The sequence below is a fragment of the Diadema antillarum genome, unplaced genomic scaffold (genome assembly GCF_040938485.1).
Source record: "Diadema antillarum isolate AM-2024a unplaced genomic scaffold, OU_Dant_1.0 scf00000093, whole genome shotgun sequence".
NCBI classification, from domain to species: Eukaryota; Metazoa; Echinodermata; class Echinoidea; order Diadematoida; family Diadematidae; genus Diadema; species Diadema antillarum.
The window spans coordinates 1512278-2665710 of NW_027270982.1; the positions used below are offsets into that span (position 1 = coordinate 1512278).

Consider the following 1153433-nt stretch of genomic DNA (forward strand, 5'->3'; position numbering starts at 1 on the left):
ATTGGGCTTTTGACTTTTTGTGAGATACAAAGAAACCACTTATGAAACAGTGTAGAACATACCATTCTAAGAGGACTTCAATGTTTATTTGATGGAAATCAGATGGCTTAAACTTCCAAAAACAAAGTAAAACAGGGCGATCGTAAGAAAAGGTGGGTCCCATGCACTTTTGATTGGGATCACCCTTTTTAGATATCTCAGCCATTTCAAATCCAATTTTCATTAAATAAAAGTTGAATTCCTCTTAAAATTACATGCATTTTCATCTTTTACAAGAGGTTTCTCTTCAACTCACCGAAAAATGACAGAAACCTGAAGTGAGGTCTCGACCATCACTATACGATCCCTTAAAGAAACCTTGAGGAGTCAGAAACTTCGTGACTAAAGAAGTAATTGATCAGTGTACATTAACACGATTTATTCGTCACATATCTTCACCCACCATGTCCCTTTCGACCCAGGTATTTGATAATTGGAAGGCTATATAGGTAGAGCTCTGACAAGACCGAAGAGGCCTAAATCCCTGGATGAGGAAGATCATATTGTTATTATTGTAAACCAATGATCAATCAGTTCACAATGACACAATTCATTTACCAGCTTTTAACATATGGGTTGTTAAATGTTATGTTATGTTATGTTATGTTATGTTATGTTATGTTATGTTATGTTATGTTATGTTATGTTATGTTATGTTATGTTATGTTATGTTAAACGTACTGTTTGCCAATGGGAGCAGTGATGTTTAAAAAAATCTTCGATTTACAGCATTGGCTGCATATTGTGTAGGTCAGGTGTATCACAAAACATCTTACCATGTAAATATTTCACAATACAGCCTGTAATATAAGGAGATATCACTATTTTTCTCACTAAACCATAACTGTAGACGGTGTAGTCAAGAAACATTCTTATTATAACTACTGTGCAGTTTTTTTTAATATTTAACAATACTAAGCATTAGTCATACTGATTCAAATTTTCGTATTGGTTGTTTCTATCCCTAACTCATATTTTAGAACCATTTTGAAGCACTGCAGATGACTATTGAGTTTCATCTGCAAATGCTAAATTATGCCTTTAATTTACCTCTGTTAGAAGCAAAGGAAGGAACAAAATGGACCAAGACAAGAATTGGAGCGCACTTAGTGACGATGACCTCTTCAAGGTAAGACTGATATCTCTCGAACATTCCATCGAATAACGAATGAAAATCATTTACTTTATCATTTTTTTGGTATGAATAGCACACATCAGAGAGAGAGAGAGAGAGAGTGTGTGTGTGTGTGTTTGGAATTTGCACCAGGAGGCAAAGTGATCGAAATTAGATTTTAAGATTCAGTACTTTTTGAGTTATGTATACAATACGATTATCCTACATGGATAATGTCAAACAGTATGATATTTTTAAAGGAGAATTTGAAACAGACACATGATCACCGATATCCGTGTTATAGAGGATTTCTTTATCAAAGTGTTACAAGGTAAGATAGCATTTTTGATCCGTATAAAAACGCACCACAAACACCATTGTTTTTCTTTATCCTCTCTCTTCATTCACGACGATGTTAAAAGATTGCTTTTTTTCCTCGCGTCTCTTGTCAAATCCACCAACCACTTTTTCTGTTTTTCAGTCCATGTTCTTATTCTGCTATGTTTTACTCACAGCTTTGGCAAGATGAATTTCGACGGAACCTCCAGTATCGAATTGACTTCGAACATGACCCCTTGGGTATGCGGGCGAAAACGACCAAGAAGTTTCTCAAACTCATCGGAATGGACGTAAGTGTAATCTAGCAAAGATGTATGTGAGGGTGTGTGTGTGTATGTGTGTGTGTGTGTGTGTGTGTGTGTGTGTGAAGGTTTTGAGGCCCAGTCTGACAAGATGAAGCAATCTTAGTATGTAGGGAACCATAAGCAGGCCCGGTGCAACGGGGGGGGGGGGGGGGGGGGGCTTCGACTCCCAAGCCACTTAAATGTATAATACATAGGCCTGAATTCACGAAGGTGGTACATTATTGAAACCATGGTTTAAACCATGGTCAAAGACCATAGTTTTTTTTTTATGGGGCGCCAAGTGTCGCATGACCTATTTCGTTACGAAATCAGTCATTTCGTCGACGAAATGACCATTTCGTTAACGAAATGATGAAAACAGTGTTATGGAAGCACATCGGGCTTATTAATATGAAAGGCCACTTATGACATAATACATGCTGGTCTGTTATAGAATACACGATGAACATAAATTGCATTATGACAGAAGAGACAAGAGGGAATAGGTATGGAGAGCTGCATGGACTTAAAAAACATGATGACATATCAAGTTTGCGATATGAATTTACTTTTGTACATTTGACCACTTGTTTGGCTAAATCGTTTTCAAATAAAACACTTCAATATTGTTTTTTTTTCCAAATTATCAGAAACTCGGAATCGATGTTCTTTGATGATATAATCTATTGTGTATTTGAATATTCAATTTCGTGGAAAGGGTGGATATTAATCGTTCCCATTTCTTCTGTATTACGCTTGTACAGGATATTTTGAATTAAGACAGCAATTGATGGAAATTGTTATGTTAGCATTGTAACAATTATGCATGAAAATGCATGTTTGTAAATCAAAAGTACTTTCAATGGGTAGTGATGGCGCTAAATAATGTGAATGTGTTATCACACGTGCTGCTCTTTTTAAACACACACACACACACACACACGTTACAAGTAGAGCAAGTATAGATTACGCTTAAAGGTACAGTTTACCATTGGGAGCAATAATATTAAAAATGTTCGATTTATCACAGTTGATGCCTATGTGTAGGTCAATTGTATCACAAAACATCCTACCATATAAAATGTTGCGATAAAACCTGAAATATAAGGAGATATCACTATTTTTCTCAATAAACCATAACTGTAGACGATTCAGTCTAGAAACAATTTTACTATAACTATTGTTCACATTTTGTATATATTTAACAGTATATACGTGACATTGATTATCATAATAAAGATTTTTACATTGGTCCTTTCTATCCTTAACTCACATTTTAGAACAATTTTAAGCACTATATAAAGCCGAGTTTTTGTTTCATCTGCAAATGGTTAATGAAACCCCAAAGTTAAAGAAATAGTTGAAGTGAGGTCAAAGAGTGATATTATAACTTCAGTAGGCCTACAGTCATAGGCGAAACTTGTACTTTTTTGAGTTTGGCAATATTCCTTGATAGCGTATCAAATAAGGTGATTGTATATTGTTCTCCATGACAATTTCTCATAAATAATCATACCCATTAGACCTTACATAAGAAAAGCGATTAATGATTCTCTTATCATTACAAAGAAATAATGTATCATTAAGGGAACGTGTGCTCAATGTAAAAAAAAAGTTTTTCCTACATTCAAAATATCCGTTTATATGCTTGATACCAATGATGTGATTTCACCAAGTGAGAATTTATATTTCTTACAAGATGTGTTAAATCGGCATTAAGTTGACTTCAATACACTCGTCTCGTCAGCAAACAGAATATATAATGAATCATTTCTGAACATTTCGACAAATCATTAGTATATACATATATATATATATATATATATATATATACACACACACACACACACACACACATATATATATATATATATATATATATATATATATATACATAAAAGCGAAGGGTCCAATAATGGACCCCTGGGTTTGAAAAGACTTTTTTCGTTGTTAAAGGCAACCATTTCATTATTGTTTGTCGTCGATATGCTTGGATAGAAAGCTTGCTTTTGAGCTCGCCACTGTGCTACAATGGCTGAAGCTTACCTAAGAGTAATCATGGGACATTATTCCACAGGACGATCTGGACCAGTTGTCGGTGATTCACGTGACAGGAACTAAAGGCAAAGGTTCCACGTGCTTCTTCACAGAGAAGATCCTTCAGACGTGTGGATTTAAAACGGGGCTGATAAGGCAAGTTGCAATTGAAGAGAAGTTTTAGACTCGTCTTTTTATCTTATATGCAAATACTAGGTCGTCATTTTCACTAATTTTGGAGTGACCTCAGGGATCACTCGAAGATTTTGGAGTGATCCCTGAGGTCACTCCCAAATGAGTGAAAATGAACATTTTCACACAAAATTCACTCCTATTTCACTCTAAACTCACCCTTTTCTGTTATTCACTCCTTCAAATAATTCTCGATGGCGTATTATTCAAGTGAGTGCTATTGCGGGTACATGTTGGATGTTTGATATAGTGTTGTGCAAAAAGCCAATACGTCGGTTTTACATGTATAGGACTGCAGTAATGTAGTGGAAAACTGCATCATTGCGAGTGTGCTCTGACGCCCAGTAAGGTTTATCAGTGTTCGTCCACCGAGATGATTTATATGGATATATATATATATATATATTTCAGACGGCTAGGAATATATCATCAGAATAATTCAAATATGTCTTTCACCAGGCTTATACTGTTCTATCTCCACCAGCTCGCCGCCGATGAACGAGACAAGAGAACGAATACGTTTGGATGGTAAAGTGGTTCCGCGACGAATGTTCGCAACTTATGGCCTGGAGCTTTTTCCGATGTTTGAAAAAGTGGAGGAGAACTTCAAGGAGTGGGAGATGGACAAATGTCGGCCAAATATATTTCAATACATGATGACATTGGGACTCTACATATTTCTCAAAGAAAAGGTGAACCAGTCCCGTATAAACAGGATTCCATGTTGGGTCCACAAGTGCGTCATGATTATGGATCCGTTTTCCCATGTGGCTACACATCAAACAAGGGGAAAAAAGGATAAAAAGATGAGGAATCAGAAAGGAGCTACCTGTTAATTTTTTATCTCTGTCTTCTTTTAACATAACTTTCGATAGCAATATTGAGATTCTGCTATTTACATTTTGCCAACAATACCAGAATACATCATACGAGGTTTTACAAGTTGAAGATTGAAACCAACCCTACCACTTTCCTACTGCTCCCGTAAATATGTATTTTGCTAGTCTCTAATTAAAAAATAAAGACAAAAAAAGTGTTATGGTTATTTGAATGACACACGCAAAACTCGTGAACGTAATAATGATCAACTGCGATGTTAACAAGAATAAGAATAATTGACGCGATTCCTGTTTTGTCGGTATCTCTCTATGATAAACTATGATTCTGAATACACTGTGCCATATTTTATAAGGACATTCGTCTACACTGACTTTTCAGGAACTTGTCCAGTGGAGGCACTGTGTGACAAATCAGGCATTTATCTTTCACCGGTAACAATTACGACATAGGAAATCAAGACGATGTTAAAGTTTTTGTGATCACAATCTTTGTTGTATAAAAAAATGCATTAGTATACATAATCACCGAAAAATGTGTGGCAAACGCATGCAGTATAAATGTCCATTTTTCTACATGCATTATTGACAGTATATATTTCTGTCACTACTCATGTTTTCCAGATAATTTATGTCACATCTAGCAGTCTACTGATGCATATTCTGTCGTGTGTCATTCAGCTTTGAAATTTATGTGTCAATATGTTTGTATCATAGGTTGACGTCGTCATCATTGAAGTGTTCATTGGAGGCGAAACCGACTACACGAATGTCTTCCGGTAAGTACGTTACAGATTTTCGATGACTCAAAACACCGTCTTTGTTCCTATCTTTAAATTCTTATCAAGTCAATCTTAGCAAGCACTATATACTTTTAATCAACTCTTAACGAAGGCAAAGAACAACAAATATATTTAATTCGAGTGGGAACAAATCAATTAGACAAATGAATCACCAATTTGAAGGGGGAGGGGAATGAATCCACTGTCACCGACATGATAATGCTGACGCATGGATAAGTTAATATATGTCTGCCATTTTTAGCGCATAACTGCTTGTGTTACAACTGCTTTGTCAGCATGGAATGCACGATTCTAATTTTCCTCTCTAAAAATGCTCCAAACAATATACATATAATATCTAGTAAAAATGCTCCAAACTATATATATATACGTATAATATCTAGCCATCATCAAAGACTTACAGTCCAAACATTACGTCGAAACATCATCTATACCCGCTCGTTGCTAACATACCTCAGTTGAAAGGTTGAATTAAAGACGCTACTTAGGTATGATAATTATCCCCGGCAGATGTAACATAATATCGACATACATAATATGTATAAAATATATATATATATATATATATATATATATATATATGTATATATGTTTATATATAATGAAGAAATAAATTGGTAATGCAGTTTTGGCCAATAAAGCATTAGTTTATTCAACTCAAATTTTCCTCGTCCTACGCCTTCTTCAGGAGTCTTGACAATGACGGTATCAAAACAAAGCAAAACAAAAACTTAACACGTAGAGAGCCATCATTATTTTTATTGCCCCAAAATCCATTACCAGTTTGTTCTTACATTTCATCGTGGAGCCAATACGTGAAATCTCAACACTTTATAACAAATACAAGTATGTTCATTTTTTCTTTCGGGAGGAGGGGTGTGTGATAAAATCCACAAGCCAGAAGTGAATAAAGTAAAATAAAATATAAAGAAGTGATAAGTGCGCTCGATATTGAAATTGGTGCTAAACTTTTGATCTCAATATAAGATATTTGACTCCGGAATTTTCAGAAGTGTGATAACAATTTCAACTGAATTTCCAATACAGATGAGCTTCCACTCTAATATGAGCTGGATATTTTTTTCTCTTATGACTCTTATTTGACAGAATGATAATCTTTTGACCTTTGACATTTATTGACTGAAGAAAAGTTACTCTTATCTTATTGTAACTGCACTGCACAGGACCCCTACTGTTGTTGGTCTCACGAGTCTTGGCATGGACCACCCTGAATACCTTGGAAACACAGTAGAGAGCATCGCCTGGCACAAATCGGGCATCGCTAAGGTACGTACAAATTATTTTCCCCTGACAAGGCTGTAGCACGGGACCATGGAATTATGCCATCACGCGCATAATTTCCTATAAAGTTAAAGACATGATAATTTTGGTTGAGAAGGGGCTTCAGGTTGCCAACTTTTTTGTGTGTGAAAAGATTAGAAACATCTTATGAAATATGGAAGACTACATCATTCCAAGAGGAATTCAAAGTTTATTATTTTGATAAAATAGATTTTGGAAAAGTCATCGATTAGACAAGTCTGTCAAGACCGATGCCAGTTCAATTTACTCGAAACTACAAAAAAAAAGGGGGGGGGGAAATATTTCAAAGGATCTCGAAGGGGTAATCCCTGGCATCTGTGTTGCCTTATATGTTGGTAGGGCCCTATATCATAATGTGTCTAGTGACATGCTATACAATATTTACGTCATGTTATACGCAACACGTTCGCAATGCTGTGCAATACGATTGTGGCATTATGTCTTGTCCTATGTTACGCCGTATGCTCAACAGGGCCCTCACGGAAAACAATGATTATTGAACATTGATAAGGCCACCGTTGATAGACAAAACTTTTCATCAATATATGAATAAATAATAGGGAACTAACTAAAGATATTTCTTTAGGTAATCATGTGATAGTTATATATCATGCATTATATAAATAAACTACTAGTATGTTGTAATATTTCATTCGACACACACGCACACACTCAAACACACACACACACGCTTTACCTGATTTCGAATGGTTTCTGACATTCTAGATTAGCTGCTTTATTCTGCGTCATTTTTCCAATAAACTTAATTCATGGATTAATGATGTTTTTCTTTAGATAGCTAATAAACGCTAATTAAATTTTCTTTAATGATGCGTTGTGATTTGCTTGCAGAATGACCGTCCTTTTTTCACCCTCAGCCAGCCGAAAGGACCTCTACAGGTGATCGCAGAGCGCACTAAGGAAATTGGTGTAAGTATCTCTGCTCGGTATAGTCCAAGGCATCGATAAGACGGTACAAAGTAAACCACTTAAAAAAAAAACCACAACAACAACAAACAAGCTGCAGGTCCAAGAGCCACGTTGCATGAAAAAAAAAATGATCTCATGCTGCGAGATTGTTGGTCAAACTTCAGTATCTTGAATATGCACTACAAACAGCATTATATACCACTTGTCGCAGCTTATTTGCGATGCATTAGTATTGCTATTACATTTCCTTTCTTTCGTTTCCATTGATCTTCTATCATTTTGAATGCAAAAGTTATTATGATATCTATTGTGAATGAATTCGAGTACCTCCATACTCAAATGGAATTCACTGTAGTGTTCACGTTTACAACAAAAAAAAAAAGCATATGCGTACATGAAACATGAAATAAATTTGCATTTGTCTTGCAGGCGACCCCTTATGTTTGCCCTCCCCTCTCTGCTTACGAGACCGATGGCAAAGCGTTCGAACTTGGTATACCTGGTGACTTTCAACGCGACAATGCCGCCTTGGCTGTTCAGATGGCAAAGCGCTGGGTTGAGGAAAAACATCCTGGTCGCTATGACTTCAACGGTTGGTTTCAATATTCTCTCGTTCTGGTATTGCTTCTTTTTTTTTTAATGCACTGTCATAACACGTTGAAAATAGCCTGATCAGAGACGCATCATCAAACCCATCGTGTGCCATCTATCAAGTGAAATAAATTATGAATATCTTTTTTTTTTCTAACGATCACAGTCCCTAATATCCAGACTGACGTTGTGAGGCATGTCGTCAGACATAAATGATTTTTAATCTTAATCGATAAAGTAATTGTTAATGTATGTATGCATGTATGTATCTCTTTATTTAACTTTGCGTAGATTTACATCCGTGTAGGCCTATATGCCTAAGGGTATATCCATCTAGCTATCTATTCTAATCACTCCAAATAGATGATGAATGCACCTTAAGGGAGAAGTGCCTTAACGGTCAAATTGAAGGACAAAGTCAAGACCAATCATTGTCACCTACAGATGTATATTGATGGTATCAGTTTGTTTAAAGGGGAGTAATCAGTATAATCATAAGAAGGAAGCAGTATTCCAGTCGACGGTGATCATGTTTGTCTTTTCTTGGGAGCACAAACTCAAGAGCTGCATTCAATTAGCATCACGTTGTACATGCTGTGTGTCAAAGGTATAGATTTCTCCGACTTTTCTCTTTCGATTTGTTATGTGATAGACTTTCCAGGGATATCGGGTGCGGATGAAGATATTCCTGTCGCGAAACCATTTGTGCTGCCCGATGCATTCATACAAGGTAGGACCACGTCATCAATGGTAATAATCATGTAATGTTGGACGCAAACTTTGAACAGTGTAAGATTTTGAGTGTATGCAAACTACGGTATCTAAGTTGTGAGGAGCTTACGTCAAACCACTTATCTTTTCTAGTTCACAGTTATTGACTGTTCAAGATGTTGAAGTCAGCAAAACTTCGCAATTTCATTGTGTCCTTAATTTTGATCTGATTTTGAAAGAAAATGTGTTAATCAGCATTTACTCTTTCTTATCAGACTATCAACTGAAATCCCCTGCAGAAATCATGATAAAAACTCTCATACATTTTCACACATGACTCCTAAAAGTTGCCTGGTTATTCCCTCAGGGTTGAAGGACTGCTCGCTACCGGGCCGCCACCAAGTTGTGCGTTGGAACCACGTGACCTTCTACTGCGACACCGCGAGCAATGAGATGAGCATGGCTGCGTGCAAGGAATGGTTCAAGGTAGCTGCGGAATAGGAGAGGAAGAGGCTGGGCGTACCCGTGACCCGCGTGCTCATGTTCAGCATGAGAGCCAAAGAGAAGACTCCAGGAGTGATGGCAAAACTTGCGGTAAAACTAGACACAAATTGGCAAGGGGTCTGTGATAGGGAGCTGTCATAGAGATTATGATAAGGGAAATTGGAAAAATCATTCATTCATGTGACAATAATTTTAAGGGAAATTGGAAAAATCAGTCATATGACAATAATTTACAACTGTCAATCGTCCGTTCCCATCCCTATGATAATTAGACTTAATGCAGATGTAATTATCAATTACTGCCTAATCAAATAATAAACAAGTGTATATATATATATATATATATATATATACACACTGTGTATTTAATAATAATTAACAACCCTTGTGCTTAACCCATATAAAGTGCATGATTTTGTCGATAGGATGTGCTCGAGAAAAGTAGATGCAATTTACATATGCAACAGTTTTTGTTTGTTTCATACTGTAAAATAAAAGACGCATATTTTCAAAGCAGATTTGCATTCGTTGATGTTGGTAGATTGTCTTGATTCTTAGATATATTATTTCATAAGAAGGAAGATTTATTCAATGAAAACATTCACTTAACGTAGATTTTGGTTCTTTCCTTCAACGGATAAGGATATATACAATATGTTTTATGCGATATATAAGTGTTGTTTTTCTCCCGTTCTTTTGTACTATTATTGTTATTATGATCTTATCAAAATCATTACCATTATTATTAAGTACTTATATTTGGCTCATTGGCTGGGCGAAAGTAGATGTTTCCTCCTCCCTTCCTCTTTCCATGAGAAGAGTTTCTGGGCGACGAAGATTCAGCCCTGTTGTACCCCCCCTTTAAAATTATGTAATATGATTGTTTGTTTTACAGGATTATGACTTCGATGCCGCCGTCTTCAGTTCGAGTTGGATGATAGCTGGCACGCTACCTGAAGCTCATCGTAAGTTTTCTTGGAAAACACTCATTATATCGTAGCTCGTGTACCGGGATCTGCACTAACGAACAGGCGCGCCGGAAGCAGTTTTGGATTGAGGGGGGGGGGGGGGGGGGGGCAAACATTGGAGGGGGCTCAAGATTAGACCATGCATATGTTACACAATATACACATACACACACACACACACTCACGCACACACATCTATTATTCATATATATAATATATAATTATATATATATATATATATATATATATATATATATATATATATATATATATATATATATATATATATATATATATATATATATATATATATAGATATAGATATAGATATAGATATATGTAAAGTGGCGTACGGTGGGTCGAAACATGGGGGGAACCATAAAGTAATTTTGACGGTCTGTATGCTTGTGCGTGTGTGCGTGAGCAATAATGGGACTACAATACATTACGGAATGTGATACATTCAACAACGCAGTCATTGAGGTATATTGTAAGTTTTCCTTACATGGATTATGGAATGACGGTGTGAAACGATTGACAAATTATATACTGTAAGCAACATAAGGTGAATGGCATAACAATAAAATGCGAGCGAGCGAAGCGAGCGAGCTTGAAAATTTTGATATTCTACAGTTCCAAAACTGGAGTTTTAATTTTAGCTACATATTTCGCTTTGAAATAAATGGGGGCGCATCGGGCGCAACTGCTGGCAATTATTGGCAGCAACATTAGGAGAATGGCAGAACGATTCAATGCGAGCGAGCGAAGCGAGCAAGCTTGAAGATTTTGACATTCTACAGTCCCAAAACTGGGGTTTGTAGCTTTATCTTTCACTTTTGAAATTAATGGGGCGGCGCATCGGGCGCAACTGCTGGCAATTACTGGCAGCAACATTAGGAGAATGGCATAACGATTCAATGCGAGCGAGTAAAGCGAGCGAGCTTGAGAATTTTGACATTTTATACAGTCCAAAAACTCCAGTTTGTAGCTATATCTTTCGCTTTGGAAATTAAGGGGGGGGGGCATCGGACGCAACTGCTGGCAGTTACTGGCAGCAACATTAGGAGAGCGGCATAACGATTCAATGCGAGCGAGCGAAGCGAGCGACCTTGAAAATTTTGACATTTTACAGTCCCCAAACTCCCGTTTGTAGCTATATTTATCTTTCGCTTTGGAAATTAAGGGGTGGGGGCATCGGGCGCAACTACTGGCTATTACTGTCAGCAACATTAGGAGAATGGCATAACGATTCAAAGCGAGCGAGCTTGAAAATTTTGACATTCTAGAGTCCAACAACTGCCGTCGTAGCTATGCTTTTCGCTTTAGAAATTAAGGGGGAGGCGCACCGGACTCAACTGTTGGATGCGAGCGAGCGAAGCGAGCGAGCTTGAAAATTTTGACATTTTACAGTCCAAAAGCTGCCGTTTGTAGCCATATTTTTTCCCTTTTATTCATATATATTATGAATATACATATTTATTTTATTTTCTTTGTTTATTCATTTATCTTTATTATCATTATTACTATTATTATTATTTTTTTTTGGGGGGGGGGGGGCTTTTTGGGGGGCAAAAATGCGTTTGGGGGGGGGGCGGCCGCCCCCCCCCCCCCCTGCCCCCCCACTTCCGGCGCCTATGCTATGAATATACTCTGCAGCATACAAACATCCATGAATAGTGTTTATTCCATTCCTTTAAAACCTAAGTTACTAGTGTGCTTCATGTTTGGATATAGAGTGTGATTCAAGATAAAGTTGAGAAAAGAGGAATCCAGGAATCCAGGAACTTTTGAACTCTTTTCGCAAACTGACAATGTGTAATTTAATTAAACAGATCCCAACCATGCATCAAATACTTCGGTTTATATTTTCACTCAACGACTCAGCAAAACTGCTGCAACACACCATTTCCGACTGTATGTCTGACGTCGACTTGTAGAATATATATTTCACAGACAACTTATTCGAATGTCAGTTGGTTATAAAATTTGTTTATTTTCATTTAATTTTATTTAATCGTCTACAAAAAAATACGAAGAAAATTAGCCTCCACTGGCTGATAAATAAGTTGAATATGATCAATAAACATACATGGGTGCGTGAAATCATGAAATGTATAAAGGAAAAAAATTTTGTACTCAAGCTCCATGAATACGTTTAAAGTGTAACATCTTAGATCTTACGAACGAAATGTCAACTCCAAGGACACATATATACATAGCAATTAAATGCAAAAAAAAAAAAAAGAAGAGAGATCAAATTAATGAATAAGTACGGAAGTAGGGAAAGAGAAAACAACAGGGCATGAAGTGTAATAGCAGGAAATCAGGAGAGGGACTCTGAAACCAAATGAGGCAGTTGCATGCAAAACTATGCATGTGATATTAAAAGTGATTTAATTTGATTTGATTTGATTTGACTTTTTTCTTCCAGCCTGCGATATATCCAGTGTACTGCAAGAGTACTCTCGGGATGATACATCACCTTACTATGACTATTGGCAATTTTGACCCCTTGGTCGACTGTTATTTTCATTCAAACTCACGTTAGTTCTTTTTTTTGGATCAAAATGTATCCCGAGCGTCTAACACTTTTACTGATGTATATTGAATGTTGTTACAATATCGTACCTTCAATATGGATGCATTTGTTCCTCGTCTTGTGAAATGTGGAGGTGATTATAAAGGAATATACCCCATGTAACAGTACGTTGCATTGTTTTTCAGTCTCGAGATCTACAAATGTAGTTCATAGCTACGTAGATGATAGGGATACTGTCGATGGACGGTGAACTGTTACGAACGGTAATTACGTAGATTAGTACGTAATTATCACCTTTAAAGGAATCATCATCTTTGAGGTAAAGATCGAGTCAGTACTGAATCTATTTTTAGTTTTGTTTTAAGCAAAACAAACACATATAAACACACATACACATCTAAAATCCGGTCCATATCAATTGAGCAGTGAATGCCGGTCGTATAAAAAAAAAAAAAATGCGTTGAGCATTCATGATAATTGTTCACGTAAAAAGTCAAGGTGATGTTTCGCTGCTGAAATGGTATGTGCTTGAAACAGACTTGGACAAAAATGAACTATTCAATAATGTCCTGCAAAAATGACATCCGTGTTTCCTTCTCTTTTAGCTTCTTTCTACACAGACGAAGAGCAGTACACTTTTGAGGGAGAAACGAAAAACTCCGAAAAACTGAAGACCTGCTTTGAGGAAGCCTTGGATAAACTGGGAAAGACAAAGCGCCCTATACTGAAGGCGGCCTCTTCGGTACCGGCCGCCCTCCGATGGGCCGTGGGTGCCGTCGACAACCTTCTGTATCTGCCCCCATTGCAGGCGTGCGAATCCGAGGACGAAGCACGACTCGACGTCGCAAGTCACGTCCAGGTGATGGTGACCGGGAATTTCTACATCGTTGGTCAAATCGTGAACCTCGGATCCCGCTTAAATTGAACTTGAAAATGAACCGATTACAGGAAACTGGCTATGCCATGATAAAACACCGAGTTATTAGCATTCCTATAAGACGAGTCGACTTTAGCATTACCTTTTCCTTGAAGATGTTTCTGCCACAGCGGCAAGAGTGTAAAGATAATGCAGGTACATTAGATTATATTGTCGTGAAATACTTTACATGGTAATTCTCGTAAATTTCGTAAAGCTCAAATGACCTTTCATTTCCACGTTTGAGCACAAATTTGTGAACAGCTGTTTCCCATTGCAAACAAAAAAAAAATCCTTATTTGATGGCATAGTAAAAAAGGATGACTTTTTATAATATAAACAGTCATCCTTTTATTATCGATTCTCAACAATGCCTTTTTTAGGCGCACACAGTTATTCATTGATTATTGTATCACATATGAATTTTTAATCTTACACTGTAGCTGTTATTGTGTTTTGCATTGTCCTTATGTTATTGTGCTTACCAGTTTTCTCATATAAATAGCATCAGTGCTTTAAAACACTCCACATAAAGCTCCACACAAATGCAATTATTATCATTATCATCGTTAAAATGATAAAGCATCGTATATTCAGTATTTTGCAAGCATTTATACAAAATGCATGAATAATGATTAAGGCCAGTGGTTGTTTGAATTCAATGCAAGTCCTATGCTCGCTTTTATCGTCATTGTTACTTGATATATCTGATGAATGAGTAGTTAAGGTATAAAAGATCGCGAAACCACACGGATCAATTCTTGAGAATTAAAAACAAAGCCTCATAAAACCACTGCTGTAGATAATATTTACCAGCCCCAAAGTGACATATTTTTTTCTAAGCAGTTCGTGCTCACAAGAACATTTTTTTTTTTAAAATATCCTTTCATATACATTCACGGAATAACAGCGTAACTTAAGAGATAACTTAGGTGCATTTTGCATCGCACGAGTAAAGTTTCTGTAGTGAAATAAGCTCCTGTAGTCAAACATGTTTCCATGTTATCCGACCGAGCATGAAACAACGATTAGACCACATGTTCAAATTTATGGGTCAACCGAGTCAGAGAAAACAAAAAGAATTACATGGGTGTTTACAAATTTCTGAAAACTCATACACTATGGAAAGCAGTTTTTTCATTAACTCCGTAGTTATCAAAAAACCTACAACGTTTTCAAAAAACATTTTTCACTAGCTATTTCAAACGGCTAGTACTATTGCCGAAATTTACATTGTCATATTTCGAACGAAATCGCAATTAAGAGGGTCTACTGAGGGTAGTTGATGGGTTGAGAGGGTTGTTGATGTTTTGTTTACCTGCAGTTGTTCAGAATTCCTTTTTTTTAATAATCTTTTGACATCTCACTTTCTTAAGTGACAGAAACAATGCAGGTGAATTTGTACTGTGCAAACAATAATTGAGACCTTACAGTAACGACGCTTTGTTATATGGGTGCTGAGGTAATCAAAGTTAAATATCAATGTGCAAGTTTGTTTGATTGTTTTGCTTCTGATCGATTAACAAAAGCTGAAATGTAAAGCAAGTTGTTTTGTCGTCTTGTATTTATTTTCCCCGTCCGACGTACTTTTGGGTGATAGTCAACAACAACAACAACAAAAGAAAAAGAAACTGTACGAATCCATATCTTTGATAAACTCTTAATCCTTCTTTAAAAAAATTGTGATGAATAATATGTATGTATGCATATATACATATATGTATATATATATATATATGTACATATATATATACCACCTCAAAAATAAAATGGTAAATCAAATTCAAAATGTTACTAATTTGTAACTCCACCAACCTTTTTGTAAAATGTCGAATTTAGCACTCAAAATATTGAACTATGTCATTTCAGAAATGGTAAATATATAGGCCTAGATTTTAACTGCTAAATTTAACATGTTTTTTAAAGTTGAGTTGTTAAATATAAAACTTAACGTATTGAACTACAATGTCAGATATGGTAACTCTAACATTTTGGGCGTTAGATGTAACATTATTAAAAGCCTGAAGGAGTGGCAAACTCTCTAATGTTGATTTATACCATTTCATTTTTTGGAGTGTTTATATTAATATGTAAACATACAGAGAGTTCATTGATACATACGTCTTCTAGGCTTCTTCATTTTGGGTAATCAAGCGTGGGTTTCTCCGAACTGCTATGAAGTCTCCGTGACCGGATGTTGGCGTTACATTCCGAAGGACCAGGATTCGATATTCTCGGCTGAGTTCATTTCACACATGAGTGAACACATTCGTCTCTGTCCTCCAAGGCACAAAAGTAAAAATTGCAAAAATTGACATTTTCTCTTTTATTTGCAAATGCCCTTCGTTATAACAATGATAACAAAAGACAGTTTAAAAGGATCGTACAGTTTTGATTGAGACCTAATTTCAGGTTTCTAACATTTTTTTTTTTTGTGTGTGAAATAATGAGAAACCTCTTATGAAATATGAAAGAACATGTAATTCTATGAGGAATTCAATTTTTATTTAATGAAAATTGGATTTGAAATGGCTGAGATATCCAAAAAAGAGCGATTCTAAGGAAGTGTGGGACCTACACTTTATTACGATCGCTTTGTTTTACTTTGCTTTTGGATGTTACAGTCATTCCAAACCCGATTTTTATCATAAAAACTTTGAATTCCTCTTAAAACGGTATGCTCTGTACTATTTCATAAGTGCTTTCTTGGTATCTGGCAAAAAGGTAAAAGCCCAATTCTCATCTTCACCATTAACCCCTTTAACACAATAAGGGACATGAATGAAATAGCAAAGATAAGTTTTCTTACTCTTTGTCTCTTTATAACCTGAAACAAAATCAAAGCAAGAAACTAAATGGGGAAAATAAGAATTTTCTGTCGACTCAAACTTCAAATGACATGGGGAGTGAGTGCACTATGTGAATAAATGAACAGAATATGTTTATTTCATTCTATCATTGAGTGATTTAAGAGTTCATGAGACAAATTAAAGATACAAATATTATTTATAATTTCCTAATTTGAGCAAATGGAAATTCCAAACATTCCTGTTAAAAAAACACGTGAGTGCACTGGAGGATAGTGTAGCCCCACGCGCTGATTGTAATAATGCGGTCATTAACCTATTATCCTCAAGACCTCCTGGCCACAAGACCATCGCGCTTTTGATTCTCTAGTGTTTCCGGCCAACTGTTGTTCAACCATGTCTAAACTCATGACCCAAAGGGGTCAGTCTTAGACAATAATCAGTCCGCGTTCAAACACCGCGTCCAAACACACGCATCCATACACCCTAAACTGCATATTATTACGGCGCATCCATTTGTATCCGTAAATGGCGTCACCAGATGCGTGCCATAACCTAACTTAAAATGACGTATTTTGTAGTGGTGTAAGGTACTATACCTTCAGTGAGTTTTTGAATAATGCTTATTACACTATTCGGAAAATAACAACGAAACAATACTTGCCTGAAAAAAAAATGAATTGAGTTAAATATAGTTAATGCGTATGGATTCAATTATTGTATTTCATCAATTCAATCAATTTCCAGTTATTTCCATCCTGCAAACGAGTACAACGATACACAAGTCATTTCGTTTTATTAATTTTTGCGAGGAATACATATCGCAGTGTGGATCGCAAAGTGTATGATGAAATCAAAGACACTCAGTGGGGATTATTTCAGTATTTTTGTAGTTGTTTCTTTCTCTTTAATGAACAACGAAAGAAATACTTTAAAAAAATATTACTGGAAATACCCCAACACTATGAAGATGGATCAATTATTTAATTGTCAAAAGAAAACAGTCCTTTCCAATTTATCCAAGTTTTGTAATCATATAATGACACATGTTTAGATTATTAGTATTTTTTATCCTTTTTGCAAATACTACATGCCTTTTTTACAGGCTGTGCCTTCTTTAGAATTGATTTGTAACTTATTTGTCTTTTCATTCTCTCCTCCTTTTTTCTTCCCCTCTCTACTTCTTCTTCTTCTCGTCCATATTTCCTTCCTTCTTGTTCACTTAGCGTATGAATTCATTTCCATATGTCTTTGTGTGTTTTCTTTTTTTCTGTTTCTTTTTTTTCTTTTTTTCCTGAACCAAAAGTCACTCGTATATCCTTTGTTAATTCACCAGTCTTGTGTCCTTCTCACTCTCCCTCTTCACCTCCATATATCCCTTCTTTCTCTCTCCTCTCTCTCTCTCTCTCGTCATATTTCCCTTTCTTTGTTTTTTTTTTCACTATATATCGTGTATATATTGTATATTTCTGTACATTTTTTTTTCTTTTCATCAATCGCATTTCATTCTTATTTTGTTTGTTATAGTTGTTTTGTACACTTTTCAGAGTTATTTGCAATTATTATTTATTGATATTATAATGTGCTATATGTTTTTCATTGGACTCCGATACCCAGAGTTTGGGTTGTGAGTAAATAAACTTTCAACTTTCAACTTTCAACTTTCAAGGCAAAGTCCGCCATTTTTAAGTGGAACAATGGCGGCCCCACAGAACTAGTTCTGTGTGGCGGCCCCCATGAAATCACTCACTCCATTGTAGAGTCCGCCCTCTAGTGGTGGGGAGGAGAAAAATCTCTTTGGAAATCACTGACTCCATTGTAGAGTCCGCCCTCTAGTGGTGGGGAGGAGAAAAATCTCTTTGCATTCACCCCACATCACGCAGCACAATACATTGCCTACTCACAGTGCAAACACATTTTATAAGCGCTTGACAGAGACATGCGGGATAACATGACGGAAAACTACTCATTTCTTACAGACAAATTACCAGCCGTTGCAGTATGAAATCTTTACATCAACTCGCATTGGACTATGCAAGAGCATAATATTGTATCAAAATATCCATTTTCTCACTGCCAGATGAAATTCTTGGAACATAGACGGAGGAACAAGAAATTCTGTCATAGACAATTTTTTGTTAATAATTCTTACTACCGAACAATGCAAAGACCGCCAATCGTGGTGGAAACAACATTCACAAGTCGTCATATTTTGAGTCATCATAAAAATTCGACTTCCACTTTTGTTTTTTATAGCAGGCAGGAATCAACTCTCTCAGGAAATAATGCCCAGTAGCACGGCGATGAACAAGCTTTTGAAACTGCCAATCAATATCATCAGCAAACACCTGTTGTCACGAGCACTCATAACTGCAGCCTAGTTTTGGTATATTGGATATACATGTATTGGTATCTACACAGAGAGATGGATCTTTCCACCTGTGTCCCTGGGAAATATTTTGACATATTAGGATTGAAGTTAATTGGTATTCTCTTGATTCCTTGTGGATGTCATTGAGGTTCGTGTGTCCTTTTTTTTTTTTTTTTTTTTTTTTTTTTGCAGCCCAGATGATTGTAATATACCTTTCTGGTAAAGTGTACAAAAGAGGCGGATCTATGGAAAGAGAGGGGGAGTCGGTTTAATAGCAACCCCCTTCCCCGACTCCTTTGTTTTTGCCTCCCCCGCGTTTGTTTGTTTGTTTGTTTGTTTGTTTCTTTGTTTGTTCGTTTGTTTGAGAAGTCGCAGCAAAAATTAACATTCGTCCTGTACAGGAAGGTACAAGTCAGACCTTTCTTCAAAATGATAAAACGGGAAACTACTTTATGATAAAGAGGGAAACGATACCTTAGATTTCCTGTGAATTCATGTGGTTCCCCCCCCCCCCAAAAAAATCCAACCGTTATTCGCGGTTCAAAGGGGGAGAGTACCCTGACTTGTGTGAGAAAAAGACACCCGAGGACAGAGCGGTTCTGTTATTTTCTTACACTCTATACTGACGAGTATTTTTATAGACTATCTATAAAGCAAAGACATCACAACTACAACCACACACTGATGTGGACAGTGAAGTTTGCACGTAAATTACGATGTAAGGCTACTATTGCAATACAACGAACTCACTGCTCATTCCAAAGACCCGATTTATTTTCATGAACATTATGATACAAACTTGAAAATGGTACAAGATAATTCTTTTTCTTCTAATGACATTTTACAGGAAGTAATCCTCTTGAAACAGTACATTATTTCCTTTCACTTATCAACAGTTAGAGGAGGTCCATACAACAAGTAGGTTTACCTGGAGACCATAATGCTTAGTCCAACATTCTTAAAGCCAGGGGTAATACTAATGTATTTCTTGGCTTCTCCGTCTACAGGTACTAAAACTTAATCTTAATCATCATAGAACAACACAAGCTTGCAAATCCTAGAACATAAATACGCACAGTTACAAGTTGATATTGTATAGATAGTGCGTGCTCTATCATGCATTATATACCTCATTTGAGGAATCCTCGATTCCGATTGGCCAATATATTCAGTCACCTAATCGTTACTTAGTTATCGCTGTTAAGTTTGCACCCTCCCCTTGATGTTGAACCCAACCGAACCCTTGACGAGTTTTGTATAACCATTCTCACGCAATTATCTTTTCCCTGCAGTAATTGATATCATTGTGTCATTCAGACTGTATACGTGTATCTTCGCCCTGAATAATTGATGAATGTCGAAAAATCGACTTTGTTGGCGTTAGAAGACTTAAAGAAAAAACCCTTATGATTCGTACAATGAAACATTTCTCAACAACAACAACCACAACAACAACAACAAAACCCAGCAACCCGCCACTGTGGGGTATCTAAAACTAATCTAAAGGTAACACTGATATATCTTTGCAAGTTATAAGAATTTCACCGACATGACCGAAAAAGAGAATCTTAATGTCTATAATTTAGATCTGAGGTTTCAGAGTCGTTTCTTGTCACTGATATTCGCCCTCGTCTCTGAGGGAATGTAAGGATCACTTTCGTCTTTCGTTCATACAATTTCGCATTTAAAAGGTATATTATATATATATGACGAGTTTGTTTGCAAAATCCATACATATATGGAATTATCATTATGAGGAGGGGTAACCAACTCTTGAACCACCGAATACTCACCTTTTTGATAATTGTCGAAGATCAAAATGTAAACAATATACACGTACTTGTTTCATGTAGGCCAATCCGTTGTTGACAGTTTCAGTTTAAAAAGGCTACAGTTTTCTACACATCCATAATATGTATAACTGTCTTAAAACAATTCACCCTGATCATCATGATTGTGTCGCTGTCTATACTTGTTTGGCTTTGCACTTTTTTTTCTCAATTTTTACTCTGAGAGGGATTGGGAATGTGCCGTGCGTGTGTGCGTGTATACATGTGGAGGCATACAGTGGGGTACCCCATAATATGACAAACGAAGGAATATATCGAGAAATCAACAAAATTATAAGATCAATCACAACGTAAATCACATGAGACGATTTTGATTGTAATTTGACGAAAATAGAGCGCAAAAAGACAATTCAGAGATTGTGACGGACGAATCTGAGTTGTAAATGACGCTAATGTGCGCCAATTAGGTGATGGAGTTTATCATCTTTATACTAGTGCATCTGTGATAGAAGGACTTTTACGGCAAAAAAAAAAAGTGATTAAAACGAGTTGTTAAGAAACCTAATTAACTTTGTGTTTTCTCATGCTATTGCAGGATAGCGGCAATTGGTTCATTTTAAGCATCAAGTTCAATTTAAGCGGGATCCATGGTGCACAATTTGACCAACGATGTAGAAATTCCCGGTCACCATCACCTGAACGTGACTTGCGACGTCGAGTCGTCCTTCGTCAATGGATTCGCAGGCCTGCAATGGGGGCATATCCCGAAGGTCGTCGACAGTGCCCACGGCCCATCGAAGGGCGGCCGGTATCGAAGAGGCCGCCTTCACTAGAGGGCGCTTCTTCTTTCCCAGTTTATCCAAGGCTTCCTCGAAATAGGTCTTCAGTTTTTCAGAGTTTTTTATTTCTCCTTCATAATTGAACTGCTCTTCGTCTGTGTAGAAATTAGCTTAAAAGAAGAAAATATGGAGCTCATTTTTAGAGAACATTACGTGATTCTATATCTCTACATAGGCAATATGGATGCGTAACGCAATTTTTGAATACGGGAAGCATTCACTGAAGAAAGAATGTGGGGGTGTTATTGCCTTTGAAAAATAGGCAGATTTAATAAATTAATCTTACAAATTTCCATTAAGTAATAATCATTTATTAACATAATATTTTGCTCCAATTTCGTTGCAATTGGACAATCAAACACTTTTTATCAGTGTCAGAAGAGTTATGTAAAATAGTGGGCTGTCCAACGATGTTAACTGTCTCCACCAACCATGCCAATTATAACATTCATATATATTAACTAGTTCTCTAGACTAAACACACACTACAATGATTGCAGAGGTGTATTTATGAAATTCACTTCCATACCGCACAAGACAAGGAACACATGCATCCATATTAGAGGTACGGTTCACAACAACATACAAAAATAAACATAAGTGAAATTATACACAGGTTGATTTAACACAAACGTTTACAAAAAAAAGATAAAAAGTCACTGATTATTCTCTCACATTATTTAGAAAAAGAGAGAGGAAGTAAGAAAAAAAAAACTAATGTCTCCAGTCTTGCTGAAAAGAAAGATGTATCATCCTTAGGGCATTCCTGCAGATATTGCAGGCTGCCATTTGATTAATGCAGATTCAAATAGACGAGTTGAGTTATAGTGGAGTTTCAACCAGGTTTTCCCAGACAACTTACGATGAGCTTCAGGCAGCGTGCCAGCTATCATCCAACTCGGGCAGAAGATGGCGGCATCGAAGTCAAAATCCTGTAAAGCACACAATAATCCAGTAGAAATTTTTCAGACCTGGGAAAGGTTTTAAGTATAAGGTGTTTTGGTGATTTGTCTTCTAGAAGGGTACTGGAGTAAATTTAGCTTGGTTGTCACCTTGGCAACCCCGGGCAATTTTTTTATTAGCCTCGTTAGCATAATTATACGAAATAAGCATATGTAAAATAATTATTACGTAATATATTCCTGATTTTAATAAATTTTTCTATAAACGAGGAATCCATTGACAACACCAATTTCAAATTTCAAATTATGCAAGTGTCTTAGATATTGTAATTAGCATAATGAGCTAATTTGAATCATCAACAACAACAACAAACCCTGTACTTAACAACTCTTCCAGGTCATGTACATGGTCTATGTCACCGTCTACTCGACTACAATCACATTACATACATTACAGGGCCCCCGGAGAGCAAGTCGCCTACACTTTGGGCTCTTTAAAAGAGAGATAAGAATTTTGAAACATAAGAAAATCCGATGACTTTCGAGATCATAACGATAACAAATGACAAATTTAACACAAAGAGGGAAATTAATGAAATAGGAAAAAATAGATGTATGTTGTATTTCTGTTTAACATCAAACAAAAAACAAAGTGGGGAACTAAAAGGGGAAGTAAGTATTTTATGTCAACTCTAAATTCAAATGACATAGGAGTAAAGCCACGAAAGTGATGAAATGGACATGATTTCTTTATGTCATTCTTTTAACGTAGAAATGTAAAATTCAAAGGACAAATTCATGAACCAAATATTTGTTAAAATTTTCCTAATTTGAAATAATGATTCATATTCCTTCCATTTTATTTTGCTAATACATATATTGCTTCTCTTCAATTATCATTTCAAGTTGGATTTGACAGAAGATTCTTCATTTTCCTTCATTTTTCCTGGACTCTTTATTTGGGGGGTGTACAAAGACATAGACTTCATAGGTTTATTTTTTTGAAATAAAGTCATGTTTCTTATTATTCACAATGTTTTATGGAAGAAAAATTACACAAGAATTATAACTTGTTCATTTTTGCTTTTTTTAATACTTTTGTGCCTTGGAAGACAAAAACGAATGTGTTCACCCATACATAAAGTTTTCCTTTCTATTGACATACCTGGTTGATAGCCAATTACTTACAGAAAATCATCATTAAACAATTGTTAAATGGTGTATCGGGCCTGATGCATTAATTTTTAGCCAAAAAATATTCTATGAGAAAGAAAAACTTGAAACATGTTAATTTTTTCTCTTTTTTGTTGTTGCTGTATACACATTGCACACGCATTTATTCATCTATTTATTCAGTAAATGATTATTTCACCCCTGTAGTAAATACGATTATATCAGAGATAAGAATGGACTCTGACTATGCAACAAATTATTGTAAGAAGAATGACTAGTGAAGAATGACTGATTTGTCAAGTTCCTTTTCGGCCTAATTTGCTTCACATGACCTTCTACACAGCTCCCCGTCTCAGACCCATTGCCAAGTTGTTTCTACTTTTCATCTTACTGCAAGTTTTGCCAGGACGCCTGCAGTCTTCTCTTTGGCTCTCATGCTGAACATGAGCACGCGGGTCACTGGTACGCCAAGCCTCTTCCTTTCCTTTTCCGCCTCTGAGAGGAACCATTCCTTGCATGATGCCACGCTCATATCATTGCTCGCTGTGTCGCAGTAGAAAGTCACGTGGTTCCAACGCACCACTTCGTGGCGGCCCGGTAACGAGCAGTCCTTCAACCCTGGGGGAATAATCATGTAACTTTTTGCAGTGTGTGTGTATATTAAATTAAGCAGTTTGAAAATGTATGTGAAGTTAAAACAAGTTACCTTTTTTCATAGTCGTAATAAGAGTAAATTCTTGTAAATACAGCAAAAAAATTTATCAATCGGGGGAAAAAATAGCATGTTATTATTTTGATATTTCGTTCATTATCACACAATGTGAATATATTATGCATGCCCATGTGTGACTTCATGATGTCATCACCTCACAAATTGCCATAGTGTGTACACACAATCTTGAAATGTCCATTATTTTAAAGTTTTTCAGACATCAGACAGGAACTATGTTACGTTTTACACTTTTATATAAAAAAAAGTGTTGTGATTCTGATTAAGCAGCAATTCTTTGTACAAAAGTTTGAAAAACAAAGTGCCTAGGTTTAACTCTAATGAAGAAAGAAATTATTGAAGATTATGCAAATGAGAGATATATTTATTCTGTATTGGGTCCTCTCAACAAGTTCAAAGTGGGAGAGAAATGTGAAGAAACAAAACGACATGGAGGGCTAAAAAAATTTGGGAAAAAATTTTAATGCCAACACTGACGGCGTGGTCCTACCTTGTCTGAATGCATCGGGCAGCACAAATGGTTTCGCGACAGGAATACCTTCTTCCTCAGTCGATATCCCCGGAAGGTCTTTATAACAAATCAAAAGAGAACAGACGGAGAAATCTTTACCTTTGATATACTGCGTGTACAACACGATGCTAAATGCAGCTTTTCAGCATGTGCCGCAAATTGGAAACATAATTACTAACTGAATTCGTGATATGTTGCCAACTTTTGTGTGAAGGCAACTTTCTTGCATTAGACAAGAATTGCAGGATCTCAGGTGAAATTATTTGCCAATCATCGATTAGTGCTATGATAAAATGCAAAAAAAAAAAGACCTATACATGTATTAAGAAATTTGAAAATTCGTGGATCTAAATGATAGGTTGCACTTAAATTGACAAAACGTCATTAATTGATTTCTATCGATTCGTCTTAAAAATAATTTAAATAACCTTAAATGAATTATGGGGTTGCCAAAAGTCTCGCTCGTATTTTCCTAAACTATCATTACATTCCATGCAAAGATATTATCAAAAATTCCATCGAAATTGAACTGCCCAAAACGAATGCTCGAATTCACAGTGAGTTTCTGCACTTAACTAACGCTCGAATATCTTGTGTATTTCTGTACAAAACTGCCTCTCTAATTCACATTCAATTTCTGCACAAAACTAACGCTCTAATTACCTGTGCGATGAATTAACACTCAAATTCTCAGTTGATTTCGATCTGCACTGAACTAAGGCGCGAATTCCATCTGAATTTCTCCTGGGAATTTCTTCACAAACAAATGTCGAATTTCAAGCGTTTTTTGCACAAGATGACTGCTGTAAATCGATGTAAATTTGATAGTGATGTCACAATTTGAAATTAGTGAAATCATAAATTCCAATCTGTGATATATCACAAAATTGACTTCTTGATATCAAGAATGTGTATTTGTGAAATCTTGAATTGATTTGTGATATCACAAATTCGATTATGTAATAATAATTAAAAAAAATAGGGTTTGGTAATAAACTAATGGGTATTTGGGATAGCAGAAATAGTTTTAAATAGTAAAACGGCTTGCCATACCCGCGCAGTGGGCACACCTGTTGTCTGATGTATTGTAATCGATGTAATTGGATATGAAATATCATGTAGCAACCATGATTGAGTAAGCTCTGAGATATCAGTATTTCCGACGACAATTTTTGCCAAATATTTTTCATTTCCGTCATACGTTTGAGAAGAAAATCGACAGTTTTTTAGGCGTACGAGAACTATGTTTTGACTTTATTATGTTTTGACATTATTATGTTAAAGATACCTCAAATATATTTGCCTGAGTGATACCAAGCCGTAGAAAGCCATACTGGACATCAAGGATATTGATCATAGAAAGACGTTTATCCACATTTCATTTGATAGATGGATTACTAGGTTTCTGATCAAGCTATTCTCAACCTATATACATGTACATTCCAAGAAATATCACCAGAAAAAATGGATGTGGAACAAACCGGTAAAATCAAAGCGACCAGGATGTTTCTCTTCAATCCAGCGCTTCGCCATCTGAACAGCCAAGGTGGCGTTGTTGGGTTGAAAGTCACCACGAAGACCAAGTTCGAACGCTTTGCCATCGGTCTCGTAAGCAGAGAGAGGAGGGCAAACGTAAGGGATCGCCTGTCAAGATGAATACAATGTGTTTCATGTACCTGTCATGTATTACACTGGTACAGTGGAACCAATATAAACATGTTGATTGTAAAAGGTATTAAGTAATATGCAATGAATGACAACATTTTCGTAGCAACATCGATGTATTGCAAAAATAATGCGACAAGTGCTGGAATGTTGTCAGATTCTTTTTTTTTTTCTGTCTATGCAACTTAAAATCTCTTGGACCTGCACCTTGTTTAATATTTTTTTTGAAATGGTTTGCTTTTACTGGCTAATTGGCTGCCTAGGACTATAGCAAGATGCTTACTCCAATTTCTTTCGTGCGCTCTGCGATCACCTTGAGGGGTCCTTTCGGCTGGCTGAGGGTGAAGTAAGGTCGGCCTTTCTGCAAGTTGATAGCGGTTACAGCGTTACAGAAAAACATTAAACGGTTGTTAACAAAAAATCAGTCAAAATATCAACTTTGTTGGCAAAAATAACATAGAATAAAGCAGCTAACCAATGATCGATATGATAATTCCAAGACAGTTTCCCATCTATTAAAATACCTAAGAATTCAATTCTCTAAATTTTCTTTAATTTCCTTGTCTTTGTAAATTGAATTCAAATTATTATCAATTTTGGTTTTTGTTCCAAGTAATATATATAATTGATTTTATCAACATTCAAATTAATCTGTTTGTTAACATCCAGCTATAAATGCTATTATGTTGAATTTTCATATGGAGAAAAAAGGCTTTTATGAAATACACCTGGGTCATCTGAAATGATATATTATCTAAATTATGTTCTGAATACGGTAAATCATTGATATTATATTGAAAAAAGAGAGTCCCTTAATAAACCATGCGGTATTCCGCTCTTTATTTTTTTGAGATCTGAGACTCCAGCAATATAACGTATTAATTGTTGACGATTTGTTTAGATATAAATTGTCAGTAATTTCAATGAGATGACCATTATCGTAATAGCGTACTCTTTGTGGTTAAAGAGAATGAGCTATGATATAGATGCTTTAGTTAAATCAATGAAAATAGCCCATAGCGCATTTTATGTATCAAATCAATTAGTTGTAATACTGCTCTTCCTTTTTTTGTTTGTTTGTTTGGTTGGTTGGTTGTATTTTTGCACTTTTCCACATTTCAATTCAAAATAACATCATTTATAATATTTTTCAACACCACGGACGAGAGGATATACAGTGTAAACATAACTTACAAAAAAAATACCAAATCTGATTTTTTTTTAAAAGCTATAAGTAATAATCGTCAAACAGAATTCAGAAATAATTGCACTAAAACCAATGCAAATGAAATATTTTTTGTTGAATGACTCCTGATAGATATAAATTGATTTTAACAAGTATGTTATGTTCATCTAATAACTCTATTAGTCTTATACAAATGAATTCTTATAACACTTTGGAGAATACAGGCAATACTGATATTGCTAATAAAATTGTTAACATCAGATTGTTTTCCTTGTGAATAAACTGCATCATTTTTCAATTTCTTAGGAAATGTACCAATGCGCAAACATTTTGTTCAAGTGATACATTTGTTTGATCGATTGCTTTAATCTACCAAGTTTTATTTCGAGTTTACCCTCTTCTAACAGTGTTTTCACTTGGAATGAAATCTTTAAAGACACTTCTCTACGATTTATTTACACCAGATGTATTTACTCAGCGCATTTAGTAACACATCATCAAACAAGAGTTTATGACCTTTTCAGTGCCAAACAAAGTGAAAAAAATAACATATCAATACTCCGATATATCATATATTAATATTTGCTGGCGAAAAACTACAGGAACAACGAAAATGCAGACTGCTCCGGGCTCCAGTTTTATTTTGTCTTAAATAGGATAACTGCTGCAGCTGCTGCAGGTAAGGTTAGTTCGAAATTCCAGCAGTAGCGTGATGTTAATTAACTTTCATGGTGTTATTTCAGCGGTAAGTAATTCTTACCTTAGCGATGCCCGATTTGTGCCAGGCAATACTCTCCAGTGTGTTTCCAAGATGTTCAGGGTGGTCCATGCCGAGAGTTGTGAGGCCCACAACAGTAGGGATCCTTTGTAATAGAGTGTGGAGGGTCAGTGGCGGCATAAATTGAAGTAAAAGAGTCGGCTTTCATTCGTCGATGGTCAAAATGAACATTATAGTCGCTTTGATAAAAGCCATGGGAGAGAACACAGCATGCTGATAAATCATATCACGCACACATTTGCAATTACCAATGACCCGGAAAAGGCGATAGTTCGTGATGTTTGGATCTTACGGTAACTCTATGATGATGTTTGGATATTATATGAAACTTGAATCGCTTTTAGGGAAATACTTATAATGATAAATTGCATTTTTATAGCTCTTCATACAAACATTTCTCAGTGCTTTGTTAAATTCACTACAGATGCATAATCATTTTCATAAATTTATTGAAACGAACTACAATGATATGTAAAAATTGTCAGAAAGGAGAATAAGATGCTTCACATGGTAGTTTAGATACATACACTTTTAAGATGACGACTTCATTCAATTTATTCATACCTAAAAAGTAAAATGAATGTGACAGTGGATTCTTTTCCATTTTCTCTGCGTGCTATTAGACTGACTCAATGAAAATTTAAAATCAGATACAAAGGTTCAAGCCATTCAAAATCTGTACCGTACTTACCGGAAAACATTCGAGTAGTCAGTTTCGCCTCCAATGAACACTTCAAAGATGACGACATCAACCTAGAATACAAACATATTGACAAGTGACTTTCAATGCTGGATGACACACGACAAAAAAAAAAAAATTGTGACAAAAATGAACGACAAATGACGAGAAGCGACAACGATCATGTCGATAAGGCATACAAGAAAAAAAAAACATATATAGTATTAGTGCGTTTGACACGTATCGTATAGACATGTTTATGTTTCCCGATGCACTGAAAAAATATTGAAATTGTGAAAGCTTTCGCGATGTTATGAATACTTGTGTCGTAATCGTTACCCTTGAACGAAACGTGCCAGTATGACGCAGTGTCCTTCGTGGGCCTTGCTGAACAGTTGGCAAAGTGGATTCGTACTCAGGAAAAGATCTCAACACAACAGGGCATCATCAGTATGTCTTGATTATTCTCGTTAATTTTTTTCTGTTGGATAAATTATCATTTTAATTTGTGGTTGCTGTACCATTTACGTGAACTTCTTACAGGGAGAGAGGGGCGACAGTCGGTTTTATTTTTCCATGGCAATGAAAACTTCTTTGCTTCAGGCTTTCTTTTCTTCTTCTTTTTTTTTTCTTTTTGGTTACAGAGCAGAGAAAAATAAAAATCTGCAAAAGCGGTGAGCATTGGGTTCAATCTTTCAACTTGCAGAATATCATATAGCCTGGTATCGTGTGGAAAACGCCAGGGGAAAACGTTAAAAGCGGGGTCTGCTACTACTGGTTCTCTGAAAAAGATTTTTAAAGATTGTTTGATTTAGGGACTTTGACCCGGATCGATAGGAGGGGCGTGGTGCCCATTTGAACAAGTCGAGATCCCATTTTCCTAGAAATGCTATACCTGCCAAGTGTGTCATGCGGTTTTCAACAAGAAGATGAAAATGTAAAAAGCAATAGCTCGCTTGGTCCTCTGGATCAGGCGAGTTAAAACGACAGGGACACAAAACTACCATCTTCTCTGCTTTTTCTTTCGACTTTCTCTCGTCTTTCCCAGTTTGATATTCAATGATATGCAGTGTGTCTCCCCCCCCCCCCCAAAAAAAAAAATACAATTGAATTTTCGCATTGATAACTTTCAATATGATGAAACTGTCTGAATGCTATTTTAGGGTCTGAAGGTATAATATCTTAGCCCTATTTTGCTAGAAAATACCATTAAATTTGATTAAGTGGTCACAGAGATATGTTGATGGTTGAAAGCATGTCAAGGGTCTGATTCTTTAAAGTTTAGCACTTATGGTTGATCTTCGAACTGCATATTAATGTTTTAAAACAATATAGAAAACTTGGAGGGAAGAGATTCCTGACATGCTCTAAAAAAAAAAAAAAAAAAAATCCTCATTTCTCTTTGACCAATGAACCAAATCGGATCGGGTTTCTGTAGGTTTTGATTGATTCACTATTTTTTTGATTAATCATTGCAAAGGGTCCCACACACACACGCACACACACACACACATACACAAACACACACACACACACACACACACACACACACATACACACACACAATGCAGCAAGAAAGAGATCCGAGGTCTTGACACACTTGTCTATGAATTCATGGAATCCTGGTTTCAGACCTGGTTCGGTTCACCTTTTCTTTGAGACATATGTAGAGTCCCAATATCATCAAATAATTAAAGACATTTGGGCCGCCCTGGTCAATCTCCACCGCGTTGAAATTCTCCTCGACTTTTTCAAACATCTCTAAAAGCTCCAGGCCGTAGGTTGCAAACATTCGGCGCGGAACCACTTTACCACCCAAACGTATTCGTTCTCTTGTCTCGGTCATCGGGGGCGAGCTGGCAAGGACAGAACAGCACATTTGGTGATTAGGACATTTGGGATTCACAGTATTACGAAAACTCAACCTGTCTGAAAAATATACAATCTCCGTGTATGCACACACGTAAACATACTAGGCGTCAAAGCACACCCTCAGTGATGCATTATCCCACCATTACTGCAGTTCTATAGATTAGCTTTACGCACAAAAGTATAGTATCTCAAATTCAGTCATACATATTTACATACATATAATGCATATATGAATTTATATATGTACATATATATATATATATATATATATATATCAAAATATGAAAGTTCTGCGACGGTGTGTAGTAAATAGATATCAAGTGTAAAAACAGTCGTATAAACACCGCAGGAGCCAAAAAATTGGACTGACGTTTCGGTCAAAGACCTTTATCAAAGTAGATCTGAACATAAACAATTTGATGCAAGAAACAATTTGATGCATGGCGTCCAGCCAGCCTTTTGTTATCATCATTCGTATCTTGGCAACTTATGCGTCTTCTTAGATTCTTGCATCAATTTTTTATGTTCAGATCTACTTTGATAAAGGTCTTTGACCGAAATGTCAGTCCAATTTTTTGGCTCCTGCGGTGTTTATACGACTGTTTTTACACTTTATATATATATATATATATATATATATATATATATATATATATATATATTTATAATGCATGAATAAATATATGCATACATTTATATATATATATACTTATGTATTTATACAAATAAACTGATGTCCATTGGGATGAGAACCTCTGGGAAGAAGACACTACTATGGGAACTATAATTCCTGAAGTTAAAACAAGTTTCTACAGAGATCACCAGAGTCACTGTCTCGATAAACAGCACAAGTAAGATTGTATTTGCATAGTGTAAAATAAACAGACAAACTTATTACTTCTCCCAAGTCACAACTCACCATATCATCCCCGTTTTAAATCCACACGTCTGAAGGATTTTCTCTGTGAAGTAGCACGTGGAACCTTTGCCCTTTGTTCCTGTCACGTGAATCACCGACAACTGGTCCAGATCTTTCTGTGAAATGGAGCCATAGTGAATCGGCTTTAAGTATGCTTTAGCAATTCACATAGTGGCTGAAATATCATAGAAAACATTGATTTTTCATTCAAGTATCGATAATAACAATAATGATATTGTCGCAAGCAACAATGATACAATTTACTATCTACCATTTTTATTTTTGTTACAAAAGAAACCAGTGAGTGTCATCTGCTTCAAAGGACCTAGAGAGCATACTGGCCCTTTATTTCATAATTTATACAGAATGACATAATATGTTGTAATTGGATCTGTAATGTTCGGCCTTATTCATCATGATTTGCCGCATGACATGTCTGATTATTGTTTTAAAATTGAGTATGGCCATGATACAAGACTTAAACTATGAGCTAAAGCTTTCACAAAGTATGAATTATAAACTAGCAGAAATCAAACCTAAAATTGATAAGCATTTAATGCCATATGAGGGTAGAATAATTTGTGGATGTTTTCCAGGAGATCTAAAGAATAAACATTCACGTAACGCTTTGGAAGCGAAATTAAGAGGAAAGGGAATCAGCAGCCTACATGAAGAAATTATAGAAATACTTTCGACCTACGTGGCGCAAGAAAAAAATCAGGATTTTCTAGGCATTCCGGAGAAACAGAGCGTAGCTGCGGAGGAGGTTAAGCCCCTTTTACTGTTTTACACTTTCACGGATCGCTTCACGGATGACCACGGATCGTCATCCGTGATGTTCCGGAGCGTGCACAATCACGAATGTCCTCTCAATGCCGGAGTGAATACGATCCCAGCTGGGTGTCTACACGGACAAGTACGGTGCCTACAAGGACCGACACGGTAGGAACGCGAACTACACCGGGAACATTATATACGGAGCTTATACACGGACATCAAGGAAGAGCACGGATGCAACTGGGTCCCTTCACGATCCTTACACAGATATCCCTAAAATGTTGACAGATGACTTTTGCTTTGTAGGCACTCATTTGATACTTAATCATTCTCGGGCGAAATGCCTTCAGAGCTAAGTATGACAAGCACACCAGAAAATCTACAGTTGCCTACAAATGCTTCTGCTTGTTGACGTCATAAAGGTAAAACTCTTTGTTGCAAACTCTCATTTTGCGGCAACATCATGGTATAAAGAAAGCAGACCAAACAGAAAAAAAAAGATATTTGTGTGGGTCACTGAAGCTTGGCTTCTCAGGTGACCACTATTATGGGCAGTATGAGGGGTTAATGACTGAACTGATGGGGGAAGATGTGAGCAAATTTCATGGACTTTATGAGCTCACACTGCCAAAATGCAGGTAGAGTATGTATTTATTAATCAAGCAAGCCTTTTTTTTGTCCACGGACATGCCGGAAGATCAAGGATTATGCCAGATAACTTCACGGAGTCAACATGGTGAAGCCGGAAACAATACGGATGATCCGTGATGTGATCTGTGAAAAAAGGCTTAGTAATGTACGAGCTTCTGATTAACTCTTTAAAATATCTGTGGAAGAGGTGGCGGGGATTGAATGTCAATGTAGACTTATTCACAGAGTGCCTTGCAAGAACAAGCATAACAAAGCTCACTAACTACGCTACCAGGATAACGTAAAGATCGAAGAAAATTGCCCCCTCCCCCCCCCCCAAAAAAAAAAAGAAAAAAAGAAAAAATAATAAATAAATGGAAGGCACCAGCCTGTTCATTACACAGGGTCTTCCAGGTATGTAGGATCCGCATGTCACGGTGTGCACAAGGAGATAGGCTCTACTAGGCTCGCCTACTACCTCCTTAGATGGTGTGCTCAGGTGCCAACGCTGATTGAAGCACAGAAGGAAGGCAAGCTAGATGGCGTTATTTTTTTCCAACAGCGAACCAACGAAGCTATTCATGGACAGGGTACGGTCGCCTCGCGATATGTTCGTCTAGGTTTTGGTTGTTGTTGTTGTTGTTGTTGTTGTTGTTGTTGTTGTTGTTTTGTTTTGTTTTCTACATATCCGCATCGATAACGACAACGGCGTCAAGCGCACAAGCATGAGTTCTATAAAACACGTTTTTAGACCTACTCACAACTCATGCACGCTTCAGAAAACACAATGACTAGTATATCGTCAATCGGGCATGTTACTATAAAGCCAGTGGCGTATCTAGGGCGGGGGGCAAGAAGGCACGTGCCCCGGACGCCACTCCTCGGGGGCGCAAAAACCCGAAAAAAAAACCACACAAAAAAAAAACGAAGAAGAAGAAGAAGAAAAAAAAAAACTCTCCCGGACCGGCTGGGGGGAGGAGCAGAAAAACAAATCAAACAAATTAAGAACAAAACGTGATGATGACGCGGAAATATACAAATTTCGGCTTATTGATCGCGCGTACCAATTTAGAGTATTTTTTCAAGTCCTCAGTTTGTTAGTATAAATCGTCATCTATAAGGCCGTCACTACAGGTGTACATCTTGATTAGAATTGCAAGGTTTAATAAGCAAAAATGACAAGAATTACATGTTTCGTAAGCTGCAATACAAAAATTTTCAGCTAGATCGCCTGCGCTCGCTCGCCAAAATTTATATATAAAAAAGATAAGAACAAAACGTGATGATGACGCGGAAACATACAAATTTCGGCTCACTCGCGCGTACTAACTCAGAGTGTGTTTTTTCAAGTCTTCAGTTTGTTGCTATAAATCGTTATCTATAAGGCCGTCACTATAACTTGATTAGAATTGTAAGATTTAACAAGCAAAAAATGACAAGAATTCCATGTTTTGTAAGCTGCAATACAAAAATTTTCGGCTAGCTCGCTGCGCTCGCTCGCCAAAATTTATTTAAAAAGAGTGAGAACAAAACGTGATGATGACGCAGAAATATACAAATTTCGGCTCACTCGCACGTACTAATCTAACCCTATAAAGCCCAAGCTATTTTGACCCTTTCCAGGCGAAAGGGGGGGGGGGCACATTGTGCCCCCCTATATAACTTCTTTATTATATGATGTATGACCGTCATATTTGGCACATGGGGAGAGCAGCTCATACTCTACATGACCCAACATTTGAAATTTCTCGAGGTCATCCACTGAGGGCGCTATTTACCAAAATATAAAGACGTACATAGGAAATATGCTAAAATCATGTTTTTTCTTTTTATTTCTTTATCCCCAGTATATATGTTTCTATTTCATATCAATCATTTTCATATTTACCATAAAGGAAAAGCAAGTCAACCTTCACTATTTGTAATGGTTGAAATTCCTCAAGGTCAACATGTGGGGGCGCTATTCATTACAATGTAAAGAAATATATGAAACCTATGATGTATTGCTTGGAATGGGTACATATATTGGTATCACATTTCATATTTCCAAAATATTGAAATTTTGAGTTTACAGATTGATAATATGATAAACAAATGATATTACAGGCAAAGCTTGTGTGAAAATAACCCAAAATAAAAATGCTGTATTTTCAATTATTTCTATTATATCTATTGTTTCATGCCTATGTCATATAAAAATAAAGGAAATAATAAGAAGAGCATTTCAGGGTAATTCACAACCATTATTACTTCACATTTTGGTCCTTCAGCAAATTACAGCCAAGAAAACCCCCATTTCATCCATTATTATACTGTTAACTGAAATTGGAACAGAAAATCATGCAAAATCTGACGAACATGGTTGTCACTTTACGGTTTGCCATGGCAACCAGCAATATCGGACATAGCTAAATTATATATCTAAATGTTTGCAATAAGATTCTAGGAAAATTCACCGAATTTGGTTGAAATCGAGTAAAGGGTGTGGGAGTGGCAAACGAAAATATGATAGGGGGCACAATGTGCCCCCCCCCCCCTTGGGCTTTATAGGGTTAAAGTAGTTTTTCAAGTTCTCAGTTTGTTGGTATAAATCGTTATCTATAAGGCCGTTACTATATCTTGATAAGAATTGTAAGATTTCATGAGCAAAAAATTACAAGAGTTCCATGTTTTGTAAGCTGCAATACAAAAATTTTCGGCTCGCTCGCCAAAATTTATAAAAATTTATTACATTTAAATCACCCTCAAAAGGAGCCCTTTTAAGTGCTTGAAAAAGCATATCACGTGGACTTTTTTTAAAGTCCCTACCGGAATGGGGTTGGGGTTGAACACTTTTTCAGGAATTAGGGGCGCAATTTTCGCGCTTGCCCCGGGCGCCGTTTTCCCTAGATACGCCACTGTATAAAGCTCGGTATGCTCCCCTAATTTCCTCCTACTGTCCATCACACAAAGCATTGCACTGCATTACAAAGTATTCACTTTGGGGGACAGCTAGCCCAAAGACTAGAGTCAGCCGTGAATTTTATACGAGAATATATCATGATGGGGAAGACTGCGCATGCTCATGCGCTTTGAGTTTACACAAACGGGCTTGCATGTACTTCGGCCCAGGGTAAAAAATGAAAAATAAAAAAAACAAAAAATATATAATATGTATACATGTATATATAAACAACTCAACAAGACACAAATCCTCTCGAAAATCTTTTCAGCTCTCAACATTCCAAAGCCAAAACGCCTCTTGATATGATAATGTTCTATGGTATCAGCATTGAAATGATTGTATGACATTCGGCGCTTTCTGCAAACCAGCCCATTTGAAATCTGTAGGCGCAAGCTAGAATGGTTGATTCGTTCAGTCAAATGCAAATTCACACATCGCCTCATATTCGCTTAATACATCCTTCAGGATTTTTATTAATGATTCCACACAAATTTTGCTTGCTGTACGGTGTACCGCGGGCAAATAATATTCGTTGTTACTTTGTCATAGAATAGATATGCACTGGAAGCGTTATCTCTTATTTCGGAAACCGGGCATGAGACATTTTGGAAGATGTGTAAATTGTAGGTTTTGTCCGATTGAAGGTCTTGCTCAACACACACACCTTCGCTAGATTGCACTCACGTCCATTCCAATTTGTTTGAGAAACTTCCTTGATGTACTCGCCCGCAGATCTCGGCCCGAAGGAATGTTATCGATATTAACTCGATACCGGAGGTTCCGTCGAAATTTATCTTGCCAAAGCTGCGATGAACAAAGCAAAATTAAAATAAGAACATGGACTGAGAACAGAAAAAGTGGTTGTCTATTATTGCCTCCCTGCATGACGAGTCTTCCAATGTAAATTCGATGGGTAGGCGTGACAAGGGACATGAGACAAATTCGTTAACGCAGCTGGTCGTCGGGGATGAAGATTAGTATATATATATATATATATATATATATATATATATATATATATATATATATATACAGCAGCAATAGGTTTCCTGCTCGGAGTCCAAGAAAGTATTGTGTATGTGCGTATTTTATTATGGACGCACTATGTATACCACTGACGAGGCATCCTTTATTTCGATTTATATCTGCTTCAAAATAAAATCTCCCATTGACTTGACAAAGCCCTATGGACAAAAATTCGTCAAAACTACTGTTGTGAATTTACATACATTAAAAAATGTATACATATCTACATGCGAATCATACCTGTACAATAACAGTTTAAAGAAAAAAGATAAACTCTACAGCATGGATGCCCTCGGTCATATTTCTCCTATCCATTGAAAAAAAAAGGTTTTTTTTTTTAGTATGGAATAGTAATATTGTGCATCACTCAAAGTACCGAATCGAAAATATTTAGTTTAATCACTTGCCCTTATTGTGGTTATTCAAGATCTCTCTTTGATGTATATTATCATATCTCAGAGTTCCATGATTATATTAAATGATTTGAAATTACCTTGAAGAGGTCATCTTCGCTAAGTGCGTTCCAGTCCTTGGCTTCGTCCATTGAATTCCTTCTGTATGCTTCAATCATAAGAAAAGACAAGCATACTTATGGTGTCCGACATGCTGATGATATATCTTCTTCTGAAATGATTGATCAATTCGATAGGCTGTCATCCTGAAATTCAAATCCCTGCCAAATTTGGCACACACACAAAAAAAAAAAATCTGACCATGTGTTTTCAAGAAGAAGATGAAAATGTGAAAATTGGCCTCAATTTGGTCTCCCTCCACCCCCCCCCCCGCCCTTTATCACTTTACCTTTGAGAGAATATTTGCAAAGACTCCTTATAATTTAGAGGTTTTGTCTGTCTCTCCCTCACCCCTCCTTCCCCCCCCCCCCTCGAGAATTGTGTGATCCAGGGGGCCCCTAGATGGGGAACGGTGATCATTGAACAAATCACCCGAGCAATAATGTGGATATAAGATATAATAAAATTTGACTACGTATTCAAAAAAAAAGAAGAAGACAGAAATAAAACTTAAGGCTCTAGTGTGGACCCCCTCCCCCCCCCCTCACCCGAGCAATAATGTAAATATAAGATATAATGAAATTTGACTGCGTATTAAAAAAAAAAAAAGAAGACAAAAACAAACACTTAAGGCTACAGTTTGGACCCCCTCAAGATGGGGGCAACCCTGGATACGCCATAAATACACTTGAATTGAATTAAGATACAGTAATCAATGCCCAGGAGAGCATGGTGCGCATTTAAACAATGATATCCTATCCCCTACAGGAATGCTGCCAGCCAGGTTTGGAGGACATTCACCATGGGGTTTTCAAGAATCTATGGACCCCCACCCTCAAGCTTCAAGCGGGCTCCCCTGGATCCGCCATGAACCACCCTGAAACTACAGTCGTCACTGTTCTTTATACTCATCTACTAGTATCAACTTTGCTCTATGCTCACTTCTGGTTCTCTAGAAGATCTTAAAAGATTCTATAATGAGGGGGGCATGGCGCCAATTTGAACAAACTGTTTTCCCCCTAGGGGTGCTACCTGCAAAGTTTGTAAAAAATCAGTCTCATGGTTTTCAAGAAGAAGATGTAAATGCAAAAAGTTTGGGCATGACGCGCGCCGGACGCCGGACGATGAGTGATCGCAGTAGCTCGCTTGAACCTTCGGCTCAGGTGAGCTAATGATAAGCCAATAAAATCAATCTTGAAATGACGGGCTGAAAACGCGGTTGAAACGAATGAAACTACATTTGGCTTCTTCTTTTTAATGCAGCACCCCGAAAATGGCAAAGTTCGTCAATACAATCAGCAGTGATCAGCTTTGAAAATCTCAGAAGATTACAAACTAGCCTCCACTATATGAAATCCTACCTGATACCCAAACTGCACGGATTCTGGAGCTGTAGTCTTCCGAATGAATAGTGACAGAAGTCCCACGTTCACATCGACTGACATAAAGTATTAGCGCGCACACACACACATATCACAAAGAGAGAAAACTACAAACATGCATATTTGCGACAAGCTTCGTTGATTCATAATGACGGTGATCTCGATCGCGGAACGCCTCATATGTCTCTTTCACAAACATGACAATGACAGCTACTATTGCGTTTGCAGTCGAATTTTATGCGAAAAAAAATCGCAGAAATGCTTCCCAACATTTATAGTCAAGGCGCTAATTCCTGTAGGAGGCTTAATTAAGGAGTTCGTTCAACCCACCCCGCAGAAAAGGTTTGACCAGACAGGGTGGTAGATGGGACCTCCATGAACATCCCCAGGTAGTATGTGGTTCCAAATTGTGGTGTCAGTAGAATTTTACTGGCCATTTTTCATCATTATTTGTTGGAACAAACGCAAAGGGGTCTGCGCACGCCAAGACTATTACACTCACCACTAGCACTGCTACGTGCGCCAGTGCAGTGGTGCGTGTAGTAGTCTTAGCACACACATACTTTTTCTTCGACAAACAAGGGTTTTGCCTGCAAACTAACTTTTCACACCAAGCTGGGGGTCGGTATAGTGTAGTTTCTGGACGTTTTTATTTCGTGTTTATTTCTCCGAGTTGAAGTAAGCAGAGTGAGAGCGCATACCCAGTGATTGCGACGCCCGAATCGCAATCACTGGGTATGTGCCCTCACTCGGCTTAGCGCAATACAGCGGGCTTCCGCACAATACACAAGTTGCAACTCAGAGAAATAAAGACGAAATAAAAACGACTAGAAATAAAGACTAGGGTCGGTAACGCTTGTCGCTATTGGGGCACTGATAACACCAAACTTATCACAGTTTTTGCATTTATTTCATTAAGAATTCATCAAACCTGCATAAAACTTTATATGTACACGTTGCTAGAGATGTTGGCAATACAGTAGGATTCAATGTAAGTTATTGTACATGGTTACCATGGTAATCGGATGCCTACAGGTGATTGGTAACCCCCAAAATGCCTCCTGCTGCTGCAAACTTTGATTTTTTTTAATTTTATAGATGCAATTTTAAAAAAACACTTTTTATTGACTATTGTAAAAAAAAAAAATCTTCTGCTGCCAAGGCAACTAGTATTATCCAATCATGATTCAGCTGTCAATAACTCAAAAACTAAAGCCCATAATTTCAAAAAACTGAATGAGCATGTCCTTCCTTTTGCATATTTTGTGTACAACTTATGTGAAGAATATACTGAAGCATTCTCAAGTTACAGCAATATTTGTAAACAAAGGCATAATAAACGGCCATTGAAAGAAAGATATCATTTTCGAATAGTAAAATGCATGAAAAAGTTGCATCCGTCGTACTTTCAACACAAATTTGACTTCAAAGTACATAGGCAAATGTAGTTTTTAGTAATGTATGGACACAAATTTCCCTTAAAAATATAGGTGAATACAGAGAGCAAAGGCAATTATATTTTAATGTTAGCTCTTTTGAGCATTAACAGAGCGATGGTTATGCAAAACAATCCTGCAAGAGAGCAAAGGAAAGCAATAATTGTTCATGTCCGTAAAGGAAATTTATTCAAGAATGCAGATAAATTTCTTTGTAAAGAAGGAATACACACGTGCGCTGGATTATCCACCAAAGAATTAAACGTACTTTTGTGTTCGTTATCTTTTGTAAATATATATATATATATATGTATATATATATATATATATATATATATATAATAAAATGAAAAAATCATGATATGTAAATTTGTATCAAAACGTGCAGTAATGAATTAATGCTAAGGAGACAATGAGGGAAAACTCTTGGGCGTCTTTTCCCTTTTATCCAGGCTAATTTAACAGTGCTGAGGTAGGTCTACAATGGGTGATGTGCACGAAAGCAAAAGAAACAAATCTGTCTAAATTCCATATAATGTACATTATATATATATATATATATTATATATATATATATATATACATATATATATATTTTTTTGGGGGGGGGGGTTACCAATCACCTGTACGCATCCCGTTACCATGGTTACCATGCACAATATTATAACTTATAATGAATCCCACTGTTTTGCTGACATTTCTAGCAACGTGTACGTATATAGTTTTAGGCAGTTTTGATGAATTTTTCATGAAATAAGTGCAAGAACTGTGATAAGTTTGTCATTTTCAGTGCCCCAATAGCGACAAGCATTACTGACCCTAGTCTTAATTTCTAGCCGCTTTTATTTCGTCTTTATTTCTCTGAGTTGCAGCTTGTGTATTGTGCAGAAGCCCGCTGTATTGCGCTAAGCCAAATGAGGGTGCATACCCAGTGATTGCGACAAAAAACGGTTGTGGCGTCGCAATCACTAGTCTAGCTTCTGGACTCTTTTTACTCGTAGCCGTGATTGTACGCGACAAGCCGTATGAGGGCGTGACACCCGAGGATTGCGATTGGGCGCGCAGTCTCTCGATTATCGCAATAAGAAAATTTGCGCCCTCTCTTGGTCGCACCAAGGAAAAGGGGACGGAGCCCAGACTACGCAATCACTGGGTATGCGCTCTCACTCTGCTTACTTCAACTCGGAGAAATAAACACGAAATAAAAACGTCTAGAAACTACACTACACCGACCCCAGCTTTGCGTGAAATGTTAGTTTGCAGGCAAAAACCCTCGTTTGTGACCTAAAAAGTCCGTATGCGTTAAGACTACTACACGCACCACTAGTATTGGCGCCTGTAGCAGAGCTGGTGGTACGTGTAGTAGTCTTAGCGTGCGCAGACTCTTTCTCGAAGGATAAGGTCTTGTCGCAACTTAAGTGGCCTGTAAAATTTTATTGATACCACAACTTAGAGTCACATACTACCTAGGGGTGTTCCAGAGGGTCCAACCGACCACCCCATGCAGTCAATTTTTTTTCTGCGGGGTGGGTTGAACGAAGTCATTTTTTCTGGGTCCCTGCGCCTTGACTATTAGACATTCCGCAGAAATGTGACCAAAAGGATACAGCCAGATGATTGTCCTGTACTGAGCATTAACCAAAATTTGATCTTGATAGAGGCAAAGAAAAAAATGGCAGTCAGCGGCATAAGAGAGCCCTCCTTTTGTTTCCGAAACTTTCCTACAAAAGATTGTGACTCGTTTTATTTTTTCTTCTTTTCTAATTTCAAATTGGTTGCCATGATCAAAATTTGATCAATGCACAGTATTAGTACAAATATTTGTCTTGGCTATACAGCTGTATACGGTTCTACCTCCATGGTATAATGTACCTCTTTGGTCATATTTCTCCAGCCGATAATATATTCTTATGTCAGCCTTCTTTACGTACTTTGAAAGGCGCGAATGCATTTTCTCACCTCTCTGATGATTATGCAGTTAAGAAAATTCGCTTGTTTGGCAGACGAGCAAAGTGTAAGTTATTGCAAAGAGCAATGCCTATTCCGAGCGGCACCATGGTCAAGGACAGAAAGCTGGTATCTCACTGAGCGGCGAACGTTTGCGAACGTAGCGAATTTGAGATTCGCAAACATTTCTGACGAACGTTTGTGAAAAATCAAGGTTCGCTTTTGCCATTAGCGACAGTTAGCGACTTTTAGCGATGTTTAGCGACAATTAGCAACACTTGAGCGAATGTTTGCGGAAGGTTTGCGAAACACAGGTGGCGACTGTTAGCAAATGCTAGCGACAAATTTGCAACTGTTAGCGACAGTGTTGCAAATATTAGCAACTATTTGCAAATCCCTTGCGACAATTTGCGAATGTTTTGGGACCTGGAAAAGTACCAGGCGATATATAGTCAGACTCATAAGACGAACGTACAAGCTTCCACTGCATTCTTGTGACCACCGTTCAAGATGGATTTCCAGAACATGGAAATGAATTTCTGCCAAGGAGAGGCTCAACGTGCTGCTATCCTTGAAAAGCTGCTTTGCCTGGCTGCTGCTACAGCTATCGTACAGCTTAAGAGAAAGAACATGGAGAAAAACAAGAAAGGAAGAAGAAAAGAAAGACTGTTTGGGTCAGAGAGTGGTTGTTGCAGAGGATAGACTTTGGTTAATATGAAAAGCTTTTGCAGCAATACATGATGGAGATGTCAAGAGCTTCAAGAACTTTCTTAGAGTGGAACCTTGCCTGTTTCAGGAGCTTTTATATTGGAACTATATGGTTACTTGTTCGCTAGCAGTGGCGAATCAAAGACAAATGTTAGCGACACCGTGTTATGACCGTTTGCGAATTCTTACGAGTGTTTTGCGAATGTTTACAACTGTTAGCGAAAATACAAATTCGCAAAGAAATTTTGAACATGTTCAAAATTTCTTTGCGACAAGAAAAACTGCTTGCGACAATAAACACCGTTTGCGAACTTTCTTGCAACTGTTAACGAACCTTTTGCAACCCTTTACGAAACCTGACGAAATCCCAAATTCGCTATGTTCGCAAACGTTCGCCGCTCAGTGAGATACCAGCTTTATAGTTCTTGTTAGCATAATAGAAAATCATTCAGCCATATAGACCGTATAGTCACAGTTTGATAGAAGAATAATAATCCCCTTGCTATACCGAAGGGATCCCTGTGGTTTCACATTCAAACGGTTTGTGGAATAGTTCAAGTATATTTATACTTAATGCCAGATGACTGTTGTGAGTGCTGTGCCCACTGCAACGCAAGAGACCGGACCAGCGAGAAGCGAGAACGCCATTGTAACGGTGCACATCACCATCCGTTGTACTTGTCGCAACGAAAGGACAGAATTCAATTAAAGGGAATGTACTTTGGCATTTTCTGTTATATTATTACATTTCAATTCAATTCAATTCGATTCATTTCACATCTCTTAAAATGCACAAACACAGACGTGTATGTATAAATTATACAGATCGTGACACGGAAATATGCACAAAACAGTTTTATTTCAAAGCGCAAAAGTAGCCTGCTACCATATACGGTTGTAGTATGAAAAAGTAAAAGAGTACAAAATTAATATGCAGCAGATGTGAGGGAATGACAAAGGCCCGTGGCCTATCAGAGGTCAAACCCTTGGTGGACTGCATTTTTTTAGCTTGCATTATAAAAAAAAGTACATGTAAATGCCACAAGAACGGAGATAAGAAGAAAGACAAATCATGCAGGCAAACAATGAAGATTAAAGACATGTTATTTTGTGGGAAGACAACGGTGACATTGCAAGAATCGATTAAAATAAAAGAAGTTTATATACTGACAAAAAGCTGCAGCTGGTAATAAACTCGGAAAATTAGCCTCTATGTACTTCTTTCGCCAAGCAAGATCCTACGAAGATTCGATGTAGAACAGATGCTCTTTTACACTAGTTATTGTATGTAATTTAACATGCAGATCGATTGCTGTCCGAATAGCTTCCGTTTCCTCTTAATACCCATTGCGATATACTTATTCTGTGTGAGCTGTTATTTTCAAGAGGGTTCAATTTTCCCAAATTTCGCGAATCACAGTTGGATCGCGAATTTAACAACACGCGAAAATGTCTCGATGTGCTTGGGTGACAGTGCAGTTATGTTAGCGTCGGCGTCAATTCGCGAAAACAACATCTCTCGTAAATGTCTATGACCTCCTCATTCGCGAAAATATCTGTACGTGAAAATAACAGCGTATACAGAGTAAGTATACTGTCATCGCTATGCGCAATTACTTCACCCGGTGTCGTGAGAAATGATTCAGTACCTTAAATAATGTATAGGTCCTACTGTTGACCTATACAAAGCATAGCAGCAATCACAGCGAGTGTGCTAAACTGCTATAGCACCCAACAATCTGACAATTCAGGGTGATCAAAAAAGCTGGCGTCACACTGTCCCGAAAGTCGCACGGGATGGCCACTCGAATACGGAAATTTCAATTCGCGCGAAGATGGTTCCGGACTATTGGTTCCAGACTGTTGGTTGTAAAAGCTTATCAATAGCAAAAGCAACTAGACTTGGAATTTGTCAAGACTGACAAATTAGGTGATCCGATGTATTCAGAAATCAACGATTTTAGTCCTGATCCCATAAAGCATGACCATACAGGTTTCATCTGTGTTTAGGGACATTGGCCGTACGTGTGATGTTTGGATTCTCGTTTAGAAAATGGAGTCAGGTCTGTCATCCTTGGTACCAAATTCCGTATACACTGTAACGAAGATACAGAATGAAGTATGTTTGACCATTGACCCTACTTTGAACAGCCAACATGGCATCTGAGCAAAAAGCTTTAATTTTAGCAAAGATTTTCGACATGATTTCGACGTCGTATGAAAAAAACGGAGGACACATAGCTGTAGCGCAAAGTCTCAGCTACAACATATTAAAGTCTGGGAAATTCTCTGAAATTCACGGAAGGGTAAGTGAGCTAGTGATCGATAAAGACAATCATGTCAATTTTCACATCTAGAAAAATTCCCTCCCATAGAGATAACACGTCGTAACGAAGATAGAGAAAAAAAGTACATTTGACCTTTGACCCCATTTTGCTCAGACAAGATGGCATCTGCGGAAAAAGTGGTTATTTTGTGAAATGATTCTTGTAACATGGTCTTTGCGTGTGCAAAATATGGGAAAGATAGGACATGGTATTGTATTCACCAAGATACAGGATAAAACATTTATGACCTTTGACCCTAATTTACACACTCAAGATGGTGTCTGATCAAGTAGTTATTATTTTACGAAATAATGTACGTGACATGAACAAAACGTGTGCAAAATATGGAGGTGATAGGAGCTGTTTCTCTTGAGTTGTTGCAAAGAAAGTTGCAGAAAGAAAGAAATATCGCAGTACATCGAATATAAGCTTTAATTTCAACCACGTTTTTTTACGTAATCCCGACATCGTATGAAAAAGAAAGGGTAAATTTGCGATAGCGCGTAGTCTCAGCTATAACATATTAAAATCTGGGAGAAATTCACCGAAGGGTAAGTGAGCTAGTGCTCGATAAATACAATCATGTCAATTTTCATATATAGAAAAATTCCCTCCCATAGAGATAACACGTCATAACGAGGATAAAGAAAGAAGTACATATGACCTTTGACCCCGATCTGCACAGACAAGATGGCATCTGAGCAAAAAGTAGTTATTTTGTGAAATGATCCTTGTAATATGGTCTTTACGTGTGCAAAATATAGGAAAGATAGGACACGTATTCACCAAGATACAGGATAAAACATTTATGACCTTTGACCCTAATTTACATACCCAAGATGGTGTCCGATCAAGTCGTTGTTATTTTATGAAATAATGTACGTGACATGAACTAAACATGTAAAAAATATGGGGGTGATAGAAGCTGTTTTTCTTGAGTTATTGCAAAGAAAGTTGCAAAAAGAAAGGAATATGAAAGTAGATCGAAGATAAGCTTTAATTTCAACTAAGTTTTTGGGCGTGATTACGACACCGTATGAAAAAATGAAGGGAACATTAACGATAGCCCAAAGTCTCAGCTACAACATATCGAAATCTGGGAGAAATTCACCGAAGCATAAGTGAGCTAGTGCTCGAAAAAGACAGTCACGTCAATTTTCATTTCCAGAAAAACTGCACTCCCATAGAGATAACACGTAAACTGGTCAAATTTGATAAGATTACTTTCAATCCATTTTTACGAGGTGATGCCGTCATCCAATCAAAATATTGTTATTATATTAATGAAAGATCATTTAATAAGCTACAACATACTGAAATTTGGGTGAAAATTGGCGAAGAATAAGTGAGATACGCTCGAACAAACTTGAAATTTGATGACGTCATTTTGGAAATTTACTTTTTTCATTTTATTAAGAAATTTGATATCTTTTAATCATTTTTCCAGCATCGCCAACTCATGAAATGACATGTACAACTCATCAGCTTTCAAAATATGTAAAGAAAATGGGGGGTCACCGTCCATCCTGACGAGTAAAATCGGATTTAAAATTGGCGGTTTTTTGGCATAGTTGCACTGTATATCGCCATTGACGCGCGCGCGGAATTTCAACTTTGACGGGCCCGTATGACGTCATATTGAGTTGGATCGACTTGAAACTTGATATAAATATTACTTGACATTTCAGGCATCCGATAAGTGTAAAAAAACGGGAAATTTCTATTGCATATGAGCTGTGCGTGCGTATATGTGCGCGCGCGTACGCGTCCGTCCAATTTTTTCAATTTTTCAAAAAATGCTCCAAATGGTCTGAAACGTATGCAAAAAAAAATTGAGCTTGATTGGAGCATACAAATATTTCAACGCGCGCGTACGCGCACGTCTTTACGATGCGAGGAATTCTGAAAATATGGGTAGAATTCCCTTGAATTGAAATTTATATGACGTAAATTTCATTGAGAAATTCCACTCCATTAATGAGATATGATTGAAAATGTGTTTTCATATAATGACGTCATAGTGACGTCACGGTCGACTGATCACTACGATTTTACTTGACATGTCGTCTTTGGGACATGATACACATATGGTATAAGTTTGACATTCATAGGCAATGCACTTTCTGAGCTTATCTCTACACAACTTTTGCGGAGAAATAAAGAAGAAGAAGAAGAAGAAGAAGAAGAACAAAGAATCAGTACAGATACAGAAGGTGATCCGAGAGGATTCTCGGATCACCTAAATATGACCTTATATGTTACAGCCTGAGAAAATCCATCGGCGGTTATAATGCTGTTATAATGGCGGCAATATTCTTTCAGTTTGGGCAATATTTTTTGGTATCTCCCTCAAGGCCAGTCAATATTATATAACGATTTATCTTGATCCCGAAAGGCGCTGTTAGCTTCCAGCATCGATGACCCCCCCCCCCCTCCCAAAAAAGAAAAAAAAAGCCAAAGAGCATATCTCGATAAATTCAGTTTGAGAAGAAAATTTGAATTTCGTCAGTCGAGCCGTCAAAGAAGTCAATCAAACTGAACATAATCGTTAAAGCGAGTAAAGACGAGCTCTATGAACCTGGATAGCTGGAGCACTGACGCCCAGACAAAGGAAAATGCAGTTTCACTCGTTTCACTCAGTTTAACTCGGCTCTTTCATCGATATTACGACAAAACCTTGTATATTACGAGTCACACTATTTTGCTTTTTAAACTGTCAAAGTATGGCTTGAATGAGAGTACGCTCTCATGCATGGTTCACCAGTTACTTTACCGGGAGGGAACAATGCGTGTCTGTCAATGGGGTAATGTCGGATTTTAAGTCTGTTCAAACAGGTGTACTACAGGGGTCACTTCAGGGACCGTTGTTGTTTTCCGTTTTCATTAACGACATATTGTGTCATTTGCCTTATGACAGTAATACCAAAGTTTGTTTCTTGTGGACGACACAGCCGTGTTTGTCCTCTCGAAGAATAGCATTGTTTTCTCAGAGCTGCTTCAAACGGAAATGATCGAGAAAACTCTACGTACAAGTGGTTGAACAAATTAGTACTATTAACATGATAGGCTCCAAACGGAGAACTACGGTCATTCCACTTTCAGTGAAGCATGGAATCGAACCGATCAAGCAATTGAACGATTTTAAGTACCTTGGTGTGATAACAGGACAGTCACTTGAAATGGGCCAACCGCACTGACCACACTGTACAGAGAATTTCTAGGACGATTTGTTAACTTTTATGGATTACTCGGTTAATATATGATAGTGTAGTTATGATTTTACCCCATTTCTGTGAATGATGTAGGGAAAACGCAGCCAGTTGTTACATAACAAGGTTGCAGAAGCTCCAAAACAGATGCGCTAGATTAATTCTCAATGTAGGTTTTCTTTAACCCCACACAAAATAGCTTAAGAGATGAAAGTGGCAATCAGTGACGTAATGAATCCAGTACTAATATTGCGTTTTTACATACAAAATTGTAAATGGACTAAGCACAACCTTTCATTATCATGGATCTAAAATTTGGAACAATCTACCTGATTTCATTCGAAACGTTACATCTGTAAACTCATTCAAATGTCATTGCAAAAGATTGATAGACTGTAGATATCTCATTCGCAAGCACAGGTGTGTTTGTGGGTGTATAAGTGTGTGTGTGCGTGTTTGTGTGTGCGTACAGTATGCGTGTGGGGGGAGGGCATTTCGTAGAATCTTGGAATGAAGCGTATTCTAGAGGTAGTTTATCAATATCTCAAAGGCAAGGATTTATCACATTGATAGAAAAGGATGGTAAATTGTATAGATTCTTTGAATTTTAGAGTTATAGACCAATTACACTCTTGAATGTTGATTATAAGATTCTTTCAAAAGCATTAGCAAAGAAAATAAGAAAATTTGAGTGAAGTAACACATATGGATCAAGTGGGATATATAGAAAACTGACATTTTGGAGAGGCAATACGATTAATAGACGATATGATTTTTCATTGTTTGACATACAATATTGATATTTATTCAATAGCTGTTGATTTTGAGAAAGCATTCGGTGTCGCACTCGTTTTTATATACTGCATTAAAACGTTTTGGATTTGGCCCATCATTTTGCTCTTTGATAAAGATTATGTCTACAGATAAGCAGTTGTGTATTGAATGGGGGTCCTCCACGGGATATTTTAAAATAGGACGTGGAGTTCGTCAAGGTCACCCAATTTTCACCCTATTTGTTTTTCCTTGTTACTGAAATTTTAGCACGTGCTTTGAGAAGAGAGAAAACTTTGACAGAATTTAATGTGGGTGATTTTGAGGTAAAGCGAATACTATATGCTGATGATATGACAATGTCAGTAAGGATGCTGAAAGTTATATTTCAAACGTTCTTTGAAGTAAGTACTGTAGTCGAAAGGTTAACATGGATAAAACAAAAATTTGGTTGATTGGTAAGAATATCGAGGATAATACAATTTCAATTTGGAAATGTAGTTTGAAGAAATATTAATACAGATTTTAGGGATTGTTGTTGTTTTCATCGGATAGGAAAAGAAGTGATGAATTTGATTTTGAGGAAATATTGAGTAAAATGTAAAGATCAGTGGGGTGGTGGAAGCAAAGAGACCTTACTTTTAATTATGCAGAATTCGGCATCTGTAGTCCCAAAATGCCCCTTTGCTGAAATTCAAAAGATTTGTTTTGATTTTGTTTGGAAATGATTGGGTTAAAAGGATTATAATGTATCAGGATTAAAGATGGTGGTTTAAGGATGGTAAATTTTGAATTGTTCGTAAAACTCAGAGGTAAAACGGTGAAAAGACTCTTGTATGGGGAACGAAACGAGTTGGAAAATATATTTTATTATAGTTTTAGGTCAGAAGGGGGTAGAAACATTTCCTTTGCAATTATGAGGCCAAAAAATATCAAGACGTCTTTGTTTAATTTAGAATGTTACAAGCTAGGCAGGATCAGCACAACTGCTGATTACTTATGTATTGCTTATATACACAAATATCAGTATGGATACAGCAGATTTTACAATAACCCAATTCCATGTCTTATTGGTCGAATGGCTGGAGAAATTATGCAATACAAATCTTCTCTTTTTTTCGGCAAACGATTTTCACTGTCAAATATAGACATCGATAGACACCGAAGTTAACTGGGAAGACACAATAGACCGTGTTTTCACATAGTCGGACTCACACTTGCGAAACGGCACTCAGTATTGAATTCTTATTTGTTTGATGATAATACAAATATATCATATTAAACTCAGTGTTTTCGAGAAAAGAAATGAACTGTTCATTCGCAGAGTGCAACAACACGCTATCAGTAACGCCACTCCTTGCTTAAATCAAAGCATGGATGATTCTTCCCACAGGAGTAACAAGAGGAACCTTTTCCTCTTTAAGGTCACTGGCGTGCATCGCTTAAATCTGATTCAGGGGATCTCCTCTCAGTCAGATAATGCGTCATGGGAGACTGCTAAAAACTGCTAAAAGCAGAATGGGAGGCCAAAGATTGGCTCGCTGTGTCCGGAGGATGGAGGAGGGGGTGGCGCGCTCCATATGACTTGCTACGCACTCCCGTCGAAAATCACCGCTCATTCTTGTGGATTAATCACATAAATGCGATATATTTTAACTTGTATTCCTTCTTGCAAAGTAGTTGAGTGTGGGTTTGTTGATGTTTACCAATCATTGTGAAAAGCATTTATCAAACTTGGTAAATCGGATTTGATAAAATAACGGGGGGAATGTCATTTTATGTAGCGACGCCTGGCGACGCATGTAGGGCAATGTTTGTATACCCGGTACATGTACATTCTATTTTTTCCATGCCATATTCGTGAGAAATATGAAATAACTTTAAGATTGACAAAACTGAATTCAATACTTTAATGCAGTCCTTTTCAGGGGGTGTTTCATCAATTTAGTCAGCGCTGACAATTTATCAGTAAAATCCTTGGTTTTGATTGGCTGAGAAGCTCTGGTCACTGACTGATACTATGGTTATTGTCAGTGACTGACGTACTTGTCAGCGCTGACAACTTTCGTGAAACGGTGCCTAGGACTATATGCCTGCATACGCCATTTAGCCTACATTTATGATATTTAGGTCCCGTTTAAGAATTGCAATGAATACAGTAGTATGATTTTTTTTTCTTTCATTGTCTATTTGGAATTAAGCATTGCCATACTGACGATAGTCACATTTTGGGGTTTTTCGCAGTCTCTCAGTACATGTAAATCACACCCTCTTTATTAGTACTGATCCATTTTTGGTGCATCATAGGATTGCAAATTTGCATGTATCATACATGTCTAAATGAATAGAACCGACTTCCTTTTTTTTTTCTGTGTAAGTGTGTGTGTGTGTGTAATTGTTTGCTCTTTTTTACACTAAGAGGATTAGTTTAATTTCTCCCCATTCTCACTGGCAATACAGAATTGCATTTTACGGTGTAGAATCTTGACCAGGAAAGATGGCATTAAAGACATTAGGCCTACCAAGCAAAATCGACGACACAAACACACACAAACACACACACACACACACACACACACACACACACACACACACACACACAAACACACACACACATACACACACACACACACACACATGTAGGAGCATGTTATGCCCATTCAGCCCTCTTCCACTTTTCAAACACAAGGCTATAGGATGAAGCTTTTCTAAACTGCTCTCTACATTTCAATGTTTGTTTGTCGTTTTGAAATTAATGAAACCCCAGTCATCTTTTTTTGCATGACAAGTGTAATGATATGCTGCTTACTTCACAAGATGAGCAAGTTAGACAGGAACTGGTTAGTCATAATGTGTTCTTTGATAGGGTGCACTGCAACCCATATCTCTGTGTACAAATGTAGTCTGCAGTGTGGTCACATACATAGGGTATGCATGTACAGTAGGCATGCATGTTAGTGGGGTGCCCTGGCACTCAGTCATTTCAAATTCATGCAAAAGTTTCAATTTTGGTACCAAATTGAAGGTTATGATCTGTAGAACAATTTTCGTTCGAGTGTCAAGCATGTATCATAAAAAATTCAAAATGGCGGCCAAAATCCAAAATGGCCGCCAATTTCAAGGTTTTTTCGCATTATGACTCGTAAATCTTGTACTATTGAGTCTAGAATGAAGATTTTGCTCTCTATACCTATGATTGCATATGTCAGGAATTGAATACGAGTAAAATGAACACATTTAGAGCACATCTTCAATTCAAAATGGCCGCCAAAATCAAGATGGCTGCCGTTTTCAAGCTTATTTGCAGTATGACTCGTAAGTCTTGTAGTATTGAGTGTAGAATGGAGATTTTGATCTCTATACCTATGATTACACATGTGAGGAATTGAATAAAAATAAAATGAACACAATTAGAGCACATCTTCTAGTCAAAATGGCCGCAAAAATCCAAGATGGCTGCCATTTTCAAGCTATTTTGCGTTGTGACTCGTAACACCTGTACTATTGAGTCTGGAATGGAGATATTTGTCTCTACACCTTTGACTACACATGTGAGGAATTGAATATGAATAGAATTAACGCAATTAGAGCACATCTTCTATTCAAAATGGCTGCTAAAATCTAAGATGGCTGCCATTTTCAAGCTATTTTGCATAGCGACTCATAACTCTTGTACTATTGAGTCTAGACTTTAGATTTTGGTCGCTATGCCTATTATTGCACGTGTCAGGAATTGAATAGAAATAAAATGATCACAAGTAGAGCACATCCTCTATTTAAAATGGCCGCCAAAATCCAAGATGGCTGCCATTTCAAGCTTATTTGCTTTATGACTCGTAACTCTTGTACTATTAAGTCTAGAATTTACATTTTGGACTCTCTACCTATGATTGCATGCATTATCAATTGAATGGAAATAAAACGAACACAATTAGAGCACATCTCCAATTCAAAATGGTCGCCAAAATCGAAGATGGCTGCCATTTTCAAGCTTTTTATATTTGCAATGTGACTCGTAACTTTTGTACTATTGAGTCTAGAATGGAGATTTTGTTCTCTATACCTATGATTGCATGTGTAGGGAATCAAATAAAAAAAACCCACACAATTGGTGCATGCATTCAATTCAAAATACCAACCAAATCCAAGATGGCTGCCACTAGTCCGGGAGCCAGCGGGGGTCAGCCTAGCTGAAAAGGTTACCAATTTTTATGTGTATAGCAATTTAGTACATATGCCCCTGAGTATGGAAATGCACGTCTGGCTGGTCATCGGTGGTGGGTGTGGCCAGGAGAGCCACAAAAAGGACCCCCCAAAATTAGGCTAGCCTAGCTGGAAAAGTAACCCCATAAAAACCACTGGAACTTGTTCGTTACATTTACAGGATAAATGAATGACCATTGCCAGACGTTTTAAGTGGTGGGGGGTAGCCGCCAGACGCTCTTAAAGGCCCAACTCCAGCTAGGCTAGCCTAGCTGAAAAAGTAACCTCATGAAAACCACTGGAACTTGTTCGTTACACTTACAGGATAAATGAATGACCATTGCCAGACGTTTTAAGTGGTGGGGGGTAGCCGCCAGACGCCCTTAAAGACCCAAATTTTTCCAGCTAGGCTAGCCTAGCTGAAAAAGTAACCTCATGAAACCCACTGGAACTTGTTCGTTACACTTACAGGATAAATGAATGACCATTGCCAGACGTTTTAAGTGGTGGGGGGTAGCCGCCAGACGCCCTTAAAGACCCAAATTTTTCCAGCTAGGCTAGCCTAGCTGAAAAAGTAACCTAATGAAACCCACTGGAACTTGTTCGTTACACTGACAGGATAAATGAATGACCATTGCCAGACGTTTTAAGTGGTGGGGGGTAGCCGCCAGACGCCCTTAAAGACCCAAATTTTTCCAGCTAGGCTAGCCTAGCTGAAAAAGTAACCTAATGTAACCCACTGGAACTTGTTCGTTACACTTACAGGATAAATGAATGACCATTGCCAGACGTTTTAAGTGGTGGGGGGTAGCCGCCAGACGCCCTTAAAGACCAAACTTTTTCCAGCTAGGCTAGCCTAGCTGAACAAGTAACCTAATGAAACCCACTGGAACTTGTTCTTTACACTTACAGCATATATGCATGACCGTTGCCAGACGTTTTAAATGGTGGTGGGTAGCCGCCAGGCGCCCTCAAAGACCCAATTTTACCAGCTAGACTAGCCTATATATAGCTGGAAAAATAACCTCCTGAAACCCACTGGAACTTGTTCTTGTGATACACTCAAAGGATAATTGAATGATTGTTGCCAGACAATAGCCGCCAGAGGCCCCAAAGACCAAACTCTTACCAGCTAGGCTAGCCTAGCTGAAAATTAGGAAAGTAACCCCATGAAACCCACTGGAACTTGTTCTTACACTTACAGAATAAATGCATGACCGTTGCCAGACGCTTTAAGTGGTGGGGCGTAGCCCCCAGACGCTCTCAAAGACCCAATTTTACCAGCTATAAGCTTCACATATTTCAGAAAATGATAGCAGTGTAATTCCATAGCAATACCGCTTGCTTGCGAGTTCACCTGTCTATAATCTATGCATGCCTTATTCTTTTGTTCTGCTTCCTTGAGCACCAACTCATGCATTGTTATGGTGACTAGCTCTCCCATGTCATCATCCTTGTTCATTGCAATTTGTTCTATTTTTTGAAAATGTTCTTATTCTTCATCCCAATTATCACAAATTCTGAAACTCTGTCCTCAGTATAACTAATTCATAGTTGTACAAATGTAAAAATCTGAGAATCACCCGGAGGTCTCCTTTAATAAGGGAGTTTCTTTAGCGCACAGGGAAACATGATTTGAAATATCAATAGGGCAAGTGTTGAGACGAAATACTGTAGAAATATGAGAATATACAGTGCTGTGGTTTTGGTAGAAGAAATAGGGTATCTGTATTTGTCCTCAGTGATAACCAAAAAACTTATTTGGGAAGAATAATAGACATCAAAAAAGAATTGCCCAATCAAACATGTCAGGATTTTTCTCAAACATCAGTGTTCTCATTTTCTTTGCAGTGTAAAACAAAAATAAAGAACAAAATAAAACAAAACAAAAAACAGGGCCGGGTACAGTATCCTGATGGAAATTGGTAGGATGGGCGTAAACCCGCGGGTATTATAACATACTGACGTGAAAAAAAAAAACAAGACCAAAAACTACTTTCTTTCTGTGCCCTGGGGAGAAATATTCATCAATTGCATTTTGCAAATGTTGAAAATCACAACTTTTGATAAAATTGTGTCCTACAGTAATCTCTTCTTATATGAAGGCTTTTTTTATAATTAAGTTTCTTTCCTCTATGACCATGATAAAACAAACCCCTGATGATTAAAACAAAAGACAATCAAAACTTGGCAAATGAACTCTTTGGACATTAGCAAAAGGGAATACATTAACAGTTTTTGCAAACACTTTATACAATTGTCTAATACTCCATCAAGCTCATAAAAAATACAATTCTACTGCAACAAGAAATCCATTCAGTAAGACTCGTCCTCGGTGTACAAAGCTTAAAATGCCAACTTTTTAAAAATAATGCCCCAGCTCTTAAATTTACTTTAAAAAGGGGAAGTAAAGCTCAACACCTTTGGCCTATGACTTTTTAGGTACCGTATCACCTTACGGTTGAGGAGATGGGTAAAGAAAAAGTATTAACGAAATAAAACTTATAGGAACATGCTTCACATGACCTCACCGTTTTCTTCTCTTAAGAAAGAAACGAAATCTGAAAATTGTTCAAGAGTGTTTTTGAACATAGTACATTGCAAAAGCAGAAAAAATCAGTGTTTTTAAGAAACATAACACACAACAACAAGGAATTCCTGTCGTGTCTAGTATTGCACGTTTTTGGTTTGGAGGGTTTTGGATGCTAATATTTCAAGACAAGTTTATGCTCCGGCACTTCAATGAACTTAAATGTAAAGTAATGATCAACCTCTCTTGCCAATAAACTCAACATTTGCTGTTCTTCAGTAAAGCATATGACAGAAACATATGAGAAACATGTCTACAATTCATATGAATAAGCTCACAGCAACAACAAAAATAATATGTTATCTATAAACTAATACTGCATGTACTTAGTTTCGAGGGATTAAGATGCAAAATGTTTAAGCCCCTACGTGGCTACCAGCAATTAAACATCCTTCAAATTCTTTAGCAAATGAGCTCATGTGTATCATCTTCTTGTTGGGAAGACGAAGATGAGTAATGATAAAATAACCAAACTATCAACTTTCCTTAACATGTTTTACATGAAATCATTATTGCCTTCTCGTAACGAAATTGAAAAAACCAGAACATCTGAAATTGTTCAAAATCGCTTCTTGACAACGATGAAAGCAAAGGAAACTTAGTGTTTGTAACCACTATGACACGTGTCTACAGATCTGTCATGCTCATAAGAAACGTAACTCACAGGAATATAATTTTATACAGTGATAAGTACTTGGTTTGGAGGACATTTAGATGCCAACTTTTCAAGAATAATACACCAGCACTGACACTAACTGATGAAAAAAAAGGAATGCTCAGCTTCTTTATCCAATTAGCTCATAGGTAAATCCTTGTAGTTGAAAAAAAAAAACCGAGTACACATAAAAATATAGACTTCCCGTAACATGTATCACAGGTCATGATCTCCACATTTGCTCCTCTTAACTTAAAAGAAATAAATATATATCTAAATTTGTTTTAAATGACCTTTAAACAATATGAAGAAAAAAATTCTGTGTCTGCAAAGGCTTGACACGTGTCTAATACTGGGTCACGCTCATATTAAACGTAGCTCACAGGAACAAGGAATTCACGTGTGCATAAAATAATACTGCAGAGAGGGTGCAAAGTTGAACCCTTTATTGAGGGTGTGAAAATGTTCCCTTGGGTACATCTTTCCACCCACACTAAGTTGTGCTAGATTGCACCTCTTCTTGAGGGTGCATCTTTCCACCCACACTAAGTGGTGCTAATTTGCACCTTTCTTGAGGGTGCGATCTTGCACCCTTTACCTTTCGGCGCACCTTTGCACCCCGTGTAGCCTTTACATCTTGGTGCAACTTTACATCCTTTCGTGAGGGTGCAAAGAAACACCCAAAGTTCCAAGATTGTGCCTTGTTTTGAGGGTGCAATCTTGGAACTTTGGGTGCTACTTTGTGCCCGCAAAAAAGGGTGAAAGTTACACCCTCGGGAGCAACTTTGCCCCCTTGAAAAAGGCGCAACCTCGTACCTTTAGGTGCAACTTTATGCCCGAAGGATGCAAGAATGTACCCTCTCTTGAGGGTGCAATCTTGTGCCTTATTGGTATGACTATGATGTTGCACCTATGTGGTGCTTATTTGCTCCATGACTGCTGCAAAATTGCTCCTTTAAAGGAGCAAGTCAGTGTCACTGCCCGCTCCTTTATAAGGGCAATATTGCCCATCATCTCAAGGTGCAACTTAGCATCACGTAATCGGGTACGATTTAGTTCCTTAACTACTCTAAACCTTGAATAGTGCGAACTGATGTAAGCCTATTTGCTCAGTATATAACTTATGTTGTTGTTGCACTCTGCAAAGTAAATAGGATTAGTGTAACTTGGATCTTGTGAATCATGAAATGTGTGTGCGTGTGGAATTTGTGAGTTGTGAAAATGTTAATGTAAAAGTTAACTTAGTTGTGTTTGAATAATATACTGAAACCAAAAATTTACCCAATTACCTTTTCAATAAGGTGAGCACTATATCTATCAAACACTTAACCTTCTCGGCAAGAGTATACATCTGCATGAAGGAAGAGGTGAAATTATGATATGCAGTTGTCTGGATACGTTTTATTCAAAACGTTCTTGAATGCGTACTCATTCACATAATCTATAAAAATAACATACTTCTTACCAGTACTCAAAGCCTCTAAAACAAGAGCATGCTTCTTACACTTCTAAAGTATACACCATATCTTAAAAACAAAATGTAAGAGGATTTAAGAAGCTGTTTGTATGCATTCAAACGAATCCATATTTCTATCTAAAATCTAAAACTTGTCTTGTAAAAGGGGAATTCGTTTTATAATGACGATGCCAATTGTCTTAAAGTCCTTATCACGACATGTCTTGGAGTTCACGCTTATTAAAAACATGAGATTCTTGGCACGTATCACTATGGTTTAAAGAATTAACTGAGATACGCATACCGTATACGGGCATTTCGATGAAAACATTTAAATACAAGGTGCTGTAAATAATATGAAAATCAAACTTGATACCAGCCCTTATCGGCAACCAATAGAGACTATGGAGGACTGCAGTTATAATTGTGTTCAGATATTGTTTTGGGTGATACACGCATGCCGACTGATTTGGGATCAATTCGAGTCCATCGAGCTGAGATTCCGGAACTGCAATGAGCAAACCATCATTATGCATAACAAAGTGACTGAAAATAATGCATGCACCAGTTTCTGTTTCGTTGTTCTATACACAGAAAGTTGTTTCGTTTTCCAATCCTGTGCAGGCACACAGAGATTTACAGAATTCAATCATCTTTGGCTATAACGCCATGGTCGCGTGCAAAATGAATGCAGCTTATCTAACTTAACCTGTAGTTACTGAATAGGGGACTATTGTATATTCAATTTATACATTATTAATCGGATGATAGAACCTGTCAAAGAGTAAATTGCGGATATCATATACCATTGTCAAATTCACTTTCTGTTCTATACATAGTATCAATGGAATGTTATGAACCACTTCAGCATTACCAATCATTATCATAATTATTTCCCTGAAACGGCTGCATTTGTATGAGCGGGAAGAGTTTGGCATCATACATAGCAAGAGTCGTGACTTCAAAACTAAATACATGTATTATACAAGGTTTTAGGACACTTTGAATCATGCCCCCCCCCCCAAAAAAAAACAAAAACAAAACAAAACAACAACAACAACAACCAACAACTTAGTGAAATGTTGTACAATGTATGCCCTACTTCCATTAACCTACGATCTTTGACCTTTGAATACATGGCCCGCATTTTTTCAGCGAATAGGCATTTGGATGCAACTTAGGTATTATATAAAAGAAAAAATGTTTTAGGAAAATACATTTAACCACTTCAGAAATAATTATGGAACAAATAGCAAAATATTGACACGTTCACTTCTTCCGTAATGACATGACAGAAAACTTTCCTCACCGAATCGTTCTACCGTAATTCATGAGCAAGTCATGGATATAATAATTAGTTCGATTAAACGTATACATTGAGTCATTGCAAAAGCATCTAATGAAAAGTATGCTCCAGAACTACATCATTGTCATTTATTCTATAGCACTAATAATATAGAGCTATTGGTCCGCCATATTGCGTAACAGGTCGTTGTCCTCCTATCACTATACCACGTTTGTTTAGCAAATAAGGCACAGAATTTAATTTTGCACTTCTTGCCAAAGACTCTAATCTTCTTTACCGCTATTCTTAGACATGTATGCTGGTGCTGTATGAATTAGAAACGGAAGCTTACAAATATTCACCATCTAACAAGGCAAAAGCGAAGTGATGTCTCGTCCACGTATCGACTTTGTGATTACAGAGATTTTCAAATGGCATATGCCTAGTTCATTGACTTTTTGACTGTTGACGTAGTCGGACTTCACCAATATTAACACTTGACAGCAATCATTAGGTGATCTGAGGAGTGAATTTGGTGGTCATATAGCTCAAAAGTGTGAAAAGTTATCGAAAGAACACCAGAATACTATGTCGACAGTGTTTATCAGGTGAGATACAAACATAGAACAAGTTCCAGTGGGTTTCAGGAGGTTACTTTTCCAGCCAGGGCTATAGTCTAGCTGGTAAAATTGGGCCTTTGAGGGCATCTGGCGGCTATACCCCCCCCCCCCCCACTTCTTAAAACGTCTGGCAACGCGACCATGCATATATCCTGTAAGTGTAAATAACAAGTTCAAGTGGGTTTCATTAGGTTATATTTTCAACTAGGCTAGACTAGCTGGAAAAAGTTGGGTCTTTAAGGGCGTCTGGCGGCTACCCCCCACAACTTAAAACGTCTGGCAATGGTCATTCATTTATCCTGTAAGTGTAACGAACAAGTTCCAGTGGGTTTCATTAGGTTACTTTTTCAGCTAGGCTAGCCTAGCTGGAAAAATTTGGGTCTTTAAGGGCGTCTGGCGGCTACCCCCCACCACTTAAAACGTCTGGCAATGGTCATTCATTTATCCTGTAAGTGTAACGAACAAGTTCCAGTGGGTTTCATGAGGTTACTTTTTCAGCTAGGCTAGCCTAGCTGGAAAAATTTGGGTCTTTAAGGGCGTCTGGCGGCTACCCCCCACCACTTAAAACGTCTGGCAATGGTCATTCATTTATCCTGTAAGTGTAACGAACAAGTTCCAGTGGGTTTCATGAGGTTACTTTTTCAGCTAGGCTAGCCTAGCTGGAAAAATTTGGGTCTTTAAGGGCGTCTGGCGGCTACCCCCCACCACTTAAAACGTCTGGCAATGGTCATTCATTTATCCTGTAAGTGTAACGAACAAGTTCCAGTGGTTTTCATGAGGTTACTTTTTCAGCTAGGCTAGCCTAGCTGGAGTTGGGCCTTTAAGAGCGTCTGGCGGCTACCCCCCACCACTTAAAACGTCTGGCAATGGTCATTCATTTATCCTGTAAGTGTAACGAACAAGTTCCAGTTGTTTTTATGGGGTTACTTTTCCAGCTAGGCTAGCCTAATTTTGAGGGGTCCTTTTTTTGGCCCCCCTGGCCACACCCACCACCGATGACCAGCCAGACGTGCATTTCCATACTTAGGGGCATATGTACTAAATTGCTATATACATAAAAATTGGTAACCTTTTCAGCTAGGCTGACCCCCGCTGGCTCCCGGACTACACTTTCAAGTTTCCTTTTTTCTGCATCATGCCTCATAAGATTCATACTTATGCTATTGGTAATAACAGTCTCTCCACCAATTTTATTTACTTGTATGAGGAATTGACTGCGAAACAAATAGACATCATGGGAGCATATCTTCTTTCATTATTACATAAACAGTTGCTCTAAGAAATCCGTCCACAATGCATTAAAGTAACAGAATGGTTGACAAGTTATCCAAATATACATATTTTTGTGGTCGCATTGAAAAATGTTGTAGTCTAGCAACTTCTGGCATGTAAACACATCTGACATGTGCACTTCAGCTTTGTCTTAACACATTTGCACTAAGAGCAGGCATTTGGGCAGGTGCACCTCGCATCCAGGTGAAAAACATCCTTAGCGAGGAGTAGCATGGTCCAAATGGGAAGCAGCTTGCCATCTTCTTTTTTCCATCCATGGTTCATTGGCCAGGTTGTTGGCAGGCATCACTAACATTAAGGCTTGCTTCCAACGACGCTTGAAAACTGGCCTAGCGCTCATAGACCTTTCATCAGCATACAGCACAGTGTGGAGACGAGGTCTCCTTTTGAAATTTTCTCAAATCCTGAATTGCCAGACTACTCTGCGCTGCTTGTCTTTGGTCTAAAATTCAGGGTCACTCTGGGTAAACAGACCAGCTCTGTGTTGGTTCTGTGTTGGTTCCATTCCTTTTCAACATATACATGAGTGACATGCCCACCACTTCATCCAGGAAATTTACTTATGCAGGTGACCTCGCCCTTACATCTCAAGGAAGGTCCTTGGATGACATCAGCCAAGTCCTAACCCAAGATCTGAAGACAATGGAGGAGTACTTCACCTTCTAGAGACTTAGCGCCAACCCTTCAAAGACTACCATTACTGCTTTCCATTTTAGTAACCATCTTGCCAAAGCTAAGCTGAAGGTTGCCTTCTGTGGCAAGCCTGGAAGCATAAGGAGTTTCCAAAGGACCTTGGAGTTATGTTTGACCGCACTCTCACTTACCAAGAACACCTAAAGAGAGTTGCAGACAAGTTGAAATCACGGGTCAACATCATCAGGAAACTTGCAGGCAACACTTGGGGTTCAAAAGCCAGTACTCTCCGTACTGCAACACTGGCCCTCGCCTACTCAACTGCAGAGTACTGCTCGTCTTCGTTGGCCAAAAGCTGCCACACAAAATGAGTGCACTCAAGTCTACCCTCTTCACTGGCTACCTGTTTTGGCACACATCACTCCCCCCTTCCCACGCAGGATGGAAAGGATGGTAAGTGTCGCCAATGCCATCAATGCTGACCCTGACCTCCAAATCCACGACGACCTGAACAACTTGCCATCAATGCGCCTGAAATACCGCAGCCAGTCTAGATGTTCCTTCCATAACGCTGGAACACATTGACTCCAAAAGTGAATGGCGCAGATGCTGGTCTGATGCTGTCTCAAACATAACTCAAGTCACGTGCAACACCATCACTGACCTGACTTTAAAGCCAGAGGGCTTCAACCTCCCTCAGAAACAGTGGCTTACCCTAAACCTCATCTGAAACCTCCATGCAAGGACATATGTCACCGTCTACACAAATGGGGTTCTCCATGGCTAGCCCAGCGTGTGACTGGGGCCATCCTTTCCAAACTCTGTGCCACATTGTGGAAGACTGCCACCTGCCGAAGTTCCCAGCAGGGCTCAAAGAACTTATTCAAGCAAGTACGCGATGCTACCCTGAACTGGATCTGCAGCTTAGATATCAACTTATACTGTAAGTCTATAACCCCTCACCTACGACAGGAGAAAAGATAGACATGTGGGCTGTTACCCAGGCATTCGATTGAAAAACAATTCTCTTAGATGTGGATACAAAGCATCTCTGGATGGAGGAATTCTCTCCACGTCCATAGTCTTCTGTGAGAACAACTTCACTTGGACGAGGTCAACATCATTGTCTTCACGTGATTCAGTAAAGTAAAGGATTGTCAACAATACTTACAAATTGTCCCATGGGAACGGCATTTCATGCATCAACATGCAGCGGGATCGCTTACCCTTGAACTTGAAGGAAGAAGTACTATCTGATCCAGTTTATGCGTGGAAAAGGGTCATGGCATGCACACTGTCGCACCCAGGTTTGTGGCTATACTGTTCAGGGAGACCATTTAGTTGTATTTCTCATTTTGAAGGAGATCCAGATTTCTTTAGTCGGTTTCGACTAGAGCGTTGATGTGATGGAAATCACTTAGAAGGATTGCGACATTAGTGTCTCCAGTATACATCATACCAAGTGATGAAGAACAGAGAGCATTGGGCAGATGTACTACGACGTGTGTCAATTTGCACTGATCTATCGGTGAACCGTTTCCAGCATGGAGCACTTGATTGCCTGACATGACACAGACACTCTGTCATCAGCAAAATGCTCTCCTATGATCTTACTGGACAGGAATGAGAATAAAGATCCTCCTTGTTGCTATCATTTGCTAGAAACTTTTGACATGACAATTTCCCAGAATTATTGCGGAACCAGATATTCGTCATGTGCCCTTTCCAAGTTATTCTCTTGTCCCTCCTTTGCTTGATACTGGTCCCAGACAATCTCTAATCTTGATAATCACTTCAAGTTGTGGCAAATACCTGGGCAGAACATCTTGTTTAAATCTGATGAAAAGTTGTTGCCTCGGACAGTTATACCAGGAAGTGAGCGTATCAGTGCTACACCGTCGATGATAATGATGTCGTAACAATCTGGTGCGAGTGGTTCCCTGCTGACATAAATGGCACTATCTTTTGTATCTTCTATGCCAACAAATCTGACTTGGTACAAGAGTTGAGCTACCTTTCGGATGACAATGTAGGTGGGTGTGGGGAAGATTCATAATGAAAAACTGTTCCCAATCCCCTCCGCGATAGTATAGTAGGAAAGGTCAGCTGCCTTTTTATGCAAGGTTGTACAATGCTTGGTCAACTACCAACACTGGGACTTGGTGTAGGTCGGGGTGCGCAGTTTTCTCTTTCACCCGTTTCACTCCATGTGAAATCATTCATGGAGAGGCGGCCTTTTCATGGTAAAGTGGCAAGGAGGCTTCAATGTTTTGCTGCTTTTTTTTTGGGGGGGGGGGGAGGGGGTCCCTGGTTGTCCAACAGTGTTGAGCTGCACGGTAGGAAGACTATGACGCTGGAGTGTGCATTTTTTTATCTTAGGATGTCATATAACTGCAGTCATCCATGCCTGTTCGTGCTGTTTCTCCTCATCAAGCAAATTCGTTACTACTGCAAACGGTTGCGCATCTTTCATGGGAGGTTGGGTGACAAAATCTTGGCCCACTGGTGGTGCAAACATATACGAACGAGGAAGGATGGGTAACCCATCCTTCCTCGAACCCATCATGGGTTCACTGCTACATGTTCCTGCTTTCTATGAGTTGATTCGTAAGCATTCTCTGTCCAACCCAGGCTTTTGTGATGAGTTAAACTGAAATATTAAGACGCCAGTTCCCTGGAAGGATGAGCTTTATTGCAGTCCCACACCATGGTGTGGGACTGTGATCCAGGTTATCCAGGACTGAAACTGTGAAAATGTCTTGATGCAATTTGTAGCACAGTCTATACAAGTTTTGTTCCTTGTTTAATCTGCAACAGCCAACGACAGCCTCTGCAAATCTAGATTCAGTGCTAAGGACTTTATTGTGTGACACGCTGAGACTATACTTGTTAAGTAGTTCCACCAAGGAGGTTCGAGAGAATGGAGCCACATTGTCTTATTTTCTTTGAAACAATGTTTGTGAAAGAATTTACGAAATAAGAATCAAAATTACTCGACTGGACTTGCCACTAAGCTTACATGATAATCTGTAAGGAACTATACTTGATCATTGTACCACGGAATGAAGCAGAAAATGATAAAATCTGCTTTCCTGGAGGACACTGTTTCAAACATTTTGCATGATAGAGCTCTGATTTACACTTTTTCACATATTTCTGGACAGGATTGATTTTAGTTATATGATTATGTTTTATCATTAGGTGAAATTTCAGGTCTTTGATGATTTGACTGTCCATCTATTGAAAACTGACAGCTCATTATATAATTCAAGCCAGTTGGAACACCATGCTCTTGAACTTCCTTGGTTCTACAGTCCAGCTTCTTGCTCCTTGTTTGGGAAAGCAATCTGAGGAACAAAAACACTGGAAGAGGCAGCTCACAATTCAGATTCGCAGAAAGAGCAGTCATATTTAGCATGGCTTTCTGACTCACAGAGTATCTTCCGGAATTCTCTTTATGGCATTGATTTGGGTTTTGAGAGGAGTTGACGGAAGAAATACAGATGTTCTTTGGAACCTTTTGGGGAAAAAAAAAATCACCAAACCTGAATGCGGTTTCTTCATCCCAAACAGCTTTATTGAGAATAAATGCTGCCATTAATAATATACAAACTTGTACGTGCTGCCTCATCCACGTGGTGTTCGAGTTGCATCTGATATGACCTTTTTAGCATCTTTTAACAAACGATTTAAACTAGGTCTTTCCTCTGTCAAACTAGGGATGTGTTCTGGTATTCTTTCCTCTAGGCGTGTATGGTTGACAGTTTTCTTGATCACATATTGTTCTAATGTTTCAGTCATCATATCCGTCACATCAGGATTTGTACAACTTGTTGTCTCAGATAGATGAAAGCAGGTATACTTTATCACAATAGTCACGTGGGTGCGCTAGCAGTTCCAAGACCTTTCTTTGGAGTATAATGCCTCTGTAAAACATGGAGGTATTGACCCCATATTCATCGGATGTGCTGAAAATGTATTTTAGGACATTTCTGGAAGATTTTGCTGTAATTCTTTCCTCATTATCATTTCCTTGTGATTATTTCATTTTTATATACATTTTGTCTCTAAATAATTATATTTTTTTAAGGAAAAAAGCTTAAAAAATGGAATTTATGTAAATTTATGCAAATTAAGCAAAAGGCATTGATTGTTTTTATTTCTAAATGTGTCCAATAATCTCATTACCCTTGAAAATATCAGGTTCAGCACTTAAATCACTTCAAATGGAGAGTTTTATCCAAGTTTTTGACAAAAGTCTAGAAGTTGGCGGCCATCTTGGATTTTGGCGGCCATTTTGAGTATTTCTTACTTGTGTGCTTGACACTCGAACCAAAATTGATCTATAGACAATTACCTTTACAATGGTACCAAAAATTAAACTTTTACATCAACTTGAACTGAAAATCAAAAATAACACATGCAAGGCCCCCCACTATGTGAGAGCATGAAGGCTGAAGGCAAGTATAGCATATGGAATGCCAAATGTGCATAATGAAGGTGCAACGTATGGAATGCCAAGTGTGCACATATTACAACAAGAATTCTGAAGCTGATCATTAGCTTCTAAAACTTTTGTTGGTTTTGTTGTGGACAGAATGACTTGACTTGCTGATATCTTTAAAAGAAATTAACCGCCATAACGCGCGACCCTGACATGTGCTTCAATGCCTATTGTAATTGGTGTAATGTACATTGCACTAAACCCATGTATAAGTCCACAATTGGATTAACCCATCTGGTTTCAGAGTGGCGGACAACGGGCGGGGAAAATCATACCAATTATGAAAAAGATAGACAAGCACGCCAAAAATCGACACAAACAATCATGGTGTCTGCCATCTATACAGATAATGTCAGTCAGGACCACACTATAGCATTTATATAAGACTGTATATACTTTTTTTCCTTTCTTAAAGGTCTAATTTCTGCATGCAGAGTCATCAAATATAGAGAGAGGGAAATTATGCAAGCTGAAAATTATTACTGCTAATGCTCTTTATTCAAAATGGATACTGTCCAGGATAATTATCATGACATGAGCCTGTTTTAGCCAGATTACGATATATACAATTTGTTTGCATTTCAGGCCCAACACCTGACCAGTAGACAGGATAAAAGGGTTTCCTCTTCTCATAATAGGACATTATTTTAAATAAAATGTATATGTCTACAGCACCAATGACATCTTAGGCTACCAGATTTCATCACATATTAACCCCTTCCATACTGAATTCTGAAATATCCATAGACTCAATACACAGGCTAATAGGTTCCCTTATGGAACAGGTTAAATGTAAAAATTATCACAGTCACAAATCTGCTGGTCTTCATTGACAGTTTCCCTGTGTTTGCATGCATGCTGTAAAGTTATGATTCGAAAAACCCAGTCGGTAAGAGTTGGTTGGTATTTGTGTGTGTGTGTGTGTGTGTGGGGGGGTGGGGGTGTTTGATAAAAGAGCAGCAAGTCAAAGTGCAGAACAAATGGAGGATGAATCCATAGATTATGAGTCGAGTAAGTCGATCATGTGACAAGCTGCTACTACTCCCTAGCATCTTGACGCCTGTGCATTCACACACATATGCACACACACACACACACACACACACACACACCCACACACACACACACAAAATGCTAGCTCATGTGTGGATGTGATTTTAGCTTACACAAAAAGTCACTGAAAAGGACTGTTAAGCTTTGTGACTATTAGGTACATTGGTGAACAGAGAACTTGGGTGTGAAAAGGTCATCAGTGGCGTATGGATCAAAAAAAATAGAAAATCAATGCAGAACATCAAAGAGGTGTTGAAGAAAAAAACGATGTCTGAAAATGCAATATGCACTCGGCGGAACATCAAGCTTCGATGAACGTTATCATGTATTGTTGCTCACTGCTGGCTGGCTTTTCATTGAAGGACACAGGTACTATATTTCTGTGCATTGCTCTTTATATTTACATGTGACTGAATTTTCACAATATGTGCCTTTTCCTACATAGGCATATGTAGAGAATACCAGAAATATGAGAAACATACAACCCGTTACTCACCCCCACATACACAGTACAACATACATTGCTCACACACAGCGCACACACGCTCATAAATGCTAGATAGAGATTGATGACATTATGGAAGACTGGCTCACTTTATATAGGGAATCATCACTGTCATTATAGAATGAATCTACATGACTCACAATCGACCATACAACAGCACAATAATTAATTACTTATAGAAGAAGAAGGAACAAGATATTCTGTAAAACAATATGCTATTAAATAACAATCCTTGCCAACACATAATGCAAAAAAAAAAAGAATGATTATAGTGGAGAGATACCCATCAAACAGGGGTAACGTTTTGAATTGTGATATAGTATATATAGGTCATATATTTTCATTGCAAATTGCAGCTCCTTCAAGAAACAATGCCCAGTAGCACCCAATGAACAAGCTTTGTTACTTATTAACTGCCATATCATCAAGACACCTGGTGTCAACAGCAATATATGTGTTTAACCTTGTAGCAAACTACAGTCCAGTTTTTGTAAATTGGTATATGCAGAGGGGTGGATCTTTCCACTTACCTGGTACATATATGTTTCGACATACAGTCTGTATACCAATGCAATTACTCTTTTAAGCCTTGTCAATGCCTATGGGCAAATTAATGTTGTCAGAATATTTAGAATGGTTACCGTTCGTGTAGCTGAGTGAACTCCCATACAGAACCCTTAAAGCTTCAAGAATGGAGGCTACAATAACTTCATCTAAATTTTGACATAAAACATGTACCACAGTGTAAGCTTAGGCCATCTCAAACTCAAAACCCAGGTTTGGTATATTGGTATAAACTATATATGCAGGGAGGGGAACCTTCCACCTCCCTGGTATATCATGTTTTGATGCATAATTTGGATAATTTGGATCACATTTGCTTTATATACATGTAGCTCGTGAATGCTTGAGGGCACATATAAAATGTAATTACATGAATAACATTTTTGTAGATGCTTGTAAGTATGGTCCCTTCCAACATCTTCCATCTTGAATAATCAAGGCTACATTTATTGTTTTTTGTCTTTCTATCTGATTTTTACATGTAAATTTCCTTTTGTGCATCAGAACATGGGTGAATGACATTCTGTCAATAGAACTGTAGCTGTAACAGGTGGGTAACTATTCAGTGGAGGTCTTTATTTTTTCATGTAGGGCAGACGAATATTTATTCTTTTACAAGTAATTGATATAGACTTATCTTTTACCATTACTATAAAAAAACAGATAAAGAACTGTGAAAACAAACAAGGTACACAAGCCTTAGAAGTGGCTGGTTACAAGGTTTTAGTACACACTTATGAAATAAATAGGGTACAGGAAAGCATCGTAGCATATTAAAGGAAACTTGCACACATATACCAATCAGTCAGGTTGTCAAATATACATGTCGTGCCGCTTTATATGTCCTTAAGTGTGTTCAAACTGTCAACAGGAGCATGGAGAACAGACACCACTAGGAGAGAATACTGGAGTGATACGGAAAGGAAATATTATCACACGGTTGTGAGACTACCACATTCGTACAAGGGGACTGTTAAATGCCCTACGAATCAGAAGAAACATAAAATGGATGACCAGAGTGGCCCAGAAGTGTGGTCAAGGACACACGAAAACTTTTATATCAGAGTCCACTGCAGATACCATCACTTGCAGCTTGGTATTGATACACGCAGAGCTTCGAGTAACGCTATCTTGGTAACCAAATTCTCACAAGAATGAGCAAAAAATTGTGTACGAGCTTGCCCGCTTGCAATACGAACAACTGTCTCTCATACAAGTCAAAAAATTCAAGTATCTCTGGCTGGACGATGACTCATTTCCATCTTTTCGTCCTCTCTGCATTATGGCTTCCCGGCGTCAACACCAGCACTTCGTCTGTGTCGAGTTGTGCTGAAATAAGATAGAATAATGGGCAGAAATGGAACAAGGTTTGGCTATGTACGCTGTACCTCTTCACCACACATCATCATCATCTCATATTTCATTAAGATTTATATTCATCTGTTCACAGAATGGGAATTAACATTCGCTTAAACTTAAATGCAATTCTGGAAGCTGGTGTATATATTAAGTCATATGATATGTTGGTTCGAAGACGAAGTGAATCACATATGTCATGAGCATGATTAAGCAAATGGCAAGTCAAATCATCTGTTCTAGCTCATTGACTTGAGCGCCCAACGGTGATGAGTGACATAAATCACAAGTTCAGGGGGAAAACTACTTGAGATTTTATTGTTGTTGCTGTTGTTGAAAATTTGTTTCAATAAGTCATGATTTCGACAAAATTCAGTGGAAATTGATATGCTAAGACAGCATTCCAAGCTATCATATTGTGATTATGAAAGTAAGAACACAAAATGGGTATAAGTATACCAGAAAAGAAAATAAACCTTGAAAAACCACCACAACAATAACAAGATTAACGTTAATACACGACAGGATTTTTAACTGGTACAATGTATTCATGCCTGATTTCATACTCAATTGTGTTGAAGGACATGGGTTGGTGGGGAGCTACATAACACGCCTGAATGCTCAGTGAAAATGTTCTTCCTCTTTTGGAATCAACGTAACGGGAGAAAAAAAAAAGGCCACAATTCAATTTACTGACTTGGTAATAATTCTTCGCTCACAAGATGAATAGAGCTGGAACATGTCAACATGCTTGCATGGGTAAGAGCACAAAAGCCTTTAAACTTGGCACTGCATACAGAGTTCAGAGGTCATAGAAGTCTTTTATTACAATGTAAACCACACAAAACAGAAATCTGCAAGTCTGAGTTGTCTTTGAGTAAGAATTCTGTGAACACCAAAGGGCATCTTACCCGACAAGCTCAATGTTGTCCAATGCCCATTGGTCGTGGTTCTCTCCATCGTGGCGAGGCTGCCACCACCGGAAGCGGATGCCCAGGCCGCGGGCCTCTTCGGGCAGGTCATAGGTCACTCTCGTGGGCTGGCCGTAGTCCTCCGGTTCGTGGGCCTGGACTAGGTTCCAGTGGACCCCGTTGTCTGGACTGAACTGGAGGAGAACCGACTTGGCCCGAAGGTTGGGTGAAGCCCAGTTGATGTGACACGCAGAGTTATTAGGATCGAGACTGCCTATCTGCAGGACATATCCAATCTCACTATAGGCGGAATAGGGGGAAGAATTCAAAGAAATAACTTTTCTCACCTGAAAGAAACAATTCACAAAACTGTCTGAATTCAAATTGAATGACAAATATTTTATACAAGCATCACAACGTGGATTCCTAGTTACATTTAGAATGATGTGAAATTTGCCTAGTCTGGATTTGCAGCCACAGGAAATGGTGATCAAAAGGTTTACACTGAATAAAGGGATGCATCTGATATAACCAGCTTCATGTCAAGCACAAACAGGTGTCATCTCAATTACAGCCACTGTCATGAATGGATTGACAAATATCAAACGGGATAAATCTTACACTCTCTTCCATGGTACCCTGTATCTGTGTTTTAAATTGGGTGCATTGCCTCTCTTTATATGTAACAAAAAAAGAAGAAGAAAAAATACACAACAAATAAGGAAAAAAAAAAATTTACATAATTGTCTTTCAAATTTTTTAAACAAAGGTTTACAGAACACCATACTGCTTGCATTATAATTGCTTGATCTGCCATCTAAAAACATGGGGGATAAGTATTTTCATTGACAGTGTGAACCAGGCTAAAATGACTAAACAAAAAGACAATTAGTGTCTGGCTTTCACAATATAAACAAGAGACCCGCGGGTCTAGCGCTCACCTGAGTATCGCAAGTTCACCTTTCACGCAGTCACAAATCTAAATTAAAATTTGACCAGGCATTCTCAAGTAGAAGATGAAAATGTACAATAAGGGCCCAATTTTTTTAAGATTCCTTAATTTGGGGGGATTGGGGCCCCCTGGGGCCCTCTGGGTGGGGCATGGTGCCCATTTTGATAAATTGAGATCCTGACCCCCTAGGGATGCTACCTGCCAAGTTTGACAAAAATCCATCATGAGGTTTTCAGGAAGAAGATGAAAATGTACAATTCAGGCCCCCATTTGGACCCTTCCAACCACCCCCCCCCCCCCTACCCAAGAGGGGCACCCCTGGATCTCCTATGAACAAACTTGAAACTACAGTCACTAATGTACTCACTCATAATATTATCTCAGCTCTATAACTTCTGATTCTAGAGAAGATTTATAAAGATTCCTTCATTTGGGGGGTTTGGGACCCCTGGGGGCCCCCTGGGTTGGGCATGGTGCCCATTTTAACAAATTGAGATCCTAACCCCCTAGGGATGCTACCTGCCAAGTTTGGTGAAAATGGGTCATGGGGTTTTCAAGAAGAAGATAAAAATGTACAATTTAGGCCCCATTAGGACCCCTCCTCACCCCCTCCCCTGGGTCCCAAGGGGGGCACCCCTGATTCTGCCATGAACAAACTTGAAACTACAGTCATCAATGTACTAACTCATAGTATTAACTTAGCTCTATCACTTCTGGTTCTAGAGAAGAAGATTTTTGCGGATTCCTTAATTTTGGGGGGTTTGGGCCCCCTGGGGGCCCCCTAGGTGGGGCATGGTGCCCATTTTAACAAATTGAGTTCCTAACCCCCTAGGGATGCTACCTGCCAAGTTTGGTGAAAATGGGTCATGGGGTTCTCAAGAAGAAGATGAAAATGTACAATTTAGGCCCCATTAGAACCCTTCCCCACCCCCCTCCCCTGGGTCCCAAGGGGGGCACCCCTGATTCTGCCATGAACAAACTTGAAACTACAGTCATCAATGTACTAACTCATAGTATTAACTTAGCTCTATCACTTCTGGTTCTAGAGAAGAAGATTTTTACAGATTCCTTAATTTTGGGGGGTTTGGGCCCCCCTGGGGGCCCCCTGGGTGGGGCATGGTGCCCATTTTAACAAATTGAGTTCCTAACCCCCTAGGGATGCTACCTGCCAAGTTTGAAAAAAATCGGTCTTGGGGTTTTCAAGAAGAAGATGAAAATGTAAAAAGTTTACGCACGACGCACGACGGACGCCGGACGCCGGACGAAGGGCGATCGCAATAGCTCACTTGAGCCTTTGGCTCAGGTGAGCTAACTAGAGAAGCACTCTGAGAGCGCACACCCCTGCCAAGCAGCTCATTTCTAGCACTGATCTTGTTTTTTTCGTGTGCGTATGCAAACATCAAAAAATGCACAGCTTGAACTCCCAAATTCATTGACTCTACCTGTCAAAATATCAAAAATCCTTCCAAAAAACCATACAAATTCCCTAATCACTACCAAAATTTAATCTACTGTCCCTTGGGTCATTTTCAACCTTCCTTGTAAGTTTCATTCAAATCTGTTCACAACTTTTTGAGTTATTTTGAACACAGAGAAAGAAACCAACCAACAAACAAACAAACACTGATAAAAATATAACCTCCTCCCTTGGCTGAGGTAATTACCTGTCATTTTAAGGAGATTATGAAGTATGTCCTTCCATAGTTTTTAACATCATTCTATACGTAGCTAGCCATGATTCTGAAGATGTCTCAATCAAATGTATAAAATTGAATGATATAAACATCTTTGAAACATATCATGTCAAAAATGCAGGATATAATCATATCACAAAACCAGTTTATCCCACTCACATTAACCGCCTGGTATCCAGCTCCATGGTAACAGCCTGTCTCAAGCCACACCCACTGAAATAGAGGGACATCCCATGGGCGTGGGGAAGGAGGGGACTGCATCCTTGGCCCTCCTGCCCTCCGTCCACCACCTTCCAGGGGTTCAGAGATGGAATGAGTCCCTGGTCCACCCCATAGCGGAAGAAGGTCGGTAGTCCAACTGCTGGGGTGCAAGAATCTCCTGTAGACAGGGGACATGGTCAGCACAGGAGTTTTATTTTATGGTACCAAAGAAAAAAAAATACACACACACTGCAGCGAGGTTTTCTTCACTTCAAAATTGTTGGAACATTGAATAATCTCTGTGCATTGCTGTTATCTTATTATTCTCAACAAAGGTTTATTCACTCCATGTCACTCATGCATGCTCACGCCTGGAAATACAAAGTTGTAGGTACAAGAACCTATGTGCAAATAATAGAGTACTGGTACTGGTATTTGCTTTTATGACTTCATTGCAACATAAAGTAATCATACTTTGTCTTGCAGTTTTATTGGCCATTTTACAAATGAATAGAGACAGATGACTACTACTAAAAAATTACTGATAAAAAAATCCATAAAACACAATTACAAGAGCTTTATCATATCCTACGGCTTTTTGAACTATTGTTAACCCACTGAAGACTAGTCGCGAGTATTCTTGGGGTGGGGTAAATGGGAAATAATTCATGTCACAAGAAAAATCAGTTGGTCTTCAATGGGTTAATAAGAAATCATAGGCAGTGCCATTGATTGACTTCTCTTTGATGATAAAAAGGAAGAGTCTATTGATGCTTCTTCACATGACATCCATATAATGACTTCTAGCACATCACATCACCATAATCACATCCAACTTTCGTTGTCCTTTCCCCATTATCTCATAAAGAACAAGAAACACAATTTTAGCGCTTTGCAACTGTACATTGTTCAACTCTCATTTTACAATTCATTGCTGGTACATCATAACGTAAAAAACAAACTTCTATTTCTTTTCATTTGAGTCCTATTTGGTCTTATACCGTTGTACATTTTGGAATATAATTTACCAAATGAAATTACTAACAGTTCCTCAAATTGGCAACACATTTCAGATGACTGAAATTATACATTCCTGTCTCACATCGGCAATTTTTTGTATTTTTTCCTCATTTTCTACACTTTCAACTATTTCAACCAGTTCCATCTAATCTTTCTGAAATATACGATTTGAAAAAAAAAAGAAAAAAAAATAGAAGAGATGCTCATTTCATGGGTCAAAACCATAACTTCTGCGGCAAAATTACGTCGGCACATCGTGGGTCAATACACTGAAGTCTGCTCTGAACACCTACCTTCATATCCCTGATCACACAAACATCTTGCCCCTTCTGTACATTGCCCATGACCACTGCACAAGTTGGGACACTTCTCTCCAATGTACACGTCGTCCACTGCCCACGAGGGGGCCAGACTAGAGGCTTCTCTTTGAATCCAGCGGAATTGGGTTGTGCTACGTGTGCAGGGTGAGAAGTGAGGAGAAAACAATGTTTGATGAATTTCCTTGCTCATCTCTCCTTGCCCACCCTAAAAAAATGTCATACTTTCATTTATGGAAAAGGCTTGACATTACCACTTGCCTGCTTGCCCGAAGCAAGTAAGATTTTACGTCGGTGAGTAAAATTATGAAAATGCTTACGTCGTTAAGTAAGATTTTGACTTAAATATGAAAATTACGAGCTCCTCAAGTCAATTGATACATTGGTGCTTATTTTTCAAGCAAGCTCTTTTTTTTTTCTTTCAGGTATTTACACATTTGAAGGCATTACTTCCTATTCAACAACAGGTAGGAGCTGTTCATCAGAAATTTGTTGCAATCCTTTTATCAGATCAGCAGAATTCGAATAAACACTTAGCAGGAAAAGTTAGAGTAATTGAATACATTGCCTTCCAGCAGGAAGGAATGGTGTGCAATGAATTTAAAAGCTGTCCTTGTCACTTCATTACCAAGTCATTTGCATGAATGTCCCTACACTGTATGTAGTTGTTGTGCAAACAGAAACAGAGCAGAAAATTTCCCTGAGAGTTTCACAAAAGACTAATTTTGACCTCTTGGAAGATTTGCAACAACATGTTATATCTGAGACTCACTTTAAACAGCGTAATGAAGATACGGTATGCATTGAAAACAAGTCAGTATAAAGGTACTTTAAAAAAAAATGAACTAAGGATGTTATGTGAAGAATACTTCATTCAAATCTTCATGGTTTTGACAAACATAGTATTATTGCATGACTTGGTGGTGTTAAGATTTTACCAGCAGCAATGATATGAATATACAATGTACAATGTACCTGTTGATTCTGATTCTGATTTCTTTTTTCTTTTTGATTAGATTATTTTCCTTCAAAGCATTTGTTGATAATCATTTTTCCTCAGAGCTCACTTGCCTTCAAATTCTTCCTATAGATACAGAAGATTATAAGATTTTCACTATTTTTTTTTTCTGGGGGGGGGGGGGGGTGGCAATCCCTAATAATGAACTGAAGGAGATAGAAAAGAGACTAAGTTGACCCCTATCTAATTCTCCAAAAGTCTGTCCGTGAGTACCTTGAGATGGCATCCTCTGGAAGTTCCAGGGTCACTCTCTCCCATCGGTGGAACTCATTCTCCGTGTAGGAGCTGCCGTCGTGGTATTCAAACGGATCGCATCTCGGGTCCTCTCCATCTCCCGGTAGGCACGCTGGTCTCAGGACTTTCCACTCCGTCTGGGAGGGATTGGTGGAGTACTCCAGCACGACTGGATGGTTCAGGGTGCAGGAGGGGTTGCCTTGGCAACCAACAACAATCTAATACACAAGGGGGGAACAACACAATGCTTGAAATCATGTATAGTGACACATAGTGAATTATTGCAGACACTGACATTAACAAGGGAGACCTTAATTAGAAGTTCATGGTTTCTGAAGTGCATTGATAAGATAAATTAACTATGTCTGAGCTCTTTTGATCAGTGCAGTTGAGTATTCTGATGTCGTTCTGTGAATGAGGGACAAAAATGGGACATACTTTTGTAATAAACATTCTTGAAAATGAAGAAACTCTTACAGTGCACTCCCATTATAATGAACACGATTAGAATGAAATTCCGGTCACAACAAAGTAAAAATCCAAAATGCAACATTATCCGCTCTATGTTTTTAATTGCTTATTTGTTCCGTTATAACAAAATTTCGATATAACGAAAGAAAACTGCTGGTCCCGAGGACTTTGTTATAATGGGAGTCCACTGTACAATCCTTTCACATAATCATCTGACTTGGATACATCACCACATTCATGATGCTGCTCTCTGCAACATCATTTGAAAAAAAAATAAAATTAAATAAGATAATGCCTCCGGCACCACTCTGTGGCAGAGGCATAACAAAACACACACATAAATACCCTGTACAGGTAATAATTTACAAAGGGAAGACACAAGTACAAGTAATTCTGTCCAAAAACAGAGTAAAATTTATATGAACATATTGTACCATCTTTTATCTCTGCAAAGCAGCATCTCTCCATATACATGTAGCTACATCCTGCGAGAAAGGACCATCATGAAGACTTACCTTAAACTGTATCATGTAGTTCTTATCGACAATTAACTGTCTCGTGATGGCAGCGCTGTCATACGGCGCATTCCTCTCATTTGACCAGTAGAGGGCGCTATTGCTCTGGCGGCAGACCCCAAACTCTTGGCGGCCGTAGGGATGGAAGTCCCAGAGGAGTTGACTGCTGCCACCATCTTCAAAGGACTCCAGGAGGGTGCTTGGGTTGATCTCAGAACCACCTTTGGTTTTCATCACCGTGGCAACAGAATGGAAATGGAAGAATTGGGTGAGAATATGCAATCAATTGAAGAATTAAAAGAACGGAAAGAAAGGAGTAATGCAAATGTAATAGAATATGATTTAATGAGAGAGGGATGGTATTAGAATAAAGCAGGTCATGAGTGAGAACAATGAAACAAATATAATGAGGCATGAAAAAAAATAATGAGAGAGAGCTAACAGACAAACAAACAGAGTGAATTTAGAATATAACACATGTATTCAGATCATTCAGACTGTGTCCTAATACACTGTGCAGTATAAGTCAAGACACCGACATACGGACCTACAGCTGTAGGCTGACTCTGAAGACAAACAAACATTTTGCCAAAGGGAGGATATACTCTGTACCCACCAATGTAAATGTTGTCTAGAGCCCACTGAGCCTGGATGCGATGAGTATCCAGGGGCTGCCACCATCTGATCTGGGTTGCCCAGGTCCTGGCCTCCACCGGTAGAGGGATGTATTCATGCTTGGGGGTGGGATACTGCTGGTAGTCCAACTCCTTCAGCAACCTCCAAGAGATACCTAGGGAAATGAATGGAAGTCAAATTTTATTTTACCACTATATCATAGCATAGTAACATTCCTTTATTATGAACTAATAAACGAGTTTTGCTAAGTTAGGATGAGTCCTGAATGCCATGTCAATACAGTAGAGATGTATGTACATACACATACAGATATATTCTACTTGCATCATATCAATCCATATGATAATGCTGACAATTACAGCTTTTTCAACATTGGCAGCAGACTTATTTTTTCTGAGACATGTAACCTTTTCCAAGTACAATTACAGTCTCTCTAAATCAAATTAGCATCCATCTACCACTGCCTCCTCAGATTTTAAATCTGTATTTTTTTTTGTATCCAATTTGAATGAAATTTTATTTACAATAGCATGTTTTTGTTGCCAATACAAATTCAAGGAAAACAAAACATTCAATGTATTACAACAATATACACATACATAATTTTTATGAAACTAATTGTTTTCAAAAAATTGTGTTATTGGAAAAGAGAGGCTCTATTATACTTCCAACTGATTCTAAAGTCAGAAGCTACAAAGTTAGAAATTATAATGATAACTGCTTTCTCCTTGTATAAGTCTTAGCTGCAGCTGTTCTCATTACACAAAAAAAAAAAGAATGTAAAAGAGTACAAAAAGAAAGAACATTTAGTTTAGTGCATAGTTTGTAAAAATTCGATGAAAAACTTTCTATAAAACAATGCCGGTCTAGACAGAGAGTGATGGCCTTACCTCCATCGACTGAGAATTGCAGGATGACCGACTCTGACCTTTCACGTGCTGTAAGACAGGCGGCTAAATTATGCTGGCTGCCAATCACCAAGTAGAACTGGACAAATCTGACATACAAGAGAACAAGCAAGATGTACAAGATTGGATATTCCCGAATCATGACTTTTCAATATGGATTCGGACATTGTTGGGTGGTTTTTTTTCAAGATGAGGGGAAAAAAAATTCAATAAAATAAATTTTGATTGCTAAATTGTCAATACTGCTTGTAAATGATTATGAACTCATAATGAAAACACTTACATGGCCAAAAGAATAAGAACACAGTGGAGTGGAGTATAAAAGCCAATGTACAATTTTCAATGATGCTTAACCCATTGAGGATGAACTGTTTTTGCTATAACATGCTTTCCAATAGAAACTTGCCCAAGTATTCTCAGGACTCGGCTTCAACAGGTTAAAAGAAAGATCAGTATGAATAGTTGTCAATGTCATCTGAGACAAGAAATCACGAGTACTACCAAACCAATTCGAAAAGGTTAGACCTTTAAAAGCTCCTGCTTAAATGAGACACACACAGAGACTCCAACCCAAAGCACCTTCTGACCTGGAGATTCTCCCGCCTGAAACCCCTAGCAAACGGGAGACTCCATGTTGATGTGTGCGAAGTGCGAAGTTCCTAGGGTTCTAGATGGTCTCTGGTGTTATCTAAGGCTCATTTTTTCAACATACGATAGCAATAAGTAAGAAATCCTTTCCAACGGGAGACACAGAGCCAGGACGGGAGAAATTAAATCTCAAGCGGGAGAACGGGAGATTTTGCAAAAATGGGTTTTTGGCGGGAGATCTCCCGTCGAAAATGGGAGAGTTGGAGTCTCTGCACACATACTCACCTGGCACTCCTGAGATCCAAGGGGGCGGTCTCCGCGAGTCTAGTGCCGTTGCCACTGAAGTAGAGGGAGCGTCCCTCCCTCAGCACCCCACAGGTCTGGGCACTGCTCCCCTTGGTGATGACCCCGCCCTGGACCAGAGACCAGTCCTCTCTCTTCATCTCCACACCAACGATCTCATCTCGCAGGAAGGTCTGAAAATCAGGATCGTATTGGATAACACCTAACTATCATGGTGTACAAGTACCTCCATCAAACATAATATATGTGCGAGTCATTCATCCATACGCCACAATGTCTACCCACATTCAGTAGCACTTTACATACACATAAAATGTGTGATTTGTTCTCTCAAATCTGTTCTTTATTTCTCGTTTTTTGTTTGGTTTTGTTTGTTTGTTTGTTTGTTTGTTTGTTTGTTTGTTTGTTTGTTTGTTTGTTTGATTGTTTTTTGCAGAGACTTTGGGTTCACATCTTAGCAGCTTTCCAAAACTTTAAGTATAGGCCATGAAATCTTACATGAAAGAGGTATCTCAAGACATTGCAAAGGCAGTAAATATAAATGTATGCAACATCTATCATAGTGTATCAGTCTACATCCATCAGAGTGCACTGCCTAAAGATGGCTATTAGGATATGGTTGATATCAAGAGGGATAATGATATGAAGTTCCTAATTCAACAATGTCACAAAATAATGCGAGATGTTCAAAATACGGGTGTACTTCTTTAAATTGGAAAATACATATCATCAAAATTACTACTCACATACACATCAGCAAAGAGATATTGTAAATATTACATGTGTAAATTACAAAGCTTAAAGTAACAAGGAAGACTTGTTTCTATGCATTAAACAGTTAAAGCATCCTAAAGACTGTGGCTGTGTATCACAGGCACAATGTAGCAGCAAGTTTGTGTCATAACTGAGATGAGATGGTGAGAGGAAAAATGAGCAACAGTGGCCTAGTCCAGGGAGACTAAACCTACTTGCAGTCCAGAGCTTATCTCGCAGGAATCTCCCGAGAATCCTTGGTCGCAGACGCAGACTGGGTAGTCACATGACCCGTGACCGCTGCACATGTTGGTGCAGGGCCTGCCGATCCTCACGTCATCCAGAGCCCATCGCTGGGGGCCACTCTGCGGGGAGGAGGCCGCCCTCTGGTACCAGCGGAATCTCAGCGGCCTGGAAACACAGTGATGCATCATGGGAGAAAATTAGTGATCTCTCCTTAATTCAAGAGAATCAATAATCATATCAACATAACTAAGATCCTCGACAGAGGTATACAACATTTGCCTACCATCTAACCACTTCTATCCTGTGTGTGCTTTATGCAATAATATAAATCACTGCTTACGTGTGTAGCAGCTTGAGACACAGTTGATTCCATTAGTACTCCTCTATTTCTTGTTTTTTTCACTTTTTCACCTATCATTCTCGGCATCATTTATTCATTTCTTTCTCAGCACTATGCAAATTGTACTTTGTACCTCTCAGAATTATCCAGAGACAGATATAAGAGAAGATTTACCATACGAAGTTCGAGTCTTTCCAGTCAAATTCGTAAGATGATTAACAATTGCATGCATTGTTACCATGGAATCATGATTGGAATCTCTTCAACAAAAATCCAATAACCATCATGCTAAGCAAATGGGAATGTCCGCCAGATGATATTGCCAATAAATCTCACTCTAAACCTCTAACATCCTCTTCAAAGGAAAGCAATAATCTTTTAGGCAAATTACTGCACTGCTGGTGAGTGTATAACATGTTTATTGAAATTCATGTCATCTTTCTACTACACTACTTGAAACCTGAACAAAAATACTGTAAACCTTAAATTCAAGTTAATGCAACAACAAGACAGTTGTGAATTTATAAACTTCTATATAAAAAACAACAACTTTATACTAACAGGTTGCCTTGGGCAACAATATGTCTATAAAGGTGCCCATGTAAACTGCAATACCTTCCGGTCATCCTGCTTGTCAGGGGAATAACAACACGACGCCATCCTGGGAAAGAGTAGAAGATACTGGGAGGGGTCACCTCCCCATCGCAGCGGGGATCGGAGGGCAGACACTGCCGGGTGACCAGTGTCCAGCCAAGTCCATTGTCAGTGGAGTAGAACAGCTCGACAGGCTGGATGGGGCTGTCCCATGATGCATTGCAGCCCACACTTATCTGTACAGGAAAGTATTTTGAACAGAGAAATGTTGAACAAAGTCATTTATGAATCCCCCTCCTCAAACAAAAAAGACTAGATGGTTACACATGCAATCTTTCAACACTTCTTCTTCTAGTTAGGTACAGTACATTATAAAAGAGTATCTTACAAACCTCCCACACTCCCGTGCTGAGAGACAAGGTAACGTTTTGTGTAGAAACTGTAAATTCTGGGTAAGCATGAAAGCTGAAGGATACTAACAACTTATAATGTGTTAGAACCACAGTGTCATATCATCAACAACATGTGTCCATTAAACAAGGAGTAGGGATCCGATCATTGCACTGTGCACTAAGGCTAAGAGAAAGATCAAGACAAAGAGAAATAGAAAGAGGGAGGGAGGGGGAGGAAGCAAATGACAGAGGCAGAGATGGATCAAGAAACAAAATAAAGATAGATAGACAGACAGATATAGTAGAGAGCTAGGTAGAAAGATACATGTATATACAAGTAAGATAGGTAGATAGATAAATAGATAGATAGGTACATGTAGATAGATAGGTAAACAGATAGGTTGATAGATAGATAGATAGATAGGTGACAGATTGACAGATAGATAAATAGAGAGAGAAATGGGAAGATAGATATATAGAAAGATAGAGAACAGATACTGTAGATAGATACATCGTAGATACTTGTTGTAGATAGATAGAGGATAGATGACAGATAGATAAATAGAGAGAGAGATGGGTAGATAGATATATGGAAAGATAGATAACAGATACTGTAGATACAAATGTAGATACTTGTAGATAGAAAGATAGAGAGAAAGATAGATAGAAGATAGATGACAGATAGATAAATAGAGAGAGAGATGGGTAGATAGATATATGGAAAGATAGATAACAGATACTGTAGATAGATAGATAGATAGATAGATAGATAGATACATGTAGATAGATAGATAGATACAGTTGTACATGTAGATAGATAGATAGAAAGATAGATAGAAGATAGATGACAGATAGATAGATAGACATATGGAAGCATGTACACTAATTGAAGGAATAAAGTGTGAGAGAAGAAACAGTAGTCAATTAACCCATTGAGGACGGAATGATTTTGCTAAAACACACATTTCCCATAGACACCTGCCCAAGTATACTCGGGACTCATCCTCAACAGGTTAAGTAACCTGAAAAGACCAATATACGAATAAAAAAGCCCTGGAAAATGACTCACAAAGACAAGATACTAGAAAAAATCTTGCTATTGCATGGTCAAACAAACCCTAAATTCCAGGACATCTCCTGCTTCCAGCACGAGGTCATGGGTCGTCAGAGAAGAGCTCTCCGAGGGGTCCACCGATCCAGACCAGACGAATCCTCCTCCCAGCATTTCTCCTCCTCCCGTCACCCCCGACGATGCTGTGGACTGGCAGAACCCTCCCACGGCTGCATTATCGGAGAACAGCCAGTGCTCCTGCAGCTGCTCCGTGGCAAATGAGTCCCTCAGAAGGTGTGGTAGCGCGGCGGACCCCCCTATGAAGACATTGTCGATAGCCCAGTCAGCATTGTTTAGTCCCCCATGAGTGGGCTGCCACCATTTCAGACGGGTGCCGTTGTATCTTGCCTCCAATGGAAGTGTCAGCGAGACAAAGCTGTTGATAAAGACAATGATCTTCTGCATGTGAATTCAGCTGATTGTTTGGATCTCTGGCAAGTATTACTGGAGTACTCAGAAATGCTAAACACTTTAAATTGTACTCACTGTACATGGAATATATGGGCATATCAATCAAATGAAAGAAAAATTAATCATTAGAATCAATACAGCATCATTAACCTACCATTTGCATCCCTTCCTGCCTTGGTTGACTATTCACACTAACTAGATTTGCATTTACTCTTTCCTATCTTGGTTGACTAAATATCACTTAACATACAATGACTCTCATTTTGGCTGACACATCACTATCAGGCTCGTTCACAGATGTAATATGCTGGGTACCTGGTCACTCTTATGCATCAGTTTTTTCTTATTTTTTGTATTTTGTTTGACTTGTCAAACATGTACACTGACATTTTTTTGAATGCTAACTCTAATGCAGTGACTTCTTATCATATATTGACTCTTTCTTGCACTTGCTGACTATAAACTCTTAGGCACTGACATTGCATTATGTTGGTTGACTGGTAACTCAAGATCTTATGCATTGACCCTTCCCTACTGCAGGTGATAGTTGACTCTTCAGTCTTATGCATTGACCCTTTTCATATTGATTGACTGCTAACTCTTATGCACTGACTATCTCTTATGTTGGCTGACTGCTGACTCTTATGCATTGAATATTCTCTAATCTAGGTAACTACATGTACCAACTCTTATGTAATAATTCACTCCTTCTTACGTTGCTTGCTGGTACTGGTGGTGATACAACTCTGTGATCAGACGCCAAGAAATTCCTCCGTCCACCGAGTACTCCAGAAGAACGCCCTCATCTCTATCACTTGGCGCCCCAAGGCAGCCAAACCGGAAGTAAAACTGAATGTAGTCAGCACTGGTCAGGTCCAGGTCAGATGTAATGAGCTGCCTAGTGCAAGACTGCATCAAGATAAAAATATAATGACAAAATAATCCTTATTTTCTCAGCCACACTTGCAGTCACTGAATAGACTATCGGAAAATCTATGTACTTCCGCATACTTTATTTATTTCTGAGCATGAAATTATGTGACTGATATACAATGTATATTGAGAAATCTACATTGTAGCAGTTTTGGAAATGGGAGATAAATTTTTGGTATAATCAGAGCATACTAGACTTGGTGTCATTTGTCATTTGGCATGTTTCGCTGTCAACATAAGGTATACGCCTTAAATAGGAGGATGACATACAAGAGTAGAGCAATCTCTACATTCATGCGTTTTTCCGGTATCTTATCTATCAAGGATCACAATTGCCAAACAAATCTTTTTCTCCTTCTTTGTATGGCTCAATGTGCCTGGTTGACACAGTTTGCTGACTATTACTATAGTCACCTATTGCTATGAGGGGTTGTATTATGCCCATATTCTGTGTGGGTATGTGGGTGAGTACACCACTTCACCCAGTTTAGCACCCTGCTCTTTGAGATGAATGAACTAAGTGGGATCTTTTACGGGCATGTGTCATGAATAGCTCGTATACAGGACCTCCATTGAATGCCCTACCTTCCCGGGACAGACTACTGGGCAAATAATAGCAAATGATGATCATGCATGCATGCCATTTTTAGCATTTATGTACTGCTCATGTAATATGAGAACAAGCTTTCATTGTTATATTGTTGATGCACTATGCCTTCACTGTAGTGACTGTAATACTGCTTCTGGCACTACATTCTTTGGGTAAATATTTGTTTTGGATTCTCTTTTTTCTCAATTTGGTGTTAATGTACACATAAGACAGCCAGAAGCCATAAACTTCACATAGCTGTAATGTGACAAATAGATATTACACTTATTGCATAGACACTGCATATCTTGTATTACCTCCCTGAAGTGGAGATAGGTCCCAGAGGCCACCGGTCCACACAAGTCCGAAATGACTGCTCCATTGACCTTTGACCAATGGCTGGCAAGTGAGACAAGATTCGTTGAAAAGGTGTCGCGGAGAGACTGACCGAGGCGAGACAACGGACGGCGGCAGGACGGTCCTCCCCAGCCCCGGTCGCACCTGCATTGCAATGAAAGATTCTTCAGTTTTGGATAGGGCAGAAATCTTCAATGGCACACCAATCATGCACTGCACATCTTTCATACAAATGCATATTAACATATTATTCTTGCTGCATGTGATGCACTGTCACGCTAGTGACTAGAAACTATGCAAATATACATACTGCTCTCTTCTATCTCTGTGCTATTTTAAATCTTACAAAGCAAAACATATACATTGTACTGCATATAGCACATATTTACAGATTTTGGATTAAAGGAAAAAAAATAGGCAATAGCAGCATAAGACATTCAACAATAATAGGATGGGAAGGGCAACAAATGAGAAAAAAAAAACCACACAATCAGAAAAGTTACAAAAGGAGAAAAAACATTGTTTAATTTTCACAGATTACTTATCCAGATAGGGATAAACTTATCCCCTTGTTTTGGAGATTTCTATTCATGAAAAGTATTACATATTCAAGCAAAAATTTGAATGTGATGTGAACACAGTATCTAATTCAGCATTTTTTTCCTTTCACTTTGTAACAAAAGTCATCATCTAAATGATGCTGAAAGTATCCAGAATACACACACAAAAAAAAGAAAGCAGAAATTATCTAGTCTCCTACAAATTCTTTTCTATGAAGCTACAAAGTATATAATAAATTGGATTGAACCTGTCAGCTAACATCATGAATTCCACCAATATACTTACACACAGCTACCAACACTGCATGACCCATGACCCGAACAAAGGTCATTGCACTCCGACCCTATGTAGACGTTACTGAGAGCCCACACATGACCTGGGTCAAAGCGGGGTGGCTGACTCCATCGGAAGCGAGTACTCTTGGACCTTACAGGGCAGAAGGGAGATTAAAAATTATTGTAAGTCTGTGTGAGGAACAGGCAGACATCAAATGCTGCTTTGAAGTGAGACTACACACATGTGTATTTCATGAGCCCCTAAAATCAGCATGAATACACTAGCATTAGATGAACAATTACAGACATTTTGAAGAAGGAAATATAATATTCACAATAATAAGAAGGGAATGATCCACAATAATAAGGGAACTCTAACTGAATAACACTAAGTACAAGTATGTACAGTACTGAATAACACCATTTACATGTACATGTATATACACTCAGCAAAAAAAGTAAGTTCCCCCCTAACATTTTTGGATATATCTCAAAAAGTTTTTTACCGATGTTCATAATTCAAACGGGAATGGATAGGGAATTTCGTTACTCATAACAAGAATGGCATATCATTGCCACCAGATATGATTATTCGTGTAAAAAATCGCATTTTATGTCAAAATGCATGGGAAAAAAGTTGCACTTTAGGCCATAGGAAGCATATTGTATACATGTCCTATGTAAGTTAGCAAATGATCTTTTTAAATTGTGTAATTCTCAGGAATTTCTTCAGGTACAATGTGCTTCCCTATTAAACAGATGTTATGCATACTTTTTAAACAATAGGCCTTCACAATATGAAAATATTGGTAGAAGCCATGTGATTTGTAATTCCAATTCAGGTTGATCACATTAATGTGCCTCTGGGCATTTTGCATCATGCCCTCAAGTTGTAAATCAGTTTGCTGAGGGAAATGGCATCGAACGTATGGAGTGGCCTGCAAGATCCCCTGACTGTAATCCAGTATACATTGTAGAATCTTTGGGATATCATGAAGTGGAAAGCGAGCAAGAAATTGAAAGATGACATTTCACTGCAAGAATTTCAGCGCATCTTGCAGAGAGCATGGGCCAACATTGAGCAGCGCCAAGTACAAACTTTAGTTAACAGTATGAGGAGGAGATGGCGGCTGGTTATTGCGGATGGTGGACATAATTATCAATTATCAAATGCTTCACTGTATGCTCATGAAAAGAAAGAGATAGAGAAATATGCAATAACCCATGCTTAAATGTTCAGAATCATGAGTGATTGTTTGATTATTTGTGTAAAAGTCATTGCAAATCACTAAAGTGCAACTTTTGTTTCCATGCATTTTGACATAAAATGCATTTTTTCACACCAATAATGATATCTGGTAGCAATGGTTTGCCACTCATGTTATGAGTAATAAAATTCTTTATCCATTTCCGTTTGAATTATGAAAATCGGTTGAATACTTTTTGAGATATATCCACAAATGCTAGGGGGGAACTTACTTTTTTTGCTGAGTGTATATCATGATTTGGATTAGCTCCACTCAAAAAACAAACAAACAAACAAACAGTGATTACATCTCATTGCGTATCAACTCTTGATACAGTAATTAAAAAAGTCCAGCATAATGTACACCTCTGTATAAATTCAGAATTGTAATTTTGTGTGAAATTTTAGACTTGGTACTTTTTTGTAGATTTGAGGAAAAGATCAGCAGACCTGCAATATAAACAAACCTTGTGTACTGTGGAAGTGGTATGGTAACCCTGTTCCATCCATAGTGGACGTCTGCAAGAAAGACACTCCTCATGCGATAGGAGGAGCACTCGACTTGAGATGGGAAACACTCGGTGTACAGTGGCTCCCAAGTCTTCCCCATGTCCAGTGAATACTCCAGCAACACACCTGTAACCAATACAAAGCAGACAGGTAACCTCTTCAGCACAAGTTTCCACCAATTGTTCGATGACATTTGCTCCTGCGACAATTTGCTCCCATGAAATATCTGCTCGCTAAGCCAAACATGAATTCTACTCACAAACACAACCCTAACCCTAATCCTAATCCTCACATCAAACTAAAGCTAAAAACCCTATCAAAATCCTAACCCTAACATTAAGTCCTTGGAGGAAATAAGAGCGGAGCAAATGTCAAAGGAGCAAATGTGTCATCTCCACCAATACAACAAATTGATACTGTAAAAATTGACATTTTTGCAGTGTGAAAATTCTCAAGAATTGTGGGTGTCTTGAAGGTAGTCCAAAAATAAAAGCATGTAAATTTTTATTTCCTTATACAATGTATAATAACATAATTTTATATCTTTGATCTTGATGTAGGGATTGTAGGAGGTACAGTTGTTTTTTGTTTTGTATAGTTGTTATGGCATTGCAGTTTTCTTAAAGTTCACTAGTCCTGTTGCATGAGTGCATTTTCTGTCCTTACGAGGACCAGTTACCATCTACCATAGATATGAGTTGTGCTGCCAAAGCTCTTAAATGCCATGATAGCAGTGAGCTGTTTGAAGTGCTCACTCAGTTGCTGTGAGGATTTACCTTACTCGGCCAAGTGTACATGTAAAATATGGCGCGTGCAAAAACTTACAATAAAAATAAAAAATTGCTCTTACAGTACTACACAAGTGGAGAAAATAGTCCAAAGTTGCTCAACGTAGTCCACTTTGTTTCTCACTCTTGTCATTCCCACCTTGTGGCTACAAAGTTGGATTCAATGAATGTCATTTAACATATTTGAAATATAATGTTGTACACTAACTTTGGTCAAATGGACAGATAAATACTCAAAGAAATGTTATTAAAGGTTAACTTGCGTACCACTCAGGAACACAAAAAAAACATGTATTCTTGAACATTCTTGTTATGCTTTGTGAATCGCTGTTTAATACTGGTACTGGAATTCAGCAGATGTAGATTCTCCTTTTTTTTTTTTTGCAGAAACTATATCTTAAATGGCAGTTGTACTTCGCAAGCAAAACCCACCATAACAAGCTCGTGGTTGAGAGCACCCCAAGGCTATTTCAAACTGGAGGAAAGTGTGCTCCGTTACCATGACGTCGGATGTAACAGTGTATCGCATCAGCTCATTGCTTGAGAAGTACAGGGCATTGTGGGAGACTCCACAAACCTGCAGAAAAAACAAAAGAAGCCACACAACAAACGATCACTCAATCCAGGGGTTTCTAGAAGATTGAACATAATATCGGGGCAAGCAAGCAGTGAAATATCAATTTAATTATCTTTAATTGATATTCATTAATTTTCCTATAGCAACATTTGCATCACTCTTAGATATTCAGCGGAAACAAAGCTGAAATCTACCTCCTTGTTTCCAGTTCTGTGTTATAGAGAAGAAAGTATAGTGTACTGACACGTTACTGCTGTGTATTTTCATTTCAATCCAATCATCTAAAAATGTGTGGGCAATGGAACTCATGATCTCATCTCTATAAACCAAATCTGGAGCTTCATATTCAAGCATTGGAAGCAGTCATTCATCTTAACAGTTCATACAGTGTAGTGTAGATACTACAAAAATGAGGTTTTTGAGTAACCAACAGCTTTTAATATACCTTGGCCGATTCATGTATTTTACATCCCCTCACGAGATGTAGTTTATAGACACACACACATGAAAGCAGCCGACGCTGACAATGCAAGCACTCTTATGCAGGCTACGGCAATGTTATCTACTACTGCACTGGATAGAGGCTACTTCAACACTCTCACTGAAGAAAGTTTGGGTTTCATATCTACCTGCCCCAGTGTACTCCCGGGCGAGATGAGCCAGTTCTGGTCGTGGTATGTGAAGTACTGGTCTCCATCGTTCTGGAAGGACGTGGTGAAGTCGTCCTCAAGCACACGCTGGCCATGGATGAAACCTCCAACAAAGATCTGGAGAAAGCAGGAGAAAAGAATACATGAAATCACAGAACATGTGACAATAATTTGGACACACTTGGGGAAAAAAAAAAACATGATCAAGGATGGGGTGATGTTGAAAGACTGAAATAACTATCATGATAACTACTGTATAACGTTTATAACAACTATCATGATAACTACATGTATAACTTTAAACAAATATTAAAACAAGGATAATTATGATAATTTTAATAACTGTAAGGATGTTGGTTAGAATCAGTGCAGGAAATTCTACATAACCAGTTGGATGCCTACCTGATCAATGGCCCACTCATCGATGTAAGCCCCGCCCCGGGATGGCTGCCACCATCGGAGCCTGGTGGCATTGGAGTGGGCACCGCTGGGCAGCAGGAAGGCCATGTAGGTTGGGGCGTGGTTGGAGGTGTCAAAGGTCATCTCCTCGACGACGTCCCAGGTAATGCCACCATCAACGGAGAACTGGAGGATGACTGGAAGGTTCTTGTGGGACGTGGGCCGCTGGGAGCAGCCAAGACGGATGTAGAAGCTGATGGTGCTACAAACAGAGAGGATGCAGAAACAATATGTAAACGGGGTTGCATATCCAAAAGTTGAGACACTAAGATCACACTTTGGAGAGCCACTATGGAAACAAACTCATCAAGATTTCCTTTAGGTCCCATCATTCCCATTGGATGATATGTTTCTCATAAAATTGCTCACTCATTACCACTGCATACGACTGATAACACCAAATCATTATGACAACACTAAGTGCATGCTCAGTTGTTTTGTACACAAATTGTACATTGTACCCTTACTTTACAGTTTCATTACCATAACATTTGTCGATGAAATGCAGTCCTTTGGTAAGAAAATACACAGCAGCTCTTCTCAGATGAGATTGAAACTATGGACAAAGTTCCTTGCCATTGTATTGCTGAAGGGCTCAAGAAAATCAATTTTCACTCAGTCCATACCAACTGCTTGATTTTTTATTTCCACTTCGTAGTTTTTATCACACTTGAACGAGATGATTCTGAAATAGTTTGATACCATAAGTGTAATTTTTATGGCATTTGAATGATAATTTGTAAAAGAAAGAATTATTTTTCTTTTTCTCTCCATCTCTATCTATCTATCTATCTATCTATCTATCTTAGTATCTATCTATACCTGTCTATCTATCTACCTATCTATCTATCTTAGTATCTATCTATACCTATCTATCTACAATATCTATCTATCTATCTTTAGTATCAATCTATACCTATTTATCTATCTATCTATCTATCTATCTATCTATCTATCTATCTTAGTATCTATCTATACATATCTATCTATCTATCTATCTTAGTCTCTATCTACAGCTATCTATCTATTTATCTTTCTATCTATCTATCTATCTATCTATCTATCTATCTACCTACCTACCAACCTACCTACTTAAATGTAGCTACCTAGAGTGTACTTACTTCTCGTACTTACAAAATTTACCTACCCATCTGTCTATCTATCTACTACATGTATCTTTTTATGAATCTATCTATCTATCTATCTATCTATCTATCTATCTATCTATCTATCTATCTATCTTCCTACCTACCTACCAACCTACCTACCTAAATGTAGTTACCTACTTACTTCTCGTACTTACAAAATTTACCTACCCATCTGTCTATCTATCTACCTACATGTATCTTTCTATGAATCTATTTATCTATCTATTTATCTATCTATCTATCTATCTATCTATCTATCTATCTATCTATCTATCTATCTTACTACATTGTATTTACTAACAAACATACAATCTAATCGAAGATTCAAGGTGGCTATTCCTCACCTGGCCATGGTGAGGTCCATGTCAACTGTGGTGAGCATTCTCCTACCAGGCCCAGTGAAGTGGAGGCTCTTCCCCGTGATCAGGGTGCCACACTTCTGGGTGATCTCAGCACCACTCCACTGGGAGAATTTCCTGGGGTCCAAGACACCTGTGAGGGGTAGGAGGTAGTCAACAATGCCACAGGTCACTGGAAGTCACTGCATTACCAAAGGGTCAAACTTTCTATAGCAGATGTTGAGAAATCTGTCACAAGATGTTTCATAAGGACTATCAATCTAGTCATTAGAGAGTATCAATATGTACAATGTAATTTCAACTCAATTCAAACTTTCAATTTTCATTTTATTCAACAAAACACACAGAGTATGATTAAAATTGGACATGCATTTGAATGATACACAGGAAAGCAAAAAATAACAGTACGTTCATGTCAAAGATATACAATGTACATTGTGCATACAAATATGCATACGGGAAGATCAAATACATAACATACTGATTCATGATTCTCGAGTGGGGTACTATAAGCAACTGTGCAGTGCATGGTGTAAAGTATAAATACACATTGCAGGAGACACGTTGTCATGAAAACAGGATACCACTCTTTGCACACTCTTATTCATACACAGTGATCTTCAAAATGTCTTGAAAAGAAAGCACACAATGCAGCAACAACAGCAATTATTTAATCATTCACAGGTCATGTCATAAGTTCCTGCTTTTATGCTTCAGGGAGAAATAAAAATACTTTTACGCAAAAAAAAAAAAAAAAAATATGCATCCGATCAGCATTATCATAAATTCCTGTGGGGAACATGCATTGGAGTATTAAAAACAGAGCCTCCTGACACACACCTGCTCATCATTTTGTTTATAAGTCAGTCATAATTCATGGTAAACCTGAACAAACCCTCACCCATTCAACTGGATCCAAATTCGACAGCCCTAAAAGTAAGAGCAACAAGACTGAGAATATGTTACCTTCGAAAGCTTCCTTCAGAAAGAAAGGGTTGGCAGCAGTGGCATAGCAAGATGGTCCCCCATAGCCGGGGTCACAGCGGCAGCTGACTCCATCCACACACGTTCCATGGCCGTTGCAGTTGAGGGGGCACCTGGGACCGATGTAGACCCCGTCAAGGCCCCACTGTTTGGGAGCATCAGCTGCTCCATACAAGCCCTGGTACCAGCGGAAGCGGACAGTGCTGGTCATCAATAGAAACAAAGCAATAAAGCATGACATTATTGCTTGGAATTTATTGTGATATTGCATGTACATTGTACTTGTGACCTGACTTCATAAAACCTGAAACATTGCACGATGGGCTATTTCAAGTTATATGTCAGATTTTGATAGGAGAGATTCCAAGCTTTAAAATTCCCTATACCTCATGAAAATGCTTCTGACCACCTCACATGATTATGATTGTCATAGAAAATCCAGCTTCTGGGAAGGTTACTTCAAATTCAAGTTCATTTCCATCAAAGAAGAAAAAGAAAATATGATTCAAAGCCGTACAAGTTTTCAATTTGACTTTCATTTATCTGGTAAGGACAGTTTGTCGAATACTTAAACAAGGAAAAGTAGAAATTACGCGGTGCGTAATATATGTCCCCGCCGGAAGTAGCATTTAGTAGCAAAATGTACGATATAGGTAAAAAGATCAAGGTCAACGGTCAAAGAAGTCAAAGGTCAAAATGCTATGTAGAAGTTTTGAAGCCCTCACCTAGTGTCATCACATAAAGCAAACGGAATCGAAATCGGGTTAGAAATGGCGAAGGAGTAGCATTTCGTAGCCAATGTACAATATAGGTAAAAAATCAAGGTCAGAGGTCAAAGAAGTCAAAGGTCAAAATTCTGTGTAGAAGTTTTGAAGCCCTCACCTAGTGCCATCACTTAAAGCAAACGGACTTGAAATCGGGTTACAACTGGCGAAGGAGTAGCATTTTGTAGCCAATGTACAATATAGGTCAAAAATCAAGGTCAAAGGTCAAAGAAGTCAAAGGTCAAAATTCTGTGTAAAAGATTTGAAGCCCTCACCTAGTGCCATCACATAAAGCAAACGGAATCGAATCGGGTTAGAAATGGCGAAGGAGTAGCATTTTGTAGGCAATGTACAATATAGGTAAAAAATCAAGGTCTAAGGTCAAAGAAGTCAAAGGTCAAAATTCTGTGTAGAAGTTTTGAAGCCCTCACCTAGTGCAATCATATAAAGCAAACGGAATCAAAATCGGGTTAGAAATGGCAAAGGAGTAGCATTTTGAAGCAAAATGTACAATATAGGTCAAAGGTCAAGTTCAAAGGTCACAACTGAAATTCTGTATAGAAGTTTCAAAGCTCCCATCTAGTGCTATCATATAAAGCAAACAGAATCAAAATCGGGTTAGAAATGGCGAAGGAGTAGCATTTTGAACATTTTAACACGGACGCACGGATGCACGGACGCACAGACGGACACACGGACACACGGACACACACACGTACGGAGCCCGTTTCATAGTCCCCTGCTCGAACTCGTTCGGCGGGGACAAAAAACAAGGCCTTTGAAATAAGAGGGTTATCGAAATGCACTAAATTACACCCACTGTTCTCGGTGGTTGGATTAGTTTAAAATTTGTTATTAGTGTGTGCACTTCAAACTCTATTGAAACTCCTGTGAAGGGATTATCAGATAATCCCCAAATGTTTCACACACATTAAGCGTACATTACATTCAGGATTATTTCAAAGTATTAATGCTACTTCAGAATCTGCATACGCCACATATTTCACAAGGTTTTTATTTTTTTGACTTTCATGAGTAGGCCCTATTCGTGAATTTTACAATGTGTGAATGTACTACCTTTAATCCCGACATGAATGCAACATGCATGCTTATTTTTCTTCATCCATTACCGTAGTCAACGATCTCGCATTCATCCACATAGGAAGTTCCAATAAAAAAAAAAAGAAGATATTCACTGGCTGCATTGTAAATGGTGTATACAGTCTTATGAACTTGGTGGCTCACCCACAGATGTGGAGTCTGGAGAGTGGTATGGTGTGGCGAACCCATCTCTCGCTCTCCCCGCTGTAGTAGACAGTGGGCGTGTCCAGGTGCTCCGAGCACGAGAGACTGGCGGACTGGTTGGCGAAGCAGTCCGGTGAGAGGAGCTTCCAGGTGGAGCCAAAGTCTCGAGACACCTCCAGCCTGACTGGGTGGAGGGCGCTAGACTGGTTGGTGCAACCAACATTGAGCTGGGGGAGGGGAGAGGGGGATTGAGATGATAGAGTTTCTATTCATATATCACACTCTAGATAAACAACAACAACAAACAAAATATAAATTATCTTGGTGGCTATATACACGTCCATGTTTACCAGTACCAGCAACCACAAAGAAAAAAAAAAATGACAAAATGCAAAATTATGTTGATGAGGGCTTTATACATATTTACATGGTGGGTAGGTGACCATCGATTTTCTTGTTGTTTTTCTACATGACTGATTTTGCTATGAGACACATTTACGATCACTCACCTTGAAGTGCTTCTTTTCCCTTTTCTACCTTCTTCAGAGGTCATAGATTGAAAAAGTGTTGTGCAACTAGATAAAAATCACTGATTATCAGTCCTACAAAAATTTGTATGTGCTACCATCACCATCTCTCATTTTGCCATTTTTGAACCCAAAGATGATGCATACCTTTTCCTCTTTTTTTCCTGATATATCACAATGATATTGGTCTAGCACCAGGAGGGTGTTCACACTCAACCTATATCAAACTTATACATGATGACAACATGAAGTTACTTCAGTGATATACAACAACTTCCCATGGATATCTATAGCTTTTGACAATAATCATAGTCAAAGCAAAAAATACTTGAGATGTTCATGTATTTACTAATAGTATGAGAAACAAGACAAGATGGTCAGCTCACCTCAAATTGTATGATGGTGTTTTCATTGACGTCAATGTCCCTGGTTGTGACCGAGTGCTCCCCGATGCTGCGGGGGAAGACCAGTGAAGGGGATTGGCCAATCTGGTACCTAAAAGAAAAGTCAACAGACAGAAGAAAAAAGAAGGACTGTTTAATACACTGGGAGCTGGAAGTTACATGTAGGTGTTGTTTGCACTACACTCTGCTAAGGTATGTACATTTCAGCCGAGAAGGGACACTGCTCTTTTCTTCAGTAACTCCATTATTTTCAGTATAATTTGATCCAGACACTGGCTGACAAATATTTTGTACATCAAAAGTTTCCTAGAAATCAAGTTTTCCGTAATTGAGAGACCAAAAAGACATAGATTGGTCTATACACTCACCTGCATAAATAAATAGGTGTACCAAATTATACACAACAAATAAGAACTGCATGAACATGATAGTGTGGTATGCTAATGAGATGTAGACATGAGGTGTCCAATGAAGGCACATTTTTGTGCTGTCATTAGAATGAACATATGACCAACCAGATATGGAATGCTACGTGTTATAATAAGTGTAGAAAGGGCAAAATAATGTGAAGTACAATGTGAGTGGAAGAAAAAAAAAGTTCCACTTTCAAAGGAAAATGCATTCCATTCATTAATCTGTTCGTAAAATTCACCTGTTTGTGCCGGCTACCATGTGCCTGGCTGTCAACACTGTTTATACCCAAGCTTGCAGTTTTCTACTCTGGTAATCATTTTTACTACAAAGGAATGACAAAATTTCTCTTTGAACCCCAATCTCGCATCAACCCATTTTTCATGACATCCCATCACACTTTCCCATCACACTTTGCAAGAAAGCTCAAAGATTCCCAAGTTAAAAGTACCAAATACACATCTGATATGTATGAGATGAACCAACAAAGTGCAGCCTTGTGAAATAGACAACCTGTTATTCATATAGCAAAAGGAATCTTCTATATATACACAGTACAATGTAAAGAAAAGGCATTAAACAGAAAATACGCATGCCATACGGAGCACTGGTCTGTGAGTGTCATGAATGATACTCAATGAAATGTACGTGTCTTTACTGCTGAATTCTATATCATGTTGATGCAATTTCTCCTCCTGTTCAAATGGACTCTGTTCATTCTAGTCAAAAGTTCTATTTCAGACTCATCATTTGTACTTATTTTTCTCAGTTTAAAATATCGTAAGAAAGTGGGACATAAAGATACTTTTGTGGCTATACCACCAAAGAACTGGTATTAAAGTATCTCAACACACATTGCAAGATGTTAATCAGAAATGTGGCAGTCTGAAGTGTTAGAAAATTATGAAATTTGCCTTTCAAGTGTCAATGTTGAATGTTATTTATGGGAGTTTAACCGATTGAAATATTAGGAATTATGAAAATAATGCTTCGTCATTTTGAGACTTAAAGATACCTCTCCACCCTTCTCCTTGCTACCTCATAGGGGCCAGAGGGTACATACGTGGCGGCCTGTGCCCCTCGATGGGGGCAGTACTGGTTGAACCACGCCCCCGGGTAAAAGAGCCAGTCGTCTCGGTTGAAGCTGTAGGGCTCAAAGCTCTCCCGTATGGGACCCCGCTTCATGAAGTTCCCGCCGATGATGAGGTTGTCCAGCGCCCACGTGTCTCCCTGGAGGGAGTGGCGGGGCTGCCAGAACCGGAAGCGGGTGGAGTTCGTCTTTGCCACCATCGGCAACTGATGATAGACAGAAAAGCATTGCAAAGATATGCTATCATATCTCTCCAATATGAGACCACTTTCATACATAGTGTACAACTTGTACTTGTACAAGTCAGGCAAATCATCAGCTACACTGTACCTCAGAGAAATTGTAACCAAACTAATATGTTTCTGTTTTGTTTTTGTTTTTCAAAAGCAAATCTAGCCCTTATATCACAATTGACCATTGATTGCCAAAGGTAAAAAATAAAAAGAAGAGGGAATAAAAGAGCAAAGACATGTCCTGTCTTTCAAATTTCAATATTTGGAATGACACTGTTCAAACTGGACTCAAGATACCTTACCTTGATATTGAAGAACTTTGCGGGCGTGGTCGTGTACGGCAGCTCCTGTAGGAGCTCCCAGGTGATGCCACCGTTGATAGAGTACTGCAGGAGGACAGCAGAGGACCGACCACTCTCAGCATCGTCATAGCAACCATACTTGAATGTGAACTGGATGTACTCCATCATGGAGGCGTCAACATCCACTGAGATAATCATTCTAACACCGGGCTGAAAGAGACAGAAAGCATTGCAACCATTATTTGGCAGATCTTGTCTGCAAAACTATATGTCTTAAGAAAGTTCCTGATATTTTGAAAAAAACAAAAACAAAATGTTTCCACAATATTTTTTTTTTCAAAAAACAGACCTATATTACTCACATGCAGTTAGCATATCATGTCTAAAGGAATTTTAAAAAATCAAATGGTAAGATACAGGAATGATTTTAATGTTGCAAAAGTTGGAAAATATATTTCCTTGAATTTCTAAAAAGTGCAGACACAGAGATTTGTGGTTTTGCCAATACAAGGCCATTCAGTACCTCATTTTCATTTTGAATGATTAACAATGCTAAAAACAGCAAAAACAAACAAACAAACAAACAGAATAAAGTTCAAACATACAAATTGTACAGCCACTGATATACCACCAATTTATGTCAAGTATCACAGAAGACAAATCATGTAGATGTTATGCTGCATTATATTCTTCATTCAGCACTGTATATGGCATATACAATGTATTCTTCAACACTGCTCAATATATATCCCCAAAATTTTGTTCAAATACATCATCTGTCACAGTTGGACACAATAAAATTCTTGGACAATAATAAAAGTTAATGTTTGGATTTTTCTGTTCATGCATCTGAGGAACATAATACATGTAGTGTACTCGACATACATGTACAAATGTTCATATTGCCTACTTTATATCATTTCTTCCTCTTGTTCAGATCTACAAATTTTTTGCTTTCATATCAGAGTTTTTTGGGGGGGTTTTTTCAAACCGCCTTATGTTTACTGGTAGCAGATCCTTTGCCAACTGTTTTGCTACAATAGCACATGCCATTGATATTATCATGCTACAATAATGTCATGTTATAAAGAGATAATAAAACATAATGTATAAAACTTAACAAATATTCGTGAAGAAGCTGCTTGCTTTCACATTCTTATCAGAGGATAGCATCACAAAGTGTCTGACCATTACAATAAAAAAAGAGAGGAATTCTGTAGGTTAAAGAATGATGAAAAAGAATGTTGTCCTGTATACCATTACTATCTTACAAAAATGTATACATACAGGTACACGACAACCATAAAATATGATAGTGAAGTCCCCTGAATTTGACAGATGATAAATAGCTTAGTGAAGTCCACTACATGTAGAGACTGCAGTGTTTGGCAATGCTGTAAAACATGATATATTCGCGGCATGAAATTTTGGCGAATTGGAGCTGACAGCCTTTTTCGTGGCATGAAATTTTCGCGAAGTGCCACTGGCGTTCAATGCATATACACGTGTAGTGTAAACAAGAACTTTCGCGTGCATTTTAATTTCGCGAATCTTGGCGCTCGCGAAATTCGCGAAATTAAAGTGCACACGAAAATTCCTCGTTTTACAGTAACACTTTCAATCATGACAAAATGAATGCAAGTTACACGCAGGGTTCACAGAAAACACTGTACCTGGTTGAAGACGGCAGAGTTTCCCGACACCAGTACACCGTTGCACTGCGTGTCACTTCGTGACATACCGTACACGTGAAGCCAGCGCGTCGCATCCGTGGACGCTGCACTGTCGAAGGTGTCCTTCAGCTGTTTCGGTAAGGGCACATTGGGCACGCAGAAGCTACCGTCATAGCCATTGTCACACCTAATATGGTACATTTATAGCAAAGGTGGAGACACCATCAAGATAGCAACCTTAATCACATCAACTGCTTAAGTCTAGTTTTAACACAGTAACACAAATTCTCCACTAAAGCACAGACAACATAATTAATGATTATGATGTTTCAACACAAATATATAGATTTTTCTAGACTGACATTTCATCTTCTGTCCATACTAACCCCAAAACTTCCATCACACTTTGATGGTTCAATCAAGCAAATCATTTTGGTTCCTTGATATCGACAATTATGACTGACGTGTAAGATAGATAATGGTTGTGTCCAATACGATCAATCCATGTTCATGGGTGTTGAATTCAAGTATAGACAGATGAATTTCTTTAGGCTACTGAATATGAATTCTGGTGTGTGGTATGCAGTCATACAGCTGTGTGTTCATCAAGATTCAGCCATGTTTAGACTCTCCTAGTCTTGCTCCAAGGCTCTCTCACATTAACCATCAACACATGCACAGACATCATCCATCCAGCAGAGCTATAATTTACAGAACAAACCAATACTCTTCAAAATGACTTTAAAGCATCACTGTTAGTCACTGTTTGACATACATGCAAAAGCCTCTGTTACACCAGCCATGGCCCGAACACATCCAAGGGCAGCCGTTGCCGAGGTACACGTTATCGATGGCCCATGTATCACGCCCAGCCCGGAAATCTGGTTGCTGCCATCGGAAGCGTGTCGAGGTTGATCTGGAAGAAAGTCCACACAGAGAAACAGATGTCATAGATTTCCCAAACATCATACGAGTGATGGTGTTAAGGATTCCAAATATATGTCCACACATGAAGATACAAATTTATAAAAAAATGCTAAAATTGCAGATTTTACAGCATACTAGTACCTCTGATTCTTGCTGCAGTTGTAACAGGGCAAATATCCTACAACAAAGCTACTTAGAAGAGCTATAAAGAAACATAAGCTCCTTACAGCAGAAACTTTGCTTAACCTTGCTCATTCCTGTAAACAATACTTGCAAGCTAAAATTTTGTCTCACTGTCTTTGTGAAAGAGTTCTTCAGTCGTTTTTGCAATATAAGATATGAAACTACTGTGTATTATACATGGTAGTATACTTTGTGTTGAAATGACATTGAATGACATGAACTACAATGTATGCATAACTTTCTACTAGGCGCAAATAAAAAACAGGGGGTTCCCCACTCACATGGCTGCTTCTGGAAGGTAGATGGTCACCCTGGTCCAATCCATGTGCATCTGGGAGACATAGCGACTGCCCATTCCGTAGCGGCCACACCCTACGTTGGGCGGGGCGCACTCCTCCTCCACTGGGTGCCAAGTTTGGCCCATGTCCAGTGAGTAGTGGAGCTGGACGGCGTAGGCTGGCAGGGAGGGGTTGCCCCCGCACCCCATTGAGAGGTCAAACTGGAGAAAGGAGGTCATGGTGATGTGGAAGTCCCACGTCTCGGCGTAGCGAGGCATATCTGTGAGAGGGCCAAGCCAGTGTCATCATGATACTTTGTGCTCAAGTAAAGCTCAAAGAGTTGAAAGGTCACTTCAACACAAAGGTATTCTGCAAGAACTTGTTGCTCTGGATCAAATAATCATGACTGATCTCAAGTCATACAATTGTACACCTGTAGGTCATCTTAACAAAATGATAATTTCGACCAAGAAGTTTAAAATCTGAGACTGGTTGTCTTTCTGGCCTAACAAAAAATCTGGCCCTATGGGTCCATGTGCATCTACAAAAATAATGTGGACCAAATTAATCAATATGTATACATGAATTGTGATTTGTTTTCTTCGGTGCATTCAAAGATGTCAGCATCATAGAACAAGGAACTAACAATTGAGTGCCTTAATAACGTAACAAAATTGTCAACCATATTTTGGACACACCATATCACTCTCATTACTGTCAACTAGGTTTTTGTAATGGTTTCAGTGTAGCCATACAGTTTGTAGCTGTTAACCCGCCAAAGACTAGTCCCGAGTATTCTCTGGCTCGGGTGACTGGGAAATATGTGTTATGGGAAAATTAGTCTGTCTTCAACGGGTTAAGTAAAGTTACTTAAAAATGAGTCATATCTTGGCAAAATTAAAAGCACTTTATCCTTGCTTAAAGAGTTTAGAAAGTAAAAACTACAAGTACAACGTATATGATCACCTGTGACAGCATCAAACACCAAAGCATTGTTCCCTACACAGAACGACTTGGCGACTCCTCCCATGATCATATACCAGCTGTCACTGGGCGATGAGTGGAAGGCATCCTGGAAGCCAAAGGAGCGTGTCTCGTTGGCTCCGATCACGACGTTGTCCAGGGCCCACTGGGCACGAGGCAGACCTGATGATTGATCACAGAGAAAATATGTAACAGCAGGTGAATACAGCAAATATAACATGCAGTTGCTTTACCCCTGCTCTTGCATCAACATTTCCTTGCTTTGAACATTTGACCATAAAGTATGTGCGATGCAAACTCCCACAACAGTTTGTAATCCATTAGCGTTTCGTGCAGGAAAAACGCTTGAATAATGGATAGTTTCTGCTCTACCTATCCTTTTACATCGTACCTATACTGTAAAAGTGGTTTTTTTCGCGTACAGAAACTTTCGCGGTTTCCATCGGTGCCAACTTTTTCGCGTGTGTTTAAATTCGCGGTCGGTAATGATAGCATTGTAACAAGCGACGAGTTCAAGACATTTTTGCGTGATTTTAATTCGCCGTTCAACCTCAAAGCGCGAAAAGCGCGAAAATAAAACCACCGCGAAAGAAACCACTACAGTATGTTGATCTATCCATTTCTGTCTGTCTAGATGCATCTATTTCACTATTTGCCAAACAGTCAAACTTTGTGCATATTCTTAGCAATCGTTCTGTATGCAAATTAAGATGTGCATTGTGGCTCTTGTGATTATATTACAGATGTATATATTTGACGATAATTTTTGGAAATGGTCATGTTACTGTTATTTTGTACAATGTTAAGATAATTGCAGAAAATTGAAGGAGAGCAAAAAATAGATAGAGGTTTGATTTGATTTGATTTGATTTACATGTATTCTCTGTATGCCATTTACTTTTTACAAGTACATCAGATGTCCTTGTAAAAAAGAAATGGCATACAGAGAAAACATGTAAATCAAATCAAATCAAATCAAACCTCTAACTATTTTTTGCTCTCCTTTTGCTATCTATGTATATAAAAGTGCACACATTGTATATCTTATCTATTACCTTTCATATACTTATCAGTCTTCCCATTTTTACCTTTATCTTTTTCCTCTTTCTCTCTCCTTTCTCTCTCACCTTCATCTGTAGCTTCCTTACCTAGTGACACAAATGGCTGCCACCACTTAAAGATGGTGTCTGGGGTCTTGGCTCCCAGCGGGAGTGAGATCGTGACCTGTGTTGACCTCTCGTCCAGCTGGGTGGGGTCAAGCACCTTCAGCGTGTGCCACTCAATGCCCGAGTTGTTGGAGTACTGGACGATGACCGCCTCGCCGCGGTCAATGGCGGCCACACACTGATCACCCTGATGGGTACTGCCTATCTGAATATAGAATTGGACAATTCTGTGTGGGGAATATAGAAAAGTAGAAGGAGTTGAAAGTTTTGCATGATCAAACATATTTCTTTCACTATAAAAACTTTTTATTCAATTGAACATATCAACACCATTTCATATGCAAGGTAGCATACATCATGCAGGTACAACAAAGGCTTGAAATGGACCTAAGAATTGTTTGTCATTACTGGAATGTTAAATTGAAAGAAAAATATGAAGAAGGACCGTTATTTCAATGAATATATTTATGCTGATACAGTATGCATATCAAGCTAAGGACTACATACTTGCAAAGTACAAAACACAGGACTTCCAGCTTCACTTATCCCATATATTACTGCATCATCTGCTTGAAATATCAATCAAATACATGTAACACTAAAATGTCTTGCTCAATCACATGGATGACATGAAGAACTATTATTTTAAAGAATATAATTTTGCTGATTTGACTGTACATGCCATATGCATGTATTTCACAAGATTATTATGTTTGCAAACTTGCGAGTCTGGCGCTATGCCCAATTGAACAACATGCAAAAATATTAACTCTGATCCCTGTGTTGATATACATATATGTTTGAGAAGTCTTTGCGATGATAAGTCTTGAGCAAAGACTAACCTGCCAGCTGAAGCTGGATGTAATATGATATGCCCCATGTGCAAAGGACACACTGGAAGAACCAGTTGAATAAAGGCACTCACACAGTTCACATCAACTCTACAATGTCTCCTCATTACTAAGAATCCTCCTTCCCAATTAAAGGCATATAAATGCCAAGACATGGTGTCAGAGTGGTTCAACTGTCCAAGTCATGGTGTCATTCAACTGTCTACATCATTCTGAAGTACAGAAGGGACTAGGACAAGGAATAATCCACGCAAGAAACAGGCTAGACCGTTTCATTTGAAAGAGTGGAGGATGCATGGAGCTATGTGTACATTAGCATGCAGTACAGTAGCCAAGCAGCAGTGTGTTGAGATGTACTAGCCCAGCATGTGTGTGTGTGTGTATGACATACTCGTACCTGAATGTGCATGACTGTATTGTGTGTCCAATGACCTGCATCAGCACTGTGGCAGCTAGGAACAGAAAGTTCTAGAGGCCAAATGACCAGACTGCACAGTGCATGAGGTATTGGGAACACTACAGCCAGTGACGTGGCCTTGATAAAGTGTAGACTAGGCTTGGCCTTATGAGTTAATGTTAGAGCTTCTTGTGAGTTACTGTATGTGCCAGCTGGTCAAGCCCATGGGCTAGTGCCTTAAACTGCCGGTGAACAGAGCGATAAGGATTAGGCCTAGATTAGCCACATGTATATGATGCAACATACCGGTACTCACCTCGTGAAAGTGTCGAATGATTGAGCATAAGTTTACTTGTTGAAAAGATACAGTTTTCTGCTAATTGTTAACACTGTTCATGTGAGTGAATGCTCAGAGAGTGAACATGGCAAACTTAACCCAACCAGCACCACTAGATTTGAGGGGTAATTTGTCTGAGAATTGGAAGAGATTCAAGCAAAGATTCACTCTGTATAATGTTGCTTCTGGAATGTCAAGGAAAGATGATAAAGCACAAACATCAATGTTGTTGCATGTGATAGGTGATGCTGCCCTTGATATATACAACACATTCACATTTGCTGAGGGTGATGAGATGAAGTTGGAGAAAGTGCTTGAACAGTTTGAGAAATATTGCACTCCCAAGAAGAATGTCACGTATGAGAGGCATAAATTCTTTACCAGATCTCAGGGTGTGAGTGAGAACATTGATCAGTATGTCACAGAATTGAGAAATCGTGCACAATCGTGTGAATTCGGAGAGTTGACTGATGGTCTGATCAGAGATCAGGTAATTTGTGGAATCACAGATGGTGGTTTGCGTGAGCGTTTGCTCAGAGAGGATGATTTGACACTTCAAAAGGCATTGCAAATTTGTCGTGCTGCTGAAATTACCAGAGCTCAGGCACAAGAGCTTGGTTCAAAGGCAGATGTGTCAGTCCCTGTTGATGCTTTGAACAAAAAGAAAAAGGCAGTCAATCCCGGTAAAAGATCAGGACCTCCAAGGTGGAAGCAAAAAAGTCAAAGTCAAAGTCAAGGTCAGAATTCCCAGGCTTGTGGCAGGTGTGGCAATCGACATGCCATGTATTCATGCCCTGCACAAGGAAAGGTGTGCAAAAAATGTGGAAAAATGAATCACTTCGCGAAGTGTTGCAAAAGTCGTGTTCAGGTAAATGAACTACAGAGTAATTCCAAGGATGAGAGTTTTCTTGTTGATGTCGTCGAGTCACAGGAGTCATGTGACGAATGGAAAGTGAATCTCATTGTGAATGAACGTCAAGTGCTGTTCAAATTAGATACAGGCGCGCAAACGAATCTACTACCAGAGAGTGTGTATCAGACGTTGAAACCAAAACCAAAGTTGTCATCGGCGAATGTCAAGTTGACAGGGTACAGTGGAGTTGAAATTCCAGTGAAAGGTCGTTGCTTTGTACAGGTGAAGCACAAGAATTTGACGGAGAATATGTCGTTTCTAGTGACTCCCGGAAATCGTCAACCATTACTAGGTTTGCAAGCGTGTGACAAGTTGAAACTGGTGAAACGTGTGTTGAATGTCGCAAAAAACACACATGATGAAAAAATGTCGGTCGAAGACTATGAAGACGTGTTTGAAGGTCTAGGATGTGTGCCCGGTAAGCGCCACATCACAGTGACAGAAAATGCGAGACCTGTCCAACACGCATGCCGAAAAGTACCGTTTCCGATGAGAGAAAAACTCAAAGAAGAGTTAGACAAAATGGAACGCATGAACGTCATTGAGCCCGTAGATACGCCCACTGACTGGGTGTCGTCTCTCGTGATCGTACAGAAAAAGACCGGTCAACTCCGAGTTTGCTTAGATCCGCGAGATCTAAACCGCGCTGTAAAGCGAGAGCATTTTCAGCTACCGTCGAGAGCTGAAATAACCGCGCAGTTTGCCGGAGCGAAGTACTTCAGTAAACTAGATGCATCCAGTGGATTCTGGCAGATTCAGCTGGATGATGAAAGCTCAAGGTTGTGTACCTTCATCACACCTTTCGGAAGGTACCGATTCCTGAGACTTCCGTTCGGAATATGCAGTGCTCCAGAGGTGTATCACAAGATAGTGCACCAGCTCTTTGCGCATATTCCAGGAGTGAACACAATGATGGACGATATCATTGTATGGGGAGCTACACAGGAAGAGCATGACCTCAGGCTGAAAGAAGTTCTAGAGACAGCGAGAAAGAACAACTTGAAACTCAACCGAGAAAAATGTGAGTTCCGTGTCAACAAGCTGACATTCATCGGAGATGTCATCAGTGATCAAGGAGTTCAGCCTGACCCCAAGAAAGTGGCAGCCATACAGAACATGGAAAGACCACAGTGCAAGCAGGATGTCCAGAGATTCCTCGGCATGATCAACTACCAAGGAAAGTTCATCGCTGACTTGTCAACCAAATCAGAGCCCCTCAGGAGCCTTTTAGAGAAAAGGAATGAGTGGGTGTGGACCGATGCACAGGAACATGCATGGCAAGAGCTGAAAAAAGCCTTGTCAACAGAGCCAGTGCTGCATTTCTACGACTGTGCAAAACCAACCAAGCTGTCAGCTGATGCATCAAAGAATGGGCTCGGAGCAGTGTTGCTTCAGAAGCATGACCAAGATTGGGTCCCCATAGCGTATGCATCTAGAGCCATGACTGATGCAGAGACAAGATACGCGCAGATCGAAAAAGAACTGCTAGCTATCACGTACTCATGTGAAAGATTTCACCAGTACATATATGGACGACAGGTTGAGGTAGAGACAGATCACAAGCCGCTAATACCCCTGTTCATCAAGCCCCTGTGTGACTGTCCCCTGCGCATCCAGCGACTCCTAATCAGAGTTCAAAGGTATGACTTGAAAGTGTCATACACACCAGGGAAGTACATGTACACAGCGGATACCCTCTCCAGAGCAGTCGACCCAGAGTCAAAACCAGATGTCATGAGAGAGGAAGACATCAAAGTCTATGTAGATGCTGTCGTGATGAACATGCCAGTCACATCAAACAAACAAAGCCAGTTTGTAGATGAGACAAAGAAAGACACAGCACTACAAGAACTCTTAGCTGTCATCAGAGATGGATGGCCAGAGAGAAAACAACAGTGTCCAGTCTCAGTCAGAGAATACTGGAACATCAGAAGTGAACTGTCAGAGGCACAAGGCATCATCTTCAAAGGAAGTAAGATTGTTGTACCAGCTACAATGAGACGTGAGATGCTGCAAAAGATCCATGAAGGGCATTTGGGAATTGAGAAGTGCAAGAGACGTGCAAGAGATGTCCTGTACTGGCCCCGGATCAACCACGATGTAGCAGAAATGGTGCAAAACTGCAATGCCTGCCTCACGTACCAGCCAAAACAGCAGAAAGAGAGCCTTCAACCTCACATGGTACCCGATAGACCATGGCAAAAGGTGGCCGCAGATCTGCTTACGCGGGACAACAAGGAGTACCTGGTGATTGTGGATTATTTTTCACAGTACATAGAACTGTGTTCACTGTCGACCACAACAAGTAGAGCAGTGATCAACAGTATGAAAGCTGTATTCGCCCGTCACGGAACTCCGTGTGAACTCATCACAGACAATGGACCACAGTTCTCAAGTCGTGAGTTCCAACAATTCACAGCAGAATGGGACTTTCGCCATACGACCACAAGTCCATATCACCCGCAGTCGAACGGTCAAGCAGAGAATGCCGTCAAGATTGTCAAAAACCTGATGCGGAAGTCCAAGCACAGCGGACAAGAAGTCCTTCGAGCTCTACAGGTCTACAGGAGCTCACCACTAGAATGTGGAAAATCGCCAGCAGAACTGCTCTTCAACAGGCGAATCAGAACAAATCTGCCTATGGCCGAAAAACTACTTGACCCCCAGCACATCAATGCTCGCTCGGTGAAGGAAAGGAAAGAAGGGCAGAAACAGAAGCAAAAGAAGCATTTCGACAAACATGCTCGTGACCTACCCCACCTGAAAGTAGGAGATCATGTCAAACTCCAAGACATGAATACCGGCAGATGGTCACAAGGTGGTGTCATCAAGAAAACACTACCACATCGGTCGTACCTGGTCCAGACAGAGACTGGCGAGATTCGTCGCAGAAATAGGCGTCATCTTCGACCTGATCCTAGACGAGGCCAAGACGAGCGACAACCAGCGCAGAGGTACGATGACGACGACGACAACTTCAACGCCCCGATGGTAGACGAGACTACACGAAACGCGACGTCTGTGAAATCTACCCGAAGTGGACGCATCGTGAAGCCTCCCATCCGCTTAGATTTGTAAATAGTGAAACTAGAGAGGAAGAACTTTTCGCGAATTATTAAGACCGCTCGAGAAGAACTTTTCGCAAATTTGTTAGAGTTAATAGTTGAAACATGATGGACTCTAATGATAATGTAAAGACAGGATTTAGTTAAAATACGCGAAAGATTAAATACGCGCACTAAGAAGCAGTGAAACCCGGTTGTCGCATATGAACTCTAAACATTGAACTCAAAGAACTCAGTTATGAAACTACAGCAAAGATTTTGGATGTTTGAAACGCACATGCATGAAAGTCAAAAGAGTTAAAGTAAACTCTGAGAGGTTGTCATGTGTATGTAAATAGTCGATAACAATGTTATCTCCTTTTAAAGAAAGGGAGATGTGTTGATATACATATATGTTTGAGAAGTCTTTGCGATGATAAGTCTTGAGCAAAGACTAACCTGCCAGCTGAAGCTGGATGTAACATGATATGCCCCATGTGCAAAGGACACACTGGAAGAACCAGTTGAATAAAGGCACTCACACAGTTCACATCAACTCTACAATGTCTCCTCATTACTAAGAATCCTCCTTCCCAATTAAAGGCATATAAATGCCAAGACAATCCCCAAATGAATTTGACATGCAAGCAAACATACATTTACATGTTCATTAGTTGTACTCAAAGATTGCAAATTTAACCAAATGCAAAATTGTTTGACTTTTCAATTTGCAAAAAGTAGACTCGCTGACTAATGGCATTTGCAGTAGAATGCAGAAAAGAAGCCACATCAGATCAGAAAAAGAAAGTTTGGAATGCCCCTCACTTGATGGAGGTGGTATTGATGGGTGCAGTCTGGGCCTCCCTTGGACCAGAGGAGCTGAAGTAGAGGGAGTCGCCCATCTTGATGATCCCACACGCCTGGCCCACACTGGACCCCAGGGTGTGGTCCCACTGTCCACCCGTGGGGGAGTCTGAGGCGTCAAAGCCATCCTTCAGGCTGCGGGGGTTGGTTCCCTTCGGGGTGCAGGACACACCTGCATCAGAAACATTAAAAAAAAAATTTCTAAGTGTATTCTCCCTTTTTTAAAACTGTTTTTAGCTTAATCTATGCACACAAGGATATAAAAAGAAAACACTTAGAGAAGTTAAGGTTCAAAGGTTGTGTCACAGAATGTCTTTGATGATGGTACACAGTATAATAACAGGGATATACAATGTACAGAATAAAGGGGATAAGAATTCTGGTTTTGTCAGCACAGCCATTGAGAAAACTTGTGCATGCATGTAGGTTATGATGGAAGATTACATGTATTTCTGTACACAAACAAGTCAAACAGATCACTTGTCTGGAAATACTGTTCCTTTTTTTAATGCATTCTTTACTCTTCTTTAAAAACAACAACAACAGCAATGCAAGTTCATTTTTACTGAAGCATTACCATGGTAACCAGAGTCACAGTCGCATTCTCCGTTCCTGCACACTCCATGGCCGTTGCAGTGGCTGGGACAGGCCTGGCCGATGTAGACATCATCGAGACCAAACGCCGGAGCATAGGGATCGGCTGCTTGCCACCACCTAAACTGGATGTTGCTGGAATGAGAAGGCATAAAAATCAAAATGATGCTTAGCTGGTTTGAATGTAGAGATACACAGTAGGATATACGTATAATAAAGATACAACATGTAGCAATGATACAATGTAGTATGATAATGATGATATCATGGTCTCATTTACAGAGAGTAGCCTCCATCAAAAGTGTAATAAAGATCAATTACATGTACATCAGGAACCAAACATTACACATACAATGTTCATAGTTGTACAGTTGTATGAACAACAACTGTATTCACCGAAATATATAATAGAAACAAAACAAATTTTGCATTCAGCATACTAGAATTCACACACCAGTACTCTTTTACAGCAATCTGCCATGACCAAGATTTACATTCTTAGATTTTATTAAGTATATCAACAACGTACTTGTGATAAAACTGGACTGGACAAATACATAGAAGTAAAACTTGATACAAGAATAAATATTTTAGTATGAACGGTACAGTGTATATGGCCTAGAGAACGTTGAAAAAAATAAAAGTAATTTGTTATGTAGCATCTCTCACCTGTGTGACATGTCGCTAGTGACAGGAACAACAATGAGCCTCCAGTCGCTGTACTTCCCCGCATGGTACACACTCCCATCGGTGAGTTCCCCTCCCTGGCCCTCACACAGTGCACTGCCGTCTGTGAAGGGGTAGCAGGGCGTGGTCACGAGCTCCCAGTGCAGACCCCCATCGCTGGACTTCTCCAGGTAGACGGGGGCAAAGTGGGAGAATGCCGACTGGCATCCAACCACCACCTGCCAAGAAAGAGATATCCCCATCATGTCACTGAGAACAGATTAACACTTTTCTTGCCAGAGGGCTTGGACAGTGTTTACAACACTACGTCTTTGTCATCGTCGTCGTCGTCGTCGCTGTCGTCGTTGTCGTTGTTGTTCTTGTTGTTGTTGTTGTTATTTTGTACAGTTCTGCACTCAAAGCACACAAACATTTTAATTGTTGGTGCCCTTATTGAAGAAGATTCCTCCTAGGGCTCCAGTAGAAATGTTATCATCATGCTCAGAAAACAACTCACATGCTATGATGTCTCAAAAAAAATTCTTTTGTTGCCTACAAAAATGTCAGTAAATTGGTTCAACATTTCCTCTTTAAGAGAGGAGATGGTGCATATTCAGCACTGTTATATGTACATTGTATCATATTCTCAGCCTATGATATGTGCTTTACTGTAGGTGCAACAGAGAATTTTAATTTTTTCCTTAAATTCATTGACATAGTAAAATGTCTGCATAGAATAAAATGTGTATGATTACTGATTGGTAATGTGAAGATAGTATTACCTTAAACTGGACCACATCACGGGTGGTCAGTCGCAGTGACCGAGTCACAGCGAATCTATCTTCACCAACTGCATCAAAGAAGAGAGCTGGACCTCTTGAGCCACAGTGGGTGCCCACTTGACCACTGCTAGTGGACATCCAGATTTCAGGCTGTGGACTGTCATTCTGAAATAAAGATGTAAATCATTTCACTTCTTCAACAACTACAATCATGTAAAAGTGATGTTGAAGAAATAAAACAAAGAATTCATGTGTGAAAAGTCCATTAAGTGCAAAAACTTGTGAAGCTTCCACTTTTGCTGTAGCAACTACAGCGTAGTCTATGAATGAACGAAAATGCAATGTCTTGCATAACTTTCAGAAGCCAGGGTTTTCGTAGCAGCTGTATAAACCATCAAATTCTCTGACTGGATCAGTCCATGGAGAGATGCCCTCTCACACATTCAACTCACTCAAGTTACCTCAATTTGACTTTATAGGAAAGGCTAATCTTACATTGAAAGTTGGTGATGAGACCATTCATTCCACACAGAGGGTAGCAAGGGCCACTAGTCTTTGTTGAAGACTGCAGGTGATATTCATAATTTGCAAACAATCATGACATGGAAAAAATCAATGGATCAGCAAAACATACAGTATGCATCACATACACCTGGCATCAGTTTCACTCTTTGAGATGAAAGGACAAGAGAGTTCAAAACTTTGCAAGCTGTGAGGGAAGTCAAGTCGAAAAAATGACCCAGTTAAAAGGGCATTGTACCGGTTTTTTATTTTTTTATATGTTGTTCTTTTAATTCTAAATGACCCAGCGGTGCAAACAGAATCAAAATTTCATAACGATTTAGCCCGTAATTTCATGTTGAAAATGGAACTTTTTCGGCGAGAATTATGCTAATGAGCTGACGAGCCCGGATGTCGTGATGTCACAGGTGCCAAATATATCTTTGATTACAAGCCCTCGCATACGCGTGCGTTAAATCGTGCCGAGTAGCAGACGACGCTTAGGCCCAATTTAGCTAGCAGGCGGCACTTGTGTACTGTCCTATCCATGCAGCTGTCTCAAATTTCGCTGAACCAAATCGCATCAAAATTACAGGATATACTTCTAAGCATATTTCAAAATACTGTATTATATTTGAATGAAATTGGTAATCGAGAAGTATCAATATTGACGCCGACTTTCAAGTTGTCACTCAAAAAAAACTCACTCTTCCCGAGAGATCTTGGTAAACGCGACATGCACAATCTAGAACTGAAGTTAGCCGACTAGTACTGTGCGAACGGGGAATTTACGTGGGAACTAAACTAAAAAATGTCATGATTTTGGCGATTTGTGTGATTTACGAACTTTGTTTTTCATTCAACTTAGCTCAAATAATTCATAAATTGATTTTTTGCTCCCGATTACTTGAAAGATTTGTCTCATGATATCAGATGGCTAACTTCAGTCTGTGCGTGCGCAGGCCGTAGGGCTACTACGCCGCGATCACTCTTGTTTAGTCGTACAGAGCAGATTGTTTTATAGCAACGACAGGAAAGTCGACAACTTCACTTACGCTTCCCGACTTGCGATTTGGTTTCAATTAGCGTGAGCAAGTGGACATGAGTCATAAAATATTTCTTGTGATTTTGGTGCAATTTGGTTAAGTGAATTTTGAGATATCTACATGGATACGGAAGTACTCTAGCACTATGCCTACACCAGCGCTTGGATCGGGAAGCGGCAGCACTGTTTGTATCTACGTGGTCAGGCCACTCTCGAGGTATGGGTCCTACTAAAACTAGATCTAAGTTAGTCCTTGGTGTTAATACGACCACCATGAGATTTATCTCGACTACAAAAACATTGAAAATCCATAAAGCAGATACCTTACCTGCAAAATTCAGCACAGAAACAACAGGGCCTGCAGGGTAAGGGCCTAGATCTAGCGGCAACGCTAGACCTTGGAAGTTGGAGTCTGGACTTTCGTCTGGACTTTCTTCAAGTTCTGGCAGCAGGGGTATGTATTGCATACTAAACGTTTACGCTGTGTCTATTGAGCGCTGTGCACGTACAGCTGTCGACGGGGCGGCGAGTAGAATCTTCTCGGTCCTTGACTGCTCACTAGTCCTAGTCCTAGTTCTAGTCTAGAGTCTATATGTACTGGGTGCTGTTTTCTTCTAACTAGGCGTAAACCGTGATTGCCGTTGACTATTTTTTGGATTTAGATTTTAAGAATCACTCAGTCCTCATCTTCGTTAGATAGTTTGAACTGTGATGTCGAACCATTATCGCTTATCATCAATGCATAGTTAGTGCAACGTTACTTACACACAGTTTTCTATGGGCAGCACGTTCGGACAATGATGCCAATTTCATTTTGCATATCTGGAATATTCCCCACAAATTTTATCTCAATAAAAAGCTTTTGAAGAGATTCCTTTTAAAAATTAATAAATATTGTTTAACATGTTTATTTCAGCTCCATATTGCAATTTTACTAAATAACAGTTTTTGCAGTACTTCGTGTGAGATTTCATCAGTAAATTGACATGTGTAGTTCGTTTTGCTAAAGTCGGAGGTTGGCACCTGTGACGTATGCCAAAATGTGTGGATCGTTCCTTGGCTTGCTCGTTTTCATTTATTTCAAAAAATCATTACAGGCTTATCCTGGGTTTTAGAATCCTCTCTTTCCAGTTGTAGGCATCAAAAAATGTAGATTAGAATTATCAGACAAGTAGAAAATGTCAGTACAGGTTTCTTTTAACAATTTAAGTTTACCACGCCATAAATGGATTTTGAGGGAATAATATTCATCATGGCCTACCACAAAGGATGCCTGCAGTGACTGCAGCCTGAAGTCGTTGCCAATGAAGACATCATCGATGGCCCACTGGCTCCGGTAGGCTCCTCCGTGGCGAGGCTGTCTCCATCGGAACCTCACTGAGGGAGTGTGGGCCTCTGATGGAAGATCCTTTCTCACAAACCTTGAGATGGGGGGGGGAACCCACATGACATAGTTACCATGGCAAATTTGCAAATGAATAGACACAGGGCAGCAAGATATAATCTTGCAGACAGTACACAAATGAAGTAATCAAGAAATGTTGTGCTTATATACCAAAAGCTTGGGGCATTACTTAAAGGACCTGTTTACCTTTGGGAGCAATGATTTAGAAATGTTCAAGATAACACATTTGATGCATATGTGTAGGTCAGTTGTATCACCAAACATCCTACCATATAAGAATTTCACAATAAATCCTAAAATATAAGGAGATATCACTGTTTTCCTCAATAAACCATAACTGTCGATGATTTAGTCTGGAAACATCTTTATTATAACTATTGTTTACATTTTGTATATTCAACAATACCTAACATCCACTATACTGACTTAAATTTTTACATTGGTTGTTTCTATCCCTAACTCACATTTTAGAACTTTTTTGAAGCACAAATGCTGGGTTTTTGTTTCATCTGCAAATGGTAAATTATGCCTTTAAAGACTTTAAAAAGAAAAGACTGATAAAAGAAACAGTTCATTGGATTGAAAAACAAACAAACAAACAATCAACAAACAAAATCTTTGATGTGACAAAGAAGAGAAGGAATATGCAGAAACATTAATTACAAGGAATACAACAGAAAAGTTACCAAAAGAAACAAAGCATAAACTTTTGTACATGTATAAAGGATGACAGCACACAGATACGATAGAGATCTTTGTCTAAAATAGCAAAAGTAGTAGAAGCTACAACAACAGCAAACTGTTCTGTGGGAGGAAGACACGTGTAGAAAGAATGAACGAACATCCAGGTGAACATGTCAGTGACTTCAGTGACTTGAGGGGACTTGAGGGGAGAATATGGTACCTTGCTGTGGTGTAGTCCTGGTAGTAAAGCTCCAGCAGCCCCACCCATGTGATGCTCCCATCCGTGGAGTACTCCAGGAGGACCCCCTCCGCCCTCTCCGTGGACCTACTGCAGGACCGACTGTCCTCCTGGCTGCCGATCCGGATGTAGAACTGGATGTAGCTTGGCTCCACCATGCTGGTGTCATGGCTGACCAGCTGCCTCACTCCGGGCTACAAGTGGATTTTTTTTTTTTTTTGGAGGGGGGGAATTTTAAGATCATCACATCATTAAAAAATGCTGCTTTGCAACTGAGGGGGGGAAATTTACACACTGCAGTGGCACACCTTCAATCAAAACAATTCAACTTTTATACAGCTGATATCACCCCACTCAAAAAATTAAAGCTAAGTAAAACTCAAAAGTTTCATGAATACAATATATCAACAAAAAATTTTGGAAAAGATTTTTGGATGAAATACAAGTACAATCAAAATATCAAATGTGTCTAAAGTTTGAACAATGCAATAGACTGTACAAGATGTATTTGAAATATATGCAAATAGGTTATCCTTGAGCTGATTGAGATCCCCTATGCATGTACATCTTGTACATGTACGTAGCATATGAAATATAAAATATTTCAGAATTTAATGTGTATCAAAATGTAGCAAGGTAACAAAGTGAGCAATAGACTGAAATACAAGAGTACCGATACACAGAAGCCTAGAACTTGATAGTCCACATTCAAAGAAATTCATGCCAAAATCTACATCATACAAAGAAACCATCATTCTTTATCATATTCACGATATGTAACAATGATACGAATCATACAGACAGGTTTGTTTGTTTTGTTTTTTCAGGCATAATCAGATACACTGTACATTTATATGTCACCAAAATATGAATTGAGGAAAGAGTTAATTTTTGTCACTAGAATGAATAATACTACATAAGATCCTGACACTTTGCCCTACTAATGGCAAGGGGTTAGACCGACCCCGCCCCTTACCCCATGGAAGTAGAGGGAGCAACCAGAGGAGATGGTTCCACAGCCACGCCCCCTGCAAGAGACGCTCCCACCCTGTATAGTCTTCCAGACGGCATTCATCGCCGACATCTCCTCAAAGTCGGACCGGATGGCAGTCAGTCTGTTCGACGCCGGGACGCAGCTCTCTCCCACATACCCTGTATCGCAGCTGTCCGTTCAACATTAAGCAGAAATTAATTGACACTATGAATTCACTTAATTGAATGAAATATGCCTTTTTATTAATCAAACCAGTGCCAACATGCACTACATGTGTGGGAAATAATATGAGGACATATATAATTCATCAAAGGAGTTTTGGCAAAGTTTGGCACAAGGTAAAAAATATTCAAGGCACACTAAGACTGGGGAAAAATATGGATAAGAAGCAGGAAATTCCTTGCTGTGACACATCGTACGTTAATACAGTCAATCTTATTACTGCATTTAAAATTCACCTTACATCACTCATTTCCACTCCCTCGTAAGATACATCACATCTGGGGCTACTACTTCAATGGAAAAAAGTACACTTTTAGGGTACAATGTATTTTGTACAAAATGCAGAATGCTGTGTGCATTATATCCTTATCAGAGCCGGATTAATGGCATAATTAGATGTACAAGTATATCGTATTAAGCATACATATCGGCATTCTGCACAAGATTAAAGTAAGGAAGGGTCTGCCTGTGGAATGTGACATTTGTCAAGTCACCTACAAGTGTAAACCAACAATCGCTTTCATCTGTAATATAATATAAAACAAAGCAGCACCGATTCATATGGTACACGCACCTGCATAATCCCTCTTGACACACACCATGCCCGTGGCACATGTTTGGGCACTGTTCGCCCACGTACAGATGTCTAATGGCCCAGGTGGCACCTGGTGAGTGGTGAGACTGCCTCAGCCTGAACCTGGTCACTGCAAACCTGTGTGGGAGGCAAAGAATATTTCATCACAGTGGACTGGCTATACACACCTACTGTAAGCTCACACAACTGATTGGTTGTGGGCTGTAGGGAGTGCACAGAGAAAATAGAATGAATGACTAAATTTAACTCCTCTGGCTCACCTTTATGGATAAGCAGTTTCCTGTGTTTTGTTTTTGTTTTTCCCCTACAAAGATATTTAGTACAGGTGTATTTATGTTATAGTGCAAATACACCAGGCTACTTCATCAGTCAGAAACAGTAAGACACTGTGCAGTTATACACAATACCTAAGTTTTGAAGGTAGTGGGAGACTGATCCGCGTCCACTCTGTGTACTCCGACGAGTGATAGAGGGAGCCCTGCTGGTAGCCAGTGCAGCCCACCTGGCCTGGCAGACACGTGGGAACGACGTCATGCCACGTGAGACCGCTGTCAGTGGAGTATTCCAGATGGATTGCAAAGTCGTGACCTTTTATCAGTGGGGGGAAGATGGGGGGAGGGGTATAGGGCAAAGGACAAACATGTCCAGTCATTTTCAATCGTGTTATCATGACAATATCTCACAACATAGAGCAGTCTCTGAAGAATAAGCACAGAAAGTGTGAAAATCATTAAGATGATATTCATTATTTCACATATTGAGTAACAAAGAATTGAAGACAAGCATACTTTTATTCATACACATCATGTACAGATTACCATTTAAAAGACCAAACACCCTTCTGATATTAATTCTGACCTCAACAGGACAGATGGTCTTTGCAAATGCAGGAGTATCAAAGTACTTTACAATGTATTAGACATATCTTCACCGTCACATTCCACATAATACACAAAAACCATGTTATAAACTCAAGACATTTCTGATGTCAGGTATGATTCCTTCGTCTTCTCTCTCCCCTGCAAGTGTGCTTTTCATACAAGGTATTTCGTAACACATACATACATGTATGTGAAACATATGCCCCTCTCAACATACACCGAGTAACAAATTGATTAAACCTAGCATTCAAGAAAAGAGTCTAATAATAACATCTCAAAACATGGAGGAAGTGGGAGCTCATACTACATGTATGCTCATGGGGCAAATGGTACTTAAAGGTGACATTTTTTTATTTCTTTTTAAATCTTTTATTTATCAAGTTATTTATTTGTCTTAAAATTACCAGTGTCTGCATTAAAAAAAAAAGAAGCTACTTCAAAACTTGTGGATTTCACAAACTCAAACAGACATCACCATATAAGAATACCTTGACCCCGCGGTCTGGCAGCTTGACCACACCCAATGGCCAGGTAGAACTGGATCATGAAAGACGCCCCGATACGCAGCGACTGGGTCTCTAGGATTGAGGCACCGCTTGTGTGTGATCTGCCAGGCAGTCTGGAGAGTGAACAATAAACGAGTTAGTGAACACTGCAAGACCAAGTGAAGACTAGTGTAACACTGGCAAGTAACATCGGAGTGAACTACTCAAGTATAATGCCACCTGCTAGATAGGAGGAACTCCATCATACACAGCACAGACGTCCACTCATGTACATAAGTGGGCATTATCAGCACTTTACCAACAAATTACAGTATTCAATAATACGTGTTAAAATACATACCAACTTAAACATTCTGAGACTAAACGCGGCATGTTTTCATACCAAAGCAAATATTACACTCCTCAGTGTTGTTGTTGTTCGCCGTTGAAAGTTAAATTCATCTCACCGCATGTTGGTAGTTTCTATTAATCTACGAAATCATTTTGACAAGCTGCATGTAAACTTTATGAGTAAAACTTTATGAGTAAAACTTTATGAGTAAAAGTTTGATACATGGTTCTGTTTGGTTATGTTATGTTATGTATAGTTATCTTAGCTTGGACTGGACATACAACGTATCTCCTACATGGTTGTACTTACACCAGAGCAGGGCTGATGTTGCAGGCCTCTCCGATCTGACCAGTGTGAAAGGTCAGTGCCTGACGGACCTCTCTGTGGTCAGTGAAGTCCAGGTTGATGACGTTCTTGAGGGACGACGTCAAGAAAATGTTGTCGATGGCCCAGACGGACAGATCCTCTCCGCCATTGGTCGGTTGCCACCACCTGACACGGCAGGCATTTCCCCTGGCAACATCTGGCAAGTGTATCAACACAGTCCTGGGGGTACACACCATATACAAAGTATATTATATTAATAACAACATTGAAGCAAGTGAAATCTTTGACATTTTACATTTCATCATGGCCAGCTGCTGCCTATAATTCATCTTGAATTATCAATTTTATGCTTCATGTAACAGTACCTTCACTAGGGTGACAAGACCTTGTATCTCAAATTTTGGTGAAAATAACTTTTTTGGATGAATGGTCAGATCATCAATTTGAAGTGATGTCCTGTCAAAGTCCTAGCTGTCTTACCCCAAAAATGAGGCCACCACAGCATGTCAAAGGAAAGGCTATCTCATTTGACATAGTACTTTGGCTGCCATGGGTTTTTTTTTCTCTCCTGAACATTTGACATTTTGTAGATACGAGGTCTTGTCGCCCCAACAAGGGTATATTTCTGTAACTCGTGGGAATGTGGAGATCAGGAAGAATCAACATAAAAATCAAAACATTGCAAAGAAATCAAATTTTCCTCATGAATAATTTGAATGCAAAAAAATTCTAGTCCCAGATTGTTGTGGACCTCCTTTAACAGGCAATCATTACCTGGCGGTCTTATAGGCATCAAAGTCTAGATGCTTCAGAAGCTCCCAGCTGATTCCGTTGTTGCAAGAGGTCAGAACCAGGACCGACTCACTCGAGTCCCGCGGCGGTGAGCAGCTGCCCACTAAACTGTGACCGCCCAGTCGAACGGTAAACTGGAGGTACCTATGCATTCAAGGGGAGAGTAAGTTCTTACTTCATTTTTTAATCAAAGGTATGCATTAGTTCCACTTGCTACTGATGTATGATGACAGTAATGTTATTCCTCTGCCTTTTGAAAGAGGTAAGCCAAAGCCAAACACTCTTTTATTATGCTAGAAAATTGAACATAAATGTAAGCTGAATTCTCTTTATATTTTCTATATATCGTTATCCTATTATGACATCACAAATTGTTGTAGTCTTCTAACCCAGCAATGGCAGTACTGGAACTTTAAAAACAAAATATAACTTTTGAATGGCTTGTCATATTTTCCTCAAACTTTTCCAACTTGTTCAACTAACATTACTGCACTCATTCAATCCACATTATGCATTTGGGTTTCATATTCATATTCTAAGCTACTGTGTGCATTGATATGTTAGAGATATCTTATGCACTGAGTCTTTACACCATCTAATTTGACCAAAACTATGATTTCCCTCACTCACTAACATTGGTATTAGTAGGGAGCCTACTTCTGAAATAAAACATTTGCTGTTATGTTACCTGACTCCTATAGTGTTTATTTCTCGGGTAATCAGCTCTCTGCGTCTGGCCTGGTTGAACACAAAAGCTTTCCCGGACGCCAGCATGCCGCACTGATAGCCAACCACACCTCCCTGAATCGTGCTGAATTTGTCGTTCTTGTTCAGTGTGAAGGAGAAGTCCTCAAACGTCTCGGTGAGGTTGTGTGGCAGGATTCTGACAGAGATCTGGCACAAATCACCCGAGTATCCCTGGTCGCAGCTGCGGAAAACAACATGTTATTTTGCCACACCGTGAGTGACAATAGGGAGTACAAAATGTGCTGTTTCAATATGTATGCTATAACTACTTCCTAAAATTTAATGTTTTCTACACACCTGTATGGAATACCGCAAGCCTACCAAGTCTCATACAACCGTTCCCCAAGGGTTTTTTTTCATGGTTGACATGCCTGACAAGCTTTCTCTCATAAATCACCATCACATCCCCCCCCCCCCCAAAAAAAAAAGAAGAAGTATGGACTAGACTGGCACAGTCTACAGCTTAAAAATGCTAAAGCTCCTTACTGTTTGGAGGGGGGGGGGTGGTACACACCCCTTTCACTCATACTGCTTATGTGAAGGACTCCAATTCTGTATTTAATGGATTAACAGGGTAACTACAATGTACAATGTAGAACCCAATATTGTTTTCAATCCATTTCTGTCAATACAAATTTGTGACTGCTTGAAGAATCATCAGAAGCCTCTGAATCACTATATGAAGCTCGATATTCAAATTGGCACCTTTATTGTGAAGTTTAATGTTGATTTTGTTTGTGTGTGTTTGGTTGTGTCAACTGGCAAATTTTTGGACTTGTTTCTCTGACTGCATCAAAGCATATGAATTTAACCTGTTCCACCACATTTTTTTTTTTCAAACATAGGATATACATGGACATGAACAGGTACAGTAAAATTCAGTAAAAAGGAGAAGATAATCTTTTTTGCAGCAAAATTTCCCAAGGGATTGATAGGCCAGCTGCTAAATGACTGAAGCATGATCACGCACCTGCAACCCGTCTGAGTGCATTTGCCATGTCCATTACACATCGTCTGGTCACAGGCTTCACCAATATAAACTGTTCCAGGATAAGGGGGACAATTTTTTTTTTTAAGACAGACATGATGAGAAAAGCACAAGAATAGATATGAAATTGTCAGGGGAAAAAAAGTACTTAGGAAATTTATAACTAACGTAACAGCAAAGCGAAATGAATGCTATACCATTAAATGACTAAAATTCATATAAAGCTGTGCTACTAATAACAAAAAATTGTATATTGCCCTGCATCAACTCACATCTCTGTCGCTTTGTTCACTGATGCATACTACTGATGCATGAATCTGAAGTATAATTGTATCTTGTCCTGAGTTAAAGTAATTGTAGGACATATTCCTATCACTCTAGCTTTGTCTGCGGCAAAGTAGGACACAAAGACCACGTTCACATTCTGCCTACCATCACCAATCTAACTCTTGGATCTTTCGTCAAATGCTCTACTCGACTGATTCATATGAAACTTGCAGTGCAAGCCCCATCAATTCCAACACTCCTCAAATTTAATAATCTTGAGAATAACACTTAACCTTTAATAGTCTAGGAGAGTGCATCATTATCCAGAAAATGAACAAGAGTCTGCATGCTGAAACCAGGTACTATGCATAAATGGAGGAAACAGCACACACTAATAAGTGTCATATGGGTGGCAAGATCACTTTTTTTCCTTCCCTTGGAAAATTTGTACTTCATTACAATTGTGCAATTAAAGAGGGTATTTAAGCATGAAGAAAGAAGCTATAAAGTCTACCATTGTCCACTGCCCACTTGGTGTCTGCTCCTTTGTCCATTTGTTGCCTCCAACGGAAGCGGGTGTGTCTCGTCAGTGCAGCCGCAGGGAGTGGGATCGTGATCCTCTTCCATCTGAACAAAAGAGGACATGTCATAGATATTATCTTTTCTAAAAGGAAATACAAGCAAGTGTTAAAAAAAGCCAATTTTCATCACTATTTTTGACAATCAAGAATGACTAAAATAACTAACCAGTGATTATGAAATACATAGTATCTTCTGAATATCACCCTATCTACAAATACATTACGTTGCTCTTGTAGAGACCCCCAGTCACCCACATTCGAAGACATACTGAATTAAAACATTTTCTGAAGCCAGTCTTCTTAAAGATGTTGCTTTGCTTAGATTATTTTTCCCCACTTTGTTTAGGGATGTAAAACAGTGTATTTGTAGCTTCAGAATATGTTAAAATTCAAGAGCTACTGCTGTGCATTTACTATACACAGACCTAATGGTGTGAGGTGATTTAAAGAGACTATATTCATATCTACTGCTGATGAAAAGCAATAGCCGCCTAAATGTACAGTTACAATTTATGGCTTTGATGTTGAATGACTGCTACACAAGTCTATGAGATTGTTGATCTCTTCACAGCTGCATTAAGATTTGTGTATTATTTCAAACTGAGCATTATCAAAATATGATATTTCCATTTGAATATCATCTTTAAATTGACACTTCCTCTCACCATTTCTTCAGTATTATGTATTTCCTCAGTACATTGTATAATGTACAGTGTAATTGGACATTTATGATTTGTGCATTACAATGCTTTGCAAATTAAATCAAACATATGTAAGGTTTAGAAGTTAACCCAAGATACAAGAAGCAAAAGAGCAAAGGGTGACAGATGATAGAGCCTACTCATAGAAGATAAAAGCATACACGTACTTGCCAACTCTACGGTCTTTGGCGGTAGACTACCGTTTTTGAAAGATTGAAAGCTAGCACCCTTTCACATAGGCAGCCTGGATTCTACTGCTTTAGTATGCAAGTATGCCAAAGAAACATGACCTTGTTTATATCTTTCATCAAAATTAATACTATGTACAAAATCTAATAGGCTACATGTATTTTAAGCAACTATTTAATCTTTGATTTGAATATCATACAGTATGTGAATGTGTACACAGGCCATCAAATATTTCGTACTGTAATTATCTTATAGGAGCTTCGCACTGTGATTCAAACTACACAGTACTGCAAATCAAAAAGAGATGTACAGTAGATGCACAAACATCTTTTGATCCGGGGACAAAAAGATACTTTACCTTCCGGAAAAGTCTCCCGTGGAGTAAATGGTATCGTCCAGGGTCACTACTCCCTTGCACACACCAGGCAGACACTGCTCACGCACCAGTGACCATGACCGGCCCTGGTCCGTCGAGAACTCCACACGGATCGTTGTGTCGTCTGCCAGCTCCCCGCACTGCAGGTTCAGGCCGAACTGCAGGTGCATCCTGGGAGCAGCCGGGAGTGTCGGAAGGAGCTGGAGGTTGTCCACTGTCCACACGTTTCGGTTCAGTCCGTTGTGGGTGGCCTGGGCCAGGCAGAATCTGGTGGAAGGGGACTGGATGCCGGGCGGGACCGCAATGGACACCAGCTGTGGTCTCTATGGAAGCAGCCAGACACAGATACGGACAAAACACAGACATTAACCCTCCCACTGCCACACCATGAAGAGACTAAGGACAATCTTTCATATTTTAACCCATTGAAGATGGGCTTATTTTGCTGCAACACGCATTTCCCATAGACACTTGCCAGAGTATAGTCGGGTCTCATCCTCAACGGGTTAAAGGAGAGACTTTTTCTTCAGGTTGAAATACGTACATCTACATGTATGTGTTGTTACAAGCAAGTGAAATTCTGGTTACAATAGAAATGCCCACTGAATAAAACATGGCACTCTCCTTGCATTAGGTATTTGACAAAAGCATCCATCAATATCTTTCACTTTAATGGAATCAAGAACACAACTAAATTAGACCTGGAAACATTTTAGAACACAAGGGATTATAACCATTTACATGTATGTATACAAGTCACTGCTTTGAATAAAAACTTACAGCAAAGAGCACTTTCATCTCCACAACACAGTATAAGGGCTTCAATTTAGGAGTCAGTGATAGGAATGGAGACTACCAATAAGACAAGTCATAAAAATCGAATAAAGATCAAAAGTACACTGTACATAAACATCTGTGTCAGTGTAATCTCAGGGTAACAATAAATCCATATCACAACTGTCATAATATGAACTTTTTAATTACTCATTATGCTGAGATGAGACATTATTCGAGATAGTGAAGTGCATCATCCGTTACACACAGGCAATCACAGAATATCTGGTCTTGCACTAACCTTGAATGAGTCATGAGGCAACACATGAAGGAGTGTCCGATCCAACTGGCCAGAGGCCTGTGCATACACACTGACCTGGACAGTCTCTGTGTCTGCCGGGTCACACGACCCACCACCTGACAAAGGAAACCAATTAAAGGTATATACCACATAAACAAGGAATATTACAGATTGCGTTAATAAAAAACATAAGATTTGTCTATTGCACACAAAGAGTAACTTTGGACTATTCAGAAGTTACCGAGGGTAGGCAATTTTACCAACGCCCGACAATGCAATTTGCATTATCTGTTTTGTAGAATGGTTACAATAGAAATTATGTGGCAGCCATTATTGCAAGATTCTCAGGCTAGTACGATCATGTACCAGCTCCACAATAACCACACAGCACACAGAAACAATTGCAATGCATACAAGTATGTAATACACAAGGAATATACAAGTAGCTGAACACAGTTGAAGAGCCATTAGTGTCAGCCATTAGTACACTAATGACAGATGAAAAGTAAAGTTGGGCTTACAGGCAAAATTAAAGACTTTGATACCTCTCGGCCAATCACTTGATTGGGATCCATATCACCATTTTATAAAATCTTTCTACCATATTATCAAAAAGTTCAACATAAATTACTATGGTATTTACTAGGCAATCACTCAAAATCCCTCTCACATATGCAAAGATGGTGACACTTTCTTAAAATACCACATACTGGGTGCATCAATATGTGAATCAGTGCACTACATACAGCAGTGTTGTGTGTGGGCATGTCAAAATGCAATCACTGAAAAGCAATGTCGAGTGTCTCACCCATGATGTAGTAGAACCTCAAGTTGCCTACACTGGTGATGTTGAGGAAAGGAGTACATACTAGTCTCTCTTCCAGACCATTCATGACCAAAGAATTGTTGGAAAACACCACATCGCACATTGTGCTGACCTCACCTCCCTGAATGTCCCACCTGCATATAATGAAATTAATCAAGTAGTATTTTCCAGTTTATTACACTGTACATTGACAGAAACTGAGCACAAAAATGTTGTCATGCAATGGACTCTGGCAAAATGAATGAAACTCCTTAAGAGCTTCGAAGCTGATGCATTAAGCATTAAAAAAAAGTCTCCTTAACTCGTGACAATTGATCTCTTCACTTCCATATGAAACACTGGGTATAGAATTGATCAAACAGAGTAGCTTACTGAAGACATCTTTCAATAAAACAACAACAACAAAAACCTCAGAATGTGGTCTCCTGTTGGCCATGTAATCTGAAAACTGCTTATAGAATTTCAACCTTATAATGACAAAAGTATATATGTAAAGATATGTTCACTTTTCATATGTCATGATCCATATCATTGGCAAAGACATGCACTTTACCAAAAGATTGTACATGAGTATAGAAGTTACAGGCAATATTCATGTACATTGCATGGTTTAATGATCTTAAACCTTCTACAGTCTCTCCAAAAACATTTAAAAATGGTATAAATGAGGTTTAAACAACAGTAGATCTATTCCAACTACTAACATGGAACAATCTGTTCCATCAAACCAGAGATGAAAATATAATTGAAACATGTGCTGCAATTGGTCAAAGTCGGAACAAAGAGGCACAGGGAATCTTACTCATGGAGGTCTTGCAGGGCCTCAAACTGCTGGTCAAAGACCGGACTGACCGAGAGCTCATCTCGCCAGAGATTGAGGTCATGAGAGGTCATGTACAGGTGGTCATCTTCCTCCGATGCGGCGTCGCCCTGGAAATAGAGGGCATTTCCTGATGACTGGCACTTCTCCTTTGAGAGAAAATCACAGGATTATCACCATCATTGTCCATCATACTATGCTGCCATTTTTTCATTGCATTGACGCTCACAAAAATAATGTATATGTGGGACTGGCCACTCGGCCCAAAAATGTCATGATTGTGACATCATGAATAAGCTTTGCATATGTTGCTATAGATTCACTAATTTTGAAGATGAAACTCAGACACCTGAGGATACTACCATGTATGGAGTTAGGGGTAAGCAGTTTTAAAAGAATAGTTATTGAGGACAAATCTTACTAATCTTTTCTTTGTAGCTCTTCTGCTTTAACTCAAGATATGGCCATATGTTAGAAATGAAGGGTATCTAGCCCATTACAAAGTATGTGGGTAAGTTGCTGAAAATTTTAGATAGCATAAAAGCAGGACAAGCTTGTGTGCAATCTAACAACATCAACACTCTACTGCAGTGATAGTAGAGCGCCGACTCACCCGAATGGCACCATTGGGAAAGAACAGCCACTTGGTGGGGTCCACGGGGTCAAAATCCTCCTCCAGGGAGGTGGGCCGGTGGGCCATGTTGGTGATGAGGATGTTATCGAGGGCCCAGCACCCCTGGTAGTGATGGGCGTCCATGGCCAGGTCCTGGTGGAAACGGATGCTGATGTCCTCCGTCCTGGCAGCCAGCGGAAGGTGGATGATGTGGATGCTGGTGCTGCCGTCAGAGGGCGCCCTGCAATAGTCAAATCATTTTATCGACACACAAATCCTGATGATACATTTGTACCATTCCCATGACTTTTCTCGTAGTCCTCCATTAATAAGGGAGGGGTAAGCAGGAAACCCTGTGCTTGGAGATGCTCTTATGAATTAATACCACCCAAATATCTACATCTGAATCATAGCATCAAGCCACTACACATCATAGTCACAGTTGATACAAGTGGAACACAATTGTTTATAAAGTTTACAGATATTGAATTTGTTAACACTTGTAAAATCATGAGTATGATAGTTATAGCAGTAGTTTTCATGATAAACTGATCCATAGTGGCCATAGCAACCCTGGTGAAATGATGTCCTTTCTACTCTATTGTTTATTCTTTCCAAACAAAAATGTCTTTGCTTGTCAAACATATTCACGAATATAACAATCAACCTGCTGACTTCACGTGATAAACTTATGGTAATCCCCCACATGGTTTAAAACTTATACAAGGTGTACATGTAGGTGGTTCCTATTTAGGATGGGTTGATGTCACTAGTAACTAATTGTTCCCTTGTTTCTTTATGACTGTCGCTTGCTGTGATGTTTTCACAATATGAAACTAATAGCAACACTAAACAATAAACAGCAAAATGGAAGGTACAGAAATAACAAGTGACTAACCTGACTCTGTCAATGACATGCCAGTCTATTTTGGTATTGATGGCATACGAGACGGTGATACTGTAATCATTGGTGCCAGCTCTGCACTGACCAGAGCCTGGTGGGGAAAAAAAAATAAAACAAAACAAAATGGTAAAACTGAAGTCAAACCCTTCCATAGTTCCAGTAGATGTACGAGATACTATCCAAGCTTGTTCAGAACTTCACGCAATTGTACATGTACTGTTGTATCCAGCAAGCGCATTCATATATCTAGGGATGTAAGTTATAAGTATTACAGGCAAGAACATAGTCAATCTTGATGGACTCGCTACTTAAAAATGATGCCTGTTTACAACATATGACAATTTTCGTATATCACTATTACACACATCATCTGCTCTTGCGATTTAGGAATTGTTCTCACTGATGGCAAATTGGAGTGCAGAGGCTGTGGTTGTGTTGAGGTGGACAGTGTTTAACTCTCGTCGTCCAAAGGAGTCACAAAAGACGGCTGCGTTGCCATGGAGAATGGAGCCACATGTGCTGCTGATGTTACCCCCATACATCTCAGACCTACAGTTGTAGTGGGGAAAAAGTGAATTTGATATGAATGATCTGAATTAGAATTAAACTTCACTCCATGGAGGCCAATTATGAATACTGTCCTCATTCATTAAATAAATTTACCAGATAAGGTATCAAATAAGGACAGCTTTTCTCAGTGTGTGGGTGAGTGTGTGTGTATGTAAAAAAAAGAAAAAAACAAACACAACAACAAAGAAACATTGCAAACATGAATATTTGATCACTGCAAACCATGGCAGTGAATTGTGTCCAATCATTAATTATTCAGAAATACAACATTCTGCAAGATCAAACATCTATCATGGATAGCATGAACACAGTAGGCCTACACTCGATGTTCAGTTGGCTAGGACTATGATTTATGCCTATAACAAACATACGCAGTGTTGATGTCAATGGCAAGTATCAGAATTAACTTTAGGCAGCTTACATCCTGACACTCTTCTCTGGAATGTTATGTGTGTTTGTGTATTCTACAGTGTAATTGTATAGCACAAACAAACAACAATCAGGACTAATTCTTATGCACATTGGAATTTGTGTAAGCGCTATAAAAATGGAAATTTTTGCGGTGTTGAAACTTTTGCGCATTTCATGCAACCAGAAACTACCATGAAAGTAAAAAGCACAAAAATATTTGTTGCATGTAATACACTATGTGTGAAGGCCTTGATTCCGCAGAATCAAGAACACGCAAAATTCATCTTACCCAGCCCAGAGCAAAAACTTTCTCGTGCAAAAATATTAACTTATACAGGAACAATTCACACTCGTCAAGACTAAACATGCTCACCAAATGGTGTAGTCCAGAGCTGCTGATGAATCAAAGTCATCCCGAAGGATAACACCATCACTATGGATCATTGCTAGAGAGAGAAAGAGAGAGATATAACAAATGAGAGAGACATGTTATGGCAGAGGATGAAGAAGAAAGATGGATGTTAGCTAATGACATAATCCTTTTTCTCTTTCAAACAACCTGTTTTTGTGACTGCTTTCATCATCTCTAGCATTTTCATACAGTCAAATGATTTGCAAACTTACGCATTTTCTTTTTACTGTATATTGAAATGTTAATTTACACACTTATTTTCTGTAAAAATTTATATCAATATATTTCAGTTCGAAATAGAAAAATATGAATAAAAATGAATGAATGAATGAATGAATGAATGAATGAATGAATGAATGAATGAATGAATGAATGAATACCCAACATTGCTGTGGATAATGTGTGGTCTTAGAAATGCAAACTAACACCTTGTCTACAAAATAAAAATGTCAGCTAGGTGACAAGCCTCTCTGATTTATAAAGCAACATGTGACTTACCAAGCTGTGGTCTGAACGGTGAGGGTGTGGGCTTGCCAGCCTCACAGAGCTGTAGAGCCATCAGGTCCTTGAACAGGAGCTGCTGGTAGGACACAGCTGTGACCCTGTAGAGATACAAAGGAATTACAGTATTAGGACCCCGTTTACAGTGCGGGGCTAGGCCGAGCCCAGCCTCAATTGCGAGGCCGAGCCCCGCAATTTTGTCCGTTTACACTGCCGGGCTCGGCCGCGCTTTTGATTCAAACCTTTCAATATTTTGTCGCAGTGGCGCTCTGCTTGTAAACAAATGCAATTTGGTATTGTCTGGTTTTCGGACCCTTTGCCAAATGAATTCCATGGCGACGAAGTCGCCGTTTGGGCAAAGGTCTTTGCCGAAGGAAAAAATCCTTTGCAGGACAAAACCACCTTAAACTATACTAATTTTCGATGTTGAGGGGGTTGATATCCTGAACGGCAAAATAGTACAGGCAGAGGGTTTGGAAGCCAGACTAAAATTGGCCGCGCATTTGGCCCAGTTTACGTTTACACTGTGAAAAGGCCAGGCTCTGCCGCAGCTCGGCCGCGGCCGAGACCACCTCCAGAGCGAGGCCAAATGCGAGACCAATTTTTGCCCCGCATTTGGCCTTTTGCGCATTTACACTGAAGCGGGGCTGGGCACGGCCCCGGCCGAGCCGCGGCCAAGCCTCACACTGTAAACGGGGTCTAAGCCCCACATTAAAACAGGGTAAAGATATAGTTTGTGTCTTCTCTTGTAAAACACTGGAACATTCCCGATCCAGCCCAGTCCTAACATTCCCAGTCCCAGTCCATTCAGTAAGGCAATTTTGTTTGCTTCAATTTCCAGTATGTACTATAAAGTCACTTTCTTGGCTTCATATGGCCAAACAGCGATAGCCAATAATATGACAAGGAGACAATGTGTCTTTTTTACTCAGATACCATATGCAGATATCAGTCAAACATTCAGAGTTGAAAATAGTAGAATTTGCTGCCCTTTTGCATGCCCATAAAATTCCAATGGCCCATCACATTTGATTTGGTCACCCCCAAACTTAAAGAAAATTGCAATTTGTCACCCTATTTTGCAAGCCTATAAACATCAACAGCATAACATAGCCAGTCATTGAAACTTGCACTAGGATACTCTGATTTTGTTGCCTTGCTGCTCACCTACAGTATATGATTGCATGGCTTGGCACAGTCCTTCCAGTGCAATATAGAGGTAAAATACATGTACATACAAATTTTTTGTATATATCCCCTTTGAGAGGATATTTTGTACCAGATCAAATGTTATCAGCATACAGGTACTGTACATGTATTTCTAAGATACATTACAGATGAAATCTAGAATCCAACTGAAACTTTGTCTGGTTTTATTGGTATCAAAATTGCTCCCAAATTTCCCATCACTTTTTACAGCTCTTAATGGAAGATCCCCTCCCCCTTTGGTTTACAAACAGTAATAATCTCTTTTAGATTTGATATGTGTACTGTAGCTATGTAAATAGCATTTGATAAGCATGTTCAAAAGATTGAATCTTTGATTACCCAGCCACACAGTGAGTTTACAGGAACAAGCAACATCAGGTAAATGTAACTGCTTCAAATAAAAGTTACACCACAGCCTTGTAGCAAACCTTGGAAACCTTTTCATATTTCCAAAATGGCCAACAATTACTTTCATTCGACATGAGGCCTTCTAAATCCAAGGCAATGAAGGGTGGCATCAAAGTTTGTTTAGATATATCACATTTTGACCTCCATTAAAAATACACAATTCTAATGAGTATCATCAATAATCTTTTCCAGTCTATTAGTTACGACTCCGGTGACATTTGTGTGCAATGCTTTGTCCAATGCAAGGCTTCAACGTAAACATGTAAACATGCATATAATCTCCTTGACTTGTTGCCTGCATTTCAAAGGTTCCACAAGTTATATGGCTTCCAGGCCATTCAAGAAGATCTTTATAAATCCAACCACCATCTTATCTCAGACTGACTCACAGATGAAAAATGTACAGCTTCATTTAGCGCCTGATGACGCCATTAAAAATGGACCTTACAATGTACATGGAAGGATCAAGATGGCAGGAATAAAGGGCGCCAGAATAAAGAATGTCTGTCTACGAATAAAGGTGATGTGTCAGTATAAAACAAGTGAACAACAAATTTTATGTCATTCCATGACACATAGCTTCGGATTACTATTTAAACTTCTCCAATTTAACTCTTACTTTCCAACAATTTTGACTGGTCATATAGTAATTATCAATAAGAAGTATTATCAGTTTCTTGTTCTGTATGTAAAAAAAAAATAATAATAATGAATAAATACATAAATAAATATCAGTCAATGAGCTCTCATTGTCTAAGATCTATACTAAATGTAGTTTTCACTTTGTCAAAATTGCAATAGGGCTTAGAGGCTTGAAAAATGATGGAAATACTAAAAACTTTGAATAGTATGGATTGCACTTTAAATGCTACAAGTTTTTCTTGTTGTGGATATTCTTAATGCACACAACTTTCCACATTCTTTTGCTGACGACCCTGCCAGTTTACATGGCAGAGATTTTACGCTTTAAACAAACCACACATCACAAAGCTTTTGAAAACAAGATGGGGTCTCAATATCAATCACCACCTGCAGAACCACGTGAAGGCTGGTATTTGAGCAGCTCAATTTCACATTTAAGGAATGCACTTTGTTTGAGCAGACTTGTTACACCCTTGTCATTTGATTTTCCTGCTGCATTAGATCGTAAAAACTGCAAACCATGTTTTTCAATCATGTGGCCTCCTTCTCATAGAAGAAGATATACGCCTACTAAACAAACAAATATAGGTCTACAAACAAGACAACATACATGTACATCTACATAATTATGGTGGTTGCCTGTATCACATACATAGGCCTACAAAAGTATTAGCTGCTTGGCAGTATGACTCTACTAAAAATAAGCAGTTTTGTTTCTTTTCTAACATTTCAGCAGTACTTGTGTAGCAGATTTCAGCCTCGACACCGAGCAGGTGCCATGTTTCAGATTTGATTTCTCTTGTCTAACACCGACCTGGAGTTACCTTTCGCACACGTGCATTGCATCGATACCCAAGTGCGCATATTTGTCACATTTGATGGGGCCTGGTAAACAGTCCGCAGACAAAGAAACAAAGAAAACAATCCGCATTATTGGCCATTATATCTGACAGGCAAGCAGCACTGGACTGCACAACAAGTGGATCGGAGGTACCATAATTGTAACATCTGGAAGCATTTCTGGAAACAATGAATGTCAGAGATTGGTGGCAAACTTGCACGAGGGCAAGACAAAAATTGATGGGGAGATAGTGATTAAAACAAGAGGAATTTTCCTGTTGCCAAGGGACTTTAATGGAGGGAAAAGGGATAAAAGATGTGTGTACTTAAATGTCAGGGGCAAGATAAACAGCCTCGGGGGGAGTTCAAGTGGGAACAACACGCGTGATTGATGTCAATCACTGAATGACGGAGGAGATAACATGAGGATGATCAGAGAGGTAAGAGCAGAGAGCTAACCTCTGGGGCTCACAGCAGTACTTTTCTCAACATAAGTTCTGCCCAACAACACCATGTTGACTGCAGTCTAATGATTCTCCTGGGAGCTTGTTAAAACCACCCTCGGATTCGCTACCCCAACATTTCCTGAGCTTTTCTTGAGCCCAGACATTCACAGGAATCTATTTTCCTACATAAGACGTACAAAGTACATGACTCCACAGTCCAATCATGGGTGAAAAATAATACTAGAGCAAGAACTTACACATACATACACATACATATGTAGAAGCATGGACAAATCAATGTTAATATTTAAATAGTGGTTGAAACGATTCATCTGATTGGAATGTCAACTGGATAGAAGTTCATTTTGCCACATTCAGTTGCAATTTACAATTGTACAGAGTGTACCTGTTTGATGAGACTTTCGCCTACTGGATAGGCTTCTTCAGATCGATCGCTACTGTGAGGTATAATTGCGACTGATTGTGGCAAACTGACCTTCTATCCAATACATGTACAACTGTATTAGTGATGTAGCTGTAGTTGCAACAGTGATGGTGAAAGTGATAGAAATGATGACATTTAAGGTTTAATATGGTAGCAGCATAGTTGTAACATTGGCAATGGTTGCAGCAGGAGTGGTGGCAAATGTATGCACTGGAAGTAGCAGTAGTTTTAGGGTGGTAGTGAAAGTTGTGATGGATGGATGACTTTGTTTAACTTGGTTTATAATAATTGATAATAATTATTTTATGTCCTGTACTGTTCCACTTTGTCTTCCTTTTTCTTTCATATATACCTGTATGGCATTCGTACATGTATGTTGCACATGGTTGCACCTTGAGCATCTATTTATTAGGTGGATTTGGTGCCTTATAAGTCCCATATATGATTATTGTTATTATTATCATTACCAGTATATTATTATTATGGTCTTGCAGTAACATTGAATGTGGTGTTAGCAGTTATAATGGTTTAGTTGCGTGTCTATGGAGGAAATTGATACATAATACTGCAACAGGAAACAATCATTCAGATCCACTCTATAACATAAAAGCCTATAATATCTGGGCACTCCTGCAGAAAAAGTTATAACTGCCTTTTCATAAACTGTAAAAAAAGACCTGCAATCCACATACTCTTTTCTTTATTGTAAAAAGCATCAACTTGATTGGCAGGTGCCAAAAGAATCTATGGATCATGTGCCAAACAATCAATCAAAATATCCAATACAGCAAAACTCTGCCAAGTGTCTTCTGAGGCAATTCAAAGGTGAAATAGTATCTCTATTTCTATCCCTTCCCTCTGTCTGTCTATCTGTCTGTCTATCTGTCTGTCTGACTGTCTGTCTATCTGTCCCTACCCCCTTTTTTTAATGTTGTCTCTTGGCCCTTTATTTTGACACCTTACTTTTGATGAAATTTCTCAATAGTTTGCCATGGAGAAGGAGCAGAAAAACCATTCCCAGTGTCATTACCCTTCAGTTTTACCATCACAGTCACAATGTTATCGATGCCAGCCTTTTCCTTACACTGTAATCGTCTGTTTTCACAGCACGAATGACACGAATGTTTGTCATTCGAACATTGTTGCCGTCAGAAAATTGTCTCCAACATTCTTCTTCTAATGCTTCAGAGGAGGAAGGAAAAGACCTGGTGGACAGGCTGCAGGCACACGAGGAGACTCAGCAGGAAAAACAGACACAAAATGTGCAGGAAATGACCAGGGAAACACAGTCTACAAGACGCCAAATCGGGCGCATGATTATTGCGAGGGGATACGTCCAAGGCTACACACCTTCAAGGAATATAATGTGAATGTTGGCGACTGAGAAATACCATTTTTGCAATTTGGTGGTCGTAAAATCTTATCAGACAATCTGATCACACATTAGAGGATTTGGGACCAGACACAAATTCGGCTTCTTTCAAATTTTCTCTCTTTTTTTTACACTCATGACTCTGCAGCAATTATGACACTAATGTGCAATAACTTCCTCTGTTTACCACATGTGCGCCTGTTTCTTTGTTCTCGTTAAATCAAATGCTTTAGACTACAGTACTTGCTCCTCTTTGGAAAGAAATATTAATAACACCTCTTTCAATTGTTTTTTTTTTTCACTACTTGCCAATCTCAATCTCAGTATTCACATACAGTGTATTTTGCAAAGTATACAAAAGAATACTTCAAAACTTTTGCTGTTAAAGAAAAAGAATAAGAAGCACTATATCACATCTGAAATACCACTCTAGTATACTATCAAACACAGACTTTTGACTATCCACAACAAAGTTATAACCTACATTTTTGTAATCACAAAATTATAGCACTAAAACTATGTTTCAATACCATTGACTGTATTTTTTTTCTTCAAAATGGAAGGTATTGAGTGCAGCATCTAGTGACAATGAAAAACAAACTTCCTGTGTGCCATAAAAATGTACCACAAAAACCACAAATTTCTTTAGCTCCTTCCTGGGGACACATTTTCTAAACTGTCTGTCAGTCGATCAAATGCACGTCAAACACAGGAAAGCGTAAGCTCGGCAGGAAAGGACTAAGCAATGTATTCTCAAAAGCTGGAATGGCATTGACAAAGGTCTAAAAGAAACAGAAAAGCTTACAGAACAACAGCAGCTAAAAGGAAATATGTCTCAGTCTGACAGTTATAATAGAGTTGTGTGACCTTTCTCCCACATGGCTATCAAACCTTGCTAATGTTAACCCGTTGAGGACAGGCTGATTTTGCTACAACATGCATTTCCCACAGACAACTGCCCGATTACATGTATACTCGGGACTCGTCTTCAACGGGTTAATACACATAGCAATATTTATGTACAGGAAAAAGGTATTCAAGAATATGTGCTCATATTAAACACAGATATGGCCCAGTCACCTTTACAGCTGTGTAAAGGTCTTTGGGGGAATTTGTCCATGGTATCGTAAATCTAACTACAGTGTATGAACAATTCTCTGCTAGCTTGGCACTATGGGGATAAGTAGGAATGCAGCAGAAGATATATTATAAAGATTACTATTTCAACATTACATACATGTATGTATTTGAAATCTATTCAATCTACAATGTATTCATTTATCTAACTATCTGTCTACCAAATCATCTAATTGTTCATTGTGCACACATTTGTACACTTTTTGTACATCAACACACACACAAAACACACACACACACACACACACACACACACACACACATCGAAGGACCACCGTATAAAAGTTTGGACATATCAACACTATTTCTGCTGGAAATCTGCTGAAAATCAATGACATCTTATAGCAGAGGTCCCCTGAGAGTTACCATCCCGCAAAATACTCTTTAACTCCAAAGTAACAAATATTATGACACATGATAGATTCTTAATGCTTCCCAATTTTTCCTTCAAAAAAAAGAAGAGTTGTATCAGCCTCCATCACATTGATGAGGTAATTATGCCTGGTCTCACTGTGGAGAGGGGCAATATTTGCTGTTACAATTAATAAACCAATAGGTGACCTGCAAAATTATGACATTATGAAATATGCATATGGGATTGTGACTGATATTTTTCAACAACAACAAAATGCTGAAGTATTAACCAAAAATCCTTTCACTTCATATTTTTCTTTGTCTACTTTTAATGGAACTGTAATTGTTTAATTTGTATTTACTCTACTTGTTGAAATCACGTCAATGGCAGTAGGTCCATGCTGAAATCAACTTCAAAAACATCTTTCTTTTTTTTCTTTTTTTTCTTTTTTTTTCTTTTTTTTCTTTTTTTTTTGGGGGGGGGTCAAGTTAAATGAAACTTTTGATATCCTGTTTTCTCCAATGCACACTCCTCTCCTGAGTAGGGTTGATTTTAGCATGGAGCAAGATTTCCAGACCTCCCAACCTTCCTGACTGAAAAATAGGGATGATTTGGTTCAAAAGAAGGAAAGAAAGAGCAGTTCCCATAGGAGTGTGTAGTAAAATTATCCAGAAGAATAGCAAATTCCTGTTGGAACAAGAGCTGGGAGTGGTCAAAATTCAGATTCTTTCCTCCAAATTCAGTATGGTTGGGAGATCTGCATTTCATTCCAAGCCCTAAACAATTTAGTATTTGACCCCCCCCCCCCCAAAAAAAAAAAGCCTACAGGGGTCATCATTATGTAAATGCAAATTTTCCAGTTCTGTGTTCTTCAAATGTTGTCCAACTGCTCCTAACCCATTGAGGACAGGCTGAATTTGCTACAACACGCATTTCCCATAGACATAACCTACCCAAGTATACTCAGGACTCGTCCTCAACGGGTTAATTAGCAAAATGGAAACTCCACTTTTATGATTTCCTCTAGATGAGTCAATACATCCCATGATACTAATAGTCAAACATTTCACCTAATTCCTTGTCTCAGGATTCCCATTTAGTCTCTTCTAGGAGATTATATCCAAGGACGCTCCAAGGTACATGTGTGACATCCACTGTGTCATTTCCTAGTTGCAAAACTAACATTTTTCTTTTCTCTTTAGATTGCACTCTTGAGTCAATACAGATGTTTTGGCAAAACATGAAAATTTAATTTAAAACCAGGCCTCCAACTGTTATTTTTTTATCGTTTTGATTTTGACTGAAGATTTACGACTGTGTAACACTACATGTATATCTGTGTGATTGCAAATGTTTAGTATGACCTCATGTTTACTGTCCACATTTCCACATCTCAACTCTGTGCAAGTCTTGAATATTTCAAACATTTCTTGACTGTCTATCCCTTCAATTGCCCATGCACTTAGTAGGCCTATAACTTGCAAGTCTTTTTAAAAAGCCATTTCTTTTTCAAAAGTAAAAATCCACCCAGACTTGACTTACATGTAGTTATAGATTAGCAATCCCATCCAGGTGTAGCAATATGCCTCAGTCCAACTGGAAGGCCATGGTGACACAATACAGTTAGGGGATAGATAATCTCTATTCATTCAGAATTAGCTCCCAGGCATCTGCGCCAATTGGTGAAAAAAGCACTCCAGCATGCATGCCTATTTGCAAAGTTTCACATAAGCACAGTATGGGTTTAGCAAATTTTTCCAACTGTCCTGACCTACTGTTTTCCTCTACTTGACATGAATAATACATAGATGTCATATCCTTCAGAGTTTCAGTGGCTGAATACTGTGTTATTATTATTATTTTTTTGTGTGACTAGGATGGGGAGGTGGGGGACTGGAGTGGGAGTATCTGTGTGTCTCCTTGCTCATCAAATTTCATTTTTCAAGATCTCAAAATGGCAACTTTTAGACTGATTTCTGATTAATTATTTTTTTTCTGAATCAAAACGAGAATGTTGGCATGCTGCTCTTTTATTCAACAGGCTCCCAGTAACATTCTCTAGTGGAGTCTGTGCTCTGTCTACATTCATTTGAACATCGATCACTCATTAATCTCCTTCAAAATTGAGACCAATTCAAAATGGCAAGTCATTTCAGATTATGCTTCCATTTTTTTTTTTTTTTTTTTTTTTTTTGGGGGGGGGGGGGTAATTGAGGTTTCTGTTTCTGTTGTTGTAGTGTTTTTGTGAGAAAGAGGATAGGCCAATGCAATACAATGAGTAAAAAGACCAAACTGGTTCTTGAGGAACAAATTTACCATTTGCATGACAATATATTTCACTTTCTGTAAAGAAAATGACACAAGTTGACTCCCTAAGAGCGACACCCACTAGAACAATTACTTCATCTCAGTTGAGACTTTGTAAATTCATTTCTTTTCATCAGGGAAAAGAGGAAAACTCCCAGAGCATAGTAAAGTAAGACAATGGTCTGGTTAAAATAAATGTAAATACATACAGTGTATGTACTTTTCTCAGGTATAAAATTTGTGCTAGCCGGATAACCCAAAACCAATGCAAACAGCATCTTAGCCAATATTTCATGAACAGTTAATCTTTTTCAGCAAGTAGAAATAGTGTATGACAAACAAACAAACAAACAAACAAACAAAGAACATACACGTGTACATGTGGATCATAGACTTTGTTAGAAGAAATGAATATATGTATGTGTAGTTACAGTAGCTGTACAAACACATAAGGACAAATTGATCAAACAAACACACACAAGAACAGAAAATTAAACATCAAAATCATTTACATGAAGTTGATGCAGCCGGTTCCAGCAGGGGGCGCCATCCAGAAGAATGAGCCGTGGCGCTGGCGTGAGATGCTGTGGTGCTGGTGGATGACGGTACAGACAGATGAGGCAGGGCTGCCACCGAGGAAGAAGGGGGACATCTGGGGAGGTTGGGGCGTGGCTGACTCGTAGAGACCAATCACCTGCACCTGTGTGAACTCGCTACTGCTGGACAGGGTGACTGGAAGAGAAGATATATATATCGTTATGAGAAGATAACTCATAACATGAAGACATACCATCATGAATGCATATGCTCATATAATGTATACTCAACAGATGTTATACTAATTATGAAAATATATACACACTCAAAAAAAGATATGTTCATTAAAAAGAATATACGCTCATATACTCAGAAAAAGAAGTGTATAATACCAATTACTGATGAAGGACAAAGTCATTCTATTTTAGGTAAAATCTAACCTTAATCTGAATCTTATTTCACACAGTTTGAACAGTCGATGAAATATGGACAAATTCTGTCATCCTACAAAAGATAACTCAACTATTTATATCTCAAATTTAGATCTGTATAAGAAAAGCATTTTGAAGGTGGCCTTGACTGTTTCTCATCCCCAATGCACAAAGAAAGAAAATTATGTTTTTGAAAGCAGGGAACGAGGAAAAATTAGGTACTTTACTTATTCATCTTCAGACATCAATCTCCTACGAAACGTTACTTCAGATGTCCCTGCCAATCTGAAGTTGTAACATTTAATGAATGCCATGATGTGATATAAACAATATAAAATCATGAAAACATGCCTTTACAATCAAAGAATAAATGCAACAGAGTTCATTAAGATTATCAAAGGTATAGCAGCAAATCCTGTGGCAAATTTTGCTGCAATCCATCACACATAACCACAACCATCTTCTGAAACACATGATGCAAATTGAACACTACATCCTTCTTCGGATGGAAACTTGTTATGGGTTGAAACAGGCACTTAAACTAAAGACTTAAGACCCCCTCTAACCCATTGAGGATGGGCGGATTTTGCTACAACATGCATTTCCACAGATGAGTGCCCGAGTATACTCGGGACTCATCCTCAACGGGTTAATGTACATATAGGCACATTCATCTTTAAATCACATCTTGTAACCACACCCTACAAAACATATAAGAATTGAAAGATAGATGCACTGACGATTAAAGTTCAGCTAAAACTACATTGTACACTATCTCCAACTGATGGGCACCCGCCACTCTGTGAACCTCGGCAAATTTATGGCCCATGTGTATTTTGACATGTGTAAGTTACCATGGCAACTACCCTATCACTTGCGAAAGTTCCTCTTAAAACATAATCAGGCTTCAGCGGACAAACTACTTAAGTTGCACTCCCCGAATTTTTAACTGCTCCTCCTCATATCCTATCTCTGGGTGATGATTGCATTACATGACTAAGCGGGCAAACATCCAGCCTCGTCAAATTCTTGGAGTGAAAATGGAGAGTTTGGCATCAGCTCAGAAGTCTCCAGGGTAGATTGGGCGCGACGAAAGATCGGTTCCAGAACACCGTAGTCCTGAGAGACCGATCAATTCTGAGCTGAGGATGTTAAGGTTTATATTAAAGACTAACAACAACAGTCACAATGTCCAAGGAATGATATGGAGGTATTAAGAAGAAAACATGATCCACACACAAGCCAAGGACTTATCACACACACACACACACACTGGCCTGGGAGTGTGAGTGATGGAAAATGGCGTGCCTCAAGGAGGTACCTGTTGTTACCATCATGGCATTGTTAAATCCGTTTTTCAGAACGAAATGTTAGTGGAAACATAATTGGAAGGACCTCATTTGATCATGGGGGGAGGAGGAGAAGAGATACATGTAATGTCCTTGTGAATCACAACCTGATTAATGAATAGCTGACTTTGGCTAGAAAGCTATCCATTCTCAAAAAAGACCTCTCTTAAGAACCAAACAAACAAATCAAATATTCTAGATTCACCCAAAAAGGTACTGGGTCCTGACTGAACAATGATGAATGACACTTAAAATGTGACATTTTGCATCATATCTGCATCATTCAGAAAAACTTTCCACTTCAATTATTCTGTGCAGATGCCAATACTTATACTCGGTGATGATGAATACTTTTTTTTTTAATTGTTTGGCTTTATTTTCATACCTTTCTTTTTCTGCACTGCAATGCACTTTGACCCATTCAAAACAAGTCCAAAGTATTGTAAACATGCACTGATGGTATAGCACCACATAGTCATTTTCCAAACTATCTTTGTGATTTTCATCACATATTGCCCTATGAATACATACACGTATGCACTTACTTATTTTGACAATAAAAAGGACCCTTTCATTTTTGGTCAATAATCTATTACAGAGTATTCAAAGGTAGCAAGATAACTGAACAATTAATGGCTAGTCTAAAATCAATATTGCTCTGAATACATGTAAACCTGATGTACAATGATGTACTTATCACGGGGAAAAGAAAACTCTTGTTATTTTATTACCAGAATATTTTGTGTATCATTCTTAATCATCAACTGATTGATAAACAATAGGCTTTTTTAAAGAGAAACCATGATTATCCTCATGTAAAGGATGTTCACTTTTCTTTCACACATCACTTTAAAACTTTTGATGAGAATTGTTCTTTCATAGAAGTTGATTCTGTTTCCGCAGTGAATACAGCTACAATGCAACAATGCCATTGTCATGAAACCAAGATATGGACACTCACTACATAGGCCTACTGGTTGTACATGTCACATTATTATTTTTTTAAGTTTAAGACATTTAGCAGGTACAAATTTTTGTTACCTTGGTCTCATCTGCTTAGTATTTTCCTTTTATGTTGCCAACTGTTGTTTGCACTTAAAAGCAATCTCTTGAAGTATTTTTTGGTTTAATTTGTAATATTATATCAACATGCATTACACGAGATACTCTGATATTGAGAGTCAGCTGTAGGTCTCCAATATTCAACTGGAAGTCGAAGACTAATCCAAAGCCGGACCAGGGGTGAGTGTGTTATCACTTGTTGGAGATTGTGGGTGACAGGTTTCGTTGACCTATGACCCCTATACTCTCATCCAATCAGTCTGCACCTTCTTCAAACTGTTTACCTTCAGCAGGTGCCCCTGCTTTTCAATGAGAAGAATTCCTCTCTCTGTAATTTCACTCAGTAACCTGTGGGATGCCATAGTTTGGATTATATATCATATTATTCTATTACCTCTGAAGTACCTCGTAAATAACGACCTGGGCTCTTATATATTCTTCTTCGTTCAAAGGCCTAAATAAACCCTACTTCTCTGATATAGACATTAACATTTGAAGAATATGATTGTAAAACACATTAAGTGACATTTTTAAGTAAGTCCACCATCAGATTGAGCAAAATGATATCTTTCTTCTGATACCACACTTGTTGCACAACAATGAATACTCCTGAAGTTATCATAAAAGATATGATGTATTTTTTATTTTCTTTGTGGGTTTTTTTTCAGCAGGTTTAACTGCAAACATCTTTAATTTACAAGAAAAGATTTAGCTCTTTTTCCTATCAAATTCTTAATTTTCTATTACGTGACTATTAACCAAAATCTCTCCATCCTGTGAAATATTTAAACCTTATCTTAAAGTCTGATTTTAATGAAACTCAGCACTTTTCTGTCCTTTGTAATTAAACCCAACAAGTCCAGCGGTGATTTTGCTGCCAATGTTATCCCATTTGCCATCTTTAAATTAGCAGATCTATCCTCTAAATTTTACTGCGTATGACATATTAATTGAAGATTACATGGAAGTAGACTAATTCAACAACATCAAGAAATCAAACAAAAATACATCTTTATATTCAATTTGAAAGATTTAAAAAAAATGTAATTTTCTAAAATGTGTGGTCAACATAGAAATAATATTTGTTTCATATACAGAATGTTGAAAATTCTGCAAACCACAACAAAGAATTGAACAGCATAGGTCTCAAAATGAAAATCTTTCATTTACTGTCTTTTACATTTCAAAAAAAACACAAAAACCTGAATACATTTTAAAAAGTATGGCAAAAAGATATCAATAGCACAAAAACTTGAACATTGGGTAGGCTTTCCCTTTAAAGTCCTTGTCAAGCTGATCTTGACCATGGCAACAGGCAATAAATGGACAATATGGAGCTATTATGATGATTTGTGCACAGTTCTACCGCCTAAAATGATCACGGGGGGTTTGACTTCGACTTCTATCCAGTAGAGGCTATAGCTGTAGGGAATATTTATCCAGAAAAAGTGTGCAAATCTTTTAAAAAATAAAAGCTGTGCTTGACAAGTACGTGACCCAAGTGCAAAGTGCGTGAAGGTGTAAAACAAATATGAAGTCATCATATCCATCAGACAATAATCTGCACCTCAAACACAGGTTATGACAAATGATGTCCCATTGACGTATCATGCTATAATAGAGTCACATGTAATCACTGTAGAGATATTGTCAATATTACCACTTTACCAAAAAGAGTTTGTAATGAAAACACTGATCTGCATTCCTTGGGAGTGTGCTCTTGCAAAGTCGTGTCAATATTGAGAGACAGAGAGAGAGAGAGAGAGGACTTTATCACTTCTGATTGATGTAATTTAGGTTGTTATGAATATTTACAGTTCAGTTGGAATGTTTGAGGTGAGTGTTCTTACCCCCATGGAGTTCTACCCCTATGGTGTTCCACAGCACAATCAGTGTGCACATGTACAAGGTACAAATACATGTACATGTACATATTTGTACCTGTCATTGGACATGGACAGTGTATGAATTTACACACAAAAGGATTTCCTCATTTGGCGCATATGTAAATGTGTGTGTGTGTGTGTCTGTCTGTCTGCCTGTTTATTCATTGCTTTTGGTTTGTTTGATCCATATTTCAAAAATATGGCCTTCTGCAGAGCTTGTCACTAATTGAACAAAATTCAAAAATCCCAATAATTATCATTGTCTCGCATCAAATATAAAATGCATTATAGACAACAGTCATATCCCTCTACCCTACTGAATTTTCTGTTCATCGTTCGAAAGAAAGAAATATATCATATGTTCACAAGCTGACAAATGGTACCGCTACTACTACTTTTATTTCATATTTAGTCTTGTGAACTGATTAATGGCATGATTTCCATATCACGTTCCTATAGCAATGTGTCAAGATGGATATAAGGTTATGATTTAATCAAATCTAAGCAGAACCTTTTTTACACTACCAAGCTCTGATGCCAGAAGATTAGCACATCATGGATAACTTTAGCCTAAACTGACAATTTCTGACACAGAAGGCCTGTTCATTCACGTTCAAAGTCAACTTAAAAATGCAACATGATCCCTGGAGTGATCATAGTCACATTAGCAATGCAAGACATGTGTAGGTATCATAGCATGCAGCTAATCATTCTACCCCCCCATGTTTAGTGTACTCTTCTCTTCTATTTCCAAAGTGGGTTAGAATGTTTGTTCTCTTATCTCCTAGGCAATATGACTTCATTGTTGTGAATCCTCTAACATTAACATTGCCTGATAACAGCACATAGAGATATAACCAGCCACCTATCTACCCTCTAAATATTTTGGCAGACAAGTGCATCCGCTATACAGGAAATGATCTGTTACTGATTTACTCAGCTGCTCTCATAGCAGTCAAGGGAAATGGGGGGAAATGCACATATATTTCTATGCTGTCAATTCCAGTGTAGTTACAGCGTACACTGATATAACCCACGACAGCAGGGCCGGAAAGCAATGGAAGGTTCATTTATATCTGATTGCAACCAGTGTTCAACAAACCACAGCATGCACTTCCTTCTGTAATGTCTGGGAAGTTCAACTGGTGGCAAAACACGCAGCCAACGATCAATCACCTGTTAAAAAGTCTTAATTCTAAACAAAAGTGCATTTCCTGCCTACCTAATCTAAATTGCTTTGAAGTTCTTTCATACTGCTACAAAGGGGAGCGTGCTATCAATGAAAGTTCAATGTTATGGCTGCCAATAATGTAGACACAACCAGTACTGAACTGGCATGGGGAATAACTTCAGGAATAAAGGATTCAGCTGGGTACTTCCACGCAGTAACACATAATTCAAAGAGCAGTTCTTCCTTTCTTACTTTTTACATTTGCTATGCTGCACACAAACAAATGCACTTTGAATATAATGTTTTTATATTGTACAATTCTGTAGAATTACTTGAATTTTTTACATGGCATACTCATTTGAATGGGCAAATGTGAGCAGAGAAAATTCTAGATCTTGGTCTTCACTGGGGGAATGGCAGATCTATATCAATCATGACATGTAATCACTCTGTTAATCAATTTCCACTGATAAAAACCGTCTGGCAGTTAACCTACATTGTACAATATAATAACAACAATCCTGGATATCATGATACAGGGCGAGTGACTGATCAATAAGCCTTGAAACCACAAGGTTGGCTACTGATAAAACAAGCCAGAAAGAACACAACTATATTCAAAAAGTTAGATAGTACCAAGTCATCTGTAACACAGTATATTCCACAACTGTATCAAACCTTAAAACAGGTCTACAATGTATTTTGCATACTTTTATACTGATATTGCTAAACTTTTTGTATACAAAAAATACGGGCACATTTTGTGGTGGTGGTGGTGGTGGTGGTGGTTACATATCAAGTCCTACTTACAAGGCAATACCCATAGAACTGTTTTCAATTCCTTTACAATGAAAAGGTAGACATTAAGGTGAAATAATACTTTCTGCTAAGCATTGCTTTCATGCAGGAGTATTGCATTTTCTTTTATTATTATAATTTCTTTTTTCTTTGGGGGGGGGGGGGAATTCCACTCCTTTAGCTCCATAAGGTGAAGTTAATTGCAGTGAAATAACACAATTCCACAACTCTTCAGATGTTGCAAATGAATTGAAATTTGTACTCCTATGGGTTGATTCTGTTCCAGCGTTATTTGTATGTTTTTGCTCTTATCCCTTACTAAAGAGTGGGAAAAAAAATGTCACATGGCTTGCCCAATGAGGATTAGCATACAAGGACATCATACTGTACCTTGATAAACTTGTTGAGGCACATAGTAGCTTGGGTTGCCGTGGATACTGACGGACACTGCTACTTCCCCCTCATCCGTGCTTCCTTCGTCCGACACGCTGCTGTAAGAGCAGGGGAAGGTGAACGGCATGAGCTGAGCCCCAGACGGATTCACACACAGCATACAGAATGCAAGCAGTCCCAAGAGCAGTGACCTACACAGAGTTCCCTCCATTGTCAAAGTTTTTGCACTTTGTGTTCAGAATGGCACAAAAAAAGAAAATGCAGCCAATGGAGAATTTGTTAGCAGTTTAAATCCTCTATCCTGGCTCCTAATTCGCACTTGGTCGAGATGGAGCTGATGATGCCTTCTCCAAGAGATATTCACATCTTTGTCTCTCTGGTCTCTTGCTGACTGGATGATATTCCTGCCTTAATCCTAGTCTAGAGGAGGAGGAGGAGGCGGATGAGGAAGTCAAGAGTCATCCCAACACAAATGATGAAGCCAATGTCAGATTCAGCTCCTGTTTATCCTGCAAAAACATAATGGACACAAAAACAGACATTAATTTGGCTGAGTGCTGGATGGTGCCATTGCACAAACTTTGCAGTCTCAAGAAAGATGCAGTGAAAAGATTTCACTGCATTTCACATTCTGGCAGCACTTCCCGAGTCACAAGGGCTGTGTGCTTACAAATCCGGATCCAGAGAACTTAAATTGCAATGTAAGTTGATCAGTGGAACTTGCATACACTGCACACAGCTGAGCTGGACAGATAGGCACTTGTCCCTTTGGCAGACAACCTGTCCACTGTCTAGTAAACTCTCTCTTTTTTTTCATCCCCTCAGCTGTACTGTGTTGTAACTCCCGTTGCTCAGAAATCTCTGCCCAGCCATCAGAGCCCCACCCACCGTCCGTGAATGTCAGAGTCAATTTTCTACGAACTGGATGCATCTCTTTCAACAGTCTTTCATGAAATATAAATAGACAGCTACCTGTCTTTTTCTAGGAACTAGATGTATCTCTTTCAGAAGCTGTTCAGGGAACATGTGAACAAACAGCTAAGGCTGGCCAAACCTGAAGATATCATGTTAGTTTACCTGTGTGCTAAATATACTTTATAATTCTTTTTCTATCTTTTTAAACATAATCTGTATGAAATTCTAAAAATGTCAGTGCACTACTGCAAAGCATGAAATATTGGTGCCATGAAATTTTCACGAATTGGAGCTGACAGCCTTTATCTCGGCATGAAATTTTCATGCATTGCCACTGGTATCCAATGCCTAATATAGTGCAAAAAAAAACTTTCATGTGCAAACAAAAACTTTCATGTGCACTTTAATTTCATGAAGCTTGGCTCTCGCGAAATTTGCGAAATTAAAATCATGCAAGTGAAAATTTCTGGTTTTACAGTATGTACTAGACCCACAAGGTTACAGTAGTGGATAGGTGAACACTACAATGAGCTAGAGTTCATGGACAGGGGTATACAATACATTCTGTTCATGACTGAACTTTTTCTTTGCCAAGTTTTAATTCAATTCAGGGCATGTTAACAGGAAGAGGAAATGTTGTACTAGCAACAATGCACTACATGGGTGAAAGTAATGATTCACCACATTAAAGAGAAAAGGAAAATGCTGCAACGGTTTTGGGACCATAAAACAGCTTATCCAGCCTGGATGAGTCTAATTGCTGTGGTGAGGCAACAAAAGTGCTATCACTTACTTCAATTTCTATTGCTACAAGAAATACTAAGAACAAACCTAGACATGCCTTTTTTTCAATATCTTTTGTGTTTTTGTGTCCGAAATATTATGCTTAAATATGCTGAATTCCAAAGCAAACTTCCCACTTTTACTGGCTTTGAAGCCTTTTTGAAATCTAACAAGGACTACATAGGTGAAAATGATGTGGAAGAGAAAAAGAGGTGCACTTACAATTTTAACTATTCATTTCAAAACTTGGTAGTTTGAGATTTGACTGAATTTAAAGTTGTGTATAGTCATAAGTTGTTTGTAAATATTTATGAACATTATTTGTTATACAGTGTACTTTTAGAGGGATTTTAACATTATATATGATAATCTTGACTCATTTTTGTCAGAGTCCTTCAGAAGCCAATAGATTCAAATAATTCTAAAAAAGACACAATGCTCTACAAATTATGGCAGTCTTCTTCCATACATATATAGTTTTTAGCTTGAAACAACAAAACATGCCTGAACTAGTAAATGAAAAAAATATTTCCACTTCTTTAGTGTTACTCACACAAAATTTATATTCAATCAGAGGCTGTGTCACTTTCTAAGGGGATCAACTTTAATATATTCAGTGTAATATATTTCCACCAGGGGCAAAATATGGCAGAGATATAAGTTTATAATTCATGACAGCTAGATAAATTATGCCAATTTCTCATTTCAATTACAATGCATACTTACAAATCATGGAGATTTCACAGATGAGAAGTTTTTTGTTGTGATGCTCATAATCTTTCAACCATGTGATCTAGAAGTAAATTTCCCTGATTCTCACTATACATAAGTACATAAAATTTGTGGCTTTAAACTTAAAAACAAAACAAAACAAAACAAAATCCAAATAACCAAACCCTAAACAAAGGAAATTCCACAATCTAAAATCTCACCTATCAGCTACTTGATAAACCTTTCATGGGGAGCATCCCACAAGAGCGAGCAAAGAGAAGTTGGCTATCTCTTGTCCTCTGTCGATGAGTCTGGGAGGCATCTCAACGTTGAAACAGAAATCTGGAGCAAGTCGCGTCCCTCTGCATCCCCTCAGCGGACAGTGGAGAATACCGTGATCCCCTGGCACCTGCTAGCTAGTGGAGAGGAACCAGGGAACAATGTGTGATGTATGACAAGTCACAAAAAAGCCACCGAAACCCCGGATGACATACCACACTCCAAATGGTCTCCTCATCCAAAACCAGTGATCCTGATAAGGATTCCTCTCAGCTCCCCACCCCCTGACAGTTCCTGAAGAGATTAGCCTTCAGTTCCCTCGTCCCACTGATCTCCCCAAATTTCAGTCAGAGGGGAGGTTGTGTAGGGACAGCCCACATTTCTGATTTCGCTGTTGTTGTTTGATTACAGTCTATGTCCCCTTTGGAATACAAAAGAATGACTGGTTTCCCCTCTCAACAATGTCACTCAACTGTCAATAACTTGGCTGACTAACTGGGGTGGAAGCCAATTAGATTCAAGGACCCATAAATTATCAAAATGATATATCACTCCTAGCATTCTGACACCTACATCTCTCCCCCCCCCCCCCCCCCCCTGGTAATATCCTGGTTACAAATCTGTGTCTGCCTTGAAAACGCCAAGGGCCAGGGGCCTGTAACTAACCAGGTCTTTTCCCTTGTTTGTCTATGTCCCTTTGATCTCTCTTCATTCATAATTTCCCCTCTAAGTCCTGACATCACTACCTTCCTGTATAAACACTTTGGTGCTTCCCTGAACTGTTACTGTCTGCTCAGCATTTTAGTTTGTCTCCCTACATATATGATTTGCACAAAGCACACATACCGGTACATTGTATACTTTATGTAATATTATTGCCATCCGCCCCTCTTCCCTCTCCATAATCTACCTCCCTACACACACACCATCACCACACAATCCTCCCTCGCACATACACAAACAATCCCATATACAAAAACTCTCTCTCCCTCCCTATGATGTGCATATTCCCCCCCCCCCCCCCCCATCTTTATTATTTCACTCTCCCATGCAACTGGATTTCAAAAAACATGTATTGCAGATTCTCCAGTACTACCTGTAATCCCTTATGAATTTATCTGTACTACATGCACCATACAGGCCCTAACAAACAATCCCATTTTAACATGACTCATCCTGGATGCATTTTGTAAATCAATCCACTTGCCCCTCCCCCCCCCCCCCCCCCCCCCACCAACCCAATTTCTCTACCTTTCTCTATCCTGCCCCTTTCTCCTGCCATACACAAGGCAAGGTCACCCTCATAATTGGGCCAGCATCAATCACCCCTATTCACAACAATGGATCAGACCACAGGGCAGAGCTGTCTGTGAGGAAGACTTTCCACCAATGGGAGCGCAGGGATTATTGAGAGGTTAGCGATCTGTGTCAGAGGAGGAGACTGGCTGTCTCTGTGTGTCTGTGAGACACACTCACTGACCATCCAAGTCTTACAATTTCACTCACACACTGTACATCGTAGGTTTCATTTAATAGCCGCTTATCCTATCAAATACTAGTAAGGTTTAATCCAGCGATTAGGCATCCCTATTTTCAGCTCTCCTCTTCAAGTACCCAAGTAGACCATTGTCTAATGACTACTCCATGTCTGAAGGACACAGTTCAGTTACTACATTTGGTTTGCATTCTATTCATTAAAAAAAAGAAAAAATAAGGGGAGAGAAATATTCTCCTTGCTGGGGAAGCAATTAATACATGATAATAACAACATTGTGCTACAACATGATTGAAACATTGCAGCTATATTAAAAAACATTGAACAACAAACTTTAGTTTTCAGAAGAAAATCATGATTAAGAGAAATTACACATTGCCTTGATGATGCCTGAATAGTTGAACCCTTGTTGAACAGAGTACATGTATTTACATACATGGCTCCAAACAAGATAATTCCTGAGATGAACAGATACACAGGGAAGGAAATACTGTATACGCTATATATTTCGCGGGGGTTTTATTTTCGCGAATTTCGCGAGTCGGGAGCTATTCACGAAATTAACACCACACGAAAATATTACCTTCCAAAATGAATCCCTTGCCTTGATGATACGAACATTTCAGTACTAACATTAGTATACCATGTCATGGCTTACCGAACAGACCAACATATAGTTACTGGCTAAGCTTGTTTACGTACATATAACATAAACATATAATATAAACTGTTATGGTGCCCTGCTTGTTCAAAAACAGAGATGTATGCCTTAAACTACAGACTTGCAGACGGGAAGGGAGAAGGGGGATGGGGAAAGGAGGGTGGGGTGGGGTTGGGGGGGAGAAGAAAAGGTTTGTTCTGGTGAGTCTTCTATACTGCCATACTTCTTTTGAAACTTTTACGATTTGCGGTTTTGGTATGCGTCAGGCTGAAGACTGCACACTGCAGAGTAACTCATTAACTTCGCACAAATAGCAAAATACAATGCGTGTCCAGGTACAGTGGTGGACTGTTCGGTGGCAAACACAAAATGAATGACAAGAAACAAATCCTCAGAGAGCACCTCTATTCAATTATTTCCATTGATGGCGATACCTTGTTTGAATGGCTCCTGGTTGGGCAACCACAGTTCTCACACATTTTCAATGATCGGCTTTGTGTTCTGTGTTCATGCATTCTTCCCGTTTCCTGCCTGCTGTACATGTAAGAAACAAAAGGGCACTTATCGCACTGCATAAAACATGTGCCGTCAATGCCCTTTTGTTCACAGTGGAGGGCATTACTGCTACACGGCAGCAACCAAGACCTCACTTGTTTATGTTCCACTATTTAGGATTCCTGTGTTTGACATTTCTGAAGAGAACTTGTTCAACACCATATCAAACTTCTAAGATTTATTGCTTGGACTTCCCAAAAGCAAGGAAATGAGTCATTTTCCTATTGCCATATATAAAAAAAAAAAACCCTCTTTAGAGCATCCCCACATGATAACACACATGGCACTATGAAGAGCTTACAATCCTTGAATATAAAGGAAACTATGTACTAGCTCTAGCATCACCCTGTGGAACAAGCAAGCACAAAATGTTTTTTTTTTCCCTCTCCAAATTCTCACATAATAGCTCAGGAATTATTCGCAGTCCAATACGAACTGTATCATGGCCAAACCATGCTGAATCTGCCAGCCAAGTCATACACAATTCATTTTGGTAGAATGCTGTGCACTACTGAACAGAAAAAGATGGTCAGATACATACATAGATATTCATTATGCCTAATACGCACATTTCCACGGACAATGTCATGCTACCTTTATTCTTGACAGGACATCTGGGTAGAACCATCAAAAACCATGTGTGTTTGTTATGCATTCTTTCATTTGATTTTAATGTTTTGTTTTTGTTTGTTTTTCATCAAAAGTGAAGCACACTATTAAAAGCAACCTCCTTCCCCACTCCCCCCCCCCCTCCCAATTCACCAGCCCTGCAATTGGTAAGGCCACAATTAAGATATCTCTGAAAACTACCACTAGTTTCCATTCCTCTGAAAATCAGAGCAGTACCAGCATTGTTCCTGTGAGTCAATGTTGATATTTTACCATCACACATGATCTCTCTGTAAAAGTGCAATGGCCTACACTTGTACATTTACAACTTTAATACAGAAAGCCTCCAGCAGTTTGCGTAAATATCTGATATTGGACCCTAGAACTATCCTGGGTGACTGGGAGAGGGGGTGAGATAGATTGGGAACAACAGCTGAATCCCCTTGCTGCTTTAAAAAAAAACAACAACAAAGGGAATGAATGATCATAAAAGTTGAGAAAATTAGCTTCGCACTTAAAAGGATGGTATAGTTTTGGTTGAGATGGAGCTTCAGGTTTCCAACTTTTGTGTGAGATAATGAGAAATCTCTCATGAAGTACAACAGAGCATACAATTCTTTGAAGTGGCTGAGATATCCAAAAGCAAAGAATTCCTAATAAAAGGTCGGATCCACCATTTTATTAGGACCACTTTGTTTTTGGATATCTCAGCCATTTCCAAATCGATTTTCATCAAATAAACTTTGAATACCTCTTAGAACTGTATGCTCTTCAATATATATCGTAAGTGGTTTCTCATAACATGTATCTCGCAAAAAGTTAGAAACTGCATTCCCCAACTCCAGCAAAACTATACCATTCCTTTAGACTATAAAAGACTGGGCTACAAACATTGCTACATCAATATGACCAAGGTTCCAAAGAGCTTTCAGGGGAGATACTTGCATGTTGCATGCATGTCAATATGCAAATATTATTCCCAAATCGAGGATGATTTCATATCGTCGAGTGAGAATGATAAGGGCATTTTAAAGTTGCCACTAAACCCATAGTGTTTGAGACAACTTAACACCCTTTTCATTCGCAACCGACGATTTTATCTTGTCAGGACATAAAAAGACACTGAAGATCTAACATGGAATCACCCTGAGAAATAAGGAGACTCATCGGCTCATTTCAGAAATTATTAAAACTCCAGCTCTGCTGACTTTACATTTTTGTTCTCTTGTATCTCTATGTTGTTAAACAGGTGGAGTACACCAGTCACATGAAATAACTTTTATCAAATTCACCTCTCTCACAACCAAATACAAGAGGGCATCTACAGTTGTATATCATTTCACAAAATGTATGGAAATATGAATAGTTCTAAGGAGACACGGTTCATAGTTTGTCTGAGCATGTGAATTAATTCCTACTTATAAGCAGTTTGCACAGGCACAACCTGTGTACCAATTGCCAATTTGTGCAATACCACATAACTTTATTTAAGTTCACTGCAGGAAAAGAACTCAGGAGATAACTGGTATATGAATGTCTACAGGAGGAATTCCGGACAATTTTCATAATTTCACCTCATATAGTGCGTAAGTTGGTAGAGCTATGTATAGATTTATGGAATTTATTGTGGTCCTTGAGCAGATAAACCAATACTCTGAAAAAGAAAACCAAAACAACTTACACTAACAAGGATGATGACATAGAATCAAACATATTCCAGACTATAATTTTGTACATACACGTATATGTAGCGATGTTATTCCATCACAATTCGACAAATCCTGCATTCTTATGGTGAAGCTGCTTCGAATGTCATCATCCTTGTTCACTATTAAATTTTGAATTTTTCCAATCACTATGAATTTTGTAACTTGATCTTCAGCTAGCATAACCAATTTATAGATGTTCACATGCAAAAGTCTGAAAATCATGCGGAGTCCTCCTTTAAACTTCAAAGGCCCACCATGAATCTTTTGCTTACCAATACACCTGGGGTAGTTACATTGTACGCATGACTGTCAACAAGAGAAGGTAACATCTCACTTGACACATAACATCACACCTGTACGCTGATAATCGACCATTCAACGAACGGCACACTTTAACACACAAAGAACTGCTACAGGTGAATGATAAACTCCTCAAAGCACAAACCAAGCCGTGTGTACGGAACTGCTGACTCACCTGAGGTCGTGTCAGGCAAATATTTAGCTCCACCAGTGCTCAGACGACGTCTGTCTGCCATCCAAGGTGTCTACAACGCAGAACAGGAGGTCCAGAGGTTTCCATTAGCACCCTTCTTCCATGATTCCAGCTTGTCTTTATTGTGACTCCACGAATCTTTCTCCTCCCTCCACTCCAGTCTCTCACTCACACTCTTGACTCTGAACCTGACTGAGAGAGATCTGGGAAGACCTTTGTCCCTTCCATGAAGGCGATCCAGTGAGTCACCTTGCTCCCAGACTCCTCCATTCATGCTATTCCACCTGGGGATCAGGTAGGCTAAAAGACTTGAGCAGAAGGGGGTTGTTCACATTGATCAGCATTTTCCAGTACCCTAAAACACTGTCTTCTGATAAAACAGCTCTATAAAAGAATACAAATTATATTGATGTATCTATACAGCATGCAGTAAGATCCATTATTATTATTATTTTTTAATTACTTGAGATAGGCGCAATTGATGATACTCCCTGTTACTATGACAACAGAATATGTAAATCCCACTTGTTTTCTATGTCTAACACAACTTGAATTCAAGGGTCAATGATCTCTGTCTTCATTGTAGTGCAACATAGTGTTCACGTTACAACTTGTAAAATCTGTGAAAGTGTCAGAAACTTTAAAAAGTGTTAGTCATCATTTTGCAAAGTATCTGGGGAAGCATAGGGTTCTCAAACAGATGCAACAGACCCATCATGGATTAAAGATGAAGATTTATTGCGGTAGAAATAATACGTGTGCCAAATGCTTCAGACTTTTCACTTTAACTTCACAATAACCAAGATATGGTACATGCATCTTCAGAAAGTATGAACTTACCTCAAGATACAAACTTTTGATTGTCTGTGCCAAGGACGTCATATGTCTCAGGTGCAGAATGACATGAAATCAACATCGATTCATCTTCATAACAACTTCTTTAAATCACAGGTAAGGGGGCTTGCAAAGAATCTAAAGGGGGGAAATAAGTGCACTGATGGTCAGCAAAGACAAGTTTTTGTTCTTTTTGATTTTTTAAATCTCTGAATGACTCCCAAATTTGATAGGTCATCAGCTGACAGCAAGGCAGGTGGTAAAACTGAAAATGATTTACAGAGTTACCATCCTTCTGTTCTAATTTTCAGTAAACAGAAGCTTATCTGAGTAAGCCATTTTCATCGACTTTCTAAACATGACCCTTCCTTTTCCAAAGGCCCTTCTTTTGGTACTCATATTCCTTTCCTTGACCCCAATGCTGTAGAAAGCGGAAGAGGTGAAGTAAAGCGTGTATAGGTATGATGAAACCCTCACATTGTCTAGCCACCGCCAGTCATGATGACATTATGAACATTCATTATGGTGTGAACACTACTTTAACGAGGGAATTAAGGGAGGTAAAAGGTTTGTTGACCCTGTGGCAAAATGTAAACACCACTCCAGTCTGACTTTATCAAACATGGTGTCAAATCTCATCTGAAACTTGTTGGAGTAATTCCTGGAGTTCTATTTAGGACAGATGAAATACAATACTGCCAGAAATTCACTCCATATTAAGACAGGACCAGAACCAAGGTAACTTTCATCATAGCATATTTTGAGAAATATGAAAGGTGCTGCTATCAAGTGATTTTCATTCCACTGTTGAAAAATGGAATAACTAGAGAAAAAAAATGGTAACAGCATTCGCAGTTTGAAGTTTTCATTATTTTTTGAAATGGCACAATCATAATCATACCTTTGAAGTGGGCTTAAAGTTATAAAAAACTTATCCCCTCTGCACCAAATAAAGATGATTAATTTCAGTGTGAAATGCTTTGTGCTGCTGGAGTAAATATAAGAGAGTTGAAAATTTCACCTATGTTAAGTCATCTATCCTACTTGCCCAAATTTCTTCAGAAGTGTTTTTACATGTGATGAGTTGATTGAAGAGCTATCTACTACATGTGATGGTAGACAATTCCATTCTGTTATTACTCTTGGAGAAAAAGAGGATTGCCTAAACTTTGAATTTTTAGATAAATTCTCATGGTTTGTGATGGATACTTAAAGTACAAAACTTTGACAGTTATAATTTATGTATGGTACACACACACACACACACACACACATACCACAGAATTGTAATATGCACATTAACAAAACACCATTTGTCACTAACTCAATAATAACCTTCTTTGACCAAATTTTTCCATTCTTTTTGTAACTTTTAAAGCAATTCTGTACATATGAATAAAAAAAAAAGTGACTAACTTGAAAGTAGATTTGGAGACCACTCAAAACATTGATTTCCGCATGATCTCTTTGTTTTTGTTTGTATTATAATGTCTTCTGGAAATTAAATGTAACAGACAAGACAACTTTTTAATGGTGTTATCCATGTACTACTCAACACAGAGATACGATTTGCACAATAATTGAGTATATGAATATAAGAACGACCCAAGTCCATGGAAGACCATTTCGAGTAAACTAAAAAAAACTTCATATCTTTTTTGTTTGTCCAATAATATTCTATTTAACTGTGATGGGAAGGCAACATTGTATATACAAATTAGAACATATATTATTATGACAATTAACATTAACATTAATTGTGGAGACGCCATTTTGTGTGATGGACTTGGGTCGTTCTTTGATTCATAATCATATACATGATATTCTGCTATAGAGATGAGAGAAGGATGAGAGAGGGTGCTATAATATGAATGTAAGAATGATCCAAGTCCTTCATTCTTACATTCATATAAGATTTAACTCATTTATTTCAGGCACTTCCGGGGGTAATTAGGACTTATCATTTACACACAAGATGAGTCCATGCATAAGCTACAATTTCCCATGTCAAACTGAATTTGGCCAAAAATTGGACTTGGGTCGTTCTTATATTCATATACTCAATTGCATTGTATTCTTGTTAGTTTGGATCATGGAAATTAGCTAAAACCTTAACCACTGTTACATTATTAGGTTTCTTTCTTAGGTATTTCCTGGAATTCCTATGGTATAAGTCAATTTATTGCTCCTTAGTACATCAAAATCCCTTCCCTCAACCCACTATCATACAATGTAGGTAAAGTTGTTAATTTTTTCTAGTATGCTATAACTTTGGCAAGAGCTTGTTATAGGAATGATCACAAGATGGCGCTATGCTATGATCACAGAAAACATGCCATGGAAAAGGTAACAACAATCGCATATTCTTTGAAATTGTCACTTGCCCACTTGGTGGCAAATATGCAAGTGTCAGACAACTGTCATATTACAGCTGTATATGACTTCCTCAGCATGACCTTTAGTTGTCATTAACAAGGAGGTAACATAAGTTTGTAACTATTACTACTTTTTGGCTTTTGGCTACACCTGCAGCTGTACAGACATGGGAAGAAGAAAAATACACACACACAAGCACACTCACCTTGCTTCTACTTTTGACTACTAGGGTCTTTCCCGAATCACACAAAAACATTCAAACATGTACTACATACCACTCAATTGCTTTGAATACAGAGAAAGCATGGTACTATGGATATGATGACAACAAAGAAAATATTTTATTTACACAAAGCATCTCAAATGAATACATTTCTTCATGACATACATTGTACAGCAGTGTATGACATTTCAAAAATACATTAGTCTGCCCTTGAATGTGAATGTGAATTCTTCTCTCAAAAATTAAATATGTTTGATTTTCCTTAAATCATTTTGGCACACACAATAGCACCTTGCTTTACCGTACATTGGAGACAGACACATTAATACACTGGGTGAGAAGACTGCTACAGTATATGATATCATGCATAAAAAATGATGTGAATAAAATATGCAGAGAGTTTATCCAAATTAAATTTTTCATGAGATTTGGACTTGTTACTGACATTTAAGTTCGGGTAATATCATTCCCCATGCTTTTGTGAAAGATGTATGAGAAGCGGTCTTTCATTGTGCTAGAAAATTGAAAATGGTAAATTTTCTTTGTATGTTTTAGTTAAAACATGATGTTTTTTAAAATGTTGTACATTATATTGTAGTCTTCTGATCCAGAGATGGTTGCGCCAAAAATTTGAACTCATACATTATGAATGAATTGTCAAAGTTTCATAAAACTTTCACTCATGTGTTCTATTACTGTTACTGCATTCACTCAATCCACATAATATTTATATCATATTGGATGGCTATGAATGGGATACCAGGGATTATTGCACGAGTTGGGGCAATATTGCACGAATCGAAGATGAGTGCAATATTGACCCTAACGAGTGCAATATTATACAAATGATGCACAGGATAGAGTGCGTTAGTGTAGGCGTAGTGCACTCGAGGGTATTTACAATTGTGAAACATGCACGAGGCGAAGCCGAGTGCATGTTGCACTACATTGTAAATACCCGAGAGTGAGCTACGCCTACACTAACGCCACGAAATAATCCTGTGCATCATTTGTTTTATAAAATGGGTAGAAAATTCGAAAACTAACATCATTTTTCAGCGTTTTTCACGTACCTTTGTGGGTCAAGACGTCCGAAGATGTTCGTCCCAAACTTTTACGCACGTCGCACTCGCGGAAGTCCCGCACATACAGTACAAGTATAATGGGGGGTTGGGTTTCCGGACACCCGCATGAAAACTTACTTATTTTACATAGAATATGCACCCTTTACCTTAAAGACTTGATATAGACTCCTCATATAGGCCTACTAGACAACATACTCTGAAAACGGCGTGAGAATTAACCTGCTAAATCGTTGGATTTGCTCTTCAAAGTGACTCCATGTATGCGTCTGGTCCCATAACGCTTGGTCTACTGTACTGTACAAAGTGTACGTATAGTACAGTATACGTACGTACGCCACATATGTTATGCACAAGGGAAGACAGGCCGGCCGGCCGGCAGCCCGAACTAGAAGTTGTTTACAGGATTGACAGCGCGTACGCGTATGCATGCAATTCATCAAAGGAGCCGCCGCGCGCACAGACGATCGGCAATCTACCATAGGATTACAGGCAGTGCAGTTGTACTGAAGTAAAGGAAGGAGGTGTGTCTCATTTCAGCGCTTCCTATTGGCTACATTCTTGAACCCATTTTATAATCCCTGGTATCCCATGAATCAAGGCCATCCAATATAATTATTATCATCTATATAATCAAGCAGAGCAAGTACAAACTGCACAGAATTACCCGGCTTCAACTTGTCTTGGAAGTTGACTCGGCAGTCACATCCCAGCGCTGAAAAGGGGAAGCCCCTAAAACTGCGTATGAAACAAACAACTAGCAAGATGTTTGCGCACTTGTGAATTGTAACAAAATGACGCGCACTTGTAGCAAGCGTTTGCGCATTCAGCAAGCGCTCGCGCAATAGACGAGACAGAATTGAATATGGTGTGATCTTGAACGGCAAGTAACAACGGTAGCCTATGGCGAATTAATACGTTGGCCTATGCGTTTCGTTCAATATGCTCTGATATTGAACGGTAAAAATTGAGCGGACTACAATACACGTTTTTAATGTGTCGCTAAAACGTCCTATATAGATGATAATATTAGTTATCCCCTGCTTGTTCACAAAATACGGGCAAATATCTACGGTCTGGTGCCATATTCCATGAGGCCGAAGGCCGAATGGAATATGGCACCAGACCGTAGATATTTCCCGTATTTCGTAAGAACAAGCAGGGGGTAACGATTTTATCTTTTAGTGTAAGTGCTAACCTTCTTCTCGCTGATTTCCTCTCGTGAATGATGTTGAAATCGCCGGCTGTCAGCCATGACCATGTTGACTTAGGCCTACGTCTCGCTAGCTGATTACTGCATGCGATGCGCGCATACAAATACGTCCACGTACACGCCATAAGATACTGCAGTGCAGTAGCCAGATAGATATAAGTTGCTGTTGTTTATCAAGCGTCTAGTGGTCTCAGGTTATGTGCGCAATACGCTTGAGGACCGCGCGCTGTCCATTTGTTTTGTACAGGATTAGCGCGCACTTTCCTATAAGCGTCTTTGGTACACGAGCAGCTGGCTGTGTAATACAGTATCATGACGTCATATCCACGTAATACGGGATATATTAAGTGGTTGATTGACCAATGAGATTACAGAATTCACGATCACTAAAAGATAAGTGTATATATTTGGGTTTCATTCTCTTTTAACGAGTCACAAACGAAATTTGACACTTTAAATGACATGCACTCTATGCTCACCTTTGAAGAATGAAATTAATAATCTCATAAACCTACACAATATTACACCATAAAACATTTCACAGAAGTATTTTACAGTCACGCCGCTCAACCTCTACACCAAGGTACCACAGTGACCCCTGTTGAATCCCATTTGATATCAAATGAAAACATACTGAAATGTGTCAGTAGAAAACAAATTTTGAGTGTTCCTATCACAGTCTATATTATCAAATATAACCAGAGTTTGCTTCTTTCTTTTTTTTTTTTGGCTTCAACCTGTTATTTGTGATCTTCATTTCTTTCCTCTCAATATCTACATAATATCATGATATTCTTCCACACAATTTCTGGGGTGAAGTTTAAGAGACTGAAGTAAGACTGTCAGGGTTAGAAGAAAAAAATGAAAAAGAAGTAAAGAAAAGGAGGGGTGGAGAAGAAAAGGTATGGTTGCATAGTATTGTACTTCATTATACAACACCTATTTAGAATATGGCTATCCCATTGGTTGATTGCCCATCATGTGACATTTAGTGAAAAGTTCCATCGCATGCTCTGGCTGTCAGCCGTGCAATTTTGTTTGAGCAAAAATGGATAGTGCATGGCTGACGTCACCCATTTCCTTTGACTCCTGTGTTAAACTCAAGATTGACTCGAAATTTTTGTTCCATCGCATAGCTCTGATGTCACAATAAACAAACATTTGCTATGCGCACTCAACAATTACGAGCGCGCTTCCAAGAGCATACTTTTGTCATTCATTTTTGAAAACTTTGTTTTGCGTACTATATGTATACCGTGACTGCGCCCGTGCAGCTACTCATTCGTCTTTCACCGACAATGGTTGCCATTTCTGTGCTAAATTCAAGAATCTGTGTGGATCAAATCTGTTGACGTTCTAGGTGTTGTATAAAACATATGGACAGCTACATGTAGGTCGCTGGGCACCAAACCTTTGACACAACAACTCATTATCCTTGACAGTGGAGTGAGCCCAAGGGCATGATGAGTTGTTTTTTCCTTGCTCAGGTATAGATATGAGTCGTGGACACGAGTGGTGATTTTGATGAGCACCCAACCATGCCACAGACTAAAAGAACAAAGGTATCATATCAAACCCCTCTAACAATCTGTGGCAGAAGAATCTTGCTCTGGTACCAATGGCAGAGAATCACCAGATGTTATTTCAGAGATAGCCACAACCATCTCTGTGGACCTACAATTGTACGTCCTAGAATCTTGCTCAGGTGAAGAGGAGAGAGAATCAATTACTGGTATACCAGAGAACTCCACAACTATCTCTGCTGCCCACAATCTTGCTCAGGTATTAAGTGCATGGACATGAGCAGAGATTCTGATGAGCACCCAGCCATGTCAAAGACAGAGAGGGCAAAGGTGTCTTATCCAAACCCTTCAATGATTTCTTTCCCATCAGGGTTCATATTTTTGGATAAATTCATGCCATACACAAGTTTATAGGATACCATGTTAATCTGAACTATTACCCCCAGAGATCAACAGACCACTATTAAGTTCATTGCCCTGTCAGGCAAGTACATCATTATTTTTCGATAGCCCAATGCTAAACTTGGATGATTGTTCAGGAAAATTTCTTTACAGCTGCTGTATTTGCAGAAGAGATGAGTAGAAAGAGAGAAAATGGGTTTTCCACCAAGTCAGCTTTAACAGGCAGGATGTGTTTCAAGTCTGGTGCATTTGAATGGCACCGCACACCATTACATCTTTCTACATATATTGTTATATCATGGACTTTGACAGAGAGGAGAACAAAAAATGTATTAAGCACTACAGCATGCATTTAAACATTTGAATTCACTACTTCCATGACAATCACATAATCCTATCAAGTCCACACAATAAAGTGACATAGGAACAGCTCAACTTTCCCATTACTCAACCTAACACAAAACGTAAGAGACTTTAGAGGGCCTTTCATCTTTGTAACCCTAATAAGACTGGGACTTTAGAGGGCCTTTCATCTTTGTAACCCTAATAAGACTGGGACTTTAGAGAGCCTTTCATCTTTGTAACCCTAATAAGACTGGGACTTTAGAGGGCCTTTCATCTTTGTAACCCTAATAAGACCGGGATTTTTTGACATGCGATACCTGTGTCACAATCTACAAGAATATGCCTCAAATCTCCTGAAATCATAAATTTCTTTCAGTTCATTAAGTATGCCAATAGAGCTCAAGAACCTATTTTAACCTATTAAACACTTATCAAATGCAATGAGAACATATTAAGCAATTATGGGATTTGTTGTGTATTTCTCTGATCTTCTCTAACTTTTGTTCATTGTCCATCTGTGACTGACCACTTTTCAGTCATACTTAGCCTGAAATCAAACAAAGAGTAAAATCATATTTTTATGATTACACAATCGATGTGAAGGGCCAAATTTTTCTATGATGGTTTTAAGGACAGTTTTTAGGATGGTTATGTACACTATCTTTGAAATGAATTAGAATGGTCCTTTGTGGCAGTAAGAGGAAATTGCTGTCGATTTCACAAAAGCAGGCAAAGACATTGTTTCCACAGGGCAAGAAGTATAACTAATCATTCTGTGTCTTAAATATGCTTTTTGCAATCAGCGAGGCAGAACCAGCCGACATTCAGGAAGAAATATTGCAACCCATCAGCAGCTGTCACTATCCAAGAGGAACTGAAAGAATGATGTGTCACCCCTGAGGTGCAACTGGAGGCCATGGGCGAACTTCCCTTGGACGCAACACAGGCAATTCTCCTTCAGCAGAACATGGACCTTATCGAGTAGAAGTCCAGGCTCCGGGAGGAGGCGGGAGGATGTGAGAGACAGCAGAGCCCTAATAGCAGGGCTGGAAGAGAGGAAGACACAATGCTGGAGTGGAAGCCGTGAATATTGGAAGCCACACAGGAGAGAGCAGCTGCTCAACAGAGACAGACGATGCAAGGGAAGAAGGGCCCAAGGCATCGAGAAACCTCCACACTTTCTTGGAACCCTTGGTGAGTGAATTGGCCAGGTAAGAAGTGGAAAGGGCCCAAGGCACCTTGACATCTCAATACATTCCTGGAACCCCTAGTCACTGAACTCGCCCAATTAGAGCAAGGTGTTCCGACGGCGGATTCGTGCACGGGAAAAATATTCAATCTAAAGGCATGCATAGCCCTTGGTTGCTTCGACAACCAAGACCTGTGCAAGTTTACTTACTCAGCAGGGCCTGGCTCCATTCATGGTGCATGTCACCACTGCCAGGGACAAATGTGGAGAGAAATTATTTCGGGGCTCATCATGGCAAAGGGCCATGTGATGGGGAGGGGGGAGTCTTGAAAAGTGTATGTGATAGAGCTGTCCAGAGAAGACAATAATACGGAATGCAAAGGAGATGGCCACATATCTCATGGATAACCACAGCAAACAACCAACTAACAATGAATGTTTACATTCCAGAAGACAGATTATTTATGTCAGCCCAGCAGACATAAAACGAGACAGACCATCCCGAAACGTCACCAAGTCTGTCAAAGGAACACAATTACTACACATGGTGGGAGGTATTTCTCCTGGGAAAATCTCAGTCAGAAACTTATCTTGTTTCTGCAGTGGGTGTGAAAATTCAACAACTTGCGCTAACCAGGAACATGTTGATGCCCACAAGGAAGTCATCCTGAAGACGGAACGTATCCTTTTTGTGAAATAGGTCTGCTTTTTAGGAAAATTGGATTATGTTGGTCGTTTTATTGGTTAGTCTCTAAACTTTGTTGGGAGAGGGTTGGCCTTGAATTAAACATCATATATGGTCCCAACTTGATAACTGTGACAGCATGAGGATATATTTCAGTTACATTAAAAATTTGAATATGTAGCGCCAAGTAAATTGCTACAAGGGTTCTTAAGAAAAAATATATAGAGATTTTAAGCATATACAGACAAGAACACAGAACTCCTTCACTAAACCTAACGTTTGCAGATCAGGAGCTTGAAGACGCTCTTTCCAGCGTGCCTCCATCACCTATATCTGATCTGCCTTCATCGCCTACCGATGGCCCACCGCTGTTTCTAGGAACCCAGGCATCGGCGCTGGGCAGAGTTGACCAGCCTTCGTTGTATGCAGATGGTCTACCCCTATTACCAGTGTAAGATCTAAGTATCTAAGGTAGCATTAAGTGTTAACTTACCTTCAGCATTCTTTTTCCATAACATTATTGTGAAGGGGATTTATTGTGGTGAAAGAGCCATCCTACATACATATAAGAGGAAGATTTATATGAGAAGGAATGGAAGAAAAGGAAATGAATGAGGGAATGGATGTGGAGTAAGAAAGCTTGAGGACATTCTAATTATGAATAATTTTGTTTGTTATTGATATCTAATTTACAGTCTGATAACAGGAACTCAGGGGTCGATGTTGGGCGCATTTGACCTGCCTTCATCGCCAACAGATGTTCCACCGCTGTTATCACGAACCAAGTCTTCCCCTTTCGGCACCTCTGATCTGCCTTTGTCGCCTATGGATGGCCCTTTGCTGCTACCGGGAACCCAGGCATCTCTGCCAGGCAGATCTGATCTGTCGTCGCTTACAGATGGCCCACCGCTGCTACCGGGAACCCAGGCATCTCTGCCAGGCAGATCTGATCTGTCGTCGCCTACAGATGGCCCACCGCTGCTACCGGGAACCCAGGCATCTCTGCCAGGCAGATCTGATCTGTCGTCGCCTACAGATGGCCCACCGCTGCTACCGGGAACCCAGGCATCTCTGCCAGGCAGATCTGATCTGTCGTCGCCTACAGATGGCCCACTACTGCTACTGGGAACCCAGGCATCTCTGCCAGGCAGATCTGATCTGTTGTTACCTATAGATGGCCCACCCCTGCTACCAGGAACCCAGGCATCTCTGCCAGGCAGATCTGATCTGTCGTCGCCTACAGATGGCCCACCGCTGCTACCGGGAACCCAGGCATCTCTTCCAGGCAGATCTGATCTGTCGTCGCCTACAGATGGCCCACCCCTGCTACCGGGAACCCCGGCATCTCTGCCAGGCAGATCTGATCTGTCGTCACCTACAGATGGCCAACCACTGCTACCGGGAATCCAGGCATCTATGCCAGGCAGATCTGATCTGTCGTCGCCTACAGATGGTCCACCGCGGCTACCGGGAACCCAGGCATCTCTGCCAGCCAGATCTGATCTGTCGTTGGCGCCTACAGATGGTCCACCGCAGCTACCGGGAACCCAGGCATTGGGCAGATCTGATCAGCCACTGTCTCCTACAGATGGCCTACCCCCATTACAAGTGTAAGATCTAAGTTTCTAAGATAGTATTGAGTGTTAACATACCATCCCTTTTTTTTTGGGGGGGGCATTTTACCATAAAACATAATATTGCATTGTGAAAGGATTTTATGAGAAGGAAAGGAGGGAGTGGAAGGGGTGAAGGAGTGAGGGATAGTATGTAGAGAAAGTAAGAGCAGCATATTTGGATTGACCTTTCCCACCTTTGGCATTTGTCTTTTACTTATTCAATTCTACACAAACTATCTTTTGCCATTTACTTTGCAAAGTCTAGCAGAGTTTTTCTTTATATGGACTGCTTGTGAGCACCTCTGCCTTGCCTACTGCACGTTTCCATGTTGTGTTGCTCTGCTCTGCTTTGGGAAGTGGAGAAATATGCTCGATAGGAACTCTTACCCTTGATCCCGATGACGATCCACTTGCATCCAAAGAGGATGGATGGCTGCCAGGCGGTTCATGTGTTGATTCACTCGCGATTTTCTTATTCTCACTCGACGAGGGTCCTTGGAGGAGGTCAAGTGATGCTTGTCCCCTGACATCTTCTTCACTTGCTGCATCTTGAGTCTGGATGTTTCTTTCTGTGACTTCTGATGGGGCATAATCAGATTCATCAAATACATCCGGATTGAAAGGATAGATGCCTGTGCACTGAAACCCTTCACTCCTTTCTCAACTGCGGCGCAACGGTCATACGCATTTCTCACAAGCTCTGCGATGTCATATGGTGTGATGCGTTTCCCTGCATTGTTCACCATGAACTTATTGCACTCTTGTTCGTAAGAAGTCTTTAGTGGACCATAGAATGTTCGGTCCAGTGGCTGTGATTTTGCTCAGACATTCACCAATTTGTAATTTATGTCTCACTGCTTTCATTGAAACTAACTTGCTCCGTCGGCTTATTTCCCCTTTAAAGTTTCTCACATGCTTATTCAGTGTCCATGTCTCTGCTCCATGCACTCGATTGACTACACATAGCACGATAAGATTCGTTCCGTAGTAATCTTATCGTGCTACGTGTGGTCAATCCGATTATATGGACATGGACACTAAATAAGCATATGAGAAACCTTTTAGCATGATTCTAAACACTTGAGTATAAGGCCAACTTTTTGCCCAATAAGGACGAAGATTCACCATGATGATGATAATGATACATAACAATGATAAATGGATACGTTTTATTAAAGAAGGATAAATGGAATGCTTGTGAAATATTGTTTTATTTTTAATTCAAAAGGAACAATTACACTTCAATGAGAAAAAAAAAGGAATACAGCCTCTGTTGCCAAGTTGCATAAGATCAGGAAAATGTCAATATATACCGGTAATTTTTTTTTAAATAGAAAATCGGTCATAAAGTATGCCAGGTACTTCAGAATATGATATAATGGACATTTGAAGAGTCATGTGCCAAAACTTCTTAAATAGAATTCAATGACTTTTTCTTTTTATCATGAAATTGAACATTGATGTTTGCATTTTAAAGAGAATTCAAATTTGACTTGTTTTATGACATTGAGTGTTGCAAATTAATTGAAAATTTGTGTTTTTGCATAAAGCTTGTCAAAAGCAAGATACCAATCAAGACAATGATATGGCTTCTGGGTCATGATGTTATCTGGTGTCTGTATGAGCTAGTGCTCCAATTCTTCTTGTGTCATGATGAACATGTGCAAACGATCCGACTTGTGTTGGATGATGATGATCATCATCATGTAGTGTTGATGATGGTGGCAATGATGATTGCAGCCTTTGTGATGAGTATGACTGGTTGGTGGTTCAGGTGATGCTGATTGTGATGATGGTAATTACGATGGTGGTGGTGATGCATGATGGCGATACTTTTTGTAATGGTATGTTGAAGGTATTGATGAAATGGTCAATATGGTGATGTGCTGATGAGGATGGATGTGTATGTGTCGTGGATGTGATGATGATATAATAGAGCCTTGTCAGTAGAATATTTTGATGATCATGGTGGTGGTGATGACGACAATGTAATGATAATGAAAGTGTGATAATGATGCTGAAAAACAGGAAGGGGTCGAGCAGAAGATTGACTAGTGGTCACTACCCTGAGTAAGGCTCTTCCGATGTTTGGAGGCAATCTGGTAGGTCGTCATTACAAAACTTTTATAATAATTATCACCAGCACAACTATTATCTTTAGAACTCCGTTATCAGCTTTCATCAATGAGTAATAATATCATCCTTCAATTCTCGTCATAAATTCTGTTCAAATGGACCAACATTTCTAACAAGCTTTCCCCCCCCCCCAAAAAAAAAAAAAAAAAGGGGGGGCATGACGTAATATCCAGTTTGGTGTAGAATATTCTCTTCCTATTCTGGTGACAATTATTGTATCGTAGATTTTTCATTTTCCGTTTCTATAAGGACTGCCATAAAACTCTGTTATTTTTTTATTCTGCAGCACTTTCATGGACCTTGAAGAGTTTGCCACAGTGATTTGGACTTGTTTTACATATAGTTTACGAACTTCAAAATCTTTATATACATGGAAAAATAAATATTCTATTATCATTTACACATATTTAGGTGTAATAATTTGGGGCAAACAGGGCAACTTGGTAGTGGCATGCAGGTGTTCAAAACCCGCAATACCTAATGGTAGTTTGTTCTCTTTCTCTTTATAGATTGTTTTTTTTTTGTTTTTTTTTTTTGTTTTTTTTAGGAAACGGGTCCGTGGCAAGTCGCAAGGGAAGGGTGTGGGAGATATTTGAGCAAACAACAAGAATTTCTGTCGCCGCCTAGGCGTACACCATGTCCAGTCAAAAAGATATTTGTGGCCCTGCTATGACACAGTGGTAACTCATTCTTTGGTGTTTTATCTCGCTTTGGCTGCTCACTTCTTTTTTTATTTTATGACCATCGGCAAATAAACTATATATATATATTTTTTTTTAGGGAACGGGTCCGTGGCAAGTCGCAAGGGAAGGGTGTGGGAGATATTTGAGCAAACAACAAGAATTTCTGTCGCCGCCTAGGCGTACACCATGTCCAGTCAAAAAGATATTTGTGGCCCTGCTATGACACAGTGGTAACTCATTCTTTGGTGTTTTATCTCGCTTTGGCTGCTCACTTCTTTTTTTATTTTATGACCATCGGCAAATAAACTATATATAAAAAACTTCATTCGCTCACAAACCATACACCTCGGCGTACACCATGTCCAGTCAAAAAGTTGTTTGTGGCCCTGCTATGACACAGTGGTAACTCATTCGTTGGTGTTTTATCTCGCTTTGGCTGCTCACTTCTTTTTTTATTTTATGTCCATCGGCGAATAAACTATGTATAAAAAACTTCATTTGCTCACAAACCATACTCACAATAATTCTCTGTTATGTTTACATCTTTTGGCAACATGAGAAACAAGGCAGCTGCGAGAAAGTAGCTAGATGAGTTTTCTGTTATTCACCGTTAAGGGACACAGAATAAGTGTTTCTTTAAACCATATTTGCATTGCTTTTTCTTTGGTATTTTGGACGTTTGTGTCCGCCATAACGTCTAATACAATGACGGACGTCACATTCTTTGCAATATTGTCGGGGTTTGCGTACTTCAGTGTGATGTTTGTGTTTTCTGTCGAAGGATTAAACGTAAAACGTAAGGAATATTTGTTCTATTATCTCTTCAGATCAAAATAAACTTGGAAATTTAAAAAGAAGTTAGGAGATTGCAAAGTAACGTCCCAACAAACAATCATGTGAAGACTGATTTCCGAAGCTGCCTCACTTCGCAAAGTTAGGATAAAAATTACCATGAATAGTAACCTCTGTTTAATATTATGCAAATAAATCAAATGATCACTATAAACAAGTTTTATGGCTTGTCCACTTGGGCAGAGTAACATCCAGACGTTTTCTAAAAGCTCATCATATCATAAATTTGATGAACCAGCTTATCTTTTCTTCATCTCAACTAGTTCATAGGTGTGTCAACCTATTCAAATTTGATTAAATTTTGAGTCTGCTGAATTATTCATTTTTAGACATCCATGTCCACAAAATGTGTCACTTTCGTACAGAATAGCCCATATGATTACGACAAAGAAAATATTTTATTTACACAAAGCATTTCACATGAAAACATTTCTTCATGAAATATACAACATTTCAAAAATACATCAGTCTGCCCTTGAATGAGTGAATTCTCTCACAAATGAAGTATTTTTGATTTTCCTTAAATCATTTTGGCATACACAACAGCACCTTGCTTTAACATAGACAGACATATTTAATACATGACAATATTCCTCAAAAGGGAATAAAACCCATGTGCACTGAGTGAATTCAGCAATCAGTAGAACACATCAGTGAAAGTTTGACCAAAATCTGACTATCAGTTCAAAAGTTATGTGTTCTCAAAGTTTTGGTGCCGCTACCACGAGATGAGAGCTACATTGTACAACTGCGTGGGAAGACTACTACAGTATGTGACATCATGCATGAAAAATTATGTGAATGAAATATGTAGAGAGTTTACCAAATTAAATTTTTCATGAGATTTGGACTTGTTACTGACATTTAAGTTAGGGTAATATTATTCCCCATGCTTTTGTGAAAGATGTAAGAGAAGCGCTTTTTCATTGTGCTAGAAAAGTGAAAATGGTAAATTTTCTTTGTACGCTTTAGTTCAAACATGATGCATTAAAATGTTGTACAGTATTGTAGTCTTTTGATCCAGAGACGGATGCACCAAAAATTTGAACTCATACATTTTGAATGAATTTTGAAGTTTCCTAAAACTTTCACTCATGCATTCTATTACTATTACAGCACTCACTCAATCCACATCATTTGTATTATATATTTGGGTTTCATTCTCTTTTTAATGAGTCACAAACAAAATTCACTTTAAATGACATGCACTGATTATGCACATCTCTGAAGAATGAAATTAATAATCTCATAAACCTATACAATATTACATCATAAAACATTTCACAGAAGTATTTATACAGTCATGCCACCACAGAAGTATTTATACAGTCATGCCACTCAACCTCCTCACTGAGGTACCACAGTGACCCCTGTTGAATCCCACCTGATATCTCATGAAGACATACTGAAATGTGTAATGGGGAACAAATTTTAAGTGTTCCTATCATAATCTATATCCAATATATCCAGAGTTTGCTTCTTTTTTTTTTCTTTTTTTTTTCAATCTGTTATATGTGTGATCTTCATTTCTTTCCTCTCATTATCTACATGTAATATTATGATATTCTTCCATACAATTTCTGGGGTGAAGTTGAAAAGACTGAAGTAAGAATGCCAGGGTTAGCAGAAAGAAATGAAAAAGAAGTTAAGAAAAGGAGGGGCGGAAAAGAAGAGGTACATGGTTGCATAGTATTGTACTTCACTCATTTCACATAGACAGCTAGGTTGCTGGGCACCAAACCTTCGACACAACCACTCATTATCCTTGATATTGGAGTGAGTCCAAGGGCATGATGAGTTGATTTTTTTCTTGCTCAAGTATAGATATGAGTGCATGGACACGAGTGGTGATTCTGATGAGCACCCAACCATGCCACACTCCAGACTAAAAGGACACAGGTATCGTATCAACCCCCTCCAGCAATCTGTGGCAGAAGAATCTTGCTCAGGTACAGATGGCAGAGAATCATCTGATGGTATATCAGAGATCGCCAAACCCTCTCTGTGGTCCTAGAATCTTGTTCAGGTGCAAAGGACAGGGAATCAATTATTGGTATACCAGAGAAATCCACAACTATATCTCTGCCGCCCACAATCTTGTACAGGTATACAGATACAAGTGCATGGACATAAGCAGAGATTCTGAAAAGCACCCAGCCATGTCAAAGACAGAGAGGGCAAAGGTGTCTTATCCAAACCCTTCAATGATTTCTTTCCCATCAGGGTTCATATTTTTGGATAAATTCATGCCATACACAAGTTTTTAGGATACCATGTTAATCTGAACTATTACCCTCAGAGATCAACAGACCACTAAGTTCATTGCCCTGTCAGGCAAGTACATCATTATTTTTCGATAGCCCAATGCTAAACTTGGATGATTGTTCAGGAAAATTTCTTTACAGCTGCTGCATTTGCAGGTAGAGATGAGTAGAAAGAGAGAAAATGGGTTTTCCACAAAGTCAGCTTAACAAGCAGGATGTGTTTGTCTGGTGCATTTGAATGGCACCGCACACCATTACATCTTTCTACATATATTGTTATATCATGGACTTTGACAGAGAGAACAAAAAAAATGTATTAAGCACTACAGCATGCATTTAAACTTTTGAATTCACTACTTACGTACTTCCATGACAATCACATTAATCCTATCAAAGACACAGTTTAACTCCATTATTTCAAGTCCACACAATAAAGTGACATAGGAACAGCTCAACTTTCCCATTACTCAACCTAACACAAAACTTAAGAGACTTTAGAGGGCCTTTCATCTTTGTAACCCTAATAAGACTGGGACTTTAGAGGGCCTTTCATCTTTGTAACCCTCATAAGACTGGGACTTTAGAGGGCCTTTCATCTTTGTAACCCTAATAAGACTGGGATTTTTTTGACATGCGATACCTGTATCACAATCTACAAGAATATGTCTCAAAATCTTCTGAAATCATAAATTTCTTTAAGTTCATTAAGTATGCCAATAGAGCTCAAGAACCTATTTTTACCTATTAAACACTTATCAAATGTAATGAGAACATATTAAGCAATTATGGAATTTGTTGTGTATTTCTCTGATCTTCTCTAACTTTTGTTCATCGTCAATTGTGACTGACCACTTTTCAGCCATACTTAGCCAAAAATTAAACAAAGAGTAAAATCATATTGTTATGATTACACAATCGATGTGAAGGGCCAAATTTTTCTATGATGGTTTTAAAGACAGTTTTTAGGATGGTTATGTACACTATCTTTGAAATGAATAAGAATGGGCCTTTGTGGCAGTACGAGGAAATTGCTGTCGATTTCACAAAGCATGCAAAGAGATTGTTTCCACAGGGCAAGAAGTATAACTAATCATTCTGTGTCTTGATGCTTTTTGCAATCGGCGAGGCAGAACCAGCCGACATTCAGGAAGATAAATTGCAACCCGACAGCAGCTGTCACTATCTAAGAGGAACTGAAAGAATGATGTGTCACCCCTGAGGTGCAACTGGAGGCCATGGACGAACTTCCCTTGGATGAGACAAGGGTAGTTCTCCTTCAGCAGAACATGGACCTCATCGAGGAGAAGTTCAGGCTTTGGGAGGAGGCAGAAGGACATAAGAGACAGCAGAGCCCTGGTGACAGTGCTGGAAGAGAGGAAGACACAACGCTGGAGCGGAAGCCGTGAGTATTGAAAGCCGCACGGGAGAGAGCAGCTGCTCAACAGAGACAGAAGATGCAAGGGGGGTGGGGGGCAAGGCACCGAGAAACCTCGACTTATTCTTGGGACCCTTGGTGAGTGAATTGGCCTGTTTAGAGGGAAGAAGGGCCCAAGGCATCGAGAAACCTCAACACTTTCTTGGAACCCTTGATGAGTAAATTGGGCCAGTTAGAGGGAAGAAGGGCCCAAGGCACCGAGACATCTCAATACATTCCTGGAACCCCTACTCACTGAACTCGCCCAATTAGAACAAGGCATTCCGACGGTGGATTCATGTACAGGACAGGTCTCCCTTCAATTTAAAGGCATGCATACTGTAGCTCTTGGTTGCTTCGACAACCAAGGGCTATGTAAATTCACACACTCGGCAGGACCTGGCTCCATTCATGGCGCATGTCATCACTGCAAGATAAAGGGTCAGTTCCTACGTTTCTCCTGTGCATTGTGCATTACAGAGGATGAGAATGACACTGGCAATACAGAGTGTGAGGCAGCAGGTGATGTTGTTCATCCCAAGGACCTGTGTTTGAGTCCCGAGAACATTTGCCAAGTTGTGGTACAGCTCGCAAAGAAGGCCTCCAGGGATAAAGAGAGAATCGACACGTGCCTCACGAGGATGGACCAAGAACACCCGGCACAGATCCAGAGGAACCTCTGGGAGATCTGTCCTACGGCATCAATAAGGATAAAGCAGCGCGGGAGAGAGCAGCTGCTCAACAGAGACAGAAGATGCAAGGGGGTTGGGGGCAGGGCAACCTCAACTTCAACCTCAACTTATTCTTGGAACCCTTGGTGAGTGAATTGGCCTGTTTAGAGGGAAGAAAGGCCCAAGGCATCGAGAAACCTCAACACTTTCTTGGAACCCTTGGTGAGTAAATTGGCCAGGTTAGGGGGGGATGGGCCCAAGGCACCGAGACATCTCAATACATTCCTGGAACCCCTAGTCACTGAACTCGCCCAATTAGAACAAGGCATTCCGACGGTGGATTCATGCACAGGACAGGTCTCCCTTCAATTTAAAGGCATGCATACTGTAGCTCTTGGTTGCTTTGACAACCAAGGCCTGTGCAAATTTACCTACTCGGCAGGGCCTGGCTCCATTCATGGCGCATGTCACCACTGCAAGATAAAGGGTCAGTTTCTATGTTTTTCCTGCGTGTTGTGCATTACAGAGGATGAGAGCGACACTGCCAACATGAAATGCGAGGCAGCAGGTGATGCTGCTCATCCCCAGGCTATGCAGGACATGTGATCGAGTCTGGAGAACATTCGCCGAGTTGCGGTATGGTTTGTAAAGGAAGCCTTCAGGGATGAGGAGAAAATCAGCTCGTGCCTCTTGAGGATGGACCAAGAACCCCTGGCACAGATCCAGAGGAATCTCTGAGAGATCTGTCCTACTGCATCAGTGCCATCAATCAGGATAAAGCAGGCGTGGAGCATGGCACGCAAGGCAATTGACATGAACACGAGATACTTCAGGAAATGCAGGAGGCTGAACAGACTCAACATGGAGGAACGTGCAAAACACATGCGTCAGCAGAGGGAGAGAACTTTGAACCGGAGACAGCTGACTCAGGTATCTAGGTTTTCTATCTCCCACACATGACATCTTGCATACCTCCTGTATACTTGCTCATTCTCGTTTTTATTCTCTCATCATAAAGAATGTAGTGCTTTAAAGATTGCAAACATTCACCTTTTCAGTTACCTTCATGTTTCCTACATGTTTTTAAGTATTACCTCTTCTGTACCTTTATGTTTTTTCTTACATGTACCGACTGTAAATATTGATATTTTAACTAAGTATGTTTCAATACATAAATTAACAATTTGACTAGATTAGATTAGACATAAAGCAATGGTTATTCCAGCATACAAATGAATTTATCGTATCAATATGCCTTTGAATATCAAAAGAATCACACAATGTATGAACCACATAATTATTCAGCTGTTGTAAATATATTGTACAAAGTCCACATTTAGCAAGTATTCACTCAGAGTTAACAATAATTTACTGTCTTCATAGTAATACAGCACGCACATTTCAATACTTATTTTGTTCCTGTCACAGTACACAATAAATAATGAGTGTATACACCTGTTTTTGTTTTTAATGTTTTTTTACATACATAATGTGTGCATACAGCTGTACTTATTTGGGTCACAAATGATGAGTATGATATCTTTGAAGTATGTCAGTTTGAGGGAGAAAGATTTACTCACATGTTTACATTTGTTGGTAAAAATGATCACCTATTAAAGCAGCTCTATATGATTGGTCACAAGGGAAGTTTTAAGTATCTGTGCTGATGGGACACAAGGTCTTTTTCAATAGCTGTACAGTAACAAAGACTGACTACATGCTGCAGGTAAATAAATGGACATTCTTTGGCACTTTTCACTTATTTAAGGATATTGTAAGATGATTGGAAGTTGTTGCTTTCTTCCATGAAACTCCCCAGTTGCAAAGAGTGAGGTTCATGAACATACCGTAATGAGATCACGGATGGGACAACTCGCCCTTGGTGCGGAGGTTGAGGCTCTCCCTCCAGCTAAACAAACGGCAGAAACGGGCCACCGAAGTGGGGAAGAAAGGCGTCAAGATAATCAGTAGACTTCACTCGTATTGCTGTATGGAATATCCAGTTGAAGCAATGCACACGATCCAGGTACATTCTTACCTCACGTAACCACCTTAAACTGAATCGATGATGGAACTACGTAAATGTAGACTATTTGAGTCAAAACAACTTAGGCTGGAAAACAAGCCTTCTCACATATTGGAGCTGTTGAATGGAACAGCTTACCAAAGAATATCAGACATGCTTTATCCAAACAGTCCTTTTCAGCATGATTCTGGAGAGCACTTTTATTCTGCTCAGGAATAATTAGTTAATGTGTTCCATTATCTTTATTATTATTTTTTTAGAGGAAGGAGCTACAAGGTAGCGCGATATAACAGAACTCATAAGAAATACTGTATCATTTATACACAGGTTTTGCAGCCACATATTTTTTTATGATTTGATATATGTATTGTTTCATTCTGCATGAACTAGTTATGTTATGACAATCTTACATGTTCTGTATCTGTTTTTTTTTAAATATTATGCTGTTTAGATGTTTATGAGGTGTGTGTTTTGTCCATGCAGGTCCTGATCCACAAACAACAGAGTTCAACTCAATGAAGGAGCCACCCTGTGAAAACAATACTAATAAATAAATAAATAAATAAATAAATAAATAAATAAATAAATAAATAAATAAATCTTAAAATAACTTACCAGCATAATCACGTGTTCATCTTAACCCACCTTTCTCACACGAACTACTGAACTTGATTGTCAAAATCATTAATGTCTTGGAGTTTTTGCAACAACTGGATGCAACATAACGGGAGATTCCATTCATCACTCTCATGGTTTATAACATCAATATTCCATCACTATAACCAAAAGCTTTACTATCATTAAAAGTATCATCATAAATGATGTATCATTAGCACTATTTTTATCATTTAGAGCCCTCAGCAGGAGAGGTGTACATAAATGTTTAAACTGGTATCCACGACACAAATTCAGCTGTTAACACATGCAGTCTACGATCTTAAATTATCACTTCGCTTTTGCCTTGTCCGTACAAGGGTGAGGGGATTGGCTTTTTTTTTTTAAATCCACCCAAAACAAGTCTTAATCCTCCCTGCTTTTAACCGCATGATTTCTGAGTGATCTGTTATTTGTTATTAATTAATGCATTGAATAACAAACAATAAGCATATTTAATATAGCATTGGATTGACCTGGCATTGTCATTTGATCGTGGAAAAAAAAAGATAAGATTTTGAGACGCATAATGCTGTTACTATTTTAAATGCAAAATAATGAGGGCACAAGTTTCTTTTCTGCTATTATAGATATACACTAAGTCATTCTGGTACAAAATTATGTCCATTATTATTTTCTTTTACATTGTAAATTACTGCTCCTGCCCTATCTTGTATTAAATTGTTGTAATGTTCCAATTACTTTTTAGGTCATCGTCAAGAAAATCTTCAAGGCTTTAGCCGGGAAAGACAAAAACATGTCCACTCAAATGGGGGAAAATGAATTTGGGCGACCGTTTTGTATGCAAAGTGTGTCCCTTTCAAGAACTCAACTGAGATGCGCAGACGAACGTCTGTCACAAGTGTTCGTGCCCAAACACCATCACTGGAGGCCGAAACAATCCATTTTCACAACAACTCCTTACATGACGTGCCATGATTGGAAGGAGGTTAGTAAATAATGATCATTATAGGTGTGCATGAGACAGCGGTAATTTGCACTTCAAGCCTATAATGGATCACTCATGTTTACACAAATGTTAACGATTGTAACATTGATAATACACCTTTCCATCAAAATGGCTGCAAAAGCAACATCCAGAGACAAAGTAAGAGACAATGTTCAAAATTACGGAATGGGGAGGCTTAATGGCATAATGATGTGTACAACAATATATTAGGCGAATGCATTGCAATTGATATCTTGTTCTTGTTCAACCATTTGATTTATCATTTTAACAGAGTGGTGATTCATTAATATTAGTTTTGTTGCAGGTCATGATGGGCACACTTTATCAAATTTCATTTCAGAAGGAATACTAGAAGTACACCTATACACCTGTAGGATGGCAGGGTCGAGTGATCTACAGTATGAGTGATCTAAAGTTTGTTATTATGTAATGCATGGAATAGCATTCAATAAGAATATTCAATAAAGCATTAAGTTTACCTGGCGGTGTCATCTGATCATGGCAAAAAAAAAATAAATAAATAAATAAATAAATAAATATATATATAATATATATAATACATACGATTTTACATGAATAATGCTGTTTCTACTTTAAACACATAGTAATGAGCGCACAAGTTCTTTTCTGCTATTATTATAGAAATACATATTCTGAGATAGGATTCTGTCTGTTATCATTTTCTTTTAACTTTTAAATTACAGCTCCTGCCCTGTTTTGTATCAAATTGTTGAAATGTTCCATTTACTTTTTAGGTCTTTGTCAAGAAAATCTTCAAGGTTTTAACCGAGAAAGACAAAGAAAAACGCGTCTATTCAAATTGGAAAGAATAAATTTGGCAGACAGTTGAGCACTCAAAGTGTATCTCTGTCAAGAACTCAACTAAGATGCGCAGCCGAACATCGGACACACATACAATACACATGCCTAAACACCATCACTGGAGGCCGAAACAAGCAATATTCACAAGCACTCCATACATGACATGCCACGACTGGAAGAAGGTTAGTAAATAATGATCATTATAGGTGTGCATGAGACAGCGGTAATTTGCCCTTTCAGCCTATAATGAATCGCTACGTTTACACAAACGTTAACAATTGTAATGATAATAAACCTTTTCATCAAAATGGGTGCAAAAGCAACATCCATTTTAGAGACATAGTAAGAGACAATGTTCAAAATTACGGAATGTGGAGGCTTAATACTTTTTAATATAATGATAAAGTGTACGCACCAATATAGCCGAGAGCATCTTGTTCACATTCCATCATTTGATTTCTTATTTTAACAAAGTGGTGATTCTTCAATATTAGTTTTGTTGCAGGTCATGATGAGCCCACTTTATCTATTTCATTTCAGAAAGAAATAATACTGGAAGTACACTTGTAGAATGGCAGGGTCGACTGATCTATGAGTGATCTATAATTTTTTATTATGTAATACACTGAATAGCAAACAATACGCATACTTAATATAGCATTGGGTTTACCTAGCGCTGTCATCTGACCATTGAAAAAAAAAAAGATATGATTTTTTAGGTGCATATGTTGTTTCTACTGTAAAACAAAATAATGAGTGCACAACTTCTTTTCTGCTATTTTAGAAATACACTACATCATTCTGGTACAAATTTATGCCCATCATTATTTTCTTTTAACTTTTAAATTTACAGCTCCTGTCCTATTTTGTATCAAATTGTTGTAATGTTCCATATATACTTTTTAGGTCTTTGTCAAGAAAATCTTCAAGGTTTTAACCCAGAAAGACAAAGAAAAACGTGTCTATTCAAATCGGAAAGAATAAATTTGGCAGACAGTTGAGCACTCAAAGTGTATCTCTGTCAAGAACTCAACTAAGATGCGCAGACGAACGTCTGACACACATACACATGCCTAAACACCATCACTGGAGGCCGAAACAAGCAATATTCACAAGCACTCCATACATGACATGCCACGACTGGAAGGAGCTTAGTAAATAATGATCATTACAGGTGTGCATGAGACAGCGGTAATTTGCACAAGGTTCAAGCCTACAATGAATCACTACATTTACACAAATGTTAAGAGTTGAAATGATAAACCTTTTCATCAAAATGGCTGCAAAAGCAAAATCTACTTCAGAGACAAAGTAAAAGACAATGTTCAAAATTACGGAATGGGGAGGCTTAATGACATAATGATAAAGTGTACACAACAATATAGCCGAGTGCATTGGAATTGGTATCTTGTTCATCTTCAACCATTTGATTCATCATTTAAACAAAGTGGTGATTCTCTAATAGTTTTGTTGCAGGTCATTATGGGCCCACTTTATCAAATTTCATTTCAGAAAGAATTAAGACTAGAAGTACACTAATAGAATGGCAGAGTCGAGTGATCTATGAGAGATCTATAATTTGTTATTATGCAATGCATTGAATAGCATTCTATAAGCACATTTAATACATCATTGGGTTTCCTGGCGATGTCATCTGATCATGGCCAAAGAAAAAGATGATTTTTAGACGCATAATGCTGTTTCTACTTTAAAAGCAATGAGCACATAAGTTCTCTTCTGCTATAATAGAAATACACTAAGTCATAGACTGGTACAAAATTATGCCCATTATTATTATTTTTTTTTTTTACTTCTAAATTACAGCTCCTGCCCTGCAAGCTCTATAACGGTAAAACTCTTACTTAATTTATTGTGCTCTTTTTTTATCGCACAGCTATCGTTTTATATATATGTATGTACAAGTAGTCAACACACCGTGATTCACAGATTAGCAAGTACAGCATACTCTCTGTGCAGCGAGTGAGAGTTACAACTAATGAATATTCATAAGTACCTTTGTGTGATCTTCAGTCATGGGAGCGCCGTATCTATGTGCATTTCCTACGCATATACATAACAAATGCACTTTCAGCAGTCACCCTAGTTAATGAATATTCATAAGACAAGCAGTGTGCTTAGTCTGCATTCAAGGCGTCGTTTCTATGTGCATCCTGGCATAATCAAAACAGGCGCAAATAAGCCTATAAATAGGGAAGAAATTAAATGATAATGTAATTATCTAGTTGATCTGACTTCTGAGCTCCTGACTGTCAGCAGTTACAAGAACTTATCTTTCATCTTTACTTCATCCAAGTTATCAAGTCCCAAGGTATGTCTTACTTTTGTTATCCCATTTTAATAGGACAAGGAATAGATTTGATAGAATATACTTGTATTGTCATTTGATTATTGAGTGTCATTTATGTTTACCACTTGTTAACTGTCTCTTTATCAGATAGTGAGTGTCTTGATTTTCTTGGACGAGACAGATTGTCTCATGGGACAGATTGTCCCAAGATATCGTTTTGTCAGAAATTTATGTAGGAACAAGGTGTCCTAGCTGTGCTAGATAGATGAATTCTTATGATGAACTGTCTCTTTATCAGATACCATTGACCTGGAAGTGTGAATTCTGTTTCTACGAGAGCGAGAAAATGAATTTGAAGAAGCACTACACAAGAAGACAACAGCGTTCAGCAAAAGATACAAGGGCCTGCAAGCTCACAGAAGCTAGTGCAGCATATGTGAGGAAACTACAAAGGGAGAAAAGGAAACGGGGCACCCCCTTCACACCTCCGGCTCCTCGACACACAACAAACTCTGTTTCTGGGTCGTCGCTCTCTACCTTGCCGAAAATCCCCAAGAAGTCGCCCGAGGACTGTATCATCAGTCTGTATGGAGAGTCTGACGTCGACGAGGATGCAACCACACCAACACACCCGGCATCCCCATCTACCAGTGTGGCAGACAGTCCCGTGCATCCATTCCCCACCCCATCCCCATCTACCAGCGCAGAAGAGAGTCCAGTGTATCCATCTCTAACCCCATCTCCATCTACCAGCGCAGAAGAGAGTCTAGTGCATCCATCTCAAACTCCACCCTCATCCATCAGTGCGGAAGAGAGTCCAGTGCATCCATTCCCCACCTCATCCCCATCCACCAGTGCGGTAAGGAGTCCATTGCGTCCTTTCCCCATCCCATCGGAGCCCCAAGAGCCCACAAGTGCCATGTCCCCACATCCTAACCCATCGGAAACTCCGGAGACCATCCACCCAGTGTCTCTGAGTGTTGATGAGGAGGATGATTTAGTGAGTATCAAAGTGCATAAGGGACGTAATCGCATGGGAATGCTTAAATTGAAATCAATTGTTGTAGTGACAGACACATTCTGCCATGTATGGAGAAGAAAGAGCTTGCTTAAACACATCTACTCACACTGCTTTGATTATGAATAGAAATCTTTATAATTGGCGTTATTCTTTTCCTTTGCTTTTCAATCTTTGATGAGTTATTTTGCTTATTGGTGCACCTTGAAAGAAGTACATGATTGTGCATCGTAAACTTGCAGGATTATTATTGCAGGCTGAGAGTATAAATATCAATGTCATGTACAAAATGTTTTATACAATTTGAACAGTTCTTATAAATTGTTTTTGTTTTTGTTTTTTATTTTCTTTTTGGTTTTTCAAAATGTGAAGAACAGCATTGGAAAACATTGTTTTGATGTAATTTTGTATACAATACATTGCAGTTTCAAATTGCTAGGACAGCAAGTTGTTTGAGTATTGTTTTTTTTTGGACAGAATATTGTGTTTCAATAAATCGCATAATTTTGAGTTTTTATTTGAAAATATGGTGATTTTATATTGTGCATTTGTACAATTTTGGTATATTTCTTCTTTTCTAAGTTGAATTGCTGGGACAGCAATTAGAAAAGGGGGGATAGTGTGACAGAGAGGTCTTTTTCAAATGTTTCTCTAAGGCCAGAGTCATTTGATTATTGAGTGTCATTTATGTTTACCACTTGTTAACTGTCTCTTTATCAGATAGTAAGTGGCTTGATTTTCTTGGACGAGACAGATTGTCTCATGGGACAGATTGTATCAAGATAGTGTTTTGTCAGAAATTATACATATAGGAACAAGGTGTCCTAGCTGTGCTAGATAGATGAATTCCTATAATGAATAAGTCTCTTTATCAGACACAAGTTGTGTCTTGATTTTCTTGGATGAGACAGATTGTCTCATGGGACAGATTGTCCTAAGATATTGTCTTGTCAGAAATTATATATGTAGGGACAAAGTGTCCTAGTTGTGCTAAATAGATGAATTCTTTGAATGAATGTATTATTTTGGTTGCAGAATGATATGAGGCCTATTGTTCCATATTGTCTGTGTTGTATACAAACTCTGTCATGAAAATGTGCTTTATCCTTATGTCCTGATATATCTTTGAGGAACATTTTGTGATGTTACTCAGTTTATCAGTTACATGATTTGAGGCACATAATTTCAGACTTGAACTCATGTCACAGTACTGTAAACACATAGTTTTATTGGGTCGAATCCTGATGCACATCTTTTCATGTTTTATTATTGACAGTTTGCACCATGATTACATTGCGAGAAGCAGTGACTTAGTGTTTACAGTGTTCAGTACCTCATAGTTTATTATTATAAATTTGTATATCAACAATTTATTATCATAAGTTTGCATATCAATAATTTATAATAAGCTTGTATATCCAACTTGCACATCAGTTGTAAATAGTACCGTAATGTAAGAGCAAGCATTTGTATCATGTAAATACCTAATTCCAATCACTAGTGTACATTGTATATAGATAATAATCCAATCAGTAGCTAATCCATTTTCTATCATTTCAATCTACGATGACATAATGTGTCATATTTATGACACAAGTTTCTTACTTCTGCTATTTACAATTTACATGCAAAATAGAAGTGAGATATATCGATTGAGTTATTGGATAAGGTCTGTAATATTCTTAAGGAATATTAGATGTTAAATTGATAGCTGATTGATGAGGCTTAAAGTCGTACATTTGTTCGCTAAACAGTCTAGTAGCTTGAATGTCTTTAACCGCTTATTACCTATACAGGTAAGAATGTTGTTTGGAATTTGTGACCGTCTGATTTCAAGGATTATATTTTTGGTAGGCATTCGGGCAATGTTCAGGAGCTTTTAGTAGTTTGAGACTGCATTGTTAATTGGTTTATTTTAATGGCGATGCACACCGAGCCGACAGAGTGAGCTAGTGTTGTAATTGGAGGGGTTAGGTGCCGTTGAAATCCCGGCGAGGTGACTGGGGAGCTGATACAATTTGTATACAACTAAAATTGGCGGAGCTCAGGGCTGGTTGCGTTTTGCTGAGGGCAGTGTCTCTGGGTTGACCTAATATCATCCAAGATCTAGGAGCGTTATGCCGTTATATAGAATGGATGGAAATGCAAGCATCATTTACCTTAAAAATACAACCCAATAATATAGTGAAGGAAACCCCCTCGACCTTCTTCGACTAAAATTCATTTTTTTTAAATCCCCCCCCCCCCAATTCATTTCAAAATTCTAAAGCATTAAGAGATATGTAATTGCGTTCTGAGTGAGTGTACGGTTGTACACACACGGTATGACAAAAGGTCAAGGTGACCTTGTGTTCCCTGCAATGTTACTACATAGTGTACAGTGTATACATAGCCATGTATTGTATACGTACGGTGTACGAAGACGGTACTTCACCCCACAAAAGTGACCTGATTTTTCTTAATTTCGAGTGACAGACTGCAGTCCATTCTTGAACTCATAGATTACACAGAGGCCCGCTGTTTAAAGATGAGAAAAGAGTGCAGTCTTCCACAAGAAGACAAGAATTCATGTGATGTTCATGTGACAGCCATACAGATTAATCCACATGTGGGACTGGTATTTACGCAGTACAACGATCGAGAGTTACGCCAAATGTGAAATCCATATTCATGTGTGTTATAATAAATTGAATGGGTTGTAGTTGTTTCTCACAACAATTATGATTATTAAGATATTTCCAGGATAAATACTAGTTTTTGTTATTTCAACACCAGATTCCCCATGACAGATTTGAATCTCCCGCAGTACAAGTACGATGCGTGCACAATTTATTCCCCATAAATATTAATTAGTTCACGGGTGTTGTATTACATAACATTGAACCAATGGTAAGTTCAGATCGGCCCGAGGGTATATAAAGGGGTCGTCTGAACGAGAAAATTTGTCTTGTCGAGAGATAAGGCGGACAGTACAGAGCAAAAGAAAGAGGAAGAAAACAGATAGACTCTAAACAGATACACAGTTTGAATTGTTTTCCCATTCCCCCTACAGTTAGTGAACCCCCATTCAACGTGAGTAGAAAAGGTCCTCATATATTTTGTTGTTAGGATTATAGATCTTATTTATTGTCAGTGCATATAATTATAAAGATAAGAGATAAGATAGCATGTATTTGATTTTGCAGTCGGAATTAGGACAAGAAACTCTGCTAAATCTTCATGGAATATTTTGATTGAGTGATGAACAGATAGAAGATTTGTGGAATATTTTGTTGTCTATTTCTGTGTATTTTGCAAAGAAGTTGATAGATGACAGCATGTAAAAATACAGAACGTCAACAGAAATGATTAAGTCATGAGAAGTCTCGTATTTTGGTACATTTACAAATTTACTGGGAATTCTCTCTTATCTTTTGTAGGGCTTTACACCAAACATTTCATAGATCGCAAATTAAATAGCCATGACAGTCACTTACGTGCTGCGTTCAGCAGTGACGTAGTTGGTACGTTAGGTAAAGCGTATATCCCGTTGCCTTATGCAACAAACAAATCAAATATGTTATTGCTAATGTTGTTGTTGAATTTTCAAGTGTACACTACCGTTGCTTTACGCAACAACCAGAAATGTTAATGAGAATTTAGCGTACACCGTTGCTTTATGCAACAACCAGGTATGTTAATGTCAGGTGATAGAATTCTAGGGAGGATATTCTGTCGGTATAAATTGCAGAAATTCCCGTTATGAGTGATTATTAATATATCAGTGACGGACACATTGACGATGTCTTATATGAATATGTGAGGTTGTCTGTTGCTAGGTGCTTGAGTTAGTTGGAGTTAGTTGTTCTTGTTTTCAAATAGTTGGTGTTCAGTTATTGAATTTCTTTTGTATAGAAGTAGACCTCGTAGAGCTTATAATAAGTTATGTCATGTCTGATGAAGGTCAGGTATTGAGTACCATATGTCAGGAGTCGTGATATAAAATGGAATAATAATGGTTAGGGTTAGATATAACAGCTAGAAATATAATAAGAAGTATTGCCGAGTACAGCATATTCTTTGTGCTAATGAATATTCATAAGTATGTTGTGCGATCTGCAGCTATGAGAACGCCATAACTATGTGCATTTCCTATGCGTATACGTAACAAACGCACTAGTCGGCAGTTACCTTAGTTATGAATATTCATGAGATAGACAATGCGCTTAGTCTGAATTCAGGGCATCGTTTCTATGAGCATCCTGGCGTATCAAAACAGGCGCAAATAAGCCTATAAACAGAGAAGAAATTAAATGATGATTTAATTATCTGGGTGATCTGACTTGGAGCTCCTGTCAAGCTGTAAGCAGTCAACTATCTGTCATCTTTACTTCCTCCAAGTTTACAGTCTCAAGGTACATGTATGTCTTACTTTCATTATCACATTTTAATAGGACAAGGACTAGATTTGATAGAATATGCTTGCATTGTCATTTGATTATTGAGTGACATTTATGTTTATCACTTGCTATCCTTATTAGATAGTGAGTGTCTCAATTTCCTTGGACGAGACAGATTGTCTCACGGGATGAACTGTCCCAAGATATTGTTTTGTCAGACATTATATATGTAAGGACAAGGTGTCCTAGCTGTACTAGATAGACAAATTCTTTTATGAACTGTCTCTTTTTATCAGTACAAGGAGTATTGAGTGTCTTGATTTTCTTGGATGAGACAGATTGTCTCATGGGACGAATTGTCTCAAGATATTGTCTTGTCAGAAATTATACATAAATATATAGGGACAAAGTGTCCTACTTAAGTTGTGCTAAATGATTATGGTGCAGTATGATATGAGGCTTATTGTTCCATAATCTTTGTTGTATATGAACTCTGTCATGATAATGTGCTTTATTCTTATGTCTTGATATATTTTTGTGGAATATTTTTGTGACATTACTCTTTATCAGTTACGCGATTTGAGTCACATAATTTCAGACTTGTACTCATGTCATAGTACTGTAAACATAGAGTTTTATTGAGATGAATCCTTATGTACATCTTTTCATATTTTATCATTGACAGTTTGCACAATGATAACATTGCGCGAGGCAGTGACTTAGTGTGGACACGTCACTGTACAGTACCGCGTAGTTTATTATATAAGCTTCCATTTATAATAATAAGCTTGCATATTTGTGATTTATTATAAGGTTGCACAACAATGTAAATAGTAATGTAAGAACAAGCATTTATACCATGTGAATAGTTAATTCCAATCATTAGTGTATATAGATAATAATCCAATCAGTAGCTAATCTATTTTCTACCATTTCGATCTACAACAACACAATGTGTCGTATTTACAACACAATGTGTCGTATTTACGACACAAGTTTCTTACCTCTGCTATGTACAATTTGCATACGAAATATGTATCCAATGAGTTATTGGATATGGCTGCAATATTTGTAATAAATGCTAAATGGTAAAATCGATAGAAAACTGATAAGGTTAAGAGTTGTACTTTTGATAGCTAAACGGTCTAGGAGTTAAAATGTTTTTAACAGTTTATTACCTATACACGTAACAATGTTGTTTGGAATTCGTGACCGTCTGATTTCAAGGATTATATTTTTGGTAGGCATTCGGGCAATGTTCAGGAGCTTTTAGTAGTTTGAGACTGCATTGTTAATTGGTTTATTTTAATGGCGATGCACACCGAGCCGACAGAGTGAGCTAGTGTTGAAGTCGAAAGGGTTAGGTGCTGTTGAAAATCCTGGCGAGGTGACTGGGGAGCTGATACAATTTGTATACAAGTAAACTTGGCGGAGCTCAGAGCTGGTTGCGTTGTGCTGAGGGCAGTGTCTCTGGGTTGACCTAATATTATCAGAGATTTAAGAGCGTTATGCTGTTATATATAGGCTGGATGGGAATACAAGCATCATTTACCTTTAAAAATACAACCCAATAATATCTGTAGAGATTAAACTAAACTAACATAATTAATGTTATATTCTAGGTGTAAACTAATCTTATTGTCGTAAGAAAAAGGTGTCATCATAAGTTATTACAAGGTACAGGCAGTGAACAATATTGTTTGTCACAACACTATGCCACTCGTGGTGCACGACGTTGATTTGTCTCATGGACAGAATGTCCATGATTAAAAAATGTCAATTCTATCATTTATATCAGAACAGAGCCTATAATGAAATTATAGCCTGGATCACAAGAATGTGTCTGTGAATGTGAGATTGATATCTCTTGTAGAATGACGTTGAGTGTGGAGTAGGACAAACTGTCCTAGTACATCAGTTGTCAAGAGTTAACTTCCCGAGACTTGGTGAGCTATGTATCTGTAGTTTGTATACGGCAAACAAACGAAGCCTAGCCATTGCGCCTTACATACTGCTCGGCAGGGGATATTTTTATACAGTACACGTGTGTGTAGAAGTGTGCATGTCCTGATCAAACATGCCGGAATATAGTAGAAGCACAGGAGCTAGAATGTGATTGCAGTGAGCTTTCAACTCACCTGTGTAATCCATGATGATTGCTGGTGCTGGTGCTGGTGTTAATCTGATACAGATGAAGAATTGAGGTGTGCTGAAATGAGATTCGATGAAGATCTAGAACAGGGTCCCAGTTCTCCGTATATAAAATTAATTGGGTGGTGGCAGCATTATTCTTTAGTGATCGAGACCTGTAGATCGATAGGTCGCGTATAGAGGCACGCGCAATACCGTACACAGGAAGTTAGTCTAAAGTACCAGACTTTCCAATTCTGTAAGTGTGTTCTCTGATAGATTGCGTAGAGGCACGCGCAGCACACAGAGAGCTAGTCTAAAGTAAAAGACTTCCCAACTCTGGTTGTGTGGTCTCTCTCGTAGATCATATCATATTTATATTTTTAATCCCCCTCTTTTAAGGGACTTTTCCGCTACAACATGTATATTGTCTTCATCAATTTCTTCTTTTTTTTCATTCTGTTTTAAGGTCAGTGTCAAAAACGGAGGTTCTAACAAGGACCACCAGAAATCAGGGAACAAAGAACTACAAGAAAGAGAATCAAGGAAAGGCAGGGAAACAGCACCATGTTCCCCTTTTCTTTCAGTTCATCTTAACCCCCACCACCCTGCAACTCATTTACTTCATCGCTGGCTTTTTTTTTTTCCAGCTCAATTTCGACCAGCTTGCTTGTCTTTGGCTGGGGTTCAGGCATGCTGAGTGACAGCCTGCAATGACGGGAGCAGCCGACAGCAGCAGCAGCCTCCTATAGACCAATTTAAGAAGCGATTTGTGTATTTTGGCCCTCTATCGGCATGGACAGCGCCATTACTGCGGTGTTCACGCCTACCCCCCTACTTTCGCAAATGATGCACACGCACGGAATGAGACACTAGCTCCACAATACAGCGCACGTGCATGTGATCGATGCAGCAGCGCAGACGATCGCGCTTTCTAATCCTACTTGATCCCAGCTAGCGTAGCTAGCTCTGCATGCTGCGCACTTACGGCATATCCTGTCTGGATCATTTAGCTTCCATATCATACGATTTTTGCCTCCTGTATTTTATACATTAGATCCTAGATCTGTTCACAGATCTATTCATAGACCACATCAAACTTATGTTACATTGCCTGCCTGTTATTTAGAATATACATGACCTCTAGACTTCTACTAGCTGTACACAATGGAAGAATGGTTGGATGACGTCCATCTGTGGCCTAATATTATTGATGAAGGTACACGTAGCTTTCACGTGGTTACCAAAACCAATGTCGGCAATGACCTCTAAGTCATGTGGGCAGTGAAACGTTTCAGTCGTATCGTAATGTTGTTCCACCACTGATGGGGGGGGGGGGGGGGGGGGGGGGGAAGGGACACCAAAAAGTTTTGCTTATTCATTTGTGCCTATGTCTAGAATATCAATTTGCTTCGTTCAAGTCATACATTGCAACACCCATTTTACAGTGTGCATCTTAAAATTTAAATAACAAATCTGTAACTCTATGAATTCTGCTTATGGTGTCAGTCGTTCTGAGTTAAAGGGACATTCCAGACGATTTTCATAATTTCACATCATGCAGTTCATAAATTGACAACTCCATGTACAGATTTGTGGAATCTATAGTGGTTATTGAGCAGAGAAATATTACTTTGAAAAATGTTAAACAAATTACACTGAACAAGGATGATGACATAGGAGGTTCACATATTTCAGAAATGTAGCAATGTAATTCCATTACAATACCACTTGCTTGCGAGTTCACCTGTGTATAATCTATGCATGCCTTCTTCTTTTGTTCTGCTTCCTTGAGTCCCAACTCATGCATTCTTATGGTGACTCTGCCATGTCATCATCCTTGTTCAGTGCAATTTGTTCTAAATTTTGAAAATATTCTTATTCTTCATCCCAATTATCACAAATTCTGAAACTCTGTCCTCAGTAAAACTAATCTATAGTTGTTCAAATGTAAAAATCTGAAAATCATCTGGAGGTCTCCTTTAAGGGAGCAGATAGAGAAGATCCTACTGATGTTTCTTTGATCAATGCTTCCAACAGGAGGACTAACTACCAAGCTGCAACCTTAACCCTAAAAGAGCCGGGCTTTTTTGGCTATGCTAAAACCATCCACTTCTTGGACGGGGAAGAATTCTACAACTTCTAAGTCTGCAACACAAACAGATTTTTTTTTTTTCTAGGGCAATGCATTTCAAGAAAGAATATGGTACAACTTGCATATGAAAGACAATTCCAGATAAATGCAGTGAAGAAATGAATATTAAACTTTTTAAATTAGAGCTGATGCTATTTTGTATGTAGTACTTGAGACCGCAGCGGGATCCACTCACGCTCACACATCCTTATCATCATCCCGACTCACAACCATTATGACCTCTGCAATAGTAAAAATTATTATTCGGTTATCTTACATGGAACTGTTGACCCTTTTGGGGCAATTCATAGATGCAAGAAATTGGAAGATGGCACACTGTTCCCACGAACAATGAATCAGTGATAAAATTCAATTTGTAAGTTTGTGTTGCACTGAGGCAGAGCAGGTGGTAAAGTGAAGGCATATTCTCTGTAAAATTACAAACATTGGCTTCCTACAAGCATTTGGAGGCATTAATGGCTGTCACGTGCCAATCATTGCTCCAACCCAGCACAACAGTGACTTCTGTGACCGTAAATTATTATTCATTTATCTTACAAGGAACTGCTGACGACTCTTGGCAGTTTGTAGATCTATGTGACGTTGGATGGCCAGGACGTGTGCATGATGAAAGGGTATTTAGTTGCAAGAAATTGGAAGATGGTGCACTGTTTCTTAAGATTTAAAAAAAAAACATCACCAGTGGAAGGGAAACCCCAATGTTTGGTGACCCAAGAAAATCCTCTCATAAACAACTCCAGAAATCATAGAGCACTTGACAACAGCAGCAGCCACACTGGTGGAAGTCAATAAACGATTAAGCTCACATCAAATTGCCGCATCCAGGAGCATGCTTTTGATACAAGTGTAGATTGAAATCAGCATGGCATATACGAGGGGCGACTGAAAAGTTTTGAGCCTAACATAAAAAGGATTAAGATATGAAGGCCAAATTTGGTCCATGAAGTCTTCATTATATCTTAATCCTACCGACCAAATTTCTTGGTCATAACAATTTTTATCCTTATTTTACAGGTTCTTGAACTTTCTGTACCAGGTGATTCATAAAAAATGGACAAAATGATCACAAAAGGTGTCTTGTTTCACCAGGACAATGCTCCAGCGCATTCATCAGCGGTTGCAATGGCAACCATTCATGACTGTGGGTTCCAACTAGTTCCGCACCCACCGTATTCACCAGATCTAGCCCCATCGCAATTCCACCTCTTTCTGAACCTCAAAAAAGATTTGGCTGGACAACACTTCACCACTGATGAGGAGGTCATTGATACTGTTGACTCCTACCTGGAGGACCAACCAAAGAACTCCTACTGCAGCGGCATAGAGGCACTACGTCACCGATGGAGGAAGTGTGTGGACTCACAAGGGGACTATGTAGAAAAATAGAGCAATAAAGTACTTCTGCCTCTTACCATCTCTTGAAGGCTCAAAACTTGTCAGTCGCCCCTCGTATTCACAGTGACACTCAGGATGTTTATTTGGAGGCTTTTGCACATGTTGGCATAACTGACTTTGTTTTGAAAGAGTCTCAGTACCCTGAAGGGTACATAAATCTTTCGTGTTCTGCCTCAAAATTTGCAGTGGTGTGCTGGAAAGGGCTTCCTACAAGCAGCAGGTGCAATCGATGGGTCACACATCCCAATCATCACCAACACCAAAAACCACCATGACTTCTAAAAGTTATTCTTCAGTCTATCTCCAAAGGAACAGCTGACAGGTTTGGGCAGTTCGTAGATGTGTCGGTCGGTTGGCAAGGAAGAGTCCATGACGCAAAGGTATTTGCCAACTCAAAAATTTTACGGAAAAGACAGAAGGGTTTCTATTGTGCCAGGAACCTGCAGCACGAATTCTTGAGGTGGATCATTTCATACACTTAACAAATCAAGAAGTTGGCATAGGACTTCAATAATGGTGCAGCAACCAAACCCCACATCTGAAATGTTAAAAAACATTAAAAGCATAGTTATGTAACATTTGAAGACTCCACCAATGCAGGCAATCTCATTATGAAAACTCTCAACATTATTCAACATATTATATTTGAACACGGTCTGCCACTCTAGTTAAAAACCTTTGAAGTTAAACATAAAATTTAGTGAATTAAATCATCTTTATATGTCATCGTTGATGCTCCTTTACTGAAAACCTCTATCGGGACACAACTTAGTGAAAAACACTCATGTTTCATTGACTAATGTAGAAATCAATGCTCAACTCTTAGTTTATCAGGATGCATTTTCATGTATATTGTGGAAAGATTTTATCACAGAAAAAAAAAAACCCTAACCTACTATAAAGAACTTTCAAATGCAAATTAACCCTACAAAGTTTGAAGGAAGTTGAACATTTTTTTTTAAAGTTTTTCTTACATATACAATGTACATACTTAATGAAAAGGCAGATTCTCCTGAAACACTGAAATGTTCACTTGGTCGTTTATTATGATTCTTTTAAAGTTGAAAAAGACATCAATGATTTCATTAAGTATGGTTAGGGACAGCGCAACAATTAGGCTTCTTATTCATCTGAAGGGGAAAAAATGGAGAATTTCTAGATTGGGTTATCCCATTAATAGGTGACTGGCATGTACTGAAGAATTTTCAGGAAGCTCTCACAAAGGCATTTTGGGACACTAGGCCGAAAGATGTTTCAAAATCAACAAACAAGCAGTCCACTCTGACAAACTTATGAAACTGTTCAAATTATAAGCATACACATCAATTATTTTAACAAGTGTTACACATTTAATTTTATTGTGCATTTAATTGTTTACTGCCATCCACAGGAGGAAATATGTTCAGTTGTGGAGAGTTCACATAGAAAGTTGGAGAAGTAGTTTCATGCCGAAGGCAACAAGACAGGTTATTTTCATTATCATAAATATCAATATAATTGTTATTACTACCTTCATTATCATATATTCTTACTTATACAAGGTAGCCCCTTTCGTGATCTGAGCACTGTTATCCCATTCACTATCTTGTTCACATTATAAACAGAATAGCATGAATTCAAATTGAAGACTTTAGTAAAACAAAACATTGAGGCTATGACGATAAGTGACTTAGAAGAGGAGAAGCGAATGATAACTGTTAAATATGATGGCGTTTTTATTAGAAATGAAGAAGCCATTTCACAGCTGGGTCAATTTGTCAAAAATAATCCACATGCAATTGATATTATTAATGGAATGCCATACATAGGGGTTACATGTCAAGTATATGTTAACTTTGAAAAAGAATAGCACACAGCTGATTACAAGTTTACAGTTGTGTGTCATTTGATGAAAAATTTTCCGTGTGTAATATTAAAAGGTATGAACATGATTCACTCATCTCCCTTACCTGTTCAAGATATTTAAGGAATAGTGTCAAATTTTTAACCTCGACAATATCTTGGTTTCTACTTTGGTAAAGGCTATTAAAAGATACAAATTGTATTCACTTTGCCAAGTAAGTGTAAACTTTGCAGATATGTCTACAACATGGAGTTGCAGAAAGCTGTACTTGCAGAAAATTACGTAAGGATTTCATGTAGGAGAACCAGGGGAGTATGGATGGAGTAGGCCTTTGGAGACGGACCAAAGGGCTTTTAAACACCATATCATACGCAATCACGAGGAGAGTGATAACCAAATCTGGCTTCAAGCATTTGATACTCCCTGTATCCACATTTTGATTCATTCAATTGATCGAGACATCAGGATGATTGGTTCCCCTTGGGTTTTGACAACAAAACATTTGTTATACAAGATGGGAGCCACGAAAGGTACACGTATCTCAGTGTATCCCCCTGTTTTTTAGTCTCCTTGCATGGAAGACACTGAATCTTGGACATTTAATGGAAAAACATATTGATGTTAGAAAGTGTCTCCAGGTTCAGTACATTTGCTCAGGGTGTGATTTCGTTTCATTCTTTGTGCACAAAGGAGAGAGTTTTTTTCCCTAAGATGTCCTTCCTAAAGGAAAGAGGTTTTTCTCTAAGATGTCCTTCCAATTCATAACTTTCATAAGTGGTGAACAAAAGAAGTCAAGGACATACAAGTATTGCCCAAAATGACTCTCAGCATAAATTAAGATCATGGTTTACTAGTATTTTACTCATATTTCCTGCTGCTGAACAAGTTGCACTCAATGTGCGGTGGACCTATTCATCCGAAGACTTGTTGTGATTACATAACACACAGTTATGTCAGCTGCCTCATAATGTAAGAGAAATGGATCAATCAGCTAGGCACTGTAAAATGTAAACACAGAGGACATCAATCGGTATACCACGTAAGAAGACGTGTACCGACCTTGATATTGGACATTCTCTGTGTAGAGAGGACGCTTTCCACGACAAGTTAAAGTCTTACTTCATAAACGTTGTGACACATCCACATGTGAGGGAGAATAGGCAGCTATTTGACATCCCATATTTTCTCCTGACAACCCTGTGATCTCTGAACAATTAGTCTGATGAGCTTCACATATACTTGGTAAACAGCAAAATAGTCATCACAGTGGTGACAGAGACATGGCTCAGGGATGACCTGCCGGATGATCATGTTTACTATTGAGGGATTTCAACTATATCTACTATATTTCAAATATTACTATACATGGATCATTTATAGAATATGATGCTCCATTAAGTACAATACTAAAAGACACCCGAAATCAGAGATTACTCATTTGTTTAGAAATCTTTAACATTTAAACATTTTAATTAATGAAATCATTTTCATTATCATTTTAATTCCACTGATCAGATGGATGTTTTCCCTTTTTATGGGATGCATTTGTACTTTTTACTTACATTTTTATCTTTTACATATTTGTGTTGCATTGCAACTGTCCATTACTTGTTTATCTTATATTGGACTGAAAGTTGGAATTACATGTACATACCTTTCACCTGAGTTTTCTTTAAAAAGATTCTTTTTTTTTCAACATGTCTATTAGAGTGTTTTCTGTAGTATTAGTAAAATGAGATATGCTATGCTGATCTCTGTAAATTAATTCTTTCACTTGTAACACTGCAGATCAGTGACAATATTGTATCCCAATATCGAAGTAAAGACAGTGCTGGTCAAAGGTTTGGTGCCCGCAAGTAGAATATATGCCGCTGTCCCACAAGCAAAATATCTGTCACAGGTTTGACGCTCAAGTTAAATATCCAGCCGGACAGCCCACAACAGTGTAGAAGGAATGCAGTAGATATGTTCAGTGAAAATAGTGTGACCTGGAGCAGATGGCTACCACAGGCTTTTTTTAGCTGTACCATCGACTACTCACTTTACTTCAAAATTTTGTGCAAAAGACTTGCTCCGCTTAGGACTGGGGTTATTGCATAATGTAGCAGACTGTACTTCTGCACTTTATCTTGTACAGCCTGTTGGTAGCGAACTATCCTGTCATTGATGATAATCACCGTGTGAATGTAACTTGCAGGTAAGGAGCACATTTCAATAAACCTGATTGCTTGTGATATGAAGAGCATATAAATGTGGCTATTTTCCCCTTACTGCAATGTGCATTCATACTTGCACCTCCGCTGCATACACGGTGTACATCTTTGAGCCCATTATCAAGAATGTTTTAACGATCCCACAGAGATGTTGATCACAAGATGCATGTGTAGTCATGGAGAAAGTCCACTTCTTGTACACCTGCTGAACATGCTGCTAGAGGAATCAATTTCCCCAACTTCCCCCCCCCCCTTCCCTAACAAACATGATAGATAATCTGTTCCAACAGAAAAAAAAAAACATGTGACAAAATATTTCACAATGCAACTGAACAAACACAATTTTTTCACATAGACATTTTTACATTCACACATTCATTTAGACTGTTTCAACTTGTAAGATATTTTGGATATCAATACAATAATATCCAATCTGCTCAGAAGCTCAAACAAACTGCAAAATAGAATATCAGTCATCAGTCAAATACAAATTTTCTCTTTTCTTGATAACCACAAATTGGCTGAAGACATGAGGCAGTACTACTGCGATCTTCTGTCGTATGATGCAATACAACATGGTGGGTGAGGGGTTATAGCCATATGGGTTGATATCCAAGCTGTGGATTCAGTTCAGGGCGTTAGAAACATATGATGTGGTTGAGTCACAAATCAATGAGTCAAAAACGAAATGAGTGTGACTCTTAAATACTGCACCAGAGCACATACCAGCATTCCACACAATTTATCCAGCAGCCACAGGAGAGCAATTAACATCTTGTAACAAAAAGTATGTTTAACATTTGTTTGTTTGTTTTGTTCTTGTTGATGTCATTGTTGTTTTTGATGTTGGTTTAGCCCATCACTCCAAAATCAAACAATCGTCTCAGGTCCAAAGCATCTTGGGAAACAAAAATTCTCCTGTCGTTTCGTCAGCAAACAATTGAACAAATAGGTGTGGAGCACATTTGGTGGTACCCAGCATACCGATCCATCTTCGCAGCATACGTTGTCCCTGAACCAGTCACGGCAGGGATGTTGCAAATGAGTCATCATTACATCTTTTCACACAATATCAAGAATTCTGTGAATTTTGTAATTTCAGGTCAGACTCACAAACACCATTCTCGCCCAGCTTCGGTCAAAATGGTCTTCAGACGAAGTCATACAGATACCGAATGATGTCAAAGTTTACGGTTCTGGAAATGGAAGAGAAAAAAATAAAATGTGGTAATTTTACCTAATATTAAAGGTATTGTTTACCTTTGGATCCAGTGATTTCAAAAATATTTGAGTTATCACATTTGATGCATCTGTATGTGTAGGTCAGTTGAATCACTAAACACCCGACCACATAAAATTTAGCAATAAAGCCTGAAATATAAGGAGATATCACCATTTTTCTCACTAAACCATAACTTTAGACAGTTTAGTGTAGAAAGAATTCCACTGCAATTATTGTTCACATTTTGTGTATGTAAAAATACTTAAGATTGAATATATGCTTTAACATTTTTACATTGGTTGTTTCTATCCCTAACTCACACTTTAGAACTATCTTGAAGTACTATAGCTGGATTTTTGTTTCTTCTGCAAATGGTAAATAATGCCTCTAAGATTCCTACTGACAACAAGCTTTTGAGTAAATGTCACCATTTATAAATGATGGTATGGTATATCCTAGATACTATGCTTTTAGTCTAATATAAAGTGATTTTTGTGTTAATATGGAATTTTTCAGTATGAGGGTTCTTTTTGTGGGAGGACATTTTCTACATTTTAAGATATTGTGATGTTGCACATTAACTTGACAGATTTGAATACTCAGCATAGGGCATACCTTGAAATGGACCGGATGAAGTCCAGCGACACGGTGCACTTGTACTTTGGGACGTCCAGCTGGTCATCATGGCCAACATGAGACAGGAGTTGGAGGGTCACAAGGGAGGAAATCTGAAAATGAATGGAAAACAGAAAAGAGATGGCTCAAAATTTTACTCAGATTCAGAATTACAAGCACTACCATACCTTCTTTATCTTTCCCAAGTTAGAAATTACATCTTGCCGCTCCACTTCAAACATGCATCAAAATTCAGAAGGTTGATTATGAAATCATACATGTACAAGAATTGTTTCCTTTATTCCACAAATAGCAAGCCCCAGAGAAAGAGCACAGGATAGTACCTGAGAAAATAGCAAACTGCACTGCTTGCAGTTGAAGAATCTGTTTTTATCATCAATTCGATAGCAGGTTTACTCGAGCTTCCTTGCACAAAAACATACACGTAAGACTGATACGAAATAGAAGTTACAAAAGGAAATCAGTACATATCAAATACATACTGAAAAGTATCATCTCTAACACTTTGATTTTCATATTTTACAAAAGCCTTATCCAATATCATTATTATCACACATCACAAAATTTCTTGGAGTCAAAGGATGGTTTTACGGACAACACCTTCGTTATATCTAGAAGCATATTCACATAAAAAAAATATTTTTTACAAACACACACACATTGGTGTGTACAATGATGTGGTCTTCAATTAATGGTCACCTGCGAGAAAATGTTGGCCGAGGGTGCCACTCTTGCATCGACAATGCTGTAGAAGATGGCCATTAGCCTGTCGAGAGGGAAAGCCTTTGGACCCAGCAGTTGGTTACTTGTCTGTCATGGACAAAATCACAGACATGTCAATATTAAAGTTTGTGTGTCCCTTCTTGCAACCCTGAAAAATAGATCCTATTTTTTTTTTGCTCCCCTGAAAAGTAGATCACTTTTATAACCTGGTATACTGTAGAGGTAGGTAATTCAGACCTTTACCCAGAACTTAACTTCTTTATGAAGGAGAGGGAAACAACATTCTATGATTTTCAATGAATTTATTTGGATCTTGAAAAATTCCCACCTTTATTGTTGGTACATGCAAGATGTTGGGCAATATCATTTTTCAACCATGAAAAATTTTGTAACAGTTGAAGAGGGGATATACATTTTTCTCAATGAAAATGGCATTACAATTTTCATTACTTCAGTTGCATCAATGTTCATTTTTCCAAGCATAAATAAAAAAACGTAAATAGAAACACCTTTTGTGAGAAAACCTTCCTCTTCCTCTTATGACCAGCTTTCCAGCAACAGATATCATCTAGGTAAACTTCAGTGAACTTGATGACTCTTTCACACTAAAAGTTGTTCAGTGTCGAAAAGGTATGGAGGGTAGAAGTGGCCTTACCTCTTTCTTTTTTGAAACCTTGGCAGATTTTTTGATCTTCCCATGGTGCTTTGCAAAGAAGCGCCTGTCACTCTTGGCCGGGTTGTAGGACGCCAGGTAGGCAGCTATCAGCAGGAACTTGGAGTAAAACGGCAGCTCCACTTGGGCCCTTGCAGAAAGCATTGTGGGAAGGTTGGCCTGTGAGGTCATTTCCTGCTGGTACTTCTCCCACTGTGCACTGAAATGAAAAGGGGGGATTTGTGCATCATGTTAGCATATAATTGATCACATGGAGGAATATTAACAAATACAGCATTAACTAGAAATGTCGCTACAGCGACTGGTTATACCCCCGGCAAACAACATTTCATAAGCTTTGGTCAAAACAACATTTCATAAGCTTTGGTCAAAAAACTGAGGAAGTAGTTAAATCCGCAAGATCTTTCCTTGATCTTCTGCCATTAATATGCCGTTACCATGGCAACGTACTTTCGGGTACTGTCGAAAAATGCGTCTTGCACATCTACAACCAAAGGCACACATCTGTACCAAGTTTCATGGAAATTGGGCAAAAACTGAGGAAGTAGTTTGCAACACAAAGTTTTCCATCATTTTGGCTCATAATATGTGAGCTGTTACCATGGCAACATACTTTTTGTCACAGTCAAGAAATGTGTCATGCTGACCTATATCCTAAGACAAACATTCAATATGAATTCCATGAGAATTGGAAGAACACTGATGAAGCAGTTTTGCCATGAAGCATTTTGCCCTATATTTTACCAATAACATGCCGTTACCATGGCAACGCACTTTTTGCCACTGCGGAAATATGTGTCTTGCACATTAACATATTCAGATGAACATCTGTACCTAATTTCATAAAAATTGATCAAAAACTGTGGGAGGAGTTCGCGACGCAAGATTTGTACCCATTTTTGCCCATAATATGCCGTTACCATGGCAATGTACTTTTGGGTACTGTCAAAAAATATGTCTTGCACATCTACAACCCAAGGCACACATCTGTGCCAAGTTTTATGGGAATCGGTTGAAAACTGAGGAAGTAGTTCGCGACGCAAGATTTGTACCCATTTTTGCCCATAATATGCCGTTACCATGGCAACGTACTTTTGGGTACTGTCAAAAAATACGTCTTGCACATCTACAACCCAAGGCACACATCTGTGCCAAGTTTTATGGGAATCGGTTCAAAACTGAGGAAGTAGTTCGCGACGCAAGATTTGCAACGGACCGACCGCCCGACCGCCCGACCGCCCGACCGACCGCCCGACCGCCCGACCGACCGTCCGCTGATTCCTATATACCCCCTTCAAACTTCGTTTGGCGGGGGTATAATAAAACATTCCAGCTGAAATTATGACTACTTTGAGAAGCTACACTCTTTCTTTTACTCCAAAGCTCTGGATATACTTGCCAGTTCAATGATTTAATGTGACAGAGCACTAGTACTATATGCTCCTTTTAAACACTTTGCCATGGAACACGTTGTATGGCTATACTTCCACATAATTTTTCTATCAAATGTACTTTGTATTTTTCTGGATCAGTTTGGATGTCTGGTCAATCATCACAAAGTTTAGTTACTCGTACCCACAAGGAATCTGTAAATGTGGATTGTTATTATGCCAGTCAACCTCAAAATGACAAGTTTGATGATATAACTGTATTGTTCAAATTTACTATAAAATTGACTACTTTCATACAAAAGATGTATGTGAAATCAATTCTTTAACTGGCAAAAAGAAAATTCTTTGCATTCTATGTTTCCTCTGAATCATACCTTGATACCTCCCGTAGGTAGACAGTTTGAAGAGCCTTCTTGAGGTGAGGTTCAATGTTCCTCCACAGTTTGTGTGCGTCCCCTTCCGTTGCCTCGCCCTTGCTGATAGGCTCCACATACTTCGGAAAATTAAGTTTCGCCTGCAAAATGAAGGGAAGAAAATAGCTTTTACTCTAGTAATACCTTTATATATGCATTGGCAATTTCTTTCATATTTTATCCTCAGGTTACATTTATGAACAATATAGCGTATGTGACTTCTTATCCACATGCCTTCTAGTTTGACAGTAAAAAACAAGTGTTTGCTGTTTTCTCTAGTAGACTGAAATACTTAATTGTATGCACCGGCACCTGCTCAACTTGTCATGCTTTTTCATCACTCAATATTTCCATCCAAACTTGACATGCTTGTCAAATAATCAACTTCAGTTGTAGCAATGTGCCTCAGCCTCCACAGGAAATGCTATGGTGACACAATAGGGACTATTGGTACTTAAAGTAGTACCCATTCATTGACGATTAGTTTCTGGACATCTACACCCACTGATCAGCAAAGAAAAAACTCCACCATGCCTGCCTATTGGTGAACAAAGTACTGCGAAGGGTTAAGCATTTTGCATTTGTCTGAGAGCTTAGCTTCACAACTTTGAGCAGCACTTCATCAACAAATGAGAATCCTCACCAAATGCCGCAGCTCATTGAGGTCCCTGCAGGCCATGTAGAAGATGCTGAGGAGGAGGTTTACGTAGGAGGCGTAGAAGGTGGGCTCGTATCCTTGAGGGCAGTCAGAGGCAATGATCTCCAGAATCTCACCTGCCAATTCACACAAGGGCAAAAGGATGATTTATGACAAATTCCTAATTTGAGTCTCCTAGAAGGCAATGCAATGCAAAATTCTGTACGAGCTGAAATTTTTGTGTAGAGATACTTTCGCGAATTGCTACTTGGAGGACATTTTCGCGTGTTGTTCATTTCGTGGTTGCGAGGGTCTAACTGGCTTACTTATTCGCGCATTGTTATTTTCGCGGTTCAAAGACGATTCGCGAAAATAAAACCATCGCGAAAATTTCAGCTTGTACAGTATTGAATATACACAATCACCACAGCTGGCATCACTGCTTGGTGCCTTAGCACCCTTCAGTACCATTAAAACCATACTAGTCCCCTTTTGGGGGAAAAACAACAAAAACATGTCTCTTGACCACTAAACACTGTCTTCTATTGGTCAATCAAATCAACCTGTCATCTAGACATAGTCTCTGGGTTTAACAACTCTGGCTTACAAATTTTGCAATTTTTCTGTGACACATGGGCATTTCACTTGCCTTTTCCATCTCCTTTTCTGCTTTGTTTGTTCTACCATTGATAGCGTTAAATAAAATGGGAGGCAAAAATGTGGACACTAACGTAACTACCAGCTTTGTACTGCCCACAGTATACAATTCAATCCAAAGGAGGAAATCACATAAAACTCCATGTACAGAGCTGTACTACATAAACAAAAAGATTTTTTTCGAAAACTCTCCCACAGTTGAAAATATCTTTTACAAAACAAATAAAAATAAATAAATCCAACATACACATACGGATTCAATTTTGACCTTCATTTACTGTACTGGTGTTCAATTCCGAATGGTGGAACATGCTTAAAAATTTGCAGGACACATTAGGAAAGAGCAATTGAAGCAAAGAAACTGTGCACTCTTATTGCTGCAGATCAATGAATGAAACACATCAAATATTGCCACACCAGCAAATTTATCTGCCATACAAAACCTACCAACATTTTAATCAATTTAAAGATCTACAACTGTTCTGATTATCGAGGTAAGGTATGGATGACCAAACTCACTCTTGGTGTAGTCAGGGAAGTGAATGACCGTGGGCTCGCGGTAGCCTGTCCCGCAGCGGAACTTCTCCCACACAATCTGGCTCAGAAGGATGACACACACGTTGCACCGAGAGAGTTCCGACAGTCTGAGGAAGGCTGGTAGGATGTGGCCATCCATGAACCTCAGCCTTTCTGCCTTGTCAAGCACCTGTGAGGACCAAGACGATATGTCAGAATTGATGTCCAATTTTATTCATTCACTTGACTATTTTTCCAACTCATTTCATACTATCTTGTCCATTTTAATCCTGAATATCATTGCAACATATCAAGATCTTCTCTTGCTTCTTGTGACATCACAAGAGGCAAAAAGAAGCATATTGTATGATTTTGCTACAACACACATTTCCAATAAACACCTGCCCGAGTATATTCGGGACTCGTCCTCAACGGGTTAAGACAACATGATGCACCTTGCCATAAAATACATGCACAGTAGGTGCACATTGCCAACAACATCATAGGCTTTCGTATCATTAAGAACAGCATAGTTGCATAATATTGTGTATGTGTATTACTTTGCTCAATGTTGCCTCTGTGACATAACAGGATGCAAACTATGTAACAAATATGCAATTAGCTAACGACAGCTTCTTGTGTCTTCATACAATACCACCTCACAACCTCTCTTTTCAAAGTAACCCCAGAACAATTCTGACATTTTCTCAAGTTGACAAGTTATGACTGTGGCTTTGTATGAATGCCTGTGATGCACCACAACACTCACAATGTAGACAGTCTCCTCAATTTTCCTCTCCTCAATGACCCCTCGCAACAAACGGACAAAGTCATTGGCATTGTCGCACCGGGCGTACTGGGAGTAGCCGTTCTCCGGACATGGTCCTTGACCGCTCAACTGGTTGAGGATCTCCTCATACAGCTGCCTCTGGTTCTGCCACTCAACACAGTTGACAACGGCCCGCACTGCACCAACAGCCTCGAGCACGGCTGCGACAAGAACCGACTTGCCCGTTGCTGAGTGACCATACAGGAACACAGCTGGGCATGTCACATGACATGGCTGAAAGTATAAGATTTGACAGAAAATTAGATGCTGGAAATACAACAGTGGCTTTCTGAAAACACAAAGTGCAGACCTACTGTAGGACCCTACTTCATTGTGATAACTATTGGAACAGTTGGACCAAGGCATAATGACAAGTTTCCTTCCTAATTTATCGTAAATCTATTAGCTCTATCAACTTTGCTCTTGTTCACAAACCTAAATGAGGGCTTCTTGCTCTCCATATTTTGTTGGTTTTTTTGCTGCAAAATTTTCAATAGCATAAATATGGAAAAAATTTTAAAAGATTTGAATGTAGTAGGCCTATACCTGTCCCATCAGGGCAAACATCATGGCAAGCTGTTTTCCTCTGCACGGCAGGTCTCCCTGAAGCTTTCTGGTCAGAGCTGCTACATCCAGCACATTCTCTTTCCTTCGTGGTGCCATCGTGATGGAAGCATACAAGCCAAACTTGCATTAATTAAAGTTCCAGTTGTACTTCATCAACACACGGGCCTATGTAGGGGAAGAATAAGGGAAGAAATGCAAAATATAGGCAATTACAAATGTTGGAGGAAATGAACAGAAATGGGCATTTCCACAGCAGGGTAACATGCCCAGTATTGCTTTTTTGCAATATTTTTCAAACTAAAATAATACATACATGTCATATCTACAGCAGTGCATGTGAAATATATTAAATTTCTTTAATCTCAACTTTCATTTTGTTAAATATCTCACAGAACTGCACAAAATCCCGAAATATTTCACCTTGAAAATTCCCCAGTATATGGTCACCGGCACCAGTATTCGGTCACGCGATGTGCGCGTTCAAAGTCAATTAGTGTTCAAGGCAGCTGAAAAATATGCGCGCGCGCTACCTTGTTGGCACAAAATTGCATCGGGGACGTTGCGGCGACCGTTGGTGACCGAATACTGGGGCCTCGGCACTTGCATTCAACTAAGTTGTGTAACTCATTACATTGGGACACAGTATCGGCACGTACGGAAATTTTGTTTTTCTTTTGCGTTTTTGAGGCTACCATTACACTCCAAGCTTGCGATAAGCGAAAAATCCCGTAAGAGAACGACATATTTCTCGATTTTTAGCGTTTTTTCTGCGACCCGTACTCTTAAAACTGGGCCTTATCCGCACGCGCTTTTGCTTTGGAAAGTAGCGCCGATTTTGGGGCTATACGGCTAAGGCTGAAGGGAGTTTCCTGTTGTGAATGAGTGTGCAAGTATGTGAATTAATGTGATTTGCGTGTGTTGTGACAGTTGAACTTACTGGCTGGTGACTAGTGATAAGTGACCGAATACCGGTGGCTGACCAAATACTGGTGCCCTTACCCTAAGCCTAAGTATAACTTAAGGGTATACCCAGTCATTGGGTGTCCAGACAGGTTGTGGGACCGGACGCGTACTGTAAAGTGCGTCTGGTTTGACAATAGGGAGCTTTAGATTTTGACGCGCGGACGTTTGAGCCGACGCTTGCGCTGGACGTTCTCCTCTCCCTGCGTCGTGTGGAAAAGTAGCTTTAGATTACGCTGGGACGCAACGTATAAAAAATAAAATCGCGCCCCCATATGATCAGTGCATGAAGAAGCTCTCTACGTCGCAAACTGTGCGGACGTGAAAATAGCCCAGTACGCGTAGTAAACAACTCAGGCGACGCAAGCTAAAAATAGATTGACTTTACGCGCGCTACTGCGCAAGCTCAGAACATGTTTTTTTCTTTTGAACGTCCGCGCGTCGAAAATCTAAAGCTCCCTAATGACGCGCCCACGTAAACAGTTGTTTGTCAGTGAGGAGCTGTGCGTAAATGCGTATTCAAAGTAAAATAAGTCAGTACGCGAGAGTCTTAAGTGTCCGGACACCCAACCCCCCATCGTACTTCAGTTCAGGGATGTCTCTAGAGTAACTGCGTTAGTAAGCGGCCGTGCAGCCATTCGCAGCAGGTACAACATACTCGGTAATATACCGCTAAACACAGCATTGCACTGTTATATGCACACTACACATACACTAACACACTACCAATCAACAAAAACCAACCGATAAAATGGGCACGATCTCTGACAAAGTGAAATTTTCTTACCTAAATGACAACATATCGCAACCAAAATGTTGTTTTGGGTACTTCTTAACATGACAATTAAGAAATAATGGTCCAAGAAACTTGATTTTTTTTGTCATTTTCCCGATGTTCATGGATTTTGAAAACATATCCTCACATAAAATAGAACTTTCGCGAGCCTATGCGGGCCGCCATTTTTGTTCAGAAAGTAGATGTTACCATCGAAAAAATTGAGAAAAACACAAGAAAGACATCAACAACACCGTCAGAATTGCGATCTTGTTTGCGGCCAATGCATGTGCGCCCGATATTTTCATGTGCTTCCGCAATGGGAATTGGCGCTTACGCAATGTTCGCGAGACATGTGAAGGCGTTCAGCTAAGGATCACGGAGCATGCACGTATTGCATAGGGATTGTTCATCGTGCCGCAAGTAGAACTACAGCGTCGCATATAGCTCTTATCAGCGAAAATTGTGCCGGGTTTTACCCTAGTAAATCATGAAAACTGCATTGGTCAAATCAATTGGTAAATTTCTTTTAAGAAAACAATTGCGTTAATGAATAATCTTGTCTATGATATATGACATAGTTGAAAATAATTTGCCTGATTTGTTTACAAGTTGGAAAAACCCTGACTGCGACCAGCCCCAACACGCAGTGTGTAACTGTGTATACGGAGCGTCCCGGGGTTAGAAAAACCCTTAACAATGCTTAAACTGCCGCAAACGGGATATTTTACTCTAACGTTAACTGGTTAGACCTATCTATGTTTTCTGTTTCCAGTGTGCAGTTATCCCTGAGCTGAGGCTGAATACAATCTGATCTTCCATGCAGTCATTCCAGAACATTTCAATGAGAGATAACTCTGCACAAAAATTGCTTCAAACAAGCAATCTATTAAAAGCTCCCACATATAAATTTAACTGTGTAACTGCTGGCCTAGCAACTTTAGGCCTTTTCTGTGGTAGGCCTTGTTGCCCTTGCCCTTCTTGGCCTTGGGGCCTTACTGCACTATAGCGACCCCAGTTGGAGTTAGCTTTGCCTTGCCCTTGGCGTTGTTTTGGGCCTTGTTCATGTTGTAAGTTTGCTTGTCGCTACACCACCAGGCACCACTGCACTGCAAAGCACCACCGTACCAGCTCTCAGTCTCAGTATGTTGTATATTCAAAACGCTAAACACTAATGTCAAAAGTTACTACTAAACACTACTTCAACCAAAAAAGCACGTTTAAAACGAGTAGAAAATGTTAACTTACCTAACGAACCACTCCTACCTGGTTTTATGGTAAGATCAAGAGAATTCGATCCGCGCGCTTACTTTGAAATCTGACGCGCTCACAAAACACACATGCGCCATATCCATGCATGCATGCAATGAGATGGCGCGTGTCGAATGTAAATGCGCATGCATGCGGTAGGTACAGCACCATCACTGTGCTTTTAATTCTACATTCAGTAGCTGTGCTGTGTGTGTACGTGTGTGCACTCTACTTGCGCACGTGGGTCAAGAAATGAAAACACGGCTCAGCTCACCCACCACACCATGCACCCGAAGTTTCCAAACAGTCGCGCGTACGACGAGCTGTGGTTTGACGTTCACACGGGGATTCCCGCGACTCGCGCTCCGGTGGTTGATGGCCATGGCCCTACCCTAGCTCCTTTTCCCAGGCAGTCAGTATACTGTGTCTACGTCATTGTAGTCATAAAATTCAGGCTACACTGCCCTGCTTGGGTTACGTCGGCCTCTTCTGACGGTAGATCTTCAGTGAAAAAGGTTCGCAGGATCTAGGTATGAGGCCGTGCCGTATATGCATACAGTAACAGCACGTAGGCGAGTATGTGAGTTGTTCGTATGATATTGGATGAATGATCTGAAAAACAAACAACTCACATACTCGCCTACGTGCTGTTACTGTATGCATATACTATATCAGTTCGGGAAACCCACTCACAAGGGGGGCCCCTCGGCAAAATCGTGAAATAGGCCCCACCGCAGTGCGCGTGCACCCGTGCGTTAGCAAGCAAGGTTAGGTTAGGGTTAGGGTTTAGGGTTAGGTAGGGTTGTATTTATGATTAAATTGGCCATTAAATTAGTCAAGGGACATTAGGGAGTCCTTCCGAGAATAAAAAGGAGAAGACCAAAGAAAAAAACGGGAGAAAGGGAGGACGAAAGATGCTATGCTGTGGAAATCGGCCCCACCGCCGTATGCATCTCGCGTAAACGCCGTTTGGTGGGGCCGCATTCACGAGTATTATACTGTGGAAGAAAGCCCCACCGCCGTGCTTATCTACCGATGAACGCCACACGGTGGGGCTGAATTCACGAGTATAAACAGGCGAGCCGCCGTAGTATTTGTATGGACACGCAGTGGTGGGGCCTATTTCACGAGTATGCCGGCCCCTCCTTATAAGTAACCCGTCCCCCTTATAAGTAACCCCGTCCCCCTTATAAGTAACCCCCGGGGCACCCCTTATAAGGAGTCTCCACGCTTTTTTGCAATGCAACGCGAAAATGAAAGGACTGCGGCAATTCGCTTGATTATGTCCATAAAGCTTCACAAGTTTCCTAGTTACTCACGAAATTTGAGCAAAATCGGTTTGAGGCATCATATCTAAAATCATGGATTTAAATGCGATGTCAAACGACCCATGCGAATGCTGAAATGCGAGCGATTACTGGCGTGAGTGTCGCCAGGCGCGGCGGCGCGGCAATGCTTGAGTGCAGACGTGGCGACTGAGTACGGAGACTTTCGTACTCAGTCGCCACGTCTGCACTCAAGCATTGCCGCGCCGCCGCCCCTGGCGACACTCACGCCAGTAATCGCTCGCATTTCAGCATTCGCATGGGTCGTTTGACATCGCATTTAAATCCATGGTTTTAGATATGATGCCTCAAACCGATTTTGCTCAAATTTCGTGAGTAACTAGGAAACTTGTGAAGCTTTATGGACATAATCAAGCGAATTGCCGCAGTCCTTTCATTTTCGCGTTGCATTGCAAAAAAGCGTGGAGACTCCTTATAAGGGGTGCCCCGGGGGTTGACCGAAAGATCGGTCTGTATCTGTCCGTCGGGGAATGTTCCGCGGAGACTGCGTCTGGCTTCACGGATCCCCTCCGTATACAGACCGAAGTCAATGATGCCAGCTCCTGTGTGGCAGTAGCGCACAGATCAAACGTTACGATAAACCAAATTTCAGACAGCTTTTTTATATTCAAACAAGTTTGACATGACATGACACATTATGCAGCAATATTTGGGGTTAATTTCTCACATTTTGCAATCGAAATACTCACAGTAACGCGGTTATAATGCAGAAATTTTATCCATATCGCAACATCGCCGTTCGCTAGCTGTAGGTCGCCATTTTGAATCTGTTAACCAATCACATGCGAGGTACTTTATTAAGTAAAAAAAACACGTAGAAACTACCTCGCATGTGATTGGCTAATAGATTCATACTGTATGTTTCTGCAGTTTGAACGTGACGACGCGACGGGCTGGTTGATGTGTGTTTTGCGTTGAAAATTCGACCGAAATATTGGATTGTTCATTAATCTGGTGAGTGTAGTCTATTCTTGAATAGTTGATTTAACTATTCAAGCTTAAATTTGCCGACCTAGGGCCGTGAATTAGACGCAATCGAGAAGGGTGAGGTACCTCACCCAATTTTCCATAGAGACAGTGGTTAAGAACATCCACACAGCAATGGGTACTACAACCTTCCATCTGTCTACGGAGGACGGCGTTAATGGCAAAATACGAAAGAGTCCTCCGGACAGACGGATCTTTCTGTCTACCCCGGGGGTTACTTATAAGGGGGACGGGGTTACTTATAAGGGGGACGGGTTACTTATAAGGAGGGGCCCCCCTTGTGAGTGGGTTTCCCGAACTGATATGCATACAGTAACAGCACGTAGGCGAGTATGTGAGTTGTTTGTTTTTCAGATCATTCATCCAATATCAAGATTCTAGTAATAGTAGACCACGTATTTACAGAGATAACTACTAAACTAGTCTAGACAATACACAGCCCAGTCGGGCTAGTACATGTACAGGGTTAACACACGTTGTGTCGTTAGCACTGCCAGTATTAAAGCCCAAACAAAGCACTGGTACGCCTGCAAAAGTTGTCAAATTTCGCTCCCAAATGTGAACGTATGCTTAGGAAATGTGCAGGATAGCGATGTTATTACAAGATATTCGATGGGTAACGACGAAAATGCGAAATATCAACCAAAAAAGGTTCAGTCTCAGTACTTACCCGAACGGGGTCAGGCTAAACTCGGACTCGGGGGTAACTCAGCTTCGCTTTGACGGCGGGATGAGTTGTAATGGTTGTCCCTCTGATTGTACTAAGTATGTTGTCCTATGGGAGCGGCCTGTATAAACTAGCGCTTCGTGTTCTGGCTATATACTCACAGTGATGGTCCGAGTTGTTACAACGCGCGCATCAAAACCTCTTGCGCGCATGCAAAATTAGTGTGCGCCTACCTCTAAGGGTGCGTTCGAGCGCTCTAAAGCGAACCAAAGCGAACTGAACTAAAGCGTACCGTACCGTACTGTGCCAGTTTGGGAGCGTTCGAAAGCTCTGTGGAGAAAGCGTACCTCTCGACTTAATTTTAGAAAAGGTCACGCTTGTTTGTAGCGAGAAGGTCATTCACCTTGCGCTTGACCTACTTACAGCTGCCCCGAACAAAGAGAATGATGTTTTTGCATTGTGACGTATGCACATGATACGCGCATGCTTTACAACAAACTTATGGTACGCTTTGGTACGCTTTTGGAGCACGTCGGGAAGTGATCCACTTTTGGCTCGGTACAGTACGGTACGGTACACTTTAGGAGCGTTCGAACGCTCCTCTAGCGCGGTACGGTATGGTACAGTTCACTTTAGGAGAGCGCTCGAACGCACCCATTAACAATCAAAGGCGCTTGATAAACAACAACAAAAACTCCAAAGACCGCGCGCTGTCATTTTTGTTTTGTTTTGTACAGGATTACGTTAGCACGCACTTTCCTGTCCATTCAGTTAGGCCTCATTTGGTATTATGCAGTGGCCAGTAGAATGTGGCGATCACTTACCAGTACTGCGTGTGAATTGTCTGAAGTAGGGTCGAATTTTTCCCGAGACCGAGTTAGTCTGGAGCCTTCTGGAATAAAAGTCGGTTTTCCTACTATTATTATTTTTCTCAAAATACTCCAAACCGACTCATCATTCCGGCAAAACCGCGTCAGCCAGGTAAGTTTCTTAGTGGACTCTTTCGATATATTGCAAGCAAAAATGAAATGGTGCTAGACGGGTTCTCAAGCACTTACCGAAACTTAGTTTTCACTTTAAACTGCACAGGCATGCGCATCTGTCCACCACTGCCAGTTTTAATAAACAAAATATGTGGGCCTATGAACATCTGCCATCTACTAGGCTCAACAAATATATTTTTATGTTACCGGTACCAGACTAAGAAACAGGGTAATAGTTTTGTTCTCATGAACTGTAACTGAAGATTTTGGTCGCCGGGTACGTAATCTTTTAATAAAGGCCTTTAAAGTTTAATAAACCCATGACCAATCCCATGTTGATCTGTTCCACTCAACCAAATTTCACCAAAATCACTGGGAATAATTAGAGCATGTAAAGTTAAACGTACATTACTATTTCCAATCACATACATGAATAAGCCAGTTTGCAGTTCCACTCTGGCTCTGCGCTAACAGCCCTGTCGCTGTACACAAGTGTAAGTCGACTTACACTTGTTTGTGTACAGTGACAGGGCTGTGTATAGTTAACTTTGTGCATGAGCATTCAGTGCAAAGTATACAAACTGTATGCTAATGAAATGGATGCTTTTCCAAGTGTTATTTGAAGGATCATTCTGGCCATGTGGTCTACAGTTCATTCTTTATTTGATCAGGATCGATGAATTCCATCAATTGTTACGTAAAGCTTAACGGAGAATCTATGCGTTGAAAACGAGTGCAGTGCCCCTAACTGACTGAGAAAAAAGAAAGGTCATTCGTACCGATGTGCCCATGCATGAGCTAAATCTCCAAACTGGCTTATTTGAATCAAATTGGAATTGGAAGCACTCTGCAATACATGTATTTGTTCAACTCAAATGATACCTACAAAATAATATATCTACAACAATTATGTATGTTAAATAGTGCTATATCAAACTACTTTTAATATCTCAATGTTGATTTTGTTAACTACCCGGTAATCTACATCATAAAGTGGCTGATTCACAAAATCTATAAAAAAAAATGATCACCTTGATAATCCACCAGAATCCGTTCAGCCTCTCTATATGGAATCCGGACACGCGCTATTCATGTTCAATGTCGATGCGTGTACAAGGCCGCTGAAAAATGCGCGACGCCATACCTAGTTGGCGCAGGGTGCATCAGCGACATATTGCAGCGCCCATTGGTGTCTGAATTCTGGCGAGTTGGCATTTGCATTCAACCCCTGTACATTTAGTAATTGCATTGGCACCACGGAGATTTTGTTTTTCTTTGTGTTTTTGAGGATACCATCACTCTCTGAGCTTACGATAGGCGAAAAATCTCGCAACAGAGCAGCATATTTCTCCATTTTTCGTGCTCTTTCAGCGACCCTGATTTTTAGCACGGAACTTTATTCGCGCATTCTTTGAAGAATGTTGCGCAGATTCTGCGTTCTTGATGGTGAAATTCGGGATATTAGATGGATTTTTGTAAGTACCTGGTATGTGAAATGATGTGATATACAGTGTGTTTTGTGACAGTAGAATTTGCTGGCATGCGATATTTGAAGTGATAAGTGTCTGGATGCTGGAGGCCAGCCAAAAACCGGGGGCTTTACGCTACATTCATAAACATAATTAACTATGAGGAGGTGGGGGTCACTCGAGTACCGCGGTTTGTTTTGTGTGCACTCTCTGAGCATGATTTCTCGACAGATTTTCTTTTTCATTTTTTTTCTTGGTAATATCTACAACTCACAACAAGTATGAGAATTTTGTATTCATGATGCTGACTCCCACCATACATTATACCATGATACCGTTACAGGGGAAGTTAGCATGTACACAACACACACACAAACACTGACACACATCCACACAACCATTGTAATTTTGTACTCTTAGTTCACAGCCAACATGCGTGTGTACATACATGTATATAGGGCCTACATACAGCTGTACATGTATCATACGAACATGCTTGAAGTTTCTATACCAGGTACATGAATGCATGAACACAATTTATTCGTTTCATCTTTTCATCCTGAAAACGCTGGTGCTTCGCCTCTTCAGTGCTATTTTTATACCGGTAATGTCTTTTGTCCCCAAAACATGGATATGATACGATGTATCACCTTTATGATGCATTTATTGGCTTGCCATTTAATCATTTATACCATATAAGCTTGTGTTAGTAGTTTTTATTTAAAGACACCCTACCCTGTACGCAAAATGAGACTTGTAATTGTTTTAAAGAAAAAAAAAGGGAGAGACAAATTGGGACTTGCTAATTTAAGTTTCAGACAGTGCTCGCTGCATAGGGCTGAGTGCCATTTGTTGTAAGCGATGACATCCAAGTCAGCATCGGTATCGACACTTGCCCGTATCTGATTTGGTTCAAATTCTTGTGAGTGAATGGAAATAAAGGTACTACGTATTCATTGTGACTTTAGTGGAATTCAAGTTGGTTGAGCATCCATAAAATTGAGATATTGAAATGGATACAAATGTACATTAGTGCCAATTTTAACATTTGATTGCTGTGCAACCTTTACTTAAATATCAGTCCTGCATTCATATACTCTTACTGCAGATTATCAAGGAGTTACCGTTAGATGGCTTTAGGTAAAAGCAGCTGAAAGTAACAGATGCAACGTTACCTTGATTCCATCCTTTGGACTGAGGGCTGACGTGAAGAGATGTTCTCCACAATTGCAACATCTTTGGCACGTCTGTGGGGCGGTAAGGACAGAGTTGAAGATCAACTACCCGCAGATGGTGCAGAACTAGAAGCAGGTCCTCTCTACCCACCGGGTGACTGCCCTGATAGTTATTCCTATGGGTACGAAGGGGATACTCAGCCTCAATTTGGCTACCACAGGGATCCCCTCAAAGATGCCTCGTCAAATGACTCCATAGGTGTGCAGTTCCAGGACGGAGGTGATGATGGCACGGGGATATCTGGTCCTGCACATGGTACTCGCACAGTGAATGGAAAGATAACCCACCTGTATCAGGATTATGGCCTCATCGATAACACCATCCACTTCAGTTTTGATGCCGTTCGCCCTGGCAACAGGCCCAAAGTAGGCGCAAAGGTGGAGGCAGCAGTAAGGTTCGGCGGACACGAAGATGTGGGTCTAAGAGCTCATGAAGTGACAGTTTATGTTGGGGACTGGGATGACAGCACTGCGGTGGCAGAGGAAGTCGAATGGATCATTGGGAAGGTGACGAGAGCCGAGAAGACATCGGGGGTCATTGATGGGTCGATCACATATGACCAGGATGCCTGCCCTTATGGATTTTCTCCCTATCGAGGAGATTGGGTCCTGATGGAGATGAAAGCAGGCAAGGAGGGTGAGGCACGCCATGTCAGGACCTTGAAGCCTCTTCGAGAGAAGCAATTTGTGGGCTACATAACGCACGTCTACCCCGGCTATGGCTTCATTGAAGGCTCCATCTACTTCAATTTCAAGGCCTGTGAGCGGAACTACCGTCCGCAGAAAGACGACTTTGTGGAGGGAAAGGCAGTCGAGTCTGACCAGAGCAAGGGGCAGTGGAGGGCAGTGTTTGTCACTGTCAAGAAGCAGTTTAGGTGAGCTATCATACTGATCCTATTGGAACTCCTGAGATAGTCTAAACCACTTTGCATCTTCCCATATTCCCCCCCTTCCCCCCGATCTTGGCCATCAAGCACATGATTGGGGTGAAAAATGATTGGTACATTCCTTTCCTTTGACATAATCTACAAAATTGTAGAATTGATTTTCTGAAAACTATCATTGATACTAATTTATGCATAATGGATCCGTGAAATCAGATGTATCAATACAAATCAGTAATAAAGCTCCAAAAATGCATTTTTTTCGGTGTACCACTATGATACATCCTCAGTATTCTTTGTAGTATTCTTCAAACATAAAAGTACCGGTATATAAAAACATAATGGTGATAGCTTTTTGCTGTAGCGACAAACTGCCCCCCACCCCCCCCCCCCCCCCCCCCCCCCAACCTAGTTAGGGTTAAAGTATGATAGATGTGGGAGCTCCAATGATTTGCAATTCTGGCACAATTGTGTCATTTCCTCTGATTCTAATATGGCACAACAACGCACTTTATTTGATGAAATTTACAGTTTGTATTTCCGATTTCCAGGAATTGGTATGATTCCTGATAACAGTGTCAATTAAAATGCATGAAATTAATATCTGATTTAACAGGCAACTCCAGATGCAGCAGTTTCCTGCCAACAGCTTCAAGGAGAATGAAATGAGTCGGAACAAAAGCTTTATTGAGGTGACTGTGGACCAGGGACTCTGTAAGATGGCTGTTGGGCAGGAGACAACAAAAATACTTTCTATCAGGTATCCTTGCATGCCCTGTGAGAGCATTTTCACTCTTATGCAATTATGTTTTAAGACTTTGAAGAGAAAAGAAGGTACTAGACACAAGTACTGTAAAAGTGGACATTTTCGCAGTGTAGAAATTTTCACGCATTTTGTGCTACCAGAAGCAAGTGCGAAAATAAAAGCACGCAAATATTCTTGCATGCCATTTTGATCCAGTACTTAATGTCCTGATTCTGCGGAATTAAAAACACGCAAAATTCATCTTACCTGGCTGAGCGCGAAAATAGATATCCACTTTTACAGTGTGTTTAGAAAAGTTATCCTTTCAGCTAATTACCTGGCATGTGAGTTTTTAGGCTTGTTATACACTGCAACTCTCAACATGATGTTATTTTTGAGGAATTCTTGTTTGAGTACAATAGAGGTACATGTAGGAGCTGGGAAAAGAGAGCTTATCTTATGCTGTACATCATATACGCATTCACATAGCATTAGGTTGAATGTAGTATAGAAAGAAGATTTGCCACATTCCATGATGGAAAACAATGACTGCAGTAGATTTAGAGAATTGATGATGTATTAATCTGAACTGAAGCAGAGAACAAATTCACAAAGACTACATTGCCATACAGGTAGAGTGATAGTGTCTCACAAAAACTAGGAAGACAATTTCGACAGAGATAAGAAATCATTTCCTTAGACAAAGAATGGTATACAGGATATATAGACATGATATGTGAACATGTAACTGAATCAGGGCCCTATACTTTCTGTTCACTTTGCTATGTAAGTCTATTCAAGTACATTGCAGTTACCACAGTGACTGTCTGTTCTGAAATGCTATAACTGTGTATCCCAGAAACACTGGCCATGAGAGATGCAAGTTGCTGCAATGTGATGCGGTCTGCCTTTTGGCTGACATCAGGTTAGCCTTGGAGGGTACTGTTGAGGAACAGCCGCCACAGTATTCAGGAAGCTGTAGCATCTGCCGTCCTACAGACATCGAGCCAGGCTGCAAAGTGTGTGTGAAGATTGGCATCATGGGAAGGTCTGGTTTTTTTGACAGAGTATATGACCCCCAAGTCATGAAGAAATAAATTTTGTGCATTGTGGTTCCCAAAGTTTACCTAGCATGTCACCATTTAGTCATAACATCTGCTTAAAAAGTCCAGTGATGATAGGATATGATATGATGTGTATAATGGATTGAAATGAATTGGGAAATGTATGGTCTAGTAGTCAAGATTAATAAACCTCTTGAGAGTTGAAATTAAGGGCCATATACATGTACTTATGTGGCAGAATGAAATGAACATACCTGTATAAAGTGAGAAGGTAGAAGCAGATGGAGTGGACTGCGCTGCAGTTTACATTTGTACTTGGTTTAAGTTAGTAAAATCACTTGGTGAGCGTATTTCAAAATACATTGTACATGTTCTGTACTTGTATCCTTAATAGAGGAATGTTTAAATATATTTGTTTTCAAATTTCTTTTCCAGTTATGATAAATACTGCTCAGGTTCTGCTGTTATCTTATATCTACATGTATGTACATGTACATGTGTTTATATGTACTAGTTTGGATTTCTGTTTTGTTTTATTTTTCTGTCTTTTTTTTTTGGGGGGGGGGGGAGGGTTGTTCAATCATGCCCACCAGGTTGCTTAATGGTCATTTACAATTCACAGATGACAGACCAAAGTCAACTGCCATTTTGGTGAAATCATCAACTGATGATTGGTCATGGGTGCAAATCAAGTACATTATACTGGTACATTTATGATCAATGACCCTAAATAGGGCCCCTTCAATCTCACCCTTCCAGGCATGTTGGCAACTCATCATGTCAGGTCATCATGACCTTTGACACCTGCTGCATCACCCGACCCATTCCACTGACTGTTGTAGATGGAGCGGTCAGCAGCAGTGAGCCCCAGTGGCGACAGACCGGCAAGGACAAGTGGCTGAGGGAACATGCCATAGAGACAAGTGGTAGCCAACCTGTGTTGTATGCAGGAATCAGGCCAACTCGGTGAGATATGCCGAGAAAAAAACCAAAACAAAACAAAACAACAAGCTTTCGCATAATGTCTGCACCAACTTGTCTATAGTTTATTAGTGTCTGTTGCAGAGGGCTTTCACACTTCAAACAATGTCTCTGTTTTCACGCTTCCTAAATGAATTCCTAATCATGCAAAGTGCTAGGACACGTTCACACACACAGGAGGTTTTCTCACCAACCACTATACCTGCAAATGCTATCCCAAAGCTGTGTCACAAACACCGTGACTTCTTAGTATTAGATGCATACGCATCAAGCAGTATTCTTATTACAAATCATCAGACCACAATTGACTAAACCTGATTTGAGAAGTGTATTTTGAGAAATTTAATTCGGCCTGTATTTACAGGAGTTGACAAAAGAATTTAAAAAAAAATGCTCAAGTGAATCAAGGGTGTTTAGCAATGTGTTCACAAACAAGATCCTTGCAAATGTGGCAGTCCCAAAGTCTAAAATTTATCTATGCTGTGTTTATCCTCTGTGCATATCTATCGTAAATACTCTGGTAGGATGGAAATTGTCATGGTATCATCAAAATTAGTTATTACGGTTGACCTTATGCAGGTTTGTTACTCTGCCAAAGATTCAGGGCTGTAATGATGGCAAATAATTTGTTTCACACACAGAGCATGCAAGACACTTCAGTATTAATACCAAGAATATGAGAAGTTATACACTATCAGTAAAATGAATTGATGGCTTTTATGTCACTGCAGTGCAGGCAGTATTGATGTAGTTGTGACGTTTTCACAGTTTTCATTGTTTGCGTATCCTCCCCCCCCCCCCCCCTCCCTTGATGTTTAATTCTTTGTACATTTCTTGTTGTTCCCTCTCATCTCTTTCCATCCACTCTTTCTCTTCCATCATGCATTAATATCTCCGTCCATTTATCACTATTATCTCTTTTTTATGCACACACACACACACACACACACACACATTCATAAATCTCTTTGTGTTTCTGATCCAAACCTGGTGTTGCTTTTAAAAGGTCTGTACCACGAAACATGAACCCTCCAGTGAAGCTGGATAATTATCCAATCAGCAGGCTGCTGAAGCAGTGCTGTGCCGAGGGTAGGGATGTGACCGAGCTTGTGCCGGAGCTAAAAGAGGCAAGTCCTACACCCATATGGACCCATGATCACAATCTCTTTGCTTTTGTGCTTCTTTAAGACCAAAGTATTTGTTTTTCATCTGTCCTTTTTTGTCATTGCCGAAGGATGTTATCTGTGTAATTACTATTTTTCCTGTGAAAATATAAATGTAAATTGTACATAAAACATATCACTATGTGCACTTTAGGCCTTGAACAAGAGTATTGATGTAAATTTGTATGCAAGATGCATTGCTTTGATATTTTCATTAACATTTTTCAGCATAGAAGGCAATATTGATAATGCTGTCATGATATGTACTGTACAATCACTTTTGTTAGTACACGTAGGTATCAAATGAATCAATGACTCTCTCACATAATCTGCATGTGATATTTGGCTTGGGGATATTCTAATGTTGTCATGGATTTCTCCTTTGTTTTGACAATATGAATATATCTTATTTCTTTGTGTCAACATGTAATTATGCTAACTTTCATTTCACTGTTGAGCAAGCAACAAATTTGATTTTGTTCAAATTTGTAAAGATTAAAATCTTCTTTTGATTAAAATTTTCTTTTCATTTTCCTATGTTTTGCTCTGTTTCAGGCTTTGAGTCTTAAGAACTATTTCAAATTCTTCTCAACTCTGCTGCATCTTGAGGAAATCAAAATGGAAATTGATATGAGAGAATTTGACATGGAAAAGGTGAGTGATATTCAAATTTATTGTTTTGTCCAATTCCTAGATCACTGTTAGAAGTTTCACCTCGTGAGTTTAGACTAGATTCCAAACTTACCCATGATTACATCTTTCTTTTTTTTCTTCTTCTTGAACTTTTTCTTCAACTTTAGGCCAGCATGAGACCAAGAGGAGAGTTCCTGTCCCTGGAAGTTCCTGGTCTGGCGGAGGGGAGGCCATCGGTCCTTGTTGGGGACAAGGTCATCCTGACCCAGCCCTTCTGTGGCCAAAGCGGTCCACGCTTTGAAGGATTTGTACATGAGGTCAGTCACAATTTCACTGGTGTTGAGGCTGAAGAGCCATAGATGGGCACAAAAATCAGTGATGTCAAGGCCTTATTATTAAAACACCTGCGTTTGTATTCAAAGATCAAAGCAAGCATCTTCTGTAATTTAATTTTTCCTCTCAGATGTCTGAATAAAGAATGTTCAAAGAGTTAGAATTAGATATCTCTGTTTTCATCGACATGAGTTCCTTTAAAATTCATTGTGTATGAAGGTTTATACATGTAGTGGTCAGCTTTTATGTTGCCGGAAGCTTGCATTCAGTTTCCACTCTCCGTAGTAATGATAATGATAAAACAATACATTTATTAGGTGCTTAAAATGGATGTTTCTAAGCGCTGGGTTTACCGGAAAATTAACCCTAACTAGGCCGGGCTATTTAGGTAGATGATAGAGCCGGGGGGGGAGGGGGTGGCCTCCCAGGCCCCCCCTCCAGATCTCGGCCGTCGACCGCGCTATCGCGACGAAAATTGGCACACACATTGCCTATGATGTAATCTAAAGTACCATGAAGTTAATTTTTGCAAAAATTACCATTTTCACTAAATTATGCTAATTTATGCATAATGATGCATGAAATCAGACAAATTGGTATAAATCACTAAATAAAGCTCAAAACAGGTGAATTTTTTGTGTAAATATTCTTTTTAGTGTCCTTAGCAAATGTAAGAGAAAAAAATTGCGCAATCAGAAAAAATTTCTTAAGTATTTTATTGTTTTTTGAATTTCTTATGTATTTCTATGTTTTTTCGACTTTATGTTTTCCATTGTTTTATCGATGAAATTTGTCCGCGACACTGTTCCGAGCAAGAAAATATGTTATTAATTGATTTTAGTCAATAAAACCCCCAAATAATCATGCTTTTATGAAATTTGCCTGTGAACACAGTTTGCATTGAAATTGTACACGAATTCACGTTTTTGAGCAATTTTTGGTCCGACATGCACGTGCATATTTATGCGCAACTTCGGAACCACGCGCCCGGGTATCGCAAATTTGGTGTCAAAAGATGCGGGAGACTCGAAAGAAAAAAGTCATGAAACGTCGTGGCGATAGCTTCTCGCGATAGCGATACATAGCACAAAACGTCGGGGGGGGGGGGCCTCGGAGGCCCCCCCCCCCCCCCCCCGGCCTAGTTAGGGTTAAGATTTAATCCAAAATAATAGAACAATCACAATATTAAATACCTTATGTAATTCAAACAATAGATACAGTGTATAAATACAAAAAATGAATACTGAAAATATATGCGTAGTGCTCTGTGATGTTGAGGTACATGGTTATCACTTAATTTTGCTTATTAATTGTTGTCATCAAGCATGTTTTTCAACAGAGATGAAGTCAGTTGAGTGTATACATATATTTCCTACTGTACCTGTGAATAAAATTTACTCACAGATGCTCATACAATTGTATGGGTGAAAAAAATACTTCTGTTGTATTCCTTCAGCGTAAGCAGAGTGGATATGTGAATTGGGAAATAATCAAATGCATTGACTATAGAAAAATGACTTGATAGATACATTAGCTCCTGGGACAGTTGCTGCAGTCTTATTTTCAGCAAGGACTCAGGGTTAGGGTTTGGGGTATAGTTTGATGTAGGAATTAGGATTAGGGTTAGGGTTATGTTTGTGGGTAGAATTTATGTTTGACTAAGCGTGTGGATATTTTACTGGAGCAATTGTTGCAGGAGCAAATGTCATGGAACTGTTAAATACATTGTATGTCCCTAGATTGCTCATTGAGGTACCTTGTATACCAGCCTTGATACCCTTCCTCCTTTGCACCTTAACCAGATCCACAGTGAAGACATTCTCCTGAAGTTTCATCCCAGCTTCCATGAGACCTACGGAGCTGAAGAGTTCACTGTCATGTTCACCTTTTCAAGGTAGGCCTGCGTGTGAATGATCATTTACTTCCAAGGTTAATGCATGACTAGGGACCTGTTTTATCAAAAGATATAATCATGGGCGTCACCAGCGGGGGTGCGTTGGGTGCGAACGCACCCCCCCTTCAGATCCTAAAAAAAAAAACCTTCAGTCTGCGAGCGACCTCAACGCCGGACGCTAAATAATTATTCTTTTCTATTTTTTTTTTTTATATTTTGCACCAGGGAAAAAAAAAACAGAAAAAAAAATCGTGGGCAAAAACAATTCGCACCCCTGGTTCTGGCAGCAATGATTTTTTATAAATATCTACTAGTATTCTATCCAGTGTTTACTTTTTATCAACCGTACTGTACATCCGTACAATACGGAGCACGTACACATTTGCGTGTACGTGTGCTACTTACAAGTATGTAGGGTCTATACGTTACTTCTGACCAATCCATATTGCCAGCCCAAGAGTGCGCCTTAGCCTCCATAATTCCAGAGACGAGAAGATTTTCTTACCTTTTTTTTTTGACAGAAAAAACAAAAAGTTACCCCCATGAAAATGTTGGAGGGGCAAGCATATTTTAATTTTGCCCCCCCCCCCCTTTTTAATGATTCCCGAAATGAGAAGATTTTCTTGCTTTTGAAAGAAAACAAAATGTCCCCATAAAAACACTGGAAGGCAAGCGCACCATTTGCCCCACCCCACATAATCATAATTAACGCGATGAAAAGATTTTCTTGCTTTTTTTTTGTGAGAAATCTGCCCAATTATTTCACCCAAAAGCAGTGGCATAACTACGGAACTACCATCCGCTGGTAAAAAAAAAAAAGACTTACCAAAAGAGTAATTGAAGGGTTAGTAAACTGCTTTTGAATGGAAGGGTCATCAAGAAATAAGATATGTTTCTATGATTTCTTTTAGCCATAATAAAATAGGTATATAGTGTGAAACATTGTTCAAAAAGCCCGGACCCGACAAAAGATTGTGAATCAGCGTGATTCCTGGTTGATATTCTGCATATAAGCAGGATGTGCGCAGTGTACTCAGAACATCCAAACGGCAAAAAGAGTCGCTACAATGTTGCGCAATGTGATGTATGTACACCATTGTACCTTATACGCTTCGTTATATCAAAGCTAGATCATTGATTTTGCAGTGTTGCTTTACATAGTATAGTCTATATAAAAATGTCTTGCATTGCCAATAAAAAGACTTGACCTGGGCTAATTCCTAACTTTTCCATGTATATAATACACACACACAAACAAACACGCACAATTATGGGATGCTCTAAAGTGCAGATTTTGGACATCCTTCCTCCGCTTGGTCACTTCGACGCCACCTCGCTGGTCATACCTCCCCCAGTCATGAACAAACCGACACCCTTGATTACCAGTGGCGGATCCAGGGGGAGGGGCGCACCAGGCTTCCCCCCCCCCCACCCTCTTAATTTCCAAAGCGAAAAAATATAGCTTCAAACGGCAGTTTTTGGACTGTAAAATGTCAAAATTTTCAAGCTCGTTCGCTCCGCTCGCTCGCATTTAGTCGTAAAGTTGCTGCCAGTAATTGCCGGCAGTTGCGCCCGGTGTCCCCCTCCCGCTTAATTTCCAAAGCGAAAAAATATAGCTACAAACGGCAGTTTGGGGACTGTAAAATGTCACAAATTTCAAGCTCGCTTGCTAAGCTCGCTCGCATTTAAATTCTCCTGATATTGCTGCCAGTAATTGCCAACAGTTGCGCCCGGTGCGCCCCCCTTAATTTCGAAAGCAAAAAAAAAAAAAAAAAAAAAAATCTTTCTATAGCTTCAAACGGCAGTTTTTGGACTGTAAAATGTCAAAATTTTCAAGCTCTGTGGCATTTAATCTTTATGCAATTCTTCTGATGTTACTGCCAGTAATTGTCAGCAGTTGCGCCCCGGGTGCGCCCCCCCCCTTAATTTCCAAAGCGAAAAAGTATAGCTACAAACGGCAGGGGTTTTTTTTGCTGTAAAATGTCAAAATTTTCAAGCTCGCTCTCTTCGCTCGCTCGCATCTAATCGCTGTGCAATTCACCTGATGTTGCTGCCAGTAATTGCCAGCAGTTGCGCGCGGTGTCCCCTTCCCCCTTAATTTCCAAAACGAAAAAATATAGCTACAAACGGCAGTTTGGGGACTATAAGATGTCACAATTTTCAAGCTCGCTTGCTAAGCTTGCTCGCATTTAAATTCTCCTGATATTGCTGCCAGTAATTGTCAGCAGTTGCGCCCCGGGTGCGCCCCCCCCCCCTTAATTTCCAAAGCGAAAAAATATAGCTACAAACGGCAGGTTTTTTTTAAACTGTAAAATGTCAAATTTTTCAAGCTCGCTCTCTTCGCTCGCTCGCATTTAATCGCTATGCAATTCATCTGATGTTGCTGCCAGTAATTGCCAGCAGTTGCGCCCGGTGTCCCCCCCCCTTAATTTCCGAAGCGAAAAAATATGGCTATAACGGCATTTTTGGACTGTAAAATGTAAATTTTCAAGCTCGCTCGTTCCGGTCGCTCGCATGTAATCGTTATACTCTCCTTATATTGCTGCCAGTAAATGCCAGCAGTTGCGCACGATGCACCCCCCCCCCCTTAAATTCCAAAGCGAAAAAAAATATAGCTACAAACGGCAGGTTTTTTTTTACTGTAAAATGTCAAAATTTTCAAGCTCGCTCGCATTTAATTGTTATGCCATTCACCTGATGTTGCTGCCAGTAACTGCCAGCAGTTGCGCCCGGTGCGCCCCCCCTCCCTTAATTTCCAAAGCAAAAAATATGGCTATAAATGGCTGTTTTTGGACTGCAAAATGTCAAAATTTTCAAGCTCGCTCGCTCCGCTCGCTCGCATGTAGTCGTTATGCCATTCTCCTGATATTGCTCCAGTAATTTGTTCAACAACAATTTCCATCAAAATGTACTGCTGTATACCTTAAACAAGTGTGACACGCAAAAAGCCTGCATCAAATTGCACCATTTACAACATCAAAATGCAAAAAGTTCTCACCGTGGGAGGAGGGGGGGGGGGGACAACAGGCACTTCCACACCCCCCCCTTCCTCGCTCCCTCGCATACTAACACCCCCCCCCCCCCCCCCCCCCCCAAGATGAAATCCTAGATACGCCGGTGCCCTTTTCCCGCTTGGTTTCCCTCAAAAAAAAAAAAAAAAAAAAAACAGTAAAAGTCTAGGGATTGAGAGCTTTTTATATTCCAAATGTCTGTCCAAAAAAAAAAAAAAAAAATCTCGTTACATTTAGTGTCAAAACGCACCCCCCTTGAAAAAAGCTGGTGACGCCCCTGATAATCGATTGTAAATTTCCGTAACACTCAGGCTGTCATAGACTTATGATAGAAATCAACTATATAATTATAACAATTCATAAAACAGGGCCCAGAAATCACAAACACATTATGCTATGGCTTGTCATCTGTTTACTTTGAATTCAACTTATTTCATTGTCACAGTCTCACAGTTATAACAACTTGAACTCGAGTTTGTGGCAAATAGCAGAGTGTACTAATACTTTGAAGGTCACTCATCAAATAATGTGTTACTGTAGTTTAATGTTTAAGTTGGATCAAGGAGGTGGCTTCCAGCTCTCTGGTTGGATGTTGTGATGCATGAGTTGATGCAAACTTCTGTTAAAAAGAAGAAATGCACTTCAATTTACAAACAACGTTACATTCTTGTTTTAAAATAGGAGGAATTATCCTGTGAAATCTGCGTGAATGTAACTTTGAAACTGAGGTTTGGATATCTGTTACAATGTCATGGCAAGTTAATGCTAGTTTGCATTGTTAATATTATGATCTCGTGTATTTAGGAGAAAAAGATATTTTTGCTATATTTACCCCGGTTTACCAGAACTCCATTGAGGCGATGTCACCAGGCTGCTGAGTTTGCCGTCAATCTTGGGGAGCAAGGTAAGTGGGAAAAAATTCTTTTGAAGAGGAACCTCAAGATATGACTTCTTGCAAACATCGCCCTCTGTGTCTTTTGCAATACAGTCTGACCTTACTTAGTGGCCACCTGTCTATGATGGCCAGCTGTTTCATGCCACTAAAAACTCTCCCTGAAACAAATCATGTGTTTACAATCCGAGTCTGCAGAAACTGCAAGATTGTGCATGATGAGAGGTCGTCTGTCTTGCACGGTCAGCAGCAAACTAATGTGTGTCTCTGTCGGAAAATATTTCACAGTATGTAGATGCCGCAGACTGGAATACACACCTCTGACTATACTTTGAATAGCCAGGGTTCATTTCATGATCAAAGATCCAATTATTTTGTGTTGTGAGTTTCTCCTCTTGGGAGACAGTTTGATTTCAATATTGATGTCATGGGAAGACATGATAGGAAGGATAATATCTGGGCCCCGTTTTATCAAAAGATAAAATCGATTTTAAATTTCCTTACCACACAGGCTGCCATAGACTTACAGTTGAAATCAACTATATAATCAATTTTAACTCTTCATAAAACAGGGCCCAGAAGATTTAACTTGATTTGATTTTCTTTCTACAGCTCTCTTCCCATCTGATCTCCAGCCGAAGCCACCACAGGTGGATATCTCATTTGTCTCCATCCAGCGGTCTGTGGTGTACCCTGGCCACACCCGACCAACAGATGTCATCCGTCTTCCGGTGCCACCAGCAATCCGAGAGTCTTCCAGGAGCACTTATTCTCCTCCTCTGCCTTCCACCAGGAGCAGACCTGAGATGCCAAGGGGAGGTGGGGACTCTGAAGAGCCCATCTTTGTGGTCCCCAATGCCCTGGTGGACGGGGTGGGGACCTCAGTGGGAGAGGAACCAGGAATGGGGACCAGTGAGGTGGCAGATGCTAGAAAGGCAGAGTTCTTGAACAAGAAACTTAATGTCAGGCAGAGAGCTTCTGTTACCAGAACCTCAGTGGGAGAGGGACCGGGACCGGAACAGGGACCGGGAACCAGTGAGGAGGTGGATGCTGGAAAGGCGGAGTTCTTCAACAAGAAGCTGAATGTCAGACAGAGAGCGGCTGTTACCAGGATTCTGAGGGGGGAGGGGCGGCCAACTCCTTACGTCCTGTTCGGACCGCCAGGTGTGTGCCATCGCTGGTTAAACGTGGCCAAAATCTATCAGGCTTCCTACGGATGGGCTCTGTGGTGAAAGATTAAAATTCAAATGTGAACTTTAATCGTAAATAGCAGGCTATAGTAATTCAAAGTGTGCTAGTGTGTGTACATTTGTATCTGTGTTCATATTAGGTGGAAGTTGTTTATCAATTAAGTTTCTGTATTTGACAGGGTGCTGCTGTTCATTGGGTAGAATTTGAAATAAATCTTCCCTGTTGTGATACAATTTTCCACTTTATAGACGATAATCATTTTAATTCACTGCAGGGACCGGTAAGACTGTCACCCTGGTCGAGGCCATCCTTCAGATCCACCACCACCTGTTGTCCAGCCGTCTCCTGGTCTGCACCCCCTCCAACAGTGCTGCTGATCTCTTGGTGAGTCAACACATCTCAATCCATTGACATCTTGGTCCTCCAGAGTAGACATACCATTTTGTCATAGGGCGAAGGGGAGTGTACAAACTATACTTTACTATGGATTTTGTTTGTTGGTTTGTTTGTCAGTTTATCTGTGTGTAGGCTTGGGTTTCTTGTTTCTTCTTCTCTTTCACATATTTGTTTGTCTGTGTATATGTTAAATTGTTTTGTTGTACTAATTTGAAGAAGTGTCTTGTCCCCATGTTTTCAAGTTGTTGATATGTTTCTTTTTCTTACCTTCCTCTTTGTGTGTGTATGTATGTGTGGGGTTTTTTTTTAGGCCTTTCAGTATTTGTCTTTATATTGTTACGTTCTGCAAATGAAGTTACTTTGATTTATTTTGTTTAGATGTTTTCTATGCATCCTTTTTGTGTCGTTCATGTATGTAGTGCAGTATTTCTTTCTGATTGTGGCAGGTTTGTGAAGTTGATGCAAAATGTTGGAGACCTTAGCACATTAACTTGTTGAAACTTTTTTTATTCTTAAATTTTAAGACAAAGTAGCTATTTTATATAACTTGGTAACCAACTACAAGTACAAGCTAGACATCTATCAACAGACATATTATTCTCTATAGGCACGGTCAGGCTGGCAAAAGATCGAGAAGTTTAAGATCGCGAAGTTTGGGCCATTCATAGGCGTGCGTGAAAGAGTGCACCGTCCGATGGCTAGTGATTTAATGTAACAATGCACATTTGTACATGACAATGGCCTCACGCTTCGGAGACACCGCCCGCAAACTGATCGAGAAGTTTGGCGAGAAGTTTGTGGTCACACTGGCAAAACTTCAAGATCTTAAAGATCACGATCTTAAACTTCGCGATCTTTTGCCAGTCTGACCGCGCCTAAAGACACAATAAAGAGCACCCATTGTTGTTGCAATCTTTTGGATATTAGACCTTCAAACTGAGATTAGAATTCAGCCCCGGGTATTTTGTGAGAAATTGTGTAAACTGGCCCGCATACCTTTGTATTAAAAAAAAAAAAAAAAAAAAACCTAAACAAAACACACTCACACTCACTCACTCATTGAATCTTTAGAATGGTTTCTAAATTCAGTATGTACACTTTTAGAAGATAGGGATATTTCAGAAGAATACATCTATGTTTTGTTTTCTCCTGACTCTTCCATCATGATATTGACACATTCTATCTTCTTGAAATTCTGAAATTTTCCTTCAGACTGAACGGCTGCACCTCAGTGGGCGAGTGAAGATTGTTGATATGATCAGGCTGAATTCTTTCCGCAGAGTGGAAGAGGTTTGTATGAGCCCCATTTTGATTACTGATTTTTATTACCTACTCAATATCTACAGTTGTACATAATGGTTCAGAACTTATGAGGAATTTGAGATGTTGGGTTTTGCAGGGTGTTTTTTTTTTTTGAGAGAGAGAGTTGAAGTGGTTATAGTTATCATTTTTTATTTGTTCAATATCAACACTGCCGACACTTTTTCTCTGCATATGGTCTGATGATATCATACCTTCAATTATGTATCATTCTTTATGTATCTCTTTCTATATATATATATTTCTCTTTCTACATCTATTCCTCTATTTCTTACTCCCTTTTCCATCATCTATACATGATTTTTCCACCTCTGTGTGAAAGTACATTCCAGAAATGGTGTTATACACTTCATTTCAACTTTTCCTTCATCTTCTTGCTTTGCACCTTCCATTTCCTCGTTCAAATTCTCGGCGCATCAGAATATCCCTCCTGCAATTCACCAATACTGCACGGCAGGGGACGAGCTCCAGGCCTTGGCCCACCGCCGGATCATCATCAGCACCTGTGCCACGGCGGGCCAGTTCTACGCCCTGGGCCTCAAGGCGGGACACTTTACCCACGTGCTGGTGGATGAGGCGGGCCAGGCGACAGAGCCAGAAGCTGTGGTTGCCATGGGACTGGCTGTAGGCCCAGAAGGACAGGTAGGGAATGTAAACTCTGTGTGGGTCACTGTTTGTACCATTTCTGCATGTCTGATAAGCCAGTTCATAGTCATTATCTGAGCATGTGCAGGTAGAGGAAAATAACAAGAATGGGAAAAAAATAATTTCAACATTAGTATATATCACTATCAGTATTAGCATCTCTTTCAGAATGTGCTTATACATGTATTTAAAGCTAATTTTTTCCTTTCTTTTTTGCCATCTGGCTATGCTGTTGCAGAATGTAAGTGTTGTGTCGACTTACTCCCATTTAGAACTTACGTGTAACCCGTTGAGGACGAGTCCCGAGTATACTCGGGCAAGTGTCTATGGGAAATGCGTGTTATAGCAAAATCAAACCGTCCTCAACGGGTTAACAAGTTGGTGTTTGTTGTTGTTTTTTAGATTTGAACTGTTACAAGAGATCATTTTTTACACTTAACCCATTGATAGAAACAGTGATAGGTTAATATGATTGTTGCTTCTGTACTGATTTTCTCACATTCACCCTACTCTCATAAATGACCCGTGGAAGAGATTGTACAGTAGATCCAACCACAATGTATTGTGAAATTATAGATATACACATTGTATAAACATGGAATGTGATATCTAGGACACATTCATGCTTCCAAAGCCTGTGGTTATGTGGCTTCATTACCATCTTGAGCTAAGTATCAGGTAGTGTGTTCTCCCCATGTCATGTGATCCCACAGGTTGTTCTTGCCGGCGATCCCATGCAGCTGGGGCCTGTCCTGGCGAACCGTGAGGCAGGGGAACTTGGCCTTGAGCAGTCCCTTCTGGAGAGGCTGATGAAGAGAGACTTGTACCGTAGGGACCCCAAGAAATTCAGGGATCACGGTGGATACAATCCCCTCTTGGTGAGTTTAGGTCTGTGGGACCTTGGAATAGTGATCAGCAGCATCTTACTTCAAGGAATCGTGCAATAGTATTGTTGCACGATACATTAAATGCAGGTAATATTTCTTCAACCAGCAGCTCAAATGAAGTCTGTAATCACTATGTGTCAAAGTTATTGCAAACTGCTGTACAAAGTAGGACTAAGCTTAATCTTCAACATGAAACAGATATTTCACAGGATCACTGAACCATCAGGCTGTTTAATTTCCAGTCAGCCCGTATAAGCTGAAAGTGCTTGTTAATAGCAAACACATTACTGAAAGTTTTATTAGTAAAACCGATATCTCTGAGCTCCTTGTTTCAAAAGTGTCCACAATCTTTCAAGGTTTTATCCAACAAGCAACTATTGAGAGTGTATGTAAATTGAAAACCTGTGTGTGCAAGACATTGGTGACTTACATGTATGGAGAAAAGAAATCATTATCCCAATAACCTGCTCTTGAAACCAGGTCACGAAGCTGGTCAACAACTACCGTTCCCACCCCATGCTCCTCACGCTACCCTCCAAGCGCTTCTACCACAACGAGCTCAATGCCTGTGCCAGTGTTGAGATGAGAGAGATGTTGTGTGGGTGGTCAGTGCTACCAAACCAAGGCGGCTGCCCAATCATCTTCCATGGAATCCAGGTAATTCAGTTCCTTTGGCTTGACCTTTGTAAACAAGTGGACTGAAAACAAAAAATTGAATGTTTTACTCTGCATTTCTTCTTGGAAATTGTTTTTTAGCAAGATTTTATGATGGTAATTATAAGATGTAGGGCAAACAGACCAGCATATGAATTCTGAAACTCTGTACCCAGTATAAGCAATTTATAGTCTTTCAAATTTAAAATTCTGAAACTCTGTAGCCAGTATAAGCAATTAGCATTTCTTTTTTTCAAATGTAATACTCCAGATGCTACCATGGAAACAAGACCATATAACCATTGCATTACTGACCATGATTGTGAGTTGTAGTAGTGATAGTGTCTTACTATGATGTCACAGGGAATGGACATCAAGGAGGGCAATAGTCCATCATGGTGCAACCCAGCTGAGGCTGTCCAGGCAGTGACCTACCTCCAACAGCTCCTCAATGTCCCCACCCTTTACCTGAAGGAGACTGACATCGGCATCATAACCCCATACCGCAAGCAGGTGACTGAGACAAATTCCTACTTTGCGCTGATGTCAGGCAGACCCACGTAGCTACAAGCATAGAGCTGCCAAGTCTCCCTGATTCTGCAGGAATTCCCCTGAAAATGTCCAGATCTGTTCATGTTTGAATAAGAGAATATTAAAATCTCCCTGATTTGGGAATTATTTTTGCCCATTGAAATGCATGTAACACACAGATGTCTCCCTGATTGCTGTGTTGAATCTCCCTGATTTAGATGTTGGAATGTTAGCAGACCTGCAAGCAATGCATGTATCTATATGTGTATAAACATACATGTACATCCCAATAGACTTTTTTCTGTAATGTATTTAGGTTCTATGCATGCTTGTTCACTGAAGTTTGCCAAGGCCTTAGCCGACCTAGCAACAACTGATGAATGCTTAAGTGAAATCTTGCCCAAGATGTCTTGTTGAAGGGAGCCGTTGATTATAATGGTTTGTCACTAGACTGTATGAAAAGAAATATCCAAAAATCTCGATACATTTCAAAAATGGTCTATAGTAGAAATGTTTTTCAGTTGATAGCGTGCAATTATCTGTTTTAGATTCTGCACAAATGCACATGATGTGTGATTTGAAAAACTTGTACAGTGTGATTGTTTCTGATTCTAACTAAGGTTTGCTTCTCTTTTGCCAATGCAGGTGGAGAAAATCAACCAGCTGTTGGACACATTTGAGATTCTGGATACAAAGGTTGGATCAGTGGAGGAGTTCCAGGGACAAGAGAGACTGGTCATCATCATCTCTACTGTGAGTCAGAGAGGATGGGAGAGTTTTTGTTGTTTGCTATTATACAATACCTGTTAAGAATGTAGCTATCCGATTGGTCAATTGCCAATCATGTGACATTAGAGAAAAGTTCCATTGCACGCTCCGGCTGTCAGCCGTGCAATTTTATTTGAGCAAAAATGGATAACGTATGGCTAACGTCACCCATTCCCATTGACTCCAGTATTAAACTCAAGAATGATTCGGAGTTTTTGTTCCATCGCAGGGCTCTGATGTCACAATAAACAAACATTTGCAGCGCACACTCAATAATTACAAGGGCGCTTACAAGAGCGTATTTTTGTCACTCATTTTTGTAAACAACTTCTTTTCACATACGTACACTTGTACGTACACGTTGACTGTGATTGTGCGGCTACTCGTTCGTCTTTCACGGAAAATAGTTGCCATTTCTGTGCTAAATTCAAGAATCTGTGTTGACCAAATCTGTTGACGTTTGAGGTGTTGTATAAAACAAATAGTGTATGGTCTTTACTCGTGCCATGGAACAAGATTTCGCACTCGGTGAAAGATGAAGCGCACTATTCAACTCGGCTTTGCCTCGTTGAATAGAACGCCCCTATCTTTCACCATGTGCGAAATCTTGTACCATCGCACTCGTGACCATATACTATTTGTATATTGTTTGCATGTGTATAAAGGGAGGGTTGTCTTTTTTGTTTTTAGTTTTTCAACTGGTCATGTGCAGCAAGGCTTAACTTTCAATGTTGTGAATTACACTTGTACTTCATCATACAGTTAGAAAAAATGTAGCAGTCAGGACTTGTTAGTACTTCCCTTTAGAAGGTCTCCATTTCCAATTTCTTTTTTGTCTGCTTGTATGTGTTAATAAGCATTGTGGAAGACAAACGGTTCAAATTATATGATAAGTGTCATACTTTTTTTTTTCAATTTAACCAACTCACCTCAAGGTTGAAAATTGCATTGGTCTGCCATGTCTTTTAAATCTTCTTTGATCATTTCAGACATCCACAAATTGATGTATAAAAGTTGTATGTAGTGCATTTTAATGATGTACACGTGCATCTAATGTCTGTGTAGTAGGATGTCTCTGTTGAATGGCCCCACCCTCTTGCCTCCTAGATTCAGCTACTGCTCTCCAACCCAAACATTTGGTGAAGATAGAAAATTGTTTAGAATGTGGAAATAGTAATGGCACACAAATGTATATCTCAGTGTATCTAATGTACATATATTTCACAGATTTTTTGTATGTTCTGTTTCACTCCAAAGGTGAGGTCAAGCACGAGTCTGATGGCCTTTGATGTGCGGCATCAGCTCGGTTTCCTTAGCAACCCAAAGCGATTCAACGTCTCCATCACCCGTCCCCAGGCTCTACTCATTGTCGTGGGCAACCCTCATCTGCTGGTCAATGTAAGTCCATCAAGAAGCTTTAGAGATTGGCATGTTTGATGGCAAGATTTTATTTCAATGCTGGTGGCTCCATGGGCATCTTTCTCTTGTGTAGAAAATGTCATTATTTATTAGAAGTCTTACTCGCCATCAGATGTGTATCCATATTCCTTTTGAAAATGATGATAGGAGGATGATGATTCGGATACATTTTTCTCAGCGTTCATTCTTTTAGAGACAAAAAAAGAATGTTGAGTAGAGATGTTTGAAACTACGAATATGTGCTTTTGATATGCTAATTACCTCTAATTTCATTTTGCCGTTTGCTGATGTGTGCTGAAGATCATTTGTATTTTTTTTTTATATTCTCTATTTTGGTTAAGAAGAAAATGAAATTGAATATAATTTAATTGCAATGATTGAATTGGATTGGATTGAATTGAATTGAATTGAATTGAATTGAATTGAATTGAATTGAATTGAATTGAATTGAATTTATATGATTTTTGTGTATGTATGTTTGAGGTAAGATTGTCCGTGTATGAACACTGTGCAAAATTGCATATATCAGAATAAGTCATGAAGGTATCTTATACAGTGCATTTTCTTTTATCTAACTATCCCACATTTATTTGTTCATGACAGCAGTAGGTTCACCTTACAAACATGTGCTACATGTATGTTCAGAGTGATTGGCAGGTGTAACTGCTGTTTCATAAAAAAAGCTTTTAATTGCAGCAAACACAAAAAAAAAATATCTATCTTTCTGATGCACCCATTTTCTGTAGTTATGAAAAAATGTTGGTGTACTGCCCTTTCCCTTTCATCCAGGATTCTCACTGGAGAGCGCTACTGAAATATTGCCTGGAGAACAAAGCTTACACTGGCTGTGAGCCTCCAACTAAAGAGCTGATAAAGAGGCTGGACGGACCTGAGGATCAAGATGGAATTCTAGATGATGAAATGCCGGACAGGCAAGATGCTGACAGAGAGGGCACAACCAGAGCAAGTAATGAGGAGGAGGAGGTGGAGGCTAGCCATGGTGGAGAAAGTGTGCAAGAGAAAGGAGAAGTTCAGAAGAGTGATCTAGGTGCAGGAGGAACTGCTGCAGGGACATATCCTGGTGAGCCAGGGGGACAGAGTATTCCAGAAAATAAGCAAGACATCGCACAAAGCAGAGAAAAGATTGAGGGTGAGGCAGAGAGTGAAGGTGGGACAAATTCTGAATTAGAAAACAATGCAGCTCCCTCAGAAGATACCAGTCCGGAACCAGTACACGTGGAGGATGAGGGTGAGAGTGAGGCGAGGCCACCATCACAACTTGAGAAAGGTCTCCCATCTGATTCCAATCCTTTGGAGGACACAAAAACTGAAGATGGAGGAAGAGAAATCAAAGTGGAGTCAAGTGATGGCAATAAATTCAGGCGAAGTGAAAATGGGCCCTCTTTGAAGGATGAGACACTGGTTTTGAGTGCTAAAGGTGAAGTCAGTGAGGATGCAGTCGGTGCTGGCCCTCAACGGGGCAGCGACACTCCCTCGAGTCTTGGGGAGGGGAATGGCGACTGGCGGTCGGAGGGGACAGTAACAGAATCAGATGTTAGTTCAGCTGTGGAGACGTCTGCATTGTCTCCTTGTATTGAGACTGGGACCACAATGTCGCATTACACGGAAGAAATATGGGATAGCTACAATAATCTAGAATCTTTGAATGCGATGTCTGATTCTTGGGGTATTCAGAACAGTTGTAAACCAATGGACACGGAAACATTCCAAAGCAGGGGCTGGTACGATGTTGATACTGGGCAGCCATCACAAAATGTTGATCCTACTGCAGAGCTTTCATCACCACATCAAAACAGTTGCGTATCTGGAGCCTTGTACCCGTCTCATACGAAATCACCTCATTTACCACAACATCATAGCCCTATGCTTTTGACCATACCTGATCTGATGCAATCTCCAGAGATGCACAACAAGTATCAGAATGACCGTGAAAAGAATCGTCCCCGAGGAGGATTCTCTTACAATCCGCCATCTAGGCAACAGAGATCAACCAATGCACCGTTGAGGTCTTCTTCAACGAATCCACGCAATGACAGAGCAACCTCTCATTACAAGGTAGATCAACAATCTGTCTCACCTGGGGCAGAACAAAGGCAGTCTTCATGGAGGTCTGCCAACAGGGCAAAACCATCCCTGTCCGATAACGAGAACAGACGCGCAGTGAGAAACAAGAAAGTGATGAATTCTGAGGAATCTGCAACCTCACAAGGGAATTTTTCAAGGAGTTCCGGTGGCAGAACTCACCCCCATGTTTCCCGTTCCAGCTCTGAAGGATCAGCAGTCACTGACAGAACAAGAATACCATCCATTGGAACGGAAGCCAATCACAACTTTGTATCTACCAGTTTTGACGAGGGTGCATGTGTGCCTCCAACCATTCCATCAGTGTCTGGAGGTTCAAAACACGGCAGCTTAGACAGGGATGAGAACACTGGGGAAGAGTTCAGCAACACCTGGGTGCAGGCACAGGCTTCAAGGACCCAACAGACCCCCAAGAGGCATCCCGCCCAGTTTGCAAAACAGAGAGAGCGACGTGTAAAGCAAGATTCCAGGAAATCAGATTCCTGGGGCTCCAAGTCGGACGATCGAGTGAGGAGTGCAATGCCAGAGCGATCTGCCAGACTCGGCTCAGAAGTCAAGCGCAAGCAGCAGACGGTTGGCACAAATGGTAGCGAAACCATGACACATGCCAGAGACATTCCAAACAGATTGGCACCAGAACAATCTTCCAAAGGATGCAATAGCTCGTCGCCAGCGGTGTCGGGAGCGGACGTGAATTCAAATAAGCCTTCTGCCTTCGGTAAGGGTTTCAGGCGGTCCCCATCTTCACCAATTGTTGGCGCCTCGTATTCTCAGAGCTCATATGCGACGCTGTCTCCCCCTAGTGCTGCAGGAACCAGTCCAGAATCTGGTTCACCTGGCCACTTTATAGCTGCAGGGAGAGGTCTGTTCATGCCAAAGAAAGAAGAAAAGACTCCTGCCCATGTGCCAGGAAGGCCCAGGGGAAAGGGAGGGAGTGCCGTGGGAAGAGGGCGTGGCAGAGGGAGGGGTAGAGGCAGGGGACTGCTGGCAACTCAGTTTAGTTTTGGACAATCATGAGTGTAAGTTCACACCATATACCAGCAATCCAATTGCTTGTGCAATACAATGTGACATGTCTCTGTGTGCAAAATATACAAGTGCCAAGTATAATTATTTGAAGCATACATTGTTATATCAGGTATTAAAGGGATCGTATAGTATTGGTCGAGGCCTAACTTCAGTTTTCGGTCATTTTCGAGTGAGATGGTGAGAAACCTCTTGTAAAATATGAAAGAGCATGTAATTTCAAGAGGAATTCAACATCTATTTGATGAAAATCGGTTTTGAAATGGCTGAGATATCCAAAAAGGGCGATCCTAATAAAAGGTGGGACCCACCTTTTATCACGATCACTTTATTTTACACTGTTTTTGGATGTTTCAGCCATTCCAATACGGATTTCCATCAAATAAACTTTGAAGTCCATTTAGAATAGTATGTTCTATACTATTTCATAAGTGGTTTCTTTATATCTCACAAAAAGTTAAAAGCCCAATACTTTATAATCCCTTTAAGCATCAGTTGAGGCCTGTTTCTGTCTGCAGATTTCAACTATTGAAACATTATAATAATTGTAGTGTTCATCGTAGGAACTGGTTGACCACCAATGAGCTTTCGAGTGTTACTATGATAACCATATGAAGAGTTTGTTCGCAAAAACCGATAAGTCCATATTTGCCAATAATAAGAAAATTTTTGCTTCTTTTAACCATAACTTCAAAAATGTACCTTTATATGTAGTGACCAATATATCATTTAAAAGGTATTATTTTGTACTTTATGACAGAAACCGTGCTTCAAAATCTTCAAAAATGAACTTATTGGTTTTTGTGAACAAACTCTTCAGATACAGGTGTATTGCATCTAGTAATGATTGCAAATCTCCATGTGAAATGGGCCCTAGGGTTTCAATGTGGAAAGACACTAAATGTTTCTCCTTTAGCACTCTTTGAAAGACAAATATCTTTATCTAAAGAGCCAAGGTGTTGTGATGATACGGTGTCATTTTTTTCTCTCTCAGTTTAATATGTTTGTTTTTTTAATAGAGAGAATATTCTTTGCAAAATCCTTGTTTGTTGGTTGTTGTTGTTTTTGTTTTTTGTTGTTTTTTTTGGGGGGGGGGGTTGTTTTGTTTTGTTTGATTGTTTTTATCTCGGTTGTGTAAGAGGTCTTCCAGAACTCTGAAGATGAAAACATCCTTATTTTTCCTGGTTACACAATAACCATGAATTGAATGGAGAGATATGTTTAGGAGATGAAGAGCCATTTGTTATATTTATATACCAAGAATGATTTGCTGAAGGTACATTTAAATGAGAATGCTACTCTTTGCAACAGGCCTGTTGTGAATGGAAAAGCAAAAGACATTTCCATTCCATTTTTCATGTACAGTGTACTCCCATTATAACGAAGTCCTCAGGAAGTAATTTTCTTTCATCGTAATCGAACTGTCATTACACTGTATATCCGAACAATAGTGTATAAGCATATATAGATGAGTTTAGGGACCTGAATTTTGGTTTTGTTTCAACGATTTCATTATAACCGTGTTCTTATAGCGGGAGTGCACTGTACTTAGAGCTTACTGTGCACACTGAGTTCCAGGCATGGAACTCAAAGCTCTATGTCTTTTTTCAGAGATGTACAAGTACAATGTACACATTGTAGGAGAAAACTTGTCACTTATAGTTTCCCCAGAAAATGGTGATGCATATTTACACTATGTACATGTAGGTGTGGTGATTAAGCAGATGTTTGTGCAAAGGAAAACAAAAACAAAAATACTCCAGGACATTGTAGTGTTCAAATATGCAAGTGTGGAAAGGAACATCCATGTACTAGTACAAAGTGTATTAAATTTAAGTAGAGGGTTGTTAAAAATCCACTTTGTGCAATTTAATTTTGTGCCTTTACGAGGTGCACATTGATATGCTTGTTCTAAAGGATACTGTAAACAGATACAGGAAAATATGAGTGCCATGATTAGTGATTTCAATAACACAACTACTGTAAAAGTGGATATTTTCGCGCGACTAATTTTTCGCGCTCGGCGAGGTAAGAAGAGTTTCGCATGTTTTTAATTCCGCGGTATCAAGACATCAACTACAGGAACATATGGCAAGCAAAAATATTCGCGTGCTTTTATTTTCGCGCTAGTTTCTGATTGCGCAAAATGCGCGAAAATTTCCACTTTTACAGTATAGTCAGGTATCCTATTACCGAACGCGTACTTTGTCAATGGAGCGCGTACAACAACTCGAATACGCATTCATTGCACTACGCGCTGTTATCTCACAGGGGAAGCCAGTGCCGAAAATTGCTAAACTGCAGCAAAAAAACAAAACAAAACGTAATTTACCTCAAATTTACGTAATAATTGCTAAAATTTTGATGTTCGTTGTCCTGCGTTATTAAACATTGACCGAAAATACAATGTACAATTTCCCCAATACAGAGGGCGCACGTTCGGTCATACAATACGATTTGCGTCGCTAAAAAGAGACAACTTTTGTGGAAGGGTTATTTGAAATATGGATTTTTTCTAGAAGTTGGCTTATTTTTCAAGTATTTTCGTTACAGCTAAAGTCATCAGCATTTCAATTATCTATAAGGATATTTTTGGCTGAATTATTGCATAATGTTGCCCGTTTGGAGCAATAAAACAAAAATCGTTTGGTAATAGGATACACCTCCATACTTATTTGCCTCATATGTGCAGCGCTTCCAGGATAATGCAGGGTTGTACAAATTGATTCAGATACATTGGTATGTGTATTGTCTTTCTTCTTTATATAGGCATGGACCTTTCATGAAAGTGTGTGCATGTGTGTGAGTCTGTCTGTGTCTGTGTGTTGATGTGGTATGCATGGCTGTATCCAATAGATAAGATTATCTGAAATGTAGTTTGTGTAGTCATCAGGTTGAAAGGGGGACTGTTCCTACTTAAAAAGCTGCTAGAAAACTGACATAATTATGTCAAAGCCACATATTTGATCCCAAATTTCAAGTGCATAAAACTTGTGTGAGAAAAATGTGCTTACTACTGAAAGGGATAACACCAAGTTTGCTTTATCAAAATCAACAATGCTGTCGAAGCATCCTAATTTTGACGTGTGAATTCTCGCTATCGCCAATGACGTAAAAAGTACCCGGATGTGGCTTTCTCGTCAAGATTTAGTTCACTTGGTAGCAAGGGCACTTCCGGCGCGGGGCATAATTTGCACAACGCTAGCGTGCGCGTACGTGTACCTTACCTATAGCGCAGCGCCGACCACGGATACTAGTACAGTAGGCCGCTGTACTGCCCGAGCCAGCGAGTGGCCAGGCCTGTCATGCATACTCGTACACTGTAGTCCCCGCCGCCGGCGGCCGGCCTTTCTTGCTAGCATGCACCACTCACTGCACGCTGCAGCGCATAAGCTAACACATACCGGTACGGCGTACATCACAGATCAGTCATCTCTGCATACGCTGAAAATATGCTGGAAAATATTCACCCACCTGGATATACAGTATATCGTCATGGAATGCCCATCTTTTTTCTTTATTTGTTCTCTGTCGAAATGTCGCGAACACAATCGGGAACGAACAGTGATCTCGAACTTATCCTGTCTCCAAAGCAATTTCTTCCAAGTACTAGTAAGTACACGTACGTACAATGTACGTAGGCACTGTACTAGGTCTACTACTAGTACCTAGTGCTACTACCACTACTAGTAAGTCGCGCGTGCACGTACTGCGCTGTGGAGTCACCCGCAAACTTCACCCACGCTGCCACGTCACGTCTCGCATGCCAGTAAGGGTCCTATTTCTGCAGATTTTTTCCATTTATTGTCGTGCGAACAACACATGGCAGCTTCACAGCAACAACCAATAGTTGTAGTAACAGCAATTTCTTAAGAATGGAGAAATTTCAAATCATATTAAAGCTGTAATTCAAGTCGAGAAAACCGGAAGTACACGTAGAATACAGTCGGTTGTGTGTGTAAATCGCATTAGTCACGTATCACGCGCGTACGAACGGAAGTGATTTTGCTACCGGACTATCCCATAATGCACCGTAAATGACGCTTAAATCAACATCCGGGTACTTTTTACGTCATTGGCGATAGCGAGAATTGCATATTGTATTTGCACATTTGTACTTGTACAAAGATTTTGTGTTCTGTACATCGCTGCAAAATCATCAATGTCACATTGCTTGAGTGTTCTTTAGTACACATGTGGTAGGTGGGCCTACAGCACGGATGCTGAAAACTACTGAATAGCTCATGCAGGACTTACATTTACTTCTTGCCATTTTTCTTTAAATTTTTGTAATCTCAATTCAGACTTTGTAGTTCAGTCTTATCTCGCAAGCCTGCCCTGTAGATATATTCAGCCTCTGTTAAAACTGCCAATCATGAAGTGGAAATACGTGTACAATGTATTCACACAGCAATATCTTCACCTGACCAAGGATTTTATTGAGAACAGGAAAAGAAAGAAAAAAAACCACCATGAGTATGTGATTTAGAATGTATTGTACAACTCCTGTTAAGATCCTGCAGGAACTGCCAAATCCATTTTATGTTTGTGTGTATTAAAATCACATCGCCAAGAACTCCATGTGGATTACCAGAGATGCCAGTTATTGCCGTTTTACAGTATTTTGTACTTTTTTAAATTTTTGTTTGTTTTTTCCAAAAATACAGTGTGCTTCATGGATTTTTTTTCTTCGGGGGGGGGGGGGGGGGGGGGAGGGGCAGGGGGGAGGGGCAGGGTCTCTTTCAAATTGTATACAGTGGACTCCCTTTATAATGAAGTCCTTGGGACAGGCAGTTTTCTTTCTTCTATACGTGTATCTAAATTTTGTTATAACCGAATAATTAAACAATAAAAACACATAGAGCTGATAATTTTGCGACCAGGATTCTTATTTTGTTGTAACCGGAATTTTGTTATATCCATGATCATTACCATGGGAATGCACTGTATTACACATGTCTATTGCAGGAAAGGTTATACAAAAATCAACAAATGAATATGCACCATTTCAGCTGTGAGAATACTGCAATGCTCTTCACAAGGATACATTATTGTAGCATCCCTGGATGACAAACTGGAGTACATGTATGTGAAAAGCTGAAGTCGTGAAGAAGTAAATGTACTTTGTTACACTGTATCTATTACCGTGCTTGACGTCACACAACACTCCACTGTAGACAGAAATACTCTCAAAGAGAAATAATTGAAGGAATCAATCAACAAGACAGGAAATTTCTTTGACATTTTTTTATTTGAATGATTTCAGGTTTGAAGATGGCTACATACAATGTACATTTGTCTTTCTTAGTTCTTATTCACATAATACATACATGTACACCATACTGTACATTCAGCATAATTCAGAAACATACACGGTAGAAACAACACAACTTTATTGTTACAATGTCTGAAATGTACAATTTTTATGATCAGTTGAAGACCAAAAATAATGTAAGTTAGGCTAAGAGATCAGTGTAGTTTTTGGATAATCAGTTGGAAAACAAAAAATGACACCTTTTCTGTATTAAGACTAGAGTCTCCATAATTCATCTCAGCAGATCAGTACAGTCTTTCACTGCTCTTATTAAGTCCTTACCTCTTGTAGGGCACACATACACTATACTTGTATAGCAAGTACACTGCATGTAGTTAAAATCATACAATGTATGCAACAGAAATCTGAAAAGCACTGTCTCAGTTTGTTGCTACAGTGAAATGTTCAATGCTCCATGAGAAACCAATTGAAATGCAACATCCAGTGAAACATATTGTACATGTAATTTAAATTATCCTTCTTGCCACACTATGATTGTCATTTGTTCTGCATCATTACACCAACTGATTTCAAACTGGGTTCTGAGTCTTCTATAGCACAATGAAGCACACAGGCTCTATCTTCACTGCTTTCTTTACACCACAGCGGAAAGCAGCGGCCCGTTTCGTGCATGGGGACTATAGAAGAACAACATCTTCCTCAGCCCTAGTTTCTGCCCTAGGCTGGCACACCCTTCATAACCGTCGACTTCTAGCACAGTGTGTCCTATTCCATAAAATTCATTATCAACTGGTTTGCATCCCACACCCACAAGTCATCACACCTGCAACTTATATTGGAAGACATGACCACAAACTCAAGTACACAGTACCCACAGCAACCATCGACCCCTACAAGTTTTCACTATTTCCAAGAGCAACAAGACTGTGGAACAGTTTGCCAGGCGCAGCTGTTCAACTCACCAACCCAACAGAATTCAGAGAGGCTGCACTCCAACATATCAGCATAATGCAGCCTTCTTCTGGTTCCAGTGTCCTGTAAGGAGCCAACCTTATTTTTACTTGCACGGGTTCAACCACTTTTATTGTAAATATGTGGGTTATGATTATGGCACCTCTGCACCCTTGTTGACACACAGCAGGGATTGTTCATCCCGGTATAGCTTCAACGGAGCTGCAGTTTTGGGATTATTTCAACAAGTAACAAGTAACAAGTAACCAGTGCTTCCTGAAGTATCATATGCATGTAGTGTAATACTGTAAAACTAGAAATGTTCACATGTACAGTTGAACCTCTCTTATCCGGCCTCCCTTTATCCGGATCTCTCTATTATACGGACGCAATCTCGCCGTGATTTTTTTAAAAATAATTACGGGAGGAAAGGGGGATTCCCAACTCCTTGAGAACTCCTACACAAACACACATGAATTACAGTACTTGATACATTTCTTAATAATTATTTAGGTGAATCATCCCAAGAATTTATAAAAGAAAATGATTTCATTCTTGCAAACACGAACCTCTATTTTGGGGTCTGTTACTGAGTGTAACAATGAAAAGGTTGCAGTATATGGGCTACATCAGTACATGTGTATGTATATGTACGTGTATAAAGCATTGAGTCTCCCGTATCCGGCCAAATCCCTTATCCGGATGAGCCCCGGTCCCGACTTGTCCGGATACGAGAGGTTCAACTGTATTTTGATTTCTCCAATTTTGCGAGAACCAAGATTCGTGTAATTACAATGCATGCACAAGTTCTTGTCTCCACTACGTCTATGCATGGGATGCCACTGGCAGTTTGTGAAAATTTTGTGCTACATAAGAGGCTGTCGACTCCAACTCCTGAAGATTTTATGCCGTGAATTCATCTTGCTTTACAGTTGTCAAATACACGGTGTAGCATTCTGCATTACATAACTGTCACTCAATTTTGTATAATGAACTAGTGGTCACTCGTGAATGTTGATGTGTGACTGAAGATAAGCCTGTCAATTGTCATACTAGACTGCCTCTAGATTTTTACAATAAAATTGATGAATATTCTAAATTTCTTTTAATTTGATTTTTTTTTAGTCTTACGAGTATTTTGTGTTAAGTAAGTGATTCTATTTTTGTATTAATTTTTTTATTGTAAAGTGGCGATTTGAACTTGCCATGAGAAATGTTCACATGGTAGGTAATCACTTTTAGCCTGCGCCAGTGTATTGTTATGTGGGCATTTATACTACTGATGGTTATAGCGCAATAGCGCCACCTTGTGTCTACTGCATTATATCTGTGAGTGGCACTACTGTTGATCAACAAGAATAAAGCTACTGTTAACATGATCAAAGATCAACCTGTATTCTCTCCTTAATTGCGCTGATGTGCCAAGCAAGTTTAAAGGGGTCGTGAAGCCCAAATCAACCTAATTTTCAGGTTTAGACCAATTTTATGTAATGTTTTGTGCTGATTTCGCATCTACGACTACTTTTTGATGATTTTGATGAATAAAAGTGTTATTTTGAGAGAAGATACAGCTCTGGGAACGCCCCCTGAAAAAATGTCAAAAATACGCGCAAGGCGCGCGTATTTCCTCATACGTCATCTCAAGAACGATGCGACGTTCGAGCAGACACGCGCTACGTATACACGGCTCCATAAACATGTAGATTATGCTAGCGCGGATAACACTAACACTGGTCCTCTACAGTAACAGTCTGTATTAGAGCTAGCTACGTGTATTTTCCTCGGAATTACTAACGCTACCATGAGCGATAACTCTTCCAGTAACTCTTCCAGTTCAGATTCTGAACATGACAGTGAATTTTCAGACCAAATTCCAGCTATTCTGCCTACCGATCAACGTGCAGAAATCAAACCATACAGGTTTGAGCCCGAGCTCGAAGATGAAGGTGCAGTCGGAGGCGAAGAGAATGAAGAGGACATTGAGAGGAGGCTGGGCAACAGAGATTGGTAAGTCAAACGGTTGATTTTCAGTAATTGTAGAGAAATTACTGATTTTTTTTTGTCGCAAAATTACTGAAACCTTCTACCACATATAGTTACCAATTTGCACCTTACCCGTACTTTTGCGGCTTCGACGTGCTTTAGAGCGGGTCCCGTCGCCCTAATCGGCATGGGTGTGCGCGCTTGTCATAGCCGTGCACAGTCACTGCCAACCGCTAGCTCGGTTCTACTTTGGCCGGCGGCGCGAGAGTAGCCATGCATGCATTGCCATTCTATTGATAGAATCTATAACGGTACTCGAACTGAATGAGCAGAATTGAGATTTGTTTCGCTCAGCAATCATATTTTCATAGGCATGATGTTGATTTATGGTAATGGGGTAGACTCTATATAAAAAACAACAACAAAACATTCTTATTGTGGACTAATTATTATCGGGAATTATGTGTTGATCGGGCTCCCACCCAGCTAGCTCAACCCCGACGGTTTCGCGATGCTGGTGTGTACGTGCATAATGTGTATGTACGAACAACGGCGCATAAAAGCCCCTACGCTGCATAGCACCTGCAGCCCAGCATACATAGTGACTGCTCTGGGCTCATGTACGTGCGCTGATGAATGATGATGTCTGATCATGAAGCCTAAATCTGAAATTTATGTGCACTCAAGCTTACAATGAACAAAATTTTTTTTTTTTATCAGGCAATCTATTGGTTGTCTCGAAAATATTACAGCAGAATACCGTCTCTTAATAAACTTGGCTATACACAGCCCAGTCGCTGTCACAGTACTGTCTGGTCGGGCTACGCTACAAACGAGATGTCTAACCATGTAGGGCAACCTGTATGACAACGTTAGGTCTTAGATCTACCTATGATGTGGAAATTCTTTTTGTTTCCGGCAATTGTAATATTTTTAATCATCATTTATGTCAACTAAAGGGATGAGCTCTGATCAACCAATTTGAGAGCAAAGTGTTAATTTTTTGTTACAAGTAAATTCTAGTGTAATGATCTAGTACTACTAGTACTGTACTGGATCTAGTTTAGTGGTATAAAAGATGTTGATTTATGGTAAGTAGACTCTATATTTTAAAAAAAAAATCAACAACAACAAAACATTCTTATTGTGGACTAATAATTATGGGGAATTATGCATTGATCGGGCTGCTGCCAGCTCAGCCCCGCCGTTTTCCAGATGCTGATACATATACGAACACTGGCGCCTAAAACCACTAAGGTCTTGCTGCAGTGCCTGCAGCCCAGCATAATGACTGCACTGGGCTCATGTGCGCTGATTTGTTCCTGTCAACTGCTAGTCGCTATGAGTTTGTAGCATAGCCAGATACTGCATGACATTCCTTTGGCTTCCACTGTTTTTGTTTTTAAGTATGATTTGACAAATAAAATTAAATGCTGAAAGCAGATAAGTACTTTGTATCCTGATTTTATTTAATTAATCTTGCTCAGGTGTATGTTTAGTTGTAGTATACATTACCCCGCCTTTGCTGCCAACCGCGCTGCCTCATCCCGGGACCAGGTCTTGTTTAAATTTGAACGTCTCTGATTTTGAATGTTTTAGATTCAAATGTTTGTTCTACACCAGAGGCCATGAGGAAGGTGCACGCAAATGATCCGAGTACCGGTGTGTGGTTATTAGCCACACAGGTTAAAGGAGTCGTCGCTGATGGCATTCTCACCCTGCGATGGAATGGATACGGCAGGCAACTTCAGTGTCGCTGCCGACCAAACGAGGGTTCCAGTGACGAAGCGCATCATTGCTAAAAATGCACTCACCATCAACAATTGGATCGTATACAGGCATCCAAAAACGCTTCAGAGGGGCGACATTGTCGAAAAAATCCCTGCTGGTGCGGCCGACAACAGGAACAAATGGACTCTGTAGATCAACATGAACAGGCAGATTCCTTAGACTGACAGCAGTCTCATGCTCTTCCCAAGGATGATGCTCTGGTCCAAACGTTCAGCACCATAGACATATCAAGCATGGATGGACCTGATTTACATGAACAATGAGGTATTTACGACCTTGGACATTGTATGCCCATCCAAGAATGGTCAGCACATGCTGAAGGCTAAGATAGACACAGGAGCAGGAGGAAACACTCTTCCAATGCGCATTGTCAAGGCGATGTATCCACAGGGTCAGTATAAAGACATCCTTCAGCAATGTCAAGTACGCCTAACAGCATACAATGGAACAGACATTCTGTGTTTGGAGACAATTGACATTGAATGCCGCTACAAAGAGTCTGAATGGAGCTCTCAGTCATTCTACGTTGTGGATATAGCGGGACCAGCTATTCTTGGACTTCCAACTTGCAGACAGTTGAATGTGGTCACCATCCACACCGTCAAGCAAGACAAGCCCCCCCCCCCCCCCCCCCCCCCCCATGCAGAGGTTCCAGAATGAGAGTCTGAACGTACTCAAGGACTTGAAAAGACTGTGGCCCAATCAGGTCGACAAGATTGGCAGTTTCAAACAGCCTGCTTCTCTTCATCTGGAGGATGCACATCCCTACATCGGCAAAAAGAGCCGCCGCCGCGCCCACGCCTAGCCTGCTGGCCCTACCCCGCCTGAGCTGCCGACCGCGCGGCCTCATCCCATGACCAGGTCTTGTTTAAATTCAAACGTCTCTGATTTCAAATGTTTTAGATTCAAATGTTTGTTCTCCACTAGAGGCCATGAGGAAGGTGCACATAATTGACCCAAGTACCGGTGTGTGGTTATTAAACACACAGGTTAAAGGAGTCGTCGATGATGGCATTCTCACCCTGTGATGGGATGGATACAGCAGGCAACTTCACAGTGTCGCTGCCGACCAAACGAGGATTCCAGTGACGAAGCGCATCGTTCAAAAGAATGCACTCACCCTCAACAATCGGATCGTCTACAAGCATCCAAAAACGCTTCAGAGGGGCGACATTGTCGAAAAAATCCCTGGTGCGGCCGACAACAGGAACAGATGGACTCTGTAGATCAACATGAACAGGCGGATTCCTTAGACTGACAGCAGTCTCCTGCTCTTCTCAAGGATGATGCTCTGGTCCAAACGTTCAGCACCATAGACATAATTATCAAGCATGGATGGACCTGATTTACATGAACAATGAGGTATTTACGACCTTAGACATTGTATGCCCATCCAAGAATGGTCATACAATAAGTTGAGCTAATTTTTACAATACCTTGAATATGGCTTTCAGTATTAACTGGTTGCATCTTCCACACAAATATAAAGGTTGATATTGGTTTATATCATAATCAGACACAAATAGTGTTGAACTTTACATGCATTTATTTTCTAAATTAGTTGAGCTAATTTTTACACCTAAGAATTATGGCTTTCAGTAGTAAGTGGTTGCGTGATCCTACTACCACCAGCTCTTTGGATGTTTTGAATCCATGGAATTTCTTTGGATTAATTCACTCATTGGAAGATGAGCAGATTTGGGAGTGGCTGAGGGATAATGGCTTTGAAGCAAAGTCCATGATCTGTGAAGTTTGTAGGCAAAGCTGCACTCTACAAAAGAAAGCTGACTGGAGATCAGGCCATGTGTGAAGGTGCAGAAAGAAGGGGGACCAACCGCATGACAAGACATACTGTGTGACCAAGAATTCCTTCTTTGAACATACCCACTTTGATGTGCAGGACATTCTGCTCTTTATGTGGTTAAGGTTGTTCAATCCAAGCCTAAAGCAGGTGTCAAATATGTCGGGGGTTGGATACTCTGTATCATCTGTGAACTGGGCAAATTACATGAGAGACCTCTGTAAGCAATTTGTTCAAGATCTGTATTACGAAGAGACCAAGAAGTTCCTCGGTGAGATCAAACTTGACGAAAGCTTCTGCGGCAGGAGATGCAAGTTCAACAGGGGGAACCCCAATCCTGGCCACAAGGTGTGGATTTTCAGAATGATAGAAAGATCAACCAACAGGTGGATTATATCCGGAAGATCAACGAGACAAAGCTACGTTAACCACTCTCATTGAGAGGTATGTCGAGCCAGGGAGCGGGATTTACAGCGATGGTTGGTCTGCATACTCCATTCTGAACGATCATGGCTACAAACATCTTATGATCGTACACAGTACAGGTACAGGTACGCCTTTCAGAAGCAGTACAGGAATGTACAAACTAGCGAGGTTATCAAGGTGCACACCAACAGGATTGAGGGGGCAAGGAAGCATGCCAAGGATCACTTCAAGAGGATAAATGGCACCAACATGGCCACATTTGAGGCCCACCTTGCAGAAATTGTGTGGAGAAACAGATGAGCATAAAAAAACGTGTTTCACACGTTCTTCGAACTGGTGAAAGAGCATTCCCCCTCAATCGTCCTCGTCAACTCTGTTACCTTGATCCCCTGTTTGACCGAAAGTCAAGAGTGTTATCCACTTCTCCAGTCTGCCACAATGCTTTAAAAATGGCTTTTAGTATTAAGTTGTTGCATCTTCCGAAACACAAATATAAAGGTTGGAGTTGGTTTATATCATAATTAGACATGAATAGTGTTGCAATTCGAATTCATTTGTGTTTCAAATGAGTTGAGCTAATCTTTACCTTAAAAATAGCTTTCAGTATCAAGTGGTTACATCTTTCAATATGCAAATTCAATGATTGGAATTGGTTTATACAGGGCTCGACACTAACAGTGGCCCGGTGGCCCGGGGCCACCAAAAATGAAAGTCGGGCCACCAAATTTCAACCGCCTCGGGCCACCAAAATTATTTGAAAAGTATGTCAATAAATTCGTAACTTTTTGCGCCGGAAATTAGCAGTTGAAAAGGACTGAATGAATGCCCGGGAGTGAGTGTTGCAAGTTTGTTGAAGTTTATCTATGAGTAGATATGTCCAACTTCTAATTCTTACTATCATAAATCTTAAATATTTGACTCATTAAAAAAAAAGGACTTTTCGGGACACCAACACAAAAATGTGAAATTTAGGATTTTGGTGGCCCCATCGGGCCACCAAATAAAAAAGTTAGTGTCGAGCCATGGTTTATATCATACCTAGACACAAATATTGTTGCACTTTACATCCATTTACTTTTTTTAATAAGTTGAGTCCTTCTTTACAATACCTTAGAATGGCTTTCAGTATTAACTGGTTGACTCTTCCAAGAAGTATGTTGTACATTGTAAATAAAAAGGTTGGTATTGGTTTATATCATAATCAGACACAAATAGTGTTGCACTTTACACTCATTTATTTTCAAAATTAGTTGAGCTAATCTTTACCTTAAAAATGGCTTTCAGTATTACAAGTGGTTGCGTGATCCTGCTATCACCAGCTCTTTGGATTTTTTTAATCCATGGAATTTCTTTGGATTAATTCACTCATTGGAAAATGAGCAGATTTGGGAGTGGCCGAGGGATAATGGCTTTGAAGCAAAGTCCATGATCTGTGAAGTTTGTAGGCAAAGCTGCACTCTACAAAAGAAAGCTGACTGGAGATCAGGCCATGTGTGAAGGTGCAGAAAGAAGGGGGACCAACCACATGACAAGACATACTGTGTGACCAAGAATTCCTTCTTTGAACATACCCACTTTGATGTGCGGGACATTCTGCTCTTTATGTGGTTGTGGTTGTTCAATCCAAGCCTAAAGCAGGTGTCAAATATGTCGGGGGTTGGATACTCCGTATCATCTGTGAACTGGGCAAATTACATGAGAGACCTCTGTAAGCAATTTGTTCAAGATCTGTATTACGAAGAGACCGAGAAGTTCCGCGGTCAGATCGAACTGGACGAAAGGAGTCGTCGATGATGGCATTCTGACAGTGCGATGGGACGGATCCAGCAGGCAACTTCAGTGTCGCTGCCGACCAAACGAGGGTTCCAGTGACGAAGCGCATCACTCCAAAGAATGCACTCACCCTCAACAATTGGATCGTCTCCAGGCATCCAAAAACGCTTCAGAGGGGCTACATTGTCGAAAAAATCCCTGCTGGTCTAGCCGACAACAGGAACAGATGGACTCTGTAAATCAACATGAACAGGCGGATTCCTTAGACCAACAGCAGTCTCGTGCTCTTCCCAAGGATGATGCTCTGGTCCAAACGTTCAGCACCATAGACATATCAAGCAGTTTGTTCAAGATCTGTATTACGAAGAGACCAAGAAGTTCCGCGGTGAGATCAAACTGGACGAAAGCTTCTTCGGCAGGAGATGCAAATTCAACAGGGGGAACCCCAATCCTGGCCACAAGGTGTGGATTTTCAGAATGATAGAAAGATCAACCAACAGGTTGATTATATCTGGAAGATCAACGAGATGAAGCTATGTTAACCGCTCTCATTGAGAGGTATTGTCGAGCCAGGGAGCAGGATTTACAGTGATGGCTGGTCTGCATACTCCATTCTGAACGATCATGGCTACGAACATCTTACGATTGTACACAGTACAGGTACAGGTACGCCTTTCAGAAGCAGTACAGAAATGTACAAACTAGCGAGGTTATCAAGGTGCACACAAACAGGATTGAGGGGGCCTGGAAATATGCCAAGGATCATTTCAAGGGGATAAATGGCACCAACATGGCCAAATTTGAGGCCCACCTTGCAGAAATTGTATGGAGAAACAGATGAGCATCAAAAAACGTGTTTCACACGTTCTTCAAACTGGTGAAAGAGCATTCCCCCTCAATCGTCCTTGTCAACTTTGTTGCCTTGATCCCCTGTTTGACTGAAAGTCAAGAGTCCTAGCCACTCTGCCATAGTGTCACTACCCCCTCCCCCCGAAACATTTCAGTTTTCCCTTGAAGATTTCTTATACAATTTTTAAATGTGTCATTAAAAGCTAATTTTATCACAATCAAGCAAACTCAGCACATTTGTATTGCTATTCAACATTTTGGATGAGACCCATCTTGTGCCAGAAATTGTACAGAATTATAATCCTTCTAATGAAATCTCCACTTTGTGGGACACAAGAAGACCACAAACTCTAGATGTAACTCATTACTTGAGGGTGCTAGGAAGATGACAAGATATGCGATAGTATTCATCAGTCCTACTCAAGCACCATACATGGATGGGAACATTTATGAATTGTTACATTTGGATATAATATGCTATCACTATTGATTAAAGACTTTTTGTTAACCTGTTGGAGTTAAGTGAAGTGATAGAATTAATCGTAATTAAGTTATGTTATACTTAGGCTAGGTTTACTGTAGTTGTAATTACCAATTTCATGTTACTTGTAGAGTCTAGAGGTCTAGAAATGTAAATAAAAATTCAACAAACACTTGATATTAATTGAGTCAAATAAGTGTAATTCAATTGCAGCTCTAGTTCTACAATGCGCAAGTCTTGATAGGGAATGACTTCTTATGCCCTATCCCCATTTTATTTTGCCATTGAAGTCCTTGGCATCTTTCCTAATTACCAGTGCTTTTTAATTTCCAGTCGTAGATCATTTCAATAGTGGTACCAAGTTTATCATACAACTGTACATGTAACTTTCTACTATTGAAGTAATTATGAAATGAAGGTGATGTTTGAAAAAAAATAAAAATAACAAATACACCTCCATCCCATATGTTACAGAAGTGATTTGTTTATGGGGCTGGGCATCCTTTCATGTAATTAAGTTGCATTAAATGAAACTGAATTGGAGGTAAAGATAAGCTAGGATGACCTTAATTTTGGTTGAAACAATTATTAACCAACATGAAAATCAAAATCTAAATGAGAGCCAAACTCTCAGGAGAAATAGAGAGGGAAGGCTCCAGTAACTCTGAAAGTTATAGGCTCATTTGCAACAAATGTGAAAAACTTGGAAAGAAACAAGCAAAGACCAAGAACGCAGTGAAGACAGGGATAATGACAGCAGCAAGAGTTCTACTCTTTTGTCGCTCCCAGAGAATGTGTTCTCTTCAGGCAATAAACTCCTTGATAATACAAAGAGGCGGAGCAGATAAGCAAGCATTGGCACGCTTACACGGCTTTTTGTGTCTGTCTTACCATGCAATTCTCCACAACCAGAAAAACAGACCCGCTCCATTCATTAAGCACTGCATGAGAAAACTGGAGCTAGCAAGCACAATCCCAGATACAAACATCAAAAGGATTTCATCAAGATCTTTTCAGGTAATCAATGAACTCTGCAAAGCATATCTCAAGCAAACCGACACAGTCGATGATTCTAAGCGTATGTTGAAAACAAATCTTTTTAATATGTCTGTGGACTAGGCCTAACACTGTACAATGTACAGTGTATGTCACAGCTCTGTCACTTTTCGTCTTGTTTTGTCTCCTCTCTCTCTCATGTCTACTTTCCAAATTTCTTTTAGTTCCTTCCTTCAATGTGCATACATAGACAGTAATCTATATTGAGATTTGCATTATACAAATATGGTTTATCATCATTATTTTTATTGTTCTTATTATTATTATAACTATCATTATTATTATTATTACAATTATTATTGTTATTATTATTATATTTATTATTATTATTATTATCATTATTATTATTAGTATTATTATTATTATTATCATTATCATAATCATTATCATTATTATAATCATTATTATTATTATTATTATTATCATTATTATTATTATTATTATTATTATTATCATTATCATCATATTCAGCTGATGAATGACAGATACTCAACAATTCATTTAATACCCAGACATCAAATATCTATTAAACCTATCAATATTTTTAATAATCTTTTTGCTCTTTCAGCCATCAGATAAAGAGTATCATGGACCACAAAGTGATACATGTTGTCCAGTTATCGACTCAGGACCCTCCTAAGTGCTCATGTTGGGACTGGAGATGGAGCCAGATGCCCTAGAAGCATCTGTTTGCAGTAATGAGGGAATACTTAGAGAAAACATGGGAGTACATACCTGCCTGCCAGCTTCAGAGAGTCCCCTCATGTCACCCTAGACCAAAAAGTAGAAGCCTACAGTGTATTTTCTCCAGGATGCTAATGATAAAACATCTCAACCTGACATGGTTCTTGATCTGACTTACTGTATGTTGTGGAGCTACATGTATTTACCCATGGCCCTCCACGCTGCAAATGCTGGAATTGGATGTGGACACAGATACCATGCAAACATATCTCTGCTGTCATGAGGGAGTACCACGAGAAAACATGGGATTATTTGCCTGCCAGCTTCAGAGAGTCCCCTCAAGTCACCCTGTACCAAGAAGTAGAAGCTTATTTTATCCAGGAGACTAATGATCAAACATCTCAGCTTGACCTGGTTCATGAGTAGATGATTTTAAGCATATGTTGAAAACACATCTTTTCAATATGTCTGTGGAGTAGGCTTAAAGAGACTGGTGAGGAGTGTTGGAACCCAAAATGCAAAAGTGCTATTTCATGAAGTGAAACAGGCAAAAACAAGGGCCAATGCCTATGAAAGGACTAAGCAATGAAAAAGAATCGATGAAAAATACGGCATTATGAAGATATCTATAATGATTTTGTTGAAGAGCGTTACTGTAACGCTTGTCAAAATCACAGGGGGTAGGCTTAGAGGCTCTCCGTTCAAATGAGTTGTTATTTGCCTCCCTCTTTTGTCCCATTTTGGCACAGCGTCGATGTACTGCCTTCTCCTCGGCGAAAAGCGAGCCCAAGATTCCGCGATCGCGAGACAAAATCAGGGTACCAAAGTACCAAGTGAACGCGGGTGCCTGTTCACTGGCTACTGTACTGTATTATAGCGCGATAACTACTTACATTATGTAGTAGCTAGCGCGGGTCCGCCGCTCGATCGTCTGTGCTAGTAGTTGAGAGAATAGACTACTGGGCGGGCAGGCCAGCTATGTTTTAGACGTAGCTACGACGTATCATTGTACGTACACTTACATGTACATACACCATGTACCGTACCACCTCATACAATCCACGCACCAAACACAGCAATGGAGCCGCGGGAGGACAAGAAGACGAAAATCAGAGAAAGAGTTCGGAGATGGAGGGCAAAACATAAAATGAGAACAATCGCAATTCCCCTCAAGACCCTCCAGGAATTGAGAAGAATTGGGCAGAAGGAGGGGCTGCTGCATGACAGAGATATCATTTCGCTCCTGTTGGATCGGTAACTAGTCTAGACTCTCTCTAACGTACAGTTTATCTATATGTATAAACACTCAACAAGAAAATGGTATACAGCCCAGTCACTTGCTTCGCACGGCGTCTGGTCGGGCTACAAACGCCGGATATCATCGCTTATCCATTAGTAATAATTCAAATTTGTGATGAACTCAGAAAATTTCATTCAGTTATAGACTCTAGGCCATAAGTGTTAGTGTTTAATACATTACTACCGTAATACTAGACTCTAGATTAGTATTAAACGTTATAGTGTACGTAGACTTTATTAACCTGTAGGTACGGCTGTAACTGAGTGTTAATAGGGCTAAATTGCAACATCCCTACCTTCTGAAACATCTATGGAATCTAAGTTCTTGTTCTGCATGTGCGTCTAACGTTAGAACTAAAACCATAACAGTAATAGTCAGTAACGTTATAACTTTATAGTAGGCCTAACTGTTAACGTTAGGTGTCCTAAGGTTAGGGCCTAACATTAGGCCTAACATTGTTAACCGTTAGAATGTTCGCCCTAATTTATAGTTTGGTTAAACTTCGTTATTGTAGTATACTTTACTAGACGTAGTTCCTTCCTTCAATGTGCATGGAGACACTAATCTATATTGAGATTTGCACTGTACAAATATGGTTTATTATCATTATTTTTATTATTATTATCATTAATAATATCATTATTATTATGATTATTATTATCATCAGTATTATTATTATCATTATTACTATTATCATCATTATTATTATATTACTATTATTATCATTGTAATTATATTCAGCTGATGAATGACAGACACTCAACAATTCATTTAAAGGGACTGTACAGTACTGGTTGAGGTAGGGATTCATGTTTTGAACATTCCTAAGTGAGATAATGAAATGCCTTTTATGAAATATGAAAGAGCATGTAATTTTAAGAAGGATTCAACGTTTATTTGATGAAAATTGGTTTTCAAATGGCTGAGATATCCAAAAAAGAGCTAATAATAAAAGGCGACATGCCCCAACTTTATTAGTATCTCTTTGTTTCACATTGTTTTTGGATATCTTAGCCATTTCAAAACCGATTTTCACCGAATAAACTTTTGATACCCCTTAGAACTGCATGCTCTTTGACATCTCATAGAGTGGTTTCTGAATATCTCACAAAACGTTAAAAGCTAAATCTTCACCTCGACCAGAACTGTACACACCCTTTAATACCCAGACATCAAATATCTATTAAACCTATCACTATTTTTAATAATCTTTTTGCTCTTTCAGCCATCAGATGAAGAGTATCATGGACCACAAAGTGATACATGTTGTCCAGTTATCGACTCAGGACCCTCCTAAGTGCTCATGTTGGGACTGGAGATGGAGCCAGATGCCCTGCAAGCATCTGTTTGCTGTTATGCAGGAATACTAAGAGAAAACATGGGATTACATATCTGCCTGCCAGCTTCAGAGAGTCTCAAGTCACCCTAGACCAAAAAGTAGAAGCCTATTTCATCCAGGATGCTAATGATAACACATCTCAACCTGACATGGTTCTAGATCTGACTTACTGTATGTTGTGGAGCTACATGTATTTACCAATGGCCCTCCGAGCATTCATGCTGGAATTGGAGATCTATGGACACAGATCCCTTGGAAACATCTCTTTGCTGTCATGAGGGAGTACTACATGAATTGACACTAAGAAATGTGCCATGTGAATTGTATATGAAGGCAAGTACATGGGCATAGGAGATATATGGCGGAGACTATGACCTTGCAATTCACAGGGCAGAAACCCCAGGTGAGTGTGGAGGTGGCCGGGGGGTCATCAATTATTGTGATCCCTCACGATTGTCCAAATTGGCGGGTGGCAGTGGGCATCCATCCCAAGCATGCCTCGGCGGTGTCCCCGGCCACTGTCAGTTAACTCAGGGAACTGCTAACAGATCCAGCAGTTGTCGGTGTGAGCGAGGTCGGACAAGAACATTCAGTCCCTGCAATCCGCTACAAGGATCAGACTGAGCTCCTCCAGAACATCCTCTCCCTGCCCCACATCTCTCAGAAGGTTTGGGTGGTACATTTGCGGGGGAGTCGAAATGATCCTATAGGGTTGACCGTCCACAGTCTGTGCCGGGACTACCTCCAGCATCATTGTGGGAAGACGCAGCAGATCCATCACCACTGCACCACCACCAGTCCAAATGTGGTGAAGGACTAGTTGCGCCACTTTCCCCAGACCTACTTTGGCTTTACAGCCATGGTAGAAGTCTTCGGGGAACTGCAGAAGCGGGGACTGCAGGAAGTTCCCTTGAACCGCCTTCTGCTGGAAACGAATGCCCCATACATGCCACCCCCTTCGGCAAAGGGAAAGCCGAGCACGTCTGCCTATTTAGGTGAGACGGCTGATCTGGTCGCCAAGATCTGCGGCCAGACGGTGTAGGAGGTGTGCACAGCCACAGCTCGGAATGCTGCTAGGTTGTACTCCCTTCACATCACGGAGGGGGAGTGAGGTGGGGTAAAATAGAGTGCATTTATTATGCATTAATTAATTTTTGCAATTTATTTTGGGTTATTTTTATATCCCCATCGAGGATGTCATTATTTTATTTTATTTGGGCAGTTGATCACAGGGGTCAGTTATCCCATTTATATTTTGAAGATTTATATTTTTTGAAGGTTTATGCAGTCTAGTATCATAGGCTCTCCGACTGAGGGATATAGATGATATCCCTCATGACTTTCTATCCTCCTATTTCTTTCCAATTTAGTCACATTTACCGGAGTGGAGCCTACCTTGGGGATTCACGTCCCCACCAGGAACCTTCAATGCGACGGGGAAGAGTGTAGTGGGGAGCGACTTCAGACTGACTCGGACTGACTCGACAACCGACGGACTGCCTTCGGTCTCAGAAGGTACGCACATGCTCTACATCCGAGAGAGAGAACTATGCACTCAAAGAGTCAACAACCATACGTTCTTTGGGCCTTGGGCAACACTTATTTCTACCTGAGCAAGGAGATAACAGCATTCCTAGTCAGGTAAGTATTATTGCTATATTCTTCCTCCAACCTGTGAGCGAGTTGGCCACGTTTACAGGCCACATCCAATGGATGGACAATGGTAGCATTAGCCTTCCTCCTAGACACATGCCGCATAAACTCATCAACCATTCTGGCAATGAATGAGAGGAAGGATCCTCGTGAAGTTTGAGTACTTGACTTTGGATGGCAGCTCAGTAAAGGTCTCGTGATGCCATTCACAGAGCAATGGTCACTTAATGGTTTGCCTACCACCAGCCAGCAAAAGATGGAGTTCATGTTGGGTGAGCTGATTCATGCCTAACCTCGAAAAGAAAGAGTACAGTTAGAGCAAAGAAACAACACTCCTCACAGATGCATCGATGCATTCCATGGCTAAGGACCCAAGGCTGTCATATGAAGTAAGAGTAAAATACATTGTATTTGTCACTTTTACTGAAGTATGGACATGAAGTAGTCATAAGCAATTGTGCTTAGTGAACAGTATACAAATATACCAGGCCTGAGAGGCTCTGGTTGAAACTATGTGCATAAGGCGACTTTGATAGCACTATTTTCTAAGGGGCACAGCCTGAAGAAAATAGTGCTAACTGAAGTCACCAAAGGCACATGGTTTCAACTGGTGCCTAGAACAATGACCTGGTATATTTATTTTATATCCTTCCCGATGAATTGAAGATTAATAGGCTGCCGGTACTCTGTAATTTATTCTTTAGGGCATCCTTGCCTCACTCTTTTCGACAAGATTCACAGGTCAATCATGCTTGGGAAAAGCAGCTGGAAGGCAGCACGTATGCGTATCATGAAGAGACAACTGCGTGCTCAGCTGCTAACCGACACTGCTCCGTAAACTGGCAAACATGCGTGCCATCTGCAGACTTGCTATGCACTTCATGCTTCATTGTTTTGTATTGTCTTTCTAGCGTTTTCTAGTTGTCTACACATGAATATGGACTATCCTTCGCTGTTAAAAATGCGAGTGTTGTACAATGTATATCATAAATTTGGGTAGACTGGTCTAAATTCTGTAATGGCAAGTATAACGTTATATAAGAACTAGCATTAGTAGCAATTAGCATTGAGTACCAACGTATGATTCAAAAGGATTCAACACCGGTTAGACAGGTAGAAATAGGCCTAGATCTACACCAGAAATAGTAAGTACATGTAGGTCTAGATCTATCTACATTATTGTCAACATCTTTTTGATCTGATGGATCGCTTTCTGTTTTGTCATTTTCAGTGCTCTGAACCACTCAGAAGACAAGAATTTGTGAAAGCTTTAGTAATGACTAGAATTACTACTAGAATGAACTCCTGTAGTAAATTTCATAACATATGATAAACTGGAAAATTACCAAAGATGATGAAGAAACCATGTTTTATGTATTTATTGTACTTACTCATATTCTGTTACAAGAAATTTTACATATTTTCCTTGAATCAGGAAGATCACAAATGTTCTGTGTTGGGGGTTTTTTCCCAGGAAATCTTTCAGAATACTTGGTGTAGTTGTGGTTCATCGTATGAATTCAGGAAGAAAACTTTTATGACAATCTTCAGTGCAACAGCTAAAAGAAGTAACAACCAGTCACATACGTCCCTAACCTCTATAATAATGTGGAAGGAAAGCAAATTTCTCTGAGAGGGAAAAAATAATTCTGATCGAGAAGTTCAATCTCCATCTAAGTGTTCTCAAGCCGCAGCTTGACTCTTCCATATCATGGAAAGACAGAGAAAATGCATGGAGTGACATCATTGCAAAGATAAACGTTGAAAATTCAGCCGTAAAGAGAACGTTGCAAGATGTGAAGAAAATACGGAACAATCTTTCCTCCACAGTCTGGGAAAAATAGTAGTACTGTGGCCCCTCCCCCAGCCACAAAGGTCTCCACTGCTTTTCCTTTGACTAAACAGGTTCAGCATAAAATATAGGACAAATTTTTAAATGATCAGTATGTGTAATTGAGCCAAACTACATCTGTCTCCACTGTCATTCCTTTGATTACTGTAAAACAGGTTCAACCAAAAATACAGGACAACATTTTTGAATGATCAGTATGTGGCACTGAGCCAAACTATGGAGAGAGCTGGCAATGTTTACCAGCTGTAGGTGGCTAACATGAATGGGTCTCTGCTCTACAATGGGCAAAGAAGCCAAAATCTTAAGCAGACCATAAGAGTGCAGTGGATGGAATGTTTCACTCCCTTCATGGCAGTATGATGCAGACATACATTGTAATCCACAGGAGTCCACTGTGTTATACATTTAGAGAGTAGAAATCAAATTTGGTGTGGTTTGGACTTCATGTTTTATTGACTTTAAACATATGTTACACAGTTTTCCTCCTTTTTACCAGTGCTAAACCAGAACTACACCAGTACTACACCAGTACTATTACAGAATGAAAATGTACAGTCAACCTTGCCGATAAAAAAACCTGCAGAAGTTGAAAATGAGTATCGTCAATCTGCCAAACAGTGTCTTAAATTCCACTTGGGGCAGATAGCAAATGGAATAAGTTTATGAAAGTCAAATTACAGTCAACTGTGCACACAGGTGAAAGTCGCCCAAGTTTAATATCTAACAAAAGATACAAATTTTCAGAACAAGACATGAAAATTGTGTACATTAAAGCATGTCAAGTCGTGTGTTATCATACAATGTATGTGTAAGCTTATTCTCCGGTCTAAATACATAAATATGAATTATACAGTGCTGTCTGCATCTATGACTAGATCAGGTTTCCTTGTTTCTGATGAAATTGTCGATCATGATGTCAAGGACACATGCAAACAGTCAATGATTTCTGTCACAAAGTTCTGAGAATATCCCAAGATTCCCAACGACAGGCACAAGGTGTCTTCCACAAAAAAAGAGAGACTGACACTTAAGGAAGAGTCTCACAGCGTATCTCCGGAGCATCAACTGCGGCTGTCCACTGCCTGTAGTCCGGCCTGCAGTAGGTCTACCATGATGGGGTAGATGCTGGCAAACTCCTTTCCCTGGCGCTGCCTCACAGACTGCACATACGCCTCCAGAGTACCTCTGCAAATCAACAACAAAATGAAATTGGACAAAAATGCCTGGTCATTTCAGAAGCAGCAGGGCATAACATCTGCAACCTTTTTCACTGACTAGCATACTGAACACTGGGATCAAGCGTACCTTCACATTACACAAAGGAGAATGGAATAGAAATGTTTTGTCAATTGAAAGCAGAAGATTGTCAATACTGCAGACACTGTGCATACAATGTAATTTTTTAACTTTCTAACACACTGTAAATATGCTTTGAGGGTGGCTAAAGATTTGACAAAGTTATTTCATCTCCCGAAAGTCAGGAAGGCTTTATGCTATCAATTAAGTACAGGTATATACATTTGTACTTACGGTGACCCAAACCATCACCTAATGCAGAACACACCTCTCGGGCGGTTCTATAGCACTTGGAACAGTGGTCTATACACAAAGACATCTCATCACTTGAGACATATACAGGCTTTATTTTCCAGAAGATATGGTAGAACTGCATGACCTGCCACTCCTCCATTTCACACAATAAACGCACACCCCACAGAACATCCATAGCTTAAGGGAAACATTTTTTTTTTTTTCAAATGAGTAGCAAGAGGGTTGTAATGCAGCAGATGTTTAAAATAGTTGAATCCTTCTAATTTTGTCTGCAGAATATTAAAAAAAGGGGTAACTTAAAGGACAAGTTCACCTTCATAAACACAAGGATTGAGAGAATGTAGCAATATTAGTAGAACACATCATTGAAAGTTTGAGGAAAATCGGACAATCCGTTCAAAAGTTATGAATTTTTGAAGTTTTTGTACAGTAACCGCTGGATGAGAAGACTACTGCAGTGTGTGAAAAACTTAGATGTCACATGCGTACAACAATATAAGGAAAATATAAAGAGAATTTCACAAAATTTCATCTTATGAAAAAAGTACACATTCCCTCGACTCGTTACCGACAAATGTTATGGGTAATATTATTACCCCTGCCTTTAGAAAGAGGCAAGTCAGGTGCTCTTTTATTATGCGAAAAAAGTGAAAATATGTTGAATTTTCTTTATATTTTCTTTATACTGTTGTACGCATATGACTCACAAGCTGTAGTAGTCTCCTCATCCAGCGGTTCCAAAACAAAAATTTTAAAAATTCATAACTTTTGCATCGATTGTCCAATTTTCCTCAAACTTTCACTGATGTGTTCTACTAATATTGTTGCATTCTCTCAATCCTTATGTTTATGAAGGTGAACTTGTCCTTTAATCACAGCCATTGACATCCTACTGTATACACCATATATTTTGCGAGTCTAAATTTTCGCGAATCGAGAATTCCTGACGATTTCGCGAGTGGTTAAATTTGCGATCATGGAGTCCTGTACTGAACAGAGAAATGTACACGGGTACGTCACATCCACATCAGGATCAGAGTCAATGTTTTCGTGTGCCTTTAATTTCACGAATAGCACCTAACTCGCGAAAAAAAAAACCTTGCTACATATTCGGCGTATGCAGTATTTATGACTGGCAATACTTACTTGATCAACACAAGCCTCTCCTTCTCAGCCCTGTGCTCACTTAGCCATTGAGAGTACCGAGAGATGGACCAACCAGCAACCTACAAAAATCAACAAAGGCACAACTACTATTACTAGCTCTGATGTGGAGAAATCCCCTCTGCCTTGGTTATCGACATAACATACAATGTACAAATGATAAGAGAGCCATGTACATTGTACAATTTCTTCCAAAATAGCCATACATGTGCTGACACACAAATCTGACGATTGCATATAACACTGTACACTTAATGAAACTTGATGAGATGAAATCAATTTTTCATCAACTAGACATCAAATCGCGCAGTATTAAGTCATACACAACAATTCAAATGTGCCGAAGCCTTCAAATTACTCATTTTCATTGCATTTTTATTGATTGATACCAACAATACGTGAATGACTCTTGACAGCTTTTGTTTACTTAATGCTTTTGTTTACATAATGCGACTGACAACACAGATAAACATAAGGAAAGCATCGAGACTCTCTTCAAATAGCTTTGATGAAGGAAATATCAACTGTGGCAACTTTGCATTTTTCATTTCCTCAGTCTAGCATATTAATATGCCATGATCCACTTCTCTATTCAATGCTTGACAACCAAGGTACAAGTGTAAGGTGCATATTCTCACCTCATGTGGAGACATCAGCTCTGAGGGCGCCCTAGCAAACAGGAACTGGAGGATGGTGGAGTACGGGATGATGTCGCCTAGAGCGGAGCTGCTGGAGATGTGTTCTGGTGTTTGGAAGAGCATCGGCCGGAAGGCTCTCAGCAGCTTGTAGGGTCGGCCCAGGTCGGACGGTCGCCTGCACAATGGGGTGATTGCTAGCTCCATCTGGTGATTTATGGGGAGAGTACATTGTAGACAAAATCATCAACTTCTTTGGTACCACAGGTACTGTAAAGTGTTATGACATAGACACACTTTTGACTGGTCAGAAAAGGAAAAGTGCATGCAATGCCTTTCACTTAGGATTCTTCAAATATGCCCATGGCATTTACTTACTGCATCTCTTCAGCATCCTCATGCCTTAAACTCAGTTATTAATATTTTTGTTTGTTTTTGCATTAACAGAGATATTGAATGAAGGCAGCACAGACTGTTGTAATATATTGACAGATATTACCAAATACTACATTTCATTTAGGCTGATATGCATGCATTTTTGTGTGAAGCAAAATTAATCTCACTCGTATTCATTCACACTACAAGTCTCAGTCCCTTCTTTATTGTTTTATCCCCTTATTACAGAAATAAGGGTTATGCAGTACAAAGCATCACAGTTTTGAAGCCAAAGCTATGAGGATGTGAGCTACAAACACAATTTGGATTCTGAGTTTCCAGAGATTCTAGAACTGAAGTTGCACCTCATTCCTTTTGAAAAGGAAGCACAAGAAGAAAATGCAGCACCTAATTTACTATACTCTCCTTCTGCCACTCCATAAGCTCGTCAAGCCAGCCCTAAAATCACATAATATGTTCCTTAGATAGCATGGATGAAAAGCCTATCTTCATTGCTTTCTCAATTTACTATGCAAGATGTCACCTTCTTTTCCAGAGGTTTGAAGAAAACCCTCTCACCTGAGCGAAGTCTGCAGCTAGCCTCATCTTGCCCCCTTCCCCCAGGGGCCTAAGAAGGCTGGCGTGTCGGACAAACAGCTCAATGGCCTCACAGCCAATGCCATGCACGCTGTATCAACAGGAATCCAAGAAGAATGGCGAGTACGAACAGTCAGGTCCTCATATGCAAATATTTGTCACAGATTTAGTAGCAAACACATGTCATTTCATGAGAAGCTGGCAAGATATTTATTCTGAATCAATGGTGATGTAAAATTCAAAATATTCTTGATCAAGTACTCTTCAAAAATGTTAAGATCAAAGAATACAAGAATTTATAATAAGAATATAAAAGAAAAATACTCAAAACAAAAACAACTTTGGGCCTGCCTTGTAATTAGCAAGTGAGTTCTAACTGATGATATTTTTGTACTATATGGCAGCATTGGTACATGAATCATGGAAGGAATCACTTTGGGCTTTGTTCCAAAATTATTAACATAACACACCTCTTCCTTTTCTGATACCATACCTGTAGGGGATTGTCATTATATTCTTGATATGAAAAATACTTATCAACATTGCATTGTACATAATGTATAATCCTCCCCTCTCCCTTAAAGCTTTTTTCAAAGACATTCACACTATTAACATTCAGCATGTCAGTGCAAGAGCTACAAGTGTGATTATCAGGCCTGGTGATTATCATTCTTGAGCCACTACAAAAGCCTGACCCACAGAAACCACTCCTACGTGTACTTGTACCAATGAATTCTTCATTCAGGTAGTCACTCCAACCAATGGAATTGCTGCATTTGCCCAATGGCTGTCTGTGCAAAATGAATTATGCATGAGCTCCTTTGGAAAGGAAGGTCTGCTGATCAGTTGTGATTTTTGCTTCAACACTTTGATTAGCGAAATGTACAAATGTAGTAATTTAGACTAGAGGCTTAAATTCAGAAATTTCCTACTGGTCTCCCAAGGTCCTCATACTGTGGCATACTTTTCTCTGGTGGCTTGATTCTGTCTCCCATGATGACCCTCGCTTCTCTTACGATTACTAGACTTAAAGGGCCTTTGACAAGGCTATCCTCTATACGGATTGACCACACAGAGCATGCTCACACAACATCGTAAGTGGAAGCCACACCCACCTATAACTACTAGAGTTAGAGGCCTTTTGACAAGGCTACCCTCTATATAGATTGACCACACAGAGCATCCTCACACAACAACCTAAGTGGAAGCTACACCCACCTGTCAATGATGAAGTCGGTGCAGTTAAACTGGGAGAGATAGGAGGCTTGGACCCTGGCTAGAAAGCCCTGCAGCTCCCTCATGTACAGGGAGCAGGGGGCGTCCGGGGAATCCTTTGGAACAGGTGCTCTGGGGGAGGAAATCAACAGAAACTCGTAACTCTTGTGGGTATATTATTCCTCCACTGCGGGAGAAACGGTGGTCCAATTATGATTGACTGTGGTGCAGTCATGCATAAGAGAACAATACTGGTACGTGGAATAAGAAAATCCACTTGTGGTCGTTGAAAGAGTATGATCTATAAGTTCCCACCTTAAGGCAATTAAAACATTCATTGTGAGTTGATAACATACAGTTTAATGAGCATCGCTACTTCTATACTCAACTCGCGGGCAATTTTTAGGCACAAACTTTGAATACATATGCCTGTTAGCACCTCTAGGCAAAGTTTGTATGTTTGTGGATTACAATGGAGACTACCAGTGGTGGGATGCCGAGACAATTTGATAGACCAAAAGCAGAAAATTCCATATTTTTTGAAAAGCTAGAGGAAACTAGGGATGCAAATCATTTCAAGTCCAGCTAGCTGAATGAATCAGTTTGCTGCAGTATATTCCAGATTCTAAACAGTCAGTTCACATTCAAAATCTAATAGTCAGTGTGAGGTCCAATGCAGAATCTGTCTCACAACTCACGTCTTGAAGTCCTCGTTGTGCATGGTCAGAATGATGGCCTCCACAGAGTCTCCAATCGAGGTCAAGAGAGGCTGAATGGCAGCACTCATCATGGCAACCACATTCTGTAGTCATGGAAACAAAATCACACATCACATGAGCACATCTTAATGACAAGCCATGCATGCTCATTTTCCTATCACTCTTCCTAACTCCTACACAACAATCTCATACTTGCTCAAAGGAAATAGTATAAAACACAAAAACAAAAATTAATCAAAATTCTGCTGGTGCCTCATTTTGAGACCATTGATGAAGTTTACAGCCCTGTCACTTTAATGTGAATTTTTACACACATACTTTGATGACTTGCATATCTTATAATGTACTACTTTACAATTCACTTCAGAGAACTTTATAAGATGTGATGAACTTGACTTTAACAGGTCCAACAACTAATTCCACTCTCTTCATAAATGCTATAACCCTCTCTTGCTTCTTTTTTTCTTACTAGGGAAGCACCATCAAGTCCTTGAGATTTACAGACAAAAAAGAAAGTGAAACTCACTGTATTCAAGTATGCAAATGAATGCGAGACACAATGGGAATTGTTTAACATCATTCACATGCTATGTAACCGTTATGTGATTCTGCAATCCTGCAACAAACATTTTCTTGATAGGAGAACATGGTACTAACTGGAACGTAACAGTAAAAAAACAATACACAAACAAAGAAAATCAATAATTTTTTAAGACAAAAACATTCTCCTTTTTTTTCATGGTCATTACAATTATCATCACACAACCAATTTTCCCCCTCTCCTTGCGGTTGGGCTTTTCACTTGCTTTTATGCCCTCTTCAGGTTGCCTGGTATGTGATATGAACCTGGGTGAGGCCAGATACACATATAAACATTCCAACCCATGTCTGCCCATAGTCTTAAACCAGACACTGACGGATTTGTGGCCACTGTTACCACTGACTTTAATCTAGCTGAACACATGAAATGAATCACAGAATGAAAACTAACCCCAGAAGTATCCTACATTGGGGATGCTGCTGAACTTTGATTGAGCTTACTTGAGCATGGCAAGAATGGTATTAAATATTACTGTACTTTGTTTATCAATTGGCACACATGCTAAAATGTTTTCTTCACAGATTGCCACAAACATCCAGAAATTAATTGTCAATGTATAGAGATTACCCCTATCTCCCTAATCTTGATTGTGTCACCATAAAACGCTACACCTAAGTGGGCATTCCATACCACAGCTGGGTAAAATTTGGATGGATGACTGATTGCTGAAGGAAATGCTTGGCAAGTTAAGCTAAGTACCTGGGCACATAAATGCTTAAAGGTCCAGTTTACCTTTGGGAGCAGTGATTTAAAACATTTTCAAGATATCACATTTTATGCATATCTGTAGGTCTGTTGTATCACAAAACATCCTACCATATAAAATTTTCACATTAAAGCCTAAAATAAAAGGAGATATCAGTATTTTTTGTAATAAACCATAACTGTATACGGTTTAGTCTATAAACATTTTTATTATAGCTATTGTTCACATTTTGTGTGCTTACCAATACTCAACATCGATAATACAGATTCAAATTTTTACAATGCTGGTTTCTATCCCTAACTCTCATTTTAGAACTATTTTAAAGCACTGATGCTGGGTTTTTGTTTCATCTGCAAATGGTAAATTATGCCTTTAAACAAACTCTCACCTGCAAGGAAGTCTCAATGACATTGATGGCATTTTCTGGGTAGCTACCAAGAGCCTGGGTGACTCTGCTGATGGCTTGATGAAACTGGTACAGGGAGTTGACCACAGCCGCATTCTTGGTCTGTCCAGCTGTAGGGGGCGCTATCACCTGGCTGGCTTCACCGTCCGTGCACAGCTGAAGAGCAAATGTACATGTAAATTACCACTACGACACTTTTGCCACACCCACTGCGCACATTCAACATACAATGGATTTCTTCTGTGTTTTTTTTTTCTTCTTTTTCTTACTACAGTCAGTGAAACTTTGCAATAAAAAAACATGTCTAACTTCAAACAGTAACAGAATAGAGTCAAGCTTTCATATCATATACTGTATGATTAATCTACAATACCAGAATGTGACTGATGAGCAACACTCATCAAGGTTACATGGGACAATGAGCTTAGATGGACTTTCTACAATGTCCAACTTTTAAGTCATACTCAGTGACAGAGATCTTCACTTCAATTACTACTTGGAGTATACTCTGTAACACTATTTGACATTTGATACTTGACATTTGATCTTACTATTTGATATATGAAACTAGAAAAGCACTCTAAGAGCGAAGACCTCAGCCAAGCAGCTCCTTTCCACCGATGATCTTGCTCTTCCCAAAGAGATTTTTCTCCTCTCCACCACTGGGAGCTCTTTGTGCTCTTCCATAGAAATCAGTGATATCCACCCATAAGTCTGTAGGTATACATGCTGAAAAATTGCCCAATTTCCCAGTATAGAAGCCTTTGTTACGTCATAAACCCTCAGCTGCGTGGCGCGCCTCACCCTAGCAGAAACTAGAGCACGCACTTTAGTGCGCGTTTGAAAACCTCAAAAATGCACACCTTGAACTCTCAAGTTCATTGACCCTACCTGTCAAAATATCAAAAATCCTTCATAAATTCCCCAAAAATTCTCAGATCACTACCAAGATTTAATCATTTGTTACTTGTGTCATCCTCAACCTTTCCTGTAAGCTTCATCCAACTCTGTTATGTACTTTTTAAGTTATTTTGCACACGGACAAACAAACAAACAAACAAACGCTAACAAAAACATAACCTCCTCCATTGGCGGAGGTAATGGAAGCAAAACAAACTAAAATCACATCATATCAATTATTGATATCACACAAAATAGTAAGTGTCAATCGCCAATCACAAACCACCAATAAGAGAGGAAACCTCACTCACCAGTTGCTCACACTTGTTGACGTACAGAGTGACTGTCTTGGAGACATTCTTGGCGACAAGCACAGACAGACCAGCCCCCACGCTGGCAACACTCAGCTCACTGGAGGTTTTAGAGGGTCACAGAAACACAATTCAAGTTAATGTATTGAGCAGTCTCTCTAAAAAATGTAATAACAAAACAAAAAAAAAACTGCTGAAAACAACTTATCCAAAAGTGGCAAGTCAGTGGAGTACATATGGAGTCAAAAGAGGCTTGTTTGATCCTCACAGAATCTTTGTCAATGGCAAAATGGCAAACATACAGGGTAAGCAGACACATTATATGGGCTACACAAAACATGAAAATATGCCCTGGGGCTAGGGACACAGAGCAAAGAAAACAAAAGGGGGTAGGTTGGGTGGCAAAGGAAGGGAGACGAACAGGTGGGGGATTAAAGCAAAGGGGTGAGCAAACAAAAAGGGGAGGGCAGGGTCAGTGATAATCCCAAGGATTATATATGGGCAACCTGTGATGGATAAGGATGAATAGGGAGGTGTCATCAAACAAGATCAGGAATGACACAAAGGTGAAGGATAGGAAAGGGGTGAAAAAACTTGAACTTTTCACATTGAAATCCTTTGTGTGCTCTGAGTGCTGATTGGCACACACACACACACACACACACACACACACATACACACACACACACAAAAGCATTGTACACACTGTCCAAAGTCCCTGGCACAGAAAGGGTTAATTCCAGGCATGATTGTATGACAGGTGGTGGTACTGACCTCTGAACTGTCTTGGCAATGTTCTCTACCTCACTCTCCGAGGGAGGGTAGGCTGCTCCGCTGGGGAAGACCAGGTTGATGGGGTCAAAGAGGCGCGAGAGTGACCGCGAGAGGTACGCAGTCTCAAACAGGGTCAGGGACTCCTTCAGGGCCTTTTCGGGACTGGACAAAGAGAGGGCAAGAGAAAAGTTTTAATCAACTTTTTGACTGACAGTTACACATTCCGAAGAAAAAAAAAATGGCTCATAATACACTCAGAATTCAATTTTGGTATAGGTGAGAACAAAACAGACCTAAATTAGTGGACCTACATAAGTAAATCATGGTGTGAAAATAACTGCAGTTAACATTCATTACATAATTGCATTTCAAGGTTTGTCCGTAATGCACGTGGGCTTCTTTCCAAAATGGAAGACTAGTAGTGAACTTCCCATTTGGTAAAATTTTCCCCGAGACTACATCTCAACAACAACAAAAAAAAAAAAAAAAAATATTTATGATTGTTGTTCCTGCATATCTTGTCAGCCTTAAGTCATTTTCACTAAATACCACCGAGCCCAGAGATTTTATCATGAAGTATTTTACTGACAATGTGAGCTTAAAATTCCTTACCTGTAATCTTCCCCCAATTTGAAGCCAACATAGTCATCAACCACGGGAGACTGGGGCACACCATGCACATCCAATGATGCAGTTGCCATGGAAACCACATTATACTGCTCCAACCGCTTCCACAGGTCATTGTAGAGCCTCAAGAGTTTAGGGTATTCCCCTTCAAAAGCTTGCTTGATGAAGGTGGATGCTGAACATTACAGAAGGGGAACAGAGATACAAAAATCTGTATTTGTTGTGAACTTTATGGCTGTTGTCCTCATTATTTTTGTTGTAAGACAAGGGTCTTTCCCTACAACAGAAACATAAAAGGAATGAAACGATAAATGTATATATCTTTTAAGTCTTCTTCCTCTATTAATGGATTGTCCTAATGGACTGAGAAATGTGTGTATTGCAACTAATACGTGCTGTATTAATGCACAAATTCAATATGCCGTTTTAATGATTTGCCATTGAAAAACTTCAATAATGTTATAATTTTTGCCTCATGATGGAAAGGAGTATATATGCATTGTTATTAAAATGAATGATACCATAAAATTTCTTTGAAAATAGAAAAATCACCCAACTGTCTGTTGAATGCGGAATGCACACACAATGTTGATGGTGATATTTTTTTTTCCTTACCATTGGCAGTTTCTCCAAACTCTTCCTTCATCAATCTTGTGAGGGACATCCAAAAGGAGAGCATGATGTTGCCATGTCCATCCTGTGGTCAGTTTGGGGCAGAGAAGGGGAATGGACATGACATGACAGATCAGTCAGATGATTTGCTGCTCCTGACATGAGTCATACTTATTTGTTGAGACATTTCAAAGTGATATGCCCTCTTACCTTTCCCTTTCTACTAGTTTCACTTGAATAAGGCACCACAAAACTCTACATTTATCTGAGTATGAAAGAATCAATTTCCCACTCACACATTCCTCCATACTGGAGGAGTGGTATAGAAATACTCACCTTCATTTGCATGATTCATCATCACATTATTCTCCAGTTTGTTAAAAAAAACCTCCTGTCAACTTCTAAAAGAAATTGCAAACTGCAGGTGTTTAAATTGCATAAAGATCGTGCAATACGCCTTGTATTGATATTGCACAACAAGCAAATATACATCACACTCTGATCTTCAACAAACTGCAACCTGCGAAAACAAAAGCAACTAATAAAATGTAAAATATGAGGAACAATGTTTCATGTCAGTCTTGCACTGGACGGACAATGTCAATTACCTTTTGAAGTTCTTCCATGAAGCAGACATGTGTCACTGGATCCCTCTTCTTGGCCAGAACTTTCTGGAGATGATTGACCTTATATTATGACAGAATTATGACAGAGACTTTAATATGATGAAATGAAAACAATTGCAACTTTAGTATCAACAGACTTTCAGGCATCACACAGAGTTTTTAATAACTATGGAGCCAACTATTGCATGACATCATTGGAGAGTTATTACACTTTTTAGAATGTCAGGTAATGTCGCTACAATGTTGTTAACATTCACACATTGAACTCAAAAAGGTGGTTCCAAGAAGCTATCAGAGAAATATATTTGTGTTTTACATACACCTTGTTCACACATACACTCCTTTCACCACGATATACGGAGAAACAGTTGTGTTCTAACCCTTTCTGTGCTATGGACTTTGGACAGTGTGTACAATGATATGGGGTTTTCTATGCCAATTAACACTTATAACACAAAGGTTTAAAAAGGAAGCTGCTTGCTGAGTCATAAAGACTTGGAAGCCCTAGAGTTGGTCCCCCTTTCTCTCGCTGCTCCCACCAGAGACTCACCTGTCCACAAGCTGCATAGATCTGGTCCATAAGCTTCTCCAGGTTCGTCCACAGCGTCGCTCGAAAGGCAGCCGTGTTCCCGGGAGCAGGCATCGCTGCTTTTCCAGGAACTGTGTGAATATAATCCCAGGATGCACTTAGATTATGTAACATGATCTATGCCATTTAAAAGATTGTTATCATGGCCTTCTATACGTGATAAATGTACTAGCATCAGAGCACATCAAACTGGTAAAGGGTTTAGACATGAATAAATGGAAAGTAAGTCCTTGTTTCTGCTTTATTCATTTGAATGATTTCTTTGTTCACTACCTTGGCTTCTTATTTTAATTCTTTCATACACTAATTTAGTCATTCATTAGCACAAATACTTATTTATTCATTTATTCATTCCCTCATTTATTCATTTGATGATGATAGTTGATACACTCATTTATTAATCCATTTATTTATCTAGGGCCTATTATGAAAATCATATTGCTGCCATGTGACAGAATTGCAGAATTTTAACAGGATAAAAGTAAATTGAACAAAGCAATTCTCTGACATCACATTGAGAGTTGACTGAAGGGTCAGAGTGTGTATATTAAAAGAGATGTTGAATTTATTGGCATGAAAAGGAAGTTTAAGGAGGAACATCAAGCTACCATGCCAGCTGAACTTAAAATACAGAAGGTGATAAAGTGATGGGAGTTCCTGACACAAGATCTGCTTCATCTAACTGGAAATTGTATATGCACTTTCTGTCAATATCGAAGGCTTTCTATATCCAAACTCACCCCTGCTGGCGTAGGAAGCTGTCTGTGACAGGACCTGCACATCGAGGGCGTCCTTTATGTTTTGCCTCAGGACATTCTCATACTGAGTGACCACAGCCTGAACGGTGTCCTTCAGGCCACCTAGGTTGTGGAATACTTGAAGTGAGGTGGCCACTTGAGTTTGGTTCTGCAAATGAATAGACATGTCAAGATACACTACATGAATGATTCATGAAATCATGAACAATATTTCCAGTACCACAAAAGAACATTACCACATGTAAGTAGGCACAATCCAGACAGAGAAATAATCATCCTAAAGGAGTGGACTGGTGGAAAGGTATCACATTTCCAAAACTGACTATAAACTAGAATCAAATCGAATTCAATATGTATGCAAGTATGTGCTGTATACAATATTGGGAAATCTGAGGATACATATCGACAATGAATTACAGACAGTGAGATGACCTCCATCATACAAATTATACATCATACAAACTATCATGGTAGAGCACAATTCAGAAAGACCCAGATCCACAACTTTCAAGCACTCACCTGTGTCTCCATCCCCTGCTGCAGCATCTTCTGGGCCTGCTTCTCCACATCCTTGCGAGCCTTCCGGATGAAGATGGTGTCCTGCTCGATCACCTCAATCCCGGCCAGATCAACTCCATGGTAGAGGTAGTCTAGAATACCGCATCATACCAACATTACAAATAACGACATCTTGCAGGTTTACATAGGGGTTGATGTATCTTGTGACTCAACTATAAAAATCAAATGATAGGTGAGTGAAGTTGGGGAATCGTGTGAAGAGCTATGACAGGGAAGCCCTTTGGAGTAAGTAGGAGTGGAGGGTAAGGCTCGAGAAGGATGACCAAGTGGTGGTAATCTGGTAAGGAAAACTGTGCTGAAGATGTTGATGAATTCTCTAGTGTGTCCATCCATGTGTGAATGCCCTGCCTGACACAGTGGGAGGAAATTGCTGACAGCAACAAAACTCTGAGCTCATTTTATACCATGAGTCATATGATGGTAGCATTCTCTCATCACAACAGACATGCTACCTGATGTACCATATAATCTTGCTCCATCCGATGTATCATGACAACAATCTGATGTAGACAACACTGGCAAATGATAGCAAAGTGGTTTAGTGGACATGGCTCATGACTCTTACAAGGAAAAAAAAGCTCCAGAGTTAAATTCCAGCTTGGTATGTGCATCCTAGGGCTGGATACTTAACCCATAACATTCTTATCAATCCATGTGTAAAAATGGGTTAAAGGCATGCTGCCGTTACAATAATTTTATTAATAGCCCTGACTATGAACATTCATCATAATTATGACTGCTATGATCATCATCATCAATCATCATTATCGATCAGCACAACATGAATTAACATTATCATCATCACTATCACATGAACAAGAAGATACCCCCCCCCCCCCCTCCATCTCCCATGACTCACCTAGCTCATTAAGACTCTGGGCAGCCTTGGTGATCTCCCTGGCTCCCCCCTGGAGCTGACCGTGGAGCCTCTTGCTGAGGTAAAGGATGCGGATGATGCGTCTCAACAGATCACAGGCCTCCTGGGTGGGGCACATGACCAGATCAGTGAAAGCAGCAGGAAAAGAAGAGATCACAACATTAATATGCTAGTGCTGCGGCACTTGCACAAAGACTGAAAAGCTATCAAAACAACTTCACTGTTTTTAGAGTAGCTACAAAAGAGACATGAGGAATATTTCACAAAATTTCCTATTCTAAGTTCTTCTTCCTCCTCACTATATCTGCATGATATTGAAAGTGTGTGACAGTTTGCTTTAGTGGGTGGTCCTCATCTATATCATAACCATAGTATCAACAAGTACTGCCAGAGAGCAGTCTATTTTTTTTTTTTGTTGGTCTGAAATTCAGTAGAAAAAAAAAATCATCAACTGCTGAAGGACTGACAAACACAACATGATTTATTCTTTATGAAATTTTGAGTAGAAAATTGATACCAGCACAGATTCATTCATGCATCACAATACAATTGTAAGTAAGTATGGTATACAAACAGCGACAAATACTGAGAGAAGGAAAAAAATTATGAAAAAGATTGATAGTAACATACCTGAAGTCTTCTGAGCTGTGCAGTTCTTGCAACAATTTTGTTGTAAGGGTCCACAATCTTTGTCCGGATTCTGTCAAAACATCAATTATCATCACCCTTTGTCAATGACTTTGTGTCGGCACTGTCATTCTACATGTAGTTTAACAAGAAATTGCATAATTTGCTATTTATGCCTGTCACAGCGTGCAAAACATATTGTGCTGAATAATTCTATGAATATTCCAATGCAACATGTAAGTATAGGTTCGGTCAGCTGCTGTCAAACACGCTAACATCCATCACAAACCACAATTGATACAACGGTGGCATTTATTCATGACTCACTCTTGTGATGAAATATTTGAGCAAAACAGAATTTACAGTATCTTGAATCAAGTTCAATTTGACGTCTTATCATCTGAAAATGTTATTACACAGTAAATGTCCATATTTACAAGTCATCACCTATACTCTATGAAATCAAATGCAGTTCACTGTCATAAATGATCCTTTCTTTGCCACTATGTTACAAAGCTGCTGATACTCTGTGGAATATTGATTGAATATCCCACAAAAATGAAGCAAAAAACAAAATATCATGGGATGTATCATAATGCCTCTATCTCTGGATCACTGACACATGCAATGCTATTTATCCAATATTTTCAGTACCTTTCGACAGCTGCTTGTAGTGACTGTATGCGTGTCTGCATCATCTGAAGGACGCCATCTAGAGTCTCGATACCAGTCGCCTGTGAGAGTAAGTCCTCGTGGTGAGCAGCCACCTGCCATGAAGTTGTAAAGATGCAAGAATACTTCATCTAGACTTGTGACATACAGTGTATTGCTGTCACAATTATTTACTACAAACATGCATACCATAATCCCCATTTCCTTCCCATTTACTGTACCTTGTACAAACAAGCAAATTATGGCATGACCCTTTGACCATATATACTTACAGGTAGAACTCATTTTTAATGCATTAAAGATGTTATGTGTATTTATGTGTAAGGTAGAGCAGGGAACACTTTTCCTGGTATTGCATCGCACTTTGGTATGCATTTTTCATGCCACTGCTACACAAACTATCTTTTCTATGCAGTTTTCTTCCACAGAAGTGTGTACAGGATACCATTTGAAATATTAATCATCAGGTGAAATTGCTTATCAAATTTAAGTTGGAAAATTATTCCCTGGTGAGGCAGATTTGATTTCTGCAAGGCTACCTTAAAAAAAAAGAAACAACAAACACTGACTATCTACTGTATGAGCTGTTATTTTGCGAGGGTTTAATTTTTGCGAATTTCGCAAATCACAGTTGGACCGCGAATTTAACAACACGCGAAAATGTCACCATGCATTAAGGTAAAAGTGCGCTTGCTGTGTCAATTCATGAAAACAACATCTTGCGAAAATGTCCATGACCTCCTCATTAACGAAAATATCTGCACACGTAAATAACAGCGTATACAGTAATATATAGCGTACACATCTATATTTTTCCTGAAACTCATCTAACCATATGATCAGCACGAGGATTACAAAAAAAAAAAAAAAAGTGAAAGAATATTATGCAATAATATGGTTTTCTTCTTGTCTTACATTGTGCATCTTTGACAGTGCACTAACTTCATGAGTAGCCACAACACTGGGTTCAAGCATTATTCCAATAGTTTGGGGTTTAACCCACTCATAGCCAAAAGCAAGGCTTCCATGAGCAATAGCCAGAATATAGATGAAATTTTGCAGGTTAACTGATATTAAGCTCACCTGTGCGTGAAGCTCCTTGTCCAGCAAGCTGATGCCCTCCACGAGTTTGGCCAGTTGGTCTGAGATGGCCATTGTCTGCATTACCCGGTTTGTGTGGTCACGCACATCAAAGTCCCCCGAAACAAATTCATTAAATGTTTCTGTTGGAAGGGGGGGGGGGAGGAAACAAGGGCTTTAATAGTCAAGTTTGGAGCTAATCATTCAAAAAAATACATAAATACAGGCCTCGAATTAACCGACGGCCACCGACGGCCATGGCAGTCGGTGCCCCTCTCGTTGGCCGCAATGCCTTTTGTTTTTTGATCAAAGTTACGGCCAAAAAAAATGTGCCCTTTTTCTTGGGGCCGTGGTGCCCTTTTAGATTGAAAGTTATTATTTATGACGTATGATATGCCCTTTCTCAAAGTCTCTTTAATAAGCTTGAACAACTTTCCTGATCTCAAATATCATACCTTCAGTTCACTCGCGTCCCGATATATCTGATTCAAACTCAAAGTATCTTTCCGAGATACGAGACGACGTGTATGTACATGTACGCCCGACCGGCTTTTACCGTCCCGACTGCCTCCGCAGCGCAGCGGCCGCAAGAATGTACTAGCTAGCTGGGCAGCGCATATTCAGATAGAGTAGTAAAGAGTGAACTCCAAGTTCACCAAGAAAAAAGAAAAATCCCACGATGCCAAGGTGTGCCAGACTTGGGGAATGGGGAGGGGTGGAGAGAGAGAGAGAGACCAATCAACAGAAGAAACCGCGCGTACTGGCGCATTCTTGGAGGTCATGAACTGTCTGTCACAGACTATCAGCAATCTACACGCGCACACAAATTCCTTTGCCTTGTGGTTTTGCCAGCCAGCTGTCGGAATGTGCTGTGAAGTTTCATGGCAGCCTGGCCTGGCTGGCCTGAAAGGGTGTCGAGGTTCAATCAATACCTACTGTTGTTTTTATTCCCGTTTTAAAAAATGTCCTTTCACCTGATAGAAACGCGGAGATCGGGAATGTGTTACAGCTGTAGGGAAGAGGCTTTTGTTGTGTGTTGCACTTTGTGTGTGTGTGTGTGTGTGTGTGTGTGTGTGTGTTTGTTTGTTTTTCTCGGTTTGTTTTTCTTCTTTCTTTTTTCATAAACACCAAACATGCCCTTTCCAATGTGGCCTTGGTGCCCCTCTGACTGACTTAAGTGCCCTGGCCTCTTGGAAAAAGTGCCCTTTTCGAAATGGCCTTGCCCCTCCAAAATCCTATTTCGAGGCCTGTAAATAAATGTTGCATGATGAGACATAGAATAAATGATGGATTAAACTTTCTTTTAATAGGGGCCTCGATATCTATATTCCTTATGGCCACAATGCAGTATTTGTATCTTAAAATTCTGCACACATATCAAGAGGAAGTGCTAGTTTGGTAGTATCTCAAGGCATCAAAAACATTTTAAAAGCATTCCTTACAACCGTACAACTAGTGCACTTCTTGTTCTATTTACACAGATAGAAAACAGGCACAGACAAAACCACGCTGTCTACACACTCTCACTAGATTTCTACTACTTACACTAGAATAGTTGTAACAGGTTAGTAATTATGCACTCTAGACTAACATAATTTACAGAATCTAGGTCTACCTTGTGTATGGTACCGGTACTGTGCCATAGTCTATATGTCACAGACATCATGTATTAATTCCTTGGCTTCAGTTCAGCATAAAGACTACGGAGTATAGCCAAGGTCTACTAGTACTAAACAGGATATAGAATCTAGATCTAGAACTTCTTGTCTATTCCCTAATGAATATTTGAATATTATTAGATTTTCATTCCCACTTGACAAGTTTCATCTAGGTTCCACTTCTAATTTAATTTATCAATAAATTTATTAGATTAACTGTTTAGTGTTACTACTAGTACTAGTGTTAGACTAAAAATTAAAACAGTGTGCTAAAAACTACCCTGACAGGTCTGTATATAGACATTATCTACTTCATTGGATTATTCTAAAGTTCATTTCAATGTTTACGGTTCTTTGTAGATAAATTTGATATGAAATGTATAGGGTGATATATGTATAATTTTACCGACATTAAAACCCAACATGATTCTGTCAGATTACAGGATGACCTGGATAAACTCTCTGCCTGGGAAAGTAAATGGCAAATGCAACTTAATCCTCAGAAATCTTATGTACTTAGAATTCCTACGTCTAGATCCCCTGTCATAACCACATACACTCTCGGAGGTACGTTGACCGAAAGATCGGTCTGTATCTGTCCGTCGGGGAATGTTCCGCGGAGACTGCGTCTGGCTTCACGGATCCCCTCCGTACACAGACCGAAGTCAATGATTGCGGCTCCTGTGTGGAGCAGTCGCGCACAGATCAAACGTTACGATAAACCAAATTTCAGACAGCTTTTTTACATTCAAACAAGTTTGACATGACATGACACATTATGCAGCAATATTTGGGATAAATTTCTCAATTGTGCAATCGAAATACTCACATAAACTCGGTTATAATGCAGACATTTTATCGATATCGCAACATCGCCGTTCGAAAGCTGTAAGTCGCCATTTTGAATCTGTAAGCCAATCACATGCGAGGTACGTGTTTTAGTAAAACAAACACGTAGAAACTACCTCGCATGTGACTGGCTAATAGATTCATAGTGTAAGTTTCTGCAGTTTGAACGTGACGACGCGACAGGCTGTGTTTTACGTTGAAAATGCTACTAAAATTTTGGATTATTCATTAATCTGGTGAGTTTAATGTATTCTTAAAAAGCTAATGTCACTATACAAGCTTAAATTTGCCGACCTAGGGCCGTGAATTAGACGCAATCGAGAAGGGTGAGGTACCTCACCCAATTTTCCATAGAGACAGTGGTTAAGAACATCCACACAGCAATGGGTACTGCAACCTTCCGTCTGTCTACGGAGGACAGCGTTAATGGCAAAATATAAAAAGAGTCCTCCGGACAGACGGATCTTTCTGTCTAGGAGGTACGGTACTAAAGGAAACCACCTCCCACTCGTATCTAGGTGTTGAGATTTCCCATGATCTAAAATTGGACACCCATATCTCTAAAATTACCTCATCTGCAAATTGAGTAAACGGATTTATCCACCGTAATCTAATGTCCTGTATTAAACAAACCAAATCTACTGCCTACACAACACTATATCTAGTTCGCCCAACGTGCTAGTGACCGGGACCCATATACCAAAGGGCAAAGAAAACATTCATGAGATTGGCAAGGTCCAAAGAAGGGCTGCTAGAATGGTATGCAATGACAACCAGCAAACCACCAGCGCTACAGAACTTGTATGCAGGGTTAGGCTGGGACTTGCTTTCAATTCGAAGGAAAGCTTCGAGGGTCAGTGTGTTGCACAAGGCCGGGGGGGGGGGGGGGGGGGGGGGGGGGGGGGGGGCACTTGGCCTGCCGGTGTCGGACTACTAGTACTAGTAGTACTACACTATACTTAATTTACTACACTACCTATATGTCCAGCTAACACGAGCCACCAGGCGTACTTCAGGAAACTCTTTCATCCAATAAAATTTACTCCACCCACACCAACTGTTTCAAACACTCCTTAGTAAATGTATATTCCACATACCATCAAGGACTGGAACTCATTACCACTGGACATTCACTGATTCAGACTACAGAGTAAAGTTTAAACTTAAGTTTTACAGTCAATAACGACACTGAAGTTTTAAAATTCAAGCAACCATTTTTTTTCCGCAACCAAGACTCAAGCAACAAGGCCTAGGGGGTGTTTCATCAACGTTTCTTGTCAGGGCTGACAACTTGAATCACCATACTAGACTAGACTCTAGTAATAGTCAGTGACCAGAGCATCTCAGCCAATCAAAACCAAGGATTTTGCTGAAATTGTCAGCACTGACAAACGTTGATGAAACACCCCCAGGACTAACATTAGTAACAAAGCAATATCGTGCACTCCCCTTCCGGACCCTCCTCATTTGGTTCCAGATGGGTATGGGACATTAATTGAGCAGAAGAGTATGATTACTAAGAAGAAGAAGAAGAAGAAGAAGAAGAAGAAGAAGAAGGGTCAGTCACTGTGTTTACTGTAAATGGCAAAATGTAATAAAAATTTAACGTTTTGATTCTGAGCTGAACGACAGCGGTAGTCGAGACATGAACGTTTACGTGTGGGACTACAGGACTGATTAAATTGCTGAAAACTCGACTCTAACTGAGATATCACGTTGGTAAATGAAAAACGCATGCCAATGTCAGTCTAAACCTACCATCCTTCGTGAGCTGCTTTAGCAAAATTTCCTCCATGTTGAAGATGACACTCTTGCTGATCTAGAATTGCTGAAACAGGGTTAGAAATCATAACCACTGATCGCAGACCGTGCCGTGCCACGTAAGGCGTATAATTTTACGTGTGCGGAAAAGCGCGTGCAAAGAGTTGAGAATGCATGCACGCACCGAATGCAAAAATGCGCAGAAATCGTCGAGGCCCCAAATAGCAGGGGCCGTATTCTGAGAGCTACTAGTATATTTGATTAGCACTTAATTACCGAATTGGTATTCTGAGAGCATGATTAAGTAGGGGGTATATTAACCAGCTACCATAGCAATGAATTAACAAGCGTTTTGGCGGACCTACGCGTTTGCGCGTATCAATGCGCGTGCACCTCTAGCTCTGAGCCAGAGGCTGAGGACGAGAGAACTTACGAATCTGTATTCTGAGGGTGTATAAAAAGTAGAGTGTCATACTCCGACATCACGCATTACATCATGTTTTCTCTGCCACAATAATGCTTACCGTCTTCGGTGACCGAGGAGCGGTTGAATCTTGTTATCATGGTATCCATAGAATTCAGAGAAAAAAAGAAATACAGCCGATCTTCGAGGAATTTTGTCATTTTATGTGAGCAAAGAGGAGGCGTGCGTAGGTGAGGGGTTGTAATCAAATACCGGAGTGTGCGCACGGAGCTCTTGGGGTGGTATTCTGAAAATCTTCCTAAGTTTCTTCCTAAGTTTCTTCCTAAGTCAGAAACTTAGGAAGTGCCTTATAGGAAAGACAAAATTGGTATTCTGAAATTTCTTCCTAGGCACTTCTTCAATTAGGCCATCCTTATTCCCGCCCACGTCCTTTCCTAAGCCAATACGAAATGCCGTATCATTTAAGGAACTAACCAATGACAATCGCATATTACTATGACGTAGGGTCAAATACAAGTATGGTTGGGTGTCCATAATACCGGACACCTAACGTTTTTCTATCAATAGAAACGTGAAAAATCTCACAATTGGCCTGAAATTTTACTCACGTGTGGAGAAAATACTCCGTATTCACAAGCGCGCACTGAAAATGCGATCTGAGGTACGCGCTCTTAGATGGCGGCTTCGAACGCGTGGGGTGTCATTTTTTCCGCACTCAGTTGCCCTGCTCATTTCCACCGACCACCCTGAGAATACGTATAAAGGGCACTTAAATGCGTTTTTTCGACAGGCCGCTGTTTTTTTCTAGCCGTCATTTTTTTCCCAATAATATTTGAATATATTTTGAATCCTTCGATATTACTTTTGAAGGACCGTTTGATGAATTTGAATTGATTTTCATAAGGAAACTTTTCATCGTAATTGAAATAAATTAGATGAGTCGGTTTGTTTTTTCACATTCATTTCTCGTTTCTGCATCAACTCGTACGGTCGTAGCGGGCGACAAAATGTTTATGTCATGTGTATGTGTAACGTGTGTGCTCGATCGTACAAGCGGCGGTGACAATTTTGCGGTCAAAATCGTCAAATTTATTACGGAAGGATACTCTACATCTAACAACGAGTCAGCAAAGGTAGGCCTAGTTATAATATATGTAACGTTAGTTACACGATAAACCTTATTCGATTTTGCTAAATTTCGGTAATTTAGAGGGAATACTTAGTTGTTTTCGCCACATTTTACTCGGTAGCGTAGCCAAGTGAATAATCGAACACCGTTGCGCGTAGTCCCATGCGTACATTTTCTTTCTGTACGCGCAATGCCATTATAATGCGCGGCCGGTCGTTATGGACCCGGTCGGTAGGTTGGACACCTACCATACTGAGTACACGATCGAATGCGCGGCATGTCCCCTTTCTCGTGTTCACGCTCATTTTGCGCATCAAAGTACTAGTACATGTGCGCGCAATGACTGACAAGCGCGCCTATCACGATGCTTGCAGTTTGCTATTCTTAAAGGACAAGTTCACCTTCATAAACATAAGGATTGAGTTCGAATGCAACAATATTAGTAGAACACATCAGTGAAAGTTTGAGGAAAATTGGACAATCGATGCAATAGTTATGAATTTTTAAAATTTTTGTGTTGGAACCGCTGGATGAGGAGACTACTACAGCTTGTGAGTCATATGCGTACAAGAGTATAAAGAAAATGTAAAGAAAATTCAACATGTTTTCACTTTTTTCGCATAATAAAAGAGCACTTGACTTGCCTCTTTCTAAAGGCAGGGGGAATAATATTACCCATAACATTTGTCGGTAACGAGTAGGGGGAATGTGTACTTTTTTCAAAAGATGAAATTTTGTGAAATTCTCTTTATATTTTCCTTATATTGTTGTACGCATGTGACATCTAAGTTATTCACACACTGCCCTAGTCTTCTCATCCAGCGGTTACTGCACAAAAACTTCAAAAATTCATAACTTTTGAACGGATTGTCCAATTTTCCTCAAACTTTCAATGATGTGTTCTACTAATATTGCTACATTCTCTCAATCCTTATGTTTATGAAGGTGAACTTGTCCTTTAACAACGTATTTAGGACAGGGGTGGAGCTTACCTAAATATTTTTCTAAAATTCTTTCCTAATAAGTGCATTCTAGAATACCAACTTCTTCCTAAGTCAGAAATTTGCATATTCTCGCCCCCTTCCTAAGCAAAGTTTCTTCCTAAGTCTACTTAGGAAGAAACTTAGGAAGATTTTCAGAATACCGCTTAGGAAAAAATCCTGACTTAGGAAGAAATTTCTTCCTAGGAAGGATTTCAGAATATCACCCTAGAATACCAACTCAGAAGCGGATCTAGAGGGGGTTGCAACCCCCCCCCCCCCCAAAAAAAAAAAAAAAAAAAATCCGGGGACCATTTTTTTTTAATCTTATCTTTTTTTTTTAACTTGTAATTTCATTTTTTTCTATATATGTATTTATTTTATTTTTATTATTATTATTATTATTATTATTATCATTATTATTATTTTCAGATGCAAGAAAACGCCATTTTCACACACAGATATTCAGAATACCACCCCCTGACTTAAGAAGAAATTTCTTCCTAGGAAAGATTTCAGAATACTACCCTTAATTACGACCTCAGAATACCACCCCTGGGTTTATGGCACTGGCTGGGGCGCCAGTAGTCTAGCTTCTGCACTCTTTTTACTCGTAGGGGTGATTCAGTGTATGCGACAAGCCGTATGAGGGCGTGACACCCGAGGATTGCGATACGCCGAGAACTGCGATACCCGAGCCTTTTTCGTCCGGGGCGCGTGTTTTTTTTAGACGGCACAGATTGGGGAAACTAAAAATCTATCGGGGACCCTATCCCTAAACCTAACCCTAACCATCAAACCCTAACCCTAACCCTAACCCTCACCCTAACCCTAACCCTAACCATAACCCTAACCCTAACCATAACCATAACCAAAAACCCTAACCCAATGTTTTTCCCATAGGTTTAACACGCGCCATGCCCCAATGGGTGATTTCAAGTTCGGTGCTAGTGCTAGTGCTAGTGCTGAGATAGCACTAGCACCGGCGATAAAACCGAACTTGAAAATGTCGGTGTTGGGAGTTGACCTCAAAATTATGACGTATTTCCGGTTGCTGGTGCTGGGCTCGGTGTTGAATGTCGTCTGCTGAACCGAGCTCCGCCGTTTGTGTTAGCGATTTACGTGCTTTTTCTCCATTGACTAACACTAGCCCCTAGGGATTATCATTTTCGTCATTTCAAGTTCGGTGCTGGTGTTAGCGTTGCCGTGCGAGACTCATATTTACGTCCATAAGTAGTTGCACGTTTTACGTGCAAAGTCTACGGTAATGCAGTGGTCGCCCACGTAACGTAAACGAACACCATCGACATGGCTTTATAAATCTGAGCCTATGAGCAAAATTAGGATAACTGTGCTTTAAAGAAGGGATGAAATTTGTGGCATTTTAATTATTCTTCCTCGTTATGTGTCTAAAACTAAACAGTCATGGCTACATCTTTTTATATTTGACTTTAACTATGCGCTACCACTTTTTTCGTCGCGCAATTCCCGCGGAGCTCGCGGTGCTGTGATTCCAACACCTAGTGCTGGTGATCGATAATTTTGATCGGTATCGCCTCGTTAATCTGACCGTCGGTGTTGGAGCTCGATTTAACGCTGTTATTCGGGGGCTAGCACTAGCACTAGCACTAGCACCGAACTTGAAATCACCCAATCTGTGCCGTCTTAAAAAAAAACGCGTCCGGGGCGCGCAGTCTCTCGATTACTGTAACCGCGCAATCAGAAAATTTGCGACCTCTCTTGGTTTATCGCAGCCCAGACTAGGGCGCCAGTAGCTGGGGCCAGTCTGTGACAGTAAGGCCTGGAGGTCCGTTTCATGAAAGTTTTATGAGAGACTTTTCACTTATATATCTGACTGAAATGAGATACTTCATGAAATTGATTTTACTTCTCTTTGAAAGTGTCACCCAGGTACTATGAGCGACTTTGACCTTTCTGAGATGTTTATAAAGACTTTTATGTGATGATCGCATCATTAAACGGACCCCTGGTAAAAGTTAAATCCGTCGTAAGTCCCCCCCCCCCCCCCAACTTTTCGGACCGAACTCATATCCTAGAATTTCAGGTTGCCGTAAAATTGGCATTAGGCCTAATCAGTCATTTTTACATCAAAATTATAAACAGGTATAGATAAAGGATGTGGAGCCCTACCGAACTTATTCAGTAGGCCTATCAACAGTTGCTAATTGAAGAGTTTCGATAGAGTTCGAAGAATGAAGACACTCGAACAGAATTAATTCCGAAGAGATTTGTAAAAACAATTTATTTGCTTCCGAATCTCCCATAGAGGAAAGTAGTTGAAGTGCAGTGGATAAACTACCGCAAGAAAATCAATACATAACAGGAAGCATGGGCCTGGTCAAAAAACAAACACACAAACAAACGAACAAACAAAAACAAGGGATCGCTCAAAAAAAGAAAAAAATGATAATGATAACATGTATAAGCAGCCATATATCCTTACATAAATGCATCATGAGTGCCAAGCTTTAACATGAAAGCAGGAAACTGCAATATAAACAAGGTAGATGTCTATTTTGTTTCCAACAAATTTCATTTGCGCGACGGGACGGAACAAAAAAAAAGGAAAAAATGTTTTTGTGCAGACGATTCAAAGGAGATTTCAGTAGGACCCAAATCAAAGTTCATGTGATGTTTGTTGTCACTGTTTCCTACATCACTTACACAACATATCTAGATCGATATATATATTTTTTTAATACAATTTCCTCAAAAGCTGTTGAATTCCGTCTTGTCGCGCGACGGGGCGGAACGATATGAACTTTATAGGCCCACAACAAAATGAGAAATTCTAAACAAAACTACTTTTATCAAAATGTGTTTAAACCTCAGTGGCAAACACAGTTTAATAACATTTTTAGTGTATAGAGTTATCATACCAAGATTTAAAGGCCTACTATAGATCACTAAGAAATTATGAAAATTTCCGCCAATTATATAGACCTTTTTCATTGATAGGCCAATAATACGCTAAGAATTTTCATTATACAAGGATCCTTTCACTTTTGGTATCGTAAGCCTTGATTATTTTTTCTTTTTCAGGAACATTATTATTATTATTATTATTATTGGGGGGGGGTGGGTCTATAGGGCAATTACTCCTTGGGCAATTACTCCAGACCCTGCGATCCCCTGACCCTATAACCCTAATCTTAACCCTAACCCAAACTCATACCCTAACCCTATCTTTAACCTTATCACTAACCAGTATTAAGCCGGGGGTATTGTCCTCAGATGGTAATTTCCCTGGTAACGTTTTTTATGAGTGAAAATCCACCTTACACTTACTGCTTCGTGTCAACATTGTTACACGGAATTCAGTTTTCTGTGATAATCTTGACAAATGTAGATTTTTTTTTCGATTTCCAGCCAAAATTTGAGCATCACACATGGGCTCAACAATCACAGTTTTTCAAGACCATTTTTTTTTGTAGTGTTTCAGCGCTAAAACGTTACATCTTTATGGAGTTAAATTTATATCACTCACATTTTTTCTGATAAATTGTGCTTTTAAATTTGCATATCAGAATTGTATGAAAAATAAAATATTACCCTTTTTTAGATCAAGTGAAAGATTTCACATTTATTATATAAGGATCTATATATACCCTTAAGTCCACTTGCAAAATTAATACTTTTTTCACAAGTGTGCAAAATCATCCTTACATGTTTTTTATTCTGTTGCAAGTTGGGGAATGCCATATTTCCAGCCCATTATGTATCAAAATTCCGTCCCGTCGCACCTACCATTTGGTGCAGAGACATTTCGCTCAGTCGCAACTGTCAAAGTCAAGGATATTATAGAGTCACACTAATACGGATTATTGATACAATATGGAATATAAGTGACCAAACTCGAGTCTTTTATACAGAAAAAAATAATAGATTTCGTGTCAAACTATACTGAAAACGTGTTTTTCCCTTAAAAATTGAACAATGATTTTTCCCTTGAAAATTGAACAATGACTAAGATTTAACAATGATAAGTAAAGTGAATGCCAGATATGAATAGCTTCTTGGAAGGGTAATCCATGATAAAACTTGATATTTCCCCTATTTTGTAGTTTTTTGTGCAAAACAAAAAATAAATTCCGTCTCGTCGCCCAAAGAGGGCGCTTTTTATTGCTTGAAGCAGAGCCTTTCGATTAAAAACAAACAAACAGACAAAATTCATGCAGTAAAACATGGCACCGAACAGGCGGAATTGCTGTTTATATTTCACAATGAGTTAAAATTACACACTGAAAACTTTGAGATATGTAAACATAGTCGTATAAAAGCTAAAAAGATGTAAAAATACTTATAAATGTAGAACGTGCGTCTGGATCCTAAATTTAACATCCTTTTGATCTTTAACAACAGGAAACAACAATCATTCTAATTATTGCATGGACCAAAACATGAAAAACAAAAATCACTTGATCTCGATTCTGCATTACAGGGAGTAATGACTGTGTAACAACAAGGTAACATGGAGAAATATGAGAACGGTAAAGGGAGAAAAAAAAAATGAATTGAGAATGGAAGTATGAGATATATCGAGAGAGAAGAGGGAGAGAATAGAAATGATCGAGAGAGATAATATAAGGAGTGATGAATGAATGCGCAGGAAGACAGAGAGAAAGGGAAGAGGGGGATGAGAAATTTAAAAAAATGGAAATAACCTTAAATCCACAAATCAAAGCAAAATGAAATCTCGATTTTTAGTTTCCACACAAAAATACATTATTCCTATCGCCATTCTGTCGCGGCATCAAGAAGCAATGCTTGAGGTAAAAAGAGCAAATTATACATCAATGTACATAATGTGATATGTGTTATTGTAGTAGGTCCTACTAATACAGTATATCAATGTAAAAATTCATAACACACCCTGAAATTAAGATCAAAGTCCTTATGCGTACGCATACAATTTTTATATAATTAGGTGTGAAAGCGTTCACATTATTGTATAATGTTGACATCATAAGACTCGAAGGAGTTGCTTCGAAGTATAAAGAGGTCGAGGCATTAAATGTCTCTTAAAAATTGAGTTGAAGTCACTTTAAAGTTTTTAGATATAACCAGTCTCTACTGGATGAGAAGACTGATACTACTGCTTGTAATGTCACATATGTACAAGGACATTAAAGAAAATATAAAGAAAATTCAACATATTTTCATTTTTGCTAGTAAAACTTTGTGAAATTCTTGTTATATTTTGCTTATATCGTTATACGCATGTGACATCACATAGTGTAGTATAGACTTTTCATCCAGCAGTTATACTGCGCAGATACTTTAAAGATTCATAAGTTTTGAACTGATTCTCAAATTTTCCCCAAAGTTTCACTGATGTATTATACTAATAATACTTGCTGCATTCACTCAATCCACATAAGATGAAAGTTCCAAAGGCAGGAACTCACCTAGCTGTTGCTCATCTTGAGGGCCGGCAAGCTTCGTGGTTGTCATAAAGGGCAACTTTTTGTAAACAAAGCACGCACTGAAAGTCTGAATACATTACAGAACCGATCTTTTATTCAAAGAGCTATCAGTTTTCTATCGATACACATGCTCTTGTGAATTCCACAGGTCACACTTTGATGTTCGACGTTTGAAGCTGCCATCTTTCTTAACCAATCTGAAGCTTCATTTTGAACTCTAATATAATATCGGACATACTTGCTTGTTTATTAATTAAATTAAATTCAATTTCCCCTAATGATAATACATAGGCCTACTACAGTGTATATAGTAAAGCAAAAGTCAATCCCGTCCAGAAATGTCTGAAAAAGTGTACAACAAAACTGTATGTTGTGAAAGTGTTTGAAATTGTACCCAGCAGGAAATCAGATTTTATCTCTTTCAATTCAGTATAGTTCAACAGTTTATTCATTTCCATTAAAAAAAAAAAAAAAAAAAAACACTACATGATACAATGCGGTACATGTCTCGATCATTACGACTTTTGAACAGTTGGGAAGGACAGATCACTGAACACGATATATATAAGCACGAATGATATTATAACAGCGAAGTTTCCACCTCCCGGATTATAACGAGAAAAAAAGAAGAAGGAACAATGCACATTTTGCCATTGTAATGAAAAAGAAGTAATCATAACGATGGAAAAAGAGTGTTCCACTTTCCGCACAATTCCAACATATTATATTTAATGTTTTATAGGCATATGCCTACAGTTAAAAACTGATGTGGTATGAATATTCAAATACTCGTAGAGTTCTTCAAATTAATGCCCGGACCTGCCCAGTAGAGAAATGTTGATTCAGTTTTATCTACATGTATGTTATGATATGTATCACCTTTTATTAGGGACGGCGAAAAGTACAATTACGTTTAAAAAGAGAGTGGCTGGTCATTATGCAATGAGACATATTTTCTTCCTAAAGCAGACCAGACAGGTCGCTGGGATCGGAAGACTTCTCGAATGGACCTTGGGTACGTCAATGCGCGCCCAAGTTCACGAGAATGACGAGAACGCATACACACAGTGTACACACACAAACAAACAGGTGTTTTGCACGCCCTAGTACTGCTACAGTTTAGTACGCGAGTCATATGATGATGCCGTGTTATATAACACAGGTGGATTCTCTCTGTGTACGATAGGTCGTCTCGCGGTGAAGTATCTTCGGCGGGAGTCGAAATTCTTTACAGGTATGTTCAGTCATTTTTGTTCCCTCACGTTTGTTGTGCCTATCAGATACTAACGGGCTGTGTCTTGGTTTGAGTGAATCTGCATTGCTTTTTTTCGATCGTTCGATCTGTCAAGCGAGAGAGAGAGCATCATCCACTGCCACCACATCCCTCCTTCCGTTCCCACAACGATACCGCAGCCGTTAACCCCCGGTGGGCCTCTCCCTGCTCGCCGAGGAGCTACCCCGCGTCACTACTGGCAGCTGCAGCTCTGTGGTGTTCCGTACGATACAAGTACTCCGCAGCAGAGAGTGCACTACAACGTGATAAAATGCTTGCCAAGCTTGGCTTAGCATTGACCGACAAGTATGTCTAATTCCGCGAAAAACTTCTCATTTATAATAATGACATTTGCTGGGTTAGTTTTTCGCTTCTTAACTGACCCAGCAAATGTCATTATTATAAATGAGAAGTTTTTCGCGGAATTAGTGTCAGTCAAGGCTGCAGAGTTCAAAATACAACATTACAAGCCATGTGTGCGTTTTAAGAAATCCATATTTAACGTAAATGCACACATTTAACGTTAGATTTGACATGTTGATAATATTCCAGTAGCTTTCTAGTTGGACTGAGGTCAGGAATTGATCTATTCTAGATCTAGATGATTAGATCTCTGACTGTATTCAGTTGTCAATAATTTGTTGAAGATTAAGCTTTTGATGAGCGACTATTGCTAGACTAAACATCTAGCGTCAATACAATGATGTGCAATTATGGTGGCTGTTGTGTGCTGGATTTATCATAATCCATATTGAATGGTGCTAGTTTGAGACAAGCCCTCACATCAAAAATTGGATGACAATTGAAGGAAATTATTGCCATTATATTCAATTTTCAAGTAGAAGGTTCACAGGCAAGCTCTGTAAAATTTCATCTGAACAGGTCATGTCATACATTTTAGGCTGGGTAACATCTTGAATGAAGAAACGGGCTGAAGCTGGAGCTGTCCTAACTATACATAGCCCTGTCGCTGTACACATACAAGTCTTCGCACGGCGTCTGGTTTGGCTAGTACTAGAAGGGCTGTCCGACTGTAAATAACCAATATTATGATTAATATCATACAGTGTATGTGACCCACTACAACAAAAGGATACTGCCCTCACTGTAAACAGCTTGTTACTTGTGGAAATTTTGTGTACATGTTTGGCAGAGCACAACATACAATATACATGTATAAATTACAAGTACAGGATGCATTATCTTTGCGTACTGCATACAAATTCGTATCATCTACACTTGGAGTTGGTAAATTCAGCACAATTGATAAAGTTACAAGATTTTGGTGATATACCACCAGCAACTACCTAATGAGACAGATGGTTTCTCTCACTATTTTAGCTTGTGTGAACTGCAAGTCCTGTGAGCAACTAGTGCAGCCAATGCTTCTATAATTATGTAGAAATTTGTATTCATTACAATCAATCAATGAATTAAAAATGAAATGTATTTTTCCCCAAAGACATTTACAAGATGTAAACTTACATGTGTAGAAATTGATTTAAACATCTCTATCCATTACAATCAATCAATGAATTGAAAATGAAATGTATTTCTCCCCAAAGACATTTACAAGGTGTAAACTAGAATAAAAAGAAAGTGCAAAGTGATTGATTTAGGATCCGATTTAAGGAAGAAGTTGAAAATACAGATCATGTTGTCACGGTTGAAATGAAGCAGGTTCCTTCCGAATTTTCTTGACTTGGTATTACAAATGGCAGAGAATAGAGAGCTCTGTGCACAGTGCGTGGAAGTGATTATTGCTCTTCCATCTGTTCAAATTGACCTACTTATTTTGCTGCCATCTTTGCCAGGAAATTGATCGTGATAAGTGTGGTCATTTTTGTTTCGTGCGTGTGTGTGTGTGTGTGTGTGTTTGTCTTTTGTTTTGTTTTGTTTTTCAGCGTGTAGTCACCGTAAAACAAGTGATGCCCTAGCATCAGTTCACACAACTTGTCAAGTTTCCCATATCACATTGTGAGATAGATGCTTTGCTAAACTCCATATGTGCCTGGTTTGTAGACTGCTCTGTAGTTAAAGGGAGGAGTGGAAGGGCAAGGCTGTGCACGTGTGGAACCTGCCTGATTACCAAAAATTGAGAAAACTGACCCATAGCCTTTTGTCCTTCTTCACTACCTCTGCCAAGGAAGGAGGAGGTTAAGTGATCACTGGAGAAAACTGACCCAAAGCCTTTTGCCCTTCTTCCCTACCTCTGCCAAGGAAGGACGAGGTTAAGTGATCACTGGAAAAAACTGGCCCATAGCCTTTTGCCCTTTTTCATTACCTCTACCAAGGAAAGAGGCGTTGGTTTGTTTGTTTGTTTGTTTGCAAAATAACTCCAAAAGTTGTGAAGAGATTTGAATGGAACTTGCAGGAAATTTTGATAATAACATAAGGAACAGATGATTCAAGTTTGGCAGTGATTTGAGAATTTTTGTGGATTTTTGAAGGATTTTTGATCTTCTGGCTTGAAGGTCAATGAACTTGGGAGTTCTAGTGCTGCATATACTGGAGGTTTTATGTGCACTAAAGTGCGTGCTCTACTTGGGAAAGGGGCTACAGGAAGCTGATGACGTAAACAAAACGCTTCTATTAGGAAATTGCATGCATGTATGAATGGAAATGAGTTGTTGGCTTTGCGGGGCAGTCTATGCTCTCCCAAGTGCTTTTCTAGTTTTGATTGTGGTAATATATTTAAAGAGCACTTCCAAAAGGGAGCCATCCCAGGCCCCCGTCTTATAAAGACTTGTGATTGATTCAAATCAATCACAACTTTACTATTGAACGCAAATCCATATTTAAAAAAAGTTATAATAGAAATTAAGACGGAGAACTGCAATCATTCAATCACAGGTTGCGATTGATTGCAGCTTTCAAGAGATTTGTGATTAATTGATTTCTATCACAAGTTTTATAAGACAGGGCCCTGGTCACCTTGGGGTAGTCATGATTGCAATTTCAAGCCTTGATGAGTAGCCATTGCTAACTGTAATGTACAGCTGATCAAAATACAAACAAGCAAACAAACAGACCATTATTGTGAGTCATGTGTGTGTGTGTGTGTGTGTGTGAGAAAGTGTAATGTGTGTGTATGGATGATATGGATTATACATTAAAATGTGCTCTCAAGTGGAATTTTCATCTTGTGAGCACATGTTTTTTCTTCCATAATTTTCAAAACCCCTGACTGAATGATGACACATACAAAGCATTTCATAATGACGAAATATTATTAAAGAAACAATTTTTTTTTTAATTTGTGCACATATTACATGGTCTGTTGTAATAACACTCCATTTGTAATTACAATTGATTTTGTAACGGCCTCTAATTTAAGTTCTGTTTTAAGTACATTTTGATATATGTTTCATTCAAAACTGTGATTTTAAACTATAAATTGTAAAGGAAATCTTCATTTCCAAGCCCTAGGCTTTTGCGTGATTTCCTCCTTTGACTCACACATCTATGTAAATATTTTATATGTGATTTTATGAAATGAATAAATTGAATTGAATTGAATTACTCAAATTGTGTACAATACAGCTTCTAAAGTGATTCAAAATCAAAGGTTTAGGGAAAGCCCTTTTCCAAACATGCTGTGATGAATTGTCACATCATTCTGTGTTTTTCATTTCTCATATTTATGAGCCTTTTCTGGACCCCATTTTTTTTAAATATCATCAGAGATCATGAAAGATTTTGATGGTGCAGAAATGTGAATGATGGATTGCCATTCTAATTTCATGGTACATACAAGTTAGTACGTGATGCTACTGCTGTCGAAGAGTTTTCAATAGGACCTCACATTTAGTTTTATACAATGATCTCCAATCAAATTAAGCATAACTTTGTCATACCTCCTTACTCTGTGACAGAGTTTTGCAATAAACATGTTTATTTCTTCTACTTGTTCTTAATTTATAAAAAGAAATGTTTCTTGTGTCAAAGACCCTAGGCAAAATTAGTAACTTTCTTATGAGTGTTGAGGACAGTAGATTTGACTACTTTCCATGCACAGTAAAACAATATGTGTTGAGAACATTAAGGGTGGGATTTCACGGAGCACGCGAATGATTTGCGAAGGACGCGAATGACAAAATCCAACATTCGGAAAAGTTTTTCTCCGAATGTTTTCCGACAATGAAGCCGAAAACTATTCTTGCGCAATTTGTGCAAAGTTCCCACGACGTATGTGCGATTGTCGTGTGTATCATTGCTAAAGTACAGCATGTTACGTACACGAAGAACACGCGACGGAAATGCGAACTACGAAACATTTTCAATAATCATGGGAGAAAATGTAGCAAGGAGAGGTGGAAGCAAGAAAAAAATCAACTCAAAAAGCTTTCTTGAGTTGATTTTTTTTTTCCTGTATTTCTCCTTTCTTTTTCTCTCATTTCTCTATCGTGTGTTTGCCTACATTTTTTCCCCCTAGGACGTATCTCCACTAGTAAAGCATTTGTTCCTTTTTTTTTTTTTGCAGTTCCTCCAACACATAATCTCTATAGTTCAAATGATTTTAAGTGTATTCTGCGATTTTTTTTTGTATATCAAATATACTTTCTCTTTGCTAGTCTTTAATTTCTTTCGTTACTATAGTTGTTAATATTTAATTGTTTGATGTTTAGATGTATACTACGATTTTTATTTGTAGAAAACGTACAGGGCATACATCCCTCAAACGTGCGCTAAACGTTCGCGAGAATGTCTCAAAAGGTACGCGAACAGTTCGCGATTACGTCGTAAAATGATCGGAAAAACTTCGCAGATTTCGCGTAACATACGCGAGACATTCTCCGAAGTTTCGGAGTCTGTTTGGGGTTTCACGAACATTTTGCGAACATCGCGCGTGTCTTGCGAAGGTCTTGCGCATATGACGAAGCTTTAAAGAAACTTTCGAGAACAATTCACGAGCAAATCCCGACTAAGTGTGCGGAAAAGGTTCGCAAAAAATTTCAAACTTTTTTGAAATTATCGCCGAAGTAAAAACGACATTCGCGAACAATTGACGACGCTTCCGAACCCTCACGTTTGTTTGGCGATCTTTTGCAGACTAAAATGCGAATGCTGGATTTTGCCATTCGCGTCATTCGCAAATCGTTCGCGTGCTCCGTGAAATCCCACCCTAATTGGTTTTGGCTCTGCCAGCAATTGTATGTCATCATAATGTGATGTTCATATATTTCCAATTGCAGTATTGTGTGCAATCATAACTCATAGCTGTATATTATAAGAGGCCATTGATATGATGAGGCTCATATGATGAGGCTCATGAAACATTGATTCACCCTCACCAGAGCAGAGAGATACTGTCTTTTAAAACAAGAATCCTATTACTTGCCATTCACTTTGAAATATGGTGTAGAACATGAAAGACTGAGTGTTTGACTCTTGTATGCCACGGTGGAAATCCCATGTGTGCCACATTATTCTGAGACACCAACATAGTCATGCTTTGGGAAAACATTCTGCTTTCAAATCTATGTAACTTTTAGATTTCTTGTTAAGCTGGACATGTAGTGAGCAAAGATGTGGAGAAAATACCAAGCTTTGCTGTGATGTAAATTATATGACTAATCTATGTTTGTTTTTCTTTCAAGTGACCAGTAGCTACATTACTGTAAAGCTGTGACTTTTGCACACAAAACAGTGACAGAAACTTAGAATTTACACACAAATCCAGTAGGGAACACTCCTTGCTAGTCAATCACCACTGAAAATGAAGCTATATGTGAGAAATCAAGAATCAAATCAAATCAAATCAAATCAAGAACAGACTCACGAGAAATGCTTGCATTGTACTGTGGCATTTAGGCTATTTATCAATCAGTTTGGGCGGTTTGTGTGTTTGAGCAGAATATGTGAATTTGACACTCTGTCGAATGAGTCGGGCGTGCAAACGTGGCACATAAAGAGTTAAGACTCCTTTGTGCGATATTTCTCCAAGTGTGGTGTGTCAGTGTAAATAGCAGGTGCCACAGGGAAAGAACAAATAGCACAGGACCATATTTTTTTTGTATTGCATGGTCTCATGCCACTTGTTGAATCTAGCAGATTTTAGTGACATAAGGATAAATATTGACTGATGTGGAGAGGTATGTAGTTGTATCTTAAAGTCATAAATGGACTTTAGCTGGAAGTATGCACACAATAGACTTTATCATATTTGCATGGTATTACACCAGATAAGAATGTCCCTGTCAGGGATTTCCCATTCATAATATTCCTCTTTCCATGCAATAAAAATAAAAGTACCAAATGGGTTACTGTAAAAGTGGATATTTTCGTGCGACTAATTTTTCGCGCTTTGCCGGGTGAGAAGAGTTTCGCATGTTTTTAATTCCGCGGAATCAAGACACCAAGTACACGAACATACGGCAAGCAAAACTTTCCGCGTGCTTTTATTTTCGCGCTGGCTTCTGGTTGCGTGAAAACTTCAACACCGCGAAAATTTCCACTTTTACAGTACACAGCTACAGTGCGTTACTCATCCTCATTGATTTATGTGTATGCATACTTTTTATGTTTATTTTTTAAATTTAATGATGTTCAAGCTCTGGTATATAAGTATGTGTGATATATCTATCCCCAAGAGAAAGTAAATGTGAGTTCATTTATAGTAGATGTACAAAGGTTAATGTTTGTTGCATTATGAGAATTGTTTGTGCAAGGATATATAAAAAAAAATCCCGAATGAAAACTTTTAATCCTAAGTCGTACACACTTTGTTTATCCTTCATTGCTCAATAGACACATTTTGATGTTTGTGTAACTACGTGAAATTAGAAGAAAAGAATGTTGTACAGTGGTATATTGCTGTTATTGAGCAGCTAGAGAACATGTATTCACATGAGGTTATGTACAGAACATGTATTGTATGTTTTCAACGGATTTTAAAAATCAATAGACTTTGAGTACTGAGTGAGATTTAATGCCTTGTTATTCATGCTTTGCAGAGAACAGGAATATGAGATGATATTGAATGAATTCTTTAAAACCAAATTTTGTGTGTGTGTGTGTGTGTGTATGACACTTTGACAAATTTCACATGGAGCCAAGATTCACGAAAGTAAAATGCATCCGTAAGTGTTTGTCAACAGAGTGTACTGAATGCCAGTGGCAATTTGCGAAAGTTTCATGCTGTGGAAAAAGATCGTGAGCTCCAATTTGCAAGGGTTTTTTGCCATGAATGTTTATGGTTTTTACAGTAACCTCATTTTTATCACAATTTGATAGATTCATCAAGCCGTGGACACCATGGAGAATTCCGGCAGGGATGTGGCAGTCCTGGCATTAGTGATCCAACCTCAAGCGAGCAAAGTTTAAAGTAACCAAGTGACCATATCAGTTCTCAAATCAATCGACCCCGTACCTCTACCCCAGGGCGAGATGGCACTTCCCATCCGCATCATCAGGGCGGACTCGCAATCTCCGCCCCCTACCCCGGATGATGAGCGGATTCGCCGCCGCACTCTGGACACTCTACTTCTTCTCAAGGAGCAGTTCGACCCTGAGAGACTCAAGGAAGTGTGTGTGGAGCTTGCCATTCTGGCTAAAAGTGGTAAGTTTTCGTCTAAATGCAACTGATTTCAATTGCCTTTCATTGACATAAAATAGGTAAGCATTGATTTTTCATTGTTTTTAAAGCAGCCACAATAAAAGATAATGGGCATACGATATACTTTGGTTGGAATTGAACCAACAATCTCCTGATTAGCGGACAGGGGTCATATCTACAATACTAGATTACCAAACTTTTGTCTGACAGCCAGTGCTGGGTCTTATCCCTGATATACATGTAACATGGGGTACTACAATATTTACAAGCATTCAAATTAATTAATTCTTGTATCAAGTTGTTTTTATTGCAGGAATAGATTAATTTTACTTTTTTTTTTCTTCTTTTTTTTTATATTCCAAGTGATCAGCCAACAAGATATCCAGACACTTTTTTTGTGTGTGTAGATCATTGGGACAGATCTAATGTTGAAACTCTGTTTGAAAATCTGGGGCAAAGACAAAAATATACTCGTGCAGTTTTGCTTAGTGGTAGAAAAAAACATTCTACTCATTCATCATAGTACTTCATTTTGATTTCCAGCTTCAGTCTTAAATGTAGTAAATGAATATAATGTCCATGGATGTGACATTAAAAAAAAAATCAACATGTTTGATTTTCGTAGTGATATTTCTGAATATTTTTTGCACAGAACACTATGATTCAGCAGATACAGTGTACTGTACCTCTACTCAAAGTTGCGTGACTTCAGCAATGATAGTGATGTAAGTCCTGTTCTGAAGGGCTAAAGTGCAGGGGAATATGCACCCACAGCACAATTATCTCTTCTATTTGCAGAGTTATAAATGGCAAACTTTGTTCAGTGTATCTCCCAACACACAACGTCCCATGTGACATTGCGGGTTATTGATGCATTACTTTACAACAATATGCCACAAGGGCACGTGTTATGATACGTTTGTAACAATGCCAGGCCATTAGATACAGGCCTTAAAGTACTGTTGTTCATTTTGGTACATACACTGAATTCTGTTACGAAAAAAAAAAAAAAAAAAAAAAAAAAAAAACTTTCATTGTCATTGTATAGGGCTGTTGATTGTGATCTTTCTTTTGATAAGCATATATTTGTTCAACTTTTTTTTTTCTTCTATTCCAGAGACAAATCGTACATATCATTAACAAGAGTTCATTTTGTCACACATTGTGTAGGTTATATCACAGTTCGTTATTCAGAAGGTTCATTATTGGCAAGGTTTACTACTCATAGTACTCTGGTTCATTAGTATGCATTTTTTTTTTCTTGATTAATGAACCATATTTCATTTTCTGACTATGGAACATTCAGAATGATAAACCTTATTTCATTTTTTGGATTAACAGACATTTGGAAGAACAAACTGTATTTCATTTTCAGACTAACCAACCCTCAGAATAACACCACAATGTTTGGATTAATGAACATTATGGTATGTTGATTTTGTGCGTTTCAGAATGATGAACCTCATTTCATTTTTGGTTGAACGTATGAACCAATATCAACCATGGTATTTACCCTTGCAATATCATACACCCTGTGTAGATGATGACAAGTTGCTGCCTGTAATAACAGAAAATGCTTCTTCTTCAGACTATATAAAATATCCCAAACCCTCATATAGCATATTTATGAACATCTTATGTTTGTTTTTTAAAACAAAAATTACTCTTTTTTTAGTATAGATGCTTTTAAAACTTATCAGTCACAAAACCTACATTTTCTTAGTATCTACAAATGAATGAATGACTTACTAAATAAATGAATAAATGTAATGTAGACTACAAAATGAATGAATAAATAGCAAAGTGCATGAAATGAAATTAATTGAAATGAAATGAAAGAGATATCATTAGAAAATAAATGTGTTTTCCTCCCTTGTAATCAAGACCTGCCTGATATTCTATGCATGAGTTTTACCCATTTTTGATCATGTAGCTGGCTATAAACATCTCATGAAGATGAGAGAGGTGTGAAGACTGTCTAATTCCATGAAAGTGGCAACTGAGACACCTCCTTGGCTGTGGTAATGCGACATTTAATCTTGCATATTGCACATACCCCCTCTAGTGTTCAGTTGTGTAAAACTACAGTGCGGACTCAGAGTGATCACCTTGTCCCCAAGGTTGGAACAGTTCGAGTGACCTGCCTGTAGTTATCTGACAACAACAGCAATAACAACAGCAGCAGCAGTAGCAGCAGCTGCAGCAGCAACAACAACAACTAATACATATGTAGAGAAAGACATGGATCATTTGTTGTTGTTGTTGTTGTTGTTGTTGCTTGTTTTTGTTGTTTTTTGAGGGGGGGACAATTCTCCTAGAAGGTATGCAAATTATCACCGATATGGTGTGATATATCCCTTCCAGCAAGTGCACTTCCTCAGTATTTTCTACAATTGCAGTATCATTGGTAAACATTTAACGCATTCCCACAAGAATCTTAAATCACCAAACTCTTCTCATAGAACCTACCAGATCCTGTTGGTAATGAGTTAATTAGCTCATCTTGGCATTATCACGTCGTTTGAGTAATAACGAGTTTCCTTCAGAAGCAATTTATTGGAACTCTCTTCTGTTTAACCCTTTGTGTACTCTGAGTGCTGATTATTGCAGAAAAAGCAAACAATAACATAGCATTGTGCACACTATCCAAAGTCTTTGGCCCTTAAAGGGTTAGCCCAGATACACTATTGTACATGTATTGTTGTATACCATACTGTGGTGTATATTTCAAGAAGGAAGCTGGATTCTTGTCATTACTATGACAATTGCCATTCCAGCAAAAGTTGCTATCATATCAACTTTTTATGAAATGGGGCCGTTGTGAATTGTACTGGTAAGGCAATTTTTCATGTGGTTATATTTGCAAGCAATTAGATGCACAATGACAGAATATGAAATTAATACGATCCCTCTTCATTAGAATAATTAGTGATATCCTTTCTTGGACAGAGCAATTGTGGTATGGATGACAGTATTTTAACTATTTTAACTATTTAACTTCTTCATTTTGGAAATTGTATCAGTGTGCTCACTAAATTTTCAAAAATACAATCATGTACCATGTATACAATATAGATGGAAAGTGCAGGTGACATAGTGTTGAAAAGTTCTTGAAATAAACTTGAAACATTTACCAGTGGGAAGGTTTAAATTGCTTAACAAGTAGGGTCTCTAGATGGACAGCTTAAATAGACTGCTTAAGAATAGCTGTCATTTTTCTCCCGCAGTCCTTTATTTTAATGCTTGCATGCCGTGGCAAATTCATTACTACAGCCTTGATGGCAATTCAAGTTCCCCTTGTGGCATAGCTATTTCCTTTTGTCTAGAAGTATAAAGTTGCTGTCATTTTTTGTATGAAGTATGTTAGGGGAGGAGATCAATAAGACTTTTTTCTGATTTCTGAAAAATGCCATGGTAAATTCATCAGGTACAGATTTGATTGCAGTTCAGAAGTTTTTCCTTGGCAATACTGTTTCCTGTTGTCCAGATGCCAATAGGGAGCTTTCGCAAGCACGGCGCGGCCACTACTTGAGCATGCCATGTGCAAAATTTGTTTCTGGGTGTGCTCAAATGAAAAAAAAAAAAAACATCCTGTCCGGGTGAAAATGAGTATAGTTCTCAGCCGAAATAGGTCCTGATGTTGGGCATGATGGAGCAGCCAGCCAATCAGCGATCTTGTTACTACAGCTCCATCCATACAGAAAAATGAACTTTTATTAAAGAAATGGGGATGGAAGTCCAGTGTGGGAACCATCACAGCTGATTGCTTCTGTGTTCTCTCGGTTTTCGTGTTGTGTAGCGGAAGTTCCGTAATATCATAATTTAGCCAAACATCTGCAATGTTTGTCTCTGCAGTTGTCTCCCATTTCTCTGACTGTACATCTTGTCTTTCAGTTTTCAAGATACCTGTTTGAATCCACCCCCCCCCCCCCCCCCCACAGCCGTGAGGAATGATTAATGTCAGATCAGTCCTCTCTGCTCCTGTATTCACCCCACTCTATCCACTTCCCACTCATTGGAATTCTGGCCCAAAGGCCATACATCACTGCAGACAGATGACATTTGAACTCTGAACTCTTCTTCGTGAGTGATGTTTGGAGTTAATATGTCGGAACTGTTTATTCCCATGCCACCATTATTTATGTGCTTTCAGTTTGATTTATACACGTGTGGGAATGCTTATAGGACTGGAATGCTATAACTTGATGAGATGCTGCAAAAGTAACTCAGTTATAACCCCATCTCGTTACCAACTTTTTTTGTCAGGAAGAGAAATTGGTGAGCCGAGGTATGTAGTGACTTGGAGGTGATTCACATCTCAATTAAACCTGCTTGTCACTATGTTTGAAAGCATGTTTCATAATTGATTTAAGTCAGTTTCTATATTAAAGATTATGAACAAACTTGAATCATAATTCGCCCAAGCTTCCAAACTTTCTGTCATTTTCATGCTTGGCCCATTCATGGTCAGAAACTATTATTCAGTCAAGTTTCACTTGATTCCACATTTACAAGGCTTTTTGCAGTGTCCTAACTGTTCCACAACTCCAAACAAATTTTAGAAAAGCTTTTCAAAAATGTGATTGTTGACTTCTTTTGTGAGTTTAGTTCAAATCTTTATTGAAGTCTTATTTGTTTGTAAAGTAACTGTCATTGTTCTGTAATGTGTTTTAGGTTGATATGTAATTTTCTTCTTTTGTTTTTGTGTGTTCTTACACATGTATCTGTCTTTTCTCATTTCTAAAAGCACTTAGAGACTTGAGTGTAATTTGCGCTCTTTAAAAATGGTTTATTATTATCATTATTATTTAAATCCCCTAATTTATTCAAAATACACACACAACCGTGACGCTTTCATGTACAGTGTATCTGAGTGTATTTGTACACTGAACAAGGGTTTGTGATTGAAAAATAGAAATAGAACTTTAAAAGGTAATGTATGTAGTGCAAATATTTGCAGGAAGAGGATGGTAAATAATGCATAGATTAAGCTATCTTGAATGAAATGCATCAGGAGCCTTTTAAGCTATCGATATACAATTTGTAGCACACATGCAAGCTGCCATTAACAAACCTGGCTGCTGTTATTAATAGACCTTGCACGTCATGTGTCAGGCCCTGTTGCCTTCCATTTAGTTCCAAAAGAGTACCTTTTAAATTGCCAATTATTTACCACCCCCCCCCCCCCAAAAAAAAAAAAAAAAAAAAAGGAGAAGAAGAAGGTTATGCACATCCTCTCATGCCTTAAATTGTCACTAGTGCTAGGGAATGATATAGTAATTATAGTTTTTCCTGTCAAGAAAGAAAAAAGAAGCACAAAGGAATGCAGCATTGTGCTCTCGCTCCATATCTTACTGCTTTGGTAATCTACATCCATAATACAGATGGTAGCGACAAAAAAGAAAGACTGAGCTGATCACATTGATTATGTGAACCTATATAGCAAGAGGTGTACAAGTGACTTAAATGTAATTTTCTGTTTTCAGAAAGAATGAAGGTTATGTGAGCAGTGAGGGTTGAAAAACATTGAAAAAAAGAAGGTCGTCATTTTGAGGAGAGCCGAGTAAAGGACGTTAAACATGAGCCATGGGGTGTTGTTTATTGTTGATGGGTTATATGCATAGCACTTCTTACAATGTATGACACTGTCGTTACTGGAACCTTTAAGGCTTAACCTACGCCCTTCAGAGAAACTAATCCTCCTTTTCACTATGTTGCAGATGCAGTGTACCAAGCATTGAATTTCCTCTAGGAGATCAATTGAGCCGTTCAGTTTCTGTGTGGGAAGTATTCTGACGCTGCTATGTGGCAGGCATCAATGAAATATTTCGGCACTCATGGGCATCAGTGATCTTGACAAGAGAGAGGAAAAGGGGGGAGAAGGAGAGGGGGAAGAAGGAAGCATGGAGAAGTATGTTGACCATGTGGATTCTTAATTCCTACCCAACTCAGGGCTGCGCATGCTATTCCAGAGAGCAGATTCGACCAGATCTTGGACCTTCGTTGTAATAGGTCCATGATCAGATAGGAAGCCTGCTCAGAACATGGGAATAACTCCAGCTGCTGGCTAGGCCACATTTTGATTAATGGGGAATAAACGTTGCAATATCACACCTGCAGACGACTCTTCCGTGGTCGGTCGGAACCACTGACTTGGTGGAGAATGAGACGCAGTGGAGTTTATGTCTCTTTGCATGCTCCTCCTTGATTTCTGGAATGCCGTGTATAAACAGTCAAAGTTTATCTCTCCAGGAAAAGTTTTTTTTTTTTTTGGGGGGGGGGGATGTTGGAAGGGAACAACAATATCCTTCCTGTTTCCTCTGCTCAGATTGTATGTGGAAAACTTGTCTGCGGATGGGGAGAGAAGCTGTTAACCACCAGTAGCTGCTGATCCAGTAAGCCTGCGACCACTGGTACAAAAAAAAAAAAGAAGAGGGAAAGATAGAAGCCAGAACAGCAGAAATCATGCAGATGACATTTTACTGACTGGCAGTATTGCAGGCAAGCTGGAACCAACTTGAGGATTTGATGCCGGCACAGTGACATCAGAGAGAACTCAAGAAGTTTGTCATGCGCGGACAGAATATGTCATGCTTGGCTAGCCCATTGAAGTATGACTGCAATAGTCACTCTGTTGTATACCTGTACCTGTATTTCTACAATCTGTGATTGTTGTTTTTCCATCATATGACTGACCGATATGTCTCACAATATTACCATGCATACCATGACAGTAAAAGTGCTCAAATGTGGAAACTGGTCATTGTGATTCGTGTTCTGGCTGTGCTTCGATCGTTCCCGCATGGAAACAGGATGTTGGGCATCTCTACCATGAGGTCGCTTCTTTAATGCCCGCTCATTTGACCGCTTAACCACTCTTTCCGATATAAAATGTATATGCACGATTCACTCTCAATGGATTTCGCCTCTTTGTCGACTGAAATTCCCGCAGAGGCAGCGGCAGTCACGTTGGAACAGTACCATGCCCACGCACAGGTCCTGCAGGTGATGGAACAGCACTCGTACAACAGCGGCATCCAAGAGGTATGTTACATCAATTTCCCATCATTATTTTAGTGCCAATTTAAAGAGGAACCGCAGTCCAAGTACAACTTAACTTCTGTCAAGAGAATAAAATCTAACAAGTAGGACAGTGAAAGTTGATGTAAAGTTGGTTAAAACAATAACATGGAACTTGAAAATTTTGTTCGTGTTCACAAAGTGTCAAATTGCTCACAATGGAATTAACAAAGTGGGCAATGACATGACTGGCTATCAACTCTTCAAAAAATTTCTTTGCACACAAAACTGCATTTTGTATCGTGAATGTTAAATTCCCCATTGAAAAAGTTATCGGGGCTTTCATAAAAGTTCTATTAACAACTTGTTAGTAATGTGGTGTAAAAGATATAATGTCAGCAAATTCATTAGATGAGATGATAGATACATGTATTATCAACTCTTTGATTGGTTTGTATAGAAAAAGTAACTTACAAAGATGATATTTTGGGACCATGTACAATGTACATGCAAATGTTTGTGCTAGTTGGCTGGCCATGTTCAATTTTCTTATGGTGATTGAATTGAATGAAGTATGTTGTCAGTAGTACTGTGCTGCCAGTGGACGTGAAACGGTTCTGGCAAAAATTTGCTGTCACGGGTGATATGGAGACTGGTGCTTGAAATAACCTTTACATGTGTCTTTTGAACCAGGAGACAATGACCAATGAAGCGACACACAGGATAAAATTACGATGACACGATTCATTCAGAGAGAGTCACAGTATAGTGTGACGGCGTAATGGAGTAAGAAACTAGCCGCATTCACACACCTGATAACTAATGGTTTTTGAAAATTGATTTTTGCAACTGTGAACATACATACACACAAATGATAATTGTCATGATATGCACAGCAATGTGAATATCAGTCTGCCAGGATTTCTTTTTTAAATTCTTGCGATAATTCGCCCTGCCTAGTTTTTGTGGATGGTGCAGGAAGAAACTCTCAAACTTTTGTAGTCCCATAATGCAACTTGTCATAATATGTTCATTCTTTACCTAATTCCATGCTGCAAGCTCTTCAGTGGAGAGATGTTAATAAAGTTGCAAAATGTCTTAGAAAAGGGTTAAGTTGGAAGGGTAAAAGGGAATAAGGAGGGTGGAATAGGTGAAGGGGAGAAGAAGAAGGTGGAAATGTTTGGGATTCAATGGAGGACAGCTATAGATACAGAAACAAAAGTGTACTGGTAGAACTAAACAATTATTATTACTTTTTTTTTGCTTAAGAGGGGGTATAGTTTTGGTGGAGATGGTGATTCAGATTGTAACATTTTTTTTTAGATTAGAAACCACCTTGAGACAAGCTGACACTGGCTTTGTTGCTGACACTGGCTTAGTCACTGACAGAGTTACTCAAACACTTACCACCATGAAAGGTCCTGTTTACCTTTGGGAGCAGTGACTTAAAAAGTGTTCAAGATATCACTTTTGATGTATATGTGTAGGTCAGTTGTATCACAAAACATCCTACCATATAAAATTTCTGCAGTACAGCCTAAAATATAAGGAGATATCACTATTTTTCTCATCAAACCACAACTGTAGAAGGTTTAGTCTGGAAGCATTTTTATTGTAACTATTGTTCACATTTTGTATATATTTAACAATACTTAAACATCAATTATACTGGTACAAAATTTTACATTGGTTGTTTCTATCCCTAACTCACATTTTAGAACTATTTTGAAGCACTAATACTGGGTTTTTGTTTCATCTGCAAATGGTAAATTATGTCTTTAAGCCACATTAGCATAGGAATGAAACAGCAGAACACAGTTCATGTTTACAGTTGATCACTTTCCTGCAGGGTTTATTGTGAGAGTTCTTTTGTTGGACAGCTATGTTGAGATGTCCTCAGCTTCACACAAGCTTTGTTGTCTGCCTAGTCTGTGGTGTTTCACAATTCCACTTCTTTTGTATGGTTTGGGACAATTCCCAGAGTGAATTGCCAAAACAAAGTTACAGTAAAAATGTGCCGAAATTAATCGTCAGCAACTTCTAAGTTATATTTTATTCTTATAAAGGGATATAGAGGGGAAAAGAACCTGAGCGCAGCAAATTATTCTCTCCTCCCAGCAGTAAGACAAATAGCATAAAGGTTTATAAAAGAGAACCTACTTCAAGCCAAAAGGACTGCATACCTGGGCAACATGACTATACTCATGTTTTGTCAGCGACAAAGCCAGTATCAGCTTTGTCACACACCTGTATGAAATATCAAAGAGTATAAAATTCTAAGAGGAATTCAAATTATTCAAGTTTATTTAATGAAAATTGGTTTGAAATGGCTGAGCCATCAAGAAACAAAATAAAACAAAGTGGTCCTAATAAAAGGCGAGACCCTTCTTTATTGGGATCTCTTTGTTTTTGGGGTTTTTTTGTGTGTGTGGAAATGTCAAGCAAAAGGTTATGCATGTATATGGATTTAAGCTATAGCTTGAGCTTAAAGGACAAGTTCACCTTCATAAACATAAGGATTGAGAGAATGTAGCAATATTAGTAGAACACATCATTGAAAGTTTGAGGAAAATCAGACAATCCGTTCAAAAGTTATGAATTTTTGAAGTTTTTGTGCAGTACCCGCTGGATGAGAAGACTACTGCAGTGTATGAATAACTTAAATGTCACATGCGTACAACAATATAAGGAAAATATAAAGAGAATTTTGACACAAAATTCCATCTTTTGAAAAAAGTACACATTCCCCTGACTCGTTACCGACAAATGTTATGGGTAATATTATTCCCCCTGCCTTTAGAAAGAGGCAAGTCAAGTGCTCTTTTATTATGCAAAAAAAGTGAAAATATGTTGAATTTTCTTTTACATTTTCTTTATACTGTTGTACGCATATGACTCACAAGCTGTAGTAGTCTCCTCATCCAGCAGTTCCAACACAAAAATTTAAAAAAATTCATAACTTTTGCATCGATTGTCCAATTTTCCTCAAACTTTCACTGATGTGTTCTACTAATATTGTTGCATTTTCTCAATCCTTATGTTTATGAAGGTGAACTTGTCCTTTAATCTTTTGCTTGACAAGCTTGTGCTTGTGCTTGAATCAATTGCTTACAAGCAATTGCTACTTTCCATGCATACAGCCTATTGTTTCGAGAATTACAACTTTAACTTATATTTCAAATCCAAACCCCTCCATCTTGTCAGGACATTCTATATGTTACCTCCCCCACCCTTCATCTATTGCTTAACCCCCAGCCACACACACAAAAAAAGGTCTCTGTAAAATATTCAGACTCTTTCTGAGTTTATTCCCATGTGGTTCTAAGAACTGCTGCTATAAAAGTTTGTGGACATTAAGAATAGACATTGTACCTCTTACAGTTTTAGGTCAAACCTTATCTGACAGGGTAACAGATAAATCTCAAACTTTTCGCTTGGACTTTTTTTTTCTTTTTCTTTTTTTGCATAATGTGAGTCACCAGTCACACATGTGTTTGCGTTATTAAGGAAATGCCCTCTTGACATGTCTTGAAGTCACAAACCTGATGCTGGTCTTATTGGCAGGGAATGTCATTATGTTAGCCCTTCTGATATTTTCAATATGGTGACACGGCATTTGCTCCTGCGACAATTGCTCCGGTCTTATTTTCTCCAAGGACTTAGGGTTAGGGTTAGGGTTGTGATAGGGTTTTAGGTTTAGTTTGATATGAGGATTAGGATTAGGGTTAGGGTTATATTTGTGGGTAGAATTTATGTTTGGCTATTATAGCGTGCAGATATTTCATGAGAGCAACTGTCGCAGGAGCAGATGTCATACAACCTTTCAATCTAAACACTGAAAAGGGTTGAATGATGTCACATTGGCACAAAAAGTCTGATTTCCCACTGCAAAATTTCTTGCTGGTAATCACTTTCAGGATTGCATTTCTAATCCCTTTTAGAGTTAAAATGGACTGTCCAGACACTGAAATGAGTTTCCTGAATATCAACTGCATACAATATCGCAAAGTGACATTCCATACCACAATTTGTGTCACTGAGTGTGTGACCTGTCACACAGCTCCCAGTCTGCATGAATGCAAGCTTTGCCTCCTCAAATTCGAGACTCCAACTTGACTCGTGCTTTTGGCGGGAATTCTCCCACTTTCAGACCACTTTCACAATATAGCCCCCTACTTGAGTTTGAAGATCTCCTGCTCTAGCTGTGTGTCTCTGCTGTGTGATGTACTTTCTCCCTCTTGCAATTTGTTGACTGTGCATCACAAAACAAACAAAAAAGTCACATCCTTTGATTTCATGTGAGGACTCAAAAAAGGTGAAACGGGTCAACCAAGTCAATATTTAGTTTTTCATATTTTCTTAAAGAGTTATCCTCCTACATTATTCTTAAAAGTCTGTAATCATAAAATGAGTGGGAAAGTGCATTTTCAGTAGGTTTTTCCACAACCCTTTTTTGTAGAGTAGTGAGATCAGTTTATGTCTTAGAGGCCCCTTTTTATTTCTTGATAACCCTTTGCACACTCTTCACTTTCATGTCTGATAACTTTTGAAGGGACGAAGACTGCTTCTAAAGTTGGCATTAATCATGGACAGAATGTGTTAATAGAGCATGCTCAATTTCAATTTAATCTGATAATCCCTTCATTGTTGTTGCTCCAGTGGTTTACACTTGTCTTTTGTCCCATTCATCTCACAGCTTGCACGGTTTGGTAAAGATTAAGCGCTTGGATAGACAGATACAGTAGACCATGTACTTCAGAGCCTCTTTTCTCGGTTCACACTTTTCCAGAGTGTGCACTTTCTTTCCAATATTTAGATAGGTTAGGATAGTCCATTTGAATTGAGATATACATCATTTTAAAGTTTAGAATCTGCTCTTTCAGAATCTGTCCTTAACTAAAAATCCATGTCTGGCGACTTTTGTTTGTTTTGTGATGCAGGGTCACATTGAGCTTTCTCCTGACCAAGTAAGTCTTAAATATGTTTAAAAACTATTAAAGGCTGTAGAAGATGGCACCAGAGAGCATCTATAACCCTTGGAGCTAACCCTTGTCTTAGACCACAAGGAACACTATGTTTCACGCTCGTGATGTACCCTGCTCTATGTGCCATAATATTGTTATACATACAGTACGCGCAATAAGAAACGCCTCCGTCAATTTCGTTTTCCAACGAAAGTTCGTTATCGATCGAGTAGCAACGAAATTTGGACGAAATTTGGACGAAATTTCGTTATCGATCCAGTAGCAACGATTCTGACGCTTTGTGGACGCATTTCACGCACGTCCGCCCGCTCAATTTCGTTCGGCAAATGCGTTGCTCGTTCGGAAAATGCGTGTTCGGAGCTCGGCAGTTTCGTCCAAATTTCGTTAAAAGCGTCCGTGATCCAAGGCGCACATGGAATACAGTACACACGTGTGTGTGTAGTGGCCACATCCACAGCCGCTAGCCGGCAAGAATCACTGCAAGATTAGACTCAACAAGTACTAGTAGTAGCACAGCGGTCGGGAATGAGAACAGTAGACAGGCGTGGAATTCACCTGATTCACATAATACTATTAAGAATGGTAACATGTATACATACATCGATGCCGTTTTCATTGAAGCAATTTGTAAAAGTTTTAGTTTCCCTTACCCTAGCTGTAAAGCAGAGACTCCAACCCAAAGCACCTTCTGATCTGGAGATTCTCCCGCCTGAAACCCCTAGCAAACGGGAGACTCCAACTTGATGTGTGCGAGGCGCGAAGTTCCTAGGGTTCTAGATGCTCTCTGGTGCTATCTAAGGCTTATTTTTTCAACATACGATAGAAATAAGTAAGAAATCCCTTCCAACGGGAGACAAAGAGCCAGGGCGGGAGAAATTAAATTTCAAACGGGAGAACGGGAGATTTTGCAAAAATGGGTTTTCGGCCGGAGATCTCCCGTCGAAAACGGGAGAGTTGGAGTCTCTGGTAAAGTACGGCACCGTTAGCAGATTATTCACTGCATTTGTAAGTCACCTGATACATCACATGTTGGTATGCGGGCTGCATGTAACCAGGTTATGTGCACGTGTGGGAAAGGCGAGTGCGCCGTATGTGCGTCGCAATTGCCATGGCATGGCTCGCTCGGCTGAACGAAACAGAAATGTACGATACATGACAAGACCCAGTATAAGGCCTACTAATTGTTCACGTGTTGTTTTTTGTTTTTTTACAAGCAGAAAATAAACAACTGTTGATCATGAAATAGACTAAATTACCAATCAGAGATCATTCGGGTTCATAGTATTTAAGAGAAATCACGCAATTTTGGCGAGGGTGAACCCACAGGAACCCACAGGAACCTTATCGTAGAATGCCGACCAAAAAGAAAATGGTTTCACTAAAATTGCGTGTACGTAAAATCCATTTGAGTATAGAAAGAAAATTAACCCCCAAAAAGAGGAAAAAAGAAATTAGAAGGATTTGTTCGCCGTTATTTGGTCATTAAATACATTTTCTTTCTTCAGCAATTGCGCGTTACATTGCCCGTTTTTTTATTGAATCAGGGCCCTGTTGCATAAAACCCTTACCGCTGGACTTACCGCTCCTTTCTATGCGGTAAGTCTTAAATCAGCGGTAAATTTTATAATCATTGATGCTGACGGTAGTTACTATTGAAATTCAATGGTAAGTTTTATGCAACGGGCCCCAGAAAAGCAAAAAAAAAAAGTAATATTCAAAACAAGACAATAAGTTTAATTCTTAGTTTGATATCGTTTATTTCTTTATTGGACAGAGAGATAATTCAGACGGTACGTGGAATTTTCAAAGCGACTAATTCAGACTGATTCTTAGTTTGACTTGGCTCTTTCTTTCTTTCTTTTTTTATTTTATTTTTTTTTTTTTGGGGGGGGGGTTGAGGTTCATGTTCGTTGTACCCATGCACCCATAAGGTTCATTAGGACGAAAATGAAACATTCAGATACACGTGACTTCCCTACACGAAAAATAGATGTTCGTAAATGTGATAGTCAAATTATGATTCATAATTCGAAAATGCACGAATGTTTGTGATTGGATAGGTGCGTTATTGTCGGATTAGCAAACCTTCGGAGTACTGTAGTATCGAGCCTGTTGTATTCAAGGATAAACGAACTTTTGAAATAATGAATTTTATATTCAGAGTAAGACAATAAGTTTTATATTCTTATATACCTGTAGTTTGACATCGTTTATTTCCTAGTTGTGAAGCGGGAAGCGAGAGATAATTCTGAAAAGAAGTATATATACAGTCATGCAGACGGAACGTGAAATATTCAAAGCAGCTATGAGATTAAATCTTAAGTTGTTTATTCGTTTGTTTGATTGCTTGTTTGTTGTTATGCTCAAGCGTTGGTGTAATTATATATACATTTTTTTTTTTTTGGGGGGGGGGGAGGCATTTTTGTAGTACCCAATGCACGAAAAGTTCGCTGATGCGAAAGTGATAAAATGTTCCGTAACACGCAAATTCCTTACACCTTGTAGATGTTCGTACCTAGTGTGAAAATAAAATGTATTACTATTATTTTGTTTCCCCCATTGTTCGATGGGTATAGCAAACCTTCGGAGTGTCAATCCTTTCGTTTTCGGATAAACGAACTTCCTTAACTCACAACACCATGTTTCAGAGTAACAAACTAGTCATTATTTTATTCGGGCATTGGGAATAGTTCAGGAATAAAATATAGAAGGGAGGAAAATCTTTAAGGCAAGAATTACGATGGATTCTTAGTTTGAAATCATTTATTCATTTCCGTGGTGTTCATTATTCCGAAAAAAAAGAAAACGGGTGCGCTATTCCGATGGTTACGGCGTTATTTCGAATCCGAAACACGCATATTCCTTGTGCCTATCCATGTTTGTTGATTCGAAAATGTAATCATGCTGCGGGTAATTGCTACAGGGGGCCATATATTGTTTTATTTCTGTCTATTGTTATATTATTATTATCATTATTATCATTATTATTATTATTATTATTATTATTATTATCATTTTTATTATTATTATTATTATCGTCTTTAACATTATTAACCAATGTTTTGATTAACGAGCATTTTGTGGGCTGTTTTTTTTTTTGTTTTGTTTTGTTTTTTTTTGGGGGGGGGGCATTGCCCGATTAGCAAACCTTCGGAGTGTCAATCCTTTTGTTTTCGGACGAACGAACTTCCTTACCTCAGAAGAAGAAATCAGTGTAACAAACTAGTCATTATTTTATTCGGGCATTGGGAATAGTTCAGGAAAGAAATATAGAAGGGAGGAATCCGAAACACGCATATTCCGTGGTGCTTATACGTCATGTTTATTGATATGCTGCGGCTAAGGGCCTATTGGAGGTCGTTATACCTTTCGTTTGGTGTACGATTTCTTTCGTTTCATATCACTTTATTTGTTCCTTTCATATTCTGAAATATTTAAAGGTAATCTTTCAATTGCCTCGCACTGTGTATATATACATGCATTTTCGTAACGGCGATTTCGCGCTTTGCTGCAGTATTTCGAAGGGTGTTTGATGCCAGCCGCTTCGGTGTGCTCTGTGGTAATGTTTATGTGGTTGTCAGGGAGGTTGTTGATACTTTGTCTGTTGACATTTATTTTCGTACAGGCATGGGCGGATCCAGGAATTCTGTACAGGAGGGGGGAGGGGCGCAACTAATATTTCTGGTGCCACTTCCGGGTTTCACTTCTATTTTTTTTTTTTCCACGATAAATAAAGGGGGCGTGCGCCTCATGCGCCCCCTCTGGATCTGCCACTGCTACGTGTTTATCTCGAGTGATGGTGATCGTGTTTCTAAATGTTTATAAAAAAAAAGGACAAAATTATCCGAGTGATGCCTGATGATAGTGCAAGTGATGATAATCAACGATGCTGATGTAAAAGACGGCTTGCTGTGGATGCTGAGCGTACGTGCCCTTCGTTTATTTAAATAAGTTTTCCCTCTTTTACTCTTCTTTCCCCTCCCAAGAATGATAAAAAAAGAAAATACCTACACCTCACAACAAAAGGAACCACGTGTGAACAACCATCGTTAAGTTCAATCGAAATGTTCATTATTAGCAAAGAATAAGGGGAAAACACGAGTGACGGAAAATGATAGAAGCGACGAGATTGTCTTCTTGTGTATAATGCGGTCTCTTGGGATTGGAAAAACCCCACCCTCTCCCTTTGTGGAAATTTCCACAAAACCAGGTGCGTGCCAGACCCCAGGTGCCAGACGAAAGAATGCGCGCATTTGGTGTAGTATATCGATCGAAGAACTCGCGGGTGAGTTGAGTTAAAGGAATCATTGCAAAGATGTTCTGATGTTCTGGTTCCCGAACTGTAAAAAGGAATTGATTAATCACTCAAAAATGCAATCACAGATTTATATGTGTCGTAGTCCGGCTTTCACGTGGGACGGTAAAACCACTACACTTTCACTCTAATGTAGGATATAACTGAAATAGCTGAATTTATTTACAATTTGATAACAAACTCTGGATCAAAACTTGTAACACAAAGACCTAAGACTGTGTTGACGACTGTCAAACATATGAACTGGTAAACAATGTGGTAAAGTCTGTTTCGAAGACTGCAATGGACCGCTTGAACACTATGTTTAACACGTTGACCTCTAAAAGAGACCACGTCCACTAAAGGAGATGATCCTCTAAAAGAGATGTTCCTTTACACAAGAGACGACCTGAAGACGACGTTCATTTAAAGACTGCGTCCTTTAAAAGTTGACATCCAAAGTTCTCGTCCACTAAAAGACGAATATAAGACAACGATCACTAGAAGAGACCACGTCCACTAAAGGAGATGATCATCTAAAAGAGACCTTGTTCACTCGTAAAAGAGATGACCTCTAAACAAGAGAAGAGACCTTGTCCTTACAATAGACGACCCCCAACTGTCTCCTCATCGCTCTGGTTTTCCAACCAGCTGAGTAACCAAGTCCTTCATTCAGCTCTCCTGAGCTCCTGGGAGGTTCCACCTCTCAGTACTTGGCTACTACTCAAGCTCTCCCAGTGTTCCATATTACTCCACAGAGTGAACAGTTCATCTTGTACAATTAAACTTCTTTGCATTGTACTCTAAAACTCCACTGTTTCATATAAACTCTGTAATATAAATCAACTATTATATACAGATGAATCATTGTTTACAAGACAATAATTCTACAAACTTATGAACACACAACCAAAGAACTTAGTTTTTGTGATGTATGAACATTTATGTTCACACTTGAATGACTACCCTGGGAGTCATGCATATTCATGAGGATGATGAATATTCATGCATTTCATTGCAACACACAAATTCAGTAGTCAGCTGATATAGGTGTAGGAATGAAGAGCGCACTATGCTTCCATTAAACATGAATACAACTCACAATTATATCTTCCCCAGGATATAACCAACATTTCTCCTTAATGAGAAATAAAACAAATTTGTCATTCTGTTACTTGTGCTCCTGGATGGCAAAATCAATCAACCATTCATGAAATTGTCTTGTTAAGATTTGTGAAAATCATTCACATTACCACAATCCATCCTGACAAATAACATTCGTCCGCGAATGTCAGTATAGCTACGTACAATATCAAATGAATTATCAATTGTATAACAACACACATAACTGACAGGCTTATTTCAGAGCTGACTTTGGTAATCTTGTAGGATTACTATGCTTTCCTTTAGTTGCTCTGTTAGATCTCCTGAGAGATTTCATAGTTACTTCATCCGAAGTTCTAATGTCTTGCCATTCTGACAAAGGATAGACCACAAAAGGACACTCATTGTCTTGTTCGTCATCACTACTTTCACTTAACGATGTATTGACATTGTGCAGGTGAAGCACTCACGGATGTATTGACGAACATCTTTGCGCATCCCAGGCCAAAAACATCTTGTTCTGAGTAGTGCAAGGTTTGTCTTACTAACTCCTTGGTGGCCCCATTTATCGTGAACTGCCTCCAAAATGATGCTTCGCATGTCGTTTGGAACCAACAGTTGAGTCAGTGTGTCACCATTACTTGCCTGTATCTGCCGATATAGTACTCCATCGACGAGTACAAGTTTGCTCCATTCTCTCAACCAGCTTTTCACTTCTGGCGACTCCTTAGGCAACTCATCTCCAGGTTGCCAATGAGTTTCAACACATTGCTTCACAACGTGAAGGACATCATCTTTCTCCTGCAGTTTGGCTAACTCATCCAAACTAAGTGAAGGAAAAATGCCAGGAACAAAGTCACTCTTATGATCCTCATGCCCTTCATTTGTATGTGCTGCTACCTCCACTGGTACTGCACTTCCCAACATCGCTGCTTGTATGCTGATACCCGACGTATCATCCACCTCATTAGCAGGATGTCGACTCAGTGCATCTGCACAATGGTTAGTCTGTCCAGACCGGTATCTGATGTCCAAGTCAAATGGTGCAAGTTGGGCCATCCAACGTTGCTCGGTAGCCCCCAGATTGGCTGTCTGTAAGTTGGCAAGTGGACTGTGATCAGTCAGTACAACTACATGACCATCCATCAAGTACTCCTTGAATTTATCCGCTATGGCCCACTTAAGTCCAAGCAATTCTAGCTTGAAAGTAGAGTAGTCTGGATAGTTGCGTTCGGCTTTCCGCAGTCCTCTGCTCGCATACGCAATTGGGTGTAGAAGTCCATCTTCATCGTACTGTGCCAAGCAAGCACCAAGACCCTTCAAAGAAGCATCAACTTCAACCACAAAGTCCTTACCGAACTGAGGATAACTCAACACTGGTGCAGATGACAATGCTCTCTTCAGTCCATCGAAGGAGATTTCTGCCTCATCTGTCCATCTGAATATCCTTGTTCCCTTTGTGTTGTGCCTTTTGACCTTCTTTGACGTAGACTTCTGTGCCCCACCTACTATCTCATGCAAAGGTGCTGCCATTGTAGCAAATCCTGGAACAAAGCAGCGATAGTCAGACGCTAAACCGAGGAATGACCGCAATTCCTCCACGGTTGTCGGGACAGGCCATTTGACTATCTTCTCAACTTTCTCTGGATCCACAGATATTCCCTGTGATGTGACGACATGTCCATGGCGTTTGACTTCCTCCTGAAGAAAGTGACATTTCTTTCCTGCCTCGAGGGTCTTTTCAACCAGATTCCAACCTGGCATGTCCTGCACCCCTCTGTCCTCCATAAGGGCTTTTAGGGCATTACATCCCAAAATTACAGGAAATTCACGTCTCTGTTTGGAACAGACCTGATCACTTACTACCAAGAATCCTACTTGTTCAACCTTTTCGTCAATGACCACTGGAGCTCTCACATAGCCCACTATGGGAATGATATTTCCAGTTACTCCAGTCACTTTCACTCCACTGCCTGTACCATCGAGTGGACCTAAGGAGGACTTCAACTTTTCCTCATAGTAGCTGACTGGAATTAGACTGGTCTCTGCTCCAGTGTCTAGTATGCACCCAGTAGATACACCAGCAATTGTTGCTTCCATCGTTGGACTTTCAACAATCAGATCAGAAATGACATCACCTGTTCCTGTGTCATGTACCGCCTTCACCTCTGCTTCTGTTTTCCTCTTGTTCTCATCTTTAACTTCCTTTGGACAGTCACGACGGATATGCCCAGTTTCTCTGCATCCAAAACAAACTGTGGGTGATTGACAGTCACTCTTGACATGCCCTTTCTGTCCACAGTTGGAGCACCATTTCTCCTGTTTCTTCTGACGCTGCTGAACACCTGAGTTCCGCTTCATCTCGGCAACCACTTTCACCACTTCTTGTAGTGTCTCCTTTAGTCCCGAGATTTCGTCTTGTAGGTGTTGTATGCACACGTTATCAGGTGATGTGATCCTCGCCGCTTCTACCTCACATTCCCTGATCATAACTCTAGATGGTAGAATGCTGTCGTCCTGGAACAGTTCTAGCACCTCCTTTCTCATGACAAGAAATGATTTTCCGGCCGTATCTAGTGCTGTGCGTCTGATCTCCCTCTTTACTTGTTTGTCTTGTACACCTTGGATGAATCTTTCTCGTAGTGTACTGTCTCGCAGTTGACACAAAGCTGCCTGCTCATCAGTGGATGCAACCGATTCCATTCGATCGTATATCTTGATCAGTGCACTACTATATGCTGCGAGTGATTCCCCTTCCTGTTGAATACGACTGTGCAACTGACTTGTAAGAGACTGCACCGTTTCACGAAGAGCGAATCTAGACTTCAAAGCGGATTTCAGACATTCATAATTTTCTCTCTCATTTTGCTCCAGACAGAGAATTTCATCTTTTGCTGATCCAGCCAAATGAGATACCAATGCCTGTACCCTCTCTCTGCCTTGCAACTTATAGAATGAGCAGTATTCTTCGAACTCGTCAAGCCATTCAGTGATCGTTGTGTCTCCAGGTTTCACTGAAATACCTTTGAACTTGGACAGTTTGATTGCAGGAACTACTCTAGTGGCAGAAAGACTCTGAAAAGCTCCAGTGAGAGCAGCTATCATTTCAGAAATACCAGAGCTGTTAGCATCTCCAGCTCCTACTCCTCCAGTATCAGTATCACGAGGCATGCTGCTGATTTACGTGGAGAGAAATAATAATACACAATTGTATACACAGAGTATCAAATACACAATTAATGACTTAATTATCTACTAGTCACAATTGTATAATGTTCACAAAGTCTCTTCCTCGACGACTATCCCGACGATTCCTTATCGTCTATCGTCAACACCGACGAAGATTTCCAACACAGTTGAGGGTCGCTGTTCATCACTTTGTTCAAGCATTTTAAACGTTGTCTTGCGTCTTATCAACCAATCCAGTCTATTCAGTATATCCCACTCCTGACACCAATGTCGTAGTCCGGCTTTCACGTGGGACGGTAAAACCACTACACTTTCACTCTAATGTAGGATATAACTGAAATAGCTGAATTTATTTACAATTTGATAACAAACTCTGGATCAAAACTTGTAACACAAAGACCTAAGACTGTGTTGACGACTGTCAAACATATGAACTGGTAAACAATGTGGTAAAGTCTGTTTCGAAGACTGCAATGGACCGCTTGAACACTATGTTTAACACGTTGACCTCTAAAAGAGACCACGTCCACTAAAGGAGATGATCCTCTAAAAGAGATGTTCCTTTACACAAGAGACGACCTGAAGACGACGTTCATTTAAAGACTGCGTCCTTTAAAAGTTGACATCCAAAGTTCTCGTCCACTAAAAGACGAATATAAGACAACGATCACTAGAAGAGACCACGTCCACTAAAGGAGATGATCATCTAAAAGAGACCTTGTTCACTCGTAAAAGAGATGACCTCTAAACAAGAGAAGAGACCTTGTCCTTACAATAGACGACCCCCAACTGTCTCCTCATCGCTCTGGTTTTCCAACCAGCTGAGTAACCAAGTCCTTCATTCAGCTCTCCTGAGCTCCTGGGAGGTTCCACCTCTCAGTACTTGGCTACTACTCAAGCTCTCCCAGTGTTCCATATTACTCCACAGAGTGAACAGTTCATCTTGTACAATTAAACTTCTTTGCATTGTACTCTAAAACTCCACTTTTCATATAAACTCTGTAATATAAATCAACTATTATATACAGATGAATCATTGTTTACAAGACAATAATTCTACAAACTTATGAACACACAACCAAAGAACTTAGTTTTTGTGATGTATGAACATTTATGTTCACACTTGAATGACTACCCTGGGAGTCATGCATATTCATGAGGATGATGAATATTCATGCATTTCATTGCAACACACAAATTCAGTAGTCAGCTGATATAGGTGTAGGAATGAAGAGCGCACTATGCTTCCATTAAACATGAATACAACTCACAATTATATCTTCCCCAGGATATAACCAACATTTCTCCTTAATGAGAAATAAAACAAATTTGTCATTCTGTTACTTGTGCTCCTGGATGGCAAAATCAATCAACCATTCATGAAATTGTCTTGTTAAGATTTGTGAAAATCATTCACATTACCACATATGAAAAGTCTCATATGCCTAGACAAATTCACTGAGATGTCCTATGTGATGCAGCCACCACCCGATTAAACGGCAAAATCATGACAATAAAATTTCACGCTCATCAAAACTGCCTATTACTTTTCATATGAATTTTGGTTATCAACACTCGTTCGTGGATTTGTTTGTTTGCATGTTTTGTGTGTATTATTCCTCGATCCTGAAAGACGTAATAATTATTCGCATCGAACGTAAACTGTTTACCGTAACTAAGCCTATGGCGCATTCGATCCATTCAACTTGCAGTAACCTTTAAGGCAGTACAACTGTAAGTAGCACATGGTGCATTCTTTTGAACCACGTGTTTCGCATATCGGCACATCCAAACACATTAGCGATCGTCCTTATGACAAACTTTCCGATTACAGTCAGGGGAGAAGAAATCGTAATACTGTACATGTACTTACGAAAGTGATTATGCTTAAGATCAAATAAAATGAAGAAGTTTGAAAACAACTTGGCAACACTCAATCAAGTTTTGCATTCTCTCACACAAAAGCTCTCTTGAGAAAATGAAAGCATTCCCTCTCCCCTGCTAGATAATGGAAGTTTTCATTACTAGCCCAGCAAGTTTTGGGAGTGTACATGAATGTTTTTAGGATAGAGTCAAAAGGGACCTAAGTTTTCGATCATAGCAGAATCTTCGTCAGAAGCAAACTGGCAAATAGGCAGAAAAAGCAACCACACACGTGTAAAGCGACTTCACACAACAAGAACAGTCAGGAACAGGCAAGGGACAAGGAACAAAGAAAACAAAAGGAGAGGGTAGGATGTCATGGGCAAGGAGCCCAACAGGTAAAGGGAGGGGGATTAGAGCAGGAGGATGGACAGACAAAAGGCAGGGGAAGGTTAGTAATGGTCGTGAGGGCCAGGGGGCAACCATTGAAGGAAAAGGATGAATATGGAGGCAACATCAAACAAGATAAGGAACAACAGAGAGACAAAGAAAGGTAAAGAGTGAAATAGCAACAGCAAAGGGGGGGGGGGGGTGAGCAAACAGCAAGCCCTAGAAAGGATCTGTACAAGTACCAAGAGGAGGCAACAAAATGAAAGTTAGAGTCAATCAACAAATGCAATTAACCATATCAAAGTATGGTAATATTAATACAGCAATAATGATGATATTGACAAAACAAATTAGAATAATCATTAAAGCACATAAAAAAAGGGGGGACACAAAGTCCATGGGAGAGAAAATGTATACTTGCAAAGCAAGTATCAATAGGCAAATTAAATACGTTTCAAAGAGCTGGTTCATATGAAATCACCTTTGATTTATGATTTTACAAACAAGAATTTTCATCGCTTACTTATTTCTTTTATTACTTTAGTAATGTCATGATATTTCATGATGGTATGTGTTCTGTCTTTACATGGCAAGATAGGGGTTTTTTTTTTCATCCAGGGTCAAAAGAAGAAAGTGATAGAAAGATAACTGAAAGGATAGAATGGAACACCTACTCAGCAGGCAACACTAAAACAGCCCCCAGGGCCAGGCCATGTCGTCAGTGTCACTCTCGTCTTAGATCATTACAGGCCTACATTGTACATGTATAGGCTACTCGTTTCGTACTCGTCATCGCCAACGTCATGATGGTCGGTCACACGAAATAAATTGCATCATCATAAGAGCTCTTATATCAACACCACTAGATAGTGTAGATTCATTATCATTATCACTATCATTCCAGTCGATCTCATCCACCGCGAAACCCTCAAAATCCTCAAAATCATCGTGGTTAATACTCTCACAAAACACATCTGTAAACGATTCAGACATCGCAGACCTAGCTACACATCTTGCACACAAAAATGAAATGGAGGTGGAAAACTACGATGAATACACTAAAAATATCGACGATGGCATTTTACCGTAGCAGAAAATACACAGAGTATCTTGCACCGGAAAAAAAAATGGATGTGGAAAACTACGATGAGGAAAACTAGGGTGAAAACCCGATGCGTGAAGACGAACGATGAAGACACTTTACGGTAAAAATACTTACACGGAAACAAACGAGTGGGTACGATATTCTCGCACACACGAAGATAATCGACACATCGTTCAATCGAAAAACTCAACAAACACTCGAACAAAAACTCACCCCAAATTGTGGCAAACACGGTAATCACTTAATAAAAATGAGAAAAAATACTCTCTAAAGTATGATTGTACTCTGAAAAGAAAGGGATACAATGATACGAAAGCAAAAGAGAGAAAATGAGAGAAATGGACGGGAAACCTAGAGAACTTCGACGAAAGAAGAGCTAGCAATTCGCGATTAGAGCTAACTTTCCTGTGTGTGTGTGATCGCGTGTAAAGGGTTGAAAGCGTTGAAAGCGCTGAAAGCGTTGAATGCGTCCACAGCTTCGGAAAAGCGTTCGGGGATTTCGTTGAATTCGTTGAATTCGTCCAAAATCCGTCCATGAAGTCTGGACGCAAAAAGCGTTGAAAACGTCCCCGACGAAATCAACAACGAAAAAAGCGTTGGGACGAAATTTGGACGCACTTTCGTCGGGCGTTTTCTATTGCGCGTACTGTATGTTCGTATGATCAGTCTATGGTTTGCTACAGGGTCCAGGCAGAAGAATCTCCATTTTGAGAGTTGCTTGGGTTGGAGTCTCTGCAAATTTATATCAAGAGGTACATGTACTAGTAAATCTGTGATCTTGTAGACTACAGAACAAGGCAACAAGAACTGATCAAAATCTCAACTGGAGTGTACCTCTCCACCATGATGTTGGCCAAGCATGGTTTGTGATACATGTTTTGGATAAATGCAATTATTGGAACTTTGAGTTTTGTTTACCAACAAGGGCTGTTGTTACTTGTGCAGATACTAAGATTAACATTCTTTTTTTCAAGTTCATTCCTCTTAGTAGTTTTGCACACTGGAGGATTCTTACTGAAGATTAAGTTGTCATAAAAAAAATAATGAATTGGAAAAAAAAATCCATAATAAAAACTTATTTGTTCATTGAATAGTCTCATGTCTCATGTCTAACCATTCTGAAACAATACTTTTTTATTTCTTTTTTCTGTTTTTTTCCTAGCGCATAAAGACATTTAATGCGTTATGAATATTGTGAATTATGGGATTAAGTAACAGTAGTAAAAGAAAAGTGGCAAAACACACAGACAAGAATAATCAGGAAGTAAAACAGGGTGTTTAAAAGTGGATGATTTTTGAGAAATTTATAGCCTTTTGAATCTTATTGAGTAATGGTCCAACATCGTGCCCCATATATCGCGCAAGTGGTAATCATACTTTTTGGCATATCGTCATGTGGTCAAACGTGCGTCAACTGAATATACAAATGCGTGTGGATTAGCATGAAATCAAAGGAGATTTCTTGTAATCTGGTTGCTCAATGTCCATCCCATATGTGCGTCTATGAAATTCAGATATCTTTATAGTAGCGCCAGATGGAAAAAAAAAACAAACAAACTTAAAACCATCTGACATACAGACAAGTAAGATAATGATATTTAATGGTTATCAGGCCATAGTCAAAGGAAACGACGACTGATTATGAAAGGAAACTACTTCCTTGTACAAACCACTTGCAGACCACATAAAATTGATGAATATTAGGGTGATTCCGTGCTGTAAGTGGTGTTTCACTGGTCAGTCAGCCTTAAGTCAAGATAATACCTCCATATTTGTCTCAGTTACAATTAATACAAACACTTGCAGCTCAAACTCTCAAACATGTATGAGAAATATATCATTGATGAAAATAAGAACACACAAAAAGAAGAAAAAATGGCTTTCTACCTGTAGCAGCAGAGTTTTCCTCAATAACCCCAAAAATGACTTATCAAGTTTTAATCTCCATTTGTTTAAAGAAGTACAGCATACTGTCCTTACATGTATTGAATGAAATACGCACAATACACAAAAATTGAAGTGTAGCTAGAGATGCCAGAGATGCTATACACATTTCTCTTTATGGTTTTATATTTATGATTAATTGCACACTGCAGTGTTACTGTACAAACTGTAGATTATAAAATGTACAGAGAGCAATACTGTCCTTTAGAAAAGAGAAGAGAGGAGGAGGTATTTCCTTTTTGACAATAGTAATAATGATAATTTAACAATCAGAGACTTCTTTTCCAAGAATGATATTTTGATAGAATAAATGTCAATATCTATTGACCAGAATTACAGAAAACAAATTGTAGAATAGGGCTTTTAGATACAATGTACAATGTACTTGTATGAGATTGAAAATTTATGACTTCTCTGTGGAACAATATATGTTATATGTTTGCACATAAGATGGAGGAGAAGTTGTGTCAATATTAAGTAGTGGTAGAATGCTATATATTAATAGAAGTATACTTTATTATTTGTAGGTGGTCTCGATAGTTTCATGTGGGTCATAAGATTGTGTATAAAAATAAGGAATAGCTTGAAATCCCCAGTATAGTTTTAAGTATTACAACTTTAGACATGACAAAACTTGTTGTTCTCAGGTCAATACAGAAGCAAAAATGTGTCACACGATATTCAAAAGTGTAGTTTAGCTTCCTAGTAAACGTGATTGAAATTTCCAATTCACAGAGAGAGAGAGAAAAAGAAGAAGAATAGAATATAAAGCATGATAGATATGTTTGTCATTTTGATTTTGTTACCATCTATAGAGGGCAGCATATAAATCAACCAAATCTTCAAGTTTCAAACTGCATAACTTTTTGAACAATCTATCTGACTTTTCCAAAAGTTTTGCTGGGTATGGCACTGTAGTCAATCTTTCCACTTTTGCTAAGTTCCATGGTTTACCAAGATGTGTTTAGGGGAAAATTTGCCTTTTAAATTTCTTGAACTTTAAAAAAAAAAAAAAAAAAAAAAAAAAAAAAAAAAAAAAAAAAATTGGTGTACCTGAAGATTGTAAAGTTGTTTGTAGATCTATCAAATTTGTTCCAGAAACTCTTCCAAGGTTGTAACTCAGCTTTGATTTGTTGTGTTTTAATTGTGGTGGAGTATAAACTTTACCTCGTAATTTCTGTTACTCAACTATGAAGAATTTGCTGAAAATTAATTACTAGTATTGATATAATGATAGCTACCAAATATGGAGTGTCCTTTGTGATGAAACAAAGTACAATGTAGTTCTGAAACCCCCATATGTAGTGAAAAGTGGCTGTCTCATGAATTTGATCTGTAGTGGTCAACTGAGTTTAGATTCTAATAATTTGAGAGACATATTTCAGATGAATTACTGTCCCTTTGGTGAGGCTTTTGACTTATCATCACCTTTAATGATGGAGTCTAGTGGACTTTTAATAAAGTTTTCCCTCACCGTGCTTGGGTGACCGGGTGTGACGCCTTCCAGTAGAGGTGACGCGTCCATCGGGCGGAGCCGAAATTAACCCATGATGCAGGGACCGTCTCTACGTCTTGTCTCTACTGAGGCCCATTGGGTGCACATATGCTGTGGGTCTCGCAGCGCAAGCCTCTACCAAGAGGCCGATTGGTGTAGGAAGTTGCCACAAAATGTAGCAGCCAAAAACTTGTGTCTTCTGGCTATCTCTGTCTCGTTTGATGGTTGAGAATTTGTGGAGGCCGGTATTTAATCGGATGCCCAACAGAATGTTGGCTATAATGCACTGTGGTGTCAGCAGCATGCTTTCTTCTAATGATGAAAGGAGAAGGGTTTGAGTGCCCTCTATTGCACGTGTGCTGAGTGTAAAGCCAAGTTTCTTTCTGGCGGCAATCATGAAGTTGTTTCTCTGCATTATGCAGGTGAGTTGCAGCAACAGCACCCCAGTGAAGTCATGTTAACGTTATCGGCAAGTCTGGACAGTTGCAGAATGATGGAAGTGTTGCTTGTGTTTCCTTGAAAGAAATGACCGTTCTGTTCTCTCGTTTGACCAATCATGCAATTCATGTTATTGAGTGATTGGATATACACTGTGTAGTAGACTGAAAAGGAGATTCAAGAATGTTCATTTGAAATTAATGTACTACCGGTATTTTCAAACCATGATGGATTTTAATGTCAACATGTACATGCAGTTTGTTGTCTTATTCACACATGTTTTGTTTAATTATACAAAGTTGAGTGAGTATGAGATGTAGAAGGATGCAGGTTATGATTGCAATATTGTAGTTGTTGTTTTTTTTTTTAAGATGAGATGAAACATTCTGGCATTTGTCATGTTTTGTCTATCGTGTTCTTCCAGGCTGGATGCAATGCGCTGGCTACCATGATGCAAGTGAGCGACAAACTCACCGATCTTGTGCAGAAGAAAAACATACACAGGTAAGGAAGGCCCTAGGCTGGGTGTTTCCTGCAGGGGGAAATGGCAGCGCGGAAGTACTTCACTTCCATGCAGACATTAAATGTGTGATAACCCCACCAGAGTGCAGACCTCGCAAAACTGAAAGTGAAAAGCTGGTCCTTGATTCTGTTGACTTTGATGAGTGGAGTTATAATATCAAACGAATGAAACGATAGAAGCTTACTATATTAAAATCAGACAATAAATGTTTTAAAAAATGAATACTAAGGTTTCACAAGTGGCAACAGAACAGCGAGAAGTGTTACTTCTTGTTCTACACATATGTATGTAAATTATATGAAAATGATGATGGCTTGCCCATACAAGTATCCTATTGGCCAGGCCTGCACACAAATTTTAATTTTATCAGGATTAGTGCTAATCTACTCAATCTCCTTTATTTATTTTTTCAGATGTCCAAAAGTGTCATTTTTGTTGTGAACTTTAGTATCAGTTCCATTCTTACTTCTCACCGAATTTTGATAAGATTGCTGTCATTAGATTATGATCGCATTATTTGACTGGTTTCAAGAAATTCAACTTGAACTTTGCATAGATCTTAACTTCAAGTGTGTGATGTATAATGTAAATACTGAGACTTGCATGTAGAGTGCAGATCTGATGAGATCTGAACCCTATTAAAACAGAAGTACTTGGCCCCTATGATATCATCCTGTTTTATTTATATAATATTGGGTGCACTTGAGTGGTATATCAGATATATTGCATTCATCAACAGGAATATTGCACGAGTCGAAGACGAGTGCAATATTCATGTTGATGAATGCAATATATCTGATATACCACGAAAGAAATCCAATATCATTATTATCATACATACAAACCACTTTCCACGACAACACCACATTCAATTTCAAAAAATAAAAAATAAAATGAAAAAGGGTTTCACTCACATTCGACATGAAAGTGATCAAAATGTCCACGGCAATTCCTTCTCTGTTAAATATGCTCTAAAAACATCTAGAGCACTTTTTATTGCCTTTCGTGTGTTCAACGCGTCTTTTTCTTTCAGAATGTTTTCGAATTCGTCAGAGTCTAGAGTCGCAAACCGTGGAGGCCGCCATTGTTGTTTAGAAAATCTAACCTTTCACCTTGTATAAGGAGGTACAGTACAGTACAGTACAGCATATCAGCGAGCGACTGCCGCAGACCGGGCCGCACAGACGATTTACGTGTACTCCTATGGCATTTCTCAACCTCATCGCGCAATGCCACTGCACTTTGCTTTCTTTGCAAGCGATACTGCGCATGCGTATAAAGAAACATTTGAGTGTGTTATTGACAGCAGAGTACAATATTGGAAACAATATTGTACTCTTTTTCTCCATTGATACGGGTAATGTAAAATGCATAGGACAGGTATTATGCTAACAATATTGCATGTCATTAAGCAAACCCCTTGCAGGAATATTGATACATGGTTTTATTGTATCGAAAAAGTGGCTTGTATGTATAATAATTTATAATGTTGAAGCTCATAGAAATTGGAATGCTTTACAAAGGCAATAATTTTGTAGAATATGTCAACAATTTTGAAGGCTCAGTTGTCCCTTGCAAATATATCAAGCCTTTTCCCACGCATTTAGTAACTCTGTAGAACTTGTCCAAACAGTTGAGGTTGTATCATGTATCTGTTATTGTGGTGACTCAGAAAAAGTTGACAGAAGTGTTTTCAGACATTGTCACCCACAGGTATGGCACTCAACAGGAGTATTTTTCAAACAGTCCATTTCAGATCTGATGATCTTTGCTTGTTTCGATATGACCAAGTTCCTTTTTCTTTTCAAGAGGTCTTGATCCACTGTTCTTCCTGGGAGTTGAGATGTTTGATGCATTTTTTTTTTCACTTTTTATGTGTGTGTATGTGTGTGTGTGTGTGTGTGTATTGTTCTGAAGGGGTAATGAAGTCCTTGGAAATTGTATATAGACAATGCGTCAAATTTTCATAAGCCATTTGCAAAAAGTGACTTTATATTCTATAACACACTAGAGCAGAACTCTATCAAGGTTGGAGGAAATACAACTTTAAGATGAACGCATGTATTCATGAGCAAAGATTTATGGTTAATTCTTGAAAGTGTTATTGAAATTGCGTGTGCTAGATTAATTTGGAGCAATGAACTTTAACATTGAAATAAAATCAGTCATTCCTGGTCTTTTGGGAAATCTTGAATCAGGTCATATTGACAATCGTGTCACACTTGTGACAGTGCTTTAGATACACTGTACAGTATGTCACAAAAACAAAAACAAAAACGGAATACCAAAAATGGTTTACCACATTTAATGATCAGTATTCAGAATAATCTTGTTGGTAGGCTATTTACCATCAATTATTCAGTGGGCGGAGTTTTGTTGTTGTTGTTGTTTTCAGAATCTTTTCAGGTCAATTACTGTAGTGGTACTTTAACATTAACCTGCTCCATTGCAATAATTATACCCCCACCCACACATAGTGTGTAGGGGGGTATATAGGAATCACTCTGAGGTCGGGTGGCCGGTCGGTCGGGCGGTCGGGCGGTCGGTCGGGCGAGCGGTCGGTCGGGCGGTCGGGCGGGCGGGCGGTCAGGCGGTCGGGCGGTCGGTCCGTTGCAAAATCTTGTGGATCGAACTCCTCTCATTTTTTGAGCAATTGACCCCAAATTTGGCATGTGTGACCACTATCAAAGGTAGATGTGCAAGACACCTTTTTCGTTAGTATCGCGTAATGTGTTGCCATGGCAACGGCATATTTTCATAAAAACTTGTGGATTGAACTACTCTCTCATTTTTTGACCAATTTACCCCAAATTTAGCATGTGTGACCGCTATCAAAGGAAGATGTGCAAGACACCTTTTTCGTTAGTATTGCACAATGAGTTGCCATGGCAACGGCAAATTTTAAAGAAATCTTGCAAAATGTTGTGGATCGAACTCCTCTCTCATTTTTTGAGCAATTGACCTCAAATTTGGCATGTGTGACCGCTATCAAAGGTAGATGTGCAAGACACCTTTTTCGTTAATATCGCATAATGCGTTGCCATGGCAACGGCAAATTTTCCTAAAATCTTGTGGATCGAACAACTTTCTCATTTTTTGAGCAATTAACTTCAAATTTGGCATGTTTGACTGCTACCACAGGCCAATGTGCAAGACACCTTTTTCATTAGTATTTCATACTGCGTTGCCATGGCAACGGCAGATTTTCATAAAAATCGTACAAAATGTTGCGGATCAAACTACTCTCTCAGTTTTGTAACAATTCAGTTTGAATTTGGGATATGTGATCAATGTACTGTATAGTTGTGCCAAAACATCTTTGGTGTCTGCGTTAAAAAATCTGTTACCATGGCAACGGCAGTTTTTTTAACCAATCATACAAAAATGTGTAGATTAATCTCACTCCTTCAGTTTTTAAGCATATGGCTCGAAAATTGGCACATGTGACCACTATGGTACGTTGATGGGTGTACATTGTACTTACTCTTTCGTCATTGTTGATCAATGCGTTGCCATGGTAACAGCATAGTTTGAATGAAAATCAAACGAAAATATTGTGGATTCAGACAACTCCCTCAGTCTTTGAGCATTTGGCTTGAAATTTGGCACATGTGACCACTATAGTATATGGATACATGTGTAAACTTAATCTTTCGTCAGTGATGAACAATGCCTTGCCATGGTAACAGTTTTTTTTTACCGAAAAGCTTACAGAAATATTGTGGATTCGGCTAACTCCCGGAGTCTGTGAGCATTTAGCTTGAAATTTGGCACACATAACCACTGTGGTACGTAGATGTGTAACCTTAATTTTTCGTCAGTGGTGATCAGTGTGTTGCCATGGTAACGGCATATTTGGAATGAAAATCATACAAAAATATTGTGGATTCAGTTAACTCCCTCAGTCTTTAACCATTTGGCTTGAAATTTGGCACATGTGACCACTGTAGTGTATAGATGTGTAAACTTGATCTTTCGTCAATGGTGAACAATGCGTTGCCATGGTAACAGCATCTTTTCACTAAAATGCATACAAAAATATTGTGGATTCAGGTAACTACCTCAGTCTTTGAGCATTTAGCTTGAAACTTGGCACATGTGACCACTATAGTACGTAGATGTGCATACGTAATCTTTCGGCATTGTGGATCTGTGTGTTGCCATGGTAACAGCATATTTTAATGAAAATCACGCAAAAATATTGTAGATTCAGTTAACTCCCTCAGTCTTTGAGCACTTGGGTTGAAATTTGACACATGTGACCGCTGTAGCATATAGATGTGCAAACTTAAAGGCAGCCGATCGCCATCCCTAATGGTACGTAAACTCCGAACGACCGAAGTTTGTGCATGCAATTGCGCAATGCTACCACTGAGACAAGTGTGTGTGTGTGTGTGTGTGTGCGTGTGTGTACGCATCACACACAAACATTGTCACCGCGAGCTGCGGTGATTGGAGGAGAGAGGCCAGAAGACGCGTGGCTCTTTCGGCCTCTCTTCATGTGCATGCGCACTGAGAGTGTGCGTCCATTCGGAAGCTTTCGTGGCTCGCTGGGACAGCCATTTTGGGTTAGGAGATAAGCACAGGGAGCTCTCTTGTAGCCTACCATAGTTTCGCTGACCCATTGAGCCAGCGCTATTCTCATTCGGGGGTCACTACATTTGATACAGAATGGGGGAGGCAGCGTGTTGCGTTCGTCTCCGTGCCGCACAAACCACTTTCTTTAATCTTTCGTAAGTGGTGAACAATGTGTTGCCATGGTAACAGCATCTTTTCACTAAAATGCATACAAAAATATTGTGGATTCAGGTAACTACCTCAGTCTTTGAGCATTTAGCTTGAAATTTGGCACATGTGACCACTATAGTACGTAGATGTGCAAACTTAACCAATTTGTTAATTTTGATCAATGCGTTTCCATGGTTACAGCATATTTTGAATGAAAATCATACAAAAATATTGTGGATTCAGGTAACTCCCTCAGTCTTTGAGCATTTGGCTTGAAATTTGGCAGATGCAACCACTATAGTACAGAGATATGCAAACTTCATATTTCATCATTGTTGAACAATGTGTTGCCATGGTAACAGTGCATTTTGAATGAAAATCATACAAACATTTTGATTCTCCTAACTCTCTCTGTGTTAGAGCATTTTGGCTTCAAATTTGGCATATGTTACCTCTACATTACGTAGATGTGCAAAAAATCTTTTGTCAGTGTTGAAAATGTGTTGCCATGGTAACAGTATATTTTGAATGAAAATGATACACTAATATTGTGAATTCAACTAAGCCCCTCAGTCTTTTATCATTTGGCTTGAAATTTGACACATGTAACGGCTATTGTGCAAACTTCATTTTTTCTTAATGTCCAACATTGTGTTGCCATGATAACACACAATTTTTAATGAAAACCATACAAATTGTCAGTTTATTTATCTTGCTCACTCAGTTTTTGAGCACTTGACTTGAGATGTGGGACATATGACTAACAGTGAGCAATACATTTATTCACTTTTGAACAGTGCATTGCCATGGTAACATTTTTTGCTATTAAAAAGTAAAAAAGAAATTAGTCCTGGTTGAGCTAATTCCCTCAGTTGTGGGTGGGGGTATATTAATCACAATGAGTGATAGTTCTAGTTTCTACTGGAACCGTGCCAGTGAACATTGATTTGATTTGTGCAAAAGAGTCCTTTTGCAAAACGAAAACAAGAACAAAATAAAACACATTGTTGTACACGTGTTTGATCAACCTCAGAATTTGCACAATCTTTTTTTTTATAATTTCCTTGAGAACATCCTGTGTTTTTACAAAAATAGTGCAATAACCTGCAACTTTCGTCCACCATCACTCATTGCCGAAAAAAGGAGTTATAGCATCTTAGCTTCTTGCCTTGTGTTAAGGGTACCTTGGTGCCTCTACATGATGAGAGAAATTGTGATATACTGTATACGCTGAATATTTTGCGAGTCAGGTGCTATTCCTGAATTATAGACACGCGAAAATAATGACTCTGATCCTGATATGAACGTGACACACACATATATATTTCTTCGTTCAGTGCAGTACTCCAGGATTGCAAATTTATCCTCCTGTGAAATCTTCGGGAAGTCTAGATTCGCGAAAATTTAGATTCGCTAAATATATGGGGTATACAGTATACATGTATGTATGCTACGTGTGTATGACTTATGAATATGGCTCTATCTTTTATAGAACCTGTATATTTATGGTATCTATTTGTAAAAGGAATGGAGTATTTTTCTATATGATAGAGATGAAAATGATACACATTCTATATGTGTAGGTCTCTCTGAAAAAGAAGAAGTAGAGGAAGAAGAAAACATTAACCAAGAATCATCTACTCCTGTCCGACAACAGGTTTAGTATCCATAATTCTGTGTTTCTCAGTATTCTGCGTATGTCATTTCAGGAATAGAAGTGATGGATATTTCCATAGGTGATCTTGAAATTGAAACAAGATGTGCGGCAAGTCTGCAACAGGCAACAGGCTCATTGCCACGAGAGTTAGTCTGTAGATCCTTTGCATTTCACTGTCCATATTTCTTCATTATTTTTCTTTCTTTTACTCGGATTTGCCTGCAGCCAAGTGTTGGAGATCATGGCCAAACACAAGCAGGACCCTGACGTTCAGGCCTCGGCAATGAAAACAATCGCTTTCCTGGCCAGAGCTGGTGAGTAATCCCATCAAATAAAAAATTAGGTCTAGTCCAACACCTTCGTTTTCAGTGAAGGTCATATCTTACTCCAATAGGAAATTTTTAAGGAGTGACCTCCCCCCCCCCCCCCCCCCCTTCCACCGGTTCTTGTTGTTGTAGTTGTCATAATTTCCTGTCAGTGACGTCCACCAGTACCTTGAAATTTAGCTCATTTGACCCACTTTCGTCACCAGTCCAGTAGATTAGCGGACCATCCATACTAAATCCATCTAGGTAAACTAGAATTGGTTGATTCACCTTTGTCAGAAAACCAAACATGGCCACCGTTGTGTCCGTCATTATCTTTTCATAAGTAACTATCTCTGTTAAGTTGCTGTCACTCTTAATGGCGTGATGTGATGCTTAAAAACTTTGGACCAAAAGAAACTCTAGACCACCCAGGCACCTTATTGCTACCGTGGCTACACATGTGTACCTGTCTGTCCAAACAGAGTCCTCATTATACCAGTCTTATTACTTCTCTACACCAGATGACGCTTGTGCTGAGATGCTGAACGATGAGGTCATAGAATCCATCTTGGTCGCCATGGAAACGTTCCCAGACGAAGCGTCGGTCCAGCGGAACGCATGCCAGGCCCTCAAACAGCTTCTCACCAACGGTAAGCGTGCAATGGCGAGGAGAATAATGACAGGAGATTTTACACATGGTAACTTAATGCTAACAGCAGCTGCAAATTATGGCATTTCAAGTGAATTGGAAGCACTTGACAGAAAGGGGTTTGTACTGGGGGGGGGGGGGGGAACCAACAATGTATTTTAATGGTATCCTTGCTCCCATAACCTTGTGCATCGGGACTACGGTGTCACAGGATACCATAATGCTTTTCAAGGGTGTGCTGAGACATGGTGTAAAAAAAAGTCCACTTCCTCACCTGCACAAATTATGATAAGTTGGTCAAACACGTTCTTTTCTTTTTTTTCTCAGCTGGCAAGTATATCCGTTTTTATAGTGCAATGCATATTTGACCATGGTTGGAGTTACAGACTGAGTGGATGCTGAAGTGGGGCTCAGCCCTGAATGTAAACTGCAAAATGACCTTCCACATTTAATGTAGATCATTGTTGCAAAATGCTAGGACCTGCCAATCAAACATGCAGCCCTTGATGTGTACCTGCAGCCCTTGATGTTAACATGCATGCATGCATAAAATATGTCCTTGAAAGAGTGCATGTTGTTGGCAATAGTCACATGAATACATTGTCAAGCTGAAATCTGCCTTCCTTCCCCAAAACATTTTGGAGGTCAAACCGATGACAAGCACATTCCCAGAACAAAGCAAAATATTCAGTTAGGAAATACTTCCATACAATGATTGGTGAAACATCTAACAGCAACACAATTCTAGTTGGCTTTCAGACTTAAAAAAAAAGTCCTCAGTTGGTGTCATACCGGTGCACATTTACATTAAACACATAATTTATCAGCAGGTTCTTGTTTCCATGTGCAAGGCCCATAGTTACGTACATCGTAGTAAAGAGTCACTATCAAGCTGGGAATGTGTGGGTATATTTAGGTTACTGGTATAGCATGATCCATGTTTCTTATTGCATAGCTGGTGTATTACAGTATATACTCATTTGCTTCTTTGTAATGTTTTTATTATACCCCCGTCAAACGAAGTTTGAAGGGGGTATATAGGAATCAGCGGACGGTCGGGCGGTCGGGCGGTCGGGCGGTCGGTCGGGCGGTCGGTCCGTTGCAAATCTTGCGTCGCGAACTACTTCCTCAGTTTTCAACCGATTCCCATAAAACTTAGCACAGATGTGTGCCTTGGGTTGTAGATGTGCAAGACGTATTTTTTGACAGTACCCAAAAGTACGTTGCCATGGTAACGGCATATTATGGGCAAAAATGGGTACAAATCTTGCGTCGCGAACTTCTCCCACAGTTTTTGATCAATTTTTATGAAATTAGGTACAGATGTTCATCTGAATATGTTCATGTGCAAGACACATATTTCCGCAGTGGCAAAAAGTGCGTTGCCATGGTAACGGCATGTTATTGGTAAAATATAGGGCAAAATGCTTCATGGCAAAACTGCTTCATCAGTGTTCTTCCAATTCTCATGGAATTCATATTGAATGTTTGTCTTAGGATATAGGTCAGCATGACACATTTCTTGACAGTGACAAAAGGTATGTTGCCATGGTAACAGCTCACATATTATGAGCCAAAATGATGGAAAATTTTGTGTTGCAAACTACTTCCTCAGTTTTTGCCCAATTTCCATGAAACTTGGTACAGATGTGTGCCTTTGGTTGTAGATGTGCAAGACGCATTTTTTGACAGTACCTGAAAGTATGTTGCCATGGTAACGGCATATTAATGGCAGAAGATCAAGGAAAGATCTTGCGGATTTAACTACTTCCTCAGTTTTTTGACCAAAGCTTATGAAATGTGGCACACACCTTGATCTGGGTGGGAAGATGTGGAAGACATATTCTTCGGACGTGTCGGAAGCTGCGTTGCCATGGTAATGGCATATAAATGGCAGAAGATCAAGGAAAGATCTTGCGGATTGAACTACTTCCTCTGTATTCGACTGAAGCTCATGAAATGTGGCACACACATTGGTCTTGGTGGGAAGATGTGCAAGACATATTTTTTGGACGTGTCGGAAGCTGCGTTGCCATGGTAACGGCATATTAATGGCGGAAGATCAAGGAAAGATCTTGTGGATTGAACTACTTCCTCAGTTTTTAACAAAAGCTTATGAAATGTGGCACACACAATAGTCTTGGTGGGAAGATGTGCAAGACATATTTTTCGGACGTGTCGGAAGCTGCGTTGCCATGGTAACGGCATTTAAATGGCAGAAGATCAAGGAAAGATCATTCCTTGGGTAAGACTGTCGTCACAGGGCGGGGGTATTAATCACCTCAAGTGATATTTCTAGTCTATTTTTTAATTTGTTTTGTTATTTCCTTTTTTTTTTGAGAATGAGAGAGAGCAGTGGGAAGTGGATAACAATATATGTTCTCAAATTGAATGAGTGTACAAACTATCTGCCTTTACTCACACAGTATATGGTTATCTTGGCATATTGATGGTTCTGTAACACCTGTTTTACATGCAATGTTATGAAGATTGAAGAACTACATGTACATGTATGTGTGCTACAGAGATAAGACTAAAGAAAGATTTACAGAAAATCTAATATAAGTCAAGGGCTTGATAAAACACAATTGAATAAACAGCACATGTTCATTTGCACACTTTAATGCATTGGAGTAACAAACTTGGTTCGACGGAGTGTTGGTAAGGCTTTGCATTGGGGCTTCTTCATGTAGATATGTAAGTGTTGGAAAGTTGCTGAATTGAAATGAAAGGGCAGTGCATCATTTAACAGTCATCTTTTGAACTTATAAATGGTTGATTTCATGGGTTTGTGGGGGGGGGGGGTAAAAAGGTGGCTTCAAAACTGTTTGAGTGCCCAATTCGAGCAAGCATTTTTTTATCTCATTGTTCCAAAGCACCTGCCCGACTTTGATTTTCACTTACCCAGGGCAATCGGGCAAGTGCTTACGTAGCACCTTGAATAGAGGTATATGTCAGCCCTTTGATGGGAGGGAGTGAGATTACCGCACGAGTGGTGGCCGCGTGAGTGATCACACATGACCAGTCAAGCATCAGACGGCTAGCTCACCTCATGCCGACTACAACCTTTCCCAATGGCACGCCAGACTTCGTGCTTGTTAAGATTAAGGTCATCAAACCCATCCTCTCATTACGTAGGGTCCTGATAGATTGCTAGGCATCAATATGTGTGTGTGTGAGTGTGTTTGTGCCTATGTGTATTTGCAATGTTGTCTTTGCATCGAAATCAACCTTCCATTTGTGACATTCAAGGCATTTTTTTTCTTTTTGTATGGCGATTGTTCTTTCCGATAGTTCTAGTAGCTATGATATTATATAATATACGATATTATATGTACCAATGATATATAGATATATACTGTATATATTTATATATTGTTGGTTACCATTAAAAGTCTGTGTAAGTCACCCAACATCAATTTCCTCATTGTAATATTCTAACTTTTGTGGATTATTAGCTTTCTGCCTCTTTGTGCCTCTGTACCTCTAAAATTGTACACAGAATTTCCAAATAAACACAGTTTAGAGAAAGCAGACTTTGAAGTTCAACTATTGTCCTGCCTATAAAAGAATGATAAATTCAGTCACAGTACAGTACAGTGCAGGATAATTGAAGAAAAAAAAACATAACAACAAACAATTGCTAAGTTTGTATTTCAAAATATTTTTTGACTTTGAAATTAAGACAGGTGGTATTTGCCATTTAAAACCTCAATGTTCAAACAAACCTACATTTTCATAGATTTTGCCAAAATGACCTGATTTGACAATTCTTCTTCCTTTTAGGGTTTCCACCTTTGTCAGGGTAGTGTCAGAGGTTACAAACAAGATGCAAACTGAAGTGAGTTTATGGTATACTTGACTTACCCAAAACTTCAAAAAATGCAACCTAGCATTAAGTATAATCCAACGAAATTGTGAGCAGGTGCAACTTCAGTCATATCATCCTGTGTACTACACTTGTATGTGACAACCCCCTCCCCATTTTAAGAAATAGAATAGTTCATTCAAATCTAAATAAATTTCAATATATTTTTTTAGATTTTTTTTTTCATGCCCTAGACGTGTATTTCTGCATAATCCAAATACAGGTTTGTCAAAAGGCATGTAGAGCAATTACAACTGGAAATCATTTCAACACAATATGTAACAGTATCTTCAAAGATAAACTTGAGCAGTAGGATATAGGGAGAAATTACATTATCAATACTAGGCACAGTATTCCATAAAATATTTTTAAAAGCTGGACTATAAGAAAAAACCTGTAAAAATGAGCCATCCGACTGAATAATACTAAGAGATGCATTCCATGAATTACTAATTATAGAATATTTTGGCTGTTAACACACATATATGCACAATTTCACATGAGTCAGAGCGGGTAAACAGAGAAAAATGACTTCAAACAGGAGAAAAGAAATATGGCTGCATCTGCCACAGCAGTTTACAAACATCTTTTACTGATTTTTATTCTTTCGAACTCCAGATCAAGGTATATACTGTACGAGCTGAAATTTCGCGTACAGATATTTTCGCAAATTGCTACTTGGAGGACATTTGCGCGTGTTGTTAATTTCGCGGTTGCGACGGTCTAACTGAATGTAACTATTTGCGCGTTGTTATTTTCGCGGTTCAAAGGCGATTCGCGAAATTCGCGAAAATAAAACCACCACGAAAATTTCAGCTCGTACAGTAGAGTGTTGCTCCTGAGGAATCAAACAATAACTACAAACTCAAAATATGATTCTTTTTTTTTTTTACCATGCCTGAAATCAAGAGGTGTGGCCCTTTGTGGGTTATGTAATGCACAGAAACAGATTGGTGTAATGTACAACTGTAGGTACAGTGTATGCAAACTTTGTAGCTGTCTGTTCGCTGACCCATGAACATGGTAAGAAGCCTTGTAGCCAGTCAGCCAATTCAACACACAGCTGGTCTCACAGGGCTGCGTCATACGGCACAGCTTAAAGGGACTGTACAGTACTGGTTGAGGTGGGGATTCATGTTTTGAACATTCCTAAGTGAGATAATGAAAAGCCTCTTATGAAATATGAAAGAGCATGTAATTTTAAGAAGGGTTCAACGTTTATTTGATGAAAATTAGTTTTCAAATGGCTGAGATATCTGAAAAAGTGATAATAATAAAAGGCGACATGCCACAACTTTATTAGGATCTCTTTGTTTCACCTTGTTTTTGGATATCTCAGCCATTTCAAAACCGATTTTCATCAAATAAACTTTTGATACCCCATGGAATTGCATGCTCTTTGACATCTCATAGAGTCGTTTCTGAATATCTTGCAAAAAATTAAAAGCTAAATCCTCACCTCAACCAGAACTGTACACACCCTTTAAAGCTGATCTTTAAAGGCAGCATGTCTTAAAAGTAGTGAATTCACTGCGTAAGCTGCTTCTGCTTTCTTGGTTGTACGTCATCAGGTATTCATATTTGTGTATATGAGTATTGCCCCACCCAACCCCCCCCCCCCAAGAAAAAAGTTCAAAAAGATGTCAAGGTAAAATCTTTCCACTGAAGTAACCTTTCTATACCTGTGTAGGGGAGATTCTAACATCTGTCATTCTTGTCTTGGATATACTGTATTCCTTACTAGTGTTAAGAGAGTAGGCACTTGTTAGGCCCTATTTTGTTCTGCCTTCCAATCAAAAGGCTTTAGGTTTGAGTCCCACTGAATCCGACTTGCCACCCCGCCCGCCCCCTCTGGTAAGGGACAAAGGGACTGTATTCCTCAGACAGTGTATTCAGTGGAGGTTCTGTTCTAGAAAGATTACCACAATGCACTCATGCATTAGATTTCAACAATAACTCTCCTCATGAAGGATGCGGTGCAAATGCAGTGAAGTGGTACATGTACATTGTATGTCCCATGCATGTACAACGCATGTGTACAGTACACTGAAAAATGGAAAAAATAGAAAAGTGACACTTACACCTTTTGCCTTGCTCCAGGGGCCCCGTTGCATAAAATTTTCTATCATGGTAACTTTGCCATCCTATGGTAACTCCCATGGAATTCTTGATTTTGATTGGCAGTTGAGTATTGTTGCCATGGTAGTTACAGTTACCATTGGATAGCAAAGTTACCACAATAGTATACAAATATACTTGGCCTTGAGAGTTTCTTGTTAAAACTATGGGCAGAGGTGACTCCAAACTAGTACTATTCACTGAGGGGCGCAGCCCCGAAGTGAATAGTACTAGTTTGGAGTCACCGAGGCCCATAGTTTTAACAAGAAACTCGAAACTAGGCTAAGTATATTTGTTTTATATTTTGGATCAAAAATTTGAATAAAAAGACAGTGAAAATCATTATAGACCGTCTATAGGCTTAGCCGCACTGCGGCGGCAGCGCAGCGCCTGCAATACGCAACAGTGCGAGAGATCGGAAATTGAAAAACGTAGTAGCCGTGGCACCGCCAGAGTTGCCCGTCGCATGTATCCAAGCGCTCGTATGACCGCTGCAAACCTGAACACTAGAATTCGGGACCGGACGCGGACGGGTACACTTGATTGTAAAGAAGGGTGATTGTGACATCATTTTGCAAATAGTATACTATTTGCAAAATGTCGTCATAAAAGTGACGTCATTTTGCAAATAGTACTTCATGGAGTTCCAAACACACCAACACTCTAAATGTAGTTCAAAATACCTATAATCATGTGAAGCTCTTTTATCCAATCAATGGAAGACAAATTTTTGATCCAAAATATAATAACTTTTATGCAACAGGCCCCAGGAGGCTAGAAATTATAGCAAGCAGTGTCAACCTGTCACATTGTGCCCTAAGAATGGATAAGTCAATGTATGGATGGATGGATAGATGAACAAATGTATGGATGGATGGAAAGATGAATGGATGAATTGATTGATAGATTGATGAATAAATAAATGAATGGATGAGTGGATGGATGGATAGATACAATTTAGATGAATAGCTGGATAAGTGAATGGATGGATCAATGAATGGATAGATGGGTAGATAGATGAATGGATGGGTTTATGGATGGGTGGATAGATGGGCGGATGGATAGATATGTGGTAGATGAATAAATAAATGAATGAGTCAGTCAGTAAGTGAGTAAATCAGTTCAGTTTGAATTGATTTCTGCATTGTTGTTTTTTTTTTCAAAGAAATAATGCAGGAAAATGACAACATGTGTATCTGACAACTGAATAGAAAAAAAAACAACTAATGATACATTCATAGTATAGTAATCACAACAATCTTTTTAGTTTAGATATAATGACTATGAGATCACAGGAATCAATGATGCACTTGTTTCCAGGTAAAGAGGAAGAAAAATGCAGAGTGCTTGATAGTGATGGCAGCCTCAAAGAGAGAATAAGAAACATGAATAATACATACATACAAATGAATATGAATATTAATGAATGATTGAATGAATAATTGATTGACTGATTTAGTTTGTATTGTTTGTCTGTCTTTGTCCAGAGGATGACCAGGTCAGTTTTGTGGACAGCCAGAAACACCGGTACATCATCAAAGCTGTGCGGAGACACAACGACAACCAGTCGGTCCTGGAGGCGGCCTTTTGGCTGCTAGCTCTTCTCGCAATCCCAGGTACAAACAGCAAGGTCATAGGTCATGACTCTGTTTGGACAGCCGATACAGGTAGCTCATTGTTTAAATTGTAATCATGGCATTTCCTGGTGCGGTGGTGGAAACTCGTCTTAACAGCAGCTCTCGATTGTTCAGGAAGCAAGTATTTCATGTACAATTGCTTAACTGTGCCATTGAAGTGCACTGCTTTTATTTTTGTTGGTAACAACTTCTTCATATTTCAGGATGCTTAACATGATTAAAATGAATTTTCTGGATAAGATTACATTTCACTTTCTATTGGGTTAATAAGATTACTCACATATTTGCCCAGAAGCATAATTTGTTCGTACACATTCCATTGCTAGATAATGCAGTTTAGTGCTTTACATGCAAAAGTTGCTGCCATTTTTAATGGCCTCAAGCCATATTTCTCTATTCTTTTCCCCCGAATGATAGAGGAAGTCCATGTAATTTCATGTAGTGTTATTTCAGACTTCACTGTGGTATGTGGTAAAACTATTAATTGCCGTGGTAAAGCTGTAATTACTGTTGGGTATACTGCAGGTGAAGGTGCTTTTTTTCTTTTTTCTTTTTTGAGTTGAAGGCACACTTGATATGTGGTTTCCTCAATCAGCCAACCACAGTATCATTCATTGGAATAGTTTAGCAATGCGTCCTTCTCATTTCCATGGGCTTTTGTGTCTTAACTGTCTGAAAACCGAGGAGCTGGTGTGGTTCAGTTAATAGGACCATGGACTATCAGTCATGAGTTCCGTGGTTCAAGTCCCCTGCATGTAGCTGCGGTAGCTGTGCCTCTAGGCAAAGGCAGTTTATCCTCATTGTATAGTCATGGGTGGGGGGAGGACTTAAAGGCATAGATTTTGTGGTTGCTTGCTTAAAAGCACTCATTGCTTCCTTTGTGGTTATGTAAATAAGTCAGTTCAATTTAAATCAATCAGGTATTACTATGTTTAACGATGGTAATGATGATAATAAGTACTGTAATGTAGTAAGAATAGTAGTAGAAGTAGTAGTAATAGTAATAGTATTGGTAGCAGTAGCGGTGATAGTACAGTGCACTCCCGTTATAACGAACACGGTTATAACGAAATTCCGGTTATAACGAAGTAAAAATTCGGGCCATAGCGTTATCCAGGTAATGTATTTTTATTGTTTATTCGTTCAGTTATAACGAAATTTCGATATAACGAAAGAAAACTGCCGGTCCCAAGGACTTCCTTATAACGGGAGTCCACTGTAGTAGTAATGGTAATAATGATAACAGTGATAGTGATAATGATTAAAATATAGCAGCGATATCTCTACAATATACATACTTTGAAACCAAAGATATGAAATAATATTACATATAACATGAAAACAATTGTTTGCTTTTATTTTTGTGCTTATGTCAAAGAAACGCAAACACTTGGGAAACTACCATTTTTTCCATTAATGTCATATAGCACGAAATGCATGAAAATTTCTGCCATGGCTGTGATAATTTAAACTTTTACAGTAGCCCTGTGTGACCCTTTGTGACTGTTGTTTGTTGTCTTGTCTGTCTGTGTCCAGAGGAGTCCTATGATGTTCTGCTGCAGGAGACTCACAAGGCCATCATTGCTGCCCTGAAGAGGTTCCCGGACAAGGTGGCTCTGCAGACGGCCTGCTGTGCCCTCATCGAAGCCCTGGCACAAACGGGTATGGCTGCTTCAGGAAGGACATGGTCACAAAGAATGACAGAAAAAAGAAAACCATGTTTAAAAAATGCAGTGGCAGTGAAGTGCAATCAGAATTAAGCGTCAGAGAAAATCCAAGCTGGCAAATTTTGAGAAAGTTTTGGATTGATAAAAGATAATCATCTGTGAGAGTGTTCTTCAAGCATAACAGATCATGTCTGTACTTCATTTATTGTAAGCTTTGGACTATTAAAGGGATTGTACAGCTTCGGTTGAGACTTAACTTCAGGTATCTAACATTTTTTCGTGAGATAATGAGAAACTTTTTATGAAATATGAAAGAGCATGTAATTTTAAAAGGAATTTAGTGTTTATTTGATGAAAATTGGTTTTGAAATGGCTTCAACATCCAAAAAAGAGTGATCCTGATATAAGGTGGGACCTAGCTTTTATTACGATTGCTTTGTTTTACTTTGTTTTGGGTGCCTCAGCCATACCAAAACCAACTTTCATCAAATAAACTTTGAATTCCTCCTAGAATGGTATCCTCTGTACTATTTCATAAGTGGTTTTCTGGTATCTCGAAAAAAGTTAAAATCCAAATTCTCATCTCCACCAATACTATACTATCCCTTTCAATTATTAACAACCCCATATTGTGTTGTTGATATTTGTTTGTTTGTTGTTTGTTTGTTGTTTACCAGAGGACAGCCAACAGCTCTTTGTCCTCCATGACTGCTCCGATCTCCTCATCGAGTCTCTGCGTAAGTTTGGTGACAATGCCCGCTTTCTGACAGTCTGCCTCAGCGTAATGGATCGCCTAGGTGAGAATGTTTTTGCCTTCCATGGGAGCTGTATGATGCAGTCACATCCAACAAAATATGATTGATATAATGAGAAGCTTATGTGCTGGAGTGTTAATGATATGATAGGATGATGATGATGATGATGGTGATGATGGTGATGATGGTGATGATGGTGATGATGGTGATGATGGTGATGATGGTGATGATGGTGATGATGATGATGATGATGATGAAAAACAGAAAAGGGTCTGAGTTACCCAGGTTAGCCTCTTGAGTATAATCCTGAAGGCTTTTGCCACGATACACACCCCAACGTTATTAATAGGAACCCATATACCTTTGTAAACACTCAAAACATGGAGAATAACACTTTTTACAGTAAGTTTAGTGTAACTTCAGAGTGATTCCAAGCATTTTAATGTTGATTATTTATCTATCAATTATTTTTATGTGTAATGAAAGAAATCAGGAGAGAAACAGATAAAAAGAGGGAAGCACTGAGAAAAGCAGGAAAACATGTAGATGAAACTAGATACACTCTAATTTTGCAAATAAACAACTTGCTACAATATTTCTATTTCTATCCTTGTCAGTTGCAATTTATCTTATAACATGTTTGTTTTCCTTGGAAGTTTTCCTTGGAAAAAATATTGATTTCTTGTTATTGATGGGAATGTCAGGACATGGCTTATCTTTCCATAAACCAGTAGGCATTGTTGGAATACATGATATACACTGTATGTATGTATATGATTGATAAGAGGTAGCTTAGATGCTTAATCCTGTAATGCACCAGCTTCATGGTATGATCCTTTTAATCCTTCCAAAGAGATGCAGTTAATCTCAGTTTCCCCATCCTATAGAGAGAAAGGGATGAGAAAGAAGGAAAGATCTGCAGTGGTATTGTGGTGAATTTGTCTAGAATAGTTCAGCTGATGCTGGCACGAACACGTCATAAAGACCTTAGCATGGTTTAAGTCAAAACAGTGTTTCAGTTTTTCAGATGGGTTATAACCCCAACTATTTGTCATAAAACATGAGTTACTCTGCAAAACGATTTTCTCTTTCACCATCTGTTTTATGAAGTGAATTCAGGGCTGCTGTAACATTCCTTGTTCTGCTATCATGTATTTTGTTCTCTCAGCCGAAGCCATTTTTACAGCCCCCAAGTGGCTTGGTCGAGAACTCAACGACAACTGGGTGGAAGAGACGTTCAGTGCGCTCACCCTTCACCAAGATTCACCAACCTGTCTCGTAAGAAGACCCACTCATTCTAATTTGTGATGTGAATTTGTAAACATGTGCACTTTTTCTTTTGCTAAAATGCTGCAGGTTGAAGCAAATTCAAGTGTAATGCCACTTCATGTTTAACCCATTATTAAGATGCCCAGACAAGTTAAAGGTACTGTTTACCATTGGGAGCAGTGATTTAAAAAATGTTTGCGACATCACATTTGATGCACATGTGTAGGTCAGTTGTATCACAAAACATCCTACCATATAAAACATTTGCAATAAAGCATAAAATATAAGGAGCTATTACTATTTTTATGCCTCCGCCATGAAGTGTCGCTGGAGGCATTATGTTATCGGGTTGTCCGTCTGTCCGTCCGTCTGTCCGTCCGTCCATAATCAATTTTGTGGACAGCGTATCTAAAAAACTGTTTGAGGTATCTTAATGAAACTTGGCATGTATATGTATGAGTGGGCGAAGTTGTGCTTATCAACTATTGGGCACACATGCTGAAGGTTAAAGGGTCAAAAGGTCAAGGTCAAATGCTCAAAATTTCACTATTTCCCCTTTATCTATGCAATGCCTGGAGGTATTTTCTTGAAACTTGGTGTATACATGAACTACCAAATAAAGATTCCCCAGAGAGAGCTTTGGGTCATAAGGTCAAAGGTCAAGGTTCAAAAGTCAAGGGAAAATGTTAAAATTTCACTTTTTTTTCCATATCTCACAAATATTTCAAGGTATCTTCATGGAACTTAGTATCATATGCATGCATTGACTGGCAGTGATCATGTAGGGAATTTAGGGGTCATGAGTCAAAGTCATGGGTTAAAGGTCAAGGTCAACTCATCAAAATGTCATTATTTCTCTCTTATCTATGCAATGCCTGCAGGATTTTTTGTTGAAACTTAGTGTATGCATGTATTACTCAATACAGATTCTCTTGGAAGTTTCTTGCCCAAAGGTCAAAAGGTCAAAGGTCAAGTGAAAGTGCTAAATTTCACTTCTTCTTTAAACTTATAAAAGGGTCAAAAGTTGGGTACAAATCCTCAAATCCCCAAATACGTGCACTCTTAGACAGTGTAGCCATTCATCCAAATAAACCTAGTTCAAGGAAAGTGAACACTCGATGCATTTGTGACAAACCTGTCATTTTAATATTTTGCCAGTTACGTCAAACTGTCATCACACATTGTCAAGACATTGTGCTATAGACGTATTCGGAGAACCATGCATTATGGCGGAGGCATACCAGTCACCATAGCGACATTTCTAGTTCTCAATAAAATGTAACTGTAGACGGTTTAGTCTAGAAACATTTTTTTATTATAACTATTGTTCACATTTTGTATATTTTTATCAGTACTTACCATTGATTATACCAATTCAAATTTTTACATTGGTTGTTTCTATCCCTAACTCACATGTTAGAACTACTTTGTAGCACTAAAGCTAAGTTTTTGTTTCATCTGCAAATGGTAAATAATGCCTTTAAGTATATAGCATGACAAGCTTTTCCATCAGCATTTCGATAGCCCTCCAAACCAAGCAAATTGTCAGTTAGCAAGCCCAATGAGGTGTAGAAATGTGTCATAGTATAACAGGAAGGCCCTGCTAACACAATAGGGATTAGAGACCTTAGGTGCAGTAGTCTATATTCATTAGCAATCATTGACATCTGTGCCAATCAGTGAATAAAGCGCTCCAGCTGATGCACCACTTGGCGAAACAAAATACACTTAAAGGTACTGTTTACCATTGGGAGCAGTGATTTAAAAAATGTTCAAGTTATCACATTTGATGCCTATGTGTAGGTCAGTTGTATCACAAAGCATCCTACCATATAAACATTTCACAATGAAGCGTAAGATAGAAGGAGATACCACTATTTTTCTCAATAAACCATAACTGTAGATGTTTTATTCCAGAAACAAGTTTATTCAAAGTACATGTAGGTCTATTGTTCGCATTTTGTATACTTAATAATACTTAACATTGATTATACAGATTAACATTTTTACATTGGTTGTTTCTAGCCCTAACCCACATTTTAGAACTATTTTAACCCTAAAGGGGCCGGGCTTTTTTGGCTATGCTCAGACCGGGATTTAAACAATCAATTTCTAATTTTAATTAATTAATTATGCAAATTAAGATCAAGATGATATTATAGCCTAATTAAAAGCAATGAGAGTCTAATTTTTGATCTGCAAATCTGTTTTAGCATATTCAACAATTGTACATCACAAAAACTTCCAAAACTCATTTCAATTCTTATGTATTTTTTGTTTTCTGAATTTCTTATGTATTTCCTTGTTTTTCAAATTTTGTTTTTTCTTTGTTTTTTTCATTGGAAAATGTCACTGACCACTTTTCTACCATAATTAGCACAAAATTAATCAATGAAAGTGATTAATTGTAAAAATAATCAGGTTTTTATGACTTTCATGACAGAGCACTGTTTTCCATAGGAAATGTACATAAAATCACAAAATTGTGCCCGTTTTGGGGCGACATTCCGTTACAAAAATGGGCGTGGCTTTGCAAAAGTATGCACGGATGTTGCAAATTTGGTCTCAAAAGTTGCGCGAGACTTGAAAGAAGAAAGTCAAGAAGTCTCGTGACGAGGCCTTCTTGCGTTACAGAATTATAGCGCGTAACATCGAGGGGGGGCGGATTCCAAGAATGAAAGTGTTGAGTAGATGGAACTTGTTGTAACCTGATGCAAGCTATTGAGTTAACATTTGATTTCATCTTTGTTTAGCCAAGTTCAGTTAAAACGTGTACCGTGTTCTGTGACGGGGTTTTTGCCCTGTGAAATTACGGATGTATTCTTTGACCTTTGACAGGAAAATGCACTGAGAGCTCTGGCCACACTGGTCCAGAGAAGACCACAGGTCTTGGAAGGGATGGTGGACAGTGAAAGGTTAGTGAATGTTGACCCTGAAATGCTCTTTGTGGTCACTCTTGTAGCTACTTTATGATTTAGACACTGTATTGTGGGTGATATATAATCCACCATCTCATAAGTGAGACTTCAACACTACCAGCCAAGAGTGACAATAACTGTAGTACTAGTAGTCTAACCAATAGGTGTAATCACACCCAGAGACTTTGGTCATGTCTATGATAGTCATGATCATGACATGCCTTTTATTGGGCCCAAGAGGTCCACAGATGCAAATAGTGCTCAATTTTAAGGCAGGTATTGAGTGGGGTGTGTTGTCTATGATACCACATCAACTATATTGGACTTGGAGCAATTAAATAGCATGTTTTGTCAACAGTTTTCATTTGTTGTGGCATGGAAGTGCTACCAAGTAATAGCAAAGTTTGATGGAACTTTGACAGAGCTTAGGAAGGAAAAAACAATGGCATATCCTTTCCTCGTCCATTTTCTGATGGATTACCATTTTGTCATATACTTGCACAGTTATCACTTTTAGATGACAGATCAGACATACATGTACATTGTCGTTTATCTTTTATAAGACAAGTCCACGACATAAAAAGACAGAAATGTGTCTTTTTTGTTAAATTGAAAAAGAGAAAGAAAAAGAAAGGTCCGGTTATTTGAGACTTTCGTGAGTTTGCAAAGTTACACAGTCTCAATCGAAATATAGAATAATGGTGCTTTTGTTGGAGCTATGTAATAGAAATACAAGCTCATTATTATACCCCCGCCAAACGAAGTTTGAAGGGGGTATATAGGAATCAGCGGACGGTCGGGCGGTCGGGCGGTCGGGCGGTCGGTCGGGCGGTCGGGCGGTCGGTCCGTTGCAAATCTTGCGTCGCGAACTTCTTCCTCAGTTTTCAACCGATTCCCATAAAACTTGGCACAGATGTGTGCCTTAGGTTGTAGATGTGCAAGACGTATTTTTTGACAGTACCCAAAAGTACGTTGCCATGGTAACGGCATATTATGGGCAAAAATGGGTACAAATCTTGTGTCGCGAACTCCTCCCACAGCTTTTGATCAATTTTTATGAAATTAGGTACAGATGTTCATCTGAATATGTTAATGTGCAAGACACATATTTCCGCAGTGGCAAAAAGTGCGTTGCCATGGTAACGGCATGTTATTGGTAAAATATAGGGCAAAATGCTTCATGGCAAAACTGCTTCATCAGTGTTCTTCCAATTCTCATGGAATTCATATTGAATGTTTGTCTTAGGATATAGGTCAGCATGACACATTTCTTGACAGTGACAAAAAGTATGTTGCCATGGTAACAGCTCACATATTATGAGCCAAAATGATGGAAAATTTTGTGTTGCAAACTACTTCCTCAGTTTTTGCCCAATTTCCATGAAACTTGGTACAGATGTGTGCCTTTGGTTGTAGATGTGCAAGACGCATTTTTCGACAGTACCCGAAAGTACATTGCCATGGTAACGGCATATTAATGGCAGAAGATCAAGGAAAGATCTTGCGGATTTAACTACTTCCTCAGTTTTTTGACCAAAGCTTATGAAATTTTGTTTTGACCAAAGCTTATGAAATGCATTGTTTGGTGGGGGTATAACCAGTCGCTGTAGCGACATTTCTAGTTTATTAGACCACTAACCCTATTCCAATTTCTATGTACTAAAGTACATCGTCACCATCTAGATTAAGATCTTGAGCAACATAAGATAATGAGATATTTTATATTTCAAAAAAATATCTTACAACTGCTCAAAACCCATACAGAACTTTGTCACTTGCAGTCATATGTTTATCAAAGAAATTTTATGTGTATGTGCATGTGAAGTGATTTGAGTATTCAGTCCCACATCCTTGTTACAAAATGTATTGTGTCACGTGTTGCGCACGTTCACATACTTTGAGTGTCCCATCTTCTAATCCTCGTAGGAGTCGGGCAGTGGACAGTGCTGTACTCATGACCATGAGACTTCATTCCAAGAACTCCAAGGCCATCTTTGAGGTGGCCTGCGATGCCATCCAGGCGCTAGCAGAAGTATCTGGTAACTATGGCAATGAGTAACCTCCCGTACCCTGCACTCACTCTCTAACTCACTGGATATTGCAAACATCTGAAAGTTTCACTGGGCAGTCTTCATACCTTTGTATTGTGGATATATGCCTATAGACAAAAACATCAGTTTAAAAGAGACCAAAGAAGAGTGGAATTATCGTTTGGAGTCATTGTTAAATCAATCCTTTTGTTATAGTAAACTATCATAACTGATTGACACAACTCCACAACTCCTCCGTGGTGCTGATACAGATCATAATTTTGCTTGTACATGTAGATAGCCAGATTATTTTGTTCTCGTGTCATGTCATACAGGGCAATAAACATGACTTCAGTGATATACAATGTATATTTCAGTGATATTGACTGGGCTCCTTGTAGTAGTAGTGAAAGACAAAGCGTCTAGTTTGTCTTCACTGAGTATTCACTTCTTTTCAATTCTTGCAATATGTTTCTAGTAGTAAGCAATATAATTGCAAATCCCTCTCAGTGGCAACTGTAATAGTCACATAGATACATGTATTTATCTTTCCACTTCCCTCTTTAATTTCTGCTTCTGCCCCTGGCACCTCATGCCCTTCAAACTCGCCGCCATCATTGTTCCCACAAATCCTCAGAAACCCTCCAACGCACCATTGTGGAGAAGGGCGGAGTGCATGACATCCGGGCGGGGCTGGTATCATACACCAAGGATGGATACTGCCAGGCAGCCGCCAGTCGGGCCATCAAGGGTCTGTGTATGGCAATGTGAGTCCTCAGGGAATCTTCTGATTGTATGTCGTACATGTATTGAATTACACTGGTAATTTCATTGCGATGCATGTTGTCATTAGTTGTAGTGGGTTGATGATTGTGCAGCTCACATAAGAAATCACTCACTCAAGCAGAAAAGATAAATTTGATGGACAGATACAGAGACAATGTCTACATCTTGGTGAGATATTTAATGTGCAAACTAATAACCACGCTGCTTTGCATAGTTTGCTTACATGCATTAATGTAGTTCTGCCAAGTGGCCTAACATTGAAATATTACACTGCAACATCACAACACATTCGACAGTCACAATTGGCAGTTGATGTGATAAATGGTCAGTTGAGGGTAATCTGCTGCTGTTAGTGGGCAGAGTGGTCCAGTGAAAGTGCTCTTCTCAATGACATGTCCGTGGATGTTTGCCCAAGCTCTACCCAGCTGAAGCAAAACCAAACATCATCATGACTCACATCTGCACACCAAGAACTAGAGAAGCACTCTGAGAGCGCAGACCTCCGCCAAGCATGCAGCTCATTTCCACCACTGATCTTGTTCTTCCACAGAGATCAGTGAGTTTTACCCATACGTACTTATAGCATTGTGTGCTGAAAGCTGCCCGATTTCCCAATATAGAAGCCTCTGTTACGTCATAAACCCTCAGCTCCACGGCGCGCCTCACCCTAGCAAAAACTAGAGCACGCACTTTAGTGCATGCATGCAAACCTCAAATATGCGCAGCCTGAACTCCCAAGTTCATTGACCCTACCTGCCAAAATATCAAAAATCCTTCATAGATTCCAAAAACATTCTCGGATCACTACCAAAAGTTAATCGTTTGTTACTTGTGTCATTCTCAACCTTTCCTGCAAGTTTCATCCCAATCCATTAACTACTTTTTTAGTTATTTTGCACACGGACAAACTCACAGACAAACACACAAGCCAACGGTAACGAAAACATAACCTCCTCCCTTGGCGGAGGTAATAAGTGGAAATGAATTTTCGTCATCCTTCTCACCAAGTACATGTATATCTATCCTTGTGTTGTTGCTGTTGCAGTGAGGACCGGCCTGAAGATGTTGCGCTGAACAACAAGACGTTGGTGGTGGAGGCAGACATTCACAGTCTCCTCTTCGTTGCCATGAGGAACTTCCTTAGCGACGGTGAGGTGCTCCTGGATGTTGTCAAGACTGTCACCTGTCTGGCTGAGCTCTGTGAGTTCCTTTTACTTATATTTCTGTCACATTTTGTTTTCTTTTGGTCAAATGATCCAGACAATGTGTATTCTTAAAACCAATGCAAATACTTCAGGGGTACTACATGTACATTTGTAGGCCTGTTGTTGTTGTTTCAGTCTTGGTCAGCAGAATGCATATGCTCAGGATGAAATTTTATCCTTACTAAATTTTAACAAACATTTCAAGTTCAGGGTTTGAAACAAGTAAGTAGGTGAGAGCTGACTTAGTGAAAGATAAAAAATGCAGTAAATTTATACATACTTTTTTTTGTGCAGGAAATATCCAATTATTCAGTGATGAGAATGCTTAGAGAGTGAAGTACCTTCACTCAAATGATAATGATATAAACTGGATGAATGTCTGACTCTGTTGCCATGGCAGCCATAGTGAAGAATCAGTGCATGGTGGAAGGCATCCATGAAGTCATCCTTCTTGGGATGGAGGAACATCCAGATGATCCCATCCTCCAGGAGCTCTTCCTTGAAACCATTGTGGTCTTATCTGCGACTGGTAAGCACCCCACCCCCACCCTTATCTCTCTTTTTTTTTTCACCCTCCCTATCTTTTTTACTTCACTTACAATATTTCTCTCTGTCTCTATATCTATCCACCAATGTATTTATCTATCTCTCTGCTCTCATGTACCTCCCTTCCCTCACTTCTCTTCTTTATCTCTATCTATTAATATGTCCAAAATCTTTCTTTTTTTTCTCTATCTATCTACAATGTAGGGTCTATCTATCTGGCAATCTATCTATCTATCTACCTATTTATCTGTCTACCTTCCTATCTGTTTGTTTATCTATCTACTTATCTTTCTATCTATCTCTCACTTCTGTATACAAAATGTAAGCTTTAGTTTTTCCTATCAGGACAGAAAAAAATGGTTTTGTGCCTGTTTTAGATTGCATCATGGCAGGGTATATGTATCTGAGTGTAATCCTCTGTTTTGTAGTTATCATGGTTTTGCTCACTCATTAAATAAACCATTTGAGATTAAAATGTACTTATCTCACTTATGTAGACGCCAAAAGACAGTCGGATATCCAGTGGAAATAGATAGCCATTAAGAGAGAAAATCTCATTTCAACTGTGTTTTTACCCATGTGTGTATACAGGATGATAATCTCTTTGATGTCAAATACAAGTATGTAGGAGCTAATTCAAGAGATGTATTTCCATGCAAAATAATTAGACATAAACTGGAAATAGAGTGTGGAAACCAAGTCTAGTGCCCATGCACATTCTTTTTCAGCAGTTCTGAATCTTTCACATTAGTTAGCCATGTTGTCTGCAGCACTGCACGGAAAACACATAACTAATTCTGTGACAATTATGACAAATATGTCATCCTTTGAGGACTTTATGGACATTTGTATTCTTTCTTCATTACAGATGTATACTCGGGTCTAGTGATGGGCCCAACAGGTTAAAAACTTTATGGATATACATTGTATTGCATGTGATTGCATTGGAAACAAAAAAGAAAAAAAAATGCAAACTTACATTTGCCGCTGTATATTTTTCGTTAAATGAAATCATCTGCATATGGAAAGTACCAGAATGGGGCATGATCCACATCCAAATAAAAAAGCATGAAATATTGCAAGGAAATTAGCTGCATTGCCACATTAAACTACATGTATGTGGGACTCTGTAGTGCTGCATTGTTATTTTCACTATATGTTGTTACAGTTTCTTTAGGTAGAGTTATAAAAAAAAGGATGATTGTCATTCATTCGAACCCTTTTGTTATTCATATGTCTTTGTTTCAGTTTCAGGATTTTTATTTTTGGAAGTCTTGAAATTGCTTAATCCGTGACATATTATTTTCTAATGGACAATGCAGTTAACAGTATTAAAGTTCGTATTTCTCACTCAAATTGGCAGAAGTTTTGTATAGCTCTTTCTGTTTTTTATGCAAATTTGATGAATTTAACCATTTCCATCTAATCTTTCCTGAAAAAGGGGGATTAAGTGGTGCTTCTTAACGTTCATATGTCATAGTTAAATTTGGTTGTTTTTTCAATACTTACAGAATAGAATTCAGTACAGGGATTATGCACCAAACAAAAACACATCATACAACATCTGCAATGATTCTTGCTCTATGATTGGTAGACTGCTCATCATGTGACATTAAAAGAAAAAGTACCTTTGCATGCTCAACTGCTGAGCGTGCAATTTTCATTGAGTAGTATAGGCTATTACACTCTGATGTCATCCCTTTACATTTACTCCCATGAAAGGCTCTTTAATAATCAACCTATAGTTTGGCACTGATGCACTCCTCTGATGTTACAATATACATACCTGTACATTGCACAACTTCAGCAGCACGCACTCAATTAGTTACGAGGAAGTGCTCAAACACTTGAATATTTCTTTTCAACAATTTCGACCTATCGCTTTCTTGTACAACTGTACTATATTACAACCATTCCCCTTTAATGAACAATCATTGCCATTTCTTTACTGTATGTAAGAATGGGTATAGACCACATTCATCGACATCCAAGGTGTTGCAGAAGACAAGGAATGAATGGTTTTTGCTCGTTTAATGAACACGATATCACATTCAGTGGAAAATCTTGTACCATTGCACCCAAGTCCAAAGTAAGGCAGAAGACAAAGGAAAGATGTGAAATATTGTGGTGAAAAGAAAATTAGAATTTCTTTTGCAGTCTATAAAAAAAGAGTAATGCTAGCTTTGTGAAAAAGTATGAAAAGAGTCATCATCCTGTCACACAGTGGCAAAGTTAAAGGACAAGTTCACCTTCATAGACATGTGGGTTGAGTGAATGCAGCAATATTAGTAGAACACATCAGTGAGAGTTTGAGGAAAATCGGACAATCCTTTCAAAAGTTATGAATTTTTGAAGTTTCTGCTCCGTCAAGACTGGATGAGAAGACTACTATAGCTTGTAATGTCACACATGTACAACGATATAAAGAAAGGATAAAGAAAATTCAACATATTTTCACTTTTCTCGCATAACAAATGGACACTTGACTTCTCTCTTTCAGGAGGCAGGGGGAATAATATTACCCTTAATATATGTCAGTAACAAGTCGAAGAAATGTGCACTTTGTTCAAAAAGTGAAGTTTTTATGAAATTCTCTTTTTATTTTCTTTATATTGATGTACGCATATGACATCATACACTGTAGTAGTCTTCTCATCCAGCAGTGACTGCCCAGATACTCTAAAAATTCATAACTTCTGAACGGATTGTCCGATTTTCCACAAACTTTCACTGATGAGTTCTACTAATATTGCTGCATTCACTCAATCCACATGTATATGAAGGTGGACTTGTCCTTTAAGTATACCTTCCTTTCACATTTGCTCTCAAAACAGTGTACAGTTAGTCATATACAAAGGGGGAATGGTCATCACCAAACAATTCAAATAGTTCACTTTGAAAGACAAAGGATAATTTTTTGTTGATTTAATTTGTGAATGGCTTTGTGAATGGCTTTGCAATTACAATATGTACATACATTGTATTTGTTGGTCATGACTGTCCCTGTGGGGAAAAATGGAATTCACAAAAAACTTGCAAGAAAATGTGCATGCTCATACAGGTGTAGCATAATTTTTTTTTTCCGGGGGGTGGGGGGTGGTCAACAGGTACAATGTTACTCCCAAAAATGTAATCTTAAAGACACTACTTTCACTTTCACTGGCACATTTGATCAATGATGATGAAAGCAAATGAAACTCTTATCATATTTTCTTCTTTTTTCTGCTGATTTCTCAAACCTAATATATCATTTGCCGTTAAAGACAGTGTGACACACTTGGAGGTGTTAATTTTCGTAAATTGATTGACATTTTTAAAAAAAAGAATAAATGCTAGAATGTTAAGAGGATTCATCGATATCAGGTTATTTTCTTTAAACAATTCATAGTGTACACAATCATATTTGCAAATTCAAACGATGCGATGATGTCATTGCATCACAATCTATCCATTTGTTTGGCCAAAAAGAAGTAATCATAAATGTCAGTTTAACAACTCATTTTAACTCTTTGTGTAGTAATTAGAACTTTACTTTAACTTGATGCACTTAGTGCAATTGACTGTTCTTTATTCAATGTAAAAAAAAGGAGAAAAGTCAAATAAGGAAGATGTTTGTGCGGGTCAGCTGAAGACTTGAAAGGGTCTGACATCATCATAATAATAATAATGATGATAATGATAATAATGATAATAATAATAATAATAATAATAATAATAATAATAATAATAATAATAATAATAATAATAGCAACAACAACAACGATAGTAATCAGAATCAGAATCATGATAACTGCATTTATATGGCGCTTTATACTGGTGTTTCTAAGCGCACTGGTGCAATTCATACAAAAAGACTAAAAAACACAACAACATCAGGACAATGCAAAACCAAAATTATAGTCACAAAAGAAGAAGAAGAAGAATCTCTTCATTTGCGTATCTGACTGTATCTGAAATACTATTTTCATGAAAAGCATGCAACACTTTGGTATTGTTCAACCTTCTTATTTGATGTCCAGGTCTTTTGAAATTTCTACCAGTCTGCTTTAGATATTCAGTTTTTCAACTCAAAGAGGTCAATCTCTCAAATGTCAACCAAGAAATTTGAAATGAAGAAGACTATAGTTTATCACCATCATAGCTTCTCTTTCCCCCCCCCCCTTCTTCATCATCCATACTCCTTTTTAGTTCAATGAATGTTAATTCCTATTCATATATTTTAAAAATATTACTTTTACAGCGGTCATGTTGATATGTTCAAATGCTCTTCATTTTATTAATTTCTGTTAGCACTTGTTTCTTGGGAATGCATTTTGAAAATTTGTGTCACCATCATTTGTGCGACCAATGTGTACTATTCTGCAATGTCTGTAAACGACATGTATGGGTTGACCGTTGCTGAAACAAAATGATTAATTTTTAATTAAGCAGTGAATTTTTAATAAAGGCAACTTGAAAAAGAAACTCCCTATGTTTTCACAGTTTGAATTGACACACATATGCATTGTAGTACTTGCAAACTGTATTCACAGCAATTTTGTGTATGAAAAAAGAGGTCTCTTAAAATAATACTGTTTTATTACGAAAAATGTCTCCGCAGTCTTTTGTATTTTGAGGTGCCTCAAATATGTAAATGTTTTGTCTAGTCTTTTCATCGTGTTCGAGAGCCTGTAATAACCTGTACCTTTAAAACATGCATGTCGTATGCATAATATGATAAAGGGCAGAAAGACAATGATACCTTTTACTTAAAAATAAACAAGAACAAATAGACCAGAAATTGTAGCATTCAGGAATGTGTGACAATTTTAGATAGTTGAAAATTTGAGAATTAAAAGAATTAAATGAAACCCAGATGAAAAAAAAAAAGTTTGTATCAGTGCATGTGTGTATAAAGATCGCCTTGTATTTCCAAGATGGGGAAAGTTGCCTTTAATTGCATATTATGCATTTGCCATAAGAGAGATTAGATATAAATAGGGATATATTACACAGGTCTATGTATGATGTACTGATTGAGGGTATGTTTTATTCATACACAGATGGGATGATTGACATCTTGTGTGACGCAGGCATCTTGTCTTTTACTGTGGAGACCATGGAGAAATACAGCCACATTGAAGGTAAGACCAACAACTACAAATATTTCTCATCGTATAGTGTTTGAAACAGGGTGTTCCAATATGACATAAGCTGTTAATCAGAGGGGCACAAACACTTTGACACTTTCACTTGTCCCGGCAATGATATTCAATTTAGAGGTTTGCCTATTATCAGGAAAAATGTGACAGTGCCATAATCTATACAGATGTTATACAACATTGTAGCTACACATATCCAAGAATAGAAAACAGAATTCAAACAATTTGGGCAAAAGTAGATGGGATCTTCTTTACAGACATTCAGAAGAAAGAGATAAGAGAAAGCTACTGCATAATGATGCTTAAAGATTTTGACTACATTGTACTCTTGGGAGTGTATCCACTATGAGAGATTTTTATCACAGACTGCTTTACAAACCTCTTTAACAATGTGAGTGTTCATAAGAAGAGTAATCAAACAATTGAGATTCTAAAGATGAACAACAGATGTCTTTTGGACAAGCATAGTGACAAAGAGAAGAAGAGGGGCATGCATTGAAAGACATTTGTACAAAATTGGTTTGGACTATAAAGGAAAGCCTGTATACTCTACTGTCTGAAGTCTGAGATCTTGTTATCGCAAGTTAATTCTGTAGAAAACCTCAGTGAAAAGTGGGAACAGAAACGGGCATGTGTCTGACTATTTGAACAATTCAAGACAATGCCCCCCCCCAAAAAAAAAAAATAATAATAATAAATGAATAAATAAAATGAAATAGCAGAAAAGGAAAAGAAAGAGCAGAAAAATCACAGGAAAATGTTGATTGCCCACATTTCCCATATATTTTTAACATTATCCTGTCCTACTCCTTGTATAAATGGTCTCCTGTGATAATTGAGTGAAAAGCTACTGTAGCACGGGCAATTCATGAGGTATGATGACATCTACTCTCTCCCCTTCCCATCATCCCCCCCCCCCACCCCAAAAAAAAAAATAAATAAATAAAGCAATCCAAGAGAAAGGCACCATCTTGCTCCAGACAGTGGTGAACAAGAAGAAGTCCATCTGTGACAATCGGCTGGCGGAGAAGATCGCGCGGGCCATCGTGAGCTCGATGAAGAAGTTTAGGCAGGCCCCAAATGTCCTTGCGGAGGTGAGACTTACTGTGTAACAATCCATATACAGGTTATACTTAACCCTTTGAGGATGAGCTGACTTTGCTGTAACACATATTTCCCATAGATATGGTGTACCCGCCCAAGTATTCTTGAGACTAGTCTTCAACGGGTTCTTAAAGACTGTTCATGATCACGCGTAAGACCAGATTTGTTGAGTGCAAAGTGCAGTATCTCCAGTCTTTAGTTGTAGACTTTATTGCATGGACAACATTGTTTTTGTTAGTCAGTTAAGTTCATGTTGGATTGAAGGTTACAGACTGGTAGTTAGAGTGAAGATATGAATTGAGTGTGAATGAGACCCAGTGTCTGTTCTAAGTCATTAGTTGTTAATTTTTCATCAAAAGTAATGTTGTATGATGACAAATGAGAAAATCATGGATTCTTTGGGGAGTGACTTTAATGCCTGCTATGTCATAGATGTAGGATTGGTGGTTTATAATCTGTATGTGCATCCATGGTATTCTATGTCATTTTGAGTGAATTTATGTGGAGCTTTATGTATGCTGGTCAGAATAAAGGGAGAGTATTACATATAATTCCTAACACCATCTGTCCTAATTGTTCACTTGTGTGCTTGTAAGGCCTGATTGTTGTAAAAGAAGATAGAATATCATCAGCTTTATATGTACGTAACACAATTCAACATTTGTGAATTCAGTGAAATTGGTATGGTTGTCTCTATCACTTGATTTTGTCCTTTATTTTACTGAATAAGTGGTATTTAAACTTTTATTATCTTTTAAAATATTCTTTTGTTTATCAGAGTTGCGTTGCCATGCAGTTTCTGGCAGACCTCTCGCAGGAGGTCACCAAGACGCTGGTCAACTTCAACGCCCATGAGGAGCTCTTTCACATCTTGGAGACATACAAGGGTGACGAAAGTAGGTCTAGCCAAAGTCCTCGGAACCGGCAGTTTTCTTTCATTGTATCGAAATTTCATTATAACCGAACAAATAAACAATAAGATTACATAGAGTGGATAATGTTGCGGCCTGAATTTTTACTTCGTTGTAACCGGAATTTCGTTATAACCACGTTCATTCTAACGGGAGTGCACTGTACTCTTTGATTCTGAGCATCAACACCCCTGTGTTACGAGTGGAACTGTTATCGTCGGATATCACCACTGAGTGACTTACCGGTATTTGCGATTAATCTGTCTCATTTCTTTTTTAACCGCAAAGGAGAAAGAGGCTTTTGCATCATGTGTAGTTCTGACAGCTGCCTTACTGGCTATATTTGATAACTACAGTCAGACCATTATGTTATGTTACTCCCGCACGCACTGCGCACGGGGCTGCTTCGTGCGGCTGCGTGCAGGTTCGTGCGATCTCGCACGGGAGCGTATGGCTCCGTGCGCCCCTGTACGCGGCCGTGCGTGGTCGTGCACCTCCGTGCGGATCTGCACGCCCCCGTGCAGATCCGCACGCCTGCGTGCGGATCCATACTCCCTCGCACGCTGTCGCACGGACCCGTGCGGGTCTGGCGCACGGGCCCGTGCGGGTCGGGCGCACGGACCCGTGCGGCTTTGGGGTGCGATTTCGCACGGCCCCGTGCCGCCAGTGCTTGGTTCCCGCATGATCCCATCTCACCTCCCTGGTTCCCGCAGTGCTTACACGGTACGTGTGTATCAGGTGTATACCGCGTGCGAGTCCATGCGCCATTCCCCGGCCGACAGTTTCAGCGCAAGCGTGAAATGAGACGATTCCCGACAATACAAGGCTTGTTACTTGCGCCAAGGAGCTTCAAACCCTTGCTTAAAATTGCGCATTGCCAGTCAGTCGGCAAGCCGAAAACCCCCGTCTAGAATATCCAAGTTCTCGCACGGGTGACCTCGAGTTGACCCCGCAGATCATGATAACTGAATTACGTTTTCACATGATTTTTTTTTTTTTTTTTTTTTTTTTTGGACAGGTTAAGGTTAAAACCTGAAAGCAATATTGTTTAAATTTCCCAAGAGCGACATGAAAGGTCATCGACTTCGTGCCTGGCTAATTCATTACCGATGTCCCGGAAATAATGGGTTCACATACTCGTCTAAAATTCCCCTAAGAGTCTTCTTTTTCATTGTAGGGCACTAACGAACGCATACCATGTAAAAGGAAAATTATTATCCAGCTATAAGATGATACCAAAGGTGTAACGTGATGATTAGATGGGTCAGCAGCGCGCGCCAGCTGAAATCATAAGGATATCATTCCTTTACTCGGCACGAAATCGCGAAAATATTGTACTGTCCCACATATAGAAATTGACGTGTTCCATGGATGCCCTTTGTGTGTTATGAGCGACCCCAGCGTAACTGACATGGTCAATTATAAGCGTCTACTAGCTGTGATATACTGTGCTTGTGTCTGTCGGTGGGCATTATGTACAAGTAGCCTATTGCCTCTTGCTTGGCCTCTCTCTCTCTCTCTCTCTCTTCTCTCTCTCTCTCAACAAGTCATGAATTCACTTTACCCATCGTGCCTAATCGAACTACGACATGATTGAGGTAACTGCGCCTTTTTTTTTCATAGTCAAAATCAAACTAATTCTTTACATAATTTAAAAAAAAAATCTTCATATAATTTCTCAAAATACTCAAAAGATGGCCTCAATAAAAACTTTCTACAAAGATTGCATACGGCAATCTTTACGGCCTAAACAAGTTTTTTAGAGCTATTAGTTCACCCTGTGACGATGACTTCGATTGCGTTTTGAACTTGTACCGAACTACTTTCAACACAACTATTACCTTTATAGTTCGATTGATGAACTAGTCTTTTGAATTCATAACCGACATTCGTAATCGTAAGCATACAGTAACAAAATACTGTCAATAACAGTTGGAAAATGCAAATGCTATAATAATAGCGCGAAATACACGATTAACGATCATCTGCATACATTCTAATTCCCAAGTGATGTCGCTTTGAAAATGACACCAGGTTTGACTACTGCTTCAAGCAAAGAAAAGGAAAAGGAATGGGATATACTTCTAATGATAATATCACGCCGTACAACAAGTGGTACAAGGCATTCCACTGTATTTGGTAATGTCGGTTACGTTTTTGTGCGCTTTACGTACGGAAAATAAAAGGCAGATTGATGCTATTAAATGCTAACACAACGCATTCAAATTATTTTTTTTTTAATAGACCGTGTACAATGTAATGTTTTAGTATTCGGTTTGAAACTTTAAATTTGCGAGTCCTTTATAAAGTTATATGGGTTATTACATTATCAAGCAAAAATTACAGTACATGTACTTTAAGGATTCGGATTTGCTCAGAAGATTAACAATGCTATCTTTGGCAATAGTTTGCAACAGAGACATAGATATACAATGTAATTCTGTTTTTATAGATAGAAAGGAAAACGTAAATAAGTCAACTTTATAACTCTAATTAGCTTTCTCACCAACCGAACTTGATTTGATCTGCCGTGCATGATATCGCTGTGTGTTCTATTAATTCTATGATATTGTTTAATTTGATATTGTTGAATTGGCACGCGTGTTTTTTTTTATGCAGAATATTTCAGGTAGGTATAATTCATTGAAGCTAATAATGTTTGCACATATGACGTGTACGTTGTTTTGTATTTTCATTTTTATAATATATCACGTGTCCATTATCTGATTATGACTACGAAAATATGACAACTGTTTAAATGCGGAGTATGTACTGGAACACTAATGTCTCCCACCAGTATAGACAAACTAATTTCTAGTCGTCTATCCCCGCTTGAAATGGAAATGAAATTACACACAAAAAAAAAAGAAGAAAGAAAACGAAGTACAATTTTCAGCAGATTTCAACCGTTTTGTTTAGTGCCTGATACATGTAATGGACAAAATTCTTTAACGCATAAGCAATCACACAACTTTTGGGAATAAATGTATGTCTTAATGATTGTATCTTATGGAAGAAAACTCGTCTCCTTGCCTGAATTTTAGCTTCTTCTTTTTCAAGCTTGCGGGAAAGAAATAGTTGAACATCAATCGCAATCATAAAGAGAAGCCACATCCTTAAAAATAAACACAGGAGTACTGAGACGCACTACGAAATAAAAACTGGCCTTTTATCTCTATTGACAACGTATGACAATGAAATGCTTCCTTTTGTTGGGGGGGGGTTGATTATTCTGAAGGTTCATAGATCACAAAATTTATATGGTTCGCTATTAGCTTAGGTTCGTTAAGAAAAAAAAAATAAACAGATAAATGCGTTCCTTTTCCGGTGGTTCCTTTACCCGAAAGTAATCAAGCAATCACTTATTTCAGTATAAGATTTGTGAATACAAAACGAAACGAGGACGGCCTTTCAAGTATTAATTCCGAATATAATTGTAAATATGATTATCGGTCTATACTCAACTTCTCAAATGCAGAAAGATTGCAACTGTAAATGTGGTGTTTTGTAAAAAAAAAATAAATAAAAATAGGTTTAAGCTACAAGTTAATGGTTCTTTATATGCTATGGTATCACAAAAGTGACCGAGAATAAGAAGTACTATAATTTTAAATTAATATGATACAATCATAATTATAAAAAAAAAAAAAACAACATGAAGCTGTCAGACCTATACATCAACATTTGCTTCTGATACGTATAGTATAAATTATGTGCAGCTTTGGCAAGCGCGATAAAAGCGATAAATAATGTGGACGCAACGCCTGTAAGGGGAATGTGCCTAATATGGCGGGAATTCAGAATGTTACGCCTGTATACAGCTGTAGCAGAGCAGGCACGAAAGCAGTCGTTGATGCTCTGCAACATTACGACCATGTGCATTATTAGAGTGTTTTTAGTACACGCAAAGAACACGATCTGAAAAGACGACTATCGTTAATTAACTTCATTAACTTTCTCTACTGATGCTGTCTTTTGAATCCCCGCCTACAATGGGTTCTCAGGTTCTATTCACTCTAGTATAGGTATTGGTACTTGCTAAACGCATCTCTTGTACGCTTGTTGTAGTACGCATTGCGTGCCTTTCTTTCTACTGTTTCCTATTGTTTGTGAGTTAAAAACTTGCGGCAACTAAGTCACCGCAGCCGACACACAACGCTTACCGACTCATTCATGCGGCGGCAGCGGCACGGACACAAACGCACTTCAGTTTACATTCGGGCTGCCGTATTGGTTAGAATAGTTAATGATAGACCTGTCCTGCGATTGGGTCATTATCTTACACATCCAAACTATCGCCGTATACGGTAGTGCGTGCGATTGAGCGTAAACGCCGTCGCTAAGCAGGACTGTTGCATTGTTTCGTCCCGTGAAAGAAACAGGTTGTTAGCTTGAACATAGCCCGAACTTATTATTATTATTATTATTATTATTATTATTGGCCTTTTAAATAGTTCAATTTCATATCGAAATTCCGAGCTAAAACGGTGCAGTATTGATGGTAATGCGTAAACAAGGAAATGTGCTAAAGTGCCGAAAACTGTAACTACGACAAGCAGCCTCATACGCATCTACGCTGCCCCATACGCATCTACTCTGTGCTTGTGGGGCTGCCGGTCGCAGTTACGAAAACTGGCACCCTCATCAGCGTAATTCAAATCATTTTGACTGAGCGAGGATGACAATAAATGTCTGTAATTAAAAAGAAAAGAAAAATATATATATATATACATATTGGTTGGAAATAAAAGAAATATTGATATAATGATAGAATTTAATCTTTTTAAAATGGATATTAATAATTGAATCATAGGGAAATATAGATATTATATAGTCTGGCAAAAATAGTCAAAATTATGACTAATTGCCATTAAACCTAAAACAACAACAACAACAACAACCCATCATTGTTTCTTAACCCGCTGGTGTCCCGAGTATACTCGGGCTGAGCGAATGAAATGAAAACGCATTTTTAAACTTAGAATTTCACCAACAATTTGATGCCTATGTTAGAAATGAATTATATTTTGTGGGACTACATACATCAAAGTTGCCATCTGTGTACATTTTGTGATGATTGGTCATAGGCTACATCATGTCTATAAACAAGCAAAATGTCGGCAAACATGAGTGAAATTTTCACGACATTCAGACCTTTGCAACGGTTGGGAAACTGACCAATGACGAGCAACCATCCGCACGCTCTCGCGATCTCATTTGCATCGTTATGCAAATTGCCACACTCGAGTGAAAAGCGTGCGTGCGGCGGTCAAGAGCATTGTGTGCACGCACCTACCTTATTAGCACACATTTACATGATAAAGAATTGTGGCATACTACGTCGTATATATCAGTAATGCAGTTACGGATTTTCTATGAAAGCCATCTCAGCACGGCGACCTGCTTACCATACTGGCATGAAATGTTGGCCTTCTTCTGCTGCCGAGTCCTGAGATTTACCAAAACTCGGCAAATTGAATAAAGTCAAAAGTAAAATCGTTAGCGTGTCCCTGCATGTTGTGTTGATGTTTTTTTTTGTGTGTGTTATCATGACAGCAATGTTATTTATAGTTATTTGAAGGGTTTTACCGTCATGAATTATAATCTGATTATGTTATAAAATCGTTAAAAAAAGACAACTTGGCCCGGAACAAACCTAGTACAGGATGTATGGCATACAAACACCGCAGTCGATTGTGCTACTTAATCGAAGTCGTATATTCATCATGGCGTAACACAGCGTCACATGTGCACTTGTTTTGGGCGAAAATATTTTGAATAGACCTGCTGGCAATTTGAGTATCAGGTTACATTGTATCTTTATGAATAGACTGGATGCAGATACAAAAACATTCCTAGATAGACCCTCTCTTTGACGCAATCTAAAAGGGCAGGGGATTAAGAGCATAATAGAGAAGGTCATAGGTCGATTACTGGCAGTCTCTTTTTTTTCTGTACCGGTCCATATAGAATGGATGTTAGCGATGTGCTTCGGATGTATTACGTAACCATAACTTTATGGTTGTTGGGAATCGAATGTGCAAGTTCTCATGTGCATGTTCCAAACATTTATCTATTATAGAAATTAAAATACAACGAAATACGCTGCAATAAAGCGAATAAACAAGACACATCGCACAAATTTTCTCTCATACGCTTATAGCATTTGGAGAAATTGTCTATGAAAATAACGATCGGTATTTGATATCTGCAACAGTTAGAAAAAGTATATTAGATAAAAATTATATCCCATATTACGTTGAAAGTGACAATAGTGACTTTGTCTGTGCAGTCTGATTCTATATTTTTGTATGAATTCTTTATAATATGCTTCTTTTCAGCCGCAGTCGCTCGATAAATTATTCAAAATGTTTAGAAATCTGGGTCTTTTAGTTCATTTGTTTCGTAAGTTCATAAGTCTAAATGATTTTGCAATCATCGAGTTGCAAGGATATTAGCCATACGCGAGTGGTTGTAGTTCAATCCATTTTCAGTCAATCGGATATGACAACTTATGCCAAAAAAAAAGAAGAAAGTATCTATTTTTTATTCAAATTTGTAGAAAGCGGTCAAAATTTGCAAAGCGCTTATTCAATTCTGCGAAAGACCGAGATGTGATTATGGAGCCCTTGTGTAACACTCGACTTCTTGGGAGTAAGGTATTTCGAGCAGTAAAAGTACGAAATTAACTTCTTTTTAACTGATATAAATAATGTTTTATTGCTATTACTAAAGTGGTTTAAGCACTTGTGCATGTGTCTTCTCTCTATATCTGAATTTAGCTACATGTTTTCATTCGAATTATAATAGAGTTCATGAAATCGCGTTGCCGCATTTTCATATTCATAAACGATTGCAGCAAATGCTTGTTTGCCTAATACATTATGCATAGTGAATGAGAAAAGTACTTTATTTTCTGTCTTTTATCGGGGGATGATTGATACACACAATGAAATGATTTACACTCTTGACAGAAGAGATGATAATTTCATGGGAAGTAGCCGTTTGCCATGAGAGATCGCTGAATGTCGGGAGAAATGTTTTAATTTCAACAAACATGTTGTCTTTTCGTTATTTTCTAAAGTGTTGTATCGATGTTAAGCCTTTAAGCCTGTGTGGCACGTGTTCACCATTCTTCCATGGTCATGCCGACTTCTTCATCTTCCAGGTGGCAATCCTTTTGTTGCTAAATTGAGTGAACTCCTCTGACGAACTCGGAAATGCTCACCTGCGACTCTGTTTGAATAAAAAAAAACAAAAAAAAAACCAAAAACACTCTCTCATATAGAGACGACAGTAAGTTCTCGATTGGCATTCTAAGACCCCGTTTACAGTGCGGGGCCGGGCTCGGCCGCGGCTCGGCCGCGGCCGAGCCCGGCCTCAATTGCGCGGCCGAGCCCCGCAATTTTGTCCGTTTACACTGCTGGGCTCGGCCGCGCTTTTGATTCAAACCTTTCAATATTTTGTCGTAGTGGCGCTCTGCTTGTAAACAAATGCAATTTGGTTTTGTCTGGTTTTCAGACCCTTTGCCACATGAATTCCGTGGCGACGAAGTCGCCGTTCGGGCAAAGGCCTTTGCCGAAGAAAAGAATCCTTTGCAGGACAAAACCACCTTAAACTATACTAGTTTTCGACGTTGAGGGGGTTAATATCCTGAATAGCGAAAGATAAAGGCAGAAGGTTTGGAAGCCAGACTAAAATTGGCCGCGCATTTGGCCCAGTTTGCGTTTACACCAAGAAAAGGCCGGGCTCGGCCGCTGCTCGGCCGCGGCCGAGACCACCTCCAGAGTGAGGCCAAATGCGAGGCCAATTTTGGCCTCGCATTTGGCCTTTTGCGCGTTTACACTGAAATGAAGGTGGACTCGGCCGCGGCCGAGCCTCGCACTTGGATAAACGGGGTCTAATAGTTCATGGGCCAGGCCAGATATTGGTACCACCTGAGGTGGCAAAACCTTTTTGGTGTCATTTTGTTTGTCGGGCATAGATATGCTTGTCAAGCTATGATAGCATTTCCAAATGAGTAGCTTGGTCATAATAAATAAATTTTTAACCAATTTGGTCTCGTTGTTATATCCCTATACTTCTGAATCGAAATTAACCGCTATACAAAGAGGAGCGCTGTTTTCTGTATGTTCCGTAGAGCTGCAAAATGCAGCTCTCTGGTATGTTCACAGGTATTCTGTTGTAAACGCGGTGCGCTTAGTCTTTATTCTAGACGGCGAAGGGAATATCCAAAGCTTATGATACAGTGTATATCCTTTTATCTGCAAACAACAACAACAACCAAAAAAAAAAATTCCTCTTGAATTTTACCGTATTTTGCAATTATTTATCATTTTCCGGCAAAAACGCTAGTGTGAAAACGCTAACACCACGCCGATGTCGCTTTATTTTCATCCAACCAAAAAGGATAATGCAAAAACAATGTACCGGTACACTACAATACATTATAATGAATAATTGTAAATAAACAGAGTGATTTTTGTTTAAAATTGATTTATTTGTTTAGAGGGTAGTATAAAAATAGTATAGATGATCCCTTTTATGAGGAACTTTAGATATGATAACGGTACATTGGTCCTGATAAAGACTAAGCGTACCGCGTGACAGCTGTGGAAATCATAACCCTTTGGATATTCCCTTCGCTGCCTTGAATAAAGACTACGCGCATCGCGTTTACAACAGAACACCTGTGGACATATGGAAGACAGTGCTCTTCTTTGTATAGCGGTTAGTTTCGATTCAGAAGTATAGGGATATAGAAACGAGACCAAATTGGTTTTAAAAAATCATTTTTTTATGCCTAAGCTACTCATTTGGAAATGCTATCATAGCTTGATAAGCATATCTCTGCCCGACAAACAAACTGACACCAAAAAGGTTTTGCCACCTCAGGTGGTACCAACAACCCATTTTTCGGGTCTTGGCCCATGGACTATAAATTGAAGTGTGTTCATGCTGCATTTGAAGAGATAGCATATAGCGAAGGGAAAACAAACCTGAATGGCCATCTTCAGGAAGCTATTTTTTGTTGGCGATTATGAATTACTTAACTATGAAATTGAAAGAAAAACATACAGAAAAACGACTGCAAAATCTTTGCATAATGTGCCATTATTTATAATCAAGTTTCCATTACTTTTCTATTATGATACAATTCCTTCGATTAGTGCTCCTTTATTCTTTCCCAGTACATTTCATCACTTTCCTTTCCAGCTATCCACTTCATTCCCGCCGACAAACGTATACAGATATTTTGCCCGTATATACAATCTAAAAAGATATTGCCATAACATAGATAGGCAAACCTGACCGGATGTAACATTACATTTCGATTGCTAAAGTGTGATCGGATTACCATCCATCAAAAAGAATTTAAAAGACCATCATATTTCTCCCCCCACCCTCTTTGATCTCTCTCCCTCTCTTTCCAGTTATCCAATTCTTTGATTGAATAGTATCATTAGTGAAGATCACTTCTCGATGATGCTTTGCCTGTATTATATATATATATATATATATATATATATATATATATATATATATATATATACATATATATATATATATATATATATATATATATATACATTCATCAAACAACATTTAGAAGACCAGCCTATTTTTCTCCCTCTCTCTTTCTCTCCCTTTCAATCTTTCTTCTCATCGCATAGATTCCAGTATTTCACCTGAAGACCGGAAGACCTCATAAATGTTCTATCAAATATACAAATTCCACAAAACAATAGTCTTTCCGGTTAGTGATGAGTTTTCATCATAATCATATTATAACAAATAACTTCTTTCTTATCACTATGTGAAATCTTATTTCATGTGATTCGTAATGAGCAATACTTCTTGGCAGTAGAGTTTAAGTCAATTATAACATTGTACATAAAATTGGCAGCATTTAACCCCCTACTGTTGAATCACAAATGTGCTCGTTGATCTCTTTTATTTATCCCATGGAAATCTTAAGTCATATCTGTAGGCAGACATAATGGATAATTCCAGAAAGCAAACTTCTTATACAAAAAAAGAGAAACTTCTGTGTGGATGGCAGGTACCGCAATAGCATGGATTTTTCAGATTTAGTTATCATAAGTTGTCAAAGAAAGCAAGAAAGATGCAATGATTTATTTGAATATTGAAAATCCCATCAGGCTCTTGTCAACATTATGAAAGGGATAATTGCTGAAACAAAACCGAGAAATAAACTCAAATGAAAGATTGGTCTGCGAAACTCAACTTCGATGCTGCTTGAAGTTTTTTTTTTCCTTTCTCTCATACTTATGAATGACAGTCTGATTATGTCATTTAAAGATCGTTCAAATAATCTACTTGGCCAACAAACCAAATAGAGGATATTCTGTATAACATTCATGCAACGCAAGAGCCGATGGTTATTGCCTTTATGGGGTCCTATATATTCATCATGGTGAAACACAGCCTAACATATGCGAATGTTTTTATCAAGAACACTTTGAATAGACCAGGTGGCCAGAGTATCAGGTTACATTGTACCTCATTGAATAGACAGGATGTTGATACAAAGACATTCCTGGACGCGCTCGTAGAAAAGTCGGGGATTATGAGCATAATAGAGAAGTTCAAAGGCCGATTACAGACGGTCTCTTTTTTCTGCACCAGTCCATAGAATGCATTTGCCTTCGTAGAAAGCGCTCCAAATTTGCGAAGGGTGATTCAATTTTGCGAGAGATGGACCTGTGATAACCCATCGCTTCAATTGAACACTTTGTTTAGGAGTAAGGTATTTCGGGCAATAAAAGCATGAAGTGTTCTTGTCTTATCTCATGTGTATCGATGTAATCAAATGTTTTCATGTTGCTATTGAAGTGGTTTATTCACTTATCGTGCCAGTGTAACATATATATGTAACATATATATATATATATATATATACAGGGCTCGACACTAACGGTGGCCCGGTGGCCCGGGGCCACCAAAAACGCACGTCGGGCAACCAAAATTTCAGAAATGAAGCATTTGGTGGCCTGATCGGGCCACCAAAAAAGGTCGGATGTTTGCCTTTGGGCCACCAAAAATAAAAGTTAGTGTGGAGCCCTATATATATATATATATATATATATATATATATATATATATATATGAAGGGTTTGTTTGCAAAAACCGATAAGTCCATTTTTGAAGATTTTGAAGTACTCTCTCTGTCAAAAAGTACAAAATAATACCTTTTAAATGATATATTGGTCACAACATATAAAGGTATATTTTTGAAGTTATGGTCAAAAGAAGCAAAGATTTTCTTATTATTCTCTTTATTTTTCTTGACCTTTAATCGCAAATATCTCCATTTGGCAAATATGGACTTATCGGTTTTTGCAAACAAACTCTTCATATCTTAAGCATATATCTGCATTTAGGTAGGACTACATTTTTTCATTCCATTAGACTTCGCGAACTCATGCACATTGCAGCATTTTCATATTCATAAACGATTGCAGCAAATGCTCATTTCCTTCATACATTATGCTTATTGAATGAGATTAGTTCTTCATTTCTTTCTTGTCTTTTATCGGGGGATGACTGGTACTGTATAAACAATAAAACAAATATTGATTTACACTCATGACATAAGAGAAGAACAATTCAGCAAAATTAGCCGTCTGTTATGAGAGATTGAAGAATGCCAGGAGAAATGTTGTTTATTTCAACAAAAATATTGTCTTTTCCTTATTTTCTCAAGTGATGTAATAATTTTAGGCCTTCAAGCCTGTGAGGCTTGTGCTTGTCATACTTCTATGATCATGTCGGCTTCTTCTACAGCTGCTGGAGTATACGCGATGGCAAGCCTTTTTTACCCACGCCGATGAAAATCGGCAGGGGGTTATGTAAAGGGTTCCGTATGTTTGTTTGTTTGTTTGTTTGTTTGTTTGTTTGTTTGTTTGTTGTGTGTGTGTTTGTTTGTTTGTTTGTGTACAAGATAACAAGAGAACGGGTAAACGGATTTGCACGAAATGTTCAGGGGATGTCTGGATAATGACAGGAAAGAATCGATTAGATTTTGGTGATAATCGGTTGACCCTTGCAAATTCTGTGCGACCTTTAAGTTTTGACCCCATGGTATAGTGACCACTCCGAAAATTTCCCGTTTCTCACTTTGCGATTTTCCGCTACCATACGAAAACATAAACTCCCCAAACGATCGGACTTCGCTGCTCAAATGTTCGTAAGAATTCCGAAATTTACGTTTACGCCTATTTGAAGGACTATGTCCTTCTGGATTTATGAAAGTTCGTTCTCCGTCGTCACAAACTGGCCCGTATTTTGATGATTTTTCATATTAAAATTGATTGTTTTTTTCGTTGGAGGAGCATTTGCTCGGTCGCAGTCACACTGCACGATATGCGCGCTCAATGTCAATGCGGGTGCAAGGCCGCTGAAAATGCATCGCGCTCTACCCTGTTGGTGCAAAATAGCATCGGGGACGTTGCGGCGCTCGTTGGTGACCGAATACTGGTGCAGTAGACATTTGCATTTAACCCTTGCATTGAATAATTCCCGTAGACACTAATCATAGGGGTAATTGCCTAGGGGTACGTAAATTTTGTTTTTCTTTTGCGCTTTTGTGGATACCATCAAAGATCGTACACTCATACGACCTTTGATATCAACACACTCTCGGCTTGCTATAAGCAAAATATCCCGCAAGAAAACGGCGTATTTCTCGATTTTTAGCGCTTTTTCGGCGACCCATCGCGTAGACAATACTCTTAAAACTGGACTTAATTCGCACGCGCTTGGAAAAGTTCCGAATCTGCACTTTTGACGGTGGAATTTGGGATTTTCGATGGATTTTTGGAGGAGACTAAAGGACTTTCCTGTGGTGAATGAGTGTTACCGTATGTGAAATGATGTGATTTGCGTGTGATGTGACTGTAGAACCAAAGATCGTACACTTCAGTGTACGATCTTTGGTAGAACGCACTGGCTGGTGATAAAGGACACTGGCAATTAAGTGACCGAATTCTGGTAGATGACCGAATGCACAGTATGTTTACCCCTACTTTGTACAAGGCGTGGGTCTGCCGCCTTTGACGGCCCCTCTCTAGTTTTTGTTGTTGTTGTTGCTAAATTGAATTAACTTCTGCGTCGAATTCGGGAATGGTCACCTGCGACCCTGTTTGAAAAGACGCTCTCTCACATGGAGACGAATTTGAATTGTCTATGGACATTCTAATTTGAATACGTTTTTTGAAGTGATAGGATATAGTGAGAGGAAACTGAGATTGAATTATGAACATATTCATGGCGCTATCTTTTTTTTCTTTTATTTTGTCGACGAGTTTGAATTACATAACTGTAAAATTAGAAAACAAACGTACACACACACACACAGAAAAAAAATGACCATGAAATCTTCGCATAATGTTAAACCATTTTAAACACTCGAATATGCCATTTTCTCTTCCTTTGTAATACATTTGCCTCGATTCGTGCTCCTTCATTTTCATTTTTATCTCATTGCATCACATTACTTTCCTTTCCAGCTATCCACTATGTCTTCTTCATTCTCATCATCTTCAATTAGTCGTCTAGATTGAATATCCTCATCGATGGTGGCGATCACTTATCCAAGATATTTTGCCCGTATTATTATGTATAATCTAATAACATATTACCATAACACAGATTATAGGCAAACCTAGCCGTGTATAATATTTCATTTCGTTTGCAAAAGTGTGTTCAGATTACCATTCATCGAACAAAATTTAGAAGACCAGCCTATTTTATTTTTCTCTCTCTATCTCTCAATCTTTCTTCTTATCGCATAGACTCAGATGTTTCATACGCAGACCGGAAGAGCTTATAAATGTTCCGTCAACTGACTTGAACATGTGTTTTATAAAATTATATAGTTGTAAGTGAATATATATATAAATAAATAAATAAATAAATAAATATATATATATATATATATATATATATATATATTCTCCCTTTCTCATGTCTCTCTCTCTCTCTCTCTCTCACACGCTCACGCACACACACACACACACACACACATAGACAAAACAATAATCTATCCCGTTTGCTGATGACTTTTATCATATATATCATATCACTGTGTAAGATTTAATCTCACTTGATGTGTAGTGAACAATATCTCATCCCGACATTACAGTATATATAGGGTTGTAAGTGAATCGTGATTGCACATAAACTTTGCAACATTAAACCCGACAGGAAACCTACAAAAATGCGTTCGTTGATCTCCTTTATTGATCCCATGGAAACCTAAGTCATATAATTACGGTCGAAATATTGAGGCAGTCATGATGGATAAATTCAAAGAGAAAACGTTTCTATACAAATATATAAAAAAAAAAAAAAAAAATAGAACAATAAATAAATAAATCGTGGATTTCACAGGTTTAGTCATCATTAGTTGTCAAAGATTGCGAGAAAGGTGCAATGATTTATTTGAATATTGAACATCCCATCAGGCTTTTGTCAACATTATAAAAATTGTTGAAACAAAACCGAGAAACCAACTCAAATGGAAGATTAGTTCGCGAAACTCAACTTGTTGTTGCTTGAAGTTGTTGTTTTTTCTGTCATACTTATGAATGACAGCCTGCTTATAAGATCGTTAAAAGAATCTACTTGGCCAACGAACCAAATGGAGGATCCCTGTATAGCATTCATACAACGCAAGAGCCGATATTGCTACTATGGGGTCCTATATATTCATCATGGTGAAACACAGCCTAACATAATTACGCGCGTGTATTACGCAAGAATACTTTGAATAGACCAGGTGGCCAGAGTATCAGGTTACATTGTACCTCCATGAATAATCAGAACGTTGATACAAAAACATCCCTGGACGCGCTCGTAGCCGCCATCTGAAAAGTCGGGGATTATGAGCATAATAGAGATGTTCAAAGGCCGATTACAGACAGCCAGTTTTTTCTGCACCGGTCCATCGAATACATTATAATGAGGTGCTTCGTATGTATTATGTAACCTTTTTTACGGACCCCAATGATTTAATGGTTGTTGGGAATCGAATGTGCAAGTTCTCATGTGGTTGTTACAAACATTTATCATAGCATTTATACTTCGACAATGACATACGCTGCAATAAAGCGAGAAACAAGACATATGGCAGAAGTTTTTTGTTCTTTTCTATATCTCTTTCTCTCATACGCTTAGCATTCACGGGAAATTGTATATAGAAATTACGATGTTTGATATTTTGATGCTTGCAGCATTTTCAAAGAAACCTTGGGATAACTAGACCGGTGGTGTAATGTAAAACATTTTCTTGAGTAAAGAAACGATTCAATCAATATCTATATATATTTGTATATATATATATATATATATATATATATATATATATATATATATATATATATATGAATGTATATTTAAATTCATTACATATATATGTATGAATGTATATTTAAATTCATTAATATATGTATATATATATATATATATATATATATATACATATATATGTATGTATAATGCCCGTGGTTTGTTTCAAGCACGACAGCTAACAGCGCACTTGCTCCTATGTGGTCGTAGCCTTCTTGTGGGTAAGGGGATGTAGGGAGCGTTCACTCAACAAAACAAAAAAAGGGGGATCAGTTCGTTCCTTGATTCTCATTTCAGGTAGACTAATGATTTTATCAAAACATTTGGCTGGAGTATGACCTCAGTACTGTATCGATACAAAAGACATTTCTAGAAGCCTGGTCGCCGATGATGGCTTTCAGAGGTGTAATCCGCCTTTTATGTGTGGCACAATGCGTTCTTTTAGTGAGGGTTACGTTATATTAATTAGTGGCGGAGTCAAGTCAAGAGCTAGAATAATGTTTTTCAGATGCCGAAAGCCCAAAACAGTTTTGATTATCGTAACAATCTCCCGAGGTTGTTCTTCATGGATTAGTTCCCCCGTCAGCGCAATGGAACAATGCATGGTTAATAATAATCCGATACACCGGATGCGAGGTACAAGTTGTATGACAAAGAAGTATAAATATGACATGATTGTGCTTCATCATCAGAAAGTGCCAAACTAGGCTGAAAACAAACCACACCATACATAACACTATTCAATGCATCGATCGGCAAATCGTTCAAACCGCCATGATGGATGTTTATTTACCCACATTCCCACAATGCACTAAGCCAGCTTACCAATATCCAGTCAACATCCAACAATTACGCAAATACACATGCACGCGATAGGCGCGAATGTTATGGTGAACCAGTCACAAATCGGATTTTCCCGAGGTATTTGTTCGTTTGTTTGTTTTTACGATACTCGCGGGTTAATCGATCATTATCAAAGGGGCATGTTGGTGCATAAGCCATCACAAGAAACGTTTTAAATCCACATATGACTTCGCTCTCTTCTAGCAATCTAGTAGTTGTCAGTATTTTGCCAAGATTACAAACCAATCGAGACGGAAACTGTTAATATACCGACCTATCCTGCAGCGACGATGTTTTTTTTTAATCTCCTGCTTACGACAATGTGTAAGCTCTACATATATTTCAAGACTTTGGGGGAATATCAGAAAGGACAAAGAATGTGTGTGTGTGTGTGTGTGTGTGTTTTAATCCATTCCTTACGGGAACCTTGTTTACCAGGTTCCCGTGGGAGCAACTGATATACGGGAACCTGGTTTACCAGGTTCCCAAAATGAAGACAAGGGTGCCTGCTTCAGTGGCCTAAATTCATTTTTCTTTGTGTTAAAATGCTCAGAAAAGTGGGTTTGATAAAAAGATCTGAGTTTATTCTATCAGGATTTGTTCTCCTGCTCTTTGAAAAAAAAAAGGGGGGGGGTTTACAGTATTATGTACCTTTTCCTGATTTAGTTTTTTGCTTGTTCTGCTGTAAACTCGTACGAACATGTCCATAAAATGATCAAGGCTGAAATGAGTTAGAAATGCGGGTTCGCTGACCCCAGTCACCTCATTCAGGTACCTGGTTTTGTGTAGAACAAAAGATTCTGAGAGCTCATCAGCGCACGCTCTATTCATACCTCGCACCCGATCGATATTTCCATTGTTCACGAGCACATGTAGTTGACCGTAGAAAGGGGAACACAATGAACCGCTTGACTGCCTTCACACAGCTGGATTACCAACCTTAGTCCATGGGCCAGGCCAGATATTGGTACCATCTGAGGTGGCAATACCTTTTTGGTGTCATTTTGTTTGTCGGGCATAGATATGCTTATCAAGCTATGATAGCATTTCCAAATGAGTAGCTTAGTCATAGTAAATGAATTTTAAACCAATTTGGTTTCGTTGTTATATCCCTGTACTTCTGAATCGAGACCAACCGCTATACAAAGAAGAACACTGTCTTCTGTATGTTCACAGGTGTTCTGTTGTAAACGCGGTGCGCTTAGTCTTTATTCAAGGCAGCGATGGGAATATCCAAGGGTTATGATGTCCACAGCGCTTAGTCTAATATTCAAGACGGCGAAGGAAATATCCAAAGCTTATGATACAGTGTATATCCCTTTATCTAAAAACAACAACAACAAAAAAGCAATTTCTCGTGAATTTTAGCGTCTTTTTCAATTATTTATCATTTTCCGGTGAAAAAGCTACGTTGAAAACGCTAATACCACGCCAATGTCGCTTTATTTCCATCCAACAATGAAAGATTATGCAAAAACAATGTACCGGTACACTACAATACATTATAATTAATAATGTTGTAAATGAACAGAGTGGTTTTTGTTTAAAACTGATGTATTTGTTGAGAGGGTGGTATAAAAACAGTATAGATAATCCCTTTTATTAGGAACTTTAGATAATGATAACGGTACATTGTTCTAGATAAAGACTAAGCGCACCGCGTGACAGCTGTGGACATCATAACCCTTTGGATATTCCCTTCGCTGCCTTGAATAAAGACTAAGCGCACCGCGTTTACAACAGAACACCTGTGGACATACAGAAGGCAGTGCTCGTATTTGTATAGCGGTTAGTTTCGATTCAGAAGTATAGGGATATAAAAACGAGACCAAATTGGTTAAAAATTCATTTATTATGACTAAGCTACTCATTTGGAAATGCTATCATAGCTTGATAAGCATATCTATGTCCGACAAACAAAATGACACCAAAAAGGTTTTGCCACCTCGGGTGGTACCAACAACCCATTTTTCGGCTCTTGGCCCATGGACTACCTGTGTGCCTCTCTGTCGACGGGCGAAAAGAATCTCGTTTGGGGGCATTAAAGGCACTCAGAGAATTGCGGAAGGAACGGGAGGCAAAAATAGTAAAAATACTAATACACCATACTGATAATGCAACAATATGGAACATCTACAATGTACATTTATTACTACCTTTTGAGTCATCATCAACATCATCATCATCATCAACAAATGGTTCCCTTAATGTAATTATACAATAGCTTTTCTCTGTTGTTGTTGTTGTTGTTAATTGTCATTATTACCATAATTATTTCTACACTGTTCAAGTTATCGAGTGATAAAGACACACATACAACCACACAATTTTTCCAATTTCTTTTCAAGGAGAGATACATGTACACACGGTGATGGTACTCCATATTTTTAGAAAGATTGGCAGTGATCTCTGCAATGTAGAAAATCGTCCATTTTTGGACAGGCATGAGTGTTTACATGTAATACGCAGTTGCACACACTTGTAAGGGCTTTCATTGAACATTGTACAGTGTGTACATCGCATCGTCTTCTCGCGATCGCTTGCAGGCACACAGGCATGGGCACGGATCCACAGACATGGACACGCAGGCGCACACATAGTCATGAGCACACACTTACAAAGGGGACATTATTATTTACAATGCATGCACGCACGGCCTCCAATGGATTCGCACGCAGGATGCTAGTCCACTGCCTGGACTGCCTTCGTATACGGTGTGTACTATTACGGTGTGTATGGTATTAGCAATATTGCACACGGAAATACCGTCGTTGAGGGCGTGAAGTATAAGGAGAGACCAAGTGTAGATCTTTTTTCTTTTCTTTTTTTTTTTCGGGGGCAGCAATTAGTGGACTCACGCGATGCGTGGACTGTCGCGATCGAGAAGACTTCGCGCTACCACCAATGAGGGCGTATGAGAGGGTGAAAAAAAAAGAGTCCCGTATCGGGACTAGCAGGATGCTGGATTCGCACGGACTCGCACGGTAGCGTGCCAACACCACGCACGGTACCGTGCCAACACCTCGCACGGTAGCGTGCCAGATGGTCCGCACTCGACGGTGGCACGCAGCCGCACGGAGGCGCACTGACTGGCACGCAGCCGCACGGAGGCGCACGAGGTCGCACGGGGTCGCACGGGGGCGTACAGAAGCGCACGCACCCGCACGAGGCCGTACGAAATGGCACGGAGCCGCACGCACCCGTGCGAAACCGCACGCAGCCGCACGAAGCAGCCCCGTGCGCAGTGCGTGCGGGAGTAACATAACTTAATGGTCTGACTGTACATGTAACTTGTGAATCTGAGATTGCGTTGCTTTTCATATATCATGCTCATCTGTTCTTTGATGTTATATTAGATTTCTGCAATCATGTTTGTGATTATTTTAAACCCTTTCCACCCTCCCAGCTTTGGTGAACCTGGTATGTGAATGTCTCTACATCCTATGCTGCAAGTGGGAATTTACCACCCAGATGTTGGGATGGGCATGCCGGAAGAATCTCATGAAGGTGACACTCAACAGATTTACTTGATTTATGAGAGTTTTGTACATAAACAAAGTAGTGCATTTTTGCTGGTTTTGTAAACAAACAAGCAGCCGTATTTACTATTTTCTCAAATGTAACAACCAACTGTAATCTCTGTTTATTCAATTTAAGAAGTTATAGTACTGTTCGAGCATAATGAATTACCGATAGCTCTGATAGCATCAACCTTGAGTGACATGAAATGCATTACATTGTCAAAGCTAAATAGCACTGACTCCACAATGTATATAATGGTATTTGTATGTGTATGTCTGGTAAACTTTTGTCAACATTCCTGCGTAGAGGTGTAGGATTGCTTTTCAAGAAAGAGTGTTAAAATGTCTTTTTAGAAATAATAGCAACAATAACACACACACACACATAATAGAATTCAAGCTACACTTGTAGCATGAAATAAGCACCATAACAGCTTTTCCATGTCCATGGCTCAAGCAGATTTCACACTTCTAAGAATGTAAATTTTCCACCCCCATTTAAGTGAGAATATTCAGGCAAATTACCATGAGACACAAGCTATAATGATCATCAGCACCTTCCTCAGATGTTATGACAGTATTTACAAATTTCCTTGTAAATATTAGTTTAGTTTTCTCTACTGTGTGTTGACAACAGGGCGTGGAAGTTTTGGTGGAGCTGGGAGCGGATGTGAACGCCGAGGAAGGCAACCAGACGCCGATGTGCCACGCCTGCCAGAATGGCAACGTGGACATGGTCAAGCTGCTCCTCAAACAGGTTTGGGTTCTGACCGCTCCTCTCTCCGTCCATTTCTTATCCAGCTGGATTGAGAGCACGAGTGAACAGATGAAGGGATGGAGTGAAAATGAAATCATTGTTGTTGAGTGGAGATTGTCTTCCTTTGCTCAATAAACACAAGTGGATAGGAAATTTTGTGACATGATGTGTGATGGATATGTTAATGTGATGATATATGGATGTTATACTGGGATGTTTTCTCTTTTATGACACGACACTAATGGTACAAGGTGAAGAATTTAAATCATCAAAGACCAGATCTGATTCACAGCCAACAACAGTGTGTAGATTCTGTATACAATGAATGTGGATTGCCAAAGTTTGACATGTGAGTGGTTTTTTTTTTTGAGGATTACAAAAGTGATGTCACCTTCAATAGAGTCTTTCTTGAAACAAATGGAGGAAGGCAAGAAAACTTTTAATTATGTTGGTGAAGTGAGCATTTTCATGTGAAAATTTCATGACACACATACATGTAAATATCGCGACGTGGTCTCGGGTAATGTCTGTTAAAAAAGGGCTTGAGTCTTGTCTGACACTTGACTGACATAGCAACAAGTAATGCATGCAAGATTTATCCTAAGTATTGAAATTCATTGAGTATGCACAGATGGATGGACAAGCTTGTTACAAGTTCCTTAGAGGAAAAATATGCATAGATTTGAATACTATAGCACACTGGCCATTAGCATATTCATGAACACTTTTCTCCAATCAGGGCACAAATGACCTTCACACGCCTCTCCGTCTCAGCCTGAAGCTTGAAAACCATCACATCACGGGTCTCCTTCTCTACAAGATGGGCTACGACAAGGAAGGTAACATCTTGAAATTACCATGGCAAGGCACTGTTTACCGGTATTACCCGTGATCTCCAAAAGACATGTTACGGCTCCTTGCAAAAGGAAAAGAGTTTGTCTGGCAGGAATAGATACATGTATCTGGACAATTTTTCAGCCAGAGGCATATCAATCAGGAGTGTATGTAACTGTAATGCCAGTTGCACATGAGTACTAATGCTGTGTGGCTGTGTGCTAAGGAGATTCAGGTCTTGGTAAATCATTCTGTTTGATAGTTGCAAGAATATTATTCATGTACAACATTCATATAGTGATATGTTGAAGGAGTTCAAACAGCAATCAAATATTGTATCAAAGATGCTGGCGTGCAGTGATGCAACTTTGTACTGCTGGCTCCCATTATGTTCAGACTATTCACTTTTAGTCTCATACTTAAAGTTGAATATTGTCAGGAACGTTTTGAAATAAAACAAAATTATCATTGTGACATGTGTGTAACGTGCCTGCAGTGTTTATGAGTATGTTGTTACATTTGTGGAATTGCAAATAAATTTGTAATAGTCTCTGATACTAAATCTTTTGTGTGACATTTGATTTGCCCAACCATTCAGCTGGATCGTTGACTTGGAGTAGCCTCGGTCTGGCTAGGCTGAACCCGTACTGGCTTTATCCAGTCTTTCTACGAGAAGAGCCACCAGGGGAGGATAACACATCCAGTGAGTTTACATTGTAGTTCTCTTTGTGGTCTGTCTGTCTGTCTGTCTGTCTGTCAGTCTGTTGTCTATGTCCATGTTTGTCTCTCAACCTTTTTTTGTGTATCTGCCTGTGTGCTTGCATGTTTGTTTCTCCGCTTGCATGTTAGTCTGTCCATATGTCGGTTTTTCAACCTGTTCGTCTGTCTGTTTATCTGTTTCTTTTTTTAATCTGCCTATCTGTCTGTCTGTATATCTGTATGTCCGTCTGCTTGTCTGTCAGTCTATCTGTCTGTCTGTATATTTCTAATGCTCTCATTTTCTGCTCTCTTTCTTTTTGTCTTTGTGTTGCTCTCTGGCATGCTGTAATGTTGCCCTTCCATGATAATTATTTGTACATTGATATGTTAAATTGAGTTTTGAAATGTATACCACGCAGTACTTTTTATTTACATTGTATTTCAAGATTTGCCCAAACCATTAGGAGTTGGTTAAAATGCATGTTACAATGAATTCCTTAGCATTTTTCTTGATACTCTTGTCCTAATTTTCATCATGGAAAAAAAGGCAATGTTTAAAGCATTTAGTGTTGATACTAATTCTCTTTTAATGTTTTTTGTAGAAGAGTTTCAGACAAATATAGTCTTTACTTCTAAAGCTGATCTATGCAGTCATCTTATTTGGCATCCAATATGTGATCACAATTCACACAATTCTGAGAGAAATTGAGGGGCATTCAAAAGAGGTCTCCTACACTGTGTAGTTTTCTTTTGATAATGTCCACATTGAGACATCATAGCAGGGGAAAATGGCCTCTCTCTTCTGTTAAAGTCAGCCAGCCATAAAATATTTTAGGAATGAAACTAGATGCTTTTAAAATAAAGATGATGTGAATTAAATGTAAGTGATGTTCGCTCCCATTTAAATTCAAAGTGAGCACCATGACAGAGACTGACAGCGGGCACAGCATCAGCCTGGCCTACCGCATCCGCCAGAAAGAGGAGACCCGTCGCCAGCGGCGACTCATCCAGTCACGCCTGGATGATGAGGACCTGACCAAGATGCTGAAGTGGACGCTGTCCTCCGGCACCCTATCTCTTCCGGTTCCTCCTCCGACACCGCTCCGCAGGATCCAGAGTGACTTGGATGCACTCCCATCAGGTAGAATTTCAAAACCGCTTTCTCTGCTTCCTCCCTCTCTCAATCTTTTTCTCTTTCTCTCTCTTTCTCTCTGTCTATCTCTATCTATCTACATCTATCCCTCTATCTATCTATCTATCTATCTATCTATCTGTATAATCTCTTTTTATGTTTCTCTGTTTATCTATTCATCTATCTATTCATATATGTATCTATCCATCTATCTATCTATATTTTCATCTATCTCTAATTATCTATCTATCTATCTATCTATCTATCTATCTATATTTCCATCTATCTAACTGAGCTATTTATCTATCTATCTATCTATCTATCTATCTATCTATCTATCTGTCTGTATCCGTCTATCTCTCTTTATGTCTATCTATGTCTATATCTGTGTATCTATCTTTCTATCTGTCTCTTTTCATATGTCTTTTTATGTCCTTTGTGTTGTGGATTCCAACATCCATGCTTTGATGCAGCATTGCTACCACATGGTTTTATTTTGTCCATTGCTTCAAGACACAGAGAAGATTGTGATCAGTCCCAAATATATTATGCAAATGAGTGAGATCAACATATTACATAGTATGTTTCTGACACTTTATGTTAACATGGGTTGCAGTTGCACAGTTAACAATAATCTGAATTAAGGATAAAAGAACTCTGCCATTTGACCTCAGTTAATGCAAAATTACGTTTTCAAATATGTAATCTGTGTGGTTTACTCTTTCATTGACATCAAAACTTTATGTGAGAGCTGCTCACATTCAGCTGATTGTTAAATTTCATATACAACAAATAATCAGTACTAGACCTTATTTACGACAAGACCAAGAGACCACAAAATACAGTAACCTTGGTATCATGAGTGATACCAAGTAGAATTTATTCATTGATTCTTTTTGTCTGAAATGATATTTTGATATTGAGGCATACCTTTAAGACATGCAATGAAATTTGTCATCGATATGTACCTAACATTACCCAGTGACAAGAATACATGTACTTATAAAAGAAAAACTAGTGTAGGTTCTAGAATTGTGTGATATTGGTATAAAAGTCAGTTTCATGGCTGATAAAGAAAAGTGCTAATGTACTTTGTACATCCTTCCTGTACAATTTCGCTCAAATTTCATGACAATGAAAGATGTGGAAACAAATGGAAATTAACTTTCAGGGGACTAACGATGATGAGATGGCAACAAAATGTTAGAGAAATTCTCAAATTCAACCTGTCCCTGCTTTTAGTCTTCCAGGTGGATGGTTCTTTTCTCCTGTGAAAAATAGTTGTTGATGTTAGGGGCACATCTAAATCATAATAACATCTAAGGCATTGCATGGTTTTCCTAATGCGAAGAAAGTTCTTGCAAACATATGATGCTAATGCTTTATTTGCAATGCCTTATCGCCGATGTCTTGTTGCTAACATTATAACCTGAATTTGCCGCACAGTCACTGTTTCTTTGCGAGCACATTTGCCATTCATTTATGTCTATGTTGAAGCCGTTCTGTCTTATTTGATTACAGCGTGGCCCATTATGTCCCCATTAGTGTTGTTCAAGTTACATGCATTATATCCCTTGTGCTTCTATCATCAGTGCATTTGCAGAGTGCAGTGTTGTTGGTGTCAAGATATCCAATGCTGTTGAATGAGATACATTTGTATAATAGGATTAGGGGAATTGTAGAATTAGTTCATCAAAGAAATATGTTTGTTCATTGTATTTCATGATTTTGTGTAATAGAGTGTAACAGATGCAACATTTATGTGCATATCTAGTATACGTTACAAAGACATTTTTTTGTGTAGTGTACAACTACATCTTGAGACTGTGGAGGCACATTTCTGTCAATAGGAAATCAATATTTTTCACTTAGCAGCACAAAATTTATGATTTACTTGCATCAGAGCTGTTTGATATCACTGTGTGTTGCTCAACCCAGCTATCTTAGAGGTTGTGATAGAGCACATATTCTAGATTGTGTTTGTTGGTGTTTCCATGGGCTCCAGTCCTACAGGACTGTTCTTTGTCATAGAAAATAGATACTCAGATGACTTACTGTATTATAAGGGCAGAGTTCAAACATGGTACCAGATCTCTTAAATACTGCATATGGCATACATTTTGTGTGTATTATATGTAACAAATGGGGCATGTCAGACAATTTCCAGAATGGGTGAATTTGCACATTTGGAACCACAGTGACAGATTGAGGAATAAATATTTTTCCCCTTGTAGAAGAAACATGAGTGATCCCTCACTTGGAAGATGATATACAGTACATTTGTATTATAAAAGGCAGTATTTTCACAGGTTCTCGATTCAACAAATATCAGGCAAGTCACAAAATTCATGAAAATGGAAATGCCATAGAATATACCATGAATATGATACAAAAATTTGGGTACAAAGATTGGAATTTTTTCATGAAATGAACAATTGAAAAAGCCTTTTATAGATTGAACATTTTAATAAACATCATTTTAATTTTGTGCTGATTTGACTGTTAATAATCAAACCAGTTCTGTCTGATTTCTCTCCAATGTAAAGTATGCAGTAAAAATCAGAGTTGCCAATTTAGTGATGAAAAAATAATCTTGTCTGCACCAAAATTTTCTAAGGACTTCTTTAGTAAGCCAAAACAGAATATAATCACCGACTAATAAGTAACACTTGTAGCTGCCATATAGTCATATCCATGGCAACGTGTTGAGTGACAGGTGCTCGTCTTTCACCCCCCGCCCCACTCAGTGGTGATATCAGAAGCCTCGCCTTCGCCCTCCCCACCCCACGACTCACCCCGGGCCATGATGGGCCCGGGTGAAACCAGCCCAGCAAGGGTTAGGAGACGAGGTAATTTTTCTCCAGTCTGAGTTTGTTTGTTTGTTTGTTTTTTCCTTTTCCTCTCTGTACAGTTGTGGAATACATTCAACGCTTATTTCTTCCTTAATATGATGTATTTCTTCCATCAAATGCATGTTTTTCTCTGCTCTTTCATATCACAAGATATAAAGATGAGAAATACAGAGTCATTTACAGTACTCAGTATTTTTGGGCAGATTATCATAGAGTTGGTTTTGGAACAAAATGAATGGAAAAATTGTCGTCAGAAAAAAGAATTGATATGTTTTGCCTTGTTTATGTCATTATTGAAAAAGTATCAAAACCAAGTCATCCTAAACATTGGGGTCTGTGTATATGACTTCTAGTGTACAACTTTCAAAATCTCTGTTTAAAGTACAATGTACAAGATGTACATGTACAATGTATATCATGGTAACTGAAATACTTAAAGGACAAGTTCACCTTCATAGACATGTGGGTTGAGTGAATGCAGCAATATTAGTAGAACACATCAATGAGAGTTTGAGGAAAATCGGACAATCCGTTCAAAAGTTATGAATTTTTGAAGTTTCTGCTCAGTCACGGCTGGATGAGAAGACTACTATAGCTTGTGATGTCATATGAGTACAACTACATAAAGAAAGTATAAAGAAAATTCAAGATATTCTCACTTTTCTCACATAATAAAAGAACACTCGACTTCTCTCCTTCAGAAGTCAGGGGAAATAATATTACCCCTAACATAAGTCAGTAACATGTCGAAGAAATATGCACTTTATTGAAAACGTCAAGTTTTGTGAAATTCTCTTTTTATTTTCCTTATATTGTTGTACGCATGTGACATCATGCACTGTAGTAGTCTTCTCCTCCAGCAGTGATTGCACAAATACTTTAAAAATTCATAGCTTTTGAACGGATTGTCGGATTTTCCCCAAACTTTCACTGATGTGTTCTACTAATATTGTTGCCCTCACTCAATCCATATGTATATGAAGGTGAACTTGTCCTTTAAAATAAGATAATAGATTAGAGAAAAAAAAAATCACTCAAAAACAATGTTTTGCACGTTCTTTGTGGTAATGCCTGACCAGTGCTAGAATGTTGCTTTTTCATTCCATCGCAAAAAGTTTGACTGACATTTGTTGTGATGGTGTACTACAGTGTATTTGTATGACATTGCATGTAGTCATGAAATACTGTTAAACATAGCTTAGACTCCCCTATTTCTGTGCCCTATGATTTAACTTAGTAGCCCATGTCAGTGACTCTTTTATAGACCATAGTACATGTATAACAAGAGCATGTTAGCAGCCTTCCCCCAAAGTGCTTGTATAGATGTGAAGTGACACAAGTGTTCCAAACGTAGCTCCTTTATTTCTAATTTCTTTTTTTTTTTCTTTCATTTAGAGGGGAAAATATTGAAAAATTATGCCCTACTCTATTGTGGTCTTTGTACTTTAATACTTTCTTATACGGTGCTTTCGTTAATGTTGTTCCAGGATAGTCCAGGATCTGTCCTCTGAAATCTTTCATCGTATGTACAACTTTTGTCAAACCAAAGAGCCTTTGTTTGTTTTGGGGTGGAGGGTAATGACACTGGAAATACATTTGTCAAGAAAATTTATTGTACTCCTCTCATCTGTTCAATAAACTGTCACAGTGTCATTTGTCAGTTTGAAAAAAAAAAAAATGTTCTTCATATAGCTGCATATATACATACAACTGTAGATGTACACTGTATGGATAGTTGTACGTGTTATATATAGATGTGTCCTGTTCGACATTTGATGGTTGAAATCATGTTCTTCACTGTCATCTTATTCATTGGTAAAGTCAAAAAGGTGACTGTGTTAGTAAATGTTGTAATAATACTAACCAGGCACATTTCTTTCTTTTTTGAATTGCCCAAGAATTTTAATTTGTCCCTGTTTCAATAGTATGTTAACTTTTTCTTTAAAATGCAATCATTCAATTGGGTGAAAGAAAGAGCTTTTTTTCTTTTAATTCTTTTGGTGTTCTGTCGAAGAAGGGTAGGCCTTCATGTGTAGTATTAACTGTGTAATGAAAAAGTTACATTGTATTTTCCTTGGCTTACAAACTATTCAGTGGTAGGATTGAATGAAGCTGATTAGTGCTATAAGGATAGTGTTCAACTATTTTGGGTGGGAATAAAAGTGTTAAGTTTAATATTTCATACATTTTATTGGGCCCACACATCATGTGCATGGCAGCATAGCTTTGCCTATGTTACTGGAAAGATTTCTGAGTATTGCAATACATGTTAAGTAAGAATCGCATGTTTTGACTGAAACCATGCTGTGAATATGTCTACCCCCCAGCAAGTGATGTAGATGTAAACACAGCTTTCCTCAGTCCGGACAGCTCCAAATTTCTTGGTCTTCTCAGACGAGGTAATAAAAAACCTGGTGGTGTGCTGAGCATTCTCTTTTCTTCTCTCTTCTTTTCTGGGTTCTACAGTACTGTATATAATCACTAAGAAACAAAACCAAGATTCTGCCATTTCATTCAGAAAGCAACACCACATGCCAAATTGATGATTTACTTTCAAATCAGCATACATGTGTATGTATACTGACATACTGGTACTTTCTTATTTCAATATCTATTTTTGAAATGTGATAATTATTTTGTGCTATTTACAACAATCTTAACCTCACACTCATCACTTGCTTTTATATCATTCATTTGTATGCATCAAAATCACTTGATCACCTTTCAGCATGCTGTATGAATGTAGCACAACTTGCACCATACAATGTACCATGCAACATCATGCATGTTTGAGTATGCCGCTGCACACACGCCTTGAAGCCGTATTACATTTTGTGATTGATTGCATGATACAGTATTTACCACTTGCACGAGTCTAGATTAAGATCCTCATTGCAGTTTACTGTATATTGTATGCGTCCATGCAGCATGAAATAAGAATGACAGTGTGGCATTAATGATGCTTGTTTGTGAAATTAGTTAGTCTGTGTGGAAAGAATGCATGCACTCATCCATGTCACTCTGAGCTCTTTCAGGCGATTTAAAGTCTCTCTTGTAATTGTATTTATGAGTCATGATTGTGATCATGTTTTGAGTTACTGATCTTTTCAGACACTGGAATGTAAAGAATAGTCTGAATAGAGCTCTTTCAAACAATAGAAAAATCTAGTAAACATGTCTATGAATTGTAATTGTAATCTTAATTTTAGTTTTGATTTACCTGACCGAGTAAACAAACTCACAAAATGCGTCCTAGCTAGTGCAATGCAGGCAGATGGCATTAACAACATTTTGCACAGTCTGTGGGCAGAAGTAAGTTTATGGTTGAGCTAAGCTCTAACTCCTCCATCATGTTTTGGAGGTCAGGCCTTTCAGAAAGGAAATGCACACCACAAATTGAGCAAATCAAGATTTGACAACACCTCCAGACCTCAATTTTATTGTACTAGTCAAGATTCTAGAATCTTGATTACAATAATTTGCTTTCAGACACAAAAAATATCACGATTAGATATAATCACATTTCTTAATAGAGATTATAATCATGATTACAAGAGAGATTTTTCTACTATGTGAAAGGGGGAATGTCGCTTGTGTGCCTGATTTGCTGACACTGTGTCTCACTTGATATTGTCTTTTTTTCCCCTCGCATTCCTAGCTCCTACCACTGCAGTCAATGTTTGAAAGTGAACTTTGTTACCATTAATTATGCTGATTATTAGCGCATGTCATACCATGTGCATTTAGCCATAGTGCACAAATTGGTATTGTGGACACCAAGCTTCAAACTTTTGAGGGAAATTCCTCACCCACCCACACCCTCGACCCAAAAGTTTGCTGCATTGAAAAAGAAAACATAATCAGAGTGAAGTTGCAATCAAATTAATGAAAGATTTTAACAAGTTAGGGAATATTATGTATTACATATTTTCAGTCCCCACAATTATATTTGCACATGTATCTCACAGCTTGCATAATTAGCATAAGTTGTACAAAGTAATTTATGTCCCCCCCCCCCCCAAAAAAAAAAAAGGGTAAAGCCTAGAAAGCTATAGAAAACTTCTGTTTTCTAGAGTCCATTTGCTTGTAGATATTGCAAATTCACTCCTCTCCATTAACCTGTTGATGAGGATGGGTTGATTTTGCTACAACATGCATTTCCCATCCTTGAAGCCTGCCCAAGTATACAGTAGTATGTGAGACTAGTCTCCAGCAGGTAAAGAATGGGTAGAAAATTGTGCCACAAAGTTTTCTTGACCAAGCAAAGTTGGATGGCATCGTATGTATTTTCAACTATTCATATTTAAGATTCTAGTTATTTTGTATGTGTACTTCCATAATGTGTCCATTCTTTTATGTTGCTGTGTCTTCTGTCTGCTGTGTTGCAGATTGTGACAACTTGTGTGCATCATTATTCAAAGCAGCTGAGTGAAATATTTCTGTAAAGCAAATTAAAGTATTATTCAGAACATTGTACTATGCAAGTTGATGATAACACTGATTCACTGGGCCAGTTTACTGGTATACAATATTCATTTTTTTTTTCTATTATCTCCAAGAACGTAATGTAGCAACCACCAGTTCAGTTTTGCTGTTTCTCTTAAATGCATTTCAGTTCTTGGAATTTGACTTGCCGGCATAAGTTCTTGCTTTATACATAGTTGCTGACAAAATCAACCCATGTCAATCATAAAGACTCTCATAAAGTTTGAATATCAGTAAACTGGTCTGCTGATTGACAGAATCTGTGTGGATTTGTGAAAGTCTGTGCTCTATTTTTTCTTTTTTTTTTTTGCTTACCCAATTTTAGTTAATCCCATTTCTTGTTCCTGTTCCTTCCTGCTTCCATTTCTGTCGCTGTCAAACACACACACACACAAATGTGAAAATAGCGAGTACCGACTGTTCAGTTGTTACCATCCCCACAGGAGTGTTTACATTCAACCGCCAAGGTATTGTTTATTTTCCTGCTCATATTGTTTTCATCTTTCTGATGTTTCATTATTTTACTCTTGTCTATCATTCATTCATTTTAGGGTGTTTTTTTCTCTATCTCACAAACAAAGAAAAGAATTTGACATATTTATACAACTCTGCATCTCTTTTTTTTTATTAATTTAGTTCTAGATTTAGAGTGCTCATTTAAAACTGTGGACAAAGCGTTCCTGCATTCCCTCTAGCTCTCATAGCCACAGTTATGTGATGGTGTCTTCAGGAATAGTGATAATGTAATAAGCTTTAGTTTATGGAAACAAAACAGTTCAGGGGGATAGGTACCATATTTTTGGATCCCTATGGCAAAATCTGTTTCTTAATTCTGAAGAATAGATGTATTCACCCACCAGATACATTCATCTGTGCTGTATTTTCATAATTGCATGTTGATACTTTTACATTTCAGTCAGGTTTGTCATTCATCATTTGTATTAAAGTTTTTATAACTTTTGAGGTTCATATCAGTTATATGACAGAGTTAAAGAGTTTTTTCTATCAATGGCTTGCTTTCAAATGGAAATTCTATGACTTACAAGTACAAAGAATTAGTCATATACAGCATTGGCAAGATAATTCTCAAGGAAGGGTTTTGCTGGAGAGGGGCATTTCTTGTCCTGCTAAAGGCATCAGAGCCATGAATGGCGATACAATTTATATGAGCAAATACATATGGAAAGTTTTTTTTTTTTCATCTGTGTTTTTGCTATATCTGTCAGTTTGTGTATTGTAACTACAGAGTAAATGAAACACAATATGTACAATTTTGTACATGTACATGTAGTTTGTAATGACCTCATTAGCCTAAAAGAGTAGTATATATTTCTCCATAAGTTCAATTCAGATATGAATTGACATTCTTTGCTGCTCATTTTTATTAATAATTTTATTTCCACCACATTATTGGGTAAATTCACATGGCAAACATTTTGAGGGCAACATAAATCTGACATAACATTATTGTATCATGCATTACACGGTCGATGTATTCCCAGTATTTTGTTGTTTGCAGTCTTTCTTTGTGTGTGTGTGTGTGTGTGTGTGTGTAATCATATAGCTAAATGTACCTGCATTGATGTCAAACGAAAGCGTGATGGTGTGAGCTTTAGTCTGCCGTTTGGTGCAATGCATATTCTATTGTTTGTAAATTTTGGTAGTTGCTGTAGAATGTGCATGCTGTACAGAGTATGTGTGATTGTGCCTTTGAGCACTTCCCCATTCTGCATATAAATGTCTGTGCAGAATACACTTGTCTTTTATGTGCTCAGACCATGCCAAACTATTCTTCCCAGTGTATGCAATCATGCAACTCGAGACTTGGATGTTTTGCCTGATGATGCAGCACTTCACTTTCGCCCACACAGAAAGTGACATTGGCGGAAGTACCAACACACTGACCCCACAGGGCAGCTCCACCCCGATCCCCATTACCCAGCCACCCCCATCAATCCCCGTTGGGGCCACGGCAGCTGTCAGTGATGAAGATGACGATGCCATGGCAACAGGGAACCAGGTAGCATTCACTGCCCTCATCCCTGCTAGCCGGAGGTCGGCCTCTGTGTCATCTCTTGTAGAGTCCAGGGATGAACCAGGTCAGAATTAAGCCTTTGGTCTACTAAATAAGCATTTGTTAACATCATCTTTTATTTATTGCAAGAACAGCTTTTCAAGAAACACAATTAGTCATGTAAGAAAGGGCATCTTCTTTTGCTTGTGTTTAAAAGAAAAAAAAATCGCTTTCAGTAATTTTGTAAGAACTAGCCTTATCAAAAGAGTGCATTGAGAATTGATTGTATTGTAGTACAACTGTATATTCTTCATTCAAAAATTAGCTAATGATTTTACCAACTTACAGTATGGATAATTATAGGATGTTTTTGAGGACCTGGAGTACATTATTCACACATTGAACATATTTCAAAGTTTGATCATTTGTAACCACAAGTTGACTGTCATGTGTAATAATGCCAATCATGTATGTCCACATGATCCATATGATGGGGAGAGTGAGCTGCACATGTTAAGTACAATTGTACTTAGTGCTACTGGATTATGCTCCACTGACACAGCATTCTTCTGTCCCACCAGACATGTCAGCGGTCACGCCTCGGCGTCGACACAACTCAGATGTAGGAAACTCTCCCCGGGAGTCCCGCCCACTACGCAAGAAGTCGCTAAGCAGCGCCCAGCTACCACTCCTCCCAGACGACCCCAGGTGGCTCATGACTCTGGAGTCAGGTAAAGATTGCTCAAATATTATAATATGTGACTGTGCATCACAAAACGAATAAAAAGTCGCACCCCTTAATTCTACGTGAGGACTCAAAAAAGGTGAAATGGGTCAACCAAGGCAATCTAGAGTTTTTCATATTTTCTGAAAGAGCTATCTTTCTTCTACATTATTCTTTAGTTTGGGATCATAACATGAATGGGAAAGTGCGTTTTCAACAGTTTTTCTACAACCCTTTTTTTGGGGAGGATAGAATGATCAGGTACGTCTCAGAGTCCCCTTTTCTTCATTTCTTGAAATCCTTTACACACTCTTCACTTTCAAGTCTAATAACTTTTGAAAGGATAACTCTATTGCTTTGAAAGTTGGCATTAATCATGAACAGAATGTGTTGAGAGAACATGCTTAATTTCAGCTTAATCTGATGATCTCTTCATTGTTGTTGCTCCGGTGATTTACATCCTGTGTTTTGTCCCTTCATTGCACGGCTAGCACGGCTTGGTAAAGATTATTAAGTGCTTGAATACACCCTGTACTTCAGAGCCTCTTTTCTCAGTTTACACTTTTCCAGAATGTGTGCTTTCTTTCTAGTATGTAGATAGGTCAGGGGAGAGGGGAGTCCACTTGAATTGAGTTATACATCACTTTAAAGCTCAGAGTATGCTCTTAAAGAATCTGCCCTTAACTAAAAATCCATGTCTGGCGACTTTTTGTTGGTTTTGTGATGCAGGGTCACATATAACCGTTTGCTTATGGCAATTGAGTGTCGATTGCAATCATGCTGTAGTAAATCATTGTGTGCCAGAGACGGGTTAGTTCATTTTCATTTCTTTAATCTCTTGGTATTAAGGCCTACTGTAACATTTTTAAAAAGAAATCATTATGGCTATGCTGGTATTTCCATGTTGATTGACACGATTGCCAAGATATGTATGTTCATATACAATTTTTTTTCTGCTTTCAGTGATGGAGGAATTGAAATTTTGAAGCAATTTTTAAATGACTGACTGAATTGATGCGTGATTTGTAGATGCGTTTCAAATGACAGCATAAGGGAAAATAAGGGGGTGACTCAATGAAGGGATGGATGGTTAGATGAATAATTAAAGGAATGAAAAATGAAGTTATTTCAGATGGGCTTAATTTTTATCTTTGGGATAATGTCTACATTGAAGATTAGAATCATGCAGTTTGACTGCCCATCCCAGTCAATGTGATACTTCAGTAGTCCTAAGCAAGACTAAGCACCTAATAAAAAGCAGAGTGTGATATCCCTTCATTTTCTCCTCATCTTGCTGCTTGTACATGTAGATGTTTGTAGTGAGCTGTCGGAATCAGAGATGTCCCTGTTTCCCCTGCAAGACCCTCCCATGGACAAACGCAAGATCCTGTCCAAGAGACTGAGTAATGTCAGCACGGCAACAACTACTTCTGAATCCTCCAGTGTGTACCTGGCTGATGACAGTGTGTCATTACAGGTTAGTGCATTACGTACCTACAATTTGTATGTGTGTGTGAGTCTTCGTGCTACTAACACAATTTTCTATGTATTGGACTTGGTGCACAACTTTGCTACATGTATGTCTCCATACCTTATTATGTGTTGTTCTGACAAATGGTAGCTGTGACAAAAATTTTGGTCACTGTCGCATGATAATCTGTATACATAAAATTGTGTGCTTGATAATGGAATAATATGTGACAGTGCACCTCAAAACGAACATAAAGTCGCACACACTGATTTTGCGTGAGGACTGAAAACAAGTGAAATGGGTCAACCTAGCCGAACTTGACTTTTTCATATTTTCTGAAAGAGCGGGTCTTCTTTTACATTATGCTAAAATTTGATATCATAAAACGGGCAGGAAAGTGTGTTTTTTTAGCAGTTTATCTCGAACATTTGTGGTAGAATAGTGTGATTAGGTGTGTCTTTAGAATCCCTTTTTCATTTCTGAAAAACCTTGTCCACACTCTTCACTTTCAACTCTAATAACTTTTGAAAGAATAGTGCTACTGCTTTGAAAGTTGGGATTGATTATGGACAAAATGCGTTAATGAGGCATGCTTAATTTCTTTTTAATCTGATAATCCCTTCATTGTTGTTACTCTGGTGGTTTACTGCCTGTTTTTTGTCCCATTCATCGCACAGCCAGCACGGTTTGGTAAAGATTAAGCGCTTGAATAGACACTGTACTTCAGAGCCTCTTTTCTCAGTTCACACTTTTCCTGAGTTTGTGCTTTCTTTCCAATATTTAGATAGGTTAGGAGAGTCCATTTGATTTGAGTTATGCATCATTTTAAAGCTTAAAGTCTGCTCTTTCAGAATATGGTCTTAACTAAAAAGTCATGTCTGGCGACTTTTTGTTTGTTTTGAGGTGCAGGGTCACATAATTGTTTATTATCATATTGATTAGAATATCAAATGACAGTTCCAAGGTGATGTCATATGGCGGTAATACTGATTTATAAATCGATGTACTTTAATAGTTTATGTCTTAAATAGTTTATATCTTGTTTACTAAGAAGAGATTGTAAATGTAAAAGAGTGACTGTGAGTGGAGTATTCACTCTGTACCACTCTATATGCCCTACCACATTCACTCTATGGCAGTATCATGATCAGCCACGCAGTTAGCAATGGTCTGCAATGACCACTGAACCACAGACTTTTCAAAACATATGCACGAAGTTCATACATGAATGTGTACTATATAGATTTTATGGAGACCTATCCAGTTTTTCAATTATCTCAGTTACAAGTCAGTTTCAAGAGAAGGTCTGCAATGGCCAAATCTACTTATGCTCAGATTGTAACTGTGAACTGGCATATATTGTTTCTGAGATATGATCTACAACAAATGTAGATGTGCAGAACTCATCTTTAGGTAGTCTTCACACAGAGTTTCCTTTTTTTCAAGGTCATTTAGATTGTATATATATTCCCCCCCCCCTTCCTCTCTCTTTAGCTTGATGGCAATAGTGTGGAAGAGAGACGTCTGTCGGGGATTCCCCCAGCCAAGTACTCCTCCCTGCTCAAAGGTATAGAATCTGTAGAGAGGATGAGTCCTTATAGTACCCATCAGTACCGTTTGAATGGATCGTGTTATTAGAAGAGAGTTAACTTTATTCCAGCTTTAAATCCTGATTTCAGTTGTCTGAATGACTTAATCCAGTCATGTGCTGTACATAGATGTCAAATATTTAGCTGGCATATTTCATAATTTTACAAGTTGCAGCATGGTATATGATAGAATATGATTTAATGATATGTGATTTGACATAGGATACAATGCATACATCGTATACAGTGTATGCTAGTACATGTACACATGTTTGTATAATGTGGTTACGCTCACACAATTCTATACACTTTTATATGGTACACTGATGATGTACATGTATATGTGTATGCTCTGTGCAGAGTAAATGATGGTACAAGTATATGATCATCTTATGTCTTATGAGAGTATGTGACTTTGGGTAGGTACTCTGTATATGACAGTATTAACATTTGATACAGTAGTATATGGTAAGGTAGTCTATGATAGTACAAGTGTATATGCTTTTAGAGTGGTACAACTGTAGATATGATAGTTTATGAGTTTGTTGTCATTGTTTTTTATCCCTTCTTATTCAAGGTTTTGATACCTGCACGAGCATGAGTGACAGTAGCACGGCAGACGATTTCTCTGACATCGGCATGGCGTCTAATGTGCCAGATGTCGTCCCGCAAGTGGGCGGTCCTTTCCCTCGTCGTAAGTTTGTCCTTGTCTTATATTTCTTGACTTAGGATTTTTCATGGATTGCTGGTGGAGAGCAAGAAGGGCACTAATCAAAGTCATCCTCCCCATGATTCCTTCTTAATGATATTCAAACACACGAGTCTTTTTGTCCTCTGTCTTTACCTCCCCTTGGATTGTCTCCAAACATTAAGTTGCTTTGTGCAAATAGACGTGAAAGTTTGAAGAAGTCCCTTAGGATTCTTCCTATTTCAGAAGATAACTTTGGACTTTTTTTAAAAAGCTAATTTTATTTTTTTAACCAATAAGGGAAGCTTTCTGTGTATTTTTGCTCTAAAGGGAAACTTTCTGTGGTTGTGTGAACACACTCAAAAGAGAGAAGTACAATGTATTGCAACGTTCAGCGCAGTAGAATATAATATGTGCAATATGTCTTGTATATAGCAGCTGTGATACATTTGTATAGAAATATAGAAAGAACCTTGTTATCATTATCATTGGTCATTTCATGCTATAGGCATGTACCGCAATGCTCCTCTGAGAAGCAAGCGGAGGTCACTGACCTCGCCAGGAACCATGAACGACGTCCCCGAGGTCCCCGATGCCTGTATCAAGTATGTTGACCTCTCGGCCAACAACATCTCGGACCTGACCCCACTGGCCAGGGCGGAGTACAAGCTCCTCCACGAGTTCCGCTTCCTGGAAAAGCTGGACCTCAGCGATAACGGCCTCACAGAGTTCCCCAAGGGACTGACTGATGTGAGTTTTTTGCCGCACATTGTAGTCGGTGCATAGCATAGTGGTTATCGTTCGAAGAGTGTTGCTACTTCTGCATGAGGAGGCCAAAGACAACAGACCTAAATTCGTAACAATCTGGGATTGAAGAGCTATTTGATCAGCCCTCAAGTTTTAGATAGCCATTTCTACTTTCCGTCTCATATTCCAAAGATATGATCTGTAGAGTTTGTTGTAAGTTTGATCTTTGTTTCTGAAACTGAAGACAAAACACATCAAGTCAGTGTCAATATTCCGTAACCATTTACTTTTTTTGCCTTGATTCGATTTGATTTGTCATATATGTAAAATTAGTCCATGAGCATTAATAGTAACTATAGTTGTACAAGTGTACTTTCTGCCATAAGGAATTTATTCTGGCTCATAGATCTTAGATCTTACCACACATAGATAATCAGCAGTGATGATTGAAGAGACCATAAAAAATCTACCTCTTACTTCAGAAATTGAGTTTTAACCCCTTACATTTCTGTCAATTGATAGCTTGCTGAACATACATGTATGTTTACTTCATTAACAATATACCATCTGCCACTGTCTCCCAGTACATGCCAGAACTCACTGAGCTGAATCTCCGTAGCAACGGTCTCTCAGAGCTTCCCACCCATCTCTTCAGCCTCAGCAAGCTGCAGTCTCTGGACCTGGCACACAACCAGGTGAGGCTTCCTCTAAGTCCACCAATGCCTTCCTTTGCCCAATAACATGGCACCTTGAGGATCTGCTCCTCTCTTTATTCTACATGTCTGGAGTCAAGATTTTGCTGGACAATGTTTGTGTAAATGAAAGAAAGATATTATTCAGAGGGGTGAAGGTTCAGGTGTGAGTTTCTTCAGTTTGTCTCCCTCTACAAATTAAATTTGTTAAGATCGCAACTGCTGATCTGTAAATCAACAAACATCTTAACAAATTCAATTTGTAGAGGGAGACAAACAGAAGAAACTCACACCTGAACCTTCACCCCTCTGAATAATATCTTTCTTTCATTTATCCTATGCCTTGTCCGCCTTGGACTACTTAACATAATAATGTCGGAATTTCGGAGCTTGGGTATTTGTTCCATGTTCATCGTGTCACTGCCGGCAACCAGGGACAGCCTGGTGGTAGTGTTGCTGCCCGGAAAGCAGTAGATGACAGGTTCGAGTGTTTGTGTAATACAGAAAACTGTCGTCAGTTGGGGATGATAGTATGACAGAAGTTAGCTTTTACCAACCTTTAGCAATTAGTGGGTAAGCTTTCATCCACTCCCGTTGACTTGTGTTACCGATCTTCAGACCGTTGATTGGAAGACAAGCAGACAGGGAGGAGAAATAGTGTGATCATTTGGCTTGAGAAAGTCCACGGGAATGGGTGAAAATTTCTTAATATTTAATCATTGGTAGAAACCTAACATCTGTGGTATGTGTGTATCTGATACTGTGATAAAGCAATGACAGCACTTAAAGAATTTTAAGATATTCTCATGTTTGATATTAATGCAAACATGAAAGTAAGTGGCAAATGATGATTATTATGTGACTGTCTGGATCAGTTGTATTTACATATTTCAGTGAATTTGTATCACAATTCATGGAATGATGTTTCAATTCTCTATGTACAAATTGATACCAAAACTCCTGCAAACATGTCACATATTTGTGTGATGTTTCCATGGCGACGAGACTCCATTCAATCTCCAAATCTCTTCTTCTTGCCTGAAGATCAAGGACCTGGACAAGACCCGGCCGGAGGGCACGGCCTTCAAACTGACCGAGCTTGACCTGTCCTTCAACTGTATCTGTCGTATACCATCCTGGCTCAGCATGTTTGTTCCCTCCCTCCAGAAATTATCTCTCGCCAAGTGAGTTATGTCATCATTTTTCTCTATTTGCTCTACTTGCCAGAACATTCTGACTTGTCTTCTGTTTCTCCACGCACTCTTGAGATGGTTTGATAGCAGCGTGATAGCTGAAGGGAACCTCCATTGCTTTCTGAGATGGGTTAAGGGACACCTACACCACTTGTGTTTTTTGGCTTGTGGCCAGTCTTTACGGAACAGCTGATATAATTGAGTACTGGTTGAACAGAAATGTGCACATTTTGTGATAGTCTATACTGCAAGGGGAATGATGGAAAACAAGACTTAGTATTTCACCCTTTTTAGCTGCAAGACTGAGAAGTTGAGACCTTCACTGGCTACTTGTATCTGCGACATTTCTTCTTCCTTTGATTTCTTTACCTTATAATTGTATCGTGCATTGTTGAGATTTGTTTTTATGCCTCCGCCACGAAGTGGTGCCGGAGGCATTATGTTTTCGGGTTGTCCGTCCGTCCGTCCGTCCGTCCGTCCGTCCGTCCGTCCGTCCGTCCGTCCTTCCGTCTGTCCGTCCGTCCGTCCTTCCGTCCGTCCGTAATGAATTTTGTGGACAGGGTAACTACCAAAACCTTTTGAGGTATCCTAATGAAACTTGGCATGTATGTGTATTAGGAGGTGAAGTTGTGCCTATCAACTTTTGGGTGCACATGCTGAAGGTCAAAGGTCAAAAGGTCAAGGTCAAATGCTTAAAATTTCACTTTTTCCCCCATATCTATGCAATGCCTGAAGATATTTTCTTGAAACTTAGGGTATACATGTATTACCCTATTAAGATTCTCTGGTGAAAGTTTGGGGTCATGAGGTCAAAAGGTCAAAGGTCAAAAGGTCAAGTAAAATGTTAAAATTGCACTTTTTTCTCTGTATCTTGGAAATTGTTCAAGGTATCTTTATGGAACAAAGTATATATGCATGTACTGACTGGCAGTGGTTATCTAGGGAATTTGGGGTTCATGTGGTCAAAGGTCAGGGGTCAAAGGTCAAGGGCAATACTTCAAAATTTTACTATTTTCCTTATATTTATGCAATGCCAGCAGGATTATTTTTTTTTAAAACTTGATGTATGCATGTATAACCCACTAGAGATTCTCTGGGATTTTCTTCTTTTTTTTTGCCAAGAAGGTCAAAGGTCAAAAGGTCAAAGATCAAGTGAAAGTGCTGAACTTACTTCTTTCTCCATATCTCGGAAGTGGCTCAAGTTATCTTTAAACTTAGTACATATTTATGTATGTTCTGCCTGACATTGATTCTCTTATGAATCAAAGGCCAGATGAAAATGATAACAATTTACTGTTCAATACAGAAATTGCACTTTTTCTTCATACAATTTATACCTTGACAATTACTCAAGTGCGTAAACTTATGAAAGGGTCAAAGTCGAAGTTAAAGTTCTTAAATCCCCAAATACATGCTCTCCTATTCATCCAATTAAATTTAGGTCAAGGAAGGTGAACATTCGATACATTTGTGACAAACATGTCATTTTTAATATTTTGCCAGTTTTGTGAAAATGTAATCACACATTGTCCACATGTACTATAGACCTATTAGGAGAATCATGCATTATGGTGGAGGCATACCAGTCGCTATACCAGTCGCCATAGCGACATTTCTAGTTTGTTTTGTTTTTGTTTTGTTTTGTTTTTTTAGAGGGGGGTTGCTTACCTCTTATATCAACAAAATGATGAAAGGTATTTAGCAGATAAAATCTGTCAAAGTACTGATATGATTAAAACATGGGTTTCAGGTATCCCGTGCATACACGTATGTCGATACAAACATCCTTACTTCCAAAAGCATAAATGTTGAGTAGCATAAACAACCTGCAATTACAATTTTATTTTATAAGTCCTTTCTGAGCATCATTAACCCATTGAAGATGAGTTCCGAGAATACTCGGGCAGGTGTCTATTGGAAATGTACGTTATAGCAAAATCAGTCCATCTTCAGCAGGTTAAGCTTTGAACAATAAACCCACCAAAGTCCCAAATAAAACAGAAAAAAGGGTTGTGGAGCATTACAGTTGTTTACTGCAAGGGTGTATTACCGGTACTGCCTTTAAGTTATGAATGGTACATTGGATATGAATATCATACTTTGGTCATGGTTGATGTCCGAGACTCCACCCTGACAAGTTTGTTGTGATGTTTGTTGCAGCAACAAGCTGGACACACCCAAGAAACCACTGAATCTGCAGAAGCTGCGACACCTGGACCTGTCCCACAACAGACTGTCCACCATCGAGCCTGTCTTCCTCCATGGTTGTGGGTCCCTAGAGCAGCTCTATGCTGCCCACAACCAAATCAGTGAGTGGGACTAAGCATTTGTGCTCTTATGTTTTATCAATCAATTTGGTGTATCATTCTGCATTTTTTGACCTTTAGATAGCTATAATTATCATAATTGAAGCCTTAATTGACCTATTACCCCATCTGTGAGTGTTTTCCCCTTCAAAAAGAATAAGGTTTGAATTTATTTAATCTGGAAATGAGAAATCTTGAAGTCTTGAGATAGTGATTCTTCCTCATTATTTAGCAAGTAGTCATTGTATTGTGACAAAAAAATAAATGATAGTGACAAATTATCCCTGGCACATGACAGAGAGAGAAATCAAAAGATTCTGAACACATGTTACCATTATTATCATATCAAAATTTTATCATATTTTTGCTGGCTTGTCTTTTATGCATTTGCATTTCATTTTACAAAAAGTTTACTTCTCCGTATTCATGGTACAATGTATACATATGTATGTCTTTTCATGTTGTCCTTTTACGCTTGAAGCCATATCAGTATGATTTGTCTCCTATCTTCAGAGTCCTTGCCAGATAGATTAGACAGCACTCTTACCAAGCTGAGTGTGCTGAAGTTAGCCAACAACCAGTTGGGGCTCCCTGATCACCCTTACTTGCCAAGATTTGTGCTGCAGCTCCCACTGTGAGTTACACAATGTTTTAGATTGAGTTGAGTTTAATTGAAATGCTGAAATCTGCTCAGAGTTGAGTTGACCTAACTTGACAGATATGGTAGAATTCATTAATAAATATAACATTTCAGAAGGTTGTAGAATAACATTTATGTGCCTTCAGCGGTAAGTTTTACAGTACACATATATTTGTTCAATTGTTTAAGTATAAAGATTTTATTTTTTAAAGTGTCGAAGAACTAATAAGTAGAATGACACTTCTAAAGTAATAGCCATGGAAGAATCAAGTACTTAAATTCCTTTGAAGCAAACTTTATATGTTTTGCATGCACTGTAGTGTAGCAAAATATTATAGTATATGTCTCTGTTTTTGTATCATTATTCCTGTAGATTGAGAAGTATTGACCTGAGTGAAAATGGGATCATCGAAGTCCCCCTCCCACGAGAATGGAAGAGTCAAAACCTACGAGAGATCATTCTGTCAAAGAACAGAATCAAGAGGGTAAGATGGAATGCAAGTTACATCATTCAAGACTTACACTGTAGTTGTTGATATACATGTATATGGCAAATAAGAAATGATAGAGATGTGTGAGCTGAAATAATGTCATGGCCATCAGAAATATTGTTGTCATATTAAGATTAAAGTTTTCCTTTAAAAAAAAAATGTGTCAGGTATGTCTGTGCCAATCTCTGTAAAATCTGTGTACACTGTAGCTGTGAAAATAAGGTTTGGATCTAATGTAAAATAAGCTTTAGTTGATATTGGCACAAAATCACAAGACAAACCAAAAAAAGTTCTTTTACCTTTGGAATGTATCAAGGATATGTGGATTTTCCCTTGTGGTGTTTCATGGATTGCAAATTTGTTTGACCAAATTGTTACTAAGCTTTTTCATCTTAGGTTTCATCATGGACATCGCATTTTTTTTATAGTGCATTACATAACTGGATTACGTTATCAACATTCTGTTTCTTATATGTTTGTCATTTTTTATCATCAATAGGTTGTAGCAAACTCTTTAAGATCATTACTTTGAAGCTTCTGCTTTTCACAAGGTTCCTTATTCTTCACATTATTCATTTTTGCCTGTGTATGTCAAACTGACTACATCGTATTTTTTGTTGTATTTCTCTATCGAAATCAAATGGAATGTGAAATTGAATGAAATGTGGAATATAGAACAATAAATTTATAAAAAAAAAACTTCTCATCTTATGGTGGTCTGTTCTCTCCAAAGCTGCTGCTTGGTGACAGTCTCCATAACTGGCTGAAGTTGGAGCGCCTCATTCTGAGTCACAACAAGCTGACAAAGGTACGACAGACACTCACGCCTGTGTTGTTGTTGTTTTAACTCTGAAATTGTCTTGGAAATATGTGATGCGGTGCTAAAATGGTTATGTGTTACATTAGCCCAAGGCAGATGCCAGCCTGCTGCTTACAATGCTTCCGCTGATTGTATTTGGAAATTTCTACAATGAAGGGGTTTATTTTGCTGATGACAAGTTGCTCATAAGCTTTTGACTGGCATTTGGTCAGAACTTTCATTTTCCAAATTTCCAGCATTCAGAAGAAAAGAGAAATTATTGTTTTCTGTGAATTACACTGTAAAATTATGCACATTTTTGCTCTTAAATAATTTTTCGTTATCATTGAAGATGTCACAGACTCTTGTTGCCTCTGAGTAATCATGGAGAATTACAACTAAGTACTCATGAAATTGAATGCCTCACTTGTGCATTTGGCAGAGCAAGTTGTACAGAGTGTGTAGATTCTTCAAGATGATAATGTAAAGAATGATGGTATGTGAAAGTACAGTAATGGATATGCTCCTGTATGTACGATAATGGATGAGGTATGGTCTCTCATACTGATGGTATGTGACATCATATGAAACAGTAACATTTTTCCCAAATGTCTGCGGGTAGTTTGAATTAAAACTTTATGTCTAGACGTGTAGTACCTAATCAGACTTTATTTACACCTCAATGCTCTTATTTGTTTGCCAACTGTCCAAAATTCCAGATCCCCAAGGAGCTTGGACAGCTGACCCTGCTAGCTTCCCTTGATTTCAGTCACAACAAGTCCATCACGACAATACCTGATGAACTTGGACAGCTCAACAAACTCTGGGAGGTATGGCTTTCTGAAGGATTACAGTATCATCCAACCCTCTTTGGCTACTTTGGGATAGTTTCTGACTGGCCATTGCACTTATCTTAAAAGTCTACAGTTATCGTTCTATGCGATGAAAGGATAAAGTTGCCATTGAAACAATTGCAAATGCGCAGTGCTCAGATAATTGTTGAAATAATTTGAATTTACATACATAGCTGGTAATAGATTTCTTTGTTCCATGAATAAATAGATAAATGTTGGTTGTGGTGTATCTAGAGTTATGTGCGTCCATTTGTCACTGTTTCAGCTGCTCGATTCTCATGTGTAAGTAAACCAGTAATTTGATTTCCACAACAGCAATATGTTTTCTGAAGAGTTTCAAACTGTCTTTAATTTCATCATGAAGCCATTTCTGATTTCTTGTACATTTCCTCCTAGACTGCATAAAACCTGACCTTGACTCAAAATCTGTGATGTAATGTGAAGTTACCACAAACACAGCAAGTTTCTGTCACAAAATACATAAGATGTTGTCCTTCCATTCCCAGTTTCCGTTGGATGGCCTGAAGCTGGACCTGGATCCAGCCATCCTTAGAGGTAGGACCAAGGACATCATTGGATTCCTGAACCAGAAGTTCAAGAGGGTGAGTCCATATTTCAGGCACACTGGTAGCATGATGATATTGTCTGGATTCAATGATGTGTTTTATTTCCAGTGAAAATACTTCAAAAATTGACAATACCATCATTATTTTTGTGTGTTTGCACAGTTTTGTGTTAATTGTTATGTGTAAAAGATTTGTAACTTAAATGTGTCATGCTTTCCCATAAAGTTCAATAACCATAAAGAGCAAAAATACAAAACATGAGTGCATAATACATGGATAAAGTTGACAGTGATCCATTTTGAAGCATGTGTATATTAAAGTGTTGTATATACTATATATGTCAATGATGAATTTTTAGTTTAAACACATTATGTCAAGATGAAATTGCATATTTGTCATGACATTGTGGGAAATAATTGTATTTTCTGTTGCAATGAAATAAACTAAAACTTGTCAGGTGGGCTGTCACAAAATGCAAAGTTGCTTGATGAGATGACCTCCCACCCAACATGCCTAATTAGTTTTCAAGCGTATCCACCATTTATCATGAGAAAAGCTGTGACGTTGAGGAGTGCTTTTTGTCTTCCATTTTCTCTCTGTTGCAGGCTGAAGCCTACAACAGGATGAAGCTGATGGTGGTGGGGTATGGCGGGCGTGGCAAGTCCACCCTCCTGGCCCGCCTCCAGGGGCAGAAATACGACAAGAAGGCTGAGAACGTGGCCACGGCAGGAGTGGTGGTCAAGGAGTGGACGTGAGTGTCACAGCGGTCACTCAGATTTGTACATCTGATTTCTGAATGACAAAGATCACATGTATCTGATTTCACAATGGTCTCCCAAATTTTGTTATCTGATTTTGGAATGGTAAATGTCATACACTTTAAAAAAACAGATTAAAAAAGGAAACGAAACTCACAAATCATAACAATCCAAAGGAAAGTTTTTTCCCTCATTTGCATGCTTTCACCTTTGTCAAATTGTAGCTATGACAAGTAACCATCAATGTTCAAAAGTAAAATTCACTACAGTACCCCTTATTTTGTGCTGTTTACTGCACATGTATATCTTGATTGTGAAGTCAATGTTGTTTGAGGTGTCATTTTGTTGTAGGACTATATGGTATGAGGTCACAAAAGGTCACCAAGAACAAGGAAATGTGAAAGACATAGAGCGGTTTTCATCTTGTATCTTCCAACAGGATCCAGATAAGGAAGAAGGATTTTGTCCTGAGTACCTGGGACTTTGCTGGCCAGGAGGACTTCTACAGCACACATCCTTGCTTTCTGACAGGGAGGGCGCTCTTTTTGGTAAGTAATTCACTGCCACCTCCCCCCCCCCCCCCCCCCCACGTTATCTCCCTGGTTTGATGTCACAGTTTTATGAATGCTGCTGTATCAAAGTGACTCCTTTCCCCCATCGGCCTTTTTTGGGGGTGAAAAGGTACTCATTAGCATGAATATTGGTCAACATTGTGCACAATATTGTGACTGTTTTGGATGCGACAATAAATCATGACTTACAGACAATTTTCATGTTTACTCTATACTGTCAGAGCAATAAGGTATTTTTTGTACATATTAAAGAAACAGAGAAGTGTACCGATGTAGTACGTTTAGTCATTATGGCTTCCAGAATATGTCTTCATATTAAGTTTAGCACTCTCAAGTGTTTATCTTTATGAAACTCGTAGTAAATGGCATCAATGCATTGTAACATAAGTGTGTTTGGAGTACACTGTACATATGTACATGAATACCTTATAATTTCAGGAGCTTTTGAAAAAGTTATTTGAGAAGTGACGTGATCTTTCCAAGAATTGCCATGATCTATCTGCATCAACAATCAAGTCATTGATATTAAAGGGGATGGCTAGTAACTGATCAGTGGGAATCAATGGGAATGCTGGGGGTGATTGTTCCAATCTTTGTGAGATTCATTTAAGAGTACATTATATATCTATTGTTGTGTGAAAATTGTTTGCTTCAGAACAGTCTCGTGTTCAAGTAATGTGCAGTTTAATGCCCCGTCACTGTACAGGCATGCTAACCTGGAAACATTAAACTGCACATTACTTGAATATGAGACCATTTTGAAGCAAATAATTTTCACACAACAATAGATATATAATGTACTCTTAAATGAATCCCACAAGGATGAGAACAATCATCCCCCAGCATTCCCACTGATTCCCACTGATCAGTTACTAGCCATCCCCTTTAATCTCTGTTGCTGAGCAGGAATATATGCGACCTTGCAGTTCCTTTCTTTCGGCCATTTCACATCTGACAGCATTACAGTGATCATGCAATACTACTTTTTAAAAGCACAGAGCTGAGGAAGATAAGTACATGGAAAAAAATAATAATCAATAAAACTGAAAAGTTCATTTAACTCTGCTACTGTGCAGGTGGTCTTCGATGTCAGCAAAGGACAAGAGGAGCTGAAGACACTTCGACCATGGTTGCTGACGATCCAGGCTCTGGCCCCTGGATGTCCGGTCATCATAGTGGGCACTCACAAGGACAAGATACCCAAGGGTAAATGACCACACAGATATTGACTTATCTCTGGACAGTAAAGTAGATGTGGTTTAATTGTTGATATTTGATCTTGTGGTATACAGTTATTATGATTACTCTTGCCCTTATGGTGGAATATCTGACTAAGTGTTTGGGAATTACAATATCTGTTCTCTCTCCAATCATTTGTGGCTTTCTTCAATTTGTTGCAAATCCACCCTGACACTTAAGGTGGCCTGTAGAAATCACTTTTTTGGGAGTCAGATAGAAAATGTTCTTTGCCTACTGTGTGGAATGATTGTCTGACATCCGAGGATAATATCGTTGTGAGAGAAGTTATTTTCCGTAATTATTTTGCAAACTTAGACACAGCCGTGTCGAGGATACTCAAGGACAAGTCTTTCTAAGTTTGCTTGTCTTTCTAAGTTTGCTCAAGTGAGTAAAACATATATACACTTGTATTGGGTTAATACATGTATGATAATGTAATTCATCACATTTCATGAATAGGTGTAGCAGCTTTCACGAGATGTCAAAGGCAGATTTTAGATTTCATTCCGATGATCACTGCGTTGATCTGTGTTTCTGCAGCCAACCCCGAGTTGTAAAGGGATACCAGATAGCACTTTCGTGAAAGATAATTTGGACTCATTACAATTCTCTTTCTCTGTCCCAACCCAAGCCAACCCTGAGTTGTAAAGGGGTACCAGATAGCACTTTCCTGAAAGATAATTTCGACTCATTACAATTCTCTTTCTCTGTCCCAAATACCCCCTTCCCCCATCCCCCTCCCCCCACCCCTTTCACAGATAATGGCATAGAGTACTTGGAGGACATGCAGATAAAGGTGACAGAAATCTGCAGTGCCCCGGGATTTCCCCAGATCAACGATTACATCGTCCTGTGCGCCCAGACGGAAGACGGCGGGGTCAGCTTACTCAAGGAGAAGATGGAGCAGGTCATCCTCACGTGAGAAGCAAAAAAATCAATCATTTTTAGTCTCCACTTTTGTTTTGTGTTTTCTCTTTCTCCTTCTTGTTAGATTTGAGTTGCAATATTTTGATTAGCTGCAATTGGATTTCCTTGAATCATATAACATATCCAGGCTCACTCCCCATTTCCCCCTCTTCATATGAAACATATGATGGACACAGACAGTCTTCAGTATTGCATCGGAGATACACATATGTGATTACATTTTGGACCCTATATCATCGTCAGACGATGCATGCTGCCACTGAGGACAGTCAGTAGTAAAGATGTTTTGACACTGACAAAAGGATGGCTTCAAGTCTGGCCTTTCAGACCTATTAAGCTGTTGTTTTCACTGGTTTAATCTAGTATTAACATTCTGTATTTTTTTTCTTTATCCATGCAGAGAGAGGATCAAAGGTCAACCCATCTTTGGTCAGATGATTCCTTACAGCTATCTGGTAAGTAGCTTCAACTTTGCTAAGAAACACAATTAGACCAAATTTATTGGTACTTGTGGGGCCTTTGTTGTGCAGATACAATGTAGTAAGTTGATGTAATGTTTACAATGATTGTAGTTGTCACATCAACAAAATTTTACTGGCTGATCGGTTGTTCATATGGCTATTCTATCTTTAATTAATGAGATTGCCAGAACAGGACCTCAGCATTTGTCTTTTGTTTGTAGCTCTTGTATTGTGCATGAATATATATTTCATGATGTGTGTATTTCACATCGTTTGTATTACTTAAATTATGAGCAGTGATTTGCCATATTGTTGTAGTCCCTCTAGTTCTTACTTGTGACCCTTCTGACAAAGTCTGAACTACTCTACACTTCTAAGTAGTTAATGTCTATGATATTCCTCTTATGTGATTGATGATAAGGTCAAGACCGTAACCAAGACTTACTTTGTATCCATGGTAACACAGCGGCTGGAGCAGCTTCTGCAGGCACAAGTGAAACGGCTGAAGCGCGATGGGCGCCCCCCAGTGATGCTGCACCGACAGGTCTTGAAGATGATTCGGGAGGATGACCTGCAGCTCAGTGACGATGAGTTATCACAGGTGAGGATGCTGTTGCTAGGCAACAGAGGAAGCTTAGAATGGCATTAACTCATTTTCTACAGAAACCTGGTTGGACCTGTACAATGTCTATAGAGATTTTAGAATCTCAAAGGAAGTGGGTTAGGCAGTCTACTCCCAAGTTTCACATCTGATATGCCGTAACAAACATGTTCTCATACTGTACCTGCCTATCTTACACCTTGTGATGATGATGATGATGATGATGATAATGATGATGATGATGATGATGATGAAAGATGATGATGATGATAATAATGATAATAATAATAATAATAATAATAATAATGATAATAGTAATAATAATGATAATGATAATAATAATAATGATAATAATAATAATAATAATGATAATAATAATAATAATAATGATAATAATAATAATAATAATAATAATATTAATAAATTATTAATGAACTTTTAAACAACATATTCCTCTTGGGATCTGTCCTCTTCTTTTTTTTTTCAAAGAGCTAAGAGGTTTTATTCTTTCATGGTATTCAGTCATATGGAAGGAAATATCTCTACATGTCATGTAACTGCTTTCTGTAATTTAAGATTATAGTAGAAGTATGGTAATCACTAGAAATCTCCACTTGAAATGGGTGTGCTGTTCAGGGAAGGATAAATAGTGATAATCTTCAATACAGAGTCACTTTCCTGTTTCATCATTATGGAGCCATTTCAGATGGTAGCTTGTCTTTGGAACTGAATGTAATTAGTAAAGGTATAATCCAATTCAATTTCAATCATACATTAAATCTTCTAGGTTGAGATGAACTTTTATTTACCTTGTTTAATCTCGGTACACATTTTTCCCTGTCCATACATCACCTCTCTCTCCCTGCATACCTCAGGCTGTTCGGTTTCTGCATGAGACCGGGGTGCTCCTTCACTATGATGACCCCTCCCAGCAGCTGACGAACATCTACTTCATCGAGCCCCAGTGGCTCTGCAAGATCATGGCCCGGGTCATCACGGTCCGCGAGATCAACCCGTTTGTCAGCGAGACTGGGGTGAGCAGAAGTTTCCACAGATTACATTGTGAAAAGTATTTTCTAGAAATATACAAACTGCTCAATCAATCATTATGCAATGATTTGTAGAGCAATGACCTGATGTGTAAAATGAAATGCCAAGAATGCTCTGGCACATAATTTTTTTTTTCCCTCCAAAATCAAGTAATTCTGTCATCTTGACTTTTTATCTCGAATTATCATCAGATCATGAAGGTTAAGAACATCCACATGCTGTTCTCCGGTGGAGATGTACCTCAGCAACTCATCCCCCAGTACCTCAAGCTGCTGGAACGGTGAGTGTGAGAATTGAGATTCTCATGGAAGACACAAGTTATAAATCTGTGATCACTGCTAAAAGAAAGTTTTGTTTGTTTGTTTGTTTGTTTGTTTGTTTGTTTGTTTGTTTGTTTTATTTGTTGGTTTTTTTCAATGGTGCCTTTCATTTCCTGTTGACTTTGTGTGCAGAAGGGAGCTGGCACTATCTGTTTTGTGAGTGTCCTTTTGCTGCTAAACACTAATAGCATGAAATAGAAAGAGCATAATTATGTAATGTACAACATGTAGTTAAAACATTTCTCTCTCCTTACTGAAAATCCCTCGTCTTTAATAGAATTCTTTTATTTTTTGTCTCCATCAGACTACATGTTCATTGCTTGTCATTCACTCCTAGAATGATCCACAAGATTGTATAATCTTATTACATTGGATTAATGTGTATAACTTTCCAGAGAAATAGAAAGCACAAGTTGATGTGATCTTGAAGTTATCTACACAACTGCATCCTTTCATTTCGGTTAACTTGTTTCCATTTGGATGGTATATGTCCTGTTAGAACTGGAAACAAAGCTGTTCTTGCCAGTGAAAAGCAAAAATTTTGATTTTTGTTGCCTTTTTATCTGTTTTTCTACTGTTATGTCAGGTTTGAGGTTTCTCTACCGGTGAGTGACGATGAGATTCTCCTTCCGTGCAAAGTTCCCGTTCACAGACCCGTCATCAAGCTGCCAATCAATGACGCCAAGCAAGGTGAGGGGAGGATCAATCGCCATGACGATTGGGCCAATTTATTCCTTGTGCTGTTCAGTGAATGTGATTAATGTTGCAGTCCACTTTACTCAAAACGTGGCTGCATGTTCTGGGCTTTCTCAATGGGGGGTTTGTTATAGGAGCCTGGTCGATAGTGTTGAGTGCTTGGTGCTAGATATTATCAGAATCGTATATGAACACTCCCAATTTTTAACAAATACTGGAACAAATAATTGAGAAAGATATAATGTGACACCTATTAAAAGCATAAAGGAAAGTCTACCATGTCATGTATTAGCCTTTCCTCTACCTTCTTTAATTCATTTTTTCCTTCCATCCTCATAAGATAGAGAAGAGAAAGAAAGATGAGCCAAGAATTAAAACAAATGTTTGTCCTGTGAATGCGATGTGCATGAATACGCATGGGCATAATGTAAATGTATGTGTGTCAAAGTATGGTTGACTCTTTGCATGTGTGCAGTTCTATAGTGCATTGAAGTGAAGGGACCATTCAGTGTTTGCATATTCTCTAATTGGTGGAATGTTGACAGTGTATGCCAAATATAGGATGAAGCATGGTGACTGTATTGACACAATACTCATATGACAGAAGCACCGACTGTGTGAAGATTTATATTGTCAGCTGAAATTTACTTATTAACCAGTAGTCAAACTGTGTGAGTGTTTAGGCTTTGATGTACATTGAAAGTAGTGACTGATGAAGTTGTGGAATGATGCAATTTAGGTTCATATCTTACTAGCTTTAATAATATACCAAGTACTTGAAGTAGAGATTAGATATAGAAAGTTAAATAAATTATGAACAGTAGTAAAATACATCTGATTCCTGTTCTTTTCACGATTGTTAGAATGGAGGAAATGAGGACTAGATTCACCCATGAAGAGCTGGATGTGGAAAAAAAAAGCACCAGAAAATTAATCAAGCCAGTGATCTCAATATCATGTCAATGTTTGTGATCCTTTCTCACTTGCTTGGTGTCTTTTTTGTTTGTTATTATACCCCCACCCACTCATACATGTAGTTCTTTTAAGATAATCTGTGTGGTAACATATGTGACCGTGCACCTCAAAACGAACATAAAGTCGCACACACTGATTTTGCGTGAGGACTGGAAATAAGTGAAATGGGTCAGCCTAGCCGAACTTGACTTTTTCATATTTTCTGAAAGAGCGGGTCTTCTTTTACATTATGCTAAAATTTGCTATAATAAAACGGGCAGGAAAGTGTGTTTTTTAGCAGTTTATCTCGAACATTTTTTGTAGAATAGTGTGATTAGGTGTGTCTTTAGAATCCCTTTTTCATTTCTGAAAAACCTTGTCCACACTCTTCACTTTCAACTCTAATATCTTTTGAAAGGATAGTGCTACTGCTTTGAAAATTGGCATTAATTATGGACAGAATGTGTTAATGAGGCATGCTTAATTTCAGTTTAATCTGATAATCCCTTCATTGTTGTTACTCTGGTGGTTTACTTCCTGTTTTTTGTCCCATTCATCGCACAGCCAGCACGGTTTGGTAAAAATTGAGCGCTTGAATAGACACTGTACTTCAGAGCCTCTTTTCTCAGTTCATACTTTTCCTGAGTTTGTGCTTTCTTTTCAATATTTAGATAGGTTAGGAGAGTCCATTTGATTTGAGTTATACATAATTTTTAAGCTTAAAGTCTGCTCTTTCAGAAATGGTCTTAACTAAAAATTAATGTCTGGCGACTTTTTGTTTGTTTTGAGGTACAGGGTCATGTATAACCTTTTTTAGAGTAAGTTTCTTAGTAAAGAACTATAACACATTACAAAATATATCAAATGGCTTTTTCTTTGGTAGATTACAGCCTCCAATTTTTTTTTTCCCAGAGTAGCATAATTCAGAGAGTTGACACAGTTGATTTCACATTTCTTCAAGTAGCTCACTTTGAATGCATGAACTTTTTATTTCTTAGGTATGTGCAGGTATCATGGACAAACCAATAGTTGTGTGTATATGTAGCTGATACTGTCTCTGTTCATTATTCTGTGTCTCTATTTTCTTCTTCATGTTTTTTCTACCTCTAGATTTGACATGTCTGAATTTTAGGCCTTTTCTAGTCAGTACAAGGGATCCCATGTTGATATTTTCAGTCTTGTTATCTGTATCTCTTCCCTTCCTGTGTAGTCTCTTTCTCTCTCTCTTCTTCTATCATTCTCTCTGTCTATCACTCTATTTTTCTGTCTGTCTGTCTGTCTTGTTCTTTGCTGTTGCATATACTTATACCATTTTACTCCTCCAGCCCCCTTTCTCACTCTTTCTCTTAGTCTCTTTCTTTCTTTCTTTATCTACCAATCTTTTTATTTGCATGTATCTCTGTCCATCTATCTATATCATATATCTGTCTGTCTATCCATCCATTTATCTACCTATCTATCCATCTATCTATCCATCTATCTCTATCTCTCAATCTATCAATCTACCTATATATCATCTGTCTGTCTATCTCTATCTATCTATCTATCTATCTGTCTGTCTGTCTGTCTATCTACATGTATCTCTATCTATCTGTATATCTGCCTATCTATCTATGTATCTGTCCATCTATCTACACTGTATCTATCTATCTCTATCTATCTATCTGTCTATCTATCTATCTACACAATTGTATCTATCTCTCTATCTATTAATCTGTCTCTATCTATCTGTATATCTACAGAGCTGTACCTATCTATATGTATCTATCCATTTATCTACCCATCTGTCTCTATTAATCTATCTATCTTGCACTTGGCCTGTTCTCTGTCATTCACTTATATCTATTTCTCTGTGTTTATTTAAATCTCTCTTTCTCTGCCTCTACCTTTCTCCCTCACAAACTTGTCACTCACTGTGATTTCATGCATTCTCCCCACCACAGATGTTCTCCACCGCCTCTATTCCATGTACTATGTTCCCATAGGATTGTGGACAAGACTTGTGCTGAGTCTCTTACTCTTCACCAAATATTTGCTACAGGGAGTGAGGAAAATATCTCCTTGTCTTTTTTTCCATCACTAACATTTGTACACCCAAATTTCGTACACACTATTCCACTCTATTTATGCTAACAAATCACCTATCATTCTTCACAGTGATGTATCACTTGTTTATGAGACCAATATTGATAATGGTAATGGTTACAGTAAAAAAAAAAAAGATGAGGTTTATGCATACTTTGCACACAAATGAAAGATTTACATGTATATGCTACTACCATGCCTACACATGACTTGCAGACATCATCATGTGAGCAATAACTAACACAACACTTTTTTTTCTCTCTTTTTTTTTCCACCAATTGCAGTGCTTAGCTGTAGCACTGACTACATCTATGTAATTGTTTATGCATGCACAAGTGATGTTGTGGAACTACACCATTTTGTTATTCCTATTTCTTAACTAACACCGGCATGCCAATAATACCTCATCGTTCAGTGGGCATCGTTCCTCACTCAAGTTTTCTGGGCACAAATTCAATTGTCTATGCTCTTTCTGTAGTGGATCAGAGCAAGTTGCATATTATGCAAATGCTGAGGTGATACTGCTTGTGCATGGAAGATGTTTGCATTTTGCTTCTGTATTTGAAAAGAGTCGCTGCAGTGAATGTTGTCTAAATTTTTACTCTTTGCCTGTTGCGCGCTATCTTATTCTAGATTGCGAAAACTTTCAGCATGATCCATAACAAAAATAATAATGATAATGATTAGTGGCTTTGATTAAAATAGCATTTTGTGTTTGTGTTCCTACGCTCTTTAGCAGCTTCCTACTGTATGCTTGCTATTTGGCCATCAAAAGTCGTGGCACCAAAAGCGAGCTATCCACTGCTCCTTGGACTCTTATGGAACCAGCCAACAATGCTGCATATGGGGAAATTGTTGGTTGTCATCCCCCATTTGAAATTAAGGCATACATACTCTGCATGACTTTGAAGTTAATGTGACAAATGTCTGATTACTGTAAAAATGGAGATTTTTGCGGTGTTGAAAGTTTTGCACATTTCACTCCACCAGAAACCAGCACGAAAATAAAAGCATGCAAATATTTTTGCTTGCTAAACTTTCCAGTAGTTTATATCTTGATTCTGCGGAATCACTACACTGTACGTAAAAACTCACCAAACTCTTCTTACCCGACCGAGCGCGAAAAATTATTCACTTTTACAATATACCATGAAGGAGACAATTGTTCAGTGTATATTATGTACACTGTATGTCCATATTAAGCCAAGAGCTTTTACCAATGGTTGATAGAGGCTTATACTGTGGTATCCCAGCATTTGATATATGTGTTCGATTTGAAATTGTTTCAGTGAATGTTTCACATGAGATTTGTATATATGGGTTAAGACCTTTTTTGATGTGAAAATTTAAGATGACATAATTTCAGGTTGTTCATGATAGCTTGTAGTAAAGTAAAAATCTAATAACTGAGTGGTTGCTGGCTAGTTGCTGTCATGGTAACTTCAATGTTACAGGTGATGATGATGATGGTGATGATGATGATGATGATGGCATTGATGATGATGATGATGAAGATGATGATGATGGTGATAATTATTCTAATGATGACCATAATCAACAGAAATTGTCTAATATTTTTTTTTCATATTATCTGAAGAAAATCAAGCACATATATAAAGAATTTTTATGTTTACAATAGAAAATTGTAGGGTTATTTCCTATAATAGTAGTCTTATATGTGAGTACATGGAAACTGCTTGTAGGAATTTAACAAAAATGAGAAGTCTTATACATGTATATTCAAGTCAAAATACATCTAGAAAATGGATGATCAAAATACATCTACATATACTGTACGAGCTGAAATTTTCGCGTACAGATATTTTCGCGAATTGCTACTTGGAGGACATTTTCGCGTGTTGTTAATTTCGCGGTTGCGTGGGTCTACCTGAACTTAGTTGTTCGCGCGTTGTTATTTTCGCGTGTTGTTATTTTCGCAGTTCAAAGGCGATTCGCGAAATTCGCGAAAATAAAACCACCGCGAAAATTTCAGCTCGTACAGTATATGTATGTGATATGTAGATAATGATTGCCTGCAAGTTGCACATGACCTGCTAGTGTTAGCAATGTATTACGCACTTGTTAATGGCTGCACAATTTGTAGATGCTAGCAGACAATTTAAATCATATTGTGTTGCTCTACACTGCTGAAGCTCTACAACAGGCGCTATAAGAAATACATAGGGCTTCAAAATTAAATGAGCATTACCCATTTTTTTTTTATGCCCAAGATTATGGAGAAAAAATATTACTGATAAGCAATCAATAAATTTGAGAGTAGAGCTTCTGAGAAAATGGCAAATAAATCTGGGGCAATGCTTTGTATCATTATGTTTTCTGCACATTTGACGGAAGCTGTCATGTGACACAATTGCAAGTAAAGTTAAAGTAGAATAAAACTCAAATATATAATACTGAGGATTGAGGGAATGCAGCAATATTAGGAGAGCACATCAAAGAAGGCTGAATAAGATTGAAGAGCTATGAAGTTATAGAGTTTTGGTGATGTCCTCACTGGTTGAGAAGACTGCAACATTTTGTGACATCAAGCATGGACAATGATGTAAAGGATTTTTTTTTTTAATTTAACATAAAATTTTCACTTTTCTAGCATAATTAAAGACCACATGACTCACCTCATTCAAAAAGCAGGGGGAAACATATTATCCTTTATATACTACAATTTTTATTTATTATATATCATTAACCTTTGTTGAGTACAACTGGATATGCAGACATCGGGGTTTCTTTATGCTTCATCTATGATATTTGATATTCTGATTTGGTCTCTGCATGAAACACGTATATTGTTTGATTTTCTGTATAGTGATATATGATAGGGTTATTTGTGTAATTCATTAACATATGTTCCATGTATTTTCATGGTATATAAATCCATGTAAAACTGCAGGGTGCCTTAAGAAAGCAGTTTTGTACAGCTGAATTGGCCAATCCTGCTGGAAAGTGTAAAGAAAACAAATAAATTAATCAATTAATGGAACTTACAGTTTACAACAAGTAATTGGTATTCCATGTATATATGCATTATATGAGGTATATAATGTATTTGTATTTAGGCCTTGCTGCAGTTGGATCACCTAATGATATTTATACAGTTTCCATTCAGAGTTAATCCTTTTCATCAAATATGTTCCAGGGATGTGGAATGAGTGCTCTGGGGAAATATTGAAGCAGTATAATCAACATGTGATGCTATAATGATTATATAATCTCCCTACAAGTTATCTACAGTTGTACACACCATCTCTGCAGGTATGATTGTGTTTTGCTTAATATGCAAAAGGGCATATATCGCTCGAGCTGTGTATACCACAGAAGAGTTATTCTAACAGCCAATATATTTCTCTTTACTAACTTGGTTCATGCAAACAGATGTCCTCCATCGTCTCTACGCGATGCTGTACATTCCCATCGGTCTGTGGTCTCGAATGATCCTCCGCCTCTTACTCTTCTCCAAACACATGATGAATGGAGTGAGGAAAAACTACTACTTTATCATTATTATTGGGTTTTTGGTTGGGGGGAGGAGGGTTGTCCTCGTTTCATATTCTTGTTGGTGGGAGCCCTCGGTTGCAAAGTGAAAGTTCAGACCAGTTGTGGAAGACATTTCAGAGGCAAGAGTTCTTGTCTTCTCATTCCTTGTTTGATTTCAATGACCTCACTGCTCTGATTAGCTTTTTATTGAAGTTAATTTAATCAATGTTGAACATGGAGCGGACTTCCCCTCGATTAATCTAAACTCTATAAAGATCAACATATACAATTTGCAGTGTGAAAACAAGTTATGGTTGTGATAACAATACCTTGGTCTGTTTCTCCTCATGAGTTAACTGACAAAATTGCATAACATACCCTAACAGAATGTTAACTGACTTACACTGTAACTCAGAAAATCTCTGTGCAGTGGCACCTAATTTTAGGCAAGCCCTGTACCTGTAAGTCCAATTTTACACTTGTGCATAGAAATGTGCCTGTTTGATGTCACAGAAAATCTTGGGAAAGGATCTATGAAAGGGCATAGATATTGCTCACAGAACAGAAAGAACATAGTGCATACAAGTGTCTGTTGAATATCACATAAATTTGTCAATATGTGATTATTTTGGAATACATCTTTGAGTGTGGATGGATGGTAATAATTTCAACCACATCAACATATGAAGGTCATCAGATATCTTTGTGCAATTACATAATTAAAACACTTCCAAAATATACTATCATGTGATGTATAAGTTGTAAACTTGAATTTCTGCTAGCCATATAAAATTAAGTAACTATTCTTATTGGTTCTGAGAAAGGGCAAGAACATCTATAATTAAATTTTTAATACCTGTTCCATACATGGCTGAATGTTTTTTTTTTTTTGGGGGGGGGGGGGGGGTTTGGGGAAAAAAAAAACCACAACAGATTAAACTTAGGCCTTCCCTTTTAAATGGAAAGTGCACAGTTCTTTGTTGCCATCTAATTACAGGTACATTGCACTGTTTACTTTGTATGTCCATTCCATTCTTAATCCAAGTTTCTAGCCCCTGCAGAGTATTTTTTGTAGCAGTTTAAAAACAGCATTCTTTAATGATGCACAGTAATATTCAATTAAACATTAATCCATCTGCAGACAAATTTATGACACAGCTTTGAACGGTTGCTTGTATCCTAAATGAACATCCATATGTGTCATCTGTCATGTATAGAGATGTATGTACATGTAGATATTAGAGTAAATTTTTCCTGGTTGGATGAAAGCATAACCAGCTTGTGAGGTCCCTTTCATATCATCCACCCTTAATCTAAAGGTTCGGCCTATGAGTGCTGCTTTTTTTTTTTTTCTTGGATATGGTTGTGCATTATACCTTTAATGTGTCGTTGTGGTGTAATCCCCTAATGGTGTCATCTCTGGTGTAGCTTGGTGCTCCAACTTAATCTGCTGACTTGTAAGCAACTGTTATCTTGTACAATGTACCTTAAATTCTTTAAGAGACACTGCTAATACCGTTTCTGCTCTGTGTTGTGTCAAGGACTTGGTACACCATTCATACACCCGACCATTTTTTTAAAACTTTTTGTTCTTTGTTCTTTTTCTTTTTTTTTCTATTTTTTTAATTTGTACCAGTACATTCCCTCTTTTGCTTTTGCACTTGGCATGTGTACCTACAATATGTACATATACGAGACAGTATCCTGAAATACTTACCATAATTTGGCCATCAGTATCTTGACCTTACTATATAAAAAGTGCTGTTGAAGACCAAGTGTGACACAAAACTTCAGTGTACAAGTCCCCCCCCCCCCCCCCTTACAGTATGTTACAATACTTGGTAATCCGAATGTGTGATCGTATTGATTTCACTGTATTGCTCATAGGAACTCCTCTTATTAAACACAACATGCTGAGCACTGATACCTAGCTCTAACACTAGCCCTTACACTAACACCGATGCTAACACTTACTTAACCCCTTGTCTTGCCACTAACCAGGAGGAGGATGATGCGGACACCATTCCCATGTGGCACATGCCTGTCCTAACCACGCAGTCATCCGTATCCAACCAGGTCAGAGTTCAGCTCATTGTGGGTTTAGTCTCGTGGTACAGACCTTAATATGCTCCAAGACGGAAACCCAGCCCCGAAAGAGGGAGTCTCATCAAAATAGATAGATAGATAGATAGATAGATAGATAGATAGATAGATAGATAGATAGATAGACAGATAGATAGATAGATAGACAGATAGATAGATAGATAAATAGATAGATAAATAGATAGATAGACAGATAGATAGATAGATAGATAGATAGATAGACAGATAGATGGATAAATGAATGAATGAATGAATAAATAAATAAATTAATTAATTAATTAATAAAAACATAAAACAAAGAAATGTCAAGTGTTGTTTACATGAAGGGCTGATCTTGAGACAGACACCATCACACAGAAAGTTGTGGTCATCAGTCGTCCAGTAATGAGGTTGACTAGCTGTCTCCAGTCGGGGTAAACTTCAGTTCACTCTTTTAAATTGATACAGTTGTATTTTTTTAGGAGCCAGGGTGATTATCAGCTCACTGATCTAATGATATACATGTAAATCTGACAAAAATATGCAATGAATTGAACTTTCAGTCTTGATTGCAGTTCCATTCAATTCAATTCAATTCAATTATTTATTTATTTCCATTAATAAAATTAGATGAATAGTCCTGTGGCATAAAAAAATTTAGAAGTGTGGATACTGAAAATCTTTTCAAACTGGCTCAACTTTGTGGTGGTCCATTATACTTAAAACAAGTGGGCCTCTGTTCATCCATATAATGATTTGAAATAGAAGAGAGACTGAGATTTAAAAAAAAAAAAAGAATAGAAAGTCACCACCTCACCTCTAGACAGTCCATGGCAATTTATGTAGACAGTTGTGTTTGACCCATAAGGAGGTGGATAATGTAGATGATCTACTGCAATAAAAGAAAAGCAGCTGTGAAGGTAATTCTACATGCAGCTCAAGCTTTCAGTTTCACATCAGTTTCTGGTATGTTTTCACTTCAGATTTATAAAGACAGCTAGATAGCAGAAAACAGTTTACATTTTCAAGGTATAGACATGCAGGAAAATTGGAGGTATAGATTAGTATAGTCTGTCTTCATGAAAAAGAAGAATCTCATAATGAACTGATGGTTAAATTGCGGGTGAGGCACAATTGTAATCTTATTCTGTATCATAAATCAAATCTCTCTTTTCTTCATACTGGTAACTGCAGGTTACTGTTAAAGTGGAAATTTTCGCGGTGTTGAAATTTTCACGCATTTCGCGCAACCAGAAACTAGCGCGAAAATAAAAGCACGCGAATATTTTTGCTTGCCATATGTTCCTGTGCGTGATGTCTTGATTCTGCGGATTTAAAAACACGCGAAACTCTTCTCACCCGGCCTAGCGCGAAAAATTACTTGCGCGAAAATATCCACTTTTACAGTAATAAGAACTTTTGCGTTTTGACAGTATTACCTGTGCATACAGGAACATTTGTATGTGCATTAATCAGCGATATATCCAGTTTTTTTCTTGCCGTGCGTAGTATGTGTGCATTTAATACCCAAATACATGTAATGTCAGCACTTTTCTTATCAAGGTAACTAGTAACCGCTTCAAAATCTGGCCCTGTCTTCCCTTCTATCCAAATTACAGCACTAATGTATTTGGTCTTGCATCAGATGCATAAAGTCAGAAATAAGAATTGATTTATGTAATGCAGTTATGATATTGCGTGGGTATGCTGACTTACAAATGCATATAATATCTGAATGAATAACCTTGGTTTCAAGAATGTACATTTGTAAACTAATGTATGGCTTCATATTAGCACGTACTAAGGAGCATGGTGTGCTACAATACGAAACATGGTGCAACTAATACTAACTTTAACAAAGCTGTGTTTGAGTGTAAGATGAAAGCAACAACTTCTTTTTTATAAGTCATAGTTTCTAGAAATTGTTAACATTGCCTCTGTAGTGATTGTAGCATACATGTAATAAGAGTCTTGTAGATGACAGATAATTGTAATGTGGATCAAATGGGAACAAAACCTACCTAAGTAAAATCACACGTATGAATATTAGGCAGCTGTTAACATTCTGTGTGTTGATGGGAGCATGTAAGTTGAGATGGATCACATTTGTGAGGCAAAATTATTTTACTTGACAAGATGCTGTTGAGTATTTCAATCTATGAAAGTTGGAATGTAATATAAGCCTGTCATTACATATTTTAAGCATACCATAATTGATTGGCAACCTCAACATGGTATTTTGGAACAGGCTTTACTGAAAATGCAACAATAAGTGTGACTTGTGTTTGTTCATGTGCAATGTTACTGAGACTCCTAATAGGCTTGTAGAAACAAAGAATTGTTTAAAATCCACTTTTGGGACATACTACAACAGAATGAGAGACCACAATAATGGAGATGAATTTTGAAAAGGCATGGAAAATTTATTTCGTTTAATGTGAGGAACAGTGTTGGCTCTAATCATCAAATGTATTTGTTTATCCAATCTATAAGAAAATAAAATGAAAGTAGGGTTACCTGGAAGATTGATCTATTCATTCTTTACTGGAATATACAGTCAGTAGCTGGTAAAAAATTTCTTGATTTGTTTATCAGAGTTCAGTGGAGTAAAGAGAAACAATTTCATCTGAGTAATCTCTTGTGTTTCTCATGTTTTCAGTTCCAGGTGCGACACGGGGGAGAACCACACACACAGTTTTGGAGAGAAGGGATCTATGTCAGTTGGTCAGAGGTGATATCATCCATTCTGTTTTCTTCATCTTTCACTCTATGCTATGTTACATATTATTCTCTGGCAGTGTTTGACAAAGCATATACATTTCAAAGCTACTTATTGTAACTCCACAGCCTACTGGGAATCTTTCTCATTTGTATATGATTATTTTTTGAATGATTGAGCATGCTTAGGTCCTCTGTTTGCCGTTTCAGGAAGCTTTCTTCTTGATCGAACCACTGGAAAAAGAGCAAGATACCCTGAAGATTACAGTCCCAAAGACGAGACTCGGCTACAGGTAAGTACAAAGATGCAAACTCTCACAACAAGTTGATTTTCTGATGTATCTCATGGAAGTTCTGTTACCAGAAGCAACACATGAAGATTTTTTTTAGCTATATACCGGAGAAGTTTGGTCCAGCACAAATAAATAAGGAAATGAAGAAATGATGGTGATGATGGTGGTGGTGGTGGTGGTGGAAATTATGTTGTTGATGATAATGATGATGATAATGATGATGCTGCTGATGATGGTGGTGGTCGTGGTTGTGGTCGTGATGGTGGCAATGATATTGTTGATGATGATGATGTTCATTATGATGATGGTGGTGGTGGTAATGGTGGTGGAGGTGGAAATAGTGTTGATGATGATGATGGTGATAAACAAGAGGATGATAATGATGATAATAGCGATTACAAGGTAGTATTGATGATGACCATGAGGTTGTCAATGAGGGTGATATAAATATTGATCATTATGGTAATACCTATAATCATGAGCAAGAATAGTTACCAATGAACCATCATTCCAATAATGTCTGCAGGTTACTTGGCTTGGTGTGCGATCACCTTGACGACCTCATAGAGGAATGGTTTCCTGGTCTCTGTGAGTTTGACCCGATGCACGGACGAACACTGCTTCAAAAACTGGTGCCCTGCATCTTGTGCAATGGTAAGAGCTTGGTACTACTCCAATTCCATCATCTGCTTAACTCATACTGTGATTTGCTTGGCAATGGGCATGTACACTGGATTGATTTCTCTGCCAATTGGCACAGATGTCTGAAAATTTATTAACAATGAATATAGGGAACGTAATCCCCTTAATCCTTTTGTCACTAAGGCCTTCCTGTTTGACCAAAACACATTGCTACACCCGAGTTCGCTTTATAACTTTGCAACTAGAAAGTTTGAATGGATTACTGAATGCTGGTGAGAAAAGCTTCACAATCAAGCTATCAAGCCTGGGCATATAAAAGGTTAGTACAGCACTGTATATGCTCTTTGGATGTAAAATTAACATACATATATGCTTGACAAACTCTCAATCTCATGAAATAACTGTAAAAATAAAAGATCTACCAGATGACAAAATGTAATGTAAATTTCAGGATTAGAACAAAATTCAGAATGAAGTTTAAAAGGAGGAGTAAATAATGAGAGAGCATCAACCAACTGTCTGTCATTGGACAAGATAAGAAATTAAGTGTCATTATGATTATGATTAAACATCTGTCAGTGATTTCATGGCGCATCACAAAATATGGTATATTTCGTAGTCGATCCACCATATCGCCATTCCATTGACGATCTGATGAAGCAGTCGGAAGTGAGTGACACTGCCACCTGCCCCAACCACCCTTCCAAGAAAGTCCCTATCCACATCCTGGTGAGTTTCTCATCATATTGTAAAACGAGAAATGTTCGTGTGCATTGTAATTTCGCAAATTTCACGAGCGCCAAGATTCGCGAAATTAAAATGCACACGAAATTTCTTATGTATGCTATATGCATTGAACGCAAGAGGCAATTCGCAAAAATTTCTTGCCACGAAAAAGGCAGTCGGCTCCAATTCGCGAAAATTTCGTGCCGCGAATATATCATGTTTTACAGTATCCCTCTCGGAGTGAATTTGTTTTTCTACACTTCCTTCATGTTTGGTCTTGATCTCAATGCAACACAATTTTTGTCCCTTCTCCTCTGCGGTCTTCTGTTAAAGATGCATGGAACTCAAATATATATCCTTAAGCCTTCCTTTGCAGTCTGCATATACTTACTGTATATGCCGAATATTTCGCGACATTTCACGAGTTGGGTGCTATTCGCAAATTTCAAAACACGCAAAATTATTAACTCATCCTAACAAGAACATGAGATGCACGCATATATTTGTGTAATCAGTACTATACTCCACAATCGCGAATTTAACCACTCGCCAAATTGTCAGGAAGTCCTGATTTGCAAAAATTTAGACTTGTTAAATATTTGGTGTATACAGTACCGGTAGTCTCTGTGATTTCCCATAAAATGTGAACACACACAAACACACACAGTGATTTGTGGGGAACTGTATTGTTTTCTCCTGTTTTATTTTGTACCCCATGAGCATGATGGAATAAAAGCAATTGTACTCTAGTTTTCTGTAAATGAATCTATGTGAGTACACACAAGCACACACATACAATATACGTTGTTATTTTTGCATACAGATATTTTTGCGAATAAAGAGGTCATAGACATTTTCACGAGGTGTTGTTTTTACAGATTGACACCAGCGCGAATGTAAATGTACTATCACCCAAGTGCATTGAGACATTTTCGCGTTGTTAAAAATGAGATCCAACCGTGGTTCACGAAATTCACGAAAATTAAACCCTTGTGAAAATAAAAGCTTTTACAGTATACTTTACACACACAAGCATGCAAATTGTGTTACATGGTTACATGGCTACATGCTAAATTTGACAAGCAAGTATGAATCAGAAGTATTGAATCAAATCAAATTTTTGAACACGTATACAACAGGCTCCTGATGTGATGCTAGCGGATCTGGAGGACAAGTTCTTGATCGACCCAGTGAAGCTGAATTTCCGCCAAAGGTATTAAAATGTGCTTTTAGCTTAACTCATGAAATCGTGTAATTTCCATTCACATCTGAATCATCTGAACTTTATATTACAAATATCCATGGACCCAGCAATCAGGTACTTCACAATACAAATGTATGTTATCCTCAGTAAAGAGACTTAGGCTTTTATTGCAGTTATCTGTAAAAGTAGATATTTTCTCGTGATTAATTTTTTACGCTCGGCCGGGTAGGATGAATTTTGTGTGTTTTTAAATCTGCAGAATCAGGACATTATAATAATAATAATGATAATAATTGTTTTGGATATAAACTCCAAATTTTATTGTCCAAGAATGGTAATTCATTTTGCCCAATTGATCGTGGGCCCGGCAGCCACTGAGCAGCGCCAGATCGACGTTGCTCTAACCTTTTCAACTGTTGAACGGCAAACAAGGTAGCAGCAACTCCCATCTTTTAACGTCTTTTGGTATGACGCGGCCTGGGTTTGAACCCACGACCTCCCGATTGTGAGGGCAGCCGCTCTACTCACTGAGCCAACACATCGGTACTATTCGCTGAAACATATGACATGCAAAAATATTTGCGTGCCTTTATTTTCACATTAGCTTCTGGTTGCTGAAATGGGCGAAAATTTTCACACTGCAAAAATTTCCACTTTTACAGTATACACAATGTACTTACAGGTGTACCTGTTGAAGAAACAAACAAAATTATAAAGCACTGTGAGCAGCCGTTGTCAAGTGGCTCTGTGGGTGAGCCCACAGATTCTCAATTGTGACGTCCCTGGTTCAAGTCCGCCGTTCATCAGCAGTCGTGCCCCGAGGCAAGACACTTTATCCTCATTATCTGGTAGTCTATCAGTGGGGACTTGGAAACCATTAGTCTCATGGCAGCCTGCTCATAAGCATTGAGGCGCTTTTCTAGTGGCCATGGAATATAAGTCCAGACACAAACATCACTAGGCTTTGATTATATACATGTAGTATACATTGATTATGCTTATTATTAACCCATTGAGGACAAGCTGATTTTGCTGTAACACGCATTTCCCACAGACACCTGCCCTAGTATACTTGGAACTAGTCTTCAGTGGGTTAAGGAGATGATACATGTACATTGTATGTCTTCTTTGTTCTACAGACAGGAAATGGTTCTCGGAGAGGGAAGCTTTGGATCTGTGTACAGAGCAACATACCGTGACAAGGTAGCAATCAAAACTTCACTTCAATATTGAGATTAATCCCACCAAGTTTTTATTCTTTGGTTATTATATATCTACAGTTAGTAGCAATGGACTATAATGTAATTTTGGGGATTTGTGGCAACATTAGATTGTATGGCTTCATATTCTATGGAGCAGATGGCCTGCGGTCTACGGTAATATGCATGATTGATTTTTCTTCTTAAAGACATTGTTCAACAATACAGTAATTCTGTCATTTGAGTAACTTTCACTGGAATTAACGTCTGCGAGTCAAGGTTGCCATTTATTTCGTGGCCATAGCTTAAGGCACAGCAGTGTTCACATCCAGCTGATTATCATGAAAGTCTCATATTCTGTTTCCTTCCTTCCTTCCCCACTCCACCCTGCCCTCTTCTCACTGGACCAGGCTGTTGCTGTTAAGGTCTTCAGTCATGCCGGAGGAGACAGCCATCCTCATAGACTTCTCCGCCAGGAGGTTTGTACAAATTCAGCTTTGGTTCATTAATCGTCTTCTCTCGAGAGGATTGTAGATATTTTTCAGATAACTGATTGTGTGCTTGGAGTGCCAGTTGGCACTCATAACCACATAGCATTGTACACAATGTTCAAAGTCCCTGGTACAGAAAGGGTTAATTAGTAAACAGCATTAGTGAATTTCAAGGTGAAGGAAAGCAGTTTCCTCTTCTCTATCATCTTGGTGGCAGAATAGAACAAAACTGCTCAATCTGGTATCAAATCACCATCAACTTAAACTGTAAATTTCTTCATAGAACTGATGACTGAATTTTTCAACCACTAAGATGAGTGAAGTTTCATTCTTTTCTTTTCCTCACATCGACTCATCAAGTGTGTAGTGCTGATATCACCAGTGAGAAAGTTGCAATAATTTGATACCGCTGTCAATCTTCACATACTCTGAGCACACCACGACCTACAATGTATGTGAGCATAATGGGAAAAAAGAAAAGATAAACAAGAGGTCTGCTTCTTTATATTTAGATGGAGTTTTGACTTCTGTATCAAACATTTCAGTTTAAATCAAAATGAAGATAGATTACTTACATAGGAAGGTGTGATGTTTAACTTCACCATATCTTAAACCCTTGATGAAAACCTGGTGATTTTCTTGTCCTCTTCAACTTCACCAGGTGACAGTCCTGAGACATCTCCAACATCCAAGTCTGGTCTCCATGGAGGGAGTGGGCATTAACCCCCGCATCCTGGTGATGGAGCTGGCCCCTCTTGGCTCCCTCAACACCCTCCTCAGCAACGGGCGTATCAAGAACCGCAGCCTTCAGCACCGCATTGCCATGCAGGTGAGGTTGAGTGGATTGGTGTCATGGTGATACAGTTTCTGTAGCTTGAATACTGATGGATGATAGTCATTGTGGCCATTGCCATGATAATTTTGGTGTTAGGAGATACAGTGATGAGGATGATGATGATGATTATGATGATGGTAGTGATGATAGTGATGATGATGATAATGATGGTGACGGTAATGGTGACAGTGATGATGGTGATGATGATGATGGGTGTGGTGATGATGATGACTGTGTTGATGGTGTTGGTGGTGGTGGTGGTGGTGGTGGTAGTGATGATGGTGATAAAGAAGATAATGGTAACAGTGATATCGACATTGATGATTAATGAAGAAGAAGAATATAATTTGATAGTGATGATGCTGATACCAATGCCAATAACAACGATGGTGATTTGGGGAAAACAAAAATTCACATTAGATCGAAGATATTGGGGGTTGTATTCTCCTCTTTTCGAACCATTTTGGTTATATTTGATGGGGAAAAAATCATGTCACAGTAATAACAGTTATTGCGTTTATATCACAGAAAGCAATAACTCTGCAACCATGACTCCCAGTGTCCGGTGATTGCAGAGTTGAAGTGTTACTTGTCAACATGGCTAGGTTGTATTTTGTTCTGCTTCATACACTCGAGTCAAGTAAGCCACTCGTTGCTTCTAGGAAAAGTTGCTTTGATAGCCACTCTTTCTTCAGTGGCAAGAATCCTCCTGCATGATTGGTTGTCACCATATAAAGTCACCATTCCATCAAGAATCATCACCATGACATATTTAATGAAAGAAGACCCTTGGTGTGAAATAGATCGCTCTTACTTAGAAACTTGTGGCATTTTAATTTTGTATTCTTATATTTGTTTGCATTTAAACAGGTGGCAGAGGGACTAGCATTTTTGCACAAGAACAGGATAGTGTACCGAGACCTGAAGCCTGACAATGTCCTCATCTTCTCTCTAGCTCTTGGAATGCTGGTAAGAGAATCTTGGTACTGTAGAAACTCTGCTTTAGAATCCTTGGCTGTTACATGAGCCTCGGTTTCCAAAATTAGCAATGGGGATGTTCTTTAAATTAAGTATTTGACTGGATGCACATAAAAGCTCAAACCCTCTACAAAACAACAAAAACATTTGAATAGTGCTAATAATTGTAATAATGATAAAAAACATAGTTTAGAAATAACAGAAAAATTGTACAGAACCTGTTTGTGAGGATTTCATAATACATTGTATGTTCTCTGTTGCATTAAATGTGCAAATCTTACTTTTTCTGTGTGTCTTCTGGATTTAATGCCTAAATTTGTATCATCTTCTAGACAAGCATCATGATCAGATATGACACGAACTAGAGTAAAGCAATCAATGAACCACATACACCTGTATGCCTGCCATGAGATACGAAATGCTTGTACATATGCTGCTGTTTATTTAAACAGACGACTGCTTATTCTCCAACTGTATCATCAAGAAGATATCTTTAGTAATATCTCCATTTAATAGTTTTCTTTCATTTTTCACTTTTTTTGCAGCAAAACGCCAAGATCTCAGACTACGGCATCTCCAGGTTTGCCACTCCCTATGGCCTGAAGTCATCTGAGGGTACACCTGGTTACAGGGCACCAGAGGTCATCCGTGGCAACAGCAATTATAACACAGAGGTCAGCAAACTTTTAAGAGCAATATTAGTTTGCACAACAATATTTAATGTTTTTCAAATTCACTGATTGACTTTAGTATAAAATATTAAAGTGTCTGTAACTTTTCAGATGTGTATACATGAAAACATCCTCGTGCTTATTCCGCTCATTGGTTTCTTTGATCCTCAACTTTTTTCACACATCTTTTTTTTTTTATGTGTTCCTTTACAAGCTGTATCTTTTCTGTTTGTGCAATCCAATATTGTAAAAGTGGATATTTTTGCGCGACTAATTTTTTACGCTCGGCCAGGCAAGGAGAGTTTGGCGTGTTTTTAATTCTGCGGAATCAAGACATCAACTACTGGAACATGCAACAAGCAAAAACGTTCGCGTGCTATTTTCGTGCTAGTTTTTGGTCATGTGAAATGCGTGATAATTTCAACACCGAGAAAATTTCCACTTTTACAGTATCTCTACTGTCCTTTGTCTTTTTTCAACTCTGTTATCTAATTTGTGCAAATCTGTTGTATTATGACTTTTTGGGGGTGGGGGGGGGGGGTTCATCTGTTATTTCCCATGTCTACTTGATGTCTACTGTTTGTTCTACATTTTGTTTTGAAGTGAAAAGTGGCAGAAAAATGGTATTGTTGCCCTGCAAAGCATTCACACCTGATTTTGGTATTGCCTTAAAAGAAGTTTTCTGTGAAAACAACCCACAAGTCTTGATCCTTGCATTTCGTTCCCTGCCAGGTGGACATCTATTCCTTTGGTATTCTTCTCTATGAGTTGGTCATGGAAGGACACAAGCCATTTGAGGAGCTGGAGTTTAGGACAGAGATCGATGAAGCAGTCATCAAGGTGAGACTTATCCTATTTTGTCCTGTTTTGTTTTGTCCTGTGTATGCTTTTGTTTCCTAGATTATTTGTGTGCTTGAGTATACATTTTTTTTCTCTCTTACATCCAATTAATTGAGTTGCCGACATCTCTACAAACTTGTCTTTTGCATGGGCCTCTCTTGTCCAGTACACTAGTGAGCTGATGCAACCCTTGGTGGCCTGTACTTAATTGAATGAAGAACACAATGATTTTGAACAATTAGCTTCATACAGGTTATGCACGTCCTCATTTTTCTCTTTCACTTTCAAATATATGTTCATATATATTTTGCATATACTAATTTGTTGTAATTGCTGTATTCTAAAGAATTTGTAATGCTGGAGATGAAATTTGAATTTAATTTTATTTGATTTAATAGGGCTTTGCATGCATTGCAACTTGTTCTGTCAAAATTCAGGTGATTGTGGTTTTCCAAACCTCGTTTGTTTGTTGTTGAGTGCTGTTGATGAGGGCGTTAGACTTGCTCCGTGCCACTGTCTGTCTGAGAAATATCTCTCACTGTCTACATTACGTCCGTCTTTCCTTCTATGTGTCCAGTCAATATTTTGGCTCTCAAGATCTTTGTATTTTCCCTCATCACATGGCCTAGTAGTGAGAGTTGCCCTTTCCTATTTGTTTTGCTGAGACTCCTGCCTATCCTACATGTAGCTTTTGAGAAAACCACCTTTTTTAAAGCCTGGGCCATCTATGGTGAAGGCTTCATTTGCATATTTTATCAGAACTTTAAGAAATGTGTGTAGAATTTAGCTGTGAAATGACTGTTAGATTGAAATGATGAATGAAAGCTCTGCTGATTGGTTTGTCTGTGCTGTACAGGGCCAACACCTACCTCCTATCTGTGGGAAGGGAGTTCCCCCATGGCCCGACCTCCAAGAACTCATCGACCACTGCACCGAGCATGTCCCAGAGAGCAGGCCAACGGTGAGTCCTATGACCTTTGGAAAATCTTAGCTGCACACAAAACTGTTACAAGAAACATGCTGATGTTGTGAACTTAATGCTGTGCTAGTAGTATTTAGAAACTGTTACGACAACATATTATATACATTACATGCAGAGATATTGCACTAGAAAGGATGTACACTGTAACATACAAAGTATATTTATTATAATGTCATATTTGTGTGCAATTCTGGAATTGAAATGCGTTAACATCAAGTCTTTATAGTTCTGAAACGAAACTTCACTTTCTCTGAAAAAAAAAAGATATAAGATACAATGTATTTATGATAACAAGAACAAATCGTTCACATTTGTAGCATCCTGTGGTTCACAGCTTCAAAGAAAATAAAATCATTTGTTATAATTCAGTTTTACGTTTCTCATATATGGGACTTGAAATGTGTGCTGTGTGAATAAAGTCTCTGTATTTCTGGGAAAAAAAACAAAAAAACTTCTCTTTCTCTGATAAGACAAAAACATTTGTTATTTCTGAGAATTAAAATAAGTTATTCAGCATCCTATGGTACAGCTTCAGAAGAAATACTTAAATCTTAACAGTTGTTTTGCAATGATTCAGTTCAATATATTGGACTTGACCTATGTATTTTTTGAGTGACAATGGATTTGAATGATCACATATGAAGGCTGTTATCTTTGTTTTTTAACCCCCCCCCCCCCCCCCCATATCCCCTGCAGTCTCAGGAGGCCTTTGAGAGACTGAGTTCAGCCGAGATGTTATGTCTCAAACACGTCTTTCCACTCCTCAACGGCATCAATGTTGAGTGCCAGGCAGTCAGGGTGGGTCATCATATCATTGTTTACTCTCTATATGCTATAGATCCCATGATTATTATCATCATCATCATCATCATCATTGTCATGATGATGATGATGATGATGATGATTGTTACTTCACAACTTTCCGTTATCGGCAGTGCACTTTTGTGCCTGATCATTTACTGAAATTGTTGTGGATTGTGCTTCTTTGCTCGCTGCTAAAAATCAAGTGATTTCAAGAGTTGGTTATCGATAAAACAATATTAATGAGCCTTTATTCAGATGTATCTGATTGTATTAGAGGAGATTATGTAGTTGCATATGTATGTTGACAACAATGTAAGTGTGGAACACTGTGTTCAGCACATATAGATATGTCAAATGAAATGTGTCATGTGAAAAAGAATCTGCCCGAGACTTGGCTCCATAGATAAGAGACAGCTAGGAAACATACAGAAAACTTTCATAGGTTAGTGAAAATAAATATTACAACAGAATTTTGTTTGAAAAATGAATTAAATGAATTAAATTCTGAATTTAAATTAAATTTGTAGTGCATGTACATGTGTATACGTGAGCTGATGCTTCGAAGCGTCAAGATTTGTCTTCATTGTTTGCGCAGTAAATCATTACTGTTTTGTACCTGTGATGTTATTAATATTTTTTGTCTCTCTTTGTGATCTGGGCCCTCAGTACTGTCAGAAGGATGACGAGGAGAGAATAGAGATCTGGCTGGCTGGAGGTGAGAAGAATTCCACCATGTTTTCCTGGTTTCTCCTCAATGGCATTGAGCAGGATGCTGCTGTGCAGGTAGGTGAAGATAGGAGCACAGTCTCTCTCACCGATGCAGTAATCACTCTACATTTCTAATTGTACGATGCATACATGTGTGTACATATTGAAGACCTATACAAAGAAAATTCTGATTATGTAGAATAAGCTTTTGTCACACAAGGACAACGACCCCATTCAAACCTTTACGTATGCAATAGCTGCTGCGAGTTAATAAAGTTTTAAACTCTTTCTAAGCAACAGAAGACATTTGTAGTGTATAACTCTTTCCTCAGTCTACTTAACACGGAATGAAAGACTGCTATCAAGAAATCTACACCAATGGGAAAGTGCCGACACCATTATTTCCTCTTCCATCCGTCTCTGTCTCTCTCTCCCAGGGCATGGTGATTCAGAAGGGGCGGGCCCTCTGCATGGTTGCCGTGGGACCCAACACCATGATAGTGGGCACCCAATCGTGCGAGCTGTGCGTGATTGACGTGACATCCTGCCCGTACCAGGTCAGGCACTCCGTACCACAGCTAGCAGACGCCGTGCTCTGCCTTTCATGGCAAGCCAAGTAAGATCAGTGATCAGTGTAATGTGTTAAGTGTTTAAAAGTAGACAGCCATGGGTTTTTTTTTTTTCATTAGCTTGATGACAATACATTTTTTTTCTGTGTTTTATATACATTGTAGCATGTCATGCTGTGCATGTACATGTGATGATGAGCCTGGGATATCGATCAATAAAATGTGTAAGATTAGAGAAAACATGCTTTGCCTATCATGCCAGCCAAGGGGCAACTATGAGTGTAATGTGTAAAGTTCTAGAAACCAAGCTTTGCTTATTATGGCAAGCCATGTGAGTACATTGCTGAGTGCAATGAGTAAGGTGTTGGATATCATGACAATGTCATAGTGCTGTAAACACTTCAGCATACCATGCTATCCCCATGCATCACTGAAATCAAGATGAAACCTGCACTGCACTCACTCTTCTATCAAACTCGCTACCACTCAAGCTTAGCTACTTTAATCCAGTTCACACATGCTCTCTCCCACGCCAGTAACATTTAGATCTCTACTATGCGACACCCTGGTCTAGAAGGATATTTTGGATGTAGGGTTTTATCAAAGCTGCCAGTGCCACATCAGGGTTTGAACCATGGGCTTTCTGATTGGTAGAGATGGTTGATGATCCTTAACCCTTTATGTGCTTTGAGTGCTGATTGGCCCAGAAAAATTTTATAGGCTTGTACACATTGTCCAAAGATCCTGACACAAGAAGGGTTAGGAGCTCAACACATCCTCACACATTCTTTGTGTTTCATCTTCATCTGCAGGAGGAGGGATGAGGGTAAGGTGTTTGCTGGACTGGCAAACGGGACGATTGCCGTCTTTCCTGCCAAGAAACTCAGAACGGTAAGTGTCACCGAGTGATCTGCTGGAAGAAATTCCAGAAACCATCAATAAATGACTCGTTACAGACCCTTTGTCTGTTTATAGTCATGCATGACATGCAACATTATCATTTCTTAAAAAACAACCAACCAGTTTGATATAGTAGTTTGCTATGTTTTGGCTTGTGCCCAGCTGTTGTCTTGGAAACTGCTACTTTTGTTTTTGACAATGTGAAGTAACAGAGATCCTTGTTATTTTCCATTGGTGTAGCACTAAAAATATTCAAGAAGTCTCTGCATTTACGAATGTCATGAGTGATTATTTGCTTTTGTAAATAAAAATCCATGTTATTGAAGGACATGCAGATGAAACATTTAATTTCCATGTACAAATGTACATTGTGTATATACAGTTCTAGAAATTTGGTGTGTCAACATCTAGAAATTACACGTATGAAAAAAAAAGTTGCATATTATGTTATTGATTTGCCAACATGCATATTACATGCTCAAATGCACCAATGAGAAAGAAAATTCAGACTCACGAAAGAGTACAAAGCAGAGAGATAGAGTAGGTTATTATTGGTGTAATGTCATCATATTTTTCCTCTTTTGTCAAATTCTTGCCATTTGTTTGTGTGCTAGGACAAGGACTGCCGGCCGGAGCAGATCATTAATGTCGGGACACCCCACGAACCGGTCAAGTGCTCGTACCTGACCAACAGCCGGCTGTGGGTCGGTGTGGGGGACAAGGTCGTGTCCCTGACCCTCAAACAGCTCAAGAAAGACACCCAGCTGGAGCACAGCCGACCCGAGACAACCAAGGACCCACGGTAAACGAGCAAAAAAAAAAGAAAGTCAAATTTGTAACTGACAGTGACATGTGAACCCTTGATATGGCATTACCAACACAAGTTGGCAGGAGAGTTGCCGCATTGTACAGTCACTATGTTGCAGTTCATAATATCATCATCATCATTATAAATTTTGCTGTTTTTGGTGTCATCATCATTGACGTTACTATCATTATTATTACTACACTCCTACTATTATTGCTCTTATCTTTTCATGCTTATTGTGAGAATCTTTTGTCTGTCATCTCTAACAGAATTGTATGATTTGTATAGGGTGAAAACATTAAACAAAAAGAATGCAGAAAGAATGCCCTCTCATTGGACAGAGTTGCCTATAATGGTCAAAGGAATTGATAGATGGACAGTGAGTGAGATTGGTGTGTCCAGTCTCTTTTTAATTCTCATGTGGATCATAATGTGTCCACTCGAGTGACCATTGCTTGAGAAAATATGATAAATTACATGTATGTACAGTTAAATGCAATGAATATACATGTACTAGCATTAACAATTTGGTGAATTGTTGGTGTTAATAATCTCATAGTTGCTACAATGATAATGTTAATCATAAACTTTAAAGGGGATGGCTAGTAACTGATCAGTGGGAATCAGTGGGAATGCTGGAGGATGATTGTTCCAATCCTTGTGGGATTCATATAAGAGTACATTATATATCTACTGTTGTGTGAAAACTATTTGCTTCAGAACGGTCTCATACTCAAGTAATGTGCAGATTAATGCCCCGTCACTGACCAGGCACGCTACCCTGGAAACATTAAACTGCACATTACTTGAATATGAGACCATTCTGAAGCAAATAATTTCCACACAACAATAGATATGTAATGTACTCTTAAATGAATCCCACAAGGATTGGAACAATCATCCTCCAGCATTCCCACTGATTCCCACTGATCAGTTACTAGCCATCCCCTTTAATAGAGATGGACTTCATACCTGTGAAAGTCCAGGTTAGATTGAATTTCTTTCCAATCATTATATTTCTTGTCATGCTGTAAAATGGAATCACCGACAGGAGGCTTGGTTTGGTGAAAAGCGTCGCCATGGACAAGTTCCTTTGGCTGTGTCGCCGCAACAGCAGTGAGATTGAGGTGTGGGACACAGGCAAACAGAAGCTGCGCTCCACCATTGATATGAAACATCTACTTTCGTGAGTTCATTTTTTTTTTTTTTTTTTTTTTTTTGCTCTTTGTTTTGTTTTGGTCCTTGTTTTGTTTTTCGGGGAGCATTCCCAAGCACTCATCTTGGTATCTTATCTGTTTATAGTTAAACAGCAGTGCCACGTTAAGTTTGATCCATTATCATCTCAGCAACCCACACCCCCACACCACCCCCAACCTTTTCTCGACAGAAAGACCATTGTACCAATGATAAAGTTTAACACAGCAACAGTGTTGGAACCCATATTGTTAGAAAGTGATGCCTGTAAGCCTTTTGATTGGACGAGATGAAAGATTATAAGGCGTCAAAAAAAAAACATTAACAAAGAGATATGCAGTTTTTATGGAAATGTTATCTGTGTTATGTAGAAGGAGAGTAGTAGCATTGCAAAGAATGCTGTTTGAATCTTTCTTTTTGATTGTATGGTCATAAATCTTCATTATTAGTTATATCTATACTTATTATTAGTTAAAACTATATGTCAATGTAGCTATCTTCCTATCAATTTGTCTATGGATTTCTCTATATTCTTCGTATTGAAAGGGCTATGTTATCTTGACTGCTCATATCAGAGGTAGCTTGTTCTTGCTGTCTATCTCCTGTCTGGAGTACAGTCCACAATCTGGAAAATTATCACATTAGTACTGCTTGACTGGTCTGGTGCATTTTTTCTGTCTTTAGTTAATGAGTGTGCCAGTGAAGTACAATGTAAGTATCATCTTATCTATCCAACATTCCACAGCATGGATCATCTTACTCTTTTGCACTCCCCCTTCCCCCTTCCGCCTTCCACCCCCCCCCCCCCACCTCACAGAGACCAGTACCCCAGTGCACGGAACTCAGACTTTGACATCAAGTCCATGCTGCTCCAGTCCCGCACGGCATTGTGGGTAGGCACTGCGGCCGGTCTGCTGGTCCTCATTGACGTCAACTCCAACCAGCTGATCACCGTCATCAGCCGACACGTGTCCGACCTGCGCACCATCGCAGCTGTTCACAAGGGTACGCGCAGGTTGTCACTGAATAAGTTGCTGGAATATTTGTGACCATTAATTAGTATTAAAAGCTTGTATGTTCAAAGAATTATGTTTTTGTGATATCATAGCTCTCTTCTGGTAGTTTATCTCAGAAAAAGGCCTTCTTGAAAAACACAAGGTGTGAATTGCACATTAAGAGCTCATTTTATTTATGTACTTCGCTCCGTTGGGTAATGTAGCAATTGATTAAAATGTACACTGTGTATGACCTTCTTTTTTTATAGTGATCTTGATCGGTACCTTAAAGAATTCTGAACTAGTTAAAGGATTTTCAGAAAATGTTTGTGAATCCCATGTACAGTGTACCATACAAACCATGAGGTATAATGTAGATAAGCAGGTTTGCCAATGAGATACTTCTTTGACATCACAACTTTACTATTTTTCATGGAAATCATTGCATTGCTTGCCAGGTTGATTGTAGTACATGTACATTGTATGGTTCTCTCACTTGGTTTCTTGTCTACTTCTCATCCATCAGGCGTAGGAAAGACTGAGTCGGTGATGGTGACAGCAGGTATGGGCTTCGTTCCCAGGCCAGGCGTCTCGCATCACACAGGTGAGGGAGCTAGGGGTGTTCTCGTACTCATACTCTTCCTGTTTGACGTAATTTGCCTTTGTTTTTTGAGTGATGCTGTGAAAGGCATGTGCATCTCTGTCAGAATGAGTAAGAAAGAGTCTCCCCATTCATGACTTGCTGCCAATATGAGGCTTGATAAACTGTGTGATTCATCTCCTGGCAGCAAAAGGAACCAAGAAAGTCAGTATTTCTGACCCTCTGACGATTTGAGGATTCATGGATTCATGTGGAGCAGAGGGGAGGATTTATTTGAGAACAGGAAGAGGGATATTTGATACACAAATCCCCGTGTTCTACAGCAAGTGCAACTGTGCAACATACATTGTACATTTCATATTCCCATCTGACAGACGTATTATGCCCCCTTTACAGATGAGAAAGCAGGTTCACACACCCAAAGATCACATGTAAAATTGGACTTTGTTGGGACACATTACATCTGAATGAGATGCCAAATCCACTGAGCCAAGTCGCTCTCCTTTTGGACAGGCACTAGTGAATCTCAGCTCCTGTAATGCCCAGCATCTATCTACATAATATATTATATCTGTCTGTCTTCTTGTCTATCTACACCTGTATATATCTGTCTTTCTGTCTGTCTATATATCTACCTATATGTCATTTTGCCTGTCTGTCTGTCTATCTACATATCTATGTCTCTCTGTCTATCTATCCTTCCATCCATCTGTGTTTCTATTTGTGTATGTACAGCTGTATTAATCTATCGATATGACCGTCTTTCTATCTATCTGTCTATCCATCTATCTATCTATCTATCCTTCCTCTGTTCTCCAGAACATCAGTATAGCTACGCCCTGGTGTGGGACACGGAGCTGAAGAACCAGGTGCGATACCTACAGTCAGACGCCGAGCGGCGGAAGAGGACGACAAACGGGAGCAGCAACGGCTGGCACAAGGTGCAGGTCGCTTTGCATGCAATCAGAGCCATCTCAAAACCAAAAGTTTGAGGGCGCTTTTTGAGCCTGTCAGTATAATCAAGCCTCACTGAAAAGACATCCAGAAAATCGCACCAATACCATACAGCTTTGTCCATCTCCACCAGTAATGTTTGAGGCGCTTTTGAGCCGGTCAATCATTGTATTATGTCGTCAAGCCTTGCTTTATAAAAGGCATCTCCAGAAAATTGCACCAATACCTCACGGCTTTGTCCATCTCCACCAGTAAGGTTTGATGCCGAAAATCTGACCTTACTCTTAATTTCTTACGAGCAGGCATTGATTATTAAACAGACATTGAGTGTTTGACAATCACTCTGCAAGATTCTCAGCATGGTATTGATATTTTCCTGGTCACAAGTTCTAGAAAGTCTCTTTAAAATTTGTGAAATGGCTAAAAATAAATTCGGACCCGCATGAAAACTAGCTGTCCCCATATTTGACAAATTGACGAAAGGTAGCTGTGAAAAAAAGAAATGAAGTCAAATTTCATAAGAAAGTAGCGAAGGAAGATGATATACTACACATATGTACATTCATAAATTTAGTCTTTCACTCCCCTTTTTTTTATTATTGATGGCTACTGTAGGCACTTTGTGCTTTATGTGAAATTTGAAGTCAGTGAAGGTCATATGCAAATCATTTAATACTTTTTACAAAGATCTTACCCAAATCTCACTTTTTTACTTACAATTTTCCAGAACAACTCTAATATCACTTGTATGAAAGGTATTCAGTATTTTGGACTGATGTTGGTAATTTTGAGATATAAATCTGAGCTTTAGATTTTAAAAAAGTGTGGAACTCTTTTCGGCACACTGTTTCCACACCTTACCATCTGAACCTTTTTTACTCAGTAAAATTTAAAGCAACAAATGTAATGTCTGATCTGATGTGCAGTACATCGATATCATTCCGTTAAAAAAAGATCCACGGACGTCATGCTATGTACATTTATTTACTCTATTCACCATCATGTCCCATCACACTTCCCTCATAGTTCTTTAACCTGTTGAGGATGAGTCCCGAGAATACTCGGGCAGGTGTCTATGGGAAATGTGTGCTATAGCAAAATCAGTCTGTCCTCAGTGGCAAATGTTTGATGCAGTATTTCTTACTTTGCTGCAAGATCTCCCCCCTCCCCCCACCTAAAAAAAACAACAAATGAACAAAATGATTGAACTGTCTTCACACTCTGAATACCATAAGTGTGAGACACCAGCAAACACTGAGCAAGTTAACATGCATCACCATTTCTGCTCTGAAGTAAATCACTTGAATATGCACCAGAAATCACCTGCCAAAATTTGGCCAATGCTTTGTTATGGCCCTACATGCAAAAAAAAAAAAAAAAGTGGTAATGATAATAATGCACACATGTATATCTTCATCCAGAAAGTTTGCTCCCTCATAGGGTTACCCTTGGGTTGGCATCCAGGCACTAACACCTACCGTATACGTCATATAAATCGTGAGGTTTTTATTTTCACGCATTTCACGAGTCGGGTACTATTAGCGAATTTAAAAGCGCGAAATTATTAACTGTGACCTTCACGTGAATGTGACTTGCGTGTGTGTATGTCTCCTTTCCTTTGCTGTTCTCCACGAATGGGAATTTTACCGCTCGCTAAATTGTCAGGGAAGTTGCGATTTGTGAGATATATGGCGTATACAGTATATGATCAGGTACCAACCTGTTCTTGTTGAACACTAACATTACATTGGCGTATGCCAGTAGCAGTTTTGTCAGCAAAACTTGATATGACATCAAACATTGTTCAGGAAGAAGATCGATGATCACATATTGAGTCATTCTAATTGTTTGGGGATTTTGTATTGTGTGTGTTGTTGAAAAAGCGTGAATGGATCAAGCGTGTTGCTATGGGAATACAAATGTAGCTCTTTAGAATTGCTGAATATCAATTTGGGTTTCTCAACACACTGGATAGAAAATATGTTTGAAGGATTGACATCATGTCATACTTTATAGAGTCCTTCACTCACTTTAGTGAATAATTTCCAGAAAACATTTGTGATTGTTCAAAAGTCTGCTTCAAAGCATTTAGGAGTCTCTCGTTTTAGAAGTTTTTCAACATTTTCAGATACACTGTAGGTAGTGCATCAGTGATGATGGATATACAACTGTCAGACCAAAGAATGCTACAGTATATGATATACAGTTGGAGATGTCGTACCACTTTGGTGAATGTTGTGCACTAAGCTATTTCTTTTTTTACGCTATTTCGTTCAGCAAGCACTGCAGCGGCATATTTTTTTTTGCAAATGAAGAAAAATCAGAAACAAATGTTGAATCATTGAATACATTACACATAGCACTCCATATCTATATAAAGCCCCCAAGCCAAGCTATTCTAGGCAGTGTGACCATTTTGAAATTCTGGTGAATTTGGGGTCTGTGCCCTTCAACAATCATCAAATCTTGATATATGCAATCTGTCTTGTGTGTGTAGACCTATTAGCCAGTATTCACAAATGTAGTTCGAATCGAATCTGTTGCTTATATTACTGCATGGAAAGGGTGTAATATGTCTACATTGCACATAATTATGAGTAGCAACATGCATTCATTATATTGATGTGTGTTACCATACGCAACTGAAAATTGCAAAAAAAGCATGGACTAGATCTATCCTACGGGGATTCTGACCTTTTATGTTTACAAATCGTGTACATGTAGAAATATTTCAGTTCTTCCTGCATTATGTTTGATATTTGTTTCTTAATCTTTATAGATACATGGAAGTTTTGTGTAGGCACATTTGTATGTCATCTTCAAGCAGTACCAATGTGATTTATTTACTGATCGCAGTGTGACGCACCCCACTATGTTCTTTCCTCTGTTTGCTTCTTGCAATTAGATCACTTCTTTTATGTTTAGAACTGTGAATTGACATTGTTACATTTTAAACTGCAAATTGTATTGTGTGAACTGGTACTCAGTTGGTCTGAAATTAAAAGTTCTCAGGGTCAGAGGTCAGGTATAGGTCGAAACTGGGTCAGGGCCCTCCACTGATACATCATGGTATGTCATGAGGACCTTTTGCACCCATGCAACCCAAGTTTTTCATATCCTCTTGTACAGGGAGATGAGACAGAATTTTGCCGTGAAAGCATACCCATGATTCATATGGTGTAAATTTATTTGACTGTTGGTGGCTGTCAGTGAAATTATTGTAGGTTGAAGTGTTTAACAAGATGGGCTGTACATATATGTGCGTGTAATTATTCAGGTCTTCATCATGATTCCTGAAGTATTTTGTCTAACAGGATTCATGATAGAAATTGTGATGCAGACTGCCCAAATTTTGAATTAGTTATTTCTTATATCTGTGAGGATTTGTGTAGCATTTTGTGAAGGTTTTTTTGTTGTTGTTGTTGGGGGTGGGGTAGGGGACTGTAGATCACAAGTGTTTATAATGCTCGGTGACAAATATAAAACAGTTCCGTAGTTTCATACCAAGTAAGTGCATTTACTTAGTCAACTCACAAATATTTGGAATATTTCAGCCAAAATATTACTGTGTCACAAGACTGTTTCCTGCCCGTAAGCTCTAAAAATGTTCTCAAGGTTATTAGATGTCAATTAGTCTTGCTCCATTGAGGTTATTTTCAAGTTATCGTGACAATATGACTGAAAAGCATGTGTAGTTTCATCAGAACTTTCTCGCAGATTGTTTGATTCTTTTGGTTACGAGAAAACAGTGATGTATCTCGTCTGAAATAGTATTTCTTTAATGTGACTGCGGTCGTTTTCTTAATCTAATCAGTCGTATTAGGTCTGTTTTGCAAGCTTTCTGTGCAATCTGCTCACTCCCCAGTCTGTTGTGAATGTATTGTTTCCTTTCCTCTGCACAAACCAATGTGTGTCTATTATAATATATATTTATATAGGTGCCTGGGCATGAGATAAGCTGTAACAAATTTGACATTGTAAGCGTGCACCCCCACCACCCCCCCCCCCCCCCCCTCTTGGAATAACCTTACATCTGCCTTGTTATTCTGCACACAAGAATGATCACACGGGATCCGGAGTTCCTGGTTTTGAGGTTCAAGGATTACCATTAATCAGCTGCCGTACCAATGTATTCAAATTGAATGGATCCTTCCCCTAATGGCTTTTTTTTTTATTTGGAGGAGCTATTAAATTCACTCGTTCATGTGACATACATTTCATGATGTAGAATCCAATTTGCATACATCAGTTGCCAGGGAAACCCTTGTCAAGCTTCTCACCTTAGGGGTATGCAAAACTTTGACTCTTTAAGATACACATGCCATTACTTTTTTTTTAATGCTCGTGAGTGTTTGAACAGATGCTCAAATTCTCCCTATTAGAACTTTTCACAGATTTTAAGGCTATCAGGTAGCTGTTGTAGAAGTGATGTGGTTCATGTTCCAGAATTTAGAGTGTATATTTTTGCATGTACTATTTCACCATGTACATACTGTGATGTGTATATATATTTCATTTTGTATAGTGTAATATTTGAAATGGTAATCTTTTCCGATTTTCTGCCTGTCTTTAATGTGCAATTTATGAATCTTTTTCACTCATATTAATCATTTGTATGTTGATCATGTAAACTTGGATAAGCTATGCAATATCGCAAGTGCTACATGCAAATTCCAAGCTAGAGACCAAAATGAAATTCACGTTGGCAGGGTTGCGTGTACTTAATTGATTGATGCAATCTTTCACGGTTGTGGGATTGACTGAAATATCTTCTTCTGAATCCTAACTACACAATGAAGACATATCATTTCTTACCCTGGTAAAAATACACTACAAGGTTTGATTGCTGTGGGCACAAAATAATTATTTCTTTTATGTCAGCAGTTCATTCCAAATTTAAACAATAAAAAAAGTTGCAAACTTGGCGAGAGTCATTCAATGCAACACCCTTCATTCATAAAGACATTTTTTATGAAAAAGGATTATCACTTAGCGAAGGAAAATTAAATCAAAAGTTTGAAGGGTGTGTACAGTTCTGGTCGAGGTGAAGATTTAGCTTTTAACATTTTGTGAGATATTCAGAAACCACTCTATGAGATGTCAAAGAGCATGCAATTCTAAGGGGTATCAAAAGTTTATTGGATGAAAATTAGTTTCGAAGTGGCCGAGATATCCCAAAACAAGGCGAAACAAAGAGATCCTAATAAAGTTGGGGCATGTAGCCATTTGAAAACCAATTTTCATCAAATAAACATTGAATCCTTCTTAAAATTACATGCTCTTTCATATTTCATAAGATGTTTCTCATTATCTCACTTAGGAATGTAAAAACCATGAATCCCCACCTCAACCAGTACTGTACAGCCCCTTTGAGTGGGCAATAGTAAAGAAATTTTTTTGTTATTATTAAAAAAAAATACACAAGAGCCCAAACTGACTGCAGTAAACACAAAATGGAAAAAAAAATAAAGATGGAAATCTGTGGTACAGAGTCTCAACTGAAGACCAGTGTGACATCCATGTGTGCCTTGAGTCTTACATAGTATCCCACATCACTCCAGGACACAGTCATTTTGTTTAGATCGTTGTATTTCTAGCTGCCCACTCCCAAAATCATTCTTGTATGTACACAAGATATTTGTTCATTCTTTAACAAACACAAAAAAGTGTGCCATTGAAACATGTATATATATATATATATATATATATATATATATATATATATATATATATATATATATATATATATATTTCATGATGGCTTACTATTGTCCTTCAAGGTTCACCATTTCACATTTAGTAAAATGTCACACTTTAGTCTACCTACTCCAGTGTTTTATATCCACATCAAAATATGCATCAGCTCCTAGTTACTCATGTCATGCAGTTTTGCACGCCACGTGCTACTTAACATAATTATGTAATGTTACACCAAAGTCATTCAATTTATATTTTTGTACACAATTAAATGGAAGTTGTAGAACTTGATGTTAATTGTCTTGTCTGCCTGTCTTCTGTGTTTTTTATGTCTGTTTAGTTTGTATGAGCATGGTGTGTGTTGATTTTCTACGCACTGTTGTGATTATTCAGTGTTTACTGCTAAAAATTTTGTGTTGCTTTTGTGTGTTTGTGTTTAAACAAATCATCACCTTGTTTTGCATTGTCATGATTATACAACACCTTGTCTCTGGTCCGTGTGGAATTTAATCTGTCTTTCCTGTTATTGGTTGCTTGTGATATATCTTGAGTGCAAAATTTCATCCAAACTATAATTCTGTAATGTACTCCCATGTCAAAGTTTGATTCATGCATGCGTGTCTTGCATATCTTATGTCCCAGAGTATTCTATATAATATGCTCTGTGTTGTGAGTGGCTTAATTAACTCCTATATGTAGCTCGTGATCCATCGATTTGCTAACCTCCTCATATCTGTACAAGGGTGCTCTTGCATAGTTTGTGTGACTACACGTAGGAAACAAACTGAAGGGTGTATTAGACGACATTCATCGAATGCATGTGGCTTCCGCTATAAATGTGTACTTCAGTTGCATTCAGTCGCTTATTCATTGAATTGTTTTTTCTGTTTTAATTTATAGTTTAATTATAGAAGTCTGTATACTGTAATGGGTGTTTCATCAAAATATTATTACTGGTGTGCAAGGTTCATTTGGCTGTAATGAAAGGAGCAAAACAAGAGATAAGGGAGTGCTGTACATTCTTTATAATGTGATTAGTTATGCTAGTTTGATAACTTCTACAAATATGAAAGAAAAATTACCTTTGAAATGTCAGTGTATCATTTAAAATCCCATCCTCTGGGCTATGTAAAATATTGAATTTGGTCACGTGACATTGCGTGTCGAGCATTATACTCTTAAAACGTTACTGATTTGACACTTGTTAGCAAGAATCGTTCTTTTCATTTCTGTCCTAATATCTCTGCGTCAAGGCTATACATGTCTACGACTTGCAAAAAAAAATATTGTTTTTGCCACAAATTCGATAATATTTTAACATCTCTGGTATGCCACAGTGAGTTACACAATTTGGACAATATGTTACTGGATTCACATCGGTTCATACATAGCTAGCCATATTTTCCTTACGAGTGTTGATATCGTGAGTCAAAACACCTCGCGGGAAGAGACCTGTTTTCTCGGAATGCATGATTTTGTCTACGTTATTGTTAGCTCCATTTTTCTACTCCACTATATTCTTCTATATACATGTACTGTACCCCTTTTCACATCTTTTTCTAGCTGTCCTTCGTCTCTATACGAAATTTAACCCCGCCCATTTGGGGAGGGGAGAAAATATCTTTGTGTTACAAATCTTTTAACATTTCCGTGCTATCTTTTCTGAAATCGTAAGTCATCAGTAACATTTTATCTGCATGTTTCATGATCTCTCAAGCTCTAACACCATGCATACCTTTCTCTGATCTACCGTGCCCCCCCCCCCCCCGTTTTTCTCTGCATCTGTTGCTATGGCAACCGTCTTACCAGGGGGTTCAGAAGGTTGCATCTCCAACGCATGTGGAGCCCACGAGTCCGATCATAGGTTACGATATGCTGCAAGAGCTCGATTCTCGAGCGTGAATCGTGAGTATCGGTGCAGAGATCAGAGTGAACGGATGGCCGATTGACTGTATCGTGCGTATCGATTGCTGTCTTGCTGTCTTTTTACCCACTTATGTTTTCCTTCTTTCCAATTCCTTTAGTTTCGTGCATAATAGAAATGGATCCGTGTGTGTGCGTGTACATGTTGTGTGTATTTCTTCTGTGTTGCGTTCATTCGAGATGGTCAATGTCTTGCTTCAATATGTCTTGTTGCATTTAGAATTCCTTCCAGATTAGAACTTTTTGCTCTTGAATGGCTCGAATCTTCTTTGCTTGCCTACCTGGCATTTTACCCCAGAGTAAGATCACAGGGACTTGTTTTCAGAGTAAAGTCGACACAAATTTGTACTTTCTCGTCGTTTTCCCGCTGGCTTTCAGAGTAACATGTCGCGATAGTAGAAAAGATACTCCTCACAAACACGTACATCATCGTCACAGTATTTTTTCTTCTTTTTCTTTTTAGTTTCAATTGATTTTTTTTATTCTTCAAGAAAATGTCATACAAAAAAAATTGCACAATACAAAAATTACATTAGTGCAAATTAATAAGCTGATGCATCAACTTAATGATAAACATAATAGTCTGTTTGCAATAGTATTATTGGACTATAAACTTACGAAGTAGAGAGATATGATGTTAAAGATCGGGGTGACGCGACATAAAGTTTGCTCCTCCGACAAATTGCTTCAGTCTTATTTTCCCCCAAGAGTTAGGGCTAGGGTTGTGATAAGGTTTTAGGTTTAGCTTGATGCCAGAATCAGGATTAGGGTTAGAGTTATGTTTGAGGGTAGAATTTATGTTTGGCTTAGCGTGCAGATATTTCATGGGAGCGATTGTCGCAGGAACAAATGTCATGGAACCACAGATAGTCGTCACAGGCTAAACGTGTCTATACCCCGAGTTCACAGACTGGTCAACCCCTCCCCAACTCTCTCCTCCGGAAAAGTAGTGGGCGGGAGAGGGAAGCATTGATAGTGAGGGGGGATGCAGTTGAATGTTATCCGCTAGAAGGTCGCAACTGTGGTGCAATGCGTTCCCTTTTTAGCAGTTGAAAGGTGTCTCGAATCCGCCTTTCTCCTGTCATTTGTCTTCTTGAAGGACACAGTCGATCTTCCACCAAAGATTTTGGGTTTGGAGTTTATAGGCCCTGCACGGATTTGCTGTACTTCTCTTTAAGCGTTATGGCAATGAAAACAAAATGGAATTATGTGATAATCAAGTAAACAAGCGATCAAAGCCGAGTTGTTTTGGGGGTGTCGATGATTTCTATTTTCACTAAGCTGGCGCCGTTTCCTCCAAAACAAAAGAAATGAAAGAAAGTACGGAATAGAGAACCTCGGGCGCGTTGCAGAAGCTGGTTCACGCAAACAGCGGACAAAGGAGACATGACATGAATGAAGCATACCATGTGTGACATATCTTCTTTACAGAGATTTATCCATGTAATCCTGTGGTATAGCTATACCAGACATCCTAACGTTGAGTCAGACTGGTTTAAATATCGATCCTGTCTGTATCTTGTACATCTTCCGTATATACATTGTATTAGTAGACACTGTCGTCACAACAGGTATACAGTACAGTGCGCCTGTATACGATCAGATTTGTTCTTGTTGTTGCTAATATTGATTCAAATAGCTGGGCATTCACGCTGCGAACAAATCATGCATATTCATAGTTGGTAGATAATTCCCCGCCCCCCCCCCCCCTCCCGAAAAAAAGAGATAATTTTCCAAAACGACTCATGCACCGCAAATCGAACCAAATAAACGCAGCTAGTTAACATAGTACTATACATTAACGCAAGGTTACACAGAGTGCAAATATCTCGAATTTTCAGACGGGAGAATGGGCCTATCACAGACAAGGCATTTCTTTCGGAAAATTCTGAGCGGATGTTATTTAACACGAAAACAACAATAAATTCATCTAAACAAAATCAGTTACACAAGCACCATAACAAAGAGATATCAAATTCAGACAACGCAGATATAACACCGCAATGCGGGCGAAAAGAGTGTAATATCTGCTGGCTTATATTGTGGCAATCCAGCTTGGTTACAAACTAACAAATCTGGTCTGTTTACGCAAATGTAAATAATCTCCACGTGCGTGTAAAGCACTTCAAACCACGTGATGAATTCAGATACATTTGATACAAGTAGAAGATGAATAACCTTTGAAAGGGGCGTGTCGCTCTCCGCTAAGAACTTAGAGAGATCAACATCCGTTCTCATGGTTGGCAAGGTTACAGAGTATCAAGTTCACGTTTGGTGTAATTGCGAAACTGCTAGGATGAATAAAGGAGAGTGGGCAGTCAGTTTACAATACAAAAGTAGATTTTTTGTTCAGGTTTAAGGTTCACGAAGGGACTAGGCCCATACTAATGGTCCTTTCATATTGAGATTACTTATGTTTTTATTTTGCATGATACCTGATGAATTCAAGTAATTGGCTGCTAATCGTACGAATTACCTTTTTTTTTTCAATTACAATGATGTTTGCCGAACACACACAAACACAATAATAGACGCACTTTTACGGTAGGAATAGATTAATTATGTATGTATACATAGAATAATCAAATAATTATATCCATATATACAGAGAGAGAGATTACCTTACAAGCTTTTGTGGAGAATGTTTTTTAAAGATTTGTACTCCACAGGAGGATATAGCAAATCGCTAAACTTATTTATCTTATTCCTTTTTTCATCTTTTGCTCTCACACTGCCCTCTGATTCTGAAAAAGGTTGCTGTCTACGACCCGCCACAGGTAAGCGAACACGCTGACGCTTTATGAGCCCACTTTGCCAATAACAGTTAGACTGATTTGCCCTTACGATGCAAATAATTCTCTATGGTTGATTATTATCGTCTGGATCATATATATGCTTACTGTCATTGAAACATTCAGTAATACCTTTAAACAATAATTGTTTTCTGTTATTCCTTGTCGACCAGGTACTCAAAGCCGTCGTCGTCGAGCAGAAAACCATCTGTCATCGTCCATGAAGAGAAGACATTGATCCACCCCCCCCCCCCCCCCACCATCTAATCTCACGCAGTCCCATGAGAACCACTTCTTAAAGGTCCGATTGTGCGGTATCGGATCGTGATCGAGGTGAATTATATCATCGATCGGATTTGGTGACATCATATAGTCAATATTTTATGTTATATACCTCACTTCTAGAATCCTCTCATCTGATTGGTTAAAAGGGGAGTTATGAAAATAGCTGTGCCCTATTTTTTAGTTACTGTGACCGGGGCCCGGGCACAGTTAGTAAATAGGTTTTAGAGACAGTCGCGACCCCGTACACACAGATCGCTCATATGTACGCACCAATGATACGACCGCCGCGCATTCGATCAGCGTGCTGTAAAAGAGACTAGCGGACTGGTTTGGAGACAGTCGCAACTCGCAACCCCGTGTGTACACAAAGATGATCACACGCACCAATGATACGTACGACCGCCGCGCTGTCGATCAGCATTGATTACAACTTACAAGTGCTGTAAAAGAGACTAGAATCTATATTCTCGGTATTTATATGTCTGAATATATGTCGGTATATAAAACAAATAATGACTGCTTGACATTCGGGGCACAGTTAAAATTATGTTGGCCCTCGGTGATGTGAAAACCATAACCATGCCCTCAGCTTCGCTTCGGGCATAGTTACGGTTTTCACATCACCTCGGGCCCATAATTTTAACTGTGCCCTCATAAGCAGTCATTATTTGTATAATATGGTGTATTCATGATCACCGCCCTTGTGCTTGTTCTTAAACCAGTTGTGTGTGAGTCCGTACATGCAAAGAAAAAAAAACACCCTGCATAGATTACTGTCTCAATAACGAAGTTTGTGTGTGTGTGTGTGTGTGTGTGTGTGTGTGTGTGTGTGTGTGTGTGTCTGTCTGTCTGTCTGTCTGTCTGTCTGTGTCTGTGTATCATGATCTGGTAATTAACTTTCTTCAGTAGACAAAACGAGGAAGAAGATAGTTTCACCATTAGCCTTAAAATACATGTATCCCTCTTCCGACGCAAGGGATCCACCAGTGTGACTCTGTTGTTTTCTCGCTCTCAGTACAAAATATCCCTCCGGTGCGTCTCATATTTGTGTAATCAAGAAGATCGTCTTGAAATAATATTTATATAAGTTGGTCTAGGAGAAGCACAAATACTCGGATTCTGACATCATCAGCAGCATAATCATGTTTTCTAGCCTCCAAAGCTCATAGCTACAAAATGTAGCCCTCGCGTGCGCATGCGGGGCAGGATGTATGTGTCTCTGTGCGGCTGTAACGTGTGTTTGTGTGAATCAGTGGTTCTCCTATATACATGTATACAGGTATAATAAAATCAAGAAAATAGTACATGAAGGTACACGCCGACTCGACTCTCGAAATATACTTTATTACAGAATTTTTTATGAGGATGCAATGCACAAATGACTAATGGGTGATTATTTCTAGTGATAAACCAGATCAATAATCATGTCTGAGAATAATTCATGTTGTATTTAAAGGGATGGTACAGTATTGGTGGAGATGAGAATTGGGCTCTTAACTTTTTGCGAGATACCAAGAAAACACTTATGATATAGTACAGAACATACCATTTTAAGAGGAATTCAAAGTTTATTTGATGAAAATCGGGTTTGGAATGACTGAAACATCCAAAAACAAAGTAAAACAAAGCGATCGTGATAAAGTGTGGGTCCCTCGCTTTATTAGAATCGCTCTTTTTTTTTTTTTTGATATCTCAGCCATTTCAAAACCAATTTTCATCAAGTAAATGTTGAATTCCTCATAGAAATACATGCTCTTTCATATTTCATGAGAGGTTTTTCATTATCTCACTAAAAAATGTTAGAAACCTGAAATTAGGTCTCAACCAAAACTCTACGAACCCTTTAAGCTTATTGTATCGACAGAAGTTCGTCACTCAAAACAGTTTATTTGATTGTATGTCGATGATGTATAGTGAAAAACAATGTAAAGCATCACTGCAACTATGTACTTCCGTTATTGTGCTCTTAAAGTGTTTCTCTGAAAATATTGTATTTATATACTTTGTATAGCCGGTATCTGTAAAACAGCTATGTGCAGAGATTAAAATTGTGACCAATGTGAATATCATATACAGCTATATATGTTTATATTTTTCATATTACTCGTTTGCATAACAATCTTTCTGAAATTGCCAAAGAAATGAAGCAACGACCGGACACGGTATGTAGTCATATAGATTTATTATATCACTGCTGTGAATACATTTACATTGTATTCTATAGAGAATTGAATTTACGCTTTAAATTGTACTAAAAATTGTGTATATGACTTGTACAAAATTTTAGAGTTACGAATATATTAAGTTTGTAATAGTGCTAAACAATTTGGTATATGATTACAATAACTTTGGGGGTAAAGAACTGCAATACAGTAAATAGAAAAAATAAGTTTTAGAAAGACTTTCGCTTTTACCAATTTCGCGCTTTCCTCTCTGTTGTCTTCCAATAGACCTAATGTTAACCCTTTGTTATGGAACAGCCGTTGTTGGATGCGGTTTTTTTTTTTATACCAGACCTCGTCAGATTAAATGCGAAATTACCGAAGTCCGATAGTTTGGTATTCAGTTCAATCTAACCAGAAATGATATTTACAAATCACCCTACCTATTTGACTGGTATCTGTAAATCAGTTAACCTGCAGTACTGCTAGTGTTTAATCTGTGAGCCCATCATTAGTACAATTTCGTCATTGCAAGCTGACATTTTCATTTAGTGCAAGCTAATGGAAATTAATGCTTTCTTGAGATCTATCTCCAACCACGCAGTGCAACAAACTGATGATCGTTAGTTAATTCTTAGTGTATTCCATATCTGCTTTATATCTTTTTGATATTTCAAGAATTTAGGGTGTCTTATGTACTTACAAGCTATTTACTATTCTGAAGGTGTCATGAGTTATTTGACACTCAAAATTAGAGTACCACATGTATAGGCCTATACTACAAACCTGCGAAAGAGAGATAAATTGCAAACGCCGATAGCGTGGTATAGACTGATGACAAGTTCACTTAAGGGTCATTTGAAAAAATAAGCCTGCTCACGTGACTGTTCATTTGCTTTTGATAATGATGATGATAATAATGATAATAATAATAACAATAAGAGTAATAATGATAATAATACTTCTACTACTACTACTACTACTAATAATAATAATAATAATAATGATAATAATAATAATAATAATAGTAATAATAATTGTTATCATTATCATCATCATCTTCTCCACCATCATTATTATTTGGTTCAGGAATTAGGCGCCATATCATGATATCCCCCTACACGTGTAATAAATTCACTTCATTATCGTATACTTGAGAAACAAAGAGTGATATCCGAATTGCACATCGTCGGATAACGATGAATTTTACATCTTCGAGTCCATGATTACGAGGAGTAATCATAGTCTAATTCTCTCTGTGTTACAATAGTAAGGATTTAATGCAGCGATATAACGATCACGTGACCAAGACGCCAGTTCCATGATTATGATAAGAGTTACAGTGATTCGTTACTGTCGTAGCTCAGTTTGCTATCTGTCCTTTTCACCTCGCCGATCTCATTCAAATCTATTTTCCCGTCTCTTTGAGGTAAACACTCCCCCGATGACTCACAGACATTCTGATTGTCAGTATACTCTCCCAAAAGAAGTCACACTAAGTTCAGAATTGTGTTTGATGTGTAGCGTTGATTTCATCAATATTTTCCCTGTTATAAAAAGATTTAAAAAAGAAACTCTTGGTACAATCTACGTGGTAACTAGGCTGTTTGCTTCTCGGTTGCTTTTGAAATATTATCAGAAGCGGGAATGTCGTTACTTTGGTACACCGTCTGATGTTATAACGCCTTGGAGCTAATGAACAGGTAAACCACCACCAAAGTTTATTGCAACTGTAATCACATGTTGAAATGGCTCTTTACCATGGCAACTGAAATGCAACCTGCCTCGGAACGTTCACCCACACGATATGTTATTCAGCGACTTTTATACATGATATTGCTGATATGTATCTAAAGCAGATATACGACATCGATGTTGAAAATTGTCTTCTGCAAGGCGTTGCCCAATACCCTTACCCGGTTCTACATGTTTTTATGAATAAATCACGAGATATCATCGATATAGTGTGTGGAACCAAGACTAATATTATGTACATTGTATCATCATTTTGGTGTTTGACGTGACTTCACTAAGCAACAAGAAGCATCGCTTCGGGTCCCGCGTGTGTGTGGAGGCAAACGTGAATTGTGTACTGTGTACAATAACCACCATGGACTGAAAGGCTCAAGTTGAAATTAATGGATACCGAAGTGACAGGAATAGCATTGTTTTCTAATGGACGCGTACAGTTCTGAAGGAAATAGTGCCATTTCTGTCACCAAGGAATCTATTCATAATTTCACTATGGTGGCTCAAAATAGTTCATGATATTTTCTTTTTATATTCCTCCAGTGAATGTTTAAAGAATACTGACCTTTTTTCAAATAAATCAGTTTATAATGATATTGCTGGCAGACCATGAGTGTGCAGCTTTGGACGCTATTTACACAGTGGTCTTTATACTGAGGCAGATACCAATAGCACTTTACACATCCTCTCGATTAGATAATAATAATGATAATGATAATAACAATCATGATAATAATGATAATAATGATGATTATAATAATAATAATAATGATAATCATAATAATAATGATAATAATAATAATAATAATGATCCCTAGCCTTGTATAATGCACTATACCATGAATGACGTCATATCATAGCTCATTTTGCTCCATCGGCATATTCTTTTCATCATCATCGTCGTCAACATCCTAACAATGTTATATCTGGTCACATATTATGACGGTATTTAGACCAATCGCTGAACAGGATTTCATTATTGAGGAATATATAAATATGAATGAAAAACAATTACTCGTTGTATTGTCATGCGACGGAGAGGAATGATTATTTTATTCATTATCATGAGGCATTTTGCGGCAGTCTCGATCTTTTTCTAAGTCCCACCAAGAAGCTATCTCCCACATCCATGGTCACACCAAGAAGGTGCTTAATTCAATTCAATTCAAAATGATTTTATTTCCATATAAAGTAATACAAAGTAATATACATAACGCTTTCATATAATATAACATTTAAAGGAACTTTGAATCACATAACTTAGTACCTCCTTGGTCGCACATACACATGACACATCATTGGTGTAGAGAATCGGTAACACAATTGGACTCATGTATTTTAGCTCCATACATATTGTACCAACATTTTACGTGAATGTGAAGCTTGCCGACGAAATATTGCATGACAGATAGAAGTAAAAGTGAGACAAATACAAAAGATGGGTAAACGGATGGAAAGACGGTTCTACTTCTTTTTCGTCTTCATCTACCAACATCTCACGGGGGTTTGTTGTTCATGTTGACACAGTTTGCATGGCAGAAAAAAAAAATAAAAGTGAGACATATAAGAGATGAGAAAACGAATATAGAAAGACTGTCTGAAAGAGTGATAATAGACAAATACAAAGAGACAGAGACACAGAAAGAGACTGAAACAGAGAAAAGATAGGGATAGAAAGGAGCAAAATACATAATAAAGGAGAGGGGGAGACAAGAGAAAATGCTTCTGAACATTAAAACTTCACGCTTCATGAAAGCATGGACAGTGATGTAAACAACCCGAATGGCAGGGAGACATCAAAGAATGCAAATAACAAGAAAGCACAATGTGAGGGGCTTCTTAAGGCCAAAAACAATACACGTGAACATTATTTTGCCTCAGAGGGTGAAGTCTTTGTTCAAAGCCAATAATCCTCCGTCTGTTTTTCTTTCCGCGCGACTCATGTATTTCTATTTCTCTTGATCTTCACTTTCTTCTCTTCCTTCCCTCCTCTTTCTCTTATATTATCCTTTCTATGTCTTCCCGTCCACCTCTCTCCCTCCCTTACACACACACACACACACACACGCTGATCTAGGCACAGACAAGCAGGCAATCATACACACAATGAGAAACTTCAATCAATGTGATGACGTTCAGTTTGACCCTGATCTCATTTCGTCTCGCACTGTAACATGGGGCTGGCACGGCGTGAGGTCAGTTCCCTGGACATCACTCCCCCTCCAGCCCCGCTGGCCTGTCTGACTAACCACAGGCGGTGGTTAGGAAGTAAATACTGAGAAAATTCAAAATCTCAGCTTTTCTTTCCATGCAAATTGACTAAAAAACACGTCGATATCTCTCATCCCAGGGCACAAACATTTTCAACGTCTTCTTCGTTGATACCCCGAAAGCCGATTTCCAAAGATTGTGTTGTTAAAGAACGGCAGAAGAAATGGGGCTGATACACTAGCTGCTCTAGCGACTTAGTTGTCATGGTTACCACATCGTGTTTAGTATGTCTGTCGCACGCTCTGCTTGTACATCGCATTAGCTTTCTCACGATTTGCTTGTATATCATTATCTTGTTCGCATTTTAGCGATTTGATGATATCTCTTACACAAGATCAACTGTCAAAGACATGTTTTCTTTTAGGCTTAGTCATGCAACCTTTCATATTATTTATCGTCTCATATCTCATTGGAGATCCGTGTGCTCATACTTGCAAGAGAAATACAGGCTCCTCACGTGAGGATCCAATGAGCCAATGAAGTGCTCGGTTTCGGCTCTCTTCGCTCGCGACTGTCGGCGCTGAAAGCGACTTTGGAGCTAGGATGTAAATCTCCTTGGTTTGTAGAGCCTTTGCACAAGGCTACGTCTGGATGAGATGGTGCTGCTTATAGGCCCGTGGTTGTTTCAGGAGCTATTACATTTATTATACTTATCTCCAGGACAACTCATCGGAAACGACATCTTAGGGCCTGCCATGCCATAAGAGCAAGGCTGGTGACAAATTGGTGTGCGATTACCAACGTAGATTACACCCATTGCGACAAGCGAAGTAAAACGATGTGAATTCGAAGAAATATCGATAAAATTGATATAGGCCCTACTCGTCATCAATACAAATTTCTCAATCCACACATCCGATTATCATATACGTCGATCTTAAAGAACTGGTGGCACTAAGGTAGCATTGACTTCTTCCGCTCAATTAAAAATTCATAGAATAGAAAGAACTCTTTGGCTCGACATTTTAGCTTTGTAGACTTAATAAAAGAACACGTCCATCAATTTAACGTGCTCGGTCATGAACATAAAACTGCAAAGGCATGTACAGCCAGTTGCATTATAACTGCATATAGTAATATTATGTAAACAAGAGAAACAAGGACAGCTGCTTTTTCTCTAATAACAAGCTATAGGGTCAGCTGTTTTAATTAGACGTGATGTCGTTATGAATTCTGTTTTGATTAAGAGCATAATTTCGTAGAAATTATTAAGTAATGAATAAGTTATGCGAAATTACCCCTGGCCATCTGCCGCAGGTGAGTATGACAAGGTGTGAACTTCGTATCATGTCTGATTACAAGATTCGATTACAAATCAGATTATCATATCTGCTACCCTGGTTACTTTGATACGCCATACTCGCAATGACAGACACTCGAATTCAAAGATCTGAAAGCCTGTCCCTATCCCTCGGAATCAAATTTACGACGGTGTCGCTTTCCCACGCAATTCACATGCAAACATGGCGAAACTCATAATCGAGCTGTGATTGTGATTATAGGTGTGAAGATCGATTTAAATTGCGCCGCTTCATCAATGTCATTTCCGAAAACCGGTCGCTCATCGTCGTGCGTTGTCGGTTATTGGATTTCCATTATGAATATAAGCGTGATGCATTGCAAAAACGACTTGCCCTCATTTTCAGCGGTGATTCTAATATGAGCAAAGCATTTGTGCAAAGTCCACCTGCCATGCCCTCTTTCAAATTATAAACGTAATATATCATATCATAGAATCTATTGATATCCAACATCCGGGAATATGTCACAATGTTAACGCAATCGACCACGATCTCAATAGCATCCATTTAACTTTACGAGCGTGAGAGTCCAAATCTAAATTACATGTTCATTAAATGTGTACTCGTTTGTGACACATTTCAGTATTGGTATGACATAGTGATCGATCAACAACAATATCAAAGCAGGCTATGTTTAATAACTCTGGCCTCCCCCATGTTTTCAACCCCCCCCCCCCCCCCCCGCCCCCTCCCAATGGCCTTGCGAAGTCAGTAACCGGGAAATGCACTTTTCGGGATAAAAACCATGCTATAAGGCGTATGCAGAGAGTTATTATGTTCATGGGGGTGATGAAAATGATTTCTTTTCGACCTGTAGTTATCGCTCTAATCATTCTCATTTGGTGCTGAAGGGGGGGGGGGAGAATTTAAGTCATCGTTTTAGGCGAAACTTGGAAATAGTTCTTGCGATTTGATATCATGTCGGGGCCTAAATTGTTTTATACAGCTATACATATTACATTATAGTTCTAATATTACATTATAGTTCTACATAATCATAATAGCTATCATTCGTATATCATGCAGGGCATGTAGATTGTCTAGATACATATGTATGTATATATATATATATATTATATATATATATATATATATATATATATATATATATATATATATATATATGTGTGTGTGTGTGTGTGTGTGTGTGTGTGTGTGTGTGTGTGTGTGTGTGTACATTGATACAAATATTGAATGATTAGACGAATGGGAGTAGGGTAGCTTGAACAAATTTGGAAGTAAAATGACCGATGTTGTCATGTGTACATGTTTGGAAATGTTCTTTTTTCACTTCCAATTCCACAAACATGGCGAACGTAAATAACAATACTATATGATGAAAAATGAGATGTGCTTTATCGAAACAACATGCGATGGTACATTGAAATTTGTTTTAAGAGAGACTTGAATACTGTGCATACGATATTACATGTGGAGTGCTCACTAAACCGAGAATTATAGGAACATATTTGGAAACATTTTAGTTTTCTCTTCCGATTCGACAGACAGGGTACAAAAAACAACAACACTCATTTATACTTTAAAAAACAAAAACAAAAATAAAACAGAGTTATGAGAGTGTAATCTGAAAACACTCCTGGATCATGTATGATGGTAGAAGGAATTTTTATTTTGTAAGCGCATTCCTCAACTCCAAGGGTGGTCATAACTTTGGCCCATTGACGTCACATCCCATATATAAAAGTCAGCTAATTTCAGATTGTACCTCGGTTATCTGGTAGGCCCAACAAAGTGAATCCATTATGCTCATGACACCTCTTACACCATAACGGCATCGAAGTCCTGTAGACTGTTTCTATTTTATCTTATTCGATAGAGTATTAGAATCAGAGCGGAGAATATATACCAACAAACCATGAACATCATTACAAAAAGATCGAGTTGGGATTTTTATTTATAGTGGTCATTCATGTGGAGGAAATAAAACTTTGATTGAAAAAGCTTTTATAAGTGTGCAATAGAGTAGGTTAGGGTAAAGGGTCAAAGGTCTTCTTGGAAAGTTTCGATAGAATTTCTACGTCAGATCTATTGAGGATTGAACGAGTCTTGATGGGAGGTTATCGAGTTTTGGATCAGCAAATAATGTTTGTTGTCCATCTATTGTGATAGATATTTGGTAGAAAATGTATTCGCCAATGACGCGCAATACTTGCCGTAGTTCATGCGGGAAAGGGGTGTGAGAGGGAAAAGAGCATTGCCAGGTTGTTTACAGAAGCCAGAAAAGTGTACAATAGCGTTTAGTGGTTCAGGGAAACGGGACGCCATGATACAAAGGAAATTGCTTTTCTTCAAGTGTGTGCGTTACACAAAATATGATTGTGACAATCTCGTATTCGACCTCGTGGACGTGCAAATGACTCGGGTGTTTTCGTTGTTTACTGTACGTTAAATGATAAGCATCTTATACTTGAGATGCACAACCGATGTACACAGAACAAGATTACTGAATATTTTGACCAGGGACTGTCACGGCTCTGTGCAATTTGATGCAAATCTACAATGAAGCAAGATAGTGTGTGCGCGCTGGGGGGGGGGGGGGGGGGGGGCAATCAGATAGCAACATAATGATTACAAGCGGAGAAGCAATTAGAGTAACAATTAAAGGTTTTTATATTGGAAACGAATCAAGTAAACATCTGCCATAAGACTACAGAAATATTAATTATATATTATATTGATTATAGTACAATTTGTATATACTAAATTAAAATCATAATTGTCTTCGTGTCACTTTGGCTAAATTTAAATACAAGTGCTGTTGCACACCTGTTATATTTCCTTGCAGCTGAGTTTGTATGACAATTCGCCATGCACGTACTGTATATTCAAATGATATCTAGGCCCTATAGATTAAGGTAAACACCTCTTGCTGAAGCTGAAGGAGAAAGACAGTTTATTGACTGGTTATAGGAAGATGCAGATTGGGGTTGAAAAACAACTTTTATTGCGTAATATAATTAATATAATACATACATTATTGATATATCTGTAGTCTTATGCCAGCTTGCTCACTTACGAGTTGTTTTCTTGCCTTCTTTCTGAATTGTCCTCTTAAACTTTTGAAAGATGCTTTTGTCAAGAATTCATTTGTTCCGTTGCTTATCTTAATTTCTGTCCTATACTTCCAAACAATATTCAGAATACCCCATCCCCTCATGGGCATACAAGGTCAATATGGAAAGCGGAGCAACCGACGTTCTGAACTGTGTAGGAAAACGTGTCTGAATAACTTTTTTAACTTCACAATTTTGTATTGATTTTTGTTTTTAATGTAGACATTTCGCATTAAAACCAACATTTAAGTAGGACATGTTTTGCTGGTTGCTTATTACATTTAAAGGGGAATGAAACTCCAATATACGTGTGGATCAAGCGAGTGCAGCACAATTAAGACAATCAGACAATCCGTTGAAAAAAAATATGACAAAATCGACAAAATCATTTTGTTTTATGAAAAGTACACATTCCCTTGACTTGTTAAAGGGTAATATTATTCCCCTGCTCGTTAAAAAAAAAAGAAAAAAGATGTGAGTCAAGTGTTCTTTCGTTATATCTATGATAGAAAAGTGAAAACATGTTGAATTTTATTCATCTTCTATTAATATATCGTTTTCCATACATAACGTCACAATTTCTTGTGATGTCCTCTTCCAACTTTTGAAAGGATTCCTCGAATTTCCTCCAACCTCTCTGATGGCAATGTTTTACTAATATTGCTGCATTCTTTCAGTTCTCATGATATATGTTGAGTTTTATTCCCCTTTAAATGTGAGAGGGAGAGAGTATGGGACCTAGCTACTTTCATCTCAACTTGGTTTAAGCCTTTCGTGGCTTGAAATGGGATAAATGGATTGGGAGACGAGATCGGATGGGAGACGTTGTTCATGTTCTTATTCGGTTCTGTTTCATTTTGTTTCTCGTATGCAGACTCTTATAATTAGAGATATAGAATTGCTATTTTACATCTGTTTTCATACAATGACCAAAGATACCATATCTTCGTGGTTTGCGCGTATCAATGGGGTAATATTTAGGCGAGCCTGCACCTCCTTGGTCGTCGCAGGGAGGTCTCCATCTCAGATCCCTTGGTCGTAAAAAAAAAAATCGGAACATGAGTGCCTTCTCAACTCCTACCTGAGAGGAAGCCACTATTGAAACGGCATGTGAGAAGCCGCGTGACGTGTTACTCGATGTACATAATACCAACCCCCATGGCTTCCTCGCACGGGGTTTGAAAGACGCCTGTTAGGTTGCAAAGAAAGCAACAAACTGGCTCAGTCCTACGACTTTCCCCAACAATGGAGCAGAGTAGAAAGTCTCCACAGTGGAGAAACATTTAAGATACACGCCCAGACAACGATTTGTGGCAATTCATCCGCACTTTACAGATATGAACGAACTGGTCTGGAACCGAGGCTATTTTTTTTTCCATGAGATGCACATGTAAAAGCAGACGGAAAAGTACAATTGATCGTTCTGCTCGCGCTCCTCGCCAGACGAATAAAGCTTGCTGGTGTGACGGTAATGTGTCTTTGAATAGGTTTCGATTATCGATTGATTTAGCCTCGCAAAACGCGCCAGACAATGATGAAATAAATTCTTGTGCCGCAGTGCGGTCACGAAGACATGAATATGCATGATGGTCTTGTTGTTGTCGTTGGTTGGTGTGTTGGCTTGAATGGCGTTATCATTTTTGTATCATTTACGCCAATTTTTAATGTTTACCAGTTTCACTCTCAAGACAGTGAGAGGGTATCATCGTATCTTCAAACGACGGCACAGTAGAGTGAGGAAAATTGAGATTGTGTGAGTGTATACGATAAGATAGCTCTCACAGTAATTTTCAATTCAACGTTTATCTTTTAAAGTGAGAAAAAAATGATTTTGATTAAATTGATATGCTAAAGTTATGATGATTATAGCAATGATATTTGTAATGATAGTAATAGTATTGATATAATTGCAATATATTTTACTGTTACTATTATATAGAGATATCACATAATAATATACAGAATGATTTCGATGATAATAGAAATAGCATTAATGATAGTGATGCTATATATACAAATAATGACAAGAAAGACAAAACATCAATGTTAGAAGACCCTGCGATTATCACAACTCCGTCGTTACCGGGTGACGAGTGCAGTATATCACACGTGCTTGTGAACGCGAGTGAATGATGATAAAAAAAAAAAAAACTGATTGAAAACACATTTAGGTTTTTCATTGAGATAGGTGCTGCAACTGAATTGCATTGCACGATGATCGGCAATGATAGAATGACATACAGCTTGTACTTTAAGCTGCTGATTCATTTTAAGCCATCGAAATTAGGAATAATTGCGGAGCAAATCTACCTAAAGCGAGACAGGTGCACAAGCTTAATACGTCAGTTATCCTATAATGGTATCATTGTTGAGAGCCCCCCTCCCCCTCCTCCACTTAATTGGCAGGCACTTATACGTACTTCTCATGACAGCTATTCTGACATTACAAGTAGCTGTGAAGACTCCCGCCCCCGCAGCCCCCCCCCCCCTATTTTGATCATAAGAGCACTTGTGTGTCTTGGGTATATAGATTCTTCTTCAGACACATGAGTGGGATTCTTGTTATTGTGTCGTCAGTGGTAATTTCCCTCCAGCATGCTTTTTCCGAGAGCCAAATGCATGAAATGAAAAGATGTTCTTGTGTAACGGATGTGCTACCCGATTGCGTTACGCATGCGTTCCATATAGTCTCTGTCCGTATAGGCGCAGTTACGAATGACAGTACGTGACGGATATGGGTTTGCATTCCAATGACCTCGAACGGACCGACAAGGGGCCCGTATTATACCTATCGACTTAAATGTTTTCGTTGGTTTGATGGATAAATGCATATCTAGGCAGATCTCATACCCAACATACCAACATTTGATCTCATACCAACTTTGATCAGAAGAATGCAATTATTCTTATGTGTGTGTGTGTTTTGTTTTGTTTTTTTTTTTTTGGTGGGGGGGGGGGAGAGGGCATTCGGATCCAGATTTAAAACAAAGCAAAGAGCAAACCAACAACAACAACAAAGCGGACTTGTCTGATTCCAAACTTGGTTATCGCAGTATATGAGTATGAGTCATGTTATATACTTGCGTCAACAAGGTGAACCGCCTCCTTTCTTGCATTACACAATGGATATAAAATCATTTATTTCAAGCAGAAGAAAATTCTGAAGAACAAAATTGAAAAGTGAAATAGATTTTTTTTTTTTTAAAGACGAACGTGACTGTGTGTGCGATCCAGCGATCGTACAGCAGTGCAAAGGCAAGCTGTTTGCAGATCGATTTGCGGTTACTGTTATACATCTTTAATTTCCGTCGATACAAACATCTTTTCATCGTCTAATTGTCTCGACACTGATCCACTTCATGGCGGCGCCCTGGCGGTGGCATTGACGAAGAATCCTGGGTCGTTTTTAAGAATTCATGATGAAGTTATTGGGGGAAAAAAGTGTCACTGTGCGTCTGTGTTTACTGATTAACGTCATAAGTAAACGGTCACCCATCCAAAGAACACGTGTTGCTAGCTTCTTTTTTTTCTCTTTATGTGGGTTTTTTTAATAGTTGCAAGGGTACATAGAACGTGAACATTATTGTCATTATTTGTATCGTGTGTTTGTGTGTCTCTCTCTGTGTGTGTGTGTGTGTGTGAACTGATCCTGTATTTGTAAAGTATACCCAGCTGAGTCAAAATGACGTCTGTTTTATATAGAAGGTTAGATAAAATAATGACATGCCATATATACTAATATTTATGTTAACAATACTTAACTTGACGAGAAAAACAAATACGAAGTTACAACCTCATCCAAGCATTTCATCAATTGAAAATGTCATTTAATCACATTTCAATAAATTTCAAATGGCGTTACTTCAATCGACGGCATTGGACACAAAAGACTGTTAGATCTTCCAAAAACAGATTTCCCACATGACACAAAATACAGTACCAATATCGAGTTGCCAAAATATAAATACACTGTAGAAATTTTATCAGTAGTGAGCTCAAGCTTCAATCAGTGGATCAACTTCCTCTGCGATGAGTGATATGAAAGTTACACACGACTCCTTCTTCAAGCCAAAGAAAACCAGATGGTTTCAAAAGCAGAAGTTTAGTCAAGCCGTATATACTCTTAGATCGCTCGTATGTTCCTGGAGTCGCGCAAGGTATATTTCGATTAATGTTGTCACTTTTATACCGTATAGTCCTATGTGAACGTCTGGAACTATAGAAACCCATTGATTTAGGTTAAGATTGTGGGTCTTAAATCAATTCCTGAAAAAAAAACCCCATAAATCCGACGAAACTTTTTTTACTGAATTCACGTTGACCACTCGTGGCGTTTCAGTGAGATTGTATACTGAGGGGTAGTTGGTAAAGTACCGTTACAATAAATGTTAAGACTATTAATACACTGTAGCATGCATGTCGTCATCTCGCTCTAACATCTGCCTGGTCTGCTTGTTTGTTGATGACAACATTGTTTCTTTAAAACTGGCGACATCATATCACATATTTGGTCTTGTCGTTAAAAGTACACAGTGGAAAAATTGTAAGTTTTATACGTATTACATCCTTTCACCTTTGTGTTTACTTTTCGGTTCCTGGAATGTTAAAAGACGATATAAAAGTTAATCCATAATTTGTTTGGGGAATTTGATTGGGTTGTGTTGTGCTATTCTTTTTTTTTTTACGGTAAATGACAGACTTCTATAACTGAGCCACGGGGTGAAGAAATTTCTCATAGACAAAAATGTTAAAACAACAAAAACAGCGTCCATATGGACGTACAATATTGTGATAACTGTCAGTAATTCTACCAACTGACTGATTTCTCCATAATTTATACATGTATAGCGTATATCCTGAAAAAGCTCTTGGTATTGATACCTAAATCTGTAAGAAACTCTACGAAGTAAAGGGGGAATTCTGGACCAGATATAGTAACAGTCTGAAAAGAAAGATTTTGATCAAAATAGGATCAAATGTAAGGAAGTAATGATGAAGATTTAAAGATTTGCCAATTGCTGAAAAACATCTCTTGAACAATTATTGATATGAATGTGCAAATGAGTGCAGTAACAATATCATCATTTCATAATTTTAAATAATTGTGTACTAAAATGAATGAAAATGCAATTGTTCTGCATGCTGTGAAAGTAAAAAACATGTTATTTCTGGCTGCTTTATATTGAAAATAATAATCAGTCAAATACATACAGTATTTGAGACTATGTTGTACATGTACGCTTGAGCCAAAAACTGGAAATTCAAAATTTAATGTACAAACAAGTGGAAAATTGCGAGGCGATGGTACTATCGACTCTTTATTAATCTTGCATGTTAATTGTATTCATATTGACTTTGCAAGAACTATTTGATGGAAATCCGTAAAACTTTACAATTTCATAACTTCCCTAATTTCGATCCGATTTTGATTTTTTCCCCACGGTTGGGCTTGTAGAATTCTACTCTTTCTTATCAGACTGACTTGTAACTGGTCCGGCGTTCCGCTTTAACGCCGTGAAGGTGGAGAAATCGAACAGAAATATATAATATGCTCTCTCTCTCTCTGTACATATTTCCTAGTACGCATGTGAATGAAGCTGAAATACAAGATCCCAAAATTCAATAACTGATAGACGAGAACGTGGTAGAAATGTTTTCAGTAATTCAGCCAGATACAAAAATCAAGTTTAAACCAAGATAACTATATACAAAGAATTTGGCAAATCAGGGTTTCTAAACTTTCTACAGCATGGACAAGGCGCCCACATGGCACCTGTATGGAGCAAAAACGACTGATATAATTTCCTCTATTTGAGATGAATTCTATTTGAGAATTATCAACCTCCGGTAGTGTACTTCTAGCATGCATTTTGACTTTCCAAATTTTATTTCAGAGTTATTGTTAGTAACGTCCTAAGCTGACACAACCATTACTATCTTATTTCATGTATACAAAGCGATGATATTTTTATGCGTTTTGGCGTGGATTGTTGCGATATCTTTTGTTCGCAATCATTACAAATCATTGGTTTTCCCAAGAAAGTGGTCTTCTTCCTTTAAAAAAAATCAATGCTAAATGGGCAATGTATAACAATACTTTAACACACGATCTGATCTGAAGAGGAAATTACATGGGTTTATCGAGTGTATGCGGAGTTACTCACATACACAAATAAAATGGACTGATATCCCACCTTGGGACAGTATTAACTGTTTTGTCTAGTCTATATCAAATTTGACATTGACTTTGGTATACAGTATGTACTTCTGTTCTTATGTCAGTCAGGATTACAAAGAACGGATTAAAAATGGCAATGTCAATGAGCAGTACAGAACGTTTGTAATCGTCGAAAAATGGATCATGAAAACACATAGCCGTATAATGAAGCTTTTCACGCCCAAGCCAAAATGGTACATGGTAAAAATCAACTAGCCACTTCTGCTCCGGTAACGTCCTTTGAACCGCCGGAAATTTCGTCCCCATGTTCTTTCAGGTTTATCAGCCATTTCACTACATGCATGCCCTTGTTTTTCAGTTCGTCCTTTTCGCGACTCAGGAGCAGACGTTCAGTCGGAGAACAAAATTTATCATTCGCGCCATCAGCATTCGTCATGTTGTTATTGCCGTCACCTTTTCCTAGTTTGTCCCCGAACTCCGACGTTTCTAAACATTTCTCCAGCGCGTCTTCGGTGAGTTCGTACTGCAGAAGGACGGGGACCTCGACATTGAGGTTCTCTGGTGCACTCACCGGTTTGCTTGTCTTTGCGTCCTCGTCGTAGACGAACACGAACGTGCGACTCTCGCTCCTCATTAGCGGTTTCGGTCTGACCGACTGCTCCGTGACAGGTCGTGCCGGTTTGGGATTCGAAACCCGCTCACGTTGCGTATTCGATTCGGCGGGAGTCTTGGGTTTGCTTGTCGTGGGATTCTGCTTGGGGTTTGACTTGCTCGTGGTGGGACTGGATACGGGATCCTTCATTTCTCTTTCCTTAGTCTGTTTGGGGGATTTGGTGGAGGGAGTGGTAGGAGGGGGTGGGTTTCCGGACGAGTACCCTTCGTCGGTCGCGTTGTCGACTTGGATGGCTTTTAGTCCTGCTGCCTTTTTGCTTCCCTGCAAAACCTTCAGCCGATTCGAACGCGCTTTCCTCGGCCGCTGCATTTTGGTGAAATCATCCAGTCAGCAGTCTGCGAGCTGCATTTTGACATGAATTCTTATGGTTGTTCCTGATACGTCTGCTTAAAGACTGCACTAAACCAACGTCTTTTGCGTTCGTTCCACGGCAAGGCGGGAACTCCACCCAAATGTTCTCTCAGTTTCCATAGCAACGTAAAGGTGAGCTCCGTTTCACCTGCTTGCAGTGCGGGCGTCACGAAAGTGAAAGTTCGGCTCCAGGGGCACCAATAAACGATCGATCGATCTACAAAACAAGACAAATCGGATAAAATTCGTTACATGAACGTTACATGAACATAAGAAACTATGTATTGGCAGTCACTCAAATCATGAATGTAATCTTTACTTGTAGAATTATAGTTGTTTATTATTATTATTATTATTGCTACTATTACTATTATCTAATCCTTTGTCAAATATTATGGACTGCTGCAGATTAATGAGTAAAGAGTGTCCTGGTGTATACAACTGGTCAACAAACATTTTGCTCGTTATGTATTTATACATCGTTAAAGGTAATGTTGCTCTCGTCTGTGAGTGTATCAATTCATAGACGACAAAAAAGTATATGTGTATCCTTAAAGAAGACGTGTTTGCGCTGGCACTATAGCAGTGTATATTGGAAAACAATATGTTTCGATTTCATCGAGGGAGATTGCCACAATCATGTCCTGTTTAATTGACGGGAAAAAAACGGAGACATGCACAGGAAATGATTTAAATGGAAGAAGTGCAGCATTTTATCATTAGCCTTCATGAGTTATATGTTGTCAACACCAGCAAAACGAGAATGATTCATGTTCTGTGTTTAAGATTAAACTGATAAAATATCAGCCGGTGGTATCAATTCAAAATGATAATGATAAGAAGGACAAAAGGGGCAGAAGATGGGAATGGGAGTCAACTAGCTATATATCCCTACAATATCATAATGTGCCCTCTGTCAGTCGTTCAAGTCGACAAAGTTTAACAATAATGAGACTGTGGTTCATAATTTATGACTGAAGTCCATATCCCTCAGTTGTTATGGAACACAGAAGGAGATCGATGTCACTTCATGTACATTAACATGCAACCGTATCGGTCAAAGAAAAATGTGAACAAAAACAAGCGAACAAGCGAATTAGAATGAGAAGAAACCAAAAGCCGGCAGAAATGAATGATTTCCATGTTTTCACACAATACTGAGTAAACTGAATAAAATATAGATTTAATGATGTGTGAGCATATTATGTATATATTCACATATAAACATATACATCTAACAATCATGACACCAAAATCAATGTACAATATCACATTTACTTAACGCTAATTGTTGTCGATGCATGCACACAAATATTACTGGAAAAATGTTCATGACAAAATTATATCGGAACGTCGGGTGGTATCAGCCTGAGCTGAAATGAGATGTATACCGGGTGTACTTACTTTAACCGGATCGGCTTGATAGCTCTCAAATCCATTGCACGCGACGCAGAAATCGTGGGAGTACTCCCAATGCGACCCACTTTTGAGAATCTCTGAAATTGATAAAAACTTGTCCAATTTCAAGCTCACAGCGACAAACACCAATAGTGTTCACATCGATCCAATTTCCCCCAGACCCGCCGGCAAGTGTAAGAACGGCGGGGCAGTATCTGAGTTCGACCGCACGCTCCACAATGCTGATGGAAGAATTAATTCCCAACAAAAGAGAAATGACATCGTCTCACCGTTCGATAGCAGATCCCTCCCCATGGATCCAGGCTATTATTATGGAGATTAGTGGAGTGCTTTCAGGAGTTTATTTGTCGCCTCCTCCGTGCGCGAGGTGGCCCTTCAGACCGTTCAATACAATAAGCAAGAGGAGTTGAAGAACTGCGCGCGGCATTCCGTGTGTGCGTGTGTGAGCATTGTATGTATTGGTGTTTGTGTGCAGCGCTGAGGGTGGGGTGGTGCACTGGGGAGAAAAAAAAATTGGGTCAGTACTAGGTCAAAACGATCGATGCTTCGACAAGTGGAATCGGACGGAGAATAAAAGGAGCAGGGGGGTCGAAAAGAAGATCTTACGAAACCACTGCCCGTCTCAAATCCCTCCAAGGTCCCCTCTTCCTTGTGTCCTATATACCAAGCTGCCTTTCTCCGATAATTAACACGTGATCAATCCATGATAACTGATTACGTCCCATCCATCTCACATGCGAATCAATCATCCGTCAATTCTTGACCCCCACTTTTAGCTTAACATAGTTTGTATTATTAACTCGTACGGACTGCTAATTGGGGAAGATGTATTGTATATACCGCAGCAGAGACATCGAGACTTCAAGCGTTAGATCTGTCTCTTTAATGATCACTTTTTAATCGTTAGTCCTGGAGACATTCGTGATACTCTTAAAAACTCTTAGGGATTTATCTCCAGCATATAAGGGTCCTAAACAGAGAGCTAGGAAGTGACTGGTACCTCGATGGCAAGTGATGGCACGAACAGATGCAAGAATTTTGTTTACCAAGTTCCGCACCCACATTTCCTCAGCGCTTTTTGTATACATTGGGAATGATGAGGCGAGGTTCATAAGCTAAAGAAATGGCTTGCAATGAACCCTGGACAATGAACCTGATTTTATATTCATATGTCTCATGTGATGATTATAAATAGTCATATCGACAACACACGCATTGACGAGTTTTTCTACCGATAGTCAGTTCTGGGAGTCCATTTAATCATAGTTTGAGATAAATTATGTCAACTGATTTAAGTTCTGAAACATCCAAGTAACGTTCGTAAATCACTGCATCTGGACTTATTATGTTTTAATTCAATTCAATTCATTTATTTTCATTCTAATTTTTCTTCCAAGAAAACATACCACAAAACAAATCAGGAATTATACCATAAACATATATACATTAGAGTGTGCGAAAGATAAACGATAATTAACAAATAGAGATATAAATACATGCTGGCAAAATACTAAATTATGTTTAGAGGGGAAAAGAGAACTGAGAGGTCCACTAAAGAGCAATACTTGTAGATTATTGTGAACCACTCAAGTCAATAAGTCAAGAAGCAGTGATGTAATATTGAGCTGTGGTCAAAAATGTGTCTTAAAGCATATTTTTGTGGGCTCTGAGTACTGGAAAAAAAAATTGCATTTAGCTTGTTGAGGAAGTTCGTAAGCAGCAAGGGGGTACAGTGTACCAAGTACGCCTCATGTTGTGTTGGTTATGAATAGTCATATCAACATTACACGCACTGACGAGTTTTTCTGACAGTGACAGTGAGTTTCGGGAGTCCATAGTTCATAAATCTGTCATAAAACATAGCCTTAGTGTGTGGCTCGAGTACTGGGAAAAACTTAATCGTGCTTGTGTGTGGTTATTTATCGTTGGACCTGAACTCGCATTCCGCTAGCGCCACGAACCGACCACGTGCACGGGCACTACCGGCGCACCGGCTTCACGTTGCCATGCCAACGGCAAGTTCAAGGGTTTCGCGCCGTGTTTTGGCCCGAATAAACAGACGATCACGATATGGTTGTGTTTGTGTGACTGCCGCTATCTGACGTCGTGTGACCTGAACTTGGCTCTTCTAAGTCTTTCTAATAGTCACTCTGCAGGACCAAAACTTCGACACACTGATCCCGCTGCTTCTACACAGCAGAATTCAGGGGATGAGTCTGCACTTATTTTGACTCCGTTCATATTCGTTCAAGGGCATTACTCGGTCAACTACGGTATAGAGTGCAGTGGCTCTTGGAGCATTGCCGAGTAACTTTCTGAGAAAAGTGTACTTTATGGTTCATTTCGGAGAGTAATGTGAATCAGTGCAAAAATTTTAACATTAGTTGCACATAACAGGGTCCTGTGCAGATGTGTTTCCCATGCATGCTCAGGGGCGGATCCAGGAATGTAAAGGGGGGGGGGGGGCGCAAGTGATATTTCTTGTGCCACTTCCGGGCTTTATTTCATTTTTTTTATTTTTATTTCTTTTGTTTTTGACGAAAACTAAAGGGGGGCGTGCGCCGGTTGCGCCCCCTCTGGATCCGCCACTGCATGCTTGTGCTCTAACACATGAAATTAAACTCTAAGAAAGAAAGAAAAATCAAGAAGTAATGTTTGTGGCTTCAATTCACCACCTAAAAATTTACATCCTTTAGTTCAAAAATACTTGCTGTGGGATTATTTGCGAGTGGATATGTCAATAACACAGTGGCGTATCTAGGGAAAATGGCGCCCGGGGCAAGCGCGAAAATTGCGCCCCTAATATCTGAAAAAGTGTTCAACCCCAACCCCATCCCGGGAGGGACTTTACAAAAAGTCCACATGATATGCTTTTTCAAGCACTTTATAAAAGGTGTCTTCTGAGGGTAATTCAAATATAATAAATTTTGATAAATTTTGGCGAGCGAGCGCAGCGAGCGAGCCGAAAATTTTTGCATCTTAGCTAACAAAACATGAAATTCTTTAGCTTATTAAATCTTACAATTCTAATTAAGACGCAGTGACGGCCTTATAGATAACGATTTATATCAACAAAATGAGGACTTGAAAATACTCTAAATTAGTACCAGCGAGTGAGCCGAAATTTGTATATTTCCGCGTCATCATCACGTTTTGCTCTTATCTCTTTTTTATAAATTTTGGCGAGCGAGCGCAGCGAGCGAGCCGCAAATTTTTGTATTTCAGCTTACAAAACATGGAATTCTTGTCATTTTTTGGTTGTTAAATCTCACGATTCTAATCAAGATATAGTGACGGCCTTTATAGATAACGATTTGTACCAACAAAATGAGGACTTGAAAAACATTCTCTAAATTAGTACGAGCGAGTGAGCCGCAGTTTGTATATTTTTGCGTCATCATCACGTTTTGTTCTTTTTTTTATATAAATTTTGGCGAGCGAGCGAAACGAGCGAGCCGAAAATTTTTGTATATCAGCTTACAAAACATGGAATTCTTGTCATTTTTTTTTTTTTTTTTTGCTTATTAAATCTACAATTCCCATAGAGATAAAGTGACGGCCTTATAAATAACGATTTATACCAACACACTGAAAACTTGTAAAAATACTCTGAATTAGTACGAGCGAGTGAGCCAAAATTTGTATATTCTGCGTCATTACAATGTATTAGGTTTTGTTTTTATCTTGTTTGATTTGTTGTTGTTTTTTTTTTTTTGCGCCTCCCCCTCCCCCTATGTTCGAAACTGTTGGCGCCCTCTTTTTGATCCAGTCGGCAATCGCTTCAGAGCGGAAGAAATTGAAGCCGCTGCATGGTCCGTGTAACATTTTGCCTGCTAAATGTAAAATACCATGTGTGAACACACATTGTCATTTTGTCCGCGTCATCATCACGTTTTGGTCTTATCTTCTTTTTTTTGGATAAATTTTGGCATGCGAGCGCAGCGAGCGAGCAGAAAATTTTTGTATTTCCGCTTATGTCCGCGTTATCATCATGTTTTGTTTTTAACCTTGTTTGATTTGGTTTTCTGCTCCCCCCCCCCCCATTCTTTCCCCTCCCCCTGTGATTGTTATTGTGATTCGTATAATGTTCTCACATGTAATACTATAAGTATTAGATATCAAAATATAGATAATGACAATACACACGGAAAACATTATTGATTAATATTGGCAGCGTGGTTGATTGTTGATTTTATTGAATTCCCATTTTTACATCATCTATGAACAAACAAAGGCAAGGATATGTAAAAAAAAAAATAAAGTGTTTCATACACGGACATACATGTAGATGAGCAGTATAAACAAATATGATAATGCAATATGTTTTATATAATCATTGTATCTTACGGAAATGGTGAGTTTGAAGAGCCGGAAAGAGAGGTAATACCCAGAAATATAAAGAGACAAGAAAGATATAGAAAATGACAGTAATTATATTACAAACATGGTTTTGTATATTGTAGTGAATAATGACACATTTCGTTATAGTCCATCCAGTCATATAAATACACAATCACCTTATTTAGATTGGAAAGGGAAAAAAAAACCGCCAAACGATATGATTGCTATACCGTAGCAAGTTATCAATGCATGTGTTGTTTCAGGAGGCATTAGCACTTTGTAGGACATCGAGCATGTTATTGAAAACAAACAAAAAATGCTTTTATTAGACAAAGTTAATAATGCATTATTCATTACTAGGGTTACAAAGGGCACAGGCCAACTTTCTGAAAGATGTATGGCGATGTCATCTTAAATGCAATTTCCAGGGAGGAATATCTACGTCTATCAAGTCAAAAAGCCATAGACCGCCTTCTTGTCGATTTTTAACAGCCTGCGATCGATACATCAGATGGTCTAGTGAGAACAAAGATAGCCCATTTTATAGGGCCTGAATTACATCCACTTTCCCTACTTTGTATTCCTACAGTAATCCCGTAAAGCGTGAACCTGAAGTTGGGTCGATGTTAACGTGAATACCAAGTGTCTTTACCGCTAATTGCAGCCTGAACAGATCTTCGGGGGGTAAATCTCCCCGCTAAGCGCTGATCGATGCGGATTAGTGACGAATTTGGAATATAACGGTCACTTGTCTGACGGTCTCCTTTGTTTATTCTTACTGCGTCCCTTCCACCTAAATTATAGGTGGAACAGACGGACCAAATTGTACTACGATTGTCACTGCCTCACTCTATAATAAATTTTGTTCTGATATCACATAAGAAGCAAAAAATCTAACCTATTTACAAGGTTTTGTTTCTTGAAAGTAACTTATTTTAAGTATTAATTCAGTTACAATTAGCGCTTCATACTAAACTAGCTGTTGGCAATAAAGTAGTAAGGTGTAATAGCCGCAGTTACTTTTGTTTCATAAACTGTAGGTGTGACTAAGTGGTGAGCTAAACCACTCACTTAAAGATCGTATTGTTTGTTCAAAGAGTTATAAAACCGTAAATCCTCAATTCCTTTGGATGTACAAGCAAACTTTATGTACTCTGCAGCATCTCTGCAACGTGGAGGGGACAAATGGCTTTATCAATCCAGTGACTCTGTCTATCCATGTTTCAGACATCTTTGGTTGTAATTATTTTAGGCGGATGATGGGAGCCGGTTTAACAATATAGAAGCTTATAAGTGTTATTAAGAAGATGAGATAATTGATAGCCTTCACGGTCATTAGCGAGCTTTAGATCTGCGACGACGCAGCCTCATGGAATTAACGGATGCTGTTCGTTATTCCGAAGGTTCACTATTCCGAAAGTTCGTTATTCCGAAGGTTCGTTAATCAAAAAAAAAAAAAAAACACAAATTCCCTATACCTAGAGGTTCGTTAGTCCGAAAATGAAAAAGGGTTCGTTAATCCGAACATTTGTGGCGTTATTCCGAAGGTTCGTTATTCCGAAGATTTGTAATCCGAAAATGAAATTCGGAATAACGAACCTTCGGAATAACGAGCTGTAACCCTTCTAGCCTTTTAGCGTCTAAGAAGACTATGAGATATCGTCTCCTTACCTTCTTTGACTAGAGAAGTCTAAACACGAGATATCATATCTCGGACGTTTTGCTTTCTGGGACCCGAACAGCCGAGATCTCGGATCTCGACTTCTCAGGCACGAATAAGCTGAGAAGGCGAGGAATTATCTCGTATTCTTGATGGCACCAAGCTTCGGTAGGTATGGATGAGAGTGAATAATTTTTATTCTTTGTCACTCATTGGTAGTACCCCAGATATCTTTTAATATTTACCCTGTTCTGTTATGTTTTCTAATACACATACATTCAAAACGCTCAATCTGTTTCTTTGTTGTACAGTATAATAGTACAGAACTTAAAACAAGCTGGCAACAACTTTGAAGTACAAGCAAAACACACGTCGTCTGTTAGATTTAATGCTAATAGTCATACTCTTTGTTACTCATTAACATTTTTCTTGAAATATCCCAAGATGCATGTATGTTCTCGACGAAATACACCCCCAGTCAAGCCGCTCAAACTCAAAGACATCATACCTCATCTCTGAGAATAATGCTGACAGTCCTATTTTCTTGAGACTAGAAGCCAAAGATGTCTCTATGTTGTTGTTTTTTACTTTCTCCTTCTTACAGTAGTAAAAAAAGCCCAAAACAAGTTAACAACAGCTTTAAAATACAAGCCAAAAACACGCCATCTGATAGAATATCAATTTTCAGTTACATGTATTAACATCATGACGATTCCGAGTCCGCCGTGAGGAAAGCAGTTGACGGACTATAGAGGGCGTTATACTTCGAAAACGACAATATGTACACCAAAGAGAGTTTTTCTCCTCCTCACCAATGGGGAAAATCTCTGTTGTAGTAGTGACATCCAATTAGTGCACATCGGAGCATATGTGAGAACTGCTGTTGGGTATCCGACTAGAGTAATTTTTTTTTTTCAAAATGAAGGAGAAAAAATTTGCCTCTATCGGATGGTTCAATCCTCTGTTTTTTTTTTTTTTTTAACTGTCTGTAGATTACATTGCCATGTCTTGATTTTCACATGAAATGACTTTGAACTAATTTTTACTGTTTACTACAAATAACATCTCTCCCCTCAAAATGATTCACGAATTGCATATTTTCCATCAGAATTGCTCAATGTTATTTTACTTCATCTTCGACTGCAACCTTTGCCATGGATCACCTGATCATGATTAAAGAAGGTACTCTAGCCCTGATAAGCTTAGTGCTATTTTGTTCATTCTCGTGTCTTGAGTTTTGCATGTTTTGTATGTCACTTTGCATCAATAAATTCGCTTTTACTCTTTGTCATGGGAAATATTGCTCACAAACGTACAAAATTGTTAACACTCTGGAGATGCTTTTGAGTAGATATTCATTGATTACAGAAACATGTGGTCTCCCCACAGAGGAAATTGGAATAACATAATAAAGCTGAACTGAATTGATATGACTGTGATTTATTCAGCATGGCTGCTAAGCGAGCAATTAATGTCATGTCAACAACTAAAGGACTAGCGACTTTACCCAAAACATGTTCAGTAGATTCAGTAAATGCACAGTGGTGAAGTTTGAAGAAGATTGGGCAATCTGTTTGAAAGTTACAAATGTTTAATGTTTGGTGTAAGTCTATGTGCTGTCATCGCTGCATAAAAAGGCTATTATTCTTGTCAATGTATGGCAGCATTATAAAGGAAACAAACAGAATGTAATATATTTATAATGTTTCACTTAACATTTGTCTAGTATTATGGACAATCACTAGTCTTGACTTACACCTTCCAGAGGGCAGGGGAAAATATATGTGAAAAATAGATTGTAAGTCAATGGAATTACTGTAGTAAGTTTAAACACACACACACACACACACACACACACACACACACACACACACACACACACGTGCAATCTGTGAGACCATGTGATTACTGGACAGTGGTCTTACCATGGAACAACCACGTACAGCTCATATTAGTACGGTCTGCTATGTCGAAATATTGGATCCCGTGAGATTTTCGTGCCAAAATTGATTTTTTTAGGCTGACTTCGTCATTTTGGGGTGCTGAATCCAAAAACTTTGGTTCCATTTTTTTCGACCACGTCTTCAGCGCCATTTGATTTCAAAATGGCCGCCATAGCAAACTGGATTTGACCCAGTTCTCTAATGTGAGCATCAATGAAGGTTCAAATTTGATGCAAAGAGCATGTTTATGATGTCAGACATTCTGATACACCATATCCTGATATTGTAGAGTGTTTTGATACAATTTGAGGGCTGCCATCTTGAAAATCAAAATGGCCGCCATAACTAACTGTGTTTCTACATTGTATCTCAGGTTGTAAGCATTATGGAAAGTATAAATTTGAGGCAAAAAGCATGCTTATGATGTGACAAGTGACATGTGACATGATGTGACATGCTAATATATACATTTTTGTTTTAATGAGGATCATTTTGGTTAGCGGCCATCTTGAAATTCAAAATGGCCACCATAGCATATGTAATTGGGCCTATATCTGGAGTCGTATGCAGTGTGTAAGGTTCTAACTATAGGGGCAAAAAGCATGCGTATGCTATCAGACTTTCTGAAACATCTTTTTCTGTCCATTTTGATATTATACTAGTAGTTGGCCATCTTGAAATTCAAAATGGCCGCCATACCAGAATGCATATTTTGACCAATATTTCATGTTGTAAACAATACAGAAAGTTCACATTCCGGGCATAAACCGGGCTCATGATGTTGAACATTCAGATGCACTTTGATCCCCTCCGTAAAATTGCAGATCATTTTTGAGGCTGCCATTTTATCATTCAAAATGGCTGCTTTTCAGCTAATATCTATGGTTACAAGCAACTTTTAGGCATATCAGTGTTTATGGAGGTGTACATTGTACATTCTTTTACAAACATACACGCACATAATCATACATTCTGTGATAATGGATCATTCGCATTGGCTGCCACTCTTGAAATTCAAGATGTGGATTTCGACCCATATTTGGTGCTGTAAGATCTTTACCCTGCAAACTCAAGCATGCTGGAGCACTTTCATGTAGAACCTACAAATATGTGGAAGTCAATCACTTCAATAAATTGTATTATCATTGCATAGACGGGACTGTTTCCTGTAGGTACACTGCCACATTGAAATGCAAAATGGCTGCCATGGGAAACAATCCTTCAAGAGCATTGCATTTGGGCAAAACTTGTGAATGGGAAATCATGTGATTCTGGTGTCAAAGCAAATGACTTTCAAAAGTGCCTAAATAACTGTGTCTGAGTGACTAAATGCTCCCATTTAGACGATTTGGTTGTGGAGTTTAAATAAACAATATTAGCCGTGTGGGTATACTCGAAAATTTATCGGAAATTTACTTAGTTAATGTCTTCTAGGCTCGTTCCCTGCATGTGTTTTTGAAGTCACAGCACTTGTATAGGGCTGTACACAGTGGAGCATTGGTTCTAAATTCTTCCAGAAACAATGACTTTTGCATTTCTTGCCATATGAACATGATAATGAATTCTGTGGCTACCATTGGTGTAGGGAGCTCAAAGCATTTAATTGCACAGTTTATGTATATCCGCTGGAAATAACGACAATGTACCATATTATATTCCCCTGAAGTACAGGCACAAATTAGGTTGTGAAGGTTTACAAGGTTTGTTTTCTGGATGTGTTGTATCAATATTCTACGAGAGCAAATTGTCCAGGTTGAAGTCATCTACGCCCAACTTCTGGAAGGCATGGACTGTCTCATTGCACATTCTGCATGATTCAAGGCTTAGAGAATTCTTGATCCATCTGCTCTTTGAGACATCCTCAAATTCTCAACTTCAGCCTTTGCCATGAAAGGCATGACCAAGCAGACCTTTGTTTTTCGCAACAATTTGCAGAACATAATCTCTCAACAGTGTCAATTGCACTTTATCATCTTCTTTTCCATTGATGGAGCAGACAACGTGTAATGCAGTTGCAAAAGTAAAGCAAAGATCCATTAGGAGAATGAAAATGTCAGTGTCTATACGTAATAATCATCAATATCTCTGAAATTCTCTGTTGCTCTTGAAGTAGCATCTATTACATGCAATGGAATGAGGATATCAGCTTCCTCGTTGTGACAGGTGACAGCTCCCATGGCATCTTTGATGAACCCTTTATTTCTTTTTTTCCCTGTTCTGTGTCAGATGGAAGAGAAGAGTGAAGAGTGATTGTGGAATTACTTAGAACAGTAGAACTTATATAACTTCCGATAAATGTATCGTCCAGTAATGACTGGATAATGACAAGTCTATCAGATTGTTGTACTGGTAGAAGCGTTATAAGAAGGTTGTGGCCCTCTTAAGCTTACGACTTTTGATTCAACCTTACACAGTATATTTCAATTGCAAGAGCTGAATGTCTGGCCTTTCTCATTGTTTCCAGACAGATCTTTTCTCATATTATCCCAGACAGGTTTTTTTTTTTTTTTTTTTTTTTTTTTTTTTTTGTTTAAATTCTTTCAGATACAAATTCTTAGTACAGAACATGAAAACTTTCTTTTTCATCCCTTTTTAGAATATCCTCCGTGAACGTTTCCGATATCTGATTGCCAAGCACCATATTCATAAGTTTCAATGCAGTGGCAATTTTTGAGATTGCCCTCGTGTGATGGTGTTCTAAATTGTTGAGGAATTCTGATGCATCCAAAGTGCCAAAGAACTGAGCTATTATTGCTCCTTTGTAGTTTTAGAATCATTGGCGGTACATCAGTAAGCATCTTGGAAGTCTTGATAATTAAGGATGACCCACACAAGGGCAATCAGGTAAAATATACTCATTGGCATTCCTTATTCATTCTGTGTTATTCCAGAAATACATCCAGCAATTATGAGCTCCCTGATGAGTTGTTTCATTTTGTGGTCAACAAACACGCCTGTGAATGGGATGCCTGGTAGGGTGACTATGGCATTTTTTGCCATTGCGAGACTTTTCCTTGTTTGTCTTTATTCTCTCGAGGCAGTATCAAGTTTTTGAACCTCACCTTTAATCGCATCAATGCTTGCTTTTATAATGACTGGGATTAAAAATAACTATTAACGAGGTTCCATGACAACAAATAATGTCTTGCCTGAGAGTTAAAACAAATCACGCGTACCCGAACCACATACCCGCTTGGCTATTATGGGATGTAACGCTTACACGCTTGTCCACACTTATGGGAAGTGGTATGGGACCCTTCCCCCCCCCCCCCCCTTACGCAGTCTTTGCCCCTCAGGATGGCTTGATGACGTCATTGGAACCTCGTCCTTACAGTCTGAATTTATGGCGGCAATTTTGAATTAAGAGATGGCTGTCGTTCTGCGTGACCTGAAAATGAATACGGTCTAACTAGGACAATTTTGGCAAATTCATCTATGGCTCTTACCACAGTATTACATTTATATGTTTTTCTTTGGCCACCATCTTGAATTTCAAGATGGTGGCCTATCTAATGATCTACAATAGGAAACAGCTGTACTGGAACGTTAGACATCACAAGCATGCGCATTACTGAAAATTTGATGCTCCTACAATAATTGCAACATGAGATATGCGTAAAAACGCTACGGTGGCCATTTTGAATTTAAAGATGGCAGCCTAGTAATTGTATCAAAACTAACCAAATATGAAGCTTCTACAATGCTCATTGTATGAGATATGGTTCAAAATACTGTTTGCTATGGTGGCCATTTTGAAATTCAAGATGGCAGCCTACAAATGGTATAAAAAAATCCACAATATCAGAAAAAGATATACCAGAGTGTCTGACATTACAACCATGCATTTTGCACCAAATTTGAAGCTTCTACAATGCTCACTTAATGAGATATGGATAAAAATACAGTTTGCCATGGTGGCCATTTTGAAATTCAAAATGGCGGCTGAAGATGTGGTCAGAAAAAATGGAACCAAAGTTTTTTTGATTCAGCACCCCCAAATTGACAAAGTTAGCCAAAAAAAATCAATTTTGGCACAAAAATCTCACGGGATTACATAGTAGCCTCTACTATATGGTCATAGATCCATAAAATAACCAAATTACATAATAACTAGCATCTGCGACTTTGTGTGAAATTGATGCTCCAGTCATTTTATGGATAAACCTCTCGAATATCCATCATCATTTGTCATGATCTCCATATAAATGTTTTCAGTATATTTATTACATCTTGTGATATGTTGTATGATACAAAGATGTACATCTGTGCTTTTAAGTTCCACTCCAGTGTCTGGTGTAGAGACTTGATCCCAACCCCACTGAGGATTTCTGCCAATTTCTATTTTGATAAAAAAGAAATAGTCAAAACAACACTAACTAATATTTTCACTGATTAGCACATACACCCCAACACATGTCAATTCAAACATTCTCATTCACTGGCTATACACTGGTGAAAGAAGTGATTGAGACACTCAGTTGGTACAATACATGTATTGGATTTTAATAGCAATATATAACACACAATGTACAGTATTGTATGATCTTTATTCTACATTATTCATCACTTGTGCTAAAGATGAATGAATTTTACACACAAAGGCAACCATCAAGTCTAAATACCTGCGAAGGTACATCCCTATCACCTGTCAATCTGCATTACGAATGGAAACAAGGTCGCTATGTACATATCTTACAAAGGGCTGCCCCACGGCACCTTAATAGCTCAGTTGAATGATCGTGACGATATTGACGAGATATTGATCCCCTGTGTAATGCTGGCTAGTGGCCAGAATGATAACAGCATCCCCAATAGAGCGGTTGAAGGTCGCAAATTCTGGGGCAATACAAATTAAACGATCCGGCTCGTGCAATATTTATGGTCGTGCAATGGACAAAGACTCATTCTTTCGTATGCCTGAATCACAATGTCAAAACCTTGATATTCCCGGAAATTGGAAAGCCACATATTCAGCTTCAAGGCTTCACTCATTTTCATGGCTGTTATTGTTTAAATGCCAATGCCTGGAAATTGTGTATCAGCATTCAAGACCTGCATCATAGGCAAAGAGTTAACAGATCGTAATATACCGATAATGCTACACAACTTTTTGTTTTTTTCCAGAAAGAATGTATAAAGGAACTTGGAATGCTCAAAGCCCTTGTAAACTACCCCTGAACAACAGATACAACTGTACCTTTCATATATGCACACAATTTCAACATAATGCATGCACCATCAGTAATCACTGGGTAAAATTCCTTGAAATTAATGAATTGACACACATCAAACAATCTGCATTGTTTCAATGTTGCTACACCCCAAGTTAAAAGTATTTACCCATTTATGGTCTGAACTGTAAACCTGTTGATCACTACCATTAGACAAACACTACTCCACAAACGCAGCTCCCGTACGACATGAGTAAACGTCTTATGACAAAGCAACATGTGATCCATAGTTTGCCAAGTGTGATGTCACATCCATTCATCGCCATGGAAACTGGTCCTGAACAACCTCACCTAGCCCATGTGTTTATGTGTGCACCTGGTTCCAACCCAAGTTATAACAAAAGACTGTGACATCACAACTTCAGTATTCTACTACCTCCCCTTGACAAAGTCAACCTCCTGAGTCATTGAATACAGACACACAGACAGAGAGAGAGAGAGAGAGAGAGAGAGACACGCACACACACACACACACAAAGTGACTTCATATCCACAAAGACCACCTGTCTTCAAAGAACAGTCACTTGTCGTCGATTTAGGTGGGGTCACTGCACATCAAGTTGGACTTGCTTATTATGGCCAGCTTTACAGAAGGTCTTCTTGTAATGTTTTTTTTGGGTGGATCTGACAGACTGCTTTGATTTCTGATAACCAAGGCAAATACACATACAACTGTACACCCTCTGGCAATAAATATTATCAATAAACTGTCAAGAACTTGTATGCAAGCTGTTGATCAACTGACTTTATGAAGCTTATTCCTGAATGTCAATTAGCTACATGTATCTTTTCACTACAAAAAGACAAAATATATAACAGATTAACAGAAGAAAAGCCACACTGATCCTCTAATCAAATACACAAAATCCCACAGTATTTCTTGTCGAGAATAACTGGACAAGCTATTAGTTACGTTCAGACGGGAGCCCTTAACCTCGAAGTTAGGAAACTTCGAGGTTAGAGCTTGTAGTTAGGGACCGTGAAGACGCACTCGTAGTTAGCAAACCTCGAGGTTTGCTCGATGTTTCAAGCCACGAGAAATCTTATGGTTAGCGCTCTAACCACGAGCCGCGGGGGGTCCCCACTTGTAGTTAAGCACCGTGTGGACACAAAAAACAACGAACTCGAAGTTAAGAGTGACCTCGCCGTAAACTCCAGCCCCCACAATTTCCCTCTGCTTCCGGGTCAACCTCCCAAACGTACACCACAAATACACTACACGTGAAAAACCTATGACGCACGACACAACAACATCATCTTTTCTTCCCATGCGCTTGATCTCTGAAACTGAACACGTCGAACTCGCTACTGTATTCTATATTCTTCTCCGACGCTAAAAAAAAATGTTTTCGACGAATATCTTCACAAAGGCATAAAGTCATCAGTGCAGGGCTATCTCTGCATACCATGACAGAGAAAAAGAGTACCTGTAAGCGAGTCCGACAGGGTTGGACTAAAGAATAAATAGACGCCTTGTTACTAATGTTAGCAGTGTGGGCTGAAACTTTCGGTTTTGTGGTTTTAACATCGAGTGGGACCCACTCGTAGTTACGGGGGGCAGAAGCTTAACCTCGAGGTTAAAATTCGTCGTGTGGACACACGTCGTAGTTAGGGGGCAAGAGCTAAACCTCGAGGTTTCCTAACCTCGAGGTTAGGGCCTGCCGTCTGAACGTAACTATTGTGAATCAACTGCTATTATCAACATGACAGATGTCTTTTTCCCTCTTTCTTGAATGAAGACAATGCAAGATCATCAAATTGTTCTGGGTTATGTGAAGAATCATGGGAAAGCCATTTGTACATCCTCACCAAAAAGAACAATATTAAAGGGTAAAATTCTCATGTACAAGTTCAACCTTGTAAATTCTGATCCATATCCAATAGAAGCACCACCAGAGCTAATGGTCTTGGAAAAAAAAGTCTTGGTCCCCTGATCGGGCACATTCCAACAAAGCCGTTATCTCCACAAGGTACAAAATGTCTGGCGCAGTTGAAAAGTCTCTCTCTTCCCTGTACAAATGCAAGCATCTGCCCTGCACAAGTACGTGATCCTAGAAAGACTGGACGATGATCTTTCTCCTTGTGTCATGGGTGAACTTGTGGACCTTGAAGATCTCGCTCTCGAAGAAAGCCGAGAGGTTGTGGATGTGGATCTGCCGTGCCTGGTGGACAAAGGGACACATGAAGAAGATGAGGGTCAATCTAAGTTCAAAGGTCAGCAGCATGGGTATAGCAGGCAATATCATGTGAGAAGAGATCATTATCATATTACTTACGTAAAAACATCGATGCAGATATTATCTTTTCCTCTTCTTCTTTCTACTTTGACATTACTGCTTTGCACAGATCAGTTTTGCATATAGAATTTTCAAGAAAAGCCTAAAAACACCCGACAAAGTCTATCAGTACAGATTTTACTGATCATGAAACCAGAGGAGTCTTCTCTGTAATCATGAAAACACAAAGATAGAAGGCTAATTTCTCCCCTCCACGTTTGGTTTATGTCAGTGACCTCATTAAAAATTCAGATATATCAACTCTGTCACACATAAACTGAATCAAGGGCGACGTATACAAAACTTTATTCTTTGAAATATCATAATCTTTGTTTGATATCCTATCTTTCTATGGCATATTAACCTTAACTTTGTCTCTTTCACTTTCTCCGGAGCTACAAAATACAAAAAGATGGGATGACCTCTGCTGGAAATTGTTTTAACTGTTTACAAGAACTGTCTTCATCACACAGAAATGAGAAAACATGTACAGTCATGTATCGATGTGTAACGGTTGACCTTGCCTGTAATGGGACACAACACCTCAAAAATTTCCAACTCACCTTATCTGCCAAGTCTTTCTCTGAGATCTCCACGATGTCCTGGTCGGTTCCATACCTGGTCCGGTGGAACGACATCTGTTCCTGGACCAACTGCTTAAGGACGAAGAGGAGGAGCTCGTTGTTGTCACGACGGAACGTCAGGTAGCGGGAGAAGTTCTGTTTGATTGAGAGGAGAAAATAGAAGGAGACATTAGTAAATATCACTTTCATTCATGCTGATGATTGGCTCGACTTACTTTTCAATTTGGACATCATGAATGTCATACAACACATAATTCATTCAGTCATATCTGATCTTGTAATTTCTTTTTGCATTAGTGTTCAGGAATGCTAGACCAATCCATACAACTATGTTGGCTTGCAACTGCACGAAAAATTCACCAATTTTCATTTTCTTCCGAGGAAAAAAACAAATTCAGGCCTGTTCTTTCGTGGCCCAGTGGACCGGGGCCACCAAAAGTTGACATCAGGCCACCAAATTTCCAAAAATTAAGGTTACCTTCTTCAAGCCTAATTGGGCAAGTAGAATTCGAAATGGATTGATTTGGTTTCTTTTATTTTGGGCAACCAAAATTTTAAATTTAAAGATATTAGTGGCTTCAACAGGCCACCAGAATTAAAAAACTGCTGTCTCGCCCCGATTAGAGCAATATGTTTTTCAGTGTCTTCCCCAGCTGGTAAGTTCTGCCTAAGCCATAATAACCGAGAAAAATGAAAATTTGTGAAAATTTGTTTACAATACAAATGGAGAGCTGCTCAACACATAGAACACAGGGTTGCCAATTTGTCTTATTCTCTTAACTTTAACAATTCATTACTATTTAATATGTCCAATTTTTTCCAAAAATTTTCACCAGTCTACTTCTCAGATTTTTCTCTTTTCATACAAAGCATATAATATCAGGATGGAATTTCCCTTTAAACCTGACATTGAAAAGAGCTGGAGGGAGTGGACCAATATCTAGATGAACCACCATTGACAGCGATCAATGAAGAGTGGGGGTTGCCTCACCTTTCGCATGCTCCTCATGATGCTGTATTTCTGGGTGTCAATGAAGCTCTCGAGCATGACGCGGATCGCCATGTTGACGTCGTCCTCGTTCACGTACTCCCTGAGGTGCATGCGGGCGTTGGCCTCGGCCATGCGGATGACGGACTCAATGTGACGCACGGTGATTGGAATGCTTCCCGTTGCCTGACGTAGCAAAAGATTTGAGAAATCAGTACTGAACCATGAAAATGTTTACTCTAAACTAGGTAAAAATATCTCTGCTTTTAAGAAAACCACTTACTTTGAGTGACGGAAACTGCAAAACTGACAAATACAAATGTTTTAAAGAAAATTCACACCTTAACCTTTACCCCTCTGATCAATATCATCTTGCTTTCAAAACAAATGTCATTTGGACAGTCTATATAAAATTGATATAGAATGAGTACAGTAATTATTATTATTATTATTATTAATCCAAACAATAATTCATTACTACTGGCATCTACTCTACATGATGTTTATGGTACTTTACAGTAGAGGCTCTGAGTGGTGTTGCCTGCTACGAACAGATGGTCGTTTTACTGCGAAATATACCTTACTACATTGTTGAAGTCATGCAACACGTTTAGAGTTCAATACAATGTAACGCACATGTCACACTTCAGAAGTTGAAAACTGCCTCCGCACCACTGTAGACTACAGGAAAGAAGCAATGAAAAGCCATGCCTTACCATGGACTCCCTGCGGAGGTCAGAGTACATCTTGGCCACCTTCTCTTGGTCCATGTGGTGAAGTTTGGGGTGGACCTTGTCCTTGGCGTAGATGATGTACTTCTTCAGGATGTCCTGGGGAATCTTCTCCAACCCAGAAGTTGTTGGCAGTTCCTGGATATGGGTTATTGTTGGGGGAATTAATTGAAATTAAATTCTCACACATAATACTAGTACAGATCTAAGCAGGCCAGAACCAATATTATGGTCTCCACAATAGTGTTGATAAAATGAAAGAAATAAATCACATTTACTGACATCAGAAAAGCTTCAGATAAAAACTGAACTCTCTTTGCACTCAAAGTGTAATTGAAAACGGCTTTTTCACTTGCACAGGAATATTTCTCCACACTTGTAAATGTTCGTGCATCAGTGAATTATATGCCATTAGATTTCCAACCATCCTGTCCCCAAGAACAATGAGAGGGTTTGAAAAAAAAAAAGAAGTCTGGAATATTGGAGCTATGACAGTCAGCAAAACTGGACTGTGAGTGAGAGAAGTTCATCTGTCAGTGATAAAGAGCATTATCCTTTTCTTCTCAACGTGATCTTCACAAGAGCTTCACAAGAGCTTGTCCAGCAGTTTGTGTCCCAACTTACTGGTAGATCGTCCATGGAGGAGTCAGCGTGCGACGGATGATGTCTGATGTGACTGTCCACCACAAACCTGGCCAGGAGTTCATCCTGCACGGGGTCCACTGTGTCACGGACAACGCAGAGGATGTCAAAACGGGAGAGGATGGGCTCGGTCAGATCAACCTGGGGCAAAGGAAAACAAGTGGCGGGAGTCAAAGCTTTGAGCTAATGAGTACTGTAAAACCAGAAACATTTGCTTTCGAGAATTGGATTTGGCGGCCAATTTTTTTTTTTTCACGGCATGAAACTTTGTGAATTGCAAATCATAAAAAGCATAATTAAATACTACATGTACATGTACTAGTAATACAGGGATTTGTTAGCAAAACTTTTGTGTGAATTTTTTCTTTCGCGAATCATGGCTCCTCACACAATTCACAAAACTTTCATGCATGCAAAACTTTTTTTGTTTTATCGTAATCTATAGGCACTAGCAAGAATTTGTCTGTTGGTATTCGTGCTTTCTCTTATCTCTCATATATTCTCTTTTGGCTGATAAGTCAAAATAAGCATTTCTGATAGGTTTGATGATGCAACACAAGATCACATAGGCCTCTTCACTGCAAATAAATTCATATCACAAGCTGATAGATACTCAAGTAGAGTAGACTGCATTTGTGTTACGCCACTTTGCCATCATTTTTCTCTCTTGAACAAAACTTTCACACCTGAAATACCAATAAAATTCTTCTCATAATAAATTACTGGAGTACTTCTTCAAAGATGATGAACAATCTAACTTTACTGACATCAAACTTTCTTGTAAATGAAACTGATATCTTTGGAAACATGGAATTACGTGTTCTCTTTCTATGTTCATAAGTAGCTAGCAACCAGTAAACTGAAATCTTGACAGCCTGGATTCACAAGACACTCACATTTTCTGAGAAAGTGAGGGAGGGGTTGTATCGTCCTCCAATGGGGTTGGCCGCGGCGATGATACTGCAACGAGCCTGTAGCGAGGTGACGATGCCCGCCTTTGAGATGGAGATACTCTGCTGCTCCATGGCTTCATGGATGCTGGTTCGGTCTGCATCATTCATCTACGCAAATTAGAGGGAGAATTGAAATATTAGAGAGAGATGGCACTGCGAGCTGTGGTTATGTTCATACCAGCTAAGAAATTAAGGTTGGACTATTTTCAAATATACAGCCAACGTACTACCTATCTGTCTGAAGTCAAATTGATTTTTTCTAAATGTGTGAAGAGGGGGAGTCACAGAAAATGAATAGTTACAAACAAATTTATCATATTTCACACATACAGTGGGATCCCATTAAAAAACTAAGTCCTCGCGACCAGCAGTTTTCTTTCATTATATTGAAATTTCACTGTAACCGAAATTTTGTTATAACTGTGTTCGTTATAAAGGGAGTGCACTGTACTCCATAGAAGGGGTAAGAATAAAGCAACTTCTTGTAATCTGTTGTTGATATATCAGTAGCTGCAAAAATTTTAACACGGTGCATGACCAATGACCCATGACTTCACCTTGTCGAACTCATCGATGATGCAGACTCCTTTGTCGGCCAAGACCAAGGCACCGGCTTCCAGCGTCCACTCCCTGGAGACCGGGTTCCGCTGGACGTAGGCTGTCAGACCGACGGCCGATGCTCCTTGACCGGTGGTGAATACTGCCCTCGGCGCTGTCTTCTCTACGTACTTGAGGAACTGTGACTTAGCTGTTCCGGGGTCACCACAGGCCAGAATGTTGATGTCACCACGCACTTTGTGCTTCTGACCTGGAAATTTTAACAGCCACAAGAACAAAACTTACATGTTTTGCTTATTTGAAAAAAAGCTCATATGCACTCAGACAAGTCAATTGACGAATCATTGATTAATCACTTAAGTCAAAATTTCACATATGTCGCTGGTCACAAAAGAACAAAACAATTAAAACATACACTTAATACACCTTGTTACCATAAAAGGTTCGTAACCTTTTCTAAACATGACCTTTATCAGCAACAGGAATTGAGGTGACATGACATCTGCTCCTACAGCAATTGCCCCAGTCTTATTTTCTCCGAGGACTTAGGGTTAGGGTTGCGATAGGGTCTTAAGTCTAGTTTGATGCGAAGATTAGGATTAGGGTAAGGGCTATGTTTGTGGGCAGAATTCATGGTTGGCTTAGTGTGCAAATATTTCATGGGAGCCATTGATGCAGGAGCAAATGTCACAGAAACAAAATACATGTCTCAGCATGTACATGAATAAAGTCGCAAGTGAAGAAAGAGAGAAAATGCAAGGAGCCTCCAACAACCAGCTTTTCTTACATACACTGCAATAAAACTTCAGCCTTTTTAACTGATTAATAGACAAGTGAGTGATATCATCCATTTGTGTTCTTTAAAAGTTTTGCATGGTGATGTAAATGAGGAAGAGATGTCTGCAGTAACACCATGTGTATGAAGTCCCTAAAAGTGCTGTTGTTTGGCAAAATAAGAAAGAGGAGAGTGTAGGAGGGAAGCAACATAGGGAAAGTGTAAGGAAAGCAAGTAGTGACAGTTGAAGGACCATGGTGGGCTGGAAGTTGAGGTTGCCTTAATGGAGACCAGAAAATAGAAGACGGGGACAGTTGTAAGGTAGAATAGAGTGAGAATCAAGTAAAAGGTTTAGCTATCGGTGGGAGGAGAATGATTAACCAGAAAAGAGGGAGGAGAGGGGAAGAAGGTTAGAAAATCATGAAAAATGAGAAAGAGGTGCAATGAAGACTCACCTCCACTTGGTTTGAGCCTAATTTCTGTCTAAAGACAGTCAACTTGCCCAAAACATCAAATACTTAAAGTATCAATAATTAACCTTTATATGTATACAAATCTTCCTCAGTATTCATTTTCGTATTACATAACTTATTTACCTGGGTTCTTGGGCTCTCCACCAAAGAGGGACAGTGCGATAGCCCTCTTGATGTCATCATGGCCATAAATTGATGGGGCAATGCTGGCAAAAATCTGCATTTTATACGGAAAGAGAGAGAGACACACACACTGATTTAACAACTGAAATTCTATTATGGTTTCCATAAAGTACCGGTACTGTTTATGGAGGATATAATTGCATAACACCAGCAAATGACAACGAGTTAGCATAGCGATGTTGAAAAAAACAGCATAAAGAAAATAGACATTGAATGGAAATATACAAGCTTGTATTTAAAGCTATCAAAGAAGTGGAATTTATCATACCCACTGAAGACTGTTTTTCAATGCCAACAAAAGTTACTGAACAGAATATAAAATTATACTGTACATTCTGTATGAGGTTTGGGAATATAGTTTTCAGCAGGTACACTTCAGCAGCCGATGTCAAAAGCTCAAAGTAACACTGCATCCACATTATATTTCAAATCAAATCTTTATCAGGTAATTGTTTCCAACAATGTGTTCAAGATCCAAGGTAGCATGAAGATCTCAGTGGTGCCCATTGGGCATTTTGTATTAACCTGTTTAGGACGGGCTGATTTTGCTACCAAGACCCTTGCCTGAGTACACTCGGGACTCGTCCTCGATGGGTTAAGCTAAGAAAATGCACTCAGTTCTTTTGTGATTAAAAATAACAGATTTTTTTTTTTCTCACCCTTTCCCCAATCCTTTCATCTTTGGAAAGCGCCACTATGGCCTTGATGTCATCGTCTGTGAGTGCTCCGGCCGCCATCTTGTCGTCTTTCTTGGTGATGTAGTTTGCCTGGATCACCGTAGCGAACACAGGGAAGCCGTTGGCCGTGTTCAAGGAGCCATCGTAATTGTTGTGGTACACCCCTGTCAATTCCTGCAGAGTTAAACAACACAGAACTCTTATGAAATCATCGACAGTCACATGAGAACCTGTATCAAAATTCTCATGACTTTATATAAGGGAAGTACAAAGATATATGAATTTCTCTATCATTCACTGTTACATGTTCTCATCGTGATATCAGAGCAAAAATGTTTTACTTCAGTATACTTCTTGATATGAACATGAACTAAAACATGGCATGACCAAACATACAGTTAATGTTTACTGTCACATGCAAATGCCTTTGTATCAACACCAAGGTAATACTGAAAATCATCAAGCATCTGAAAATATTCATAGAAATTTGGGATTCATCAGAGATTTTTCCCCCTCCTGGCCAAACTGTAACGAACTTTTACAATGAGATACCAAAACTCTTGTACCATGCACAAAATGCTGATATAGTTTTAATTGTCCACAGCCTCTTTCTGAGATGCCTTTACTTGCATATTCATATGCTTATAAATTATCATTATTTTAGAAAAAATGAGTCAGCACGCCAGCTGGCAAGGGCATACTTACAATCTCATCACCGGGCTTGCAGCTGTCCACTAGATCAGCCAGCAAGATGGCGTCCTTGGAGCGTGGGAGTCGTCCTGCCGCCACTTTGCCCGGACTCTCCTGGATGGTGATTCGCTGGTAGTTCTGGTACAGGGTCTGAAGGAGTAAGGAGAACAAAAATAAAACAAGAAGGACATTACAGACTTGCTTTGAATTGTACTGTGTCGACAGTTGTAGATACTTTTAAAAGTTGAATGCAATAGTGTTTTAATGTTAACAAATATCATCTGTAGCAAAAATAATGAGATCATGAACTGGGGCTTCCTATTCATGGGCAACTAACGTTATACAGACATTTAAAGAGAACTGAAACTGTTTTGATATCAATTTTTCTAGAGCAAATGATATTTGAAATAGCATAGTTAATTCATTACAATAGTTTAACCAACAAGCAATTCCTCCAAACAAATGCATTAATAAAGGATTCAAAAGAAATCTTTTGAGGATTTCTGTCAAATTTGAAATCTCGTCACAGCATCTGTGACAGGAGTAAGTGACGAATCATATTTTGTTCATGTTGTTGTATAGCATCAATAAATCTATCCATCAGCATAGATTCTGCCAATACCTGTTCCATGTTGATCTCAAACGGTCCGGTGGACTGACACTCGGGGCAGGAGCCCGGCCTGACCTCCTGGTTCTGGCTCTGGTAGAACGGCCCCAGGACGAAGCCGCACTTGGGACAGTCGTACTTGATCATGCTGAGCTGGGGCATGATGCCGGTGGAGCTGGTCACGACCCCACTTGTCCTGATCAGCTGGTTCAGGTGAAGCTGCCTAGATGCAGAGAGGAGGATATAAAAGGATATTTATCTTCATATGCACAGAAGAAGTAAAAAAAGATGAAGAAAGGAAGAGATATGATATTTATCTCAAGGCATACAAAAGAAAGAAAATGTTCTTTTTTACTCTTTTTGAGATAACTAGGTACAGACAAATGATCTTTATCTCATGACATAATGCAGAGTGAAATAATGCCTCTGGCACCACTTCATGGCAGAGGCATAAAAACTAAACTAAACTAAAATTAAACTCTTCAGATAAAGGGAGGAAGGAAAGAAATCTTTATTGTGATATACAGTGGTGTCAAAAGAGAAGCAACATATAGTTTGCTCTAACCTGAGTGATCTGAGCTCCTCAACCAATGGCAGCTCAGCAATGCGAACATGAATCTCCTTGGCAATCTGCTCGTACTTGGGGAACATCGCCAGCACCACTTCCTTGGCAGCCTCATCGAATATCTTCAGCATTTCAGTGGGCGCCTCGGGGAGGAAGTAAGCCAGGACCTGCTCTTGGGAGGCCAAGATGTTGTAATCCACGACGAGGCTCTCTTTGTTGCCTGTAGCGGAGTGAGGTTGTCATGGGAACAATACATGAAATTCTGCAAATTTGACTTATAACAAGCAAAAGGCATTCAACTGCTCTCATCATTATGCATCAGTGGGACACATTACCATCTTTTTTCTTTAAATAGAAATAGTACTCATGAGCATATGTTTCATACAAACACAATAAATGTACATTTTTTTAAATTTTTAACCTCATTTTCAAGATCAAAGATTTGAATCTGTTAAAATGTGAGACAAATCTTCTTATACTGAAGGTGAAATTCAATACTGAAATTTGTGTCATTAAGTGAAAAGTAAATTAAAGGGAAGATACAATAATCTGTGAAGCTTCAAGAGGAGTACAATGTATTTTCATCATGAAACAGTAATGCAACTAACTACATCAACTTTGGAGATGCCTTCAGCTGCGTGATATCTACCGTTTCTCCCTTTTACCCTCCCATTAACATATTGGATAAGTATAAAGCAAAGTTTTGTTTTGTTTTGTTTTTCCAAAACAAGGACAAAAAAGCACTCCTAAAATCATTTAGGCATATTCTAGCAGCATTTAAAAATAACGCTTTTTTAGTCTGGTGTGCCTGAGTAATCACTCCTTGTCATTAACCCTATCACACCCAAAAGTGACACTATCCTGTACAAGACCAGATGAATTCTCTGGGGGCAGTGACCCAGAGGGGGTTAATGGCATTCTAACCTTCACACATCTGCCTGATCTTCTCCCGGTATAGGTTGTGCCCCTTGTCGTCGACAAAGGTGCAAAGGAAGTTCTTGAAGCGGTTGTAGATCTCCAGGCGGGGTGCAGCCAGCGAGACCCACTCCCTCACCGAGTGTCCCTTCATGTCCTCCAGATTCTCAATGCTCTCGATCATCTGTCGACGGAATTTTGACAAAAGCTTAACATTTAGTGTCAAATCTGACACGGAAACGAATGAATTCATACTGCTCATCAACGAAAGAAAAAATTTGTTCCAGTATTATATACATTTTGCGTCCTCTGAAAATAATGGCATGAAATGTGCGTTTCTCACTTCCTTGCTTGTCAGTAAGTTTCACCAAGAATCCCTTGGTCATAGAAGAAAGTACATTGTCACTCAGTGACATAGAACTAGATGAAAAATGACTGAGTTATTGCCTCTACCAAGACAATGCACATGGACTGATTGGCATCATCAGTGTGATAATACTGACTTAGCGTCATACATGGCAAATAATTGCAGTAATTACAGCAGTACTATTGCTATTTCTAATAATCAACATCATCATCACCATCAAACACGTGGTGTATACAGCTGTTACTCAAACACAGTCAGGGATCGTAAAAGGAAGAAAAATACATGGTGAGCCGATATTGCCAATATACACTTTAAACAGTTTTGTGACTCTCAATCATTAAAAAAAAAAAATAATTATCTTACTTGTAATGAAGTAAGGAAAATTATATATATGGATTTGAAGCTTAGCATCTGGAGAATCAACATATGCCAGAAAAAAATCCTACGTTATATGGCTTTCGTGATGACTCATTACATATACACTGTAATAATATTGTCACACACCTCTTCATCATCCTCAATACCCTCTGCTGCCCTCTCAGCCAGCCTCCTCCTGCGGGTCGGTCTCTCATCCTCCTCATCACTGTCCTCTGATGATGCAAGAGATAGAATTACGGGGTTAACAAAAACTACCTATAAAGGGAGGCAGTAGGGAATAGAAAGTTTTGCACATGGATATGAAGCCGACATGGGTTTTCACAGGAGAATGAGGCATCATCTCCTCTCTCTTATATTCATATGTTTGCTCATAATTGATGTTGGACATGGATTCAAAATCTAAAATATTTAAGCTCTTACTGCTGTGTATGGCTCTGGGCACCATTTCATGAAAGCTGTCAGCCCTGACGAGTTGTCAGTCTCGGACAATTTCAGTAAAATTCTTGGTTTTGATTGGCTGAGAAGCTCTGGTCACTGACTGTTACTATGGTGATTGTCAGAGACTGACAACTTTCATAAAATGGTGCCCTGAAAGTATGGAGCTGAAAATCACTGTTGGATGAGGAAAAAAGGGTAGACCCAGGTTTGTATGGAAAAATGGAATGTAATTAGAGCAAGTCACAATGTGGATATATTCACAAATTCTTTACATGCTTTCCGGCCATCTAAATCCATTTATCAGGCTGTCAAAATCACGAAGATCCCAAAAAGCAGTTCAGGGAGTTGCTTGTGTGTCACATACATCTCAGTAGGCAAAAATAATCCCTGAATCAGAGAGATTTTTACATTCCCTTATCGAGACTGGAGGAGATATTTATGTTTTCAGGAAGACTCCCACAGCATAAGGGAGACTTTGCAGACCTGCATTTATGATCTATATTATGATAAAGATTTTCATCCGGTGACGATGGAACATACCATAAAGGAGACCCGGCCTCATGCGCCCCTGGGCAATGGCTTCTTCTCTGTCCCTCTTCCTCATCGCCCGCTCAGCTGCCACCCTGTCCTCCTGCGCCATGGAGTCATAATCTTCGTCATCAAGGTGGCCTCCATCATACCGGTCCAGTGCAGGTATGGCTCGGTAATCCCTTTATTTTTTGTTTTGGCAAGACAAGAGACACGTATTAGTGACTTGACTTTTCATTCACATGCTTCTGTTGTATTCCTTCTTTCACTTTGATATAGATTTTCCCTGTCTCTGCCTCTCTCGCTGTGATGCAAATCGCTACTACAATGCTTTTATATAAATTTATAACCTGTAAATAAAGACCATCATACTCTAACATGCATTCTGACTAAGTGAGAATTATGGCAATGTTAACTGCTGCAAAATATAATTTAGAGCAAATCTTGCAAAATGCTTTCCCAAATTCTTCTTGATTTAACAGGGCCAAGGTTGTCATTTTAGAGCAAATCTGAAAAAAAAAAAACAGTTTCATTTGTAAATAAAGATTGTAACCATGAGAATGGGTACCAGCTTCCAGATCAAAATGTCTCTTTGATTAAAAAAATATATATATATTTCTCATATTAACCATTCTTTTTTAATTCTCTCTTTTTTTCTCTTTTTTTTTTGTGGTGGTGGTAAGCCTGATGTATCTCCTGCCTGGTCTCCTGAAGCTGAAGAAGATTATCAAATCTAGAATATCAGCAATGCAATAGATGTTATGATTATGCACTTGTCAATGTAATGACTCACCCCACTACCCCCGGACATGGGTGCGTCATTTCCTCGTTTGGTCCGTCAAATTTGTGACCCAGGTGTTCGTCATTTTACCAGCTTTGTCCGTCAAATTTTTGACCGAGGGGTGCGTCAAAATCCCATCATTGTCGGTCAAAATTTTGACCGAGGGGTGCGTCATGGTACGTTACTTGGCTATGGAAAACTGCACGCATTTTTGCACGTACCGCGAGTGAAATTACAGTGAGCGCTTTCCCGCTGCAAGTGAAAATCAAAGTCGGGAAGCGTTTTGGAATAGGAGGAAAAAATGCTTGCCAGAATCTGGCAAGCAAAGAATTTAAAAGCCACCCTTTCTCCTTACATTTTCCCTCCAACAAACCCATGAAATCATGCATACTCAATCTCAAACCAAGGACTGTTCAGCGATGTAACAACTTAGTTCAATCTTTCCTGTCGAATAACGGCAGCAGAAGACCTACCTGCCGCATGCCATTTTCTGCTCGCGGGATATAGCGAGGTACCCGCACCTCGTCAGGGGCCCGAATACCGTCACCCCGCTTAAAATCGTTTTAAGCGCACGAAACAAAAATTTATGCCCGGGACTGTGTTCAGTATGCTTGAAACTTGGCAGGGCCAAGCAAATTTTGGTGAAAACCGAACAGTTTTTCGCGAAAATCGGAAATTTTAATCGGAATAGGACCCTACGTGTTATAAGTATCACCACTGTCCCCGCACGCATCTTTTACGTGTATGTCTATGGGAGCATCACGGTCAGCCGCACACGTCTTTTACGTGCTTTGCCTATGGGAGCGCGGGTGACGAGTTGCGGGCCCCTTCCTTAGCGCACAGCTATTTCGCATCGTTCGCGTTTGACGACGATAGCTGCAAATTTTCGATATCGATCAGTGAGCTTGTGATTCCATTGGAATTTTCAGCATTTTTCCTGTATGTGAGTTGGATTTCAAAGAATTTCAGTGGCGAAATGTGATTCAAATATGCGCAAACATTAACTATGACGAGGTGCGGGTCACCCAAGTATACTAGTACTGTAGTACGTAGCAGCATAGCCCGACCAGCTAGCTGGCCAGATGCGCGCGCGACGCTGTTAGCTGTGCGAATCTCTACGTACAGCGACTAGGCTGTAGTTACGCAGTACTCGAGCGGGAATATGAATGCCGTGGCGTGGTGTGTACCTACCTGCGCTGCAGCAGTATGCATCCACCGCACTAGCAATGGCCGCGCACACACAGCGCATTCTGCACACATGTGATTGTCATGTATGGATTGCACGCACAGAATACATACTACTGTACGGAATATATCGTAGCAGCAGCGTGATGTACGGTGAATGACAATACGGTGCTTACATGGTAAGGGAAACTTGCCGAAACTTTTACAAATTATGTGTACGAACCAAAAGAACATGAAATTGCTTGAATAAAACGTATGCAAAAATCGTTTCAGTATTTACGGGGGTGCGTCAAATGTACCGAGGATGTCCGTCAAAAAAGTGACCGAGGTGTGCGTCACTTTCAACGTGTTGTCCGTCAAACAAGTGACTGTGGTGTTCGTCACTTGCAGCGTTATGTCCGTCAAAAAAGTGACTGTGGTGTCCGTCAAAAACCCCTTGTGGTCAGTCAAAAAATGACCATGACGCACCCATGTCCGGGGGTAGTGGGGTGCGTCATTACATTGACAAGTGCATTATGACTGAGTGGGACAAAACCACTGTCAATTACTATCATTTATTCTGCAAGTCAGTGTTTAGAGCCCTACTATGTATATACTGTCCTTAAAATTGTCCAAAGCCCTTAAAAAGACAGAGTCATAACCTTCAATTCACATTAAAAAATTGAGAATAGGAACTCAACTGTTGGTGGGTCTATATGAACATGCACTTCAATGAATAAAGGGGCCTGCACTCTACTGTAAATGTGTCAACCAATGTTGTCATCATCGCAACATTAACATTTCCCAAAACTAAACTATTACCGGTATATCAGAAGCTCATGGTCTAAACTTAAAGTCTACCTTTCAAAGTTTGCTCCAAAGAGCTCTTCTCCATCCTCTTCTTCCTCCACATCAGCACCATCTCCACCTTGCAGCTCAGACTCATCCTCAAAGGGAGGTAGATCACTGCGTCCAGGGCTGGAAGACAACAGATTTGTTGAGCGGTCCATGATTCCTGGACTTGTGGGTTCTGAAAACGGCTCAGAGGTACGATCCTTCATAAAAGAAAAGAAAAGAAAAAAATAATGTTAGACTAACAACATTAATGTTAGTAATCAGTCACATTCATCCGCATTCTGTATCAGAGTGATTGTATTGTTTGTAGGCCTAACAATTCATTAGGCCTATTAATTAGTTTTGTAAAATAACAAAAACTGCTGATCATCTGCGATCTGCATGGTTTAGTCAGCAAAATGTCCAAGAAGACACATCCACGCTATCTTGTTGAGGAGCACTAGGAATAGGGTCTACGTGTGGACAGAGCAGAGCGCGACCAAGAAAAAATACTATTGAAATTGCTTCAGATTTTGCTTGAACAGAGACAATGACGGACATTGAAATACTGTATTAGGGAGTTGGTTCTATAATTTCATTACGAAGAAGAAATCCTGGAAAACTGCAACTGTGCCATTGTTGGATGAATTTTTGATTACCGCTGGTGTCACGTGTGTTGGGTTGAACGTAGTCATGCAAGGAATGAACAAATCATCTTCATCAGGAATTAAAAAAAAAAATGCTTCTAACTTAGAGTAACATTAGTAAATTAGACCTCCCTCCAAAGCTAACCATGTTAAGTAAAAGTTAACTGTTAAATTTAACATTTAATTTAACTTGTCGTAGGACTAAGAACCTACTTAAGAGTTTAAAATTTATGTATACCTAATTTATATTTAAGTCTCATCATACTGTTACAATTTATATGCCAAATGCATGAACATCCGACACATAAAGGAAGACCTCACTTGTCTTGGTCATGAACGACAGTAGAAAACTTAAAGTACAATACATTGGACGCCATTTTTAAATGTCCACACTCTGTGAATGTTTGATGCGTCGAAGAAGAGGTTCCACACTACTTCAAACACATGCGAAACGAAACTGACTTGAAAACAGTGCAAAGCCAAAGGGGCAAAGGACAATAATTGTTATTGAAATTCAGTAGGTTTTACTTACCGTCATTTTAGCGTAGACAGCCTTGGAAACTTGAAAGGAAAACTTCCCTGGGTTTGAAGATGCAAAAAGTGTAACGCTAGACTCCTGACTCTAGCTCTGCGCGATTGACGTTTCAGCCAGGTATCACAACACACGCAATGAGTATTGTTGTGAAGATCGAAGATTGCTCGGCTGGCGGTACGGCAGCGCAGCTGGACGTGCGTGGCGAGACGGTCTGGGGTTTGGTTTGTATGGATCCGGCGACTGCGAATTTTCCCGCAACGTGCACTCGTGATCAAAAACCCCGCGAAGGTCTGGACAACCTAGTCTTAACTTAGGTGTTTTATCAATAAAAAAAAAGAATACATATTAATCCACACATATGTATATTTTAAAGTACTGATTTTTTTACAATTAATATTAAAATTATATTTATTTAATTTTCGTGGTTGCAACTTTATTATTAATATGAAATGTTATTTGAATATTTATATACTTTGCTGGCATTGAAAAAAGTTGGACCTTTAAACGTCCTGTTCCTTCGCTGAAAACATAATGTACTACGAGTGGTTGTTACAGTCACGCATCAATTTCGAAGCTTACAGCAGCGAAATATACCGCTGGCCCACTGAGAAGTGCACCTGTGAAGTGCACTGGCCCATCACAACAACGATAACAAGTTCCCCCAGCTCGCTCGACCGCTTGCGCTCGCCGGGGCGCATAGCGCATACATACTGCACTGCCGCTGACACAGCCTGGTCGACCTTCTACCCTTCTGTTTCTGTACTGCACTTTTCTGCTATTGCCATCCATGGTTCAATGTTGATGTTTATAGAGGTACACTATTTGATGTAGGCCTACTATACTTCACTCAATCAAGCCCCCAAGGAACTGCATATCTCGAGTTCTACCTCGAATAGAGGTTGCGAAAATCCGTTTGGAGGAACCGGATGAGGACGACCGTTTCTTCGCCGACTAGCGTAGTAGCGCGGACAAGGACGGGACTCTACGTGGTACGCTCACTGCTGCACTGTGATCCTGATATCTGATCCTGTGTACGACTAATGTAATGAATGTAGATCAGATAAACAATGTCAATCAGCTCAGTTTATCGACGTGTTCACCGTAATGATAAAGTGATAGAATCTATGGTAAAATTAGAAATGAGTTAGTGTTTGTAAATTGAAAATTAAATTTTATGTTAAATTTTGTTTTTAAAACTTAGAGGTCTACTTTTCAAACTAAACACGTAAAGAGGCGTGTGTATTTACAAGTGCAGTGCCACATGCCAGTCAGTGAGGCCAATTGAAGGAGGGAACTAATTTAACCGTTGCAGTAGGCCTAACGGTTAGAGCCACTAACTTAGTCACTCATTAGGAAATCATTGAAAATAATTTAAAATTTAAATGAATTTACCGATTGAATAGCCTAAACTGACACATAAATATTGAAAATGCAAGTAGATCCCCACACATAACTTATAAAATTTATACCAAGTTTCTCACATGGCAGGGTGGGAGTGATCCTGCATGTAGTAAAAGTTAGAAATGCAGCATCTGAAACTGCAATTATTGTACAAGGGGGGGGGGGGGGAGCTATAAGTACATGGTTGTAGATAACATTATGTCATTAGCAAATTGGGTGTAAAATCGTATCTAGACTGTAACGTTAGATCCATAGAACTCTAGAGTAAGAACCTCGATTTTCGGCAGGCCTCCAATATCCGGACACTTACCACTTATCACAAGGCAGCAAAGTTGGCTGTCACAACACAAGCATATCACATCGTTTCATATGCTGTACTAGCACACTCGTTCACCACAGGAAAGTCCCTGAGTCACCTCCAAAACCCATCTAAAATCCCAAATTTTGCCATCAAAAACGCGGAATCACCGCAACTTTTCCAAAGCGCGTGCGAATTGGGTCCCGTGTAAAGAATCGGGGTCGCCGAAAAAGCGCTAAAAATTGAAAAATTATGCCGTTCTGTTGCGAGATTTTTCACTTATCGCAAGCTCAGAGTGTGATGGTATCCTCAAAAACACAAAAGAAAAACAAAATCTCCATACGTGCGGATGCAGTAAATAAATGTACAGGGGCTGAATGTAAGTGCAGAGTCCCCGAAATACGGACACGAACGGGCGCGCAACATCACCGATGCAACCTTGCGCCAACAGGGTATGGCGCGCGCGGATTTTTCAGCGGCCTTGCATGCATATTGACATTGCGCCCGTGTCCGAATTTTGGAGACGCAGTCCGAATTTTAGGGAATTGACAAGGTGATAATGTTTGGGGATTTTGTGAAATTTTATGATCTGTTTAACAAAATCAATATTGGGAAAAATTAGGTTGATACATTTAACATACATTATCATAGATATAATTTTGTAGAGTATTATTTTAATTGAATGAATATTGCAAAAAAGCTTAAGTGTCCAAAAATTGGGGCTTGTACTCTATTCTAGAACCTGCCAAAATGCAATTTAACATTTATATTTTAATTCTCTGTTTCTGACATGGTAAGTGGGGGTTTGAGTGAAAGACATCATTTTGAACATATTTCTTCAAAATTTCTTCCTGGTGAATGAGTCTTGATTTGTAGAACAAGAATGAATCCCACAAGGAATGGAACAATCATCCCCCAGCATTCCCACTGATTCCCACTGATCAGTTACTAGCCATCCCCTTTAACTTACCAACCTGGGCCTGGGAGAAGTAAGAAAATGATTACTGGGCGGGTGACTGATCGTGAGTTGGGTTGCTGGGGCATGAGACTTGGTAGGTCTGATAATGGGAGGTAAAAATCAATAATGTACAAATCATTTTTGGCAAGTCGTCTGAAAGTTGTTTGAAAAAGGTCATCTTAGAATGCAGCACATGAACGCTCGCTCGCAGACAGGGAGAGACAGACGCACATACACACGGGCAAATGCATTTCTTAACTGACTCTTTTTCCACTTGCCGTCTAATTATTGTACGTTGATTTTTAGCTCTTGCTTAACTTTGCTTGATGATACGTTGCATGATGATTTATTAGCAGCTAATTTGATTTTTTTTTAAAGTTCAGATTGTGCAGCTGCAAATGCCACAAGTGCTTGTGAAGAGAAATTTTTAGGCGATGACAAGAGAGTCAACGTCGACATCAATGTTTCTCACCCCCCAATTTAATCAAAATTTATATGAGTGATGGGAAATCATAATCAATTACTTCAGTTTTTCCCATGATTTGGTACTGTGGAATTTCAAGATATCTACACTGTACGTGGATGTGAAAGTATATTACTGCCAGATTTGTGTATTTGTCTTCTATTGACCTGTCATGATTTTCAGCCAGAATACCACATACAGAATCTACATTCTCTGTTTGTCTTGATATTCGGGGTGTGTGATATTAGACCATTCAATCTACCAAACCAAACCAATTTCAAAACTCGCTAATTTAGAATCTAGATGCTGTGTTTATGGATCATCTGAATATACAGTGTATAGGTAAAGGAGTACATGGTATGGATGTGCAGTGCAGAGTAAGGGTTAATGGTTATTTTTTTTTTTATTCAGAGATATGTTTTCTCAGAAATGGGAGGTGTCTATATATGACATAAACCCCGAGAAGTGGCATCTAGATTAGTGTCATGGTTTTGGTTTTTCCTATGCAAAAAAAAAAAAGAAAAAAAAAAAGCAATAGGGAACCCTAAGCACTTGTAATGTACATGTGTAGGCATGCTATACATTAATTGCCTTCGTGAGACATCTTGTTCACATTACATCATTATCATGAATAATGATGGTTGCAATATATGATTGTTTGAATGTGCAATCTGAGTGTAATGCCAAATTATTAATTATGGGGGAGGGGACAATGATATACTGTTTTGATTGTGTTAAATGCAATGTTTTCCATGTCCTACCAAAAATTGGTCAAACAATAAGAAGTATTATCTTAAAACAGTAATTGTGAAATGACTTTGACTGGACCTTGTGGGCCTGTTGCATTTTATATTCCTGTCACCAAATGTTGGTCCAGTACCCTTCATTATTAAACAAGTATGTTAGGGGCAGTGCTGACCACTTTTTTGTCTTTTGTCGGGGGTTATGTATTGCAACTTTCAGTGATGAAATGTATGGAAGTTGACATGATCACTCCAGATAAACAAAGATAGGAGAAGTGGGACATACATTGCATACAGATCATCAACATTAACACAGTTCCCTTGCCCCATGCACAAGATGCATTATTAATTACAGTGTGTGCCATTTTTTCCAGCATAATTGAAGCAGTAGCAGGGGCGGATCCAGGAATTCCGTAAGGGGGGGGGGGGGGGCAATGCACCCCCATTTTTCTTTTTAATTTCTTTTGTTTCAAAAAAAAATAAAGAGGGATGGCATGCGCCCGGTGTGCCCCTTCCTGGATCCGCCACTGAGTAGCACCAATGGAGGTGCGCCAAACTAACTGATAAGACCTAGACACCAGGATTATAAATCGTAGCTGTTATCTGAAATACATCATGACTTAGAGGTCCAGCTGTTAAACAATTTACTGAAATGAGAATGAAATACATTACGCTTTGGGTTTCTATGGAATTTCATATAAGTTTGTACACACTAAAGCATGTCTCTTTCTTGCATTCGACACAGTTTGTAAGGTGAATGCATGGAGAATTTTGTTATATCTTTTATTTTGTCTAGTTTATGCCTTTGAAACCACAGATACCTTGAACTGCAATCGTCCAGACGTATACAGGCAACCCAAGCCATCTTGCCTCCATGGCAGTGGTGTACATTCCTGCCGTGCCCACGCCCACCACCCCCAACGGGACAGACATGGAGCCATTTAACTTCACCTCTACGGCGTCCATCAACATCACATCGGTAGTCGCGACGACGCAAACATCAGAGCAGACGACGCTTAATGTGACAGACTCCCCATCCACGCCACTCCCTGTTTGCTTATGGATCCTGTACGCTGAAGTGGGAAAATCTAGGTGAGATATTCAGAGGGCATGTTGCTTGTTATAGGCCGTTTTAGTACTAGCATAGGAGGAAATATACAGGGAACAACAAAAAAACAAATTTCTGTTGTATAATATGTAATACAGAATCAATAATCCAAAGAGTTGAACCAGGGTTGAACTGATGTGCTGAGGCAAGACGTATTAACCTTGCTTAAGAAACATTTCAAACCCTGGAGGTGTGCAGGGAATAATTTTCCTGGTATCGCTTCGCAATTTGCTATGCACTTTTACACCACTGCTATACAAACTATCTTTTGTGTAGCAGTTTTCTTCCATAGAAATGTACAGGATACCATGTGAAATATTGTTCATCAGCTGAAATTGCTAATCAAATTTGAGTTGGAAAATTATTCCCTGGGTGTGGAATACATATTTTGTGTGTTCCAGACAACATATCAGCTGTTCTACAGTGTATTGAAGTTCAATTAATATGGGTTTAATAGTGAAAGTGCTTTGAGACTAACAACTGCCTGCAGCTTGGAATTTTCTACTGTGACCATTGCATTTTTCTCATTTACAATTCAGTTCACAGCACAAAATTAGCAGTTCCTCACTTTACAGTGCTGTACTGATGAAATTTGTTCTGTTAATGACACTAAGGTTATTCGTGCTCTATTCTTTGATATTGCTTGCCATTTGTAACCCATTGGATAACATTACAAATGATCCACTGTTGAGCTGTCATATTTGTCTTGTGGCTGACCTGTATTTAAGTCATCCATATTATAGAGGAAATTGTTAACGAAAACAAAATCATCAGATATGATCAAGGTCGGTCACTTGTATATTTACAGTGTAATTTATTCACAGTATAGTGTACAGTGTACAAATGATGCACAGGTGTGAGTGTGTCAGTAGGAATTGTGTGCATAATGTACTATGTAAGGTACAATGTACCGGTAACTATGGAAGTCTTGTTGGTTTACACTTGAGACTAAATTCCATCCTTACCACATGCATACTATTCCTACTGACACACAAAAATACATGCTCATCATCTGTGTTATAGAATTGCGGCAACTTTTTTTTTTTTTTTTTTGCTAGAAATCCTGTTTTTGATCATGTATATCTGAAGGGAAATTTACTGGATGCATTTCCTTTTGGCTTGCCATAGATGCAATCCATGCATCCAGTTCTTCCAGCCACTTATCCAGTGATTGCTTGATGCACATTTAATTTACTGGATGCATTGTTAGCTAGCCAATAGGCCTCCCTTACTGAGTGCATGAATGCTTGCTTCGTGCACGAACTCGTGCTACAAGTGCTCAGTAACATTTATAGGGGTTGTCATCAGTATGGCAGTGTGCGTCCAGTAAAAATGCAACACGCGGCTCTCGACCTACGAGATCGCAGAATTTTCTCAACCTGTTCCATAGTAGTTTATATTTTGTGTATGGCTGAGACTAAACAATTGTCTGACCATATTTGATACTGTATGCTCATACCCGTTTTAAAGCATTTACCATTTACTTTCAAGTAAGACCTTTCTCATAATCAAGTGATGTTCTCGATTTAAAGAGATTGGACAATGATTCATCGGAATGCTATCACTGCACAAGTGCATAGCCCATGCATAACACTGCAACTACATGTACCTGTCAACCACAAGCAAGACTGGATCACATGTACAGTGTACAGCGAATCATAAATCTTATGGATCTTACTGGATTCTGTGTTACTTGTAACATCAAAATGCATTTTATACACTTGTTGGGTCAAACTCAAGCAAAAATTTCACATTCTATGAATCATTGATTTGGAAAAGAATAGGTTGAAGTGTACCGGTACATGTAGATCATGTGGTAAAATGATTGGCAATAACGACTCTGCAAATATTTCCATTTTTTTTTTGGATAGTACAAAGGTCAAAAGCAAAACTTGAAGGTCAAATTATGTGTGTGAACGAAAATCAAGCAATATATGAGAATGATGTACAACTGTATCCTATGCTTCTCTCTAAATTAGTTCTCAGGCTACACTTACGATGTATACTGTAAATCAATTTAATTTTGTAGATGAAACAGTTTATGGATTTTTTAGATAACATTGATTTACTAAAACTGAATATGATTATGCAGAGTGCAACCTGAATGCAGTGAACAATGCAGTGCCGTCTTCATGCATTTTCTGCTTACAGTTCCTTGAATGTTCATCATAAAATTTTGTTGAAGCTACAAATGAGACCACTCTTTGATGTCAGTATGTTAACCTACACTGTGTATGAATAGTGAACCGAAGCGTGATGAACCTTACCCTTATAGGGCAGTTTGCATAAAATCTATTTAAGCCATAAATTTGGTACTGTGTATCTAGCATCTGTGATGAAATTGTGTCATAACAAGCAAGTAAAAGCAGCTCTCTTAAATGTGTGTGATTGTGGCTATCACTAGTGGCTATCAGTCACTGACGATTATTTCCCAGCTGTTGACACAGTCATAGTTTGTGCAAACATGGAACTGAGCGTGTCCTACTGGATTCCTTTTTTTGCAATGCAATGCTAACCACCAATGACATCATAGCTATAGATATAAAGTGTATGCAGCCTGTATTGTATACAGCCTGTAGTGTATGTGTACATGTTTGTGCAGGGTAAAGTGTGAAGTAGCTGTGCATTTGACAGGATACAGTTACCATACTTTATAATGGAGTGTTTGTTTTGCTGGTTTGCCACCTAAAGGAAGCGTGTCATTATCATTTCCATGGAGCGGTCAATTTCTTGTGAAATGGTCAGCCCAATTAGAACAGATCTACCCCTCCCCCTCTTCCCTTGTTGTGTTGTCTGTACCGCAGACTTTAACTGCCCCACACATGTCAGGGACAGGGACTTGCAGACAATTTACACTCTCCCTATACTGGGGCATCAATAACACACAGATCCATGCTTTGGTTTCGACATAGTATTGGTACCGTGTTTGCTGTGGCAAACAGTTACTATACTAGCTGAAATTTTTGCAGGAGTTTTATTTTCATGAATTTCACAAATTGCCCCAAACCGCAACAAAAACAACATGCTATAAACAACAATGTGCAAAAGTATAATTTCCACAAAAAAAAAAAAGAAGAAAAGAAAAGAAGATTGAGCGACAATGTATGCCAGCGCTGGTTTGTGCACAATTCATACCGGTATGTACTGTAAGTCTAGCATGCTGCTTGGGCCATGACAATGCGATATCTGGGGCATAACGACATGCTAGTACACATATGTAGATTATTACTTTGAATGCAGAAGACACTACCTTTACTCTAAAAGTATTCAGTTCCAGTATTGTTGCCTGCGACTCATTCTCATTTATTTCATGAAAGGTAAAGTAAGAATTCCTAGACCCTTACAACTGTAAAATTAACAACACACAAAAATGTCTGACATATGAACATTTGCAAATATGTCATCTCATACTGTATTCAAAGTATGCACGTGTAGACATAAATTTGCTTACTGACTGGGTATTTTCAAAGTACTGTACAGAGATGTATTGCAGGTACACTGTATGTATATGCTATGTGTATTTGCTGGGGATTATTAAAGAGGAAATCCACCCCAAAAATGAATAAGCTTCAAAGGAAAGAGAAAAAATATTCCCTACAGAACTATACAAAAATGACGATAGAAATAAGGAAGATATGACATTTGAAATTTCACTTTTTTCGGAAGACATTTCTTGACCAGTCCTTATGAATATCCAAATGAGCAAGTTGACAATGTCATGCTCTCACAATTTCTTGTTCATTTCATATACGGCCTTTTTTACGATCAGTGGTGTAACTTTTGTACTCAGAGGGTCAAAATTTCAAACAAAATATTTTTTCATTATTCTGTTCGATTCCTGTTGGAAAGTATTCAAATTTTTGAAAAAATAACATTTCAGACCTTAAAGCTGAAGAGTTATTGGTGTAATTTAAGGAAAACCCTGGCACCTGAAGTAAATTTAAGCAAAATTTTGTTTTCACGAATTGCACCATAATGACAAAACTCTGTAGTCAAACTTCACCATGCAAAGTTTATATGGTTAACAACAATATATAGTTTGTGAATCAAAACTATTTGGGGGTTGAATATAAAGTGAATTAAAAAGAAATACATGAGATTTATAAATTTTTGGTAAAAATACCAATTGACATGCAATTTTTAAGATTTTAACTATTTATTGGAGGGCAAGCCAGGTCAAACTCTATACTATAACAAGTCTTTAAGAAGGGCTACCTTCCTATGTAGGTTAAATGAAATTCCAATCATTTCTTTAAATCTTGGATTTTTCACACATGGATGTTTCGGAGGTGACAGTTAACATAATAGAATGTTTCGGAGGTGACATTAATATTAACACTCAGTTTTTTTGAGAATAAGTGACAATAACACCAAACTTCTTCTTTTTATCAATGTTTTTAATAATTATAACTCGAGAACAAGAAATTAACTCCTGTTTCAAGCAGATAAACCACACAGAACAAGTGTTTTTTTACACTTCATTAATTAGCATGGGCACCGGTAGTTTGCCTTCCATTTGGACGAAGGTTGTAAGCTAAATATTGTGATCTGAAGAAACATGGCATTCCATTTTCTACCTTAAATTGAGATGAGGGTGTGAGATCATTTTAGTAATGTTTCTTTGCTCTCAGAACATTTTATTCCACAACACCAGGGAAGAATCACTTTGTTTCGGAGGTGACATTCAATGTTAACATTGTGTTGAAATATTCATTTACAGTAAGAATATGACAGACATAAGCTAGATATTGTAACCTGAAGAAAATTGGCATTCCATTTTCTACCTTAAATTGAAATGAGGGTGTAAGATCATTTTAGTAATGTTTCTTTGCTCTCAGAACATTTTATTCCACAACACCAGGGAAGAATAACTTTGTTTCGGAGGTGACATTCAATGTTAATATTGTGTTCAAGTATTCATATAGTATGTCCCCCCCCCCCAAAAAAAAAAAAAAAAAAAAAAAAAGAAAATTACAATTAGACTTTTGCATTGGTAGCACCCAATATGGTTAAATCAGCTAAAATCTACTTTGGGGTCTTAAATTATAACATCTTAGCTCTATTTTGCAGAAAGCCCCAGTCAATTTTGTTAAGTGGTCTCAAAGAAATGTGGATTGTTATAAAGGATGTCAGGAGTCTGATTCTTCCAAGTTAGCACTTGGATGCTCTTGGAACTGCATATTAATGTGTAAACACAATATACAGAACTTGGAGGGAAGGGATTCCTGACATGCTCTACAAAAATCCTCATTTCTCTTTGACCTCTGAAGCAAATTGAATGGGGTTTTCTGTAAGGTGTGGGCAATGAGTTATAGTTTCAATCCCTCAAATTGTATTTTAGATTGATTCACTATCTTTAAAGTTATCGTTGCGGAGGGTACCATTGTAATTTTTTGGTGGGGACATAGGTTATGAATGCCAAAAGCAAAAATTCTTATTTGACTTATATTATGTTTTTGTTCGCACATAGTATTATAAATAGATTAAATTCAAGGATGTTCATGAATTCTTCATCATTCTTGATAGCCACCATAAAAATGTTATAATACTGGTGAAAGGTGTTTGGTTCATCTGGGATAAATTTTCTATATACCAGATTCATTTAAACTGTTGACATTACCAAAATATATTTTATGTATCTTTCTGAATTGCTTGAAAATTACCAGCAAATTATATTAGTCACTTTTGAGAGTAAAAAGTATAGGATAAGAAAAAATCATTTTATTGTTTTGGAGGTGACACAACACAGAGACAACCCAACTTCTCAGGTGTTACAATGTAACTAATATATTGTGAACATTCATGTCTTTCCTCATGGCTTTAATTTTCAAATATAAGCTCTTTCTTTCAGTTCTTACATGTTATTTTGTTTAGTTATTCTCTTTCATGATAGTGGATACCAGCTCATATTTTGTTTTAGATTGTAATTCATACTAATCTTTAGCAAGTTTTTACAGTTTGGTTAAGACAACAGTTTGTGTTTCCCAGCTGAAGAGAGCAGCGTAATGCTTTTGTGTGAACTTATGGGGAATTTTTTTTTGTTCAGTAATTTTACCCATCAACTTCACAGAAGGTCCCGGACACAAACTGGTCTCAAATAACCCTATAAGGGACCGAAAAAGGACAAGTTCACCTCAATAGACATGAGGTTTGAGTAAATACAGCAATATTAGTAAAACACATCAGTGAGAGTTTGAGGAAAATAAGACAATCCGTTCCAGAGTTATGAATTTTTGAAGTTTCTGCTCAGTCAAAGCTGAATGAGAAGACTTCTAGAGCTTGTGATGTCACACGTGTACAAGGATATAGAGAAAGTATCAAGAAAATTCAACATATTTTCACTTTTCTTGCATAACAAAAGAACACTTGACTTCTCTCTTTTGGAAGGCAGGGTGAATAATATTGCCCTAACATACATCAGTAGCAAGTTGAAGAAATGTGCACTTTTTTCAAAAAGTAAAGTTTTGTGAAATTCACTTATATTTTCTTTATATCGTTGTATGCATGTGACATCATACACTGTCGTAGTCATCTCATCCAGCAGTGATTGATTGCATAGATACTTAAAAAAACCCATACTGTAACTTTTGAATGGATTGCCCAATTTCCCAAACTTTCAATGATGTGTTCTACTAATGTTGTTGCATTCACTCAATCCACGTGTATATGAAGGTGGACTTGTCCTTTAAGAAACCATTTTCTTTTCCCTGAAATTCCAGTACTTAAAGCAAAATTCTAAGATAAAACATAATAACAAAACAAGGTAAACACGTCATCAAAATTATATTGAGATAGAACTACAAATCTTGTTTTTGGATCTTTCCCTTTCCAGTCCTGGGGACTTGTTCCTCTGTTCACTTTAGTTGTCAGATAACTTCAATAATCTTAAAAAAATACAATGTCATTTATAAACAGTTGTTTCAACTTGGAAAATGTAATAATTATTGTCATATTTAAAAAAAAAATCACATAATTTTGTTTATGATTGCCATGTTGTACATGGAAAAACAACAACTAAGAATTCAAGAACAAGTTGTGCACCAGCTATAGGCATGTGGCCTTTTTGTGGAGTTTGATTATTTTATGATTTTTTTTTAAGATTGTGGACTAGGGCATGCATGAACTGCCACATGTATCACTTTGGTATCAAGGGAATTCTGGTGAGCTAGGTATACAAAAGTCACTTCTATTGTGATGATTTTGTAGATATTAAATGTATTTGAAAATGTTAATAGATAGTGAAAAGGAACTGAAGTCTTGCCTTTCACTATCACATAACAATACGGTGTTAACAAACAATGTCACCTCCGAAACACAAGAAAAAGCAACCTACATGGAAAGCTGTGATTGGTAAATCTTCACAACTAAATTGCTTAAATTGGAAATCAAGCTTCTAAGATGAAAGCATCTATATGTGTACTTAACTAAAGCAGGAGAATTGATCTTGATTACAATATTATATATACAACAGATGGGTGTATTTTGTGCATTCCCTTTGTTAAAAAAGTGAAAAAATGTAAATTTGCCCTAAAACGTACAGTATAGTAATAAAAATAGGAGTGAGAGTGTGTTAGTTGATTTCTCCACTTGGAGACTTATGTTACTAAAATAAATGAAACCATTGGTGTACATGATATGGTTTCTCTTCAATAGAAATGAGCAAAAACTCTTGTTAACAGTGTTTTGTCACCTCCGAAACAGTAATTCTTAGTTTTTATTAGATTTTTTATCAATCTCTAGAAAATTCTCACTTCCTGTTGCCATATTACTATTTTCATCCAAAAGAGATTCCTGTCAATTGGACAGAATCAAACAAAATTGCTTTGTCTTCGAGAAATTATCAAATATAATACACTTGTTGTTTCGGAGGTGACGATTGTTTCGGAGGTGACAAGTGTTAACGGAAAATTGTAAATTGCTCCGAAATGAAAACAACAGGCTCTATTTCTACTACCTTCCTTCAGAGATAATGTGAGGGGATATGTTACATTTTTGTAAATGTAATGTATAACTGATGTCAAGAATAAAAAAATCAAATACATAAATCTGTTGTCTCGGAGGTGACAGACAAGTTAAGAAACTTGGAATATTTTCATAGGGATTTTTCTTTGGTAATATACTTTCACTTCTCATATTTGTTATTCAATCATAAATTAATACTTAATCACAGTCTCGGATCTTTTTGCTCTCTATAAGTTAATTGCATGTCCCCTTTTTCCAAAACATACACACACACACACACACACACACACACACAGAACCATCAAAAACCCACTCACTAAGACTTAAATATCTCTACAAGTGAATTTGTCATCATAATAGAGTGTGTGTGTGGTTTGGGGTTTGTGGTTTCTTCTTTTTTTCTTTTTTTTTCAAGAACAAGGGTCACCTGATAGGGCAAAAAAATCTGATATCTTGAGAGAACCAAGTACAACTTTACCATAGCTCAATACAAGCATCCCATTCTTATCAAAAACAAGATGAGCTACTGTAGTGCACCTTGTATAGAAAGGTGGTTGATATGATACAATTTACATTGAAGATAGACACATTATGAAATCTCACTGTGCGGCACAAGCATCTCAATTCATTGGTCATGATACATTGTAACTTGACATTACACATCAATCATCAACACCTTTAGCTGGTAGCCATTCATTGCTAAAAGATTGTAGGAAGGGGTCTAAGTACATGGATTCTTTGTTGCCTATGATCTTTAAACAACAATTCATGTGGTACAAATATATATCGTACACATTACAACATTAAATTAATTTACATCACCTGATATACATCACATCATAAATAAACTTAAAAAAAGAAAAGAAAATATTCCCTACAGAACGAAAAAAAATGACAAAAAATTGGACAAGAAATAAAGAAAATACAACATTTTGAAATTTCACATTTTTTGGATAACATTCCTCGACCAGTCCTTATGAATATTCAAATGAGCGAGTTGATGATGTCATACCCTCACAATATTTCATGTATAGATGAAATTTAGGGGACAAAAAATTCTTTTTACAAACGCGTAGCTAATACAGTAGTTATTTCTGTATGGCCATTTTTACAATCAGTGGTGTAAAACACGGTTTTGGCACTAATTGGTGTATAACTTTCTTATACACTGACAGATATGCATTATTTTTTCTCATAAACTTACCACCCACAGTGTCTACCTTGGGTACCTTAATGAACTTTCGTCTCTTTTTCTTTCAGATGTGGCATGCACTTACATGCTTGAAATCCAACACTTTTGGTGTATGCACTCTGACATGGTTTTTTTGTCAGACCTAGCATATTAAATTGTTCATTCCTTTTCATTATTTTTGTTGTTGTGGTGATAGACAGGTATCCAACATTAAGAACTATTATGTTTACCAGGTTCTGCTTTGTCTTCTTTAAAGACTGAAATTGTCCAAACTTTATGTTTCGGAGGTGACATTTTCCGTTAACAATTAACCCCTCTTTTGAGTTAGCTCTTGCTCACAATTATAAAATTCAACTTTGCTAATTTCCATCAAAACAGAATAGTAATTAATCTGACTTAACTTCGATCCAAAGATTATTTGATTCAAATAGCTTATCATTTTTTGGTGAGTGTTTATAAATTTATGCAACTTTTCCGTTAATGAGTGGGTTTGGGGGGGGGGGGGGTTGAGGGTGGTTAAAAAGAGTGGGACATGCAATTTACTTTAATGAGCAAAATTATCATCCCTAGACTATGATTAAGTATAACACTGGGAGAATTTTGTGTTAGGCCACTCTGCTGGCTACTGAATATGTTTAGTATGCTGATGGATTCTTAGTACTGTACAAGTATATCATATGGCAGTCTTACATAGTATTCAAATGCATTTCCCCTTCCATATAACAGTGTACAGCGAAACTGTGTGGAGAATGCCATCTGGTTATTGTTTACCTGCTGCTATTCAATCACTAATGTATTTCCGTCATGTCTTGTGGCCCTTTATCTGTGCCCCTCCCCCCAACCCACCCCCTCTTCCCCAACTGCAGAATACGTGTGTGGGATCTCATGCTGCTGGTGCCCAATTTCCTCTTCCTCCTCTTCTTGCTCGTGAGGTCAAAGATCGCCGTCGCCAAGCTGCGCCAGTCCAACCGGCCGATTTTCTTCAGTTTCTACATTATGGTAAGAGGCTCCTCCTCCCTTGCTAAGATTCTGTCCCTATTTGTATTTCACAGAAATACCGATACCAGACTGGACATCATGGCACATATGTTCATTCATTCACATATTTTTTCATCTCCAACAGAAACATATAGATTTGTTTGTTTTTTGTTTTGTTTTTGTTTTCCAGAAAATGAGCGTGTGTATTAACCTGTTGAGAACCAATCCCGAGTATACTCGGGCAGATGTCTATGGGAAATGCATGTTGTAGCAAAATCAGCCTGTCCTAAACAGGTTAACATCACAATGTACAATAAAAGAAATTTATAGATATGCAGATACTAGTAATAAGGAAGATTAAAAAAAAAAAAATACACACACACACACACACAGAAACATTTTGAGTATATGACAGTGCCAGAAAAGGGGACGAATGCCCAAAAAGTGATGCCTGTAGAGTGCATTCCCCCCAAACATAATATTGTTCTGGGTTTCTCATTTGATTTTTCTTCTGTTCTCCATCGTGATCATCTCATGATATGCTAAACAGTCTGCTGTAGTCAGGTGAGAATATATAAGAAAAAATTAAAAGGAGAACATGGGGGATTCCCACAACGAAAGTACACTGGGTATTCCCAACGAGAAATTGGCTCATATTCTTACTTCTGAATCCTTCATCTTGATAGTAATTGTATGTGAATAGGACAATCCCATTACTTGTCTCTTGTATTTCCTTCCTATCTTTTGCAAGTTTAATAGATGCAAAATGTCTGGCATTTCATAGTGGGTAGGATAACTCATAATCTTGAGGCCTAGATACAGCCGTATATGTAAAGATAACAAGAGGGTTTCTTGTGTGTTCTTTATGTAGAGTGTCTCACACCAATATATCTGATCGGGAAGAAATTAGTTAAAGGCACTGTTTACCATTGGGAACAGTGATTCTAGAAATGTTAGAGTTATCTCATTTGACGTATATGTGTAGGTCACTTGTATCACATTATATAGATGATGACTGGCGGGGGAGGGAACATACCGAATGTTCCACCCGAAGGGTTTGAAATGCTATTGAGGGAGGTTATAAGTCCCCGACTTCGTCTCAGAACTTATAGCCTCCCGAAATAGCATTTCAAACCCTGAGGGTGGAACGTTTGGTACATGTTCCCGACAACAAAAGTCATCATCTGTTATATTATATGGGTTAGTCAAATACAACGCACTCGATCGCTCGCACAGAGCCAAATTCACTGTGCGCGGGTCCTTCTATTTGTTACGTGAAAATGTTTTCCCATGGGAGAACATTACAAAATGTTCTGCCCATGGGCAAACATAACCAATGTGCTTCCATCACGTGACTGTGTTTAGCCTATCACTAACCGGTATTTGATTAACCCATTTGATATAACATTCTACAGTGTACTGTATAAAATTTTGCAGTAAAGTCTAGAATATAAGGAGATATCATTATTTTTCTTAATACACCATAACTGTGGACAGTTTAGTGTAGAATCAGTTTTATTATAACTATTTTTCACATTTTGTATATTAAACAATATTTAACATCAATTATACTGATTCAAATTTTTACATTGGTTGTTTATATCCCTTACTCACATGTTAGAACTATTTTGAAGCACTTAAGTTGGGTTTTTGTTTCATCTGTAAATGGTAAATAATGCCTCCTGTTATAATGAAGTCCTCAGGACTGGCAGTTTTCTTTCATTACTTAGTATATCAAAATTTCGTTATAACTGAACAAATCTACAATAAAAAAAATAGAGCCAATTATGTTGCGGCCTAAATTTTTACTTCGTTGTAACCGGAATTTCGTTGTAACCGTGTTCGATATAACGGGAGTGCACTGTATTTTATAACAGCAACGATGTTGTAGGAATCATGTGTTACGACTTTGTCTCTCCTCACTTTCAGGCCTTTGTTGCGACAATTGTTGGGGTGATTCGTGCCGTGGTGTCAATGATTGTAGATGCGGCAACAGAACCTGGTGACATAGCGGATACAGTAAGTATTTGAAAATATGGACAGCTATATTTTGTTTACAGAGCTGTGTAACTATGACAGGCAGGGTTTAACTGTTTGTATGATATATTTTTTTAGAACATCCACGGATTCAGAACCCTTTTTCTTTCTTTGAGAGTTTACACCAAATAAAGTTCAGATCGTATCATTTACAAATGTAGGTATGAAACTTGGGAGGAAAGAGGAATTTCAGCAAGTTTCCTCCGCATTAGAAATGAAATGACTTCCGTATTGTAATGCAACACAGAAGATTCATGGAAGCAACAAATTTACCTCTTGTAGAATATTTACCAGGACTACTTTCTCCACTCCCAGACAGCCTCTACAGATTTCAGTGTAGGCTGAATTTGTAGATAAATTTGTAGATAAAGCAGATAATTATTATGATACCACTTCCAGTCGCATAACTGACCCCACCTTAAATCTCTGCATTATGCTAAATGCGTTTGCAGGTCCTGTGGCTAGCTGTGCGGTTTGCTCTCATGACGATAGAACTCAGCGTGGTCATCTTTGCCATTGGCTTCAGTCATCTGGACAGCAAGTCCAGCGTCCGGCTGGTCATCCTCATCACTTGTGTCATCTCCTTCATATACTGTGTCATCCAGGTAAAGCTGAAGGAGGGGGATGTGATATGGTGGAGGAATCTTTTGAGGGCTTTGTCCTGTACCATGCTACTTGTGTGTTGTCAGTAGTACTGTGTATGCCTTGTGACTGCGTTATGGCTTCAGTGTTGAGAATTATGCGAGTTAACTGATAAATCACAAATGAAACAGTATGCCAAGTTATTGCTTTCCATTTGACAACGCAAATGGAATGTGATGACATATAAATACATAATGTATCACCTCAAAGTTGGGTAATTTGCCAGTGTTACATAGGGCAGATACTTATTTCTTATTCCAGCACTGTGCGAACTTAAGAGCTTTTGAAATTGTCTAGCATGTTCTCATTGGTGAAATAACTATTCTTGCCAAATATATGGTATATGTGATATAAAATAGAAGTTATAAGCATGATCCCATCAGTAACATTATTTTGTTAAATGATAATTTTGCATTTTAACCCTAAAAGGGTGGGGGGGCGGAATCTGCCCCCTCAATGTTTCGCGCTATAATTCTGTAACGTGAGAAGGCCTCGTCGCGAGGCTTCCTGACTTTGTTTGTTCAAGTCTCGCGCAACTTTTGAGACCAAATTTGCAACGTCCGCGCATACTTTTGCGAAGCCACACCCATTTTTGTAATGGAATGTCACCCCAAAACGGGCACAATTTTGTGATTTTGTGTACATTTCCTGTGGAAAACAGTGCTCTGTCATGAAAGTCATAAAAACCTGATTATTTTTACAATTAATCACTTTCATTGATTAATTTCAAGCTAATTATGGTAGAAAAGTGGTCAGTGACAATTTCCAATAAAAAACAAAGAAAAAACAAAAGTTGAAAAACAAAGAAATACATAAGAAATTCTGAAAACAATAAAATGCGTAAAAATTGAAATGACTTTTGGAAGTTTTTGTGATGTACAATTGTTGAATATGCTAGGACAGATTTACAGATCAAAAATTAGACTCTCAATGCTTTTAATTAGGCTAAAATATGATCTTAAGCTTAATTGCATAATTAATTGATTAAAATTAGAAATTGATTGTTTCAAAAAATCTTATGACACAATCTTATTGATTTTGACGTGGGTCTCACGCATTCAAAATTTCATCACGATCACACCTCTGATGGCTGAGATCTCGGGGGGGGGGGGGGGGGGGGGAATCCATCCCAAATTATGGGAACTGGATACCTTGGTAATCATTTTGTGTAGGATTATAAGCTAGCCACATGTCGCAAGCCCAAACATTTTAACTCACACAAAATGTACTATTTCACCCTTTACTTTTGTGATGATTATTAAAAACGAGCTGTTAAAAAAATCCAAAAAGCGGACACCTCAAAGATCAATACCAGAACTTTTTCCTTATCTTGTTATTGAAGTTTCTGATATATATCCTGAAATTGCTTCTTAACCTCATATCTTGTTTGTGTTGTTACAGGGTTCGCTAGAAATTCTCCACCCAGATATTCACTACGAGGCTAAAAACCACCATGACATCTTTACCCATGGCGGGATGATCTTTTGGTGTGTCAGTTCTTCCATCTTCTGTTTGGTATGCTCCTGTGCATTCTTCTTGGTTTATATTTTTTCAAGGCCATTTCCTCAAATAAAGTGTATTTTGAAGAAAAGAAATTAAACCAAAAATATAAAAGTTCTCAATTTGAATGAAACTGGTGTAATATGTAGAAAGCTTTGACTGTGTGAATATTGACACATTATTTAAGATAAACATATGGGAGTAATCAGATTGCCAGCCATCTTTACCTTGCGAGAGTATTATGATGTGCATTCCTTTGATCCTCGTGGGAATTATGAAATGAAGGCTTTAAGATGCTCTTACATGAAATGGTATAATTTGTTAGGAAGGCAACACTTTGGTAATTGACACAGAGTTCTGGAAGTTTACCACATAGTTATAATTCCATATGTCGTGTAGAGTGTTAAAAAAACCCCCTCCCTGTTGGAATGATTTGTGAATAAGTGTTGTTTCTAAGAATGGGGGGTGTTGCATTCCTTACCGGCATTCTGTCAAGTCAGAATTGATTGCCTTCCAGGACACATGACAAAAAAAATGTAACCCAAGAATATAATTGCAAACTATCAAATAAAAATTAAAGATCTGGTTTATACTTTGCTTAAAGCATACAATAATTCTATTAATCTTCAGCTGTATGATCCATGAAATAATGGGACTACGTTTGTGAATAGTGCCAAGTTAGACCTCACCAGCTAAATGCTTTTCTTTTCACAGGCATACCTGATTGTGTTGCTTCTACCGTACACTCCACTCAGAGAAAGAATACAACTTCCAGGTGAGCTCAGTGGAGGTGCTGATGAAATTGCATCCTGTGAATATACAACTCATTGAATATATTGTTTTTCCAACTATAAATGTACTGAACTTTATTTATGTTGTCTGATTTTCTGTGTAAATGAAATAACCTTGATACAGAAGAAGTCAAAGATACAAAATATTACAATCTTTCAGATTGCCTTCACATTCTTCTTGAAGTAAATCAGAATAGAGATATTTGTTATGCAACTGGTTATTGTATGTCATTTTGCTTTTGTCTTCTGTTTAAGAGATTTTCATTATTTCTCTTCCCTTCCCAGCAAAACGTTCATTTTACTGCTACGTGGCAGTGCTGGCGCTGCTCAACTTTTGTCAAGCTGTAGCGAGTGGCTTAATCTATAGCTGGATACTCCCAGCAATGTGGTGAGTGGCGCTGTTCTGCATTTACTGTCTATTTAGCTAAAGTATAACACGATGTTGACTACAGTTCTGGTGGAAGTAGTTTGTACGCATCACAGAAGGCAATATAGAGTGCAGATCTGGTGGATCAGTACTTTGGATGTGTCGCAAGGCTGGGTAATGACAGAATGTCAAGACTATACTGATATGGTGTTCGTGATGAAAATGATTTACCATGTAGAGTCACTTTGTGAAGTATAATTTGATATAGTGTGTGACTAGAAGATACAGTGTATGTCCATGGAGCCAAAATTTTGAAATTTACAATGTGTACAAGAATTATCAACCAACCACCTACCCATACAAAGCACTGCCAGAGACATTCTGTTCTGTTCTGTGTGTTCACCCTACTGTGTGTAATTACCCTTGATGTTGGAGATTTTTTTTGTGGGAGATTGACTATGAATGACCAGGTTAAGGGATATATTTTCAGTGTGAAAAGCCTAATGTTATACACAGTGATGTTTGAAAAAAAAAACCAAACACTGTTGTAAACTTCAACCAAAGGAAATGAGGCATATATTAGCTATAACTAGGGAATTCAGTTGTGCATGTGCTAGTGAAAAGTCAAGGTCAAATTTGTGGATAACTATGTTGCTGATGAAAGTTATTCAACAAATATGATCAAACTTGTTTGGATATATAATTGGCTGTGCAGTAAAGGGAAAAAAAAAAGTAAATTTCAAAAATGTGTAGAGTTTGAATACAACTAATACTCTGAACCAGCTAATACAATGTTTAAAACTGGTTTGATATAGAATATCCCATTCCAGGTGCAGTTACAGCTGGTAATAGATTATACCAAGATTGAATGTTTCGTGGAGCACTTTTGCATTTTGAGGCATTACCCAGGTGATATTGTAATGCTGAATGCCACAGTTGTTCTCAAACTCTTTGTGTTTTCTTACATTTGCAGCGTGGCAGACCTCACATCGTTTTTATACTTCGCATTCTTTGCTCCTGTCATATACATCGCATTCCTTCACAACTTCTTCCGGTGAGTCTGAAGATGGGATTCCATTATAATGTCTAGCATACATGTAAATTGTGTCAGATGACACAATAACACCTCGAAAATTAGCTGTCTTCTTTCTGACATTTGCAATTGTCATTTACCTTTCAGTTAGACCCATAAATCTGCCTCTTGTTTGACAGTCATTATATGGTCGGCCCCTCGCAACAGACAGATATCTCCCATTCACTCTGCTGAGCGGACTGCGATGTATACACTCACATGCAAGTTTAGCGCTTTGAACGTGGCTATTGCCAGCAGAGTTCGAAGGCCGTATTACCTGATAAAGCACGCAAAATGGTGTATAAGAGGATTAAATCATGAAATTGGCTAACTTGTCTCTTTCCTTGAGTGTAAAAAGGTGTGTGTGTGTGTCATTTTTGTGATGTCTTATAACGGAAAAAAGGGGAAAAAAAGAGGAAATTCTACCCCAGTATTTATTTGTCGTTGTGCATCTAGTGAGTCCGCACAGCAGAGTAAATGGAGAGTACTGTAAAAGTGGATATATTCACGCGACTAATTTTTCGCGTGTTTTCTGCAGAATCAAGACATCACGCACAGGAACGTATGGCAAGCAAAAATATTTGCATGCTTTTATTTTTGCGCTAGTTTCTGGTTCCGCGAAATGCGCGAAAATTTCAACAGCACGAAAATTTCCACTTTTACAGTATCTGTCTGTTTTGAGGAGCTGACCATATTACCGAGAGTACAGTTAACAAGAGACAGATTAATCACTCTATCTTTCAGTGTGTCTGAACTTTAAAACTCCTACAGCCAATTGAGCAGTTTTATGCTTCCTAGACATGTGCTTTAGAATTAAAAGAGCACATGTCATCACACATCACATTCGTAAGGTCATTAATGTCAGTGTTGAAAGAAAATTTAGAGTGTGGGCAGGGGGAGAGTCCAATTCCTAAGAAGTTTGTTTGTTATGTATTCATGTTGCTTTGTGGAATGTATTCACCTCAAATGAACAGCAAGGTAGATTAACAATGAACTGAAAATTTGGTTTGTAAAAGTAGAACATGCACGGACAGATTTTATTTTTGTTTTGTAGGGAATAATTTTTCTACATAATTGATATTTGAGACTTACATCTCTATCGGATATTATAGACTGAAATCATATGAAGCTATCCTGCAACATATTTACACTTTCTTACAAATTTTGTTGCTGCAAGAATGGCATTTGTTTATTGTTTGTTTGTTTGTTTGCTTGCTTGTTTTTGTTGAACAGGGCATCCAAACAGGTTCTGCTGCTGTCGTATGCATCACAGCCGGACGACAACGAGGACGAGACTCACCACTTGCCATACTCCATCAGCCGTGACGAGACGATAACCTCCTCGCTCTACGACAGCACAGAGTTCGGCCAGGGCAGCCCGCCACCCATTACCGGCCAGCTCTCCTTCAGCATCAACTCCCAGATCGAGCCGCTGCCACACGATCTCAACGACGTGAAAAGCTAACCTGCGGGTTATTACCTTTGTCCAATTAACACCCAGTAAAAGTCTAAATATATATATATATTTTTGCGCAAATATCTTGATCTCAAATGGTACTCCCACGCATTATTCTGTGGCTGTTTTGTGACTGGTTGTTGTTGTCGTTACTGTTAGCCTTATGTATTTATTTGTTCTGTGTAGATGTTCTCTTATTGCCAGTGAAAGATCTAATCTGAAACTTGTCTAATGGGAGATTGATGAATAGCAGCTGTGCTACAAATACCTTTACGAAAGGAAAGCAAACATTTACTGTCTCCTGAGCATCTTTTATTTCTTTCTTTTTCTTTTGGTATGAGCTGATAATGATGAGGGGGGAAAAAAAAGAGAAAATATATTTGTTCATGTATAAACTTCCGATCAGTATTAGCCACAATGACTTGGCACTTGCGATTGTGAAAGTGACTGAGATTGATTAACAAATGGGAAATGGGGATGAGTGGGAGAATGGGGGGATGGGGGGTGGGGGGGGGGGGGAATGGGGGATGGGGGAGCAACAAAATTTTAGGGGAAACTATAGAACAAAGGTCATCTTGATATCCAATTATTTCCCATCATTGTGGTGCTCAAGGCCTTGCATATGAACAAATTTTGAATTCATTCACTCTTTTTTTTTTCATTGATAGAGGGCTACCAAAAGAATTCCAAGAATTCATTGATTTTAACCCCCATGCCCCAAAGCGTTTTTACTTTGTTGTTGTTGTTCTGAATTGTGTTATCTATCTTCAGATACAAAAATGATATTCAACATCACTTGGGATAACATATTCCAGGTTCCTGTGTCCCGTGCAGATGACGCATCATATATCAATTGTCGAACAAAACAATCCAATAGTTAAACATTGCAGGCCTCTGATTTTAATGTTTTGAAGTCTTGTATTCTCAGAGTATAGCAAGAGGTTGTTTACCTCTTTCGTTTCATGGAGTATAATGTCTTAATTTATTACCAAAGCTCCCAAGCAGTGCCTCTGAACACATACTCGGTATTGTTCGGTTTCAGTGTAAAGATCTCGCCCATGGCTTGGCTCAAATATCAAGTGCCAGCTGAATACCTCAACATCATATCAGATTTTGGTTTAGTTTCGGTGTGAGTAAACGGCAAAGAGAATGGGTTGCAGAGTCTGTGTGCTACTCTTCTACCTGTAAGGCAGCATTAGTGTGACGATGATTGGTGATTATTATTTTTTTTTAATAAAAACTCTTTATTCTCTTTAATTAACACACTGCTATAAGAGAACCTGGTCAGTTCTGTAAATGGGTCAACGTCCAGCATTGTATGTTCAAGAGGCCTGCATTGTGTGTTTTGCGTTGAGATTTTAGTGTAGACCAGGCACACCTGAACTTGAAGACAAGATGTCATGTTTGAAGTCACACGTCCCCCATGTCAAAAGATACGTGAACTTGAACAATACATAAAACCAAGCATATTCCCAACTTTTTGCTCAGTTACTTAGTCCCAGACATGATGTTTCACTCGGCCTTCAAATTCTTCTTTGCCAGTTGTTGCACTGAATTCTTTTTGTGCATACATTTTCCAGTGCATTTGGGAGATTCTTGTTGTAACAAGATGTGCCATCTTCTTTCAGATGATACCACAAAAAAAAAAAAGACTTTGAAATGAAAGTACAACTAATTATTATAGTCTGGAGGAGTCTTGCAAAAATTTTGCTGAAGTTGCTAGAATTCTCAATGAAATGTGTGCTAGCCCAGAAGTGTTACATATCTGCTGTTGCTTTGTCACTGGTAACTGTGTCAGAAATCATGTAAAGACTACATGTGTATATTGTCAAGAGTTGAAGAGTAAAATGTGAGTGTTCATTATCACAACAGAGATAAGCTACATGGTAGAGTTATAACCAGTACATACCACAAAATCGAATAAAGATACATTTTATAGTTGTCCCCAGTGTCACTGTAAAGTGCAGATGAAGTGTGGGAATGTACCTCTCTATAAATGCACAAATCTATTACATTATTCATGGAAAACTGACATGTAGTTAATGCTCATCCTCCTACGTATTTATAGGATGGAATTTTAACTTTGCAAAAGGGAGCAGATTAGAAAAAAAATCATTATTACTTTCAGAAAGCATGCACATGTAGTCATTGACATTGCTGAGTCAGATTAGATTATCATCTTTCGGTTTTTACAGAGATATTGGCCATATCTACCCAGGTTAGAGTCTCTCATAAAGTATACATTCACATACTCATGGAATAAGAATGTGACTTAACACATCAAATCTTGCATTTCTCATTTAATTTGTGCAAATCATCAATGTCACCACAAGTGAAAGAAATATATGAAGGTCTGATGTTGAGAGATTGTGTGTATATTTGAGTAGCACTCTAGATATCACAAGATATTTTGAGTAAGCTGTACACTATTCAAGTGAAAGCCTGTTCTCTCCTTTTCTTCTTCCAGTAACATATTTGAGCTTTACCTTTACAAAGATTATACCTTATGATATTAATTTTGCCATATTATTTGACCAAAATGGGACTTGTATGTATATAATGTGACTACAGAGCAGATACATCCACTATTTTGTGATATATGTAAAGAAGTATTTTCCAGAGATATGTATTTCTGAATGTTATTCAAGTGTCAAAGAAGGCAACATATTTTCCATGTTTCGTATTCTTGTTTTTGTTCTTTTTTTGTATGCATTTGCATGATAGAGTGCATAGCTATCATTTCAACACATATACATTTTTTTTTTCTTCTCAAACTGTGATTTCTGGGTGAGAATCAGTGTCAGAGTTGCTCCTATTGAATTTCAGACCAAACAGTTTCCAGATATTGAGTGGAGCATTTGTCAGAAGCAGTGAATGACGAGATATTTCTACGAATCCTATGTTCTGCATACAGGTGGATTTGAATTCTCTGAAATTGCTGCGTTGGACTCTGGCACAATCCTGTCAGTGCATCAACTCCTGCACAGTTTTTATCTTTTCTCACTATATATTGTTACCCGAGAACCGAAAAGGCACTACCACATTCTAAGATTTGAGCGTAAATAAAAACTAAACAATCAATTTTCATGAAATTAAAAGTTCATTCAATCAAAAGTGGATAGCTTTATAAACATTGTTCCAAATATAGGGTAAAATACCACCCTTGTGGTTTTACATTTGAACGTTATACTGAAAATGAAAATACTTTAAGATTGACGCCACAATGTAGAGGAGATCGAGCTCTACAATATGATACCCAATGATACTGAATACCCCCTGAAAGTTGCAATAATGGCCTTCTTGTTCTCAGCCGACGATATATTTGTCCAATACCATGTGGTCTTGTGAGTTCATCAGTGGTTTTCATTTTCAGTACATTTGTATGTCATTATTTTTATGTACTATGTATCTTGTGCAAATCGGTTGTAAGAAAATGATTAGCTAGAGAAGCTCAAATTGCTATTTGTTCCAATATCATCATTTCAGACATTTTGAAACTAACCTGAACCAGCTATTCTGTTAGATATTCATTTCTGAATATGTGAAATGAACTTTTTTTTTTTTTTTGCAACTTGCGTCCACGGCAGTTGTTGGATAGGGCTCAACTATGTGCTGTATTGCAAATTGCATTTGAGATGAATCTTGTTGCAGACTTGAGAGACAATGTTACCAAGTATTTTTGTAATGATGGCTTATCTTGTGTGAACTCAACTTTATTGTTTAGTTTATTTTTTAGTAAAATGAAAATAAACTAAACTTTGTATGTGGGATGCAAGTCGCATAAAATCATCTACTTTGTTGACTAAATCGTCAATACAGCAAATGGTATGACGTCTGAATAACTATTCCAGGTGTAGCCACTACGTGTCATTTCTCCCAAGGCTTTTCGTGTGGGTTTTCTTTTTTTCCCCCCATGTGCAAAGATGCTCTAGCAAAGTCATGTACTCTGTTAGATCTGTTATATTGGTCACTATAATTGATAAACTGACATACATTGTTCAGACCAAAGCTGTTGTGTGTGAAGTTTTAACTCACGGGGATGTGTAATGGCTTCTTTACCCTGTTATATGTTGCCATCATGGTGTATTGAAAAAAAAAAGAAAAACAAATCCTTTCTCCTGGAAGATATATTGTAAAACCAGGAATATTTGCATTCATTTTAGTCTTGCAAATTTAGCAAGAGCCTCGATTCCCTGAATTAAACATTCTTGTTTACACTATATAAATGCTACACTACACTATGCTACACTACATTGAATACCAGTGACAAATCATGACAATTTAATGTGGCAAAAAAGGCCATGTGCTCCAATTCTCAAAAATTTCATGCTGCGAAAATATCTTGCTTTAAGATATCTTTTCCTCATCTTCTCAGCGTAGCGATATTATGAGAGGATCTCATGGATGGCAAAATCTGCAATTTTTTACTCATGTAGCAGCACTTGGTGTTCCAGATGGCTTCCTCTGTTATGACCACAGATCACTGGATCATGATTATGGCGATATTTAACAATAATTACACTATTCGTCTGTCATTTTGTCTTGCTAACTGTACAAAGTTGGCTTCCAATACAGTAAAAAGAAAGAAAGAAAAAAGAAATTTCCTGTGCTGTTGATGGTTTTGGGTTATATGAGACATTATAGAAATTGAATGTTTTTGCACAGGCGACTCAAAAATTCTAATTTGACAGTTTGAAACCATGGAGTGTTGCAGTAGGAAAATTGTTTGTGTTTGGATTTTGTGTTCAGCAATGATTTCTAAAAAGGAAAGATGAGGAAGAATTTATGGTATTTGTTGTATCATTGTCTATTGTATTATAATTATATGAGTTTGTTGTGTGCATGAACAGCAATGTCAAGACATGTGGTACACCTGTAAACTGTATCAATTGCTGTTGTCAGGGCACACAGTGAGTCTTTTCTGTGCAGTAAATTTGTGATAAAAAGTACTCTTTATTCTTCGTTTGTAAAATGCTTGTTAAATGTGAAAAGTTGAATTTCATGCATTTTATTCAGGGATGTGAGAGTTCAGAGTTTCATCTGATTTCAGACTTTTTCTGCTCTGCCCACAACCCACTTTTCAGACTTTTTGGAGTTCAAATGCATTGAAGTGTTCTCAGGCTAATGCACTTCAGACTTTTTATATCAAGTTTCAGATTTTTTCAGACCTTTTTTTCTGCAAGTACTCTCACACCCCTGTTTATTAATGCCATTGTATAGGTAGTGACACTTTGTCATTAAAATCAACAAATAAGTGCAAATGAATGATGTACACCTAGGTACAGTAATCATCTTTCTGTTGGCACATACTCTTGCCTATGTACTAAAAGTGATTTATTAAAATTGTTTGTCAACACATTTGTGGAATGCTACACAAAGTGGTAGCAGAGAGGGGAAGAGAAATCATTATTAAATTAGATACAAATTGCATCATGTGAAATTGAGACCACATCTGTCTGCTTGTTTTGTTTGTGTCAAGTATTCATGATGTCATCTTGATCGAGTGACATGTTTTTCATGCTAGTTGAATGGGTGAGCATTAACAAGTGAGGTCTTTGTTGAACAGGATTCACCTGCAGAATCTTGCTTGTGTCTGGCTTTATTTCTTAGATAAATGGGCAGGCCTAACTGTTTCTTAGATAAATGGGTAAGTGAAAAGTGTTCACATACATGTAGTGTAGTGGTACTCAAGCTTGAGTATAAAGGTGCAAGATAGGAAGGTATGGACTTATATACCGATATCCAGGTGCTATGAATTGAATCACTTGTTGGATTGCAGCCATGTGAAGTATTTTAGAGAAGGAAACAGAACTCTTTGGTGAATGACAATTGCCCTCTACACATTCTGCATTCATTGCAGAAGACACAAATGCAGAGTTTTTAAACAAAACAGAGACACCCCCTCCCTCTTCATACAAAATCCTATGAGATGAGGTCATTAAGAACTGTGTCCTATGATTGGCTGCAGCATTCCAACTTGCTCACGAAGAGGACATGTACACATAGCTTTGTTATCTAAGCCCTTCATATTCTACTGAACTTTACATGTAAGGAGTAAATGCAAAATGTAATATGAAAAAAAAAAAAACAATAGCAGGGCCTTTGAAACCAACATCCTGGTTTGATAGACGACATGTGTAGTTATCAAGAAATCCAAAGATAAATCAGGCTGATTTTTTTAATTCATTTATTTATTATTTTTTTTGAATGTACATGTAAGCATCACATTCTGACCAGGAATCGAGCGAGATGAAGTAAGTGCCGCCCAACACATACTGCTACTTATGCTGCCCATGCTATGCATTTGCAGAGCCTTATTCCCCTTCTGTGCCTTGTTAACATATATGAGGCACTACCTTTACTGTGAAGTAAACTTTGATCAGAGATGTAGTAATGAGTCAGTTTTATCTCTAGCAAACATAGGACAGAGAGAGAGATAGATAGAGAGGGAGAGATGTTTCTTGTGATATAACTCCACATGTAAGCATAGGATTACTGGGCTATATGTCCACATACAGCAGTGTAGAAACGGTGCATGCGCTGACTTCAATACCTGGCACCAATTTGTATACATCTGTTACCGGCCAAATCACTGGTGTGACTTTAATCGAAGGAATCAAATCAGAGGAACGGATCAAGATGAGGTTCTTTGCAATGGCGTCCATCTTGGCTGGCGTTTTAGCATGTTCTCATCCTGCACTGGGTCAGACATCAGGTAGGTCCTAGTAAGTGATCGAACAGTAATGCCAAAGTTGATTCACAGTTTTACATGACAACTGCTTTGATGTGAAGTGTGGCATGTCTTGTTATAAAACACAAAGGCGTGATTAACGTGGTCTTTGGGCAGGTATATACTGTCCAGCTAGGATTTAAATACTTTTCCAATTTAGAGCCCTATCAATGTTCTGTCTGCTCTTTGAATTGGTATGTTATAATTAACGATGCCAAATGTTACGTAGGCCAATGTTTAAACCCTTTACTTCTTTCCAAATGAATTTTACTTGAGTGAGAATATATAATGGTTGTGTCTATGTATGTATGATACTGCATTATATATTATTCTGTAGGTATATAATATATAATATATAATATAATCAACTGTACATTTGATTATGATATATATATATATACAGTTGACGTATGTGTGTCCTTATCATTCTCAACCGACGAAATTATGGTTTTCTGCTTAGAGCCTTTGAAAGATTACATAAAGAGATGTGTGTGAATGAAGTTCTGTGGGAGATTGATATTCAACAAAACTTTACAATGGCATTGTCATATTTACATGATTTGCTTTCATGCTTATGTTTCAAGCAGAATGCATATCTTTAAAATTGCATTAAAAAATGAAATCTGCGCACAATCATGTTGGAATAAGGAGGGGTGAAAGTACATGTCAAAAGTCTAAATGAGTACTATAGCATAATTTAAGACAGAAATACATTGATATATATATATATATATGTATATATATGTGTGTGTGTGTGTGTGTGTGTGTGTGTGTGTATGTGTGTGTGTGTGTGTGTGTGTGTGTGTGTGTGTGTGTGTACATATAATTACAAATTATAATATATGATAACGAGAATATCAATTTTGATAAAGATGAATAAAATAAGGAAGATATAATCGATATGAATTGGAAAGAAAGTAAACTGACATAAAGTTCATTAGGTTGCAGGCTCTTGTACTTTAATTTGCATAATGATAATTATCTTAATGAGAATTGGAAGGAAAAGAAGAGTTGAGGAAAAAGAAGAAACAACATCATCACGATCACAATAATTCCCCAGAGAAGTTATGATTATCACTGTGATTTGGCACTATAACAACAACGATAAAAGACATCCATACCAATAATGCAATCAATCAGCCTCAGCTCTAGAATTTCATATAATGAGTCTTCCTTCCTTCCTACTTTTCACAAACTTTAATTCTGCCAGATCAAAATGTTTTTGAGGTATCGTGGGCGCATATCGATAGCGGTACTTGTTTGGAAGAGACAAGTGCCTGTTTGGAAAGTACGCCAGCACGCTCCCACCCACGTATGCAAATTATGTTCACTGGTGGTCACTCTCCACCCCATTGAATGCTAGACTACAATACTACTTCTATCGATCAGAAGCGAATTTGGACGCACTGAAAACACTCGTAGGCCTACTATTACTCCGACTGAAATCTAGCAAACCTGTTACAATGGAGAACACATTGCGGCATCTAATCCTTGTGTCTTCTTGTCTTCTTTTCGTGGGATTTATTCAAGGTAAGTCGTCGGATCTTTTAGGATTTTAGGAATAGCGAAAGTAGTCAAGGGGTATTTGTCCAGTATCAAAACCATTGACACTGCTGGAGTGAGGAGCGCGTTACCGGGTGTTGTGTCGTGCCCTCCCCTGGGCCACTGGGTTGGTGAACGCTCGATGATCGCTCCGGATCCACAGTGATTACAGTTGCTAACTACTGAGTAGTTGTACGATAATCATTCCAGTTCGTGTTGCTATGCTGGAATATTATTGCATTATCGGTACATTCTCTGTTGGTCACAGTTTTGTATCTGGGAGAAAGTATTGAGAGCAAATGAGGAAGAGATAGAGATATCTTTCTATCTTTATACTTTGTTTCAAACAGGCAGACTTTAGGAGAACATTCTTAACTTAGCAATGAGTAAACTTATTGCAATAAGTAGAAAATTGTCTTGAAGGATTCTTGTGTTTTAGGCTGTTATGTTTTGCTTTCAATATTCAACTAGAATATGAATGATGTAAAAACAAACATGCCTCACATTTATTTCTATGCCCTAAGGTTATAATTTGCCTACCCTCACTTTTGATGTCATGTTCTCTTTTCACTTCCCTCTTCATGTTTTTCTTTTAAGTTGCCTTGAATACCCCCTTTTTCTCCCATTTGAAGTAATTCCTTAATATCAGGGTAAATTGTAAAATGCTTTGGTATTCTGCTTCATCTGAATTTTTGTTTTCTGTTTGGGTAATCCTCAGTGTTCACCCTTCTCTTTTCTCATTTCCTCTTGATCTGAAACCACATTTTCCTTCTCAATAGATATTGCTCAAAGGCAAGGCTTTAAAATCATAAACCATGGTTCTGACGAATTCAAGCTTGTGAATTCAAGCGTGGACATTGTACTCAAATCAGTCATGTCTGAATGCAAACCAGGAAATGATCATAAACTAATCCAAACAGAAAAAAGTCATCTGAATTATTTTCTACAAAAGATGGTAATTCTGAGCCCTGAAAGTGCAGGAGGAGGGCTTTTACAAACCTGCAATTTCTCTGCTCTATTCACATTGCATTGAGGTTGCATTCCTGTTGGATGTACATACAATTTGTACATTTTGTGTGGATGTGTAGTGAAGCAGCAAAAATTCAATTTTCAATAACTTCTCTTTTTTTTTTTTGCCTGGAGTTACTGAGGTTGCATAATTGATGTTGTTGAGAATAATATGTTATGCCTGTTGCTGTGTCTTAAAAGCTCTAAAGAGCATAATTTGTTGGGAATGTGTATTAAAGGGTGTATACCGTTCTGGTTGAGGTGAGGATTTAGCTTTTAACATTTTGCGAGATATTCAGAAACCACTCTATGAGATGTCAAAGAGCATGCAATTCTAAGGGCTACCAAAAGTTTATTTGATGAAAATAAGTTTTGAAATGGCTGAGATATCCAAAAACAAGATGAAACAAAGAGATCCTAATATAAGGCGTAGCCTGTCACGTTTTATTGTTATCACTTTTTTTTTTTTGATATCTCAGCCATTTTAAAAACAATTTTCGTCAAATAAATGTTGAATCCTTCTTGAAATTACATGCTCTTTTGTATTTCATAAGAGGTTTCTCATTATCTCATTTAGGAATCTTCAAAACATAAATCCCCACCTCAACCACTACTGTACAGTCCCTTTAACAGTGATAAGATGTCGTGCTGAGTTGAAAAGATCACAAGATAGGGATTTTCCTTTTTGTTAGATAACATGTACAGAAGTTGGTTCAATGGAAAATGATAATCGTTCCAGATGTAGACTTTTCCCAAGCCTATTCTAACATTAATTTCAGTTTTGATATTGAAATATATAGACAATATATTTTTATTAAGAAAAATAATATGGAAATAAACCAAAATGTCTGTTGCTCCAGTAAAGGAATGCAGATCATGATTGTTTAAATTCATATCCACCCTATGACAATTTTGCCGCCTATAAGACTTTCTTCAGTGTATGAACTATAGTAGGTTGATTTAAACTACTATTTACCAATTCTTCACTTTGATTTCAGTATGTTTTTGTAGTGGACTACTACATATATATACTGGATTTTGTATTTTCTGTGATTTATGCTTCCTGTTCTCTGGCAATTTCAGAACTAGAATCTAGAACATTCTTGCAGAGGATTTAAATTCACCTGTATTCTAGCACTAATGATGTCATTGTCATTTAAAATGATGCAGCCTCCATTCTAAAAAAGAACAAGGATGTTTCATATATTCATATATGACAAAGAGAGAGAGAGAAAAAAAAGGTTTGTTTTTAACTATGTGTTTAATGCTTGGCATCCTGTAGTTGACAAGTGGCCAGCTTAGTGTTTGAGAGTACCAAAGTAGTTGCCGCTTTATCACTTACAAATTTGGCAGAACTCTGTCAAGCTTGATATGTCGTGGTGATGACGCCATAACAGCAGCAGCTCCTGGCCATCACAAAATTGACAGTAGGTTCAGACTTGTCATATCATGTGTGACACAGGACGTGACACACATATGTTTATCAAACCCAGAGGTATTTAAGCCAGAACCAAATAAAATTCACCTTTTATTAGACAGGGCTTTAATTGAGAACTACTATCTGCCACCCCTTTAAAGCATTTTGTGCAAGGTAGATTGTAGTTAAAAGGAGGAACTGATTATAAATTGTGGTGAAAAACATAAAAATAAGCATGAATGCATCCATTCAGACTCACCGATTCATTGAAAGTTAACCAGGAAATTTTGATATTCAGTTATTTAAGGCAATATTGTGTGGGAGTGATCACTTTGTGTGAATGCTGAATTTGTTTTCTTTTTCATAATGCCTAGTTTCTATTTGCAATGTTTGGGTCAGTGCTTTTGGGTGAAATCTAAACGTAATCCTGAACAAATAAACAATTCTGTTTCACTCATGGACTGTGACATACATTGTACATTATTGTTGTACACTGTATGCTCTTGTGTTCAGGATTCTCACAAAGTGTCCCTGTTTACATAGGACAGTCATTGTGGCATACATGTAGAATCTGTACCCCTTCAGCTCAGTGACATTTACTTGTATTTCATCATGTGTGGCAAGTACTCGGTTATACAGTGCCAGTGAGTTTGAGAACAGCAATTTGTCTGTTGTACAGATTGCTCTCTGAATTAATTTCTTAAACAAGTGGAGATTGTCAGATACTGCTGCTTTACCATACGCAGTCACATTGCAACCAGCAGTCATGACTTTGAATATATATATCTCTGCACACTGTAAGATTTTTTTTAAATCAACAATCATTCGTATATGACTGAGGTCTGTCAGTAATATCCATGATTTGTTATGCCATATGTATCTTATCACATTTGAATTAATAGTTCATTTGTTACCAGCTTATTTTGAAAGGAAATTATTGCTGTTCATAATGCTAGTTTACATACTCAAAAAGCACATTCTTGCCTTCTGAAAATCAGTACACCTCATTCAGAATATTATAAGAGATCATTACACTCTCAATGGTCAAACCTCTCAAATAATTTACCTCAAAGGCTGCAAGTTTTAACATCTTTAAAATTTTAACCCTTGATTTCTAACTTTGACTACTCATTTTTTAAAGGAATTTCCATGTATTTCATATTTAAACTGATCTATTCAATATTGAAGCTGTACATTTTACAAAATACATAACTACACATATATTTATTTCTGTGGTAATGTCTTTGGCACCTCATAAGTTTGTTGTTTTTTATACTAATCATTTAGGAGTTTTTGCTAGTTGCTCATTCTTGATATATTTTTTTTACACCATTAGTATTCTTGTGTATTATTTATTATTGGAAAATGTGTATTATTTGGTACTATTTGTGTATTATTTGGTACCTATGTGTAATTTTATTTTAACTATGATTGTGTGTGTTTGAATATTATATGGTATTAGTTTATTGTGCAGAGCCCTATGGTAGAGCAGTGGGTTTGGAGTGGTTGTTTTTTGTTTGTTTTTTTTTTTTTTGCTGAAAGGGCTATCATAGTGAATATGATGGAAATAAAGAAATCAGTAGATATGAGTTGTATTTCATTTACATATAAATTTAACCTTGGTTCAAAATCTACAGGTTGATGTACAACTGTAATGGTAGTAAATGTCTAAAAGTTGCAATCTTTGAAGATTACGATGGAAAGTCCAGGATGTGTTTTTTCTCCCTTGTCTGTAATGAAAACAGTGGATGAATTTGACTCTCTCTAACACTATGAAAAACAAAATAAGATAATCAATCTAAATTGCACTTCTTAATGAGCATAAAAACAACTTTCTAAATGTGTGGTTTTTTTTAACTCATAGTGAAAATATAAGTGTCAATGGGACTCGTGATGTGATGACATCATCAACGCTGCCAATTTGATGTGTGATTTATATCATTTATTTGTGGAAACATGAGAGCAAGATGAGAGTAAAAGATTAGAATAATATTTCCCCTTTTTCTTGCATTTGAAGTAATTCCCTGATACCAACGTAAATTGTAAGATGCTTCAAATGGTATTCTGCTTCATTTGAATTTTCGTTTTCAGCAAAGGGTAATCATCAGAGTTCACTCTTGTCTTTTCTCACTCCCTCTTACTATGTTTTCCCTCTCTGTAGATATTGTTCAAAGGCAAAACTTTAAAATCACTAATCCATGGTTGTGAATTCAAGCATGGGCATTGTATTCAAATCAGTCATGTCTGAATGCAAACCAGGAAATAATCATAATATAGTAATTCAAACAGAAAATAGTCATCGGAATGATTTTCTACAAAAGATTGTAATTCTGAGCCCTGAAAGTGCATGGCAAGCTGCTTTTATAAGCCAGCAATTTCTCTGCCCTATTCAAACAGCGTAATCCCATTAGATGTATTGTACAGTATAACTTTTGTGTGGATGTGCAATGAAGCAGCAAAAATTAATGTATCAATAATAATATGTATGTATACATACACTATGTATATATACAGTACATTTTTTTCCTGTAGTCACTGAGGTCCCATGTATAATTGATGTGATGTCTTGAGAATATTATGGCAATTCAATTGGTAATTACACCTATTGCTATGATGTGCAATATCTCTTCAATCCATTAGTGCATGCACATATCATTGCCTTCAAAATTTGTGATGATATAAAATGTAGGGTTTGTGAAATATACGTTGTACACATGCTATCAGTTGGGGAAAGTGTGATGAGTGTATCAAGAGCAGATAAAATGAGGACATGAGAAGAATGGTAAGGTGTGAATTTGAAGCCAACTTGGGATCCAAAGGTTTCAGCAAAAATGTATTTAAAGTCATTTTGGGGAAAGCAGGATTTAGAGACTTTGGTAATAACAGGAAGCATCCGACGGTGGCAAAGAGGAATATGGGATAGATCAGGTGTCATGGTCGTACATTCTGCATAGATGAGTGAGGGAAGGGATGTTTGCTTAACAGACCTAAATGCTGAACCTTGGCAAAGAAGACTAACATATTGCCTTCTGAAGTCATAGAAGTGGCGTTCAGAGAGAGAAAAATATGATACATTGTATATAACATTGAATACCACCTCTGAGTTTGCAAATTTACTTCACCTCCACAAATACAGTGAGACCCCAAAAAGTGAGTTTGCAATTTTACTGTACCACAGCAAATACAGTGAGACCCAAAAAGGTGACATGATTGTTTTGAATGCTAATTTTTGCAATTGATTATTGCTAAAGTACAATATATTGAGTAATGTAAATTATGTTAGAGTTTGTAGTTATGTTGAATAATGTAAGATTACTCATATGTTGTGGTATGGTTATGAAACAATGTTATGGCACTTAGAAACTTTGTATTTAATGTGGTGAAAAATGTTAATAATTATTATCATTATTAATCATCAGCGGTAGTCTTGTCATACCATTGTCATACACTGCTTTGCATTATAGGTGATTTTCCCGTGATATAACTTCCTAACCCAAGGAGGTACTGAGCAAAGGGGTGCTCACCTTGTACCTCCTTGCCTAAAGTGATGTGCAGAAGAATATCAACAGGAGGTACTGTAAAATGAGGAATGCTCGTGTGCATTTTAATTTCGTGAATTTTGCAAGAGCCAAATTACATGAAATGAAAATGCATGCAAAAGTTCTTAGCTACACTACATGCATTGCATGTTAGAGGCAACTCACAAAAATTTCATGCTGTGAAAAAGGCCGTCAGCTCCAATTCGTGAAAATTTCATGCCGCTAAAATATCATGTTTTACAGTAGCATGACTCTGTCTTGATACATCAGTGATGTTTGAGAGCCCATTCTCGTCTAGACTTTCCTTATTTTTCAAGTGTGAATAGGGGGTCACCTCCCACTGTGACAAATACAGGTTGCATTAGAACTGTAATCTGTTCCAAGCCCGCATTACGCTAGGTCCAACAGCATATTCTGTCAGGTTCATTATGGTGCTGAGCATTTATTACACCATGGTGCTTCCTATTCAACACACACTGTTTCCTGTGGTATGACTTCACAGTCTGTGGTTAGCACTGGTCAGGAGGAAGTGATGTAATGTAGATATCAATGCACGTAGTCAAATTTACATTGAGTCATAATAGCAAATTTGCATGAAGGTGTAGTTCAAAGTTCATACTGGAATATCACAGTATAGATGCATTGTATGTTTCATAAGAAGCGACAAGTTACAAACTTTATAAACTTTTAATACCGTATAGGTAGTTATCCATTTTGAAAGGTTCCTTTGTTCCTGTGACGATTGCTTCCATGAAATATCTGCATGATAAGCCAACTATCTAAAACTTTTTTAGTGACAAAATTTTATGCAGTTGATGCTACTGGCACTGTGCTACTGAATTAGAATGCAAAGATAATGTCTTCTGTCTCTTAGCTCTTACTTTGTTTCATATGCTTATTAGCATGTACACAGTGGAGTGCTTTCATATATCCAATTGACTACATATATATGTGGATACAAATTGTAAATGAATGAAGATTACCTAATCAATAACCCTAGTTAGTAGAGCCCTCTATTGTTTTACCATGGCCTTCCTGTTGGACTGAGGCATGTTACTACAACAGATTGGGCTTGGCAATCCACATACCACTATATACATTGTGGGTCAAGTTTACAATTACAGAGCAATTCAATACAGATTGCATAAGAGGACAGCTTACATTAAAATTACTGAAAAAAAAAGAAAAAGAAAAGAAATGTACACTAAGAATCATATACTTGGCTTTTGATACTGTATGTATAATTTTTACAATTAGGGACCCGTAATTACATTCATCAAAATGGTAACATCTGTCTTAGATTTTAGATATTTTCACATTGTTTGAGCAGGCTTCAATGAGCAAAGAAATCATGTGCATTGTAAACTACATTTAACCTGCATGGAACGGGCTGATTTTGCTATCTAACACGTATTTCCCATAGACAACTGCCCAGGTATGCTGGAGACTAGTCTTCATCTAAATATGATTTGCACCTCAAATGCCCAAACCGTAGCCTGTCTAGTGGATGGATAGAAATTATTTTATGTGGTAGCATAACATTTAATTAGTTGACGAGGTTAGCAGAGCATATTTCTTTCATAGATGTTAATTCACTTAAATATAATCTCATCAGCCTGTCATGTGTTATATAGTGGCCTCAACATGGAGAGATCCTGTTTATGATGTCTCTACACCCATCGTGATAGATATTTCATAAATTGACAAACCATTCATATTCATAAGATAAATGCAGGTGTATTAATAGTTAAGTTCAAATTGAGTCCTTGATTTGTCATTGGATGTATCCTCTGAAAATACGAATTATTCCAGATATATATCCAGGATTTGTGGCCGTCATGGAAAAGTATTTTTGCACATAGATTGCTATCATTTTATTTGTGTGTGTGAGTGTTTAACACATGGGGATTGTGATCAGATGACTTATTTCAGTACGATTAAGATCATGTTTACTCAACTCATGGATGGCATAGACAGATGATTTCAGAGCATTTTAAGATTTACATTGTGCTTTTTTTTCATCATAATTCATAATATAATGATTTTATATTGGTAAGTTGTGTTACAAATTGAGTAGAATGCAGTGTAACTTTGTTTAAAAGAAAACACACAAAATTTTGCAAAATCTTTTAAAAGGGCTCAACTATTACTCTTTTGTTTTTCTGCATACCATTTCATTTCTTTCAGACTGCGATGCCCAGTGTCAACAAGCAGACTTTGTAGACTGGGATCCGGTAAGAAACGAATCAGCTTACATCAGGGACCCCAACAGTCTCAACGACATTGAAAATGGCCGGCCTTTGGGATTCAAGCATGCGACCTTGGAGTATGTTGACAACCACGAGGATCCAATAAGCCCATGTGTGACCATTACGGGTTGCCATGACAGAAGGGTGGAAATTATGGTACGGAATCAACAAAATATTGGCAGCTTTTTCTCAGAATTCATTATCTAATCAAATTTTCTCTGCTGCAAAAGTCTCGCTCATGTTTGAATAATTAGCTTGTGGCATTTTGTTTTGTAGGCCTATACACAAATTATTTAAACTACCAAGTGTACCGTGAGAGTGTGTACTGAGCCATTCCACACCATTTTCAAGCTGGTTTTATAAAGCGAGTAAAATGATGTTCACAGAACGGTAGAAATTTTGTCAATTTTGTCGATGTCAGATTAAAATCTACTTATTAAAAATGGAGACATTTTAAAGTATCACATTTTTGTGTGTGTGTTTTGATCCTTGCTAGAGCAACAATCACCCTTTCCCCCTCTGAGATGCTATTGCTAGGTTATTGCAAACAGCAAATTTGATGTAGGCCTATTGGAAAAAAAGTTTTTCTGTATGATTCCAAGTGGGAAATTTACCAAAAAGATAACATTGATAAAAACTTGTGTGTAGGTCAAAGGGAGGTAGGTCAGGTGCCCTACTGTAGATACCAAGCAGGTAATGAAAATAGCTGCAATGAGATGCAGGTACTGGGAAGTCCAGTAGAATGTATTATGAATAAATAGATATTTGTACTGTAAAAGCTTATTCTCAAAGTCAATTTCCAGTTTATACAGTGCACTCCTGTTAAACCGAACGCGGATATCAAATTAAGATTCTTGTTACAATGAAGTAAGAATTATGATCTTCAAATTATCATTTATATGTCTTCATATACTTTAACAAAATTTCAATATAATGAAAGAAAACTGCTGGTCCCAAGGATTTTGTTTATTACAGTAGTGCACTGTCATTTAAGAATGTTAACGTGCATGCATACTCTCTAAAAAATCGAGTGAAAATATTCACTCTTAAAGGAGTGAATACAAAGAAGAGTGAAATTAGAGTGAAATTGGAGTGAATTTTGAGTGAAAATGTTCATTTTCACTCGTTTTAGAGTGACGTCAGGGATCACTCCAAAATCTTCGAGTGATCCCTGAGGTCACTCCAAAATGAGTGAAAATGAACATTTTCACTCAAAATTCACTCCAATTTCACTCCAATTTCACTCTTCTTTGTATTCACTCCTTTAAGAGTGAATATTTTCACTCGATTTTTTTAGAGAGTATGTTGTGCGATAGATTTCATTTTCAAACACTCTTATTACCCGGCATTGCCTACTTAGTTTTTCACCAACTCTTCTGTTTCACTACTCTCTATTTTACAGTAATAGTCCTTGGTTCTATTTGTGTTTCTAAAGTGCTTGTGTATTTTTCTGCATCAATTTAAAGATATATATTCATATCTATGTACATTTTGTAAGAGATGTGAAATAGAATTACTTAAATGTTCCTGTTGTGTGCATTACAGGTGCAGACTGATCCTACGGCAATGATATGGTAAGCCACAAATGAGTCTTTTCTTTATCAAATTCTCAAATACTTTAGGGCATATATCATATTTGTTGTAAGTATGATGATTTGGAAACTGGGACTTCTAATACAATTTCTGTGAGTGATTGAATTCACATTGTCATTGACCGTTACAGAATAAGAGAGAATTGTCTTCAAATTTCAAGAAAAAAAGTGAGTGATTCCCCAGGTAGAAGAAGATACACAATAGAGTACGTTATTGGAGCCAATATGTTTACTGCTGGTGTACTTTGAGTTGTTGATTTCATGAATATCATATTAACTTGCAAAATTGACAATAATAAAGACACTGCAAATTATACTACATGAATAGTATTTCCCTATAATTTTTTTAAGTATTTTTGTCTCAGCATCACTTTATGTTGAGAAATCAATACCAAAAGAATGTCAAAAGACCCATGGCTTATTTTAGGAAATTAGATTATCTTTGTGGCATTCATTCTCTGGAGAAAAATAAAAGGCAAAAATTTAATTGAATTTTAATGAAAATATACCTGTCATGTGTACAGTCGAATAAAAGTGTTCATACAAGTGTGTACTGTACAAAGATGAGTTCATCAAAAAAAGGGTAATAAATTCCTAATCAATCAAATAAGGGAGCACTGTGGCATAGTAGATAAGACTCCCAACTCCTAATCGTAGGACTCAAGTTTGATTCCCACCAAGTACGTAAATCCTTGGACAAGATGTTGTTACCCTGCCACGTCCTTCTCGACCCAGGTGTTTATAAATGGGTACCTGGCAATGCTAGGGTAATGGTAATGGCAGGGCCCTCTAGTAGAACGGTGGCAACACTGAAGAGGCTACCCTGGATAAAGAAGACCTTATTATTGTTGTTATTATTATGGTGAGAACATCATAGTGTCAGTGGGTGGAGCAGATGTGTGTTTTTTTTTAATGAATTCAGGTTTGACCATTTTTTGTCTCTTCCTGTGATGAACTTATCCAGAGGCATTTATCAACTATAAATATCAAACAAGGGCCTTAAAAACTAGTTCCAGTTTATTATAATGTTCAAGTCTAGACTGTCTGTCTTTGATTAAGTCTTTCCTATTTTGTCAAGGAGTCCCACCATTTTTCATTGATAACCCACTTCAATCCAGCCAAGCCGTCTCTGTCACGTTTCAATCCACTCACATCACTGAGCTGCACACTTGACTCACACACATCCTGTTTCCAAGTAGAAGATTGAGCCAACAGTTGGTGGTAGTATGCAAACTGCAGATGTGATTTGCATCCACAAGTAGACCCTCTGTATCAAAACATGACACTCTTTTGTTATATTCTACAAAATGCACCTCCCAGACATACTTCAATTTGTTTTTGCCAAACCGCTCCCTCTCAAACGTGGCACTTGAGTGTCTTATGTCCTTGATGCATGATATTGGAGCAATGCAACTATAGTGTCTCACCACTTGCTCTCTTCATATCTTACTTTGTTTGAAATGAATTACCTCCAACTTTCAATTCAAATCAAATTTTTATCCCCTATATCATATTTTCCCCTATACAATTAGAACAAATCCATGCTATTCAAAAATATTCAAAGAAACATACATGAAAATATTCATTTAAAGTCATTGAATGATTAGAAAAGTGGCCCAAGTAAAAGACAAGCTGGTAGAGATGTATAGGCCACTCGGTGACATGGACTTACAAAAGAAGAAAAGCAAAGTAGTGGAAGCACACAAAAGCACACTCACACACTCTTGTAGGCACACACAGACACTCTAGGAAACAAAGATTGGGAGAGGACAAACATAAAGACACTGGAAAAGAAGAGATAGAGAGAGAGAAAGGAAGGAAGGAAGGAATCATGTTCAGAAAAAAAAATTCAGCCGGAACTAAAGGGATGGCTGGGTAGAGTTTAAAGAAGTTTAGTTTTACAAAAGAAATGTGGAAATATGGCAGCGTCACAGTTCCTCATCACTGATATAATCTCAATTCTTGATCAGACTGTATTTATTTCATGGCATATGTTTTCTTTTCTTAGTGTCACAGATGTCTCCACCGATGTGGCATCTAGAACCACAGTATGCCAAGAGGTAAGGAGAAAGCATTCTACTGCTACAGTATAGTTACTTCAGCATTCCAAGAGAGCACAAATTTGTAATCATTTTGTTCAGCTCAAGGCATTTCTTAACGTGTTACTAAAATACTGAGCATTCAGACACCCAAGTCAGTCTCTTCACTGACCATTATCTGCCAATGATGTCCCATACAGCAGCTGCATCACAAACAACGTGACGTGTCACTCAAACAGCCAATTCAAGAAATTCTTACAAGCAAGAGCATCTGTGTTTATGCCTGCACAATGCCAGAAGTGATTGCAAAATCAAGCCAAGCCCCACTTCCCTACATAAAGAGGTCAGACTGTTTACACTGGAAATGCGCACCTAGGTTAAAGGGATCGTATAGTTTTGGTTGACACCTAACTTCAGATTTCTAACATTTTTGGGCGAGATAAAGAGAAACCTCTTTTGAAATATGAAAAAGCATGTATTTCCAAGAGGCATACAATGTTTAGTTGATTGAAATTGGTTTTGAAATGGCTGAGATACCCAAAGTAGAGTTATCCTAATAAATTGTGGATCCCACCTTTTATTACGATACCTTAGTTTACTTTGTTTTTGGAATTCTCATCCAATCCAAACCGATTTTCATAAAGTAAACTGTGAATTCCTATTAGAATGGTATGTCCTGTACTATTCTATAAGTGGTTTCTTGGTGTCTTGCAAAAAGTTAAAAGCCAATTAATCCTCCTCTCCAGCAATACTATACCATCCCTTGAAAGTAAAACTTGACTGGAAAACAGCACCTCTTCACTGTGATTTGTCAAACATGATCAAACTATCAAGTTTGGGAGAAAGCTTTTGTGATTGAAGTTTCCTACCAGACATACAAAAATTACCTAATGAGCATATTTCTTTTTTCTTCTCAAAGTCTAAAAAGCAGTTCTTTATAAAGTCTAAAACCCTTCTTGCCTGGAACCTCAACTTCATGCAGAAACCTAATCTTCTCAGCCATTTGTTTCATCTCTTACATGATTTATGTTTGCCATGTCAAAGTTATGTGTTTCTTATCAAGCTCAATAATTTTTGCCTAAACTTTACAGTGTACCTGGTATAGTCTTAGATCCAGTCTGTTGATACTTTTTTCACCTTAGTCAGCTAGGCCAATATTCAGCCTTTGATGTCTGTCTACAAGGCACAGGCTAGTATTTATATTTGTATTCGTATTCAACTGAACCTTAAAGGGATGGTATAGTTTTGGATGAGATAGGAAACTCAGGTTTAACTCTTTACCAGATAATTAGAAACTTCTCAATATGAATTATGAAAGAGCATACAGTTCTAAGCGGAATTCATTGCTTACTGGATAAAAATCTGATGAGATATAAAAAAAGAGCAAACGGACAAAGTAAAACAAAGTGGTTTTGATAAAAGATGGGACCCACCTTTTATTAGGACCTCTTCATTTTTGGATATCTCAGCCATTTTAAAACCAATTTTGGTCAAATACACTTTTAATTCCTCTTGGAATTGTATGTTCTTTAATATTTCATGTACATGTAAGTAGAAATTTCTAATTATCTCAGAAGTAATTAGAACCTGAATTTCCATCTCAACCAAGGCTTTATTTGTGACTTTAAGTGACATGAGATGATCTAAGTATTATATTCTAGATAGCATGAGATGCAAACACCTTGAAGAGAGACTAATCAGCTTTTGGCACTCTGGCCATGTTCTTTTAAAAACTGTTTCACTGTCTGCCATTTCCAGCAAATCTACAAGTGTGGACAGTGCCCCTCGGACACTGTGACGTACCAGTTCACGTGCCAAGGTCAGAGCTGTGACCAGAGCGATGTGGAGTTCTGGTTCCGATTTGTCATCAGTGAGGACCCAGGTTAGCACTTAAATTTTTCTTCTTTAGCTGTAAGAGCAGTACTTCAATGATTATGGAAAGATATACTTGTTTTGTTTCACTGATTTCTATAATTATGATTTCTGTTCATTTTCAGCACATTTTGTGACCATGCATCACAAAAACAAACAAAAAGTTGCACCCCTTGATTTTACATGAGGACTAAAAAAAGGTGAAATGGGTCAACCAAGTCAATCTTAAGTTTTTCAAATTTTTTGAAAGAACTATTCTTCTACATTATTCCTGCGTTTGGGATCATAAAATTAATGGAAAAGGGTGTTTTCAACAGTTTTTTACAACCCTTTTGTTGTAAAATAGTGTCATTATGTCTTGGAGGCCACTTTCCACTTCTTAAAAATCCTTACACACTCCTCACTTTCAACTCTAATAGCTTTTGAAAGAATAATGCTTCTGCTTTGAAATTTGGCAGTAGTATAATTATGTTAATTGAGCATGCTTAATTTCAGCTAAATCTGATGATCCCTTTATTAGCTCACCTGAGCCAAAGGCTCAAGTGAGCTATTGCGATCGCCCTTCGTCCGGCGTCCGTCGTGCGTCGTGCGTAAACTTTTTACATTTTCATCTTCTTCTTGAAAACCCCAAGACCGATTTTCATCAAACTTGGCAGGTAGCATCCCTAGGGGGTTAGGAACTCAATTTGTTAAAATGGGCACCATGACCCACCCAGGGGGCCCCCAGGGGGGCCCAAACCCCCCAAAATTAAGGAATCTTTAAAAATCTTCTTCTCTAGAACCAGAAGTGATAGAGCTAAGTTAATACTATGAGTTAGTTCATTGATGACTGTAGTTTCAAGTTTGTTCATGGCAGAATCAGGGATGCCCCCCTTGGGACCCAGGGGAGGGGGGTGGGGAGGGGTTCTAATGGGGCCTAAATTGTACATTTTCATCTTCTTCTTGAGAACCCCATGACCCATTTTCACCAAACATGGCAGGTAGCATCCCTAGGGGGTTAGGAACTCAATTTGTTAAAATGGGCACCATGCCCCACCCAGGGGGCCCCCAGGGGACCCCCAGGGGGCCCAAATCCCCCAAAATTAAGGAATCTTTAAAAATCTTCTTCTCTAGAACCAGAAGTGATGGAGCTAAGTTAATACTATGAGTTAGTACATTGATGACTGCAGTTTCAAGTTTGTTCATGGCAGAATCAGGGGTGCCCCCCTTGGGACCCAGGGGAGGGAGGTGAGGAGGGGTCCTAATGGGGCCTAAATTGTACATTTTTATCTTCTTTTTTAGAACCCCATGACCCATTTTCACCAAACTTGGCAGGTAGCATCCCTAAGGGGTTAGGATCTCAATTTGTTAAAATGGGCACCATGTCCCACCCAGGGGGCCCCCAGGGGGGCCCAAACCCCCCAAATGAAGGAATCGTTAAAAATTTTCTCTAGAATCAGAAGTTATACAGCTAAGATAATACTATGAGTGAGTACATTAATGACTGTAGTTTCGAGTTTGTTCATAGGAGATCCAGGGGTGCCCCTCTTGGGGGCAGGGGTGGGTTGGTTAGGAAGGTCCAAATGGGGGCCTGAATCGTACATTGTCATCTTCTTCCTGAAAACCTCATGATAGATTTTCGTCAAACTTGGCAGGTAGCATCCTTAGGGGGTCAGGATCTCAATTTATCAAAATGGGCACCATGCCCCACCCAGAGGGCCCCAGGGGGCCCCCAATTCCCCAAATTAAGGAATCTTTAAAAATTTGGGCCCTTATTGTACATTTTCATCTTCTACTTCAGAATGCCTGGTCAAATTTTGGTAGAGCTGTGAATAATTTAGATTAGTGACTGCGTGAAAGGTGAACTTGCGATACTCAGGTGAGCGCTAGACCCGCGGGTCTCTTGTTGTTGTTACTCCAGTGGTTTACATCCTGTTTTTTGTCCCATTCCTCGCCAGCTAGGGCGGTTTGGTAAAGATTAAGCACTGAATAGACCCTGTAATTCAGAGCATCATGACAACATCCAATTTGACTTCAGTATCAAAGGCTACTCAATATCTGATTTGGCTCAAATTAACATGCATGATTGAAATGAGTTGTTAAGTATTTCTTGTGATGTAGGTGCAGTATGGTAACATAGAATTTTATCTAAAAGGATACTGTATGAATTCAGTGTTGCATTAGTGCATAGTATTCTTCTAATATTTTCTTTGCTTTCACTCATTTCATTCTGTTGTTGTTCTATTTTATGCAGCGGTTCTTGACCCAGAGCTATGGTGTGATGGCCGTGATATTGACCAGTATCCACTCAGTCTGATCAGCAATGTCCCCGTACCAGTACCCCCAAGGACCACACCTTCACCTGGGCGTGGCTCATCCCTGGTGTCATCTCTCCTGGGTGCAATCCTAGCTCCCCTCCTCATCCTGCTCGCACTCCATTAGGTTAACCCTACAGGCATCGACCAGTACTAGCTTAGTCTGATCAGCAATGTCCACGTACGAGTGGACATAAGGACCACACCCTCGCCAGGGCCTCACCCCGGCACCCCTTCTTATCCTGTTAGCTCCCCATTAGGTTAACCCCACTGATGTTGACTAGTACCCACTCATTCTGATCAACAATGTCCCCATACCAGTGATCAGGAGGACCACTCCCTCAGCTGGGCATGGCTCACTGCTGGTATCATCTCCCTTCGGTGCCATCCTGCACCCCCCCCCCCCCCCCACCCGTCCTCTTTGCACTCCATTAGGTTAACCCCACAGATGTCAACCAGTACCCACTGTTTGACCCACTGATCGGCAATGTCCCCATACCATACCAGTGGACAAAAGGACCACACCTTCAGCTGGGTGACCCCTGGTGTCATCTCTCCTGGGTGCCATCTTAGCTCTTTTCCTCATCCTGTTCACACTCCTTTAACCCTGCCACACTCACTCTGGAAAAGTGGTCCATGTATTTCTTATTTGTAGACCGTATTAGGTGGTTACCTTCTAAAGTTTTGAATTATCAGAGTTTTATACAGTTTTGAATTATTAAGAAGTGTGCAATCATTGTGCTCTGTACATGGAATCCACACCCCCTTATGACTTTCTACCGAAAATCTGATTTGTTACCTATTCTGGGTCATAATCTTCTCGGTGTTAACAGTATTTTTTGAGGGAGGCATGCTCAGCAAATTTAGTGGTGTAGATGTTGTCGCCTCTATACAGTACTATAGGATACAGGTTTTTGATATTTCTTTTCCACATTTTTTTATTGAACAATTATACACCAGACTTGATGCTTAGCTCTGAATATTCATATTTCTCATGACCATGTTTGCCATTTAGAAAAAATATGTATTGGTCATTGCTCATATTATGATAGGTTCATTATATAGGAAAATATATTTTCACTAAGCATCAGATATAGCCATTGGAAATTACTTTGTTGGATATATATGATTTTGACTTGGGAGGTATATTGAAACTTTGATATAGTAAGTATGTATTTCTTATAACTTTTTGCATGAGCAATCATTTTGTGAATTTTTTTATTTCAAAATATATATATTCTGGTATGAGGGAGGATTAAGACAGGAGATAAACATATAGATCTCTCTGTGTGTGGTGATCATAAAGTGAGAATTTCGTTAGGGACATAGTACAGATACATGAAGGAGTCGGAAGCCATCCTGTTCAAAAGTATTTCAGATTTTGTTACCCGCACCGATGAAAATTGGCAGGGGGTTATGTAAAGGGTTCCGTATGTTTGTTTGTTTGTGTACAAGATAACAAGAGAATGGGTGAACAAATTTGTACCAAATGTTCAGGGAATGTTTGAATAGTGACAGGAAAGAATCAATTAGATTTTGGTGAGAATTGGTTGACCCCTGCAAATTCTGTGTGACCACTTCGAACATTTTCCCGTTTCTTACTTTGCGATTTTCCACTACCATACGAAAACAGAACTCCCAATCGACGGACTGCACTGCTCAAATGTTTGTAAGAATTCCGAAATTTATGTTTATTTGAGGGACTAGTCCTTCTGACTTTGTGAAAATTTTATGAAAGTTTGCTTTCCGTCATCACAAAATGGCCCGTATTTGGTGATTTTTCATATTAATATTGATTTTTTGTTGTTGTTGGAGGAACATTCCTCAATCACGAAAAAATTTTGCTCGGTCCCAGTCACACTGCAGTGCGCATTCTTCCATTTCATAGTGCACTAACTATACACAGAATTTTCAGGGAATGTTCGGATAGTGACGGGGAAGAATTGATTAGATTTTGGTGATGATCAATTGACCCGTGCAAATTCTATGTGACCTTGTAGTTTTGACCCCATAGTATAGTATTGCAACTACTCTGTAGCGCCGCTAAGGCGTGGGTTTGCTGCCTTCGACAGCCCCTCTAGTTTTGATATATTTTCCTTTTATCTTATTGTCAGTTTTGAGTCAACAGAAAGTGATATGGAAAAGTGACTTGGCATTATGTTTGTAGTAAATTATGTCTATGCTAACTGATGAAATAACTGTTACAGAAAAAAAACATGATATAATAAGACATTTCTTCAATGACATTCCTTGCTGTAGATAAATGTCAGTTGTGTAATGAAAACAATCAAATTATGTAGGATTATCAAAGATTGCATGAGCTAAAATGTCAAGTATTACTTCATGCTTTTTACATGTGTTTTAAAATCTGCATAGGTTATACGGCTGCATAGTTATATAGACAGAACAAAGCTAGCATTTGAAGTTTATTGCATTGCTGCATTTGTTTGGGCAGTAGGCAAATATGGTAAATTCAAGTGCCTTTCTATTATCAATGCTTCGTGGGTTATTCGTTAGGTCATGCAGATTCATTGCAAACATTTTGATATTCTATGTAGTGTGTGGTATAGGAGATTTTGGCAGATTTTGAGCAGATTGAAAGATTTATGAGCTAGTTATTCCAGTGTAATATTGTACCTTGCTACATCAATTTAGCACTCAACAAGGTAACAGACATTTCTGTTTTTATACCCCCGCCAAACGAAGTTTTTATACCCCCGCCAAACGAAGTTTGAAGGGGGTATATAGGAATCAGCGGACGGTCGGTCGGGCGGTCGGGCGGTCGGTCGGGCGGTCGGTCTGTTGCAAATCTTGCGTCGCGAACTACTTCCTCAGTTTTCAACCGATTCCCATAAAACTTGGCACAGATGTGTGCCTTGGGTTGTAGATGTGCAAGACGTATTTTTTGACAGTACCCAAAAGTACGTTGCCATGGTAACGGCATATTATGGGCAAAAATGGGTACAAATCTTGCGTCGCGAACTCCTCCCACAGTTTTTGATCAATTTTTATGAAATTAGGTACAGATGTTCATCTGAATATGTTAATGTGCAAGACACATATTTCCGCAGTGGCAAAAAGTGCGTTGCCATGGTAACGGCATGTTATTGGTAAAATATAGGGCAAAATGCTTCATGGCAAAACTGCTTCATCAGTGTTCTTCCAATTCTCATGGAATTCATATTGAATGTTTGTCTTAGGATATAGGTCAGCATGACACATTTCTTGACAGTGACAAAAAGTATGTTGCCATGGTAACAGCTCACATATTATGAGCCAAAATGATGGAAAATTTTGTGTTGCAAACTACTTCCTCAGTTTTTGCCCAATTTCCATGAAACTTGGTACAGATGTGTGCCTTTGGTTGTAGATGTGCAAGACGCATTTTTCGACAGTACCCGAAAGTACGTTGCCATGGTAACCGCATATTAATGGCAGAAGATCAAGGAAAGATCTTGCGGATTTAACTACTTCCTCAGTTTTTTGACCAAAGCTTATGAAATGTTGTTTTGACCAAAGCTTATGAAATGTTGTTTGGCGGGGGTATAACCAGTCGCTGTAGCGACATTTCTAGTTTATTTTGTTTTGTTTTGTTTTGCTGTTATAAATAAGATTTTATGTTCAATCTGTATTAAGTTTAATAGTTTTTGTTGGATGTGCCTTTGTGTGGTGCAAAGAAGAGCTCATGCTGGACATGTGCTCTTTCTGAATGTTATTTTATATTCTTACCTATGTAGCACAAAAAGGAAAAATGCATCACTTTCGTGAGGAATCGACTATGAGGATAAATGGTTAATGTTTTGTGGTGTAGCAGCATCCTCTGTCAATGATAAACCAGAACAATTAGAGAAGTTTATTGGTAACATGGGCTCTAGTTCTCTCCTTTGTAACAGGTTTGTACATGTATATGGTTATCATAATTTTTATGATCTTTTGAAGCGGTAATGGGACCTATCGTTTCTTACTATCAACATATTTTTATTCCTCCTCTTGGTGGGGAACTGGAGGCAGTTTGTTTTCAGGTTGTTCTCTGTCTGTCCATCCGGTCAGTAGTCTGTCTGTTCGTCTGTTTGCCCTCACCTCAATAAAAAAAATTGGGTGGATTTTCATTAGACTTGGCCCAGGTATGGCATATGATGTGTAGATGGGAATCACGAGACAGTAGGCAAGTTACTGCATACGCCAAATATTTTGCAAGGTTTTTATTTTCGCAAATTTTGCGAGTCAGGTGCTGTTGGCGAAATTAAAGACACACGAAAATATTGATTCTGATCCTGGTATGAATGTTATGTACACATATACATTTCTCCGTTCAGTTACGTACTCCACAATCGCAAATTTAACCACTCGCGAAATTGCCGGGAAGTTCCGATTCGCGAAAATTTAGACTCGCTAAATATATGGCGTATATACTGTACATTTTGGTCAGTGGTCAGAGGTCATTGAACTTCAGTCATACTTCATATAGGAATGTCCAAAGATTATATGTTTTGGAAATGAGGATAGAAATTAAATTAAAAGTCATTTGCATGAGATGATGTCACTGAAAAGTGTCATTTTACTTCTGTAAAAAAAATGACATTACTCTATCAGAAATTGATGCTGGAATGCCCAATGTAATATTGTCTAGTACACTATAAAAAGAAATGAAGCACGTATATGTTGAATTTCATTAGAGGTCAAAGGTTATTGGAAGTTAGCCAAACTTCTTATTATCCAGTCATAACTTCAGCTGGGAAGGTCCTGTCGGTAATGTAATTTGTTATGATGGGTATTTGAAATTGAGAAATATTTGCTATGGTGATGGTGAAAGGTCATTTCTAAAAGGTCAGTGATCAAAATCAAGAGACTTCATATAAATGTCTACATAATGTAGAGTACTATTTTTGTGGCAAAATGAAGTGATTGCTTGAGAAGATTGAGACGTCCCAGCCGACTGTGCACTGCAGCGACATTGCTCTTGGTATCTATGAAGAGGAGTCAATGGTTTTAGCCATTGTCATGTTATTATTCAAGCTTTAAAAACAAGGAAACATCTTTGTTATAGATTGTACCTTGTCTTGAGTACAATGTTTCACACTGTAGAACTGACTTGGTTATGATTGTATTTGATAGATAGTAAATACACACACACACATACCACAACACAACACAACACACAACATTTGTGTCTCTTGATGGAGATACTTCAGAAACTTGGCATTATATGCTTAATTTTTTTTTTCACAAGTGTGCCTCATGCGGAAGGTCAACAATGTATAGTTTTATGGTGTGTATATGCTATTTACTGACTAAAAATCTTAGGTGCAACTGCGATTCTTGTACTGCAATTTTTCATACACTTTTGTAAGAGCATATAACTTATACAACACAAGGATCTTCATTCCAAGCTCTTTCTGATATTGTCTTGTATAAAAGATACAAATGACATGCAATAAAATGTGTCCATCTTTAAGTATATATCGATATGTATGAAAATAAAATCAGGTGCTTATGAAAATGTACTGTTTTATTGGACTGTCTTATGTGGCATTAGTAAGTCATTATTTACTGCAAAGCCATGTTTTATGCCCATTCAGATGATACTCACCTCATGCAGAGTTCAACAAGTCAGCATTTCACCCATTCTCTACCATATCGCAAAATCTCCACAGACTGTGTAGTGGTGTCACCAGGCTCCCATTGCCAGTGGGTTAAAGCACAGTATGCCATGCAATTTCTCATTATGGGGATTTGATGTCACTCTGGTGACTCTTTTCAGGAATTTGTTAGCATTTTTGTATCAAAATATAGAATTTGAAGAGCAACCTAGATTGATATTACATGTGATATAGCTAACGAAAGGGTCCAAAATCAACATGCACACTATTACAGGCTACACCATTTTCTTGTTCAGGTAAAAGCAATATGTAGAGTGTATAGGTCACATCTTAAATTACAGTGTACACTTCTCAGTTTATCTCGATCTCCCACTGAGAAAGTATCTAGCGATGTTTGAAGAAAAATATCTCCTGTTTACGATGGAATATTAAATCAAAAGGTTACGAACAGAATTTCGGTCCCTGCATATTGGATTTTTTTTTCAAATATTTTGTGAAAAGTAAAATGGTACTCTGTGCCACACATTTTTTTTTTGGTCAATTTTTTATTTTTCTTTCTTTTTCAAATGCATTTGCACACACACACACACACACACCCCTGCAGATTCAAATACCCCTCAACACAATAAAGTGAGGAAAAGATTTTTGATTTAATAGTTCAGATAATTATGCACCAATCGAAGGGGCATGGCCAGCATGTAATGTTGTAGTGCAAATGTTAACAGAAATCAACAAGACATGAATGCATTGTTATGGAACATTCCAGACATATTATGATTTTTACCCGCATACTGTATTACTGATTGCTTGTGAGACTATGAAGAAATGGAAGGAGATTGCAGTGGATCAAGTTAAGACAGAAAGACTAGATTGTGTAAACAATTAAAAAATTGCAGAAGGAGGAAAAAAAGGTATATGAGCAAGGCAGAGAGAGAGAAAGGGGAGATGATACTGCATATGCCGAATATTTCGTGAGGTTTTTATTTTCGCGAATTTGGCGAGTCGGCTGCTATTCACGAAATTAAAAACACGCGAAAATATTGAATCTAATGCCGATATGAACGTAACGTACATGTATACATTTCTCCATTCAGTACAAGACTCCACGAAATTGTCAGGAAGTCCCTATTCGCGAAAATTTAGACTCGCGAAATATATGGGGTATACAGTAAACAAGGGAGAGAGAGAAAAAAGAGAGAGAGAGAGATGATTAAGCAAGGGAGAGAGATATAAGGAGAGGAAGTGAATAAGCCAGGAAATAAGAGATGGAGAGATAAAAGCAGAGATGGTAGATAAGCAAATATATTGGGGAGAGAAAAGGAGAGAATGATTATACTAAGCCAGGAAGAGAGTCAAAAGGTGAGATAATGAAAAAGCAAGCTGAGAGAGGGAGAGAGAGAAAGAAGAGACAACTTAGCAACAATAAATTAGCAAGGGAGAAAGAAAATTGTGGTATATGATATAGAAATCAGTTGATGAAAATATAGGTAAAATTAAAATCTTTGAAGGATGGATGTGACATGAAGTAGTGCATTAATTCAAAATGGAGCCTACCACACAAACCAGCAGTGCAAATTTGAACTCCAGAAACCATTCTAAACATACTTACAGTGAGAATGAACAGTTTCTCTCATGGTCAAAACATGTGATTAGTTATCAGTACTGGATTGATATATTACATTACTATCCAACATAGTTCATTTGCAGTACAATGTATTTGTACTGAACATAACTGATTTCTAGCAGATGAACATATTAATTATGTTAGTAAATTTGTAACATTGCTACTTTTAAAGACACCGTAATGCATGATATCTATTAAAAAAAAGTGATATGAGATGCTATAAGTACTTTCAAATGGTTACAAAATCTTTTGCTTGATAAATCTTACAATTCAGTCATGTACATTTGACATTTTGTGATAATAAAATATCTCATTTGTTCCTCAAAGACTTTACATTATCAACCTGCAAGTACAAAGGTAAAGATTATCAACATTTTTCCCTTCTTGCAGTCGGCACTAAATAATTTGAAATGATACAAGTGAAGAGACGTTAATCTTTCTGATGTCAAATATTTGTTTTCTCTTCTCACATTATAATGGACAGTGATCACTGTTTTATTTTTCATCCTCAGGATCAGATGAAATGTTGTATACATGTATACTCATGATGGCACGTATTGAATGATGTCTTTGGCCACCAATAGGCAGATAAGATGGGGACTCGTCTAGCTACTGGTCTCTGCTCCGCGTTTTGATTAATGATGAGTATTACTTATGTCGCTGAAGATGTACTATGTCTTCGTGACCAAAGAGTAAGCTTCTATACTCTTTGCTCGTGACTGATTTTAATGTGCAACCAGCGTCAAAAAGCCGTTGATCAAGACGATGACGAGAGTCGTGAGCGCCGATGCTGCGAGGCTCGTGGCGGCACCGGTGTCGCCTGGGGGTGCTGGCGCGAGGTCCGTGTCGGGTGGGAGCATGTTGTTGAGGCTGGTCGGGTATTCGCCGGTGTCGCGGTCATTGCACCATAGCTCAGGATCGAGCACCTCTGCGAAATGAAACGAAAATATTTTATTCGAATTAAATATATGAATTTTAGACATTCAGGCAGCTTTTTTTTTCTTGACAACGCTCTGCCAAAGATAATTCCCGATCAAAAAAGATGTAATAATTGAGACTGATCAAATTGATTTAAGCCGCGATCTTATTGTACTTCGATTTTCCACATAACGTTGTCTCCACATGCCATTACTGTTATCATTTTAATATGTTTGTTCATTTTATTACACTAATTATCGTTTGTCGTACATTGTATTATCTCACCAATAATACTACAGTGTATTACAATACGTGTATGAATAATATATGCCGGAAAAAACCCCCAGATAGATGGAAAGAATGAGACTTTGCAAAAGGTAGGTAGATAGATAGATGGATAGATAGATGGATAGATAGATAGATAGATAGATAGATAGATAGATAGATAGATAGATAGATAGATCGAGTGAGAGAGGGGGGATGGTACAAGTGAGAAATAACATAGGCCAATATATCTCTACAGCAATTTGATGCGACCGATTTAAGTACAGTCTTGAATATAAATTCTTTCAAACATGACCAAGTCAATTCAGTTGAGATTTCTGTACAGATCGATGGGAGACTTCTGAGGCTGTGATCGACGTCATCACTTCTTCTCAATTGCATATAATGTGATTTTTTTACTTCTTTACATTAAAAGTCATCTTAACATCTTGGCGTAATTTTCTTGTTGATGTTTCAAAGTTCCAGTGAAACAGTTATTCTATTAGATTCTGTCTCCCCACATTCTGCTTTAACATTTCACTATAAAGCATTTCACTATAAGAAAGGGGAAGAAATTGCCTTGTATGCTAATTTTCTTCTCACACACTTGTAAAGTAAAACAGGAAACAGATAGGAGATAATGTCCACCAACAGGGCGTAATATAAAATAGTAACATGGAAGAAAGTTTCCTTTTACCTGGATCTGCACTGACGACGAATCTGTACCAAAAGGTCACCGAACTTTCGTCGCAACTGTCGGCGTCGCAGTAAAATTCGAAAAACACGTCATTCGCAGTGGCTTGCCGACACTCGTAAATTTGCTGTTGGGAAGGAAAGTGAATGGGAATTTAAAAAAATGCAAAACAAAAGAAATGATATAAAGAAAACATCATGATTAGCGGCTGAGCGAATACATGCGCTCAGTTGACATATACGAGGTTTTTTAATCATTTCATTTTCTCCTTCTTTTCTGCATCCACAGGGCTCCATCGATAAGGTCTTTAAAACTTTTCTTTCGTGATGTTATCGATAGCAAAATCAGTTGGAAAAACAACTATCAATGTCTCGCTTTTGTGAGTTTATACATTGGTCAAAATATGATGCATAAAACATTGTGATTATTTCAGCTGACTGTATGTATTTATGTATTCATTTATCCATGTGTTTATTCCCTCGGGTATCTATTTATTTGTTTTCTTCATTTCATCCTGCAGTGTTGACCTAATCGGCTGTACAAAACTGCTTTCAAAAGGCACCCTTAAGTTTGACAGTGTTTCTACATCCAAAAAATAAAACCCAACAAAACAAACAAACATCAAATTTGTCAAACATGGATCACAAGAATCAAGTTATGTTATAATTGGAGAGTGATTCAAGCAAAACCTCTATACATATCTCATTTAAATCTAAATGATATCAGAATAGACAAACTGACGAATCAAAGGCAATGAGAGTTGTTACTATGGGCGGAGCTTAGTAAAGTTGCAGATAATCCGCAATAAACATTTTGGTCAAACAGTTCCAGAATTTATAATTTATCTTTAGACCTTATTCACACCAGCAGAAGTCAACATTTAATGACTGTCAGGAGGCTTTTAAGATGCTACTATTGTTGCCAATGATGTCGTTAGTATTGCTCTTTATTTCATCGTTATTTATCCTCATTTACACTCTCTTTATTCTCCCTCGTACTCTTTTCTGTTTGATAAATGTTTGAATTGCACAAGCAGTGATCCTATCTCGTGACCACTAAAAACTATTTCCTGTATAAAAGGTATGAGCAGAAAAAATCCATTTCTTTCTGTTCAATCACACAATCTAGATGTCAATACCTTTGAAAACATAGAGCGCATAAATTGTGCAAGCAAATGATATAAATAATCATTGTTCTTTTGTTTTGACTTACCGCTAAACAAGTAGGATTTGTGTTGCTCTGGTCTCGCATACTGCGAAAACGAAAAGGAAGCACACGTAAATAATTAGGCTGGAATCGTGGCCTCAACGTAAGCATTGCGAATACGAAATAAGATTGATTCAACGAAGTAGGACGTCTTAATGTCAGAGAAGATGAATATTTGGTTACTGTTCGTTATGCCGAAGGTTCGTTAATCCAAAAATTAAGTAAGGTTCGTTATTCCGAAGGTTTCTTAATCCGAAAACGAACATGTCAAGGTTCGTAGTTCTGAAGATTCAAATACGCACCTTCTATTCGTTTTCGGACAAACCAAGGAGTGTCTGATAACTCCTTGGATAAACGAACCTTCGGAATAAAGAACCTTATTTCCTTTTCGGATTAATGAACCTTCGAAATAAATCGACCATCATCCAAATATTTTTAGCACACAAAATATAGTGAAGACTGATAATGGGGAAATAGACAAATACGAAGGGGTAGAACGAAGAGGGGACAAATGAAAGTAGAAAACGAAATTAAAAATGTGAACAAGAAAAGAGGGAAAGAAATCAAACGAGAAGGAGACAAAGTAAAATGATACTGATACGAACGATAATTATCACAATAATATAAAGTTATGCTGAATAGTAACACTGCTTAGGGGATGGAGCGGGGGAAAAGTAGCAGACATTAATGTGAGGAAGAGGAGTTGGAATTATAGTAAGCGGAGATTTGCAAATAATATATACAGATGAACAAAGATATCACACAGTCTCAGTGGGAAATAGGAGCAAGAAAAGCTTCAGGACTCACCAAAGTATAGAGCCCGGGGGATCCGACTCGGCCTGTGGTGTAGGGAAGAAGTCAAGAAGGGAGATTGGTGCATAGTATTATGTAGTCCCAAAAAACACTCCCAGATTATCGAATAAACAATTATTATCAGTCTCATGATATAATGTTTGGAGCTCGACCATTAAAAGTTTCATTGTCTTTGGTTACATCTTTAAAATGTTCATTTTCATTTTTACTGATTTTTTGGCCAATATTCACAACGTTTATTTTCTAGCCAATCATCGTATATGCGTAAATAGATATGTCTATATTTATAGATCTTTGTTAACAGATTGTCTATAGGTTTTTAGACAAACATACAATATGATATATGTTCTTTATATAAAAAAAAGTAACTGACGGTGAGTCTATTTTAAGGTGGAAAATGTCTTTAGTACAATCAGAACATCGATAACGATTAACATTCGTCATACAGCCCATGAGCTTCACGCTATAATCAAAAGGCACATGAGTTCGACACTAGGCAAACAAAGCCCACAAGGTCGACAATGTGTACTTAAAGCCCCATAATGTAATGAGTGTCAGACTCGTGGGCCTTGTTTGCCTATAGTGTCGGACTCTTGGGCCTTATTTGCCTGGTGTTCAGTTCGTGGGCTGTATGACTCGTGGGTGTCGGACTCGTCACACCAAGTTCTCTCCGATCGTGAGTCACTGAAAAGTAATTTACAAAGCGGCCATATCATACCAACTTTTTTCCTTTAATTAATCAAATTTTATAATGAATATCAAATTTTAAACCATCCTAAGGTGTTCGAGGTAAGCCCACCATAACTTCGATTCGTCTGTCAGCTGCGCCGGTGACTTGGATACACGGCCTGATGGGGTTCTCATTGTCCGAATACTCGATGACTGCCTGGGTGAAGCCGAGCGGCCGGCCGGCCGGGTTGTTGATGCTGGACAGATTGCGGTCGTAGTTTTGCTCGGGGATCGGGTCATATGGGTAGTTGGGAGTGCATTGCGCACTACAACCTATAGACGGTGTATATGAAATAATTTGATCAGATAATTCCCTCATATGGAGAAACTAAAATCCCGAAAATTATAATGGTATATAGCCAAGTGCGAAAGATGATGGACTGGTGCTGCAGTCTTCGCTTGTTACCTGGCTTTCTCCTCCGCGCGATCCATATTAATTTCGTGTCCATAAGTTTTTGTGTAAAATATGTGCAAATTTGACTCATTGGCACAAAAATGGTTACGGAAAAAAAATCAAATGTCAATTTCGTTTTTAAATGTTCACAAGACTCTATTGATGCTGGTGTTGATACTTGTAGCGGAGGTTCCATGACATTTGCTCCTGCGACAAATGCTCCCACGAAGTATTTGCACGTTAAGCCAAACATAAAACCTACCCACAAATATAACTCTTACCATAATCCTAATCCTAACATCAAACTAGACCTACAACCCTATCACAACCTTAACCCCTAACCCTAAATCCTTGGAGAAAATAAGACAGGAGCAATTGTCGCAGGAGCAAATGTCGTGTCACCGTAGCGGTTAACAAGTATATAGATCTTGATGGGTCGTCTGACTCAGAGTGAGAGAGAACGAGAGGAGATATAATGGAGACCAGCTGTAATCATTAAGTCGAGAGGGTGAAGATAAAGACGAAAAAACAGAAAGATATGGAAATATTTCAAATGGAGAAAAAGAATTAGTTGATAAATAGCGAACATAATTCGATTAAACCTTGACAAAATACAAATTGATTAACTGCGGATTGAACGGTCTATGACTATAAAGTGATAATCTTGATTTTATTGCAATTCTCGAGAAAATCACGTAACGCATATCCTAACTTTTTTTTTGTGGAGTTCTCTTGCATTCTCGACATCATCCTGATTTTCATTGGATGGAAAAGAAACTAATCATTATTTTGATTGGTCGCCACCTCCCATCTCTTTTTGTGCGCAGTAAGTTCGCCGAAAGTTGGCGCTATACTCGTGAAACGCGTCGACACCATTGACGACACTCGATCAGTATTATTCTAACCACAGTGTTAAAGAAGAAGAAGAAGAAGAAGAAGAAAAATAAGAAGAAGAAGAAGAAGAAGAAGAAGAAGAAGAAGAAGAAGAAGAAGAAAGAAGAAGAAGAAAGGATTGGGTCATTGGATGGCGCTCCTTCGCATTCACCTGATTTGTTCTTTTGACGCACCCATCTGTGATTACTTCCTGGTTGTACTTGTGTGTATATCTAAATCCCCAGTGCATCATGAAAATAATTCGGCGACTCGAGCAAGACAATATGTGTTTGTTTGCTGACCACTGCACTGCATCGACTATTGACTACATCATTTTATTAGCCGATGTGGCTCAGTGGATAAGTTCTGTGGACTGGTTCCTGGATCGAGTCCGCTGGTAGCAGTGGTTGCGCCCTATATAGACAAAGCACTTAATTATCATCGCCTGTGGCAGCCCTTAGGAGGATCCCGTTTTAGCTTGCTCATGAGCACCAGAGTATTTCCTTAGTGATGAAACTCAAACACACTATCACCAAGAAGATTTCCTTCCACGTGTTTCATCGACCCACGACAAGGAGAGAAATGATATACCACCTGATCTCAATCACATAATGTAATAATATTACATTAAATTCTGGGCCTTGGTCGCGTCTACTAATTTCATTGCCACCACAGATACTCCATATAGGTACAGGCTCAAGACTGTACAGATTTTAGGCGAGTTGAGTCGAACACTTAAAGCTTGTATAAACAGTTGAACAGTAACTCCACGAAACTTTAAAATACCATAATTCAGGTGTTTGGGTGGACCAACAACCAACTAGCTGAGATTGTTACTCTGATATCTACAATCATTGTATCGAAATGCGATCATCGCAAACCACTTCTTCATTATCATCGTCGTCATCCGCATCTTCTGAGATAATTAAGACCGGTGATGAATAAGCCTGCATGATAACGGAAAATTGTGTAAGTATATAAGATGCAAAATATTTCGTTTGCTTGCTCTTTCTATAACAACTTACAAACACCGGATGACGAATATGTCCATATAGAGATAATCCTTATAAAGGAATCTCGAAGTAATTACTATGGGAATACACTGTGTGATTGGAATAGCCTGCAATTATCATTGTCTACCTTCTCCGGCTCCTTTTTGTTTAACACAACAATTGCCATGCGTGAGTTTTCGGGTCACTTTAGGGAAAGCGATTGACTCGGTGTATGGGGAAGGTGATTACGTCATGAGATAAAACTTTCGACCACTGACTGCAGGGCCAAGCTTGAATGACGTCCATTGTTACGTCCCGAGGGCGGTTCTTGTCTCGTATACGGAGGAATGCTACCAGGAAGTAACGCTGCTGTGCCCAAAGTGAAGAGACCATCAAATCTTCCGCAATTTACCTTTCTCGAATCATCGCCACACTATAATGACGCCAATGTACAATGCACTGTAAGATATCAGGCAAATACTATACTAGTATACTACAGAATGTTCAGTGCTCGAGGAAAACCACAGTATGTTTAGAAAGCTCTGACATTGTACCATACAAAACATCAGATATGCACATGAAGAAAATGATGATTTCACAAAACTCTAGTAAAGTCGTTCCTCATGAAGAGAATTGTATACTGTAAGCTGTTCTAAATTTGTTTGGTTCTCTTTGAGAATGTGCGTCTTCAGAAGCTCTTACTGGAAATTACTAAGATTTCTCATAAGTGATGGAGAAAACCAATTACTAGTAATCTGAGGAGGGATCGGACGTCTCGTCTTGAGAATATTCACCACGGATTTGAAAAGCTAGGACATAATTACTCCAGAATGAGAATGCAGCGGTTGTGAATGACTATAAAGGACATACACGGGATGTCGACTTACAAGATCAACGTACAACAATCTTAAGTTGTTGTTTTTTAATAATTAATGATTTTTTTTTCTTGTGAAGATGTACCATCTATAGCGTAATGGTGATGCATATTAGCTTTCCATCCTGCTGAGATTGCAATGCTAGTATATCGGGCTACCCACAGTGTAGGCTGCTATGCTGGTTTCTATGATCGTGAGATAACATTAAGATTTTTTTTTCTTCTTCCTGTTCAGTATACAGTCCACCTTTGGTGTATTGTCGTACTGTTGGCAGATCATATGCTATAACGAAGAATACCATAAATAGTTTTGTTTCAGTTTCCCATCTCGTTTATTGTAATAATTCGGACGACTAACCTCATTTTACCATGTCGGGATTCAGAAGGAAATTGAGAGTGAGTATAATATGTGTTAGTCCATTAGTATTAATGGTGATAGACATATTTTATTGGGAGTTCACTCCCGAATGAACTGTAAAGATAAAACAAACAAGTGAAAAAAAAACTTGACATACAATAGTGACCAAAAAACCTGAATCGCTCTCACAGAAATGCGGACTTGTAGTTTTACTTTACTCTCGACAGACCAATGTTACCGTGGTTATATAACAGCTGTATAATAATAAGCAAAATAACTGTTTGAGCATTACCTCTCTCTCTCTCTCTACGGCCAGTGCAATGAGTTTTTTAAAACACATTTTAAATTTCAGACACGGGGTACCTTGGTTTCCGCATTACAGTTTCAAGATAATAATTATTCGCACCATCAGAAAAGATGGCAAAGAAAGATTTGCGCTAAGATTTGTTCGGAGTGTAAACATGGTCAAACATGATTCGACTTTCATTCCCTATCATCCAAGATTTACAATGTTAGATACAGTGGAATATCAGAACTTCGATGAGAGCATTATAAGTCCTATCGTTCTGAAGTAACGAGATAAACACGTAAAAGAAAGCATTGCTTACCAATTGCACAGAATATCACAGAAATAGCGATGGCTATCGAAAACCTACACGACGACGCGGCATACATTTTGGCACCGTGGCGGCAATCCCGCTTTGGAAGATTTTTCGACACCAAGTTATCTTTCGTTTCCTCCCTTAGCTTTCTGCGAGGGATGTTGCACCTTGTATACCTTTTATTCAAGTATCTGTGGACCCATGCAGTCTCTCATCCGCGTCGCTTCAAAGTTTGATGACGTCGAAGAAGACGAAGAAAGAAATCTGACCGCCTTTGTGATAGTTCACCCAAGGGTGCTCGGCGTTACGTAACATGGGTGAGGAAAGAGAACATGGCTTTATGATTGTGCACGTCATTATTTCCGTGTTCCCATAATGCCTTCGTGACTGTCACTGAGTGGATTAGGGAAAAGGCATTTTCCTCAAAAAGGTAAGATAAACACCCGCGTTGAGATGCATCAGCACATCCTGTTTAATACACCCATTTAAGAGTTAAGTTATAACCACCCCTGGAGTATGATCTCTTTATCCCTTTCTCCATAGGGCTGTATGATTATTCATCTATATATTCGTCTATCTTTAAAGGTGTATCGAATTATCAATATGCAAAACTATAGGCCCATATATCTATCCGTTTCTCCTCGGTGGTATAACATGACACATCTATAGATTCTATGTACACATCATAATGTAATTATGTATAACCTATAATGTAAAACAAAATATGGCCTTCTGCTCAGAGGTTTTGAATAGACATAATATGTCTTTGTAAGATATATTATTATACAGAGACAAGAGTGAAAGAAAATACGCGAGAGAAGAAATGGAACGACATTTTGCCCCTAACTGACATTAGGCTTTGTCAAAAATAGTACTAAACTTATTAAACACGTCACAATGGGGCAAACATCAATACTGCTTTCATGCACACTTTAACCAGGGAGGTGGAAAGAGACTTCCACCTCCCTGCTTTAACATCTCATTACGTTTCATTCTCCATCTCTCTACATTTCTCTCTATCCCTCTCTATCTCTATCTATCTATCTATCTATCCACCCATCTGTCTATCTATCTATCTATCTATCTATCTATCTATCTATCTATCTATAAATCTATCTATCTATTAATCTCTCTCTCTCTCTGTCATACATGAATATAATGTATTTATACAAAATATATAACGTAACTTACACGTAAGGATATCAAGATGATTTGGCTTGGATAACTCTGAAAAAAGACAAAGTAAGTAAAAAGCAAAACAAAAACAAGATTAACGACTACAAAGCAAAACCACTGATCTCAAAACATGATCAACTTGCATTGACAATCGTTTTATGACTTGTGATATGTTCGTCTTAGAAGAGAGAATTGAATACAGAATGCCTTCTTTTTTTAGTCTTAAACATAAACTATATTGATTATTATACTCTATTGAATGACATGAATGCCTAACTAGTATAGGCCTATGCTGAGGAATAGTGTCATGAAGCTAAGATTACAAAGCAAATATGTTTGAAAGTAACATTCGAATCTCTGTTCCTTGTAGTAACGACATTAGAAATGGTGGCCATATCTGTTTAGTGTTTAGCACAACTCAGAAGGAAAACAGATCATATAACCAGGCAGAAACGAGTGGAATCTTATTCGATCCCCGGACGCATCATGATGGATAGCAACTTTCAACAAGAGCACTAATATGATGAGATCGGCATAAGGGATTGGCGTTTTTGGTTATCATCTCATAATTATGACGTTGAATCTTCGACTTCAGAATTATTATGGGCAAATCGATTAATGGCAATGTTTGTATTCTTTAGTGAACACTAGCTTTAACCACCTTATAAATTTGTTTTTAATGTGTCTATAAGTGAAGTGAAGTTCGACGTCAGTATAGATAGGCAAGAAGTATTGATAATTTGAGTTTATAGGCCCCTACAAAGAACAAAATCCATTAATGACAATTTCTCTGTTTTCTTCACAGAACGCCCTAAGCCACCCCGACAACTTGCTTTTAACGTGTCTATAGTAAAGTGAAGTGAAGTGAAGTGAAGAGAAGTGAAATACTAGTAGTCTAACCGTCAAGTTTTCAAACTCATTCCAAAAATCATAATTTCCGGTCAATCTCTCTGGGACTGGCCACTCCAACCTGGACATTGTAATGTGAACGTCATGCCATTTGATATAACTTTCAGTTCCGACGGAGTATTTCCCGTGCGTGGCCGCGTATCGATCGTTCGATAGACTTCGTTTAGGATCACAGAAGTATAGTGTTATAGTCACTCAGGTCGATCAATAATATTGACTGGTCGGTAAAAATCTGTGTTCGTCACTGATTGTGTGAGCCCAAACGATGACTTTGTAACGATATTTTCTATCTCTAATGGGTTTTAGACATTATGCGATTGCGCTATTGCGTTACAACTGCTTTTTTTTTCCCCCAGCAGAATTACTCTAAAAGGCATCTGTAGGGGCACATACACATGGAAGTCTAGCCCAAATGGGATATCATAGGAGCATTACCAACATCATTTTCTGTCTTAGAAAAAAAAAAAAAAAAAAAAAAAAAAAAGGCTTCGGAACACGGTACATCCCCAACGAATTGGGCCCTCAGGTGTACCGAGAGGTGCAAGTTATATGGTTGCTGCGTTACGGTGCGCCGATCTACGATGATTGACAGCAGGTTATCGCACACCCACTCGTACTCTTCGCCGATATCCGAGGCGCAAAGGCCGCGTATTTAGATTTTATGTCGTCTACGCAACATAAACACAACGTGACTGTCAAATACTAGTACTAAGAGGCCTGCGTTGGTGCCCCTCAAGACGGTATTGATTTTTATCATTTAGCTGCAAGACTTTATCAAGAATTCCATTAGTATGATCTGAAAGTCAAGAGAATGCATTCTGCTGAACGGTAAGCAACGTTCCTTGAAAAATGCTGTAAAACTGAAAAACGTGAGCATAAAACAGGGCAGTAACTGCAGGGAAGTACGAGGCTAGTCCCGCGTGTACAAATGTACGTCGTGTTCGACACTACCTCATGCTGCACTTGTAACAGTTAGATTCTAATTTCTAGTTGTAATTGTATAAAATTGAGGAGAGTAAAACCACCAGTTTTCGGACACTTAAGCTTTTCTGCAATATTTCAAACTCAAATAATACATACAAAATTATATCTTCAACAATATAGTCTATGTTAAATATGTCAAACTACTTTTCTCAATGTTGATTTTGTTATAGTATTAGTAAACTTATACACGTAATAAATTTAAATTTAAATTTACATCACAAAATTTCACAGAATCCCAATAAGACTAAGAGACTTCTAGGTCTATCACCTTGTCCTTTGATAATCCCCCAGAATCCGTCCGGCCTCTCCAGAATTTGGATGTGTGCTAAGTACTGTATAACGATGTGTGTTCAATGTCAATGCATGTACAGGGCCGCAGAAAAATGCACTGCGCCATACCTTGTTGGTGCAAGGTTGCATTGGGAGCATTGTGGTGCCCGTATGTTTGGTGTCCGAATTCTGGCAAGTTGGCACTTGCATTCATCCCCTGTAACTTTACATGTAGTCACTGCATCGGCACGTATGGAGATTTTGTTTTACTGTTGTGCTTTTGAGGATACCATCACACTCTGAGCTTGCAATTAGCGAAAAATCTTGCAACAGAATGGCATATTTCTCTATTTTTAGCGCCTTTTTGGCGACCCTGATTCTTAACACGGGACTTATATTGTGCAGCTTTGGAAAAGTTGCGCTGATTCTGCATTTTCAATGGTGAAATTTTGGATTTTAGATGGATTTTTGAAGGTGACTAAGGCACTTCACTATTGTGAACAACAGTGCCAGTAATGCAGTATGTGAAATGATGTGATATGCGTGTGTTGTGACAATTGAATTTGCTGGCTTGTGATAGTATCGGGGTTCTGGAGGCCGGCTGAACACTGGGGGTTTTACTCTATGACTGCATGAGAGCGTAGACTTTAACTTTCTCGAGTCTGTAGTTGTTTGGTCTTTGATTTTGAGTTGGCAAAGTGTTTTGGGGACCAGCCACCCAAAACTTGTAATACTCCACTAAAATCCTACCTCTTGATCTTGCCACATATGCACATGTGTGTGCGTGCATCCGTGCATTTATTAAAGCTAAGCTACATAACAACGAAAAGGGTAGGGCAGGGACAGGGTTAACTGCGACCAGCCCGAATGCGAATGTGGATAATAGGATTTTGGGTCTTGGACGGGGTAGTATCGCGACTAAATTCCGACTTAGATACCAAAAATTGCTTCAATTTGAATGCATACACATGTAGAGAACGGTTTATGGTCCAATTACTGAAAACAGGATACGTTGAATAGTTGCTGAGTTGATTCCTCCAATAGTCCATTTCTGTCCAAATTGATGACTTTACATGATTCGGTCAAAAGGAATCTGTGAGAATAACAACTGCTCCTTATGACGGATTTGAAACCTGTGCATATGCGCTAGCCGGTAGCAATGTAGCCTGTAGACCAGGCACTTTTGCTGCGCAACATCGTGTGCTGCCCAATCGCTCTCTGCTGGGTACATTTTACTCGAATCCCTTTGCTCGCCACTGCACAGTGAAAGAGCCTTGTCCAAAGGCTAAAAACATTGCGACTTCCATGCATATTCATATCGCTGATTTTAGAGGTGCTTAAATTTGTGTTTCTTTTTTCATCGTACAGTCTGTTGACTCTGGGTGCTGCTCCGGCAGTATAACTGTGTGAAGGAGTGCCCCAGGGTTAGGCCAGGGTAGAGTATGGGGTGGCTGTCACAAAAGGCACTCTTTCCTTTGATTTTTACATTTTTGAATTTTTTTTACCTCACAATGGCCCTAGTAACCACCTGGTGCACCACCCATCAGATTAGACACTAGAAATTGCTAGATATGGGTGCTAATAAATCTGTACAGATGTCTATCACCACATACTGTAATGCCGGTAGTTTTAAATCATTCTTTGGTCACAATAATCATACCCTCATGGTCCATGAGTGACCTGGTCACTGTGCTTCAGGAATTCCCCTGTCCTTCACCCACTATCTAGGTCTATACAAGAAAACTAGTGCTACCACATCTTTTGAAATGCAAAGACTAGACTCATCTGTAGCTATGCAAAAGTGATTTAGACTCTAGTGTGAAATTCTAGTAAAGATATAGCTAGTAGCCTATTTAATATGGGTCTATATCTAGGGTATTGAAAACATCTGAATATTAGAGAGTTCATATGAGGTCGAGAATCTACTAAGATACCAGATCTCTCACTTCAAAAACAATTTCCCATGTACTGACATGGCAGGGCTTGCCTAAAGGAACAACTTTAGAGGAATCTTCATAAATGCAACAAAATTTTTATTTTTATTTTTTTTTTTTTGTTACAGCCACTGTACAATCAAGAATATTACCATACAACACACTTATATATTTTAAGTTGTTATTCCTTTTGGCTGAAAGAAACACTTCTTGTGTCCCTTGTTATTGTCTAAAAAAATTGATGGGATATTAGACCTGTTCAAAGAGATTAATCTTCGTTTTCATAGTGACTATTTTTCAAACATTTCCCAGATGAAAGTTTCCAGATTGAGAATGTTTAACCCTGTCTTTTTCTCTGTTCATTATCTTGCATTGACACTTTGATCACTCAAGAAAGAAAGAGAGAGAGAGAGAGAGAAAAAAAAAAAACTAGTTCAGCAAATAAAGACAGGCAGCATGTTGTTTTCTAAATTTCACGAATATCAGTCGACTCACAAAGTTGGCATAAAGTAAAAAAAAAAAGAAAACATATAGCTCAGTATTTGTTTAAGGTCGTCGTAGATCAAATTTCATGACCTGAGATTTGTATTTTTAAGTGTGAGCATTTTCAAAATTGAGAAACTGATTGCAAAGATTGTTTCAAACTTCACTTTTGAAAGTTTGTCTTTTAATGGGTGCCAGCAAAATCATGGAAAAATGATTAAAAGTCAAGTATTGTTTCTTTTGTGATACAGTACAAGTTCTCATTGTGTGATTATCACAACATACAATATGTACATGTACATGTTTGAGTAGAGTCAAGTTTTCTGTCTTGGTTTTTATACAATTTATGTTTAGGGTATGACCCAAATGTATCCTTTTTGTTACGAAATGTTAGTTTTTGAAAGTTTTATAGCACTTCATGTCAATCTTGTAGGATTCCCCCCCCCCTCTTTTTTGGTATAATATTCACTTTTCAACCTCAACTGAGGGTGTTAATTTATCAATATTTTTTTTAACAATTAGACAACTCATAGTTTGTACCAGGCGTATCCGGGCAATTACCCCGAGAGGGCAATTACCCCCCGGCTAAATACTGGTTAGTGGTAAGCTTAGAGTAACGATTAGGGTTAGGGTTAGGGTTAGGGTTAGGAGTTTGAGTTAGGGATAGGATTAGGTTCAGGATTAGGATTAGGATTAGGGCCAGGGGAAGGATGCGGGGTAATTGCCCAGGGGGTAATTGCCCTAGACCCGTACCAGGTTCACACAGGTTTCTTTTTTTTCCCTATTTAAAAAAAAAATCTGAAAGACCACTGCATGTGTAATTACTTAAACACAGTTTATATCATGTCTTTATGCATAGCATTACTGTAGAGCAATTTTCTGTAGAAGTTTAGCCAGTGAATTTTCACATGTGTATGATACTTCAAATAGATGAAATCTTTAGAAAAATTGTGATTTAAGATTTTACCTCCATCAGGTTGTGTTTTTGTTATTGTTTGTAGTTGACATCTTAAGCTGTTAGCAATACTGTTTTGCAAAGTTATCAATGGATTTTGATTTAAAAAAGATATGGGTCATGTCCATTATGGTAAAGGGAACAGGTGATTATTATCAATTTCTTTGTGTTTGAAAAAGGAAGCATGCACAATTCTATGACATTAGTGACCCCATGGCTTTTGGGGAGGTTTGTAGTCTCAGAGGGATTCTATTTGTGTATTTTGCTCTTGTAAGGGCCAACCAAATTGCTTTTGGTTTATAAAATAGGTTTATTAATGGGTTTATATCATGACTTGAGTCCAGATAATGAGTTTCCATGCATGTTGGCAAAGTAACAAAGTGGCAATTTAAGAGAGGAAAAAAAAAAGAACAACAAAAAATACCCCAAATTCTTGTTTCCCTTTGAAGCAATTTCTGTAGATGTATCCATTTGTTTGTTTGTATTTTTCAAATTTGGGGTAGGGATGTCTTTTGTACAATGTGAACTTATTCAATGGTTTTGGTGTCTGTTCAAGTCTTCTTTTCCTTACATACTGCCCTCTGTTGGGATAACAGTTACAGTGTATTACACTTTGAATTGTTGACATACATGTAATATGATCTGTGATTTGTATTAAAAATAAAACATATTATAATATTCCCAATTTGCTATTTTGGGATGAAAAAGACTCAGAATGCCAGTGTTCATGTGTTTTTTAAGTTATAGCAGGGGAATATAGTTTTATAGGTATGCAGTTATATGTATCATAAACATGAGTATTTAGATAATAGTGCACCCTCATAGGCAGCTGTACAAGATCACTGCATACAGTAATCACTGTGGTCTATGATACTGTCAAGGTATACAGTGTATGGTGACATCACGGAAGTGCACTTCCTACATATCATTTCAGTTTCCCTACAACTTATCAAAAATTACTTCTTTCATTCTGAATGCATTTCCTTATAGATCACAGACTAAGTTCATAACTGTACAAATTGTATGGATAGCATTGTCATACTAAAATTTATGATAGACCAGCACTCAGCTTAATAAGCACATTTTTTCCTGGTGCGCTAAGTATTATCATTTTCCGTCTGTTTGGTTTCTGAAGTGGGCGTCGGTGTGTTTACTCTGAGCATAATCCCAAGAGTATTCAGACAATTCCAATTTACATAGCCTTGCTATGTTTTAAAGGGCTGTTGTTACTGTGAGTGTTAATGGTTTCCTGCACCTCCAGGTAAGCTTATAACACATGCTACATACTGCTAAAAGGGTCACTAGAATTAAAAGTCATTTTGGCATTATCTGAATTTGTTTTCCTAATAACCAGAGGTTTGAATCTGTTCTTGTGAATGGTGAATTATGATCTCGTACATTCCATGGATGTTTTAATGGGGAATCATTGTGTGTCCATTGACAATGTTGATATCTTTTTGGCCCGTATCCAAGTGTATGCTGTTATTTCCTTGAATTGTCCTGACAAGATCACAAGAGGTTGTGGATTGATGTGAGCTCTTCAGATTGTGGAGAGTAACACTGTATCTTCTCACCACTAAGTGTTCAGTGAGAATGGACTTTTTCACAGCTCTGATACAATGTATGGGGAACATTTTTTTTTTTTTTGGGGGGGGGGGGCATAGGAGAGGATAGGGTGGGGCAGGAAAAGTCTGCACACTCAAGAAAATGTTTTCAAGATACTATGTTGCTATGTCACAGAACAGCAAATCATTTCATTTCATAATTTGTCTCCACTATTGCAATGAAATAGTTTTTAGCCCTGTGTATGCATTTCTGCTTTTTACCAAATGTCCATAGTTTGCATTTTAGAACCTGGCTGAAATACCTGTAAGATCATAGTAAACATTTTCCTAATTGGTAGTCAAAAATAGGTCAACATTTGATTTACTCCTGCACACAACACAATATCTTTATATAGGGAAATTGGAAATATTCTATATATCTTGTAAGTCAACAACGCAATAGAAATAGTCTTGTGCTTGTTCAAAAAGAAATGAATCTCGCTAACGATAAGCGTTCACTTACCAAAGACCTGTGATTTTTTTTTTTAAACTGTAAAACCAGATATATGTGCAGTATGAAAGTTTTGTGAATTGGAGCTGATGGCCTTTTTAGCTCACCTGAGCCGAAGGCTCAAGTGAGCTATTGCGATCGCTCTTCGTCCGGCGTCCAGCGTGCGTTGTGCGTCATGCGTCGTGCGTCGTCTGTCGTGCGTCGTGCGTAAACTTTTTACATTTTCATCTTCTTCTTGAGGACCCCATGACCGATTTTCATCAAACTTGGCAGGTAGCATCCCTAGGGGGATAGGATCTCAATTTGTTCAAATAGGCACCATGGCCCACCTGGGGGGCCCCCAGGGGGGCCCAAACACCCTAAAATTAAGGAATCTTTAAAAATCTTCTTCTCTAGAACCAGAAGTGATAGGGCTTAGTTGATACTATGAGTAAGTACATTGATGACTGTAATTTTAAGTTTGTTCATGGGGGAATCAGGGGTACCCCCCTTGGGACCCAGGGGAGGGGGGTGCGGAGGGGTTCTAATGGGGCCTAAATTGTACATTTTCATCTTCACTTTGAGATCGCCATTTCTGATTTTCACCAAACTTGGTAGGTAGCATCCCTAGGGGGATAGGATCTCAATTTGTTCAAACCCCCTAGAATTAAGGAATCTTTACAAATCTTCTCTAGAACCAGAAGTGATAGGGCTTAGATAATACTATGAGTTAGTACATTGATGACTGTAGTTTCAAGTTTGTTCATGGGGTTGGCGGAATCAGGGGTGCCCCCCCCCCCCCCCCCTCCTTGGGACCCAGGAGAGGGGATGGGGAGAAGTCCTACAGTTGTAATGGGGCCTGAAGTGTACATGTTCATCTTCTTCCTGAAAACCTCGTGATGAATTTTGACCAAACTTAGCAGGTAGCATCCCTAGGGGGATAGAATCTCAATTCCTTCAAATGGGCACCATGTCCCTCTTGGGGGGCCCCTAGGGGGCCCACCCCCCCCCCCCCACACACACACACACATTAAGGAATATCTAAAATCTTCTACTCTAGAACCAGAAATGATAAAGCAAAGTTAATACCATGAGTTTGTACATTGATGACTTTAGTTCCAAGTTTGTTCATTGCGGATCCAGGGCTGCCTGCCCCCCCCCCCCCACCCTGGAGTTGATGGGGGGGGGGGGGGGGGATCCATATGCAAACCTAAGTTTCCAATGTTCTCATTTAAGAGTGTGCAAGAATGCATGGAAGGTGAAATTGCGATACTCAGGTGAGCGCGTGACCCCCGGGTCTCTTGTTTGCAGCATGAAATTCTTGAGAATTGCTACTTGCATTCAATGCATAGTGTAGACAATAACTTTTGCATGCATTATAATATCGCGAATCTTGGCTCGCAAAATTTGCAAAAATTTCATGCATGCGAAAATTTTGGGTTTTATAAATGTCTCCCTCTAGTGGTTATTACTATATGACAGTGATTACCAGTACAAGTGTTAGGAGTAGTCACTGTGCTCAATTCAGAAATCTATTAGGGCATTCCAACCCACAGTCCTGAGACGATGATAAATGTGATTAAATACATGTAATGTATACATGCCTGTCATGGAAATAATACATTTGGTAGTACTCTTTGCTTTGTATGTTTATCGCATACATTGCACACTGTAAAATAAGTATCAGGGGCCTTATGGCAGTAGGCTGTTCTTTATTAGATTAGAATTGAAGGGGCATTAATGCTGTGCAAAGTTTGTTACAATATTGTCCTTATTCTCAACTGATGATCTGTGTTTGATGTTTCTTTAGACTTTTGATTACTTCAAGGTGCAGTTCTAGTGTGTCCGTTAATGCATCAAGCTGCCATAGGTTGCTATGCCGGATATATGTACATTGTAGTGTTATAAAATGCTATTTTTAGGGTACTTTATGTACCTGCGAGTTCAATGGCATGCACTGCACAAGCAGAAACCCATGTTTTCTCTTGTTTATTTATCGTACACAACATGAGACTGTAGATTTACATGCCCTTTGATGACACACATGAGGTAAGGTGTAAATACAGCAGTGAAATGCAAGCCCTTTTCAGGATCATTCACGGCTGAGGAATCATTTTATTTGTAGTCAAATATCATGGTTGCTGAAGTGTGTAGGCATGCTTGAGATTTCTGTACTCTGTCCATAACACCACATGTTGTTCAAGAGGTGCACAATATTTCATGTCATGTTGATAGAAGTATGTAGAGTAAGCATTGCATATAGACTTTGTTTTATTTGTGAAGGACATCCCCAACATATAGACATTTATTTATGTTTAAACACACTGTATACACCAAATAATTCGTGAGGTTTTTATTTTCACGAATTTTGAGAGTCAGCTGCTATTTGTGAAATTAAAAACATGCAAAAATATTGACTCTGATCCTGATATGAATGTGATGTATGCGTACACATTTCTCCGTTCAGTACAGGACTCCACGATCACGAATTTAACCACTTGCGAAATCGTTTGGAAGTCTCGATTCGCAAAAATGTACACTTGCGAAATGTATGGCGTATGCAGTAAGTAAATACAATACATGTATGCCTGTTTCTAGCATACCTAGATTGGATTACTTGTAAACTGATGCAGATGTTAATTATAGTAATATAGTGTTGTGACTATAACTTTGATCCTCCAAATTGATATCTTGATGGAGGAGCAATAGACCTAAACTCTCAATGCATAAAAAAGAAAAAAAAAATGAACAAGTGAAGAGTACAAATCATCTATAGACAAATACTGTAATGGGTACATTAGTTTGAGATGTAAACAGGACATTGAATCTTATGTTAGAATGATTACATGAGTATATTGACAATATCTTTATCTGCCCCCCCCCCCCCCTATAGAAGTTGTACAGCTCACCACATTGATTGGTATTTGAGTATTCCAGCTAGAATTGTTTAGTTTTGATGATTGCTTCCAGCAAAGAGATTACTACTGCAACCCTTTACTCTGCCACCTAGTTATGACACAATTGCAAAGATAACATTTTGCGTCACCAACCTCCTAGAGCCACGGGATGGCAGAGAAGTCTGTTACCAAGAATGTCTCATAGTGAGAGAGAGAGAGAAACTCGTGTTCTGATTCCAAGGCAGCTTGAGCTTGTGATAACAAATGGGATATCCATCCACTCCAGCAGCCAGGGGCTGGGAGTGAAAAGGATACGTTTTCGATGCCAATTTCACAATTCGTAGCAGAGATATTTGTCAGTGAATGTTCAAGACAGGAGTTAGATATACTTGATTATGTTGCTGTTTCTTTTTCCTGTGTAGTGTTGTCATAAGTTGAACATTTCAGACACATAGACAGTGTTTAAAAACATGTTTCTGTTTTGTTGTACTGTCAGGCCTCCCTGCATTCTCTGCTTGGCTGTTGTGAATATAAGTTGCCTTTAACGTATCAGGGCCCTGTTTTATTAGCTCACCTGAGCCAAAGGCTCAAGTGAGCTATTGCGATCGCCCTTCGTCCGGCGTCCGTCGTGCGTCGTGCGTCGTGCGTCGTGCGTCGTCCGTCGTCCGTCGTCCGTCGTCCGTCGTCCGTCGTCCGTCGTCCGTCGTCCGTCGTGCGTCGTGCGTAAACTTTTTACATTTTCATCTTCTTCTTGAAAACCCCAAGACCGATTTTCATCAAACTTAGCAGGTAGCATCCCTAGGGGGTTAGGAACTCAATTTGTTAAAATGGGCACCATGCCCCACCCAGGGGGCCCCCAGGGGGGCCCAAACCCCCCAAAATTAAGGAATCTGTAAAAATCTTCTTCTCTAGAACCAGAAGTGATAGAGCTAAGTTAATACTATGAGTTAGTACATTGATGACTATAGTTTCAAGTTTGTTCATGGCAGAATCAGGGGTGCCCCCCTTGGGACCCAGGGGAGGGGGGTGGGGAAGGGTTCTAATGGGGCCTAAATTGTACATTTTCATCTTCTTCTTGAGAACCCCATGACCCATTTTCACCAAACTTGGCAGGTAGCATCCCTAGGGGGTTAGGAACTCAATTTATTAAAATGGGCACCATGCCCCACCCAGGGGGCCCCCAGGGGGCCCAAACCCCCCAAAATTAAGGAATCCGCAAAAATCTTCTTCTCTAGAACCAGAAGTGATAGAGCTAAGTTAATACTATGAGTTAGTACATTGATGACTGTAGTTTCAAGTTTGTTCATGGCAGAATCAGGGGTGCCCCCCTTGGGACCCAGGGGAGGGGGTGAGGAGGGGTCCTTATGGGGCCTAAATTGTACATTTTTATCTTCTTCTTGAGAACCCCATGACCCATTTTCACCAAACTTGGCAGGTAGCATCCCTAGGGGGTTAGGATCTCAATTTATTAAAATGGGCACCATGCCCCACCCAGGGGGCCCCCAGGGGTCCCAACCCCCCCAAATGAAGGAATCTTTATAAATCTTCTCTAGAATCAGAAGTTATAGAGCTGAGATAATACTATGAGTGAGTGCATTAATGACTGTAGTTTCAAGTTTGTTCATAGGAGATCCAGGGGTGCCCCTCTTGGGTAGGGGGGGGGGGGTGGTTGGAAGGGTCCAAATGGGGGCCTGAATTGTGCATTTTCATCTTCCTCCTGAAAACCTCATGATGGATTTTTGTCAAACTTGGCAGGTAGCATCCCTAGGGGGTCAGGATCTCAATTTATCAAAATGGGCACCATGCCCCACCCAGAGGGCCCCGGGGGCCCCAATCCCCCCAAATTAAGGAATCTTAAAAAAATTGGGCCCTTATTGTACATTTTCATCTTCTACTTGAGAATGCCTGGTCAAATTTTGGTAGAGCTGTGAATAAGATTAGTGACTGCGTGAAAGGTGAACTTGCGATACTCAGGTGAGCGCTAGACCCGCGGGTCTCTTGTCAAAAGATAAAATCGATTTTAAATTTCCTTACCACACAGGCTGCCATAGACTTACAGTTGAAATCAACTATATAATCAATTTTAACTCTTCATTAAACAGGGCCCAGAACTGTTTTATCTTGTGTGTGTTGAGAATGGATCATGTGTCCAGTGCAACTTCACAGGAACTCTGCATGTATCTATACAGCAGTGACAAGTGGGTACTACATATATGTAGAGGCAAGCCTTGTTTATCTGTTGTAATAATCTCATTCCCCCTCTCTCTTGCCCCCGCCCCTCGCGAATAGATTTTATGCAGATTTGCATCGACAGGCCATGCATTGCGCATGCAGAGAAGCAGAGGGTAATGTCACGGCTGTAGTGTGCCCTGGTTTTGGGCAACCCTGTAAAAGTTCAACCATTTTAGTCGTGTGTTGTTTATAATGTTTGTAACAATCACAGTCCATCACTCTTTTCCCCCATGAATCGTACGCACATTTGTTTTTCTCCACGGGATGCGCACCTCCTAGGGTTCGGGAGGCCATCCCAAAGTCGATATGTTGTGTAGATACCCTGGATGAGTGCAGCCGTTCAGAAATTCGCCCGCTGCGGGGAGCTGTAAATGTTGCATACAGCCGCCTGCAGCATCCCAGGTATCGGCTGAGTAGGAGGGTACGGAGCATAAAAGAGAGGGGCTGATAGGGCCTCTCCTTTCTTCTCCACCCATAGCCGCTTAAATTCAGAGTTGGCTAAGGGCATTAATGATGCCATTTGAGGTTTGACATGCTCCTTTAATTTGTGTGTTCGCCGTCAGTGACAAAAATCAGCAGAATGCAGTGAAGAGGGTTAGGTGCAGAATGAAAAAAAAAAGAGCAAAAGAAAAAGCAACAATTGCTATATAGATTTAAGGTTGTTTCTGTACTGTGCAGTCTGCTCAGCTAGTGCAGCCATGATTAGTACAAAGTACATCTTCCTTGAGTTAAAACTATTACATCTCAATTGATGTTTTTCTGTCCCAGTGTTTTTAAGAAGATGACAATTTGTGGAGATAGTCTCTGTCCAGACCATTTTACCTATTGGAGCAGACATTGATATGGAAAGGGAAGGGAGAGTAGGGGCTATGAAAGTTATATTTAAATGAGGAAGTCAGAATAAAAGGGCTAAGGTAAATCAGCATCATAAAATATACTGATACCATGCAGTATTGGTTTCACTGGGAATCACAGGCACTTGCTGTGTAAATGTACAAGTTGTATCTACATCAAGAAGAAACCCTTGTAATGATTTCTATTTTCTCATTTTGCTTTCAGGACAGATATCACTTCCATTGCCATCCTTGGTTGATAATCCCCTGTCAAAACAATAGTGATACTACTCATTCAGAAACTTGACTACATAAATTTCAAGTCGACTCATGCATAGAATTTTAGGAGCAGTTATTGACAATTTTGTTAGTTGTGTTAGTTGTGATACATTGTGTGGTATTTCATTTTCTTTCCCTTGCGTTGTGAAAGAGATACATGTAGATTAGTGCAGGAATGAAGCTACTCCCTGAAGTCACACAAGCAAGTCATCTCCCTTGTATACCACAGGGGAATGAAACCCAAATATGTAGATTGAGTGAATGCTTAAATATTAGTAGAACACATCAGTGAAGTTTGAAAAAAAATCAGACAATCCATTCAAGAGTTACAAATTCTTAGAGCTTCATTGCTATCATCACTGGATAAAACGTCTTTAACACTTTGTGATGCTGTACTTGGACAATGATTAAAAGAAAATAGAAACAGAATTCAACATATTTTTTGTTTCTCTAGCAGGGCTGCACACTAACCCATTTTTCTTACTGGTCCTGTACATTTTTTTTTTTTAACTGGCCCCGACAATGTTATTTTACCTGTCATGTTGGACCAATAAATTTAGCAATTCCTGAAAAGTTACTGGTTTGACAGTGATTTGTATTGGTCTTGGACAATGTTATTTTTGTAATTTTACTTGTCTTGTTGGAACAATAAATTTAGCAATTCCTGTAAAGTTACTGGTCTGACAGTGATTTTTACTGGTCTGGGACTGGTCGGACCAGTACCAGTGTTCAGCGTTGCTGTAGGATTTAAAGAGCTCTTCGGTTACCTCTTTCAGAAGGCAGAAGGGAATAATATTACCATCAATATTATGTCAGTAACAAGTTGACGGAATGTGTACTTTTTATAAACAAGTGAATTTTGATGAATTCTCTCAGTATTTGTAATCAGTTTTTATTGTCTAACTGTGACATCATGAATTGTAGTCTTCTTTTCCAGCCATGGTGATACCAAAACTTTAAAAAATTAATAACTCTGGAAATGATCGGCTAAATTTCATCGAACTTCACTGATATGTTGTATTAATATTTTTGCATCGGGTTTCATCCTCCTTGAAGATGCATGCTCAAGTAAACTCTGTGTAGTGTACCTGTATCTTTCATTGAAATGTAGATCATGCGCTCAGGGAGTGTACATGAAATTATGTAAACATGTACAGTAGACTTGTAACGAGCATCTCAAGTTTTGTAATGTGTATTTATAAGCAGGAAAGGGAGCATGTACACATACCTGTGACTGATAGTGTGTTCTGTGGATGGTTACATGTGAATCAAGATGCTGAGAATTGTGCATTTCTTGCCCTAAAAACAACAACAAGAACAGCCACCACTGCCACCACCGCAACAGCAACAACAACGGCAATGACATGTTTTTGTTTGTTTGTTTGTTTTTTTCTCAAGGCCAAAAAAGACCCAATCACAGGAAATACTGATCATATGATTTAGGAAGATCATTACATGATATTTGACCAACGTTGCTCTCTTACCCTTTGTATTTCCCACTCTGCCCCAATGTCACGAAACTATCGTCAGTGAGTCAGGATCATTTACACCCCCATATTTATCACCCTACTTTTCTTTTTTTTTGTTTTGTTTTTTGCTTTGTTATAACATCATGTGGGAATGTCATATTGTCACACCAGAGTGGATTTGCTAACTGATAAATGACTTCAAATTGATTTAGTAAGTGAAGATATGGTAATATTCACATAGGGTGAAATTGCAACACTGCAAAGGGTAGGTTGCACCACTACATGTATCTATGCAGCAGCTCTCTCAATACTGTCATTCACACAAACAAATAAGTGGTACAGGGAATAATTTTCAAACTCAAATTTGATTAGCAATTTCAGCTGATGAACAATATTTCACATAGTATCCTGTACACTTCTATGGAAGAAAACTGCTATACAAAAGTTAGTTTGTGTAGCAGTGGTGTAAAAATGCGTAGCAAATTGCGATGCGATACCAGGAAAATTATTCCCTGTGGTATGCTGATTGTGATCCCAATACCAAGATTTTTTTTTTTACACTTGTTCAGATGAACAAAAATATCCTGCTAATTGCCAATTTTTGATAATTTGTTGACCAAATTGCACACGTATGCCAAAAATCTACCGAAATGGTAACCTTTGCCCTAGTGTAAGTGCGCTGTTGTGATGTGTGCTCTGAATTATGGGATTAAAGAACTTTAGATGTTTTGCTGAAGTGCTCATGCACTCGCTGCAGTGTTTTAAATAGTTATCATGCTGTTTCTCAAATTATTACAGTAATTCCAAAATAATCTCAAGATTTCTTGGGATTTGGGTGGCGATGCTGATTGCACTATTTAGTGAGATGTTTCTGTCCCCACAGGCAAAATCTTGAGATTTTGATTGCGATGCAAATCCTGAGATTTGTATCCCACTAATTTGCATCAGTGTGAATCACACTTTCATTAAACCCTCTCCCCACCTCACTGCAAACTGCTAAGCTGTTTCTGATGGAGCTTAAAGTGTGATGGCAATTGCAGAGCAAATATATGGGGATGGCAAAGATATGAATGAGAGTGTGTTGGTGCTGTACCATGCTTTGGGATTCCCCCTCCCCCTCCCCCCCCCTCCCCCAGCCAAAATTATGCACTCACCATGTACCCACCAAGGAGTAGCGGGACGTTCTTCATCATTCATGAATGTGATGGTGGCAGGATCACTTCTTCAAGGCATCTTTGGTGCCAGAGTGTATCTGGATGCTACATGCATCTCGTCTCAGAATGAGCCATACACTCTAGGGGTGGTTTTCTTGAGGACCTTTCTGCAACTCGCAAATGCACAAACGTAGTATTGAGATCGGTACTGCATCATTATTACAACAAATGTGACTTCTTCATCATAGGCAGATATGTGCAACCGTTGGATCACATCTCACTCTGGGTATGTTTATGAGCTATCTTGTTTGTGTGTTTCTGTGTTTGAATGTGGTTATGAATGTGTTTGAATGAGCTTATGAATGTGTTTGAATGTGTTTATGAATGTGTTTGGATGTGTTTATGAATGTGTTTGTGTTTGTGCTTGTATGAATATGTTTGAATGTGTTTATGAATGTGTTTAAATGCATTTATGAATTTGTTTGTGTTTGTGTCTGTGCTTGTGCGTGAGTGTGTGCGTGTCTGTGTGTATGTGTACGAAAGCTTGACTTGTAGCTCGTGATCTACTGAAGATGGCAAGTGAAAGTTTAAATCACTGAATGTCGTACGATGTACAGGAAGTGCACATTTTCTATAAACTACTGCATAGCATTAAAAGCAAATATATCGTACTAGGTAAAGACAGTGACGGTAATTAGGCCATTCTAACATCCCTATGCAGTAAAAAGCATTATAAAATGGGTTCAAGAATGTAGCCAATAGGAAGCGCTGAAATGAGTCACGTGGGCGTTGTTTACTTTAGTACCATTGCACTGCGTGTGTTGTCCTATGGTAAATTGCCGATCGTCTGTGCGTGCGGCTCCTTTGAATTGCATGCAATGCTTTTGCAAAGGTTGATATCGCGAAATCGATTGCCAGCGAAACGAACGAAAAAATGGCTGCCTCCAGCTCAGATCCGTTGCAGGCGCAGTTTGAACTGTTGAATGACGAGGATAATTGTGAAATTTACCAAGACTTCATTGACGGATATTTCCCGTGAAAATTTGGATCAGCTACTGTCAAAATTTTACGCTGGGGCAAGGAAGGAGGACGGTACATCGTACAGCAAACGTAGTATTCAGACAATCAGGTATGCAGTCCAGTACAGTAGTCAGTACAGTACAGTGTTAGATCTACTGTTACGAGTAGTATTCAGACAATCAGGTATGCAGTGCAGTACAGTGTTAGATCTACTGTTGCAGGTGAAGAACATAATTGTCATGATCATGGAACAGAGTCAGAGGAAATGTCAATTTCTATTCAGAGTTCTCAGACTCAGAGTCAAACAGACAATCAGGTTCACGAGTTTTTATCACTATCGGAGTGTCTCCGTAAGACAGAACTCGCCTCGTGTTCGTACACCTCACTTCCATTTCCACAACTGTGAGGTGCATTTCCACAACAATTAAGCCAATGACAATATATTGGAACTTGTACATGAGTTGGTGTTTAGTCTTCACTTCACTTCACTGTTCATCTTGAATTTGGTCGACGTTTGACTTCTGAGCTTTATAAAGGTAGGAAGTGAAAAATAACTCATAGACCCATTTTATAAAACAAATGATGCACAGGATTATTTTGTGGCGTTAGTGAAGGTGCGGCGCACTCTATCCTGTGCATCATTTGTATTATATATTCTGTTTGTGTGTGTGAGAGATGTATTCTTTAGTTCATGTAAAACATGATATATTCGCGGCATGAAATTTTCCGCGAATTGGAGCCGATGGCCTTTTTCACGGCATGAAATTTTCGCGAATTGTCACTGGCATTCATTGCATATAGTGTAGACAAGAGCTTTTGCGTGCATTTTGATTTCACAAATCCTGGTGCTCGAGAAATACTCAAAACTAAAATGCACGCGAACATTCCTTGTTTTACAGTATACAATGACTTGACCTGCTATTGTGATTGGATGTATGCCATATGTTTCAATGTATGCACATCCTGTATGTGATTGATACATTTATTATCTCTTCGACAAACACTGTTTAGAACTGGTAGCCCAAGTTTGTGTGGATGCAGTAATGACTTGCCTGCAACTCCAGTAATAATAAGAGTCCATGCCTGTCTGTTTGTATGGTATTCTTGTGTTTAAAAAAAAAGTGACAGATTATGATAACAGACAAGGTGGGCAATTAAAAAAAGTTTTTCTTTGTGTTCCAGACTTGTTGCTAATACATTAGCTAGTATAAAGTACATGTAGCAACACTGGCAAGTCAGGGGTTATGATTTCATGTACCAATATTTGAATATAAAAGAACAGTTAGTAAGAGCCTACAGAGTGACACCATGCATTGAAAGACTGGATAGTACAGTCAACCAGTATCAAATCTAGATGTCAATGCTATTGGAATTGTGTGCTTATGCAGAGAGAGCATTCTTGTTTTGGAGTTACAGTTCAAATTGATCAGTTGCCTGTATTGAAGCTTGATCAGACCTGTGAAAAGGCTGCCAGGGTTTCAGAATTTTTTTGAGCAGGGGTTGATTGCTAGGATGTTTTCATGACAAATTTATCTTAAAAAAAAGTAAAATATTCATGATTTGGCCGATCAATGCCCCAAATTTGATCATGAGCGATGTGCCACAATTATGTGCTTCTGCAAAGGGGGCACTTTTAATTTGAGTCCATGTTCAGATCTATCACACAGAGATTTTTTCATGTGTTGAGTCATTGTGCAGTGGCAATATTTCATGAGATCAGTGCTATTGCCCTTTTTAGTATGGTGTATATATATATGAGTGTATAGATATGAGTGTATATGTGTATATGAGTGTGTGTGTGTGTGTGTGTGTGTGTGTGTGTGTGTGTGTTAGTGGGTGTGTGGGTTAGAGTGACAGCCATCAAGCTGTGTACATGGTCAAAGTCTAGTGACTGTGTCAATACTTACTTTATATAGTTTGGCACATATGGACAGCCAGCCAGGCAGGCAAGTCCAACAAGTAGTCTCTCTGCCAAACCTTTCCATTTTTTTTTTTTTGCTTACATGTCCATTATGCTATTTGATTGTGCTGCTTCTTTTGTTATTATTTTTGTTCCCTCATTGAATTCTTTATGAAAATTTGCATCTTGCACTCATGATGAATGTGACAAAATTGATTTTGAGCTTCGTGATGTGCATGTATATGTCACCTCCATTGCATATTGATGTACAAGAGAAAACTCTAAGCTGTTGCGTTCAGTAGAAAAGTTGGCATTATATTCTTTAAATGATGATATTGATAATTTTATTAATGGTGCAATCATGTTTCTTTCTAATATAATTGAATTCAAATTTGATTGTTATTTTTTTGGACAAAATATAACACACTCTTTTTTTTTTTTCAACAAAGGAATAACAGAGAGGATTCATTGTGAAATGAACAGTATACAACAATAATGAAACATAATAGTGAAACATCATCATACATTTAAGTAAATGTGTGCCCCTCTGAAGAAGAAAATCGGTATAGAGATTAGGTTTGAAAGCGAACTGAAGAGACAAGACTGACATGACATTGTGACAACATGTTTTGTCTTGTAATTTTGACTTGTGCTTTATACTCGCTAAAAAGCCATTGGAGGTTTTATTACACCAATAAACTGAAATCTGATACCAGAGTATAATCGGGGGAAAAGCATAACTTTGACAGAAGAGGAAGTGGAAAATGGCATACCTTGCAAAGCTGGCACATAATGTCAAGGTTCTGAAAATCAGTTTCATTTTCTTCGGAAGAACACTTGCATAGTTAAAAAGCGTGAGATATATTAATGCTATACCAGCAGTTATGGCCCGACGTGATGGAATCCAGCAAGGATGGTGTCATTTACTTGTCCCTAATTAAATTTTTAGCGGAAATTGTGGTGTACTGCCCTCAGCTGCTGCAGTATGGCAGTAAGACTAGTCTGTAATGCTCAATACTGAAATGAAAAGCCATTTCGTGCATACTCATGCAACGTGCATTCATGTAGAGATAAGCCTCGGCCGGCGTTATCGTGCTCTGAAATCTGAGTGGGCTCTCAGGTCGAGTTTGTGCAATCGCAAAGTTCTTGAGGATCGTTGGACTAATAGTAATCGCGTGCTCCTCTGATCCCAGTGGTGGGGAGACGACACGCAGAATTTGGAGTTAACACCAATTAATTGATGATTAGCCAGATAAGGGGACAGCGATTCAAAGAGTCTGATTCAAGGGGTGGAGAGTAGAGGTGATACTTGGAGATTTGTAAGAGATAAAAATAGATCGAGAAAAGGCAAAGCCTGCATTTCATTGGAGCGCGCCTCGGGGATGTCGTACCGGCAGATCTGGGTCGAGGCGTGAGATGGTGGAGATTCTCCTTTCCATATTTTTATTGCCAAGGATCTTGGGAACTCAACTGGCGACCGTGAGCGAAGTGAGATGTCGGGAGGTAAATATATGCTACTCCGTGATCTGCGTTTTCCCTTCATTATTTACCCATGTGTGGCGTGCCCGTGCATTGTAGTGAGGATTGTAAATTTTTGATGCGCTGGGGGTGGGGTGGGGATGTTGTGCATAATGCAATCAGGACGCAGGATCATGTGTAGGATGTACAGAGCTGCAAGTTTACGTTCCTGCACTGTAAAACAAGCCATGACTGTGGGTGTGTATCATTAACATGTTCATAGGTCGATATGTGTGTGTATTGTGATATTTTTTTGCAGCATACATGCATATAAGATGCATGTGATACATTGTAGCTGTTGCATGGTTATGCACCATAGATTTGTGAATGGTTTGGTATGAATGTGATTTTCCACAAAACTTTTCCTCCTAACTTGCTGATCCATACATTACATGTGGGCAAATACTCAATGCATTTATCATCAAGCGCACATGTCCTCCGCCATTACTTGCATGTCGGTGAGATTTAATCCTCCATGGCAGATGAGTGAGTGCATTGGTTCGTAGCATTCTTCTGGAGATGTTGACTGCACATATGATGACTCAAAGGTATATTTTGGTTGCAGGCAGATTCGATATATAATCGTGCATAGCTCATAGTTTTGATGTCGGCATGATCTTCAATTGTGTGTAGGTTTCAAGTATGTCACTTTCATGAGAGAGACACATGGAGCAAAGTCATCTGTGGAAAGGAGATAACATTATTGTTTTTGAAAGGTTTGAAGAGTAATTAATAATATTTGAAGTTTTGGTATAGCCATTGCTGGTTGGGAACACTACAAAACTTTGTGATGCCATAAATGGAAATGATTTAAAGGACAATTTCACCTTTGTACCTGTGGATTGAGTGAATGCAGCAATATTAGTAGAACACATCAGTGAAAGTTTGAGGAAAACTGGGCAATCTGTCCAAAAGTTACGAATTTTTAAAGTTCCAGCGCCACCATCACTGGATGAGAAGACTACTACAGTTTGCAATGTCACATATATATAGAACGATATAAAGAATATATAAAGAAAATTCAACTTAGTTTTACTTGTCTCACAAGATAAAAGAGCACTTGACTTGCCTCTTTCAGAAGGCCGGGGGAATAATAGTACTATTAACAATGTTCGTAACAAGTCAAGGGAATGTGTACTTTTTTCAAAGTGAAATTTCGTGGAATTCTGTCTATTCTTTCGTGACATCACAAACAGTAGTAGTCATTTCATCCAGTAGTGACTGCACTAAACTTTAAAAATTCATAACTTTTGAAATGATTGCCTAATTTTCCTTGAACTTCTATGGATGCATTGTATGTTTTGCTGTACTGCTGCATTTACTTTATCCACATGTACATCAAGGTGAACTTGTCCTTTAAAAAAAATATAACGAAAATTAAATATCCTTTCACTTTTCTAGCATAATGAAAGAGCACTTGACTTTTATACATCTTTCAGATAGCAGGAGGAAATGATAATACCTTTAGCATATGTCAAGGCTTGGGAATGTTTACTTTCCATGAAATATTAAGTTTAATGTTTGTATGATATTGTTGTTCATACTTGATGTGATGTCATGAACTGTAGTGGTCTTTTCATGCAGCAATAGCTGTACCAAAATTACAACTAATAAATGGATTATGTATCTGATTTTCCTCAAATTTTGCTGATGTATTCTAGAAATGATATTGCTGCATTCATTTGATTGATCCACATACACTGTATTTGAATGTCATCCCCCTTAACTGCTTCATCAGCCACATAGAACAAACTTTAGACAGTTCAATTCTGACCAGTCTGTGTGTGTGTGCTTGTGTGTGTATGTGTAACTAAAGCTCTATCTAGCCTTTTAAGAGCATAATGACTCATTATGTACATTGTCATTATACCCCTATAATTTTGTCTACATTGGGAGTATAATACAGTACATTGTTGGCACTCCTCTAGTGGAATATTATCTTGCCAGACTTACCGTCATCATCCTCATAGCTTTCCTTGAAAAGAATGTCGGAAAACACTCAACCTTTGCAAGATTCTGTTTATGAACTCTACTGACAGGGCTAGTAAAGGGCCTTGTTTGAAATTTCACACCTGCACGATTCCCCTACAGAGGCATATGCGTGTGAAGAGTGAAAGCTGGATATATATATATTCTGTTTGAAATTCACAAAAAAAAAATTATTGCTCCGTATTTAGTTTCCAAGTGAACCAGCTCCTCTCATCCCAGTGCTGTAGTCTTTCGAAGAGAGATTTCTTTCTGCTGAAATTTATGTCTAAGCTTTCCATGAATCCAGATTTTATTGCTCAAGCAGAACTTGGCACGTATCATTTAGTGAAGCAGTCTTGGAACAAACATACATGTACAATGTAGTCCATGTAAAGGAAGGCATTTCAGGCTGTGAAAATTTGAACAGCAATTTGAATTCGTACCTAACTAGTTATTTCTTGAGCCGGTTTTACATGCTGTTGGTGAGTTCAGTTTCAAATGAGTTGAAGTGTCTTTTTATTTTTCTGTGTCATGTTTGAGTTGAGTTCAAACACAGTATAGGTATAAGCAGCACATAATATTGTAGACGCTCTCAGACTGTGGACTCCTCTTGCAATACCAAGTAATACCAATCAAAGTAGTGCTTTGAAATGATGAGAAAAAAAAAGAACAGATCAAAGTTTATTCTCCTACACATATGCATCACAATTAAGCAGATTTTTGAGGAAAATTTTCACAACTTTTGGGTCAGATAACTCGGTTGTGTCCATTGTCCATAATGTATACATCATAGGAACTAGTTGGACAAAAAAAAAAAAAAAAAGAAGAAGAAGATAAGGAAATTCATCTGTCTAAATTACAGTCCTTGGATGTAGTTCAGGTACAAAACTAGTATGTGTTAATGCCTTTCAGAATTACCATTATTGTGTGTAGTACGTATGATGTTGAAGTATCAACATTTGGCTGTGTGTTTTTGGCTATTCATTTGACAGAATGAAATAACCTCCGAAAAATCTTGAAGAGAAGCTTGCCAGTGGTTGAACAGTTTTAGTGGGCAATAAGGGTTGGATCTAATATAACAAAAAACAGACTTGAAGTACCTCACAATGACATTGCATGTGATAGATGTGTGATATGACAGCATGGAGAGGATAGTAGCATACTTTTGTATGAAAATTGTACTTTCCGTATCGTAACTTTGTACTATAAAGGCAAAAATAAACAATGATGTTCAATATCTATAACCAAAAGATACAAGGTAAGCAAATATTTTAGATTGTAAAATTGTGCAGTGACCCAGCACATATACACCTGTTTAAACATACGTGCATAGCCGACATGCTTGGTATGTTTTAGTGTGAGTTTGAGAAAATAAAGAATGGAATTTACCTTGAGCCAGTATGACCTTGTTCCTTTATTTTTGCTAAAAATGCTCTAATTCTTAAAGTCAGTAGCAGCATGTTTAAAGTGTATGAGTTAGAATGTTATCAAGTGCCACGAATCCATCTTTGAGTATGTAGGCAATGTAGGGTTTTCCTGATACATTATGCATATAATAGACACAATGCGACCAAACCATTCACACCTAGGTAAACTTGTAAATTTGATGAAGGTGGATATACACCTGTAGCATGTTATTATTCTATAGTAAAAGGAAGTGCAGATGTGATACTTTCATTAAAATTATGATTATCGTGTATTTATCAAATTCATTATATTTTTAGGTTAATGTTGCTGTGGTATTTGAGTGAGAATGGTGAGAATATCAAGCATTTTTGTAATATTCTCTCTGACCTCCTATAGCACATTCTTGCAGTGTTTCCTTTTGACTGCAATAAAGCTCATGAACTGATTTCTCTGGGACACAGTGACTAGAGGTAGAACATATTGTACACCCATGTTTCATTTATTTGTAAAGGTTACTTTATTACATCTTCAGAAACCTGAATATCACATTATTAAAGCTGAGATGAAAAATAGACTTGCTGTTCTTGCTCTGAAATTACCTTTGCATAGCAACTGGAGATGTGTGTGTGTGTGTGTGTTGGGGGGGGGGGTGGGAGGGCAGGGGTCTGGAAAAGGAAAACATTGTTGTCAAAATTTCAGTGCCCAACCCCAGTGAAATCTATGATTTTTCGATTTAGGGCTTCACAAAGCGATTCTGACATATGATTCAGTGTTTGTTTTCCTGTGTTACCAACTTGTACAAATTTGCCATCTTGTTGAATTATTTTTGTCCCCTCTGAGGACTGTACTGTGTCTAACCAAAAATAGATGAAAGTGATTTTCATGCCTCATGGAAGAAGATTTTGTTGTGTTAGTAATCACATGAATGAATTACTGGTGATTATAGAAGACTAAACAGTATAACATAAATATCCTGCTGCTGTAGTGGTGGTATGAAACAGTGCATAAATCTGCAAACCGGCAGCAACACTCAGCAGCAGCAGCTCCAGTACTACTGCACTATGCATTTTCAGTCCACAGATGAACATAAGTAACCATGGACTGAGTATGTGGAGTAAAATGGTCTTTTTCTGAATTACTGTCCAAAATTAAAATAGCATGTTTAGGTATATACCCACCACCTGAGTGCAAGCACCCTAGTAGCTGATTCTGACGTGGCAGATATTTCTGAGGTACAGTGTACACATTGTATTCTAGGTAATATATGACACTGAACTTCCTCATGTGACACCCATTTATACACCTTGGTAAAGATGAGTGTTTTAGATACAGTACACTATCTTGGATGAGGACACAAGTGTCACCTGGCAGAGTTTGAACTTTGAACCCTATTGAGAACTCTTGTGTGCGATCCACTTGACAATGACACACCTCCAAGGCCCACAAGCCCATTATATTCCTTACAACCACAGGTTTCATGTGTTGCTGCTTCATGGTGTGATTGAAGGACATTTTCAGCATTGTGCATGTAGCTGTGCATTTGCACCAGGTATGGTGGTAAACTTGTGTATCATCAACACATAAAAAGGCAGGTGTGGGAATGATACAGGCTGGGACAGTCCATGTTGCAACATGCCCATGTTCTGTGCTGCCCTCTGGAGTCCCAGTAGAGCACAGTGTACCACTGTCACTCTTTGCTTGCTAATCAAGATGGCTACATACAAGTATGCATGTAATTAATTGAGATTGGGGCTTTTTTCTCTAACCCCATCGATCAATATATTTTTGGCTTGGAGATCATGTAACGAATTCATGTGAATGGGAATGCTATATATGTAATTCATAAATTGTGTGTGTGTGTGTACATATACATACATTGTAATACACACACACACACCCACTTAATGAAATTCTTATGTAACCTTTTATATTCAATGCAATTTTCAACTTTTATCAAATATCTACAAGTAAATGTATAAGAGTATTTACTCCTCTTGTCTTGAAATAAAAGGAAACAAACATTTAGTACAAGTTAACCCATTCGATGCTGAATTCTGAAATCCCCATAGACTTAAAACACACGCCACCATTTTCCCGTATGGAACGGGTTAATAGGTAAGGAAACCATGTTGAGCACCACATTCTGTAACCCTTGTGCTGATGTGTGTTAATATGTAAAATGAACATAGTAAGCCATTCTTCACAATATGGAATGTACAGAAATTTATGCAGTTGACATCAAGGCTATTGAAAAAATCCTTCATATATGGGTCGTGCACAATAGTAGTTAGAGAATATAAGCAAAACACTGAAGAAAAGAAAGAAATGCATAAAATATGTTTAATTGAATATGAGATGCTATAATAGATGAAAAAGATAAAATATGCTTTCTCAGTCTAAATCCAGTACACCAAAAAGAAAAGATTAGGGGGACCACTTGATAGCACGAATGAGGTAGACTTGCTGAAAGGAGATAACACATAATACAAAAAGAAAATTTGATATTTTTCTTTCCTATGTCATAGATACCATATATACTGTAAGGAGTTACCTGCCTTGTAACATCAGTAGTTATTTTGCTTTTGCTTTTCAGTTGAATGTCAAATGCATGTAGAGGAATTGGAAATGAGAGCCTGAGTAAATGCTTTTGGCACCTTCTAGCTATCTACTTTAGATGTGGCATTTCTCTGTTAAAGGTATTGGTCTCCATATTTTCCAGGCATTTTGGAGGGTAGCAAGTAGATGTTCACAAATTATCATATCAGGGCAATTACCTCCGAGGACAATTACCCCCCCCCCCCCCCCTTCAGGGCTAAATGCTGGTTAGTGATAATGTTAAAGTAAAGATTAGGGTTAGTTTTAAGGTTAGTGTTTGGGTTAGGGTTAGGATTAGGTTCAGGATTAGGATAAGGATTAGGGTTAGGTTTAGGGTCAGGGAAAGGGTCTGGGGTAATTGCCCAGGGGGTAATTGCCCTAGACCCGTAAATTATATCATTGTGGTGGAGGCCCTTGAGATACAAATATGTAATAGCAATCCAGTTGTGTCCAGCAGTTGGTGAACAAATGTACAGTGTATGCTGTCTATTTGTGACTTGAAGATGTATTGTGCCATTTTTAAATGAAAACAGAGGAATTCAAGAAATTTCTGTGATGTTTCTTATAAAACTTGTTGCTAGTGTGGTCTGTAGTTTTATACTGCTTTGATCAAAATTCCATTGTCCATCGTCCATTCCAGCATCAATAAATAAAAAACTTGTACAGAAATTGAGTGGGCCTTGCAAAAAAGAAAAAAAAAAAGGTCTGCTGTCTTGATATCATGAGATTTCAATTAATAACCATTTCAGGCATTTTGGTGAGCTTGCACAGTCAACAAGTCCAGGAGACAGGGAGCTGGGACTGTTTATCTCAGCATGTGGGTTGGCTGATTAGTATCATTACTTCTCCTCTAGGGAGATGGAGAGAGGACAGAGAGGTCCATTCTTGCGTCGTCGTCAATCTCACTCTCTCTCTCTACCCCTCCCCCCTTTATTTTTTTTCTCTGTCTTCTTCACTCTTTCTCTCATCAATTGATGTTGCCAAAGTGGCCCCAATTATATTCTCTCAGAGGCAAGGGGGTAAACATGATCATATCTGCAAATATTGATTGTTTCTATCAGTATTCCCGCCCGAGTGTGTCGATTGGGGTATGGGGGGGGGGGGGGGGGGAGGGGGAGGGAAGGGGGATGGGATGGGGCGTGGAAGGAAGGGAATGGGATAGGAGTCTAGTGATGTGTTCTAGTTATTAGTGATACCCTGTATCCTCAACTGGACGCTCACAGCCAGAGAACGGATGCGGGAGCTTCTGGTCAAAAAGTATGGCTCTTGACTTTGCAATTTTCATCTGGGGAACCTCAGATGAAAGGAATTAACCCAAATGTTGTATGCTCTGAGTGCTGATTAGCATAGAAAACCCCATAGCATTGTATGCATGTTGTTTAAAGTCCCAGGCGCAGAAAGGGTTAATTGGCTTACTTTCACTTTACAGTAAAGATGTCCTTGATGGCACATGGCATTATTCATTACATAGAGGACATTATGTAGTCTGAACGAGACTCTGTAATGTGTAAACCTTGCTTTATAATCCATCTCGTATTCCACTAAGCTACTTTCAAAAGTCTGTTTAATCTACACGTTTATGTGAACAAAGGCATTGTGTACATGTAATCACTGGAGCTTGGGAAAAAGAAATTCTTGTTATGAGGTGTAGAACTATTGAAGCGAGAAATATTCCTCTTATAATGAGAGCAGAATCCTCCATAGCCATATCTTCCTTTTTTTCAGAGCACATGATGTGCATCATTCTAAACCAAAGAAAAAATTGATGAATGGTTCATAGTGTATGCAGATAGAGGCTGGCCCATTCATTGAGTGGACACAGAGTACTGCAACAGTAGGTATCATGCAGAATGTATACAGAAACAGCTTCAATCAAAGGGATGGTTTAGTTTTGGATGGGATGGGACTTCAGGTTTCTTACATTTTTTGATTTTTTAAAAAATAATGAGAAATATGAATTATGAAAGAGCATATAACTAATTTTACAAGGAATTCAAGATTTATTTGATGAAAATTGGTTTGGAAATGGCTGAGATATCCAAAATGAAGTGATCCAAATAAGAGGTGGGACCCACCTTTTATTAGGACCGCTTTGAATTACTTTTGTTTTTAGATATCTCAGTCATTTCAAAACCGATTTTTATCAAATAAGATTCGAATCCCTCATAGATTTGTATGCATTTTAGCATTTCGTAGAGTGGTGTCTAAGTGTCTCGAAAAAAAAAAATTTAAATACTGAATCCCCATCTCAACCAATGTATTCGATCCCTTTAAACTTCGTGCAGGGAATTTGCAGGCATGCAACCAAGTGGATGGCATACAGTTATATGGGTTTGTCAAATAACAGTGGGGTATTGAATAAACATGATCATGTGTTGTAAATAATACATTACAATGATATGTTTTCCAGTAGGAACACATTTATTATTGTGTAAACAAATGACATATGGTTGAATAATGGTAGTTTAGTGCAATCAGTAGTTTAGCTTATTCATTGTATTTAAGGCTATAAATCATGTAATCAAAACTCTTCAATTCAATTCGATTCAATTCAAATTTTCCATATAAAGTAATACAAGGTAATATCCATAACGCTTATACATGAGTAAAGAATTTCAAATTGCACAAAATACAGGCATTGTAATTATGTCTTTACATGTTTTATATATTTTGATAAATGGACAAGGAAAAAATGAAATCATATATAGCTTACTGTTTATGGAAAAGCAAAATCCACAAGAAAAGGATAGCTTGTAACTTCTGTGAATTACTTTAGAAAATAAAGGCATCTCAAGATCTGTCAAGAACTCCATGTATGAAAATCTTGACATCCATGACATCAGACCAAAACGGACAGAGAGAAAAGACTGTTACAAGGACAAAAACAAGAACAAGGATGGAACTGGCAGAAAAAAAAATAACCAAAGAGGGGCATAAGAAAGAAAAGGAAATGAAAAATAAGTGGTCTACAATTAGGTTTTGTTTGGCTTTACTTGGTATACAAAATTGTGATGTACAGTAGAGAAGCGGCTCATACACTGTAACAAAATTTGGTGCATACATTCGGGTTTGCACAGCAATATGAGGTTCAAATCAATCATAGGTACATGTACTATTGTAATATTTATAAAGATAAATAATTTAATATCATTATACCTATCTTATGCCTTTAGTAGCCTTCATAGAGTATAGCACATCATTCTGCCCCCTGCCGTGCATAGGATGGAGTGGGGATGTTTTAGCACATATGGTTAGGTGGCCCATCGGTCGGTCCTTTAAGAATCCTTTCAGGATCTACATACATGCATAATACCTACTTCCACTACCTCTTGTACTTTAAGAGACTTCACTTCCACAGTCGCTTGAGTGATTCAGGTGAAACTTCATAGCACACATAATGATCTTTGATCTTTGACGTTTCTGGCACACTTTTCGTGTATTCCTTTACAAAGAGACTTCCTCCTGTAGTATTATCGATTACATGTTGTTCTCTTTTCATTCCCTACTGCCGTTTTTCGAGTGGAAATCCTACTATGGCAAATGTTCGTGCAATAGACAGATTGCAGTCTTGCAGCTCCTGTTCCCTTTATGTCCTAATGAAAAAAGAACCTTTTTTTTTTTTTTTTTGCAAGAATACCTAACAAGGTTAAAAATAGTACATGGTGTTCAGAAAACTTTCACCTGAAGTGTTGCTTCTTTTGAGCATGCAGTGTTAGGCTTCATTCAAGGCTAAAGCGAATCAGCCCTTTGTAATTTTTCTAAAGATGGGAATCATGTGCTGTATAATCAGATTACTGCAACATGGCATTATCACCACTTTAGAGCTGAGCTATTGAAAGCATTTGTACATGGGAAGGGAACTTCCATTGAATCATATTTTATTTCACTGTGGAAGGCTGTGTAGGTGTTTTTTTTTTATATACACATGTCTCGTGGCTCTCTGAAAATAGAATCCATGGCGCTGATAAAGCACGGCAACGTGTAGTTTTGAAAAATAAACAGCTGCGTAATGAAATGACCATTGTACGCCAAGCCTTATTCGCACAAAGGGAAGGCACTTTTACAAGAGCAGCAGTGAATTTCATCCCAGCTGTCCTTTGGTAGAGTGAGTGCGCATTGAAAGATCATGCACCACACATTCATTGTATCCTGAGCTGAGGCAATTTTGTATGTCTGTGTATCTCACAAATGGAAAAAAGAAAGAAAGAGATTTTATCAGAACATGACGGCCATTCAGCTCTTATGCAGTAGACATTTCTATACACCATTGATTCACTGGCAGAGATGCGTGTACGATAATGCTGACTGCTGAAATGCTCTCGCAGCACCGATGTATGATGGGATGGTTGAGTTATTTGGATAAATCCTCAAATTTATGATTTTTCTGTTCATTAATTAGGTCAGCAATTTAATAGATGAGAGGTGTATTGACAAATTGACCCAAAGAGGGATGCTTAATCATGTTCATCAGCATTGGAGGCATAGTGCTGGATGGGGTAGAAGGGGATGGTATCAGGGTGGGGTGGGATCAGGAGGAGATGAAGTTGGAAAGAGGGAGGAGAGGAAAAGAATGAAAGAGAAATTGGGAGAGAGAGAAGGAAAAAGTTGGTGAGGACAGAGATGGAGGGAAGGAGGAGGGAGGGGGAGGAGGGAGAGAAAGGGTTGGGGAGGATGAGAGATGGTGGGGGGGGGGGGTTGGATTGGCTGGGGAAGAGATATTGAGGGTGACAGAAAGGAACTGGAGCGAGAGTGATGAGGAGGATGCCCAATGTGAGCGGCTATCATCCCTGCGCCTCCTGTTGCCATAGCAACCCAAGGCCAGCTGCAAACACAACCGTAATTAAACTCAGGCATTCATCGCTGTATGAGGGCATCGTATGCAGCTCAGGTAGTTTGTGGTACGAGTGTTTTTTTTTTCCCCTCCACTTTTTGTTTTTAGGTTTCCTTTTTTTCCCCCTGTACATCTCTTCCAGGTTGATAGCGGCATTGTGCTTAATTAAAGTGATAACTTAGCTGCTCTCGTCTGACAGGAAAATGTTGGGTGGTGATGTATGCATGACAAAATTGAATGAATGGACTCTGAATTTCCATGCCTGCATTGTCATTTGATGACAGTGATGAATTTCTCTTGATATGTAGGAATTTGTGAAACTCTGTGGCACACGATGACGAATTGTTCAATTGTGAGGATATAAATATTAGCTGATCTGAATTATCAAAAAAAAAATGATGGCTTTGGAATTGTACCCTTCAGCATATGATGCGTTTGCCATTACTCTGTTTTCATCTTTTAGATTTAACTGCACTGTAAAATGGTAACAAAATATGGTTGTGACATCATTGTACAATAGATGATATAAAAGAATTATAGTTGATGTTTACGTGTATCCTAGCAGTTTATCCATCATATGCACAATACAGTGCCTCAGATATCTTGAAGCTTTTAAACTACACATCACAGTGCATTTATCATAGGTGAGGTGTAAAGTGATGATGACAATAAGATATCATTGTAAGAGTAAAAATAGAATTAGCAGTAGTGATAATTGTACTACCGCTATAAACATGATAATATTCATGACAATGATAATAACTCTACTACTCGCTTTATGTTGATGAAAATCAAAAGTAGATGAGAATATGTTGTGAGATATATCAAGTTACTATGCCTAGTTCATTGTGAATAGATTGACAGTGAGCAATAAGCTGTCACCAAGGTAGAAAACAGAACAGTGTCTGCCTGGTTGTCAAGTTTGTCTGATGCATCACCCACAGTCAATGATCATTGCACCTTCAAGGTTTAATGTGTGAAGGGTTTCATGGTCATAGGCACTGATATTAAAGGTCCTTTTTACCTTTGGGAGCAATGATTTAAAAAATGTTCGAGATATCACATTTGATGTGTGCATATGTGTAGGTCTATTGTATCACAAAACATCCTACCATATACAATTTTTGCAATAAAGCCTACAATATAAGGAGATATCAGTATCTTTCTCATTGAACTGTAACTGTAGATGGTTTCGTCTTGAAACATTTTTATTATAACTATTGTTCACATTTTGCGTATTTAACAATACTTAACATCGATTACAGATTCAAATTTTTACAGTGGTTGTTTCTATCCCTAACTCACATTTTAGAACTATTGCAAAGCACTAATGCTGGGTTTTTGCTTCTTCTGCAAATGGTAAATTATGCCTTTAAACATAATATTCTGTTTTCACATTCATCAGGGACGCTTTACCGACAGCCATCGGAATCATCCAAGCTACCATTATCATCATTGCAGTTGCATTGATGTGTACAGCCAGCTTGTATATTTTCAATTGAAGACTTCCGTTATGGATATTATTTACATAGCTTATTCAGTACATCAGTTTTGGTTTTGTGAGGAGAGTCTATGGTGGTAAATTGATGGTTGCAGTATGAATTCAATCAGATCATAATTTTACCACTTGGGAGAGAAAGTTTTAAAAAGGTGGTATAAAGGGATAATAGGGATGAGATACTGCACCACAGGACGATAAAAAGAATTCAGTTGCAGGGTGTACCGTTGTAATCAGTCAGTTAAGAAAATCACACATCCTGAAATGAAAAGGGGGAAAAAGCCATCACATTCAAATCATTTTGAGGAACTATGAAAAGAATGCCAGACACAGTAAAGCCTGTGGACTGGAGGGAAATGATCTCAACCAAAAGAAGTAGGTATTCCAACGGCTACTTGTGATGTTCATGTAACATGCCTCTGACCAATTTAGAATATATGTCCTCTAAAAAGAAGTGAAGAAAAAGTAAATTGTTAACCTTTGCTGTGCTTTGTTTCCAAATTCATGTAAAGATCAGGATAAAACTAACTCTCCAAGTGCATCACAAATCATGTTGGATATTGGGTGGGACAGCTGTATTTCTTCACCTTGCTTTGTCGAACTGTAACCTAGAGACCGTGGTTTGACGAATACAACAGAGTGGCAGAGAAAAAGCCTAGGTGGCAAGTTATATCTAGCATGGCAACTATGGATTATCAAGCGCAACAATTCAAGGAAAATGTGACAAATTAGGCAAGCACTTCACAACATTATTACAATTTGAAATGTGGACCCCCCCCAAAAAAAAAAAAAAAACCCACCCCAAAAACCAAAAAAAAAAAACCCCATCCTGATGTTGTGTCTTGCCGAACCACATTTACATGTACATAGCTGTCTCGGTAGTATGACTGATTGTTCATATGCTTCAATTATCAAGACTGATTATTCCTTGCCTATCCAATATCACATTGGATTCAAACTTTTGTACGTTATAGATCAGAATGTCACATTGAGACAAAGAGTAAAAAGTACAGGAAGAATGGACTGAGGTCAAGCAGAATGTACAATGTAAGCAAAACTGCAATGTACATTCAATGGTTTGAATGGGCTTTTGATACTACCAATTGCAATTGCCGTCAAGCACTATCGACAATTGAATATGTATTTTATGAAGGACTTCCAAAGGTTAGGTCTGTTCTTTTTTTAAAACTACATACCCTACAAGCAAACATGTTGAATGAATCCTGGCTGTGATTGCCAAATGAAATGCAGCTTGACAGGTGTATATTTCAGGTCACCATGAAAACTGTATTGGTGCCATAAGCCTCATTATGCCATTGTAGAATGCACATGCTAAGAACTATATGCCAACAGGAAGATGAGGACAGAATATACTGTCAGTAATTGAGCAGAAACAAAATATCATGTAAAATCATCCAACCCTGACCGTGTTAAAAAATGTAGCCATTGGATTATGTTGTTAGTTATTAGAAAGAAAAGAAATAAGGTTTGTATCTGAAATTATGATAGCAGTAAAAAACAAAAACAAAACACATTTACACATGACTTGCAGCTGACTTGTGTCTCCAAAATATCATCTAATTGTACAATATCCCTCCTATTTTGGATGCAGTGAAAACCACATGTAACCATGGCAACATGACATCCAAAGACTAATAGAGGAAAGCAGCACATGAAACCAAGCACACTTGCTCATGCTACTGAGAGTGTGGTGTGCAGATGCACCAATGCAGGGACAATTTACTGACGACCCGGCGGTAGGGCAGCAATAAAATTGTCATCCTTTAAGTGACGAGAAGCCTGCATTAGCAATCAAGTGCCAGTGGCATTGAGCAGGTTGTCTTTATCATCTGACACCATAAATTGATGTATCAGCTCTATACGATTACAATGATTATAACAGCAAGTTTTTTGTCTCCCCCACCATAAGGCCATTGCTATGCTCGTGCATTTGATCTTGCGGATATATTGCATCAAGCGCCAAACAAAATTGCGTCCGCTTTTACTGCCGTGCCTATGCGGCTGAAAGTTGATTTATGTGTTGCCGGCTGTAAGTTGATGCCGTCACTGTAAAGGCCCCTTGTAGTATGTGTAGCGAGGTGGCAATGTCTGACTAAGGTCTATTCTTCTGAGCAAATTTCAATGCGGTTTCATTTTCCCTGTCACATGAATGGGTGCAGTCAACTATGACAGCCATTATAGCAGCCCCATGCACAAACAGCGGATGGATGGGGGGAATAAAAAGCAAAACAAAAACAAAAAACTAATATTACATTATCTGTGGCAAAAAGCCATTCACTTACAAGGCAGGCTTCTGTTTAAACGAGAACGTCACAGGCAAACACACATTGAGACTCGTACAAAACGCTCATGAGGTAGATTGCAATCATTTGCTTTTTTTCTCCCTCATCTCTCCCTCTCTCTCTCTCCCTCTCTGTCTGTCTCTCTCTCCCTCTTTCTCTTTTATCTCTGCATTTCTCTGTCTTTGAACTGAGCGCATAGGGAAAAAGAAGGAAGTGAATGGGTGTACTGATTGTGTTTGATTTTGAGTTTGTTTGATCAGTTTGTTGCGCGGTGTGATCCCGCCTTGATTTGGGCATTGCGCTTGTGGCAGGTGTACAGTCCTCTATGCAACCGTGCTGATTCACGACTCCCTTTCTATACCCCCACACGTATTCATCTCCCGTCGTACCTCTGCGCTATTTTTTACCCTCTTCTTTTTTTTTTTTTCCCATTGTCATGCTGGATCAGAGGAGGCCAAATAATGGCGGGTGTTTTTCGTCTCTTACGACCTTGGCCACGACAATGTTCCATTCATTTAGCTCGTCTCAGAGTCTACTTCTGACAGCTTTTTGCTTGCTCACGTGCCAGTCGCAGAGCCATGTGGTCAGGGGTAAGTGGATAATATTGCGGCAGTGTTGGTATTTCGGGATTAACGACTGGATTTAATCTGATTAGATGTTTGGACCCAGCTCATTGTGGGGATTTGGACTGGTGGCAGGGAATAAACACATGCGTACAATTGAGGTTTACCACAAATTTTTTTCTTCTTCCTTGAGTGTGTGCATATAACTGTCATTCTTCCTTTCTGGCAAAGTCCTTTGGTGTGTGTGGCACGTGTGATGGCTTGTCCTTATCTGTAAGTTTGCTGGATGTCTCTGAGTGGGATACCTGGTGTGACTGGATTTTTCATACCACTTCCCTGGGCATGTAATGCTGTACATCTTCAGCTCGATCTGGACATTGTGCAAGGTGTGGAAGAAGTAGTAATGTGAGACCAGTTATTATGGTGTATGGCTGCTTTTATTTTGCCAGTCTCTCGATATCTTTAGTTCTACTGGTATGTCATTATCAACATGTTTGTGTGTTCGTGTGTATGTGTCTGTTTGTATGTGAGAGAGTATTATATAGCCCTATGTGTGAGGGAGTATTCGTGTGGGTATTAATCACTGTCAAAAAGTGTGTGTGCATCTACTGATTTCTCATCCTGTGCTTGGTAACTAAGATCACTGTCATTTTTATTGGAAGTTTGGTTATTGGATATTTGTCCCCGTTCCATTTCATGTAATTATTGAATTCTTGAGCTGAATGAGAATTTATAATGTAACGATTCTTGTGGCATCGTTAATATGAATTATTTTCTTGTAATTGCATGCAGATGCACAATCTTGAATTAGGCTCATATGGATGTACAGCCCTAGCTTATGCCTGAGATGTGCCCTTGATCAATGCAGTTGAGAAAGCAACAAATGTGTACTAGAAAAGGTGCATGAATGTGTGTGGTTAATGGGAGGAGCGCCTGGGTGTTGATAAGTTAGAGGAAAACCATGCTTGGTCCCATGCAGTTTATTTAGTGTAGGGTGAGAAAAAAAAAATGAGCTAAAATGCAATACTATTGTATGGAGGAGAAGCAGTGAAGTTTGAGAACAGTTGTGAAGTAATTGCCTTCCTGTCTTTTAGCATAAATGTCAATATTGCATTCTGCCTGAACATAGGCTACCCTGAACGTGGGCTACCTACAGTATAAATATCAATGCCATTATGGTCCTGATTGATCATTGTCAATTCTGATATGGGGCTTTTCAATCTTTCTCATATGAAGTTGACACCAGAATAAGAGGAAATTTGAAATTTGTTTATATGTGATACAAGATTACTGACTTTGATACATATCCATGCCCATTATGCATATTTGCCCCTTTTTTCATGAAAATGCATGATTTGCATTTATTTATTTGTACTGCCAACTAGTGATTTAGAGGTGTGGATTTGTAATCTTTTGAATTCAATCAAACACATATCAAGAATAAATACCCTTGATTCGTTTGACACAATTTACTGCCTAAATCCATTTTGTAATACTTTGGGAAAGACTCTCGTATTTACTTCAAAGTATGAATAAATAAGGAGAGTATTGAGAATTTTGTAATTTGATATAAAAAACAGTTATATTTTTCATGCAGATCATTGTGTAAGAAGTAGCAGAAATATGTAAACATGCAGTTGTAACACTGTGCTAATGCGCAATGATCACATATATTTTATCAATATTCATAAGCAAAAAATAGGTGTCTCGAAAATGTCTCAAAGAATGAAATTAACACATAACCTTTGATATGATTTCACTTCTCCATTTTATAGGTTTGATACACTGCATAAGTGGTTCCCATTAGCAGTGAGATACAATTGTAAATACCTGCCCTGAGTGAAAACAACAACAACAACAGCAAGCTGTTAGAATAAATTTTAGTAGAGATGTCTTTCTTTCTTTTTTTGCTAGACATAAGATTAAGGATGAAAAAAATGTTGCTTGCTCCCCAAAGAAACACTTTGAAGAATGAATACAGGAAGGTGGATATTATTAGGGATGAAATTTCTGAGAGAAATCTGGTGTATGATTTGTGTATTTCGGTGGCTGCTGTTGTCGTCTCTGCTTCTTCACATCTTTACAGTGTTCCTCCATGAAGTTCTCCCTGCAGATCAGACAGAGTGTGTTATTTTCGGGATTGAGACATTGCCATGCTGTTCCTAGGTAGACAATTAGGCAGTCTACTCTGCAACTGCATTTCATTATTTGCAGAGTTGCAGTCATATGATGGCCCACATTGACACCTTTGCACAACCCGGTAAACATCGTCTCTTGTATACCGGTGATAACGTCATTTTTCTTGATGGGCAAAGTTCAAGTGAATTGCAGATCCAGCCCCAAATGGGATGGGTATTAATAGAAAAAAGAAAAGAAGAAGAACCGTGGAGCACGTTGCTATCTCAGAATTGCTAGGGTGTTGACGTGACGTGCTGCCGATCAGCTATATTTGTCTATGGTGTAGACTGTGGTACGTTGGCCGTACGAGGCAGGTGGACGGTGGTAGATTTGGTACCAATTTGGCCCAGGCTTGTTTGACAAGATATGTTTCTGTTCAATTATGACTTGGTTTCTGCAGATAACTATTTTTTTCTTCAAGCTTTCACTTTCCCCCACTCCCAGCAAACCATATAAATTTAATGTGACCTTATGGCTTGTGAAATCTGTATTTTTTATTTCAATATTCTTTTAATCAAATCATGCATGTCAAAATTTGTTTGAAAGTTTTTGACAGATTATTTTTATTGTAGTAAGAGTTTAGAAAATATTAAACTGCCCAAGAATATTGAGTGGTATCATTTTTTTTAAAAATATCTTTATGGGATGATTCCACCCCTACCAAAAAGAAGAAGTTGTTTTTCTATCAGGCAATGGATACAAATCAATAAAAGGTATTTGTAGAAGTATGAGCAAAGTTACAAAAAATAGCATGAAAGTTGTGATCTTCAATGTATTACTAGTAGTTAAAATAACTTCTAATTGATATCTAAAAATAATTCTATTAGTAATATAATCATTCCATTACACAATACACTTTATTTTCTCTGAGCACTTGCAAAACATTTGTCTACAATGTCAGTGTTTGTGTGTACTTGTATAATAGGCATTTAGAAACTTTTACTTTCTTTGTCTTGATGTGTAAGAATCTAATTACTATGATGTATCGTGAGCAAATCATTGAGATGATGTTTTGAAAAAAATTTGCAGTAGCACATCTAGCCAGTCCTGTGTAGGCTGATATCATTTTATTACATTTTGTTCAAAGGTTCTGTTAGAAATTAAAAATTGATAGACATCATATTATGCATACAGTACATACAGTACTTATTGTATTCCAACATGTCTTCTCTATAGGAAATGATTGTGTTCATACTTCCTACATCATGCTAAGTGCAAAAACAATTCGTCAGATAGTGTATTATGGGACATGCTACAGTATATAGATATATATTTTTGTTTTTGTTTTCTTCAGTTTCAGTTTGTGCATGAGTAACAGAAAGTCACAAATGCTTTGTACTGCCAACACAATTTTATATAGGGTGGGGTTACAGCTGTATTAGCCAAATTGCTATTTGTCCTGTGCTGAAAAAAAAAAACAGTAAGAAAATGCAATTGAGCCAAAAGAGCTAGGCAGATACAAAAATGTGCCTGCATTCATGGCTATGAATAGAAGGCAACACGCCATTAAAAAATGGGACTTAAAAGTTTGTTGAACCCACAAATGCTCTTTTTGGGGGTTAGGGCTGCTCTGATCCCAAGTCGGGTAGGGAGGAATTGTTGATATGTAAGTCCAGGATCTAACTGGATTCAAGATGTGTCTAATGTAAAGTAGATGTTACTTTTTTATTTTTTTTTTATAAAAATCTTTTTAGTCATAGAATTATCAGGGAAAATATACATGTGTACTGTGAGTATTATGTACTTATGAAAGTTGACTCAGTGCATATTTTTGCAGACTCAAAGCAACCATTTAAAGAAGATAGTGGCGGAGGTTGGAAAGAAGCACTGCATCCATACAAGTCATTCAGTCACCATTTTGCAACTCCGCAAGTGTTCAAGGATTCTTATGTTATTTTTTGTGCTTGTCTTATTTTCATCTCATTATATAACCTGTATTAAATGTGATATTATTCTACCACTAGAGCATGGGGGAAAATAGACAAATATCAAACTCAGCATTGTGTGAACTAGCAGAAATTGATATTAGTCAAAAAATAGTGTCGTCATGTATAGTTTAAAACTGAGTGACAACAGTGCTAATAATTTTTGCATATTTTGCAGTGTCCATGATCTGCTAATAATACAGTACAACGTTCCTTCTTCATGCAAGAAATCAAATATATAGTCACTGCTGAGGTCAGTTGGCGTATGTTGAAATAGAAGCAGAATGCTCTAGGAGCAATTCTCTGTGAAAGAGAGAGAGGGGGGGGGGGAATACAGAAAAAGAGGGGAGAGATAGAGACCCCCCCCCCCCCACTTTTTTCTGAATTCAAACCATTTCAGTTCTTGGCCTTCACTGTTCACCTGAAGGTATATTTCTACTCGAACAGCGATCCATGACGGAAGAGAGGAGAGAGACTGTTCATGAGTTTACTCCTTACGTGAGAAAGCATGTATAATGCTGGCGTGTAAGGTTCATTCTCGTTCCTCCTCCTCCTCCTCTTCTGCCGCCTCATCATCTCCCGCTCTCTTCCTCTCCCTCATCCTTTTCTCCGCTCCTGCGAAGAAGCTCTGCGAGCATGAATAATGTGATTTCCAAGAGTCCCTTGACCTTTCTTCTGCATCTCCGAACGGGCCGGGACAAATGGCCGCCAGGGAGGGAATGGGGGACGGCGATGATGATGATGATGATGATGACGACTGGTCCTGCTGGATTGAGCTGGGGTGAGCAACGGCGGCAGTAGCGGGGGCAGGGGTATCGGGGAGCAGGTTAGGCGCCCGTGGGGTACGACTATGAGTGATGAGAGAAGGCGGTACCACACTTCATCTTAGTCAGGTAGGCGAGCAGAATGCTGTCATATTTGCTGGGCACATGCAATGCATGCACATTGAACCGAGACGGAATCGAGTGTATGGGACTATGCAATATTAGTCGGGCAGTCGAGGATGGGTGCATGAGGATTCATTCTCTTGGTTTGCTTTGGCTGATGTATTTCAGCACAGTTTGGATAGAAACATGCTTTGTCACTTATAAAGAGCCAGAATTACAGATACTGTATTTCATAGTCTGTATTCAAAGTATAAAAGGACAATCTTCCACTACTACTTTTTCCATTTTACACTGCCCCCCCCCAACTTCTCCAGTTTCATGATGACCTTCACAGTATCTTTGTGTACAGATGTAATGATGTACTGAATCCACTTATAGTATTGATTTCAATATTATATTGTGTGATATCTTCCACGTGTTGGGTATGTGCTTTCCTTTCTAGCTTTCTTGTCAAGTCGTACAATAATATATCTCGTACTGTTTAAAAACAACGTCCAAATTACTTGTTTTCTCTACATAATTTGTGGTGGGTTTGACTCATAGTCCCCACTGTGCCTTTCTCAAAGCATATTTTGACAGAAATAGTGCTCAAAATTTAATTTTGGTGATTGAACACCCCATTAATGTATAGGAATTTTGATGGACAAACAATAAGATAATGAGATTGCCAATGAGATCTAGATGGCAATGTGAATATACTGTCTCCTTACAATGGACTTTGATTGAAGCTTTTTTGTGTGTACATATTGATGAGCATTAACAATGGTAATATTTCAGTCACCTCATTGTGTATCATACAGTTTGGTTTGCAAGGTATTATTCTTATTATCAAAACATCACCTACCTATTATGGGTTATATGAGTCAATCTTACATTCCTGAGGACCAGTGTGAAATAGAGTGAGATGCATTGTAATTTTGTTGTGGGTGTCCATAAAGCAGCAGCCAGTATTTCAAGGGGGAAAGTACCTTTACTTGCCATCCATTGAGTGATTGTCAGATCATCAGAATCGCCTTACAAATTGTCAAATCCGGCAATTTCTTTTTGAAAATCAAAAGATATTGATACAAAGAATGAATGTGCTACTGTATAAGCCATATATTTCGCAAGTCTAAATTTTCGCGAATCGGGACTTTCCAACAATTTCGCGAGTGGTTAAATTCGCAATCGTGGAGTCCTGTACTGAACGGAGTAATGTATACGTATACGTCACATTCATACCGGCATTAGAGTCAATATTTTCGCGTGTCTTTAATTTCGCGAATAGCAGCTGACTCGCGAAATTTGCGAAAATAAAAACCTTGTGAAATATTCGGCGTATAATATACAGTAACCATGAGAAGGCATTCATACGAAGAATGCATTGGTCCTATTGTGTTTAGGGAGCTGCAAAACTTAATAGTGAAGGCATCCACTTCATACTTGGGCTATTGACACACTTACATAACTGAAATCAACCTCATGAACAATAGCAAGCTTTAAGGGATATGAGATTGTGGAAAGGCATGTGCCATGGTAGTTGTAGGCAGAATTGATTGATGTAGACAGCTTCCTAATTTGCAGCACTTTGCTGTATCTTTGGTTTCATTGGCCGGTTTGCTAAATGCATTCAAATTAGTGGATGTTTCCCCCATGCAGACCTAGAAACAGGCAACTCAGTTACATGTACAATAAATAAAAAAACATATTGACTCTGAATGCGATACTCAAGGATGCAAGATACCCTGTATGCAATTTGTATGTATGACTGTATACGCTGTTATTTTCGTGGGGGTTTGATCTTGCAAATTTCACGAATTACTGTTGGACAAAAATTCATTAACACACAAAATGTTGCCATGCGCTGTAGGGTAATAGTGCAGTTATGATAGCCTCAGCGTCAATTCATGAAAACAGCATCTCGCGAAAATGTCCGTGACCTCCTTATTCGTGAAAATATCTGTACGCGAAAATTATACCTTATGTAGTAACTGTTGCTATGTTTGGCAGGCCTCAGGAAAACTTTGTAGTTGTTTGCAGCAACCATTCTTTAAAATCTTTAGCTACATAAGATTTTGATGGGTAAGTACGCTGTACTACCATGTACACCATATTTTACAGCGTTTTTATTTCATGCAAATTTTGCGAGTGGCTTGCTACAACTTTAGCGATTACCAACAACTTTAGATTCTGATCCTGACATGAATTTGAAGTGCATGTGTACATGTACTGATATGCAGTATGCAACTACATTTAATATTTGAACGAGATGTGTAATATTACTGTACTCCACAATCGCGAATTTAACCACTTGTGAAATTGTCAGAAATTTCTGATTTCCAAAGAAATTAAACTTACTTAATATATGGTGTATACAGTATTGTCTTGACAGTGGCATAAGCTGAATACAAACATGGAGGTATTTCAAAACACTCAAGCAGTAGACTGCCAAGATAATTGTTTTCTTCCAGGCCATGTGATAATTAGATTGCATTCATGCACATCTCTTTCAGGCTGCTGTTTACAGTATAGGCCTACCATAATATACACTGTACTTCCATTAGTTTAGTCTGGGTGCTGAGTCAGATTTTGGGCCTAACCTTGCTTTATCCCATCCACCCAGTGGTTTTTGCTGGTTTTGTCCTATTCCAAAGGTGCTGAATCTGAATCTGGATGATGCAACTCTTTCATCATTGAGGGTTTTTTTTTTTTTTTAATATTCAAAATGGCCACCAATATGGCTGCCACATTCTGAAATTCCTCTGTATAAGTATTTCCTTGTAAATGGTGAATGGATTTAAAAGAAAAGAATTGAAGGGTTTATCCTATTTCGTCAGGAGTGCTGAATTCAAAACTGTTTAATGCAACTCATGCATCCCTTAGGGTTTTAAGATATTCCAGATTTTTGGTGGCCATTTTGGTGGCCGTCTAGAATATCTCAAAGCCTTCAAGGATGCAAGAGTTGCATCGACCAGATTTGTATTCAGCACCCTCAAAGTAAGGTAAAACCGTCATTTCTGTTTCCAATTTGTCACCATTTATAAAGAAATCTATATAGATTTCAGATTTTGGCAGCCATCTTGAATATCTCTAAACTCTCAAGGATGCAAGAGCTGTATCATCCAAATACAAATTCAGCACCCCACTCAAAATAGGGTAAAAACCATAGAAAAACACAGAGCGAACAGCATTAAAAAAAACAAGGTTCAGCCTCTGGCACCCAGACTACAGTAGTAGAAAAAATACTCTTGTCACACATGATATATGACCTACAGGATTACACTGGAATGTGATATATTGTACATCCGGTAGTGACACAAGGGATGCCAGGCGTGGTGTAATTGCAGGTATTGTTATGAGTCTTACATAGAACTATATCAAGGACGCACTTTTAGGAATTTAACCTTGGTGCTGCTGAGGTGTGCTATCTGTCAAAATATTTGCAAGGTGTTTTTACAGATGATAATATCATCTGGAATTCATGATATTGTGCATATTGTAGTAATAAATAAATATGGACCACAAAGATGTGATGCAATTACATGAATACATGCCACTCCAAATTTCGTGAATGATGTCACGCTGTTTTGACGTGAAAAGAGGAAATACAAGTCCCTTTAATAGCCACAATGAATATGAATTGTGATGCCACAGAAATACAATTTACTTCAGAGGTTTGTGGACGGAATCATTTCTGAATAACGTGATGATTTTTCAGCGTGCGGTTAGCGACCACAATTTTTTTCCCCCCCCCCCTTACTTTTGTAGTCTCATTTTGTTTGGGCCTTGTTTGAAGAAGCGGGCTGAACCTTTTATATATCTGTCCGTTTGCCGAGTCATCGTATTTGCAATGCACTGGTGCAGATAATCACATTAGAGTAAATGTCAATTTCAGTGTGATAAGAGTGCCACAGAAGTAGGGCTGTCATGCATGCATTGTACATGTACGTTCGTCTGACCACAATAATATCCTCTTGTAAATTCATTCATGTTCTTCTCCACAATGACATTTATATGTATTGAGCTGCAAATGTACTTGTATATATATGTATATTTCTTCGACTTGTTTTGAGAGAGAGAGGAGAATGTACATAGTTTGACATTTCAGTAAAAGAATATCTTTTAAGGAAAAAAGCTGAAAAAAAAAGAAGAAGATGGCCATGTATCTTGAAAATGCATTATTTATAGGATTATGACTTGTACAATGTATGTGATGTCACTTGTACGATATCATGTGATGTACACATGCATGTGCATACTGCTCAGCTTCATAAGGCATCTGCATCTTATTCAGTAGGTAGCCGAGTGCAGCCACTTTACACAGTATACAGTGTGCCTGCATAGCCTTATTCACAGAGGCCCCTTCGTGCATGGCGTGGGGCATGTTGTGCATCTGTGTATCCTCTCGCTCACTGCCAGGTGGCCGTGAACTTTACCCAAAAATCTAATTTACCGAATTACTGCCGGAGCTTCCGTGATGTGCGGATCTGGCTGTCATGTGATGAGGGAGACCTCTTTGCATGGAGAAGGTGAAATTTAATTCCAGTTCATCCCCCCCCCCCCCCGACATCTTTCCTTTTATCTGGTTCTGGATCATATCATCTACAAAAATGTACTTTCCTGTCATAGTAGCTTTCTTCATACATTTACGAGGAAGATCACTTGGATCCATGTACAGCAATCTGCCATGGTTTACTATAATGTTCTTTCAATGGCTAACATTCTAACTTGGCATGACTGTGATTCATGGATGACCTTAAAGCATCTTAACAGGAATGAACAGATAATCTTGATTTCTTTTTATAGGTTTACTTTCCTTACAATGCGTCACTCGTCTATCAATTGAACCCTACTGCTGTAATATAAGCAACTGTGCATCCAGAACTAATATTAAAATATTTTCATCTCTTTCTAAATTTGTTGATCACATGATGCTGATGGTATTCTTTTGAGCCTGCTGATACTACTGTAGCATGTTTTTAATATTCCAATTATAATTCCATGGAAAGGTGCCTCTTTTAAAGATAATATGTGTGTATGTAGCTGTGTGTGTGTGTGTGTATATGTGGATTCATAACTGCTAAATTGCTATATTTTGCCGTAGATAATGTCCAAATAAGTATCAGTTGGCATGGTGAGTGTGTCTGTGGTGTGTGTGATGTGTGTGTGTATGTGTGTGATGTGTGTGTGTGTGTGTGATGTGTGTGTGTGTGTGTGATGTGTGTGTGTGTGTGTGTGTGATGTGTGTGTGTGGTGTGTTTGATGTGAGTGATGTGTGTGTGATGTGTGTGGTGTGTGTGGTGTGTGATGTGTATGTGTGTGTGTGTCTGTCTGTCTGTGTGTGGTCTGTGGCAGTAGTTTCACATCTGTGGAAGATGCACACACACACACACATCTCCTGACACACCTACATGTACGTATTTAAAAACGTGTGTGGTAGGCTATGTGAACACCCATCAAAATTTATGTGGGATGAGAGCCAAGCTACATAAAGTTATGGTGAACTATTAAAGCCAGTTCATAGTTATAAATACATGTAGTCTGCAATGACCCCCTCCCTCCTTTTCCCCCTTCAAAACATGCATTATTCTTGCTCTAAAGAAGAGCAGATGAAATCAACTGAGCAGTGGAATGGGTTATTTGCGTGTAAATGCTGCATGAGTGGCTTGATCTGGTGGGAAAGATACACATTCACCTGTGCATTCTGATATGCACCTAGTTCAGACATATGTGACCCGCTACGACAAAAGGATCCGAAAGTCCCTGACGGCAGAGCCGAGAAAATCGAGGTTGAAGTCACATCATCAAAATTGGTCAAATCAATCAGATTTCTGTTTTTGACACAATTTTTGCAGTCTTATGTTTTGTCTAGATCATCTGCCGAAATTTCGAAGCTAAATGATCATACGAAAGGCAAGAAAATAGCATTTTTCTGGGCCATGATTTTCCGACTTTCAGCGTAACAGAAACATGTCCGAAGATTTGGATTTAGTGCCGCAACTAGACTCCACCCCTAGCAATGAGGGAGTGATCTTATTGGTCAGTGCATGGCATCCTGATTACTGATTGGTTGCGTGTAGACTGCTGGCTCTAAGCTTGAATGAACATCGTGGGAGTGGCTAGGAGCATACCTTCTATTGTCAAACGGTGAAAACTGTCTCGCCTCCCCCTGATCATGTTAGCATCAGAAGGAAAACTTTGAAGGTGTTTTTCTCGAAACTCTGATTTCCTCAACCACTTGACATACCGCTAATAAAATCATCGATATCTCCGCAACCGAGTACTTTAATGAGTTGTGTCATATATGAAATTGAAGTAGAAGAGTAAGGGAATAATGTCATGTCATTTTCAGAAAATTGTCCATCCCCGACTTTCAGATCCTTTTGTTGTAGCGGGTCACATATATTCATAACATACTAGTTTTCATGAAGACCTATCCAAATTGTTATCCCTCAGTTGCACACCAGTTTCAAGAGAAAGTCTGCAATGATCTTTATGTGCACATGCTCAGATTGTAACTAGTAACTGGCTTATTAACATTGATACACCCTCTGCTGCTCATGGGTTTAACCTTTGTATGCAAATTCCCATTGAAATTGCTATTAAACAATGTTCCTTTTGTTTCATGACCATGGGAATATACAGTATTTTCATAATTGGGATAAAATTTGGAATACTTTTATAGCAATGCCATGCATTCTGATTGGCATCGTATTTGTCTAATTGATTCATTATACTGTAAATGCCTGTTTCAGTCAAATGTTTAGTATTTGGTGAAAAGTTCAATAAATCTAGCAGTAGAAATGAAAGTGGTAACAGTGTAGTAGCAGGTAAAGTGCCTCGCAGTATGATAATTACATTGAACCAAATTTGTATCTGTAACATGTTTTCAACTTCGCAGGCTGATGAAAAGATAAACCATCAATGAATGCAAAAACCAATTGCTGAAGATAAAGTATACCGTAGCAGGGGTGTATCCAGGATTTTTTTCTGGGGGGGTCGTAATCCAATTTTTTGGACCTTTACCTTTGCGAGGGAGCGAAGCGACCGAGCGGGGGGAGGGTGTGGGAGGGGGGTGTCCCCCCTCCCACGGTAGGGAGTTTTTGAATTTTATATCTTAAAATGGGGCCATTTGGTGCATACAAAAGTGACTTTTTTGGCATGGCAGTGCGGCTTAGAAATAAGGTATGGCATATTAAAACTAAGTTATGAAATCTACGAGGTTTTTGCCAATTTGCTGGAACACCACCTGGTCACTTTTTTTTCCTGTTGTATAATGGGTAAAAAGCCCTCGAAAAACAAAAATGTCTTGTACAAAAAGTGGACCTTTTCAAAATTTGGGGGGGTCGTACGACCCTCCCGACCCCCCCTTGCATACACCCATGCGTAGGTATAAAGTATGTGTGTGTGTGTGTGTGTGTGTGTGTGTGAGAAAGAGAGAGAGAGAGAGATAAAGAGAGATGAAGGGGGATTATGTGACTACTGGTCGTAAATGTACATGTATGATTCAATTCAAGTGACTGTGCTACACTGTACATTTGTAGCTACAAAAAGAAATGAATCACAGGAAATTGAGAAAAATAAAGGCAGGACCAAAAAGTCAGTAGAATGAAGGAAAAGTATAGGAAAATAATGAAGGTAGAGTTTGAAAGAGACAAGCCAAAATAGCTGCAACTTTCTTAAAATGCTTAACCTTAATCAATTACAATAAGGTAATATTATCAGCTGATTGTTGCCCCAAGCAAAAGAGGCCAAGTATGTTTGTGATGCCTGTTAATGTTGAACATCGTCCCGACATGTGGTAGAAAGAAAAACTCTCCTCTCATTCCTCCAGTACTTGGAGTTCAATTAATCATATGCAAAATCCACCCATCATTTTCCTAAAATGCCACACCGAGTGAATGTATTGTAGTCAAGTAGGCTATGTGTTTACATCGGAAGACAAATGTGTATTAAAGTGTGTAGCAATCCTGTTATTTCTCAGTGTACCGTAATTGACGACCACTTGGCCATCAGCGCATTACACGCCTCGCTTCGTCATACTATCATTATCGTTCCGCCATTAGACCGTGCAGAGGTCCCCCCAGACCACATGGAACTTTAGACTTCTCCCTCAAAATCTATCCAGCCCGTCTTCTTCTGTGATGAGAAGTCATGTCTACCCCCCCCCCCCTTTTCTCAAGATTTTTTTCCCCCAATCACCATCTGTCTTATTCATCTGCACACTAAGAGAGTCAAACTTGAATCATCTTTTCTCCCTCTGGTGTCTACTATAACCTGTGTCAGCATATGCAGATGCTACCTTTCGGGAGAGGGAATTTCGTAGTGCATAGCATGTCGTTCTTTGGATTGCCTTTGGTCTTTGAGTCCAAGTGAATATCATGGTTTAGTGAGAATGTGGGGATGGAGCTTTGAGTAAGGTGAACTTCCTGCATTGAACAGGAACTTTAATGTGAGTATTGTGTGTGCATGTGTAATTGATACTTCTTTGATGATGTACATGTAATTTGGTTTGCCTTTTTTTCATTTTTCCTTTTTTTGTTTGTGATGAGTGGAGGGATGAGGGAATAGGGGGCAATTATTTTGGGAAAAGGGATGGTGCAGATTCTGTGAGGATTCCGGCTGATTGATGCTTTTCAGAATATGTTGGCCTATAGATGCATTTCTCCTCATCCAAATGGGATGAATGAAGCAACTGCTTTTCCCTTATCATTATAGGAGTGTATCTTGTCATATTCCCTTGTTTTAGGAATTTGATTGCCGGATAAATGACTCCAGGGGCATTATTTGAGATACATTTCAAATTCATATGTAGCAGCCCCAGGTAGAAGTAGTAGTGTGCCAATTTCTGTGACACTAAAGGGAAATGAAGCCCGATATGGATGAGTGAATGCTGAAATCAGAACACATCAGTAATGTTTCAGGAAAATCTGACAATCTGTTCAAACATTGATTTTTTAAGTTGCAGTTTGCCTTTGCTGGATGAGAAGGCTACAACAATATTGGTAAATTCAGACAAGGTCAAAGATCGAATGGTCAATGACTTTTAAGGGATAAGCACTGTGTCACACGTACAATGTAGCATTGTGGTGTACTCTCAATAACTTTCCACAGCTTTGAGCTATGACCACCAAGTTCTCACCACAGGCACCTAAAGATGCTAGTCAGGTTTGAATTTTGGTGAATTCTGACAAGGTCAAAGGTCAAAATTTCAAAGAACTTTCCCTGATTTCCCTGCTACTTGTATGACCATGAGACTCACACCACAGGTATTGTACAATGTACATCATGTGAAGATGCCGGTCAAGTTAAAATATTGGTTAAATTGTACAAGGTCAAAGGTAAAAAGGTTGTTTAACTTCCATTGAAAAACATTATAATCACAAATTATGCGGGCAAGACATCGCGTGGAGTTTGCCTTGCTTCTAAAATGTACACATTCCGTGGACCTGTTACTGACATATGTTGAGGGTAATTATATTCCCCCTGCCTTCAGAAATAGGTAAGCCAAGTGCTCTTTCATTATGCTAGAAAAGTTAAAATACTTTGTATGTTGAACTCTTGTTATATTTTTTTGTATATCGTTGTCCTACTGTGACATCATAGATTGTTGTAGTCTTCTTATCCAGTGATGGCGATGCCAAAATTGTAAACATTCATAACTACTGAATGGATTGTCCAAGTTTCCTCAAAATTCACTGATGTGTTCTACTAATATTTCTGCATTCATTCAATTCATGGGGCATTTTGGTTTAATCCTCCTTTAAGTAGTGAAAGTTACAGTGTAGCATTCTTTTGTTTCCTTCTAAGGCTAGTTCTAACCTGCAAATAAAATAAGGTGTTCATGACAAGCCATTCAATAAATGTGTCATGCAACAATCTGTCTGTAGAAGTGATTATTACACTATAGTGGTGTGAAGGACTACCGTTCCAGCTTGTTTGAATGGAGACAGCATTGCCTTTTTTTTTTCTTCTGCTGCTGCATGACAAATGTGAGAATAATTGCCGACATGTTTTTTTTTGCAGGAGAGGGAAGCGTTTTGTGCCGTGCCAGTCCACTTTGGATCCAATTGCATTAGTGTCAGTGGCGATGATGAAATCTAACCGGGAATAAGCACAAATATTTGAACTGCTTTTGCCCTGCACCTCCCAGTGGATGTAGCCAAGGGGCTGTTTGCATAATAACCACAAGGAGACACTAGCTATAGTACCTTGTGAGTGAAAGTGAGAGTGGAAAGAGGGGAGGGGTAAACCTGGAGAGTATTAAACTGTGTCAGGGCCCCAACATGCTTGTTTTTATTACATCTGAATAGTCAGTCCTGAATTGGAGGTTCTTTTTCTTTCCATGTGTATTTGGAATTCAATGGTGTAATACCCCCCCCCCCCCCCCCCCCTTGTCGTGTTGTGGTCTATGCTGTGGAAAATGTGTATGCATATGACTCGAATGTAGCATCATGTGCAGCGCATGCAAGGGTGGGCCCTATTCGTCTCCCGGCGCGTGAGTGTGCGAGCCAGTTGCGAGGGATGATAGTTTGGACTCAGAAATGCGATATGACCGGCGAGGCAGGTCTGACATTTTGGCGATTATTGAGGGATGATGTTGGCATTCACGCTGCCTCATACAGCCTCAGTCTTATAGCTTCTTAATGTAATTCACCAGATGCCCTATTGTCTTTACTGGGTGATACAAGAATACATATGTGCACTGCAATAAAGGAAGACTTTACTGCTTACATTTTTACCTATGAATACTATGTATATCAGTAAACAATTTTACATTCATTTGAAATATGAAAAAATTGATTCCATATGAAAAATTACGGATTACTTTAACCCGTTGAGGATGAGTCCCGAGTATAATCGGGCAGGTGTCTATGGGAAATGCGTGTTACAGCAAAATTAGTCCGTCCTCAACTGGTTAAGATCTCACCATAATGGTTATATGTTATCTGGTAGCATCCTGTGATATAATTTAGATAAACACTAGCTCAGTGGCCTTTCATAATGCCCCAGGCTAGATCGGGCAAATTCTCATCAATTATGCCTGAATTTCATGGGTTTGAATTCGGTGAGCGAGGAAATTATCCTGTTTCATATTTCCGTTTACTCCTGTTTTGATATCATTGAAAATTCTTCGGCATTAAATCTGAGATGCCTTTAAAAGGAATAGATCTACAGACACAACCAGTCCATGTTTGATGACAAGGCTGTATGTATGTCTCCTTGAATCATAATCCCTTCCATTACAAATAAAATTCAATTCCTTAGAGGACATTAGCTGTCATTGTTGTCACCTTTTTCTTTGGTTTTTCAATCAATTATGTCTTGGCAAACGTGGCAATGCTTTTTTGGCTCTGTTTTTAAATCACGTACGATTATAGACTCTGGACTATTCCATATCATTTTATTTCAATGTACGGATACACTGAAAGTTAGATTTAACATTAACATTGAATTTATGATAGTGTAGACAGAAGACTGAAGGTAAATTGTCTTAAGATGTCTCATATTTTCTAGCAGAAAACTCATCGCACATGACAAACTTGTTACATACAGTTGAACCTCTCGTATCCGGACAAGTCGGGACTGGGGCTCATCCGGATAAGGGATTTGGCCGGATACGGGAGACTCAATGCTTTATACATCATGTACATATACATACACATGTACTGATGTAGCCCATTGTAGTACCAAATGTAGTAATGTGTATACTGCAACCTTTTCATTGTTTACATTTGGGGATGTTTGGGGATGTTAAAATGTCTGAAGGTAAGCAATTTGGAAGGAAATTTGATGTAATGTATGTTAATCATGTTGGAAGTAATATGTAATTCATGTGTGTTTGTGTAGGAGTTCTCAAGGAGTTGGGAATCCCCCTTTCCTCCCGTAATTATTAAAAAAAAATCATGGCGAGATTGCGTCCGCATAATAGAGAGATCCGGATAAAGGGAGGCCGGATAAGATAGGTTCAACTGTACTTATTTCCATGTAGGATTCATCATGAATTGCAAAAAGACAAGAGCAGCACCTGCTTATTTATAGATTTAAGGTTAGTTTGCCGCCACAGATTTTTTGTGCAGCGATGAAGGGAAGCCGAGTGATCGAAGGTCAAGAATATTATTTGGGAGTGCCGTGCCATTAAAACGGCGGCGAGATTATTGCACAATGTCAATTGACAGTCAGCAGATGTAAGATTCCACGTCACAGTGTGAAGCCCATTCATCGCACCGATGTACACTGATGTAAAGTTAGATGTACACATTGTATGTAAGTCGCCTGTGTGTATTGACATTGGCCATGTACTGTACATGATTAGGAAGGAGAGAAGTGGATTGATTTTTGTTACATGCAGAAAGTAATATGCTTGAAGACTGGTGGATCTGTGATATTATAAACAATACCTTTTGGCCATTGTGGTTATTTGATATTCCGTAGCCATTGGTGGAGTATAAGTCTTTATACCCAGTGTGATCCTTGTCGAGCAGGGGGGATGGTTTCTGTTCTCGGTTGGAAAATGGTAGACTTTTAGAAAGGTGAAAACCATGGTTACATGTGTCGGGAAACACTTGTAATTTCATCCAATAGTCTCGTGACGTCAGTCTCTGCTGCCTCTTGCCATTAAATGCAAAACAGATACCAAAACAAAATACCAAATGAGAGAGGAGTATAATAGGGTCTAGAGCCAAAATTCATGAGTCACTTTCCATTTATTATAAGTCTGAAATTACAATGGTTACCGTAGCAACAGCTATAAAACGTGCAGTTGATTGGTTGATGCATCTGTACCAACATGATCATATGCAATATGCATAGACTCATCAGAGATATCACTTCTTATAAAGGCTGTGCAGAATAAGGTCTGGAAGAGATGAAAAAATCTAGCAGTCTTTTCATTGATTCTTTATTCCATAACCATAACCCTAACTATAATGCCCCCCCCCCCTTTATCACTTGATTACTTTCTTGTTTTTTATTGTTCCATATTCCACATTTTACAAGTAAATCATACTCATACATACAAGAGTTAAATATGTAAAATTGTTGAATGCAACGAATTAGAGAATTGATACATGTGAAGAGTAGGGACTCTACATAGAACCATTGCAATAAAGCATAGATTCCCGGAAGCTACATAAATCTAAAGTGGATTTTTACATGAAGTTTACAGTTACATTGTATAACCCATGACAAATTACAGTGCGGGAAGGTGATGATACTGTATGTCCAGCCCACTATATCTGCTTTTAATGGAAAGTATGGTAGTTGAAGGTGTGGAAGAGAAAAGGGGTATAGAGAAAAAGATAGTGAACTTTTACTTGATGCATGCTACAAATGAGAACAAAGATACCCACAGCCTTGTATGGGATCAGCCTAGTTCTTTGTCAGTTGTATGGACACATGAATAGTGAGATTCTCACTGATGCCAATTACTGGGGCACAAATCTCAAGATTTGCATCGCAATGCAAATCTTAAGATTTTTGACTAGTGTGGGCGTAAAAATCACGCTAAATAGCAGGATCAGCATCTCAATCCATATCCCAAGCAATCTTCCACTTATTTCAGAATTGTAGCAATAATTTGCACCATGGTCAGTGTATGAATGCCGGAGCAAATAATTCAGAGGTCAAGGTCATCGTCAATGACCAACACCCCCATCCCCATAGGGTTAGGGTTGTGATAGGGTTGTAGGTTTGATTTGATATGAAGATAAGGATCATGGCTAGGGTTATGCTTGTGGGTAGAATTTATATTTGGCTTTAGTGTGCAGAAATTTCATGGGAGCAGTTTTCGCAGGAGCAAATGTCATGGGATGGCAAAAACATGGGGGGGGGCGGGGGCTACAGCCATCCAGCCCTCCTCCTTCCTCCCCCTTTCCCTTCCCCCCCCCCCCCCCCCCCCCAGTTTCCACAGCCCCTGGTATGTCTACAATTGTCAGTTGGGAGTGAGATGGTGGGTAATGGCTTGAGCATGAATGAGATTGTGAATTTTACATAGGTTGGGCTTCCTTCTTCTTTGGTTACCATTGGCAGAAAGAAATAATGATGTGAACTATTTCACATCCTAGTAATTTGGGAATGCATGTGATGACCTTCCTCTGTCACATTGATCTGTGAGCAATGCTTAAATAAGTTTTGTTTTTAATTTTGATGTAACTTTTATTTGTTACTCTGCAAGTTTTAGCTGGGGGTCCAGTGGAAGCACCGTTTGCAGCTTAATCAGCTGATACACTGGCAATGCATATATTTATAAATCAGTGAAGTCCTTATAGCATTCAAGATTTTTGTTGGAATTATTGTTAAATTTTGCATAGGTAAAGCTACAAAGGATTGATGTAAGAATGCTGGCTGAATTGTTCATTCATTATTAGACCCACAGGAAAATGGCGACCTCTCACGGGTTATACCAGCGAGTCGAAAGACCGCTAGAAAGAATTAGCCACAGAACACTCTGTGGTGCTATATGTGTCCTTAGAACAACAATGCGGTGAAATAGAACACGTAATTGGCAGAGTGTGAATGTATGGGACATTTGCCGTTTGCTTGAGATGTAGATTGCACGATTACATGTGTTTGCTATTGCTATGACTCACGCGGGTTAAAATGTAGAATTGCAGCCATGTTGTACTGTTACATTCACCATGTCAGAATCTGCATCTCTGATTATTATCACATAAGATGTTATTGTACGAGCTGATTAATTGTTCTTTGTAGACCATGACCATTGATATCTTGGAAGACTCTCTCTATGAGAAAAAGACTTGAAAAACTCATATCTGAAATTCCGTTTTTCACGTGATACATAAAACAAAGCTTTGAACAGATTGCAACTTAACACCATGTGTGTAATTTGAGATATCGCAGATAGACAAACGATTTATTTGTGCCATAAAAAGGAATTCCAAAGTTCATTTGTTTGAGCAGTTCTGAGATAATGTCTATTCTTGTATGAAGACAAGTGTGATGCGTGTTTGCTTTCCAAGTACTAGTACTATGTTCCATCTTTTTTTTTTTTTTTGGGTCCAATTTCTGTATCTATAGAGATAATGCAGGACTCAGTGTTAAAGAGGAACTTTGAAATATCAATATATTGACAAGAGAGGTGGGAGCCAAATTAAAGGAAAGGGGGTGTGGCACTGTTGTAGTAGAGTTAGTTTTCATTCTGTCCCAACATTCGATCAAGCAGCGCCCTGCTCTATCTGTCGCTTGTGTCCTGTTCATGTCCTGGTGATTTTGTGCATGTGCAGGCGGAGCCCCTGTTAACCTTGGCGGGCGCCAGATCAATGGCAGCGCCCGGGTGTCCGCACGAGAGTGACGCCGCAATTTTGGCCGCTGATCAAAATCAAAATCAATAGATTAGTCCCGAATGGCGGCAGAAATTCTGTCCAGATGATATGACTCCGCTGTCCATGCATAGATGAATTACTTTCACTATCAGTCTTGCTACAATATGAATGCTACAGGAGTTCAGAAATGCAGCATGTAAGTCGTGGGGCAATGAAGGTTGTTGTGGCCGGGCTTTTTTTTTGGGGGGGGGGGGGGCAGAATGTAATAGCATTGGAATGGTTTCTATTTTTACTTAGCAGTAGATGAAGATTATGGGCAATAACGCCATCTTTGGAAAATGATATATTGTATCCGACTTCTAAGAAGTACACCCTTATGTTATACATGCTGCAATAGTACCATTGTCATATGAAGTGCATGGTCATGAAGAAAAAAGAATGCCCATTCTTTTTGTTTGTCATCATTTGTTACATCGAGAAATCCACTTGAAACTATATCCCACACCTCTTCATAATGTGCATGAAATAGATACACGTAGCAAAGTTTGTCCAACGCATAGGATTCAACACAATGCAAAGAAGTAACACTGAAAGTGGATGAGTATTGTACTAATTGATATAAAAATTCATTGTCATGATGTATCGTATGGACATGAGAGGATATTTATTTCACGAAAATGTCTTTTTGATCATATACTGTATACGCCATACATTTAGCAAGTCATTTTTTTTTTGCGAATCAGGACTTTGCAACAATTTCACAAGCAGTTTAAATATATTCACAATCTTTGAGCACCGGAATGAATGGAAAAGTGTACACATGCATGTCACGTTCCTGTTCAAGGATCAGAGTTGATATTTTGCATATTTTTAAATTTGCGACCAGAACCTGACTTGCGATGTTTTTGAAAACAAGAATCTTGGAAAAATATACAGCATGATACAGTAGCTGTCAGAAAACTTCTGCATACAATCTAGGAATATAGTTCATGAATTTATTCATCTTATTTTCTTCAGAGAAAGAGAAATTGATGCAGTATCATAGCAAAGATTGGACATCCAAACACTGACTTTATTCTAGAAGATAAGTAAGGATGACTGCAGCATGTGTGTGTGTGTGTGTGTGTGTGTTATGTGTGTGTGCATGTGTGTGTGTGTGTGTGCATGTGTGTGTGTTTGTTTGTGTATGTATGTGTGTATAACTTGTCAGACTAATGGACTTTTATCAGTATCTCTATTTTGATTTTTTAATTTAGAAAACAAAGTCAAATGGCTATAGATATTAGTGGATGTAGTGAATGTCCTTGTAAAATAGCTACCGTCTGACTAGACAAATAAGCTTTTTTTTTTTTGACAGAAGTTTTCTATTATTCACCTTTTACCAAGGTAATTGTAACTCATGCATCCCAAATGTCTGACTTGGTCTTGCATTTGCAATGTAGTAAATATGCATTATACATGTACATGCAGTCCCATTTTACTCCATGTGTATTAATAAAAGATGTTTTGCAGGAGAAAGCTGCTGTGTAGCAATCAATGTAACCCCTCCCCCACACACACGTACACATACACACTTATACACACACACACCAATACACGCACACACACACATACACACACACACACACACACGTGTATACATATGCATCCATACATAAGAACAGGTACAATGTAAATCATCGCAATTGCAACCAGTCAGACATACACACATACTCACACCAACCCACCCCTCCTCCCCCTACCCCCCCCCCCCCCCACACACACACACACACTCAGTTTTGAGTTTCTCTGATTATATTCCCCCAACATTGGCTGGCTGCTGTTCGTTCGGAGGGAGACACACATATGCCCACAACGTCATACACACATCATATTTCTCATTGCATCATTTTGCGCCCTCGCTGGGTGCGTTGATGGACATCGTTGAAAGCATGGATCGATGGTCATCTAGAAACAGGTGGAAGCTTGCGAGACTGACTGACTGAAGAAAAAAAAAAGAATCACGTACACAGGAAGCAGACCAGTAATGCTGCCATCATAATTCATTCAGAGAGAAGACTTTTCTAAACCCCCCCCCAAAAAAAAGAAACATCTTGTGTTCTACAACACGTTTGTAGAATATTCCTTTTCCATGATGACACATAGTACATGTATGTGTAAGTGCTTACTTTTTTTTTGTATGATCTCTTTTGAAGTAGAAAAAAAAATGCCATAAACAGCAGTGGCACACGTATGCCGAAAAGATGAATAGTGTAGTGATCTGCCATTAGTATTAAATGGGAAAAAAATGTATTTCAGTGGTGTTTTCCAATGAAAGTTTATGTTGGGTTTTGGCGCATCTGTATTCATATCATATCCGACAACTGGCACTTGCTAATCATATCTTCCTTGTTTTTTAGCAACAATTTCAGAGTAATTTTTCTTTTTTGTTGTTGCTTGAGAATTGGATAACAAAAGGTCATTTTGGTGCAATGATTCAAGTAAACTGTGGTGTAGTATAGAATGTCAAAATTCTGTGAAATATCCTGATATTATCTGCAGCCCTACATACATGTGTACTGAACATCATGTAATTTGGATACCATTCAAAGGTACATCATGTATGAAAGGTACATACACTTGTATTTCACTATGTATTTGTCCACCCATCAATATACATACCATGTAACTATCATAGTGGCAATTGTACTCTGCTCTTTCCCATAAACTTGGGTGTGTATTTATATTATTTCTGTCTGTTGTGCATATTGTATACATATAATTATGTGTGTGTGTGTGTGTGTGTGTATATATATATATAGAAAGAAAGAAAGATTACCGGTAGATAGATCTAGAGAGATCAAGAGAAACAGAGAAAGAGTATTAAGCAAGGACTTGAGAGGATAGAAAAGACAGAGAGATGGTTAGATAGACAAATGTTCCTATTGGATCTGTCGTGGGCCCAACACAACCGAACTCTCTACGGGAAGCAAGGGGGAGTGAGGAATGAAGTGAGTGTAGTAGTACATTGCATTTGACATTGTGAATGCAGTATAAACAGCCAGAGTACACAGCCAGCCCAGCAAGCAAGCCTGGAGAGTTGAGAACCCATGCATGCATGCATGCATGCATGAGTCCACGGGCCAGATGTGTTAACGGACGGGGGTGTTAGAGACGAGGCTCTGGCAATGAGAAACATGAGAGGAAAAAAAAAGTGTGTAGATCGCCATGCCTAAACTTAACACACACAATAAACATACACGCATCAATCAATGTATGCATACGTGATGTGACTGTATACATGTATAAGATATGCATGTATAAGTCAAATTATTTTTTTTTTGCTGTTCAGAGCTTGTGAGAGAATAGAAAAAGAAAAGGCTGAATGGAACTCGATGAGAGATTGATGTTCATAAATTTTTACCATAGGGCTTTGTCAAGTTCATACAACTGTAGATATATGCACATGATATATACACATAATACATCCATCCTTGGGGGATATATACACAATCATACAGGATATTAGTGAATGTTGCAAATTTCATAATCATTGTTTTATGGTTCCTACTGTGTTCAATGGGAATATTGCTTCAAATATGCCAATATCACTGCTAACATTCCCACTGCACATTCATTCATTTATTCATTCATTTATTTCCATATCAAAATATAACATTTACAAATATCAAAACACAATTGCCTTGGTACATTTATACATTGTGAATGGAGGGATCATAGAAAGCACACACGAGGCTTGTTGGAAATGATCCCCTACAAACAATTATCAATACATTTCAACTAAACAATTATCATACAAATTCAATTGATGAAACAAAGGTCAAAGATACAATGAAAAGAGAAGAAAAGAGGCAGAGGTGGAAACAATGCATACTTGTACTTACAGTTTCAGATACATTTCATCAAAAATATATTTTTTGTAAAGCCTTTTAAATTGACGTAAGGTCTTACTACAGCAGCAACATTATTTGAAATGACATTGGGATTAAACATCAATTGCATGGGAGAGGATTTTCAATCAGATGCTGACAGAATGCAGCAATGCCTGAGACATATCGGAATCCTTGCCCTTTGAAGCACTAACTGATTGTCAATATCAAGTTAAGATCACTTTGTCCCAAGAATACAATAAACATGCTATGCTTCAGGCACAAGAAATGATGAAGGGAGAAAGGAAAAACGTCATTCATCTATTCACTTTGATATTCATTTGTATGCAAAGGATGGAGGTGACATTTGGAGATGAAAAGTCTACGGAATTACAAATGTACGAAATGTCTCTCTAATTGACTGAAACGATGCGGTGCCTGCAGTTATTATTTAGTCAAGTGTGCATTATGAAGTCCATGGATTTCAATTTCTGTTTCTGCCGGTGGTGATGCCACAACTCCCCCCCCCCCTTTCTTCATCTTCTTTCCCTCGTTGGTCATCTGAGATGAAGGATGATGACAGGAAAGAATGGGAGGAAAGAATGAGAGTGATCTGTGGTGTTTAGGATAGTAGAGCAATGGGGGGCCCCCCTGCGCATCGCGGCTATTTGTATTCGTTGAACCTCCGGCAAATTGGCCAACTGCTGTTTAGCGCGAGGAAACTGGACGGCGTGCCCGGGAGGGGTTCCCCCCGCCCAGACATACCTCAACATGCTACAGGTATCACCCCCAGGGGGACATTATACTGTTTGTGTAGAGAGCCCATTCACACTGAAAACATGATCCTTGTTCATTTCTAGAAGAGTTACAAGTGTGGACATGTGATTGCTTTGTAATGCCTGGCAGTACTGTGCTACTATCAGATTTTTGATTTTCATGATTTTGCTGTTTGATTTCTAATCTAACATACATGGTGTAGTAGATGTAAACTAAGCCAGATTTTCTAAATAGTCTTATATTTTAGATTTCTTTTACTTTTGAACAATAATAACAATATTCATTTGTTGCTATACCTCACACCATAAATTCATGCATTTTAATCATATGATTACAAACCACTAAAATGTTAACATTTTGTGTGTGAACAGGAAGTGGTGACTGAGCATTTCAAGCATTTACTGACAAGGTAGTCATTACCATGAACTTGAACATATTCTCATAAGCTGGTCAAATTGCTACCTTTCTGGAGGGCTTGTAAGAAGAAATTTCCATAGATCAGGTGGCAAATTGTACAGAATGTTCCATCTCCCTTAGGTTTTATATTTACGGTGTGACATGAACAAACAGGTTTCTTTTGATTTTGACTGGCGGTTCCTTTCTTTGTAAGTAATTGTGAAGAAGTAAGGCTTTCAGCTGAATTTTGTATGGATGGTAAATACTTGCAAATCATCTACCTACATGTGTGACTGGTAGATTCTAAAATGCAAGGATGTTTGGTAGTCTAAGTTACTGGTAATGAAAGCATGAACAATGCTTTTTTAGCTTCTGTTTTTAAAGCCAAAAATTGTCCTGATTTGGCCAATCTTGTGAACATCAAAAGCTGCTCACTTGCTAACACTGTTACTTTAATGTGAGAGGGCCGGCACGTCAAGTTTACTGCCTACAATGATCAGGTCGTTTGGGTTCTGGAAGAACTAGAGGGTAAGGCAGATTTGTTGCAGGCACATCATGATATCATGGTGATATTGTATTTGCTCATGATATGAGTCAAAGAATTAATGGTTTGTGAGCATAAACTGGCAAGAATGTCAAGAATGTATAATTTTCCAAAATAATTGATGGCTTTATGAATCAGAAATCATAGGCAACTCTGAAGGAAAATAAAGCAAGCATTTTAAACATGATATACATTTAGGAAGAGGTGAAGTCCTGGAATGATATTTCCATCAATAGTTTTCTGAAATGTATTTCATTTGTGTTAAATTAAGTACCGGTTAAAGTCGTTTGTAAAAATGTTTATCTGATGTTATGGCTGTGTGTATGTTTTTGTTTCTTTTTTTAGTCACAACTTTGTGGTATGAACAATGTTGTCCAGCTTGTGTTGCTTAACTGTGGCTTCTAAATAGCTAGTGCTGGCGAGTCATTGGTGGGTTGGGATTTTTGATGGATGTATGAACACATCCTGATTCCCACTGCAATCAATACACCTACTAGCCCCCTCCCTCAGCTGCTGCTCCCCCCCCCCATCATCCTCCTGCTCCCCCCCCCCATCCTCCTGCTCTGCCACGTGTACGCCGGTGTGTGAGCGAGAGAGTGAGGTGTGCGAGGTGTGGTGGTGAAGGAAGTGTCGCAAACCTATTTGACCAATCACGCGCCGCTAGCGTGCGACCCACCCTGCCCCCAGCTCCGGACCGACACGCAAATGGATGGCTCGGGGAGGAGGGATGAATTGTAATCCACGAGGAATTCATCCTCCCTAACAATCTCTATTTCTGGTCTCCTCCTGGTAGTATACGTCCTCCCTCATCCGTTGATTACCATCTTTTTTTCGAAGATGGTCCCTCTAAAACGGTATCCCCAGGCAGTTTGATATTGGCAGTAAATTGGATTCTGTCCAAGTGGTTTTCATATATGCAAAGTTTGTGCATGTTTATTGTATGCACCAATAGCGGCATTTTGAGCTTAGCCCTTGGCATTTACATGCAGTTGTGCAGTAACTTCTATGTATGAAGAGCATTCAGCCATATGAAAAGCCCTAATATTTAAGTAGATCAATTGTTATGGTTAGTTAACCGACGAATGTGTATCTATAGTAGACAGCTGTCATTAATAACAGTGATAATGAAACTATAATGGAAACAACATAAGTTGGGTATGTATCAAAGTCTAGGGTACAGCTCATGTTTCAGAGTGCTCAAAAGCAGTGTAATGTGCCTGTTAAAATCAAACTTTAGGTGCTACCAGGTTAACATTGGCTGGTCTTTAAAGACACACGTCAGTAGTTTCTTAGTGTTCTTGCCCTTCGAAGAGCAGCCCTTCACTTTTGCAGCAAGCATTATTGTCTTTCCCAATTCAAGCCTCAGGTACATGCTCCAATAAGAGAAGTAGAAAAGTATGGAAATATGCTTATAGGATATCTAATTCTGATAAAGGTGTTCATTAATTTCTCATGCATGACTCTGTGCCCTGTGGTGTAGTGGGTAAGACCACAGATTCTAAATCATGAAGTTCCTGGTTCGAGTCCCTGGCAACAGTGGTTGTTCTCTGAGGCTAGGCACTTTACCTCATTTCGAAGCCCATTTTCAGGGGGCTTAAAGTTGTTGAGCCTCATGTCGTGCTTACAAAGCATTAAATGCTTTCTTAGCAGTCATGCTAAATAGATCAAAATTAACAACAAGAACAACAACTAAGATTTACCTTGAAAAATTCAGTGTCTATGATTTTAGCATCTTGACTAGACAACCAGAAAAGAACAACAACAAATTTTAAGTAAAACTTGTGATGAACATCCAGAGAATAGAATTGCTCTTGGTGAAGCACTGTTTGTCCAATTTTCGGCTGGCGAAAAAACCTCATGCAGCACACTTGTTGATCACTGCACATTAAAGGCATAATTTACCATTTGCAGGTGAAACAAAAACCCAGCATTAGTGCTTCAAAATAGTTCTAACATATGAGTTAGGGATATAGAAACAACCAATGTAAAAGTTTGAACCAGTGTAATCAATGTTAAGTATTGTTAAATATACAAAATGTGAACAATAGTTCAATGTTTCCAGACTAAACTGTCTACAGTTATGGTGTAATGAGCAAAATAGTGATATCTCCTTATATATTTGGCTTTATTGCAAAAAAAAAATATATATATGGTAGGATGTTTTGTGATACAACTGACCTACACATATGCATCAAAAGTGATATCTTGAACATTCTTTAAATCACTGCTACCAGAGGTAGACAGGACCTTTAAGTCTATCCACCTCACAGTGAGTTCTCTATCCTGAACCTCTAGCCATGTGTTAGCTGACCCAAACTTGAGTGGAAGATGGAGATAAAACAACCTCTGAGTGATGTCACTCCTGATAGTACTCTGATTGCAGGGCTGCCAACACTGGAAACTAGTTGAGAATGAGACTCCCATAGGCCAATGCTATAATTTAGGAGTCAAAATGAGTGAGGTCAATAGAAATGCATGCAAATGAAATAAAGTTTTAGGGTGAGAAAGGTCCAAAATGTGTGAGTCTCACGCTCAGTGCGTGAGAGTTGGCAGCCCTGTGATGGAAGATAGTCACATCTGCTTTGCAGTTTTCTTTTTTGTTTGTTGATGTGCCACTTGCGGGGATTGTCTCAAGCAAAGTGAGGTAATACTATTTGTAGGACATACATTCTGCAGTATTTTTCTATCTTTTTGTGAATCTCTTGGTTGACTGTATATTCTTGAAATTTGTCACTCTGACAACTGGCAAAAATACTGCCTCTCATACGCAGAACAGTGCAGTAAAAGGAATGACAGAGATTGGAATCTGCACTGTTCCCTCTCTTAAAGGGACACTTCAATACTTGTTTCTCATTCCATCACTGTAAGATCTTGATCGTGATTCCTACCACATGCAGAAATGTGTTTGAAGCTCCTATTTGTAAAGTGTTAAGTGTTCGTGAAATATATGGCATATACTATAGATAAAAACAAGGCATCTTGGTTGCTGTATTTGTAACTAATCCTACAACTGGCAGTACAGAGTAGAAGATTTAAAGGTCTCTTTTTCTCTCTTGAACTGGGACATTTCGTTTTTGTTAATTTCTGATTTTGGTAGGTTTAATGAATTTAATGAGTCCCATTTTATATTTCCCCAGTGTATTAAAGAACCTGTCTTTAGTGACCACCTCTCTATAACGACCACTAAAAACAATTCCCTGCAAGAGAAAAAACATGTTAAGGAACCTGTCTATAGTGACCACATGTCTGTAACATAGACCTACCTTTTTCATTTCCCTTGGGTGGCTGGTATAGATAGTTTGACTGTATTTGATGAAATTGAGATGTTTATTGCCAATTTAATGGTGGTAGGATGATAATTTCTGCACCAAAATTCCCAAGGACTTGGTGTGTTGAAGATTCTGTGTGTGAGATACACACACTATTTCTTGTCTACCTCTGATGTGAACACAGCCAGTTTTGTGAATGGCTAAAACTGGTTGCACAGTGACACACAAATTGGTTTTTAATGGCTATTCCTGGTAATGGTGTGTGTTTGTGTGTCGTTGTATGTAAATGGGTATGTGTGTGATCTGTGTATGTGTGTGTAAGTGTATGTGTGGGGAGGGAAAAGATAAAATATAGATATTTTTCTCTCCTGCTTAGATAGCGGAAGTCTATTTCTTTTTTTTTTAATAGTTCTTATCAAGATGTCTTTTAAAGGAGAGGGAACCAATGTTAGAGTATCATCTTTTGAAATGGTTAAATGCCATCCTTTTTTTTCCATTTCATTTCTTTGCTTTTTAGCTTCATTTTGCTTGGATACAAAAAACTCACTCATTCTTACCTCCATTCCTCTATCAAAAAAGTATGGCTACAGAGCTAGAGATTGTGATGATACATGTTCTATTCTTCAAGTAGTGATATGAAGTAATGATTTTATGACCTTGAAATTATGATGTAGTGCTGGTAACTGGTGTTGGGCCCAATGCTGACTCTGCTCTGTGGAATATACCTCTACTATTCTTGTCCGTGATTTATGTGCTCGTTTCCCCATTGGCTAATGCTGGCTCTTCGGATTTAGCGAATTTTCTGTTTCAGGTCCTGTGTTGGCATTAGCTTTGCTATACATCCGAGGCTCACATTCATGTCCATGGATCAGGGGCAGATCCAGGGATTCCGTAAAGGGGAGGCACCTTTGTGAAATTAAAGGGGGGCACATGCACCCCCCCCCCATTTTCTTCTCTTTGTTTCTTTTGTTTTAACCAAAAATAAAGAGGGGGCACGCGCCCAGTGCGCCCCCTCTGGATCCGCCACAGTGGATGCACGTCATCTCCACTCATACCAAGTATGTGCATAGCCTATGCAAATGCCATAATCACCAGAGGAACATACATAGACACTCTAGTATGCCCAGAAACAAAATCAAGATTGTTGTATTTTAGAGATATTAAGAAACTGGTGGCATTTCAATTCCTTTTCAGCATCACTCGTCTAGTACAAAGCATTCATACAAAGTGTAGCTGCATCTTTTCATATTTGACTCAAACCAAGTGCAGTCACTTTTGTCATTCCACAATTTCTGCTCATTCATGCAGAATATTTGATAATGTAAAGATAACCCGAGCTTTCAGGATTGATAGTTTTCGATCAAAATTGCTCAGGATAATCTGCCAGTTGGTGGTTGGGTCTTCATTTAATGCAGCTGTTTGGGCTATAACACCAGCACAACCACTACCACAGATCTTGAAAGCACCCAATATCTACTGTAAAGTGGCACAGGGAGCAGATGCCCATTCAGAATTTAATTACCTGTGTTTTCTTTATAAAGACAAGATCACCTTAATGTAAATGTGAATTGAGAGAATGCAGCAATATCAGTAGAACACATCAGCGAAAATTTGAGGAAAATCAGACAATCTGTTCAGAAGTTAGGAATTCTGGAAGTTTCAGTGCCGCCATGGCTGGAGGAGAAGACTACTACTGCTAGTGATGTCACGTACTTAGAACAAAATAAAGCAAAATATAAAAGAAATTCAACATATTTTCACTCTTCTCGCATATTAAAAGTGCACTTGACTTGCCTCTTTCAGAAGACAAGGGGAATAATATTACCCCTAACATACATTAGTAACAAGTCCATAGAATGTGTACTTTAAAAAGGAAATGAAAGTTTGTGGAATTCTCTCTGTTTTCCTTATATCATTATATGCATACAGGTGACATCATAAACTGTAGTAGTCTTGTCATCCAGCACAACTGCCTAAAAACTTTTAAGAATTTATAACTTTTGAATGGATTGTCCAATTTTCCTTAAACTTTCTCTGATGTGTTCTACTGATATTGCTGCATTCACTTAAGCTACATGTACAGTTTTTATATTAAAGTGAACTTGTCCTGTAAAGATCTAAAATCTCTGTCTCTGTGTCTAGCATGGGTGAATCTATAGTCACTCCTACAAAACTGTCAATCAGTGGTAGTCTTGGCCACTGGGCTAGAATTTTTTTATTACTTTCTTTTTGAATGTGTGAAATGTTATCATACATGAGTCTGAAGTAGAAGACTAGACTCATGTTTTATGAAGGCAAGTGGCATGTCAAACGGGCTTCTCACGATCATTATTGTGGCCTAGAGAGAGATTGTTCAATGAAAAGCTCTTTTCATCCCGCCTTTGTAGCCATGCAGATTGATTGAGTATTCACAGTGCTACTGCACGATGATCATCTGCAGATAACATTTTGGAGAAGACAAAACAAACAAACAAACAACCTACATTGCTTGCTAAGAAGGGTGTAGATCTTTTGCAAATCCATTTGATGGAAGTATCTATGAAATCTATAACAAAAACTGGAATGTTCCAGCTTCTCTTAAAATACTCCATTCCTTCCGTGTCCTGAACACTTCGTCAGTGAAAACACCAACTGTACAGTCAGACCCAGGTCTGTCCCTGGCCTCAATCAATATGTCCAGGGCCGAGCACCCTTTGTCCTCTGCTGGGGCTCTTTCATGTGGAGTCTGCCCGCCCCTCGAGAACAATAGCCCTCTCCTATAAAGTACTGCGTCATCGTCATCATCATCTTCATCATCATCATGATTGAGTTTGGCGTTCACATGGTAGAACAAAAGCCTCGCCAGAGCAGATGGAGAGGAAAACTGGAGGGAAAAGAAAGGGGTCGGATCGATACTTGTTCATAATTGTACACTTCAAGCGCTCTGTTAATGTAAATTTAATAGACTGTTGCACACCAGTAGATACGGCGAATGGGATACTGTATCTGTGTGCGTTTGTCGGCGAGAGATCATGGCAGGAAAAAGAGAGAACGAGGAAGATAAATAAATACATAGAGAGAAAGAGAGAGAGAAAGAGATGGATGGGTAGATAGATAGAGGGAGAGATAGATCATATTGGTAGATTAGAGAGAGAGAATTTAGTACATGGGAGTAAAGAGGAAAAACCACCAAGTAAATTGACGATTATCATAGAAAGGTGAGTACATGCCCACTGTGTAAATGTGCCTGCTAGATTCTCTATTATTCACCTTTTGTTGAAACAATTACTCCTGTTTGCTTTCACTGTACAAGCTCCATATTCGTGTAACACAGAAGAAAATTCATAGCCCGTCTGAGGCAAGCTTTCAGTATAAGATGCTTACATAGTTTGGCATCTGCCCTGCACGTGTTTCAGCCATACTGGGTACTAGTATTTAACTTCAGATTTACGACCTCTGCAGCTACATGTATGGCCTATTAACCCGTTGAGGACGAGTCCAGAGTATACTCGACGGGCAAGTGTCTGTGGGAAATGTGTGTTGTAGCAAAATCAGCCCGTCCTTATAATGGGTTAAAATTACTATCATTCTAGTTTGGCCAGGCAAAATTGGATGTACATCTCTATGTTTCTGTGTCAACTGCAGTTTAGGTATCTTCACTCAGGTTGATACATATTTAATTTTAAAAAGCACGAAATGAAATATCATTGCTGGGGCGACAAGACCTCGCATCTACAAAATGTCAAATGTTCAGGAGAGCAAAAAAAACATGGCAGCCAAAGTACTGTATCCAATGGGATAGACATTCCTTTGACATGACCTGGTGGCTTCATTTTTGGGGTAAGACATCTAGGATTTGGACAGGACAGCACTTAACTGATTATCTGATCATTAATCCAAAAAAGTCATTTTAATTTCACCAAAATTGCAGATACAAGGTCTTGTCACCCCAGCGACGATATATATCATTCATAGCTTGACATGCCCATGTGTGTGTGAAAATTAAACTCACTACATTTTTGTTAAAGAATGTTCCATTTTGTGTCTCATTTTGTTGCAAATACGGTGTCAATGAAATCCACTGTATAAATTTTGATCTGGCACTTCTGTATCATGTCTGTTGCCTGTCAGATGCTGCAGTGTTTTTTGTCTACACCATTACATTGTAAGTGGCATTGTATATCTCAGAATTAACCCCTGTGCACCTATGGGGCCCCTCTGTTTGCCCCGGGATCTGGGTAATGGACGCTGGGGTGATTTAACCCCTTTAAAACTCTGTGATTGAGACTAGAGTATGATATCATGTGACCATTACACATTGTGTCTTTTTTACCCCAGGGAAGCAAGAAAGTGGGTCGGAAGAGGGGAACATCTTTTCAGTTGATGCTGCCTCTGGTCATAGAGGTGAAGTTATTCCTTCAAGAAACTTGGCTTTTTTGTTATTGTTGAGGAGTATGTTTTTCACCTTTAGCAACACAATGTGAACGGTGAATGAGGAAGCGGTGAGCATGGTGTCGGAAGAATTTAGCAGCAGGGTCATGATCAGCCTGAACGTCAGTAAATTTTGGTCATTATGGCAACCGACAGAGTCTATACCATGGACTTCTCAGCCACAACTAAAGTGTAGAAATTTATTGTAGGAATGACTGAACACTTTTCTCTTGAATGTCAGAGGATTAATGAAACGGTGTATTTGTGCGATAGATATACTGCAGCTCCTTCTAGAGTGCCTACCCCGATACTGTTTTAAGTTTCGGTATGTGCATATGAAATGATGATGGTAACACTGAAGTAGAGGAAAGATAGTATAGAAGTAGAGCATACTTAATGAGCTACTGAGAACAATGCATTTTAGTGAAGTCACTGTTTATATCATCATTTTCTGTCTTTACTCACAGTTGTATATGGAAGGAGACAGCTCACACTTTTTTATTTGGCAGATTCAGTGTAATTGATTGGTTTTACTTATTTACAAGATTCAGAATCCATGGGATTGGGAACCTGTTTATATACATATACTGATCTGGAACATAATCTATTCAGTTTCCTTTGTAATCATGTCATCGGAAAAACCATGGTATTATCTACTGTTACTGTAATCATTATTTTATAAATTGTTGTCATCATTCTGTGTGTGGGAGGTAAGAGTTTCAATGAAAGTGTCGTGATGAAATACCCAATCTTGAAAGTCTTAGAGGGTGTTTAGAGTTCTGGTTGAGGTGAGGATTTAGCTTTTAACGTTTTGCCAGATATTCAGAAACCACTCTTTGAGATGTCAAAGAACATGCAATTCTAAGGGGTATCAAAAGTCTATTTGATGAAAATCAGTTTTGAAATGGCTGAGATATCCAAAAACAAGGTGAAACAAAGAGATCCTAATGAAAGGTGTGGCCTGTCGCCTTTTATTATTATCACTTTTTTTTTGATATCTCAGCCATTTGAAATCCAATTTTCATCAAATAAACGTTGAATCCTTCTTAAAATGACATGCTCTTTCATATTTCATAAGAGATTTCTCACTTAGGAATGTTCAAAACATGAATCCCCACCTCAACCAGTACTGTACAGTCCCTTTAAAACCGCCTTTATTTTGATGCTTTCCTGTGTCATCGACACAAAGTTCTATCCAAATCAACAACACAGGCATTATGGAATTTGTTACAAACATGAACAGTTGATATATTTTTCTTTTTAGTTTTATCATATGTTTGTCTGTAGCATTGATGACCTATTTTTGTGAGAACAGATCTCTGCTTCTGTATTCCCTTGATGCTTTTAATGGAAAAGTGCATGCATGTGTGCGTGCACTGTTCTATTACCTAGTCCTACCGAAGGCAATATCTATCAATGTTTCTCTCAATCTATGAAATGACTTCATCTTCATTTCTCAAAAGAGGAACCAAAGACTCAAACATTTATATCTCGTAGGCAATAATTATGCCAATAGCTTTGCTTTTAATCTGAGGTCTCCTTGCCTGCATTGCAACTTGCATCTAAAAAGTCTGACTCCATTTCTTTGTTTCTAATACGTTTTAGTTGGAGTGGCTTTGAGTGTCATTCCATGTTCGGTGGCATTGCTGTTATTTTAGGATGATATAATTCTTAGGGGAAATGGAGTACAGGCATGGAATTATGGGGGGGGGGGGGGGGGGACGTCCATCTAAGTGGACTCTGCATATTTCCCCTCTTTCTTGTGCTGATGATTTTCGATGGAATTATTCCAATGAAAGTGCTGGTGGTTGCCAAAGGTCACGTCTTTACGGCAAATTGTGTTTACTTGGTAGAAGTAGAAAGTTCGAGTTACTATTTGACATTGGACCAGCCCAACGCTGTATGGCTGGGATTACTATCATCTGCAAGAGCCGTGTTGTTTCTGCATCCACTGCACTCTGTTCATATGCATCTACATGTATCTGTCTCTCTCAATCTCTCAATCTATCTATCAGTCTATTTATTTATTCATCTATCTATCTATCTATCTATCTAACTATCTATCTATCTATCTATCTATCTAGATCTATCTATCTACTCGGCATCTATCCATCTATCTAGATCTATCTATCTACTCAGTATCTATCTATCTATCTATCTATCTACACTATGTATCTATCTCTCTCTCCATTATGTATGTCAATGTATTTATGTGTCTTTTTTGCTACTTTCTTCTTTTTTTTAACAGAGCATATAATGACCTGAGTCGTAAAGATGTGAATGCTGCATTGGCTGTGTAACAGATGCCAAATCTAATATATTTTAACTGAATAAGCATCATGGTAATTGAATTGTGCCATGGTGTGTTAGCATCTGAATGGTTATTGTTTCTCATTCAACATGTCTTTGAATGTTGTACGAATTATGTACTAAAGCGTGTACAAGCATCTTTACCCAAAATATGATTAATGTTCCAGTTGTAGTCATGTTGAATAGTTTACATACTGTAATTTGTGCAGTGAAATATCACAGTTATGTTCTTTTATTGCAAGTTCCTCCCTGACTAAACCACCTCTTCCCACTCAAATAACAATACCATAATTAAGTCACTTGTGTGACTTGTAGAAGGGAATTTGTTTGGTCTGGAAACAAGCAGCCTCAAGAAATCTTGTGCAAATTATTGCTTGACACTTAGCTATTGCCTCAGAGGATATTCTTTTCTCCCTTTTTAGGACCCATGAGATCAATCTTTCCTGTTCTTCTCATGTTTGTGTGTTTGTCTTTTTTTCCCCCTGATGAGCATCTTGCTATTTGCAGATGAACCTGGGTTAAATTCATTTTCATTCTTGGGGGATTTCATTAAAGATTCAATATAGCCTTTCAGCTCTGGGGAGTTGGGGGGCCACTCCATTTGAAGATTCCGTTACAGGTTTCATTCCCCAGGCGCCACATTCTGCTCACATGCGTTCAAGTGATGCAACTGTGGTATTTTGAGCTTCTTGGTCATAAATTTGTTTCCTTGTGTGCTAGAGCAGAGGTGATTTCCATTGTGTGTAGTCAGATAAAAGCATTAGTTGGTGAGCACTGAGTTACAGTGTGATTTGATTACAAGTAAGGCTTGCCAATCAGGAAATGCACTGTTTGCATTCAGCACATGCGTACATGCTACAGCAGACCAAAGGCATGTCCATACAGGAAGTTTCAAAATACCTGCAGATTTTTGCTATTAATGTGCCAAATGGTGACAACAGCACTAGAATGTCGATGTTCTAATTTCTTGTGGACCTATGGTTCAACTAATAACTACATACTTGTACTGGTGCGTTCCATTGATTAAAAAAAGAAGAAAAAAAAAAGAAAAGTGTTTGGCAGGTAATTATGATTTTTTACATAATTTAAAAGGTTGCTCTGTGCCAGAAGGGGGGGGGGGGGGGGGAAGGTGGGGGGGGGGGGGGGAGGACAACCAGACGTCTTTGGACTAAACTATTACCATATTGGCATTCTTACTGATGACTGCTAGACTTAATACATGTAAATGGCAATAATTGATGCAGCACCCAATTAGCCAACATTTTCTGGTATCATATTGATATGTACATAAAATTGATGCTTCTGAAATGATTAGAAAAGCATCCTCCCCTCCCCCAACTATTTTTTTGTATTTGTTTAGTTATTTATGCATTTATTTATTTATTTTTATTGTCATCATTATTATTATTATTTATTTATTATCATTTCTCTTTTTTTGACTACAAGGGTAGACCGACAGTTGTTGACAGCTCTTTGGAAGCCTTTACGTAGCTGGATGCGTGGCTCAGCTAGAAACTGGCGAGAGATGTAATGTGCTTTGACTAGCTGAGTGACCTTTCCTCTGGCTGTTACGCATGTCAAATGGTCCGTGAATTTTAATGTGATGTTCCGCTCAGCTGGCCTAGTTTGCAAGTATATTATGATGGGGGCATTTCCTGTACTACTGAAGGTACAATGCAGTGTGGAAGGAAAGAGAGTAAATGACCTGTTAGCCTATTTAGGCCATCATATTATCGGCAGGATGATCACTTCTCACAAATTGTGACTGTATGCACCGTCTTTCATCCTCCTTTTTTTTCGGTGGGAGATGGGTGGGAGGTGAGGGATGGTGAGCATGGGGAAGGGATGGAGGGAAGGGCAGATAAAATGAATTAGGTAGAAGAATAGGAGAAAGGAGGGGTGATGTAAATCAAGATATGCCAATAGCTATGGAAATAGTATCGTGAGACAAACCATTACAGGCAAGAAATCAGATAGTTTATCATTCACAACAAACATTTCATCACATTTTCTGTTTTTAAAGAGAAAGTCTTACAAGAACTAATTAATGACGTGATGATGTATGAAATAGGGTAATAGTAAATAAAACACAAACAAACTAACAATGTAGTATCTTTCAGGTTAATCCCATGTCCAGATTATTTTTGAAAGTTGAATAGGGTACAGCACTGATATTAAAAAGAGGCTGAAAGGACATACTTGGAACAAGAAAAGAAGGCATTCTATAACGTAAATGTGGAACAAAGAATGATGCATCACAGATAAATAGTGTTATGAATACTGTATGTAAAATAGCACACCCGCATGGAGTATATTTTTATCTTCACAACAATCCATTTATGGGTTATCAGATGAAATGTGCATGGTCTTTTAGTGATTAGTGAGCCTCGTGGTCTGCGCCATCAATTTTTGTCATTATGTTATTGGTATTTTTTGAATTTTGAAAACCCAGTGCCCTTTTGTAGTCAAGTTGACTCTGATATAGGAGACCATTGAACAAACAAATTGGTTGAAGTCCTACCGTAATAAAAATTAAACATATATAAAAATGTAACAGGATTTATTTTCTTTTCCTTGGTGTTCATGAAACATATACAGTTGTAGCTTGCAATCACAAATGGAACTGTGATGAAATGATAGCATGAGTACTTTATAACTTTCTGTTTGAAAGGGATTAATTTGTGTTGGACAATATTTGATGCTTAATTCAGCAATCTCAGAAAGGAGGGAGCAGTTTACCATGCCCCGTTTGTAAACGGAATCCGGCGTTGGTGCTAAAAGTCACGGAGGAGCTGTTGCCATGACGATGGCCATCAGTAGCCCACACTGACCAAATGAGAGATTTTGACCCGACCCCGTTCTCTTTTGCGAAAATCGGCAGAAGTTGGCAACGGACACGCCAGCCAACACTAGCCGTGCCACAGGAGTTAATGAGATGGACTGATGAGGTGAAACATCGCCCTGGCTTCCGCAGCAGTTGGGATTGATTCCGTCTCGTGTGGACTTTCCATCGAAACACTCCTCATCATCCAATCAGGAGAAAGGGCCATCAGACTCAAACGTCACACATGTAGCGGAAAGTGTGTACACATTGCAGACAGGGGCCTAGTCAAGAACTGCAAGATAAATGCCACTATCTAATCATTGTGTGTTTTAATTTCAAGTCCTTTGCTATCAATTTGGTTTCGGCATCGGCATCAAGTGTGTGGGAAGAACAGTTGTACTAAAAAGTTTAATTGTGCCTGCAGCAAATGTCAGAAGATGGAGTAGGATGTGCCTTTTGTCAAAGGAGGCGATAACAATGCCTTACAAGATATGACTAGACATAATTTATGTGCATTTCACAGTTTACGTAGCCTGTTGAGGTGACAAGTTGTATTATTTGTTTGACGTCAGGATTCAAGCCCCAGAATGAAGAGAGAAATAATGTAAAGTAGGGGAATGAAAGTTGAAATAAATGGATTTGGTGTTTTTGGTATTTGAAAAAGTATGCAGTAAATGCAGATGTGGATGTTGATTGAGAGACAGCGAAAGAGAGAGAAAGGAATAAAAACAGTTACGTGTGATTTTCTATAGTGTGTCTGTAATGAGTGTAGGGGACAATTTATTGTAGTCATTTTAAGAAAAGAAAATGAGAATAGAGCAATATTGACAAAATGAAATGAGAGATCAGTTTGGAAGGCAAATACAGAAAAGAGAATGGAGGTTGGGAGTGGACACTGGTAGAAAACAAATAAAGATCCAATTAATGTTTAGAAGAAAGTGGCAGTCAGTCTTTTGATTGATGCTCTTGCTGCCGTGTTTTTCACCACTCGAGTCCCGTTTATTGATCAGAGTGGGCAGTGCACGCACAAAGACACGCAAAAAGGGCAAGAATAGAATAGCCGTGCAACGTGATGATGACTTTACCCGCTAATGAGTGCCGCATTAACAATTTAACAAATGAATGAATGAACGGCTCATGCGTGGGAACGAATGTACTGACCCAATGACATTTCACGCACGCATCAAGCTCCTTGCATTGAGCGACGACGAGGCCTCAATTTTCATTTTTGCTGTGGGTGGAATGGAATTGTTCCTACTGGTTGTGTCCCTTTGCATGCAAGGTTTTCTGCTCATGATTAGAATAACAGGGCCTCAATTTATCCGATGCTATTTCAAGCATATTTTCCTTACTTTTCCATAACTCATCCTCATGAAGTAATTAAAAATTTGGTCAACTTTGGTTGTAACTTAGTCTGTTAATTGCAAGCAAGTGGAAGCAGGAGATATTAATAGCATGTGATTTCTGGAGATTTTAACATTTCTGTAATGTTGTTTTGCTGAGAATAGAAATTAGAATAAATAGCATGTTAGCAAGCACATTTCAAGTATTCATTTAGTTGTTGTTACTGGTTGTGTGTTGTACCAAGGAGTTACCAGTGAACTGGTAACTTGGTTGTACACTGCAGATGGCAGTATGTTGTAGTTGGGTGTTATCTTGCACAGAGAGTGTGAAGATGATGATACGTTGCTCATGAATGATTATAATTTGTTGTAGAAAGTGATATGGTGTGGACATCGATGTGTCATCTGTGGAGATATGTCCCAGATGATGATTTTGGTGATTTGTTACATTGTAGCCACTGTTGGATTCAGGGAATGATGGAATCAGGTGAGGAACTTGGGGTGCTTGAAATGTGAATTTTTCTGAATTGATTGGTATTCCCATTAATGCCCTGTGGATGAGGGATCGTGTTTGCTTGCAATTATGACATATTTCCAGCGTCCCTCTTTAAAGAGAAGGTCTTACATTTTAGTTGAAACTTCAGCTGTGCAGCTTCATTTACACAGTAGGAACAATGTGGTATGGTGGGTAATACCATAGGCTCATAAACAGGAGACCCTGAGTTCAAGTCCAGTTTTGCTCCAGAATGTGTTTTCCAAATAAACTGTATCACAATTGAATATTTGAGAATTGGATATGCATGTACATCCACGATAGAGGTTACTATTTGCAGAAGAATGTGTGTAGGTACATTCAGTTCTAAGGTTATGTTTTTTAGGTGATTCATTGCATTCTTTGCATGTTTTTCCTTCATATTTCCAGACCCATTCATGGCCCAGGTCCCCATGGAGATGCCGGGCATCATGGGAAGCATTCCCAGGCAGAGCGTAAGCTTTCCAGCAAGTCAAAAGGAAGTATCTCCACTGCTGCTGCAAGAAGGGAAGAGCAACAGGTAGGCAACTTGCGGGGGTTACAGAATGATCAAAGAAATTGTCAGAAGCACTTGGGAATTTTACCAAAGATCCTCCAAGTCGACCATATTGGAAGTACTGGTAACTGTCTTTAATTTGAAGATTAATCAGGAGAATAAGGAGAACTTAGGAGAATCTCCCAAAATTTATCTTGACTGCTGTTATGAAAGTACTCTGTGAACAAGAAAAAAATTAGAGATCTAACCCCCCCCCCCCCCCCCCACACACACAATTATGCTAATTTACAAGTTGACCAGTGTCCTTGTTTCATCAGCATTAAGGCATATGGTTGTTGTTACCCACTTTTGTTCCTTACAACCATGAACTTGGAAAGAGTATATTGTGATAATGTCAAACTTGTCCTAATAGTTTGTTCAACTCATCCTGTTCAACAAGCACTGGACTAATTCAGTCATCACTGTTGTATAAGTACTGTACACTGCATCACAACATCCACAAGTGCATCTCTAGTGTGGTAGAGATTTTAAGGACAGTGTGAAAACGTCCTACTCTGCCAGTGGTCCGCTGGGCCGCTCCACGTAATTTTCGGTTGAGCCGTACATTAAATCCAGTGGGGTCCTGAGACCAAAGTGAATGAATGAATTTAGGCAGGGGCCCCCTCACATATTCATGCCCACTCATAATCAGGCTTGCAGGCTAGCGTTTGATGGAAATCCCACACTGACGCCTTCAAAGCATCACATTGGATTGCAAGGTCAGAACAGTCGTTAAGCTGCATTAGCTTTTCATAAATTCCACCCCAAAGGATTTTGGTAATTTTAAGCAACCCAACCTGATCCCCCTCCCTCGCCCCCCCCCCCCCCCCCCCCATTCATCAGCTTTTGATACCAGCAATAGATGAGAAAGAAGTGAAGATGGATAGAAAGAAACCTCTGCAGAGATGTGTGTGTGATTAACGCAGGACTGTAGCTCTCATTAATTTCCTCATCAGGAGATAACAGTAATATATATATATATATATACACATGTATATCTTCCTGCAGTGCCTTCAACTATTTGCCTATGTCCCTGGTCATCATATTTTCTTCTTCCTACTGTAGCAAACAAAGCTTGACGTAGCCTTAAATGCTTACATGTAGTTGCAATATGGTGCATTGACATCTCCTATTCTGGTGTTGCCATGGTGAAGTATGTGTAAAAGATCTCACAATTTTTGTCTGTTTCTCTACACATACACGCCATGGCATGTGCACACATATAGCAAGCTTCAAGCAAGTGATAATTTTTCTGCTTTATGACATCCACCAGATCAATCCAAATAGTACATGCCAACCAATGTGATGAAAATGAAGTTTTCATCAAAAAAGGTTTCTCCCTCGATATATTACATATTACGTAGAGTATCAGATGAAGGGTTGATGCATTGTCCATGTGCTTTCCATTCGCGAGAAGCACCATAGTGCTGATTATTTGAGTATGTCCCCAACATATCATGATTTGAATGATGCGAGAGTTCGTAAATGGTCAGCATGAGAAGGAAAAAAAAAAAGAGATGTAGGAATTCACTGAGTAATGTTGGAGGAAGTTGTGAATGGTTTGTGAGACTTCATGGACTGATGATGAAAAAAAAAGATGTCTTCAGTCATTTTCAAGGAGAAAAATGGATGCTGGGCAATGGGACCCTGTGAGAACTATGACCTCATGTACCTGCCTAGCCGGTCAGCGCGGAATACATTGGAATGTGGTTGCCACAATAAAGGAGTTCGCTGGGCCCTTCGTCAAAGACGTGTACCGAAGCGTGAACCTGCACCACTTCTTTTGTTCTTTGTCCTCCCATTCTCATTCACCACCCTCACTCACTCTCTCCCCCCCCCCCCCCCCTTTCCTCTTTTCCCTCCCTCCCTGGCCCTTCTTCTTCCAACATGAGTGCGTGTGCAGCGTTGAAAGGGGGGCTTTTGTCGTCGGGAGGGGTGCAGTGCGCTCCCACTTAACAGCCAGAGTGGAATATAATAGAACTTGTCAACGCGTCGTACATGTGGTCTCCCACAGTGCCGGATTTCAACAATACACCATAAAGTTTGCGATTCCTTTTTGTCGTCTCATTTGGCACCAGTTTTTGTTTTTTCCCCCCTTAGAAGAAGAAGTGCTGGATGACAGCGGGTGGAAGGTACTCTACGGAAAAGATGTCGTAATTTGGAGGTAATCGCTGATCTGTAACTTTTCTCGCTGCCCTTTGTAGTTGTCTGCCCGTGCACGATGCAGTGAGTGAGTGGTATCCCCCGAAACCTGTTTTTGTTCGTGGTCTCTTATTTGACGGGGGAGGTTAGAGACCATTTGTGGTTTCTAGGTCAGGCTGAAGAGTTTGTGAGTGTTCGTAATACACCGGCGTATCGGCACGTTGGGCTGCAGCACAAGAAGATGAAAGAAGAGCTGTGATGTTGTGTATACAAACAGTGAGATGATACTAAGTGACATGTCAATCTATCTTGCTTTAGTGTATTATGCCAACGAGAAAAGTTATCAAGTTTATTGCAAATTTGGTATAGGAATACAGTATTTCAGTTCTTCCACTTGTTGATTTAAGGGAAGATTTTTTTTTTTTGTCGAATCTAATGGAATATCAAAATTGCCTGTGATTTTGTTTGAGGATGTGGATGTAGAATGGCAGTCTTTTGTACATAAGTACACTGTAAACATAAACTACATCAGCTGGATCTACAAGTAGTCTTAGGTCCAGTTCATCTGAAACAGTTTTCATCATTACATCAAATAGGATGTACAATTTATGTCAGCATTTCATTTGCCGAATTGATAACTTACTCTTCCTTTCAGAATCACATGCTCCATATTCAATTGGAATAATTTATTTGTCTCTCAAAGTCTTGGCGTAATATCAGTAAGGAAGCATCATATTTTTTTTAACACATTCCTATGACTGTTTTAAGAAAAGCATGTCCTCAAGATGATATGTTTACAATCATCCAACCCAGCAGTTAGATATAATGTAGAATGTGTGGTAATCAAGAGAATCCCTGTATCATATCATCTCTTTTCATACTTTAACCCGTTGAGGATTAGCTGATTCTGCTATATCACGCATTTCCCATAGGAACCTGTGCGATTATACTCGGAACTAGTCTTTAGTGGGTAAAACTATGTGAAAAGCTTCTTGGTGTCCTCACCTTGATATGATGAGAACTGTGACGTTGATATATTTTTTTCCCCCTCTGGCCGCGCTGATATCTGTACCAACATCACTTTTATCAAATCAAAAAGGCAGTATTTCATTAGGTATCCTGTAGAGGTATTGTGTGGTATCCTAAACCTGCTTTATCAATACATACTGTATACAAATGGCATTGAAGTTGACTAGGGAGTCCTTTATACAGAACCCTTATTGGATATGATATGTGGCAGAGTGTTTTTGAACCTTGAAATGCAATTTGCCTAAATAGGCAGCTTGTGGAGGCAATCAGAAGCCATTTCTTTTCTCTTCAGCCCGTGGTGTCAGTCCACACGTGGTGCAAAAAAGACCCATCTCACACCTAGCGATTCAGCCTTCGTCGCTCATTACGCCGTAATGGGGGACGATTGCGAGCTGAATTAGGAGGAAATTACAACATCGGCGAGATAATTCCCTGGTTCATATTTATCTGCAGGTCGACTTAAATGGTCAAACTGATATTTGATTGAGAGTGTGCATGCTGGTGAGGTGGTATGCAAATGCTGACCTAGTTTACAAAAGTTATAGCGGATTACTGGGAGTGGCTTTCGAAAGGACAATTATTTGGATTGCGATAATCCATTCTGTTCCTGCTCAGTCCAGTGTTGCAATACATTCATAGCTGTACATGAGGAATCATATCCCCTTTCAGACTTGTTGGAGTGTGTGCAGCCTGGAATATGGCGTGAGATATACAGAATCTTATTTTTGAGCCCAGGGAAAGCATTTATAAAAAAGCACCATGCCAAATCTCAGGCAGAAACACATTGCAAATCAGAGCAGTGTCTGTTGTAAGAGTGCATCGCTTAATTTAAAACTTTAATTTAGTGTATAATTTTTATTTTGAGCCTGATAAGAATCTACCTGCTGAATAGATTTCAGATGTGGACAGAGCAGTAAGATTTATTCAGCGTGATGCCATGTAAAGTTGAAAGCCAGGAGCAGAGTAATCTGCAATTTGAGTGATTGAATTGTGCCAAGTGCATTTCAGATTGGATCTAATTGGTTTACGCATTTGTGTGACTTTCATTAACACGACTGTACAATGCAAATGCATGAAGACTTCTTTTGATTCATAATACCCTGATTATCACCTATGTGGCCAAAAGAATGTCTAAATGTTTGGCAATGCCATATGAAATATGGTATATTAATTTTTCTTCAGAATACTTGGATATGTCTATACAAAACATGACAAAACCTTCCATACCAAGACTCTGTCAATGACATCGTCTGTCAATCACTCGTAAAATATTAATTTGATTAACATAAGACGTTAGAATGCACCTTTCCGTAGACTGAGCATATCTTGCATGTCCCCCCCCCCCCCCAATCAGTAAAATGGAAACATGCAAGTTGTGCTCAGTCTTGGGAAAAGTACTTCCCAATGTATTTTGTTAATCATATTAGTACTTGAGTAATGATTGATAGATGATGTCATTGACAGGCATGGATTTTTTTTTTTTTGTGAGTATATCCAATGGTAAAAGGAAAATTAAAAAAAAATGTATGAAATGTATGGAACATATTTTGGTATTTATTTTTTTGGCCACACATGTTATGATCAGGGTATAAATCGACACAGGTCAACATGCATTTGCATTGCATAGTTCCCTCAAAGAAATGAAAGGAAAAAAAATCACACACACAAAATGGAAGATTGTGTATATATGGTGCCCCATGCCTACCATTGTGTATGGTTTACTTAACTTTGAAACCATTTGTACAAGATACAGCTGATGCAACTCTCCATGGCCTTCACTTCTTTGGTCCTGAATTTTCAGTTCTGTTCTCACATCGTATTCCTCTAATGTGGAGACGGTGAACTTGTCCCATGCATTATTCCATGCCATCAGTACTGAGAACAAAACTCAGGCCTGCACATACCAGCATGGTGAATGTTACGTGGGTATCGGTGAGTTCGCTGGGTGTTGAGTTCCTAGGATTTTGTTGAAAGATGATAGTACCACCTAGATAAGTACCACTTGCTGATGACTTCCTTTCTTGCATGCGATGACCCTTTTCTGGAGTTATCAAGCAAAAACAAAGCAAAGCTATTAATATCTTAAAGAATTTTAATAAATTGAAAAAATATGTAAAAATGATATCTAAAGAAATCTACAAGAAAGAAGGAGAAAAGAAAAGAAACTCTTGCATGAACGAAACATGAGGCTAAATATCACGAGGAAAATTAATAATTAAGAGAATTGGAAATGTGGCCTTGTGCCAAAAGAGCAGCAGTAAACTGAGCTTGTCAAATGCAGGACAGTTCTAGATCATGTGCATTTATATAGCACTACCACATGTTACAACCTGACTACCTGTCATTTTAGCCCCTTCTTTGTGTGGTCAAAGAATAACTTTACATTTTGATGGTATTCCTGGATGGTATTTTTTTTTCTGGCATGACATTTCATCTCCATTTGCTTGAACACTTAGGGTTCTTCAACATTTGTTTCTCGTAAAAACAGACTTTTAGTATGAAAAGTCCATGATGGTGTTCAGTCCCACACTATTAAAGTAATGTGTTGTTGATACAAAAAGAAAGAAAGAAGGCAGCTAGACAGACATATACACACATATTTGGTTTACACAATATACTCAAAAACTGGTTTACTAAATATGAATACACTTTATGTCTACTTCAACTTTTAAACATCTAGAACCTTTCAGTATTTTGTTGACTTCCTGAATGAATTCCTGCTCTTTTCACAGACCATTTGTCTCGAGGACACATCACCAACACAATATTTGGTGTACATGCAATATGACTGGCATAGCCCTTCCAGAAAAAAAAAAGAAAAAAAGTTTTCCAATGGCAAAGCACTTCACAGTGTTTGTATCCATTATTCATCACACAATTACTTTGTGTCATAAGTTTTTTCACTCTGTTATGGGATTTTGTGCACATACTCACTATATATAAATGTGTGTATGTACATATTTTGTAGCTGTGTCTTTTGTGCGAAACTATCAGTGACATTACAATTTTCCATAGTATACCAAATTTTTGACACAAATCTCATGATAACTCCCATTCTACCCGTCAATTACAAAAGTACAACCTTTCTGCTGATGTAAGAGCGTGAATTGTGAGTCCCTTGTCGGGTGATGTAGCGTGGGATCATTCTGGACGCCCCTGTCTTGGGCAGAAGTCCTCAACTCTGATTCTCCCTGGCCATCAGATAGATGGCTATGTTGTAACCTTATCGGGAGTGCTCTTATATATATTCGCTGTCATTCTACGCTGGATATACAGATTGTGTATATCTACTACCAATAAATATACACACGTTATGAACTGAATATCGAACTGTGTACTTCGTATTTCTTCGCGTCTGAATGTACAGTAAGAGTTGTGATTGTACCACGCTACATCACCCGACAAGGGACTCACAATTCACGCTCTTACACTGATATTTCTACTAATATAGATTAAATACAGCCATATACGGGGCTGGATGACTCTTTTTTTTCCCCATTGGTTTGTTTTCTTTGGTCTACACTTTGCTCATCACAAGCCCTATATCTAGATCAGGTTCAAAAGTAAAACACTGGAAAATCTATGTAATCACCAGTTTGATAAGTACCGCCCCCATCCCTCTTCTGCCGTTCTGCTGTAGAGCGCAGAATTTTGCTAATAAAGTTTGCATTCTCGCGATTCCACGGCAACCATTCGTTAATTGATCCACTCAAGCCCCAGTTTCATTATGTGTATCCTTCCAATTGTGCGCAGGAAAGGTCTGCCAATAGACCGAAAGCAGCAGTCAAGGCCGTGCGATGTGTTATGGCAGCTTTTTGCCCAGTGGGGCATGAAAGATGAAGAGGTTTAGGAGCAAGGTATAATTTGCAGGAGGAATGGCTTTTATATATATGTGTACATTAATTTCATTTTTCTTCTCCGTGATAGGGTAATCTTGCCAATGGAGCGAGATGCCACTACATCATCAAAAATGAGATGCCTTCAACTTTTTTTTTCTTCACCCTTTTCTATCTTTGTTGTATCATAACTGCTCCAGCCTTATAATTAATTCTTGAAACTTGTTGATATCGCAGCCATAATTGATCCATTATTTTATTCCCCGATAGTGCCACATCATTTCCTTGGGTATTTAGAAGATGACATTTGCCCAGGGTCTAATTTGGCATGGTGTCATAAACCACATCTTATCAAAGCTGTGCAGCATCAACTACATGTATAGTGTATATTCCTTTATTTTTCTCTCTCTTTCTGTCTCTCTCACTTTCAGTGTAGTCACTGTAAAGTGAGGAATGTTCACATGCATTTTAGTTGCGCAGATTTACGTGAGAACCAAGATTTCCAAATTAAAATACATTATGTGAAAGTTCTTGTCTACGTTAGGGTCCTATGTATGATGAATGCCAGTGACAGTTCAAAATTTCATACCACAAAAAAGGCCATCGGCTCCAATTCAGGAAAATTCATGCCGTGAAAAATATCTTGCTTTGCGGTATTTGATATTTACAGAAGTTGCAGATTTTTGTAATGGCTACTGCATTTCAGGGGCACGATCATCACACATGTGCTTACGTGTCTAGCTGAATTAAATTAGAACGTGACAGTAATGGATCACTTATATTATCCCTGTGATTGTTTATGGACTCGGTGTGGTGACTTGTATAGCAAAGGATATATTGGCACAGACAGACAAATGAATAAAGACAGACATAGTGTATTTTGTCTCTAGTATTTGATACATTCAGGAAATTTCTGTGATTCAAGCATGGGTAATGGCATGAAAGCCCACTTTATGATTCAGACATTCCTTGTAGAAAAGGCAGTGGGGGAAAGGGTGCAGTTTTGTTCTATGTTTCAGGTTTTTTTTCTATTGTGCAGAACTATGTGCATGCAACTCATGTGCAGTATTTCACTCAGAGAATCTCGAGCCAGTCTTTGAGGGCAGAATGTTCAAAACTGACTCAGCATAGACTGGACATGAAGGAATATTGTAACTTAATATCTACTCGTGATAGGACCTCATATGGAATTGGGGTATAGACAGGTGTCAGAGGTTTAGAATTTCATAATATAAAGATAGGTGCCATTAACTTACGATAACATCAATTCTTGAATCATGTCTCTCCCCTAGCCCACCCCCTAAAAAAAAAGCACCAAACACACACACAGAACAACAACAACAAAACCAGAAAGTCTGTTATTAATTCTGTGAGCATCACACCTAAGAGTTGATGCAGTATCTGTGGTTGTTGGACTTAATTGCTCAGCTATATGTTGTATGTATGTGCTTCTGAATGTAAAAGTATTACATGTAGATGTCTCTATACTTGTAGTTTCCTCAATCAACAATCTTTTACCTTCCTCCTCATTTGACTTTCCTACCTTCCACCTCTCACTTCCTCTGTTATCACTCTATCTTTCTATCCTCTCTCTCTCCCTCTCTCTCCATGCCGAGATGCACAAATGAATTGGCCGTGACCCGCTTACAGACTGCATGAGAATAGCAGTGAAATATTGACACCAGTCCGGTTATCAATAACCCGCCCATCACTCCCAACCATCATCGATTGTGGGTGGGGAGGGGAAAAAAATTATTCAATAATTCATCAGCTGCCAAAGTGTCTCCATCCTCTGACGTGTATCATCCATCCAGCATCCCTTTTATGAGCACCCCTGACAGTGACTCCTCTCTACTTTTTTTTTCCCCTTTAACCCATCAACTTCCAGAATTTTGTTTGTTTGTTTGTTCGTTGTTAACCTGTTAAGGAAAGACTGATTATGCTATAACACGCATTTCCCATAGATACCTGCCTGAGTATTCTCGGGACTCATCTTCAGTGGGTTAAAGTTTCGTGAGGTAGGGTGAAAAAATGTCTCATTTGAGCCTTCCCTTGTTCATATTTACAGCCAAGCCTGCCTTAGCGGCCACCAGTCTATAGTGGCCACTCTTTTCATCTACCGTGGGTGGCCGCTATAGACAGGTTTGATGCTATTTGCTTGTTTCAGTATCAGAATTTAAGAAAACCCTCTAAATAGCTAAATTTTTAATTGAGTCTGAAAATATGTAATGCATCACAAAAGATTAAAGTTTTTGTTACTTTCTGAAACAGGTTTTTTTTTGGGGGGGGGTGGGAGAAATTTCTTTCTGAATTTGTGCAGAAGTGATGGATTAAACCAATTCCAACTAATATGTTATCAGTTTAAGCTTTAGTTCCATGATGCACATTTCATGATGCCAAAATGATGATTTTTCACCTTTAATTGGTTTAAAAAAAAGAACAAAGCAAAGCAAGTTTGTGTCAGGAAATTATTCAGGCTTCACAACAAGGGATCGTGCTTCCATTTTAATGCATTGGGCCACAGGGCAATGAATTCATGTGATATCAACTTCATCCTAAAATAGGTTGAATATGACTCTTGAATGGTGCTATTTTAAGCTTTTTCACAGTGTGACTGAATTCATTAGACAGTATACCTGTATAAAATCGATCAAAATCTGTTGGATGCCCGAAACCATAACCAACAGGTACGTCGTAATTTCATCATCAGTTGTTACCACATTTACATCCATTTGCTTATTTTACGGTACTTGCGAATAAACACACCAATACGCAGTGGACCTTTGGTACACATTCACAGGCATGCATACACACACACACACACACACACACACACACACACACACACACACACACACACACAAATGCAGATGGACATTCATAATGTCCTTCAAAACGTACCTATCATAGCTTTTTAATTCTTCAGCTGTTTTTTTCTGATATCTAAAATACTGTTCAAGTAACCACATTCAAAAAGTTCATGTATAAAATCATATCTGATTTTATGACAATTTTGTGTCAATGAAAACAATCTAATACTTTTGTGAAAAGTGCCAACAAAAACTAAATGTTTCCTTTTTCATTAAATAGGAATGTTTGTTCTTACGCAAACCATCACAATGTACCCTGTTAATGCAAAGTCATGTAAAAACAATCTATGCCAGTTATTTACTAAACAAAGTCTATAGGGGGTACTACATACAAGGAACTATGTTTCAGTCAGAGAACCAAGATAAGTATTTTAAATACTGTAGAAACAGAAATGTTCATGTGCATTTTAATGTCGTGAATTTTTGGGAAATTAGAATACCCATGCGAAAGTTCTTTAATGTCTACATTATATGCATTGAGTGCAAGTGGCGATTCACAAAAATTTCATACTGTGAAAATATCTTGCTTTAGAGTGACTTGTAAAGGGTGTGTTAGATCAAGGAGGTACACGTGTATATGTACGTCCATAGTTATATGATATATTATAGTAACAAGCAGACAGCCAGCTGTTGCTTATAATACATATCATTTTTGTTTCATTTCTGTATCCCAGTTTTTGATGATGATTTGTGTGGGTTTACTTGTTATAGCATTATTAAATATCACATAAAAAGCTAGCCATGAGAATAGCACACAGATGTTTCATCCGTTTCACTGGATATCTGAATAGACCTTAATTATCATTTTTTTCAAAAAATGAAAAAAAAAAGAATAAGAAGAGAATAATGCATTACGGGCTGGTATGCTATAGTGATGGGAGGGGTTGCATGGGGTGTCATTGTTACAGATGCTCATTTTCCTACCTTTTGTGTGATTTATTTGTTTGTTGGAAGTGTTAAAATGAAGTTTGTAGTATATTCAGCTGACCCTGAGATAATCACAGCATTTGGGAAAAGGACGTCATGGTAACTGGATGAAAATACAAAGAAAAATAAAGAGCAAACTTTCTACATGTAATGAGAAGAGATAGAGAGAGAGAGAGAGAGGGTGAGTGTGTGTGTGTGTGAGGGGGGGGGGGTGGGAAGAAAAAAGGAGACAGGTTCAAGTTTCACACTTATCCCCTGTAATAAGTGTCAACATCACCACGGATTCTCCCAGGAATCGCACCTCTCAACCGGTTTTATCCTGCAAAGAGAATTTATGCCGGAGACCACATGTTTCCCTGGCTGTGTTGCAATGCTCGCTCGGGTGTCGGTGAGAGCTTTTCGGAGGGGCGTCATCTTGCAAGGGAATGCGACCAGAATCAACCCACGTCACGCGGGGTATCCCTCCAACGGCATTCAATGCCAATTTTCTGCCTGACAGAAGCTATTGTTTAGGTATTATGTCCATGGAAGCAACATGTGCGCTAGTTTCATTAGATATTGAATTTTTTTTTTCTTCGATCGTTCGCCATTGAGGGCTAACAATGGACAGTGTATTTCGTAATAAATTGCATGTCATATATGAGTGTGTGTGTGTGTATGTGTGTAGGGGATACTGTACACATGTGCATGTATAATCTGTAAGTGTGTCAGTGTGTCTGTGTGTGTGTGTGTGTGAAAATTTGGAGTATCAGAATTTGTGGAAGATGGGAGGGAGAGTTAATATGCTTGGTGGATATAGAGAGTGCTCAGGGCGCTCCAGCTCCAATTGGCAGCGGTGTGTCAATGCCTTGGTGGTGGTACAATGCTCCATTGGGGGGGAGGGAGGGAGGGCACGATCGTCGCCGCTTCCATCTGGCTGGTATCCAAGCAGCACACCATAGAAGTCATCATTCCTCCACGCACTGCTAATAGGGATGAGCTTTGCCCCGCTCCCTCGTGTGATGGGACTATACACACTGGCACATGCACTCCTGCCTTGCGTACACACTAATAGCCAGGGGCAGGTGGTTCTCTCGTTTGGGCACAAGAGTTACCATGGCTGTGCTCACGAGATGGAAACTCTGGCTGACCGACATCAGCCGGGTAGATAGGCACCAGTGCTTGCTGTGAGGACGTACTAGTATCCTATGGTGAGATATCACTTCTTTTTTTTCCCCTTCTCTCTCTCCCTCTTCAGTGGCATATTATTGTGGTGGTGGTGTGGTTGGTGATTGCGCGTTAATTGTGTGCTTTATAGTTTGGCGCTCGTTAGCCGTTTAGGGAAGTGACAGCTCTAAATGGGCTGCTCTCAGAACGGGTACAAATCTGTTTACACTGGCCTTGTCACGTATTGTGCCGTTGTGGGAGGAATACAAATGCTTCTAGTAGTTGAGGTAATACTAAGAGGCCCCCGTGTGGTAGAAAGTAGATAGGGAACAAGGGAGAGAGTACCAATGGGAAGTCAATGGGAGTTGGAAGAGAATTGGGGGGGGGGGGGGGGACAGTAGAGTGTCCTGTGGCTTAGTGCACATTTGCATATAACTGGCAGGCAAACACCAACGATAGGCAAACAGGAGGTGAGATGGTTGTAGGGGCATTTCTCCCTCTGTCTTGACCCCCCTCCATCCCCCCCCTACACCATTCAGATTAAATTGATTTAATGGCGTGTGTGGCTGAAGTCGACAATAAATCGGTGGTGTTGGCTCAAAGGGCATCCTTCGGCACCGATAATGGAGAGAATAGAGGCCCAAGGAGATGACAACACCCAATAGTCCCATTCACAGGCTTGGGCGCGAGGAGCATTCCTGCTATTGTAGACATCAAAGATCCGCACATCCGTGATCTCATCCCATTGATGCATGTGAGTGGAACATGTTCTCCGTCAGCGGATTGTGCAGGTAACATCGTAATACGGTGCCACGGCAGTTAATATGCTATATGTCATGTTAGTCTCACTCCCTACTAAAGTCAGACAATTATTGTCCCCGAACCCACTCAGGATTATTAGGTTTTCAGACTGGTGGCCAAAAGCTACTACAAACCCCACTGTTTAAAACTACCGTGTAAAACTGAAGGCAAGACTGCTGTGTGCGATGGATGAAGCATTTGAAGAACAGATTGTGGCTGTACTTTTAAGTGTTCAAGTACAACTTAGAGCCTAGTCAAATGAAGCAAATTCTCTGCTCATAATAGATGAGTAAGCTTGCCTTCCTCATTGTAGAACTGACTTCTTTATCTTGTCACTCAGTGTGTAACACAATTTGATTACTTTGTGAGATGCCATATAGTTTTTTACTTCCTCTTGAGAATGTAAGAAGACTTGTATGCCACTCGCACAATACATGTCACTTTGCTAATCCTTTCTTTGTAGCAATGTTGAAAAAATGATAGCAAGACTTTGATATACAATGTATATTTCACTCACTAGCAATCCAAATTCAAGCAACCAGCAAAATATTCTTTCAGCATTTTCTATTGTTAATACCACTGTAATTCCAAACTTTTCTACAGATAAAGAATGACACATTAGATACACTGTACCTGTGAACTTGTGGCACCATCCACATACTAATAAGCTTTGCAAGAACGCTGCTGCACTTTGCTATCTACTGTTGATGTGCAGAAAATGGTATTAGTATCATGGATCTTTTAAATTTTTTTTCATAGTTATCTTCTTCATTTTCATATCTGTCATCATCATGTTGACCACTGTAATACAAGATCTTAGTCTGCATGCCCTATGTATTATTATCATCATCATTATTATTGTATGTCATCATTTTATGAGGATTAACTGCCATTTCTTATATAGTGTTAAAGTGCCAGTTCCATCTTCATCTCGGCCCTTGTGTCACATCATGTCAATCACCGATGCTGTTATCATTGTTGGGTAGTGATGATAGATGACTGTCTTCAATGAATAACATATCAATGAATTTGGCATCTTAACTGGCTCCATCAACTCTCATTTGGTTTGTCATCCTGCAACATCTTTTATCATGTGGTAGTTGAAACTCAGCTCAAGTCCTGGGCTAAGATCCCCAGACCTGGCCTTTTGTCGACCACCACTGCTCTTGATGGCTTGATGGTAGCGAGTTCCCATGGCTTGTTTGCCACAGTCCCACTTACTCCCTCTCCCACACTCTCACACTTTACACACATTATACTCTCACTTTTTCCCCCCTCTCATACACTCTCACTTGGTGTGATGCAGCCACCCTCTGTCCCCGCGCTGCTGCTCTTGCCACGGTGTACTTCATGGATTGGTCTCCTTACACAATAGCCCGCTACTGTTATGCTAATGATGGCTACTCTTTGCCCAGTCAATAATAGCCCCGGCTGTCCCTGTACTTTCTTCCTCTGCAACGGGACTTTGAATACACCATCGCTTTCCCATCAATTAGCTGTATAATAGGTGATGTATGGCCGTTGTGTGTGAAGGTGTGTGTGTGTGTGTGTGTGTGTGTAGGCATGCTGTTTGTAGCATTGTAGTGTAGCAGTAATAGTGATAGTGATGGGGGGGGGGGGGGGGGAGGGGGAGGGGAGGAGGTTGCAATATGATGGGAAAGCTGTCACATGCCATTATCCTAAATTTAGAGTCCTCTCATCCTACTTTTAGAAGTAAGGTCGGGAGAGCGTGTGGGTCGAAGCAAAACTTAAGCAAAAGTTTCAACTCTTGCGTTAATTACCTGCCAGGTCTGTATAAAGGGGGTACAGTAGTGACAGTGTTACACTCAGTTAAGTTTGGTTTTGCATCACTTACGTCAGATGCGGTTGCCATGGTGCCATGCTGTTTTCTATTTAGCCTTTCCTCTGATGACTTCTTTAGTTTTCCTATATGCTTGGCAAAGCAAGTATGATTCCATTTGATGGCTAAGCTAATTGTACATTGTACCATGTACATGCAAGAATATGGAAAAAAAAAGTATTCTTTGCTTCCAATTGCTGTATTTTGAGGGAAACATTTGTTGTTGGTTATTTTATATTTGTTTTTATTTCTTTGGTGATCAGTGTGTAAAAATTGACCTGTTGAGCCACTGATTAGAAATGTGTGAATTCTTAACTATCACTAGATTACTCTATTTGACAGTGAGTACTTAATTCTCTTATAAAAAATGGATGAGGGCAATAACTGTTGGTGTACACATACAATGTACTTTCTCCATTAAAGGTCCTGTTTACCTTTGGGAACAATTATTTAAAAAGATTTCGAGATATGACATTTAATGCATATGTGTAGGTATGTTGTACCACAAAACATCCTATCATATAAAATTTGGGGGATAGAGCCTAAAATTTAAGGAGATATCTGTATTTTTCTCAATAAACCGTAACTGTAGATGGTTTAGTCTGGAAACATTTTTATTATAACTGTTGTTCGCATTTTGTACATTTAACAATACTTAACATCAATTTTTACTGATTCAAATTTTTACAGTGGTTGTTTCTATGATATCCCTAACTCACATTTTAGAACTAGTTTAAAGCACTAATGCTGTTTTTTATTTCATCTGCAAATAGTAAATTATGCCTTTAACATGCCAATTAGAAAATCCATTCATAGGGATGGTAATGCTGCACTTTCTGATGATGAGATGTAAAAAGGTGTGTCGTGCCAATTGTACTTGTAGCAGAAGCAACTCTGCGATGGTGATGGCAGTGATAATGTTGATAATGACAATGATTGCAATTATTAATCATCTAGGTAGTCTTGTCATTCATAATATGTTTATTTTTGAATCATTCTTCAGGAGAGATAAGAGGATAATGCATGTCCATAAGTTGTAGCTGATGTTGCTTATGTCTAAATCGGAAGGTGGGGGGGGGGGGGGAGGGGATGGGAAAGGGCTGCAAGGCTCCATGCTAGACAACTCTGTCCTCGCACTAACAGTAACCTGAGATTTAGCCTTGGCGGTGGGGCACCTGTAGATAGAGCACAGGCGCCAAGGCCGCAAGCTCCGGAGACCTTCACTCTGATTTATATAAATCCAGCCAGAGCGTCCAGGAGGAGGAAGAACAGCGGGAGGAGCAAGATGCTGTAAATAGGCGGGAAGCGGGCAAGGAGACGGTTACCGTGGTATCGTGCCTGAAGACTTGCACAGAGGGATGGGAAGGGTGAAGACATGACATTCGACGCATCTGCTTTTCTCTTTGAGGAATCTCAAGTTGTAGATTTCAGTCAAGATATCTATACCTTTTTGCAAATAAGCTTTGTAAGCTTTATAAGACTTGTGCATTTTAACATTCACCTCTAAGTTGTTATCCTAGTATGTATTGGTAGATTCTTCCATATTGCCAGTGGTGGACTCTGTACAACAATCTTGTCTATTGACATTTATATGTAGGGAACCAAATTTAATGTGCATTTTAAATGTGTAGCCAAATTATTTGCTATTATGAGCTAAGAAATGAGTTTTTGTAGGGTATCATCTATTCCATATTAGTTATGGCTACTTTTCATTTCATTTATTTCCACTTCACATCAGGATTGGGTTTACAAAATTTGCATTCAAAAAAAAAAAGTATGATATCAAACATGAGAGTGGCAGAATCATAATGAGCACAAAAATAGGCTTATTGAAAATGATTCCATGAAGAATATTATGACTGTCTGTATACAAGAATATTATGATTGTCTTTATACAAGACACTTTACTACTGGTACTGTTTTGGTATCAAGTCACCTTTTACTCTTACCTATATTTTTGTAACAACCATGTTGCCATTGAGGGTTTGGTAAGCATTTTTAGTCAATTGGGTATTATACAATATACATGGCAGGATGCGAAATGCTAAAACACAACCTGACTGGTAATGCAAGTGTGGAGACTTCCCCAAGTTACAAACACATTGCAAACAAGCAAAGACCAGCATTGATATATGTGTACTTCAGAGGAATGATAGCGAAAAACACTACTGATTTCAAGTAAATTTTTTACCTTCTGGAGAGAATGCACTGATTGAAAAGGGCTAAGTTGGACTCCTGCATATCAAGTATAATTGATGATATAAATGTTCTATTAACAGCTTTATTTTATTAGCTTTGAACTTGTATGTTTACAGAATTTTGTCCTTTCTTGGCCAAAGGTCAAGATTCAATGACAAGTGACAACTAGTGCAGTCAGGTCATATGAGGACGATGTGTGGACTTGTATAAATTTTGCTGCCCGATGGTCATTGTGTGTGTGTGTGTGTGTGTGTGTGTGTGTGTGTGTGCAGTGGCTGTTACACAACATACACATACACACACACATACACACACTGTGTGGATAGATTGCCAATAGATTTGTGTAGGGACTCCTCCAGTGGTATTGAGATGTTAACACCTGCCTCCCTGTGGGTGAACTGAATTAGAAAGAGTAGGGTCGCCCTGCCTCAATTCTCCGACTGCTTACGCTTGAACCTGAACTGCAGGTACACACACTAGGGGTAAAGATGAAGAGTGTGGGTTTTGAGAATTAAAGGGATGATATAGTATCAGTTGAGATGGAGATTTAGGTTTTAACTTTTGCAAGATAATCTTAAACCATTTATATGAAATATTAAAGAGCATGTTTACAATCTAAGAGGAATAAAAAGTTTATTTGTCTAAAATCATTTTTTGAAAGGGCTGAGATATCGAAAAACAAAGTAAAACAAAGTGGTCCTAATAAAAGGTGAGTCCCATCTTTTATTAGAACCTCTTTGTTAGTGGATATATCTCAGCCTTTTCAAAACCTATTTTCTTCAAATTAACTTCTGATTCCTTGTATAATTGTGTGCTCTTCAATATTTCATATAAATGGTTTCTAATTATCTTGCAAAATGTTAAAATGTGAATCTCCATCTCAACCAAAACAATACCATCCCTTTAAAGGCATGTTGAGGGAGGCAGGAGAGAGAACCGATGGTGCAGCTCTTACCCATGGTCTTGTCATTAGTAGTCCTCATTGGGACTAACCTACGGTGTCTATCTACAAAATGTGGCTTGTGATAGATTCCAAAGGTTGCAGTGCCCGCACTTCTGCAAATATTATCGTTTTGATTGCTCTGCTATCGTTCCTTGGCAACTGTGGAATTTTTCTCATCATGGACAAGGTTTTCCCCTCTTTTTCTTTTTCTCTCTCCATGTCTTTTTAGTTTTACCTGTCATCGAGGCCTTTGTGTCTCTTATTTGGTGAGGACAAAAGGATGATAAATATTGATGTGGCCATATTCTTATAGATGAAACTCAAACAGGTCCCCCCCCCCCCATAGTAATCTCCATGGGACATGGCAAGGATTCTTTAAAAAAAATAATAATAATGATTCATACGATTTGGTCTTGACATAAGACTACTGAGGTATATTAGATGTAAAGAAAACATGATCTTTGACTGGACAGCTCGAATTGAGGCTAGTGAGGGAGACTGTTTGTGTGATAATGATATTATAGATTATTTTTTGAATTATTTGTAATAAGATGAAAATGATATAGGGTAAAGTTTGGAATTTAAAGTAATTTTAGGAATAAAGATTTGGCATAGATATTCGTAGGGGAATGATAAACCCCAAATAAATTCAAACAACAACAACAACATTTACAGGGGCCATTCTGACAGTAAACATTAGAGTCTACATTCAATCACCTCATCTTTTTTATCTTTGTGAGATGTAAATTTGGTCTTGATTTACACAAACCATGTATTTTGGTGCAAGGTTTCATCCAGTAAATGATGGGACCCTTCTGCTCTTTAGATTCTTACCATAGCCTGCTAGTACATACATATAAGCTTCCTTGTCAAAATCAAACCAAGTTCCAGAGAGGATGGAGACAAAGTTGTTGTAATATGTAACCACATGCTATATTCATTCAGACTGAGCAAATAAATACTGTAAAAGAAAAAAAAAAATCATTGAAAAAGCATCATGGCCAGGTCGGTATTAAACTTACTATTGAAATTCCTGTTTTATGTATACATCATGACATTTGAAGCTATATGTATCTTCCAACCATTTTTTTTTCTTTAAAAAAAAGAAGGTTATTTTGTTGAAAGTTATTGTCAGTACTTAAGTCAAACTGAATGTTTATCATTCTTTCTGTAACTCACTATCATAAAGTACTGCCAGCTCTGGATCACATATGTATTTGTGTAAAGTTCCATGCTGTTCTCATATGCCTGTATATATTCAAACTCCTCATTTTCCTAACCTATTGATCCTAATTCCCTCTGATCAATTTTTCTTTGATATCGAAATTATAAGAAACATAGTCATGCCATTGCAAATATAAACATGGGCATATACTATCCAAGTCTTCCAGTACAATGTATTTTTTACATTCTCTCATTCAAGACAGTGCATTAGAATATACCTTCTTGACACATAGATAGTGTGTAGATAGTGCATGTGTGTGTGTTGTAGTGTATTATGTACATATGTGTATTGGTGTGTGTTTATCATGTGTATGTGGTTAACCTTACTGATGATAACACACTTCCTCATCCACGCCATCTCAGTGCATCTTGATATGCCGTTAGTGCGCCCAACATCTGCCCTGCTTGCTTTCACGGGCGATTATCATGTTCTGATCGACTGAACACCCTTTGGCTCGTGTTGCTTTGCTATCGTTGGAGTACACCCTTACAGCTGTACATCTGATACACAAAATGTCAGTGATCTCATGTAGTGGTGAATGTTGTATACATTTATGTGTGGCATTTTAGGCATTATAAAATCTTGAGTAAATTACTATGGTAATTATCTTGCACTAATGACCAAGCTGAAATAACTGGCCTTTAAGATAATGACTTTGTAATGAGTAAAATATAATGCTATGATATTCATGAGAGCTGAATGCATGTGTACTAAACCAGCTTCTTTCATGTTTTTTTTTCCATGTTTCCAAAAAGTAGCATATATTTCCAGCATATTGCTCATTAGCAAAAATTGTGTGATTAATATAATTGCATCACTTCGCGAACTGTACATGTACAAGTAGGCCTACATGTGATAGCCATGAAGTGCTTCGCCTAATTACCATTATCACTATCACCATTAGGTGCTTGGAATAGCTACTTGATCACCATAATTCCAGTCTATTCAAAGATCCCCAGTAGGGGGCAGTTGTAATTTCTCCGCAATGCTACGCAGAGAAGCGTGCCAGGGAAGTAAAGGGGGGGGGGGGGGGGGGAGGAAGGGGAGAGAAAACAGAGAAAGAGGGGGAGAGAGTATTAAAGTGAGAGAGCTCTTAGCATGTGGCGTGTGGTCTGAAAAGAAGACAAGCCTGCGCTCCATCCCGGTCCCACTCCCATTCCAAAATAGCTCGTCATTCAAGAAATGTAAATCAAATTTGACGCAGACCATACCTTGTTACAATCGCGTGCCCCCGGGGGCGCTATTATGACAGCGATTATTGCCCCTAATGAAGTCCGAAGTGGCTCTCGACACGTGTTCTAACCCCACAGTCAATCACAGTCATGCTGCAGCCCCCTACTGGCTGGAGTTGGTCAATTTTATTGGCGACAAATCGGGATTAGATCTCGGAGATATTTTCACTCCTTTTCCCTTGTGTTTATTTTTGTGAAAACAGATCTGTTGACATGCTTTAATTCTACCTGGAATGTGAGCATATCAGATGCTAGTATTTTGTATAGTCTGACATCATGAGTGAGACTGCATATTTTGATAATGATAATGATAATGAATAGCATTTATATAGCGCTTAATACTGATGTTTCTAAGCGCATCAAATCGGGGAAAAAATAATATATATAACGTAAAAACAAAATACAGCATTATGTACATATTATGATAACGACAGCAACAACAACAACAGCAAAATTAAGGTTGTGTAAACAGATGAGTTTTCAACAATGACTTAAACCTATCAACATTTTCAGCGTTACGAATATAAAAAGGGAGTTCATTCCAAAGAAGTGGGGAAATAACTGAAAAGGCCCTATCACCATAACGTGTACAGGTGCGGGGACCACGTGATAATTGGAGAGCGGAGGAAGAACGAAGAGAACGGGTTGAAGTGGAGGAGCGGAAGGAAATTAAATCTTTAAGATAAGATGGGGCAAGATTATTACATATCTTGTAAACAATAAGGAGGATTTTAAAAGTGATACGTTGATGGATGGGGAGCCAGTGGAGGGATTGGAGAACTTGAGTAATGTGGTCAGATCTTTTTGTAAGGGTCACAAGCCTATTGAGATTATAGTCATCAGATATTTTATGTATATTATGTAGCTATTGTACTGATAGTACCATTTTAGTAAGGCATTTATCATATGCCATCTATCTGTAATAGGGATACAAGTTAACGAAGAGCTCTGTTAAGTGAATTTTTTTTTTACACTGTACTTCTAGCACATGAGCCGATATCACGAATTGACCTCCATTCCATTCTGTAGAGATATCAATTTTTTTTTCTTCAAATAATGGTTTTGTACTGTATATGCATTTTGTGAGGATTTCATTTTCACGAAATTTATAAGTCGGGTGCTATTAGCAAATTCAACAACAAATGAAATTACTCTGATCCCAACATGAATGTGATGTGCTCACACATATTTCTCCATTTGTTATAGTACTCGACGATCGCAAATTTAACCACTCGCAAAATCATGGAGAAGCCCTCATTAGACTTGATAGCATAGTAATCAGCTATCGTCAAGAGACTTTTTCGTGAAAAACATACAACTGTCCTCATTTTTTCCATGGGTTGGCAGGAAAACAAGATTTGCAGAAATGGATAATGAATAGAAATTTTGATAGGCCGTAGTATATGTATCTTGTGCTGATACACTCTCAGTTTGCAAGGACCCAACAGTCAGCTTCAGTTTGAAAGCTGAAGAGCATCCTAACCAAAGTGCTCGCAGAGACTGCCTCCTCTCTTTCTTCCCATCGCAATCTCGCGATGCCACTCGCCTATTTCTTTGCACCGAGCAATTTCCGACGACCACTCGCTAGCGACGGCGGGGCGGTGTGCGACTGGTATTTGAGATGAACTTGAGCCGTGTTTGTGCACGGATTTCCCTTCTTCGAATAATTCCTACCCCCATCTCACTCCAAGCAAGACTCTCTTCCTATACAATCTCCCCCCCCCCCTCCCCACCATCTTCCCTTTATTCTCAGGCTCCTCGGCTTCTGCCGTGTTATGACGTGTGTGTGTGTGGGGGGGGGGGGGGGATCATTGTGCCTGCTTCTAGGGTGGGGCTGCTTGTGGGGGAGGGATCAAGGGGCAAGACATGTCTCAGTCTTGGTCCTGAACAAGTGATGTGGGCACCAGCAATTTCTTGACAACTTTGTTTGCTTCAGCCTGTTTGCAAAAATTAGTTAATTTCGAGGGTTAAGCTGATACCCCCCCCCCCCTGAAAAAAAAAGATACTTGTGAGGTAACAAAAGAAAGGTAGACTGTACCAAAGGAAGAATGCATATTACATCAAATGTTGATATGGTTTTGTACAGTACTTAGTACTTTTTTTTGGGGGGGGGGGAGGGGGAGGTTTGGCCTGGGATGGGGATGAGAGGAAGGGAAGGTGATGGGGATTCCAGGGTGTAAGGTCAAAGATGTAGGTTGGGGTACGAGGTAGAAACCAGGTGTACTTCTTGCTCGATGTGAGGAGAGAAAATCTCTGACTGTGATAGCAGACGCTTGCAAAAAATAGTGAGAGGTGAGAGCAGCGCGCATCAACTATCAGACATTGGTCTCATGCCCTTTCTTCCATGAGGGATATCCATGGCAACCCCAAAGCCTGCATAAGGTTGTTTGCTTGAGGCGTGCCCGAGGCTTGCCGGACCAAGCAAGCGAAGTGATGCGGGCAGAACCAACATCCCGACTGGGGACACCAAAGTGAGAGAAGCAGGTGGATGGAATTCATTTCACTCATCACAAGACATTTTAGCCGGAAAAAGACAAAACAACAACAATAACCTAGTACCAAAAAGAACAAAACCATGGCTTGTTTTGTGAATGTACGCCAGTGATCTGTATGCAGTAAATGCATCCTGCATGTACTCGAGTCAGAAAACATTCAGTCTTTTTCACAAATTTCTTGCTGAGATGCACCCCCAGGGCAAAGTTTGTCTGCTATGAGATCTAGGTGGATGAGAATAATGCTCATATTTAATGTAATAATAATGATAATGATAATAATGATAATTGCATTTATATGGCACTTTATACTGGTGTTTCTAATCTTGGTGTAATTTCAGACCACCGATGTTCATTCCTGCGTAATAGTTCTCGAATATTTGGAAAGTGAGGTCAAGCATACAACCAAATATGCTGAACTACCCACTGTCTTTCAGATTTGACAGAGTGAGGCTGTCTTCCTTTTGCATTATATAACATCTATTCTTCTATCGCAACAGTAGCAATTTTCACCATCAATTAGGCCATAGACACCCTGTTTTGCGGGATGCTATTTAAATAGAGTGAAATTCAGACGAAAGCATGAGTGGGACATATATTTGCTCGAGTCCTATTGTACATAGCTGACATATTCTGTGTCTACAGATGGCAATGCATCCCTCTTCCAGGTATGGCGATGAAGGAAAATATTGGTCAGTGATTTAGACGTTGCTCACTCGTCAGTCTTTGCTTGTTTCGTTCATCTGTAGACGAGGCTCGCTGAAAAGTTCAGGTAAGATTATGGAATGACTTTTTGCCGGAATATATATTGGATGAAAAGATATGAGTTGATATCTGTAATGGAGGATGGGATCAGAAAAAGGAGGTTGGAAGAAAAAAAAAAGGCAGGGAGGGATGGCGGGTGAAAAAAAAAGCGTAGAGATGAGAAAAGCATGGGATCCTGCAAAACTGCTTGGATTAGACTGGAAGGCAAAAGAGGAAATCATCTTAACAGTGATGTAAGCCCCTTCTGCCCCGACGTGGTGGCAGCGTGTACTGCATTACAAGATGAATGAAAAAGGCATGCTGCGGTCCTAGAGCTCGGGAATCAACCAATTGCCGGAAGCACTGTTCAGCTGTATTGGGGGAGTGTGTTAGTACCCACCGTAGCCTCGGCGTGTTGGGAAATTTTCCCAGTGTGGATCAGAGTTAATGAAACACACAGGGCCCAGTCCCACTTTTACCCCCCCCTCCCCCACCTAATATCCCAAGGAGTCGAAGTCTTGAGATGTTTATAGTTGAAGCAGCCCCGCAGCCAATGAATCTCGGAGACATCAATGAATGAATAAGTTGGCTCAGTGCAGTCGGGGAATTGAAGAAGGAAAGTGCGGATGGATCGGCGCTTTGTGCAAGAACCTGGAGAAATATGACAGTTCGATCGTACGGGAGAAGACGGATCCGTCTCTCTCCCTCCCCTCCTGTTTAAAGGGTATGACTTGACAGCAGAGTCTGAAAATCAAATGAGTGGCAGGAGTACAATGATTTCAAAATACTTGAGACTTAGGTAGATCAGGCAAGTTTGAATATATTGATGTTGATGCACTCGGAATGGGTTACATCTAGTGTCAAGTTTGATGGAGTACAAAGCACTGACATGTCTTTTATAGAGATCTTTTCCATTTGTGTCAGGGTAGGCATCTGTACCACAGAAGCACTTTGCACTGAATTGGCATTGTAGGGTAGCATGTCTGTCACCGACTTTCCTCATTTATTGCATGTTCTTGAAAACAGTTATGTAATATAGGACAACAAAAGATGTTCCCATACATCTGTATGGCGAGGTATTCATGAAGATTCCGCAAATACAAGGGAAAAGGGTTTACATTCAGAACAGTACCGACTGTTATTCTTGTCTAGCATTTCAGTGTAGAATTCTGGCAGGATGAAATATGTTATACTGTAAAAGTGGCAATTTTTGAGATATGAAAATTTTTGGGGCATTTCGCGCAACCAAAACCTGGTGTGGATGTAAAAGCACATGAATATTTATGCTTGTTATATGTACCACTATGTAATATCTTGATTCTGCGCAATTAAAAACACGCAAAATTTGTCTTACTTGGCAGAGCGTGAAAAATTACTTGCGCCAAAATATCCACTTGTACAGTAGTTCCTTGCGTATCATTTATTGAACCAAATGATGAGAAAAGGTTTCAGTTATGATCATTCTTTTGACTGGGCTGTGATATGGAGGACGTCCAAAAAAAACTGCCTTCCTTGGACCTTGTTGCACATGCCCTTGATGGATGGTATGTCTTCCTGGCTCAGGCAATATAATCTAATATTGTGTATGTGTCCCCGGGGCTGCCTAATTGTACAATTATACCTTTGTGCAATTTTCTGTAATGCATATTGTGCTGATTATATCTCAAGGTGTTCAGGTTTGCGACCGGCTCAGTACACATGGATGTTTTGATCGATACACAAAATCCAGCACAAACTATCAGTCATTAGTAAAGTAATATGTAAAGACTATACGGGCGCAGAATTATACATCATTGTCAAGTGCTTAGTTTAGATCCTCTTTGGTATTAAAACTAGACGAGCACTTCTTAAGAGCTGTCCTTCTGTGTGAGGTGAGTACCGGTACTCTTCATATTTTTCCACAATTAAACCAGGCTTTAGGAGGATGCAAAATTTTCAAGCTGACATCTAGCTGTAACCAGTTGAAGTGCATTATGTGTCTGGAGGCGACGGGAGGGTGAAGGAAAGACTGGCAAGAAAGGACGGAAACGACAACAAAACTTGGAGGGGAGCATTTTTGTGCCTGGGCAATTTTTGTTTATGAGAAATTTCACACGTCTTGCAGCAAGAGTCAAACCTTGGTCTGATAAGAGAGGTGTGCGTGGCTTTGTGCGAATTTCAATACGCTCCCCGTGAAGGCCTGAATGTAGACAGCTGCTTTGAAGGGGAACAATTTTTCTATTAAGGTCGCTGCTTTCTTTCTCTCTCTGTTTTGCTTTTGATTTCCTTCTGTTGCTTTCTTTTTTTTATATCTTTTTAAAAGACCGGTACCACCTTGCATGTGCATGTTGTTTTTGATATTTCTCTCCTTGCATTCCATACTGGCTTGTTGGTAACGAACAATGCACCTTTGAGTGCAGGTTTTTCTATGTCTCTGTCAGTATGTGTCAGTGTTCAAATGGTGTGTTTGTGTGAATGTCTGTACTTGTTCGTGTGTATTTGAGAGGACTCTCAATAAAAAAGAAAACATTGATATTTTCTTCTATTTATAATAATCTTGATTTCTTTAAGCGTTTACCCAAGTAGCAAAACAGTGCAAGCTTAAGTGAAGGAAATATGTGTGTAATGTAAAGAGTAAGATTGCTTTTGACAAGCTGTATGTGACTGTTGTAAGCTACACAACAATGTGTTCCCTGTTAGCCCATTGACTGTATTTCTCTAACACAGTTTAAGTAAGCCATCAACTCCAGCCTACAACTGTTCAAAAAAAAAAAAAAAAAAAAAAACTTCTTTGTGGGTTTTCTATCCTGCATTCAATCTTCTTGTCAATTTGTTAAAATGTTTAACCCATTGAAGACTAGTCCTGACTATATTCTGGCAGGTGTCTATGGGAAACGTGTTATAGCAAAATCAGCTCGTTATCAACATGTTTTGATAAGTACCAAGAATGTGGACCTGCTGTACGAGAACATTCAAAACTTATGAACCAGCGGTCTCTAGTTTTAAGATTTTAACTTGCCAGTCAAAAGACTGCAGGGAGAAATACGCACAATGATACACAGAGACAGACAGATGGAATGACGGGCAAGCAAAACAAACAACATACACATAAACGCAAACACACACACGCACACACATACGCACACACACACACGTATAGACAGGCACTCATACATAAACTCATTCACTCTGGACCTGGTTTTAGATTATGGATGTGTCTATGGAATATGTTCCTCTTTGCTTTGTAACAATGGGCCTAAAGGACACCCATTGGTACTCATCTAAATTGGCAGAGTCACTGTCAGAGAGCCCGCCCTCAACAAATGTTACCCATTCCAATGCCATTTTGATATATGAGTCACTGTCTACTAATATTTAAACCATTATCAGCACCTGGGGATGCCTGGTTTGGTGTGTATCTTCAGTTAGCAAATGTGTCTGTATCTGTCCTAGTCCGAATCTATGTACGTGATCAAAAGAGCATTGTAAGCATGTATGCACACATACACACACCCACACACACAAAGGCACACACACTCGTACAAATGTGCTTTGTCAAGCTATACCAGTTGTGGATAGTGTTTTCCATGCTCATTGAGGATAGCCTAAATTACTGCAAATAGCTACACCGTTACTGTTCATTATTGCTGCCATAGAAATTGCGAACGATTACTGGCTGACTTGGCATTCACTGTGCGGTGTTAATTGCTGCCTGTGTGGAAATGCAGTTTTGCCTCAATTAAAACAGCTATAGCAGAATGATGACTGTACAATGGGTACCTACTGCAGAAATGCCAATGTATTCCAATTTCTACTTTTATTTCAGCATCTGTGTGTTTGTGTGTGTGAGAGATAGTGTGTGTTTGTGTGTGTTTTAAGGCAATAAAGCAATTTCTGTTTATATACTCTGCAGTGCTTGTGTAGTTGTAGTCAAGGTTGAGTTGGAATTTTCCCTCCACAAATGGAAGCCCAGTGTAACAGGCATTGTGATTTCTTGTCTACGCTTTCTTTTTGTGCGAGCCTATAGGGACCTTCGTCATTGGCTGTGTGAGCTATTAAATAGTCCTTCCTGTCTTCTTTTTTGTTCAAGGAACAATCCCGTGGCTTTTGTTGTGAGATAACCGAGCCAGATAATTATACACTGGATAACAATGATGGCATAATTTGAAGGTTTATTGGTTGTCAACAGAATACAATTGTACCTCTGTGGTCTGTGGCAAAACTACAGAAATTTGTTTGCTTATCCGTAATTGTCATCCATAAATCTCAAGGACAGAGAAACTTTGGTATAGATACAGTCATAGTGACCATGGATGAGTGATATGGGGGGGGGGGGGATGAAAGGTATCTTTGAAATGAGTATTTTACTGTTATTCTCCTGGATAGGTTGATGACATTTTCTTTTGAGTAGAAGCAGGGACTCCAACTCTATCACTTTGAGACCGTATTCACAAAATCTCCCTCTCTCACGCCCGAGTTTGAATTTCTTTTGCTCTACAATGTAGCTGTGTGTCTCCCGCACAAGTTGTATTTTCTCCCACATAAGATTTGACTTTCTCCCACCAAACTTTATTCTGTTATATGTTCAGAATGAGTCTGAGATAGCACCAGAGAGAATCTCTAACCACAGAGCTTAGGTAGAGCTGGACCCCTGCCATAAGGAATATCTTGCTTCACTCTTGTGATGCACAATGCGCACACATTGTAATATTACGTGCATGTTTGCATGCAAAGATTCTCCAGTTTGCTGGGGGGGGGGGGGGGGGGGATGGGTCCAGGCTGGAGAATCTCTAGTTTCAGAAATGCCTGAGGTTGGAATCTCTACAGAAGTCAGTTTACTAACCTACCAGTTATGGGTATACATTGAGATAGTTCAACATCTTCTGAAGATGTGAGATACATCATAGATGTATAGTCCCTATAGTGTATATGGAAGGAAGAAATGAATATAGATGTGAAATACTCATTTATGCTTGAACCAAAATAAACAGTTGGGATTAGATTTTCAATCACTGCATGGAAATAAAGTGGTATATTATTTAATGACTTTACATGTGGAATTTAGATCGAAAAAATGATGTTCATATAGATATTGATTGAATTCATACAAGCTTTCAATAGTGTGGCCATATAGAAGTGTCATGGATGAGTGTATCTTTATATCGCTGATAGAGAAGCTTATTCATGATGAAGTATGTTTTCATCTATGATAGAGGATTTGATCAAATTATTTTTTGTTTGATGAACTATTTTGCATTGCCATTTTTTAAAAGAATAATTCTGAAACATAAGGATATACAGACATATAACATCCATGTTAAAATTATCCTGAAGACAAGAAACAAGGTGGTCATACTTTGATGTTGCGGAGACCTTAAAGCAAAGAATGATATCAGAGATTTTAGATTCATGCAATATTACCATTGTAGCTACACCATACACTATGATTATACATTTGTACAATACATGTTGACAAATGAGACTGGAGGGGTAATTGGTTTACTTTGAATTTTATGTCCAAGTTGACGTGACAAGACTCCCACAGAGTTAAAACAATGTGATCTACCTCCTTTGGCTCCTGGAAACAGTGGCTCCCCGGTGTCATTATCCGCCCTGGTGGGTCTAATATCGTGGGAGCCCATCGCCAGCGAGGGCACTGGGGCAGAAAAAACGACTCCAGTCTAACAGTAGTATAACACACACGCACATACATACACACATATCGTCGGCCTTATGCCAAAAGGGTACTAATAGTGTTCAAAGTCTATGGTGTTAAGGGCCTTTTGGCATAAGGCCGACGATATATGAATGTACCGGCTGACCTTGAACTTGGTGTTGTGGCTAGCCAGTTAGTGCAAAATGGAAATATGTTACTTTGTTATTGGATAATGTTCCATACAAATAATATTACATTGTTGGAGGCATTTTATGTGATGATAGACAGTTTTTATATTTCCACATTCACACCAGTTATTTGTAAAGAACCTTGGAGTTAAACAGAATAGGAGTAGATAGTACATAACAGAAAACAGCAATGCATTGTGTTTGTGTAGAGTGTATGGATCATCATGAAATCAGACCTGTATGTAGCCTATTTCCATAGATGAAAATTATAACCCTGATTTTCTATTTTTGCTATAGACTTTACATATACTGTATGTACATTTATGCATGTGTAGATATGTTTGCCAACTTTAACTATTGAATCTCTTTTGCACAGGATGCCATGTTCAAGGATTCACAAGATTCAAATTAACGGCCTTCTTGATACATTTTCATAGACCTTTACATTTCATTTGATGCATCATGCTGTACACAGATTACCGTCATACCTAATACATGTAGGACATCATTTGCTACTTTGATCTACTTGATGTCATCTGAAAGAAGAGGTTCTCGTTCACGAATATGAATGTTAATTGATTTACATATTCATGTATTTTGCAGAGGCGGGAGGAGCAGTACCAGAAGTGGGAGGAGTTTAAGGCCATCCAGCGAGAGGACAAACACGCCTACCTCGAGGAGAAGGTCCTCCTCCAACGCGAGCTGATCCAGGCACAGGACGCCCTCGCTGTCCAACGTCGTCTGGAGACAGATAGGAAACTTGAAGAGGTGAGATGCAGCGCTCGGTCAAAGGGAGCATTAAAGGACTTATGCAATGCAAATTATGTATGCATAATGACTTACCACGATTTATAATACTGTGATCATCACATGTGTGGCGAAAAGAATATCTAGATGTGTGCCATATATTTCATAATAATCTTTCTACCATTTTCTTCAGATTACTTTTATATGCCCATCAAAGAAAAAAAAAAAAAAAAAACCTTCCCAAACCAAGATTTTGTCTGTGACACTATTTGTCAGTCATTGCTAAAGTAATAATGATTAACAAATGACATTGGAATACACCTCCCCTAGACTGGGCATAAACTGAATATTTCATTCCAATATCTTTCATTAATCATATTAGGAACATGGAAACATTTATATGGCACATGCTCTATTTAGATATGCATATGGTTACATGAGTGATGTTGAGGGTGTCATGAATCTATACAAGTCAACATGCATTTCCATTGCCTAGGTCCTTTAAGCTCTGAATCAAGCCAGTCGGCAGCTTTCAGCTGAAAACTGCCTCAACTTCAGTCATTAGCTTAGAAATATGTGCAAAACTAACATTATCTCTCTTGTTCCCATTGTCTTGACAATATTCGTCATCTCTTTTTTTTTTAAGGTAACTGCTTGTTAATTAAATGTTTATGTTGACTTTTTTTATTGGAGTTTTTCAAAGCAGTCAATGCACACCAGGGGCCCGTTGCATAAAAGTTACAATTATGGAATTCTTGATTTTGATTGGCTGTTGAGAATTGTTGCCATGGTAGTTACCATTGGATGGCAAAGTTACCATAACTGTAACTTTTATGCAATGAGACCCTGATGTAGTAGACTATTTACTGCAGGTCTTGCCAGTTAGGTTCCATGCAGCTTGTCTGTAAGGATCTGTTGAAGTTAAAGGGAAAGATCTGGAAAGTTTGGAAATACTTGGACAAGTCCATATCCATCTTAGTAACCCCAAGTCCAAGGAGTGCTTGATGCATTTTTCAAGGCTTTATGAGATGTTGCAAAAAACATTTGCTGGAGGAGAGTAGTTGTCATATGAGGAAATACAATTAAAAGCAATGTAAATGCTGTCTTAAGGCATTCTTGTGTTTAAATGTGTAGGAGATGAAACTTGTATGTGTTTGGTATGTGTTTCGAAGGTGTAGTTTAAGTGTCTGCTATCTGCATGATGCAGTGGCTGGTGTATTGTACACTAATTTTCTGTGTAAGACGGTATGTGTCCTACACAGCTATCCAATCCATGTCTGCCATGGTACACCTGCCATTGTCTGTAGTCTGACGTAGCCGAAATCTTGGAATCTCTAATCCCTCGGAAATGCTCCCACCCATGCGGTCGGTGCACAGTACCAAGTCATTTCATTTCCGAGATGTGTCAAGTAAACAAATCCCTGTGCACTCCTGTCGGCATGACGTAAATAGAATGTCCTGTGTCATTCCCTGAGTCTGCTGGTACGATGCAAATACATACAAAATGTAGAAAGGGAAATATGCCACGTGGGTGTATGCTGTTTAATGCACACAGACAGACCAATACTTTAATACAATGAAATAGGACTTTGTGTGAATGTTGTTGGTCTCAAGTGATTGCAATTCGGAATCTTTTAGAAATCATACAGCAAAAAAAAATGTAAGTTTATTAGTAGTGGTAATTCATAGGTGTGGTAGTACTGCTTACTAAGAGGTACATGTAGTAATAGTTTGATAATCGTAAGTGTAGTTGTAATCATAATTTGCAAGCTATACAAGTTGGGTTGTGTGCTGTGATAAATCTCAGAGGGTACAAACCCCACTGCTTTATTTAAAGGCTCATTAAAAATAAAGACTGTTGAATATATATAAAAAAGAGATGAACATCATCCTTGTTCCTCATTCCAATCGATTTTAAAATGTGACTGGAAGTTTGTTGCTTTGGATGACTGCAGAGTACTGTATAAGCTGTTATTTTCGCAAGGGTTTAATTTTCACGAATTTCGCGTATCACGGTTAAATCGTGAATTTAAGAACACGTGAAAATGTCTCCATGCTCTAGGGTAATAGTGCATTTACGTCAGCATCAGCATCAATTCGCGAAAACAGCATCTCGCAAAAATGTCTATGACCTCATTCGCGAAAATATTTGCATGCAAAAATAACAGCGTATGCAGTACTACGCAAGTATCTGAGTTAGCACCGAACTTTACTCTGCTGCAGATGATATGGCTGTATGTCTGAATGTGACGTGCATTCTTCAGTATACTGTGAAACCAGAAAATTTGTTTGCATGCATTTTAATTTGGCAAATTTTGCGAGAGCCAAGATTCACAATTTATCAAATAAAGTAAAAGTTCTTGCCTATACACTAGATACATTGAATGCCAGTGGCAATTTGCTAAAAATTCATACCGCGAAGAAGGCCGTGGGCTCAAATTTGCAAAAAATTCATGCCGCAAGCATTCATTTGCTTCACGGTATGTTGATTCCTTCCAAGATGCACTTTGTGTACTTATTGTAGCTCAACATGTTAATTCATTTTGTCAGTGTACAATGCGAGGGTTCAACTTTTTAATGTATGTACCTGTGAGCCCTCAGTAGCCTCAATCACTTTGTTTGGTTTTGTTTTATTGCATAATATATTTCCTTTAAAAACAAAAAGTGTGTGTCTGGCAGTAATTTTCCTTCTATTCAGATGTATAGTTGTAGCTATCTTTTATGCATATTGTCAATTTGAAATCTTGTCTGAAGTGACATTTAGTTACAGCGTCTGCTGTTAATGCCAATAGTGGTAAATGTTCCATGAGTGGAATACTCAGATGGTGGAAGGGAAATTATTCAAGGCTATGTGTAAAGAGAGAGCCCATCACAACTACTGTGGAAAATTAATGTGATTGAGGACCTTATCTCGCTTATAGCCTGGTTCCAACTGGTGGATAGTGTTCAGATTATTGAGTTGATCTAAGCACCAGTTGAAATCAGAGCTGTCGGTGAGAACAGCCCAAGCTGTCGTCGCCATGGCAATGGATTGGAGAGGAAGAGAAAGAAGAAGAGGAAGAGGAGGAGGAGGAGGAGGAGAAGGAGAAGAGTGGTGGTGTGGAGTTCCTTTTCTTCATCATCATAACCATCACCACCATTGTTGCATAATTTACTATGGTGGTACTGTCTTTAACATCATCATTATCATCATCATCATCATCATCAATCATCATCAATCATCATCATCATCATCATCATCATCAATCATCGTCATCATCATCATCATCATCATCATCAATCATCATCATCATCATCATCATCATCATCATCATCATCATCATCATCATCATCATCATCATCATCATCATCATCATCAACATCATCATCATCATCACTATACAGCCACCATTCTTACTATCACCACTGTCATTTTTACCTTCATGTAATGAACATCATTATCACACATGCACAATTTCTTCCGTACAAAGTTATGACTTGAATCAGCATTGTCGTGTTTCATCTCTGATTTGTATGCCGAGTCTGCTCTCACCGAAAGCACAAATGACAGATTTCCCTAAACGTCTGATTACCTCAAGCAACCACAAATCTTATGGACAACATTAAGTCTTGAAAGATCTGTCATCAACAAAATGTTAACCTGTCATTCATTTTTTTTTTTGATAAAGGGTTGAGGAATTCTGCATGTAAATTCATCTTCCAGATTAACACAAATCTATTCCAGTTACCAAAGGCTCATTGTTACGCCCAGTTGTATTGCAATAGATTGCAAGATATATGATCTGGTAGGTGCATTACGGGGTACTGAAAACTGCTGACCATTTTGATCAAGTTTGGGGAGTGCTGATATTTCGAAACTGTGTTTGTGAATTCATTGTCCAGTCCTAGCTGGATAAAGTCCAATTTTGGTAATGTGCTGAGCTGGATGTGTCGAGTTTGATGATCTGCTATACTGATTTCAAAACCCATTTTGCTAATGCGGCCCTAATTGCATGTTTGACAGACTGTCAGCAGCCCGTAATGTCAGACAAGGTAAATATATTATGATTTATTTTTTTTCCTTTAGCTGAGCCATGGCATGAGGAGGAATTGTGTGCGTAGGTCCAGTGAGTGCATTACTTCTATTCTATGTCAACTCATATTAACCCCATCAGCACCACTGGCGACTGTACTGCTCAATATGGTAATGGTATACAGAAGTAGTGGTCATTAAAGCATTAAACTGATCACAGAGTCCGCTTAGCCGTGCCGTTTCACTGAGTGCGGCATTTGATACACACAGCTTTACAGTATAACGGTATGTAGCTAGCAGTAAACACAGCTAACGGTATACATCTGCATGCAGGCCAAGTAGTTGGATGATTTCCAGTGGGTGAGATCTACAATACTGCTATCTCCTGCTTCAATAAGGCTAAAAATCCCGGAGTGACCCATTTGCTCAGGGCAAACGTAAAGAAGGTTTTTTTTTTTCTCTCTTCTTCTTTCTTTGAGCAAACTGAGATGCAATGGTATCATCATCTAGATGCCTGACAATGAAAACTAATTATTAAGAATAGGAAATTCTTTACATACAGACACACAGGCACACAGACATGCACACAGACACACACACAGGCACACAGACACACACACATACACACACTTCCTCGTAAGATGTTTGAACCAGAGATATAATAATTTGCTCAAGGTAACTGGGCATATTCCATTATTTGTTTCTAATTTTTTTTCTTTTTTCTTATAAAATTGATTGATTGAAATTGAAACTGTAAAAAAAATAATACTTGATTATTAAGTAAAAAACAGTCTTCGTGTAATATATAGGTGCGTGCGCAACAATTGACGAATTTTCAAATTCAAATTTCTCCGTGTGAATAGTGTGAAAACTTTAAAATTTTAATTGTGGCAAAAATTCCAATAGCCTGCTTGTTTGAAGCAATTTTGGGGCTAAGCTATCTCTCATCAAAGTGTTCTAAAAAGATTGTATTGTCTTGGGGGAGGGGGGGGGGGGGTAATACACATTGGAAAAAGAAAATAACCTGACATCCCTGGAATGTACCCTTTTACTGTGGAAATGTCAAGTTTGGGGTCAACAGTATCTGAGCAGAAAATATCTAATGAAACTGCCCACTCTGTGGCAAGGAGAATGAGGACGTTTGCTTTGGCAATGATACAGTGGCTAACCTCTGCTTTAGTCAAGTGTCCCATGTTTTTGGAGGACATCAACAACATGAGATGAAGCTGTCGCTCTCAAGTAGCAAGTCTCTGAGCTTCTCGTTCGTATTTCCTTGTCTGTCGTGGGTATTGGGCTGTGGTTTTTCTCGGCATCCCATGCCAGGATCATGCTAATTTCGTGCATACAATACAATGCAATGTTATTGGGCATGTCCTTTTTTAGTCTTTTTATTTCTCACTTTATTTATGTATCTTTTTTTTGGGGGGGGGGGGGGAATTTGCTTTATAAATGTCCCTGGTGCTGTGGTTGTTGTATATGTATATCACTGCTTGCTAATGTGTGGGGATTTCTGCAAACAGGATGGGTATTTGAATAACATTCTTAGATCTTTCTCTTCAATAGATTTAACACATGCAAAAAAATAAAAAATAAGTGAGTGCTTGAAATAAAAGAAAACCAACAGAATAGCCCCAAACCTGCAGGAGTTAAAACATGATTATAACAAATGTACTGTAGATATTGATATGACAATCTTCTCAAGATAAGGGGTACAATCTCAACAATGTTATATCCCAGGGTTTTGAAAACCCAAGCTTACATAGTTTTGATATCAGCTTACTCTAAACTTTATGAAAGACATAAATACACCAATGAAATTGAATATCTATTGTTATCTATTATTGAAAGGAATTCTGGTCCATACCAGAGACTGTCCTACGCTTTCCTAACTGTAAATTGCAAAATTGTTAAGGAACCTAATGTAAGGCGACTGCTTCCGCTCAGAGAAGATGAAATATCAAATTTGATTATCGCATTTCCTCACGCGATGCCAGATATCCTTTCATGAAAGGACGGATATTGATGCAATCCATTTCTTGCGCCAAATATATTCGCAAGCGTTCCCAGCCAGCTCCCCCCCATGCTAAAAATTTCACTAATGAAAGTCTGTCCAGCATCGGTGTGCCTCCTTTTGCACACAGCCAGTGTTTGGCTCCGTCGCCATGGCGATGACCGTCAGGCGTCTGTGTGCAATGTGTGCAGTGTCAATACAGTAACACACAAACCTGTACACACTCTCTCTCTCTGTTTTTTTCCTCTTCTGTTTTCTCCTACTCTTGCATCTGTCTTTTTATCCGCCTACATCTATATATGATTGTCTTTTTATTTCCTGTCGTTCTTCTTCTTTACCTGATGTAATCATTCTTTCTTTCACTCTTCCTATTTCTTTATACACATTACTATTTGCCTGCTTTATATTCCGGTCTGTCTGTATAAGTCAATTTCTGTTCCCTTTTGTGTTAGCCGTGCCTTTTCTTTATGGCGTATTATAGTTATTTCATATCATTCACATCCACTTGACATGCAGTCATTGAATTATCTTTTTTTGTCAGCATATATTGCATTTTTTCCCTAAAGATGGGAATACTGTCATTGCAGAGGAATTGGGGAGCTGCCTGTTTTAGCTGGGCTCATTTAGATTGTGGCCATAAATCAACTCAATTGGTTTGACCATAGAGAGCAGTGGCGGCTCTCTGTGGGCTCATTGAGCGCAGTGCTTGGGTTGCGACGTGGCCAAGTGCGCACAGCTACTACTCGCACCGGTAACCAGGTAACGGGATGCTGGCGAGGAGAATTCCGCATCCTGTCTCCGTGCGAGGCATTGTGCCTACGGAGAAGTCATCATTCATCCAGAATGGTGCGTCGTGCCTCCAAAAGATGGAATGATAAACTATGGTGGCCTTTAAAAAAACTCCTGAACACTGGAACAGAGTGCATACCTATATACGTGTATGATTGATCTAGCTAGACATTTTCGGCGAGTTGTGAGAGCATCATTCTTTTTTCTTCTTTTTTTTTTTCCGGAGCCAGGTAAAAAGTTGATGAATGGATTTATCGCTGGAATGATTTGGTTGTCGGGGAGTGTGATATCTATTTTTGATATTGTTCCCCCCCCCCCCACGATGGCGTAGTTCACAGGTGGTGACAGCATAGAGACAAGTCGAGCTCCCATCTACTGTTTTCTGTTGGTGCCTAGAGTCCATGCTAGTCCTCTTCTAGCACCATGAGAAAGCAGTATCTGTGAGCCGCACCTTTCTCCATCCTCCTCCGCATCAGACAGAAGACTGCCAGACCACCAATCTCTCTTCAGCATCACATCGAGATGACTGTGTCCATATTGCAGTGCATATTTCAAACAACTCTGAGGCCTTGATGAAGCTCAGAGAGGAACTACAAAAGATCTTCATTGTATTTTGCAATGAGAGAAGAGATTTCATATTTCATTGCTGAAAAAGAAATAAGTCAAGACTTAAATGTCAAGACCAGCATCCTGACAGTCCTGTATTGATTTGGGACAGAGAACGATAGAAGAATGTATGTTTTCTTTGCACATACATTGGTATTTGCAGTTTTTGGTGACAAAGTCTGTATCAAGACTTAGTTATTTTATGTAATTTTTGTCATTTGTGTAATCCCAATTCATTAGGTTTTTTCAAAGTCACCGAGTTTTGGCTATTGATTATTTGGGCAATTCCGCAGTTAGGTGGACATGACATGGATAAAAGAAATGTGCCTCTTTATCTTACTCCTTGATTTAGGTATCAACTAATGCCATGGATGTTCATCAATCATTAAGGTCTTTCAAATTCAGTAGATTTTATTTTTCGTATTTATTGATTTTGCGAGATCTAAAACCATCATCTAAAATGTACATGTGGGACTGGGGATGCTGAAATTTACTTAAATGCAAATTACAGTGGGTTCCTTTGAAATTTTTTCCTCCAAGCTTTGCTAAAGGGTAAAGGATGAATACATTTAAATACTCCAGAAGTCATGTGACATTTTGTCAATTACAAAAGGGTGAAATGACCTGCGGAATTACTCCGGACAAATGTAACGTTACTAACTGTAACGTTACTAACCATGCTTTTGGGGGTCTAGCTAAAAAATCGTCGGTCGAACTGCTAACAAAATTTGCATGAACATTTGTCATGATGCAATAATTGAAATTAATGCAACACTTTGTTTGAAGTAACTTGAATTTTTGCACACTTTTTGTTACAAGACATTGATTTTTTTGTCATGTCCTTTTTTCGTAACGTTACTAACCAGCCCTTTAAGTTGCCATAGCAATTCTAATATTTCTTGGATTGTATTCATTCTTTTCTGTATCATAAACATGGGGAGGATGAATATCTTTTTGACATAATTTTGACTTGAAATGAATAAATGGTAATTTTGTAGTAAAAACAAATATCTAAATTTGTTCAAATGTAACGTTACTAACCGCGGAATTGCCCATTTAGATACTTGGTTCATACTTTCCCCTGTTATTGAAATCATGCTGGAGACTCAATATTAATGTTGATATTAGCAGCACAATATATGTTACACCACAAATGTTCCGTGCAAACATGGACAAATTTATGTATGACTGTATCATGTCAGTATTTGCATGTATGTATGTATATATATCTATTGATGTATTTTGACATGACCACAGTTTGCTCATAATTCCTCTTATGTTATACAAATTGTCTGCTTTGTAAGAATATTAATCTGTGAAGAAGAGGAAATATTTGTCTTTTTCTTTTAAGAGTGAAAGACAGGAATTTAAACCATTGTGATGGTGATTATACATATATTTTGAGAATAAGGCTACAGACATTATTCATCGCAGAAATAGTAATTATGCGCAGTTGACATTTTGCTTGTCTCCCAGTATATGATCAGCAAGGAATATGGATATCACCATATTCCCTGTTGACTGCATATTGCGAGACAAGCGAAAAATCGCTAGCCAGTGATTACATTTTGGTACCTTGACCACTGCCGTGCTGTATTTTTAAAGTCTATTGTCACTCTGTGTTCATCTATGCATGCCTTCCACTAACATCGAACGTTAAGTTTGAGCATGGACTCGGAGGAAGCCGACTCTGTAAGTGAAATTTGACCGAAGTGCACCGTTTGACACCTTCTGCACCTGTTAGCACACCGTAGCTTCTGTCTCTGGTGGTTAAACGTGTAGCGTGCTTGTACCCCACAACCACACCCTCCTTCCTGTTCTTTCCCTCCCTGTACCGATACCTGTGCCCCACCCCACCCCCTCCATTAACCCTCTGTTTGCTTTGAGTGCTGTCTTTACTTACCCATACCCCACCCCACCCCCACCCCCTCCGTTAAACCCCTTGAATGCTTGGAGTGCTGATTGGCACAAAAGAACCCTTAGGCCCGAATTCACGAAGGTGATACAAACGAAACCATGGTTTAAACCATGGAGCGCCAAGAGCGCCAAGTGTCGCATGGAATATTTCGTTACGAAATCAGTCATTTCGTCGATGACATGATTATTTTTTAACGAAATAGCAATATTTTGTAACAAAATGAACATTTCGTCCACGAAAGGATAATTTCGTTAACGAAACGGTCATTTTGACGACGAAATGACCAATTTCGTAACGAAATATTCCATGCGACACTTGGCGCTCCGTGGTTTTTGTCCATGGTTTAAACCATGGTTTCATTTGTACCACCTTCGTGAATTCGGGCCTTAGTGTTGTACACACTGTCCAAAGTCTCTGGCACATAAAGGGTTAAATTCAGTTAATCATCTTTCAGAATTGGCTATGCAATATATGCATCTCACCTTATGTTTGCCCTGTTCCACAGTTTTTTATTATATTTTCTTATAAGTCAAATGTATTTGTTTGAATGATTTTTCTTCCTTGCTGTTTGTTTTTTTCTTCCTTGCCTATTCCTGTGTGCTTTATCTTTCTGAATCTCACACTGAAAAACTACTTATCACGTATAGAAGTGTTAATTCAGAATTTTCTCTTTTGGATGCAGTATCTGAGAGTTGACTGTTGACTTGCACACTTTCCTTTTATTTTTACTCCTTATACATCTACTTTGAAATATAGGACAAGAATGTACTGTCCTCTATTTCCCTAATATGACAGCACAAAAAAAAAAAATGTGTATAATATTCAAAGATCTTCATTTCTCACCTGTTAGAAATGACTGAGTGAAGTATTATCTAGAGCTGTGTCGTAACTGGTGGTATATGATGCTATCATACACTCTTGCAATGTGTTCTTAGATCATGTTGCACACTGCATAGTGCTCTTTAATACCTATTCTGAGCACATTGCTTTGAGTGTTTGCTTGCTCTGTGCACAAGCACGCATTTTAATGGGATATGGGAGAAATATTTGAGTATTTTGTTAGAGAGCAGATAGTCCAAGCCATGGAATCAAATGTAAAGCAAGAAAAAGAAAAAGTCTGTGTAGGATGTGGACAGAAAAAAACAACAACGAACAAAAATAAACTATGAAGCAATATGTCAATCAATACTTTTGATTGTCATCAGAATTTCTGTGAGCCAAGAATCTTATTTCCATTTACCATTCATGTCTTCCCAATGCATGACTATTTCATGGAAATGCTTCTTGATTTGAAATGTTGTGTGTATTTGAGTAATTTCATGATTAATTCAGGCAAGAAAAAAAAGATATATTTCCAGTGAATACACTCCTCATTTGTAGTTTCGAATCTAATTTCTTTGCCTCTCGATACTGACAAATACTGCAATGACAGCAATGAAATTAATTCTTAGTATCAAACTAATTAGTTCATAGCAGGGCATTGTTATGAAAGCATCATGCAGAGAGGGAGAGAACAATCCTACAGTTACTACGTAATTACAAAACATGATTTTTTTTTCTTCTGTGCTATACCACCACTAATCAACCATCCTCCCAGCAGCATTACACGTGCATGTCTTTGCCATAAATTGATGAGTTTGTAACAGAATTGTATGTTTTTGAGTGAATAGATACGCTGAATGAGAAGAGAGACTGAGGCAATTGTGAATAGGGCATTTGGGGGGGGGGGGGAGAGGAGCTTGAGAGAAGAATGTAACAGCATGTGACAGCCACATAATCATCAGAGTCACCCTACTGTTTGAGAAATGAGATTGTTGTACCAAAGACGGAAAGAAAGATCAATATGAGCATTTGGTACGTGTATATGTATGCGTATCATTGGCTGAGAATGAGAAGGGCGCTATCAGGTTCCAAGATTTGAGAGTTAAAAAAACCAAAAACGAAACAATCAATTTTAATGAAATAAAAAGTTTATTTTGTAAAAAGTAGGTAGATTTATAAGCGTTGTTCTGAATATCAAGTAAAATAGCGCCTTTGTGGTTTTGATTTGTGACATTTTACTGAAAACAAAAATAATTCAAAATTGACACTATAATGTAGAGGAGATTAAGCTCTACAATGTCATACCAATAATTCAATAGCCCCCCCCCCCCAATAAAAAAAAAAACGGTCTTCTGATTCTCAGCCAATGATATATATATATATATATATATATATATATATATATATATATATATATATATATATATATATATATAAATGTAAGGTATATATAATGAAAAGAAATTTGTCATGTTTATTGGAACAGTTCAAGAAAGAAAGAGAGAGAATGAGAAAGATTGAATGATAGTAAAGGTGAACAAAATGGATGATAGGTAGATAGAGAGACAAAGACAATGAGGAGGGAGAGATGGTAGAGATGAATCAATAGATCTAGACAAAGAATAAGAGAGATAGAGAGGAAGGGGGAGAGATGATGGTAAAAAGTAAAAATAATATACCTTATAGAAAGATAAACAGGGAAATTCAGAGAGAAGGAAGAGATGATGTAGATTAGAAATAAATAGAAATATAGACAGTAGATGGAAAGAAAGACAGGCAGACTGACAGAGATAGAGATAGATAAATAGAGAAAGAGATAGATAGATAGATAGATAGATAGATAGATAGAGAGAGAGAGAAAAGTAGATAGATAGATTGAACGATATATAGAGAAATAGATAGAATAGATAGATAGATAGATAGATTGGTAGATAGATAGATAGATAGGTAGATAGATAAATTGATAGAAAGATAAGTAGATAGATAGATAGATAGATAGAGATATATATAGATAGAGAGAAAAAGAGATATAGCAGAGAGACAGGGGAGAGAAGATGGGCAATAGCTTGATTAAAAAAAAGGTCAATACTCCCAGGTCTGTGTTGTGAGGCTCCGTGCGTTGTTCATGACTCTTCAAATGTCATTTTAATTGGCTGTGCCAGAGGGAAGTTTGATCAATGCAAGACAGAGGAGACCGCTAATGCGGCAGACCCAGCTCAACAAAGGAGCCTGTTAACCCTCTGACTACCGGTAGAAACTCCTGGCATGCTCCCATCTAATATCATGGAGACATTGTGACATCTAGAATAGAAACACTTGCTGGTGCCACAGTGTGTGAATGTTGCAAATTACCTTTTTATAGATAACCACAGAATTCCCATATTACCATGCCTCAGTAAATAGGTTTCAAGAACCAACACTGGATCAATGTCATACTTTTCGAGGCAAGGAAGTAAGATAAAAAGTAAAACAGAATGTGGGATATACACCAAGACTGCAAAGATTCAATAGAACCTGTTCATGTATACTCTAGAAGTGTACTTGACCAGTGTTTGTATTGCTGTGAAATATGCTGCATGCAAGGCAGATAGAAAGTAAAACAGAATGCGAGTTATACACCAAGACTGCAAAGATTCAGTAGAACCTGTTAATGTACTCTAGAAGTGTAATTGACCAGTGTTTGTATTGCTGTAAAATATGCTGCATGCAAGGCAGTGTTGATTTGTGTATGGTAGTGGAGAATTTTCTTTCATGACCAAATTAAAAAAAAAAATTGTGGGAGTGGTAGAGAGTGTTATACTCGGCCTGCTCCCAATTTATCAATGGCACGAGTTGACAAATTTGTGTGATTAGATTACGGCAGAAACGTCAAATCGCCTTTGTGATCGACCCAAATGAGAGAGGGGTTTAGAGCGAGGTGGGCAGACCTGACAGAAATTTTGTGAAACGCCATTTTCCAATTTGCCAGCAATTTTGGGCTGGCTGTGAATGCGTTCCTCCCTGAGCCTGTGCAAGTTAAGAGGTGGTTGGTTGAATAGCTGGCCCTGAAAGTCTTTAAAACACACAATGGGACCACAACTGCACTGTTTAGACAGGGAAAGAGGAGGAAAAGGTGAGTGGGATTGGGTGCGAATATAGACAAGTGTAGAACGTTGGACATGGAGGGGGGGGGGGGGGGGGGGGGAACATGGGGGACCACCGAGTGAGAATTAAGATGATGTGGTAGTAGATGACCTAATCATTCATTGGTGCCTTTGTTTTTGTAGAGTTGCCATGGCATTCAGAACTTGCAATATTTACAATATATCTTAACCAGAGAAAGACTCAAAGAGATATAGCATATGATTTTATCTTAATGTTATACTTTTAAGAGCCGATAGCGTGGGGTTTTTTGGGATGGTGCGATTCATTTGCTGCCCACCGTGGCACATTCGTAAACTGCAAATAGCACCAGTCGGCGAATATGTGCGTCTAAGCATACGCTCATCAATAACGGTCACCTCCAGTCGAGATTCTTTGGCTGTGTGTGTACTTTACTCCGAGATCAGTGGTAAAGCTGTGAACAATTTGTTATGGGGATTCTCGAATATATCAGAGCCGGGCCAGCCTTTCCACTCTATGATATCCCCACACTACAGGGCCTTTAAAGGATGAGAGAGTTTTTATTTTTGCGCTACAGAGTTACATGGCTATCGGGAACTGACATAGAAAGGGCACGTGAATTCTCAGACAAGTCGAAGGAAGTAATGCCCAGTCAATTTCTCAGGTGACAACAATGTGTCCATGACGTAAACAGACAGAGGGGGAGAGGAGAGAAAGAGAGAACGAGCGAAAGAGAGAGAGAAAAAAAATGAGAATGAGATGAAAAGGGAGGCAGCTGTACGGGGAGAGAAGTCATGCTGATTGTATGGACGTGACAGGAAGTGAAGACTGCCATGTATTCAATGTGCGAGGAACATGAATGCAAAGTTTATGCTCCCCCGCATGATTGGAGAAAGTCCTTCGCAGTCACCCCTCCCCTCCCCCCTGTCCCTTTTGAGGGGCAACGACCCGGAGTCAATTCATGTTAACTCTCTCTATGTATATTCTCTCTTTCTATCTATCTTCTTTCTTTCTTTTTTATTCACCATCTTCAGCTGAGGAGGTCGGAGGTGCAGAAGAAGAAGGAAACTGAGGAAGCTTTGACAAAGATATGCAAGGACGAATTAGGTGAGCTTCACTTGCGGTAGAGTCTTTCCTTGTATGTTGGTCTTGTGTCTACCTCACAGATTATGTCTAAAAAAAAGGTCTGCATTTTAAGTTTTTGTTTGTTTTGTTTGTCTTACATTCTTCAAATTCAATTCATTTCCATTTGATTCGATTTTATTGTCCATTTCTGACAATTTGTTTTGTCTGCATGCATACTTTAATATCCATAGAATACATACATTCATACAAAGCACACGTACATTGTACATGTATAACATAGATACCTAGACATGATAGACATACAAGAGACATACAGCAATACGAGATCAATTTTTGGAAAAATCTGGAAAAATTGTTGACAGTGATACGATTATTACTTTATGTTTTTATTGTAGTTTAAAAAACAATACAAAACTGCAAATTAGATGTATTATATTGACAAGTTTATCTCATGATCAATTAGTTTACTTAAGTTTATCACTAAAAGCCTTGTAGATGTAAGATTGGAAATGAAAGAGTGGATGTGGTTTTTCATGTAATAGGATTATTTGTAGGTATTGTCCAGATCATGAAATCTTTATGCAGTCATTTGTAGGACATCTGTTGTTCGGGGTTTTTTTTATGATTGAGTAAGAACTTACAGCATTATGTTAAATACAGACTCCTCTTTGATGAATTTTTCTTTTGTGGATATGTCAAAAATCTAAATGTCTTTTAGTCTTTGAATTCTTATAATCTCATACTTTGTCTCACATACAAACTATAAATTATGATGATGCTTTCATCTAAAGAGTCATGAATAATAGTGAGGCATTGTTGAACCAATACATATTGGTAGAAGACAAGGGCATTGCTAGGACTCAATGGCCACAAGCAAGGAAAACAGGCAACCCAATAGATAAATCTTTTCATCATGTGTCAATCTCGTGACACGTTACCATTTCAGAGAGAGAAAAGGAGGAGGCACTGACCAAAAAGGCCCAAGAGAGGGCAGCAGAGAGAGAAAGACAGAAGGAGGAGAAGCAGAAGGCAGCCGGGGAGGAGGAGCCAGCATTGATTGAGAGGAACAACATCCTAAGCACCATCCCCAGCAGGGCGGAGACGGGCCTGTCCGAGGGGTCTGCCTTTGAGCCCCACGATGCCACCGGTGTCCTGATGGAGGAGGGGGAGGATACCATCCAGGAAGAGGTTTGTCAAAATTCCTGCAGAAGTTTACATTTGTGACCCGTTACAACAAAATGATCCTAAAGTCGGGTGAGGTCGATTATTTGAAAATTGCATGACAAAATTTCCTAATCTTTCTGCTTTAAATTGATATATAACACATCTTACGAAAATAATTGGCTGCGGAGATATCGATGTTTAAAAGAGAGCATGTCGAGACGTATGGGAAATCACTGTTTCGAGAAAAGCGCCCTAAAAGTTTTCCTTGCGACGCAATCGCGATCAAGGAACACGCAAGTCAGTTTTCACCTCCGGACAATAGAAGGTAAACCCTAGCAACCCCCGAAATGCTCATTCAAGCACAGCGTCGGCGGTCTCCTCACCGACCAGTCAGTGACTAGGATGCCAGGAGAAGCGGCTGGGCATAGCGCACCCCGCCCGCACGCACCAGTCGATTTGGCAGTGTGCGAGCTTCACGCTTCGGTTAGCGGCAAGCAGCAAACTGACCAATGAGATCACTCCGGTGGTTGTTAGGGGCGGAGCCTATCTGTGGCGCTCAATCCAAATTTTCGAACCGGTTTCTGCTTGGTTGAAACGCCAAAAACATGGCCGAGAAAAACGCTATTTTTGGGTCTTTCCTTTCATCATTTTGCTTCAAAATTTCAACAGATGATAGAAGACATATCAGACTCCAATAACATGTCAAAATCAGAAAATCATAAGTTTTGACCAATTATGATGCTCTCACTTCAAACTCGATTTTCACGGCTTCGACCGTGCGTGACTTTAGGACCTTTTTGTTGTAGCGGGTCACATTTGTGCAGATTTTGCGTGACATGAAATTGGCACGCAATTAAAAGCAAATGAATATTTTGCCTGTTGAAATTTTGCCTGAAATGCTGTTTGATTCCTAGAAATTAAAAAAAAAAGCATGCAAAATTTATCGTACTAGTTGTGGACTATAATATATGAACCACTTCTTTGTAACCATATTATGGTTATAAAGGAGTGGTTCTTTGCGATGTCTATCATCGTTCCCCCCTCCTTTTTTTTCCACAGTAAATGACCACCCAGGTACAAGGTTTATGTGTGGTATGAATAGGATATTAAGATTGGAATTTCCCAAAGTGCTATAGTGTTAAAGTAGAGTAGAAATTAGACTGAAAAACATGAAGTTCCTTTTTTGTCATTGTTTTAAAAGCCAGGATACATACATATTTCATTGTGTAAAAATCTTTTCAAAACTTGAAAAAGAGCACTATAAGTGAGATATTTCAACAGTCTCCTTCAGTCATAAATCTATTTAACTTAACCCCCTATAATCCCCAACATTTAACTGCATGCCCAGCAAAGTTTCTAATTTTTACTCGCAATCAATATTCAGATAATATTGTTTAATGCATGATAGTTTATTATGTACATATACATCATGATACATGATACATGATACTGTCTGTAGGATAAATTAAATGATGAAATCTCTGTATGCACACCCCACCAGTCCATCATCCTAAAGTTTTAACAAGTTTTCCACCCAACCCTTATCATTGCAACAATATCTGCAGGTGACTTTTGACGAGCTCCCATCCCACAAGCAGAAGCTCTATGGCCTGTTCGGTCAAGAGGAGGCCGAGTACTTCCTCCATCCAAGGATAGAGCCGGAGCGAAGGAAGGTCATCCGAGTGCCCCAGGCGGTCAAGCAGCTAGGAGGTAATGTAGTTCGTCAGTTCGTCAAATTTTCACATATTACACCCGTTTTGATGAAGTTATATTGGTTGCCAGTAAGGCAGAGAATTGGATTTAAGATTTTGTTACTTATTTATAAAGTACTGCATGGTCAAGCACCTGGTTGTTTATCAGAATTAATATCAATAAAATCATACTCGTATTTGCATAATTTACGAAGTACACAGGATAAGTTGCTTCTAGAGCAACCTCACTTAAAAACAAAAGTAACTTCGGGGGATTGTGCCTTCAGTTGTGCTGCTCCAAAACTTTGGAATAAATTACCTGAGAAAATGAGGAAGGCCCCATTACTAGCTGTCTTCAAATCTTTGTTGAAGACTTACCCTTTTTCAGAAGCCTTTGATTAATTTGTTCCTTATTTTTTGTGTGTCTAATCAGTAATAATGTTAGAAGCTCTTAGGAGCTCTTTGTGTAATTATTATTATTATTATTATGTAGTGAACCCTCAACAAATGTCTGCTCGGTCTCGTACCTCATGTCCAATAGTAGTAGTAGCAGGTAGAGGTAGTACGTAAGTGGCATGATTTCTCTTTTGCAGCAGGATTTGATACACACTTTGGTGACTAGTCAATAGATCTTTCATATAATAAAAATGTCAAATCAGTAATTTGGTATAGGACTATAGAACTGCCTTCTGTGTATTTATTCAAAAGTTTACATGCTTATGTATAGAGCAAGGACTGTTCTGTATTACTTTCGATCGAGTTTGGCCATTTTATTCTATCATGTAGCAGCTACTGAACTTATTTGTTAATGGTAATTTTTTTTATTGATTCTGTTTTTGTTAATCATATCAATTTGATGTAAATATAATGATTTTGTTTGATTTCCTAATTAAAAGACACACATATGTATATAAAAACTGTATATTTTGAGACCAATTGTGTGTTGATTGGAATGTACGCAAAAAAAAAGACACTTGCATCCTCTCTTTAATAATCACATTGTAGATTCTTCATATTAAATTCTCATTAACTGCATGTCCACAGGCAGAGCTGGTGCAGACACTTTGTGGGATACGCTGCGAGACCGGTCAAAGGTCAAGCTCCAGTATGCAGATGCACGCATCCCGCTAGAACTGAAAGACGCCTACGGGGCCTTTGTGAGGGAGTGTTTGACAAAGAATAAAACGGTCGCCAAGAGGAGCTTCTACAGTGAAACAGAGGTAAAGAAAGAGGAGATTGGAGTAAGAGGGCACCTTGATTGCATCTATCTCTGTCCTAGTCTTAGGGGGGTTTCCCCCTTTTGATTTGTATGCCACCATGGGCGTGGGCGAGGCTATTTGCCGAAACTACTTTATGTTAGTAGTATTCTGTCTGAAAAGTAATGAAATGATATATGATGGAGGTGAAGGGACACCAACCCCCCCCCCCCAAAAAAAAAAAAAAAAAAAAAAGATGCACACTAAAGGTCAATGCATAGTCATAGTACAAGTATCTCACATTGATTAACAATGATGAAAGGCAATATTGGTGATTTGTGTTAAGCTACCACTGGGTTCCATTTCATTAAAATTTGATGTGGCAGCAAGTCTTGCTTCCTGATTGGGTGTTGATACAAGAACTTGCTACCCTGACAAGAATTTGCTATCCTAACATCATTTATGATATGAGATCCTGAAGATTCCTTCTCCTTGGCTGGTCTGCTGTCACTGAACATCTGTTGCATTCTCCACTCCATCTCTCCTCCTATGTTGTCATCTTTTACTGTATTTTTTTTCTTTCTCTTCATCCAAACCTTCCCTTCACACCTCCACCTCTCCCAAACACAACATCCCCCTGCATTTTCCTTCTCCCACCACCCAAACTTAAACTCAAACTCATCCTCCTTTGCCATATTTGTATCTTTCTACCAATCTTATCTTTTCCCTCCACATTTTCTTTCCCAACATCGTCCTACCAACCAAACTCAAACTCATCCTCCTTTTGCTTATTCCTATCTTCCTACCAATCTCATCTTCCCCTCCCCATCCTCTGCTCCTCTGCCTGCTCCTTCTCCTGAACACATCATCCCTGTGCATTTTCATCCTCCTCCTTCGAACCAAACTCAAACTCATCCTCCCTTGGCGTATTCCTATCTTCCTACCAAACTCATCTTTTCCCTCCACATTTTACTCCCCGTCCTCCTCCTAACAACCAAACTTAAACTTATCCTCATCTTCCTGCCAATCTCATCTTCCCCTCCCTATCCTCCTCACCCCTCATCTCCATCCCTTCTTCCCCATCCTTTCCCATCCCTCCCCACCCCTCCACCCCATCCTGCTCCACCCAGGTGCCCGACAGTGAGAAGTTGCAGGATAACAGCTACCGAGAGCGGGTGAAGGAGATCCAACGTCGGATGGAGCTCATGTTCCGGGCGGCGGTCGCCAACGAGGACAAGACTGGGGTGCTGCTCTATAACAACCCCATGCCGGACTTCAACAACCTGGAGGGCCATGAAGGACCCCTCAGATACCTGCCCTCCTGGATTCAAGTGGTCAGTGTGTGGCACCAAATCATAGAAATCAAGTAGGATGTGTGTCGGATGATAATAATTACAGGTGTTATGACAAGCTCACTTATGATGTACTGCTTTTGATGAGTTGAATTCGGTGGTCCAAATTTTCTATTACTTGTGATTTCCCTGTATTGAACTTCTCCATCACATCATTGGGTTTAGAAAACATGCTGTTATTGCCCTGATCACTGGAATCAAAACCACAATTACTGGTACAATTGTTCTTTGAAGGCACGGTGAGAGGCTTCAGCTGCATTGGTTTGTGATGCACCACATCAATCTTTCTGGCTTGAGCTTGGTCCTGAAAATGTGACAAAGGCCAGAATGTGCCGGTCAAAACATGAAACCACTCGCTTCTTTTCAGGACTTCACGCATCCAAGGAAGAGTCTATGTAGTGCACCACAAACCAATGGAGCTGGTCCACACTTGCATGGTGCTCACTCCACACCCTGTTGAGAATTCTTGCCAGCCTGCTACTTTCAGGCATGCACACACATACTAAACCCAGTCACCTTTAATGTTCAGCCTCCTACCACCTACACTGAGTGCACCTTGGTAGAGAGGAGTGCTAAGGGTAAATATCACATTCAGAGGATGCAAATGCTGTGGTAAGACTTGAACCATAGACCCTCTTGTTGACAGCTCAGTGTGCACTCCACTAGACCACAGTACTTTTAGATACTGGAACTCCTAGATGTGTAGTGGGTGTTAAAGCAGCCCCTCCACCCTCGAGCACCCCCTCCCCTGGATCCGTGGCATATTAATTGATTTCAGTTACCAAGTCATCCATTTCCAGACGTCTACTGTAAGAGTGGAAATTTTTGTGGTTTTGAAATATTCACGCATTTTGTGCGAAGATTGAAAATTAAAGCACTCGAATATTTATGCTTGCCCTATCTTCCAATAGTTGATGTCTTGATTCTGCAGAATCAAAAACATGCGAAACTCTTCTTACCCAGCCGAGCGCGAAAAATTAGTCGTGCAAAAATATCCACTTTTTCAGTATGCCAATCTGCAACCAAAACACTGCTATCTAGTAATCACTGTCCCCTTCAAATTTTACAGGATGATGGTGATGACGATACTCAGAGTGAGGAGAAGGAGCTCAGCTACAAGAAATGGCTGCCAAGTGCCTCAGAGATGGAGCAGATGGAACCCTTCTTGCTAGGAGACAATGTCACCAGCTACGACATCGGTAAGCAATTTCCTTTTGAAGATCACTTGATAAGGAGACTACTATACAGTACCTCATAATTTCATTTTGGACATCAATATAAAGAAAATATAACAAAAATTCAACATATTTTCATATTTCAAGTGTAATGAAAAAGTACTTGACTTACCTCTTTCAGATAGCAGGCGGAATAATAGTACCCATGATATGTCAGTAAAAGGTTGATAGAATGTGCACTTTTCATGAAAAATGAAATTTTGTGGAATTCTCCTTTTATTTTCTTTATCATGCTGTCCATAATGATGTCTTGTACTCTAGTAGTCTTCTAATCCAGCGATGACAGCACAAAAACTGCCAAAAAAAAAATCATAACTTTTGAAATTGATTGTCCAATTTTCCTCAAACTTTCACTGATATGTTATGACATGGCTGCATTCACTCTATTGACATTTATATTTAGGATTTGGTTTCCTTGAAGTTGTATAATTCTGCATTAAAGAAGGTATATGACATAAATCCATTGCTTTGAGGAGCAGAGAGTGCCCTGTTTTAACCCTTTGAGGACTTTGGATATCTAGGTGGCATCAGGTTAATAGCAATCACCAAGAAAAAAAGGTAAATGTTATAAACACTGCAAACATTGCAGCATCATCGAAATTGTACGATAAGATATATCAGCAGTCAAATGCAAGCTGCATGAACAGAATTTGGGGCAGAAAAACAGCTACTCTGATGAAACTGTGAGGGTACAGAATGTCTGACATTACCTCCCAGTTGCTGATGTCATTAAAGTGAAAACTGGTAAGGGTTTGAGAACCCATCTTGCACTATTTCATATTTGCTTGCAGTATATCGAAAGAGGCTACCAAGAAATTTACCTGGCTGATGCGATTTGCCAGGAAGATGAGTTGTTTTGGAGTACATTGAGACCAAAAGTAAAAGTCGGTATACCGACTTTTATTCCAGAAGGATCCAGGTTAACTTGGTCTCAGGGACAGCTCAACCCTATTTCAGACAATTTACACGCAGTTCGTGATCGCTGTATTCTATACATAGACGTATGTTAATTTTGTATGCGCGCAAGAGGTTCTTTTATGCGCGCGTTGTATCAACTCGGCCCATAACTGCGACCAACCAGAACGCGAAGCGCTCCCATAGTAAAACACTGTACAATCCAGAGGAACAACTCAGCCCGTGTCAAAGCGAGGCCGAGTTGTCCCCAAGGCCGAGTTAGCCTAACCCCGATCTGGTAAGTTCTGAGATGCAAATCTTTTTGGTTATTATTTCGCAATTTCGTCGTTACCCAACAAATATCTTGTTATTACAGCGTTATTTCACACATTTCTCAGGTATGTGTATACATTTTGGAGCGAGATTTGACAATTTTGCAAGCGAACCAGAACTATGTTTTGCCTTTAAGTTGTCTCCTGGTCAAATGTAAATGTATAAAATCCTATTCATAGATTTCATTGTTTGCTTCCATCTTTCAATCTAGACATGGTTCAGGGAGACAGCGGTCGTCATGACGGCCTGGAAGGAGAGGAGGATGAAGACGAGGATGACAACCACTTCAAGGTGCTGGAAGATGACCCCCAGCTGGGCAGTCGGACAGTCAGCTCACAGTCCCTTCTGGACCTCGCCCTGGGCGACGAGGAGGACATCGACATCTACCCGCCCCACCCCCAGCACTCCCACCAGGGGGATGGGGATGGGCACTACCAGGCCCAGGGGGGAAGCCCAGGGGAGCCAGTGGATGGCTTGATGGGGACCAAGGCTCCCAAGAAGACCAAGCTGGTCTTCCTCACCGAGAAGGATGCTACGTGTGAGGGCCACTTTATGGAGAACATTGCAGCCCAGGACACATCACGTGACCTGGTGACAGGTGCCAATGTGATGGAGGCGGGGTCGAACGAGAAGATCACACCCCGCGAGGATCCCTTATCTAGTAGACGAGGTAAATGCATCAACATTCTGCAGTCCCTAATGACAGCAGCTTCCCCTAATATACCCAGTGAGAGTTAGTCCTGAGAACTCTAGCAATTTTTATTCTAAGTGAGATCAAATTGTTGTATTAGCACTGTAGATGAGTAAAATGATAAAAAAAGTTCAAGTTTCAGACTTTTCGGACAATGCACTGAGCAAGATATGCTATGGGAAAACTGTTTTGAATATTCATTATGTACTGATGGGTCAAGTTGTTTAATGTACTTAATAGAAGTGAAAATGATATGTAGGAACAGTACCTGCAAGAAATAGATTTGATCTCTATCTCTATCTATCTGTCTACCTTTCTGTATCACTCTGTACAGGCAAGCCAAAGCTGCGATCACAAACAGCACCAGATGCCATCGGCAAGACAGCATCCACCAGCGGTTCCTCGAGAGGAACCGGTCCCGTCACGCCGCGGGACGGGCGGGCCAGCGAGAGGAGGAGCCGCGGCCCGGGTAGCAGCAAGGGGAGTAGCTGGGAGCCACTCACCATGACTGCCCTCACTGACCACAAGCCTGCCATCCAGCTCCTGGGTGGGACGGACTTTGCTCACGGCCAGGAATTCATGTGGAAGCCCATCTTGTCTACAGCTCCCAAAGGATCGTAGCCACGCGTTGAAGGAAAGAGAAGTCTGCAACACCTTGAAAACTGTCTTTTACATGCCATGACTATGAGTGTCTGCCCTTGTAATCCATGTGACTGTGATTAAATACTTCCAAAAAATCATTGTCTCATCGAGATCTGAGGCACGACTGAGAAGTCCGTCCATGTCTTCAGAGTACCGTCCTTTTTATATACATATATTATGAGATCCATTACAAGTATGCAAGATTTATTTGATGTATTTTGTGCAAGTTTTGTACACAAAATTTTGTTATTTGAAGCTCAAGAGGACTGTGTCAGTGATGCATCAATGGGAATGATTTGATACATGAGTGATTTCCATACCTCACTATTTTCCATCCAACAGTACAGCAGTTAACAGAGTTTGTGTAAATGAGCGCTGTGTGTTTGCTATGGTACATACACTAGTGTGAGATGTAGGAGCAGTGGAGATTTTTCTTTTGGATGGTGGAATCAAAGTTGACGAGAGTTTTCATGGCATACTTTTTGTGATAATCGTTTGTGTTAAGTGGTTTTATTTTTTTTTTGGGGGGGGGATGGGTTGGGGATTGCGATCAGTGATGATGAAGGGCTAACACTGAATGATCTCTTGTGCAGTGCACAAGAATCCAGGTGACCCATTTGTTTTTTAGCTGGTGCTGTTTACCTGTTTGTTCGTCTGTTGTTGTAGACCACACTCTTGTGTATAATGGATTCTTCAGGGTCGGGCTTGATTCAACAGAAGTCATCCAATCATTCTTTTGCGAAGAGAAAATGTAAGAATCATTACAATCTTGACATGCAAATGTTTCTTAGCACTTCAGACTGGCTGTAATCATTCTTTAGTAAAGAGATACTATTACATGAGAGCTACTCACAATGGGAGAAGTTCAGTTTCAGATTCTATCAAATAAAACAGATGTCTCCATACAGATATTGTTTTCCCAACAATTATAATACTTGATTTGTATTATTTCCTGTTTCTTGTCTCAAGCTAAAATACACACAAGAAAATGTTTCAATTTGAATTGAAACAGGCAAGGAAAAAAACTAGCAGTCTTGAGCATGGAAGGGAGTTGGGTAGAATTTGTTAACTTCATTGCACCACATTTCTTTCTAGAAAACAACCAAATTGTTTAGGGGCCAGAAGGGTTCTTGGGTATGTTCAGTTGTCACTGGATCAGAAGATTTGAACTAAATTACCTGAGAATAAACTTAATTTGCAGAGACTGAAGAGTCTGTGTTGATATCTTCTTGGCTCTCACCTGGTAATCTGTGGTAACCTGGTAGTTTCAGAAGGCAGTATAAATATGATATGTTTAGATGCATTCCACTCCTACGCTTTCATTATTAATGAATTTCATACAATTTGCATTTTCTTCTTGTGATTTCACTTTTCTTTTCTTTTCTGGTGTTGTATTCATATTGTGTTTTGTGTCTTATCATTCTCTGACATGTTGTAAGAAGCAGTCAAAAATGATTTTGATCTTGTAGAAAGATTGCAGAGGGCCCAGGGGTTGGATTGGCGATAGGTGAAACCAGTGGCATGTCGTGTTTCTCGATCAGTAGGAATAAAAGCAGGGTTGGGAGAAATGAAGGACCTCTTGAATTTTAAGGAGAGTGAGGGGATGTATGGAAATATTTGGTTATTTTGAATGTTTAACAAGAAGAGTAAGGTGATTAGGACTACATGGAGTTATTTTTCAAGAGAAGAGTGATTTTTGGCGTGTAAATTACGTGCATTGGTGCTTTTTTTGTCATCCATTGTGAAGAATATGTATTTCAGTGTATATAGTCTACTGTCAGCCTGAATTCAGGGAGAATTTATCAAAATTCAATTTTCTGTACACCTTTGAAAGTGTTAGCTGATTATATTAGTATGGTGTATAATTAACCATTCGATCAGTGTGTACAGTGTTGTAAGTGCATCAACTCTTTTCTTGAAAAATATTTCAGATTATTGTCTTATTTATTAATCAAAGTGTCCATAACTGTTGTGATAAGAAAATAAAAATATATACTGAACATTCTCTTTCTCAAAGCAATTTGGAACATTGTTAAAGATTGTGAATGGTAACAAAGTAAGTTCATTAGGATAGTTGATGAATATAGATAAAGAGATTAGCCAATGTTTGAGAAAGATGACAGCCTGTTGTTGAAATTGTCACAGGTAAATTCAGCATTTAGATGTGTTTAGAGAACTCTTTGTTTATAGTTAATGACCATTTTCATCATTTATTTTTGAAAAAAAGAAGAAAAGAATGAATGATGCTAATTGAAATTTTTAATTAATTAAATAATACATTCATTCATTCATTCATACATTCATTCATTCATTCATTCATTCATTCATTCATTCATTCATTCATTCATTCATTCATTCATTCATTTTCAACAGACCTCTCACCTTTCTAAAGATTGGCAAAGTTGCCATGCGTATGCAAATCAATAAATGGTGCACAAGGGAACTTATCAATTCATTGGCCTATTCCTTTATTGCAGACAACAATAAATGGTACATGCCTAGAACATTCCACAAATGCAAAGCACGAGTGTTGCTGAATGAAATGTTTCTTCTGCCATCATAATGTTAGCCAGCTGCATTCCGCATGGAAAGATAAGTTGTGACTGTTTGGATGTGTCGGTGAATCACCTAAAACTATTTGGTTACAGCACAATTTTTTGTTTTTGTTTTGAACACGTGATTGCATTGTCCCTTGAATACAACTCCTTCATCAGCTCTACACAAAAATGAACCAAAAAATGTGAATATATGAATGAGATTTGAATTCCTCTGTCTGTTAGAGACTTGTAAGAAGATATTACATGTTCTTATGAATCCATGACACAGAAATGACTTGAATACTTTAAAAGATATATAGTTTTATTCACTTTTTTTTTTCTGCCTGAAAATGCGTTAAGAAATTCTAACAGTCGTACAGCCCGAGTTATCAGCATGTGTTCTTGTTATGGTAAATAATAATAATACATTCATGCACACATGCATGTTTACAGACATACATATATAAAATTTTCATAGCACCATTTTTCCATGTGAATAAAGCTCACGGCGCTTTACAACAAAACAAAATGACTGAAAATACAATAAAAGAAAAAAAAGTATTTAGTTTTAGCTTCCTTGGCATGCTCAGTGAGTTCTGAATTTTGTGTATAGAAAAACAAAATCAGAAACAAAATACATTCAGATTGAAAAAGCCAGAGTTTTGTCACCAAACAATTCCTTTGCTGAACATTTGAAGGTAAATATACATCTTCAACTTCCTGCATCAGTGCTGGTATTGTAACTGATATTGGTAATTAAAGCATAGTGATGTTGAACATTCAGGGGTTCTTGTGCTGTGATTCACAGATGGCATACTTTAAATACACAGAATTGCAGAACTTGCTGACAAAAGGAGCTTGCAGTGATAAGTGCTGCCAGATATTAAGAGGTAGTGTTCACGGAAACCACATTTGGGCACATTTCGTGTGACATGAAATATGCACAAAAATAAAAGTACACAAATTTTCTGCTTATCATATGTGATACTAGATATTTTATATTTTGATTCTATGGGATTAGAAACACATGAGATTCATCTTACCCTGCCTAGCACGAAAATTTACTTTTGAATGCAATTTTACATTGGTCACTGTTTGACTAGTATTATTTCAACATTGAGGGCACTTCTTATGAAATACCTGTGTCTGTTATTTGCGACTAGGGTGAAGAGACTGGGCTTTAAATGAGATTTCTATTTTGCTAGAAAATATCTGAATAAACTATTCTCTTAACCAAAACAACTTGTTCTACAGTGTTTTCATTTCTTTATGCCCTTCAAGAGAGTGTGTACTGATCGTAAAGACTATTATGTCATTCTTTTCAATCTTCATTTCATCAGGCCTAATCCTGTTGAAAAAAAAAATCACAAAAGGGAATATATGATTTCCCTTTAACTAAAGCAAGTGTTTCTTGTGTGAAGTTACTTGGAAACTAGTCTGTAAGTTCATTGAATTAACGTTACACACACTTGACTCGAAATGTCGGCAGCTAGTGAAAAAAAAATCGAAGCAATCAAAGAATTGAGAGAGAAAAAGAAAGAGAGGGAGAGAGGCGAAAGGGGGAGGGAGGTGAGAAGCTGAAGTAAATATGGCAGACAATTTATACGAACTTGACAGGGAACAACTCATTTTAAAGCATGTAGTCCCCAATAAATAACAGTTACTTGTGATCACAATTTCAAACACAATAGAGCATCGAGGTGTCATAGTACATGTATTTAGTACTCGGTATCATCCTATTAGGCTTAAAGGGACTGTACAATACTGGTTGAGGTGGGGATTCACGTTTTGAACGTTCCTGAGTGAGATAATGAGAAACCTCTTGTGAAATATGAAAGAACATGTAATTTTAAGTGATTTTAAGAAGGATTCCACATTTATTTGATGAAAATTGGTTTTCAAATGGCCGAGATATCCAAAAAAGTGATTAATAATAAAAGGTGACAGGCCACGCCTTTTATTAGGATCTCTTTGTTTCACTTTGTTTTTGGATATCTCAGCCATTTCAAAACCGATTTTCATCAAATAAACATTTGATACCCCTCAGAATTGCATGCTCTTTGACGTCTCATAGAATGGTTTCTGAATATCTCGCAAAACTTTAAAAGCTAAATCCTCACCTCGCCCAGAACTGTACACACCCTTGAAATCACGATCTTTTGTGTAATGCATATCATGTTTATTTTACGATTATTGATTGTGATCCCGTATTCAACCCAAATATATATACATTGTAGCAGCGTTGCCAGGTCCCAACAGAGCAAAATCACCAAAAGGCTTGTAAAAAATCACCAAAAGCCATAAAAAATCACCAAATTTGGAAAAAGCGTAGGTAAGGCTTCAATTTCAAGACAAGATTATGTCAATAAACCTTTATCAAACACTCTGAGCGAGTCTCGGTGCAATTTTCGGCGCGCCGTAGTCACACATACTAAATGCAAAATGTGTACGATGTGTATGGATATGTGAATGTTTGTGTGTGTCGAGTGACAAAAAAGGGGCACATCTTATGTCAGAGACTCCAACTCTCCCGTTTTCGACGGGAGATCTCCCGCCGAAAGCCCATTTTTGCAAAATCTCCCGTTCTCCCGCTTGAGATTTAATTTCTCCCGCCCTGGCTCTGTGTCTCCCGCTTGAAATGATTTCTTACTTTAATATCATTGTATGTCTAAAAATAAGCCTTAGATAGCACAAGAGAGCATCTAGAACCGAGCTTCCAGGAACCTTAAGCGGGCCCTGGACACCGGGCGCAAGGAACTTCGCCCTTTGCGCTTGTGATGTGCGCTTCGCGCGCACATTAAATTGGAGTCTCCCGTTTGCTAGGGGTTTCAGGCGGGAGAATCTCCCGATCAGAAGGTGCTTGGGGTTGGAGTCTCTGTTATGTTTCTAAAGGAAATAAGGGGAAAACTTTGGGCGAAATGCATTTTCGTTTTCAATTCGTGTGATTATTTTTCATTGGTCTAAAAATCACCAAAAAGTTACCAAAAATCACCAAATTTTGATTTGGTTACCAGGCTAAAATTTTGTCACCAAACCACTTCAAAAATCACCAAATTTCACCCTTTTTGGTTCCCGAAATCACCATCTGGCAACACTGCATTGTAGTGCATGCATTAAAAATATAGTACACAGAGCCTGGGTAATATATAGATTTTTACATTGATGCGGGTTGTTGAATTATATCATAAATAGTATTCTGCATTAAATGAGGGACCTAGAGTGTAATACTATGCATAATCAGGTAATCATAGTACATGTATTATACTCTCGGATGCGGGTATATCAATATCGCGCAAGTTTTGAGTCACCGAGAAAGAATAGAATAGACTCATTCAACCAGCTGTTTTCATGCTCGGACAAATCCAGGAAAGGTGGAGAATATTCACCTTTATCTTTTGATAAAACGGGGCCCAGGACCCCGTTTCATCAAAAGATAAAATCGATTTTAAATTTCCTTACTACACAGGCTGCCGTAGACTTACAGTTTAAATCAACTATATAATCAATTTTACCTCTTCATAAAACAGGGCCCAATTTATGTGTGTAAATGAGTGTGCACGCGCGGGTGTTTGTGTGTGTTCAATATGACGGTGGAGACTCCAACTGTATATGTATTTATAACAAATTCTGTTTACAGTCTACCATTTCCCGTTCATGGCGCATGTACACACAGCGATACATTACACTTTACACACGCAATGATATTACTAATGTACCTTCAAAAGATATTGTAATCAGCTCCTTCCAAGCTAAAATGGGGTGGGATGTGCTGTCACGACAGGTTGGTGAATAATTATGGTGCAGTCAGCCTTGCATCATTTCTATTTACATTAAAACCATTAAAAGGATATTAAAAAGACATCAAAACATACAAATTATAATGATAGACATAATTGCATCAATGCGAATGCGAGCATGCGTGCATGAAAGAGAAATTGTGGATTTACACTACGAAAATACATGTATAGTGAATTGGGGTGTGTGCCACAGGTGTATTTTGTATTGGTCTTTTGTTCGGGAGAATTTTATCCTAATGGCGGGTTGGGGAGACAGGTATCATGATCTCTAGTCTAAGTCTATTGTGTATAGTTCTTCCATTCTTCCGTCCGTTATTGTTGAAATAGATCCCAGAATGCAGCAAGATGATCCGCAGGGTGGGAGATGCTCTGGGTCTCTTTCCTCGGTTTTAGTCCGCTGAACCTTTTCAAAACCACCCTATAGGCCTACGTATCTCAAATACAAAATCGAAACTGACGGCCTTTTAATTTACTTTGTACGCTTCGCTTGAACACATTTCTGCTATGCACACGTTTGCTCGCCAAATGCTAGTTGTAACACGCTCTCGTCCATGATCAAAGGTCTGTTTATGTTTCCGTTGTGACACTGGAATCTTCATTCACAGAGGAAACCGTTGGCAGTTTTGCTTGCTGGTTTCCTTTTCGTGATTGGCGGGCTCAGTGCGAGCGCGCTGCATGAAATATAGGTTATGATATTGGCAACGGATGTTCAGAGGCAGACGGACGGTGCACACGTTTGAATTGACAGCAAACTGTACTATTTCTTGACTGTTTCGCGCAGTAGCATCAGGCTGTCAGAAAATGGAGAATATTTTCCAAGAGTACGGGGTCGGCATTGTGTCGGGTCTGCTTTTGCTGCTGATTTTCATAGCTCTCCTGGCGTACAGCGGCCTTTTTGTGCACATCAAGGTTATGATGTATCGCAAGCCAGTAGGTCGACTGCGCGTGGCGTATTTGTATGCTACGGGCCCGTACAAAGATTGCGGACCGCTCTTCGGGCGTGTGAGCCGACACGCACCACACCATCGAACTTTGGGGATCTACTACGACGACACTGAAACTGTAAGTAGGTCCCAAGCCCGCTTTAATTGCTCTCCTTGAACTTGAGCTTGAGATTCAGTGTAAATATTCACAAGTTAAAGGCATACCATTGTAAATGAAATCGTGAATTTCTTTTTAATTGACCTGCCATGGACCAGATGGATGGAGTCGACAGGTTTCTTGGTATCTGCGGAATTGTAAGCAGCCCATCCCACCCCAACCGCCCCCCTCTCCCCGTGGAGGGGGAGTGGGGGTGGGGGGGGGGGGGGTGGGGAAAACTTTTTTTTTTTTATTGTGACAGGCAGTGAAAAAAATGTTTTTTCATTTGCTTATTTCTTTATTTCTGGCTTTAAGGAAACAGTATTATCTGTCATAATCATGTCAATTTTAAGCCGTCTTAAACTCAGAGTAGACAGGAATTAAAGGTCCTGTTTACCTTGAGAAGGATTGATTTTAAAAATGTTCAAGATATCACTTTTGATGCATATGTTTCATCTGCAAATTGTCCATAATGCTTTTATGAATAGGCCATTTGCTTTCGGTACCGTATAGGCCCTACTATAAACATCAACTGTAGTAGGTGTCTAGCATTAACATCAACATGGGCTGACCATGACAGCGCAACTATTTTTAACAGTTTATTATTACTCTCATAATCAGATAATTATGTAAAATGCACTAAAGATACAGGATCTGCGGAAAGTATACAATATTGTACTGTATATGAATTACTATCATCATTTATGATTCAAGCGTGTTATGGGGCGGGGCGGTGAAAAAAAAGGGAGATCGGATATCCCCTCCCTCCCCTTCGGCGGGAAGATTCTCCGGGTAACCCTTGGAGAGTCGTGTATGTCTTTTAGCCCCGCCCCCTCCCGTCCCGCGGACCCTGTTATGTACATGTTATACAATGTATTGTGACATTTCCCCTCCATTTCGTGTTTTGTGAATCGATGTTTGTGTACACCGCAAAAAGCTCGGTGTTAGATTTAACACCACGGTTGATAAATCTAACACAAACCTGTGTCAATACAGGACCACACCAACGGGTGTAAAAAATGATGTTGTGATGATGTTGACAAGACAAATTTTTAGTGTTCACTTGGCACTTCGTCGTGGGGTTAATTTGACACCGCTAGTCGCTAGTGATATTTTTGGCACTGCGCCGGTGTTAATTTCAATGGTATAACACTCGCCCAGTGTGAATAGGAGACCACACTCTCTGTTGTTACTGTGTTGTAGGCCCTTAATGTTTCCACAGCTATTTAATTACCTACTTAAAATATGTATTTTGAAGTGACTTGATTGAGCACCGGAAATATAACACTAACCCGATGTTTTATATTTAACACCTATAAAACTCTTTGCAGTACATGGACTAGCAGAGTATTGTTAAGCATGTGTTTGTGTCTGTGTGTTGTCTTCCCACATCCATCTCCTCCTCCTCTTTGTCTTCCGCTTTCTCCTTGCTCATTTTCTCTTTCCTCCTCTTCCCTCTTCCATTATATTCTTTTCTCATATCCTCATCTCCCCATTTCTTCCTCTTCTGCTTCATCTCCCTCCTCATTAACCTCCTCCTCCTCTTCCACCTCTTGATTCCTCCTTATAAAGACGGCTGCAAGTAAACTGCGCTACCTGGTCGCCGCGGTGCTGAGCGAAGACGACGCGCTCGAGAGCGATGACGGGTTGGTGGAGGAGCGTCTTGTGAAGGACGGATTCCGCATCACCGAATTCCCGGCCATCCAGCGAGCCGTTGGGACTGAGTTTCCCTTTCCCTGGTTTATTTCCATCTTTATAGCCATCTTTCGTGTCTACCCCAAACTGCACCGAGTGATAAAGGTAAGCTGCAAGATTTGTGTCAGTCATGGTTTTGATAATGATTGCCAGTTCTAAGTTCAGATAGGTTCAATTTACCACCTATACCATTGTCCGGCACTGGGAGGACCTTTACGGGTGCAACTTTGCAACTTTCGGACCACAAAGGTGAAAAGTTCTGTACCTGTAAAGGTGCTCCCACTGTGACACAGTCGAAAAATTTGAAAAGTTGTACCTTTGAAGGTGCTCCCATCGGTGTAATACTCAGTGGTAAAGGTGAAGAGTCGAACCTGCTCTTCTTAGAATGTATAGGTATACTCGTTAAAGATAATGAGTTATAAAATCTATTACAGAAATGCTACAGTCATAACGATCATGATGAATATGACGCTTATAACATGGGGTAAGATACGAATGATGACTAATGACTACGATGAAACTGGCGAATACGCAGTGTCATGCATATTCCGGGTTGTTTCTCATTCGACAGCTCGTGTGTGTGTTCATGACATTCATTTTAGTATGCTGCAAAGGTGTTTTGCTTCACCAGCTCTACTTGCCAAAACAACAGTAAAAAAATCCCCACACAAAGAGAAAATTTAGAGGACAAACAAACATTCAACTGCAAATGGATGCAACATATAAACGAAGTCGGAAATCTGCTTGACTTGTGTTCGGAGAAAGACGAAAAGCAAGAACGGGAAACACAGTTTGATTTTTTGCTGCAAGTAGTTATCATTCTTCACTATTATTCTCCCCCATAATTTATGCTTTTTGCAGAAAGAGGGTCTTCACGTCGGGCCATGTTTGGAGCTGTACGAGAGTGCCAAAATCCGCTTTATCTTGCCGCTAACCGACCATGACGCCTTCTTCGTACCCGAGTTTCACAGGGCGTAATGCGGGAATTGATCCGGACTAAGCAAAGGAAGAGCAACGTTGTGTCTTGATTGTAACATCACCTGTATTTCAAAAAACGGTATTCCATGGGAGGAACGGTCTAATTTTACAGCTTTTTGTTTTTGTTTCACATGCTCCCAAGAGCATGTCATCTTTAGAAATTGTGAGTAACCGCGATAATAAGCAACAAAAGAAGAATAAGTAAACATCTTAAATTTAGAGGAGCAACACTGTATAGCCTAGTGTCTCTAAGGGTTTTCATTAAATGCGCGCTTCTCATTTCTTTACACTGGTGGTCTAACATCGGGTCTCGAAATTCCCATAAAGTCTATGCTATTGTCTATGCAAAATTCGCTCGCAACAAACACGGTAATAGCAACATTTTCGTTATAACGAAATCATTTCCGCGCCCCATTGACTCAAAAGATATGATGCGAAATGAGAATCGCTTCCGAAATTACATAGCGTAGCAAACATTAACAGATATCAACATTAGCATGGGCGTACGCTTCACATTTTAGTACGTTTATAAAGAAATCCCTCTGCCTTCGCTCCCTGTGTTTCCGAGGGGGAACATGCGTTATCATAATATTTATCCGAATGAAATATGGTTCGTTATTCCTAAGGTTCGTTAATCCTAACATGACATATGCTGGGATAATCCGAAAATTATTTTAATCGTCGTTATCTTTTTCTCGGAAAATGAAGTAAGGATCTTCAATCCAAAAGTGAATGGAAAAGATGAATATACATGCGAGTACATTTTACAAACCTTCGGAATTACAAACCTTATGCCGTTTAGGATTAACAAACCTTCAGAATAACAAATCCTTTTTATTTTCGGATTAACGAAGCTTTGGAATAGCAAAACCTTATTTCATTTTTCAATTGAAAAAAAAAAACTCCTTCGGAATATCGAACCTTCACAATGAAGTGAATAGTGAAGTTAAAAGGAAATAGAGAAAAGATGAGTATACCAACAAGCCTTCGGAATTTCAAAGCCTATGCCGTTATTGAATTAATTATACTCAGAATAACGAATCTTTTTAATTCTCGGATTAACAACGCTTCGGAATAGCAAACCTTATTTCATTTTCGGATTGAAAAAAAGACACTTTCGGAATGAAAACATTATTTCACTTTCTAAATAACGAGCCTCGGAATAATGACACTCCTGAATAACGAACTTTTGGAGGTGTTTTTTTATTGTTAAATCGAAAATACAAACAACTTCAATAGCTCTTTCTAAAATGCAAAACTAAAACGAAATTAGTGAGAGATAGCGTCACATCTAATATTGCTTTTCAGCGCATGATGAGCATTCAATAAACAACGTATACAATATAATATGCATGATTTTTGTATTTTCATTAATATTTGTATGTATAATAGCATTGTCCGGTTAAAACACAGTTTCGATCTAGCGACAGAAAATTGCCCGTCCCGTGGACTTTGTCATAAAGAGATTGCACTGTATACCTATGACACGGGATTCACCGTGCACGAATAAGTAAGTATGTGAGCTAGCTATATACGAAATCAGTGAATCTAAATTGGGTTATTTGAGCAGTCACAGAGTTTTGTGTAATTATACATGTATACGCCATTTACTATATTTTGCAATATCAACTACACATACCTTCATTTCAGAATGTTAACTATTTCAATATAGACCTTTCATGTACATAAATCTTGCTGTAAAAATGGTTTCCGTAACTTTTGTTGTATATTAATTATGCCCTGGTTTTTATGCTATATTGTTTGTAAAAGGGGAAAAAGTAGAAATACGATGGTGCAGCAGACCAAGAGTCCAAAACGAAGACGGCAGGTATACAAGTACCCACAATTTGATTTTTTTTTTTGCAGCTCTGTAAAAATATACAGCCCTCTTATCTTGGAAAAAATATTGGGATGTAGTAAGATGATGTCTGGTTAAGATATATACTATAAAATTTTGCAAAACTGTAAAATTGTAGTGCCTTGATGGACTGTGCAGTGTTTGTATTAAAGTGTGTAACCTGTATATGAAACAACGACGTCCGATACTTTAGGCAATTCTATATTTCGTGTCTTCTATACAGGGATTAAAAATGAGGCGAAGAATTTTTTCTTATGTTCAAAGGAGACATATTTTCTTCTCTGCTTGCATATTAATGTCAAAATATTGAATTCATTGGGAAATAAAGGAGGCAAATACTATACTGCATAAATAAAATCATCATGATACGCTGTGGAGAATTGATTTGTGTCATTTAAAAGTCCGAATAGACGTTGCTTTCAATCATGATGATAAGCAGCAACAGGCAGGATGTACAAAGACTACACTTGTACATGGAATAACTAAACCTTGATTGTATATTTTGCAACATCTTGGAGATCTTGGTCTTTTTTGTGTGTGCCTTTGTGTCTGTATACAAGTGGTGTCAGGTCATAATCTAGCATAATCAACCAACACTAATATACACAGTGCGGATATACATTCATGTATATGAAATTATATGTAATGTACAATGTTATGTATATATATATATAATTATCAGTAGGCCTATACAATATATATATATATATATATATATATATATATATATATATAATCATATAGGCCTACATAATACATGTAATATAATGTTCAGTAATAAGTAGTCCACGTGCTGGCCAAACAATATATTAATTACAACAGAGAATATAACAGAAAAATTCCTCCGAAACCTGTCATGCTGTACACAAACAGTTTATTTTTAGTTCACAAATTTTAGAGCACCTTTGTCAAAATAATAATAATTCATTAACAATACATGTTAGCAAAAAATCGCTTGCTGTTAATTACAATATCATTTTTTTCAACCAGTTGATGTTGGTTAAAACACCCAGCACCATGCACACAAAATTTAATGCACCAACAAAAATATTAAGCACAACTTTTACTACAAATCACTCATGTGAAATTTAGCACCCTGAGACAGTTCCTTTTAAAACATTTGTTACGAAGATATTCACAAAGTAGGCCCACACTGTATTCATACTGTTGATAATGTGCCTATTTGAATGCAATAAATCAATTTGAATTAAATTTCAATGTCATTATCACATTCGCATATGTAAAGGTAAATTCACTGGCAAGCGAGCTTTCCCCACTTTATAATCATCTCCATGGGTTCAGTGTGTAGTAAATTCAAGCTATTACATTACAGCAGCAGAAGTAATAATCAGCACAGTTAATGATTATGACATTGTGTACATGCATGACAAGAAAGTAGATGTAAGAAATAGATTCCTCACTGAAACAAAACGTTACACTCCCTTGACGGATGTCCGGATGAAATAATCCATGCATGATGAACAGGATTGAACTGCACTCAGAGCCGAACGCCACCAACGTCAAGACAGCAGACAGAATGTTGAAACTAGGACAGTGGCGCCTTTGTGACGCCACGTCGAGTTTATCGTATCCTTTCAATATTCCCAGGGCCTGTCTCGTTTCAAATACAGTAGAATTTCGCGCGCGATCAAAGGTTCATTTACAATTGATAAATGGTTGAGTGGGTTTGCGATGTGTATGCAATACCGTAATATGTATGCAAATATCTCTTAGAATGCCCTGCGAAATCTTGAGCTCACTCGTCAAGCATTACGATAATATTGTAAACACAAAGCTGCGTGTCAAAGGCTGGTATTCAAACTGAGCGTGGTCATAATTCATCGCGATATCACGATTTGAAATGGCTGGTTTCTTTTTATTTTATGGTGCAATTATAGCAATCCTTCTTTATGCTATTTACGCCATCTTGGACTACAGCGGTCTGTTCTATGACATCGTCGTCGAAATCCGACAGCACCCAGTCGGGCACCTGCGGTTGGCCTACCTGTACAGCACCGGTCACTACAAGAACTCCACGCGGCTCTTCAAGAGGGTGAAGGCTGTAGCTCCCGAACGGCGCAGTATCGGGCTCTACTATGATGACACGAAAACGGTCTGTGTGACACTGATTTTATGGTGGTTACTGTGTAATGATGGGCCTATAAAATCGTAGGACCAAAGAGCTGTTAAAGGGACATTCCAGACGATTTTCATAATTTCACATCATGTAGTACATAAATCGACAATCCCATGTACAGTTTTGTGGAATTTATTGTGGTTCTTGAGCAGAGAAACAATACTTTGAAAAACCTTAAACAAATTACACTGAACAAGGATGATGACATAGGAGGTTCACACATTTCAGAAATGTAGCAGTGTAATTCCATTACAATACCGCTTGCTTGCGAGTTCACCTGTGTATAATCTTTGCATACCTTCTTCTTTTGTTCTGCTTCCTTGAGCCCCAACTCATGCATTCTTATAGTGACTCTGCCATGTCATCATCCTTGTTCATTTCGATTTGTTATAAATTTTGAAAATATTCTTATTCTTCATCCCAATTATCATAAATTCTGAAACTCTGTCCTCAGTATAACTAATTTATAGTTGTTTAAATGTAAAAATCTGAAAATCATTCGGAGGTCTCCTTTAAGGGAGCTCTCCTTGACACGTGCCTCCCTATCAAATGAATAGACCTTTAATCCGACTTTAGAGCACTGTAACGGTGGGGTGGGGTGGGGGATGGGGGCTTCCAAAGAACAACAAAAGTACTTTCAATGATTTATGCAATGAGCCAGGTGCATTGACATGTCAGTGCATAAATTTATTCTCTTTTGTTTGGCATTAATTGAAGCCCCTAGAAATTACCTTAAAAACAGTACCCAAACCGAATTGGTCTTTTAGGCTATGATATGGCTATGAAGAGAAAGTTAATTGATTTCTTAACTATATTCTGTCAAATTTTATGCATATTCATATAATAAAGGGACAACCGGAAATTTTGTCATATGTTGCCCGACATAGCAACACTGATACATTCAGACCTGATTTTAAAAGTACTTTGCATTTAGAAATGCCCTGAGTGCATGTTTAGGTGAGTGGAAAAAGCTTTCACTCTGAAGAAATAATCTAGACCTATCCGCCCTGTTTATATGAGCAAGAGACCAGAATGATGGGGAAGGGTGAGGTAAGAAACGAAACGTTTCATCGCAGACGGAATGAATGATGTTTCACACCTCCTAAATAATTGTGTTGTTCTTTTTTTTTCATCAGACTCCGGAGAACGAGTGGCGTTACGCCATCGGGACGATACTCAGCGAGGACGATGGCGATCCCAATGTCGACGAGACGCTGATGCAGAGACTGAAAGATGACGGGTTTCGGTTGGCCGAGTTTCCAGCCATGCAGACGGCCGTCACCACGAAGTTCCCTCTGCGATGGTTTCTCTCCACTTTCTGCGTTTTGTTTCGAGTCTTTCCGAAGCTGGACAACGTAATCAAAGTAAACGCGTGTTTCATGTCATGTCATGTCATTTCATTTCATTTCATTTATTTCAGCACGGCACATGATCCAGCCAGACGGCTGTTCTTCCTCATGTCCGTGCATCATGAGGTAAAAAATGACATACAATGTACATTCTTCCTCCCTCTTCCTCCCTCCCTCTCTTTTTCTATGTATATACTGAGAATATTGTTACATGATTAAGACGTGTGTGTTTGTACATAAATGATTTGTTTTATGATCTAACAATAACTGAAAGAAAGGGGTACGTTTTGATGTTCAGTAACAGTTCAACTTCTGTTTGTTTTAATTTTCCTCTACTTGTGCCAAAAAAAAGTAAAATAAATTTGATAAGTCAATATCGTTCACTTCCATTATTTATACATGAGGGTGCTCAGAGAGTACTGTACATGATATATATATATATATATATATATATATATATATATATCAACCATAATCATAAATAGTGTACATTTGTATTTATATGTACGCGCGGTACACTTAACGTACCTTAGGTACAGATGGATAATACCGTTGTCAATAAGCAGTTTGCTTGATTGGGATAATGGCCTCTGGGCGATATGGTATTTTGTAATTCTGGAACTATACAGTAGCAAAATATATGCACAAAATTATATAATCTGATTCCCAAGTATTTTCAATAGCATATAACCAAGGAGAACAGGACAAAGATAATGTAACAAAACAAGAAACGACTATAAGGGGAAATAAAGGATACACTTAAAGAACATTATATGAATGCATATCATTATTTTCTTGTCTCTACCCCAACTGTAGGCACATAATGCCGTGATAATTATGGGTCTGTAGCAACGGCGTAGCCAGGATTTCATCTTAGGGGGGGCGGTTAGTCTGCGAGGGAGCGAAGCGACCGAGCCCGAGCGAGCGGAGCGAGCGAGGGGGGGGAGGGTGTGGGAGGGGGGTGTCCCCCCTCCCACGGTAAGAACTTTTTGCATTTTGATGTTGTAAATGGTGCAATTTGATGCATGTTTTTGCGCGTTTTATCGACATGAAACAGTCCCACTTGTTTAAGGTAGCAGTTTATTTTGATGTCGATTATTATTGAACAATTTGCCTGTAAAATTGTATAATTTAAATACACTTCTTGTATCAATTCTTTTCACTGAATCATGAACGCGACTGAACCCGAGCGAGCGGAGCGAGCGAGGGGGAGGGGAGGGTGTGGGAGGGGGGTGTCCCCCCTCCCACGGTGAGAACTTTTTGCATTTTGATGTTGCAAATAGTGCAATTTGATGCTTGTTTTTGCGCGTTTTATCGACGTGAAACAGTCCCACTTGTTTAAGGTAGCAGTATATTTTAGTGTAGATTATTATTGAACAATTTGCCTATAAAATGGTATCATTTAAATACACTTCTAGTATCAATTCTTTTCACTGAATATCATGAACGCGACTGAACGCGAGCGAACGGAGCGAGTGAAGGGGGAGGGGAGGGTGTGGGAGGGGGTGTCCCCCCTCCCACGGTAAGAACTTTTTGCATTTTGATGTTGTAAATGGTTCAATTTGATGCATGTTTTTGCATGTTTTAACGAGTTGAAACAGTCCCACTTGTTTAAGGTTGCAGTATATCTTGATGTAGATTATCATTGAACAATTTGCCTGTAATATGGCATGATTTAAATACACTTCTTGTATTAATTTTTTCATGAATATCATGAACGCGACTGAACCCGAGCGAGCGGAGCGAGCGAGGGGGAGGGGAGGGTGTGGGAGGGGGGTTTCCCCCCTCCCACGGTAAGAACTTTTTGCATTTTGATGTTGTAAATGGTGCAATTTGATGCATGTTTTTGCGCGTTTTATCGACGTGAAACAGTCCCACTTGTTTAAGGTAGCAGTTTATTTTGATGTCGATTATTATTGAACAATTTGCCTGTAAAATTGTATAATTTGAATACACTTCTTGTATCAATTCTTTTCACTGAATCATGAACGCGACTGAACCCGAGCGAGCGGAGCGAGCGAGGGGAAGGGGAGGGTGTGGGAGGGGGGTGTCCCCCCTCCCACGGTGAGAACTTTTTGCATTTTGATGTTGCAAATAGTGCAATTTGATGCTTGTTTTTGCGCGTTTTATCGACGTGAAACAGTCCCACTTGTTTAAGGTAGCAGTATATTTTAGTGTAGATTATTATTGAACAATTTGCCTATAAAATGGTATCATTTAAATACACTTCTAGTATTAATTCTTTTCACTGAATATCATGAAGGCGACTGAACGCGAGCGAACGGAGCGAACGAAGGGGGAGGGGAGGGTGTGGGAGGGGGTGTCCCCCCTCCCACGGTAAGAAATTTTTGCATTTTGATGTTGTAAATGGTTCAATTTGATGCATGTTTTTGCATGTTTTAACGAGTTGAAACAGTCCCACTTGTTTAAGGTTGCCGTATATCTTGATGTAGATTATCATTGAACAATTTGCCTGTAATATGGCATGATTTAAATACACTTCTTGTATTAATTTTTTCACTGAATATCATGAACGCGACTGAACCCGAGCGAACGGAGCGAGCGCGGGGGAGGGGAGGGTGTGGGAGGGGGGTGTCCCCCTTCCCACGGTAAGAACTTTTTGCATTTTGATGTTGCAAATGGTGCATTTTGATGCATGTTTTTGCGCGTTTTATCGACGTGAAACAGTCCCACTTGTTTAAGGTAGCAGTATATTTTGGTGTAGATTATTATTGAACAATTTGCCTATAAAATGGTATTATTTAAATACACTTCTAGTATTAATTCTTTTCACTGAATATCATGAACGCGACTGAACCCGAGCGAGCGGAGCGAGCGAAGGGGGAGGGGAGGGTGTGGGAGGGGGTGTCCCCCCTCCCACGGTAAGAAATTTTTGCATTTTGATGTTGCAAATGGTGCAATTTGATGCATGTTGCGTGTTTTAACGAGTTGAAACAGTCCCACTTGTTTAAGGTTGCAGTATATCTTGATGTAGATTATCATTGAACAATTAGCCTGTAATATGGAATGATTTAAATACACTTCTTGTATTAATTTTTTTCTCTGAATATCATGAACGCGACTGAACCCGAACGAGCGGAGCGAGCGAGGGGGGAGGGGAAGGTGTGGGAGAACTTTTTGCATTTTGATGTTGCAAATGGTGCAATTTGATGCATGTTTTTGCGTGTTTTAACGAGTTGAAACAGTCCCACTTGTTTAAGGTTGCAGTATATTTTAGTGTAGATTATTATTGAACAATATGCCTATAAAATGGTATCATTTAAATAATCTTCTTGTATTAATTCTTACACTGAATATCATGAACGCTGTCTGTTCAGCAATCAAACAGAAAAAGCATGCACACGAGGGTGTAGATGATAGGGGCATATCCCCTCCCACACGAACGTGATTTTGCGTTTTCAGACCTGAAATTCAGCGATCTGGTGCAAATTTTTGGTGCAATACTTTTTCATCGAAGTGTTAAAATCACGGAATTTAGCTCTTATTCCGAATGTGCACCATCTGTGTGTATGTATAAAGTCTAGTGAGGTAGAGCTTAGGGGAAGGGGGATTTCCCTTCCCGCTCGCGGAGCTTTTGCGTTTTTAGAATTGAAATAAAGCGATCTGGGTATAGCCACAGTCTACTTCTATGCATGGCGGAAGGGGGGGGGGGGGGAGGGGCGGGCGAGCAGGGAGAAGGCGTGGGCGAGTGTTATCTCCACCCTTCCCTTCCGATGGAGCTTTTGCCTTTTTGAGGTTGAAATTGAGATATCTCGTATACGCATATTTGATGGAATCAACATTTGGGAAATCACAAAAAAAAACCAACTGATGGGGAGGGGGGGGGGGACTGAGGGAGGAAAGGGTCGATTAAAAGGGGAAACTCCCCTTATACATGAGGGAACCTTGAGTTTTCGGAATATAAGTGATAAGTCTTGTGCACTCAGAATTATTCATAATTTTTGTGCAAATCTAAAAAGTGTGCTAAGCTAGGGAAAGAGGCACAGAGGGGGAGGGTTTGGGAGGGGGTTTCCCCCTCCCAAGCACGAGAGATTTTGCATATTTTGAATTGAAATTCAACGATCTGGTGCACAATTTGAGTGAAATATTCAAAAAAAATATCTTATTTGATGAAAGGTTGCAAAGGAGACCCGCTTCATGTGCATGCATACAGTATACACGCATTTTTTTTTCCGCCTCCCAAATCCCCGGTCCAAATCTTAGGGGGGGGGGGGGGGGGCGACCGCCCCCATCGCCCCCCCCCCCCCCTGGCTACGCCAGTGGTCTGTAGTGCACTCTCCCTATATAGAAGAAACAATCGTTCAGTTTTTCTTGTTTTCACTCTTAATGACGGTAAAAAGGTGAAGAACCTGTACACGTCTTAAACCAACCTTAATGATAATGATCATGACTGTTAAACATCTCATTCATTTTGATCTTCGGTTTCCTGCCAGCGTTATATTTCTCTTGATGATTTTGTTCAGTAATTAAATTAAAAATAATTCTTTGGCAATCGGAAAAATCCCTGTGACCTAAAAGCAGCATGCTCATGCAAACTACATTTTAGACTCGGACTTCATGAGAAAAAAAAAATGTAATGGAAAATTGGCTCTAGAACGGAACGTTCATAAATGATATTGGGCTTTGTTTCCAAACTCCCCATGATGTTCACGCAGGAGCGGAAATGAGCCCAATTTCGTCCTGAAGTTCAACAATCATGTTCTTGAAGAAGCAGCAACACTTTATTGACAATATTTGTATATAAGTTTTTTTTTTCTTGTGATTTGGTCACACAGCTGCAAGGACTCCATGCACCCACTCACATCGAAATTTACGAAAATGACATGGTCTACTTCTATCGGCCACTAAGCGATCACGACGCCTACCTCGTGCCGGAAGCTCGACGGAAGTAACGGGAGAGATGCGAGCGCGGGTTTATTGGAAGAAGAGAAATTGACAATCCGCGCAGGTGGTCATCACGTACTTCCGTGTTGTGGCTCTCAGGTTGATCAGAGGTGTCGTGTAGATGAGTTCGTGGTTCCATTTACACACCTATGTGGTCATCCCTTTCAAACTTAATGTGTATACTTTGATTATAGGCGCATGTCATTATAGTTACGTATATGCATGGTGGTCGTTGAGCTCTGGAACCGGAGGGGGCGTCTGCAGGTCTCCCCTCTCCCCCCACCCCCCCCCCCCCCACACACACACGTACACGTTAAAAAAAGTGTTCTGTTGCTCCTTGCTCCTTGATTATGACCAAGTTTGTCCTAGCATGGACCCAGAATGTGATTTCAACGTTTCTTATTTCCCACCAAGAATGTTGGAAAATAAGAAATGGTCCGAAATGATTTCTCAGTTTCGTCTGTTAATGAAAAATAATCATGCAAAACAGAGTCACCTGTTGTATATAGATGAGCTTGCGATTGCAAGCTCCACGTTTGCGAGACAGCTATACGCATTTTGATTTTTCGTGCCGTCTATATGTGAAAGTAAACGTGTGTGTAAACGCAGAACTAATGTATTAAACTTCATTCCATGTTGATGGTGTGGTCAAAACAAATCAATCATGTTTGGCCCTTTTAATTTTTTAACATTCGTCATTATCATGATTTTCGCATAAAAGTTTAGGCCTTCTTCATTTGCGTGTGAATTATTGCTGCCTTTAAAGCAGAAACATACACTATACTACCTAAAGGAAATTCAGGAGGCAAATTGCAATGATTTAATGTTGGATTGGATTTCTTTTTACAATGAATTACTTCATTCAATATAGCGTAAAGCATGGAGAGACCAAAACATTATTTTCAATTCAATACAATTTAGTTTTATTTCGGCATTCCACTGTCAATACATTGCAATAAAATTTGACAAAGTGTTGGCCTGATATGATTTATATACGATGCATCGGTATATGTTATGTAGTACAGTCGTGTATAAATGTGCATAACGTAGGCATAGATGTAGAAATAAAAACGATAATGAAATAATAATAATAATAATAATAATAATAATAATGATAATAATAATAATAATAATAATAATAATATAATAATAAGAAGAAGAAGAAGAAGAAAACGACAACAACAACAACATTTTATCTTATTAAGCGCTTTTACAGGAACCTGATCAAAGCGCTTTTACAACATACAACATTATATATTCCAGATATACAGACAACAAAATTATAATTCAAACAGTTTATTCTCATGTTTTCTGTTGAAATTTTCTTCTGAAACACAAAGACAGTAAGGTAAACATAAACTCATAATATGTCATCTTGGAAGTACTGACGGAGAAAACACTTTAAAAATTTGAAATTTGGGGGACCATCGCCACAAGTATAGAGCTTTTGACTGGGAGGATAGCCCCTGACGTACAAGACCCAAAAAGAAACAATTTCATGTACCATTGCACACATCGTTCATTATAGTGAGTCATAACTATCATGCTCAACGAACTTTTTGATTATACGAAAAGAGGAATTCACCGACGACACCACAATTCTATATCATGGTACGTCATTTTATGTGTTATATAACGTTATCCTCAGTAGCATCTCTTAAACAGAAGTTGTTATGATGAATATACCAGTGACGAATACAAGGATGTTTACAAATGAATGTTATATGCTTCACAATATGAATGTATTACATGCAGCGACGATGATGATGAATTGAACGCAAATAAAATGATTCATCGGTAAAACTGCATGACTAAACAATCCCATCCTTGATTGAATATCTCTTCAAAGCTGGAACTAGTATTTTGTTTGAAAAAATGCCGACATGTATTTTCAAATTAATAATTGCTGGTAATGACGTGTCAAACTGTTAACTTCATATTAATATTTACCTGACGGTCTCGATAGTCACGCATCGCTTTCGTATAATATCTGAATAGAAGAATTACCATGCAGTACACTGAGATACTCTAAGAAAAACAAGGATCAGGCGAGATATACACCACTATTGTGTTACTCTATTCACACAGTGAATACATACTTAATGTATACTTTTCAGTAAAGTACAAGAGGATATAATATATTTTGTCGAAATATAAACACAGTATATACACCGATCACTATTTACAGGTGAATGTTGACTGACAACATGGTTTTAAGTGTGAACGAGGACCAATAAGAGTTGTGTGTTTGAGTTTGAGGTGTTCATCAATTTTCTTTCTATGTTGAAAGAGTCAGACATGCAGCCACATAAAGGCTATGTCATGAAAGGAGGAAGAGAGGGAGAAAGCATATATCTATATATCTCCATATACACGTGTATATATATATATTTTTTTTTTTAACCTACATACATACATTAAAGCAGTTCTCTGCAGAATAGTATAGGACCTGTAGGTCTTGATGAGATAAGCCTGTTGAGACAAAACTGAAACAAACAATATACATAGCCTCTTTTCTGAGTCACTTATATTACAAGTAATGCGTATAAATATGGATATTATGAGGGTCTCTTCCCGAGACAATGGTACGAGAAGATGCATACCCATAAAAATTACCCATAAAAATAACAATGCTTGTAGAGCGATTTGAATATTCCGTGCTGCGCTTGACAGCACATGGGCAGTGTATGCCGCAACACTGTAGCTTGTACGTATCAACACGAGCTCATCAGAGAGCAAGTGATGCGAATATTATAAACCACCCTCTGTCAGGTAGACTCAGGTCTCCAAGAGGTGTTTATACCCGGAAGTGACAAATACATCTGAATCGTTGATAGCCTGGACATTTTCCATTCGATCCAGGCCAGAAAGATCTCGGTTTCAGGTGAACGATTTGCTTTCAGCCGGATTTGGATTAACGGATCTCTCCTGTAAGGAATGCAACGAAAGTGTACGAAAAGGAATACAGTAAATATAAAATAATGCAAGCAGAATTCTGCAACATGAATGCAGCGTGTTGACGAAAACAATTTAAGTCCAGTCTGTAGATTATGAAAATTCTGCATGCGTAAATTCCAATGTCTCTTCTTATTATGTTCCAAAATTCATCATCTTCATCCCATGGTTGATGCACAGGACAGAGTGGATCGGCGAGAATTGGATGCGCGAGTTTAACTTTGGAACTGTTTAAACCCATGAGCACATAGAGTGGGTTTTAGACTGTTAAACGAGAGAATTCAGTTCTCACTGATCCATGAAATAGGCCGTGCATCATTTGTATCATAAAATCGGCCCGTAAATTCCTGAAATACAACCATAAGTTCCACATCATGCGTCCGGTACACCTTATACAACACTATACAAGACTTGAGCCACACGTTCAGGATTTTACCGGACGCATGGCTCAGAGTGGATCTCAGTTAAATAAATGCATGACAATAAAAGTATTGGCCAATCAGATTGCAGAGATTCTAAAGCCCATTTTACAACGCACACTAACACACGCATGTGCAATAACATGATGATTATCTCTTGCTAGTTTTAGTTTCATGGCTAAGATTTTAACCATGGACTTGATTGTCAACTGTCCTTGGGAATCTGTACCTGAGAGACGAGCTTCGAAGCCCTCAACTCCATTCGAAGAGCTGCGTTCTCCTCAAGAAGAGCGTTTATCTGGTCCTAGAAATTAAAATACAGATTGACAAACATTAGAAATAGAGTTGTAATGGTAGACGTTTGATTGCGGAATATTGACACAATACATCATGTTCATTAGAATGGTAGATGTCAATATTCCTTTCCATAAAGTATGCCCCTTTTCTTTCCCTTTATTTGTGGATTGCAGTACGAAGTATAGGAAGGAGTTTCCATCTTAAAGCAGTATCGCCAACGTTAGGAAAAAAAAACAATAAAACCTGCATAAACTAGTACTTCAGCAAACATCATTCTATCACTATAGTGTCACCTTTCGTATGTATAGTATTTTTTTTAATTTACTTGTGATTATACCTTTAGTTTGAGGCTTTTTTGAGGCTTCTTTGAGTTTTTTTTTTTTTTTTAGTACTGATTAAACTCCCCCTGATATTCATTAAAAAAAATACAGATAAAGTGTGTATAATCGTGCATGATGGATTCAACCTCACCTCCAAGAACTTGAATGTCCTCATGAAGACTTGCAGGGCCTCGTTTTTTAGATTGGCGAAGTGGGATCCGTCGGCCAAAGAGTCTTGACCCGATCGACAAGTGATATCCCTTCCGTCTGGGCAATTCTGTACACAAATTCAACGGCAGTCATTGTTACCATGGTTACGTTACATTACATTTTCATCAGTCATTCATTGCTACTTTCTATCGATATCGTAGCAATAATTTCCGGCTGTTTTTTTCTCAGGACTACAATAATGTTCGTGTATAGTACACAATACGATCCACCATTTAGACGCTATACAATTATTAAACACAGGCATACACATAATGTAGGCCACCTGATACAATTCATAATACATACATGCATATACAAACACATACACATACACAAACACATACACATACACAAACACACAGACACACACACACCCTTTCTCTGCAGACGTCAATCATACAGTCCATTGTTGAGGCCTATTATACAAATGATGCACAGGATAGAGTGCGTTAGTGTTTACACTAACGCCACGAAATAATCCTGTGCATCATTTGTTTTATAAAATGGGTCGAAAATTAGAACTAACATCATTTTTCAGCGTTTTTCACGTACCTTTGTGGGTCAAGACGTCCGAAGATGTTCGTCCCAAACTTTTACGCACGTCGCACTCGCGGAAGTCCCGCACATACAGTGTCAGTATAAGTATAATGGGGGGTTGGGTTTCCGGACACCCGCATGAAAACTTACTTATTTTACATAGAATATGCACCCTTTACCTTAAAGACTTGATATAGACTCCTCATATAGGCCTACTAGACAACATACTCTGAAAACGGCGTGAGAATTAACCTGCTAAATCGTTGGATTTGCTCTTCAAAGTGACTCCATGTACGCGTCCGGTCCCATAACGCTTGGTCTACTGTACTGTACAAAGTGTACGTATAGTAGTACAGCTAGTATACGTACGTACGCCACATATGTTATGCACAAGGGAAGACAGGCCGGCCGGCCGGCAGCCCGAACTAGAAGTTGTTTACAGGATTGACAGCGCGTACGCGTATGCATGCAATTCATCGAAGGAGCCGCCGCGCGCACAGACGATCGGCAATCTACCATAGGATTACAGGCAGTGCAGTTGTACTGAAGTAAAGGAAGGAGGTGTGTCTCATTTCAGCGCTTCCTATTGGCTACATTCTTGAACCCATTTTATAATATGAAATGTTGTGTGCACGTGCATCATCAGAATCGTTATTCCGAATGTTCGTTAATTCGAAAATGAAACAAAGTTCGTTATTCCGAAACACACAAATTCCCTATACCAAGATGTTCGTTAATCCGAGAATGAAACAGGGTTGTGAATCTGAACATTAGTGGCGTTATTCCGAAAGGTATTCTCCGAAGGTTCGTTAATCGGTAAAATGTAAGGAATTCGAGTAAAGATATTATACAAAATGAACCTTCGGAATTACGAACCTTATTTCGTTGTCAGATTAACGAATCTTTGGAATAACAAAGCTTAATTATCTCATGTTGGGATTTACGGACCTTTGGAATAACGAACCTTCGGAATAAAGAACCCTATTTCATTTTCGGATTAATGAACTGCAGCCGCATCAATTCATTTTAGGTCGTAATGCTTTCCCCCTCAGTCATGATGGTTCGTGCATGGTTGAGATTGTCAGTTACAGGTTAACATCATAATTGGAATCGCAATACATGTATAATGCACGTAAATCTCATCTTACTAGAAGTGGAGACAGAGCTTTTGGCCCGCTGTCGACATCTGCAACATACTGGTGTCTCATCAGCTGCTGAAACTGAACGAAGAGAGAGAGAGAGAGGGAGAGAAACGAGAAAAGATTGAGAGAAATGCAATTACATAAATAATGTAGTCATTACTCGGTTTTTATAGACAATGAGAACGACAGTTACATGTGCATATTAGGTGTTGTGTCCATAATAATGAAGAAATCAAACGTCAAAACAGACACTTTTATTAGAGATTTGAGGCTGCTGAAAATCAGAGAAAAAACGTTATTACTGAAAATGTCATTTCTGAAATGATATATCGTATGTTACTACATGTCCATTTACTTTTTCTTTCTGTTGTTGTTGTACTATGTGATTTATATTTGCAAAATTTGAAATTTGTAACAGGGCTCACTTGAAAAGCAGGTCCTGAATGGACTACTCTGTTTAGGAAAAATAGATAATTTTTCAAAAATATTTCTTATTGTAAGGAATGCAGTGTCATTAAAAAGACTTGATGATAACATTACTTCAAAGAAAATGTGAAAATGACGTTTATGAATAGGCCTACAAGTATATATGTTTTATATGTAATCTATAGTAGGGCCTATATGCCTGGACTACTATTTATAGGCTATCATACATCATGCATATTATGCCTCACATACACATTGTAGAGTCTCTTGATTGCTATATTGTTACCATAGAGTATAGCTCTTGTATAGGCCTATATACTTGTAGCACTGTTACCTCAAAGCATATGAATAATCACTCTGCAGTGTGGCTACCTTCAGAGTATAGAATGCATACGATATTTCAATAGAAAGGGATAATAAACGTACCTCAGCATCAAACGGACAATGAGAGCTTAACTCCATTCCACCTGCTGAGGTCATTCTGTTGTTTTGCAAAGGAGTTGACTTCAGAAATCATTGGCGATGGAGGACATTATCGTGCATCGAAGAGCGTCTGTTGCCTCTTCAGTGCCCGACGTCGAATGAGCAGTTTTCGATGACTTTGATCATCATATAGATTAGATTTACAGCGTTTACAGACAAAAATAATATTTGTTTCCATGCCAACCCTGAAAGCGGCATGAATCACTAGCCGGACCTTGTAAATAACCAAATCGACTCATTTTGTCAGTTGAAAAGTACTCAGTTCACTTTTTGCACCGTTGACTGAAAAGTGACTCAGGCAGTCAGGCACAGTGGTAAAAACACCCCCGAAATAAACCCGCTCCCAAAACAGATTTACAGAGTGGTAAATATTTGATTCCCATGACAACTGCGAAGTCCATAATACCCCAACGACAAGTACAACTTATTGTATTCATACACTATCAACACACAGTGCTCACGATATCGCTGGTGTCATTGTTACACATGTAAATACACGCGATGGTGCAGAACCATCGAGCTGTAATCCAACTCTATGTGCAAAACAGAACTCCCAAACACTTAGCACGACCCCCCCCCCCCCCGAGTTACTATAGTACATGTATACGTCATTTGCTTTAATAGTACGAAGGATGGACTCAACGGGAAACGAATCTACGCTCTGTGTGATTTCACATCAAACGTGGGAACAGTTACTAGTACATTGTACTTCGGGCCCGCCCAACTCTGAAATCGGGAAAGTCCCTAGTGCTCAACTATTGTGCGCGCCTTCATACTTTTCATATTTTGATTACACAAAGTAGGATATTACAACTCAAAGATAGCTTGCATTGCGCCCGCCTATATAACCTGTCCTGCTCATGTAACTCACTGTGATACACATCATGACACATCATTAGTGTCTCCCTGCCAAATGGTTGTTACTCACGGGTCCTAAAAAAAAAAATGCGATTTTTTATTTCATTTATTTATTTATTTATTTTAGATGGTTCATGACTCATTTTCTTGATTCTTTTGCGGCCATGAACGCCATTCGAGTTAAGGCCGTGTCACACCTTTCCGGGCATGCTATACTCGGGCTTGTTGCGAGGAGGGATTTTCCAGCACGTACGAGAATTTTTCCGCAGGCGGCCAAGAATGTTTGCGAGTTTCGCACTTGTTTCTTACCTGCTAGACGCGTGCTAGTTACCTTCTACTCGCGTGTATTCCGTGTGACCTGCCTGAGAGCTTTGAAACCGATCGGTTTTCTGTTACGAGCGACTTACTCTCTAAAAAAAATCGAGTGAAAATTTTCACTCTAAAAAGAGTGAATACAAAAAAGAGTGAATTTCGAGTGAAATTGGAGTGAATTTTGAGTGAAAATGCTCATTTTCACTCATTTTGGAGTGACGTCAGGGATCACTCCAAAATCTTCGAGTGATTACTGACGTCACTCCCAAATGAGTGAAAATGAGCATTTTCACTCGAAATTCACTCCAATTTCACTCGAAATTCACTCTTTTTTGTATTCACTCTTTTTAGAGTGAAAATTTTCACTCGATTTTTTTTAGAGAGTACAGGTACTGAGAAGTACCTGCGTTGGAGTTGCCTGAGAGGTGCTGCCGGTAAGGGTCTCCTACTGGTGTTCTGCGTGTACCTCTGCGAGCGAATCCCCACGACTTACTCGGATCAAGTTTTGAGCATGCTCAAGGCCTTGTCATACCGTATCTGGGGAAGTTTTGCGGAGTGACTTGCGGGGAAACAAATTTGCTACCCGGAGCTCTCCGCAGTTGGTCCGCACCTAACAGTAGGCCTACCCAGCGCGTATATATCTCGCCTGTATATACTAGTTGACCGGAGGTGCGCACGCAAGTCCGATTAAACCGCAGCCAAGTTTGAGCATGACCAAAACATTTTCCGGGTGAGTCGCGGGGATGCCCGGAGAGGTCCACGCAGAACGCCAGTAGGAGGCCCTTAGTGGCAGCACCTCGCAGGCAACTCCCACGCAGGTACTTCGCAGTCCCCGTCACGCAGCCAAGATAATGACATTCTGTGGGACTTCTGCCATTCTTTCATAGGAATTCCTTCACTGAGTTGTCAGCCCCCACGCGACTGGCACACAGGTCACACAGTACACCCGCAAGGGTAGAATCTAAATAGAACGCAAGTAAGACACATATGCACTGACTCGCCCAAATCCTTGTCCGCCCTCAGAAATTGTTCGGTATGCTGGAAAATCCCTATACACGCAACAAGCCCGAGTAGCTTGTCCGGAAAGGTGTAACAGGGCCTAAACATGGTTGCAGGTAAAAAGATTTGCGCGTGCGCACCTCCGGGCGATTACGGGTGAGATACGTGCTAGGTACTGTCGTGTGCAGGTCATCTGCGGGGACCTCCGGGTAGTAAAAATCGTTCTTCGCAAGTCGTACGCAAGGTTTGCCCGGAAAGGTGTGACACGGCCTTTATGAACGTACTAAGTAACTATCTTTTCAGTTTCCCCTTTCCCTCTCCATGTAATCACGCGTCATGTCGGAGAGGCCCAAATGTTAGTGTTTGTGCGGTGACATGATTTGGTACACAGCGAAAACAAATTGATAGCATTTCGGCCCAGGGTACCGTTTCATAAAAGTTGTCAGCGATGACAAGTTGTCAGTCTCTGACGATAACCATAAATAACAGTCAGTGACCAGAGCATCTCAGCCAATCAAAACCGAGGATTTTGCTGAAATTGTCAGAGACTGAGAACTTGAAACACTCCCAGTATTAAAGATGATGATCATCGTATTCCTTTATCTGTATGTAGGACCTATGTGTGTGTGTGTGTGTGTGCGTGTGTGTGTGTGTGTGTGTTTGTATATATATATATATATATATATATATATATATATGTGTGTGTGTATGTGTGTGTGTGTTTGTGTGTATGTGATATCTTACGGCTCCGTCTATGTAGTCTCCCATTGTATACAGTATGTCCCAAAAAAATTACAACCTAAAAAAAAAAAAATTACAATCTAAATACAAATTGAGGGTATGAAACTATAACTCATTGCCCACATCTTACAGAAAACCCCACTCGATTTGCTTCAGTGGTCAAAGAGAAATACGGAATTTTGTAGAGGATGTCAGGAATCTCTTTTGTCCAAGTTCTGTCTATTTATTCACACACAAAATCATCGAAATGCTAAACTCGGGAGTATCCGATTCATGACATGCTTTGCAACAATCCACATTTTTCTGTGACCGCTTAACCAAATCGAATAGGGATTTCTGCAAAATCTTTCTGCACCCCCTTTTGACGGAGGCGCCTCCTCTTTATAGAGCAATTAAGCACTTAATATCATTAGAACGTGCATGTTGCTGACTTTCCAACATTGATATTTGGATTCAGCGCCCAAAATTACCCCAAGAGACACATTTTCAGGTGGAGCCTATACGGACTACGAAACTCAAAAACTAGGCTGATTTTTCAATGTCATCCCATGGTCTATTACAGAATCCCTCGATCCGCCCCTGTATTCTCTATAATACTTTCTCTAACACTTGATATAGACTATTTCATCAACTTTCCAAAAACATAAAAATAATGCAACAAGTACTTTCTTACATAAGTGTCATGTAGTATCCAATCTTGTGAGTCAAGTCACTCTATATATGACTCGAGTAAGATTGCGAAAAACACAGTGATACACGATCGTGTGCCAACTGTTTAGCTGCAATCAGTGGCCTGTTTTCATGTTTCTATCGAATATTTTAAGCAATAAAAATTTAGGTCTAATATACATCGTGGTCACACGCTCTATAGACCCTATACATTAGATAGCTTTATTTTCTGTTGTTTGTTGCGTAGGCATACATGCAAAAAAAAAAAAAAAAAAAAAAAAAAGATTTCGTAAGGAAATGTGCAAACTTTATAGATGCCATGACTGCAGTCATGGGAGCATAAGGTAGTGTAGCTGTATAAAACCAGAGAGAGGAACATGAATTAGGTGACCAAACTAAGTTTGTGGGAAATGTAGGCTTCCACAATTATTTTCCCTTAGTTTTTTCTCAGTTTTGCTTTGTGATATTTCACTGGAAATCCTCAACAATTTGATTTAATAGCAAAGGTAATGGCGTACAGGCCCTGAATAGGCCTATAGCCCTCAGAGTGAACGAAACAAAAGGTGACAGATCGAAAGCAACAGCAAATTTAGATTAAAAAAACACAGAAAAATAACAGCGAACACTACTAGCACTTGATCTGAACTGTCCAAGAATGAACGGACATAATATCTGTCAGATGAATTTGGGATTGAGTTTAATTTCAAGATATTGAAAAGTTAAATGAGAAAAAAACAAACAAACAAACTTTGGATTCATAAACTCGTAAAGCCTTACAAAGCGTGGACGCATGCGGTACAATCAGATTGCAATCCGAATTGAAACCGGAATCCGACAAAGTGCATTCTTTCAATGCGGACTAAAATGGTTATCCGCACCATCGCTCCTTCGATGGATGTTGATGTTTTGATTATTGTGCACATCACATTGTGCACTTCGTCGTCGTACAGTACAGTGCCAGCGCAGTGTCAGCTGTTTTGTTCGATATGATATGTGTCGCTAGGCTGTTCCTGAAAAAGTTGAAAAGCGTAGATTCAAGGCGAAACAATTGTGTTGCAAAATGGATCCACTTGTGTTAGGAATAATTGGTCTTCTAGTTGCGCTCATTTTGACGGTTGCTCTACTTGTCGTCTACACAGGTTTATTTGAGAAAGTGGAAGTGAAATCGGGCAAACCACACATTGAAAATGTGCGGGTCGCTTACAAATACGCAAAGGGACCGTACAGCGAATGTGGTGCTGTGTTCACAGAAATCGTCTGTTTAGCGCCGAACGTCCGTACCATTGGAATTTACTATGATGATCCCAGGAAGGTAACTTTAGCTGAAGTGGATAATAAGCATAATTCATGACAATCATAATAAACATTAGGGGTGTTTCTTATTCATACACTTTTCAAGTAATACTCTAAAATTGTTAGATGTCTATCAAACGTTTAATAGAGAGTTAGAACAGATTCCAATGGAGAAGAGGCGCAAGAAGAGAGAGGGGGAGAGAGAGAGAAAGAGTAAAGAAAAAATAATTAAAAGAAAGCAAAACGATAGGTTTATCCATAGGCGGATGGAGGAGGAGGTCGGACCTTTGCTTGAACTGTGCTTGTATTCAAAGATTTTTTGAATTTCGCAAAAACCCATGATGTATCAGACCAACTAACGTTACTATAATTTTCCTAGCTAGATTTTGTAAGAAGAGTTTGCCACATTTTGGAGTGTAATGGCAATGCTATCCACATAATTCACATGGATTGTTGCCTCCCTGTGGAAGGTCTACAAAATAGGTGTTGTACAATGATACCGGTAGACCAGTCTATAGAGTCTAGAGCCTAGAGGGTCTATGATAGGCTGGAATATTAATACTGGCACCTAGGGACAGCAATCAACAATGTGTGCAATTCGCAACAGAAAAAAAAAAAAATTGACAAAAGCTAGGATTAGGAAATCCGTCTGTGAAATTCAAAGAAAGACTGGGAAAATTGCAGTCGATGAATTAGTCATGATGGTCTAGATACCTACTTGCATATGGAAAAGTAAGTTGTCTTTATGATTAAAAAAAAGTTTGAAGCAGTATATTTATGGGTGAACTCGGCCATTAATAGTGCAGCTCTCATTATATGAAAACAAGTGGCTGAGGCTACCTGAAAGGTCGAGTTTACCCATAACTACGGTAGAGTCTTACAAACTTATTCCCTTTTCAAGTTTCTACATTTCGCGATTAAAATAAGGGTAGAAGTCAGCTGAAGATTTTCGAGTTTTAGGAAGAACTCTGTACATGTTGCGGAGCACAGCACAGAGATGAATTGAAAGTTTTTTTTTACATTGTCCTTTAAGGTGGCATCAGCTGAACTACGCTACATAGTCGGTGCCATTCTTGCTGAAGGCGACTCTGAGGTTGACAAAGAATCTGAGGTCAAGCTTCTAGCGAAGAACTACAAGGTTGCAAGTTTCCCTGCAGTGGACCATGCAGTCACTACATCGTTTCCCTACATATGGGCGCTTTCCATTTACATTGCGACGTCCAAAGTATGGCCCAAGCTAGGAGAGTACATAGAGGTAAAACTGTGGATAATATATCATTTCACTTTCACATAGGTTGGATGCATGTGCTAAACCATTTCATAACTGCTTTAACTCATACTTAACAATAACAATACAATAAGGAATAGGAATTACTTTGTTAAGAAGAAAAATTTGTTAAGTTCCTTGCCGTAGAGATGATAAATGGCAGAAATGATATGGGTAGTGATAGTTCAGTGAGTTGATTTCACAAAAATCAGTCTTGTAAATATTGTTGCAAGGGACAGTGTACAAAACTACCGGAAACTATCTGACAGTAATGGTCTAGATGTCAAATTACAGCTTGGACGTCTTTTTTTTCTGTGTGAAAACCAATCAAAAATTTAATTAGGAATTGTGTCGTGATGAGAAAGGAAAATCAGCTTATAATATTTCCAAAGGTTAGTTGCCCTACTTTTGAGTGTACTAGTGATTATCGTGTACCCTATACCTATTGTGTTGCCTCCCCCCCCCCCTTTTTTTTTGGATCACAGGAAAGAAAGCTCTGCGCCCATCCAGCTATAGAAATCTACTCTGGAGATGAGATCCAGTACATGCTCCCCTTGTCCAAGCAAGAAGACTTTTATGTAGAAGAAGCAAAGAAGGCAAAGGATGATACATCCTCACCAGCCGACCAGACACACGAGGGCGACATCACAGTCAATGAGGAATCTATGTCGCAGGACACCACCGTGAGTTCCTCAGGTAGTGAGGGCAGCAGCGGCAGTGAGAGCTCGTTCGAGGAACTCAGTATGCAGGGGGAGTTGGAGGGGGAATCGCTCCAAATGTGACGCGACGTGGCTGAATAATAGAATTTCATTCCTACCAGTTCTTGTGGATTCATGACTCTGATCAATGGCAGCAGCCAAACGGAGGAGGCCAAATAAGGCAGTGCAAAGTAGGATAAAGTTGTTAACACATGCCTATCCAGTTGTATGACCAACACATTGATTGTACCTCCCATTAACTGTGGGAGACATAGAACATGAAATATGCCCAGATACATAGAGAGCTTTTATGAGATAAAACACCACTACTAAGTATTTTAGTTCCAGATCACCAAGATTCTGGTGAATCATTATGAATTGTTGCAAATCCCACACTTAATTGGTGCAATTGTAATGCAATCATTTCAACCTTACATGTACCTTCTCAACAACGATGTGGCAAGTCTTCTTTGTGGCTGGCAAGAAAGTTACAAATCTGACAATGATTTCTTCATGCTACATGCACACTGACATGCCGAGTATTCCTGGAAATGTCTATATCACAAGCAACAGAATTCCTTGCTGTTTTCATAGATAATGTCTTCACAACGGTGTTGACTGAAAGGAGATACTAAGTACTGTAAGTGCAGACATTGTTGCAGTACATTGACTTAAAATTGCGTATTTTGCATTACTTCTGGCTAGCTTGAATTCTAAAACCTGTGAAAATATCTTCACAATTTTATCTGCACATTTTGAATGGGTTGACAATTGCACAGTGGAAATTCAAGAACCTGCAATTATGTTGTTGAGCCGCTCAGTGCAAAAAAAAAAAAAAAAAAAAAAAAAAAAATTATAATAATAATCGCATGGAAATATTCATGTTTACACTAATTGATCTCTCCACACTTACTTTGCAGTGACCATACAGAGTTGTGAGTCTCCTGAATTGTCACAAGATATGTTTTCCATGTTCTTGTGTGATATACATGTATGTGATACTATGTTATAAGTCCAAGGTTAGGGAAAATATGTGCATGTCGGGAGTGCGTAGTAAAACAGCGTGCATACAGTATATCACCTTGTCCGGCATGGAAAGTCTTTTGTGATATATGGCTCATTTCTGCTGCATACCAAGTGAGAATGTCCCAAGGATGAGAAAGACTCCCGTCAACTTTTCATGAAAAGTAAAATTTGCAATACTGATCTTCTGTTGCACTGTATTCGTGCAAATGAAGCTGTTACTTTTGACATTTCCTCTCTCTTTTTCCAATACAAAGAAAGTAATATTGTCAAAGTCCTCCCAATTTCAGTTGATTTTGACATGAATATAACATTCACAAGTTGAATGAAAACATTTGCAAGATTTTGATAGCACAAAGAAAGCAGGTATTTGTCAGTGAGAGACAGATAGAACAGTCTATGCCAAACATGAAGTTTTGTCATTTCAAATTTCATTGAATGCACAGAGAGGCTGCCAGTCGTCTTGAGAGGAAAGATTGCATAAACATATGAGAAATTCATTTTCATTTCATTATACATGTATCAGAAGAGACTGGTGCACCATGTTTATCCTGTGAACCATTATCTATGTACAGGTCATACCATCATTGGTGGAAATGTAATGAATTGTGCTAACAAAAAAAAAAAATGCATTGCTTCCTCAATTTGTGTGGAAATAAGGGTATTCCATGTACTTATTGGTTGCTGTTGGTTAGTTGTTTTTTTTTTGTGTGTGTGTGTACCAGTGTTGTATTTAAGGCATACACAGGATCCACTGAGAATACTATGTATGAATAATTTTGCATTCAACCAAAATTTGGCAGAAGCTGTGAATCATTTTGTCATTATGGGGGGGGGGGGGGGGGGGGCTTGGTTATGAATTTGTAGACTGTTAATGCTCTGTGAATGCTATGGGAACATGTTATGTCGCATGAGTCAAGCACAAGTTTATTAAAAATTTTTGTAAAGGAACAATGTAGAGCACAATTGACTTGCAGGGTAATATTTATGTTGTTGTGAGTAACCAGTACAAATTTCCTATTTTCGGATTTTGATTCATAATGATTATTTGTTTTGTTGGGCTTTTTTTTTTTTGGGGGGGGGCAGAAAATATGCTATTTTACTTGCCCAACTGTTGTGATGAAAAGGTTCTGTATAAAATGATAATGCAGTCACATTCAAGTATTCAAATTTCCACAAGTCAAGTCCTGCAAAAGTTTTGCCAATCTGTTGTTTTCCTTTTGAAGAAACGTGGAGTCACAAAGATTTTGTGCACTGTGGGTAAAATTGTTGTGTCATTCTGCATGCAGTGGTGCAAACAGGAATACAATCATTAAAAGTCTGAAATTTGAGAGGCAAGATGTAAAATTTTGTAGTGAAATACAAGATGATTGATGGTGACTGAACTGCAATGAGGTGATATGTGGGTTCTTGAGAGCCAGTGAAGGTAGCTACAGTACTGGGCATTATTTTTTCATTGTTTTGTTTTTCATTTCAGTATTAATGTTACATGTGGTGAAAGTGTAATATTTCCCAAGTTGTGTTCTAGATATTGTGTAACATTTTTTTTTTTTTTTTTTGCCATGAAGATTGGTGTGTCAGTTTGCTTTGACAGTGTGTGCAAAGGTAGAAGAGACAATACATGAACTCAAATTTCTTCACGTGTGGTTACATGTGATTACTTAATGTATATCACACTGTGAATGCAGTATTTTTTTTAAAACCATAAAATAACTTTGGAGGGAGGGGGAGGGTTATGCAGCACAGAGGCAGTAATTTTGCATGCTTTTAATATATCCATCATCTTGCTCTGATGGCTTCTGTGGTGTGCAAACAGAAAGAAAATGAGTTTGTTCTTCTGAAAATGTAAGGCAGTCAATCGTAACATTTTCGTATAACTCCAAACGAGAGAAAATCCATGGTCTGACCGTTGCATGCTGTGTCTGGCAGAAATTAACTGACCAGTACCATACCTCAAACTGTGTGCCACTGTATATTTGATGCCTGTAAACAATCTGTATGGCAGGCCATCGGTGCCAGTGGTATCTGTTTTGACTGGAGGAAACATTTTGATTATTTTGATTTTCCAGTACTTGAATTTATGCAAATTGTTGTACATAGGAATTCCAATCTTGTTGAAAGAGCTAAAGATCAGTTTTCATGGCATAATCAATGATGAGCCAGAGAAAACTCAAACGTGAAAACACATGTGAAGGTTTATGAAACTAACACCCCTTCCCAAATGTTATTATGAAATTATCTGTGATCTCAAAATAATCTCAGGGGAGGCATGACATGTATGTGTTAGCAAAATTTATTCAAGATAAAAAGATGTAATGAAGCAAAAAACAGTACTGAAATTTTCTTTGAATATTAGTACAGGGGGAACTTGACACTTAGGAAGGCTACGACTCGCCTATTTTCCTTTTCAAAGCTGATATCTTGTTAAATTTAATCAGTCATGCACAAAATGCATTGCATGAACATATGCTTTAGTATAAACATGCATGTATGGGACTGTACATAGAATGAAGCAGCAAAGTATTGAAATGAGAATGAAACCCAAATATATATTCATGAGTTGAATGAATGTGGCAATATTAGTATACGTGTGTAGATCACATCAGTGAAGTCTTGGAAGATTAAGACCATCTGTTAAAAAGTTATGAATTATTAAAACTTGGGCCAAGTCATCGCTGGATGAGAAGATTGAAATAGTAAAAGATATGAAATAGTTTTACAGTCAACCATGCCTAAGTGGAATCTATATTGTATTTGGACTGAAGAAATAGCTTTGACTTCAAAATATTTGACTTATGAGGGATAAAAATCAACAGAATATAAGTCGACTCAAGCCAGGTTGGCTGTAGTTTGTGATGTCACACCTGGACGATAAAAAGAAAATGTGAAGAGAATCACACAAAATTTAACTCTTTATGATAGGTATACAATCCCCCTCTTGATACTGACATGATTTGCTAATAATTCCCCCATTTTCTGAAAGAGATAAGTCAAGTGCATTTTAGTATGTTAGAAAATAAAGATATGTTGAATTCTCTTTTGATTTTCATTGTAACATTGTCCGTCAGGACATTGCGCAATGTTGTACAGTGCACTCCCGCTATACCGAACACGGTTATAATGAAATTTCAGTTACAACGAAGTAAAGATTCAGGCTGCAAGATTATCCGCTCTATGTATTTTTTTTTTTTTGTTTGGTTACAATAAAATTTCGATATAACGAAAGGACACTGCCGGTCCCAAAGTCTCCGTTATAATGGGAGTCTACTGTAGTCTTCTTTTACAGCAATAGCAGCACCAGAATTTTTTGAACAGCTCATCCAGTTTTCCTCAAGCTTTATAGATGTGTTCTGAAAAATGTATATGATTTTTTTTTTAACCATATTTTATTTGATCTTTAAATTTCCAGAATGTGAGACTTTACCAAATTTTTAGTACCTGTACATTTGTTATGGAGATAATTGTACATTTATGTGCACATTCTTCTTAATAGTATGTATGGTATTTGGTTCGGTTACTTAACGACTAACATACAGTACAATGTAAGTACAACTGTATGAGAGCATAATCCTGCATTTGTGTATGTGTTTGCGCAAGAGTTTACAATGTAGATGCTGGACCAACGATGGTAATAATAGAACTCAACACTATCAGAGTCTTGTGCTCAAGATACAATACACCAACACAATATCTACAAGGATATGATGAGCTTGGCACATGGGCTCATGGATAGTGTTATGGTCATGCAGGCCAGTCCCCCTTGTGATGAGGTTCAATCAGCTTTGCATTTCTTTATTTGGAGGTTACAAGATTCAACCTGTTATTGCAGTTATTGTTTTAAAAGTACATGTACAATAAAATTGGCTTGTATGGAAAGAAATTATCTGTACTGTGGAAGTGTCCTTGTGGCAGCTAATAGTGTGTGCTATCAGTGTTTGTTTATGAGTATCAAATGTATGTAATAAGCATGGTTTTTGTGTGTGTCTGTGGGAGTTTGTGAAATTTTCCTAGGATTAATTCCTTGACCAACTGCATAATTTTGCATACAGTATTTTCCTTTTGCAGACATTAACTATAGAGAGATTCTAAAATGTGAATATTTGGCTGCTTATCACATCTTATGACTATAGTTGGTATGAATAAATGTATCATTTAATGCGCTGTATGATGACCCACTTTATGTACCATCATGAACCTTTCTCTTCTGTTGAATGTCTCTTTCAGTGGACTGTGTGATGAAACAGATCAATGTACCACATCATGTTTTTCTGGACTTTATTCACAGGTGCTTACCGGTATTTACATTTAAACATAACATACATATGTATTACACTTTACACATTTTGACCACTATTGTAATGGCACATAAAAACCTGTATCATTGACAGAATTTCAAAAACACTTATGTGCAAACATATTATGTACGTTTATGATCCTTGGAGTGTAATTCCATATTTTACACTGGGCTCTCTCATAATACTGAAATACAGACTCTAGTAACTGAATCTTTTTCGGCCCAAAGTTTCTTTTTCTTTTTTTAAAATATTTTATTTTATACGTGCATATAAAGTTGTACATGTGCATGTAATATTGTATTGTAAACCCGGATACGGCAGAAGTGAATTCGTGTTTTACAGTATGTGACAAGGGTCCAATGCATGGACTTGCATGTACTTACCCATTACCTACATTGTTTTCATGTATTATATTCATTTATTCATTCATTATATATCATGTTAGCACTGGACTCCCATAGAAGCCTGCCACACATTACATTGGTTACCTAAGCATTATCCATTGCTCCCTCACTGGGTAACCAAAGGTGCCTTTGAGTGCTCTCCTAAAGCAAACTGTAACATATCCTACCTGCACCAGAGGAGCTCTCAAACACTCCTTAAATGTACCGTACCAATGCAGTATCAAGCCAAAAGTGGACCACTTCCCGATGTGCTCCAAAAGGGTACCAAAAGTTCGAATGTGAGAATACTATAAAAGTGGAAATTTTCGCGGTGTTGAAATTTTCGCGCATTTCGCGCAACCAGAAACTAGCACGAAAATAAAGGCACATGGATATTTTGCTTGTTATATGCTCCTGTGCGTGATGTCTTGATTCCGCAGGATTAAAAACACGCAAAACTCTTCTTACCCGGCGAGGCGCGAAAAATTAGTTGCACGAAAATATCCACTTTTACATTAACATGCACATATGTCATGATGGAAAGAGTGCATTCTCTTTGTTTAGGACAGCAGTAAGTAGTCCAAGTGCACCAGGTGAATAACCCGCTTGCTACAAAATGCATGACCTCTTCTAAAAATAACTCATGACATAAGCTTTCTGAACGTAGAGTGCTTGAATGTTCCAAATCTGGCACAGTTCAGTATGGTACACTTCAGTTCAGTTCACTTAGGTTTGCTTTAGAGCGCTCGAACGCAACCCTATTATCTACACCTCTTTGGGCCCTAAAATGTTTACTTCATAGAACTACATGTAATGCATTATGCTGGAATCATAGTCCAGTTTCCTTTTTATTTGTGAGAATGCTGCGCTTCTCTTTCTCCAACAATTCATTTAACATAGTAATGTGGAACCTCATATAACGAGATCAGCTCTACGAAGATATCCGATATGTTGTACACTTTACTAGGTAATTTTGCAGGTCCAATTCCTTTTATACATAGTATTTGTTGTTTTTATCCTGCTATAACAAGATACCCGATGTAACAGACAAAATTGATTTTAGTGGTCCGAAGCAACTCGCTAAAACAAGGTTCCCATTTAAATGTCATCTAACAGCCTTCAACGCATAAACATTTGAACAAAGAGGTCTTCAACAAAGAACAAAAATGGAGAAATCTTTTCAATGCACTAAAGCACTTCCTTGGACATTGTACTACATGGAATTCAACATCACTTGAATAGAGACATTCATCTTAGATGGCAAAATAAATACATGTACGGTCAACATTGCTTATATCTCATGCAAATGGACTGGAGAAAATTCTTCAACTTAAAGTGAATTTTGACTTTACACAGCAGAATTCACACATGCTTATATCCACCAGGAGTAGAATTTTTTATGGATTTAACAATTTTTCCCCCCTTTTTTTAAATTACTTGGGTAAGGTCGTTGTAGACGACATGGACTAACATTCATTCCTACAGCTGGTTTTTCTTTACTGGCGACTTGCCATAACTAAACTGTATTCGAGAACTTGGTGAGGAATTGCACAAAGCAACAGAGGCATTTTCTACTTGTATGAAGTGAATACCATCAGTAACTTATACCAACTTAAAATGGGTCGTCACTTTTGCCAAATGATGAAGAAAGGATTTGGAGACCTTACACGAAAGAGTGTTCAATAGTCAAAATGAATATGGCAGCATTTGAAAATTCAGTACCAAATACCACTATGCGCTGTAAGCAACACTCTGCATGTAGACATAACAGTCTAATATTTCACCTTGTGAAGGTATCTTTTTTTTTTAAAGAAATAGTTAGAAAGCAATATTAACTGATAACAGATATCTGATGACAGTTTAAAGTATAAGGTCTTTGTTTTTGGATACAATTTTCTTGTACATGGTTTTAAAACAGACAAGATGGAACAGTCCCTAAGCAATACACTTAAAAATCAAGTGAGTTGGTAAAGCATGAAACTTGCCAAACTTTACTACACAATACAGGCGACTCCTGTTACAGCTAAGTCCTCAGAACCTGCAGTTTTCTTTCATTGTATGGAAATTTTGTGATAGCAGAACAATAAAGTATACAAAGATATCTACTAGTAGCCAATAATTTTTCAACCGTAATTTTTTACTTTGTCGCAATGAATTTCATTACATCTGTGTTTGAATAACAGGAGCATACTGTACACATACAATGCACACGTGGGAAATTAGCACTGGAAGAGAATTCAGGATAAGAGGACACTTGAAAGAAAAGTGATAGACGTTGGGATGATAATACAGCAGTGTTCAATGCAGCTGAATATCTATCATCAAGTCTTCGCATAGCTCAGCTTGAGAGTTTATGAGACGTGACTCTTTCTACACTCTCAACCAGTGAAATATTGTCCATGATAGCGCGGGGCCTCAGACATAGGAGGTCGCATGGGGGGTGGGGAGGCCCCATTTCGGGCCTGGGACCCCCTGCCTGAGGGGGCGGCATAGGGGGTACAGGGTTGCCCATGGGAGGAACCTGGGATGGTGGTGGAGGTGGAGGTATGCTGGTCTGAGGAGGTGGAGGCATAGTGGATGTGGGTGGAGGCGGACCTACCGGCCATGCTGGTCTAGGGATGGGAACACCAGGAGTCTGGAAGGCTGTGTTAGGAGCTGGCATGGGATTAGTAGCAGGAAAAGGAGGTTGCTGTGATGTATCATAGATTGGTGCAGTCATCGGGGGTGGGATGATGGGTGGCTGGCTGTACACAGATACCTGGGGTGGTGGAGGGTGCATGGTGTGCTGCACTTGGTGTGTGCTAATGGGCACCACTGGAACTGTGTAGGAGCCAGATGCTGGTGGCTGGTGAGTTATTGGGGGCACGATGGCTACAGACACACTGGGCCGATGCTGGGTGTACTGAACATGCTGTGGAGGAGGTGGTGGGGAGGGGCCTGATGCTGCTGGACTGGGACCATTGGAGGAGGCTGGGATGGATACGTCGGAGCACCCTGCACATGGGACTGGCTGGGCTGCTGGAAGTCCTTGTTGCTATCATGCAAAGGCACTGTGATAAGATTGGACTTCCTGACAGGGACATTAACCCGGTATCCCTCAGGGTTGCTTTGGGTGCTGGTTCCCTCCGATGAGTGTGACTCGTACTGCATCTGCTCAGGCATCATGTGGGGAGGCTGTGTGGGCACCTGGGCTGTGTACCCTTCCTGGTGCGTCGGAACATAAGACTGGTGAGTCCTCGAGTCTGCTTGAGACTCCCCACGGAGGTCTGATCGTGGGCGGATCTCGGGTCGGTCATCCTGGCCATCACGTTGTGGCCTTGGTCCTTGCTGCTCGACACGGCAGAGGCTTGAGTGGCAGGCTTGAAGTGCCTGTGCTTGATGTGAGCCTGAAGGTCGCGATGAGAGAGGTATGTCCTGCGGCACCCTGCATGGCTGTGCTTAGGAGCACCGTGGGAGCACAGATAGATCGTTCCAAAGGCAGAATGCTCTATGCGCACTACAGGGTCATCACATCTGTTAAAACAAACCAGGCACAATGTGGTATTCAAATCTGCACATAACAATAAAAAAAGCAATTTGTGTTTGACTTATTATGTTGTTGTTGTTTTAAAGAAAGAAAGAAGACAGAGAGAGAAAAATTGGGGCCCTATACAAATAATTTGCCCCAAATTATAAAATGTAGATTATGTGGTTGATGATATGATCTCTTGCCACATGATAAGTATTACTTATGGATAACTTGCACATCCCATAACTACAGAATGAAAAAAAGTGCAATGACCCCTGTATATTGCAGTCACTTACAAAAATGTAACTTGACTGACATTCTTATTAAAGAACGTAGTTGGTTCATGCTCACCTTAGACATGTTTTGTCTGTTGCCTTTGCACAGTCAAAACAGAAGACGTGCTTGCAGGGAATCTGGAGACAAAGAACATTAAAAAAAATGCACTTTTCGGTGTTTTTCAAGCATTTTTTTTTTACAATGAAGTACTCTTTTTATTATGTAACATTTTGAAAAGGTCATCTTGTCTGTCATGAAAAAAAAAGAAGAATATTAAAGGACAAGTTCACCTTCATAAACATAAGGATTGAGAGAATGTAACAATATTAGTAGAATACATCATTGAAAGTTTGAGGAAAATCAGACAATCCGTTCAAAATCTATGAATTTTTGAAGTTTTTGTGCAGTAACCGCTGGATGAGAAGACTACTGCAGTGTATGAATAACTTAGATGTCACATGCGTACAACAGTATAAGGAAAATATAAGGAGAATTTCACAAAATTCCATCTTTTGAAAAAAGTACACATTCCCCTGACTCGTTACCGACAAATGTTATGGATAATATTATTCCCCCTGCCTTTAGAAAGAGGCAAGTCAAGAGCTCTCTTATTATGCGAAAAAAGTGAAAATATGTTGAATTTTCTTTTACATTTTCTTTATACTGTTGTACGCATATGACTCACAAGCTGTAGTAGTCTCCTCATCCAGCGGTTCCAACACAAAAATTTTAAAAATTCATAACTTTTGCATCGATTGTCCAATTTTCCTCACTTTCACTGATGTGTTCTACTAATATTGTTGCATTCTCTCAATCCTTATGTTTATGAAGGTGAACTTGTCCTTTAAGTCAATGATCATTTTCACATAAGGTATATCTACATGAGTGTGCAGTACCTGACAAAAACAAAAACATTCCAAATATCATCAGAAGAATTCCTGAAGGAGATAATAAAAATTATTGAGATCCTTTTTGATTTGGAATATAATACACCAGGAGATGCAACAGCAGTTTAAATACTGTATACAACACATATTTAGCGAGTATAATTTTTTGTAAATCTGGACTTTCCAACAATTTTGCGAGCGGTTAAATGCACGATTGTGGAGCACAGTACCGAACAAAGAAATGTATGCCTGCACTTCAAATTCATATCAGGATCAGAGTTAATATTTTTGTGTGATTTTAAATTCATGAATAGCACCCGACTTGCGAAATTCGCAAAATTAAAAACCTTGCCCAATATTCAGTGTATACAGTATTCAGATGTGCACAAAGGCATCAGATCAACCTACAAGTCTAAATTCTGTGCAAAAATAGAATATGATATCTGTGATACATATCACAGCTAGACAATCCACGTCTTCATCGGCACATTCCAGATCTGCTTTAACAGATGAGGTTATTTTTCTTTACATGAATACAGATTTGCAGCATTTTTTTGAAGAAGAAAAGATACAATTGTACTTACCATTCTACCATATGACCAGATAGGGAAGTTGCATTTTTCACAGTTGTGGATCATAGTGTCAGGTTCTTTCCTTCCGACGATACAGATCTGAAGAAAGATGAAAAAAAAAACCAACAGAATGAACATGTCTTCTTTCGAATTCTCTGAATGACATTATCATCTTATGATACAATTCAAATGATCATACATAAATATGTGTGCAGCATGCTTTTCAAGTCATTTTTTCCAAAACACTATACATACGTGTGTATATATTAAACGACAAACAAGTACAGAATATAAAAAAATGAAACAGTAGCATTTGAAGGCTTTTTTTTCTAAATTTATTTTTGAATGCACTATACAGTACAGTAAAAAGAGAACAAATGAGGTCACTGCTGCAGATTCATGAAAAGAAACATTTTGCCTTTCATAGCCTCTCTATCTGTGCAATGTATAAAATAATATGTAGTAAATGTAACATCCCATATTTTGTTTAGTGCCATCATTACATGACTACATTGTGTTGTACCATATTTTTCTTTCTTTATACATTATACATGTACATGTACATAGTGGACACCTTTGATACAATCTGCTCAATATGCTTCAACAAAAAAACAAGTCATCTTCATGAAATACAAAATGACAACTATTCTAGTGACTAATTAACACTATTTCACAATAACATGTAATAGTATATGAAACAGCTTTACAACAATTCAAAACCTCATGTTAGAGGGATGGCATTAGTATTGGTGGAGATGAGGATTGGGCTTTTAATTTTTTGTGAGATACATGTACCAAGAAAACACTTATGAAATGGTATAGAGCTTACCATTCTAACAGGAATTCAAAATATTTGATGTAAATCGGTTTTGGAATGGGCAAGACATCCAAAAACAAGGTAAATCAAAGTGATCGTAATTAAAGGTGGGTCCCACCTTTTATTAGGATCGCTCTGTTTTGGATCTCGGCCATTTCAAAACAAATTTTCATCAAATAAGAGTTGGAATTTCCTTGGAATTACACGCTCTTTCACATTTCATAAGAGGTTTCTCATTATCTCACCAAAAAATGTTAGAAACCTGAAGTTAGGTCTCAACCAAAACTATATGATCCTTTAACCATACAAATGTATTTTCTATATTAAAACAGGTCTCCTCACTTTATGGTCCCAGTTGAGTTGCTCGTTCCTATGTGTTGCAAACTTTGAGGGATCCATGGTGGTCTCTGCTGATCACAAGTCCTTTCTCTACAAAGTACATGTAAGTCTCTATTCTGACACTCTTGCAGTATAAGTCTTCTGGAAGAGTTGGTTGCTGATCTGAAAAAGAAATATATGTGTACATGATAATCAATACAAGAATATATTATACAAAAGAAAGATATCTTTACATATTATACAATTTATAAAGCCCTAAAAGACAAAATATTTCGAAAGCACTTCACAGTTAACAAAAGAGAAACAATATAAATTGAGTCAGTTATGAGTACAAATAATACACAATTACACAACCATTGGTTGTTATGAAAAAAGAATGGGTTTTGAGTTTCTTTTTGAAGACGTCAATGGAGGTAGTGGACTGAAAATGAGTAGGGAGGCTGTTCCATAGGTGGGGGGCACAAATGGAAAAAGTGTGATCACTATAACAGTTGTGGATGTGAAGGCCAAGTTCAAGCTGAGCTGAAGATAAAGACAAGTGTAACCAAAGAAGTGTTTCTTTCATAAACATTGTTTACGTTTGTAAGCCCAGTTCATGGATTACGCAAATTGTTATCACACAAATGCATGTGACATTTCATGTATTTACTACCATGCAGACAGAGCCAGAGGTCCAATTTTGTATTTATATGCCTTTTATATGTTCACAAGCAACAGAGAACCACTGGCATTTGTTGCTCAGAGATTGTTTATTTCCACTGAATTATTTAAAACAATGGCCTTTATCTTAACTACAGATTTGAGTGCCAGAGTCATGGAATTGGTATGGTAGTAAACATGCTTTTGATTGAAGTACAGAAGTGCTACTGTATTTAAATTAATGTCACTGTGAAACAATTGTTGTAATTTCTGTGCCATAAGAGACAATCTACAACTTTGTGGAACAGTTTTTACCAAATTTTTACATGACAATGCAGTTTTTGTTGAGGTATCAATCATAAAGGACAGCATGAAGATGTATCATATAATAAATAGATGTAGCCCAGGGCTTTTTAAAATCATATTGATCATTGCCATCTTTGAAGTGTGAAAGGCATGTTGTGCAGCTACACAGAGAGTCGAGAGTGAAGAAAATAGTGATGCATGGAGGATGCCAGGAAAAGGTTCTTCTCAGTGCCCTAAACCCAGTAGTGCAGTGCAGGTTCTGCCATCCATGCCCTACAGCTTACATGCCACACATTAGTCATTTACTGACTCTGACTGTAAAACTATAGAGTAAAGTTATCTTAGCTCTAGCCCGACCAGAAGTCGTGCTTTGCACAGCATCTCCATGCGCCAGCACGGCGACACTTGTGTACAGCGACAGGGCTGTGTATACTACATAACTAAGTACCTTACTTAGGCAGCTCTTCTACCCTAACGCTAAGTTAATCATACTTTAAAAAAAACAGCGCCAAGGTTTGATCTCCCATGCTCTGGTCGTCGGGATCCATATGTTCTGCGGAGACTGGGCCTGGCTTCACGGATCCCCTCCTTTACAGAGGAGAGCCGATAAAGTCAAAAAATGATAAAGACTCTTTCGGATAGACAGATTTTTCTGTCTATAAATTTAAAGGTTTTACAGACTGTATGATGTAGAACTCTAGCTAGCTAGCCGGCAGTCGAATTCTGGATGCCGTTATCATGGTTATGGTCAAATTATGTGCGGCTTGCTTTGTTAGAACATTTACTAAATTGGTACCTGTAAGTACTAATTTACTAGTAGTAGGGTCTAGTAGTACTGGAACTACTCAGAAGTGAATGCACTCTCCTGTCTCTGCCACTCTGAATTTACAGTACACTTCACTGTAAGAGTGTAATCACTTAATATTCAATTGAATTACTTCCCCTTCATTCGTTCAAAGACAAAAAGATTATAGGTTATGCATTTATGACATAAGGAAAATGTCTGTTTTGAATGGCCATTCAGTATTCTATTTCTAATTCATTATGAGCCATAGTAAATTTAATAGGTCTACTAAGTTTAACGTCTCGACTTAACGTTAGACTAAACTAGATAGATCTAACCGTTACGCGCTACGATCTACACTAACTGGGCATTCAAAACTAAATTTATTTCTACGAAGTGCTCGAAGGGCAGGAGCTAATTTTTCAACCGTGCATAGCCGGCATATCCCATGGATCCCAGCAGGCTGTCTTCAAAGCAGTGAAGTCTCCAAATGTAGACGCGAGACAGAACTCCAGAGCAGAGTGAGGCTGATTTATTTCTCCACGATCCACCACAGGATCCCCACTAACTGCGACAGCCGCCACACGCAGTGTGTGCGTGTGGCGGCTGCGCCGTGCTCCCATAAAAGATCTTCATGTTGAACAAACGGGTGCCTTTGCGGCGCTATATTTCCTTAATTTTTCAACAGAAACTACTAGGAATACTTACATGGGTCGATGAAACCTAAATGACTATCATCGGCGACTGTTTGATGCATTTCATTGCTTGTGATGCACAAAATGATGTCTTATAAGCAGCTCACCGATGTTCACAGAATTCACAATCACTTGCACAAGCGCACAGAACTAACATAAGCGAAACTGCGGGGAAGCCGCCAGGACCGCGCCTCGCGGCGCGGTCTCCGGGGCTAGATCCCCACGAGCCACACTTCGTACAATATGTGGGCCTACATGAAAACGAAGGAATGGGACTGTGGTGCTCGGTCTACACTCCGTTCGCGTTAAGTGGAAAACACGGGATGAAATTATGGAAAACCTGATGCTACTATAAATTCTTCTACACTCACCCTGACTAGTTCAAACTAGCACTTTGTTATGCTACCCAAGTTGTGACGAAATGTATTACCAGACGAAGATTCGAGCACGAATAGACGGTAATCTCCGTCAATGTGAGGTTCTCCCACGCGATCGCGTGCTCGGATCGCGATATGTAACGAGAAATAACCGAAATAACCTCCATCCGGATCCGCGATACAACAGCTTGGTTATCCACGGGACAACACGTCGACCTCTCGCTCTTTCTTACTTTCTGAGGTTTGCCAAGGAAGTACGAGAGAACCCCTCCGTTTGCCAGCAGCAAAAATAAATAATAAAGTAAATAAATGACTGACTGACTGACTGACTGACTGACTGACTGACTGACTGACTGACTGACTGACTGACTGACTGAATGAATGGATCAATATTGTATTTCTAATTGGTATATGTTGTATTCTTTATTTGGTATATATTTGTTTCTGTTTACCATTTTCTTCTTTGTGGAAATGTTTGAATAAGTATATGCATGTAAATATCTTTTCATTTCTGAAGCGCCATGAGCACTGAAAAGTGGACCTGTGCGCTATACAAGTAGCCACTATTATTATTATTATTATTATTATCATTATTACTATTATTATTATTATTATTATTATTATTAATGAATGAATGAATGATAGATAAACACACAAATAATAACAAAAATAGTAATTTAATGAAAATACCCGAATGAATAAAAGAAATAAAACGAAAAAATAAGTCACAGAACCACCTCCCCGTTTACCAGCAGCCCCCAAATAATAATAATAATGAAATAAAAGAAATAGAAAATAAAAGAATTAAAAGAAATGAAATGCGCCCCTTCAGAAGCGGATCTAGAGGGGGGGGGGTTGGGGGGTTGCAACCCCCCCCCCCCCAAAAAAAAAAAAAAAAAAAAAAAAAAAAACCCGGGGACCATTTTTTTTTTAAACTTGTAATTTTTTTTTTTTTTTCTATTTGAGATTTGCCAGTGAGAATCAGTGACAAGCTGTTCATAATAAAAGTATAAGGCTGACAGTGCTTATTCCAAGGTCCCCAATTCTTTGTATCTGTGTTGTCAACTGGCCTTACATTGCAGGAAAATGCAACTAAATTTTACAAATTTTCATGGGGGGGGGGTTAATTTGGCAATGACCTCTATACCAAAAATAGTGGTGTTTTAGATGCAAGAAAACGCCATTTTCACACACAGATTTTCAAAAATTCTCCCTACTGTGGGAGGGGGACACCCCCCTCCCACACCCTCCCCCCCCCCTTTATAAAATCTAGACCCGCCCCTGCCCTTTTAATTTTTGTTAAAGAAACCAAGAAATCATCTTTGTGAGGTGATTACAAGCGGTACCAGGGAATCACGCTGAAGCCTTTTTTCTTTTGCTTGTCACTCAACTTGTCAGTTGATTATACCCTGAAGTGGCACCAGATTTTTTTTGCGCCCCCAATGTGGAACATACTTGAACTAAAAGGTCCTTTTTTAACATTCTGAATCCTCCCATAAAAATCCTAGTTGGAGGGGCTGAAACCGTGCAAGGAGTCCGTTCAAAAGTCAGGCTTATTTTGCTGATGACTGTATTTTAGGCCTATATTATAAAGGACGGGAGGGATGCTTAAATTTTTACAGGATGAAATTGGACAAGCTAACCACAATGAAGAAAGATTGTCTTTGTTAATATTTTTTTTTTTCAAATGAAATAATCACAGAAGGAAACCCATTTAAACCAAGTATAGGCCTATACATACAGGCTGGCCGTCGCGACGTCGCTATATGGAAGAGGTGGAACACCACCCCTAATTATGCATTTGGGTGTGGAACTTTAGGGCCTACATAATAAGGGACCTAGTTGGTCAACTAACACATGCATATCGATCAAATCTCATCAAAGGCTATCAGAATGTTTACAAGAGAAACTTAATTGCAACACTCTCACCAAAGACATCGCATACAGCATCTTAGGGCCAAGATTATAGAGTATTGTTGCAGCTATGGGATATCATTATGACCCTCGACATAAATCTATAAAGGGGCAAGGTATATAGATAAAGGAGTCAACTAGATTCACCACAAAGGACTAAAATAGGACTCCTGGTGTGACAAGAACGTTGAAAAAACTGGAATGGGAAACCTTGAAAGTTCGTAGAACTCAAACAAAATTAACAGTTATAGGGCCTACTATGTACACATGTGTAACGACAACACATCCATGGATATAGATCTACCCAGTTATTACTGCTGTTTGCAGCTCTCCGACTCGATAGATGCAAACAGGCCTATTATGACAAGGAAGAGAGCATAGATCTACTCGGTCACACCATGGACCCTACAGGTACGGTTTATGATCACACTGATAGGCACAAATAATTGGATTGTTATCGCCATGCATTTCCTATCACGATCAGGACCGTATTGCAGGACAACTACCCCCCCCCCCCCCCCCCCCCCCAGCACCCGAGGACAACAACCTCAACACCGCTCAAGGCTAAATTGCGGTTAGATACTCGGTCAAATTAAAGATTATATAGCATGGGTTAGGGTTAGGTTTAGGGTGATAATTTGGGTTAGGGCTTCAACGGATTAGGTTCTGGATTAGGATCAGGGTTGGGGTCTGGGGAAGGAGAAGGGGCAATTGTCCAGGGATAATTGTCCTAGAAGCCATGTAGGTCCTACCCTAAAACGAACCTCTTGAACGAAGAGACAAGGAATTTGTCTATATAGACTGCATTATGAACGGCATTGTGAACAAGGCTCCATGGCGTTGTAAGATAGCATACAACTCTTGCTGGAATGGTAGTGTCATGGTAACGACAATATAGGCCTAATCCATGCAGCTTCTTGATTGGCTGTTGCTATATACGTGACTCAGCCGCAACTCTTGCTGGAATGGCAACGGTTGCCATTCCAGCAAGAGTAGCGGCTGTCCTATCATATTTTATGAAATGGGGCCCTGTGTGCATATTATAGTGCTAGGCCTATATCCCCTCCAGCATCCGACCAGGGAGTGGAGACGACTCACCTCCCTGATCCGACGTAATTTAGGAGACCCGAGCAATTAAATACTAAAGTTCCAAACCTACAGCGTTTGTCTCATTTCACAACGTATTTTACAGGGCCGGCGCAGCCGTGGGGGCCGTGGGGGCTCGGGCCCCCACTTTTTTGTGCACCATACAAAGGAATACATAAGGTGTCATCACTTTGGGCCCCCACACTTTTTCAACCCGGAAGTACGTAAGTGGCACTAAAATAGAAATAGATAGAGATCTTGAAGTATGGCGGCGGTAAGGTTATGTGTTTTCTCTGACGACCTTTTTTTATAACACCCGGAAATGGGAGGGGAGAGAATGAGCTGAGGACCTTTTTTTTTTTTTTTTTTTTTTTGCTTGTCAGCTGAAGAAACCCGGAAGTGGAAGTGGACGGGGAGAGATGAGCTGAGGACCCTTTTTTTGTGTGCTTGTTAGCTCATGAAACCCGGAAGTGGGCCCCCACACTTTTAAAAACACTGCGCCGGCCCTGTTTTATGAATGTACACTTATACGTATAAACTGCACGCGTGAGAGTTTTAATAGCTGCCATTGTAATTTGTACAGACATATATCATTCTGCGATGTTTCGTTTATCATTCCGAATATAATAAACGCAATCAAAGGGAAACTGATTAGAAACGAATGACAATTTATTATTAGAATTTTTTCTCTGCTCAATTTTCTACTGATATATACAATAATTTTCCACTAAATCAATGATACTTCAATGATAAAATAAAAGACAATCTTAATTCATTTTCATGCAATCACTATATTTCTGAAAGGATTTTCTGATACCTGATGTAATAAATCCGTCGTGCAGCTAAAAAAACCCCAAACAAACTATATAATTATTAGTCCTATGTGAGATGACCTATCGTATGGAGGTGTACATGGTCATTGATGGTCTCTTGTTTCCAATAAAGACGGGTGTGCGTTGTGCGAGTAAAATCTTGATATAATTATAATAGACGTCCTTTTTGCAATACGAGAGAAAAAGAATGAGAGATCCGGGAGAAAGCTGCACTCTGAAATCCGGGGAGAGCATGCAGCCTCTGGATGAACGTGGTGTTGCAGGCTCGGGTGCCATGTACGACTTCAGAACTCAATCTGCAGCTCAGATTAAGATGTAACACGCATCCATCTATAAATATAGGCCTATCTAATTGAAAACCTTTGAAACGATTTTTTTAATGCCATTCATAAAACATCACATACTTTGGAATTTGATTATCTTTAACCCTTTTGTGTAATTTGAGTGCCGAATGACATATCAGAAAACAGAGCTATAACTGTTGAGTCCCCGGCATGGCACATACGTTCGGTCTCCTGCATGGTGTAGCCCCGTGCAATAATCGACTGTTTGACTCTAAATGTTATGTTGATGCACTATACCGTTATTTCATCAAACTGAATTGAACAAGTTTCGATGACATCAGATATACGAAACAGAGAATTAGCTATAATATTGTACTTTCATAATTATAGGCCTATTTTCGTAAAGCAGTTTAATCACATAATTGAGGCAGATAACAATGGGGTGTTTTTTTAACATCTGAAACTTTGACATAAGAACAAGTCAACTACATGAAGATAGTGTTGAGTGGAAATGCATTACAGAGGATGGTTAAAGTGTGGTGTTACGTGGTACGTACTTTTAGATCCCGGTACAGCGGGGGTACAAATATGAATGAAATAATTATCGTGAGGTCAGCTCTTGGGCGATATTGTCCGGGGGTAGACTTCGTTGTCCGGGGTGGGGTACAGTAATTATGATAGTGTGGATAGTGGGATAGTCCCGCATGGGGGGTGCGTCAACAGACCCCCTTTTAATTTTGTAAAAGCACCTCCGCTTAATGGAATTTCTGGATCCTCCCCTGGTCGTCCTGTAGATGCATGCTTCTCAACCTCTTTAAGCCTGAGGCCCACTTTGGCTTCTACATTTATTTCAGTTTATTTATCTATTTATTGTAGGTCACTAGATTACAGTGTAGATAATTTTTTTTTTCAATTTCGGCCGATATCGCGGCCCACCGCAGGAGAAAATAAAACTGCATAATAGTAGTGGTTGGCGGAAGAAGGAGGATCGGAGGAGGAGGAGGTGCCCATGGTCGGGGTACTTGTCTGGGGATTGTCGTCCGGACACAGTGCCCACAGAACTCTCGTTCTGTGCATATAGGGCTCACACCCATAAATATTTCCCCATAGGGATGTGTGTTAAAAATCAAATTTCAAAAAATTCTGTAAAACAGCTGGGAGAAATGAGGTGTTTCAGCTCCACTAACCTGGATAAGTTAGATATACCCTTTCATCCATCAAATTCTCAGGGTGGATAATTCAGTTCAAATTCTGTCCAGGGGTCCGCAAAGCCAGACTACGAGTTCTTATCACTCAAAAAATCACCCATTTTCCGTACACGTACCCAATGAAATATAGTCCCCTCAAATTCCACCAGAAAAGCTTTCATCTTCCAACCAAAATGCAACTTGTAGAGGAATTCATACTCAATATCTACAGCTATTCAGTTTTTTGCCAAACTACATCATTGATTTTTAATCAATTGTTTTCTTCATTTATTTTGGTATCTTTGGTACGAATTTGTGAAGGGGCCTGGGGCATTCCCTTGTATTTACGGGTGTGAGCCCTGTACCTCATGCAAGTTGCATACTAGTAATACGCAATGCGCGCGCGCAGCCAAAATAGAAGGGAATTCACCGAGCGAGCGAGCAACAGCGCGCGACGACCAAAGCTAGCTCGAGATTGCGCAAAGGGGTTCAGAAAATTGCGTGAAAACGTGAAGGTCTTGTCTCGTATTGGTACATGTCAGATGAAAAGTTGGAGCTGAATGGGGAAATTGAGCAATCTACGCACAATCAGATTTTCTTGTGATCTACAAAGAAAGTTCATTGTCGCCTTGCTGGCCGCGACATTTTGTGAGGATGATCTGTATCATCACGACAAGGTGAACTTGTATATACTTGTCGAGGCTACTCGAGCTAGAGTCGTAGAGAAGACATCCACTCGTACTCGGATTCAGACATCACCTTTGCGTTGTCTTCGTCGACTTTATTTCCAGACGCAAGCACCGCGCCGGTTGACCAAGTAGGTCAGCTTTCGTCGGATTTCTGTCCGCGTCGGAAAAACTGAGCAAGGCCAAAGTCAAGAAGACCGTGCTGAAGATAGCCACAATTAAACACAGACAACAACACCAGTAAACTCGTGCTTCTTAGTCCCACGCATGCACGGCTGAGAGCGCCGACGACGCAACACAAAGGCAGGCCGGCGCGGTGTGGGGACCGGGAAGAGTGCGTCGAGCCATTACTGCTGTACACAAACTCCCAGCTCATGAGCTGCAGCTCTCCGCCGCACACACGGCAGACACTAGCTTCTCCGCCTCGATCGCGCTCGCCGACGAGCAGTGTAAAAGCTAGTCGAGTCCTTTGTGACAGGAAGTACTGCCGCTGTCTTCCTCCTACCACCGATTTCCTTGAGTCATGACTCCTTTCTTGAATCATTACGAAGACTGAAGAATCTGATGTTTAGAACGAATACCTGTCTTCTTAACTTCTGGTTTTACTATCTTCCACTTAAAAGTGGATTAATTGATCTAGAACCACAAAAAGGTTCTAGTTAATGGAAGGACTAAAAAATAGATCAGGCAACAACTACAAGTCGTGAGTCCAAAGTCAAGAGCAATCAAAAGTTTTGAACGTCAGGTTGGACGAAAAACCATCTCTACTAAGACCCAGACTGGATAATCGAAGCCAGAGCCAGAGGATCTGCCCGTTCTGATCTGGAAAAAGTTGAAGCCAAGGAGAGATGTCAAGTGACATGAGTATGTGTGTTATAATTAGAATCTAACGTTACTAGTTAGTCGAGTAAAAAATATGACTATGAGTATGAGTATGACCTGATGATTGTGATCTAGAGTTTAACATTGTTCAATTGATTTGTTGAATTTGGAGCAGAGTTCAATTGTGTGTCTATCTGCAAATTATCATACATCATGAAAGGAGAATGTAACCCCAAATCTTGTTCTAATCCTAACTAGAGGTGTCTAGTATCTAGTAGAATCTATGATTATGATATGAGGATGACGGAATGCAGGCAGAATAAAAAGCACATCGGCAAAGTTTGAGGAAAATCGGACAATCTGTTGAAAGATAAATTGAAGTTTCTGTGCTGCCACAATCACTGAATGAGAACATTTGTGACCTGCCACAACAAAAGGATCCGAAAGTCGCTGACGGCTGAGCCGAGAAAATTGAGTTTGAAGTCAGATCATCAAAATCGGTCAAAACAATCGAATTTCTATTTTTGACACAGTGTTGTAGTGTAATGTTTTATATATCATCTGCCAAAATTTTGAAGCTACAGTATCATATGGTCAAAGGAAAGGCAAGAAATTAGCCTTTTTCTGGGCCATGATTTTCTGACTTTCAACAGAATAGAAACATGTCCAAAGATACGGATTTAGCGCTGCTGATAGACTCTGCCCTTAGCAACGAGGGAGGGATCTTATTGGTCAGTGTGGGGCATCCTTGTTTACTGATTGGTCGTGCGTAGACTGCTGGCGCTAAGCTTGAAAGAACATTGCGGAGGTTGCCATGAGCATACCTTCTGTTGTCAGGAGGTAAAAATTGTTTTACCTCCCCTCGATCAAGGTTGCATCTGACAGAAAACTCTGAAGGCGGTTTCTTGAAACACTGATTCCCTGGATCAGTCGACATAGTCTCATAAAATCATCAATATCTCGGCAACTGAGTACTTTTATGAGTCATGTTATTTATGAAATTAAAGAGGAAGAGTACATTGTAAGGGAATAATGTCATGTCATTTTCAGAATATTGACCTCGCTCGACTTTCGGATCCTTTTGTTGTAGCGGGTCACATTTTCTGATGTCACACTTAGACAGCATATAAGAAAATCAAAGAAACTAGCATCTGTATGAAGAAAATTCATCTTATTTGCACTGCTAGCATAATGAAGAGCATTTGACTTGCCCTTTAATTTTCAGAATACTGGTAGGAACAGGGGGAATAATATTACCATTATGTCATTAACAAGTCGAAGGAATGTTTATTTTTCTGGGGAAATGAAAATTGTGTGGAATTTTCTTCAGTTATCTTTGTATCACTGTCCTGCAGGGATGTCACAAATTGTAGTAGTTGTCTCATCCAGCCATGAAGACACTAAAACTTCAGAAATTCATCACTTCTTTATTAACCCATTGAGAACGAGACCCAAGTATACTCGGGCAAGCGTCTATGGGAAATTCGTGTTGTAGCAAGATCAAACTGTCCTCAATGGGTTAACCAATTGTCAGATTTTCCTCAAACTTTAAATGTGTTATGCTCTATCACTGCATTCACTACATCAACATGTATGTTTGGGTTTCGTTTCCCCTTGATAAGAGGCGACCTTGTAGTACAAGCTTGTATAACTGACACTGTCTCATGCCTGCATTGTTTTGCTTTTTTTTTTTTCTAGTCAGCGTTGACTAAATGTATTGTTGGTTACCAACAGGATCAGACAGATTGTATTTTGTAACTACGCTTGATCTAGTTTCTATGTTGTTATTTTTGCACTTGTATTTAAGAAGAAGCTCATTATACAGACTGTCATTCCAGAATTGGCCAATTCCTGTTGACGGTGTACTGTATGGTGACGCCAGCACAACAGAAATTTGGTCCTGTAAAAGTGGAAATTTGTGTGCATTTCACGCAACCAGAAACTAGCGCAAAAAAATAAAGGCAAGCTTATACTTTTGCTTGCCATATATATGTTCCAGTAGTTGATGTCTTGATTCCGCAGAATTAAAAACACACAAAACTCTTCTTAACCAGCTGAGCGCGAAAAATTAGTTGTGCGAAAATATCTACTTTTACAGTTATAACACAGCAAGAACCCTATGATCGGGATTGAAGAGAACAATAATCCAGACTGAAACACATACACCTGTAATCCATACTTTTGGCAAATACACTGTAGACAGTCAATAAAAAAGCACATACACACACACATACGTGTGTACGTGTATAATGTAGTCATACTTGGATATTAGAGACTTTCCACAAGATACCTATTTTATAGTGGATCATTGTAAATTATCTGTGCATGTATTTTATGAAACCTTACATGTATATTTGACACTTTCACTCAGTGAGCTAATTTCATAATTCTTTTCTTTGCACTTTTGAGACTAATCTAACGTATTGTCCCACTGTTTACGTAATTTGGAACATATTTCTTTGTTACAGTACATTTCAAGAACAAAGTCTCAAGAGCACAACTTACAAAACCTTTGTCTGTGTGCTGTGATAGTTAACTGGCCCAAAGCCAGATTTCCATGCTTTGAAAGAGGATCAAGAAAAATAGGCAATGTCAAGAGTGCTATTCATATTCTTTGAGGACTTAAATTTGGCATAGAGCTCTGTAGTAGTGTGGCATTGCTTTCTTACTTCCTTGCATCATAAACATTATATGAAGACCATCTTTAATGGCACATGGCAAAATGTTAAAGGCTTGGAAGTTATAGACAGTAATTGTTTGTATTACACTATGTACAAGTATGTGGTAAAAGCTCAGTCGTATTGTGTGCTAAAATCCACTCTAAGCCAAGATGGATGCAGTTCATCAGCTACAATGTATGCCTTTCCGATACGTGCACGCGTTTATGATATGATGAAATGGACAAGTTGTGTAATGAATGATACTTTTTCCTCTAAAAAATTTGAAATAACAGAACCAGCACCATGGATTTACATGCATACATGGAGTAGTACAATATGTGCTCCCATTGGGTGAAATGGAGTGGACTGGCTAAACGAGACCCACACTGTTTTTTAAATCACTACACCATTCAACAGGTCCATTCTCGTATGACTGGGGGCAAACGGAGGAGGATGTGTACATTGATCTGATCATCGGTGGTGGAGTTAAGAAGAAGGAGGTAAACCTCCAGCTGGTGGGAAAAGAGTGCACGTGTAAGCTGAAAGGTAAGAATACATATTTAACTAGTGAAGCACTCTGAGAACACAAATCTCCGCCAAGCAGGTTATTTCAACCACTGATCTCACCTCCCTGTTTCTACCCATATGTATGCATGCTGAAAATCACCCGATTTCCCAAAATAGAAACCTTTTGTTACGTCATCAATGCCAGCTGCGTGGTGCGCCTCGCTCTGGACCAGATCCAGAAACTAGAGCACACACTTTAGTGCGCGTATGAAAACTTCAAAAATACGCAGCTTGAACCCCCAAGATCATTGACCCTACCAGCCAAAATATCGAAAATCCTTCATAAAATCCCTAAAATTCCCGGATCACTACCAAAATTTTATCATCTGTTTCTTGTGTCATTCTCGGCCTTTTCTGAAAGTTTCATGCAAATCCATTCTCAACTTTTTGAGTTATTTTGCACATGGACAAACAAACCAACGATTACGAAGACATAACCTCCTCTCTTGGCGGAGGTAATCATCATATTCATATGCCACATACAACTTTTAGTCTCTCTCTCTCAGCTCTGCTGTGGACATCGCTGCCCGATGGCGATCGCTGATGCAGTAACCCTTCGGCCCCTTCTGCTGTTGCACAAATGCAGCAATGTGGATGTTCTTTTACCAGTTATCCTGGCCCTTGCGGACAGGAGAGTGAGATGCTGTTGGCTGTGTGCTCTTTTGCCATTCACAAGCCCAGTCAAGACTAGGTGCTTCACCTGTTTTTTCCCCACGACGTGTCCGAAAATATGCATTTGTTGTTTCCTTAGCATCAAGAGCAGCTGCTCATGTTCTGTCAATACCATCTGTAGCACTTCTGCATTTGAATTCCTTTCAATTCATGTTCTTCTCTTCATTCTTTGATACTGCCACAGCTCAAAATTTTCTATCCTGTGCCTCATCGATTTGCAAATTATCTCTTTGTAAGTTTCTCTGTGCAATATGACTACATCATAGTTGACCAGACATATGTCTTCATGCAAAAGCTGTTTCCTTACGGCAATGGGCAACTTGTAATTCGTTGTCAGCACACTATAGTGTATGCATACTCTGAAATGATGTCTTACTGGTGTAATTGTACGTTTGATTTCTTTTTGAGGCAGAGTTTGAAATTCAAGAGAGGTTGGCACTGATTTGGGTGCCCACTGTCAATGAATTTAAGATATGAAGGAAAGACATGTATGAATTTAATCAATGTGAGGTTATATCTCATGGACTACAGTAGTCCATGGAAAAGTAGAAAAGATGAAGTTTGACATTGGATTCACTTTACTGTAGGGCTAGTCCTTTGAGAGTCAAATCATACTGTGTTACTTAAAAGTGTTTGCTTGCTCACTGACATATACTTTTGGTTGAAGTGATATAGGCCTACTGCAAATTCATATACATATACATGTATACTCACTATTTCTACTTGATGTGTAGGCATGCAGGCCAATCTGTGTGCAATGCTCTTGATAACAGTTTCACAATCAATAAAATGTGGTAGAATATCCGTCAATATATCCCAAACAAATGCATGTAAAATTTTGTTGTAACATCTACAAGGGTTACCTATGTAAAGTATAGTTTTTGAATGTGAAACCTGTTCTAACACCAGAGAATAGCACCCAATATTCATGGTTAGTGTTTGTAGCAGAGAAAATGTCATCTTGCTTTTGGTGATTTTTATGTTACATATTGCTATTGTTTATGTTTGGGTCAAGATGGACGCTTGTGGAAGTGTACCCTGCTCCATGAGGTGCATGAATCATCTTCCAAGGTAACACTCAAGGACGGGGCGCTGCGCATCCAGCTTCAAAAGAAAGAGAAATTCCAAGAATGGGCATCACTTGAGGTGAGCTCATCGAGCTGCGTACATGTATATCTGTCATTCCTAGTTTTGTGTTACATGCTTCATTGTTGTAAGTTGAGAGTAAGGGGTCTGTGTCTTGTTGCAAAGTGTTTGGAAATGTAGGATGTCCCAAGAAATTATGCTAAAGTATATAATATACAAATAGATGTACTGTTGAATACTCTTGAGTAAATGCAACAAAGGAAACTCAATATTCTGTTTTTTATGCCATGCACTGTAAGGCATGAACCAGTCTAGTAAGTACTGCCAGCACCTTTGTAGTTATCACTATGGTGATAAAACAAACAAAAGAAATACCATTACAAATACGATTTCCTATGACCTCAAGAAGAAGTGAAATTTATTTGCTCTCTGTTTTGTTAGTTACCCATTGAGAGTCATAATCTTTGTAGAGCCAATGACTTCTTGTGAAAGTGTAAATTTTGATTAAGCTAGTTATGGAGCATACTAAATGACTAAACTCCGATGCCTGCCTTTTGCCAAGAGACAACATTTGATAAAGAAAACTCCCTGTGTGCTAAATATCAGGTAAAATAAACGTTGATGTTATTCTGTATCTTTTCATGTGATATAATTGCTTGACATTAAATGTATGTTGTATTTGCTGGCTACAAGAAAATGAAAGCAAATCTTTCATTTATCCTGGTATGGAAGAGTATACTTTCCAGTAAGCATGTAATATTGTGTGAGCTTGTTATGATTTTGTCTGCAGTCAAATCGCGAGCAATTCTTTAGTCAATTGAAATCATTGGCTGAATTGGTTCTTTACTCTGCTTCAATGGGATGAAATTCAGTGAAGTTTTTCCTTGCCTCCTGTGCTGTGTATCAAACAGGAGGTTGTGATGAAGGAAGGTGATAGTGCGACCGACAATTCGACAGACGGTGGAATGGACGTTGGCAACTCTGCGGGAACGGAGAGCCAAGTCGAGAATCACGATGGTAACAGAGAAGGGGACAGAGACTGCGTCAGTGGAGACAACGTCAGCACAGGACAGGACGAAACGATGGAGAAGGAATATGTGATAGAGCATGCCAAATATGATTTCTTCCCCAATGTGAGTGGATTCATGTTTTGATTCATTAATTAGCAAAGAGGCGTAACCGTAATAAGTATGCTTTATTGAAAAATAATAATAAGAGTGTAATAGAGTATTAAGATCAAGACAAAAATTGAGAACAGAGATACTGTAAAACAAGAAATTTTCGCATGCATTTTAATTTCGCGAATTTCGCGAGCGCCAAAATTCGCGAAATTAAAATGCACGCGAAAGCTTTTGTCTACACTACATGCATTGAATGCCAGTAGCAATTCGCGAAAATTTCACGCCACGAAAAAGGCTTTCGGCTCCAATTCGCGAAAATTTCATGCCGCGAATATTTCATGTTTTACAGTAGTTTGGACGCACTTTAGCTGGCTTTTTGATTTGTGGCAGCAAGTTAGTTTGTGAGTTGATGAGACACCTGAATTGTGCAGACAAAGTTTAACTGCAGGTACATAAACGTTCTAAAATTGATCTCAGTATTAGGTTCATCCAAAGGGGATGCAAACAACGTTCGTGCTAGCTGCAGCAATTCTTAACTCAAGTTTTTTTCACTAAATCTTGTGCCAACAAGAATAAAGCCCCACAAACAAACCAGCAAACAAACATGCACGCACAGACACATACATTACACTCAAATTCCCACAGAAAAAAAGGAAAAAAAAAAGATACAACTAACCGCAGTTGGTTGAAATGATTTTGGAAACTTGCCCAAATGTAACTTTGCTGTACAGAAAAATCAGTCTGCTCCCAGGAGCTTGATATTTCACAGTGTCTACAGTGCAGTTCAAAATCATGTGTAATTGCAGCATTTGATGCAGTTTTTGGGAAGGAGACTTATGCCAATGTAATGCTACACGTAGTGATATGTATGATAAAATGACCACATTTTTGTGATCACTCAGAACATACAAGTAGTCCAGCATGCATAACATATATCTGTCTTCAGCACAGTGTAGAGCAATGAGGATTGTTGTGAATATTGTATGATCATTAAGGGAGACCTCTGAATGACTGTCAGACTTTACATTTGGACAACTATAAATTGGTTACTTTGGGTACAGAATTTCAGAATTCACAGTGATTGAACAACATGAGGATATTACAAATGATTGACTCCTTTCCAATTGTGGGAGTCTTTTTTTACCGTCTATCCTCCCCCTCTTATTTGCGGAAGAAAATGGATGAATAATCACTGATACCTACAATGCACTCTTTTTTTCTTTTCTTTTCTTTTTTTTTTGCCACCTTTCTTTGTCACATGGGTGCAGGAAATGGCACACATATCTCTTTTGTGAAATCATGTTCAGCAGCTTCAAAAATTTGCAATGCATAGCAGTGCTGACTTCAGGCAGGAACTTGCTCCTGGCACGAGTTCAGGTTTACTCAATGTTAGACTTGTCTCCACACTTCTGCACACAGTTACAATGGACTAATCTCTGCCAAGATGATGTATTCACATAGAAAATGGTTGTATTCAAGGTATGACAATGTTCATGCTGAAATAACCTTTCATCTTGTGTTATTTTGATTATTCCCTCTGCTGATTTAATTTGAATTACATTCTTTGAATCATCTTTTTCCCTCTTGTTTTTGTTTTCCATTTATGTTTTGTCCTTCTTCTTTTTTTCTGCAGCGAGATATGAAGGCCCTGTACCTCTATGTGTATGTGAAGAAGATAAAACGCAGTTCACTGAAAGTCAACTTTGCAGAGGAAGAAATATCCATTAAGTTTCAGACCAAGTGAGTCGGTCTACACTATTTATGGGTGACTACTGTAAAAGTAGATATTTTCGCATGAGTAATTTTGCATGCTTGGATGGATAAGATGAATTTTGCGTGTTTTTAATTACGCGGAATCGGGACATTACTGTAAAAGTGGATATTTTCGCGCGACTAATTTTTTGCGCTGGGCGAGCTGAGAAAAGTTTTGCGTGTTTTTAATTCCGCGGAATTAAGACATCGACTACTGGAACATGTGGCAAGCAAAAATATTTGTGTGCTTTTATTTTCGCGCTAGTTTCGGGTTGCGCGAAATGCGCGAAAATGTCAACACCGCGAAAATTTCCACTTTTACAGTAATTACTTGAACATATGGCATGCAAAAATATTTGTGTGTACTTTTATTTTCACATTAGTTTCTGGTTGCGCAAAATGTGTAAAAATTTTCACACCGCAAAAATGTCCGCTTTTACAGTACTTAGTTGAGGTTCATTTAACAAATATTAAGCATTTTGAAACACAAGTCAGTGTCCAAATTTATGAAATTCTTCTGTCGAGATGCTTTCATTGCAACTGATTGACAAATTGCCCTGCATCGACATAAATAAACACTGATCAATTCAGTGCTTATTTAAGTCGTTGTAGGGCAATTTGTCAATCAGTTGCAATAAGTGAGTGTGTGTTCATTCTATATGCGTATATCAGGGCTCGACACTAACGGCGGCCCGGTGGCCCAGGGCCACCAAAAATGAAAGTCGGGCCTCCAAATTTCAAAAAATGCCTGAGAGTGAGTGTTGCAAGTTTGTTGAAGTTTATTTATGAGTAGATATGTCCAACTTCTAATTCTTACTATCATAAATCTTAAATATTTGACTCATTTAAAAAAAAAAAGGACTTTTAATGTTTTTTATTGTTTTTTATTCGGGACACCAAATTTTTCTCTCGGGCCTCCAAAAATTTGAAATTTAGGATTTTGGTGGCCCGATAAACAAAAAAGTTAGTGTCGAGCCATGCGTATATATACACCAACATATCAATCTATTGTGCTTGACAAAGCTGTAGTATGATTTATAATCATGATAATCTATCTGGCTAATTTGCTGTGGCCTTGGTGGCAGGAATCGGTGAAAACCACAATGTCCCTTTATTCCTGTTAGGTATAAACAGTCCTCCCATTTCATGCCCTCTATTGGAAAATGTGAAGAGAAGTGTTGTTTATGAATGCATCAGTGCATAAGTGGGGGGGGGGGGGGGGGGGGGCATCTGAATATGTAAGTGAATTGGACCAACGAAAGGAGGGAGGGATTCTTTGACAGAACATGACATTAAAAGTTTCATCGCAAAACAAGGCAACTCCATCCGTGCTGTAAAGTTGAGATATTTGTGATTAAAGGTGCTAAAAAAACAGAAGATGATAAGAAAATATGGCGTATCTTATTCCTAACTTCAAGAATATTCTGTGTTATGTAACAGGTGGGGCATCACTGAAAGGGTTCTATTTTGCTCCAACTGATGATGGACTTACTTTAAAGGGGCATAGTCCCGGTAGTATAGAGGGCGCTGTTGATGATACTGCCGATCACCGTTAGCATTGATACGAAGGTTACTGAAGTTGAGCTGTCACCAAGAGTAAAGTGCGTAGCTGTTCCAAAGTAACGTTGCCTTCGTTGTCTTCTCTGCACATCACGCAGTCTGTAGTAATGCCAGAGTGCGCTGTATGTGCTTGTTATTATGACATCACAAAAGAAGTTTGCTAAAGCTGTCATCCCCCTCAGCCGAATCATGAGCCGAACTGTGATCCGACGACTGACTACAGTGAATCGGACTTCTTCAGACTCAGAGAAGTGGGCCAAAGCGTAAGCGCTAAAGAGGAGTCGATAGCGTAGGTCTCTATAGGAAACTTGCGCCGTGCGCCCGCGTACGCATTTGACTAAAACACCGGGACCATGCACCTTTAAAATGTCTAGACATGGCACTGAATCATTTTGCCCTTGTCGTCTCCATGGTGACCTCAAAGTAGCAGCCCCGTTTAAGAGACTGCTGAAAAGAGGGGTAATGATTATATTCTTATATTTCGTACATTCTCACCTTACAGTGACAACCAGTTTCTCCAGTTGAACCCAAACAGCACAGCGGACACCCTCTTCTGTTGGAAGATAAAGCCTTGGTAAGATATTTTGTGTCTCAATATCGAGACTACGCATTACTGTGTATGTGAATATGTAATGTCCCACCCGCAATTTGTTCGTAGCTGTGTTCTAGAAAGGGGCAAAAGTGCTTTGTTCCTGTGAGTTGACATGATTTGTACCAGAAATTTGTGGTTTTCACAGCAAATTAAGGAGTTATACTCAAGGATTATTCCAGTTCTCAGTACGTCAAATGGAAAGATGAAGGAAATGATGGAGAAACATTTACTGTATACGCCATATATTTCGCGAGTCTAAATTTTCGCGAATCGGGAATTCCCAATGATTTCGCGAGTGGTTAAATTCGCGATCGTGGAATCTTGTACTGAACAGAGAAATGTACATGCGTATGTCACATCCACATTGGGATCAGAGTCAATATTTTCACGTGTCTTTGATTTCGCGAATAGCACCTGACTCGCGAAATATTCGCGAAAATAAAAACCTCGCGAAATATTCGACGTATACAGTAGTTTCTTCAATTTCTCTGTCACCTGCATCGCTCTTTCCAGCTGAGGCTCCTACGGAATGGGATGCGAGATCTTATTCAGACGCTGGATCATAATCATCTACCATATTTTCCACAGCATTTTTATTCTTTTTTTTTCCCCTGAATTTTGTAAGTTTGCTCATATTTGTAAATCAGCCACTGAAAAAAAAAATTACCTTTGATAGTAAAAATACTGTGTATCACCTTCAGGGTAGGAAATTGTGAACTCTTCTCTTTGAAATCAGATAATGCATATCGGTCATTCTGTTGCTGTGGTTCTTAATTGTGAATTGAACCATTTGTTATTGTGTCTTTCAAGTCTCATGTACTCGCTATATTATTGTTGTGATATATATGGTACAAACAGTATTTGTGAGAGCACTCGTCATTTGCATATTATTATAATGATGGGGAAGTTAGCGGGGGCAGGTTTACAGCCTCTGAAGGAAGAGAAGAAGAAGAAAACGTTCTTTTGTAACTTGTGATAACTGCATAGATGTCGAGTGTAGGTCTACCTTTCATTTGTGGTATTAATGGTATATTTTACCATTGGATTACAGCGAAAAGACCTGCTGGTGGCTAAATAATGCTTGAAGCACTGCATATAAATTGAAAATAATCAAGAAAAAGAAGTTAGAACCTAGCCCTGGCCATAGCATTTCCTCGCTTTTGAGAGAAAAATTGATTTTCTTATTTTTTTTAAATTGGGGTCCTATAATCAAGAGATGAGTCCATGTTTGAGCCCTTCCAATGGCTTTTAAGTGTAATATGTGGAATGCAACCTTGGTGGCACGATTTTGATTGCACTTTGATCATTTAATTATCGGCAACCCACAGTTTTACTTGCGAGTGTTGAATGTGTGCAGCTTTCTTGATAAAGTGTTGAAATTGTGAGAATGTGGTTCCTTTGTTGAGACTGCTTAATGTGACTGTGATATTAAAGCTGGCATCAACTATGTTTTTCTCATATTTACCACAACCTCCCAATTACAGTATCCCCTCGTTGATATGAGTGAAATTTGGATCCAAGACTTTAGATACAACACTGAACAGTTGTATGTAAACATGTGACCACTGCTGTGACAATCCTGCATGAAATGTAATACAAACATATGCCATAAATACACTCAGCATAAAAAAAAAGAATATATATATATATATATTTATTTATTTGTATACTTGTTTCAATATATATATATATTCTCTGGGGGATTTATATATTTGTTGTTGTTGTTGTTGTTGTTGTTGTTGTTGTTGTTGTTGTTGTTGTTGTTGGTAGAACTTGATATTTAGGAAACTGTAAACATAGATTGTAAGGAGTTGGTGCTAGAGAAGGCATAGTTAGCCCAAGGATTGCATCATTTAAACATCGCCGAACCTTCATCTTTCATCACTCGTTTTCCTTGTGTGTTTTTTTTTTACCTTTAAGGAAACCGATTATCCCCAGTGGCTGTTCATATAAAGTGACCAATAGCAACCTTGAAGTGTTCGTAAAGAAGCAGACACCAGAAAAATGGCAAGCTCTGGAGCGTTCTACTAAGGGTGAGAATTTTGTATTTTCATTTGAAAGTAAATTGATGATTTCGTTAATTTACTCACTGCCATACATTGAGCAGAATCCAAGCAGAGCAGGAAATGCACCTATTTACACACACGTGCATACACAAGTACACACAAGTACACACACACACATACACACACACATTCTATGCTCAGTCACACATTAAACTGTTTGCAGAATTGATGTATATATTATCCTGATTCACAAAATATTATGCCTGCCATATGTAGCAGATATACATTACTTATGTTAAGATTTTTCTTTATTCAGGACAGTCGGTTGGAATGACATGATACATATTGTGTCATATGAAGTGTGTACTGTCACTCTCGTGCAAAGCTTATGTAGGAAGGTTGTGCAGAAAGCTGTGGAACTATATATGCGTTCGAGAGTTGTATAAATAAATACAATATTACTTTTACAGGCTGCCTGATTTTGAAGGTATGAAATACATACCATAAACCATGTACTATGTGATTTCCTTTAATATAAATAGTGACGACTGGGAATAGGACTAGAATTGGATCACAGGGTGACTGGGTCTCACTCTCTAGCACCAAACCCACCTCCCCGGAAGATACCAAGGAGATTGCCAAAGATGTTGGGTCTGAGAAAGAGACTATGCGAGGTGCAGTGGGAGGAGCCAAGTCTGTGGAAATCAAGGAAAACTCGGTCAGGACAAAGGTAATGACTTTAACATTTACAGGGAATGGAGGGACAATAACCCTGAAAATTTTAATGGATTTGCAAGAGTGTTATAGGAAGATACATCATTCAAGCAAGTCAAAGTTGTGATGTGTTTTACCCTTTGGCCCTTGAACCATCCATGGCCACCCTTCTCAGAAATCACAGAACCACCTGTGGCAGTGCATGTGTGCATGTGTGTCACTGTGTGTTTGTGTGTATGTACCGATGGGTATGTTTATGTGGTGTGTGAAAATGTGATTGGGTCTCTTCTTAGTTTATGTCAATCCTTGTATGACCCTATACTCTGCAGCTTAATGTAGAAGTGGATATTTTCGCGCTCAGCTGGATAAAATGGATTTCACATATTTTTAATTCTGTGCAATCAGGGCATTAACTGCTGGAACATACAGCATGTAAAAATATTTGCATGCTTTTATTTTCGCGCCAGCGTCGGGTTGCGTGAAATGCGTGAAAGTTTCCACACCGCGAAAATTTCCACTTTTACAATAATTTCCATTATATACACATAGTCGGTTTAGTGGAATTTTACTATGTTAGTCGGTGAGTAGAGGGTGAAACATGTAGGTACAAAAGGGAAAAGGATTGGGGTTTTGTACACTCTTTTGATTTAGGATGTAAACCTAGAATTAGTAACATACATTCAGTAGAAGACATTTAGAATGACTGAATAGTGCTATGTAGGCAACAACAAGACACATTCACTTACACGTAAATTACTATGAGATATTATAGCTCTGTAGTCCATAGGGGTTGCTATTCAAAACATATTAGAACATCACATCAGACTTACTCTGCCAGAATGTGATCCAAGCATTCTTAGACCTGTAGAAGCCTGCAGAGTCCTAATGGTGTAGTGTGAGAACAGATGCTGCTCTGTAAAGTTGACAAGAGTTGAGAAACAATTGCATCAACAACGATCTAGGACAGTTGATTTCCTGCAAACTCGTGACGAAGATAATGATGTTCACTTGAACCAGAGCAAAGGACACATGCTCTTGTTCCTGTGAAACTGTACCTCATGTAAGTTAGTTTTTTTTCCTCTCCCATGTTATGGGGACAGAAGCCGACCTGCACCGTCCCTCCCCTCAGCCTCGGCAAGCAGACCCAGCCCCCTCCAGTGGCACCTGCTCCGCCCCTCTACCAGGGATTCTGTGGACTGGACAACTTGGGCAACACCTGCTTCATGAACAGTGTCCTGCAAGTCCTTGCCAACACCAGGGAGCTTAAAGACTTTATGCTAGGTACGCCTCTCTGTGTTACTGTGACCTATGCTTTTCTCTCTTTTTAATTTGTGGCTGTAGAGTACCTTTCTTACTTAGTATTGAAAGTCACTTCAGAGGTAGTTACAGATGACCTGTGTCTAACTTGTGCATGACTGGAAAGACTCCCTTTATCATATTATTGTGGTGTAGATAGCGCTGACTGCACCCTTTTTAAAGTACAAATTCTTTTCCCTGATGGGGACCACAAAGCTCTAAAATGCTGTTTTTACGACTGAGTATGGCAACACTTTTGTTCAAAGCTCTTTGCTCTTTAGTTTGTAGGAGGATAGTTTTAGAATGGCTATTCACCTTAATAGAAAGGAGACAATTATCCTTTTGACTGTCATGTTTGTAGCCACAAAAAGTGGTGAAAATCTCACTAATGAATTGAAAATTGCACCATGATATGTTAGCGGTGTCTGTCCTCATGGCTGTTGTCTGCTATGAGTGTTCCAGAGAGAGTGTGCCTTATGATTTGACCCAACACGTTGTGCACCTTACAGAAGCGGACTTCAGCAATGAGATCAATCGAGACAACCCCCTGGGCACCGGGGGACACCTGGTCCTTTCCTTCGCTGTTCTCATGAGACGTCTCTGGGGTGGCCAGTACAAGTCTATTGCACCATCCAAGCTTAAGGTATGCATCCTTCAAATGGTAATTATGCAAACTGAATGTCCACCCCCCCCCCCCCATCTCTCCCCCTCTTTAGCTCACCTTAGCACTAGTGCGCCCCAAAGCCCTCAAATCAGAGAATCTTTTAAAAATCTTTTTCTTTCGACTAGAAATGATCAAGTCAGTGCTAAGAGTATTGGTGAGTGTTCTTTTGAATATTTTATGGCAGCTCCCGAGGTGACCCCCTACTTGCTTGGAGCAAACTGTGGACTATTTTTTACATTTTGATCTTCTTTTTTGAAACACTTGATCAAATTTTCAGCAAACTTACCAGATATTATTGCCAGTGTGAAAGAATTTACATGTTGACACCATGCTCCCTGAAAGTTCCCCCAAACCCTCCAAGTTTGCTACGTTCTTCTCAGGTGAGCACTAGATCCACTGAGCCTCTTGTGTAACTCCTAGTCTATCCCAAACTGATAATGATAGAGAGATAGAGATTTAAAAAAAAAAAAAAAAAACTAATTTGTGCTGCCGCATGGCATTTAGGTATAATTAAGGAAAATCCTACTTTTCAATGCTTGCCAGATGTAGCCAGAGTTTCCAGGTTGATAATGATAGGTATAGCTAACGCTGTGGAATAGTTTGAAGTGATCGCTGGTAAATTGCTGAGTTTTTGGTTTCATTTCAGTCTATCATATCGGGCAAGGCATCCCAGTTCATGGGCTTTGCTCAGCATGACGCTCAAGAGTTCATGGCCTTTCTGCTGGATGGACTTCATGAGGTGAGATCAAACAGGGGGAGCTCTTATCCGGAAGGTCCCGAAATAGAGCCTTAAGGTGATCTTGCTGCAGGCAGGATGCAAAATATTTGTTATTGGTAAAGGCAACCCAAAAATTATATATCTAAAAAGGAAAAAACAAAACAAAACAAAACAAAACACTAGTAACCAGTAAACATGATGTTTTGATTGTTCTGTCAGAGGAACCAAAGTTCTGGCTTGCGGTGTGTAGAAATAAAATTAAAGAATGCAGAACTTTGGATATATTGCAAGTTGAAGTGACCTTCAGCAGTGCCTAGCTTGTGCCCATATGCATTCGATATTTCGCTTGAACAGCCAGATTTAAATAAAAAAGAAAAAGAAAAGAAAAATAATTTTATTCTGCAAAATTTTTTTAGTAGCCACAGGCAGCTCCTTAAACACATTTTTATTTGTGCAAAGATACAGATGACATAAAATGTTCATCTTGATTTGTAATACATGCTTCAAAGTAAATGTAGCTAGTTTGTTTAACCTGTTGAAGACTAGTCCCGATTATACGCAGGCAGGTGTCTATGGGAAATGCGTGAAATGGCAAAATCAGCCTACCAATGAGTTTAAGTTGTTTGTGAGAAATTAATACTGCAATGGCATTTACTTCATGAGTATAGTGATTTAGGAATTGATGGACTGATTTTGCTGCAACACACATTTCCCATAGACACCTGCCCGAGTGTACTCAGGAATCGTCCTCAACGGATTAAGAGAATTTTGTGAGTGGTTGAAATCACAATTGAGAACCACAGTGTTGGAATGAGAAATCAGTGTTATCCATATTACAGAGAAAGTTTGTGATTTCCCACCAGATGATATATGCAATGCATTTGTGTTGCAGGAGGAAATATTTTTGGAGTTGTTAATTTTGCAACTTATAGTTGATCCATGAAATTTTCAATAGATAAACATGCCATGAAATAATAGTGGGTATATTGAAAAGTGTGAGTTCCTGTGACCTAGAAATAAATTATGTAGCATGAAAAAAAAAAGAGTTCCAACAAGCTCATGGGCTGAGAATGAATCACCTACCATTGTTCAATCTCATGAAGCTTTGCATACTGTGTGAAATGTTAAATATTTTTCCTGCTTCAGACCATGGCCAAGTAATTCCCGTCTTCCATTCTAATTTCCAATAGGATATAAACAGGATCAGGAAGAAACCATACACTGAAACAATTGACTCTGATGGACGAGCTGATGAGGTGAGGGACTTTGTATTTGAATTATATGAACTGATGTATACATATAATGGCAAAATATATGACAAATAAAATTATCATTTTGTTGGCATCTGGGTATATGTGTGTTTGCATGCATTGTGTAAGTTTAACTTGCATTCTTCTTTTGTGTATGTATAATGTTTTGAATACATTTCATATTTTGCCATAATGCATGTTATTTGATATCACGAAAATCAATGTATTCTAAACTATTGACCTGTAATACAGCTGCATGCATTTATGATAATTCATTTGAAGGAGAAGGTACAATATATGTGTTATGTTGTTGTTTGCAAGAGAACACACAGTACAAGAAATGGTTTGATGTGTTTTATTCGGGCTCAACCACAAAGACACATTAGACGATTTGTTGGCAGTTTGCATTCACTGTCATTTAAACTTGCTCCAATGGTTTAATCTAGGTGTATTGCAAGATGGCTGTCACAGAAAAGTGTTTTTGGGTTTTTTTTTTTTCAGGTATCGTAAAAGTGACATATGATTATTGTTTGAGATGAACGTAATGAAGGTCACATACGGCAGAGCATTGCTGATAGCTGCTTGATTTACATTAATTTTGCATTGATTTTCTGCTCACAAACAAAGATTGAAAAGAAGTTATATCACATGTCTCAGTAACGTATCAACCTGATGAATGCAACTCGTTGGTCTGCTCTGCAGGTTGTCGCAGAAGAAGCATGGAAGACCCACAAGAGGCGGAACGACTCCTTCATTGTGGACATGTTTCAGGGACAGTACAAGTCAAAGTTGGTCTGCCCAGAATGTGACAAGGTAATGTCCGTAACAAGTGATGTCTAACATATACCAATTCTCGCTATCGCCAATGACGTAAAAAGTACCCGGATGTTGATATAAGCGTCATTTACGGTGCATTATGGGATAGTCCGGTAGCAAAATCACTTCCGTTCGTACGCGCGTGATACGTGACTAATGCGATTTACACACACAACCGACTGTATTCTACGTGTACTTCCGGTTTTCTCGACTTGAATTACAGCTTTAATATGATTTGAAATTTCTCCATTCTTAAGAAATCGCTGTTACTACAACTATTGGTTGTTGCTGCGAAGCTGCCATGTGTTGTTCGCACGACAATAAATGAAAAAAATCTGCAGAAATAGGACCCTTACTGGCATGCGAGACGTGACGTGGCAGCGTGGGTGAAGTTTGCGGGTGACTCCACAGCGCAGTACGTGCACGCGCGACTTACTACAACTGTAGTAGTGGTAGTAGCACTAGGTACTAGTAGTAGACCTAGTACAGTGCCTACGTACATTGTACGTACGTGTACTTACTTGGAAGAAATTGCTTTGGAGACAGGATAAGTTCGAGATCACTGTTCGTTCCCGATTGTGTTCGCGACATTTCGACAGAGAACAAATAAAGAAAAAAGATGGGCATTCCATGACGATATACTGTATATCCAGGTGGGTGAATATTTTCCAGCATATTTTCAGCGTATGCAGAGATGACTGATCTGTGATGTACGCCGTACCGGTATGTGTTAGCTTATGCGCTGCGTGCAGTGAGTGGTGCATGCTAGCAAGAAAGGCCGGCCGCTGGCGGCGGGGACTACAGTGTACGAGTATGCATGACAGGCCTGGCCACTCGCTGGCTCGGGCAGTACAGCGGCCTACTGTACTAGTATCCGTGGTCGGCGCTGCGCTATAGGTAAGGTACACGTACGCGCACGCTAGCGTTGTGCAAATTATGCCCCGCGCCGGAAGTGCCCTTGCTACCAAGTGAACTAAATCTTGACGAGAAAGCCACATCCGGGTACTTTTTACGTCATTGGCGATAGCGAGAATTGTCTGCACAGTGCCCAAAAGGAACATGCAGTTATCAAAAGTTTTTTGACGTCCTGCCAAGTACATGCTTTTTGCCTAATAACAGAAAAAGTCCAGTCCTCATGGGATTTTTGTAGTTCAAACAAGTTAATGGTGCTCTAGATTTTGTTATTTTACAAATTGCATTCATATAAGCCGAGAAAACTATCAGGGAGTACAACTCTTCTCAGTACTGCTAGGAGTGTCTGTAAGCACTTTTGTGTGTCGAGTCAGAGTAAATGTCTTACTTGTAGATTTATTGTTCATTTTACCATCTCTCTACATGGTTACTTTGCTTTCCTGGATTCATATTTTACCTTTTCCTCGAAGACTTGTCACATACTGTGTAGGCCGTATATTTTCGCAACTTTTGCAAGTCGAGTGCTATTCGCAAAAGTAACAACATTCAGATGTTGACTCTCTAATCTAGTACATGTACTGGTATGCAGCTGCAGTACACAGTAGACACTACCAACACTATTCGCGATGCTTTGACAGTGAAAACGCCGTCCTTTATTTGTGGTTTCGTTGTGATTTAGTCGTGCAAAAGTCGTGCTTTTGCACTTACATATTGTCCCCGTGGTTTTGCCGTGATTGCGTTGTGATTAGGTGGTGAACGAGTTGTGAAAATGTGCTGGAATCGATGTGATATTACCGTGGATTAGTAGTTGTTACGTCGTGAAAAAGTCGTGCTTTTCGGGCAGAACAGTCACCGACATCTTGCCTCGCCCCCTCGCCAGCTAGAGTGACTCTTTTGTTATGCAGCGTGAAAATCGAACAAAAGACACATGCTATTCATGGTGATAATCCGCCGATTGTTACATCGGCTTTTGTCCGCAGCTCTTGGGCTCCAAAACCACGACTTTTTCACTACTAGTTCACGGCCGAAGAACGATCAAATCATGCTGTTTCAGTGCTTCTGGAGCGTTGCAAAGTTTGATAATCCGCTGATAATCTTGGTTCCAGCACCTTGTTTATCCATTTCGATACAACAAACGAAGCTCCACTTGCATTGTTCATGTCGTTTGTATCAGTATAGTATGGTTTCGTCGATCGACGCGAGCACCTAGAATAGCATGAAAAGACATGCAACGAAGCATGTGTATTCGTCTTCGTAAATCCCTGCGTTCGCTACCACATAAATTACGACAAATCGCATGCGTGTTTATGTACGTTACCATGCAGGTTCTTCAATGCGTTATATCGCGGCAGGCGCGTACCACGTGTCGTGTTTACCAAGACCATAAATTAAAGAAGTGCAAGATGCCTGAGCGGGACGTGAGACATGTCGTTTAATATTCATTCAGCTTCTAATTTTATCGTGTCGTCCTTATTTCTACATCGGTATTGAAAGCCCAAAACAAACAAAATTGTATTAAAAGCAATCATCCAATTTTACTATTATTTAAGCACCTTACGGAGCCGAATGTTGCCGTTAATCATTTTCAAATGTAAAAGCAAAGAACCGACATTCATTTTAGCATCTTACGGAGCTGAATATTATCCTTAGGCCCTATTCATTTCCGAACGTGAAAGTAAACATCCGCTATTTATGTTAGCACCTAACTGAGCCGATAGATACCGTTAATCATTTCCAAATGTAAAAACAACGTGTTATTTATTTTAGCATCGTACGGAGCAGAATATTACCGTTATTCATTTCCAGATTTAAGAGTCAACATCCAACATTTATTTCATTATCGCATGGAGCCGAATGCTATTGCTGTCCACTTCCGAAAGTGAAATGAATGTGACAATTGTTTAGCATCGTATATACGGAGCCGAATGTTACTGTTTTCATTTTTGAACGTCAAAGCAGACATCAGACATTATTTTCCCATGCAACGCAACTGAATGTTACTGTTATTCATTTCGAAATGCTATAGCAAAATACTGACATTTATTTTAGCATCGTATGTTGCAGAATGTTACTGCTATTCACTTCCAAACGAATGTAGGCCTAAAAGCAATCATCTGATATTTATTTTGGCATCTTCCGGAGCGAATGTTATTGCTCTTTACTTTCGAAAGTAAAAGCAAACACCCGACATTTATTTAATCATTGTACGGAGTTGAATATTATTGGTATGCATTTCCGAACGTTAAAGGGATCTTTCGATATTTATTCTAGCATCTTCCGGAGCTGAATGTTATTGCTATTTACTTTCGAACGTAGAAGCAAGCATCCGGCATTTATTTTATCATCATACGGAGTTTAATATTATTGTCATTCATTTCCGAACGTCAAAGGGATCATTCGACATTTACTTTAGCTTCTTCCGGAGCTGAATGTTATTGCTATTTACTTTCGAACGTATAAAAGCAAACATCCGGCATCTATTTCATCATCGTATCCGGAGTTGAATATCATTCTTATTTATTTCCGAACGGCAACGCAAACATTCAACATTTATTTCAGCATCTTCCGAAGCCGAATGTTAAGAATCCTTTTCATTTCCGAACGCAAAATCAAATATCTGACATTAATGTTAGCACCGTACGGGGCCGAATCTTACCGTTATTCATTTCAAAAAGTATAAGCAAACATCCAACATTTGTTTTAGTATCATACGGAGTCGAATATTCCCGTTATTCATTTCCAAAGTTAAAAGCAAACATCTGACATTTTTTTTTAGCATCTTACGGAGCTGATTGTTACCGCTGTTCATTTTCAAAAGTATAGGCAAACATCCGACTTTTTTTCTGAAATTTTAGGGGCCCGACGTGTGTTTTTGGTGGCCCCGGGCCACCGTTAGTGTCGAGCCCTATGACGTTGAAATTTTTTTTTAATGCTTTTGATGATGATAATGATGGATCGAGGGCGCTTGTGATAATGATGAAGACGAGGTGTTACGATAATGACAGTGATATATTCGGCCCCTGACAGCGTGCAAATGCGGACGAAACTTCCACGCAGAGCAGTGGCAAACTGAAAGTCTCTTGCAATTTCTCTTTCAGATATAGAACCTTGTTGATAACACAGCCTACAGACAGAACAATTTCCGTAGTTTAAATCATGAAGCTTAAAACGCTGATATGGATATTCTCTTAAAGAAAATTATATATCTGCTCAAGAATCAGAAGTGCTAAGAAGTTGCCGCTCATTTCATCCAATCATTTTATCGAGCGGGATATCGTGAACTATGTCATAATTATGTACAGTATAATACGCAGGGCGAGTGATTGTGTCTTGGCCCGTTCAAAATATGACGGAGTATTGTTACAAACAACATATACGACATATACTGCACGCGGAAATAACTAAGCGGCACTCGTTATTCTGATTATAGCAACATTCCGTATCATTAACAGCAATATTACGATTCAGTGCAAGGTAAATTATCGTAATTACGGCATCATGAATTCCGTTATCAACAATAATGCAATTCTGTCCTTAACAAAATTTGATAGAATTAATACGGGATAATCTTCATGTATATTCTTTGTGGATAGATCAGATTTTAAGTGCCCATGCATGTCCAGTCAAGTAATTTTCATTTGTATTCACGAATTCACAGTTTACGTCGATATAAAACAAATTTTCAATCGGTTGTAATGAAAACAATACGAGGCAAGAATTTCATTTATTGATATTTTCGAGTAATATAAACAACATGATCATGACAATGCAAAACCCATACGATCTCACGTTTTACCGAATTGCATGTAATAAACTGCTTACGAGATTAAAGGGAGTTAAATTTTGAACTGTGAAATTACTCTGAATACTACTTCGAGGATTTGGTGATCAACAGTAAATAACTGTTAGTCGTTTTCTGACGACGAAGTGCACTATAATGTCCATGTTACCTTCTACATCGAACCAGGGAAGTGGAAAAGATCCATCTCCAAACCGACCCATTATATCGGCACAGCTCGGTCATCGTTGGTCATGCATGCGCAGCTCAGCGACTCAATGCCGTTCCACCTTTTGATATCATCATCAAGCACAAAAGCTTCCAGCCGCAAGGAGTTAATGAATATCCGGGTCATTGTTAAACAACCTACGATGGGGCAGGGAGCACCTTGGCTTTTATGTCAAGAAACAGTTTGTATACGTTTGTAAAATTAAATGCAAACAAAATAGAAAAAAAGAACATCAGGCTTTACAAATCGGGGTTGGCCCCTATATGATTATCTATGAACAGTTCTTTTTATTAGTGACCCGACTGATGTGACCTCTATGGTAAGAGCTTAATTTAAGAGAGTACCTATGGTAATTGTTACTTATCTACGCGGTTTTTTATTCATATAGCGTAAGCAACATCTGGCGGAAACTCCATGTAACGATTGCATTTTTTTTGGGGGGGGGGGGGGGGGGGGGAGGGGGGGGGGGTTAATCATACCCTCGTATGGAACAGTGTCCAAAGATACATGTAACAGGTATAGGCACTATATCCATATTTACGTGTGCGGGAGGGGAAGAGCACGTAATCGAGGGAGAGCTGGAGCATAATAGAGAGCACAGAGCTTGTGACAGACCATCACGGGTGCATTTGTATTTTTAGATATGATATTCAACACCATTTTTATGGAATTCATCATGTACACATTTTTTTTTAAAGAAAATGTAAGAAATTTAATACTCTGGGACAGTGGGCATGGCTATAAAATCGTGATTTTTCTGTCACCTCGTGAGTCCCGTGCGCGTCTGTCACTGTGTAAGAACTTTATAGATGATGATTAAAGGTGCGAGGAAAGTTTGTATCGAGATCTGAATTTCAACGATCTAATTCACACTTTGTTACAATATTTTTATTCTTTTTCAACAACAAAAAAAACAAGAAAAAGAAAATGTGTACTGATCGATCGGGGAACAATGAGAATGGCTACAACCATCTTCTGATGGACGTGTGCGTCTTTCACTGTAACCAACTTTATGTGAGTGAAGAGAAGTCTATACTAGTAATGTGTGGAGAAGGGGGTGTCCCCCTCTCACACGGGGGAGCTTTTGCATTTTTAGAAATGAAATACAACAATCTGGTATAGACACTTGGTGGAATATTTGAAATATTTTCTAACGATGTTTAATATTCTGAAGAGGTTGGCAGGAAGCCTACAATGTCTTCTTATACACGCATACAAATTAGCAGGTTACAAAACTCGGGAGATTTGTAATCCGCTAGCAAACTTTTTCGCACGTAAGAAAGACACAAGACACAAATATTGGCGCGAACAGCATGATAAACCCAAGAAATCTTGCTACCCCGCGGTGACTTGTGAACGGTCGACCAAACTGCGTTCTTGTTTTTTATTCCATCATTAAAAAGAACGTTTCAACGGCATACGCTCCACACCACTGTGACGCACAAGAACGATAGTTTTAACTTTATCGATTTATCGATAAGCAATTAGCAGGTTACATTTGTTCTTATTAATGGTTTTAAAAAAGAAATATTACTCAGTTGCCTTGGAAATTCCCGAAATTATTGTCTGAGTATAGAGCAAGTTCGAAGGTTCACGACGAACGAACGCTCTCAGGCATGCATGCATCATGATTAACATGTGAAGCACATGAAATAAACCTACTCGACGGTTATTACATTTCAGACTTCGAAGAAAGAAATGGCAGAAGAATACACGCCCTGTCTCTTAGATGAATAAGGTTCCTTAAAATACAGTTTAGTACTAGGCCTAAGGTGTGGTGCTCGTACTGTGTAAATGGATGTGCTTTTGCCTCCATCCATTATTAATGCACTCCATGATTGAGAATTTGACCACTTGCGAAATAGTTGGGAAGGGGAAGTCCTGGTTCACAGGAAAACAGACTTGATAAATGTATGGTGTAGGCAGTAAAAGATTTATACCACCCTTTCATTTTTCGTGTGCATTGTTTGTTTTTTTCTCTGTTGTGCTTTGTGGAATGTGTGCACGATCTATGCTTTGCTCATTTGTCCGTCAGGTCTCTATCACCTTTGACCCCTTCATGCACCTGTCGGTGCCGCTGCCCAAGAAGAAGCGTCGCATTGCCATTTTCTTCTACTCCCGCGACTGCCACCGCCGCCCTGTCAAGTACGTGCTGTCGCTGAGCTCAGACGCCACGGTGCACGACCTGACGGTGGAGGTGGGCCGCAAGACGGGGGTGCACCCCGCCAACCTCCGTGTCTTTGAGGTCTACCGCAGCCGTGTCCATAAGCACTTCTCTCGCAGGAGCACACTCTCAGGGGTCTCCTCCAATGACGTCATATTTGTGTAAGCATCAGCAATTTTGAGATGATCCCTGATTTATTGTTTTCACTACACATTGGTAAGCAGCCACTAGTTTGGAAGTTGGAATAGTTATGTGTACATGTATTTTATCTCTGTAGGAACAGGATACATTGTCTGTGTGTGTATAAGATAAGGTAGTAATTTGATTCATAAGTACATAATGAGTGTGTGATATGTTGTAGATCCGGGCCCTGTCTTATCAAAAGATAAATTTAACGTTAAGTCAAGATAATCTATGATTAACTTCTCATATCAACTCTAAGTCCACTTAATCTATGATTAACTTCCAAGTTAACTTAAAGTCCGTTTTATCAAGACACCCACAGTTGGAAAAAATTTAACTTCCTCCAAAATCAACATATAAGTTTTCTCAACTGCTCCAAATCCATGATTACCTTAACAGTTGATAAATATCAACTTTAAGTAGAAACAGTCTAGGTAGACTCAGTTGTAAGGCAATTTACAGAAGAAAGATGACTGTCACACTTTCCTAGTCTAGCTGGGGTCTTGTCACAAATGTTTGTCTGTTAAATTTCTCACTTTTTCTAACATTTAGTTGCGTTTCTTTCATGTAATTATGGTCTTTTCCTTGCATGAAATTCACAATCGGCACGCATTGCTTACGCGACTGCTGCACGCAAACACCCTAGACAGCAGTCTCATATCCCAGCCTGCGCGCCCGGCGCCTCTGCCCACCCACCCACCAATCAAGCCATCGCCAGCAAGGGCAAGTAACCGAGTACGGTACTGTAACTGGAACCGCGTCTGTGTGCAATGCATATCTTGCCAAAGAACCCATATGCGAGGAAACCAGTGATTTCTGACGTGCGTAGGCCTACGTAGAGCTAACTCGTTAGTTCGTCAATAGATACTAATTGAGAGTTTAGTAGGCCTTTAAAGAGTTTAATTTTATAGCACCGAGTAGGACAGTAACTTGAGATCTAATGTAATTAGGCTAACCAGAAATAGGCTTAACGTTAGGCCTAAAGTAACGTTCAGTGAGTCGTTTGTACTTACGGTAACACGTACTGCAGATTAGAGCGTCTAAGTCTAGAATTTTGACATGTTGATGTAGACTCGCGATCTATTCTTGACAAAACCGATCTGCGCCGTAGAGGTAAAAACAAGCTACTGTAGTCACCACACTCTCACAACTTTCCATAATCCTACACGTAAACACACAGGACTTCAGCCTAAATGCATAGGCCTACACGACCTTCACCTTGGACAGTCAGTTACTGTATGTTTTAGATCCATGTCAATGAATACTTGAATGTTATAACATTAGATTTACTGAGATCCTACATAGTGTGCGGAATCCTTACGGTACGCGCGTACGCAGATTTTCGTTGAGCTCAAGATGTGCTAGATCTATCGACCTACTTTCTTTAATACAATGCAAAACGGCGTATTTTGCGGTTCTGTTGCAAACTTATACTTCTAATTCAGCGGCTGTAGCGCTAATAATACTGCGTTGCACTAGCAGACTACGCTTCCATGGCCATGGCAAACAATCATGTTTTTGTTGTTTGTTTTGCTTAATGTATTGTATTGTTCTTAGGCAGACAGTACCGGAAACCACCCTCGTCCCGTGTTTTTTGTTTTGACTAAATCAATAATTAAGTCATGGTGATGAGCTATAACTATAATCGACTATTAAGTCTCTTCGTAAAACGGAAACTTGCAGTTGATTTAAAGTTATAGCGGACTTCAAGTTTGATAAAGTTAGCGTTGATTTCACAATCAGCGCAACTTTATCTTGATAAAACAGGGCCCAGGTTTGAGATTCACTAAAAAATAAGTTAATGTACAAGTGAAGTGTAATGGTATGTGGCAGAAATGCTCTGATAAGGGGTACTTATGTAGGGTGTATGTTGAACCCATGCAGATTGCGTATGTTATGTGGTTTGCTGCTTTGAATGTGCTGCTTGATGAATATTCAAAATGCCAAAGTGAGACTTACAGCTAATTGACAACTTAAATCCGCTTTCTTGGTGTGGGAAAGAGGATTATGCATACCTAAGTTGTATGTCAGTGCCATCTAGATGACTGAAAGTTGCACATACTTTTTAGCCTCAAGTAATTTTGTAATTGCACCTGGAGAGCTTTATTTGCATGATCAGTCTTCATTAGAATTGTATTACATGTATGTCCTCCATTTCACAAAATGACAAAGGGCAAACACAAATATGCAGAGCTTGGACTCCAGTTGTGATTTCAAAGTTGTCCGGCTCTCATCTTTTTGCAACCTCCTAATAATGATGATATGATTTACTCCAGTGTCAATGGTGCTGTTTCCTTGTTTCAGAGAAATTACCTTAAACTACATTGCTCATTTGCTAAATATGCAGGGCCATTTCTGAAGGTCTGCTCAACAAAGCCATGATATAATCATTTGATATGTCCATTGACTTCACCTGGCTTACCATCTCAATCATAACTCCACCTTAATGGGTGGACTTTGCAGATTGTTTCCTCTCACAAAAAAAGCTGTGATAATCGCAGCTCTCGCCAATGGATCATCTGTCACTGATACCAGGCTGCACCCATTAAAAGTCCCTGCCTCTGCCATTGGCTGGACTGGAATGATGTAGAAGACAGTACCTCTTTATACCTCAAACTTTTTATCTAATTTTCTCTCCAGGTGTGAGGTCCTGTCACCATCTATGGCTGGAGAGACAGTAGTGGAATTAACAGTCATTCAGGTGAGGATTTGTTGTTGTCGTTGTTGCTTTGCTTTGATCATCGCTCTATGCAAACGCTGCTCACTGGCACTGGTCCAATGGTCCCTCACCATTAAATTCACTGTCGGACCAGTAACTTTTTCAGGAATGGACCAGTAAAAAATGGAAAAACTTGGTACCTACTGGTCCAACAGAAAGGTCGGACCAGTAGAAAGAAAAAATGGGTTATTGTGCAGCCCTGCAGAATGGGTCAGAATATGACATGTATTAAACCAACTTCAGATTTTCAATGGTAATGAAATGAGGTTTTAATGCATGGTATTTATCCAGAAATATGTTATCTCCAGTGGATGTGATTTCGACACATTTAACTTTGTTACATTATATTCATTTTGCTTATTTTTACAACAGTATTTCCCTCCCTCGCTGTTCACTTGATTTAGTTTTGGTGAGCTTACCAAAAGGTTAATGCTTTGTATTATTCTGTATTTGCTATTCTGTGACTGCCCGCAGAGGATGCTGATGCCTCCAGTGCTGCAGCGCTGCTCTCACTGCAAGCGCTCCTGTGAGAAAGGGGGGATACTCAAGAGATGCACCAAGTGCTACCGGGCGGCATACTGTGACCAGTGAGTAGATGATGAAAATATGTGATTGTGATCTCTGATGAAGATGATGGTGATGATGATGATGATGATGATGTGGAGGAGGAGGAGGATGATGGCAATGATTATGATAACTGTGATTATGGTCAGAGTGGCTTGTTGGTGAAGGCAATAGTGATGATGATGATGATGATAATGAGGATGATGATGATGATGATGGTGATGATAATGATGACAGTAAGAATGATTATGACTTTGATTATGGTCAAAATGACTTGACGATGAGAGTGAAAGTGGATGTGATAGTAATGATGAGGATGATAATACTGATGACAGTGGTGGTGATGATGATAGTGATAATGATGATAACAGGGATTATAATGACTGTGATTATTGCAGTAGTGACATGATAATGATAATGATGATGATGATAGTGGTTTCATGAGGAGGATGGTAATGAAGAGAGATGAAGATGCTACTGCTTGTAATTGTCATAATAATGACAAGGTGATTTTGCATTCGAAGTGCCTTTTCAGGAAAAAAAGTAAGTCTATTGCCACGTGAATAAAGGCCATTGTACGTGAAGGATGATAATAAAATTCTACTGAATGATTTAGGATGTTTTCTATCGATTGAGAGTATGATACAAGTGATGTGACTCGCGTGCAACACTTGTTTTATCCTGCGCAGAGCTTGCCAGAAGAGCAACTGGAGTGATCACCGGGCAACTTGTCGTCGTGTGCCTGAGCCCGTGGGCTCCCCTTTCATGATCAGCCTGCCCCAGTCCCACGCAACGTATTCCAGACTCTGTCAGATCATGGAGAGCTACGCGAGGTGATTCATCTCTTTTCCCCCTACTGTGCTTTGTCTGCCGATTGGCACATACGCTTGAGTGCTCTTTTAGCCCGTTGAGGACGGACTGATTTTTGCTACAACACGCATTTCCAATAGACCCTTGCCTGAGTATACTCAGGACTCGTCCTCAATGGGTTAACCAAATTTGCATGAGATGTCTGGAAACAAATTGTCAATGAATAGAGATAACCTAATCCCCCAAATCTCTGTTGTATCATAATGACATTCCTGTATGTTGAGGCTGAGGCACATTGCTGCATACTGTATACGCTGTTATTTTCGCATACATGTATTTTCGCGAATAACGAGGTCATAGACATTTTCGCATGATGTTGTTTTCGCGAATAGACACCGATGCTTACATTAATGCTCTACTAACACAGTGCATGGAGACATTTTCGCATGTTTCTATATTCGCGATCCAACTGTGATTTGTGAAATTCGCAAAAATTAAACCCTCAAGAAAATAGCAGCTTATACAGTACATCTGAGTGGGCTTGTTAACTTTATAACTTAGATCAAGTTTGGATGGATCACTAAATACCGATGAAAAAGCTTTGCAAATCAAGCTACACTATTATGTACAAATCGTGAATGCCTGAGCACCCAGAGGGTTGAATAAAGGCAGGGTGACACAAACTGACCACTACGTTTTGCAAAGGTCAGAGGAGTGGACTGACCGGACTTGGATTATTTCATCTCCTGACCTGTTGTGACTAGTTGTGAAAGTAAAGTGTTGGATAAAAACGATAGGTGTGTGTGATTGTTTGTGTTTTTGTCTGTGTTTGTGTATCTGACAAGAAGAAGTTTTTCCTTGCGTACATGTTTTTGTGTTGTCAGTTACTGTTAGTATTCTTGTATATGCATTTGGTAGAATGACCACAGTGCTGAGTGACAATTCTTCCTTTCCTTTTAAATGGACAGATTATTTGTGGTTTTGCTTCACCTGGCTAGCAGGGAGGAGGGGGATGGGGCTCTAATTTAAGTCAAAGAATTAATATCTCAGTTTTACAGAAAGCTTCTTGCCCTCCCTTGCTCTTTAGAAACTCAAAACCGTTCTATTGGGACTTTCAGTCACTAAAGAGGAAATATATGTTGTTGGTATTTTTTTTCTCTTTCTTCCATGTTTTTGTTTTGTCATGATGACTGTATTAATTCTTATTCTCTCCTCCGATGTTGTTCTTCAGATATTCTGCCAACATCTTCATGCCTCCTCTGAAGTCGCCCACATCACCCACCAGCCCTACCCATTCCACCGGTGGTGACAACATGTCCAGCAGCATCTCCAGCCCAGCCACGCCCCTGGCTGGGTCTCCGCCTGGCAACCCTCCCCACCACAGACTGTCCTCCGGCGAGTCATCCCCAGCAACCCCAGATGGGGAGGTACCTCATAAAAGGGATCAGGATACGTCACAGGAACTGCTTGGGGAGAATGCTCCCACCAGTGCAATAGAAGGAGGGGAGGGTACGGACTCCAAATGTGATAAAGTCAATAATAGGACTGATGGCGATGCGTGCATCAATGCTGGGGTTGATGTGGTTACCATGGAGAACTCCAAGAACTCTGAAATGGAAGAGAAGCAAGGGACAGGAGACGGGCAGCATGCAGGTAGGGAGGGAGAAGAAGAAGTGGGAAGCCCTCTGACAGAACCATCAGCAGAGGGCGCTAACACAGGTACTGCAGTGATGTTATGGCAGCATCAGAGGAAAATCATGATGTCATAATCACCACTGGCTTTAGTTACAAGGCGAATTCAATTCACTGATCTAATGAATACTGCACTTTGTTCTTAGGCACATCTGATGTCAGGTTTGCCATATTTCAGATGTGAAACAAACCATTTCAATCTAACAAGAGATAGAAATGCAGTTACAAGTGTGTTTGATTTTTTTCAAAAGGTTAAAAGAAACCCTTAGAGAATACTCTCATTTTAAGATTATCTGTGATATCTTCAGCATGCCATCACCAAAAATGATTTTGTGTGGTGGAATATAACATTTCTTCTCAGCACACTTTTGAATGTATACAGAGTGCCACGAAGGGGATGTAAAACCCAATGGTTACCTGCTAACAAGCACTTTTTGATGCCTCAGTGGTCACATTAACTCTTAATGTGCCATGGGGTAAACCCCCTGTGTGCCACATTATTCTGAGACCGCAACGTAGGCATGCCTGGAAAAACATTCTGTTTCTCAAATCCATGCAACACTTTATGAATTTTGGTCATGCTGGACATGTAAAGAGCAAAGTTATAGAGAAAATACCTAGCTTTGTTTGGTGTAAATTTCATGACAAATCTATGATTATTTTTCTTCCAAATGACCAGTAGCTACATCATTGTCCAAGCATGACTTTTGCACACAACATAGTGACAGAAACTCCATAATTCCTCACAAATCCAATATGTAACACCATTTGATATTCCATCACAACGTAATGCAAGCTATGCATGTGACAGAAATGTACATGTAATTGCGAGTGACACTTTCATTGCACTGTGACATTCGGCGATTTATCAATCAGTGTGGGTGTTTTTGTGCGTCTGAGCAAAATATGCAAACTTGGCATGCCATTGACTGAGTCGGGCCTGCGAACGTGGCACTAAAAGCGTTAAATCAATTCCATTCAATTCAGTTAATAATGAAAAGTGATCATAGGTTAAGATGTGGATAGTTTTGTACCAAATATGTATGTTTGGGTTTTTTTTTCCGTTTGTGAGAGGTATATTTCTCCTTTTTATTTTGTTTTCCAGCCACTGTGGTAGGTCAGCCGCAGGTACAGGAGAGGAAGATGCCCAAGTTTTTCATCAAACCTGTCAACAACATCGGCAACAATCTCCAGAATAGGGATTGCCTCAAAGATGAGGGTAGGCTCCAATGTCCCTCTTGCCCTCTTGGGGCTCTCTGTATGTTTCGTTCTATAAGTTCCTTCATTTCTTCCATCGTGATGTCCAGTTATGTCCTCTGCTTGTCATATATGGGTCTGGATGCGAAGCAACTTTCATCTTTATGGCACAGATATGATGCGTACGGTGTGTAAAAGGCGCCATCTAGTTGGTGGCATGCGCACGTTCACACAAGCTTTCAAAGCAAATTTCACAAAAAAAGAATGTAGATAGATTTGTTTTTTTCTGGTTTGTTGATAAAAGAAATTATGTATGTATCTTGTGTATTGATGATGAGCCAACCGTTTCTGATTGCCATTTTAAAGGGGCATAGTCCCGGTAGTGTAGATGGCGCTGTTGATGATACTGCCGATCACCGTTAGCATTGATACGAAGATTACCGAAGTAGAGCTGTCATCAAGAGTAAAGTGCGTAGGTGTTGCTAAGTAACGTTGCCTTTGCTGTCTTCTCTGCGCATCGCGCAGTCTGTAGTAATGCAAGGGTGCGTGCATATGTGCTTGTTATTATGACATCACAAAAGAAGTTTGCTAAAGCTGTTATCCCTCTCAGCCGAATCATGAGCCGAACTGTGATCGGACCACTGACTACAGTGAATCGGACTTCTTCGGACTCAGGAAAGTGGGCCAAAGCGTAAGCGCCAAAGAGAAGTCGATAGCGTAGGTCTCTATAGGAAACTTGCGCCGTGCGCCCGCGTACGCATTTGACTAAAACACGGGGACCATGCACCTTTAATCTCTGACAGAACATGAATAATTTGTGTAAAATATCATTAGTGCTAGCTGATATGAAGACCTTGTCTTTACCGTATTGTTGTCTTTTAAGGCATAATAAGTCTCCATGATGATGGAAGAGATTACTGTCTGAAAGTTCACGGCAATTCTACAGTGCACTTGAAACTTGTAATTTGCAGTTAAATGACAAGTTATAAGCATTCAACTCTCAGCACAGTGAAGGGGGGGGGGGGGGAGGGGGAATGGGGCTCCCACAATGTCTGCAAGTGATCAATTCCACCTGTAAAGAGATACAAGACACATGAAGAGAACTTGGTTCTTAGATCTCTAGGTGAGGCATGCACTCTATGCGTTGATTGGGATGTGGCACACTGCCTGGCGCGAAACTGTCAGCCGGTGCATCTTGACCCCTTGGCTGCTTGTTTTGTCGTTGCAGGTGACCAACCGCTGGACCTGCAGGGTCTGACCTGCTTGGCCATGGACTGGAGGAATGACCCAAAGCAAGAAAACCATGTTCTTCTGGAGTCCAAGCATCTGGTCAGTAGATCAATACATGGTTCAGACCCAGTTTGCATCTTGCTTTCCTCCCTGGCCATTTGCAAAATGACTATTAATGAATGATTTAAAAGCGGGATTATATGATACAGAAAATGAAAACTGGATTTGAGTCTTGGCATACCTTGAGTTGTGACCTTTCCAACAACAAAAGTTTTGATAATGATAATTATAATAGTAATAATAATGATAATAGTCACAACTTATCTCCAGCTGGACAAATATAGGCACTAAATCTGCATAGGCTGAAAGTATGAGGCAAAATGGATGCTTGCACTTTGTCAGATATAGTACTGTATACGGCATATATTTCGCGAGTCTAAATTTTCACGAATCCGGAATCCTCGATGATTTCGCGAGTGGTTAAATTCGCGATCGTGGAGTCCTGCACTGAACGGAGAAGTGTACATGCGTACGTAACATTCACATTGGGATCAGAGTCAATATTTTTTGTGTGTCTTTAATTTCGCGAATAGCACCCGACTCACAAAATTCGCGAAAATAAAAACCTTACTAAATATTTGGCGCTCACAGTAAGTCTGGATTGGCTGTAGCATTTTGTCACTATCTGTTAGCGATTCTAAAACTGCAATATGAACAAGTAACAGTGAGGGGTGGGGTATCTCCGATATTATGGGACAGACATATCTGGTACTGGACAGTCACTTTCCTCATACCTTCTTTTTTTTTTACGCAATGATGATATTAAGAGCTTGGGGAGATAAGAGGGACATGTTTTACAGTGGAAAGAAGAGTAATGGGGATTATAATTTCTATTTTTTTATTTTTTTTCTTGTCAGGACTACGTGGAAGACGAGTCCGTCGCGGAAGGTGTGTGCGATGACTTGGAGATAACACTGGACCAGTGTCTACGGCTTTTCACAGAGCCTGAGAAGTTGTCACCAGAGGAAGCATGGTATATTATCTCATAATTTAACTGCTTTGTCGTCACTCAATTCTTACGCTGTTTTTATACCCGGTATGGTGCTGTGCTGCGGACTGCTATTCTTTATGGTAGTGATAATCTTTTTGCTTTATCAAAAGTAGGAAACTATTTTTGAGATGGAAATATGTCTGAATGTGATTTAAATGCTTAGTCTAGGTGATATTCTCCTAGCTTGTGAATCAAAAATATTATTTTGGCCTGAAACAATGCTTTTCATAAAAAGAATGTTTTTGAGTGTTTTTCAGCTGCAGTGATTTGCAGCCCTGCCATTGCCTTTCCTGTCATCGTGCTGCCATTGTTACTATTTCAGTGACACTCTGTTGTGTTTTTCCTCTCTCAGCGTACTCTTTTGAATTTCAGCCAGTGGCGTGTTAGAATGGTGATTTTTTGCGCTCCATTTGTGTGACCACATGTCTGTCATTACACATGGGGGGTTCCAACAATATAAGAATTGTGCTGCACTGTTCATCAAATTGCTGCACATTATATAAAAAGATGGAGTGATGATTAAGTGTTTGAAGATTGTTCAAAATCTGAGAATGACACGCATTTGTGGAGGAGATAGACATGCAATCACACCTCAGAATGCTGAAACTCAATCTTGTCTAATACAATCCATTTTGAATTATCATTTTTCTGTTTGAAGACAGAAATATTTTTATTTACTCTGAAAACACTCTTTCACATTTCAAAGAACCGGTCACAAACTCTACATAATATCATACCAAGTGTAGCAAAAAAAGGCTGCTGAAAACTGCTTATCCAATAGTGGCGAGCTAATGTAGTAAAATGGAGTCAAAAGGGGCGTGAGCTTTCGATCCTAGCAGAATCTTTGTCTGTGTCCCAGGGCTGTATCCCTAGCCCTCCCCTGACTGTTCCTGTTGTGTGAAGTCCTTATATGTGATTGCTTTCCCTGCCTGTTTATCATTTTGCGTCTGACGAAAATGCTGCTAAGATTGAAATCTCAGGCCCCTTTTGACTCCATAATATCATACAAGTAACAATTCTTACAAATTTTTGTCTGAGCTGGTGTCTGTAGCATGCTAATTCATTGATGTGCTCTATGTGGATGTGTGTGCAGGTACTGTCCACGATGCAAGCACCACAGAGAGGCCACCAAACAGCTGATGCTATGGAAGTTGCCGTCCACCCTCATCATCCAGCTCAAGCGCTTCTCCTTCGGCAACTCGCTGTGGAGGGACAAGATCAATCGGATGGTGGACTACCCTGTCCAGTACGTACTATGGCCCAAGGGGTCAAGGGGTCAAGTGGGGTAGTCTTTCAGTCATCATGTTCTTTCTCTGTATTGTCATTTTAGCTTCTCAGAAATGTGTCCAAGCCACTCTTCTGATTCTTTATCGTGAAAACATTAATGTAAAAACAAACAAACAAAGTGGAATCTGTATGCCAGTGTGTCAAGCGAGGGAGACAGACATAACTGGTTGCTGTTCCTTGTACTCAGGGCTGTACAAGTGTTCATTCAGAACGAGGAGGCCTACAGCCTTCCACTGCTGGTATGAGTATGTGAAGATCTGCCACTCACCAGATGTCTTCAAGCTGTTTAATAGCTTGACTCATGGTCACTATATTGTTACCAAAGTAACATGTGTCTGCCCATTTTTGGCATCCCTTCGGTGTCATTTTCAGTCTTCAGTCAACTCCCAAGGGGTGATGTAAATTGTTGATTTATTTCAATCACCTTTTGAATGGGTTACAGTGGTCCAGTTTTAACAAAGTAATATACCTTTTTTAAAGCATAGAGCTTATTCTAGTGAACAGTGTAAATTGGTTACAGTGGTCCAGTTTTAACGAAGTAATATACCTTTTTTAAAGCTTAGAGCCTATTCTATTGAATAGTGTAGAAAAGTTGAAGTTCATTTTTGCCCACTTTTTGTGGGTTTTGAGCTGAGCAGTCTCACATGGCAACTCAAACCCTTCAGCATCTCCCCCCTCCCCCCACCCCCTGCAGTGGGCTAGACCTGTCCCCGTTCTGCCACGGCAACCAGGGTTCCCCTCAGGTCTACGACCTCTACGGCGTCATCAACCACCACGGCGGGATCCTGGGCGGTCACTACACGTCTTACTGCCGGCTGGCCAGCCAGGGAGACTGGAGCAAGAATGAACACGGTGAGCAGATGACCGTTGTGACCTGCATGGGTTCTACTATCGATCATCTCCTACTACTTCTATTATTGCTATTACTACTACTACTACTACTACTACTACTACTACTACTACTACTACATGTACTACTACTACTACTACTACTACCACTTTTACTACTAATAGTGCTACGACTACTACTACTACTGCTACTGCTGCTACTACTACTACTACTACTACTACTACTATTACTACTACTACTATTACTACTACTACTACTATTACTACTACTACTACTACTACTACTACTACCACTACTGCTACTACTACTACTACTACTACTACTACTACTACTACTACTATTACTACTAACTGCTACTATTACTACTGCTTCTGATACTACAAGTTCTGCTACTGCTACTACTACTACTACTGCTGCTACTATTACTACTGCTACTACTTCTACTGCTACTACTTTTACAAGTTCTGCTAATGCTTCTACTACTTCTACTGCTACAATTAATACTGATGATATGATAATTGTAGTGATGGTAATTTGATCCCATCGAAGAATAACACATTTTCAATCATCCACACCCAACTCACGCTTGCATGCATGCATGCCACACACACACACACCCACATATGTGAGGCTGGGTGATTCAGATCTCAAAGGGTTGAATTGAGTCCAACTTGATTGCATTCATCTGGAGCCTTTATCGCTTCCTTCAGGAAAAATGGTCGAATGAACCTGTTGTGTTTTGAGCCCCTCAATGATCAGACGCAAATTATGAGGTCTAATAACAATGATGGCAAGCCCAGACATAAAAGGGTAAACAAAATATCCTGTCAGATATTGAAATCTATCCTAATCAACTTTTGTCTCGTATTTCCCAATGCTGCGGAGTGACCCATTACAGCATTATCTGATGATCCCCTCCCTTTCAGAATGGAGACTCTTTGATGACAGCCACGTCACCCCCACGTCGGAGAAGAACGTGGTGACGCGATCGGCGTACCTCCTCTTCTATCGCCGCCGCCAGGCGTACAGTCCCTACATCCCACCGGTCCCAAGGGAACCAGAGCCAGAGGTGGAGGATGGGGAGGACAACGAGGAGGAGGAGGCCATGGATGAAAAGTGAGCATGACAAAAAAACAAAACAAAAAAACCTCTGTTTCTTACCTCGTTACGTCATACCCTTCCCATACTCCTGCAGAGATGTTGCCATTAGTTACAGTGCTCTTGAGCAAGAATTTGTCCATTTTTTTCTGTGTAAAATATTCATCTTTACCACTTTCAGATAGCAGGGGGATTGATATTCAGGGATGCCAGTTTTCCGGCAATAGCCGGAATTCCGGCTTTTTCATATTTTGGTGTCCAATTTCCGGCTTCGTGATATTATTTCCGTCTGTGTGGAAAAGCCGGAAAACACGAGAAAGAAAGAAAGAAAGAAAGAAAGAAAAACCAAAAAATATGATCATCTAAACTTACGGGACATTCACTTTCACGATTTCCGTAGTATGTTTCGCATATACTTGGGCATGAGAATATCACAAAACGACTGTCATGCAAAACTAGCGCGATGTTGCTGCTGCTAGCTGGGACATGCAACACGTGCGATGATAGCGATCGAACAGTGTGTGGTGTTTCTATGCGATGTACTACTGTATGTGCGGTGCATGAATCATACTGCGCTCTCGCTATAGCTACAGCGCTGAGATGAGACGGTGTGGTGAGTCGATTGAGTCAGCTGAACGAAGCAAAACTACGGCTTTTACGGCACTAGGACTTCTTTATTTTTGCTACAAATTGCTTTTTTTTTTTCTAGAATACGACCACATTATTGTCTGGAAAGTGTTATACCAGCACGTGCGATCGCGATCGAACAACGTGTGGTGTTTCTAGGCGATGTACTATATGTGCGGTGCATGGATCATGCTGTGCTCTCGCTATAGCTACAGCGCTGAGGGAGTATTTATATTGTGAGTCGATCGAGTCAGCTGAACGAAGCAAAACTACGGAGTTTACGGCACAAGGACTTCTTTATTTTTGCTACAAATTCATTTCTATGGAGAATACAACCACATTATTGTCTGGAAAGCGTTATGGAACATCCAAACGACGGAGTTACAGTACCGTTAGTACCGCATTGGAACTTCTTTACAAATTTTCAGATTCATTTCTTTATCATATGAGGAGATGTTTATTGGATAGGTACCACTGTCCACAGCACCACTTGCACAGCGTCTGGAAAGTGTGACGGAACATTACAGTAATGTATCATTTTATCAAAATGTTATCAATGTTAGAATTGTTATCTGATGAGTGATGTTATCAACTCTATTATGTCTTCTTTGCACCTTTTGACAGCATTAGATTTGAAATGTACATCTTAATTCTCTTTTCATTATCTGGATCACACATTAATTTATCTCAAATTTGTCTGGAAGGTGGCTCAATTACCCAAAATATTACCCATAAACTAGGAATAAATGTTAGGAAAAAAGGTCCCTCAAATATGCTCAGATTGCAGGAGAGAGCATCTAGAACCCCAAAGCTTCCAGGGCCCTTAAGCGGGCCCTGGACCCCGGCCGATGGGACTTCGCGCTTCGCGCACATTTTAGCTCACCAAATTTTTTTCAGGCCCTAGAGCCATTTGCCACTGGCATCCCTGAATATTACTCATTAAATATGCGAGTAACTGGTGGAGTAACAAGTAAAGGGAATTTGTACTTTCATGAAAAATCAAATTTGGTAGAATTCTCTATATACAGTGCGTATCAAAATAAACGCAACAAGATTTGATTTCAAATTTGTGAAGATTGTGTTAACTTTACCACAAAGTGAGTAGCAACATCTTAAAACGACGTATCTCCTCTTTCCAATGATATCTTATTTATTCTTAAACAGTCATGGATGGCTGAGTAATCATTCTTTTTGGACAATGGGTCAAATTGGACTTGGGACCAAGTTTAGGCACAGTAAGAATCAATGCACCTTATTAGAAATTAACTAAACAAACGGAATAATGAAATTAATTTTAATGAAATTAATGATTACAATTAATGAAATCAATGATCGCAACTTACCATTGTCTTCTTACGGATACTAGTATCTCTTTTTAACATTACATCCCATGCCCATCAACATGGCCACCATTTCTTTCCACACTGAGATTAGGTCTTAGCCATCTCACGCACAGCCCTGAGAATCATTGGGGCTTGGTGGCGTAGAGCTTCAAACTCATCAGTGATTCTGTGTCTCAGAGTTGCAATGTCAGGTGGAGGGGTAATGAACACTTTGCTCTTGAGATAACCCAAAGAAATATGTCACAAGTCAGATCTGGAGATCGTGGTGGCCACTCCACATCATGATACAAGGCAATCACCCGATTTCCGAATACCTCAGCCAATCTGTTTCTTACTGCAACTAGTTGATCGGCTGGTGCGCCATCCTGTGCCCACCATAGGCATCTGAACACACTCCTTTGTTGCACAGGAAAATTTTCCATTAATTCAGGAATCATATTTCATTTAAAATTTGTAAAAATCCATTTCCGTTCATGTTGTTTTCAAAGAAGAAGGCCCTAGGAGCAAACCGTTTCCACAAAGTCCAGCCCAGACATTCAGCTTTTTTTAAAGAAAATCGACGTCATAGTTGAATGCAGAAACTGAAACTTGGTCCCAAGTCCAATTTGACCCATTGTCCAAAAAGAATGATTACTCAGCCATCCATGACCGTGTAAGAATAAATAAGATATCACTGGAAAGAAGAGATATGTGGCTTTAAGATGATGCTACTCACTTTGGTGTAAAGTTGACACAATCTTCACAAATTTGAAATTAAATCTTGTTGCGTTTTTTCTGATACGCACTGTATATTCTTTATATCTTTTTCAATATATGACATCACGAAACGAGTAGTCTTCTCGTCCAGCGAAAGCGTCACTGAAAATTGAAATACTCATACCTTTTCAATAAATTGTCCAGTTTTCATAAAACTAGTCAAATGTACCCGTGGAGTGCTGAATCAGCCGAAGTGGGGCATAGAGGAGGGGGGGGGGGGGGCTATGATGAAGTTATCACAGTAGTTTGGTATGTACTGACAACTTCTCTGTATACAACATTGTCTACTCTCAGAGAGTACATGTATCATGCTTGTTTGGCTTCAGCCAGTGCCCAGAAATCCTCTATGGGGATTCCCCCAGAAATGGTCAAGGTCACTGGGTCAACGGAGGTCAAATAACTGTTTTGCGCTACTCCTTAGTCCGATCTTGGCCAAACTTGCTGGAAAAGTAGACCTACACCTGGGAAATCCCCATTGAGGATATTTCTGGGGGAATCCCCATATTAGTAGGCCTACACCTGGGAAATCCCCATTGAAGGAGTAGCGAAAAACAGTTATTTGACCTTTGACCCCAGTGACCTTGACCTTTCCAAAAATGAACCCCTCACGGCCAATTTGGCGGTCAACCTGCATCCACCCACTAAGTTTGATGGAGATCGGACCAAGGACCTGGGAGGAGTAGAGGAACAAACAGACAGACAAATGTTGCTCAAATTATAGTATGATTTTCACCAATTTGTTCTCCTAATATTGCTGTATTCACTCAATCTACACACATATTTGGTGGGTTTCATTCCCTTGTAATTACAATTTATTTCAAGTAAATAGTTCTGAAAGCATGATTCTTTTGTACTACTTCAAATCAGTTTGTAATTGTGATGCATTTTTGTACAATATTTACATTTGTGTACATCACTCCATTTTATTTTGTGCGTTCTGTTCTTGGCATATTATATGAACAAAACAGTTCTTATTCTTAGTTGTGGACAAAATAGATGGAATGAATGAAAATGTCATGAAGTATGAGGGAAAATAGGATCCGATTTTTAGGACATTGTTGTCAAATTAAGTTTTATTGATCTGAGCCTTACTTTCTTTCCAGAGCCTCAAGCAGTGGTAGTGAGATGGAGGTGGTAGAAGGTGATACCAATACCGACCACACCCAGCCCCCCTCCAGCCCTTTCAATGATGCCCAGGCCATGCCAGCCACCGCCCCGCCCGGCGACGTCCAGTTCCTCGACAACCGCTTTGCCTCATCCCAGGGCGCCTTCCCTCAGCCGGACCACACGAGGGCACCCTGTGAGGCTGATGAAAGAGGCGACATCGGCTACACAGACATGGAAGATATAGACTGATGAAGCAGAGTAGAAATCAACTCTCACCTTAAAGGACAAGTCCACCTTCATATACATAAGGATCGAGAGAATGCAGCAATATTAGTAGAACACATCAGTGAAAGTTTGAGGAAAATTGGACAATCCATTCAAAAGTTACGAATATTTTAAGTATCTGTGCAGTCACTGCTGGAACAGAAGACTACTACAGTGTGTGATGTCACATGTGTACAACTATATAAGGAAAATAAAAAGAGAATTTCACAAAACTTTACTTTTTGACTAAAGTGCAAATTTCTTTGACTTGCTACTGACGTATGTTAAGGGTAATATTATTCCCCCTGCCTTCTGAAAGAGAGAAGTCGAGTGTTCTTTTGTTATGCGAGAAAAATGGAAATATGTTGAATTTTCTTTATTCTTTCTTTATATCGTTGTACTCATGTGACATCACAAGCTATAGTAGTCTTTTCATCCAGCCATGACTGAGCAGAAACTTCAAAAATTCATATCTTTTTAACAGATTGTCCGATTTTGCTCAAACTTTCACTGATGTGTTCTACTAATGATGCTGCATTCACTCAACCCACATGTCTATGAAGGTGAACTTGTCCTTTAAGTCACGGTGTGTGATGGACAAACTGATGTCATGCAAGCACCTTTAATAGATTTGGCTACATTTTGCAGAAAAATTTGCTCCTAAGCATTTTTTTTCCCTTTGAGCTACAAATCCGACCCAAATCAGGCAAGCACTTACGAAGTTATGACCATTTCAATGCAAGTTAGTTTAAAAGTTTTAAGATTTCATTTTAAATATCCAGCTCATTCAAGAGTTTATTCCCTAGCCCATCTATTTTGAGTCATTGCAAATAATCTTTTGGGGGGCAATTTATGGTAAAACATATTTTTCCCAGAACTCGTTTGGACAATTTCTCACTGAAGATGGTCCTGAGTGCTTGAGAGAAGTCAGGCATTTCTTATGTGCATGTAGAGTGGGAACCAGATTTTGCTAATGGCCTTCCAAACCTATCATTGGTAATGAAAGTTCTAACAAAGACCTCAGAAATTTGACCAGGCACAGGAGACACTACAAGCTGCCCCCGCTGACCTGCTGTTAAGACCTTCTCGCTTCATAGAAAATCTCTAAGAACTATGTCATAGATCCTTCAATGCAGTTGACTGCTGTGTGAAAGTGTGTGATTGCAGTGAGCTAGCTACCTAGTATGAAAGAGGTCTTTTAGATATTCAGGAGACACTAACGGTGGCCCAGTGGCCCGGGGCCACCAAAAAAGAAAGTCGGGCCACCAAATTTGAAAAAAGGGCAAATTTGGTGGCCCGCCTCGGGCCACCAAAATTTTTTGAAAAGTATGTCAATAAATTCGTAACTTTTTGCGCAGTTAAATTTGTTCAAAGGATGGATGAAAAGGACTGAATGAATGCCTGAGAGTGAGTGTTGAAAGTTTGTTGAAGTTTATTTATGAGTAGATATGTCCAACTTCTAATTCTTACTATCATAAATCTTAAATATTTGACTCATTTTTAAAAAAAGGACTTTTAATGTTTTTTATTGTTTTTTTTCGGGACACCAAATTTTTCTCTCGGGCCACCAAAAATTTGAAATTTAGGATTTTGGTGGACCCATCGGGCCACCAAACAAAAAAGTTAGTGTCGAGCCATGAGATATTACATGTGAAAAAGTCTCTGCCATCTGCACGGATTATGGGGTGAGGTGAATTTTGAATTGTCTAGTGTGAAAGAGGTCTTTTTTCTGGCACTGGATCTTGATGAAGAGTTGACTAATGTGAACAAGATCTTTACTGTTAACATTGGATTACGCAGGTGAATATGGATGTGACCGTTTGTGCTCAGCATTGATCATCACAAGTCAACAGTTGATGTGTGTGAACGACATGTTTGTTATTGGTGTTGTGTAGTACAGGTGGTGAAATGGCTAGTGTGAACAGGATTTTCATTTGTGTAGCTCCAAACATTACAGCTACCGAGGAAGTGAAATTTTAATTGTCTGTAATTGGAGAATACCACTCTTTGGTAGGACATCCTGTATTGTGAGGTAACATAAGGAGTAAAGGGATGTTAGTTGGCATAAAAAGTAGTCAACATGTCCAGTCGTTGAAGATAAGCTGCATAATTGTAAACTGTGTACAAATGAAATGCCTTTCCCTTTTGCTAGTTGATATAGCAAATGTGTCTCGACGTAAACACATTTTATTCATTAAACTCCAGTATGCTTACGCTTGAGTTTTGAAACTGAGCAGGTATTAATTTTTGTGTGCAAAATGCCTTTTATTTTACACTGCTATTACCAATGTTGGTGTAATAAACACACTATTCATCTTGATGTAGATGTCAGGTTTAAAATGGATTTTAGTGGATGACACTCCACCTTGGCCCAGAGTTTTTTAGTGTGATGTTATTTTTACTTCATAGAGAGATGTAATGATGTTGCAATCCACGTTGCATTTCTCAGCTGATCAGGGTCCTGTTTTATGAAGAGTTATAATTGATTATATAGTTGATTTCAATCGTAAGTCTACGGCAGCTTGTGTGTAAAGGAAATTTAAAATTGATTTTGTCCTTTGATAAAGGGAGACCCTGAATGCACAAAGTTAGAATCTTTTAAGAGAAGACCACAGAAGTTGCCTATACCTAGAGATGTGGGTAACTAGCAATCGTGTTTACTGTGCGGTAGATGGTAAGGATGGAAGCGCAACCCGCTTTGATGTGTTATATGGGTCGAGTGAACAATATGCGAGACAGTTTGAAGACTCTTAGCAGTGAATGTAATACCATACCGACTGACCATCTGTATGACATTACAGGGCTGCGTGATAGGGTCAAAAGTACACAGCAATTCTTGGCATTGCTGTGGATCCGCATATTATTTCAGAGCCGCAAAGCATGTTTATCCGGGGAAGAAGGGAGGGAAAAATCTTTTGGCACAAGACATGGAATCTCGCCAGACTTCCTGGTCGCATTTCATGGCGCTCTTAAGCCACGTGTACAGCCTCTGTGTAATCTGTACAGGTCCTATTAAAGCACCTGATTTTGGTTGTCGGCCATGATGCTTCCTTCCTGCCATGCACTGAAAAACAAGCTCAAGCTTCCACAGGGAAGTTGGTGTGAAATGGCATACGTGGTATCTCGCACACAGTTGTTGGCGCTTGCAACACAAAACAACTTGTGTGAAGTGAGACTTGCCACTGGCTACCTTTTGTAAAGAGTAGTGGGGGAGGATGAGAAACCTGCAGACATAACACATTGGAAAGTACCGACCGTAGTGTAACGTAAAAGATGAAGTGAAGGTCCAGAGTTGATGCATGCATTAGCTAAAATCATAGATGATATTTAAGATAGATTAGGAGGCCCTTGTTTTATGTTTTACACTGACTGATTCAACCATCTTCAGTGGGTGGTATAAAAATATTAGTTGTCAAGGAATGTTCACTCTCAAGGACTGCCACAATTTTTCTTCATCTTCCGTCAGGGTCTGTCATCAGCTGCAGCCATGTGTGTCGATCAAAGCTATAATAAACTAGAAGGGCACTCTGAGAGCGCAGACCTCCACCAAGCAGCTACTTTCCACCCATCCACACATCAATCATCCAATTTTCCAATATAGAATCCTTTTGTCTACATCATCAGCTTCCACCTGCATGCGGCCGTCAGATGGTAAAACGGTCTAACTCGAAAATTTGACTTTTTGAGGTAAATTCACTTTCCGGGACATGTGAGGGTGCTCTTTCCAATGGTGCTATTGAGAAAATCCCATCATGTCTTGTTTTAGAGATGATTTCCGCTATCTGGGTACTTTTTTGTATTTTCCTTCAGATTTGATGGTAAAACAGTCTATCTTTGAGTTAGCCCATTGTCGGTAATATCGTTTGGAGGTAAAACGAGCTATCTTTTCCATAAACCATATAACCTTCTAAACTGAGATTTTTTAAATCATCGCTGTCAGATGGTAAAATGGTCTATCTTCGAGTTAGACCAGTTTACATAGTGTTTGTGGTCTATCTAGAAGATAGACCATTTTACCATCTTATGATGTGTAGCGGAAGTGTATACATGTGCTGTGGTTAAACAGTCTATCTGCACAAAAATCTCATTTATTTTATAATTAAAACCCCAAATAAGCACGAAATTCTTCAGTTATCAGTGTTTAATATGCTTCTTCTTGTCCCATTGCTAAAAATGCATTATACCCATATCCTAACAAAGCTCAAACCTCTAAACTTTAAAGTCATTTTTCTCAGAACAGCAATTTTCGAGATAGACCGTTTTACCATCTGACGGCCGCATGGCGCAGAGCACATGCTTTAGTGCATGTATGCAAACCTCAAACATGCTCAGAATGAACTCCCAAGTTCATTGACCCTATCTGCAAAAACATTAAAAGGATTGTTTAAAAATCCATAAAAATTCACAGATCACTACAAAAATGTAATCATTTGTTCTTTGTGTCATTTTCAATTTTTCCTGCAAGTTTTATCCAAATCCGTCTCAACTTTTTGAGTTATTTTGCTCACAGACAAGCAAACAAACAAACAAACAAACAACTAAGCAAAGAAACCACCACCAATGAAAACATATAACGTCCTTCCTTGGTGGAGGTAATAATTGATTTAGTGGCCAAAGTATGCTCAGTGTTTGAATCTGATGCACACTGAGGTGACTAAGAGGCCTTTAAAGATTTAGGAAAACACTTTGTGAGTATTATTATGTAGTAGATTAGCCCTGGCCCGGACCTAAATGAATTAATAAAAATGTAACGTGATATAAAGCGCCTTTAGACAAGTAGATTGCTTGGAAGCATATGGACAGTTCTAGTAGTTTGTGACAGAATGTTCAACTGTTTAAAAAGAAGAATAAAAACAGAACACCACAACAAATAAACAAGATAAGCCCAAGAAAGCAAAGTAAAACAAACGTTCTATATGCTGGATGTGACATTGTACTAGTTATGCAAATTCTCAAGCACTTAAGGCTGATAAAGACTAGCTTCAAAGTGATATTAATGAAAACTTGACAATTACCCACTGTTAATTCAGAGCTGTTATGATATGGCTACAGGAATGCACAGTGATCACTTGGAAGTAAGCATTTAAGTCATACGTTAGTCTCATTTACAAGGGTTTGAATCAAAATTGCAATTTTGTAGGATGATTCGGTCTGTCTAGTTTATATGTGTGTAGACTGAATTTGGTACAGTTGGCTTGTCGAAAATCAGTTGCTTTGTCCCTTAGATGCAATGTGCTGCGATGCTTTAAATGGATTGATTTTTATTTTCAAACTGTGATACGGTGCCATGCTTGAAAGTACAGTCGTAATCAGCTCTGATTCTGTAATGCTAATGCATTACAGCACATGGTGTCACTCAGACACTATGTGGTGTAATGCTTTTTAAATAGAGCAGTTTTTATTTTCATGTGATACAGTGCCATGCTTGAAAATACAGAAGTAATTAGCTCTGACTCTGTACGGAAGAGGAAAAAAATTTACTCGTTTGCAAATGAAAAGTGCAATTTTGAATTTTTTTCATGCATGTATGGATTAAATTTTTTTTTTTCATTTTTAATAGGTTGTCTATGCCGGACAGTGAAATGCGTGTGTTTGATAATATAATGATATGCAAATTAATATTCAAGAGTTGTGTAAGCGTGTGTGCTTTTTGTTAAACTGCTCTTTGTTGTTGTTGAAAGAACCACAAAGCAACCCTTTTTTAATTGTTGGCGTCGATCAGATCATTTTCATTAGGCTCACATTCTCACAAGGTCAAGACACAAAGAAATGCTGTGCAGATGTACACAGTCTGTTGTGTAGATTTGATCACACACAAAGCACTGCATAAGAAGAAAATGAGGAAAGATGTGGAATGTTTCACCAAGGTTTCCTGCGAAGCCAGTTTCCTATTTTGAAGATGTACAGCTGTACTCGTTTTCACAAGCTATGGTATTGGTCAAAATCACATGAGCAAAGTACATGATTTCCTAACATTTTTCTTTTCTACACGATCTATGTAATGTGCTGTATTTCTAATACAATGATGAGAACTGTTGAACACAGGATTACACAGATTGTTGTGGGCTTTGATTTTAATGCATCTATGCTTAGCGTGTGGCAGAATCTATTTCATGATAAACAAAAGTAGGGGAAAAGATGTTGGTATTTATGGTTACTTGCATGCATGTATAAATATAATAATCATGAATCTCTCACACTTTGAACTATTTAAATGCATTTCTTGGTTTCTGTAAACCGAATCTTGTGAAATGTGTGTTTGCTGACTTGACTTTTGTGTCATTTTAGTGGGCTTGTCAACGCACACATGCACTACGTATTGCAGTGGATAACCAATGGACAAAGCTGACATTGTGTTTGTGTAATCATTTTATTGTCTCATGTGAGCCGGATGGAATTTTAATAAACATTCACATGATGGTCAAGTTACTCTGTCTAATCTGATATACCAGATGATTGCTCATACTTTATTTTGTGTACTTGCACTTGAAGTTCAAATACAGTGTACACTGTACTTCCATTACAACAAACATGATTATAATGAACATGGCCATAATGAAATTCCAGTTATAACAACAACAAAAAAATCAAGTTGCGAAATTATTATCTATACATATTTCTTCATATACTGTATACGCTATTATTTTCACGTGCAGATATTTTCGCGAATAGCAAGGTTATAGACATTTTTGGGTGATGTTGTTTTCGCGAATCGATGCCGACGCTTACGTTGATGCTCTTTTAACACAGTGCATGGAGACATTTTCACGTGTTGTTAAATTCGCGATCCAACTGTGATTCGCGAAATTTGTGAAAATTAAACCCTCGTGAAAATAACAGCTTATACAGTACTCTGTTGGTTTGGTTACAATGAAATTTCGATATAACTAAAACGACAAAAAAAAAAATTGGCAATCCCAAGGACTTTGTTATAACAAGGGTCGACTGGTTGTGTGAGCGTTATGGCGATGACAATAAGTTCAGACAAAGGAGTAATGCATGATATTACAACATATATATGGCTACTGAAAGATGGAAACTTTCATTTTTTTTCCACTGTATCAGACAATTTTACATGCTTAGAACCTGTCGAGTGCAAGAGTACTTGCATGCAATATTCATGTGTTCTCATGTGTGCATTGATTTTGTGGGGCGCAGAGTATGTGAAAAGTTCCACACAAAAGAATTTCACTTTTACATTACAATGCCTTGAATGTCCATCGGCTTACTGTAACCCATATTCACATCATACTATATGGTGGTTAATGTAATCACAATCCAAAGATACACGTGCAGATGGATAGATAGATAATAGATACAGATAGATAGGTAGATAGATAGATAGATAGATAGATAGATAGATAGATGATAGAAAGATAGGTAGATAGATAGATGATAGAAAGATAGATAGATAGATAGATAGATAGATAGATAGATGATAGAAAGATAGGTAGATAGATAGATGATAGAAAGATAGATAGATAGATAGATAGATAGATCGATAGATAGATAGATAGATAGATAGATGATAGAAAGATAGATAGATAGATGATAGAAAGATAGATAGATAGGTGATAGAAAGATAGGTAGATAGAAAGATAAATGGTAGATGGATAGATGATAGATAAAGAAAGAGGTAGGTAGAAGGACGGGAGAAGGGAGAGAGAGAGAGAAGAGAGACAAGGGAGAGATATATGAAGAGAGAATATTGTGATAGAAATATGAGAAAGTAAAGGAAAGTTTTGAGGTTTGTGATGTGCTTCAACTTCAACGTACTTCAATTGCATTATGGTACATGTTTAAAATATGTGAATGCATTTTTAGGTTTAGGAGAATGGAGAGTATGAGTGCCCTTTCAAGAATCAAGACACATCTACATGTATCTTGTTTTAAAATGTATTTACTGTGGTGAAAAGGGAAAGGGCTTGGGGCAAGCATGGCTGCAGAATAGGCCTACAAAAAGCAAAAGCAGCAAAACAGCAGGATAATTTGTTCCATTTTGCAGTTTATTCATTGAGACTAGTAAAACTTGGACAACGCAAAAAGTATATACATGTGTATGCACCATAATACATCATATAACGATAGAAGGCGTTAAGTGTACATAATCAGCAGCATTACATTGTACTATAATTTTATGTACTTTCTTACAGATTTAAATGATGCAATTCATGCAAAGAACAAAGATTTCACAGCGCAATTGAAAAGCTTTCGTATATCACATACATGTATCATTATTTCAGTAATGTTCAGTGTGTTGGGTAAGATTATAAACTCGAACGTGGTAGTTACTGAGCACGTATCATCATAAGCCAGAATAACCAAATTTAGTATTCCGGTGCAAGCAGTAATAGAGAAGAAGCCCTTTGTAACACTGTTGACATTCACTGATGTAAGTCAATATTTGAATGACGTCACAATCGTCGGTCATCTCATCATCATGAACATGATATTCCAACACAGATGTTTGTCATTTTTATCATTGAACGTGGAGATGTTGACGCTTTCCTCTGTACGCGCCACTGCTAAAATAGAAAATGAAAAGAAAATCATCGCTTCGTGGGATGTCGACTTGAGGATTTTTCCCCCACCATTTCCCTCCAAATCAACATCGATTCGTTGTTTGTCCTCTCCGTTGGTAGCACATTGCCGGGCATCTTGCTTTCCAGGAGAAAAGTTATCTGCGTTGCCATGAGCCAGAAAAATAAGAAGAGTGCGAGGTCTGTGCAGGAGATAGAAGGAAAAATAAAAACAGCGACATACAAAGTCAATGGACAGGTGAAAAAATGGATTTTTTTTTCAAACAATATTTTATTTCGATTCCATCATTTATCATTGATTACAATAACATTCAGTTATTGTTTGCTAGCGGCATGAAATTTCAAACATAATATTTTACAAAATATTACAAAATAATTTTTGGGACTGTCATTGTGCCAAATTTGTAATTATTATAATTTATACTACAAAAATAATACACAGTCATACTATATACAAATGATTCATGCGATTTAAAAAAAAAATGGAATATGCAAGGATGGTGGAGGGGGGGGGGGATGCATAGATGACCCGTGGAGAAAGGTGTGAGTTGGGAGTGGTCGGAAGGATGGGGGTGGTGGGGAAGGGTGTGTAGTGGTAGGGAAGGGCGGAGGAGGGTTTTGGAGTTTGGTTAGTGATTGGGAGTGGCGGGGAAGGGTGAGGAAGATGCAGTGGCAGATCCAGAGGGGGCGCAAGGGGCGCACGCCCCCCCTTTATTTATCGTTAAAAACAAAGGAAATAAAAAGAAAAAATGAAATGAAACCAGGAAGTGGCACCGTAAATATTACCTGCGGCCCCCTTTTTTTACAGAATTCCTGGATCCGCCCCTGAGATGTATGTAGGGATTGATGAGGGGAGGTTGAGGAGTGGTGGGGAAGCGTGGAGGAGGGTATAGGTGAAGAGTTGGACTAAGGTTTGGTGGGGAATGGTAGTATTTAGGTAGCAGTGAAGAGGCTGCAGAAGGATAGGTAGGGTTGATGGAGAATGTTTGAGGCGGTTTATAAAGAGTAGTAACATCACGGAAATAATGAAAGCTACTCCAAACAAACACATAGATTGTTTTATACTAAAGACTTTTTTTTTTCATATATTTCCACGTTTAGATTTTGAGTAAGAAATCTAGGCAGTGAAATTGTTCGGGAAAAAAAAACAAACAAACAAACTTGCCAGACTGCCGTCATCGTCCGAAGAACTGAAGAAGGAGCTGTACTGATTTATGTCTGTCATAGAAATAGAAAATGGTGAAAAGACATTTAAAGAAGCCAAATGAATACGGGAATGAATCAAAATTGGTATCTATAGTGACAGGAAAATCACCTTCTGTGATAACGTATACAGAATGTCACGACAATTTATTAATTGTCTTTTTTAATGCAACGAGACGTTATTCTGAACTTGTTTTATTCTGATCCATAGTGTGAGTTATATTGAGTCCAATAACATCTCATCATTTCGTTACCTTGGTTACATTTTAAGTTATAGAAATTTTCCAAGTTCCACAATTGTTATAATTATTATCATCATTATTATTGTTATTGTTATTATTGTTATTATTATCATTTGATTATTATTATTATTACTATTATTTAATTATCATTGTCATTAGAGTAGTAGAAATAGTAGTAGTACTATGCTACTACTACTACTACTACTACTACTACTACTTCTACTTCTACTTCTACTTCTACTACTCGGGGTTACTACAACTATCGTTATTATGCTCTTGCAGTTAAAATACACGTAATTATGACTTTCATCGCAATGGCGTAGTTGATTTTCTCACATCAGTGACGTCATTCTACAAAGTCTTTTTAAAAAAATCCATGATGTATATACTGTAGTATGGTGTGAGACTTCCATATAGAAGCGTTGCATCCAGGGAAAAAAGGAAATTGATTAAACCAAGGAGGTTTTATACATGGAGTTCCAACTAGCTGTAATTATTCAAACAGTTGTCAGAGTTCTATTGATGTACAAAAGAATTCCACAGGTGCACTTGTGCCTTTAATGATCGATGTTTGACGCCGCCGTCTTGCTGAGCAATCTGAAGATTCATTTTGAATGTTATCATAATGTTGGCCATATTTTGCTTAGTTATTTATTAAATGACATGAAATTTCACTTAATGATAAAGCATGTAAAACAAAAGTCAATCCCGTCCAGAAATTTGTGCATAAGTGTAAATCGGAGCTGTATCATGTGAAAATGTTTAAAACTGTACCATCCTGGAAAGCTGGTTTTATCACATTTCCGCTTAATTTCCACAAATGAAACTAATATGGATTAATGTTCAAGTATAATTCTTTATTGATAGATATATCAGATCAGTGCCCGGGTATGCCCAGTCGAGTAATTTTCATCTTTATTTAGGCATTTTTTGCTCAATTTCTATTCGCTCATCCTCGTGTCTGTACCACCTACCTTTTATAAGAAGGGATAGCGAAAAGTAACTACCATCACAAAGACATACAATGTGTATCTTCCTTTGAAAGTGGCTGGTGATTATGCAATGAGACACGAGTAAATTGTCTTCGTATCTGCACGGCAGATCCTGTTTGGCACATGCTTCAAATATTTTTGAGCGGCGGCTTCGAACATCTCGCAAAGGAAATAAGACGGTTGTGACTCCATTCTCTTGAACCTCCTTGATTAAACTCTGTGTTGCCTGACCTCTTACTAATAACGCTAATTTTCATTCAGTTTAGGATAATTTACACATCCCTAGCCTTTCAGCGTAATATGTTACTATGTACTTGGGCTGTAAAAAAAAAAAAAAAAAATCTGAAGAGACACCATTGCACAAGCTGAGCAGGAATGTCTCGGTACAGTGTACTCCCGTTTTAACGAATGCGAATATAATGAATCTCTCGTTACAACGAAGTAAAAATTCAAGTAAAACAATCTTGTTTTTATGTACTTCACTAATTGGACATTTCGTTGTAACGAAAAAAAAACCCAGCACAAAACAAAACAAAACAAAACAAAACAAAACGAAACAAAACATAAACAAAACAAAAACTGCCGATTCCGCGAGAATTTCGTTGTAACGAGAGTAGTCTGTATAATAAGATATAATATAACATTGCTATTGTGTGAGTTTATTAAACAAAGTGTGCTTATGTCGACAGTATACTCAATTATGCTGTTCATGTTTAAACTTTACAGAAATATCATGCCTTTGACCTACAATTCACAGTAATAATCTATTCCTCATGGTCACGTGAGAGTCAAATCTTGGGCATGATAGAACATTTCAGGGACCGTGGAACCTTTTTTTTTGGGGGGGGGGGGCTGCTGACCGGGAAAGGGGGTCAAGGGGTCAGTGGCAACCCCCCCCCCCCCTCCCCCGGACAACGTGAGTCGTGGGTGTTGCGATTTCTTTCTCTCTTTTTTTCAATTCCCCCCCCCATTTTCCCAATTTTTTAAAAGACCCGGTAAAGTGTGGTAGTGGTGGTGGTGCGGGGGGGGGGGGGGGGGGGGGGAGTCCGCGACCACTGCATTACATTGAGACAGTATTAACACCTTCCGTGGTATGGGGTCATTCTGAAATAGATTTGCAAACACTAACCGTTGGGCTCCGCCAGAGAGGGCCAATTTTGGTCCTCTTGCCCCTCTGAACAGGGTGGCAGGTCCCCCTCGCACGGCCGCCGTTTCGTAGTTGCGCCCCTGGCAGTGGGGCACCGCGACTTCGTCGGTGTCGTTGATGTCGGCGTTTGCACCAGCGGAAGCGGACTTCGAACCCGGAAGTCCCGCACGTCGTCGAACACGGCAGCCACTCCTCCCAGGCGCTCCATTCTCCCGTCACTGGTTGCACAGGTGGTAGAGAATAAGAGAGTGAGAGTGAGAAAGAGATAAAGGGGGCGGGGCATGCCATCAGTGATTGGGGTACCAAGAAGAAGGAACACACTAAGGGCAATGCAGTAGATTTTTCTGAAAGCCAGATGTCATTTGCTAAGCATGGGATTAATTGACTGCAGTAAAAATTGGGATCAGCTTTTTAGTTGTTTGTAACCTGAACCACTAGAAATGCAAAACATGAACAAGCCACCATAAACAACGTATAGGCATCAATATAGTCCTATTTGTCTTTGTCCTATCTGTTTCGTTTCTGTCATCTTGTTCTCTTTAAATTCCTTAAATTCTTATATTGTCTTTTGTTTGCTTTAAGTTATTTTTATGTCAACATCACTGACTGAAAACCCTGAAACGAGAGAATCTCTTAAGATGGAAACTTGGCATCCTTGCCCTGTAAGGTACGTGTATCTTTCAGCACATTTGGCGCGATAATTTCTGATGCAGGAAATTAGCCCGATCAAAAATGACACGCTATTTGCTGAGTGAAGACCTAAGACATTTCATTTCATTTCATTCATTTCATTCATTTTATTTTACCACGGATAAAATTGCCCAAGAAGATGATCAAATCAACACACACACGCACACACACACACACACAAACCGATGTATCATGTTTGTAAACCCCCTCCATCTATCGAGATATTCTCATTTTAGAAATCAAAATATAGCATCCAGACATCACATGTTATAACAAAATTCTCAAACATAGAAACAAATACAAGATAAATTGGTGTTAAATATAGATAGAGAGATATGTTCCTTGCAAATTGCAGAATTGATTAGCTTCTTGAAATATTGATTCATTCATTTAAAAGAAACAATTCACAACTCTCATGGAAAATTTACGAAGTGCGAGTTTGTGTGTCCCGTTGGCAACACATTTTTTTCTGTTGTTCATCTAGTTGTATTTTCAGGTCGTTATGACGATTCTGTATAGGTGAAGATACCTTCACATATCTGGTCGCTACAGTTTCTGATCTCGCGCAGTTCTCTTCGCCTGTAACGGCTCTTCAGTGTCAGACAGAGGGCCAGGTCCATCCCTGTCCCACAGACCAGCCGCCGCCGCTGGACTCCTCCACCGCAAGACTTGCTGCACTCACTCCAGTTCCCCCACTCCAACTGAGGAAGGAGGCCTCCTCCGGTGCCAGAACTCGCTGCAGTGTCCGCTGGTGACTCGGACGTGCTCGTGGCCACACCTGCCAGGGATTATAGATTTCATGGCTTGAAAGTTGAGGTGAGGATTCAGCTTTTTTTTTTACGAGATACTTCGAAACCACATTCACTTATGAAATTTAAAAAGCATACAATTCTAAGAGGAATTCAAAGTTTATTAGATGAAAATCGATTTTGAAATGGCTGAGATATCCAAAAACAGAGTAAAACAAAGCAATCCGAACAAAAGGTGGGTCCCAAAGATCGCTTTTGTTTTGGATATCTCAGCAATTTCAAACTCAATTTTCATCATATTAACTTTTAATTCCTCTTAGACCAAATAGATGCTCTTTCATATTTCATTTCATTTTTCAAGAGGTTTCTCATTATCATTATTAAAAAAAAAAACGTTGGACCTCTGAAGCTCCATCTCAAACGAAATTGTACCATCTCTGTAAACATCGTGGCAGTTAGATAGAGTGCACTAGAAAGGGGGGGTAAAGACTAATCGGGGAAGGGTCTGATGAGGAAGTTGAGGAAGAAGGAGAAGAAGAAGACGAAGAAGAAGACGAAGAAGAAGAAGAAGAAGAAGAAGAAGAAGAAGAAGAAGAAAACGAAGAAGAAGAAGATGATGATGAAGATGATGAAGAAGAAGAAGCAGAAATAGAAGTGAAGTAGAATAAGATGGAGAAAAAAGAGAAGAAAATTAAATAGTGAAATATATAAGAAGGGGAAGATAACAAGAAGGTGGTAGAAGAGGAGGAAGAGGCGCACGATCAGGATATACGAAAAAGGAGGAGGAGGAGAAGGGGGAGAGGAGAAGAAAACAGAAATGGAAGATTAGGAAAAAGGAAGAGGAGGAAAATGAAACAAGGAGAGGAGGAAGTGGACGAGAATGAGATGGGAGTGAAGGAGTAGGAGAATAAGGAGGAAGAATAGAGTATAAGGAAAACTAGGAGGAGGATTATAAGTTCATTTGTTTTATTTGCGCAAAAGACAGTTTTGCTCTTAGCGCATGTTCAGCACCAATTACTGAAATGTAGAAAATGCAGAATCAAAAGAAGTATAGTTAATAGTGACTAGTGAAATAAAAAGTACAACAAAATTTACAACTAAATTGTCCTGAAAGGACTTAGGCAAATTGGTGGGAGAAATACAGAGGACAGCAAGTGAAAAGGGAAAAAAAAACATATTGAGTGCAAACGGAAGTGATAACAGTGCATTTTATAGTATACTATACGAGTATACGCGTAGATTATTTTGTAGAGACGAGTTCACACGTCATTACATTATCTGCATCATGAGGACATCCAAATTAAACTCCTTTTTTACATTTAAGTTGACTGTAATAAACAAAATAAGATAAGTAATGACAATGGCAGAGGTTTCATTGAAATCGGACATGGTTGAACAATCTCAAGGAGAGGACGGTAACCAACAACATTTGTTTATTTGTCATTTCTTTGAAACCCGGACGATGATAAGGCTGCATATCCTCCAAACATTTAGGAGGAATTAAAAAAAAAAACAAAGACAAAAACGAGCAACTTTATTTCTCGAGTGCCATGTGCGTGATCTCCCTGTCTCAAAGAACTGACCATCCACGTGAGTTTCATCGATCCAATTCATGAATGCATTAATTTGCAAGCATATTTAGAACAACATTCAATGAGTGCCTGAAACAATTTTATCAGTAGTAAACACATCATATAAAGCACAATTAATTGATGACGTCATTTCCTCTGTATTCATTCAGCTTGTACAAAAAAGAACACTTTTCTTTTTTCGTAGATGATTTCGAAATGCAATCCCCTCCCCAAAAGACGTGACTGCATACATAGTAGCTAAAAACGCTACAGTAGTAAAATGGTCAGAAAATAACATATTATTCTGTTTATTCATCAACTCATTTATTTTCCAATTTCCAGGAACGGAATTTGGTTGATCAATATGAGAATTGAGAGGCGATAACGCGACCAGCTTATCTGAAATGTATTTACCATACGATTGTTATCAATATGAGCATTATCTGAAAACACCATGATGATGCTCTCTAACATAGTATCTGGCTGTTTACTTTTTAGCGGAAAACTCCTACCATCTGCTTATTCTATTAATCAAGGTTAACTAGAATGTGAAGTGGCTTTCCACACTGAAGCCATGACAGCCAGCTATACTGTTTGTTAGGGGGGGGGGGGTAAAATACAGGGGTAGCCGAACTTTTTTGTGTGTGCTATAGTGTGTGGGTATGTGTGTGTGTGTGGGGGGGGGGGGGGGTGTCCAGTGGGGGTGCAATAGGGGTTTTGGTAAAATGCTTGTTTTGTTTTTTGTTTTTGTTTTTGTTTTTTGGTGCGGTCAAAAGTCATTGCTTCCTTCCCCACCCCTTCGCGACGCGTCGATGTGAAGAATCTCGGGGCGGATCCTTCGAGACTCATGCGGTGTCATGTGCTGTTTTCTCTTCTTTTTCTCTTCTTTTTTTTTTTAAAGATGTCTTAATTTTAAAGAGAAAAAAAATTGTCGGGGCTTCAGCAGCCCCCCCCCCCCCCCCCCCCCCATCCCTCGGCACAGTTCCACGGCCCTTGAAATAATGGCTTGGCCTAGCCATATCCTGTTAGCTTCCTTCCACTTCCCCTAATCAGAGCATAATAAAGCACTGAACAGTGCAATGTATCGGGTTCCTATCCATTACGGGACTACCCCTTTTTCTTTTACTTACTAGTCTTTTCTCCAGTCGCTTAGTGAACAAGTTGGATCTATCATTTTTCACACTCTTATCACAACAGCGTAGAAAATATCTTTTTTTTTTTGGTTCAAAATCCACTGTTTTGACTTCGTTGATGTGTAACGCAGGCATTTCCTTTCACTAACGCTTGTGATTATGATGAAGATTGTAATTATGATTAAGATAACTCTGTCTTCCTATAAATATTATTATATGAACGAATGTTTGTAGCCTGAACATTTGGAAGCAACAAAGAGAGAGAGAGACAGAGAGACAGAGAGACAGAGAGAGAGACACACACACAGAGAGATAGAGAGGGAGAGAGAGAGAGAGGGGGGGGGGAGAGAAATGTCCAACAATACACAATACATACAACCACAACACCCACTCACATCAAAATGCACACACATAAACACAAAATAATAACTTGCACTTGACATTTTCATCGCTCTATATAATTGAGGAATGCTGTACAAAATGAGCCCCAATAGTGAGCTGCAGAAGAAACCTGGAAAATTTTAGGCTGCAACACCAATATGATTAATCTGTGATATGTGCCATTACTTCTCACGTGATTATTATGTTTATAATCAAATAATGAAGTGATTGTATACTTAAAAATGTGTGCTTTCCTAATTATAGGCTAGTATGCCTATGTATGCACATCAGCATTTATACTTATACGCAATCGACCATTAATGGCACAAGTCACTTTAAACGCATATATAGACACACCTTTGTATATACCCAACGCCACAAAACAACGACAACAACAAGATAACAACAGCACCCACATTACGATTTTGGGTTTCTGTTAGCGATATTCAATGAGAGATCGCCCATGTCGTCTGTGATTGCCGCTTCTCAGTTTTGATATTATTTTACACCAATTTTTTACCTTGAGAGTCAATGAAGTGACTTTGATGAGAAATATCATTACTTACTATAGTAATTGACTCACAGCATGCTCTTTTGCTAGATTATGTATTCATGAATTCAATTTTCTTTGAGCAGGATAGCCTTTTCAGTTATACTAATTGTTCTTCCGAGAGTAACTGCGTACATAGATAAAATCACAGAGCATGAAACATTAAATACAGAGATAAACCTTGAAAATGCAAAGACATGTAAAATACAAGATAAAAAATAAAACAATGTAAACGTTTGGATTAAAATGATATATTATGTAAATCAAAATAACATATAGACACCGAAAACACAAGAAACTCAGGTTAAAAGCATATACACAGGCACAAGCCAGGACTGAAGTAAAATACTAACAAAATACTAATTGAGGTACAGGGGAGTATTGAAAAAACACTTCAAGTTACACCTTTTGCCATAATGTTAAGGCTTATTAGTCTACATTCCATTTTACCTCTTTCTGGTAGATAAAGCAAGTGTCTATTAAGATTGAGTATTCATGCTCAATTTCTTGAGCAGAAAGAAAGTTTTAGGTAAACGCATAATATCTCTGTGAACATAGCTCTATTAGGCAATATTTCTTTTTAATCTCACAATGTAAGTCTTTGCGTAGAAGACGCTGCTTTTTCTGCACTGCTATGTAATTTGTAGGCTTTATTTTGATGATCTATTTTTACTAATGTGACTAACAAAAAACATTAAAGAGGAACATGCAAGTTATGCTCGGTTTTGGGGAGGGTGCATTCAAATGTCTTTCGCGCGGAATATTGGTTTGGAATGTTCTTGGTGGGCGTATATATCCAAATAATCTGAAGAAATATAGCAGACAAATCATCATATAATATATGGAACATATTTGAATATTCCTAGTTTGCCACATAAGTGATGTTGAGGTTATAAGGAATTAACACAACACAACATGCATTTTGCACAAGTCCTTTAAGGGCTAAGATTGCACAAAGCACGTGGAGATTGGACATGCGCGTTAGACAGTGCGCATCTTCAAATAAGATACCAACGTGGTTTGCAACAGTACCGTCAAAAACTGCTTGTACTGTGCTAACTCGATGGCTATCATATCCTGGCAATAATATGAGATTGTATCTTCTTCTTCTTCTTCTTCTTCTTCTTCTTCTGATTAAGTCTGCCTCCTTCAATAGGCTAAAGATTCTTGCAGACTGGTGCTATTTACATTATAATACAATTTATTTACAGATATTTACAAGCACATAGAAAATTTGACGAAAACGACTAGCCACTGTGATCAAAGAAATAATTTAATTTTCTTTTTTAAAGTACAACAAACATGTGCAGGAAAATTTCCCACGTGACAAGCGCCAATAAAGTTATGCTGTTTTGATGTTTGTGAATATGATGATATGTTTATTGTTCATGCAAGCCTCGATCCACGTACGACAGTGTTTAACTCACTGATGGAGGCACCCTGTGAAAACAAGACTAATAAATGAATTAATGAATTAGATGGATAAATACCTTGATTTTTTTTATCATTATGTCTCCGTTCTTTGTCACAATGATTTGCTTACCTGTCATGTACAAAATCAGCCATGAATTATTATGAACCATGTGTTTATTTCTGAAAGTGATCATGGTTGATTATATTGTACCATACAGAAACAATAAAATGAAATTAAATGAAATATAGTTCTATACGTGAATAAGAATGCCTATAGGCCTATGCCATATGCTCTACTATAACACAATCTTGTCATGACAAGACATTGCAGATATAAAACATATGCAACACATATGCGACTTAAGCACGACACACTCGTATAGATTGATAACAAACATATCGCGAATCTCCTAAAACCCACAAATACGCACCCACAAAACGAAAGGTGCAAGCATATCATCCATTGATAATAAATTTCCGTTTCTGTGGTGGATTTCAGAAGTCTCCGTGCATAATTCCCCATCGAACAGTATATCCCGTTTGGCCGAGAAAGAAAACTTACCAGCCAGAAAGAGAAAAGTGAACAAGTAGAGCATGTTGGCAACTTCAGTGTTCCAGTATATCAAAGCTTCAAAAAAGCACTCTGTATATTTGAACCGTCGCCGAGGGCATATACATACAACAAATGAAATTTTTGAGTGGCCGCGGTGCCAAAAAGGATTTTCCGCGTATGCTCGGTGCGCATGTTTGCTAGTCGTGGGCTATCGGCTTTCTCTTGCGTTCTTCCGCTTAAAACGCCAGCATGAAATTGTACACCTTCATATCCGGATATGCAACAGGATTAAGGATTTGATTGGTTGTCTGTTTTGTTTTGTTTTACACTGCTTTACCAGAGAAGTTAACCAATTAAAAAAAAGAGAGACAAGAAAGAGGAGAGGAGAAGACAAGGAAATTAAGTAAAGAAAATCTTTAATTGTGCGATGTTCTAGTATCAACAAAATGACAAACGAAACAGAGTACAAAAAAAACAAACGACGAGAACCGAAAGCTTAGAAATACTGGAAAATTATGTTATATGACGTGTGTGGTGTTTAATCATCAAGGAAGTGGAGAGAGCAGCACAAAAGAAGAAGAAGATGGTGATAATGATGATGATGATGATGATGATGATGGCGATGAAAAAGAAAAAGAGGAATAAGAAAATACACTAAAACAATTCTGAATATCTGTCGATTTTGATATACTATTCATGCATAAGAGTTAAGGAGTAGCCCTCTTACTAATCAAATGAACTTATAAACGAACAACCGTTTTAACCCGATGGCACAGTGACCCTCGAAAGTAAGCAAAAATAATGCAAAGCGCGTTTAGAGTATATAACGGATGTTCGTGGTAATTCTACACTTGCTTCCCGTTGGGTGATGCGAGGCTTGGATTTTGCTTTTGCTGTAATGACAGAGACACCACTCATAAACATGTAAACACACACCACAACTCCGTTCATTTCAAATATTCCCTCGGATTCCGCGAAAGGACAAAATTTTGCAACCCGTTGTCGAGTTGACGCTCTGTAACAATACACAGGCCCGTAACTAGGATTTTTGGACCACTTCCGGGTTTAATCAACTGAAAAGCAAAAAAATAAAAAATAAATAAATAAAAAAAGATAAAAAGGCTCCCCCGTGTAATTTTTTCATTTCTTGTGCCACTTCTGGACTCATTTTTTCTTTTTATTTCCTTTATTTTTGGGGCTGCTGGCAAACGGGTGGTTCCAAGGAACCCCCTGAACCCCCCCCCCCCCCCCCCCCCCCCCAGTTACGGGCCTGATCCATCACTTTATGCAATCAATATAGATGGGTAATGTTCGTTTTTCTGAAGGTTCTTTAATCCGCAAACAAAAAGTTCGTTTGTCCAAAAATGAAATAAGGATTGTTATTCCGAAACATATACAAATTACGTATCCCTATTGTTTGTTAATCCGAAAATGAAATAGGGTTCCTTAATCCGAACATATGTGGCGTTATTCCAAAGGTTCGTTATTCCAAAGGCTCGTTTAAATCCGAAAATGATATGAGGTTTTGTATTCCAAAGGTTCGTCAATCCGATTATGAAAAGAGGTTCGCTATTCCGAAAAATCGCTATGTAATTCTGATAATTAAAAAGAAAAGACGTATAAAAGAACCATAGAAATTACAAACCTTATTCGTTTTGGTATATCTGTGCTTCTTCTCTTACTCTTCTTCCTTTTCAGTTTTATGTTATTTTTGTGTTACATAATTATAGAGTCGTGTATTTTTTGTGTGTAAAACACTGCACTACCATCGGAAAACACACACACACAAAAAAAAACCTAAACAACTATACCGATAACATAGATGTAGAGTGTCTTTTTTCTCTCATTGTGTGTATGTGTGTCTGTATGTGTGTATGTGTGTGTGTATATCAACTCGACGGGTTGGTAGAGGTTTGTATGACATGTAAACCATAGACGTTTAATTGAGTTATCCAGTCTATTTTATTTTCAATAATAATTATGATCCTCTGCTTAATTCAAACATGAATCTATCGCACTTACCGGATTACATTTCAAAAAACAAAACAAAACAAAACAAAACCAACAAAAATAACCACAACAGGTATTTATTTCATTTGCAAATGGTATATAATGCCTTGAAAGAAGTCTACTCTGGACGGTAAGGTAACAGTTTATCAAAATTCACGTACAGGTGTAATATTACAAGTTTTGTTTTTGTGAAGAATGATACAGTCCACGTTTTCCTATCGAAAGTAGCATAGCGGACTCGATCTCCCAGGGTGAAAACCGCATGGACTGTACATAATTATTATTTTAATCTGATACATCTCATTGGCATGAAGACAAGTTGGCGGCTTTGTGGCGACTCAAGTGTCCACTTGTTGGGCAGACGTCTCCGCGATGTCTAGATGGAGACTAGCCGGGTGTCTGGAGAGTCCCGGGGAAAGTCGATTTTTTTTTTTCTAGAGACCCAGAGACTTTGTTTTGTTTGTTTGTTTGTTTGGGTTTTTTTGCGCTCTTCATCTGTCCTCGGAGACGTCACAGCGACGTCTCTGCGATGATTCCATCAGGTGACTGATTTCGTCGCGACTGGAGAGACGTCTCCGTAACATTACGGGAAACCCACGACGACCTTCGGCGACGTCGCGGAGACGTCTCTGCAACTTAGAAGACATCTCGGAGAAGTCGCCGCAACCGCCTGAGACGTCATCGAGACTTCCGGGTGAATAATAATATGTCATGATTCGTCTTGGACGTCACCCTTGAGTCGCCTGATGGTGAGGGCGCAAGCCATTTTTGGTCTTTGAGTCGCATGAGCTGCCGTGACTGATCAGTTGCAGCACTTCGCGGCGATCGACGTCTCCTCCAGTGAGACAGGCCGCAATCGGTGGCATGATACAATAATATTGGAATCGAACGTAAAGAGAGAATGTATAATCCGTTGTCCCCAATTTCATACGAGGCACATTTTTATTTCATCTCATTTTTGTCCTTTTATTGTTTTCTTTATTATCATTATGATAATTGTTACATAATTATCATCATCACAATTGTTGTTAGTACGCCTTATTAGAAGTGACAGTAATAGTATCATCATCATCATCATCATCATCATCATCAGTCATCATTGTTGTTATCCCTATCATGATTCTCAGCAATAATAGTAGTATTTTTCTTTTCTAAAAGTCATTTCTTTTCGGATACAAATTCAGATGATGGCGTCGTAACGTGGGTCGGTTTGGGTTCGTAATGATCTAATCAACCTAAACAAAAGGCGTATCTTCACAGCGCCACCAGCGATGAAATCGGATGGGACTGAATGACATGCAGGTCTGTGTATTTTCGCTATTTTCCAGTGTCATTATCTCTACCATCTGCTATGCTGGCCCCTAACTTATTTTTGGCCTAATATCGCACCAGTCACAGAACTGCATGAGATTTGAGATTTGAGATTCTTTCACTTTTTATGTATATCAGTCAATCGATCATATAATTTCTTGTATTACGTGTGGGGGGAATGCACCCTACATTTACTGCTTTTTGGCATTCCTCTCCATTTCCAACATTTCTGTATACTTACAATATTTTGTAAACTTATCCTTTATTTTGTATTGCGATGAAATCTATGTATTCAATTTCTGTGATATATCTATATGTTTCTGTAAATATTAAGAAATGAATGGATGAATGAAGTGCACGGTCGATTGGTCTTCTATTAATGGAGGCGCTGTCCACAGTAATAACGACCACAAAGATTGGTGCTCAATATAGGACCTAGTCATAGCTGTTGTATATAGCGAGAGCTCAATCTGTACAAGGCTAATTTTTCCATGTAGTCCATTTCTATAATCACTGTCTTTGACCAGGAAATTCAAGGCATTGCTGGGTTAAGACAATTACATGATGGTAGCTTTCAAACACCGGGACAAGAAATAGGATACCTTTACGAGTATTCTATCATTGTAGTCACCAAGGATTTCTCTGTCCATTAGTGCACCAGTAATGATGTAACCGGGAGGTATATTAAAGGAATCTCTATGATGCAACCATGATCTGACCATGTGAAGTTTGAAGGGGAATCCAGTTAAAATATGTTAGTCTGATAAGAAAGAGTAAAATCAAATTGTGATAAAAATTGGGTGAAAAATAAGGAAGTTATGACATTTTGAAGATTCGCTAATTTTTCAGGAAACAGTTCTTGAACGGTCAATACGAATATGCGAATGATAAAGTAAGCATGTCATAACCTCACAACATGTCATACAGTTTTTACATACAATTTTGACATTTCCAGTTTTTAGTTTTAACGCAATCATGCCCGAGGCTCAAGTCCTGGACATCTAACTGATCACTATTCTGAAGTTATTCAATCAGGAATAACATCATGTTTCAGACTTCAATGACAGAAACATTGAATTTTTGTCTTTTTTTGTACAGGATCAGTGGAAAATTGTGAGACTATGAACTGGTTAGCTCACTCATTTGCATATTCATATCCACCGGACAAGAACTGTTTTGCATAAATTAGCAAAACTTCAAAATGTCATAACATACTTTTTGTTTTCATCCAATTTCAGTCAAAATTGTACCGTGGAACTCGCAAGATTTTACTTTTTTTTTAATCAGACTGAATTATATATTTGGACTGGATTTCCCCTTTAAATTGGCAAGGTATGAAACTGACAAGTCAATGACCTTCGTCTCTTTCTTTCTCTCTCTCTCTCTCTCTCTCTTTGTGTTTGGGAAACAAAAGGAAATCCACTGTCTGTGTACGGTTTGTTGACTCGCTTCTCGGCTTACAGTGTTATGAAATCGAGAATTTTCACGCAGCCAGTTGTGTTGGTATTTTCCTTCGACGGTATATCCGTTTTGGGTTGAACGCCCAGCCCTTATAACCCAATTATTAAAGATAGTGTTGAGTTTTGGAAGGATGAAGACACACTATCGGGCGGTCTAAGTCATGCTTACAACAAATTACGAGGCAACTGCTTATTTAAAAGGTACTTTTTGACATTTATTCACCTATTTTTTTTTCATTTCCAACAGAAACACATGAATATTTTCCAGAAATTGAATACATAAATTACATCACAAATACACAATAAAAGATGAGTTTACATAATATTTCATAAGTATGTTGACATGCTGGGAAATGGGGAGAAATTGTAAAAAAACAGTGCTTGTAGGGTGCATTCCCCCCCCCCCACACACACAAATACGTAATACAACACATTATATTATTGATATACTGTTATACATACAAAACGGAATTACAAAATAAGCTAAGATATGGAAATCTAACTAACGCGAAACAAACACCCTGGACATATTCCTATTATCATATGTAATTATCATATACATATATTCGCTTTGTCAATCGGCTCTTATATGATTAAAAAACAAAAACCTGCAATAATAGTCAGAATCTTGAAGTCACAATATTGAGATCGAAGGTGGCTTTCCAATGCCCATGCACTCTCACTGAAATACGCATTAATCCAACTTCAATTTCAAATTCAATTGAATTCAATTTATTCAATTTTCCACAATCAGGTGAAATATAAACAAACTACGAATGTGATTAAAATAGCGACAAACCATACATTACTGCGTTTACATGGCAATTCATATGTAATATGTATAATCATCACAAAGGGCTGTACAGATGCAAGAAAATGGACGGGTATAATAAAAGCAAAGTTGCCTATATAAAATGAGATTAACCCCACAAACATGTCACGCATAGCGAATCCCATCAATCAAGTATCGTTATGTACAGAACAAAATTATATGTAAAGGGAATGAAATAAGTTCCTAAATCATACAGAAAATACAGTCATACAGGCAATCAGGAACACACACTCTCTGACATACATACACACGCACACACGCGCGCCCGCAGACACAGGAGTGCATACGACCATTACGTGCACATGTACATTATCATACACGAACAATGATTATTATTACGCCGTGATATTTCCTTTTTGGTGTTAAACATTCAGTCATAGATGCTTTTAAATCTGCGTTTAAAAATATCAAATGAAGTGCTACGAATTATTCTGTCACTCAAACTATTCGCATAACTAGACCCTTATAAAAAAAGAAATAAAATCAGATCTCATTAAAGGAATATGGAATTTGTTGGCTAAAGTTGACCAGGTGTTCGCGGGAAGATCTAGCCATGCATGGTACTGTGTTCTTCTCATTGGCCTTTCGAGTGTGTGTGTGTGTGTGTGTGTGTGTGTGCGTGTGTGTGTGTGTGTGTATGTGTGTGTGTGTTTGATTTCATTTTTTAAGAAAGCACTATTTATGCAAGAAAGGTATAGTACTTCCTGGGTAGAACACAGTTGTTATTAACCGTCAAAAAGGATGTGATTTTTCTGTTTGTACAGCGGCACCAGCTGACGATATTATATTTGCATTGATTTAAATGTCAATAAATAAAGATTATTGAAAAAAAAGTGTGAGTGTGTTGTGTTGTATTGTATTGTACTTTATGTTAAAAAATATGATTCAGCAGCACAAGTGAGAACAATACAGCTGCTTATTTTTGTTCATAATTATTAATTTCATTGTAAAAATGAGCCTGATATAGAATGAAATTCAAATAAAGAATATCATAAAAAGTGTGTATGTTTGTGTGTGTGTGTGTGTGTGTGTGTGTGTGTGTGTGTTTTCTTAATCTTTTAACCACGGTTAAACGCCCATGGATGTAACAGCAATGCGTTTCAGTCGGGTTGGAAAGCAAAGTAGAAATACCTCTCTTAAAAACGAAACGAACCCATGCAAATGATATGCGAAAGGCGTGGATAGTTACGTAAGGAAGCCGGGTTTCAGACTAATGATCAGTGCAGTGGAGATTTTTCTTCACGCCTCCTAAGCGGAAGAAGGCTCCATTTGATAGGAAGTAATTACCACTTGCTTTTAATGAGGTCCCCGTTCGCCAACCTTACTAATGGGACAGTCCGGATGCGACGCGACCAATGGGAGGGGGGGGGGGGGGGATGGGGAGTAAACTAATCATTTTTTTTTTAATTCCTAAGCGCTCATAAAACGAGGAGGTCCGCGGATGTGGGTTTCTGGCTCCAAGGGAAATCATTTCGATTACTTTTTTTTTTTTTCATTTAAATTACCCCATCTTCTCAACAGATCAAGCTTGTTCAACATTTACAGTAGTTCTTTTTTACCCCCAATTCAATTCATTTCAATTCAATTGAAGTTATTTTCGTATATCTCACGATGGGTAGCATTGCAAATAATCAGAAGATATTGTTTTACCATGTCGAATGTAAACAGACGAAAACATTGATATACTGACACCCAATTTATAATGGGTTAAGCGCCATTTTTAGATTTTTAAAGTAAGTCTACCATCAAAGAGAGCAACATGAAACCTTTCCAGTGATACCTCACTTGATGTATAACAAGGAATATTATTGAAGTTATGATTAAAGATATCCCATATTTTTCTTGTTATTTTCTATGTTCTTTAGCAGGTTATTGTAAACATCTCCAATCGACACTAATGGAGCTAAGTCGTTTTACGATTAAACTCTTCTTCATGATTACATTATAGAGATGGGGCTTACAACAAAAAAAAAAGCAACAGCTTGTGTGATTTGCAATCCCCGAATAGTCGGTGTTAATGAAATGAGGCGATTAAAAAAGAAAAAAATCTAGACCAGACTGGATTGATAATACCAAATAAAGAAAATACATTATAGGGGTGAATGACAACAGAGTGCTTTCAGAAAAGAACGTGATTATGGTATGTTGACCTTTGATTTTCCACCCGTATTCCCCATTTCGCACTGCAAAAAAAGGAAAACCTATGAGTAAAAAAACATCGGACGAAATATTTGATGATTCTCAAGTTCGGAACGATTCCATGCATGAACATCTTATCTGTGTAGCTGGTTCATGTGCTGCGATGCACAGTCAATGATGCAAGTGCAAAGAGCCAATAATAATCATTACGCGTGGGCTCAAAGTGACAGCGTTAGGGAAAGAACACACGATACCAAAATATCTTAAAATAATGGTATGGTTTTGGTTGCGATGGGGCTTCAGGTTTCCAACTTTCTGTGACATGATTATGAAATATCAAAGAGCTTAAAGTTTATTTAATTAAAATTGGTTTGGTAATGGGTGAGGTATCCAAACAAAGCAATCCTAATAAAATGCGACAGGCCACGACTTCTATTAGACCGCTTTGTTTTACCTTGTTTTGGGATATCTCAATCATTTCAAAACAGATTTTCATCAAATAAATTTTTAATTCCCCTTTGAATTGTATGCTCTTCAACATTTCATAGATTGGTTTCTAAATATCGCGCAAAACGTTCAAAGCTGAATTCTCACTTCAACCAATACTATACACTTTAAGAGGTCATAACAAAAGGTGGGACCCAACTTTTATTAGAACGATTTTGTTTCCCTTTATTTTGGATATCTCAGCTGTTATAACTTTCAAAACCAATTTTCATCAAGTAAACTTCGAATTCCTCTATAAGAATTGTATAACAATTAACGCTCTTTAATATTTCATACGTGATTTCTGATTACCTCGCAAAAAAAGGATTATTAACATGGAACGAGCCTCAACTTCTCCATGATATGAATTACGCAGAACATAATTTCGCGTTTCCGTTCGAAGAGGGCAAACGAGACACAATAATGCAGATAGGATTGCGCCTTTCTGAAATAACCTTAGAGCGTTAATCGACTTGCCTCCGTCACCAGTCCATCCTTGTAAGAGGTCGTCGCACTTTTCGGTGTGGTTTGAATTCTGCGTAGTGAACTACATGTACTTGACAAGCGACGATAGCTGTCACGTCAGAAACCTATCATAACTTTGAGTACATGCATTTTTTTCTCCTATAAATGGAGCTAGTTCGAGCAAGAAAAGGACATTAACTTCAACGCGTGTTGTTTACGAATCGCATACCTTAAATAGAAACGAGTAGGCTGGGGCCCCATTATAAAAGCAGTTGCAGGGAATCATGCTAATTTCTCAGTGGAGACCCATTTCTCGCTATAGTCACGCCTCTTGGTGATAAAACATCAGTGTAGGTTGGCGCATGGTAGCAGAGCCGAAGTGATGTGGCACCTCTTCATTCAGTTTGGCGTCAAAATGAATGGAATAAAATGGAAATGGAATGAAACCATCGCACATCTACCAATACGTGAAGAGGCGTAACAAGAAAAATAATACCTCAGCGCGTGTTCTCGCTGCTCAGGAACGAATGAAACGCGACTATCCGAGAAGGCAAAATTTTCCTCTTGTTTTCATCTCCCATCCGGTTCCCACACACGATTGTTTATTAAATACGATAATGTTGATAACATCACGAGTTTTTGTTTGTTCTGTTTCGCTTTGTCGATGTCATTTAAGCTGATGTTTTCTCTTTAGTTCGACAGCTAACTCTAACCAACTTCCTCTCTCTGATAGAAAAGAGCTCGATCGCTCGGAAACGGCAGAACATTGGAAGTAAGAACAATGAATGAATACTCGCAGCGGTGAATGTTAGGGAAGACTTGGTTCTTTGCCATCATGGTCCCTAGTAATACCTCTCTAGAGACTTGACTTGTACCCACAACAGTAGTTAAACTTTAGTTCAAGTGCATGAGTGCTGTAAACGACTTTCTGGGATTTTTACGCTAATTTGTGTCAAATTCACGGAAATTAAGGTGAGTGTGCCTTTTTCGCAAACTTTCTTTTTTTCTCAGTAAATTGAGGCCATGAACCATACACAAGTAATATCGTATTCATAGAGACTGACAGCTTCGCGTTTTGAGGCAAATCTCTATTCCATGTCCTAGCTAAAGGATAAGATAGAAACAAAATGTTTCATGACAATTAGACAAACTCGAGTAGAGTGGGACATTCTATATTTCCCATGATATAAATTTTCACGAAATTTCCAAATAATTCGTGAATTCACGAAGAAAGAAACATCTACACCTCACATCAACACTGTTCATAGTTGTACCGACTTCTAGTGAGGATTATCATTTGCTTAATGGACAAACGGATGGAGAACGTGTTATTTCTTGGAGAGCTGTTATTGACTCACAATCGATATTAGACTGTGACAGAAAATAAGAACATAGCTTTGAAATTAGATCTATAACTGTCCTGCATTTTGTCCGATTCGAATGAGATTTTAAAACGTTCACACTAGCGCTTCATTGTCTTTTCTTTGTTATTAGAGTTAACTTGAACAAGGAAATGTTTTTTTCCCTTGAAATCCATTGTGTGCTCTGAGTATCGAATGGTACAGAAAATCCTATAATAGCCGTGTATACGCACTGTCCAAAGACCCTGGCGCGGAAAGGGTTAAGCCAGAAATAACGTTTTCGCCTCATTTAACCCTTTTACCTCTTTTCATGATAATATCGAATCACACACGGGAACACTCTCAGCTGCTTTGGGGAAGGCGTGCAGAGGTCACTAGTAGTCCTGAGTGACTCTTGTAGACGAAAACACGACAGAAGATCCGACAACACAATACGTTCAAAGCGAAAACCAAAAGTGTTAATACAAAGGACAATTAAAGGAAATAAAACACAATGGCGATTGATATAGACAACAACAACAACAAAAAAAAACAGATAAAAGTGCAAAGTATGATCATTAAGAGAGTCAAGTAATTGAAACAAGGTTCCCCGTGCACAAAGCTAGGGTTACAACTGTCTGCCAAAAATAAGCACAGGCGGTATGTAGCTACACGTTAGTGGCCAAGGACATGACACGGAGCTACATTCATGCTCCTTGCTCATCCCCACCCATTCCAAGTTCGGCTTTATCAAATTTTGTGGTTATGTGTAACTCAAAAGCATCTGAATTTGGGTTAGACTTTGTATATAGGTGTACACTTGTAGAACAGTCTTCTGTTTCTGAATGTCCATGCCAGACGATGAAGTCAAACTCGCCAACGACTGTAATTAGAAATAGGATGATTTCAAATCGTAATCGTAATATCAAAACAACAAACAGCCCATAGCACTGTGAAGTAAATACTTTTATCATTCTCAGGTTATTGAACAATTTCTTCAACTCATGAGACGAGAATATTTCGAAATGAGCTGTGTCTTCAAAATTGATTTGAAAACTATACAGGCTGTCATTCTTTTTTTTTTTTTGGTATAAATAGCACCAGTGCGCTTTAAAAACATTAGTACAAAGCGCCATACAAATGCAATTATTATTGCTTTTCGAATGTTGGAATCTGCTCGATTCTATATTTTACGGCTATAACTTGATGTGTATGTGTATTGAGAAAAAGATTTATGAATTTCCAAATTTATATTGGCGTGATTAACAAACTTCACGTATCACATTGCCAGACTAAATTGACGTAAACGTTACAACCTAACTTAAAACATCGAGCTAACATGCTTAAAACAACAGTTGTGTCTGTTCCACTATAGGGAACACCACAGGGGAACGTAGACTTGGAAATTATCATATTCAGTAGAGCTTATTAAGCTTCTCATCAGTGCTCGATCGTGGTTTAGTGTCATTTCAGTAATTATCAATGAAGTATATCTCCGCGTAGAGCAATTAAACCATTCGATGCGACTCGGGCCAGAGTTAATATAAATGTTAATCGGCTACAAAGCGAAACAGTCTCACTGCTTGTAATTCTAATTAACCGTGATTAATGCTTTAGTAACACCTATCAAGTCGACTAATCGCATGCATGTGAAGAAGATGGAATGGGTTATCCCTCAGGAATAAGTGGAAGATAATTCTAGAGGCAGGTAAATCTGGGGTTTCACAAAAACACGCCTTTATCCATTCTCCTCGGTAAGAATACCATTACATACTATAGGAAAATGAATTATAGACATATCAGGCTGTGTAAATTGCTTCCAATGTAAGGCAGTTTCCCATAGATCAAGTATTGTATACGCCGAGGCTTTTATTATCGCGAATTTCGCGAATGCGATGCTATTCGCGAATTTAAAACCACGGGAAATGAACTCTGATTCCGACATGAAAGTGATGTGCGCGCATACATTTCTCCGTTCAGCACTGTACTCCACAATCGCGAATTTAACCACTCGCAAAATTGTCCGGAAGTCCCGAATCGCGAAAATATAGACTCGCCAAATCAGTGCAAATAGGGTTATGGCGTATTTACCAGACAGACCTGGTTCCGTGTAAACATGAGTGGAGAATTCCAGATGGCTATTCCACAATGTTATTCCTTTATCTCCACAACAGTGTTTCGTCGAGTTAAGATACAGTACACAGTTATGGTATACATAGTAACGTTTCATAATAACATCATTACGAAACCGGTTGGTATGTACAGTCACACGCGCTCACATGGTAGTAGATTAGCTGAGTCGGGGCTGTTTTTGCCACACAACTTCTCCAATAGGTGCATATGCATTATGACATGATATGATATTATTTTCATTGAGAAATTCAGCACCTACACATCTTTGAACAATAAAAGTCATCATCTTTAAAACTTGATGATAACATAATTATTGCTAGGTGTAATATTAATTTTAGCCCTGTTTTATTTTCCTTTAGCTTTAAGCCTTATCTATACTAAACTGTTTGAATGCAGGTTTATAGTGTACTGCTCTTGAGGGCAAACATCATCACCGAATCTCATTTGCACATAATGATATTACATCTTCATGATAATTGTGGAAAATTTTGAAACTTCAGATTCCACACTTCTACATCTTGTCCGATTTGAATGAAGTTGTCACTGTTCTACTGGAGATCTTTACTCTTGTTAACAAATCTAATTAACTTGAACATGGCGTAGATTGTCGCTTTAAACAATGATGAGACGCTATGCGTTTCGTATACATGCCACGACTGTTGAATGATCTTCCTCATAGTTGAAGACAATATTTAAACAGAGCGTTACAGCTGTAAGAGGTCGAATCTCTAGGTCAAGCAAAGTGAATGATCCTTTCTTACTACTTTTGGCCATAGAGATTGAATGCTTACCCAGGCATGGTAGTCATATTAATGGATGCATCGTCAACGCATCAGTAACACACGTGATATTTAGTACTGACAGTCGGTCAAGACATAGTGTGTGCATGCCTATAATATGATACTGTAAGCGTTATATTATGTTTGAGTAAGTGTGCGTTTGTGCATGTGTGTGCATGTATATGTGTGTTCGTCGTCTGTGGATGCGCGCGTGTGTGAGTGTTTGTGTGTTGGACTTCGTGGGTGAGCATGTCCGTTGCGTATCATTACTCTGATGAGAGCATTCTACGCGATGGAGCGAAACCGTTCATGCGATCATCTCTTATTTGGATAACCTAGCGGTCTCTTCCATCTTCCCACGTGAAACGACGACTGATGCGGCACGTTGCGATGTCATCAGGAGGATTTATAAGCATGGAGGGGGAAAAACCGGAAATGTATTGACGTCAGAAAATGGGCGCCATCACAGATGTGCGCATGACGTCCCAACCAAAGCTCTGCCAAGGTCATCAGAACCCGGTTACATTTTTTGAAACAATGTGTGAGAGAAAGAGAGGGAGAGATAATTATGGGAGTTGGAGGAAGAGGGAATAAGATTGGTAGGGAAATAATGGGTTAGGAAGAGGCTGGTCTTACCTCACAATTCCGAAAGCTCAGTGTCCTAGAGTGTGCGGTGAAGTAAAGGGTTCCCGCTCTCTAGATTTACTTCCGCATCTAGTAATCAACTTGTGAAAAACACACGATGCAATATGCACATATTGATACGCACACACACGCACGCACGCACATATACACACATTCACCAATTTATATATTTCGGGGCCAATCTTATAAACAAGTTTGCAATTAAGAGTAAGTAAAATTACTTTCATTAACTGTGGCGCCAGCGAAGAAACAATCAGTCAATTATTTCGTGTACTGTTTACTTTGAATTGTTATCCTAGTAAGTATGATAGTTTCAATCGAGACTCTAGGCCCTATTTGAAACGGGCCTCTGAAAGGGATATGGTGATACTTTAACTACTTCAACTAAAGAGGAAGATTTATCATTGTTCAGCAAATTTCTAATTTTCAGCCTGCTAATTGAAAGTCATGATTTTTACTTCTTCTTTTTTCTTTTTTTAACTCTTCGCCTTTCTTCTGCACCGTTTGTCGAAATAATAAAGTCCTCTCGCTCGGAGTGAAACAATTTGGAGGGGAAACACGGGTCCAGTACCATCTGTTCATGCACATCCTCTGTTCCAAAGTTGTCCTTAACAGGTCATCGCCATGGTGACCACTTGTTGCCCAAGCACAACCACAGCTGCCACCACAACCAGGATACCAGTGACCACTCTTCCATCCCCTTACACCCCTCGTGATCCACCCCCTTACATTGCCCTTTATCGTACCTGCCAACTCTAGATGCTCTCTCGGATAAGGGGACCACACCTTCACCCTCTACCCATCATCAGTGACGTTATGTGCCAGATACGAAACCAAATTTAGTTACTTTGTTCGGATATACGTCACAAAAACCATTGGTTAGCGAATTCTATTTATCCTTCTGCAATCTAGAGAAATAGAGAGTGTATGAGAGAGAGAGAGAGAGGTATTCATCCAACAACAACACTTAACAACTTTTGTCTAGTATCCTAGTAATCCTTGTCTAGTAATTAATGTCATAGGTATCACAGAGAATACAATACAACAGTGTTGATGTTTGGTAGTCTTTTCCCTTTAATACTTCCGACTTGATTTACCATTCTCTGTGAAATGTAATGAGTATGATGAAATGAAAAGCAAATCAAAATTTACCAAAAGAGGAAAATGAAAAAGAGGAACCACATTGGCATTGCGCATATTTTTACAAAGGAAGCCGGCAGCAGCAACAAAGAACAACAACAAGAACAACAACAAAAACAACATAAAAAGATATATCTATCATAAACGAATGAGAAACCGGACGCGGAAAAAACGCACTTCCGCTCAATTAGCTTGATAACTTTTCCACGTTTTCTTTTGAAATGCAGTATCCAGAAGTTATTTTATACTTGATTCACTGCGTCGTTTATCACGAGCGGTTCTCCTTGCTGCACACTTGCATTGAATAACTTGTCAAGAAAATCTCGAGATTCCCGAGAAGTTCTTATCAAGAAATTCCCAGGAAACAAAAACTATGTTCCTTGTGTCTCAGGTTGGAGTTAGTATATGAAGTGGCAAAATGCTACGGAGAGGCGATCTTTATACAAGTAATCATAAGCTTCTTTTTCTTTTTCGTAAATTTCAACACATATGGGTGTTACAGTCATGAACACATCTGATTTATCAACTACAATGCCTTATGCACTGTTATGATTAAAGTTCATGGTCATGCGCAGTATTGCTCAGCTACAACGCACAAGGACCTAGGTACAGTAATCCATCAAAGAGAGTTTGGGTGGAAAAGAATGGTCTCTTCCCACCTCCCTGCTTAATGTCATTACTTGATCTGCACTTATTCTGCATTTTACAGCGTTGCTGACACTGGAGAAAAATTAAGTGGAACTGATTAGATTTATTACACCTGCAAAAAAAAAAAAATACGAAAGTTACTTATTTGAAACAGAAACATTATCTTGAATCTTCTATGAGGTGTTGCAAAGCTTACTTATACACTTTAGAAATTTTGAGGCTATTGACGTTTAAAAAAAAACACACAACCGCGATGGTATATACCAGTATGTAATATACCAAATGAGATACCAATAGCGACATATATAAACTTTGCAATTGAAGGAGACAACACTAAAAACACCAAAGTAATGTTTTGAGAAATTGTATGGGTTAACCCGTTCAGGGTTTTAGTCACAGTATCTTGTTACTATTGGCTGAGTCGAAAAACTTGCTCCGCGGTACGTGAGTCACGGTGACGTCAAAATACCTTTGAAACATTCTTTGAACGTTACCTGAGGAAAGCATCCTAGCCAGATATCATATTTCGGGTGCGCCTTAAAAGTTCGTTAACACCGCTCAAACTTTCCCGATTACCAGGGAGGTGGGTGGGAAGAGATGGTTCTAATGAATGAACGATCCATGCGTACGTGCAATAATTTGGTATATAGGAGGGGGGGGGGGGTCCTCCAGTGACTTCTAAAATGTCAGAGGTCTTATTTCAACCCCACGCACTTATAGCAGCAAACGTATCTCTGTGTATACGGCCAGACAGCCTTTTCCTTGAAAACCAGTTGACTACTCGAGCTCACTTGCTCCTTCGAGGGAATGTAAACTAACGCCGAGGAAAATGTTCGTCGTTACATTTAATTCAACAGAATTTCATGTGCAACATCACGAAAAAAACCCCCACAACTTTAAAGTCTCCCAGTGAATACACTGTGAAAAAACGAAAACCTTGGCAGAGGAAGAGACCGGGTGATTGAATTCTTGTTCATGGTATTAGGTTCACTCGAAATACGGAAGCTGAATGTGAAATCAGTGAGTCCATTGAGTATACTTCGCTGCGCCATGTTTGGCTTCATTCCAGAGATGCACAAATAGTTTCCATATATGGCTCCCCTGAGCTTGCTTGTTGTTTTGTTTTCTGTTTAAAGGTAAGGTAGTGACATCACTTATCCATCTGATTTGTCTCAGAGATATAGAATAGTGTTAAAAATGCATGAAACTCAACAAAATAATGTAAGAAACTCAATAAATTCAATAATATTGAATTTACTGAGTTTCATACATTATTTTGTTGCATTTATTATTCTATGTCCAATTTGAACGACACTTCGTTCGCTTTATGTTATTCCATGTTTTCACATGCAGTCAACATAAACACGAAGTGTCATTTAACTTTGCAATTGCAAAATTAAGAAGCAAGCAAACAAACACATTAAAACAAACCGAAATGCATGGATATCTATTCATTAAGGAACTGATGCATGTCGTGTCCCCTCACTCACATTAGACCAGAACGATACTCCATTTATCATAGTAACTATGCACGGTAATTTGTGAAAGTGGAAACATTAACGTGACAATAATGACGCACAAAGCGTACACACCCTGTAGATGCATCCAGTAACAAGAGGAGCTCAATCCGGTGATCCATTTAGCGGAATGTTTCAAGGCAAGCATGCTGTAACTTTGTCCAAATGATAAGAGTATACGGCGTCGTAGTTGTGATGCAGCCTGCTGGAGCTAGCTCTATTTTAGTCACTCATATTAAACGTTCTGTTCATTTCCTCTCCCTGATTAAGGGTGAAAGTTTGTTAGGCATTCTGAGTCGGGCGCATCAGGGATAATGGTGGCGATGTTTCTTAGTATGCTATATAGCTGTGGTTGATGACCTAAAATCATACTTTTGCGGACCACAACACGTCGTGGGGGATATACACTACCGCTGACAGGTTGAAAGTTTGGACTTTTGATTTGATTCGTTTTGTCACTCCTATTTCACTAAACTGAATGGTTTCTATAACCTTCTGGTGTATACCTTTCCAACCTCGTTATCGTAGATACGATACAATATTACAGATATGTAACTTTTGGAAACGTGACATAGAAACTAGAAACGTTCAAGAGCTCTAGTGTTTCTAGACTACAATGCCATTTATTTACTGGCAAAAGTATTGTCATGGTAATATCAAACATTATGATCGTTTACTACCTAAATCACACGAGAATCATGCCCATATACTAACAGGAAAAGACTCGAAAAAGCGCAAAACACTACAAAATTTTCGACACCGACGGAACATCATGCCCTCTCACTGAGAGCTCACAAAAAGTTTACTCAACCGCAAACCAACGAAACCGAGTCACGTTACTTTTGACAAAATACCAGAAAATTTTACCACAATCGAGAACCAGTGAAGATGAGGTTAAATTGTTCCAGACTACAATTGGCATTCAAAGGTTCTTCCGCAAACAATGGTAACCCCAATCAATCATTTAAAATGGGAAAATAGGACCAATCATTACGCGACGCATTAACAGAATCCTGTGTCGTTTGTCCTTGATCATTCAGCAACAACAACAACAACAACAAAAATCACACGCAAATGGTTTGACAATCAAAGTTTGATATCAACTTAGCACAGGTCTGTATGTGTCATGAATATTTCACGGAGAAACACTCCTGTTTGTTGTTGGTTTTTTTAATCATTTTAGTGACAAGATCTACTGGTATTATAATCCTTATTACTCAGACAATTTCCATGACAATGACAATGAGAATCCTAAGTTGCCGGCTTTAAACCGAACAATCATTCAACAACAGCTTTGCAGCATTATAAAAGTTCTCAAAATCAGACTGCGTGCATTTCTGCATCCGCGGAAGAGAAATGGGCTGTAAATGCAGGAAGGGCTGAAGTATATGTCTCTTTTTTCAAACGGTTATATTTAGTTATTTGAGGTTTGTTAATCTGAAGGTTCGCTATTTCGAAGGTTATTCCGAAAGTTCGGTAGTTAGGAGATGAAATATGGTTCGTTTCCGTCCAAACCTCATTGCATTTTCGAATTATCGAATCTTCGGAATAGCGAACCTTCGGAGTTACGCCACAAATAATGTTCAGATCAACGAACTCTATTCTATTATCGGACTGACGAACTTCTGGGTATACAGGATTTAATTGCGCGCTTCGGAATAACGAACCATCATCCCCTTTTTAAAACACACCTTACCCCTTCAAAAGACAAGTGTACACAGGTGCGAGTAACCGTTTGGCTATTCTTTCACAGATTATATACATTACCTATTTGTAAGTTTACATTGGTCTCTGTGCTTTTCAAGGAGTGAAATAGTATGCGACTGAACCATCAAAAGTGAAAAAAAAATACGTGGTGCGAAATGTCTATCAAAAGTGTCGGGGGATATAATGGTTTCTCTCCTTGTACCATATCATGTCTCATTTAGCCATGATATAAAGATGGCTCTGAAAAATTATAAAGAGTAGGAACTATTTGGGATGTAAACGTTCACATGATTATCACAAAGGAGTGATTTTTTACTGCTATCGCTAAAGGAGCAGAGTTGATTATAAGGTGCCTGGTTCTATAGTCCACGGGCAGGCGATGGTTGTGCCCAATACATAACGTTGTCCTCATTGGAATAGTCCGTCGAAGGAGACTAAAAGTCTATTTTATTTCTTTCATTTCGGCCACGTGAAGTAAGTGTAAATTCTAACTCAACTACATATAGATAGTGCCTACGTTATTCGAAGTACATGTTGGAACATCATCAAAAAAGTAATATCACTATAGCTAAAAAAACAACTACCATGAAATATGAATAGTGCATATACGTATTCAGTACTATTTGCCCTTTACTTGAAAATTGAGAGAATATTTGAATATGAGTATCATAAATTGGAATGCTATAGATTTTGGAGTGAAATCAATAAAACAAAACAAGATTGTGAAGTTTGATTCAAGTGGACATTAAGATGTTGCGGAATTTTGAAGTTCAATAAGTGTTTTGCAAAATAACAACACTGCTTGTAAACACTGACATTAGTAACGTAGTCAAGGGAATACGGTATCATCGCCTCGCAACACTCGTATTACTCTGTATGAAAATTATGTTGCAGAATCATTTTGTTTTGTTACTTATTCAGGAACTATCTCTTTTAATTTTGTGCAGTCATCTCTGCTGAATCATTGCAACAATCTGATGACAAGGATACAACTATTTATTTTGGTGAAGCCCTCAGTCAGAAGGAAGTCTTTTTCAGCGTGTAGGCATTTTCTCTCTTTGTTTCCTTCCTTTCTTCGTTTAATTTTGTTTTTGTCCCATTCTTTTCAATCGTATCCCCCTCACTTTTATAGTCATGTCATGTTGTTGTGTCTCTGTTGTTTGTTCCATTTTGTCTTAATTATTTTTGTGCTATGTACTTGTAATTGCAGTAAATATTAAGATTCTTGAATAGTCCACAATCTACAAGCATTGCTGTTAAGTGGACTTCATAGTTCTCTTTTTCCCCTCTGAACATAACTTTCTTTTTTTTCGGAATGTATTCATAATTTATCTTTATTAGTTTGTTGACTATCGTTTATTTTCGTACTTTTTAACGTATATACAATATACTTATGATAGATTTCCTGATTTACATTATGTTATGTTTTCTTGGAAGAAAAATGAGAATGAAATAAATGAATTGAATTGAGGGAAGTGAAATGAAAATTTTGTGGACTCGTAAATGGAAAATGGGAGAAGTCATAAAATAGTAACTACATGTCACTTTATAATTACATTTCTGAAAACTTACTTAAAAAACAACAAAAAACCTCATTCTGACGATCACCATCCAGTACTTTGCATATGTACAATAAAGTAGGCTACATATTCATGACATTGAATGACATAGAAATGATGTTTGTCCGGTTGATCGTGTCCATCTCATCTCCAAGGTCGTAACATTTGGGGGCTTGTCCGGGAATCGAATCCGCAGGCCTCTGAACAATAAAGCCTCATCACCACCATACATGTAGGAGGAAACAACATTCCTCGAGCACAGTGCACGTGTGCCATCTATAGAAGCTTCTCACCACGTGGGTTTCCTTGAACGAATCATGCATAATATTAATTTGCATGTAGTACATAATGTTCGAGACATTATGAAGATGAACATCACATTGTTTTAATTTACTTTGAACATTTTCTTGAGTGTAGGTGCCTAACTCTAATACTATGTATACTATATACTACACTTTACTGTGTGCTAACCGTGTGCATATGTGCCAAACTTATTTTCTGTCCATAGGTACGTGGGCGAGATTTTAACCTTTGCCCCCCCCCCCCCCCCCCCCCCCCACCCCACCACCTGCACTAAAAAAAAAGAAGAAGAAGAAAACCTTAGAAAAATAGTAGTAAGAACCATCGAAATATTTAAACTAACCTTGGTATTTTGTTTTCGGATTAACGAACGTTCGGAATAACGAACCTCACTTCATTATCGGATTAAGGAATATTTAGAATAACGTACATTTGGAATAATGCCACGACATATTTTTATCTGGATTTAACAAATCTGATTTCATTTTCGGAATAACGAACATCTATGCATAGGGAATGTATGTGTCTCGGAATGACAAACCTTCGGAATAATGAACATCATCGTTTTGCAATTCGATGGCTTTGATATTTTGTATGTTCAATTACAATTAAACTCCTACACCTTGGTGTGCTTTATTTAACTCTGCACATAAAATTTACCTTTCCGGTGGTGCATGGCTGTAGACAGCTAAAGTGGATCAGCATGACGAACACCCGCCTTGCAGGTCAACCAAGGGTATTCCTGGTCGACGCCACGCCGCCCACACTGCGGCAATTCTCTCTGTAATTAGCCCATCGAAACGTGGATTTTCAGAACACGCCTAGAGATCTTTTACTGCTCCCCCAAGATACGATATTAACGTAATTTCCTTTCTTCTTTCTTCCAGGCCTCCCATGCAACGTTTGCATCAATGGGTCCTTAATCGATCGTGCATAATGGCGATCAATCTGAGAAAATGACCTTGTGAAGGAAAAATGTCAACTCTCTCTCTCTCTCCAGAAAATGCCCTTACGTGAGCCAGTACTTTAGGTTTGAAAAAAAAAATTATCAAGGTTTAATTTGATAGTGTTTTGTTTTGACTATCTGATTATTTTCCAGTCGTTTCTTGTGGATGAACCTGTGTCTGTAGACCAAAGTATCACTAAGCAAGTGTAAATATGTGTGTACGATGTATATAGGTACATGAGTGTGTATGTTCATCAATGTTTCTCTTTTTTTTCTCTCCCTCTATTTCAGAGTTTCCCCTCATTACATGAGGACGTATACGATACAACGTATCAGCTTTTAGTATACTCCCTCAAAAATGATCTAATTTCTGTGTCTGTTTGGTATATATAAGAACATTGTACCAACACACTATGCACGCACAGTACAAACGCTCGCAGTTTTTCTTGAAATGATACAATTTGACATGTCATTATTAATATGATGACATTGATTTCTGAGTTCTCCATACTCATACATCTGTATTTTTGGACTACTTTTGCTTCAAGCAATGGCTTATTACGATTGTTTCGTCTTCTGTATTTACGACAAATGAATTTATTTAACCAACATTGTTTTATATCTAATATCATTATTCAGGCCTGCTTTCGCTGTATATTTTTGTATTGTTTAAGATGTGATAATTTTGTGATTTATTTATCATTATGATATAAACATAAGTAACTTCAGTCTTTCACCTGTATTGAGTGGCGGTTAATACATTAGTGGCATGGTTGGACCTTTGAGAATGTTAATGTAATAGAAAGCTCCGGTACACAGAATGATGGGATATCCACGCAAGTGAATTCCATTTCAGTCAGTGTTAAAGCTAATGATCAGTTTGACAAAATATGGAACCACACACACACACACACACACACACACACACACACACATAAAAAGCAAAAGGAAGAATAAAGAATATAGAACAGAACACTATACTTGTTACTCCATTTCAATTCAATTCAATCCAATTCAAATCTTCTTTCAAATACAGTAGTTACTGTAAAAGTCAATTTAGTAATAAACATATATAAATGTCATTGAAAGACGAAAAGGGGCTTGAATGACAAGAGGACTGGCCCGGACAAGCATCAAGGGGACATGTTTACAAGAGTATTCACACTAAAACTGGGAATATATTACTTCTATTACTATACATAGAATGAAGGGAGATCAATTAGCCAATGAATATAGGACTTACTGGTATCGGGAACATTCTAAATTTAGGAAGGGGAGCGTATTGACACCATATATGGACATAAGCTGTTGTGAATGTCCAGTAAGCATCATCATGGGTCAGTCAGCAGAATGGAATGTAGTGGTCAAGTGTTTTCCGGTATCAAAAGGAATACATTTTAATGGGTGGAGAGAACGGTCAGTGGGAATGCCCACTTTCCAAGTAAACCACTGCTGGGTAGTATCTCAGAAATGAAGAAGAGGTGCGTGGATGGAATCTGTGCAAAAAATGTACAATTGAATACCTGAATATTTTATCTATTTATTTATTCATTTATTCATTTATTTATTTATTTATTTATTTATTCCGTCATATTTAAACAGGGTAGTCCCCTCAGTTTCTCAACTGCTTTCCAGGAGAGCCCTGTGTACATATATATGATAAAAAACTGGATTACAATAGACTTCATAAAAAATCACATACAAGTATAACACATATACACAAAATAATACACGCTGAAAAAGATGCTAGACCATGGAGACTGACATAAAATGTATACTGAATTCGGCATAGACAAAGTGAATTATTAAAAAAAACTGTGTAATTACTGTAATGACACACCAAAAGTAAAAACTGAGTTTGAAATACCATAAAAGGGCTTAAAGGGGTTAACGAAAGGCCCAAGTTCATCAGAAAAAAAAGAGAGAAAAACAGAAGTAGCAGCCTAATACATCTCATTTTTCATTACGGGAATCTTACGTACATGAATTGAATTTAAAACAGTCAGCTGAATGATTATCTATATTTGCATTACTTCGCAAGGGGTCTGCAAAGATGATCTTTATATATTTTGTACTAAGACTTCAGTCATTTTTATCAGGTATTTGATCTTATATCTTAAAGAACTTTGCGTTGTCCTTCCCTATCACAACGTTATATCTATCTCTACAACTTTGCCTTATAAACATTAATTTTCGCGGCTGCTTTGGCAATCTTAACTTTTAAATTCGTTTATAATAACATGTATTCGCGAGGGTTTTTTTTGACATGACATTGTCATGTCTGATGTATTTGTGGAGTGTGTAAAAGAAAAATTTTACAGACGGTTTTCTTTCTTCTTATTTTATTATTTTTTTTTTGCTGCTCCTCCCCACGAATAAGATCGTATGTCGATCTATATCATTATGAACACCAAGAGAAAAAGAAGGTACTATCCTGGGATTTGAACCAGCGTCACCTACTGTATACCGGGCAGCGGCACTATACCACAGAGCCTGCATTCACTCAATCCACATAAATGTTCTAAATTTTGGTATTATTTCTCTGTAAATATTAATAGCATAAGAAATATGAAGCATAATCAGATAAAGAGCAACACTGGTAATGAAAATTTGAATGAAACTCTACTTGGTAATGATTAACGCCTTGTATTTCAGTATATTACGGATATCCTTTACCTTAATTGTATTAAATACTTTACAATTACTTCGTAACACTCAATAAATTACGCAGAGATGTACATAATGTGGACATATTGACGCAAATTGCATTTCATCATAGCCATTAAGACTGTGTTTCACTCTTTGTTGTAAGCTTTTTGTTCCAGCGTAACTTCACAACAGTTTACTACATGGAACTTCCGGAAATAGGAAGGATGTTGAGTCATGGTCATGCGATGTATAATCAATTCGGATCGTAAATATTCTATATCTTTACGTGACTGGATTAAGCCTTGAAAAAATTACTAACCACCTCATTTCAGTTATGTTTTCCTCCTAAATGCAATATAAGGCAATCAAAATGATATCTTTCCCATGATCAACAGCTTCAATTTCAAAGAGCTATATAACAGAGAAAACCATCTACAGCCAAAGAACCGAGACATAATGAAGAAAGAACTCCGACAATTAATACCATCAATTCATTCGGTTACAGCTCGTTAAATAATCCGTAAACGAAATAGGGGTCGCAATTCCGCAGGTCCGTTAGGACTGCAACTTCTTTTCTTTTTGGGATTAACAAACCTTCGGAATAACGATGAAACTTTCTCATTAAAGGGACTGTACAGTACTGGTTGAGGTAGGGATTTATGTTTTGAACATTCCTAAGTGAGATAATGAAAAGCCTCTTATGAAATATGAAAGAGCATGTAATTTTAAGAAGGATTCAACGTTTATTTGATGAAAATTGGTTTTCAAATGGCTGAGATATCCAAAAAAGTGCTAATAATAAAAGGCGACATGCCCCAACTTTATTAGTATCTCTTTGTTTCACCTTGTTTTTGGATATCTCAGCCATTTCAAAACCGATTTTCATCGAATAAACTTTTGATACCCCTTAGAACTGCATGCTCTTTGACATCTCATAGAGTGGTTTCTGAATATCTCACAAAACATTAAAAGCTAAATCTTCACCTCGACCAGAACTGTACACACCCTTTAAAGTTTACTCTTTCTAATTAGATATCTTTCAACTTGTCCGGAACCCCCTTTAATGTTCAGAATTGGCCTTCTCACTTTCTCAACGGCTCTTAATGATTGGCACGTTTAAGCTTCCTTATATAGTATCGATGTCATCGAAGCCCCAGCTGCAATCAGACGGTTAATGGCCTGTTACTATGGTAACCTCTAAAGTTGCCTCGGCTCCCACAGTACTCAAAACGCGTTAATACCCTTTTGATATCATTACAGCATCGTCGCTGTGTCGCAAGCGACTGCGATAACTTCATAAGGGAGCTCTTTATCTGTAACACCTCACAGATGAGATCTCGCAATAGTCTCGAGAAGACACCACTCTTACGTCACAAAGAAATCACTCAAAGCCAAGAGTGGACTACGTGCGTATGGCTACCGTGATATCACACATCCTCATACATCAGACGTTAGATGTGAACAGGTCCCAACGAAAATATCTGTGGGCAGCGTTTATACTCATGTGTGTTGGTTCTCGGCAGACCGAAACGGCCAATTCTTGTCTTGTTTGATTTCCGAAGTACGGCGCAATGTCACCTGTTATCTACTGATCGTCAAAAATAGCCACGAATCATAACCCCATTATCGTCATTAAAATGAAGTAATCTCTAGTTCCATGATGGCAAGACAATGGAGGAGAGTCATGATTTATTCAGATATAACGTCGTCTTGTTTTGTGTCCTCTAGATCGGCATGAATGCATCAAGACTTCCCTACCATCACAGGAGGACCAATGACGCTAAGAATCTCCAAGTCATTTCAGGAAGAGAGAGGGAGGGGGTTATGGGGGTAGTTTTAATACCATGATAGTTAGAAAAAGTTTCTTATGAGCAAGAAACGATACTAACAATCATTGCATTACTACACAAGCAGTGCCACTATACATGACACTATACAAGGAATTTCCCTGGATGGACAGAGAGAAGAAAAAAAAAACCCAACAACAGCAAGAAACCAACCAACCAAACAAACAAAACTCTTAAATTGTCACCTATCCTACATTGTCGCAGATTAACATCCCAGAATACAGCATTAACATTCTTCGTTATTTTGGATATTAGTTGTCACGCTATTGTTACAAATTTCGTCTTATAAAGATACTCTGAAAATCTCTTTAAGGGTCAATTGTCACTACATTTGCTTTGCTGCTATACGGAGTCCCCTGGCTGTCATCGTAACAGCGCGTAATCATCTGGTACAACCATACATAGACCTGGTTGTCGAGCTACAGTGAAGACAGGAAATGAACTTTACAAAATTAAGGAAAATCACATGGCAATATCAACAGTTAGAATAATGAGAGTGATATGGAGGTTTTTCTTTTTTTATGTGAGTTTTTTTCTTCTTCCTGACAGTAGTACTTTCTTCTGGTTTCTTCTTCGTTAGTGAGAACAGACCGAACTTGATACATTTTCAGTCTTTATTTTCAAAGCATGCCAAAGCGAACCGGATGCCTGGTACATAGATATTGAGATTAATCGCAACTCTTTATGAAACAGGGCCCAGAATGGTCTCAAACGATTCCAAGTTGGGACGAGCGCCCCCGCAGTGAACCGTGGCAGAGCGAACTTTTAGCCACAAAGCGCGCTCCCGTGGGCCATATCTTGCTATGTGGAGTGTCCAGAGGGAAAGGGACTTAATGCAACCAAGCCGGAGCGAATTTTGCTGCATTTGCTTTGTCCACCGTTTAGATTTGACACACCGGCAAATGTATAAGATTACAGAAAGAATCATTACAATTTCTGTAAAAAAAAAAACAAAAAAAAACACACGCACACCCAAACAAACAAACGTGACGTGACTATACCTGTATCTTTTGTCTTCTTCCTCGTCACCATATGTTGAATCTGACCCGACCCCCCCCCAAAAAAAAAAATAAATAAATAAAATAAAATAAATAAATAACGCAGTTTCTTTTTCAATGGTTCTAGGGTTAGTTACGGCGCGCCATAACCTTAGTAGATGGAAATGCAATCTCACCATTCAAGCACCAAAAGTTACAAAATGATTTTCAAATCGGCAGGACTGAATTAAAAAAACAAACAAACAAACAATCGGAAAGTAGATAAAATACCACGTAATAATGGGCTTAAATCCCACATTTATTAGTTATGAAGCTCAAAAAGCTTGCACAAAAAATTTAGCTCGAATGAGCGAAGCGTCATTCGGATGGTATGCTTGATGAAATTTTTTTTCGACATCATGGACTTCCAGCCTCTTTGTGATTCGCCAACAAAGTTGCGCTGTGTTTGTCCTTCGGGAAATCCTAATTTTGTGTTGTTACCATGACTACCTTCCTAACTTCCTTCCTCTAGGTTGTATAGGAAACGTAATAAATTGACCAGGGTGGCGTTTTTATCGACTCCCATGGAAACGGGTCAGATCAGGGAGGTGATCCATCCATTACACAAATGACCAAAATGACAAGAAAGTGTAAACCGATTATTGCAGAGACCATTTGCAGACAAATGGGTCATTTTTTTAATATCTACATCTCCATGCATCTTTCTGTGTGTTAACATAACAACTATGCATATTTCTCATCTGTCCTCTCTTCCTCCCCTTTATCCCCCCCCCCCCCCTCCATCCACTCTCTACGTTTGCTGCGTGTGATTTTTCATCAATACAGTACACGTCTGTCTGTTTAAACATTGGCGACCATAAATAGTAATGCTGGTAGTACCAAGATATCCTTGACAATTTGCGATGACTCGGAAAGATTCAAGAGAGTCAATTTTCATGGCTCAAAGCCAGCCCCCTTACCCAATTCGCGTGATGGCGGACGTTAGTCAAAGTTATGTGAATTTGAGCGTTTACTACACCGTAAATTTGTCAGTCGTCACAGCTATATGTCAAGCTATATAACGTAAATCGATCTCTTGCGGGTGATACGTGATAGTTTCAACTAGCGGAATCCAAATACCATTGCCTCTGTGAAATTTTGTATTCTATTATGGGTCGAATATCATGTTGGGAAGGATACTACTGGAATGCGGAAACTGCAGTGGACAGAAAACACAAATGTCTATACTCGCTTCATAGAAGTTGAATTTGTTTGAAAATCGGAGCAAATCTCCACTCTTCGTTCATATACAGTACCTAAATGCAACTATAGACTAAAAACTTTTGGGCTGCTGAATTTTACACATCTTTTGACGATGTAATGATGTTTGGTTACAGTGATATCATGCAATGCAGCACTGCGCTCATCGCATCGAAAGTCTTCCATTGGCTTCACTGTTTGTATGCATTATAGATGTGACTGTGTGTCATCCCTTATTATACATTAAAGGGATGGTTATATAGTAATGGTTAAGGTGAGGATTTAGCTTGAATTTATCTGGGAGAGATATTTAGAAACCACTTCACGAAATGTTAAAGATCATACAGTTCTAAAAGTTTACTTGTTGATGAAAATCGATTTTATTAGAATCGTTTTGTTTCGGATATCTCAGCAATTTCAAAACGTATTTTCATCCAGCTAAATAAAATACTGATTTTCTCTTAGAACTATTATGCTCTTTCATATTTAAAGAGAAGTTTCTCATCATCTCAAAAAATAATCATCGAAAGTAGTTGGAAACATGGAACCCCATCTCAACCGAAACTGTACCGTCCCTTTTAGAAGGAACTGATGACACAATGTTGAAAAATTATTAGCAATTCCGTCGCTAATCTTATTTCAGGGGTAAAACCGAGCTTTCGGCAAGTCTTGATCATCAATAACAGCCAGAACGACTGCAGAGTTCAGTCTAGGTACTCTCTGAAATCTCAACTGTAATTCAGGAAGACTTCTGCACCAGTACATGGTCAAGGCTTACACACTTTGCATGCCGCTTTGCAAAATATTTGATTGGCCATAATCAGTCAAAATTACGCAGCAGAGCATATAATTTTAGTAGCTGCGCAATAGACAATGTAAATGGCAATTTGATAATAACGATGATGAGCGACACTTGTCACTTATATTGAGCAGCTACTAGGATACATAATACTATATTCTGTCGTGCAATATTGATGATGATTATGTCCAATTAAATTTGAGAAGCTTATCAACTCCATAATATAGTTTTAGAAAAGAAAAAAAAAAGCCCACCTGCATATCGCATCAAACGTGAAGTTGTAAAGGAAGTAATAACGTATACCCACGCATATACACATACAGATAGAAAGAGAGAGAGAGAGAGAGGAGAGAGAGAGAGAGAGTGACGCATTATTCTGCTCATTATTTCCTTTGTTTTGTTTTGTTATATAAGTTGCTTTCCTGCCCGCCCCAGGTCGTTGATTGCTTTACAAAAACGGAAGTTTAGGTTTATCACACTGGCAGGGACACAATACAAAGTACTACGCACTGCAACACTCGCGCGTAACCTATATAAATCTACGACACCTTTCGTCTTACACGCCAAACAGTCTGTGGACAGCTCAGCGAACGGAACACACCCGTAGGTAGACATACATTGTGTTATCATCATAGTTACGCCCGCTTGCTGCTCATCCACCAGGTAGAATCCTTTGTATATTTGGGTTGTTATTTCCCCCATCTCTCTCGTTTTCATAGTGGAAGTGTGTTCGACGCCACAGGGAAGATTTTTCTATATTCTCTGGTATCTGATAAAGCATTTGGAAGAATGATGGATATTTCACGAACAAGAATTTGGAGCAGTTGTCTACTACTGGGGGTTCTCCTTCACATATGCTGTAAGTATTTTTCATCACAGCGCTTTCATTTTGTTGCCAGTTTTGGAATACAATTAGCGTTTCTCCGAAAGTAGAAAATCAGTGGAATTAGTTTATTATGAGACCACACGACCATGGAAGGAGAGTACAAGCTTTCAGCACGTGGTGAGTTTTTAACAAGAGTTTCAGTCAAGTGTATAAGCGAAATTTTGCTGCATTCTACGATATGATATTGTTTTTTCTCTTCAGCTGCCGAAGGATCGTGTTTCATAAAGCATGTAGAATCTAATTTCCTGTAATTGTTCTCATGATATACCGTGGTAACGTGACACGGTGGCAGTGTGATTCACAATAAAGACCCAACATAAAGGAAACAGTCAACAGTAGGCGCGCTATGATTCTAGATAAATAAGGCCTTATTGATTGTCAACTTTATACAGTTGCATATGATTACCACGTAATTATATTATGTGTTATGTGTGTAAATACAAATATGTACGTGAGTATGTATTTCAGATACATATTTTATACAAATAAGAAGATATGTATATGCTTCTAATGAAAATTTAAACTAAACGCAAACAAAAACGATTGACTACGTAATCTTCTTTCATTAAAGCCGAGAGCACGTTAATGTGACGCCTGTTTAGATTTGACAGTTGTCTTGAATTCATGACAAAGAACAAAGTGATCATGGTTTGTTGAGTAGTTGGATGTCAGTAAAGCATTCAGCATTAAGAAGGGTGCTTCCGTTCGTGACATCACACGACTAGAAATGTGTAGCGTGTATATTATATATTATTATTGTTCCATATTCCACATTTTGGTACAAATTTACATCTCATTCGACTTCGAAGAAAAATACGTTGAACACAGCAGTCAATTTGAGACAAAATTACAGAAATGTATGAGGACAAATAAATGATGTGTGAGAGGAACCTACTAAAAAGCAAAGCTTGCACGATGTAGGCTCCAAAGTTATGATATAAGCGTTTAGTATCTATGTTTCTACTCATTTTCTTGACTTTTCTCTGAAGAAATGGGCATGAAAGGAGAAGGTTGTTTCCCAATGCAATGTTTTACCAGCTGCAGTCACTAACGGAATAGGGCTCTCCTGTTCGATATTGTGCATTTGTTGAGATTTTTTTTTTTTGAACGAGACAGGTGATGATGACCTCACAGCGGTCATTGTCAAACGTCGCTTGACCCAATGTCAATGTCGATTATGCCATGTCAGATTACTAACGTTCAGATGGCTACAATTTTTTTGACAGTTTCCAATACTAATTGCTCTTATCCAAAGTTCCCCGTCCATTAAAAATTGGGGGGGGGGGGGAGGGGGAGGGGGAAGCAGCTCATTTTGCTCCCTAATAGTTCCTGAGGTGTGGACATTTTTCTTGCTTTTTCTTGATTGGAAATTGTACAAATATTTAACCAAAAGTATGCACCAGATCGCTCAATTTCAATTGTTTGTTTGTTTGTTTTTATTGTTCCATATTCCACGTTTCAACAATTAAACTATAAACATAACCAATATATATATATATATGCATGGATGAATTGTCAAATACAGCATTTAAGACAATTAAACTTGTGAAATATGAAGAATCTACATTAAAGCATTGCTTGTAGGGTGTAGATTCCCAGATTTTGATATGAGATTAATTCTTACTTGATATCTACAATTGAAAGGAAGAACAATTTTTGAATGAGGGAAATATAAGCGTCGAAGAATATAAAATGAAAAAGAGAAGACAAAGAAAACAATGTCCGCGGTACAAAACTTCTAGAGGGTTGCGTGGTCAGCTACTGCTGTTCACTCCACAGAAAAGAAAAAACAAATTATCGTGATAGAGGCGACCTTGTATAAAACTAAAACAAACACGTTGCACCTTATTTATTCATATGTTGTTGTTGTTTTCTGCTGAACTAGATGTTCCTGGTAATGCCACGCCGGTGTCATACAACGCTTGCTCTGAGGAACCGTGTCCAGGTACGTCGATTTACTACCACGACGATAGGGCGTGGTCAAAGGAGTGAAGGGGTGTGAGCACATCAGAGGGAGAGGGCGGAGCTTGGGCAGGAGCTAAGTAGAGTAAAGGGTAGCGCGGTGGTGGGCGGGATTAATGAGGAATTAAACTGCAGGTGCCTCTCCATTGAAGCGAACAATATTGTTACGTCATTTGTAGAATTTGTGTATAATAATGTTTTCTAGTTTTTAGGGATGGTATAGTATTGGTTGAGGTGAGGAATCAGCTTTTAGCATTTTGCGAGATACTTAGAAACCACTTCATGAAATGTTGAAAAGCATATATTATTCTAAGAGGAATTCAAAATTTATTTGAAGAAAATTGGTTTTGAAGTGGCTGAGATGTCAAAAACAAAGTAATACAAAGCGATTCTAATAAAAGATGGATCCCACCTTTTATTAAGGATTGCTTTGTTTTGGATATCTCAGCCATTTCAAAACCAATTTTCATCAAATTAACTCTGAATTCCTCGTAAAATTATATGCTGTTTCATATTTCATAAGAGGTATTTCATTATCTACAACAACAACAAAAAAATCATCAAAAAACGTCGGAATTAAACCTTAAGCCTCATCTCAAATCAAAATTGCGGTGCATACCATCCCTGTAAACACCTACTTTCTCAGGAGTCAAGAATGCTGTATTACAGAGAGAGAGAGAAATATGATTTTGACAGATGCCACAGTAATGACTGACATACATCTGAGTGTATCTTGCTTCTGTTATGACGACAAGTTGATGTAAACTGCGTAATGAAACAAGGCCCTGAATTAATATGTGAGCAATATCATTATTCTTATGAAGCATGATATAGAAATACAATACATGTAGGGGCATGACTCCAATAAAATAATCATTTGAAGGGGAAAGCATGAATGAATGAATGAATGAATGAATGAATGAATGAATGAATGAATAAGAAAGAACAGAGATTTAACAATTAACAGTTTGACCATTAAATTTTTATCTCTTCCTATACATGTATTTTTAGTTAAGCTTATATTGGTAGTAGTGCATAAGGCTCATGGTCATCTTGAATGGTTGTATGACACATCCATTGCGAGTTTCAAGACTATGGAATGAGTAAAGAGAAATATTGCCTTCATGGATGGCTCTGAAGAAATTTATAAGACAAATGAAATGAAATTATGATAAATTAATGAATTATTTATTCAGATACTGAGAGAGTTATGCTTGCAACCAACACCTTCGCGTTCAAAATTTACAGAAAATATTGATGATGAGTTTGAAGAACTTGAGTAAAAAGTAGCAGAGATTGTGTGCTCAGGTTTGGTCATTAATACTAAAGAGATTGTACACTTTCGCTACAAGTTTAGCATCACACTTTCACATGAGTGGGAATTGAACGCTTTCCGAAACCGAGCATAACTTGCATGTTCCTCGACAATGTCTTTTGTTAGTCACATTAGTAACACAGAAACATGGAAGTTATGCTTGGTGCATTCCAGTATCGTTTGTTTAATATGCAGTGGACTCCCGTTGTAAGTCCTCAGGACCGGCAGTTTTCTTTCGTTATATCGAAATTTCGTTATAACCGACCAAATGAACAATAAAAATACATAGAGTGGATAATGTTACCGGCTGAATTTTTACTTCGTTGTAACCGGAATTTCGTTATAACCGTGTTCGTTATAACGGGAGTGTACGGTAGTACTTTATCAATGCTTGGCAGATGAGGTCACGAGTAGAATATTGGATTTGGAAGGTGTTTTTTGGTGGGCGTATCCAAGTAATCAGAAGAAAAATAGTTTCAAAAAGTTATAGAATATGATTATGGAATATATCTAGATATTCGTTTGGCCACACAAGTGATGTTCGGTGTTTATCTTGAATCAAAACAAATCACCATACATTTGCATTACATAGGCCCTTTAAAGGGATGGTACAGTATTGGTGGAAATGATAATTGGGCTTTTGACTTTTTGCGAGATACCAAGAAAACACTTATGAAATAGTACAGCGCATACCATTTTAAGAGGAATTCAAAGTTTATTTGATGAAAATCGGGTTTGGAATGACTGAAATACCCCAAAACAAAGTAAAACAAAGCGATCGTAATAAAAGGTGGGTCCCACACTTTAATAGAATCGCTCTCTTTTGGATATCTCAGCCCTTTCAAAACCAAAACCAAAAATAAATGTCGATTTCCTCATGAATTACATGCTCTTTCATATTTCATATGAGGTTTCTCATTATCTCACAAAGAAATGTTAGAAACCTCAATTTAGGTCTCAACCAAAACTATACGATCCCCTTAACCATGAAAGTTCCATGTTTCTTTCTTCTTGTTTCAATGTAGTTGATGGGAAATGGGGAAATTGGAGTGAAGTTTACTGCAGCGATCCTGAATGCGAGACAACTTCCCAGCTCGTCATGTATTCCCGAGAGTGCGACAACCCAGCTCCCGCTGGCGGCGGTGCCGAATGTACAGGTCCAGCGCTTCACACGGTCTGGGTAGGCGAGTGCGACGTTTGTAAACAAGCGGGTGAGTATATGGCCGCCACTCATCATGACACGCACGTGCGATTCCATCTTGATTCAACAAATATTCTGAGCAGGTTTTAAATCGAAATTTAAGAGCGATGTTCAAGTTGGTTTGAAAAGATAGCCAAATCTGACTAAAAGAACGGTATTGGTGGTCAGACTTAAAGAACGGTATTAGTAGTCAGACTAAAAGAACGGTATTGGTAGTCAGACTAAAAGAACGGTATTGGTAGTCAGACTAAAAGAACGGTATTGGTAGTCACACTAAAATCCTCATGTTAAACATTGTCCGATTTGGTAGTCACATTAAAATCGGACATAGGGTGATCTCGCTGCTGTTAGAGACCAGACGAAAGCATTATTGTCACATATTTTAGTTTAAAGCATTCTATCACACATGAACTAAATATCTGAGGAATTCTTCACTTCCCTATATTCCATGACCTTCTAAGCTTTCAATTAAACTCTCAAGATTTTGTACGTTTCAGTGTAGCCTACTTATTTCATATAAGACGGCTTTAAAGTGGAGCTTTAGTCCCCTTCAACCCGGGATTCCGAATAAGACAGGTCACTACATTGATAATGATCATATCTGCAAGGAAGACGTTGAATCGAAATGTTGTCGCATTGCGTGGTTGACCCATGACCAAGTATATAGTAAATTCAAACATCCGATAGTTTTCTTTTATGAAGGTGAGCTCGCTCGTCGGTACCAAATTATGAATTTTTGCTTATCGCAGTTAATGTGTGAATTATAGTTTCATTAATGTTTCATCACACAGCTTTCGTAGCTATTTTGCACAAATGATATATACGAAGAAGACGGAATTCGGGCCAATATTAACATTTTCAATTTCTTCCTGAAAAACTTGACAGACATTATCAATCTAGAAGGTGACGATATAGTATTCAATGCAAGGACCCTAGGAACCCCTTTTAGAGTAGAGAGAAAGTAAAAAAAACCCACAGAAATGCGATGAGTAAATACATTACATGAGCGCGAGACCTCCGGGTCTCTCGTTTTAATCAGATCCTCGTAATTTGACGTGGAACGTGACTTCTATCTTCCACAGCTTCAACTACCCTAATAACGGGAGTCACGGAAGAAATAGAAATGACGACAATGCTAGATCAAACAACTACAGACGCTTCAGAGGAGAATGAACATGATGAAGAATAGAAATCCGCCCAGCGACTTGGAAAAACCGGAAAACACACTGAAAGGACTGAAGATCTACAGCCGTTCATATTCTATAGTTGACCTACATGAAAGAAAATGCCTGATATCAGTCTATATCAATACATAATTTCAAATCAACCCACTTTGAAATAAGAAAAACAGAATATTCTACGTGAAATGAAGCTATCCGATATCGATGGATACTGGAGACAATATACAATGGAAAAGATATCAAAGCGGTACATAGGCCCTCGGAACCTCGACTAGACATTCCCTTGTTGCACAGCGAAGAGGTTTCTACCAACAAAGGATAGGGAAGGTACGACAATCAGTGAGCTAAGGTGTACATGATACGTATTTGCACCTGTTGTCTTATTATATGCACTACCACTTTCCATGTACTTTGTTTCTGAGTGAGACGATTATGCGTTTCATCGAAAATTGACTCGGGCAGACTGAAGAAAAAAAACACAACATGTACATGACTACAGATGATGAGGGAGTTTTTTCCGTTTTTTTTCGATGTGGCAACGCAGCACATTTCATTTTATCAGAGACAAATACTCGCCTTGAGTGAGTTCACATTTTGTACGTTTGAACGGGATATGTACCAAATGAAGCAAAGAACAATATTTGATAAAAAGTTTTTAAAAAGTGGAAATAAAGTGTAAAGAAATATGTAAGAAACTCATTACGTCATATTTAAGACGTGCAATGAAAGTGCAATTTTACCCTACCTAAAATAGACGTTTATAATGAGATCAGATAAAATAAAATTTAAAAAAAAAATCAAACGAAAATTTGTGGGATTTTGAAGTTTCGCGAAACAGTGTACGACCAGATCATGCAAATTATCTTGGGTGAGATGTCTTAACCCTCCAATTTTATATGCCATTAGCCATGTTAACTGGCTTAGATAATGTCAACGCATTTTATATTCTACCCAAACTTATATTTTTGAAACGTGTATCACAATGTGTGTTTGATTTTGAATTGTTTGTGGAAGTTAACTTCAACCTGGAATTGCACTTTTGGCATTGATAAAGTACTCCCTTAAATGATTCTTCATTCGAAATGATGCAAACGCACGAGAGACCAGACCCCTCTGTATATATATATATATATATATATATATATATATATATGTATGTATATATATATATATATATACATATATATAAACCTTCAGGTGAGAGGGTTGTTCCACCTCATGAGTCAAAAGTAAAACTGATTGATAGATTTCTAGAATCGCATGAGAGAAACTTTATTAAGAAATGACTCACAGCTGATGAATATCTTCACTTTCTTGCTCCGCAGAAATAGCCGCAAACCTGGCAGGGAACTGAGTTTGACAAACTTATAACGCAATGGTAAATGTTATTTTGTTCCCATTTAAAACATATTTATTACGTACATCGATTATGAACACAATATTATCATTGAGTATCATTGAGTATCATAAAGCCACCTCGAAAGTAGTAAAGGAATACAGGCTCCACAATCACCGAAAGTAATTTCAGCTGTGCAGAAACAAAATCGAATTTGGAAATCAGAGTCTTGAACTGTATGACTTGCCAAAAGGTTTGCTGAATTGCAAATGAAGACAAGCTTTCTGGAAATCAAAAAGTCAAGATTATCTCTTAAGATTACACTGTTCTTCCTCGTGTCATTTTAAGTACTGATGTTCTTCGCCTTCAACTGAAATAAGATTTCCCTTGTCACCAGCTTCCAACAGTTATCGACTACTGAAATAATCACAACAATGTGCAGTGCTTACGCACTAGGTACAATGTACATGATAAACAAGAAATAACAAAGACATGGATCTACATGTATTCATGTCATTATTCTAAAGCAGTATGTATTCATGTATATTACAAACACGTATATTCTGTAGTTTGTTAGTTCTGGCACTTAGTATAAGGGTGATAGAATACTATTTCTCGGCTTCATCATGCAGCAAAGTACCTTGTAGCTGTATCCTGGGTTTGTGTTACGATCAATCTATGTTTAGTGTACATATTATATAATATAATATACTGTATATACATGTAGAATGAATTCAGTTTGTCTGTTGTTACCCAGTTAAAACATTCAGTTTTCACCGGACTCTGGAGTTTTACCGGCTTGGGACGCCATCGATTAATCCAAGTTGAGCTTGTCGAGAGATTTAGGAATCAATGAAATCGAATAAAAAAAAAAAAGTACAACCTCATCGATTTCCAATGATTTTTACTTTGAAGTTATGATTCCTATGATGTAGGATTTAAAGAAAACTAATAAAGGTAGCCGAAACCGCAGACACCATTCGCAGAAATATCCGGGATCTTGGATTCTTTCTTGCCTTTTCTCATTCATATGATCGTCGCCTGTTGCTGGCTGTTATTTGGATAATAAAAAAAAAATGTCTGCCTAAAGAGCAACAAAACAACAAACAAACAAACAAACAAAAACTATTCAAATGATAATCACAATGGCGATGTTAATGTGCAAAGCATGAGATGATGAATAAAGCCATTCATTGTGAATAGTGCATCCATTGATTTGCAATGACAATAACATTTCTCATATTTTACGTGTCGTTGCAGGTCAGTGAGTTCCTTGAAAGACTGCCACAAGGGGACAAATTATCTCGAGAAAGTTTGAGAATCTCACTGATGCCCCCCTCAAAACATCGACAACAAAACAGAACCAAAATCACAACTATACGGGAGTGGAGTTAGACCGGGATCAAAGAGATGTTTCTGCGAATGGACTCTTAGCGGTGGGCCATCTCACCTTTCTGATGTTCCTCGGATGTGTCAATTATTGATTATTTTAAAATCGATGCAATAATCTGCATTTTGTCACATGATGATAGTATAGTTAAGTGTGAGCTTTCGAAAGTGCTCCGTCGTTTCTTCTTATTGGAATTTTTTTTCTGTGACGACAGTACTATAAAACATAACATAATAAACGCCAGAATAAAACAAAAGATGTAATAATTTCTCTGCCACTCCAAGTTTTATGATGATGATCACGGAAGCGAGGGTAAACTGTAAATATTGTATCGCATATAGGATGTGGTTTTGAGTGAAGGTTATACATAGATACGAACAATGGCAAATTGCGTGGAAGGTCATCCATTCTGAGAAGTAGCCAAAGTGTTGTACATTTTGTAAGTATAATCGAAGTTGTAGTGGGTATTGTATTTATCGAGATGTGTGATTTTATAGGAATAACATGCCATTCTGCAGCATACCCACTGGCCATTGTTTAACGATGTTTTCAGCTGCTGAAAACCTTCACTGCAAGGTCTTCCATGCTATCCCACAGTGTGAACACAGTATGGAATCTTCTTCACATTGTTAAATTCGAGCGTTTTAACATTGCGAACACATTGCGATTCATTAATTCACAGTGTGAAATAGAACAATACTATGTGAACACTGTGAAAACCACACCACAGCGTGAAATCATCTCCACGCTGTTAACTTCGAGCGTTGTCACAAAGCCGACTATGCGAACACACTGTGGTACACTGTATTCTTTCGAGCAGGAACCAGTGTCTCTGATACATGTATTGCGCAAAAAGAAAGTGAAGCCATGAAAACAATGTGGTCGAAACTACAGATGAAGTGTTTGAAAAGTGATCTTTTGTGAGCGACCAACTCTGCCACAAACGATTTTCCCTCCAGGGACAGTGGTGTTAGAATGAAAATAATTTCGGAAACGGTTTACCAGCATGGCGTGGTTATTCATTGCTGTGGTGGTGTGACATTTTGACAGTTGTCAGTGTAAATCCTTGCGTCTGATTGGCTGATAGCAAATTCGTCGGTGAAAACTCCGACGAACTCGTTGATGAAACGCCCCCCAGTTCTGGTTTATATGCTTCAGGGTTTCCTTTCTTCCGTTTGAACATCATTATACAGCTTAGCCAAGAAAGTTCATATTTTGTTGGCTTATTTCTTGGATGTTGTTGTTGTTGTTGTTGTTGTTGTTGTTGTTGTTGTTGTTGTTGTTGTTGTTGTTTTAAACTTACCCACGACAATGTTAAGATGTGTCTTTAACACTGCCAACACGTGTCATGCTTCGTTACGTCAGGGCAGGGAGGTCAGGGCTGGCATGAAACGATCTGAAGTAAGGTAGTACCTGTACAATAATTATGTGGTCCTTGTTTGCACGTCATATGCTTTCCTGGGAATATAAATCAAATGGGGGGGGGGGGGAACTTTCTTTGAATTGGAAACGTATTAAGTTAAAGTATCTCGAGGTGCCAATAGTTTGATCAATGATTGCACATGTATATGAAAATTAAACGATTGCTGTACCCGCTGAATTCCCACTCAGAAACTGAAGAAATTGACGCACTTCCATATTTCCCGTTCTGAAATAGATAATTGGCAAGAACGGCTATGTATTACTTTTCAGTTTCAGTATCAGTTTGTCTGATTTCCCTGTTTAAGTTCAAATGAAATCCTCATGACAAATCAACGACGTTCTCAGTAAACTATAAACAAGAGTAGAAAAAAGAGTACTTGAAGAACATAAATATAATTATGTTTAAAAACATTAATCTATCGTTATACGTGTAAGGTGCAGGTGCAGGAGAACGTCTTAGTTGTCTGGGATAAGGCCTCTTGGCGACATATTATTACGCTGAAGCCAAAGAAAATAAACAATGATCTTATCAATATGAGTTTTGATTTGATTTATTGGTTTCTGTATCATCATTGTACATACACATTCATGTACAAACATAAATATAAGTTGTTCGCAGAGTATTTTCTTCTTCATTGTCTTTGCACAATGTACAGCAAAACGTACAACAAACATACAACAATAAATAATACAGTGCTTGATTTGAGTACAGCCCCCGTACATATCGCAAGGAGAATAGGAGGGAGTTATTTTACTGTTACCTGTAACTCGATTATTTCCATTTATCATTTATTCCACCTGTTAGTTATTCATTATTCGTGATTAAAGCAAAATAACGATGGTGGTCTTTGAGGTACTACTGAGAGTGAAAGATCGTTGTCAACGTAATCGCTGAAAATCAGGAAATGTGTTGGATTGTAATGTGATGCTGGAACTTGTGTACATAATTATCTAACAATCTAAGTTGTAATCATTATTGATTAAAGGAGTATTTGCTGTAAATACCACCATCACAGTACATCAAGTGTCTGTCTGTTCTCTATATGTATGTGTGTATACATATTTGTATATATATATATATATATATATATATATATATATGTGTGTGTGTGTGTGTGTAATCATTTCATATATGCATTCTCAAAAACTAAAAAAAAAAGTAGTTATTGAAGAATTTTCTGAATATTTCTTTCCGACTGTCTGTGGGCCATTTCACAGGTTGGTGGACACGAGGTTAGAAATAAAAATGCAATATATTTTCTCAATTGTTAAGCATTTTTGTCCCTCAAATATCACGAAATACTTAAACTTCAACACAAATTTATCAATATTCAGTGAAGCTTGCATTCCTGCCATAAGCATAGACAAGCTGTAACGTGAGTTTACAATATATTTGCAGCCTCACTAGCTACATACAAATAATACTGTGGTACATGTATAGCGCGCGCCAACATAAATATATATATATATCTCTGCACACTAAAAAATAAAGGTTCAAATTTGCACCCTATATTTGTCCCTATAGCAGCACCCTGGTGTGCACAATTGCAACTGTTATTATGCAAGTAGAAAATTAAATCTCTTAATATTTATATTCGTATACCTACAAAGATGCAGACATATCCATGAGAGTGTAAGTTTGATCTTACGAGTAAAATCTTGGTACTCGTGGTCCGAATTTTAAATTCACAATGTATTAATGTTTATTGTGCACGTTTGCACCCTTGATTAGCACAAAACTGAGGGTGCAAATTCGCACCCCTGCAGGTTCAAAACTTAGCGTACTGCACCTCTAAGGGTGCAAATTGCTTATTTGGGTGCAAAGTCGCACCTTATAGGGTGGTTGTATGGGGACAATTCTGGGGTTTAAATTTGAACCCGAATTTCTTAGTGTGTGGAGGTTTGGATAACGTTAATATCAAAGAAACTTGAAGCGATATCGTGCCGTTTCAACACCTCATATAACGACATAGGCCATGCCGCTAGATAATGATAACACGATCGAAACAACATGAAAAGCACCGACACGGCAGAATCACTGCATAAACAGAGGACAGAGAAATTGATTTCCTTAATTAAGTTGAATCCAGGAGAGAAAATAATGTGGATCTAAACCTATCCCAATCTGAAGACAGCGCCCCCCCCCCCCCCCCCCCCCAGCAATGGCACTGTACAGGGCGGAACAACATGCTGACGGGTTTGAATATTGGTCTAGCCACACAACTAGTCGTGGTGCGAATGTGATGTAAGAACATTCAGATGCACTATCTTTAGACTTCTCCGAGTTTGCTCACAAATCTTTGCTATACTTTGATGCTTTTGAAGTCAGAAAACAAGCTCATATATCTGGAGTATCATTTCGTGAGAAAAGTGTGCGGGAAGCCTTTTATCGATTGAAGGCTATGTTATCATCATCACCAGACACCCTATACAATAGAGGTCAATTCCTGCGCAGCTGGCTCGGTCCACTGGTCGGCGTCTTGTCGAATGTACTTGTCATATATTTAGCTCGAGTCTTCCCTTCACTCGGACATATCTAGTTTTGTTTTCTGGCTCGGTTTTTCGAGACAGGAATAGCAATATCCGTCGTCTCTTCGAGAGACGAAGTCAGAAAGTCCATTTTGCTTTCACCCGGTTATTACGGCACAGTGTGCGTGAAAGAGCGTGATGGAAAAATATATACCGTGACACGTGCTGTGGTTGCGTCGATGCGCTTTCGAATATAATTTTCTGAGATGTAAAGGTCAAACAAAAGCTGATAAAAGTCAATAATCCTTGTGGGTATTGGTGGAAGCACATACAAGGCAGCTGCATGCTTAGCCTTGCCAAAGGCTCTAGGCGTGTGTGCCGAAGTGTGCCGAAGTGTTACGGGTGGCGCCAAATTCACAAAAATACATGATTATGTCAGACAGAAATTAAATCGTAAGACTACATCATGGATTAATACATCAATATAAGATAAAACTCTTGCGTCGTGAATCAACGTGACACAACACAAGTGAGGGAGGTGGGCGAGAGACCTCGATCCCCAGGTAGGCGAACACTTACACTCACACATCCACACCTAACACATATACAAACACACAGACAGACGCAAGCGCGCGCACACACACACACACACACACACACACCCACACCCAGACACACCCACACACACACACACACACACACACACACACACACACACACACACACACACACACATGAAACTAAAGCAAGACCAGTAGCATCGGAAGAAATGTCAAGAAATATCAAGAAACTTTCTTATCTTATTTTCATGAAACATTGTGTAACCTTGCTACGACGCAATGTGTACTCGTGTATGTATGTATATGTGTGTTGTTGTTGTTGTTGTTGTAAGCACGCACCAAAACGAAAGGAAAAGAAAACACGGACGGTATGCAAGATTGGATGTCTCAAAGGAACTGAAGACAAAATGAACAAGCAAATAAACTAACAGATCATCAGATTCAATTTGATTGGGCGAATAGGAACAAGCAGATAATCCATCCCGTACACCCAAATACACCCTCTGTATATGCTAAATTTCTCCAACATCTATAACAATAGATTTATTCCTTGCCTTTAAGGACTAACGGTCTTGCACAGTCGTGAAAAAAAGAAGAAAAGATTACATTGAGTCTGAGGTTTTGCTAATCTGAATTTTCTTTGCCCAAAATCTTGAGTTCAGATATTTTGGAGTCAAGGACATGTTTACTGTGGAGCGCACATTTAAGTTTGCGATGGGCAAGAAGGAACAAACAACGCTAATGGGTTCCCATAATTGTTTCAAGCAAATACGACATGGCAATATTCCACTCACCATCTCATTGGCCGTATATCTTTTTTTTTTCATCCTCGTGAAGAAATGTTTGTATATTATTTCCTGTGTGTGTGTGTGTGTGTGTGTGTGTGTGTGTGTGTGTGTGTGTGCGTATGTGTGCGTGCGTATGTGTGTGTGTGTGTGTGTGTGTGTGTGTGTGTGTGTGTGTGTGTGTGTGTGTGCGTATGTGTGTCGTAAAACGCGACTCCTTCGAGACACAACCATATCACATTGCAACTCCGTCTGGCAACGTCTGGGGCGTTTCAGTTTCAAGTTAAACGACACCATGTGCCAAAGTTCACTCGAGTTGAGCGCGAGCACACATACAAAGAGTAGATTATATCTGGACTGTGGAAGTTTCATGGGGTGCTGTTCGTTTAATCAGAACGTGATATCCCATAGGTTCGTTATTCCGAAATACACAAATTCCGTATACCTATGTAGAATTTGTGACATTTTTCCGAAGTTCGTTTGTCCGAAAATGAAATACAGCTGTAAATAGTTTGTGTTGCGAAGGTTGGTCATCGTGGTTCAGAACATGGGGAAAAAACGATGCGAATTTCGAACTTTATTTCGTTTTCCGATAAACGAACATGAAATGGACATGGAATACAAACCTTTGTTGCTGTTTTTTTTCCCCCATTTTCGGATTAACGTGCGAAACCTTATTTCATTTTCGGAATTACGAACATTCGCAATAACGAACCTCCCTGAGTGATAACGAACCTTTGGAATAGCGAGCTGTAATTGTTTCAGCAAGATTGGGCATATACGTGGACATCAGGAGTGGTATTGATCAAATGTATATTAAATGAAACGATGAGGCCCCGATGTCCTCACCAGTCACCCATTAACCTGTATTATAGTTTATTACAATCTTCACTGAACTCCGTCTCTGTTTTGGTAGAATTTTATGAAGAGCATAATTATTTTAAAATGCATTAATTGTAAATATATGTAGCATCAAATTATCGCAGAGTTGTTTATCTTACATGATGACTAGATTTGTTTAAAGAGAAAGGGAGCTGTAGCTTTTGAAATCATTGACCGTAACCTTTGTTTACACCAAAAAGCCCTCTGCGAGGGGGAATGATGTATCTTTTCACTGAAACTAGGCAAAACAATAGTACTTATAATGATTTTTTTTTCTTAATGAGCAAAATATGAAATTCATTGTTTCATGGAATCTCCACCGTTCTGTACGTTGAATTCTTATTAACACAGACTTTATTTCATAGGCCCTTGAAGCAGGCTGCCGAAGGCAACGCCATTCGAGAGCGAAGAGCTTAAGAACCACTGAATGCTCTCGCTATTTGGGTCTGGGTTCTCGCTCGTAGCTTGACTACATGATTGCAGTCTCGCGTAAACATTAACCTTCTGCTTGCTTCTCTTGCAATCACTGTACAGCGGTAGGGACTATGACAAAGACTCTTCCTGTATATACCCATTTCGTCCATGACCCATTTGACGTCACCCTTCGATTTCCCGCCATTTTTTTTCTCCATAAATCTTTCATTGGCCCATTGATCTTTGAGGGAGGTTATCGTCACGTGTAAAATGGCGCGACGAATTTTCACGCCACGAACTTCTGCTCGCCGTGTCAGCCGGGAAAACAAACAAACAAGCAAAAAACAAACAAACAAGCACAACTGACTTGCGTTACAGTTGTGAAAATAAATATCTTTACATCACCTGTATTCTGTTATTGTTTAACTACATTCTCTCATTCCCCTCCCTTTTTCTGTCGTTTCTTGGTTACTTGTTTTCCTAAATGTTGGTTGTATGGTTTGTTGTTTTTGTTTGAAAAAAGTGGTTTGTTTGTTTGTTTGTTTGTTATATTTCCGTACTAAAAATCAACATATTTCATACATAAAGGTCCAGAAAAGAAAAGAAAAACATACGGAGGGTAGCCCATTTTCAGTAGTGACAATGATAGTCACTTTTGGTCTTCCATAGGGCCCTGTTCACACAAAAAATTCACATAGGCCTAATCAGGGACTGACAATAGAAAAAAAAATATAACACAAACACAAAAAGAACGGTACTTACATTACTACACTGTGACTACATATATACCATATTATTACATAATGTTCAAAGGTTTGGAGCATTAAAAAAAATCAAGTGGAAAGGATTTCGGTTTTGTCTAAATTGAACTTGAAAACGGGTAAAGAGGAAAGTTGACGTAGATCATCAGGTATGTTATTATACGCTGCCGCAGCTCTGTATGAAAATAATCTCTTACAATAATTAGTTTTAGGCTGTGGTAACTGTAAATCGTTTTGATTACGGAGAGAGTATGCTGATGTCTTGTACTTAAACATTATCTTTCATATACTCGGGGGCCATGTCATTCATAATCTTATACATGAATGAAAGCAGATGAATTTTTTTGTCTTTTGGTTACTGGTATGATCAGTCAGTCTCACACGCATCTAGTAATGATTAGTTCGCACTAATTCTACTTGATTATTAACACCTAACGACCTTCGTAACCTGGCTATATTCACGACGTTCTCCATGTATGATGCAGCTCTGAACTGCGATGCGTTGTTATCACCTTTTCTTCCGTTCATGCCGGTTGTTATGATTACAGTTTAATTACATGGCCTATCAAATGCTATGTTGGCAAGGTCCTCCTTGGATTAGCGAAAACGATAACTTCCTGCTAAGAAATGTTTTGACAAGCCAAAAGTAGGATTTTTCTAGCCACACTCGGGAAACACTAACGGCCTCGTCTATAGTGTTATGAACACAAGATAACTGCCTACAGGATAATCCTTTGGTACAAAGTTTTCAACCAGCGAATAAAGCTCGATTTACCTTTTTGTCTGTTTTACGATACCATAGTAATGATTAATTAGGGGAATTTCCGTTGCGTCGCGTGCTACTAATTGGCTTTTGGTCCTCAATCCAGCATAAATAGATTTTTTGTTTTATATCTCTCTGTACATCCCATCCAAGTATTCTCTTCTGTCTCTTCCTAGCTCTCTTGCTATCTCCTTCCTACTCCTTCTGTGTCTCTCACTCTCCGCCTCTATACGCAAGTGTTTAATATTTCTTATGTCATCACTGCCGTCTTCATTTTTTTTTCAGTATATGTATAAACAAAATTTAAAAGTTATTGGAGAAGTATAATGATTTGTGTATATTTGATATATTTTAGTCTATAAGTTTGTGTATTGTAATATGTTGGTGACATGAAGATTATGTTTAATTTTTCTCACAGCTTTTTCAATGTGTATGTACAAGTGTATTCGATTAATTTTGATATTTTGGTCATCAAGTGTTTATATATATATATAATTGTGTAGTTTTATATTTTAATCTAAGAATGATTGTATGACTATGTATGTTATTATAAAATGAAATGATATTGAACAAAATTCTGCAATTCAGCCATCTCCATGGCTGCAAATGAAATTTTAATAAACCATTACCGTTACCATTACCATTATATCGAGAATGATATCCCATAAAAATATCATCTTTGTAAAATCACTAGAAGTGAATGTGATGGTTACAATCAAATCTGTTCTCTTTGCATTTATTAAAAAAAAAACTAGTGAAGATTTGTAAGCAAGTCAGCTGCATCATGACACTATGGTCTCATTCTCATTCGAATATGTATTGTCTGCCAAAAATACTGTACAACTTAAAAATCCCCCCAATATTTTACTTCATTCTTTTCAATAATTTCACTTATTTCATCTCCACAGAGTATAATTACATTTGCGAGTTGGTATAGTTTTACGAGATCAATGAAGCTCATTTCTCAGTATAATAAGGGAAAAAATTGTAGTGTAAGGAAATACAGTCATATGGGGGCCGTGGGGGCTCGGGCCCCCACACTTTTTGTGCATCATACAAAGGAATACATAAGGTGTTATCACTTTGGGCCCCCACACTTTTTTCAACCCGGAAGTACGTATGTGGCACTAAAATAGAAATAGATAGAGATCTTGAAGTATGGCGGCGGTAAGGTTAAGTGTTTTCTCTGAAGACCTTTTTTTTTTTTTTTATAACACCCGGAAATGGGAGGGGAGAGAATGAGATGAGGACTTTTTTTTTTTGCTTGTTAGCTCATGAAACCCGGAAGTGGGCCCCCACACTTTTGAAAACACTGCGCCGGCCCTGTTTTATGTCACTTTGCCTTGTCCAGTTTTGATGAATTCTAGACCATTTGTTTACTTGACCTCACTCTTTCATTCAGAATGAATTTACTGCTCATTTCAGAAATCCTCAACGGCAGGCAATAGTTTCGCCACACAATTTTGAGTATTTTCTTTTTTTTAGCCTCCGTCAAAATGAAATCTATTAGATGTAAAGGGATGACTGTCCATACCCAATTATGAGATATACAGCTCGGAGATGAAACTCATAACCACAGATCATCAGTTCTCACCAAGCTAGTATTCGTGATCTTCATCAATATAAATTTCCAGCGATTATGGCTGGTAAATAGATAGATAGATAGATAGATAGATAGATAGATAGATAGATAGATAGATAGATAGATGTAGAGAGATATAGATGGGGAGGGTCAGTATGACTTTCTTCTTTTACTTTCCAGTTAATGTCAGAAGTAGACAGTCATTGAAAATAAAAAGTGGTACAGAAAATCCGAACTTAATGCTGAACATCGTTTCTGATCTTTAAAAAGTATGCAATGTCATAGAGGTTGTTATTCGTTTTTGCCAGTAGCTCCCGTTTCTCACACTTCCGCCTATTTTTACGTTTCGCGTTAGAAGATTAGTATACATGTCTTGTTATTGTTCATGCCTATACAGGTTTAGCAGAGAGCGAATGTGATTCCCCAATAATATTTCCTTTCGTTTTCTTTGAACAGAACTTGTAACAAACGCTGTAAAAAACATAATCTGCCTGGGTTAGGCGTTAAGCGCCAACAGTCATTTTTGCAGTTTTGGATAGATACATGTGTAGACATAGATAGACAGACAGACAGACAGACAGACAGACAGATAGATAGATAGATAGATAGATAGATAGATAGATAGATAGATAGATAGATAGAGAGGGAGAGAAATTGGGAGGGTTAGTATGACTTTCTTATTTTACTTTCAGTTTGTATCAGAATTACACAATCATGAAAAAAAAGAGAAATGGTATTGAAAATCCGAACATAAGTCTGAACATCACTTCTGATCGTTAAAAAGTATGCGATGAAAGGTTGTTATTCGTTTTGCCAGCAGCTCCAGTTTCTCACAATTGACGTTTCGCGCTAGAAGTATAGATGTCTTGTTATTGGCATGCCTATCCCAGGTTTAGCAGCGAGCTAATGTGATTTCCCAATGATATTTCCTTTTGTTTCTTTGAACAGAACTTTGCCCGCTGTAAAAAACATAATCTCCCTAGGTTAAATGTTATGCCCCAACAATCATTTGCAGTTTGTAATATACGCTTATACAAGAAGTAGCTACTCTAACTTGCAATGAAGTTATTCAAAGCAAAACCTGCTATTCTATGCAAATCCGGGTTTGAAATCCATCTTCTTACTTGCAGAGCCCTTTGTCGCAGAATCTGGTAGATACTAAAGCTGTCATAGTGGAGGTATTTTGCAGTAATAGATATATTGTTATCCCATGGGAGTCAGGAACAATGGCTGCATTATTAGTAACAGACTGTTTTGAGACAACCGTATTGTTTCTCTATTAATCATACACTGATTTATGATCGGTGGGGACAACATTTTCCTCACACGTGACCAGGAACCGCATTGTTTACTTCCCCTGACTCTGGAACACGTGATAGTTGTTGTGGTACCATAGTGCACGATCTCTGATGTTTGGCAAGAAAGGGTGAAGGAAAAAAAAGAAGAAGAGGAATTCAATTCAAACCAAATTTCATTTATAATGTCTCAAATTATTATGAATAAAACGATTCAAACAACGACAAAATCATTGTGATACAAAAATAAAATACTTTTTTTTTAATCGCACTAATTTTTTACAGTCACATTCACATGTTTTCCATATGTTTTCCGCAGGCTCTCATGCGCCGAGAGTATCATTAATGATAGATACGGCGCATTATAAATGTACTTTAATATTATTATCATTATTATTAATTATGCGTATGAAAGTGGACTAGAAAAATTAGCAGATGCATAACCTATATCTTAATTAAAAAAGGTCATGTAAAAGACAAGAAGAGGAAGAAGATTTAGTAAAGGTAGTAATACACTTGTAGTGGGCGAAAAAGAAGTAATGGAACCAGAAGAAAAAAAGGAAGAATGGTTTTAAAGGAAAAAGAAAGAAAGACGGAAAGTTTGTTCACTTGGTTTTGATAGTGGCGCATCATGTTATTTCCTTGAGCTGTGAAGATAAAAGGGATGGTATAGTATTGGTTGAGTTAAGGATTCAGCTCCAACTTTTTGCAAGATACTTGAGTGTATACTTAGAAACCACTTCATAGAGTGCTTAAAGAGCATACAATTCTAAGAAGAATTCAAAATTTATTTGATGAAATCGGTTTTGAAATGGCTGAGATATCCCCAGATCAAAGTAAATCATAGTAACACAAAGCGATCATATAATGAAAGATGGGTCCCATAATTTATATATATATATATACATAATTTATATATATATATATTAATCAATATCGCTTTGTTTTGGATATGTCAGCCGTTAGAAAGCCCACAATTTTCATCGAATAAACTTTCCTCGAAGTAGAATTATATGCTCTTTCATATTTCATAAGATGTTTCTCATTATCTTAAAAAAAAATCATCTTCAAAAATCGTTGGAAACCCGAAGCCCATCCCAAAAGAAACTGTACCATCCCTACAATATTTTTTTATATACAGTGTACATGTACTCTGCATATTATTCATCGCTTATTAGCATTCTCATGTTTCTGTGTGTGAGGCCAGCGCAATATATTTTTGACATTTTTTTTTCACTATATCGGTCGTTTGTAGAAGTGACGAATTCCAAGATTTGACCGAGCAAGAAAGCAACTCCTACTAACCTGGATTTCCTAACTCCCTCTCCTCCTTCTCCTCCTCATGTATATCATAAATTTTCTCCTTCGTCTGTTTCATCCTCCTTCTCCGATTGATTCTTGCAAATTCCGAGGTAAGTGAGAGTAGAATTCCCTAGAGGGAGTTTTATTTGTATGAAAACAGGAAAAAAAAAGTAGAGAAGTAAGTTAGCGAAAAAAAAAATGGAAAAATATCGCGTACATGAAAAAAAAAAAACCATGAAAGTTTAGAGAGTAAAACAAGTTGGGAACTCTGTGCGATGCAAGGGTGCTAAGCAGCTCTCTATTTGTTTTGTACACAAAATTTCACTAATTGTAATTTTGTCAAATATTTGGCCAGAGCAGACAGAATTTATGAGCTAAGGAGGATGCGCGAATATTCTTGTTATGATCTGGCCCGAAGATTTTTTTTCCCTCCGAAGAAAAACTGAAATTGATGAACTTTTGTGCAAACAAACCTATAGTGGAGAGCTGATCAACATCTTCACATTACGCAGATTTCCCAATTTGTCTTACTCTAGATTTTTCCAGTTTATAACTTTCTGTGTCTGATTTTTTCCTCAGATTTTCTTCTGATGGACTTCTCTGACATCTAAAGCGACATTATCACAGGATGGCGCTCCCCCCTTTAAGTGTGCTTCGGATTCGTTTTATACAACGCCCCTTCAATAAAAGAGCGGGTGAAACCGAAGTAGGTCACATTCTTCCATGTTACCGGATGCCAGTTCAAATCGAAGGATGGCATGAATAGTATCGTGCATGATGAGAGCTGATCATCGACTCTACGGCTGAAAGCTAATCAGCTTGGGGAAGTCTGCCCTTCAGCATTCAGGATGCCCTTATACGAATGTAAAGAATGAGACTCTGATATATCATGATGTATTTTTTCACATATACCCTATGTTAGTTCTCACTGTCATTATCTATCCATCTGTCTATCTACCTATGTGATCTATTCTGTTTGTCTGCCTATTTCTCTATCTTCCCCGTCTTTATTTTATATTTTCGCTTTTAATCGTCTCTCCATCTTTATCTATCAATCCATGTATCCATTCATATATCTCTCTATCTACCTGTACATCTATCTGTCCACCGGCTATCAAGCTGCCTGTCTATATGCCCCCTTTCCAACTTTTAATTCCTGTTCATAGCTAGGTGTTTATCCCTCTTGTCTTTCGTTATCTCTCGCCTTTTCCTCTTTCCTTATCTCACTCGCTTCCCTCCTTTCCGATTCAGATTCATTATCCTCGTCTTTCCCACACTTTTGTCTGTCTCCGAGCTGTTATTTTATACATCACCTTCGTTTCTAGCCCTTCGTTCTTTTTCTTTTCCTCCTCCCCTCTCTCCTCCTTCTGTGGCATATGGGAGGCAACGGGGATGAATGTTCATGAGAGAGGGTAGAGGGAGAACAGATCGCTATACACATACATCAGCATTCATATAATATTATATATATATATATATATATATATATATATATATATATATATATATATATATATATATATATATATATAGAGAGAGAGAGAGAGAGAGAGAATATACATGTATTATGTATAGAATATAGAACAGAACTGAACAAGAAATATCATGGTGTCTATACCAACAGTTTCTTTGAAAAACACAGACATTATCGGGCTCCTTGCCATCATGATTCTGTCAAGTGATTTTGATTCCGTTGGTCTTGACAGCATGATACATTTCTTGAGTTCTGTTCTAGTTCTTATTGTACCAACACGTGGACTATAGGAATTACTTAACACACGCACACACACACACACACACACACACACACACACACACACACACAAATATAGATATACATATAAGAGACAGAGAACGAGGGGAAGAGAGAAGGAGAGAGAGACTTGAGAGAGAGAGAGAGAGAGAGAGAGGAGAAGGAGCGAGTAATTGGATTGAGGGGAGGAGAAGTGATTTTTTTTTTTTAAGATGGCTAGCTATATAAAGATGAGGGAGAGACTACCTACAAAAAAGGGGGAAAAAGACATGTTTTGCCTCAAAGAACTTCTTCATCAGCGGGAATATAATAGTTTTTGTACTCTTTTCTTTCAATCTAATCTAATCCCACCGACTGTAAGCTTAAAATCCAAAGAAGCATTAATAACGATATCCACGAGCAAGATCGAGGCACTTGCTAAGTGATGGCTATTGCAGAACAGCCGTCATTGATTGATTGATTGATTGATTTTATTTTCCATATAAACAAACAACAAAAACAAAAACAACGGCTGGATAGCCCATATTCACTTGGTAGCGCTGGTCTTCAATGGGGTCTAGAACATCAAAATTACAAATACAATATGAAATTATGAAATAAATAAGTTGAAAACATGAAGATATGAAGTATATAGTTTGAGAGAGATAGAAAAAAAAAACCCTCAACAACAACATCGCATATTACAGTTGATACAAGCAAATAACAAAAGAAAATGATACACGGGAAAGAAAAATGAAAATATAATAAATCATAACTTATGGTAACCTGTACTAATTTAAATGATGCAGCTCTTTCTCATCAACAGATAAAAATTAAATTAATGGGGAAAACACTCCGTCATATCCACAGCGCTTCGAGCCTTAGATCTGTGATTACAATAACGTGATTATTACGGGGTCCCACCAATTCATCGCAGAACCATATAAACAAATCACATAAAAAATCAACCATGGAAAAAGAAAAATCAACCAAAGAAAAATCGCAAAGACTCTCTAAAGAATGACGGTTTGAGAATTAGCTGTTTCTATTTACAGTTGATTTTATTTGATCTTTACAAAACCCACCCCATCCTTTGCTACCTGAAAACTGGCAGGACCTTTTACATCGTCACAGATTCATACGGTATGTATTTGAGTGAAAAACACAGGACATTTAGAATTCTTGAAGAAGTTTGTTCCCTCCCCGGTAATTTTCGTAATTGAATTGAGACAAATTGGTCTACCTAGATATTGTACGAGAAAGATAACCTTTCCCTGTTTTTTATACACATCCTTTTTATATATTGAAAACATGTGGGTCTATCATAGAGAATGATTTACCCATACGAGACCTTCACCCCGCACCCCGGTTTACTGCAAATTACAATTTTACAACAACAGGTGGCGGTATATAGGTGAACACAGCTGACAACCAAAAGGATTTAGTGCATCACATTCTGCCCCCGCCGGGTATGAATGAGAACTGGAAAATCGCGAAGTTTGTGAATATTATTTCTCTGGAGAATGCTTTTGCTCTTTTCCCGCCCGCACTTTTCATCAATTCCTTCCACATAATTATCCTGATCACAAAGCCAGAGCTGACAATATTGTGCGCAGTTATAGGTCAATGTCGTGCCAAAGTTGTCATTCTGACTCCCGCATACCCCGGGTCTACCTTGCATCGAGGGAAGATTTATGATTGTTGCAGTCCCACTACAACTCGTCACTGCACTTTTTAGCGATACGCCACCCCATTTACAAATACCAAATAACTTTAAAAAAAAATTAGAATTAGAAAAAAAACACACACCACAGAACAGTAGAAAATAGGTCACGGTCACATACTAATGAAAATTAGATGTAGTGATGACGTCACAGTAACACAATTCTCCAATTTCCTTTCTCTGCCAATGAATCAAATGTGCACAAATGTCACACACAAACATATGGCCAGATAATTGATGTGGAATACAGAGGGTTAAAATATCATACACACGTTTTCAATCTATAATCTAGCTTAGTATACAGCTTCTCTCTGATGTCATATCTGTTGAGTTATAACAAACCTATGGTAAGCTAAAGGGGATGGCTAGTAACTGATCAGTGGGAATGCTGGGGGATGATTGTTCCAATCCTTGTGGGATTCATTTTAAGAGTACATTATATATCTATTGTGTGAAAATAATTTGCTTAAGAACGGTCTCATATTCAAGTGATGTACAATTTAATGTTTCCAGGTTAGAATGCCTGTACAGTGACAGGACATTAAACTGTACATTACTTGAATATGAGACCGTTTTGAATATTTTGAATCTTTTGTATGTTCACGAACCCATTGATCATTAATTTTTTCGTTTGATTATTGCTGATTGTATATTGTCTGCATACATTCAAGATGAATGCTTTTTTATGTAAAATTAGAGAAATCAAATAAAGATTATTGAAAAACGAAAATGTGTTTGTGTGCGTGTGAGGGTGAGTCTCGATGAAACTTTACCTGTCATTGGTGATTTGATGTAACTTGTGCAATTCGATTTTTCATATTCCCAACACCAACACCAATAAATCAACGCAATGACCGTCACAGGGGAGGTATCGAATGTAACGCAGGAGTATTTGATATACATGTCGACTGCTGTCTGTGAATTTTATACCGAAAGTTACAATGGGCCTATTTGTGTCATTATATCTGCAAAGCTGTCAACATTTACACATCAAAATCCGTTAGGGAGATTAGTGTGAGTGCGCGTGCTAACGCACAAACTAGCAACAGGTATACTTGTGGGAGTACCTCGTTGTTTTCTCCCACAAATACTCCCACAATGACATTTTTACCCCCACAGTGCCTGACTATATAAAGCGAAATTCACGGTGGAACCCCCAAAATGTACCTCTTGCTCGTCCGCTTCCGTGTGTTTGTGTTATGAGCATCTAAACAGGTGAAAATATCTAACAAGTTATTTATAAAGAGACTTTTTCTTTTATTTCTCTGGTGGAGATTTATATTCGCAAGTTTTAACGGAAAAACTCTCACAGAATCAAACATATGTCATACAACTGGTTGTCTGCCACAATAATGCTGTCATACCAGTCACAAGTTCACCAAACCACAATGATACAAAACTCACACCAGACGGGGTGTTGGGTGGAGGGTGATATGGCTCCGTGATTAAGACAGCAAAGACGCAATAATTATTGTATTGACCTTTGTGGTACCAGAAATTTATTTCGACTGATCGCTTGGTTGACTCTCTTTGGGTATTGTGGCTATGTGGTAAATTAATTGTAACTATTGTACTAATTAGCGACAATTTACAATACCATGTATCAAAATCTCATTGCAAGATCAAAGAGATTGAGTTTGTAAAAGAAAGGGAGAGAGAAAAACACAAAACAAAACAAAACAAAACAAAACAAAACAAAACTAGATATATCGCTACGGCTACTGATATGCCTCCGCCATAATGCATGGTTCTCCTAATAGGTCTATAGTACAATGTCTTGACAATGTGTGATGACAGTTTCACACAATTGGCAAAATATTGAAATGACAGGTTTGACACAAATGTGCTGAATGTTCACTTTCCTAGAACTAGGTTCAATTGGATGAATGATTAAAATGTCAGAGTGCAGGTATTTGGGGAACTGATGATTTTTACTTGACTTTTGACCCTTTTATAAGTTTATGCATTGAGTAATTTTCAAGGTATTGAGGAAAAGTATAATTTCAGTATCAAATGGGAAAATAGCATTATCTAAACCTGGCCTTTGACCTTTGACCTCACAGTTCCAAAGAGAATCACTGTTAGGTTGAGCATGCATAAATATGTAAGTTTCATGATGATACCTTGAGTTACTTTCGAGATATGGAGGAAAAAGTGCAATTTAGCACTTTCACTTGACCTTTTACCTTTTGACCTTTGACCTTTTGGCAAGAAACTTCCCCAAAAATATATATTGGGTAATGCATGCCATACATCAAGTTTAAAAAAAAAAAAACCTTCAGGCTTATTGCATTTTAAGGAAAGTAGTGATATTTTGAGGAGTTGACCTTGACCTTTGACCCCCCTGACCTGTGACCCATGACCCCCAACTTCCCTAGATAATCACTGCCCATCGGTACAAGCATATATACTAAGTTCCATGAAGATACCTTGAACCATTTGCGAGATATGGAGAAAAACATGAAATTTCATTTTTTCCCCCACAAAATAACCTGTGACCTTTGACCTTTGACCCTGTGACCCTAAAATCCACACAAAGCATTATCCCCCAAGGATATACCCTCATACCAAGTTTGATGTAAAACCACCTCACGGTTCTTGAGATATCGACAAAAACAAAACGGGACGGACGGACGGACGGACGGACGACCCGAAAACATAATGCCTCCGGCCACTTCGTTGCGGAGGCATAACAAAACAAAACATGATCACGCTTTGGGATTTAACTCCCAACAGCAAGACTTTACAACATGGGTCGACAGAAGGAAAAAAACAGTAAACAGAACTTACTCTGTGTTGAATTTATTGTTAACAGCTGATCATATCCCATAAAGCAAATAAATTCAAATTGGTGTTTTTAGCTGAATTCATTGCACTTTGGGTCTTTGACACAGAAATGAAAATTTAAATTCACCTCGACTGTACTTCAACCACATCAGATAATAACACTGTCATCAATACGAATTTCCCTCCAAAATGCTCTCTTCATATACCAAAACACGTACAGCCAATTTGTCTTTCCAGGAACTGCTGAAATTTCAGTCTATGTGTTACAGTATGCACCTACAACTGCTAAGAGTTATACAGTACTGTGACTGTAGACGGACCCCCTCAAAATATCTCTGCACATCCTATCTCGGAACTGGCAGCTTAACCTGCAAAGTTGGAACAGTCACTTGAGCCTGAGGAATTGTAAAATGTATACAGAAAGGATTTTAATATCTGTCGAAAAATCAAACTGCAGGAATCTTGGAAGTGAAAAATGTACCAGGTATATTTCATCAGCGCCACCTCGGAAGTCTCGACAAATTTTGTGTACATGAACCAAAACATTACACATTCTTACTGTGATTTTGAAACGTGAATTTCTAACAAATCATGCACAATTAAATAAACTTGTATATTCCCCTATTAAAGCAACTGTCAAGATAAGGGACAATGTACATAGTATGATGCCCAAGTCCTTAGCATCGAGCATGCAGAAAAGAAACTCCCACATCCTCTTTTTTTTTTTTTTGCTTGAAAAAATTCTGTCACATGTATTCAGCTGATTACACCTTTAACATGAAAAGGAAATAATAAGTTCAACTCCAGGCTGCAATGATTGACTTCCGGCCCCAAATGCGATGTTCTTCACTCAGCTCGTTTCTCACCATAGAATTTTGTACCCTAGAAACCTGCCATCTTGTTTAGTTGCTCGGAGAAAGTTAACCCCTTTCATTTGGGTGAAACTGTATCCATCACTACTAGAGGCATTTGATTACAGTATTTCATTACTTCTCATGCTGAAACAAATATTTTATGACTTAAATTTGGCTGAAAGGTCTTTGAATCCTACTTAAGATAGACAGTTTCCTTTTTTTTCAAATGATTGTTTTACTGGGAGTCACTGGGATTTTCCCTTCCCTCAAGTTAGTTTAATATCTCTATGAATGCAATGTTTTACATCGTCCCTGTACAAGCTTACTAAGTGCATGTAGCAGCCTTGTCAATAGTATCATTCAATACACATGAATGGCTGCAATGGCAATAATAACACAAACATCCATGGCCCATTATAATAATGTGTATGAATGGCAGAAATTCTGATCATCATGGTAAACCAGTAGTGGGAGTTTAAAGGTTCAATTTCTGTTAATCCTCAAGCCTGTACATTTCTTCTTTTCTTTTTCATAACATGAAGTACACAAGCACACAAGAAATACCAGTATTAAAGATTTCTGGACACGGATATCTTGGAGGAACACAAACATAAAATTGATTGGTATCATTCCCATTGACCAGATCTGTACAATATGTACAGAACTCGGATGCTGAAGAATTCATTAAGAGCAAGCTATAAACGGACTGTTAATCAATGAACTTATCAAAGACTAGTGCCCTTGCAGATTCACAAGGAAAATTTCTACCAAATGATCACATAATTTCATAATATTGATCAAAATCTCATATAAAACACAATTTGAAACTGACTTACAGTAGTGAATGAAAACACACAGAACAACCAGACAGACACAACATATAGTATGCATGTACGTATGTATGTTTATCTATTTACATTGTATTACACACCAGAGCATATTATAGACAAAATGTCTTCACACTGCAACAGTTGTGGCAAAATATGGTGTCATTTCTATGGATTTGTTCCCCCCCCCCAAAAAAAAAACAAAACAACAAAACAAAACAAAACAAAAAAACCCACAAATTTACTGGCATGCCAATCCCTGTCTCCAAGACATTATCATTCACATTTGTGCATCTTAGCAAAGAGAATTAATAAAAGGGGAATATCATCAAACCTGTACGATGAGAATTCATAAGGTCACATGTTCAAAGTTGTCTCGTCCACAGTGTACGGCAGAATTTGTGGTCGCATCAGCTTAGGAGATGAAAGGTACAGAGTTTGGAGAGTAAAGTGACTTCTACACAAGTGAGATTCATTTCGTCTTGTCACTGAACCAGAAAGGAGTCTGCTCACAACTTCCAGGAGTGAGCCATAAAGATGGAATAATTATTGAAGGCTTGGTGTACTTGCCACATACTCTGCTCTCTCTAGTGTCTTGCTTATAGATATCCAAAGCATTAGCTTGGAGGTGTGGAGCCATTCTCGATACAGGCAGTGGACTGGGGGAGACGATGTGAAACAGGAGAGAACTTGGCAGGTCAGCATCAACTCTTTTGTCTGTACTCCTGTGAAAGAAGATTCCAGCGCATGCTGTGTCATGATGAGCTGCTCACAAAGCTCAGCAGACTTGGAGCACTCTGCCTCACACACCTGCAAAAACTTGTGACTGACAAAACCTAGCCGAGGATGCTTTGATGAAAACCAACCTGCCCTCGCTCGCCAAGGGCAACTGAAACTTAGAGTCAGGCAAGTGACGTCTATGGGGGCACATGCTCAATAAACGAGGTACAGTGGTCCTTGCCTAAATGCGAAAATCAAGCACGTGGTATAAATATTTTCTCTAATGCCCTGTAACCCCTTGTGGTTCACCCAAGGTGACAAGATATCGCACACTAAATAGTCATCCTGGCGTGCCCTGCTACACAATAGATCACTCAGTCCTTACCCCAAGAGATCACTTGGTGACCAAGAAAGAGTACAAAACACAAGTGGTTTTAATAGTCCAACACCACTGACCAGTGCTTCTCAACCTTTTTTCTTTTTTTATGCGAGGCCCACTTTGGCCCCTATGAATATTTTTGAGGCCCAATCACATGTGTAGATCGAATAAAAAATCTTTCTATTTTTTAATTTGGAGAGACATCACATCCCACTGGTTGAGAAGCACTGGTCTAATACTCCTCACTGGGCAGGAGAGATAAATTAGGGTGTTGCTGCAGGCAACAAATTAAGATTGTTTCCTTTTGAGGGCCAGAACACTCACTACATAATAAGAGGTGCAAACTTTGATATACATGTATTTCAATAGACACAAGTGAACTCTTTAATCACTCTCCTTCGTAAAGCACATGATCAACACATATAACTGATGGAGATTATACATTCACACGCACTGAACTTAACATTTTTGCAAAGAGTCAAAAAATTCCTACAAAGGTCAAATGGCATTTGAAAATATTCAAGAAATACTTGGAAATACATGTATATGAATTACACTTGATTAGAACGCTGTACAAATATCGAGACCACACCTTTTTGCCTGTCACTTCATCACAGGAAAAGATAACCAAGAATATATTCTGCCAACTTGCTCTCAAACCCTACTGTGCTTGAATAGCACAGGTATGTCCAAATGTCAAAATAAATAAATGCATAGACTTTGCCATTCTAAGACAACTCTTTACCAAGAACTAGCTGCAGAATACATGGCATCACTTCACACTCTATTGTCTTGACAATAAACTTCAATCAAGCAGAAACTATCTATGATTAGTGGTTAAAAAAAAGAGTAGCTCTTGAAAAAGCAAACAGTCACATGAAAGAGTACAGTGTCCTCTCTTAATATGTCCAAGGAAGAATTATATTTTGATGCAATGGTCTTTTTCAAAATGTCAGCAAGACTCAAACATCTAAAGTTGAATGTTAATAGTATACAGCCATTGTCAGCTAAACAGCATGAGTTTGCTGTAACATGCAACTTGGTAAATCAATGATTTCTGATGATTATGCTTGTTTAACTACAAATATAGCAACAAAAATATGCTGCAGTATCACTATGTGCGGGTTACGAGTAAATGCACTGAGTTGCGTAGGGCTTGTTTCATATTCAGACAACAATGTGCATTCCTCAGCGCTGGCAAAATGGGACAGTTGCGCAGCCAAGAAAAGGGGAAGAACCCATAAGAGTATATTCTACATATGACTGAGCATCTGGAAAGTGGGGGAGCCAAAGGACACATTATTTGCAGCTTTGCAAAGAAGGAATGTACACTGGTATACATGGAGGGACTTTGGGTGGTGCAATAGCCTAGGTGACGTTATGAATATGCACATACATACAGCAGTGTCTCATTGTAGCTGTCAAAATACCTCTACACTCGCGTGTTCTCAATCCACCGGTGCAGCACATCCCAACACAGTCTCTGAGTTGGATAAATTATGCAGACTACACCAGGGCCCACTCACAACAAAGTTGTGATAAGAGACGGAAAAGGAGATATACTATAGATCCCTCTCCCAAGAAGAAGAAGAAGAAAAAAAAAGGTATTTCTTTGTCTGTTTTGTTTTGTTGTTGTTTTTACAAATAGCAGTAGTTTTTCTCTGACATCTTGGTTACTGTTCATCTAACATAATATACACAACAGACAACGATAATAATAATAATAAATTCATTCAAATCTATGTTGGTCGGCGTTGATCTCCCGCGATACTCTGCCAGTAGACAAGGGATTGTCAGCAGCCAAACCTAGCGACTTCCTCCTGACTTTGAATGCTGTATCAGCCATTGCAACGTGATGTCTGGAAGATGAAAATGAAAGAAAGTATGGATATTTGATAATCAAATAAGTCTGCTTGCTTTTAAGCATTCCTATTTGCTTTTTGGACAAACGCTTACTGAAATCTTCTGTATTTGATCAAGATCATACTTGCTGCACACAGTGAATTTACTGCTTTTATTAAAAGGAAACCCAAACCCAAGGAGCATTGTGGATTGAGTGAAAGCAGCAACATTAGTAGAACACATCAGTGAAAGTTTGAGGAAAATCGAACAATCGATGCAAATGTTATGAATTTTTACAGTTTTGGTGTTGGAACTGCTGGATGAGGAGACTACTAGAGGTTATGACGTATGAGTGGACAACAATATAAAGAACATTCCACAAAAATTCACTTTTCTAGCATAATGAAAGAGCACTTGACTAACCGCTTTCACAAAGCAGGCGGAATAATTGTCAGTATCAAGATGATGGAATGTGTAATTTTCATGAAAAATGAATTTTTGTGGAATTCTCTTTACATTTTCTTTATATTGTTGTCCACTCATACGTCATAACCTCTAGTAGTCTCCTCATCCAGCAGTTCCAACACCAAAACTTCAAAAATTCATAACTTTAGCACCGATTGTCCGATTTTCCTAAAACTTTCACTGATGTGTTCTACTAGTGTTGCTGCTTTCACTCAATCCACACTGTTCTTTGGGTTTGGGTTCCCTATAAGGGAACCGAGTGTGCAATGGATTTAATCAATGTATATTACATACTTTATCTCAGATGCAATATTCACAATGTGTCATTACAACAAGAAGATTTTCATGATTCTAGCCATGTGGTAGAACTTTACAGCAAGAAGATTTTCGTGATTCTAGCCATACTAACACTGACGAGAAACTTGGATGTCACATGCAAATACTGGAATGGAACACTTTTGATTGGGGCAACTCATTTAGAACAAGAACTCTGAAAGTGCTGACAGAGAACAGTGGCTTTGTATATAACTTAACTGGCATAATGCTAGCAGCAAACCACGACAAACAAAATTACAAGGTGTATTACTCTGAGGCATTCCTGTTCACTGTCTATTGATTGTAGATATATTTGATATGATTAGGGGATGCAGATAATATCCAGACATATCTTGACAGCTCTGGGAAAGAATTTTCATCAAAAATTTATTCACTGCCTTCCTGAGATTTCTGGCTTGTTTTGTGTGTGTGTGTGTGTGTGTGTGTGTGTGTGTGTGTGTGTGTGTGTGTGTGTGTGTGTGTGTGTGTGTGTGTGTGTGTGTGTATGTGTGAGTTTTGAGATAACATTCACCTTTACATGTATCAATGTGCATACACAGACGAGTCCAGGTAAACGAGTACACTCAAGAGTGTTGTCAGGCAATGATTGAAAAAGGTCCTGCACATGCCTAAATACACAGTTGCAACAATTATCTCGCTATATCAGGGTACAACAACCAAAGAAATATGAAGATTTAAAGACATATCATCCCTTTTGCATGAAATTTTTGAAAATTTGGTGAGAACACTTAGGTATTGAAGAAAACACTATTTGGAAACATCCTGTAAATTTTGAACTCAAGAGGGTCTTTATTTGTTGAGTTAAATTGACCATTAAGATTCGAATAATTTTTTCGGACTACGAAAAAATTACAAATCTAATCTACTAGTCTAGTTTTACAGACCTGTGTGATGCACTTATGTAGTTCATGTAAGTGGTGTGTTGTTAATTGCCATAGATAATAAAGTAAAAGAAGCTAGTGAATTCTTCCTTTCTGACAGCTTTAACATGCATATCTATTGTTCGAAGTGTAAGTATCATATTACAACCACAGGAGGATTAGTATACGCAGCTGTGCCTTGTACACAGAATATGTTACGGTGAGCATTTGGTGCATTATTTGAATTTTAACGGCTAACAACCTTCAAATATCACAGAAATGTTATAGCTTTACAATAGTCTTGTCATTCTTGTGGAATATATCATGTTCTGTGCTATTTGGGAAGGAATGCAGAAGGGATGGCCCATCTTTAAGACCTACAAAGTCGTCTTGTTAGAAGGTTTCATTCTATCCGACCTCTTTATGACAAGGTTCCACTGTATTTGTAGGGATGGGTGGGGGTTCACAGCCCACATGAAGGAAACCGAGACAGACACTAGGGCTTGACAAACATGTGAATGACATTGAGCTGTTGGGCATTCAATGGAAAAATAGAACAGCCAGTTTCCAAAAACTTAAAAGGACATCTAACCAATGTCATGGCAGAGCTATCAAAATTGGCCTCTCCAGTAAGAACAAACTCCTTGATTTGCAAATGTATGTACACATTGTAAATGAACATATCTTTGTGTATGGGTGTGCAATTACCAGGAAAGAAGATGATTACATGTATATCTTTTTGAAAATTAAGTGTTATTGCTTTTGAATTCCCGTTTTGAGTTTTGCTTTATATCCTTCTTCTAGATCTACACACTTCAATCAATAGTGTCTGTACTTTCATTTAAAAAAAAATTTCTTTTAGTCTTTTCAACATGAAATTCTCTGTATGATCATATTATGGGTTTATGACATCACCTCTTGATCTGAAACAGAGAAATAAATGGGTGCAAAGATTATCTGTAGGGGTCAATTTCAGTTTTAGTTTCAGTTTCAGTAAGTAATTTACCAATGTTTTCCTTTTCTTTGCACGAGATGGAATAGCAGCAGATCTCCCGGTCCTGGATCGCGGAGAGGTTCATCCTCTCGATAAGCTCCTTCTCATCATAGGCTGTGGGGATGTCTCTCTTGTTACCCAGCACTAGTACCTACAAATATCAACAGATTCACAGGCAGAGAGAGTTGACAAAAAGTGTGATGTACAATTGTACATCTCGCTGCTGCACACGTGCATTGTCACATTATATGAGTTTGACTACACACAAGTCATCATGTGAACGTGAGTTCTTTCCGCTCTCCAATAGTACTCGAATTTCAAGTCAAGACATATCAACAAGGAACTCTGCATCAATCATCACACTTTTCTCAACACATGTCGAGCACAAAATTCACAATTAAATAAACGATACTGCCACAAAAGATAGGTAGTATTTCTTCAAAAAATTAGGCAGTGATATATTCAAAACCACATTGATGGTCTCTATGTTGCATTATAGACCTTGATGGAAAGATATGTTAGAAGACAACTTATGGCAAATGTGAGGGCTACAACAAATCACTCACTATTCAGGACTGGATTCAGAATATATCCTAGCTGATGGATTAAAGTGGGGATCGATACTTTACATCAGTTTTCTACTTTCTGACCAGTTATCAACACATCAGTTAGTAACTTTGACTCTCTCATTACCATGAGCAACTTGTTTGAGTACTGTGTCTATGGAATTTTTGAATCATTGGTCCCCTGAGAGTTAAAGCAGATCTTTCAATCCTCTTGGCAATGCCTATGGTTTCACCTTGCATGTGCCACCTTTGTATGCCCGACTCAGTTGATGGCTTGCCAAGTTTGCATATTTTGCTTTAACAAAAACACACACACACCGTCCAATAAATTGCCACAGTAAATTGAAAGTGTCACACGCATTTCCTTGTGCATTTATGACATTGTATGTATAGGATCTATTGCGCTGTGTGGTGATGGAATAGCCGTGTTTTATTGGGACTTTTCGAGAAAACTCCAATTTTCTGTTGTGGTTGTGAGTTCAGAAAGTCTTGTCTCCCAGAGCTAGGCCTAAAAGTATAAGTGCTTGTGACCAAGAATAAAATTTTGCATTACATGTACCTTTGGGATAATGTTTTGAATACTGACAATTTGCAAGAAAGAAAACCATAGCTTTGTTGCAAGATTAACACCACAGCAAAGCTTGAAATTTTCCCCACAACTTTGCTGTACTGTGATTCTAGCATGAAAGTTTCTATCAAATGTTACAGTTGTACATGGTTTGAAAAACAATGTTTTCCCAAAATGATGAAGCAAGGCAGACACTTTCATAGTACTTAGTTGGCCATTCACCAGTATCAAAGCTAAATCAACTAAAGCAGGCTCACAAATGAAAAGCTGTGCACGACCGAGAGATATGTGCTCTCATGATTGTGATGATGTGCTCTACATCTGTGGAAAGTAATGTTGGTACGACTTTGCTGGTGGTGTTGTCATTTTGTCAAACTTGAGTCTTTACCAAAATCTTCTTTTATATATCATATACATACGATGTAGGTTGTGCAACAAAGCACATTGATGTTCTTTGCACAGAAATAATCTCCAGCACAATATTGTGTTTCTGCATTTGTAAGACAGATGATTGATGTTAAACCGAGGATGACTCTCTGTTTATTTCAGAGCACACCAGGCACTTTGCAGTCATTTTCCGATCAAACATTAGCATTGTAACTTCCTCTGCTAAGGGTATGCTTGATGATGAAATCACAATTTATGCACAATTATGAACTCTACTGATCAAATACACTACGGTGCAATGATATGAAGAATTGTAATCAGTCACACGAGATGGACGAACTGTACACACTGAAACTTCCCTACATAATGGAGTGTCAGTTTGTTGTACGAAGAGACCTGAATCAACTTACTGGAATTCCTTGCAATTGTGGTTTGTCGAGAAGATTGTGCAGTTCGTTCCGTGATGCTTCTAACTTTTCGTGATCGGCTGCATCTACCATGTACCTATGGAATGGATCACAGTGAATGAGACGAGACATGTTTTGATGAGAATATTATTCCTGTATTATGCACAACAATTTGAAACAGGTACGACTTACAATGTATACATGTATGCAACATGTACACAACATCCCATGCAGTATTGTTAAAATTATTTAAGGAGCTGCTCCCATAAAAAAGACGTTTGATTTCTAACATCGTCAGGGCCCTCTATAAAAGCAATGGAAAGAAGTACATGTAAACGTACATTACACGTATCTGTGGAATATGAAACCACACCACTATAGCTTATTGTTACCAAATCATAACAATCCTCATTATCACAGTATGCATTTTAATCAGAATTTTCACTAATATCATAATCATTTATTAGAAGAAGTAGTAGTATTTCTACTACCATTATTTTTATTCTGATTATTACTATCATTATTATGATTATTATCGTTATTACCACGACAGTTATCTAAAACAATGAATGGATAAGAATGAATGTAAAGCAATTGACTTGATGAGATGGGAGATTCCATTTTCTCCAATGCAAAGAAAATGATGATTGACAGGTAGTAAATTCAAATGACTACCGACAACTGATGACATGTAGAACTACACTGTGAAGGTTCTACAGTGATGGATCAAATTTATGCTCATAATGAAGTTGTTCACTAGTGCACTGCGAATGGATCAAAAGTCTCGATCACAAGAAGAGGACAAAACTTTTTTTTCCAGCTATTTCATAATAAGGATTCCCCATCAAACGAGGTTTGCACGTTGTAAAGTGATGAATCAAATTTGTGTCAGTCTTACAGTCACTTTATCCCCCCTCCCCAAAAAACAAACACACAAAAAGAAAAAACTGTTCACAAGTTTAGGGTGCCTTTTTCATATGAACACAAATAGTTGAGCACCAACAATCTTTCAAGGTAAACATTCTATTAAAGCTAAACTCATTGCTAGACTAGAGAGGGGCCGTCAAAGGCGGAAGACCCACGCCTAAGTACAAAGTCGGGGTAAACATAATGTGCATTCGGTCATCTACCAGAATTCGGCCACTTAATTGCCAGTGTGCTTTATCACCAGCCAGTGAGTTCTACCAAAGATCGTACACTGAAGTGTACGATCTTTGGTTCTACAGTCACATCACACGCAAATCACATCATTACACATACGGTATTGACACTCATTCACGTACAGGAAAGTCCTCAAGTCTCCTCCAAAAATCCATCGAAAATCCCAAATTCCACAGTCAAAAGTGCAGAATCGGAACTTTTCCAAGCGCGCGCGAATTAAGTCGCGGAAAAAGCGCTAAAAATCGAGAAATACGCCGTTTTCTTGCGGGATCATATTTTGATTATAGCAAGCCGAGAGTGTGATGATATCAAAGGTCGTATGAGTGTACGATCTTTGATGGTACGATTGTATCCACAAAAGCGCAAAAGAAAAACAAAATTTACGTACCCCCTAGGCAATTACCCCTATGATTAGTGTCTACGGGAATTATTCAATGCAAGGGTTGAATGCAAATGTCTACTGCACCAGTATTCGGCCACCAACGAGCGCCGCAACGTCCCCGATGCAATTTTGCACCAACAGTGTAGAGCGCGATGCATTTTCAGCGGCCTTGCACACGCATTGACATTGAGCACGCATATCGTGCAGTGTGACTGCGACCGAGCAAATGCTCCTCCAACGAAAAAAACAATCAATGTTAATTTGAAAAATCATCAAAATACGGGCCAGTTTGTGATGACGGAGAACGAACTTCCATAAATCTAGAAGGACATAGTCCCTCAAATAGGCCTAAACGTAAATTTCGGAATTCTTACGAACATTTGAGCAGCGAAGTCGGATCGTTTGGGAGTTTATGTTTTCGTATGGTAGCGGAAAATCGCAAAGTGAGAAACGGGAAATTTTCGGAGTGGTCACTATACCATGGGGTCAAAACTTCAAGGTCACACAGAATTTGCAAGGGTCAACCGATTATCACCAAAATCTAATCGATTCTTTCCTGCCATTATCCAAACATCCCCATAACATTTCGTGCAAATCCGTTTACCCGTTCTCTTGTTATCTTGTACACAAACAAAAAAACAAAAACAAAAAAACAAACAAACAAACATACGGAACCCTTTACATAACCCCCTGCCGATTTTCATCGGCGTGGGTAAAAAGAAAAACAAAATTTACGTACCCCCTGGGCAATTACCCCCCTACGGCAATTATTCAATGCAAGGGTTGAATGCAAATATATACTGCACCAGTATTCGGTCACCAACGAGCGCCGCAACGTCCGCGATGCAATTTTGCGCCAACAGGGTAGAGCGCGATGCAGTTTCACCGGCCTTGAACACGCATTGACAATGAGTGCGCATATCGTGCAGTGTGACTGGGACCGAGCAAAATTATTTCATGATTGAGGAATGCTCCTCCAACAAACAAACAAAAAAAGAATCAATGTTAATTTGAAAAATCACCAAATACGGGACAGTTTGTGACGACGGAGAGCGAACCCCGAACTTTCATAAATCAAGAAGGACATAGTTCCTCAAATAAACGTAAATTTCGAAATTCTTACGAATGGTGTTGAGCAGCGAAGTTGGATCGTCTTACGAACAGAGTTGCATGCAGCGAAGTCGGATCGTTTGGGAGATACGCTTTTGTATATGGCGCGCCGATCGACCAACAACACTGTTTATCGGCGATAAACACTTAATCGAGCGATAAACTCTGTTTATCAAGATGAAGCTCTGTTTATCACACCTTTATCAACTGATAAACTGAATTTTTCTCGATAAACACCGTTTATCGGCGGTCGATAAACAGTGTTTATCAAAAAAAACTCTGTTTATCGGTCGATCGATAAACATAGTTTTTCCTCGATAAACACTGTTTATCACTTGGTCGATAAACATAGTTTTTCTCGATAAACACTGTTTATCACTTGATAAACAGTGTTTTTCGTTCGATAAACACTGTTTATCGCCGATAAACAGTGTTTTTTCAGTGTTTATCGCCGATAAACAGTGTTTTTCGGCGATGAACAGTTAATCGGCATTATTGATCAAATGGCGCGCCATATTTGTATGGTAGCGGAAAATCGCAAAGAAACGGAAAATGTTCGGAGTGGTCACTATACCATGGGGTCAAAACTTCAAGGTCACACAGAATTTGCAAGGGTCAACCGATTATCACCAAAATCTAATCAATTCTTTCCTGTCATTATCCAAACATTCCCTGAACATTTCGTGCAAATCCGTTTACCCGTTCTCTTGTTATCTTGTACACAAACAAACAAACAAACAAACAAACAAACAAACAAACAAACAAACAAAAAAACAAACAAACAAACAAACAAACATACGGAACCCTTTACATAACCCCCTGCCGATTACATCGGCGTGGGTAATAACAGCAATCTCTTGGATAGTTTCAAAATCTGTGAAAGAATGTGAATAATGATTAACCAAAGCAATAGAGAATCTTCCAAGAGGTAGCAGTATCCGGAAGATAAGTTGAACATAAAGTTGAAAATAGAATAGTTCAACTAACAAAACCATTGATTGAGCTACACTCGAACTGTGTTTTAAACATAAACGGTAAAAACTAAATCCATTTGCATTATTCACAGACAAAGGCATTCATACTTACACAATACAGTTGACCCCCCTGCAGTATCTTTCCCACATACTCCTGAATCTTGGTTGTCCTCCGATATCCCAGAGCTGCAATGAACAAGACATGGACAATATCACTCTCAACAACAAGACCAACAAGCTACGAGATGGTAGTGGACAATTTGTCCATTTTCAAATTGCTTTGTCTCTCAATCAAAAATTACTGTACTTGTTTGTTTTCTTGCAGGCAAGAGAAATACCAGAAAAGAAGAAGAAGAAAAAAAAAATCCAGAAAAGAAGAAAAAAATACAAAAAAAAAAAATCATGAGTTTTCACTAAAATTGATGGCAACAGCTCATCGAAAGTCTGAAATTTCCAGAAATGGACAATAAAATTGAATTGAATTGAATTGAACTGAAGGAAAGTAAACACTGATTATACAGTAACATTTAGATACAGACATATTTTTGAAAATTTGTCCAATATTGTTCATATTTACACCATTTGATTGACTCTATTCATTCAGGCCAACTTCTATACAAGTCATACAAGTAGATTACTGATATCATGGAATATTTTTGATGTGAGGAAGTTTCTGCACGTTTTGCACTCTTCGCACTCATTTTGCTAACATTATTCAAGCTACATACATGATTTTGAGATAAATTATCAGTAGTACTAAGGCATCCAAAGTCAGTGAAACTGAAACGAAAAACACAAAAATGTCATCTAACTATGATGAGTGCAAGAGTATTAAATGTCTGAAAAATTTCACTTTCACAGAACATATTCAACAGTCAAGGCATACAATTTTAAAATAAAGACTTGTCTACATTGTATCTACACATTGATTGGGCATGACAAATACGCCATCCCGGTTTGGGTATGACAAATACGCCATCCCGGCATCTTCCTTCTACCATAGGCCTATATATACAATTGTACAAGTACATGCATGTACTTGTATGCAGTATTCATTGTACAGATTCTTAAAAATGACCATTAATACAAACACTGCTTTCGAATTGCTGTCACTGAAACATTAAATTTCTCTCCTAGGCCTTTTCCAGACTGACAGAAGCACAACTGAAGTCACAATTACACTGAAGAAGATCTATATTGGCTGGCAGAATGGTGTTCATTGAATTTCCAACAATGCACTTCAGATATCAAATATGAAATTGTAAAAAATTCTTATCTCTCTCTCTTTCTCTCCAGTATTTGGTTGTAGTAACTCAGATGTGATATATGATAATTTGTGTGTGTGTGCATGATGGCACAAATAGTGTTATTAAACAAGAAATGCCATCTTATCAAATAAGCCCTGGATGTGAAGTTAACCCAGCATCATGCACTACTGTATGAGATGAATCTCCTCCACCAAACTGCATACAACTTACCTTTATTGTGACATTTCCTTTCGTGACTTTCCTCATGTTGAAGCCTACTGTGGGTATCATGTCTTCGCTAAATTGTCCTGACTGCGAATGGGATGGGATGGGAGGGAGGAGAACATTAAAGTCATAAGGCATGATAAAAATTCTCTGTAATTTCATCCATTCATTCAACATGACCAATCACAGCAAAAACAAAAAAAAACAAAAACAAAAACAAAAACAAACAAACAACCAACCAACCAAACCATACATCAAAGGAAACAAAAATCAACAAATAACTGAAATTAAAGCAACACATGATTTTTTTTTCCAAGAAAACCTTAAAAGAAAGTGATATACAGTGTACATGTAGGCCTACATGTAAATCAATATATTCCATCAGCCATACAGTGTATACAATCAATGCTTAAATCGATAAAGTAATAATACCTGCATGTTGATTTACTCTGCCAAATTGTCATCTGCCAACTCATTGAACAGACTCAATTGAACAAAATTAGACTCCTCTAGCTGATATGGTACACAGGTTTCATTGTAGTTTAATGCTACACTGTATTCATGACCCTGCACACGACATTCATTCCAAGAAATAAACAAAGTGTTTAACTATACTGTATGTTCATCACATGTGCTCATGCTGCACGAAGGCCCAAATACACAAGGTAGCTTAAATAAAAAAACCTTGGCTTAACCTGATGAGGACGGGCTGATTTTGCTACAACATGCATTTCCCATAGACATTTGCCCAAGTATAAAATTTACTCGAGACTCATCCTCAATGGGTTACGAAATTTAGTCCATGGACTGAAATAGGTCAGAAATACATGTATGGATGTATACACGAGGCCTACCCTGCTGAGCATGTCAGCATGCATTCATTTTGGATGTTCTAAGACACTGTAAGAATAAAATATTATGTTCAAATGCATTCCAGTAATCTTATTTTCTACATTATTACAAGTAATTATTGGCCATGATCACTAGAATTATGATTACTAGAAAATCTAAGCAATGCAAGTATTCTTGTAAGATGTACTGTAAAGTGTAAAGCAAGCTGCCCATGATTCGACCATAACGCCTTCCAATATTTGACCGGCTGCTACATGAATAAAAACCTACATTGTATGTGGTCGAATTTTGGCACGGGAGGTTGAACCTTGCTTTATAGTCTCTAGATATACAAGGCAGGGTTCAAGGGTCAGGGTATTTTACTCAACTGTGACCAGCCCGAACGCGAAGCGTCATAACTGTGACTGTGTACAGTTGTACAAGGAGCGCCACGGGGTTAGGGTCAGGCCTCAGTCAGGGAGGATCTTTTAACGAGCATATCATGTGACAATGCCCAATGGCCCGTCAATGCCTAAAATAGAAAGCAATGCAATGTGCCTCTTTTTTCTTTGACACAAACAGAAGGCATCGTGTAGTCTTCCAACGTTACTACAGTACAAGTACAGTCTACAGTCCAGAGCAGACTTACATACTTACACCAGGGCCAGCCTCTACTTGGATCAGCCATGTACACTGTAGCCTACATTGCTACAATAAATTTAATTTATAGGTAGGCAAATGTAAATTTAGGGTCTAACGTTACGTGGACATGGTATTATTGGTAGAGGGGGGTCTAAAACATTTTTTTTGGCATGATCATTAATCAAGAAAATTGATAAACAAGACTCAAGAGCATCGAATGGGGGACAATGACAGTTCGGGAAACCCACTCACAAGGGGGGCCCCTCCTTATAAGTAACCCGTCCCCCTTATAAGTAACCCCGTCCCCCTTATAAGTAACCCCCGGGGCACCCCTTATAAGGAGTCTCCACGCTTTTTTGCAATGCAACGCGAAAATGAAAGGACTGCGGCAATTCGCTTGATTATGTCCATAAAGCTTCACAAGTTTCCTAGTTACTCACGAAATTTGAGCAAAATCGGTTTGAGGCATCATATCTAAAATCATGGATTTTAAATGCGATGTCAAACGACCCATGCGAATGCTGAAATGCGAGCGATTACTGGCGTGAGTGTCGCCAGGCGCGGCGGCGCGGCAATGCTTGAGTGCAGACGTGGCGACTGAGTACATGGTACTCAGTCGCCACGTCTGCACTCAAGCATTACCGCGCCGCCGCGCCTGGCGACACTCACGCCAGTAATCGCTCGCATTTCAGCATTCGCATGGGTCGTTTGACATCGCATTTAAATCCATGATTTTAGATATGATGCCTCAAACCGATTTTGCTCAAATTTCGTGAGTAACTAGGAAACTTGTGAAGCTTTATGGACATAATCAAGCGAATTGCCGCAGTCCTTTCATTTTCGCGTTGCATTGCAAAAAAGCGTGAAGACTCCTTATAAGGGGTGCCCCGGGGGTTACTTATAAGGGGGACGGGGTTACTTATAAGGGGGACGGGTTACTTACAAGGAGGGGCCCCCCTTGTGAGTGGGTTTCCCGAACTGATGAGGAAATTGTATTGACACTAGAATCTATTTCATATTTAATTGGGCAATGCAGCATGCAGTTGATACTGAAATTATCAAGTTTACTGTTCTCGTAACGTTACAGTTGTAGTCATATTCATACGCATTAACGTTAGTAGTAGTACACATGCACTTGCCGTAGGACCCTATGGCTATGCAGTAGAGATGCAGATGTGGAAACACCTACCGAAATCACATTGACAAACGTTGTTTTCCCCGAGTATTGCAGCCCAACCAATGTAAGCTCCATTTCTTCCTTCCAGAAAAGGCTTTTAAGCCAGTCAAGAAATCTGTTGATGGCTGCTAACATCTTGACTGATGAAAAGATAGTCAAGTGGGTGATAAATCGCAAATCCTGTCGACTAGCAGTCAAACAAGCGTTTGACTAAAGAGTGTATGCACTGTGTATTGTAAATCAATGTCTTGAACCCGGTACCCCTTGTACCATACATAAGAAACGCCGATATCCGTATCCGAACTGCCTTTCTTCACACCGCGACTATGTTCTACACAACGGGTACTGTTATGTGTGTATACAATGTACAATAAATGATCAACCCAAAATGATCTCATGACCCTATTGTCTCTTCGGTAATATTTTATTACAGCTGAAGTAGTAAAATATAATTATTGTCTTGATTTGAAAGAATCATGTTAAAAAATCTAAATTAGATATAATTGATGGAAAAATATTATTGCTAGCTGTTAAAAAATGCTTCTTTTTGTTTCCTGGCAAAAAAAGTGCTACTTTATTAACTCCGTTTAAAGTCTAGTTGTACCACCCCCGTAAAAGTCATATGACTGAGTCACCTGACTCTTTGTCTTGTGACTTTACACCATACTGCTTTTGCACTCTCCTCCAACATAAACAGCATGTATAGCTAGCTAGCTCTGGGTGCCGGGTGTATATATAGCGGAATTGAAGCTGACATTCGCTGAGCTGAGTGAAGTGACAGCACATTGCAAAAGAACACTGTCTGCCTCCCAGGATTTCAACGAAAGACGTCAGCTGAGGTAGCATAATGATGGATGTTCGGGCGGTCATCCTAATCGCCATTAGTTTATCTTTCGCAGCAGCTGACACCCCGGCTAACTGTACCTATGAAGACATTGCTGGTTTGTGGACATTTGAGATCAGTGGATATGGCGGGGACAACACGCTCGATTGTACAAATCCAGGTTGGTGGGTCAACACTGAACACTCATCATGCTCATACAGTAATAATAATATCACTGCATAATCACGTTACCTTGATTGAACATTCAGTTGTTGTCAACTTAATTATTTTCAAGGCATAGAGTCTAAAAATGCCATGATGCATGTCGAGGAAATCAAATTTAAAGTGAAAATAGAATTAAATTAGATTAGATTAGCTTTGAAGAAGTGTGGCTGGATTTCCAGAAAATTCATGTGGCACCTCATATGGCCCCCATGGGGATGACCCCAATTCAGTTCGGGAAACCCACTCACAAGGGGGGCCCCTCCTTATAAGTAACCCGTCCCCCTTATAAGTAACCCCGTCCCCCTTATAAGTAACCCCCGGGGCACCCCTTATAAGGAGTCTCCACGCTTTTTTGCAATGCAACGCGAAAATGAAAGGACTGCGGCAATTCGCTTGATTATGTCCATAAAGCTTCACAAGTTTCCTAGTTACTCACGAAATTTGAGCAAAATCGGTTCGAGGCATCATATCTAAAATCATGGATTTAAATGCGATGTCAAACGACCCATGCGAATGCTGAAATGCGAGCGATTACTGGCGTGAGTGTCGCCAGGCGCGGCGGCGCGGCAATGCTTGAGTGCAGACGTATCGACTGAGTATCGTACTAGCTACTTTCCACCGGTAATCTTGCTCTTCCCAAAGAGATTTTTCTCCTCTCCACTGCTGGGGAAAAGCTCTTTGGGCTCTTCCATAGAGATCAGTCATTTCCACACCCATCTACAATGTAGGCATACATGCTGAAAAATTGCCCGATTTCTCAATATGAAGCCTTTGTTACGTCATAAACCCTCAGCTGCGCGGCACGCCTCGCCCTAGCAGAAACTAGAGCACGCACTTTAGTGCTCGTTTGAAAACATAAAAAATTCCCAGCGTCAACTCCCAAATTCATTGACCCTACCTGTCAAAATATCAAAAATCCTTCATACAATGTAAAAATTCCCCCCAAATTCTCAGATCACTGCCAAAATTTAATCGTTTGTTACTTGTGTCATTCTCAACCTTTCCTGCAAGTTTCATCCAAATCCGTGCAAAACTTTTTGAGTTATTTGCACAAGGACAAACAAACAAACACACAAACCAACAGTAACGAAAACATAACCTCCTCCCTTGGCGGAGGTAATAATAAATTGAAATCAAACACTACATTTCTACCATTTGAGTGTCAGTAGATATGCTATTCCTTTTACTGTTGCCCATTAGAGGTCGGTAATCATTAACCCATGGTGATTATCACCAAAGCCATGCCCATGACCTCACCAGAGCACCTGACAGGTTTTGGTTTACAGAGTTCACTGAGTTTGACAGCCCTGTGACCCCCTCAATGATATTCATGGGCCTTCTTGTCTCAGAAATACCTTACTAATGCAGTGCAGTTTTAATGTTATTTTCTTACAATTAACATTTGTGACCCTGCATCACAAAACAAACAAAAAGTCGCCAGACAAGGTTTTTTAGTTAAGGGGAGATTCTGAAAGAGCAGTCTCTAATCTTTAAATTGATGTATAGCTCAAGTGAAATGGACTCTCATAACCTATCTAAATATTGGAAAGAAAGCACACACTTTGGAAAAATGTGAACCTACATATGTAGAAAAGAGGCTCTGAAGTACAGGGTCTATCTGTCTATTCAAGTGCTTAATCTTTATCAAGCCGTGCTGGCTGTGAGATGAATGGGACAAAAACAGGATGTAAACCACTGGGGCAACAACAATGAAGGGATTATCAGATTAAATTGAAATTGAGCACGCTCTATTAACACATTCTGTTCATGATTCATGCCAACTTCCAAAGCAGTACAGCCTTATCCTTTCAAAAGTTATCAGACTTTAAAGTGAAGAGTGTGCAAAGGGTTATCAAGAAATGAAAAGGAGCCTCTAATTAAAGACATACTGATCTCACTACTCTACAAAAAAAGAGTTGTAGAAAAACTGCCTAAAATGCACTTTCCCGTTCATTTAATGATCCCAAACTTAAGAATAATGTAGAAGAAGGGTAGTCATTTCAGAAAATATGAAAAACTCAATATTGACTTGGTTGACCTGTTTCACCTGTTTTGAGTCCTCACATAAAATCAAGGGTTGCGACTTTTTGTTCGTTTTGTGGTACACGGTCACATTTAATGTACCTGTACTTGCTTAAATGTACTACAACTTCTCTAGACAAACGCAACTGAAAAATAGACATCAAAGTAAAATGAATTTGTACTATAGGGTGCAATGGAAATTAAGAAATATTACAATTAGAATCGTCAGAATACAGCAAGCCAGTTGCACAATCTCAAATGTATGTTAAACTGTATTGCAGCTAAACAGAAAAAAAGAGCATGTGGTCGATGTTGCAATGGAGGTTTTGAATACATTCCTTGTTTTGCATGACTGTGCACTGAGTATAAAGATCTAATCTTCATACACATTTGACATACAGTATACATATCCATGGAAATCACATTTGACATACTATGCATGCAAATTCTTCAAAATCATGAGCATAATACATGCAGAAATAAGTAAATGCCTTCTTTGCAGTGTACTTGTACATATATGTATGATGTTGATTGCATGGGCTAATTTGAGATTATGGCTGTATTGACACCAAAATATTTGTGACATTTTTAGTGTGTGTGTTTTGTTTTGTTTTTGTTTTTTGTTTTTTTTTGGGTTACATTGCATTGCACTTACATACAATATTGCCTTGTGATTGACTGAAGCCTGAGATATGATCCCATTCCTCCAAATTGTTTAGATGGCACAGCAGCCCAAAGCATAACTTTTTATAGAATATTATAGAATGGGTAGCAAGAATCCTGCGATCTCATTGGTCGAGAGCTATGTGTTGATTTTGTACTGGCCGCACGCTGAGTCACAGTGGTAAACATGTTATCGCACACATGTAGCAAGAGTACGCGCACTTCTTGTAACAAAGGTTCAGTTTTGTGCATCAGTTTTTACTGGATGTATAGTTCTGAAGAAAAACCATGCATCATCCAGTAAAAACTGATGCATGATTTTCGGGCTCTCGTCTATGGCAAGCCAAAAAGAAATGTATCCAGTAAATTTGTCATCGGGTAACGTGATAGAAAAATGGATTTTGGCAAGAAAATTACCATTCTAAACACAGATGAGGCACATGTCTTTTGGTGCGTCAGCGGAATATACTGTAGTGTGCATGCGGCAACTATGGAATTTAGCCTAAATCCACTCGGCTTCGCCTCGTTGGTTAAGCATTCCATAGTTACCTTATGCACACAATTCCGACTGACGCACTCAGACCTGTGCGTCATTTGTATACCGGTACCCTGTTAGAGGAAATGGCTACCCAGCCTTCTCCACACTTACAATGTTTATACTCACACACTGTTGCAGTATTAGAAGTCATTTTCCCATCATGTACATCATGTATTTTCTGACAGGTCCAGTGACTGACACAGTCACAGTTGAGCTCATGTTTCCTGACGTCGCTGTCGATGCCACATACGGTACCAAAGGTTTCTGGACCCTCATCTATAACCAGGGGTTTGAAGTGGTCCTCAACAACCGCAAATACTTTGCCTTTTCCAAGTACAGCGGGTCTGGATCTGAGGTTTGGAACTGTGTTGTTTAATTCTTATACTCACACTGCCAAGTGCCCTGTGTAAGATGTCAATGGGATTTCTCAGTTGGCAGCACCTAGTGGAGTAATCTTTGTGGCAGTTCAAAATGTGCACCCTGTTTGGAATTTAAATTAGATAAAAATTGACTATTATCTGAGTTTGCTGAGAAATACACCTTGCCAGGAAACAAATACTGATAACATGCTGTCTTTTTTTAATATCATTTCATTTTCAGCGAAGAATATCGGTGTACAAAACATATAAAAAGAACCAATATACATAGTCTGCATACATCAAAATATAATATACAACACGATAAGTTGAGAAAGCTAGATGCATATTTACTAGGTAATGTTGAAAATGGAGGGGAAACTAAAATGCAGAGCTTAAAAGATGCAATTTCCTCAAAACCATTATTTGCAAGGTACGGAAAAAAGTAACTGTGTATAGGCAGAGAAACGTATAATATGTATGAAATCACAACAACACATCAAACATTGTGGATAAAACTAAAACCTACAAAGCCCTTTATAAGGTTGCCTTCTCTCAGCAAGGAATGGGGTGGGGTGTGGAAGGAGTCATGACTTGAGTTCAAGAAAACAGATGCAGAATGCGTGACATAGCCTTCGATAATACAGGTGTTATTAAATCGTGCTATTAAAAAAATGAAAAAGAAAAAGAAATGCTTTTTAGTTCATGATCTTTTTTATGCCTCCGCAACGAAGTGGCCGGAGGCATTATGTTTTCGGGTCGTCCGTCCATCCGTCCATCCGTACGTCCGTCCGTACGTCCATCCGTCCCGTTTTGTTTTTGTCGATATCTCAAGAACCGTGTAGTGGTTTTACATCAAACTTGGTATGAGGGTATATCCTTGGGGGATAATACTTTGTGTGGATTTTAGGGTCACAGGGTCAAAGGTCAATGGTCTCAGGTTATTTTGTGGAAAAAAAAAATTGAAATTTCATGTTTTTCTCCATATCTCGCAAATGGTTCAAGGTATCTTCATGGAACTTAGTATATATGCTTGTACCGATGGGCAGTGATTATCTAGGGAAGTTGGGGGTCATGGGTCAAAGGTCAGGGGGTCAAAGGTCAAGGTCAACTCCTCAAAATATCACTACTTTCCTTAAAATGCAATATGCCTGAAGGTTTTATTTTTTTTAACTTGATGTATGGCATGTATAATTACCCAATGTATATTTTTGGGGAAGTTTCTTGCCAAAAGGTCAAAGGTCAAGTGAAAGTGCTAAATTGCACTTTTTCCTCCATATCTCGAAAGTAACTCAAGGTATCATCATGAAACTTACATATTTATGCATGTTCTCTTTGGAACTGTGAGGTCAAAGGTCAAAGGCCAGGTTTAGATAATGCTATTTTCCCATTTGATACTGAAATTATACTTTTTCTCAATACCTTGAAAATTACTCAATGCATAAACTTATAAAAGGGTCAAAAGTCAAGTAAAAATCATCAGTTCCCCAAATACCTGCACTCTGACATTTTAATCATTCATCCAATTGAACCTAGTTCTGGGAAAGTGAACATTCAGCACATTTGTGTCAAACCTGTCATTTTAATATTTTGCCGATTGTGTGAAAGTGTCATCACACATTGTCAAGACATTGTACTATAGACCTATTAGGAGAACCATGCATTATGGCGGAGGCATATCAGTAGCCGTAGCGATATATCTAGTTTATTTTTTATTTTCTAAATTCATATAATGTTTCAGGTGACGATGAACTGTTCTGAAACTCTGCCTGGGTGGGCTCACAATGTTGTTGGATCTGACTGGGCCTGCTACGTTGGCAAGAAAGTTTCATCTGGTTATGCAAAGGCATACACCTACAAGAAGGAAAGGTAAGAATTGATCACCATGGAGGCCAAACTTTGGATTGATGCAAGGCAAGGCCACAAAGACATCCCAAAAGCCTTGATATAGTCTACATGTGGGCTGCCTGAGAGAACATGAAGATACATGTTGAAGACTATGTCATGCGTTCTACCAAACTCTTAGCAGATGCTTTGGAAAATGAACTTGCTGTTTTCTTGAAGTGACAGACCGTTACCCCGTTCCTCCGGCAATTCTCAGAGAGCCTCCCATGCCCCTAAATGAGATTCTTTTGGAAGTCAACAGACACGGACAGGTTGTTAGTATTTCGCGCTTGGCTGGGCAAAAAGAGATTTGCGTGTTACTCCGCGGAATTAAAACATCACCTACTGGATCATGCAGCAAGCAAAAATATTTGGATGCTTTTCGCACTAGCTTCTGATTGCGCGAAATGCGCAAAAATTTCACCACTGCGAAAATTTCCACTTTTACAGGAAACTATTCCTTAGCATGCTGCATTTATTATGATGGATTATGATATCAATAACTGTAGCATTGACACCATCTTAAAACATGGCTAATGGCCCATAGCAAGCTGAGCAGTGTTTGTTTTTGGAAGAGATAAATGTCTTTTACTCTCCCGGTCTCAACCTAGTTTGCACTTTAATAAGCACCACTTCCTTTACAATGCCTGTCCACTTTAGATCAAAGAGGTGGGAGAGTATCAGTATCTTGTAAAAAAAAATCTCTCTCTCTCTTTCTGCCATAATGTCCTAGCATGAACAGTTCCTCCCATGTGAATAACAGAAAACTGAGATGATGATAAATGTGCAAGGAAGTCAGGTCTAACGTTCAAAAGGAATTTAATGAGAGCAATGATAATAAACTGTTTTTACGGAATAAAGCTTGTGTTTAAAGCAAGCTTTTTTTTTTCCAAGTTCTAAAAGTCAAACTCTAAGAAATGTAAATGGTCCTTGTAAGAGAGAGTCATATTGATCATACCTTTGAAGGCTATGAAAAGAAAGAACATATTTTAATACCATAAAATGAAATTAAATGCTAATGTGCAACTGAAACATTCTTAAAGACCAATAGAGACAGTGTAATATCAATTCAAACTAGAGATGAATGAGTGCATTAGATAAAGAGGAAATGAAACAAAGACAGAACAAGAGGTGATAAAAGGAGTTAAGGTGATAAAAGGAAGAAAAAGCCTTTGATGGGGATTTAAGTGAAAGTGGCCATGCTTGGAATGTTTAGAGTATTTAAAACGTACCTGCATAGTATTATACTGATTCCTCTCTTTATAACACCTTTTCACATCACCAGCTCCCATCCCCACACCCCTTACAATGTACAAGGCAAGGACACTGCAATGTATTATCTAACCACAGTTACTTTTTTGTTTTTTCAAGATTTTTATAAATGTTCTATTTGAACCCTTCTGAATCCCAAATTGTATATTTCTGATACACTTGAATGTTTCTTCATGAAGTTTATCACACTCTGAAGTGGAATGAGGGCCAAAATGTACATTTGCCCATTTAAAGGCACTCTCTTTATGTATTGAAATCTTCATGAGTGCTTATTTGTGTGTTTGATAACCTTTATTTATGGTACCCGTTCCCAACAGATATCAAAACATAACCATTGTCAGAAAGCCCCCAAACTGTTCAAAAGTGGTTTGGTAATTGATAGCAATAATCTTGTTTTTGGAGACATATGGGAAAAACGAACAAAATCTTCACCCCAAATTTTGAGTGTGAATGTGTCTGTTAGTCTGTGATATCATGTCAGGGACAAAATTTGCATTCATCCTTTTCTCTTTCCCCTTATCAGACACCCGGACTTCAGCCAGATGATGTACCACAACGATGAAAGGATGGTGGCCGAGATCAACAGAGTCCAGAAGTCGTGGCGTGCCGCTGTGTATCCAGAACACGAGGGATACACGGTGGAGGAAATGCGGAGGCGAGCAGGAGCGAACAATCATGTCGGTGCCACGAGGTAAGACCGGGGGGTCATTACCATTCCCACTTTCAATCAGTGCTTTCAAAGACCCTGTAGTGTGGGGAGAGAATGTTGGCCTGATTGAACTGATTTTCATTTGCTACCGCTGGGGACCTGGGGTACATTGGAAAACCACAACTAGCAAATGCCTGCTAAAATAGAATTGCCTGTCAATAAATATGAGCATCAAAGTGTATGCTCATCAGTAATGTTTAACTCAAAGTAAGACTCCTCAGCTGTGTGCATATACTTACATAGAGATCAGTGATAAAGCTATGATGATGAAAATAATGATGATACTAGCTAGTTTTTATATAGCTCATTTTACTCTTGTTAAGCATCTCAATGCACTTTACAGACTATTATTACCCCGGTCACTGGATACATTATTTCCAACCAGCACTGACAGTGCTCACTCTCCACTCCCTGGGGAGCATTCCAGACAGTCACAGCCATTTTACAAGTGCGCACATGCTGATCAACCAACATAAACCTTTATACTCCTGGGTGGAGAACAGCAATGTGGACAAAGTGCCTTATTTGCTGATGAGCAAACATGCCGGGCTTGGCATCTGGACTCTAACTCATGAACCCATCCATACCATGCTCATGTCATTTGGAGACGAGCGCTCTTATCCACTCAGCCATGACACCTTCACGCTCTCCCCACGGTACCTGGTCCTCACTTGATACACATAGGGGATCCCCAACTAGAGAAAAGTCAGCTTTCCTATTGGATGGAATCCCCATGCTACAGTACAACACTGTACCATGTCTAAAAAGTCTGTCTGTGGCAAGCACATTTGATATATAGGACAGTTTGGGAGTTGGCAACTTGCACCAGAGCAGGAATACTTGTATATGGTATGTTATCACAAAGCAGTGATACAAGTCACACCCATGCTCTTTAACCTGTTGAAGATGAGCTGATTTTCCTGTAACATGCATTTCCCATAGACACCTGCCTGAGTATACGAAGGACTAGTCTTCATGTATAGGGTTAACCCATTGAGGACGGTTTGATTTTGCTACAACACGCATTCCCCATAGACATTTGACCGAGTATACTCAGGACTAGTCATCCTCAACGGGCTAAGGAAGAGGGGCTTTTGTCTTTTGTCACCTCAAAACTCAAAACTCTCACATCGATGTGCACATACACAAGTCTTTCCTGAGTTTTCATAATGGACACAAAATCAAGCAGAAAACCTTCATCCCTCACACGATCAAGTACTTGTTGTGTGCCACTATAAACATCACCCATTCAGTTTATTAGATTTTACTTGATCTTTATCGCAGGCTAGTTTCACAGGGAATGTAACTGCATATCAGTGATGCAGAGACTAACTGAAAGACAGCTGTGGCTGATGTTAGTACCATGAAAACAATCTATAAATAAGATGAATGATTTGCTGTAGCAAAGCTTAAAGGGATAGTACAGTATTGGTGGAGATGAGAATTTGGCTTTTAACTTTTTGCGAGATACCAAGAAAACACTTATAAAATAGTACAGAGCATACCATTTTAAGAGGAATTCAAATTTTATTTGATGAAAATCGGGTTTGGAATGACTGCAAAATCCAAAAACAAAGTAAAACAAAGCGATCGTAATAAAGTGTGGGTCCCACACTTATTAGAATTGCTCTGTTTTGGATATCTCAGCCATTTCAAATCCAATTTTCATCAAATAAACGTTGAATTCCTCATGGAATTACATGCTTTTTCATATTTCATAAGGGGTTTCTCATTATCTCACCAAAAAATGTTAGAACCTGAAATTAGGTCTCAAATAAAACTATACGATCCCTTTAATATTGATTTTTAGCTCACCTGAGCCAAAGGCTCAAGTGAGCTATTGCGATCGCCCTTCGTCCGGCGTCCGTCGTGCGTCGTGCGTCGTGCGTCGTGCGTCGTGCGTCGTCCGTCGTCCGTCGTCCGTCGTGCGTCGTGCGTAAACTTTTTACATTTTCATCTTCTTCTTGAAAACCCCAAGACCGATTTTCATCAAACGTGGCAGGTAGCATCCCTAGGGGGTTAGGAACTCAATTTGTTAAAATGGGCACCATGCCCCACCCAGGGGGCCCCCAGGGGGGCCCAAACCCCCCAAAATTAAGGAATCTGTAAAAATCTTCTTCTCTAGAACCAGAAGTGATAGAGCTAAGTTAATACTATGAGTTAGTACATTGATGACTGTAGTTTCAAGTTTGTTCATGGCAGAATCAGGGGTGCCCCCCTTGGGACCCAGGGGAGGGGGGTGGGGAAGGGTTCTAATGGGGCCTAAATTGTACATTTTCATCGTCTTCTTGAGAACCCCATGACCCATTTTCACCAAACTTGGCAGGTAGCATCCCTAGGGGGTTAGGAAATCAATTTGTGAAAATGGGCACCATGCCCCACCCAGGGGGCCCCCAGGGGGCCCAAACCCCCCAAAATTAAGGAATATCCACAAAAATCTTCTTCTCTAGAACCAGAAGTGACAGAGCTAAGTTAATACTATGAGTTAGTACATTGATGACTGTAGTTTCAAGTTTGTTCATGGCAGAATCAGGGGTTCCCCCCTTGGGACCCAGGGGAGGGAGGGGGTGAGGAGGGGTCCTAATGAACCTAATGAATAAGAGAACCCCATGACCTATTTTCACCAAACTTGGCAGGTAGCATCCCTAGGGGGTTAGGATCTCAATTTGTTAAAATGGGCACCATGCCCCACCCAGGGGGCCCCCAGGGGTCCCAAATACCCCAAATGAAGGAATCTTTATAAATCTTCTCTAGAATCAGAAGTTATATATAGAGCTGAGATAATACTATGAGTGAGTACATTAATGACTGTAGTTTCAAGTTTGTTCATAGGAGATCCAGGGGTGCCCCTCTTGGGTAGGGGGGGGGGGGTGGTGGTTGGAAGGGTCCAAATGGGGGCCTGAATTGTACATTTTCATCTTCTTCCTGAAAACCTCATGATGGATTTTTGTCAAACTTGGCAGGTAGCATCCCTAGGGGGTCAGGATCTCAATTTATCAAAATGGGCACCATGCCCCACCCAGAGGGCCCCAGGGGGCCCCCAATCCCCCCAAATTAAGGAATCTTAAAAAAATTGGGCCCTTATTGTACATTTTCATCTTCTACTTGAGAATGCCTGGTCAAATTTTGGTAGAGCTGTGAATAATTTAGATTAGTGACTGCGTGAAAGGTGAACTTGCGATACTCAGGTGAGCGCTAGACCCGCGGGTCTCTTGTTTTTTCATGGAATCAGTACCATACATTGATAGAGCTTTTGGGAGTAATTCTTTAACTTCTTCAAAATACAACCTCATCTGTTATACATCATGTTATTCCAATAAATTATGAAGAATCAAAACAGAGATTTATCATACTTATCGACTTAAAATTTATGCTACACTGTAGTTACAAATTGTTTTCAGTGATGTGCCTTATAAACACAACTTATTCAGAAAAGGAATAAAAAATGATAAATGACAATGCAGGGGCTTCTTTGATACAGGAGAGCTTTAGAAGAGGTCTTACAGACATAAACACACACATACACACAGACACACACACACACACACACAGACACACCTAAGAATTCAAAGCAATTGAAGGGCACTTCGTGTATGTGTGACAGACCCAAACCAGCCCTCGTTACACCCGAGGTTGCACAGAAGGCCTCCTTACTTCCGGAGTCATTTGACTGGCGTGACGTCGGTGGGCAGAATTTTGTGTCGCCCGTCCGTAACCAGGGGTCTTGTGGCAGTTGCTATGCATTCGGCTCCATGGCGATGCTGGAGTCGCGCCTCCGCGTAGCAACCAACAACAGCATGAAGCTAGTCCTCTCTACTCAAGATGTGGTGTCGTGTAGCGAATATTCTCAAGGTATGGCACGCATACAATACTTGCTGCTTCCTTTGTTGTAAAACTCATGTACGTCAAACTCATAAACCCTATAATATCTTGGAAGTCAGTAGAAAATGAATGCTTTTTGCTGTCGTTATACATCAAAGGTAAGTTAGAAACCAGATTCATGTTGCATTTTTATGTATATCTTAATAATTTGACATACCAATGAAATTTTTAGTTTGTACATACAAAACATACTGTTAAGTTCATATTCATCAATTGTTTTATATCTATACCTCGAGTTTTCAGTGTGTAATTCAATGTTATTTTGAATCATTGTAAAGCATGCAAAATGTAAAAAGCAATTCAGCCTGTTGGCTGCTGTTTTACTGAATATGTTTTTATCAACAAACCAATAAATCGATCAATCAGAAATCTTGAGGATGGCCACATGGACTAGATTGGAGATGGAACAGAAATGAATTCGATGTAATCTTCTGTGTTTGTTACACAACTGCAAATACAGCTCTTGAACTTGTCACGTGAAATCACCGAAAGTGTGGATTTGATTAATTTGCCATCCAAGTAGTTGGCAATGTGAGACATTCTTAGATGTATTGACTGCATGAGTCCAAGTACATGTAACTATGCCATGGAATATAAACTGATATCTTTATTGGACAATGAATGTTGCTGAAAGATGAATATAACCTTGTATGGTGCTGAGCTAAATCCTCTTATAGCGAACTCAAATATAGACCAACATTTGCTGGAGGTCACTCACATGTAGGAAATCATGGACAGGGGTTCATCTAATACAGAAACTGAAACATGAATAAGGTTTCATTTTAAGCAGAAACTGCAACTAGAGGAATGAAAGGATGATTTTCTGAAACCTATTCAAGTTGTCAGGAAGTGTGATTGGATATGGCGTCCTATTCATGCTCATGGGCGTGAAGATATCACATGATAGATACTACAATGTGAATTGGGAGGTATAATACAAAGAAACAACAAAGATATGTTATGGCTGATAGTTTTACATTCTATTCATGAATCATTTAATTGCAAATAAAGAAATCAGGAAATAGATTAATCTATTATAAACATGTACTTTCTGTGTTATTCAATCTTCTGTGAAGTTTCCATGATTTTATTCAATTACTTTAGGTACTGGAGTACATTGCAAGCAAATTTACTTAACCTACCTCTCTGAAAAAGACTTTGCACAATGTGCATCAAATAAAGTTATGTTTAATATGGTTCACAATGGGACTACAGTACTTGTAAGGTGATGTTGTACTTCCTTTTCATTTTGCATTGGGAAATTCTCAGGGGCGGATCCAGGAATTCCATAAAGGGGGCGGGGTACAAAAAAAAAAAAACTTCTGGTACCACTTCCGGGTCAATCACTTGACAAGCAATAAAGAAAAAATACAAGTAAAGAAAATAAGGCTTCAGTGAAATTGGTACCACTATAACGCAAGCGCCCCCTTTCATTTTCCTTTCATTTTTTTCTTTTGTTTTAAGAAAAAAATCCGCTGCAAATTCTAGTACAATTCCTAACAAGAATCCAGGAAGCTTCATTAATTATGATATCTATTTTTTTTTTTTTTTTTTGTGAACATGTATAGGCTGTGAAGGGGGTTTCCCCTATCTGGTGGCAGGGAAATATGCAGAGGACTTTGGGGTGGTGGAAGAATCCTGCTTCCCCTACCAAGGAGTGGAACGGTCTTGCTCCAAGGAGAAGTCGGACTGCAGGCGGTACTACGCCACGGGCTACAACTACGTTGGAGGATTCTACGGAGGATGCAACGAGGAACTGATGCGAATTCAGCTGGTCAAGAATGGACCCATCGCTGTCAGTTTCATGGTTTACGATGACTTCCTCAGTTACAAAGGGGGCATCTATGTCCACACCGGCATCGGCAATGCTCAGCTCAAGTTCAACCCCTTCGAGATCACCAACCACGTGGTGCTGGTAGTTGGGTTTGGGGCAGATGCAAAGACAGGGGAGAAGTTTTGGAGCGTGAAGAACAGCTGGGGGGAACAGTGGGGAGAGGAGGGGTATTTCCGCATCCGCCGAGGCACCGATGAATGCAGCATCGAGAGCATTGCTGCCGAGTCTTTCCCCATCATCCAATGAGATTCCAAAAAATGGGTTCACAATTGAAAATTTATAATGTATCCAATCTTTCCTATTAAAAAAAAAAAAAGAATGAAAATTCAGAATGATAAGGCAAAGTAAAAAAAAGAATGTAATTTCTTGACCAGATTTTTGGAAAGAGGTGATGCGGGAGGTCTTATGCATATGCATACACATGAGTATGAGTGTGTGCTGAGACTTGTCCATCTACAAAGAACGTTTAGTTAATGTTCTCAACAGTATGCTGTCCAAGTCCACAGTACTATATAGAGGCTGCTGTGTAGGATTCTTTGCTGGCGGCTGTGATATGATCAACAGTTTACACACAAAATTAGAGATTCTAACACAATGCATTCATTAAATCGTGATAGGTAGAGCCTAGATGAATTTCCGATGCTTTTTTTTTTCGGCTGCCCAAAAGTAGTAAATACTATAAAGTGGAAGTGGCATCTCTAAAAAGATGTGAGCGGGGTTGTGCATTTGAAAAATTGTAAACAGTGAAAAATTTGAAGCGGCACAAAAATAGGAAGCATGTGAGAACAAGAAACTAATTTCTCTTTTTACTTGGCCTAATGCAGTATTGGAAGCATTGATTGCAAGCCTTCCCCTCTTTACAAAGCTGTCAAGTCTTCCTAATTGTGCTGAAAGCTTCCTGATAAGTTAAAAGATCACTTCCGTCCTTACAGGAGACGATTAATATGTCAACGATTTTTTTACGCACTTAAAGGTTTTACGCACCTTATTTTCTGTAACCCCCTTAAATTGATATCTATATGTTCGTGAAATAAAACTTGAATGGAATTGAATTGAATTTTGAAATCATTTTTACTATCAATATGGATGTATTGCACACAATGCCCTTTTGATTTCATACCAGATGCTCAGGTATAACAAAAAGACAAATCTTTTATGGACTGATAAGATGACGGAAAATGTTAGCAATTTCTTGACCAGCAGAATTTTACAAGTGTGACACACGTCCAAATCATACATCAGCTGTTTCTTTATTTTACAGATGTATTTCAAAGGCTTCAAAAAATCATATGTTAATAAACATTATATTTTTCTAACAAAATCAGGTTTGTCTAGAAATTAGCTTATGCAAGGATTTAGTATGATGTAATGTATTTCAGGGAATGTTATAAAAAAGATTGTGTACACCTTGTTAATTTTCATGATGCCAGTATAATCAAAGTGTGCTGAAAATATAATTTGATATGAGGTTTAGAACAGCCATCTTATCATGAAAATAATATTTTCTTCAAGTACTGCTAGGTATTTGAAATATTACTGTAAGTTGGACATATAAGGATTTATTCTTTATAACTGGAGGGCCAAACCCCAAAAAGTCGCTTACTTAACGAGTGAGTTGCACTCTCTCTACAAACTAAGTAGACCATGCTTATTTTCAAGTTTTTATTGTAACAAACAATATTCCACTGGTCTACCTCAAAAAATTTGTTGCGAAAGCCTCCAAATCCAAGATGGCGTCCAAGATGGCCGCCATATTTACTGAATTTGTTATTTGAAAGACAGAATTTGATTGAAAGATCAGATTTCAACAAATTTGATGTCATATGAAAGAAAATAAAATTGTCGACAAGTTGATACCATTTTTGTGGGTTATTGTGATAAATGGATTGAGATTTTAAGGAAAAAACACTCATTTTTTGATATTTTTCTGAAAAAAGGAAAATCATGAAAATGCTTGATTCATCATAAATCAGAGAAAGACTGAAGGATTATCTTGAAACATCTCAAGAATTTTGTTTGACATATAATTAATATTTGGAGAAAATTAGGGGTCAGTACCGTTTTTGGTTCAGGAGTTATAATGTCTCAAACTTGAAAACTCACTATGTAAAAATTGCCACTTTAGTTGTGACAAGACTTTGTTGGTCGTAAAAAAAGCCTGCGCGCGCCAAGACTACTACACGCACCACTGGCACTGGCGCTTGAAGCAGTGCCAGTGGTGCGTGTAGTAGTCTTGGCAAACGCAGACTTTTTCTTTGACAAACAAGGGTTTGTGCCTGCAAACTAACTTTTCATACCAAGTGGTAGCTCAGGTGACGCTGATTGCTATTATTTCAAAGTAGATTGTTCTGAAGCAGATGAGATGAAGCAAAAAATATCTTTCAAATAGAGGTGGAAGCTTGAAATAACCTTGCTAAAGTTTAAAACAAAATTTGGATCAATCACTCAAAAAATTCAAGATTGCAGGCCATCAAAGCTGACATAGTGTATTGCGCCTAAGTAAATGTATCATTTCGATTTTTATACAATTTTGTCTGTTTTGGTGTCTATTTATATGGTTTTTATATATTCTGAACATTTTGATGCTGTTTCAAACCATCTTAGGTTTTTATGGAGACATTTTTCAGAATGCACCATGAATATTTCTCTAAAAATTTACAAAAAAATTAAATTAAAAATATTTATGAAAACCATGCAGAAATTAAAATCTTTCCCATATAATCAATATTTGGAGGTCAGTATTGTATTTGGTTCAGGAGTTATAATGTCTCAAACTTGAAATCCCATTTTACATAATATGTATTTGCACGCATCTGTTCCCAAAGACGTCACAGAGGGTCAAATCCAAGATCGTGCTTACTTTTCGAGTTCCACTCTCTCTATAAACAAAACCATACATAATATTAAGCATACTAAGCAATGTTCCGTAAGTACACCTCAGTAGATTTGTTGCAAAAACCTCCAAAGTACAGATGCGGTCCAATAGGGCCGCCATTTTTATTGAATTTAGCATTTCAAACATAAAATTTGATAGAGACATTGGATTGCAACAAATTTGATGTCATAATTTTATGCAGGAGAGCAAAACTTCCTAAAAGTTGATACCACTTTAGCTGTGTATTGTGGTAAAGGGGGGGGGGAGGGGGTTGTTTGCTTCTCTTTTTTTGGGGGGGGGGGAATCCATATTTTTATATTCTTTTGAAAAAAGGAAGAAATGTAAAAATGCATGATTTAGTATTTATCAAAGAAGAACTGAAGAATTATTTTGAAACCTGCGATTGAGATTGAGATTTACTGAGATTGAGACAAAATTCATATTTCTGGAATTACAGGCAATATCATACACTGTTGACAAGTTAACATCTAAAACTTGAAAAAATTATATTGATGCATTATAAATTTTGCATACAATGTGTTTACATGGTCACATGTAATACTGTAATGGTCTAGTGACTTGCAAGTACCTGCATGCAAACTAACTTTTCATGCCAAGTGGTAGGTGACGCTGGTCGCTATTACTGTAGCATTTCATCATAGTAGATTGTTCTGAGGCAGATAAGATTGAACAGAAAGTATTTTCCAAAAAGAGATAGGAGCTTCGAATTTGGCACATATTTTTCCAATGTGTAATAATTAGCGATAAAAACAGTATCCACACAAAATTCAAATTCAAATTCAAATTCAAATTCAAACACTAAATTGTTAACAGTTATCATGGTAATGGTTTCTTGAAAAGAAATGGTGATATCTCCGTATGTTTTAGGCTTTATTATGATTTTTTACATGGTAGAATGAATGTTTTGTAATACAACTAACCTGCACATATAAATCGAATGTGATATCTCTCCCATTATGGCAAACAATACCTTAAGTGTGTTGAGTCACAGTCAAATCTCAACTTATAACTTATAATTTGATAATTTATATACTGTTAATCTTCTTATCTTTCTGTCTATTACATGTTTCTATACATCCGAACGATATTGTACTAGTGTAAACCATATTGAGGGTCTTTTTTGTGGGGGGGGGGGGGGGGGGGGGAGCTCATTCCAGTGTTTGGGTAAGGCCCAATCTTTGATTTAAAAAAATGCTTCTGTATCAAAGATACTATATGCTTTTTTACTTGTATGTTACTCTGCTGTTGTAGAAACGTGAATGATGATAGTATATGTGTAATAATGTGTGATCCGTAGATGTCCTTGAAAACCCTTCTGATCCGAACCCCCCCCCAAAAAAAAAAAAAAAATCTGACATGGCGGCAATTTCTCAATTTTGCTCTTAAATGTGTTGTGCGAAATTACTTTTCAGTATATTGTTCGAATAAAATTTTCCAAATTGATTATTCGTGCTGTATATTCACATTTACAAATAAGCATGCTGAAACTGTATTTACTGTTATCAGATTTTTCTTACATTGTTTTTGGGCTGATTTCATGTGGGTTATAGTGTCACAATTGATCTGAATTTATGCCATTGGTAGATGCTTTCCCATATTAGATATCAGGATCACTCGAGAGTGAAAATGTTCATATTCATTTATTTTAGAGTGACCTCGGGGATCACTCGAAGAGTGACGAGTGATCCCTATTCAAAGGCAGGGCTCGACACTAACGTTGGTCCGGTGGCCCGGGGCCATCAAAAACGCACGTCGGGCCACCATAATGCCAGAAATGAAGAATTTGGTGGCCTCATCGGGCCACCAAAAAAGGTCGGATATTTGCCTTTGGGCCACCAAAAATAAAAGTTAGTGTGGAGCCCTGCCTAAGGTCACTCTAAAATGAGTGAAAATGAACATTTTCACTCAAAAGTCACTCCAATTTCACTCTAAATTCACCGTTTTCTGTTATTCACTCCTCACATCAAAAGTAAAAACTTCCACTCGATTTGTTTTTTCTTTTTCGGAGAGTAGAATATGACTGGTTTTAAAAATGTGCCCATAAAAACCTAAGACGGTTTAAGATATCACAACAGACAAAATTGTATCAAAAGCGAAATAATACATTTAATTTGGCGCAATACACTATGTCAACTTTGATGGCTGTCATCTTGATTTTTTTTTTGAGCGGTTGATCTAAATTGTGTCTGAAACTATCTATAACAAGATTGGTGCCAAGTTTCAAGCTTCCACCTCTATTTGAAATTTTGTTTGCTTCATCTCATCTGCTTCAGACAATCTACTTTGAAATAATAGCGATCAGTATCACCTGAGCTACCACTTGATATGAAAAGTTAGTTTGCAGGCACAAACCCGTGTTTGTCAAAGAAAAAGTCTGCATTTGCCAAGACTACCACACGCACCACTGGCACTGCTACAAGCGCCAGTGCCAGTGGTGCGTGTAGTAGTCTTGGCGCGCGCAGGCTTTTTTACGACCAACAAAGTCTTGTCACAACTAAAGTGGCAATTTTTACATAGTGAGTTTTCAAGTTTGAGACATTATAACTCCTGAACCGAAATCGGTACTGACCCCTAATTTTCTCCAAATATTAATTCTATGTCAAACAAAATTCTTGAGATGTTTCAAGATAATCCTTCAGTCTTTCTCTGATTTATGATGAATCAAGCATTTTCATGATTTTCCTTTTTTCAGAAAAATATCAAAAAATGAGTGTTTTTTCCTTAAAATCTCAATCCATTCATCACAATAACCTACAAAAATGGTATCAACTTGTAGACAATTTTATTCTCTTTCATATGACATCAAATTTGTTGAAATTTGATGTTTCTATCAAATTCTATCATTTAAATAAAAAATTCAGTAAATATGGCGGCCATCTTGGACGCCATCTTGGATTTGGAGGCTTTCGCAACAAATTTTTTGAGGTAGACCAGTGGAATATTGTTTGTTACAATAAAAACTTGAAAATAAGCATGGTCTACTTAGTTTGTAGAGAGAGTGCAACTCGACCTCTGTTTTTAGCTTTTGGCCCCCCGGTTATTAGAGGATTTACAAAGATTAAAAGTTTTTTGCCATGGGGTTAAAGGCCAAGTGAAAATGTTAACATGTCATTATTTTCCCACTTATTTTGAAAATAGCTCAAAGTATTGTGAAAATTGGATGTTGCTGGTTATTACCCGTTGTGATTATTTGAAGAAAGCTGTTGGCTGTGGTGTCAAAGTTCAAGAGTCAAAGGTCCAGTGAAAAGGCTTAAATTCCTGAATATTTGCTCTTTGAAACATTTCAGTCATCCAGATGAAATCTGGTTCATGAAATTTATCGACAGTAAAGACATTTGGGTTTGTGCCATCAAACTTTCAAACATGTCATTGCAATTTTTTTTTATACCTCCGCCAACGAAGTGGCCGGAGGTATTATGTTTTCGGGTCGTCCGTCCGTCCGTCCGTCCGTACTTCCTTACGTCCGTCTGTACGTCTGTACGTCCGTCCCGTTTTGTTTTTGTCGATATCTCAAGAACCGTGAGGTGGTTTTGCATCAAACTTGGTGTGAGGGTATATCCTGGGGGGATGATACTTTGTTTGGATTTTAGGGTCACGGGGTCAAAGGTCAAAGGTCACAGATTATTTTGTGAAAAAAAGGTTGAAATTTCATGTTTTTCTCCATATCTCGCAAATGGTTCAAGGTATCTTCCTGGAACTTAGTATATATGCATGTACCGATGGGCGTTGATTATCTAGGGAAGTTGGGGGTCATGGATCAAAGGTCAGGGGTCAAAGGTCAAGGTCAACTCCTCAAAATATCACTACTTTCGTTATATTTATGCAATGCCTGAAGGATTTTTTTTAAAACTTGATGTATGCATGTATAACCCAATATATATTCTGTGGGAAGTTTCTTGCCAAAAGGTCAAAGGTCAAAAGGTCAAAGGTCAAGTGAAAGTGCTAAATTGCACTTTTTCCTCCATATCTCAAAAGTAACTCAAGGTATTATCATGAAACTTACATATTTATGCATGTTCTACCTAACAGTGATTCTCTTTGGAACTGTGAGGTCAGAGGTCAAAGGCCAGGTTTTAGATAATACTATTTTACCATTTGATACTGAAATTATACTTTTTCTCAATACCTTGAAAATTACTCAATACATAAACTTGTAAAAGGGTCAAAAGTCAAGTAAAAATCATCAGTTCCCCCATATACCTGCACTCTGACGTTTTAATCATTCATCCAATGGAACCTAGTTCTAGGAAAGTGAACATTCATCACATTTGTAGCAAACCTGCCATTTTGATATTTTGCCAATTGTGTGAAACTGTCATCACAAATTGTCAAGACATTGTACTATAGACCTATTAGGAGAACCATGCATTATGGCGGAGGCATACACCAGTCGCCGTAGCGACATTTCTGGTTTCTAATTGTGGGAAAGTGTTGTGTCCATTGTCAAGATGTCCTACAGACCTATTCTGAGTTCTAATAATGTGAGATGACATAGGCATACCAGTCGCCTAGTGACATATCTAGTCTTTTTGTTGCAACTCCCATTGTTTGTGTTTTTGCATCACATCCAATTCTGCAAGGAGTTCGTTATTTAATTTTCTTGCTACAGAAGAATCTACTTTCAGCCTCGAGCCAATTAGCATCGTATTAAAAAAAAAGAGTTGGATTTTGAATTCATCAATGAACTTTTAATGTTTGGAAAGGTTTCCACCCATTGATAATGCTGATGATACCAATAATGACAGCAACAATAAAAAGGATTTTATTGATGATAATACTAATGATAGTAATTAACATTTATATAGCACTTCATACAGATTTTACATAGCACATTGATGCAGAACTGAAAAGTTGAATTAAGATATAGAATATGATTATAAACATTGTGATACATACATCTAATATATCAAAGAAAAACAGTATGATTGATTAAACAAGTGAGTTTTAGCATTAGATAAAAAACCTTGAGTGTTTAAAATTAGATAGGGGAGTCTGTTCCAAAGAAATGGAGCAATTGAAATGGAAAACAAAAGGAACAGTCTAAAATGTGAGAAGAGAGTGGACAGAAAGGACAATGATTTTTAAGAAAATGTTAAGATATACTGTATGATTTACACACTATACAATGATACAATTTACTCAGATGGATTAATTTTGATCTTTTTTTAATATTTTTTTTCAGTTGTGACAAAGATGATTCCTTGAGAATACCTATGTGCAAAATTATTGAATGTTATACTTTTCATGTGCATCATATATTTGCCGAAATATATTGGACAAAAAGACAGCCAAACTCTCAGAGTGCAAAGTCTATGTTGCAATATAAACAGATAGCTATGGATATTTCCTTTGTTTTGTCTATTCTATTGTAATAAACCAAAGTCAACAGAGAAAATAAGACCCGAGGAATTTGTGCTGCCTGGTTTGATTGATTCCTGTGATTTGAAGTGAAGGGTAGAATCATTTGAAGAATTATTCTCTATGACATGCAAAGAAAGGCTTGGTCTTTGCAGTAAACATTGTGTGTATAAATTACAGTTGGCATAAATTCTAAGGGCATTGTTTGTGTGTGTGTGTTTGTGTCTGTCTGTCTGTCTGTGTGTGTGTTTGTGTGGGATTTTTGTGTGTCTGTGTGTGTGTGAGTTGGGAGAGAAAGAGAAAGAATAATGGGGCGTTGCAAGAAAGTCGCAAATCTTGCAGTTGATCAATTGCAAGACTTGTGATTGATTTTCGGGAGTTGCAATTTATTGCATCTTTCTTGCAACACTCCCATAGACATTTATGTTGGGTCATCGGCTTCTATTTACATTATGGTCACAGTTCAGATCATGTTTTGAATTCACACCATCATTTCAATAAGTACAAAAAATGAGACAAAATGATGGTCACTCTTGACTGTATGAATGCTATCTTTGTTGAATTTGGATGATATACAAAAAGGGGAGCTTGTTCAACTACACTCAGTCAAATACTGCAAACAGTTGTGTGTGCAGGAACAACGAACTGCTCAGTGAAACAATATACAGAGACTCCAACCCAAAGCACCTTCTGATCTGGAGATTCTCCCGCCTGAAACCCCTAGCAAATGGGAGACTCCAAGTTGATGTGTGCGAAGCGCGAAGTTCCCAGGGTTCTAGATGCTCTCTGGTGCTATATAAGACTTATTTTTTGCAACATACAATAGCAATAAGTAAGAAATCCTTTCGAATGGGAGACACAGAGCCAGGGCGGGAGAAAATTAAATCTCAAACGGGAGAACGGGAGATTTTGCAAAAATGGTTTTTCGGCGGGAGATCTCCCGTCGAAAACGGGAGAGTTGGAGTCTCTGAATATATGGGTGAATGATGCACCTGCATGTATTTGTATGTGAGATAGAAATATGACACATAAATGAAGATCATCCCATCAATGTTCATTAGCTTGTTGCCAAACAAAAACAAACAAACAAACAAACCCACAAAAAGACAGTTAAACAAGAAGGTGTCTGTGACTTCTCAGAATTTCTTGTTTCATTTTTTGATTACCCAATGCCCAGACCGCGACCGATTCCGGTAACTCCTGACGTGGCGCTTGCAGCCTCCGCCCTGCCAGCTGAATTTGACTGGCGCAACGTGAATGGTCAGAACTTCGTAACGCCGGTGCGGAACCAGGAACAGTGCGGGAGCTGCTTCTCCTTCGCTTCCATGGGCATGCTGGCGTCACGACTCCAGATTGCCACTAACAACACGGTAAAGAAGGTGTTCAGCCCGCAGGATATTGTGGCATGCAGTCAGTATGCACAAGGTAATATGTAGTCCATGTCTCTCCCTTTATACTGTGTGGTGAGTAAAGGATAAGCTAACCCAAATACATCTGTGGATTGAGTGAATTCAGCAGTAGTAGTAGAACACATCATTGAAGTAAAATCAGAGAATTCATTTAAAAATTAAAGATTTTCAAAGTTTTGCTGCTGCCATTGATGGATGAGAACACAAGTAGTTTGTGACATCTCTGCAGGACAGTGATATTTATAAAAAACAAAAAGAGAATTCCACAAAATTTCAGTCTATAAGAAAAGCATACAGTCTTTTAACTTGTTACAGACCCAAGTTAAGGGTAATATTGTTCCTCCTGAGAGAGGTATTAGTCAAGTGCTCTTTCACTTTGCTAGAATTATAAAAATGTTATTAAAGTATGAATATTTTCTCGTTCTTGTTATTCTGCAGTGACATCACCAACTGTTGTTCACCACCAATTGTTTTTCTCCATCCAACGATGGCAGCACTGAAACTTTAGAAACTCTTTGAATGTATTGTCTGCCCTCAACAAATAAGAAACAAAATTGTTGTATTTTGACTTTTTATGTGCTTATGTTATGATTACAGTAAAACAGTGGGAACAAAATATTCCAAACCAAAGCAAAAGTGACTGACTTACATGAATGAGTGCTATATAACTATGGAAAAGTCAGAATGCAATGATCGGTCATCATGCAGTAGTCTTTAGTGCTCATGTTGGACTTTAATAATGGTGTTGTCCATCTAATCTTGTTGCTGTTTAGGTTGTGAGGGTGGCTTTGCCTACTTGACTGCTGGCAAGTATGCAGAGGACTTTGGGGTGGTGGAAGAATCCTGCTACCCCTACCAGGGTAAAGATATGTCGTGCAGCAAAGAGAAGCCGAATTGCCGTCGATACTTCGCCACGGACTACCGCTACATCGGTGGCTTCTACGGAGGTTGCAATGACGAGCTCATGCGTACCGCTCTCGTTAAAAATGGGCCTGTTGCCATTGGTTTCATGGTCTATGATGACTTCTTCAACTACAAGAGTGGGATCTACCACCACACCGGCGTTAAGAATTTGATGCTGAAGTACAACCCCTTCGAGATCACCAACCACGCCGTGCTCCTGGTGGGATACGGCACAGACGCAGCGACGGGACAGAAGTTCTGGATTGTGCAGAACAGCTGGGGTGACACGTGGGGTGAGAATGGGTACTTCCGAATCCTACGAGGGGTGGACGAGTGCGGGTTTGAGAGCACTGCAATGGAATCTTTCCCAATCTATCCTTGAATACTCCCTACATGTGCATTGGTGTGTCCTCTGATGTGCAGATATGACTAAAGAAAAAAAAATCATCAATTAAAGACACATCAAAATCACATGAAAGAAAGTTATCTAGAAATGTGGTACTTACAAATCATGCCACATCAAGTGGATTGATGTGCTAACAGAAATTGTCCTTGCCTTAACAATGTATTAGAACAATTGTTGGACTGTCAATTTTGCAAAATTACAGCTCAATAAGTTATGCAAAGAGCCTGTAGATGAAGTTCGTACGATAAACCTTTGATTATGCACATTATAATTGTATCATCACACCGGCAAGCAGATAATTGTAAAAACACCTTTTCAAATGAATAGATTACTAGTAACTGAATGGGGTGAGTTTCTGGACTTCAATATCTTTGCAAGGCAAACAAGTTTGATATTTTGATGGGATTATTAGTTCATATTAAGTCTGAAATGTGTAAGAGCTTGTTTTTGTGTTTTTGAGAGGCTTTAATATTCTTGACATACTTTTTATTCCTTGCCTACCATGTGTAATAAGAGCCTGACGATTGATTTACATCTAAATCTTGAGTTGGCTTGTAATAGCATATGATATCATGAGAAATGGTGATAATGTAACCTAATGGCTCATGACTTACTTCTGATGGAGTAGATTGATGTAGTCAACTGTTCAAACTTTGTCTTCTATTAATACTTAGATGATTTTTTTTTCTTTTAATGGAAAATGAAATTTAAATTCAGTCAGAATTCGCACTTGTATACATCTGTTGCACTGCAAATGCATACAGTTGTAGGTGGCAATTTGATAATTTAGATACATTGCTGATAACAGATATTTGTACCTCTACTGGAAAGGGTAGATCTCATCTTTGCTAAACTTTATGGGAGAATGCAATATACTCAAATGGAGACTGTCTTATTGACATATGATATGATCACACCTCATGTTGTTAATGTCTACCTGAAAATCAATTTACATTCCTTATATTATACTGACAGTAACAAAGTATCAGATAATTTCATTGGTTCTGAAATGACCAATCACAAAACACAAGTGATACCCAAAGTTCATGATACCTCAGGGATAGTGGGCTCCAACATTTGCGAGAGTTCATGGGAAAATGCAGTGTAGTGCTTATGAATTGAACGTTATTTTCGATCTCTTTGATAGTGATATTTTCACAGCAATGCTGCATCAGATATAGTGTGCTTGTTGTTAATGTAAATTCCTTTATATAAATTGAAATCCAAATATTTTTGAGTACTTTTGTGCAAAAAAAAAAAAAAATGAGTTCAGCTTATGTAGTGTAGACATTTGGCCAGTACACGCAATATGTGATGCTTTAAAAGCTATTAAAAAAAAGATAATAACCTTCCCTTTTCAATTTAAATTCTTTCACAATCTTAGTGATGTTTTTCTTGCATGAAATCATGTGTGTATCCTTCTGAATGATGGCAAAATTATGGACTGTGTCATTTTCATTAATATACGGGTAAAATACTCAAAAGGTGTCATCTCAGCAGAGATGATAATGTACATGTAGTACTGAATTTGATGTCTTACAAACTCGATGGCACTAAAACTTGATCAAATGGATACATTTGTTCACTTGGGTGGATTCAGCTTTTCAGTATTACAGTGGTAAAAATACAATGGTATACTGGGTAATGACTTCTATATTTTTCTTATACATTAAAATCTAAATCATGGCATCTAAATGATATTTCATAAGGTTGATAAGGATTATGCAATGAAAAAGATTTTTTAAAAGGGTATTTTTAGGATGAGTAATAGTTTATTTTCTGTCTCCAACCTAATTGTCATTTGTTGGATAGCTGCAGATCAGTAGACATCCATGGTTTTTGCAGAAAGTCAAAGAATGGATTAACTCATGGAGTTAACACCTGCTGGAGTCATGGTCACTCAGGAGTTTTCTATTGGTCGGGGGGGGGGGGGGGGCATTTCATGAAGTGTTTTGTCTGACAAACTTGTTAGCTAGTCAGATGCAAGGATTTCAGTAGCTTATAACTGTCAGAAAAAAATATCTGACAAAATGCTTCATAAAATGCCCCCCAGGTTTGAATTTTTTTTTCTTATGTTTCTGTCACTTTTCCACTTTTTTTTCAGTACTTGTGCCTTGCTGCTAGTCTTTCATTCCATCTATATTCGTTTGTCTTTGTGTTTGTCTATCTCTAGCTCTCTCTTATCTCTCTCTCTCTCATAGAAACATGCACACAAACACACAAGGTAGTCATTATGCTTTATCACATAAATGTGGCAAAAAGAATTGGTACAAGAGCTTTGGACATTGAATGTTTGTAATTAAACATGTTTTGCACTATGTATTCTTTAAGAAAGAATTGAAACGTTTGAATGAAGGTCTTCTAAATGAAAATGAATGGAATTGAAGTTGTGGAATGAATGAATAAATTCTTTAAAGAACTTTGATCAGCATATGTTTACATTTGTGTTTATTTCAATCATAGGTGTGGATCTCAGTTTTTTGGCTCATTTTATGCTTATTTGCAGATTTGTTGTGTAAGTCACAATTCAGATATAATTGGTTTCTGTGGTCTATATAAACAAGAGCACAGCAACCATATTTTATCCAATAAAACTTGTAGTTTAAATTGACAGGTTAGTACCTGTCATCCTTAAGATCGGCCTTAGGCACTAGGAAAAATATTGATTATGTATGTATATATATATATATGAAGAGTTTGTTTGCAAAAACCGATAAGTCCATATTTACCAAATGGAGATATTTGCGATTAAAGGTCAAGAAAAATAAAGAGAATAATAAGAAATGTTTTGCTTCTTTTGACCATAACTTAAGAAATATACCTTTATATGTAGTGATCAATATATCATTTAGAAGGTATTATTTTGTACTTTATGACAGAGATCGTACTTCAAAATCTTCAAAAATGGACTTGTCGGTTTTGCAAACAAACTCTTCGATTATATATATATATATATATATATATATATATATATATAAACGAATTTGACATCTGATAGCCACATTATGTTTGTATGTGTGTGTGTGTGTGTGTGTAGGGGATAATATTGAGTTTGTGTTTCATTTCAATTCAATTTCTGCAAGTTTAAAACAATGTGAACAGATATTCTTTGAAACATAATTTTGAAAAGAAATACAAAAGTGCAATCCTATTAGATTCCATATAATAAGGAAAGATTGACACATTTTGAACACATTGAGGTCCGACCTCTGTTATCTGGCCATGTCGGGACCAGCGTCCGTCCGGATAAGAGATGGTCGGATAATCGAGGTCAGATTGTAATCGCGATTATTGCTCCTTAAAAAAAAAAAAAAAAAAAAGCAAATGGAAGAATATCAGTCAAATAACTGCAGGAGACTGGCATTTCTTCTTTGTTTTTGCTTGATCTTGATGTCGGCCTCTTGAAACAAACGGGGTCTTGCCAAGCATTATGAAATGATAAGGCATCCATTTTCTTCAGTTAGAGCATGTAGCCTCATGGTTGCAGCAGCTCTGTCTTTCCCTCTTTGCTAATTTTCTCGTCACTTTTTGTCTGTACCCCATGCTCCAATAAGAGTTTACTCAGTCAGAATTATGATAACAGCTATCTGGGATCGATATGCGTGTAAGTGAGAATTACGGCGGCAGCGGATTCTTTCTTCTTTTTCTTCTTCTTCTTTCGGCGGGGTAATCAAGAATTGGGGTCTCAATTCCCGGATGAGCGCTAACAGGTGCAGATCAACTCCAGGCAATAATAAGGGTTTAACTCGTGTCGATGGAGATGATGAGGGATGGGACAGGATTAGAGAGTAAGAAAAAATATATTAAGGGATGATGAGAAAAGGGACTCGAAGATGTTTATGAGAAAGGAAAACGTGAACCAAGACAATGAAGACAATTGTTATGTTCATCTGCTGCTCAAAATAAGAAGACATCAGAGTGTAGGGAAAATATTTAAGAAAATAAATGTGATGTGAAATATTATAAAAATGGAAAGGAAAGGGGTAAAAGATGAGATGATGATGAAGAGGAAGAGGGGAAAGAAAAGAAGTAACAATGATGTTGTCATGAGGATATTGAATTGAGAGAAAGGGGCATAATGAACTAAAGTATCGCTACAGAAGGCGTTGTCAGATGCTATGGATTCAATATTTAATTCATAAAACAAGCAATTACAAACAAGAGTGCAGTTGCATTCCTCTTGCTGATTGTATCCCAAGGACTTTGATCGTCTCCATCCGTGGATTTTAGGTTTAGTCTTCGCCTCTCTACGGGTATTGATTGACATGATAACAACTAAAAGTACAGTAGTGATAACATGATAAAATGTGCAGATTTTTGTAATATTTCATGATGAGTTAACTACTGAATATTGTAGTGGGCTATGCGGTCAAAGTTAAGAATACACACACACACACACACACACACACACACACACAAACACACACACATACACATACTGATACATACATACATACATATAATAACCGCAACAGGAGTTGTGGAGGTGTGACTGACTGACGTTATGTGACATTCATTGTTTTCGCGACAGAGCACTGTCTTTCGTATAGTGCATTCGAGATCATGTCCTACAATTATGTATTCGTATATTTCGTGATACGTACTCTTGTTTCCCTTGAGTAAAATAGGGATATAAATATAAAGACATTAGGTTTTGGAAAGGATATAACTGCATTATATTTAAACAGTAGGGAATGATCATGCTGAGGTTTCATTAAATGTGGTTTGTACCTCACGTATACACGTTATGTTGCTATGGCATTATTGGCGGTTTTGTGGAGTATCATTACGAGCATTGCATGCACATGCATCACACAGTTTGACTCTCTACCGTTTTATGTGTGTATGTTAGTGTGTGTTAGTGTTGCAGCAGTACCAGTTTATAATATTGCCTTTGTAATATTTGAATGGTAATGAATGAACACCATTTGGGAAGTGTGTATGTGTGTGTATGTGTATATGTGAGAGAGTGCTTATGTAGACTGTTGGTAAAAGAACCTTTCCAGATTTAATGCAGAAATAGATATGACGGTTTATATTAAAAGTTTATGCACGCGGATGAGTAACATTATTGTGGCCAAGTGTTTATTTACACGATTGAATCATTGTTAGGCCCTATACAAATACATAGATTCATTACCAAATGCAATTTCTGGAAATAGTGGTAAGCATCATATTAATCATGTTTATGTGTTTAGTAACACAGACTCATGCCAAGTGAACATTACAGAAACAACAGAGAGAGAGAGAGAGGAATCAGCGATTCCGACATGCCAGTCGTCACGCCCTATGTTGCTTAAATAAGTTTCTCGTACCAGTAGCATTAATATTTTATCAAAACAGCGTCAATAAAAAACAACAACAAATCATTAATTTTATGCAATTATTTGTCACCGCGCCATCAACACATGCCCATTCAAAGTTTCGAAGTTTGCACGACAGGACATCAAACATATCATTGATTAGAACTATATTTGGAACGTCTGTACAGGAAGATTACGTCACGCCGTGGTCACATGAATAATTGAAACTCGTCATTCGAATGCATGCCTCTTGCAATGACGTCAGTGACCTCGTGTTTGATTGCAGCGAACACGTGAAGAAATTAATAAATATCAGACTGACGAAATTTCCCAGACCAGACACACACATACAAAATCTTGATTTCTCTTGACATCATATAACCAAAAAAAAAAATAAAAAAATAAAAAAATCAGTGCAACAAGTGCAACAGTGCGAGAACAATAAAGATCCAAATTGATGACATGAACTAGCTCGTGAAGTTCGGGAGCACTTCAGTTTGTTTTATCTTTGTTTGTACACTGGTACACATATACACCAATGATGAATAATTGCTGATTTCTAAGAGACTAGATTGTCTTTTAAGTTGTAATAATGGCCGCACACTCAACACATACTTAATACTGAACATGACGTCAAGTCAATGAAAAAACAACAACTAAACAAAACGAAATTTGTGTAAACGAGGTGGGGTGTTTTAGGTCTTTGAAGGGATTCAACTAAATGAAAACTGGTTTTTTTTTGTAGCACAGTCTCCCCATAGATTCGAGTCCAGTTGTATTAGGCCTACATTGTATTCAGGACTCATCATATTTCCTCTCTTTGTTAGCAGTCCAGTGCTCTAACAACCTGATTAACAAAACTTCTGTCAGTATAATGTAAAAGAGATAGACATATTTACCGCGTTACAAGATTTCAACTCGCAGAACAGCACCAGATTATAACCTGAACACGAGTTTTCAGCTCAATTAGCACTACTACAGTATAGTGTCATAACTTCGACATTTCTCAATCAGTTTAGGTCAATGAATAACTTAGGGAGATGGGGGGGGGGGGAGGACTCAGATGCAGTCGCGCATGAATAAGTCTAAAACATATCTCGAATATATTTGCTCGATGAAAGCCCCAACAGCTTTAGTACTCAACAATCTGAGTCATGTGTCCAGAGTGTAGGATAGGCGTATGTATTCAAATGGAATTGTCTATATCAATTTAATCACCGACGTCTCGACAGCTTTCCGCCTTTCCGCCAGGACTTTAACGCCGCTAATAAACTCGACATCGATTTCAGTTTGGACGATGAGGATGGCGATAACGAATGCGTCTCGAGCCCGTCGGCCGCGTATGTGTCTCGCCCCCACGATTTCAGGGGGCCGTCGGGCAAGCCAAGTTTGGCCGGGCACGCGCCCCGGTACATGACCTCCAGGGTGGTATCGCCAGTGGTGCAGCGGACGACTTTGAGCACGCACTCATTCGCGTACGTTTGCCCATCCGAGCCGCAGACGAAATCCGTGACCACCGGACACGATGACGGGCAGTAAGGCGGAGTGGGTGTCTCCGAAGTCTCCGTGGTCATTGAGGTGGTCATTTCTGACGTCGTAGTTCGAGGTTTTGGTGGTGGCGTCGAGGCAGGTATTGTACCACCTTTGGTCGGCAACACAGGAGCTGTATATTGAAAAAAAAAAACACAACAAAGTATTAGACAAAATGTTTTTCTTTTCTTTTCAATCTGCATAGCGTTACATTAAATCCATTTAAACATGAAGGATCAAATATCATGTTATAAAAAAGTATTCAGCCATGACGACGAAGGTACACAATCACTATTATCTAAAAAGCAATTTTTTATTCAAAAAGCAAATTGAAAGTTGATTGACATGACGCTATTGAAGACACAACATTGGAAATCTTAAGATCATACTACGGTGTAATACTTTCAATAGATTACTTACGTATTTTTTGATAGGACATGAGGTAAGAAAATATTTGCGAGATCATAATTACAATTTTTCTCTCTGCATGGTATTTTCTATATAGACAGAGCATTGAATAGTCAGGTCTTTTCATTAGTTCAACAAAAACATTGATAGATGCAGTATAGCATATCGGAAACTGTAGCAATGTGAAGTACAACGTCCATGAACAACGCCACATTAGTTTGCTTTGATGTACATGCACAGTGAACTGAAAATAATTTCTTTACCCGACGTTCCAGGATTCACGCCTCCGCCGGAGTCTCCAGCTCCAGACGACCCACCAGTACCTCCTGACCCTCCCTGGCCACCGCCTGCTCCTCCGCTGCCTCCAGATCCACCTCCTGGGCCTCCTCCCGTACCACCACCACCACCACCACTGCCACCACTACCACCACTGCTGGTTCCGTCTGTGCCACCTGTCCCACTACCGCCCTCTCCTCCTCCTGCTCCTCCTGCTCCTGTGCCACCACCTGTTCCGCCACTACCCCCTCCTCCAGTCCCTCCTCCAGCGCTTCCACCCTCTCCGTTCCCTCCAGAGCCGGTGCCTCCTCCAGACTCTCCGCTTCCTCCTCCCCCTCGTCCTTCACTTCCAGTTCCCCCTCCAGAGGTTCCAGATCCTGTACCTGAACCACCTGTCTCACCACTACCTCCACCACCTCCACTAGACCCACCGGTTCCAGCGCCACCACCCGTTCCACTGCCTCCTGTTCCGCCACTGCCTCCAGTACCTCCGCCATTGCCTCCACCACCACTACCACCAGTACCACCAGTACCTCCGCTGCCACCTCCACCCCCTCCTCCAGCACTTCCATCATTGCCCCCTCCACCACCACCGTTTGTTCCCGTTCCTTCTCCAGCCGTTGTTCCCCCTTCGGATTCTCCTCCAGTTGCTTGTCCATCCGAGTCATTTTCTCCACCACTTTCCGAATTTTCCTCCCCATCTTCTATTTCGTCATCATCATCCTGTTCTTCTTCCTCTTCTTCCTCCTCCCCCTCCTCCCCCTCCTCCCCCTCCTCTTCCTCCTCTTCTTCTTCCTCGTGCTCCTCCTCTTCCTCTTCTTCTTCACCACTTTCCGTAACGTCTTCCTCCTCTGTGGGACTGACGGTATTGATTGGCTGGTTTCCTTCGGCCGGTTTTAGGCCCCCAGGTATCGACGATGAAGGCGATAATGTGAACCTGTGACTCCCCACAGTCTCTTCGTCATTGCCTTCATCACCTTCTTCGTTCTCCTCGTCATCTTCCTCCTCTTCGTCATCGTCAGCCTCTACATTAACGATGGTTGTCAACGCCAGTAGCGCGAAGAGAATCCAGGCAGTTGCCTTGGCGAAACGCATGCTGGACTGAAGACTGTTCTGCATGGAGTAGAAGCGATGATACAAACGTGAATTTATAATCAGGCATCACATGCTACATAATGTTTAGAGCAACAACAACAATAACAATAAAAGGACAGAAAGCGGAAAGTCGAAGTATTTATTATTTACTATATCTTCGAGAACTAAGAAATTTCATCACAGAACTGCAATAGATAAAGACTACATGTCATGACTTTAGAAAATGACATTAAAGGGATGGCACAGTATTGATGGAGATGAGAATTGGGCTTTTAACTTTTTACGAGATATCAAGAAAATACTTATGATATAGTACAGAGCATACCATTTTAAGAGGAATTTAAAGTTTATTTGATGAAACTCGGGTTTTGAATGACTGAAAGATCCAAAAACAAAGTAAAACAAAGGGATCGTAATAAAGTATGGGTCCCACACTTTATTAGAATCACACTCTTTTTTTTTTGGATATCTCAATCATTCCAAAACCAATTTTCATCAAATAAACATTGAATTCCTCCTACAATTACATGCTCTATCATAATTTCATAAGAGGTTTCTCATTACCTGATCAAAAAAAAAAAAAAAATGTTAGAAACCAAATTCAATTTAATTCACATGCTAAAAAGAAAACATCACGTTCACAATAAAACAGAAGAGAAAAGTATACAGACATAGCACGTGAGGGATCACTAAAGGCCGTATGAAGCCTATCGAGGCCGATTCCCTTACAAACAGTAAATAGGACGCAATTTCCATCAAATATACATTAACGAACAAAAACAACAAAGAAACATCACAACAATAAAAAGTGGCAAAAAGTGGCAAAATTATTACAATAATTACTCAATTGCACTTTGGATTAAAAACGTTTTGTATTTACGTTGAAAAGATGACAGTGTTGGACTCTCTTTAATAAAAGTTGGTAACTCATTCCAGCATTTTGCTCCAGTGTATCTAATTGTAGTCTTTGAGAACTTATATCTGTAAAATGGTAAACATATCTCGTTGGCACGTCTTGTGTTGTAGGCATGGATTGCACTATTTGGGGTAAACGAATTATGGAACGTGACAGGTAAGACACCTTTAAAGTATGAAAACATAAATGTAGCCACTTGTAATTGCACAATTTGATCAATTTTCAAAATGTTCAATTTCTTAAACAGAACTGCAGTGTGTGCAAACGGATTTACATTACAGATTATTCTTATTGCACGCTTTTGTAACATCAAAACACGATTCAATGAATATAACGAACTGTGACCCCATATTATTTCACAATACGTTAAATGTGGGGAAATCATTGTGTGGTACATGGTCAAAAGAATCTTTAAAGGAAATATACGTTTTAGATAATTCATGACACCAACAATTCTACTTATTTTGATACAAATATCATCAAAATGACCTTTCCATGTTAAACCATCATCAATTGTAACACCAAGAAATTTTACTCTATTGACTTGCTTGATTTTGACATTACCTATATATATTTGTAAAACATCTTCATCTATTACCTTATTCTTTGTCTTAAATACCATATAACATGTTTAATAAATATTCAAAACCAAACGATTTGCAGTAAACCAAGAATACACTTTCTGCATTTCTGAATTAATCATATTGTTAACTTCATGCACATCCTGGCCTGAGAAAAATAAGTTTGTGTCATCTGCAAATAATATAGAATACAAATTAGGGCTTACAAACTGCAAATCAATGACAAATAGCAAAAAGAGAAGAGGACCCAGTACAGAACCTTGTGGAACGCCTGTATTCACATGGCACAACTTTGATTTTGTATTATTTACAACTGTATATTGTATACGATTTGATAAATAACTTTTAAACCAGTTCAAAACATTTCCTCTTATTCCATAATATTCCAATTTCATAATAAGTATTCTATGATCTATACAATCAAATGCTTTTGTTAAATCTAAAAATATTCCGACCAAAAATTCATGATTTTCAAATGCATTTGATATTTTTTCCATAAATTTAAGTAACGCCATATACGTAGAATAACCATGTCTAAACCCAAACTGTTTGATGATACAAAATATCATTGCTGTCAATAAATGATATCAATCGAGCATAAACTAATTTTTCAAACAATTTAGTAAAAACTGACAACAATGATATCGGCCTATAATTTTGTAGCTGGTGTTTGTCCCCCTTCTTAAAAACTGGAATTACTTTTGCTACTTTAAGTTGTCGTGGGAATATCCCACTATCCAGAGATGAATTTAGTATTGCACACAAGGGTTCCATTATAAAACATATTGATTTCTTGAATACATTGACGTGAATATCGTCATCACCAGGACTCTTATTTACTTTCAAATCATTTACAATAGTTAACATTTCGGATATAGTAATAGGCTTAAAAAACATAGATTGGCCATAAGTATTGCGCAGGTAAGTATAAACAGAAGCACATGAATTAGGCACCTGAAACTAGGTCTCAACCAAAACTATACCATCCCTTTAACCCCCACAACCTCTGTGTCGGCTGGTTTCCTCGTCTTTCGTCCTTCCCATTTCCATTGCTTCTCAAAGGCTCTCGTGTAGTCTTCCCTTCCGAACTATGTATGGGGTAAGGGCCTTTACCTGAGGTTATGTGATGGGTTGTGTAGACCGTTGCCGGTATTATCAAGAATGACTCAAAAGAGTTTCGGCCTTTCGTTCTTTACTTTTGCATGTTGATGATATTTCCTCACATGTAAAATGAGCTGACAACAAAATCGGAATTCTCACCTTTGTGGGAATCATTTTACAAATATTAGTCATATTTTTCTTGATCTCGAATTTCCTAAATCGATGACAAGTGGATGGATTATACACGTCATTGCGTCGCCTGCCATGATAATTGATTTTATTTTTACATTTATTTTTATTTCATTTTTAAATTCGGGTTCCGTGCGTGAAAGCTATACACCAAGCTGTTAGACGAGATATTCGAAAGTGTATACAATGGTGAAAATCTGTGTACAGCAGATCGGTATATAGTTGCCTTGATTCTTTGTTTTTTAATCATTCATTCAGTTATTATTCTGAAATCCTTCAGGTAATAAACATTAAGAGAAAACAAAACAACAATTTTCTATTCTTACATTAACTTACTTCGTACTTGATAAGTATGTAAATTACAAATAAAAATAAATCACTGTTATATAATTTGTTATAATATCTGTCTATCTATTTATCATTTTCTAAATCTATTCATTACTATAGTTATCGATTTGCCAGTTGATGCAGTATACGCTTTGTCGATAAAGCACAGAATCAAACAGGATTTCATACTCCTAAAACAATTCCTTTGAAGGCACGAGTTATTCGAGTTATTCATATCAAAGACAAACTTCCTCAGTTTGTGTCAATTCACAAGTATAGGGAGTTACTTTCTCCCTCTCTTTCCATGTCTATATTGAAAGCAAGTATTATCATTAGACGCAACTGAAGTTGCTCTGATATTGAAAGTTGGACTAGTGGGGTCACTGCAGCGAGCCGTTATTAATTTTCTCGTAAATGATGGCCCTTGATGATTCTTCGGAGACGTTGGGTGATCTGAAGCAGATCGCATCATTGCGTCAGTCTGAAATGTCAAGTTATCATCTCTTTCCTCAATTCTAGGTCAGTGCAGGGGGGGGGGGTGTGAGTGTGTGTGCGTGTGTGTGTACGTTGGGGGGAGGGGGTTCGGGGATACTGCTCTAATGATGATGCGATCAGCAGGCGCCGTATAAAGATGAGTTTCTACTTTGCCAGAAACTTTTAGTTAGCTCGCTGTCGAACTCACGACCGGAAGATTTCGGTAATATACTTTTATGAATAATTAAGCGAGAGGACAAGGCTGGGAAGCCGACATAAAATAGAGGAAAATGGTAATGATTTACGCAATCGTTTTTCAACGACTTCATAACAGAGTTCAGGCGCCATCTTGATGGCGGTATACATCGTATATGATTGACCAAGTTGGTGGTGGCTGTGTTTATTTTCGGATGTGATGGTTAGGAAATGTTTTGGAGAGTACGTATCCTTGACAAATCTGTACATCAAGGATAAATAATTTCCGGTGTCTGTCGAGATTCTTGTGAAGTAGTCTTCGTAGATAGGCTCTTGAAAATCAATCAACCCGACTGCTGATGTTATGTTTGAGGACATCATTGATTCTCATTGTAAATTGTGAGAACAATGCTAGCGAGAGCTGGTGAAGATAATTATGTAACATCCTCGGCAATAAACTGTGTTTGAAATTTTATCTATCGAACCCCAATGAACAACAAGAACAACAACAACAACAACAGAATGTTTGACAAGTGGATGGTCATTCTAACGCAGTTTTTCTCAACTTCGCGGAGATGGTCTTCTCACATTAATAGATTATGTTTTCTCCCTTTTTTAACATATATATTTCCCCTTCTATTAATCATAAGTGTGGTATTTGTCCACATCATTTAAGAGTAACAGCATTTTAAGTTACAACTTAATTTACACTCAGGTGAATCCAGCTGTGACGTGAGTAATTCCCATGAGTAATCCAGTAACTCTGATTTGGTTCGTTGGGAATCGAGATTCCCACACAGTCAACCCCAGACGCGACTTGAATCACCAGTCTTACTAATTTGTTCTCTTTTATCACTGCATAATTGTGATAATATGAGTATATATCTTTTCATTTTTGAAGCGCCATGAGCACTGAAAAGTGGACATGTGCGCTATACAAGTAGTCACTATTTTTATTATCATTATTATTATTTTTATTATTATTGTTATTATTGTTATTATTATTATCTACTATTGCCGGGATTTATTTATTTATCTATTTGTTTGGGTTTTTTTTTTTTTTGGGGGGGGGGGGCACTGTGGAATCATAGTGGGTAAAACTCTATAGATTTTGAAACGGAGGTCCCGAGTTCGAGTCTTGACGACTGCTTCCGTCCTTAATTGGAGGACACGATTTTACCCATGATGTTGTTGTCCACCCAGACGTTAAAAAAAATATTTAAAAAATATGATGAGTATCCAGCAATGCTGGGTTAGTAATAATAATGGTAAGGCCTTTAGGAAGAGCAGTGCTAACACTGAGTGAAGGGGCTACCCTGGGTTAATGAGACAATGAATATCATGATGTCATTTTATTGTATCATTCGATCTTGTCTATTGTTTAATCGCGCATCATGTGAAGTAACAGAATACAAATTTGTGGCTTTTTTTTTTTACACGTAACTTTGAACATTATCGGGAAGTCAGAGTTTATACGCCTGGTGAACCAACCTATTCGCAGAATGTTATTGGGACATCCAACATTTTGTCCAACAAAGATTTAGGCTCAAAGTAATCAAAATGCCGACCACCATTTTTTCTACGCCTTTGCTTCATTATTATTTTTTTCCCCTGGCATGGTACAATTCTTCTACGATGAGAAACAACAGTTGAATAATTGGTGCATATAAAAGAAGCATGTTTATGATGTTTCTTGGGATTTTCTCTATAAAAAAAGCGAAAAAAGAGCAGTACGCAAGAAACTTCACATTCTACTTTAATCAGGATTGCTATCAATAATGACCAATAGGTTACCATGGTAAACAATAGACTCGCAGATACACATTATTGTTTTTCTTTTCCTTTTCACGATCTTTGTTTGCTATTTGGTCCATATGGGTAATAATGTTTCTGATTCATTTTTTGTGAAGTGAATCCTAATAAGTGCTATTATTCAAAGTAAACGTAAAATTACTTTCTTGATGTTTCATACGCGGTTGAGACAAATACCACCTTTAAATCTAATTCATGCGACATTAGAAAAGACTCGCATGGTGGCTTCTAAACCTGTATTTTGAAGGGATTGTACAGTTATGGTTGAGACCTAATTTCAGGTTTCTAACATTTTTGGTGAGATAATGAGAAACCTCTTATAAAATGTGAAAGAGCATGTAATTCTATGAGGAATTCAACGTTTATTTGATGAAAATTGGTTTTGAAATGGCTGAGATATCAAAAAAGATCGATTCTAATAAAGTGTGGGACCCACACTTTATTACGATCGCTTTGTTTTACTTTGTTTTTTGATGTTTCAGTCATTCCAAACCCGATCTTCGTCAAATAAACTTTGAATTCCTCTTAAAATGGTATGTTCTGTACTATATCTTAAGTGTTTTCTTGGTATCTCGCAAAAAGTTAAAACCTCAATTCTCATCTCCACCAAAACTGTACTCTCCCTTTGAGCTTTATATTTTGGTGTCTATTCATATTTTGTACCTACACATGTACAGCAATCTGTGAGGTATCGCACATGACGCTTTCCCCTTTTAACGACATGCTGCTCTTATGGCGTTTGTAAGAATTCGAATACCTTTTTAAAACCATATAGGCCCCTCTTCTTGTCATACTTTCCTTTACGTCGATCTGTGTGATGTCCCTACGCAATCCTTTGCATAAAAGGCTTGTCCGTTTACAATTATTTATCATCCTATATATCTAAACCATTAACGAGTCAGCCGCTTACAGAAGCTCTCGCAGTGACTATGCTATGACGTCATAATGGTTAAACCACCTGTATAATCCTGTCTCTGTCATTGAGCGATTCCGTATACCATTGCGCGGCCTGTTCACCTCTCTATCGAAATCGAACCTTCTTTAGAAGTGTTTGTAGGGTATAGTGAATATGTGAATTGATAATCTTCGGCACAGTGGTTCTCGGGATAACTCTGCTAATACGTCATTGAAAGACAATAACAAAGAATTTTCAAGGGAAGTGTTCTTACGTCTTCCAGAGTGAAGTCTGAGTCATTGTGAGCCCGAACAAAATTTGATTGTGAAACTCATCAAATAAATATCATGCAGGATGTATTCAGGATGATGAGTACAAATAGACGTGTTGAAGTACTGACAAATATAATATATTGCAGCACTCGTTTCAGACTGTAAAATGGTTGTCATTCAAGCGTCTATTCATCACTACCAGAAAATTGCATTTCGTTCTATCACAGTGGATAACCACAAGTGCATAACTCATTGACCCCGCTTTACACTGCAGACAGGAAGGTTTATCGTAATGTTTTCATGCTTCATGCAGTGTCACCCTCACCTATTAATCGAAGTAATTAGATAGTAAATACAGCCTTTATAAATTATGACATGATTTGATTTTCAAGCTTATGTCAGCCTATAAGCCTTTCATTTTTTTTCTCAAGGAGATACGTAATAGACGAAAGTCACACTTTTACTGTGTTATATGTTTTTCAGTGTCGCAATTCTTAAAGATATTTTGTTAGAGCAGAAATTCCATAGAGAGACAACAGGTACATAGGGAGAAACAATATAAAATCTGATGAATTCTTCTTGTGCTAAACATGTGGCATCTTTCTACATTACAAAAACAGTGTACGTGATTACTCTGAAGTTGTATGTTCTTACACTGTTGGCATACAAAAAGCAAAACCTCCATCGGTCGATTTTTATGCAATTAAAAAGAACAATATAACGGATACTAGTTGGGAGAAAAAAAAGATTAAAAAAAAAAGAAATAATGTTGTATATACTCACTTCTAGGATAATAAATGACCAGTGAACGATCCTAAAAGACTAGTCCGGGTTTCTAAAAATCCTCGACAGAGAAAGACACACAGCGATGGAAGATGAATAGAAGCGGGAAAATGCCGACTGATACACGATCGACTTAAGTTTTGCTCTCAGAGTTCTGCGTGGTAACCGTCGAGAATTATTCAACTTCCTCTCGTGCTAATCCAATTCGAAGTGATAGAATCTTGCGAGGACGATCGAGATGACAAAAGAAGACAGTTCGAATTCTCTCGACGAAGCCACGAAACGGAATCACAAACTTCTTGCTCGTGTATGTGCTGGCTAGTTCCCGCCCGAACTCGAATGGCAGTCCACCCGTCAACCATGAGAGCCTCGATTCCAAACGTATAGGAATAGGACTGTTTTATTTTTCCTTCGATACCGGATAGACAAAACAAAGAATCCCTGAGTATTAGGTAGATATTGGTTCCGGTATTGAGCCCACAATTTTCCTGCTCTCTTTTTGAAGTCCACTGCTGCCGCGCCTGGATTTCGACTACAGATATTTGTCACTTCCTAAAACAGATACAAACGTTGTGTCACGTGGCCAGGTGATGAGTATAATAATCCCAGCGCTCTGGCTGTGTTCTGATTCACGTTTGTGGAGGGAATGTGATAAAAATACCAGGGAAAAGACACCTTGAGGAAAATTTCTATTGTTGTGCGTCCACCCTGAACAAGGTTGAGCTCAGTAGATTGTACACCCCTGGTTTTCAGTAATCCACGTCTAGATTCAAACCAGTACAAGAAAATCAACCCCCCCCCCCCCCAAAAAAAAAAAAAAAAAACCAACCAAAACAACAACAACAACAACAACACACACAAAAAAAAAAAAACCACCACAACAACAGAAAAAAAAAACTGTGTCAGCCCACTGTCTTTGACTACAAGTATTCTTTTAGTCTGGAATTGCGTTGAAAAGCATAATCTGAATAAGAAAAAGTGTTCTGTCGACAAAACTGTCTCGGTCCTGTATTAAATTTAGTAACTATTATTCACAGGGGCGTCACCAGCTTTTTTTCAAGGGGGGTGCGTTTTGACACTAAATGTTTTTTTTGGACAGACATCTGTAATATAGGAAGCTCTCAATCCCTAGACTTTTACTGTTTTTTTAGGGAAACCAAGCGGGGAAAGGGCACCGGCGCACAGTGGGCCAGAATGAGCTCAAAGTGCGCCAAAATTATATGCCGTGGTTTCTTTTTACCCAAATTTGGTGTCTAAGGAAAATTCGGGGCGTAGAATTGATTGAACATAATTTCAAACTCATATGACGTCACTGTGATGCTGTTTTTTCATTGGCTACCAAAAATCTGTCTGTAAATGACAAAGAAAGCAATGCAAATCTTAGGCGTTATTTTTTTTTCTTTAAAGATTAATTTATCTTTTCACATTCACTGACACTGCTTTTATACTACCATTGAATACACGATGCTTACATGTCATAGAGAGTGTATACTCTCTTAATTTCTAGGATTTATTTTTAAGTCCTAAGGATTTATTGCTTTAAGTCCTAGCGGACTGTAAATACAGACAAAACCTTAGGACTTAAAAGTAAGTCTTAGCTAGGATTTAAAAATTTAAGTCTATGTTCGACTTAAATTTCAAGTCTATAGGATTTATTTTTTAAGTCTTATTAGATTACATTTAAATCTTTCTTAGACTTGTTTTTAGAATAAATCCAGCTTGGATTTAAACGACGAAAGACTTATTTTAAGCCTTCCTTGGATTTATTTCAAATAAATCCATCATGGATTTAAACTCAGACTACTGAAAATGACAGCCAATTGATGCACTTTCTTCACATGTAAAGGTCTATTTATTTTAACAAAATCAAACTGATGCATTTTTCACAAACAACGATAAGTTACAAAATATACAGATGATTGTCATACACATGTAGGCTCCAGAAAAAATGAAATACCACATGATGAAAACAGAGCATATTTTGCAATAGTCTCAGATGGTCACATCTTCACATTCATGTTACTGATGCTTCTTTCACTGTGTTCTGTAAACAAGTTACTAGACGACTGGAACCTTCATTGCCAAATAGATTACTTTTTTTCACTTTTTTTTTAAATCTTGCAAGATGACTCCATACGACTCGATTCACTTTCATTTTATGTATTTCTTTCCCTGGTGAGCATCGTTAAGTCGTAAGATGGAAACTATGAACAAATATAAGATTATATATGAATTCTAATAACTTAAATTTTAGAAATGATGCCGTGTAATAAATAATACAGCCTCCATTAAGTTGACGTTTAGATTTACACGCTTTGTACGTCCCATGCATGCAATTTAAAGAATTATTTGATTTTTTGGAATGATGCATAGTATAAATTTAATCAAGAGGGAAGTAAAGGCCAAAATTAGTGTAATCACATTAGAAAAGTGAAGAAATTTCCCTACACAGAATGGTGTAAAGACTATGAAAATCAGCTACGAAATAAGGAAGATATGCCTCTTTTCAATTTCACACATTTCCAGAAAACAGATCTTGTCCAGTCTTTATGAACGTCCAAATGAGGGAATTGATGATGTCATTCCTTCAAAATATTTTTACACTTTTCACCTGCATGTATTTGCATATTCATACGGACTAGTCAAGAAATGTTTTCTGAAAACGTGTTACATTTCCTTATTTCTTACCAGACTTCCCTAATTTTTCCACTATTCCATAGGGAAAATTTACAATTGAATCCAAACTGTATTACATACAACAGTAGGGAGCAAGATCTATGTAAACTCTGAAGTAAATTCACCTTAAAACATTAAGAAGCTCAAATAACAATTAACATTCTAAACTTACTTCTAAAATTCCTTGAATATCGATTGTCTGAAATGGATTTACATAAGTACATTTCCATACTGCATTTTGGTAGACAAAATGTTTGACAAAAGAATATACAAATTCCTGCTTAATCTATTGATATTTAAGAATCCATCTCAACTGATGACAGGGAACCATCTCAAGAGACTGTTCAAGTGAGATGGACCACTAGTTTCTTAATTACTTTGATGTCATATCTCGTAACAAAGCACTATGTTGAAGTGATGCAATCTGAATTTTTAACTAGAATTATCACTCATTGTGATTAATATACCCCCAACCACAACTGAGGGAATTAGCTCAACCAGGATTATTTTTTCTTACTTTTTAATAAAGAAAAAAAATTACCATGGCAATGCACTGTTCCACCTCTCAAATCAAGTGCTCAAAAAATGAGTGAGCAAGATAAATAAACTGACGATTTCTATGGTTTTTACTAAAAATTGTGTAACCATGGCAACACAATGTTGGACATTAAGAAAAAAATGAAGTTTGCACAACTATAGGCCCTATATCATAGCCGTCATATGTGCCAAATTTCAAGCTAAATGCTAAAAGGGTGAGGGGTTTAGTTGAATTCACATTAGTGTATCATTTTCATGCAAAATATACTGTTACCATGGCAACACATTTTCCACACTGACAAAAGATTTTTTGCACATCTAGGTAATGTAGAGGTAACATGTGCCAAATTTGAAGCCAAAATGCTCTAAACAGAGACAGGAGAATCGAAATGTTTGTATGGTTTTCATTAAAAATGCACCGTTACCATGGCAACACATTGTTTAACAATGATGAAATATGAAGTTTGCATATTTCTGAACTACAATGGTTGCATGTGCCAAATTTCAAGCCAAATGCTCAAAGACTGAGGGAGTTACCTGAATCCAAAATATTTTTGTATGATTTTCATTCAAACTATGTTGTTACCATGGCAACACAATGATCAACAATGACGAAAGGTTAAGTTTGCACATGTACGTACCATAGTGGTCAGGTGTGCCAAATTTCAAGCTAAATGCTCAAAGACTGAGGTTGTTACATGAATCCACAATATCTTTGTATGCATTTTAGTGAAAAGATGCTGTTACCATGGCAACGCATTGTTCACCATTGATGAAAGATTAAGTTTGCACATCTATATGCTAAAGTTGTTGCATGTGCCAAATGTCAAGCCAATTACTCAAAGAGTGAGGGAGTTAACTGAATCCACAATATTTTTGTATGATTTTCATTCAAAATATGCCGTTACCATGGCAACACATTGATCGACACTTACGAAAGAATACGTTTACACATCTACATACCACAGTGGTCTTTTGTGCCAAATTTCTAGCTAAATGCTCGAAGTCTAAAGGAAGTTAGCTGAATCCACAATATTTTTGTATGTTTTTTGGTTTAAAAAAAGCTGTTACCATGGCAACGCATTGCTCACCACATTGTTTCCATATCTATATACCATAGTGGTCATGTGTGCCAAATTTCAAGTCAAATGCTCTAAATTTGTTTAAGGTGCCCATCTGCGCTGAATCTATCCTTCCTCGTGGGTTCAAGCACATATTTTGGCTGGAAAACCAAAGTTTATTTCTTTATAAATAGAGAGTTTCATATTAAAGTGTTTAGCCACAACGTCATAATGAAAATAGCAACAAATCAGCGCTCAATAAATGTGATGGACAATGGCTCAACAACACTGTGGGAGTGATGAAAATTAGCTAATCGTTGAACAATTACAAAAGTGTTCAGGGAACTTTCTTCTTTCAATTTAAATCAATGCGGATCTGGCATTACTTTTTTTTTTCATCATCAACCAGACATAATATACAGAAAACAAGCCAAAGATGAACAGTAAATAAATTGAAACTGGACATGTATAAAAACTTGAAATATTGCAAAAGTTAGGCACACACATACATGATAGCACCTCTAAAGGAAACATTGCGGCATTAACTTTCCTTATTGTGTTATTTTCATTTAAAAATGTACACAAAAAAAATTACAAGGAAACTTTACTACAACCAGGGCATGACAGACATGCTTCTTGTGTGCATGGATTTGTAGCTCAATATAAATGGAAAAGTGAGGCACACATAACATAACTCAATATCCATGAGTCAAACATTATGCATGATAGTATCTTCAAAGGAAACATTGCAGCATTTTACCTGTGTTACTTTGATTGAAGAATTCACCGAAAATTAAGAAAACTTTGCTGCACATCAGGGCAAGTCAGATATGCTTCTTGTGTGCATGGGTTTATGGCACAATGTCGAAAAATCTTACTAGCATCATACACTGACGTGTTCTTGAAGTTCGTGGCTAATGCCCAGAACGAAGCCCTCACTTGGGATTGTAGCAGTACATGAATATGCCGCCACAAAATCAAAGAATGCTTCAAGCACCCAAGCATATTTGACGATGAAGACACAGTGGGCTTTAAAGAGTCTGTCAAATTCTTGCTTCCGGTCATCTCCAGCCTGGACTTAGTATGGTCTTGTCCAGGATGAGAAAATACTGGATGTACGTCTAGTCACTCCCTTATCTGACTAAGCAGGGCTGGCTGAAGGTGGCATCTTTAGCATCACTGAACTTCGCGCTTCTCGCTCGTGATGTATACGTTTCGCGCGGATCAACTTGGCGTTTCCCGTTTGCTAGGGCTTTCAGGTGGGAGAATCTCCAGATCAGAAGATGCTTTGGGCTGGGGTTGGAGTCTCTGCATCAGCAATGCCATGAACATTGGTTCCTACCTGAAAAGAGATTAAACATGTATAGCACTACTGATATTTCGAACTAAATTTCACTTGAATCGTTTCAGCAAATGACAAAGGCTACAATTATTATCAAATAAACTTTGCATCACATAGAGGGAAGTTAAGTTCTCAGTGAGAGGGCACTCTGGAGGGAAAAAATATTAAGATATAATTTTACATATTGATCTTAAATACAATGTACTAATAACATATTCATCACATAACTTTTAGTTTGTGATGTACAAGTAAATATTTCTGATATATTTCGGAACATATTATTTTAAAACATTTTGTCTCATCTGGTAAACCTCAAAGCCTTGAAAAAAGTTCCCAGAAATCAGATTACTTTTTGCCATCATCGGGGTGGGGCCTACTTGATATTTACATGTTCCAGACTCATAAGATATTTGATGTACATATTATTACAAATCAATAGAAGTCAGCATGCATTTTTAATCCGTAATTTAATGAATTTAAAAGAAAACTGTCTAAACACGGTAGATACCCCTACACAATACTCATTGCTGAATGTTCTAAAGTTTTTTTGAGAAGAATCGCTTCAAAAACACTGATATATCAGAGAAGAAAACTTTGTATTTCTCACGACAGCATGAGAAATTCAGATTTTTAAATTCCACCTGTTACTGAGTACATGCAGATTCTACACGAGTCTTGCTTTGTAAGATACGAAGCTCAAATATTCTTCTCTAAACATGAGCTGGTACTTAAAAGCCCAATGAAACATGCATATTGATAATTCTCAAAATTGGAAGCTCAATGATTTGATCATAAACTGATTTCAAGTCTATAAACATTAAGCATATATTGTACTTACAGGCACATAGTCATTCTGCACCAGGTACTGCTGGGCATCCCTCGGGAGCATGAGAGGTCCTCTCCCTTTCTTCTACATGGGGATGTTGGGTCTGTGAAGCATCGCTGCAAGTAGTGACATTCAACAAAATTCCTATAGAATGGAACACAATACAATTTTTTTTTTCAACTTGAAGTATTTCACCCATTCTCTTTAACATATTAGATATGACGTATTGTATCAGCTCTGACAATCCCTAACATTCAGTTTTCGACTTATTATCAATATCAGTCTATGAAGAGCAAACTCGTACACATTCACTTTCCTGAAAGGTGTAATAGCAATGAAGCATAAACAAATGAGTAAGTTTTACTCTCACACTTTGGACAGAAATTGTTCCAGTAATTATAATCAATGCCACAAGATCTATGAGGATTGGCGGAAGGACTTACTGTCTCCATCCATGTCTTCACATCTTCTTACGATGTCTTGCAACTAAGGGTGGTTTCGCTTGGCAAGTGCAAGATTCTATAGACGTAAAATGGCCCCCATCTGTTCACCATCTCCTGCACTTTTCTCGGTACAACTGGGCAAAGTCCGCATTGATGTGAAAATAAACACAAAAACTGTGAAATATCAGTGATCAGGAAGTGGAAAATGAAAAGCAGAAACGCTTGACAAAAAAAAAAAAAGGAAGAAAACAAATATGCTTCGGGGGTATAAACGGTCGCCATAGCCACATTTCTAGATTTTTATGTAATTAATTATTTCTTATTGGTCTCGAGGGTTGTATTTCATGCTGGAGGAAAAAATGAGACCGATATCTCTGATTTTTGTTTCAGATGTTATCGTTAAAATCAATTTTTAGAAATACCAGGGATGTCTTGCATATCTAAACACCAAGAAGGGATAGTCCTGACAGAGTACTCCTTGGAGTACAAATTATACAAATAACAGGTAATTTGCATTCCCTTTATCTTAAAAAATATTAAAAGTAAAAAATTAAAAAAGGCCTCATATATTGTAAAACTTCACTACATTCTCTCACTGATGTATGTGATGCTTAATGCATACATCTCAGCCAGAAGTGTAGATCTGTAGAATTTTTAAGTCTAGATCCTTCTACTCAAACACAGATCACCACATTGATTACTGTAGTATGCTACAAAGAGAAAGACTGGAGTAGAATACCTTTATCCAGGTGCGAAATCTTGTTCCATTGCACGAGTTAATCCCATACATTATTTGTTTCACACAACGCCTTCAACAATAACACTAACAGACTTACTAGTTCAAGAAAGAGTCTTGAATTCAGTGCAGAAATGGCAACCATAAGGCCTAGGTGTCCAGGCCTACTACTGAGTGGTAGTAATAATAGTAGAAGTATTTTCACGGAATGCAAATCAGTAGCACATTCACATTTCTATACACATGTACGCAGCCGAGTGCAAGTAGCATTGAAGTTGATTATTCCAGTAAAATGAGTGACATGATGCACGCTTGATAGTAAGAGTGTTGAGTGCACACGCCCAAGGTAATTGTTTATTGTGACATCAGATTCAGTAGACCTAGTCATGCAATGGAACAGAAACTGTTTATTAATTGTAGACCCCCATTGGGAGTCAATGGAAATTGGTGATGTCAGCCAATATGGCCCATGCGATAGAAGATTTTACAGTTCAGAGCTTGACGCCACTGCACTGGCATTGCAACATTGGCGCCCTAAACCCTGGGGCGCTCATCACACAGGGGGCTTCGTGTTTGGGCTGGTCGCAGTTCTATTGTAGCGCCCATAGGGTCTACGTACTATTGGTGGCCTAAACACAACGTTAAAAATAAAACCCATCTAACAGCATATGCCCTACATTTTATCACAGCATAGTGGGGCATGATAAGGCCTAGAACTGTGCCTTTCTACGTAGAAATTGATAAATTAAACCTTACAAGAGTGTAAGAAGGGGTGAACTGACACTAACTTGTTACTGTTACTCAGTGTTAGACGACAGTTAGGCCTACGCTACAGTAGCCTGTTATGCCCATAGCTTTACCTTTCAGTCAAGACACCAACATCGTAAATCATTGGGTAGAATGGGCGCTTTATAAGAGTCCCTGTATTATTACACTTGTACTTGCAGTTTCACCGAAATAGAGCCCCCACAATACTAGTATAACGTTAGCCTACATGTAACTTGTTACAATGTTTGGATAGACACATTAGCCATGAACAGCTAACGTTAGCACTGGCGCTTCAGGGATGGACAGCGCTGTATACAGCGGCAAGGCTTAAACTCTCCAAAAATGTAGGGCGGTTAGTGCACATCTTAACATCTTTTGTCTTTGGTTACTGAGTCCCAGAGTTATCAAACACATTCTTAAGCACTCATACAGTAATATGCTCACCTTTAAGCAACTTGGTCAAGCTTCCGTCAGATCATGCCCTCAAAAAACTCCGGCCTGCATGACTTCTGCCTTCAAGACCAACTCAACTGCTCGAGTCAATAGCGTTTGTTTGCAAATGGTCGATGGTAGGTACAAGTACTACAGTACATGTACAATGTACATATTGTGCACTGAATGTGTGTGTATGACTACGCTATCTAGCATCGCATGAAGCAAAGTGACGGCCGGCCAGCGCCAATTCCGGTTTTAGGCGGTTCAAGATAGCGCATGACGTCATTTACAAGTCATCTGATTGGCTGAAAGTTTAAGTCCTTGTTAGATTTAGATTGCGAACAGCTTCGACACTCAACTTTTAATCGAAGCCACCTAAAATAAGTCTTAAAGACTTAAAATATTTTAAGTCGTAAGAAAGATTTAAAATTTAAGTCCTAGAAATTAAGAGAGTATACATTCTGGTTTCGTTAAAAGAATCGAATTTATGCTGAAAGTTCCATATTACACACGTACTGCAAAATGATACTGTTGTCCTTGTAAACTAGTTAAAATATAAGTTTATGATGTACGCTGTACGTTTGGGTGAATTTATTCACTTTATTCTAGCAGGACATAAATGTGCGCTATAAAATCAATTTCCGATATAGTTCTTATCTCTCTACTTCATATTTAACCTTAGGCCTATGCAATATCAATTCATACAAGCGCAAAAACCATTTTGTCTAATTTTAATGGAAAGATAACAAATCGTGAAGTCAGTAATCAGGAAAATGAAAGGTTATGACTTAGCAGCTAAGAATGAGTCTGCCGTGTATGAAAGTTTACTTGGAAAAGCTAAAATAAAAAGATTTTTTTTTTTGAATGAAAAATTCATCGGAATCACTATCATATGAAATTATTAATTCATCCACGTTCCACAATGATTTTTTTTTCTCATCAGTCGTTTTTTTTTTTTTTTTTTTTTTTTGCTTCCGACAACCCACAAAGTGTATGGGATCACAGTCTGATGAATCCGACTTGTATTGGTCGCCTATCAGGTCAATGTCAGACAGGTCAGGCATGATCCGATGAAGCAAGATTGTCCGATGAGGATCACGCGAGCAATGTCTGACATTGACCTGCAATCGGATTCACAAACTGCGATCCTATACACTTCGCTGAGCGGCCGGAAAGCAACAGACTTTGCTTCCAACGAGTAACCGATGATAACAAAATCTCTGTGTTTTGGTGTATAACGTTCTATCTGCATATGTCAAGAGTAGGATCGATGTATTTAGGTGTCCACACAATATGTATCGCAGTGGGAATAGCTATGTTTACAGTAGTAGCTATGACAATTATGGACAATATGGCTATATGGCCTTGGCTATGTGCAATTATGTACTCTTTTATCTTCGGAGGAGGGGTCTTTTAGGTGCCGGACTAGCCCTATACATGTATTTTATAACTCTGTTTGCCTCTTATTCAGTGTTATTCATGTTTCTGTGCCTTTAACGTGCGAGAAAGAAATAATAAATTAAAAAAAAAAATGCCGCCCTCATGCGGCCCCGTATGATATAACAGCATTCCTAAGCGGCTGCAAGATCCAAAATGGACGTAATGTGTCGCGGAAAATCGGCTCTAACACAAAAAGTGGCAAAAGGTGGCAGCCAAATCCGGTATCAGCTTAAAGCTGAGACATCAGGAAATGTTGTGGTAATAGAATTTAGTTGGAAATCCGTGGCAATCTAAACTTTTCATTAGGGTATATTAAAAAGACAAATAATTAGCCTCTTTTCCAGGATATTTAGCATAGAATATTCATGAACATTAAGTTTCTTTGCATTTTTATGGCATTCGTAACGTAAAATGAACTCTGAGAAATATGTGGGAGAAATTACAGGTTGATATCTCAAAAACTACATGTTGAAATTACTTATTTATTAAAGAGGGTACAATTTGCTTTGAAACTCTTAAAATATTGTATTTTGCTACTTCAGGTGGGAAATATACCCCTTTAATGTACATACCTGATTTAAATATTTTCATGATATGCGTTTCTTTAAAGTATTGCCTCTCAAGAGTGCATGTCAAAAATTAGAAAATCCCAAGTGCCCAAAGTGACTTTTGGCGCACTTTGGTACCTCTCTGGCCCACTGTGCGGCGTAGCTAGGATTTCATCTTGGGGGGAGGGGGAGGGGCGGGGGGGGGGGGTGTTAGTATGCGAGGGAGCGAGCAAGGGTGGGGGGAGGGTGTGGAAGTGCCGGATGGGCTTGTACCCCCTATGAATGGATTATGGAATGACGGTGTGAAACGATAACTGGCAGCGATTTCAGGAGAATGGCATAACGACTACATGCGAGCGAGCGGAGCGAGCGAGCTTGAATATTTTGTCATTTTACAGTCCAAAAACTGCCGTTTGTAGCCATATTTTTTTGCTTTGTAAATTAAGGGGAGGGGGGCGCACCAGGCGCAACTACTGGCAATTACTGGCAGCAACATCAGGCGAATGGCATAAAAATTAAATGCGAGCGAGCAAAGAGAGTGAGCTTGGAAATTTTGACATTTTACAGTCCAAAAACTGCCATTTGGAGCCATATTTTTTCGCTTTGGAAATAAAGGAGGGGTTGGGGGCGCAACGGGCGCAACTGCCGGTAATTACTGGCAGCAACATCAGGAGAATTGCATAACAATTAATGCGAGCGAGCGAGTGAGCTTGGAAATTTTGACATTTTACAGTCCCAAAACTGCCATTTGGAGCCATATTTTTTCGCTTTGGAAATAAAGGAGGGGTTGGGGGAGCACCGGGCGCAACTGCTGGCAATTACTGGCAGCAACATCCGGTGAATGGCATAAAATTTAAATGCGAGCGAGCGAAGAGAGCGAGCTTGAAAATTTTGACACTTTACAGTCCAAAAACTGCAATTTGGAGCCATTATTTTTTCGCTTTGGAAATAAAGGGGGGGGGGGGAGCACCGGGCGCAACTGGTGGCAATAACTTGCAGCAACATCAGGAGAACTGCATAACAATTAAATGCGAACGAGCTTGAAAATTTTGACATTTTGCAGTAAAAAACAAACAAACTGCTGTTTGTAGCTATGTTTCTTCGCTTTAGAATCTAAGGGGGCGCATCGGGCGCAACTGCTGGCAAATACTGGCAGCAATATCAGGGGAGCATAATGACTACATTCGAGCGAGCGGAACGAGCGAGCTTGAAAATGTCACATTTTACAGCCCAAAAACTGCCGTTCTTAGCCATATTTTTTTCGCGTTGGAAATTAAGAGGGAGGTGCACCGGGCGGAACTGCTGACAATTACTGGCAGCAACATCAGGTGAATTGCATAACGATGAAATGTGAGCGAGCGAAGAGAACGAGCATGAAAATTTTACATTTTACAGCCCAAAAACTGCCGTTCTTAGCCATATTTTTTTCGCGTTGGAAATTAAGAGGGAGGTGCACCGGGCGGAACTGCTGACAATTACTGGCAGCAACATCAGGTGAATTGCATAACGATGAAATGTGAGCGAGCGAAGAGAACGAGCATGAAAATTTTACATTTTACAGTCCAAAAACTGCCGTTCTTAACCATATATTTTCGCTTTGGAAATTAAGGGGGGGGGGGCGCACCGGGCGCAACTCACTAACTGCTGACAATTACTGGCAGTAACATCAGAAGAATTGCATAAAGATTAAATGCGAGCGAGCTTGAAAATTTTGACATTCTGTACAGTCCCAAAACTGCTATTTGAAGCTATAGCTTTTTTGCTTTCCAAATTAAGGGGGAGCACCGGGCGCAACTGCTGGCAATTACTGGCAGCAATATCAGGAGAATTTAAGTGCGAGCGAGCTTGAAAATTTTGACATTTTACAGTCCCCAAACTGCCGTTTGTAGCTATATTTTTTCGCTTTGGAAATTAAGGGGGGCGCACCAGGAGCAACTGCGGGCAATTACTGGCAGCAACTTCAGGAAAATGGCATTACGACTAAATGCGAGCGAGCGGAGCGAGCGAGCTTGAAAATTTTGACATTTTACTGTCCAAAAACTGCCGTTTGAAGCTATATTATTTTTTTTCGCTTTGGAAATTAAAGGGGGGAGGGATGCCCGGTGCACCCCTCTCCCTGGATCCGCCACTGGTAGTCAAGGGTGTGGGTTTATGTTCATGACTGGGGGAGGTATGACCAGCGAGGTGGCGTCGAAGTGACCAAGCGGGGGAAGGATGTCCAAAATCTGCACTTTAGAGCATCCCCTAAACTAATGTGCGTGTTTGTTTGTGTTTGTGTATTATATACATGGAAAAGTTAGGAATCAGCCCAGGTCAAGTCTTTTTATTGGCAATGTAAGACATCTTATATAGACTAGTATGTAAAGCAACGCTGCAAAATCAATGATCTAGCTTTGATATTACGAAGCGTAAGGTATACAAAGGTGTACATTCTACATCACATTGCGCAACATTGTAGCGACTCTTCGTTCGGATGTTCTGAGTACACTGCGCACATCCTGCTTATAATATGCAGAATGCCAACCAGGAATCACGCTGAATCACAATCTTTTGTCAGGTCCGGGCTTTTTGAACAATGTTTCACACTATATACCTATTTAATTATGGTTAAAAGAAATCATAGAAAAATATCTTATTTCTTGATCACCCTTTCATTCAAAAGCAGTTTACTAACACTTGAATTACTATTTCGGTAAGTCTTTTTTTTTTTTTTACCAGCGGATTGCGAGGGGGGCGCACCCCCCTCCGTAGTTACGCCACTGCTTTTGGGTGAAATAATTGGACAGATTTCTTGAATTCTAACAAAAAATCAAGAAAATCGCGGGAATTATGATTATGTGGGGTGGGGCAAATGGTGCGCTTGCCTTTTAATACTTTTATGGGGGCAACATTTTTGTTTTCTTTCAAAAGCAAGAAAATCTTCTCATTTCGGGAATTATTAATTATTGGGGGGGGGGGGGGGACAAAATTAAAATATGCCTGCCCCTCCATTGTTTTTACGGGGGTACTTTTTGTTTTTCTGTCAAAAAAAAAAAAAAGAAAATCTTCTCGTCTCTGGAATTATGGAGGGGGGGGGGGGTGGGCAAAATGATTCGCGTGCCCCTCCATTTTTTTTTTTTTTTTTTTTTTAAATGAGGCTAAGGCTCGCTCTTGGGCTGGCAATATGGATTGGTCAGAAGCAACGTACATAGACCCTACATACTTGTAAGTAGCACACGTACATGCAAACGTGTATATAAGTGCTCCGTATCTATGGCAAGCCATACGGCTCACTGCGTCAGGTCACTACACGTACCTCGAAACACCTACGCGTGCCTGACCACACGTAACGCGTGGGTACACGTCACGTTACGTGTACCCACACGTCGCGTAACGCGTGCCCACGCCACACGTAACGTGTAGTGTGGGCACGCGTAACGCCAGGTCAGGCTTCACTGTACAAATTCCATAGGCGAGCCCGACCTGGCGTTACGCGTGCCCCCACCACACGTTACGTGTGGTGGGGGCACGCGTTACGCGACGCGTGGGTACACGTAACGTGACGTGTACCCACGCGTTACGTGTGGTCAGGCACGCGTAAGGTTTTGGAAGTACGTGAGGTTTCTCAAACACCTCGTGTGGTCCAAAACAACTACACGTGCCTAACCTGACGTTACGTGTACCCACGCGTCACGTTACGCGTACCCACACGTCACGTAACGCGTGGTCAAGCACGCGTAACGCGACGCGTGGGTACACGTTACGCGACGTGTACCCTGGCGTAACGCGTGGTTGTACCTGGCGCTACGCGTAGTCCACCACGCGTTACGCGTGGGGTAGGCACACGTAACGTCAGGTTGACTACACGTAGTCAAGTGTACACAACGCCACGCCAGGCGCCTGAAAAATTAGCCTTGTTTCAGGATATGTTTTTGTTTTTTAATCTGCTATAGTCGATACGTGTCTAAATATTTTTGATGAGCTGAGATAACTTGTGTAGGGGAAAAATACGTGTCTAAATAATTTTGATGAGCTGAGATATCTTGTGTAGGGGATGAATATCTAAGTTATTGAATTATGATTTCATTATTTCATTTGGAATGAGAGTGTTTTGCTTTTTTACTTTGTGTCTTCTAAAATGAAATCGATACTTTTTAGTGTAGTCTGTTGAATTTTAATGAATAGGCCTATGGCGTTGATTTCACAGATTATGATTTTTGTGATTGTTTCTTATTTTTTATGTTATATATCCTATATGTGTAGGCATTTGTTTCATGTTACTTTCATTTGTTTTTACCGCTTCTTCAGTATACTGTTCTTCAGTATTACTTTGCACTGTTCCTTACAGTACCTGTACAGTATTTGGTCTACATAATGGTGATGAACATAGATGCCAGTTACGTTATTGTTTAATTTAGGTCGTTGGCTGAGCAATTGAATTTTTCCGTTTTAACCACAACTGGAAACTGATTGTTTGAGGAGAAAATGAAACAACCGGAGAGGGTCAGTTTAGCCACAGAGAGACTGAGAAAAAAAGAGCAGGAAAAAGAAAGGGAGAGGGAGATCGGAACGGAGAGGAGAGAAGAGAGCTTGTGGAGCAGAGAAAGGCAGAGAAAATTTGAGCTGCTACACACTGATGGACACAGTCACTCACACCTTACATACACACATAAACACACACACACACACACACACACACACACACACAAACGATCACATACATACAATTCAGTTTTTTATATTACTTGATTACTACTTTCACTTTAACTTGTGGATCTAAGGAATATGGAATCTATCAGAAAAATTTGCCAGTTTCCAAGATTCCCCCTTTTATCACAATCACATGCATCAGATAACCATCACTGTCTTTCATGCAATCATTTCAACTCACAACAACAAAACAATTGTTCTCCTATCAAATTTTACAATGCTTTTTTAATCATATTTTTAATGAAATCCCCATTTTAATTATGTAATGCACATATCAATAAAATACAGTAATGCAATTACTGCCATGGTCCATATACTCATGCCACTTCTAGTATGTACCAATGAACATGCTTCTGATTCTTGGTCCAATTTCAGTTATATGTATTACAATGTGTACTTGAAATGTTGGTTTTGTTGCAATAACCTAATACAAGGCTGAACATTATCCTTGGTCTAGGGACAACAGTAATAGATGAACGGCCGGGTCACTGAAAATTTGTGAGTATTTCCATTGTTCTTACATGTCTTCCTTGCCTAGAAAATGGAAGTAGATCTCACGGCTCACTAATTGCGTGTATTTGAGCTATCGTCAAGTGTTGGCAGATCACTATTACTATTCACAGTTATTGAAAGTTATTTCTAAATTGCTTTGTTACAGTCATTGTGTGCATGTCGCAGTCTGTAAACAGTGAAGGATAAACATGTCACTCAAGGAACCTGGCACACCATTGCATTGTTCCCCAAAATCATCCAATTGGAAACAATGAAAACAAACATATATTTGGAGAATGAAACTATTCATTAGCACCACCAAACAAAATCTGGTGAAATTTTGTCACAGCTCTTAACCTTGCGACGAATGTCCATATCTGCGACAACTTTTACTCATTAATCAAACTGCTATACTTCTGCATTGAAAATCTTTTTATTAGTATTTTTGCAGTGGTTGTTTACTTTTCTTTTAAAGATTGAATGTATCCGACATAAGCTATCTATACACACACACACACACACACACACACATGTATATATATATATATATATATATATATATGTGGATGTATAACACATGTACACAAAATATAGATATATGCAGTGGCAGATCCAGGGTGCGCAACTGGCCTACACCACCCCCCCCCTTTATTTTTCGTTAAAAACACAAGATGTAAAAAGAAAAAAATGAAATGAAACCTGAAATTGGCACCAGGAATATTAGTTGTGCCCCCTCCCCTTTTACAGAATTCCTGGATCCACCCCTGATATGTATATTGACACATACATATCTAACCCTCCTCCCCCCCCCCCCCCCCCCCCCCCCCACAAACCCCAAATTGTGGCAAGGGGGTGACCAATGTTGTACAGAGGCGGATAAATGTTGGTCTGGTCTGTTAGCTTCTCTCTGTACTGGTCGGGGGTTAGGTAATTACATAGACACCAATCATCATCAACTTTCAATCCCAAAATTTTAAAAGGGGCCTAATATTTCTCCACAGGGGTGAGGACAAAATATAAACAAGGGTTCAATTTTATATAATTAACTCTAATGCTTCAAACAGCATATTTATTCACCGGCCTTCCCGTAGGCCTGAAATAATGAATGGCTCACAAACAATTTCCTTTTTACAACTCATGACACATTTTCTGCAAATGTATACGGAACGACATTTTGTCACCCTAGCAACACTAATCAATAATACATAATATAACTGGACCTCTCTCTCGCACTCATCTCTTTAATACTCATTAACAGGAGACTCTTTACGACCATTTTACTCTACGGAAGGGGAAGGGGTTTGGTTAGTTGGGTAAATGAAATGAGTGGGGGTGTGGCCATTTAGCTCGACGTCTGTTTGGTCGACTCATGAAGACCTCCGCATGTCGATCTCGTCATCGTCGATGAGCTGGGGTGTCCAGTCGGAAATCTGCCCTTATCACAAACTCATCAGCCGGTTCATCACCAGGGGCGTGGGGAGTCCAGCATCAACACAGTCGCTGTTACTTTACTTTGCCCATGGACCTACTACAATAGGTCCATGCTTTGCCTCAGTCGGATGGAACGCTCCAACCATCATGACCATGACGCCAACAAACCAGTTGTCGCTCGAGTTCATTACACTCTGACTTTGGGCGAGCCGAATGAAATCATGTGAACAGTCCGATTAACATCATCGTGATGACGCTCACAGTTCTATGTCAGCGAGGTACACAGTGTCAGTGCAGGTTAATAATTAGTTTGGAGAGGACATGGTGGGTGAAGGAAGGGGGTTTCCAACTCTATCTGAGTGGTCTCCAACCAAAAATCTGCTCCTGTCTCCTCAAGCTTCACACAACTCTCAAAGTTCCAAAATTCTCTGACGCTCTTAATTGCTTCTCTACATAATGTGTAGGAGCTCGGTCAAATTTTGCTTGCCACTTCTCTCCTCTCAGCTCAGTCATTCACTAAGCTTGACACTCACCAAGTTTTGACACTCACCAAGTTTTGACACTCACAACTCTCAAACATGCTCTTTTATACCTAATTAACTATTCACATTTTCTTTTCCTACCACTATTTCATTTGGTTAAATCTGATCTTTGGGAGTGGTCTCCACAAAATAATTAAACCCCCATTGGTGACATGTCCCATTAGCTCCTCCCATTATTTTCTATGCAAAATCTTCTGTAGTGTTTCCTGTCAATTTCCGCTTGAATAATTATAATTAACGATATCAAACAAGGGGCAGGAGACAAAGAGCCAGTGCCCGCATTGCTCACCAATGGTCTCTAATTTGTTTGACTACTTCTTAAGACACCGGAATCAGTGCACATGAAAATTAGGGTGTGAGGCGCCTCCTCACACTAGTTACGTTCAGTTATTTGGAGTGGGGCTCTGGTGCTGAAGATTATGGACCTGTTATGGGGGAGTTGATTGCTAAACTCATAAACTGCTGTTAATCACTCTTTTCTTGGGAAGGGGCATTGACGACGAGAAAACAAAGGTAGTCTGACAGGAAGCAAAACAAAGGATTTCATCAGGGACCTCCCTGATTGCATAAACTCAAAGAAGGGGGCTGTATAGGGCTGTGTACTTTTGCGTCACCGGGCAATTTTGTGCGCTAGTAGCCACTGGGCTACACATACATGCACATATAAACATTCTTATTCACATAATTATGTCATTTGTTATCTGTGGCTTTCGCCATGTACAAAGCACAACCACAGTCTGCATATTTGATGCAGTCACATCATTAGTCATAAAAGCACATGATTTCATTACACTACTAGTATATGAGAAATGCATTATGCCCCACTAAAAAAATCTACTTGTTGCCAAACAATCATCTTGTCCTTTCCATGCTGAATGCTTATATACATTTTACACTGTAGACCAAGAACAAAGCTGCGTGCACAATCACCATTTTATACACCGTCCCTTTAGTTAATGCTCTCAAAGTGAAAGAAATCGTCAGTTTTGAGTTATATTAAAGAGTAAATTCCAGAATGAAAGCACATCGTAAATTTGAAAAGGTAGATAATGAGAATGCATGCCTTGCTGAGTTTTGAAGAGACAGTCATATTATGTTACTCCTCAGAGATAATATGAAAGAGTTGTTCAATGTAAAATAGCAGAGCCTGTGAAAAAGTGCTAAAATTGAAATTATTTGCAAGACCTCTAGGACAGTTGGAGTTTCAGAACTGTAGTATACAATTTCACTTGCAGAGACAAACAACAACAACAACAGAAATCGATATTGACCTGCTATTGTGATTAGTTGCATGGTCAGATTATTCAATATAAGGAGCCATTACCGTCACTAAACTCTCAAGAAATGTTGAAACTAAGGCTCCCATTTCTGTGCATCAACATACCCTGGACATAGGGCACAGTTAAGTGATGAGATCATTTCTTGCCACAGAAATGAACAAAGCATGGCGCTGTAACATATATTCTATGTGGATGCTCCACACCATTCCTTGACTACTGGCTTAACCACACAAAGAATGACATTGTGCCTCATCATCTGTGTACTATACAAAGAATGAGCTCTTCCAGAAGGGAAATATCCACAAGATTCTTTGCGTGCTTAAATAGTACCACCTTCCAAGTTCAAGCTTGTCGAGTATGATGATTGAGTCAACTGAGTTATACCTTCAAAAGAGACAAGAAATTTCAAAAAAAAAAGTGGAAAAAGAGAATGAGATTATACTTCACACATAAAACATCTCCCAAGAATCTAACACATGTCTTGTGTTAAGATATATGCACTGAGATGTTAACCTCCCCATATTAAAGAAAAAAAAAACAACAAACAAATAAACAGGAAGATTTGACATAGCAAATATGAAAACTCTTGTGAAGGCCTATTTCATGCATTACAATAGGCCAAAAGATATCTGAATTATGTAGACTGCTGTAGTTGATCATTATCAGAAAATGAAGAACATTTTCATCTTTTAAGCAAAGTGAGACTTAATATGAGATGATGTCTCACCTCTTTATACACAGAATATGAAATAGATTTTTTTAAAAATGTCCTTTCAATGGAGTAAATCATTATTCATAGTCAAACTGCATTGCAAAATTCCTGCATATGAACTGCCATAAAGTGTTATTGTCTCATCATTATGTTATGCATTATTATTCTTATGTATTGTAAATAGTCTGTGCAGCTCTGCATTCATTTGTAGACACGTGTGCATTTCTGCCACCATATATCTGAAATTAAAATTTGCTTACCAGTAATTCATACCTATTGTGAGAATACCAATTGGGAAGTAAAAATTGGTATACACATGTTCTTGTGAGTTGGTTTGTGTGTGAATTCATTAAAATTATGATACATTTCCATAGCGTTGTACACTCATTCAATCATATTTCAACAGTTTAATGTATATGGCTTTCTCAACATCTTTAGATCAATAATAAATAATTACCAAGTGGCTAAATTCTTGTATGCAAGACAAATCCAATGCTCCAATAACCTAATGTTGCTATCAGTGCAAGTTCTTTTTTCTTACCTAATTGGTTAAGACACCAATAGGTCCTTTTAAAAAAAATAATAACTTCAAATGCCAAACTGACACTAGCTCGTGTTCTTGCATGACACAGGTAAGAACCCAGAATATGATATAAAGTATTGGTTTTAACCCTCACTATAAACTGTCAAGGAGGGGGCTAGAAGGTCCCCCTCGGCATTCCTAGCACTGTCGTCTTTGCAGAAAAACTATGGCTGTGATGTTTCACAACTTCTTCATTTCAAGTGTCTGCCGCATTCTCCCTTTAGAGACCAAATTTTAGATACCCAGGAGGAAATTGCATATAAAATATGTACATGCATGTCAGACCAAGATATGCTAAAAAACGTGATACAGTTGGAAAGAAATTTGTGCTTTCAGTCAAATTTCACAACAGCATGATTATTTTTGCTTATCTCGATTAAAATCAATGAATAACATCTTTTCATGCTCCGAATACTGTCAACTACAAATTGCAATCACACTGTTGAGATCTGGAGGGGGGGGGGGGGGGGGGGCCTGGGAGGAGCCTAACTAAGATTACCCCCATCCATCCCTTCCCCCTCTTTTATCTTCCTAAACAGTTGAGGTTAACACAATGATAGTACTTTGGATGAGTTCACGTACTCAATGAAACACTCACCACATAACTCCTTGTTTTTCCAGCTACAGAAGAGCAAATGCACGTCAAGGAGATTGGCACTGTCTTGTTGAAGTATGGCTTGGCAATGGGTGGACTGATAGTCTCCCTCTGAATGTCGATCAATTCCCCAGCTGATGCATTTCTTGAGCTAATTCATAGTAATAAACACAAGAGTCAACCTTTCATAACTTCATTACACTCAACTTCAGCACAGTGGCAGGTGACAGATCACCCCCCCCCCCCACAACAACAACAAATAAAATACTAAACCCAGGACAATGATATTCCCTGAAAGTATGAAATAGTCAACATCCCCAAGCATCTATGACTTGAAAGCCTGAAATTCATCAAACAAATCATATTTGTAGGGGTTTTAGTGCCCTCAAGCACTCAATAAAGGAGCCTGAAGATAGAGTAATGTCTCAACCTCATTCACACACTTTGAGTCATTTCTGTCACGAATATTATTTTCAATGAGGTAATATTCAGTAAACATCACATCACAAAATGTCTGCATATGAAATTTCAGAGTTCATATGCTGATTCATTAAACACTATACATGTACATGAGTACATGAGAATGTAATGTGCATTACATTCTCACGTACTGCAACTATGCCTTAAACCCATAAACTGCACACATGAAATTTGTAAACATGTATGCATTTCTGTCACAAGATTTGGAAATTGGTATTTGCTTAATTCATGCCTAATGAGAGATTACCAACTGGAAAGTGAAAACTTAATGTAAGCATGTACTTGTGTATTTCTTATCATTTTTTATAAATTTTAATTTATTATCATTCATACAACATAAAGTTTTGACTGAATCTTAACACAAGTAATAAACAATACTGAGTGGCTAACTCTTCCACACAAGACAAATCTCATGGTGTAACAACAGTTCATATTTCCAGGGAGATGGGACTCACTATTGCAGGTTTCACTTTTGACCTATTTCTTTGGTAAAGGCGTCAAAAGGTGGTAAAAACAAACGAAGAAAAAAATGTTATCTCAAATGTTAAACTGTTTCTTACACTGTAGCTGTTTGCTCTGAACAGAAATATCCTCCCATATTCCATGTACAAGAACCCTGAACCTCGTGTAAATTTACAGGTTTACTTACTGTATAAATTCATTAGAAATTGTGACTCATAATACATTATATCAGTTGATGTACTTGATGACATACTCACCACTTAGCTACTTGCTTTTCTAGATTTTAATGAGCAAAACACACATGAGGAAGATTGGCAATGTCTGGGTGAAGCATGGACTGACAGTCTTCCTCTCAAGTCATGTCAATACAGTCCCAGGCACTTCTTGAGCTACATCATGGTGATAAGACACAATAGAAACTTTGATAATTCGATTGGACACAACTTCAGGACAGTGGTAAATGACAGATCACAACCCTTTGCCCAAACAAAAAAATAACAATCACTGTGGAAACTGAAATTCCATGAAAGTATGAAATAGTCAACATCCTCAGACAGCAACAACTTGACGTCCAAAAAATCATCAAGGCAAAGGATTTTGAGGAGTTAAGTGATTTAGAATAAGGGTAAAAGATCTAGATTAACCTTACAAAGTAGCATTCAAGGTTTATTGGCTTTGACTTGTGCCTACTGACTTAAGGATCACACACTACTCAGTCAACCTGAATGAAAAAGAAAAGCTTGTTTACTTGCCCATAACCGTCTATGATCACCTGTCATATGACATTTTTGTGTGAGTGGGAGAGGGTTGTGGGGAGAAGGAATGATCACAGATTGTTTTGTTACGAGAAATAGGAATGGGAAAGTGAAATTTGATGACCAAGAGGAGTATGATATTAGTTACTGACCAATGATAAACTTCCAATTGGGACACACATACATAATACGTCTACATTCATATCCACATTAGATATTCTGCAGACACAACATACTGTTTATAGTTTAAGAACTGATTCAGCCAGCAAAGTGAAGAAAAATAAAACATGTTACAAATATGCCACCTGACAGAAATTTGAACACCTCAAGATCCAATTTCATCATCTTGTGAGTAAATGCAGTTCACTGTATATTTTGATTTTCTGATTTTTCCTTTTTAATGGCATACATATTGGTAACACACTAACAACTGTTGTCAGCCCAAGATATCTTTAACATTTATCTTATCTTTTCTGACATGACGTACTGCTGCTATGGTCCAGGCTAACATCACAATCTTCTTTGACTTTATTACAGCAAAGTGGTTCCCAACCCTTTCTAATGTATTGATTTTAACTTCACATTTTTTTAAATGTGATCATACACAGCCATGTCGCTGTAAATGAAGTTGCGATGCCATATAATGCTTTGCACGGCGTCTGTTCAGGCTAGTGATCAGTAAAATAGTCTAGTCTAGGAAGATTACAGTGCTTATCAATAGATATTCTTTGCCTAAGAATTCAAAACATAAGTGAACTGGGGGGGGGGGGAGTAACGTGGCCCATGTGCATTGTATGTCATTAATTATGTGAAAATAAGCAATGTGTGAAGAATTTAAAAAAACAAAATATTATGCCTTTGCTAGTAATACAGTATGCTGGGGAAATACTCCATGTCTATTACATTCGTGTTCCACGAATCTCCAACGTACTGTTCAACATACCTATATCATACATATTTACATATATGTATATATATATACATGGATTCTATGATTCCAAAATATTACAGAATGACTATCCCAGTGACCTGTCATTAGCCAATTTTCCATGTCCAACCATAGATACGGCCAACATAATTTGTACTGGTGCCTCTGTTCCTTTTCATCATTGTTTAGCCTTGCATTGACTATAATTTTCAAGTCTCACCTTAAATATGCACTTTACAAATTTGATAATTTTCAGAATTATGAGGGTAAATACTACGTATAGATTCTACTGTACTGTCCAATTAGTCTTTTGCATACTCTTATACTGTATGAGTGTAACGTTAAACAGAATAGACTCTAGCAATATTTAGGCATATTCCTAGTCCTACTTGTTCACAATAAGTAGGTCTAACGCTAGGTCTACTAGTCTATTCATAGGAGCCTACTATTAGTACAAAATAAGGCGCTAATGTAGTTTGGTTCTGTGTAATTATTGAGATTTGGTCATGGATACGACGGTAGATCATCAGCGTCTATAGTATAAACCCACAAGGTCACATATTCATTCATGGCAATCACGACGGGCGCGCTCCCCCAGAGCTTCGGCGGGCCACTCCGTCAGGAAAAGTGAAAGTACAACTACTACAAGGCTGGAACTTGGAAGACGGACAAGTCGAGTAATTTTGGAGTGTATTTTCTAATCGTGTACCTACAGTTTTCCTATTAACTGCAGTTCTGTATGACATGAGACCACATTAGTGTAGTAGACAAATAGTTTGTATTGCTATTAATCAATATCAAAAAATCAAATGAACTTACTGTCACAGAGGGGTGCAATTCAATGTCGAGTACATTCAGAGTAGGCCTAGCTAGGTCGGATACTTCGCGTGCGGGTGGTGCGGTACAGGGTACGTCTACATTCTTCAATGGGCATGCCAGTCTGCCACAGCCAACGTTAGCTTACTGTATATCATATGAAAGGTAATTTATTGTCAATGGTGATGAAAATTATAAAAAGGCACGATTTGTAACAATGATAGATAAAAGATAATGATAATGTACTGTAGTCTGTAGACTGACTACTAAAGTATAGACCTGTATTACAATTTTTATTTTATTATTTTTTAAAGGATATAAAAGCCTTGCGCACGGCTAACTTTCACAGTAGCCTGGCGGCCCCTTAGGGTACACTTGACTACGTGTAGTAACAAGCCGTTACGTGTGCCTACACCTCGGCGTAACGCGTGGTGGAGTACGTGTAGTGCCAGGTACAACCACACGTTACGCCAGGGTACGCGTTCGCGTAACGTGTACCCACCACGTCGCGTAACGCGTGCCTCATCACACGTAACGTGTGGTATGGGTACGCGTAACGCCCAGGTCGAGGCTCGCCTATGGGCTTTTGCACCAGTGAAGCCTGACCTGGCGTTACGCGTGCCCCACCACCACACGTTACGTGTGGTGAGGCACGCGTTACCGCGACGTCGTGGGTACACGTTACGCGACGTGTACCCTGGCGTAAACGTGTGGTTGTACCTGGCACTACACGTACTCCACCACGCGTTACGCGAGGTGTAGGCACACGTAACGTCTGGTTACTACACACGTAGTTAACGTGTACATTAACGCCACGCCAGGTTACTGGAAAGTTAGCCTTGTTTCCAGGCTAAAAGTCTCAGTGCATATCTATTTAAAATAATGTTTTCACCAGAGCAGATATTCTGTCGGATAGGGGTGATATGATTGCTGGAAATCTGTTCATTCCGATTATGGCATGGTAACGGCAGGCCTCAGGGGCATAAAGAAAGGATGGGGGGCCGGGGTGTTTTTATGAAAATCTGTTGATCCATGATCTATAAATAATAGGAAAACTTAAAAACAGTTTAACAAAAGCAATACCAGTTTGCCATGGTGACTTGTATATTGTCATTTAATTGTTTTAACAGACTGCAATTCTCCCACAGTAGTAATTACCAAGTAAATGAGAAATAATTCTACCACAAACATTTATTTATAAAAGTATCATACTTTACAAAGCTTCCTGAATTCCCATGCACAATAAATACTGACAAGTCGTCTTTGTTATAGGCCCTATATACCTCCTTGCTTTATATGACAAAGTAATGCCTACCACAAGCCCTATGCTATCACAGTGTGATTGTAGTTCCTTTATCGAAGTGAGTAAAAAAAAAAAGGAAAATGAACATAAAATGACATAATATTAAATGAAAAGTAAGAATTTAGGCTAAGCTTCTGCCCGCGGTCTATACAATCGGGATCGGAAATTATACAGGATTACTCTCTAAAAAAAAATCGAGTGAAAATATTCACTCTTAAAGGAGTGAATACAAAAAAAAGAGTGAATTTAGAGTGAAATTGGAGTGAATTTTGAGTGAAAATGTTCATTTTCACTCATTTTGGAGTGACCACAGGGATCACTCGAAGATTTTGGAGTGATCCCTGACGTCACTCTAAAACGAGTGAAAATGAACGTTTTCACTCAAAATTCACTCCAATTTCACTCTCAATTCACTCATTTTTGTATTCACTCCTTTAAGAGTGAATATTTTCACTCGATTTTTTTTAGAGAGTAAATGGGGAAACTAGATATAACCAGACATAATATATGCCATGACAATGTAAAGGGCTCGTGCTTATTACACCATGATCAGGGCGTGGACAGAAGGCTTGCACTCAAACATACACTAGGCAGGGATGCCAAGTTAAAAAAAAAAAAAAACCAAAAAATTATGAGTGAGATATTCATTAATCGGCATCTCGGCATGCGAATATGCGCGCGAGCAAGGGTGTGGGAGGGGATTTGCCCCGGCCCCTCTGTGGCCAGAGTAGGGAGCTTTTTCAATTTCATCAGCTAGGTGCATACTTATAAGTGACTATCTTTTACTTATTTTGAAAGACAAAAGGGAAAATATACCTTCATTTGCAACTATCACTTTAATCTTTTGAGCTATACTCATTATTATAGGCCCAAGTTCCAGACTTGGCCCGATGCGTGAGAAAAATGGGTGCCATGCGTGAGATTGTGAGATTGCCCCCTAAATGATTGAGTCTCACGCATAGCTTGAGACTTGATGGTAGCTCTGCATATAGGCCTAACATAACCGCATTATTCAAGATGGCACAACCAAAGAGTTTAGTCAGGAGAGATTACACATTACATTCGTATATGGAATCAGAGTGTATACTCTTTGGGCACAATTTAACACACTGATTCCATGTACGAATGCAATGTGTATGCGTTAGGCTGCGTTCACATAGAACTATTCGGTATTCGATATTCGCTATTCGCTATTCGCTATTCGCTATTCGAGCACCGAATATACACCATCACCCGCACCGTCAACTCACCATCCCATGTAGTGAGGATTTCTTCCTCCTACATCGCAGCAAATCTTATTAACAATTTCTAAACTGCATCAGAATGTCAGTCTACATGCTTATTTTTGCTAAAGGGCAAATCCAGACCAAAACTGTCATTATTTTATAAACGAGAGACGGTATACGCTGCAAGAAAATCGAACAAGCTCGATTCCCACTTTGCTATACTTTTCGCAGCTATTCGTACTTTCGAATAGTGCCCTCTTATGTGAACCGGTGTGAGGAAATCCTATCGTTGGATTCAAGCTATTCGCGTGCCCTCGAAAAAAGAGCCCGAATACCGGAATAGTATACTTCTATGTGAACGCAGCCTTAGACCTGACTGCCCATAGCAGATCACAATACAGTAATACAACGTAACGTCTTGTGAATAGCACCCCTCTTGTGGCCACAGACGCATGATTGTACGCATACGGACTGTTATGCCATGAACCAGACACAGGCAGTGCAGTAAGGATATGCATAACCTTTCCAAAACATCACATTCTGGACACATGGACAATCGCACAACATCCGCTATTGACCTGGACATACAAATAAAAACTTTACATATGGCTTTATTCCTATATACTTTCACCACCTGTTGTGGGTATATTAAATTACTAATAATTGGGGAATTCATCAGAATAATATGCCTGTATTCGAAATTCTCCCTCTCATCTACCTCACGCTTAGATTATCAGAACTGGGATGTAATAAATCACCATAATCACGTGCATCATAATTATATCAGTAGCTATCTGTCTTTTTTCTTCTTTTTTTTTTGTTGCATATCACATCCGCTCACAGCAAACAACACTAAAACGAAAGATTTTTTTCTCTCAACACTGACAACGTATAGTTTTACTTTGAAGGCGTTTATGTGTGAGAATGTACTTGAGAAATGCAATATGTGGTACACGTCCTAAGAATAGAGTAATACAATAATTACCTGAAAGTTCATAATGCTAAATGACAGTAGTTGCATGCTGGAGCCCATCCTTAAACTGCAGTCTAACTATTGTTGGTCCAACTTTATCTATTTTATTCTTCTAAACTGGTGCAACGCGTCATACAAGGCTGGGACATTACATTTTCGCCGTGGCCCCGGTACAACAGAGAAAGGTGATCGGGTCACAGGAATCTGTGAGAGTGTATTTGCACATCTTCCTTGCAAAGAAAAAGTGAAGAACAACACATAGGTCACATACTGCATGCATTCCAGCTAGATGCTTCTCGACAAGACCAATGTTACCAGAGCACCATTAGTCTCCCATGGCCAACCTCGGTCTGTTGTGATACAGCCAAACCCGCTATTCCCTTTTTTTCTCTAATGGCCAAATTGGACAATAAAATTATCTATTAATGACAAAAATGGACGTATGTATACCCCCAACGTTAATAATTTTCATGAACATAATGTGTCATGGGGGAAAAAAACTGTTCATATCTCAGTTCATCATATTGATGTGGTATGACTTTATGAACTTTGTCAAAGTGCATGTTATTCGAATTATGTTAATGACGCCATTTAAGCACTTTTTCATAGTAATATACTTATACCCATGGTACCTGCCAAATTTGACATTATTATCATGGTCCATAAATTGCATTATTTCTTCATGAATTTCACTTCGTAGGTATGGCTTTCTTTCTATCTTCAAACTCACAAAACATTTATGAAACCCTTTGCTATACCTGCAGTCTCTTCACCTAATTTTTATGACTTTTGACTGTTATTGACCCGATATTTGATGACATTTTTGTTTTCTTCCTGTTTAGGGGCATTCAAAATATTAAATTTGATGCAACAAGAAAACATTTATGTTCAGCCTTCCCTAATGGACGCACAGTCATTGTGTACTGTGTACTTGTAGAAAATAAAATGATGTGACCGTGCATCACAAAACCAACAAAAGGTCGCAACCCTTAATTTTACATTAGGACTCAATGAAACGCTCATCTGTTTCACCATTCAGTGCTGAAACATGCAGGCAAACCAGATCAATCTTAAGTCTTTCACATACACTATTTCTCATAAGTTTGGGGTCATTATACATGCATGGTAAAGTGTGTTTTCAGCAGTTTTTCTACAACCTCTTTTTTTGTTGTAAAGTGAGGGAGATCATTTAGTATGTTTCAGCATGGAAATCCCATAGCATCTTCCAAACCCTTAGACACACTCTTCGCTTTGAACTGTAACAAGGAATGCTACTGCTTGTAAAGTTGGCATCAATATACAATAGCCTGGACAGAATATGTTACTAGAGCATGCTCTATTTCAGCTTAATCTGATAATGCCTTCGTTGTTGTTGATCCTGTGGTTTAGATCCCGTTTTGTCCCATTCCACGGCACAGCTATGTATACTGTTTGGTGAAGATTTAAAAAGCGCATGAATACACCCATTACTTCAGATCTTCTTTCCTCAGTTCACACTTTTCAACAATGTGTGATTTCTTTCCAATAGTTAGATTAGTTAGGAGAGTCCATTTGAATTGAATACATCATTTAAAGCTCAGAGTGTGTTCTTTTAGAATTTGCCCTAAACCTAAGAAATTCATGTCTTGTGACTTTTTGTCGGTTTTGAGATTCAGGGTCTCAAAAAGATAAATGAAAGAGAAACACAAAAGAAAACCGATATCATTATCTATGTCTCGTATTTATCGCATTTGAATTGTGCTTCGATATCGTATATCATTCCTGCTTAATGAAAATAAAGAATATGTCATTGTTTTTCTTCGATGGATAGATTCATGTTTGGTAGACATGCCGATATCAATGTACACAGGAGCGGATCCAAGAATTCCATAAAAAGGGGGGTCCATTGGCTGACGTTGTCTTTTCATTTCTATCGTTTTAAACAAAAACAAAATAAAAGAGGCGGGACACGCTCGGTGCGCCCACCTCTGCTGGATCCCTAACAGGTACATTAATGTAGATTGAATTGATGAAAATGTTCGGTTCTTTCCAAGTGCTAGTAGAAAACTGCAAGGGCTTCAATCTCTTTGGGCCTGTTTTTACAAAGCTAAAGCCCTCACTATGATAATACAACTGCTATACAGATGACATAAGCAGATGCCACTGTCGGCATCTAATGACAAGAATTCGCCATGATAGGATGGAGTGGTATGAAAGAAGCTTTCTGAATAGCCAGCATCAACGCAGACTCTGTTATGGTGCGTGTGTTAAAAACGGAAGACTGAGTGATTTTTCAGCACCATCGTCGAAATTATGGATTGTTTTGTCCACTTTTTTTTTTCGTATATACGGAGCCCAGGGAGAGACATGTGAAAAAATATTTCTATTTCATCAAAGCAAGATATAATTATCTCTTAATCAGATGAGATATTGTGTCATTTTGATGAGATATTTTCTTAATTTCATGAGAGTAGCAAGTCAGTTCTTTTTAAATGCGATTATTGACAATACCGGTATTAAGCTACACAGAAATTGAGTAGTTCCATGACATGGGTCCAAAAAGAAAGAATTTCGACCTTCTGCCGGAATTAAACTGACCTGAAAGAAAAACAACAATAACTAGCAATCTGCCAAATAGAGATTCAAATTGGCAAGTGTTTATTATGTTAGTTATGATTAGGACGTATACAGAAAACTTCAGTTGATTGTTGTTCACATGTATACCACATAATACATGTACATGACGGCACAACTCAAATTTATTACCAAAAAATATACACAAAAATGAACGAATGCAAATCATAATCTCTGCAGGCAGCACATGCAGCATACATAATAATATTACAACTTGAATTTCTACAGTGCATTTAGAATAAAACTTTCATGTTATCATTTTCATCAACAAATATTTGTGGAAGAAGAATTTGTAAATGGCTTTATAATTATTATTGTGCGTGAATTACAATCCAAAAATACTGAATGATAGACGTGCCACTCCATGGTACCGTTTCATGAAAGTTGTCAGAGCTGACAAGTTGTTAAGTCTAACTAAATTGATGAAACATCCCCCAGGAACCCATACCATAATTATGTTTTTTTTTTTCTTTATCATCCAATTAGAAACAATAATACAAAATTAAATGGTTCAAAGACAGAATCTCCCGCATCACATCACCTACACAGGATATCTCAGCTCATGAAAAATAATTAGACACGTATAGTCTATAGCAAATAAAAAAAAAAGACATGTCCTGAAACAAGGCTAATTTTTCAGGAGCCTGGCGTGGCGAAGTGTACACTTGACTACGTGTAGTCAACTTGACGTTACGTGTGCCTACACCTCGCGTAACGCGTGGTGGGACTACGTGTAGTGCCAGGTACAACCACACGTTACGCCAGGGTACACGTCGCGTAACGTGTACCCACACGTCGCGTAACGCGTGCCCACACCACACGTAACGTGTGATGTGGGTACGCGTAACGCCAGGTCGGGCTCGCCTATGGGTTTTGCACAGTGAAGCCTGATCTGGCGTTACGCGTACCCACACCACACGTTACGTGTGGTGTGGGCACGCGTTACGCGACGTGTGGGTACACGTTACGCGACGTGTACCCTGGCGTAACGTGTGGTTGTACCTGGCGCTACACGTAGTCCACCACGCGTTACGCGAGGTGCAGGCACACGTAACGTCAGGTTAACTACACGTAGTCAAGTGTACACGACGCCACGCCAGGCTACTGGAAAGTTAGCCGTGCGTAAGGCTTATAGCCTTTTAAAAAATAATAAAATGAAAATTGTAATACAGGTCTTATACTTTAGTAGTCAGTCTACAGACAACAGTACATTATCATAATCTTTTATCTATCATTCTTACAAATCGTGCCTTATTATCATTTTTATCACCATTGACAAATTACCTTTCATATGAAATAAGCTAACGTTGGCTGTGGCGGACTAGACTGCCGATTGAAGACACGTATAACGTAACTACAGACAGACGTATGGCAGGATTGTACCGCACGAATTGCGAAGTAACGGATCTACTCTGGGCAGTGTACTCGACATTGCACCCTTCTGTGACAGTAAGTTCATTTGATTATTTTTCGCCCATGATATTTATTAATAGCAATACAAACTATTGGTCTACCACACTAATGTGTCTCATGTCATACAGAATTGCAGTTAATACGAAAACTGTAGGTACACGATTAGAAAATGCACTCCAAAATTACTCGACTTGTCCGTCTTCCAGCCCTGTACTTTCACTTTTCCTGACTGTGTAGCCCGCCGAAGCTCTGGGGGAGCACGCCCGTCGTGATTGCCATGAATGGATATGTGGCCTTGTGGGTTGTGTATAGGTAGCCTATAGGCGCTGATGATGTACCGTCGTATCCATGACCAAATCTCAATAATTACACAGAACCAAACTACATCAGCGCCTTATTTTGTACTAGTACTGTAGTAGGCTCCTATATAAATAGACCTAGACCTACTTATTGTGAACAAGTAGGAATAGGCCTAAATATTGTTATTCTGTTTTCAGCAAGTGTAATACAATGTAACGTTAGATCTACATGTTTGACGTACGACAGTATGCAAAAGACAAATTAGACAGTACAGTAGAATCTATACCTAGTATTTACCCTCATAATTCTCAAAATTATCAAATTTGTAAAGTGCATATTAAGGTGAGACTTGAAAATTATAGTCAATGCAAGGCCAAACAATGATGAAAAGGAACAGAGGCACCGGTACAGATTATGTTGGCCATCTATGGTTGGACATGGAAAATTGACAGGTCATTGGGATAGTCATTCTGTGATTTTTTTTTCTTTTTTGGTAATTTCCATGATCATGGAATCCATGCATATATATGTATATATGTATGATATAGAGTTCTAGGTAATGTATGTTGATCAGTACGTTGGGGATTCTTGGAACAGCAGAACAATTTACTTATCAACTGATAGACATGGAGTATTTCCCCAGCATACTAGCAAAGGCATAATATTTTGCTTTTTTTTTAAATTCTTCACACATTGCTTATCTTCACATAATGACATACAATGCACATGGGGCATGTTACTTTTTCCCCCCAGTTCACTTATGTTTTGAATTCTTAGGCAAAGAATATCTATTGATAAGTACTGTAATCTTCCTAGACTTATTTTACTGATCACTAGCCTGAACAGACGCCGTGCAAGAATGCAAAGCATATGGCATCGCAACTTCATTTACAGCGGCATGGCTGTGTATGATCACATTAAAAAAATGTGAAGTTAAATTCAATACAGTAGAAAGGGTTGGGAACCACTTTGCTGTAATAAAGTCAAAGAAAGATTGTGATGTCAGCCTGGACCATAGCAGCAGTATATCATTTCAGAAAAGATAAGATAAATATAATGATATCTTGGGCTGACAACAGTTATTAGTGTATTGCCAATATGTATGCCATTAAAAAGGAAAAATCAAAAAATTAAAATATACAGTGAACTGCATTTACTCAAAGATGAGGAAATTTGATCTTGAGGTGTTCAAATTTCTGTCAGGTGGCATATATGTAACATGTTTTATTTTTCTTCACTTTGCTGACTGAATCAGTTCTTAAACTATAAACAGTATGTTGTGTCTGCAGAATATCTAATGTGGATATGAATGTAGAGGTATTATGTATGTGTGTCCCAATTGGAAGTTTATCATTGGTCAGTAACTAATATCATACTCCTCTTGGTCATCACATTTCACTTTCCCATTCCTATTTCTCGTAACAAAACAATATGTGATCATTCCTTCTCCCCACAACCCTCTCCCATCACTCACACAAAAATGTCATATGACAGGTGATCATAGACGGTTATGGGCAAGTAAACAAGCTTTTCTTTTTAATTCAGGTTGACTGAGTAGTGTGTGATCCTTAAGTCAGTGGGCACAAGTCAAAGCCAATAAACCTTGAATGCTACTTTGTAAGGTTAATCTAGATCTTTTACCCTTATTCTAAATTACTTAACTCCTCAAAATCCTTTGCCTTGATGAATTTTTTGGACGTCAAGTTATTGCTGTCTGAGGATCTTGACTTTTTCATATTTTCATTGAATTTCAGTTTCCACAGTGATTGTTGTTGTTGTTGTTGTTGTTTTTTTTTTTTGGGGGGGGGGGGGGCAAAGGGTTGTGATCTGCCATTTACCACTGTCCTGAAGTTGTGTACAATCAAATTATCAAAGTTACTGTTGTGTCTTATCACCATGATGTAGCTCAAGAAGTGACTGGGACTGTATTGACATGAATTGAGAGGAAGACTGTCAGTCCATGCTTCACCCAGACAGTGCCAATCTTACCGATGTGTGTTTTGCTCATTAAAATCTGGAAAAGCAAGTGATAGCTTAGTGGTGAGTATATCATCAAGTACATCAACCGCTATAATGTATTATGAATCACAATTTCTAATGAAGTTATACAGTAGGTAAAACTGTATTTTTACGAGGTTCAGGGTTCTTGTACATGGAATATGGGAGGATGTTTCTGTTCAGAGCAAACAGCTACAGTGTAAGAATCAGTTTAACATTTGAGATAATTTTTTTTTTATTTCTTTTTTTTTAGCACCTTTTGGTGCCTTTACCAAAGAAATGGATCAAAAGCCAAGCCTGCAATACTGAGTCCCACCTCCCTGGAAATGTCAACTGTAGGTTGTTACACCATGAGATTTGTCTTGTGTGGGAGAGTTAGCCACTCAGTATTGTTTGTGACTTGTGTAAGGATTCAGTCAAAACTTTATGTTGTAGGAATAATAATAAATTAAAATATAAGAAATAATAAGGAATACATAAGTATATGCCTACATTAAGTTTTCACTTTCCAGTTGGTAATCTTGCAGTAGGCATGAATTAAGCAAATATCAATTTGCAAATCTGGTGACAGAAATGCACACATATTTACAAATTTCATGTGCGCAGTTTAAATGGGTTTAAGGCATAGTTGCAGTACATGAGAATGAAATGCACATTACATTCTCATGTACTCATGCACATGCATTGTGTGGAATGAATCAGCATATGAACTTTATGAAAGTTCATACGCAGACATTTTGTGATGTGATGTTTACTGAATATCAACTTACCTCGTTTAAAATGATATTCTTGACAGTAATGAATCATAGTGTGTGAATGAGGTTGAGACATTACTACATCTTCAGGCTCCTTTTCATGTTCAGGCTCCTTTATTGAGTGCTTGAGTGCACTAAAACCCCTACAAATATGATTTGTTTGATGAATTTCAGGCCTTCAAGTCATAGATGCTTGGGGATGTTGACTATTTCATACTTTCAGGGAATTTCATTGTCCTGGGTTTAGTATTTTATTTGTTGTTGCTGTGGGGGGGGGGGGGGGGGAGGGGAAGGGGGTTGATCTGTCACCTGCCACTGTACAATCAAGTTATGAAAGGTTGACTCTTGTGTTTATTACCATGAATTAGCTGAAGAAATGCATCAGCTGGGGAATTGATCGACATTAAGAGGGAGACTATCAGTCCACCCATTGCCAAGCTACGCTGCAACAAGACAGTGCCAATCTCCTTGACATGCATTTTGCTCTTCTGTAGCTGGAAAAACAAGGAGTTATGTGGTGAGTGTTTCACTGAGTACGTGAACTCATCCAAACTACTATCATTGTATTAACCTCAACTGTTTAGGAAGATAAAAGATAGGGAAGGGAGGGATGGAGGTAATCTTAGTTAGGCTCCTCCCAGGCCCCCTCCCCCTTCCAGATCTCAACAGTGCGATTGCAATTTGTAGTTGACAGTATTCGGAGCATGAAAAGATGTTATTCATTGATTTTAATCAAGAAAAGAAAAAATAATCATGCTGTTGTAAAATTTGACTGAAAGCACAAATTTCATTGCAACTGTACCACGTTTTCGAGCATATCTTGGTCTGACATGCATGTACATATATTTTATATGCAATTTCCTCCTGGGTGTCTAAAATTTGGTCTCTATAGGGAGAATGCGGCAGACACTTGAAATGAAGAAGTTGTGAAACATCACAGCCATAGTTTTTTTGCGAAGACGACATTGCTAGGAATGCCGAGGGGGACCTTCCAGCCCCCTCCTCGACAGCTTATAGTGAGGGTTAAAAGCAATGCTTTATATCATATTCTGGGTTCTTGTGTATGTCATGCAAGAACACCAGCTAGTGTCAGTTTGACATTTGAAATTATTATTTTTTTAAAAGCAGCTATTGGTGTCTTAACCAATTAAGAAATAAAAAACTTGCACTGATATCAACATTATGTTATTGGAGCACTGGACATGTCTTGCATACAAGAATTTAACCACTTAGTAATTGTTTATTATTGATCGTAAGATATTGTGAAAGCCATATATACATTAAACTGTTGAAATATGATTGAATGATTGTACAACGCTTAATAGAAATGTATCACACAATTTTAATGAATTCACACACAAACAAACTCACAAGAACATGTGTATGCCGATTTTTACTTCCCAATTGGTATTCTCACAATAGGTATTGGTAAGCAAATATTAATTACAGATATATGGTGGCAGAAATGCACACGTGTCTACAAATGAATGCAGAGCTGCACAGACATATTTACAATACATAAGAATAATAATGCATAACATAATGATGAGAACATAAAACTTTATGGCAGTTCATAGGCAGGAATTTTGCAATGCAGTTTGATTATAGATAATAATTCACTCCAATGAAAGGACATTTTTTTTAAATTTCATATTCTGTGTATAAAGAGGTCAGACATCATCTCATATTAAGTCTCACTTTCCTTAAAAAATGGAAATTTTCTTCATTTTCTGATAATGATCGATTACAGCAGTCTACATAATTCAGATGTCTTTTGGCGTATTGTAATGCATGAAATTGGCCTTCACAAGAGTCTTCATGTTTGCTATGTCAAATCTTCCTGTTTGTTTGTTTGTTTGTTTGTTTGTTTGTTTTCTTTAATATGGGGAGGTTAACATCTCAGTGCATATATCTTAACACAAGACACATGTTAGATTCTTGGGAGATGTTTTATGTGTGAAGTATAATCTCATTTTCTTTGTCCACTTTCTTTTTCTGAAATTTCTTGTCTCTTATGAAGGTATAACTCAGTTGACTCAATCATCATACTCGGCAAGCTTGAAGTTGGAAGATGGTACTATTTAAGCACGCAAAGGATGAGTAGCTCGCTGTCGACAGTCAGTGGAGATAAAAGAAGGCAGTAATCTTTCTGAAGACATTTCATCAGGCTGCCGGGGTCATCACTCTCTGCAAGCAAGGGAAGAAAGTCATGAGCAGACAGTGGTCACAGGCTGCAACACTCACAAATTCATCACAACTCATCGAAGTATTGGTGCTTGACTATGATTTCAATTAGAAACTTGTGGATATTTCCCTTCTGGAAGAGCTCATTCTTTGTACAGTACACAGATGATGAGGCACAATGTCATTCTTTGTGTGGTTAAGCCAGTAGTCAAGCACTGGTGTGGAGCATCCACATAGAATATATGTTACAGAGCCATGCTTTGTTCATTTCTGTGGCAAGAAATGATCTCATCACTTAACCGTGCCCTATGTCCACGGCATCTTGATGCACAGAAATGGGAGCCTTAGTTTCAACATTTCTTGAGAGTTTAGTGACAGTAATGGCTCCTTATATTGAATAATCTGACCATGCAACTCATCACAATAGCAGGTCAATATCGATTTCTGTTGTTGTTGTTGTTGTTGTTGGTCTCTGCAACTGAAATCGTGTACTGCAGTTCTGAAATTCCAACTGTCCTAGAGGTATTGCAAATAATCTCATTTTTAGCACTTATTCACATGCTCTGCTATTTTACATTAAACAACTCTTTCATGTTATCTCTGAGGAGTAAGATAAGATGACTGGCTCTTCAAAACTCAGCAAGGCATGCATTTTCAATATCTGCCTTTTCAAATTTACAATGTGCTTTCATTCTGGAATTTACTCTTTAGCATAACTCAAAACTGACAATTTCTTTCACTTTGAGAGCATTAACTAAAGGGACGGTGTATAAAATGGTGACTGTGCACGGAGCTTTGTTCTTGGTCTACAGTGTAAAATGTATACAAGCATTCAGTATGAAAAGGACAAGATGATTGTTTTGCAACAAGTAGATTTTAGTGGGGCATAATGCATTTCTCATATAGTATATGAAATCATGTGCTTTTATGATTAATGGTGTGACCGCATCAAATATGCAGACCGTGAAAGTGTTTTTTACATGGTGAAAGCCACAGATAACAAATGACATATGTGAATAAGAATGTTTACTAGTATATGTGCGTGTATGTATGTGTCAATATACATATCAGGGGTGGATCCAGAAATTCTGTAAAGGGGGGGGGGGGGGCAACTAATATTCCTGGTGCCACTTCCAGGTTTCATTTCATTTTTTTCTTTTTATATCTATTGTTTTTAACCTAAAATAAAGGGGGGGGGGGTGGTGTGGGCCATTTGCGCCCCCCTAGATCCGCCACTGCATATCTATATTTCGTGTACATATATATATATTATATATATATGTATATATATATATATATATATATATATATATATATATATATGTATATGTGTGTGTGTGTGTATATAGATAGCTTATGTCGGATACATTCAAACTTTAAAAGAAAGGTAAACAACCACTGCACAAATACTAGTAAAAAGATTTTCAATGCAGAAGTATAGCAGTTTGATTAATGAGTAAAAGTTGTCGCAGATATGGACATTTGTCGCAAGGTTAAGAGCTGTGACAAAATTTCACCAGATTTTGTTTGGTGGTGCTTATGAATACTTTCATTCTCAAAATATGTTTGTTTTCATTGTTTCCAATTGGATGATTTTGGGGAACAATGCAATGGTGTGCCAGGTTCCTTGAGTGATATGTTTATCCTTCACTGTTTACAGACTGCGATATGCACACAATGACTGTAACAAAGCAATTTAGAAATAAATTTCAATAGCTGTGAAGAGTAATGGTGATCTGCCATCACGTGACGATAGCTCAAATACATGCAATTAGTGAGCCGTGAGATCTTCTTCCATTTTCTAGGCAAGGAAGACATGTAAGAACAATGGAAATGCTCACAAATTTTCAGTGACCCGTTCATCTCTTACTGTTGTCCCTAGACCAAGGATAATGTTCAGCCTTGTATTAGGTTATTGTAACAAAACCAACATTTCAAGTACACACTGTAATACATATAACTGAAATTGGACCAAGAATCAGAAGCATGTTCATTGGTACATACTAGAAGTGGCATGAGCATATGGACCATGGCGGCAATTGCATTACTGTATTTTATTGATATGTGCATTACATAATTAAAATTGTGATTTCATTGAAAATATGATTCTCAAAACAAAAGATTGTAAAATTTGATGGGAAAACAATTGTTTTGTTGTTGTGAGCCGAAATGATTGCATGAATGACAGATGATGGTTATCTGATGCTTGTGATTGTGATAAAGAGCAAGGTAGATAAAAAGGGGGAATCTTTAAAAACTGGCAAATTATTCTGATAAATTCCATATTCCATAGATCCACAAGTTAAAAGTGAAAGTAGTAATAAAGTTATAGAAAAAACTGAATTGTATGTATGTGATCGTTTGTGCGTGTGTGTGTGTGTTTATGTGTGTATGTAAGGTGTGAGTGACTGTGTCCATCAGTGTTTAGCAGCTCAAATTTTCTCTGCCTTTTTCTGCTCCACAAGCTCTCTTCTCTCCTCTCCTTTCCGATCTCCCTCTCCCTTTCTTTTTCCTGTTTTTTTTTTCTCTCTCTCTGTGGCTAAACTGACCCTCTCCGGTTGTTTCATTTTCTCCTCAAATAATCAGTTTCCAGTTGTGGTTGAAAAGGAAGAATTTAATTGCTCAGCCAACGACCTAAATTAAACAATAACGTAACTGGCATCTATGTTCATCACCATTATGTAGACCAAATACTGTACAGGTACTGTAAGGATCAGTGCAAAGTAATACTGAAGAACAGTATACTGAAGAAGCGGTAAAAACAAATGAAAGTAACATGAAACAAATGCCTACACATATAGGATATATAACATAAGAAAAAATAAGAAACAATCACAAAAATCATAATCCGTGAAATCAACGCCATAGGCCTATTCATTAAAAGTCAACAGACTGTACTAAAAAGTATCGATTTCATTTTAGCAGACACAAAGTAAACAAACAAAACACTCTCATTCCAAATGAAATAATGAAATCATAATTCCGTAACTTAGATATTCTTCCCCTACACAAGATATCTCAGCTCATCAAAATTATTTAGACACGTATTTTTCCCCTACACAAGATATCTCAGCTCATTAAAAATATTTAGACACGGATCGACTATAGCAGATTAAAAAACAAAAACATATCCTGAAACAAGGCTAATTTTTCAGGAGCCTGGCGTGGCGTCGTGTACACTTGACTACGTGTAGTCAACCTGACGTTACGTGTGCCTACCCCACGCGTAACGCGTGGTGGACTACGTGTAGCGCCAGGTACAACCACGCGTTACGCCAGGGTACACGTCGCGTAACGCGTACCCACACGTCGCGTTACGCGTGCTTAAGTACACGTTACGTGACGTGTGGGTACACGTAACGTGACGTGTACCCACGCGTTACGTGTGGTCAGGCACGCGTAGGTGTTTCGAGGTACGTGTAGTGACCTGACGCATTGACCCGAACGGCTTGCCATACGCGACGTGTGGGTACACGTTACGCGACGCGTACCCTGGCGTAACGTGTGGTTGTACCTGGCACTACACGTACTCCACCACGCGTTACGCGAGGTGTAGGCACACGTAACGTCAGGTTGACTACACGTAGTCAAGTGTACACGACGCCACGCCAGGCTCATGAAAAGTTAGCCTTGTTTCAGGATATGTTTTTGTTTTTAATCTGCTACAGTCTATACCTGTCTAAATATTTTTGATGACCTAAGATATCTTGTGTAGGGGATAAATACGTGTCTAAATAATTTTGATGAGCTGATATATCTTGTGTAGGGAATGAATGTCCAAGTTATGGAATTATGATTTCATTATTTCATTTGGAATGAGAGTGTTTTGTTTTTTTACTTTGTGTCTGCTAAAATGAAATCGATACTTTTTAGTGTATAGTCTGTTGACTTTGAATGAATAGGCGTATAGTATGATGCTGATTTCACAGATTATGATTTTTTGTGATTGTTTCTTATTTTTTTCTTATGTTATATATTCTGTATGTGAAGACTGTTCTTTCATGTTACTTTCTTTTGTTTTTTACCACTTCTTCAGTACTGTTCTTCAGTCATACTTTACACTTACCATTACAAGTACCACTTTGGTCTACGTAATAGTGATGAAAACGAATACCATTTACGTTATTACCTAATGTAGGTCGTTCGCTGAGCAATTAAATTCTTCTCTTTTTAACCAAAGTTGGAAACCGATTGTTTGAAGAGAAAATGAAACAACCGGAGAGGGTCAGTTTAGCCACAGTGAAAGAGAGAAAAAAACCAGGAAAAATAAAGGGAGAGGGAGATCGGAAAGGAGAGGAGAAAAGAGAGCTTGTGGAGCAGAGAAAGGCAGAGAAAATTTGAGCTGCTAAACACTGATGGACACTGAGTCACTCACACCTTACATACACATACACACACACGCGCACACACACACACACAAAGGATCACATACATACAATTCAGTTTATCTATAGCTTTATTACCACTTTCAGTGATAGCTTGTGGATCTACACTGCAAAAAGTCCAGTGTTAAATAGTGAACACCGAGCTGGTGTTAAATTTTCGGTGCTCATTTATGGTGTTAAATTAACACCTACGGGTGTCATTTCCAAATTTTAAACTGTTTTTTTTTAAGAGTTTCTTAGTAACTGCACTTCTTGTTGATTTTTAATATAAACAAGACGATCAAGAATCTTACATTAAAATACTAGATTTTTGAAAAAATGTGAAAATAAATTTACACCAAAGTAACACCAGCTGGTGTGGTCCCTTATTGAAGCTGGACGGGTGTTAAACCATTGATATTAACACCAGCAAATATCAAATCAACACCATGTGGTGTCAATTTTTAATTAACACCAGTACAGTGTCAAAATAGCACCAGGTACAGTGTCAAATTAACACCACGAAGTGTCAGGTGAACACTTTTCAACACCATCACAGTGCATTTTTAACACCTGTGGGTGTGGTCCTTTATTGAAGTTTGATCGGTGTTAGATTTAACACCCGTGGTGTTAAATCTAACACCGATGTTTTTACAGTGTATGGAATATGGAATTTATCAGAAAAATTTGCCAGTTTCCAAGATTATCCTTTTTATCAAACTTGATCTTTATTACAATCACATGCATCAGATAACCATCATCTGTCTTTCATGCAAATATTTTGGCTCACAACAACAAAACAATTGTTCTCCCATCAATTTTTACATTTTTTTTGTCTTTGAGAATCATCATTCAATGAAATCACCATTTCGATTATGTAATGTATCATATCAATGAAATACAGTAATGCAATTACCAGCATGGTCGATATGCTCATGCGACTAGTAACATGTACTCATGAGCATGCTAGTGATTCTTGGTCCAATTTCAGTTATGTTTATTACAGTGTGTACTTTAAATGTTGGTTTTGTCGCAATCACGTAATACAAGGCTGAACATTATCCTTGGTCTAGGGACAACATAGATGAATGGGTTACTGACAATTTGTGAGCATTTCCTTTGTCCTTATATGTCTTCATTGCCAAGAAAATGGAAGAAGATCTCACGGCTCACTAATTGCATGTATTTGAGCTATCGTCAAGTGTTGGCAGATCACCATTACTCTTCACAGTTGTTGAAAGTTATTTGGAAATTGCTTTGTTACAGTCATTGTGTGCATATCGCAGTCTGTAAACAGTGAAGAATAAACATGTCACTCAAGGAACCTGGCATACCATTGCATTGTTCCCCAAAATCATCCAATTGGAAACAATGAAAACAAACAGATTTTGAGAATGAAAGTATTCATTTGCACCACCAAACAAAATCTGGTGAAATTTTGCCCGCTGCTAGTTGTGGCGGTCTTTCCCGATTAGCTATAACGCTCTCTGTAGCTAAATAACAGAGACAGCTTGTGGCTTAATATGCGGATAGTGAACACAAGAGGGCGACTAATGATACGACACTGATACGGACTAGAGCCTGACACACACCACAGAACTACACACACACAAACGCACACAAACGCACACACACACACACACACACACACACACGCGCGTACTAGTATATAAAAAAATACAAACGCACCCAATACACACCCTCACTGGCGAGCTAGATTATGTACAATTGTAGATTGTATCATTGATGAAAACATACAAGAAAATCTCACCCTCTCCTCTGTCACGTCTGTATGTCCCAATACGCTCTTATCTACAACATCATTATGATGAGTCATGCATGGCGTAGAAACAACCATCAAACAAAGAGGCCGCCCAAAGGCAAAAAACAAACAAACAAACAAAAACTATGGTTCTGATTTATTCTTCCCCTTGGTAACACTTGCAACATGAGTGAGTGACCAACCCCCCCCCCCCCATAAATCACTGAGACATAACCCTGTTTGAACTAAAATCCTTAAAGGACAAGTTCACCTTCATAAACATAAGGATTGAGAGAAAGTAGCAATATTAGTAGAACACATCAGTGAAAGTTTGAGGAAAATCAGACAATCCGTTCAAAAGTTATGAATTTTTCAAGTTTTTGTGCAGTAACCGCTGGATGAGAAGACTACTGCAGTGTATGAATAACTTAGATGTCACATGCGTACAACAATATAAGGAAAATATAAAAAGAATTTAACAAAATTCCATCTTTTGAAAAAAAGGTGTACATTCCCCTGACTCGTTACCGACAAATGTTATGGGTAATATCATTCCCCCTGCCTTTAGAAAGAGGCAAGTCAAGTGCTCTTTTATTATGCGAAAAAAGTGAAAATATGTTGAATTTTCTTTTACATTTTCTTTATACTGTTGTACGCATATGACTCACAAGCTGTAGTAGTCTCCTCATCCAGCGGTTCCAACACAAAAATTTTAAAAATTCATAACTTTTGCATCGATTGTCCAATTTTCCTCAAACTTCACTGATGTGTTCTACTAATATTGTTGCATTCTCTCAATCCTTATGTTTGTGAAGGTGAATTTGTCCTTTAAAGTAAGGGTGACGAAATCAGTTTCGTCCAGTATACTAACACTTATGCTAGATTGCATCCATCTTAATATCTTACGGTTCTGAAAGTGCGTTTCAAATACACACACACGCACACACACACACACACACACACACACACACACACACACACACAAGTTGATAATATGATATTACGGTGACGAAACAGTTTATTTTGCCCTGGGTATGCCTATTAAAAGCATTAAGAAGTCATTTCATAACGTTTGTCAATGTGCGATTTCTATAGAGTTTCTTTAAAGAGTCATGAAGTTTACAGGTTAGAAATTTGAATATAAATTTCCGACCAAAATAATATTCCCAAAATATGGCGAAGCAGAGGAGTACAGTGTTGATCTAGGTCTGTGGATATACGGTTTTTAAGGGATGGTACAGAATTGGTTGAGATGAGAATTGGGCTTTTAACTTTTTGCGAGATACCAGGAAACCACTTATAGTACAGAGCATTCCATTTTAAGAGAAAAGTTTATTTGATGAAAATCGGGTTTGGAATAACTGAAATATCCACAAACAAAGTAAAACAAAGCGATAGTAATAAAGTGTGCGTCCCACACTTTATTAGAGATGTATGTTTTTTTATTACACATATCTTTTTGGGATATCTCAGCCATTTCAAAACCAATTTTCATAAAATAAACGTTAAAATCCTCATAGAACTACATGCTCTTTCATATTTCATAAGAGGTTTCTCATTACCTCTCCAACAAAAAATGTTAGAAACCTGCAATTAGGTCTCAACCAAACCTGTACGATCCCTCTAAATACGGAATAACAAGGGGGAATCTCATTTTCATAAATCCTTTGATTAACATACCGAATTGCATTTCAAATGTAGTCGAAGGGCAACTGTAGACTTTCCAAAGCAGGCTGTAAGGATGAAAAAACAAAACATTTTCACGTATGAAATTGGTAAAATTCTAAGTAGATTAGATTCGAACTGTTCTAATGGGGATTATTACCCCCTCCCCCCCGAAAAAAAAAAACACCTCCAATTAACATGTCATTAATTTTGTGCAATGGTTCTTAACGTCACTGTTGTCACCTTTTTCGTCACCGTTTATTTACAACTGTCTTCCGTATTGATTCCGCTAACCCAAAGAACACAATAGCCACGTATCTTAATGGAAACTTCCTGATTCAGGACTGAATCAATGGTTGCCATGGGCTTCTTTTTGTTCGTCATCCCTTATTTACAACCTTTTATTTTTCACCCCTCTGATAAAACGCATATGTGACCCTGCACCTCAAAACAAACAAAAAGTCGCCAGACATGAATTCTTAGTTAAGACCATATTCTGAAAGAACAGACTTTAAGCTTTAAAATGATATATAACTCAAATCAAATGGACTCTCCTAACCTATCTAAATATTGGAAAGAAAGCACAAACTCAGGAAAAGTGTGAACTGAGAAAAGAGGCTCTGAAGTACAGTGTCTATTCAAGCGCTTAATCTTTACCAAACTGTGCTGGCTGTGCGATGAATGGGACAAAAAACAGGAAGTAAACCACCAGAGTAACAACAATGAAGGAATTATCAGATTAAACTGAAATTAAAGATGCCTCATTAACACATTCTGTCCATAATTAATGCCAACTTTCAAAGCAGTAGCACTATTCTTTCAAAAGTTATTAGAGTTGAAAGTGAAGAGTGTGGACAAGGTTTTTCAGAAATGGAAAAGGGATTCTAAAGACACACCTAATCACACTATTCTACCAAAAATGTTCGAGATAAACTGCTAAAAAACACACTTTCCTGCCCGTTTTATGATACCAAATTTTAGCATAATGTAAAAGATGACCCGCTCTTTCAGAAAATATGAAAAAGTCAAGTTCGGCAAGGTTGACCCATTTCACGTATTTTCAGTCCTCACGCATAATCAGTGTGTGCGACTTTATGTTCATTTTGAGGTGCACAGTCACATATTATGTCTCCTGGAGGAAACCGCTCGATATTTCACATAGAGAAACGTGCAACTCTAAGCAAACTGATAAGATAAAGATTTGGCGCATTATACCTATAGCCAAAGTCGGTGCGTATAAATTTTGTCACCGTTGCCGCCCCTTTTTGTCAGCCCTTCATTTTTTTTACAACTTTCTTATATATTTGAGACCCCATAACACAAAGCACATACCTCAGGAGGAAACTACGTGACACCCCACATTTAGAAGTATGCAGTTCTTCCCAAAGTGGTATGAGTTCATGCATATTATAACCAACCATTATCATTTTGACCGGAATGATTTTGTCACCCTTGCAGTTTTGTTTTGTTTGTTTGTTTATTTGTTTGTTTGCTTGTTTGTTTCTTGACCAAAATTCTTGAATTCTCTGTATAGTAGTATCAAAGAAGCCATATATATTACTACTGTTTCCTTAAAGTCATAGAGTTAATTTACAAATTCTTATGCAATACAGTAAGTTACTCTTTTGTTACTTTTGATTTGCAAAATTGTTGTTGATCCGGTTTCATTGTACTACTCTTTTTTTGTACCTCTGCGAGCCCAAGTTTCCTGAGCCTCAAGATCCCCGGCTGTGACCCACCATTTCCTTCTCCCCCCCCCCCCCCATTTTTGTCCACCTCGGAATCTTCGTGGCCATACCTTCCTCACTAATCTTCTTGTCTCTTCTTCCCTTACAAGAGAGCTGCCTCGTAATGGTTGATGTGCGTCTGTGTGCATGTATGTTCGTGTGTTCTATACTCTGTCTATTTTTTTGAATAACATAGACAAATTATCCTTTTTGTGTAATTTGACTCTTTCTCCCTTTTTTTAAGAGGGTACTGCACACTAAAAGCTCTCCATTTCCATCAATTTTGATTCTGAGTTCATCATAATGATATAACATTTATTTGTATCTCTGATAATAATTTACCTGTGTCCTACTGATTTCGTGACATTACTTACTGTATAAGCCAGGGCTCCACGCTAACTTTAATTTTTGGTGGCCCGATCGGGCCACCAAAGTCATTGATTTCCATTTTTTTGGTGGCCCGAAAAAACAACAACATAAAGACTAATTCTGTCCTACTAAACATAGAAAAATAAATATTAAGTATGACTGAAGTGATACAGGTACCCATGTCTAGAATATATGAATAGAAAATTTAATCATCTAACCGGTATTCTGAGTTCTAAGATTTAGCAAATAGGCTTATAGATTATTATAAAAGTTGGTTGATGCCTATTTAGGTGGTCAAAACTTACTTTGAAATGAGAAAGTGGGAGCATTTGCAGACATTTGTAAACATCCGGCATTTGTTTTAGCATTGTAAACAGCCGAAAGTTATCGCTATTCATTTTTTATTGTGAAAGCAATCATCCAACATTTTACTAGTATTTTAACACCTTACGGAGCCGAATGCTAACGTTAATCATTTGAAATGTAAAAGCAAACAACCGACATTCATTTCAGCATCTTACGGAGCTGAATGTTATCCTTATTCATTTCCGAACTTGAAAGTAAACATCCGCTGTTTATTTTAGCATCTAACTGAGCCGATTGATACCGTTAATCATTTCCAAATGTTAAAGCAGCAATCTGCTTTTATTTTAGCATCGTACGGAGCAGAATATTACCGTTATTTATTACCAAATTTAAAAGCAAACATGTATCTTATTATCGTACTGAGCCGAATGCTACTGCTGTCCACTTCCGAAAGTGAAATGAATCATCTGACAATTACTTTAGCATCGTACGGAGCCGAATGTTACTGTTTTTCATTTTTGAACGTCAAGGCAGACATCAGACATATACTTTACTATCAAACGCAGCTGAATGTTACTGTTATTCATTTCGAAATATAATAGCGAATATCCGACATTTATTTTAGTTTCATAATTATGAAGCAGAATGTTCCTTCTATTCACTTCCAAACGTAAAAGCAATCATCTGACATTTATTTTGGCATCTTCCGGAGCCGAATGTTATTGCTATTTACTTTCGGAAGTGAAACAAACATCCGACATTTATTTAATCATAGTACGGGGTTGAATATTATTGTTATTCATTTCCGAACGTCAAAGGGATCATTGGACATTTACTTTTGCATCTTCCGGAGCTGAATGTTATTGTTATTTACTTTCGAACATAAAGACAAACATCCGGCATTTATTTTATCGTCGTACGGAGTTGAATATTATTATTATTATCCATTTCGAACGTCAAAGCAAACATTCGACATATATTTCAGCATCTTCCAGAGCCGAATGTTATCCTTATTCATTTCTGACATTTATTTTAGCACCGTACGGAGCTGAATCTCTCCGTAATTAATTTCCAAAATTAAAAGCAAACATCTGACATTTATTGTAGTATCTTACGGAGCCGATTGTTACCGCTGTTCATTTCCAAAAGTAAGGGCAAACATCCGACTTTTTTTGGTGGCCCGACGTGCGTTTTTGGTGGCCCCGGGCCACCGGGCCACCGTTAGTGTTCGAGCCCTGTATAAGCGAACATCCATTGTATCCCTCATTATTTTGTTGTTGATGAAGTAAATCAACTTGAACTTGAATCGACGTTTAATCGATTTTGTCGTGACCGTTGCCGTCTTTTTGTTTTCGTCATCCTAGTACCATAATTCTCTCTTTCTCTCTGTGGCTAAACTGACCCTCTCTGGTTGTTTCATTTTCTCCTCAATCAGTTTCCAGTTGTGGTTAAGAAGGAAGAGTTTGATTGCTCAGCCAACGACCTAAATTAGATAATAACGTAACTGCTATCTGTTTTCATCACCATTACGTAGACCAAATACTGTACTTGTAATGGTAAGTGTAAAGTATGACAGAAGAGCAGTACTGAAGAAGTGGTAAAAAACAAATGAAAATAACATGAAACAACAGTCTGCACATAAAGGATATACAACATGAGAAAAAATAAGAAACAATGACAAAAATCTTACTGTAATCTGTAAAACCAACGCCATGAGCCTATTCATTAAAAGTCAACAGACTTCAATACAAAGTATTGATTTCATTTTATCAGACACAAAGTAACACAAAAAATGCTATCATTCCAAGTGAAATTATAAAATCATAATTCCATAACTTAGGCAGTCATCCCCATACACAAGGTATCTCAGCACATCAAAAATATTAATTAGACACGTATCGACTATAGCAGATTAAAAAAACAAAAACGTATCCTGAAACAAGGCTAATTTCTCAGTACCCTGGCGTGCCGGAGTGGCCACTTGACTACGTGTAGTAAACCTAACGTTACGTGTGCCTACCCCACGCGTAACGCGTGGTGGACTACGTGTAGCGTCAGGTACAACCACGCGTTACGCCAGGGTACACGTCGCGTAACGTGTACCCACACGTCGCGTAACGCGTGCTTGACCACGCGTTACGTGACGTGTGGGTACGCGTAACGTGACGCGTGGGTACACGTAACGTCAGGTTAGGCACGTGCAGTTGTTTTGGACCACACGAGGTGTTTGAGAAACCTCACGTACTTCCAAAACCTTACGCGTGCCTGACCACACGTAACGCGTGGGTACACGTCACGTTACGTGTACCCACGCGTCGCGTAACGCGTGCCCCCACCACACGTAACGTGTGGTGGGGGCACGCGTAACGCCAGGTCGGGCTCGCCTATGGAATTTGCACATTGAAGCCTGACCTGGCGTTACGCGTGCCCACACCACACGTTACGTGTGGTGTGGGCACGCGTTACGCGACGTGTGGGTACACGTAACGTGACGTGTACCCACGCGTTACGTGTGGTCAGGCACGCGTAGGTGTTTCGAAGTACGTGTAGTGACCTGACGCAATGACCCGAACGGCTTGCCATAGTACAACAAATTGTACAGCTAGCGAACAGCATGTCCAACAGCATGCTTGACGCGTATAACGTGGTCAATTTGTGGGCGTGGCGTGTTATCGAGGTTTATGACGTCTTGCGCGAACTGTTATATGACGCAATAATATCCGTTATAGGGTTACGTTTACGTCACACATCTTTACCCTTCTTAATACACCCACGTGGCCATCCCCCCTTTAGTGATACAAACACAAACTTAGAAAGAGTGTCAGAGAGCAGAGGTTGTGTGATGTTGACGCCGGTTGACATATGACAGACTCGCAGTCCCTCATGTTTAGTTACATAATAAAATAGCAACCAAACAGGAAAAGGTAAAAAAGAAAGGAAGACAGAGTACAACTATAACCGTCGACAGCAAGCATCTTTTGGCCCTTAACTTTCGACAACAAGAATCGAAATTATGTTTGATTTGCACTCCACTCCTATGAACTTCTTACAATCAGACAGATTTCGGGCCAAACCGACAATTTCTGAAATAGTTTGTCTTCGCGAACCGGTGCGACCACCGACGTACGTGCAAATGACATGGGTACACCCCAACGATCCACTGGTTCTCTCCGGGGTTCGGAAGCGGAAGTCGAGACCATCGCATCCGGGGGAGCACATCGAGATCGAATCGGTGGACGGCTCTGAAGGTTAATTTTAGAAACATCAGAAATAATCATTCTAGAATACCTTTGCTCGTGTGTGTGTGTGTGTGTGTGTGTGTGTGTGTGTGTGTGTGTGACGGTGTGTGTATCGTATTTATGCGAGTGTCTTTGTTTGATTGTTTGCTTTTTTTTTGCTTTAGAAATTGTTATACGATATACGAAATTGTCCTTAGGCACGGACTTGTTCGTCTTGAGTTTTGATAATTCCTCTACGTGCAGCCTTCTTGTATAGACGGAGAATCTGCAACAATATATGATGTATTGATGTATAGAACGATAGTGTATTTGAAAATGATACTTGGCAGTAGCAGCAACTTGATGTTTAAAGCAAAGTACACACCCCATCTACATGTTACTAAAATACAGAAGACAAACATTCTTCATTTCGTCTGGATGAGCTTTTGAAATGCTCTTATTGATGTCAAGACTCAAAGATAATAGAGTTTTTGTGGAAATCTGTTTAACCCGCAGAATATTCTACAAAGACAGTTCGGCCGGTCAACACCTACAAATGCTATCGGCGGGAAAATATTTGTACCGCTCTGGCCGACAGCGCTATGTCTACAAATGTCACCCCAAAGCTGATGGATGGATCCGACAACGAAATCATCATCGATGACGAGATCAATCTCGAGCTGAAAATCTTCGAGCACGGTCCGGTGTTCCTCGCCAACATAACAACTCCCAGTCCGAGCCGCAGTCACACGAGAAGCAGGAGGACGTCGCACTATCGCCCGACATCGGCATCGAGCGTGCGATGCGCGACTCCCGTAGACGTCGATGACAATGGGATGAATATCACACATCCAAACTCTCTACCGGACGCGCACCGAGTAAAAGTAGACGAACTTGACGACACAGAAAAGGACGAACAGAATGACGAAAAGCAGACAGGCGTGATTCGAATCAACAACAATATCTCGGTTGAGGACGAGGTCGAACCGACATACGATGTCATACCGGTTGTATCTGATTCGAGGAAACCCACTAAGAAGCTTTCAGCAATCTACGTCAGACCCGCCATGGCGTGTTTCGACTTTACAAACGTCCCTCCAGGAGTTTATTGATACCGACAAAATTACGATTATTGACGACCAGTTCGCTGGATGCAATTCTTCTTCATGATCGAGTCCATCCATTATAGACACTCAAAATGTATCAGGTAATATTACAATACATCATGGTATTGTGTATGGCGGCCGCAAAGAGACACATGCTGAATGCCACTTCAGTTTGGCAGAGAGAAAAAAAATCTGATTCGTTAATTTCTGATGTATTATAAACGATTCCACACTTCCATGCAGCTATTATTATATTGTATTTCTTTGACACCCGCGCGCGCACACACACACACACACACCCCACCCATACCATTGCCCATTGCCTGGTGTTCATTTTTCATACATCATCGCGCAGACATAACATTACACTATAAATCAAAGCAGTGGCGCATCGGGGGGGGGGGGGGGGGGCAAATAGGAACGGGTTTATAGAATTTCACGTAATTATGAAGTCACAATACCGGGATACCGGTCGCAATCACATGATTTTTTATAATACAAATCAGATGAGACAATTACAAAAAATGCAAGCCATTTTGGTTTGCGATTAGGTCATTACTGTAATCCTCTCCCCCCAAAATAAAAAGAGGAAAATATCACTTATTCGTTGCTACTTAATAGAATTATTTCATGAAGATTTAAATTGATATGATTTCGGAAAAGGAACTTTACAATGAAGATATAACTATGTGTGCAGGTAAACAGGAGTCTTATGATTCAGTCACATGATTAAATAATTATCAAAAATATCATATGAGATAAATTGAATGTTGTGATTGCATCTAGATTTACTGTTTCATCAAAACGTGTGAAACTTACGACTTCTTAGTCCTTAGTCCAATTAAATCCCCAAATTTAATTTTACTCTGCTCTTAAGACGTTAAGAATCTATTTATACTAAACCTTCGGAAAGTCATGGGTGTTGTTAGTTCTTTATACGATTCTTTTTACATTTCTTTCCGTTTTTCCAATTTTTCAAGACCGCAAAAGTCCGGGGGTGGGTGCAGCCCCAGTGCCCCCCCCCCCCCCCCCCCCCCCCCCACCCGTTTCGCGGCCCCGGTAGAGTGACTGCCACATTCTTATGCACTATTCTTATGCACTCACATTTTTCACCGTAATTGGTCTACAATGACAGAACACAGCTTCTCTGCTTCCGGTGCATTTCACATTGTTCTGCATGCCAGGAAGTGCTCCGGTACAGGATACTTGCGGTCCGGATACTTTCTTTTTCTTTTTCTTTTTTTTTTCCTTCTTCTTTTCTTTTTCTTTTCATGGATGTTGACATGCGCGAGCCAGAATTGTCGATGACGCAACTCCGTGAAGCAACCCGCAAAGCCGACTCATCTTGTAGGTTTTAAAGGCCTTTCTTCACTTCACACTTTCAAAAATCATAACGCTGTATAACAAAGGGAACAGCAAGGCCAAGGGCCATCCCATGTCGTCTTATCAACCTCCTCTCCATCAACAAAGAACAGTGAATGAATGAATGAATGAATGAATGAATGAATGAATGAATGAATGAATAAATAAATAAATTTAAAAAAAACCCCTAACAAACAAACGCAAAAGCACCAAATACATGTACAACTACTGTATCATGATCGTATGTACTATGCATGTAATATTGACTATAACTTGCCCAATAATCAACATATCTGTCTGGTCACGCATGCAAACATTACGACGTCGTCTGTAGCCCATTTCACGCGACAACCCTTGCAATAGACAAAATAAACGAAAGGCACAAACTAATGAGGCTTACCTCCAGAGGACACTTACCCATGATTTATTGTTTTGCACATGCTTTCCTTTGGACATGTAAAACATCAAGACAGAAGTCTTTCATCATATTTTATCTACCATTCCTCTTGTGTAGCAAGATGATTTTTTGTTTTTAATTTCATTGAGATGGTCGTTATCTATTCATTGTTTTATTGTTTATTTTGTTCTGTCTCATCCTATTGCATTTTCCATTTCTTTTTAACTCAGATTCGTGTTTTTCTTTTTGTTTGTTTGTTTGTTTGTTTTTTTCCCTGAAAGACTGTTCATTTCCAGATGACTGTGTCAGGCCCGGTAAATAATTACATATGTATTATACAGACTCAAGCACACTACATACGTGTACTTGCTCTCATCGATTCTCGAGCCCACTGCAAAACACATTTTGCAGGCCAATGATGGATATGAATAAGCAGATCAGCTGCACACACAACACTTGATGGGTCACTTCTAGCTATTATGACACGATTGTTTGCATGGAGAGAAACAAATGAAAACAAGAATCTGTCTTTTTGGCTTCTTCCTGCAAGCCCTGTTTATGTGATTAACTCTTTTTATCGTCAAGGAGACTTAATCCTAACAAGACAACAAGTTGGAAAAGGAAAGGCATCCACTGGAGCATACAGGATTTGGTCACAATTAGACAGAGTGACACACTACATCTAATAAAAGTCTTAGCGTTGGCAGATAAAGAGCAACATGATTTAAACAACCACATTGTCGTTCACACGTTTTTGGGAGCACACAGACACACTGACGGTGCTTAAGACACATGGACAACATGTTCACATTAGAATTAATTGCTTTATTTCAATGCAATATGTATGGATAGTACTACACTACAGCTTTATTAGAGAAATTATGCCAACAGATTAATTTACGTTGGAGTGACAGCCATTTTAAATTGAGAACTGGATAAAAGAAAACATTTGTCACTGTCGAGATACCAATATGAAAAGTGTGATATCACTTATGCTCACATAGACTATAAGCTCAACCTCACAATTTCCTACAAACAGCTACCAATCAATTTGTGCAATCCACAAACATTTATGTATTAAACTCATAACACATCTGCTTTGTTTTTTTATAAATAACCATAATGATTAATATTCAAGAGTCTAATAGAACAATATATAATCAACCCTAGCTTTTTCTTTTGACCTGTTCATTACAACAAAATTGTCAGTTACAGCATATCCTTTATGTTGGGAAGTGAAGAGCAAGTGTCTTTGGACAAGCAACTCATGACATAGTGTATTATAACTCCATACTACACTAATAACCCCCTCTATACCTCGAGCATAAGAATCATGATGTCATTCAGATAGTTAGTTTTGTATACCTTGTTAATGTTAAACTGATAGCAATGATATATCTATTCATGCAACATGGAAAATCTTTGTGCATTTTTTTTAAATTCTTTTTGAGCCATCATCAGCTCCACAAACACATGTGAAAAAGAGCTTTATAACAGCTGGCGTATGATTGACTATCATACAGGAAGAAAGAATAAAATATTATTATCATTTTTTTAAAGACATGTATCAGTCATACACAATACATTACAATTGTATAATCACACAAATGTACGAAATCTAGCATTCTGATAAGGGTTCTTTGCAATCATCCTCAGGCAACTGACTTATGCCACACATGACATGTGAAGAGCAAATGACAGTTCCCCTTCCCCCAATTTCGTGCATGCTCACTTTGACTTCCCTGAATAAATCGAAATAAAAATTGTTCATGACTGACTGTGACAATGACACACACTCACCATACAGACCAAATAATAATGATAACAATAATGATAACAACAACATCACCCAAGTTGGTTGTATTGACTTGACAATCACTCTACTTTGGGTACTTGCAGGATTATGCCAAGATCCATGGGTGACAATTATGCAATGTACAACTGCACAGGGCATTGTGTAAACACCATATTTTGGTCTACATCTACAGTCATCTGGTTATTGTAATACATGTATGTACAGAGCAATAATATACAAATCTGTTTTTAGTTGTTTTTTCTCTCTTTTGTCTCTCTCTCCCTCTCTCTCTCTCTCTCTCTCTCTCTTTTATCATACATTGTACATACAACTGATACACAGGAAACTTAAGATGTCAAACAATCACCAATGAGTATATTGTGAATCATATCCATTCTTTTTTGAGTAGTAGCAACACTTTGCCGACTGACAATTTTTCTCTTGCTGATCTCTGGACATCTGTAAAAATCTCGAGGTAAATCAACTCGACTTGATAAGCACATTCATGCTGAATAACTGCTGTTCTGAAGAATTCGCATTAACAGAAGTTGGCAAGAAAATTACGCAAAAATGTAAACCATTTTTTTTTCCTTTTTGTCAGTAAAAGCAAAGAATATGCCATCTTGCACAGGAGCACTTATGTACTTGAAGCATGGGCATGTACAGTGTACTTATGCTTTCAAATGGGATCAAATAGAGTCCAACAGCTTCAAACTAAAACAAAATGAGTTCACTACACAGCAGCTGGATTTGGGCATTGAATAACAGCTCAAGCATTGTTGCCATTGCTTAATTTTCAAACATTACACGTGTACCATGTTACCATCATCATGTTACTGTGAGTGGGTACCCACCTCTGTAAGATACAATCAGAATTCTGAATAGTGGGTGAAATCTAGAGCGGGTTTTGATTTTCCCTTTTCTTCAAGAATGCTTCAAAGTGTTGTCCTCTTTTAGTGCTTTGAAAGAAGAGATGCATCATGCAACAAAGGGATGCAATGTTCAATGACTCTAACAAAGATGCAAAGGACAGCTACCTTTAATGGACACCCTTTAAGCCAGAGGATATTCTCAGGAAACCACAACAAACATGACACAGTTTCATTTCAATTCTGTCATGTGAAAAGAGACTTCAAACAAACTGAGTAGGTAAGGTTTGGATGACAGACAGCAGACAATGAAATCCTGTTTGAATCAAATTTGGATAAGCTTCTATGGACTTCAACTTTTTCAATCCATTTCATGAAAACAAACTGCACCCATAATTGCTAGTCCCACATACTCATATCCATGTAAATCTTTTTCTTTCAATGTTTTATTTATATATGTGCAGCAGAGCGCCTCTCTCTATATTAAGTAGACTTTTGGTTTAGTAGTCCCTAAAATCTAAATATTCCGACAACCGTGTAATCAACTGCCAAGAACAAAATGCTAGAGTTTCTCTAGAGATAGTCTTTTATTAACACAATTACACTGAGGGATTAGGAACCTGACTTGTGCATATTAAACATGTAAAAATTGATGGTGAATGAACACTTTACATCAACAGATATGGCATTAAGGAGGAAGTCCCCTTGTCCCAATCTGTGATACTCAGGGAACAGTTGAGTTAAAGAATGATTACTCTGTTGGTGCCATGAGGTTAAACACATACAGATTACATGAAAAATACATCTTTTCTTTTTAAAGCTATGTGTTATCCTTGACAGTTCTCACTTACTGGTACGAAACCATTTCAACATCTCATGCTGGAGATTGCCATTTGGTAAACAATTGCATTCATCTAGTGTAAACAAAATACAAATCCCTCCAAGATAACCCAAAAATAGCTACAAACCAAGCACGATTATCTATTTGCACTAAGTGATGCGCCAAAGAAAAGGAACAAAATGACCCCCAAAATGAATCAGTTCTGTTGAGATTTTCTGGTCAGCTCGACTTGCTTTAAGAAGAGCAAAAAAGAAAAAGAAAAAAAGAAAAGAACAACAATAAATAAGGTTCATCGAACATGGCCCAGAAACAGAGAAACTGACTTCTCCACAGTCACCCCTCCTTATTTCAATACTATATTCTACAAAGTATACACTGGAGGTCCTGACTGTGAATTGACTCGACCGATCCTGACTCAAACTCATGCTCTCTCTAAAAACGATATCCATGCTATCCTAATCAGCGAGTAACGCATGGTACAGTATATGTCTTCGTGCAAGACAAACAACAGCAACATAAATATCCTGAAGAACTGCGGTGACATACACCACTATGATATAAGAGCATGAAAAGACACTTTTGAAAATAAACAACAAAACAGCAAAAACAAAACAAGACAAAACAAGATTGGATGCACCAGAAAATGCTACAGAGAGGGTAGACAATAGAAGTAATTTTACTGTATATGTTGTAATGTGATCAATTTCATATTTCTTACATCCAAATAACACAAGAACAAAAATATGCTTTTTTGTGGTTCATTTGCACTTCCCCTTCTGATTGGCATGCAGTTTTATACAGTGATGACATATAGAGCTACATTGTAGGTCACTTCATGCCAGCAAGTCATCGTAAACCTACTCAATTTGTAGCTTTCTTACTTTAAGGGTCAACTGGATGGGCCAAAAAATGTCTTCTACCGACTAGGAAGTCATGATTTATATTCACACCACTACATCACATAAGTGGCCCCTTTGAAATATCTGAATAGGACTACTGTATAAAATAAAACCACAATTACCAAGCAATACAGCCACAGATGCAACATACTTACTGAACATCTACCGGTACATAAAAAAAACAAGTACAATAGCAAAGAAATATATTTTGATTTACGAACGAAACAATGGCCACATGCCACAATTAAAATATCGCTACCTTTTCGATTTATTTCTTATTCATTTCCAGCATTGAAAATTGCTTTGATGCATGGCTTCAAACACTATGCATCATGTTTACATGAATATTCATATCTATTTGTGTGTCTGTGTCAGAGTGTGTGTATGTGTGGAAGCCTATACAAAAAAGAAGAAGAAGAAATAAATAAAAATTACATATTATACGTTGCAAAGATAGCAACTCTCAATTTTAGAATACTCCTTTCCCCTTTGTAGTATAATTCACTTTCTACAGGAAAGGGTAATGAATTGGAATGGATTTGCTTTTAAGTCTTCAAACGAGTTCTGTATCAGATTTAGATGCACAACCCCCCTCAAAAAAACAAAACAAAACAAAACCCAAAACAAAACACCATCAACCACATTATACTTGTCATCAATTATAGCATGTGTACGCACAGGCAAAGCTAATCCAGAATAGCTTTTGAACGTGTAGAAGTTAGGAAACAATTTTTTTGGGGTTTTAAAAACTGGTAAAACACAGTGAATATATGACATTTCAGTGGGAGATGCACTGCAGGTCTCATCTTGGTAACTGGAGCATGTAAACTCTGATGCCATTAAAAAAAAAATGTGTGTAGTTATTCATGATTTCTAGAAAATCTGATTATAGCAAGTCACACAACAAAAATGTCACCTTTTGCATGGCTCAAATGAATCCTTGATTTGGGGATGGTGGTTTACTTGCTTGACAAATTCTACTCAATCACAATGTTGAGTTCACACTCTTCAATATAAAAATCACCAGCTTGTCATATAATGATACGACATATCATGATTTTGAAAAATAATGAAATGTGTAGAGCAGGGCACGGGGAGGAGTTGTTAATTAAGGATGACAATGAACAGAGAACAAGTCAAAAATGATGCAGTTTATAGTTTACTGTATCTTACGGGGATTTCTTTTTAAGCCAATATCTCTGCATAACATACCTTGCTTTTATTTAGTAGTTAAATACTGAATACCTTTTCAAAGCATTTTCATTATTTCAAATCACAATTGTCATTTGCAAAGATTAATGAAGAAATAACTATTTTGTTGACTTTGCTCTTTATTTCACTTTATCAGAAATAAACAGTCATACTCTATCAATAATATTAAGAGATGATAATGGAATGAAAAAAAAGGTGAAAATTGTTCAAATAAATGTTTGAAATTCTCTCTCCACTGCAGATACTCATGCTACAGGAGCTTTTAATGCTTGATCCTTGTTTCTATATCTTTCCAGGTACACAAACACATTGGGAATTAGACACTTACATCAGTCCCCTATCAACAAAGTGGTAGTATCTTTGTACATTATACTCTCACAATCGCAACGTGATGTCGGCGTTCTGCAGCAGTCTCCAACTGCAGCACTGCCCTCAGAACAGGTATTTGCCGACGATGAAACCCAGGATGAAGATTACCACGAGTACCACGGTGGAAGGCAGCATGGGTTTTGTCTCCGTGATAGATGGCGTCACAGACGTCATTGGTCGGCTACCCTCGGGCCTTCGCTGCCTTGTACCCTCGGTCTGCGGGTGTGAGCAAATCACAAGACATAACTTATTATTGCAAACTATAAGCAAGAGACTAGACAATCATTAGTTGCCCACTCTTCTTTTCATCTTGACATTCCTTACTCAATGCTGATTTTGAAACACTGTAGCACAATTTTGAATGATTGGCACAGTCATACCTTTAAATCGTCCACTGTTAACGAACCGAAATTTTACCAACTGGAGCAATTCAACTACAGCTAGCAGTCAATTGGGAAGCTTGCACCTTCTCATGTGACCACAGTACTGTAAAACCAGAAACATTTGTGTCATTTAACTTTTGTGAAATGGAGCCAGCAGCCTTTTTGGCAGCATGAAACTCAATTGCCACTAGCATTCAATGCACTGTGTACACAAACCCTTTCATGTGCTTTTTAAAAGTACATGAACATCAGACTTTTAAGCCGAAGTGCTGGCTGTAAAATGACACTCTTGGCCAACAGGCAATGATATCTAACCTTGTCCCTTCAACCCTTCACCAGTATCATTTCATCTTAGCAACTGGATATATGTTTTTCATGCCTACCACATTATATTACTACAGTGATACTCCTCACTGAAGCTGTGCTACAATGAATATGGCCTAAAAAGTGACATTGTCAGCCACATCAATGTAATGTAACCTTTGACCACTGTCATTTACAATAGACTGAATGATTGTTTCAAACACTCTGATCTTGTTAGCACATCTGAATACCAATGCACACTCTTAGCTTAAGTTGTGGCCACAAAAACAAACAAACAAACAAACAAACAAACAAAGAACATCAACAATTTGGCCAAAGTTCTGTGACATTTGCCCATGACCAATGACCTAAAATCCTTGATATATTTAATTGACGAAAGAGCTACTTCCATCGTTCCTACCAAGTTACATTTCAGCACTGAAATTTACTACCAGCAGTTAAAGCTGGAAAAGGACATGCAGCTTCTAAGTTCAGTAACCTTGAAAGATTTGCCAAAAATGTTGCATCACAGACCTACATATAGCATACAATTACAAAGGCCAAGTATAGAGAAAGTCCACCAAATATTTCTTCACAGGGCAATAACAAGATCAGGGTGGGTAGAATGGACAGAAAGACAATCCCCAAAACCATAATGTCTCCAGCATCTTTGAGAAAGACGCATAAAACATTGCTCTCATCTACAATTGTGCAAACCAAAAGTACCAGCTGGATCATCGAAATATAATCAACATCATCTTTCGGTCAAAAATTCAAAGAACTATATACTACCCTTCGTGAAAATACTACAGCTAGACTATTTTACCTCTAGACTGATTTGATGCAAAGACGTTATCTTTCTAAAAAAATCTTTTTGCATTAAGTTTTACGAGAAAAAAAAAAAGCCAAATAAACATGAGATAGAGAGAACTTGAGTGAAGTTTAGCATGCAAGCTGATGTCATGGGGCAATGACATCATGATTCCCATAATTGCCTTGCAGTAGTGACAAAATATCAGTGTTCATAAAAATATGTGAAACCATGAATTTCCATAACTTTTTACTGTGCAATCTCCATAAAATTTCCATCACTCTTATCATCTCACTCTATTCTGTTTATTTTTTATTTTGGAACTTGGTGTAGAGTCTCACTTGGGGGGGGGGGGGGGTATCTAGAGTTTGAATCTCACCTTTAACTTTAAGTTCTCTGCCTGCAAATTGGCCAATTCTCTCCTCATCTGGGCGACTTTAGAATCCCCGTCTCTCGACTCAATTTTCTCCTCACTAACTGGAGCCGACACTGGCTTTGCGGGCTTGGTCTCAGCAGGGGCGCCCTCCTGCAGTACGGACAGAAAGCATATGGATGGAAATGTATGTGGTTCACATTGGATGATGCTGTGTACACTGTGGGACAGATATACTGTATGTCCCCCAAAAAATTACGGTACCTTCCGCAATGATAACTTTAAAAATAGTTAATCAATCCAAACACATCAGGGTATGAAACTATAAGTCATTGCCCACATCTTACAGAAAACCCCATTCAATTTGCTTCAGTGATCAGAGAGAAATGAGGATTTTTGTAGAGCATGTCAGGAATCCCTTCCCTCCAAGTTCTGTCTATTGTGTTTACGCATTACTATGCAGTTCCAAGAGCATCCAAGTGCTAAACTTGGAAGAATCAGACTCATGACATGCTTTACAACAATCCACATTTCTCTGCGACCGCAACCAAATTGAATGGGATTTTCTGCAAAATAGAGCTAAGATGTTATATTTTAAGACCCTGAAGTACATGTACAAATGTAGCATTTAGATGCTTTAATCATATTGGGTGTTATCAATGCAAAAATCTGATTGTAATTTTTTTGAGACATACTGTACAATGTAATGCACACAAAAATATCCACCACATGTGCACAGACTTGTCAGCAAATTTGTTTGATGACATGTCCACTCAATGTGGGTCTCTTTCTGTTCACACAGCATATGGTAGATACTCAGAAGTATGCTGGCATCTACAGTACTACAGAGAAGTGACAATACTACAGAGAAGTGACTGTGGCATAAGTATGCATTTTATCGCTCTACCTGCTTCACTTATATGTCCTAAAACCAGAATGACATGTGCTGAGTGATATTCCTTCCTCCTTTCACTAGTTATTCTATTGAGCTGAAAAATCTCTTTGGGAACTAACACACAATTACCTTGCATATAGACTAAACAATTGCAAAAAAAAAAAAAAATAGTTAGTAAAATGAAATAAAATAAAACAAGGTAGAAATGTCACTGTGGCTACTGGTATGCCTCAGCCGTATCCCATGGTTCTCCCAGTGGGCCTACAGTATGTCTGGCTGATGTGAGATGACAGTTTCATGTAAGTGGCAAAAAACAACAAAAAACTAGAAATGTCGCTAAGGCGACTGGTATGCCTCCGCCATAATGCATGATTCTCCTAATAGGTCTGTAGTACATGTGGACAATGTGTGATTACATTTTCACAAAATTGGCAAAATATTAAAATGACAAGTTTGTCACAAATGTGTTGAATGTTCACCTTCCTTGACCTAGGTTTAATTGGATGAATAGGAGAGCATGTATTTGGGGATTGAAGGACATTAACTTGACTTTGATCCATTCATAAGTTTATGCATTGAGTAATTTTCAAGGTATGGAGAAAAAGTGCAATTTCTGTATTGAAAAGTACATTGTTACCATTTTCATCTGGCCTTTGACCCTAAAATTCATAGGATAATCACTGTCAGGCAGAACATGCATAAATATGTAGTAAGTTTCAAGATAACTTGAGCTGTCACAAATGTACACACTAGTAGTTATGTACACATACATGTATGATGTACTGTATGCCTGGCTGTTTTAATGTGTATGTACACAGGTGGACCAGATTAATGGAGAACATTCTATGTGGTATAGATATAGTACATACAGGCTGACCAGATCAGTGGAGAATTTTCTAGGTGGTATACAATGTAACTACACAAATACATGCATGTAAGAGGAAATACATTATAACTCACTCAATCTAGAATGATTTCACCCTTTCCAGAATTTTCTGGGAAGTGCTTACATATTTGGATGAGTGAGGCACTGTCCCTGAAGCCCAATGTGATTGGTAGTTATTCTTGGCAATGATGTTTTGTACATAGATAGGCAGTGAGTCATCCAGGATTCCTGGAACTTGGACTGGCTAGTAGGTTGGAGAGAGTTATAGAATGTGCTAGAAGGGGTGAATGGATAGTATATAAGCCAGAGAAATTCTGCAGTAGGCAGAGTACCCAACACCTCTGCTCTGAGAGTTACGTCACTTCTGGCTCTGAAGCGACTTGTTATAGTCAGTCCTGTGTTACCTGCTGACCTGTTATGTTTGTGGAGATAAGGCCTGGGAGACATTTTGCCTGCAGATAATTAATTTGCCTACATTGAAGATAGACTCCATATTTTTATGTCAATGGACATTGCTACGGAAAAGCTGTGACGGGCTGGATTCCTAGCTGGACAATATTAAGTGAATCATCATTCAACGCATCAACTGGACGTGGTTGTCACAACATTTGGACTCTGCACGTTTCGCCGTGGACGTATATCGTGGATTTTACCCCGGATCTATACCGTGGACTATCGTAACCTGTACCTCTGGAGTTACGTCAGAGGAATCATTCATCGTGCATCGCGGATCATTCGTTTGTGCATCAAGCATCGTATTTGGACATTTCCAGGGATATTGCGTGTAATGCGTACGTAAGTGATTCCATTACTGACTATATTTGTTTTTATTGATCATTATTGTACTGATGTGAAACCGATTACCAGTCTGTACCCACAATATCACTGTTAATAAACCGCCTGAACATCAGTTGATTGTTTCTTTTGTGCGATCATTCTCAGAGTGATTTTGGTCGTAACAGAGCCACTTCCAAGATATGGACAAAAAAGTTAGTTCAGCACTTTTCCTTGATCTTTGACCTTTTGACCTTTAAGGCAAAAAAAAAAAAAGTTTCCAGAGAATCTTTATTGGGTTATACATGTATGCATACACCAAGTGTTAAAAAAAAAATCCTGCTAGCATTGCATAAATATGAGGGAAATAGTAAAATTCTGAAGTGTTGCCCTTGACTTTTGACCCCTGACCTTTGACCCCATGAACCCTAAATTCTCTAGATAATCACTGCCAGTCAGTACATGTACGGTATATATACTATGTTCCATGAAGATACCTTGAACAATTTCTAAGTTACGGAGAAAAAAGTGAAGTTTTGATATTTTTTACTTGACCTTTTGACCTTTGACCTTTTACCTCATGACCCCAAACTTTCACCGGAGAATCTTAATTGGGTAATACATGTATACACTAAGTTTCAAGAAAATATCTTCAGGCATTGCATAGATATGGTGGAAATAGTGAAATTTTAGGTATTTGACCTTGACCTTTTGACCTTTGACCTTGAGCATGTGCACCCAAAAGTTGATAGGCACAACTTCACTCCCTAATACACATACATGCCAAGTTTCATTAGGATACCTCAAAAGGTTTTTTAGTTACGCTGTCCACAAAATTCATTACGGACGGAAGGACGGACGGACGGACAACCCGAAAACATAATGCCTCCACCACCACTTCCTGGCGGAGGCATAAAAATAAATAAAAAATGACATGACGCTGTTTGTCACAAATGTGTTGGGTGTCTGCTTTCCTAGAACTACCATAGGTTTCATCGGGATGGATGGCTAAATTGTTTAAGAGAGCAAGTATTCAGGAATTTGAGCATCTTTACTTGACCTTTGAACCTTGTCCTTTGACCCCATGACCTACTTTATTCTTCAAATAATCACAAACTGGTAACATCCATTTTCATGACAATATTTTGAGCTTATGGGAAAAATTGTGACATTTTAAAATTCTCATCCAACCTTTGACCCCATGGCCCAAATCTTTCCTTACCAAATCATTGTGCAGTACATGCATGTTAACAGTATGTACCGGTACCTAGTTTGATTAAGTTCATGCACTGAGTAATCTCCAAGGTATGGAGAAAAAGTGTAATTTTAGCATTAAATAAAAGCATTTTAGCATTTTCACCTGACTTTAAACCCTTCACCTTTGACCCCATGACCCTGAAATTCCCAAGAGAATCATTGTCAGGCCATTTCCGAGATATGGAAAAACAGTGAAATTTTAGCATTTTCACTTGACTTTTGACCTTAGACTCCATGACCCAAAACTTTTCCTGGAGAATCCTTATCTTATAATGCATGTTTACACTAAGTTGCAAAAAAATACCTTCAGGTATTATATTACCTAGGTATGGGAGAAATAGCGATTTTACCCTGGCCTTTGACTTTGAGCATGCGCATCCAAAAGTTGATAGGCACAACTTCACTCGTTCATACATGAATATGCTGGACGGAAGGACGGACAGACAAAAGGGCGGACAAACGGATGGACAACCCGAAAATATAATGCCTCCAGTGACACTTCGTGGCGGAGGCATAAAAACGAAACATTTTTTCTGAAATCAATACATATAGATTGCACACAGTGGTGTACTTCTTCTTCTTCTTCCTGTATTGTGCAGACCCTCCTGAGAGTATACTTGCACTCTTTGAACTATTCTGTTTTTGGAATTGGCAACAAATTTCATCTTTGACGAGGTGTACCAGCGGTCAAGCTTTTTTTTTTTTTTGGGGGGGGGGGGGGAGAGCCACTCACAAAATTGCTCTTGGTGAAGAAATACACAGGAGTGAATACATTTTTCTCTTTTATTTAACTAATAACTAATAACATTAGTGACATACAGCTATTATATGTACCTACCTAGGCAATAAGTGAAAAACTAACAATTTAACTATTTGTTGTCCAGCTGTTTTCAAGGCAGTAAGAATCATTGCAAGTTACAGATGTGGTTAGTCACTCCTAAAATGTGGTCAAGGTTATTATTCCAGCATGGAACGATGCAAAATGAACATGTTCTTGTCTAATTTGCGAGCAATAAATCAAAAAATTTCACTAAATGTTCCAGTCAGAAGAGTTCTGCAAAGCTAAAGAAACAACCAGTAACCTCACAGTACATAATTTGTGACTCTTTTCCAGTTCACTTCTACTAATTCTTTAGTGCTGTGGATATTTCATGAAACATCATCTTGACCCGAATGTACCTAATTGGAAATGGCATCTGCTCACCTTTTCTGATGTTGCAGGAGCTGCTGTCTGGCTGGTGGGCCATTCAAATACACATTTGAGTTTGGTATCCATAATACTGCTTGTATCAGATGACTTCCACTGCAAATATACAATTGTAGATAGTTTACAAGTATTAGAGATTTCATTCACATGAAAGGGTTGTAGACTTGCAGAGAAAGAGGATCTGACAGAGAAGGCATACAGAAGCAACGGGTTTTGATCAAATCTAGTAAAAAAAAAAACCCAATCAAACTGACTGTGTAAAGTATTGTCTGTTCAAAGAGTATTCTGCTTCTTATACACTATCAAAAATATGATTTTCCACATCCTTGGTATAATTAACTTTGTGTTCTAATTATCACAGCAAATATAGGTCCTGTAGTTCTAGAAAGAAGTAAATCTTCAAAGCAAAGTCTCTGAAAATATTTCATGACAGGTTTTGCATATATGTACCAGTATTATGGGATTTCTTGAAATTAATGGACTCATTGTAACATTAATTCTACTCTGGTGGAAATCTTGAAAGACACCTAAAAACTGGACTTTATCCACAGGCACTTAGCCAATGCTATTAGGTATTGTTTTCCATGATACCTCTCAGACAAATGTCTTACAAGAAGCAACTACATAGCTAATATGTTAACACATCCATTTCGTGTGATCAACTAGACATGGATAAGATCAAGCAATCAAACTAACTACACAGGATAATAATTACAGTTCATTTGTGGTAAAGAACTTTCAAGCAGCAAATAAGCTCCCTGATGTACTTACTACTGATTCCATATCCACTTCCTGACTGGGTATTATAATGGCCTGAACCATAAATTTGTGCTTATTCTTTTCATTGGGATCGAAGTCAAATGGCTGGAGCATGACTGCACAAGTAAAGAAAGAGGAAACAAAGAAACAAAGAAAACAATCACGCATTCAAATTTCAGCAGGAAAAAAACAATACAAGAAGTTAAATATTCAAAGGGGAACACTTTTAATACTTCTCTTTTTCACTAGGTAAACCTATTTGTTTTCATTATTTTCTTCTAAAGATATATCAAAACTCTTCAATAACCTACCGGTATGTGCAGGTAATCTAACAAGACAGGGTAGGAATGACAAATGGGACAGAGGTATTTGACAGGGCTGCTTACTTCTTTTCCCTACTGGTCCAAACCTTGAAGTTACTGGTCCTGTACTTTTTTCCCAACTGGCCCTGACAATGTAATTTTGTTACTTTGCCCGTCATGTCGGACCAGTAAACCTAGCAACCCCTGAAAAGTTGCAGGTCAGACAGTGATTTTACTGGTCTGGGACCATCGGACCAGTACCAGTGTGCAGCGTTGTATTTGATAATAGATTTGATTTCATTTACAAGATGCACAGTATATAACAAATTAACCAGAAGAAGCAACACTCTTAAGAGAAAATTTATACAGCACTAGCCCATGTACGAATAACTCAAACCTGTGGGACAGCATTAATTATCTTACTTAACATACAAACAGATCTAGTCATCATGACATTTGCTGCTAGCAAATTTTGTGCCCTGCAATGCTCCCTACTAAAGTGTACACCAGAGAGTCTTCCTTACCTTGTACAGTAACGGTTTGCTTGGGCACAATGATTCCACTGTTTGGCCTCACGCAGTACCTCCTGGGAGCAGTTGTCTTGATTTTGAAGCATAGTATCTTATCGGAGGGATTTGATAGTGTCAGCTCAGATGTGACCACATCAGTGAAGGGTCCTGTACATAAGAGAGATTCAGATGTTTATTGTTGACCATGTCCGTTTTATCAATTCTTTCTCACTGTGAGAAACATAACTTTGGAGAGAGCGAGACAGAGAAAAAACAAACAAACGAACACTATAGACAATTGAGGTATGGTCTTGGGTTAAATCTTTCCGACGGACATCAAATGGTAAACCACAGAGTGAAATGGTTGCATGACATTGAGTATTGTCTTGCAAGTGATCTTCCTGACAACTATGGATATTTCACTTGAAGACGGAAAAAGTTTTATTGATCAGTATTACTGGGAAGACATGCTGCTGAAAAAATTGTAATTTTACTTTTCAGTTTGTATTGATCAGTGCTGGGGTAAGGAATGCAAGGCATTGAATTATGAAGTATATAATAGAAAGCTAAACATACAGCCAGTACAGGATACAGACTGCAGACAGTGCATATGAACAGCTTCAAATCTTGTGAATAAACAACACTCTGATTGTTGTCAATACTTCAACTCAATTGGTAAGTCTTCAAATTAAAGAAATTTTTGGATTTTAAGTTGATATTTACCCGCGATACTAAATCTGTCATGATCCTGAATGCTACAATGCGAAGCCCCATTACGCTATGCATATTGGGCTGCTGGTCGCAGTTACATGTAGCTATGCGTATGGGGCTGCACGCTGCTGGTCGCAGTTATCATGCAATAATGGTTTCGTGCAATACGTGTACTACCTCGCCGCCATACGGCGGCGGCTCTGGTATGAAACCATTATTGCATGATTACTAAGACATGAGAGCACTTTGGGGTGAGTAAGTCTCACAGTGCTAGTTATAGGAAAGGTACTTTAACCTGAAACACAAACTAAGACAAGGAAATTCAGGGAAACTTTTGAGGTACCAAAACTTTATATTACCCCCTTTAACACTAAATTTAATGGCAAGAACAGTTCAGTTCGGGAAACCCACTCACAAGGGGGGCCCCTCCTTATAAGTAACCCGTCCCCCTTATAAGTAACCCCGTCCCCCTTATAAGTAACCCCCGGGGCACCACTTATAAGGAGTCTCCACGCTTTTTTGCAATGCAACGCGAAAATGAAAGGACTGCGGCAATTCGCTTGATTATGTCCATAAAGCTTCACAAGTTTCCTAGTTACTCACGAAATTTGAGCAAAATCGGTTCGAGGCATCATATCTAAAATCATGGCTTTAAATGCGATGTCAAACGACCCATGCGAATGCTGAAATGCGAGCGATTACTGGCGTGAGTGTCGCCAGGCGCGGCGGCGCGGCAATGCTTGAGTGCAGACGTGGCGACTGAGTATAAATGCGATGTCAAACGACCCATGCGAATGCTGAAATGCGAGCGATTACTGACGTGAGTGTCGCCAGGCGCGGTGGCGCGGCAATGCTTGAGTGCAGACGTGGCGACTGAGTACAGTAGTCAGTCGCCACGCACGTCTGCACTCAAGCATTGCCGCGCCGCCGCGCCTGGCGACACTCACGCCAGTAATCGCTCGCATTTCAGCATTCGCATGGGTCGTTTGACATCGCATTTAAAGCCATGATTTTAGATATGATGCCTCAAACCGATTTTGCTCAAATTTCGTGGATAACTAGGAAACTTGTGAAGCTTTATGGACATAATCAAGCGAATTGCCGCAGTCCTTTCATTTTCGCGTTGCATTGCAAAAAAGCGTGGAGACTCCTTATAAGGGGTGCCCTGGGGGTTACTTATAAGGGGGACGGGGTTACTTATAAGGGGGACGGGTTACTTATAAGGAGGGGCCCCCCTTGTGAGTGGGTTTCCCGAACTGAGTTACAAGTTTACAACGTCATTTACCATTACAAACATTTGTAACGTTACATTCTACTCTGAAATTAAATTGCAATCAACGGATCATATATTTTTGTAAAGGTCTGAATCAGATTCTACCTAAATACGTCTTACAAGACTCAGAGGGAAGCCACTACTTCAAAACGCTAGACTTTTTTGTACACAAGTGTTTATCGACAACGAAAATGACACATACGACAGAATCGCACCTCTGCACTAACTGTGCAGTGTGCACGGTACCGACGACCGAGTACGAAGTTGTAACGTTACATTCAACACAACTGACTTCCCTACCTCGAAAACGCAGCTCCGTTGGAGGTTTGATTTCTAGTAGTTGATCAGGCTTCGACATCGTTATTTTGAAACGCTGCTTTCCTCCGATATATTACGACCTTACTAACAGCAATTGGGCCTCAGTTTTCGCACAGGTCCTAGAATATGAATCACTGGGAATCACGCCTATACGTTGTGTGTAGTAAACGTCTGTCCAATCCCCACTTATATTACACACAACATGCAATCTATCAAATGTACACGTCGGCCATACACAGTGCAGTGCAGTACATACACAGTACAGTAGAAGCTGCAGCAGCAACCGTATTTTTCTCCGATGCAATGATTTCGCTGTGAAATTTGCAAACTTTGTGTGAGACACAGTAGTGAGCCAGCGAATCAATTATCGGCAATAATGCATTGTGGGTGCAAGGTTGGGTGATGGCGCGGGGTATTTGTCGTGTTCTAATTGCATAATCTGAGATCCGAATTTTGGTGCTGATTGAGGGTAAATGTCCTGACCATAAAAAGTCGTAATAACATCAACCATCTCCTAAGCACAACCCTGCCTCAAAGCTTACTTTTTCATATTCTAACTTCTCATAGCAAGTTCAATGACTAGCGAACGTTCAGTCGCAATGCAATGAGACGCGTTTTGCAAGAATCGATGGACAATTTCATCTTCTGATGAACAGTTACACTCATATTCAAAATTAACTAGAGTCGATCATTAATGTTTCTTTAGAGGAAAGTGGGGTAAAACGGACCACTTGACCATGCCAATGGCTCGTCATATATCTGTAATAAGAATGCCCCAGGGTTTGTTTGCTCGTTTTTGTTTTATAACACGGGATATAGGATTTGGTTGAAAGTACAAAAGCCCTTATAAATTTTCTTTAGAACCCTATAGGCCAAAAGTTTTCTTGGATATGCCGATAGAAATACTTGTATAAGCTAATGTCCGATTTACCCACGGGGTCGGGTAAAACTTACCTAGGCGAATGGGGAAAATGGACCAATGTGGTCCGCCGTCGAATATCGCTTAATTCAATGAAGATTAGACTTTAGCTTTTTTACTGATTTTGTGATTAAAGGGATTGTATAGTTTTGGTTGAGACCTAATTTCAGGTTTCTAACATTTTTTGTTGAGATAATGAGAAACCTCTTATGAAATGTGAAAGAGCATGTAATTTTATGAGGAATTCAACATTTATTTGATGAAAATTGGTTTTTAAATGGCTGAGATATCCCAAAAAGAGCAATTCTAATAAAGTGTGGGACCCACACTTCATTACGATCGCTTTGTTTTACTTTGCTTTTGGATGTTTCAGTAATTCCAATCCTGATTTTCATCAAATAAACTTTGAATTCCTCTTAAAATGGTATGCTCTGTACTATATCATAAGTGTTTTCTTGGTATCTCGCAAACAGTTAAAAACCCAATTCTCATCTCCACCAATACTGCACCATCCCTTTAAGGGACTTTACCTCTTCGAGTGTTGATCAGAATGTGAGGACAGGAGACATTTTGCAGTTTATTTATTTAAATTTCCATTCAGTAATTTTATTTCATCAGTATCAAAATAAGAGCAATTGCAATGGGACCTGACAATCATTATTATTCATTATAGGGTGGCACCATTGATCTTTTTCGCGGCCGCATGTTTTCATGTTATGTGTTGTTAACAAAATTGTCACCTCTTGTAAGCCAACAATCAGAATGATGGAGACTATTTAAAAGCACACTGGAAGAGAGAAAACCGCATGTCCCCCAAAATACAATCGGACTTTCTGCAACGATATCTTTAAAACAGTGAATCAATCCAAATGCAATTTCAAGGTGCGACTGAACTATAACTTTGATACCCCCCCCCCCCCCCCGGGGGGGGGGGGGGGGGCCTGTGGCATATACCATAGTGGATAAGACTCCCGACTTATGTCCCGATCGGAGGACCCGAGTTCGAATCTCGCCCAGTGCTTACGTGCTTACGTCCAGTTGGACAAGATGCTTTCACCCACCATGTCCCTCTCAGTGTATAAATGGGTACCTGGCAACGCTACCTATAGGGTAATAATAATGATGATTGATCTAATAGATTATTATTATTATGATTATTATTATTATTATTATTATTATTATTATTATTATTATTATTATTATTATTATTATCATCATCATCATCATTATTGCATCTTACAGAAAACCCCATCCGATTTGTTTCAGTTGTCAAAGAGAAATGAGGATCTTTTTAGAGCATGTCAGGAATCCCTTCCCCCCAGGTTTTGTCCGTTCACAGTTCCAAGAGCATCTAAGAGCTGAATTTGGAAGACTGAACGGACCCATGACGATGACATGCTTTCCGGGCATGCTTTACAACGGATCCACAATTCTCTGTGACCACTTAACCGAATGAACGGGGTTTTCAGCAAAATGATGGTAAAAGGTTATAATTTCATACCCTGAAATGGCATTCAGATTGTTTAATAATTTTGAAAGTTATCAAGAGAAATTCTGATTAGAACTACAACAAAGCCCGAGGCGCGCGTGACTCAAAGATGCACTAAAACGCCGCGTAACCTCAACGTGTGCACTAAAGGTAAGGGTCGTTACTCCAGTGCCATTCACTTCATGGTGAAGTTTTCCTTTAATAGGCCTAAATAGGCCTAGAGGAGTGACATCCAACATACTAATAAAAATGAATATAAAATAAATGAGTGATATCAAACAAATAAAACTGAGTATATAAGTATGCCGTATGCGATCATCAACCACCACCCCCCCCCCAAAAAAAAAAAATACCCAAGAACATCAGTATACCCTCAACGGTAGGGGGAGGGTGCCTACACCACCCCCTTTATAAGAGCAGGGAGGTTGCTCTCACCTCCCTGATAAGAGTAATTCCACACCGCTATATCTCACGAACAAGCAAAATCTTCAGAGAATTTAATTTTCATTAGAATGAAATTAAAAAGACAGACTGTATAAGCTTGAAGTTATGAAATCATTTGTATGTGTCACAATATAATAATTATAACATATGACTGTTATACTAGGAGCTACTAGGAGTTAGAGGGGTGTTCCCCTTCCAAAACCCCCATCACAACAAAGATCGAGAGGGCGGGGGGGGGGGGGGGGGGGGGGGGCACGGCGGAAACACATCCTATCCTGCATGCATGCAGTGTACATGAGCGAGCGTAGAACTGGCGACGACTAGTGAGTCCATCTAGCAGAATATCCAGCGTGAACAGATTGAAAACGGCCAAAAAATGGCATCTGTGCAGCTCGGTGAAGGGGAAAAGACATTCATAATACATGGCGTAAAAGTGGGTTTGAAAAATTCATTCTTATCGTGTTCTTCCCATTCGTTTTTGTACCATGTGCCATGCCCGAATTCTTTATTGTCATAGTCCCACTAACGTCTTTTTATGTTACCAAGATGTACCGGTATCTCCTCTTCATGAAGCTTTTTTAGTACCGCCGACCGGTATAACTTACTTTAAACGTCTAGTCTAGATCAGATAACTATACACAGCCCAGTCGCTGTATCCCCACGGCGTCTGGTCGGGCTAAGATCAGAGGGTGCGTTCGAGCGCTCTAAAGCGAACCAAAGCGAACTGAACCAAAAAGCGTACCGTACCATGCTGCCACTCCAGTTTTGGAGCGTTCGAGCGCTCTTTTATTTTGAGAAAGCGTACCTCACGAGTTATTTTTAGAAAAGGTCACGCATTTTTGTAGCAAGAATGTCATCCACCTGGTGCTTGAACTACTTACAGCTGTCCCGAACAAAGAGAATGATGTTTTTGCATTGTAACATATTTGCATGATACGCGCATGCTTTACAGTGAATACAGTGAACTTTTGGTACGGTACGCTTTTGCTATTTGGTACGCTTTTCACGGTTTTGGAGTACATCAGGAAGTGGTCGACTTTTGGCTCAATATAGTATGGTACGGTACACTTCAGGAGTGTTCGAGCGCTCCTCTAACGCGGGTACAGTACGGTATGGTACGCTTTTATGTAGGAGAACGCTGGAATGCACCCAAAGAGCTAGTAGGACGTAGGAGAGTGGATCGTAGACACCGGACCCTCTTTTTTTCTTTTCGTGGTTCTGAATTCCAGTCTCAGAGGATAAAATTTCGCCCAAAAGTAACACCAATTATTCACAAAGTCCTGAAAATTACGAATTTAGCAAAATTATGAAATTTAATATTCACTCCGATTTTTTGAAAATTTAGTTAAATTTAGATCTTTAAGTTGTCTTATCTTTCAGGAATAGTGTGGTGTAAAAGCGCATTATAATTCCAGACCCCAGACCCCAGACAAGCTAGTCAAGAAGCATAGTGAGTGTGAATTGTTGAATTTTGTGAATTATTTATCTTTTTTGGAGAAGTTGTAACAGGCATACGAAACTTCGAGATGTGGAGTGAAGGAAGGAGGATATTGGTTGAAAACAGTGTCCATCTTGCATTGCTATGGTGACCCAAGGGGTGACCGGAGGTGAAATTATGTCATTCATGAAGAATTTTAGATTTATACACAATTGTTTGCAACACAGTGGACTAGAGCAGTCATAAAATGTTGCTCCTGATTGTGGAGTGACCATGAGCAGATATGGTCAGAGAATTGACGAAAACAATTCTTAGTAAAGTGTTGCTCTTTAACCTATCCTGCACGGGATATGTTTTGAGAGTTTGCTGTTACAATTAATGACTCTGCTGCTGATAGTGTTGGCTTGATATTTACTCTACAAGTACAAATCTTGATACTTCATTACACAACAGGACAACTTACGATCTGATGGCAGATCCTGCAGATCTTATCGCAACATGGAGCTGGAGTGTGGTGTGGTATCCAACACAAGTGGATCAGCAAGACTGATTCTGTCAGATACTCAGGTAAGATACCATATCACAGGTTTTGATTTCATATACTTTGTCACATCATTTCATTTGTTCTGGTTTTCAATACTATTTGAAACCAGAAAAGATTTGTAAAAAAAGTGACAAAAATTTCCTTTTTTTGTTCTTTTACAAGAAGTACATACTTGTATACATCAAGACATTCAGAACTTGGCAGTCATAAAGCAAGCTTGCACCTCATATTTCTTGGTTGATGAACAGTGATATCAATCATTTAAGCAAATAGGCCTTGGAGATACAGCTACAAGTAAGAATGACATTCATAAGAAATAAATTCAGACAACAGGCTGATATTTGATTTACCCTCTTTTTAAAACTAAATAGGTCTTGTGTGTTGTGTAATGTTATGAATATGTGGGTTCTATTGATAACATGCATGGTAATGAATTAGTGATGTTTTGGGTAAATTTGCTCCAATACTCAGATGAGTAAAGTCAAAATTGAATACTGGTTGTGGTCTTTATGTCCTAGTCCTAATTTGTCCTTTACAAAAGCAACTCAAGACATCTACAGATATTGCTCACTTTCTTGCCTTACTTCCCAGGTAAATCAGCAATAATTGAAAAGAAAGAAAATCTGATCAGTAAGCAAGGATACAAACTTATAACTCGATCATAATTCAAGATTCAAAACTCAGAATAATTGGTTGTCACTTCAGTGCCATGTAGTTCTATGGTATAAATGCATGGTGTCTACTTCACAGGTATTGGTCGGTGTGAAAGCAGAGATGGGACCCCCAGCAGAGTCTTGTCCATACCAGGGTTCCATCGAGTTCTTTGTTGATTTCTCAGCAAATGCCTCACCCAAATTTGAAGGCAGGGGAGGCACTGAGCTGGCCACAGAGATTGCCAATATGCTGGGGATGGTGTACAAGGATGAGAAGGTTAGATATGAATTGAGGTGCATTTGGTCTAATGCTGTGTGAAGGTGACTGCTAGTGTAATTGTTCTTTAAGCACACATTTCAAGAGTAATTCTGGTGTAAATAGAGTAAGTAAGATACAAAGCAACAATTCAGTGAAGTTTTGCAATTTTGGACACATTCATTTAGTATCAGCCGCATTTGAAAGGAAATACTGGGTAAGATGTTATTACAGTTATAGTCATGAGTCAGTGATCGCACATTTGCAGCCTCATCCATATCAAACATGAAAGCCCAAATATAAGATTCAAACTTTCGAAATCCATTTGTATACATGCATAATATATCTACATTCAAGGTATTTTCAACATTATTCATTTACGAAATTGTGCTCATAAATTGGATGATGTTCAAATGAAATTGGTTGAGTTCATTCCAAAGCATAGTCTTGTTTGCAAAAAATGTAGGATTTCTTTTTTTTTTCCTTCCCAGAAATTGGATTACAAGTCTCTCTGTGTGATTCCAAGGCAATGCTGTTGGACGCTATATGTTGACATAGTGGTACTCGAATGTGGAGGCAACTTATTTGATGCCATTGCTCTTGCGGTCAAAGCTGCTCTTTTCAATACAAGGTACTTGAAATGACAGTATCATTTTGTCACTTTGTTGGATATGCTAAACCTGTATCTGAGGAAGGCCTGAATTTTCCTGTCCTCTAAGGGGCACTTTAATACTTTCATGATATTGATCGTTACACTGGTTACAGCACGTTTAGCCCATGACATGCTTTATGTTATGTCCAAGCTGTCAATGAATTATTGTGCAACATTATCGCACAGGTACTTAAAATCCTCATTATACCCCCGCCAAAACGAAGTTTGAAGGGGGTATATAGGAATCAGCGGACGGTCGGGCGGTCGGTCGGGCGGTCGGGCGGTCGGGCGGTCGGTCCGTTGCAAATCTTGCGTCGCAAACTACTTCCTCAGTTTTCAACCGATTCCCATAAAACTTGGCACAGATGTGTGGCCTTGGGTTGTAGATGTGCAAGACGTATTTTTTGACAGTACCCTAAAGTACGTTTGCCATGGTAACGGCATATTATGGGCAAAAATGGGTACAAATCTTGCGTCGCGAACTCCTCCCACAGTTTTTGATCAATTTTTATGAAATTAGGTACAGATGTTCATCTGAATATGTTAATGTGCAAGACACATATTTCCGCAGTGGCAAAAAGTGCGTTGCCATGGTAACGGCATGTTATTGGTAAAATATAGGGCAAAATGCTTCATGGCAAAACTGCTTCATCAGTGTTCTTCCAATTCTCATGGAATTCATATTGAATGTTTGTCTTAGGATATAGGTCAGCATGACACATTTCTTGACAGTGACAAAAAGTATGTTGCCATGGTAACAGCTCACATATTATGAGCCAAAATGATGGAAAATTTTGTGTTGCAAACTACTTCCTCAGTTTTTTGCCCAATTTCCATGAAACTTGGTACAGATGTGTGCCTTTGGTTTTAGATGTGAAAGACGCATTTTTTGACAGTACCCGAAAGTACGTTGCCATGGTAACAGCATATTAATGGCAGAAGATCAAGGAAAGATCTTGCGGATTTAACTACTTCCTCAGTTTTTTGACCAAAGCTTATGAAATGTGGCACACACCTTGATCTTGGTGGGAAGATGTGGAAGACATATTTTTCGGACGTGTCGGAAGCTGCGTTGCCATGGTAACGGCATATAAATGGCAGAAGATCAAGGAAAGATCTTGCGGATTGAACTACTTCCTCTGTATTCGACTGAAGCTCATGAAATGTGGCACACACATTGGTCTTGGTGGGAAGATGTGCAAGACATATAGATTTTTTGGACGTGTCGGAAGCTGCGTTGCCATGGTAACGGCATATTAAGGCGGAAGATCAAGGAAAGATCTTGTGGATTGAACTACTTCCTCAGTTTTTGACAAAAGCTTATGAAATGTGGCACACACAATAGTCTTGGTGGGGAAGATGTGCAAGACATATTTTTCGGACGTGTCGGAAGCTGCATTGCCATGGTAACGGCATTTAAATGGCAGAAGATCAAGGAAAGATCATTCCTTGGGTAAGACTGTCGTCACGGGGTGGGGGTAGTAATCACAATAAGTGATATTTCTAGTTTGTTATGATGCAATAAGACTTTCTGTGTTGGATAGATTTGTAAAAAAAAAGAAGATATTGAATTAAATTTACAGTTGGGATTCATGTTTTGACAAAGTATCCTTTCACCAGTTTGCATTCTGCTCAGGGACGGAAAGTTATGAAAAATTGTCAATGTTACAGTAATTGGTTCCAAATAGCATGCCAGACTTGAATTCAACATAAACACATACTTATCTCTTCTACACTCTGGGTGTCTAGAAGTCTTGAATTTTACATACTCAACCGCACTTACCAAAAAACTACCGGGCAGGTATGTTTTTATTCTAGATAGAATTTGGAGTTATTGGTGCAAAGGTGAAAGGTGTAGTTTTAACTTCTAATGTACCAGTACTTTTTAAACCGCCAAGGACGGGCTGATTTTGCTGCAACATGCAATTCCCATAGACACTTGCCCGAGTATACTCGGGAGTCATCCTCAACAGCTTAATTGAGTGCATGAATGTGGGAAACACAGAGGAGGTATGTATTATTTTCAATTCGCAGTTAAAAAAAAAGAGAAAAGAAAATTGTTACCTGTATTGGCAGTTTTCTCCCATATATACGCTGGTCAAAATTCCATTCCTGATCGAAGGGTTCTCATTGCAAATTACGCACTCTTCTTGGATATGATATAGAATACCAGATGTGCGTGTGCAGAGGGACATGGATGGTACAGAGGACATTGAAGTTTCCGACAATCCTCACGACTACCACAAGCTGGATACCCAGCAGCTTCCCCTCCTGGTAACAGTCAGCAAGGTGAGGAGTGTTGAATATTCCACTTTGTTTATGCAATCACTCAAGATACATGTTGCTGTTTATGATTTTGATAAAAATATGAACAGATACTTATTCATCTCCTGTAAAACCAGAAATATTTGCAGCATGAAATTTCAATGCATGCTGTAATAATTTCTGTCAACTCAATCTCTTTGAATGCCATCAACCAAATGTGGTGGTGGCTTGAATCATTGTTCACCCTGTAAAATAGTTTTCTACTGGTGCATTTGGAAGTCACTTGCATAGCTATTTCATTGCCTTTTCAGAAGCAAACAAAACAAAACAAAACAAAGCTAAGTAAAAAAAAACAACCCACATTTGCCTGTGATGTACACTGTAAGTCAAACAAACCCACTCAGGTGACTGAGGTTTGACAGTTTCCCCATGAAGGACATTGTGATGTACTGTACAGGGAGGATTTTAGGGATTGAATGAGCCCTATGGAAGTAAAGCTATTTTAAATTTAAAGCACCCCAGGGGATATGCAGATTAGTGACCAAAGGATGGCAGGGACTTATACCAGGCAAAGCTGATTCTGTACAGACAGCTGATCAGACACTGTCTTGTCCTGATGTAATCCTAGAGTGTGTCCACTGAGCTCCAACACTACATGTAGAGTTCAGTGAGTGTGTCCCATTGAGTTGAGCATGAATTGCTTGGTTCTCTGTCCCTCCAGGTCGGCCAGGGTCACATCGTCGATGCACCCTCCAAGAGGAAGCCTGCAGCATGGCCTGTCTTGTGGTGGCTGTCACCACAGAGGGCGCTATTGATGGTTGTTGTGAAAAAGGGCTCTGGGAGTTTGGCTGTGGAGAGCATCCATGATATGCTGATGGTGAGGAACCAGTTCTACCCCCCCTTCCCCCTCCCCCCTTCCCCCCCCTCCCCCTCCCCTTCCCCCTCCCCCTTCCCCCTCCCCCCCCCCCAAAAAAAAAAAATGCAATTGCACTCCATGTGCATGTTGACTTTGAAAAATCAAAGTGGGTAAAATCAAGCAAACATAATTGTAGAAATGTTCATTAAAATTGGACACACATGATTAGAAAGTTGTGGAATTTTGAATTTAGCAAAGTGGGTAAAATTAAACAAATGTAATGGTAAAAAATGTTCGTTTAAAATTGGGATCACTTTTCGTGTTACCTAGAACCGTGATATTGGTTTCATGTTAAATGAGGAAACCAACTGAAAATTTATATTCAAGTCAGTGAAGACTTGTAATCACCTCAAAATTACTTTTCATACTAGTTGTAATTAAAATTATTGTGTAATGAAAACATGTATAAAACTGTACTATCCCATGCTCTTCTTTCCTTACCCAGTTTTTATGTAGCTGACAGCAAAATTACCATGTACAGTGTATTTCTATATTGCCTAAAACCAGCAGTAGTAGGAAGTGGAAGTGCACTTTATGCTTTTTCCCCAAAGGTGATGCATGTATAAGCTGGCTTTTGTGCAGTTCCAACTTAATACATGTATTTTTTTTTGTTTTGTGTAGTTTTGTTGTTTGTTTTTTTTTGGAGGGGGGTGTCAAAAATTGTAATGTCATATGTGGTGGCATAGTTGAATGCTGGATGTATTGTAGCCCGATGGAGCACAGCGTCCCTGTGCACCAGCGCGACACTTGTGTACAGTGACAGGGCTGTGTATAGTTAGATGTATTGGAGATGATTGTTGATATTTTAAGGTGTGAAATCTCTGAAATGATTTTGTAAGATTGGTGTGCCCTCACCAGCTCACCTTGGACTATATTATTCTCTTTAGTCTCTTGATGTTTGTAAATCCTCCCTGCAGACAGCAAAACAGATTGGAACTGATCTGAACCAACATCTACAACAGTTTCTCAAGAAGGAAGGGGACAAAACGTCCAGCAAGGGATTTCTGACTTGATGCGGGGCAGTGCAGTGCAAGAGAGCCCTCATTGTCAGTTTATATGGAGTGGTGATCTGTTGACTGATAGGAAGCAGTCATGTGAGGATGTCTTTGATATTGTCGACACCTGGAAGAGACAAGATGGTTTTTGTGATCCTGTGTCAAACTCCAGACTCATCAAAGCTAATCATGGCATCAGATGTGACACGTTATTGCCATTCACTTGCTCCTACAAGACTTTCTCAGATTCGCTGTACACGTACCTGGAAAAACGGGCAATCCAGTACGGGCTGCCGACCAGTTTACCCTGCCCTGCGAGAAAGTTGTGTGCCAGGATTAACAGATCAGCTTGTGGTCACGTGTTCCATGCATTACAGATGTTTTCAGATGCATGTGACGATCATATAGTGGCTTTAAACTTTTTGCTCTGTGGCCCATTATCTTGATGAGCTTCATACGGGGGCACTCTTTCTAATACTGAAGATGCATGAAGTGATCCCTGCTTGTTTACTCTTTTGGAACATGGAAGACACTGGGCAGCAACACCATTATATGGCTGTATAACTTGTAATGTCATCATGTACATTCACTACCTTTATCCAAAGGTGAAAATCTATAATAAATGTAGTGAAATGAAAATATTTTGTAACAAGGCAAAGTTGTGATATTGGTCAATTTCTTTCTGATACATTGTACGACTGTATTATGAATCCTTTGAAGTTAGCATGTGAATGTGAAAATCTTCATTCACTCTGTTGTACTGCTCAATAATGAAACATACATGTAGTACTCTGCTGTCCAATGTCTGAAATTCACTGCAGTCCAACCTGTGAAAACAAAGCACCGAGTGTGCATTATCTGGCTCTGATGTACTTGTGTATCCATGTTGATAACTCGAATTCCACAGAGCCACATTGCACCAAAATTACAGAAAATACTTATTACATATACAGTCAACCTTGCTCAAGTCGACCTTGCGTAAGTCAAATAATCGCCCAAGTCGAAGTCTCTTCCAGTCCTCTTTATATTCTCTTGACTTTAATCCCTCATAAGTCTAAGTTTCTCTAAGTTGAAGCTATTTCTTCAGTCAAAATAGATTCAACTTAGGCAAGGTTGACTGTAGCTTATTTCCAATCACTTACATAAATTCAAACCAAATCGGTTTTCAGGAGGCATTGATATCAACAGCGACTTTCATGTTGTTCCTCCAAACAACTCTTTCTTTATGAGCTAATTTGCAATCGCAGCGTACGCTGCCTGCACAATCCGAAACTTAAGTTACCGTAACCTACTAATTTTTTATTCAAAGGTCTATATTTATGTGAGTGATTTGAAAAATGAGCTCAACTTGAGACACACAAATTGTTGGTTTACCCACCTCATTTTCCTCCCCCTAGACATGCACACACACTTAAACACTCCACCAGATACCAGGTAGTCATATCTTCATGGAACAAGGCCAGTGGAGATATAACCCAGAACCCAGCTCCACGATGTAACAATGTACTGTATACACCGAATATTTCACAAGGTTTTTATTTTTGCGAATTTCGCCAGTCAGGTGCTATTTGCAAATTGAAAGAGTGATACATTTCTCTGTTCAGTACTGTGCTCCACAATCACAAATTTAAACCACTTGTAAAATTTCCAGAAAGACCCGATTTGTGAAAATGTAGACTTGCTAAATATATGGTGTATACAGCGTTTATGAAAACATCACATGCCAAAAGGACACACGATAACCTTTTGTAGAGATTGTTCATTCTTGCTGGGTAATCTTTAATTATACAGATTATTTTACAGTACATACACATTATGTGAGTACATAAATTGTACTCACAGTGGACAAAGTGCTGTCAAATAAATATGTACAACACCCGACCAAACATGTTGCCTGTAGACCATTGTTATCAATTCTTTGTGTGTGTGTGTGTGTGTGTGTGTGTGTGTGTGTGTGTGTGTGTGTGTGTGTGTGTGTGTGTGTGTGTGTATGACGTGGGTACATTGTACAGAATATATGTGGTCTCTTTACATGTCTCTTGTGTATCCAAAGGAGACCAGGATGATACAATTAAACATTGTTATAACAAGGTCGGATATAGGGAGATCCTGATACCAAGGAGGTCGAAGAGATGGAGTAACAACAGAGTTATTCCCTTTGATCCATGTTCGAAGCCACTGCTCAAAAATATTTGAAGCATGTGCCGAACAGGATCTGCCACGCTGATACGAAGACAATTGACTCTTGTCTCATTGCATAATCACCAGCCACTTTCAAAGGAAGATACGTCTTTGTGATGGTAATTACTTTTCGCTATCCCTTCTATTTAAAGCTAGGTGGTACAGACACAAGGATGCGCAAACAGAAATTGAGGAAAAAAATGCTGAAATGAAGATGAAAATTACTCGATTGGGCATATGCGGGCACTAATCTGATATATATATCAATAAAGAATTATACTTGAAGATTATTACATGTTAGTTTCATTTGGGGAAATTAAGTCGAAAAGTGATAAAACCAGCTTTCCAGGATGGTACAGTTTTAAACATTTTCACATAATACAGCTCTGATTTACACTTTTGCTTTACATGCTTTATTATTAAGTGAAATCTCATTTCATTTAATAAATAAATAAGCAAAATACGGCCAACATTTTGGCAACATTCAAAATGAATCTTCAAATTGCTCAGCAAAACGGCGGCTTGGAATATTGATTATCAAAGGCACAAGTGCACCTGTGGAATTCTTTTGCACATCAATAGAAATCTGACATCTGTTTGAATAATTACAGCCAGTTGGAACTCCATGTATAAAACCTTTCTTGCTGATACAAGGCAATTTTGCATGTCCCGGTCCTTTAATATTCTCTTGTTTTTAGACCTGATATGACATGATACCCTATAAACAAGTAAATTTCAATGGTCCAAAGCAGCTTGTCTTTACAAGGTCCCCCTGTACATGCACTAACATTATGTAACAATGCTGTAAGAGCCGACTTGAGTCACAGCACAACTCTTTCTCCCCCATCAAAACCCAATAGTGATTAATTCCTACATAACAAAGGTGTATGATGGAATTGTGGCATGAACACTGTACAATGTATTACTATCACATGATTGAGAATCAACATTTGACTGAACACAGACTGGTGGCAGGTCTTTCAGTTTCTACAAACAGGTGGCCTTAGAAGTGAGTGTACACAAGAAATACTTTGAACTTTGGGTGGACATCATGTCATCTCAATACAACTTAATTCTGCATGAAATACTGTACTACAACCTGAAATATTTTATGTAACAAATAATGATCATTAGCAATCAGTTGTCAGCGGACATCTTCTGACCTTTACAATCCGGGCATACTCTGACAGATGTATAACTTCCTGTTGAGTCTTGTTATATAAGTTAGGGAGTGAATTCTAGAGACAGCCCTCAATAATATGAATTATTTGTACACCAATTCATAAAAGGTTTTCAGAGCATTCCAGAGCACCTCCCACTGTCAGAGTCTGCCTACTATTGAGGGACTGCTGACTGCAGTGTCCCACCTGATGTCATTCACACTACGTATCCTCCAGCCTACTATTCATTTCCTCCCTCCTCCTGACACTGTAACGCTGTCTTCAACATTCTGGTTCACATCCATTGCAGATCACTGCCATCACTTGATAAGGTTTTCCTCACTATCAATCCTGATGGGAAACATTCCATCCTACACAGTGTTTTCTCTTCCCTCCACGACACTGTTCAACTCGACATCATGACTATGGTTGCAAGTCACTGCTTGACGAGGACAGAGGGTAGATTGCATCATGTATCCCCAGCTCTCGCTGACTTGTACCTCTCGATCTCCTCAGGAAACATCTTCCCCAACTCTGTGATGAGTGCCTTCTTGAATTTCTGGAAAAAGAAAGAGATGTGGAAAGGAAATGATGCAAGTTGAAGTGAATGGCAGTGGGAGTCTTTGACATGGTGGCATTACAACGTACGTGCGTTCACAAAGTCTATGTAAGCACACATTTCAGTGAATTAGTAACATATGATGCTTTCAATCATTTACTGCAGTCACAATGCACACAAACACACACACACACATACATTAAAAAAGGAGAGGGAAAGAAATGGATTAACCCTAAAAAGACTGGGCTATTTTGGTAGCTCGAAAGACTGGGGGGGGGGGGGGGGGGGCCTAAAGGGCCCCCCCTTAAGATCTCGGCCGTGGATCGCGCGATCGCCGCGGAAATTTGCACAATGGTAGTGTGCGATGTAATCTACAAGATCGTATATTTAAATGTTCCAAAATAGTCTTCTTTTATTTTATTTTGATTAATTATGCTAATTTATGCGAGAAATCAGACTTTTTTTATCTAAATCAGTAAATAAAGCTCCAAAAGTGCTCATTTTTGGTCTAGATATTCTTTGTAGCATTCTTAGTAAATGTACTTGAAAAAAAATTCGGTATCAAAATTAATTTCTTATTTATTTTATTGTTTTATGAATTTCTTATGTATTTCTTTGTTTTTTCGACCTTTTGTTTTTGTTGTTTTTTTCAGCAAAATTTGTGGCAGACCCTTTTTGAAGCATAATACTACTAAAACAAATTGATTTTAGCCATTGAGAGTAAAAATAAGCATATTTATATGAACCATGTGATAAAACCCAATTTGTATTGACTTTGTACACAAAATCACATTTTGGAGCCATTTTCGGTCTCACGTGCATGTACAAAAAGTTATGTAACTTCAGAACCGTACCCCCGGGCGTCACAAATTTGGTGTCAAAATGTGCGGGAAACTCGAAAGAAAAAAGTCATAGAGCATCGCGGCGAGAGCATTGCGTGTTGCTGAGTAATCGCGCGAAATGTCGAGGGGGGGGGGCCTTTTAGGCCCCCCCCCAGTCTTTTTAGGGTTAAGTCATGCAATAGTCTTGTCTATTCCCAGACACAAAAACATATACCCTTTAATATCTTAGTGATATTTTAATGGGAACACAGCACTAATATGTTTTGTCTGTTTTTATTTCTCTTTTCACGGATTATAACTTGTCATTACAAGTTCAATGAATTAAAACTCATTCTACACCCACGGTGCTTGAGGGTAACAGGCAAAATAATTGCCTCAATTTGACACTTTTCACTGAAATATTACTTTCACACATCTATTTCAAATGGCTGTCTTTAACTTGCTCTCACTCACATGTACTATAGCCAGACCACAAAAATCAGTTTAAATGGAGTTTATATAGAGGGATTTGCTTCATAATTACAATGAGTGAAGACCTGGAACCAAACTCCAGGTGTCTTACCCTAAATGTTTCTATTTTTCCTTTGACAAGCTCGTTCTTTGCCACAGCTCGCTCCATGCAATCTTTGGTGTACAGCTGCGGATTCTTTCCTTGATCAACGTACCTGTGGGAGAGAGATTCCATCAAAAATGTGGCAGATACATATTGACAAAGTGCCTAAAACATAACTACAATATCTGAGCCACACTTTATGACAAACAATACTCATGGATCCTGAAGGTCACAGGAGAAATGTGGAAAAGCTTTATGTACTCTTTTTTTGTACAGAGTGTGAAACACACCACCTCCAGGGTATTCAACTCCAATCTTTGTAAAGAGATCAGTTGGTTCTTTTACATGTATGACCTCCACAAAAAAAAAACAAACAAAAACAAAACTGTTATCATTTCCTTTCGTTGATCCTATGCAAGGGGTGGCGTTTTGCCTCTTACAAAAAGGAGGTGGCATGGCAACACACAACAACAGCTCAGTTTCACTGGTCATCAAACCCAACCAAGACTTCTTCAGAGGCAAACTTACTACTGATTAAGCCAATCCATGACTTCTTTTGCTAATGTTGACATTGCAACCAATAATTTCAGCTAAAACTTGACATTTATATGCCATTCTGATAACCGCTGTGGGCCATTACTGCTAAAATGATAAAAACTTACTCATAGATTAGCTCCAGGGGTACTTGGACATCCTGGACCTGACTCTTATTCTTGTCAAGGTCCTGAAGCACAGTGACCAGTGAGTTCCTAGGATAGGATAGAGGTGTACAAAGAGTTCAGGACAAACACATCAAGGGCGAGGGGCCGCATCATAACAGACAGATGAACAAATCAGGATCACAAATCACCATTTCAAAATATTACCTCCCCCCCCCTGCCATTTTCTGAAGCGCTCTACCAGTAGGTTTTACTATTGCAACTATGCAATTGTGCAATTATGCAATTATGCAATATGCGCCGGACTCGTAGACTAGCCTCACAGAGAGTTGTATGGGCCAAAATCGCCAAAAATGTGACACAAAAATGTAGAAACGCTAAGAAATTCACATTTGGAAGAAGATGTCGATTTATCAAAATGTTCGTGTTAGACCTTTTACCGTACAATACGATGCCTCATGCCTCATTTGCCGATTTTCTCTTTGTCGTCGGCTCAGTACGAATGTCTACAGTGAATCGTGTATGGGTATGAATTGTGATTCTGGTGCATGGACACAATGCGAAAGACGTCAATTATTCCATTACAAAAATTGTGTCCGGAATTATAATAATGTGATTTTACACCGCACTAAAAGAAAATTTTTTGTAGAGGAGTGACCTTGAATTCTATTTTCCATTTATAGGAGTGAATAATTTACATACTGTAATTTTGCAAAATTAACAATTTCAGGACTTCTCCTTTATTATAACAAAGAAGAAAAAAAAAAGATAAAAGCACTCAGAACAGAGAGCACAGACCTCCGCCATTTATGTCATTGCACAGCGCCTTGCCTAAGGAGAGCACGCGTTTTAGTGCGCGCATGTATGTATAAAACATCCATTACGCGCACCTTTGAACCCCAAGTTCGTTGACCTAGAATCTAGTTTAAGTTATAATTATGCCGAAAGACGAAAAATCCCTCAAAAATCCATAAAAATTCCTGGATCACTGCCAAAATTGAATGAGGTGTCCCTTGCTTCAATATCGACATTTTATGCTAGTTTCAGTTTAATCCGTACACAACTTTTTGAGTTATTTTGCAAACAGACAAACCAATGCCGATGATGCATTATCACTTGTCTTGACTTTACCTCCTCCTTTCTTGAATCCTTGCTTTGGCGCAGGTATTATACAACTTACAAGAAACACAAAATAACAAAACAAATGTCATATTTGAGCTGCGCCGGGTATGAACATAAAAAAGTTGTTGAATGGTGAACATCTAACACTGTCAAAAGCATGAAACTAACGTTACACTGCACTGTGGGGGTGTAGAATCTGTTCTAAGTTTAAACACAGCCTGCTTGCTTGAAATAAGCCTGCGCCTGTCTCTGGTCGGGCTACCATACATTGATGTACAAGCATGGGACTGACTGACTCACAGTTTTTGATTCAGAGGAGCTTGCCCCTGTTGCTGAAAGTCGCTGACCGCAACACCAAGCTGGCGAGTGATCTCGATAAATCTCTCCAGGTTCTCTACCAGTGGGTCAAACTTCTCCGACTGGGAGGACGACATAATGAGTGATGAAAAGGCGGAGAGTATAATTATTATTATTAATGCAGGGACCAGGACCTATCGATGTGATCGATGACCTTCGGTGATGATCATGCATGTACACACAACCATATACGCCAGCGCCATGGACCTACAACCCATGTACGCACAAAGCATGCACATTGTATGTACGTGTACGTGAATGGATATATAAATGGGATCATACAGAACTCGTAACTACATGTACACACACAGAACTCTGTCTGTAGAGTTCTGTGAACTCCACACAGAATTCTACGTATGGGACCACGCGCCGTCGCTGATGGCGCTAGACGGCTATACATGTGTTGCACATATGCATAGTCAGTGGAACCTTCTGTACATTTATCTGCTGCAGTCTCATGTTATACACAACAATAGTAAATACTGCTAAATGCTACTAGCTGCATGAACATAAAAGTTATCAGTGGACCAGTGCTAAGAAGAGCTAGCAAAGATGGCCAATCGAGAAAGGCTGGATAATGTTAATCCAACAGTTCATGGGAAACTTAACAACAGACAGGTCTTGCCTTCTGAAGAAGATGACAATGTTGCAGATGCTATCGACACGAGAGAAGTCTTTGATATCCTTTTTGATGTGTAACAGTGTATCACCAAAAGTGACCACACTTTTTTTCTTTTTTCTTTTTCAGTGCTAAAATATTTTGATAATTTTAAGTCTCAATGTAATATTAAATAATCCAGTTCTGTCTAACGTTTAAAGTGTCTATGGATGACTATATAACCAGATAACCAATGTAGGATGTAGAGTAGAAACAACTGAGTATAGTAAGGGTGATGGATACCGGTATAAATTAGTAGGTGTCAAACACCGTGACACTGTACATAGTCTGTACATTGAAAGTCCAACTGCAAAGGACACTGACGCATATCGCGCATGAGACTATGCGCAGTGGTTTTGCATTCTTCACTGGGGATTTGAAGATGTTGAAATATTACTGAAAAACCCGGGTATGAGCTCAACAGCAAAACAATGATACTGTGCGTCATATTACAAAATGGCACATAGGAAAAGTATGAATGAATGTATACATTCATTTCACACGCATTGTCAATGGAGGGTAGGGGTGTTGATTTCAAAACTATGGAGCAACTGAGTGCGTCAAAATAACAACCCACGCGTTCGAAGCCGTTGTCTTGGAGCGTGTACCACAAATAGCATTTTCAATGCGCGCCTAGCCTGTGATTTCAGAGTACCAGTATTTTCTTTACATGTGAGTAAAAAATTTTAGGCAAATTGTGAGATATTTTAAGCATCTGTTGACAGAAAAACATTACACTCATCGGCACCCTGCGTATCATGGCTGTCGGTGTATAGAAAGAATAGGTATGCGTGGGATTAAGCGCCATAAGCAACAAAAATAGTAAAAATGAAGAAACGTAAACAAACTAACAAACTAAACACGGTTCAGTTACACATCTGCTTAGTAGATTACGAACACGACGCATGACTGAAATTCATGTTTATTACTTATTGAGGGGGGGGGGGTGCTGATCTTACGTGTAGCCCCAAGAACTGTGCCTGATACTGGATAGTCTGCCAACGTTGCAGAACTGTATCACCACAAAGCCTTTATAATATGTGGTACTTACTACTTGGAGTTTAATACTTAGATGTAGAGATGTAAAGCAGTTTATATTAGCTCCTCCAGGTATCACTGTTCCTCTGATATGGGCTGTACTTTATGGGATGGATTTTCGAATGTTTGTAAGGATAGCTTTGAACTGAATTAACACTAATTGATGCTGAGTCTAAGTGCTGTGTCTGGTAAGGATACTGTCACCCATTGTTGCAAAACAAATCAAAGATAAAAGGTGTTTATATCAAGGCTGTAGTGCAAGGCTATGTGACTTCTCCCATGCCCAGGTCAAACTGGAGGGTGTGAGTGTGTTCACCACATAGGCCAAGGTCTTCAAATTCTGTCCTCCTTAACACACTTTGTATCCACATTTGATCAGACACATCAATGACCCTGAGCATCCTCTTTCTCTTGAAGAGCTAAATGTTGTTCAACAAGCAGAAGTTGAGGTACCGTAATGTCTAAATCTTTTAACTCTTTATGTGCCACGTTCGCACGTCCGGCTCAGTCAACGGCGTGCCAACTTCGCATATTCTGCTCAACAAACAAAGCCGCCAAAACCGATCGATAAATTGCTAATTACTGCTAATCCCGCGGTACAATCAAAGCGTTTGACATGCTTTTGTTCCTCTCGCATACGGCTTGCATTCTATGTGGTGATTGACTATCAAGCGGTGTTCCTAACTAGATTTGCGTGGTACATTCTAAGTTTCTGTCACTATTTTATGTGCAAATGTCATGCCTTTACAGTAATGTAGCAACTGGTAATTCAAAAGAAAAACTGAAAATAGAATTGTTATGCATTGTATATGGAAGCAAAGTTTGGCATTCCTCTTTAACTTTGCTCACTATTATGTCCAGCTCAGAAATTTGTAGAAGTTAAACAAATTGGATATCAACACAGAATTCTTTCTCAAAGCATGACTACCTTCGTGTCTCAGAATAACGTGGCACATAGGGGGTTTCCACCATGGCACATAAAGAGTTAAAGTCAAAATTGACACAACATCTTTTTGAATTTTGTGAGTAATCATGTTTTCATCAAGGTTTAGGAGCAATGTGCACTCATGACTTTCTGTTTTGTGTTGTATTTATGTTTGTTCCTAGATGTTCTTATGTGTATTGTTTTTTATTAAATATTCAGTCCTTTAATTGTGTGTGCTTCCATGCCCATTTGTCTTTTGTGCATCTCTATACATGGAATCACAATCCTCAAGCCAAGGTTTGGCTTTTTAGCAGTTTCCTCAACATTTAATCATTGTGCATAAAATATGGCTGTATTGCCTCTATGAAATCAATGAATTGAATTGAATTGATTGTATAACATGGATATCATTTTTTTTTTTTTGGCCAAAATCGAAGAGCAACATACTCTTCAGGCCAGCAGCAGATGTATGATATTTGTACGTAATCCAGTCTTTTTTGTCAAATTTGTTGATTGTTACCTCAGGTATGCTGCATGAGATGAGGATTTGCTGAGTAGATGTCGCCACTTTCTACATTTTTTTTGTGCCTCCGCCACGAAGTGTCGCCGGAGGCATTATGTTTTCGGGTTGTCCGTCCGTCCTTCCGTCTGTAATCAATTTTGTGGACAGCGTATCTAAAAAACTGTTAGAGGTATCCTAATGAAACTTGGCATGTATTTGTATGAGTGGGCGAAGTTGTGCCTATCAACTTTTGGGTGCACATGCCAAAGGTCAAAAGGTCAAGGTCAAATGCTCAAAATTTCACTATTTCCCCTATATCTATGCAATGCCTAGAGGTATTTTCCTGAAACTTGGTGTATACATGAACTACCAAATAAATATTTCCCAGATAGAGCTTGGGTCATGAAGTCAAAGGTCAAGTAAAAATGTTAAAATTTCACTTTTTTCTCCATATCTCACAAATATTTCAAGGTATCTTCATGGAACTTATAGCCATGTACTGACTAGCAGTGATCATGTAGAGAATTTAGGGGTCATGGGTCGAAGGACATTGGTCAAAGGTCAAGGTTAACTCATCAAAATGTCATTATTTCTCTCTTATCTATGCAATGCCTGCAGGATTTTTTCTTGAAACTTAGTGTATGCATGTATTACCCAATTAGCAATACAGATTCTCTTGGAAGTTTCTTACCAGAAGGTCAAAGGTCGGTGAAAGTGCTAAATTTCACTTCTTCTTTAAACTCATAAAAGAGTCAAAAGTTAGGTACAAATCCTCAAATCCCCAAATACCTGCACTCTTAGACAGTATAGCCATTCATCCAAATAAACCTAGTTCAAGGAAAGTGAACACTCAATGCATTTGTGACAAACCTGTCATTTTAATATTTTACCAGTTATGTGAAACTGTCATCACACATTGTCAAGACATTGTGCTATAGACCTATTCAGACAACCATGCATTATGGCGGAGGCATACCAGTCGCCATAGCGACATTTCTAGTTTTTCTCAGCATGTCAGTCTGTCAAAACAGCAACAATTGTGGTAAAATTCAGCAATCTGTGGCCATTTTGAGAACACATCATTTTTACTCATACCCATTTGGGTTTGAAGACCTTCAAACCCAACCCAAATGTTCCAATATCCTTTTAGTAATGCTTTTCTTTTTCTTTTGCTATTTTTTTTATTATTATTTATAGTTAAAAACATCATGTTTGTGTTTGCAACAAGTCATTGCTGCAAGGGATAGTAGTCATTTACCGCAGTTTCATGTTCTTTTTTCCCCTTTTCTCTTCTTTGTTTCTCTGTTCTATCTAGGTTGATGATGAGGGGAACACAGTAAAAGTGACCTTCACCCCAACTATTCCACACTGCAGCATGGCTACTCTTATAGGACTTGCAATCAGGGTCAAACTACTCCGCTCCTTGCCATCTAGATTTAAGGTAAAAAAAGAAGAAAATAAATTATCAGTTGGGCACAAGTTACGTGCGATTGAAATATCATGCCAAATTGTGCATTTCATAGAGTTATACTTTACAAGACACTGGAGTTGCATGGAGTTTGCAATTAAACTATCACCACTGATAATGATCCAGTGTTTTCCTCATCCATCAACTTTCTCTGATGTCATGTTTGAAGTGCTTGCCAATGGTTTAAACTACATAATGCATCACTGAACACTGTAACTAATGCAGGCATATAATTTTCACCTGTAGTGGATAAAACCAAATTAATTGGCCATGTTCAGTGTGTTTGAAGAATAGATATGAATGCACCCTACCTTGAAGTATATTCCAAATGTGGATGCAGTTATGAGATTACATTATTTTTATTCTACTGTTTATGAAATCTGACTATTGCTTGTTATTGTCATGGATTGGGTTTTATATAAGAACTGTTGAGATAGATCTCCTTTAAACATAACATGTGTAGCAACATGTCTAATGTATGTTGGCATATTCTACTCCATAAAATAGGTTGATGTCATCATAAAGCCAGGCACCCATGTCTCTGAAAATGCAGGTAAATATGATTTTACTTTGTAACCTTTTACACACATACAATATTTCATTAGAGTGAGCCATTTTTCTTCTCTAGACTTACTCTCACAGAGAACTAGAGTTAAGAAATTGCATGTAAGGTCAGCTGAATCTGTGGTAATAATCATTCCTATTTTATAATTGAAAAAGGAAATAATGCAAGTTACGTGTACATATAATGCCGGTAATTTTTACAGCAAAGTAAAGCCAGAAAGTTGTGTAAATGGACAAGTTTAAATTCCATTTGTTGCTTTTGTTTCAATTCCACAACTCGTCTGAAAGTATCGATGCAAGGAAAGTGTGCAAATTTGGAAGTGCTTAAAAGCTGATGTAATATTCAATGTGTACTTCTGAAACAACAAGAACAAAGAAAAGTCACTGGGTTAAAGCTGTTCAGATTAAGCAGTGGGGAATAGTAATACAGTGCACTCCCATTATAACGAAATGCTCGGGACCGGCAGTTTTCTTTCGTTATAATGAAATTTCGTTATAACCGAACAAATGCAATATATAACGAAAACAGGGAACCACGTATATATATCATATTATGTTTGCTTTAACTCATCAAACACTGGAAAGCTATGTGAAATGTGATGGGATAACTGTATTACAATAATAAACGCAAGTTCCCCTCAGAAACTGTGCGTGACACAAGGAGCGAACACACAGTGGTGTGAAGCGTTCACCCATGCAGAGACACTATAAATGCATGTTCCACTACGTATTTTCGAAAGCAATTCGCATTTTGTTATTACGGAGCACATTTCTTTTGTTTTTCTTTGTCTGTGGCGCTCGGAAAAGACTTCGTTATAACGGAAATTTCGCTATAACCGTGTTTGTTATAAACGAATTTTTTACCATAGACTTTAATGGTGATAATTTTGGGACCAGAAGATTTACTTCGTTAAAACGAAATTTCGTTATAACCGTGTTCGTTGTAACGGGAGTGCACTTTGGTGCAGTGAGAGACGGCTGAGCACCACTCATTTGGCAAAAAGCTGTGCATTCTGTTCCCACTTTTGTCTTGCCTTTTCGATTAGTGAACAAGCAGCTAGCAGACAAGGAGCGTGTAGCAGCTGCCCTTGAGAACAACCATCTCTTGGAAGTCGTCAACCAGTGTTTAACGCAGAGAAACTGAGCTGAGGCAGCACTGAGGTTTTTAATACACACCGGATGTCCAGTCCCGATGTCCCGTCCCAGGTGCTGTGACAGGGGGCCATGATGGCAATCACAGGGGGATAGTAGTGTGATTGTTTGATATGGAGAAAGAGCGCAGATGCACCAGACTGGAGAGAGATCCTACTGTTATGTTTTCTAGCTTGTAAATGAAGGCGGGTAGCAGTTGTGGGTCTGAAGGCTGTCCTTAAATTTCCCAGGTTGTGGTGTGCATTGGTGCTGGAGGAGTCATAAAAAATAGATAAACAAACATAAGTGGCTTTCACTCTCCCAGTGAAAGTCATCTATGTTACAAAGAGAGTGAAATTTGTAAGTGAGAAATCTTTGCACTCAATGTGCAACCACTCCATGCTTCATTGTACAGTAAACTCTAGCAACAAGAATCTGCCTTTTCTAGGGTCAATATTATGACTGGAAACTTACTGTGTTTGCAGTATTTGCAACAAGGAGAGTAATGCTTTCTGCATGAGGTCAAGGTTGTGTTCAGATAAAGATCAGTGACCAAGGCATGCAAAGAGGGATGGAAGGGTAAGATGATGGGATGAAGGATGAAATGATATGAAAATGAATGTAATTACCTAGCTTCCAAACTTTATGTAGACTGATGCATTTTTGCTGAGAGAGGGATAACTGTGATATGCATTATAGAAACCCAGCAATTCACACCTGATTTGCTGTCACTATTTACTGACTCTCTTGAACAATTTTATAGACGAATAAGTAAAAATAGATATGTCACTGTGGAGGAACAAGTAGGATGAGTTCTTGAAGGTTATTTTAGTTTTGCTAGTGATTTCAAATTCTATTCAATTTTATTTCATACTTCTCATTATATGTTATATCAATATTACATCAGAAGTAAAAACACAAGTTCTTGTACCTTGTCAACAGTGTACAAAACAAACAAAAACAATATACAATGTACATACATGGTATATTCAGTAGTTATAATGATAATTGGTGGAAATCTTGGTTTGGGTGAATTAAAGATAACTTACATGTCATATGATTGGCATATTATTACTTTTCATTGCTTGCTCACACAAATGGCAGAGGTACACATTATTTTTCTATGTCTGTATTGTTATTTTGGCAGTATGCATATGCCATAATTTCCTGAATGCACCACAATGACTATGTGTATGACTGATGACAATACATGGTTGAGCAGATGGTCAATTAAAGGCTGCATATCAAGATTAAAGACTCATTCTTTTCATATAGAACTAGAAAAGCACTCAGCGCAGACTTCCACCAAGCAGCTCATTTCCACCCATTCTGTGATTTCTCACTGCGCAATAAAAATTGATTAACGGTCATTGTCATATAGTGTACAATAGAGTGATAGTGATACTAGATAATCCAGTTATTTTCTATTGATGAAGAATTCTTTAAAAAATGAAATAAAAATCCTGGATCCAGACGGTGATCCAGATCACTACCGAATTGAAATTATCTCTTCCTTGTGTCATTGTCAACCTTTCCTGAAAATTTCATCCAAATCCGTTCATAACTTCATGAGTTATTTTGCAAACAAACAAAAAGACAGACAAATCAACACTGGCAAAAACATGACCTCAGTGGTGGAGGTAGCACTAGTTTAAGAGGTATGTCAGTAGGTGCTGTTATGCTTATTAGATTAGCCATAAAGATGCACACCTTTTCGATTGATTGTTAAGACCACTGTTTGAAATCTGAACTTTTTCAATTTTTTCCGTAGCTAGAAAAAGTCAGTTGCTGCACATGTTGTAGTTCTTCAAAGAATTTATTAAAACTTGTGTTGAGTATTAGGAAGGATAGACAATGAACTTGCACATTTTTATGATGAATTATATCTGTGAACCCCAGGGTTAGAAAAATCAATGAAAAATTGCAAGATTTCACAAGAATGTAACAACCTTAGGGTACAATTGTACTACAATTTCATTGAGCAAGTTGTATTTTCAAATGCATCATGATTTATGCCAATAATTGTAGTACAGTGTACACTGTACAACAAGGCAACCAACTTTGTGTGTGTGTGTGTGTGTGTGTGTGTGTGTGTGTGTGTGTGTGTTATAGTGAAATGTGATGCTTAATGTGCCTACACCAATACAGTACAATGTACTTATGTTAGAGACCACATGACATTTTTGATAAACCAGCAAATGCAATGTTTGGGGTCAGGGTGCCTCTAATTCCTCAAAATTTCTTGTTCATAGGTGACACTTTTGGCTTTAAAGACCACCATTCTTATTTCGAGCAGCAATTGAAATACAAGAGGTGATTTTTGTATGATACTTTTGTGTACACACTAAAGTGAGACTTGTGAGGTGAGTAAATGAAACTCTCACCTCATCTTGTATATTTGTGGTTGCAACCATCATAATTGTTCTGTGAAACTGTTTGATACTATGAAATCCCAGAGTTGTATAGCCTCACATCCAATTTTGATGTGGCTGATGCCTGTATGTACCATTCTATAATTACATGTTTGATTATATGGGAGTTTTTTTTTGGTTGTTGTTGTCTGTTTGTGTGTGGGTGCAAGAGTGTGGATGTTCTGTTTGTTTTTGTTTTTACTTCATGCTCTACAAATATTCAAGTCGGGAATGCAGACAGGAGGAGGGAACTTCAGCTGATTTAGTAAACATTGTATGAATAGGTGGATAAGTATTATGTCCGTGTGTGTGTGTTTGTGTGTGTATGCTCTAATATGGGTTATGTAGGGGGGCATTAAAATAAGTGGAAATAAGGAGAGTAAGAGTGACAATGAGTAATTTTAATATGCAGTTTGAATAAGTACAATTATGATACTTGTTTGAGGAAAGGAGAGGAATCTCTGACATTTCTTGTAATAACATTTCATATGTTTAATATATATATATACATATATATATACATGTATATATATATATATATATATATATATATATATATATACACACATACATATTTATGTATATGTACATATATATATATATATATATATATATATATATATATATATGTACATATGAATAACAGCAATAATTAGTTTCTGCTCGGAGTCCTAAGAAAGTATAGATTCACAACAGTAGGTAGGTCAATATAAACTCTGTTTAACGGAGTTTATATTGACCTACTGTTGTGAATATATATATATATGATTCAATGATAATAGATCAATCACCAGAAGATATAAGAGAATACAATCAAATAAATTATTGAAACAAAGCACATGCTCTGTTTCAATAATGATTTACCGATTGTATTCTCTTATATCTACTGAAAATTAATCTATTATCATTGCATCATAGATCCTAAAAATAGACAAATTGTTCATTGATTTATGAGCTGTAAAGATGTACATGTAACTGAACTATGGTATAGGTAGAAGGCTGAACAGTGCCGTTTCCAAAAAAAAATGTAAACCATTCTCTTGAAAACAGCAAGAACATGCTTGCCGAAACGTCAAGAGAGCGTAGGCCCCTTTTCAGGGCCACATCTCTTACCAAAGAAAGAATACATGGTACACGGTTAAGCCTTCTACCACCCATTGTTCCTCCGTCACGGAAGCCTTCAAAGATTTCATGTAACGGAATTCATTTCATGTTTGCAACTGATTGACAAATTGCCCTACATCGACTTGAATAAGCACTGAATTGATCAGTGTTTCAGTACTAGCCATGATAAAAAATCATGGACGTATAAAACATACTCTAGCAGGATTCGAACCTACGACCTCCTGATCTCCGGACAGGCGTCATCTCCACTAGACCGCTGACCGAGCTTCCGCCCGACAGCAAGTGTTGGTTCTTGTCCTCATAGCATGCAGCGGGTACTTTCATGGATTTGAATCATTTGTTTGTTTTTTCTTTTTAACATCACAAATCATTTTCAAATACTAGTATCAGATGCATCTTACAATCATCTTAAAAAAAAACACACACACACACAAAAAAACAGCCAAAACATGGAAATACTGTATCCGAATGGACACAATAGCTCATACAATCTAAATGTCATACTTCAGATGTGATATATAGAATCACAATGTCTTAATTGGTTGTATATGGTATACCAAGGTATGCAGTTACTAAGTATATAAAAAGAGACAAGATTCATACATACTCCTGTCAATGGTGTTCACTGCATGACCACCCTGGCAGAACGCCATCTAGCGTTGGTGAACAAACAGTTACGGGAAGCCACTTATTTATTTTATTTTTTTTCACATGCAGCACTCGCTCCTTTCCGTCATTTCTGGGCGGTGGGAAAGATAAACATGCGCTATAATTATGGCCTTGCAATAAACAATTTTATGACAGTCATTATCAACATCATTGTGACAACCATTACCATACATTGTGTCGTCATTTATAGGGCCTAAAGTAATGATGATGATGATGATGATGATGATGATGATGATGATGATCAGTGTATTGTTGCTTATGATACCATTATGATGAATACATCATTGTTATTATATCTTAACCATTACCATTACCATTTCAATGCAAGAGTATGTTATTTGCGATATATGCTTTCATTTTGCAGAAATGGCCAAACCTGATGTTTATGCCCGACTGAAAAGACTTATTCGAGTATTATCCAGGATCATAATTATTTTCTTTTTACATAAAAAGATGCAGATAATGGACATAGATGTAGAGTTGATGACACTCTATGATCTTCCGTGTGTAGTCTCCTACCGCTCCAAAGTCCCATCATTAATGACTTGTGTATATCAAATAGTACTAATAATGCAAACAAGAATTACAGAAAAAAATATGTTCATGGACTATAACATTATTATGGACATCGCTGAAACGTAGAGTTGGCGATGCCTCGATCAATGATTCATACGTATATATTTCACTTTGGAGGCTGTCTATCAGCTAGCTTAATAATACATTGTAATACAATAAACCTGATTTCTTTAGCGCATATCACAAAAAATAGATTAATGTCCCTATATGCACATAAAAGGAAGAAAAATAGAGAAATAGAGGAAAAGACATGTGTTTGCGTGTGTGTGAGAGAGAGAAGAGGAGATAAAACAAGATGAAAAACTGTGACATACAGGTCCATTGACATGTTATCATAAAGAGATGTTTTAACACAGACACAGACACAGACACACAGATACACAGACACACACACAGACACACACACACACAGACACAGACACACACACTCACAGACAGACAGACAGACAGACACACACACACACACACACACACACGCACACGCACACACACACGCACACACATACACACACACACACACATACACACACACACACACACACACAAACAAACAAAAACGAAACACTTACGCTGTATCCGCCTGCCTGAGATGCGTGGGTAATTTGTTAAAGTCAGCAGCTTTCGGTAAATCCGCAGCTGTATTGCAAATTAAAGGGATAGTAAAGTATTGGTGGAGATGAGAATTGGGCTTTTAACTTTTTGGGAGGTACCAAGAAAACACTTATGAAATAGTACAGAGCATACCATTTTAAGAGGAATTCAAACTTTATTTGATGAAAATCGGGTTTGGAATGACTGAAACATCCAAAAACAAAGTAAAACAAAGCGATCGTAATAAAATGTGGGTCCCACACTTTATTGAATCGCTCTGTTTTGGATATCTCAGCCATTTCAAAACCAATTTTCATCCGAATAAACGTTGAATTCCTCATGGAATTGCATGCTCTTTCATATTTCATAAGAGGTTTCTCATTATCTATCCAAAAAATGTTAGAAACCTGAAATTAGGTCTCAACCAAAACTATACGATCCCTTTAAGGTCCGATAATCTGCTTTACAAATTCGCGCAATGAAACTACGCTCTATTTCATTGAAAAAAAATGTGATAAACGGGGGTAGCTGCAATATAGACAATAACGAGATTTCTACAGCAAAATGGAACTGAGTCACTCACTATTTCATAAAAAAAGACAAAACTGTGATAAACGGAGGTATAAAAAATGAACTTCTTCAGCGTCCTTACATGATATCACGCACTCACGAAATACATTACAACTTGAAAATGAACAACAATTATTTATTAGGTACAGAAGAGTATACCTTCACGCCATCAACCTCTTAACGTTAATTGTCTTGGTTGTATTAACAAGGATGTGCATGGATAGACCTATTAATTAGCATAATGGGCGATTCCCGCTCACGACAATCTGTTAATAATGAACGCAATATACTTAGTACATGTCCACCTGCCCATTTATGTACGAGATAATGATGATTAATAGATTACACACATTGGCCGAAATTGGCTTCGAAAAACTCAATTCCTATTGTTATAACATCGCGCATTTTGTTATTGATAGTTTTATAGTATAAGATTATATAGCCAGCGATGTAAAACCAAGGAATGCCTGGAAAATTGTGTATCATATCATATGAAGGGATCTGTCTCATGTCATCGAGTTTCTTTGACTAAAGCTATCTTTAGATTGTCGATTCCTGCTCTGCTGTCCATCTTTTTTTTTTTTTTTTTTTGAAGTAGGTACATTGATTTTCCATGCTTTCACCATCAAAGAAACTTACTAGGTTTATAGCAAATCGATACGGTCCTTTGTATTAATGTCATTCGTTACAAATGTATCAGATTATGTAAAACATTGTGGTTCATGTTTGTTGTTCGCGTTTCAACATGATTCCCAGCAACTTGGAGACTGCGATTAAAAAAAATGAACACGCGCAGCAAGTGTTACCACTGTGTTGTGCAGCGCAGTGAGTCACAGTGCTTCGATCGTTTCAATTCATAGTTTTCGAACTTTCTGTCGTCTTTCTTTTTCATGGCAATATCTGCAAACTGAACATTTTTACAGAAGATTTTATCTTTCCAAGCAGTTGCGATTCATTTCATTGACCCTGAGATACTAAACAGGCATTTCAACTCGATCAATAGCGTCTTTAGTAATCTCGGCACAGGGAGGGCACTCGGAGCAGGCCCATAGCAGGGTCTGTAAGTTTGGACGAGTTCATTATAGTAGATGGGGGAAAATGTTAACAAATCATTCGATTTGGGATTTGTATGCCTATTGACAAGCTGTTGTATATTAACTTCAAATCAAATTGATCTAATTATATTTATATAGTGCTTGCAAGAATCAATACAAACCCCCAAATTTGTGTGACACCCGAAAGATTACATGATTTAATTTCCCTACCCCTTGTTGAAGTTAACGAATCTATTTGCTTTTGATATGCAAATTTATCGGTTTCGTTGGAGATTGTACACAATCGATTTCAACATGGCGGAGTGAAGTTGGCGAAACTATTTAGAAGAACTGTGTTGAAGAAGTCACAGTTTAAACTCTGCATGACGCTCTTATACCATATAAACTGTGACAGCTGGGTAGAATAGTATTAAGGCACCGACGGTTGCCTACTGTCATAAATCATGGCAGACACCGAGCAGAGTAAAACGTCCTCAAATCGCATAAAAGCCGGGACAAAACGACATGGAGGACCCGGCAGCGCAGACCCGAAGAACAAGACCCGGCTAGCCGCCCTTGCGCCCGGCGAGAACCTGAAGGAGAAACAGGTAACGATAGATATCTACGACAGACAGAAGATCGCGTACTACGTTTACACACGCTGTCGCTAGATCCTACTAACAAACGGTAGTAGTAAAGTTCATTATGATTTGTAGAGCATTTTAGACAACATATTTGAAGTCACTTTTATCTGTATATTAGAATTTACACATTATAGATCTAGATCTATATATCCCGGACCTTGTGGCTTTTATCCTTCATCGCCTTTCAATAAGAAGAGAAAGATGAGGAATGATCGCATCAGTAAAAAAACTAAAAAGACTGATTCCTCCAAGAAGTGAATTGATCAAGATGGCAAATTTTTTTATCTATTCTACATTTGTACATGCAACCTCTCTTCTAGGAAATTGAGTTTAGAGTTTTGTAAAGGTATTGATATGGCAAAACAACGTATTTCATGAAGATCACCTGTAGAGCTTTCTTGAATTCTATACGATTTCTATGTTGTTTTGCCAAGTTCATCATATATGACGCGTGTTGAGAAGGGGCAAGTGTATCGCCGCTTACGTTGTTTTGCCAACAAAATTCTGATTGAGAGGGGGTGTCATAGTACACTGTATCTCAGGAATGGACTGCATTCTGATTTTAAGATTTTTATTTGTTTCACTCAGAGTTAGATTACACTAAAAAAAACTTAATATGTGACTACGTACAACTAAGGCCAAGTAAAAAAAGAAACCAGTTTCTCGTCCTCGCGCGCATCGATTTTGGCCGCCGCATCGATTTTTTTACTATTTACTATTTTCAAAATGGCGCTGAAAATACCAAGAAATTCATAATTCTCGTCCCAGCCCGCTCCCCGCCCGCATCGATTTTCAGTTGCCGCATCGACTTTTTTGATATTTACTATTTTTTCGGCCGCCGAAAAAAAAAGAAAGATCGACAATTCACCTACCAATCGTGACGTCTCATTTCTAATTTTTACGCCTTGCGTCCTCTACTTAGCTGTAGACTGTAGACTGTAGCTGTAGCTTCTGTGTGTAGTGCGTATGTAATAATGCATGCATTTCACACTGCGAGCTCGGCCGATCGGCAAGAAGGAATGACCCACAAAGCAGTCGAACTGCACTGTAGTTGGATGGGCGGCGCGGCGGGCCGGCCTACTGGGCTGTGATGTACAGCGCACTCGGTACGTCGTGAACGCGATAGCGGCAACATTTTTGCGAACAATCGCTGATATTCCACGCGTATTTCGCGCGTTGTTCGTATTTTTCCCCGTTTCTGATATTTTAAGCGGATGATCTGTACTGTACAAATGCTTGTGAGGATTGTACGGTATCGAGTTTGTATACATTTTCATGTCATTGTGACTATGTGCATGTGTGTGCAGTGTCGGAAGGTACGGTGCCAGCAGGGAGGTCCACACCTCCCTTGTGCCAGTGCAGTGGCCGTGCCGCACCGTATACTAGTATCGGCAAAGTGTGCGTGTTTTGTAGCTGTCCAGGGTCCCCATCCCCTGGTCTGTCACGGCGATACATTCTATTTTGAAGAGAAAATGAATGCGCTTTTCCAGCTAATGTAGAATTATTAAATGGGTGTATGTACAAAATAAATAACTTTTCCACGGATTCTGGTTTGTCTCGTATTTCTGCGGGATACTTTTCTTCACGATGTAAATTCACGGACACAGTCGTGAGTGGTATCATCTGTAGTGTGTACTGTTATACAATCATTCATCATCCAAATAATGAGTGATTATCAAATGTCTTTTTAGAACAATGAAGAAACATCTTTAAACGTTTAATGCTAGAATGCCATATCAGTATCATTTTGACATCCATCTGCAATTGTACAAGCCAGTTTCCAGTTGAATGTGCTACAATTGTACTGTGAAGAACTGCAGATATACATACCAGCTGTGTGGACACAAAAAGTCACAAACACCAATAAATAAAGCAGTGTTTTGAATATCATGGAATTTATTTCAGTCGTACATTTGTTGAAAGACATGTTTTATACCTGTTTCAGTTAATAGCACAATACATCAGAATTGCAAGTACACTGGTATCAGAAAAGCCATTACAACACTAAATACCAGTATTAAGATGGTCATTTTCCCTTGACATCAGGGCCCCGTTGCAAGAAAGTTGCAATCAATTGCAAATAATTGCTAATTTTGAAACAACCATTCTGATTGGCTAAGGGTCTGCCCTATTAAGAAGACATGCATGCAACAATGATTTTGATTGGCCAGTGACAATCAGTTGCAAGTTGCGTTTAAACGCAAAGTTTCTTGCAACAGGGCCCTGGGCATAACTCATAACACAGCTACCAGAGTGATTTCATTTCATAAATTGAATATAGAAAATTGTAAAGCCCATTCTCGTTACCTTTCTCAGAATTACTGGACGAGAAACACATATTACACTTTCATTTTGACGATCCTTGAAAAAATAGTAAGATATCAAATAGTAAGGACCTCCCTCATCGCCTTGCTCAAAACACCCGGACGAGAAACTACTTTCTTTTTTTACTTGGCCTAAGTCAATTTTCATGACTTTTTGACATACATTGTTTTGCCATCTCAAGTCTGTGGAACTACCACATTAAAATGCCATTGGGATTCTGTACAACCATCTTGGGCACTAATGTACTTTAGTATCTATGTAGATATCTCAAATACCAAGAAACCACTCTGCATCAAAATTACAGGTAATAATTAGCATACAATAGCTTATTTGCAATCACGCACAAAAATTGGAACCAAATTGGTTATCAGGAAGCGCGATAAAGCATTGATGTCGACATAAAATTTCATGTCGTCGCTTAAAACAAAACAACTCCCTCTTCGTGAGCCTCTAATTTGCAATTGTGGCGTACGCTGCCTGCACTGTAATCTGAAACTGAAGTTAACCGACAAATATTATGCAATGTATCTTTCAAGTACAGTGCTCATGCTCATTGCTTAATCAGGAGGGGTTAGGAAACAAGTATTTCTCCTGTTTAAGCAGTGCTCCCACAACACGAAGCCCAGTATGTGGGCATTACACTGAACCATGCACGGTTGATCAAATCTGCCGATAACCACAGCAACAAGTACACAAGCGCTACGACATGTAGGCATATAATGACCAGATGAGAAAAGACACAGTAGTCTCATAATTTTGGCAATGCATTTTCGGAACAGACCTTCATTTTAATCCACAAAACAACCCTTTTTTTAGTGTTCAAAGTACATGTAGAAGTCACGATGCCTACCCTATCTAAATTCTATGGTAAAGGAGTACTTTTCGCACAACAATATCCTGCCCAAGAATTGTTAAAAAAGGGATCGTGTGTTTTACTTTTCACCCAGGTATTCCTTTTGAAAGGGGAGTGCTTTTTTTTTGTCTTTCTCTTTGGCCTCCTGAGAAATTGAAGAATGAGTTCATAACATAATTATATATCTTGAAAATCATAGAAGGATTGATCAAATCCCCGGATCAAATTCCTGAAATTCCTGCTACCGTAGTTTTGAAAGCTCATTCCTCATTCAGGATTATTTCATTTTGAAAAGTAAAAACATTGACCTCAGTCACCCCTTGACTTGTTTGTAGAATGTTTATTTTTTATCTCTACAGGAACTGTAAAACCAGAAATTTTTGCAAGCATGAAACTTTTTGCAAATTTTGCAAGGAGCCAAGATTCGCAAAACTAAAATGCACATTAAAGTTTTTGTATGCAGTTGTATTATACTCATAATTTTTTCATAGCCAGCAATGCGCGAATTTTTCATGCCACAAAAACGGCTGTTGTCTCCAATTCGCCAAAGTTTCATGTTGTGAATATATAATATATTTCTGGCAATTTTTTGGGCTTGGCAGGATAAGATAAATTTCACATGATGATTTTGATTCTACGGAATCAAGACACTAATCAGTGGAACATATGTCAGGCAAAAATATTTGTGTGCTTTTATTTTTGCGCTGGTTTCTGGTCACGAGAAATGCGCAAAAATTTGCACTGTTACAGTAGTTGTTTAAATCATCATGAATTGGTACCCAGCTGATGTGGGAATTTTAACGAATTTCACACCTGAGAGAACTTTCATCAAAAAGAAAGAAAGAAAGAAAACAACAACACATGAATATTTTAGGAGGTATACTTTTAAACAAATGTGCTCTCGTTCACAAAATTATAAGCGAGTGAAGTTCACAGAAGTTTACTCAGTGCTGAAAATCAATTGTACTAATTTCCTGCATAATAAATTATTAGCGCTATTGGTTGATGGAATACATAAAAGTCAAGTGCTGCTTTTGTAGGGCTGTCATTTTTTGTGTGTGTAAAAAAAAAGGAAAATGTTATTCTTCTATATTCATAATTGTGAGAGGTAGATAGTCTGCTGTAAATCTGTATATATACATACTTGCGAGAGTGGCATTGTCAATCATGCAGTTGAAAGAAATGTTCTGACTGCAATATAGATATTTTTACATTGTCACACTGCAATTTGTACAATCTTTCATTGTACCTCTCCAAAGAACATGATGTAGCAGCATTGACCAATCCTGTGAATACTGATAAGTGGAGGAAGGTCATAGATGTTTGCTCTGTGTCCTAAGTTTATGAAAACATTTAGAAATATCAAAAGATAATCTGTAACATCAAGATTTTGTGTTTGTAAGCTAGTGATTGCCAACATCCTCTACCTCATCAATGTGCAGTCAAATGTAAACTGTTGATTTTGTGTGTGTGTGTGTGTGTGTGTGTGTGCGTGAAACCTATCTGGTGGTGCAACAGATACTGTGTGAAACTATGTTTTCACAGAGGAGTCCAAACTTTAACTCATAATGCACTTAGTTTTGATAAAGTTTTTAGAAATGTAAAATGAGGAATGTTCATGTGCATTTTGATTTGCCAATTTCGTGAGAGCCAAGAGTCACAAAATTAAAATGCAAGCAAAACTTCTTGTGTACGGTACACTATGATGCATTTAATGTTAGAGGCAACTCGCAAAAATTTTATGCCTCGAGAAAGGCTGTTGGCTCCAATCACGAAAATTTCATGCTATGAAACTATTGTGTTTTACAGTAGTTGGTCTTTTTATTTTTTATTTTTACTAAGTGCTGCTTGTATTAGTTTATGCTGTTCAGCTGGTGAGTTCATGGAAAGGCTTTTGCAAAGAAAGAACATGTGGACTGCATACATGGAGATGATAATTGCAAACACGCAACTTTTTATTTTCTGTTGTAAACAGAAATACATTTGTTGTAATACAAGGAACTTATAAACATGAATACTCATATTTGTGGTTCGTAACTTGTTAGGCAAGTTTACAGTTTGACATATGTACCCACACTATATGTGACCGTGCACCTCAAAATGAACATAAAGTTGCACACACTGATATTGCGTGAGGACTGAAAATAAGTGAAATGGGTCAACTTAGCCGAACTTGACTTTTTCATATTTTCTGAAAGAGCGGATCTTCTTTTACATTATGCTAAAATTTGGTATCATAAAATGGGCAGGAAAGTGTGTTTTTTTAGCAGTTTATCTCGAACATTTTTGGTAGAATAGTGTGATTAGGTGTGTCTTTAAAATCCCTTTTTCATTTCTGAAAAACTTTGTCCACACTCTTCACTTTTAACTCTAATAACTTTTGAAAGGATAGTGCTACTGCTTTGAAAGTTGGCATTAATTATGGACAGAATGTGTGAATGAGGCATGCTTAATTTCAGTTTGATCTGATAATCCCTTCATTGTTGTTACTCGGGTGGTTTACTTCCTGTTTTTTGTCCCATTCATTGCACAGCCAGCACGGTTTGGTAAAGATTAAGTGCTTGAATAGACACTGTACTTCAGAGCCTCTTTTCTCAGTTCACACATTTCCTGAGTTTGTGCTTTCTTTCCAATATTTAGATAGGTTAGGAGAGTCCATTTGATTTGAGTTATACACCATTTTAAAGCTTAAAGTCTGCTCAGGATTTCAGAATATGGTCTTAACTAAAAATTCATGTCTGGCGACTTTTTGTTTGTTTTGAGGTGCAGGGTCAGGTATGTAGATCTGTTGAGTATTATAGTGGTAGATGGCTCGGAAAACAGAACTATCACCCTAAACTGTCTTTACGAATTGTGTGCATGTGTCCTCTAGTCATACAGTGACTCATCAAGCGTAACTAATTTTGCTCTTTGCTGAAGCACATTGCATTATGTAAAACCTATAGAGACGTTTGTTTGGAATTGTGCATTATGTACTCAAATCATACACTGAATATGTCCATTACAAAAATCACATATTTTCATTTCTACATCAAATTTCACAATTGCACCCAACATACAATTTCATACTAAGACTATCATTTGTGTGCTGCAAGGAATACACCATGAATCTATACAAATACTCAAATAGGAACATCCAATACTGGAAATGAAGATTGTTAAAAACAATATGTGATATAAGCAGTTTGCCCGTGGCTGCTGTGCACACTATTATTTTATGGAATGACTCTGAGGAAAGTAGCGGACTACCATGCAACCACTTTCAAAGTATTTTAGAGAGTGGTCTAAAATGAAATTGGAATGATGACATAAATGTACGATGTATCATAAAACTTTAGGCATACCGGATAAACAACATAGTCCATAAATCACTTTGAAAGTAAAAAAAAAAAAAGAAAAAAGAAAAAAGAAAAAAAAAGAATCAGTTTTGGCTGTCAGTATATAAAAAGAACAACAATGACAACAAAGAAATAATTGTATTCCTCTTTCTAGTCACTTAAGCCTGCAAAGTGCACTGCTGTGTAAAAATCTGAACCCTATTGTGCAAAGAACTACAATTAGTTGTAGAAAGGACCAACGAGAACAAACTTTATACAGCTGTAATTCAGCCATTCCCCAATTCATCGATCCAACAATCTGTATGGTTATTTTTTTGTTTTCAGTAGTAAGCTGTAGTGTCCCCTTTGTTAAGTTATCTAAGTTAAACCCTGGCATTTAATTCATTTTTTTAAAGGTTATATACACTAAAAATAAAGCATAATTTGACTGGATAATAAAGGGCTAGAAAAGAGAGAGAGAGAGACTCAGAAACTTCGACTTTATACTGAATTATGTCACTTGACAATTGCCGAGATGAAGGGGGAGGGGGGAGGAAGGGGAGGGAATCAGGAATTGTCTGTACACCAAAGGTATTATCTTGTAATCCTGAGTGTTTACTTAGTTTTGTCAGGCAGATTTACATTCCCCACAATGAAGCTGGCGGAGTGCCTGCCTGCCTACCCTGGCCGTATAAACAAAGCCATGTTATGTTGGCATATTACGCCAATTCCAACTACGATGCAGCTGCGGTCCCTATGTCAGTACGTACTTCAGCCATCGATTGATTGTTCTCAGTTTGCATTGTCAAGACCCCACGTACAGTTGTTCCCGGATTTAAACAAGCCCTGCCGAATCCATGCTGATGAGAAGATCAAACACTCCCAAGGCTGGGTTTGCTTGGGTAGCAACCTTCCGTGTTTTTATGTTGTGAAGAAACCGTGTAGAACATACAGTTAGATAGGTAAAAAGTTGATTGCTGTGCTGCCAGGTGTTTTTTCTTTCCTTTTTATGTTGGTTTGGCCTATTATGTAGTTAGCACAGATTCTGCAAGAGTGTTTTGAAGTATATTTTGTTATCACCATAACTTAAAGTCAAAATCTCTGAAAGTTGTGAAACTTTTTACAAGTGTTTTTCACCTTACTCTCTGGAGGAGAAGATGAAAAAGACGAAGAATGGGAAAAATAAAAGATGAAGAGGAGGAGCAGGAGGGGAAAAATGAGAATATATGTGAATTTTGACCATTGTCACTGTTTCCTGAAATGATGTGAAATTTTGAAAATCCTGAACAATCCCTTTTCTTATGCCCAATGAAATGTCTGTGATTTGTGGGATGAAGTGGGATGACATGAAGTGACATGAAGTGACATACTGACCGTAAAGCTGAGAGAGGAACTGTAGCATCACTGCTGAGAATGACTCCTCGTTCTTTTTAAAATGAATTGTCAAGAACCTACCCTGTTTGCAAGTGTTACCTTTATCTATAGGCTGAAAATCATTGTCATGCCATCTTGTTATTACTACCATATTTTCTGTCTTGCTTGTGGAGTTTGAATCTGAAGTTGAGTACAGCGTACAAAAAATTGTATCACAGTCGTTGTCCATTCCAGTGAGTGAGGGAACACTGTTTGTATGGTCACTCATAACTGAAGGGTCAAAAAATTTATCCTTGGGGCAGCCATACTGTAAAATCTGAATGTTTTGCTGTAGGGAAAATTGTCAAGAATTTTTCTAATCACCAGATGAATAGGATGCGCACATTTCTTTGGGCAATAAAAACTTTAATACAGAAATTTACTCCTTCAGAATTATAGCCATGCTCACTTTAATTTGCTCATTACGAAGAGTTAATCATACAAAAGTTTCCACTTTAACAGTGGTTGGCCCATATGGTAATACAGTGTACCTGGAATATTCCAGAATTCACCAGTTATCAAATATAAGGTCAAGAATGGCCCAAGATGATAAATACCTGTAAAATTTTAAAGGACTTTGCTAGAACTTTCTACAAGTTTTTAGAAGTAAATAGAAATCATGACACACTGTTTGTAAAAGGTGAATAAGTTGGGCTGAGGTGGCAATATTCTTGAAAGTTGTTGACTATCAATCACAAAAATTATACGGATACTATAGTGTAGAATGATAACTTTTGTGGGCTTTTGTTTGCATTTCTTTAAAGAAGTGAATGAAATGAAAATGAAAACAAAAAGTGAAGTAAGTAGTAGATAACTTGTTTGATTCGATCACTTAAAAACTTGTAGAATTCATAAAAATATAATAATCCCAAATGATATTACATAAATATGAAGCTAGTGGAACTCCAATAATGACATTGCAATTGTCTTTTACTAATGAACCTGGTTACAGGATGTGGTTAGAGATTAATTATTCATATTACATACAGTCTGTATGATTATAAAGGCAATCTTTATGTGTGAGCCTATGACATCAGTGGTTTTCCTCAGCCACATATTCAGCAATACACCATTTCCATTATCAATAGAAAAATCCTGGACTGGACCAATGTTGATACAAATTGTATACACCTACTTTGGAAAGAAGAAGAAGAAAAAAAAAGATGAAGGAGAAGAAGAAGAAGAGGAGGAGGAAGAAGAAGAAGAAGAAGAAGAAGAAGAAGAAGAAGAAGAAGAAGGAGAAGAAGAAGGAAAGAAAGAAAGAAAGAAAGACACTGTCAAGTATTTGCTGTCAACAAGGAGAGCCAGTCTACTTGCTTCAGTAAGAACATTAAAGACCACATAGTTATTGTTGGTATGGAGTCTGCTGGTGTAGACTAACTCTGCTTGCAGTTGCCAGGTAACAGAGCTATGCACTAAGGTATGCTCCCTGAGTATACAATGGAAGTACTATGCAGTAGCAGTAATGCATGAGAGTGGCGGAGACAACTAGTGGTGCGTGAAGTGCCTTTGGAATATTGACTAATTAGAGGCATCAGAGATGTAATATGATGAATTGTTTATGGTGGACCTGCCCATTTTTGTGCGGGTGATAGCAAAGGTGAAGATGATGACCAAAAATATAGTAAGCATGGGAGATTTCTAAGTTGAATAAAGTGATGACAAACATCATTTTGATGATGGATGCATCTGGCTTTCTTTTGGAATATCCATACATCTGATTGTAATGTGTCATGATGGATGACAATTTAAGGTACCATAATCCTTGTGTTGTTTCCTACATTTGATTACAATGTGCAGCTCCCCTTCCCTCCCCCCCCCCCCTGGTTTTGACCTATTTGGTATGAGTGTCTGTGATCTAAAATATTACCATGGGTGCTGGAGGATACAGTGTATACCTGTATACCACAGATTGATACCAGTTACAGGGGGTAGAAATACACAACCTTTTGTGTTGTTGAATCAGTAGTCATGGACACACGACCATCGGAAGAAGCGTACCAGCATTTTGAGGGGAGGATTAAGGTATATTTATCATGAAGCTCGTCAATTTTTAAAATCCAATTTACAAGACAAATGGAATTGTGCAATTTAAGATAATTTTGATGTTGAGAAAAAGGGGTAAAGTTGAAATTGAGTGATTTTTGTGACATTGTACATTGTGAGCATACTTTGGCCATGATGTTTGCGTGATGGCTGCGATGGTTATTTTGAGTAACAATGCATCATGTATACCGTATCCTTGTACATAGTGATTTACATCGTACTTCTTTGTTGCATACATTGTATTTTAAAAGGATAAACATTGCTGATGCTTCTTTTGAATTGTCAATTTGTTCTTCCAGCAAAAACTGAAGGAGGAGCGGGAGGCCAAGCGGGCCCAGCTGGATCCCCGCCATGAGTTCGTCATGGAGGCGGTGGCCAACTCCCTCCTCCTGGAGAGGGCGGATGTTGAAGATGCGGTGCTCGAGGGGAACAATGTAAGTTGGCTTTACACCCATCTGTGGTGGTTTAATCTTCCCTTTAGGGAGGATTATTCAAAGTCTGGTATGGCATAAAGTTATAATACACACCTTCACATACCGTGTTGATCCTCCAATAGGAGAGTTTAATGGCACAATATCATCACCTCATCCAATTTGCATATGGTTGTATTTGGAATATTATGTATATATATAATATATATATATATATATATATATATATATATATATATATATATATATATATATATATAAATGCTTAAACATTTGTCATTCTATTTTGTGTGATTTTACTCTTTATTTAAGAAAAAGTTCAATGTGAAATAAAGAGTTTTCTGCCAATTAAACCTATTTATTATTATTTATTATTATTATTATTATTATTATTATTGTTATTATTATTATTATTATTATTATTTAAGCTTATGAAGCATTACTTGTACATTGATTATGTTTGAGAATATCATTATCAATTATGATATTAGAGATGTCTTGATAAACACTTTGAGCATCATAAGATTGAGGTGCATTTTGTCACTGGTGATTGTTTTCTGGAAGGGGTGACCAGCACTGCCTCCCACAGTGTTTATGCTATTAGAGTCATTTTAGGGTAAGGCTGCCGTCCGAAATGAGCGTACAGTGCCTCTGCTTGATTGTTGCAAAGATTTCAGCACCTGCCCCTCTTGATGTTGCTTAGAGTGCTGGCTATTCACTCTCCCATTCAAACGCGAGCTGTTTTTCTCCCTTCAAGATAAACCAATAAGATAAATCCATCTGAATGCAGCATTCTCTCATTTGGCAGAACAGTGACAGGTGCATGCGGGCATGATGAATAACCAGGATCCTGTATTGTTGATAGAATTTGATTGAATTAAAACTCTGCGAGTGCGAACATTTCCAAGTGAATTGAGAGGCTGCTTATCAGGAAGAAAGGAACCGACTCTGTATTAAAAAAATTTGCCATTTTATCAATAATTCAAGAGTTTGATGCAGTTTTCATTGTTTTGTTTGATCGTGAGTGATCGTCAGAACAGAATTGCAATGCTCACTATACATGTAAAACATCTTGCTAGTGCCATGCAGTATTACACAAATCCATTCTCCCCTTGCTGCCAGCTAGACTTGAAAATGATTTAAGGCAGAATAAAAAAACAAACAAATCATTTGACATTCAAGCTGCTAAAATTGCACAATATTTAATGAGACCTTCTGTTAATGAGCACCCTGCTTAATAGCACTTTAGTGCAACTGATCACAATAACATTTCTAAGGAGGCTCAGAGCATAGTCCAAGCCACTGACTCTCGACTGGGTGGTCTGTGGTTCAAATCTGCTGTTTAGCAGCAGGTGTGCCTTCTAGGCAAGACACTTCTTTCCTCACTGAAATATCACCCAGATAGGACTTGAAACCTTAGTCCTGTGATTGCTCTGTTCAAAGCATTTGATTTCTTCCTTAGTGGCTGTGAATCCAAATTCACCTTACTCAGATATCTCGAATGATTCTGAAAATATCATAAATATAACCTTCTTTGTATTTCTTTATATTGTATTCCAGATTGACAAAATGACAAAGTTCTTTGAGACAGAAACCAGCACCCATCTTATGTTTTTCTACCAGGAGCCAGACACAGGAGAAAGTAAGTGTACAGATAAACACAGAGATGAAATCTAATATTTTTATTGCAAACTAATGCTGTTTGAATATTCTAAGTAAATTACATTTACATGAACTTCAGGTAGTGCTACTTTAGTTCAAAGAGATTTATTCAATAACGTGATAAATGCATCTCATGTACTGTATATGCCAAATATTTTGCGAGGTTTTTATTTTTGTGAATTAAAAACACGCAAAAACATTGATTCTGATCCAGACGTGAATGTGATGTGCACACATACATTTTACTGTTCAGTACCGTGCTCCCAGATCACGAATTTAACCACTCACAAAATCGTTTTAAAGTCCTGATTCACAAAAAATTAGACTTGCTAAATATATGGCGTACTGTACGAGCTGAGCTGAAATTTTCGCGGTGGTGTTATTTTCGCGAATTTCGCGAATTGCCTTTGAACCGCAAAAATAACAGCACGCGAAAATAACAACGCGCGAATAGCTAAGTTCAGTTCGACCCTCGCAACAGCGAAATTAACAACATGCGAAAATGTCCTCCATGTAGCAATTCGCGAAAATATCTCTACGCGAAAATTTCAGCTCGTACAGTATACAATAACTGACATACATGTGTAAAGGATAGAGAGATGGACTGATAGATATTGGGCAGATGGTGGATAGATAGAAAAAGAGAAAGAGAGAGAGAAAAAAAGGGAGAGTGAGAGACACCACCACCACCACAGTATGGCATGTATTATGGATGAATACACTGTTACATCAGTTGTCAAATATGCCCACAGTTTTGCCAAGACTAACCTCAGATTGACAGTTGGAAAACTGGTACATGTACATTATCACATTACAATTTCATTCTGCCAAGATACCATGATCAAGATCATGGCTAAGATGTTCTCTCTTATGTATTTTCTTTTCAGATGGCCGTCATGCATGGATGCAAGACAGTCAAGGTAAGATAAAAAGGTTGATGTGGGAACACCCCAACATCACCACAACAAACAATAGTTTGTACTATTTTGCGCAATTAATTCTTCCTTTAATACGCGTGGTAACTTCTATTAAAGATAAAACAAAAAAAGTAGACTTGACTGTCATATTCTTTATGTCGTGTTGTGAAGTAAGAACTATACTTTCTAAAAGACAAGTCTTTTTTTGGCAGGCGGTCAAATTCATGGTGATCTCCTGTATCTTGTGATTTATCTCTCCTGAATTGTGGCGCACCTGCACTGAAATTCTCTGTCAATACTTCGTCCCAATCTTTTACCTCCTTACAAAGCAGCAGAATTCAGTTGAGAGTTAACAGATAAAAGGAAGTCTAAACAGCCCACTCATGCAAGTAAAGACTTGTGATGGAAAGCAACAAGTGACTATAAACTTATTTCTCTTACCTCATATTTCATTTTTTCTGTGACTCTTGTTAATGCACCACTCCATTTAATAGAAGATGAGAGATGTCATATAGGCCTGTGGCAGAACACACATCATGTTCGCCTTTCTTATGCCTCCCGCAAGAGTATTTGGAATGATTGAATGTTGAATATGACATTACTGAATAGACCCGGTGAATAGGACAGGGAGACCAGGTGTCTCATACAGTAGTACATCTTGTATTGGATGAGTGGGTGGTATTAAAGTCTACGCCAAGCAAGTGTGCCTCAAAGAACTATTACGTCAGTCTGCATGTAAGTCCTTGTGTCACCTGCTTTGAAATACAATCATTCACATGATTGATTAACTCAATATCTGTCCATTCAAACAGAAAGGACGAAAGAAGAAGAAGAAAAAGAAAACCCAAGAGAATACAAGAATATATAGAATAAAATGCTCGCTTGGAAACTGAATGAATATGCTCTTTTGTATTGAATTCAGCTGCAGATTTCTCCCGTAATCTAATGTATGTTGAAGTATTTCGTCAGTGCGGCTTACATAAATCATGGTTGGATGTAAAAGCCAGTGTGCATGCTCTGGCATTCATTGTCTAGAACACCTGCACGTAGGCAGGAAAGAGAATACCTTAAGAAGTGTTTTCGATGCTATACCATTTTTGCTGCTTAACACACTTCAATGAACTTTTGAAAGTGGAATCTCTGTTAGTTCTTGATGATTTGAATAATGAATTTTCCAATTACAATCACACCTTTTTTGTCACAATTTGTCAGAGGCTTTTTTTTTTTTTGCTGACAGCTATGATGTAGACAGCTGTAATTGATGTCAAAAACTTGTTAAAACTGTTCAACAATGTAAATTGTAGACATGTAAATCATAGACAAATTAGTTTTGTTTGTGAAGAGAAATAAAAAGTCCCAATCTGAAATTTTTACTTCATATGGTAAATGAAGTTACCACTCCTCATTGATTCTATGGTATGCTTGTATCATTATTTTGAATGCTGACAGTATACTGTAAAGCAAGATATTTTTGCGGCGTGAAATTTTTGCGAATAGGAGCCGATGCCTTTTGCACAGCATGAAATTTGTGTGAATTGCCAGTGGCATTCAATGCATACTTTCGCATACATTTTAATTTCGCAAATTTTAGCTCTTGTGAAATCCGCAAAATTAAAGAGCATGCAAACTTTTTTTGGTTTTACAGTATACTCTCTGAGCCAAAGTCACGTTTATGAATTTACTTTTTGACGCTGGAAAGTTTTGCAAAAACAATGGCCTCCATAATTCAACTATTAATTGCTAATTGTGTTGGAATGCTTCAGTGAGCTGCAACACTGACCAAGAGTTACATACTAGTTGCTAATCTTATTAGAATTTTGTCTTCATGGTGGTGTTTCTGTACTTGATATGAATATCTGATGAATAGGCGAGCCAATGAGACTGGGTCCCCAAGGCACCAAGGCAAAGAGCAACAAGCCCAGGGTCTATGTGACCGACGGAAAGGACATCCCACTCAACGGGGTCTGTGTGTTCTTCCTTAGAGCCAATGCCAGCAAGGCCATAACGGAAGAAACCATTCACAAGGTATGCTCCCTCTCACTTCTCACCCCCGATTATGAGTATCGTATGATACCTTCTAGCTCAGTGCTGAGAAAAAAGAACTCACAGAGGTGTACATATAGCACTTCTGTATATGAGGTATTCGCTACGCTGCAGAAAGTGGCTGCAGTATTGCACACTACCTGTTCTTTCCCCTCGCTGGTAGATAATATTATGTACATAGTGGCATAGTTCAAATTCACAATATTGCCTGGCCTTCGTGTGAGGGCTGGTACTGGGATATATTGCCTCGCCTACAGTAACATCTTGCACTCATGTTTGACTAATTATGCAAGTTTATCCCAGCATGTGCATGTGCAATCTAAGATCACCCACTGGGCAAATAATATCAGGTACAGTGTATTTTGTTCTGATAGTGCCCAAAACATTTTCTTTTGCAATATCTCATGATAGAGACAGTCAAGTATATTGAAATATTATGATCATCATCAAAGTTTTTAATGTTTTGAAGGGAACACATTGCTGATAATGAGAATCAGGTGATATACGAAGCATATGTGGGTGTATATAAAGACAGATGCTTAAAAAAAAAATCGCTCACTTATAAAAGTTCTGTCATGACGCAAGGTGAACTGATGTCTGATAGATATGGCAAGGCATGATACAATTACAAATGTGAACCAGAACTGAAATATGAATTGTGACTACAAGATGTAGATGTTGGACGTCCTTTGTAAATGTTGTGTTGCAGTAGGTTTTGAATTTCCTCTGTGTTCACCTTGATATGACTCCCTTTGACCCCGCCCACAGGAACTGATTTTCACAGTCCTGGACACGAATGGGATCGGTCTCCTCAACGCGGTGGAGAAGTACCTGGCAGAGATCATCATTCCCTTTCTGCGCACCAACACAAACGGATGGGGACAGCTTGGCTCGGCAGCAAACCATCAGGTACGACTCTTTCAAACTGATGGAAGCAGCTTGTTGAAGAGTTTGTACAGCCATGCATTCGCATATTGTGTGTGCAGTGTTACGATCTAAGAAAGATAGGCAGTACATTGAAAATCTGATGTCGAGTGAGAAAGTCACAAATACACTTTCCCTTGGAGAAGATTCCCACCTTCTGTGATGCTCTGATTGTGTTAATAACTACTGCTCATTCGACTGATAGTTATCACAATTTTCTGAATCAGACAAAATACATGTACTTGTACAGGTTACATCATACTGTAAAAGCTGTTATTTTCATGTACAGATATTTTTTCCAATGAGAAGATCACAGACATTTTTGCGAGATGTTGTATTTGTCATTTGTCACCGAGGTCATTGTAAGTGCTCTAATGCCTGTCCATTCCGCAAATTTAATGCCTTCGAGATTAGGTGGTGATATTTTCATGTGTTTTAAATTCGCAGCCCCAAAATGGTTTGTGAAATTCACGAAAATGAAATCCTCACAAAAATATCAGCTGTTACAGTGGTTGTCAATTGTTGATGCGTTCATCAACATTTCATTTGATTGATGATGGAGCAAACTTGTGGTGGGAAGTACTTTAGGTTTATAAAGTGTATTGAGCTGTTATAGTTAGAGTTTTCTTTGCCTTGAATCTCTGTCAGGCCCGCCATGATTTCCTTCTGAGCCTGGAGGCCTTCGTGTCGATCCTTGGTGGGGCGCAGAATTCCCTCGGGGAACGCATGGAGCTGAAGAAGTGCCAGACGTACGACGTGTCCCGCCTGACCAAGCCGGCCGACTACATGGCTGTGGCCAACAGCACCCATGACCTGGAGAAAGTGGAAGACATCATGGCCGTATGGATCAAACAGATTGAACAAGTGAGGCTCACATTCACTGACAGATGACAATCAGGATTTTTTTTATCATTCATGGAATGCATTAGAGCATGAATGTGGCAAGAGTTGAAATCAAATGTGATGATTTGGTTTGCAGTTTTTGGCTTGATATGAGTGATAAGGGTTGTTTATACTAAGCAGTACAGAGAAATATACATAGTCTTTTGTCAATATCATTTAGCATGAAGATGTCCTACACATCATAGTATATTTATTGAAGTTATGTTTACACACATGGCACATGCATCTTCAAAAATATGTGATAGAGGCATGCAAAGGATATTGAATTATTCTGAAATTCTATGATGATGCATTATGTTTACAAAGACCTGGTCATATATGAGTGACATGAGACACATACTAATTGACAAGGAGCTTAATTTGTAACTTTTGTCATCTCTCCAAGTGAAGTTGAATCACTTATTTGTAGTATCAAATATGTCAGGAACTTATTCACAATTGTAATAATGAAGTTTTGTTTGATTTTATGTGTTTGCAAAGTGAGAATACACAGGATTAAATAGCCAGCCCTTGTTCAGACTGCAGTGCAAGTCAAGGATGCTATCACTTTTCCGTTGTCGTACACTCTCTTCCAGGTGCTAGCCGAGAGCGAACAAATGCGCAAGGAGGCGGACAACATCGGGCCGCGGGCCGAGCTGGACCACTGGAAGAAGCGCATGTCACGCTTCAATTACCTCTTGGAGCAGATCAAGGGGCCGGAGGTCAAGGCAGTGCTAGGAGTGCTGCAGGCTGCCAAGTCTCGTACCCTCAAGGTGAGTGGTCACAGGAGCTCAAGGTGGCCCTTTCTCATCTTCCACTGTATCTAACAGATTATAAATCTTTATTCATTTATCTTTTATCTATTTATTTATTTTTTGCGGTCAGGTTTACCCTTTACTAATCACTTGAGGTATAGGCCTTTGAATCACATCAGTATGTATGGCATATTGTTCAGATGCTATTCTTGTGAGATAACAGACCAAGTTATTCTATGATATGCAAGTATGGCATTCAATTATAAATTGATGAAAAATGGCAGAATGATTGACACAACTGAGAAAGTGTTTCTAGTCTCTGGCATGTATTCACTTGAATTCATTAAAATGTACTACTAAGAGCTTGCATATCTTTTAATTTGAAATATAACAAATATCTCTTAACATGATTCAAATTTTGTTCCATAGAAATCATCATCGAGTATGAAAGAATTAAACGAATGTTTGGTAGAGAACATTACGTACTTGATGTAGAAAAGGCTTGTTGTGGAGAATTTGACTTCTGAATCTGACTTTCTATATTTTCCAATTCCTGTTTTTGTTCTTTGCCCCTGCAGAAATGGATGGAGTTAGACCGTCGGATCACAGATGCAGCCAACGAGGCCAAAGACAATGTGAAGTTCCTCTACACACTGGAGAAGTTTTGTGATCCTCTGTACAACAGCGACCCGGTAAGCATGTGTACACACCTTATTGTGCTGTTTTGTCTTTCTTCTTCATACAAAGATGGACAGAATATGATAGCAACCATTCAAACCTCTTCACCAGCATTTTTCATGATATTTTGATCATTATCAGCAGGTGTTTTTTGTACGTTTGTTTTTGTTTTTGTTTAACCAGCCTTTGACAAGCAGGCCAATGTTGAAAACAACTGGTATTCAATGCTCATGTGTAAAGCAGTGTGTTTTGCTTCTTTTTTTGATGGTGTTGATAGCAGTCATCAGCAGTAATAATTTATCTCAATCTGATAGTGACAGATATTACTTTATTCAACACTATGGCATTGCTCTTGTGCTATGAAACCTGTGTCATACCCTTCAAGAGCTATAGATGTTTGCAGGTGATACACTATATGCACCATGTTGTAACCCTCCTTCTTGCAGTCAAGTAAAGCACTGAATATGCATGAAAACATTGACCTCTGATTTCCTCCATGTGGTCTCTGCATTGTCCATTCGTGTAGGTTGGCATGGTCGAGACCATCCCTGGGCTGATCAACTCCATCCGCATGATTCACAGCATCTCCAGGTTCTACAACACCTCAGAGAGGATGACTTCTCTCTTCGTTAAGGTGAGAGAGAGTCAGGGATAATAATACAGTGGACTCCCGTTATGACGAAGTATTCTTCGGGAACAGCATTTTTCTTCCGCTACTAGTATATCAAAATTTCGTTAAAACCGAACAAATAAACAATAAAAAACATATCGCGGGTATTGTTGCAGCCTGAATTTTTACTTCCTTGTAACTGGAATTTCATTATAACAGTGTTTGTTTTAACAGGAGTGCACTAGATGAGTCAGGAATAATGATATTTTTTTCTCTAGTGGTAAAGATAGTACCCAAATCCTAGTGAGGTAGCATAATGAGTTACAGCTAAGTGCATCGGCACATATAGGATTAAATCATGTTCATTCAAAACTGTGAATAAACTAGAGTGTCTGTTTGGAAATCGTGACTGCAGGTGACCAATCAGATGATCACGTCTTGCAAGTCCTACATCACCTGCGGCGGCTCCATGTCCATCTGGGAGCAACCGCGCAACGAGCTGATCCCCAAGCTCAAGAGCTGCATCACCCTGAACCACGAGTACCAGCAGTCCTTCCAGAAGACCAAGCAGAAACTGGAGAGCATGCCGTCCGAGCGCCAGTTTGAGTTCTCCGAGATGTACATCTTTGGCAAGTTTGACACCTTTGAGCGCCGCCTGGTCAAGATCATTGACATGTTCGACATCATCGAGCGCTACTCCCATCTGGCCGACTCGCGAATTGAAGGTGAGTAAAAAGGGTTGCAGAGTTTCCGCCTTCATAGTGAAATCAATAATCATATTAATGCTTACAGCATCCTGTGACGTATTCCTAGTCCTGTAACTTTTACTTGACATGAAAATGCACAGCAATCTGGCTGGAATCTAGTCCAGTTGTGGTTAGACACATTCCATTCTGTGCTTTAATTCACCTTCAGGCATTGTTGATCATTGTATTTCAGTGTTTGTGTGAACACATGCGATCCTCCGGCAAACTTGCTGTAATATTAACTCTCGCCTCCTGTTTCATCCATCACACAGGGATGGAATCCATGGCGAACCGTTTCACCGTCATCTACACATCCATGAAGAAGAAACCCTATGACCCACTAGACCAGAGAAAGGCAGAATTCGACTCCGACTACTCTGACTTCAAGCGCTCCGTCAATGACCTTCTGGTAAGTGCCCAATCTGGCGTGAGCTTGATGCTTGAAGATGCTAGTTATGTTAGCATCAAGAGGAGGTAAATGATTATCAAGTGAACAGTGGCTCTGACCTTATTAACTCCACTAGCTCCCTTTTGGTAAAAGAAAGTCTTACCTACCGTGAAAAAAAAAGAACAACTTTGCGACATTATACAAGAGAGACATCAACTGCTAAACTACAGAATACCCAATGAAATGGTTAAGGCAGCCTTAAAAAAAGATTATGATGGGACATTGCTACTGTTTTGACATGCTTTTGTATATAGAACCTACTTTTAACTCTTTATGTTTCCAGAGGAGGTTTGTATAATCATAGTGATGCCATAATTACATTATGATTACATTTTCTGTTGAGTGTCTTTGTTTTCTTTGCGACAGCTTTTTGTGTAAGATAGCATGTTATGGCCAAGGGTTTGAAGAAAATACACTATCATCCTCATTGCCCTCCAATAAAATGCACTAGTAAAGATATTCAGATAGATATTACACTCTCTTAGTGAGATTTTCAGACATAGCAGTTTGCTCTTCTTTTCATAACAGAGTCCTGCTTGTCAAGGTAAAAAAATAAAAAAACAAAATCCAGAAACAAGAATATCATGAAAAATATGTGCATTGCATATTCCAGGCAGTAGTCTGGGTGATTTGGTATGCATAAAGTGCTTGGTCTATGGTGTGAGTGTGAAAGTGGACACCTTATCAACATTGCCCTATTTGCCTTTCTTCCGTCAAGGTTCAAATAAAGACTTTCATGGACAACATGCTGGACAAGATCTACAATGTTCCCAGAGCCTTGCAGACCATCCGCAAGTTTGAGAGGTGAGGATCCCACCATTTCAGACTGTCGCTTCAAATTTCAGGAAGCTGGTAGTAAATTTCTAAGCTCCTGTGTGTTATAAATTTGTCACTATAGATGTGATTGACAACTTACAAGATTTAAAATATATTTCTTGGTTGCCCATGTCTTGTCACGTCAACCTTATTCAGGTTTGCTTTGAAATGCTTTCACTATTTTGGTTGGATATTTATCTGCTTCTTGCCTTCAGCCTCCCTTACCCCCTGAAAAAAAAAAAAATATAGGAAGAAAAAACAAACAGCAACTGGAGTAAAACAATTTCCGAACTAGTTTTGAATCAGTTCATTAAAGTTTTCATGATGTTGTTCCTGACAGGCTTGACGTACCCAATCTGGGAATCCAAGAGAAGTATGCTCAGGTCCTGTCTCGCTTTGGCCGCGAGATCGAGAACACGTCCAAGAACTACCAGCGCAACAAGAATGATCCCCCCATCGGGCGGGACCTGCCCCCAATGGCGGGCAAGATCACGTGGGCCCGGAACATGTTCCGCCGCATCCAGGAGCCGATGGACGCCTTCCAGCAGCGCCCTCACCTGTTGAACGGAAACGAGGCGAGGCGCATCATCAAGAACTACAACAAACTGGCCAAGGTTCTGATGGAATTCGAGGTGCTGTACTACCGCGCCTGGGTTCGTCAGGTGAGCATCATGTGTGTGTGTGTGTTTTCAGTTTTTAAAAGATGCAGACAGAAAGCTCAGAAAATAAAAACTGCCAAGATGTCATTCAAAAAGATATTGAGTTGAGATTTGATTATCCTTCCAATATTTTCAGTCCATGTGATGCAGTACAGGTACATAGTAGCACCAGCAAATGTACACAGAGTTTGATCAATACAATTTCTACCCATACTCTAATTGTTCAGACAGGTTTATTAAGGTGGGGATATTTCTTAAAGTCTGCAAACTGCAGTGAAATTTGAAAGGATGAGGTTACTGGTGCACACCAAATATGGTAGATTCAATATAGTTTTGTCTCTTCATAAAGAAACAATTTCGTCAAAATATTTACCAAATAATGTATAACTTCTTAGCTTGTGACATATCATCTGAGAATTAGAAGTGTGATGTCTTTTAGCTTTACTGTTCCAAGTATCTTCTCTTATGGTACACATTTATCACACACTATACAATGTCAGTCAAATGCAGCCCTAGTGGAAATTGCCTTATATAGTAATGGAGATATACTTGTAGCATCATGTGAATATGATGGCTATTCAAATCTGTTCTTTCTTTCTCTTTTTCTTTTTTCTCTCTCCATTTTCACAAATCAGGTTGAAGCCATCAAATCAGGCCTTCACGCCTCCCTCCTGGTCCGCCACCCGGAGACCCAGGAGCTCTACGTGAACTTTGACCCCCAGATCCTGACCCTGATCCGTGAGACGGAGTGCATCTACCGGCTGGGCCTGGACATCCCTCTGGGGGCCCGGGCCATCCGTCAGAAGCAGGCACTCTTCAAGGAACACTACAACAAGCTCCAGGTAGGTCCAATTTTACAGTTTGGAATCTTTCTACTTCTTCCTGGAGAAGGAGCTACTTTGAATATACAGCTTTCAGTATACAGATCAGTCAGAGCCCATGTCCACATGTAGCAAGATGTAACTGTTTTGTATATTTGCTGCATGCTTGTAATGCAATCAAATGTGATCTTAGCATCATTTCTATTTTCTTGTGTTAAAGGGGGTTTTCCTAAAGCATATGTCTGTACACCACACAGATTCGTTTTAACACCTGCAAACAGATTTAACACCAAGATATATTTTTAAATGTACTTCTTCTTATCCACATTCTTCCCCAGTAATTCTTCAGTCATGTACATTTTGAGATATTAATCTTTTTTAACAAAGACAGCTCTTGCTGGAGCAGACATAATGACAACATTATGGCTTTAAGGAGATAATTTGTCTGGGAAGAAAGTGTCCACTCTATTTTTAGCTCACCTGAGCCAAAGGCTCAAGTGAGCTATTGCGATCGCCCTTCGTCCGGCGTCCGTCGTGCGTCGTGCGTCGTGCGTCGTCCGTCGTGCGTCGTCCGTCGTCCGTCGTGCGTCGTCCGTCGTGCGTCGTGCGTAAACTTTTTACATTTTCATCTTCTTCTTGAAAACCCCATGACCGATTTTCATCAAACTTGGCAGGTAGCATCCCTAGGGGGTTAGGAACTCAATTTGTTAAAATGGGCACCATGCCCCACCCAGGGGGCCCCCAGGGGGGCCCAAACCCCCCAAAATTAAGGAATCTGTAAAAATCTTCTTCTCTAGAACCAGAAGTGATAGAGCGAAGTTAATACTATGAGTTAGTACATTGATGACTGTAGTTTCAAGTTTGTTCATGGCAGAATCAGGGGTGCCCCCCTTGGGACCCAGGGGAGGGGGGTGGGGAAGGGTTCTAATGGGGCCTAAATTGTACATTTTCATCTTCTTCTTGAGAACTCCATGACCCATTTTCACCAAACTTGGCAGGTAGCATCCCTAGGGAGTTAGGAACTCCATTTGTTAAAATGGGCACCATGACCCACCCAGGGGGCCCCCAGGGGGCCCAAACCCCCCAAAATTAAGGAATCTGCAAAAAACCTTCTTCTCTAGAACCAGAAGTGATAGAGCTAGGTTAATACTATGAGTTAGCACATTGATGACTGTAGTTTCAAGTTTGTTCATGGCAGAATCAGGGGTGCCCCCCTTGGGACCCAGGGGGGGGGGGGGTGAGGAGGGGTCCTAATGGGGCCTAAATTGTACATTTTTATCTTCTTCTTGAGAACCCCATGACCCATTTTCACCAAACTTGGCAGGTAGCATTCCTAGGGGGTTAGGATCTCAATTTGTAAAAATGGGCACCATGCCCCGCCCAGGGGGCCCCCAGGGGGCCCAAACCCCCCAAATGAAGGAATCTTTAAAAATCTTCTCTAGAATCAGAAGTTATAGAGCTGAGATAATACTATGAGTGAGTACATTAATGACTGTAGTTTCAAGTTTGTTCATAGGAGATCCAGGGGTGCCCCTCTTGGGGGTAGGGGGAGGGGGGTGGTTGGAAGGGTCCAAATGGGGGCCTGAATTGTACATTTTCATCTTCTTCCTGAAAACCTCATGATGGATTTTTGTCAAACTTGGCAGGTAGCATCCCTAGGTGGTCAGGATCTCAATTTATCAAACTGGGCACCATGCCCCACCCAGAGGGCCCCAGGGGGCCCAAATTCCCCCAAAAAGGAATCTTGAAAAAATTGGGCCCTTATTGTACATTTTCATCTTCCACTTGAGAATGCCTCGTCAAATTTTGGTAGAGCTGTGAATAATTTAGATTAGTGACTGCGTGAAAGGTGAACTTGCGATACTCAGGTGAGCGCTAGACCCACGGGTCTCTTGTCACTAGATAGAAAAAGCAGTACATTATATACTGCACAGTATGCACCTTGAATATTGTTTGTATGCATTACTATTGCTTGGCTGAATGTTAGCATTATCAAATGTCAGCTTTAGTAGTGGACCAAGAACTTTTACTCAGGATCAAGGGGAAGGAGAGAACTAAGCATGTGTGTTCTACTTGCCCTTTAGCTTCTGCTGGAGGAAAACAAGCGAGTGCGCAGCAAGATCCAGACGGCCTTCGAACCCCTGATGGAAACTCATCTGGACAAACTGAACCAAGTGATCGACCCTGGTCTCACCACCCTCACCTGGACCAGTATGAGCATCGACGGTTACGTGGATGATGTCTATGCAGCCCTGGGTATGTACTCTTCCTTTTTTTGTGTGTTTACTTTCTTTTACAGTGCCAAATAGATGAATGAATCCAAAGGCCTGTTTACCAATCAATATTTAGTTTGTATTTGACAAGAGGAAAGTGCAATACATTTTGTATAGTATTTGTTTTCTTCTTCAGAGTGCCATGAAAGCATATACACCTCTCTGATGTATTTGATTACATGTAACATATACTAGTATAAGAAGTGTTCTCTAGATCACTCAAGATAAGGATTTGCTCTATCTCTCCCTCATCTCATGAACAGCTGACCTCGAGCTGTTGATGGACAGGGCCAACGACCTGTGCCAGTTCCGCATCAACGCTGTCCTTAGGGAGATGAGCGAGACCCAGCTGTGTGAGCTCCCGGAGGAAGAACCCTGGACTACTGACCACTTCATTAAGAGGACGCAGGTAAGGTTGAATAAGAGGAAACTTGTGTGTTCTTTTTCCCACATTTTTTTGAGGCTTGAAGAGTGCAGTTTGTTGTTTTCTGTAGGTGAATTTATTTTTGTGTGCTTGTTCATTTGTTCATTTATATTTTATTTTATTTTGTTATTTTTTTTCATGGGCAAGAGAACAATTGAATGTCTGAATATAAAAACGACCCAAGTCCATTACAGAAAATTTAGAAAAATGTAAATTATTAAATGATTTTATGATGTTTTTTAGTTTTTACAGTTAGTAGAATGTTATTTATTCATATTTACATGTGAAACAATCATTTTACTGATCATTTGTTTTTTCATGACTTTGTAAAGGGTCTCTTAAGAAGATAACTAAATTTTGACTTGGGTCGTTTGAATTTTCAGGTATTCAATTGTATTGTGCAATTGAAATTCATGCACAGCAGCTGTGCAGCTTGAGGTGGATAGTAGAGGTTTATTTCACGAGAGCAATGTAGTCAGATGAACAAATTCAGGAGAGTTAAATCTGTGCATGTTCAGTGAGTCTGTTATCATAAATAACTACTAAAGATGTCGTAATAGGCAGATATTCGCTCTTGAGGTACTGATTTCCCTACACAAATTGAATAGATCACGGTATTGGTGTTCCCTTTGATGTTTGACTGTAGGAGTAGCATGTTGTAGGAAGGCATTTAATGATTTGCTTTGCTGCCTTTCTCTTAATGCTTTCAGGAGCTGTGCAACAAGGGCATGGTGACACTCCAGGTGAAGAGCATTCAGGTGGAGGAGGCGGCCAACGAACTCATCAACATGCTGCTGGTGGAGTGTGAGGAGGAGGAGGAAGACGACGAGGAGGACGACGAGGAGAGGGAGAAGGAGACGGAGGAAGAGAGTAAGAGAGCAATTGTGATACACCGTGATCGCAAGTCACATCTTAGGACAGAGTTTCTAGTATGGAAATATCTTAAACAAGGAAAAAAAAAAGATTTGGGAAAGTGATGCAGTGCCTGTATTATATTGAAGTAATGCTACCACTAGGACAAGGGTGCCTTTGTGCAATGAAATATCGAGATTCTAGTATCCTTGCATTTAAAAAAAAGATCCTTTTACACATTTAATTGCAGAACACTTATGAAAGTTCAGGATTGATTACTGTACTGGTGTTCTAGAAGATAATTAATGAAAGAGATGCATACCTTCTACATAAAAACAAAAATGTAAAGCTGGATGCTGCCATAAACTTCAATGTGTCTACCCCTATTTTAAGTACAATATCATTCAATGTGGATAGCTCATTTGTTGATCTTACTTCAATTGAGCCAGGAAGTTAATGCTTCATTTTCTTTCTTATTTATTGTTTACACTTTTCAAAGATGGAGAGAAGAGGCGATCAAGTCCCACACCCTCTCGCGTCAGCGCCCGCAGCCGCAGCATCGCCTCGAGGGCCCAGTCCGCAGCGGCGATGACCGCGGCCAAGAAGCGCCGCGAGAAGCGCGAGCACCTGGATGAGTCGGCCCAGGAGCTGCTGGCCCATTTCAACCACCGCAACCTGGATGCCCTGCTCAAGGTCACCCGCTACACCCTGGACGCCATCCGCAAAAGGGTCACCTCTGGCTCCTCCCTCAGCTACCTCACAGGTCAGTTTTCCTGTGAGCATATTGACCTATGGAAACAATTCACATACATACATACTTCCTTGCACACATATGTACATACATACATACATACATACATACACATTTGTTTAAAAAAAAAACATTGTACATGCATACATACATATACTTAGCTTTATGTGCTGTAATTGTGAGAAACATTTTAAAGTGTGAATAGATACCCATAAGGATAGAAAAACTATCAAAGACAGAAGGAAAAAAACACGAATGAAACATCAGAGCAACACCAACAAAGAACCTTAACGTGCAATCAATGTGAATAGAACTATTTTACTGTCAGCAGAGTACAGCTATGTGAATGGAGATTATGGTAAAATCAATGCCTAAGCAGAGTTAACTGCATAATTTATGTGATTGATGCAAATGAAGCAGGGTGCCAAAAAACTCTGAGCGGACCAATCAAAAGAAAAGTCCAAATGACATTTATATCTCTCTTGTTTTTTAATCATGAAGCTGATCAAGGAGACAGCAAGCGAAAGGAGAGCCCGTTCTTCCGGTGTGCTGTTACCCTGGCCATCCCCAACATCACCATGCAGCCTGCCCTGGATGAGGTCCAGCAGACGCTCAACAAGGCTGCACAGCTGGTCTTGGGCGTGGCCAAGGGTGTGGCCCAGTGGAGCAAGGAGCGGAAGTCAAAGGTGCGTTTGGTCTCCCCATGTTTTATTATCACTTGCGTGCCTGAAAGACCTGGTAGTATGGGGTCTCATAGGTGGCCCAATTCATTAGGTGCCCACAAGGGTATATTCAAAAAGCATGAATAGCGCCAGTCAACAAATATGTGCATCAAAGTGTGCGCTCATTGGTAATGGTTGACTCCAGTTGAGATTTGTTGGCTGTGTGTTCAATTACAAAGAGATGCGTGAAAAAACTGGACACACAGTTGTATGCAATTAATCATGGGCATTTTTCTGGCCTTCCTAGTCCATGGTGTCCCAGGCTACCAGGTCTTTAACCATATTAGGACCACCATCCACAAATATATGGCATTTACGTATTGTACAAACATGCTCCCTATTGAATTGAGAGGGTTAATGTTGGAATAAAACTTTTTCATATACGCAAAACCTTCCCAATGATATCTATATTTCATTTATGGTTCGCTAATAGCATCAGAATTGTATTTGCCGTTTTATAGATTGCACAGTCCTTTGGCTTTAACTACATAGATTTTAACATTGTTAGATTTTAACATTCTTTGATTCTATGATATGTTAATTCTATGTAGTTTGATAGCATCAGTTAGTTGCTGATGTAAACCAATGCTTGATGTGATGCATCCTTTGCATGACAATTCTTGACAAGAAACGTTACTGCATAAGCTGTGAATGAGGTCACAGACATTTTGCGATTTGACACCGAGACTATAGTAAGTGCATTATTACCCTAGTGTATGGCAATATTCTCGTGTGCTGTTTAATTAGTGCTGTTATGTATGTAGTGATTCCCAAAATTAGCAAAAAATTAAACCCTCGCATGAAATAACAGCTCACACGGTATTCAGTTATTTGCCTGTTGATTGATTAAAGTGATATGCCCGTAATACAAGTATTTGTTTGGCTAATTCGTTTCATATTTTTTCACCATCGTAGGCGAAGCAGGAAGCAGACATGCGTGCCAACGCTCTGGCCGACTCGGCCCGACGCAGCAGCGTCTCCAGCATGGCAGCTTCAGAGAGCTCTCGCAGTGACATCACATCTACCAAGAAGGGAGGCAAGTATCAGGGATAAGGATTGTTCAGAATGCGAGTTTTTGATGGGAAATATTTCAATATGATGTTCCACCTTGCTCATCATGTTTGTTCTCTTGAGTGATGTTGAATGACAGACACATGTGTGTGCTCTCTGTTTTGTCCATCTTCATCTTCAACTTCACTTTTCTTTTGCTAATGAATCAACAAAGTTTGATGGAATGTGGTGTTAATGGGAATTTTTAAATGCCAGCAACGCATTTTCTTCTTACACCTTTATGAATGTCATTGCCCGTGCAGGTAATTGACTAAGCTTGCAAAAATGTCTGAAAAGAAAACAGGCCTCATTTTCAATTTGATTGTTTTGTCTTAACGTAGGACGCATGGATGATGTCATCGCCAGCACCTTGGTACCCCAGGTGCAGACAAAGAACTATTTCAAGAGCGTTAGTGAAAACAAGGAAATTGCCAAGCTGGTGTCCCTCCTCTCCACCTGTGTCATGTCCACCAAGAAGGTAAGCTGACTTTTCTCATGGCATTCGTCTCTTTATGAAGATGTATTGTTTCCCCAGTTACTTTTAAATTCGCAAAAAGCTGTCTGTTTGTGTTCTCTAGATATCAGTGTGAGCTCCTTTTAATCCTTACTGTGCATTGGTTGCCAATTAGCACATGGATGTCTGGAAACTTAATGTCAATGAGTAGAGATTATGTGATCACCCTAGTCCATAGTGTGTCACCATTGCCTTCTGTTTGAGCAAGGCAAATTAATATGCATGAGTAGGTTTGATAACTGTGCCACTAGCTCAAGTTCGTTTTATTTAATTATCTATTTGAATTTTATTAGATAATATCAAGTTTGGATAGATTTCAAAAGTATGATGGAAAAGTGGGTAAATTCAGTGCTTGAGCACAGAAGGGGTTGAACTTTTCTCTGTCTGTCCTTAATGATGACAAACAACAACAATGGTATAAAAATGGGACTCTCCTTTGCCCCCCCCCCCCTACAGGAAGTGACCACTGCACTGGAGCGCTTTGAGCGCTACCACCCAATCTGGCAGAAGGAGCGAGATGAGACGGTGCAGGAGTTCCTGGACAGCCAGCCCAAGCTGGGAGACTTCCAAACCACCATCGTTCACTACCGAGACTTGAGGGGGCGATTATGGGTGAACCAGAGTTCTACAACGTTGGTGCCATCGCACTCTACACGGGTAAGGGCATACTGTAGAGCCAAAAATTTTTGCATGCATGAAACTGTCATGATTTTTGTGAGGAGTAAAGATTTGCAAAAGTAAAATGCATGTGAGAGTTTCTTTCTTCCTACGCAATACATTGAATGCTAGTGACAATATGTGAAAAAGACCATTGGTTCCAATTTGTGAAAGTTTCGTGCCGCAAATGTTTCTGATTTTACAGTATCCATGAACGTGTCCAAGCTCTCTCATTTATGAGGTACTTAATCGCGCTGATGAATATGCAATAATTGCAGTTATTTATAGTAGTAGGTGTCGGGTTCAATTCCTGGCTTTTTCTGTCATTTTTTTTTTCACTTCTATAATACTGCTTGATCATGATCTCACAAACAGTGATCCTGGTCATTTGTTAGTGGATAGTTATAAAGTCACATCGATCCTAATGGATTTTTGTGTACCACTTCATTGCTACCCTTACTCAGAAAACCTGAAGCTGTCATTGACCACGGAGACGAAGGCTTGGTGCGTGGCATTTGGCAAGGCTTGCAATGAGAAGTACCGCACCATGATGGAAGAGATCATCGAGTTCATTGACGACATCACCAAGAAGCTCAACCGCCCGATCAAGGACCTGGATGACATCCGCCTGGCCATGAAGGCCCTCAAGGACGTCCGGGAGAACGAGATCCGCATCGACATGGCCATTGGTCCCATTGAGGTAATGTGCGGGAGGTGACATTTGATACAATTGGTGCATTTTGTTCAGAGTGAATTTATTCATTGGAATTGAGGTTCCAAATTCTCTTGGGTCTTTTTATTTTTCATCTTCGTAAGTATTCCTCTCCAATAAGAAATCAGTGTGTAAGAGATGATTAGACATTGTTGTGGACTTACAGGAGCTTTGTGAAAGTGACAGAGAATTAAAACAGTTTTGATTTTTTTTTCTCTCTTCCAGGAATCATACAATCTACTGAACAAGTACGAGCTGCTGGTCGCTAAGGAAGATGCAGAGCGGTGTGGACACTTTACGCTACAGCTGGGCCAAATTAGCAACACAGGCCACAGAAACCGCCCATCACCTCCTCTCCATTCAGCCCAACTTCCGCGGCGAGCTGGTCGACAACGTCCAGACGTTCATCGTTGACTGTGATGACTTCTACACTTCATACAGGGAGGTGAGTGTCCACTCTATACTTTTATCATGCATGAAAGCCCATGTGGTGATATGAAAAAAATAGCATATGCTGTATAGCATATGAAAATTAAGATGTTATGATGGCTAAAAGGAATGTTCAAATGGAAATGAACCAATCCAAGCCCAGCCTAAAGTCTGCATTTGTTTTCCACCGTTGAAGAGATGGTCAGCTATGGAAGCCAAATATGCCAATAAATCCATTGTCACCGATCCTCCACCCACAGAATGGTCCATGGTGACGGGCCTGCCCCCTAAGGAGGCCAGCGACCGGCTTCTCATCTACCAGAACCACTTTGACAATCTCTACCGCAAGTACATCACCTACAGCGGCGGGGAAGAGCTCTTTGGTCTCTCTGTCACAGAGTACCCGGAGCTGCTCCAGATCCGCAAGGAGCTGAACCTCCTCCAGAAGCTGTACGGCCTCTACAACGACGTCATCGACCGTGTCAACGGCTACTACGACATCCTCTGGCTGGACGTGGACATCGAAAAGATCAACAATGAACTCATCGACTTCCAGAACAGGTCAGTTCTTTTATGCGTTCACTCTAGCTCCTTGCATGAGAGGCGTGCATTTTCTGTGTGTGCAAGCTTGCCTTGAGGTTTGATTTTTTGCATGCTGTAGTACACTGTGTGTCTGAAAGCATGATGTCTGATTTTATTGTGTAGGATGTGATAAAAAAGTTTGCAATATTTCTTGAGGTTGGAAGATTTTTGTGCATTATAGACATCGTACTCACGTTTACAAATGTTTGTCTTTTGGTGTTAGGCTGTATGTTGTACTGTGTGAGTGTGAAAGAGTGTTTTATGATCTGATTTGTTTTTATATTGACACTTTATAGCAATACTGTTTTTTGTTCTGTACATTTGCTTTCATTTAACAAGAAAATGCAATGTAGATTTTTGTGTTTGTGTGTGACAATACTGATGAATAGTGTAGAAGAAGTTCATTACTTGAAAGATAACTCACTATACCAGGCCAATGCACAACAACACTAAACAGGCAAAATCTAATAAATCTGAAATCTGAAAATCTAATACCTTTGATTTGGACTGAATCATAACTCAAGTGTATGTGCTCACTAATTGCTAACAAGATAACAAAGGTTAGCTAACAGTAAAAAAATACAGATCTTGTACTTTTTTCAGCACAAAATTATTTTGATATCATTTTTGAAAGAAAGAATAATAAACATCAAAGAGAGTTGCTTATGTTGCTACAATTCTGAAATCCATGAGTCACTATGCCATTGCGTTCCTTACCATAAGCATTTACATACCTCATGGTGACATTGGTTGATATATATCCTGTATATAATTCCTTTGAATGTCCATGTCATTTCATCTCAGATATTTATTTCATGAAGGTGCCTATTGAAGACTTCCTGCAAAGTTTATTCTGAAATTGCTGATAGGCAACTGGTTGTGGGAAATCATGAAGGCCAATTTGAAGAGGAAAAAATTACATCTGTGGAAACTAATCACACGATTTGATTTTGGGACCTCATAACCTTATTTTGTTGAAATGCAGTGTGGGTATCACAAGTGCCACATTTATGGTAGTGTGAGCCCTGCAAACCAATTCAATATCTGGTTGCATGAGGCTGTAACAAGTACAAAATTTGTATGACATCCAAGTGGTAACCTTTTGTTGATCTTTATTGATATGTTAATGTATACAGAAGGTGAAATGATAAGTATTCACAAAGAAAAAGACAACATAATTTGTGACAGGAAAGAGGCGTAGAAGTTCAAGACAACTGATGCGGCCTCCATCTGAATTTACCTTGAGTCAAACGTTTGGATCGGATGTATGTAAGATATCCACAAATTGGCAACAAATATGTGATAAGGAAGTTATAGATGGCATGCATTAACCCAGAATGTGAGTTTATAATTGCTTGTTGATATTTTTTTCATGTTTTCTTTATTGTTGTTGTTTTTTCTTCTAATAAAGGTTGGTGTTATTGCTGCTACCATCTCATCTTACTTCTTTTTATTTCCTTTTTTTTTATTGTGCACATGGGAGGTTGAAGTAGCCCAAGGTGTTCAACAGAAAATATAGGGAGCAGGTGTTTTTGAAAGGGAATATGCACTTTTAAGTACTTCTGAGGAATTGCCATCATGATAAACTTTTCTGATCCTTTTTCCATCTGAGGCTGACATTCTGTTGCTTTGTATTCCTGTTTATTCTCTATTCATTTATTATCTACATATCTATATATCTATGAATTGATATATCTGTATATCGATATATCTATATGTCTGTGTACTCCTGTGTACATGTCCATCTGATACACATCTCTTGATAAGTCTGTTCCACCTGCTTGCCTGCCTTCCTTTCACTCTGTCTGTCTGTCTGTCTGTCTGTCTCTCTGTCGCTATCCATCTCTCACTCTCTATCCCTCTCCATCTCTCTCTCTCTTACTTTCACACCCCTAAGCCATCTCTGCTCATGTCTCTCTTTATCTGCCATGTTCTCAATAGTGTATCCATTGTGTGATACAAGATTCGCCCACTTTGGGAAACTATTACATCAGAATATACCTTCGATAGCACCTTCAAAGGCATCTTCCCAAGGAAATCATGAAATATCTGCTACCTATATGCCATGTTGACATGTTGCGGGAGCTGCTACAACCTTCATTTTTTTTTAATAATGTGCCTACTATCCTCTAACCTCCCACTACCCTCATGCACGTGGTTGACCTGTTGCACTAAATTTTAAAAAAGGTTGTTGTTTGAATGAGAGCCAACAATGTCTAACCCTCCTGACACGCTGACATGCAATAATCTGAACATGTATATTACTTACCACGCCATGCAACTTGTCCATATCCCGACCCTGCTACTGGAAAAGTGGAAATTTTCACGCATCTCGTCCATCAAGAAAGCGGTGCAAAAATGGAAGCTCGCAAATTTGTTTGCTTATACGTAACCCTATTTTCTGTTCTGATTTTGCGGAATTAAAAAGCACACAAATCTCATCTTACTTGACTGAGCGTGAAAAATTGCTTGTCCGAAAATTTCCACTGCTGCAGTACTTACCTATACCACATCCACACACTATACACACATACACTCATGATACGATGCATTACTGATGCGAATCCTGTCATTGTTGATCAAGGTCATTGATTTTCATGATAGAAATCCAAACAATGAACAGTAGAAACTTACAGTCTTTGGCTGGCTGGCTGGCTGGCTGGTACTTAAGTTGAATTGATATATTCTTAGAATTCATTACCTTGCAGTCAAACTATTCAATATTTTTGCTTGGGTATTCAATGGGAGTGATGCAGGGTGTTGTGTAAGTGATGCCCAGCAATCTGCATGTAATTAAAAAAGTCCAACAGATGATTTATTTTTGTCATTATCATTGCCATCATTATTTTGATAATAACAATATTGATGGTGATTATTGCAAGCATTTCTATTATTTTTTATCATATCATCATCATAATCAATAAAATTAAAAATTGGCAATGGTAATGAGAAAAACAAATCAAAGTTTGTATCAACTTGCCAGCTTGTATGATCAAGAATGCTTAATATAAAGAAAGCTCAGAATTTTTTCATGCATATGGTACCTCTGGAACATAATCAACCACTTTCCTTCTGAATTAGACAATGGCATCAAGCATATCACTGCTCATACTCAACAGTAGATGGCATGTATTATTTTCACTCATATCCACCAAGTCAAGTATATATTGCAGGAACACAATCATTCAACTGCATATTTCATGAATTATTATATCCCCCACAAAGTCTCCATCAGGGACAAAAAACAACAACAAACAAATTATGGAAATTATAGAAAAGCACACAGAGAGCACAGACCTCCACCAAGCAGCTCATTTCCACCCGATATTATAGTCATGCATTCCCATTGTGTAAGAAAAAAATGAATTGCTGGTCATCATCATGATATGGTATACAAAAGAATGATGGTGCATGATACTCAGTAATCTAGCTATTCATTGTAGAGTTAAGATCAGGTATAATGCTGAAGATGGCCCTATTTTCCAGTGATAAAGAATGCTTTAAAGAATTCAACAAAATTCCTGGATTCAGGCAGAGATCTGGATCACTACCAAAATAAATGAATCTGTTCCTTGTAACATTATCAACTCATCCTGAAATCTAAATCCGTTCATAACTTGTTGCATGATTTTACAAACAAACATCAAACATGAGTGGATGTGATAAAGATTTAACTCAGTGTAATTGTTGACTTGCTTGGTTTGGTTTTTTAACAAATCGTGACTAATGCTAATTAACATTGTGAAAATTGTCAGTGAGTCTTTTGAACCTTGTCCAGTAAAAGTTGCATGTTTTTTAGAGTGAAAAGAGATATGTGCATGGATGTTTTCTGTCGCAAAGCTATGCGTTGAATGCAATGCTATCAGTTTACAACAACATTCATGTTTACATCAAGAAAACTAAACATCACAATGATCTCTGAGCCAAACGGGCAGATTGTTTGTTTTGTTGTCATCAAATTTTAAAAATTGCAATAAAAGAAATATCTGTAAGATGCTAAGTTAAACCATAAGCAAATTTTTCTTTTTTTCATATATGTCGAAATGTTGAAAGGAAAATCACACAAATCACAAGTAAATAGTCGATAACAGTATTACTTTTGTGATTTTATTTGCATCATAAAGACGTACAAATCTTTGACATGTTATCCCAACTGACACTCTGCAATGTGATGAGCTTTATAGTAGTAAGAGAGGGGATAAGAAAAAAAAGAAGAAATATATTGAAGCTATGGTGTGTCTATTGCCACAGAAGAGGTTATAAAAAAAAAACACAACAAGAAATATGGAAACTATGAAAAGTTGTTTGCCATGAAAAACAAAAAACAAAACAAAACAAAAGGAAACCCATTGAAGAAGATATGAAAAACTCAACACTGTCACAAACAACAACCTACCAAAAGATGCCGCAAGCTGCCGCGTGCACTGAAGGAGTGGCCGGCCTTCAATGCCCTCAAGAAGACCATCGACGACTTCAACGAGACGTGTCCCCTCCTAGAGCTGATGACCAACAAGGCCATGAAGCCTCGCCACTGGCAGCGCATGGCCGACACCACTGGCCACGTCTTTGAGGTGGAGAGCGAGTCCTTCTGTCTGCGAAACATCATGGAGGCACCTCTGCTTGAGAACAAAGAAGATATTGAGGTAAGGAAAGGAATTCCTTGGTTGTCTTTTTTAAAAACCATTTTATTTGATGAAGTGACTTTCTCATTTTCTTTTAGAGAGAGAGAAAGCTAGGATTGACAAGTATGTAGTTTAAATCAGGGCTGTCAGTGTATGTCCTTGTGTGATACAAGTAATAGACTGACTTCTATTAAGCAGCTCCTGAGGTATTGGTTTTTCTCCATCTAGAGTAATCCATAGAGCAGTTTGTTTTTGGACTCGATTTTTTGGCATTGGGGGAGTTATTAAATAAGTAGAAATGGAAGATTACAGTGCTTTTGTTGCTTTTCTGATTCAGTATTTAATGAATCAGCTCACTTACTGCAAACCTTGTTTATTTCTATCGTTTTTCTTATTTCTGTATCCAAAACTATTTCCTCATATCTCTACTCCCTTTTGCTGTACAGCATATTGATGTACTGTCACTGGAAATGTGTAATTCAACCCAATTTTGTTGTATGAATGGACTTAAGTAAACTGTCAGGGGGTGACCTGATCTGTTAAAATGTTTGATTCATTTTTTGCGTTTGCTTAGTACAACGTACAGATTGCTTTTTAATCATTTGAGAAATTTGATTTTATTTTCGAACTTCAGGATATCTGCATCTCGGCTGTGAAGGAGAAGGACATTGAGGCCAAGCTGAAGGTCACCATCGCGGAGTGGAGCGCACGGGACCTCACCTTTGGCAACTTCAAGAACCGTGGCGAGCTGCTGCTGCGTGGGGACAACACCACGGAGATCATCGGACTCATGGAGGACAGCTTGATGGTGCTGGGATCACTCATGAGTAACAGGTGGGTGGTGGTGGTGGTGGGGCAGGTTTCGCTGATGGGTTTTTATTTGGCCCGGAGAGCATTGTGGAAGTTATCAGTGAGAGATGGATTCAATGTAACTTCAAAATATCACCTCATGTTGTTTAAAGAAAAAATAGATCTGTAGTTTTTATAATGATAATTAATGATGGTTATATAGTGCATAACATATAGTGCATATGCTCCTATGCATGCAAGAAAAGAAAAGGTTATAAACAGGATAACTTTAATTCGTACAGATAACACCTTTTGCACAGCTTTAACACAGCGGGAAGTATGTGTTACATATTCATGCTTCCTCTCACATTTTCCATCAGAATCAAAGACAAAATGCAAGCTCATGGCCTGTGCCCTGGTGGCAAATGGTGCAATGCACATGGGATTTCACTGTTTGCAACATTTCTTTTAAAATTTAGGCTCTGTTGGGCTTTGAAATGGGTGTAACAACTACAAAATAAGTGAGCAGTATGAGGGATTTAATCACTTGTGCTTGCAATAGCTCAGTGATATGTTGTGGAACTTCATGCCATTATCAATATGATGTATAGTGATACACATATCCTGTGTTTGAATGAGTCCATTTGCTGAATAGTTTTATTTGATTCGGTGAGAAGTATATGTTTGACTGTTGGGAATATCAACATGGGCAAGCTTTCATAATGAAGCAACACATATAGTGAAACCTGACCATTGATATTGGCTGATCAGACTGTCAAATGGACACCTCTTAACCTATTTGACGTAATTTAAGTAGGTATTTGTATTCTTCAAATACCACTAATAGAAATAGATTGAAACTGCACTAAATAATCTCACAACTTTTGACAAATAGCAATTGGGAGTATCTATGAACCACCAAAAGTAATTTCACTATCTTTTGTCACACATTTTGCTGTTGTGACTTACTACCAAAGACCCTACAGAGCAGTTGCAGCATTCATTCACATAGAATTACATTATAGTACTAGAAGTGAGTGAAGATTTCCTTTGATGACTCAATGCACTTTGCAATGTCCTCTCACAAAATCATAGATACAATGCTCCCTTCAAGAAGAACATCCAGCAGTGGGTGCAGAACCTCTCCAACACCAGTGAGATCATTGAGCAGTGGATGCAGGTCCAGAACCTGTGGGTCTACCTGGAGGCCGTCTTTGTGGGTGGTGACATCGCCAAGCAGCTGCCCAAGGTCAGTTGGTTTTGCCAGAGTAGCCCATGGCCAATTTGGGACAAACAGGACTTTCGAATCCTTGCAGTCTTTCTTGTTGGTCAAGAAGGCGTCTTTATTTGTTTCTGTGTTTTTATTTTCAAATTTGAATGTGGCATCAATCTACCTTGTAGTAGTGAATGCAAATTGTGAATGAGAAACTGAAATAGCCTCCCAATACATGCGATATCTGTGTTCACTAATGTTGGGATAACTGAAAATGATGCTTACATATAGAACCAATGTCACATTCCTTTTCATATTTTTTTTTTCAACTTGTACATGACAGTGGTATCATGGTGATACCAAAGATTGCAAAAAATGGAGGTAGTTGGGAACAGGGTGGTCAAATTTAGCAACTCTACAGTATATGATAGCAAGCCATATCTTTATGAAAATGTGAAACTGCAGTAATTCAGGTGAAAGAGAGAAGAACAAATAGAGTGGTCAGGGATAAAGTAGAAGGGCACTCAATATTATACTTGCTATGAAACATTTCATTGAAATCCACAGGAAGCAAAGCGTTTCAGCAACATCGACAAGTCGTGGGTGAAGATCATGGTGCGTGCCCACGAGAACACCAACGTGGTGCAGTGCTGCGTGGGAGACGAGACCATGGGACAGCTCCTGCCTCACCTCCTGGAGCAGCTAGAACTTTGTCAGAAGTCTCTCACAGGGTAAGTCCTCCTCCTCCTCCTCCACCACCTCCTCCTCCTCCTCCTCCTCCTCCTCCTCCTCCTCCTCCTCTTCCTCTTCCTCTTCCTCCTCCTCCTCCTCTTGCATCTCCCTCTATATGTTCCTCTTTGTTGCTCAGTATCTCTCAATATGACTCCTCCTGCCTGCGCTACCTTTCTACCACCGTATCCATCCTATCCCTATTCATTTCTTTCTTATCCCTCCTCATTTTCACTTGTTTGTCCTTCTCTTTCCATATATCTTTATCCAATTCTCTATTTCTTTAAACTACATCTTTTCAGCCATATCTTAGTGTCAATTGATCTAAGCTGTGTTTTTCATTTAATAGTAACATTGTCGATTTCACTTGCTGAAAGGCTTTCCTTAAGATTAGCAAAAAACCAGGCCAGGCCTCAGACTCCCACACCATCCAGGCCCAACTCCTCAGCATCTTTGACAACACCAAGAAAGGCTTTCCTTAACCCTAATCAGGCTGGGGGGGGGGGGGGGGGGGGGGGGGGGGGGGGGGGGGCGGAATCCGCCCCCCCTCGACGTTTCGCGCAATATCTTCGCAGCGCGATAAGCTCCCGCCGCGATGTTTCATGACTTTTTTCTTTCAAGTATCGCGCAACTTTTGAGACACAAATTGTTGCGCCCGCGCGTACCGTTTTGACACGATGCCCGTTCGAAAAAAATTTGTCAACCCCAAAATTGCTCCAAAACATGATTTTGTGTACAAATCCAATGCAAATTGTGTTTTTTCAATTAATTCACATACAAATTCACATCTTGACGTAGAATGGACGAAATTAATTTATTTTAGCATAATAAAGCTTTGAAAAATGTTTGTGACAAATTTTGGCCAAAAAACAAACAAAAACAAAAGGTCGAAAAACAAAGAAATACTTAAGAAATTCAAAAAACAATCAAATACATAAGAAATTAATTTCGATACAGATTTTTTTTTATCCTATGTCTCAGGAGAATGATACAAGAAACATTTTAAAAAAGAAATTTGCTTAATTAGAGCATTAATAAGTGATTTAGAGCCCAAAACTGATTTTATGCATAAATTACAATAATTAATTAATATAAGATATAAGAAATATCTTTCGGAGAAAGCAACCATACATTTTGATAGTATACGTCGCGGGCGTCGCGTGTGCTGATTTTCGGCGCGATCACGCGTTCCATAGGCGAGATCTGAAGGGGGGGCGGAATCCGCCCCCAGATATAGCATAGCCAAAAAAGCCCAGCCTGATTAGGGTTAAGATTAACAAAAAACAATCTGCTTGATATGCCACATTGTTGTACCATATTTTTTGTATGATTATAGATATATAGATGAATCCTCATGATGGTACTTGACAGTTAGGCCCACCAATTTGAAAATTGGCACCCATTCACGTCAATGATTCAACTCTCGGCGCTTGCCTTTTCAACAAGAACTCGCATCTAAACAAAGTGCGATGGATTCTTCACAGATACCTGGAGAAGAAGCGCCTGCTCTTCCCTCGATTCTTCTTTGTGTCGGACCCCGCCCTGCTGGAGATACTCGGCCAGGCCTCGGACTCCCACACCATCCAAGCCCACCTCCTAAGCATCTTTGACAACACCAAGACTGTGCGCTTCCACGAGAAGGACTACGACCGCATCCTCTCCATCCAGTCCTCAGAGGGAGAAGTGGTCGATGTAAGGATGTCGTGGTGGTCGTTGAATCTTAAGTGTGCATGTGGCATCGCATTTGTGATAGAGAGTGTTTCATAACTCATTAAGGCTTTGAAAAAGAAAGAGTTCGACTAGCTTGATATTGTAACTGTTTATTTTCGAATCTTGTTATTGCATGTTCTTCTGATTTGAATGTGCATTGTTGTGATTCCCCATCTTTTCTCTGTTCTTGTGTTTGGAAGAAATGTTGCCGATTTTTTATCACATTGTGAAAATCCCAGTCAATATCAAGAATGTGTTGTGACAAAAGGATAAGTGAGTAATTGCTCAGAGCAGAGCAAAATATTCTAGAAACAATTTGAAGTATATTAATTTTTGTTGTTCTTATGATAACCTTGTCTGCAGCTTGAACTCTGAATCACAATTTTCAATTTTTGTTTTCCCTCACAGCTGGACAAGGCAGTGATGGCATCGGGCAATGTGGAGTTGTGGCTCATGAACCTGATGGTGGTTGCCCAGCGCTCGCTTCACGGCGTGATCCGCACAGCGGCCATGGCTGTCCAGGATTCCAGTCTGGAGATCATTGAGTTTCTCAACACCTACCAGGCTCAGGTAAGTTTCTTTGTCGTTGTTGATGTCGCTGCCCTTTGGGGGAGTCTTCCAAACACTGAGTAGCCTTCCTATTTGCATGCCTTGCAGTGACTGCAAATTTCATGTATATCTGACAGTTAGAATTGGAGATAAAGATAGTGAGCTGGTTCAGTAGGTAACTGTTGATATGCAAAAAAGAGACCTCAAATGAATTAAAAAGACATAAGCTGAAGGTCGCTTGTATGAAACAGTGTCAGCTTCGGTTTGTAAAAAAATCTCATATGTAACTTCCTCTTCAGAGCTGGATCAAAACCTTAATGGAGAGATCTGTGTAGCTAGTTTCCCAAGAAAGGGTGCATTGTGTCAACTCTTCTGTGGTTCACCCTAGGTTGCTATCAATAGTCTGCTGTTTGTTTGTGGGTTCACTTCAGCCGTATAAAGACAATTCAAAGTCATGATTTGAAGCCAATCACAAGAGCATGTCTGTACTCCTTTATTAGTTCAGTTGCAGTCCGTCGTGTCTACAACACATATGGATACATGTATCAGTATACTGTACTGGCTATCATAATTATAGTCTGTGTCTTCAGACCTTGTATGACTAGTCTACAACTCAGTCTCCTATATAACATTCCTCCCCCTTTAGATAATTATACCTGGGATTTTTTTTTTTCAAACTGAAAATTTTCTAAATCAACATTTCACATACTCGTTACATTTCCCTCATTGCTTTGGTTAAACCAAAGTATACAAAATATTTCTTCAAACCCAATAACTTCTCCTTACTTATAACAAATGGTTTGAGTGAAACCACACTTTCTAATTATCAATCTTTTTAGACACTGTTTCTGTGTACTCATAACCTATGATGAAATATCTTACAATGCTTGAGTTTTTTTTTTTAACTCGTGAAGCTTGAGTTAACATACTCCTCATATTGTATGTGTATCCTGATGTACAATCACAAAATCATCATACAAATGATATTTTTTTTTTCATCATACCATTAGTACCTGAAATCACTGACATAAAACATAACTTTCACCTTTTCCTGGCAAAACTGAGACTGACTTCTCACCAGTGCAAATAATTGAGTACAACATTAACTTTGTATTTTCTTTAACCTCGTAACCATTACTTTTTTCTCCCTTTTTTTCCTCTCTTTTTTTCCTCTTCTTTTTCCTTTCCTTTTCTCTCTTTTTCCTCTTCCCAATCATTTTGATGTCAGTTGACATCGGTTCGTTTATTGTGTTTTATATTGATGTTTTGTGTATTTTTCTGAGGGTCCCATATCGTACAAGCTTTGCTTCTTAGTGGGACCCTCCACTTCCATCCTCATCCTTAGTTGACTTGTATTATACGCTTTATGTATTTAACAAAGATGTAATCACATCTACTTTTCACTTTTCATAATTTTCTTATGTACCTTTTCAAGTTTTGTTCTGTATCACAAATATCCCGTGTATACGCAATGTACATAAAGTTCTTTGTTCATTTTGATGGAGGTGAAAATAAAGTTGAAAGTTGAAAGTTGAAACCATTAATCCTTCACTTCCTTTCAACTTTACCCCATGTAACACATCAAACGTTACACAACTCTTTGTACAACTCTTTTTACAGTAAAACTTAGTGTTTTTACTTGTACATAACATATTCATCAAATCTTTTGGGTGTTTTTGTGTTTCTGTTGGAAGTGCGTCTCTGTGTTTTGGGTGTGTGTGTCATGCCTGGCATGTCTGTATCTGTGGGTGAGGGGATTTCCTCCACGTTCCTGTCGGAGGGTGCTGCACTTGATGGAGCTTCACTTGCTGGAGCTTCGTCAAGCAGCTCTCCAGTCGTGCCTGGCGCTTCTATCGGCAACCCGACTGGCGGTTCCTCAGGTGGTTGAAATGCCTCTGTAGGCTGTGGGATAGCACGTTCCTCTGTGGTGTACTTCCTGATCTGGTTGATGTTGCGGCGGACCACTCTCCCATCATCAAGCTCAACGTTACACATGACGGGATTGTTGATTTCGGCGACTTTTCCGTACAGCCATGTTGGGCCTGCATAGAAATTCTTTACCATCAAGTGGTCACCACTACGGAAGATTCTCTCCTTCCTCCCTCGATCCCGTGTCTGCTTCATCAACGCTTGCTTTCGCCTCACCGACTTGTTGAAATCTGGCCGCATATTGTCAAGTCTCGTGCGGACTTTCCTCTTGAACATCAGCTCACTGGGCGACTTCCCCGTGGTTTCCTGAGGTGTAACACGATATCTCAGCAAGAACTTTTGCAGCTTCTTCTCCAGGTCAGGATCTGTTCCTTTCCTCATTCTTGCTTTGACAGTCTGCACAGCTCTTTCAGCTAATCTATTGCTGGATGGGTGTTTCGGGGGTGTTTGGATGTGGCAAATACCATTGTTTGTCATGAATGTGGCAAAGTCTTCTGACACAAATTGTGTACGGTTGTCGGTAACCACTGTCTCCGGAATGCCATGTGTGGCAAACACTCTTCTCAAGGCTGTCACTGTGGCTGTAGTTGTTGCTCCTTTAACCCGAACAGCTTCAATCCACTTGCTGTGAGCATCGACAATGATCAGGACATTCTCATCTCAGATGGTGGCATAATCACAGTGAATACGACTCCTTGGCTTGTCAGGAAATTCCCATGGGTGGATAGGCGATGCAGCAGGGCTGTGTTGACTCTGCTGGCAACTTGGACAACTCTTCACTTGCTGTTCCAGTTGGCTGTCTATTCCTGGCCACCAAACATAGGATCTAGCCAGAGCTTTCATCTTTACGATGCCTGGATGGGTGCTATGTAGCTCTTTGAGAATCCTTTCTTTGATGTCCGCATGGTTGGGTATGACCACTCGTGGTCCCCACAGGATGACATCGTCTTCTCCTGTCAACTCATCCTTCTTATAGGAGTATACCCTGACTTCTTCAGGCAGATTCCTTGTGTATTGGCCACCATTCCTGGATATATCTCTTCACCTGCGTAAGAACTTTGTCTTTCCTGGTGGCGCTCTTCACTTCCTGAGCATTAACTGGGCTCGTTTCGATGTCAGTCAACAGGTTGAGGCGTGCCCTTCGAGTTTCATCCAGCTCCGCCAGATCTGGATGATCCCATGAACTTCCCTCTTCTGGAATAGGCAGGCGTGACAACGCATCAGCGTTTTGGTGATGTTTTCCGTCACGATGAACAATGTCGTAGCTGTATGCTGACAGGATCATATGGCATCTTGCCACTCGTGCGGACGCTATCAGACTTGCGGGCTTGTGCTCCCCAAAAAGTCCTATCAAGGGCTTATGGTCTGTGACAGTTGTGAAGTGTCGGCCATGCAGCTGTTTGTGGAACCTCTTCAGCCCGAAAATGATAGACAGGCCTTCTTTCTCATATTGAGCATAATTCAACTCACTTGGCTTCAATGTGCGAGATGCAAAAGCAACTGGGCATTCCTCGCCATCTGCATCCACTTGGCTTATTACCGCACCAAGCCCATACGGGCTTGCGTCCGTCTGTAGCAGCAGCGGCTTTGACGTGTCATAGTGTGTTAAGACACAGTTCCTCTCCAATAGATGCTTGGATCTTTGGAAGGCAGCTTCTTCCTTTTTCCCCCACTTGAACTTCGGGTCGGGCTTGCTGCTTCATTTCCCATTGGTGTTTGACCTGTAGTCAGCCTTCAGCAGCTCAGTCAACGGCGCGATCTCCTGGGACAGATTGGGGATAAACTTTCCGTAATATCCGAGCAATCCCAGATAGGCCCGAAGTTGACTCTGGTTTACTGGCTGTTCTGCTTGGCGTATGGTATCTACCTTGTCTTGTAGGGGTCGAAGGCCGTTCTTGTCCACGTAATGACCTAGATACTCTACTGAATCTTTCATCAGTGCACACTTTTCCTTCTTCAAGTGCAATCCATTGCTCTGTAGCCTGGATAGAACTGCTTCCAGGTGTTTCAGGTGGTCTTCATCAGTCTTTCCGCTGATGATTATTATGTCATCCAAGTAGGGCTTGCACATTGGGATATCTGCTAAGAGGCTTTCCATTGTCCTCTGGAACAAGGCTGGAGCACTTGCTATCCCAAAAGGCAGTCTTGTGTACTCAAATAGACCTCTATGAGTGTTGATTGTCGTATACTTGCGGGCCTCAGGGTCTAACTCTATCTGATGATAGGCGTGGCGTAGATCTAGCTTAGAGAACTTTTCTCCACCTTCAAGTTCCTGTAGAAGATCTTCCAGTGTTGGCAGGGGATACTGCTCTACCTTTAACATCTTGTTTGCTGTCAACTTGAAGTTACTGCAAATTCTCATACTCCCATCTGGCTTGGGTACTGCGATGATTGGGCAGTCTTCACAGGCGTGATGATGCCTTCCGCCAACAATTCATCGATTGCGGCATCTATCTGCTTCTTGGCAGCATAGGAAACAAGGGCTGCTTTGTAAAAACTCCCTTTCTCTCCACCTTCCTGTGGGTAAACTTTTGCTTGGTATCCTTGCAGCTTTCCAAGCTTTGTACAGTCAAATGTCTCTTTGTGTTTGTCAAGGATGTCCTGTAGGCTGCTCTGTACATTGTGGACAGTTCCATCATGGACTGAGACTTGGCTGTGCAGTTCAGTACACGACTGCAACACTTCAGGGGCTTCCTGTATCCAATCTCTACCTAACAGGTTAACACCCTTCTCTACTACAAGGAGTGAGAGTTTCTTTGATGTTTGGCTGTTGTCAAACTCGACATCCACTTTGACTTCTCCAACAATTGGCACACTGCTGCCGGTGTATGTCTTCAGAGACAGATGAGATTGAGTCAGTTCTCCTGGACTTCCCACTTTGCGATACACTCCGCTGGATATCATCATCCATGGGCTACCAGTGTCTACTTCCATTTTTGTATGATATCCGTTGAGCTTTACCTTGGCCTGGTAAGGCTCGCGATATCCTATCCTGTTTACTGTAGCATCTTGGATATGACTCATCTCATTCTCTGATTGTTCCGGTTCATCGGGAGAATCACTGTTACCATCATCATTGTTCATATGTTGAGCTGCTTTTGTTTGCTTGTACTTCCGTACTTTGTCGCATAGACTCTTTGTTTGCCCAGTCTTGGCACACTTGAAGCATGTTTTGTCCTTGAAACGGCATGTCCATGGGGTATGGTAACCACCGCATCGCCAACATCTAGTTTTAGTGGAGCTTCCACTTGGGTTGCTTGGCTTTTTAAGTGTCTTTTTCACTTGCTTGGGCTGACGTGAATTCTTGTCTTGGATCTTTCCGACCGTGGACTCAGGCGTTTTACTTAACACTTTCAGTCTCTCCACATCTTGGTTAGCAACTTCCATTGCTGTAGCTGTTTGAAGTGCTTTCTTCAACGTTAGCGATGGTTCGCTCAGCAACTTGTGCTGGATACCAACATCACGGCATCCCATCCTCGTCGCCAAAATTTGTTATGTTTGTGGGTTCACTTCAGCCGAATAAAGACAATTCAAAGTCATGATTTGAAGCCAATCACAAGAGCATGTCTGTACTCCTTTATGAGTTCAGTTGCAGTCCGTCGTGTCTACAACACATATTGATACATGTATCAGTATACTGTACTGGCTATCATATAGTCTGTGTCTTCAGACCATGTATGACTAGTCTACAACTCATTCTCCTATATAACATCTGCAAATTTTATCAATCATACATATCATGCCAATGAAGAAGAAAAAAGGAATGGGGATTCTGAAATACCAAATATAAATTCAGATAAGTGGAAGGTTTTAGTTTTTGCTTTTCTAAGTGCCCTGCTTTACCAGGTTCAGTGCTTTGTTCTCCCTACAGATTGGCCTGCTGGGGATCCAGATGATCTGGACACGAGATGCCCAAGAGGCGCTGACCAACGCCAAGTATGACCGCAAGGTGATGCAGCAGACCAACCAGGTATTCCTGGAACTGCTCAACCTCCTCATCGCCCAGACAACCCGCAACCTGAGCAAGGTGGAGCGGCGCAAGTTTGAGACTCTCATCACCATCCACGTTCACCAGAGGGACATCTTTGATGACCTGGTGAGACTCGGACCATTTTGGTCTCTCATCTCCATTTTATTACTAGACATGATAAATACTAGTAATGATAATAATGGTGATGATGATGATGGCAATACTGACAGTGTTGCTGTAGATGATGATGATGACGATGGTGATGAGGATAGCAAAGATGATGATGGCGATGATGACAGTGATGATGATGATGATGATGACAACTAAGCTGTGCTTGAGGGGTTCCCCCCCCCCCCCCCCAGGGTGTCCTCTTCAGCATGAGCAACATTCTCATGGTGGGCTCTTCCATTTTCACATTGTATATTTCAAAATCTTTTTTCTTTCTTGTGGCTCAGGTGCGCATGCACATCAAGACTCCGTCTGACTTTGAGTGGCTCAAGCAGTGTCGCTTCTACTTCAATGAGGACAACGACAAGACAATTGTCTCCATCACCGATGTCGACTTCATCTACCAGAATGAGTTCTTGGGTTGCACTGAGCGTCTTGTCATTACACCTCTCACAGACAGGTAGGTCTCATTTTCTGATGCCTTTTGCATGAAAGGTGACTTGTTTTCTCCTTTGGAACTTATTACTCTGGGGATAGCTATGTGGGATGTTTGGTGTAGTTGTGTGAATTAAAAAAAGAAATCAACAGGCAAGCAAACATGTGAAATTTGTGTGTGACATATTTCTATAGAAAGCAGTCCTCTTATCTATACAGCTGATTGAGCTGTCCCTAATCTTATGAACAGACAAATCTTGCATGATTAATCTCAGTTGGGGAGTTGCTGGGTACTGGACATATAGCTGCCTTACTGTTTGAATTCTGAGTTTTTCTATTGATTGCTCCATTTTGTTTCCTCTGTAGATGTTACATCACCCTGTCCCAAGCTCTGGGTATGAGTATGGGCGGGGCCCCAGCTGGTCCTGCTGGGACCGGTAAGACCGAGACCACCAAGGACATGGGCCGCTCCCTCGGCAAGTATGTCGTCGTCTTCAACTGCTCTGATCAGATGGACTACAGAGGTCTTGGCCGTATCTACAAAGGTAGACTTATTGATTTATCAATTTGACATGCCTGTGTTGCATCTGTAGTAGTTAGGCTTAAATCCATTATATTGCCTCTCACACCTTCCTTTTGGCAGTACATACATTTCATAGGAATAAGAAAGCAGTGAAGATGGAGAAAAGTAAAGGATCTTTTATATTCATGTATACTACAGGATGTATGCAGTCAACCCTCGGTTGCTTTTCTAGTTAGCATTTATAAGTATGAAAGGCGTTGTTGGCATGTATGTTTCTCAGTCAAGAAATAGGAAAAGATCATTCCAAGATATTTAAGAATCTGAAAAGGTAGTGCACTGGTTGAAGACAGTCAACCGGATACATATTCTGCAGATCAAAACAAGACATGATTCATCAGTTCCTATCTTCTCATGGCTGAATATTTCGCCCAGATTTCTGAAAACTTATGTCCACTGTATATTTAACTGGGTAAGGTTGGATAAAGATGCAAAGGTCAGACTTTACAGGGTCAAAGCTTATTTGGTCAAAGTTATAGAAGAAACAGAAACAAAACAAAACAAAAACAAACATACAATTAATTGGTTAGAGTATTTTTGTAATGGAAACTCTATATCTCTGTTGTGTTTCCCTTCCAGGTCTGGCCCAGTCTGGCAGCTGGGGATGTTTTGATGAGTTCAACCGCATCGACCTCCCAGTGCTGTCTGTGGCTGCTCAGCAGATTGCCATTGTCCTTACAGCCAAGAAGGAGAGGAAGAAGCAGTTTATCTTCACGGACGGAGATCTGGTGGACCTCAACCCAGAGTTTGGTCTTTTCTTGACCATGGTAAGGGCATTTATGATGTTATGAGTGGCATCATAATATGCTACAAGTTGTCATTGTGGTGGTGATAATGCTTGGTAGTCAACTGAGTTAATGCCTTCTGCTGCCAAGCTAACAAGACATGAATAGATTGATATCAGCAAATGACATGAGTGCACTGGTTTGTCCATGTGTACAGGAAAAGTATCATCATTCAGGGTGACTTCGACAGCTTTGCATTAGACACAATCAAATATGTATTCACAGCATCTCTATTATCCCTCTGAAAACATGAATGCCTTGTGCATAATTCATATATTTGAAGTAGGAAGAAGCAGCATTGTATCTGTATTATGAAATACTTATTAATTATCATGAAGCTTTTGATTCACTTCAGGGATTTCATTTTAAGATATTAAAGATATTACATACCTCCATAAAACTGTTCGAATTAAATAGTCTCATCAGAAAAACAAGAAACACATGTTTTGATTAGAATAAAAATGATTTGAAAAGAAGTACATGCTACAGTTTGGTCAAGGCTGCAGTGATTTTGTTGGAACATAAACCTTTAAGACTTTAATATCTGATTATTCAATCTGCTTTTCTTCCAACACCCAGAACCCGGGGTATGCTGGCCGTCAAGAGCTGCCAGAGAATCTGAAGATCAACTTCAGGACCGTGGCCATGATGGTGCCTGACAGACAGATCATCATCCGTGTCAAACTCGCCAGCTGTGGTTTCCTTGACAACATCATCCTGGCCCGCAAGTTCTACACTCTCTACAAGCTGTGTGAGGAACAGCTCACAAAGCAGGTGAGGACCTTTGCTCATCTGGGAACTGATGATATACATATTTTTCTGTTTAAATGTTTTCTCTGTGATAATGATCATCTTTACATTTTCTTGTTTTATTCACACAGCAGTGAATTTTCATTTACTGTCACACAGCAAGCTCTGAACAGGAAACTTTCTTTGTTTGGCATATCTGTTAAAGGTAATCTTTCGTAAATGGAAGAAAAAAAATCATATTTAATACAAAAGATGTATGAGCTGTCGACTTTCTTGTGTCAAATGTTCACAAAGTAGAAATGTCATGAGAAGTTGCATCTTCCAAGTGAGAGTTTAAAAGTTAATGATGTCAGCTTGCTACTTTTTAGTGCTATGGTGTGTTCAATTTTACATCGATAATGTGTCAGTACCTCACTTCTCCAACACTCTTTGTTCTAACTAGGTTCACTATGACTTTGGTCTGCGTAACATCCTGTCTGTGTTACGTACTCTGGGAGCAGCGAAGCGAGCCAACCCCGATGACAGTGAGAACACCATTGTGATGAGAGTCTTGAGGGATATGAACCTCTCCAAACTGGTGAGACTAACTACAATTAGATTGTTTGAGAATGCATTGTTTTGTAATATCAATAGTAACACACAGTGTACAAATTTACAATCTGTGATGAGTGCAGATAACTGTACTGATCTTTGAGGCTGGTGTGACATAATCAAGAGTATACAATTTGAGTTGTCTGTTGCACACAAGGATTACAGTAGTTTGATGCATGCATGTCCTCTAAATGTTAACATATTTTGTTTTGTGTTGTCATGGTTGTCAAAGTGATAAAGACAGAAGTTGATAGGCTGTACTGATAAGGATAGAGGTAAACAGTACAGCCAGTTCTAAGTTAGCATCCATTTATCCCAAGTAACGGCTTACATCACTCTATGTATGGCCTTGAAAAATCATCCATGTTACGTCTTAGTTGATTTCACATGGAGACAGTCAAGGTGAATTTGAATGCAGTATCTCACATGGGTTCAAATATGCTTATTTGTCATTGTATACCAAGAGTATGTTAGTGTGATACATGCGTGGTGAGGTTAACAATCCATGCACTGGCACATGCTGAAATACTCCTCATTGTCAGGTGGCATGAGGTGTTGTATAGAAATCTTTCTGATGTCTTTGCCTCCTCCCACTATCCTTTCTTCTCTTTCTCTCTCTCTTTCCTTCCATCATTGGTATTTTAGAACTGTTTTAATGCAAATCTATGTTTCACAATATTTTACTTTGTATTCATATTTTTCTGTATGATGCAATGCAGTGGGGTTTTTTTATACTTATTTGTAATGACTTTATTGCAGAGAAAATTAATTGAATTGGGTTGTACTGAATTGAACTGAATTGAATTGAATTGAATTGAACTGAATTGAACTGAATTGAACTGAATTGAAAATTGAAGTGAATTGAACTGAATTGGAACTGAATTGAACTGAATTGAACTGAATTGGACTGAATTGAACTGAATTGAACTGAACTGAATTGAACTGAATTGAATTGTACTGAATTGCACTGAATGGAATTGAATTGGGTTATACTGAATTGAACTGAACTGAATTGAACTGAATTGAATTGAATTGAATTGTACTGAATTGCACTGAATGGAATTGAATTGGGTTATACTGAATTTGATTGAATTGAATTAAATTGAATTGGATCATACTGAATTGAATTAAATTGAATATTTTCCCTTTGCCCCCAATAGGTGGATGAGGACGAGCCCCTCTTCCTGTCCCTCATCAACGATCTCTTCCCTGGCATTGTCCTGGACAAGGCTGGCTACCCCGAGCTGGAGGCAGCTATTGCCATGAGGGTGGAGGAAGCTGGACTGGTCAACCATCCACCCTGGACACTCAAATTGATCCAGGTAGAGACAGACAAGCAATTTGATTTTTGAAATTTCAGTCAATTTCTATCTCTCTTGAAAGAAGGATGATTTCAAGTTGACATTCTTGTCATTAATACCTTTATTTTCCCAAGTCACTATGAATAGGGAAATCAAAGAAATATTGTACTGTATCATTTCAATTACTACACAATAATATTTCATCACACAGCTGATGTTATTTCAGTTTATTGGATATGATGCCTATAACTTCAAGTTGCAATATTTTAAAGTGTGTCTAGTTTGCCTTATACCCAGTCAATAGAAATCTACCATCTACCATCAGGGAACATTGTCATATAACATGAAAATGTATATGCATTTTACAAGCAAACAGTTTATACGCACATCCCTCTCACTTCTCCATGTTCAGCCACACCTCTTAGATGCCAAATATATGTGTAACCAATATGCATTCTTATTCCATTCCTCCCTTCCTTCACTCTGTTGCATCTTCCCCTCTAGTTGTTCGAGACCCAGCGTGTCCGCCACGGCATGATGGCCCTGGGCCCCAGTGGAGCGGGCAAGACGTGCTGTATCCACAACTTGATGAAGGCAATGACAGACTGTGGCGAACCCCACAAAGAGATGCGCATGAACCCCAAGGCCATCACGGCCCCTCAGATGTTCGGCCGACTGGACGTGGCCACCAATGACTGGACGGATGGCATCTTCTCCACCCTTTGGCGCCGAACACTCAGGGCCAAGAAAGGTATGCAGTTTGATCAGCAACGCTACTTAGAAGCATGATGTGCCTTGCATGTAAAACTGTACCATTTTGTTGTCTTGTTTTCTCTCAGTACCTCCTAATTCAAAATACCTGTTGCAAAGTAAAATATTTCCTTGCACTGTAAAAGTCATTTGAATAAACTGTGTCTCAATACAGTGGAACAAGAAAGGTAAAAAAAGCCTTTTTATGAGAGAAGCAGTGCAGAATAATACACCCAGTACTGCAAATTTCCTGTAGTGTGTACCGTTGTAAGTTATTTTGCTGTTGTACATGATAGATGTTGTTTGGCATGTGTAATCCTAACTTTTAGAGAGATATTAGGGTAACAGAATATCTGCCTTGACTGAATTGACAGACAATTAAGAGGCTGATTTTTGCTTCTTCTGTTTTCACTTTCAAGGACTTTTTTTTTTTCTCAAATGGAGTAATTCAATTTTTTTTCTCATGTGTGTTTGTGTGTGTGTATACATACATGTCAGACACTAAATGTTTTGCAAAGAAATTTCCATAATGAGTAATCCACATTTTTGTGACCCCATTTTTGAAAAGGTGAGCATGTGTGGATTGTGCTGGATGGTCCAGTGGATGCCATCTGGATTGAGAACCTGAACAGCGTGCTGGACGACAACAAGACGCTGACTCTGGCCAACGGGGATCGCATCCCCATGGCGCCCAACTGCAAGATTGTCTTCGAGCCTCACAATATCGACAATGCCTCGCCAGCTACTGTCTCCCGCAATGGCATGGTTTACATGAGCAGCTCCGCCCTGGACTGGAAGCCCATTCTTGATGTGAGTTTTCACCTTCTTATAAGTACCACCGACCTTTTTATTTTCTTAAACTGTTCAAACGTAAACAACAGCTTTCCAAGTTTTTGTCATCTGTAGTTCTGGCTTCTGCAGAATAGGGTTTCACACACACCAAGTTAAGAAAGCTCTGCAGTTACCTCAGTAGATTAATGAAGAAGTATACCTAAGGAGCATTATCTACCAAGAAACATCTATTGCCTAGCGTGGGGATAACTAGCGATGCTAGATTCAACTGAACCATCAAGATTATAGTTCATGAAATGCAGCTGAAGCTTAGCACACTTGGCATTGCATATAATATTCTGACTTGTTAATCAGGACCGTGAACATAAACCTTCATGACATTGAACTTTTTTGTCGTGAGATGTTTGGGATAAAAATGAAGTTCTTTTTTCCAAAGTAGAATCTCCAATGAGAATGTCTTATCATTGAAATCAAGGAAATGAAAAGCACAAATGAACAATATGTCATTTTACCCATTTATGTTTTGTTTTGTTTTTCTTTTTAATTTCCTCACCAGGGCTGGTTAATGAGCAGGAATCCTACTGAAGCCGAATGTCTACGCACTCTGTTTGAAGGGTCCTTTGCTGCCATCTTGCAGTTCACCAACCAGAACCTTATCTTCAAGATGAATGTCCTGGAGTGCATGATAATCGCACAGGTATGTGAGACCTCTATGTCTGCTGTCATTTTATTCCCCTGTCCTCTGCAATTAAAGGTCATTGGGAGGTACAACAGTGTTAAGACTCATTATACTGTGTTAGATTTGCATTTGAATTCTGTATTTCCCCACATCTTCCGCTAATGCATATATTTATGACACATGACTACAATTGTCTTGATTATACAAAAGTTGATGCATTCCAAAATATGTCTTTCTTGAAGGATTTCTATGAGGGATAGAAAAACTGGGATCATTAGCTACTTTGTAGATTATTCCAAATGAGATGAATGCAGTGCTTTGAAGGCTCTGTCATTCTTGTTGCCAAGGATTTGCAAAATAGCCATTTTTTGCCACCTCGAACAAGAGAGACAATGCAGGCAAGAAAGAAATCACCCAGAGACAGAATGTCTTAAGCTCAAATTGAGGAATTTAACTCATGTTTGACCATGTCCAGAGCACTTTTTGCCATGCCACAACTGCCTCCCGATGTCTTTAGTTGCTGCAGTGCGTAATGAATCACCTGTGCACTTTGTTACTGTTTTTGTCGACGTTGTTTCTGTGTGACTAGGCCATCAGTCTGCTGAAGGGGCTGATCCAGACCAAGGATGACAAGGAGGCGCAGGGCCCCAGCCCCGAGCACCTTGAGAAGATCTACATCTTCTGCGTCATGTGGAGCGTGGGCGCACTGCTGGAGCTGGACGACCGCTCCAAGCTGGAGCAGTTCATCCGCACCGACGAGGAGATCAAGCTCAACCTCCCGGATATCCCAGAATCCTCCGAGGACACCATGTTTGACTTCTTTGTTGACAACGAAGGTAGATCAGCTGTCACTCCCCACCCTCCTATCCTTTTTATTGTACCTTCATCATTATTCTATTATGATCAAGGAGTCGCTGTGGCTCAGTGGATTAGACCACAGCCTCTCAATGAAGAGGTCTCTGGTTCAAATCCCCTTGCAGCAATGGTTGTGCCCTTAGGCAAGGAACTTTATCCTCATTGCCTTGACCATTAAGGGGAGTCTTAAAGCAGTTGATCCTATGGTAGCTTGCTTATAAATTTGCAAATACTTCCTCAGTGGCCACATAGAATACATCCAGACACACACACACACACGCACGCGCGCGCACACACACACACACAAACTCACTCACACACACACACTCACAATTTCATACTTTCTTGTTAGTAGGAACCCATTCATGTACATTTCAGTACAGAAGAATGAATACATCATATTATTGGAGTAGACTACTGTGAGCTAAGATGCAGTGTAGTTGTGAATTCATGTTTTCCTTTTTTTGCAATGCCAGTTTGCAGTCAGTGTAAAATCAAGGACAAAAAGAAATATAGAATGCCAGTCTATTATGATTATGTGCAGATGATCACGTAATTGCCCTGCCCATTGCTGATAACATGTAGTGGCCGTAGCAACATTACAAAATACTTATACTCAGACATGTGCTTCGTACTTAATATTTAATACTTAGTACTCGATACTTGTACCCAGATAAATACTGACATACTCAATACTCAGTTATGCTCAGTACTCAAAACTTTCCTTTCACACCCCCCCCCCCCCAAATCAGGAAACTGGGTGCACTGGGAAAAGCGTGTTGAGGACTGGATCTACCCACCAGACTCCACCCCAGAGTATGGCTCAATCTTGGTCCCTAACGTGGACAACGTCAGAACAGACTTCCTTATCCAAACAATCGCCAAGCAGTCCAAGGTAATGAGATATCTAGTTGCAGTTGCCGCTTTTGCTTGCAATATTCCCATAATACAGTAAAACTGGGAAATTTCCCAACAACTGTAAAAGTGAGAAATTTTTCTGACGGGGTTGTTTTCACACAACATAAAATTAGTCCAAAAATTATAGTGAGCAAGTATTTTTACATGTGACTTGTAATGAAATTTTTTCTCTTTTATTCTGCGAAATCCAAAATACACGAAATTCATTTCACATGCAGAGTGCGAAAAATTACTCACGCAAAATTTCCACTCTACAGTATTCCTTGGATTTCTTTTGTTGTTGTTAGTAAGCCATGATGTTTGAATGATTTTTGGCAATTTTTTTTTTTTATAAATACTTGTAGTTGCTGACAGATATAATATTCCTTGTTCTTTCGTATATAGGAGCTTTCATTCTTTCATGTTGCGATGATGTGCATCGTAGGAGATGGCAACAGAGATATTTTAATTCCTCCAAAGTTGTAAATCATGTGCTTTTCATGTATGTATGTGTGTGATCTTCAGGCTGTGCTGCTGATTGGAGAGCAGGGTACAGCAAAGACAGTCATGATCAAGGGCTCCATGGATAAATACAACCCTGAGGTTCACGTGGCCAAGAGCTTCAATTTCTCATCTGCCACAACACCCATGATGTTCCAGGTAAGGAGGAAGAAAACAAGCAGAAAATAAACAAAATGTTGAACAAAGATGCACTAATTTGTTCCTTTATCAGGCATCTTTTTTCCCCCTTTTTTCCTTTTTTTTTTTGTGGCAGACCTGACTCAGCTTCAGCCATGAATGAGTGGTCATGCACTTGAAGAGATTGATAGAAGTAGAGTGTTTTTGAGTGAGTGATCATTTATCCTTTGTCATATCACACTTTGATAGTGTCATAGATTGTATGCAAATAAAGGATGCATTTGAAATATGCAGTCATACAGTTCAGGTTCCACATGTTAGAGCAAAAAATGTTTTACCTGTTTGCCTCTGTGTTGGCAAATATGAAAGTCTGTATCTGCTTCTACGGTGCTGTTGTCTTGTGCGTGTGAGCCATGCACTTCTAAACAGAGTGTAGTGAAATGTAGCACCCTTCCACAACCCAGTACCCTTGGTAATATCAAGTTGATACCATTCTCACTGTTGTTGGACCTTATCTCTATATTGCAGCTTTCACTGAATTGAATGACATTAGAAAGATAATTCTTCCGTCCGTACAGAGAACCATTGAGAGCTATGTTGACAAGCGAGTCGGAAACACCTATGGGCCTCCTGCTGGCAAGAAAATGACAGTCTTTGTTGACGACATCAACATGCCCATCATCAATGAGTGGGGAGACCAGGTACATTGAATATTTTATATGACAATAATGGATTAATTTCATTTGTTTTAAAAACAATCATCTTCGCATGACATGATTTGATAAGATGTGATCATGTAGCCTTTGTTATATGTCTGCCAATTTCAAGTAATACCTGTTCAATTTGCCCTGTAGACGGATGTACATAGGTGTATAGTCAGACTGACAGTTTGGGAGGAAAGTTATTGAAGATTGTGTTTTACGCTTAAGTCATGATGAAATGCTAATTCACTAGCCCTGTTGTCAGCTGTTCCTATATCAGTACATAGTAGTAATCGTTAGAGCGTCAAGTGGCCAGCTGGTATTGTGTGTTGGAATCTTACACAACTCTGTACCGGCAAGCTAAATGGCTTGGAAGATCTAAGACTGCGTTCGAGTGCTCTAAAGCGAACCAAAGCTACCGTACCGAACTGTGCCAGATTTGAAGCGTTCAAGCGCTCTGTCGAGAAAGCGTACCTCAGAAGTTATTTTTAGAAAAGGTCACACATTTTTGTAGCAAGAATGTCATCCACCTGGCTCTTTACTACTTACAGCTGTCCCGAACAAAGAGAATGATGTTTTTGCGTTGTGACGTATGCGCATGATACGCGTATGCTTTACAGCGAACTTTTGGTACGCTTTTGGTACGCTTTTGGAGCGCATCAGGAAGTGGTCCACTTTTGGCTCGGTACAGTACGGTACGGTACACTTTAGGAGCGCTCCTCTGGCGCGGGTATGGTATGGTACAGTTCGCTTGAGGAGAGCGCTCAAACCACCTTTAGGTGTTTGTTACAACGAGAATAAATTTCCGTTCACTTTAAGACCCTGAGCAAAGAAATGAGCACCTCACAATATGCACTACGTTGATGGTCATCATTTGCCTCAGTTGGTTTCTCACATTCTATTTGACTCATACCTGGCTTGATTCAAATCTCAGATCACGAATGAGATTGTGCGCCAGATGATGGAGTTCAGCGGCTTCTACAACCTGGAGAAGCCCGGAGACTTCACCATCATTGCCGACATCCAGATGATGGCCGCCATGATTCAGCCCGGAGGAGGTCGTAACGACATCCCGCAGCGCCTCAAGAGACAGTTCTCCATCTTCAACTGCACCCTGCCCTCCAACCCCTCCATCGACAAGATCTTTGGTGAGATGACAGGGCAATGCAGGAGGGATGAAAATGACCCTACTTTGGTATCATTAATCCCAGTGAACAAACACTCAGTAGAAATGTCAAAATGTAATGCTTGAATGAAATTTTTGTGTGTGTTTTTGTTTTTGTTATAGTGCTATTTGGAAGGATAATGTGTCAAAAGCATCATATGCACAACTTAATGAAAGGCTTACGTCAAGTTTGAACAAATCGTCTAGGAATTAAGATTGCACTGTCTCCGAAATATCTGAGTAAATGATGAGAAATAGCAGTAAGACTGATTTGCTTAGTTCTTTCTTTGTAATCAAAATAGAATTGCTGTATTACTCTTAATGCTCCTAATCTCTTAAAATTCATGAGAATCGTAGGTGTTCTTGCCATTTTCAACTTTTGTATTGCAACATCAGTTACAAGTTACTGTTTCATTGCATTTTCTGAAGATAAGTTTGAGATATAGAATTGGGGTAATGATGATATGTCTCTCTAATTGTTTTTGCATCAAACAGGTGTGATAAGCACTGGTCATTATTGTCAGGAAAGAGGGTTCAGTGCTGATGTGAGGGAACTGGCCAAAGCCCTGGTCCCTGTCACTCGCCGTCTCTGGCAGCTTACAAAGGTGGGACAGAACTATGTATTCATGTTGTTTTAGTTCAGTCTATGTTGTCATCACCATGTGGCAATGCATGTAAAAGCACGCATACATGCACGGTGTTGTCTTCCTGCATTCCTGTAACAACTTTACCTCTATTGACACCTGAAGACTAGATTTGTATAGTCTCTTTAATTTGTTTACACTGACTTGAAATGAAGTGACCTACAAACCATAGCACATCTTATGCTGCATTGCTTCATGACAGACCAATGGAATGTCCAGATAATTATGGTTCATTTTCAGGGCTCTCTGTTTGTCATCAGAGTGATCGTATGCTATTTATCCTACTGCAATTTGTAGCTAATTGTCATAAGGGAAATATTCCCCGAGTTCGCACAAATTTCAGGCAAAGATTTTTGTACTTCCGATAATTTGGAAGTCAGGGCATCACTTCTTTTATATGTGACCGTGCACCTCAAAACGAACATAAAGTCGCACACACTGATTTTGCGTGAGGACTGAAAATAAGTGAAATGGGTCAACCTAGCCAAACTTGACTTTTTCATATTTTCTGAAAGAGCGGGTCTTCTTTTACATTATGCTAAAATTTGGTATCATAAAACGGGCAGGAAAGTGTGTTTTTTTAGCAGTTTATCTCGAACATTTTTGGTGGAATAGTGTGATAAGGTGTGTCTTTAGAATCCCTTTTTCATTTCTGAAAAACCTTGTCCACACTCTTCACTTTCAACTCTAATACCTTTTGAAAGGATAGTGCTACTGCTTTGAAAGTTGGCATTGATTATGGACAGAATGTGTTCATAAGGCATGCCTAATTTCAGTTTAATTTGATAATTCCTTCATTGTTGTTACTCTGGTGGTTTACTTTCTGTTTTTTGTCCCATTCATCGCACAGCCAGCTGCACGGTTTGGCAAAGATTAAGCGCTTGATAGACACTGTACTTCAGAGCCTCTTTTCTCAGTTCACACTTTTCCTGAGTTTGTACTTTCTTTCCAATATTTAGATAGGTTAGGAGAGTCCATTTGATTTGAGTTATACATCATTTCAAAGCTTAGAGTCTGCTCTTTCAGAATATGGTCTTAACTAAAAATTCATGTCTGGCGACTTTTTGTTTGTTTTGAGGTGCAGGGTCACATATCGTGTTTTTAACAATTTGCATTCAAACAGGGTATGGATGGCATACTGTAATAGATTTCTGAATAGAATACAAGAACATATTGAATTTATCTAGCATGCAAAATAATTCTGTCCTTATGCTGATTAATCCATCCTGCCCCGTTTCCCCATCAGATCAAGATGCTGCCCACACCGGCCAAGTTCCACTACATCTTCAACCTGCGCGACCTGTCCCGCATCTGGCAGGGCATGATCAACACCCTCAGCGAGGTGGTGACCTCCCCCAAGATCCTGCTCTCCCTCTGGAAGCATGAGTGCGTGCGGGTCATCGCTGACCGCTTCACCAACCCGCAGGACTGTGAGTGGTTCCAGAAGACCATCGGCCGTGTCGTCCAGGAAGAGCTTGGGGACGACCTGTTCCACACCAGCCAGGAGGACCACTACTTTGTGGACTTCCTCCGGTAAGTAGAAAGGGGACAGCTAGTGGTCAATGGTCAGTGGTCACTCAGCTGAAAATGTGATTGTTATGTAATTTACCTCTCATCAAAGGTGCCTCATTAATTTTTGAGGACACATATCTGTCTACAGTTTGCATCATAAAACATTCACATTGCTATAATTTTTCACAGAAGTACACCAGTCCTAGGTGCCTTCATTTAAATTAAATTGTATATTCATTATCATTGCAGTGATTTCTTTTGTAGCGTTAAGGATCTTGTGTGGAGTGGTGAAGCACCAACAAGCTTCAAATGCAGTCAGTGTAACCACTGATGCTCGGTATATTATGGCATCAGATTAGCCTTTATTTGTATTTCAAGCCAAAGCACCTCTTTTTTTGTTTGTTGCCAGGATGGTCATTTGATGGGTCTGTTTCATGTTTGTTCCCATGAACAGTGATGCTCCCGAGGCCACCGGAGACGAGCCGGATGATGCTGACTTTGACATGCCAAAGATCTACGAGCCCATCCCATCCTACAGTGGTCTGGAGGAGCGCCTCCAGATGTTCATGTCCCTGTACAACGAGCAGATCCGCGGAGCCGGCATGGACCTGGTCTTCTTCAAGGACGCCATGATTCATTTGGTCAAGGTGAGAGGTTCTACTTAAACTGATAGATCTGACCCACCCTGGGTTTCATCACTACCAACTCCCCTCTTCCTGACATCCAGACAGTCTTCACAAAAGCATGATGGTTGTATTTTTAGGCTAGAGATGGTTTTGTGCCAACCTCTAATGAAAAATACATGTTATGCAACTTAAACATCTCCACTATTGTGTTGCTCGCATAAAAAATACAACCAATAGTAAAGTGAGAGGAGAGCCTTCTCGGTCTAGAATTTCATTACTCTACGTTCATAAATCTTCCCTCAACTTTTCAATATTCCACTTTGAACATTTACAAAGGATATTATATCAATGATACTACACTGTAACTAAAACAGTGTGTACTGTTAGTGTCCACCATGGTACCTAGCAAATGTAAATATACAAGTGGGCATTTCTTTTGGTCAGTTGAAATGAAATTCTTCAATTTCTGTAGGTGTCCCGCATCATCCGTACTGCTCGTGGTAATGCCCTTCTCGTCGGAGTTGGTGGTTCAGGAAAGCAGAGTTTGACTCGTCTGGCATCCTTCATCGCTGGCTACAAGACATTCCAGATCACACTCACCAGGTGAGATTTGATGTCTTGACACCAAACACCAGCCTTTATTGGAGTATAAGAGCTCTGGGGTGGGGGGGGGGGGGGAAATAAGGGCATGATTTTATTAAAAAAAAAAAATCAACTGTCAATCTTTTTTTTTCCCACATATTTGTATTGGGTGTTTTGAAATCAACACCAGTTGTGGTCTGTACTAGTATTAAACTTGTGTTACCCGATAGGTAATATAATTTTCTGGTCTTTACAAATATTTGATTTGTGTTACGCTGTAGGCAATACATCCTTTTGTAGAACTTTTTAATTATGGAAATGTAAAACTTGAACTTATCACAGTAGTAGATGTGGTAAATGACTTTTGCATCATGCTTGGATTCTCTTCAGGTCATACAATACATCCAACCTGATGGAGGACCTGAAGACACTGTACAGGGTTGCTGGCCAGCAGGGTAAAGGCATCACCTTCATCTTCACTGACAATGAGATCAAGGATGAGAGCTTTCTGGAGTACCTCAACAATGTCCTGTCGTCAGGAGAGGTGAGGAGGAGGAGGAGACTGGATGCTACCTTCCATTAATGAGTGACCTTACAGCTTTCACGAATGGTTAACTGTCTGTTGCTTTACTCCAAGAATGGCCCCAGTACCAGTAACAAGTTACACAGCCTCGAATTAATGACGATGAGCTGACCCTTCACAGTGGGAAAGATATCAGTTTATAAAAAAGTTTCTTTTGGTGCTGTCAATAGATATGACATCTTGCATGGTCAACAAATTTGTTGTTGCTGTTGCAATTATCATCATTGTAAAAAAGACATGATCAGGAGATGATTGCCTGAAAGTGTCCATGATGTTGATTGCAGTGCATTGTTTGTCACACAAGTCATTTCTGTCATTCGCTGATTCCATTAATTTGTGGATTATCCACTTACATGGATTAACTTCTCCCGCACGTGTTCCCATCCCCCAAAGGTCTCCAACCTGTTCGCTCGTGACGAGATTGACGAGATCACACAGGAGCTGATTCCTGTCATGAAGAAGGAGTATCCACGGCGACCGCCGACGGGAGAGAATCTCTACGACTATTTCATCACAAGGTCCAGGCAGAACCTACATGTTGTCCTTTGCTTCTCTCCTGTAAGTTGACTGCCACCACAGGACTTTCCTAACATTTTTTTTTAAGGTTCTATGTTTGAACAATACATTTTTGGTGTGTTTTTGGTTTTATATGTGTGATTTTTACATTAGCATAAGTGTTCATTTGAGATGAAATAAAGGTGCTGTAAAGGAAACTTTTTCCTTGCTTTCTTTTAGGGGACTTCACCAATATGATTTGAAGAAATAATCAGTAGCTGGTTGCTCTTATTGAATTTATGATGTGTTTGCCTGTCCAATGTTGGCAGAGTTAAGACAAAAGTTTAGATATTGTGGCTGACCCATAGTATAGAATTAATGTAACAATACTCTGTCTACATATTCAGTGCCTGCATAAAATGATAACTTACTTATGTTATGTGACCTCTTCCCACTCTCCTTTTCCCCCTCCCACTACAATCGTAGGTTGGAGAGAAATTCCGAAACCGTTCCCTCAAGTTCCCTGGTCTGATTTCCGGCTGCACCATGGACTGGTTCAGCCGCTGGCCAAAGGACGCCCTCATAGCTGTGTCCCACCACTTCCTGAAGACGTTCGACATCGTCTGCACGGACGACACCAAGAAGCAAGTGGAGCAGGCCATGGGTACCTTCCAGGACGGAGTGGCCGAGTCTTGCGTGGACTACTTTGAGAGGTCAGTCTGTCGCTGACCTTTAACAAATCTTGCATGTTTCATTTCAGACCTCTGATGAAATAAGGATTCAGTTGAAAGAAACGAAGAGTAAAATACAGCTCTTCTTTATCACAAGCCATGCAACTTAGACATTTGATCATTGTTTAGATGATAGTTGTGCAGTCAGGATCATCCAGTGGGAGAGTGTGAAGAAAGGATAGAGAAAAAGAAGTATTTGTTTAAAGAACTTGTTTCCGTAATTGTAACCAACAGCATTGTCTTATCAAGGATATGAATGTGTCTTCTCAGATCTGCAATTTTCTTCATTTAATTACTAGACTATGAACTACAGGGAGCTTGGGTTTCCCCTCTCCTGCTCATGTCTGCCCATCAATTTATGACTTTCACATAGTATATATTTATCATTTCATTTGCAACACTTACTCTCCATCTTCTTTTCTCATTTTGCAATTTCTCCAAGTTATTGGGAGACTTAAAACCACAGGGACATTGATTTCACACTGCTGAAAAAATGTTATGTAAGTATATGCTCAGTTGTTGTGGCCATGAGGAATAGGACTTAGTGATCAAACTTTCTATTACCTCACGACGCAGGCACATAAAAGATCCCATTTCATTCATTCATCGAAAGAGCAGGGTGCAAAGTGAAGTGGTCCACGTACCTACAGTGTACCCAGACAAGAAAAACAGGTTAATGATGCCAACCCTTGTTCACTTAGGTGACTAGTAATAGTGAACAAATTAACCAGGCACATTGTGCCATATACGAACTAAGTAAACTTCAATCTGTCTGTTTTCTCTATTCATGCAGGTTCCGTCGTGCCACCCACGTGACACCCAAGTCCTACCTGTCCTTCATCGCCGGCTACAAGGACATCTACCGCAGCAAGTATGAGGAGATCAACGAGCTGTCCCGCCGCATGACCACTGGACTGGACAAGCTGGTGGAGGCTTCGGCGTCCGTGGCAGAGCTCAGCGTCCAGTTGGCGGAGAAGGAGAAGGACCTGGCTGTGGCCTCAAAGAAAGCTGAGGAGGTGAGTAAGAGTACCCCCTACTGATACGATGAAAGCTTGCTAGTTTGAAATCTTTTAAATAATGCACAAATAGTTGCATTTTTGTGGGTGTCTTTGACCTGTTACCTGGCTAAACCCTATAGATTCTCTTCCTTTTTATTTTGTGGTTGCAAGGTACAAAACTGTGGCTAAAACTGTGCCCTCTATGCATCTAGAAGTTTCTTCATCTGCCTATATGCAACACATATTTAAAAAGATATATCAGAGTAACGAGAGGGCCCTTGAAGTGAATAGGCTTTGCTAAGAACAGTATTTCTTCTGTATCTAAATAAGACATGCTGTTCTAAAATGCAGTTACTGTAAACGTGGAAATTTTCGCGGTACATTAATTTTCGCGGATTTCGCGCTACGCTCGGCTAGCGCGAATTCAAAAACGCGCGAATATATCTTCACAATTTTCTACGCACATTTTGAACGGGATGAATTGTGTGCGCTTCATCGATGATACTGCTACGTAGTACAATGTACAGGCATGTTTACGCTACTAGTACTGTGCGAAGAGACGATACCCTAGATTGCTGTGTACTGTAGCATGCATGTGTGCACCGCACGCATCGATGCTACAGTCCCCCGTGACTACGGTACTAGAGTCACAGCTGTACTACGTATTTGAGTGCTTGTGCTCGCAGTCGAGCCGCTCGCTACGTCGCTTGTCGTACGCTGGCATAGCAAGCTATGTAGCAGAGGCTTTGGATGAAAGCAGTGAATGTGTACTACAGTAAAGTAACCTGCTGCGGAGCGCGAATTTAAGAACCCGCGAATACGTTTTCGAGCCGCTCAGCGCGAAAAATTAATCACGCGAAAATATTGACGTTTACAGTATATATAATTGTGTTGTATGTACATCAGTGCCATACCATGACTCTTCACACACACAACCTACCTTTCATTCTAGGTGTTGTCGGCTGTGACGGTCAAAGCTCAGGCCGCCGAACAGGTCAAGTCTCAGGTCCAGAAGGTGAAGGACAAGGCCCAGGCCATTGTGGATGAGATCAATGTGAGTATTTCTCCATCTGTCAGTAGCAGGAACTCCAAAGTATTTTGTCAGTTCCATTACAGCCCAGCCCTTTACCGTGCATGGTTTGCCGATTGGCACACGAGAGCACACTATTGGAATACCTGGAAACTAAATCTTGGTTAACCCATTGAAGACGGACTGATTTTGCTACAACATGCATTTTCCATAGAGACCTGCCAGAGTATACTCAGGACTCGTCCTCAATGGGTTAATAGAGATTACCTACAAGTAGTCCCCCTAATCCCTACTGTATCACATAGACCTTCCAGTCAGAGTGTAACACATTACTACTCACCTGAGTGGGCTTGCCAATCCGCAACACGGTCAAGTTTGGCTGTATTACTGAGTGCAAAAAAACGAAGTGATTGGCAAGTTAAGCTAAGTTCTTTGGTGCACAAAGGGTTAAACTTCCATGAAACTTAGAGAAGACCCCAGAGGTTTGCTCCACTAGATGGAGGTCTTTGATGTTATGGCTGAAGTAAAGAAGGCAATCAAAGAATGTTATCTTTAGCAAGAAAATGGCAGCTAATCACGGAATAGTGGTGTCAAGTAAGGAACTTAAAGTGGCATCTGAGTCATGTTGGAATTTCAAAATATTGTTTAATTTCATTTGGTTTACTTTTGAAACCAGATTATATACAAAAGATGTATAGAACAAGAGAGAGAGAGAGAAATGTATGTGGAGCATAAAATCCAACTAGGCAAGTCATAACTTTCTGTTGGTAATCACGAGATGGTTTAGTGACAATTTTTGTTTGTAAGTTACATAACCTCTCACATGGGCAGAGCAGGAATTTCTTTTGGCAAATGCCAAATGGCATGGTCGTGGAAATCTTACTTTGCAATGATCTCCATCCCTTGTGCACAGGCTGACAAAGTGGTGGCTGAGGAAAAATTAGAGGCGGCGAAGCCTGCCCTCGCTGAGGCCGAAGCGGCGCTGAACACCATCAAGCCAGCCCACATCTCCACCGTGCGCAAGCTGGGCAAGCCTCCCCACCTCATTATGCGCATTATGGACTGCGTGCTGCTGCTCTTCCAGCGCAAGATCAACCAGACCGCCCCCGACCCGGAGAGGGTCAGCCCGGTGCCGTCGTGGGCGGAGTCGCTCAAGGTGTGTGTTCCAACACAGATGGAGGAGTTGATGGAGAGTGGAGTAGAATATACAAATAATAAATGTTTTATGAGTGCAATGGACAGAACATTTCATGAGGTGAAAGATGAAATGATCCATTTGACCAGGAGGAGCCGAGTCGAATGAATCAGTAATTTCATCTGTCATCAAATTAAATATTCTGTCCATTGCGCGAATGAAAAACATGGATCCAAGATTGCACTGTAAATGGAGCCACAATTTCATGAATGATGATGTAACAGTAAAATGGGACAAATGATCAATGTCAAATAACAACAAAAAATGATAGGGATCTATTTTGGTGTTATATAAAGGTAAATAGATTATGAGATAAATTTATAGATAGATACATGTAGATAGATAGATAAATACATGTAGATAGATACATGTAGATAGATAGATACATGTAGATATATAGATAGATAGATAGATAGATAGATAGATAGATAGATAGATAGATAGATGCTTATTAGAAAAATAGATGTAGATAGATTAATCAATAGAGATGTAAACACAGGTGAATTGATTGATAGAGGTGTAGACATGGATAGTACAATGTATGTATGTAGGAAACAGATAGACATAGAATGATTGATGCTTGCATTCATGCTTAGGCAGACAAATGGTAAAATAGGTATATAAAATGATAGATGTAATGATGGATTGATGGATAGACGAAGGGAGGAATGGAAGAAAGGATTGTGGAAGAAGGATAATTGAGATCAAATTGGTGTGGTGTAGGGATGTATAAGTGGATGGATGAAAGAGGATGGATATGTGGGAAGAGCAAACAGTGCATCACAGGATTGACAGGAAAAATTGAAAGAGCTCTTTTAGTATCTTTTCGTTATCTGGAAAACTTCGGCATCCCCATAGTCACTTTGGAATTCAAGTATTGAAGTCGCATTGCACATGTAACATTATTACCCCAAGTTTTCTTTCTGGTGTGACATCTGAGCCTCTTTTGTGGGCTGAAATGGGGGTGTGTTTCCTTGCAAAAAGCCCACCCTCACATTTGAGGGCTCTGATATGTTGAATGGTCATCATGTCTTCCCCCACCTCACCCCTCCCCCTTGCAGCTGATGGGAAGTGCCGGCTTCCTCCAGGGTCTTCTAACCTTCCCCAAGGACTCCATCAACGGTGAGACCGTGGAGCTGCTCGAACCCTACCTCAGGATGGAAGACTTCAACATGGAGTCGGCCAAGAAGGTTTGTCACATCTCACATTCTGCACACAGTGCGTGCTGGCGGCAGAGTAGTTCATACTAAATACCAAAGGATAGTGCAAAAACAGAGAACTGCTTTACAAGTCTTTACCTGCCTTTCATGAAAAATTTGATTTGTCTTTCGTCAAAGTCACGTGGAGTTACGAATCCTCTGTTTCCCTGCATGTACATAAGATATGAATAGTATCTGAGTGTTACATCATTGCATCCTTATTTGTCAATTTGAATGTATATTTTTCAGTCATTCACATATGAGCACATTTCAGAAAATGAACTGTGTCCTGAAGTAGACACTTAAGATATTTATATCTTTAGTTTAGCTACATGATGAATTCTGATTGTGTTCAGTAGTCAGCTGTTGGTCCATTAGTGGTAAGTTATGTGAAAGATCTGCCGTTCCGCAAGGAATCTAGTATAGTTGTATGTTTGGTTGATGTCTCTCAGTGCTTCTAATCACTGTGAAATAATAGATTACAGAAAATTGGTGACCCATAAAACCATCAACTGACTTATCAAGATAAATGTAAATTGAAGATCATAGACAGACTGCTAGGTTGCTGGAGATATCAAGATGTTTTGTTTTTATCACCTTAGCCCCACCCATTCAATGTTTGTTTAAAGTTTAAGAAGTTTTCCACTACTTCAGTAATTAAGTGAAAAATGGCTGTTTAACCCTCCAATCTCTCTCCTCACACAGGTGTGTGGTGATGTTGCTGGTCTGTGCAGCTGGGCCAAGGCAATGTCCTTCTTCTATGGCATCAACAAGGAAGTACTGCCTCTCAAGGTATGCAAATATAACCCAGAAAAGGGGCTAAAAATGATAACTGCCCATGCTCTTTCAGCGAAGAGTAGCATCATATTCACTCTGTGTTGCAAGCATATTTTTATTCAAAGCACTTTTGTGTTGTTGATGAAGTGTGTGGAAGTCTCTCTCCTTGATAGTTGCGATGAAATGGATATTCAGCAAATATTTTCCATCCCATGTTGCAATGCAACATAGTTCTTTCTACTGTAATCAGCAGTAAAACCTACTTTGCAGTCACTGTCAGATTTTGGTGAAGAGAATTCAAGTTTGATTCCAGATATGAATCACTTGCTTGCAAAATATCTCAGCACAGCATTTTAAGTTGTCTCTTGCCTTCCATTCTTTGTATTATCATCCATATCCCACACATTTGCCTCTTATTTGTAGGAAAGAAAAATGACAAGAGGGACTGTAACTTTTACTGTTAATCATTAGACAACTTGCCTAGTGTAAACATACTGTATATGAGATGGTTCCAAGACTTCATTTCTCAACATGGACATTTTACAATATGTCCTTGGAAAGAATTGATGAGCTCACTATGAATGTTCCTTGATAGGCCCTATAACATTGTTGTCTCTTCTCTCAACCACCCCCCCCCCTTACCATACGCCCTCTCTCCGATCTCCCTTTCTCTTCTCTTCTCTTCCACCTGTCTCAATCTCCATCTCTTGCTGCCCCCCCCCCCCCCCCCCCCACCCGGATGATTCTCTTGATTCCGTTGTCTGGATGTCCAGGCCAATCTGGCAGTCCAAGAAGCCAGGCTGTCCGTGGCCAACAGTGACCTGTCCAAGGCCCAGGCACAGCTGGACGCCAAGCAGGCCGAACTGGATGAGGCGCAGGCAGAGTATGACGCTGCCATGAAGAAGAAACAGGTTAGATATCGGGCTGATGCTCTGTATGGTGGTTGATGGTGGTGGTGGTAGTGGTGGTTATGGTGATGATGATCATGAAGAGGATGATGAGGATGATGATGATTATGATGATGATGGTGATGAAAAGGTTTTATGGAGCAAATGCTGCTAAAGATGATGATGATGGTGGTATTGATAATCATCATAGTAATGACAATTATCAAGATGAATATGGTGGTAGTGAAAATAATGATGACTGTAAAATCCTGTAAAATCTATGATAATTTGACATATGGGGTATGCTCATTGCAGCCAGGCATAAATTGATAAACCAATAGATGATATGCTTGAATATATATTTTTCTTTTGAGGCCTGATACCTCACTGTTAACTCACTATGTGTATATGATGTGGATGTTGCATCCCTGATTTTAGGTGTAATGCATGCTGCAAAGGCTGCCTACACTCCCAGAGGAAATGGTTGACAATTAATTACATGAGATAGTTAACTATTCTTTGAGTATTGTAACTTTCCCCCCAAAAAACAAAGCAACCCCCCCCCCCATAAAAAAATAAATAACACACATTTAGCCAGCATGTGTATTTCACATTGATTTCGGTGTGAGTCCTTGTCCTGCTAATCATAATATCCCAGTCTCCTTGCACCAAATTCTCCAACCTTGAGTCAACTTTTCTCAACGATTTCCGCAGGATCTGCTCGATGATGCCGATAACTGCCGGCGGAAGATGGAAGCCGCCTCCACTCTCATCAGCGGTCTGGGTGGAGAGAAAGAGCGTTGGACGCAAGCAAACAAGGAGTTCAAGGCACAGATTGGAAGGTCAGTCAGTTCAGCAGAGCTTTCATGTCTGCCATGTTGACTCACGGCCACTCTGGTGTTGATTTTCACTGAAATCTAGCACAGATAATGCCCTTGTTGTTGTTCATCTTAAAACTAAAGTTCTAACATAAAAAATGTTGAGATGATAGGAAAGCTATCCATTATCATACATCACCTAACAAAGGGCAAAATAGAAACTTGATAAAATAGCATTTTGTGTGTGTGTGTGTGTGTGTGTGTGTGTGTGTGTGTGTGTGTGTGTGTGTCTGCTGTGATCATGTCATATTTCCAAATTTATTTTGCACTTCTGTTCATGCTCAAAACTTTCTTATGTGCTCAGTCAAAATGTGAAGTGAATATGCCCTCTGAAGTTCACAATCATTAAATTTGACGTGCAATATCTATTCCGCTTTGCTTTTTACATAGGACAAAATCACATAAGAAAAGGGTATGATGTTTTAGGATTTAGATTAAATAAGGGGTGTTTATGTGTATCTGTGTTAGGCTTGAGCACCACAATAGCAATGTTCCATCTGTGGGGTCCATGGGAATTGTCAGTGCAAAACCACACCATCACTTGTAAAAACTTGATTAGTTGAAATGCTGCACAGGTCCAATCAGTGCAATGCCACTTGGTTAGCAACCAGTGATTCTTTTTATAGTAATGCAGTTGTAGGACAGTACTAGCCGCCATCAGTCATAAAAGTTGGTCTGATGCCTTGCACTGAGTGGAAATAGGTTGAGGTCGAGAGTTGCTGAAGGTGTGACATGGGAGCATGTTTTTACCAATCCTCCTCCTCCTCCTCCTCTGCCTCCTTCTCCAGGCTCGTCGGTGATGTCCTGATGGCCACCGGTTTCCTGTCCTACTCGGGGCCCTTCAACCAGGCCTTCCGCAGCAAGCTCCTCAAGGACTGGCAGAAGGAGATGAAGACGAGAAGGATTCCCTTCACTGCCAACCTCAACCTCATTGAGATGTTGGTTGACAACACCACGGTGAGCAGCCCAGGGGCGTGCTTGATGATGGAGTGCTAAAGAAACTTGAGCATATCTTATTGGCCTCTTTTGTGTCATGACGATATAATTGTCAATGATTAAACATGCTCTTGCATTTGCATTTGTAATTTTTTTTTTTAACTTTTATCTGCCCTGATAAGATACATTGCTTTGCACTGCGTGGACTTGCCTATTCATCTCCTGTTTTCATTTCAGTCTTAACTTCTCAAAATTTTTTCACAAGTCTGTAGATAAAATTTTGATATCATGTCCCATGGCTGTAACCGTGGTTTTGATGAAAACTGTTTGTCTGAAGTGCTAAGGTCATTAAAAGAGTCTATTCATTAACTAAAGGATGGTCTTTAAGTACTGTTGCCAGCATAAATAACATGGTGAGGGCATATATCCTTCTGGCTGTAGAAGGCAGCACCCAGCCTATGTCATCACTATAGCAACTGAAATGTCCAAGGTTGGATTAACATGCATTCTTGTGTTTTACAGCCATTTAACCCCATACATTCTTTTCATTTTATCTCTCTGGCATGTGGTAGATTGCGGAGTGGAACATACAGGGCCTGCCCAACGACGAGCTGTCCATCCAAAACGGCATCATCGTCACCAAGGCATCCCGCTTCCCCCTCCTCATTGACCCCCAGGGGCAGGGCAAGATCTGGATCAAGAACCGGGAGGCAGCCAATGAGCTGCAGGTCAGTATAACCCCAATTTTTTCCTTCTGTGACAGATAACTGTCAATCCTTTGCATTGTCTCAAAGTGTAGAATCATCCCAAGCATGTAAAACTGACATTTTGAAGACAGAAATCATAGTGATGAAGCTGTTGACACTCTGATAATGATGAAATCCTGTCCAAGTGTGTAAGAAACCCCAACCCATTGGCTGGGATATAGCCCATTCTGTGCTTCATGATGGAATACATCAGGAACCAGGGATTTCCTTTCCGATAAGAGACTAGTTTCATTGGTAGTTTAACTTCCAAACTCCTGGCGTCTGGCCAATCACAGCATGATAAACTCAAGCAATATTTCCATGTAGCTTATGCCATTTTTGCTGCAGTACGAGTAGATCAAGTCGCTTGTGGCTACATGTTGTCTCTAGCTCATGCTGGTGTGATAATGAATAGTCCAGCACCTCGTCAAGTGAACCAATACATTTCCACTGTGCATTTGTATACTTCCACACCTTTTTTTTTTTCCAGAGAAAGAGAAAATAACTAAAGAAGGCATGTATAGTGTATTGAAATATATGATAGCCCTATCATTGATAGGTACTTATCAAAAATGAAATGCTATCTTACATTTCCCAAAGAAGTAGATATCACAACTCTAGGTAAATTTTCATCTTACTCAGTTTAGGAACTTGTCAGCTGTTTATTTGCCTATGTTGTTGTTGTTGTTGTTTTTGGTTAATTAGTCTTAATATTTGGTGTGTTTTTTGTCTGTGTGTAAAATCTCTCATTCTAGGTCACTTCCCTGAACCACAAGTACTTCAGGACGCACCTTGAGGACTGCCTGTCTCTAGGGCGCCCTCTCATGATTGAGGACGTCGGGGAAGAGCTGGACCCCGCCCTGGACAATGTCCTGGAGAAGAACTACATCAAGAGTGGCAGCACGTTCAAGGTGAGCCCCCAGTGAGCTTGTTGGTAGGTCATGCTTATGTACTTCCAGCGGAGGCATAACTTGGAAAAAAAAAGACCTTTTCACTTACAAGATTTCTGATACCTTGCAAATACTTTCTGTATTGCTCAAGCAGAGTTTTGCTATGCAGACTGAGAGAGAAAGAGCTACTGCAAGTCTGAAATAAAGCTGCACTTAAAAGAAGATCCTATGATTTTATTAAATAGCTCTATTTTTGGATGATTAAAGTGAGGCCTGAAATAGATCTGCACAGAAAAGGAGACAATATACTTATACTGACAAGCCATTTCAGAAGATGAAGTGAGATGATATGATCACACTGTTGGTGGTGAGATTCGATAGGTTAGGTCTATTTTCATTTTCGCTAACATACAGACTGAGCCTTACTAGATGCTGCTGTGAAAACAAGCTATCAAGAATAATTTTGATATCGTCATCAAAATTAGGATGAGATACAGAATACCACCACCATATTTTTTTTTTTTTAATTTTTATTCCCATTCACACTGTTGGTGGTGAAATTTAGTAGGTTAGGTCTATTAACATTTTTGTTAACATTCAGACTGACCCTTACTAGATGCTGTTGTGAAAATAAGATATCTGGAATTATATTGATAAGTTATCAAACAGAGGATGAGATGAAGATTACCGCTACCATCACTTTTTTTTTTCATTTTCCCCATGTGCTTCAGGTTAAAGTGGGAGACAAGGAGGTGGATGTGATGGATGGATTCCGGCTCTATGTCACCACCAAGCTGCCCAACCCAGCCTACACCCCTGAGATCAGTGCCAAGACCTCCATCATTGACTTCACTGTCACCATGAAGGGGCTGGAGGATCAGCTCCTGGGTCGTGTTATCCTTACAGAGAAGAGCGTGAGTTTTGAAAGTCACACAGATCGTTGAAACAGTTTCATTACAGTTTATAGAATGATAAGAACTTCCAAATTAAATGTAAAATGAGATTATTGATTAATTCATAATCTCTTTCTTTTATTTCATAAGTCTTGTTAGTCTTGAGCTATTTAGTGTAACAATGTCAGAATTTCAGAGCCCATTTTTTTTGTTCCAAGGTCACCGAGTAACTGTCAGCAACCAGGGATAGCCTGGTGATAGTGTTGCTGCCTAGAAAGCAAAAGATGACAGGTTTGAATCCTAGTGGTTCCTTTTTCCAACATGTTTCTGTTAAAGGGTAGATCAGCAGTTGTAATCTTACAAATGCATTTGTAAAGAGTGTGAATATAAATGAAGAATCTGTCATAGCCCAACTTCCTAATTGTTTGTGAGAGATTTGATGCAATTTTCACAGTCGTGCATGTTTGTATTCCTTAAACCGTTGAGAATGGTTTGATTTTGATGCAACACGCATTTCCCATAAACACCTGCCCGAGTATGCTAGGGACTCGTCCTCAACGGGTTAATGTCATTGTAATCGGTTAGATACTTTGTCTAATATTATGTTTGAGATGAGAAACAGTTAGCATTCTATCTCGTGAACAGGAACTGGAGGCGGAGCGGACCAAGCTGGTGGAAGACGTGACCTCCAACAAGCGCAAGATGAAGGAGCTGGAGGACAACCTCCTCTACCGCCTGACCAGTACGCAGGGCTCCCTCGTGGACGACGAGTCGCTCATCACCGTGCTCCAGGTCACCAAGTCCACAGCCGAGGAGGTCAGTCAGAAGCTGCAGATCGCCGCCGAGACGGAGATCAAGATCAACTCGGCCAGGGAGGAGTTCAGACCAGGTGGGTGGCAGGGATTGCTTTAGCAAATGCATTGAAGTCAAAAACCCATCTTGTCAGCATAACAAAATATCAGTTATCAATTCCCATTGGCAAATGTATAGCTTGCATGCTATGGGAGCTTGCTCCGGAATCTGGATTTTACTGGCTTGTGCTATTTTTATACATTTTCCTCCAGAATTAATAAAAAGTAAACCCCCCCCCCCCCCCCAAAAAAAAAAAAAAAAAAAAAAAAAAAAAAGAGGGGGAAAAGTTTTGCGTTAATGAAAACCTTGAATCTGACATCCATTTAGTTGCAACTTCTTCCCTTGATAGCTGAAGATGAATTTTGCAGTGTTGAAGTATCATGCTTTGTATTCAAGAGTCACGTGTCTAGGTCATCATATTGCATGAACAATGAAATTTTCTTTTGTTTTATTGACCGATGCCTGGTTGTGAGGTGCACTTACCTGCATTCTGTTCTCTCATATCAGAAGACTTCTCTATATATTATGTGCAATGAGTAGACATCATACTGAACTTCTACTCCTAAACCCTCTCCTATGTTTCACAGTCGCAACTCGTGGCAGCATCCTCTACTTCTTGATCACTGAGATGAGCATGGTGAACGTTATGTACCAGACCTCCCTCAAGCAGTTCCTTGGCCTCTTTGACATCTCCATGGCCAAGTGAGTAACATCAGTGGGAGATCAGTTAGACATATCATTTTCATCTTGTTTGTTCTTTTCCACAATTCATATGAGAAAGTTTACAACATGGTTTGAAAAATTTACAATGGTGCGAGAAGAGAGAGAATTAATGGTACATTGATTTAAAAAGCATATGAATATGGAAGTGAGTGTAAATGATGCTACAGGTATTACTTGCATTTAAGAACTTTTCAGAGATTTTCATTATGATTGTGTTATGTCTGTAAGCCCTTTACAGTAGTTTCGAAGTATGTCTATGATTTCATTTTGTGACCCAAAAGTAGTTACAGTTGTCATGGGTATTGCTCTCTGCTTTGTACACAGCTCTGCCAAGAGTCCCATTAACAGCAAACGCATTGCCAACATCATCGACTACATGACATTTGCCGTCTTCAAGTATGCAGCCAGAGGACTCTACGAGGCAGACAAGTTCATGTTCACCTTGCTACTGACCATCAAGATTGACCTTCAGAATGGAAAGGTCAAGCACGATGAGTTCATGACCCTCATCAAGGGTGAGTGTCGGTCAAACATTTTTCCTGTGGCTCATAGTTATTACTAGACTCATTGGATGCACTGCATTGCCACACAAACTACTGACTCTTAATTCTTGCTATCACATATATTGCGTATATTCAAATGGCGACAGTGCTATTTAATTTCCATAAAAATGAGTCAACAGTGCTGTGCTGGTGCATATTAAAAAGCTCTGTGATTGTACACGAAAAACACAGAGCATTTATCTGTAGCTAGAAACTACAATAGTTTTGCCGATTTTCTGAGCAATTGAAACATGCTGGAAAAAGAAATATCAACTGTAATCTCTGAAAATGCATTCCTACTGTGAAGTGACAAGAATGCTTTAGTCATGATGAAAAGGTAAAAAGTAGATGTGAATATGGTACAGACTGCTTACACGTGCTTGCTGCACAGTAACTCCGCATTACTGGAAGTGCACATGTGAATACTGAAAATGTGATGACCCTGCTTGACCTCCGCTTGTTGCACATGGGTGCGTTAGATCACCCCAATCATTTGCATGTGGCGTGCACCTAGCATATGGACCCAACCACCGGCCAGCAGCTAATTGTCAATATTTATATGCCATTCATCAAATTAAGTCATACAATATTCAATGTACATATCTGACTCTGACCACACCCACCCAAACAACCCACCTGCTCCCTCTTATACCCCCTACCAGGTGGTGCGTCACTGGACCTCAATGCCTGCCCGCCCAAGCCCAGCAAGTGGATCCTGGACATCACCTGGCTGAACCTGGTGGAGCTGAGCAAGCTTAAGCACTTCTCCGAGGTGCTCAACCAGATCAGCCGCAACGAGAAGCAGTGGAAGCACTGGTTTGACAAGGAGGCGCCGGAGGAGGAGACCATCCCCGACGGCTACCAGCAGTCCCTGGACGTCTTCCGCAAGCTCCTCCTCATCCGCTCCTGGTGTCCAGACCGCACCCTGGCTCAGGCCCGCAAATACATTGGTAAGACCTTATACCACTTGAAAATATACTGGGAGAGGAATGCTTACAAATGCTGACTGCATTGTATGTTTAGTGTGTTGTTGTTGTTGTTTGGAGGCATGTTCTGGCAGACATGCATGTGTAAAATCAGTGTAGACCAGAGATATTGGGCATGGTATTATGTATGTTTTATTCAGCTTATACTAAATGACACTTTTATCAAAATATAAATGATATTCAAATCTATCTATGAAGCCATAGTGCTTTCACAAACATGTAAATCGTAAAGCCAGGTCACTATAGGCTTTGTATATCTGATGTAGAATCCTGAGTTTTTTAAAAGACTGATGAAAAAATCTATTCAAAGAAACTACACTTAGGGGCAAGCAAATCTACAATATCTGTTTGTGTTCTTTGTAGTCATGAAAGACTGCAGAAGATTTCATGAACATCACTACATACAAACAAATAACATATAGCCTGTTTTGTTAGGCATTATTAACAAGCTCTGTTTGTTCATCTCTTTCTTTGCATTCTGACTATTGCAAGGTTTGATTTAGTTTTAATACCTTCGAATGAATTCATATGGATTGCATACCAATGAGATGCTAAATCTCTTGCTCCCCCAACCCCTGCTTCTTCAGCTGACTCCATGGGCCAGCGTTATGCCGAAGGTGTCATCCTAGACCTGGAGGGGACGTTTGAGGAGTCCGACCCTCGCAACCCGCTCATCTGCTTCCTGTCCATGGGCTCCGACCCGACCAACATGATTGAGAGCCTGGCCAAGAAGAGGAAGTTTGACTGCCGAGCCATCTCCATGGGCCAGGGCCAGGAGGTTCATGCTCGTCGACTTCTTCAGCAGTTTATGACAAATGTGAGAATGCTTCCCTCCCTTTCCCTACTCACTTATGTGCCAGCAGACATCCTTTTTTTTTAAATCCCTTTTGAAAAGAACAAAAAAGAAAGTTATGATGATGCTTGTAAAAAATTGAAAGATTGGTTGTTGCTCTCATCATAAAGAATAGATGAAGATGTTGATGCTTTAGTTTCAAAATATTTACATTTGTAACCATCATAGCAAGGGTGTGACCTCAGTATCAAAGGCACCTTTCCATGTTGATGGGACATTTTACCTACACTGTAGTTCTTGTGAAAAACCAGTGATTGAGATTTCTGCACCATTACTCTTACGCCTGTCTTTTTTTCTAAAGCCTGTTATCAACTTTATAATCATGTGCTGGACAGACGAAAACGAAAAAGATTTGACATGATCGTCGATTAAAATCCAAGTGTAGGGGCTCTTCTCCAATGGCCAGCATTGTTAAGTAGAATTCAGTTGAAGTTTAGATCACCACACACAACCAATCAAACAAGCTATGATATCAAGTACCTACCAGCAGGGGAAATGGTACTTGAGCAAGCTATAAGCATCAAGGAAACCTCACTGTTGAAGATTTTTGCAAGTGTTGTTTAGTGTCCAGAGGTTCAATGTCTCACTATTACGCAACAAGCATTTTACCACTCACCATTATTGTTCCTTGCCTTGCAGGGTGGCTGGGTGCTGCTCCAGAACTGTCACTTGTCGCTGGACTTCCTTGATGAGCTGATGGATACCATCGTTGAGACGGAGACCATCCATGATGACTTCCGGCTCTGGATGACCACTGAGCCCCACAAGAGCTTCCCCATCAGTCTGCTGCAGGTTAGTGGAAAAACAAAACAAAAAACAAAAACAATAACCTAAAACATGTACAAGACCATCAAACACTTGCACATATTACTTTAGTCATCCTCGGGCCATTGGATTCACATTGTTGAAACTGCCCAGATGGTTGTTACTCCTCACGCCCAGTCATCCTTCAATGAAAGGGTTTAATAGGTTTAGGATGATGCCCAATCAGTCATTAGATGTAAACATACTCATACTACTCACCAAATAGTATTCAGACAATTCCAGATCCCATTTATTGATGTTCATTATTGTTTCTGTTCATAGGCAAGAGAGTATATGTATCCTACCAAGATCTTTTCCAGTATAAAAAATATATGTAATCCTACGAGGAACGTACATGATACAGTGGACTCCCATTATAACAAAGTCCTCGGGACCAACAGTTTTCTTTGGTTATTTCAATATTTTGTTATGACCGAACAAATAAACAATAAAAATACATAGTGTGGATAACGTTGCATCTTGCATTTTATTTTGTTGTAACCGGAATTTCATTATAACCGTGTTCGTTATAAAAGGAGTGCACTGTATTGTACTTCAAGTTTGTGATGAAATGCCATTTCTTTTTGGACCATGTGCAGATGTGTATCAAGTTCACCAATGAGCCGCCCCAGGGAATCAAGGCGGGGCTGAAGAGGACCTATGCCGGCATCTCCCAGGACCAGCTGGACGTGTCCAACATGCCCCAGTGGAAGCCCATGCTCTACGCCACCGCCTTCCTCCACACCACGGTGCAGGAGAGGCGCAAGTTTGGCCCCCTCGGCTGGAACATCCCCTACGAGTTCAATGCCGCTGACTTCAGCTCCACCATCCAGTTCATGCAGGTGAGGGATCCCAGTGCATGACGAGATGTATTTGATTAACACCCAATGGGGTTTTCTCTTTGTCAGTATTGGCACACCTGGCTTGCTTTTTGTGCTCACAAGTTGACACTTGATAGAGATCTTATTGTCCTCCTTGTCCTTCTAAACCTACTATGTTGGCTTCTTTGCAAGACTGTGGTGCTGTGTAGCTATAGTGGGATATGGTCAAGTTTGTATGTTTGATTGTTGTTGTTTCATTATAGGGGAGGGAGGAGGATTGATAGAATGCTTATAAAATGGTTTGATGATTAGCACTCATGTGCATTTGTAAAAAAAGAAAAAAAGGTTTTATGGTACTCATTCCTACATTTTATAAATAGAACATTCTATGTTCATGCCATCTTGTGTATAACAAGTGGATTTAAAAAGGTCACTTTCTTAACATGGTGATAACTATATGAATGGCGTGATTTGACTTCTTCACTTCCAGAATCACTTGGATGACATGGATATCAAAAAGGGGGTGTCGTGGTCCACAGTCCGCTACATGATTGGTGAGATCCAGTACGGTGGTCGTGTCACTGACGATTACGACAAGCGCCTCCTCAACACCTTTGCCAAAGTCTGGTTCAGCGAGCAGATGTTCAGCCCCAACTTTGTGTTCTACAAGGGTTATGCCATCCCTAAGTGCACTGCCCCGCCACAGTACATTGAGTACATCAACAGCTTGCCCCTTGCTGACACACCAGAGGCCTTTGGTCTACACCCCAATGCTGATATCACGTACGTAGTCACAAAGTTATTGTAACTCATTATGGTTCAATCTAGTGCAAGTTAGTGTTTACCACCTTTACACTGTAAGTGGAAAGTGCAAAATCATACTTTATTTTTTCATAATGGTAGATATATTGCTCACTTCATGGATGTAGTGTTAAACTTACCATAGCAACTGCCTGTAAGAAAAGTTCAACTAAAGTCCTGCAAATAAGATGACTTAAGATGACATTATTTCCATAATAACAACATTATTTTAACAGATACCAGAGTAATACAGCCAAGACGGTGCTGGGAACCATCCTGAGCATCCAGCCCAAGGACAGCGGCAGCGGGGGCGGTGAGACACGCGAGGTCATTGTCAAGCGGCAGGCGGACGACATGCTGGACAAGCTGCCGGCGGACTACATCCCCTTCGAGGTGCGGCAGCGGCTGCAGAAGATGGGCGCCCTCATGCCCATGAACATCTTCCTGCGGCAGGAGATTGACCGCATGCAGCGGGTCATCTCCATCGTGCGCTCCACACTGACCGACCTCAAGCTGGCCATCGACGGCACCATCATCATGAACGAGAACCTGAGGGACGCCCTGGACAGCATGTTCGACGGCCGCATCCCCATCACCTGGAGCAAGATCTCGTGGGCATCCTCCACCCTCGGCTTCTGGTTCACTGAGCTGCTGGACCGCAACAAGCAGTTCTTCACCTGGTGCTTCGAGGGGCGCCCCAACACCTTCTGGATGACCGGCTTCTTTAACCCTCAGGGATTCTTGACAGCAATGAGACAGGTGAGGACAACCCCATGGCATATCTACATCCTACTGTAGATCTCTAAGGCCTCGTTTCCAAAAATGAAGAGTTCTTCTCCCCCATAACCTTTGGTAAAGTGGTCATAGAGATTGTTCTTCAACCAAATATGTTGTTTGTCATGAGAAATTAAGATCCTACATGTAAAATGTCTTGAGGTCTTTGGAGGAACTATCAAATAATTTGTGTCACGATGAATGATAATGTTTAACTAAGTATTAGTATTCTACCTCCAGTATGTATCGAAGTTTATCAAATACCTGATAAGTTTGATTGACAGCCTTGTATTCAATTGATTCACTCTAAACATATTTACTAGCTATACAGACTGGTGCATACATAAGTTAATATGACTGGAATATAAACAAAGTTCCCTTGTATCGTTTACATTTCTTCCATGATATAGCAAAGTTGCCAATTTTTGTTTTTATTATCTGCTATTTTCTTCAATAAAAGATGAAGTCTCTTACAAGTCCATGAAAAGATTTAGCTCAATGTAATTGTGTAATGAAGTTGCGCAACTAATTAGATGTTTAGGAACACTAATCTGTTATTATACCATGCACTGACTAAAAGATATTTTTGTGGCCATCTGTCTCCCACCCCAGGAGGTGACCCGTGCCCACAAGGGCTGGGCCCTGGACAGCGTGGTGCTGCACAACGACGTGACACGCTTCCTACGTGATGACATCAACCAGCCACCTCAGGAGGGCGTCTACGTCTACGGCCTCTTCCTGGAGGGTGCCAGCTGGGACCGCCGTGGCTGCCGCCTCATCGAGCCCAAGCCCAAGGTCCTCTTTGAGCCGCTGCCGGTCATCCACATCTACGCCATCAACAGCACGGCCGGGCGCGACCCACGCATGTACGAGTGCCCCATCTACAAGAAGCCCGTCAGGACGGACCTGACGTACATCGCGGCCGTGGAGCTGAAGACGACGCAGAACCCCGATCACTGGATACTCAGGGGAGTGGCTTTGCTCTGTGACATCAAGTAGACCCTATGGTCACCCCTATGGTCATTCCACTGGTCAACCTGCAGCTCAACCTTGCTCTATCCCTCTCCCCCTCTTATCTGCATTCCATGCTCGCCATCAGTCAAACACACTGCATCCAGTTTATGTCTTTGTCAGTTTGTCAGCAGTTATGCAGCATATGTATATGCATGCTATCTTCACCTCATGGTCACAAATATAGAACATATGAATACTTGTATATGCATGTATTATATTCTCGTAGTACACTCTTTGCCTCTGCATTACTTGTTACCACTTCAGAAGCCTCTTATTTCCTTTGTGCTCATGCTCTGTCATGCAGTTCTGTCTGAGTCATAAACACAAAGAATATGATTTATTTTTTAGAATATCGTACATCATTTCATATGAAGTTCATTGTGTAGTTAAAATATCATTAGTGTGCTAAAGTATATTTCTTTTCCTTTTACATCTAGGAAAGATTGAATTGGTATGTCTGTTTGACTGGTTAACAAATGTTGATATGACCTTAACATAGATACAGGTAGCTAAATTACAGTCGAGTTCACATCAGCCATAATTTTCATGTCATATAGTTTCACATCAATGTCCACACCCTTCTGGTTCAATAATTGATCAAGTAAAACAGTTCAACATTATTGCCAAATGCATGTGCCTTATGATCTGCATGTCTATTGTAAAAGTTTTCTTGTGCTGCATCCACATCAGCATGTGCATGAAAGCGATATTTTCCATTTTAATTTTCAAATGTCCCAAACTTGTTAACAGGTAATAGGATGCTTTCAACTTTCAAGATCAACAGACACAGTAATGTCAGTTGCTGTAATGAACAAATCAAGGTACTGTGTCGAAGCAGAAAACAAGCGAACAACAGTAAAACTTTTTTCTCGCCGGTATTCTGGACTGTAAATAAAAGTTCTTTTATTGAAAATGATGCTCTGTAGATTCACTGTAATGCAATCCTTCGCTGTTTCCTAGAAAATCTATATTCTGTTTGCTATCTTGCAGCCACAGGTGAGTATGAAAACCCATATAACTAATCATGTGCTCATGAAGTCTGATTGATATTCATGATTATGTAACAAAGCCATTATATACTTCCTATAGTTTTTTTTCCCCTTCATAAGGACAATAAATGCAACAAATTAAAGATGTGCCTCATCATGTAGAACAAGCAGTGCAGTAAAAGTGCATGCATATTTCAGTGTATTGCTCATCATATCATATATATATTAATATCCTCTGTGTGCTATTTTCCTGATGTATATACTGTTGTAGAGAGTTCTGCCATTGAATCATATTTCGTGCCTTTTTTCTTCATGGCAAATGTATTTATCAAAGCTTGCTATTTGATATTCAAGAAATCACACCTTGAAATTTGTATATCGCAATCTTTTATGAATTTATTTCTGTCCCTGTCTATGCCTCGCATGTTGCAGATGATTTCTCTAGCCTCATATCAGACATGTCATTGAGCGAATGCTATTCCAGTCTTGTATTCTATATCCATTGATTCAATCCTTCCCCATTTATGCGCCATTTCTATGTATTCATGCAAACAGTTACGTTGAACATGACATTCCCCTGACATCTGTCTATTGTATGCGATATAATTTGACTCTTCCAAATCATGCCTTTCTGAGAGAGTGAACGTGCATGCTGAGCATCCTATCGCCTTCATGAACTTCACTCTTACCTTATCCAGCATAGTCCTTCTCTGGATATAGAGTGCTACTTGACGTCACATTGTAATCTGACTCCTCTAGCATCAAAGTTGAAGGGAGTTTCAAGCTTGTCTTCAGTCTCTATGTGCTTCTTTATCATTTACTTCTCCAATTTTAATAAAGAAAGAACAGGAGAGTTGGGGAAAATGTCTGGTTTTTGTTTTTGTTTTTGTTTTTTTTTTCTGAAAGAAGTCCATTTTCTTTTATGCATCAAGAAACACTGCAATGTCTTTCATTTTATATCAGGTATTTTTTCACTGATAAGGGTATACTTTATCGTTAAAGATTGTGAGATCAATCGAACGAGAACAAGCCAAAAGATTGAAAACAATGACAAAGGTGTACATATGAGAATCTTCTGTCACAAAATGTTGAACATCACGTTGACTCATCTATACTACATTGTCAGGAGGTACTAAGACAAGGCCAGTTCTTAATGATTTGAGTCACACTAACATTCCAGTCGAACTGTATATCATCACTCTTCCCTCTATTGTTTATGCAGCTGCCACCAAGAAAAGATCAAGTTTAGAGAACAAATTCTATAGAACACTAAACTATGATGAGCAACCGTGTTATGTGGCAGTGTTCGTATCAATCAAGATAATTGAAATTATTGTGAGTGGTAGATGATACAATGTATACAACATATTTGTGTTTTAAATGCAAATTTGGAAAAGTAATCAAGTATCACAAAGAGAATGTTATTTCTTCATCATTTACTGTGTGTTTGTGTGTGCATTCTATGCTACTTATGTATTTAAGATTAGTGATTTCATGTTGAGGAAATTCCTTGATTTTCTCAATAGAATGCACTGAATTATATTTTGTATGTAGAGAGATCTATCGTGTATAGATGGGATTATTATGCCGAAAGGGGCAGTTGAACAAAATTATTAGATAGTATCTGCTGAGATGAGAAGTCCTTAGAATCTGAAAGGGAGATGTCCACATCAGAGTATAATTGAAATAAAATTTGTGTGTTTATGTCGAGTGAGTACATTCTATCTTCAACATTTTAACATTGCATAAGTGGATAGGTCAGTGTTGCCAATCACAGACCTCCCAACCATTCTGAAGTTTGAGGAAAGAATCTAAATTTTGACCATTCCAAGCTCTTGTTTCAATAGGACTTTCATATTTTTTTTTTTGGTAATGATTTTATAAAACGCTCCTATGGGAACCGCTCTTTCTTTCCTACTTTTGAACCAAATCATCCCTATTTTTTTAATTAGAAAGGTTGGGAGGTCTTCAATCATATCTGATATCACAAGAAAGTGTTTACAGTGATATAATTATGTGGCCTAAAAGAAATTGGTGTCATTAATTTAGTTCTGTCTGTCTCTCCACAACTGGTATAACTTTCCCCGTTGTGACCATAAAAGTGAACAATGAAATGCAATTTTCTGTGTGTAACTAATAGATCCTCTTATCAGCTAACATTGACGCAAATAAAATTTCTGTAGAATTATGTATTATGTTATCATAAATTGAGTTTGTGTACATACAAAATTTATAGTGAAAGCAAGGCAACTACTGAAGATGTATAGTTCTGTGTTCTCTTACGAAAAGTGGTGTGCCCACAGAACAATTTAGCTGTATATGAGAGCTAGAGGAGGTAGATGTTTCTGCTTTGCGTTTAGAAACAGTTCTTAAGTATTTTGCTTTCTTACTTTGTGAGATATTGTAGTGTTGTCACTCTTGCAGAATATGACGTGAATGTGGTTCATAGTTGAGATTCTGTCGTGTACTAACTGACACACATTTCGTATTTTGTGAACAAAAAGTCCTCTATTAAAAGTGGAGAGCGTGGCTGAGTATTTTGCGTGTGTTAGCAGGTAAAGTGTATCTGCCTTTTTTTTCTCTCTCTCTAGGAAACTTCTAGTTGGTTTTCTATTGTCAGTGTGATGTGCAGCAGTTTGCATTGATAAGCCTTTATCCTAACCAAATTTAACAGCATCGCGAGTGGCGTGTAGCTCTTGCCACGCGTATTTGATGAACTAATATTCCAATAAAAGACTGATCGCTCCATTCTTCACGTGTCTCATTATCTTCCCTTTGACTCTATGGTCTGCCAAGGTTGAGTGACGTCCTTAGAATTTATGATGGAACTGATATTAAAGCCTTATGAGCGACTAATTCATACCTGCCATAGTCATTTATATTATGTACAGTGGTGTGATGTGAGGACGTTGTGACGCTTCTGTCAAATCAATGCAGAATGACGTTAAATTTCAAGAATAAGCTTTGTTCATTTGCAGAACGTGTGAACCCAGACCACACGTCTGATTAAGACATCTTGGGCCGTGACCGTCCATTACAGTATATCTGATTGCTAGATTCGGTCCTGTGCAGTAGGCTGTTTGCTCTTGTCAATTTTCAGAAAAATTCCGGTTTGAGTGCTATATACGGAAGCTAAATCTTTAACACAATGAAACGCAACGAGAATGGAGAAGATGTATGGCCTGTCAGGAAGTGAAATGAAAAGAAGAAACCTTGACAGCGCGCAGACCGGTAAGAGTGTACACCTTTCATTAAAAGTAGGAAACTACGACACTACTATAGAAACTGTCATTTTGCTGAAGAGTGACTAGGGAAAAAAAAAAATATTGATAATAGGGACGACACTACTATAGAAACTTGTTTTGTTGAAGAGTGACTGTAGGAAAGAAATCAGTAATGGACGCAGGAAAATAAGGAGATGTGAACCAATCATTTTTTAGATTTAAATCACGCAGTCGATTACGTGACTTATTTGCCATCTCGGGCGGGCGTTGCTCTGAATTCAAAGACACGAAGCGTGATAGAGCGGATATTTACCTAATTCTTCAGCTTTATTAACACATGAGAAGTCAACATGAGCCTGCTTCGCGTTTACGCTAACGAGAGATTTTGTTTACCACTGCAACCTGGTTCATATTATTTCCTGCAAACTCGGTGCACTCTCAGTTTGCGCTGTTGCCTTACCTCATCTAGAAAACAGAAACCTGGAGCCGTGATGAAGATATCTACACACAAAACAACTTCACATTCAACTCCACACCATGTTACAAGCTTGCTATATCAAGTAGATTGACGTATAGTCATATCGGAAATTGGTTCCATTAAAATCTTACATGAAATGAAAACTCACGTTTTCAAGACAACGGGATATTAATAGCAACCACGTAATATTTCAGTTAGATGAGATGGTTGTATCATGAATTCCAAATTTTCCATTGACCTACAACGCGTCACCAGATTTCCATTTTTTGACGTAAAATATCCAAAAGCAAATTTACGTCTTTTGCATTAAATGCGCTGCATTGCAATAACCGAGCAAATTCGACTTTTAAAGGGAAAGACTTGTATTTGTTACACAAATGGCTACGGACAGTACGATTTTTTAAATCTATTTTTTTTTTTTTTTGCACATGCCAAATCACTTCAGCTAATTTGAATAATATGCAGTTAGTACATACATAAAACACTGTTTTATACAGTTTAAAAGCCAACTTTAAATGGCATGTAAATATGAGTGTGAAAATTGGGAAAGGTATATAGGGACTTCAAAGGACTCGGCGAGAGAGAACGAAGTCATATGTCACTCGAAACGTTTCTTGAAGTGACGGAATTGGTGTTTTTTCACGAAAAGCTAAGAGCAAGTTTGTGTGTAATACGTGTAATTCGTGAATTAGAGAATTGATCTCTCGAATGTTGTCAACTCACCCTGTAAAACGCCACAGTTGTGTTCAGACATGTTGCCAGTAGCAACGACAGTGCTTCAAGAAGAGTTCAAAGCTTCAGGCTGCAGATCAAATTTCCCGATTATAATCCTCCCCGTGCGCTAGCTCGCACTACTTCAGCTCGTATGTGTCTCCAAGAAAGGCTGTTGTAGGCCTGCTCGGGTTGATTTTCTGAAAAACAGAAACGATCCCCCACCCCACTTGAACCAATAGTACCCTTGCTGGAAGAGTAATGCAGTCATGTATGTGAATTTCAATTCAATCATGTATGTTGTGTTATTAAGTTCATATATATATATATATATAATACGTGTGTATATACATGTATATGATATAATAAAAATTAGACAATTTGTATAGCGCAGCTACAATAAAAATATACTCGACTGCGCTGATGTGATAAAAGCCGCTGAAAGAATATTGTTCAATTTAGCTCTTGCTTTCCGAGGATAAGCATCCCCCCCCCCCCCCCCCCCCCCCCGACTAAATACCCGTTAGTGACAGGGTAGAGTAAAGATTAGGGTTAGGATTAGGGTCAGAAGTTAGAATTTGGGTTAGGAGAATTAGGTTCAAGATTAGGTATAGGGTCAAGGAAAGGATCTGGGGTAATTGTCCAGGGGTTATTGTCCTAGAACTCTGCGTCCCATCAAGATCAGCACAAAAAAAAAAAAAAAAAGAGTTCAAATCATCATCAGAATGTCTTCCAAAATAACAAGGAGTCGCGAGCTGATCATGAGCGCTTTGCTATAAAAACTAACCCTACCATGACAAATCAAGGTCTCTTATCAAATCAAATAATGATCCCAGGTTTGATTAAATGCGCACATAATTCACATTTTTTCAATAGGCTGTGTCTCATTCTACCCATAGCTATCTTTAGGGGGAAAAGCCCAAAACAAACAAACCAACAAAACGAATTCGCATGGACAAAAAGACCAGACATTCAAGTAAAGGATGAACAAATATTTCGAAAACATGCACGCATTGCGAGATGCTGATATTTTCTTTCGATCTGCACTTAACTCAAAATGAAATCTATAGTAGTCTTTCCTTTTCAATAGAGATTTCATACATTTCTTTTGAAATTCAGATCAATAATCTTCCCTGCAGGTATATAATTTAGCAGAGTCGAGCAAAACCTTTCATCAGAATTTCCAGGGAATCCAAGAAAAGATGAATGGATGTACAAAATGATGTGGACACAAGTTATTTTCCTTATTCAGTCCACTTAAAAAAAAAAATGCACATCCAGACATCCCGATCACAATTACGCTGCTCAGTCAATTCATTGGACGCGAATCACTTTAATATGAATTACTTTATTACTTTTAAAGAGAGAGATTTCAATGGCCTCGTCAAACACATATTGATCGAAGAGAGCTGCTTGACTAATGGCCCCCGTTCTTCTCTTTCTCCCACCTCTCTATTAAATCATGGAAGTTCATGGTATCGATTGAGAGATTTCAACAGAAGTCGGTAATAGAATCAAACCATTACTTTCATACTTCATTCAAACTGCTCTGCGATTCGAACGTTGTCCAGCTAGATAAAGTCCTCTTTGAAAAAGAGACTAAAATGGGATCTTGCTGACGTTCTGCACGATTGTCTCCACGTACCTTAGTATTGATTTATTTGAAGAAAAAGCTTTTCAAATGATTCGCATTGACCAGTGGGAGTAGACTCTTCCAAGACTACTTCTACTTGTTTGTTTTCTTACAGTCTTCAGGAAGCAATGTGCCCTGAAGTACATTAAAAAAAAAAGAATAAACCGAGTTTTAAGACATTTATAAGAGTCATCTTCAAGGAGTTACTTGATTTTATAATTCACAGGAATTACAGGCCGGCTGTATTTGAAATTATAAGAACAGTTATTAATAAACAGGCAGAAAAGAAGTCAAAAGTATTATTCAGGTGTAGACATTTTGATTATAATCAAAGGATAACAGTGTATAAGCCACTGATGGAGCTACCCTGGGTAAAGAATACTAAATAGATAGATAGATAGATAGATAGATAAATAAATAATTCTTTAATAAATTAATTAATCAATGAAGGATAAGTTTACCCAATTAATCTTTGTGTGGATTGAGTGAATGCTGTAATATTGAATAGTTGAACATACGAAATATCGGTGACAGTTTGAAAAAAAATATGACAATCCATTCGAGAGTTATTAATTCTTAAAGCTTAGGTGGATCGCTGGTTGAGAAGACAACAGTTTGTGACGTCACTGCTTGATACCAATTATAAAGAAATGATTATCATAATTAAACATATTTCCATATTTCTAGTAAAATGCAAGAGCACTTCACTAACCTCTTTCAGAAAACAGGGGAACAATATCGCCCTTAATATGTGTCAGTTATACACATCGAGGGAATGCGTACTTTTCACAGAAAAACAGTGGAATTGTCTGAATATTTTCTTACACCTATATCCTGTAGTGATGCCACACTCCATAGTGTATTTATCCGACGGTGGCGGCACTGAAACTTTGAAAATTCATAACTTTTGAATGGAATGTCCGATTTTCCTCAAACTTCGCTGATGTGTTCAACCTTTATTGCCGCGCATTATCTCAATTCACACGTTATTGTGTTTGGATGAACTATTGCATAATAAAGATACTACTATTTGTTTTCTTTGACAAACCTTTGCTTTATAGAAAACACAAGCGCGATTATCATTTTTCGCTAATGGTATTGCTAACATTAAAATAAAATCTGGCGTCAATCACACAATGTACTGCAAGCATAGCACTGTCGTCATTACCAACGTAAGAGAAGACATGGTTTTATCATGCTGAAACCATTAATACGTGGCAGGAAAAGAAAACGATGTTTAAAGAGATGCATCATACGGAACTATTAAGTGCGTTCTAAGCTGCTATTAAGTAATACATCTGTACTAAGATATGATACTAAGATGCCAAGAAGCGGATACGCAAACCAATATAGGCCTACAATATCAATAAAGACACCTGTATGATTATATTTAAAACACCATCATTCATTCATAAACTTTCGAGCACAACGGATCCATATGCAACTCTGGTTGTGCAGTGAGGCACAATTTCTATAACTGAGTGACCGTCTGAAAATAAATCACACCCCTTGCAGTTAAATGTATAAATGCTGATATATCTTGAGTCTTACCAGGTCGTCACAACACTATACTTACATTAACCCCAAGTGGATTATCATTAAGCCATTCAAAATTCTGATTCTGCTATTATTCGCATATTATGAAAATTCCAATGTTGATGAATGCATGAACGCATGCATTTTACTGGCAGGAGAAAGCAAAATAGCGCTTTCTGCTTTTCTGCTAATAATGTTTGAACTCAGCAGATTGGTGGCTAATTCCCACTTTTGAAAAATACTTGCTTAACCTGATTGCTTTGTGGAACAAAATCACGCCACACCGTAACGATAACAATGGTAATGACAATGACAACAATATTGATAACAAGGCTAATATGTATACTGTCATCATTACCATTATTGTAATAAAAGACATCACATGCGTATGAAATGAGCTTATTATAGTAAAGTAAATGTCGGAGACTCTCGTTCGAAAGAGCGAACAAACTTCGATAAAGAAAATTCTGATTGATCAGTGTTGATATTTCTGTCGCCGTACAGACGGTATGATACGTCATATAATCACGCCACAATCAAGTCATTCTTCAACTCCGTCTGTTCAGGTAATTAACTTTCCATCCTAATCAGGAGATTTCAGGATGTCAGAATAATTTCTGCAAAAGGAAGCGTTTTCCCCATCACGAGGATCTAAAATCGCCAGTCCTTGATAATCAACATGCATTGTGTGGCCACTAAACAAATACTAGTTTGTTGTTCTTTGTTTTGTTTGGTCTTACCCCGTGTACAGGCCGCGGTTAGCAAATTCAAGAAGATGCATTTTCTAACACGCAAACAGGTCACACCAAACGTTGTTTAATAATGATGATAATAATAATAATAATGATAATAATAATAATAATAGTAATAATGATAATAATAATAATAATAATAATAATAATGATAAGAATAGTGGCTACTTGTATAGCGCACAGGTCCACCTTTCAGTGCTCATGGCGCTTCAAAAATGAAAAGATAGATATAAACATGTATCCATATACAAACATGAAAACAGAGAAGAAAAAGGCAAACAACAAACAAACAAACTCATACTAGAAAAGAATACAACTGTTCCGAACATTATAGACAGCAATTATAGTTCTCAGTGTGAGAGGAACAGATACGTTTTACGTTTGGATTTGCATGTTTCTGTAGATGACAGTTGCCTTAACTGAATAGGTAATTGATTCCACAATTTTGGTCTCATAACGGAGAACGCACGATCACCTATTTCACGTTTTAATCTGGGTGTTTTGAATAACAATGCATCTGATGATGAACGTAATAACTATATGTTTCGTGTCGGATTGTATTATTGAACAGTCACGTAGGTATACGGGGGAAAGAGAATGAACTAAATGATGTACTAATAACAGAATCTTGAAAATAATCTTTTTTTTTCTACAGGTAACCAATGTGAGGAACGGAGAATTGGTGACATGGAATCAAACTTATTAGTAAAAGTTAATAACCGGGCAGCAGAATTTTGCAACCGTTGAAGTTGTTTGACACCATTTTTTTTTTTTTTTTTTTTTTTGGGGGGGGGGGGGGGGGGGGAGATTACACAATGTAACGAATTTGAAAAATCCAACCGAGAAGAAATCAAAGCATGAATAAGTATCTCAGCGAATAGATACTTAACAAGTGTGAAATGCTGTATATAAAAACCAGATATTCATCTGTGCAATGATTACGAGATGTGACACTTTTTAAAGAGACAACTACTAGTATATTTGAAGCTGTTGTCTTACCTGTTAAACAATTGCCTGCCGGGGTAGAGGACATTCTTTACTAGTATACTAAACTTTGGAAGCTAAAAGTTTTTTATTTTAAGTTTTCTAAAATTAGGGTTTTGTTTTGTTTGTTTGTTTGTTTTTAGGTCAAAACCAAATTCTGTTGTAACAGACAGGCGCAGATATAATGCAAACACGAGTTTTTTTTTCAAGGTGAAAGGCAAAACACATTCTCCATCTGTAGAACATGTAGCTATACTCTGTTATGGGTTGTCCTGCTGACAAACAAGCAACAACAAAAAACAAAAACAACAATAAAACCATGACAATTTGATGGTAGATGGAGAGCAAATAACACATTTGGAAACCAAACTTGCAACTATTGTGTGATAGCTACGGGTGTGAAATTATGAAATTGTTGGGCTCCAAAAATTTCAAAGTACGTGGCTTTGTCTACAAGATGGCCCTATATTTTGTGTAATCCACTGATTTCGCTGTCTCTCCGCCTGTCTGTCTGTCCATCCGTCTACCTCTCTTTCCTTTAACCAATCCTGTAATCATTGCCTTTGGTTACAAAAGCATGCATCGCTGCAAATCTCGAATTTCAGAAATCTCCAAAAACTTCCTCAAGATCTCTGTGACACATCATTTCTTTTAAACCAACTCTTAGAGAACTGATTCATCGGTGTTTACTCATTGTATCTGAATAGCAAGGTTTTACTTCGAGGTTTATTGGTAAAGAGTTCTCTAAACACATCCAAAAGTTATATTTACCTGTGACGACGGGCTGTCATCTTTCTCAAACGATAGCTAATTGGCAACTGATGATTTGGCGCCAATCAGCAATCACCCAGGTGTGACATCCGAGTGATAGCGCCATCGTAAATGTCAGACAGTTGGTATGTACCCCCATCCCGGTTCATGTTGTGGGGGTTCTTTTAATCCAAATGGCCTCCCTGATCCATCGTTTGAGAAAGATGACAGCCCGTCGTCGAAACTGTCACAGGTAAATACAACTTTTGGATGTGTTTAGAGAACTCTTTACCTATATTTATCAACCATCCTTATGAACTTATTTCGCAATTTACTTCGAGGTTGTTGTTTTTTTAGCTGCTCTACCGAGGAGCACTGCCACGTAAGACATACAAAAAATGGATATAGATTGATACAATTGAGACCAAAATGGGCGAACGGTTTCTGATGAAAACTAGACGTAAATCTATAACATTACAATCACACTTAAAGGACAGGTTCACCTTCATATATTGTACCTGTGGAATGAGCGAATGCAGCAATATTAGTAGGACACATCAGTGGAAGTTTTTGAGGGAAATCAGTCAATCCATTCAAAAGTTTGGAATTTTTGAAGTTTCTGCGCAGTCACTACTGGATGTGAAGACTATACAGATGATGATGTCACATGCGTAGAACGTGATAAGGAAAATATAAAGGGGATTTTTAAAAATGATTATTTGAAAAAAAAATACACATTCCCCCGACTAGTCACTGAGGTATGTTAAGGGTAATATTATTTCCCCGCCATCTGCCTTTGAAAGTGACAAGTCAAGTGTTCTTTCACTATGCGAGAAAAGAAAAAATCATATAATTGTTAAATTCTCTTCTTTATATCGTTCTACACACAAGCTGTAGTAGTCTTTCTCATCCAGTGATGGCGGCACTGAAACTTCAAAAATTCAAAACTTCTGAACAAATGTTCCGATATCCCCCAAGCTTTCACTGATGTGTTCTATTAGTATGGCTGCATTCTCTAAATTCACATGTATATGAAGGTGAACAGTCCTTTAAGTGTTCAGCTCGACCAGGAGAAGAAAAGTGAAGAAGAAGAAAAAAGAAACACTAAAGGACACACGTGTTTTACTGGAGAGTGACGTATTCAATTTAATACACAATTGGGAGTGATAGGCATACCTTGTTTTGAGTCTATCGAACAAAGTTATGCTATCAGCTTGCGCGCCTATCGATTGAAGAAGAAAAAAACCTATACAACTCTCAATCTCCTTCCAACATGCTTTGAATCCACGTGTAGAAAGACAAGCCTTGTGCCTGGTAGCTTTATAAAGGCAAATGCCTCAGTTTAAATCTGTATATAACACAAGGCTCTGTTCACCCTATACATGGAGGTCATGCTATTTCCTGCAATGATGTTATCACTCCTGAGTACACTGGCGATTGTAGGACATCGATTCCTCGTCCTTCGTCTCGATCCATTTTGGTAATCGACGTCTCGTGACGGCAAGGCGGTCGATCGCAGCTTGCATCTTGCTTTGGACCGTCGTCATCGCTTCGTTCAATCTACTGTACCAGTATGCCGACAACATCATGGCCTCTTTGGGACTCATGCCGCTTGTTAACATCTGTTCACTCCTTTTGGCAACTTTCTGCTACCTCGCGATATATATTAGAATTGCATCGATATCTCAAGGTATCGGCCTTTCCGATATATCCCTCAAGCGTCGGGCGAAGAACCAGATGAAAGTGCTCGTCACCTTCGGCTTGGTGATTGGATCAACATTTGTGTGCTAGGTTCTGTGGTGGGTGGTGTTGCTCTTGTCTTACTACGCATCGCAGGTTAGAGGACCGTGGTCCATACCTCTTTCGGAAGTTGGTATATGGTTGCTGTCCCTTAACGGGGTCTTGAATCCGGCCATGTACTGGCTGCGTCTGATGGAATTTCGAAATCGGCTGACAAAATGTTTCAGAAGTTCTAAACCTGAAGAGGAAACTCGCGTGTCATCAATTTTCGGTAACAGCTCGAACAATACGATCACCAACGCTACCAAGAGACGAAAATAATTTAGACTTGCATACAGTGACGTTCATATTCAGCTAAGAATTTAAAAGACTACTGAAAAGTACATGTAGATTAAGACTGCGATTTGCCATTAAATGGATATTGGGAATAGCTTCCCCAAGCGAATTTAAAGGCATAATTTACCATTTGCAGGTGAAACAAAAACCCAGCATTAGTGCTTTAAAAGAGTTCTACAATGTAAATTAGGGATAGAAACATTCACTGTAAAAATTTGAATCGGTAAAAAGTATTGTTAAATATACAAAATGTGAACAATAGTTACAATAAAAATGTGTCCAGACTAAACCGTTTTACAGTTACGGTTTATTGAGAAAAATACAGATATTTCCTTATATTTTAGGATTTATTACAACAATTTTATATGATGGGATGTTTTGTGGTACAACAGAACTACACATATGCATTAAATGTTATATCTTGAAAAAAAAAATGTAAGTCACTGTTCCCAAAGGTAAACAGGACCTTTAATGTGAAGGGGGGGGGGGTTGGGGTATGGAAATACGTGTTATTTAACTCTATCAGCGTTTTGGCAAAAACAAAAAGGAAATGGATTTGGACTATAAGTCCCTGAAGGTAAGATCGCATTGATCGATCAATATAATGGTGTAGACCAACAATTTATTTTGAAATTAGATTTGTCATTGACTAAATTATTAGTATTAAAGTATTGAAAAAGCATATAGGCCTGAGGCCTAAACGTGTGCCAGTCGCCCTAAACATTTGTGCCTAAGCTTGTCAGATATATAGTGCATAAATTGTCTCAGTAAAACTGTTCAGTTTAAAAGAAAAAAAATTGTATCATCGCATCCTGTCTTCTTGTGTTATCAATGCCTGAACATTCGGACCATTTGTACGTGTATGCGGCATGCGGGGCATACAAAAACGTTTGAACCTGCTGTGATAGGTGTGAAATTAACCTGAACTCAATTGTAAGTCATGTGGTAGTGCCCCTCGGTTGAGCAATTTAAGGAACTAAAGGGAATGCCCTGGTACACATAGGTACAAGTAGTAGATACTGATAAATCAATTCTGTAAGAGTTTGTTTGCTTGTATGTTTGTTTCTAAGTGTGACAGAGATGATGATAAAACTATATTTGGGAGAGGGGAAATAATAGATTTTGCAGGGGTGCATGCCTTTGTCCCCCCAAAAAAGCTAAAGACTACAAAATCTGAGAGAGAGAGAAAAAAAAGATAAATAAAAGATCAGTGGATTGGACACAGTAGGGTCGTCTTGTAGACAAAGCCATTCACTTGTAGAGTCTTTGAATTATATAATTTCACACCCCTATTGCGATTACGCCATAACTATGATAACTGCAAGCTTGGTTTCTAAATACATTTCAGTTTGCTTCACATTGGCCGTCAGATCGTCAAAACTTTTCAACATAAAACAGTGTATCAACACGTTCTACAGATCTGATCAGATCCGATTCTAAAGCTAAAAAATCTAGAAACCTTCGTCATAACATTGTCTGATTAATGTACCTGCGAAATAGAGAAATGTATCCCCTCAACAGTTAAGACAAAAACTTTGAATATAGTTGTCTCCATAGAGTGTCATATCCCGTTCGTAATCCATATAGACTCAGCAAAAAAAGAAAAAAGAAAGAAAGAAAGAAAGCAAACACTTTTTCAAGTTTATATTTCTCATAGAATTTTTGACTAAATGTTAATGTACTATATGCCATATGAAAGGTAATTTCAATGGGTATGAAGTGAGCAAGTCAATAAAAAGGGTCACTTTACGCATGAGTAAACACGTTTGTTTTTGTTTGTTTTTCCCTTCCAAGACACAAAAGTAAAACTTGCAAAATTGGATGTCATTCATGCGTAAATGCTCTTCCATGTACTAGTAAGATCAAAAGACAAATTTAAGACAATGAAAAAAAAATGTATTCAGTTGCAAAAATATACCTATGATCTCTCTAATATCCTCGAAGTCCAAAAGATCAATAAATGCTTAAAAAATGGAGGGAAATGAAGAATTTTCTGTAATATCCAAATTCAAAATGAAATGATAGAAGAAGCAAAATATTGACAAAAATGGTAGGATTTGGAATTGATTTCTAAAATTGAGAAAATAATTATATTTAGTTCTTGAATTTGTCACATGAATTCTTGAATTACTACATGGAATGAATTAATTATTTTGTTCATTTTATCATCTTTATAACTTTACTCCCTATGCCATTTGAAGTTTGAGTTGACAGATAATTCTTATATCCTCCTGAAGTTTCCTACTTTGGTATTGTTTGAGGTTATAAAGAGATAAAGAGAACCAAAACTTATTTTTTTAATTTCATTCATGTCTCTCATTGTCTTTCGTTATCATTGTTATCTTGAAGGGCATTTGCAAATGAAAGATAATTTGTAAATTTTTCATATTTTTACTACCGTGCGATGAAGGACAAAAACAAAGGCATTCACTCATGCGTAAAATTCCCCCTTATATTGACCTACTAGTTTGATAGGCAATTACTCTCTAAAAAATCGAGTGAAAATATTCACTCTTAAAGGAGTGAATACAAAAAAGAGTGAATTTCAAGTGAAAATGTTCATTTTCACTCATTTTGGAGTGACCTCAAGGATCACTCGAAGATTTTGGAGTGATCCCTGAGGTCACTCTAAAACGAGTGAAAATGTTCCTAAATTCAATCTTTTTGTATTCACTTATTTAAGAGTGAATATTTTCATTCGATTTTTTTTTTTTTTTTTAGAGAGTAGATTACTTTTGGTATGGTATGTAATAAATTGATTTTCATGAAAATCTTCTATGAAAATTATGAACTCGAAAGAGTGTTGACTTTCTTTTTTTTTTTGCCGAGTGTATTATAAAAGTAAAATAGGTGAAGAACATTGAATCTATGGATAAACAAAACAGATGTTATAAAAGAAACAATTCTATTTAAAGCAAAATCTGGGCAAATATTGACAAAGAAAGTTGTAGACTTGGCATCAACGGAAATGCATCAAACTCTGCTTTATGGGACCTTGTCGCGTTTAAGATGTCGTTCTTCAATCTGCTGATCAGCCCTTAGACGGGGTCAGACCACATAAAACAACAAAAGAACAACATACATAATAGTATTTTTTTTTGATATCCCATCAATGTTTATGACGTATCTATCAAATATAGCTTCTCAAAAAAAAAAATTTTGTCCTATCATGTAACAATAATACCGTCATTCTTAAATAGTCATTTCTTCAGTAGCCATGGTAAATGTTAATAATTAAGGACATGTGTTTTTAGATCCTCGAGACAGAGAAAAAAAAAGTCATTTTGCAGAAATGATAACAAACAATTATCGATGTGAACTTCTGAAATCTTTTTAAAAATATTTGATAAGACGGACATTAAGGATCTTATGTTTTACATGACTGTCAGTGTCAGTGAGGTTTATCTGACAAGGTGCTAGAGCAGTCCTGATCATTCAGGTAAGTTTTCTGCTTAAACTAAATTGACTACAGATAACCAATGACTCGCTTATGAGAAGAACGATATCTCATCTCCAATTAACAGGTTTTTTATTTTTATAGACATTAATTATATATATTTAACAATTATTGAGATGAAAATTTCTGATTGAAAATTGAATTAATACTGACATAAGACATTAAGACAGTAATTATCCAAAGATTGCGCTTTCATTTTATTTGATTTTAATCTCAAAACTAGATCGATTGTAAATCAGATAAAAAAAAAAGAGTATCGTAGTGCTACGCACATTAAACTATTAAACTTACTAATTATTTGAAACCCTGTGCAATTAATAAATGAACGCACAAAATAAGGTCTCGTGTGATACAAACAGTGGTCACCGCAACCAGATGCAATTGAGTTCAGCTTTCGAAGCATACTGATAAAAGCTACGTATACAACATCACAATCACACTTGAGAGTTGAGCCCAACCAGGGAAAAAAGTGAAGAAAAAAAATTACACAAAATGATACATGAGTTTTTCGGGAGTGTCACGTGTTCTATTCAATACACAACCCATTAACCTGCTTTGCAATATTAGTTTGGGAGTGACGCGCTTACCCTGTTTGAATCTACGGAACAAAGTATGTTATTAGCTTGCGCGCGCATCGATCGAAGAAAAAAAAAAGAGAAACCTATACATCCCTCATTTTCCTTCCAGTATGCTTAGAATCCATGTGTATAAAGACAAGCCTTGTGCTAGATAGCTTTATAAAGGTAAATGCCTCCGTTTCAATCTGTATATAACACAAGTCTCTGTTTCTCAGAGTCACTGGTAATGTACACCCGAACCAAGGATTCCAAAACATGGACCAAGATGGAAACTACACTGTTGACTGGGTTCCAACCTCCTGGCATCTACGATCATCAATTCTTTATGGAATAGCGGTGGCTCTGCACTTCCTGGCGTTGTTGGGCAATTTTCTCACACTGTTTGCCATCCTTGCCATTCCCGCCCTTAGAAAGTCTCAAAATATCTTCATCTTCAGTCTGGCTCTATCAGATTTCCTAATAGCTTTTTGTAGCGCAAGTTTGTTGCTGGATACATTGCTGAACACAGTAAGTATCGCACACTGACTTTTTATACTCCAAATCACGAAGTTTTTTTGATATCCTGCAGTCACATTAAGATCTAAAAGAAGTTGATTTGGAGTAAAAATCAGTAATTTTACTGCAAATCACGAAGTTTTTTAGACATCTTAGTTACAGTCACTTTTTTTTTTTTTAATCTCAAGTCTTTTTTATCAAGATTTTTATCAAGTCGGGACGTATACTAACACGTCAGATCTTAGCTGATTTTACGAAATATATTTTAATTACATAAAAGACTATGTTTTTACGTAACGATGCACTGAGGGAATGAAATAACAGACACACCAAACGTAAGGTGAAGAAATGGAGAGGAAAGGAGAGTAAGTCTTGCAGAAATCGATTGTAACCAAATCATTCCTTCAATAATCAATCCCAAAGGTGGTGTTTGCTACTCCGAATGTTCGTTAACGCGAAAATGGGAAGAAGATGTGTATGTCATTTATCCATCCATCCACAATACGAACCTTATTTCGTTTTCGGCCTAATGAACATTCGGAATAACAAACTTTATTCAATATTTGGATTACAAACCATAGAAATAACGAACTTTATTTAATTTTCAGGTTAATGAACTTTCGATGCAACGAACTTAATTCAATTTTCCGAATAACGAACATTCGGATTAACCACCTGTAACCAATCTCGACGTTGTTGTCTCTCAATTTCACCCTCCTCTTAGTTCACCCTATTCGTGACGGTCATGCTACTCCCTGCAATGATGTTATCACTGCTGAGTACATTGGCGATTGCAGTACATCGGTTCCTCGTCCTTCGTCTCGATCCATTTGGTAATCGACGTCTCGTGACTGCAAGACGATCGATCGCTGCTTGCATCTTGCTTTGGACCGTCGTCATCGCTTCGTTCAATCTACTGTTTCGGTATGTCGATAACAACAGGGCCTCTTTGGGCCTTATGCCCCTTGTCAACACTTGTTCGCTCTTTTTGGCGACTTTCTGCTACCTCGCGATATATCTGAGAATAACATCGATATCTCAAGGTATCGGCCTTTCCGATATATCCCTCAAGCGTCGGACGAAGAACCAGATGAAAATACTCATCACGTTCGGTATGATAATTGGATCAACATTTGTGTGCTGGGTTCTGTGGCTGGTGGTCTCTCTCTTGGCTTACTACGCACCGCAGGTTGAAGGACCGTGGTTCTTACCTCTTTTGGAGGTTAGCATGCCGTTGCTGTCCCTCAACGGGGTCTTGAATCCGGCCATGTATTGGCTGCGTCTGACGGAATTTCGAAGTCAGCTGATGAAATGTTTCAAAAGTGCTAAACCTGAAGAGGAAACCCGCGTCTCATCAATTTCCGGTAACAGCTCGAATAATACGATCACCAACGTTACCATGATCTAGACTATATACAGTGACTTGCATTTCATCTAAAAAATTAAAAGACTACTGAAAAGTACACGTAGATCAAGACTGCGATTTGCCATTAGATTTATATTGAGAATAGCTTCGCCAAGCGAATTTAATGGGTGTGTGTGTGTGTGGGGGGGGGGGGGGGTGGCTGAGATATGGAAACACGTGGCTGTTATTTAACTATATCAGCGTTTTAGCACGTACAAAAAGGAATTGGATTTGGACTATAAGTCCCTAAAGGTAGGATCGCATTGATCGATCAATATAATGGTGTAGAACAACAATAAAATTAGATTTGACGTTGACGAAAATCCTCCAGTATAAGTATAAAAAACGTCTTGGCCTGAGGCCTTAACGTATGGGAGTTACCCAAAACAATTTTGCCTAAACGTGTCAGATGTATCGTGCATAAATTATCTCAATAAAACTGTTCAATAAAAAAAAAGTACCATCGCATCCTGTCTTCTTGTGTTATCAATGCCTGAACATTCGGACCATTTGTACGTGTATGCGGCATGCGGGGCCTACAAAAACGTTTGAACGTGCTGTGATAGGTGTGAAATTAAGCTGAACTCAATTGCATCTGGTTGCTGTGACCACTCTGTTTCACACGAGACCTTGTTTTGTTTGTTCATTTGTTAATTGTACAGGGTTTCAAATAATTAGTAAGTTAGTTTGATGTGCGTAGCACTACGAGACTATTTTTTTTTCTGATTCACAATCGATCTATATTTTTGTGATTAAAATCAAGTAAAATGAAAGCACAATCTTTGGCTAATTATAGTCTTGATTTCAATTGCCTAAGGCAAGCCATTCGTTTAGTTCAAATGACTCATGCGCGATTTGACTCAGATATGTCAGTATCAATTTGATTTTCTGTCAGAAATTTTCATCTCAATGATTGTTGAATATGTATAATTCATGTTTACAAGAATGAAATTGTGTTAAACGGAGATGAGATATTGTTCTTTTCATAAGTGAGACACAATTGGTTATCTGTAGTCAATTAAGTTTATGCCTTAAACTTATCTGAATAATCAGGACTGTTCTAGCACCTTGTCAGATAAACCTTACGGACAGTCATGTAATAAATGAGATCCTTCAGGTCTTTCTTATTAAATACTTCATGAAATATTTCAGATGTTTGCATCGATAACTGTTTTTTAATATCATTTCTGGTAAATATTTTTTTCTCTGTCTCGAGGATCTAAAAACACATGTCATTGATAATTAAAGGGATGGTATAGTATTGGTGCAGATGAGAATTGGGCTTTTAACTTTTTGCGAGATACCAAGAAAACACTTATGAAATAGTACAGAGCATACCATTTTAAAGAGGAATTCAAAGTTTATTTGATGAAAATCGGCTTTGGAATGACTGAAACATCAAAAAAAAAAACAAAAAAAAAAAACCAAAGTACAACAAAGCGATCGTAATAAAAGGTGGGTCCCACACTTTATAAGAATCTCTCTGTTTTGGCCCACTCAGCCATTTCAATTCAATTCAATTCAATCATAGTTTATTTCCAATCAACGAAAATCAAAAGATAGTACTAAGTATACATATCATCATAATGAAATGATATTGTTCAAACATTTGCAAAAGATTCATGTAGTATACGAGAAAAATTATGTAACAGCATATTATATATATATATATATATATATACACAATAATTAGGAGGAACAATGCGTATATACTTCGTGGGCGTGCGGAAAGTAAATTCGATTATGGAAAATAGTGATCCACTACAAAGCAAAGCTTGTGGGACGTGGATCGCTAGATAAATAATGAGTAAACAATATATTATTCAAAAATTTTTATAGCTATTGTACTTAATATATATTATTTAAGTCATTTGTAGAGATATACATGTAGTTATTTTGAGATACGCAGGTCGGGAAAAAATTAGAAATAAAAATAAAGTATCAATGCTAATGCCCAAAACCAATTTTCATCAAATAAATATCGAATTCCTTATGGAATTACATGCTCTTTCATATTTCATAAGAGGTTTTTAAATATCTCACAAAAAATGTTAGAAACCTGACATTAGGTCCCAACCAAAACTAAACAATCCCTTTATCATTTACCATGACCACTGAAGAAATGACTTTTTAAGAAATATCATTGCTACTTGATAGGAAAAAAATTGAGAAGCAATATTCGATAGATACGTCATAAACATTGATGGGATATTTAAAAAAAAGATACTATTATGTTTGGTGATCTTTTGTTGTTTTATGTGGTCTGACCCCGTCTAAGGGCTGATCAGCAGATTGAAGAAGATACGACATCAAAAACGCCACAAGGTCACATAAAGCAGTGTTTGATGCAATTCTGTTTATGCCAAGTCTACAACTTTCTTTGTCAATGTTTGCCCGGATTTTGCTTAGAATAAAAGTTTCTTTTACAACATCTGTTTGGTTCATTCATAGATTCAATGTTCTTCACCTATTTTACTTTCATAGTACACTCAGCAAAAAAAAAAAAAGAAAAAAAAGAAAAGAAGAAGAAGAAAGTAAACACTCTTTCGAGTTCATAATTTTCATAGAATTTTGGTTTTGATTTTAAGATTTTGATGACAACCAATTTATTATATACCATAGTAAAAGTAATCTAATCGGCTATCAACTTAGTAGGTCAATATAAAGGGGAATTTTACGCATGAGTGAACACATTTGTTTTTTTCCTTCAAGGCACGGTAGAAAAAATTGCAAAAAGAATACACATTGTCTGTTATTAGCAAATGCCCTTTAAGAAACCAATGATAACAAAAGACCAGTTTGACACAATGAGAGACATGAATGAAATGACGAAAATAAGTTTTCGTCCTCTTTATCTCTTTAAAGCCTCAAACAATATCAAAGTTGGACACTTAAGGAATTTTCTGTTGACTCAAATAACTTCAGATGGCATAGGGAGTAAAGGCGTTAAGATGATAAAAGGAACAAAATATCTTTTATTCATTCAATTTAGTAATTCAAGAACCAAATATAATTCACAGTTTTCTTGATTTTAGAAATCATTTCAAAATCCTACCTTTTTTGTTAATATTGGTTCTTCTATCATTGCATTTTGAATTTGGATATGACAGAAAATTCTTCATTTTCCTCTATTATTTCAGCATTGATTGATCTTTTGGGTTTTGAAGATATTAGATCATAGGTAGGCCCTATATTTTGCCAACTGAATACATGCTTTTTCTTGTTGTCTTAAATTTGTCTTTTGTGCTTATTGTTACATGGAAGAGCATTTACGCATGAATGGCATTCATTTTTGCAATGTTTACTCTTGTGCCTTGGAAGAGAAAAACTAAGGTGTTCACTCATGCGTAAAGTTTCTCTTTTTATTAACATACGTCATAGCCATTGAATAACCTTTCATATGGTATATAATACATTAACATTTAGCCAAAAATTCTATGAGAAATATAAACTTGAAAAAGTGTTTACTTTCTTTCTTTTTTTTTTGCTGAGTCTATATGGATTACGAACGCGATATGACATTCTATGGAGACAACTATATTCAAATTTTTGTCTTAACTGCTGTTGAAGGGATACATTTCGTTATTCCGCAATTAGGTTAATCCAAAAATGTAATTCCGAAGATTCGGTTTCGGATCAACGAGCCTTCGAAATAATGAAACAAATATTTCATTTTCGGATAAACGAACCATCCATTAACGATAAACGATTCTTCGAAATTTCAAGGAACCTTGTTTAATTTTTGGATTAACGCACCTTTGGAAAAACGCCACAAATATTTGTATTAACAACGCCTATTTCATTTTCAGATCAACAAACATCTGGGTATTGGAAATTTGTGTGTTTCGGAATAACGAAATTCGGTATGACAAACCTTATTTCATTTTCAGATACACGAACCTTCGGAATAACAAATATCACCCGTTTGTGGGTGCAGAGGAACAAACCTTTAATACTGGTATTTTATGTTTAAAAGCAACCTCTTAATAAAAATCATCCGTTTGTGTGTTTAAGACAAGCACTTTAGTCCACTAAACTTTGGAAGCTTAACGTTTCTCTCTCATATTTCTTAAAACGAGCTTTTAAATCAGATCCGATCAGATCTGTAGAACGTGTTGATACACTGTTCTATGTTGAAAACCGTTTTTACGATCTGACGGCTAATGTGAAGCAAACTGAAATGTATTTGGAAACCAAGCTTGCAATTATGGCGTGATCGCAATAGGGGTGTGAAATTATGAAATAATTGAAAGACTCAACAATTATGGCTTTGTCTACAAGACGACCCTATTGTGTCCAATCCACTGATCTTTCTTTCTTTCTTTCTTTCTCTCTCTCTCTTTCTCTTTTCATCAGATTCTGTAGTCTTTAGCTTTTTTTTTGACAAACGCATGCGCCCCTGCAAACCTTTTATTTCCTCCCTCCCAAATAGTTTTATCATAATATCTGTCACACTTAATAAAAAATCAAACAAACTCTTACAGAATTGATTCATCAGTATCTACTCCTTGTACCTTATAGCAGGGCATTCCTTTCAGTTTCATAAGTTGCTCAACCGATGGGCGCTGCCACATGACTTACACTAAATGGATGAAGAATAATTCAATTGAGATCAAACAGAAAAAACATGCTGATAAAAGCTACATGTACAACATCACAATCATACATGAGAGTTGAGCTCAATCAGGAAAAAAGTGAAGAAAAAGAAAACACTAAAGGATACACGAGTTTTACGGAAGAGTCACGTGTTTAATTCAATACACAAACTCCTCAACATGCTCTGCAATATTACTTTGTGAGTTAGAGTTACCTTATTTGAATCTATCGAACATAATAATTATGCTATCAGCTTGCGCGCGCATCGATTGAAAAAGAAAAAGAAAAACCTATACAACTCTCAAGCTCCTTCCAATATGCTTTGAATCCACGTGTAGAAAGACAAGCCTTGTGCCTGGTAGCTTTATAAAGGTAAACGCCTCAGTTTAAATCTGTATATAACACAAGGCTCTGCTTCTCAGATTCACTGGTATAGCGAATACACACACCAACCAAGGATTCCAAAACATGGACCAAGATGGAAACTACACTGTTGACTGGGTTTCAATCTCCTGGCATCCACGATCTTTAATTCTTTATGGGACAGCGGTGGCTCTGCATTTCCTGGCGTTGTTGGGCAATTTTCTCACACTGTTTGCCATCCTTGCCATTCCCGCCCTTAGAAAGTCTCAAAAGATCTTCATCTTCAGTTTGGGTCTATCGGACTTCATCGTAGCTTTTTGTAGCGCAAGTTTGTGCTCGATGTATTGCTGAACACAGTAAGTATTGCAGACTGACTTTTTCCTTCAAATCCCGAAGTATTTTAGACATCTTACAGTCACACTAATTTTTTTTTTTCTATCTCACGTCTTTCTGTCAACTAAGAACTCTCTTGTGAAACTTGTAGATAGATTATTTCCAAGTCCCAATAAAAGCATTACAATGGAAGTAAAGAAAAAAATAACCCTCAGCCCATCGCTGGGATCTTTATCAAGTCGGGACGTATACTGCCACGTCAAGTCTTAGCTGATTTTAGGGAATATAGTTACATTAAAAGATATGCTTTTACGTAACTATACGCTGAGGGAATGAAATAACAGATTGTACTTTCATTTTCATTCAGATATGTCAGTAGGAATCTAATTTTCTGTCAAAAATGTTCATCTCAATATTTGTTAGATATGTATGATTAATGTTTGTAAGAATAAAAATCTGTTAAACGGGGATGATATATTGTTCTTCTCATAAGTGAAATCTTATCTGTAGTTGCAGAAATGAAAACATATCGATGCAAATATTAAACGAGACTGCATCTTCGTGCCTAACACAGAAATATCAGAAATAAATTTAGTTTAAGCCGAAAACTTACCTGAATAATCAGGACTGCTCTAGCATCTTGTCAGATAAACCTCACTGACGGTCATATAATACATGAGATCCTTCAGGTCTTTCCTATTAAATACTTTAAAAAAGATTTTAGACGTTCGCATAGATAATTGTTTTTTTATCATTTCTGCAAGATGTTTTTTTTTCTCTGTCTCGAGGATCTAAAAACACATGCCCTTAATTATAAACATTTACCATGGCTACTGAAGAATGACTTTTTAAGAAGTATGATTGTTACTTGATAGGACAAAAAAACTTTTGAGAAGCTATATTCGATAGATACGTCATAAACATTGATGGGATATTAAAGAAGATACTGTTATGTATGTTGTTCTTTTGTCGTTTTATGTGGTCTGACCCTGTCTAAGGGCTGATTAGCAGATCGAAGAAGATACGGCATTTAAAATGCCACAAGGTCCCATAAAGCAGTGTTTGATAAAATTCTGTTCATGTCAAGTCTACAACTTTCTTCGTCAATGTTTGCCCCGATTTTGCTTAGAATTGTTTGTTTTGTTTATCCATATATTCAATGTTCTTCACCTGTTTTACCTTCATAATACACTCAGCAAAAAAAAAAAAAGAAGTAAACACTCTTTCGAGTTCATAATTTTTATAGAAGATTTTCATGAAAATCAATTCATTATATACAATACAAAAAGTAATCTAATTGCCTATCAACCTAGTAGGTCAATATAAAGGGAAACTTTACGCATGCTCGAACATTTTTTTTTTGGTCCTTCATGGCACGATAGAAAAAAATTGGAAAATTGACAAATTATCTTTCATTTGCAAATGGCCTTTAAGATAACAATTATAACGAAAGACCTGTTTTACACAATGAGAGACACGAATGAAATGACAAAAATACATTTTCGTTCTCTTTATCTCTTTATAACCTAAAACAATATCAAAGTTGGAAACTCTGATATAAGAATATATATATATATATATATATATATATATATATATATATATATCAAAGTTGGAAACTTTGATATCGGGGATATAAGAATTTTCTGGCAACTCAATCTCAAATGGCATAGGGAGTAAAGGCACAAAGATAATAAAACGAAAGAAAGTGTCTTTCATTCATTCAATTTAATAATTAAGAATTCATGTGACAAATTCAAGAACCAAATATAATTCACCATTTTCTTAATTTTAGAAATTAATTTCAAAATCCTACCATTTTTGTTAATATTCCGTCTTCTATCATACTTTAATTTTGAATTTGGATATGACAGAAAATTTATCCTTTTCCTCCATTATATCAGCATATATTGATCTTTTGGGATTCGAAGATATTAGAGATATCATAGGTATAGTTTTGCAACTGAATACGTGTTTCTTTTATTGTCGTATATTTGTCTTTTGATCTTACTGTTACATGGAGGAGCGTTTACGCATGAATGACATTCAATTTTGCAATTTTTACTTTTGTGTCGTGCAAGAGAAAAACAAAAGTGTTCACTCACGCGTAAAGTTTCCTTTTTATTGACTTACTACTTTCATGGGCATTGAAATGACCTTTCAATTGATATATAACACATTAACAGTTAGCCAAAAATGTCATTACAAATATAAACTGGAAAAAGTGTTTACTTTCCTTTTTTGGTGCTGAGTCTACATGAATTATGGACGGGATATTATGACATTCTATGGAAATAACTATATTCAAAGTTTTTGTCTTACCTGTTGTAGAGGGGATACATTTCGTTATTCCGCAAGTACATTAATCCCAAAATGTTATGACGAAGATTCGTTTTCGGATCAACGAGCCTTCGGAATAATGAAACAATATTTCATTTTCGAATAAACGAACCATCCATTAACGATTAACGATTCTTCGAAATTTAAGGAATCTTATATAATTTTTCGATTGACGCACCTTTAAAAAATGCCACATATATTTGGTTTAACGACACCCATTTCATTTTCAGATCAACAAACATCTGGGTATTGGAAATTTGTATGTTTTGGAATATCGAAATTCGGTAAGACAAACCTTATATCATTTTCAGATACAACAACCTTCAGCATAACAAATATCACCCGCTTGTGGGTGCAGAGGAACATATCTTACTGGTTTACGTTTGGAATAAGGAACCTTTTAAAAAAATCATCCATTTGTGCGTGTAAGACGAGGATTTTAAACCACTAAACTTTGGAAGCTAAAAGCAGCAAATCTTTTATTTCCTCTCTCCCAAATAGTTTTATCATAATCTCTGTCACACTTAAAAGAAAACAAACAAATTCTTACAAAATTGATTTATCAGTATCTACTCCTTGTACCTGAGTAGCAGGGCATTCCTTTCACTTCCTTAAATTGCTCAACCGAGGGGCACCGCCACATGACATACACCAAATGGATAAAGAATGATTCAATCGAGATCAAATACACGAAGCATACTGATAAAAGCTACATATACAACATCACAATCACACTTGAGGGTTGAGCCCGACCAGGAAAAAAAGCGAAAAAAAAAACCACACACACACACTAAAGGATACACGAGTTTACCGGGAGAGTCACGTGGTCAATGCAATACACAAACTCCTCAACCTGCTTTGCAATATTACTTTGGGAGTTACCGACTAACCTTGTTTGAATCTATCGAACAAAGTATGTATACTATTAGCTTGCGTGCGCATCGATTGAAGAAGAAAAACAGCATGCACAACTCTCAATCTCTTTCCAATACGCCTTTGAATCCACGTGCAGAAAGACAAGCCTTGTACCTGGTAGCTTTATAAAGGTAAATGCCTCAGTTTAAATCTGTATATAACACAAGCCTCTGCTTCTCAGAGTCACTGGTATACCGTATACACACAAACCAAGGTTTCCAAAACATGGATCAAGATGGAAACTGCACTGTTGACTGGGTTTCAACCTCCTTGCATCTACGATCTTCAATTCTTAATGGGACGGCAGTAGCTCTGCACTTCCTGGGGTTGTTGGGCAATTTTCTCACACTGTTTGCTCTCCTTGCCATTCCCGCCCTCAGAAAGTCTCAAAATATCTTTATCTTCAGTTTGGCTCTATCGGACTTCATCGTAGCTTTTTGTAGCGCAATTTTGTTGATGGAGACATTGCTGAACACAGTAAGTATCGCAGACTGACTTTTTACTCCAAATCATGAAGCGTTTTAGACATCGTAGTTACAGTCACTTTTTTTCTTTTAATCTCGAGTCTTTCTGTCAACTAAGAACACTCTTTTGAGACTTGTAGATAAATTATTTCCACGTCCCAATAAAAAAAATAAAAATACAAGTAAAGAAAAAAAATCCTTCATCCCATCGCTAGAGATTTTTATCAAGTCGGGACGTATACTGACACGTCTGGTCTTAGTTGATTTTAGAGAATATATTTTAATTACATAAAAGATTATGCTTTTACGTAACGATAGGCTGAGGGAATGAAATAACAGACACACCAAACGTAAGGTGAAGAAATGGAGAGGAAAGGAGAGTAAGTCTTGCAGAAATCGATTGTAACCAAATCATTCCTTCAATATTATCAATCCCAAAGGGTGATGTTTGCTATTCCGAATGTTCGTTAACGCGAAAATGGGAAGAAGATGTGTATGCCATTTACCCATCCTTCTTCATTACGAATATTATTTCGTTTTCGGACTAATGAAAGTTCGAAATAACGAACTTTATTCAATTTTCGGATTGCGAACCATAGAAATAACGAACTTTATTTGATTTTCAGATTAATGAATCTTCGATATAACGTACTTAATTCAATTTTCTGAGTAACGGACATTCGGATTAATCATCTGTAACCGATCTCGACGTTGTCTCTCAATTTGGCCCTCATTTCAGTTCATCCTATACGTGACGGCCATGCTTTCCCCTGCAATGATGTTATCACTGCTGAGTACATTAGCGATTGCAGTACATCGGTTCCTCGTCCTTCGTCTCGATCCATTTGGTAATCGACGTCTCGTGACGGCGGGGCGATCGATCGCAGTTTGCATCTTGCTTTGGACCGTCGTCATCGCTTCGTTCAATCTGCTGTTTCGGTATGTCGACAGCATCATGGCCTCTTTGGGACTCATACCGCTAGTTAACGCTTGTTCGCTCTTTTTGGCGACTTTCTGCTACCTCGCGATATATCTTAGAATTGCATCGATATCTCAAGGTATCGGCCTTTCCGATATATCCCTCAAGCGTCGTGCGAAGAGCCAGTTGAAAGTGCTCGTCACGTTCGGTATGGTGATTGGATCAACATTTGTGTGCTGGGTTCTGTGGCTGGTGATCATGCTCTTGTCTTACTACGCACCGCATGTGTATGGGCCGTGGTTCTTGCCTCTTTTGGAGGTTAGCATGTTGTTGCTCTCCCTCAATGGGGTCTTGAATCCGGCCATGTACTGGCTGCGTTTAAGGGAATTTCGAAGTCAGCTGACGAAATGTTTCAGAAGTTCTAAACCTGAAGAGGAAACTCGCGTGTCATCAATTTTCGGTAACAGCTCGAATAATACGATCACCAACAATACCAAGAGACGAAAATAATATAGGCTAGTAAAGAGTGACGTTCATTTCCATCTAAAAATCTAAAAGACTACTTTAAAGTACACTTAGATTAAGACTGCGATTTGCCATTAAATTGATGTAGGGAATAGCTTCGCCAAGCGAATTTAATGTGTGTGTGTGTGGGGGGGGGGGGGATATGGAATCACGTAGCTGTTGTTTAACTATATGAGTGTTTTGGTACAAGCAAAAATAAAATGGATTTGGACTATAAGTCCCTGAAGGTAAATTCGCATTGATCGCTGAATATGGTGGTGTAAGCAAACAATTTATCTTTAGATTAGATTTGTCGTTGACTAAATCAAACAAGATATAAAAGAAGCATGTAGGCCTAAGCCTACACGTATGCTAATTGCCCTAAACATTAATTGTGCTTAAGCTTGTCAGATATATGGTGCATATCTCAGTAAAAACTGTTAAATTTGAAAGAAAAAAAATCGTACCATCACATCCTGTCTTCTTGTATTATCAATGCCTGAACATTCGGACCATATTTTTGTACGTGTATGAGGGGACTACCATAGTGAACGTTTGAACGTGCTGGGATAGGTGTGAAAATAAGCTGCGCTCAATTGTATTTGGTTGCTGTGACCACTGTTTGTATATCACGAGACTTTGTTTTGTGTGTCCATTTGAAAAGTGCGGGGTTTCAAATACTTATTAAGTTATTTAGTGTGCGGAGCACAGCGAGACTCTATTTTTTAAACTGATTCACAATCGCTCTATAGTTTTGTTATTTAAATCAAACAAAGTGAAAGCGCAATCTTAGGATAATTACTGTCTTAATGTTTAATTGTCACAGGCAAGCCATTCATTTAGTTTAAAGGACTCAAGTGCGATTTGATTCACATACGTCAGTATCAATTTAATTTTCTGTCAGGAATTTTCATCTAAATGATAATTGTTTAATATATATAATTCATGTTTATAGGAATAAAAATCTGTTAAACGGAGATTATATATTGTTCTTCTCATAAGTGAGACACAATAATTATCTGTAGTCAATTTAGTTTCAGTCGAAAACTTACGTGAATAATCAGGACTGCTCTAGCTCCTTGTCAGATAAACCTCACTGACAGCCATGTCATACATGAGATACTCCAGATCTTCCTTATTAAATACTTTTAAAAAATTCGAGATGTTCGCATCGAGAACTGTTCTTTAATCATTTCTACAAAATGATTTTTTTTTTCTCTATCTCGAGGAATAATGCCCTTGATATTCGATATTTAACATGGCCACTGAGGAAATGACTTATTACGAAGTACGGTGTCATTGTTACTTGATACGACAAAACAACTTTTGAGAAGCTATATTCGATAGATACGTCATAAACATTGATGATATATTAGAAAATACTATTTTGTATGTTGTTCTGTTGTTCCGTTGTTTCATGCGATCTGACCCCGTCTAAAAGCCGATCAGCAGATTGAAGAAGATACGCAAACTAAAACGCCACAATGTCCCATTAAGCAGTGTTTAATAAAATTCTGTTCATGCCAATTCTACAACTTTCTTTGTCAATATTTGCCCAGATTTTGCTTACAATTGTTTCTTTTATAACATCTGTTTTTCATAGATTCAATGTTCTTCACCTATTTTACCTCCATAATACATTTAGCAAAAAAAAAAAAAAGAGAAGAAAGTAAACACTCTTTCGAGTTAATAATTTTCATAGAAGATTTTGATGTAAATCAATTAATTATATTATTATAATTGGCTATCAACCTAGTAGGTGAATATAAAGGGAAACTTTACGCATGAGTAAACACATTTGTTTTTTCCTTCAAGGCACGGTAAGAAAAATTGTAAAAATTGCAAAAATTGACACAAAGTCTTTCATTTGCAAATACCCTTTAAGACAATGATAACGAAAGACCAGTCCAACACAAAGATAGAAATGAATGAAATGACAAAAATAAGTTTTCGTTCTCTTTATATCTTTATAACCTCGAACAATATCAAAGTTGGAAACTTAAGGGGGTATAAGAATTTTCTGTCAACTCAAACTTCAAATGGCATAGGGAATAGAGGTATAAAGATGATAAAATTAACAAAATAATCTTGATTCATTCAATTGAGTCAATTAAGAATTCATTTGACAAATTAAAGTACCAAATATGATTTACAATTTTCTTAATTTTAGAAATAATTCAAAATGCTACCTTTTTTCTTTATATTGCTTGTTCTATTATTTCATTTTGAATTTGGATATGAGAGAAAATTCTTAATTTTTCTCTATTATTTCAGCATTTATTGACGTTATGGGTTTCGAAGATATTAGAGAAATCTTAGGTATATTTATTGAAACTTAATACATGTTTTTATTGTCTTACATTTGTCTTTTGTTCTTATTGTTACATGGAAGAGCATTTACGCAAGAATGACATTCATTTTTGCAATCTTTACTTTTACGCCTCGGAAAAGAAAAACAAAGGTGTCCACTCATGCGTAAAGTTTCCCTTTAATTGACTTATTCCCTTCTTAGCCAATGAAATTACCTTTCATATGGTACAAATACATTGAAATTTGGCAAAAATTCTATGAGAAATATAACTTGAAAAAGTGTTTACTTCCTCTTTTTTTTTTGCTATTAAAGTCGATACGAATTACGAACGGGATATGACATTCTATGGAGACAACTATATCCAACGTTCTTGTCTTAACTGTTATTGAGGGGATATATTTCGTTATTCCGCAAGTACGTTAATCCGAAAATGTAATTCCGGAGATTCTGTTTCGGATCAACGAGCCTCGGGAATAATGAAACAATATTTCATTTTCGAATAAACGAACCATCCATTAACGATTAGCGATTTTTCGAAGGTTAAGGAAAATATAAAATTTTTGGATTAACGCACCTTTGGAAAAACACCACAAATAATTGAATAACGACGCCTATTTCATTTCCAGATCAACAAACATCTTGGTATTATAAATTTGTGTATTTCGGAATAACGAAATTCGGTATGACAAACCTTATTTCATTTTCAGATACACGAACCTTCGGAATAACAAATATCGCCTGTTTGTGAGTGCAGGGGAACTACCTTACTGTTTTTTTTTTATGTTTAGATTAAGGAATCTCTTAAAAAAATCATCCGTTTGTGCGTGTAAGACGAGGACTGTAGTCCACTAACCTTTGGGAGCCAAAAGTTTCTCTCTCATATTTAAAACGAGCTTTTACATCAGATCCAACCAAATCTGTATAACGTGTTGATACACTGTTTAATGTTGAAAAACTTTTGACGATCTGACGGCCAATTTGAAGCAAACTGAAATGTATTTGGAAACCAAGCTTGCGTTATCAACGCAATAAGGGTGTGAATTTATGAAATAATTTAAAGACTCTACAATTATGGCTTTGTCTACAAGACGACCCTATTGTGTCCAATCCACTGATCTCCCCCCCCCCTCTCTCTCTCTCTTCATCAGATCTTGTAGTCTTTAGCTTCTTCTTTTTTTTTGACAAAGGCATGCGCCCCTGCAAAACTTTTATTTCCTCTCTTCCGAATTGTTTTATCATAATCTCTGTCACACTTAAAAAAAAAAAAACTCTTACAGAATTGATTTATCGGTGTCTACTCCTTGTACCTGAGTACCAGGACATTCCTTTCAGTTCCTTAAATTGCTCAACCGAGGGGCACTGCCATTTTACGTACACCAAATGGATAAATTTAATTGAGATCAAATAGACGAAGCATAATGCAGGTACATGTCAACATTACAATCACACTTGAGCCCGACCGAAAAAAAAGTGAAAAAAAGAAAACACTAGAGGATACACGAGTTTTACGGGAGAGTCACGTGTTCAATTCAATACAAAACCCCTCAACCTGCTTTGCAATATTACTTTGGGAGTGACAGGCTTACCTTGTTTGAATCTATGGAGCAAAGTACGCTATTAGCTTGCGCACGCATCGATTGAAGAAAAAAAAACAGACTATGTAACTCTCAGTCTCCTTCCAATATGCTTTAGAATCCATGTGTATAAAGACAAGCCTTGTAGACTTATAAAGGTAACTGCCTCAGCTATAACCTCTCTATATAAGGCCTTGCTCGTCAGAGTCTCTGAATCACTGGTATACCGAATACACACCAACCAAGTTTTCAAAAAACATGGATCAAGATGGAAACTACACTGTTGATTGGGTTCCAACCTCCTTGGGCCTACGATCTTCAATTATTCGTGGGACAGCGACGGCTCTGCACTTCCTGGGGTTGTTGGACAATTTTCTCACGCTGTTTGCCCTCCTTGCCATTCCCGCCCTCAGAAAGCCTCAAAACATCTGTATCTTCAGTCTGGCTCTTTCGGACTTCATCGTAGCTTTCTGTAGTGCAAATTTGCTACTGGATTCATTGCTGTACACAATAAGTATATATCGCCAGATTGACTTTTACACCAAATTAAGAAGTGTTTTAGACATCTTGAAATCACATTAAAATTTAAAAGAAGTTGTAATCTCGTGTTTTTTCTTGTCAAACCAATATTAGGGAATAACTTGACCTAGCAAAACCCGTGTCGCACAGACCTTATTCAAGTGATCTTTCATTATCAAACACCTAATAATTAAGTGTAGCTCTCGTTGAACTCACACGAGTGAAATGCATATTCTATAGTATAGTCCGTATAAAAAAGGTAATCCAACTTTGGAGGGCTACTATTTTATAATTGTCAGCTATGGAGAGTGCAAAGTTCGTTGTGAGGAAAAGGGAAACGCTTCTTCTTTCCATTGATATATAATTATGTTGACAGTTGTCTTGCATGACTGAGCACACTAACTTTAAAGACAACAATGACAAATTGCACTTTTTCCAAGTTTGCGTGTTATTGTGAAGGAACAATGCATGTCTGACTGCATGGATGAGATCTGTCAATGAAAGTGGTCAAATCATCAGGCCTGCCTGCACGACTGCAGATTCGTGTTTTAGGTTTCTTCTAACATTTTATGGTTTGAAACCTTGAACATGGCACGTTGTCGATAACTTGGTCCTTCCCATTACCAGAAAGGCGAAACCATTATCCATTTTACTCTCTTCATATTCAAGACACGGTTTGTCACTGGGAGCTATGTGTTGAATATGAACTGAGGAAAATGGATTGCGTGGGTTGGCCTCTGTGGGAACGACCAAGTTATCGGACAAACGGCCACGAATTCAAATTCAAATTCAAGTTTATTCCGTTTTTCGACAATAAAAAAAAGCATACCATACATCACTCTTTCTTCAGTGATAAAAATCGTATCAAGAAAACAAAGTGAGTTTAACAGAGTAAAACAGTACTTGTATACTTTCAGTAAAGATGCATTACAGTGCCTGAAGTAAATTGAAATAAAGTGAAATACTCAATGTGCACAAGGCGAAAAACGGAGGGACCCACTGAAAAGACAAAGCTTGTAGAGTGTGGGCCCCTCTGGAGAGAAAGAATCAGTGAAAATATTGGTAACAATCGGCATCAGAACAGCAACAAAAATGTCTGAAGCAATAACAGCGAAAATAATTATAACAGCAAAAAATAGAGAGAAAAAAATGTTTTAAAGAAATTGACAAAATAGAAATGGAAATGGAAGCCCACAAAGAGTCAGACAGAAAAGGAAAAACACATAATGACAGTACTAACATATAAACAGACATAAAGCGACACTGGGACATCGACGAGACTAGTTAAGCGCAAAAGACAGGCTACGACAGAAAGCAAGACTAGCACAAAGGAGATGACGATACATGGGGGTTGGACGATGGAAAACAAAAACAAGACAAAATGGACAGAACTCCCTCATTATCTAAAGCGTATAGAGTGCAGATCTAAAAAAAAAACAAACCATCAACTGCGGGACTAACTTATACGAAAACTATTCATGAACTTGACTGTAGTCAACCAGTTACAAGCATGACGAGCGACAATGTGTAAGCGACTAAACGTTGAAGGTTATGGACCATAAAATGTTAGGAGAAACCTACACACAAACCCTAAACACAAACTCTAAACACATACCTGCATTCGCACAGGCTGGCCTATTTGGCAACTTTCATTGACAGATCTCATCCATGCAGTGAGACATGCATTGTTCCTTCACAAAAACACGCAAACTTGGAAAAAGTACAATTTGTCATTGTTGTCTTTAAAGTTCATGTGCTCATTCATGCATGACAATTGTCCACATAATTAGATACTAATGGAAAGAAGAAGAGTTCCCCTTTCCTCACAACCAACACTGTGCTCTTCATAGCTGAGAATTAAGAAATGATAGTCCTTCAAAGTTGGATAACCTATTTTTTTTTTAATACCGTCTGTATATAGGCCCAACGAATTTTGTTGGGTTGGGAAGAAGACAAGGTGATAAAATACGTTCTACCCAAACTTGCAGACAATGATATCCTTACATTAGTAGCTTGATTGTTAACAAGTAGGTTTTGCAACAAAAATATTGACGCATGCCAATCGTTATACGTTGGAGGTGTAAAGTGATCATTATCTTAAACGTCTATACAACACAATTAAACACATAAACTTATGCCACGCGTATAGACATCATGAAAATATTCTGAAAGAAGTATAAGTGCATTTGATTCATGCGTTCTCCAGTCTATTTTATTCTCACAAAGATCCCGAGATTCTCCTGCAAACTATCAATGAAGAGGTGATGTTACACAATGAATCCAAGCAAACAAATTATCATTCATCATTTGCAAAAGACAAAAGTTTATGCTTCTTTTTGTAATTCTCTTGAAACGCTGCCTGGCAACGTTGTCCTTGAGGACACTCCAATTGTAATTATTTCATCTCTTAAATTTCTTGGTGCTTATATAGCTAATAAAATGTCATGGAAATTTCATGTTTACGATTGCTGTAAGATTTCATATCGGAATATTGGAATTATCAATCATGTTGAAGTATTTTCCAGACCCATGTTTTACTAACTTTATAAAATAGTCTAATGCTTCCATACCTGAACTCCTACGGTATGCTCGCTTGGGGAATGTCACTTACAACCATATGACCAAAATGAAGAATTGTTTTTGAAGATTAAAATTTTAAAGGTCAAAGATTTATACTTATATCAATTAGGACAATTTATGTCTAATTTCAAGAAAAGTGAGTTGTCCAAAGATTGTGATGATGTATTTTGTAGAAATGTTATTTTTTACAAGTATACCTCTATACAACGATCAAATGAATTTCATTTACCCTTACTTCTTAAAGCATTCCTGCCCAGAATAAGTTTGTTTATAGAGAACCAAAATTTTGGAACCAGTAAATGATGATCTAAAAGATGCACCGAGTCTTGCTGTATTCAAGAGAAAATTGAAGGCATAATCAGCTTTTGTTGTTATTTTTTATATAATATTCGGATTACGTTTGTTGTTGTTTTTGTTTTTTTCATTTCGTTTGCAAAATTTCCTTTAAGTCAATTACCTTGCCCATACCAATAAACGGACCCCTGCTTCCTCTCAGTAGTCATTATTTCCTCCCCTCTCTCCTCTCCTTCTTTTCCTTCCTTCCTTCTCCCTCTAATCAGTCCCTTCCCCTTGTTTGTTTGTTCTTTCTATGTTAATTCTTGTTAACTGTGAGAGTCTTGACATATATGTGTGTGTTTCCATACATTTATTGTTGTAATACACAGTACGATTTGATTTCTTTGAATCTATGTCTATAAAAAAAAGTATGTGTTATTGGAAATAGAAATATCATTTGAATTGAATTGATTTGAATTTTCGGATTAGCGAACCTTGGGAATAACGATCTGGAGCCGATCCCGAAATTGTTGTCTCTTAATTTCGTCCTCATTTTAGTTCACCCTGTACGTGGAGGCCATGCTTTACCCTGCAATGATGTTATCACTGCTGAGTACATTGGCGATTGCAGTACATCGGTTCCTCGTCCTTCGTCTCGATCCATTTGGTAATCGACGTCTCGTGACTGCAAGACGACCAATCGCAGTTTGCATCTTGCTTTGGACCGTCATTATCGCTTCGTTCAATCTACTGTTTCGGTATGTCGACAACAACATGGCCTCTTTGGGACTCATGCCGCTTGTCAACACTTGTTCGCTATTTTTGGCGACTTTCTGCTACCTCGCGATATATCTTAGAATTGCATCGATATCTAAAGGTATCGGCCTTTCCGATGTATCCCTCAAGCGTCGGGCAAAGAACCAGATGAAAGTTCTCATCACGTTCGGCGTGGTGATTGGGTCAACATTTGTGTGCTGGGTTCTGTGGCTGTGGTTCATGCTTATGACTTACTACGCACCGGAGGTTGGAGGACAGTGGCCCTTACCTCTTTTGGAGGTTAGCATGTTGTTGCTCTCCCTCAACGGGGTCTTGAATCCGATCATGTACTGGCTGCGTCTGACGGAATTTCGAAGTCAACTGACGAAATGTTTCAGAAGTGCTAAACCTAAAGAGGAAACTCGCGTGTCATCAATTTTCGGTAACAGCTCAAATAATATGTCCACAAACGTTTCCAAGAGACGTAAATGATTTAGGCTTGTAAACCGTGACGTTCATTTTCAGCTAAAATCGAGTCGACTACCAAAAGGTACAGGTAGATTAAATATGCGATTTGCCAGTAGACTGATATTTAGAATAGCTTCTCCAAGTGAATTTAATGGGTCCGGTTTGGAAACACGTGGCTGTTATTTAACTATATTGGCGTATTGGCAGATTACATGGATTTGGATTAGTTCCCTGAGGGTAAGATTGTATTGATTGATCAGTATAATGATTTTGACCAGCAACAACCTTTTTATTTTTGTTGTTGACTAGATTACCATAAGTGGAGCCCTCTTTCGATCTTGTTTTATGATTAAAACCTAATGGAAGCGCCATCCGTAGATAACATACTGTCTTTTCATTATTGCCATCGACGCGGCATACACATTTAGTGTAGAGGAGTAATGTAATATTAGGAAGTGGAAATAGATTGTGATGTATCAGCATGTCGGAAGATTCGTTGATCTTGACCAGAGACAGAAACCCTGAGAACTTAAAAGGAGCTTGACTGAGGAAGGGTGGCTGTGAGATGGACGTCATGGATGTAGTGTCTGGGAAGAATGACCATGAAATGAATGATACCATATTTACAGCTACATCAAATAGTACAATGTGTAACTTGCACAGACACAATACTACACAAATACTTAATTCCATCATAAAAATGTTTATGTTTTAATTAAAACACATTGTCACTGCTATTGGTAGTGCTTGATTGAGCAAAGTCAATGTCAAGTTGAAATTACTACTGTAAGTGTATAGTATTCCACTATCAGATTATCTTCGCGAAGTTCGAGGAGCCTCACTGAAACCAAATATCCTGTCATTTCTGTCAAGATCGTACTGTAAATGTCCACATTGATCGAGGATGGATATTTGGAATTAATTTCTTTGTAATGGTTCAACTTGGTCATTTTAAACCAAACCTACTAGTTCTCAATACGTTATTTCAAATTCTAACTATGAAATTCTGGGTCCACACTGTGGTTACTTTCATTACAGTACACAAATTATTACTGATTACTTATAAAGAATTACTTACAAGAGAAAAAAATATTGGTCAACTTGCTATATTTAGGAGTTCAAATCAGTCAAAGGCAAAGAAAGAAGATTATCAATAGATAACGTTTAGTACATGTAATAACAATTTTTAGCAGAACTTGAGTGAGAACTCAGGAATTCAGCATTGTGTTGGTGTGGGGTGAGAACAAAGTATAACTCTGGAGTTAAAAAAGGATAACAAGTGGAGATATGATACCGTTTTAGACCTCCATCTTCTTTCCTAGTTTTCTTTTGTCTTTGACACGATTTATCCCATGTGTAGCATCAGCATCACAATAGCTCTATACTGTAATTTACGTTTCTATAGAATTCCTATTATAGAATGTCTGAAAGAAATTGACCCGGATCATTGATTTTCCGGTTCGCTTAATCTGCTGTTGTTTCTTTTTTTTTCTAAATCAGTAAATTTGCATGGACAGTCAAATACGTGGTAAGTATTTATGCCATTTTAGGAATACAGATATACTGAATTGTGTTTGTTTGTTAGTTTGTTTTGTTTGTGAGATAGGCATAGAAGAGAACAAATTGAATAAATAATCTCAACATGCTCAATACGATTTATTTCCTCTCTTTTCTCTGCGGGTTGCATTGGGCTTCCAAAAAGAAATACGATTTTGTGGTTTGGCAGTATATGTCATCTTAAAAGCTGTAAAGTCAAAATAAATTCTTCTTAAATACCATTCCCCTAAACTCAGTTCAGAGCTCCTTTGAGTGAATTGCAAATGCTAATGTATCTTAAGTAGTTTCCAGAACGTTATAAAACTACTCACATTAACCCCATTGGGGCAGAATTCTGATGTTTCTATTATTCGCACACCGTACGGAGTTTAAAGTCGATGAATACCCAACATGAGCGCATCTTATCGGCGGGAGCGAGCATATAGGTTTTCCCGCCCAATTTCATCAGATTTGCATTCAATTTGACGATGCGGTCATTTGAAATTTGAAAGGTAACTAGTTCATTCGATTTAATTTTATCGGCATGGATTGTGATTTCACGTATTCAAATTCGCATCAGCACCGCCGTGGAGAGCGTTAAGGAATTCAAATTCACGATAAGGCAAAATTCACGATAAGGCAAACAACTAAAAAGTAAGGACAGTCTTTTTCGTTGTTGCTTGTAGTTACTCAGCTGTTTTGAAAATGCAAACTTGATATACCTTGAAATGTGACTTTTGACTCATATTAGTTAATAACTCGTATAACCCCACTTTCAAACACAAACCATTTACACTTTATTCATGCACGATTCTAGCCGCTACTACATTACGGAATATGCGTGAACATCTCCAATACGGACAGAATTAGTGGATGATGCATGACTTTGACAACCAGAAAAAAAAATAGCGATATAACTCTTTGGTGAAATAGGTCTATCTACAGTTGATCAGATTGCGGCAACTTATGATATGGACACGGGGAACAAAGAAGTTGAATCAAAATGGATCAATATGGATTTAGACGTACGTGACCCCTATGATATTGTGGGATGTTGCTATTTCCTAATAAATATTACATCCATACTGTTAAGGATAAATTGAAAATGACAGAAAGGTTGACGGGAAAGAAATACATCCTTAACAATTAAGATAATTAAATGAGACTTTGAAATTAAGATGAAATTGTGTCATCCAATCGTATGACAGTGAAGAAAAAAGTCCCGTATATAAAAGTTGTGTATGTTGATTGAATTCGAAATTTAAAAGTGCGAAGTTGTGTTCCTATAAATGAAATTGAAACTGGTATTTGGCACGAATTTGAACGTCTATCCATAGCTGGCGCGAAATTGAATGCCAACTTTGAGTGGTTAAATTGAATGAATTTCTCTCTAAATTGAATGAAATAAAATCTAAAACGAATGACATGTATTGAAATTGAATACTCAAAGAATCAAAATGAACCGTGAGAGTAGAGCAGTGACTAAAAATCGCTTGAATTTGACCGCCTTTTCATTAATTCGAATGCAAATCTGATAGAAATTGGACCGGAAAACCTATACTGATGTTCGAGCTGCGCAGATTGGTGCTGCATTCCCAGCTTCAAAACACATGCTTAACCTGACTCCTTTATATAACAAAATCATTGTAACGATAACAATTGTAATGACAGTGATAACGATAATAATAACATATTGACGACAAGATCAATGGTAATTGCACTAAAAATACAGGCACACTGTTATCATTATCATATCTGCGATATAAGATACCACAGGCGTATATGTAATGAAGTTAATTAATATATCAAATGTCCGCGACTCTCCTTTGCAAAACAAACAAACTTAAGAAAAATTCTGATTGATATTGACGTCAGTGTACAGACGGTATGATACGTCATATAATCATTCCACATACAAGCCATTCTTCAACTATGGTCTTTTCAGGTTATTAGCATTTCCATCTTAATCAGGATGGCAGAGTAATGCTCGTTTTTTTTTAATGAATTTCTGCAAAAGGATTTCTTTTTTGTCTGTCTCAAGGATCTACAAACACATGTCCTTGATAATAAGCATTTACTACGGGCAATGATGGGGACTGAAGGTCAAAAAAAAAATTAGAAGCTATTTGATATAGTTTCGTCATAATCATTGATGAGTTATTAAAAAAAATACTAAATATAGTTTGCTGTTGTTTTGTGTGGTCTGACCCCGTCTATAGCCGCTCAGTAAATTGAAGAAGATGCGACATTTAGAGCGACGAAAGGTCCCACAAAGCAGTATTTAATAAAATTCTGTTGAAACCAAGTGTACGACTCATTTTGTAAATTCTTGCTCAGATTTTGCTCCGAATTGCTTCTTTTAAAACGTCTGTTTTATATATCAGTGTTCATCATTTATTTTTCCTTCATCTATAGATTACGTACAGGATATTTCACTTTCGAGACAACTACATTTAGAAATTTTTGTCTCGCCTGTTGTTGTTTTTAGGGATACACTTCGATATTCCTAAGGTTCGTTAGTATATGTACCTCTGACTGTTCGTTTTTGGATTAACCAACCTTCGGCACAACGAAACATATTTCATTTTCGGATTAACAATCCTTGGAAATTGTGAACCTTACGTCATTTTTGGATGAATGCACTTTCGGAATAACGAACCTTCGGAATAACGCCACAAATGATGCAAGTATCGAAGCCTATTTCATTTTCGCATACACGAACCTTCAGAATAATGAACATCACCCGTTTGTGGGTATAGAGGAACAAGACCTATGTGAAAATTTATGAAGTTCTTCCGTCGTGATGTTTTCATTGCAACTGATTGACAAATTGCCCTACATCGACGTAAATAAGCACTGAATTGATCAGTGTTTTAGTAGTAGCCATGAATGAACTTCATAAATTTGAATAACAAAAGCAGTACCCGCTGCATGCTATAAGGATTAGAACCAACACTTGCTGTCGGGCGAAAGCTCGGTGGTCTAGTGGAGATGACGCCTGTCCGGTGATCAGGAGGTCGTGGGTTCGAATCCTGCTCGAGTATGTACGCCCATGATTTTTTATCATG

At 38.7% G+C, this 1153433-nt stretch overlaps 24 protein-coding genes and 4 pseudogenes across 27 annotated transcripts; 17 read left to right on the forward strand and 11 right to left on the reverse strand.

The window, feature by feature from the left end:
* Positions 1–21723: 21723 nt before the first annotated feature.
* On the reverse strand, positions 21724–38269 carry LOC139718360 (folylpolyglutamate synthase, mitochondrial-like). The gene is made up of 12 exons (XM_071629833.1): positions 38219–38269; positions 37384–37503; positions 32349–32464; positions 31206–31413; positions 29570–29631; positions 28861–28963; positions 27198–27275; positions 26731–26893; positions 25229–25306; positions 24400–24626; positions 22796–22865; positions 21724–22043 (listed from the first exon to the last, which is right to left on the reverse strand). The coding sequence occupies exons 1-12, from the start codon at positions 38267–38269 to the stop codon at positions 21724–21726; spliced, it is 1596 nt and encodes a 531-aa protein (XP_071485934.1).
* Positions 38270–68698: 30429 nt separating this feature from the next.
* Positions 68699–150619, reverse strand: LOC139718361 (reelin-like). Its single transcript, XM_071629834.1, has 57 exons — positions 150341–150619; positions 147708–148219; positions 140596–140815; positions 130920–131023; positions 130383–130455; positions 129429–129577; positions 129023–129119; positions 128125–128365; positions 127494–127660; positions 126674–126825; positions 125866–125981; positions 124773–125113; positions 123458–123570; positions 122659–122728; positions 121630–121869; positions 120924–121085; positions 120132–120368; positions 119474–119604; positions 118512–118692; positions 118084–118221; positions 117270–117456; positions 116276–116487; positions 115228–115387; positions 112421–112585; positions 111642–111877; positions 110956–111107; positions 110340–110550; positions 103955–104199; positions 102789–102968; positions 101826–102102; positions 101210–101350; positions 100435–100621; positions 98762–98971; positions 98152–98432; positions 96708–96816; positions 95795–96021; positions 93768–93988; positions 92787–92934; positions 91238–91496; positions 90815–90952; positions 90041–90185; positions 88778–88946; positions 87075–87215; positions 86189–86372; positions 85065–85258; positions 83945–84314; positions 82457–82671; positions 81471–81666; positions 80485–80675; positions 79594–79700; positions 78684–78857; positions 78068–78288; positions 77061–77299; positions 75806–75963; positions 74451–74670; positions 71646–71945; positions 68699–70707 (listed from the first exon to the last, which is right to left on the reverse strand). Exons 2-57 carry the CDS (start codon positions 147919–147921, stop codon positions 70659–70661), a joined length of 10365 nt encoding a protein of 3454 aa, XP_071485935.1. The 5' UTR covers positions 147922–148219; positions 150341–150619; the 3' UTR covers positions 68699–70658.
* Positions 150620–198491: 47872 nt separating this feature from the next.
* Positions 198492–497606, reverse strand: LOC139718362 (origin recognition complex subunit 5-like). The gene is made up of 10 exons (XM_071629835.1): positions 497552–497606; positions 205585–205770; positions 204979–205272; positions 204213–204399; positions 203043–203173; positions 202361–202500; positions 200578–200794; positions 199899–200009; positions 199179–199291; positions 198492–198537 (listed from the first exon to the last, which is right to left on the reverse strand). The coding sequence occupies exons 2-10, from the start codon at positions 205699–205701 to the stop codon at positions 198492–198494; spliced, it is 1356 nt and encodes a 451-aa protein (XP_071485936.1). The 5' UTR covers positions 205702–205770; positions 497552–497606.
* LOC139718364 (RNA helicase Mov10l1-like) lies at positions 215224–237809 on the forward strand. Its single transcript, XM_071629836.1, has 19 exons — positions 215224–216153; positions 216779–216922; positions 217767–217955; positions 218731–218937; positions 219959–220079; positions 220671–220769; positions 220916–221065; positions 222884–222975; positions 226832–226890; positions 227491–228042; positions 228344–228453; positions 229678–229755; positions 230206–230427; positions 231144–231308; positions 231798–231974; positions 232335–232484; positions 233148–233255; positions 234528–234668; positions 235479–237809. Exons 1-19 carry the CDS (start codon positions 215258–215260, stop codon positions 237807–237809), a joined length of 5991 nt encoding a protein of 1996 aa, XP_071485937.1. The 5' UTR covers positions 215224–215257.
* Positions 249347–251839, forward strand: LOC139718365 (uncharacterized; annotated as a pseudogene).
* LOC139718366 (uncharacterized) lies at positions 251858–252760 on the forward strand (annotated as a pseudogene).
* On the reverse strand, positions 261867–282428 carry LOC139718320 (conserved oligomeric Golgi complex subunit 5-like). Its single transcript, XM_071629799.1, has 20 exons — positions 282299–282428; positions 278037–278176; positions 276936–277048; positions 276285–276354; positions 275637–275757; positions 274718–274848; positions 274181–274346; positions 273402–273511; positions 272834–272911; positions 272229–272310; positions 271599–271788; positions 270987–271148; positions 270213–270312; positions 268984–269157; positions 267268–267371; positions 266573–266701; positions 265337–265445; positions 264386–264589; positions 263730–263809; positions 261867–262217 (listed from the first exon to the last, which is right to left on the reverse strand). The coding sequence occupies exons 1-20, from the start codon at positions 282333–282335 to the stop codon at positions 262094–262096; spliced, it is 2424 nt and encodes an 807-aa protein (XP_071485900.1). The 5' UTR covers positions 282336–282428; the 3' UTR covers positions 261867–262093.
* On the forward strand, positions 291326–451072 carry LOC139718367 (leucine-rich repeat serine/threonine-protein kinase 2-like). Its single transcript, XM_071629838.1, has 75 exons — positions 291326–291515; positions 298791–299115; positions 306065–306156; positions 327364–327443; positions 334073–334161; positions 334677–334805; positions 342278–342406; positions 343964–344089; positions 344772–344891; positions 346018–346127; positions 348957–349033; positions 350963–351075; positions 351704–351833; positions 352898–353052; positions 353458–353586; positions 358646–358726; positions 359693–359838; positions 360627–360744; positions 380381–380481; positions 381133–381252; positions 381992–382091; positions 382685–382789; positions 383699–383926; positions 385160–385167; positions 386634–386766; positions 389097–389168; positions 393126–393353; positions 393850–393999; positions 395303–395469; positions 396958–397030; positions 397630–397746; positions 398249–398490; positions 399072–399182; positions 400224–400363; positions 402533–402681; positions 403192–403312; positions 403692–403803; positions 404543–404617; positions 405328–405438; positions 405969–406064; positions 406634–406779; positions 407226–407334; positions 408435–408564; positions 409356–409515; positions 409925–409979; positions 410452–410586; positions 411462–411620; positions 411828–411916; positions 412543–412646; positions 419085–419185; positions 421188–421262; positions 423928–423999; positions 424197–424279; positions 424806–424939; positions 425541–425650; positions 426787–426860; positions 427991–428054; positions 428461–428529; positions 429203–429370; positions 430247–430345; positions 430900–431028; positions 431758–431865; positions 432722–432826; positions 433544–433645; positions 434318–434434; positions 434797–434975; positions 435741–435819; positions 436443–436630; positions 437688–437822; positions 438648–438835; positions 439352–439429; positions 440246–440367; positions 447887–447982; positions 450754–450777; positions 450966–451072. The coding sequence occupies exons 2-73, from the start codon at positions 298944–298946 to the stop codon at positions 447977–447979; spliced, it is 8514 nt and encodes a 2837-aa protein (XP_071485939.1). The 5' UTR covers positions 291326–291515; positions 298791–298943; the 3' UTR covers positions 447980–447982; positions 450754–450777; positions 450966–451072.
* LOC139718390 (SCO-spondin-like) lies at positions 449484–812013 on the reverse strand. 3 transcript variants are annotated; one of them, XM_071629862.1, is made up of 5 exons: positions 811908–812013; positions 806078–806326; positions 804841–805076; positions 802448–802492; positions 449484–449493 (listed from the first exon to the last, which is right to left on the reverse strand). In XM_071629862.1, exons 1-4 carry the CDS (start codon positions 811939–811941, stop codon positions 802487–802489), a joined length of 525 nt encoding a protein of 174 aa, XP_071485963.1. In that variant the 5' UTR covers positions 811942–812013; the 3' UTR covers positions 449484–449493; positions 802448–802486. The 3 variants fall into 3 exon arrangements, with proteins under 3 accessions (XP_071485963.1, XP_071485964.1, XP_071485962.1); XM_071629863.1 differs by lacking the exon at positions 449484–449493 and adding an exon at positions 458393–458402; XM_071629861.1 differs by lacking the exon at positions 449484–449493 and adding an exon at positions 544146–544155.
* Positions 484538–500722, reverse strand: LOC139718368 (DNA replication licensing factor mcm2-like). Its single transcript, XM_071629839.1, has 17 exons — positions 500717–500722; positions 499565–499758; positions 496771–496940; positions 495919–496004; positions 495057–495231; positions 494133–494352; positions 493583–493790; positions 492976–493110; positions 492253–492444; positions 491534–491627; positions 490162–490412; positions 489548–489712; positions 488634–488792; positions 487995–488147; positions 487282–487464; positions 486270–486425; positions 484538–485592 (listed from the first exon to the last, which is right to left on the reverse strand). Exons 1-17 carry the CDS (start codon positions 500720–500722, stop codon positions 485482–485484), a joined length of 2658 nt encoding a protein of 885 aa, XP_071485940.1. The 3' UTR covers positions 484538–485481.
* LOC139718321 (transmembrane protein adipocyte-associated 1 homolog) lies at positions 501695–524149 on the forward strand. The gene is made up of 10 exons (XM_071629800.1): positions 501695–501708; positions 505400–505674; positions 515711–515843; positions 517752–517841; positions 518312–518464; positions 519903–520016; positions 520716–520776; positions 521078–521180; positions 522133–522213; positions 523465–524149. Exons 2-10 carry the CDS (start codon positions 505457–505459, stop codon positions 523694–523696), a joined length of 1185 nt encoding a protein of 394 aa, XP_071485901.1. The 5' UTR covers positions 501695–501708; positions 505400–505456; the 3' UTR covers positions 523697–524149.
* On the forward strand, positions 531849–548275 carry LOC139718369 (uncharacterized). The gene is made up of 6 exons (XM_071629840.1): positions 531849–531947; positions 540111–540328; positions 541718–541735; positions 543735–543824; positions 545562–545685; positions 547909–548275. The coding sequence occupies exons 1-6, from the start codon at positions 531881–531883 to the stop codon at positions 548094–548096; spliced, it is 705 nt and encodes a 234-aa protein (XP_071485941.1). The 5' UTR covers positions 531849–531880; the 3' UTR covers positions 548097–548275.
* LOC139718370 (uncharacterized) lies at positions 555919–563983 on the reverse strand. The gene is made up of 6 exons (XM_071629841.1): positions 563917–563983; positions 559888–560090; positions 559083–559114; positions 558282–558321; positions 557073–557196; positions 555919–556121 (listed from the first exon to the last, which is right to left on the reverse strand). Exons 1-6 carry the CDS (start codon positions 563981–563983, stop codon positions 555919–555921), a joined length of 669 nt encoding a protein of 222 aa, XP_071485942.1.
* Positions 566690–695770, forward strand: LOC139718371 (uncharacterized). The gene is made up of 11 exons (XM_071629842.1): positions 566690–566823; positions 642040–642169; positions 672037–672201; positions 686475–686547; positions 687473–687714; positions 689256–689400; positions 690426–690601; positions 691708–691911; positions 692999–693128; positions 694603–695061; positions 695417–695770. Exons 1-11 carry the CDS (start codon positions 566807–566809, stop codon positions 695701–695703), a joined length of 2028 nt encoding a protein of 675 aa, XP_071485943.1. The 5' UTR covers positions 566690–566806; the 3' UTR covers positions 695704–695770.
* Positions 702736–706083, forward strand: LOC139718323 (testis-expressed protein 264-like). Its single transcript, XM_071629801.1, has 3 exons — positions 702736–703120; positions 704711–704938; positions 705695–706083. The coding sequence occupies exons 1-3, from the start codon at positions 702860–702862 to the stop codon at positions 705809–705811; spliced, it is 606 nt and encodes a 201-aa protein (XP_071485902.1). The 5' UTR covers positions 702736–702859; the 3' UTR covers positions 705812–706083.
* LOC139718324 (testis-expressed protein 264-like) lies at positions 709458–716248 on the forward strand. Its single transcript, XM_071629802.1, has 3 exons — positions 709458–709782; positions 710943–711170; positions 715952–716248. Exons 1-3 carry the CDS (start codon positions 709531–709533, stop codon positions 716066–716068), a joined length of 597 nt encoding a protein of 198 aa, XP_071485903.1. The 5' UTR covers positions 709458–709530; the 3' UTR covers positions 716069–716248.
* On the forward strand, positions 727415–729770 carry LOC139718372 (testis-expressed protein 264-like). Its single transcript, XM_071629843.1, has 3 exons — positions 727415–727740; positions 728755–728976; positions 729474–729770. The coding sequence occupies exons 1-3, from the start codon at positions 727489–727491 to the stop codon at positions 729768–729770; spliced, it is 771 nt and encodes a 256-aa protein (XP_071485944.1). The 5' UTR covers positions 727415–727488.
* On the reverse strand, positions 737766–744705 carry LOC139718373 (uncharacterized; annotated as a pseudogene).
* Positions 750988–792776, forward strand: LOC139718375 (ubiquitin carboxyl-terminal hydrolase 19-like). The gene is made up of 25 exons (XM_071629845.1): positions 750988–751441; positions 754477–754605; positions 756314–756444; positions 757296–757517; positions 759139–759245; positions 761320–761391; positions 763330–763442; positions 763958–764145; positions 765230–765410; positions 765935–766068; positions 766736–766828; positions 767998–768063; positions 768760–768870; positions 775828–776117; positions 778780–778840; positions 779333–779445; positions 780112–780255; positions 781464–781951; positions 783030–783143; positions 784350–784450; positions 785269–785384; positions 786496–786648; positions 787384–787541; positions 788466–788655; positions 792467–792776. Exons 1-25 carry the CDS (start codon positions 751426–751428, stop codon positions 792717–792719), a joined length of 3744 nt encoding a protein of 1247 aa, XP_071485946.1. The 5' UTR covers positions 750988–751425; the 3' UTR covers positions 792720–792776.
* A 29416-nt stretch (positions 812014–841429) lies between the features above and the next one.
* Positions 841430–851082, forward strand: LOC139718325 (properdin-like). Of its 2 annotated transcripts, XM_071629803.1 has the most exons (5): positions 841430–841706; positions 843619–843678; positions 846036–846221; positions 848718–848770; positions 849989–851082. In XM_071629803.1, the coding sequence occupies exons 1-4, from the start codon at positions 841637–841639 to the stop codon at positions 848744–848746; spliced, it is 345 nt and encodes a 114-aa protein (XP_071485904.1). In that variant the 5' UTR covers positions 841430–841636; the 3' UTR covers positions 848747–848770; positions 849989–851082. The 2 variants fall into 2 exon arrangements, with proteins under 2 accessions (XP_071485904.1, XP_071485905.1); XM_071629804.1 differs by lacking the exon at positions 848718–848770.
* Positions 851083–868505: 17423 nt separating this feature from the next.
* On the reverse strand, positions 868506–885798 carry LOC139718391 (ADP-ribosylation factor-like protein 8B-A). The gene is made up of 6 exons (XM_071629864.1): positions 885562–885798; positions 882906–882986; positions 881540–881613; positions 877804–877897; positions 875885–876023; positions 868506–873234 (listed from the first exon to the last, which is right to left on the reverse strand). Exons 1-6 carry the CDS (start codon positions 885682–885684, stop codon positions 873182–873184), a joined length of 564 nt encoding a protein of 187 aa, XP_071485965.1. The 5' UTR covers positions 885685–885798; the 3' UTR covers positions 868506–873181.
* A 601-nt stretch (positions 885799–886399) lies between these two features.
* LOC139718326 (dipeptidyl peptidase 1-like) lies at positions 886400–901180 on the forward strand. Its single transcript, XM_071629806.1, has 6 exons — positions 886400–886553; positions 890006–890175; positions 891918–892045; positions 893856–894023; positions 897646–897893; positions 899492–901180. The coding sequence occupies exons 1-6, from the start codon at positions 886400–886402 to the stop codon at positions 900001–900003; spliced, it is 1380 nt and encodes a 459-aa protein (XP_071485907.1). The 3' UTR covers positions 900004–901180.
* Positions 901181–909180: 8000 nt separating this feature from the next.
* Positions 909181–910774, forward strand: LOC139718376 (dipeptidyl peptidase 1-like). Its single transcript, XM_071629846.1, has 2 exons — positions 909181–909436; positions 910194–910774. The coding sequence occupies exons 1-2, from the start codon at positions 909181–909183 to the stop codon at positions 910703–910705; spliced, it is 768 nt and encodes a 255-aa protein (XP_071485947.1). The 3' UTR covers positions 910706–910774.
* A 74965-nt stretch (positions 910775–985739) lies between these two features.
* LOC139718327 (vesicle-associated membrane protein-associated protein A-like) lies at positions 985740–997449 on the reverse strand. The gene is made up of 6 exons (XM_071629807.1): positions 997233–997449; positions 994964–995116; positions 994150–994253; positions 993376–993474; positions 988366–988512; positions 985740–986705 (listed from the first exon to the last, which is right to left on the reverse strand). The coding sequence occupies exons 1-6, from the start codon at positions 997288–997290 to the stop codon at positions 986553–986555; spliced, it is 714 nt and encodes a 237-aa protein (XP_071485908.1). The 5' UTR covers positions 997291–997449; the 3' UTR covers positions 985740–986552.
* Positions 997450–1000406: 2957 nt separating this feature from the next.
* LOC139718328 (exosome complex component RRP42-like) lies at positions 1000407–1007882 on the forward strand (annotated as a pseudogene).
* A 3542-nt stretch (positions 1007883–1011424) lies between these two features.
* LOC139718329 (mediator of RNA polymerase II transcription subunit 10-like) lies at positions 1011425–1015361 on the reverse strand. Its single transcript, XM_071629808.1, has 4 exons — positions 1015198–1015361; positions 1013779–1013865; positions 1013126–1013228; positions 1011425–1011721 (listed from the first exon to the last, which is right to left on the reverse strand). Exons 1-4 carry the CDS (start codon positions 1015329–1015331, stop codon positions 1011632–1011634), a joined length of 414 nt encoding a protein of 137 aa, XP_071485909.1. The 5' UTR covers positions 1015332–1015361; the 3' UTR covers positions 1011425–1011631.
* Positions 1015362–1015750: 389 nt separating this feature from the next.
* On the forward strand, positions 1015751–1021692 carry LOC139718330 (cytosolic iron-sulfur assembly component 2B-like). The gene is made up of 5 exons (XM_071629809.1): positions 1015751–1015933; positions 1017320–1017399; positions 1019693–1019818; positions 1020353–1020398; positions 1021456–1021692. Exons 1-5 carry the CDS (start codon positions 1015807–1015809, stop codon positions 1021551–1021553), a joined length of 477 nt encoding a protein of 158 aa, XP_071485910.1. The 5' UTR covers positions 1015751–1015806; the 3' UTR covers positions 1021554–1021692.
* A 7171-nt stretch (positions 1021693–1028863) lies between these two features.
* On the forward strand, positions 1028864–1110828 carry LOC139718331 (dynein axonemal heavy chain 5-like). The gene is given in 77 exon segments (XM_071629810.1): positions 1028864–1029124; positions 1039414–1039548; positions 1041106–1041187; positions 1042095–1042127; positions 1043992–1044149; positions 1044936–1045076; positions 1045740–1045955; positions 1046570–1046746; positions 1047307–1047420; positions 1047933–1048040; positions 1048432–1048741; positions 1049035–1049171; positions 1049929–1050014; positions 1050367–1050688; positions 1051321–1051527; positions 1053591–1053762; positions 1054043–1054188; positions 1054914–1055073; positions 1055555–1055818; positions 1056308–1056492; positions 1057444–1057564; positions 1057920–1058056; positions 1058549–1058681; positions 1058684–1058749; positions 1059214–1059449; positions 1059687–1059746; positions 1059748–1059910; positions 1060151–1060451; positions 1064875–1065115; positions 1065729–1065928; positions 1066979–1067132; positions 1067664–1067827; positions 1069310–1069517; positions 1069944–1070105; positions 1075885–1076109; positions 1076439–1076611; positions 1076953–1077131; positions 1077746–1077933; positions 1078531–1078725; positions 1079144–1079278; positions 1080453–1080614; positions 1081098–1081344; positions 1081912–1082153; positions 1082692–1082832; positions 1083404–1083650; positions 1084422–1084564; positions 1085092–1085226; positions 1085784–1085906; positions 1086841–1087054; positions 1087567–1087676; positions 1088962–1089248; positions 1089682–1089874; positions 1090326–1090456; positions 1090826–1090979; positions 1091412–1091576; positions 1092000–1092226; positions 1093038–1093260; positions 1094195–1094296; positions 1095186–1095428; positions 1096529–1096657; positions 1097372–1097458; positions 1098217–1098354; positions 1099045–1099172; positions 1099997–1100165; positions 1100717–1100872; positions 1101646–1101801; positions 1102512–1102694; positions 1103319–1103562; positions 1104113–1104227; positions 1104573–1104763; positions 1105453–1105740; positions 1106364–1106593; positions 1107269–1107421; positions 1108033–1108275; positions 1108745–1109037; positions 1109292–1109814; positions 1110442–1110828. Coding segments are annotated over 77 exon segments (14040 nt in total). The 5' UTR covers positions 1028864–1028980.
* The last annotated feature ends 42605 nt before the right edge of the window (positions 1110829–1153433 follow it).

Coding starts and splice junctions, on each gene's coding strand:
- LOC139718370 (XM_071629841.1), bottom strand. CDS start 563,983: ATGTATGCCGCGTCGTCGTGTAGGTTTTCGATAGCCATCGCTATTTCT. Junction 559,115..559,887: donor ACAGACGAATCGAAGTTATG/GTGGGCTTACCT, acceptor CCTACACCACAG/GCCGAGTCGGATCCCCCGGG. Junction 556,122..557,072: donor CGTCGTCAGTGCAGATCCAG/GTAAAAGGAAAC, acceptor TTCATTTCGCAG/AGGTGCTCGATCCTGAGCTA.
- LOC139718371 (XM_071629842.1), top strand. Junction 687,715..689,255: donor AGGATACCATCCAGGAAGAG/GTTTGTCAAAAT, acceptor CAATATCTGCAG/GTGACTTTTGACGAGCTCCC. Junction 691,912..692,998: donor TGCCCTCCTGGATTCAAGTG/GTCAGTGTGTGG, acceptor CAAATTTTACAG/GATGATGGTGATGACGATAC.
- LOC139718372 (XM_071629843.1), top strand. CDS start 727,489: ATGGATCCACTTGTGTTAGGAATAATTGGTCTTCTAGTTGCGCTCATT. Junction 727,741..728,754: donor ACTATGATGATCCCAGGAAG/GTAACTTTAGCT, acceptor TTGTCCTTTAAG/GTGGCATCAGCTGAACTACG. Junction 728,977..729,473: donor AGCTAGGAGAGTACATAGAG/GTAAAACTGTGG, acceptor TTTGGATCACAG/GAAAGAAAGCTCTGCGCCCA.
- LOC139718367 (XM_071629838.1), top strand. CDS start 298,944: ATGGCACTTCCCATCCGCATCATCAGGGCGGACTCGCAATCTCCGCCC. Junction 411,621..411,827: donor CGTTTGTCAGCGAGACTGGG/GTGAGCAGAAGT, acceptor AATTATCATCAG/ATCATGAAGGTTAAGAACAT. Junction 431,029..431,757: donor ACAGCAATTATAACACAGAG/GTCAGCAAACTT, acceptor GTTCCCTGCCAG/GTGGACATCTATTCCTTTGG.
- LOC139718364 (XM_071629836.1), top strand. CDS start 215,258: ATGTTCTCCACAATTGCAACATCTTTGGCACGTCTGTGGGGCGGTAAG. Junction 220,080..220,670: donor TTGTGCCGGAGCTAAAAGAG/GCAAGTCCTACA, acceptor GCTCTGTTTCAG/GCTTTGAGTCTTAAGAACTA. Junction 221,066..222,883: donor TTGAAGGATTTGTACATGAG/GTCAGTCACAAT, acceptor CACCTTAACCAG/ATCCACAGTGAAGACATTCT.
- LOC139718326 (XM_071629806.1), top strand. CDS start 886,400: ATGGATGTTCGGGCGGTCATCCTAATCGCCATTAGTTTATCTTTCGCA. Junction 886,554..890,005: donor GCTCGATTGTACAAATCCAG/GTTGGTGGGTCA, acceptor ATTTTCTGACAG/GTCCAGTGACTGACACAGTC. Junction 892,046..893,855: donor TACACCTACAAGAAGGAAAG/GTAAGAATTGAT, acceptor TCCCCTTATCAG/ACACCCGGACTTCAGCCAGA.
- LOC139718330 (XM_071629809.1), top strand. CDS start 1,015,807: ATGGCCAATCGAGAAAGGCTGGATAATGTTAATCCAACAGTTCATGGG. Junction 1,015,934..1,017,319: donor CGACACGAGAGAAGTCTTTG/ATATCCTTTTTG, acceptor CTTTGTATCCAC/ATTTGATCAGACACATCAAT. Junction 1,020,399..1,021,455: donor CCATGTCTCTGAAAATGCAG/GTAAATATGATT, acceptor CTTTTCGATTAG/TGAACAAGCAGCTAGCAGAC.
- LOC139718360 (XM_071629833.1), bottom strand. CDS start 38,269: ATGGACGAAGCCAAGGACTGGAACGCACTTAGCGAAGATGACCTCTTC. Junction 32,465..37,383: donor TCAAACAAATTGGAATGGAC/GTGAGTGCAATC, acceptor TCCATTTCACAG/AAAGATCTGGACCAGTTGTC. Junction 22,044..22,795: donor CACGCTGCCTGAAGCTCATC/GTAAGTTGTCTG, acceptor TCTTCTTTTAAG/CTAATTTCTACACAGACGAA.
- LOC139718375 (XM_071629845.1), top strand. Junction 766,829..767,997: donor TGCTGGATGGACTTCATGAG/GTGAGATCAAAC, acceptor AATTTCCAATAG/GATATAAACAGGATCAGGAA. Junction 785,385..786,495: donor TTGTCACCAGAGGAAGCATG/GTATATTATCTC, acceptor ATGTGTGTGCAG/GTACTGTCCACGATGCAAGC.
- LOC139718325 (XM_071629803.1), top strand. CDS start 841,637: ATGATGGATATTTCACGAACAAGAATTTGGAGCAGTTGTCTACTACTG. Junction 841,707..843,618: donor GGTTCTCCTTCACATATGCT/GTAAGTATTTTT, acceptor CTGCTGAACTAG/ATGTTCCTGGTAATGCCACG. Junction 843,679..846,035: donor CTCTGAGGAACCGTGTCCAG/GTACGTCGATTT, acceptor GTTTCAATGTAG/TTGATGGGAAATGGGGAAAT.
- LOC139718321 (XM_071629800.1), top strand. CDS start 505,457: ATGGCAGTGGTGTACATTCCTGCCGTGCCCACGCCCACCACCCCCAAC. Junction 517,842..518,311: donor CTGGTGACATAGCGGATACA/GTAAGTATTTGA, acceptor ATGCGTTTGCAG/GTCCTGTGGCTAGCTGTGCG. Junction 520,017..520,715: donor GTTCTTCCATCTTCTGTTTG/GTATGCTCCTGT, acceptor TTCTTTTCACAG/GCATACCTGATTGTGTTGCT.
- LOC139718369 (XM_071629840.1), top strand. CDS start 531,881: ATGGAGAACACATTGCGGCATCTAATCCTTGTGTCTTCTTGTCTTCTT. Junction 531,948..540,110: donor TTTCGTGGGATTTATTCAAG/GTAAGTCGTCGG, acceptor CATTTCTTTCAG/ACTGCGATGCCCAGTGTCAA. Junction 545,686..547,908: donor TGTCATCAGTGAGGACCCAG/GTTAGCACTTAA, acceptor TATTTTATGCAG/CGGTTCTTGACCCAGAGCTA.
- LOC139718391 (XM_071629864.1), bottom strand. CDS start 885,684: ATGTTAGCAGCCATCAACAGATTTCTTGACTGGCTTAAAAGCCTTTTC. Junction 882,987..885,561: donor CGTTTGTCAATGTGATTTCG/GTAGGTGTTTCC, acceptor TCCCATTCGCAG/TCAGGACAATTTAGCGAAGA. Junction 873,235..875,884: donor CAAAGAAAAGGAAAACATTG/GTAAATTACTTA, acceptor TTCATCTTCCAG/ACATCACGTTGCAATGGCTG.
- LOC139718329 (XM_071629808.1), bottom strand. CDS start 1,015,331: ATGTCGTCCTCCCAGTCGGAGAAGTTTGACCCACTGGTAGAGAACCTG. Junction 1,013,866..1,015,197: donor GCTCCTCTGAATCAAAAACT/GTGAGTCAGTCA, acceptor ATCCTATCCTAG/GAACTCACTGGTCACTGTGC. Junction 1,013,229..1,013,778: donor CCCCTGGAGCTAATCTATGA/GTAAGTTTTTAT, acceptor TCTCTCCCACAG/GTACGTTGATCAAGGAAAGA.
- LOC139718323 (XM_071629801.1), top strand. CDS start 702,860: ATGGAGAATATTTTCCAAGAGTACGGGGTCGGCATTGTGTCGGGTCTG. Junction 703,121..704,710: donor ACTACGACGACACTGAAACT/GTAAGTAGGTCC, acceptor CTCCTTATAAAG/ACGGCTGCAAGTAAACTGCG. Junction 704,939..705,694: donor AACTGCACCGAGTGATAAAG/GTAAGCTGCAAG, acceptor TGCTTTTTGCAG/AAAGAGGGTCTTCACGTCGG.
- LOC139718361 (XM_071629834.1), bottom strand. CDS start 147,921: ATGGAGGGAACTCTGTGTAGGTCACTGCTCTTGGGACTGCTTGCATTC. Junction 129,120..129,428: donor TGCACTCCAATTTGCCATCA/GTGAGAACAATT, acceptor TTTCCCCACCAG/GCTCTGGTCAGTGCAGAGCT. Junction 98,433..98,761: donor CAAAGTTCTTCAATATCAAG/GTAAGGTATCTT, acceptor GTCTATCATCAG/TTGCCGATGGTGGCAAAGAC.
- LOC139718368 (XM_071629839.1), bottom strand. Junction 496,005..496,770: donor GAGGCCGGGTCTCCTTTATG/GTATGTTCCATC, acceptor TTGCATCATCAG/AGGACAGTGATGAGGAGGAT. Junction 488,148..488,633: donor CCTCCATGGACGATCTACCA/GTAAGTTGGGAC, acceptor ACCCATATCCAG/GAACTGCCAACAACTTCTGG.
- LOC139718320 (XM_071629799.1), bottom strand. CDS start 282,335: ATGGAGGAAATTTTGCTAAAGCAGCTCACGAAGGATG. Junction 265,446..266,572: donor ACCGACTTCATCATTGACAG/GTGGGTGTAGCT, acceptor CTGTTGATACAG/CGTGCATGGCATTGGCTGTG. Junction 264,590..265,336: donor TAGCTGCAGACTTCGCTCAG/GTGAGAGGGTTT, acceptor ATAAATCACCAG/ATGGAGCTAGCAATCACCCC.
- LOC139718324 (XM_071629802.1), top strand. CDS start 709,531: ATGGCTGGTTTCTTTTTATTTTATGGTGCAATTATAGCAATCCTTCTT. Junction 709,783..710,942: donor ACTATGATGACACGAAAACG/GTCTGTGTGACA, acceptor TTTTTTCATCAG/ACTCCGGAGAACGAGTGGCG. Junction 711,171..715,951: donor AGCTGGACAACGTAATCAAA/GTAAACGCGTGT, acceptor TTGGTCACACAG/CTGCAAGGACTCCATGCACC.
- LOC139718390 (XM_071629862.1), bottom strand. CDS start 811,941: ATGCTCTACTTGTTCACTTTTCTCTTTCTGGCTG. Junction 806,327..811,907: donor CACTTTTCTCTTTCTGGCTG/GTAAGTTTTCTT, acceptor AATCCCTGGCAG/GTGTGGCCACGAGCACGTCC. Junction 805,077..806,077: donor TAGCGACCAGATATGTGAAG/GTATCTTCACCT, acceptor CTGTGCAACCAG/TGACGGGAGAATGGAGCGCC.
- LOC139718362 (XM_071629835.1), bottom strand. CDS start 205,701: ATGGCACCACGAAGGAAAGAGAATGTGCTGGATGTAGCAGCTCTGACC. Junction 203,174..204,212: donor CTTCCCTGACTACACCAAGA/GTGAGTTTGGTC, acceptor GTGAATTGGCAG/GTGAGATTCTGGAGATCATT. Junction 200,010..200,577: donor AGGTTTCAAAAAAGAAAGAG/GTAAGGCCACTT, acceptor TGTCCATGACAG/ACAAGTAACCAACTGCTGGG.
- LOC139718376 (XM_071629846.1), top strand. CDS start 909,181: ATGCCCAGACCGCGACCGATTCCGGTAACTCCTGACGTGGCGCTTGCA. Junction 909,437..910,193: donor ATGCAGTCAGTATGCACAAG/GTAATATGTAGT, acceptor GTTGCTGTTTAG/GTTGTGAGGGTGGCTTTGCC.
- LOC139718327 (XM_071629807.1), bottom strand. CDS start 997,290: ATGTCGAAGCCTGATCAACTACTAGAAATCAAACCTCCAACGGAGCTG. Junction 993,475..994,149: donor AAGTGGATATGGAATCAGTA/GTAAGTACATCA, acceptor GTATATTTGCAG/TGGAAGTCATCTGATACAAG. Junction 988,513..993,375: donor CTCCTGCAACATCAGAAAAG/GTGAGCAGATGC, acceptor TCCGTACTGCAG/GAGGGCGCCCCTGCTGAGAC.